This window comes from Ambystoma mexicanum, chromosome 5p (assembly GCF_040938575.1).
Source record: "Ambystoma mexicanum isolate Mex_15411 chromosome 5p, UKY_AmexF1_1, whole genome shotgun sequence".
Lineage (NCBI taxonomy): Eukaryota > Metazoa > Chordata > Amphibia > Caudata > Ambystomatidae > Ambystoma > Ambystoma mexicanum.
Window position 1 is genome coordinate 857,307,207 of NC_090930.1, and position 1,153,433 is coordinate 858,460,639.

Below are 1,153,433 nucleotides of genomic sequence, written 5' to 3' on the forward strand. Positions count from 1 at the left end.
TCGGAAGCAAAAGTTATAAGGAGGGAAGACAAGGGCAAGCCTTGGAAATGAAGAAAAGGGATTCACCCAGTTTCCTCAAGTAGAACACAGTACCTTGTTCCCATGGTGCAGCTGGTGCCCTGGCAGTTGTTCATGTTGGTTTCCCGCAGACCCACGATTCCTGGAGCTTCGTTGTGAAGGAGGACGTCTGAAGGGGGGTCTGCACCACACAGGGATGAAGCCGGCAACAGCGACGAGGAATAAAAGGTGTGCTCCTTAAAAACAGGAGAGGCTCTTCAGGTGGCTATCCGGACCATTACAGCAGCGTGCAGCGATTTCGACCAAGGAAGAGGATCCTCAGGCTGTGGAAGATGAGCTGGTTATCCCCACCAAGCTCAATGGAAGAAGACTCCGGACTGGATCTTCTCTGAGTCTTGAAGGGAAGATAGCTCAGAACTGCAGCAGGGCTTCGCCGGGACGGGGTAGTTGCAGCAGCCGTCGTTCTCTCTGCTTCTCTTCGGTTCCTTGTAGTTCCAGTGGCGACTCTGACTTCTAGCCGAAGAGACCTGCCTTTTTATGCGAAAAACCCCCATTCACACAGCCTGGCTGTCAATCACCCAGCAGGGTGGTTGTCCAGCCCGGACAACTACCCTGGCCAATCATGATAAAGTGTAACTTGGGTTTCCTAGGATACCCTGTGCAGGGGGTGACTACACCCCTCCCTCACGTTCAGCCCACCTAGACACCCAGGCGCCTTGAGGAGGGCTTCTGAGCAGAAGCCCGCCAAAAGACAGTGAACAAAGAAGGCAAACCTAATTTGCCACACAAAGTAAGATACAAGGAGGACTTTAACAAAAAGAAATGGCGAATAAACCCAACCGGAGCCAAAAGAAAGACAATTTGATCAAGCGAGTTTATGTTCGAGGCTAATCTAATAGCCAAGAACAGTACCATGTTTATCTAATAGAATCGCGGTAGAAAAGTTAGGGTAGATACCACTGCCACCAGCCAAGTCTAAATGTTAAACGAGCGAAACAATGCTCTAGGAGGTACAGATAAAAAGGTATACGAATTAACCCTTTCCAGTACTCCATGGAAGATGGGGTGTACTGGATCTGTGGTAGATTGACTAAGTAAAGTTAATGGTAACTTTACCCTTTTCTGGGGGACGGTAGTCACTTCAGAAATGGAGTCGAGGGAAGTCTCAGACAACCCTGTGCCACGGCACTGAAGGTGCTGTGTGACACACAAAAAGAAGGGGGCTACTGAAGTGGTGTACTTCAGAATCCACAAAAACAGGTAGAAACACATAGCAAAACACAGGTAAGAGTGGGGGGAAAAAGCTCTCACTCTTACCAAGTGGAAAAAAATAAACTCCACAAGTCCAGCAAAGCTGCTGGGGGACTCACTAGGTGAGGGAAATTAGCCATAGATGAGAATTCTCCCTAACAAGGAGATGCAGTGAACTGTCTATACCAGGAAACCTGGCTTCAAATACCAGTTGCCTTGTTTCCCTTGGATCACTTTTAGGTGTGGTTACCAACGTGTAAGTGTACATTGCCCAAAGACTCACTCAGGCAAGGTTTAATAAACTACAGTGATGCACCTTATATAGTATAACCATAATATTGACCATTTATATAATGCAAACCATTCACTGAATTGTCCTTTAATTTGGCAATGGCAGTGGTGAACTGTTTCTTACAGAGAGGTTACATAAATGATACCACATATGCTGGATACTTAGGAGAAGGGGGTGGTCTTCAGAGTGTCATGCAGAATGATGGGCAGCAGCTGGGAAAGGATGCGAGTAGGACGGAGATACATCCTGAAACTAGGGGGCAATACAATGGGGGACAGTAGGTACAGCAATCATAGTGAGATGTAACTACTACATGCTTTTAAATGGAATAATAAAGTACCAGTTCTCATTTCATTGTGTTATCCTTTTTATTCAGCTACACCGCTTTGCTTGTTGAGCAACCTTTCTTATTGCTTGGTACAGTGGGAGGGGATTTTTGACGGGCTATGGACTGCAGTCTCTCTTGCTGCCTGCCTGCAGCTGTGCCGCCTGCTCCACAGGTTTGTATGTTGTGATTAGAGGCCTCTTGTGGGGCGGTATTAGTAGATCACTGGCTTTCTTGGAGTTTCTGCATTCCACGGTCTGACCTGATAATTGATAGTCTAGCTGTCTACAATATTATCTCTCTGCTGCTCTAATGCATAATGAATGGTTCAAGCACTAAAAAAACCACTGTGTAGAAGCGCCAGTACAAATACACAAAACATAAACCAGTAGCAGCGGACATGGCCTGATCACAGATAAATATATGAAGTAGCAGGACATCTTGGGACATTGATTTCAGGTGCCTGTTTTCCATACCTTACGTGCCCCTTGACAATGAAAGTCTTGGACCACATCTGTATATAGAGGAAGATCAACACTAGTGGAAATATCTTGTCCAATTTGGCCCTGAAATGGTGGAATGTACTCCAGTTGGACCTTAGACGCCCAAACCTTACGAACGGAACTTAGCACCTTGTTAATCTCCCCGGCATTCTGCCACACAAACATTCATCTAGTTCTTCCCCACGGACTGATTGCAGTCATGGTTGCAGCCATAACCGGCCAGTCTGCAAAGGTTGCCATGAGCTTGGTTAATAATTTATACAATGAAGCTCTTTCAGCAATAGAACTCTGCATGTAGCAATGGCATTGTTTTGTGTGTTGGGATGTTGCTCTGCCTTAATGACATAAATACTAACAGTAAAATAGCAGCTGCCAGAAAATAACGCCCGCCACTAGACTGGAGCTGAGATGCAGTGAACTGCCTTCCTTAGGAGTTAAGCAAATTGTTTAATGTACACGATGTCAGTCATGGTAAGTAATGAAATGCCATGCTAGGGGTGCCCGTGTGCACTGGGGTCGGTTGTGGAGAAATCTGCTTTCCTTTGGCAGCATTCAAGGTGACCATAAATGATTTGCTGTGCTTTGTTTTTGCATTCAGGTGGGGCTGCCAAGCAGGGAAAAGTGGCTCAAATGCATGTGAAGCACCTCCATAAGTTACACAGGAGGAGATTTTGCAATTGTATGAAGGGCTACCAGTGCCTGGCAGAGTACACAAATGGAATATATGTAAGGGGCAGGATAAATGGCAGAGGAAGTGGCGAACAGGAATGGAAGTGTTGTCTGTTATGCCCCCAAGAGAGGAAACCATGTGGTGTGACATGTAGAGATGGGGAAAGTGAAATTGTGTGTACCATTTGAAGTGCAGGTTGAGGGTGACCAGATACCTCTGGGTGCCAGGACAAGCCACCATTATGTAAGCAGCCCCTGGAGGTGGAATAGAGTTGATCCCACGGATTCTCTCTTCTCCCCAGTCTGATGTGTAAGGAGGTTCCAGTGGAGGAGACCGATCATATAAGGTGGAATCTGTGGGGCCTCATCAGTGAGGTAAAGCTGTGCCTCTCTAAGCACTGCTGGGAGGTGTGTGCTGTATGCATCATATGAGCTAAGAAAACAACTCAAGGAGACTTATATTAAACAAAGTGAATCATTCTGGGGTGCTATAAACAACCTGAGACTGTGAGTGACCTGGAGATAGCCATCAGAGGGGCCATATCCAGGAATTGAGATTTTGCAGACTTAGGAGTTGAATTTCGGCTAAAATAGCAGGTCCTTTTAGATTAGATCTGCACACCTCTTTTGTTATACCTTCAGCATGACACTCTTAGACAAAGCTTATCTTTGTTGCGTTCTAGTTTCATCACAAGGCACGATAGGGATTCCTCCAGCCCCACCTTCACTATAATTAAAGGTGTTGAATGACAGTTCTGTTGTTACCCAGTCATGAAAGACCCACAAGTAGGCCCTACTAAGAGGGACACAGTAGGAGAAATTAAGAGATGTACGAGGGGCTGGGGGCGGGAGTGGAGGATACAGAAATCCCAATTCTGGCGCTGCTGAGCAGCCGGCGGATGCAGCCGTAAGATTCCACTGCTCTGCCGGAGCTGCCTTTATCCTGCGATTATCCTGCCTTTCTGAGGTATATTCCCGGAGAGAGACTACATCTGGGGAGAGGGGAAGCTATCCATATCACTACCCAGAAATCCCGAAGAAAATCGGAGCTGCCTGAGGCCCACAGCACCATCTTCATGCTTGCTGCAACTCCTCGTGGAAGGAGCCTGCAAGAGGCGTAGCAGCGCTGAGCTGCCATGAGGGGAGAATCGGCACCCGCTGCCTGGACCGGACCGCTGGCTCTCTACCTTGGTGGATGACCAGGAAGATCACCCACCCCCAGTGGAGCGGTACCGTGGATGAACCCGAACAGTGAGCTGAGCTGAACGGAGGCAACAGCCGTGACAATGAGGCTCCCGGACGGCACACCGCACTAGCTGCGTGGTATGCTTGGGGTTCTGTGGCGGGAAGCCCAGCAAGTGATACACAAAGCCGGTCTCACCCCCACACCGTGGTTGCAGGGGACCGGGGGGTGCATTGGACTATGCAGCCCCCGAAAACTGCCCCCACAGAGAAGAGGAGTACCGCTGGTTCGCCAAGCGTGGTGGCTCGGGGCCCAACACCTGGACCTGACCGCGGGCCCTGCACCTCATAGAACCCCTCCTGACCGAACCACACCAGAACATTAATGCTGGGGCACCTGGACAGTGGTGAGCCGTGCTGAGACACAGCCCTCCTGACACTGCATCATTGAGGCCCCGACACGCCGCATGTCCTGGTCACGGAGGACCGGGGAATGCACAGACTTGCCCCGGACAACGGGGCCTTTGAAGGTGTACAGTGGGTGGAACAACTGAACGCTGGTACACCTCCGGGGCGGGAGTACCAGTCACTGCAAAGACATGGTATATTCAGCTGTGCGGGCCACTTTGTGAACCACGAGTCTCCAGCCCTGAGGGTGGGGACACCTCCTCCTAAGGCACTGTGACTACTCACGAGCAACGTGAGCACACAAGGGAACAGAACTGGGACCCCTGCTGCCGACTGGGGTTTGACAGGGAAGCGATATGGCCATATATTGACAGTGCCCTGCAACTAGTGACATACTGATAGGATACACCCTAGGCTGGTGGACTCAAGTACCAGCTGACAACTGGCAACAAGTGGACAACAAGTACAAGGGATACGTGTGCATGTACACAGGGATTGGCCGGTGGTGCAATCGCAATACAACTGGAGGGCAGGAGTTGGAGATATGATGACCCAGGAGGGAAATCGTTGGAACACCTAGGATTACAGGGACGGCACTGGGGGTTGTGAATTGGACTCTGTGTCACAGCAACCACATAATGGGAAGGACCAATCGACCTATGAGACACTCTAGACTGAAGACCCCGCCCCTGGCACTCCCCAAGACTGGTCAAAGTTAAAGGGTCACATCTGATTCAACTTTACATCGGGGTCTACTTACTTTCTGTACTAACCACCTACCAGAAACCATATAACTGATACAGACCCTGGGATAAGAAAGCCGCCTGTCCCTGGACCTGCCTACTAAACTGACTCTGATGGGGAGACACAGGCTTCGAAAGGCACTGACACAAAACAAAATGGACAAATATACTATGAGTACTCCGGTAAAGACCCCCGATCCAACGGACAGCGTGGAAAACAGCGCCACATCTCGAGAGACAAGTCAGACCCTGTCCCTTACGGACATTATGGCGGCCATCAGCGAGTCTAGGACGTCGGCAGGGACTAAAATTGATGGCTTAATCTCCGAAGTCTCTTTCCTGCAGCAGGACCTGTGGAACCTGACATCCCGAGTGGGGGAAACAGAACAGAGGATCTCTGACACCAAAGACACAGTTAAAAAACTGGAGGAACGTCTAGAACATATGGAGAAGAAGCTCTCTACCCTGGAAGCTAGAGCTGAGTACAGCGAAGGCGGATCCTCGCAACAACATGCAGATCCTAGTGCTTCCGGAAAGAGAAGAAGGCCCATCTATGGAACTTTTCCTGGAAAGCTGGCTCTCGGACCTCATGGCTCCTAAGAAGCTCTCCAACTTCTTCTCCATCGAGAGGGCACACATGATTCCAGCCGGCAGACCAATACCCGGAGCCCCCCACGCACAGTGATTGCCAGACTTATGAACTATAGAGATAGAGACACTCTCCTCCATATGGCACGAGCAACAGGTCTGATTACATACAATGGAAATTGAATTGGGTTTTTCCCTGATTACACAAAAGAAGTTCAGAAGTCCCGGTAGTCCTATGACACCATTAAGAGGAAACTTGCATCGCTGAACATTAAGGGGGTAATTCATAGATTTCAGCGCAGAGGCAGCGCACGCGAGCAGTGCAGAGAGGGATCATGCACCAGCGTGCGCCAGCCGTGTGCGCTAAACAGCATTCTGGCGCACCGCGTATTCATGGAATTCCCAAGGCAAAAAGAGCCCTGGCGCAGAGAACATCCCGCAGCACCAGTTACGCCCCCCAAGAACGCCCCTCGCGCAAGGAAAAGCCATCAAAATCCCCAATCCAGCGCAAAGGGCTGCGCTAACCCTGGACCAGCTTACATGGCCGCTACACAGCAAACGGCAAGCAGGGAACGTGTATTCCTGGGGTGCGCTGGAATTATCACACACGGTAAGGCCTGTGCGAGCAGGATACGTGTATTACTGGGGTTCGCAGGGAGTTGCACACGCGGTAGGGCCTGTGCGACCGGGTTACATGTATTTTGGGGGTGCGTGGGAAGTTTTACACGCGATTGGCCCTGTGCAAGCGGGGTACGTGTATTTCGGGGGTGCGTGGGAAGTTTCCCACGCGATTGGCCCTGTGGGAGCGGGGTACGTGTATTTCGGTGGTGCGCGGGAAGTTTCACATGCAATTTCGCTGTCGGAGCGGGGTACGTGTATCCAGTGGGGTGCACGGGGAGTCCCACACGTGAATTGGCAGTGTGGGTCCTCCCAGGTGTGTCCTCTACCCCCTCCACGGGCCCAGCAGGCAGCCCACACCACAGGGGACTACCATGCACCCTGGTCATGTCCCGCAGGCAGCCCATCCACCATAGGCATGCCCCCCAGCCAGGCCACATGTCACCTTGCACTAGTGATCACCAACTCATGTCCCCCTGGACCCCCACACCCCAGCAGTGAGGGGCACCTGCCAGCAGGCCCCCACTCATGTCCCCCTGCACTCCCACCCCCCAGCATTCAGGGGCACCTGCCAGCAGGCCACCATTCATGTCCCACTCATGTCCCCCTGCACCTCACCCCCCAGCAGTGAGGGGCACGTGCCAGCAGGCCCCCACTCATGTCCCCCTGCACCCCCACCACCCAGCATTGAGGGGCACCTGCAGCAGGCCCCCCACTCATGTCCCCCTGCACCCTCACCCCCCAGCATTGAGGGGCACCTGCCAGCAGGCCCTCACTCATGTCCCCCTGCACCCCCACCCCCAGCATTGAGGAGCACCTGCCAGCAGGCCCCCACTCATGTCCCACTCATGTCCCCCTGCGCCCCCATCCCCCAGCATTGAGGGGCACTTGCCAGCAGGCCCCCACTCATGTCCCCCTGCACCCCACACCCCAGCATTGAGGGGCACCTGCCAGCAGGCCCCCACTCATGTCCCCCCCTACATGACATAAAGATGCACAATCATGGCCCACTTCTACACCAAAATACCACAGCACGCCACCCCAGTCTTGAGACACAATGATGCCTATCTCAAGACACAAATCAAAAGTCAACTATGTACATCAACACATGTCCATCACACACACAAACTGGTTGGCATGGATTGCGTAAACCCACATTTTCACATGCATGAATCCAATGAGCGAATCACACACATGGAAGTAAAATATCAAAATGTATTATGGACAAAAATAAAGCAATGAAATGAAAGCATAAAAAAATAGCAAACATGAAATGAAAAGCATGTCCAAAAGATGAGTAAATGAAAAGTATAACCAATCCAAAAGAAAAATAGTCCAAGCTCTCCCTCCACCAAAGCAAATCCAAAGGAAACGTAAAAAGAAAAATCCATTAATCCATGGTGAAATCCAAATGAAAAGTTCAAATAAATCCATTGTCCAACTATGTACAATCCATTGTCAAGGGTCCATGAGCCCAACAAAAGAAATGAAACCTACCTAAGAAACTACCTAAGAAAAAAACTATATACAAATGTGTGGGGCATGGTCCAATCACCCCAAATTAAACAAAAATGAAACCTAACACTAAAAACTATTTACAATGGCAGCGGGCTAGTCCGATGGCTCACTTTTCGATGTCCCGGGCCAGGGCATCAACAAACTCCCACTCAATGTCCTGGAGGCGGTCCTCTTCCATGGCCCTGAGGGTTCGCAGGGACTATGGCATGTTGACCTCCAACTCCCTGCGAATTGCCTCGAGGCACTCGGCCTGCCTCAGTGCCCTCCGCATGGAGTTCTCCGCCCTGACCATTGTGAGCCATGCCTCTTCTTCCTGCTGCCGCTCCGCATCTATGGCGTGGCCCAACCGCTGCCACATGGAAGATACTTGTAATCCTGGGTCCTCCTGCCCTCTGTCCGATGCCTGCCCCTCAGATGTCGATGGCCCCGAGCCATCATGGCTCCCACCTTGTTGCTGCTGCTGCTGTGCCTGTGCCCCTGCTCTTGTTGCCTGCACGACGTCCTCTGGCTGGGGTGCAGTTGTTGTGGTGGCCACCCCTGCTGGACGTCCGACTCCCGACTGTGGCAGGGATGTGTCCCCCCCCAGCCTGGCCGCTGGGTCAGAGGCAGCTCCACAGGGTACCCAGGTGATACATGGGTGGGAAGATGGCATGGAGGACGACTGGTGCGTAGGGTGTTCAGGTGAGGAGGGGGTCGGAACAAGGTCCAGCAAATAGAGGAATCCAGCCCTGGTGAACAGTCCCAGAAGGTCAACGCGGTCAATGAGGCATTTGAGATGACGTGCAGTGTCTTCACGAAAACACTGCAGGTCACCTTGCATGCCCCGTTGACGCAACGCCATCCCACTCAGGACAGGGTCAACCCGGTCCCGGATAGCCACGTCCACAGGGAGAGGAAGGCCAGTTGTTGCAAGCGGATCCCCTCCCTGAAAACGGGTCTGGACGTAGGCATCCCTGCTGGTGTGGGATGATGCAATCACAGGATCGGGGACAGGATTACACACAGGCACCTCCGCAGTGGCCTGTGCTGCCTCCTGTCCCTGCCCCTGCACTGCACCACTAGCACCAGTGGAATCCCCACCGCCAGAGCCTGTGTGTCCCTTCCACGGCCTCCTCCTCCACAAAACCCCCCACCAACCTGGATGACTCCGTGCCATCTTCCTCCGTCGGACCCTGTGGGGTCTCAGCTGCCCCTTCTGCTGCTGAGGAGTCCACCTCCAACATCCGTCTCTTGGACCTACCCTCGGCAGCTGTGGCCTGGGACGCGGCACCAGACTCCTCTCTCCCCGACAAGATGGCAACCTGGGAGGGGAGCCGGGCCTTGCGTCTCCGGCTGGTGGTGCGATCCCTGCCGCTCTGCTCCACAGCACCCTATCCGCCCTCTTCATCAGTTGACGCTGCAGACAGGAAGAGATAGAACACAGGCATCAGGGCACTGGACAATGGACTGATACACACATGACAGTTGTACATGAGTGTCAGTGTCAAACTTCAGACATGGCATCACACTCCCCAACACACATGTCATTTCAACTCACACACATGAGCAATTCAACAGCATTATTCCACCAGGCAGCACCATCCATACACAAACAACAGCACGAGCAGCCGAAGGTGAGCCTGATGTCACATGAAACACAGGGAGTGCACAACACATGCACACAGGCCACCACACTTACATGCATGTGTACTTCTCCAACTGTCGCAGTGATGAGATCGCCATCCATGCCATTCAGCCTTCTACATGTCAGTGTCACATGCATCCATGTTGCATCACAGTTACACACTTGTCAAATACACACACATGCACATGTACACAGTGCAGATAAATGCAGCTGGAACCACCATCCATGTGTGACACCACAACCATGCCCACGTACATACACAGTAATTCAATCATGTGTGCTCCCACACCTGCATTTGGCCTGCATGCTTACCAATACATACACCATCCATGTGTCTCACACATGAGAGGACTCACATGTGTCAGCCTCACTCCCCTGTACATACACATCCATACATGGCCCTACAAAAACACATGTGCAACCTGCACACTACTGACACACCACAACACGCACAGCGTCCAATCAGTATGCATGTGCACTTACCGCTCGACTCCAAACGGGTCTGCCTCTCAAGGACCTGGACGTGGAGTGCTGGGCGTCTGCATTCCAGGACCCTCATTTGGTGGTCCGACAGGTGGCCCCGGCGCCCCTTGGCATCCGCTGCCTTCAAGAGGCGCTGGGCCTTGTTGAGGGTCCTGGACCTGAAGCCCTCCCAGTGCTTCCGGACATGTTTTGATGTCGCAGCCTGCCACCCCCTCTTCGTTGTCGGCACGCAAACTTCAAAAGAGGGCATCATACTGCCCCAGGACTTGCTCCACCAGGACACCAACTTCCCTGGCACTGAAGCTGGTGGCCCTCTGCCTCTCTGGCTGGGGGTTGCCAGTGGTGTCAGATGGTGTTGTGCCCGACATGGCAACCCCAGAGGCAGGTGTGGGTGGGCAACTGGGTCCTGGGGCTGGGCTGTGGAGCGATGATATCCTAGTCAGGAGTCTTCAGTTCCAGCAGGGGTGGTCACAGCAACTGCACCCCTGGCTGATGTGCAGGCAGCAAATAGCAGGGCACGTGGACAGCAGGCAGTCAGGCAGCAGCAGATGGCAGGTGGGAGCGTGCTCGGGGCTCTGGGGGGCAGGAAAATGGCCTTTTGGGCAGGAGCGTGGTCTTCCGTGTGTATTTGTGTGGCCAGCTTGATACGGAGTGATTTGGCACGTGAAAAAATTGCACGTCAGTGTGTAATTCGAGGAAAGGCCCTTAGCGTGTAAGCACGTCAGTGACGTTAGGCGCGCAGGCGTTGCCCACAACACAGGTGCATAGTGAATCAGCACGTGAGAAAACTGCACGTCACCGTGCTATTGGAGGAAAGGGCCTTAGCGCGTAAGTGACGTTTCACGTGTTGGCTGGCTTAAAAGGTACGAGTATCACACTATTTCCATGTAGGTGCTTTTTGTGGAGAGCGAGCGGGTGTATCTTGTACTTCTTGTCGGTTCACACGTGATTACTGCACAACGTTTCCAGTTCGTACTCCCTGTTTCCTCAGACTGCGTTCTTTTCTTCTTTTGGCGGTGGTGTTGCCTACGCGCACATGCGCATCTTTTTCACGTTCTTTTTCAAGGCAGACTGTGAGTCACGCACGTATTTTCCAACTGTGGTTGCCCCCGTGTGTTGCGTACCCCTTCAGAGGTCATTGAAGGCTGCGTGCAACACGTGTACGCTTATTTTTGTGTTTCTGGGTGCCACAGCGTAGTGCAGGTTTATTTTTCCACGCACGTGGTCTACCAGGGGTTGCGTACACGTGTGCTTTTGTTTTTGGGGTGCATGTGCACTGCGTGACCCGTCAACTTCCCCCAGGGGTCACATACAGCCTTGCTAGAGCACTAGGGTACGAATTCCATCTAGTACCCTACCCCTTTCACTCCAATTGGCCAGGACAATTGTTTACTGCAACTCCCATACGCACAACAACATCAGTGCCATGGTTGGGAGGCGACCAAGCAGTAAGGGAGGCAAAGGTGGCCGACCTCCAAAAGGTGGGCGTGGTGGGTGCGGTAGGGGCCGTGGCCAGGATTTGCAGGGTGCTCCTAGACCCCCATGTGTGGAGGACCAATCAGGGACACCCATGCCCCCCCATGGTTGTGGGAAACGTAGCTGACACCATCCTAGCTCAGGCCTTGTTGGTCCGGCCCATTTTGGCACCTGAACCGGCACAGGATGACTCCCAGGCTGATTTACAGGTCAGCAAGTCTAAGCCACGTGTGGCGGTGCAAGTTGCTGTCACCAGGCCACGTGGATCTGGGGCAGCAATGTCATCTGCTGCCCCAAGTAGGCAGGGTGGGGAGGCTGCAGGGGCAGCTGCAGCTCTATCCACCCCAGCTCTGAGTCTCCCAACCGGGACAGTGTCGGACCAGGTCCATCAAACCGACGTTGGCCCTGCCAACGTTACCCTGCAGCCAATGCATGCACCAAGACATATGGTCATTGTGCATTCGCACACTTCTAGTACCCAGTCCACCTGCGCTTCTGCCCCTACTGACCAGAGCGGCGTAAGCCATTCAGGATCCGCACCACCTTTGAAAAAGAAGGGTGCTCTGGCACTACAGGCTGAGACCCCAGACAAGGCTACACACTCCGGCACGTCAAGGAAGCCTAGCTTTAATGACGCCGAACTTGATGCACTTATGGCCTATGTGTCAGCATATAGCCGCGAAATGGTGGTGCCTGCAGGGTGCAAGACCACACCTAAAGGCAACATTAGATGGCACATGTCCCCACTATACTTCTAATGTATAGTAGTCTCTGCGAATACACAATGCCTGTAATTCATTGCCTTCAATTCGGTTACACTAACAAATGATATCTAGACTGATTAGTATATGTCACACCTGCTAAATGTACCCAGACTATTTTACTTGCTTGTCTAACTTGCTTGTTTTTGCCATTTAGATTTCGGTCACTATTAGCAAATGATGCCTAGACTGAATAGCATATGACACTTTTGGTAAAATGTTCTTAGTTTATTTGAAATACACTTGTTTTTGCTGAGTAAATGGTATCTGGATTGATTCCAAAATGCACTCAGATTACTTTACATGCTTGTTTAACATGCTTGCTTCTGCCTTTTTTAGATTGCGGTCACTCTAGTAAATGATTCCTGGACTGAAAAGTGTATGACACACTTGGTAAATGTTCTTAGTTTACTCGAATACACTTGTCTTTGCTGAGTAAACGGTATCTGGACTGATTAGCATACAACACACTTGCTAAAATGATTGTAGACTATTTTTCATGCTTGTTTAACATGCTCGCTTTTCGAACATAGTTATTTTACACTTAGAGCACATGGACCAAGGTAGTTCAGTGTTCTCAGACTGCTACGTACCTGACCAAACTTGCTAGACTATATAGGCAAATTACATTTCAATTGTGGTGAATCTAACTATCTCTGCAATATCAGCCAATTCGTATTTAGAATGAATGACTAATCTGTCTACCTGGACAACTCTAGCTCTCTAGCATACTGCATCCAGTTTCCTGCACACTTTTACCACTTCTACACCACAGCTACATCTAGATTGACTAAGCCCTCACCACATTGGGACTATTACTAGTAAACTGCATCTAGATTGCCTGAAATCCCAGCCTATCACATCCCTAAGTGGCAATGTTAGTCGCTAGTATTAGTCGCTAGTGCTAGCCTTGCACTATGTCAAGACTACTTAGTATCTATTTTACAATAGTGATGTCTACATTCTCCTTCGCTACAGGTAACATCCCGGCCAATCTAAAACAATCATGGGTGCTCCCACTTCTCAAGAAGCAGACCTTAGACCCCCTCGTCCCCACCAACTATCAGCCAATTACTACGGTACCTTTCTTACTGAAGATACTAGACAAAGTTGCTTATACACAAATTCAGACACCTTGAATTACACAAACTACTGGGAGCTAGACAATCCGGCTTCCGCCCACTTCATGGAACTGAAACTGCCCTCATTGATCTTAAAACCCAAATAGACGAATTGAGAGATCAAGGTAACACAGCACTCCTCCTTCTACTTGATCTCTCAGCTGCCTTTGATCTCGTGGACCACAAGGTCCTCTGTAGACACTTGGACTCTGCAGCCCACTTTTCCACCCATGCCATCAAATGGATTGAATCATTCTTGAGTGAGAGAACAATGAGAGTTTTCTCCCCTTCAGCAGCAGCGGACCCCACGCCAATTGCATGTGGAGTCCCTCAAGGCTCTTGCGTCTCACCAACTTTGTACAACATATTCACCAAACCACTCTTCGATGATCTGGACCTTCTAGGTATCACCTACACTATTTATGCAGATGATACACAGATTCTCCTCCCACTTTCTGGGGATCACAGCGAGGACAGGGAGTTGGTGAATAGGGTGTATCTCATTATTCAGGCATGGATGGCATCCCGTGGCCTCTGCCTGAATGATAAGACAGTTGATTATCCTGGGTTCTCAGGCCAATATCAACAAGTTAGGCACAAACTATTCCATGTTCAATATAGACGGTAATAGTATCAAGGTCTCCAGGGAAGTAAAAACACTAGGTTTTTATCTTGATTCTACCATGTCTTTCACCAAACAGGTTAACTCTCTAGCTTCCACCATGGCATAGACCTGTAAATTAATAAGAGCAGGCAAGCCCTTCCTATCCAATGATAGCTGTATGATCCTGGCGAGAGCCCTAATATTATCCCGACTGGACTACTGCAACCCCCTCTACAGTGGTGCCAACAAAGCTATCACCAAAAGGCTACAAATCTTACAAGCTGCTCTTGGCATAAATAAAAGGGAACATATCTCCGCCATTAGACATCAATATAAATGGCTCTCTATTGACAATAAAATCTACTTAAAAATGATCTCCCTGACACACAAAGCTCTCAATAATGCTGCTCCCAGCTACTTGATGGATAAAATAAAAAGAAAAACCTCCCGTAGACCGACAAGAACCGTCAAGTCCAACTGCCTGTTAGTACCCAGATTTAAACTCGCCGAAATTGGCGGTACTAGTTTCCCAGTGCTAGCTGCTAAATGGTGGAATGCCTTGCCACACAACCTGAGGTCAGACCAACCCTTTTCATACTTCAGAAAGAATGTTATTAAACACATCAATGCCAATAATGGGTAAGGCACCGTTGGATACCTCAGGTATGCTAGTATATCTGGATTGTATATATGTATCATTAGATTTATACTATAAATGTAAATAACCATATTAACACTGTATATAATTCATCTGATACTAGTGTCATAAACTATCTGCATTATTGTTAAGTATGTACCATCCTTTAACTCCTATCATTGTAAATTATGTAACACTGTAACTCCCTGTAACTTTGTAAGCTTTGCATATTCTTTCTGCTGCGCCCGGTTACCCTTGGGTCTGGCGCGCATTACAAATAAATAAATAAAACAAACAAACCTGGTCAACGTAGGGCACACTGGCAGACCATTGCGGACCACATTAGTGCCCTTGGATTTGTGAGGCGCACAGCTGATGATTGCTACAAGCGGTGGAATGACCTGAAACGCACAGCAAAGAACAAGCTGGCCTCAAATCATGCCTCTACTCTGGTGACTGGCGGTGGGTCTCCACCAGAGGACAACCAACTCACTGAACATGAGTCTGTTGCTGGAACCTTCGTCACAGAGGAACAGATCCAAGACGTGGGAGACCTACCAGATTATGACGCATTGTCCGGTGAGTGCCCATTCATGTGTGTGTAATCCATGTGTATATTGTTTGGGTGACGGGTTCTGATTGAGTGCCAGGTGAGGGTGTGTACTCCTGAGTGGTAAGGGTCGCCCATGTGCTTCCTCCAAAACATTCACCGGCCTTGGATTTGGGTATGACAGTATCCCTTATGCCCACAGTAGCCAATTAGCGCCACATTACTTCAGTTGCCCTTGAACTGTCATCTTGCTACAACATTGTTCTGAATTTTTCGGTGTTCATTCAGGCTGATTGTTTCAATTCTCCAATTTTTGCAATGCATTTTTCAGCCCTAATGCCACATATGTGACATGCTTCTGTCATTGATTACACCCCACATTGGCCCACATTTGTTGCCTTGTTATGTGAATGATTGGACCATTCAGGCTGATTGAGTATTGGCCTGCTCACATTAATTTTTGGGGCCTATTTGAATGTGGAACATGATAGTTGTTTCCTGTCATGTTGAAGTGCACACCCATTGATGTGTACAATGGCCTGCGATCACTGTATTATTGTACACTGGATGTGTTGCAGTGTGTGGCACATGCATATTTTGTCACACTATTTAGCATTTTTCATCTCATCATGTCCATCTCACATGGATGGGTGACAGTACTCATTCACTGACATATGGCTGTACTTGTCAAATGTACCATGGCTAGGCTACATGCCATCCGTGTGATGGCATGTGTCTTGTATGTGTATTGGACATGCCACTCACAGGCTAATGTGTGTTGCCAGTGCTACCCAGCATGCAGCAAATGTGTTGCTTTTCCAACTTGGTGTCCTCAGTGTCTGCTTTTTGCCTCCGCTTCCAACTCATTGACCGTGCATGCATGCCAGGGTTATTGTCATGTGGGATATGTGTAAATCATGTACTGGATCTCTGGCTTGTCAGGCCTATGTGTGCGCTATAGTGCTCATGCCTGTTTCCATTTGGTGTCTTTCATGTTTTGCAGGTGATGACGCACTTGATGCTGTTGAGGTTGAGGAGATGGTGCAGACCCAGGAGGAATCTTGGGCACGACCGGGCACCAGTGGAGGACGTGGTGTGGTGGTATGATATGATATGATATGGTATTTGTAACGCGCCTATACACAAGTGTTTCAAGACGCGACGAGGCAGGGAGGGAGGGAAACAAGGGGAAGACAGACAAACGATCCTACTAGGCCAGGTGTCATTCAGATCGTGCAAGTGCAGAGGTAAGGGGAAAAGGAGAAAGTGCAGGGGGAGGAGGTGGGGGGGAAGTGCAGTACAAGGTAAGTAGCGTAATAAAATAATAAATAATAAATAATAAATAAAAGGGCCAGCTGGTGGCAAGTGCAAGGTAAGTGCAGAGCAAGTGCTGGGAAGGGGGCTGTAGGGATGCAGTGACAGTCCCACAGTGCAGGAGGAGCCAGGGAGGCAGTGCAAGTGGAGAGTGGCTGGGCCCTGGACCGAGGTCACAGAGTGGCCCAGATGCAGGTTTAGTGCAGACTTCAGTGGGGAGTTTAGCAGGTTTAGCAAGGGAGAGGGAGAGAGAAGGCAGAAGCGAAGAGGAAGGTTTTGAGGTGCTTCCGGAACCGGAGATGGTTCTCCTCAAGTTTCAGGGAGGCAGGAAGGCTGTTCCAGAGGGAGGCCCCTGCTGCGGAGAGAGATCTACCCCCAGCTCGTTGCTTCGAGAAGCGGCTGACCATGAGGGAGTTGGAGACGGATGAGCGAAGGGCTCGTGAAGGCAGATATTTAGGAAGAGAGAGTTGAAGGTATTTAGGCCCCAGGCCCCAGAAGGCCTTGTGGACAATGCAGAGGGTTTTGAACTTAATCCTCGCAGCCACTGGGAGCCAGTGAAGAGATTTCAGTCCTGGAGAGATACGGTCCCTGGGCTTGAGGCCAAGGACAAGTCTCGCAGTTCTGTTCTGGATAAGTTGCAGAGGGCGGAGAGTGGAGGCAGGCAGATTAAGATAGAGGCTGTTACAGTAGTCCAGCCTTGAGAGAACCAGGGCTTGGGAGACAGTGAGCTTCTGGGGGAAGGAGAGGAAGGGAAGAATACCTCTGAGGAGGTGCAGCTGGTAGTGTGACTTCTTAGAGACGTCAGATATATGAGGAGAGAAGGAGAGTGTGGAGTCGAAGATGACCCCGAGGTTTTTAGCTTTGCAGGTAGGGGCAGGAAGGGGGCCAAGGGAGGCCGGCCAGAGAGCTGCAGGAAAGGAGGGAGTGGGTGTGCCGATGAGTAGAATCTCAGTCTTACTGGCGTTAAGGCAGAGGTCATTGGCGGCACACCATTCCTGGATAGCAGACAGACAGTCGGAGATGAGGGAAGGAGAGGAGGAGGCCGAGGGTAGCCTGAAAATGAGCTGGGTATCGTCCGCATAGCACTGAAAGTGGGGGCAGAGAGCGGCGATGCGGTGGGCAAGGAGTGCCAGATACTGGTTGAAAAGCCAGGGAGAGAGGTTGGATCCCTGGGGGACACCACAGGTGGAGAAAAAGATGTCGGAGAGGAAGGAGCCCATTTGGACCTGGGAGGGTCGACCGGAAAGGAAAGAGGTCAGCCATGCCAGAGCCTGACCAGTGATACCCAGGTTATCACGGAGACGGTTGAGCAGGATGGCATGGTTGACAGTGTCAAAGGCAGAGGAGAGATCGAGCAGAATGAGAACACAGGGAGTGTTGGAATCGAGGTTCAGGAGCAGGTCCTCACGGATGTTCAGGAGAGCAGTTTCTGTGCTTCTGGCCGCTCTGAAGCCGGATTGATGGTCATGAAGATTACCAACATATTCAGCATGGAGGTTAAGCTGGGAGATGGCCAGTTTCTCCAGGAGCTTGCCCAGGAAGGGAGTAATGGAGATTGGGCGATAGTTGGCCGGGCAGGAGGGGTCGGAAGAGGGTTTCTTGAGGAGGGGGTGCACAAGGGAGTGCTTGAGGGGTGATGGGAAGACTCCAGAGGCGAATGAGTGGTTGCAAAAGTCAGCTAGGGCAGGAGCCAGGGAGTCGATGTGGTCCTTGATGGTTTTGGAGGAACAGGGGTGAACCTGTTTAGACGAGGCTTTCATAGATCGGACTTGTCTGGAAACCTCATCAGCAGAAAAAGGTGGAAAAGCAGAGAAGGAGGGCGGAGGGGTGGCTGCAAGAGAGCAAGAGGAAGAGCCGGGAAGAGAGGGAGGGAGGAGAGAGGAGGAGAGCGAGGACAGGATGTCCTGAGTTTTTGAGATGAAGTGCGAGGCCAGTGCAGTGCAGAGGGCCTGGGAGGGGACAGGAGAGGTAGAGACTGCAGCAGGGTTGGCCAGCTCCTTGCAGATTTTAAAGAGTTCGGCCGAGTTGTTAGATGCCTCAGAGATGCGGGCTTGGATAAGGGCTCTCTTCTTGGTGAGAACGGAGAGCCGGTATTGCCTTTGGAGCAGGCGGCAGGCCAGTTTGTCAGAGGATGAGCATGAAGCACGCCATTTCCTCTCTGCCACCCTGCACTTGCGTTTTAGGGAGACGAGATCCGAGTCATACCAGGAGTTACATTTGGCTTTGGGCTTCAGGCGGATTCTCATGACGGGGGCAAGGATATCGAGAGTATCAGATATAGAGGAATAGAGCATGGAGAGGGCTGTGTCAGGGTGGGAGTCAGCCAAGGGGTGAGAAGGGGGCGAGAAGGTAGCAGCGAAAGCCTCAACTGACACGCGCTTCATGGGTCGGATGACCGAGAAGGTGGGTGGCAGTGAAGAGGGTGGCTTTGCCTGTGGGGTAGGGAGGGAGAGGTGGGAGGATAGGAGAAAGTGATCGCTCCAAGAGAGAGGAGTGGAGAGAGGGAGGGAGAGGGGAAGGTCAGAAGAGATCAGAGCATCAAGAGTGTGCCCTGCAGAGTGAGTAGGCCCATACGGGAGAATAGAGAGTGAGAGAGAGTTGCAGAGTTCGCGGAAGAGACCAGTGGGGGGACAGGAGGCATCGAGGTGGATGTTGAAGTCACCGAGAAAGAGGAGTTGGGTGGTTGAGGACAGGAGTGAGGAGGAGAGGTCAGCCCACTCAGAGAGGAAGGAGGAAATTTGACCAGGTGGCCGATAGATAGTAGCCACGGTAAGGGAATGGCTAGGAGAGAGAGAAAGTCGGCAGACACGACATTCAAAAGAGGAGTAGGTCTGCGTAGGAGTGACAGTGGCAGGAATCCACTCAGGGAAGATAAGGGCAACACCACCCCCTGAACGGTTGGGCCTGGGCACGGAGAGGATCTTGTAGCCGTCAGGTAGGAGTGTGTCGAAGCTGGTGGCAGAGCTGGCAGTGAACCAAGTCTCAGTGAGACCGAGGACGTCGAGGTCCAGTTCCTCAAGAAGGCGACAGATATCAGAGGAGTGCTTGATGGCAGAGCGAGAGTTTAGAGTGGCAATGTGGAGATGGTTGCCACCCTTGAAAAACTTCCGGGGAGGGGTACAGATCAGAGGTACGCCCTGCGGAGGTGTTAGAGAAGGAGTTGAAGAGGGAGCAAGAGAAGGGGCAGGGAGGGAGGGGAGAGGCAAGGTAGCCGAGGACAGAGGAGGGGGGACAGCGGGAGCGGAGAGGAAGTTGATGAGGCATGGGAAGCGTCTATCAAAGAGGTGAAGGTTGGCCTGAGGGCCTTGGACCAAGACGGTCCCGTTAGCATAGACATTAATGATGGCTTTGGAGGAGTGGAAAGGGGCCAAGAGGACATCCCAACGGGTGCCACCATTAATGGGAGAGGTGGAGAAAGGAGAGAGCACAGTGACCATGTGAAGGGTCCATAGGTCAGGTGAAGGCACGAAAAAGAGAATGTCAGTGAGAGTTTCCTTGGAGCAGGCGCTCGTGTAGGTGTCAGCGATAGGGAGGCCTGGGTTGGAGACCAGGATGTCCTTTTTAAACTTTTTCCTACCGGATTTAGTGAGGAGAGCAGGATAGTCAATGGAGAAGCAGTTAGAGTAGATAGGCGAGATAGAGAGCACCATGGAGTAGGAGGGGAGGCGGACGACACGGGTATGCAGACAAGAAGAGAGTGGAGGGCACTAGTTTACCACAATGCAGAGCAAACAGTAATGCGTAGTAGGTCAGGGCCACCTAAGTATGAGAATCCTGCGAGGGGAGAAAAGCACCCTAGTTTAACACAATGCAGAGCAAACAGTAATGCGTAGTAGGTCAGGGCCACCTAAGTTTGAGAATCCTGCGAGGGGAGAAAAGCACCCTAGTTTAACACAATGCAGAGCAAACAGTAATGCGTAATAGGTCAGGGCCACCTAAGTATGAGAATCCTGCGAGGGGAGAAAAGCACCCTAGTTTAACACAATGCAGAGCAAACAGTAATGCGTAATAGGTCAGGGCCACCTAGGTTTGAGAATCCTGCGAGGGGAGAAAAGCACCCTAGTTTAACACAATGCAGAGCAAACAGTAATGCGTAATAGGTCAGGGCCACCTAGGTTTGAGAATCCTGCGAGGGGAGAAAAGCACCCTAGTTTAACACAATGCAGAGCAAACAGTAATGCGTAATAGGTCAGGGCCACCTAAGTTTGAGAATCCTGCGAGGGGAGAAAAGCACCCTAGTTTACCAATAAATTGGAATAGGGGGGGCGAGGCATCATGCGGATGAGGTGAGCAAGGTGAGGAGGGGTGGGCCGGAGAGCGGAGAACAGGTGGAACAGGCGCCTGGCGTCCCCTGCGGACACCTGCAGACACACAGGGAGCCGCAGTCGTAGGAGCCGCCCTTTGCCTAAGGGGCCCTTGGCCTAGGGGGCTGCCGGGCAGGGGGGCTGCCCAGAGGGAGTGGGATATAAGCAGGGGGAGAGGAAGGGGAGGGGGGTGTGGGCGGGAAGGGAGGCGGGAATGGAGAGGGGAAGGAGGACCAGGAAGTGAGGGGGAGGGAGGGGGCAGGGGCAGCACACAGACGCGCACGGAGCGCTAGCAGCACAAACAACAAAACGTTACAAAAAAATAACAGGAGGCTTAACTGGATCCCAATGGGGCTCGGGAGGCAGCCTCAGCAACAAGCCACACGGGGCTACGGCGACCGCTCCAACCCGCTCAGGCTCAACAAGGAAGCGAGCGTGGTGAGCGGTCGAGCCGTAGTCCCGGAGCGGCTGCGAGGACAGCCAATCAGAGGGGGGTGTGGGCGGGAAGGGAGGCGGGAATGGAGAGGGGAAGGAGGACCAGGAAGTGAGGGGGAAGGAGGGGGCAGGGGGCAGCACACAGACGCGCACGGAGCGCTAGCAGCACAAACAACAAAACGTTACAAAAAAATAACAGGAGGCTTAACTGGATCCCAATGGGGCTCGGGAGGCAGCCTCAGCAACAGCCTCAGCAACAAGCCACACGGGGCTACGGCGACCGCTCCAACCCGCTCAGGCTCAACAAGGAGAAACCCAATCTTATTGCAGACCATACTCTCCAGGGGTGTCTCTGGTTGCACCTCCCAAGACCTCTATGATTCAGGTGCTGAATCGGATGATGAGACTAATGTGCTGTCCCAGGTGAGTGTTTCTGGCAGGGATTCTGTTCTGTCCAACCCACCTGCACCAGGGGTAGAACCCTCCATGGGGATGTCCGTGTTGGTAACTCCGCCTTTGGCTGTTACGGATGCAGGGTCACACTCCACATCATCTGATCCTGTTCCTGGGCCAGCAGATCAGAGGGGGAATGCAATCCTGCAGCCTCAGGCAGTGCCGGCACAGCAAGGTGCAGAATGCTTTGCTCCAAAAAGGTGTGGTGCCCGCCGACGCGGTGGCCGTGCACCACCAGGCAATACTGTATGGGAAAACTCCATGTACGGTATAGCAGCACAACAGGGAGCATCAGTTGAAATGATGGCTCAGGCAATGGAGAGGGTGGCCACTTCCATTCTCCCCCCTGAAAGGCAGATGGAGTAACAGCAGGCAACAGACTCCATTTGCCAATCACACAGGGAAGACATGTTGGCGTCCAACAGGGACCGACGGACGGCACTGGAGACTCTGCGGGAAGCCATTTCTGTAGAGTCACAGGGCCACAGAGAAGCCCTGAGGTTAGAACTCCAGTTCCTCAGGCAGACTCTAAGTGAACTTGAGGCTTCCCGAAATTTAAGGTCAGAACAGCAGCTCAAGCAGCTCACACGTTCGCTCTCAGCTGAGCTGCAGGCAACTCGGGAGGAGATCCAGGCATCACGCGAGGCCATGCGTGCAGAAATGCAGGCAACCCGTGAGGTGCTGCGTGGGGATCTCCGCACTATCATCCTCCAGAATCAGACCTTCAACACCTGCATGCTTGCTGCCATGGAGGACCATACCAGTGCTTTGCGTGGGCTGCCTCCCATAGCACCACCACCTCCTGATGCAGAAGCAGAGGGTGAAGAGAATGACAGTAGCAGTTCTCCCACAATAGCGTAGCAGTGCAGGCCATGAGCCCATGGAGGTATTTTTTTTTCTCGCAACATCCACGCAGGTGGGTGTTGGTGTGCACCCTGTCCTCGAACCTCCTGGGGGGCCTCCGCCCCACCCCCCCAGGCCATTTGTGATTTGATTTCTTTTTTTTTTTAACAGTGTTGCCTTGTGTGGCTCCCGTGGGCATCCAAAGTGTATCTGTGTATTCCAGCTGGGCACATGTAGGCTTGTCCTGTGTTTGGTTTAGATGCTTGGGTTACTGACACACCCCCCCCTGCTTCCCTTTCAATGGGCTTGCAAAGGGTGTGACCAAGTGACAGTGACTTACAAAGTAACAACAACGAAGTATAAAGGTGGGCACTACAATGTAACTCATACGTTAAACATTTAATGCTGTTCAATCTTGAAAAGCTTTTGCCTGGGGCAACCAGTTATAAAGAGGTCCTGTGGCATAAGGACCAAAAAAATCATGAACAAAAAGATAGAGTGAATCTGCTCTATCAAAAACTGGTGCTCTCAGTTGGCCCTGAAGAGGGCTGCACATTCAAATGATTATGTATCGGATAGTTTATCCAAAATATTTGTAATAAATTATCGCCATCAGATGTAATGATTTATGGAAATGTTTATTCACATCCCTTTTTCGTAGCTCTTTTTGAATATTATTCTGTCATACTCAATGAGGCTGCACCAAAAATGGCTAGGATTATATGTACAGATGCCAATGCATTTCGGTTACAAAAACCTTTGTCAGGGCGGTACATTAATTTAGTGATCTATCTGCATTAACCAATGTTTCAACAATTGTCAACCATGGAGTAACAACAATGTTTCAAAAGAACACATTTAAACACATACCAGATCCAAGTGTTCCACAACAAAGATAACATGAAAAGAAAAAAGAAAAAGCAAAAAGCTCTGTCAATAACTAAGTATCTATTTATACCACTAATTAGCAAAACAATGTTTATGAAAAAATTCCCATACTTTAAGTTTTAAATGTTTCTCCATATGTGTGAGAAGCGACGGATTGCAGTGCAGGCTCCTGTAAAACCCACAGGGAAACTAATCAATAACATGGAACATTAATTGAAGCCATAAGTGCGGGGAAAATGGAGTCAACCTTGCCAGTCCGCAACGCTGTGTCAGTGACAACTGCATTCACATGAGCGCACGAATGCCTGTTTCCGTATTTAAATGTTTCCATGGTGACCCAACGGCGTCGTGTAGGTGCATGTACGCCTTGGGTCCCACCTTCATGACATCACAGAAGGCGGGACAATCACCATGGGAGCGGGGAAGCACTGTAATCTAGTACGTAGAAAACTCAAAATACGAGCGCTTTCTCTAAAGCGAAAAAGCGGCTGGCGCGCTGGCACTAAGTCTTACGTATCTCGAAACCACAGTTAGCGGTACACTATGATCTAAATGAGCCCTGTTACCTAAAAAGAGTACAGGTGAACCTATCTCAAAATGCACACAATTGTGGAAAGGCTAAATGGCAACCAGGCAAACAAAAGAGGATATTACACAAAAAAATGTAATTTCAAGCATATAACTTCAAGAACGTCATGAGAGCAAAGATAGAAATAAAGAGAATTGAGAAGAATTGAAAGTAAAGTTTACAAAGATAAGCAGCGGAACACAGGGAATTAACAAAAGTTGCAGTGTTTAAGGTATGTGTTTGATTGCCAAAGCTGGGGCATATGTCAGTGCATTTCTCTCTTTACAAATAGTGAACTGTTATACAAAGGTGTCCATCATAAAAAGCTCAAGATTCTGAAACAAGGAGACACGCTTAGATTCAAGGGTATCCCAGACGGCAAAACAACAAGGTACATCTCTAGAAACAGTGGAAAAAAATAAAAGACATATAGTTTATTTCCGAGTGTTATTGCATGAAGCTTTAGGTTTATTTCCTTGCGAATCAGGTATTCTAACTGTTTGATTAGCCATGTTGGGTCTGCTGCATTTGTGTTGGCTGTGTTGAAACCAGTATCTTTAATCCAAAATTTTGTCAGCCTCTTCAGCTGTAAAGCCTAATGTTTCTGATTTTTTTGTGGTCAAGCCTTCTATGTCAGCAAATGACATGTTATAGAAGGTAGAAAAAATGTCTTTTGCAGAATTCTGTATTGGTGTGCCTCCACCTTATTTTATGCCGAGTCTGAAGTAACAAAAACGAAGTATAAAGGTGGGCACTACAATGTAACTCATATGTTAAACATTTAATGCTGTTCAATCCATCCGTTGGGATCAGAGTACCCAAACAGTTTCGGTTTATGTTACAGTTACTTGGCTACCCCCTAACTGGTTCCTATGTGCTTATGGTTCCTTGGGGTTGGGCAGAATGGAACATCCAGACAACTAGGGTTTATAACACACCATTACTTGGCAGCACCAAGATTGACAGAGGACAGGAGGAGTTATACAAAGGTGGGGGGGCTACCAAAACATATGATCCTTTCTGATATTTCAAAACGTTGCACACGCTCTTAGGACGCATGCTGATAAACTGTCCCCATTGACCTGGAACGTTAATGGCGTCAAATGCAGAATAGTACCCCAATACTCAATCGATACTCACCAGATGTAGCCCTCCTCATAGAAACCCATTTGATCAGAACTAGCAGTGGCTTCTTTAAAAGATCCAACTACCCGCACACATACCAGGCTGGGTTCTCAAGAGGTGCCAGGGGCACAATGATACTTATCCATAAATGAGTGCCGCTGCCGATCAGGAAAGTGCAGGCCAACCCCTGAGGCCAATTTGTGGAGGTGCTCTGTGACATATGGGGAGAATGATGGGGCCTCATTGCGGCTTTCGTTCCCCCACTCCCGAAGGAACTCCTGAGTGAAATGCAGAACATATTGCTAGAGTAACAAGCAGACTTGTGGGCCCTCGGGGGGATTTTAATGAAGACATGGAGGTCGCTGTTAATAGATCACACAGGGGACCTGGGATTTGGGGTACCCCGACTGCCCTATACACTTTTACTGAAACACTGGGATTGTCTGACACTTGGAGAACACTACACGTCACTGACACCGACGTACTCAATATCTTTGACAGGTAATGTCCACACCTGTGCTGCTTCGGAAAATCTTTGGCGTCTGCGTCCTGCGTCGATGACGTCGATGCACCGACCCCGAGGACCTCCTCCGACGGCTGACGTCACCCAATGTGATAAGTAGGACGCCCATAGCCTCCGTTCCGTTTTTTCCGCGAACGTGTTCGCTTCGTGAATCTCGGTACGCCTCGACTCTTTGGAGTTTGCTGTTTTCTTCTCGGTTCGTTGAAACTGTTCGGTTTTTGTGAAGACCTGTTCGTGGCGATGTCTACTTAGTCTTCAACCCCGCGTCCGGGCTTCAAGAAATGCGGGGACTGTGGGTCCAAGATGTCGGTCACGGACTCGCACGACACCTGCCTCTGGTGCCTCGGGGAGGCCCACGATATGGACGACTGTGTCGACTGCCAGTCGCTCACAGCAAAGGCCTTGCGGGAACGCAAGCAGAAGCTGTTGGTAGGTCGGGTGTCTAAGCCCCGGAAGTCGAGGTCTGCGGGTCTTTCGACGGATGACTCAAGGGGCGACTCTCCGCGTCATCGTCCGAAGTCCAGTGGGTCTCCTTCCAGGAGTCGGTCTCGTCACTCCTCCGCCTCTTCGAGGCATTCCCGGAACCGCCGGCATCGGTCGCCTTCCACGTCCTCTTCCAAGGACTCCGCCCATCGGCGGGTTGCTTATCCCTCCATGCAAGCGACACCAGAGGAATGGGCTTCCTTCGGAAAGCAGATGCTAGCAATTCTTGAATTGCAGGGCACCGGTCCATCCGCGCCTCCGAGTGGGGTCGGTCGGCACTGGTCGAGAGGCGCCACTCGTACGCCTTTGGGCTCGGGTGGTTGGCACGGCTCGCGGGAGAGGTCCCGCTCGGACAAGGGTAGCCGTTCTCGCCATGCCCGTTCCAGGTCCCAGTTCTCAACGCGTTCGAGACCGCATGATCCTGTGCCGTCTTCGAAGAAGACATCGACGCCTGTGGCGCCGAGGTCGTCGTCAATTTCTCTCGAGGCTCCGCCTCCGAGGGGCTCGTCGATGCTGTCGGTACCTAGGTCGTCAAGAGACATGCTCGGAGCTCCGGCTTCGAGGCCTGTGTCGACGCCGTCGATGCTGGCAGCGCTGCAGCTGACGCCGATTCGCTCGACGCTGTTTCTGCCGGTGCCGACTCGTTCGGCACCCTCAACGCCTTTCGAAGCGGTGGTGTCGGAGGGGCCCCATGGCACGGGGTTAGCCCCTAGAAAGGCTCTGGCTAAGGTCAGGCACTGCTTTGGTCCCCAGAGGTCTTCCTCTCCCCGCCTGGAGTACATTTCAGAGGATGATGAAGGCTCTGATGACGGCTTGGTTCCGGTTACGGTTCCAGATGAGCTTATCTCCGGCCATAGCCAGTTTGATGACCTGAGGCAGTCACTGCATGATGCCAGTGGACGGGACACCTCTCCGGAGGTGGAGTTTTGTAGGCTGGTGCCTGGCACTCATGCCGATTCTTCATATCGGTGCCTTATGTCTCGAGTCACTGAGTACTTGGGTTGGTCAGCTCCCCCAGGGGAGTTCGTTCAGGATGATCTCACAGACATCCTTGATCTTGGTCCCCCCACTGACCCGGTTTTGCTGTTTCATATGGCTCTGCAGAGAAGGGTGGCGGTGGCTTGGACTGCTCTGGAGAGTCTCCCGGCAGTGGGCAAGTCTTTGTCGCGAAAATACCATCCAGTCAGTAGCGACCCCGGCTACTTGTCCAGGCACCCTACTCTGGAGAGTTTGGTGGTGCAGGCAGCTATGGCCCCGGCAAAGCAGGCGTCGTATCCTACCATCCCTCCGGATAGGGACGACAAACGTTTTGACGGCTGGGCGAAGAAAGTGTTTTCTTCAGGGGGTATGGCGCTTCAGGTGGCCAACTCCATATGTGCCTTGTCTTGTTTCACACACACTGTGTGGAATTGTGTTGCATTAGCGACTGAACATATTCCCGAAGGGGACGAACAGGATGGTTCCCTTGCTATGGTTCAGGATGGCAAGGATGCCATATGTGAGGCCGTTCAGTCGGGTTTGGACATGGCAGATTGTCAGCCGGTCCATGGCGGCGAGCACCGTAATATGCAGGTTTGCGTGGTTGCGGAAGTCTGGGTTCACTCCTGATGTGCAGTCCCGACTCCTTAACATGCCCTTTGACGGTGAACATCTTTTTGGCAGCAAGGCTGACGAGAGCCTTGAGAGGTTGCAGACCTCCAAAGCTGCAGTGAAGTCGTTGGGCGCTGCAGTTCGCCAACCTCCGCCTTTTCATCCAGGGGACAGCAATGGAGGGGAGGTTCCTTTTGCGATTACTTGTCCTTCATTAAAGTGAGAGGAGCTAACAGTCAAAGAGGCCACCGTAAGAGTGCCTGAGGTGGAAACAAGGGTACTCGAGGTGCCAAGGCCGCTCGGGCAGTTGCCTCTTTGCCCTCAGGCAATGCCGCTACCACTCAGTCATGAGGCCAGGTCCCATGGTTCGCCGGTTGGGGGAAGGCTAGCGCAGCATCTTGTAGAGTGGCGAGCCATTACTTCTGATGTGTGGGTTCTGGAGATCGTAACCCACGGCTACTGCCTTCCTTTTCGGCAGTCTTTGAAGAGTCCGGATCTGCTCCTTGCGCAGGAAATTCAAGCCCTGCTGGAGAAAGGCGCCATAGAACTGGTGCCTGTAGCGGAGAGGAACAAGGGATGGTATTCCCCTTATTTTTTGATTTTGAAGAAAGACTGGGGATTGAGACCCATCATGGACTTGCGCGGTTTGAACAAACTCCTCAGGAAGGACAAGTTCAAGATGGTTACTCTCTCTCAAGTCCTCCAGGCCCTTCAACTTCAGGACTGGTTGGTGTCTCTCGACCTCAAGGATGCTTACTTCTATGTGTCGAACCATCCCAAGCACAAGAAGTACCTGAGGTTCGCGGTTGGCGACTCGCACTTTCAGTTTTGGGTCCTGCCGTTCGGCTTGACCTCCGCCCTGAGGGTTTTCACCAAGCTCATGGTGGTGGTGTCAGCGCATCTCAGGAAAGGGGGGATTCATGTCTACCCCTACCTGGACGATTGGTTGATCATGGGGAGCTCTCCCAAGCAAGTCCTGGATCATCTGTCCGTCACCTGCCACTCCCTTCACAAGCTGGGCTTCTCCCTCAATTTAAAGAAGTCCCATTTGACACCAACGCAGCGGCTCCAGTACATCGGAGCAGTGATCGACACATCCCTGGGGCAGTGTTTTCCTCCCCAGGTGAGGGCTCTTCACATTAAGCAGATGGTGCACAAGTTTCAACTTGCCCAGAATCTCCCAGCGTCCGAGTTCTTGAGACTACTCGGCGTCATGGCATCCTGCATTCTTCTGGTGCCAGAGACTCGTCTGCGGATGATATCTTTGCAGTGGGCACTCAAGCTCCAGTGGTCTCAGTCCTCTGGCAGGCTGTCGGGCCCTGTTCAGGTGCCGCCCTCAGCCTCCCAGGACCTTCTGTGGTAGGCCATCGAAGGCAATCTGATGAAGGGGGCCCCATTTTGGCTGCCCTGGCCGGAAGTGACGATCGTGACGGACGCATCCCTCACGGGATGGGGAGCTCATGCCAACGAGTTGACAGTCAACGGTCATTGGTCTCCGTCGGAGTCCAGACTCCATATCAATCTGTTGGAGCTTAGGGCCGTCAGGCTAGCCCTAAAGGCTTTTCTGCCGACTGTGCGAGGAACGAGTGTCCTGATTCTAACGGACAACACAGTGGCCATGCACTACCTCAAAAAGGGGGGGGGGGCAGGGTCACTTCCTCTGTGAAGGGAGGCGATGCAGCTCGAGTCCTGGGCCATCCAGCAGGAAGTTTCGATCTCGGCTGTTCATCTGGCCGGAGACGACAAAGAGACGGCGGACGTTCTGAGCAGACAGAGCACGGTCTCTCACGAGTGGGAGCTGGCTCAGGAGATTCTCCTGGAGATCTTCGCCCTTTGGGGGACCCCTCAAGTAGATCTCTTCGCCTCCAGTGTCAACCGGAAGTGCGAAAGGTTTTGCTCACCGGAATTTACTCCAAAAGGAGCCTTAGGAGACACGTTCGTGGTGGAGTGGTCATTCCCACTGCTGTACACGTTTCCTCCAGTCCCCGTCATCCCGCAAGTACTGCAGAGGTTACGGAGGTTCGGTTCCTGGATGATCCTCATTGCTCCGGCGTGGGCCCGGAGGACGTGGTACCTGGACCTTCTCGACTTGTCCATCTGCCCTCCACGTTGTCTTCCCTACCGAGATGATCTGCTCTCATGGGAGGGGGGTCAGGTTCTCCATCCAGAGGTCAGGTTCTCCATCCAGAGGTCAGATCCCTCAACCTTCACGCTTGGCTTCTGAAAGGTTGAGGTATAAGGATTGGGACGTCCCTGAAGACGTGATGGAGGTGTTGCTCTTGGCCAGGCGGCCGGCAACAAAGTCTCTGTACCGTTGCCATTGGAGAAAGTTCTGCGACTGGTCCAGAGTTAAGAATGTGGATCCTTTTGAATGTGACATTCCCATGGTTCTGTCTTTTTTGCTTTCTTTGGCCCACAGGGTCTTGCAAGTGGGGACCATTAAAGGTTACCTGGCGGCGCTGTCCATATTTAAGCGCTTGTCTGAAGAGTGTTCCTATTTTAAGATTCCTTTAATTTCCTTTAATTTCTCAGTTTTTGAAAGGGCTCACTAATGTGTTCCCTCCGTCACCTTTTCTGGTGCCCGGTTGGGATTTGAATCTTGTTCTTAAGTTTCTTATGGGTGCTCCGTTTGAGCCTTTACATTCTTGGCTTTGAGACTGCTAACTCTTAAAACTGTGTTTTTAGTTGCGGTTACTTCCGCTCGCAGAGTGAGTGAGTTACAGGCACTTTCAGTTAAGCCACCCTTCACTGTGTTTCATAAGGACAGGGTTGTCCTTAGAGTTCGTCCTTCTTTTCTTCCGAAGGTGGTGTCGGAATTTCATTTAAATCAGAAGGTTATTCTTCCGGCATTTTATCCTCCTCCGCATCCTGGTAAGGAAGAGAGGCTCCATAGGTTGGATTATAGGAGAGCTTTAAGTTTCTACATTTCATGCATGTCCCGGGTCAGAGTGGACGATCAGCTGGTTATTGGTTATGATGGAAGGTGTTTGGGACAAGCTGTGACTAAACAGACTTTGTCTAGATGGATTATCTTGGTGGTTTTGGAATATAATTTGAGCCAGAAGGTTATTCTTCCGGCATTCTATCCTCCTCCACAGCCTGGTAAGGCCTGGTAAGGAAGAGGAGAGGTTCCATAAGCTTGGTCCTAGGAGAGCGTTGAGCTTTTATATTTCACGCATGTCCCGAGTCAGAGTGGACGATCAACTTTTCATTGGTTACGCTGGAAAGCGTTTGGGACAAGCTGTAACGAAACAGACTTTTTCTCTTCGGATTATTTGAGCTATCTCTGAGTGTTACCGCTTGGCGGGTAAGGACCCTCCAGCTGGCTTGCGGGCCCATTCTACCAGGGGAGTGGCTGCATCTACTGCCCTGCAGAGGGGTGTTCCTATTCGTCACATCTGTGATGCAGCCACCTGGGCTTCAGTACATACTTTTGTACGTCACTACTCCCTCGATTCCATCAGAGGGCAGGATCTGGCCTTTGGCAAGGCAGTCCTATATTCTGCAATTTGATTGGGCATGCTAAATTTGTGTTCTAAATTCTTTTCCCACCTCCTTGCTTGGTACTGCTTTGGGAGTCTGTCATAGATATGGAATACGTCGGAGGACCCAATCCCTTCGAAGAACAAGTGACTTTCTTACCTGGTAACGTTCTTTCGATGGGATGGTCCGACGACGTATTCCATATCGCTCCCTCCCTACCCCGCTGCAGAATTTCTTTTGCGATTGCAGCTTGCGTTCCGCAAGGCCTTGTGTGTCTGACTGGCAGAAAACTGGTGGCTATAACTATAACTGAGTCTATGGGCGTCGTGCGTCCTACTTATCACATCGGGTGACGTCAGTCGTCGGAGGAGGTCCTCAGGGACGGCGCATCAACGTCATCAACGTCATCGACGCAGGACGCAGACGCCGAAGATTTTCCAAAGCAGCACAGCTGTGGACATTACCTGTCATAGATATGGAATACGTCGTCGGACCATCCCATCGAGAGAACGTTACCAGGTAAGAAAGTAACTTGTTCTTTGCTTATATTCCTGAAGAGGGCACGTCATCGACCGGACACGCCTTGCGTCTGAATATATATATATTACTTGGGGTTGCCCGAGATCGCCAAGGGAATAGAGAATAAGACCACGGAATACTTCAATATAAATGAGGGCTCTGTGGACTACCCGATTACGATGTGGGAGGCATATAAAACAGTCCTTCAAGGGGAAGCCATCTCCTTGGTGTCGGCACCACACCCAGAAGATCGTGGACGCTGTAAGATGGGTGTCCGAGAGTGAAGAACAATTCCTTGTGCTGGGAACCAGGGCCTCACAAGAGGCCTTGATAACGGCACAAGAGGCCCTCAGCAGCATAGCCCTAGACAATGCCCTTACCGCTCATTGGTTGGTCCAGAGCCAGATCTATGAGAGAGGGGATAAGGCAGGCAAGACTCTGGCCTGGCTGGAGAGACGCGAACAAAGCAAGGGCCATGAGCGTGCCACCGGTCGCCCAATGGGGAGCTACTGACAGAGGACTCTGACATAGTGGAGGCCTTTGCCACCTATTACAAACAACTTTATTCCCTCCCTATAGTGAGCCCCACACCTGCCCACCCCAACTTTCCTGACCAGATAGAGATCCCGAGACACTCTACACAGCAGGCTGAGCTGCTTGAATTCTGAGATCACAGAAAACGAAGTGCAAGACGCGCTACCAGAGTTTCAAACCGGAAAGACCAAAGGGCCTAACGGTTTCCCAGTTGAAACCTGGAAACGCCTAGGCAACGCATTAACAGGGCACATGCACTGCATGTTTCTCCCGAGCAAAGAACAGGGCGTACTCCCCTTGGACCTCAGAAGAACATGCATAGTGGTAATTCCTAAACCTGGGAAGCCCCCAGAAGAATGTGCCTCTTATCAGCCCATCTCGCCGATTAACAGAGGCAAAAATCCTTGCACGGGAACTTGCTAATAGACTGCTCGGAGATATTGAATCCCTCATGCACCCAGACCAGTGTGGGTTCATGCCCAACAAGTCCACCCATATGAACCTACGTAGAGTCCAACTTGCTCTCGACCGGGCCCCGGAGATACCGCACCCATTAGCCTTACTAGCAGTCAATTTCGAAAAAGCATTTGACTCGGTCGGGTGGGAGGCCATACGGGATATCATGGGTCAGATGAACTTCGGGTGGGGCTTCATCTCCTGGGTTAAGCTTCTCTATGCATCCCCAGAAGCAACTGTAAGAGTGAACAGCAGATCATCCAGATTGTTCCCACTGGCCGCGGAACCAGGCAGGTCTGCTCTTTCTCCCCCCCCTACTATTCTTACTAGCCATCAAACTACTAGCAGTCAAACTCAGACGGATACAAACTGGTCTGGATTCACCTGGCCGGGGGGGGATTGACTCTCGCTATATGCAGATGATCTCCTCATATACCTTAGCAACCCTGCAAGCTCCTGCCCAATTGTATCCCATACTCTTAGGGAATACCAAAATGTTGCCGGCCTAAAGATGAACGACCAAAAAACCGAGTACTTCCCGATTCAGGGAGGAGACGCTGCGATCCCCGAGACTTGCCACTACAATATCTCCATTCGGGACTTCACATATTTGGGCATAGATATTGGCCCCACTCTGGATAGGTTCCTCCAGCTTAACCTACAACCTGTACTAGTGGCTGCGAACTCTCAAGTGGTTAATAACCACTGAACAGGTTATCAAGTCTGTTCTTTCGAGAGAGGGGCGCCCGCTACCGTTGTAAAACTATTTTTCAAGGAACCTGGGATTGGTAACCCTAGGTCTCCTGGGGGCAACCAGACGTGGTCTCCCTCTCACTGTGCTTAGAGAGGCATCAGCTTCACCTCACTGATGATCCCCAACAAGGGTGAAACATGTGTATGGGGTTGCTGGTGGTACTCTCGTTCAGGTTGGAGTTGCCATTGCATTTCGGTGCTGGACTGCCCCTGGGCAGGACAAAGACTGATATGCAAATGGATATTTCCCATCTGTGAAAGGCACAGTGAGTAAAAGCAGTGGCTGCGAACTCTCAAGTGGTTAATAACCACTGAACAGGTTATCAAGTCTGTTCTTTCGAGAGAGGGGCGCCCGCTACCGTTGTAAAACTATCCAACCTGTACTAGACAGATTTAGTAGGGACATGTCCCATTGGCAATCTCTTCCACTATCATTAATGGGCAGGCAGCGCTGTTCAAGATGATGACACCCCCAAGACTTCTGTACATCCTACAAAATACTCCACTCCCCCCTCGAAACCTTTGCACTAATAGACAAGATCTTGCACACATTGTTTGTGGGGGTGGGGGTAAACAACCCAGAATCGCTCTCACAACACTGCAGCGCTCAGTATGGGAAGGAGGCGTTGGACTGCCATGCATTTGCACATACTACTTAGCGGCACAGACAGGGGTGGTAAAAAATGGCTGCATGGTGATAGCACACTGCCACACATCCGCATGTAGATAGCGGCTATGCAGCCCATACCACCCCTCCAGGCTCTGTATGCTGACAACGGACGAGTATCGAAAATACCAAGAATATCACTTCATACCCGCCACACTTGGAGGGAAGTTCACAAACACATTGGCTGGAGAGCAAAGCCAACACTAGCCCAACCCTTATGGTACAATGCGCACCTCCCAGAAATACAAAGAATGGGTTGTTTCAATGACTGGGAAAAGCAAGGGATATGCACACTAGCACACGTGATCCAAGAGGGACGCTTGCTAGAGTTTGAAATCCTGAACGACAAATTTGGCTTGCTGCCTGTGGACCGGTTTAGGCATGCACAGCTCGCTCATGCCATGCACACCCAGTTCCCGGATGTAGCTGCTGTACCTCCTTGCTCCCCCCTGGAGACCAACATTCTCCCACGACTTCTCACCTCCACTCTTTACCAGGCCCTTAACTCTTTCGGAACTAAGGAACTTAATAAACTGAAGGAGAAATGGGAAAGGGACCTGGGTGAGCTGGAACCGGAGGACTGGGTAGACGCATTGATGTTCCACCGAGAGATGGGTATTGAGGCTGATACAACTCGGAATATTCCACAGCTCCTATTATACTCAGGCAGCTCTTGCCAAATGGGGGGGGGTGGAGCCAGGGATGAGACTTGTCTCCGATGTAAACGGGGAATAGGCTCCTTCTTTCATATTATCTGGGACTGCGACGTGTTACAATCCTTCTGGAACTAATGCATCAATAAGATTGCTAACATAATAGGGTCGCCAATCCCAAAGGACCCCAAAATGACACTCCTGGGGAGATGTGGACCTCACCAAATATGAAAAATCATTCCTAGCGGTGGCACTGGGAGCAGGGAAAAGGCTGATCGCTGCAACTTGGGGTTTGGCAGCACCAAAATGCCTGAACCGGTGGATCAATGAAGTAAGCAAGTACGCAGCTATGGAACACCGCATCTACAAAGCGAGATGCTGCCCTCGGAAATTCCAGAAGATATGAGGGAAATGGTTAGATGTGTACTAAGAAATGTACCCACCCCCTCCCTCTTTCATCCCTCCCTCCCCTCGGACACCCGCTGGACTTGGAACTGCCACCCGTTTCTGTTTTTCTGATATATCCGATGTACCCTCTGCCCCTGCTGCCTCTTACTATCATTCCTGCCATCATTTTCATTTGAATGCTTATGTTCATGTTATTTTGTTGCATAAACTCAATAAACAGTGTTGTAAAAAATCCCGATTCCATGATAACCCCTTATAATACGCAGTACTTGGTGCTACATGATAACATGCAGCAAGTTCTATTTGAACTAGTGTAAATGGACTATAACCGGCATTAGCGTGTGGGCAGCAGATCCGCTAACAGAACCTCAGACATTTGAACCCTACTCCAGAAGCTTAGTGGGGAAGGAGATCGGGTTAGTGGCAGTGGTGAGTAAGGAATCGGTCTCATTAAAATATCACTGCAACAAGTGATGGGTAGGCTGTCAGAAGCTGTCCTTCCAACCCAGTGCTACTGAGACTTTCACAGATTATCGTCTGGGGTGTTTTATTTCCACTGGCATTAAAAAAAAAACAATTCTAAATGCCGGCAGTGAGATGCCTGTCATGAGGTTTAGGGCCACGTGTGAGCACACCAATAGAGGCAACATGCTGAAAAATAGCATTCGTGTTATGATCACATTAGGCATGAGACGGGTGTAGCAGTCTCAGTATAGTTAGCAGAACAAAATAGATATGTTCACAAGGAAACCTAACAAACTTGACTCAAGCAAACGGAGGACATCAAAAGGGTACTATTAGCACAGAATAAGCTATCAACTGCAGATATCGTAAAGGTAGGAAATGACACTAAAAATCAATGCAGTAGGATAGGTGGTGTTAATGTAGCTGTTCTAATAGAACTATTGACTTTCGTGATGTTAACACACAGTTCAGGAGTGGAGATCAGGCATCTTTCATACCCAACAGTACCTTTTTGATGAGTAGCAACTGCCTGTGTCACTGTTACAAAGAAACAATCAACTAGATACTAATATCTGTAGACTGGGAAAGAACAGAATTGCGGTTTCATAATGAGCAGAACATTACGTCTATAAAGACAAAACCACAAGGGAGGTAGGGGGCGGTAGAGTCTGAAATGCCATGGGCACAAACGTAGGACATGGCCATAAGTTGTTTTGCTTGCAGAGCAAAGAATCCCATAGTGCAGCATTCTTGTCTTAAGGCCTTGACCAAATTGGTGCTGGGGATGGGAGCCTGAGTAGGTATAGAGAGTTTCCAGAAGTCACAATGGTTCACGCAGCATTCCCCCAAGTCACAGTAAAGCAGAACTAATGACCCGGTCTGCACAGTATGCTTATGAGCACCCCAACACCTAATTTGTGGGAGATTCATGGATCAGTTAGGGGCGCGTACCTCACCACTGTGGCCACTATTTACCGGCCGCCTAGCCAAGTAGCCTCCATCCTCTCTGAGTGGGTGGACCTCTCCTCCTCACCTCAACCTCTCCTCCTCTGAGACCTTAACATCGTATTCGTGGGGACTCTTTTACAACTTCTGCGACTCTCTCTCTATTCTTCCCTCTGGCCCAACTCACTATGTAGGGCACACCCTTGATCCTTCTGATCGCTTCAGACCTCCCCCTCTCTAACCCTCTCACCACTCCTCTCTCCTGGAGTGATCACTTTCTCCTTTCCCCCATCTCTCTCAATCTCTCTCGCCCTAAGGCCAAGCCGACTCCAGCACTGCCACCTACCTTCTCTGTCATCTGATCCATGAAGCGTGTGTCAGTTGAGGCTTTCGCTGCTACTTTCTCTCCTCCTACTGCACCTTTGGCTGACTCACACCCTGACACAGCCTTTTCTAACCTCCATCTTTCTATCTCTGATACTCTTGATGTACTTACCCCGGTCATGAGTATTTGCTTGAAGCCCAAAACCAAATGTAACTCTTGGTTCAACTCCAACCTCTTCACCCTCAAACGCAAGTGCAAGGTGGCTGAGAGGAAGTGGAGGGCTTCAGGTGCACCCTCTGACAAACTGGCCTGCCGCCTGCTCCAAAGGCAGTACAGACTCTCGGCTTCATCACGAGTTGCGTGGTAACCCCGGCGCTGGGGATATTAGCGCTACCACCAAACCTCCCGGTGCTACTAGCGCCGGATCACGGGTTTGGCGGAACGGTTGGTTCCCATTCCCCATTCGGCCCATTCGGGAATTCCTCATTCCCCATTGGGCCCAAAGGGGAATTTTCGCACTATTACTGCTGGCGGATTTCCCGCCGGCAGTAATAGCGCTGAAAATCGGCAAATTTGCAGCTGATATGCCCCAGCTCAGAGCTGGGGGCAAATCCGCCAAGCCCATGATCTGGCGGACCCTTAAATGCGGCGGTAATAGCGCTACCGCAGCATTTAAGGGTTACCGCCAGACTCATGATGAGGCCCTTTGTCCTCGCCAAGAAGAGAGCACACATCCAAGACCGCATCTCTACGGCATCTAACAACTCGGCCGAACTCCTCAAAATCTGCAATGAGCTGGTCAACCCTGCTGTAGTCTCTACTTCTCCTTTCCCCTCCCAGGCCCTCTGTATCGCTTTGGCTTCTCATTTCATTTCATCATTATAACTCAGGACATTCTGTCCACCCTCTCTTCCCCTTCCTCCTCCACTCCTGGCCTGCCTGTGGCCTCCTCTCCTGCTCCTTTCTCTTCCTTTCCCTTGTTCACCCCCAACAACGTTTCTAGACAAGTCCGGTCTATGAATGTTTTGTCAAAACAGGTGCTTCTCTGTTCTTCCAGAACCATCAAACACCACATCGACACCGTTGCTCCAGCCCTGGCTGATTTCTGCAATCACTATTTTGCCACTGGAACCTTCCCCCTCCCCCTTAAGCAGTCCCTTGTGCACCCCCTCCTTAAGAAGCCCTCTGACGATTCTTCCTTTCCGGCTAACTATCGCCCAATTTCCATCACTCCTTTCCTGGGCAAACTCTTGGAAAAGCTGGCCATCTCCCAGCTTAATCTCCACACTGAATCTGTTGGTTGACTCCATGACCACCAGTCTGGCTTCAGAGCAGCCAGAAGCATGGAAACTGCTCTCCTGAACAGTCATGAAGACCTGGCTCTCTAACCTTGATTCTAACCTTCCTTCTGTCCTTATTCTCCTTTCTTCTACTTTTGATACGGTCAACCATGCCATCTTGCTCAATCGCCTCTGTGATAATCTGGGTATCACTGATCAGGCCCTGGCCTGGCTGACCTCCCTTTTCACTGATCGACCCTCCCAGGTCCAGCTGGGGTCCTTCCTCTCTTCTATCTCTCTCTACCTAACCTCTCTCCCTGGCTGTTCAACCAATACCTGGCACCCCTTGCCCACCGCATCGCTGCTCTCTGCTCCAACTTTCAGTGTTATGTGAATGACACCGAGCTCTCTTTCAGGCTCCCCTCGACCGCCTCTACTCCTTCTCTCATTCCAGACTGTCTGCCCACAATCCAGGAGTGGTGTGCAGCTAATGATCTCTGCCTTAAAGCCAGTAAGACAGAAATCCTCCTCATTGGAACACCAGCTCCCCCTTTCCTCTTTCTTTCTGGCCACCCACTCTGGGCCCTCTTCCTACTTCTACCTGTGAGGCTCAGAAACTTGGGGTCATCTTAGACTCCACCCTCTCCTTCTCTCCTCACATCTCTGATGTCTCTAAGAAGTTAAACTATCAGCTGCACCTCCCCAGAAGTATTCTTCCTTTCCTCACTTTCCCCCAGAAGCTCACTGTCGCCAGAGCTCTGGTCCTCTCTAGGCTGGACTACTGCAACAGCCTCTTTCTAAATCTTCCTGCCTCTACTCTCTGTCCTCTACAACTTATCCATAACAGGACTACAAGACTTTCCCTTGGCCTCAAGCCCAGGGATCGTGTCTCTCCAGGACTAAAATCTCTTCACTGACTCCCAGTGGCAGCAAGGATCAAGTTCAAGACCCTCTGCATCGTCCACAAGGCTTTCGGGGGCATGGGATCACACTACTTCAAACATGCTCTTACTAAACAGCTCCCTTCTTGAGCTCTCCGTTAATCGACCTCCAACTCTCTGAAGGTCAGTCGCTTTTCCAAGCAGAGTGTTGGGGGCAGATCTCTTTCTTTGGCTGGGACCTCCCTCTGGAACAGCCTCCCTGCCTCTCTCAAACGTAAGCAGAACCAACTCTGTTCTGGAAGCAACTCCAGACCTACCTCTTCACTTCTGCTTTCTCTCTTCCTCTCCCCTGCTGAATACCCATCTGGTCCATACACTGAACACCTGGCCAACCTCTGAACTTGGGCCCAGGTTCCTGCATGTCTAGTTGCACCTCGCACTGCCTCTTGGCTCCCTCAGCACTTGTGGTCTGTATCTGCAACCCTACAGTCCCCTCTCTGCGCTTAAGAGCCACCAGTTGGCTGCACTTTGATTACCTGCACTTCTCTATCCCCATCTGCTCTTTTTGGCACTTCTTCCCATCCACTTCCCAGCACTTGCACGATCTGAATGACGCAAGCCTAGTAAGATCGTTGTTTTGTCCTCCCTCTGTTCACCCCCACTGTCTTGTCGCACCTAAAACACGTGTGTACAGGCGCGTTATAAATGCCATATCATATCATACTGACAGAAGGGGACAGACCTGGACACACCTCCCACAACTGCCCTGTGGCAACAGTCCTGACCAAACACCTAGGCAAATGCAATCACTAAACTATGGTCATGGGGAGAGTGTAACAGAAAGCAGCAAGACTGATTTATCCAAAAGATGGTGCCTTAGTCATCATAAGAATGGAGATGTGCTGTATATAATATAGTTCAATATGATTTGTTGTATATATTATTCAAAATGTATTCTAGCTCCTTTTTAACAGAGAACGTTAAGGGAGAATGTGAAAGAAGGGTTCCAGATGATACAGTTGGTGAGCTGAGGACAAGACATATGGGGCAATGGCTCAAGTAGCCTATTTAACAAAAAGCATCTATTTACTCACGTGTATCCTGCTTTATGGTGCCACCACACTTTGGCACACCTGCCAGACATGGAGCAGCGGTTCTGGCCGTTTGTGCAAATATGTCCGATTAGGAGTTTCCCTTCTTCTAAACACCTCTACAAGATAACTGGGCCATGACAACTAACAAGCAGAGGATGATTCCACCAGTCAGGTTGGCACTATGCTTTTAACTCCCTATAGGCTTTTCCAAGGGAGAAGGGTAGGTGTACTGGCGAGCAGGTCCTTTAATGTAGCCAGAGCAAGCCTCATCACAGTCCCAGTGATGTTTCATGAAACATTTTATAACTCTTTACCTATTATCCTGTAAGACCAAAATTGCCACCTCTTGCACAGTTCTGACATAAACACCAGGTTTCCACAAAGGGAAACCTCAAAAACAGTAACCCTAACCTTGAACAAATGCTTAACTCCCTTCCCCTCCCTGTCAAAACACTTGACCGCTTACACTTTCACAATCCTTCTCAGGTTCCAAACCAGTCCACTTTCCAATCTCACAGCACCACCTAGCACTTCCACAACCCACACAAGTGGACCATACATGACTGCTCCTTTGCAACCCATCAATCCTTTCTTCATTCTAATTGCATCCCTCTCTTGTATCTCCAGCCTTCTCACACACTTGATCCTATCATATCTACTCTTGGCATGCCCTCTTCAATGTGCCAATCGTTCCTTTATCACATCCTCTCCCACAACAACCCTCCTCCATCTCTCCAACCACAGAGCACACACCTCCCTTCCTCCCCCTCAACTCACAGTATCGTCCCCCTTACAGTATAAGGTGTCAGTCTCATTGGTCTGGGGATGGTACAGAGGAGTCGTCTTGTGCTTGATCCCTAGTTTCTCACAGGACTGGTTCATTTCTTCACACACAAATTGAGGCACAATATTAGTCATGATACTATAGGGCACATCCTACTTCCCAACACCTCTCGCCATGGTTTCTTTCACCACTGTTATCTCTACCAACTTCGAGAATAGATCTACCGACAAATTACAAATCTCTTATGAGGACTCCTGCCAATAGGGCCAAGGGATCTCCATGGCTACCTCTTCCCACACCCCCTAAGGCATCTCTGGTATAACCAATGGCTGCTCCCTAATACACAGGCCTTTCCCTGACTCCTTGGATTCCACACACTCACTCAACCTATGCTTAACACATCTGATTAGCCCTGTTCACCAATAATCGGTATGCAACATGTCTTTTGCCTTCATAATCCCCATGTCCCCTTCATGGGCAATCTCAATGAACTTTTCTCTCAAACCGTGGCTGTTACTACCCTACCTGATTGCTACAGTATCCAATTCTCCACACAGAGTTCATCGCACAGCTCCCAGGATGCCCTTAGTTCCTCAAATAAACTGTTTTTTCTGGGCCATTGGCCCCTAACATACATCAATGGGCACATCCTTACTATTTACTGCCACCCCTTCACTCCTTCCCACAATAGCTTTTTAAGTCACATACACTTGCTCATTCCACCCTTCTTCCTCGTTCTTTTCCCCTCCTCCTACATGCACTCTGGACAGGTGATCGGCAAACAGATTTGTCTTCAGAGAAGCTACCTCTACATCAAAACCATGGCATTCTGGTCACCCACACTGCCAGCCGCCTCAATAGCTTGTTCCCATATACTCAAACAATGCCTTAAGAGGTTTATGGTCCACCATCACCATAAACTTCTCTCCCCACAGAAATGTCCTGAATCTCTCTACTTCCAGACACATTCCAGCGCCTTCTTTTAGATCACTGAACACCTCGGCTCTGCCCCTTTCAATACTCTCAGGGCATGCACTATCACTACTTCACGCCCATCTTTCCTCCTTTGTGACAACACTACACCTAATTGCACCTCATTCGCATCCGTGGTGAGAATTGTCTCATCCTTGGTATTAAATTGTAAATTGGAAAGTATTATTTGCAACCTAATCGCAATCTTAACAGCGAGCTCACTATTGTTGGCTGTTAATTTCTAGTGGTGAGGTGTCTGGGGCTGCAAGGTAATAATGCCATTGAGGTTGCCCAATGGATGAAAGAACTGAGAGAGGAGATTGTATTACCTTTGTGTAGTGCCTACAGACAAGAATGGTTTGCGGAATAACAGGCAGAAGCACAAGAGTAAGTAGGAATTTGTTTTTATTAGTAATCCAATCTTGGTAGGTTTGAGGTAGAATAAATGTCCTGAACCCTAATGGTTTGTTCACAAAAGGGGGAAGTAAAGTTAGTGCCAAGTAGAGTTAATATGATTGATTTCGCTTAGTATTGTTCCCTTAGTATTGTTTGAACAGTAAGGGATCTTTCTTGTTGCTTGTGTCCTTAAAATCCTTATTTTTTCCTCATAGTAAGGTTTTGGAACTTTCTTGTTGCTTGTATCCTTGAAATAAATCCTTATTATTTCCTCATAATAAGGTTTTGGAACTTGATTCTTTTGGGATCCATTAGTTTAACTAGTTGTGGCTCTTTAAGGTTGTTTCCACAGGTAAAGACTTGGGTATTGCTGCACTCTGTTGTTTCCACAGGTAGAATCTTAGGCGAACGCTTATGTCCTTAAGGTGCTTAGTTATTACTTGATAGTAAGGTACTTGGTGTACCTAATTCCCTCGACACATGTTTCACCTAAATATTATAGTATTGGTTCTTCAGGAGGGTTGGAAGTAGCTTGTCCATTGTGTTTTGGGTCTTTGTTTATATCCTGGTTTGCTCAATTTGTTGTTTGAACTATGTGTTAATACATTTCTTTGGGTTACTACGAAATTGCTGTGGTAAATTTCACGGTGTGTTTTCTGATATAGGGTTCTGAAAGGGATATTTGTTCCTCGTGGCTATAAGGTGCGGCTGTAGCATGTGTGGGCACCTCACATTCGGGTGAAAGAGAAAGTAAAGTCGAGCGTCGGTATGATAGCCGAACTCCATTCCAATGTTTGGATCACCCTTAAATTGTAAATTGCCCTAGTGCTTTCACCAAATCAATTGCCTCCTTTATTCTCTCAAACTCTCGTCCACATCCTGCATACTGGTCATCCTCTTCCCGACCTCTGAACACATCCCTCAACCCTTCCACTTTTTTCCAAGAAGTTATTTATAACCTTATGATAAAACTAAACCAATCCAAGGAAAGATTTGAGCTCCACCTTGGACTTTGGTGGTTTAATTCACCAGTTCTACCTTGGGTCTCACTCTCTTTAGAAATATTGTGACCAAGGTGTTCTACTTCAAATTACATAAACACACAATTCTCCTTCCTGAGAGTGAGTCCTCTTTCACTCAAAATCTTCAAAACGTCTACCAGTGCCACATCATGCTCTTTCTCATCTTTCCCACACATCAAGAAATCATCTTGAAAACAGTGCATGTTTTTCACACTGTGGAACAGTTTGTACATTACTTTCTGAAAGACAGAAGCTGCAGACAATCCGAAGGGCAACAGCCTACATTGAAATATCCCTTCATGTGATATGAACGTCGTGAGCCCCCAGTGCAGATCCAGCTGATGAAAGGCTGAGGTTAAATCGAGTTTGGTGAACAGCCTTCTGTCTCCCATCAAACCCTGCATCACTCCTATAGTGGTTAACTGATGCTGCTCAACAACATTTCTATTCAACTGCCGCAAGTCAACGAACAACCTTACTTCTCCATTAGGTTTTCATGCCACTACAAGTGGCGATACCTATTCCACTGCTCTGGTGCGTTGGATAATTCCCTTCGGACACAACCTTTTCAATTCACACAGCTCTATGTCTCTTAATCATAGGTATGGACCTTCACTTGGTAACTTCTGACTTGGCACCACACTTTAAGATTATTTTGTGCACACTCCCCTTCAGCTTACCCACTCCATCAGAGAATAAATGCTGATATCTCCTTATCTCTGGCGCAGCACCATAGCGTTCAGTTACTGTGAGCACTTGCTCATGTGTTTGGATCTGGTCTAATATTAAGCTTCCTTGTCTCTTTCCACCTCAGATGCACGGCACGCTTTTTTGTCACATACAATTTTCCCACAGGCTCTCTCCCTTTGAACTTTAGCGTTGCATTGAAATATTCTAGTATTTCAATCTTGTGAATATTGTATCCACCTGGACTTGTATCAGGGGGTAGCAGGTGCCCTACATTTTCTTCAAGTACCTTTCCCACACTTCCTGGGATATCAGATATACCTTGGCACCTGAGTCTGCCTTCATGTGCATCACTTTCACATTCACTGTTATTTTGGCTATTGAAGTCTCATCCTCACTTTCCTATTCAACAATGTTTATTGGAGACACATCTGCCCCTCCAACATCTTCACTGTCCTCAGACTCTCCTTCAGTATGGACATTATCATTCACCATATTCACACTCCTCCGACTTGCATTGAAGTTTTTGCAATAATTAGCAAAGTGCCCCAAACAGTTGCACTTCTTACAGATGACATTTCTCCCTGGACAGTTGGGTGCACCAGCTAAGTGCACTTTGCTTCCACAACAAAAGCACACTCTTTCCCCATTGACAATCGCTGCTCTCTTGTCCCCGCCCTCTCTGGGATGCTCCTTCCTTTCATCTTTCTTCTGTCCTCCTCTGCATTTTGGATGAGTCTCTGTTTCTACTTTCCGCACCTCCTTGACCAGTTCCTTCCCTTGCCCCATCCCTTTGGCAAGACGGGCAAGACATTTCATGTAATGCTCCATGTGTTTGGCAACCGCAACAAACTCCTGCAATGAAGGATCATCTTTGAGCCACAATTCTTACCTCATTTTATCCTGGTTGCATTTGACGATGAATTGATCACTTATATAGGAGAATTGCCTAACATTTAGGTGCTGGACTGCCTAAGTTTGAGGGGCCAGACTGATATGCAATGGATATTTCTTCTCTGTAAAAGGTAGTGATCTAAAACGTGGTTGCAGACCCTCCCGAGTGGGCACCTTCCGATGGAACACGTTATTTGACCGTGTTCATTCTTGGTAGATGAGCTCCCAGACCTTTTTATGAATTTCTTTGAAAAATGGGGATTCCCAAGTTTCCTTAGGTACCCAGAGTAATCCAGACATGGATCCCTTGCTCACTCTGGTCAGAGAGGCACAGCTTCACCTCACTGATGAGGCCTGACTAGGCTGAAACATGTGCCTGGGGTCGCCTGGGGAGATCACGTACTTATGTACTCCAGACCCTTGCACAAATAGTCATTGGACTCAGATAGACACAAAATAACACATGACACCTCTGTGATGGTTATCAAAAGAATGGCGCGTTATAGGCCCTTATTCACTCATAACATACAAATAGAAGAAATAAACACATTATAGATATATATGAACAAAAGGAGAAAAATACTTCACTGTTAAGATTGCCACAGGAGACACCTTCATCTCGGCCACGACAATACTGCTTAGTTCCACAGCAGATAGGCAGAGATCGATCGTCCTAATGGGATCTGGAGCGGAGCGTCCTCCCTTCCAACGAGACTGCAACAACCGGGGTCCAACTTCTAACTCTGACGTTCCAAGAGGAAAAACCCTTGTCTCTTATGGGGGCTACTTTTGATCCCCACCCCTCATGGTTATAAAGCTGCCCTCAGCCGAAGAGCAGACAATAAGCATGAGGCATAAACAGAGTGGAATATTCCAGTTTGAAGCGGAAAAACCCCATCTTCCCTCCTTGCTGTCGTTCCCACTGCCCCATATCACTGCACCTGCTCCAATTCCCTTTCTAGCTCGTCCTTCGGCAGACAATACAATAACTATTCTCCCTAGCTCGGTCATCTGACATAAATATGTGACCTTGTCTCTGCAGCAGAAAATGCATGTTTGCTAGCTGAGCCCAGGAAAACGTAGGCACAAAGGCCGTCTGAAATTTTAAAAGTAATGTATGAATATGTTTGATTCCCACAAGAAAATAGCCAACCTGCCGTCAGTTTCACATGACTCAGGTGGCTAGGTGTTAAAACCGTACAATTACACGACATGTTATTCGTAACATCCATACAAACAGATACTGGGTGAGCATTCAAGCGGCACTCGAAATCCGTTCTTTTTTCATTATGGTTTAAGCCCAACTATTGGCATTTGCCAACAAAGTTCGGGTCACATGTCATTTGGCAGCAAACATCAGCAGGGGTGATATCATGGGTAATGATACTGGTCATGTTTCTCCATTTCCTATCAGTGTCCACACAAGCTTTACAATATTCATACACGGAAAAGGAGGCTCGCACATCAGCGTTCTCAACTAAAAGGTCATTGTGCAAACAAGGATCGCAAAACTGGAACAGGTTTCGGTATAGCCACAAGGCATGTGCGACCATTTGCGGTTTCCTGGTTCCATCACAAGAACCACCTGATCCCCCCCCCCCTGCTGCAATCGCATCCGCCGGAACGGGCAGACCACTAGGTTTGTCGACCCATACCTTCGCATCCAGTACCATTGTATCTGACGAACCAAAACCTTTGTCCCCACGAATAGTTAACACAGTGGGAGGATCACCTTTCCTCACCATAGACAATTTCACGGGCACTAATATCAATTAGGCCACTCAATCTCCTTTATGAATTGGTAACATGTTAACACCACTATTCATAAGGATGACCTCATCTCTTCCTGATGGTCTGCATCCACAATCCCACCTAACACTTGAATACCTTTCAAAGCAAGCCCGGATCTAGGGGCAATCAATCCCATATGTTCAGACGGAATTTGTACCCCAATACCCGTATCAATTACCACAATGCCTCTAGGTTCAAGTCAGATTTCTTCTTTTGCATGCAAATCCACCCCTGCTGATTCGGGAGTGGCACGATAAGTGGCTAATGCACCAGGTGACGCTACCCACTACAGTAATGTTTCCACAGCCCTATGGGTCTGAATTGCAAGTTTGGCGTCAACATTCGCATTAGTGGATTCTCACCGTTCTCGATGGGATGGTTATGCATTTGCCTCCACCACGCGTTCACACCATCCTTTCAAGGTACCCTCCTCATTTTTGCATAATTGTGCTTTTAGCAATCCATTCATTCTCTCAATTAACCCAGAAGCTTCCGAGTGGTAAGGGACGTGAAAGATTCATTCGATACCGTTTTCTTGACAATAGTCTGAAACCAATTTCCCTTTGAAATGGGACCCATTGTTGCTCTGTATTTGCAAAGGAACACCGTACTACACTGCAACTTGATCGAACAATTTGATCATGTTCAATTTTGGGTTCCATTTCATCTCATCGTGAAATGTTTTTTCGCTGGTTTTTTTACAGCACATTTTTGAACTGAAAAAAACCATCACATTTTTTTTATCTACTCCCAAACACCCACATCCCATATATATAATTTTCTAACCCCCCCAAAAAGAATTTGATGGGTTTTTCATAAAAATAATTGCAGTAGAAAACCCCACAAAAAAAGTCCTGTGATGAAAGGACGTTGTACCCAATTTTGTAGCTCTTTTGACTGGTAATACCATTAAGTAACCATAATATGTGTCAACAATAGTGCATGCATATTGATATACCCTACTAATGGGCATCGGACCAATATAGTCAATCTGCCAAATTTGTCCAGGCAATTTGCCTCTCCTCAATGTATCAGGAACGATATGTGGGATATATTATTGTTTCTGGTGCTGACACATAGGACACTGCAATATTGTTTTCACAATTTCTAATGTGATGCTAATTCCTCTATCTTGTACCCACCTGATAGTAAATTTTTGCATGTTCATCTGCAACAGAATTGAACCATCATTCTAATGAATCTGTTGCACAATGTGCATCTACGTGATACACTGTCACAGTAATATGAGTTAGCATGTCATCGATATCTTGCCACACTTCATTTCCCCATACTTCCTTCGCATGGATCTTCCAACCATTCTTTTGCCATGTAGTCAAACACATCAACCAAGCAATTGGTAACAGACCATGAATCAGTATAAATGTAACAACTAGCAGACATTTCTTGTTTTAGAGCCTGATAATAGTCAATTCGGGAAATTGACTATTATTCCCTTTACCAGAGGTGGTTAACACCTTTTTCAATCTGTGATTATAGGCTACAGCTTTCCATTGCCGTTCAGCCCCCAAATATTTGGCTGAGCCATCTGTGAACCAGGCATGTTCGACTTTCTCACTTGAAAGTTCTCCATGAGGGATGCCCCATTTTACAGGAGATTCACCGATAGTCCCTTCCACGCTTGACTCCAAGTCAACCAACGGAACACCTGTTACTTGTTTGTCTAATTTGGCCACACCACCCTGTCCAGTTTTGTCACAGTATTGAATGTACCATTTCCATTTAATAATGCTCGCCTCTTGAGCATGTCCAATTCGTTGTGTTTTAGGCGAACTCAGCACCCATTGCATAATAGGTATTTCCGGTCGGATCAAGACATCATGACCCCACAGTCATTTGTTCGGTATCCACTAGTGCCCAATAACACACTAACAAGTGTTTTTCAAAAGGAGTATATCTGTCACCAGCTTCAGGCAACTTTCGAATTCAAAACCCAATGGCACTCATTTTCTATCCTGTTTTTGCCACAAACTCCAATTGGCATATGCATCCTGAACGGATACATTTAATTCTACCTCCTCTTCTCTTAATGGCCATAAATGTAGTACTTTCTGAATGGTATCCTTAGCTAGTTGAAATGCTCGATCTTGTTCCTCACCCCATTCAAAATTGAATTTCTTACGGGTGACTTTGTACAGTAGCGCCAAGATTTGACCAAGATGGGGTATTTGTTGTCTCCAAAATTCCAAACAACCCAATAAACTGCTGGGCTTGTTGTTTAGCTCTTGGAGTGGAGAACTCAAGGATTTATTGTTTGGCTTTAGGCACCATCTCACAGTGTCCATTGTGCCGCTGTATTCCCAGAAATATTGCGGTCTCTGCCGGACCTTGTCTTAGTCTCATTTATCTCCCATCCTTCATTTCTTTGCCCTTCCATGATAAGATCTAAGTGTATTTGGACACTATGCTCATCTTTCCTGTGGATCAATATATCGTCAATATAATGTACGATTTGCACATCTGGTTTGCACAGGATTTTATCCAAATGTACGGCCACCAGCCAGTCACAGATAGTTGGGCTATGCATATATCCCATTTGGAGACGTTTGAACGTATATTTTCTAGGGGATTGGGTCCTCCGACGTATTCCAGATCAATGACAGTAATCACAACAGCTGTGCTGCTTCGGAAAATCTTTTGGCGTCTGCGTCGATGATGTTGATACGCTGTCCTCGAGGGCCTCCATCGAGCCGACGTCACCGGATGTTATCAGTAGGACGCACAATGCCTGTAGCCTCAGTTCCATTTTTTCCGCGAACGTGTTCGCTTCGGAGATCTCGGCGCGCCTCGATTCTGTTGAATGCTGTTCTTTCGGCTCCTCAAACCTGTTTCTTCATTGCTACTTGTCATGATGTCTTCGGCTTCTTCCACCCCACGGTCCGGGTTTAAGAAGTGTCGGGTGTGCGGGTCCAAGATGTCGCTGACGGATACGCACAACGCTTGCCTCTGGTGCCTCGGGGTGGACCATGATAAGGACGACTGTGTCAACTGCCAATCGCTCACATTGAAGGCCTTGCAGGAGCGTAAGAAGAAGCTGTCGTTCGGTAAGGTGGCCAAGCCCCAGAAGTTGCGTTCCACTGGTCTTTCGACAGATGATTCGAGGGGTGACTCTCTGCATCGTCGTCGTGAGTCTGGGGGTTCTCGGTCTGGGAGTCGGTCCCGCCATTCCTCTGCCTCTTTGAGGCACTCCAAGAAGCGCCGTCACAGGTCACCTTCCCCGTCCTCTTCCAAGGCCCCCACCTGTCGGCGGGTTGCTTGTCCCAACAAGCATTCCACTCCTGAGGAATGGGATTCCTTCCGAAAGGAGATGTTGGCGATTTTTCAATCGCAGGGCTGCGGTCCGTCCATGCTGTCTGAGGACGCCAGTCGTGGCCGTGCTAGAGACACCGCTCGTCCACCTTCAGGCTCGAGCAGTCGTCGCGACCAACGGGCACCTTCGAGGTCCCGGTCAGACAAGGATGGTCGCTCTAGACATGCCCTGTCCTGGTCCTCGACACCCTTGAGCACGCGAGAACCTGTGCAGTCTTCAAGGAAGACATCGACGCCGGCGGCACCGATGTCGTTGACAGACTCTCTCGAGGCCCCGCCTCTGAGGAAGTCATCGACGCCATCGGCGCCCAGGCTGTCGAGAGACCCGCTCGGGGCTCCGCCCTCGAGGCCTGTGTCGACACCATCGAAGCTGCTGGCAACGCACTCGACGCCGATTCCATCGACGCCCTTAATGCCTTTCGAGGCGGCTTTGTCGGGGATGCCTCGCAGTACGGGGGAACCCCCCAGAAAGGCTCTGGCTAAGGCAAAACATGTCTTTGTTCCTTTTTCAGTTCCCTCTTTCCAGCCTCTGGATTATATTTCTGAGGTGGATGAGGGGTCTGAGGAAGGTGAGGTTCCTGCAGAGGTTCCCGATGACCTCCTTTCTGGTCATAGCCAGCTTGAGATCCTGCGCCAGTCATTGCATGACGCCAGCGAGCTTGACACCTCTCCGGAGGTGGAATTTGGTAGGCCTGAGCCTGGCACACATGCCGACTCCTCTTATCGGTGCCTGATGTCGAGGGTCACGGATTACCTGGTCTGCCCCCCCCAGGGATTTTCAGCAGGATGATCTGAATGATATCCTCGACCAAGGTCCACCAACTGACCCGGTACTGCCATTCCATATGTCTTGCAGAGAAGGGTGGCTGCGACTTGGACTTCTCCGGAGAGTCTCCCAGCAGTGAGAAAGTCCTTGCCAAAGAAATATCGCCCAGCAAGTGGTGACCCCTGCTCCTTGACCAGGCACCCTACTCCGGAGAGTTTGGTGGTGCAGGAGGCTACGGCCCCAGCAAAGCAGGCGTCATACCCTACCATCCCTTCTGATAGGGACGACAAACTTTTTAACGGCTGGGCGAAGAAGGTATTTTCTTCTGGGGGTATGGCGCTTCAGGCTGCCAACTCTGTTTGTGCCTTGTCTCGTTTCACGCACACTCTGTGGAACTGTATTTCCCTAGCGGCTGATCATATTCCCGAGGGGGAGGAACGGGATGGTTTCCTTGCTATTGTGCTGATGGCAAGGATGCCATGTGTGAATCCATTCAGTCGGGTTTGGATATGGTTGATTGTATCAGCTGGTCCATGGCGGCGAGCACTGTAATACGCAGGTTTGCGTGGTTGCGGAAGTCGGGTTTTGCTCCTGATGTGCAAGCCCGCCTCCTCAACGTGCCCTTTGATGGTGATCATCTTTTTGGCAGCAAGGCTGACGAGAGTCTTGAGAGGTTGCAGACCTCCAAAGCTGCAACAAAGTCGTTGGGCGGCAACCTTCACCTTTTTGTCCTAGGGGACAGCAATGGAGGGGAGGTTCCTTTCGATATTACTCATCCTTCAGTAAGTCGAGAGGAGCTGCAAGTCAAAGGGGCAACCGTAGGAGGTGCCAGAGGTGGAACACAAGGTACTCTAGGTGCATAGGCCGCGCAAGCAGTTGCCTCTTTGACCTCAGGCACTGCAGCAGCCGCTTCAGCTCAGTCATGAGGCCCATGCTTCTCCGGTTGGGGGAAGGCTGGCGCAGCATCTGGTAGAATGGCGTGCCATTACTTCGGAGGTGTGGGTTCTGGAGATCATAGCCCACGGCTACTGTCTTCCTTTCCGGCAGAGGCCTCACAGCAATACACCAGGGAATCTCTCTTTGAAGAGTCTGGATCCACTCCTTGTGCAGGAAATTCAATCCCTGCTGGAGAAAGGCGCCATAGAACTGGTGCCTGTAGCGGAGAGGAACAAGGGATGGTATTCCCCTTATTTTTTGATTTCAAAGAAAGACGGGGGATTGAGACCCATCATGGACTTGCGCGGCTTGAACAAGCTCCTCAGGAAGGACAAGTTCAAGATGGTTACTCTTTCTCAAGTCCTCCAGGCCCTTCAACTTCAGGACTGGTTGGTGTCTCTCAACCTCAAGGATGCTTATTTTCATGTGCCAAAGCACTAGAAGTACCTGAGGTTCGCGGTTGGCGACTCGCACTTTCAGTTTGGGGTCCTGCTGTTCGGATTGACCTCCACCCCGAGGGTCTTCACCAAGCTCATGGTGGTGGTGGCAGCGCATCTCAGGAAAGGGGGGATTCATGTTTACCCCTACCTGGATGATTGGTTGATCAGGGCGCGCTCTCCCGAGCAATCCTGGATCATCTGTCTGTCACCTGCCACTCCCTCCACAAGCTGGGCTTCTCCCTCAACTTAAAGAAGCCCCACTTGAGCCAACACAGCAGCTCCAATACTTCGGAGAGGTGCTCAACACATCCCTGGGGCAGTGTTTCCCTCCCCAAGTAAGGGCTCTTCACATTCAGCAGATGGTGCACATGTTTCAACTTGCCCAGACACTCCCGGCGTTCGAGTTCTTGAGGTTGCTCGGCCTCATGGCATCCTGCATTCTTCTGGTGCCGGAGGCCAGGTTGAGGATGAGAACTCTGCAATGGGCCCTCAAGCTTCAGTGGTCACAGTCCTCCGGCAGGTTGTCGGACCCTGTTCAGGTGCCGCCCTCGGTCGCCCAGGACCTTCTGTGGTGGGCTGTCGAAGGCAATCTGATGAGGGGGGGCTCCATTTTGGCTGCCCTGGCCGGAGGTGACGATCGTGACGGACGCTTCCCTCACAGGATGGGCAATTCATGCCAACGAGCTGACAGTCGCCAGTCATTGGTCTCCGTCGGAGTCCAGACTCCATATCAATCTGTTGGAGCTGAGGGCCGTCTGGTTTGCCCTGAAGGCTTTTCTGCCAACTGTGCGAGGAAAGAATGTCCTAATTCTGACAGACAACACAGTGGCCATGCACTACCTCAACAAAAAGGGGGGGGCAGGGTCACTTACTCTGTGCAGGGAGGCGATGCAGCTCTGGTTCTGGGCCATCCAGCAGGAAATTTCGATCTCAGGAGTTCATCTGGCCGGAGACTAAAATGAGATTCTCCTGGAGATCTGCACCATTTGGGGGACCCCTCAAGTGGATCTCTTTGCCTCCAGTGTCAACCGGAATTGCGAAAGGTTCTGCTCGCTGGAATTTCCTCCAAGAGGAGCCTTAGGAGACGCGTTCGTAGTGGATTGGTCCTTCCCACTGCTGTACAGGTTTCCTCCAGTCGCCGTCATCCCGCAAGTGTTGCAGAGGTTACAGAGTTTCGGTTCCCGGATGATCCTCATTGCTCCGGCATGGGCCCGGAGGACGTGATACCCGGACCTTCTCGACTTGTCCATCTGCCCTCCACGTCGTCTTCCCTACCGAGACGATCTGCTCTCACGGGAGGGGGGTTCAGGTTCTCCATGCAGAGGTCAGATCCCTCAACCTTCACGCTTGGCTTCTGAAAGGTTGAGTTATAAGGATTGGGACCTCCCTGAAGACGTGATGGAGGTGTTGCTTTCAGCCAGACAGCCGGCAGCAAAGTCCCTGTACCGTTGCTGTTGGAGAAAGTTCTGCGACTGGTGCAGGGTTAAGAATGTGGATCCTTTTTCATGTGACAATCCTATGGTTCTGTCTTTTATGCTTTCTTTAGCCCACAGGGGCTTGCAAGCGGGTACCGTTAAAGGTTACCTGGCGGCGCTGTCCATATTTATGCGCTCGTCTGAGGAGTGTTCTTATTTTAATATTCCTTTAATTTCTCAGTTTCTGAAAGGGCTCACTAATGTATTCCCTCCGTCACCTTTCCAGGTGCCCGGTTGGGATTTGAACCTTGTTCTAAAATTCCTAATGGGTGCTCCGTTTGAGCCTTTACATTCTTGTCCTTTGAGACTGTTGACCCTGAAAACTGTATTTTTAGTTGCGGTCACTTCCGCTCGCAGAGTGAGTGAGTTGCAGGCACTTTCATTTAAGCCACCCTTCACTGTGTTTCATAAGGACAGGGTTGTCCTTCGAATTCGTCCTTCTTTTCTTCCGAAGGTGGTGTCGGAATTTCATTTAAATCAGAAGGTTATTCTTCCGGCATTTTATCCTCCTCCGCATCCTGGTAAGGAAGAGAGGCTCCATAGGTTGGATTATAGGAGAGCTTTAAGTTTCTACATTTCATGCATGTCCCGGGTCAGAGTGGACGATCAGCTGGTTATTGGTTATGATGGAAGGTGTTTGGGACAAGCTGTGACTAAACAGACTTTGTCTAGATGGATTATCTTGGCAATTTCTGAATGTTACCGCCTGGCGAGTAAGTACCCTCCGGTGGGTTTACGACCCATTCTACTAGGGGTATGGCTGCCTCTACCACCCTGCAGAGTGGTGTTCATATTCGTAACATATGTAATGCAGCCACATGGGCTTCGGTCCATACTTTTGTACGACACTACTCCCTAGATTCTATCCATGGGCAGGATCTGGCCTTTGGCAAGGCGGTCCTTTACTCTGCAATTTGATTGGACATTCTAAATTTGTATATTCTAAATTCTTTTCCCTCCTCCTGACGTTGGTACTGCTTTGGGAGTCTGTCATAGATATGGAATACGTCGGAGGACCCAATCCCCTCGAAGAACAAGTTACTCTCTTACCTGGTAACGTTCTTTCGATGGCATGGTCCGACGACGTATTCCATATCGCTCCCTCCCTACCTACCCCGCTACAGAATTTCTTATGCGATTGCAGCATACGTTTCCGCAAGGCTTTCTGTGGTCATACTGGCAGAATATTGGTGCCACACGTTCTGGGAAAAAACTACAACTGAGGCTACGGGCGTTGTGCGTCCTACTTAAACATCCGGTGACGTCGGCTTGACGGAGGCCCTCAAGGACAGCGTATCAACATCGATGCAGGACACAGACGCCGAAAGATTTTCCGAAGCAGCACAGCTGTGGTGATTACTGTCATAGATATGGAATACGTCGTCGGACCATCCCATCGAAAGAACGTTACCAGGTAAGAGAGTAACTTGTTTGTCTCCCATTCCAAGAAAATGCAAACTGCTCCTGACATTCTTCAGCGATTGGAATAGTAAAGGAGGCATTAGCCAAGTCTAATATGGCATACCAGGTTCCCTCAAATATCTGCACATTTTCAATTAAAGTCACCGCATCCGGAACTGCCGATATCAGCGGAGACCTATGTTTGTTTAATTTCGCGGTAATCAACTGTCATCTGGCAGCTTCAATCTGGTTTTTTGACAGGCCAGCTCGGGTTGTTCCAGGGCGTGATCACTGGTCGTAACACACCGGCTTCTGCATACCTTTTGATGGTTTCTGTAATCTCCTTTTGCCCCCCAGGAATTTGCTATTGTTTCATAGACACCATATTAGTGGCTATTGTGACCTGCACCAGGGACATCTTCAGTTGACCCACCATCACGGTTCTACAGGTGAATGCACTGACCCCAGACTGGTAAAGTTTTCCTCCTAATCCGAGGGTCAGCCCTTCCAAAATATCAAATCCAATAATATATTCGAGAATCAGGACCACTAGAACTTGATAGCTGTCCCTTTTTAAACTTCCAATTTTCATATCAATGTTTGTTTATACAGCAAGGGTCTCTTTGCCCCCAATCCAGTTATAGTAAAATAGTTGCCCTTTAAATCTCGAAGGATTCCCATGTATTAATGAGGCCTCCGCCCCGGTATCAATTTAAGCATTTACCTCTTGAATATTGCCAGATTGCCAAAATAATTTAACTTTTACATGAGGTCTTCTGTCTATTTTGATTTGGGCATTTGTTACCGGAGTTTGACAATCATCCTATTCATATTTGAAGTGCAGGTTTCTGGATTCCATATACACCATTGCGCTCACCATTTTCCTCAAATCAGCATACCTCGGTGGAGATTGCTTAGCCGTATCTCAAGACATATCGTCTGCCTTTTCAGGGGGTGATACAAATGGATCCTTCTTGTTTACGAACATCCTGCTGTTTCACTTGCTTATATCGCTCTTTTGCATCCAAACCCTGGTTTTTGTATAGTTGATACATTTCCTGTGTCTCAATCCCCATCAATATCCCCCCACGGTACCCCATCTTTCAGTAACGCTAGGAACATATCCTTTCGGGACACGCACGTATTGCGGCTGTTAAACCTCTTCCCAGGAGTGTGCCTTTCACTGCGCTCCTCCCTCGTTCTCTGGGTCTTTCCTCTGCCTTTTCCCATTCTTACAAATCTGGCAATTGTCTAATTGCATCTCTCCACTTCATCCATTGTTTTGCCTGTTATACCTACTAATAAAGTCATGATAACATTCTTATATGCCGGAGGGGCGATGCAGATGAGAGTATTCCTGGCTTAGACGGATAATGCCACCAGCACCATATGTTCGGGATCATCTAAATTGATACCCTCTTTCATGGCATGTTCTCTCACCCTTTGAATCGCCTCTTTCAATGTGTACCATTTCTTCTCCTCCATCAGCCAATCTGACGCGATGGGATACTTGCGATTGCAGCTCTGCGCCACCATTTGCAATAGACACATTTGAGAATCTCCTCCGTCAGCCTCTCGTGGAGGCCCCACCTGTAGAATTTCCTGTATTTGGACTTCCTGCGTCAACGGTAAAAAACGAGCAGAGTCTGTCGCATCTACATGCAGACCTGCTGCCTCACCATAGAGTAACCTGATCATCCAAATTAGCAAGGGCTCTACCACCCTTTGCTTCAACGGACCAACTATTTCCCCAATTTCATGCTGGGAATAATCCTCCAATGCGGTCATATCCACTACCCCACCCCCAGGATTGTTGGTGTTATGGCCCATTATCTGTCATATCACTGGGTTAACCACTACCTCTTTTCGATCAGGTTCAGTCTTAGGTTTAGTTTCAGGTTCCAAACCACTGTCAGTACTAATGCTATCAAACACATCCGCATCCCAAAGATCGGGGTCCCAATCCATCCCTGCGGTGGCTATGACTGTTGCCAACCTTTGGGAATTCACTCTCCCCTTCTCTTCTTATATTAGAGAGAGCCACTCTTACAGCAGCTCTCTGTCACCACCTTCTATTTTTCTGCTTTATCAAGATATAATTTCATTTGGAGTTGTTGCATTAATGCGAATTGTTTCTCGGCCGCCAATTCTTTTTCTAAATTTCAAAACATTTGCCGGTAATTCGACATTCTGCTGGTGTAATTTTCAGAAAGCATGCAACAAAATTCAGCCCCTCCTACCTAGGGCCAAACAATCCTTCCCTTTTTCGACCAGCACCTTTTGTAGACAACTCATTAAGTCGTCCGGACTAGCCTCTCCTATTCTGGTGTCCCATTCCTCACTCAAACCCACCCCACATGCCCAAGTCTGAGCAACTTTATCATACAGACTTTTGATCCACCCTGGAATGGTTACCTCCGGGCAGCCTCCGCCTGCAGAGCTACCTTTTTTTCCTAAATATGGAACTCATGTAACCGACTAGATATTACACGTACCCTATTGTTAATACCTCACCACACAAGCTATTCACTTCCCAAGATTGCCTGACTGAGTCCAATATTATACATCTCAAAATATATATGCAGGGAACTTTGGTATCAATAGCAGCACAAAGACCCTGCTCACAGTGCCAATTGTTTTGCTTTATCGTGGTTGCCTGGGGAGATCACGTACTTGCGTTCTCCAGACCCTTGCAAAAATGGTCATAGTCCCACAGCAGGTAGGCAGAGAGATCGATCGTCCTAACAGGATCTGGAGCGGAGCGTCCTCCCTTCCAGCAAGACTGCAACACCCGTGGTGTAACTTCTAACTCTGAAGTTCCAAGAGGAAAAACTCCCGTCTCTTATGGGGGCTACTTTCGATCCCTGCCCCTCATGGTTACCAAGCTGCCCTCGGCCGAAGAGCAGACAATAAGCATGAGGCATAAACGGAGTGGAATATTCCAGTTAGAAGTGGAAAAAACCATCTTCCCTCCTTGCCGTCGTTCCTACTGCTCCTTATAACTGCACCTGCAGAGGGCTCTGACTACCTTTCTAGCTCGTCCTTTGGCGGACCATACAATTTGTCCATAGCTTGTCCTTCGGCGGACAATACAATAACTATTCTCCCCAGCTCGGTCATCTGACATAAATATGTGACCTGGTCTCCGCAGCAGAAAATACATGTTTGCTAGCTGAGCCCAGGAAAACGTAGGCTTTCATTACTGTTTTCTTGCAGTAAATGGTAGTGAATATCTAAGATGGCCGTGCATCGGTGCCATGTTTTCTGGCTCATTTCGCTAACACACTACATGTTGCAGAGGAGAATTACCTAGTATTTCGGTGCTAAACTGCTTAAGCCAGACTGATCTGCAAATTGATATTCCTCCTCTGTGAAGGGTGTACAATGATCTAGGATGATATCTCCCAATTGCATACAGAGATGAAGAGCGGACAGAAAAAGGAAGAGAATTCCTGTATTTCGGGGCGAAGAGAGCAAAAGATCGGAAATGGGAAGAAGCACAGTGGGGTTTGGGAACAGTAAGAAGAAGCGGATTCTGTGATCGAAGAGTCTGGGACGGGGGATAGAATGACACTAGCAGAGAAAGGTAAGGAGGAGTCAGACGTGGGTACATTGAAAAACAATTGAAAGAAAATGGCAGAAAAGGCGCGATTCAAAGGGAAGCAACACAATAGGCACTAGAGAGGATGTAATAGAAGAGCGAAAAGATGAAGAGAGCGGACTGAGGAGTTATAAACGGAGCAGAGGGAAAGATGTGAGGCAGGGAGATCAAAAAAAAAAGTATAGCAATCAATATGAGAAAAAAAACAAAAAGAACAGAAGAAGTTTAGTAGCCTGAAATGAGAGGTAAGGGCGAGTACGACGGATGTTGTAAAGAGCATAGTGACAGGAGCGAGCAATAGAAGAGAAATCTGTGTGAAAGAAAGCGAGGGATTAAAGATAACTCCCAATTGCATGCAGAAGAGGAAAAGGGCAAAGAATAAGGATGAAAGAGACAGAGGAGGAAGAGTAAGAGGAATAGTTGAAGCCGGTAAAAAACAGAACCTCAGTCTTAGAAGGATTTAGATCAAGCAAATGAGAGGACATCCAGTTTTGGACAGCAGAAAGGCAAGTTGATACAGTAGAGTGCAGAATGGAGTCAAACGAAGACAAATATCAAATGTTTTGTATATTATCTGCATACAGATGAAAAAGATTAAATTAAGAAATAAGAGCAGAGAGGGGGCATTGTAAAGAGAGAAAAGGACCAAGTACAGAACCTTGAAAGACACCATAGAGAATAGTAAGTGAGGAAGAAGTGTGCCCAGCCCAAGATACAGAAAAGGACTGCTGAGAAAGATAACAGTGAAACCAATCAAGGGCAGACCAGTAATACCAAAAGAAACACCATTTCTTAATGTATAAGCGTCTTACAAATGCACATTAACATTTTTATTTTTTATTTTATTGTGATATTGGTTGAAATACAACCTTGCACAAAATACTTCATTACACATATAAATACACATGTGCATATGCACACATTTACATACACATACAGAGTGCTCAGTTGCATTTAAATTAAAATTACCAAATTCTGTACATATAGTTAAACATAGAATATCACTTAAACATGCAGTTACAATAATTCGTAATGTGTAAACATACGAGCTAGATTCAGATCACAGTACACAGGCTGCATTAGCTCACGGGATTCAGCTCAACATTTACACACATTTAAAATACATAAATTCTCATTCTATTTACATAGTTAAAATGTGGTGTTCCTTTGATGTTTGTGTACTTTAAAGAGACTCAACTTTGTACATTACATTATCTCTATTAAGAATCACGCTCCTCAGATCATTTACTGTAGTTCACCTTCCAGGTTTCATTTAAGTAGGAACTTAACTTTTGCAATATTTAGGGAACTATGCTGTGCATTAAATAACGGACCACATGTCTTTTGCATTCAATACTTTGAATTTCCCCAAATATTTGTAGAAGTGTTCCTTCCTCCATGCTCCAAGCTTTGTGCAACCAGTGAGGCGGTGTTGTAAAGTTTCCTTTTCCGTTAATAATTTGCAGAATCTACAATAACTAGCAGCATTTATGTGTTTGTTACGAGGGGCCATTATGTCTCTCGTTGGCCAGAAGTTAAATCGTAACCTCATTACATGTGCTCTTTATTTTTGATCAGGGTATTGCTGAAGGTATGTCGGCATTTGATGCATTAGTTTCATTCTGAAATCTCTGACTTTAAAAGTTTTATATATTCGTACATGTATCCCACAGCCTCATCCAGTCATGCTCATGCAGTTTTTTGCTAGCTCTGGGCTCTCCATTAATAGCATGACATCGATGTCAGCATCTTGTGTAATATTTATGCACTGTTTTGCCAATTATTTAATGACGAGCCTTGTTTAGTAACTAGAGCTTTCACGAGTACCGGGAGTAGGGTGGGAGCTTCAGTGTCAGCTAATAAGCATTTTCTGTATAAGGCTAGGGCCTCCCATGTAACTATAGTTTGCATGGAGGGGAGACCTAATCCAAATCTAACTATTTGAATTCGGAAACTTTTTGGGCGGTCTAATAAAACTTTCCAGAAAAGTCCCTCATTTAGATTCCAATTCGGTTGGTTATCTAAAGATTTCACCTGCGCACCATTTGCTACAATGGGAATCACTTTCTGTTTGTAAAACATTATTGGCTTGCACGAGTATTTACCATATTTATTTTGGATTATCTTTGCTTGGGATGTTAATGTTTCCATTTTGTACTTATCTCCTTTTTATAAGCTAATTCCTTTATGGGGTTATTAACATTTTGCCCAAGATACCTAAATCCATGGACGTTTTCCAAAAACACGTCACCTATGCGCCATTTAAAGGAGGCGGTCTTCAATTTAGTTTCTGCAATCAGTAGGGTATTCGATTTTTGTGTTAATTATTAATACATTCTTTTCTGCATAGACTTGCAGGACATTTAGTTTTCTTTGAAGTCCTAAGGGTGTCAGGTCAACCAAGACTAGGTCATCGGCATAGAGTAACCAAGATATTGGTTGGCCTCCCACATTTGGCGAAAATGATCAAAATCGGTTGAAGTGCAGCATTGATGTCTTTTACATAGAAATTAGAGTGTAGCTGCAAGAATGCAACCTTGTTTTAGGCCACGATGCGCTGGAATAGGTTTAGATAGCAGCCCTGAGTGGTTCAATTTTATCTGAATTGTCTATGTAAAATCTTTGCATTAAGCTAAGTAAATGAGCTGGGCAGCCAGCTTTAGCTAACTTACACCATAGTAGTTCTCTAGAGATTGAATCGAAAGCTTGTTTAAAATCAATAAATGCAAAATACACTGGTCGATTTTTCGCAATGGCCTGATTTTTAATGTTCGTTAATATTAGATTAGCTGTGGTGCCAAGGCCAGCAACAAAGCCTGTCTGGCTGAATATTTTCTCCAAGCCATATTTGGAGGTCCAGGAGGATAAGTCGAGCAAAGAGTTTTCCCGGGATATATCGGTCTATAATTTGGCAGGTCGGCTCTTTTCCCCTTCTTAAAGATAGGCAAGATGGTTGATTTCCTCCAGGTTTGACGAATTCCTTCTTTTTCAAAGAATTTTTGGAATATTATTAGGAGGATGGTGGCCCAGGTATCCGGGTGCGCTTTCAAGACTGTATTAGATGGGCCATTTGGGCCTGGCACTCGGGAAGAGCTCAGTTTTTTTATTAATATGACTAGATCTAAAGGATCAACTATTAATGGTTATGTATCCCCTTGGGATGGTGAGTGGGATGCATATGTCCTTATAACACTGATAAGATGATTTGCTGCCGGAACGCTATTGATGTTTTACAAACATTTCCATATATCAGCACTATTTGTTTCTACTGGATTTTGTTTTATACAATATTTATATCTAGTCCAGACGTTCCTTATCAAATTTGGGCGGTCCTCAGTTGGGCTCTTCTGGATTGTTTTTAGCTCTTTACGCATGGCTGTTCTCATGGTTTGGATAGCAGCATCAAATGGATATTTATTAGTTATTTGCGGTGTCCACGGAAAGGTATTAGGCTCATTGAAGAAATATAATATCTCATTATAGTCTAAGTTATTGCTACTGTGAGCTTCCTCTTGATAGTGGTTAGTTATCTTTTGTAAGAACATGGGGGATGCTTCAATACGATTACATCCCTCTGAGATCTGAAAGGGGTGTTTATAGTTATCGTCATCCATATGCGTCCGTAGGAGCCAACTCAATTCTAGAATATTGTGGTCACTTTGCGATGTTGGTATTATTTTAAGATGTTCTATTAAGTTTAGATTCTCATGTGCAATAAATGCATAGTCTAAGATAGATGCCGACTATTCTCTATGCCATGTAGTGGCTGGGGGGGGACATCACCTTCCATGGGCCCATTTAACATAGCAAAATCTCTAATTCATAATCTGCATCCAGCGGTCTGCTCGCCAGGACAATCGACCATCTTTCGGAACTATCCCTTTTAAATTCAAGTCACCCACAATTAGCATTGCCATGATCAAAGAGTCAGTGATTTTGAGATCTAGCATGTCAGTCACAAGGCCTAAAAAGGTATTTTCGAGGGGATTGGGTCCTCCGACGTATTCCATATCTATAACAGGTAATGTCCACAGCTGTGCTGCTCTGGAAAATCTTTGGCTCCTGCGTCAATGACGTCGATGCGCCGTCCCCGAGGACCTCCTCCGACGGCTGACATCACCCGATGTGATAAGTAGGACGCAAGACGCCCATAGCCTCAGTTCCGTTTTTTCCACGAACGTGTTCGCTTCGTGAATCTCGGTACTCCTCGACTCATTGGAGTTTGCTGTTTTTTAATTCTCGGTTCGTTGAACCTGTTCGGTTTTTTGTGAAGACCTGTTCGTGGCGATGTCTACTTCATCTTCAACCCCGCGTCCGGGCTTCAAGAAATGCGGGGACTGTGGGTCCAAGATGTCGGTCACGGACTCGCACAACGCCTGCCTCTGGTGCCTCGGGGAGGCCCACGATACGGACGACTGTGTCAACTGCCAGTTGCTCACGGCAAAGGCCTTGCGGGAACGCAAGAAGAAGCTGTTGGTAGGCCGGGTGTCTAAGCCCCGGAAGTCGCGGTCTGTGGGGCTTTCGACGGGTGACTCGAGGGGCGACTCTCCGCGTCGTCGGAAGTCCAGTGGGTCTCCTTCCAGGAGTCGGTCTCGCCACTCCTCCGCCTCTTCGTGGCATTCCCGGAAGCACCGGCATAGGTCGCCTTCCCCGTCCTCTACCGAGGACTCTGCCCGTCGGCGTGTCGCTTATCCCTCCATGCAAGCGACACCAGAGGAATAGGCTTCCTTCGGGAAGCAGATGCTAGCGATTCTTGAATCGCAGGGTGTCCGCGCCTCCAAGTGGGGTCGGTCGGCACCGGTCGAGAGACACCGCTCGTACGCCTTCGGGCTCGGGTGGTCGGCACGGCTCGCGGGAAAGGTCCCGCTCGGACAAGGGTAGCCGTTCTCGCCATGCCCATTCCAGGTCCCGGTCCTCGACGCGCTCGAGACCGTGTGATCCTGTGCCGTCTTCGAAGAAGACGTCAGCGCCTGTGGCGCCAAGGTCGTCGAAGATTTCTCTTGAGGCTCTGCCTCCGAGGGGGTCGTCGACACCGTCGGCTCCTAGGTCGTCCAGAGACACGCTCGGAGCTCCGGCTTCGAGGCCTGTGTTGACGCTGCCGATGCTGGCGGCGCTGCAGCGGACGTCGACGCCGATTCGCTCGACGTCGGCACCTTTTCTGTCGACGCCGACTCGTTCGGCGCCCTCAACGCCTTTCGAGCCGGTGGTGTCGGAGGGGCCCCATGGCACCGGGTTTGCCCCTAGAAAGGCTCCTGCTAAGGTTAGGCACTGCTTTGGTCCCCAGAGGTCTTCCTCTCCCCGCCTGGAGTACATTTCAGAGGGTGATGAAGGCTCTGATGTCGGCTTGGTTCCGGTTACGGTTCCTGATGAGCTTATCTCGGGCCATAGCCAGTTTGATGACCTGAGGCAGTCACTGCATGATGCCAGTGGACTGGACACCTCTCCGGTGGTGGAGTTTTCTAGGCCGGAGCCTGGCACTCATGCTGATTCTTCATATCGGCGCCTTATGTCTCGGGTCACCGAGTATTTGGGTTGGTCAGCTCCCCCAGGGGAGTTCGTTCAGGATGATCTCATGGATATCCTTGATCTCGGTCCCCCCACTGACCCGGTTTTGCCGTTTCATAGGGCTCTGCAGAGAAGGTTGGCGGCGGCTTGGACTGCTCCGGAGAGTCTCAGGGCAGTGGGCAAGTCTTTGTCACGAAAATACAGTCCAGCCAGTAGCGACCCCTGCTACTTGTCCAGGCACCCCACTCCGGAGAGTTTGGTGGTACAGGCGGCTACGGCCCCGGGAAAGCAGGCGTCGTATCCTACCATCCCTCTGGATAGGGACGACAAACGTTTTGACGGCTGGGCGAAGAAAGTGTTTTCTTCGGGGGGGGTATGGCGCTTCAGGCAGCCAACTCCATATGTGCTTTGTCTCGTTTCACACACACTCTGTGGAACTGTGTTGCATTAGCGGCTGAACATATTCCGGAAGGGGGCGAACGGGATGGTTTCCTTGCTATGGTTCAGGATGGTAAGGATGCCATGTGTGAATCCTTTCAGTCGGGTTTGGACTTGGCAGATTGTGTCAGCCGGTCCATGGCGGCTAGCACCGTAATGTGCAGGTTTGCATGGTTGCAGAAGTCAGGGTTCGCTCCTGATGTGCAGTCCCAGCTCCTCAACATGCCTTTTGACGGTGAACACCTTTTTGGCAGCAAGGCTGACAAGAGCCTTGAGAGGTTGCAGACCTCCAAAGCTGCAGCGAAGTCGTTGGGCGCTGCAGTTCGCCAACCTCTGCCTTTTCGTACTAGGGGACAGCAATGGAGGGGAGGTTCCTTTCGCTATTACTCGTCCTTCAGTAAAGCGAGGGGAGCTGGCAAAGAGGCCATCGTAAGAGTGCCAGAGGTGGAAACAAAGGTACTCGAGGTGCCAAGGCCGCTCGGGCAGTTGCCTCTTTGCCCTCAGGCAACGCCGCAGCCACTACCACTCAGTCATGAGGCCAGGTCCCATGGTTCGCCGGTTGGGGGAAGGCTGGCGCAGCATCTTGTAGAGTGGCAAGCCATTACTTTGGATGTGTGGATTCTGGAGATCATAACCCACGGCTACTGTCTTCCTTTTCAGCAGAGGCCTCACGACAATCCACCAGGGAACCTCTCTTTTAAGTGTCCGGATCCGCTCCTTGCGCAGGAAATTCAGGTTCTGCTGGGGAAAGGCATCATAGAACTGGTGCCTGTAGCGGCGAGGAACAAGGGATAGTATTCCCCTTATTTTTTTATTTCGAAGAAAGACGGGGGATTGAGACTCATCATGGACTTGCGCGGTTTGAACAAACTCCTCAGGAAGGACAAGTTCAAGATGGTGACTCTTTCTCAAGTCCTCCAGGCCCTTCAACTTCAGGACTGGTTGGTGTCTCTCAACCTCAAGGATGCTTACTTCCATGTGCCGATCCATCCCAAGCACAATAAGTACCTGAGGTTCGCGGTTGGTGACTCGCACTTTCAGTTTCGGGTCCTGCCGTTCGGGTTGACCTCCACCCCGAGTGTTTTCACCAAGCTCATGGTGGTGGTGGCAGCGCATCTCAGGAAAGGGGGGGATTCACGTCTACCCCTACCTGGACGATCCAAGTCCTGGATCATCTGTCCGTCACCTGCCACTCCCTTCACAGGCTGTGCTTCTCCCTCAATTTAAAGAGGTCCCATTTGACACCAACGCAGCGGCTCCAGTACATCGGAGCAGTGCTCGACACGTCCCTGGGGCAGTGTTTTCCTCCTCGGGTGAGGGCTTTCACATTCAGGAGATGGTGAACAAGTTTCAATTTGCCCAGGATCTCCCTGCGTCCGAGTTCTTGAGACTGCTCGACCTTATGGCATCCTGCATTCTTCTGGTGCCAGAGGCTCGTCTGCGGATGAGATCTTTGCAGTGGGCACTCAAGCTCCAGTGGTCTCAGTCCTCCGGCAGGCTGTCGGACCCTGTTCAGGTGCCGCCCTCGGTAGCCCGGGACCATCTGTGGTGGGCCATCAAGGGCAATCTGATGAAGGGGGCCCCATTTTGGCTGTCCTGGCCGGAGGTGATGATCGTGACGGACGCATCCCTCACGGGATGGGGAATTCATGCCAACGAGTTGACAGTCAGTGGTCGTTGGTCCCCTTCGGAGTCCAGACTCCATATCAGTCTGTTGGAGCCGAGGGCCATCAGGGTAGCCCTGAAGGCTTTTCTGCCGACTGTGCATAGAGTGTCCTGATTCTAAATGACAACACGGTGGCCATGCACTACCTCAACAAAAAGGGGGGGGGGCAGGGTCACTTCCGCTGTGCAGGGAGGCGATGCAGCTCGAGTTCTCCCATCCAGCAGGAAGTTTCGATCTCGGCTGTTCATCTGGCCGGAGACGACAACGAGACGGCGGAAGCTCTGAGCAGGCAGAGCACGATCTCTCACGAGTGGGAGCTGGCTCAGGAGATTCTCCTGGAGATCTTTGCCCTTTGGGGGACCCCTAAAGTGGATCTCTTTGTCTCCAGTGGCAACCGGAAGTGCAAAAAGTTTTGCTCGCAGGAATTTCCTCCAAAAGGAGCCTTGGGAGACGCATTTGTGGTGGAGTGGTCATTCCCACTGCTGTACGTGTTTCCTCCAGTCCCCGTCATCCCGCAAGTGCTGCGGAGGTTACGGAGGTTCGGTTCCTGGATGATCTTCATTGCTCTGGTGTGGGCCTGGAGGACGTGATACCCGGACCTTCTCGACTTGTCCATCTGCCCTCCACGTCGTCTTCCCTACCGAGACGATCTGCTCTCATGGGAGGGGGGGTCAGGTTCTCCATCCAGAGGTCAGATCCCTCAACCTTCACGCTTGGCTTCTGAAAGGTTGAGGTATAAGGATTGGGACCTCCCTGAAGACGTGATGGAGGTGTTGCTCTCGGCCAGGCGGCCGGCAACAAAGTCTCTGTACCGTTGCCGTTGGAGAAAGTTCTGCGACTGGTGCAGAGTTAAGAATGTGGATCCTTTTGAATGTGACATTCCCATGGTTCTGTCTTTTTTTGCTTTCCTTGGCCCACAGGGGCTTGCACGTGGGGACCATTAAAGGTTACCTGGCGGCGCTGTCCATATTTGAGCGCTCGTCTGAAGGGTGTTCCTATTTTAAGATTCCTTTAATTTCGCAGTTTTTGAAAGGGCTCACTAATGTGTTCCCTCTGTCACCTTTTCTGGTGCCCGGTTGGGATTTGAACCTTGTTCTTAAGTTTCTTATGGGTGCTCCGTTTGAGCCTTTACATTCTTGCCCTTTGAGGCTGTTAACTCTGAAAACTGTGTTTTTGTTTGCGGTTACTTCCGCTCGCAGAGTGAGTGAGTTACAGGCACTTTCAGTTAAGCCACCCTTCACTGTGTTTCATAAGGACAGGGTTGTCCTTAGAGTTCGTCCTTCTTTTCTTCCAAAGGTGGTTTCGGAATTTCATTTAAGCCAGAAGATTGTTCTTCCGGCGTTCTATCCTCCTCCACATCCTGGTAAGGAAGAGGAGCGGCTCCATAGGCTTGATCCTAGGAGAGCGTTGAGCTTTTATATTTCGCGCATGTCCCGGGTCAGAGTGGACGATCAAGATCAACTTTTCATTGGTTACGCTGGAAAGCATTTGGGACAAGCTGTGACGAAAAAGACTTTGTCTCGTTGGATTATTTTAGCTATCTCCGAGTGTTACCGCTTGGCGGGTAAGGATCCTCCGGCTGGCTTGCGGGCCCATTCTACCAGGGGTGTGGCTGCGCCTACTGCCCTGCAGAGGGGAGTTCCTATTCCTCACATCTGTGATGCAGCCAATTTGATTGGGCATGCTAAATTTGTATTCTAAATTCTTTCCCACCTCCTTGTTTGGTACTGCTTTGGGAGTCTGTCATAGATATGGAATACGTCGGAGGACCCAATCCCCTCGAAGAACAAGTTACTTTCTTACCTGGTAACGTTCTTTCGATGGGATGGTCCGACGACGTATTCCATATGGCTCCCTCCCTGCCTTCCCCCGCTGCAGAATTTCTTTTGCGATTGCCACTTGCGTTCCGCAAGGCCTTGTGTGTCTGACTGGCAGAAAACTGGTGGCACACGTTATGGGAAAAAACTATAACTGAGGCTATGGGCGTCGTGCGTCCTACTTATCACATCGGGTGACGTCGGCCGTCGGAGGAGGTCCTCGGGGACGGCGCATCGACGTCTTTGACGCAGACACCAAAGATTTTCCGGAGCAGCACAGCTGCGGACATTACCTGTCATAAATATGGAATACGTCGTCAGACCATCCCATCGAAAGAACGTTACCAGGTAAGAAAGTAACTTGTTCGTCTGTTATCACAATGGAATTCCAATACAAATTGAGGATGGCTATTTTGGTACCTCTGGATTTTCTTGTTCCAGGGAGGATTAGTTTTGCCAGCTGGATGCCCAAGAAGCGAGATTCCTAAGGAGACAAGGACGCACAGGTTGACAATTTAATAGTTGTTCACATACCTGCAGATGGTCTTCCTTTCTGGTGTTTAACGGCCGGGATCCAGCAGATGTCAGAACCTGGCCATATCAGTTGGGTTGTTATCCAGGTTTTTTGAAAGACTAAGATATCATAATTTGATACTGGATTTCCCAGGTTTTTTTGTATCGGGTGTTTAAATCCCCTGGTGTTCCATATAGCCATCCTCATATTTAACGGCTTTCTTGTCATTTAGCATTAGTATTCTTCAGAGTGTTTTGATTCATTTGAAGGCTTTGTTGTCCAGGCCAATTTTGACATTTGTAGAATTGATTTGAGAGGCTTTATTACCACTTCTCTGTTTAAATGGCCTGGGCGCCCTAAACAATTTATTGTTAGCGGTTGATACTGAGAGTTTTTAGATTGCAACTCTGGTTCTCTATCTGAATGTGTTCTTATTGTTTTTCTATTTTCTGAATTATAGACCCTTTTTTATAATCTACTTTCAAGCCCTATTCTTGAAGGGTATTTTTGGAATTCCAGATTATTTATTTAATTATTAGAGACAGTATCATAATTTCAATCATGTCCGTGTATTTGTTATCGGTGTTTTTGATATTGTATATCTCGCGATTGTATCAGCTCTAGGCTTGGAATTAATTTAAAAACTGCAAGTACAATAGATTTAGTTGGAAATAGATCTTGTCGTTGTCTATTAACCATTCTTAGAAGGATGTCGTCTTTGGATGAGTGAGGTTTATGCTGGTTGTCATAGTGTGATTTGGATGTGCTAGGATCACTCTCTGTAACTTTGTTAGTAATTATGTTTTAACTCTTTTGTACACCCTGGCCAGCTCTTTTCTGCTCTAGTGTTAAAAAATTATGTTCATCGTAGTTATGTTCACTATTGATGACCTCTGTGAGTAACGATAGATCACTAGATGCAAGTCTAACAGGAGATGCTGTTTCATCTCGTAAAGTTGTATTTGAGTAAGTGGAAAGATTCATTAGGTCTTCTGAGTCTATTGGACAGTCAATTTCTCTAAAAGTGTTTCTCGGTTTTGCAGAAGATGGTGTCTGCGCAGAAGGTTGGTGGACATCCTTCACCATTTCCAATTGATCAAATTGTATCTTGGGTAAATCTTTCTTTGCCTTTGGCGCCAGTTGTTTCTGTTGAGTAGATGTTTTTAGGCTACCCAAGAATGTTTTTATATTTGCTTTTCATCACTTTTTTTCCAGTGTTCTGTTGTTTTGTCTTTTTAGTTGCATTTATTGAGCATTTTGATAAGATGCTCGCTTGGCCTTTATTTCACCTTTTTTGTGTTTTTTTTTAATTCTTCATAAACTGAGGGTTCCGCCTCATTCAAATTTACTGGTACCTCTTTCTCGTTAATAAGTACTTGGCATATAATTGAGTCTGTTACATCGTATGATACCTCAGGGCAATGTGCTCGCCTTGGAAGCAAGACGACACAGCAACACGGGTTCAATCCCTGGGTCCGCGCTTAGAAACCTCTGGGTATTAAGCGCGTTATAAAATAACCTATCATATTATCAAAGGTATAGTGCCCACCGCAATTACCTCAAGGGTATCGTCCTTGAAGTTGGTGTCATTAGAGATGGTAATGGGTGAGGGGGGGATAATGCATTTTCCCTTGTCTGAGGTTTATACTGCATTTGTTGTAGTTCATTTGCAACCTAGTCAACTTTAGAGGATAATAAAGTGTGTTTTTTCTTTTTTTTTTTTAGCATTAGATTTTCCATTTTTTGGACTAAACTGCAGATGCATGTTGTAATAGCACTCAAGGTTATTTCCCATGCAACAGGAGGGATAGGGGTTGATTGGAAACCGAATGAGGGTCTCGGAGTGGATTTATTAAATGACATTTCAGACAAGGCGGTAGTATTAGGAGACGATTCTATTGAATCTGGCTATAAAATCAGATTGAGATAGAGTTGAGGATGGTGTCTTTGATTTAAGTGTGTTCTGCTCATCTAGTTGAGCATAACTCATCTTAGGTGAATTAATAGCTGTCACAATGTGACAGTTGGGAGCAGGCTTAGGCGAGGTAGGGGGTGGTGCAACAGCCAGTTCTTTATCGCCTAATAATGTCGATACTCCTGCCATTGAAATTGGAGCCTGAGAGTACAAATTTGGTTGGTTATTGTTTAAACAGGTGTGGACCGTACTTTGCTGGGTACATTTGCTGCCTGAAGTAATTGTAGCTTGTCCTCATTTGGGATGATCGGCAAGCCTGAAGAGGAAGCGCTTATGTTTGGCGGGTGGCGGGTAATGCTGGAATGTCTAATGAAGCCCTAGGACTTTGTAAATGCCCACTCCCTTCAGGTACTTCCTTGCTCGCGTTCGGGAGCATAAAGGAGAGAGACCTCTCTGTTGTTTGTGTTAGCTTATAAGGTTCTTAAATCCATCAATATGGATTTGGAGCGTTTTTTAAATGAAGTTTTCTCGTGCGGCACAAAGGAATCATGAGGTGCTTTATACTCCGTTACTGCAGGCAATCGAAGCTGTACAGGTGCCGCAATTCTGAGGTGCCCTGCGAAATCTGGCATTTTTGATTTAAGTGAGTAAACCGCCATGTGGGGGATGTCAGAGGGAACCAAGGGGGAGGGCATGAGCGGTTGCAACATCGAGTGCGCGCAGCTGCACAGCCAACAGGCCAACAGCTAACAGCACTTGATGTGCACTCTGCGTTGCGCGTGTTTGATGCACGCGGCTCTCTTCTTAAGGATGTTCCCAGGTAAGAGGGGGCGTGGCTTCTCATGGTCTGTAAGAGAGAACGAAATTACTTTAGATTTGAATCTGCTATTTAAGTAAGAGCTCAGATCTTCACCAGTCCTCGTTCCATAAGCGTACCACTGAGGAGGGAAAAGAGAAGTTCTCCAAAATCAATGTAAGAGAGGTTGTGGAAGGAAATCAGCTTTGCTGGAGAAGGCTGGAGGGATAGTGACCCACAGCTGTGCGTTGGGATGTGCGCGGCCCTCTCCTTTAAGATGTTCCGGGTAAGAGGGGGCGTGGCTTCTCACGGTCACTAAGGAGGGAAAAGAGAAGTTTTCCAAAGCCAATGTCACAACAGAGACTGTGGAAGGAAATCTGCATTGCAGGAGAAGGCTGGAGGGTTAGTGACCCACAGCTAACGGCACTCAACGTGCACTCTGCGTTGCAAAATTGTAAAAAAGCAAAGAAATAAGAGCGTGATCAGTAGTGTCAAACACCGCAGATAGAGCGAGAAGAAGAAGTATAGAGGAAAGCTTAGCGGGCGAGCAGACAGAAGAGAGTTGGAGACATGCAAAAGAGCAGTCTCAGTAGAATGAGAGGGACAGAATCCAGATTGAAGAGAGGCTAGAAGAGAATAAAGATTTTAGGAAACAACCTACCTGAGTGTATGCAGCCCGCTGAAGAACTTTAGAGAGGAAAGGAAGAAGCAATACTGGGTGAAAAATAGCAGGATTAGAGGGATCGAGAATCGGGAGAATAGGGGCGTGCTTAAAAATAGCAGAGAAACATAAATCTGAAAAAGAAGAATTAATAAGTGAAGTAAGATCTAGAAGAAGATGGGGTATGGACCTGGGATTAAGAGAAGAGCATCAAAAGGAGATGATGTAGGGTGAGCACGGGTAAGAAGAGCATAAGTATCAGAATTAATAAGGGGAGAGAATGAAGATGGAGAGTATGAAGACGGACTAGGAGAAGGGAGAGAAGTAGAAGAAATGAAAGCAGAATGATTATTAGGAACTCTAGATGTGAAAAAGTTGGCAAAGACAGAGGAAGAAAGGGAGGAGAGGTGGGGCGGGCGGGAGATTTAGGAGACAGGATATTGTGGAGAAGCTGGAAAAGACGATGGTGGTGAGAAAGAGAGACAGTAATTTCTGAAAAAATACGATTTTTTTGCTGCAAGTAAGGCTGAGTCAAAGGGAGAATGTAGAGATGAAAGTGCAGCAAGATCGAAGGGAAATTTAGATTTTTTTCCAGTGCCGCTCAGCTTTATGCAGACGGCAGCGGAGGAAGATAAAATCTGAAGTTAGCCAAGGCTGGTGAGTTTTTCGAGTAGGAGAAAAAGAATGAGAGGAAACATAGTCAAGTACAAACAGCAAGGTGGACTGCAGGGTTCTAGCAGCTGTATAAGGAGTAAAGGAAGAGAAAGCAGGAATAGATGGAAGAGAGGAATGTACAGAAGAGAGAAAAGATAGTGAAAGGAATGAAGGTTGCAATGAGTAACGGTAGGCAAAAAAGGAGTGGTAGGGTGAGAAAGAGAGAAGGAAAGTAAAAAGTGATCAGAAGCATAGAAGGAACAGGCTCAGAGGAAGGAAGTGAGAAGTTTATATTGAGGGAACAGTCAGACTGATGGGAGGGAGAGGATTGGAACATCTGTTGGTAATAAGAGTCGGTAAATTAAGTCAACAGAGAGTAAGAAGGATTAGAAAAAGGGTGATTAAAGTCACCCAGAAGGAAAAAAGGTGAAGGAGAAAGAGAGGATAAAAGAACAAGATGGTCCAGAAAGTCACCAACTGGACCAGGAGGACGATACACAAGAATCGAGACCGGAATGGGGCCAGAGAAAGAAGAAAAGTGATAGTCAAACAAGTTAAAAGTTGGAAAGCCAGAAGAGGAAGGTAAGAGTCCAGGAAGTTTTGTAAAGAACCCCAGTACCCCCGCAGTGCCTGAGTGGGCGAGGACTATGAGAGAATAAGGTGGAAGCAGTGTGAAATGAAGCTGGTATAAAGGAATTATCAGGTGTAATCCAATTTTCAGTTAAACAAAGAAAATGCAAATAAGAGTGGAAAAACAGACCAAGAATCGATTGAGATTTGTTGCAGACTGAGCGGGCATTGAGAAGGCCAAAACAGAAAGCAGGCAAGACATTAGTAGAGATTGGGGGCAGCATGGGTTGGAATGGTCGCGGATGCAAGCAGAGATTGACTCAGGAAAGGAATGGTGGATTATCCTAGATGGAATAGGGCAAGACATGAAAAGAAGAGTGAAAGAGATAAGCGGGAGAAAGAGCAAGTGGATGGCAAGTCGGTGCATGATCAGGCGCAAACAGGAATAGTCAAAGCCCTTAGAAGGTTGCCGCTTTGATTGGGAAATCCAGGTCTAGAGACGCCCTAGAGGCACTTCCTTTTATAGCGGTCACGTGATCCCATGCTGCAGTCATCAGTCACGGGAGGCGGGCCAGGCTATGGAGCCCGCAGTGGTGTAGTGGCCAGGGAGGATGGCAGCTCCAGTCCAGACGGGCACAGGCAGCAAATGACACAGCAGCAAGTAGGCAGTGCGCACACGCTATGGCATGGAGGCTGCAGGAGCGACAGCACTACACCCGAGGCACTTCCTGTTATAGCGGTCACATGGGATCACGTGACCACTGCAGTCACCAGTCCACGGGAGGCAGAGCCAGGTTATAAGCCCGTGGCAGTGGAATGGCCAGGGAGGATGGCAGCTCCAGTCCCAACAGGGTCACAGGCAGCAGATGACATAGCAGCAGGTAGGCAGAGCGCACAAACACTGTGGCCTGGAGGTTGCAGCTTATTAATGACTATTTGAGACATGTTTCACCCTATGTCGACACACATCCTTGCTGTCCTCTTCACCAAAGGAGACAACATACAGAACATCAACCAAAAAGGGAAAACCATAGCAAGCCTCTCAATTCCCACAAGGCCTTGTTATTTTCCCTCCAAACACCTTCGAAGATGATTTTCATGGAGCTCCTTACCTCCCACTTACCACTCATGGCACACAAGAATCATCATTCATGTAATCAACCAACTATCCCCAGGCCAATAATGGCACCCAGAAGCAATCAGACCTCATACCAGCAACCATTCAAACTACATGTTTCATTCAAAAGTCAACTTACTTTGAACCCAATCCACAGAGAACACCAAATTAGCACTCCTTGTCCTATTGGACATCTGAATATAGAAAAACTAGTCACCAGGTACACCAAATTTAAAGACAACCCCCTCGACCTAGTACATTCAACATCAGTAAATATCCAGTACTCATCTGTCATGCCCCTGGACTAGTCGGACAATAGAAGCATGCCTTTTCAGCTTCACTACATACACCCACCCCAGAATACCACAGCCATTGGAAACTGACCAAAGCACCAAACCAGGCCTTCAAGAGTTCCCCTTAGGTATTCTAGATAGCAAGGTAATCTCTCTTGCTCCCACTATTGACCCCTCAACAAGTATCCAAGCGCTCATTAGCACACACAGCCTTTCCACAACAGATGTAAGCCATCTTCTGTCAGTGCGTTTCTTTGAATACAAGGGTGAAAATGGGACTATCGCAGACAAGAAAAGAGCAGCAATAATATCTTGCCATTCTGAAAATGCTCCACTTAGCACATTGGATGTTCTGTCTAGGACCAAAGCCACCTACTACTAAAAGACCCTTGGCATGACATCCAAAAAAGCAAAACCCCTTCAAGGAAACCAAACACTGTACCAACAATTACTCAGCCCACTCATAAGTGGACATTTCGCTTGAGTTCTTCACCGATCAGTGGGACTCATTACGAGTGTGCCAGTCCGGTAACAACGGTGACGGTAAGCCTACCAGCACCGTTGTTATCGGACCGGCATGCTCTGAGTTCTATGGACGGCACCCGCCCGCAGACTTTGACAGAAGCACTGGCACTGTTGCACACAGTCAAATGGGAATGGGGATTTACGAATGCCGCCGCCTGACTTGCCAGACCGCTGGGGCTGTATTGCCCCAGTTATTCTGGAAAGTCAGGCCACGATAAATCATCACGAGTCCTGCAGCAGCCTGCCGGTTTTACCAGCACGGCTACCGCCGGACTCGTATTGAGGCACAATATCTGGCATCACATCAACATTTCCAGCCCTACTTCAAGTACCACACACATACACCCACGAAACACCTTCAGATGGATCAAGTTCAAAACACATAATTTGAACTACTCTCCTATGAAAATGACATCCTTCTAAAGGAAAACAGTCTGACAGGTAAAGTTCTCTTTTGATGTGCGCAATTAGCTGGATCTGACTTGAAAAAGTATAAAGACAGAGTGAGGTTCGAGTGCAGTAGATGGAAACAAACTGCAACTATTGTCATGCAGAGTGAAAGGTTATAGTAATGATTTAATCTCATCAACACATTGGAGCTCATTTTGCTCCGGGGCATAACGTAAATGAAATGCAAAAACACACTGTGCAATGCTTTTCTGCATTTTATTTGTTATGCCCCATTTTTCATTCATTTTTATGGCAGAGAGGCGGTGCAGATCATAAGTTATGATTGCACTCCCCCCTGCCATACAAATACTCAAGCATTTACACCAGCATCCATTTCCATGCTGGTGCAAATGCTGTGGATTCCTATGGCATCTGCCAGCTCCTATACCATCAAAAAGCAGGTGGATCCCATAGGAATCCATTCTAAGTGCTGCAGGCAGCATTTACTCCATTTGCATGTATGTGTGCACATGGGTGACATACAGATGAGTACACCACCATTTTGTACATTGGTCCACAAATGAGGACAATTGCGTGCCAGGGACCCGTTTACACAAAAGTGTAAATGGAACAGGTCCGGGCCACATAATTACTAGAAACTCAAAAATGAGCCCCACAGAAGTTACATTTTGCACACTAATTTGAATGCACAGATGACCATGTTTCTGTCATGTCTTCATGTCACACAAAGTTTGGCAATTGTTGGTGCCCCAATGAAACCTTTTGACACTAAAAGGTATTTCTGGAGGATTTCCCATTTTGAACAGTATGAGGTTGGAAGATTCACAAAGTTCCAAAAATGAATCCAGGAGCTCAAATGTCCACTCCTAGAGACTAGAGCTAGCAATCTCAGACTAATCTGATTCCCGTGTGAGGTACAGGAACTTGTCATTTAAGATTCAGCTGATGCAGAGGAGAGGCCAGCAGGTTGGATTCTGGGCAAATACTTGTTTGCCAACCACGCCCAAGACAGAGGATGTGGCTCATACCATCCTCCCTAGCAGTCAAGAAGAACATGAGAGAGATGTGGAAGTGTTAACTGTTCTGGAAATGTATGTATAATGTATCTTAAGTATATAAGGGCTCCTGGTGGGGACCCTATTCTGCCCAGGAGGGCTTTATGATCAATGAACAAGTGAACAAGGTCAGTCTTGCCTATTCGATTGCCCCAAGAGTATCATTAGTATGACATGATAGACCAGCCTTTTTTTTCAATTAATGTTTATATTCGAAAAAGGGAGACCTAATGGTCTAATAGCACACAAAATATACAGAACATTTCATTGATGACTGGACATGAACCAAATACATGATATTGTAGGACATACATACTTGATATATTTACAACTCCATATTATTGTATAGTGACTTAAAATAATAAGTTACCTCCTGTTGTCCACAAAAAACAACAATCAGGGGTCACAACAGCTAATACAATTTGTAGACACAGTGTTGAAACAATGATGAACAGTGTTGACAAATGACACAGGAAATGGAGTATGGAGAGTCTACACAGATGTGTAAATATTTTTAAATGTGCGGGGGGCACCCTTGCAACCACAAATGACCCTCCCCAAAAAATATTGCCTATGGTGTTAGACGACCATATATACGGCAATATTATTGGTGGGGATAATACGTAGGGATACCTTTTGTCCATTGCCACTTATATTCAATATATATATATATATATATATTTAAAAAAGCAACACCTATGGCATAATTTCAGCTTTCTATTTGTGGGTACATAATAATATATCCCAATGTACTCGCTGAATTAACCTAGGGAGACTTTGGTTAAAAAAAAAAAACACACAAGTCTAAATACCCAGCCAGGGAACATTGCCATATACAAACTGAGGGCCATCAGGCTGACCCGGAAGGCTTTTCTGTCATCTGTGCGGGGGAAGAGTGTCCTGATCATGACAGACAACACAGTGGCCATGCATTACCTCAACAAGGGGGGGAGGGTCACTCCTGTTGTGCAGAGAGGCAATGCAGGTCTGGTTCTGGGCAATCCAGCAGGAAATTTCGCTCTCAGCAGTTCATCTGGCCGAAGGGGACAACACGGCGGCGGACCCTCTGAGCAGGCAGAGCACAGTCTCTAACGAGTGGGAGTTGGCTCAGGAAGTCCTTGGGGAACCCCACAAGTGGATCTCTTTGCCACCAGTGCCAACCGGAAGTGCGAGAGAGTCTGCTCAAGGGAATTTCCTCTGAGAGGAGCCTTAGGAGCCGCATTCGTAGTGGATTGGTCATTCCCACTGCTGTACACTTTTCCTCCAGTCCCCGTCATTCCTCAAGTGTTAAGGCGGTTGCAGAGGTACGGATCCCATATGATCCTCATTGCTCCGCATTGGGCAAGGAGAGCGTGGTACCTGGGCCTTCTAGAAATGTCCATCTGCCCTCCACGCAGTCTTCCCTACCGAAAGGATCTGCTCTCGCCCAGGAGGGGAAATCGGAAGGGGGGTGGGGGGGTTCAGGTTCTCCATCCAGAGGTCAGGACTCTCAACCTTCACGCTTGGTATCTGAAAGTTTGATGTATAAGGATTGGGCCCTCCCGGATAACGTGATGGAGGTGTTGCTTTCGGCCAGGAGTCCAGCAACAAAATTCCTGTACCATTGGCGTATGTTTTGTGACTGGTGCAGAGGACAAAATGTTGATCTTTTTCAGTGTTCCATTCCCGTGGTTTTGTCTTTCTTGCTTTCTTTGGCCCACAGGGGCCTGCAAGTGGGTACCATTAAGGGTTACCTGGCGGCACTGTCTATCTTCAAGCGCTCGTCTGAAGAATGTTCTTACTTTAAGATTCCTTTGATTTCCCAATTTCTTAAAGGGCTCTCACTAATGTGTTCCCGCCGACCCCGTTCCAGGTGCAAGTTTGGGATCTGAATTTGGTTTTGAAATTCCTGATGGGTGCTCTGTTTGAACCTTTGCACACTTGTCCTTTGAGATTGTCTTTCAAGATGGTGTTCTTGGTTGCGGTTACTTCCGCTCGCAGAGTGAGTGAATTGCAGGCACTTTCATCTAAGCCACCCTTTACTGTGTTCCACAAGTATAGGGTTGTACTGAGGGTATGTCCTTCCTTTCTACCCAAGGAAGTGTCTGAAGTTTCATTTAAGCCAGAAAGTGGTTCTTCCATCTTTCTATCCTCCTCATCCTAGTAAGGAAGAGGAGCAACTCCATAGGTTGGACCCTAGGAGAGCTCTGAGCTTTTATATTTCTAGGATGACCAGGGTCAGAGTGGACGATCAACTTTTTGTGGGGTATACTGGACACCAATTAGGCCAGGCTGTTACCAAACAGACCTTGTCCAGGTGGATTAGCCTCACCATTACTGAATGTTACTGATTTGCGGGAAAAGAACCCTCCTGAAGGGTTGCAAGGTCATTCTACTAGGGGCGTGGCTACTTCCACAGCCCCACAACGGGGAGTTCCTATTAGGAATATTTGTGATGCAGCCACATGGGCTTCTATCCACACCTTTGTTAAACATTGTTCCCTGGATACGATCCATGGTCAAGATATGGCCTTTGGTAAGGCGGTTCTTTATTCCGCCATCTGATTGGGTACTCAATTTTTTCCCTCCTACATTTTCTGGTACTGCTTTGGGAGTCTGTCAAAGATGTAGAATACATTGGAGGACACAATCCATTCGAAGAACAGGTTACTTACCAACTGGTAACGTTATTTGAATTGGATGTTCCTCCAACGTAATCCACATCGCCCTCCCAGCCTGCCCCTCTGGAAAATGTCCTATGCGACTGCACATAGCCTTGCGGAAACGTAAGCTGCAGTCAAGCAGGCATTGGATATGTGCATGTCACACGTTATGAAGGAAAAAACAGACTGAGGCTACGGGCGCAGTGCATCCTATTTATAACATCTAGTGATGTTGCCCTCGAGGGAGGCCTTCAAGACATCGACCCGACGCCATTGACGCAGGATGCCCTCTGCCGAAAAAGTTTCCAAAGTACACAGCTATGGACATTACATGTCAAAGATGTGGAATACGTTGGAGGAGCATCCAATCGAAAGAATGTTACCAGTTGGTAAGTGACTTGTTCTTCTGTGGTCATCTCATCTTTCAACACGGACGACCAGGTTAACAGGAGTTGAGGATCCGGCTCAGAAAACTCATTCAATAAATTGTACATTTTGGAGGCCAAGTGATCAGTTCTCATTAGTTTCTTAATACTGGAAACCAATGATGAATCTTTCAATGAAAACATATTTACTGCCTTTCTCAATTTTCTGTAATTTCCGTATGAACAATCAGGCAGATTAAATTCAGCCCTAAATTCTCTAAATGTCTTCCAAGCCCCATCACCAAACAAATCTCCAATTTTCTTTACTCCAGCCGCGAACCACTCCCTCCAAAATATCACCTTTTTTGCAACTTTTATCACCGGATTCAACCAGATTGAAGAGTCTTCATTTTTCCCAGGATCTGAATTAGTCATAGTTTCATAAGCCTTCCAGGTTATCCTCAAACATTCTGTTACTGCAGAAATATAATTGCCTTTGTAGTTGGTGGTAGAAAGCACTGCCCACGTATCCAAGGGCTTTGTCCTCTCTGCCTCGGCTCGAGCCCAATCATCAAAGGAAGGATGTGTCTTATGGTGAACGCCTGATGGCATTGCTCAAAATTTGGAATACTTAATCCACCTCTGTCTATTTTTAGTTGCAATTTCCAGAGTTTTAGCCTAGGAACTTTTCCATTCCAAAAGAAGGACTCTAGCATACTGTCCATTTTCCTCCAAATGGACTTCCCTACCGGGAGTGGAACCATGCCTAAAATATAAGTCCTCTTGGATCTCAATCATTTTTATTGCATTGACCCTGCCTCCCATGGATAGATTTAATGAAGACCATCAATCAATTTCCCCGTTTCATTTTCTGCATGCACAGGTCCATATTGACTTTCATGATGTCACTACATCCTTAGTCATCCAAACACCCAAGTACTTCATCTTATCTGCAAACCATTGGAAGCCGAAAGTCCTCAATACAGCATTATTGATATTGTTAGTGCATGGTAGTGCCTTAGATTTCTGCCAATTGATCTTATAGTTTGAGATCACACCAAAGTCATCCAGAACCTTCATCAGTTCTGCAATTGAATTTGATAAATCCTGCACCACCACCAGCAAATCATCTGCATATAACCAGACCTTTTGACATACTGCATCATAGTTAATTGCCACGATTCTACTTGCAGATTTAGTTCCTTCTGCCAAAGGTTCTATAAAAATCACAAACAGCAATGGAGACAGTGGACACCCCTGTCTAGTTCCACCCATGTAATAATGTCTCCAACAACTGACAATTAGTATTGATCATTGCTGTTGGACTATTATACAAAACCTTCACCCAATCCATGAATTCCAAACCAAAACCCATCATCTTCATCGTATACAACAGGAAATTCCAGTTCACCCTGTTGAAAGCCTTTTCGGCATCGAGGGAAATGGCAACCGTTTCAAGTTTTGATTTCTCCTGCTTGGTTAACAATAATCTTCTCAAGTTCGTAGATGACACTCCCACTCTGACCAGGCCGGTTTTGTCAGAGGGAATTAACCCTGGGAGAATTTGCTCTAGTTGGGAGGCCAGGATTGTAGACAACACTTTACTGTCTGTATTCATTAGACTAATGGGTCTGTAACTCCCAGGGTCCAACTCTTAACGATCTGACTTCAGCAGACAGGAAATCATCGCATTGCGTAATGATGGTGGTAGTATACCCTTTCTTTTACTATTTTGTAACATATCCCTCATCAATTCCAAGACCCCATCTGGCATGACATGATAATATTCTGATGGTAAGCCATCTGGGCCCGAACTTCTTCCAATATTCAGATTCCAAATTGCTTTCCTGACTCCAAGAGATATTTCGGAAACCAGGAATGACTTTCTTCCTCAGACATTTTTTTCAAAACAATTTTTCAAAAGAATGTAGCCATTTTCTCTGTATCATTTGGGTTTGTCTCACTATACAAGTCTTTGTAAAAGGTTTTGAACACTGTTTATCTCACCTGGATTTCTGGTCACACCATTATCTTTTCATATGGCTCCTATTGCCCTTCTAGATTCCCTTGTTCTCAGTCTATGACCCAATAACCTTCCACATTTTTCTTAGCCTTCAAAATATTTGCATTTCAGTCTGAACAGTGCAAATTCCGCCTTTTCACTAAGGATCTTATTTAGCTCGTACTTTAATCTCATCAGATTAATGTGCTTTCCAATATTACACTGTCTCATGAGATCCTTTTCTAAAGAGGCCACCAAAGCATTGAGTTATTTTAAATCTGCCTCCCTTTTTCTTTTTTTGATCCCCGACACCTTCATAGCCACTCCACGCATGACACACTTAAATGCCTCCCAGCTAGTCTCTATTCCAACCTCACCATGCAAGTTTCATGTCTGCGCGCCTGCCACAAGACTTCACTCGCCCTTCAAACCTCCAGCACGTCGGACGTGTATAAGGAGAGCTGCTGCAGGCAAGCCACAGTAGGGCCCAGCCCACGCCTATAAAACACTGAAGCCCGCCCCACTCACGGGTAAGTGCATATTCAGTCGGTCTCCTTGAACGTAACACGACTAACGCATTTCACAAACATAGAACTACTGTGCATAAGTGACTACACAGGTTGCTAGTAGCAGACTGCATAAGCTGCTTTCTGAAGTAACAGCATGATCACTGCATACCAGTTTCTAGGAGTTCTGTTTCCTTTGGTAAACTAGTACTGACATTAGCTTTTGTTTCACAGTTGAGCGCACAGACTTCAGTAGAAGGCTGAGCGTCATCCCGGCATGAAAACAAAGCTAAGTATCTTTCTTTCTTGATACTATATTCTGCTGAAGTGTATAGTGTTTCTTGTGGAAACTGTTTTTTTCACACAGTGTCAATGTAATGATACATGGGTAAACCTGAATCACACACATTGTATTCTTGCATGAAGTAATGCAAGACGTGCCCACAGTGTATTCATGCAAGGGCTAATGCAAGATACTAGCCGCTACACACAATGTACCCTGGTATTAGGTAATGTACGGACCCACAAACACAATGTATCTTTGCATTAAGTAATGAAAAGCCTAATTTGATGCTCACTGTGTGCTATATGGTGATGGCACACTTTCTACAATTGATTTAGTACATTTTGGGCCACGCACAGTGTCTCTGCACAGGACATTACCAAATCTGAGTGACGTTCATGCAACCCCAGTATTGGTGTGTCATAACTAATATAAGTGTGAATGAGAGTGTGAAAGGGTAGGTTTCAAGCCTTCTAGAAGAACAGAAGGAGCCGAGGAGTATTTACCCCCCTACCCCAACCTCATCTTACCCATTCATAACCTCGCCCTAACCCTCTTTCCGGTTACCAGACTTGGCCATACCCAACCAATCCAATGGTCCCTAACCCTCTTTCCCCGGTTGGATGCAGTGGCCTGGGTACCATAGAGGTGCAGGAGCCAAAACCTTATGGGAAGCTAGAAGTTTGTGCTACCTCTGCGCAAGAGCAGGAGGAGATCCTAAAACTGGAGCCACGCTTTCTTGTCACTACCACTTCGTGACATCCCGCCTGCTGTAGGGTTCTACAAGTCTTAAATAATTATATACAAAGACATTCTGTTACACACAATGTTTTAATATGCACGGGTAAGAATAAAAAACAGTCCCCTTTTTGGAATGTGAACTTCACAAACATATTTTTTGGCCCTTATTTCATATGAATTGTTAGAAAAGTTGTGAAAGAAAAATACAATATTCACTAGCACCTATACAAATGATAACATATTCTAATAAGTTCCCATCGTCACATAGACAGGTAATGACCCAAAGTACTCTTTAGCACAAAAACTCCAGTTCTTTAGTGGCACATAAATCTCACAGTGGTGGTTACATGTTTTTCCATCGAAAGGTTTCCATCAAAGCTATGTTCGATCGAATGTTTTTCACTGAAAGATGTTTCATCGGATTGCCATTCATAAAGTGCAAAGGGTTTATGCATCGAAACCCTTTCATCGAATAGGGTTTCGTTATATAAACACTTTACATTTTTTGCATGGAAAGTCGGTGAACATGCATAACGTTATAATGTCACAGGGACTTGTCCAGTGCTAAAATCTGTTCAATACAGTTGCAATGTATTTCAGCACTGGACAGCTCCCTCTAACTTGTGTGGTGTGCACTTTTATTTTATTTTTTATTGGGGCGGTCCGCCCTCAATAAAATAAAGGTCCCCAGTCCTAGAAAATAAAATAAGTGCACACTACACAAGTCAGAGGGAGCTGTCCAGTGCGGAAATCTATATGTATTTCAGCACTGGACAGCTCCCTCTAACGTGTGTAGTATTTATTTTTTATTGGGGTGCCCCCAAACCCCCATTTTCAAAATGTAACCCTTTCCTTAACCCATTGATTTTCCAACCCAAACATCTATTTTATTGGTATGTTTGAGTTGGAAATTCAATGAAAAAAATGCAATGAATATGCTTTTCGATGGAAAAGTATTTCAATGAATACATTTTGATGCATAATTATTCGATGGAAAGTCTGCATGCCTGAGGAATTAGTTCCCAGGGCCTCCAAAGAAGGAACTCCACCACCCAGTTTACGTGTGTGCGTTGTGCAGTGCTTTTTTTCCAGAATTTTATTTTTTCCTGCATTTTCCCCTATTGCAAACAAGCTTTGGTAACATGTGTGAAGGGTTCAAGCATTGGCTTGAACTTGCTTTCATGGAAGATATCTGCTAAGCAACAAAATGTAGGATCATGATTGGCATTCTTTTATTTAAACAACAGATATTATCTGCTTCCATGAAACATGGTCTTTGTTCCCAGAGCATAAGCAAGGATATGAGACATTTTCAGTGTCGGCTATCAAAGGTTTGAGTGGGTGCCAAAATGGAGGACTTTTGATTTGGCAGAGTGTATCTTTGAAAATTAAATCTGTTGAATTGATATTAGAGCTTACTGATCTCATGGTTTCAAACATTACATTTATTAAGGGTGGTGTTGTCCTTTGAACCTATATATGTTAAACCTAACAGTTTGGAAAAAGAAGACTCATGTATTTCTAACTTGAAAGCCTTATTCGATAACCTTAATGTACTGCAAGTACTTTAAATGAAGAATCATGCATCCTAAAAGTAGGCGTCGAGAAAACCAAGCACTAACACAAGCTTGCTCAAAATGTTATTTTGCTTTGGAAGATTCCCTCAGGACACTCCTGCTTCCTTCAATATGAGCATTTTCATTATATTATGTCGATAGTCGATTTACCTAGTTGGAACTGGATTATCTTTACATCTCGGTGATGTATTAGAGGGGCGAACTGATAATGTAGGTAATGGGGTGGTTTTAACCCTTTCTAATAAATACAAATGTATTAAGCGGTCTATGGATCTGGAGGCACTGTTCCATTAATTTACTCAACTGTTCACAATCCACACTGTCAGGTCACAGTTGCTGAACAGGGGCGTCGCTTATCGGAATGATTTTTGGCTTATGGGAAAAAGGTTGTTTGCACTTCGTAAATCAGCAGGAATAGAGTGTCTCATTGGCAGAAAAACACGTTATCATTGCATGTGCAAAGGATTAAATGTTTTTGCCCTCCATGTAAATAGTTATGATGGTAATAATTCCAACATGCAAAGCTACATTTGTGAATTATTTTTTGGCAACCTTAAAAACAGTTGACAGGTTGCAAGCCTTCCCATCTTTTCTTCTGGACTGTAGTATTAAGAATGGTAAAACAAGATAAATGAACTAGTGTCAAAGCTGTGTGGAAGATTGTGGAAATGGCATGCTGGAAGAAAATTTGAAAAGACAAAATGTTACCTTGGAGGTTAGGCAGGATGGCATGATCCCAAGCCCGTTTCTCTATGTGCTGCCATAACGGCCACAAGGCATTGTGGATCAATAAGTGTCAGTGAGAAAGACAGCAAAAGGTTGTTTTGATTATTCATACATTTAAAAGACATGTTTCTGCAGACAAAAAAGGGTCATAGGAAATGTTATATCAGGTTTTTGACTACAAGACTTTTTAAATTGTGAATTACAAAGCTTCTATGAAATGGTCTCCATATTCTCTGTCGCCAATAACGAACATATTGTGTGACTAAGGAAATTCAATTCTGTGCAGATGGTAGTGTGCCATGATCACATGACAAAATAGTGTCAAAGCAACATGTGCAGGAAATAAACAAAGGACTATGAAGTCTGAAGGTATAAACAACCCACTTGCAGGAATTGCCCTGCAAGTGCTGTTGGGCTGGTTGTGCTGTGCTGTGCTGTGCTGTGCTTGCTTCGTTGAGACGCTGTTCCTGGTTAAGGCATACAAGGCGTCCATGCACAAGAGGAAGCTGTGCCTGTTAACCTGCGGCGAAACGGGCTACTGAACTACATGCTCCAGAGTAATTATTTACATTATACTTCAACTCTCTTCAGTGTTTAAGGCCATTACTCTGCTGACTTTCTTTAGTGTTGAAGGATATTACTCTGCTGGCTGATTGTTATATAGCGCTTGTGTTGAAAAGCACATAGTCTCCTGCTAACTTTAGTGCGTAATCATTGGCGGGATACTTACGCATATTCACTTTGTTTCTCCCTCGTAGATCCTTTGCGTGCGTAACACGCCCCCCACTTCCCATCACCCGCAAACCACAGCCTTGCATAAAACTCGGGTGCACGCGCATCCGGAGGTGCCCTGCAAGTGCTGTTGGGCTGTTCGGCTACCGATTTGTGATCATTTTTCTTTCTAGCTTCCCTCTTACCTTCTGGAGCGAATAACGCTTTATTACACTCACGTTCGCCTCAGAATGGTGAATGGGTTACGTAGTGGATGGAAAATTATAGATCCACAAACCACACTGCATCCTAATCCTGATAGCGAGGATTTATCATCGCCTATTGAGGTTCTACCTGTGTTACCAGTTGTTATGCTAACAGACGTGGGCGAGGCAATGGGTAGTACTGCAACAAGCCCACCATTAGATCTGAAACCAAGGATCTTAGAAGAAATGGGTATTACTCCTAAATTTAATGTGACTGCCATGATTCATTGTGCTAAGAGTGATATTGATGCTGCTCTTACAAACACGAAATTTAAGCTGAAAGACTTGAATAATAGTAATAATAATAGTAATCAAACAGGTACCCCGCAAACAGATTCATTGCACTCTAATGATAATGTTATGTATAGTATTACTAACACATCATATAAAGGTGACGCTATCGATTGTTCAATGATGGGCCCCACAATTGAAGCGGAATTGGGTAAGCGTGTTCGACTCTCTCTTGGCTCATCCACGCCAGTAAATCAGAAAATGGTCGGGAGAGAAGACGTATTCATGATGAGCAATCATGCTCTAAAAAAGGTCAACACAGCATCTAAATTTAATCCTGGAGTCATAGGCGGTGAAAAGTCAAAATTGACATGGGAAACTGACTTTGATACAAATGAGACCCTCAGTAAACCTATGGTGAGCTCTCCAAATGTAAAAAGCGTTCAAACTGCACTTAATGATAGAATGATTATAGACATTCAAGAGTTTCAGTCTAGCTTGAATGACGGAGATAAGTAAGCTTCCAGTAATGAAGCACGCTCGGAGAGCATTACTCTTGATGTCCCATCATTAAGTCCTGATTTCCCTGTACTTGCAAGAATTCTGGACCTGTTAGACAAGGGCCATGAGCGTTCTCATTATGAGATCAGAATTATGAGGGCAGCAATTGGCGAACTTACAAACAAAACCAATCGAATTGAAGGCCTTCTGTTCACCTGTGATGCTTTTCTGAAAGGCAAACCAAAAGGAACGATATGGTTGATAGTGCCATCCAATTTGATGGGATCTTTGGTGTGCCTACGCAGAAAAAGCGTTCTTTTGCGAGCGTATTGACCCCTATAGTATACAAAACGGTCCACACACAGACTGATGAAAATGTTGATGAATTACTTAAAGTATTGACTTCTGTCCAAAAAATTGAACGTCACTTGGATAAATTAAAAATAGAATCATGCCAAGCACAACCCTTGGCTTTGGTCCCTACTCCTTTGGAGGAGTCTAGTGGTAAGCCAAAAAGTCTGGATAGTCCCTCACCATTGACTGACTTAATTGATCTCTCTGAGGAATGTACGGTCATGGGGCAATCTAAATTATTGGATCAAACAGAATGTGAGCTGTTATCTCAACCCAAAGTAGTCTTAACCCGTAAAGAAAAAAGGCTCGCTCGGAGGGCAGAAAAAAGGAGAGCTAAAGCAAATGCCCTGGCAAAGAAACAGGCTAGGGCAGCGCGAACAGCCCAATCGAACGCAATGAGAATGAGGTAGTTATTGACCTACCCCAGTTGGATGATGAATCCAGGGTATTATTGGACCTTAACCCACCTCACAAAAACCAAGATAAAAAAACACTGAATAAAGCAGGGATAAAAACTAATGTGAGTGTGAACGCTATTGAAAAAAGAAATGGGGGTAAAAAGGAATGTAAAACTACACCACCAACAAGCCCCGACTCTCCAGGCACTATGATTGGGGGGCTGCAGATGTTTCTCTCCCAGTTCTATCCCATGATTCACAAGCAAACCACATTCAATAAAGAAAGAATAAAAGAAAATGAACTAATGGCTAGTAAATCAGAGTCAAGAGGTAGGGGGGGTAGCAGATAAAGTGACCTCTGGTGAGGCATGGATAATGGGGGCATTGGGTAGGGATCCGTTACGATCCAAAGAGATTGTGCATCCCTTGAATGATCTGCCTGCCAATAATGGTGTAAGAACACCACCGATAAAGGTGGAGATACCAAAAGAAAAGGTTACTGAGATCCCTATGGCAATGGTTATACCAGCTGAAGCTGGAGCGACAAGTGGTATAAGTATTATACAAAAAGATGAAATCCATGATTTTGACCTGAATCAAGACCAGCCTTTTATATTAGGATGGGAAAGTGATCCAAAAACTAATGCCAAACTAAATCTGAATCGCTCTTCCTTGTTAAAAGCTTTCCATACAATTCCTTGTCTAAGAACACTATCTTCAGAAGATATTGATTGGGTAAGATTAGCTTCCAATCACAACAATAGGATGACATGTGAATTCTACTGCAGATTAATTATGAAATTGGTCTGGGAGCAGAAAGAGAATTTTGAGTACGTTGGATTGACTCCATTCCTTATACATTCTGAATTAGAGGCCAAAACCTTCTTGGAGAAACCAATTGCTCCCCCTATAATTGTAAATCAGAATTACGGAGCATGTTCAGTTCCGACATATCAACAAAGATTTTGTTAAGCAGATACTAGCCATGGCTGCTGCACTTTCTGGATATAATAACTTATCCACATTGGTGCCCGTGACGGCTTCGGCAGTGCCACCCTAGCCCTGTGCCACATGAAATACCATTTGAATGTCTGTCGTACAATAGCTGTGGGCTGGCTAAATTCAATTGATGGTGGGGCACCGTTGATGGAAATGCCCATCCTGCTGTTATCCTACTACAAGAAACTATGAATGTAATACATTTTGCTGTGGAAGGATTCGAATGTCACTCACAACCTGCCACCAGAGGGGAAAAGGGTAGACCTTCGGGAGGGATAGCAATTCTTGTTAGCAATGCCTGTAAACTTACCACGAAACTTATTTACAAGGATGCAACTGTAATAGCCATTGAACTAACCCCAGATTTATTATGTGATAATCCTTTACTCATTATGTGCATTTATTGGAATAGTGGCACAACTATGTTTAATGAAATCACTGATACTTTGGACACAATATTAGAAGGTGCATTCACCCGACACGCCCAGGTAGGAGTTGTAGTGGGGGCGATTTTAATTCCTCCTGTTTGTTTCATAAAATGCATATGGGGCGGCAATCTTTAACTTCTTCTAGTACTGTAAAGAAGATGAAAAAATGGGTGGACTTCTTCCTCAATTGGGATATTCAAGTAGTCCCCCCTGGAGAGAAGGACTCCACTCATACATGGTCACGAGGAGGACTGTATTCGCACATTGACCATTTTTTAAAATCCTTGATACTTTATAATTCATTTGATACTATTGATATAAAGAAGTTGGGATTTGGCGACCATCATGCAATCTTTCTAAAATTGAAATTAGATGGCTGGGGTCTTACTCCTAATCAGGTTCTGAAACTGGTAGAAAATGATCGGGTAGGCCTATCTGTCAGATGGAACCCTTCAACCTGCCATCAGCTAACATGTCGAATTAAAGTCGACCCAGAAATGAATATAATCTTGCCAGCTTTCCATCTTGATCCGGTACGATTAGACACAATGATTTCTAAGAGGATAGACTATCACTTGATGGTAAAGCAAAGAAAACCTGCTCTTATTAAAAAACAGCACACACATATCTTTAATATAGACATTTTCAGATTAAAGAAGCTCAAAAACTATAAGGTATGACAACTCCTTAAATTATCACTTGAACCGCGAAATTATTATTTGTTAAAAAAGAACATTCTTTATAATTACAAAACTGCGGCGAATAACTTAAAAGTAAAACTCTATTTAAATGATAACCAGAATATGATGTACCATATACTTAAGTGATGCACGTAAAATCTGGTCAATCATTAGGTTGATAAATGGTTCAAAAGAGGGTCAAAAGGAAAATGGTATCTCAGCTAATCAGTGGGTTAACTACATCAAGTCTAAATACGACCTACCAGATCAATGTCTAAATAATACTAGAATTGATAATCAAAAAGCCATGCTGATTCGTTCTCCCTGGTGCCTGGAAGATATATCAAGGTCAATTATGAAATTAAACCCTTCAAGGGCTACTGGACGAGATGGTATTCCCGCATGCTTATTTAGATCCGATATCCATTTGTGGGCAATGATTCTGGAACATAAATTTCATGCTATATTTCACTCACAAGCCATACCTACATCATGTTGTTCAGCAGTTATTATTCCCATCTATAAAAAGGTCCCATCGATGACCCTGCTAACTTCAGACCTATTGCCCTAACAGATGCATCCTCAAAGGTTTTTTGTCAGTTAACCCTTGAAGAACTCCAAGAATATATGAAAAAGAAGGCCATACTTTCTAAATTTCAGATTGGCTTTAGATGCCACATGGGTTGCTCTCTCAATGCTACTCTGGTATCACATATACAATGGAACACCAAAACATAACCATATGGGAGCTGTCTATATGGCAGCTCTTGATTTGAGTTTGGCGTTTGATACTGTGCTGAGAGAACTATTATGAGTTAAGATGCTGGCAATGGGCTTTCCAGAACATCTGGTGGTGCTCATTGCCCGGTTACCTTCTCGCACCAATTATAGAGTGCGTTTAAACAATGAGGGTGTGCTCACTGACCTTATTCCTTCTAAAATTGGGCTGAAACAGGGTTACACGCTGGCAGCGGTGTTTAATTTGTATATTTGTGATGTGGAGGAATGCTGGGTGTAGTAAATTATCTATCCAATCAAAATTGGCCGTATAAATTGAATTATATTGGTTTTGCCGATGATAACCTTATCTTTGATAAAAACCCCATTTGGGCTGCAGAATAAGATCAATGCATTTATTTGTTATGCTGCAGCCCATAATCTAAGGGTTAACCAGTCCAAATCTCAAATTGTGATACAGATGGGGGAAAAAAAGGATGCTCCTGCAAATGGATGATTGATGGTATACAAATTGAAATAGCACAAGAAATCAAATATTTGGGGTATCCTCTATCGGACTCCTTTTCAAAGGCTTGGTGGAAGAAAAAATCCAAGGCAAAATCAAACCTTTAGTCTCTCAAATGAGACTAATGATGGCAAAATACTGTGGATTCTCGCTTCTGCCTGTCCTTCAGTATTACCTTCTATAGGTTGAGCCATCTATTCTCTACATCCTAGACATGTGTATAGATGAGGTGGATGATATATTAGATACCTTACAAGGAGGAATGTGGAAAAGAGTACTTGGGTTACCTGCCTCTGTTCCCAATGACATAGTTCGTCACGAATTAGGTCTTTTACCATTCTCTGCCAAACTGAATTGGCGGTTAGTAAACAACTATGCAAAAATTCTTGATCCACCTTGTAATTCACTCTACAAAGATTTGAATAAACAGCTTAGTCTAGGTTGTGAGTTCATTAACAAGTTCTGCTGAAAAAATGAATGATCTTATGCTATTGTTGGGGATCTCGAAGGAAGATCTTATATTGGGTTTACCTAGTTGTAAATTGAAACTGCACTTGTATTATTGGAGCTGTCAGGCAGACAGAATTGGGTCATACAGATCTTATTATGAGTTTGCCCAGTTTAGAAGGAAGTGGGGGGACAGGTCAAGATATATTATGAAATTTCCATCTACATCAGGTCGCAATTTATATCTTCGATACAAACTGAACCTACTTCACACAAATGAAAGGTTGCTACAATGGAGTAAATGTGATAACAAATTTGCAATGGGTTCATGCCATTTTTGTAACGATGCTACAATCCTTGAGACCCTGAAACACCTGGTCATTTATTGTGAACATTTCGAGGGCCTGTGACATTCCATGTTCGGGAACTTTATGTATTCATGTTTTACTCTGTCTCGTGAAGCTTTGTGGCGGAGATGTATGTGGGGAGAAAGTACTAAGCTTATTATTAGACTAACTTTGATTTTGGTTAACATTGATTTTAAGTTGAAGGAAATGAATTATGAGGAATCTGTTATTCACTAAGTTGTCTGAGAATCATTTTTTTCTTAATCCTTTATCTTAATATGTAATTGTTTTGTACTTGATTTTAGGTAAATCATATTTGTGTAAATGAATTTGTAAAGGTTTTTAACCAAATACAATAAAAAAAAAACCTATAAGGCGCTCAAACGAATGCCTGGTGAGCAGAACAGAAAGGAGGCAGAGCTGTAACAATCACAAACTTTACCCAGTAATAGTCTTTCTAGAGCTTGTACAAATTAATTACAAGCTTGCATATTTCGCCACTTAACTTATTCGTCGGACTGGCATATTACAAGTTGCTTTTCCCAAAAGTAGGTCTAGCCAAGGGCGTTACTGCCAAACTATCCCTATACTATGTGTACAGGGACCTACAATGCCACTCAGTGCCTATGCTCTCAGATTGTTTGTTTTCTGTGTGTATGTACTTCTGTGAGCAGGTGTTACCGCTGGAGAATAATTTCATATGTTCTCCTACTTACCACATTTGTGCTTATGTTAGTGCCTACTTTACTGCAAGGTGTGCGCACACAACTCTAAACATATATAAGCTTCAGAAAAACTATTTTACTGTGTAAGATTTGTTTTCTGCTGCTTGTGAATCTATTACGTGATGCATTGACTAGCAAGCAGTGTGCGACTTAGCTATTGGGGTGTAAATGGAACTGCAGAAAACAAATTGTGCAGTACTTCCTAGCCTGCTTGTGAATCTACTATGCTTTGTGAATCCAAGCAAATGGTATCCAGAGGGTTCCATGTGTTAAAATCGTGGCAACAATGGCTGTGGACACAAAATATTGCAGCAAAAAGGCTGTGGTTTTGCCACCGCAATCCATGTAAAGGATGCAGGGGACACCCCCACAACCCCTGGACCCATTGCACCATTTAAGGAGTGCGGGCGACACCCCCTGTTCCCCTTAAATTGTGTAATGGGGTACACCTTAAACGTATCAAACCACAGCATTTTTGCCATGATTTTTTGTACAGGCGACATTTTTGCTGCGATTTTATCAATGCATACTGTCCTAAGGAACATTGCCTATATATGCAGAGAAGCCTTGGTGCCCTGTGTTGAAAGTGCCCTTGTTTGAGAAAGCAATGCTTTTTGCGCTAGTGTGTAGCAGTCCTATATGGAGCGTACAATCCACCTAGCAATCGTAGATTTAATTAATTACAAGATAACCTTGTCATGGGGAGAGGAAACAAAAAGGAGACTTGTGTTTTCTACAGGTACAACTATAGTCTATACATTATATAAAACAGAGCATGCTTAAATGATATGAGGGGGTGAAAGATGTTTGCAAACAGGGTGGATGCTCAGAGAGTGAAACAGGACAATTTCTGTAGTTTGAGGAGGTTTAGGGAACACTATCGTTTTACTTTCCTTTTCGTGAAAAAAGTTAGGTTCTTGTGATCAATTAACGAGAAAAGGTACATTCCTGTGAGAATTCAAATTAATACTGGAAGTACGCCACAGGGATAACAACAAGGTGGTTAAAATTATATTAGGTGGAGCCTGGCAACACTTTGGCTTCAGAGTGGATGTGGGGACATTAAAAAAAAAAGTAGGAAATGGGCACAAAAACAGTTAGAGGGGGCTTGGGAAACATTTTCATTCACCAGCATTGGATCTTTCATGGATTCACATGCTGTGAATATTTCCCCTTCGTCAGGCTGGGAAACCTCAGTAACTTTTCCATAGGAAAACGCTAAGTTAAACTTCAACACTTTGTGTCCCATCGACGTTCTTTTTGGGTGCTTTAGTCCCCACCAGTAGGACAACTGGTATAAATAGCCCCGCCCCATGGCTTCTCTTCAGATTTCAACCGTCTCCAAACTGTTGGGATCACCACGTGTTTCTTTGTGTTTTTTGCACATGCGTCCGGTTCGTGAGCTAGTATGTCATTGGTAGCCCAGAAGAAGTCTATTTTTCAGCCTTTTGCTACCTGCGGCATGTAGAAGGTGTATGAAGGGGACGGTAATATGGACTGTCTTTAGTGTCTCTACCCCCAGCACTCGGCGGATGCCTGCAAGATATGCCAGGGGTTTTCGCAGAAAACCTTAAAAGACCGTAATCAACGGCTCATCTGCTGGCTTATCGAGGGCACTTACCCGGCTTGTGAGGTGGGTTCGGCCCGGGGGAGCCAGTCTTCAGGGAGAGCGGAGAAGACCGCCAAGCAGTGTCAGCGGAACCCCCTGCTAAGAAGCATTGGGCAGCCTTGCCTGCATCGGAGGTGGGGAAGGCAGCAAGTCTTCATCTAGGTCGTATCATTCGAAGGAGAGTAGCTCTTCATTGGCCAAGCATGGTCTGCCAGACAAGTCCGGGGGGTCTAGTGGTAGGCCTGAGAAGTCTATGGTGTCAAAGAAAGACCTGGCGAAGCCGAAGGAGTCTTTGTCGAAGCACTCGTCGTTCAGGGACCTTGACAAGTCTTCGTCCAGCCGGGAGTCTTCGCAGCACCGTTCCGGTTCTTCTTCCAAAGATCTGGGTCACCGGTGGAATCGAAGCCAGGGGACCTGGTGTCCGACAACTAGGTCATCAACGGCTGTTTCGTCGACAGTGGTGATGCAATCTATAGTTTCGTCGTAGACGTTGGTGCCGTCCACGACTGATGGACAGTGGTCTACTGCTGTTGTCGTCGCAGATGGAATCGGAAGTGTTGTTGGCGACGGGTGGGGCGTGGCAGTCCGCCACCTTTGAATTCATTCTTCCATTCTTCCCGAGAACATTTTGCAGCAGGATCCAGCTACGTTTTCTGTTTCTTTGGGGATGGAGTTGGAACATGAGCTGGTGTTTGACCCATCGGCTCTGGGCCTACAGACTGTGAGGCAGTCAACATTGAGTGGGGTGGGGGCTGGGCCGCCTCTTTACCCGTTGGTTAACCAGAAATCTCTGCTATCGTTGCAGGTGCTCTTTACGCTTCAGTCTTTGTTGGGGCAACTGGATGCGAGGTTGCCACCTCCCCCCGAGTCCGGCGGTGCCAGTGGGCGAGGGTTTGCCTTGTGAGGCGCCAAGGAAATCTCCTCTGGCACGGTTGTCATTGCCGTTGCCGGTGGGGTTGGGCCGTCCACGGTCTCACCCGGAAGAGGGCGAGTTACCTGAATTGGACCCTGAGAGTGTTCCGTGGGACACACTAACAAGTGTCTTAGTCGCCCACTAGGGATGACGCGTGGGACACAGACCCTGAGGTGGAGCAGCCAATAGTCCAGCACAACCATCGCCTTCGGATGATATTGGGGCGTTCCGCGCCATGATGTCAAAAGCATGTCTGGAGTTTGGGCTGGCACTTGGAGAGGAACATAAGGACTGCTTTCTCTTCAACCATATGGGCAAGTGAAGGAAGGCGGTCTTCTCGGTGCCAATTCTTGACCACGTGTGGCAGGAGGGCCTGCGCACGATGCGCCACCCGTTTTCAGAACCAGCGGTGAAGGGTTGCCTTGAAAATAAATGTAAGGCTCCTGAGTCTACCCCTAGATGCCTGGTGTCGCAGCCTAAGCCAGAGCCTGTGGTTTTGGCAGCGGCCAGCCGTAAGGCCAGGAGCCAACATAAATGTGTTACACCTCTGGACAGTAAGGCCAGGAAACAGGACGCCTTTGGAAAGAAGGTCTTGCCGGTAGGGGCTAAGACTGTGAAGGCTGCAAATTCCTTTGCAATTATGGCCAGATATGATTGAGAAATATGGCATCGGCTGGCCCCGATTCTTGAACATCTGCTGGAGCAACACCGAAAGGAAGCAATGCTGTTGATTCGAGAGGGGGAGGAGGCCTCCAACCACAGCATCAATATTGCTTTGGACCTGGCGGAGTCAGATTTTAAACAAATTAATAATGGGGTGGTGCTTTGACGGCAGGCCTGGCTGAAGTGCACAGACTTTCGTCCTCCGGTCCCTTTCGTCATCGACATGCCCTGCAAGGGTGAACACTTGTTCGGTGAGAAAATGGATGAGGCCCTGAAAGGAATGAAAGAGGATACAGCGACAGCAAAATCCTTGGGTTCCTCGCAAAGTGGTTGCTCTTTTCGCCCCTTTTGAGCTTTTCGTGGAGCCTCTGGGAATGCCCGGTTTGCCTCCTCCAGAGATCGAGGTTATGGGCGCTCCAGCTACTCGTCTCAAGGTTATCGACGATCAGTCCAATTGGCTCAGAAGGGCAGGGACTTCCAAGCTCAACGAAAGAAAGGTTTGCAGTCATAGGCGGCTAAGAGCAGACAATCAAAAGCTCAACGATGACAGCCTTATGGACAATCTGCTTGGGAGCAGGGTCGCAATCCATGTCGACAATCAGATCGCTGGGTGCTGGACACGGTGCCTCTCGGCCACTCTGAGTTCTGACGTCCTCCTGTCCCTGTTCCGGCAGTGCAGGTGGTACAGCCGCATCTTCCAATCATGTGGCAGGAGGTGGTGCTCATGCTAGAAAAAGGCGCAATAGAACCAGTTTCGGTTGCAGAGTGGGGCCTTGGGGTCTACTCCTGGTACTTCGTAGTGAAAAATCCCTACAGCAAGTGGAGGCCTCTTCTAGATCATTGGGTGTTGTACAAGAATCTGCAAAGCCTGAAGTTCAAGATTCTCACCCTTCAAGATGTCATCCACTTGGTGCACTAGATCTGCAGGATGCCTATTTTCACAGCCTTATGAGGTGGAAACACAGCAAGTTCCTGTGTTTTGTGGTCGGAGAGGATCATTATCAGTTTCGGGTCCTCCCATTTGGCCTGAGGTCTTCCCCCAGGACGTTCACAAAGTGTCTGGCCCCGGTGGTGGCCTTCCTCTGGAGGGAGGGTCATCATGTGTACTCCCACCTGGACGATTGGTTGGTGAGGGGTTTGTCGCGGGAAAGGGCACGAGAGTCTCTAATGGCAACCATGCAATTTTTGCAATGGCTGGGATTCGCCGTCAACTTCGACAAATCATGTTTGACACCGTCCAGAGAGTTGGTGTTTCTTGGGGCGCAGTTTCTTACACGGGACAATCTGATAATGCCTTCAAGCGAGTGAGTGGAAAAGTTGCAGTCCAAGGTGAGCGAGTGGAGAGGGGGCACAGTGGTCATGGTCCGAGGGTACATGTCACTGTTGGGGGCCATGGGGTTGTGTATCCCTACTCTTCCCAATTGCCGCCTGTTCATGAGGCCGGTACAGGAGTTCCTCGCATACAGGTGGTCGCAAAGTCGAGGATTATGGTTGGACAAGCTAGTGGTCAGCGAGGGCTTGGTGGACGCCCTTCAATGGTGGACGTGCACAACCAATCTTGAGAAGTGCATGCCCTTGCTGGAGCCGGAGTTCCATTTCACGATTGTGGCACATGCCTCCCGGATAGGGTGGAGGCACACCTCAACGGATCCCAGGTTCGGGGCCTATGGTCTCAGGTGGAGACTGTGTTGCATATCAATGGGCTAGAGCTGAGGGCGGCGCACTGGGACCTGAAGTCTTTTCTTCCGCGCATCCGCAGATCAGTGCTGAGCGTGTTAACAGACAATACCACCACAGTGTTCGATTTAAGGAAGCAGAGGGGGCACGCGTTCCAGAGTCCTGTCAATGGAGGTGCAGGACGTTTGGCATTGGTCTCTAGCTCAGGGGATCAACATTGTCGCTATTTGACTGGGGTTCTGAATGTTCAAGCGGATGCGCTCGGCAGGGACACCAGTCAGCTGCACGAGTGGAGGCTGAAGGCGCAGCAGGTGTCAATCTTCCGGCGATGGGGAAATCCTCCATTAGATCTGTTATGAGGGAAAACAAGCAGTGTCTGTAGTTTGCCAGCAGAGGGGCTCATCCGGAGTCATTGGGGGGGCTTTTTCGTTCCCATGGACGGACCTCTTCGCATATGCGTTTCCCCCATTTCCACTCATTCGGAGGGCCATCCAATGGAATCGGAAGTACCAGTGCAGGGTGATTCTGGTTGCCCCGTTCTGGCCCAGGCAGACGTGGTTTTCAGATCTCCTTCATCTGGCAGTGGAAGAGCCTGTTCGGTTGGGAGCAGATCCAGATCTCCTGTCTCAGGACGACGGCAGAGTGTGGCATCACAATCCGGCGTCTCTCAGCCTGGCGGCGTGGCTCCTGATCACTCAGAGTTCAGTCATCTAGGAATATCCAGGGAGTGTCGACGGATCTTGGAGGCGGCAAGGGCTCCATCCACAAATGTGTTGTATGGTCATAAATGGGAAAGATTCTGTGCCTGGTGTAGGGGTCATCCTGAGATTGAGCCTTTGGACATTTCACCGGCTCAGGTTCTCCCGTACTTGGTGCACCTGGCAGAAGGGGGCCTGGCGTTGTAATCCATTAAGGTGCATTTGGTGGCGATTTCTAGGTTCACGAGAAAACGCCATACCGCTCCTCTGTTTAGTGATCACTTTGTGAAACATTTTCTGAAAGGGTTGTTTTGGACATTTCCGCCAGTGAAGAGTTTGCACCAGTGTGGAGCCTCAATGTAGTCCTTTCGGCTTTGATGAAACCTCCTTTTGAACCCATGTCGACGGCTTCCTTGAAGTTCCTATTGTGGAAGGTGGCTTTTCTAGTGGCGATTACCTCGGACAGGCGGGTGTCAGAATTGCAAGCACTGGTAATTAACCCGCCTTATCTAAGGTTTATGAAGGACATGGTTCTCCTGGCTACTAGCACGCACTTTATCCCGAAATTGCGTCAGCATTTCACAAACTTGCCTCTATTGCATTACCCTTGTTCTTTGCTAATGCATCCACGCCAGCAGAAAAGGCTCTGCATTCTCTGGATGTTAAGGGGGCACTAAAGGTTTATCTGAATCATACACAGGACTTCAGGAAGTCCTGTGGCATTTGGGCCCTCCAACAAGGGGCAGTCCATCTCCAAACAAGATAGAAAAAGGGGGAGGTTCCTAAAACAAGCTACCTAATGGTGTCACACTGCTAGGCTGGTTAATATGAACTGAAATGGGGCAAAAGTGAATCACAGTCTTGTGTCAAATATCACAAGATCTGCACCAAGCTAGTATTGCAATAGAACAATTATTTGTTTTTATTTTTCTAATACATGTTAAACAATTGGAGCTTAATAGGTCCAAAATGTTAAAAAACATAGAACAAAACAAAGAGAAATCACAATCCTATAAGGCAAAAGTCATGTGCAAACAATCACATAGATCTGTTGGCTTAATTCAAGATATACATCAAACCTATTGTATTTTCAAAGGTGATGTTAGTAGTGACAAGAGTGACTTCATCATATAGACATAGAATGGTAATACTTCTGTATAAACCCCAGTCGGGACAGTATGTAAACATAAACCGTGTGGGGGTGTGTCGACAGGATGATTCTGTTTCCAGCCTTAAAAGAATACAGTCTTCAGAGATATAACGGGTGACTGATGTCCATTAGATGAATATAGGACCAGATAAGGCTTTCGTCAGGACACGGAAAAACAACAGCTGAGGCCCAGGTGTCGTATTCTTCTTAGTGAGTATAGGGTGTCTAGGGATGTACCTCTAAGGACAAACAAAAATATATGTTAAAAACTAGCTGTGTTATGAATGGCAAAAGTGACACATGCCATAACAGTTCATGTGAAAAAACAGCGATTGTATTTCATATATAGTGTGCAACCTGGGTATATTCATGGTTAATCATGTATATATCTCTGTTATTTAAATCGCCATTGTAGTTGGGCTGTTGGAAGTATATTATTTATCTAATTGCATTTGCGTGTGGAAACACATAGTTAGTGATTCCATCAGACAAAGAATGGAGATTAATATAATTGCCCCATTCTGTGCAACACAAAAATAATGTGGTTCCTTACGGTTGAACTTCACTGGAATGTTCTTTTTAAATCACACAATCTGTGTCAATATTTCGTAGGCGTCTCGAGGACCGAAGATGCCGATGGTAGCCATTCCTGGCTGTATAAAAGACACAAGAAGTGCAGACAACAGCACATTAGTGCGTGATCAGAAGTATGTATGTTATTCTGTTCCATCTTGCATGAATGCATATATATGTTGCTTCATACCTTGAATAGATCATCGTGTGAATATAAATGTAAACAGCACAGAGAGGTTCAGAATAAGCGTTCCCGTGATGCTGCTATTATGCGTACCAAATATAACGCGTGCAGTCCTGCCGTTCTGAAAAGACACGAATGGATGCAAAATCCATTACATAGAAAGTGCTAGTATTGGTGGCCGTTGAAGAATCTAATCTATTTGTGGGTAAGGGAGAACTTACTTGTGGGTTCAAGCCCTCAGTATGTCTACTGGGGTGGCATCGCCATTAGCGAGTTCGTCCAATAGGTCATATGCGTGCCAAAGCTAACGCGTGCAGTAATGCCGTTCTGAAAGACACGAGACGCTGCAAAGGTTATTAAATAAGGAATGCTAGTTTTTGTTGCCGTGGAAGAATCTAATCTATTCGTAGGTGAGGGAGAACCTACTTGTGGGTTGGAGCCCTCGGTTCTTCTACTGCGGCGACATCACCATTACCGAGTTCATCCAATAGGTCATGTGATATTTGTCACATGGTTAAATACTCACGTGTAGACGTGAGCAAGATGTAAAGGAAAACGGCCATCTTTAAGTGTCTAAAGGATGCCCTGCATCCATTGGCATAATGGCATTGACCAAAAACATTGTACCGTTTTTTCGGTCACTGTACCTTTAAATCAATAAAGGGGTCATTTTAGACACTAGACTCCTTTTTCTTCCCCTTACTAGATCCGTACTGTTTTTGGTCGATGTCCCTCGGCGGCCACCCCATCGGCGCCGACGTCACCATGCCCATAAATAGCCAGTCAGTTGCTCAGTTCCGTTTTGTAGCATAAGAAAAGTAATGCCTGAATTGGTTAGTGACCTTGAAGGAGTGTAAGCTGCAACCACAAGGGAAGTTATCACTGCGGGGATGGATGGGAGGGGCGATAAAGAATACGTCGGAGGAACATCCCGTCGAAAGAACGTTACCAGGTAAGAAGTAACTTGTTCTTCGAAGGGATTGTGTCCTCCGACGTATTCCTTATCTTTGATTGACTCCCATAGCAGTGGCATGTGATTGGAGGTGGGAGTGATAGTGTTATGTATCCCTTTAGGGATGGACCGAATGTAATACGGCCTTGCCAAATCTGGTCTCTTGAGCAGTGGAGGAATCCAGATTGTAAAATTTTGTGAATGTATGTGCGGACGACCATGTGGCAGCCGCACATATGTCCCGGACCGGTACCCCTCTTTGGAGAGCCAAAGAGGCTGCGGTACCCCTGGTTGAATGAGCCCTGAGATTTTGGGGTGGCTTTTTCCCTGCTAGCCTATAACATTCCAGGATGGCCAAAATAATCCACCTGGAGATGGTTTGTTTTGTTATGGGTAGTCCCAACCTGTGACCTGAGTATCCTACAAACAGTTGGTCTGCTTGCCTGATCCTAGCCATTCTGCTGATGTAAAAACTGAGAGCTCGCCTAGGGTCCAGCCTATGTAGCCTTTCCTCCTCTTTCCCCGGATGGGGAGGAGGGTAGAATGAAGTCGAGGTAATTTTCTGAGTAATATGAAATTCAGAAACCACCTTTGGGAGGAAATTAGGCTTCACCTGTAGGACAACATTGTCCTTGTGGAAGATTGTATATGGGGGTTTACAGGAGAGAGCTTGTAGCTCACTCACCCTCCTAGCAGATGTTAGTGCTACCAATAGGACAGTTTTAAGCGTGAGAAATCTCAGCGCGCAAGAGTGAAGTGGTTCGAATGGAGTGCCCATTAAGAAGTTTAAGACTAAATTTAAGACCCAAAAGGGAACCTGGAATGGTTTTGGAGGGTAAACATTAGTTAGTCCCTTGAGAAATTGTACCACTAGAGGAATTTTGAAATATGATGGTTCCTCCACAGTGCACTTGAACATAGAGAGCGCTGCCAGATAGCCTTTTACAGTGCCCACTTGAAGGCCTGAGTTTGCCAAGTAGAGTAGAAACGATAACACTGTTGGTGTACCACATGATAAAGGGTTGATATTCTGTTCCTTACACCAGCTGCAAAATTTGTTCCAACGGCAGCGGTATAAAGACTTTGTTGCTGGTCTTCTGGCCGAAAGCAACACCTCCATGACGTCATCAGGGAGATCCCAATCCTTGTACCTCAACCTTTCAGAAGCCAAGCGTGAAGGTTGAGGGTTCTGGTGTCTGGATGGAGAACCTGACCTCCCTTCTGCGAGAAAAGATTCTCTTTGAGTGTAAGACAGATTGGAGGACAGATGAACATATCTAAAAGGTCCGGGTACCACGTTCTCCTGGCCCAATCCGGGGCAATTAGGATCATGGTTTTCCGGAATCTTCTCAACCTCCTGATCATTTGAGGAATAACAGGGACTGGTGGGAACGCGTAAAGGAGTGGAAACTCCCAGTCCACTACGAACGCATCTCCTAGAGCTCCTCTCGGGGGAAATTCCCTTGAACAGAACAGATCGCACTTCCTGTTGGTGCTTGTGGCGAACAGATCCACCCGAGGGGTTCCCCAAAGGGCGAAGATCTCTTGAAGGACTTCCTGAGCTAGCTCCCACTCGTGGGAGACTGCTCCGCCTGCTCAGAGAGTCCGCTGTCAAGTTCTTCTCTCCGGCTAGGTGGACTGCCGATAGAGAGATTCCTTCTTGGATCGCCCAAAACCAGAGCTGCATCGCCTCTCTGCACAGTGGCAGTGACCCTACGCCTCCTCTTTTGTTGAGCTAGTGCATGGCCACCGTGTTGTCCGTCATTATCAGGACATTTCTCCCCTGTACTGATGGCAGGAAAGCTTTCATCGCTAGTCTGATCGCTCTCAGCTCTAATAGGTTGATGTGTAGTCTGGACTCCGATGGAGACCAACGACCGCTGATGGTCAAGTCGTTGGCATGGGCTCCCCACCCCGTGAGTGAGGCGTCTGTGACTGTTATCTCCGGCCATGGTTGCCAAAACAGTTCTCCTTTCAAGATGTTCTCTGGATAGGCCCACCATTGCAGGTCGCGGGCTACCTTGTCCGGAATCCAGAGGAGATCTGTCATTCTCCCTGAGAATTGCGACCACTGACTTCAGTGCCCACTGAAGAGATCTCATTCTCAGGCGAGCCTCTGGCACAAGGAAGATCCAGGATGCCATGAGGCCTAGCAACCTCAAAAAGTCGAAGGCTGGGAGACGTTGGGCATTTTGAAACTTGGTGACTATCTGCAGAATATCTTGAGCCCTCACCTCTGGTGGCGAGACTTTTCCCAGGGAAGTGTCCAGGACCGCTCCAATGAACTGGAGTCTCTGTGATGGTATCATCTGTGACTTCTTTAAATTGAGGGAGAAGCCCAGTCTGTGAAGGAAGTGGCAGACATAATCTAGCTGGGCCTGGGCCTGCTCCGAAGATACGGCCCTGATCAGCCAATCGTCCAGGTAGGGGTAGACGTGGATCCCTTCCCTCCTTAGACTCGCCGCCACTACCAACATCAGCTTGGTGAAGACCCTCGGGTGGAGGTCAGCCCAAATGGCAGAACTCAAAATTGATAATGAGTCGCCAATTGCGAACCTCAGGTATTTCCTGTGTTTGAGATGGATTGGCACATGGAAATAACGATCCTGAAGGTCCAGAGATACCAGCCAATCCTGAAGCTGGAGGGCCTGAAGGATCTGAGATGGAGTTACCATCTTGAACTTGTCCTTCCTGAGGAACTTGTTCAATTCTCGTAAGTCCAGGATGGGTCTCAGTCCTCCGTACTTCTTTGGTATGAGAAAGCAGGGGGGAGTACCAGCCCTTGTTCCTGTCCGCTACAGGTAACGGTTCTATGGCAAATTTCTCTAGCAGGTCTATGATTTCCTGCAAGAGGAGCTGATCTGGAACTTTTAGAGAGCTGTTCCCCGGTGGATGACTCTGAGGAATGTGTAGAAAGGGTAGGCAGGAACCTTGGGCAACTGTCTCCAATGCCCAAGCATCTGACGTTATAGCCTGCCATTCCGTCAGATGGTGAGTTAACCTGCCCCCTATAGGTGTATTGTGTGGGAAGACCTCAGAGTGGTTTGGGGGAGGCTGATGCAGATGCCGCGGGTAAAGACGCCCCTGCTGCTGCTGCGGTCTTAGTACTTTTGACCCGTCCACCTCGGGTGGATCTCCTTTGGCCTCTTTGAGCCGGCTGTCCTCTGCCTTTCCCGAACGCGGAATAATAGCGAAAGGACTTTTCTCTCCCAGAGGTTCCTGAGGGGCGAAAAGGAGTTTGGCGGATAGCAGATCCTAAAGATTTTGCTGCTGCTTTAGAATTCTGTAACTTTTCCAGACTGTCATCAGCCTTTTTCCCGAATAATGAAGAGCCGTCAAAGGGCATATTCAAAAGTCTGGCCTGTACATCAGGGGCAAAGCCCGACTTTCGCAACCATGCATGCCTGCGGATTGTTGTACTTGCCGCCATGGCCCAGCTGATACTGTCAGCGGAATCGATGCCAGTTTGAAGTGATTCACACATGGCATCTTTGCCATCTTTAATAATGTTAAGGAAGGCTTCCTTTTCCTCTCCTTCGGGTATGCAGTCAGCCGCTGATGAAGCACACTCCCATAGTGTGTGACTGAACCTGGCGAGCGTACAGGTGGCGTTGATGGACTTCAACGCTATACTACAGGCAGAGAAGACTTTCTTTGCCATAGAGTCGTACCTCTTGTCATCTCTATCCTGTGGGACAGTAGGGTAAGCGGTCCTACTGCTAGATGAAGTTGCCGCTTGAACCACCAGGCTCTCTGGGGTCCGGTGTTTTTACAGGTATTCAGGGTCAGCAGCCGCTACCTTATACTTGGTTGACAATCTTTTGTTGACTGCAGGGATAACTTCGGGAGTTTCCCAATTAGATGCAATTTTTCTTTGTAAGGCTGCATGGAAGGGGACCACCGGGTCCTCCTGTGGGCCTTTGTCCAATATATCTGTTAGGTCATCCTGTTGGAAAACAGGTGAAGGCGCAGACCAACCCATAAACTCAATTATTCTTGCCATCAGGGTTCTATATGGTGTTTCGGCATGTTCCCCTGGGTCTGGCTTAACAAATTCCACTTCTGGGGAGGTGTCCAGCCCACTTGCCTCATGTAGTGACTCCTGTAGTTCCTTCAGCCTTCTTTCCTCAGACGTGAAATCCTCTGCAGTAGGCAGTGTGGTCCTCTGTAACCCGAATGTTTCCTAGTCAGAATCTTCCCCTTCTTCATAAATTGAAGAAAGTCTAGGGTATTCTGACCCCTGAAATGGAGTAAAACCCATTTCTAAGGCAGAAGGAGCCAAACTCGTCGTTATTGGACGAGAAAACGTCAATGTCGTTGACACCGATGTAGCAGGCTTTTAAGGTGCCGAAAACGGCATCGAAAAAACTGGAAGGGGTCTCGAAGAACTAGAGAGGATTGGGATCCTACTCAAGGGCATCGACAACGGTTTCGGCGTTGTGCCGGAAGCCCTTGAAATCACTGTTGGCTGTGGGGTGGCCTTGGTCCTCTTTCATCGGCATCGCGTCGATCGACCGATACGTCGAGGAACCCTTCGACAACGGCGTCGATGGTGCCGATCCGTGCGTCGAAGGAATCCTCGACGACGGCGGCGAAGACGGTGCCTTCTTACACGGTGGCTCATGGCGCTCTCGGGTGGAATGTTTCGCCGGGTGCTGCGACTCGCAGCGTTTTGATTTTTTGGGTTTTTCACCCGGGGTATCACCCTCAGCGGTCTTCGAGGGGGTCGAGGCCGCGTTCTCGAAGACGCTTAACATTTTCTTTCTGAATTCCTCCCACTCAGCTTGAGAACTGTGTTTGGTGGGACAGGAGACTTTCTGGGGACACAGAAGACGAGGAATGGGACCTTCGACTTCTCTTTTTTGAGTGTCTTGATCTCGACGAATGGTGGGAGCTGCTTCGAGATCTAGAATGGGAATGTTTGACGGCGAGGAGACGAATGCCTCGACTCAGCCGACGAAACTTTCGAGGCGGTTTTGGCTGACTTACCTCTCTCGAGCTTCCCCTTGCGCTCCTTCAAGGCTTTCGCCGTCATGGACATGCAGTCCTCACACTCCGAACAATGGTGCTCGGATCCCAAGCACCATAAGCAGATCCTGTGTGGATCCGTTATCGACATTTTTTTACCGCAGTCTCGACATTTCCTGAAGCCAGATCGCGGCGTCGTCGGTTCTGATGAAGAAGCCATCAAGAACTATAAGGAATATTCGAGTAGAAATAGATAACTATCCTGACTGAACTGAGCAACGACGTTCCGAGGCCCCACGAAGCGCAGAAAAACGGAACTGAGCAACGGACGCAGCGCGTGGCTATTTATGGGCATGGTGACGTCTGCGCCGATACGGTGGCCGTCGAGGGACATCGACTCGGCGGACGTCGACGCACAGCGCCCTCTACAGAAAAAAATTTCCAAGGCCAGCAAGCTGGAAACGTATTATCAAAGATAAGGAATACGTCGGAGGACACAATCCCTTCGAAGGGAGTAGTTTCTTACCTATAACTCCATTTCTCCAGCGTTGGTATCTTTCATGGATTCACATGCGCCTTCCGGCCGCCCCTACAGGCAAACCTGGGTTCCGGTTCTCTCTCTACTTTGGAGGTGAAAATCTGAAGGGAAGCAGCGGGGGTGGGGCTATTTATATCAGATGTCCTATTGGTGGGGCCTAAAGCACCCAAAAATAACATCGATAGGACACTAAAGTGTTGAAGTTTTCCATAGGAAAACGCCAAGTTAAAGTTACCGAGGTTTCCCAGCCTGACGACGGGGAAATATTCACAGCATGTGAATCCATGATAGATACCAACACTGGAGAAATGGAGTTACAGGTAAGAAACTACTCCCTTATACTGCATTTTTGTCTCATCATGAGAATCAATGACGCATTAGCGAGAAGCTTGAGCGTTTGATGTAGCATTCTGCCAATGGAGATTTCTTGCCAGAGTTATGCTTGCGATAGGGAGGAAACCATCACTTTCTTGCAAGTGTTTCTAGTGGTAAAATCTCAAGACAATCGCATGGGATGAAAAAAAATGGGTGTTAGGGGGCACATGAAAAAGCCCTCCTTAAAAGATATGCTAAAACAGAACAAACATCAAATGCGTTTTTGACTCAGTTCCGATTATTACAATGTGCCCACTGGCCAGAATCTAGGTCAATGGCCAGTTGGCAATAGTCTTGTAATGGGGGGAAAAACAAAATCGCATTGTGTGTAGCTTGGAAACATATGAAATTAGTAACATTTAGTACTTCAGTTAGGGTGAGCTCCAGCATAACCGAAATCTGGAAATTGTGAAAGGTTTAGTTGAAAAATATATTAAGGAGATGGTTTAAAGCAACAAAAACTTTGAATTCATACAGTCTGAAGCAACCACACCTTAACTCTAAGCACCCCATTGCGTACACCAAATGAAGCAGTGTGTTTTTCTTATAGCAATTAAAAAGTATGCCAATAGAAGGAAACAGCTTGAATTTTCCTCTGCGGTCAAACTGGTGGCTATGATTTTGGGATCGGAATTGAGGCGACAAGCAGTAAACTTAGAAGGGCAGTATAAGGTTAATCAATCAGGGGGGCCTTCAGAGGAAATGGATGGGTTGCTAGGGCACAGCTTAACCTCGTTATATGCAAAGTCGAGAGCATGTTACAAAAAATCTAAGCAATGATTTTTCAAACATGGTTCTAAAATGGGCTCTCCTAGCTAAGCAACCTAAGGAAGAACATTGTTGAACCTTTATGCAGCTTACAGAGGGTGACATACTTTGTATGGTCACCACATAAAATAAGAAACTATCGGTATTTGCAGATTTCTATTCCTCCATTTACAAAGCTGAATATTCCAACTTGTGCCAAGAAGAGTAACTGGATCAAGTTAGGCTTCCCTTGCTAGCCCCAGAACAAAGCGATCTGAAGTACCCTAAGAAACAGAGGTGAATCCAACACTTCATGCAATGAGTTGTCATCACAGATCAGTAAAATGGAACATACCAACAGGTGAATTTATCAGGGCCAGAAGAAACTGTAAGGTCCCAAGAATATTGACCAAAGAGTGCAACCTACTTGCCAGCAGATTTAGGGAAAGAGGATACTCAGGCAGTTGTATACTCACGGCCCGTAGGAAAGCTTTGAAAATGAGTAGAGAACAAACACTTAAACCTCAGGACAAAAGATCAATCCAGAACCTTGACAAGATCAAGTTGATTACAACATACTGTTCAGATAATCGAGAATTAATCTTGATCATGAAACGCAACTGGCACCGTTTGAAACTGGACCCCCGTTTAACAAAATACATCGAAGAGCAGCAAAGACTAATCTTCAGAAAAGCAGACTATTACAATGAATCTCAGGCCTTCATTATTACCCGAGACATCAACTAAGGCTAAAGAAACCTGGCTACACAAGGAACCGGTAGGTTTACAAAAATGTGGATCATGCACAATGTGTATTTTTGCCCACAAGAGTACAAGGGACTTCAAGACACAAGGGGAACTAAAATAAAGATACAAGAAAACAAACTGCAGATCTAAATATCTGGTGTATGTGCTAGTATGTGTATGCCAGTGCATATACATTGGAAGCACCATTCGAGAAATCGGAACAAGAATTTGAGAACACATTTCCGCAATAGGCAGTCAAGACACAACGCTGCCCTTGGCCTCACAATGGCAACAAATACACCAAGTGGACATGAAACAGAACCTTAGATTTATTGGACTTCAGAAGGTGAAAGTTGGAAGGAGAGGAGGAAACATTGACTTTGCTAAGACAAGCAGAAGCACGGTTAATATGCAAATTTAGATCAGTTGATTTTGGTTTAAATCGGGACAATGAAATGGTGCATTTTCTGTAAATTGTAACTTGTGGAAGTTGAGTTTTTTGAGGCAGATCATTTACCAATATTGTACATTTGGACCTAATGGACTGTATGAGACCAAGTGATTTCACCACTCGCATACAATTATTCAGAACCTTACCCTATGAGAGAGCACCTAGGGATGGCCACACACATGTATGGAATTAATCCTTTCTTGATACAGAGAAAACACCAGGGTATGGCCAATACGTTCAAATAGGTATTTGCCTTTAGAGCACGTGGTCTTACCACCTTTTACATTGTTTGGAAAAAAATTCATACACTTTTTAAATACACGCACAATCCGCTTATTAGTAATTAGGTACCTAATTATGCATCATTATTGGATGAAAACATGATCATCGTCCGTTTTTGGGTGTCTGGCTAAGGCCAGATTGACCCATATCGAATCTACTTAGGTGTGTTGGGATGCACACTGTCTAAAACCGTACTTATCCCATATTTGAGCCCAAAACATGGCAGACATAGTCGACCAGGACATGGACAGCAAAGAAGGACTCTGCTCCATTGTCATGGTTACACCTAAAAACAGTAGCACAGCACTCGACTTGGCGTTTCTGAACTGACAAGCCGACGCGAGTGAAAGGATGGTAGGCCCTTAGGATCTTGGGCAGAAAGACTTCTTGTGCTGAAATATTGAGGCTTGTTCAAACGGACTGAACAGCAAATGAAGTATGGGTCAATCCACCTATTTTCTTGCCTCATTTATCACAATCCCACGCCTCATACAGGAGAACGTTAACACGAGCATGACATTGTGCGCTGGGAAGCTTGCATTTGTTTACAATATCACATCTTTGTAATATTTTATTTTGTAGCAATTGATGTATGTGTAAACAAGAAATACACGCATAGAAAACATCCCATCAGTGCACGTACGGCCAGTGAATACGATTATCAGAAATTCAGATTTTCAACACATTCGTTACAGAAAGTCATAATTCTATTAAAGACACGGAGGCGAAGGATTATGCTTTCTCTACATCTTTACTATCGAGCAGCAAAGAAAAACCAAATACCAAAGAACATGAGAATACAAAACCAGTAAAAAAAACTACAATAACCATGTTTTTTCCTGAGTTTTTGTAGTCCATTTCTATTGGTCCTCGAACTGACCATGTGATAAGTCTCTAACCAATGTATAAAACCTCCTGTCCTCTTTCCATTCCTCCTCTTTCTTTGTCCATGCGAGGTTGCGTCCAGTTCATCTTTGAAATTCCATCCGTTCCATCTGCATCCTAGATCAAATCCCGGATTGCTTGCTGTCTGTCGCCATCCCTATAGAAACAAAATCAGAGAGGCGACTATAGACCGAAACAAGGGTGGGACAATCGTAATTTCAACTACACAGCAATTAATTTCTCCATTGAGCATTTACAATATTATTGCATATAGTATACATCATGTATGTCTCATTGAACATAATAGATATCACCCATACATAATTTATAATACTTTACATTCTTACGATTGATTGGGTGGGATAATCCTTCGCCTCCGTGTCTTTAATAGAATTGTGACTTTCTGTAACGAATGTGTTGAAAATCTGAATTCTATGTCAAGACCGGAGGCTCGGATTATGCTTGTTCAAAGCTTACTCACCACTAACAATGTCGTACTTTCCATAGGTTTAACATGGAACGTTTTGAAAGTCAATTCATTCGACCAATCTGCAGACCTCATAATGTCCTCTACTCTGGCTCCTATGTTATACGCTTTAGTAGCCATCGCTCCTCTAGTTGAGTGGGCGCCATATCTCTCAATATCGATGCCCATGCTAAGAGACAGAAGAGCATGGATAACTTGCCTGAAATCGCTTTCCGTGTCAAGTCTTGATTATCTGGCCATGATAAAAAAATAATCTCAAAACTTTGTCTACATCCCATAATTGATTATACTTTTCGCTAGGGGGTCTGAGCATCTTTACTCCCCTCAGTAGTCTACAGATTAATGGATGTTCCCCAATCGCTAAGCCCTCTACTCTGGGGTGCCCTGCAGATATCGCAGACTTGGCTGTGTTGATAGTTCTGTATGCCTTTCCTTGAGCTGCCATCTGAGCTAAAAAATTAGCTACATGAACTACATCCGTTCCATCAGGATGGATATTCCTTTCCAAACACCAGCTACTCCATCTATCCCATGCTGATCTATAAGCCTTGTGTGTCCCTGGGGCCCAGGATTTGCTAATGATGTTTTCAGCCTCATTCGATAGTCCTGGCCTAACCCAAGATCTCCTCAAATCTCCCACGCTAATAGATTGAGTCCCCCTGATCTCACAAGTGGTTGACAGATCTCGAATGATGAATTCTGTGTTGGGTAAAGCCACTGATGAGTCAATTCCAGCAGGCTGGGAAACCACACCTGCCCCTTCCAGTCCGGCGTAACTAGGATTAGGGATGCTCTCTGGCGTCTCACCTGGGCTAGCTTCCTCGCTATCATGGAGAAAGGAGGGAACGCATAGTTCGTCTGTTGACCCCATGATTGCAGGAATGCATCTGTCACCTCTGCTTCTGGATCGGTCTCCAGCTGAAGAACCGGGGTAGTTGCCTTTTTAATCTCAATGCAAATAGGTCGATCTGGCATGGACCCCATCGAGACATCAGTTCCTGAAACACTACCTCGTCCAGCTTCCAATCGCTGGCGTCTCTCAGGTATCTGGAGTTCCAATCGGCTGGCCCTGCAGATATTCCGCCGTCACTGAGACTCTTCTCTCCAGAGTTCCCAGAAATCCTTTTGCAGTTCTGCTAGTAACCGATCTTGTCCCTCCCAGTCTGTTGATGTACCTGACTGCCGATACATTGTCCGTTTTTAGCAGCACGCAGCATTGAGCCCTCTCCTGGGTCCAGCATTTCACTGCAAAGGTCCCTGCAAGCAACTCCAGGCAGTTGATGTGGAGTCTCGTCTCTTGATCCGACCACCTGCCCCCTGTCGACAGGTTTCTGCATCGGGCTCCCCAGCACCATCTGCTGGTGTCGGATTCGATAATCGGGTCCGGGGAGGAACCAAATATCGCTCTCCGGTTCCATGCATCCATATGAATGAGCCACCATTCTAACTCTTCCCTCACCTCTTGTGAAATAGTCACCTTTGACTCGTAGGAAGCGCCCCTCCTGATGTGATGGATCTTCAGCCTCTGGAATGCCCTGTAATGAAGAGGTCCTGGGAATATTGCTTGGATTAATGCAGCTAGGCGGCCCACTAGTCTCGCAATGTCCCTCAACGACAGTTCTCCCTTCGCTAGTGTGTGTCTCAGCTGTTTTTTGATATCGTTCACCTTGTGAATGGGTAGACTGAGCGTTCCCTGAATTGAGTCCACTATGAAACCCAGGAATTCCATTGATTGTACTGGTACTATACTGGATTTCTCCCAATTTATTAGAAAACCCAGACTCTAACAAATCTATTGTTATCTGTACTTGTACTATCAGCGTCTCCTTCTCTTGGCACATCAGACATATGTTGTCTAGATATATTATAAGGATTATCCCTTGAACCCTGAGATGTGATACCACTGGTTTCATCATCTTGGTGAAACACCATGGTGCTGATGCTAGGCTGAAGTGAAAGGGGCCCCTAGGGGTCCCTCGCGATATGGAAACAAGGCAATAACCATACACGAAAAGATGCGCCAGACACGAGGTTCAAATTCCCAATGCTAGGATTTATTGCAAGCAAAAATAGTCCCAATTGGCCAACTGTGGTCTCGCGCCCCGCGACGTGAGTTTCCTAGACCTCGAGGGACGCAAGAGAGCGAATTACGTACATCAGTTACATATATACAAAATGCATATCATACAATAAGCTATGTCATGTTTAACACCCTCCTTTATTAAGTTTCTTTGAACTCGGGATGACGATGGACATTTCCGATGGGTATGACAATTATGACACTTTCGATTGTCTATTCTAGTAACAATGTGCAATTAGAAAGTGCGGAGGCATCTTTTAGTTTTTGAACAGAACACGGTTGTTCTGTTCTTGGAAGCAAGCTGCACACGGGGGAAGAGTCACATTCCAAGCTTTGCTATCTCTGAGGTACTATTCGTGTCCTGGGAGCCGACACGCTCTAAAGGGTTTTGCCAAGGGGGGCCGTAAGAAGAGCATAATTCAAGCCTTTAGCTGCTTTATTCTAACATATTCTACCACAGTACGAGACTGGCTGGCAGCTGTGAAATTATTAAATGCCCTGCAGCTCTCCCTCAAGGCTACAGAGAGGGAGCGTGGGCATTCCTTTCTGGGCTACTCACGCAGAGTTTCAACAAACTCCTCAGTCCCACGACCTTGCCCTTTCATATTCAGACAACAATGTTAACAGTTGAGCAGAGTAAGCAGAATCCGCAAGAATTGCAAGCTGCAAAGCAGTTTGACAGAAAGCAATGAGCAATGGTTAACAAGCAAAATGGCGATTCTTGCTACGTTTAAAATGGCCACTTGTTGGTCAAGCATTGCAGTCTGTATTTTCTATAATTCGGTGCATAAGACGGTTGGCCTACGGCCATCAAGTTACGTCTGTCATTCAAATGAAGGGTATTCACTTTTTCCAGATTGACAGAAGGATAGGCATCAAAATTCCCATGTTGTTTCCTCCCAGATGAACCTCAGAAATCTGCAGTGCTCTTCTGCTATGGCAATAGTCAGGTATGCATCTTTCAAATCTATCCTGGCTAGCCAGTCTCCCTGGATTAGGGTATCTCTTAACAGGTGTATGCCTTCCATCTTGAATTGAACACCACATATCCGTTTAGGCCTCTCAGATGTATGATTGGTCTTGTCTTGTGCTTTGCTGTTACTAGGAACATATTGCTTAAGTAACCTCCTGCCTGACCTGATGCGGGTCATATAGCTTTTTTGCTTTCCAGCCCTCGCAATTCTCTTTTCAGTAAGACTGTCTTCCCTGTTACTTTCTAGCCCCTTTGGCGGTTTTCCCTGATGTGGTGTTTCTAGAAAATCTATACAAAAACCTTGAACGGCCTGTATTACCCAGGAATCTCCTGATATGTTCAACCAATTGTGTAAAAATTGAGCAGTCCTCCCCCCCCACTTCTGGGGTATTTATATGTGGGTATGTTATTCTCACCTGGGTTATTCTGCTGACGTTCCCCTTGTCGCCAGTTTGTGCCTCTTCCTCTACTCCTCGATGGAAAGCAAGGCGTTTGTCTACGTTCCTCTTGCTCTCGCCATTGAGCTCTGTCCTGATGGGATCGATTGTATTGGAACCGGCCAGCCGAGCGACCCCTGCCTCTGCTGGCCCTTCCAAAAATGTGCCTCCCGAACACTCTCTTAAGAGAGGCTTGTGCCTTATCCAAGGCTGCATAGGAGTTCACAAATTTGGTTAGCTCCTTGATAAAGGAGTCACCAAATAATTTCTCTTTCGCCGATGATGCTGATTCTGAGGAGGCCAACTCACACAACTTAGGGTCGATCTTCACTAACAAAGATCTCCTTTCCGTGGTAATGGCATGATTGGCGTTCCGCAACATGCATATCGCCCTCTGGGCCCACCCGATTAAAATTGACGGGTCTATCGGCTCTCCTTTGACTTTAGCCTCCTCTCCTATCTGGAGAATCTTCGTGAGGCGTCCCGTCATATCTAACATCTTATCCTGGCATGATCGCCAGGATCTATCCAGACCCTTCCTCACATCTTTTGTGAATTTGCTCATGAAGGTTATCAACTTCTCATCTATAATTGGTGTATCCGCAGCACCCTCTCGGAGGTGTGGTCTGGGGCATTACGACCTCATCTTGCTCCTAGCGTCTTTGGCTAGTGGCGCTCTCAGGCGTTTTTTTAGATATGCTGCTATTCTTTTGGGCGGCTCCCATTCAGATGATCTGGGATGAATGAGTGCTTCCTGATCGAAATCATTGTCCTCTGCACCATCCTCCTGTCTCCTCACTCTTTGTTTTCTTCAGCGCTTTGTGGCCTTCTTCCTCTGAGGAGGATATAGATAGTATTCTTCCTCCTCTGAGTATTCCTCCTCCCAGTTGTCCTCTCCCTCATCTGAGGTATTTGAGGATCCTTCTTGTCCCCTACCTTACCCCGCTTTTCCTTTCCTCTTCCTTTTACCACCCTTCTTCAGTGGTGTGCCCGGGGGGTGTGGGCTTCTTCCGCCCTGCGGGCTGCTTTTCTGCCCCATTTAGATTGTTTCTGTGCCTTAAGGCCCTTGATTTCCTCCAGGCCCTGCGAGAATCTGAGCCAGGCCTCCATCAGCGCTATTTGCTGAGGTCCATGTCCCAATGAAGCCCCTAGGGCTTTATGGAAGACATCAGTCATGTCCGTGTGGCTCCTCTTTTGGCTAACACTAGCCTTCCCCTCATCACTGGAGGAGCTCATGATTCGCAGACTCTGGGGAATTGAAAAATATGTATATAATATATATACACCAGGGATTTGGTTCTTTATATTCCCTCTGTAAAGAGAGCTAATACATACAAATAAATATGTATATATATTGTATAGATCCCCTGGTTCGCAAGTATATGCAAATATAATGCCAATTGACAAGTTTTACATGGGACTGTGCCCGTATTATATGCAGGGGCGCTGTCGTGTTCCTGACAGGACGCTACGCTCCGATGGAACGATGCGTGCTGAAGCGGAACAAAGATTCTGATAATGATGGATCTTTCGATCTAAAAGAAATCAGTTTCTTCAATGCGCGTATCACTCGTACGTTCGCCGTGGAATTCGAATGTAGAAGATGGGGGAGAGAGCGCCGGAACTACGCGTTCCCGTTGCGCGCTTTCTTCCGTGTCGTAGGGCCCTCTGTGTCGGGTCTGTGGAGCTGTGGCCGGCGGTGCACCAGCCCCGTCGCGGCCGCAACTCCCAAGAACCGACTAAGCTAATGCGGATATGCTCCGCCTGTTCAAGCGTGCGTGTCTGCGTGTTAAAGAAAGGATAGTATAATAACACTATGTAAACACTCTCACGATCACTCACACCATATAAAGAGAGAATGAAAAAGTACTTAACTCGCTGCCGAGCAGCAAAGGAGGAGGAATGGAAAGAGGACAGGAGGTTTTATACATTGAGGACTTGTTTATTGGTTAGACTTATCACATTGTCAGTTCGAGGACCAATAGAAATGGACTACAAAAACTCAGGAAAAAACATGGTTATTGTAGTTTTTTTTACTAGTTTTGTATTCTCATGTTCTTTGGTATTTGGTTTTTCTTTGCTGCTGAACAATAAAGATGCAGAGAAAGCATAATCCAAGTCTCCGGTCTTGACATAGAATCTAGGAATTATAAAATGGAGTTTACTCTGGGACATTATGCTAATTAAATAACATACTTTCACAGGTGGGATTCGAACCCAGGGACTTGAACAAGTGACCACTATTTCTTATATTCATGCATTTGGAACGCCACAGTGATGGTAAGAACTTCATCAACATATTTAAAAGTGAAATGCACTTGGTAACGGGACAAATATGTTTTTTATACATTTAGGAGATGACAGTTTAACTCAAGATGTCTGACTAGTTAATGATTGGTTTAGCCATAAACAACTTGTATGCCATGAAACACTGTACGTGAAATGTGTTACTTAATATCAGCATGTGAGATTTAACATGTAATTAACCTCAGTCTTTTGTTTTATTTTTCCTTGTACTATTTTTCATTTCTACCTAATCCTACCCCACACCCCTCCCTAATCTCTGTCCATATATATACATTGTCTATACATTGTGTGATTAACAGTGATACAATGACTGAGATATGCCCTGCTTTGAGAAAGGCTCAGCACAAGCCGAAATACATGTCAAAAAGGGCTCTCCTACGGGATATTTGTGACCTACATTTGGTTTACATTTATTGTCTCAGTAAATCAAATAGCAATACCGTCTAACATGTGTGGCGCAGTCACAGTGTGAAATCCCCAGAAAATTCTTCTAAAGCCTCGCAGGTGGGGTAGTGGTTCCTCCGAAACTATATTTCACACCGACGCGACACCTGTAATTTATAAAAAAGGCCTAAGGTTGACTCCCAACAACTACCCAATTACTTACTAAGATGGGAGCAAACTACGACCATCAAATAATAAGGCATTCCTAGTGGCATCTTGTCAAATAAAAGGGCCTGTACTTTACAAAAAGAGTGTGGGATAATGTTCACCGTAATAATAATACGGCAGGATGGTATGGCTGGGTCTCCCTTCCCCACGTTTTAAGCACGGGACAAGGTGGGACTTCTGAGCACAGCACACTCCTGGGCCTCGACGGCACAAGGTTCACAGTTCCAGTTCAACAATATCAAAACCTTCAGAGGCTAAGTCTCTTTCCTGAAAAAATATTTTGCCTTAGAAGGTCTGCTGATTCACAACGACAAACAGGCAAACAGTTCCTTCGGTGGTTTTGCACCTGGGTGATTGCTCTTCGCCCCTAGGATCTCCCCTCGTTGGGCTCGGATCCTCCTTGTAACTTGGGCCTCCCTCTGTCGGGTTCACTACAGCCTTTCAACTGCAGCTTGCAATTTTCTAGAGTCTTAATGTCTTTTGAACAATTTCTTCCTGTGGACAACCCTTGGCCAGGTTCACTCTTGTCAGATACACAGTTCAACTTGCTTTGTCACAGTATGGAATTCACTCTTGTCAGCTCTCCCCTTGACATCCCTCCATCGACTTCATATAGCCATTTTAAAACACTGTTCAGTTTGCTTTGCTGTATCTCAACCTGTCAACTTGGGCCTCCCTCCGTTGGGTTCACTAAGGCCTTTCTTTAACACAGTTTATGCAATTTCAACACAGTTCATGATTTGCTCATTTTCATCAAAGAACATGGTTCCCTTCCCCCTAGCTTTCTCTCTGCCGTGGGTCAGAGACTTTCAATTGTACAAAGGATTTGATGGGACCTTTGTAGGACCACTTTGACATCTCACGCCACCCCTTTCCAAGGGCTTTCTGGTACGTGCAGTTTTTAACACACAAGGGGCCAGCGAGAGTCTTGGACTGAGTACTCCTACGGCGCCAGACCACTCTGCTGCTATCAATGCGGGCAGCCCCCGTGCCCCATTGACATCTGGTACTCTGTACACCAGCTGTAACTCCCAGTCTTATGATTTCTCTTTCAGAGGCTTTGCGGTTCTGAGTTGAAAAGGGCAGTTCAACCTTCGTCCTTCCAGGTCTCACCGCCTTTCTCCTCCATTTGAACTGCCGGTTCGGTGTAGCTGTCTCCTCATGCATTCGGCCTTGCTCAAGATGTGTTTTCGTGCTCCACCTTTTAGGCTGGTGGGGAAGGTAAAGGGCCATCAGGTGACCATGGTTGGTGTCAATTGCCTGACCTGTGTGTTGGGACATGTCAGGTAAATTACTCTGGTGTTAGTCCATTGCCTGTTACAGTGTAAGAAAGTGTTCGTGTTGGGAAAGGGGTGGGGGGGGCTAAGAGCTGAATATCCTACAGGGTAGGATGGAGAAAAGGTTTTACTAGGAAGGGGGTACTGTGTCCCAACCCTTGGTGTCTCACTTCCACTCCCTGAAGACCCCTCACCCAAGTGATTCTCCCTCACTGGTCCACACCCAGGAACTGGATCTAATAGTGATGGTCGTGTCCTGGCCACCTGGATGACAGATCCCTGGGGACTAGTAAGTGATACACCTTTGGGTTTCTCACACATCTGTAATACCCAAACCAGGCAAGGATCCGACTGTTATTACTATAGGCCCATTGCCCTAATAAATCTGAATGCAAAAATATTCATTAATGTTTTGGCCAGTAGTCCTGAAAGACGTGCACCAGACAACACCAGGACTGTCACATTTTGGACAAGGTCAAAATGTTCAAACACATGGCTTTGCTTTTCACGCTGGAGACGAAGAAAACGTTTGACTAAGTTGATTGGACCTGGGTAAGGTCCTACAGAAACTCTGGTTCGGGAGGATAAAGGGCCTTGATGATATTGTAAAGCTGAACGTCTCCTAGAGTGAGAGTGAGTTAATTGGGCCCACTCTGATCTATTCTCTCACCAAAGGAGTACAAAACGGGTATTCGCTCTCCCCACTTTTTTCTATGGTAATGGAACCCTTATCTGCTCACATTAGAAAATTTTGTGGAATCCAAGGGTACATTGGGCCCCTAAGGAACATAAACTATGCTTATTTGTGGACGTTCTTTTGATCTTAACCGCTTCTGGAAGCTCACTCCGTGCTATGTTTGAGGAAATCAATGCATTTGATTTAAAGTCAACCTGTCAAAATCTAAACTATTACATTCAATTCCCTTGGAGCCCAAAAGAAAGACTATGGAATCATCCATGCCAGACCTCTAGATAAGGGCTGTACCAGGTTTCTTTACACATGAAAATCTTGTAAATACGACAGCTTTATTTTTGAGGCAGATGATATTTACACTTATTATTTTAAACACTTTTTATAATTAGAGTGTACATTAAATGATGAGTATGCACAGTCTACTTTGCTCAACGGTGATTGTCATTACACCAATCAGTGTTAGAGCCTCTCAAATCTTCAAGACTACAATTAAAACCTCCAAAACCTGACTCTGCAGGAAGTGCAAGTGTTGTTCAAAAACAAATTAAAGCAATATTTGTAATTGAAATAGAAACTCAGCGAAACCGGTCCATTTCATAATTCAGATAGGTATTCAACTTTATGTAGCGCGTTTGTGCATAGTTCATCCAACATCTAGGTACTGTGATTTTTATAACTCAGGCGATACTCAGTTTACCGACCTTTGAAGGACTTTAGCCAATAGGATAGTTCAGCCAGTTGAGCGCTCGTTGCTGCGATGTGTGTGTGATCTGTAGGTTGCATGTTCGAATCCTGGCAAGGACAACTCAACCTTTCATCCTTTCGAGGTCGATAAAGGAGTACCAACTTCGGTTTGGGGATAATTGTGATAAATATGTTCCATGCACAGAGCTTTGCCAAAAGTGCTATATAAATAACAATTTGACCATGAGATTAGGTATATAATTTAGCATGGAGTCCTTGCCCCTCTACACTATTGTATCATAACATTGGCATTCCATTAGGTAGTAATAGTTTCAGGAAATGAGGACTTTCATTAAACATCAAAAGACAATTCTGCTATCAAACCTCAAAACACACAATACAATTCACGTTTGCTTTACTATGTAATTGACTAGGTTTTTGTGTTTTCAACATTTAAATATATACAGGAGAGATCAAATGGCCAGACCTTAGAGAAATTATGAAAGGTGTATTCTGTCACAATGCGGAAAGCTGCCGCATGGTATTGATTTTCATACAGTTTTTTCACATGTTGACTGGATGTCTCATACATTTTACTCTCTTGCAAAGGAGAAAACTCATTTTTACTCTTTGAAATCACATTTCCTCTCAAAGTTTAAAAATAGGGAGTAAAATACTCACACCTCAAAATCTTATCTGTAGCACTGATCCATGCCGTTTCGCTGGATACATTTGGCTCAAAAATATTTGGATGTGCATTTAACACACAATTTTGTGAGATTATACTCCACTTACTTTCCTGAGCTCTATGAGCAAATCTGAAGGGGCTACGGAAAATGACTCCAGTTGAATGGGCAAGATAGTAATTTATTAAATGAATATCCTACTCGGTTTGTTTCACTTATTCCAGACTCTCCCCATTCCGATTCCCAAAGTGGAATTACTGAAACTTCAAATATTGTTTTTCACTTTATTTGGGAGGGTAAGAGGGGGCACATCAAATATTGCTTAAACCCATGGAGAAGGGAGGCCATGCTAATGTGGACATAAGGGACTAGTAAAATGCTATCCATCTTAACGTTTTAAGTGAGTGGATGCAGCTGAGCTTTAAAAATAAATAAAACAATTTAAAACAAAATTGGTTATTCATGGAGCAGACTGTGGCCTGATCCATTTATCAAAGCAACCCCGTCTTCCCAGGCAAAGTAGGCTTAAGAGCCTGTAAGTCCATACTGTCACAAAGACAACTCTAGGGGTGTAAGGAAGGCATGGTATCAACAGTAAGACAGAGACAAGTGACCACAGTTCAAAGGTGTTTATTGAACTTTAACAAGGGTGTGATAAACGCCTATCTAAATCTCCAGATGGGAGCAAGCAAGTGGGGGGTGTTGAGTTCCTAGGTATCCTACCTGGTAGGATGGGGAAAGGGTGTTACAGGGAAGGGGATACCGCGTCTCACCTTCTGGTGTCCCACATGCACTCCCCATAGACCCCTCATCCAGGAGATCCTCCTGCATTGGTCCACCCCAGGAGCTGGATCCAAAAGCAATGGCAGTGGACCGGCCACCTGGATGACAGATCCCCGGGGACTAGCAGGTGCGACACCTTCAGGTTTCTCACAAGGGTAATATAGCTGAAGGATAATATGCAGGAGGAATAACCTTACTATATTGCCCCTGTCCCATCACTCCTTTAATGGGTAATCCTGATTTCACAGCAGGTTTAAAGCCCAATAGCTTTTATAGATGGGTGCAGGCAGGCTGGTGTATGTTGGGGATCTTTTTCATAACTGGGACTTAAAAAGCTTCCTTGAATACAAAACCGACTTTAGGATCACCAAACAGGAGTGATTCCAGCACTTACAGCCGAGACACTGGACTCTACACAAACATAATAAATGAGGAGGCTCGCTACAAACTAGTTTTGAGAAAACCCTACATGATGCAAACTCAGCCAAAGACTTAATTTATACATTTTATAAGATTCTTGTTTCAAATACACCTTGTAGTCCAGATAAATAAAATGTTGTCCTGGCAAAGAGATTTTGAGGTGGATGTGCAACAGGAGTATTTTGTTTGCGTCTAAAGGACCCGCCATAAATCAACAGTGTCTGTTTAGACACAAGACATTGATACGATATTGTGCTTGTACACACGTGTTTCTAGGCACGACATTCAGATGAAACTCTTATAGATGCCACTATTCTCCTATTGTGCTGCATAAACAATAACACAACAGGTTGGTGGGGGGGATATGGGATTGGGGGTTTCTACTATGTTATAAGGTGAGTGCCTGGCCTTGCGCAGTTTCTGGTGGTTTGAGTGCCCATAGGGAATGTTTCTTCTCCGAAGCCTCTTGCCTCAGAACTTCAAGGTCACTGTCTCCCTGGATTTCTGGCTGATTATAAAATTGCTGGTTGCTGCAAGATGGTGTATCCCAAGGCTTTGGGGGTAAGACTGAGCCACTGACGGAAGGGTTATGTCTACCTACACAGGTTCTGGGAAGTCTTAACGATGGAAAAAACAAACCGAACCCCTTCTCGCAATATATGGTCAAAGAATGTGTTGGGTTTTTGTGTTGCCAGATGGGTTGATTTAATTTACAACAAATTGCCACTGTGGGAGATAACATTTAATTGCTCCTGGAAAAAAAATACGACACACAGCACAGTTGATTTTTTTTTTATTTTAATTGTAAGCCATTTCTTGGCAATTAAATCAAATTGGAGACGAGATACAATGTTTTCAGGTGCGAGCGCTAAAACCCCTAAGCTATGGCACAAAAGTCGTGACCAAGAAGCCTGTCCAAGTGTAAGGGCAAACACAGCACATCACCGTGGGTGCTGTTACGTTCAATTTTGCCAAGGGGTGATTGGGAAAAAGTAAGCAAATTCGCAAGATTCTACTCACCTAGAAAAAGGGTTTCTTACTGCAGCAAAGGGTGCACTGCTTGCCAGCAGATATTATAAATGTTGATGACGAGCAATGTATGTGTAGAAACAGTGCTGCAAGATTTTCATTAGTAAGTCCTTTTCCTCGTTTGGGATATAGAATTATATACCCTTGAGCTTTTGGAAAATGTCAATCCTTACTTAAGATTTCTGAAAATAATGCAGGATCTAATACTCAAACCCAAAACCTACTGTTAAATTCTGTCTTCCAACTTAGGGGCTGATTCATGGAATTATTTGCGCCGAAAAACAGGGATTTGTGTGTCATTCTGCCGGCAAATCCCTGTTTGACAAATGGGGATTTGCGGGTAGAATAGCGCACAAATCCCCGTTTTTCGGCAGAAATAATTCCATGAATCGGCCCCTAAATATCTTCGACACAGAACGTCAGCCTGCAAACTCCTACAAGCAAATCAAGAAGTTCAAATACACGATTAGTGTCGAGATATGTGCCTTCTCAATTTATCATCATCCTACTTATACACTGTTGGGGTGTTTTCAGTAACCTCTACAAAAGAAACCCCAGCCTAAAACATTGCCCATATCCATGGGAACATTCCTCATTTTTAAAAGTTAAAACATCAGAACAAAAATTCCAAGATGGCGGCCGGCAGAGTAGGACGTGCCTGAGCATATCTCCCAAATGGGCCAAAGTAAAAGCTATCAACAAAGCAACGTGGTGACAGAAATAATCACTTCAGCGCGATAACAGAACATGCAAAGGGACGATCCATGAAAACAAAGGGCTGAATTGTGCAAGATAGAACCTGGAGCGGCCCCAGGCAAGAAGCAGAGCCCCCCGCAGGAGTAAGAGGGCGGTAGACCTGGCCATGAGGAAGGGCACGGGGCACGTAAGGAGATCGACAAGAGGGAGAAGCCCAAGGGGCACCCTGACGATACAGACCAGGTAATTCGGCCCCAGCAGAAATATCGGAAGCCAACGGGGGACCCACATCACCGAACTGAGTTACGGCGAGCTGGCGAAGCAACGTTACCAAGAAGGAATGGGAAGAAAAGGCTGCAAGCCCATTGAAGCCCACAAGAGGGAACAGGCCTACGAATGAACAATTCGGCATAGCCGAACAAGCTGAAACACCAAATCCAGAGCAGAGGCGTGGCTCGAGCGCACACGGAGGGGCACATAGAGGTAACTCAGACAGTGTCCATATGTCCAAAATAAGAGGGAAGGCGGCATCAGTAACCCAACAGCCCCCTCATGCAAGATCGAAAACTAGCATTAAGCCACTGTGGGGCGCAGAGAATACATCACAACCCAGAAAAGGGGGGAGGGGACTGCCCAAAGCTTGCCAACACCGAAGGCCAGAGAAGGAGCGATGACGCTTTGTAAGGAGGACATGAAGAGCTGGTTCAAAGAATTTCAGGACCAGTTTATTACCTTGTTTCAGACACAATTCGAGTCTCTAAAGGAAGAAATGACACTGTTCTGGAACTGAGAATTGACATAGCAAAACTAAGAGAGAACTGACGCACTGAAAAGGCTGTTCAAAACATTGAGTAGGACACACAACAAAGCGTTGAAACACTTGAATATTTTGTGCGCGTGTCACATAATTTAGAAATCCAGTGCAAAGACCTAGAAACCAGATCTCGAAGGTCAAACATCAGAAACAACAATCTAGCCGAATCAGTTGAAGATTCAGATCTGAGGTGCACAGTTGAACAACTCTTTCAACTCGGACAATACGGAAGAAGAGGTCCAGGATTCATCGAGTGGATCCCACGGAGAACGGGTGAACGGGCACACGCACAAGAGATGTGCTACTAGCAGTAATCTCATATTCCCAGAAAGAGCCGATCCTGCAGAAAGCGAGGATAGCAGGCCAGGTTCAATAAATGGAGACTAAGTACTACTCTTCCAATATCAAGTGCAATCCACACTCCATAAGAGATGGTGGGTGGGGCCAGTAGTGACATTTCTAGCGACGAAAAAAATAAAATATAAATTGACATTTCCTTTTGGACTAATCTTTTCATGGGAAGGTCGCCAACAGAGAATCCCGACCTATGAAGAGGAAGAGCAGATTCTGAGTCTACAAGCGCAAGGGAAGAATCCACCGAGGACCAACACAAAGGAGAGCGGCCTCAAAAACCGTGGGAGTGGAAAACCGTGACGAACGGCAAAGGTGGGAACAGGACATGAAGGAGAAACGAGAGGCCGTGAACAAGAGATCGCTAGAAGTAAGCAGGGCAAAGGCCGGGTGGGGGAAACTCACAAGGAAAACACCTCAGAGAGGTGGTTATGACATGATCATGCCAACATGAGCTGCGGCCCTGGGGAGGAGGATGTGAGGGCGCAACTTGGGTTTAGCATTCCCCACTGAGACTTTCTGGGAAGTTATGAGAGATGGGTGCGACGGGTATAGTGTCTGAGCGGTCATAGGATCCTGTGCTATCCCCAGGAAAAGGGAAGGGGGACACATTATGTTGGGGGATTAACATTTCAGGGAAGGGGAAGAAAGATACGGGCAGGGGATGGGTGGGTGCTCCAGAAGTGAGTACGTAGGGCCTGGGGTCAAACAATGTGGGAGAGGAGGGGGAAGGGGGCTAAGTCAGCTGAAAGACCTAAAGTTACTCACGTACAACGTAAGGGGACTCAACACCCCAGTCAAAAGGAAAAAAGTAGAAAATCTCCTACGGGGAGAAAACATTCTGATGTACCAAGAGACACGCATCCACAAACAAGACAGAGGGGGAAACTCAGACTAAGGGGATATGCACAAATCTACCAAGCGAATGCCGGAGAGAAGAGGGCAGGAGTGTTGATAGCACTACACAACAGGTTGGGGCCCAAGTACAGAATCTATGGTAGACAAGGAGGGGAGCTATGTGCTGCTAAACGTAATTATCGGGAACCGAACATATACACTAGCTACGATATAGGCCCCAAACATGGGACAGGATAGGTCCCTGAGGGAAATCTTATCAAAGATAGAGGGATTCACGAAAGGGGAAATCATTTTAGCTGGGGACTTAAATATGACGTGGGAGCCCAAACAAGATAGAAGTGGGAACCCGGCGCAAGATAGCCACGCTGGGAGTCCACGATGTTTGGAGGGAAATAAGAATGCAGGAGCAGAGTCACCCACTATTCTCATGGACATAATTCGATGTCCCAGATAGATTACATCTGGACCTCGACAGGGCCAATGGGGAAGATAAAAACACCTGGAATTGGTTTTCATATCTCTGTCAGACCATGCCCCACTGCAAACGAACATCACAATGGGTGACTGGAAAGGGGGTCTGTAGAAATTGAGATTTCCCACAGAACTCTTAAACGAACCAGTTCATTTAATTTACATTAGAGAAAAGATTGAGCAGTACTTTAGGGACAATGAAATAGGTGAGGTACCACAGGAAATAGAATGGAATGCATTCAAGGTGGTCATTAGGAAACGCCCGTTGGGCTCAAAGCAAGGAGGAATATGCAATGGCGGCAGTGGGAAGTGTAACTAGAGGGAAAACTGTGTGTGATACAGCGGGGAAAGGACCAAATCCCTGAATAATAAACTTAGGAGGGTACTGTACAGGGTCACCTAAAGATTTTAAGAACCAAGCGAGCGCAGAGGGACTTACTATATGTGAAACAGGGGCACTGTGTAAAGGCGAACAAGGTGGATAGACACCTGGCCAGAAAGCTAAAGGAAAAGAGGCGTACCCAGACAATGATGAAACTCTGTAATGAACAGGGGCAGGAAAAAGATCACCAAAGAGGAAAAGGATATGCTGGATGACGAAATGGGGGAGGACAAGGTTAGGAAGGCCATAAAGGTCCTACCGAAAAATAAAGCCCCGGGCCTGGATGGGTTCCCGGCAAACTTATAACCAATTTGTGGATATCCTAACCCCAATCCTCACAAGACTGTACAACACATTTAAGATAACGGTCAACATCACGCCAACAATGAATGAGGTGAAACTAGACTGGCTGCAGAAAGTATGGAGCTCTGTCTCCCTAGAGTGGGTAACATACACGAGCCAAGGGGATCAAGAAGTGTTAAAACAGGATTGGGGACCAGTTTTTACATATCTGCAGAGTGAATATATGGCACAATGGTGCCCTCACAAAATAAGGATACTGGACATGATGCGACTCCTACAACACATCGAAGCAACGAGACGGATGGTAGTTCTGGAAGGGGGAGGGGGAGGAAAGAAGGGGGTTGTTTAAAGTTTGTATGTTTGATAACTTAAAATGTAATACTTTATTTTTTTAAATTAGAACAAAAAAAAAAATCTTTTTTTTGCCATAAGCATCAAGACTATGAAGTAATGAAAATGACTGACTGGAAAAATGGCACCCTCATCCTGGGTAACCTAGTATTTTGATATTTTTTTATATTGTTCATTACAAATTTTTTAAAAAAAGGAAGAGAAAAAGAAAACGGCAACAAATGCAGAAAATAGAGCAATGAAGAATGCATTTCCTTTTTCACACGTTCACTTCATACATCACGAAAAGTGTAGATGCCATGGCATATTGTGTCCTAAAATTCCTGTCTGGGCTAGCCTGTTTCAGCAGTTTTTAATACTCATCTAATGCCTCCAAAAAAAAAAAAACACCAATGCATATACTAGTTTAACATCAGCTCCCTCGAACATCCCTTTCCACCAATCTTCCCCAGATAGACGAGGTTTTTCTGCCAACACCTTCCCCAATAGTGTTGTTCTTAGTTCAGAGAGTTTAGTACAATATAGGGTCAGGTGTTTTAGAGTCTCTTTCTATTTTGCAGAATCGACACCAGTAGTCCGGAGTCATAGTCGATTGTCGTAAATTCAGAATTTCCTTTGTTTGGAACAAATTCATTCGGAATTTCATGTAGGTTCTTCTCTTGCTGGCCCATGGAAATATTTCCAGGTATTTCGGAATCGTACTGTTTGCCCTGACTTCCGGAGCTGCAAGATACATACAGCGATGTGCATTTCTAGTGTCGTAAGTTTCATAACAATCGATTTCCCATATTTTTTTTTCTTCACTTCATTTGGATTCTGTGATAGTGTTTCTTTATCTGAATTTAGTTGTGCTAATAAGTTTACACAGCTGCTCTCCCATTCTACCTGGATCGAATCATATGTAGGACTTTCCCCAGTTTGTTTGAAGATATTAAATTGAGGTAGATTTTCAACGCCATTAATCTTCCTGTATAGAGATAAAGTGTCCCACATTACCATGGCGTTAATAGACGTCAGACCTAATTCGTATCTCGTACAAGCATTGGGGGTCCCTTTCGGGAAATGCAGGATTCTGTTCCAATATGTATTTTCGCACCAGAGCCATGTCGCGTGCGTGCACCCCAGCATGGCCTCTGCTCCGAGAATTAATGATGGAATAACCTTCGCTTTATACTACTCAAGAGCAGGTTTTATAGAAAATGTACCATATTTTTTGTTTATCATGGCACCTTGGACTGCCAAGAGTTTGCATTTCTTTTGATCTTTTGAACCATTGGCTCATAATTTATGTGCCAGCTAATCAGGACCCCCAAATACGGTACTTGGCTTGCACAGTTGATTTGTTTGCCACCAACGTCCCACTTGAATTTCTTCCTTTTGGAAGATTTGGATCCGATTAGACTTTGGAGCACAAGGATCTCGGTTTTTGCCACATTTATCACAAGACTGTTTTTAGCTGTATATGCTTCCAAGGCTCTCAATTTTCGTTGTAATCCGACCAGCGTTGCATCGATCAGAACAAAGTCATCAGCATACAGGTTATGGCCCATGTGGTTTCCATTTATCTTCGGTGGAAAAGCTCTTACTTCTCCTAGTTCCCTCTGGTCATCAGAGATATAGAAGCTGAATGGGGTTGCTCCAAGGACAACCCTGCTTCCCTCCCCTTAAGGTCTTTATTGCAGAGGACAGGGATCCTTTGTGATCTAGTCTGATTTTGACTTCCGTTTCAGAGTAGAGTACTTGAACGGCTTTCAATAGATTCAGTGGACATTTGCGGTCTGTCATTTTAGTCCAGAGCAATTCTCGGTCAACACTGTCGAAGGCATCTGCCAAATTGACAAAGGCCAGATATATCTTTGCTCTTTTCTTTATTGCCTCCATTTTTAGGATATTTAATATGAACAGGTTGCGCGAGCAGCCAACTCCCTTTACAAAACCTGTTTGTTGAATATCCAATGCGTCTACTTCATGGATCCATGTTAAGTGGTTCAGTACCTGGATTGCAAAGATTTTACCAAAAACGTCCAGTAAAGCTATTGGTATGAACTCCAACTGTAGAAGTCTTTTTTTTTTTAATTTAAAAACAGAAAACATTGAACTCATTAATACAAAGTTTCATATTTTGAGCAACAGCCATCTGACTAGGAACAGAAGCCATTGCAACACCCTTAAAAAGTCCCTCTGAAGTTGATACATTCAAAAAGTTACCTCCAACAATCCCCCCTACATTACATTGGAATCTTCTACGCCTCTAGGGCAGGGGTTGAAGCACACACAAACACAGCTGCAGCAGCAAAGTTGTCTGCTGGAGAATGTTCTCGTATGGCTTGAAATCTGTGTACCTCAAACATCATTTTCCTTATAATCCTTGGCATGTGACTTGTATCTGCTGTGACCAAATCGATGGAATTCATCCCTTCTACCCAAGCGGGAGCCCCCCCCCCTGTGAGGATAGGGAGGTGGGCCTGCTCCACAACACCCTTCCTAGGTGTTAAGGCAAGTGGCACCTCACCGGAGAGAGATTCCCCTTTAGGGGACAAGGACTCCCATTCCTGTGAGGAACTCCCTGAAGCTGTGCACACCGTGGCCTACATGGGCTGCTCTAAAATACTGAAGACATTTAAACAACAAGACTGGGATGCAGAGGGGCGGTCCCGCTGGAACATACGCTTGAACGGGCTTGCCGGAGAGACCATAGGGCCCCTCCATGGAGCTATTCCTGGAGAAATGGATTCCGGATTGGATGGAGCCCAAGGAACTGTAGCAGTTTTTTTTTTTATTTTTTTTAAATCAAGCTGCCCACAGACTTCCACGAAGGGAGTCGCCACCAGGAGCCCCTCCCAGGCAAGTGATTGTCAAACTGCTAAACTACTGTGACAGATACACCATTTTCCAAGTGGCGCGGAAGAAAGGGCCCTTGCAGCACAATGGAGCAATGGTGGCAGTGTACCCAGACTTTACCAGAGTGGTCCTAAAGGTGAGGCAATCCTTTAATCCGGTGAGGACAAAACTCGGGGAGAATGGGGGTCTAGTATGCTAGGATGTTCCCAGCCACCACTTGTGTCTGTGGCTGCAGGCAGTGCGCTTCTTCACCAAGCCCTCTGAAGCCTGTGACTGCACAGAACCACTGAGGGCGGGTGCCCCGGGACACACCGGTTTCACAGACAACCACCAATCCCCCACACCAAGCAACTAGGATTTAGAACTAGTCGGCAGAGCTTGCGAGTACCATGTTGTATCCTTTTCTTCCATGGGAGGTCGGAGCAGCAAAATAATATCAGACTACGGTGTGACCATGGGAGTAGGGGCGTGCGACCAATACGCGCAGCCCTCTATACCAGGGGCCATCTCCCACGGTTGAGGAGAGGCTTAGTTATTAGTTATGGGGTTGACAGATGCTTCTGTTTTGGCAGAAGTATAGGTCAGAAAGGGGGGGGCTTGGAGGGAGGTGGCACTGGTCTTTGTTTGGGTGGGAAGTTACAGGTTTCATGCACAATAGGGGATGAATGATAGCCAAGCATGGACTGGATCAATGAAATTGGGGAGCACCCAATTCACCAAATGATATGGGAAATATAGGGTGCTCAGATGCCTGACTTGTAACGTCAACGGCATGCTTGACAAGATTAAGAGGGTAGTGGTAATGCGCTACATCAGGGATCACAAAGTGGACATAGCCTTGTTACAGTACACCCACCTAATGGGATCAGTATGTCAATGCCTTGGGAAGGGGCAGTACAATGTTATGGAGCATGCAGGACACCATAGGGGTTCCCAGGGGTGGCAGTCCTAGTGCACAAAACCATACTGTTGCAGGTCGGCCGAGTGATGAGGGATGTTGGGGGCTGATATGTGGGAGTGCTGGGGGACCTATTGGGGGATGGGAGGGAAGAGACAGCCCTGCTGGTCAGTGTTTACGCACCGCCGCCGCTGCAGTATGACCTTCTGGCAGAGATGCAGACACTACTAGCTACACACAGGGCTGATCTAACAATTGTGGGTGGCGATTTTACTGGTGTGGTGGACAGGGGTCTGGATAGACGGTCCCGGGAGATAGTGCCCCAGAGGGTGGAGGTGTGCACCAAACTGGCAACCTTCTTTGCGGCGACAGAGCTGCGAAATGCATGGAGGGACATCCACCTCACCCAGCTGCAGTTCTATTCCGGGGCCCACGATTCCCAGTTTAGACTCGACTATGTATTGCTACTATAAAAGGCATGGTATCAAACAGTGAAGACAGACACATGTGATCACAGTTCAAGGGTGTTCACTGAACTTCAAATGGGTTGGTTGAATGCCTATCTAAACATAAATCTAAGAACAGGAGCAAGCTACGACCATCAAATAATAACTCAGTCCTAGTCGAGACCTGTCAAAATAAGAGGCCGTATACTAATAAAACTATTGTCAATCCTTACTTCAAAATATAAAAGGGTGTGGGATAATGGTGTATGCAAAAGAAGTGTGCAAGAAATAATGTCAGGACGGTTGAGCAGTTGGATTCCCTTCCCCAAGTTTTCAGCATGGGGCAAAGTGGAAAATTCAAGCTTTGCACACACTCTGGCTTCTCGGTCATAAGGATACAGTTCAAAGCATAGATATCAGGGCCTTCTGCCCAAAGTCTCTTTTCCAATAACAGTCTCTTACTGCAGAGGTTCTGTCGTAACAAACGAATCTCAAAATTCCATTCATATTAGGATTTTCACATGCATAAGTTCTCGCTTTCAATGTTCATCATGGGTCTCCCTTTTGAGAACCCCTTTTTATCAGTTCTCACTTGGTCTCCCTCATTCGGGCTCAGATCCTCTTGTTGTGGATCTCCCTCATTCAGGCCCGGATCCTCTTAGTATCAAAATCAAAGACTTTGGAATGTGCAATGGGTTTTGCTTAAACCGCTGCAGAACCACTTCGATTCACTTCACACAGTGTTCGTATCAATCTTTTAACTTTAGTTTCTCTTGGAGAGACCTTACAGAGACCTTTTATTGAGCACTCTGTTAACGGTATCGTATCTTTCCTTCTCAAGTTCAAACATTCATCAGCAGTTTAGCTTTGTTCATATCTTTCATCACATGCGCTTAACAATGTTAATTCCAGCACTCGTTCTACAATGTTGCTGCTTGCCACCTTGACTTCAACACAGACCGGTCTTGCATCGGTCTCCCCAACGCAACGGCTGTGTTCATCTTTGTCGCTTCTTTGTTCTTGGAGCCAATGATAATACCATGGCAGCTGCTGCTCCTCCCCGCCTTGGTCAGTTATGCGGGAGGGCCCTCTGTATCTTCCACACACAATGCAGGATTCTTCAGTCTGGTTTCCTGGCCTTAAGCTTTCTGTCTCAAAGGTTTCTTGAAAGTAACTACATCTTGTCGAAAAGGACAAGGGTATTTCCCTTCTTATGAACCCTTCTTGGTTTGCTGTCTTTCTCCCCTCGTTCAGCTGCCGACTCAAAACTGCTGTTCCTTCATGTGTTTTGCCTCGCTCAGAGTGTGCTCTCGTGCTCCGACTTTTATCCGTGTGGGGAAGTCTAATGGAAGTCAGGTGTGAGTGATAATCAGTAATTGCCTGACTTTGCCCAACCATAGTAGCAGGACATGCCAGGTACACCGCTCGGGTGTTGGTCTGTTTTTTCCCCCAGAATGGGCTGTCCGTGTGAAAGTGTTTGAGAAGGGAGGGAGGGTACCCACATATCCTACCTGGTAGGATGGGGTAAAGGTGTTACAGGGTAAGGGATACCGTGTCTCGACATCTGGTGTTCCACTTCCACAAGACCCCTCACCCAGGTGATCCTCCCGCACTGGTCCACCCTCAGGGTCTGGATCCTAAGGCGATGACCGTGCCATTGCCACCTGGATGACAGATCCCCAGAGACAAGCGGGCGAGACACGTTCTGGATTCTCGCACTACCTTGCACGTCCATGGGTGGGGTGACAGAGGCACGTTATTTGCCCAGGGGGCTATCGGACCATGCCCCCACTCTACATCCAAGTGGAAGGGACAGCAAAGGTTCGGGTAAGGGAAAAGGAGACTGAACGCATACCACTTGGGAAATGTCAAGATTAGGGAAGCGATCTTGGAAAGATATGAAGAATACTTCAACTTGAACACAGGACAATCGTCGCACGTTGTAGGAAGCCTACAAAAGTGTGATAAGGGGGTAGCACAATCCGAGATACAGGCACACGAGCGCGGGAGACCAGCCAAGTTGTGGGAAAAAGAGGGAGAGGTGGAGGAAGCAGAGAAGTGTCATACTGACTCACTGTCAGAGGAAACCACGTGGACACTTGCTAGCGCGGAAGTGGCTTATAAGGAGATGGCATCAGACTAAGCCCGACAGGCCTATCTGGCAAGAGAACGCAGGTGTACAACCTCAGGGATAAGGGGGGGTGGGAGGGCATGCTGGCTTGGCTAGAGAGGAGAGCGGAAGGGGCAAGGTGGGTCAGGGCCATGACAGACAGATAGGGGGTGTACATGGAAGGAGAGGACATAGCCCAAGCATTTGCGGATTATTACCAAAACCTGTACGCAGAGGTTCCCTGGGCCCATACCTGGACAGTATTGAAAAAGGGGAAGGCCCCATGCAAATGCCCCATATACCGAACAATCTCGCTCTTAAATGCGGAGGCAAAGGTTTTACCAAAGGCTCTGGCTAACCGGCTGCTGCCACTAATAAAAAGGTTAATACACCCGGACCAGTGCAGTTTCATTCTGGGAAGAGCCACCCAGATGAACCTACAGAGGATCCACAATGCTCTGGTGGTCTCTGGGTACATGGACGGACCACATGTGATGATGGCTTTGGACTCAGAGAAGGCCTTTGGCTCGGATGGGTGGGCCTTCCTCTGGCCAGTGGTGGCTTATATGGGACTGGTGCCACAATTTGTGTGACTGATCTACTCATGGCCAATTGCTAGTGTAAGGGTCAATGGCCACAGGTCCCGCCAGTTCCAGGTGCAGAGGGAGACCCGACAGGGGTGCCTCCTATACCCCCTACTGATTCTCATGGCAATAGTCTCTGGCAAAAACCATTAGGGCAGACCAATCAATCCAGGGCTTTAGGTGGCTTAGGAGAGTGGGGGGGCAACATTGCCCTATATGCAGATGACCTATTGGTATATCTGGGGGACCAGACGAGAACATACCCAAGAACTATCGATTTACTACAGGAGTTTCAGTGGTATTGTGGTCTCAAGGTCAATTGGTAAAAATCTGTGATAATGCCAATCACTAGAGGGTGTGGATAGTATACCACAGAGTTGTTCCCTCCGGGTGGAGGTGGAGGGTTTCAAGTACTTGGGGATCCAGGTGCAACAGGCCATGGTGACATTCCTGGAGAGTAACCTAGCCCCGGTAGTCAACCGGTTATGGGAAGATGCAAAATATTGGGCTACACTACCGGTAACTCTAAAGGGCAGGATCAACTTGCTGAACATGCTGGCACTCCCCAGACTATATGTGCTACAGAACACCCCAGTGAAGATCCTGACAGTTTGATGTGATGAATGCCCTGATCAGAGGGGTGATGTGGGGGAACAAACTCATGTATAGCACTACGCACACTGACCAGGTTGGTATGGCAGGGAAGGGTGGGACTGCCAGATATTAGAAAATATTATTGGGCTGCCCAGATGGTGGTTGCAAACTAATGGCTATTTGGGGAAGGGAGACTGCCACACACAAGACTAGAAATAGATGCCCTGGGGTCGGGGGAGGGTTCATTGCAAACACTGTATGGGGGCCCGAGAGGGAGGCAACTCCCCCTGGCTGGGCGAAGGTTAGTGCACATACGGGAGGAAGTCACAAGAGCGATGGGACTGGGGGCACGGAAAATCACACCGTTCCAGCCAATGTGGGATAACCCAGGCCTGAAAGAGATCAGTAAATTGGGCGAACAGAAATGATGGGCTTGGGCGGGGTTAGGGAAAGTGGGGGATGTACTAGAGCAAAACACCCTAATGTCCTTACAAGGTATGAGAGACAAATATGGCCTGTGACAGAGATGCAAACACATATACATGTCTAGCACATGCGATGGCGACACAGCTTGAAGGGGACCTGGATCTCCCGGGCCACAGCCCCCTTGAAGTATGATATGATAAGTCATTTATAATGCACCTGTACAGAAGCGTTTCTAGGTGAGACAAGACAATGGAGGGAAGACAGAGAGAGGACAAGAGAAACAATCTTACTAGGCCTTGTGTAATTCATATCGTGCAAATGCGAGAACGAGAAGTGCAAGGGGGAAGTGCAAGGGAGAGTGGAGGGGAAACAGTGCAGCAATTCTCTGAGTAAGTGCAGGCAGGGCAGTGCGGCTCTGAGCAGTGCAAGGAGACAAGGCAATGAAGGGTTTAAGTAGCAGCCAAGCATGTGGTAGGTCCGGAGGCAGTGCAAGGGTGACTGATCAAGAAAGAGCCTGGGACACACTGAGACTCTGAGGGTAGCTAAGAAACCAGCTGGTAGGGCAGACAAGTAGATCAGGTAGGACAGCAGGGGAGGGAGAGAAAGCAGAGGAGAAGTGGAAGGTTTTAAACTTGAGCCGGACCACCTGAAGTTCCGGAAGCAGCTCGAGAGGGGCAAGGAGGCCATTCCAGAGGGAGGCACCTGCAGCAGAGAGAGATTTAGCCCCCACTCTGCCTGGATAAGCATCTGACCCTTGTTATGCTCACCTTAGCTCTGCAGGAGCACCTGGAACCTATGTGCTGTGCCACTGGGTACTCCCGACTGCCTCTTCAGGGATGACTGCATCTAGGTTTGGAATCAAGAGTGCAGGGCAAACGCAAGTATCTGGGGAACTGGTCAAATGTAAGTGGCAGGTACCCACAACCCCGCCGCTTCCCTGTGATCCTCCCACCTGTGAATGCGCTCACCTTGTGTAGATCGAAGGGAGACTCTCCATCCTGATTTTACTCCTCAGCAGGGGCGCAATTGTTCAGTATCATCAGTTAAGTCACTGATGTTAGCTCCAAGCCCAGGCCTGCTGTGGCATTGGAGGGATGCTTGCTGCGCGGTTTGGCACTTTAAGGTGATGGTGGTAGTCTCTGTGGGGGTGCCTGTGTACCCTCCCTTGCTTTGTGCCTCTTGTTCTCATGTTTGCTTACACAGGACCTGCTGGCTCTTTATTATGCTTTCTTTAGTGAAGTCCTTGTACTGTACAGCCTATATTTGCTTTCTATATTCAGTCTTGAATGATTGCTTGCTATGTAGTAATACATTTATTTCTATGTAAATAAATAGAAATAAAATATGTTTGCTTTATGCAGTCTTAGCACGTTTCCTGTGCTGGTTGCTTTATGCAGTCTTTGCACTTGTCGTGTGCTGGTATCTTCCTCCTGTTTATTTCCCCTTCAAGCGTTCAGTCTACACTCGCTTTCTTATGCTTTTGTTGCCACTCATTTTCCCTGTTCATGCGCCTTCCTTGTATTTGTGGCTGAATGCGTGCCTTTTGTTCTTTTGTCTTGTGCAGGATCGGCACCCATGCAGAGCTGAGGTGGAGCGGAGCGTGATGGAGGAGCCTGGAGTTCGTCGCGGGAGCCGAAGGCTGGAAAATTTGAGCGGCGGGACTACAACACTGAAGAGAGCGTGTCGCGGGATCAAGAAGCTGGAGGAGCTCACCAGTGAACTTGCTGACTCGTTGGTAGAGATTGTGCATAGCCTGGGACACTGTGGCTGCTATGGCAATATTGTAGATTCCTCCGGAGCATGGTAAGCGTTCTGCTGCCTTGGGCAGTTCAACGCGAAGCAAGGGAGCATGTCTGGGTGTGGCTTATATAGCCAGCCACACCCAGAGACTAGACCTCAATAGAGTTCAGGGCTGGTTCCCCTCCATGTTGGGTGGCCGGCCCAGTGATGAGTGTTGCAGCTGGTGCCATGCGCGCCATGCCTGGGTCCAGCTAGGTTCTTTCCAGGTTCTGCTGACTGTGCTGTGAGAAAGTCTTAATGATTTATGAACCCAATGGGAGCACCCTGGGGCATATATGTGTGAATGGATTACAGGATTGGTGGAGGCAAGTGCTAAAGGGTTAGTGTTTGTGACACCCTTCGAGAGTTGGAGGTAGTTGAGCGAAGGGCTCGAGAAGAAAGGTCACTTGCAAGAGCTTTGCATGTAGTAGGGGCTCTGGCCCCAGAAAGCCTTGTGGACAATGCAAAGGGTCTTGAACCTTATCCTTACAGCCACTGGGAGCCAGTCTAGAGATTTCAAGGCTGGAGAGATACAGTCCCTGAGCTTGAGGCCAAGTACAAGTCTCGCAGTCCTTTTCTGGATTAGTTGCAGAGGACGGAGAGTAGAGGAAGGCAGATTGAGAAAGAGGCTGTTGCAGTAGTCCAGCCTGGAGAGAACCAGGGCTCCGCAGACAGTGAGCTTCTGGGGGAAAGTGAGAAAGGGAAGAGTCCCTTGAGGAGGTGCAGCTGGTAGTGGCACTTGTTGGCAACGTCCGAGATGTGAGGAGAGGAAGAGAGTGGAGTCAAAGATAACATCAACATTTTTTGCCTTTATAGGAAGGCGAAGGAAGAGGGCCCAAAGCGGGCGACCAGAGTGAGAGGGAAAGCAGGAGCAGGGGCCCCCAATGAAAAGGATCTCCATCTTACTGGCATTAAGGCAGAGATCATTGGAGGCGCACCAATCCTGAATCGCGGATAGACAGTTCACTTAAGCACTGCAAAAGAAGGGCATAACAATACTGTATCGGGCCATTAATAACTTCTCCACACTAATGCAGTTGAAAGAAGTGGGAGAAGGATCTGGGCACCCTGGAGAATGAAGAGTGGGTGGAGGCGATGGTGGCGACTAGATCGGTCAACGGGTCTTCGTGGATGAGGCTCATCAAGTACACAATTTTGCATAGGATGTATTATTCGAAGGACCAACTTCATAGAATGCATAGAGCAGAGACGGACATGTGCCTCAAATGTGGTGAAGCTAAAGGGACCTTTTACCACTTCCGGTGGGAATGCAGACTGATCTCCAACTTGTGGGACAGGGTACTTTCTAACCTGTCATGGGTGGTTGGCAGAGATGTCCCCAAGCACCCCAAAATGTTACTTGTACATGCCAGTGGTGACTACTAAGGGTCCAGGTGGGAGAGCAGACTAATATCAATAGCGGCAATGGTGGTCAAAAGAGACCTGGCGGTTAGGTCGGGGCAGGGGTCTGGTCACATGCCAACATTAAACTGGGAAGTTGGGCTGGAACACTGTCGCTGCATGGAGAAGATAGTATATCGAAATAGAAGGATGCAGGAGAAATATTTGAAAATATGGGGGAAATGGGAGGACAGTGAGGGCTAGAAAGAAAAACAAGAACTTTGGGACCTGGGCAAGCTTGGGTCGACAGGGATGCAATTGAGATGTGGGGGAGGGAAGGGGTGGGAGAACATGGGAATGGCGGCCAGCAATAACCCACATTATAACATCCATAAAATTCAATATGGAAATGCAAATAAAGAGTTAAAAAAAACCAAGACTGGGACGTAGAAAAACTTAGATGTCCGTACCACCCAGAAAGAGAACATGTCCCTTTAAATGGAAGTATACAATCCACTAGGATGAGCACATTAAATAGAGCGTACCCGACAAGCGAATACACGATGAGCAAGAGAGAGGAAACGCATACCCAGGCATGGGAAGGTCCCGAGCTGCGGAACACCTGGAGGAGGCTGAGTAAGCATAAGCCGTGAAGCCAGCGAGTTTCAAGCTCACAATATACTGAACATGGAGACTACCACTAGATCCTCTCACTGCTTTTTGAGACCATTTGTCCACCAACCACTGTTGCTTTGGCTCATATTGAGACAGACATGCAGAAAGATACAAATGCACAATACCATCATTCCCAGTAGCTTCCTTAATCTTCTCACTCCTATCTGAAGACCCTCTAAATAACATGGATGTATGCCTGCAGCAATTGCACTCTTTCTAGAGATGGATAAGCCATTGCCTTTCGAGTGTCTGCAACTGCTTCTAGAAACATTTATTTTGACTTGGAACGAGATTGAGATTCATATACTGTGGAGCAGATTTCCTGTTATTTTAGAGACACTTTTCCAAACTCGCCCGTTATCAGGCAATCGTTCAGATATGGATAAACTGGAATGACTTTGCTGTGCAGATGTGCTGCAATACTTGTGAGCACCTTGGTGAACAGGAGGTGCTGACACAATTCCAGAAGTGGGCACTTTGAAGTAAACATGTCTTTGATCTATTCTGAAGCAAAGATACTTGTGACCTAGGAACATTTAAAATATAAACGTATGCATCGTTTATATCCAATGTGGGCATATAATCTCCCTTCTTTAACAATGGGATGACTTCTTGTAGGGTGGCCATCCTGTTTATGGAGTGTGCCATTTGTTTTCTGGTCGTGGGTCAAGAACTGGCTTTTTGTTTTCCCTTTTTTGGGTGCTAGTAGTATGTACAAAGAAGACATACCTAGATTTACCTGATCAGGAGGTACCTGTTGTATAGCTCCATTTAGAACCATAGCTTGAATCGCTTCCTGGAGAAGTGTGACACAAATCTTTGGATGTTGTCCCTTCTCCCCTAGTGGGATACCCTCTTCACGGGGTCAGGGAGGTGATTCCGCTAACAGTGCCCCTGAGGGCAGTACTCGGCAGGAGAATCTTATGGGGGAGGGATCCCCTATACGAATAGGGACTATCTGAGGAGAACACTGTATTCCCATCAATCGCATGACCCTAGACGACCTTCCTGCAGTTACACCACCTTTCCTACACCTCGTTTCTCTTCAATCCTACCATACGTACTTTTCTAAGGCAGTCCAGATGGAGCATACTGAGACAAGCACTCACTTAGTACTGTGATGAATCGAATGAGATCATCCCTAAAATCCCAACATGGGCCTCCTCTCATGTGGCCAGGGAAAGGCAGCCGCTACCTGATCCTGACCCTGGGGATGGTACTATGCGGGAGGATCACATTGGAGGGTACTTATGTCAAGGGGAGTGGGAGAACACTCTACATGATTCCCCTAATGTTCCTAAAGCCCTAATTGCCTACTGTAAACAAAGTGACAATTTTGACATAAAAACCACTAGGGAATTGCGTCCCATGTTGCTCGAGTTACCGGGTGTAACGCTCACCTGACTCCCACGGTGGCGCTGGTCTAGTCTGGGTTGCTGTGGCCTCTTCGAGCGTGATGCGCAGAACTCTGAACACCTACTGAACAGGACCCTCAAATCTTGCTTATCTGGCCCGTAGGAATATCCTTCTGCAGATGAGAAAGGGGATTAACAGTCTGCAGAATAGTGTGCTTGCTCCTCCTTTCCCCCTTCGTTCTTCTCCAATCTGGTGCAGGGGCGCGTGTTTGTCCAGTTACTTCACTGGTTTTCAGAATGGCGCTGGCAAAATCCACTTGTCTTTTCCGAGCGGAGCGCCGTAAGTATGAAGATTACAAAAGTTCAAGTGTAGAGCCTCCTTTTCTGTTGCCTTCCTAACCTGTGATCTGTCCTTTATTTCAGGTGCAGAATGAAGGCGATGCGTTGAGGGATTGAATTGCCGATGGTAAACTCAGGTGAGTTAGCGATGGGGGCGATCCCTCTTAATGTCTTTATATTCCTCCAGTAATGTCTTTTGTCCTTTCCACATAGGGGCCAGGGTGCGGTACCTACCAAGGAAGCGGCGCCGACCCGAAATGGTCCACCAACAGAAGACCGGTAAGTGTTATGGCGGAAAATTAGGCTTTCCTCATATGTTCCTTCTGCTCACCTTTTGTCTCTTCTTCTCTCCCCTAGGCTCAGAGATGTGGTGACCGGTGAAGACCGTCGCGGTGGAGCCAGAAGAACTCCCGAGGACAGGTGAGTGTAGCGTGGCGCTGCAGCGAGCAACGCAGTGCTTTTAAATGAAAGTCTTTTCTCAGGAACGCTGGCGTGCAGGTTCCGGATGCAGGTAAGAAGTTTGATAAAATTCTTGGTTTTCACCTTTCTCTTCTCTTCTTTCCTTACAGGTGTTCCAGGATCGAGGCGAGCGTGGCTGGAGACCAGATGCAGGAGCAGACACGGTGAGCATTCAGCTGCTTGGATGCAGAACAATGCGAAGCGTGAGCTACTGTCTGGGCGTGGCTTAAATAGCCCCCAAAGTAGTTCCAGGTAAGTATCCTTCCCTGGCCACGCCCAAGTGGCAAAATAGTCCCAATGAAAAATTAGTCCCTTTCAGGTCTCAGGGAGGCCTGAATCTTGCAGCATGGTCTGCATCAGGTAAGTGCACAAAACACCTTCCTTTGTGAGCCTGGCGCCTATGGCGCCAGGACTGATGTCCAACATGAGCCTGGCGCCCAAAGAGCCCCTATAAGGGGCCGCTGGGCTTTTACCCGGGGGCATGATGCCTGCTCCCGGGGGTGCTGGGCCTGGCCTGGTGCTCTGGGGGTAGGCATCATGACACCAGGACAAGGAAGAGGGACTTAGTTGAAGAATAATGAGCGGTCTGGTTGTGGCAGAAAGCACCTAAGCGGGATCTTTAAATGTATAAAAGAGTTTCAGGTGCTGGGGAATACAGAGGAAGGGCAAGCCAATGGTGCAGTAGTGGCAGCATCAGGACTATGTGCGGAAGACGCAGTGGAAGCAGAGAAGCGTGGCCATGCAGAGAATGCACAGCTGGAAGCAGTTCTGAAAAAAGCTATGCTGTGTTGGAGACGACTGCCCCACCCGCCATGAACCGATCGGTTAAGAAGGTGAACTGGAGAGCAGACAGAGCTCCCACGAAGGACTGCGTGTACTGCGCGTAGAGAGCTGCAACAGCACCTGCGAGTCAGGAGATGTCAAGACATACCGATGAGCAAGTGAACCCGGGGCGGTCCAAAAAAGACAGGTAGGTGAATTTGATTATTTTGAATACCGAGTAGATGAAATAAGGCAGACTGGGCGCAACTCTCATAACAAGGGATACCAATTAGGGGACAATTGCAACACCTATTGCCAAGGCGAACAGGGCACAACCCTCCCAATAAGGGACACCAATTGGGAGAGAATTGTAACCTAAATTGCCAGCAGCCAAGATAATAATACAGACAGCAGCGAGTAACTTCCCTTTTAAGGAATATCAATTTGGGAAGAGCTATAACCCACTTTGACAAGAGAGTTTTTTTGTTCAAACCTCCTCACTTAGAATTCTGGGGTGGAGAATTTTGGAACAAGCATTACCACAGAGTACAATTGTAGTAGTAGGAATTTTATCCTGGCAGGTGAGTGAACCAGGAAAGATGATGATTTAAAGTACTGTGGTTGTGGAAAAGTGGTGTGTTGGAAAATAAGTGATAAATCCATCATCCTGTTTGATCCATCATTGTATTTATTTATTGTAATTCTTATAACGCACTTCGTGCCCATGTGCCTCTTCAGAAGAAGAAGTTACTCTTACCTGGTAACGTTCTTTCGATGGGATGGTCCGAAAACATATTCCATATCTATGACAGGTAATCACCACAGCTGTGCTGCTTCGGAAAATTTTGGGCGCCTGTGTCGATGACATTGATACGCTGTCCTCGAGGGCCTCTATCGAACAGACGTCACCGGATGTTATAAGTAGGACGCACGACGCCCGTAGCCTCAGTTGTAGTTTTTTCTCCCAGAACGTGTGGCACCAATCTTCTGCCAGTATGACCACAGAAAGCCTTGCGGAAACGTAAGCTGCAATCGCATAAGAAATTCTGTAGCGGGGCAGTTAGGGAGGGAGCGATATGGAATACGTCGGACTATCCCATCGAAAGAACGTTAGCAGGTAAGAGAGTAACTTGTTCTTTGAGGGGATTGGGTCCTCCGACGTATTCCATATCTATGGCAGACTCCCAAAGCAGTACCAACGTATGGAGGAGGGAAAAGAATTTAGAATATAGAAATTTAGAATGCCCAATCAAATTGCAGAGTAAAGCACCGCCTTGCCAAAGGCTAGATCCTGCCCATGGATAGAATCTAGGGAGTAGTGTCCTACAAAAGTATGGACCAAAGCCCAAGTGGCTGCTTCACAGATGTTACGAATAGGAACACCCCTCTGCAGGGCAGTAGAGGTAGCCATACCCCTAGTAGAATGGGCCCTTAAGCCTACCGGAGGGTCCTTACCCGCCAAGCGGTAACATTCAGAAATTGGCAAGATAATCTATCGAGACAAAGCCTGCTTAGTAACAGCTTGTCCCAAACGCCTTCCAGCGTAACCTATAAAGAGCTGATCGTCCACTCTGACCCGGGACATGCGTGAAATGTAGAAACTTAAAGCTCTCCTAGGATCCAACCTATGGAGCCTCTCCTCTTCCTTACCAGGATGCGGAGGAGAATAAAATGCCGGAAGAATGACCTGGCTTAAATTAAATTCCGACACCACTGTCGGAAGAAAGGAAGGACGAACCCCAAGGATAATTCTATCCTTATGAAACACTGAAGGGTGGCTTAACAAAAAGTGCCTGCAACTCACTCACTCTGCCAGCTGAAGTAACCGCAACTAAAAATAGAGTTTTAAGGGTTAACAGTCTCAAAGGACAAGAATGTAAAGGCTCAAATGGAGCACCCATTAGGAAATTTAGACAAGGTTCAAATCCCAACCGGGCACCTGGAAAGGTGACGGTGGAAACACATTAGTGAGCCCTTTCAGAAACTGAGAAATTAAAGGAATTTTGAAATAAGAACACTCCTCGGACAAGCGCTTAAATATGGACAGCGCCGCCAGGTAACCTTTAATGGTACCCACTTGCAGGCCCTTGTGGGCTAACGAAAGCAAAAAAAAAGACAGATCCACAGGAATATCACATGAAAAAGGAGCCACATTCTTAACCCTGCACCAGTCGCAGAACTTTCTCCAATGGCAACGGTACAGGGACTTTGTTGCAGGCCGTCTGGCCGAAAGCAACACCTCCATCACGTCTTCAGGGAGGTCCCAATCCTTATACCACAACCTTTCAGAAGCCAAGCGTGAAGGTTGAGGGATCTGACCTCTGGATGGAGAACCTGACCCCCCCCTCTCCCATGAGACCAGATCGTCTCGGCAGGGAAGACGATGTGGAGGGCAGATGGACAAGTCGAGAAGGTCCGGGTACCACGTCCTCCGGGCCCATGCCGGAGCAATGAGGATCATCCGGGAACCGAACCTCTATAACCTCCACAGCACTTGCAGGATGACGGGGACTGCAGGAAACGCGTACAGCAGTGGGAAGGACCACTCCACTACAAACGCGTCCCCTAAGGCTCCTCTTGGAGGAAATTCCCGCGAGCAGAACCTTTCGCACTTCCGGTTGACACTGGCGGCGAAAAGATCCACTTGTGGGGTCTCCCAAAGGGCAAAGATCTCCAGGAGAATCTCCTGAGCCAGCTCCCACTCGTGAGAGATAGCGCTCTGCCTGCTCAGAGCGCCTGCCATCTCGTTTTCGTCTCCGGCCAGATGCACTGACGAGATCGAAATTTCCTGCTGGATGGCCCAGAACCAGAGCTGCATCGCCTCGCTGCACAGAGGAAGTGACCCTGACTCCCCCCTTTTTGTTGAGGTAGTGCATGGACACTTTGTTGTCAGTCAGAATCAGGACATTCTTTCCTCGCAGTCAGCAGAAAAGCCTTCAGGGCAAGCCTGACGGCCCTCAGCTCCAACAGATTTATATGAAGTCTGGACTCCGATGGAGACCAACGACCGCCGACTGTCAACTCTTTGACATGAGCTCCCCATCCCGTGAGGGCCGCGTCCGTCACGATCGTCACCTCCGGCCAGGGTAGCCAAAATGGAGAACCCCTCATCATATTGCATTAGACGGTCCGCCACAGAAGGTCCTGGGCGACCGAGGGCGGCACCTGAACGGAGTCCGACATCCTGCCGGAGGACTGTGACCACTGCATCTTGAGAGCCCGTTGCAGAGATCTCATCCACAACCTGGCCTGTGGCACCAGAAGAATGCAGGATGCCATGAGGCCTAGCAGCCTCAAGAACTCGAACGCCGGGAGACTCTGGGCATGTTGAAACTTGTGCACCATCTGCTGAATGTGATGAGCCCTCAAATGGGGAGGGAAACACTGCCCCAGGGACGTGTCGAGCACTGCTCCTATGTACTGGAGCCGCTGGGTAGGTGTCAAGTGGGACTTTAAGTTGAGGGAGAAGCCCAGCCTGTGAAGGAAGTGGCAGGTGACTTGCTTGGGAGAGCGCACCCTGATCAACCAATCGTCCAGGTAGGGGTAGACGTGAATCCCCCCTTTCCTGAGATACGCTGCCACCACCACCACCATGAGCTTGGTGAAAACCCTCGGGCGGAGGTCAATCCAAAGGGCAGGACCCGAAACTTAAAGTGCGAGTCGCCAACCGCGAACCTCGGGTACTTCATGTGCTTGGGATGGATCGGCACATGAAAGTAAGCGCCTGTAAAGCCATACCCCCTGAAGAAAACACTTTCTTCGCCCAGCCATCAAAACGTTTGTCGTCCCCATCGGGAGGGATGGTAGGGTACGATGCCTGCTTTTCTGGGGCCGTAACCGCCTGCACCACCAAAGTCTCCGGAGTGGGGTGCGTAGTCAAGTAGCAGGGGTCGCTACTGGCTGGACGGTATTTTTTCGGCAACGACTTGTTCGAATCCCGGCAGGGCCAAACTCAGCCTTTCATCCTTCCAAGGTCGATAAATGAGCATCACACACTGTGGGTAATAATAAGCAGCGCTGAGGGTTCTTAGCGCTATATAAATGCTAAATTATTAATTAGAGGAAGAAACTTGAAATTTTGGTATTTAACTATGTGGGATTGAATTTTGGTGTGTGTCTTTAGTACTACTGGACTCTCTCTGTCTGCGCTTGACTTTAAAAACGATATTCCTTAGGTTTTGTTTTAATTTTCCAACACATGCTTGCATGCTCAACCGCCACCTTAGGCCATGTTGTTGAAGTCGTGTAAATTGGACGCTAACCTTGCATGGGCGTCATCCATTTTTGTTTTGGTCCTAGATTTATCCTGTGCAGCCTTATGGATGCCAGGGGATGACTCACAGTCGTGGGGAAGCTGCGAAGAAACACCTGACATTTCTTCTCTAATTTGCTCTTTGGCACTGCTTTCAAAGCTGCTTAATACTTCTGCTTTGATATCTGCTGTTGTAGCAGTAGATTTGCACAGCGATTTCTTTTGCCTGCATGGCACAGCCTGGCCAGCATTTGATTTTACACTCCTTTCACGCCTTCAGTCTGAAGAGTTTACAAGCTCGACAAAGACTTACCATGGTCCCTTGGAAGGCAACAGTTGGACACCCCTTTTATGTCCTTCCAAGGGAACTTTGTTGAACAAAATTAAAGGGAGTATTCTCCAGGGAAGCTGGAAAAACACCAAAGGAGGCTTGTAAAATCTAAAGTATGGGGGGCTAAGAGGCATTTTGCTACTAGGAAAAATAATGCATGGAACTTGTTATCCCCCACTATCCCTAGTTTTTGCCTTATAGTGTTGAGAGCCTATTTGACAAATGATGAATTTCTTTGTTTGATGTTGCCTCCACCTCTTGGCTCCATGCCAAAGAATCTGAGGACATTGAAGCATGAGGGATCATGGCTTCCTGTACACGCAAGATAGGGATACAATGACAGGTATGCCCCTGTCAACGCCCCCTTTTTTTTAACTTCAATAAAAAAGATGTAACACTCTGCACCAACCACTAGATGGAGGCCTATGCAAAGCATGTGAATTCAAGCAGATTCACTAGCCTCAGAAATAACACAAAAAAAGGTAGTGTACACAGAAATAAATAATAAACTACATAGAGTACACAGTGACAAATGTCAAGACTATGCCCGTAAAATTAGTTTCAGTGCAAAAACGAAATGGGAACATTGTGTTAACAAAATACCTTGCTAAATTCAGATAGTGAACTCATGACTGGCACATACACTGCATGTTCATATAATCTGATAAGAAGCAATCTTCACTGTTATGCTGTTCAAATTACCAAATGAGACATGCTTGTCACCAAAAAAGTAATGCTTACCTCAACTTCAATTGCCCCAGCAGCAAGGTCAAATATTCTCACTATGCTTGCTCCAAATATTGAGTTAGCAAACCAACCCAAGTGCTCCTTTTTCAAGGCGTACAGCTTAAATGAGTACACAATAAATCAATCCCAATAAGGACAATGCTTTATTTGGCAGCTCAACCATCACTGTATAGGATTAAGAAAACGCACAACGTAACTCCCATTTTCACTAAACTAAAAATATGAAGAAATAGTCTATTGCTTTACTAGATTCTCTAAAACCTTCACAAGTTCGTCTGACATGTTCATACTCTTAGCTACAGAAATTGTCCGTTGAACAAGCTGATTTAATTGTGCAGAATTTTTGCTCTCTTGAGATTTTCTGCAAAATCCTGGATCCGAAAAGGTCGCCCCATTATTGTGCTTGCAACATTCGCCATCAGAACGAGCACCACTTTCACAGAACCTTCCCTCTTTTGAGTCTAAATGCTCCAGAGATTTGACATTCTGGTTCAGGCTTATGTCCTGAATGGAATCTGCCAACTCTCCTGGATGAGGTTGATGTGATGCTGTGGACAGAATCCTTGAGGTATTCTCTTCATATTGGCCAACTGCCTCTAGAAGCTTTTCGATTTCATTTGTCAAATAGGAGCCATACGCACGAAGCTGACTCCAACACTTTAAAGCCCTTAAGAGAAAAAAAGAATAGTTAAACCACAGTTTTGTTAATGGGTGTACTTAAGTCCTTTCATCAATATATGCGTATATAATTTATATGTAAATAGATTCAACAAATGTATGCAGGAAATAATCTTATTTGGTATGACAATGCGCCAAATGATAATACAACCTTGGAAACAATAGCGAGCCGTACATTTATTTTGAGAAATGTGACATTCTGCTTAGACCCAGAGTTTTAGGAGTAGTTCCTATTTTGAAGAAGCCAACTTTGATAAAATGTTCACACTGTAGCTAACCACTTGATTTCTATAGCTATAGTTTGCTGCAAACAAGCAACTGCTACAGTTACAAGATTACAATGATGTTCTTGATCCAGCAACGTTTTGCTTTTGGTTGCTGCATGAAACTTCAATAGGCACAGCAGCAGTTTTGAATGAACTGTTCAGCATTAACTGCAATGGGACCCATGCATTCTTTGCACAACTTAATTTACAGACCGACTTTGGTATCCTTGACTGAATGCACAATTTAGACAGAGTGAACTCTGTCTGTGTGTAAAAACATTCCCTGATCTGGTTTTACTCATTTCTTTGTGATCTACCCCTGCAAGAATTGCAGGGCCCATTTAATATTTGCTGTGCTACTAACTAGAGTTGCTACTGATCTTCCCTTGTCATATTTTTCCTATTTATATGCGGTGCACATCTGAGCCACCGCAAAGCTTGAGGAAATGATCTAAATATTGATACTGATGATCGTTTAGAATATCAAATTGTCTCAGGGGAAGAAAAGTTCTCCCACTAGACAACCGACTTGAAATGAAAAATTGGTTGAACCGCTAAGAACTTTAACATAACTGTTAAAATTTTATTTCAGTTCAAAAGCTCAAGGCATCCATAAAGTTGCAACTCAAATGACCAGGGGAGCAGAATAACCAGGTTACTCACCATAGTGACCACCTTACTCCTAGTCCATAGTCCCCTTTCCTCCACACAAAAAATGTGTCCTTCCTCTCTTTCTGCGCAGGGCCCGGCACGCGACCGTAACCCTGCCCACCTTGGCTCCGCCCCACGCATCGCCCATCAGTCCTTTTCTATCGCCAGGTCAGAGACCTATTAGCAATAACAGAGGAACCTTATTAGAGGGGACGCGGGCGGGCGTATGGAGGAAAGGGGACTATGGACTAGGAGTAAGGTGGTCACTAGGGTGAGTAACCTGGTTATACTCCTACATCCTGTCCCCTTTGCTCCATACTTCTGGGAGATTCCAAAGCACTCCTAACTGGAACTACGTGCGGATGGAAATACCCCTTATGGAAAAAAGGTTCTTCAGCACATCCTGACCAAACTGAGCATCAGCTCTCGAGCTCATGTCAAGACAATAATGCTTACAAAAAGCGGATGGGGAGGCCCAAGTAGCTGCCCTAGCGATGGACTCCCAGGGGACATACTTCTGAAAAACAACCGCAGCTGCCTTGCCCCGCACCAGGTGGCCATGAATATCCTTAGGAGGTTTCAGCCCTTGGACGGTGAAAGACTCCATAATGCAGGCAGCGATCCACCGAGAAATGGTCGCCTTAAACACCTGCTTACCTTGAGGGTTACCAAAAGTCACAAAAAGTTGAGAAGAACTAAGCTCGGAAGTCCTGTCAAGGTAGAACTTAAGAGCCCTTCAAGACAGTGCAGAACCTTTTCTGCCGCCGAGGTAGGGTTTGGAAAAAAGACCAGCAGGGAGATCGACTGATTCAGACGGAATTCAGTTACCACCTTCAGTAGAAAGGCAGGGTTTGTGCGTAGGACCACCTTGCCCTTCTGAAAGACCAAGAAGGGATGCTCCACTGACAAGGCCTGGAGCTCACTCACCCGCCTTGCCGAGGTAACGGCGACCAGAAAGGACACTTTCCATGATAGGTACTTGAGGTCCACCGTGGCCATGGGTTCAAAAGGCTTATGGCACAGCGCCATCAGGACTACATTTAGGTCCCACGCCGGGTGTGGACTGCGAACTGTAGCGTAGCGGCGTGTCAAGCCTGCAAAATGCCTCAGAGTAGGAACATTGGTCTGTAGAAAGATAAGCGGAGACCGCTGAAAGGTAAGTTCTGCAGGACAGAACGTGAACACCCGACTCTGCTAGGGAGGACACGAAGGACAGCACAGTGTCAATCTTTGCCACCCTTGGGTCCAACTGCTTTACCAAACACCAATGACAGAACCTGAGCCATTTACTCCTGTATTGCGATCTGGTCGAGGGTTTCCTGGCTGCCTGGATAACACGCATGTTATCGGTAGACAAGTTAAGATGCTCTAAAGACCTGAACTCATGCACCATGCCGCCAAGCTGAGCGATTGTGGGGAGGGGAGCTATATCTGCTGTTCTCCTTGATAAAGAAGATCGGGGGTCACTAGTAACCTGATCGGCGGATACACCGACAGGTGTTTAAGTTCTGAGAACCAAAACCTGGCCGGCCACCAGGGGGTTATGAGTAGAAGGCAGCAGTTCACCTAGTTCTTCAGTTTCCAAATTGCTCGATGGATTAGAGGCAGAGGCGGGAAGGCATAAACTCTCATGTTGTGCCATGGAATCTCGAGAGCATCCCCCAGAGAGGAGGCTCCCAGCCCCCCTTTGGAAGCATACCAAGGAAGCTTCCTGTTCACCGCCGTAACGAAGAGATCCACCTCCGGTGTGCCCCAACGCAAGAAGATCCTTGAGAGGACCTCTGCCTTCAACTCCCACTCGTAGCTGACCACTGTCCGCCGGCTGAGGGCATCTGCTGTTACATTCAGCTGGCCCAGGATGTGCACTGCAAGCAGCCAGACACCATGAAGCACGGCCCACTCCCAAATCTGGATGGACAGGTCCACGAGGGGGGGGGGGGACTTTGTTCCCCCTTGCTTGTTGATGTAATACATCGACACCACATTGTCCGTGCGTATGCGGACCAACTTGTTGGCAATGACCGGTCTGAACGCCCTGAGCGCTAGAAAGATCGCCAGAAGCTCCAAATGATTTATGTGCAGGAGCTTGTCCTGAGGCGACCAGAGGTCCGAGACTTGTAAAAGATCTAACGTCGCACCCCACCCCAGGAGGGAGGAGTCCATCGTGATTTTCACCATAGGAGCTGGGTCCTGAAACCCCACACCCACCGACAGGTTGCTGAGAGATGACCACCATTCCAGGTCCACTCTCATGGAATCCGCAATTATCAGCTTGGAATCCGGGTCCAAAGCCTGACACCAGGAACTCTGAAGTGCCACCTGGGTCTGTCTCATCTTGAGACGAGCAAGAGGAAGAGCCAGCACACACGAGGCCATGACGCCCAGAAGCCTCTGGAACAACCAGGCCGACATGCTCTCCGACTGCGCAAACATCTGACACGTGGCTAACAGATCTGCCATTCTGTCCCCGGTCAGGTACACTCTGCAGTCGATCGTGTTCCAGCGAAAACCCAGGAAAATCAGGTCCTGCGAGACAGTCATGCAAGATTTCCGCCAGTTCACCAACAGCCCAAGATGGAACAGGAGCTGAAGGAGAGACTGGAGATTGCCCGCTGCTGCCAGCGGACAAGGGCTACGTAAGAGCCAGTTGCCCAAATATGGATACACATGGATACCCTGGAGACGAAGATGGGCCGCAATCACCGACATCCTCTTTGTGAAGACACGCGGCGCCCAGCTGAGGCCAAAAGGAAGCACTCGAAACTGGAAGTGCTCCTCTCCCAAAGAGAAGCGGAGATATCTCCTGTGTGGGTTCCAAATCAGGATATGCATGTACGCATCCTGAAGATCCACCACACTGAGCCAATCGCCCATCTGCAAGGAGGACCGTATCTGGCTGGGCGTGATCATCTTGAATTTCTCTTGGGGTAGGGAAAGATTGAACTGGGAAAGATCTAGGATGGTGCGCAGGCCAGCCTGGTTGTGTTTGGGCACCGTAAACAGCCGGGAGTAGAAGCCCTCCCCTCGCTCCCCAAGGGGAACGGGTTCCACAACTCTGAGGCCCAGAAGTTTCTGAACTTCGGCTTTGAGGGAGGGCGAGCCTAACAGCTGAAAAGGAGGGTTGAGAGGTGGGGTAGGGGCTAGAGGTAAGCAGAAGCCCGCCCGAGTGACTGACAAGACCCATCTGTCTTCTGTGATGGTCTGCCACGCCTCCCAAAGAGACGCAATGCGTCCTCCCACCGGAGTCTTGTGTGAGCGCGGAAAACCCTCATTTAGTAGGTTTATCGGTGGCGTTGCCACCTGAACCTGAGGAGCGGGAGAAAAACCACGTCCGTTGTTGCCTACGGCGGTTGTTCACCGCAGGGGTATCTACTCTGAGATTTACGGTCGAGGAAGCCCCTAAAGCCAGAGGAAGGTCGACTTTGCGACACCGGTATCTGGGTTTTGAAAGGAGTCTTAACCAGGACCGACAAGGACTTAGCTGTCTGAGTGCTATCTTTCGTCTTGGTGAGCTCTACATCTGTTGTAGAATGAAAGAGCTCCTTCCCATCAAACGGAAGGTCCAACACCTTGTCCTGCACTTCTTTTGAGAATTTAGTTGCATGCAACCACGCCCTCCGTGAGGTATCAACCCCCAGCATAAGGCCCCGAGGTGTCTACGTGATGAGCGCAAGCCTCCAGGAGATCCTGGCCCAAGACCCTGGCGTCTGATAGGCCCCCTTTAAAGTCTTCCAGCTTCTCGACCGGGATAAACTCCTCAAACTCAGACAGACCTTTCCACATCCGCATATTAGCTCCTACTAATACCAATTCGGCGTCGGCCTGCCTGAGCTGTAACGCTGAGTTGGCAAAGATTTTCCTCCCATGGGAGTCAAGGAGCTTGTCCTACTTTCCCAGAACCTGAGTAGCCGTCGTGGAAGAGGATGCTGCAGGCCTGGATTGCAAAGTGGCTGCAGCCACCACTGTGGAGGAGGGGGGGGGGGCGGACAAGACGACAGGGCCACCTCTTCCGACGAATGCAGCCTGTATTTCACGTCAATCTGCTTATTAACAAAAAGTCCAGAGTGTGGCTTTTGCCAGACCCTGCGGACCTCGGCCAGAACGTCGTCCTGCAAGAACAGGCCGGTACGCTCCAAAGGAGACAGGGTGAAGGCCCCAGAAAGCACACCCTCCTGCGTAGTGAGTGCCTCGGGCACCGGAACATCTAAGAAGCACATCATGTCCAACCCGGTCATGAAAAGCTCTAATAGAGCGGGGCAGGTCCTAGTTGTCCTGATCGCCCAGCACTTCATCCGACAGGTCAGGATCCTGCTGAACCGTGTCGGGCGCTGCCTTGTCCACAGGGGACAATGGGGGGCAAAGGCGGAAGAATCGGGGGAGGCATCGCAGGCAAAATGAGGCGCCGGCGGAACCACCGGAGGAACGGGTGGAGCCGGAGGCACGGGTGGACATATCTCCCTGAAAAGCCCTTTAAAATATTCCCTCATGGGGTCAGTACGCATTAACGTTTGAAAGGTACCAAAAAAGGCCTCCTCTGGAGACTGCTTCGGAACCTGAGGAGGCCTCTCACGAGGTGGACAAATCCAGGGACGTAACGGGGAAGGGTGCCACACAGGCCCCTCCACTGACATATCCACATAAATCAAAGGTGCCGACCCCGCAGGCAACGAAACATTGTGCGGAAGAGGCATCCGGGCATTCCAGTCATAAACTGGCCGATAAGGATGCACACAAGGGACTCTATGTTCACCCAAGGAACCCAGCCCTACACCTGAGGCCGATGGAGTAGTTTTAGGGGTAGCACCCAAAATGGCCACCACAGTCGTGGTGGGGACGGACGCCATTTTGTCATCATCTGAGGGGAACTGCGGCATGTGAGGAAGTGGTCCGCGATGGATCAGGGGTCATAACTTTATCCTCAACATAAGGAGGCCTGGAATGTTTCTGCAACATTCCAACCGCCAAATCAGCCTTCCCAGGAAGGACCTCAGCCTTGCCGGTAAAAGAAGAGCTTTCCTTCTTTGCCCCCTCAACAGATCTGGTGTCGCCACAAGAGCGGGAACGGTGAGAAACAGCCTTAACCGGTAAAGGCCTTGCCAGGCCTCTCCGAAATGTTGGTAACTTTAGCCTCTCAAAGAGGGACCTCGGACCCACGTCCGGTGACAGCCTTATACGCGTGGGCCCCGAACATCCGTTCGGTAACAGCAGGCCCCACCAAGGCCTCGGGCCGCACCCCGGTCTTATTTTTGAGGGAAGCCGACAGAGGCCTCAGCGCGAGCTCCGGTATCCCACGATTCAGTAGAACTGGGTCTACAAACAGCCCACACAGGAGAGGCCTCGGAGCGTGCTCCAGTATCCACAGGCCCCTTACGGAGACCCTCAAAGAAAACTCTGGTACAATTATTAGGCCCAACTGGCACCTCAGGGCAAACCCCGGTGGCAGAGCGGACAACGCCCCTCCTGGCCCGAGAGGAACCTGGAAAGATATCCCTTGGCCGGGGTGCTCTGAAAAGTAAAGAACTTACCGGCCGTTTCTTCTCGTCGATGAATGCCTGAAAATGTGAAGGAGTTCTTTTACGCTCACTTGGTATCCACAGGGACGCCACCCAGCCGGGTTACTCGCTGGTATGCTTCTCAGTTTTGCCAAGATGTGGTCTGCGGGGAAGGTTCTGCCTTGTGGTAGTGTTAGGCGTGCTCTCCGTCCTGCCTTCTTTGCAGGGGCGCGTTGTCTTTCGTGGGCGTGTGCGGACCAGTTACTTCACCGACGCCGGCCCGTTTGATATCGTTCAGGTAGGTTTTATTGCTGTTCTTTAGTATTGTTGCTATCCTGCCTGCCTCTCTTGTTTAATAATGTCTCTTTTTCTCCCTTAGGTATGCGAAGCTTCAGCGCGGCGAACTGGCTTGGTTGAGCCCCGCTGGTAAATGATGGCGCTTTAAGAGCGCTATGATGCGGTAAGTAAGCGCTATGCGCAGCGCTGCGATGGCTTGCCTTTGCTAACCTGTTTTGTCTCATTTCCCTGCAGGTCACGGTGTTCTTCAGCGCTTGTGTAATTTTCCGGAGTGGTGCCAGCCGAGAGGCGACCAGCCAGGTAAGCCTTTTGAGCAGTTCGTAATTTGCAATGTCTGTTCTGCTTTCTTAATGTTGCCTCTATCTTCCTCTTTCAGGTCGTGCAGTCCGGGAGGCGTGCAGATCCAAGGAAAGCTAAGGTAACTAAAGATGAAGACTGCAGGTGCTGCTGCTAATGATGTTCCTTTTGTCTCCATGCAGGTTCTGTTTCTCCGAGGTTTGGGAGTAAAGCTGGACACGGTGAGCGTCAGGTTGCAAGCTGCAAAGTAACGCGAAGCGTGTTGTCTTGCTCGGGTGTGGTTTAAATAGCCCCAACAAAATAGTCCAGGTAGTCCCTAGGCTACCACACCCAAAACACTAGACCGCATAGCTTGGTTCCAAGAAACCAAACTATGTGGATGCCTCTGAAGTGGGAGAATGGGAGAAAAAGCTCCCCCCAATCTCCTCGCGACCATGGCCTAGAGGATCGCGGCCCAGACACCCGCCACAAGATGAATTAGTCTATCTACCAGATGACCAAATACCCTGGTTCAAGAACATAAGGATATGCCCACCAGCCTGCCCTACTCAAGCCGACACCTGCGGGCATTGGATGAACTCGACTAAGACCTCAACAACAAGCACTCACATCGTTAGAGATGCCATGACGACCTAGCCAACTGCCAAGAACACACGTGCCACCATGCACACTGGTCACTCACGCACCAACCCACACGAAGAATATATTCAGTGCTATGACGTAGGTGACGGATACACCCACTGACGCGCATCTTTATTATTTTTCACATAGGTCTTTCCGTAATGCAGAAACGCATAAAGCACTCGCGTATACGCTTGCTGACGCTTCTCCCACCCCTCGCATCGTGATGAGAATATAACGAAGACGTAATACTGCCTACGAAGCCATGTCACACCGCGACCCAGGTGCCGTGCATTACACAACCCCACCCTTGAACCAGGCCCAAGTGGGCCGCAAGCAAGAACCGCCTTGAACACTGAATGAGCGAGAGTACAAGTGCTGATCCCGCAGAATGAGCCCAGCGAGAGCTCACAGCCAAGGGGGCGATGTTGCAACTCGTATGCTACCAGCCAGCACCAAGGTCACACCTGTAAGCAAAGCCAAGCACACAGAAGCAAAATACAACTTTAAATGTGCAGAATTCTGCCCGAGCCACGGTCTCTCCACATGTGACCAAGCCAACCTGACAAGGTGCCAGACCCACGAGAGAGAAGTCGCCTGGGTCCCACATCTGGGACACAGGTTGCAACAATGAAATGACCCGATGGACACCTACAGCGATGGGAATGGTCTGCTCTCAAGCCTATGAGCAAATCCGCACATTGTCTGCGTGAACACATTGTTGCTAGTGACAGGTACACCGCGAGCTGGGACCAACGATGGTCCCAGACTGGGGGGCTCGCGGTGGACCAATCAGAACATGGGGGCACTCATCACTGATGCCACTAACATTAGCCAATCATCAGGGGTCTTCGTGTAACAATTTTCAACTATCTAATAGAAGGGACAACCCAAGTATACCACCTAACTCATCCTCAACCACTAATATTGTTCTCTATGTATGCTATACTAACCCTACCACTTGAGGAACCAATCTGGAGTGGCAATAGGTTTTTCGCTAACTTTCCCAGGTGACGCAAGTAGCGCGTCATACTGAAGCAAAAAGGGCCTGCAAGCCCCATGAATTTTGAGAGTCTGGACGGACGCGTAAGATCCTAGACCCATCCCTGCTGTTTAATAAACAGCAGAACCGCCTTGCTTCTTGTGTGTGTCTCATACTCATTTTTGGGGAACACGGGAGGAGTTGGGGCCTCCCAGCCCGGAGGTCCGCGGACGGCTCAGCCGACCCCGGGATAATCACCCCGACACCTCCATGTTGGCTGACAACACAATAAAGTAGTTCCCAAGCACAGCACATTGTTTTTCATGATGTATGAGCCTGGCGCCAGGACTGGCCCCAAGAGGGTTTTGGAAGAGGATGGTAGGCTCTAGAGGCCCGAGTCCTGACTCCACCTGGCCAATGGGTTTCCCAGGGGGGGTTTTGGGTGAGGGTCGTGACAAGTTCGTCGGAACGCCTCCTCCCACCGCTCCAACCGATGTTGAAGTACCCGGACCGAAAGGGAGTCGCAGTAAAAACAGGAGTCCCAACGGTGATCCGGACCCAAGCACTCTAAGCAAAGAGGATGGGGATCCGTCCTCGCAAAACGACAGTGACACGATGAACAGTCTGGAAAGTCTAGTTTGAACGACAGACAGACTAGTACACGATCGCTAGCGAGAGCCAGAGAGGAAAAAAGGGAAGAAAATCTTCTGAGGATGCAAGTGCGTCCAGTCCTGAACGAGCAGGGAAAAGGACTGATGGGCGATGCGTGGGGCAGAGCCAAGGTGGGCGGGGTTACAGCCACGTGCCGGGCCCCGCGCAGAAAGAGAGGAAGGACACAATTTTGAAAAACATTTTTTGGATGCTTTTTACAAAGTTCTCCGGTCCCGTCCCACAGGAGGGAGAGATGTCCCATAAGTATGGAGGAAAGGGGACGGGACGTAGGAGTAAAGAGACAAACCACCACCCAACTTTTACGACTTTTAAACTTGTCACCTTTTAGGGAACATTTGGAATGGAATCAGATCTAGCTGGCATACAAAAGCCTTTAAGGCTTGAATGTCAAAGCCCTACTTTTCTCCACTGGTCTTCCTCCAGTCTCCCCCCTTTTATTTTTTAAGAGAGAAGACTAAAACAGTTCTCTTCAATGTGCCAAATCAATTTATAATGATCTATCCTCAGAAATGGTTATCAATGACTTAACACTTTCCCTTCTGGCAAACCTTAAAAACAGGACTGCTCATCTAGTTGTAGAAATAATGGTGCTTTATTATGCAACTTCTAGAACCTAGCACTATATCCAAAGTAGAATATAACACAACTTGCAATGCTACAGCGCATGAAGAAAGAGTATTGACAGTACTGTTATCTTCATGATGTTAAACTATATTTGATGGTTTTGAAAGGTGGATTATCAGCTATGGAACTGATGTTTTACATTGATCCACAAATCATACAGCACAGGATGAGAAGTGTGTATTTTGTTATCAGTCAATCCAAACAGGGATTTTGAGGTTAGGAGAGTACTTTAAGCCCCAGTCAACTTATCTTCTTAAATTAAATATGCTCACTGCTGTGCTTAATGCCTCATTTGAGTCAGCTCACAATCCTAGTTCCTGTAAGCACACCCTCATCCTTGCTCTTCTTAAAAAAATAAACTAATCTGGACTCCTCCACACTCTCATTTCTGTTCTATTTTCCTCACTTTCCCTATGAAATTGCTGGAAGTTCTGGTTACACCTCTTCTTTGTGCCTTTCTTGAGGATTCTGGATGCCTCGACCCCTTCCAATCCAGATTCCGGCCCGGCCAGGGAACTGAATAGGTCCTGGTGGTGGTTGTTGATTGGCTCAGATTGTCGATCAGGTTGGCACTGCCGCCCTGATCCTGCTTGATCTGTCTGCCGCTTTCAACACCGTCGATCATGAAATTCTGCTGGAGCGACTGTCCGCTGACGCTTTCTCGGGCGGGCTTTTGAATGGATTCCTTCTTTTCTTACTGGCTGCACCGAGTCTCTTTCCTTACCTCCATTTATCTCTGCTGTGGAACCCCTCACTTGTGCTGTCCCTCAAGGTTCTGCTCCTTCTCGCCTTCTTTTTAATCCATATATCCAGCCTCTTGTGAAGATGATTCACTCTTGGGTTCCGGTGCTTCTCTTATGCGGACGACACACAGATTCTGGTGAGGCTTGATCGATCTCTCCCACCATGCTTCGGCTGAAAGTTGCCGCTCTTGCCTTCTTGCAATCTACCTGTGGATGGGCAGAAATTGGCTTTGCCTTAACAGCGTTGAAACAGAGTTACTAGTAGTTGGCTCTTGCCTTATACTTGCTGCTAGTTACTACTTCGTATTTGAATCAGTCCATATGGCATATTTTTAATATTAGCAACTTTCAACCTGGTGCCTTTTAAATAATTGAATTGGAATTGTTTTTTTAACCTCTTTTAGCACCTTTGAAGTATTTGTTGTTGCCTTTTTACCATAGTAAGCTCTTTACAACGCGCAATTTGAATAAGAACCTTTGCGCAGGTTCTGCACGCACGGTGCCGCCCTGAACTACAACTCCCAGCAGTACTGTAGTTCGCTGGACCTTGCACCTCAGGCGCGAACGTAAGAAGCCGGTTTGTGCCGGTTCGTGTTCGGTGAGTGATTTGGTTTGCTTGTTTCCTTGTAACCTCTTCCCTTGCTATCCATTAGCCATTCTTTACATTTCCATCTATTCTGGAATGTATGTATAAAAGCACGGATCACTGCAGCTTAGTCTCATCCATTCAAAGGAATCGTTGAGCCGGTCTCAGATTACAGGCCAATGAAAATCTCACAGAACGTCACAAACACGGCAATGATATTTGAACCCCAGGAAATTAGTGTTCCTGCTCTTATGTAGGAATCATTAAGCTTTGGAGATGAAGAGTCAAGGGTGAGCATAACAGTGAGTCAGTCCACCCAAAGCCCCCAACATAGCTTGCAGAAAACGAACAGTGCCACTACCCTGCCTTTGGGCAATGACAGCACTACACTTATATGCGGACTGCTTAATACTCGCTCTTTGGTATTGCATGCTATAGAAATCTCAGATTGCATTATGCTTCATGATTTTGATCTCCTCGTTCTTACATAGAAATGGCTTCAGGCGTCAGCTCAGCATGCAGCCTCATTAGCTACACCAGAGGGATATAGGTGCCTTCATGTCGACTGGAAAACTGGCTGAGGCAGTGGATTGGCCATGATTTTTACACAGAATCCTGACTTATATCTCCACACATCCCTATATAGACTCATGCGAGGCAATGATACTCAAACTAAATATTGATCCTTCTCATTCACTTAGTGTGCCGATTATATACAGACCACCAAGGAACACTCCCCTTTTTGAGGAGTAACTGCTGGCCTTTATAGGTGGCACATCGAAGTATATCTCAGCTCTTATTATATTAGGAGACTTTAATCTGTGGGCAAAACACGCACAGGATTCGAGCTATCACTCCTACACGCCCCCTCTTTGGGTTTTGATCAGGTTGTAAACAACCCTACCCACAGTGCAGGAAACATACTTGACTGGCTACTATCTAAACCAACCATTAGCCCTACACCACATTGATAAATGTCCCTGGTCTGATCACTCGTTGCTTCATTTCAATTTCTCATTAGCATTTGGTAGTACCTCTAAACAAACAAGTGCACTAAGCACAGCTCGTAATCTAAAGAATATCACCCCAAAAGCTTTTGAATTTGCAATAAAGCCATTACTGCCATCATTAGCTAGCAAACTACCTTTAGAGGATTTTATAATCTCCTTTAGACTAGCTACTAATAAAGCTTTTGATTACCTCACCCGTCTTCGTCCAATTAAATCTAAGAAACAAAAGGGGACACACGCTACAGTTCACCTCAGAAATACTGTTAGCCAAACGGAACAAGAGAAAAGCTGAGTGCAAATGTAGAATTTACATCCACCAATTTCTACACTTGCAGCTTATAAACAATCTGTTAAAATGTCCAAAAGTGCCATATTTGAAGCAAAACGTTACACCCTCAATGTCAGGGTAGAGGGGGATCCACCGAAGTCTAAAGAACTCTTTCCAGTTCTTCAGGAACTAAAAGCTCAATTATTGAGCCTTCATTTAACATAGATAACTGGTGCCAGAGCATTCTAGACAGTTTCTGTCAGAAAACACTACAACACCAAGTACACATTCAAAACGGATTGAGACACCTCTTTGACAATGACTGACATTATAAACCTGGAAGACCCCACTCAAAGCACCAATCGTTTCTCCTTCTGAGAGATTTCAGAACAAGAGGTACTACAAGTCATAGACAAGATGAAGCCAACATCTTGCAAGGGTGACATTTTCCCCTCCACTTTTTATAAGGATTTTGCACCAATATTGAGCCCCTGGATCACAGAGTCGATCAATCGCTCTTGTATGGAGGCCTCTGTGCCCAAAGCCATTAAGTAAGCATGGATAACACCTTTATTAAAAAAGGATATCGTCGAACCACTGCCTCCTGAAAACTACCATCCTATAACAAATGTGAAACAAAGGGGGGTCTGGGAATCTCTCCACCAGCACGAACACAGCCCAATTACCTGTTCTTGGGTGATTAACCCCTGGGAGAGACTCTACCAAGTCTTTAGCTCACTGTCCCTTTCACAGAGAAGAACTTTCCCCGCATATCAGCCTTTGTCCTGCCCGGGGGCAGTCCAGCGCCGAAATGCTAGGCAATTCTCCTCTGAACAGGAGTACCATCAGTAACCCCATACACGTGTTTCAGCCTTGTTGGGCATCATCAGTGAGGTGAAACTGTTGCCTCTCTAAGAACATTGAGCAAGGGGTCCACGTCTGGATCGGCCTGTTAACTTAGGGTGAAACCCAAAGTTAATTTATGCAAAACAAAGGGGGGTCTGGGAATCTCTCTACCAGCACGAACACAAAGCACAAAGACTTGGTTGAGACTCTCCCAGGGGCCATCCACCCAAGAACAAGTCAATGGGCTGTGTTTGTGCTGGTAGAGATTTTCCCAGACCCCCCCCTTGTTTTGCATAAATTAACTTTGGGTCCAACCCTAAGTTACCAGGGCGATCCAGACGTGGACCCCTTGCTCACTGTTCTTAGAGGCGCAGCTTCACCTCACTTATTATGCCCAACAAGGCTGAAACACGTGTATGGGATTGCTGTGGTATTCTTGTTCAGAGGAGAATTGCCTAGCATTTTGGTGCTGGATTGCCCCTGGGCAGGACAAAGACTGATATGTGGGGACATTTCTTCTCTGTGAAAAGAACAGTGAGCTAAAGTCTTGGTTGAGACTCTCCCAGGGGCCATCCACCCAAGAACAAGTCAATTGGCTGTGTTCGTGCTGGTAGAGAGTTTCCCAGGCACCCCCTTGGTTTTCTATAACAAATGTGCCCTTTATTCTAAAAATGATTGATAAGGTGGCTTACTCCCAGTTTCAATCTTTTGTAGAGACGCATGATATCTGGCAAAAGGGCAATCAGGCTTCCGAGAAAATCACAGGACAGAGACTACGTTGTTAGATTTGAAGACAAATATCACAGATCATTGAGGAGGGAAATGTTGCCCTACTGCTTCTGTTGGACTTTTAGTCAGCATTTGATCTGGTCGATTATGGTCTACTGGCAGATACATTAAAACATGTAGGCAGATGCTCCCCTTTGGCAATATCCTGGCTTAAATTCTTCCTAGGAGCCAGAATAGCCAAGTGAGCATCTCAATCACAGAAGATAACCTATAACCTGCAGTGTCCCTCAGGGATCATGCTTATCCCCTTTGCTGTTTAACATTTATGTTAAATGCTTGTGAGATCTTCTGCAATTCCTGGGTGAAAAATTTGCCAACTACGCAGATGATACCCAGAGAGTTTTTAAGCTATCAGGGATCTATGAGGAGGATGTAGCCAATGTCAACATGGTGTTTGGGGCCATCCAAAAATGGAAGACCCTAAACTCTCTGGCACTTACTGATAAAAAGACCGGGCTACTCATCGTAAGATCATATAGATTAAAGAATTTAGACCCACAATATAAAACTTTTGAGGGGGATTGGGTCCTCCGACATATTCCATATCTATGACAGTAATCACCACAGCTGTGCTGGTTCGGAAAATTTTCGGCATATGCGTCCTGCGTCGATACGCTGTCCTCAAGGACCTCCGTTGAGCCGTCACCGGATGTTATAAGTAGGACGCACAACGCCCGTAGCCTCAGTTCTGTTTTTTCCGCGAATGTGTTCGCTTCGGAGATCTCGGTGCGCCTTGTTCTTCTGTTCTTCGAACCTGTTCGTTGTGAAGATTTACCATGATGTCTTCGTCTTCTTCCACCCCGCGGCCGGGTTTTAAGAAGTGTCGGGACTGTGGGTCCAAGATGTCGTTGACGGACTCGCACAACGCCTGCCTCTGGTGCCTCGGGGAGGACCATGACACGGATGACTGTGTAGACTGCCAGTCGCTTACATCGAAGGCCTTGCGGGAGCGTAAGAAGAAGCTTTCTGTACGTAAGGTGGCCCAGCCCCAGAAGTCGAGGTCCACGGGGCTTTCTACCGACTATTCGAGTGGCAACTCTCCGGATCGACGGCGTAAGTACGGGTGGTCTTGGTCCAGGAGTAGGTCCCGCCATTCCTCTGCCTCTTCGAGGCACTCATGGAAGCGCCGTCATCAGTCGCATTCCCCGTCCTCGTCCGAGGACTCCGCCCTTCGGCGGGTTGCTTGTCCCAACTGTTAAGGGCACTACACAGGATTCTGCTTAGGGACCACTACACACAATTAAGACTATAGGTGGCAATACAAGTTTACCTTTGGTACAAACCTGTACTACTAAGTTATAGTGGTAGCAGTATCAGAGCAGCCAGGCTTACTTCAAGAGTATATGAGCAGTAGCAGAGATTACACAAAGGGACCACAATTACTGTGACTCAAGTAAACACTGACTCAAGGTTTCAGGTAAAAAATAGAAGTACATTTATTTTTAAACCATCAGTTATAAACACAACACCTCTATTAAACTTTAAACAAAACCACACGTTAAATATACTACAACTAACCAATCCACTTTGTACAGTATGTCTCAAGTTAAGTACCCTGTGTTTGAATGAACCGGTGTTATGAACAATACACGATAACGCAGATACGGTTGCAATCAATCACTTTTTGACAGTTCGGTCTACTCAATAAATGCGCATCTGTAACATGAAATGCTACCGGGACAAAAGCACACTTAGCACCTGAGATACCCAGAGGGAGTTGGAGGCAAAACTCACAGGCAATATTTAGGTTAGGCAGACAGTATCGAGAAACACTCAGAAACAGGAGTTCAAAAGTCAAAGCGTCAGAGCCAGGTTTAAGTGACACCGGAGACCTGTGCCGAAGATCACACCGTTAGACAGTTCACGATTCAGCGTAGCCCAAAAGTACTTGGATATTGACAATGTTCGGAAGCAAAAGTTATAAGAAGGAGGGAAGACAAGGACGAGCCTTGAGGATGAAGAAAAGGGGTTCACCCAGTTTCCTCGAGTAGAGCACAGGACCATATGCCAACGATGCAGCTGGCGTCCTGGCAATTGTTCCTGTTGGTTTCCCGCAGACCCACGATTCCTGGAGCTTCGTTGTGAAGGAGGATGTCTGAAGGGGGTCTGCACCACACAGGGATGAAGCCGGCAGCAGCGACAACGAAAAAGGTGTGCTCCTTAAAAACAAGAGGCTCAGCAGGTGGCTATCCGGACCACTACAGCAGTGTGCAACGATTTCGATCACGGCAGAGATCTCTGGCTGAAGATGAGCTGGTTATCCCCACCAGGCTCAAGGGGAAGAAGACTCCGGACTGGATCTCCTCTTAGTCGTTGAAGGGAAGATAGCTCAGGACTGCAGCAGCAGCTGTCGTTCTCTCCGCTTCTCTTCGGTTCCTTGTAGTTCCAGAGGCGACCGACTTCTAGCCCAAGAGAGTGACTGACTTTTGCACAAAACCCCCATTCACACAGCCTGGCTGTCAATCACGCAGCAGGGGGGGGGGGTTGTCCAGCCGGGACAACCACCTCAGCCAATCATGGCAAAGTGCGACTTGGGTTTCCTAGGATACCCTGTGCAGGAGGTGACTACACCCCTTCCCCACATTGTCTACCTAGACACCCAGGCGCCAAGAGGAGGACTTCTCTGCAGAAGCCCGCCAAAAGACAGTGAACAAAGAAGGCAAACCTAGTTTGCCGCGCAAAGTAAAACACAAGAAGGACTTTAACAAAAAGAAATGGCGAATAAACCCAACCGGATCCAAAAGAAAGACTATTTGGTCAAGCGGATTTATGTTGGAGGTTAATATAATAGCCAAGAACAGTACCACGTTTATCTAATATAATCGTGATAGAAAAGTAAGGGTAGATACCACTGCCACAAGCCAAGTCTAAATGTTAAGAGCGAAACAATGCTCAGGGAGGTACAGACTGAAAGAAAAGGGATACAGATTAGCCCTTTCCAGTACTCCATGTAAGATGGGGTGTACTGGGACTGTGGTAAAAATGACTATGTAAAGTAAATGGCAACTTTACCTTTCTCTGGGGGACAGTAGTCAGCCCCAGCGAAATGGAGTCAGAGGGAAGTCTTTAAGACAACCCTGGGTTACTGCACTAAAGATGCTGTGTAACCCGTACAGGAACAGGGGCACCTGGAATGGTGTGCTCCAGTGCCCAAGATCACACAATGAGTAAAAACACATAGGCAAAAACACATGCAAGTGTGGAAAAAGGATGTACACTCTTACCAGGTGGAAAAAATAAACTCCAGAAATCCAGCAAAGCTGCTGGGGGAACTCACTAGGTGAGGGAAATTAGCCCTAGAAGGAGAATTCTCCCCAACACCAACAAGCATTCCGCTCCTGCCGAATGGGATTAATTTCGGCAGGAGATGGTGATTTTTCAGTCGCAGGAGTCCGTTCCGTCCGCGCCGTCGAAAGACACCGGCCGTGACCATGCTAGAGACACCACTCGCACGCCTTCGGGCTCAAGTGGTCGTCACGACCACCGGGCGCCTTCTAGGTTCCGGTCGGACAAGGATGGTCGCTCTAGACATGCCCGTTCCAGGTTCCGGTCCTGGAGACCGTCGGAGCCTGTGAGGTCTTCGAAGAAGACATCGGCGCTTTCGGGGCTGAGGGACTCTCGAGGCTCTGCCTCAGAGGAAGCCGTCGACACCATCGGCATCCAGGATGTCGAAGGACACGCTCGGGGCTCCACCCTCGAGGACTGTGTCGAAGCCGTCGGCGCAACGCTCAACGTCGATTCCATCTACGCCCTCGATGCCTTTAGAGGCTGCTTTGTCGGAGGTACCCCGTGGCACGGTGGAACCCCCTAGAAAGGCTCTGGCCAAGGCTAAAAATGTCTGTTCCTTTTTCTGTGCCCTCATTCCAGCCTCTGGATTATATTTCTGAGGTGGATGAAGGGTCTGAGGAAGGTATGGTTCCTGATGTACCCGACGAGATTTTGTCTGTTCATAGCCAGATTGAAGACCTGCATCAGTCGTTGCACGACGCCAGTGGTCTGGACACCTCTCCAGAGGTGGAGTTCTGTAGGCCTGAGCCTGGTACCCAGGCCGAGTCCTCGTACCGACGCCTTATGTTGAGGGTAACAGAATACTTGGGGTGGTCTGCGCCACCAGTGGATTTTCTGCAGGATGACCTGACGGATATCCACGACCAAGGTCCACCAACTGACCCCGTACTGCCATTCCATGTTGCTTTGCAAAGAAGGGTGGCATCGGCTTGGACTGCCCCGAAGAGTCTCCCGGCAGTGAGCAAGTCTTTGCCGCAAAAAGAAACGCCCAGCAGTAGCGACCCCTGCTACTTGACCACGCACCCTACTCCGGAGAGTTTGGTGGTGCAGGCGGCTACGGCCCCAGCAAAGCAGGCATCATACCCTACCATCCCTCCTGATGGGGACGACAAGCGTTTTGATGGCTGGGCAAAGAAAGTGTTTTCTTGAGGGGGTATGGCTTTACAGGCAGCCAACTCCGTGTGTGCCTTGTCATGTTTCATGCACGCTCTGTGGAACTGTATTTCAATAGCGGCTGAACATATTCCTGAAGGGGAGCAACGGATGGTTTTCTTGCTATTGTGCAGGATGGCAAGGATGCCATGTGTGAGTCAGTTCAGTCGGGTCTGGACATGGCAGATTGTGTCAGCCGGTCCATGGCGGCGAGCACCGTAATACGCAGGTTTGCGTGGTTGCAGAAGTCAGGGTTTGCTCCCGATGTGCAAGCCCGGCTCCTCAACATGCCCTTTGATGGTGAACATCTTTTCAGCAGCAAGGCTGACGAGAGCCTTGAGAGGTTGCAGACCTCCAAGCTGCAGCGAAGTCGTTGAGCCCTGCAGTTTGCCAAACTCTGCCTTTTTGTCCTAGGGACAGCAATGGAGGGGAGGTTCCTTTCGATATTACTCATCCTTTAGTAAATCGAGAGGAGCTGCAAGTCAAATGGGCCACCGTCTGAGTACCAGAGGTGTAAAACGGGGTACTCGAGGTGCCAAGGCTGCTCGGACAGTTGCCTCTTTGCCCTCAGACACTGCCGCAGCCGCTTCAGCTCAGTCATGAGGCCATGTCCCATGGTTCGCCAGTTTGGGGGGGGAAGGGTGGCGCAGCATCTTGTAGAATGCCGTGCCATTACTTCAGATGTGTGGGTTCTGGAGATCATAGCCCACGGCTGTCTTCCTTTCCAGCAGAGGCCTCACGAAAATCCATCAGGGACTCTCTCTTTGAAGAGTCCGGCTCCGCTCCTTGCGCAGGAAATACAGTCCCTGCTGGACAAAGGTGCTATAGAACTGGTGCCTGTAGCGGAGAGGAACAAGGGATGGTATTCCCCTTATTGTTTGATTTCGAAGAAAGATGGGGGATTGAGACCCATCGTGGAGTTGCGCGGTTTGAACAAGCTCCTCAGGAAGGACAAGTTCAAGATGGTTACTCTTTCTCAAGTCCTCCAGGCCCTTCAACTTCAGGACTGGTTGGTGTCTCGACTTCAAGGACGCTTACTTTCATGTGCCGATCCATCCCAAGCACAAGAAGTACCTGAGGTTTGTGGTTGGTGACTCGCACTTTGTTTCGGGTCCTGCCGTTCGGATTGACCTCCGCCCGAGGGTCTTCACCATGCTCATGGTGGTGGTGCCAATGTATCTCAGAAAAGGTGGGATTCACATCTACCCCTACCTGGACGATTGGTTGATCAGGGCACGGTCTCCAGAGCAAGTCCTGGAACATCTGTCCGTCACCTGCCACTCCCTTCACAAGCTAGGCTTCTCCCTCAACTTAAAGAAGTCCCACTTGACACCTACCTAGCGGCTCCAGTACATCGGAGCAGTGCTCGACACATCCCTGGGGCAGTGTTTCCTTCCCCAGGTGAGGGCTCATCACATTCAGCAGATGGTGCACAAGTTTCAACATGCCCAGAGTCTCCTGGCGTTCGAGTTCTTGAGGTTGCTCGGCTTCATGGCAACCTGTATTCTTCTGGTGCCAGAGGCCAGGTTGCGGATGAGATCTCTGCAATGGGCTCTCAAGATGCAGTGGTCAGTGTCCTCCGGCAGGATGTCAGACCCCATTCAGGTGCCGCTCTCGATCGCCCAGGACCTTCTGTGGTGGGCCGTCGAAGGCAATCTGATGAGCGGGGCTCCATTTTGGCTGCCCTGGCCGCAGGTGACGATAGTGACGGACGCATCCCTCACGGGATGGGGAGCTCATGCCAACGAGTTGACAGTCAGCAGTCGTTGGTCTCCGTCGGAGTCCAGACTCCATATCAATCTGTTGGAGCTGAGGGCCGTCAGGCTTGCCCTGAAGGCTTTTCTGCCGACTGTGCGAGGGACGAATGTCCTGATTCTGACGGACAACAGAGTGGCCATGCACTACCTCAACAAAAAGGGGGGGGCAGGGTCACTTCCTCTGTGCAGGGAGGCGATGCAGCTCTGGTTCTGGGCCATCCAGCAGGAAGTTTCGATGTCGGCCGTTCATCTGGCCGGAGACGAAAATGAGACGGACGCTCTGAGCAGGCAGAGCGCAATCTCTTACGAGTGGGAGCTGGCTCAGGAGATTCTCCTGGAGATCTTCGCCCTTTGGGGACCCCTCAAGTGGATCTCTTCGCCTCCAGTGTCAACCGGATGTGCGAAAGGTAGTGCTTGCGGGAATTTCCTCCAAGAGGAGCCTTAGGAGACGCGTTCGTGGTGGAGTGGTCCTTCTTTCTGCTGTACACGTTTCCTACAGTCCCCATCATCCCGCAAGTGCTGCGGAGGTTAGGTTGCCGGATTATCCTCATTGCACCGGCATGGGGCCGGAGGACGTGGTACCCGGACCTTCTCGACTTGTCCATCTGCCCTCCACGTCGTCTTCCCTACCGAGAGGATCTGCTCTCATGGGAGGGGGGTCAGGTTCTCCATCCAGAGGTCAGATCCCTCAACCTTCACGCTTGGCTTCTAAAAGGTTGAGGTATAAGGATTGGGACCTCCCTGCAGACATGATGGAGGTGTTGCTTTCGGCCAGACGGCTGGCAACAAAGTCCCTGTACCGTTGCTGTTGGAGAAAGTTCTGCGACTGGTGCAGGGTTAAGACTGTGGATCCTTTTTCATGTGACATTCCTGTGGTTCTGTCTTTTTTGCTTTCGTTAGCCCACAAGGGCCTGCAAGTGGGTACCATTAAAGGTTACCTGCGGCGCTCTCCATATTTAAGTGCTAGTCTAAGGAGTTTTCTTATTTCAAAATTCCTTTAATTTCTCAGTTTCTCAAAGGGCTCATGCCTGGTTGGGATTTGAACCTTGTTCTAAAATTCCTAATGGGTGCTCCATTTGAGCCTTTACATTCTTGTCCTTTGAGACCGTTAAACCTTAAAACTGTATTTTTAGTTGTGGTCACTTCTGCTCGCAGAGTGAGTGAGTGAGTTGCAGGCACTTTCAGTTAAGCCACCCTTCACTGCGTTTCATAAGGACAGGGTTGTCCTTAGAGTTCGTCCTTCCTTTCTTCCGAAAGTTGTGTCGGAATTTCATCGAAGCCAGAAAGGTTATTCTTCCAGCATTTTATCCTCCTCCACATCCTGGTAAGGAAGAGGAGAGGCTCCATAGGCTGGATCCTAGGAGTGCTTTAAGCTTCTACATTTTTCACGCGTGTCCCGGGTCAGAGTGGACGATCAGCTCTTTATTGGTTACGCTGGAAGGCGTTTGGGACAAGCGGTTACTAAGCAGACTTTGTCTAGATGGATTCTCTTAGAAATTTCTGAATGTTACCACTTGGCGGGTAAGGACCCTCCGGTAGGCTTCTGGGCCCATTCTACCAAGGGTATGGCTGCCTCTACTGCCCTGCAGAGGGGTGTTCCTATTCGTAACATCTGTGAAGCAGCCACACGGGCTTCGGTCCATACTTTTGTAAGACACTACTCCCTAGATTCTATCCATGGGCAGGATCTTGCCTTTGGCAAGGCGGTCCTTTACTCTGCAATTTGATTGGGCATTCTAAATTTCTATATTCTAAATTCTTTTTCCCTCCTGCATACGTTGGTACTGCTTTGGGAGTCCGTCATAGATATGGAATACGTCGGAGGACCCAATCCCCTCGAAGAACAAGTTACTCTCTTACCTGGTAATGTTCTTTCGATGGGATGGTCAGACGACGTATTCCATATCGCTCCCTCCCTACCTGCCCCGCTACAGAATTTCTTATTCGATTGCAGCTTACGTTTCCGCAAGGCTTTCTGTGGTCATACTGGCAGTAGTTTGGTGCCACACATTCTGGGGAAAAAACTACAACTGAGGCTACGGGCGTTGTGCGTCCTACTTAAAACATCCGGTGACGTCGGCTCGACGAAGGCCCTCGAGGACAGCGTATCGACATCGACGCAGGAGCCGAAAATTTTCCGAAGCAGCACAGCTGTGGTGATTACCTGTCATAGATATGGAATAAGTCGTCTGACCATCCCATCGAAAGAACGTTACCAGGTAAGAGAGTAACTTGTTCTGTGATTAACGGAAATCTGATCCCAGTGTCCGACTCAGTGAAGACGCTGGGTGTCTTTTTTTGATTCCCACCTTTCCTTTTAAAAACACGCATCCCACCTAAAATCATTATGTTCCTACTACATACATTTTCTGTGACAAATCCACCCCTTTCTATCCGAACCACACAAGGCCCTGATTGCGGCGGCTATAGTCTATACAAAGTTAGACTATTGCAATAGCCTTCTTCTTGGAACATTGAAAGGAAATATCAGGAAACTTCAAGTACTGCAAAATGATGCAGTCCAAGCTGTCTGCGGTCTTGGTCGCCAAACTCACATTTCAGAATATCGTAGGAAGCTGCATTGGCTCTCGATAGAACAGCGTATAAACTTCAAAGGGACTAGCATCAGGCTACCTTGATTCGAGAGTCAAAAAAGTTAGCCCTCAACGGACATTGCGTTCAAACAACAAGATGCTCCTGGTGCAACCTTTTGCTCCGGCTGTTTGGAACCTGCTTCTTTTAGGCATCAAGTTATGTGCCTGCCACTACCCAATATTTCAGGAAACGCCTTAAAACATTCCTTTTCGATATATAGCTGAATTAACAATATTGAATCGTCATCCTGGAATGTCTTGGCATCCAGTCTCTTAAAGTGGCACATGCAGCTTCCTGCTGTCTCTTTTTTGGTATGTTATGTGAGCGCCCTGAAGCCTTCAGGCGTGTGCACGCAATATTAGAAGTTTCTAACTTAGTTGTTCGGTATCTTCTGGTTGGTCCTCAGCCTTTTGGCCATCTAATCTCAGCCCTCTGCCCACTCCTTCAGTGATGGCAAGAATTTGGGTGTAAAGCTTTCAGACTCGCTCTCGATGCAGGATCAGATCTGCACAGTCTGCCAGTCGGCTCATTTTAAACTCTGCATACTGTGTAAAGTTCTTCCTTACCTTCCTTTGCATCTCCGGCCATTGGTTATCTCCTCTTATTTCCGGCTCTCTAGATCGCTGTGATGCGCTCTACCTGGCGCAGCCGGCTGACCTTCTCCAACGGCTGCAAAATTCGGCAGCTCAGTTAGCTGTGGGGGCCCTCAGTCCTGTCCGATGACCCCAATTCAGTTAAAATTGCATGGCTTCCAGTAGACAAGTGTATTAAATTCAAAGCCCTTTGTTTGGTCCATCGCACATTTTATGGTAAAGAGCCAGAATTCCTGCTTGCTTAATTCCAGCCTTATGTCCCTGCTCTGTGTTTGCATTCCACCTCGTCTGAGGATTACGGTTCCCAGGTTCAAACTGGCACAGGTGGGGCCCGCTCTTTGTTGCGGCTTTTACAATATGGAACGCTACTCCTCTGTCTTTGCGGACCTTGGAGGACCATCTTTCGTTTCGCCAGGTTCTATCTTTTCACAGTCTGTCTGCCTCTGTTCAGTCCCTGCACCTTCAGCCCCTTGATGCCCTAGCTGATGTGGGTGCACTGTACACATTCTTTTTACATTACAAATTAAAAACACCCACACCTTTCACAATACATTCCCTTTTATTGTAGCATGACAGAAAAAGTTGATCTTCATTATCCACGCCACGCGTAAAGGATGACAAGTATTCAGTTTTCCATTTTTGTGCAATTCTGAATTGTGATACAAGTCTGTCCTCAACACGTGTTTCACCACTTATGTGGATCTTCAGGAGGCGAGTAATTTTTAAATCAAGGTAACTTTCTGAAATTAAGGAAAAAAATTAATTATGAAAAATAAAAGTAGAACTAGGTGTAAAGCAATTTGCTAATATATTTAAAGCAGATGAGAATTTATGAAGGGGTCAACAAATTGGCATTAATAGTTGCCTCTTACCTTTCCAGTGTTTTGGCTTGATTTGTTGGCGCTTCAGCTTTAATCCTTATTTTTTGGATTTCCATTTAAGGTAATTAGACTTACAATTTCTCGAAAGCCATTTATTGCAGTTCAGATGGGAAAGGAAAACAAAACATTTTTGGTTTTACCATCTGTAAATACAATCTTTTTACAGTTTAAAAAGATGTATTCGCAATGCTGTATGAGCCACTTGATAGTCACAACCTTTATTTTATCATGCTGTATCTTGAACATGTGCAAGAATGACTGCCTGTGTTTTTATAAAGTATGCACAGCTTGAATTACTGCTCTTCAAAACTAATCTTAATGCGTCTATACAATTACCAGACATGAACGTTGTTAGAATGCAAAAATAAATATGGCATTCATATCCTCACTAGTCAACAATCCACCTCTAAAGATCAAGACAATGAAATACCTGTTATCAATGTATATGACTTGCATGTTTGTTCCACAAATAATGTTGAGTATTTATTTTTAGATAGTTTTGTGCTATTAGTTGCATTGCTGTTGATTGTATTTTAAAATTGATGGTTACCTTGATTTTAGAAGCGCCATCATTATTTTACATTTGCAGGTTTAATTTAGTATCATTTACTGAAACTAGCTTCAGAATTGGTAGGAACCTTTTTTCTACATTCCACTTTCCTGTAGCCTTATCCGTGCGATTTAAAACAGAATTATCTCTGTACGCAAGCGTTCTAGCGCCAACTAACTAGAACTGCCCTTTTTTCGTTTGGAGTTCTAACAGGTATTTCACTATAAACCCGGATTGATCGCGGACGGGTTTAGCCAGTCTGTGGAAGTCCGTGTTGACGTGATGAGTCACTTTTTATTTACTTATGGGTATCGCCAAAGTCCTTGAGGCAATTGCTAAAGACAGAAGGCAGTCTTTAGCTCGTTTACCATGTACCAAGAAAGTGCAATTTGTTGAATAAGGGATTGAGCAGGTTGTTGTGGATCCTGATGCCAGTAACATCAGTAAGGATAACTGGGTAGGTCATATGATGCTTACTCCTAGTCATGTCAGTGCAGGGGAAAGTAAGCGTTGCACAGGTTGATGGGTTAGATGATGGAAACCGTATTAAAGGGCAGGCGATGACTGCTGATGTCATGGCTACTCAGAATCCCGATCCTTCCTCTACCAGCTCCCAGGCCTTGCCAACAGTGGGAGAAGAGGTTTTAGCCACTTTCAGTGGTAAGTGGTGCATTACAATGGCCCAAAATGTGGCTTTAAATGATATTGAAAGCACGAGACATAATGTATCCACATTACCGCATTTAGAGCATCAGCCTCAAATCAAGACTAGCATATTGCAAATGAATAATAGGAAAGTCAGCAAAGACCTGACTACGGTGACCATTAGAACTCCAGCCAAACCCAAATATAAGAAGGAAGATATCAATGCCTTAAAAATATGTCTTTTGAACACCCGCTCCCTAGGTAAACACACTTTAAGTGTACATGACCTCTTAATGGAGGAGGATCTAGATATCTTATTCCTCACTGAGACCTGGATCCAAGACCCCAAAGGCCCGGTGTGTGATATTGCGGTCCCAGAAGGGTTTATTATTCATAACAAGAACAGAGCGTGTGGAGAGGAGTTGCAGTAATAGTCAGATTCCATGCATTTGTTACAGGCCTCTATTTCATGTACTAGATGCGAAACGCTACATCTTAAGTTCTCACCAACAAAGAGTGACTGTATTAACTTCATAGTTATTTACAGACCTCCTTCCCTCAGTTCAGACTTTCGCACCACTAAAACCAAAGTTGGTAAGAAAGAAAAATAGCAGCCACCAGAAATGGTTCCATAGTGAGCTAACCAAACTCAAAACAGAAAAAGGAGGTTTGGGAAGGAAGTGGCTTAAACACCCGACACCTGCCAATAAAAAACAATGGAAGTGCACTGATTCGCGCTATAGAAAGGGTATTAGAGAAGCTAAAACAAACTATTACAACAAATTGATAGCAGCTGCACCTAATTCCACTGGCAAATTATTTGACATCCTCAAGTTGATAGAGAAACCTAAGGCGCTATCTCTCCCCTTCAACCCCACGCAGGATGACTGCGAGTCGGTGCAAAAGGCTTTTGCTTCTAAAATTCAGAAAGCCAGAGATACTATAATCTCGGCTAGAGAAACATCCAACAGTGTGGCACCCACACCTGTTGGGGAACCCAGGCAGTGGGAAGTAGCGAATTTCCACTTCCATCCCACTTCTGAAGAGGAGTTGGGCAGAGTGCTTACCGCCATGAAGCCCACTTCCTGCTCTGAGAATATAATACCCCCAGAAAATTATATTGGAAATAAGGAAATCTTCTCACCAGTCCTGACTAAAATAGTAAATGCCTCATTTAAAGAAGGTACTGTGCCCAAGTCCATAAAAGCAGTTACCATCACCCCCTCATTAGGAAGCCAGGTCTAGACCCCAAGGATCCAGGTAATTTGCACCCCATTACCAATTGCAACTTCATACTTAAGGTCCTGGATAAAATAGCAACAGCCCAACTTCAGAAGCACTTCGAAGCCAGCTCCATCTTGCACGACCAACCATTGGGTTTCCGTGCTGCACACAGTACGAAGACCGCCATGTTGGATTTACAGACATATATGCTTAGCATTCTTGATAAGGGCAAGAGAGGGCTATTGATGGTCCTGCACCTGAGCGCAGCATTTGATTTAGTAGACCACCAATTATTACAACAGGTCATGGATAAAAGGGCCGGCTGCTCCAAGGAAACATTGGCATGGTTGACATCTTTCCTGGCCGACCGTGAGGCAAAAATCCATTGGGGGAAAATTCTCCAAGGCAGCCCATTTACGTTACGGGGTTCCACAAGGAGCCAGACTATCTCCTCTCCTTATCAACTTGTATATGCAACGTTTGTGCGAACTACTGGAAAGCGTCTGCGTTTTTTTTTTCTTTTTAAACAAACTACGCCAATACCCAGTTGGTGGTAGAGCTGGAGGGCGACCATCTTAAGGATAGCGCCAAAATCTCAACATTGTACAACATCATTGAAAATTGGATGGAGGGCAATTGGATTGGCCTCAAGAGTAAAAAGACAGATGATGATCTTCGGTACCTGTCAAGCCGGAGCCAAGCTAGGGCTAGACTAGGAGTCCTTTTACATCAAGGACACATGCATACAAGTGTCAGAGCAGGTTAAAATCCTCAGGATGATCATGAAGGCTTCTTTGGGAGCAGAGGTGCAGGTTCATTACCTACACAAGAATAATTCCTACTATCTCCGCCTACTCCGATCCATTCGTCCGTGAGTGAGAGGAATACTGCCACAATCTCCAAGGCAACCATTCTGTCTCGACTGGACTATGGAGACTCTTATGCTCAGGGCCACTAAGAACTGCATAGAGAGATGCCAAATCATGGAAAATAATGGCGTACGTATTATGAAAAGTATGAAGAAAAGAGATCACATTTCCATGGAAAGGAAAGCTTGAAGACAGGATCCAGTTCAAAACCTTGACATTAGTGCACAGGTGCTTATATGGCACCGCGCTGGCATATCTCAAGAAAAAGATCTGACGATACATCCCGAATCGTTCACGGAGATCAGAGGCTCAAGGCAGGATCAGATTGCCTCCCCACAGCGGAGTAACAGGCTCTGGCAGCAAACAGGCTCAGAGTCTTCCCTGCTCTGGCAGCAAAGCATTGGAAGAACCTACCCTTAGCCCTCTGACTGGAACCAAGTTATAGGGCCTTTAGAAAGTACCTCAAAACATACTTATTTAAATAGAATATCTCAGAACCCGGATTGCCAGTCAGCTTAGGTTAAAGCGTTCCTAGCGTTTCGGAACGGTATTACATCATCACGCTAATTTCTGAGCGCAATGACGTCACCCGCAAATCCACATAAATTGCGCTTGGAATTTCATTTAATTGCGCACAGCCAGGGAGAGAAGGAATGATCCTCTTCAATCAATTAAGTACTAAAGATAGGACATTACAACTTAACTTGTCTATTCGGGCATAGAGACTGAATTTGTTATGTACCAGAAAAGGCTATTTCGAGGGGATTGTGTCCTCCGACGTATTCCACATCTATGACAGTAATGACCGCAGCTGTGCCGTCATAGATGTGGAATACGTCAGAGGAACATCCCATTGAAAGAACGTTACCAGGTAAGATAAGTAACTTGTTCTTCTTCCTGTAAAAGTAGACCATGTTTAGAAGTTTAAACATTGAATTAGTGCTTTCTCTATGGCAATAAAAAAAAATATAAAATCTGAACTTTGTTGGCTTTCACCAACTAACGGTATTAATGAAATAGATCAAATAGATGCAGTAATTCTTGCACATGCTCAATATACAGCATGATAAAATGAGGGTTGTGACTATCAGGTTCCTCATACAGCATTGTGAATAAATATTTTGAAACTGTAAAAAGACTATTTACAGATAGTAAACCCGAAATGTATTTTCCTTTCCCACATGAACTGCAATAAATAGCTTTCGAGAAATTGGAAGTCTAATTAACTTAAATAGAAATAAAAAAATAAGAGTTAAAGCTGAAGCGCCAACAAATCAACCCAAAATACTGGAAAGGTAAGAGGCAACTATTAATGCCAATTTGTGGAGTCCTTAATAAAGTCTCATCTGCTTTAAATATATTAGCAAATTGCTTTACACCAAGTTCTACTTTTATTTTTCATATTTAATTTTTTCCTTAATTTCAGAAAAGTCATCTTCATTTAAAAATGACTCACCTCCTGAAGATCCACATAAGTGGTGAAACACGCGTTGAGGTTATTTCTTTTTCACAACTGAGACTTGTATCACAATAAAGAAATGCACATAAATGGAAAACTGAATACTTTTTTCATCCTTTACGCATGAATAATGAAGATCAACTTTTTCTGTCATTGAATTACTGTTGGGCCAACACAACAGTGCATCTTTGTCACAATCGAAAAGTAAACCCGAAATATTATCAAAACCCGCATAGAAAAGGGAGTGAATGTTTGCACTTCACTTTAAATCAATTTTATTATAGCATTATGCAAGCATAACATGAAGTGGGACATTTTGGTAGTGATGTACAGTGTGGACATTTTATTATTTATGCCTTTTGTTTTACCCATCGTCTGATTTTCATTGATTTGTGGCGGAGATGAGTTACGGATCACAATTTAATTATTCACAACCGTCATCCATTCCGCCTCACACATCTGACCACATCTGTGCCCGCATCTGGTTTCGACACTGGCGGAGAAGCTTTAGATTCCCATGGAATCTGTGTATTTCTTGCTCCTGGAAAAACCAGGTGGATTCCATAAGAATCCATGTTGATGCCATCTACAATGCACGGATATGGCAGGTGGCATTTACTATCAGTTTCGTTAATGGTGTAAATAAAACCCAGAAACTCCATGCTGATTCACATTTCCATGTTAGATTTATAACCAATGAAAAAAACTGATCAAAATAGCATGGGTGGGAATGCTTACATTTAAGTCTATACATGTATCGGGAAGTAGTACCCTCTGTGCCACTTACTGTGCTTTTTATTTGTCAAGCCTAGCCAAAACCACCCAAAGTTCTAAATGTGGTGAGTCAGACCCAGACTGGACATTTCTAACAGGTTTATTTAAAATAATGAAGAAAATACCCAACTAACCCTATCGCTATAGGGATGGTCCCTACCTATCCCAACTAACTAGGGTGCTCGTCTGTCGTCAGGAAGTCCAACTCCCCCAAACAATGTCCTCTGTCCAAAACTTAATCTATCTGACCCTACTACCACCTAATAGCTAAAGTTTGCCAAAAGAATGCCCATCTCTTGGCTGTTTCCCTTTTAGTAGTTAGTCTTGAGGCGGTTCACTTAGAGATATCTATCTATCCATCTATATATATATATATATATATATATATATATATATATATATATATATATATATATATATTTTCACTAACAAAAAACGTTGATAAAAAGGGATGTTATGGTTAAGTTGCACTACTAAAAAACCTATGACATTAATTGGGAAAATGTTCCTACAGGGATGTTATGGTTACAGGTAAAACCAAAAACCCCCAGAAATTTGCCAGTTATGGTAAGGTACGCAACCATAACTCGCACTACCACTGTGCACTGCAAGGAATTACACCCATGACCTCAAAGATGGCATCACAAAGGTTATTGATGACATCACATGTGGAATTAATTTTGATGAAACATCCCTATAAAGGGGTTGCGTTTATAATGTTGGTAACAAGATGTCAGGTGTGATTGTGTAATGTTAAATATGTAATAACTAGCTAACAATTCAAGACTTACTACACACTTCTGCTAGTACAAACAATACATATGAATACCCACAATGCATACACATCAGAGGCACATACAGGGAAACTAAAGTAAGGAAGAAAGAAACCGCAACATCAGAAAATGTCAATAGCAATGAAAGTTTATCTTCATTTATACAAATTAATTGTGTGTTTTTGGCCTGCCTATTGCCCCATGTATGTGCACCATAAGCGGAGACCAAACCCTAATGAAAGTACTCTAAGACCATATGACAAGGTTAACGTCTAGATATGCAGCCCCTTTTTAAGTTTAATATTCTGACTGTCAGTGAACAAAAGCACCTGCCCTAGATATGTCAGTGAACAAAAACAAGTGGGCCAGATATGTGATGTCATCAGTGACATTTGTGATGTCATGGGTGTTAGTCGAGGAGTGCACAGTGGTAGCGCAAGTGATGGTTGCGTACCTTACCATAACTGGCAAATTTCGGGGGGGGGAGGGGGGTTCAGTTTTACCTGTAACCATAACGTCGCTGTAGGAACGTTTTACCAATTAATTTCATTTTTTTTTTTAGTAGTGCAACTTAACCATAACGTCCCTTTAATAAAGTTTTTTGTTCGTGAATTTCATAGGTTTTTAGCAGGGCACTGTAACAGGAACGTTGCTTTAGCATAGGCTTTGCAGTAAAGGTGATATGTTTGTAGTACCCCACCTTCACCATAACGTCCCTTTACCAATATTTGTTGTTACTTATTTGCATATGTTTTTAGTAGGACATTGTAACCGGAACGTTGCTTTAGCATACTGTTCTCTGTAATGGTAATGTGAATTTGGTACCGCAATTAAACCATAACGTCCCGTTAAGAACATTTTGTCACGGATAGCTTGGCTGCCCTCCTCACATACTTTTGGAAAGGCCAAATTGCTCCGTGTCTCTATCCATTTGTGCTACCCCTTCCCTTGCCTAATAGTGTCGGTTTATCTTACAAATGAAAGGTGTGCGGGATTCCGTGATGGCCGCCAGACTCTAGGGACGCAATCCTTGTCTCCTCCGAATTACAGAGAAAGCCTTCCCCGACAGTCCTAAGGTAACCTGTTGGCAATACTTCCAGGAAAACAAAAAAGCAAGGCTGGCGCCCCCCCCTCCCCGAACGGACCAGACTACAACACCAGAGCGACATACACAGAAGCTGCGAGGTGCGACCCTGAAGCGTCCGAGAAAGAGGAGGAACCCCGACTGTGGCGGCAACTCTGCGGGCCCTGGCCGATGCTGGTTTAGGAGGAGAGGGCAGGCGGGAGGTGACCGTACTGCCCCCCCAGCCGGAGCATCAGCCGCGAAGAGCACCCAGTTGTCCCGGACCAAAGCAGCCGACAGAAGTAAGGAGCGGCCGGGCCGAGACCTGACTACTGGGATACACGCCCTAGTCTCCCAGGTCCCGGCGGGAACCGCGCCAGCGTGAGCTGATCCTTGGTCCGAGGGAGGAACGAGTGGAAGGACCTTGCCCCGACCTGCTCCTGCATAATATGCGGTGGTGCCAAGCTGCCGCGAGCCCCCGCAGCCTGACATCAAGGTTGGTGAAGACAGAGAGGGGAGCGGACCCGGAATTCACTGAGGACAGAGTGTGCCAGGTTCCCCGCACCCGGGCGGGGCACGACACAAGTAAGTGCAGTTGGGAATCGGACATCTCCGTTCTCAGGGGGCCGGAACCTGAGAGTTCTTATAACGCCCCAGGGGCTCCCAGTAACGCCTCAAAATCCCCCAGTCACCGCTGACAACAGCCCAAACACGCCGGTGTGGAAGGGAAGTGAATACCCCGAGACGGGCTTGAGGCTAAACACTGAACTGAGCCACGAGTGCCGATGGGCACAAGAAAAGTCGAACTGAGACCCCCTACACCCCTCTCCCCCGAGGGACACTACGCTGAAGTTGGGCGTGTGGAAGTCCATGCCAGCCCCAATGTAGGAGCACACTTGCAGGAGCCCACTACCCATTAACAAGGAGCGAGAGCAAAATCTCACTGATTTGAGAGCCCTGCAATTGAATTCATACGGTGATTCAAACCAAACCTGGCTTCTGACAGAAATCAAGTTTGATGTTAATCCCAAGGCGAGGGTGGAGGCAGGGAGCTGATGCAGATTCTAGCAAGCAGCATGAACAGGGGGTTGACCGCCTCAAAGGTTCTGCACATCCATCGTGCTATAGAGGCCACATAAGCCCATAGTGGCCAGCAGGACTTTAAAAAAAAAAAAAAAGGGGGAAGTAAACAATCCAGAGTACATTGGATATCACTGGAACCCTAAAAACCAAAGCGGTGGGGAGCTCCAGACCATAAAGAGAAGTGTGGAGTGTGGGAGGATAGGGGAGAGCCACCCTCTAACAAACAATACCTACGACAGCAGAACAGAACCTCTGTCCGTCATTAGAAACACAAGAGGCCCCTCCTTCCACAGAGACCCCGAAGAGAGTGTATTCAATGCCAGGGACTAAAATGAAAAACGCCCACCACCGAAACAGAACAAATCAAGAACGCCAGCTCAAGAGGTGCTGAGTGCACAACAGTGGCCTGCTCCCCCGTCTCTAGGTAGTCTTTCTACAGCAAGCCGCTCTCCGTCCACACACAAAATGGCTTCGGATAAAGAGGAACTCCAAAGCTGCCTGAAGGGTATGGAAGCCAGACTAACAAACGCGTTCCAAAGTCAACTGGAACTGATGGATGATCTGAAATCCTCACTACAAGAGGTCAGGAAAAAAATTGAATGTCCTGGGGGACACAGTGGACGTGGTTGAAAATGGACTATCATGCATGGCAGACGAAACAAAGCAAAACAACAGCTTGTTGGACCAGGTTGCTAAGGCTACGAACAATCTAGAACTCAAAGCTGAGGATCTGGAAAACAGATCTCGAAGATCTAATCGAAGAGTCAAAGGCCTTCTGGAAACGATCTTAGATGAAGACTTGCAAGACACCATGCAACATTGCTTCAGCAGTTTTCTGAAGGACATCCCCTCCCCAGAGAGGTTCGAATTTGATACGATTCATCGAGTGGGCCCAAAAAGGAATGAGCCGGGAGCAATACACAGGGATGTCCTAATTTGACATCTTACGGCTTAAAGAAACATTCAATTGTACCAAGACCTGGCACTAGTCGCCCTCCTCAAGAGGAGGCTTATGCAACCAGTAACGAAAATCCTACAGGCGAAACAAATCACGTACAGATGGACTCACTCATTCGGCCTCACTTTCTCCTGGGATGGAAAACAAAGGCGAATCAGCACGTCCGAAGAAGGCCTCTCGCTGTTACAAATGGAGGTTGACCAAAGCCAAATGGAAGAAAGCCCTCAACACAGTGCCCCCAACAGCCAGAGTAATCCCAGTAATCCCTGGGAATGGTCGACCGAAAAGAAAAGAAGAGTGAACAGAGAAAAGAAAGTGGCCGGCCCTTTTAAATACTGCGAGAGAGAGAGAGAGGCCCTGAAAACCAAACAAAAAAGATAAACTCCTGAAATGGACGACTGTGAAGCACCAAGTCAAGGCAGATAAGCCGCAAGCAAAATCATAAGAATCCTGCACCGAGGTAGGAAAACGGCACATTTTGGAATCTGATCCGGCTTAAGAACCAAGCACGGCATACGAACAAATGGGGTGCGAAGTTGGCCCATGCCCCGAGAGGGACATGGCGGGGAGATTCTAAGATCCCTAGCCATGGAAGCCCCAGGAGGGTTAGATGAGATACTTTATATGTGACAAATGGCCCAGAGTGCAAACAGAGAGTAAACTGTGTTCCCAGGAGTCGAAGGAGGGGAGAGACCCCAAGAGCATCAAAAAGAGACCAGAGCAAGGTGAGAAACCCAGGTTCCTATGGCGGAAACGACAAGATCGCTAAACGTACAGGGGCTCAATTCCCCCAAGAAGCGCTGCACAATCCTCAGCAGACGCGATAGGTTGCAAGCAACAATTGCGATCCTACAGGAGACCCACCTCCTGCAAGTAGATGAGAAAAGACTGCGAAACAGGACCTTCCCCCAGCGATACTTCGACTCTAGTGGATCAAAAACAGAGGGGGTAGCTATTTTATTCAATAAATACCTAGGATTCTAGAAGCAACACTTGATCCGTGATGCGGAAGGGATATATCTGGTGATCAAAGGGATAACCGAAAGGAAGACATACACAATTCTGTCCGTTTACACACCCAACGATAAACAAGACGTATATATTACTGAGCTCCTGAAAAAATAGGGAGTTGGTGCGAAAGTCACCCAATTATAGGGGGGGGGCTTCAACTGTGTAATGGACCCTAGTCTCTATAAAACGCTTCCGCCCACGGCTGCAGACCTTAGAAATAGACTGGCCCTGGGGACGTTTTCTTTTTAGATCTGGGAGTGATCGAGACCTGGCGCTTCTTTCAGGGGGAAAACAGAGAATACACGCACTATTCCGCGTTACATAAAAGCTATTCTAGGATAGACATGATCCTGGTTTCGGCAGCTCTCATCCCCCGGGTGACTAAAGTGGAGATTGGACCACAATATCCATTTGACCACTCGCCAGTCATAATTTGGATAGAGATTGACACAGAGAGGGGTAAACAGCATCCTCCTTGGAGGCTAAATGAACTGACCCTGCAGACGTAGTGCTCAGGGCATATATGGAGGGTACCATAAATAACTACTTCCATCTTGTTGGCCATCGCATTGAAGCGCGCACTTTTGCCCAAGATCCCAAGAATGGCCCAGCGATTAGACGTCTTCTGGCAGCAATTCTAGACCAGATCAGACAATTACCTGAACGGCCAACAAGAGCAGGGTAAGCTCCGAGTATAAGGATGAAGACAGCAAGAAGTAGTCTGTGTACGTCGACATCAGTGAGCACCATATGGCCACACCAAAGAGAAACTCTGTTTGGAAAGAGTCAGGGAACTGCCGTCTCTTCTTAAGAACAGTAACTGTGTCACTCTTTGCTGTAGCAGATAAAGAGTGTTTTCAGGGAAGCCACAGGCCAATGTCACCAATCCTTGTGACTCAAGAACAATTGCTGGAATGCACTCCAAACAAGTATTTAAAAGAGTGCATGCGAAGGGGCCACAGTCAAAGTAGTCTATCTATTGGATAGTCTCTGCGTAAATCAATCTAGTCTGCACGTGCTGAACTGCTTCTTCTTTACTTGCTTCCGAATGGGTTCGGGGGTCTCTCCAGCATAGATTTTCACATCACCTTGATGAATCCAAGCTCATCTTCCGAGGACCTTGACTGCTGACATTTTCCACAATAAAAGGGCCGCCAAATCTAGGCTTGTCCCACTTCCTTTGCGAAATTTCTGATCAGTATTTAATCTCCTGGGAAGATCTTAGGTATAGATAGTTCTTGAACTCGGGTTGCTGAATGGTCTTCATTGGTGTTCTGAGACCGACACCCCGTCCGCTCGACTTGATCTGAAATGACAGCGATACTAGCCGTCATACATGTTAAGTAATCACGTAACTCTGTTCCTAACAATTCTGCAGTTGTCTGGGCATCACTCCTAATCTTCGATGGAGGAGTTAGAGGCATTCTCATTTGCCTCCCTGTAACTAGTTTGTGGGGTGTGAGGTGGTGGTCTGAGTCAAGTTGATTTCTTAATGCATATAATGCAAGGGGTAAGCAATGAAGCCACCCCTTCTTCAGGTTTAGCTTTAATTTGGCCATCATTTCCTTGAGCAGAGCGTTGAGTCTCTTACATATACCATTTGTTTGCGGGTGATCAGCAGAAGAAAACTTGCGCTTTATGCTGAGCAACAAACTAATTTGCTGGAATACTTCATTCACAAAATGGGGGCCATTATCTAATCTCAGGACCTCACATATTCTCCATCTAGGAAATACTTCTCGGACTAAAAACTTTGCAGCGCAAGTGGCGTCAGGGTGTGTGCATGGACCTGCTTCAATCCACCTTGAGAAGGGGCACACCACCACTATTATATACCTATAACCATTACAGACTTGCACCATATCAACATACTCAATATGTAAATGCTGAAATGGACCATTCGGTCGAGGGATAACTCCTGACTGTTCGCAGCAGGTGCCCAGCAGTAAACTTTTGAAATACGATGCAATTTACTACATAAAAAGCAACGGAGAGTGGTAAGAGTACTCGAGTGTTGTCAGCGTAGTTGGTATATGCTATACCAAATGCATCTAAACATATTTTGACAGTTTTGGTACGAACCAGTCCTCAACAATGGTTGCTGCAAGGCTTTCCCTAGTGACATGCTCAGGGTAGTGTAGCTGTTCTAATGCCACCCTTAATAAGGCTACAGGCATTTCTGGTTTACCAGTGCTGTCTTGTCGCCACAGTGCCTTGGTGTGGGTTAAAGAACATCTCCTCCGAGTCCATAAGTCTTTCTCTTCCTGTGGGGCTCCACCCTGAACTTCCATAAATTGCATTTTCTAGAAGTGATTAAAGCTTTCATTCACAATCATCATTACAACAATGTGCTGTTTCACATCAGGCGTATCAAAACTCATTATGTCAGATGAATATGCAACCCTTTTCGCCTCTTCGTCCGCAGCTTGGTTTCCGCATGAAATAAAGTCTGTTCTCTTAGCGTGGGCTGCACACTTAACTATTTCGATGGCTACTGGGAGTTGTTGAGCCTATCTAAAGTAGCGTGTTGCACCGGAGTGCCATCGACTTGGAGGTAGCCCCTCCTTTTCCAACGTGCTAGCCTTGCGTGCATGATTGACGTCACATAGGTGGAGTCACTGTACACTTACTTCCTGGTCTGTGTGTTTGTCAAGCGCGACAATCAGCGCCACTAATTCTGCAGCTTGTGCTGAAAAGTGAGACGGTAGTCTTGCACTCGCCATTACTTCGAACTCCCCATTAGCCTTGTGCTTTACAACAGTGGTGCCTGAATGCCTTTCTCCATCAGTTTGATCGAATCTCGAAAAAACCATTAATAAAAAGAATCCCCCCTGCTGCAAGAGCATTTTCTTTCACTCCCGCAATATCATCATATAATTCCTCATAATTTGAACAAATTGTGCACTTGTTCCTCCTCGGCCAGTGGTTCAGCAACAAACCTGGCAGGGTTCACCATTTTACACCTGACTATTTTGATCGCCGGATTCGATATTACCACCTCATAAGCAGAGGCTTTTCGAGAGGTCTGTGTACCTTTAGGTATCTCCAAAACAGCAAACAAAGCATGCTCAACAAATAACATCATGGAACATCCCATTACTATGGTTGCAGATTTCTCAATAGCGAACGCAGTGGCTGCCAACGATTGTTCCCAAGGGAAGTGACCCCTCATTACTGGGTCCAAAGTCCCACTGTAATACGCCAGCAGCTTTATTATTATTTATTCGCATTTGTAGAGCGCGCAAACAGCCCGGGGGCATCGTGGCGCTTGTTACAGAATGATTCTTAGTTACGGGAGTAAAACATTACTTTTTTTTTTAGTACACACAAGAAGTATATACAGTGCATTCAAGGATTAGTTGAAGAGAGGTTTTCTGTTTTTTCCGGAAGACAGGGAGCTAGTTCTCTGATCAGAGGGTTGTGGGGAGCGAGTTCCAGAGTTTGGCAGCTATGTAGGGGAAGCCGATCCCGCCTGCTTCGGCCCTATTGATATGTGGAGCGGACAGTAGGTTGGTGTAGCAAGTTCTCATGGGTCTTGTGGATTTAACCGTATTCTCCGATAGGTATGACTGAGCTGTGAGGCATTTGTGTGTGAGGGAGAGGATTTTGAAAGTGATGCGTTCTTTAACAGGGAGCCAATGTGCTGCCTGCCTAGCGTGAGAAATATGGTCTCTTTTGGGAATACTTAAGGCTGCTCTTAAAGCATTGTTTTGCACTATTTGGAGTCCGTTTAGATTTTTAGCAGAGCTTCTTGCTTGGAGGGCATTGCAATAGTCTAATTTAGCACCAATAGTTGCTCTGGCTATTGATAGACAGTTAGGTTTGGATAGGTAAGGTTTAATCGCGTTGATGAGCTTGGTGGTGTGGGCTGAGGCCATGGCGCCAACCTGCCTTGTCATGGATAGGGTAGAATCTATGTAAACCCCTAAGGTCTTCACTGATGAGGAGACGGGGATGATGCAGTTGCCAATGGTGAAGTTGGAGTAAAGGTTATAGAGTTTGGCTAGTGTGGCTTTTTGACAGAGAATGATTTCGGTCTTGTCTCCATTGAGGCAAAGGCCATTAGCCGCCATCCAGGCTTGGATCGTGGTGTAGATTAGATGAAGTGCTTCGGCGTCTTGGTTATAGGAGCCGGAGAGTGGTAAGAGTACTCGAGTGTTGTCAGCGTAGTTGGTATATGCTATACCAAATGCATCAAGCTTGTTGAAAAGGGGCTTCGTGAACAAGTTGTACAGTGTGGGGGCTGTGCACGAGCCCTGTGGGACTCCACAGTGGATAGTGGTGGGGGCTGCACTAGCTGTATTGGGGAGAACATTAATTGCCCTGCTTCAAGGAAGGAAGTCATCCAGGAAGCTGCTTCTCTGGAGAAATTGACTGGGTGGGTGAGATGTGAAGTGAGTGTCTTGTGATCTACAAGATCAAAGGCAGCCGAGAGGTCTAAAAGTAACAGAAGAGCTGGCTTGCCTTTATCCATGATTTGTGTGATTTGGTTTTTTAGGTCTACCAGGGCTGTTTCCGTGCAACGCCATTTGCAGAAAATTTATCTACATCAATATTTCAGTGACAGAACTTATGACTCCCCCCACCAACGAGAGCGGATTACGGAACAAATCATTGTTTGATCCCACGGTGAACTGCAGGAAACCAGAAGCTATACTGTATGCCAAGAAAGTATGGCATGATATTACAGCACTAGAGAAACTTAAAACACCAGTTTTCCATAATGTCAGCAATGAGGAGAAAAAAGCAACCCTAAGTCTAGCTACCAATAATGACAAGACTATCTATACTCATCTTAGACAAACTGGAAAAAGCTTTACAGGGGGAATGGATTTTGAACCAAGAATATGAATATTTGAATGTTCAACAACCTTTCACACCCAGGTCCTATATCTTACCCAAGATACACAAGTCCCTGATTAATCCTCCAGGCCGACCAATAGTATCAGGTAAAGGGTAATTACTGGAACCCCTGTCTAAGTCTGCAGATAAATACTTGAAACCCTATGTTACGACTATGTACTTGTATATTCAGGACACTACCGAGGTCATTAATATGATGGAGAACCTCCAGTTCAACCCCGAGACGCAATTACTTACGAGCCCCGATATTGTATCTCTTTATACGTGTATCCCACAGAAAAATACACTTGAGGTCGTCGTGGAGGTCCTCCTCACCAAAAGGACTACAGGCATAACCCCCCCCCCCCAACAGTTTTATCCTGTGGTGTGCCGCAATGGCACTCAGAACTATTTCTGCTTTAACAAAACATTGTACCATCAAACCCATGGTACTGCTATGGGTTCTCCAGTTGTCCCCACTGCTGCCAACTTGTATGGTGAATTCTTTGAGATCCAACACATTTATCATACCTCTAATCCTCATTTGGAACGGATCACATTGTGGTCGAGGTTCATCGACAATATCCTCATTATTTGGGAAGGGTCAGAGAGTTCATTTTTAGAATTCACACAGTGGATGAACCTACAAAACCAGTTTTTAAAAGTCACATCCACGTGCAGTAATAAAAGAAATCAATTTCTTAGATATTTCCATTTGGGTCGACCAGGAAGAATAGATCTTGAAAGTAAAACCGTATCACAAGCCTACGGATTGCAATGCTTTGAGTTTCGATAGCTGCCACCCCAGACACACACAGGAAAACTTGCCGTTCAGCCAGTTTCTGTGGCTCAGACAAAATAGCACCCAAAATCAGACATTCTTATCAGAAGCCAGTTTAAGTTCCAAGCAGCTAAGGAGAGAATATCCCCAAAAAATGGTCAAAAGAGCCTTCAAAAGAGCCAAGCACAACACACACACAACACAGAAGCGCTATTGGAATACAGAACTAGAAGCAAAACGAACACTGAGATTGTGTTCGTCAGCACCTTTAACACTCGGCCCAATGAAATTACCAAGAGCATTCATAAACATTGGTATTGGAAGGGGGAGACTGCCCTATGTCAAAACCATTATGCGCCTCCAATCTTAAAGAACTCCTCTTGAGAAACAATACTCCGAGAAGCATCACTGAACAATGGGGGATGCCCATTCTTTCGGGAAACTCATGTGGACAATGTGTAAATTGCAAGTTTACAAGTCGTTCTAAGGAGGTAGACCTAGGACTTGAAAGACCCTGGAAACAGATTGGGTTTACCAACAGCAATACAACCAATATTTTGTATGCTATTTGGTGCCCTTGCCCCCAAAGTTTATATTGTAATCACAGAGCGGAAAGCCAAGCAACAGATCAGTGAACATCGCAGTTGTGTTAAGAATAAGGTATTGACAGCCCCCCTGGTCAATCATTTCTTGACAATGGAGCACACCAGTGATACACTAAGGTGGACCATTTTATGGCATCTGGAGAAATCTCACAATAGTGAAATGGACGCAAAGAAATTGTTCAGAGAACAATGGTTAATTATTTTAACAAAAGCCTCTGATTTAGGCCTGAACGAACTGGTTGCATGGAATAACTGTTAAACAAGAACTAAAGCATTGAACAGAGTTTCCTAGGAAACGGATGGAAGCGGGCAAATCCAGACACAGGCACAATCTAACCTTTAGTAGGTGGCAGCATATTAAAAATAGTAGGTGTCTTTAGCCCTGCTCCCAGGATGATAGATCACTGAAGTGTAGGACTTGTGGTTTTGTTCTCCTTTCCGTGGTGGACTCTTGCGTACATAGAATATAACATTAGCATTAGCTGTACTCCCTAGTAAGGCGCTAGTTGCCAATATGACATAGGACACATGTCAATTAGATCACATGACACAGCCAAGTCCTTCATCTCATCAGTAGTATCGGGACGGAACAACACGGAGAGCCTTACTTCGCGGGTGTACTGAAGACATTGAACAATAGAAGCTAAACAGCACGGTAAGAGATGAATACATATGAGCAGGACACTGTGGAACTAGCTGTTAGGAGATTTACCATTTATTAAATCTAAGCACCTTGTGTCTTATGCTTCACTCGTAGAGGCGAATACAGACCGCCATACCGCGGACACTGTTTGCAATGGATACCGGTGGGGATGGCAGATAACCATGGATCCCGGTTCACGTCGTATCGAAAAGCAATAACCATTTTCAGTAAAATACGTGAATCCGACAGAGCCGATTTATAGATTAAGGTAAAAGACTTGTACACTGATTACACTGGTTTTCAACGTAGCGGGCATTACGTAGGTTGGGGAAGTCCATGAACAATATAAAGCTCAAATACTGTGAAATTCTAGTTTACGACCGGTTCCAGACAGCTGACTAAGAGTTAACAGTAACCGTTTGACCTTTTTTTGCATAGTAATTGGAGCCAGATTATGTGCTAGCAGGCATTTGACACAAGTGTGTAGTGTAATAGAATGAATGTGGGTATTCCCAGTTAGAGTTGACTGTTTCTTATTCTTATTCTTTCCTCTTTCCCAGAATTAGTGGTCTACAGACGAGACACCGAACATAAGACGTGTAAAAGGGAACAGAACATTACCTTTTAACACGGTAAGCCTAACGTGGGAACACAATTAAACCCCGTATGTGGGTGGCAACTAATACAGACCTTTGATGCTGACTGCCACCTTTTTCTTTCTTCCTTTTTCCTCCCTCTCAACTTCAGGTTTTGGACATTCTATTTCTACACCCACTTAATGTGTGGAGTTGACAATCAGTATTTTAAGAATACATATTGACACAAGAAGGCATAGTAGACGTTTAGTCTACCTCAAATATATTGAAGTTGATACCCCTGAGGAAGTCCACGAAGATCAGTTTTTGTTTTTATTTTTATGAGATGGACGAAACATTTTGGGTCCAAGTCACTGTAAAGCAAACATTGTGTTTAATTTACATTAGGTTGTACATCTATCCCCTGTAAGCAGAGAAAGGGGCGTTATTATATTCTTTTGATTTTGTGAATTCCAGCTAGGCATCCCAGAAAAAGAAAAAAGGAGCAGTCTGCTTCTGCTAACCAACTTATAGCTCTATTTGCACTTTTGCACACAGTTATTGTACTGTAAGGTGTTTTTATATATACATCACTGTTGGTTTTAGATTTGTATAGGAAGGGTGCTTTTATGAACACTTATGTATTGTGTACATGAAGGGTAGTTTTAGGAATAGACTTTTTAAGAATCATTTTGTATAATTGTATGTTGACAAAGTGCATTTATTGTGTTTTTCTATGTCAGTTGTTGCAAAATGGTTATTTAAACTTGTGTTTTTTTGGTGATGAATTTTGAGAATAATTACTAATAAAAAATAATGTTCAAATATAAAACAGCAGACTCAGGACCTATTTGGTACATGGACTGAGCTGTCCTAATCTGTGTGGGTGAGACAGACACTCTGATTCCCTACTGTTAGAATGTCCTTTGGGAGTATCAGGGCCGAATCCTGGTGTCTTTAAATTGGCCCCCACTGTTTCTCTTGGTTTAGTTTGTGCCCTTTGTGCAAGCCAGATTGTCTTTTCCCAAGAATGGTGTTGGCTTCAAGGAAGTGTTGGATCTGGCTGTGGGCTGCTTTGTCCAGGATTTTGAGGAGGAAAGTCATGGTGGTTATGGGGCGGTAGTTATTGGGCTGTGCAGGGTCTAAGGTGTTTTGTTTTAGGAGGGGGTGTATCCATGCTTCTTTGAGACTAGCAGGCATGATGCCTGTTATGAAGGAGGAATTAATGAAAGCTGTCAGTAGGGGCGGCAGGGAGACGGCAGAGTCCTTGATTCATTTAGGCAGACATATGTCCCCTTTGCACATGGATGGTTTAAGTTGCTTGAGGGGGATTATGACTTCTAGCTCAGTGATGTCTCTGAAGGAGAAAGGGGGTTGAGGAGTTCCATAGGAGCGGGGGCTGTTGGACAGGGCCTAAGTTGGTGGGCTAGGGCTTTATAGTGATTCTGATTATTTTTTTTTTTAAAAGGAGATCAATTTTATTTATCATGACAGATTGTACACTGGCACACCAGGCTTCATCTTTGATGATCTTATCTGGGCTAGTAGGAGGAGAGATGAGTTTGTTAAAGATGGCAAAGATTTCCCTGGATTGGGAGTTTGCATTAGTGATGCAGACGTTGAAGGAATTGGATTTGGCTTTGGTGATGGTCTTTATATTGGCGGGGGATCAGGTTAAAGCAGTTCTTTGCATAGTCGCCAGGGTTGGCCTCCCAATTCTTGAGGGCCTTCCGTTTGCTAGAGCGTAGGGCCTGCAGTTCTATAGTGAACCAGGAGTTGGAGTGCAGTAACTTTTTTGTAGTCGAGTGGTGCTATAGAGTTGATAGCTTTAGTGAGGGTGTCCTTATTTATGTTTGCTAATGTGTTGGGGTCATTGGAAAAGGGAAGAGCTAGTTCTGGGGCATTCAGGTATGGGCAGAGGTTGTCCTTGTTAAGTTTTAGAACTTTTTACTTGAGCTGGGGGGGGCATGGGTGAGAGTTTGTGATTGAGGATGTGGGTATTGAGAATTGAATACATTTGTGATCAGTCCACGGATAAGTAGTAATAGAGGTGATGGTGGTGGGGCAGTTGTGGTCTGCAACCCAGTCCAGGGAGTGGGCTTTAGAGTGTGGGTAGGGCTCATAATTTTTGTAAGACACCTAAATACTTAAATTATTTGGCGAGAGTGGCAGCTGCTTTCTTTTGGGTCATTGAACCCGAAATTTAGATCTCCAAGTAGTAGAGTTTTGGTGGAGCTTTTAATGTTGTCATTGAGTATGTGAATGAGGTGTCCCTGAAAATCTGATGGGAGGTCTGGGGGGAGATATAAGATGTGAATGTTGATGGTGCTGTTGGGGAACAGTGAGAGTTTAGCAGACAGGATGTCTGAGTTGCCCACCGCCAGGCGACTGTTCAGTCTGAGGGATAGGGCTTTCTTCAAGACAAGGGCTACTCCACCTCTTAGGCAGGATGGTCTATCTTGTCTGAGGATGGTATAACCTGGTGGGAGTGCTAGGGCAATGGGGGGGCCGGATGACTCCTGTAGCCAAGCTTAGGCGATGGCCAATAGGTTGAGGTCATAGCTGGATAGGAGATCATTTATTTCCAACGCATGGGCAGGAAGGGAACGAACCTTCAGAAGGGCACCTTTGAGATGGGGTGTTGGTATGATTTTCATCTCTGGAGGTATGGCGGGCAGGGCTGTAGGCAAGTTGAAAAGTGGAGTAGAGGTGATGGGTGTGCGTTTGGTTGTGGAAATCCTAAGAGGAATGGTTGGTAGCCGTTCCAGCACAGATGGGTGAGCGAGGTAGGAGGTGTGTCTGGGGAGAGAGCAGGAGTCTACTCTGAGATTCCTGGATGCCGTGCATATGGGAAGGCAGGATAGTTCCAGTGGGTGAGTGCGGGCTCTGAGACTAAGGAGTCTGCTGACTGTATTGAGTGTGCGTGACAGTGTTGATGCAGACGCTGTATGGGCATGGGAGGGCTGTTGTGTGGTAAGGTGTGCGGACATGGTAAAGGGGGGCTCACTGGTGAGATTGTGGTGTGGTAAGCAGGAGGATCTAGTATAGTTCGTGGTTAGAGAGAATGTGGAGAGGCAAAGGAGGAGAGCAGTTACTGCGGTTATGGTGAGATGCCAATTTGAGATGGTTAGGCTTGGGAGCTTGCTTGTGACCTTGGACAACATGGTAGGTGTGGATGAGGCTACATGCAATAACATTAGCTACAAATATGATAGAAGGCACAATCTCAAGAGGGCAGGGTACAAGTGAGGCTTGTACCCCAATGTAGTTCTGTGTGAGTACTGCTGTCGTAACTGTTCCATTTGTGTGCAAAAATAAAAATAACTCCTCAGAATAATAGGGGAATCCTAAAACTTGTGCTGTGCATAGTGCCTTTTTTAATTCATCAAACCCCTACTCCATTTACTCAGTCCATTCCATTTTTCCTGATTCTGCTGTCTTTTTCAGGGTTTGCAACAATGGTCTCGTGTAAGAACTATAATCAAATATCCATGCTCTGACATAATTGTACAGTCCGAGAAACTGCTGCATTTGCTTTATCGTGTGGGGTTTTGCTGTTTTCAAAATTGCCTCAGCTCTTTCAGGTGTAACATCCTTTCCTTCGTGTGAGATTAACTGTCCTATGTAGAACACTTCTTGCTGGCACTGTAGTTTCTCTTTGTCTACCTTATACCCTTTCTCTGCTAAATGAAATTAACACTTGGCAAATCAATATTGCTTAGGTCCATCTGCAGGACCCTATTGAAAAATCGATGGAGACTCACAATACCCTTGAGGCAAACATGTGCTTTTCAACTTAGTCCGACTGAACGTAAATGAGGTAAGATCTTGAGAGTCCTTACGTAACGGGATTGAGAAAAACGCATTTTTCAGGTCTAACACTGTGAAATATCGTGCCTCAACCGGGATACTATATAGGATTGTCGCCGGATTTGGAACTAGAGGAAACTCTGTCCCTACAGTCTTGTTAAATAGGCCTCATGTCCTGAATTAAAGGCCACGACCCCGCTTTTGATAGGATACAATGCGGAATTGCATGGCGACTGACGCCACTAAAATGCCTTAATCCATCATGGCTGATAGTGTTAAAAATCCCCTCATCTGCCTCTCGAAGCATAGGATACTGTCTCCTCGAGGTAAAATTGCTCCTGGCTTCAGCTTAATCTGGACTTCTTCCACCCCCTCCTTCAACAGGCCTACGTCATAAGGGCCCGCAGTCCATAAAGAGATTGGTATTTTCTCCATGTATTCATCAAAAAATGTGGGATGCTGCTGCACGATCACCATTCGTTGTGGGATCTCTCGCCTCTCTGTTCTGATTCAATATGTAATGCTCATCTCAAACACTATCTCGTCATCTGACAGGTCGTCTCTAAACATATTCTCATCAGTCAATCGTAACCTTCCCCAATAGCAATCAATGTCCTCCATGGCCTGCCCATATCATCGAATCCTTCGAGCATGGCCAGCTCCCTTCGTACTACAGCTGCTTGTAACTCCAAGGGAAATATCTGTCCCCCGCTTCGTCCATAGGTATCTGTGGTCTGCACAAACATTCATCAGGTATTCTCATTACCTTGCCCAATAGTCCAGGAATCCATGTTAACAAAATGCGTACCCCATAGTGAAAAACCTCTAGTACTAGCGGCTATCCTTCCAAAGCTATTTGCCCTGTGAATGCCATAATGAATTCACTTACATTCAAATAATGTATTCCTGGTGTAGAACACACTATGCCTTCACCAGTAAAAGAAATTGTCATATTTAACTTTGTCATTAAATCTCGGCCTAGTATATTAATGGCGTTGTTTCGAATACAATAATGTAACAGACATATCACATTCTTCTATAGTCCCTATTCTCTCAGTCACCCTTTAAACTCTCATGCTGGACTTCCTTTGCATCTTGTACTCAAGGTGGCTCTGAATTATGCTGTTCCCATCTTCATCTTGTATCCTGGCTTGCAAAATTGTGTTACTACTGACTTCTGCAATTGTATTCGCTCTCCCCACTTGCTTCTCCACTCTCTTTGACTGCTTACTCTGTTCTCTCCTCCTCTCCCTCCACCCCACCCCCCCCCATCTCCTATCTCCTCCCCTCATCCCCTTACTTTCTTCTGTGCACTTACTCTATCAGAATTGTCCCTGGACCTAGTATGATAGCAACCTCGTCCGTCTCCTCCCCCCTTCCCTTATTTGTCCCCCCCCGAACCCCCTGCAGCACTATCTGAAATGTCGTCAGGCCTAGTACGATAGTCACTTGTTTGGTTCCTCCCCTCCCTTTCTGCACCCCTCTCCCTCACCTTTTCTTTTTCTCTGGCTCTACCAGAAATGTTGTCAGGCCTAGTACGGTAGTCGCCTGTCTGTTTCCATTTCCTTCCCACTCTCCCCTTCCCTTCCTTATCTATGTCTTAGCTCTGGCACGATCTGAAATGTCATCAGGCCGAGTATGATAGTTAATTTCACATCCTTACTGTTCATGGCCTGTAAGAATGTAATCATATTTTCCCTTGTTCCCTCCCTTGCCTTGAAGCGCTTTGAAACATTGTGTATAGGTGCTATATAAATAAACTATTATATCATATCGACTGGCAATTTCTCAGTAAAAGGAGCTCTACTTGTGGCTCCTGAGAATCCTTGAGCATTGATGGCATTACCCGTTAATAAAAATGTTCCCTCTAGTATACATGAGCGAGTTGCTCCAGTGTATACTTAAAAAAAAAAAAAATTGCCTCCTATTGTGACATCAACCCTTGGTTCCTCTTGAGGATTAGGCGTCACAGACAGTACTGAACAGATCAAGTCACCCAGTGAGTTGTCCTATTGTGGGTACATACTTATTCCCGTACCTATAAAAGAATTCCCACCCTCCACGGTGACACCTCCTATTCCAGGGGGTCAAAAACTGTCCTGTATTTGCACTTTGCTGTATCTGCATGGGTGCGTGCTGTGGCGGGCTCAATGGTGCTTGCTGGGATTGCAAAACCTGCTGTGTTCGTGGTGCTTGGGTCTGATTCACCGTCTGATCTTGGCGAACCTGTCCCTGCGTTGTGGGCTATATGCTGGAGGATAAACTGCCCCTCCTTGAGAATTGCCCATTCTGTACATACCCTTGGCTCCCACATGTTCACGCTATATGTCCTGTCATTCCACATGTCCAACATACAGGAGGGAATCTTCTAACTTGCCCATCCTGCATGCCCCGATTGCCACCTTGGTTATTCTGAAAACTTCCTGGATTACTCTGAAAGTTTCCCTGATTATTCTGAAATCCTCCTCTTCCGCGGAAGCCTCCTCTGCCTCTCAGCATAAATCAGTTTTCTCCTTGATCTGACTGCTGTTGGTTATTCACCTGTGGCATACATGCTTCTTGCTGTGCTCCAGGCCCTTCTCCACTAGTCAGCATTGCCCTTCGACGGGATTGGGTCCTCCGACGTATTCCATATCTATGACATGTAATCACCACAGCTGTGCTGCTTCGGAAACTTTTTTCGGCGTCTGCATCCTGCGTCGATGAGCCGTCGTCGAGGACCACCTCTGACGTCCGACGTCATCCGATGTGATAAGTAGGACGCACGACGCCCGTAGCCTCAGTTCCGTTTTTTCCGGGAAAGTGTTGCTTCGTGAATCTCAGTTAACGCCTCGACTCTTTGGAGCTCTGTTCTTCTCGGTTCTTCGAACCTGTTCGTTTTAGTGAAAATCCTTTGTGTGGAGATGTCTTCTACTTCGTCTTCAACCCCGCGTCCGGGCTTCAAGAAGTGCGGGGAGTGTGGGTCCAAGATGTCGGTGACGGACTCGCACGACGCCTGCCTCTGGTGCCTCGGGGAGGCCCATGACACGGATGACTATCGACTGCCAGTCGCTCACGTCCAAAGCCTTACGCGAACGTAAGAAGAAGTTGTCGGTAGGTCGGGTGTCCAAGCCCCGGAAGTCGAAGTCTGCGGGGCTTTCGACGGATGATTCAAGAGGTGACTCTCCGCGTCATCGTCGGAAGTCTCGTGGGTCTCCTTCTAGGAGTCGGTCTCGCCACTCCTCAGCCTCTTCGAGGCATTCTCGGAAGCGCCGACACCGGTCGTCTTCCAGGTCCTCTTCGGAGGATTCTGCCCGGCACATCGCTTACCCCACCAGCCGTGCGACGCAGGAGGAATGGGCTTCCTTCGGGAAGAAAATGCTGGCGATTCTCGAGTCGCAGGGTACTAAGCCGTCCGTGCCCCCGAGTGGGGTCGGTCGTGAGAGGTCGAGAGACACCGCTCGCAAGAGTGGTCGGCATGAGTCACGGGAGAGGTCCCGTTCGGACAAGGAGACTCGTTCTCGACGTACCCATACCAGGTCCTGGTCCTCGACGCGTTCGAGACTGTGTGCACCTGTGAGGTCTTCGAGGAAGACATCGACGTCTGAGGCGTCGGGGGCGTCGACAGGCTTTCTCGAGGCTCCGGCTTCGAGGAAGTCGTCGAAGCCGTCAACGCTCAGGTCGTCGAAGGACACGCTCGGGGCTCCGGCTTCGAGGGCTGTGTCGACGCCGCCGATGCTGGCGGCGCTGCATCTGACGACGCCGATTTACTGGACGTCGATCCTCTCGGCAGCGAATGCCTGTTCTCATGACGCCGGCGCCGATTCGCTCGACGCCATCGACGCCTTTCGTGTCGGAGGTACCCTGTGGCACGGGCGGGGGAACCCCCTAGGAAGGCTCTGGTTAAGAGCAAGCACTCTCGGGTGCCTTCTTTTCGCCACCTGGAATATATTTCAGAGGCGGATGAGGATTCTGATGCCCTGGTTCCTAGTCAGGTTCCAGATGAAATTGTCTCGGGCCATAGTCAGTTTGACGATTTGAGGCAGTCACTGCATGATGCCAGTGGACTGGACACCTCTCCGGAGGTGGAGTTTTGTAGGCCTGAGCCTGGCTCTCATGCCGATTCCTCGTACCGGCGCCTTATGGCTAGGGTTTCTGAGTACTTGGGATGGTCTGCTCCCCCAGGGGAGTTTGTGCAGGATGATCTAATGGACATCCTTGATGTTGGTCCCCCAACTGACCCGGTACTGCCGTTCCATATGGCTTTACAGAGAAGGGTGGCGGCGGCTTGGACTGCTCCGGAGAGTCTCCCGGTGGTGGGCAGGTCCTTGTCGCGAAAATACCGTCCAGCAAGTAGCGACCCCTGCTACTTGACCAGGCACCCCACTCCGGAGAGTTTGGTGGTGCAGGCGGCCACGGCCCCGGCAAAGCAGGCGTCGTACCCTACCATCCCTCCTGATAGGGACGACAAACGTTTTGATGGCTGAGCGAAGAAAGTGTTTTCTTCTGGTGGTATGGCGCTTCAGGCCGCTAACTCCATTTGTGCCTTGTCTCGTTTCACACACTCTGTGGAACTGTGTTGCGTTAGCGTCTGAACATATTCCCGAAGGGGACGAACGGGATGGTTTCCTTGCTATGGTCCAGGATGGTAAGGATGCCATGTGTGAGTCCGTTCAGTCGGGTTTGGACTTAGCTGAATGCATCAGTAGGTCCATGGCGGCGAGCACCGTGATACGCAGGTTTGCATGGTTGCAGAAGTCGGGGTTTGCTCCTGATGTGCGGTCCCGGCTCCTCAACATGCCCTTTGACGGTGAACACCTTTTTGGCAGCAAGGCTGACGAGAGCCTTGAGAGGTTGCAGACCTCAAAAGCTGCAGCTAAGTCGCTGGGCGCTGCAGTTCGCCAACCTCCGCCTTTTCGTCCTAGGGGACAGCAGTGGAGGGGTGGTTCCTTTCGCTATTACTCGTCCTTCAGTAAAGCGAGAGGAGCTGGCAGTCAGAGGCCAACGCAGGGGTACCAGAGGTGGACGACAGGGTACCCGTGGTGCCAAGGCCGCTCGAGCAGTTGCCTCTTTGCCCTCAGGTAACGCCACAGCCGCTCCCACTCAGTCATGAGGCCATGTCCCATGGTTCGCCGGTTGGGGGAAGGCTGGCGCAGCATCTTGTAGAGTGGCAAGCCATTACTTCAGATGTGTGGGTTCTGGAGATCATAACCCACGGCTACTGTCTTCCCTTTCGGCACAGGCCTCGCGACAATCCACCGGGGAACCTCTCTTTGCAGAGTCCGGATCCGCTCCTTGCGCAGGAAATTCAAGCCCTGCTGGAGAAAGGCGCATAGAACTGGTGCCTGTAGCGGAGAGGAACAAGGGATGGTATTCCCCCTTATTTTTTGATTTCGAAGAAAGACTGGGGATTGAGACCCATCATGGACTTGCGCGGTTTGAACAAACTCCTCAGGAAGGACAAGTTCAAGATGGTTACTCTCTCTCAAGTCCTCCAGGCCCTTCAGCTTCAGGACTGGTTGGTGTCACTCGACCTCAAGGATGCTTACTTCCATGTGCCGATCCATCCCAAGCACAAGAAGTACGTGAGGTTCGCGGTTGGCGACTCGCACTTTCAGTTTTGGGTCCTGCCGTTCGGATTGACCTCCGCTCTGAGGGTTTTCACCAAGCTCATGGTGGTGGTGGCAGCGCATCTCAGGCAAGGGGGGATTCACGTCTACCCCTACCTGGACGATTGGTTGATCAGTTGGAGCTCTCCCGAGCAAGTCTTGGATCATCTGTCTGTCACCTGCCACTCCCTTCACAGGCTGGGCTTCTCCCTCAATTTAAAGAAGTCCCATTTGACACCAACACAGCGGCTCCAGTACATCGGAGCAGTGCTCGACACGTCCCTGGGGCAGTGTTTTCCTCCCCAGGTGAGGGCTCTTCACATTCAGCAGATGGTGCACAAGTTTCAGCATGCCCAGACGCTCCCACCGTTCGAGTTCTTGAGGTTGCTCGGCCTCATGGCATCCTGCATTCCATCTGCCATCCACGTCGTCTTCCCTACCGAGACGATCTGCTCTCACGGGAGGGGGGGTCAGGTTCTCCATCCAGAGGTCAGATCCCTCAACCTTCATGCTTGGCTTCTGAAAGGTTGAGGTATAAGGATTGGGACCTCCCTGAAGACGTGATGAAGGTGTTGCTTTCGGCCCGAAGGCCAGCAACAAAGTCTCTGTACCGTTGCCGTAAGTTCTGCGACTGCTGCAGAGTTCAGAATGTGGATCCTTTTGCATGTGTCATCCCCATGGTTCTGTCCTTTTTACTTTCTTTGGCCCACAGGGGCTTGCAAGTGGGTACCATTAAAGGTTACCTGGCGGCGCTGTCCATCTTTAAGCGCTCGTCTGAAGAGTGTTCTTACTTTAAAATCCCCTAATTTCACAGTTTCTGAAAGAGCTCACTAATGTGTTCCCACTGTCACCTTTCCTGGTGCCCGGTTGGGATTTAAACCTTGTTCTTAAGTTTCTTATGGGTGCTCCGTTTGAGCCTTTACATTCTTGCCCTTTGAGGCTGTTAACTCTGAAAACTGTGTTTTAGTTGCGGTTACTTCCGCTCGCAGAGTGAGTGAGTTACAGGCACTTTCAGTTAAGCCACCCTTCACTGTATTTCACAAGGACAGGGTTGTCCTTAGAGTTCGTCCTTCTTTTCTTCCGAAGGTAGTGACGGAATTTCATTTGGCCCAGAAGGTTGTTCTTCCGGCATTCTATCCTCCTCCGCATCCTGGTAAGGAAGAGGAGAGGCTCCATAGGCTTGATCCTAGGAGAGCTTTAAGCTTTTATGTTTCACGCATGTCCCGGGTCAGAGTGGACGATCAACTCTTTATTGGTTACGCTGGAAAGCGTTTGGGGCAAGCTGTGACGAAACAGACTTTGTCTCGCTGGATTATTTTGGCCATCTCGGAGTGTTACCGCTTGGCGGGTAAGGACCCACTGGCTGGCTTGCGGGCCCATTCTACCAGGGGTATGGCTGCATCTACTGCCCTGCAGAGGGGTGTTCCTATTCGCAACATCTGTGATGCAGCCACCTGGGCTTCAGTACATACATTTGTACGTCACTATTCCCTCGATTCCATCCGAGGACAGGATCTGGCCTTTGGCAAGGCGGTCCTTTGCTCTGCTATTTGATTGGCAAATCTAAATTTTGATTCTAGATTCTTTCCCTCCTCCTTGCTCTGGTACTGCTTTGGGAGTCTGTCATAGATATGGAATACGTCGGAGGACCCAATCCCCTCGAAGAACAAGTTACTTTCTTACCTGGTAACGTTCTTTCTATGGGATGGTCCGACGACGTATTCCATATCGCTCCCGCCCTGCCTTCCCCGCTGCAGAATTTCTTTTGCGATTGCAGCTTACGTTCCGCAAGGCTTTGTGTCTGACTGGCAGTTGACTAATGTCACACTTTCTGGGGGGAAAAAACTACAACTGAGGCTACGGTCGTCGTGCGTCCTACTTATCACATCGGATGACGTCAGAGGAGGTCCTCGACAACGGCGCATCGACGTCATCAACGCAGGAGCCGAAAAAAGTTTCCGAAGCAGCACAGCTGTGGTGATTACATGTCATAGATATAGATATGGAATACGTTGTCGGACCATCCCATCGAAAGAACGTTACCAGGTAAGAAAGTAACTTGTTCTTCTATAGCATATTTGGACAATTTCCTCTGCACTAGTTTAGCTTCTTCGATCTTCCTAGTGTCCTTCCTTCTGATTTTTCTCTTACAACAATTGGCAATGATGCCCTATGGTCAGCTGTATTTCTGGCCGTGGCTTCGCCTCCATACCCACCAGCTTCTTAAGCTGTCTATGTACCTGTTCTGGCAATCCCTGACATAGAATATGCTAGAATACCGATATAGATTTTCCCCACAGTTCCAAAGACCACTGCTCTTGAAAATTCAGAATATAAATAAGCAGATCCTGCATTTTACGTGCCATTTTTGCTCCCAGATCTGACGTGTCAGGATATTGTACTCCAAGTGCTTTCCAGACTGCCACTCTACAATTAACCTCATTAGTGCCAAGGATGAGGTATCTCGTCCTTTGAATTCCCCTCCTGTTGCCAAGGACGAGATACCTCGTCCTTTTCAGGCACTCTTTTGTGCGATCCCTGCAGAGCAGGGATCGCATAAAACTGTAATCCAACCCCCGGGCAATGAGAGGGGGAGGTCCCCCTTCACTGCCCAGGGGTTGGATTACTTCAATTTCACATCGGCGTGCATGACGCACGCCGACATGAAATTGAAAGTAAATTCACTGCGGCAGCCATTTTTGGCTGCCGCGGTGAAGAGAGAAGGTAAGAGCCCTTCTCCCTCTGCCTCGATCTCCGGCTGTATTACAAGCCGGAGGTCGAGGCTGGCATCGTTGGAAAGGGGAGATTCTCCCCTTTCTAGTGATACCTTGTGTGACAGCATTGCTGGTCACGGATCGGGGTGCAGAGCTCGATCCGTGGCCAGTAATGCCCACTAGACCACCAGTGATCTGTTTTGGGAGCAGGGGGAGGGGTGCTGCTTACTATGTAAGCAGCCCCCTCTCCCCCAAAGCATGGCACCACAGCGCTGGAGACCCCTGGGGGCAGTGATCATCTGCCCCCACGGGTGAGGAAGAAAAAGAAAAAAGAATAATAAATGTTCGAAGGAAGGGGGAAGGGGGGAGGTGGGAGGGGATTTGGGGCCCTGGGGCCCACTAGCCACCAGGGATTCTTGAAAAAGTGGTGTTGGAAAGGGGAGAATCTCCCCTTTCCAACGATACCCTTTGTTACCGTATTGCTGGGCGCAGATCGGGCGCAGAACGCTCGATCCGCGACCAGCATTCCCACTGGAACACCAGGGATGCTTTTGTGACGTGGGGAGGGGCTACTTACAGTAGGCAGCCCTGTCCCCCCCCCATCCCCCAAAGCAAGGGGGGCACATATCTGATAAACCCTGGGGGCAGATGGCTGATCATCTGCCCCCAGGGAAGGGGGCAAAATAAAAAGAAAGAAAAACAAAAACTGGGATGGGGTGTGGGGTGGGATTTATTTTGCCCCCCTAAAAGGGCGGTTTAGCCCGCCCTAAAGTGTAGTGTACCATTTTCTATTTTTTTCTTTGTTTACGAAACTTGCTGTGGCGCAGAGGGGCACATTGGTGTGCCAATCTGGCCCCAGGGTGCCCAAACCTTACTGCCCCACCCACCAGGGGGCCTTTCTCACACATTTCTGGTGGCCCTCTCCCCAAAACCCCAATGGCAGGGGGTATACCTCATGCAGCAGTTTGTAGGAGGCCCAGGGAGGCCTGCATGAGGTGCCCCCGCCACCCATTTGGGGTGAGGGTGGGAGGGCCCCCAAAAATGGTGTGACAGGCCCCGCAGTGGGTGGGGCAGTAAGATTTGGGCACCCCGGGGCCAGATTGGCACACCTATGTGCCCCTCTGCGCCAAGGGGAGTTGGGTGGGAAAATGGTGGAATTAATTTTAGGGGGGCCCTGGGGCACCCCTAAGGGACAGGGAATTTTGTAATGGGATGTGGCGTTGACCACCCCACCGCAATGGAGTGCGTGCCATGTCATGCAGCCCTTCCTGGGACCAGATATCTGCTCCTAGGAAGGGACGCCTGAGCCCAGGGAGGAGTGCAGGACAGCCCCCGCCTTATCTGCCCCTGGGGAAGGCTACATGAGATGCGCCACCCCTCCAATTAGGGTGGGTGTGGAGAGGTGCACCCCCTTCACATTAGAAAACTCCCCAGCGGTGTAGGGGGCCCCTCAGCCCCCGCTAAAGTGCAGCCTGCCATTTTGAATTATTTTTTTTGTTTACTAAACTTGCATTGGCACAGAGTGGCACATTGGTGTGCCAATCTGGCTCCGGGGTTCCCAAACCTTACTGCCCCACCCACTGGGGGGCTGTCCCACCATTTCTGGGGGCCCTCTCCCCCAAATGGAGGGGGGTGGGGGATGTACCTCACGCAGCCGTTTGTAGGAGGCACAGGAGGGCCTGCATGAGGATCCCCCGCCACCCATTTGGGGTGAGGGGGGAAGAGTGTCCCCAAAAATTGTGGGACAGGCCCACCAGTGGGTGGGGCAGTAAGGTTTGGGCACCCCGGGGCCAGATTGGCACACCAATGTGCTCCTCTGTGCCAAGGGGAGTTGGGTTACCAAAGGAAAAAAAGGAAAATGGTGGAACGCATTTTAAGGGGCTGTGGGGCACCCCAAAGGGACAGGGAATTTTCTAATGGGATGGGGCATTGACCCCCCACCCCCTACCCGCAATGGAGTGGGTGCCATGTCATGCAGTCCTCCCTGGGACCAGATATCTGCTCCTAGGAAGGGCTGCCTGGGACAGCCCCCCTTATCTGCCCTCAGGGAGGGCTATATGAGATGCGCTGCCCCGCCAATTGGGGTGGGGGTGGAGAGGGGCACCCCCCTTTACATTACAAAATTACCCGGCAGTGTAGGGTGTCCCTCAGCCCCCCCAAAGTGCAGACTACCATTTTCAATTGTTTTCTTTGTTTACCAAACTTTGCTTGACGCAGATGGGCAAATCAGTGGGGCATCTGAATGAAACCTGGCCTAGTAGGATTGTGGTCTGTTCTCCCTTTGTTCACCCTCCCCTGGCTCGTTACGCCTTGAAACACTTGTGTATAGGCGCGTTATAAATGCCATATCATATCAATCTGGCCCCAGGGTGCCTACAACCTACTGCCCAATTCAATGGAGGGCCTGTGTGGGTGGTTTGGTATTTGGCTGGGCTGACACAGATAATTTACGTTTTTTTTTCTTCCCTTTACAGGTCTTGTGCAGTTCAAGCTTCTCCCTTGGTACGTACGTATGGACATTTGGTTATTTCAACATTGTATAGTATGCGGAGGGCAGATTGCTACTGGGTGGGTGGGAACTGGGCCTGTAGTGTTGGTGGAGTGAACAAGAGTGGGTGCTCTGGGGAGGTATTGGGGTGGCCAGAGACACACTTGCCGGGGTAGTGCACAAATTGCCCCCCAGACCAGCTGAACAGTGCTGTTCCCCTTGGAGGGCAGTTTGCCACTAAGCCATCCATACTAGCTTTTGTTTGTGCTGGGGGTTGCCATACGCTCATTGGTCTTATTCCCATTTCCTATAAGTGTGCAGTCTAGCCTTCCGTGGTGGTAGATGACTCGGATATGCTATGTATCTGGTAGAAGGAATCGAAAAGTTTACAGGTAGCGGGCAGACAGGGTGAATGTGTTATTGATAGTACTGAATGTAATTCTTTTTTGTTTCCTTTGCAGTTGTGGCTACTGGAAAGCTTTTGCTGGCTTATGTAAGTACTGCATATGTTACTTTTGTGGCTAGCTATGGTAATGTGGGGGTGGATGGTTACTGTGGTGGGAGCATCTGTGGCTGCAGTGTCAGTGGTGTGGGTGGGAATGGGTAGTGGGGAGGTCCTGGGGTCAGTGATGGGTGTTCCTTGCATTGAGGAAGGTGGCTGCTTTGCAGAAAAAAAAGTTTGTTAAACATAATTAGCAAAAACTTTGCAAAAATGTTGTCTGGTAGTAATGCAGACAGACATTTGTTCCGAGCATGCAATGCACACTTGGTACAAAGCTCATTCCTTTTTTTTAGCAACAGTCACCGTTTATGTGGTCCAATTACAACAGTGGTCCCAGTGAGCCCCGCCACGGTCCCCATTCTTTTGCAGGGGGCAAAAGCAGTAATGCAGGGTAGCTAGAGGGGCAGGACAGTTTGGGGGTGATGTCACTGGCCTTGGCCGCCGTCTACCATGTGGGCGTTTTCTCCCCCAAGTTCAGCAGTAGGTGCAGGGTGCCCTGGCAGCGTCCCCATCCCTTCCTGGAGGGGAAAGCTCTAGCACTGGCCAGGCAGAGAGATAGGAGGGTTGTGGTTGATATGTGTGCCCTTGGGTGCCTCTCTGCTATTTTAGTTGAGTGCCCCCAAGGTCACCAGTGGTCCTTGAGCTGTGGCTGAAGCTCTTGCAATGAAATTCGAAAATTGCATCCATTTGTGGTGAATGGCGCACATTCTGTCAGGGTGCCTATATTCAGGGAGCATACAAAGCACACTTGCTCTGCAGTTCTTTTCCTCTGTCAGAATACTTACCCTGCCGAAGTGTAACAGTGCTGCATGTGCAAGTCACCGTACCACCGTGCTGTGCAATCGGTGGCTCACAGGAGCACAAACCTTCTGTGATGACAATTGCGCCAGCACAACTGTGTCATTGGCACAAGGTGACATACTGTGTTCTGCACCTCGTTCACCCTAAGAAGAATGTGCCATTTATGTATCGACCTACTGTTATCTCCCATGAGAGGTGCATGTCAGAATGGGGGGGGGGGAAGGGTGTCTCTGGGATTGTTACAAGGGCCATTTGTTGACGCAATCGTTGTGCTATTTGGTAACTGTATGGCTGGCCATATTCATGGGGGTTTACTTGTTTCCATTTCCTAGTGAGGATGAGGGCTGTGTAGATAATTGGATACACTCTCATCCAAAGGGCTGCACGATTTCTCCGAGGGCCAAACACATCTGGGTCTCATGGGATGACCTCCCGGTGCATTCGTTTGGGGTCAGGGGGAAGCGCTTTCACCAGTTCAGAGGAGCCATCAGCGATGTACAGGCAAAAGGAGATGCATCCCCCCCGACCTTATAGTGGTGCACCTGGGAGGAAACAATCTGGCGTGTGTGGGAGGGAAAGGGATACAGGAGCTGCTCATGGAGGAACTGGAATGGATTGCACAGAGGTTTCCAAACACTGGTGGCTTGGTTCCAGATTATTTCCAGGAGGTTTTGTTTGTGCTGGGGGATGTCATACACCCACTGGTCTTATTTCCATTTCCAATCAGTGTGCAGTCCAGCCTTCAGTGGTGGTAGATGACTGAGAAGTGTCATGTATCTGGTGGAAGCAACTGAAAAATGTAAAGATAGCTGCCAGACAGTTTGGATGGGTTATTGGTAGGCAAAACACTGAATGTAATTTTTTTATGTTTCCTTTGCAGTTGCGGCTACTGAAAAGCTATTGCTGACTTATGTAAGTACTACATATATTACTTGGTAATGTGGGGGTGGAGGGCTACTGTGGTGGGAGGAACTGTGGCTGCAGTGTCAGTGGTATGTTTGGGAAAGGGTAGTGGGGAGGTTCGGGGGCCAGTGATGGGTGTGCCTTGTATTGAGGAAGGTGGCTGATTTGCAGAAGGAAACGTTTGGCCGACATAAGTAGCAGCAAACTTTCAAAAATATTTCCGGTAGTTATGCAGATGGTCATTTTTTCTGAGCATGCTATGCACACTTGGTACAGAGTGCATTCCTTTTACTGCAACAGTCACCATTTCTGTGGTCCAATTCGAGCAGTCCCCATCCTTTTGCAGGGGGAAAAGCTGTAACGCAAGGTAGCTAGAGGGGCAGAACGTTGGGGAGGGGGGGTTGATGTCATTGGCCTTGGGCGTCCGTCTCCCAGATGGATATTTTGTCCCCCAAATTCAGCAGTGGGTGCTGGGTGCCCCGGCAGGGTCCCCATCCCTTCCTGGAGGGGAAAGCTGTAGTGCTGGCCGGGCAGAGATGTAGGGTGGTGGTGGTGGTTGATGTGTGTGACCTTGGCCGCCCCTCTGCCTTGGTAGTAGAGTACCCCCAAGTTCACCAGTGGTCCTGGAGCTGTGGCCGAAGCACACAAAGCGTCTAAAGTTGCATCCATTTGTGGTAAATGGGGCTCATTCTGTCTGGGCACCTATATTCAGAGAGCGTGCAAAGCACACTTGCTGTGGACTTCCTCTGGCAGAGTAGTCACCCTGCCAAAGTACACCGGTGTAGCATGTGCAAGTCACCTTACCACCGTTCAGTGCAGTTGGTGGCCCACAGGAGTAGAAACCTTCACCGATTACAATTGCGCCAGCACAACTGTTATTGGCACAAGGTGAGATACTGTCTTCTTCACCTCTTTCCCCTGAAAATAATGTGCCAATTACATATCGACCTACTGTTATCTCACATGAGAGGTGCATGTCAGATTGGGTAAAGTGTGTGTCTGGGATTGTTACAAGAGCCATGTGTTGATGCAATCATTGTGCTAATTGGTAAACTGTATGTCTGGCCATATTCATGGGGGTTTTCCTGTTTCCATTTCCTAGTGAGGATGAGGGTTGTGTGGATTTTCAGCCATTCTTTCATCAAAAGGGCCGCACAACTTGTCCGAGGGCCAACCACATCTGGGTCTGGAAGGGATGCCCTTGCGGTGCATTGGTTTGGGGTCGGGGGGATGCGCCTTAATCAGCTCCGAGGAGCCATCAGCAATGTCGAGGCAAAAGGAGATGCCAGCAATTGTCTAGAAGGGCATGCCATGTAATGTTCTTATCTTCCCTGTCTGTGTCTTGATTGGGTGAGTTGAAAAGCCAGAGGCAATCACTTATATGTTCCATTGTTGCTTCTCACCTCCATTTCCCACCCACCAGCATCCCATGGAGGAGGGGATGGTGCAAAGCACGTTGGCTGTTTGTGCATTGGTAGTGTGGGTGCAGTCTTCATCCCTACACTTGTATTTGTGTAATGTATAGCACAAGAGTACATTGTCTGTAGCTTTTTTGTTGTCTTTGTTTTAGGTGCAGGTGTGTTGTAGCTGTCTACCCATTTGGAGGAAAGCAGTCAGCTGGTCCTTAGCTTTTCATGTGAGTGTTTGCAAAATAGTACTCTATTTCTTGTATCGTTTTAAGAGTACCTCATATTGCAGAGGGCTGCTACAGTTTGAGCAAAGTTTGGACCTTTTGGCGTACTTGTGTGGTGTAGGCTTGTGGCACTGAATACCACTAACTGTACTACGTTCCATACTTTAAGAAGCACACATACTTATTGTTTCAGTCTTCATCTGGGCTTTGGGCAGTGAAGGGTTCCATAGCGACAGCACTCATGGCTTCTCGTCGATCAATCTACGGTGAAGAGGCTTTTGCTGCAGGGATGGAGTCTGGCTCAGAGCAAGGCACAGAGGTGGATATGCAATCTGAAACAGATAGTGCTTCTGAGGGTCAGCAGGAAAGTGATTGGGGAAGTGAGTTTTCAATAGATGAAGGTTCCGGCGCCACCTCCTCCTCATCATCATCTGATGACAAAGAGGATGACAGAACATGTACCTTTGCGCACACTTCCCACACGCAGGAGACCTGGAAGGGGGAGGGGACGTGCAGGACGTCCACGCAATGTGGCAGTTCCTGACATGGCTGAAGAGTCGCAGTGGGTGCCTCAAGCAATGGCTCAGCCTGTTGTGCCCCTTTTACTGGTATATCTGGGTGCACAGTGTATACAGATGGGTTTCAGCCTATTGATTTTTTCAACCTTTTTGTTGATGATGGGTTAATTGCAGATGTGGTTGAGCAAACAAATGTATACGCTGCACAGTTCTTGAGGTGAAGGGGTCCCACTCAAACCCCAGTCCAGAGCACATGCATGGGTTCCCACAACCGATGTTGAATTGATAAAATGTTGGGCTCTCATTCTGCTCATGGGAATATCGCAGAAGCCCGCTGTCTCAATGTACTGGTCTACTATAGCGGCACATTCTAGCCCCTTTTTTCCAGCTATAATGAGTAGAAATCGGTTTCAAGCACTGCACCGTATGTTGCATTTCAATGACAACTCTCCAGCATTACCCAGAACTGACCCAAACTTGTAAAGGAACGCAAATCAAGCTCCTTCCATTACAGGCCTGCCTCTGAAAGAACATTCATTACGGATCCCTTCACTGGAGGCGTGCCATGAACAAGAAAGGAACTCCACTGTGGTTCATTCCCCTTTGGTATGCTTTGGCAAGCAATGCTAGTCCTGCTCCCACCACTTGAGGCCTGCCTGAGAAAGGCACACCATCCAGGTACCTTTCACTTCATGTCTGCCTCAGAAGGAAACATCAGTGTAGCTCCCCCTGCGCGAGGTGCGACTTGCAAAGTAATGCCATTCAGGCTCCTTCCACTTCAGGCGCTTCTTGGAAAGGAATGCCATTTCAGCTCCCTCCACTTGAGGCGGGCCATGCAGAAGAAGGGAACACCGCTCTCGTTCAGTACCCTTTGGCGTGCTTTGGCAAGCAATGCTAGTCCTGCTACCTCCACTTGAGGCCTGCCTTGGAAAGGCATTCCATCCCAGTACCTTTCACTTCAGGTCTGCCTCAGAAGGAAACATCAGTCTAGTTACCTCTGCACGAGGTCTGACTTACAAAGTAACGCCATTCAGGCTCCTTCCACTTCAGGTGCTTCTTGGAAAGGAATGGCACTTCAGCTAACTCCACTTGAGGGGGGCCTTGGAGAAGAAGGCAACAGCACTCTGGGTCACTCCCCTTTGGGGTGTCTTGGCAAGGCACCCTAGTGCAGCTTGCTGCACTTCGGGATTACCGTAGGAAAAAACGTCAGGGAAGCCCCCTTCTCTTCCGGCTCCTTCCACCTAAGGTTTGGCATGCAAAGAAACACCAGTCCCGCTCCCTCTATTCGAGGGGTGGATTGGGAACACCATTCATGGTTCACTTATCTCCAGGGGTGTCTTCTGAAAATAGTACACGCCGCTTTGGCTCCCTCCCTTGAGGTCTAAGCGTCATGAAAGTGGTACTTGGACACCAACTATATGGCGGCGGTGTCTTGCATACCTTGTAACATCCTGCCTTTATTGTTTTACTGTAAGTAATGTTATGTGTGGTGCAAGTAACATGTCTTCTGTAGGAATTAATTGGATAAGATTGGTGTGTGAATGAGGTCAAGCTAGGTAGAACATGCAGATGTTATTTCTGTGAATGCACTTTCCCAGCACTGCAGAAATTATTGCCATGTTTCAGGGTGTGTGTTTTGTGTGGGTACGGTTGAACATATGAATGTTTGAACAAGGTGGCTAAGGGCATACTTTAAGTTGGTGTGGAAGACAGCGCCTGTAGGGCAGGTAGCCAAGTGAGCCAATATGCACTTGCAATCAGTGTCCACATACAATTGCAGGCGCATAGAGTTTGAATGCAGACACAGTTGCTATGCAATTGCTGACAAATGATGTACAAGGTATTGCTAGAGACACAGTTGCATTGTGAGTAGATGTGCACGTGCTATAAGTGTGTAGATATGCTTGCTCAGGCGCAAGTGATTTGGTAGAAGTGCAACTGCTGAAATGGATGCCTACTGACTGCAGATACGAAAGGGGTACGAATGGCCAGTGATCCGGTGGTGCCTTGTCGTGGCATCACTGCTCACGACGACGATCCTCCTTGTGCTACACAAGGAGGTTTGTCCTTGTGCTAAATCCCACCTTGCCTGTGCACTAGCATTGTGACTGGTATGTATGGGAAGTGTGAGGAAATGTGCATGTGAAATGGCTTACTGACAGTACTCTACTGTTTACTCAACGCACTAAATAGAACTTGCTGTACAAATGATGTTCTCATCGTCACTCAGGAATGACACCCGCACACGAGAAGTCTGCCTCTCATTGGGACACCTGTGGAAATGCAGGAAGGTAGGACATGTGGTGTTGGCAGCCTATTTTGATGGGTGACCAGAGTGAAATTTGCGGGAATTGTTTATTTCCAGGAAATTTCAGATACATTTCCCTCTGCCCACCCACCGAAACACGTCACTGACAACAGAGGTCATACCTTCCCGCGTTCCCACAGGTGTCCCAATGAAAACGGTACCTCACATGTGTGGGTGCACCAACCTAGCCGCAAAGGGAAAAGGCTAACCCACTGGTAACCACAAAAGAGTTTGGGGAGATAACCTACAGATTTGGGCCTAGGGTGTCCAGGCCACCAAGGAAAACTGGGAACCCCATGCATTTTTAAAAAGAGGGCACCAGTGGGAATATTAGGGACAATCGGTGCTTTAAGTGGGCCGGGGCCTGCGGGGCCGGGCCCCGGTAGTCTCCAAAAAGTGGGGCTGAGCGGGGCCCTGCCGGGGCCCCCAGTCCCACCGCACGCAACATTGGCGGGATGCATTATTCCGTTGCAGCCGCGATGGGAGATGCGCCTGCCATGAAGTCGGGCTAGCTGACAGAAGTGGCAGCCAACTGCAGCGATGCTGTGCCTGGCTGCCACTTCCGTCAGTCATAGTAACTGTCTTTGGTGACACCCGCCCTCCCTCCCTCCCGCCCGCCCGCCCTCTCCCGCCCTGGGTCACCAGAGGCAGTTACTGTCCCTTTGTTTCCCCAGGTCGCTGAGACGTCTTTAACCCTCGGCGAACCTGGGGATTCCTCGAGATTTATAAAAGATGGCTTGAAAAGTACACAATTCAAGCCATCTTTTATAAAGCTTTGCCGACTGACAATTTTGTCCCTAGTCAAAGCTTTATAAAAGATGGCTTGAATTGTGTACTTTCAAAGCCATCTTTTATAAACCCGAAAACATGGCCTGAAAACTAGGCAAGCCATAAGGTACGCACACAAATATATATGCATGTTATATATCTGTGTGCGTCCCTTACTATGGTTTGTGTACTTTGCAGGCCATCTTTTCTAAACATAGAAATATGTAACATATTTCTATGTTTAGAAAAGATGGCCTGCAAAGTACACAAACCACAGTAAGGTACGCACACCTATATATATATATATGTGCAGACCTTACCATTTGCGTGCTTTTTAGGCCACGCCCCTCCCAGAAGCCACGTCCCCTAATGAGGGCCCCCCTCCCGATTTCTTACCCCACTTAAAGCCCCGTGGACAATGGTTCATGATCGCCTTCTTCCTGGCAATGAACTTAGTCTGTTTACATATGGTGGCAAGTCCCCCTTACACTATGGGATCGCCCTTTAGGTCGACCTGGCCACACCACAAGTTCTGGCGTCCTCGATATAGGTAGGTCCAGATTTGACCATCTCACTTCCTTGTCTGTCGGAAAACATCTCTGAGGACCGCATGCAGAAGCTCCCTCCTCCCTACGGAAGGTTTCCGTTTCTTCGTCTGATGTATCTTGTCCCCAACTTGTATGGCTATCCTCTTTCTCGTCCCTATTTAGTTAGCCTGTCCAAAGACAAAGCTTGGTGCTCGGAAACTGAACGGACGTCCCCCCTTGCCTCGTAACTGGGAAATCTCAAATTGATAAACTTTCCCCTCGCTTTGTCCTCTTCTCATGATATGCTTTCCCAATTCTGTCCCCTATAGTTCCTACTTCAAATTCCTCCTCTAGATGTACCCTACAGGGCCCTGGCATTGGTAGCTGCGGTGGGAAGAATTCTTCTATGTCCTCACATGCTACTACTGGATTTGGTTCTTGAAAAATAGCTAATGGAACCAAATCCAAGACTTTTGGAGGCAAGAGGTGCACAGCTTGGCGGGCAGAGTGGTTCGAAACCGAGAAAAAGGAGGGAGAGCTGTCCGTCGCCACAAAGTACTTTCGTGAGAAAAATGGAACCAAATCCAATACTTTTGAGGCAACAGGTGCGCAGCTTGGCAGGCAGAGTGGTGCAAACCGAGAAAAAGGAGGAAGATATGTCCGTCACCACAAAGTACTTGCGTGAGAAGGTCCAGGACCTCACAATGAAGGTACGGATGCTACAGGACCTGGCGGAAGATGTAGAAGGTAGAGCAAGCAGGAGCAATATTCGAATCCTGGGACTGCCGGAAGGAGAAGAAGGCAGGGATTCCACCACATACATTGAAAACATGTTGCTTCATGAGATCAGCCCAGGAACATTGTCACAGGGGTTCACAGTGGAGAGAGCCCACAGATCACTAATTAAGAGACTCCCTCATGGGTTGCTGCCCCGGCCGACTATTGCTAAGATTTTAAACTTCAAAGAGAGGATCCTGGCCTTCTCCAGAGAGGGAGGTAAGATCAAACAGGGGTTGACCAACTAGCAATTTATCCAAACTATACCTTGCAAGTCCAGAGGAGGAGAGGCCAGTTTGTCCCGATGAAGGCTAGGATGCAACAGCAGGGAATAAAGTAAATGCTCCTATATCTGGCAAAATTGAAAGTGATATACAAGGAAAAAGCCCTGGATTTTGAGGACCTGGAGAAGGTGAATCCCTGGATAGACATTAACCAGATGGTGCCGATGAAAGAGGGAGGAAGGAATACCTGAAACGCTGTTAGGGGGAGCGGAGCCATGATATATGTGGCACATAAGAGGCACAGATACCAATAGGGTGTCGTAGTTTGGGAGCAGAGTTGACAAGCATGTTATGTTAAAGGGTTGGGGGATTATAGTTTGTTGACTTCAACACGGCTTGGTAATCTGGGACAGAAGGAATCACCACTTTTCCAGGGACGGCAGGGGAGGTGTTGGCAGGGAGGAACTGAAGCACCTGCGGAAAACGGAGGGATATAGACGCCAGGTGGCATGGTTGAATGGCTGAGTTACTGAGACTATCCTCCTGGAATTCCAGGGGACTGAACAACTATGTTAAACGGATCCTGGTGGCCTCATATCTGCGTGGAGGAGGGATTGCAGTGGCAATGCTACAAGAAACACACCTTACAGTAGAGAAATGGGTCCTCCAAAGATGGTGAGGGGCGTGGTATGGCTCAACCTTTTCCACATATGCAAGGGAGTGCTTATCTGGGTGCGCCCAGCAGTGCCTTTTTGGGTGGTCGAAGTTTGCTCAGATAACGAAGGGTGTATGGTGTTAGTGCATGGGTTCTTGGATAGACACAAGGTATGTTTTATAAACACCTACGCTCCCAACCAGGATGAGTCTATGTTGGCAGCGGGGGAATGGCCCTAAGAGGGAATTCTTGTACTACTCAAGTGAGCATTTGGTACATACACAGATTATTTACTTCTTTGCAGGGGCAGAACAGCTTGCCAATCTTGTAGGAGCCACATATGAAGGAAGAACGCCCTCTGATCACTCTCCCTTGACAATAGACTGAGTGGCGAGTAATCAGCCGGCCCCAGTACCAACCTGGAGATTGATAGCGGAGTTCCTGCAGTATGGGCAATTTTGAAATAGCGTGGCCGAACAAATAAAATTGTTCTTTGACACCAATGAAGGGAGTATTAGTTGACAAGGGAACCTGTGGGAGGCTTTCAAGGTGGTCATACGAGGAGTTGCCATTGCAAGGGCTGGGGGGATTCAGAAGAAGTTGGTGCAGCAGATAGCAGGAGCAGAGACGGCGATCAAGCAATGGAGGGAACCTATCCGAGAGGAAGTAGAAGGGGACCTGGTCTTGCTTAGGCAGGAATGTATGGAATATTGGGAGAGCCTGGGTAGATTCAATTATGCGAAATTCACAGAGAAACTACATGGACAAGGTGATAAGCCAGGCAGCCTGTTGGCATGGCTCTTCCGTAGGGCTCAGCACCGTGGTGGGATTACAGAGATAGAGGATGGGTGTGGGGAATTGTGGCAGTCGAAGAGAGAAATTAATGAAGTATTTTGGGAATTCTACTAAGATTTATATGACGCGGGGGGTAAGCGGGAATAAGAAGCTGGAGATTGCGGAAAAACTGTCAGATATAGGACCCCCTAAGTCAGTAGCAGGCGGAAGTGCTGGGCGCACCGCTTACAATAGAGGAAGTGAGGGCGGTGATCTGGGCCAGGAAGTGGCGCCTTCTGGATTAATTTTATAAAGAATTTGCAGATAAGATAGCTCCGAGGCGGTTGCAGACTTTTGAGGAAGCGTATGAGAAGGGACGACTGCCCCCCCCCAGTATGGAAGAATGTATTATCATGCCGATATTGAAGCCGGGTAAAGAGGGGCAGTATTGTGAATCATACCGCCCAATGTCTTTGATCAATCAGGATAGCAAAATTTGTACAGGGGTCCTAGAGGAACAACTTAAAATCGTGATCAGGAAAACTGATCCACCCTGACCAGTCGGGTTATGCCCTAGGGAGGGCGACGTCAGAGAACTTAAGGAGACTACATGCAGTCAGAGACGGGACAAAAACGTGGTTGGAAGGCTGTGAGGTGGTGGCACTAGATGCAGTTAAAGCATTCGATTCTGTGGGATGGGAGTGGATGCCAGCATCACTGGGAAAGTTTGGAGTGGGAGAAGGGTTTCTGCAGTGGATTCAAATGCTTTACTCTGCTCCGGTTGCAAAGGTGAAAATAGGTAGACACGTGTCTGGGAGGCTAAATTTCCAGAGAGGTTTGAAAGGGGGATGCCCGTTGTCCACCATGCTATATGGGCTGGCCCTGGAGCCCTTAGTAGTGTTCCTGAGGAATGCGTTTAGGGATACAGGGCTCCTGGTAGTTGGTGGACACCACATGGTTTTACTATAAGCGGAAGACAAGCTGCTGTATGGGCATAGTCCAGAAGATTACCTAACGCAATATATAAAAGTGTTCGATAAATTTGTGGCACTGTTAGGGATATTGATAAGCTAGCCAAAATCGTGCATATTCCCACTAGCAGGGTGGGTGGGGGAAGAGGAGTCATGCCTCCCAGCACTGGGGCTGCAGTGGAGGGTCCAGACTTTTAGATAACTGGGAGTGAATATGTATGATATTAGGAAAACCCACCAGGAGAATACGATTGAAGCCTAGAAGGAGCTGGAGTGCTCTGAGAGAAACTACCACTATCAGTGATGGGAAGAATTGTGCTGCAGAAAACGGTTGCTCTCCCCAGTCTATAATATAATTTCCTAAACATCACCTATCTTATACCAAAGCCCTTCTTTAGGGAATTGCAGACAGTGGTGGAAGGATACATATGGGGATCCAGTAGGCACAGGTTGGCCCTAGACACATTGTGTAGGGACTATAAAGATGGGGGAGTGGGACTCCCGCACTTCGATTTGTACTATTTAGCAGGGCAGCTGCAGCATGTGGCTGGATGGCTATCAGACATGGAAACAATAGAACACACCCTGTTGCATGCAGCTATCGCTCAGTATCTGCTGAAAGAGGTGCTCTGGTTGAAAAAGAGTAGCATTAGTGATCCTCCTTACCTTGTGCAGTTGAGGAGGAGGGTTTGGGCCAGAGCTAAGGTGATGTTGAAACTTGGGGAACCTTACTCTACCCACATACCCCTCGCGGGGGATCTACGGAGAAGATACAGTGGACCTGGCACTGGTGAGGTCCCAAAAGGGAGAAGAAAGGGCTAGTGAAGATTAGAGACCTACTTTCCCCCCGATATACTCAGGAGTTTTCAGAGATTGAAGAGGGTTTGGGGTGCGACATGAGCAGTTTATGACACATTCCAGGATGGACCATGAGGTGCGAAGGTGGTGGCAGGGCTTCCTGGATCTTTTGGCAGAGGATAACACATTGGGTTTAATGTATGATGTTACAGAGGGAGGATATGGAGTGTTCAGATTATATCAGGGACTGCTGGCGGCACTACCAAAGGATTTTGCCATAATAAGGCACAAATTGGAAGCAGACATAGGTAGGGGGTTTACAGAGTGGGGCTGGTCTAAAGGGCCAAAAAATACCCAAAAAACTTTCTTGGAGGAACACTAGGTTCAGATTGACCAAGTTTTACATACTGCATAGGGCCTATATGAGCCCACATCTCATTTCAAAATTCCTGGGCTCGACAGAGAAAGAGTCCCTTAGGTGTGGCAAAGGAGGGGCGGACATGATGCACATGTTATGGACACGCGCAACAGTCAGATGGATCTGGCAGGAGAAGCAATTGAGGCTCCAGAGGGGAGGCATAATTTGATGCACTTGGAAACCAGAGGCTTGTCTACTCAGGGTGTTTCCACGGCCAAAGAACGCTAAGCTGGCTACCAGGATGATAGACCTGACGTGGGTTAGCAAAGAGCAAGACTGCCACGGCGTGGATATCCTGGGAGGCCCCCCCATGTATAGCAAAGTTGCAGAATGACCGGAGACGCTGGTCAATGGCTGAGGCTGCAGTGTGGTATGAATCCTACAGGTGGGAATGCGGGAGATTTCAGAGAATGTGGCAGTCTGGAACATCTTGGTGCACTCACTGTTTAGCTTGCCAGATTGTCAGATCCCCTTGAAGCCTGGTTGGGAGAGAAGGGGGAGCGATGAGTTATGGAGATGGGTTACGGTAAGAGGAACTAGGGAGTGCATAAGAGGTGGGCGAGAAGGATCCCAGGAATGGGATGAGGGAGTGTCCCTGGAAGAATTTTAGTAGGTAACCAGCCGTGAGTTATGAGTTAAGTTAAGGGAGTTGGTGGGAGGTGGATGATGGGTTGATGCAGCACCGATTGTAGTATTGCAATGTGATGCAATAAATGCAAAATAAAAAAAAATACATTTAATTAAAATAAAATGTTTGTTTATAAGAGGTAACTCCAGTATGAAATCCATTGAGTGTGTCGCACTGCTGTGGGTAGGGGCACGATACATAGGAGCTCTACTGGTTTTTCTGGATGTCTTTTACTCTGGGCATAGATAGCAAATGAAAGGAGGTATTGGCATACTTCAGACTTTATGGATGGCCACCACGCCCAGCCTTGCAGTGATTCCAAGGTTTTCAGGAAACTAGGCGGTCCTGCTAGTTTGGTATCATGTCACCACTTAATGGCTTGCTGTTGTACTACCTTAATAGGAAGCAAAAGGAACTATACTCGGAAAGGAAGTCCATGGGGTTCTTCAATCCCGAACAGAACTTTGCTGTTCAGGATCATGTTGTCCAGGAATAAAGCCGGTCTACTATGCTTTGAGGTGTGGTACACAAGCAAACCACATGCTTAGGGTCCAAGATCCTCTCTGGTTCTTGTTTACTTTCAACGCTCGTCCCAAACTGGTGAGCTAAGGTGCCAGCTTTGGTACCAGGACGATGTGAGACCACAAAACTGCATGCTGGAGAAGAAAAAAAACAGATGCCATTGTGCTTGTCTCGCTTTAGAAAACCTGGCTGTACTTTGGGATGGAGGGTTTTGTGATCAGTGTATATTTATAAAGGATGATCAGAGCCCAAGAAATGATGTCTGCAGTCTTGGAGGGCTTCGTTAATAGCCAACAACTCTTAGTGAGTAATGGTCTGATGCTGTTCTGCCATCATATGTTTACGGGAACGCTGCTGAATGGAGATGCTGTGTCTGATGGCATTATTGAGAAAGAGCTGCCCCAATGCCGGTATCTGGAGCGTCTGCTTCTAACAAAAAGGGCATGTCGTAACGCTGTATTAAACACCTTTTTCAACACAATAAATGCGTTCCCCATCTAAAAGGGTGCGCCTTTCGGGTAAGCCCTGTAAGGGGTCTGACTATGGTAGAGAAAACGCGAATGAATCGCTGATAAAAGTTAGCGAATTCTAGGAAGGATTGCAATGCTTAGAGAGAGGTTGGGGCTGGACAGGACAGCATGTACCTAATGCTAGTTCATAACTACACCTTCGGGTGTTATGGGGGGACCCCAAACATTAGGCTTTGGAGGTATGAAGAACACATTTTTCCAACTTGGCAAACAGACAGAACACATGTAACCGTTGAAGTACTTCTCTAACATGATATACATGTGTCAGGGATGGGAAGATCATCAGGATTTCATCAAGATATAGGACAAACATGTCTAGGACATGAAGAAATATGTTGTTGATAACATGTTGGAAGGTACCAGGGGCATTACACCTTAGCAAGTATGGAAAGGTATTCTATTAATCCCCGGCTTGGACATGGACTAAATGATAGCAAGTCCAGTTTAGTATATACGACAGCTCCCTGTACCTGACCCAACAGGACATAAATAATGAGCAAAGGGTACCTGTTCTTGACAGTGATGGCGTTTACAGCTCTGTATGCCATACGGGTCCTTAAGTCTCCCTCCTTTTTAGGAAGGAAAAAGAGGGGATGTGCTGCTGGGGATTTAGAGTGTCAAATGAAACCTGTTTGAAGAGTGTCCTTTAAGTACTCACATAAGTGTTAATTCTCAGCCCGAGTAACAGGATAAATGCATTCACATGGGAGGCATGCTCCTAGAAGCATGTTGATGGGACAATCGTACCATCTATGGGCAGGTAGGCTTCCAGTTGAGGAAATCCAGGAAACAATCCCGGAGGGTGGTCTGCAAGGCTCTGATATGTACCAAGAGTTTACTAGGGCTGCAAGGATCCTGCACATGGTATAGCCATTGTTCTTCACAATACAAGGAACAAAAAGTTCCAGTTTTCGCTTCCCAATTAGAAATCGGCATTATGTTATGTTGGTGTGTACCGTGCATCGCTACCAAGCTGGGGCAGTCTCCAGGCGCTTGTGTGGCTCTGCAAGAGAGGGGCGGGGGGGAGTGGTGAGGCATTAGTGGGGATAGGGTGAGAGGATACATTCAGAAGAAGAGGAGGAACTGGCATCTGTGAGTGTTTTGCATGTGGTAGTTTTGTGAGAGGCCTCGTGCATTGTAAGAGTATGGGTAAGATTCAGTGTCTTGGGCGTGTGATCATGTTTTGTGTGGGTTATGATGGGTTGGTTGTGTGCACTGGTTAGATAGTGTCCGTAAGGGATCAAGAGTCACAGGTGGTCGTAGCTGTAAGATAATCCGGCATCTTGGGGTGTAGTTGCATTCTTGATGGGTTTATGGACTATGTGGGTGGTTCTCTCTAGGTGTCCTTCAGTATATGTACATACTGGGTGTGGCCCTAGTCATGGGTTTCTGTTATTTTGTGGAGAGTGGCTAGTCGAAGGTCTGGTGTTGTGATGTCAGTTATGTAGGAGGAGCAGGAAGAGAAAATGGGTTAGTAAAGTCGGTCAGTTTGTTGGAGCCTCTGGCGCGGGACTTTGGAATGCCGCTTGACAGTATCTAGCCATGTTCTGGTTTGTGGTTCTTTTGGCCCATGTCGTCTCCTTGCTAGATATGGAGAGATAACCACAGAGGAACCAGTACAACACCAAATGCGGTGCTGCAATGGCCTCAAAAGTGTTCTGTTCAGGTGTACATGTCAAAGAGACCATCTGAGTGCAGTGAGTAATAGGACCCGATGTTAAGGCTGAACTGTCTGCGGCTCTTACCAGGTCAGGCTTCACTTTCAGCATTGTCAGAACTTTATGTAATCAGCGCTGGTCAATGGGCCAGCTCTTGCAGGGTCTGAGATCCGGCATCAGATGTCTGGCTGGATATCGCAACCCGGCCTGCCTCAGCCCTGTCCAGGGTTTTACTGAGCCCCCAACTTCGCTGAGAGATGATGGGGGCTCCGTGACCTAATCTGTGATGTCCTCCTTTCACCATTCATCACTCACGCGTTTCCTGACTCCATTTGCTCAGCCAGTTTTCTTTCTTCTGTGCTGAAAGGGACACCACAGGAATCAACGGGCCATGACGATCACTGGGGCGGGGGTCATCACTGTTGAAAGCAGGCATTCTACATGCTGGGTACACTATTGTTTTCCAAATGTGCATTTGACACTTTCATAGAAAAATAATTTCCAAACTACAAAAAGCAGCTTGTACTCTAGTTTTCGAAATGTATTTGTTTGGTCACATCTCTCGCAGGCCACTCTCCCCCTCAATGCTGCTACAGTCTGCCATGCTCTGGAGCGCAAAGTAGGTCCACTGTGTCAAAAAGCACCAACACTGTACAACGCTCGGCCAAGAAAAGGGTGCCGCTAGCCCTTGGGCGCTTCACCTGCATGCAGCGTTCCTGACACAGTTCGATCCTTCAGCTGCTGGATAGCAAGGGATCTCAGGACACAAAAGGTTGCCAAGTACCAGCATCATCGTTACAACGCTGCCTCTCACAGAGCCTCTGCTGCATCTTCCAGCCTGGGGTGGAGGAGCAGCCCACCACGCAGTCCCGCGAGCTGGTCTTTGATCTCGGTCTTGGGAGGCTCTCGTAACCAGGACTAATGTCTGGCAGAGAGACTCCCAGGGCCCCCCTTGTTGGAAATTAAGGGAAGGGGGGAGGAGACAGACAAGGTTGCTATCATACTAGGTCCAGGGACTATTCTGATAGAGTAAGTGCATAGAAGAAAGTAAGGGGAGGACAGGAGGAGACGGGAAAAGGGAGAAGGGAGAGGAGGAGAGAACAGAGTAAGCAGTCAAAAAGAGTGGAGAAGCAAGATGGGAGAGTGAATAGAATTGCAGAAGTCAGTAGTAATACATAATGTTGCAAGCCTGGATACAGGATTTCCCAAACCGAGCATCCTGACCCGACAAGGTGTCCAAACACTAATGTTTTGAGAAGGTGTGAATTGAAGACCAAGCTGCAGCATTGCAAATGTCCCACACTGGTACACCTCTTTACAGAGCCGAAGTGGTTGGCGCTCCTGTGGTGGAATGTGCCCTTAGGTTTTCAGGGACATCCTTCCCAGCCAAAGAATAATCTGAAATACACAGAATGATCCAGTGTGAAAGGTCTGTTTAGTCACGGCTTGACCCAGTCTGTGTCCAGTGTCACCGGCAAATAGTTGAAACTCTGAGGCCTTTTTGGGTCAAGTCTGTGCAACCTTTCTTCAGCCTTGGAAGGATGATGAGGTGGATAAAATGCTGGCAAGGTAACCTTTTGTGTCAGATGACATTCAGACACCACCTTGGTTAGGAAGGAGGGGTGGACCCTCATGTAGTGAAATGTGGTTTACATGATAGAGCCTGTAGCTCGCTCACTCACTCTGCAGGCACAAGTGATGGCCACTAGTAGATTGTCTTGAAGGTTAATAACCTGAGTGGACAGGAATGGAGAGGATCAAATAGACTTCCCATCAAAAATGTTAATACCAAGTTCAGATCTGAAGCCGGGACTACAAAAGGGACTATTGGAAAAATACATGTCAGTCCCTGGAGGAACTGTATCACGATGGGTATTTTAAAATGAACTTGCTCTGGCGTGCGTTTGGTAGCCCTTGGCAGTACTCACCTGCAACCCTGGTGGGCAAGGTGGAACAAAAAGGTGGCACTGGAGGTGTGTCGCAAGTGAAGAACAAGTTACTTACCATATCTGGTAACGTTCTTTCGATGGGATGTTACTCCGATGTATTCCACATCAATGACAGGTAATGTCCACAGCTGTTCTGCTTCAGAAAATGTTTGGCAGAGGGTGTCCTACGTCAACGGCGTCCATCCGTTGTCCCTCGAGGGCCTCCATCGAGGGTCGACGTCACCGGATGTTATATATAGGACGCACGGCGCCTGTAGCCTCAGTTGTAGTTTTTTCCCAGAACGCGTGGCACCAATCTCCTGCCAGTATGACTGCAGAAAGCCTTGCGAAAACGTAAGCTGCAATCACATAGGAAATTCAAGAGGGGCAGGCTGGGAGGGCGATGTGGAATACGTCGGAGGAACATCCCATCGAAAGAACGTTACCAGATATGGTAAGTAACTTGTTCTTCGAGGGGATTGTGTCCTCCGATGTATTCCACATCTATGACAGACTCCCAAAGCAGTACCAACGTATGGAGGTGGGAAGAGAATTTACAATTTTAGAATGCCCAATTAAATGGCTGAATAAAGGACTGCCTTAAAGGCCAAATCCTGCACATGGATGGAGTCCAAGGAATAGTGTCTCACAAAAGTATGGACAGAGGCTCATGTGGCTGCTTCGCAAATATTGCGAATAGGAACGCCCCCTCCTTAGAGCAGTGGAGGCAGCCACACCCCTAGTAGAGTGAGCCGGTAAGCCTACTGGAGGGTTCTTTCCCGCCAAACGGTAACAGTCAGAGATCGTCAAAATGAGCCACCTGGACAAGGTCTGCTTGGAAACAACCTGACCCAAGCGCCTTCCAGAATAACCAACAAAGAGCTGATAGTCCACGCTGACCCGGGACATCCGTGAGAGATAGAAACTCAAAGCTCTCCTACGATCCAACCTATGGAGCATCTCCTCTTCCTTACCAGGATGTGAAGGATAAAACAGCGGAAGAATCACCTTCTGGCTCAAATGGAATTCCGACACAACCTTTGGAAGAAAAGAAGGCTGCACCCTCAGGACAACCCTGTCCTTATGGAAAACAGTAAAGGGTGGCTTGGCGGAAAGTGCCTGCAACTCACTCTGCGTGCGGAAGTAACCGCAACTAAAAACAGTTTTAAAGGACAACAGTCGCAACGGACAAGAATGTAAGGGCTCAAACGGAGCTCCCAATAGGAACTTTAAAACCAAATTCAAATCCCATCCCGGCACCTGGAAAGGCGACGTTGGAAACACATTAGTTAGCCCTTTTAGAAACTGGGAAATCAAAGGAATCTTAAAATAAGAACATTCCTCAGACGAGCGCTTAAATATGGACAGCCCCATCAGGTAACCCTTAATGGTACCTACTTGCAGGCCCTTGTGGGCTAAAGAAAGCAAAAAAGACAAAACTAACGGAATGGAACAATGGAAAGGATCCACATTCTGTACCCTGCACCAGTCACAGAACCTTCTCCAAAGGCAACGGTACAGGGATTTCATTGCAGGCCTTCTGGCCGAAAGCAACACCTCCATCACGTCTTCGGAGAGGTCCCAATCCTTATACCTCAACCTTTCAAATACCAAGCATGAAGGCTGAGAGACTGGACCTCTGGATGGAGAACCCAACCCCCCCCCCCCTCCCGTGAGAGCAGATCATCTCGGTAGGGAAGACGGCGTGGAGGGCAGATGGACATGTCTAGAAGATCCGGGTACCATGCTCTCCTGGCCCATGCCAGAGCAATAAGGATCATTCGGGAACCGAACCTCCGTAACCTCTGCAACACTTGCGGAATGACGGGGACTGGAGAGTTCCTAGTTATAGTTTCAACAGTCAAAGTTTCGAATGGCAAAAGTTCGACACAAAAGTGGGGGGAAAAAAAAAAAGTTTCAATTTTTTTTTTGGGTGAGTCTCGACCCCAAACCAGTTTTTTTTTTTTTTTTAATTTTTTTAAAAAAAACATTTTACAATACGAAATAAAAAAAAATTTTACTATAAAAAAAATAATGAATTCGAAATTTTTGGCATTCGAAACTATTGTTTCAAAACTTTGACTGGACACCGGACTGGAGGAAACGTGTACAGCAGTGGGAAGGACCACTCCACTACGAACGCGTCCCCTAAGGCTCCTCTTTGGGGAAATTCCCGCGAGCAGAATCTCTCGCACTTCCGGTAGACACTGGTGGCGAAGAGATTCACTTGTGGGGTTCCCCAAAGGGCGAAGATCTCCAAAAGAACTTCTTGAGCCAGCTCCCACTCGTGAGAGACCGTGCTCTGCCTGCTCTGAGCATCCGCCGCCGCGTTTTCGTCTCCGGCCAGATGAACTGCCAAGATCGAAATTTCCTGCTGGATGGCCCAGAACCAGAGCAGCATCGCCTCTGTGCACAACGGGAGTGACCCGGCCCCCCCTTTTTTGTTGAGGTAGTGCATAGCCACTGTATTGTCCATCATAATCAGGACATTCTTCCCCAGCACAGACGGCAGAAAAGCCTTCAGGGCTAGCCTGACGGCCCGCAGCTCTAATAGATTGATGTGGAGTCTGGACTCTGACGGAGACCAACGTCCGCTGGCTGTCAACTCGTTGGCATGAGCACCCCAACCTGTGAGGGATGAGTCCATCACGATCGTCAACTCCGGCCATGGTTGCCAAAATGGTGCTCCCTTCATCAGATTGCCTTTGTCGGCCCACCCTAGAAGATCCTGGGTGACCGAGGTCAGAATCTGAACGGGATCCAACATCGTGCCAGAGAACTGCGACCACTGCATCTTGAGAGCCCACTGCAGGGATCTCATCCGCAGCCTGACCTCTGGCACCAGGAAAATGCAGGATGCCATGAGGCCAAGCAACCTTAAGAATTCGAACGCTGGGAGACTCTGGGCACGTTGAAACTTGTCCACCATCTGCAGAATGTGATGAGCCCTCACCTGGGGAGGCGAACACTGCCCCAGGGATGCGTCGAGCATTGCTCCGATGTATTGGAGCCGCTGGGTAGGTGTCGAATGTGATTTCTTTAAATTGAGGGAGAAACCCAGCTTGTGAAGGGAGTGGCAGGTGACGGACAGATGATCCAGCGTGCTCTGATCAACCAATCATCCAGATATGGGTAGACGTGGAACCCCCCTTTCTTGAGATACGCTGCCACCACCACCATAAGCTTGGTGAAGACAGTCAGGCGGAGGTCAATCCGAACGGCAGGACCCGAAACTGAAAATGCGAGTCGCCAACCGCGAACCTCAGGTACTTCCTGTGCTTGGGATGAATCGGCACATGAAAGTAAGCATCGTTGAGGTCTAGAGACATCAACCAATCCTGAAGTTGAAGGGCCTGGAGGACTTGAGAAAGAGTTACCATCTTGAACTTGTCCGTCCTGGGGAGCTTGTCCAACCAACGCAAGTCCATGATGGGTCTCAATTCCCCATCTTTTTTCGGGATCAAAAAATAAGGGGAATACCATCCCTTGTTCCTCTCCGCTACAGGCACCAGTTCTATGGCGCCTTTCTTCAGCAGGGATAGATTTCCTGTGAAGGAGCGGATCAGGACGCTTCAAAGAGCTTCCCCGGTGGATTGTCATGAGGTCTCTGCCAGAAGGGAAGACAGTAGCCGTGGGCTATGATCTCCAGAACCCACACATCTAAAGTAATGGGCCGTCATTCTCCAAGATGCTGCACAAGTATGCCCCCAACCGGTGAACCATGGGACATGGCCTCATGACTGAGTGGACACTGCTGCCGCAGTGCCTGAGGGCAAAGAGGCAACTACTCAAGCAGCTTTAGCACCCAGAGTACCTTGCTTTCCATCCGGGGTACTCCTACGATGGCCCCTTTGACTGGCAGCTCCTCTCGATCCACCAAAGGAAGAGAAGTACCGAAAGGAACCTCCCCTCCATTGCTGTCCCCTAGGACGAAAAGGCGTAGGTTGACGTACTGCAGCGCTCAAAGACTTTGCTGCAGCTTTGGAGGTCTGCAACCTCTCAAGGCTCTCGTCAGCCTTGCTGCCAAACAGATGAACACCAGCAAAGGGCATGTTCAGAAGACGGGATTGCACATCAGGAGCAAACCCCGACTTCAGCAACCACGCAAACCTGCGTATCACGGTGCTCGCAGCCATGGACTGGCTGACAGTTTGAGGTGTCCAAACCCGACTGAAGGGATTCGCACATGGCATCCTTGCCGTCTTGCATGAGGGCTAGGAAACCATCCCTTTCTTCCCCTTTGGGAATATGCTCAGCCGCCAAAGACGTACAGTTCCACAGAGTGTGTGTAAATCTTGCTAAAGCACAAGTGGAGTTGGTCGACTTCAACACCATACCCCCAACCGAAAATACCTTAGCCCAACCATCAAAGCACTTATCGTCCCCATCAGGAGGGATGGTAGGGTACGCAGCCTGCTTAGAGGAGGCGGTAGCCGCCTACACCACCAACCTCTCCGGCATAGAGTGCGTCGATAAGTAGCAGGGGTCACTACTGGATGGGCAGTATTTCTTCAGAAGCGACTTATTAACTGCCGGTAGACTCTCCGGAGCAGTCCAAGCCGCTGCCACCCTCCTTTGCAAAGGCATGTGAAACGGAAACACCGGGTCAGTGGCCGGACCTTGATCCAGGATGTCAGTCAAATCATCTTGAGTAAAATCAACAGGTGGAGCAGACCACCCCAAGTATTTTGTCACCCTTGACATGAGACGCCGATAGGAGGAATCCGCATGCGCCCCAGGTTGGCCAAACTCCACCTCCGGAGAGGTGTCAAGGCCACTAGTGTCATTCAATGACTGACAGAGTTCCTCCATCTGACTATGCCCAGACAAAAGGTCATCAGGGACATCAGGAGGAATAGGCAAGGCCATCTGCTCATCAGAAAGTTCCTCAACCTCTGAAATATCCTGTAAAGGTTGGAAAAACTCCAATCTAGCAGGAGGAACAGATTGGGCTCAAAAATAGGCCTCAGACTTACTGGTAGCCTTCCTCAGAGGTTCCACAGCCCTCAGGGGCACCTAGTCAAATCCTCCACAAACGGCGTCGAGGGCGCTGAAGGAATCAACGTCGACAGAGGCGCCGACGGCATCTAAGACTTCTTCGAGGAAGGAGCCTGCAGAGTGTCCCTCGACAGACACGGTGCCGATGACCTGGATCTGGCACGGTTATGGCGATCTCCCTTGTCCGAGCGGGACCTCGACGGCTCCCGATGATCGCACGGACCGCCTGAGCCCAAAGGCGTGCGAGTGGTGGACCGAGCCTGTTTCCCGCCAGCTCCTTTCGAAGGCGCGGCTGGAACTGTGCCTTGCGACTCAAAAAATCGCTATCATCTGCTGGCAGAATGCATCCCATTCGGCCGGCGACGAACACTTGGTGGGACAAGTCAACCGTCTGGCGGAGTCCTCCTGCAAAGAGGACGGTGACGGCGCTTCCTAGAATGCCTCGACGAGGCAGAGGAATGGCGGGAACCACTCCTAGACCGAGACCCCCCTGGATTTTCACTGACAGAGTCATGCCTCGAGTCAACGGTCGAAAGCCCAGAGGACTTTGATTTACGGGGCTTAGACACCCTACCTACCTTCAAAATGTCCCCTTACGTTCCCGCAAGGCCTTAGACATCAAGGACTGGCAATCCTTGCAGTCGTTGGCGTGGCTTTCGCAGAGGCACCAGAGGCAGATGGCGTGCGGGTCCATGAGGGACAGCTTCGAACCGCAGTCCTGACATTTTTTAAAGCCCGACTTCGGGGTAGTAAAAGAAGATGAAGACATCGTACACTAAGAAAGAATCGAGCGCACAGAGATTCCAAAGCAAACATGTTTGCGGAAAAAAAAAACGGAACAGGCTACGGGCGGCCTGCGTCCTAAATATTTATATAACATCCAGTGACGTCGACCCTCGACGGAGGCCCTCCAGGGACAACGGATCGAAGCCATCAACGCAGGACGCCCTCTGCCGAAAATGTTCTGCAGCAGCACAGCTGTGGACATTACCTGTCATAGATGTGGAATACGTTGGAGGACACAATCCCCTCGAAAGGATCAATATCTTTAGCTCTACACCAGCTACAAAATGTTTCCCTAACGGCTGCGGTATGGTGCTTTTGTTGCTGGCCTTCTGCCGAAAGGAACACCTCTATAACCTCTTCCGGTAGGTCCCAATCTTTGTATCTTAACCTCTCAGAAACCAGGCATGACGGTTCAGCGTTCTGATTTCTGGGTGAAGACAGCCTCCCTCTTGTCCCCCCCTCTTTGGAAGACTGAATGGAGGGCAGATGGACAGGTCTAGAAGTTCTGGGTACCACGTCCTCCTGGCCCAATCCAGAGAAATCAGGATCATGTACTTCCTCAACCTCCTCATGACATGAGGAAACAGCATGGACTGGCAGGAACACGTACAGGGGTGGAAAATCCCAGTCCACTATGAAGGCATCCCCAAAAATCCTCTATGAGGCAATACCCCGGAGCAGAACAGGTTGCACTTACTGTTGAAACTGCACCCAAACAGATCCACATGGAGGGGTTCCCCCAAAGGGGTGAAGATCTCTTCAAGGACTTCCTTAGCTAAATCCCACTCGTGCTCCACCTGCTCATAGTGTTCTCTTCCCTGGCTAGGTGAATGGCTGATAGATTGTTTTGCAGTGCCCAAAACCACAGCTGCACTGCCTCCCTGCACAGCTTTAGTGACCCTACACCTCATGTGTTGTGGAGGTAGTGCATGGCCACTCTGTTGTCTGTCATTATCAGGATGTTCTTCCTCTGTATGGATGGCAAAAAGGCCATCCACGCCAGTCTGAATGCCCTCAGCTCTAAAAGGTTTCTGTGCAGTCTGGATTGTGATGGGGACCAAAGACCGCTGATCATGAGATTGTTCATGTGGGCTCCCCAGCCTGGAAGGAAAGAATCTGCCATCTCCAGCCGGGGTTGCCAAAAAGGTTCCCCTATCACACATTCTCCTTGCAGGCCCACCACAGAAGATCCTAGGTGACCTTGCTTGGGACCTGAAGAAAGCCAATTATCCTTAGGCGGGCCTCTGGCATCAGGAAAATGCAGGATGCCATGAGACCAAGCAACCTCAGAAAATCGAAAGCCGGTAGATGTTGGGCGTTCTGAAATGTCACCACCTGCAAGATATGTTGAGCCCTTAACTTGGGAGTTAAAGCTTTCTCCAAGGAAGAGTCCAGTACTGCTCCAATGAATTGAAGCTTTTGGGAAGGCGTCATGTGGGATTTCTTGAAGTTGAGGGTTAAGCCTAGTTTGTGGAGAGAGTGACGGTTGCCAGTTAGATGTTACGAGCCTGTTCAGGGAAACAAGCTCTGATCAGCCAGTCTAAGTAGGTAAAGATGGGCATCCCTTCCCTCCTCAGATTTGCTGCCACCACCGCCATCAACTTGGAGAAAACCCTCATGCATAGGGCAGCCCGATAGAGAATACTCTAAACTGAAAGTGAGAACCACCAATGTCTAATCTCCGTTACTTCCCATGCTTGGGATGTATCAGCACATTAAAGTAAGCATTCTTAAGGTCGGGTGACACCATCCAATCCAGGAGTTGAAGGGCCTGGAGGATCTGCAAAAGAGTGACTATCTTGAATCTGTCCTTCCTGAGGAACTTTTTCAAGCATCTTCAGTCCAAGATAGGTTGCAGTCTTCAGTCTTTCGGTGGAGTACCAACCATGGTGGTGCTCTGCTACAGGTACCCTTTCTACAGCACCTTTCTCCAACAGGGAGAGAATCTCCTGCAGAAGGAGCGAGTCTGTTTCCCAAAGAGATTGCTTGCTCAGTGGCCTTTTAAATGGGAGATGGAACTAATGTCTGCAGCGCCCAAGCATCCTAAGTAAGGTATTGCCATTCTTCGAGATGCAGAGTTAACCTGCCTCCCACCTGCGTCTTGTGAGTGAAGCACCCAAAGGGGTTTTGGAGCAGTGGCAGAGGGTAATGAGGCGACTGCCCGAGCTGCTCTTCCTCCACAGCCTCTAGTGCCACGCATACTTCTCCTTTGCCCTCTTAGGGAAGACTGACCTCTACCTCTGTACCCAAAGGAGGAACAGAAGCAAACAACCACCTTGGAAGGTGGATGTTGCTTTTGAAGTTGACGGATGGCTGCACAAAAGGATTTTGAAGCTGCCTTTGCCCCAAAAGTCATGACTGGATATCGGGAGCAAATCCAGATTTGTGCAGCCATGCAAATCTTATGACATCACTCATGCCAACAAAGCGACCAACGGTCTGACACATCCCATGCCGACTGGAGAGACTGACATGCAGCCTCCTTACAATCATTGATGATGTCCATAAAGGCATCCCTCATTTCCCCCTCAGGAATATTTTCAGCCACTTCGGAGACCACACCCCACAAGGTGTATGTGTATTTGGCTAAAGCGCAATACGTGTTAATGGCCTCAAGCGCTATACTCCCAGTTGAGAACACCCCTTTTCCAAGCATGTCATACTTTTTTTTTAGCATCCCCATCCAGAGGAAAGGATGGGTAAGCAGCTACTTTAGACGTAGAAGTAGACACTAGTACAACTAAGCTCTCAAGAGTAGGGTGCCTGGAAAGAAAATCTGGATCAACAGCAGATGGCTTATATTTTCTGGCCCACTCCTTTTTAACAGTAGGAGTGGCATCAGGCTTCTTCCAATTATCCAAATTGATCCAAAAGGACTTAGTCTTTCTTCGACAACAGTTTAAATCATAAAGATAGGCGGCTGGGGGGGAGGAGAACAAGATGGCGCTTCATAAACGAGTTCTGCCGATCCATGGTGGAGTGTTCCCTGGGGCGTCCTGGTTGTGGGGGCACCGTGGCACCCAGGGGGCATCCTGCAGAGCAAGAGACCCCTGTGAGAGGGGGTACGGGCTCCCGGCCGGAAGACAAGCAGGCAGTGGGGCCTACAGGCAGGAGTTAAACCGCATGACAGACTGCCGCGGCCTGACAAGCAGCGTCTTGGATGGCGCTGTGCCCTACGGCCAAAGCATCACCTAGTTGAACGTGCATTGATCCAGGAAACTCACTTACGCAGATCAGATGTGGGAAGGTTGTGGTGGAAATGCAAGCCCAGCACAGTAAAAAGGCACACTTATCAGCTGCAGGAATTGCCTGATAAGAGGGAGGGGGCTTCATTGATAATCACTTTGCTCCATGCGCTAGATTGGGGAATGCCCAGAATAATGGAGTTTAAACGAGTAACATGGAAGCAAAATTATAAGGTGAACAGGTAGGTATACATGTATAGTGTAATGTTAGACCGGGTACTTTAACACAGGCCTTAAAAGCTTGCTTTTTTTTTTATTAAGAAACAAGCTCACACATTGAATTTGCATAGCAGCCACAGAAGCTGGAAGCACATTGCAAAATCACACATGCCCAATAACATGCAAAAAAGAAAGGTTAGTCTTTGATACTTTTGAGGTGAGGGAGCCAAGCTCATGGGTGCTGGGGAATGCAAGTAAATGTGACATTTTGTAATTCAGCATATTCATTTATGAAGCCTGTCTACTGGCAGTTTTAAAGTTCCCCCATGGCGGTCTAAAAGTGCCCACTAACATAACATAGCATGGGAAGCAGTTTGAAAAGTTTTTAAGATGCAACATTGAAATGACAACTTGCTCAAGGCTCCTTTATGTCATGAACGGTAGTGCTCCCATGAGAAGCGGATAAAGATGCTCATCGGCAGATGAGTAAAGTTCTGCTGATCATCTCAAATGTTTCAATGCCTTGTCACAGTCGTGTCAGAATTAGGGCTTGGACTGTGACATCACACAGGGGGGTCGATAGTGTTGTGGTAAGAGTTTTTGGAACCAATCATTTCAGAACAATGTAGGTCCCGCTATAATGGGATGATGCATTTTTTATTAAGAAGTTCCTGGCGGAGGACGGGCTTAACGTTGCAACGAGTTCTGATAATTAGTTTACGTGGTTATAAAAGCTTTTGTTGTAGGGATGTATCTTTGACAGTACTTTTAATCTAGTTCTGTTCCGTGTTGCGTGTGATTCTCGCTTTGCCAGCTGCGCCTAGGCCCATAAATAAATTGCGTTACTTCTTGCCTAGTGTACATTCCTTTTTGGATTACATTTGAGCGTTTCCAGACCAGTACTTGGAGCTCAACACCGAGGAGGCACCGCAAACACTGAGTTCACAAAGGTCTGCGCTGGTCTAAACGCAACCTGCACTCGGAAAGGGGCACTGGCCTTTAAGGGAGACTGAGGTCGAGAGGACTCGAGAATATCCGAATAATGATACGGGAGTGTACCCATGCATGAATGCGCTGAATGGAGGGATTGATTATTCTGGTGTATAGGACGCACGCTCATATGGTGAAGGGTGATTGGCTGTAGTAGTCGTAGATTTTAGGCCCAGTTGACCGATAGGGAGTAAGTCGGCTGTGGCCCATCTGCATTAGAGCAGAAGGTTGAATTGAAGTGGCAGACCTTGTTAAACAAGGGTTGCGCATAGTGCAGGCAACTGGTATAGTTGCAGAATTTTTTATTTACGGGAATTGTGATGGCGGAAAGGGGAAAGGCATATGCATTGTTATAATTGAAGCAGTAGCAGTTTGTTGTGGTGAAGCGGCGATTAGTGCATTTGTTTAGTTTATTGTGGCTGTGGCGATTACATGTTAGTTCAGTGCTGGCTCTTCTGTAAAAAGTGGTGTAGCATGTATAGGGGGTGCGGTTGAACAAAAGGAGAAGCAACCAAACTCCCGGCACGATAACATAAGGCATTATTGTTAAGGTGGTGGTCCCTGTAACACATTTTCCCCATCCTATCATGTAGGATATTTAGAAGCCGTTAACCCGACATGTCCCAACACAGGGGTCAGGCATTTGACAATAACCATGCACACCCGATGGCCCATTACTTTCCCCGCAGGGATAAAAGGCGGCGAACAAAAGCACACTTCGAGCAAGGACGAATGCACAAGGAGATAGCTACACCAACCCGACAGTTCAAACTGAGGAGAAAGGCGGCGAGACCTGGGAGGACTATGAAGGGGGAATTGCCCTTGCCCATTTCAACTCAGACCTGCAAAGCCTCAGAAAGGTAAATCACAAGACCGGGAGTTTCAGCTGGCTTGCGAAGCAGCAGTCGCCAACGGTACACAGGGGCCTCCCGCATGGATAACGCAGGTGGAGAGGCGAACTGGCTACCGTGGTACTATCCTTTAATCCAGTGATCAGAGAAGCCAACGGGTTCAGCACAGCAGGTGTATCGGAGGACGCGGATAGCAAACCGAACTGTGTTGAGCCCAAGGTTGCAAGTAGCAACATTTTAAACGCAAGGAATTTACAAGAGAAATAACTCGTGTAGGTGTTTGAACTTTAAAGAAAGCCCAGTTTAGGTCCAGGTGCCGAGGGGTCCGGTGCCACATGGGCAGTCATTCGAAAGGCTCCGACCAGGACTGGTTTTGAAACTACAAGAACCAGAAGGACCTAGGAAACGGTGGCGCAAGGCATCAGAGTGGTCCTACAATGGTTACGTCAAATCCCATGTACAATCGAAAGTCTCTGACCCGTTGTCAGAGGCAAGCTAGGGGAAGGGAACCCTGCTTTCCAATAAGATTGTGAACTGTGAAATAAGGCAGGTGTGAACCCGACAGAGGGATGCCTAAAGAAAGCTAGGAGAAGGAAAACCTTGCTTTCTGATAAAAATGAGTAATGTAAACTGCACTTGAAAGACCGTAGTGAACCCGACAGAGGGAGGCCTGATTTGCAAGAAGGAACCGAACCTGGCCTGGCCGAGCGAGATCCTGGGGCGAAGAGCAACCGGCCAAGGTGCAAGAGCACAGAGAAAACCTTTGTTTGTCATTGTTAAACACCAAAGGTCTTCTAAGGCAAGAGACTTTTGCAAGAAGGAGACTTAGCCTCTGAAGGTTTTGATGTCATTGAACTGAACTGTGAACCTCGTGCTGATGAGGCCAAGGACTGTGCTGTGCTCGAGAGTCCCGCCTTGTCCCGTGCTTCATACGTGGGAAGGGAGACCCAGCCATACCATCCTGACTTATAATTTAGTCAACACTTCTGTCTTTTCTGGTAAACATTATCCCCACACTCTAATTTAGAAATAAGGCTTGTTATTTTTAAGTGTAGGCCCTTTTTATTTGACAAGACGCCACTACAGGACTACCTTATTATTATTTGATTGACAGTTTGCTCCCATTTTAGATTTAGGTTTAGATTAGGCGTTTATCTCACACATTATAAAGTTCAATAAACACCCTTGAACTGTGATGACTTGTGCCTGACTTTACTGTTGCCACCATGAGTTCCTTATATCGACTATCCATATGCAAGACTGATGTAACTCGTAAACGTATATACTTACGGTTGTGTGTCAGTTTTCATGTTGGCTTTAGGCTGGTACCTGTGCCCGTAATGATGCCCACTCAGCCACCAAATTCTTGGGGAGAGGTATTTCCAAGATGGGGGATCCCAGGTGAAATTCGCTCAGACAGTGTGGAACACTTTTCTAACAATATGATTGGGGAAATAACTACACTTATGGGAATAACACACAAATTGTGCATGGTTTACCATCCACAAGCCAAAGGTGTGGCTGAGAATGAATGGACTACTAAAAGATTGTGTGGCAAAGCTAATATGCACCCTTGGCAAATCTTGGTTATACCGCTTGCCTCTTGCTCTCTTTGCTTTGTGTAACTCGCCTGAAGGAGATCATCTCACTCCACACAAAATCGTTACTTGTCGGAGAATGCATGCACCTATAGCTCCGGCACGTACAATTTGGGATGCTAACTCCTCTTGTAACATTTTGGAGGAAAAATTTCATACGTACCTCACTGAACTTATTAAGTCCCTCAAATACATATCCCAACACAGAAGAACAAGTTACTTTCTTACCTGGTAACGTTCTTTCGATGGGATGGTCCTCCGACGTATTCCATATCGATGACAGGTAATGTCCGCAGCACAGCTGTGGACATTACCTGTCATAGATATGGAATACGTCGGAGGACCCAATCCCCTCGAAATACAAGGACACAAACTGAGCGAGCAGATGAACAAGTAGGGGAATTTCCACAAGCAGCACTTCTATATCTTGGCGATAAGGCTCTAGTAAGAAACCATGTTCGGAAGAGGAACGTTTCCCCGGATCAGACACCGTAATCTACTGAACACCAACAGCAGTGAAATTAGCGGGGCGCTGAGGATGGGTCCACATCGCCGTGCGCAGAGACAAGAGCACCAGCTCCGGCCGGAGAAGAGGGGCAGAGAACAACATGATGGGGAGTATTTGTCAGCTTTCATTAACTCTCTTTTAAGCAATAAGACGTTATAGAAGGTCACCAAGGGAAGAATGAGAAGGTGTTTTTCAGGACAATGTTTTTATAAAAAAAAGAAAGGATTTCTATTTTATCGAGTATCATAACATTCATGTGCATTAGTATAGGACTAATATGGTTACATTTTTGTTTAAAGAAAAAGAAAAGGGGCTACATCTATGCAAACTAATATGAAAAGCGTTTTAAAACAAAGAATACCATCATGACAGTGAAAAACAGCAGGAGCCAACATCTAGTAATGGCTGGTAGGACTAAATGTTACGATTGGGAAGAGAAAGAGCAAACGGCACATGCTACCTCTGCTCACACATTCCATGCGTAATAGGAGCACCCAAGCTTTTCCTACTGCAGGCCGTATCATATGAGGAAGCAGGATGCCTAATTCACTTATCTCTCTGTAAAACTAGGGGTCTTTTCCTGGGACAAGTGTTTCGGCCAGTGGGTGGATGAAGGGGAGGAGGTTTACACTAACAACTATGTGCAAATAGATTGCACAGCCCAAAAAAAAAGTAACAAAAAAAAGGTCGTTGAATATATAAAGGCAGGCTTTAAAAGGGGGGAACAAATGATAAAAGAACACAAATAACTACAATGCATTAGAGAATAGGGGTGTCGCATTCCCTGCTGTCACACAAGACCTTTGATGAAAATAAAGGGGGCTGTGTGATATGACGGCCAATGGGAGGGGGTAATAATGCAATGTTGTGTTGAAGGGTTGGTGGGGTTTGAACAAAATGTGGTGTCCAAGGTGGATGACCGCTGTAAGACAGTGTGGGGAAAATATGTGCATGCATTGACCTGGTAAATTTAAATGTATCAACCAGTCTATATAAAAAGCTTTACACAATTTCCTTTGTGTTTCAGGTCCAGTGGGTCTATATTTGGGAACGAACAATCGCTGTGCCAAGGTGATGAGTGAAGCATTGACAGAGGGAACAGCAGTCTGGATGGACATATGGTGGGCCCGTGGATCGAAGGCCTACTTGCAGCTTCCTCCAGATTGAGGTGGTCTTTGTGCAATTGTTACACTGCATAGCCCAACTCTGGTGGTGCCCCGAAGCAGCAACAATATGGGGCTATCATTGAAGGAGGAGTCAATCGAACTAAAAGAAAAAGGTGGTGCAGCAGGATAAGAAACAAGCAATGAAAGGAGTACACAGCCGAAAAAGCAGAGGCAATAACTACTAGTCCGATAAGAGTGCAGAAAGCTTGATAGGTATTCCAGCAGAATACAGGCTATTTTTCCAAAGCCACTATATTCTTTGTTTCTACCAGGGGTGCAAGTTGCAGCTAATGCTAAGCGGTTGCAGCTGACGCGCTACGAAGTACTGTGTAAGGAAGGCATGGTCTCAAAGTAAGAGACCCGTGACCACAGTTCAAGGGTGTTTATTGTAATGTATCAAGTGTGTGATAAACGCCCATCTAGACCTAAATCTAAATATGGGAGCAATCTACGACCATTAAATAATAATAACGCGGTCCTAGTGGAGTCTTCATCAAAATAAAAGGGCCTATACTAAAAAAGCCTTTGCCAATCCTTACTGCTCATTTACAAATAGTGTGGGGAAACAATGAAAAAAGAAAGAAGTGTTCACAAAATGATAAGTCAGGATGTTCAGGCCGTTGGCCTCCCTTCCCCACATTTTCAGCATGGGACAAGGCGGTTCAGTCAAGCAGAGCACACTCTGGCCTCTTCGGCACGAGGCTGGAGTTCCATTACTAACATCAGGGCCTTCTGTGCCCAAGACTCTTAAGTTATCAAAGTCTCTTGATTCAGAGGGCCTGATGTACAAAACAACTAAAAGTTCCTTTACAAATATTCAAGTTGGCCGATCCACTCTTCACCCTGTATCCCCCACAGCCGGGCTCAGATCTCTTTTCCACAATTAGTCTCCTCAGCCGGGCTCGGAGCAATTATAGTTCATATTTGCTATCAGACTTTCGAATGCGCACAGGGTTTGGCTTGACCTGTTGCAAGCCCACTTCGATTTCACAGTTGACAATTTTTACACACTCAGTTGGATACCTAACAGAGACCTTCGAATGAGCATCCACGTGGCGCCAGACTACTCTGTATATGTCATCTACCTTGGTTTCAAAGTTCAGTCACTCCTTGGATATTCAATTATATTTGCTTTGCTCGTCATATACGCCTTACACTCTTTGCAGATTTCTTCATACAATGTTGCTGCTTGCAACCTTGGTTCCAACACAGACCAGTCTGCCATCAGTCTCCCGGACTCACCGGCTGTTCCGACTTTACGGGAGCAGCTTTGTAGGAGCAAAGGACAGTACCACTGCGGCAGCTTTGTAGGAGAAAAGGACAGTACCACCGCGGCAATCGCTCCTGTCTGCCTCGGCTATTGATGCGGCAGAGCCCTGGGTACCTTCGACACACAAAGCACCTTTCTTCTGCTTTAATTCCCGCTCTTATGTTTCTTATCCTGGAGGGCTTATGAGTTTTTTTCCTCTGAAAACGGCATTCCATGATTTTGGGAGCGGCAGGAGCCAAAAGGGGATGTTCAAATGAGGTAAGGGTTTCATCTCCTGCCTCGCAGCCACGTGGGTTCGCCTGCCTGGCCCAGGGGAGGAGTTTTGCTGTGGGTACCACCAGGTAACCCCAGCTGCCCCTGGTCTTGCCTTCTGGAGGTAAAGTTCCCTCTCCACACTGCAGTCTCCTCTCAAGTAACGAGGCCAGTGTTTGGGCGGTTTTCTCCTCCAGGTCTCCATGGGTCTCTGCAGCTTGCTAGGTCTTTCTCCTGCTTCCCGGCACCTTCCAGCATCCCTGAACCGCTCACAAAGTGCCTTTGGTTTTCACTTTTTATACTTCCTGGAAGAGGCAATTAGGTTCAGGTGTGCATAGTTTTAAAGGGAGGCCTGACTTTGCTGGCCTCCTTACTGGGACAGTCTGCTGTCAATAGGAAAGAGTCAGTCTTCTGTCTCGTCAGTAATCTTCACCATCCCAATCCCTCTCCTCCTCGTCTCAGTGTTTGAGGGGGAAAAGAGGGTTTGGGAAGTCAGTAAATCCTGTATAATAGGATGGGGAAGAAGTCATAAAGGAAAGGGGATACCGTGTCTCGCCATCAGGTGCCCCTATCCTACTCCCCGTGGATCACTCACCTAGGTGATCCTCCTGCACTGGTCCACCCCCAGGAACTGGATCCAACAGCAATGGCCGTGTCCTGGCCATCTGGATGCAAAATCCCCAGGGATTAGCATGAAAGACACCTTCTGGTTTCTCACAACTGCGACCGGCCAACTCAACAGCAAATGGCCCAAACCTAGTAAAGGAAGAACAGAGGGCACTGAGTTTGTTGGCACTTCAAAATCACTACATTTTAGATCTACTAACTGCCATTGATGGAAGAGTGTGCGACAATTGGCAGCAGTTGCTGCATGGTAGTGCCTGATGGAGATGCACCGAACGGAACCTTCCAAACAGCAATTAATGAGATACAGACACTGCATGAACGGATGTCAAATGAAGCAAATGAGTTCAATCAAACACCTGGTTGGACACACTTCTTCCCTGGGAGCGTTCAAGGCGACTGTCCCCGCGTTGGTTTTCCTGCTCATCACCTTCTACATTGGCAACGTTGATGGGGTACATGATAAAGAGAAGTGTATTAACAAACTAACAAAGGGTAATGTAGTGGATGATCTTGATGGGTTACTATGCAGCCTGAGGATACAGAGAATTATGAAGAACATTGGGTGTTTTGTGACAAGGATGGGCAGGGGTGTATACTGATAGCAGGATCCTTGGAAGACTGGGAGGAAGATGGTGGTGATATGGCTAGACTAAGAAGGGTGTGGATCCCTAAAAAGACAGTGACATAGTGGGGACTGGGGGTGGTAAAAGTGTTAGTTATTGATAAATCAATAAAAAAGGAGGGACAAATGTGGTGAAAATGAAAGCTCGGCACAGTAAAAAGGCGCAAACTTAGCTGCAGGGATAACCTGATGAAAAGGAGAGGGGACTTAATAATCACTTAGCTCTATGCGCTAAATTGGAGCATGCCCAAGATAACTGAATTTAAACGAGTAACACGGAAGCAGAATTATAAGGTTAACAGTTACTCCGCTACTATGCATCCACTGGCTTCACAGTTATCGGTAAGTTCACTACTAGTTTGCCTTCTTTTGCGTGTCATCAGCATGCACGCAACCTTCAATCAGATACACTGTTGCAGCTTCAATCTTTCCTTGACAAACTGTCCTTTCATGTCTTTCGCCAACTCACTGGTTGTGTGCATTCCTTTCTTGTCTTTGCGACTTTGATTCCTGAGACACGGTTGATCCCACAGGCTTGTCCTCGCCTTCCCAACCCTGCCATTCACCCAGAGGGTCGCTGGTATTCTTGCAACACAATGCAGGCTTCTTGCCTGGGATTTGGCTTCCTCCACGTATCGTTCACGGCTTCCCAGATGCAACAACCTCCTGCAGGGATCTCCAGGATTTCCCTCATCTTTCGCTCTTGTCCCTCGATCGGTCGTCCTGCTCCAATGGGTTTGCCTGCGCCCCGGGAGATCTGCTCCTTTTTGTGTCCCACCTTGCTCAGACTGCTTCTCTATGTTCCGCCTTTTATCCATGTGGGGGAGAGCTGTATGTGATTACCGTCAAGTGCCTGACCTTATTAACGGGACACGTCCAATGAGATGTGCAAGTGTTAGCATCTTTACTCTCAGTCCGCCTCTTCCTCGGCCCAGTGTTTGTGTAGAAAGGAGGGGGAGTTGGACCATTGGAGAATCCTAGAAAATAGGATGGGGTATGGGCACGGCAAAGGGGTTATTGCTGATTTTAAGGAAACCCGCTAAACAAGGTGCAGCACAAGGGAGTTTCTGCAACAGCTCTTCTCCACGCACCTCCTCAAAAAGCAGGGGGTTGGCAACCTTATTGGGAAGAGGGACCCATTTCAGGTTAAACGGGTGAAGCATGATTGGGAGGTGTGGTTTCCCTTTGTAACAGGCCTACTGGGGGACTTGCATGTCACCCTAGCGTCGATGTATGGGCCATATTCAGGGCAGAATGATTTTGTGCACAGTGCTCTGGTAGCTGGTACCATTCTCTATGGAAGAAGACGTTGCCAATCAGTCGCTGCTACCATGGTGTGATGGCTGTAAAGGCTCACTGCCTGCTGTGTGTTAGTAAAGGAAACAACCATCTTGGAGCTGTAGCTCTCCTCCTGCCACAGGAGAGAGAGAGAGCTCCAATATGGCCGACCCTAGTTTACAGCATCCAAGTAGCCCTACGTCCACGAAAATGTTTCCATTACTAACACACAGCCGGCATTGAGCCTTTACAGCCAGCACACAATGGTAGCAGCGACTGATTAGCAGCGTAGCATTTTCCTACAGGTAAGCGGACCATACGGCCAGCGCTTGAGAACCTATGCTCTGCTGCATTGACATAGGACAGATCATAGACCCCCCCCCACCCCATTTTCTCCTCGGAACGAGGGAGACAAAATGAACGGAGATGCACGTTCGGCTCACGACTGCAGCAGCGACTGTTCTGCACCATAACGTCTTCCTACAGGTAAGCGGACCAGCTGTCCAGCGCCTTTGAATCAATGCTCTGCAATATGTACAATGTACATTTAATAGATCCTTTTTCCTTCCCAGAACGAGGGAGACTAATCGAGCGGAGAAGCATGTTCGGCTCGTTCATTGAATAACCTCCACCTCCCAGATCAATGCGAGATGCTTGGGAGCGGGTAGGTGGCACCACCACTCATATGCGCATGTCAGACGACCCACTAGACACCGGAGAGGTGGCCCACTCCACCAGGTCATTTGGGACTTTGAGAATGCCAACCACTCCTCCTGCCCCCCCCTCCCCCTTTAGCCTTCACTTCTCTGTCTGTTATAGGACATCAAGCACGTCCTACGAATTAGACACTGCCAATGAGGCTTCTGAAAACAACCACACGGCTGCACAGTACTAACTTAACTACAGTAAGCGTGTCAAGCAGCTGGAAATAACTCCCAGTTCTTCACCTTTTGTCTCCCTCTACGGGACGGAGGTACCACCTGTTCCACACCTGCAGACCATTGAACATGATGACCCCAATTGTATTGGTCATCGAAACCGGTCGACCCAAGGATCAGGAGTCTTCTCATGATTAAGGTGATGTTCCTGTAAGACAGACTGAACACGTCAGATCAACTATCTCCCCGAGATAGGCCCCTGGCCTCTAGGTGCTCCCACATAATTTGGGTTTTTTTGTTTTAATATTCTAGAACAAGGTCTGATGTCTGAAAGGTCTCTACCCAGTTGGTGAATAAATATATAGCACATCCTGGTAAAAGTAGCCTTCCATACTACACAGAAGAGACAAGATTTAATGTTTACTGTCTCAATCTATACTTCTCTGGTCTTTTAATTGAGTGTTATTGAGAAATTTGTATAATTGTTTGAGGGAAAGTTCTCTTTCTATCCGTATTAGATAGGCGGCGCACCAGCGGACACCTAGGGAGAGTTCACCCCGACAGGGCTAGGGTCTGCTTTCCACTAGGGACAGTCTGTGTGCTTTATGATAGTAATGTGTAAGTACCAACTAATGTATATAAATACTCTGAAGCCCGTTCTGGTGTGTTTTTGACCCCTTGCAGGTACCATCTTCTATGCGAGGTGGAGAATGGGAGAAACCCCCACTCCTTTACACAAGTGATGAGACCCAATAGTGCTCGAATAGCGAGGGAGGAGCCAGAGGGTCTACAGAGTGGGAATATGTACATACAGCAGGACCGAATGAGAGACTACTACCTGGGAGGTGTGCAGACTGCACACACTCAGCATGGGTGGCTGAAGCGCAGAAGCCTTCGAAGCACCCGACTGCCCTACCGCGGTCTGGACCGGCGATGCCCAGTCTGGGAGGATCTCCAGAAGTACAGAGAGCTCAAGCAACAACCGGATGAAGTTGGGACCAATGCCGAAATGCTGCACAGCTGCAGCGAAACTGAAGCAGCTGCTCTAACATACGCCGAGCTGTCGGACAAGACAGCGGCAGAAAAGCTGCGTTGGCCAACAAGAACACCAGCGTGGAGGAGCACCACGCGAAGAGCAGAGATACACAATTGCTCCTGAGAGCTGGGTGTGGGCAGAAAGACCAAACCATACCCCCAGCCGGTGTAGAAGAAACCAGAGTCCAGAGCGGGCTAAAAGAAAAATCGGACCGCAAGAGGGGATGTGAAACCTGAGACCCGGGGAGGTAGGAACCAAAGAAGATCTGAAAAGGGGGCAAAAGTGGTCCCTCAACCTCCAGAGGGAAGGAAGAACAAGTTACTTTCTTACCTGGTAACGTTCCTTTGATGGGATGTTCCGATGACTTATTCTACATCTATGACAGGTGATCACCACAGCTGTGCTGCTTTGGAAATTTTCGGCGTCTGCGTCCTGTGTCGATGACGTTGATACGATGTCCTCAAGGGCCTCCGTCAAACCGACATCATCGGATGTTATAAGTAGGACGCACGACGCCCGTAGCCTCAGTTGTAGTTTTTTCCCAGAATGTGTGGCACCAATCTTCTGCCAGAATGGCTACAGAAAGCCTTGAGGAAACGAAAGCTGCAATTGCATAAGAAATTCTGTAGAGGGGCAGGTAGGGAGGGAGCGATGTGGAATACGTCGTCGGAACATCCCATCGAAAGAACGTTACCAGGTATGAAAGTAACTTGTTCTTTGAAGGGATTGGTTCCTCGACGTATTCCACATCTATGACAGACTCCCAAAGCAGTACCAACGTATGAAGGTGGGAAAATAATTTAGAATTTTAGAATGCCCAATCAAATTGCAGAGGAGAGGACTGCCTTACCAAAGGCCAAATCTTGCCCATGGACAGTATCCAGGGAGAAGTGTTTGACAAAAGTATGAACAGAGGCCCATGTGGCTGCTTCACAATTTTTAGGAATGGGAACACCCCTCTGCAGAGCAGTGGAGGCAGCCACACCCCTAGTAGAATGTGCCCTGAAGCCTACCGGAGGGTCCTTAGCCGCCAGACGGTAGCATTCTGAGATGGTCAAGATAATCCATCTGGACAAGGTCTGCTTAATAACACCTTGACCCAAATGCCTTCCAGCGTATCCTACAAAGAGCTGATCGTCCACTCTGACCCGGGACATGCGTGAGATGTAGAAGCTCAACGATCTCCTAGGATCCAAACTATGTAGCCTCTCCTCTTCCTTACCAGGATGCAGAGGAGGATAGAACGCCGGAAGAATGACCTGGCTTGCTTAAATATGGACATCGCCGCCAGGTAACCTTTAATGGTACCCACTTGCAGGCCCTTGTGGGCGAATGAAAGCAAAAAAGACAGAACCACAGGAATGGCACATGAAAAAGGATCCACATTCTTAACCCTGCACCAGTCGCAGAACTTTCTCCCACGGCAACGGTACAGGGACTTTGTTGCGGGCCTTCTTGCCGAAAGCAACACCTCTATCACGTCTTCAGGGAGGTCCCAAACCTTATACCTCAACCTTTCAGAAGCCAAGCATGAAGGTTGAGGGACTTGACCTCTGGATGGAGAACCTGACCCTCCCACCCCCCCTCCTGTGAGAGCAGATAGTCTCAGTAGGGAAGACGGCATGGAGGGCCGATGGACATGTCGAGAAGGTCCGGGTACCACGTTCTCCTGGCCCATGCCGGAGCAATAAGGATCATCTGCGCAGCACTTGCGGAATGACAGGGACTGGAGGAAATGCGTACAGCACTGGGAAGGACCACTCCACTACGAATGCGCCCCCTAAGGCTCCTCTTGGAGGAAATTCCCGCGAGCAGAATCTTTCGCACTTCCGTTTGACACAGGTGACGAAGCAATCCACTTGTGGGGTCCCCCAAAGGGCAAAGCTCTCCAGGAGAATCTCCTGAGCCATCTCCCACTCGTGAGAGACCGTGCTCTGCCTGCTCAGAGTGTCCGCCGCCACATTTTCGTCTCCGGCCAGATGAACTGCAGAGATAAAAATTTCCTGCTGGATGGCCCAGAACCAGAGCTGCATCGCCTCTGCACAGAGGGAGAGACCCTGCCCCCCCCCTTTTTGTTGAGGTAGCGCATGGCCACTGTATTGTCTGTCAGAATCAGGAAATTCTTCCTTCGCAAAGAGAGCAGAAAAGCCTTCAGTGCTAGCCTGACAGCCCTCAGCTCCAATAGATTGATATGGAGTCTGGACTCCGACGGACACAAACGATCGCTGACTGCCCAACTCGTTGGCATGAGCTCCCCATCCCGTGAGGGATAAGTCCGTCACGATCGTCCCTCCGGCCAGGGTAGCCAAAATGGAGCCCCCTTCATCAGATTGCCTTCGACAGCCCACCACAGAAGATCCTGGGCGACCGAGGGCGGCACCTGAACGGGGTCCGACATCCTGCCGGAGGACTGCGACCACTGCAGCTTGAGAGCCCACTGCAGAGATCTCATCCGCAACCTGGCCTCTGGCACCAGAAGAATGCAGGATGCCATGAGGCCGAGCAACCTCACGAACTCGAACGCCGGGAGACTCTTGGCATGTCGAAATATGTGCACCCATCTGTAGAATGTGATGAGCCCTCACCTGGGGAGGTGAACACTGCCCCAGGGATGTTTCGAGCACTGCTCCGATGTACTGGAGCCGCTGTGTAGGTGTCAAGTGGGACGTTGAGGGAGAAGTCCAGCTTGTGAGGGGAGTGGAAGGTGACTGAGCTTGGTGAAGACCCTCGGGGCGGAGGTCAATCCGAACGGCAGGACCCAAAACTGAAAATGCGAGTCGCCAACCGCAAACCTCAGATACTTCTTGTACTTGGGATGAATCAGCACATGAAAGTAAGCGTCCTTGAGGTCTAGAGACACCAACCAGTCCTGAAGTTGAAGGGCCTGGAGGACTTGAAAGAGAGAAACCATCTTGAACTTGTCCTTTCTGAGGAGCTTGTTCAAACCATACAAGTCCATGATTGGTCTCAATCTCCAGTCTTTTTTCAGGATCAAAAAATATGGGGAATACCATCCCTTGTTCCTCTCCGCTACAGGCACCAGTTCTATGGCGCTTTTCTCCAGCAGGGATTTGATTTCCTGCGCAAGTAGCGGATCCGGACTCTTCAAAGAGAGATTCCCTGGTGGATTGTCATGAGGCCTCTGCCGGAAAGGAAGACAGTAGCCGTGGGCTATGATCTCCAGAACCCACACATCTGAAGTAATGGCACGCCATTCTACAAGATGCTGCGCCAGCCTTCCCCCAACCGGCGAACCATGGGACATGGCCTCATGACGGAGCTGAAGCGGCTGCGGCAATGCCTGAGGGCAAAGAGGTAACTGCCCGAGCGGCCTTGGCACCTCGAGTACCTTGTTTTCCACCTCTGGTACTCCTACAGTGGCCCCTTTGACTTGCAGCTCCCCTCGATCTACCGAAGGAACAGTATAGTATCGAAAGGAATCTCCCCTCCATTGCTGTCGCCTAGGACGAAAAGGCAGAGGTTGGGAAACTGCAGCGCTCAACGACTTTGCTGCAGTTTTGGAGGTCTGCAACCTCTCAAGGCTCTCATCAGCCTTGCTGCCAAAAAGATGTTGACCATCAAAAGGGCAAGTTGAGAAGTCGGGCTTGTACGTCAGGAGCAAAACCTGACTTCCGCAACCATGCAAATCTGCGTATCACGATGCTCGCCACCATGGACTGGCTGATACAGTCTGCCATATCCAGTCCCGACTGAACGGATTCACACATGGCATCCTTGCCATCCTGAACAAGGGCAAGAAAACCATCCCGTTCCTCCACTTCGGGAATATGTTCAGCCGCCAAAGAGACAATTCCACAGAGTGTGAGTGAAACGTGCTAAGGCACACACAGAGTTGGCTTCCTGTAAAGCCATACCCCCTGAAGAAAACACTTTCTTCGCCCAGCCAGCAAAATGTTTGTCGTCCCTATCAGGAGGGATGGTAGGGTACGATGCCTGCTTTGCTGGGGCCATAGCCCCCTGCACCACCAAACTCTCCGGAGTGGGGTGCGTAGTCTAGTAGCAGGGGTCGCTACTGGCTGGACGGTATTTTTTCGGCAACGACTTGCTCACTGCCGGGAGACTCTCCGGAGCAGTCCAAGCTGCCGCCGCCACTCTTCTCTGTAAAGCCATATGAAATGGCAGTGCTGGGTCAGTGGGCGGACCTTGGTCAAGGATATCTGTCAGGTCATCCTGTAGAAAATCCACTGGTGGCGCAGACCACCCCAAGTACTCAGTCACCCTCGACATGAGTCGCCTGTACGAAGATTCAGCATGCGTACCAGGCTCAGGCCCAGGCCTGCCAAACTCAACCTCCGGGGAGGTATCAAGACCACTGGCGTCGTGCAAAGACTGACGGAGGTCTACCAACTGGCTATGACCAGATAACAGGTCATCAGGAACCTCATCAGGAACCAAACGTTCCTCAGACCCTTCATCTACCTCAGAGATGTAATCCAGAGGCTGGAATAAAACCCTGGATAAGGGAACAGAAAAAGGCTCAAATACAGGCCTTACTGATTTCTTCAGGGCCTTCCTCAGAGTTTCCAGCGATGCACGGGGTATCTCCGGTAAAGCCTCCATAAAAGGCGTCGACAAAATCGGCGTTGAGCGTGGCGCCGATGGCTTCCACACAGGCCTCCAGGGCGGTGCCCCGAGCGTGTCCTTTGACGGCCTCGGCGCCGATGGAGTTGATGACTTCCTTGGAGGCGGAGCCTTGAGAGTCCCTCGACAGACATGGCGCTGATGCCTTCTTAGAAGACCTCACAGGCTCTACCGGTCTTGAGGGTGTTGAGGACTGGGACCTGGAGCAGGCATGGCTAGAGCCATCCACCTTGTCCGACCGGGACCTCGAAGGTTCCCGGTGATCGCGACGACCACCCGAGCCCAAAGGCATGCAAACAGTGGCCCTTGCGCGTTCCTTGCCGGCTTCTCTCGAAGGCGTGGACGGAACGTAGCCCTGCGACTCTAAAATCACGATCATTTCCTTATGAAATGCGTTCCATTCCGCAGGAGAGGAATGCTTGGTAGGACAAGCTACCTGCCGTCTGGCGGAGTCCTCCGACGAGGACGGGGAAGGCGACCTGTGACTGCTTCCGCGAGTGCCTCGAAGAGGCAGAGGAATGGCAGGAACCACTCTGGGACCAAGACCCCCTGGACTTATGCCAACGATGCAGAGAGTCACCCCTCGAATTGTCGGTCGAAAGCCCCACGGATTTCGACTTTCGGGGCTTGGAAAACCCCCTACTGACAGCTTCTAAGTGACATCTTGGAACCGCAGTCCCGACACTTCTTGAATCCCGACCACGGGGTAGAAGAAGACATGATAACTTCACAAGTTCGAAGAACCGAGGGCCCTGAGATCTCCGAAGCGAACACGTTGGTGGAAAAAACGGAACTGAGGCTACAAGCGTCCTGCATCCTACTTATAACATCCGGTGACGTCAGCTCGACGGAGGCCCTCAACGACACCGTATCGACGTAAGACGCAGACAATTTTCCGAAGCAGCACAGCTGTGGTTATTACCTGTCATAGATGTGGAATAAGTCAGAGGAACCAATCCCTTTGAAAGACATTTACTGACTTTAGGTTGCCATGCAATTCTAAACAAGCTCCACTCTGCTGTGGTGCACTATGTCAGAATCCCATTCTGCTCATGAATATGGGGTTGGTGCCTTCACACCTACTTGCAGACATGTTTCTCGTGATCTGTTGCATCTAATCTAATTTATCTCACAGTAGGGGACATTTGGGAAGCTTTTCTAAATCAGATGCATATTTTCCAGGGAAGCAAGATAACTGACGGGTGATTATGGTGGCATGTAATGAGGACACTGGAGCATCGCCCCCACATACCAACTCCAGGAGTAGAATCACATATCTGGTCGCTTCCCTTAACCCATAGGGGTATTCCCAAAGTGACCGTCACACAGCCGAACCTTGCAAGCAACACTATACACAATCGCAAACAAAAAGGTTAACAGTGGAATAGTTGTAATGTATGCAAATAAAGGCATTGCGTCTAGCACATGTATTTCTTCTTGCATTCATGGGTTAGAGTGGGGTTGTCTGCTTTTTGGTTTGACCCAATTCATTTATAAAGGACTAGGTGCACATAATGCAGTGAAAAAGGCAAATGGTTTACAGGTTTATAATTGAAATTCTGGGGTGGGGGGGCGTTTACTATAATTCCAAATATGATCTTCCATTCCAAGGTGATGGCACACACATTTTCAGTTCCTCCAGATGGCATTTCCCTCCCTGCTTCACAAGTATAATAGGAACATTAAAGAATAGCTCAGTGCATCACAAAACACTCCTAGATTCCACTTGTTTGAATGTCTGGCTACACCAATCCTCTTCTTCTCTACCAACTCCTTTGCTTACCTTCCTGTAGTAATTGCCTGGTTTTCTTGTACTGTTGCTGCCAATCCTCAGCCAGCTGTCTTCTGAACGTCTCGTTATTCAGTAGGAGTGCTTCAGTTGTTACCCATTTCCTCAATTCTCTCCATTCCTGTAACAGCTACAATGCCTTTCTGCTGTTTTTAGGCTTTGAGCTTTTGACTCAAACATATGCTCCTTTCCTGTTCCCCTACGAAACACACATTCCCTCCAGCATTGCCAGTGTGGCTACAAGGATTGGTCACCATTACCTTTACACACTCTGGGCTGCTGTTGTGGGTTTACTAGCTGGCAATGCAAAATCACCAAATAATAGCTTGTTTTGCTGATCAATATGCCTAAAGTGTTGCAATTCTGTCACAGATATGAAGCCCCTACATAGAAAGCATCTTAGAAAGGCAATTTCTGATAAACATATTATGCAGTTATTTGCCCCTTCACAGACACGCCTAAACTCACCAAAGAGACCCTTTGAGTGTTCCACAGGTCATCATTAGGGCCATACCTTCCTTGTAGCCATTGTTAAAGCCCTGCTGAAGTGCATCAGCCTTTCCTGCATCCATTCCATCACGATAGCCTTCCTGTATAAATCACAATAATGCAAGTCAGATCATGGAGGAAGCCTGCGAAAATTAAAACAAAATAACCATCCTAAATATACAGTCTGCTCTAGGGTAATGCCTTAATTGCTACCCTCATAATATAATGAGTGGATTGGCCCAGTAAATCAGCAAAGTCATGTCACAACAAGCATCTTATTTGGCCACAGGAATAAAGAGAAGGATGATCCCTCAACTCAGGCGTTGTCTCTCTGCCAAGACATTTCGATGGAGCAATTCTGGCAGGGTGCGGTCTCTTCAGATTATTTTCTTCCAACATATCACTCCAAATCTCTATTCATGAAAGATTTCCAGCAGGTTTAGTTGCTACTCTGACATTCCGTTGTAAACAGAATCTACGTTTACGGCTTAAAACATGCATTGCTCTACCTTTAATGGCAGGATGCTGCATTTAGCCAAGTTATCAGCAGATCACATACACCAATTGCTTATATTGTCTGTGTAACTTAAAGGAACATTCTAATGACACTATGGAGTTTACATTCACCGGCCACTCCATGCAATTAAGTTGTTTGGGCAACAACAGAAAGTTCTGTCGGACTACCTGCCAATGTACCCACTTATTTTAAAGTTGTAGCCATCAGAAATAAGGGATTGTGCAATATAATGCTTTTTTTTGGAGATGGCAATGCTCCAGCAGCTGAATGAGAATGATGCAGACATCCACGTAGAGTGGAGTCCCTCATTCCTTCCTCATGAAGTGCCTATACTTTGACAAGGACAATCCATTTGACAAAAATAATGAAATTTAGAAAGATGGAGAAATACAAATGCAGCAATGTATGACTGATTGAACTGCCAACTTGAATCTTGAGGTACAAGTCTGTCTATACTAATAAAAGTGACAATATGAAATGTATTAAATGGAATTGTTACATTATAGCGATAAGCAACCCCTAATTGATCTCTGTTAAAATACACTAAACACAGTGGCTCTTGCATCTTCTTGGAGTGCAACATTCTTGGTGGCTATACGCTAGCAAGTCAGAAATCACCTTATGAAGAAGATTAGGTATTTGTAGAAGACCGGAATGAAAATTGGATTCCCATTAATTTGGTTACTTCGAACTATGCACTAGTGGCATTGTAGTTGCTTCTATGATGCAAATCTTACAACAACCAATGGCTGTATTTCAGAAATTGTGGCAATCGGCTAAATCATATTACATGGTGCTTTTTCTCTGTATTACAAAAGTGACTGTCCTTAAGGAAATGGGCATAGTTTGTGTGTTTAATTGAGGAAAAAAGATTGATAGATAATGGCTGGGACAAAAGCCAGTTCTGAATCTCTGTTATCTGCTCTTTCATGGTTATTCAGGCAGTCCTCCCCCAAATTGATTAATTTAAAGCTGTTTTAGTAATGCCAATCTATATGCTCTAATCAGACTACCTGAACAGTGCGTTCTCCAGTTTGAAATAGGAGTGGACTATTTGAAAGCGGTTTTACGATCTATAAATTCAGTTGCCAACATAGTTTTCTTAATCTCAATAGCTCACATTTGGGAAGGTAAGACTCATGAGCATTTTATAGCCCCATTGAGGTATATTCCATCAAGGGCTATTGCTCTGAAACCTAAGGCTATCTTGCCTTTAAGATTTTAGTGTCAAGCCTGATTCAGTATCCTTTGGATACTGGGTTGCAATTTCAGATGAACACTGGTTGGATTTTATTGCCTAGGGTTATGCAATGTATTACCTTGTGAATGACTTGGTGGATTCTGGTGAGATCATCACCACTTCAATATCCTGGTCTGTAATCATATAACTCAATGGGATCTAGCTTTAAAATGCAGTCACATTGCTGTTTGTTACCACTATGACCGGTTCGGAATTGGATTATCAGACCACCTGGCTACTACTGCTGCTTAGTAAATCTCAGATTGTGCTCATTACAAAAAGAAAAAAAAAGAAAAAAAAAAAGAAAAAAAAAAAAAAAAAAGTTGGGGGAATGGGGGCCCTGCCCAACTGTTGGTCACTTTGAAAATTCCCCATTATTCTAATTGGCCACTACAGCTGAAAAGGGATGTGGAGGCTGAAGGATGTAGAGTAATCATTAAAACTCCTTTGGGCCATTAATCCAAGGAAATAGGGTTGGGACCAAAATGTAGGTCATGAGCTATATAGAAGTAAAACAGCCCGATTTCCCAAAGCAACTTAGGTATTCACAAAAGTGATGTCTTTATTTCAATGTCCATTAATTTCTATATTTTTCAACATTAAAAACATGTAAATTCAATAGAAGATCCATATTTAAAAAAATTAAAAAAATACCACAACCACCAATCACCACAAGATTTTAGTACCTACGGTAAAAAAAAAAAATGCACAGGTCTAGCATGGAACCATCTTTGGGACTGGAGGCAGAGTGATATGAACTTTAGAAAATATTGGAACTTGCTATGGGCATCTAGATTTTTTTTTTTATTATAATAAATGAATCCTGACACTAAAGTACATTTTTGAAGGTGCGGATTTCATTAGAAGCGAAACACAAGACATTCACTGGAAACTGGTCACTGCTTGCAAAATAAACTGGCCTTTGGGGCGCTCGAGAGCCGGCGACCAAGATGGCCGCCGACTAAGCTCTGTGAGAAGCTGGCTGCGTTAGCCCACTGCTGATGCTCGAGGACACTAATCGGACGTAGGAGGCGTTTCTCCCTGTAATACCGCTGGTGCAACTGGTGAACCCTGCGCCTGGTCGGCGCTTGGAGTGCCTGTATCTGGTCCCCTTACCCCCAGCAAGCCATGGGAGGACTGCCCATGCCGCCGCTGGGGACGGCGGAAGGCGAGCCCGGGCGAGTTGCCTGGGCTGTTTGAACTGCTGTGAGCCCTGCTGGGTGGCAGAGGCCGGGAGGTGCAAGCCATCGGGGAACTGCAGACGGTCGTGGGGTGGTACCATCATTGTCTGCTGCCTGCCCTGGAGGCGATGTAGAGCAGTGGAGGGGAGACCCACAGGGTCTGAAACGCGGATTGTGTGGGCGGGGCTGGGAAGCCTGGGGCTCTGACATGAGGTTGAGGGCCAACTGTGGAGGCGAGAGGCAGACTGGAGGGCCTCCTGGGGCTGTGGGGAGTGCCACCTGCTGGGCCAGCTAACTATCTTGGGGGTCCCGCGTTGATCAGGGGAGGAGCAGCAACACTGGCTGGAGCCTCGTGTGGCATTGGGGAACTCCGACCCAGGGGGAGAAGGCTGCTTGAGGTGCACAGTGGATGACTGAAATTGAAGAGCTGTCCTCGGTAGGAGGAGGGTCCCCCTAAGGGTGCTATCCTGCTGTGGGGGCCCCAGGTGGGCTCTGCCATGCTACACTGCACCGGATGGCAAAAGGGAACAAAAAGCAGGGCTGCCTGAAGTTTATACAATCCCTCCTTTTGCCACTGAAAGGGGCACCATGGCCTCCCCTAGACCAGGAGAGAATGAAGCAGTAACATCATTAGAATTGCGTACAGGTGTGCCAATGTCTGTGGGGAGTCAGCCCTCTGAATTAAGCCTGGTACTAGCAGAGAAAAAACAGATTTGCAGCGGTAAACACCAAGTTGGATGGCATGGAGTACAAGATAGACTGGATGCAAGAGAATCGACAAGGAGAGTAGCAGGCTCTGTAAGGCCAAGCATAGAGTGGGGGTACTAGAGGACACCAGCACAGAAGTCTCTGAAATAATCCTCCAGAGGAAAATGAAAGAGGGGCGAGACAAAAATTAAGTCCTGGAGGTAATGTTATTGTGAGGATACCGAAATCGGTGTCTTTGCGGAACATGGGGGAATTCATGGTGTCCTTTGTCGAGGAGGTGCTGCAAAATCCCCCGCTTTCCTCTCAGTTCATAGTGGAGCGAGCCCAAAGGATATCAAGTCAGGCGCTGGGACAGAGCCCTCGCCCGGTCATTATGAAAGTGATAAATTACCGCGAGTTGGGGGGACATTCAATACAAGTGGCTAGAATATCCTTTTTTCAAGACTTTACTGTCGGTACAGAAATCTAGGCTCTCCTTTTTGACAGCGAAACATATGCTACTTGAGAAGCAGATACAGTATGCAATGCTGTACCCATCAAAGCTGAGAGTTGTGTACAAGATCTTTTTCTTCACAAGCCCCGCTGAAGTGGTTGCTTTTGCAGAATCTCTACCAACACACTGAAAAGGGCCCGAGGGGGTCTCAGCGCTGGATCCTCTATCTGCTAAATGTTTTGTGTTGCTAGTGGGAGGAGGACTACTCAATGGTCCTCTTGGGAGCGTGCTTTTTTCTTTCTTTCTGTGGTTTGTAACAGAATATTACTGTAAAGAAATGGGCTATTTGCTATACATAGTGTTGGAATGGGTCCTCTCTCCTCACTGGGTGGAGCAGATGAGGTTTGATCTTGGAAGGGGTACAAGACAAGGTTGCCCACTTTGCCCGCTCCTCTTAGCCCTGGCTATTGAGCCATTGGCATCCAGATTGCAGAAATTTCATATCCACCAGGGATTGGCACGGGTGGGGTGAGGGAATTGGTATCTCTATACGCTGGTGATGCGATACTCTATTTTAAGAACCCTGGAGAGAACGTGCAGCATTTGTCACCAGCAGTGGCTGAGTTCCGGGAGTACTCAGGCCTTCGAGTGAACTGGTCTAAATCAATATTATTCCCTCCGACGGCGGTAACGGAGAAACCTGGGGACCTGGAAGGTTTTAGATGGGAACAAGCCTCTGTTAAATATCTGGGCGTGAGGTTTAGTAGGGATTCCTGGTCTTTCCTGGTGGAATATCATCTGGCATGCCTGGATGTCCCAAGGAAGAAGGTGAACAGATGGTGCATGCTTCCCTTACCATTGCTGGGGAGGGTAGCTATTGCCAAAATGTGGGTAGTCCCCAAGGTATTGTATATTTTCCAGAACATCCCGGTGTGGCCTGGAGTATCCTTCTTTAGCACTTTGAGGTAGTTGATGGTTAGGCTGGCATGGCACCCCAATCCCCCTAGGATTGGGTGGAAGAACTTTGTTATCCCCTGGGACAAGGGGGGGGGGGGCGTAGGAGCACCCGATATGGAGTTGTATTTCATTGCAGCCCAATTATTACACTTGATTTCATATTGGAAGCCGGGCTTGCTGCCGTACTCTCATGTCCGTATAGAGAAATGCTCTGTGCATCCGCATGCAATTCAGGAAGATGGCAGATAATTGCAAATTTGACCCAGTCGCATGCACTGTGCATGCATGGAACAGGGCGCTTGGAAACTGGTGGTTGAGTTCCCATTTGACCCGGGGCTTCACCTCTGGAGGATTGAGTGTCTTGGCTCCACTTGTGAAGAGGCGTTGGGTCTTGGAACAGGCACAATGGGAGATTTATATCTAGTGGGCGAGTTTGTATGACAGGAGGTGGTCGCAGCCAAAAAGGGGGGGGGGGGGCTTTAGCAGACTGCTTCAGTATTTTCATATTAGGGACACTTAAAACATGTTCTCCCCCACTTTCTCGACTCTCTCCCACCCTCTCCCAATTCTGAAGTACCTTCTTCACTCAGCATCTGCCAAGAGTGTGGTGCCTACCATTTAGAGAATGATTCAACAGGGCTCCCGCAAAGTGACGCAGAAGTGTAAGGGGCAGTGGGAAAGGGACGCTGGGGTCTCATTCACCAATAAACAGTGAGCTATGATGTGCTCCAGATCACAAAAGTAGCGTCCAATACGGGCTTGCAACTAATCCAATTGAAAATCCTTCATAGGGTATACTTGACGCCAGCTCGTCATGCCCTATTTGACAAATCTCAAAGTGACGAGTAGCCAAGATGTCGGAGGCCAGCTGCCGAGAACCTTTCACACACGTTGTGGTCCTGTCCTAAATTGGGGGAAGTTCTGGAGGGAGGTGACTGTTACTCACTGAGGTACTGCACCACAGTGTACCGTGCGATTTGTTATGCTACATGTTTGGGTGGCTACCAGGGGTCCCGGATTCGAGTAGCAAACTGTTGACTACACGCATGATACTAGATATGAAATGCATATTTATTCAGTGGACCAGCCATCTTCCCCCAGATGCTGTTACATGGCTTAATGGTCTGACCAGGGCAAGCAAACTAGATGGAGTCTATGGACTGCTGAGTGGACCAGGAAGAGACCCAGAGATACATGGGCCCCCTGAGGTCCTATTCACTTGCTCAGTGCTAGGACCCGGCTTCTGAAGTGTTACCCACTGAATATAACTGCTCAAAAACTAATGTTTGCCATCTCAGTCCAGTATTGTTGTAGTGGCAGGCAACCCGGCGTACTGTATTGGCATGTGTAATTTTTTTGCACGACCCATATATCTGTTGGTAAAAACCTGTGTATGTGTGACATAAATCCATGTTTAATGAATACAAAATAAACTGGCCTTCTGCTGCAGAACCTTTGAGCTCCTTTCAGCGAAAAAGCTCACTGAGAGCACATTTTCTATTTGAGAATCTGAGCCAGGTTTGGATGTGCATCTAGTGTATCAACGTTTGCTTTAACTGCTGGAAATTTGCAGGTGTTCTAGTACTGTTTCTGGTCATTTATGATATCTACCGTGAAAAACCAAAGGGTCTTTTCCTCCTTTCGCCTAAACTGTGTGGAAAGGTCAGGGAAGAATACCAAAAGAGGAGAATGCCATTAGGCGAGACAGGGTGTTCCCCTTCCTCTTTCTAATGTCCTTGTCCGATGTCCCACCCAGCTTTCGTAGGATGCTGTCGTTCTACCTCAACCTCATCCCAACCATGTCCTTCTCTGAAATGTAGAAACATCCCTGCAAGACCTCTTGACAATAATCTACCCGACCTCTACCCTTTGAAATGAACATCCACTGGAAGTAAGGGAGGACGATCAAGGCAAGGGCAACAAACACAAACTCTATTTCGCAATATACCTTCCTTTGTCTCTCTGATGCAACTACTTTTCTACTTACTCAGGAATACTCTAACACCCACCATCCCAGAAATTCTTCTCCCCTTCCCTCTATTTTCTGAACTCCCAGATTGCTTTTATAAAACACTACAGTTCCCACAATCCCCCTATTCATTTCACAACCCAGAAACAAAGCAGAAAGAAATACCTCTGGCTTTTTCCTGCGAGCCTGTTCCGCTAATGAGATCAGGCAGAGTCATGCACCACAGAACACAGACCTAACCTCCATTTCTCTTCCCCATAGGGATAAAAGGCAGAACATGGAAGCACCCGCTGAGCAAAGCAAAACACATGAGGAAGCAGCAGTTCCAAGGTATCAGTTTAATACGAGGCGAAAGACGCCAAGACTAGAGCAGTTTGCAAGGCCTCGAGAATAAGAAACATAAGACCAGGAATTAAAGCTGAAGGAAGGTGCATTGTTTGTCAAAGATGCCCAGGGCTCTCCTGCATCAATAACCAAGGCAGGTAGGAGTGATTGCTGCCATGTTACTGTCCAACAAAGCAACACCAATAAAGTCAGCACAGCCAGTGATTCAGGGAGACTGATAGCAGACAGTCTGTGTTAGGACCAAGGTTGAAGTGGCAACTTTGTATGAAGCAATCTGAGGAAACAGTGTGTGAAGCGTATGTGATGAGTGACGCAGATATAATTGAACATCCAAGGAGTGACTGTATATGGTATCTATCTTGGTTCCAAAGGTTCAGAGTGGTCCGGCACCACGTGGGTGCTCATTCAAAGGTCTCTGTTAGGTATCCAACTGAGAGTGTAAATTGTGAAATTGTAATTGGCCCTGTAACGGGTCAAGATAAACCATATCTAACATTAATAAAATGTCACACCCTCAGGGCAATTCGCTTTATGAGGACCTCTGACATGCTTCTCAAGGCCTATTCTGCCTCGATTTCCCACTTTAATGGGCATATGAAGGTTATTTTAGATAAAAATAAACATGAAGCCCCGAAGACATACTTCTGCGACCAGCACTAGTCAAAAAAATCATACTTTTGAAACGACTGGTCTACAATATCCGATTGCATTGCAGATTATATTACTCTTCTTTTGAGGAATACGCCAAATTAAGACCTAGTCGGTTACCTTGTATGCCCTACTTAATCTGTTTTCCATGTAATAAGGCTAGAAGCCTCTATATGAGATTCAGAATTGACTAGATTCATACCAGATCCCGTATAAAAAAAATTGGAAAACCGGGCATTGCGACTTGTCACATGGGAGTTGCTGCTTTTGTGGGATTGTTGCTGAGCAGGAAACAAAGCATCTTTTTCTTTTCTGTATTCACTGACACGCAAAGAAACCAAATTATGGGCGATTACATGTCGGATACTTCGAATTCGACTCACAATCTAATTTGGGCAAGATGTATGTGGGGGAGAAGTAATGCTATAATATATTCGCCACAGTCCGCCTACTGTATCACATTATTGCACAATGAGGAATAATCAACATCAAATTTTTCCACTATCCTCACGTGTAACTTTGGTTGTAAAGATCCTGTTTTGATATTGTAAATTAGTGTTCACTCTGATGACATTTTACCAAGTGCTTAATTTGTTTTTTATTCTGGTTAATGTCTGCATAAATGACAAATTACAATAAACATGACTTTCAGATCTGTCAGAATACACATTTTTTACAATTTCCCAAAAGCACAGAGTTGCTACCTTTTAGGTAGGTTTATCTGACACCAGCTGGTCTGGAGAATCAAACACAGATTGGTGGTAGCTGTTGACGCAAAGCTGACCTGGCTCAGTGGCTGCAGGAAGGATCAAAATAGTTCCAGCTCCCAGAAGTGTATCCCTGCTCTGGCTCCATACCTTCAGAATGAGCGCCAACTTAAAATTGATGTTTTGTTGTTGGTCAATAGTTACTCCTACAGGATATTGAATTCGGCAATATGACCCGCGGAGGGGGGCCATTACTGGTCAGGCAATGCCCCCAGTCATACTTAGAAACCCGAGCCATGTTTTGTCATTTATAATAGACTGAAATTAGGCTCATTAACATAGACTAGGCTTTTGAATCTCATGTTGAAGGTTTGTTGTATGCTATTCAGTCGCACATTGTTCCCCTGAAGAAGTTGCTGCTTACAGGATGAGGTATTAGTTGTATGCAATTTACTAAATCTCTATTGGGCGTCTGTTTTGTCAACGATGGCTTCTCTGGTCATATTGCCATTAGTAACCTGGATTGTCGTCCCCGGGACACTAATTGAAATTGCGCTGCAACCGTTACTCAACACGAGGGGAAAAAAGCGAATAAAATGGCCACCGGGGATCGGGAGAAGGGACTAGTTCCTTCTCCCTTTCCATGGCGGCCATTCAGACAAATGGAAAAAAAGTAAACCAAAAAATGGCCACCATGGAATGGGAGAAGGGACTATTTAGTCCCTTCTCCCTTTCCATGGCGGCCTGACGGGAGAAAGGAATCTGACGCGGCGCAACATGATCGGGATTATAGGCGAGGTAAGGCTTGCCATCGCTCCAATTGGAGCATAGATTTCATTTTCTGTTTGGCACGCTGGGTACTAATTTATGATAAAAGGTAGTAGCTCTAGGGTCTCTGGCCCACATGGGCTTTGTAATCTGGCCTTTAAGGATCCTTTAAGAATAGTCCAAAACTGTGGGCCAGGATTTTATACAATCTATGCCTAGCAATCTTGGAGATGGAACAGATCCTTAAAACCTGGAGATTGTCTCACAACTTGCCTATATTTTAGAAAGCGAATAGATGCAATCCTGCCAACTACAGGCAGATTGCTCTGCTTGATACAGATTCAAAAGGTATTTGCCTCCCTTCTGTTCATAGAATAAACTTTATTGGCGAATAAAAATATTATAATTAGTCCTAATCAGGTTGGCTTCAGAGCAGGCGTCGGCACCACCTTAGTGGGATTAGTTATTGATTAAATTCAAAAGCAGGTTGGGGGGGAAAAAATTACGTACAATTTTGTAGCAATAATAGTTTGTCCCTGGCACCTGATGGGGTTGGGGGATTTTATGGTTGAAAATTAAAATAATGGGGCCTTCCTAATCTGTTAAATATTTTAATACATCTCCATTGAGATTCTTCGCTAAAAGTCCACCTTAACCCTGGACAGTGATTTTACTAGGGGAGTTTTTGCCTGTTGCAGTCTCTGTCAAGGGTGTATTTTGGCTCCATTTTTATTTCATGTTAATTTAGCTAATTTGGGGCATCCCCTTAAAGCATAATTTCTCTAAAATATAATGGGTGTAAAATATCATGGATTTCATATGCAGATGATATTCTATTAATGGATTGTACACAATGGGCTCAAGCGGTTATTGTCAGCTTTCCTGATATATTCTAATAACGATTTGTTAATAAATACTAATAAAACCAAAATATTGACAATTTCGGCAGGGTGAAGGAAAAAACAATGTAGGTGGCTCAATGGCAGCAGGGTAGACGTTGTCGATTAATTCAAATATTTAGGTTTTCAAAAGGTTTACACATTCAAGCAAGATTCATTTTAAATTATTTGAAGGGGCAAGACAAGCAGTTGGCTGCCCAAATGCAACATTTTAACAATTGACAGCAGGTTTTCCCTGCTGCCAGTTAGAACATTTTAAAAGGCAACGATTATACCAGCTATTGTATATGGCTTAGAGATCTAGCATATCCTTCCATTCACGATGTTACTATCTTGGAAGGTATGTTCTGGAAAACTGTTGTGATTTGGTTTGAAGTGGGGATGATTTCTCAATGTGAGAATTTAATGCAAAATAATTCAATGCAAAAAATGCCTATTTGAATTTTATTTTAAATCAACAGATCGTAACGTAGTGAGTTGGCATATTAACATTTGTTCACTGTTGGAAAAACTTGGTCTAGATTATAAGAAGGTTATGCAGAATCCTGTTGCATTTAAAACCATGCTATGGCGATCTGATTGTTACAAAGTGACACCAAATTTGCTCATAGTTCATAAGAGGGTGGGTGCCTGTGCTTATTTGATCCTATTTCCCTCCAGGAATTTTGGATTAACTATGTTACGATTTAGGGTAAACCTATTATTGATAGAAAATAGTATGACATTTGGGGATAGATAACTGGGAGGGGTACTTGTTTGCAAACCTGATTAAAAGCTAGATAAATCCTGCCGAGTCCCTCTTTAATATGGCTGCATAGTTTTGAGGGAAATTCTTTTAAAGTGCTGACCCTGTTCAGAAAGCATCATTAATGTCAAACAACAAGTGATCTGATCAGGTATGCACCTGAATCACCCCAGTGGGTGGGGTAGTGAACTTGCAATACAACAGATTAAAATAAGTGAGTTATTTTGTTATAGTGGCACAGAGGACCTGAACAGCAACAGGTCACTGCACATAGCAAGGAGTGAAAAAGTTACTCAACGTAGTAACAACTTTAATCCTATTCCATAGTACCCTTTCCTCCATACTTGTGGGACGTTCCGTCCTTCGGGAACGGAGCTGGTTTTAAAAAAAAAAAAAATTAAAAATAAAACAAAAAACACATCAACAAATTAAATTGTGTCCTTTTATTTTTACATGGGGCCACCGCATGTGACTGTAACCCCGCCTTCCTGAGCTCTGACCCGAGCACCGCCCTTCAGTCCTTTTCTATCGCCAGGTCCGAGACCATTTAAGCAAAAATACAGGATACTTATTTAGGGGACGGCGGGCGGGCGTATGGAGGATAGGGGACTATGGACTAGAAGTAAAGTAGTCACTACGGTGAGTAACTTTGTCATACTCCTATGTCCCGTCCCCTTTTTTCCATACTAACGGGAGATTCCCAAGCACTGACCATAGGTATTACGGGTGGATGGAAATGTCCCTTATTGGAATACATTCTTGAGAACTGCCTGGCCAAATTGGGCATCAGCCCGGGAGCTCAGGTAGAGACAGTAATGTTTGCAAAAAGCTGATGGGGAGGCCCACGTAGTCACCCTGGCAATGGGCTCCTAAGGGACGCACTTTTGGAAGTCAACAGCAGCCTCTTTGCCCTCGACCAGATGTACATGAATGCCTTTAGGTGGTTGAAGGCCTTGAATCTTGTAGGCCTCGGAAACACATGAAGCCACCCAGCGGGAGATGGATGATCAGAGACCGGATTCGGGAAGAAGACCAGTAAATATATAGACTGGTTCAAACGAAATTCCGAAACCACTGTAGGTAGGAAGGAAGGGTGGGTGCGAAGCACCACCTTATACTTATGAAAAGGTAGGAACGGATGTTCCACAGAAAGAACCTGAAGCTCACTTATCAGTCTTGCAGATGTCACAGCAATCAAAAAAAGACACCGTCCAAGACAGGTACTGGAGTTCGGTAGTGACCATGGGTTCCAAAAGGCTTATGACATAACGCAGTGAGGACCATATTCAGAGCCCATTTGGGATGAGGGGCCGAACCGGTGGAAAAAGATGAAACCTGAAAAGTGTCTTTTGATGATGACTGGATTAGCCAGCGAAAAGGAGCAGCTGTCTGTAGACAGGTAAGCCGCAATGGCGGACAAATATGTCCTGCATGATAAGACATGTATGCCAGAGGCTGCAAGGTCAGATACAAAGGACAAAACAGTGTCAATAGAAGCATGCCTGGGATCAAGCTCTTTGGCTAGACATCAATGGCAAAAACAGAGCCACTTGCTCTTGTATTGAGCTCTCGTAGAGGGCTTCCTTGCCGCTTGAATTATACGCATGTTGTCCTCAGAAAGGTTGAACCGTGCTAGTGATCGGAACTCAGGCACCAAGTCGCAAAGCTTAACGATTGTGGGGGGGTGCCACAACTGGATCGGAGAGGACACCGACAGATGCTGCAGTTCTGAAAACCAGAACCTGGCTGGCCACCAACGCGCTAGGAAGAGGAGAGTGCAGTCGGATGCACTCCTGAGTGTCCAAAGTGACTGATGAATCAGTGGCAAAGGAGAAAAGGTGTAAGCTTTCATGTTGTCCCACAGGATCACGAGGGCATCTCCCAAGGAAGACACTCCAAGCCTGTCCCTGGAAGCATAAAGAGGAAGTTTCCTGTTCACTGATGTCGCAAAGCGGTCCACCTATGGAGTACCCCATTGCTGAGAAATCTTAGTGAGAACATCAGTGTTTATCTCCCACACCTAACTCGCCACAGATTGGCGCTGAGGGAGTCTGCAGCTACATTGATGTGATCCGGAATGTGCACCACTTGGAGCCAAACATTGTGTTGGATAGCCCAATTCCAAATTTGGATGGCAATGTCCACTAGGAGGGGAGACTAGGGCCTCCCCCCCTGTTCGTTGATGTAAAACATTGCCACAGAATTGAACATGTGTGTTCGAACCACGCTGTTGGTGCTAGAGGGTTAAAAAGCATTGAGCACCAGAAAAACTGCCAGGAGCACCAGTATTGATATGGAAGCGCCGGTCTGGAGGCATCCACAAATCGTACACCTCGAGGTGACGCAGTGTCACTCCCCAACCCAGAAGGGAGGACTCTGAAGTCACTGTTACATTCTAGTCAGGGCTCCTGGAAGGAGGACCCCACTGCAAGGTTGCTGGCGGTAGACCACCAGTGAAGATCCGCTGTCATGCAAGAAGGGACTGGAATCATCTTTGAATCTGGCTCCGTAGCCTGTGACAAGAGCAAGCTCAGTGCGTCTCATTTTCAGGCGTGCAAAACGTAGAGCTAATATGCAAGTAGTCATGAGGCCCAAGAGTCTCTGGAACCACCAAGCCGTCATGTGAGAGGATTGGAGGAAGAGCTGGCATGTGGTTGAAAGGTCTGCAATTCTGTCCTCTGTCAGGAACACTCTGGTACGGACAGTATCCCAACAGAAACCCAGAAAATTAAGGTCTTGAGAGACAGTCATCAACGATTTCCACCAGTTCACCAACAGCCCAAGATGGAACAGGAGCTGAAGGAGTAATTGTAGATGGGCCAAAGCGGCTTGTGGGCAAGGACAGCGCAGGAGCCAATCGTCCAAGTATGTATATACATGAATCCCCTGCAATCTGAGGAATGCTGCAATGACCAACATCATCTTCGTAAAGACACGTGGTGCCGAGCTGAGACCAAACGGAAGCACACGATACTGGAAGTGTTCCGTCCCCTCGCAGAACCGTAGATATTTTTGATGCAGGATCCACATTAGAATGTGCATGTATGCATCCTGAAGCTCTACCACGCTGAGCCAATCGCCCTTCCGGAGAGAGAACTTTATCTGGCTGCGCGTAATCATCTTAAATTTCTCTTAGGGGAGGAAGAGATTGAACTTACTTGGATAGGTCTAGGATGGTGCGCAGGCCAGCCTGGTTGGGTTTGGGCACTGTAAACAGCCGGGTGTAGTAGTCCTCCCCTTGCTCCCTGAGGGGGGTGGGGAACAGGTTCCGCTGCTCTGAGGGCTAGAAGTTTCTGTGCCTCGTCTCCAAGGAAGGGCTACACAGTCTGCTGAAAGGAAGGGGCAAGCAGAAGCACGCCTGCGTGACTGACAAAACCTATCGGTGTTCGGTGATGGTCTGCCACGCCTCCAGATGAAACAAAATTCGTCCTCCCACTGGAGTCTCGTGCGACCGATGGAAAATATAATTTAGATGTTTTATCAGTGGGGAGACCACCCGTTCCTGAAGCCGAGGCTGTTGGCTGAGAGAAAAACCAGCCACCTTGCCGTTGCCGTTTACGGTGGGGCCCACCGGCTGGAGAACCTGTTTGGCGCGCACTGTGGCCCTGAATGCCTCTGAAACCACAGAATGAACTTGTTTGAGACCCTGACCGCTGAGTGTAAGGTGCCTTTGCAAGGACCGGTCAATGACTTGGCAGTTTGAATGCTTGCCTTGGTGTTTGTGAGTTCCTCATCCGTGGAGGAGTGGGGAAAGTTCTTAACCCTCGAAGGGGAGATCAAGCACCTTGTCCTGAACTTCCTTCGAAAACTTCGTAGCATGCAGCCACGCTTGGCAGGAGAGGTCTACCCCGACCACGGCCTTGAGCGGAAGTGTCTACATGATGGGCCACAGCCTCAAGTAGATCCTGTGCCATAATCCTGGCGTCTGACAAACCGCCCTTGCAGTCCTCAAGCCTATCAGCAGGAATACATTCCTGAAACTCGGCTAGCTCCTGCCACATTTGACATTGGCCGCCGCCAGGATAAGCTCCATATTAGCCTGACGCAGCTGAAGGGCCAAATTGGGAAAAACTTTCTTCCCCAATGGCGTTAAGAAGCTGGTCCTCCTTGGAAAGGATCTGGGGACCCTGCAGTGGAGAATGTAGAGGCCGGCTGTGACTGGAGCATATCTGCTGCCACCACCGTCGACGAGGGGAGCGGGCAAGCGGACAAGGATATGGCCTCAGACGCATGAAACCTATAGCAAGCATCAACTTTCTTGTTCAGGTGCTGCCTAGAATGAGGTTTTCCCCAGACCTTATGGACCTCTGCCAGGACGTCCTTCTGAAGGAACAGACCGGGGCGCTCCTGTGTCGACAGAGTGAAGGCTCCATAAAGTACCCCCTCTGGTGGAGCTGGGGCTTCAGGTATTGAAATGTCCAGCAGTGCCATCATATCCAGCACCCGGTCATGAAAGGCTCTAATAGAGCGGGCAGTTCATCGCCAGCCTGGTCCTTATCCAGTGAGGCAGGAGCAGAAGACTGATCGCCGGACATGGCGCCTCAGTCCCCAAAGGGGTGATGGTAGAGCAACCAGAGTCTTTTCCACAGGGGAAGGTGGAGGCAGCGGGGGAGGAGGCCCCACAGGGAGAGGTGGAGGAGGTGGCACTACCGGAACCTGCATGGGGATTGCCGGAGCAGGGGCCGGTTCAGGCGGCGTAGGATACATTTCCTTGAACAAATCCTTAAAGTACGCCTTCATAGGATCAGAATGCATAAGTGTCTGAAATTTGCCAAAAAATGCATGATCAGATGAGACTCTAGGCGCTGGAGTGAGAAGATGCTGCTCGTAAGGGGCATACCCAAAGGATCGCAAAGAGGATGGTTGCCAGGATGGTCCCCCACCAATGGGATCCATGGAGATCACAGACGTAGGAGGGAGCGAGACTGTATGCAGCATTAGAGTCCGTGCATGCCTATCCATTGGAGGACGGAACAGGTTTTTACTTTCCACAATACGTGGAAAAGGCTGCTCTGCCCCAAAAACAGGCCCCTCAGCACCAGCCATGGTGAACGTTGGTGTAAGAGAGGTAGTCAAAATTATCGCTGTGGACCGCAGGGGTTGGGTCGCCATTTTCTCAACGCCTAAGGCAAACTTCGTCACAGGTGTAAGTGAGGCAGTGGTCACCACAGTGGAGTCAGGGGTCTTATGTGCCATTTTAGCCTTGGAACAAGGAACCTCGGCGGAGCAGGTACTAGTAGATCTAGTGTGTTCATTAGACACCTTAGGGACTGCTGAAGAATTAGCCCCAAGTAGGGGACCCTCGGCAGAGCCGGTACTGGAAGACTTATGGTGCTTGACCAGCTTCTTTGCCCCCTCAGCAGGATTGGTTCCACCACAGGTCTGATAATGGGACGGCTTAGAGTCAACCTCGGAAGCCAGAGCCCTCAAGGGGACCCCTCAATCTTACTGGTGTTAGATATAGCCCCAGGAAAAAGGGAACCTTGGGAGTAACCCTGGTACGTTTAGTTACCTCGAGGGAGACCTCGAACCGAGACTCGGTACACTTCGTTCCAGTGGAAACCTCAGGGCTGACCACGGTAACAGCCCCAAAAGTACTGTGCCTAACTTTAGCCCCTGAAAGGGGAACCTCTGAAGAAGATCCGGTTTTGGCAGCCACTTTCGGGGGTCCTCGGAGGAAACTATGGATCGCCTGTTAGATCCTTTGCAGGACACTCAGGGAGACCCCTGGTAATAGGGCTACATGAGCCCCTGCCAGAGCTAGAAGACCTCAGGAAGGAATCCCCTGGCTGGGGTGCCCTGAAAAGGCACAAACTTACCAGAAGTTTCCTTTTTCCTTCAATTGGTAAATGTGGTGGAGGAACGCATTGAAACACCTTTTCCCACCAGACAAGCCGACGTTGGAGTGCCTGGGCGGAGAGGGAGTCGCAGTAAAAACACGAGTCCCAACGGTGCTCCAGGTCTAAGCACTCCAAGCAAAGAGAGGGGATCTGCCCTCACAAATCTGCATTCGCACGATGAACAGGACACAAATCCCAGATGCTCCAGCATAGACAGTGGAAAGATGACCGTGGAACCGGAGCAGGAATGAAGGACAAGGGAACAAAAAGAACAAGATTCCCAGTGATGGAAGTGAGTCTGACCCCGACCGCGCAGCGAAAAGGACTGAAGGGCCATGCGCGGGTCAGAGCTAAGGAAGGCAGGGTTACGGTCCTGTGCGGTGGCCTTGCGTAAAAATAAAAGGATAAATTAAATGTTTATGCTTTTTTTTTTTTAAAAGTGCTCCGGTCCCGTCTCGAAGGACAATGTCCCACAAGTATGGAGGAAAAGGGATGAGACGTCGGAGTAAGGGATTTTGAGATGATTGTGGTAAAGTGGGAGAGGTAACGGGTCTGCAAAAACGTAATGAGCACAAATAATGCCATTCAGCCTTCTCCTCACTGCTTGATGTGTCTGTAGTTTGGCTGCCAAGCCTGCACAGCTACTGTAGCAAGGCATAATTTGAAAACCATGAAATACAACATGTTTGTTAGCAATGTCCTGGGACTGCCTCATTCTCATACGGTAAAGACACTACCTTGACACGTTTCTCCATCGTAGTCTTCCACTCCTGCTGCAAGAGACTCAGGTCATCAGCCTCTTCGTCAAATACATCATCGCCTTTGTCTGGCTGCACTGCTTGAACCCACGGCATACTTGAACTTTGGTGTTGGTCCTCTGAAGCTCCCTGAACTCCAATTTAATACCCAATTGCAAATATTAGCAGTCAGTAACTTCCTGTTACACTGCGTGCTGAATGTCGGATTCACGAATTTTTGCAATCCTTATGATGATGTTTCACAAGTCTCCACTGCTAGTGAACACTCAACCTGCAGGTGAAAATATAAAACAGTAAGTAGGAAGTAAAGGCCACAAAAACATTCAAGTGTAAAATTAAAAAACAAGTTAACTTGTTTTCCTGCAACAAAGCCTGAGAAATCACAAGCTTTTTATGTGGTTAGAGACAGGCTGCGCTATGACAGATTATTTACATGTGGTGCAATCGAACAGTCTGCAATGTCTGACTCTTGCCCACAGTTACCCCAGTCGATGTATGATGGAGGAGCAAGTGTATTTTTGCTGGCAAGATATTTATTTACAAGACTGTCCTGTGTGATGAATCCTGCTGATCCCTCACTAAACCCCTGCCTAAAGTGCCCTCCCAGGTGGCGGCTAGGGAAAGGCAGACACTTCCGATCCTTACCTTGGGGATGGTGCTCTGCGGGAGGATCACCTGGGAGGAGACTAGGCTCAGGGTGGTGAAGAGATTCTGTGGGATGAGACACAGTATCGGCCTCCAAGAGGGAAGAACCCTTTACCAATACCAAGGCATGTAATGGCTTATTGTCGTTATGATTTTTCTGATACACAAATTGAACATCTTAATTTGGATAAAGCCAAAATAAAACCCCTAAGCAGCTTAAGAAAGGAAAGCCTGTCTTAGACTTATAAAGTTAGAAATCATCCTAACTTCCAGAGGAGCAGTGAAAGGAAAACTGTAAATAATGGGTTAAATTAACTGCCTTTTTTCAAAAAAACTCCTGTGATGTTTCTTTAAATACATTTAAGACAAATGAACCTACGTTAAAAAGTAGAAAGCGGACTAGAAAACCTAATTTTGTTAGGGACTTCAAGTCCCGTAATTCCCCCAAGTACTGGACGAGGAAGAGGGCTCAAGAGCAATGTTTTGGGAGTGGTCAGCTGGTAAATGGCCCACACCTGAGGGAGGCAGAGGCTTAAAAAGGCCCCCTCAGGTGTAGGCCATTAGATGGAGGTGGAATTGGAGCAGTAGCAGCAGCTCAAGGAGAGCATGTTGTTGGCAGTCCAAGCAGAAGTTGGTGGAAAGAGTGTGCCGGGACCACCACTGAAGAGCAGATTCCAGACGCCAGTCCTGAGAGGGTCCTTCCCCGCCCCCCCCAAAATCTGAAGTGCAGAGTTTGCGGAGCGGGAAACAAAGAAAGAAGGCTCCCCCGCACCCACATGTGAATCGAATTACAGAGACTGTGCAGCAAGAAGCGTGCAGGAGACTGTGGCTGCAAGCTGGTGCACTGCCCAAGGGTCTCAGGAGCAAGCCTAGCTCTGTGACTGCATGGCGGGAACAAAGACAACTTCAATGAGGAAGTGGGTCTGTTCGAAATGAGCCTGACCAGTGGACGTCCTGCAGAACATGAAGGGATCGAAGACAGAAGCCAGTGAGTGTTACCGAGCATTACAATCCCTTGCGCGAACACAGGCAGGCAACTGTGGTAAAGGAGAATCACTCGCGTATGAGTGAAAGCGCTGTTAACCGGACCGTTGGATAATGAAGATAACAAAAGTAGCACTTGCGTATGAGTGAAACTGCTGGAGTAGCACTAATTGAACATTAAACTAAACCCAGCAGCTGAAATATTAATTGAGTGTGCCTAAAAATGATTTTAAAAGTTACGAAGAGTCATTCATAAAGCAGCAGAAAACAATGTAGCACTGAACGTTAAACTGAGCTCCAGGGAACATCCAGGCATTACAAAGCCAAGAGTGGTGCAAGCATTGTCCAGAGCGAGAAGAGACTAACAAGGCATAACACTCAGCTCATGGGGCCATCAGAAAGAGAAGGGGCAAATGCAAAGTCTTAAAGGGGTGAAGCTGGCTCATTGTTGCATAAAATTGAAGATTGGGTAAAAACTCACATTGCTAAATTCAAAAGGAGGAAAGGTAGAATCACATACTTAGGGGCATTTTGGTTACTGGTGTTGCAGAAAGATATAAGTGGCAAAGAGGTTGCCCTTCTGGAAGGTGAAGAAGAGTGCCTTGCCTACATGAAGGTGTTCAGGAGTACTAATGTGAATCTTGTCTTTATTGAAAAGTTGTTGAGTCGCAAAACTGTAAACTGCGGTAAACTGTTGGTTGTCAGATTTAGAACTTCAGAAGCACTGTTGATTGTGGAAAACTATCAGGCAGGCGAGTAGACCTGCATGGGGAATCATTATAGAAATGGGCCTTGTATGAGAGTAACCCAGGTGGAGGTAGAAGTGCTGTGAAGCCATCCTGACAAAGATACCAATTATGATTCATGGTGCTGAAAGGAGATCTAAGAAGAGCCAACATTAAGAAGCTATGTTCCTTTGAATCTTATAAGCAGCTGTGTTTCTTTCAAAAGGCTGATATTAAGAAGCTACGTTTACTTGACTTTTATGAATTGTGGCAAATAATCCCGACCAAGATTATTGATGCTATTTGATGAAGTGAAAATCCCTATTCAAGGAAGAAGAGGAATCTTTCTTTTGTTGAACAATGGATCAATAGAACCTTCTTTTGAGAAGTTGAAAGTGCGAAGATCGGTGTTGGAAATTAGTTACAAACCCGGATTTCCTGGTTTCTTTTTGTTGAACAGTGTAACTGAGTCGAACTTAAAATCTGGGGAAGGGGAGTTCACCCAGGTTACCGAGAGACTGAATACATTTCAAATGCAGTTACTGCTGTTGTGAATGGACACATTTTCTTGTGTATTTTATGTACAAGCATGAGGGCCAAATACCCTTTGTTAGACTGTTTCCTTTAGTTTATTTTAACCAGGGAAATCTTTGGCAGGGTAGGGAGGAGTTTATTGAAATGTATGATTTAATAAAAAGGCATATTTTTCGAAATAGTCTAAAAGTTGTCTGCCTCACATTTCTGACCCCTCACACTTGTTAGCAGTGACTATCTTCACCAACTGTAGAGTGCTAATGATTTTGTCAAGAATGAAGTAAGCCTGCGGCTGTCAAAGCTGCCACCTGCAGCATTCACCGAGAGCAGCGGTGTCATCACAGACAAGGACAGGCCCCTTACCCTGTGTCAACCCCGTCAATTAAAACAGGGGGGCATGAGGTCATCCTTGCTTGGCTAGACTCCAAGTAAGAGCAAGGTTTGCACTCTAATAATTTAAAATAATAGTGTCCCCCGCACAACATACTTAAAGGCTAAATAAAACAGTTAATATGGAGAGGAAAGTACATAGTTATGTGCAGCATTGTAGCCTTTTCCATTACGGAATCGCCGAATCGCAGGAAAGTGCTGAAGCCAACTGCTTTATAGACTATACAGCCAAACGTTTACAAAGTCTGGGCTTGTAAAGGAAGCCAAAAGCTCCTGTAACAGATGTGGCTGCTGAATGAAAGGACATATTTAAATGGGTCAAAGCCGTCTTCACTACACCAACGAAAGCAATGTTACAACTATCTACAAGACAAGGTAACGGACCGATCTTTGAGTTAAGCACTTGGATGACAATCCCATGCCCAGAGCTTTCTCTGCAAAACGTAGTGGAGGTGGGCATCCTCATCATTTTGGCACCCAATCATAAAGGTATCCAGCACAGTGACCTGGAATGGAGTAGTTGAAATGTGCTGTCTCGCTTCAATATCCAACTTAATGGTCTGCATTTTTATGGTTCAATACTGTTGCTGCAAAACCACCTGTGATGAGGTATATGCTAAAATAAAGCTCCTAATACAAATTTTAAAGTGATGAATTTAAGACAAAAAGGGAAGGTACCCTAGTTGCATACCAAAATGAGTAGTCCATGAGAGGATCTACAGAGTTTCAACATCGTGGGTGAAGGGTAAAAACTGTACTATATATATATATATATATATATATATATATATATATATATATATATATATATATATATATATATATATATATATATATATATATATATTCCCATCTTTATTTAAACGGGAAGCCCATCTCTTAAAGAACAGAATTATAAACTTGTCCGTTAAACAGTACCTGTGATATCTCGGTGCTGGTTTCCTCTCAATCCATCTTCGATATTGATTACACAGCCTTTTTTTTAAAATGCTTGCCATTCATTAGGGGTTGGGGCACACATTCCTTAATTTGTGGACACTGGCTACAGGCTTGCTGAAAACGTGAGGCGAGTGCGACATGGTCTTCCTTTGAAGCACACCAATTGCTCTGTAGCAGCAGTGGTTGCAGGGTGTACACAGGATCGACTGAGGCCCAGGGTTCAAACCTGGCGCAAGCCTCAACTAAGAAAATGCCTCAATAATTGCATGACCCTGCAGTCAACTGGGTCCCAGGATTCATTCTTCCCACCACTGCTACGTTTCAATAGCTTCATTAATTCATACATTTTACACCTGTGACATATTGTCTTTATGCTTTCAGTTTTGATTTGCCCCTGCTTTTTCATGTGTTCTTACTATCGGGAATATTATTTTCTTATTGTTTTTTAGTATTGTATTTGCTTGAGGACATCAAAACAAAAAGCACCAAAATCAATTTTTACAAAAGGCCCATTCCAAAAGGTGTTGGCAGAAAAGGGAATCAAACATCTCTCCTTGCCACCAGAGACAAATGCACTCATCATTTCACTAGTGATGTGACAATTAAACCTGGGGGAGAGTAAATGATTTAGATTGCGAAAAATATATTAAAGCACAGATGCGCATGGGACAGTGTAGGGCTGAGGGCGTGTTATGGATGGAGACAATTGGCGAGAGTGGGAAATCAGATAGGAGGAACTAACCATTAGAGATGCAATCAAACTAAGTAGGATATAGTATGTCTATATACACACACAATAGTCATAACACAAACTAATACTGCGTTTACGAGTAGGCTTGAACCCTTGCAGGCTGTGTTTTCATAAGAAACGGAACACTGAGGCCTTATCCCTCATTCACCATTGCATCTCGATTCCCAAGCGCGGCAAGGAATACGTATATGCCCCCACAACAGTTAGGCCTTTGAAACAATTGGGTAGGAATGTGTGCAGCCAAAAAAGTGAAGGGCTGCGGCCAAGTACTAAGGTCGTATTCCTGAAAGCAAAGGCAGTCCTTGGGATGCCAAAACACGAATCAAGATTTAAGACACTAGCGCCCTCCAGAATGAGGGTCACTCAATTTGAACTACCAGATGTGCAGGGAAATGGGCTCTAAATCCTTTGTGAACTGGAGCGATTAGTGGGACACTAGGTTCACTCTTGAGGAGGGGGAACTGATAAAGGGGAAAGCAGAGAATGACATGCGCCATGATTTGTGCAAGAGAGAGCCAAGAATGATGCCCATACAGTGGGGAGGGCAGGATGGGTTACCAACCACCAACGTGTCTGGGATGAGAAAAGGGCTGCTTTGTTCGCAAGGACCAGGTTGACCTCGAAGTTGCCCACTGAGTTCACGTGGCTAACAAGGTGCATGTCACATGGTTAGGATCGAAGGTAGTGTGGTGCTACTTGATGTTAACCAATTGCTTTACAGTATTCCACAATGGAGGAGGAAGTTACCCACATGTGGTGAAGATGAGAGACAAGACATCGGAACCAATTGGAGGATGGGCTATAAGTTATTAGCATGTATATAGGCATTAGCCAATTAGGGTGGGGGATTAACACTGCATACCTAGTGCATCATGAGTGATGATTTTTGTGTTTATAATCCGAATTTTGGACGAAAGACTTTGGCAAGCTCTTTGGCAGTGGATTTGTAATTTCCTGTCGCCTTATTCTTTTGTAAACAAAATAAAGCTATTGTCAATCTCGAAAAAGGGTGCACTTAGCAGGTTGTATTTTCTTTGTCTGATCACTGGAAGTTACCCTATATTTTTGGTGACCGCGACTTGATTCCAGTGACACCTGCGAAGACTGAGGATTCCTGGCCACAGGTCCAGAAGGTGCCGTGTCCAACTGTAGTGACCAGTCATCCCAGTGCACCACCTTTGAGAGGTTTACAGAAGCTGTGTTATCACAATTCCTGTCTGTTCTTTGGAGCGGGGCGCTGTCCCTGGATTGTGCAGGTCATTGACGGGACCCCCGTGACAGCGGACTTTGGGTGAACACGCAGATGTAAGTGCACCCATTTTTGGGGAACAATAGTGATGTTTGAGTGTTAGGCGGTGTGAAGGAGAGTGAGAATATATATGTGTGGCGGGGAGAGAATGGCTTGACGTAGAAAACCACGTGGGGGTGTATACATTTATGAGGTTTTTATATTATGGTTTGTGGAGTAATGGGATCCGTCGCTTAGGTAATAGGGGAGAAGACATCGCTGTATAATGGAATAAAAGGATATGGATAGAGGCTTTATATATTCAGTGAGTCTGGGATCTTTCCGTCTGGCATATAGGGCGCAGGGGGGGGGGGGCCGTGAGAACAAAAAAGAAAGTAGTTGTGGTAGAGGCCCTCAGTGGCCTGTTATCTCCTCACCAGATATAGTGGGGTGAAAAGGTAGAATTTATTGCGATTTTATCATTGGTGATTTCTTTGTGGTGTGGTTAGTAGTGGCAGAAGTAGGGCCGAGTGAGGTGTGACGTAGGAAGGGTGTAAGACACGTGTAGATTTGTTTGTGTGGGTGAAGAGGGGCGTGTGTGGGGTATAAGAAGGGGGCACAGGGGAGGGATATGGGTTGTTGGAGCGGGACAAGGGTATTAGTAATATTATAAATATATCGACGGGGAGGGGTAGCTATCATGGAGCCAACAACCCTGTTGGATTACATGTGCAAAGCCCTTCAGTTGTATCAATACAAGATTCTTAAAAACCACAGGGAATGGTGTGCAGAAACCAAGGGAGGGATGTTTAAACCATGGCCGGACCAGGGAACAAATAGAGATACTAAGTCACATGTATGTTTTTAATAGCTAAATATAAGGGAAGAAAACTAATAAACAAAAGGAAGTATTCGAATTGTGGAAAAAGGTGGAACAGGTGGACGATAGATCCACTGACTCTTCCAAGGCAGTATGTGAGGTGATCACCCCATGCAATACTATTACTACTGCGACTACCGTCCAGAGCGAGCATCCCTGTGGCCCCTATGGAAACAGACAGGCATCACAAATCTCATGTATGCCCCATTGCCCACCATGGTACCTCCGTCACCCAGATCTGAATCTTACCAACGCCACAGTGTCAGTAGCTGGGAGGGGTAAAGGGCCGGAGGGAGAGGACACAAAACTGCAGAGTTGGTAGACTCATTAAGGAAGGTGGAGGGCGAGTGAGTGCAACTAAAATTAGAAATGACAGGATGGACAGCAGACACCTTTGTTTTGAATAGTTAGCACAGCTATCAGAGACGTGCATATAAAAAAATGGAGCGCGACGATAGAAGGCAAGAGGGGGATGTGGATTAGGCAATAGCAAGGTCAGAGGAGGAATATGGTTATGCACACGAAGGAGAAGAGGAGTGGGGTATGGTGGATGAAGTGGAATGAGCAGAGCAGCCACCTGTAATATCCTGTGAGAAACCAGAGGGTCTTCTCACATTTACTCCTCGGGATCCTCTGTGCAGGTGGCCAGGAAAAGGCCATCGCTTTTGGTTCCTGCCCCTGGGGGTGAACAAGCGAGGGAGGACCACTTGGATGGAGGGTCCTTGGGGACTGGAGGGGAGATACCCAGGTAAGGCGCAGTATTCTAGATCCTCCTTTCAGGAGGGAACCCCCTATCCCATAAGTAGTTATGGGATATTGTGCACCTTGCTCCCTTATCTCTGAAAAGACCAGGAGATCCAATCATCCCAAAGTGTTAGACAGAGGGAGAAACACTAGGAATAAGGTTCCGTGAACCAAAACACAGTATCCCCCTTGTCCTTATGGCAATCAGGCTAACCCTCTCCCAACCTTTTTTAGGTCCCTATAAGGCAGTCCCCCTTTGTTCCCCTCTTGGGATACATATAACAGTACTGAGACGAGGAAGAAACAACTGAGAATAATGGATAACCTTTCTTCTCACCACTTTGGTACTGGGACGAAGAAGATGCATAAAGGTCAGGCATGTCCATGTAATTGGGGGCATGCAGTGTGGTTAATGGTATACCCCTGCAGCCCATCAATGGACCACAGGTTTATAAAAGGTGGAAGGCTGAACCACAATTGAGAGGCATAGAAGGAGCAAGAAGCAGAACCAGGAAACTTGCAGAAGCAGGAAAAGCAGAGAAGCCGAGAAGCCAACCAAAACCCTGCGAGTCCTTCTGGCATAATACACAAGGATCCCACAGAAGGGGAGGCTGGCAGTAAGCGCTGTCGAGAAGCAGAGGCGAAGCTGCGCACAAGGGCCGGAGAGTGCAGAGCGAAGCACCTGGCGCACAGGCTTTCCTGCTCGGGGAGAAGCCGTTCACAGAGATGGAGCTGCTAACCCCGGGAAAGTGTCAGAGACACAGAAACAACCGGGGCGCCCAAAGGGACTGTGAAAGTAGTAGCGGTTCATGGCAACAAGGAAAGTTACCTTTTGAAAGAAGCAAAGTTGCATCTGTTAACAAATTGAATGAATCAAACAAAGGAGCATTTTTGGAATACCAAAATGAAGTACACAACGCTGCATCTTTTGAGTACTAAACTAAATGAAATAAGCAAGACCTGCATCTATGAAACACTGAATTAAAGGGAAGAACAAACTTGTCAAATAATGACCTGAAAGTAATTATGAAATCAAGTTGAATGAAAGACTAAGGGCAAAGTAGGAGTCAAGGTTGAGAAACCACTTGTATATTAAAGTTGTGGAGCTACATTGGAGAAGCTACGGGGCGTGGCCAAGCAGCCATGGAGTAGGCTGCACTATCCGTGAGCTCCGTGATCCGATGCGGTGATCCGAAAGAAAATGCACGCTTTAACAGAACATCTTAACCTCAGAGCACATGGATAGATGTGTGAACGGTTCAGGCACAGTCTGAGCGCGCCGGCGGACTGCTGAAGTTACTGTAGCGGAAGATGCGCTACTTTGTATCGGGAGCCGGCGCGGCGAAATGGCAAACAACAAAATGGCAGCGGCAGTGAACAAAGGAATGCCCGGCGAGCAAGTGCCACGGCCCACAACGGTATAGATGGGCTGCCCGATGGCGGTTTAAGGAAGCCCTGAAGTGAGCGGAGTTGCGCGCGGCCCCGTGACAGATGCCCAGCACTCGATTCCCGGCGAAAGTGGAAGACTTCGCCCGGGACGAGCAGAGGTGCCGATGGTAACTTTCTACCCCCCTGCAGTGTGGACCGGGAGGCATGAGAGAAAACGGGCACGTGACATTGGAGCGGCAGAGAACGATCGGTCCCGCACTATGAGCCGGACATCTAAGTGAGCGTGTGAATGCCTGGCGTGCATGGCATAACGGGCTGCTAGGAAGCTATGGATACTTTGCGCTGTTGAAAGTTGGACACTGCTGGTGTGGGGCGCCACGGGAAACTTTTGGGCTTAAATGAGCACATGCGGCGCATGGAAGGGCACATCACGGCGAACTGAGGTAATGCAGTAGGCCCCGGAAGGGTCTAGGGCCTGCAGTGCGAGGACATAGGCACTTGTGCAAGCCTGGCATCCTGACACCGGGTGCGAAACCACTTTGAAGGGGATGCTGTGTTGGCCCGGAAGATAAGCCATTGCAACAGAGAAAAGACACGGGGGCATTGAGCCAAACTGGGCATAATAGCTGTGAATGGTGTGCGGTCTCTTGGACGCAGTGGCACGTCGGATACGTGGGAGGACACAGCCCACTCGCAACCCGGGTACATAACGAAAGCTGCAAGATGTCGGGGCGAGGGGCTGGGGTTAGAACCAAGATTAAGCAATCCACGATGGAAACATTCGCCAAGACACAGCAATCTCCGGCGGCCGTAGCGTCTATAGAAGCAGAGGCACCAGGGGAGGGCGCTGCGGCCACTGACAAACAACAGATACTAGCGGCTATAACGGAGCTGCGAGACTCATGGGGGACAGCGATGTCGGACCTGCGCACTTCCCTGGAGGCCAAAATAGACGCAGTGGGCATAGAGGTTGCCCTGCTGAGGCAAGACGTGAGGGGGCTGGCGGAGAGAACAAGTAGCCTGGAGAGCGCCGTGAAAATCAACACGGACACTAGTACGAGTAACGTACAAGAAATCCACGTGCTCAAACAACAGGTAGCCAATCTGGAGACTCGGGCGGAGGAGGCTGAAGGGAGAGCGAGGAGGAACAACATTCGTGTGGTGGGCCTGCCGGAAGGAGAGGAAGGACGGGACCCGACGGACTATATTGAGAATCTGCTCTTACAAGAAATAGGGGCTGCAGAACTCTCGCAGGGGTTTGCGGTGGAACGTGCGCACCGAGCCCTCATGAGGAAGCCACAACCGGGGGCTCCCCCCGGCCTATAATAGCTAAAATACTGAATTATAAGGATCGTGAGAAGATTTTGGAATACTTCCGCAAAGGAGGAACCATTAAGAGGGCGTCGTGCGCCATCACGGCATATCCAGACTACACAATGCTGGTCCAAAGGCAGCGATTCAGCTATGTGGCGATCAAAAGGAGGCTGCGTGCGGCTGGGATCAAATATATGCTGCTATATCCCGCGAAACTGAAAGTGATACATAAGAGCAAGATGTTTTTTTTCCACACGCCCGAAGAAGCGACGACCTGGCTAGACCTGCAGGGTTGTCCGGAGCAGGAGGCGGATCAAGCGCAAGAGTAACACGATAAGTGGCGGGGGACATTACATGTAGCGTGACAGGATATGCAAGGGGTATCCAATAGAACTGTGGGGGATGGCTATGGCTAAGGGGTGGTGCTGGGTACGGGCGGCGCTGGAAGCAGATCCCATGGACGTAGGCGCACATGAGGACTTGAATAGAGTGAAGTGCATATTTATGTGGTAATTGTATAGTTAAGCGTGTAGAGTTTACAGCAATCAGGAGCGACAGGATGTGGGCACCCTATCCCCCCGTATTAGTACTAGTAGGCCAGCCAGTAGGGCGGCCTCACCCCGCGGGGCATCGAGTACAGGCGTCAGCCAGGAAAGTGCTAGATGCGGGGGAGCCTGAGATCCAGGGATGGAGCTGGGCAACAGTTGGGGAAAGGGATATGGGGGTTAGGTGGGAGAATGGGGGGAGGGAGGTGTGGGGAGTTGGGTGTGGTTGGGTGGGATAACGGGAGGGGAGGGGTGTTTGGGGTGTGTGAAGTTAAGGGGAGTTTGAATTGGGATACGAGCCTAAATAGACGAGATCGGGTACGAGCAGTGGATTGCGCGAGTGGGATGGAGGCGGAAATCATAACAAGCCATGGGGGACCTTAAAATAATTACGTGGAATGTTAGGGGTCTAAACAGTTATTTGAAGAGAAATAAGGTCATGCTATACTTGCGAAGACAAAAAATAGATATTGCGCTGTTGCAAGAGACCCATTTGACGAAAGAGAGACTGGAAATGATTAGTAAGAAATGGAAAGGAGTGGTGGTGGGTTCGACATACTCAGCTTATGCTAGAGGGGTTCTTATCTGGGTGGCCCCGCATGTCCCCTTTCATGTGTTACAGGAAATTGCTGAAGCGGAAGGGAGAATGGTCATACTCAGGGGCATGGTAGAGAACAGAGAGATAAGTGTAATAAATACATACGCTCCCAATCAGAGTACGGCAATGTATTTCAGAACCCTGAGTGTTCAACTTGGTATGTGCATGGGAAGTGCGGTACTCTGGGGGGGGGACTTTAACTGTGTATTAGATCCAAGGGTGGATAGATCAGATCAGAAATGGGAAAAACCTGCCCCGGCGGCACGGGTGCTACAAGCGCTGCTCAATGATTTTGACTTGACTGATGTATGGAGAATGAAGCACCCCCAAGAACGACAGTATTCTCATTACTCGGCCCCGCAACAGCTGTCCACTAGACTGGATTATGTCTTCGCTACGTCAGGCCTAATAACGGAGATGGTGCGGGCGGAATATAAAGCGAGAGTCTTGTCGGACCACTCGCCCTTGGTTGTTAGCTGGCAATATCGCCCTCCAAGGGCAAGGATCCCGACGTGGCGGCTCCGAGCGGAGGCGCTCAAAGATCCCGCGTTTAAAGAAGAGGTGAGGGAGGAGATCATAAATTACTTTGAAGAGAACACGGGCAGCGTAGATTCGGCGTGCACGTTATGGGAGGCCTTTAAAGTGGTGTTGAGAGGCGTGGCCATAGCAAAGTCCCATAGCCTGCAGGGAGGTGTCCTGGCTGATTTACAAGAGGCTGAGAGGGACTTGGAGAAAGCGCAAAAGGAGGGGGGTGATACTGGTTTAAATGCGGAGCGGGTACTTCAACTTCAGCAGACGTGTGGAGAGTGCTGGGATAGGTTGTGTAAACTGAATTATAAGAAATACATAGAGCGGCAGCACGCGGGTGGGGACAAAACAGGACGGCTCCTGGCATGGCTATATAAGAGCGAAACCCCCAGACCCACCATCAGGGCAATAATGAGGGAGGACGGAAGTGTGGCGGATACCCAGGAGGGAGTCAATCAGGAATTTGCCACGTATTACGGAGAACTGTATGGGGATGTTGAGGAGGATATCCAAGAGAGAATAAAGGAAACGCTTGAAGACATAGGTCTGCCCAGGATAAGTGCTGAGGAGAGGGAAGAGCTGGATGCACCAATCACTTTGGAGGAGCTAGAAGCGGTGGTGAGACAATTGCCAACTAGTAAAACCCCAGGGGCGGATGGGTTCCCGAGCGAGTTTTATAAAGCATACATGGCAGAAGTGCTCCCTCCGATGCTGAATATGCTAAATGAAGCGTTTGAGGTGGGACGGCTGCCAGAGTCGCTAAGGGAAGCAGTCATAATACCGCTCCCTAAACCGAATAAGCCTGGGAACAGCTGTGGCTCCTATAGACCGCTATCAATGCTGAATCAAGACAGCAAGATACTAACGGCTGTTTTGGCGAGTAGACTGCGAAGAGTCATAGACAAGCTCATACACCCGGATCAGACGGGTTATGTTCCCAACAGGAACATAACTCACAATCACAGGCGATTACATCGAGTCATTGAATGGGCGGGGGATAAGGAGGGTGACATGGCGGTAGTGTCCCTGGATGCTGTAAAGGCCTTTGATTCCGTCAAGTGGCCATGGCTACTGTCGGCTTTGACGGAATATGGGATGGGGCCCGGATATGTCAGATGGGCGAAGATGTTGTATAGTGAGCCGCTTGCCAGAGTTAAGACGGGAGCAGTTATTTCAGAGAGATGGAGGTTAGGCAGAGGTACCAGACAGGGATGCCCATGGTCCCCTATGTTATACATACTGACATTGGAGCCTTTAGCCATATACCTTAGACAGCAGTACGACACTATAGGCATTGAGGTGGGTGGGGAGCGACACTTGATCTCTCTATATGCAGACGATATGTTGTTGTATCTGAAGTATCCAGAGGAGAATCTCCAGTATATCTTGGAGGTTATGGATCGGTATGCGGGGTTGTCTGGGATAGCTGTGAATCCTCAGAAGTCTGTAATTTTCCCGTTAGGTAACTATAGGGGACTCCCCGTAGACCAGCTGCCGGTGTTGCAGGTTCCTTGGACTGTTGCTACCTTTCGGTACCTTGGGATAGATGTGTATCATACGGTTGAACAAGAACATAGACACAACACGGAGATAGCTGTGGGGAAAATCGAGAAAAGCATGCAATTTTGGGGGAAGCTGCCGCTAGCCATGATGGGGCGTAGCGCAATGCTTAAGATGGTGGTTTTGCCTAGGCTCCTGCATTTTTTTGGAAACATTCCACACCTCATACCTGGGAAGTTTTTTGCCAAGCTTAATAGTATATGTAGGGACTTTTTGTGGCAAGGAACCAGGTGCAGGATGGCATTGTGGAAACTGCAAAACATTTATGAAAAAGGGGGGATACGGCTCCCCAATTATGAGGCCTATTATATAGCGAGCCAATTGCAGTACGTAGCTAAATGGCTCTCGGATGAAAGTACCCCCGAATTCAGATTGTTTAGTGCAGACTGCGCCCCATTTTACTTAAAGGAAATGATCTGGCTATCTGAAACAGACATGAAGGGGCGCCCCAAAATGATGTTGCTTGGGTGGAGGATCTGGCGCCGCGCGTGCAGGATGATGAAAATCCCGGCTCCGTGCTCCCCGCAGATACCGCTGGTGGCGCTGGCGAAAGGAGATGAGCAACAGCGGAGGAGAATTAGAACCCACTGGGAATCAGCGGGGTTGGCAACGGTGGGAGATGTTTGGCGGGAGGGAGCCATCATAAGCTGGGAAACGTTGGGCGAGGAAACAGGTCTACACGTAGGTCAATATATGACATATCATAGATTAGTGTGGGAAATTAAGAGGGCTTGGCCCGAAACTATACTCGAAGCAGAGCCGGATGGTATCGTGGACACTATATATGATATGACAGAGGGAGGGCACGAGATTTCAAGATTGTATGAAATGCTGATGCTTAAGATTGGTAAAGAACCAGTACAACTTCGATTAGATTGGGAAACTGAGGTGGGGGCCCCGATGGAAGATAGGATGTGGGAGCGGGCTTTGTGGTATCATCAGAAGGTGTCGAGAAATGCTAGGTTGAAACAAATACAATTATACATTACGCATAGGGCGTATGACGCCCCTGAGGATATCAAGGTTTAAAAATGCAGGCAGACAGGCATGTCCCAAGTGCAATGAAGAGCAGGCAGACATGACACACATGTTTTGGTCCTGCCCTGTGGTTGGGCGCTTCTGGGGCGAGATAGCGGCGAAACTGGCGGACAAAGGAGTCACGCTGGTGGTAGAGTCAGCATGGGCCTGCCTATTGGGGGGGTTCCCTAGATCGCAAAAACTGAAGCACGTTAACAAACTGAAGGACTTGGCATACGTGCTGGCTAAGAGGAGGATTGCCATGGGATGGAAGGCTTGTCATAAACCACAGGTGGAGATATGGTGGAAGGAATTGCAAAAGTGGGCGGAAGCAGAGACCGTGGTATGGCAGGAGTCCAGTGTGGTGGGAGGGGGAGAAGAGGTGGGAACCCTGTTGGCTTGGAAATCATTGATATCGGAACTGTTTGGAACGATGGCAGATTTGGCGGATTCCAATGGAGAATGTACCACACCGCGCAGCGCAAACACAGAGCAAACAGACTTGATGGGCTCGTAGGGGGGGTGGGTTTGGGGATTGGAGATCAAATTGCATACGACACACATTCAAAACTGTATTACGGTATTTTGTATTGTATATTTGGTCTGTATTGTTTGTTGGTTGAAATAATAAAAATGTTTTAAAAAAAAAAAATAAAAATACATTGGAGAAGCTACTTGTTTGGCTGAATATTGAACTACTCAACAAGACTTGGAAAGTCCTGGTTGTGTTACCTGTAAAGGGTGGACCGTGTGGTCTAAAACTGTGCCAAGACCACAGAACCCCCATATGCTAACAAGGTTTACTGTGGTGGAAGAAATAAATCAACCATTGGGGTATACCGAACTTGGGGAAGGGCAACCTACGTTGTAACAAATTGTTGAACTAGGAAACCAAAGTTCCAAAATACCTCTTTTGGATCACCTTTTGACATTGATCTTGGCGAGGGGGAAACCCTGAGATAGGATGTCCTCAAATTGCTTATTGTACTTGGAGAAGGGCATCCGGACCTTACCAAAAGTGTGGAACTTTATTGCTTCAAGTTCAAAAGAAGGTAAAACTGAACATTGTAATTAACTTATTGACATTTGGGGAAAAGAAGCTGAAAATGAAGCTTAAGCTGGAAAGAACTGTTTAGTTTATGGCCGACATCCTAACACATTGTTTTGTATTAGTTGTGAGGACAAGTATAAGTTTTGGACATAGACAGACTTTTCAGGTGGACATATTGCCACACACTTTCCTTAGTTTCTGTACGTAGAGAAATCCCACCTTAATATAGGGCAAGTTAGGCCTTACTCCATCCTGACATGTTCAGTAATAAAAGCTTTTGTTATACTTTGAATCTGTTGTCTGTGTCTCGTTCCATGATGCCAATCTAATAATCCCCACGAGTAGAAAATGTATGGGGACCTAGATTACATAACAGGTTTGGGGGGATGGCAGTAGCGAAGAGATCAGTGGAAGAAGAAAGTTGGGAAGATGGTAGGAGCACAGTTCCCGTTGTTACACAAAAGGCCCAGGGAGAGCACAGTACATCCCTTGGGCACACATGGACAAACATATTCTCAAAGACACTCCCCTCCCTCACAGCTGGGGTGGCCCAGTGGATATACGCATTTCAAAAGCACACAGCTGGGACTACTTTGGCTGTAAGGGATTTGAAAGGTTTGCGTCAATACTGGGAGATCACAATGACATATGGGTTAAAGCCAGGTATATGGGTCTGCAGTTGGGTTATGATAGCCATGATGGAGCACATTTGACCGACATTAGGCCTCAAATTTGGGCAGCACACGTTCCCAGATACACCTGACCTTCAGTCGATTATGCAACGAACAGTGCGTGATGAGGGGGATCCTGCTCAATACATATTGCACATATAAGAGATGTGGCAGGCTGAGACCAGGGACTCATAGGATTGATCGATTTCTATTTTGTGGTTAAAAGAGGTCTCCCGAAAGGTGCAGAAGACACTTGATAAGATAGCGGGTATTGAGGCAAAAGGTTGGGCATCACTGTAAAAGGTTGAAAAAAGGAAAAGTAAACGGTGCAGTGAGCGCAAGCAGAGGAAGTGAAACTGGTTCAAAAGAAGTTGGCAGAGGTTGCACTGGAGGGGGCTGTGGCAGCAGTGCAGACGGAAGTGTCGACAGACCTTAGGGCCATCCAGGCGGACGTGCACACAGTACCTGGGTGGGGAGGAGAAAAGGGTTGGACAGGTGGGTACCAACCTCAATCTCAAGGTGGGTTTGCAGGGGGTATTCAACAGGGGGTTAGGGGGATTTGAGAGTGGCGAGGGGGTTTCGGAGGGTTGGGACCACAAGGAGGAGGAGCAGGCTAGTGTTGAACGTGTGGGCACATGGGCCATTTTTAAAGAGAATGCAAGAATAGACAGACTTATGCATATCTCCAACAGATGAACCCTTATTCTCAGGGTGGTCCAGTTTCATACCCTCAGTCGTACAGACAGATGCCCTCAGCAGTCCGCTATAGCGTGCCAATGCCCACGGCCTGCCTGTTCCCCCACCAAATTCTCTGCAGTTCCCTACCCCGGGTACTAGTAATCTGTCATCATATGCTGTACATCAGGGGAAGCAACAGGGACCACACATTCCGAGCAATAACACTGTTCTGAATGGTACGGTGACCCAATATCCGGCAGCAACTGTGGTCGGAGGCAACCCATTTGTTTTTCCGTGGACAAATATATGTCCGGATTAGGACAGCCCACAGAGAGCCTTAGCATGTTCAGTTGTATTGGTCACTGCCGACGCAAAAAAAGGAACCCTTGGTAGGCGTGGAAATAGAAACCAAACCATTTATTTTCATGGAAGATACAGGTGCAACTAAATCATGCATTAGTAAGGGAGGATTCCCTTTATCAGTTGAAGTTGTGGAAATGCAAGGCTTCTTTGGGGCAGTTCAATTGGATTCTTTCACAAACGAATTACCCATCAAAAAAGGGGGCAGAGAGGTGTAGGCCCCCTTGTTATATTCCACCACAGCTCCAATCAATCTGTTAATGTGTTGTGAAGGGATATCTTGCGTAAGCTCAACCTGACCATCTCGTTCACAGAAAGATGTGTGGTGTGTCCCACACCCGGTATATGTGTACCGTGGGGGGAATGTTGGCCTTCCATGCATTAGGCATTGTGTCTGTGGCAAAGGGAATACCAGTGGCCCCTGATTTGTTTCTATATGGCATTGCCAGATTACTCAGTGCTGCAAAAACAGTACCCTCTATCGAAGGCAGCAGAGGAGGGTATTTACAACACCATTATAGCCCTTTTGAATCAGGGCATCATAGTACCCTCAAATTCACCCTCTAACAGCCATTTATCCAGTGAAGAAGTTGAAAGGTGCTAGTTGGAGGATGAATCGAGATCTACACCCTCTTTGATGACATTGTACAGGCAGAGTTCCCAGAGGTTCCAAATCCTGCTACAATATTGTGCAATATACCCGTTGAGGCCACCCATTTCACTGTAGTGGACTTGACAAAAAATCCCTTTTCTCAGTGCCCTTGCATACTGACTCACAGTATCTCACTGCGTTTACGTTTGAAGGGAGTGGATTCCAACACACTATGCTTCCTCGAGGGTACTTGGAGTCCCCGAGTATTTTCAATATGGTGCTACATTAAGATTTAAGTAACATTGCTGTCCTTAGTACCATACTCCAATATGTGGATGACTTGTTGGTATTTAGCAGCACGGAACACCAATGTGGGGAGGACTCTATAGAGTTGTTACAATTGTTGGCTGACGAAGGGTACAAGGTGGACTGAACAAAGTTATAATATTGTCAACCGGAGTTGTTACATTTGGGGCAGTTGATTTCAGGGAAGGGTAAAAGAGTAACTCCAGAACGTGCAGCAGTAGGGCTTCCCACACCCCAGACAGTGACATTTAAGGATATGCAGACATTTCTTGGATTATGGAATTTATGTGATTACTGCGCCGTCTGCAACTGCGCCATCGTAAATGTCGACGCCAATTACGATGCAACGCAGTGATCAGTTGTATCACTTCTTCCCACATGCCCTGCAGTACTCTAACCCCCACCTCACTTACCTATACTGCGGCACACCCAGAAGCATCAGTTCCTCCCACTTCTGTGGGGCAATACTGGCGCTGCTGGGTCCATTAAAAAAAAAAAAAAAAAAAAAAAAATCTTTCCCATCCCCCCGCTTACCTTTTTTTATGGTAAGCGGTGGACACACCCGCAACTCCTGTTCCACTTGGGTGCAGTAATGACAGTCAGCATTTTCTAAAATGCTGATACTGCAGTAAAAGCACTGCCAGCATTGTAGAGTCGCAGTGATGGGCCAGTTCCGGATAATATAATTACTGTAGAGCATGGATTTTTGATTACATGCCATACACTAAAACGCTAAGTCCCTCAAAGACGCCCAGCGGACACAAAATACTATCATTTGAATGATGAAATTATATCTAAGTTTCAGGAGCTTCAAGATGTTATTTCTACCACTCCAGTATTGGCTACTCCTGACTATACACCAGAGTGTTATCTCTTTTCACATTTTGATGGTCAGCTGATGACTGCCATACTGACAACGCAGAAAATTGCGGCATAAACCTTTGGCCTATTACAGCGGCATGTTAGATTATGTCACGCAAGGGCAGTTTGTCTGAACAAGCGTTGGCTTCTGCCACCTTTCCTATTGAGAAGTTTGCGACTATTGTCATGGGATGGTTATTAACATTGTACGTGGAGCACACTGTTTTCACGATACTGAAGAGGTCCAAATGTACACCGACCACACAAAGGGCTTCTGCATATGAAGCAATCATTTAAAGTCCATCTATTCACATTGTTTGTCGCAAGACAGTGAACCAAGCTACCTTTTTGAGTTAACTTATTACGGACAATGACAAGGTGCATGACTGTCACTTATGAAGGTCCGTCCAGAGGATGATATTCCTAAAGTACGAGATTATATTCTAGACGAAGGAGAAGTATATTTCATTGACGGGTCTTCAACGATTGACCAGGAGACAGGTCAGAGATATACTGGGGCGGCAATGGTGCATTTAGTGGATGGAGAATATGAGGTTGTCCTACAGTGGAGTCTGCCAGGACATCAACACAAGCAGCAGAGCCGATAGCCCTCACTGAAGTGTTTTAGGCAGCACAGGGCTACAGAGTATCAATATATTCAGACTCTGCGTACGTCATGACAACTATTCATTCAGGATTGTCGAGACGGACGAGAAGTGGGTTTCACATAGCAGATGGATCCTAGGTGCAGCATGCAGCCTTGTTAGATAGATTGATTGTTGCACTTGCACAGCCTACACTTGTCGCAATAGTGAAGTGTGTTGCCCGCACAAGTGGTGTAGACTTCATCTCCCTTGGGAACGAAGCAAGAGACACTGCAGCTAAAAAGGCAGCTTATTTGCCAGTACCAGACATACTTGAGCATCCAGCTTTTGTGAAAATGCAGTTACAGTTGCAGGTTCCATATATGGCCCTCCCTGTTACAGAAACCATTGAGATACAAGGACAGGCCCCACAAAATGAGAGGTTGGTTTGTCAAAAGAGGGGGTGTGTAAAATCCCCAACTGTGGAGAAAGACTAGCACAGGGAAGGTTGTGATGCCTCAAGCCTTGGCTTTGGTGCCGTTCGACAAGCCCATGTCTCTAAACAACATATTGCAGCAGATATTCAAGAGGACTGGTATGTGCCTTGTTATCCCTGTTTACGTCAAACTGTGTAGTGTGCCAGACCTATAGTACGGAACAAACTTTGAAAACATTAAAAAGGCACTTTGCCACGTCCAATTGGTCACTTTCACAATTTACACAAATATTTTGCTGATATGGGAGAGAGTGTCAAGGGTATCGAGAATCTCCTCTTGATCCTGTAGGATCTCGGCCTCCCTTACTTCCCTTTCCTCCTCACCTCGTATTCCCCGGCGTAGGTTCAGGGTCTGGTTCTCCTTAGGCTTGGCTTTCCCTCTTTTTTGTAGATGAGAGCGGCCGAAGGAGGCCGCCACCGCGACACCCCAAGGGTGAGCGGTGGTGACCCTCCGCGGCCGCGGAGTTGGGGGGAAAAAAGCCAGAGGCTGAAAAAACCCCAGAGATCTGTAGATGAATCGTCTGTAGTAGGAAGCACTTGACACTTGCAGGAGCCGAGTATCTGCTGGAGAAGAGGCACACACCCTTCCAGAACTGGGCAGCAGGCCTCCAAGGAGGAATAGAAGGCAGGTAAGAAATCGGAAGTCCAAAGTATCAGCAACAAGGTAAGAGGGCTAGGCAAGGCAAATCCGAAGTGTATTCCTGGGTACGGTACACAGAAGGAGCCAATAAACAAGAAAAGGCGAGTGGAGGAAGGTAAGTAAGAAAGGCGGAAGGATAGAAAGGACGGAAAGGCAAGAATAGTAAACAAAGGCGGGCGGAAGGGGAGGTAAGGAAACGGGAACGAAGTAATAGAGGGAAGTAAGTTAGGCGGTAGGACGGGAAGGGAATGGAGAACGGGAGCGAGGAAAGGGGGAGAGGGAGGAATCAAGAATCGGAGCGAGCTCCGGAAAGAGAAACCTGGGAAGGAGAGTACCTAGAGCCGGAGCGGGGTGACCGGAGAGGGTACAAGAAAACTAACAAGGAAAGGGGGGTAAGAGTACGGAAAACAAAACGGTTGCAGGGGACACGAGCACGAAAGACAAGCAGCAGCCGAAAACAGGAGCGTTGCAACGCACCCGAACACAGGAAGGGGCGGGCTATAACCTGTGTCGGGATACGTTGCTGAAAAGACTAGACCGCTGCACTGGGTAGAGGAAGCGTGATCGGGATATCCGTACGCCGCTTCCACCTATTCCAGAGCTTCCAGGCTCCCCGAGCCGTGACAGTGAGATGTAACTTTTCGTTACTTGATTGTGGTTGTTTGTCTATTTTCCACGTTGGATTGAGGCTGGTCCGCGAGTACATCCTGATGCCAAATCGGCCACCAAGTTCTTAGTGAGAGAAGCGTTTCCCCGCTGGGGAGTGTGCAATACTCTTAGGAGCGACAATGGCTCAACAAGTTGTTAAAAAAAAAAAATGGTAGATCTTTTAGGAATAAAGCACAATCTGTGTTCCATTTATCACCCTCAGGCCAACAAGATCGTGGAAAGGATGAACGGTCTGCTTAAAACAAAACTGTCCAGGTTGGGTGCATTGTCTCCCGCTGGCCTTGTTCCATTTAAGGAACCAGCTCTGTAAGGCCCTTCACCTCTCGCCTCATGGGATTGTGACGGGGAGACTTATGCACACGCCACTTACTCCAGTGCAGAGTGCTTCAGATGCTCACTGGACTGCGTCCATCCTGGGGAATGCATTCCATTCATATTTAATGCAGTTACAGTGTATTAAATACCTTTCTAAACAGATTGCTCCACAGCGGTTGACAACAGTGCTGCACTGGAATGTGCAAGCTCACCACCATTGCAATTGCTCCCTAATGATAAAGTTAATATTTAAAAAAAATGTGTTTGCAGGTGGAGCGAACCTCGCTACAATGCTCCTTACATTGTAGTATATGCTACTCCCCTTGCTGTTAAAGTAAAAGAACTGCATTATTGGGTACATTTGTCGGATGTCTGAAAAGCATTTTGACAGTGTTTTTAAATTGGAGTTTGCTGATTTTGGTTATTAGCACTTACAGCAATATCATTTGTAGAATCATGGTCTTAGTAGGATTTTTATGAATTAAAAAAAATTGTTCCCTTTGAGTTTTTTTTAATCTACATTGTTTGAAGACATATTCCTTGATTTTACTTAATATTTTTAAGTTTCCTTAGTGCACCATGTTTAATCAAATGACTAGATTATGGAACAATATTAAAAAAGTGTGGTCTAAATGAAATTGCAGTGTCCTTTTGTATCCACATGTTTGGGTTTGCCTTACGGGTGGTCATATATATATATACATATATATATATATATTTTCTTTCAGTGCAGTTATATGGGTAGGCCATATAAGAGGGGTTGGGGAATGTAGTAGTACTTCAAAGGAATGTACATACGTCCAATTTTTAGACCATTTTTATTAAGCCACAACACCACATGATTAATATTTAACCAGTGGTAAATTATAAGCGAATACAAATATAGGATATTTTATTATGGGATTTAAAACACAAGTGAAGAGAGGTTTGGAGGAAGAAAAGGAGTATGAACAGTTCAAACATAGTGTTTGATACAGTGTTTAACGTGCACCACCCAGACAATATATGGTAATATGAACTCTGGGGAAACAGATGTACAATGGGAGCTGTTATGTCTGCTCCCTCATCCCCCACACATCGGCAGCACCCAAAATGTTAGTTCCTCAGGAGATCTCACCCTTGAAGGCCCAGTGTCTGGTGCACTTAGCGCTGTATCAGGTTTGCAATCTATTCTAGGGGAACAAAGTACAAGTTGTACTAATGGACAAAGATGAAGAGAAGTGTGCAAAGGACAACAGTGCCCCTCAATGCAAGCATTGTCCTATGATAAAATTGGATGCAGTATTGTTAATATCAAACAGATGGGAAAAGGCAGCGTTGAGCTGTGCAGCCGGGAGGCTGGCAGGGTTAGGAGAAGAAGTCATATGGAACATTAAGAACTGTTTCGAGATATGGTCTGCACACATATCTAAACTAACATGGATAGACGCACGTGAAAGCCTGGTAAAAGTGCAACCAGGGGATGAATGCCAGTTTTGTTGGAGGGCATGGCACTTACACCAAGGACAATAAGACAGTGTTCACTCCTGATCTTGCAAAAGGAACAGCGGCCTTAATGGCCAAGTACTGGGTATGCGGTCAACAAGCATATCTGCATCTTCCAACCTTTTGGAGAGGCACCTGTACATTGGCAACCCTGCACTCAGCTTTCCTGGTGGTGCCAGAAGTACACTTGACAATAGCATCCGAACAGAAGGTGGTGCAATCAATCTCATTGTCTATCTACCCCCCCCCCCCCCAAGTGGAGAATAAGCAATCTTTGAAGAAGGAAGAAAACGAAAAATCTTTCGGAAGAATTGTCTAAGCTTCTTAAAGTAATCCCAGATATGTACCGGCTACATACCAAAACAGAAGTGTTCTTCGTGTCTCTCATGACTCCAGGTTGCAGCGAATGCCAAGTGGCTACAGATTGTTCGATGGGAGGTGATCCAATTGGCAAAAGATACTGAGCAAGGCCTTAATGCAATCAAAAGTGAACTAAAGGCAATCCCTTTGATGACACTTAAAAAGATAGGTTCTGGATCTCCCAACGGCGAAGGAAGGGGACGTGTACAAGAAGGTCAGGATGTCATGTTGCACATCCATACCCCCAAATGACCGAGCAGTTCACTCGTGCATATCTTAGGGGCCTTACTGCTGAGACCAGAATGTTAACTAAGCAAGTATCCCAACTCTCTGCACAATCATGCGTTTGCTCGCATGTTATGTTTTCCAGGTCATGAACTCTGGCTTCTAGACCTCCGAGATATGCATTCAAGTTAGCAATCGAGCGAGCAAGGGAGTCTTTAGAGGTTTTGATCTCTAGTTTTATTTCTTAAGTGATGTCCTGCTTAAGGATCTTTAGCATCTCTTCAAGATTGCTTTTTGAAAGCGCCATATTTGGAGCCATTGGCACGCTGGGTCCAGGTGGATATCAGCCTTTACAACCTACATTTTGGAGTCTGTAGCTGTTTGGGGAGCTAGAAAGGCCGTAATTCTGTTTGATTTCCCCTTCCCTGCTGCTTGGGCATTGCCGGGGGTCTGTGCGTGGGTTTCCCTGAGAGCTGGTTGTGCTTCTTCGTGTTGCAGAGGGTCAGGCAGGACTGCCCATTGTATAATTATGAGGAGAGTGGATATCCCAGATGGAGCAGCTTCCTTCCGTCCTAGGCTGCCAGGGATGGCTGTGAGCTGTTGTGGCACGGTTTACGGTCTCTTTCTTATAGTGTCATTTCAGCACCTTGTTCCGCCGCCCTGACGGTGAAGCCGCCGAATTTCAGGGAACAGGGCCCCCCCCTATCCACTCCTTCAACTGGACTAGGCGATTCCCCTGCCGGTTGCTTCAATTCATACTCTTGCGTACTGCGAGAGGTACACAGATGGTTCAGCAGTGCGGATAGCGCAGCTCTTCCTTTATGGGGCCCTGGTTACCCAAGCAGCAGCCAGCGGGGGTGTGGAAGGGACGTTTTCTAACCCAGTGGGCTTTGCGTTATGGATGTCTTGCCCCCTCCGCTGATTGCTTTTATTCATGCTCTTGCGTGCTGCGAGAGGTGCACAGATGACTCAGTGGTGCAGATAGCGCAGCTTCTCCTTTATGGGGCCTTGGAGATCCAAGCAATGGCAGGTGGGGGTATGGAGGCCTCAGTTTCCACCCCAGCGGGCTTCCCGTTATGGATGCGGTGCCCCCTCCGCTGATTGCTTTAGTTGGTGTTCAAGCGAGCTGCCAGAGGTGCATAGGTGTTTCAGTGATGCAGGTAGCCCAGCTCCTCCTTTATGAGGTCTAAGCAGCGACCAGTGGGGGTGCAGAAACTCCGGTTTCCCCCCTGGCGGGCTTCCAATTATGGACATGGACCCCCTCTGCTGATTGCTTTGCATTCGTTCTGCTGCGCTTTGGAAGAGGCACGCGGATGATTCCATGGTGCGGATAGCGCAACTCCCAACTCCCCTTTTATGAGGCCTTGAAGGTCTAAGCGGTGACAGGTGGGAGCAAAGAAGCACTGGTTCCACCCCAGTGTGCTTAACTTGTGAGTGTGGTGCCCCCTATGCCAATTGGGGATCTCGCACCTGTTTTGATGTCAGGCGGGCAGCGGCGATCCAGGTTACTCACACGCCGGCGAGCCAGTGCTTTTAGTCTATTCGCCCTCGCACCCTCCCGTCACAGCCCACCCTTGCTGCACTTCTTTCCACCGGCGGCTGGGGCCGTGGAGGGTATGCGGTAGAAGTATGAGGTTACCTACAGATCCCTTCACCTTTAGGCCGTTCTGCTTCCCGCCCCTGTTCCTCACCTCTGCCGATTCCGGTGGCCACTGCCGAGTCTCCAGGCACGCACCATCAGCCCGTCAAAGGTTGCCACACAGTAGCTCCTCCGCCGCACAGTTCTCCCAGGATATCAGGGGCGTGGGGGGTTGAAGCGCCTTTGGCCGCAGTGGCGTGAGCGAGGGGGGGGGGTGGTGTTCTACTCCTCCGGCATGCCCGCTCTTCTTCTAGGGGGTGACCATTTCATTCTCACTGAAGCGCAGCCATTTTGTTTGTGAAGGTGGCAGCACGTCCACCAGGGAATTCCAGTGTTCCGTGATTAATTCGGCTGCGGTTCCACACCTATTAGCTGCTCCTTGTCTCAGGCAATCAGAAACTACTAAAACGGCAAAAGGCACGCATCTCCAGTTGCCGGTCTCTTACAGTTAGGGCACCCCGTGGCAGAGCTCACGGAAGACAGAACCGCATGGCGTGCTTCCTAGTCAGCACATCCTTTTATTTTTACGCAGGGCCACCACACGTGACCGTAACCCCGCCTTCCTGAGGGCCGCCCCGCACATCGCCCTTCAGTCCTTTTCCATTTCCAAAGTACCATTGGTGAAATAGAGATACTTCTTAGAGGGGACGGCCAGCGGGCGTATGGAGGAACGGGGACTATGGACAAGAAGTAAGGTAGTCACTACGGTGAGTAACTTGGCTATACTCCTACATCCTGTCCCCTTTCCTCCATACTTTTGGGAGACTCCCAACCACTGACCAAAGAAAACAGGAGGATGGAAATAACACTTACTGGAACAGGTTCAAAAGAACTGCCTGTCTGAACTGGGTATCAGCACGGGAGCTCAGGTCAAGACAATAGCGTCTTGAAAAAGCCGAGGGGGAAGCCCACATAGCAGATTTGGCTATGGAAACAAAAAGGAACATATTTCTGGAAGGCAACAGCAGCCGATTTGCCACGGTCCAAATGCGCATGAACGCCCCTTGGGGGCTGAAGGTCTTGAATTGTTCAATCTTCCGAGATGCATGAAGCGATCCAGTGCGAGAGACTCTTGAACGGATGTTCCTCAAAGAGCTTGAAGCTCACTTATTCTTCTCGCAGATGTTATTGCAATCAAGAAAGAAATTTACGTTCGGTAGTGGCCATTGGTTCAAATGGTTCATGACAATGCGTTGAGGACCACGTTCAGATCCCATTTCGGTGAACAGAGGTGAAGGAGACCTGCAAAATGCCTCTTTATTACTCAGTTTGCCAGAGAAAAAGAGACACCTATCTCTAGACAGATAAGCTGCGATGGCTGATAGATATGTTCTGCACGATAAGACATGGATGCCAGAAGCGGCAAGCTCTGAAATAAAGGACAAGACAGTCAATAGAAGCCTGCCGAGGATCAAGCTGTTTAGCTAGACACCAATGACAAACACAAAGCCATTTACTTTTATACTGAGCCTCCGTAGTGTAACGCTCACCTGGTATCCACGGGGACATCACTCAGCCTGTTCTGATCTTACGACCTCAAACCCTTCCCTGGAGTCTACTCGACTGGAGACTGGGCCTTGTTTTCTTGGAAAGTGTGCTCTACGTCCTGCTTTCAGCGCAGGGGCGCGTTGATTGATGCAGGCTGGTTGCTGCCTAGTTACTTCACTGGCAAGCGTCCGACAGGTAAGTATAATGAGTCTTTTGAACAGTTCTCTAACTTCGTTCCTTTCCTTCTTTAGATGATGGCCGGCATCCGGGGATGGCGACGTGCTGCTGAGATGAGTAGCGCTTAAGGTGAGTGAGCGCGATGCGACCCTTTCGTATTGAACTGAATTATTTTTCTGTGTCTTTTAGGAGCCGCGACGTTTTCAGCGTGGATGGCAGTTATGAAGAAGAAATGCGTTGAGTAAGCGTGGTATGCAGCACCTCTAGATGTTTCCACGCTAACCTTGAGTGTCTTTTCCCTCTTGCAGATGGATGAGACGTTCCGGAGACAGAGTTCCCCCAGAGCAGCTGGGATTCAGGTAAGCGTTTGAAGCTCGTACAGTCTTTAAAAATAAGCGAAGATTTACTGAATGCTTACTAATGCCTTTTTTCTGTTCTTTTCCCCCTTTTCCTTAGGAAGTGGCGTGCCGGGATGGGAATGACACCGCCGAAGATGCCCGCAGAACAGAAGAAGCGATGAATGATGGGCAGAAGCGCTGCAAGCTAAGGCTGTTCCCAACAGTGTTCTTGTTCTTGCAGGAGCTGAGCGCAGAAGAAAGATGCAGGACTACTGGAGACCGATCCGAACACAGTGAGTGTCACGCTGCAGGTGCAGAAAACAAAGCATGTTTCTCAGCCTGGGCGTGGCTTAAATAGTCTCTGGGTATCCCAGGTGTCTCTGGACTGAACCACACCAAAAAGACTAGACTGCACATGCAGTTCTGGGAAACGAAACATGTGGGGGCATCCATCTTGTCCCCATCAATGCACTACAAGTCCAATCCCCAATGTTATCCTATGGGAGTGAGTGAGTCTGGTGCCACAAGCGCCAAGTCTGACTCCAAGTGTGTCTTTGGAGGGATGGAGAGGCCCTTGAGGGCCATGTAGGTGATCGTGGCCTGGCTCCAGCCTGACATCTTGGAGAGCTGGGGACATGAGGGGCAGGAATCATGACACGTAGAAGGCTTATGTGCTGCCTGTGTTATGACAGATTATCCTCCGAAAGGTTAAACTGCGCTTGAGCTCCGGTACCAGACTGCCAAGCAGAATAATTGTGTGGAGGGGGTGGCCACATGTGGTAATTGCTCTGGTAGAGGAGGTCGGAAATCTGCAGTTCCGAAAAACCAGAACATGGCTGGCCACCAAGGAGCTATGAAGAGGAGAGTGCAGTTGGAGCCACTCCTGAGTTTCCAGAGCGACCGATGAATCAACAGCAAAGGTGGAAAGGCATAAGCCTTCATGTTGTCCCAAGGAATCTCGAGGGTATCCTCCCCCTCCCCCAAGGAAGATGCTCCGAGACCGTCCCTGGAAGCATAGAGTGGTAGTTTCATGTTGGTTGCTGTCGCAAAGAGGTCCTCTGTTGGAGAACCCCATTGCTGGAAAATCTTGGTAAGAACATTGCTGTTGATTTCCCACTCGCAATTGGCTGCAGAGTGGCAGCTCAGGGAGTCTGCCGCAACATTTATCTGACCCGGAATGTACACAGCCTGGAGCCAGACATTGGGCTGATTGCCCAATTCTAAATGTGGATAGCTAGATCCGCCAGAGGAGGAGCCCTGGTGCCCCCTACTTGTTGATATATAACAGCTACAGAATTGTCTGTGCACATTCACACCACTCTGTTGATGGAGGACTGGAAGGCTTTCAATGCCAGAAAAACTGCCAGGAGTTCTAGGTAGTTGATATGAGACATTCTGTCCTAGGGCGTCCATAGATTGTATACTTCATGGTGACCCAGCGCCGCTCCCCATCCTTCGAGGGAGGAGTCTGTTGTAACCGTAACCTGTAGGAAGGGCTCCTGAAAGGAGGTCTCCAAAGAAAGGCTGCTGGAGGTTGACCACCATTTAAGATCTGCCGTCATAGAGGATGGTATCTGAATCTTTTTGGAATCCGGTCCACGGCTTGGGACCAACAGCTACAAAGCACTAGCTGTGTGTGCCTCATTTCCAGCCTTGCAAGAGACAGGGCTAAAACGCATGAAGACATCAGGCCCAGGAGTCTCTGGAACCACCAGGCCAACATGTGGGAGGAATTCAGGAAAAGAAGGCACGTGGCCGATAAATCTGCTATTCTGTCTGCTGGAAAACTCTGGCACAGACCGTATCCCAATGGGAACCTAGAGAAATCAGGTCTTGAGCAACAGTCAGACGATTTCCGCCAGTTCACTGACAGCCCGAGTTGGAACAGGAGCTGGAGGAGTGACTGAAGATTGGCTGTCACAGCCCATGGAAAAAGACTCTGCAGAAGCCAATCGTCCAAATATGGATAGACATCTACTCCCTGCATAACTGCCATCATCTTTGGGAAGACACGTGGCGCTGAGACCAAACGGCAGCACTCGATATTGGAAGTGTTCAATTACCATGGAAAACCAAAAGGTATTTCTGATGTGGACCCCAGATCAGGATATGAATGACTGAGCCAATTGGAGAGAGGACCTTATCTGGCCGGGCGTGATCATCTTTAATTTCTCTTGGGGTAGGAAAATCTTGAAGTTGAAGAGGACAAGGATAGTGCCCAGGCCAGCCTGGTTGGGTTATATAGCCCTCCACTTGCTACCACAAAGGAACAGGTTCCTTGGATCCGAGGGAGGTAGACCCAGTCTGCTGAAGAGGGTGAGAGGGTGGGGTATGAGGGAGGGCAAGCAGAAGCCCGCTCGGGGGACGGATAAAACCCATCAGTCTTCCGTGATGGTCTGCCACGCCTCCAGTTGAGACTATACATGTCGTCCCACCGGAGTCTCGTTTGACCGATGGAAAACATCATTTGGAAGCTTTGTCAGCAGCGAGACAACCTGTTGCCGAAGAGGAGGCTGATGACAGAGAAAAAACTGCCACTTTGCAGTTGCTGTTTGTGAGGAGTTGCACCAGAGGAACCTTCTGCCCGGCATGCAGGATGCTTCTGGAACCCTCTAAAACCTGAGACGGACCTTGTCTGGGTTCCAGACCTCTGCATATAGGCTACTTTAGCTGGGGGTTTTGCTAGAGCCAACAGATATTTAGCTGTTTGTATGCTTCCCTTTGTTTTATTGAAGTCCTCGTCAGTGGAGGAGTGGAACAGCTCTTTACCTTCGAAAGGAAGGTAGAGTACTTTGTGCTGAACCTCCTTCGAGAACGTTGTAGCATGCAGCAATGCTTGGTGGGAGATGGGCGATGTCTACCCCAACCATAAGGCCCCGAGCAGAAGTGTCTACATGATGGGCCTGCTGCCCCCAGCAGTTCTTGAGCCAGAACTCTGGCATCTGATAGGCCCTCTTTAAAATCTTCCAGCCTGTCCGGAGGGCTACATTCCTGGAATTTGGAAAGCTCCTTCCAGAGCTTGAGATCTGGAGCTGCAGATTACTTTGGTATTCGCCTGACGCAGCTGAAGGCCAGAATTGGAAAATACTTTTTTCCCAATGGCATCAAAAAGTCTGTCCTCTTTGGACAGGACCTAAGAGGAAGCTGTGAAGGATGTTGAAAAAGGCTTAGACTGGAGCTTAGCTGCTGCCGCCACTGGATATGAGGGGAGTGGAAATGCAGCAAAGGTATGTCCTCCGACAAGTGCGGCTTGTAGGGAGCATCAATTTCCCCCATTTACATGCTGCCCAGAATGAGGTTTCTCCCAGACCTTACAGGCTTCAGCAAGCACATCCTTTTGAAGGAAAAGGCCTGTACGCTTCTGTGTCGTAAATGTTAATGCTCCTGAAAATACTCATTGTGGAGCCAGAGGCTCAGGTATTGGAATAGCCATCAATGCCATCATATCCACATCCCAGTCATGAAAATCTGTGACAGAGTGGGACGGATCTTCACTATCCTTATCCGCTTTGGTCCTCGTCAGTTGTGGCGGGAAAAGCGAACTGATCCACAGCACGTGGTACCTCAGATGCTGTGGGCATACTAGTCTGCGCAACAGGAGTCTTAAGCACTGGTGAAAGAGGGGCACTGGTGGCAGAGAAGGAGGGGACCTCACAGGAAGAGGAAGGCAGCAGCACAAATGAAACCTGTGGAGGTCTAGGAGGAGCAGGCTGTGGCTTGTGAGGTTTAGGATACATTTCTTTGAATAGATCCTTAAAATTTAGATCCTTAAAATAAGCCTTCATCGGGTGAGAGTGCATAAAGGGCCTGGAATTTGCCAAAGAACGCATCCTCAGAGGAAGGTCTACGCAAAGGAGTAGGTAGAAGCCCCTCTGGAGGGGCACACACCCAGGATTGTAATGAGGCTGGTTGCCAAGATGGCCTAGCTCCAACTGGATCCACATAAATTAAGGGTGCAGACGCAGGAGGAAGCAAGATTGTGTGGCAGCGGAAACAGAGCACGCCAATCCATTGGCGGTCAGAAATGATTCCTGTTGTCCACATTCCGTGGGAAATGCTGCTCAGCCCCAAATATAGGCCCCTTTGCACCAGCCATGGAGAACGTTGGTGTGAAAGAGCTTGCCAAAATGACCGCCACAGACTGCGCGGGTTGAACTGCCATTTTGTCACTGCCTGAAGTAATCTGCGTCACATGTTTCAGTGATGCATTGGTCACTACAGGGGCTTCAGGGGCTTTCAGTGTCACAATGAATGGGAGGACTGGAGGGGTGGGGGCAGAATTGGTAAATCCAAAAGAGAGGAGGATAAACATCAATCTGGTCTGCTGAAAGCAGAAAAGGAAGAAAAAAAAAAAGTTGGAAAACCCATACCTAACAAAATCAAGGCCCTACACCAAGCCAAAGATGGAGGATCTGTGGCCAGGTGCAACCAGAAAATAAATGTGGAAGCCAGGAATTACTGTTTGCAATATGGAGAAGGAAGCGAGGCGAAAGCAGGGAGGGGCATAAGGCACTGTAGCGGAATCCAAGAGACCTACTCTACCTTTTATTACCTCTGCCCAAGTGAGACCCAGCCCAAAGCAGGCACAGGAAGGAAGGACCAGCAGCTAATCAGGAAAGAGCCCTTCCCTGTAATCATAGTTGCAGGCTGTTACACTGGAAGCCAGCCCACAGAAGAGGGTTGCAATTGTATATAAAGAACATCTTTGAACAAAGTAACACTCTGTGTTTGGCGCAGCGGGATGACAGTGTTAGAATGGAGCAGGAGTGCATGGAGTGGATCTTCGAGCTGGAGACTGGATGAGCAGTGGAAGGAGTGGAAGTGGTAAGAAAGAACATGTAGAGTGAGCTGGGCAATTTATCCCAGGAAAGGGAGAATGGCACTAAATCTCTTGTAGGCAAGCTGGGCACCATATAGCACGAGGTAGTTGGAGAAGAGATGTTGATGAAGGGTGGCAGAGAGTTGAAGGTTGCAGGTGGGGAGTCCTAATAGGAAGCAGTAGGAGGAGCTTGGAAGATGGCAAGATGTTGGTACATCTTGTTCTTGAAGGTTGGATGTATAAAAGGAGAAAAGCAGAAGGTTGTAAGGACTAGCTACAGGAGTTATTGTCAAAGGTGAAATGCATCCAAAAGAAAGTTAAAAAGGAAGATAGGTGGCGATAGAACAGTATGTGGAGTTAAGGAGTTGGAGAAACAGCCAACTGACGAAGGAGGGGTCATTATTAACCAAAAGGTGAAAGAGGTACTTAGAGGAGGTGGGAATCAAGGAGGTGGTTGTACAGATGGTGGTGGTTTTGGAGATGGTTGCTAGGGAGTATGAAGAGGTAAAGAATCCGAAGGTGGAAGAGGTATTTTGAGAGGACACAGAGACACATCAGTTTGGAGAGAAGGTGGTTGAAAGATGGTTGAAAGATGGTTGGGGGCAGGGAGAAGGAAGTGAAGACAGAGAACTGAAAACTAGAGTTAAGAACATGGGAGTACGGTGGGAAGAGCAAGGGGGAGGTCAGACGAGATAAGGAGAACAGTGCTAGCTGGGAAAGGAACCGAAAGGGGAAGGATAGTTTGGAATTCTGTGATCAAAGGAGGAGGACAGAGGGGGGATAATTAGTACCCGAGGGAAAGCAGGACCTTGAGTGGCCAAGGTGTGGTTAGCAGAGATGCCCCGAACTAAAACAGGTGGATTCCAAGGGGTGAGAGGGTATGAAAAGGAGATGCAGCAGCGAGGACGGTAGGACAGAGCTAGTTAGGTGGTGATAGAGGGCCTGTGGCTTACTCCTTCCTTCCAGAAACCTTTCTTGCTAATATGTCCACCACTGCCTGCAAGGGCTAAGAAAGGAATGACTCTCCCAATCGAAAGAGATCTGATCTGGACAACTGGGCCCGATTCTGGAACATAGCACCGACCAATATGTAGACACCATAGGGACTGCATAGGTAATGGTGCAGGGGGAGTTGAGGGGGGAAGATTTCAGCTCAAGAACTTTAAAAAAGATATTAGAGTAGCCTTTAATCCACCCCGATTCCTTATTTTGGCCCCAGCCTGTACACAATCCCAAACAAAGCCTTTTACAATTGATATTTAGAGTCAGGTGGCCGTCCTAACACCAAATACAAACTGACAATGGACACCACCACAAAGTGACAATCACTTTTCAGTGCGCCGTGTTAATGGCCTGAATTATTTTCCCATGTTTGAGGGGCTTTTTATTACAAGTGGCCATACCTCTCAGTTTCCACCACGCCAGATATTCCACAAGTCTATTCCAGGCATAGATAGAGTCTGCAACTATCTCTTAACTTGTTTTCTACTGCTGTGGATATTGCCTTGTAGAGCCAATTCTGCTACCAGACTACTCTTGGGACCCATCTGAATGCAGAGTGATGGAATATCATATTTGACACACTGTTAGGAAAGATTTCTCTTTACTGCACCTTTCCTTCCATCTTTATGGAACTCCCATACTTTTTGCTTTTATTTTTTAATTTGACCTTTACTTTTTGCAGTTCAGTAAAGCCTTAAGCTTCACTACACTGGCTTTTGCTCATAGGTCGTAGGGAAACTGGCATGTCCTTCAGGCTATAAGACTAATGAAAATTAGACCATTCAGACCAGAGATGACAACTGATTACTCTTTCAATTTGTAATCGTTAACTATTTATTTTGCAACAACCCATATGTCAAATTACACAATAAAAAATATATTCATATACAATATGGCTCTTTGAATTTAGAAAACAAACACATCCCTCCAAACAAACTTCATTCACAACTTCTTCATGCATTCATCACATTCACAAACGATAGAGAAAATGATATTTTGTTCATATCACAATAACAATGGCAATTAAACCGTTTCTTGGTTTCACACTCGATTGATTTACAATGTATCCATCTGTCAACATTCAGAGGATAGAAAAACTGTTTGTCGACATGTTTCGGTTGAGTACTTAAAGTGGGCAATGACTTCCCTTGTGTATTATGTTCAACCTTCTTCAGGACAAGAGACGATCGCCAAATCCGCGTGGTCTCATAGAAGAGTGGGGGTGTGGGTAAGGCAGAGGCCTAGCCTTACCACGTTTGTCTACTAACTGTGGCTACTCTTAAAACATTGCTGTGCCACAAGATTTTTTTCGCTTGTCCTTTTGCCATCTTCCTGGGCTTCGAGACCAGGAAAATCCCTATAAGGACTTCCAGTGCCCGAGAATACATGTGTGTGTGTGTCTCCGTCCGTCCGTCCTGCTATTGGCTAGTGAGGGCAGCAGCTCTTACCTGGCTTTTATGAGAAGAGGACCCCTGCACCCATTCTTCAGAGATTCGGGAGAAACCTGAAGGTGACAAGTATCCTGTCCAGCTCTGAGACCCGACTGAAGGAGGCCTGGCGACCAACTTTAGCTGCTGTCTTGGTGGAGCCTTGTCTTGCTCGTCATCTTTAGCAGTCCTGCAAAGGAGCTGCGACCATCCATTCCTGATGTCTGCTCGGTGACCTGCCAAAGGAAGCCTTCAGAAGAGTCCATGGAACCGTCCTGTGGCTGACCAGCTTCGATTTCGTGCTGCCGGCATCACAGTCTGAGTTTCGGCCTTAATCTTGGTGGTTCGTCAGCTGGCACTACAAGACGGACCTCTACGAAATGTAGGGTCCTAGTATCGGGAGGGGACCCGAGACAGGACGGAAAGTCCAACCACGGCTGCTGAGTCTCTTTGCATCGCCATGCTGCGGTAAGTATAGGGGGTATGTTACAGAGCTTCTTACCTACCTCTATACTCCCATTATAAGTGAATAGGGTTATAATAAACCTTTATTCTAACACATTTGGCTTTGCCATTGCTTGCTTGCGCAAGACCTCTGAAAGTTGTGGATACGTTTGGTAGTTAGTTTTACTTGTACTCTAACCATAAGAACACTTCACTGGACCTCAGAAACCCTACCTGCATCTGTTCCTGCATCAAAGATTCTGTGGAACGTCTACCTGAACTATTGGAAAAAAGGCCCCAGACAACTTAAGGCTGGCCAATTTTAGTTCGGGATCATCTCTGTGGACCTTGAGTGCATAATATCAACTTAACCTTTCCTTTGCAGGTGTTAAAGGGATGTTATGGTCAAGTTGCACTAGTAAAGACCTATGCAATTCAATGGACAAACGTTACAGGGACGTTATGGTTACAGGTAAAACCAAAAACCCCCAGAAATTCGCAAGTTATGGTCAGCTAAGTGCTTGTGCTTATTGTTTTATTTGCCAGGCACTTTGAATAGCCATGTTGTGACACATCTGCAGCGACCATTTCTGTATCTATGAATTTCACTCTAGTTGCGTGATCTTGTACGCCACGGCTCAACTGTAAGCAACACCTGTGTTGACAGTGAATCACCTAAATAAGTTCCTTCGGTGCCGTTCTTCTGTTTCTTCAGCCTACCTTTGTTGGATGTTGAATGCTATTGCTTTTTCTGACATGACATCTACTATTAGCTTTTACATTTGCTTTTTGACTAGACATTCTCTTTATCTGATTTTATGCTCCATTCCCAGAAGGCATGTGTTCCCAGGATTGTCGCTTGGTTATGCAGTGCTTGGTTTAACTTTTGTGATCCACCCATTGGCTTACACGTTGTGATTCGACCTACGGTAGAGTAAGTATTACCTTGACCGTAGTTTCGTATTCTCTTGATTACGAACTAACAACTGAGATATTATTCCAGACTGCCTAAGCCACTCTACCACTAACCTTTTACCTATGTGTTGCATTTCTAATCCCTACCATTTATGGCTAAGAGAATTCGGGGTCTATTACCTGAGTGTTGCCAACCGTCCAGGTACTGCCTGTTTTATACTAGACTACCATGCTTCAAATAGAACTGGAATAAGTTTATCTTAAATATCGAGTCAATTTTTTATATCTAGAGCAATTTTTGAGATGGTGAATTTATCCTCAGATGATGGTCTACCCCTAGACCATCCACATGATATTTATTTTCTTTTCATTTTCTTTTCACTCCTACACTGTACATTGGGCGGGGACTTTTATTCATTTAGTTTCTATGCCCTGTCGGTCCACCCATTTTTTGCTTTTGACCGCTTGTAGGCGTATTTTTTGGGATTTTAACAGGTCATGTGACCTTGTATTTACGCCCATTGAGAGAGCGTTTCACAGATATATGCTGAACTCATTGAATATAATTGGTATGAGATCAGTAATTTCTGTTCTTTTGTTTAGGTGTCAGGTCAAGACTGGCTTATGGAGCTTTGCAACAACCCAGCACCATTGATCACTGATGACTTCAGTTCTTAAGTCATCCTGATGAATTTCCACATAATTAATTCAATCATGAAGATGGAAAGAAACATGTTGGTTTTCTGATTGGTCCACTTTTGTTTTGGCCCAAAATGTCAATTAATATGATTTATGAAGGTCTCTAACCTTGGGACATTCTATTGACATTGTAGTAATACAGTGCTGGTCACTTACTAGAACTTGAGCATGGTGCTATAACATTTTGTGCAAGTAGTTCATTTATGTATAGTTCATGTATTTCACCACTGTATTTGAGGTATGCCTTTTAGATATGTATGAGTTTAGTATGGATGGAGTGATTGGTGAATTGTATGGGTCTGGTTGTGTTGCACATTATTTTGAGCGATTTCCTTGACAATCATGTACTAATTTTTTCATGAATTGTATTTTACCATTCCAATTTTTTGTGATACATTATGAGATTTTATATTTCTTATGATACATTCTATTAAATTAATACATTTATTTTCTATTAATTTTAGGATGTGAATTGAATCTTTTCACCTCCTGGCTTGTGATGTGGTCTGTACCTACCCGGTTATCTTTTTAATCGGCTATGCTATTAAGGATTCAGTCTTGCCCTTTCACCTAAACAAGATTCCATACCTCGGTCTCTTAGTTGCTCTATATATACACATGCTTCTTCCAAGCACAACCGTTTGTATTTTCTTGCTTGGAGTCCCTCAGTGTCTTTTGATGGTCCGATAAGCAACCATAACTCGCGCTACCCTTGTGCACTGCAAGCACTTCGGTAAGAAAACATTTTGCAAAGGAAAGCAAGGCAGTACAAGCGGCAACCCTTCCACAGCAGCATACTGGCATAGGAAAGGAAAGAAAAACTGCACAGGGAAATGGACTGCGTGGAAGTCAAAGTGGAGAAATTGGTGAACAAATGTGCCACTTTGAAGGTTGCGTACAAGAATTATAATTTGGACAAAATGAAACACCAGTGGCACACCTACAAGTGTACTCCTTCCCCATATCGGAGTTGTGCAAATCCCCATTTCCCCACAATAAGTATCCTATTCTGCGACCACTTCCCTTTCCAAAAGGGGTGTATGCATGTGTACAAGTAAACGGTAATAATGAGAATGTTGCTGAGTGTTTGTGTGGTATTCTTTTTAACCTGAAATGGGGTTCTGACTCAGCAGGACAGTCCTCGTTGCAATGACAGCAAGAAAAGGGTAAGTGTCCTACGGACACCGCAGCTGTCCGGCCTATCCACAATGACAATGGATGCATCTGTACGCTGCCAGCAGGCTCTGCATGTCCGCATGTTGTCCACCACCTATCAATGTGTGTGGGAGCACACGCGTGTGCATAGTACAAGTACACGCATGTTTATCTGTTCTTCTGTGTCCTGGTAACATCGCCACTGTGCAGCATATGGGAAGGAACGTTCATTAGGTCGGGGCGTCCACCCACACCCTACAGGTGGTTATACACATAAACATCCCACCTGCTGTACCCTATAACTAGCCAGCATCACCCAAAATGTTTGGCGCACGTGTGGCATACTTGTAAGTCAGTAGAGAAGACACAGCAGTGTGCATAGGACACCCATGCATGTGCACACAACGCATTTCACCCAAAACTCGTCCAGCGAACAGCCGTCCCAAAGGAGAACATTGGCGACTTACCCATGCGACCGCACCCACGCTGTGTGTGGGCCCTTATTTCAGGGACAGGAGCCGGACCCTCGAACACCAGCGAAGTGCATGGTTGAGCAATGTACAGAGTGTTTTTCGGAAAGTACACGTTTACAAACACACCACAATGTGCCGTTGCACATGTATGTATGTTTTGGAACAATGTAGGCCTGCTTTCCGTGTGGAAGTTGTCCACTGCAACCCTACAAAAAGGGCACACTGCAGAGGTGCTGTGCAATCTGTTTGCAGCTTTTCAGAACAGAGTAGCAGGCCACATAGGTTTGCCCTATAAGTAATGGTGCACCAGATCTGTTGTGCTACAGTGCGTCTGCAACTAATAGCAATCATGTCACTCCAGCTGAGTACGCAAAGTAATGGAGAAAATTATGAACAGGCCTTGCTGTGACCCATACCCACAGCTGCGATAGTCCCCATTTTCCCAATCTCATGGGTAGCTAGCGCAAAGGGGAGTATGCGCACGTGCATTTCCCCAAGGAAGGCGAGGGCCGTGTCCCAATGAAGCAAAAACATTCCTTCTTCCCTTTACAGTTTCTTCTTTGCAGCATGCCGTCATTGTGTACTGTTAAAAAGTTCCACACGCTTCCACCAATGACATTGAGGAGCTCTCCATGTAACAGTATCAGTTCTGTCCAACAGTCCTCTGCGTACACACCATGCCCAGAAATGTTGCACAATCGCTTTGGCTCCAAAGTCCCATTTCCATGGGCGCCATCCTGAAAATCCCCAGGTGTGGCTTTCGTGCTGCGTGTGAGCGTGGGGGAACAGCTTGCAACCAGGGTAGGGGGAAGTTTGTTGTAAGGGGTGGATCTCAAAAGAGCTTTTTTTAATGTTTCTAGAAAAACACATTTTTTTCACCATTTGTTTTTTTGTGTTTTCTTGTGTGGACATCGTTACAGTAAACTTCACTGCATCTTGTAGACATGCAAACAAAGCAGCATTATCAACGGGCAACAAAGAAATGCTGTTTTCTTGGAAACATTCTGCATTTCCACAAGTAATGAGGTCATTGTTGCAGAAGAACATCCCAGCAGCGAACAAAAAAGTATACATGCTTCTGTTGATCAGACATCTTCCTGCCTCTGGCTCGGAACAACTTCCAGGAGCAATGTCCCATACTCTTCGTGGTGTTATGGATGAGAAAAGCACTGTGCCAGTGAGAAAAAGCCTCTTAACTAGTTTTAGCAACCTCTTCAGTCGACGGAACAAGCCTAAACAAGACATGCAACCCGTATGCATGCCGCCATAGTTGATCACGATAACATTGGCTCTAGCAAAAGTGGCCAGGTCCTAGCAAAGTGCATCCATGTCGGCGAAACTGCTCTCCTAGACACCGTTCCACAATGCGACCACTCCTTCCAATCAGAAATTGTCAGATAAGTTTCTTTCCAGGGCATACTTGTGCAGATTTTTTTTTTTTTTAATATTTATAATGTGCACCAGACCCGAAGGTATCAGGGTGCAAAGGGCATCAAGAAAGTTTTCAGCTTTGGTTACATTGCTGTGCAGTGAGAAATGCATACAGTTTCAGCTTTGGTTACATTGCGGTTTAGTAAAATGCATAAAGTATAAAACAGGAGTTGTACAAGCAGTGGGATATAAAATATGGTGTAATCATATGCAACATACACAGTGTTTAAAGGAGGTATAGTAAGAGGGATAGGCGGGGGGTGAGGAGATGTGGCGTAGGGCAGCGGGTTAGCGGCCATTTTCCTTGATCCAGTGGATGAGGTTGGTCCTGAAGTGTGGGTAAGATTGGTCTTCCTTCAGGGCTGGGGGGGAAGGGAGTTCCATTGTTGGGCGGCTTTAACCGGAAAGCTGCTTCCTCCGGTTCTGGTGCGTTTGAATCTGTGCACTATTAGAAGATTGGCGGTGGTGGTTCTGGTGGGGCGGATGGAGGTCTGTCTCTGGAATCTGGCTATGAGGTATTGCGGGGCAGCATTATGGAGGCATTTGTGTGCAAGGCTGCTTTTAGAGAGATTTTGTCTTTTGTAGTAAGCCAGTTGTTAGCTCTTCTTATGTCAGAGATGTGAGCTTTTTATGGGATGCTCAGTGCTGCTCTGAGAGTATTTTGTAAAATCTGTATTTTGTTAGTGATGTATTTACTGTTCCCTAAATATAGGGCGCTGCAATAGTCCAGTTTTGACAAAATAAGGGCTCTTGCTAGTGTGGTGCAGCTAAGGGTAGAGATGAAAGGCTTGGCTGCTCCGATTAGCTTACATATGTAGGCAGTGGATGATGCCATTGAGTTGACCTGTTTATTGAATGTGAGGGTGGCGTCTAGGTAGAAGCCTAGGGTCTGGACTTCTTTGGCTACTTTGATATTGTTGCCATCAATTATGAAGTTGGTGTAGTTGTGGCAAAGTTTATTCATGTTGGCGGGGGTGCCAAGGATTAGGAGTTCCGTCTCATCATCATTCAGGCATAGACCATGAGAGGCCATCCATGCCTGGATGATGAGGTACACTCTGTTCACCAAGGCCAAATCTTTGTTGTAGTCTCCCGTCAACGGTATAAGGAGCTGGATAGCATCGACATAGTGTAGGTGATACCAATACCATCAAGATCATCAAAAAGGGGCTTCGTGAATATGTTGTACAGGGTAGTGGATACACAGGATCAGGTGATGGGTATAGGGTCAGCGGACGCTGAGGATGAGAAAACGTGCAGGATCCTGTTTAGGAATGATTGTATCCAGCCTATTGCTTCTTGTGAGAAGTGGGCAGCTGAGTCCAGGTGATTAGAGGATTTTGTGATCTACTAAATCGAACGCTGCTGATTGGTCGAGTAGACATAGTAAGGCTTCTTTGCCATTGTCTCTGAGCAAGTCAATTTGTGCCTTTAAGTCTATTAGCGCTGTTTCATTCCCGTGTTGGGTTCTGAAACCGGATTGCCGGACTCCTAGACGATGGTTTAGTTCTAAGTATTGTTGTATTTGGAGGTATGCTACCTTGTCTAGAATTTTAAGAAGGAAGGGGACTGTGGTGATGGGTCTGTAATCAGTCGGTCTAGAGGGGTCCAGTGTTTGCTTTTTCAGAAGAGGGAGAGCCCATGGCTCTTTGAGGTTACTGCGGATGATACCGGTGGAGAAGGAGGCATTTATGAGTTTAGAGATAAAAAGGTGAGAGGTCTCTGGCTGCATCCATTATGATTTGGGATGGACAGTTTGAGGGTAAGCATGACGACTTTCAACCTCTAAAACAGTTACTTTAGAGAAGCTAAAGCGAGGAAGTGGTTGTTTGGATGGTAGAGGAGTGGGTTTGGTAACAGCGGGGGTGGAGGGTTTCTTTTTTTTTTAGCGATCTTTATTGGAGGGTTTCTACTTTGTTGGACAAGGCGTTTTGGATACTAGTGCACCACGTTTTGTCCTTCACGCAGGTATCTGGGACCTGGATGGAGGTTTCCATTTCTTTAAGTATGGTGAACAATTCTTTAATACTTGAGTTTGCTTGGGAGATTCTTTGGTCGAAAGGAGTTTTTTTTAGCAAGTACAATTTCTTTCCTTTAGCTCACCCGCACTTTGTCTTAGCCTTATTCCCATCTTGGGAGAGTCCCTTATTGTCTCTCATTGTGGGGAGGATCGTGCTATCTGGGGATGCTCCCCTTCAATATAGCCAAAGGGAACTTTTTGCCATGCATATTGTTTTCCTTAGAAGGTGAACGAGAACAGGTTTTGTATGCCCCTTGATAATAATACAAATCAGTATCTAGTTGTCAAATCCAACATGATGAAAACCTTTGACCCCGGTATCTGTACAAGACCTTGGTCAATAAACGGAAGTGGCCACTTTTGTTTTCACAAACTTATTGTGTCAGTGTTCCTAAATCTCACCTATTCCTGTATAGTTCCTTGCCCAATACTGTTCTGCCAGGACAATGTTCCTCTACAGCAAAGATGGGTTTTGTGGGGTAGGTGTTGGGTCTCCCAACCGGCTTCTGCATGTGGAAGGCTAGTCCATTTCCATTTGAGTTACCAGTCCGTTACTCTTGTTCCACGTTCATTATTATCTGTTGGACCCAGGCGCATTCTGGTACTTGTAGTTTTCAATGTTTGCTCTTGAACTGAGCAGGCTCCTGGAATCCATGGTCCATCCCATAGGTCTGAGACTGGTGCATGCTAGTAGTTGAAGTATTTTGTGCTGAGACACCAGATTCTTCTAGCCGCCAAGCCTCCAGTGAAGTATTTGAAAGATTAAACAGGTGTGACCAGGACTGAAGCATAGGAACTGGGTCAGAGAAAGAAGCACTAATGTGCATACACGGCTCCAGACATAATAGAGAGCCAGTGACGGGGGTCCCTCAATTCCCCCACAGCGCCTCTGGAGTAGGTCTTGCTCTGCTATTGCCCGGACTCCTTGCCTACCACAGGTTGAGAGGGGTACTTTGTCCTCCTTCACAGGGTAAGTAAGACCTACGATCCAATCACATATGAAGCACAACAGCTTTATTTTTAGCAGCTTTCAAGTGGGCTGAAACTCCGTTTGTAGGTTAGCCACAGAACTTATGTTCTATTGTCAGTCTCTGTATATAGTCCATTTAGAATCTCTTGACTCAAAGTTCCAATATTTTGTTGTCCTCTCTGTCATGTGACCACAGGAACTGTGTCTCCAAGTTGTAGTACTGAATCTCATTTAACAAGGTGTTGAGCAAAAGTGACCACAACTTTGAATTGAGGACTGCATAATGGAACTAGAAGGCAACTCTTTCACAACAGCTCTAGAAACATTGATTCCAAGTTCGAGCATGCAATTCACTCAGAATTCACTCATTCTCAAATGGCTACCTCCAAGCTGCAGCCATAGGTGCTTCTTTGTTCACACCCTTTACGAAGTCACTCAGCATATCAGGCATTTATTTTGTCTGTGTTGATATCATATTGTATTTTGCCCCAAACGCCACCTGTCCGTCCCTCAGCCTCCCACTCTGTTCTCCTGTCGCACCATGCCTGGCATCCACAAACCTAACTCCCAGCTTTGGTCTGCTCGCCATCTCTCAAAGTCAGCCAAGCACACCTCCCAGTCAGTGAACTCGCTGGTGGCTCTGCATCTTCCTAGTGTCTGGCATTCCTCTTCAGCCCCTCGATACCTTTCGATGGTGCCCTGTTTTCTGCATTCTTCGTTGTGGTGCTGATCTCATCCTCACTGTAGTCTATGGACAGCATGTCTGACATCCGGCACTTTGCCTGCCTGCCTTCGAGGTTACTTCATGATTTCCGAACGTCCTCTGGCTGTGCAACATAATCAGAACTACACAGGATTGACTCGGATCTGTGTATAGGTTTTAATTGTGTGTAACTATGCATTTCTTTTTTTAATCAACGTGAATTGTATTCTTTTACGATGGTGTCCAACCTTCGAAATAAAGATTTTGATGATGATGATTATGGCGACTCCGTTTCGTCAGCCCCTTTCTCTGCTACGATGTGCCCCATTGTCACTGGACAATTGCAATGGAAAAGGATTCCCAACTCATTTTAGATCTACATCCTGGGTGTCACTTGACAACCCATACTGATTTAGTGTCTGTCAGCTTAATATTTAAAAAAATTAATATTTAAAAAATAAAACACTAGGTCGATCGCCAAATGAACTCATAAGCAATCAAATTATTTTTAAAAAATAGACAAAAGGTCATAAGGCTTGTTGCAACACATTTAGATATGTATTCACCTGTCCTGGGAGGTCTTGTCATTTTCCCCTTTTATGATGCAATTAACACTGATGCAATTCAAACAAAGGAATTTCATGTTCTATTTCATTGAGAGCTTTAGAACTTATTTTTTAAAGTGGTCCATATTGAAGTGAAAACAAGTTAATTTCAAAAGGAAATGAAATCATAGATTTCATGAAACAGGGGCGAGGCCCAACCCTACTCTGTCTATTTAAACAATCATCAGTTTGTCTCCATTTCTTAGTTTGTGCGACAAAATGGGTGGGGTATGTGGCACAGTGTATGGCAAGTTGAGTGGGGTATCACTCAATAACTTGTGATTTCGTAGTTGCGAGTTTCCCGACAGGTCCATAGCCCAATGTGTATGCTGATATTGCAGTCAAAGGATTTCCCAGCCAAAACAACAATCAAGTGGCGATCCCCTTCTTGTGCTGCATAATCTGCACGTGCAATGATTCCCAAGCTTGTTATGGTTGCAGTGGGTGCTTGTAGGAGCCTAACTTGTGTACTCTGAACCTTAGTGGCAGGATTATGATAAAGTGTCAACAAGCTTGCATTTAGAGGGCCTGGCTGCTGCCTTTAGCGCAGCCATGACAGTAATGGATCATTCCAGGTCGATGGGGATACTCACATCGTCTTCTCCCACACCTGCGCATAATTGTTTTTTTCAGATGAAATGGCACAGTTGACACATTTTATTCATGAACATCTTTAATATTGAAATGGTGTGTTCTGTTGGATGAAAAGAAAAGACAAGTGTTCTTCTGCAAATGGCACATCAAACCAAATGAAAACGTATTCATTTCGGTTTTGGGGCGGTTAAATCGTACAGCCTCTGAAATAAACAGTTTCTATCAATTTTCTTAAATACTCGTATTTACCAAAACCTAATAACCTGCATTGTGCATGGCACTACTACACCGTTCTTCTCAAATAGCCCACTTGCTACATTCTATAGGAAACAAAAAGTGCACAACGTGTGCATATAAGGTAACCTTGCGGCTTCGGAGAATATACCGAAATAAATTAATGCACACGAACATTTTAAAGATGCTGCCATGTAAGTATATTAAATTGTTGGAATTATCAGACCCACAAACAGCATTCACAGTTCACTACACAGGAAGTTGGTTTAACAATCAAGTCTAAAACCAAGTACTATTTTTGATGTAGTTAATTTTCCACAGTGTGCGAAGTAAATCGTGACTTTAATTAAAGGATACATGCAGTCAAACCGCATTCCTGACAAACGTTGTTTGCAGTTTTTTCTTGAGGGATCCCTTTGGGCTCTATATTTGCAGTGCTACAAAGTGCTACCATGACTACAGCCAGCTGATAAAACACAGAGATGACTTTCGGTGCTCATAATTGTGGCCGTGTACTGTCGGTCTGATAGCAATGCTTTTGTGAATTTTACTTTAGCAGACAAAAACTTACTACCACCATGCACAATTCACGACAAGGAAAAAAATGCTCTTCCCTTCATGTTTTAAAGGAATGCTAATGAGCTGTTGCCAACTCTTTTAGTGTCTTCCATCTGATACCAATGAGTGTATAAAAGCCCTATTATTAAAGCAAATTATGAAACCCAGCGCACATACAAACCACTATTCTTCTACAGAGAAGGAAGTGCTCGCACCCTTGTATTATACAAAGACTGCTCAGTCTCGCTGTATCAACCACTCGTGTGGAAGAAAAACAAGTTGGGAAACTGCCATTCAGTAGCCGAAGTGTTGGCCTTAGCTATAAGAAAGAAATTCTGGTAAACCCTTGCCTCCCTCTTTTAGTCTTCCGCGTAGACACGTGTGTGCTTTCTGTTAAGCCTAAGGTTATGGACTCTACGGGCGGAAGAAAGACAAAATACGAACCTAAAAAATGCAGAAAAAAGGGCAATGGGACATATTTGCAAAGGGTAAAATGCTCTAGAATTAGCTGAAAAGCAAGGTTTCAGTTTATTCTTGAAGACTTTGATGACTTATTATTCTAAAATCTGGCGAAATTGCATTCCATGCTTTAGGGGCTGCGGCAAAAAATGCACACTTCTTAACCCGTCAAAGCGTGCAGCTAGGCTCCCTCAGCTGGTGTGTGTGTGTGTGTGTGTGTGTTTGATGTAAGAGTTCTGGCATTGGCTTTAATTAGCAACGCCTCACTCAAATAAGCAGGAACTGTGCCAAATAGGCATTTAAGCGAAATTACAAGGAGACAAAACTCGATCCTCGCTTCGATCGGCAACCAATGTAGTTCTCTTCTTGCTTTAGTTGCCTGGTCTCTCTCCTTCAAAAGCCAGCAATCACTCAACGCTGTTTCATAGGTCTTCTTGATACCAATTAGTAGGCTGCTGCAGCAGTCCATTTTGGACTCTGTAGCTCTTGCAATTGTTTCGCAATTTACCTTTGAGAATGAAGCAGCGAATCTGGGTTAGCAGTTTTAAGTTATATGATGAGGTGAAGACCAAATGTTTACGTTTTGGTCCAAATAAATTCTGAGTGTTTTTACTTTCTTTTTGGTTTCTAGATCACAACCCACCACCTGGAACATTCTATCCGCTCCAGGTGTTGTGATTTTATTTTGCTATTCCCACCATCAATTCGGTCTTTTCCTTAGGGAGAACTTGTCCTTGCAGGGGCTTCTCCATCAATACGAATTTGGAGTTTCAGCACAGCAGCAGGGCTTCACTGGGCAAACGAACGGTCCAGGAGTTGTAGCAGGCGTCCTCTTCAAGTTCTTCTTCAGTTCCTTCGTCCAGTGGTCAACTCTGCCTTTCAAGCCAAAAGACTTGCCTTTTATTCAGGTTTCTCCCATTCATACTAGCCCAGCTGTCAGTCACCCAGCAGGGTGGCTGTCCTTGCCGGACAGTCAGCCGGCCAATCACTACAGAGTGCATTTGGGTCTCCTAGAAGACTGATCACAGGGAGTTTCAGGCACCTCCCTCACTTCTTGTCCCCACCAGACACCCTGGAGCCAGAGCCGGGCTTCACCCGTGAATTCCGCCAGAGGCAAAATGAACAAAGGGACCAAACCTGGTTTGGTGCGCAGAGTAAATCTCACGAAGTACCTTTCCACAAAGAAAGGATGAAAAAAAGAAGACTGGGTCATTTAGACAAAAATGGCACTCTTGGGTACTTTACTGCAGCAGCGAACGCAGCCTGCATAAATGCACACCACAGTAGTTAAAAGTAAACCACTGCCACCAGCCATTCAGTGAGGAAAGGGTAACAAAAATGTTACATGAGAAGCTAGACAAAGGGGGATACCAAGTAACCCCTCCAGCACCCTATTCTAAGATAGTGTGTGCTGGGTCTAGAACGTTACAAATGTAAAGTAAAGTCAATTTCACTTTACTGCTCTGGGAAACCATAATTATCCCAGAGAAGGTATTTAAACCTGTGGGCAATCTGGAAGACTTCCCTGTGCCACTGCACTGAAGGTGCTTGTGACGCAATGTAAAAGATGATGCCTATGGAGTTTGTCAGACTCCATAACCAAAAGAAACAGTTCAAAATAATCATATTAAAATACTTGAGAGAGTGGGAAAAAGGGTCTCGCTCTCTCCAGGTTAAAAAAACAAAACATCAAGTCCTCAAAATAGAGCAAAGTTGCTAGGGGTCGTCTCTAAGGTGGAGGGAATTAGCACATTTCTGAGAATTCTCCGTAACACTCATTTTTTTAAAATCTATTGTAAAATAGGCTTGCTATCAGATTATTTTTAGCCACAATGCCTGGATAACATTATGAATGTATTTATTAAAACATGTGCACTTCCGCACTTCCTGATTTTGTAATTATAAACAGCGGCTTAACATTAAAGTTGAAAGCTACTGCCAAAACAATGGGGGGGGGTTCTTGGAGTCTCTCTACTACCGGCCTATATCCCGGGTTAGAGTCTCAACCAGAGTCTTTAGTAGAGAAACTTCCAGAACCCCTCCACCCACTTGTTTTTGTATATTAAGTAGCTTTGGGTTTTCACCCTAAGTTATGAGGGTGATCCAGACGTGGAGCCCTTGCTCACTGTTCTTAGAGGCGCACAGCTCCACCTCACTGACAAGGCCCAACCAGGCCGAAACACGCGTCTGGGGTTGCTGTTGGTACTCTTGTTCAGAAGAGAATTGCCAGGCATTTCAGTGTTGGACTGCCCGTGGGCAGGACAAAGACTGATGTAGTGGAAATGTCTCTTCTGTGAAAGGATGGTGATCTAAAGACTCTGGTTGAGACTCCAACCCGGGATACAGGCCGGTAGTAGAGAACCTCCCAGAATCCCCCCTTGTTTTTGAAAGCTACTGCCAGCCATAAAAAGTCACTCACCACCTCAATGCTATACAGACAAACACAGCACACCATGTATTTGTAAAAAGTCAAATATCATTAGCTAATGGCTGGTGGCAAGTGCAAATGTTGCACCCGGAATGATACCGCTTGAAACAAGTTTGACATGGAACATAAGGTCAAGTAAACATACAATGTAAAGTGGAGCAAGCCTTCAAAAACACGCATAGTCCAAATGTAATAGTTGATCTAGGCAGGAGTACAATACCTCTCAGACCTCAAGCTTAAACTTCTAACAACATGTGTTACTTGGTGCTGCATTTTACATAAAGGTGATAGGATAGCAGCAGGATGGGTGGTTGCATATTTCTTAACTGCAACAAGTCGCAGATTAAAAAAGAGCTGCAAGATGCTCAATGTCGTTGGAGTAAATGTAGGGGTTGAAGACAGGCGTAACACCGTTACTCCGGTCTTCAACACCTACATTTATGCTCAGGGGGATTGTCATTGTTTTTAATGGCAGACGGTGGGGGGTGTAGCAGGAGTCCTCAGTATGAGATTTTCATGGTGGCATAAAACCAATTATTTCCTATGGAACCTCATGCTTTTTGCAAGCAGGTGGTTTTCATAGGAAATCATTGAAAACGCAGCCTGTTTTCGTACATGACGGGCAGCGTTTACTATATTTGCACTCCCGAGTGCAACCAGAGAAGATTGAAGAGGCTTCCGCTGTATCTACACTTCTCATTTGCATGAAAATTGCCCAGAGGGGACTCATTTGCACATAAGTGCCAATGTAAGCTGCCCCCTCCGGCAATTTCTGTTTTAATAAAAAAATGAGCTCCAATATATTCGTGGTCTTAGGTTTATGAGTAGGAGGCAAGCACCAATGCCAAGTAGGAGCCAATGGTCCTCATCACAAGTTTTGTGGTAACCCTCCCACCCCTCCGGTACTATCGGCAGGTTGCCGTCGAACTCGAAACACTGTTCAGCCCCCTGATATCCCAGTGCCACTGGGACATCACAAGTCCGAGCGGACCGGGATGTCAAGCGGCGGAAAGTGGAAGTCCCCATTCCCGTGAAGTCCTATAGGACTCCACGGGAATGGGGACACGGCTGCACCACCGGTGCTTCTGTGAAAACCATGCCAGCAAGTGCAAGTGCCCCAGGCAGGTCAGACCTGCCCGGAGCAACGGCCCCTGCAGGCATACTTTTAGCCTGGCAGTCCGGAAAGGATGCCATTGCCAGTATGCTGCTACCGGCACCCTTATTTCTAGAGCACCAGGCTTTTAATAAGGCCCAATGTCTGTTATTTATAGTGCAACAAAGTTGTAGTACAAGGACAGGGAAAAGAAGCTATGCCAATAATGTTTCAGTGGGGTGTGAGTTTGATCATCGCTGGTAAAGAGGCATTCTAATTGCCACTTAATAATCAATTGTAATGAGTAAATAGTTGCTACATTTAACATTAATGTAAAAGATGTAGCCCTAAAAATGGATTGGTCCCGGAACAGGAATCCAATGCCACATAACAGTATTTAACATATATTGGGTTTTTAAATTTGAGACTACAGAATAAGCATTCTTGTTTGTAACAGTACTTATTCATTACAGTTAAAGCAAATTAAAGTAAACGGAACCTAGCATTAACTTAGTGGTCTGCGTTTCTGAAAGAATCTGACCTTGTAGAGCTGTTTTTACCAAAATGTTGCTACCTTAAGAGGAATTTTCAATGCTTGCAGTATACCATCACCTTGCTAGTAGGTTATCATACTGGTGAAAAATCAATACCGTGACATCCCTACTTTCAACCTCTAATCCTTCACACAGGGGTCAAACTAGTTGCAAGCGACAAGCCGGCCATAACAAAAAAAAAAAAAAAAAAAAAAAAAAAAACACGCACTATCCCAGTTCACCCCCTCATAAGTTACACCACCCGTGCCCACCCCCAACTCACAACTTTGTTATACCTGTAAATATAAATGTACTCTCTAATAACAGAGCAACATCTGACCTCACACTTCAAGGAGTTTATTAAACAGAGACAAGACAAACATGAACATGACAACATTTAACAATGGACAGACTTTTCAAATGCCCGATGACTCACTTCAGCAAGATCTCCCCCACACCGATATATTGTACAAACCAAATAGTTTAAGCGCCTGTAAACTAGGCAGGCATCTACATTCCCTAAACTCTAGGACCAAAAGGGACAATAGAGTTTGTCAAACTGCGCCAATGTTTTTGCCATTAAAAATTAAAATGTGGCCCATCAGGTTTCCTCCGCATCGTCCCTAGAACCAACTTGGCCGCTGGGATGCTGTAAATGCCTTATGGGAGGGACAGGGCCTCCTAGTCCTTGTCTTACCACTTCTCTTTGTGTGTTTTCTCTGTTTCCTGCCACTGTGGTCCAGCCTGGACCTATAGCAGTGCAGTTCTTCATGTTTTCCTTTTGGCGAATAACACCCATGGGATACCCTTGTGGCACTCCTGGGTGGAGGTAGACACTTGTACCTCTTGGGTGTGTTTTGGGGCATCTGTGTGATGTCCACAGAGCAGGGTATGAGCTTGTGGCAGCTACATGCTGACTTGGCAGTGGTTCCGAGAGTCCTCAATTTTTGGGACACCCAGGCCCTACCATAGGAATCAATGGATTCCCGATATAGAACAAGATGGCCACTGTGGTCTCTTGGTTTGTATTGCCTTTTGCCTTGTTTCCCAAAGTCCTGGCAAGCCCAGACTCTGTGCCTTCCTCCTCACTGGCTGTTGGGTGGAAATACCATACATGGCTGAGGGGCTGCCTCCTGTCAGACTGACTGGAGTCCTGCCAGGGGCTGTGTGTTGTGGGTACACCCTTGGGGTGGGACCTGTGTGAATGGAGTCTGAAGTGAACACACATTCTATGTTGTGGGTGTCTGGTTTCTGTGTGTGACACAATGACTGAGACGGCCCTGACTGAAACTGACATGAATGCAGTGTAGTGTGCTGAAAGGCTGGGTGCTTGCCCCAATCCACATTGTTATGGGAATCTGGGCAGAGTGAATAGCCTGAATGCCTGTGAGCCTGATTGGATGCCTGCCTCCATGAATGAATAAATGCCCTTCTGCATGATTGGTTGACTGAGCCTGGCTCAGCTAGAGTGAATGGCGATCAGATATGTATATCTGGGGACCTATCACTTACCAATTTGTTCAGAAGCTGAAGTCAAAGCGGAATCAAGAAGAAGCTGTTCCTTGAAGCCCAGCTGGAGGAGAAGTCTGCTGCTGCACTTTCTTCGTGTAATCCAAAAGTTGCTGTGTTCTTCCAAGGACTGATCCCCAAGCTACAAGGGACCATCGTGCAAACTGCTGCTCTTCTTCCGAAGTGCCCTGGAAGCCAGTCCTGTGTGCCTGCATTTGGAAAAGGGGTCTTCGTGAGTCCTGAAGGTTGCCCGGATATCTAGAGTCAAAGTAAGCCATTGGTGTCACCCAGGGTCCAGAGGTGACCGCTTGAAGCCGTTGCAGTCTACCACCCAGTAGAGGGAGTACCCTGGCATAGTGCTGCTGGACACCGGAGCTGCAAAAGTTCCAAACAGCCCAAGAATATTTCAAAGGACATCCTTGCCATCTTCAGCGACCACTTCTTCCCGCCAGAGGGAGTCCAGAGCTGCGGAGGGCAGAGGAAGGTCCGCCGGTGGGTTTCCACCACCAGAAAGTAACAAGACATCCCGAGGTCCCGCGTGGAGTCCAGGTCGCCAGAAGCCGTCTAGAGGTTCGTGCTACGGCTTCAGAACCAAAGAACCGAAAGTCTAACAACCGCATAAATCCGAATCCCAACACCAAAAGTGATCTATGCACACGTCACCACCATAAGTCATCCGAGGTCTTACTTGCATCTGCCAAGCTTTTAAGGAGCCCCCAGTAAGTTTAGTCACAGGACTCCTACAGTCAGAGAAATCATCGACCAAAGGAGAGCACTGCAAAGCGTAAAACTTCGGCGCATCAGGGAGACTTTGGTTCAATTTTTCTTGTGGATTCAGCATCCCAGTGGCTCCTTCCAAAGGGGGTGGTCGGGGTGCATCTTCAGAGGGAATCGTTGAGTGAAACCGAGAAACTCTGCCACTTTGCCTGCCAAGGCACCAAAGGTACTGTGAGGAGGAAGAGCATCTTCTAGCCTCTGGAATCGTCCAAGGGTCCGGATTCATCTTGGATCCTGTTCTCCTGTGGCCTCTGAAGTACTTTGGGGTGGTAGAACCTTTAAGAAGAAAGTAAAGGGTTATTGACCCTTATTGGACTGGGCTGTAAAAGACAAGATAAGTTACTCCCCAACAGTTCCATTACAGGTTGCCCAGGTTGGGGGGGGGGGCGGGGGAGATCCTCACACAGAATGGTTTATCTAGTCTAAAGAAAGCATTCTGCCACAGTTCATAACTAACCTGCCTTTCTTTCCTGGTCTATGCTGATAAGCATGTTAATTCTTAAGTGAGGTCTATTTAAATTTGTCTGCAGTTGGTGCATTTATTACTGAATTTAAGTATTGTGTGGTACCACAGAGTGTATATATTTGCCATTATTTGAATAAGTATTGCCAAAGTACAAAGTGTTATTATTTAAATGTATGTATATTACTGAACATTATTTTATATAAAGAAGTTGTTTTATCACCTAACATAGTGTGTGGACATTCCTTTGTGGGGCTTGGGGACTGCTGTACTTAAGAACCAGCCTGCACCACCTCCTGAAAGCTTAAGCCTTGATTGCTCGTCTATTGCTACCCATCGCTAGGGGCGTTTTGTGCCTTTACTCAACCATATAGAACAGCCGCTATGAGCATCGTTGTTAGAATGTTTCCTTTAACCATGCAGTGGACAGACCAGTCGCAGTATATGGCCAAGGATAACCGTTCCTGGATCCCAATGAAAAGCCTCTGCCATGAATGTTCATTACTGTACGACAAAGTCATTCTCTTTTAGGGCATTCTCACCACATGTGCAGTAAAGATCCAGAAGCCCGACATGGGCTCACTGAAGAGTGCGGGTTACTACCTTTATAGTTTGTAATCTCTGACAATTCTTGGACCTTTTGACCTCATCCAGATACAATTCCAGTGTCTATACGAAAAGTGTCTTAGTAGATCTTTGTGCTAGGATTTCATATAGGCCCCTAGTACATTAGCACGGGATGTGAACAGAATCTGATAATTGTCTTTTGTCATTATTTCAGTGAATTTCTCCAATATTATCGTTGGCGTGTAGCAGCTTCCCTAATTGACTGACTTTTGCATGACCCAATGTCTTACTTTAAAATATTGTAGCCGCTCAGACTTGTGCAAAGTTGATTATCATTTGTCAATTTGAAAATATTTAATTTTTTCATTTCCGAATAGCTAAAGGGCTGCAAGGCAGGCATAAAGTCTGGGTTTTCATTTATCGGTTATGACTGTCACATGAACGTTGTGAGTACACAGGAGACTGCCAGTTTGTCCCTCACTTCGAATACTGAATTAATGACTGAGTTTAAGTACAGGGAGCTGGGTTGTGTCTGCTTTGGTAGCCAGAGAACTCTCAATAATAGTGTCCCACTAACTGCTGTATCCATATGCCACCACTGATTAGTGGAATCAATCTTGCACCATTTCCTGCCTAATCATAATTGAACGGTCTGATATATATGCAAGTTGGGGCAATCTAACTTTTTGTAAATTCTGGCCTTTAAATAAGAAATAAATAAATCTCTCCCCACATACAAAGTGCATTATATCTCTGTAGTTTTTGCGAATTCCATGTGGGAGAGGGTATTGTGGGAAATAAAGGAGGCAGGGTGACATTAATTTTGATGGCATAGATTCTTCCAAATCAGGATATAGTAAATGTCCTCCAACTAGCTATGTTTTTTCCGAATTTTGGCCATTAGACTAGAGCACTGTAGTTGGCCTCATATAAAAGTCTAAAATGTTAAGCATGCAATTTACTGCTAAGTAGTGAGCCACGTTTCTTGCCCATTGAAACGGGAGCAAGTTCTCCAATTCCATTTAAATGCCCCGCGAGATTAGTAATTCGGAAAGTTCTGATTTTGTAAAATTGACTTTAAATCGAGGTACACCTCATACTGTCAAAGGCCAATTAAGCGGACCTCTAGAGAAGAAGTGGAGCTCTGAAGTGTTGTTTTGGAGATATCTGCAGGAGGGACGCCTCAGGTGTACATCGTGAACATGTTTCATCTGCTGAACAGAATGCTATAAAGCAATCATGAAGGGCTTTCATTTTAGATATTTCATCATGAGGTTTGTGCTCCAGTTTCTATTTTACAAGGTTTGTATACATGCCAGATTGGTTTTTGCTTTCAAGGAATGTGCTAGGAGGTGATCAGCTTTATTGTTCATTTTAAAACAAATAAGCACCTTAAATTCACCTGAGCCCTTTCGGCTTTATTACAAGCAAATGTGTTTATTTAGCCTCTAATTGATATTATTTTTCATAGAGCTTTAGCAGAGTCCATCTGATTGTGCTTTGTTTCTAAGAGGCGTAGATCAGAGGTTACTCAGTCTAGTTCCACTGTCCATGGTCTGCCAGAATCTCTTCCCCGATCACTGCCTTGAACATGCTCCAGTTACGGTTTAGCTTGGGTCATTGGAAGCAAAAAGCTTTTTAAATGTGATCTGTGCCTCTTTACAAATTATGGGACCCCCAAAAGATGACTCGGGAGAGCCCATACTCATCCTGTAGCGTAAGGGGTTTTACGGCTCATTGTTAGCTTAATTGAGCAATGGCAACGCAGAGTACTATTTCCCATGACTACCTCATCAGAAGCAACTACAAAATATCTGATGATAAAATAGTGAATTCTGCCACATAATTTGGATACATGGGAGAAGGCATGGTCTGTCTTGTAATGTGCTCCAGGTGTCAAAGATACCTAGGTTTGCTAATTCCTTTTTCAGTGCTCCCAAAGTTTTCTTTACTTGTGCCTGCATTCCTAACGAGTGATCCAGTTTTAGCCATAAAGACATCTAAATCACCAACCAGGAGAAGTTCACTTTTAACAAAGTGGAAGTGGGAGAGGTTTAGTAAGAACTCTAAAAATAATTAATTCTTCCCTTGCAAAATTAGGAGCATAAAACGAGGCCATTCTCATTACCCTTTGACCTAATTTTCGGGATGCCAAACCATAACGCCCTATGGGGTCTAATAGTGTTTCCACCACATCAAACATGGACTCCCTGTGGCATAGTATGGCAACCCGACAGTCTAATTTGATGCTGAAGACAATCTAAGAGGAGAACAGCCTGTGCTTAAGTATGTTTCTATTTTTGTGCATCAACCTAATCTCTTAGATGAATGCAATGTCTATGCCTTCGCCAATAATTAGTTAGAATATGGGCGTTCTTTCTTCTCCTAAAGCTGAATGACAAGCTTAATCATGAGTCAAAGATGTGAATGCATACTCCAAGAACATTCACCGGAAGCTATATGTCAGTAAATTGAGCAATACCCCTTGCATTCGCTAGACCCACAAGCCGTACCACCACTTTGCAGATTGAGAGTTCATGTATTTTTGTTCTGCCTTCGGCTACTGTTTTGGATGATGTAGGGTGGTGCACTTCAGCATAAGAGGTAAGAGGCGACCACTACTTTGGCCAGCTCCCTCAGTCACATTAATATGGTAAAAATTGCTGACCAGCTAATTTTTTTATTACTTCTCTTACAGGAGGTCTCATTTGATAGTCACGTCCAAATAGTTAGCTTGAAAGCGGTCTAAGGTAATTCATGTTTGTTGAACACGTTTGCTAAAAGTGATTTATCTAATTCCTTTCATTGCCCATTTCTGTCAATTTTGTGGTCTAAACGCTGCCACAAAGTGATGGGGCAATGCATTACAACTAGTACACTTGAGTAGTAACTTGTACATACTCATTTCTTGCGTTTTATTCCAAAAGAGGTTAGTGCTTGTGTACCACATTTTATATTCTGATGCAATATGACATTTGTTTTGCTTTCCGTAAAATTGTATTTGTTCTTGTGATGATCTCAACTTTTTTCAAATGTATTAAATTCTTTATATCAATATGATATATAACTTGTTTATATTTATTGGGAGGTGTTCAACAATGCAATTTAATTTGTACGATTGTTACTTTGCATCCACTTTGTTTAAATAAAAATTCAGTATGTATATTTAGCATCCCAACTAGAAATCATGCCATTGACCATATGTATAAAGTACGCATTTTGATTTTCCCTAAAACTGTTTAAATTTAGCCTGTGGAGGAACAAATGTGTTTTGAATAAATCCTAGAGACTTGCATTGGTATTTTAAAGCATTCCTTCTTATATTTAAATTGCCCAACATAACAGCTTCTCGTGCATATATTTTGGCTACTAGCATGAACAACATTCATTAGAACAGTTTTATGTTCTCCAAATAACAAATGCCCGATTCAAATTCCTCTCTGCGCTTTTCAATTTCTTCTAGCACCTACGCATAAGCCTGGCATCCGTCAGCCAACAGCACTGTTATTTTGGTCATATCTGAATGGTTCATACAACCTATACTTAGAGATTCCAAGTTTTAACCTTCACAATGAGCGATTGTAAAGCTAAGCTAATGGTAACAAAACTATACAGTACATGTCATATCAGCTACGCATTGCGGTCTGTCCCCACTCACGCTGCACATTCGAGAAGTATCTAGTGTGAACATGCCAAAGTCCGCAAATTGCCACAAGTGTATGTGCTTGAGAATACAGGTTTGCAAGTGAGCAAATGTTGGATTGAAAAATCAATCCTGGCATAGGGCAGTAAAAGACCTGGGCATCGGATTTTGCAAATAAATAACAGCTGTTGTTCAGGAAAACAAATTATGTAGCAAACTTGGTGCAACATGTTAAGTGTTTTTTTTTATCATCACCTTTCCTCATTGCTGAAGAATATGTTTAACAAATACTCTAAAATGGCTTTATATCATAACAGTTCTATGCAATACCAAGATTGTTTTATCAGAAACTTTGCCCCTTGAAACAGATTATATTTAGAAAGGGATTTACTCACGTAGCAATTTTCCAAAAACATGAATTTTTTTGGTTGCATCCCTTTATTTAATTTCAATTCTTTATAAAAAAATAAACAAAAAACAACTGTATTACAACCAGAACTGGTGAGTCAATTATATTAGCATACATAGCTGGTAAAAAGCTCATCACAAGTAAAGTGCATACATGGCGGGCAGCGACCTGATCATATCCCAACTTGCCTACATCAAAGAGACCAGTCGAACTAAACCACCCACCCTGTACTACAGCATTACAAGCGTCCACATTTCTTACTTCATAGTCCCCCCAAAAGGACCCCACTGCCCTCCTATCCTCTCCAAACTCTCAAAACACATTCATGGTGGTCTTAAATTAAGAATGGTAGTTGAGCTGATCTAGAAACTCATCCCATCTCGAACACAAGCGGTCAGCTCCTGCTCTAACCACTCTCCGTATGTCTCTCTGAAGACGTCCATCTTGGCAAGTCGCACTGCCAGTCTGCAAGAGCAGGGGGTTGCATTGCAATCCTCTGCTTAAACAAAATCTGCCCAAGTGCAATGAACTTCCAATTGACTTTCCCATTCTTCCGCCTTGGATTTCTACCAAGCACGGGTGGACTGGGCTACAGGGAACTCGGGAGATTTCCCGGTAGGCCTCTGAGCCTTGGGCCTCTTTTGTGTAGTATTTACAAATGTTCTCATAAGAAAAGGGTTGCGATTGCTGAAAATGTGTAACATGGGGCCACATTGAACATTATTTCCAGGGCCTCTTTTGTTTCCCAGTCCACCCCTGCTACCAGGTATACACACCATGGGGCTATGCTCCAGTTCCCAGCCAGACAGCAACTTCTTGTCATGTCGACATTCCAATATCATATGCAAAAAAGTAGCCGATGGGGCAGCACATTTGGGAGACGCCGCCGGGATCAAACTTACTGATGCGTGCCGGTGCCATGTACACTCACTATGCACGTATTTGATCAGTTTCAGCCTTGCGTACGGCGAAACTTCTGTAATGAAGATGCAGGTTCAGCGCAGTATAAAGGAACGCACTTTTCAGTTGCGAGAATAGCCCTGTAAAAAAGGGATGTTTGAGAAATATTCATAATAAAACTAATCCTCAAATACAAAAGCAAGGCAAGTATAATTAAAAACTTAGTGGTAGGACGAAAGGCAGCAAATGGGCCTTAAACAAAGCTTGTTTTTGCAGAAAACGCGTGTTAGCATTTTGTGTGTGGAAAAAGTTGTCTTGGCTGGAGGCTTAGTGCAGAGTCTATGATCCCAGGCTAGTGTTAAAAGAAGTGTACACTGGTTGATATTTTTCGAGGTCAGTGATTAGAGCTCACAGGCTCTGCCAGTCAATAATGAAAGAATGACCATTTTAGAATTAAAAAATAGTTTGTAAAATACGATTTTCTAATGGAGCCAAAGGGACCCACAGTGGTTTCAAACTGCCCCAACGTACAGTTTTTGGGAAAAAGGTTAAAGTGTCCCCGATATACAACATTTGTATAACTGTGCGTCCGTGGCTCAAGGCTCTGGCAGTGGCATGGTGGAAAGCACTTCTCGTGTGAACCAGCATGAGGCGACCAGGTCAGTTGATTAAAAGGTTCCGCTGGTCGTCTCAAATGTTTCAATGAATTAACTGTTGTGGGAACTGGGGGTGGATTGTGATGTCACATACTGCAATAGACGGTGGTGTTGGAAGGCTCATGGACCCAATCACTGAACGTAATGTATGCTTTTCTAAAAGGGTTCAAAGTGTGAACTCCAATCAGCTTTGTGTGGGGAGATTCTCATGTTTTGGTTTTTTGATTGATATTTTATTTCTATCGCGCTCGTACACAAGTGTTTCAAGTATCAATTATTTTGTATCTTATAAAAAGTCTAGGTTTGGGGGCGTTTCATGGAAGGCACCTTTTCATGCAGTTCTGTTGCCGCGTTCGGTTTCAATTTGCTGTCCCAGATGCGTCTGGGCCCTGAATAAAACTTTGTTACTTCATGCACCAGCACACACTACTTGTTGACTACTTTTGTAATTTTTTGATGAGTTTACCAAGGTGAACCCTCGAAGGAAGGCATGGCATCAAATTAAGACAGACAAGTGATCACAGTTCAAGGGTTAAACTGTAAAATGGGCAAGATAAACGCCTAATCTAAACCCAAATCTAAGATGAGAGCACTGGGCCATTCCTTATAACACTTACCCACTGTGTCATGTACTCATTCAAAATGGTACTCAAAATGGTACTTGGTTATCTTGTTAGCTTGTCGCGATATTGAGGCAATTTCCTGAACATTTGATTAAGTGGTGCATGCATCCATCCAATAGGATGCCATTATCCCACCTTACCCAATACACACGAGTGACACAATGGCCCATTTACAACATCAGAGAAAATATTCTCCCAATAGGGGTGCCCACAGGGAGCGCAAGTGTGTTCTGTTCTAGCAGTAAATGAAGACCCTGGGGAGGAGCCAGAGGGAGCAGTTCAGATAGGACAGAGAAAATGTTCTTTTTCTAGATAGTGGAGCAACAAGATCATGCATTAAGGAAGAAGGATTTCAATTATCTAACAAAGGTTTGGACACACAAGGCTTTTCGGGGACAATTTTGAAAAAGATCTGACAAAAGATTTACCCCTGACAATAGGGACACTGCACATTGTAGCACCATTACCGTATTCAAAAGACGCTCCCATCAATATTCTGGGGAGGGACCTATTAACCCCTTAAGTGACAAGGACAAGGTATCTCGTCCTTTTTTGGCACTGCACTTTGTGCAATCCCTGCAGAGCATAATGCGTGCCGACGTGAAACTGGAAGTAAATTTCACTGTGGCAGCCATTTTCGGCTGCCGCGGTGAAGGAGAAGGTAGTTTTCCCCTTTCCCTCCCTCGATCTCAGGCATTTATTTGTCATTTTGATCGAGAGAGGTGTCGTTGGAAAGGGGAGACGCTCGACCCTTTCCAACGACACCTTCCTTGAAGCACTGCTGGGCGCGAATAGCTTGATCCGCATCCAACAATGCCACTAGACCACCAAGGATCGGTTTTCGAGGTGGAGGCGAGATGGCCAGTCACTATGTAAGCGGCCGTCGCCCCCCTACCCCACCAAAGCATGTGGGAGCACGTTTTGCCCACCCAAGGGGCGCACACTAATGTGCCCATTCGCCCCAAGGGAAGTGGCAAAACAAAAACAAGTTTGTGCACGGTTTTGATGGGGGTATTAGTGTGGGGGGGCACTAAACCACAATTGAGTTATGTATTGAAAAGGGCCCCCCCCCAGTGCATGGGGGCATCTCATCTAGCCCTCCCTGGGGGCAGATTTCTGCCCCTAGGAAGGGGTACATGAGTTGCCCCCCCCATCCATTTGAGGTGGGGGCACCAGCAATCTTGGGACTGCCATCCCAATGGATGGGGCAGATGGGCACAAGTGGCAAAACAAAAACCAGCTAATTTTGTAATGGAAAGGGGGTGGCCATCTCTCCCCTCCTCCCCCCACAATGGAGGGGAGAATCTCATGCAGCCCTCCTTGGGGGCAGATTTCTGCCCCTATGTTCCACCCTAAACCATCAGTCATTTATGTCATGAAAGGGGGTATCCCTCTCCCCCCTCACTCCAAGTGGATGGGGTGGCATCTCATGTAACCCTCCCTGGGGGCAGATTTCTGGCCCCATCTGCCTCCAGGGAGGGCTACATGAGATGCCCCCCCTATCCGTTTAAGGGTGTTGGCGGGGGAAGGGAGAGAAGAGGGCCATCAGAAAACTTGGGACAGGCCCCAAAGGATGGGGCAGTAGGTTTTGGCCACCCTGGGGGCAGATGGGCACAGTAATGTGCCCATCTGCCCCTAGGTAAGTGGTAAAACAAAGAAATAAAATTAGGCTTGCTTTTAGGGGGAGCTGGGGGCACCCTAAACCACCAGTGATTTTGTTGTAATGCAAAGGGGGGTGTACCTCTCCCCCCGCAGCCCAAGTGGATGGGGGGGCATCTCATGAGGGATACATGAGATGCTCCCCCCATCCATTTGGGGGGGAGAGAGGGCCACCAGAAGAGTTGACACAGGGCTTCCCCCAAAGCATGGGGCAGTACGTTTTGGCCACCCTAGGGGCAGATGGGCCCACTAATGTGCAAAATGGGCAAAAAACAAAAGTAGGCTTGCTGGAGGGCACCCCTAAACCACCAGCAACTGATGTCATGAAAAGGGGGGTGGCCCCCCCTGCCCACCCCAACTTGATGGGTAGGGCCTCTCATGTAGCCCTCCCTGGGGGCAGATGGGGCCAGAAATCTAGGAAGGGGCACATGTGTTTTTACCTGGGGTGCTGGGAGGAGGGGAGTGAGGGGGAGAATCAGTAGACCCCCAGGGATTGCTTGAAAGGGGGGCTGGGATCAGAGCGCAATCGTTATGATTTGTTTTTGCTGGTCTGACCATAGGTAACACATGTTTTTTGTTTCATTTATGTTTTTTATTATTCTACAGTTAGGGCCCATTGTCAGCGGGGTGGGTGGGACTGGGGCTGGATTGTTGGTGGTGTGGGTGGGAGTGGGCCATCTGAGGAGGGCTGGGACACATGCAGGGTCAGGCCACAAATTGCCACCCATGCCAGCCGAACATTGGTGTTTTCCTGGGAGCGGCCGTCACCCATGTGGGTTGACCTTCCGCAAGCCCAGGCTGCACTTCTGGCTGTGCTGCATTACAGATGTCACCTCCGGGGAGGAATGGGGATCCTGCCGGGGCTCCCCGGAACTGCCGCTGGACTTTGGGATGGTCAACCCACATGGAGACAGCGCCCAAGGCCAGGGACATCACTCCCCACCATCCTGGAACTGTGGCTGGCCTGCGTTACAACTTCTCCCGCTGGGAACGGATGCAGCCCCTGCCGGGTCTCCTTGGGACTGCCGCTGGGCTTGGGGACGGTAGACCCACATGGGAAACGAATGCCCAAGGCTGGGGATACCTAGGAACTCAATCCCCCCCGCCCACTTTTGCACTTTCTCACTGACAGTTCATCATGAGTGATCACGGACTAACACCAGAGCCGTGTACCTGAAATGTCCCAACACAGGGGCCAGGCAGAGTCAGGCTATTAAGGATAATTACACACACCCGACTTCCGTCACACTTATTTATTGTCACACGGATTTATTATTATTTTCTTTAGGTGCTTATACGATAAGAAAATACTGTTTCAGAGCGCCCACAGGGCAGGAAGGGAGCGAGGGTGGGAAATACATTACAACATACGTATCTCTGCGCAGGGGGGGGGGAATTGACAAACTTACTATGCCTTGCGAGTATTCAGAATGTGCAAGTGCAGAAAAGAAAAGGGAAGAGGGGGTAAGTGCTGGTGGGTCCGGACTCGTGGGGGAGCCATAGACGAAGTGCTAGGAATGTTGAGTTCTACACGGCCTGGGCCGAGGAGGTGTAAGTGCAAGCCTCCAGAGCGGAGGGTGTGAAATGCAAGTGCTGTGGATAGAAGGTGTGGGAGGTCAAGGCCCTGAGGATGCATAGGGGCCAAGGACACTGATTCAGCAACTGTGGGATTAGCAGGAGAGCAGGAGGGAAGGAGGAAGAAAGTGGAAAGTCTTGACCTTCCAGAATTTGAGAAGATCCTGCTAAAGGCGCAGGGGGGGGGGATGCTATGCCAAAAGAGGGAACCTGCAGAGGAAAGTCAGCGACCCCATGTCCTCTGTTTAGCAAACCGCTTTGAACAAGGAGTTGGTGCCAGAGGAACGAAGTGGTCCAGAGGGAGAGTATTCTGTGACAGAGTTGAAGATAGTGTGGTCCCTGGGCCCATACAGCCTTGTGGATGATGCAGAGGGATTTGAATTTAATCCGTGCAGCAACCTTGAACCATTGCAGACGTTTTAGTGCAGAAGAGATGCAGTCCCTGGGCTTAAGGCCAAGGAGAAGTCTTGCTGCCCTAATCTGGATAAGCTGGAGGGGTCGCAGAGTGGAAGAAGGAAGATTCAGGCAGAGGCTGTTACAGTAGTCAAGTCTAGAGAGAACCAGGGCTTGAGTCACATTGAGAAAAGGTAATATTCCTTTGAGAAGGAAGAGCTGATAGTTGGACTTCTTGGCAATTTCCTGAGTGTGAGGAAGGAAGGAGAGAGGAGTCTAAGAGGACTCCAAGGTTTCTGGTTTCAGTTGAAGGCGCGGGTGGGGGGGAGCCCAAGGAGGAAGGCCAGAGTGAGGGGAAGCAGGATGGGGCAGGGGTCCCAATGGGAAGGATCTCAGTTTTACAGGCGTTGAGGCAGAGATCATTGGAGGCGCACCAGGCTGGTAGGCAGCTAGGCAGTCAGGGATGATGGAGGGTCAGCAGGGAGTCTGAAGAAGAGCTGTGTGCTGTCTGCATAACCCTGGAAGTTGGAAGAAAAGAGGAGAGGAGTCGTGCAAGGTACATGTTAAAGAGCCACAGGGAGAATATAGAGCCCTTGGGGACACCACAGGTGGAGATGGAAGTAGGAGAGAAGGGGCCCAGGATGACTTGGTGTTAAGATGATTTCTGAACTCTGACCTGGTGGGCAGAGGTTGAGAAGGCCAGCCTAGTTTCATGGAACAGGGTACCCTTCTGGACAAACCAGACCAATCAAGGTAGCATTGAAGATGGTCAGACTAGGTCTCAGGAGGGGTGATGGAAAGCCCACAATGAGCACACACAGAGCAAGGACACTTCAAATTATTCTCAGTCAGATGTATGTCAAAAATACATCTACATTTATTAAAGTCCTTTTAAATCAAACAAAACACAATCAAAGACCAGTAGCAATACTTAAACTGACACAACACTATTATAAAACATATATACAGTAACAATTGGCCTAAAGGAATGGCAGACAGTAAGGGTCCACAACCTGTAAGGATAAATGGAGCAAATAGTGCAAATATACTTTAGGCAGTCCTTCACTTTATCAACCCTATCTGAGAGGCAGTCCAATCCCTAAGAAGAGTGGAGTCTTATGCTCAAATGTACTTTACGATGCAGAAGCACACGATCATGCAGTTGGGTAAAAACGGGGTTTCTTGCAGGGGCTGTAGCAGCTCAGGAATGCAGGTGAGGCAGTGAAGAGTAAGGTTCCACTATTCGAGGAGGGTCTCCCTAAGAGGGCAGAACAGGTTCCAAGAGTTAGGAATAAGACTGTAGCACAGGCTGCCTGCAGAAAGGTGAGTGGCCCTCAGGGGACACTTGTGCATAAAAATTGATGGATGCGACAGGGGCCACCATTAACGGTTGCAAGTACTCACCAACCCAAAGCGCACTCTGGACCAAACTTTGGCAGTCGAATCCACTTCAGTTGCGGGTTCAAATGCTGCAATTGTTCGGCTCTATCAGCTTGATTTCACTGCAACATGTCTCAGGGCAAAGGGAGTGAGGGGGGGAACAGCAGCAGCACACGCTCGAAGTTAGTTACCACGGTTGGGTGACACGGTGACCGTGTGCACTCTGGTTCAGGCGTGCTCTGCTAATTCCAGACCTAGGGCGCCTAGGTGAACAAAACTCAGCCGGAGGGTGCCTTCGACCCAGTGCTGACGATCTCCAAAGCCCAAGGGTTAACTGAAGACGGCGCAGTTCCAGAGCAAATGTCCTGCACAAGCTGCTCAGTTCACTGGTTGGCCCAGGAACACTTACGAGAAGACTCGCTTGCAGGTTAAGGTGGAGGTGCCGTGAATTGTTGATCCCACTATTCAAATGGGTCAAAGCGCCTTTGCAGACCTTAGTTCGATCAGAGGCAGAGGGGTCCTGCGTGACAACAGCAAGCTCAGGGTGTCAAACCTTCCAGCAGGTCACCAGCGGTTCCTCGATTCGGCTTCTTAGTTTCAGGATGCTTGGATCCCATCCTAGGTTCAGTGAGAACGCAAGAGATCGACCTGGCATGGGTGTTTGGAGCCTTCCCTTATCCAGACTCTCCTTCGCGCCAAAACAAACAGGACCCAATGGGAGATCTGCTCACAAAAAGGCACACCAGACGTGGCCCAATCATGGACCACGTTGGTCCCAGTCATTCCTAGCACACCAGACTCTCTGGCACCCAGGATGTGTATTGGAACTAGACAGTCCAGCCCACATCCTGTAGGCGCACACACAAGACATGCAGAAGCCCCCGAAAGCTTGACGTTTCGCGGGAGACTGCATGACCAAATAAGGCCTGTCCCGGGTTTGCTCGACCTGCGGAAGGTAAAGAGACAAGATGGCCAAAGGACAGAACAAAGGACCGCGTGGAATGGCCATTTAGGGGCCAAGTCACTGTCCATGGCCGAACGCAGTAAATGCGAAATACGCCACAAGAAAGGGTTACAAATATATGAATAATAACAGCTGCCATGACTGCTGTCCAAGGCACATTTGTACTTCTACCAAAAAATCCTTTGAGCTGTCCAGGGCCTTTGGAAACAAAAGGAAGACCCCGGCACACTGTATTGTAAGGTACTTTGTGCATTGGTAACATGTTGCAGAAAACCTGCAACATTGGAAAGGACTAAGGGAAACAAAGTCTCCCAGTACTGACTGTCTTTAAGGGCATGACAGTTTCCCCATAAAGTGAGCGAAAACCCAGCGGAGCACACCCGAAGGTTGTGCTCCACTGGCAAAAGTCAGGCTAGGCTTGTCAGACAACCGCAAAAAGTGGTTGGGGGGGGGGTTGAGGGGGTTCACAACTGGAGGGAAAACATAAAAGGGAATCTTTCCCAACACTTGGGAAAAGCGGTTAGTGAGAAAAGAGAACCACCAATCCAGTGCCCGTTCAGAGATACCAAGAGTATTGTGGAGCCTTTGTATGAGGATGGAATGGTTAACTGGCTCAAATGCAGAGGAGAGATTGAGAAGGCTTAGGACAGCTGGGGAGTTGGAGTCCAGAGATGCGAGCAGTTCTTCACGGGTGTTCAGAAGAGCAGTTTCCGTGCCTCTGGATGCTCAGAATCCAGGCTGATGGTCATGAAGTCCACCAACAAGTTCAGTGCGAGAGTTGAGTTGGGGCAAGGCCAGCTTCTCAAGCAACTTCCCCAGGCAGGGCAGGTAAAGTCAGAGGATGTTTTTTTCCAGGAGTGGGCACACAAGGCAGTGCTTAAAGGGGGGAGGGGGTGGATCCAGTGACAAAAGAGCGATTGCAGAAATCAGCACGAGCAGGGGCAAGAGCCGAAGTTATGCTTGATGGTCCTGAATGAGCATGGCGAGACCCATTTAGAAGAGACCTTCATGGAGCGGACAACAATGGTAACTTCCTCAGGTGTGACAGGAGAGAAGGAGGAGGGTGTGGTGGGGGGGGCTCCCCACACGGATAAAAGCAGAGCACAAAAGCACACTCTGGGCAAAGCAAAACGCACAAGGAACCAGCAATTCGGGAATGGCAGTTTAAACAGCGGAAAAATGCGGCGAGATCGGAGATGACAAGGAGGGAAATGCCTTTGCTCTTTTCAACACAGAACCACAACTTTCAAGAAGCCTCAAGGAAAAGGAACGTACGACCTGGGAATGCAGCTGACGAGCAGTGTATAGTGTGTCAAAAGTACACGGGACCCTTCCGCATTGATAGCCAAGGCGGGGAGAAGCAATTGCCACTGTGGAACTGTCCTTTACTCTGACAGAAAAGCAATGCCGAGTGCAGCACAGCGATTAGTTGGAGAAACTCATAACTGACCGGACTGTGTTATGCTCAAGGTTGCAGGCAGCAACATTTATGAAGCATGAGAACTTGAATACAACTGAACTATGTAAAAACATGCTAGGTACCAGATAGAGTGGTCCGGCACCACGTGGGTACTCACTCGAAGGTCTCGGTTTGGTGCCTCCCACCCCCCAAATGGGGAAGAGTTACTGAACTGTGAAATCGAAGTGGTCCTGCAGCGGGTTAGGTTAAATCCTGTGCACATTCGAAAGTCTTCGATCATCAGAAAAATTTAATTGGTCTGAGCCCGGCCGAGGGGGACTAATTGTATGAAAAGGGGTCTGAGCCCGGAAAAGGGGGATCCTTTGTGAAAGGTAACGCACCCGAGAAGATTGTTGTGGCAAATGTGAACCCGACTGAGGGATGCCTAAAAATTGAAGTTGGTCTGAGCCCAAAAGAGGGAGGCTAAAAGGAGAAAGAAGGGTTAGAGCCCAGCTGAGGGGGATCCCGGGTGAATCGCCCAACATGAATATTGAGAAAGGAAATTTCTTTGTTGTTTATCGTGCATCAGGTCCTCTGAGACAAGAGACTTTGCATAAAAGAGAGACTTGGGCACAGAAGGACCTGTTGTTGGTGAAAGGAACTGAACTCGTGCCACATAAGCCCAGGAGTGTGCTGTGCTGGAGTGACCTGCCTTATCCTGTGCTAAAAACGTGGGGAAGGGAGGCCAACGGCCTAATATCCCAACTATCATTTTGTTAACATCCCTTTCTTTTTGTGAAAATTATCCCACACTATTTTGTAGCATAGCGTTAAGGATTGTCATTAGTTTTATTTTAGTATAGGCCCTTTTTATTTGAGTAGACTCCACTAGGACCACATTATTATTTGATCCTAGATTTAGGTTTAGATAGGTGTTTTTCACACCCCTGAAAAAGTTCAATAAACAAACAGTTTTGAACTGTGATCACTTTTGTCTGCCTTCCTTACAGTGTGCAGCACGATAGAAGAGAAGTGCAGAAAGGACTCAGTGACACTACTGACCTTGCTAGTTGACAATGGGTACAAGATGGACAGAGAAAACTGCAGTAGTGTGGAAAAGAGGTAATGTATTTGGGTCAAATTGTGTCGGCAGAGGGGAGAAGAAGAACACCATACACAAAACTCAGCGACCAAAGACAGTGAAAGAGATGCAGCAGTTTTTGGGCTTGTGCAATTATTCTAGTGCATGGGTATTTGACTATTCCACCTACACCAGGCCATTGCTGCAAGCACTAAAAGAAGCACAGAAAAACAAAAGCACACAAAATGGACAGCTGAAATGAGCTAAAACGGGAGTTAGCACATGTACCAGTGTTAGCAACCCCCAATTACAAAGAGAAATGTCACCGGTTTTCACATTCAGATGCAAAAGTAATAACAGCAGTATTGACGCAGAAGGGAATGGAGACACAAACCACTTGCATATTACAGTGGGTCACTGGATTCAGTAATGCAGGGACATTTCTCATGTGAGCAGAAACCTGTTTCTGCTGCATTTGCCATTGAGAAGGCTGCCACGATAACTATGGGGTGTCCAGTAGTTCTGTACGTGGAGCACGCATTATTTGCAATACTGGAAAAAAGAAAATCAACACTGACAACTCAGAGATCTTCAGGGTATGAGCTAATACCAACCAACCCAGCAATAGAAGTAGTGAGATGCAGGACCATAAACCCAGCAGAGTTCGTAACAGAGAAAAAAAAAGGAATGGGATTAGGTACATGACTGCATAGCATGTATAGACAGGAGTACAGGTAACCCCGGGTTTAAGGAGGAAGTGATGGGTGTGGGGGTATAATTTTCAATGACAGACATTCCAGCATTGACCAGACACCAGGGCAAAGGTATTCTGGTTGCGCAGTGGTGGGGATAAACATGGACTACATTAAGGGGAGGAGTTGATAGTGTTTTCACAGAGAAGACTACCAAACCATTACTCAGCACAAGCAGCAGAACTTGTGGCCTTTATTGAAGCACTTAATTTGTCAGAGGGCCAAGGAGTGAATATGTTTTGGGATTCGGCCTAGGTTACTTCCACAGTGAGCTCAGGGTTAGCAAGATGGGAAAGGAGAGGGCATAAAAGAAGCAATGGCACTCCTGTTTAGCATGCAGGATTACCAAGTAAACTACTAGAACTGTTATTAACCACAGTAGATTCAGCATTAATAAAGTGCAGAGCCCATACAGGAGGGAAAGAGGTTATCTCATTGGGAAATGAAAGAGCAGACAGAGCAGCAAAAGAAGCCGCATATGTGCCGGGGGGGGGGTCACATGTGCTGTTCCCTTGTGAAGAAGAAAAAACCCTCCAATAGTAGTACTGAAAGTGAGCAAAGAAAAAGATGCATTGCCAGAAAACTTCAATGCAACCCCAAATGATAACGAAATGATAGCACAGGGAAGGTTGTCATGCCGATAAGAATGTTACAAGTGGCATTGGAACAGCTTCACTAACCTGCCCACGCATCGAAAGAGCATGTGGCTGCGGGGACTAGTGATGACTGGTTTATGCCAAATCTACATGAGTATGTCACAGAGTTTGTGAATAACTGCATGACCTGCCAGGTCACACATTGAAAGTGTTACAAGGAACATTGTTGCAACCAGAAGGCACCTTCCGGGGCTTGCATATCGATTATGTTGATTATGCAAGAGAGATGTACTTCGTTTAAGTACCTGCCTGTAGTTGTGTGTCCATTTTCACATTGGTTTAAGGTAGGTCCCTGTGCCCACAAGGATGCCCGCTCTGGGGCTACATTTCTTGTGAGGGAGGTGCTCCCGAGATGGGGGATTCCAGATGAAATTTGTTCTGATAATGGCCAGCATTTTGCCAATCATTTAATAAAGGAAATAACACTCCTGGGCATAAGGTATAAACTATGCAGTTTACCATCCACAAGCCAACTGTTTGGTATAAAAGATGAATGGACTTCTTAAGATTCATTCGGCCAAGCTTACACAAAGGCTTGAAAAGTCATGAGTGCACGGCTTGCCTTTTGCTTTGTCTGCGCTGAGAAATACGCCTGGAGTATATAATCACCCAACTCTGCACAAGACTCTTACAGGGCAGAGAATGCATGCGCCAATTCCGCTGTCATGTACAATCTCTGACGCTCGCTCTTCTTGCTCTATTTTGGGGGTGAATTTCATATGTATCTCAAAGAACTTACCAAATCCCTTAAATATATATCCTTGTAGAGGAGGTCTAAAACCCAATCTGGACAATCAGGTGACCCAAACGACTACTTTCCACGAGCAGCACCTCTTTTTCCAGGTGACCAGGTGTTCGTAAGAATCCAAATGTAAAAGTGGAAAGAGGAACGCTTCACCAGACCACATACTGTCATCTATTCCACACCAAGTGCTGTAAAGATTGAAGGCAGGAAATGATGGGTCCACATCACAGATGTTTGCAAAGACAAGAGCACCGTCTCCCAAAGAACAACAAGAGAGAGTATCTCAGAGTTTTCTTTACCGCAGTTAGACTATTAAAAAAACAGAAAAACAAGATGCTGAAGTAGTGTCTGCTGGAAAAGGTGTAGCAAAGAAAATTAAAATGTCTGTTTTGGAGCGCAATTATTTAATTTATTAATTTTTGTAATTTGCATTTGATTTATTTAAACCTTTACAAAACAGCAAGAGGCGTATAATAAAATCCAAAAGCATTACAACCTAAAAGATCCAATTCATCATCAACATAATATTGTTAAAATAAATACTCCATACAGACATGTTTCCAATAACCCTGCAGAGAAAAAAAAGTAAGTCCTTTTTAAAAAGTCATAATATAAAAAAATCAGGTAAAAAACATATCAAATTCTTGTAACATAATCCATACACACTACACAATAAAGCTTAAAGTAAGAAGAAAAATAGCTACGTGTTACAAATTTAAACTTTTAATAAATCCTGATAATGCTAGACCCTCCTGTATAGTGTGGATATTAAGGCACCGATTCCATGCCCACTCTTCCTGGTACAAAATAGAATTCACATTAAGGGGCTCCAAAAATGTTGCCCTAAGTGGCTGTAGTAACACACTCCATGACCAGATGTTTTAGAGTCTCCAAGCTAGCCGAACAGAACCTACAACTGGCTTCACCCAACGGGATTAGCAATCTCCTTGCTAAGATTTCCCTAGTAGGCAAGACATTCCATCTGGCCCAAAGAATAGTTCCTCGATAAGATCTATCAGGAAATTGCAAAATAACCTTCGTAGACAGACCTCTGGTTCTGTGTTCATGGTTCAAATGGAGTAATTCGGGACACCTCAAATTCTTCTCCAAATGCGGCCCTCTATTTGGTTCAATATTCCTCTAGCTTTCTCCGATAGTAATTCCAGGCCATAGATTAATTTAGGAATGATTTTGCTTTCGAAAAATATCAAAGCGGGTTTGAGGGAAAATTTACCAAACTTTCTATCGATCTGGACTAGCTGAGCCTCCAATAATTTTGCCTCATTTATGATGGGCTCAGTGATTACCTTAGAACCCTGGTAGGCTAAAAAATGTAATTCCAGGTATCGCACTGACCTAGCAAGTTTCAGGGGGGGGGATTTTGGGAGTCTTGGCCAACTTACCAATAAACCCTGAGGTGTTTGCCCTCGCTTTCCTGAAGGATAAGATTTTTAGTTTTATTAGGATTAGTTATTAGGCCATTGGCTTTAGCATATACTTCAAAGTTAGTAAGAGACCTTTGCAACCCCACCCTAGTGTGGTCAAAAATTAACAGGTCGTCAGCATATGGAAGCCAAATAATTGTGTCCTTGCCAAGGAGCAAGGAGTCCTTCCTTTTTTTTTAGCGATAGCGCGACGTCAGAGAAATATTGGTTGAAGAGCCAGGGAGCCAGTGTACAGCCCTGTCTAACCCCCTGGTAAGATAGAATTCTGCTCGAGAGATCACCCCTTTGATTCAAGTGGACCCGAACCCCACAATTTTCGTAGACACCACTGATTAGCCTCAAGAGCTCCAAGGGCAGGACCCAATTGGCCAACTTTTTCCACAATCTGCCTCGATCTACCCGATCGAATGCGGCAGTCAGGTTAATTGAGGCCATGTACGTGCAACCCCCTGATGTCAACCACGCCGCTTCTTGCACGCACTTAAGGGCGAGCCCATTAATGTTGGTCGAGTGACCCTTCCTGAAGCCAGTCTGAAATGGGTCCAACGTATAGTACATGCATGCCCACTCCTCAAGATGCGATAGCAGGAAAGACGAAAAGATCTTATAATCCGCATCGATACGTGAAATAGGGCAGCAATTCGATGGGTCAGTGCTGCTACCACACTTGAAGAGCAGGACGACATGAGGTGTATTCCAAGAAATTGGGGTCACACCTGAGGAAAGGATGTTGCTAAACTCCAGGTGCAGAAGATGGGGCCAGATACATTGATTATCCTTGAAGGTATGATTTGTGAGGCTGTTAGGCCCAGTGGACCTTGATCGTTGGCACCTAGAGATCAGTTTTTGGATGGTTTCAAGGTCAAGAGGGGGATTCTACCTTACAACTCTGGTTAGATCAAATACCAATGGGGAGGTCCACTATAGACATCCCAAATCTTTCCTCATAGAACTTGATCCAGTCTAGTTCAGATATTGAGTTCGACTGACAGGTTGCATAATTGTGGTCCTACCCATTCATCAAACAAAATGCACTCACGTCGGCAGCAATTAGGATCCTAATCATCTTTTTTGGATCACTCTGAAGCATTTTGAATTTAATTGATTTGCACTAGTTTTTATATGATTGCTTGAGCTTCCCAATTAACTCCCTATGGGTGACCTCTTCATGGTCAGCACGCTGGATCTGTTCCACTGTTCTCAAGTTCTTTTTTCTGAGTGCCAGTTTTGCATTATAACAGTGGACATGCCTAACCTGGCGAGGACTTAACTCCACACCCAACTCAATCATCTGACCAACGAATGACTGAAGAGCAAATGCATTAAAGTTGGTAAGTTTCCACTCATAGGTTGAACAATTAAGTGCCTGCAGTATATTGGAATTCAAGCGGTGAATATTCAAATCAGTCCATCTGACTGCATTACGTGATACATTAGCAGTCAGTTGGAGCTTTTGCCGACATTTCCTGATGCTAGGAACCCAATCAAACTGCACAGTAAGGATAGAATGATCACTCCAATCATTCCCAAGAATATCAAATGACTGGCAACAATTCATTAAGAAGGCGTCAACTAAAATATAATCAATCAGGGATGAACTTTCCTGTCTGTGCCACGTATGCCATTCACTAGTATTACAGGAGTCAGTGGTTCCTCCAACCAGAGGGAATAATAGCCCCCTACAACCCAAATGCACACTCCACTTCTGTCCCACAAATTTCTTCGCTGAGTTGCCCATGAGAATCTCTACCAGCTTCCACAATTGATGGGAATGATCACAATCTGCATTCAAATCGCCCATGACTGTAACCTTCCCCTCTGGATGTAATCCCCATCCACCACACGACAGATCCCATCTACAAAAGAGATCTACTAGATCCATTCCCTTATGCCAATAAATATTGAGCAGAAGGTCGGTCGATCCATCTACAGACCTACAATCTACACCCAAGGCACCAAAAGGCAAGCCGCAATTACAACCCCACTGAGGCCCAAAGAAATATCTACGGTGGTCGAAAGACCTCCCGAGGGCCCCCCCCCGTACAATCCCTTGCAGGCTGAATAAACACACTATATCCATTTAGACATGGGGCTGATGTCAGCCATGTCTCCGGCAGACAAATACAATTTTTCATTCTCAAAATATTCATGCAGGAATTATTAGAGAAAAGATGGACATTGCCTCGGGTGTTCCAGGATTTTAAACATAACGGTACACTCTTCCAGACATCACCCAGAGCGATATTCTCATGGAACCAGTTTTTACGATAGGGAAGAGATGACTGATGCCCAGTCCATATCAGTCGTCACACCCCACTGAGCTATCTTGTCAGGGTTAGCTATAGCCATAGGTTGATTAACGATAGGGGAAGTCCCCCAGCTTGGATGCATCCCCGCGCCCAGCCCATTGATCTGAGAAATTTCAAAGCCTAATCCAGATAGTGCTTCACTTTGATGAGTTCTCTTACCAGGGGAGAGGACAGATAAATAATACTAGTACTCAAGTCATCTCTCTCTGGGAAGGAAACCCTCCCAATATCTGCTGATGACACCAGAGCCAAACGTGGAATGACGGCAAAAATGGCTAGGATATTAGACTGCTTCATTCAAATCCGGTAGTCGGATCCGACAGTGCAGCAAATTTTAATTTGGTGCAATTCATTGCTAGATCCTATCGCTGTTTGCCGTGACTCGGCTGCCCCCTTTAGGGCATCAGAATAGGAACATCTACTCTGTGGCGCACTTACAGGTCCTCAGGGTTCAACATTATTAGAGACTTGGACCTTGGTGTGATCTGCTGCAAAAGATCTAGTGGGGTAATGAAGACGCTGCAGCAGATCGTTCATCCCAGCTGATACGAGGATAGTTGGCTTCAGGGGGAAGGTCAGCCAGATCTTTCGGGAACGTTGATTTACTCATTCCAGAGCCAACCTCAGCCTTATCCAAATACATTGAAAGATGAAGACCAGAAGGTAGAGGTTCAGGGGTGCCCACTTTGTCCTTAATAGAAAAGGAATGGACAATTTATACCTCGTAATCCCTCCATGCTTAACCCTGACGGGGGTCACAAAAGGTCTTACCATTGCACCTGGCGACCCAATTTTTCCTGCCATATCCTTAGCAGGCAGCGACGCAGAGGTCGACACTCCTTCGGGTGGTCCCCAAACGGACTGGAGTTGATTGGAGAATGGTCCAGGTTGATAAATACCCCCTCCCTGCTCACCCCATAACACAGAGGGGAAAGGAATAGAAAAAGGGTAACAGGAAAACCATTCGCCTCCAAACCATAACTGATATCGGGGATACCCCTACCCTCTGAAAAGGCCACACTCTTTACCAATTTATCAGTAGTAGGGGTTGGAGGAAGTACCCAATCCTGCCTACTTTAATCAATTGGTGCAGTGTCAATTAGTGCCTGAGCATTTGGCACAATTTCTGAGTTAAGAATCACATGTTCCGGCACAGGAAACAATCTAGTACGAAAAAGGGTACAGTGGGCCGTTCTGAGAGACAGAATTGTGTTTTTGCTAGCCCCCATTCTACGTTTCATCAATTTTCCTTTCAATGCATTGGTGGATTTTTTTAAGAGCGGGGAACTAGCTTGAACTTTAAGTGGACCCCCCTCTCCTCCCATGTCTCCTTTTACAACTTCACCCACAGTAGGTTGTTCGTTAGTGAGGTCAATAGCTGTGGCAGCAATACCAGTAGTACTATGAACCGGAAGAATAATTGGAGAGTTAATCCCACCCAGATCAATAGCCGATTCCTGGATAGTCAGATGGTCATTCACACAAACATCACCTGAAATTTCAATAACAGACCCTGGCTCATTATCCAAATTGACCATCAACTGCTGCTCTTTACGCACTGCCTCCGCCTCCCTCAACCCAAAGTGACTGAAGCGAACCTCAGACCCAATCTCTTCAAGTTTATGGGTAACATCGGCCAAGGCAGCGTTGGTGGATTTCAGTTCAGCCCAGATGTTGTCATATAAGGCAACAAAAGAACTTAACACCATATTTAGGGCCAATACAGTGGGCCGAGTCAGGCGAATGCGCTCGTCGACCTCCCTCAGCATATGGTAAAGCGCAGACAAATCATTTTGACCTCCTACGCCGCCCCCCAGTCCCCTTCTTGGGAGGGTGGCTGTAAGTCTTCTTGGTTGTGTCTAGACATATCTTCATTTGTCATTTCAACCAATGGAGTCGGAGAGTCAAAAGTGGGTGCCTCAGATGGATTTAGGGGCTGATGTTTAGAAAGTTCTAAGTTCAAAGCCTCTAATTCGACCTCTGCTTGGTCAGCCAGTTCGAATATACTGGTGTCAGTCAAATCTTTACGCCCCCCAAAATTAGGCTGGGAGGCCATCACTGAATGGTCAAGCATTGCTGTGCCCTTCAAAGCTGGCAGAGATTTAATTTAATCTCTGTGCTGGTCGTAGCTGGTTTAACAAAGAAGTGACCCATGAACCTTTAACCAGAGATTGGTCTCGAGGACAAGGTTAGTTTTGGAGCGCAATGATATTTATGAGGTCTTCGTATAGTATTGTTTTGGTTGATTTTTAACGAAAAAGTAAAACAAATGAATGAAAAAAGAAGGATGTGAAAAAGAAATATGGTGAATTGGGAGGGCTTCCACTGTGGCACTGACGAGGAGCATATTTCATCTACTGGAAATGTCTGGTATGATGAAATGATGCGTGTGGGAAGAGCAAGAGTATATGGCACATGGTATGTATGCTCTCTCATTCCACATATAGTAGGAGCACACAACGTTTTCTTGCCCCAAGGAGTGTCTTACGGAGGAGGTGGGGTGCTTAATGCACAGGTCACTGTGCAAGGCCAGAGGTTAATTTCAAGGGGAAAAGGTGGTAGTCCAGTGGGTGGATGAAGGGGAGCAGGTATATGAAGATAACTTTGTCAAATTAACAAAAATGATGGTACAAGAGTAAACACGACACCAGGTAACAAAATATATGACAGAAGGTCCTGAAAAATGGGAATTGCACATAAGAGACCGTAAAAGATTACAGTGACCAACTAAAGAAGGGCAGAGTGTCCCCTGGTGTAGTACAAGGCCACTGATGTCGCGCTGAAGGATTGGGGGGTTTTGAACAAGACGTGGCGGCAAAGGTGAAGGATAGTTGCTAAGCAACTTGGGGAAAATATGTGCATGCCTTAACCTGCTTACATGAAAAACATCAACCATTTAACATAAGGAGCTTTACACGATTCCCTTTGTGTTTCAGGTCAAGTGGGACCATTTATCTGGGGACCAATTCGGGCTGCACCAAGGTGATGAAGAATGCAACGCTGACGCAGGATACAGCAGTGGTGATGATCTGTAGTGGGCCTGTGGATCCAAGGCATATGCCCAGCTGCCATCTGAGTGGAGTGCAGTGTGTGCTTTTGTCACTTTGCACACTGGGGCACTTGTGGTGCCTCGGAATAGTTCTGCCATAAAGATTGCACTGCAGGGAAACATAACGCAGCAAGGTGAGCAGCAGGAAATGAGAAGCAAGTAGGATAGCAATCATTTGTCCAAAAAGAGTGTGTGGAGAACCTGGCTGCTATCGCGGAAGTGCTTTGTTACTTTCCAACGGCTGCTACCTTCTTTACTTCTTTGCTACTTCCAGGAGTACAGGCTGCAGCAAATATTCAAAATGGCTGCAGCTAACCAGGTACAAGTTATTAGAGCTGGCAAACTCAACAGCCAAAGGTCTGAATGTAATTAAAAGAGGAGATAAGCGCTTTGTGCTTGGTGGCCCTTCAAAACAGATTTGTGCTAGACCTCCTAACACTCATCGAAGGAGATGTGTGCACCAAGCTAGGGACAATTTGCTGTACAGTCATACCCGATGGAGATGTCTCAAATGGAACTCTAAATGCAGCAATACAAGAGATACGGACACTCCAGGGAAAGATGACAGGAAGTGAATGGAATGCAAGCAAACGACTGGCTGCACAGCATCTTCACATGGTTAACCCCCTGTCTTTCCAGGTTGTTTTGAGTGACTGTCCCAGTGTTGGTTCTCATTCTCATCACCTTCTGCTTTATCGAGAACATTCTTAAAGTAAGTTTTAAAAAGCAAAAAGGACAGTTGATGTTACCCCCGAGCATAGATGAGAATAGTTTTGAAATGAAAGGTAGGAGCAAAATAACAGAGAAAGACGACGAGGGGGATCCCGATGGGTGGGTTTTTTCCTGCTGTCGTCGAGAATTACAAAGAATTCTGGATTCAATGTTTAAAGGATGGGATAGGGTATGTAGCGGTGGGAGAAGATTTTAACGGTTGGGAAGAGAGTGAGGGAGACATGACAAGATTGGTAAAAATGTGGATACATTAAAATGAAGTTGCTAAAAAGGCCCAGAAAGATTTAGTTATTAATAAATAAGATGCAAGTTCAGCGCAGTATGAGGGCATGTACTTTTCAGTTTAGAGAATGGGAGGGGGCCCATTCTGATGTTTGAGAAATAATATTCATAATAAAACGAATCCTTAAACACATGCAGGTACATATAATACTTAATGGCAGGATGAAACGTGGTAACTGGGCCTTAAAATAAATAAATAAAAGCTTACTTTGGCAAAAGAAATGTATGTCGGCATTTTTTGTGTGCGGAAAAGGTCGCTGTGGCTAGAGTCTTAATGCAGAGACTGTGAGCCCAGGCTAGTGTTGAAAGAAGTGTACAATGGTTGTTATTTTTCAAGGTCACGGATTAGAGCTCACAGGCTCTGCCAATGAATAATGAAAGCATGACCATTTTAGAATTCAAAAATCATTTGTAAAATACGAAATAATGGAGCTGAAGGGAATCAGAGTGGTTTCAAAGTGCCCCATCATTCAGTTCCTTTGGGGAAAGGGTTAGTGTGCCCGATAGGCAACATTTGTATAACGGTACATCCGTGGTTCAAGGCTCTGGCATGGTGGAAAGGACTTCTCGTGTGAACCAGGATGAGGCAACCAGGGCAGGTGATTAAAAGTTCAGCTGGTCATCTCAAATGTTTCACTGAATTAACTGTGTTGTGGCAATTGGGGTTGGATTGTAACGTCACATTGTAATCGAGTGTTGTATGGGAAGGTTCATAGAACCAATCATTGAACGTAATGTATGCTTTTCTATAAGGGTTCAAAGTGTGAACTCCAGATTTTCTCATGACGCATAATCACGAATGCTAATTATTTAGTATCTCGATTTTTGGGGTGTTTCTTTGACAGCGCCTTTTCATGCACTTCTGTTCTGCGTTCTGTTTATGTTTGAATTTGCTGTCTCAACTGCATCTGGGCCTTGAATAAAACTTACTTCCTGCACCGGCGTACACTCCTTTTTGACTACTTTTGTAATTTTTTGGTGAGTTTACCGAGGAGACCCCGGGCACATTTTCATCACATGCAGGCAAACAGGCTTCCACATGGCATCATCCATCTCCACATTGAGATCTCTCCCCATTGCGCTCTTATTTTCAGGAGAGCGGGAACCCACCCCTCGAGGAGAACCCTATATTTATTCATTTCACTTATAAAGCGCACAAACAACCCTAGGGCATCAAGGCACTTTTACAGATAAGTTATTTACATTCAAGTGGTATATTCTGCATAGAGCAGTTACAATTTATGTCTGTTATTACTCCTTCAGGTGTTAAATTGTGCATGAGCAGATGCAGGTGCAGGGGTAGGAAGCATAACAAAGAATTGGAGATATTAACCTGGCCGTTTGACTAGACTTGGGTGTTTAAGGCTCTGCTGGACCCTCAATGTGACTGTTCCACTCGTAGAGTGGGGGCGGGGGAGAAGAGTTCCACTGTTTCAATGCGATGCAAGGAAAGCTTGAGCCACCGGCTTTAGCTCGCCTGACTTTGGGCAAGAGGAGGCGGTGGGCATAGGGTGTCCTGAGGGTCTAGTTGATTGGGCTTTGGAGATTTTCTGGGAGAGGTAGGGGGGGGCCAGACTTGAAAGGCACTTATGAGTGATCAATAGATTTTTTAAGAGGACGTGTTCTTGAGTCAATAGCCAGTGTGCTGCTCTTCTGGCAGCAGGGATTATGCTTTTTTTGGGGTTAAGAGCTGCTCGAAGGGCATTATTTTGTATGACATGTAGTTTCTGTAGGTTTCTGGCTTAGGTGTCTGAAGAGGACGTTATAGTAGTCTAGCCTCAAGCCGATGATTGCTCGGGGGATGGTTAAGCAGCTGTCTAAGGATACCAAAGGTCTGGAGGGGTTTAGAAGTTTGGTGGCATAAGCTGCTGAGGAGGCGATACCGCTCATCTGTGAGTCAGGGAGAGGGTGGCATCAAGGTAGACCCCCCCCTCCTAGGGTCTTTACTGATGATGAAACGGGGATAAGGATGTTGTCAATATGGAAGGCTGAGCATTGTTCATTGAGGTTTGTTTTAGCACTGCTGGGGTGCCAACCAGCAGTATTTCTGTCTTGTCCCCATTTAGGCACGGGCGGTTTGCCGCCATCCATGTCTGAATCGGGGATTATGTGACATGGAGGGTGTTCAACCACATAGTTACCTGTGAGTGGGAGGATTTGTGGGTCATCGGCATAGTTGGTGTAGGCTATGCTGATGTAGTCCAAGATGCCAAAGAGGGGCTTGGTGAAGATGTTGTATAGTGTGCGGGATGTGCACAAGCATGGAGGTACCCCACATGGGATAGGAGATGGCAAGGCACTGGTGTTCTCTGCCAATACTCCAATGCCACTTCCTTCAAAATAGGATGTGATCCAGGAGGTAGCCTTAGGGGAGAAGTTAGCAGAGGTAATGAGATAGTGGCATAGGATTTTATGATCAACCAAGTTGAATGTTGCAGAGAGATGCAAGGAGGCGAAGTGCTGGCTTTCCCTTATCTTGTCCAAGTGTTTTTTTTTTATAGGTCTAGCAGGGCAGATTCTGTGCTGTGGCCTGGGTGGAAGCCAGACTGTTGCATTCCGAGGATGTGGTTGGCTTCTAGAAAGTGCTGGACTTGCTCAGAGGCTGCCCAATCTAGTATTTTCAGTAGGAAAGGGACTGCTGTAATGGGCCTTTAGTTGGTTGGGGTTCTAGGGTCTAGGGAGGTTTTCTTTTAGAAAGGAAGTACCCAGGCTTCCTTGAGGCTGGCGGGCACTGTGCTTGTAGAGAAGGTGGTGTTAGAGCTAAATCGTTTATCTAGAACTCCACAGGACAATTGAATCCTGCTAAGCAACAGAACAAGGGTTGCTTAATTGTATGAAAGTTTGACGGACCTCCAAACTTCAAGGCAAATCCATACTATTAACACAAAGTAACCTACAAAAGATCAAATCTGCTATCAAAGCAAATCCTCCTGATGACCCACTGAAATTAAAAGTGGAGAAACAAGTGTAGTGGTTATGTTAATATTTGACTGCAATATGAAATAAGGTCACACACTGACCAATTTGAGCAATCTTGAATAAAACAGATTTGAGGCTACCATAAAGTTCGTAAGTGTGCTTTCTCCAATAAAACACTGCAGATTTGGCGCATACTGGATGACCCACCTGAGACAGACAACGCGTTTATGAAGTTAGTGGAGAGGTGCTAGAGGTTCCGAGCAGTCCTTTAAGAGAGGGGCAGGACATGCATCTCCTTTGCACCTAGAAGGTTTTAGACTTTTCATGATGGCTAGGACTTCTGACTCCGCAAGCACTTTAATGTGAAACTGGGGGTTGGGGGGGGGGGGGGGGGTAGGAGGTTAGAGAGGGTCTGAAGTGGCGATAGTAGCTGATGCAAGAGGGTGTGTGTGTGGTGGTGGTCTGGTTTACTAAGTCTTTTTTGTACAGCGTGCCAATTTTGTTGAGCATTTAATTTTTTATATTAATTAGTGCACCAAAGATCATCCTTGGTGAAGGTCGAGGGGGTGAGGGGACTGAGGTCTCAACTCCCCCCAAAGACAGTCAAGATTTCGCTGGTGTATGATTTGGCCTTCGAAATTTTAGAGTTGAAGGAGGAGGATTTTGCTGAGATAATTGCTAACTTATAAGTCTTGGTGTATTCCCTTCTCAGTGTCCAATGTTTTTTTTTAGCCATTTTGATTCTGCTGGTCGTTTCTTGCTGCGCAGTTCTAGGTGGTCAGGGGTGAACCATGAGTTGGAGTGTGACAGGTTTGGCCTTGTGAAGAGCTAGGGGGCAATGGTGTTAACTGCTGTTGATAGAGTGGAGGCATACATGTCATCTAGTATGTTAGGGTCATTTGAGAATGAAGGCTTAAGGAAGGGCATGTCCAACCAAGACAGGATATGTTCTTTTGTGAGCTTACGTGAGCTGCATGCGAGTGCAAGTAGTAGTGGTATGCTAGTAAGCTTGGGTTTCCTCTGGTGAGGGATGGAGAAGTTGATGATGTGGTGGTCAGACCCAAGGTGTTGGCGAAGATCGAGACCTGGCAGTTGAGGTCAGAGATTCAATCTAAAGTGCAGTCTTTTGTGTGGGTGGGGTTGTTAATGTGGTGCATAAAATCTGGGGTTTTCAGGTCATTAGCAAGTGAGGACACATGAAGGTCTTTGGGGGTCATTGATGTCTCCCATTTGGATGATTCTGGTGGAGGCCTTGATATTATCTGCCAAGATCTGGAGGAGGTTCTCTTCCAAGTTTAGAGTAGGGCGGTAGATGAGGTGGATGGAGATGGCGCAGGTTGGTGTAGGGGACAACTTAATGGAGAGAATGTCTACATTTTCTTCGAAGGAGGAGTTAACCAGTCTAATGGGAAGGGAGTCTAGCCACAAGGGCGACCCCACCACCTCTGCAAGTAATCTGGTCCTTTCCGGTAGAAGGTATAACCGGTGGAAATGTCCAAGGACAGGGCAGGGCCTGATGCTTCATGCAGCCAGGTTTCTGAAGTGGCAAAGGCATCGAGGTTGTTCGAGGTGATGAGGTAATTGATCAAGGGCGTGTACTCGTACGGAACGAGGATGGATGAGGGTACAGGTCAGGTAGGGCTCCTTAGCTGGGGGATAGGTCCATGCTTTTTGTGGGCGGAAGACACTGGTGGTATGGGGTGCCCTCGTCTGAGGGGTGTGTAGGTAATCTTGGAGAGAGGCGGGGAGCTCATATTTGTCCAGGCATTTTCAGAGGAGGAGCGGTTCAGCAAGTCATAGGCAAAAAATAGGGGTGCCTGTACTGGGGCTGGATCTGGAGTCGTAGCAGCTAACATCTGCTGGCGTACATTGAGAGTACTGGCATTTGGTGGTGCAGAGAGCGAGGCGGTACAAGCAGGAATGTTTACATCTGCCAAGTAGTTCAGCTTTGCAGAAGGTTGCACATCGTTGCATTGTGGATTACATTTACTGAGAATTCAGGAGGTAGCTGGTGTGCAGCAGCTAGGGCTTGCTTTCAAGGCTGATACAGCGGGTAATAGGAGTGAGGCAGTGCGTAATTGTTGCTTTTGTCACACACATACAGTTTGCAAATAGGTCTTCCGGATATATATATTCTGGTGTTGCGTTTTCCTTTATTTGCACAATTTGCATCTATCCTCTTGTAAGGACTTCATTTGCAATGTGTTTACCCTTTAAATGTCAAATATATTCTCCCTTTCTCTCCCACTTGCTTGTTGTTCATTCACTTGCTTTCAACATACCCGCCGACACACCCTGGGGTCACCACAGCCTCTGGGAAGACTCACCAGCGTTCGTTGGTGTTGTATGCTTCCACGGTCAGCCGGAGAAGTGCTTTCATCGGCTTCCTTCTCGTGACCGCCTCCGACTGCTTTCTTCGGGTCTTGGGGATTCCACTTCCAGCATCGCATTCGTTCCGGGCACCTGTATGGAAAGCGCTGCTCTTGATCACCTGCAAATGCCCAGGAGTCCCTTGCTAGCTCCTGGCATTCCCGCAGCCTGTCGTCCTCCCTATGCACCCCTCTTTGCTGAGCCGCCTGGTTCCACCAAGCCAGTATTCACCCTTCAATACCCTCAGCCTCACAGAGAGACACTGTTCTCCCCCGCCAGCAGCAGACGATGTTCTGCTTCACTTGCCTTTTAAACTTCCCCGGCACAGGTGTGTATGAGCGAGCACTAGAATACTCACTGTGCTTGGCAGTTTCCTCATTCTGCATTGTTAGTTTCTTCTTATTTGTCCCAGTACTTCAGTTATTCTGGCACATGAAGTCCAGGTTTTGGAATTGGTGCGAAAGACTTGAATCGATATTTTCAGTAGTCTTAGGAAAATGATTCTTGGATGAATGGTAGGTGGCTTTGGAAAGGGTGATCTCCCTATTCTTCATGGGAGAACGAATGGGTGTATAACAATAGGGCATGAGGGTATTAGAAATAAGAGGGTTATTTTCATGAGAAATGGGGGATACCATGTCTCGCCCGATGAAGCTATGACATCTCCCCGGAGGTTGTCTGCCACCATGTGATCCTCCCTTCCACAACCGCCCCTAGAGTCAGGATCAGGCAGCGGCTGCCGTCCCCTGGCCACATGGGAGGAGGTCACAACCGGGAAATCAGTGATACCTCCATCGGGTTCATTACACCCGCACCCCACCAGCTCACTTCAGGCTGCAGCTCTGCTGCATAATAACACTGACGGTCTGGGGACCCCCCCTGACCGCCATGCTCGACTGGCAGCTTCAGCTTGGCCAGAGCTACTCTGGGGGTTTTGTTACCCCAAAACCAGCTTAAGTAATATACCTCCAGAGTTTTGCAAAAAACTATGCAATAAATATCGTCAGCGACTGCATTCGGTGAAGCAAGATCACCATCTTAGCTGCAGCAATTCTGCCCACAAGCGACAACAGCAGACTACATCACATGGAAACCAAAATATCTAACTGAGGCAATAGAGTCTATAAATTCTCTTTAACTACATTCATGTTCACGTTTACCATCACACCGAGGTATCTAAATGATTTAGTAGTGACCTTCAGCCTGAGATCATCAAGTCCCAGCCTCTCGGAGCCAAGTAGTGGAGAGTACCGACTTACTTCAGTTAATTTTTAGACCGGATACCTGCCCAAAGCGCTATATTGCGTCTACCATTTTTGAGACAGTACTGCCCATATTCCTTATGTACAGTAGAATATCATAGGTATACATGGAAATTACGTGTCGCACACCAGCAATCGTTTCCCGGAGCCCACAAATTGTGCCCTTAAGCTGCACGCCAACGGTTCCAATGTTAAAGCGAACAGCAGATGAGGCAGCGGGCACCCCTCCCGCATGCCACTGCAGATATTGATTGGAGATGAGATGTCATAAATTAGTCCTTACTCGGACAACTGGCTTTTCATACAGTAGCGAGACCCATCTACAAATCGTTTGCTCGAACTTCCTCAGAGTCGCATACATGAATCCCCACTGCACAGTCAAACACTTTCTCAGCATATTCGCCCGGGACAGAATTCACTCTTTCAATTACCAGAAATAACCTGCATAAGCCAAGTGCAGTATTTCTGCCAGGAACAAAACCAGCCTGGTCCTCTGCAACCAAGTATGGTGCAACCCTAGCAATCCTGCCAAGGATTGGACTAATAATCTTTACGTCCTTGTTTATAAGGCATAGCAGCCTGCAAGACCCACACTGTACCTCAGACTTGCCCAGTTTCAATAGCAATATGATCTGCGCTTCGGTGGGAGTGGGTGCTAATTGACCCCTATCGTAGGTTTCAGAATGCACCTGTAACATATGCTGCAGTAGGAGCTCAAATAAACATGGTGTAAAACTCTACTGGCAGGCCAGTCTGGGTCCACAGGGCTTGCCTGCACCTAAACTCGAGTTCGCCCACCGCATCTTCCGCTCCGTAATGAGCTCATCAAGCTGTTGCCCGTCGAGGGGCATCAGCCGCAGGAGCTCAACTTCAGCGAGATATCCAGTAATAAATTCCTCAGTCACCCCATCTCCTGCATCGTATAATGCCCGATAGTAGCCCATGAATACCTTGTGGATCTGCAGCGGTTATGGAGTGACATTCTGGCACCTCAATGCGAGCGATAGGTTTCCAGGATCTATTCATCATCCAAGCCAATGCCTTACCCGCCTTATCCCCGTATTCATGTTGGCATTCCCAATAATCAAATGTGCTCTGCTTCTCTCTCTTGCGGAGCATTTAGCACATCCTGTGCTTGTACCAAACGTGCGGGCACCAGCGGGTCTACATGATGTTGGGTGTCCAGTATCTGTATGTTCTTCCCTGCATCCCTCATTTCCCTACAGAGTGCGCCCTTCACATCCCCATAACTTGGATTAAAACTCCACGGATTGTGGCCTTAAATGCTTCCCAAAGAAGTCCACTAGAATCCACAGTACCTTTGTGTCAAAGTAAACCTGCATTTCCTCCTCGGTCATATGTTTGTACGCCACATCTAGCAGTGCCAATGCCTGCAACCTCCACATCGGAGGAGAGCTCCACCCCCCCCCCGCACTGCAGTCCATGGCCACCACATATGGGGAATGCTCGGAGATTGGTCAGTCTAAAAAATCTACACGTCTTACCTGGTGCAACGCCAAATTGCTAATGAAAATTATAACTATGCGGGAAATGGTGCGATGCACCCATGACCAGAAAGAAAACCAAATGGTCAGCATGAAGGTTGTACCAAATGTCTATCCTTGTCTAAAGAATCCTGCCAGGGGAGTACACCAGACACTTGGCATTGCATAAAGAGCCCTGGCAGGGAAGTATACCAGGCAAATTGCAAAGCTTCCAGAGATGCTAAAGAAAGACAGGAGAACCAAGGAGAACATTTTGTGAAAATTTTTTTAAAAAACACGGTTACATAACTTGTTGCCTAAACAGGAACCCTGTGAATCAAGGAGGGACATAAAGGAACTGTTAGTAAAAGAGAGACTTGCTATTCTATTGTACTCTTACATCCCGGGGGAAGGGGCCCACCCTCTGGATCCAAAGGTTTCAGCCTTGAAGAACATTGGAGCTATTCTTACTTTTAGTTGTGAACACTTTTTGCCAGTTACAAAATTAACATATTTCCTTACACATTTGTATTTTTTGTTTGTAGTGTGAGGGTCACAATAGGATGTTTTGGACACAAGGACAGCTTTTCAGTTATCGACTTTCTGACACAGACAGATCCTTAGTTTTTGTTTATAGGTAGGGAAATTCCTCTTTAGCACAGGGTCAGACCTATTAATGTATTTATACATGTCTGCCGGCTTTAATATGTTATAGTGGCGACATTTAAGTATATTTTGTTCCATATAAGAGTGCAGAGAGTAGCTAAAGGTTTTGTGATGAATAGCTAATATGAAGTGTAGAAATGTCACCACGCATCATCATTACAATGCATACTTTGCATGATAAGTTTGTCACTTGGGGTGTCTGATCTCCACCACAAGTTGCTTCCTTTCATATGCTACATTAGTTTAGTCATGTGTGTGCTGGTAGAGAGCGTGCTGTAGCTAGCAAGAAACCATTTTGAAGATTTTGTCAGCACTTTAGTTGCATGTGCAACAAAGAAGCTTAGGATGTTCATTCATTAAAGAAGCTCTGCTGAGATATTTGTGTAATGAGTGCATACGTGTTACATTAGAATTAACATTTCTTTCAGGTTTCCAGCATACTTGGTGCTGAAAAGCAACATGAGCTTTCAAGGATGATGTCTTTGTAAAGGAATGAATGTTAGAATGAACATAATTTGAGGCTTTGCAGCAGTTTAGTCCCAAAATGCAACATGGACCGTTTAGGTTGTTTATGTTCAATGTTTTGTTACAGTAGGCATTCACTGCTTCTAGCGTTTATTAATTTTACACCCCGTTTTACCGACATGTCGGTTATGGCAGGTGTGGGAGTGATGCCCCCTGCAAAATAACTGTGTGGTTAGTGTTCTGTTCACATGCCTAGTATCCAGGACCAGCTCCGGCTGACTGGATTTGTAGTTTTTAGTACTTTAATGAAGGTGGACAGGGTCTGGTCACTCCATTTGTTGCCCCAGTGGGGATGGTTGCACTCATTTGATTGGAGTGTTGTGATAACTGGTTGTCTGGTTGGATTTCCAATGAAGTAGGGCAACCCATTTGAACTTTTGCCATTTTTCTTTCTAATGTCACAGCGGTGATGGAATATCCTTCAATCGCCGCTGCAGTGAGACTACTCTGGTGCAGGTGTCATGAAGGCTTCCACACACACCCAGCCCGGGGGCACCCCACATCACAATACCTGTGCAAGGCACCCGTCACGGCAGTACCCACCAGCAAATCTCACTGCATCCGAAAGCCCGTGCTGGGATGGCGACACACAGGGACTTGGCGGCTGTGGCCGCGGCGGCGCGGGGGGGGGGGACCAGTGTTTGCCAGTACTTCTTCCTGGTCACATGATGCACAACGCCGCTCACGTGACTCCATGAGGCCGCACTGCTCCACCAATCCCCTTGCTACTTCCTGGTCACGTGACGCACGATGCCGCTCACGTGACTCAATGAGGATGCACTCACGTGACCAACCCTCAGCATAAAGGAACGTCGAATCCACACGACCACGCTTCTCAGCTGTTTTCAGTGCTACAAGTGGCGTTTTGGATTACTTGGACCCTGATTCTTCAGCTTTTGACCTGGTTTCTTGTTTCTGGAACTCTTTATTGCTCAATCCCTGGTTTTGGTGTTTTTGGACCTTGCCTTCCTGGTTTATTGGATAATTTGGTTACTGGATTTTGGACTGCCTATTGGACTCCTCTCTGGCTAAGGTGACTTTGGACTCTAGCTGTGCTCTCCGAGAAGCTGTTGCTTCTCCTTTTGCATCAGGTGCTTCAACAGAAGAGGACAAGGGTGCTACATTTCCCCTGGCTTCACCATCATCCCACAGCCAGTGGATCCCTTCTGGAATTAACACACCCCAGGGGGAAATATAGGATTGACCCTTCCTGCAACATTGGTAGGTGCCCCCCCACTCCTTTTCTTATAATTCCACTTGTATTACTGACCGTGTACTCACTTCTGCTTAGCTTTTCCCTTGCAGCTACCTTGTACCTGTGTTCCTACCCTCTGCACCTGTGGCCTCAATAACTGGTCAGGGAGTAACGCTGTTCCCTCCTTGACCGGTGCTTGGGGACGGAGGGATCCATAGTCATAACAGAGCCTCATCGTGACAGCAGGTGACAACATTTTCCACCTGTCATCACTGTGCATTTGGGGGTTTTGTTTTGGACTTGGGGTTCGAGGGGTCTTGTGAGTTTGCTCAACTCACCAGGACTTGGTTGTGGCACCATTTTAGATGATTTACAGTGTCTGTGCTTTGCCACTGATTGCTTGTGGTGCGAGTGGCAGTGTGGACTACCCCATGAGTGTGGCGTTTTTGTGTGCATCTTGGGTCTGTTGGTAGTCACCAGTTTTCTGAACTTGGTCATTAGAAATTTAGTTTGGTTACTGTCCTGATTTGGTAGGTTCCCCATTGTGGAGCAGTCAGTTCTCAAGGTGGCAGCTATGAGGCTCACCTGTGGCAGGAGTGAGTGGAAGGAGTACTGTTTTTTTGTTGTTCATAGTCTGGATTTTTGTGTTGGAAGTCGTTGTGCCCGCTGTGGGGCGGTCAGTTCTCAAAAGGTGGCCGTTTTGAGGCTCTTCTGTGGACGGGAGGAGCAGAATGAGTCCAGTTCCCTGTGTTGGTTCAGTTGGTAGGATTGTGGCAGATGCAGTGAGAGTGTCGCCCCTGTGGGTTTGTCATGCAGGATGGTGATTTGGGGTTAAGATGACTGTTACTTCTCTGTGTTGTTGGAAGGGAAGGAGGCATTAGGCTCTGGTATTTGGTTTTGCCTTCCCCTTGTTAGGACCTGGCTTTGCACTTGCTTCCTGCTGTGTCCCTGTTCCCCATAGTGTCTGTATGTGTGAGGTCATCCATGGAATGTTGGTCTGAGCTGGAATGTTTAGTATGCTCGAGACCCTGAGAAGTAAGGCTCGGACACAAGGGTGGTATGTTTTTGGATATATACTTTTACTCATCAAGAAAGGTGGTTGGGGGGGGGGGAGGCCTGCCTGTCCCTGAATCTAAGCAGGGGTTCCCTGTCTCAAAAGAACGAATGAACACAGTCAGGATGTCCAAGTCACATCCCTAAGTCAGTCTTTCACTTTATAAATTAACAAAATAGTTCAAGTCACTCTTAGGCAAATAGTGTTCATCAAGCCAACATAAATGTTCTCAGCCACTTCCAAAAGGAGTAAAAAACAATGTTCAGGAAACAATGTTCCAATATTAGGGGGTTGCTCCTTTACACTAGACTTCAAAAGGGACAACATGTCTTTTCCGTTTCTTCTCATAAAACACAAGGGATATTCCAAGACGAGTACTAAAACAAGTTTTCAGTCTGGGGTTTTAAACCCCCTTTGGTTCCAGCTTTCTAATTTGGGTGCGAATCCCAGACTTGCAATATTGGGGTCTTGGTGTACTCTCCTGCAAAAACCCAGTTATTTCATATATTCACCTTCTTTCTTATTATACATGTTTATTGAATTTTAAATATAACACATCTCAAAATATATAACCAATATGTAAACAGAAAAAATAAATAAATAAAAAAATCAGGACCACCACATTAATGAATACACATTCCCTAAAAAGAGGAAAATTACAGATTTGATTTAAACCATGTAGACAACAGTCTTATAAATCCAAAAATCAGCCCCAAATTTGATCAAACAAATTCATTTTCTTATCCCTGTATAAAATCAATCTTTCCATTCTGGATACTTGTTTCAGATCATCCATCCATTCTGAAATTGTCGGTCTGTCATCACCTTTCCATTTTCTCAATATAATTTTTTTGGCAGAATTTGACGCCCTGAAAAACCAACACCTCTGTGGAAAGGAAAGATCATCCACCATGTCATCCTCACCCAAAATTACAGTTTTATAATCAAAGTCCAGATGCATCAGAAGAACCTCATTCATCTTCGTAGTGACCTCACTCCAGAAAGACCTTAGTTCATAACAATCCCAAATCATATGCTCAAAAGAACCAGTAGCATGTTTGCACCTCCAACATGCACTCGAATCCGTCAAGCAACTGTTTAGAATTTTGATCCATTTACACCTTTCACCTAGATTCAAGGATGTTAGAGCCACATTCCTGCACAGATTCCTTCATCTGCCCTCCGACATCTGAGTCCAATAAGTCTGACCATTTTGATAGTAATTCATAGTTTGGTTCTTTATACTGATCAAGATTCTTGTACACTTTCGAAGCCATGCCACCTCCTGATTTATAGTCTTTCAGCCAATGATGCCATCTCTTGTATCCATCCGGAATCCTGTTCCCCACAGCTTTTTTCAGTTTTCTCCTTCTTTCTCATGTAGGGCTCCAGCCCGTTATTTCTGATTATCTTTGGGGTTTCAGACCCTTTTATTCTTAGTCTCTCTTTTGGGTGCAGGTCTCGGATTGGCAATGCAACTTGGGGCTCACTTGGTTTACTCTCCTGCCAAGCACAGTATTTCTTACTTTCCTGCAGATTCCGACACCCTTATGTGTTCTACTTCAATTGGGGGAGGGTCCAAGACTCTCACTTGCTGTCCATGGTTCACTCTCGTGCCAAGCTAAAGTTTTTTATCTTGCGTTCACTTGTCATGTATTGATCGGTCATATTTTCATTATTGATTGGGGTGACCACCCAGTGGTTTTCTATATCTCTGTGTTTCAGACCAGCTTGTTCTGGGACCCTTCTTCAGTCCTTTCTGCGTTTGTCTCCCAGCTTCCCTGGACCTCTTGTTACTTCCCACCAGCCTGCGTACCTTCGGTCCCGGTCTGTCTTCTGGGCTGTAGGTTTCCTTCTTGAGACTCCAGTAGCCATTTGGTTTCTCGTTCGCCACGTCTTTCTGGTGTTCGGCTCTCGTCCTTGTGTTTCTGTGGACACAGTAAGAAGCTCCTGCATCTGTTCGGCTAGTGAGCTTCAGAATAATCGGCTCCCAGGCTACCATGTTCTCTCTCCCTTGCAGACGGTCTGGTCTCTGTGTTGGCCTTGCGTCTCTGTGCTCTGCTCTGCAGTTTACAGTTTAGTTTCTACGGTCACAGCTATCCATAGGGATTCTTTGACTCTCAGCTGTGCTACATTTAAACTCCCACGTTGGGAAACAGGAGTTCTTCTAAACCAATCCGGTTCCTTAAAGAACTAGACTGCTCACTTCTGTTTACTGGAGTGATGTTCATCCTCGCAGTCCTCTTGGTCTCAGTACATGGTTTTAGATCTAACAAGTCAAGGTTGTTTGCTCTTTACTTTGCATGAACAAACTAGTTGGCTTGATTTCACAATACAACATATCAGGGCAGATGGGAGGGTAATTTACTTACTGAAAAGGATTAAAAGGACTTTCAGCAGAGTTATATAACATCTCCTGAGGGTGATCGTCCCGCAGTCCCATAAGGGGATTCCCTTCCCAGGTGATCCTCCCACTTTGTACCGCCCCAAGGGAGATTATTGTACTGAGGAGGCACCGCCCTGGCCCGCTGGGAAAGGTCTCCTCCCCAGAAGAGAAGGGATGATATCCTCAGATTAATCACAGAAAGGACATAAAAATGAAGGCGATGATGGGGGAAGGAAATTAGAAAGATAAATGCATAATCTTTCCTCATTCACAATATACATCATTTGGTGGGGGTGCAACTGTTACCCCTGGCACCTCCCATGCGACCCCTGCCACTGCCTCTGCATTCCCTGATTAAGGATTGCAGAGGCAGAGAGAAACCAAAAGTAGGGGGCTTAGACGAGAGCCCTCTTTACATGAATTTCTTTTTTAAGTCACTCTGTCCTCAGAAAGAAACTATTTCCGGTATATTTTTCTGTAACTGAAATCATTTCATTTTTTGCAGTTAGAATGACTTGAAAAATAAATTTTCTTTTTAGAAGAAGTCCGAGTCCACCCCACGCCTCCGGCTACTCCGCTCTACACATGACAGGAAGTGTTCCTGTCTTGCGTAGAGCACAGAGCTGAAAACCGACGTCTGTCTGCAGAGGATGAGTCCCTTGGAGCAACGTATTTCCCCAAAAAGGCAAGAACTTTTTTTTTTTTAAATGTCTGTGTCCGTGCATGTGTGTATATGTAGATTATGTAATGTGTGCGATTGAGTGTAGGATGTATGGGTGGCTGTGTGTGTGATTCTGTAAGTGTATGGTGAATTGGTGCATCTGTGAATGTGTGCAGACTTGTGTTTAATGCTTGGTTGAGTAGCTGTTTTGGGGGGTTACGGACGGAGAGGGGATGTGTGGGGGGTGTATATGTATAACATTTTTTATTTTAAACCTTTTTTTATTAAGCAAACAGTCAAACAAACAAAAATGTGAAGGTGTTCTCTTAATCGATACAATCATGTATATGTGCGTTATTTCCAATACATTTCATAGGTCATCATCACCTCCCACCCCGCCTCGTCCCACTCCAGCAGAAGCTTCCTTACCCTCACACAGTTCCTTCCCCTCTCTAGTTTATGACAGTATGATCCACATTCAGCCCACAAGGTCTGCACCAGAGGTACCACCCCCAAATATACACATTCAGGTGAGCCTGTCTTCATCAGAAATAAACACCGTCTCCGTTAGCGTATCCCAGGCTTCAATTCCCATACTCTTCTCATGCATCCCTCTCTGCAGCGCCCTGTGCCATAGTGCAGGTTTGGCTAATGACCAACGTTTCGAGTCTGCCCACCAAGCCTCACCCCTGGGGTACTCGGCTGACCTCCACACCACTGCAATTCTGCATTTTGCTAGTACGTAAATTAAATCCTTCATTCTAGAGGTGTATAGTATTTTTCCGCCTCTCAGGAACAATCCCAGCAGACAAAATTCTGGCGGTCATGATTGCATTTGAATCCTTCGCCTGTTCGCCCCTTCCGCCACCCCCTGTCAGAATCTTCCATCACTGGGCATGTCCAAAACATGTGCACCATGTTCCCCCCCACTTGGGCACACCTTTGACAGGTCTGTCCCCCCCCCTCCTGCCTATCTACGACAGCCTATATGGGGTCAAGTACGCCCTATGCATAACGTACCATTGAGTGAGCTTAAATCTAGCGTTTGAGACTGTTACTGCATAGCAACACCCTCCTCCATTCTGCGACTGTGAAAGTTCTCCCAAGAACCATCTTCCAGCTTCTGTGCACTGCCAGCACTGTTGTGTCAAGGCCATTCAGGAGCTTGACATAGTCTGGAGACCATGTGGCCCCCTTCCAACATATCGTACGTAGTGTATAGCACTGCGTTAGTCTCTATGCGATCTCTAAAGGGCCGTCCACCTCCGGTCTATTCTTCGAACCATTCCCAGATACAGTAAGAACTGGCTCTTGTGTATACCATGTTCACTGACAAGGGTCTGGAAATCTATCATCCTGTCAACTCGTAATAGGTCACCCACTGTGGCCATCCCCTTACTTTGCCACTGTCTTCTGAACTGTTCCACGATACCCTATTCATCTCCAATAACTCCAACTAAGGGGGACACACGAGGAGCAAGACTAAGGGGTCCCCAGGAGCTACCAAGCTCTGCACCACAGATCCCTGCCCAGTTTCAACAGTCTAGAGGGGCTTGGCAGCACAACCCCCTCCACCCATGCCTCCTTTAAAAAGCATTGCCCCAGCATTGGTTGCAGTCACAATGTATCCTGTGAGGCCCTCATCAATTCTTTTAAACTCCATTAACTGGAAGGGGACAGAGGGAGCCACCTTGTGTATAGGCGCGTTACAAATGAGGACACCCCTTGCGTACGCCGAGAAGGGTGAACGATACAGCTTGCGGTCTGATTTTCTAGCTATCATAGCCTGTCTGTCAGCCGTGAGGTGATTTTTCTGCAACAGTGCAATCTGTATCCCCATTCTGATCAAATATTGATGCACTTGCAGTCTCTTGACATTATTAAGCCCTCTTACATTCTAGGCGACTATGCCCAGGGCGTTACATTGTTGTAATAAGGTTCGACCACGGCCTTCCTTGCCCCACCGCCACTCAACCGGTTTTCCAAATCACCTCCCTTGGGTCTTTCTCTCGCCGGTGGGGGCCATCTTGCCTTCCAGCTGCTACCTGTAAGGAAGGCATGGTATCAAACAGTGAAGACAGATACACGTGGTCACAGTTCAAGGGTGTTCATTGAACTTCAAAGGTTTGATTGAAGGCATATCTAAACCTAAATCGAACGATGGGAGCAAGCTACGACCATCAAATAATGCAGTCCTAGTCAAGTCTCTGTCAAATAAGAGGGCCTATACTAATAAACCTATGGCCAATCCTTACTTCTAAATACAAAAGGGTGTGGGACAATGGTGCATGCAAAACGAAAAGTGTTCAAGAAATAATATTTAGGAAAGTTGAGCAATTGGCTTCCCTTACCCATGCTTTCAGCATGGGGCAAGACGGCACGTTCGAGCTTTGCACACACACTGGCTTCTCGGACACGAGGATACAGTTCAAAGCAAAGACATTGGGGCCTTCTGCCAAAGCCTCTTTTCCAATAACAGTCCCTTACTGCAGAGGGTCTGTTGTAACAAACAAAGTCTCATAGTTCCATTCTTATTAGGAGTTTTACATGCACAAGTTATCGCTTTCAATGTACATCATGGTCTCCCTCTCCAGGCAGAGACACCCTTTTATCACAATGTTCACACTTGGTCTTCCTCGTTCAGGGTTGGACCATGGATCTCCCTCGTTCAGGCCCAGATCCTCTTGATATATCAATATTTACATTTGGCCTCCCTCTCGACTTTCGAATGTGCAATGGGTTTTACTTAAACCGTTGCAGGACCACTTCGATTCACTTCACATAATTGTTTTCCTCAATCTTGTACTTTAATTTATCTTGGCAGGATACCTTACAAAGACCTTTGACTGAACACATTCACAGTGCCAGACCACTGTCAACGGTATTGTATCTTGGCTTTAAGTTCAAACATTCATCAGCAGTTTAGCTTTACTTGCGTCTTTCATCACACGCATTTAGCAAGGTTTGTTCCACTGCTAGTTATACAATGTTGCTGCTTGAAACCTTGGAATCAACACAGACCGGTCTTGCATCGGTCTCCCAAACTCAGCAGCTGTGTTCTTTCTTGGGCTTCTTTGTTCTTGGAGCGAAGGACGATACCAGGCCGACCGCTGCTGTTCCTCCCCACCTTGGTCAGTTACATGTGGAGGGCCCTCAGTATCTTCGACAAACAATGCAGGATTCTTTAGCCTAGTTTCCTGCCCTTACGCTTTCTGCCTTGAAGTAACAACGTCTTGCCGAAAACATCAATGGTATTTCCCTTCTTACAAACCCTTCTGGATTCACCATCTTTCTCCCCTCGTTCAGCTGCCGACTCGAAATTGCTGTTCCTTTGCGTGCTTTGCCTCACTCAGAGTGTGCTCTTGTGCTTCGCCTATTATCTGTGTGGAAAGTTTAATGGAAGTCAGGTGTGAGTGATTGTCAGTAATTGCCGGAATGCAACTGACCACAGTAGCAGGACATGTCGGTTTTCTCCCAGAGCTGGCTGTCTGTGTAAAAGTGTTGAAGGTAAGGGGGGCAGAGGGGGGATAAGGTTCCCACATATCCTACCGGTAGGATGGGGTAAAGGTGTTGCAGGGAGAGAGAGAGCAAGCTGCGAGAGATATCGATACGCTGGGACTAGCGGGTTAAGCACCTTTTGGTTTCTCACACAGCCCTGTAAAATGAAGTCTTACCATCTGCCACCCAGGCAAAGGAACATGGTACCCAAGAACAGCCCATGTTCCCTCATCGCGTACAGATATGGGGAAGAGAAAACCAAGATAAGGCATACTTGATATGTTCCAGCACCGCTACACTATGGCACGTTGTTACCTCTGGTTGGGAGCTGTGGCATGCCCTGCGAGTCCCACTGGTTATTGAAAAAATGTGACCTTCCTCCAGATAAGATTTTGAGGTGGGAGCCTTTTACTCCCTATTTTAAAACTTTGAGTGTAAATGTGATTTCAAGAGAGTAAAATGGTAAAATGTACGTGACATCAAGCAGATGTGTGCAATAACTGTATGGAAATCATGACCATGCAGCAGCTTTCTGCATTGTGACAGAATACACCTTTCATTATTTCTCTAAGGTCTGGCCATTTGATCTCTGCTGTCCATATTTAAATGTAAATGTTGGAGAAAAAAAAGAAACCTAGCCAATTACATAGCAAAGCAAACATGAATTGTATTGTATGTTTTGAGGTTCAATAAGAGAATGGTCTTTGAATGCATAATGAAAGTCCTCATTTCCCGGAGCTACTACTACCTAATGGTATGCCAATGTTACGATACAACAATGCAGAGGCGAGGACTCCATGCTAGATTCTATACCCAACCTCATGGTGAAATGGTTATTTATATAGCGCTTTTGGCAAAGCACTGTACATAGAACATATTTATCACATTAGTCACCAAAACGAAGTTAGGGCTCCTTTATTGGCTGCGAAAGGATGAAAGGCAGAGTTGGCCTTGCCAGGATTCAAACTTGCAACCTACAGATGATACACAGATCGCAGCAACAAGCACTTGACCGGCTAAGCCATCTTATTGGCTAACATCCTTCAGAGGTCAGTAAGCTGAATATTGACTGAGGTATGCTAAATACTAATCACGCTGCCTAGATGTTGGACGAACCATAAATACCTGTCTGGATTATCACAGGGAGAAAAATAATGGCAAAGGAACCCTCTTTTTTCGGGGGCCTGACTCTTGAGGGTAGAAAAGATACACAATTATAAGGGGGTAGAGTCAACAGGCTTCCCTAGCCAGTAGCGTGATGGGTGGTCGGTAGGACCTTGCAAGAAAAATACTGTGTCGGTAGTTAACCATAGACAAAATCACCACAATATGCATGAAACAATGATCAGCATTTATTTTCAAAGAAAAGAAAAGTTTTGTCTGAAGGAATTTTTATGTGCCGTGGCACAACACAAGTACATATAAAAGTGCATGTATACTCTGCACGGTGGTGGGTTAGTAAAAGGTGGTTACAGAACATTCAGTGTATCGCCATGGTACAGTGAACACTATTAAGTTGATAACAGTCTCTTTACATATTGTTCAAGGTCACAATATATCAAACAGTGTCACAAGTTGATGACAATCTCTTATGTATATTGTTCAGGATCACAATATACCAAACAGTGTCGACACTTAGATGTGTGTTTCTGGTTCGGTAATTGGTTGGCGGAGCGCAGGGCTGGTAGACATGAGACAGCGCTGCAAGATGGATACCGAACTGTCTTCAGGACGTGTGCATCAGTGGTCAAAATATGGCGTCATCCTACAGTGAGATGGACAACTAGCGTTAAAATGGTGAATTTGTCTAACATTAGTGAAAAAAGGATTGCAAGGAACAAAAGGCCTACCAGGCAAAGGATAAACGCTCTGGCTGTAGTCCGTAAGTGGGGACAGCTGCTTAAGATGCGGCTGGGGCGGAACTGCATAAATCAGGCGCTCGAGTCTATAATTGAGAGGAAGGACTATTAGGAAAAGGGCATAGAAATCATGCTCCTACTAATTGCTAATAGCTCAAAAATACTTCAAAAAAAGGGGGCACACGCCCCAACGGTAGTAAGGAACGTGGATGAGGTGGACACTAAATAGATAAAGTGTGCATGTTGCAGTACAACGTTATTTCATATCTACTGAGTATATGAAGAAATACGGCTAGTATCTGAGACCCTTTGACTTCGTCGGCAGAGTTATCAACAATGGGTGCCGTGACAGTAATTCTAGATATGGGCCGGAAGTTGAGTGCCGGTAAGATAGTGAAATGGGGTCAGAGGGGAGTGTATCGGACAAATTTTGTAAAACGGAACACAGAAGTGCGGCCGTGAGCTTACCTATTAGTTGGCCAAGTGAACTGTGTCAGTCGAGATCTGTGCGCAAGCGTAGTGGACAAGCCTCGGTATAAGTCGATGTATTTGTCAGTGCGCATGCGCCGGAGAGTAATGTCTACGTAGTACGCCAGTGGGCCAGCCCATCAGGTGCCGGTTCAGTATACTAAATCAGTTCGACACCGTAGATCTGAGGTTGTGCGCAGGCGTGGTGGACCAGTCCCAGTGTGAGACGGCATATTACTGGCTGTGTATGTGCCGTGCGCCTTTATGCTAGTTGTCCATTTGTTATTAATACAAAAAGGCAATAATAACAACATATTAACAGAACGATTCAGATAAACAAATATACAATGATTTGTGATCTTGTACTACATTGTTTGGCCTGTGGCAACAAAAAGGGATTTAATACACTTTGTTCTAATCAATGTATGTCATTGGCAAGGTAATTTAGACACATTGAGAATTGTTTAACAAAAATTCAAAAAGAAAGGGGGACACAGATCTCGGGGTCAGCCAAAGGAATGGTTTGAGGATGAGCACAAAATAAGCTATAGTAGTGTAGTCTCTGGTGTGGCGAAACAATGGACTATTTGTTAAAGAAAAGATGGATTATCACAGGGACAGCTTTTGCTGAGTATTTGAATTACACATATAGCTCATTTGTTTGTTTTTGAACAGTGCTTGCACTTCCTGGAGAGTCAGGTTGTGGATGTTTTAATTGTAGTCTTGAAGATTTGAGAGGCTATAACGGCAGATATTGGTGTAATGAAAATCACTCACCCTCGAGCAAAGACTCTGCTGCCTTACAGTAATGTATCCATTGACTGCAAAGTCGAATGGATGTTAACTAGACCGTGCATCTGGTCTGGCATCTGGAATCAGTGTCCGAGCCAAGCCGGTGCGCCTGCTTCAGCAACGTAATATTTCCCTACGTTACAGCTACCCTATTCCGCAGAAGCTCCCCATGGCCCATCAGCCGTCCTCCCGTGCTACACAGGCCTCAAAAACCGCCCACCACTGTGTTATCACCGCTTAGTTGGTCACCTCACAGGAAGTTATGCGCTTGCCCCACACAGCCTAAGGGTGTCACTTGAGGGTTCAATCTGCCTTTCTGTTTTTTCCATTCTGCAGCCCCACAGGAATCGAGCTCCAAATCTGAATTCCATTGAGGTCTCGCAAAATCTTGCCAGTAGGTTGTGCCCACAAAATCCCCATGCATTTTTTGTGTTATGATCTGATTCAGCCAAAGCGCCCTCTGCTTGCCTCCAAAAAGGCCCCTCCTTGTCATTCTGACCGTAGCCGCATGGGCCCAGCTCCATGTTCCTCCCTCTCTTCACTGTGTGCAGTGGCCACCACTCTTACTTGCCTTGCAGCACAGCCAGCCAGTGCTAGTGCAGACCCTCCTGTTCCAACGCACACAGACCCAAGTGATTTACCGAGAATTTTAGATATCCTAATGTTACTTCTTGCAACTAGTTCCTGCAACCGTGACGCTTTCCTGTGGTCTTCGTACGCCAACTAATATGGCGATCGGTTTATGGCAAACAGTAACTATCAGCAACAGTTGTCTTTGTGTTTATAAGTTCCAAAGCGAGGAGTTGCACCCCAGCTTAAGAAGGTTTGATTTCCCCTTCAGCACACTGATTTATCTCGTTGATGCCTAGGTTGCCTTTTATGTAAAGAGTTGTGGAATACTAGTGTCTAGGACAAGGCATTCACTGGTCACCGTAGCTGCAGCAACTCCATATGGTTTTGGCACTGGTATACCCCCAAACCGTACCCTCTGGGCGTGGGCGATCGCTACTCTCGATGAGGTCCCACAGCCACCTCACCTATTGGCATCACTGGGCCCACACCACTATAAGAAGCCGCAAAGGAGGTCTGTGCATCCCAACATGAAGCCAACCAGCAGGCAGCCCTCCAGCAACTGCAGCCACTAGTCAGCCCTCCAGGAAGGGCCGCGTCGCCCACTCCTCAGTGTCCGGGACGGGTTCTGAAACAGGAGGAGTTTGCTCACCCCGGTTTCCTCCGCCGGGGGCCCGCTGTCACAACCCTGGTCCCCTACTGGATTCCTGGCCTCCTCGTCTCTCAGGGACGTGCCGCTTCGCCTCTTGACTTGATCCGTTACGGTCAACGTAAGATCTCTAAAGAGGTCTAGGAGCATTCTCCTCCCTCAACGACAGATTACCAGCTCTCAGGCAGCGCACCAGAGCGATTCAGCCGCCTTAAGTGTTCGAGCCTCAGTAGTTTGCCGCTCCCTTCTCCATTAGCTGCCGATACCAGCGTCAACACTCCCACGGCACTGGTCTTTGCAGTGTCAGACACCCTATTCCTGCAAGTTCAATCAAAATCGGGTGCTTTAAACAATCTTTATGAAGTATCACGCGGGAGCTCTGCAAACAGGCATCCTCACTGCATGGCCACCAGCCACGCCCCTCTATATATGTATGTTAAATGAGTGATGTTTGGGTGGTTGGGTGTGCGTGTCTGTCAATGTACAGTGAATGGGTGCTTGTGCAAATGTGTGTGTGCGCGCGCGCGCTTGTGTTTAATGCTGGGCTGCGGAGCGGATTGGGAGACGGGTCGGAGGCAGAGGGGATGTGCGAGGGGCCAGAGGGGTGCGGCTAAAATGTAATTTGGGCATCCATGATAAAGCAGGCACAATAGGTTTTATTAGTGGCTTGACTGGCATGTTGGTGCATCCAGTCTAGTCATTGCTTACTGTGGAATATTTGTAATTAATTGGCTAGATTGGCCTTTTGGGGCAACCAGTCTAACCCTTTCTTACTTTGGCATGACCTTTTTCTGGGCTTTTATGATAAACCAAGTATGATGTGTTATTAATTGGCTATATGGGTATTTTGATGCATCCAATTTGGACAGATGGTTCTTATTGTGGATTGGCATTTGAACAGCAAAGCTAGCAGGAGTATGTCCTTATGTGGGGATACTGCCAAAGCCAATCTGGACATATTTTCTTTTAGAATCATCACTGTCATTATGCACAAATCACACAAGAGTATGTTCTTAAATCGGAATACTGGCATGTATAGGTGCAGCCATCATGGACATGTATGGGCAAAGTCCGTGTGAAAGTGTTTTTAAATTGGCCTCATAGAAACGTATTGGGGAAACGCTCATGTGTGCTGTTGGTGAATTGCATCAGTTACCCTACAAACCAACTGCAAACTGTCTTGGTGTGTACATCATTTTTCACAGAAAGGGTGTTGTATAATGCACGTTTTTTATTTCAATGATTTTTATGAATTGGTTAAAGCTAGTTAGGCTTCCATAGTACAAAAAAGCTACAATACATGTCATAGCAATATATTACAAGTCCAATTAACATAACATTCTAAAACATGTTTTGACTTATTGATAGTCATACAGATCCTTTAAATCTATTTTATGCAGCTCAAATAAAAACCACATCCAATACACTACATGTTTTGCTTATTCTTCAAAATCCTTACTCTTGAAATGTATCCAATCACCATACTGTACTTTTCTTGAATTGATATTGTCCTACTGCCCCAAATACTCTTACCAGCGCAACGCAATCATCAGTGAAGTTTTGTGACCACTTATCTTGTCCCAAAATTCATTTGTTAAAATCAAAGATAGACATACATGAATCTACCAAATAGTGGTGTCCTTGTAGTTTGTAGAGCCGGACACTTCATGCTCTCTATTCTGTAGAACTCCACATTCTGGCACAAGGGGCATACCTCATCTCCCAACAGCCTGCCAGATCGAATATGGGCAATTTCTTCTGTCTGGACTACGTTCATTCTGAACCAAAGAAACTGCCTCCACCAATATGGATTCAGAAACTTGGTTAAGTAACTTTGAAGGGTTCCCAACGGTTTGACCTGCGAGGATAGGCTCCCATACAGCACTTGCAATCTAATTTTTGCAATTGTACTATTTTAACCCATTATTCAAAAGTATCTCCCAGGGATGGAGTGATTCTCCCCCACCCCACCCTTTGGTTGGTTCAAGTTCCCTCGCTCGCTCTGGCATATTTGTGTGAAAGGTTTATACGCCTCCAAAAGATATTCATCAGTCACCAATGGATGAGTGACTAGTGGATGAATGGGTATGAATGCCTGTGTGCGTGCGTGCAAGGCTTGGGACCAAGCAAGGAGCATGGACATTATCTTACATGTTTTACTGGTATTCCTGGGCAAAGCCAACTTGATGAATGTTATTACACAGAGTAAGGTTTCGGGTGGAGGCTTATAGCACAATGGGGCAGGAAAACTGGACATTCTTTCTTTAGCATGGTATTCTTTACTCACATAAGAGACAAGGCAAATATGATGTGTTCTTACGGTGGTATTGCCTGTTTTACTGTTGTTAAAGGCAAAGTCAACATGAGTGGTCTTACATGTTCAGTGGAGGCATACGTGCATCCAAACAAGGAAATGGTCCCTTACTGTAGCAGTGCATGTTTTACTGGCATTTTCGCAAAGCCAACTTGATGTGCGTTATTGCGTGGCTGGACTGGCATTTTGGTGCAGCCAGTCTAGCCATGTCTTACTGTGGCATGATATTTTGTAGTGGGCATCTATTGTAATTGTTATTTATATAGCGCCCCTTACAATTTTTATGGTCTCAATGCGCTTGTAGTAGGAATGCCCCCGGGGACCGCAGTCCCAAGTATGGGAAATGTTCATAGAGGTTTAGAATCACTGTGTGCATATGGCCAAGATTAGGAATTGGCTGAGCTGGCTAGGCTCCGTTAAGCAACAGCCCAAGAGATCAGGCATGTGGGTGAGTGCTAGACACTCATGTGTCCAGCTAGACTGAAATTTGTCATAGCTGCATTCTAATGTGTATGGATGGATAGCCGTGCCAGCGGCAGACGTCAACTGAAGTGGTGCGTTTATGATAAAGCAAGCATGATGCCTGGACTGGCCTACATTGGAGACAGTTGACGTTTTCTTACTGTGGCATTGTATTTTTAATGGCACAGCCAACAGGAGCAAGTTACGTGGGGTACTAGCATATACTGGCATAGCCAGCTTTGACATGTTTGCTTATAGGATCATCTGACATTTTGTATTGTTCAGCAACCCTCCTTCCCATGTGTGCTTGGCACGGTAGGTTTGCAGGCAGAGTACTGCAAGTACTCTCCTTTTTGGAGTTTGGGTAAGGATGCAGCACTAAAATCGCAAACAGAAGCCCTCAATTTGTAAGTGGAATTACAGGTTTTCATTGTTGGTAATGCGATTTTGTAACACCCCAAACCTCTGCAGACCATGTATGGTCGGATGTGTACATGGAATTGAAAAATGATACCGGATTAAAACTATGAGAGAGCAATACTAATAATGTGTAGAAATAAGAACTTGAACTGTTTTGTTCCTCTTGAGTTATGCAAGCACTTAGAAGAGATAGCTGGTATTTGTCAAGGCACTAATCAAACCCATTTGTATTTAGCTCTAGGTTCTGAAGCAAATACATATTGAGGTCTGGCTGTTTTTCTGCAGAAATAATTTAGTCAATGAAACAACCGCAAACAGTACATCACAACACATCCTACTGAGAGGTCACCCTGAAGGTAACTTGTCGAATCAGTAAAGAATGCAAAAGGTAACTTCCCAAATCAGTGAAGACTGTATTTTGTGTACCATCGACCATAAGAACATTTGTTCTGTGGTGAAATATTCTCCTTCTATCCTAACTTAACCCTATCCTTATAACTGGCAATCCGCCCCTGCCCCGCCCATTCCCCCAGATTGCGATTTTGCTCTCTAGTCATGTAGAAATCACTGGGTAGACCCATATAGAGGGGATTTAGGGTTACACACTTCCCATGGTAATATGGGCCTTGACACACTGATAATGCTACATATGATGATCCATTCTTGTATAAAATGTATATCACATTACAGTGATATTATTTTCTCAGTGTACTGAGGGACGAAGTGATGCCACTTCCTGTGATGTCAAGTGGTGAAAGGTTGTGCACCATCACTTCCTGTGATGTAACTTGAGGGTGGGGTCAAACTTTCTGTGATGTCATTGGAGAGGTCAAGGGTTGTGTGATGTCACTTTCGCTACCTCCGACATTGACATCCCCGATTATATGTACACCATCGGCTGTATATGCAAGGAGACATCCCAAGACTGGTCTCACCCACCTGTACAAGGTGGCGGTTGTAACATTAAAATGCACCGCCACTAAACAAGATGGAAAAATGGGGGAGGGGTGCATTTTTTCATGCACTCACCCATACACATTCACTCTCTCCTTCACACGCACACCCACACAATATACACTCATTCAACCGCGCACACATTCGCCACTATGGATGAGTCGCCCCCAAGTATGGTGCAGCAGCACCACAGTAAAATTCTTCACTAGCGCATGCCTATTTTCAGAGCTAAGACAGTCATACAACTGAGCAGTCAACAGCCTACGCTAAATGATTTGGGAATACAATCACTTTATAGGGGCGGGGGGTGCTGTGGAGCAGCCAATCAGCTTGGCGGCTTCTTCTTGAGCTGCACGTGGAGCGGGCGATTCACGCCATCCTTGCTGAGCCACTAACTCCGAGAGCCGTGTGATTGTGACCCGGTGCATAGAGGAGAAGATCCTGCATTTTGTGTGCGTTTGCTTTGGGCTCTGGAGCCCGTCCGTTATTAGTGGATCACCTCTCAAACTCTGGGCGGCTGGAGCACTGTGGGCATGGCCTATGGGCAGTTCGGAATAGTCCTATGGGAGGGGACATTTGGGCCGCGGCTCGTAGTAGGCCCAGTACGCTGCTACCTCACCTTTTACACTGGCCGGGGACCCACTGTGGCAGACAGACCCGCAAGGTCTAGAATGGGGATCGGCATCACTCAGCTCTGATGTAAGCGGCGGTGCATACTAATATGAGCCAGGTGGCCACGCAGGGGTGCCGCGACAAGGAGCCCAGCTACAATGGGCTGGCAAAGTGCAGGAATACGACTTCTACTGTATCGGGCACACATATGAAGGCCCAGGCAGTCCTCTTGCAGAGCAAACGCAGGCATTGTGCTCTGTTGTAAAGCGTGCCCAGCGGGGACCTCCGGCAGCGGCCCATGCAATACAACCAACTTCCAGGGGTGTGGGGGGGGGCGACTCATGGGCCATATCCAGCCCCCAACATCATACATAGACGGATGAATTGACTAGGAGCAGAGTAGAATTTGCACCTTCTTGCAATCAAGGGAATCCTGTGAGACTGCACATAACCGGAGGTGGGATCAGGTGGGTGGGTTGGCCCTACTGCTGTTTGCTTGTCTGCCCTAGACTACTGGCAGCATAACCACTGCATGCGCTGCAGCCACTCATAACACTGCCTTTAACTTTTGTGGTCTATTAAGGGGTTGGCAGTTCAGCTTCTTGTTTTTTTGCCCAGGCATGACGAAAGGAGCCAGAGGTAAGAAAGGCGGTGGCATGGACCACTTTACGGGGGCTAGCCCCACGGCCATAGACATGGCGGCCTCTGTGGCGTTGAGCCCCACACCTCAAACAGCAATTGAGCCACTGAATATGCAGCAAACACTAGATACCATGCAGAAAGGTTTTTGCTGAGTCAATGACCATCTTGACAATATCCAGTTTTTATGACTTTCACCAGGCCTTAGGTCAGCCTAAGGGGTGCACTACTCAGAGTGAAACCGATTAGAATTTGGGTAGGATACCGACCACCCTGCTTTCCAGGGAAGTGTGCAATGCGCTCGATGTACCCTTGGCATTGGAGGATATTCGTGCCAGTATAGGGGATGTTTCTAGTGGAAAGGCCCCGGCCTCTGATGGGTTGGGGCGGAACTTTACAAAGAATTTTTGGACGTATTGTCCCCACACCTGCTACATCTCTGGAAAGAAGAGCTTGTCAAGGGATTGCTACCTGAAACTGTGCGAGAAGCCACTAATTCTCCTTCTCAAGTCTGATAAGGTGACTGAGGACTGTGGATCCTGCAGTCTCTCAAATACAGATGCTAAAATTGTTAAGGTTCTGATGATGACTCTTCTCTCTGAATGTCATACATGGTCCATCCTTATCAGTCCGGGTTTATTCCTAACCGCTCTATGGCATTGAACCTTCGCTGGTTCTATAATATTGTAGCACAGACGCCTCCAGATTTAAAGGCTGTAGCAGTCTCTTTGGATGTGTGCAAGTCATTCGATACTATCCTGTGGCCATTCCTTTACCAGGTGTTGACCAATTATGGTTAAGGGCCTGGGTCCATCCCCTGGGTGTGGTTACTCTTTGTGCATCCCTTGGCGGCCCATGTTCGAGTTAATGGACGAGACTTCCAGGGTTGTATTTGGAGGGGGAACTAGGCAGGATTGCCCAAAGTCCCCTCTGCTGTTTGTGCTAGTTATCAAGCCACTGGCCGACAGGATACATGCCATGCATAGCCGCACAGGTGTATGGATAGGAAGGAAGGTGGAGGTCATATCGTTATACGCTGACGATATCTTGCTGTATACCAGGGATCTCGATCACAGTTTTGCAAGAGGCATTGATACGGTGGTGGAGTTCACCACACATCCGGGCTGCGTTTAAACAATAAATCTGAAATAATCCCACTGACTGATTGCACGCTGCAACTGGCTCAAAGGTTGGGGCTGAAATGGTTGCCACGATAACTGGGTATTGTGATGGCTCGGACACCAGCGATCACCAAAGAGCCGAACAATCAAGTGTATATGGCGGATATGAAAGCCAAACTGCAAAGTTGGAGCAGTATACCAATGTCATTGGCAGGGAGGGTGTCCTTAATCAAAATGATAGTAGGGCCCAAATTGTTATATAGGTTCCACAATATACCACTTTGGCCTGGCCAAGTGTGGTTTTAAGAATGTATAGCAGCGTGCACTTCTTACATCTGGGCGGGGGGTTTGGCTCGGCTTAGGTGGGCACATCTGACAAGGCCGTACGAGGAATGGGGTTTTAATGCCCCAGACTTTGAATTGTACTACATAACGGTGCAGGTGTACTATGCAACCCTTTGGCCAATGGTTGGCACTAGACAACCGCACACCCTACTTGAGCAGGCACAAGATGGCCCGGCCCCACTAGTATCACTGTTGATGAATGGGCACTTTCAGGCTATACACCCGCTGGACCTCTTTGGGGCAACTTGGAGGGCGTGGGTGAGGCTGAACACTAAGTACGAGTTGTCATCTATATACGACAGGCATCTTCCCCTTATGGGGGATGCCAATTTTGCCTCCCACCACGGACAAGAGCATTGAAGAGGTCTGGAGGGCAGTTGACATCCTTACTGTTGGTGATCTGCATGTAGAAGGCCGCTTTGTGAGCTGGGATGACTTGAACAGCAGTCGGTGATGGGCCACAACAAACACATTATCTTCGTATTCAAGCTGCATTTAAGGCCCACTGGCCAGCATTTCCTGATCAACCTTCAATACACACGTTTAATATACATCACATGTCTAACGTTAAAAAAGCATTTCTAGGCTGTATAAACTGGCGCAGTCTATGGGTATACACTCAGAACAACTCGTTCCAAACGGTGCAGTGATCTCCAAACTGAGTTCACTGATGTGAAGTGGAGGGCAGTCTGCGCTTTATCGAAAGGGGTTCCCTTGAACTCTAAACATAGGCTTATACACCGATTTTGAACAAGTTGTATTATTCCCCCATCGCGGTTGAACCTGTTCCTAACTGAAAGGCTGAGAGTGTGCCCCAGATGTAAAGACAAAAATGCAACCCTGTTAAATATGTTATGGTCCTGCCCTAAACTATATGAATACTGGCATAATGTCAATACTGTATTGTCTGATACAGCCGATTTTATCGGCACGAAAGTGTCCATTGGGCTACACAGAGAAAGAGTGTTGATTTTCAAATCCGGGACTGCCGCTTGGCAAGAGGGCTATTTTGATGAGGTGGACTCAACAGCCTCCCACGAGTGAGATGTGGCTGAGAGATGTCACTTGAGCCAATGACAAGGAGGAACTATGCATAACCCTGCTGTCAAACATCAGTCGCCCTAAAGACATTTGGGCTGACTTTCGAATATACTTCGCCAAAGATTGTTCCTTGCCTTAGTCTCTCGTATATGTTGTACCCTTCCAGATTGATGTCTATATGTCCCACTGTGCACATTATTGCACTGTAATGCTGTTATGTTCTGCTGCTCGTGGTTTGTGATGATTTACTGATGCCAAGTGTCAAGAAATAAAGTAAAAAAGAAAGAAAAAAAATACTTCATAGAACACTGTGCAACAGAAACTGGTGCAAGTTCTTGTAGTGAAACCAGGAATACAATCTTGCAAAAATAGTAAGACTATTGTTGTGTTCAAATGCATATCGATTTTCACACACAACATATCAATTCATGATGCATGCATGACAGCAGCAAGATAAGATTATAGTTTTCAAAGCCTCACTAAAGAGGATTCTATTTAATGGCTAGTCAATTGATGGAAATCCTGCATGCAGGATGCAATCTTTTGCAGCTTTGGGTTGTTGAAGAACATGCTGAGAAGGGTAAAAAGTAGACAAGGGTTGTCCTGAATCGTCCAGTTCAATGAGGGACTTCAGCCTGTAATTATTACGATTAGGGATTCTTGAGAATAACTGCTTGGAATGTGAAGGTGTACAATAAAGAAAGGCTTTGTTACAATGCTAAATATTTGCAGAGGAGACAGTTTCCCTTTCTTTTTGGTTTAGTTTTACATATTGCGGAGATAAAACCTGCAGCATAATAATTACAACATCACTACTAACCTGTAATAAGAAAATGATATCACTACTTCTCTGTACTCCGTTATTATGCTTCGGTTTTGATGTCACAAGGTCTGCTGCTTGAGCCAGCACAGAGCATAATCCCGGCTGTGACAGCATTTAATTAAAGCGCGACAACCTTTTCAAATTCCTTTCTGAGAGACTTTATAGTCATTAATTGATAAGGAATGGTGTGCGACGAACCAAAAGAAAGGGGTTGGGTGAATTACTGATATTTTCAAGGGTTTTTATTTAAAATAAAAAGACAAATGCCTATCCAGCTCTACTGCTACGAGCAAAGTGCTGTACCGAACAAAACTAAAAACTAAGGATATCTAACTGGCCCTATGAGAGAAAAATAAAAAATACTAGGCCAGGGCTGTAGCCTCTGTCCTAGGCTTCTGCATGGCCCAAAACGTTGATCTCTTTCCAAAAAGAAGGTTCACAAAGTTCCTCCATTTCTGGTTGTACAGTCTTAAGCTTCTCTGCAGGTCACGGTTCACTCTTTACACCGATTTCATATAGTTTAGGAAAGGCCAGACTTTCTGAACACCATTCCTCACAAGACACTTGACGGTGTCCGGGTCTTGTTTTTAAACGCTGGTACCCTCCAGGTTCTTTCTCGTCCCAGTTCTGTTCACTATTGCTTGTGTCTTCAGGAATCCCTGAAGTCCTCTAGCCCTTTAACAGGTTCGCTTTAGCAGGGCCTCGATAGAGAGTCTGCCTGTTCAGGTTTTCCAGGCTCCCATAACCCTTCTGGCTCTCACAGCCTCGAACGTTTATGTCTCTTGACTTCTCAGAGCTCTCCAACACCCTCCATACCTCTGATAATCTTCCTTCATCAGAGCCTCAGCAGGTTGTCTGCCAGTCTGGGTTTTCTGGGCTCCCGGCACCCTTGTGGTTTCACCAGTCTATGATGCAACAATCAACCCGCTAAATAACGTTACCTCTTCAGGAGCCGTCGCTTCCCTTACTCTGCCCGGCTCAGCAGTTGTTGTACATTTTACTAGTATAACGGGATCCGACTTCTCCGCTGCAGTCTGGTCTCTGCGTCAGTTAACGGGCCCCATTCCCACCATGGCTTCTGTGTGGTCACGCCTCCAGACTACAAGGTCTTTTTATGGTCTTCGTCTCTCGCTCAACCTTGGCTTCTCGGTTGGTCCGGATGCCATCCTTCTGGTGTCTTGCCAGCGATCAGCTCGCCTTCCACGCTACTGCCGATTCTGTGGTCTAAAGTGGCTATGCCCCTCCAGGACATTCTCCCGTCAGAGGCTCGCCTCTGCGTTGGTTTCTCTCTTCTCCATTCCAAGTTATTTGTTCTTTTGTGTACATCATCACAAACAAGAGGGGGGTGTCGCCACTCTGACTGGAGTTCAGGTGGGATGCAGCATTACCTGAAGCCAAAGAGAATGAAGAAACGTAATTGTATGGTGGATTCAAAACAGAAGTAACAGTCTTTACAATTTCCATGTAGGCTGAAAATGTGCACTGGGCTGGGAGTTCCTTACCAGAACGAGCGTCATTGTCCTCACGAGGGGAGTCATTCCCAGTGAGGGCCCACTTGCCCGGATCCCTATGGAGGGTCCTGCTGAGCGGGCTCACCTCTGTAGTCTCAAAAGGGGGTGGTTCCCCTCTGAGGAGGGATGAATAGTCCAAATTCGTCACAGGTATTATTTTCATTTTGTGGACTGCTTGGGAACAAGAAACTGCATGTTTCTGCTTATTTTAAAGCACAAAACGAAATTAGATTGGCATGACCTAGGAACGGGCGTGTAAAGGACAGTTCAAGAGTTTGAGTTTTGTGGGCTCCAGGGCAGTTTCTCCCTTTCTCGTCTCCATTGGTAGCCCCTCCCTAATGCAGGCACCCATAATCGCGGGTTAGTGTTATGGATCAGTAACCCCATATCTGCTGCGGTCTTGGGCTACTGGGGACTCCTTAAAATGATTAATCTCTACACTCACTCAGGGAGCTCCTAACTCTCCCTACCTTATCTGGTAGTTAGTGTTCTAAGAGTTAGGACACCCATGTACTTGTTCTGTTGGCCTAAGGCTGATTTACTCACACAAACCTCTCCTACTTTACCTGCTCCTTCTCCCTTAACCCATCCCTCTATACAACACGCCCTTCTTTCATTCACACAGTCATGTCACAAACAATCCTTACACTAATTTCCCAGCCATGTGCATTGACACCACAAAACCCTTGGTCTCACAAAACCAATAAAACACACACACACACACACACACACACACACACCACCCACCCCCCCCCTTCCTTCTTTCCTCCTGCTGGTGGTGGTGGTCTCTTGGTCTTCCAGATCAATCCCACTGACCTCAACTGGATAACTCGCTTCCTTTTGACCCCTTTTATCCTCCGCCTCTTCCCAGGAGTGGGTCTCTGTCCCTAGCCAATCCTTACCGGCCCTTCCCTCCTCGAGGTTTTTATGTGCATTAGTAAGTCTCAAAAGAGGGCTTAAGCCCTGCCCCCCTTTCCCCAGAGCAGATGCATCACAAAGTGATATGCACAGCAGCCACTGGCAGCTGTTCATTTATTTCATGGGGATGGGTGAATATTTCCCACGAATGATCATGAGCGACTGAGCGCAGTGAAAGATCTGTAGCCAACTAAGTGATTCACCCCACCCCCTTGCCCCGAGAAACGTTTTAAAATAATTTATTTAAATGGTGCATTTTATGACAACATTTTCGTGGAAACATTGGGTAAAAATCATTTTTTTTATCATCGCTTGTAGAGTAACACAAACATATACAATAGACGCCAGATCACCAATAATACACAGCAGCATTTTCACGATACCTTGGCCCAAATTATATATATCAGATTGCGTTCCGCCAAGAGAGCCCTCTTGCTAGAAATATGAGCCGCACTGCACAGTACAGTGTGGGAGTGCAACGGGTGTCAATGCAGGGTTTGCCTTGAAAGAAAGGGTTGCGAACCATCCGTTTTTCAATTAAAACATATCCTTTATTCCAAAAATATACACGCGCGTAGTCTGTCAATTTAAGATGACCTTTTCATGATGACTGTGCCCAATAATGCCAATGTACAAAAACACATCTGTACTCACTGTACCTATACATGTGACAGTATCCCCACGTAAAAAAGACTCACTTAAACCAATCAACTCATCGGCCTACTTACAAGATGCATTTTATTAAACTGCTTACATTATTTTTCATGTAACACATTAGATGCTGCATATTAGTTATTTATCAATCCAAACAGGATTTTACATTGATTAAATGTAATCAGCAACTGGAAGATCAGTTGCATTACATTAAGCAAGAATCCAGGTAATAAAAGAGGGTGACTGTGTATAATAAGGAATAACATATCCTCTACCGTACATAACAAAGATATTGCAAGTCACCTCAGAGTTTCGTGACCTTATAAAGAAACTCTGTGTTTGGCCTCGTTCCGCCATTTGGTCACAGAACACAGTGACTTGCAATAATCTTATAATATAAAGGTAGCGGGGACTTTATCCACTTTTGGAAAAACCACACCTTTCCTTACTACAGTAATGGGACAGTCTGAACAACAACACTGTGGCAAAGAAGCCACGTGGGGGTGGGAGCAATGAGAGAAAAGACATGATTGTGTGCTAACTGTGCTTCCAGAATGCCCCTGATCCAGCAACATGTAGTATCACAAGGCAGAGGAATCACACAAGTACTGGTAAAGAATATTGTTAAAGGGTTTTGTTATGAAACAAAGCAAGATTTTGGCATGAAAATTATTTCATAATGGCTAGAACAAAAGGTTCTTGGGAAACCGTCCGTCAAGCAGGATTATACATGAAGGCCCGCAAAAAAAAAAGTATGACATACAAAAACGTCAGACAGGAAGTTCTCTTTTAGTTACTTCTAGATCTCAGCCTTCCCTTCTCACAAGCCCCACAAAGCCTGTCAGGATTTAGGTCTTCCTCCCTTTGACAAGTGTACTAAATGTCCTCCCCCCCTTGTTACTTACTACCCTCTTCCAGGGCCACAGTCCCTCTTCAGGGAATCAAAGTCACTCTTCCTACTTTTCACGCGCCCTCTCGTGTCATAGGTCTTTTGCTGCGTCTCATGGGGCACCCCTATTCCTCACTGGAGCACACCGCTCCACTAGGGTTCCATGCATGGGCTCACTTGTTCCTCACTAGAGCACACTCCTCTTCTGGGGCTAAGGGAGCTCTTCTCCCCCTCAGCAGGGTACACCTTTTGGGGCTCAATGAACTATTCCAGGCCAGGGGAAGGAAGTCTTCAAAAGGTATGCTGCCATTTTGGATTGCTTTCAGTTTGTTTCCAGTGCAGGAGCTGGTGTTTGCTGGTGGTCCTGCTCCTTCCTCATCTCATGGCTACCCCCTTGCAAAGTTGTGGGTTTCTAGTGTTTAAAAGGTCATCACAAAGGTACAGGAAAACCTCCAGTACGTTCACACCTGTGCAAAATGCTTTTTCTTTTGGGGGTGTGGGAGAGAATTCCTCTCCTTAAATGCTGCGAATGCAGGGGAGGGAGAAAGGTGTTCTCCACAGGCACGGCTTTCCGAAGAGGCGAGTGGGGCGGTTGGAATAAATTAGGCTTTTTCATTAAAGGATCCGCAATTGTTGTCCAAGGGGTCCCTCTGAATATACTAGTGTTTCCACATAGCATATCTTTCTCTGAATCCCTGGTAGACATTCCAGAATCTGCTACAGGGTTTGGAGCTCTAAACAGGATGCATCCTAGGAGATGCAGTACTGAATCTCCTGTTTGTTTGGGACCTAATAGTTACCAACTAGTTGTCATCTCAGGCAAACCAGTAATAGTTCATGGAAGGTCTGCCTAATATCAAGAGTCTGATTTAGAGAGACCTCTGGTAGGATCACATCTGTTCATCCCAGCTGCAGTCTATCCTCCGCACTTTCCTCGGGTCACCCTACACCACTTCTTAGCACTTCACCTCTTGCTCTCCATGAGCACCACAGCACCTATCCCATACCCATCTCCCCTCTGCACTTGCACGTTATGAACACTCACAAGGCATAGTAGGTTTGTCTCCTCCGCCCCATTATCTCTTAATTTGCTGTGTTTAATTGTTTAACATTGTTGTAATTACATGGTTGTCATCTCCTGTCCCCTCCCTGTTGCCCTGTGGGCGTACAGTATTTGCTTCCTCTATAAGCGCCTAACAAGTGAACACAAATCAATAGGGTCTTTCGGGAGAATCATGTAGGGTTACTCTTCAAGGGATCACCCCCACCCCCTCTCTTGTGCATTACATTTTATTCTTGTTCTGAATAAAATGCAGGATGCTTAACTGATTGGACTAGAGTATCGGGCGGGGTCCTGTAGGTCATACTTTCAGGCAGACAGTGGGCAGTTGGCACTGTGACTTTCTCACAATAGTGAAGGTCAAAATGGTTTCTAGTGGTTCCAAACTGCCCGATGGGAGCATTCATCAAATCCGTGTCATGCCTGGCATGTTACTGCTGCAGCCACTTACCTGGCGGTTCTAACCACACCACCCCCACCCAGCCCCATTTCCCAACACAAAAACTTTCGCGCAAGACAAAAGGACAACAGACTAACACCAGAGCCGTTTATCTGACCAGGGCCAGGCAAAGTCAGGTAATTGATAAGAATCACATACAGCTGACGTTCCTTTCCCATCTCCACAGGGATAAAAGGTGGAGCCAGAGAGCACAGTACGAGCAAGGTGAGTAGGCGAGCACGGCAGACAGCACGACAGCACAGCCAAGCAGGCGCGGCAGTTCAAGAGGAGAAAGGCGGCAGGAATTGAGAGGGTGGCGAGGAGAGAAGCGACCTTGCCATTTTGGTCCCAGACCTACAAACAATAGCATGAGTGTCTTGCAGCAGATGTCAACGGTCCACGGGACAAGCTTATGCCGATAAGTAGGAGCGAGGGAAGTGCCCACGGTACTGACCTTCACTCCAGGAAAGCCAAAACCAAGCAGTTCATCAGAGCCGGTGAGTCAAGGGGAGAATCGATAAGAACCTGGCTGTGTTGAGTGAAAGAATCACAAAGTGGCAAGTTTGAACCACGTTTAAAGAACTATGTAAATAACTGTTAAAAAGGAGACCAGCTGCAGAAGGAAAATCTAGCACCACGTGGGTGCTAATTCAAGAGACTCTGGTTGATCCAAACAGAGCTAAACTGCGGGTACCAGAAGGCCATAGAAGAATCGCTGAGAGGTCAAAGTGGTCATATAGGAGGTCTAGTAAAATCCCTGCACAATCAAGACTTTGATCTGCAAACTATCGGAAAGCAAGGGAAGGGAATCCCGCATATATGAGTGAATGTAAAGTTGGCAAGAGTGAGCCTGACAAAAGGATGAGAGGGTCAAAGTCTCAAGTTCGAGAAACAGTGTGTCGACAGCTGTGAACCCGGCAAAGGGATGTCCACTATGAACTGCTTGAACCCTTTAAAAAAGACATTGAGATAAAAGAGGGAAGTTAATCCCGCTAAAGAAATTGAGAGGGGTCCGAGCCCGGCAGAGAGAGATTCGGGGGTGAAGCCCTCATCCAGTTTTTATGAGAAAGAACAGATATGTAAAACTGTGGTAAACAATGAAGGGTCAGCGCCAGGAAGAGGGGGACCCAGGGGTGAACCCATCACCCAGCGAACCTTAGATAGGAACGTTCATTTGTTGAAGGGAACTTTTGTTTTGTTAGTTGAAGACCTTGGGTCCTCGAAGGCAAGAGACTTTCAAGGAAACAAGACTTGGCCATCGACGGTCCTGAGAGCTGCCATTAGAGCGGTCGTCTCATAAGGAAGAAGCCCGAGACTGTACTGTGCTTCAAGCTCCCATTTTACCCCGCATGGGGAAGGGAGACCCAAGCCAACACATCCTGACATTTTATTTGAGAACACTTCTTTTTCTTGAGAACTATCCCACACCCTTTTTTGTATTAGTTTTAAGGTTTGATATGATATATGATATGTTACTTATAACGCGCTTAATACCCCAAGGTTTCGAAGCGCAGCCCCGGGGATCGAACTTGTGTTGCTCGTGTCGTATTGCTTCCAAGGTGAGTACGTTGTCCCTGAGCTATCCTCCCGAGACAAGGAAATAGGTTTCTTAGTATAGGCCCTTTGTTTTGACAGGTCACCACTAGGACCGCCTTATTTTTCATTTGATGGTCAACACTTGCTCCCATCTTAGATCCTTGAACTTTGATCACTTGCGTCCATCTTACTTGTTGTCACCATGAGTTCCTTACACCAGCCTGTCTGGCTCGTACTCTTGTTCTCCTGAATTCCCCTTTGCTCCTGCCTGCTCTGCCTAATCTTTTTTCCTGGCTTGCCTTTCTTCCATTCATCCTCCTAGCTTGCCTTGTTGCCTGCCTTCCTGGTCTCCCTTTCTGCCTCCTTTCTGCTTATTCACCTGGCCTGCGGCTGCCTCCATCTCTGTGCCATCAACCACCACTCCCTCCTGTCGGAGGTCCGCCTTGTATAGAGAACAGTGGCCACAGCTCCACTGTGCTGAGGCCCCGCTTTGTTACCCAGCTACACCGGCTAGCATTATGCGCTGCCCCTGCGCCACATTAATCTGGGGAGCTGTACTGTGGCGTGGGGAACTGGCCTCTGGGCACCTTTCCTGTACACTCCACAAGGAGGGAAGCTCAGGGTCTGGTCCCTACGCCATACTCGCGACTTGACTATCGCCTTGGGAAGCCAAAAACAGTCACCGCGGACCCAAACCCAGCAACGAAGAGACCAGGGACTTGGTTAAGACACCCAAAAACTCCAGACTATGGAAGCGTACAAGAGTTTTGTGAGGAGCTGCAAGCATTTAAAATAAGAAGTTGCCTCATTGAAGAAACAAAACGCCACTCTGCGAGGCGCCATGAATAGAGATCCTTCAGTTGCTCTGGCCGAGAACAACATGGCTCAAACGTCCTCCCTTAAATACGATGGCGACCCAAAAAAGTTGATGGATTTATGCAATCATTGCAAAACATTTCAGATTCAGACCCATCACTTCCAACATGTCAAGGCCATGGTGGGGTTTCGCTTGAGCAACCCATTGGGCAGCTCTGTATGTATCGGACAACAGCCCTATTCTGGAGGGTTTCAGAGAGTTTGAAAAAGCCCTCCTGGCTGTTTTCTCATTGCCCCACTTGGCTGCCACCGCCCAGAGCCAGCTCCTCGACCTGAAACGGGGACATTCCGATCTAAGCCGTTTGACAACTCGCCGCCGATTCCCAGTGGCCTGACACAACACATCGTATGCTCCTTCAGAGGGGCCTATGCGAGGACTAGAAGGTCGAATCAGAGTCTCTTCAAAGCCTGATAGACCAAGTCATTCGCATGGAACACCAAGGAGAATGGAGAAGGGATGGGCACCCATCTGCTCCGGTCCTGCTTCCAAGACACCACAGAAGAATATGGAATTAGGGGCCTTGCGCGGACCACTGTCCGGAAAAGGCGATGGCTCAACCGGCTAAATCTTTATTGAGGTGGCAGTGAACATTATTTGGGTACTTGTCCTTTACAACCCCCCAAACCGGTGGGAAACTGAAGGGTTTGTTGCAGGAACAGGAGGGAGCAACAAGCCCATTCACCAATGAGAAACACTTTACGATTTACCGATGCTGCCTATGATACTGTGTCATCTTTTGTCCTTAACAGGCAAATCTATGAAGGAGTGATGGGTCATCTACGTTCTCTACCAACGCCTTACTCAATTCTGGAGCCTCAGGAAATTATATTGACACAGCATTCGCTCTTCAGTCCGGTATACCCTTACTAACCAAACTGGTTGCTTGCCCGATTGAAGTGATTGACGGCTTCACCTTGTCATCAGGACCAGTGAGTCAACATACCACATCTGTTTCATTACATATTGCCGATCACAAGGAACTCATCGCCTCAGTCTTACTCTATCGTTTTGGGGTTACCCCAGGCTCAGTGGCCCCAACTCTCGGTTCGTCCTCCAAAACCTTGCAGTTCACATCCAGCCAAGGTGATCCCGTACCTTTGAGGTTTTCACCAAACCAGTTTGTGAAATACCTTTTCCTGTCCTGGGATGTACCCATAGACATATTTATAACAAGGTCGACTAGATCCAGGGCGGAAGATTTCCAGAGGAGCAGCATTTTACTGCAGTTTATTTTCAATTTACTGATTTTCATTTTTTAAATATAAAGCAAGTTTTGTTTCTGCAGGTCTGGCTGATCCACAACACTGCAAGTACCTTTGAGCTGCTAGCAGTCATATTACTCTGGCATCCTACATTTTTTATGGCCAAACTTGTACATATGCTTGATATTTTATTGTTACAGTGGCTCGTTTAAAAAAATAAAATAAAATAAAAAAAAAACACACACACACAAGAAGGAAACTCATACCAAACCCAGCATGCTTTAGGTATTTAGTGATTCACTCATACAACTCTCACAGACATATGACAGATAAAGCTCTTTGGTCATTCTTAGCTTTCCAAAATGCTCTTTAGTATGCAAAACAGCCAAACCTCCCCCTCCATTGGTTTTATGGGTGCCACTTAACATTATCTTTGGAGTTCTTTCTAATCAATACACGCATGCACTGTGTTAAACAATCACTTTTATATTCAAATACATGACATGCATTTTTTTAAACTGTTGCAAAAATGAGGGCTTTCCCCTTCAGAAAACTAAAGGTTAAAAGGATGCATCATTTAAAGTCCAGCACAGAGTTCCCACAGGTGGCCCCAAAATGAGGTTTAGAAGCAAGCACTAATTTCCCTCCCCGGCCCCACATTTCAGAGGTCTATGGCCTCCCAAAAGTGCAAGCGTGAACTAGATCAAAGAGAAGTTAAACTGGCAAGGAGAACATCTGATTGCGCAAGTGCATCAAGAAGCCTGTGAAAGGATGCCCAAAACCATAGAAGGGCGAGAACAAAAATAGTGTACCAAAGGTACACACTGTTTCACAGCTGTAAAGGTGTCCTGTAAAGAAATCCATCCAGCCATCTTTACAGAAGCAGTTCAGTGCTAAGCAGGCAAATGGCATCCCTGTTGTGTTCATCATGTGTCTTTGATGACGTTCTGCCGCCCACCGAGTACTACCAGCAGAACCTACTGCAAAGTATGTCACACAGTGCATAATTGTGATGCTTACAAGTAATCTTTACATTATATTTTAAATACAAAGTAGGACTTTTAACGTGAAACAGTATTTCAAAACAACAGCAGGAGATCTATATGTATACCCACAGATCTCAAAATGTTCCTATGTATACAGGCCAAACAACTCTACGGAGTTAAACATTTTAAATTACCTTAAAAACGCAAGCTTGCAAGACCCATAGCCTAACCCACAAAGGTAATATTGTGCTGGAACGCCCAATCCATTGCGCTTTCATTTTTACTCTTCGAGTGTTGGGTATTCTGAACAATTGCACAAGCATTGATGTAAACATTATGTACCACTTTGTTATAAAAAGGTGCCTGCATTGTGCAGCTACGAGGAATGCTGTTGCTTCCCCACACAAGAATCTGCAGGGTCACTCTTATCCATTACTTGACCGTGAGAATGCACAGCCAAAGATTCCTAGAACCTTCAACTGTCTTTACTCTCCTGAGGCGTTTATGCCCAAGCAGAGTTTACAGATGTCACTTGTGATTTTGCCATATTTTAATGCCGTTCCAGCCTAAGAGATTGGAGGCGATTCAGCTGCAGTAGGTAACTTGCCTTATTTCCATTTCACCCCCTGCTAACACCAGAGCTGTAACCATGAGAAGTGGGTGGAGTTTAGAAGATGTGCCTGTACCGCTTGCATATATTTCGTATGTAAACTTGACCATTTGACAAGACCGGATGTAAACATTTAGTTATGTTGCATTAATATTACAGACCAGTCTAGGTGCTTCTCAGAGTGACAGCAGGCAAGTTGTGAGAGAAACCAGATGTTGATGAAATCAACATTCCTCATTCCAACCTTGTGTCCAGTTGGCAGACAGCTTATGTACTTATTTACTCTAAATATTGTTTTTGGATGTAACCAAAAGTAGACCATTATCTGTAACAAATCCCTTTAGTGTACACTGCAGAAAAGACCGTTTTCTCCAACATCTTGGGCAGCAGAGATCTGAAATCACTCTTTCAACTATCAACATAGAAGATGACAGGCTTGAATTAGAAGAAGCAATAACTTTCTAATCCCTGTATGTAATGTCTTTGCCTTTTACTTTTAAATTTTTTTATTGGCATTTCAAACTTACAGCAAACATGGTCAAATCGTAAATGCTTATTGAGGATGTGGAATGGGAAGGGGGAGAGGGAGAGGGGACGGGGAAGGAGGGAAGCGAGGAATGACAACAAACAATGGAACTTTACACAAACAACTGAGGTCATAGGAGTCCGAGTTTGCCTCTGAAGCTTTTCTGGCAGCCGAGCGAAGTAGATACATAGTCTGTCACACGGGGGGGGCGACGGCTGCGTTTGCTGGGTGGGGTAGATCTGGTAATCTTGGGTATTAGTTCCATTTATATGTCCAGTTTTTCCAGCTAGCGTGGTATTGATCATGGGGGTTTGTCATCCGACGGATGGAACATGTCCCATAGTAGTGATTTCCAGGCTTCACATGTCATGACTGGACCTTCTCCGGTTTTGATTATTCCTTCTCCCCATAGCCTGGTTTCCGCTTCGGACCAGTGTTCCAGTTCCTTGAGCGATTTAGTATAACGAGGGCCCGTTGGGGATTTCCATGTCATGGCAATTGCCCTTTTAGCTAGTATGCAAGCCATGTCCATGAGTTTAACGATGTGTCTAATCTTGCTTAACCGGGGGTATGTTCCTAGCAAGCATTCCTTAGGTGTCCACTCATATCGGGTCAGACCCGCTTTTCTGCACGCTTGTTCAACTTTGGTCCAGAAATTCTGTATCTTCGTGCAGCTCCAGATCATATGCGCCATTCCTGCATCTTCCGAATTGCATCTGGGGCATAGTGGAGCCGGGGGGTTTGCTAATTTGCACGATTCTGCTGGGAGTCATGCAAGTTCTATAAAGCACATTCAGCTGGATTAATCTGAATCTCGCGTTCCTTGACACTTCCCTGGGAAACTGCAGGGTTCTTTCCCATTCCTGTTCAGTGATGTTTGTACCCAGGTCTGTTTCCCATAAGTTCTTTAGAGTTTCACTCTTGGGATTAGGCCTGTCAGTGAGCTGTGCGTATATCCTGGATGTCAGTTTACAGCGGTCACCCAGGTTGTGCATTAGGTTGAGGGTCGGGTCCAGTTCGGTTTCCTCTGGCCATTGTTTCCATTTTTGTTTGGCCACCTCCCTGATTCTCCAGTAACTAAGGTGCTGGCCCTTGGGGAGTCAGTCCCCTGTTACTAGGGAGTTAAGTTCTCCAAAGGAACTTCCTTCGTGTATTTCTCCCCAGGTGTAGACGCCATGTCTTTCACATAGTCTCACCAGCGGCAGTTCATGTTTGCTGGGGCAGATGTCGGCAATGAGTGTTGTCTCCGGGGAGTATGGGTTTTTTATCCTCTGCAGTTTCAGAACTGTGTCAGATACTTTGTGGCCTAGCTGGATGAGCAAGGGAACTTTCGCCGTGTGTTTCCAGCAGACCCAGTGGATTTCCTTCAGTCGCACCGGTGCAATCAGGTGGCTCAGGAGATCGGTCTCCGAGATGGGGTCATCCGAAAGCCACTTGGCCCCAAAGGTGAGTTGGGCAGCCAGGAAGTATCTTTCTAGATCCGGGAGTTGAACTCCGCTAGCTTTATATGGAAGTGTTAATGTGCCGAGGGCGAGTTTGTGTCTGGAGCTCCCCCACACCAAGTCCTTCAGCAGCGTAATACCTTTGCCTTAAAGAGGAGTCTTGGTGAATTGCACGTTGGGAGCAGCAATTAACATTTAACTCCACGTCTCTGTGAAAGCTTCAGTTTTGAACACTGCATTTGCTGAAGCAGTAGAAGATAGTTTTTACTTAAGTCAGCCGCCTTGGTCAAGGATTGTTCCGAGTTCTTGTTTTGCATTCTGCAAAGTGCCGAAAGCAAGTCCTTTCGGCTCCCATGCGAAACAGAGAGTGTCAGTGAAATTCCGCAGCATACACCGGCCAGGTATCTGAAATTGTAATGGCAGTCAACCTCTCTGGATTAGAGTGGGAAACAGACAGGGCCAGAGGAGAAAGAGTCAATTTTGCTTCTGCTGGACTGAGGAGGCATTTTCTCCAGCCCGTTCCCGTGGCAAGTGTCCCTTTGCCAGCCTGGTTTGGGAAGTTGTCCAGTGAAGCTCCGGGCAGAGAAGAAATGGTGTAAACCAATGCCAATGTAATCTTCTTTATTTCTGCATGTTTATTCTGGAACATTTGTTTGAATTAATAAAGGGCCAGAGGAGTGCCAGTCTTTATAACCTAATTGAGATTAAATGCATCCTGCACCCATCCTTAAAAATGCCCTTATAATGTTGTTGAGCCAAAATGGGGGTGAAGTTTAGACAATGCGGACAGAGTTTGTTGAAGGGGTAGAATCTGGTGAAGGTGCAGAGTCTGGCAGAGGTGCAGTAAAGTTGAGCGGGTGCATGTACTTATTTGGGCCTAGGGCAGCGGAAATCCTAAATAAGCCAGTGGATGTACCATGCAGAATGTACCAAACGATTAACTTTGCTTCGCCCACATCGCCGCCGAGCCAGAACATATTCCATTGCCTCCTCACCACGTACACAAAAAAGCACAATAAACTTGCTTCCTGTGAGGAGCCAGGAATGAGACACGGACACAGAGAAATCAAGTTTTTGGTTAAAAACTTTTATTAAATGATAAAGGGATTGGAAAATGCCTCACTATCCCTAATCTAGTAGGAGTTTCCATACCGCAACCAAAACTAACAGGGCCAGTCCTGTGTCAAGATGTCGAAAATCCTATTCTAGCCCTCACATCCTAAAAAGTAACTCTAAGGAGTAAAGGATATGTTCTTTGGATTTGAACTTTTTGTGCACTCATGGCCAAAGGTATAAATCCAACAAAAGTCGCAACTGGTTGATATTCACTGTTCCAGGGAACTACTCCATCCTCCGGATTTCACCCCTCCAAAACAAAAGTTCAACAATAATAATCAAGTAATTTGTAAACCAAGAAGATCGCACCCTCTTGGTGTCACAATCCACTCCCAGAGAAATGACTACCTACCCCAGGTTTCTTTCCACCTTCAATGTCATTCACAATACTAAGGGCATGCGTTTTCCTTTGGGATTCGCTCTACACAATGCTACAACTTGGGTGCAGTACCCAGACACGCAGAATACCTGGTGTACTTCCGTGCAAGGTTCTTTTTCTGCATTGAATGTATTTCACAGTCCTAAGAGGCATAGGTCTTCCTTGGAATTTCCTTATGCAGTTTATTCCCCACACTTGCGTTTGCCTGGTATACTCTCCTGTCAGGACTTTCTTACATGTAGTTTATCTACACAACATATGCCCAGTTCTATTAACGTGTTATTCACTTTGATACACACAAGCTCTTCCCCAAGTTCATACTGTGGGTCCCAGACCCCAGTCCCACTGTCTAGGGTTTCTGTAACTTCACCCAACAGTACTTCATGTACTTTCCGTGTGCTCACTGGGTCTTTCCCTGCCATCTCTCTGCTTTCCTGACTCTGAATCGAGTGTTTCTCTGGCTCTTGCAGCCTTCTCGGACCCTGCAGGCACCTCCAGCGGCATACTAGCTGCCTCGGCTGTCAGGCGGCACAGCTCGCTTCGTCATGCTTCACCACAGCCTCTGCAGAGCTTCCCTAAGCGCATCACTCACCAGGCTGCCTTCCAGCTCCCTCTTGCCGTCTAGTCTTCTGCACTGCTGCCAGTCACTGCACTTCTGTCATCACTGCGTCCTCCAACTGCACCAGGATAAAGGACGGCGAGCTCCATGCTTCTCTTCCCGGCATGGTTTTAAACCATGCTGGGTCAATTGGATTCTTCCAGCTACTAGACTGCTGGTTCTCATTGGGAGTAATCATCACTGCTCCTTGCTTCTTCCTCATCTCAGTTTTTGTCACTATTCGTTATCGGATATTGAAGATTACCATCAGTAGACTTGGCAAGGCATGAGGAATGGAGGGAATATCCCTAAAAAGGAAGGGGGGGGGGAAATACTAGGTTTCACCTGATGTCATGTAATTTGCCCCCACCCCAGATGTCACCTCCCCCTCTACCCCCACCCATGTAGTCCTCCCTCAAATTGCCACCCCCGAGGGTCAGGATCCGGAAGCGGCTGCCATCCCCAGGACACATGAGGCGAGGCTACCTCTGGGAAAAGGAGGGATGACATAAGAGTCATCACATACCCTTCCCCTAAAGCAGCTGGTTCTTTCAGCAACTATTGGGAAACAGGAAAGGAAGTATACATTTCCCTGGTCTCTTCTTTTCCAGTGTTCTATCATGAAACAATAGGGCCGCAGATCTATGGGCCAGTACATGACTCACGCGTTGGTGTCTTTAAGCAGACAAATACTATTTCAGTGGCAGAAAGTATTAAAGTACGAAACCGGCCACTTTGTGGCTAAGGCCTAATGCTCAATTGTGGCATAGTTCTTTCCCCTAGGATTTAATTTCCGACTGATTCAATCGTGATCTTCGGAAAGAGCAGCCCTAACTCAATACGTGAGGCATCCATTTGTAAGATAAATTCTTTGTTAAAATTGTCCACTTAGTAATGGCGCACTGCAGAAGATTCTTTTAAGTTTGTCAAAACAGGTTTGGTCTTCTGGAATCTATTTTATCCTTTGGGGTTCCAGTTTTGCTTTTCGAGGCACAAATCGCGGCCTCAGATTTCTGCACCCTCTTACCCAGACCAAAAATCCGAAGAACAAGTTACTTGCCGACTGGTAACATGATTGTTCCTCCAAGGTATTCCACATCTTTGACATGTAATGTGCACAGCTGTGCTGCTTTGGAAATTGTTTTGGCAGAGGGCGTCCTGCGTCAATGGCATCTGGTTGATATCCGTCGGAGGGCGACGTCACCTGTTAGAATTACGATGCACGGCGCCCGTAGCCTCAGTTTATGTTTTTTTCCCCCATAACATGTGACCTGTTCGGAAACAATGCCTGCTTGACTGCACCTAGCCTTGAGGAAACGCAAGCGACTATAGCACAGAAAATTCTGCAGAGGGGCAGGTCGGGAGGGTGATGTGGAATACGTTGGAGGAACATTCAGTTGAAAGAACGTTACCAGTTGGTAAGTAACTTGTTTTTCGAATGGATTGTGTCCTCCAACGTATTCCACATCTTTGACAGACTCCCAAAGGCAGTGACAGAACATGGAGGGAGAATTTAGAATAACCAATTAGATGGCAGAATAAAAGGACCGCTTTACCAAAGGTCATATCTTGACCATGGAGCTTATTCAGGGAGTAATGTTTGACAAAGGTGTGGATAGAAGCCCATGTAGCTGCGTCACAAATATTCCTAATAGGAATTCCCCGCTGCAGGGCAGTGGAAGTAGCCACTCCCCTAGGCTCCTCTTGTAGGAAAACCCCTCGAGCAGAATCTCTTGCTCTTCCAGTTGGCACTGATCGCGAACAGATCCACTTGTGGCGTTCCCCAAAGGCTGAAGATCTCCAGAAGGACTTCCTGAGCCAACTCCCACTCGTGAGAGATCATGCTCTGCCTGCTCAGAGCATCCGCCGCAGCGTTCTCCACTGGCCAGATGAACTGCCGAGAGTGAAATACCTTGCTGGATTGCCCAGAACCAGAGCTGCATTGCCTCGCTGCACAATGGGAGTGACCCTACTCCCCTTTTTTGTTGAGGTAATGCATGGCCACTGTGTTGTCCGTCATGATCAGGACAATCTTCCACCGCAAAGACGTCAGAAAAACCTTCAGGGACAGCCTGATGGCTCTCAGCGCCAACAGGTTCATGTGGAGTTTGGACTCGACAGAGAGCAACGACTGCTGGCAGTCAGATAGTCTGCATGAGCTCCCCATCCTGTGAGGGGAAGCAACTGTCACCTCCGGCCAAGGTTGCCAGAGGGGTTTCCCCCTGCATCAGATTCACTTCGCTGGCCCACCACAGAAGATCCTGCAAGACCGAGAGTGGAACCTGAACGGGATCCGACATCTTGTCTGAGAATTGGGACCACTGCATCTTGAGGACCCATTGCAGGGATCTCATCCGCAGTCTGGCCTCTGGCACTAGAAAAATGCAGGATGCCATGAGGCCGTGCAACCTTAAGAATACAAAAGCCGGAAGAATCTGGGCATTTTGAAATTTGTTCGCCATCTGTACAATGTGATGAGCCCTCAACTTGGGAGGGGAACACTTTCCCAAGGACGTGTCCAACACAGCCCGATGTACCAGAGCTGTTGAGGTGTCAGATACGATTTCTTGAAATTGAGGAAGAAGCCCAGTTTGTGGAGGGAGCGGCAGGTGAGACAGATCCAGAGCTTGTTCGGGAGAAAGTGCTCAGATCAGCCAGTCGTTCAGGTAGGGGTAGACGTGAATCCCCTGCCTCCACCAGCCTTAGCTTGGTGAAGACCCTCGGGCGGAGGTCAATCCGAATGGCAGGACCCGAAACTGAAAGTGCAAGCTGCCAGCCGCAAAACTAACATACTCTGTGCTTTGGATGAATCGGCAAATGAAAGTAAGCATCCTATAGGCCCAAAGACACCAACCAATCTTCAAGTCAAAGGGTCTGAAGGACCTGAGAAAGGGTAACCATCTTGAACTTGTCCTTCAGGAGGAACTTGCTCAACCAACGCAAGTCTAAGATGGGTCTCAGTCCCCAGACTTTCTTTGGAATCCAAAAATATGGGGAATACCATCCCTTGTTCCTCTCAGCTACAGGCACAAGTTCTATAGTGCCTTTCTCCAGGAGGGTCCAGATTTCCTGCACAAGGAGCGGATCCGGAAGCTTCAAAGAGACTCCCCGGTGAATTGTGCGGCTGCTGTAGGAAGGGTAGGCAGTAGCTGTGGGCTATTGTCTCCAGAACCCACGCACCTGAAGTAATAGCTCACCATTCTTCGAGATGTTGAGACAGTCTGCCCCCAACCGGCGAACAATGGAACATGGCCTCAGTTGTTTTGGAGCGGCTGTTGCAGCGCCTGAGGGCAAAGAGGCTGCTGCTTGAGCGGCTTTGGCACTTCTATTTCCCCCACCACCACTACTTCTACGTTGACCCCTTGGATTGCCAGCTCCCCTCGTCCTACCAAAGGAGTAGTAGTAACAAAAAGGAACCTCCCCTCCACTGCTGTCTGCCAAGACGAAAAAGGCAGAGGTTGACGGACTGCTGCACTCAAAGACTTAGCAGCAGCTTTGGAGGTCTGCAACCTCTCAAGGCTTTCCTCAGCCTTGCTGCCAAACAAATGAGAGCCATCAAAGGGCATGTTCAGAAGACGGGCCTGTACAGCAAAACCAGACTTCCGCAACCACGCAAACCTGCGTATAACGGTGCTCGCAGCCATGGACTGGCTAACACTGTTGGCCGTGTCCAACCCACACTGAAGGGATTCACACATGGCATCCTTGCCATCCTGCACGAGAGCAAATAACCCATCCCTTTCTTCCCCCTTGGGAACATGCTCAGCCGCTAGAGAGAGACACAATTCCACAGAGTGTGAAAATCTTGCCAAGGCACAAGTGGAGTTGGCTGACTTCAGAGCCATACTCCCCGCAGAAAACACCTGGCGTGCCAAACCATCGAGCGCTTTTCGTCCCTATCAGGAGGAATGGTAGGGTACGCCGCCTGCCTCGAGGTGGCCGTAGCCACCTGAACCACCAAACTCTCGGGAGTGGGGCGAGTGGATAGGTAGCCGGGGTCGCTACCTTTTTTGCAAAGTCAAATGAAAAGGCAACACTGGGTCAGTGGACGGAACTTGATGCAAAATATCAGTCAAGTCGTCCTGAACAAATGCATCCCGAGGACTAGACCAACCAAGATACCCAGTAACCTTAGCCATCAGTCTCCTATAAGAAGACTCAGCATGAGCCCCAGGCTCAGGCCTGCCAAACTCCACCTCAGCAGATGTGTCCAAGCCACTGGCATCATGGAGTGATTGACGCAACTCCAACTTACTGTCCCCAGAAAAGACAGGAGCCACATCAGGCTCAACAGGGTCAAATTCCAAATCTGGCCTCTCCTCATAGATATCATCCAGAGGAAAAAAGAACTCCTGCCTAGGGACAGAGTGGGTCTGGAATCCTTAACAGGCTTCACCACAGACTTGGATTTTGCCTTCCTTGTAAGATCCACAGTACCAGGGACCTCCATCAGCAAATTCCAGCCAAAAGGCCCTGAAGGCTTCGAGGGCGCTGACTATTTCGACAACAGCGCCGAGGGCTAGTGCGAAGGCAAATCATCAACCTCTGTATCCGATGGACACGGCACCAAAGGAGTCGACGCCAACCTTGAGCCGTTACCAGATTTCTGCAGTTTTGCCGGGACGAAGACCGAGACCTGGATCTAGCACGTCTCTGGCGATCAACCAGAACCTTGTTTGAACGGGACTTCAACGGTTCCCAATGAGTATCGCGCCAAGGACCCGGGCCCGAAGGCGCGCAAGCATCGGACCGAGACAGTTCCATGCCAGCTTCTTCTGCAGGCGTGGACGGAACTGCGCCCTAGGATTATTTAAAAATAATAAATAATAATAATAAAAATAAATAAATAAATAGCTCCCTGAAGGCCTCCCATTCCTCCGGAGTTGAGGACTTAGTGGGACAAGCCACTTTCCTCGTGGCACCATCAACCGACGAGGACGGGGAAGGCGACCAGTGACACCGCTTCCGGAAGTGATGAGGCGAGGACGAGTGGCAGGACCCACTCCGGGATCGAGATCCCCGGGACTCTTTCCAACGATGAGTCACCACTCGAATCTTCAGTGGACATCCTTTTTGCAGATTTCAGGGACTTACTGGGTTTAGTACCCCGACCTAGCTGTAACTTCCCCTTACGCTCCTGCAAGGCCTTAGCAGTCAGAGACTGGCATTTTGAACAGTCGTCGGTGTCATGACTCTTGCCCAGACAACACAAACAAATGCGGTGTGGGTCCATAATCAACATTTTTGACTTAGTCCCGGCAAGTCTTAAAGCCAGACCGCGGAGTCGTAGGTGTAGATGAAGACATTCACAAAGAAAACACGAGGTGCGCCGAGTTCTCAAAGCGAACACGTTTGCAGAAAAAAACAGAACCGAGGTTACGGGCGCTGTGCGTCCCATTTATAACATCCGGTGACGTTGCCCTTGACGGAGGCCTTCGGGGGACATCAACCTGACGCCATCGATGCAGGACGCACTCTGCCGAAAAATGTCCAAAGCAGCACAGCTGTGGACATTACATGTCAAAGATGTGGAATACGTGGAGGACACAATCCATTCGAAATTTAGACTCAAAGGCAATGAAGCACACTACTGGTTAGAAAGATAAAATAAATGGCTTGTTACAGGCCCTTAATTCACACCCAATAAATATACATAGAACTAACACAACACATATAGAAGAAATATATATACACACAAAAGCAAATACATCATTATCGCATCAGCCACAGAAAACACCTTCATCTCGGCCTCCTCAACACTGCTTAGTCCCAAGGGAAGGTAGGCAGAGAGATCACTCGTGCTAACTGGGTCTGGAGCAGAGAGTCTTCCCTCTCTGCAAGACTTCATCACCCGGGGGTCCAGTTCCATCTCCTCCCTCCGAGACATATCTCAGCTCTTTAGTGCGATAACCCCCCCCCTTCATGGTTGCATCTGCCCTCAGCCGAAGAGCAGACAACAAGCATTGGGCGCACAGGGTGGAAAACCCCAGCTTCTCTCTCTGGTCTCCTTTCCCAGCACCCCTCATCACTGCACCTACAAACCTCCAACTCCCTCCTGGGTTCGTCCTTCAGTGGTCGAGACAACAAGCATTCCTTCCCGCTAGCTCATCTGAGATCATCCTGACCTTGCAACCATTTACAAAATTCACGTTTACTTACTGAGCACAGGAGAACGTAGGCTTTCATTGCGTTGATGAAAGTGAATGTCCAAAATGGCCATGCACCGGTGCCATGTTTGGCTCATTGTGCACACTCACTATACTTCACCCCTTGGACAATCAACTCCCATAACCCAATGGGCGAAAGAAAGGTTCCCTAAACCTACAAAACTTACCCCATAAATTTGGAACACATGAAAAACAACAAATCAAAAAACCCAAAACAAAAACCCAGCTAAAAGCAGAGCTTCTGGAATCCATGCAAACATCTGATCCGACCATCCCCCGTCCTGGTCCTAAGTGACTTGAGAAATCAGATCCCTCAAGCCACCAATATGCTTTTCAATGAACCGGGAATGGCCCTCCAAGTTAACAACTCATCCCTTCCACAGCGTTACACCCCAAATTATACATCAGGAACAGATAGCCAATAGCCAACCTGGTCTGCAGAATAGCTTTTCTAAAATTCCTACCATCTTATCTAATCTAATAACAAGTCAGTTAAAGCTTGCGAAATTTCATTAAGCCGCTTAACTACTATACAATTTAATCATAGTTTTATATCCACCAGCTGCTAAACCCCAAATCCCGATTATAGAAACAGCAAGAGCCAATACTTCAGCTTCAGATAACAAATGTACATCAGAATCACAATCAGGTGGCAAGGCAGTATAATGACTAGACCGCGTAGCCCGTCGAATAGCAGGCTGCAAAGGAAAAATCATTAAACTAAGACATGTTCGAGCACAGGGGTCACCCGAAATATTAGCAGGAATATATGAATAGGTCCAGTTTCCACAGGAGAATAACCAATCCATAGGAAGTTTCACATGATTCAGGTAACAGTATAGTTACAAGCATATCGATAAATCAACGCACGCACTTGCTGTTCCAGCACACAGGCGTTCTTCGAAATCAGTTCCTCCTCGATCATTGTTCAAATCCAGTTGTTGACATTTCCCCAATGTAATTCGGAGCACAAGTCATTTGATAAACATCAGCAGGAGCAGCATGTTAAGTCATAATGCGTGTCATGTTCCTCCATTTGCGCTCTGTATCCGCACAGAACTTGCAGTACTCAAACAGAAAAAGAACCTTGTACATTGGAAACCTCCACTAATGAATCCTCATGCAACACCCCGAATAGATGTCGCAGCACAGGGGCAGGTGTTGGCACAGCTACCAGGCACACAGAAATCAGATTTGCAGAGTTGTGAACATCGGTCAAGCAGAAGTGCAAGATATTAAGTACCTGCCTAGCCAAAAAGATCCAAATATTTTCAGGTTGCTCAACAATGGCTGAATAGCCATGTTGCACAAAAGACAAAAGGAACTGCAGAAGGGGGTAAGGCATCACGCTTACGCCTACGTCGATACCGTAAAACAGCACATTCCGCTGCAATTGGTGCATCAATCGGTGCAGCGGTCGTAGCAAACTCATTAGTCATCATCCAAAACTCTGATACCATCTGTATGGTGGAGACATTTGCCACTTCTTCTGGCATGTGCCTGGACCCTGCCGAATGCACGCCACACATACAATCAGCATACTCAGGATCTAAAGGGTCTGAATGGGACATACAATGAAGACTGGTGGGCAAAGTTGATGAGCGGAGAGACAACATCCTGGGTGATAGCAGCAGCTTCTTTTGTACGTAGGATTCTTCCACACCGGAGTGACACATCAGAGACACAAACTTGAAGAGGGACAAGACCTCTTACACTGCAGTTTCTTTTGGCACCTTGACTAAATTCGTTGGAAAAAGAAAAATATCTAAAAAGGGAAGAAAAAAAAAAAAGAAAAACTTAAAAAAGGAGAAAGAACGCAATCTGATGGGGGGGGCAAGAAACTGAGAGAAGGAAGGGAATTATGCACTGTGTTTGTATTAGAAAAATCGTAATCAATTAAAAACATTTTTTTTAAATTGCTTTTACCAGGCTGATACAGCTAGTGAAAGATATGTGGGTTAACAGTGCTGGAGGGGTCAGCCGGACACGGCAATAGAAACAATGTATGACATGTCGGACTGGGACCACGAGGTCTCCCGACTTTACGAACTGCTGATGTCCAGGGTGGGTAAAGAGGTGCTCCAGTTGAGACAAGACTGGGAGGAGGAAGCCGGGGAACCCATGGGAGACGGGCTGTGGGTGAGAGCCCAGAGGTATCCCAAAAAAAGTATCCAGAAATGCTAGTGCAGCAAATCTAGTTGTAAATTACTCATAGGGCGTATAGGACCCCCTCAGAGGATTGCGTGCTTAAAAATGCAGGGATACAGACATGTCCGAAATGTGGAGACGTGAATGATACACATGTTCTGGGCTTGCTCTGAAATTGAGATTTTGGGGGGGGGTGACCTGCCGGTTGGAAGAGAAAGGGATTAAACATGAAGTGGAATCTTTGTGGGCGTGTATGGTGGGAGGGTTCCCCAGGCCGCGCAAGATGAAACATGTGAGTAAACCCAAGGACTTGGCATATATATTAGCTAAACGCAGAATTGCCATGAGCTGGAAAGTCAACAATAGACCCAAGATGGAAGTGTGGTGGCGCGACCTTCAAAGACTGGTGGAGGTGGAGACGGCAGTGTGGAGTGAAGCAGTTCACTGTGGGGTGTGGGGGTGGGACACCTGGGAGAATCATTCATGGCCTGGAAGTGCTTAGTGGTCACATTGTTTGAGGCGGCTCCGACCGGATCGGGAGATGAGGACTCCTTGAAAGGCACAGAATTGAGTACACCCTTGGTGTATGCGATAAGGAATGGTGAAGTGGAGTAGGCTCGGGAGGGTGGAAGAACAAGATATTGGTGGATATATCATAAGATCACTGTACCTATGACTGCTGTTATTGTTTGGTTTGTTTTGGTTGCTTGTGTTAAAATCAATAACAAAGAAAACATTTAAAAAGTCAAAATTCAAAACAAAATATCAGTGGAGTACATTACTCACGCAAAAAACATTTGTCAGCGGGAACACTGCTGGATTTCCTTTTCCCAGGTTCCATTACAAGGACTACCTGATCCTCTCCTGCTGTAATCCCATCCGCCGTAACGGGCGGACCACTAGATTTTTCCACCCACACCTTCGCACCCCGGACCATTGCATCCGAGGAGCTAAAGCCCTTAGCCCTACGGGCTGTCACTACTGTGGGCGGCTCTCCCTTCTTCACAGGTACCAAAATTATTTGTGCTATCCCGTGTATGAATGGGCAACATCTTTTCTCCACTGTTCAACAGGATTGCCTCAATTTCTCCTTGATAATCTGCATCCACAATCCCACCCAACACCTGAATACCCTTTAAGGCTAATCCAGATCTAGGGGCAATCAATCCCATATGGTTAGAGGGAATTTGTACTCCAATCCCCGTATCACCACAATGCCCTTGGTTTCCAATCGAATCTCTTCCCTTGCATGCAAATCCACCCCAGGTGACTCGGGGGTGGCTCGATAAGGATCTAGAGCCCCAGGAGACATTTCCGAATACAACAAAGTTTCCATAGCTCTGCTTGGTTGTATCCATAAAATCTGGCATTAAAATGCGCATCAAAGAAGTGTCCCCGTTTGCGATGGGGTGATTGGACCACCTCCAACACACGCTCACGCCACCCCTTCAAGATGCCATCACCTATTTTCCGCAATTGTTCTTTCAACAATCCATTAATTCTCTCAGTCAAGCACGAAGCCTCAGGGTGGTATGGGAAAGGAAAGAACCATTCAATGCCTTTCTCCTGACAAAAATCAAGAACCAATTTTCCCAATGTTCCCTTAAAGTGTGACCCATTGTCACGCTGAATCTGTAGAGGTACTCTATAGTACACTGCCACTTGATCCAGCAATTTAATCCTATTCAATTGTGTGGCTCTTTTGCATGGCAACACCACCAGATAACCAGAATACGTGTCCACAATAGTGCACGCATATGGACATCTTCGACTAATAGGTAAAGGACCAATATAATCAATCTACCAAATCTGAACAGGCAATTTACCTCGTTTTAGTGTACCTAGAATTCTGATGCTGACACACAGGGCATTGTAAAATCACCGTTTTCACAGTCTCCTATCTTGTGCCCACTTGGCAATCTCTTCCAGGTCATCTTCCTCAACAAGTTCATCTGCAACAGAATTGAACCACTGTTCTAATGAGTCCGGACAATGTGCGTCTACATGATACAGTTACAGCTGTATGCGCTAACATCTGTGTTATCATGCCACAATTCTTTTCCCCATACTTCTTTGGTATGAATCTTCCATCCATTCTTCTTCCATTTAGGCAGCCAAACAGCCAGTCCCTTCACAACGGACCAGGAGTCTGTAGATATTACAAGAACCAAGCGCCTCTGGTTTCAAAGCCTGATACATGGCATACAATTATGCAAATTGACTGCTTTTCCCTTTGCCAGAAGTAGTTCACACTTTCAGTTTGGGATTGTATGCTACTGCTTTCCATTGTCGCTCAGTCCCTACATATTTGGGTGGTCCATCTGTGAACCAAGCGTGTTCAACTTGTTCACTTAATTCTCCATACGGGATTCCCCATTTTACCAGGGACTCGCTGTCTTCTGTCCTCTCGATAGATTCCAGGTCTATTAGCGGCACTGCACTCCTGCCACTTATTTGTGTAATTTTGCAACTCCACCTTTTCCTTTTTTGGCACGATCTTGTATGTACCACTTCCATTTAATAATGTTAGCCTCTTGTGCATGCCCTATCCGATGTGTCTTAGGGGAGCTCAATACCCACTGCATAATTGGGATTTCCGGTCGGATCAATACATCGTGTCCCAGTCATCTGCTTGGTATCCACAAGTGCCCAATAGCAGGCCAACAGCAGTTTTTTTCAAAGGGAGTATATCGGTCACCAGCCTCAGGCAACTTGCAACTCCAAAATCCTAAAGGCACCCGCTTTCTGTCCTGCTTTTGCCACAAACTCCAGTTGGCATAACTGTCTTGCATGGAGACATTTAACTCTACCTCCCCTTCGCTCAAGGGCCATAAATCAAGCACTTTCTGTATGGTACCTTTTGCTAGCCGAAATGCTTGCTCCTCACCCCATTTGAAATGGAATTTCTTATGCGCCATTCGGTAAAGGGGTGCTAAGATCTGCCGCAAATGTGGTATATGCTGTCTCCAAAATCCAAACAACCCAATGAACTGCTGAGCTTGTTTCCCGTTAGTTGAGGTGGAGAACTCAAGAATCTTTTGCTTAGCTTTTGGCACCATTTCGCTGTGTCCGTTAAGCCATTGTATTCCCAAAAAGATCAGTCTAATCTGGACCCTGTGTTTTGGTTTCATTAATTTCCCATCTTTCCTTGCGTAATCCTTCCCTGATAAGTTCCATGTGCGTTTGCACACTATGCTCATCTTTTCCCTGTATCAATATGTCACCAATATAATGTACAATTTGCACATCTGGCTTCCACTGAACTTTGTCTAAATGTTCTGCCACCAGCCGGTGACAGATGGTCGGACTGTGCATGTATCCCATTGGTAAACGTTGGAACATATATTGCCTCCCATTCTAAGAAAATGCATATTGCTCCTGACGAATTCTTCAGCAATCAGCACGGTGAAGAAAGCATTCGCCAAATCTAACACTGCATACCAAGTTCCCTCAAACTTCTGCACATTCTCCAAGTGCCTGCATCTGGGACTGCAGGGATTAACGTAGAGGTAGATTTATTCATCTTGCGATAATCTACAGTCATACGGTAACTTCTGTCTGTTTTTTTTCACAAGCCAGACCGGGTTATTCCAAGGCGTGGTTACGGGACACAACACACCAGCTTCCACTAACCTTTAATGGTGTCTGTCTGAAATCTCTTCTGTCCCCCCGGAATTTGATATTGTTTCATGGATATCCGCTTTGAAGCTAACGGAACCCGCACCGGGGGCATCTTCAATTTTCCTACCACAACCGGGGTACAAGTCAAAGCACTCACCCAAACTGATTAAGTTTACCTTCCAACCGAGCGTTAAACCCTCAAGAATGTCAAATCCAATGATGTATTCAGGTATGGGAACAATTAAAACTTGGTACGTGTTCCTTTTTAAACTGCCAATTTTCATTTAAATTTTTGTCTTCACGGCAGGGGGGGGGGGGTCTCTTGCCTGCACCCGAAACCCACCCCCTCACCCCCAAACTGGGGTTTGTGGAATGCCACCCATTAAATCTGGAAGGATTCCCATGTATCAATGAGGCTTCCACCCCGGTATCAATTAAAGGGGCAAACCTCTTGAATATTTCCCGATTGCCAAAATAATTTCACTTTCACATGAGGCCATCTGTCTACCATAATTCGGACAGTTGTCACCAGAGTTTTGCCAGAATCCTATTCGTACCTGGAATGGGCATATTTAGACTCCATGTCCACCACTGCAATCACTTCCTCAAATCTGCATAGGTCGGCTGAAGTTGTGGAGACATATATCGTCGTCCACATCTTCTACAGGTGGCGCGGAACGTACCAAATCCCTACTCGGTTTCTGCACCTCCTGCTGTTTCACTTGCTTGTAGCTCTCTTTCCCTTCCAGCCCTTGTTTTTTGTATAAAACGTGTACATTTTTCCTGTGTCTCAATCCTGTCAATGTCTTCCCATGGCACCCCATCTTTTAGAAGTGCTAGAAACATAATTTCTGGATACCCGCAAGTCTCTGCTGTTGAACCTCTTTCCAGGGGTTTGCCTTGCATTTCGGCCTCCTCGCTCCCGGGATCCCTCTAACCTTTTCCCATTAGCCCCCTCCATCCAAAGTCAGCCAATTGCCAAATCGCGTCGAACACCTCATCTGTCATCCTACCAGTCATACCCACTAATGGAGCCATTATAACATTCTTGTATCCAGAGGGAGCGGTTCAGATGATGGCATTTCTAACCGAAACCGACAATGCTACCAATTCCATATGTTGGGGTGTTTGCTTCCTTCATGGCATGCTCTCTCACTCTTTGTATGGCCTCTCTCAAAGTACATCACTTGTCCTCCGTAGGCCAGTCTGAGGCGATCGGATACATCCTTGGGCCGCCAGTTGTAATAAAGACGTTTGCACCTCTCCTCCCTCCCCCCCACCCCCATCATCCTCATATGGAGGGCCTACACGTAACATCTCTTGTATGTGCGTCTCTTGTGAAAAGGCCAAAAACCTAGCGTTATCAGTGTCATCAACTCGGAGGCCTGCCGCCCGTCCATCAAATAATCTGACCATTCAAGTTAACATAGATTCACCAGGACTCCGTTTCAAATCGGCTGATAATTTCCCCCAAACCCTTTGCATTAGGACCAGCTCACCTGCGCATCACGGGTTTAGCCGTTACCCCTGCTCGACCAGACTCTGGCTCTGTAACACTCTCTGTGCTGGTTCAGTCAAAGACATCCCCATACCATTGATCGGGGTCCCAATCGACCCCTCTAGAGGCAATCACAGTTGCTACCTTGCAGGTGTCCACCCTCCCTCTTGGCTTTCGATATTTGTATTGAGCAACTGTCACAGCAGCATGCTCAGCTACCGCCTGATATTTGTCGTATCATGATACAATTTCATTGGGAGTTGCTGCATTAATGCCATCTGCTTCTCTGCCGCCAACTCCTTTTCCAACCTCAACATGCTTGCCTGCAGCTCCATGTTCTGTTGATGTACCATTCAGAAAACATGCAACAGAATCCAACCCCTTCTTCCCAATGCAGAACACTCTTTCCCTTTCTCCACAGGCACCTGTTGCAGGCAGCCCACTACCGCAGCCGGGCATGCCTCTCCTTTGCCATTATCCCAGTACTCACTCAAACCTGCACAACACGCCCAGGTTTGCGCTACTTTCTCATATGGACTTCTGGTCCACCCTGGAATATACACCACAAGGCAGTCTCCACCTGAAGCACTTCCTTTTTTCCTAAACAGGGAACTCGATATCAAATAGATGTTTCGCATCCCTATCACAATACCACAAAACTACAATCTTTCTCATCAAATATTCACAAAACCAATACGTCACATTTATCAATTTAGCAGGGCTTCTTTGGCATCAACAGCAGCACAAAGGCTCTACTCAAAGTGCCAAATGTTTTGCTTTTCGAGGCGCATATAGGGTCCTCGGATTTCTGCACCCTCTTACCTGGACCAAAAGCAAAAATGTTGACTTAGAGAAGCAATAAAGCATACAGACACTAGTTAGAAAGATAAAATAAATGGCTTGTTAGGGCCTTTATTCACACTTATAAACATACACATATAGAAGATTATATGTATATACATCACTGTCACATCTGCAGAAAACACCTTCATCTCAGACTCCTCAACGCTGCTTAGTCCCAAGAGCAGGTAGGCAGAGAGATCGCTCATGCTAACGGGGTCTGGAGCGGAGCGTCCTCCCTCTCAGCAAGACTTCATCACCCGGGGGTCCAGTTCGATCTCCTCCCTCTGAGTCATATCTCAGCTTTTTATTGGGATAAATCCCCACCCCTTCATGGTTGCATCTGCCCTCGGCCGAAGAGCAGGCAGCAAGCATTGGGAGCACAGGGTGGAAAAAGCCAGATAGAAGTGAAAAAACCCACATTCTCCTCACCGTTCCCAGCACCCCTCATCACTGCACCAGCGAAGCTTCAACTCCCTCGTCGGCTCGTCCTTCAGTGGACGAGGCAACAAGCATTCCTTCCCGCTAGCTCATCTGAGATCATCCTGACCTTGCAACAATTTGCAAAATTCAAGTTTACTTACTGAGCCCACAAGAACGTAGGGTTTCATTGCGGTGATGGAAGTGAATGTCCAAAATGGCTGCGCATTGACGCCATGTTTATCTTATTTCGCGCACACGCATTACAGTTCCGCGTTCGTAGGCTCATCAGTAAGGCAAGAGGCAATAGAAGAATAACTGGGAATTAATCGTCTAGAATATCCAACCAACCCTAGGAAGGGTCAGAGGTCTTTCTTTGTCTTGGGTACTGGGGTTTCTTGCACAGCTTTCACCATTGGAGCGCAAAGAGTCAATTTCCCACAAGGAAACTGAAGTACTTGACTGCACAAGTGACATTATTTACGGGCTTGCGGGAAGGCCAGCTTTCCTTGGGGCTCGGATGACTAAACAGAGAGCATATGCTCTTTCCACGTCCCGCTGTGAACGATTATCATTGATATAAGCTCCACAAAAAGATGAGTATGGCTGAAGGACTTGGTCCATTAACCTTTGAAATGCGGCTGGTGCCCGTGAAGTCCAAAGAGTTACACCTTGACTAGGAATAGTTCAACCAGGGCGGAGAAGGCTGTTTTCTCCTTGTGTTCCGGATTAGCAGTTACTCGCCAGTAACCTTTAGTCAGATCAATCATGGAGAGGAAAACAGCGGCTCCCAATCACTGCATTCACCTTCCTGAAATCAATACATAACCTCCATGACTGATCTGGATTGGAAACGAATACTATCAGAGAGAACCAAGACTCTGGGATGGTTCAAGAACATCAGAGTTCAGCATCTTCTCCAATTGCTGTAGGACTATTGCTTTTCTTGCTTCAGGGATTTGGTACGGTTTTAAATGGACTACCTTCCCTGGGGGTGTGTGGATGTTGTGAAAAACCCCTTCCACTCTTCCTGGTTTATTTTTAAAGACATCTGGAAGCTGTTCCAATAAGTCTTATAGATCTGGTCCCTGGTAGGTGGGAAGGAATGACTGCTCTGTTAAGAGACTAGTCGGCACCAAAGTTGTGTTTTCTACAGGATCCTCTCCCCATTCCTTAAGGAGGCTTATAGGATGTTTTAGCCGTTGTCCTCCCTTCCCCATGTTTTCAGCACAGGGAAAGGCGGTTCACTCAAGCACAGCACACTCTTGGGCTTCGTCAGCAGGAGGCTACAGTTCCATTACCAACACCAGGGCCTTCGGTGCCCAAGTCTCTTATCTTCTCCAAGTCTCTTGATTTTGAGGGCCTGATCTAGTGTTTTACGAATATTCAAGTCAGGTGAGTCACACTTCATCCTGGATCCCCCTCAGCAATGCTTACAGAATATCTTCTCGGGCTCAGATCCTTTTGCATCCCACAGTTGGGTTAACATTTGCCACAGCAATATCTTTTCTCAGGTGACCCCACAGTTCACCCTAGATTCCCCTCTGGGCTTAGATCCAAGATCCATTTTTTTACAACTAGTCTCCCTCAGCTGGGCTCAGACCAATTTCAGTTCATATTAACTATCGAAGACTTTCGAATGGGCACAAGATTTAGCTTGACCTGTTGCAGGACCACTTTCGATTTCACAGTTCAACAATTTGTACACACTCAGTTGGATACCAAACAGAGACCTTCAAATGAGCACCCAGGTGGCGCTGGACCACTCTGTATATGGTACCCATCTTGGTTTCAAAAAGTTCAATCACATACGCCTCATTGTTCATCAACCAAGGTTGCAATACAGTCTGGCCTGCTATCAGTCGTTCCGACTCACCAGCTGTGCTGACTTCAATGCCACTGCTTTGTTGTCGCAGCCAAGCATAGTACTACAGAGGCAATCGCTTCGCCCCGCCTTGGCCATCAATGCGGGAGGGCCCAGTGTACCTGCAACATACACTGCAACCATCTTCAGCTTAAATTCCCAGTCTAATGTTTCGTTTCCTCAAGGCCTCTTGAAAGTCACAGTTCTTCTCCAAAAAGGTCAAAGGGTAGTCCCCTACTCGTAACTCTCCCTGGTCTTGCTGCCTTTCTCAACGGATTAAACTCCCATCTCGGAACTGCTGCTTCCTTGTGTGTTTTGCCTTGCTTGGAGTGTGCTTTCGTGCCCAGCCTTTTATCATTGTGGGGAAGTGTAATAAAAGTCAGGGGTGTGTGTGTAATTATCAATAATTGTCTCACTCTGCCTGACTCTCGTGTTAGGACATGTCAGGTAAACGACTCGAGTGTTAATCCATTTGCTCTTACAGCGAGTTGTCTGTGAAAGTGTTCATGTCGGTAAGGGGGAAGTGGATTATCATACCTGGTAGGTTGGGAAAAGGTGTTAGAGGAAAGGGGATACCATGTCTCACTGTTAGGCATCCCACTTCCCGAAGACCCCTCCATCCAAGTGATCCTCCCGCACTGGTCCACCCCAGGAATTGGATCCAAAAGCGATGGCCGTTTCCAGAGGACTAGCGGGCAAGACACCTTCTGGTTTCTCACACCTCAAAGGGTCCATGTCATTTAGACATCTTATTCTCAGATTTTGGCAGGAGAACAAGAACCTTTTGTTCAATCGTAAATGAGAGAAGTAGAGCTTTTTTTTTTAATCACGAGAGGTCTTTTGGTTTTCTTGAGCTTTAATCAGATGAGCTTGGACTATCGCTCTCAGTGGCCATATGTTCTTTCAAACTTTGGGCAGTTGGTTAGAGTGATAAAAAGCGCTTCCTCCCGCTCTCCTGCCAGGTCCCTCTGAACAGGTCAAGGGCATCCCGTGGCTCCCTACTATACAGTAACTCAAATAGTGAAAACACACTTGAGGATTGTGGTGTTTTTGGATGGCAAAAAGGGACCAGTGTATCATAATATCCCAATTTTCGCAGTCAGCCTCAACCAATTTGCTAATAACATTTTAACAGTTTTGTTGAAGTGTTCCACTAATCCGTTGGTTTGCAGGTTACCACCCGCAAACCAACGGATTAGTGGAACACTTCAAGGACAGGTGCACAGAGGTGCTAAGCGTTGTAATGTGTAGGATCGCCCTCACCTCTGCTATTAACCGACTCAAGAAGGTAGTCCCTTGAACCGTTAGGATCTCTTTATGGAAACCAACGTGTGGGGGAGAGAAGGAAAAAAGAATTTGAAAAACAAAAATGAGATTAGGCATTTCTAAATCTTTTGGGACGTATTAATGTGGAAGGGGGAAGCCTCTGGGCAGCAAGTTGCATAATCTAAAATTAACAAGATGTAATGATTACCCAACCTAGATGTCTCAAGGGGTCCAACTATGTCCATACCTGTGCGAGAAAAGGGCTCAATGATAGGCAAAGGTTGGAGCGTAGCTCGGAAAGGTAGTTGGGAACTAGTCTTGACACAGGGCACAGACGAGTATGACATTTTTCACATCAACAGATTCCAGGACAAAAATCGGCTTATTAACTACCCCTGTGTCTTGGCTGTTCCCAAGCGACCACTGGTTAAGTGGGAGTGGGTAATCTATAGAACCATCCTCTTCTGACTTCTAGGGACCATCATTTGGGTTCTAAGGGTAACATCAGGGCTTAGATTAAAGTAGCCCATGCCTTAGAAAGAAGACTGTCTCCCCTTTGACTCACATGAACGAAAGCCTCCGTTAGCATGGGGTCATTCCACTGAGCAAACGCTAAATCAGGAATGATCTCAGCTTCCTCACCAAGGATTATCGATTATCCCAACACAGATGTTAGTGGAGGGGGATCTTTGTCTGCCTACCCCAAAGCCCCTTTCCCCTCTCCAAGTTAATCTACTCCCCTGATTTCCTCCATTTTGGGGAATAGCATGATCGCTAGGATTCCCTGAGCTATTCCCTCTTCCGCATTTATTTAGTATGCCCCTTTCCCATTGTTTTGAATCAAGACCTTCACATTATCTCTATAATCCGGATCTATGACGCCTGCTAAGCCATCTAGGCCACGTCACCAAGCTAGGCCAGACATAGAGGCAAACCTGATGTAAGTGGTTTGGGGGTGGGGGTTACTAGAATTATAGTGCTTTGAAACACAATTCTGTTGTAGAAGGCGCCTAACAAATGCTCAATCAAAATACAAATAAATAACTAGGTCAGTGGGTATTAACATTCGGTCTCTGGGTTGCACAACCCACCCGGTCCATCTACTCGCACCACCTAGCTACGCCCAGGTTCAGACTACAAAAAGCAGGAGGCCTCAGCTTCCCCACTGTGGCCACCAAACAATGGAATGCAAGTCTAAAAACATGGCTCTGCTCACAAAGCCTTAACTTTGCTTAAACCTCTTGTGACCTGCAGAAGTACACTGCTTGAACTGTGGACATCTCACGTCTACCCACAATGTAACCAAGCCGTCTGTATTTGTATCACCAAGCAATGTTTACTGTCAACAGCACACAGATACCTCTGGGTTCGGCACATCTTACAAATGTAAATAATAAATACTCCCCTGCTACTACATAGGTCGAACCCAATAGACTTTTCTGTAGCTACTGATAGATTGCAAGCTCAGTGACTAGGTTTTTCAAATCTGAGGATTTCCCAGCGTATGTCAACTGAGCCATATCCCATTCATAACACCAAATGCGAGGAGCCAGGAATGAGACGCTGATACAGAGAACTCATGTTTTTGGTTAAAGACTTTTATTAAATTATAAAGTGGTTGGAAAATGCCTCACTATCCCTAATCTAGGAGGGGTTTCCCTTACTCAACCAAAACTAAGGGTCTGTCCTGTGTCAAGATGTCCAAAGCAAAAACATCCTGTGTCCGAAATCCTTTCCTAACCCTCACATTCTAAAATGTAACTCTGCAGTGTAAAGGATATAGTCTTTGGCCTTGAAAGTGCACAACATGTTAAAATTGTGTGTCCAATCACACTTGATTTGACAGATACATAGTCTCGCCAGCGAGCCAGTACACGAGAGATTCCAGTATAGCAGGCCGACTGTGGCAGAGCCATCGTTAATTTCCACCCCTGTATCTACCAATCACTGAAGTTGCTTGGGCCGCCCAAAGTACTGCCCCACAGTGGAATGAGTCAAACTCTGATATGGATTGTTGTGTTATGCTATGCTATTTGCAAGGTTGATATGCACAGATGCGAAAAGATAGTGAATCTGTGCCGCAAATGTTTTAAGATATTTTGTGATTTGTCTGGAGGAGTTAATGTATGCTCCAGATTGAGAATGTACATTGTGCAATTGCCTGTGGTGGCTGTGCGAGTGGCATTTAAGGAGTGTGGTGTTGGTCCATCTGTGGTGAGGGAATTGTGAAGCATTGGGAAGTTTAGCATTGACACACAGCTTCAATCAGTGTAGGCTCCATCGTGCAAACTTTTGTTTTGGCGTTGTGTTATCACTTAGGATGGGAGATATGATTTTGACGCGGTTGTTACCATGTCCATTCCCAAGAAACTACCCAACAACTGGGGACAACCTTTTTCACTTCAGTTGGTTGCATTCATTTTTATTTTATCAATGCAAAACATTCTTTCTCCAGTGGTCATGCCTCATGCCAGATTATAGGATGCTAGGCTAAGTGATGCTATGTCAGGTGACACTATGCCAATACACAAATTCAGTGCTCACGGTTTTGTATTCAGAACTGGCACCTCCCTTCTGACTGACCACTGACACAAACAGTCTAACTGTATTGGTACTCAAACTTACATGGGATTATGATTAAATACAGATGAACATAAGACTATAAACCAGCAATTTAGAGAACCATAATATGAAGCGTTAATCTAGCCCAATGCCCAAGTTTATGCGTAGATGTTCCCTGGCAGAAAAAGTAGCAAAGAATACACGCATATTCCTTTTCTCTCAAAAGTCCTAGCTTTCCTCAAGTATTACACATGACTGATATTCAACGGTTGAGTACATGATGCATACTTTTGTGAGACAATCACTAGAAGCAGACAGGAAAGGTTCTTCTGGAGGCATGTTCTTCTGGAGGCGTCCAAGTCTTCTACTTATTAAGCTTGACTGGACAGTTAAAGGAGAGCTTAGGTTTCCCAATGTAAGGTGTAAAAAAAACAAACAATTGTTGTTGCGTTTTGGTTTACAATTTAACCTTTCACAAAATTTGAAACATTTTTATAACTTCTAACAAATCCAGTTTCAACAAATTCAACCAATTTAAAATATCACACGATACAAATTAACAAATGATGAATTTTTCCGAAATCACAATTGAAAAAAATTAAAAATTGAACAAAGGGGAAAGAACTTTTTTTTTCAAAGAAGAAAAAGTGGGGGGTGTGAGACAATTTTGAATCTTAAAATCATTTAACATCAACGTAAATACGACAAAAGACCAGAGCAAGTCAAAAGAGAAGACGTGCAAGGATAGTATTCAATTCCCTCTCTAGAACCAATCAATCTGATCTTCTAATTGGGGGGATTCCTGAGCAGAATTAAAGGACTTTTTGTACAAGGTGTTGTACCCAAGTCCTACACAAGTTACAATCAATCCTGTAGGCACAATACAATCTTGATATCAAAAGACAAACCAGGAAATGTGGTAAAAGACATACACACATTTAACATGCAGTCATATGGAAGACTGCGTGCCAATTGAGGGGGGGGGTGCAAATGTCTAATCAAAACGGGAGTTTAACACCATAGTACTAGGGCAACAATTAAAGTGCTTTCATGTTTAGTAACGTACCCAAGTCCTACTATAAGTAGAAGCAATATTGTAAGCTCAGAGCAAGATTAGTACGTTTTGGGCCATCTCCTAGTAGGGGGAAAGATCTCCATTTTAAAAAAGCAATTAGTGCAATTGAAATGGATAGCCGTTTACCGTTCATCAGTCTCCCCCATGCATTTTGTGAAATAAAAGCAGAAGAAATAATCTTTCAAAGTAAAACAGTCTTCTCTGTAGTAAATGAGAACAATCTAATATGAGATGACAAAGGGTTTCAAATGTATCTGTATTGCAGAGTCTACATGTTCACTTTCCCGCCTGTAACCTTACCCAATGTCCAACCCCCTCCAAGGTATGGAGACAATTTAACCTAGATCTTAAAAGGCACATTCTGTGATTACCAGACCGAGCATTTATGACATAAGCCATCTGTGACTCATGTAAGAGGATTCAATTCAACACTACAGCTAAGTCAATGCCTAGTCTGGGTAACTGAATGGAAACCCTTATTGAAATATCTTTATGTCCAGTTCATGCGTTCTGGATGACTACCCCTATATAACACCCCTCTCTTTGAATCCCCCTGACCCCACTGAGCCAAGAAGTAGTTCTGTTTTGCAAGTTAAAAGGTTTATTTGATAATTTAAACAATAGATATATATATCACACTTTATAATAATTTAATAATTGAATATCACACCTAATCTGAGCAGTAATCAATAATGGATAGTCTGGCACTAGCACACTTCTTTATAATCAATGATGAGTGGTTATAGGATGGATAAGATAGCAACAATACTTTATGGTTTCAAATGGATGCAAGGTGGAATGAAAATGCAGTACAGAAAATACTCATATGCGTTCAACAAAACAATGTAATCACTTTTCTCTGGCAATCCCCTCCCCCCTTTATGCAATGCAAGGAAAGCACACAGTTCTCAGAAATGCAATCAAATGTAATTCAGTTCACCCCAGCAAGCTTACACTACAGAAGTTGGAAACACAGGCCCAAAATGCTTTTATATGTGCTGGCAATGAAGTGAAAAATATGCTAAAATGCTTTTAATTCCCTCTAGGAGGTTCAGGGTGCGTGAAATATACTTGGGATGAGTTCAGGCTCACTCTAGCAATGATTCAGGGATGGTTCTTAAGAGGCAAACGAATTTTTAGCAATGAAAGCAAGAAAACTGCTATTTTCACACGTGGAGAAATTTGCAAATCGCGGTAAATTCGCGAGTGCGTTTTTCGCGATTGCGGCAAATGTGTATGGAATAGGTATGCGGTTCTAGGTCCGTTGAAAAGCTGAGATTCTAAGCTTTCAGAGGAAAGTTAAACCAAGTTCCTAGCCCAAACGGTTACGGAGTTATGAACGATTAAATAAAGGTAGTTTTTTAGATTTGAAATTTTAAAGTTCAAAGTGACAAGTGACAGCTAGCAACTAGAAAATGACAGGTGACAGCTTTACAAATGACAGGTGACAGTTAGGAGGCAGTTCTACTTAGATTAAAATAGATTGAATTATATTATTTTAACTAAGAGATTGGTTCTGCACAGTTCTGCTGGGTATTCACAATATATTTTTGAAATAGAATGGGCCTCGCCACGGATCTGGTCAGGTTTTAGACTGGTCTCTGGTCTGGTCTCGGCACTCACAGTGATCTGGGTCAGCTCTCTGGTTCTGCTAACAGTGGTCTGGGTCAGCTCTGCTCTCTCTCTGGGTACAGCACTGCTTCTGGATCTTTCTGCACAGCTTTCTCTGGAGATTGATGGATTTGAAGTCTGTATCTCTGGATGTGGCATGGTCCGGCAGAGCGCGTTGCAGCAAATGGAATTGAATGTCCCTATCTGTCCTGTCTGTCTGCTTTTATGTGTTTTGAAAATGGGTGTGTGTGCAGCATCCCTAGGCTCTACCCCTCTCCACTTGTCATTGGCCACTTCATCCTCTTCCCCTTGATTGGGGGAATGAAATGAAGTGTCATCATGATGCGGTCTGTTTATGGTACAGAGAACCCACCCCTGTCAAATTACACACAATCTATATTTTGACCCAAAAGACATATTTGCACAGGTACACATTTGTTTAAAATTACATGCACCCATCACATATCACAGGAGGTATACCCTGTCCAAATCTGCTCTTCCTGGGAGCTTGCATTCAGAAATGGCAACATTTGCACTTTTTAACTGATTTCGTAATATCGGACATTACCCCAAATTTATACACATGTGCGCAAGGAGTATGGACATTACTTGATGAAGTGTCAGATTTTTTAAACATGCATACATTTTAAGTAATACCCTCTTAACTGCTAGCTTGCCCCCAGATCATGCCACCGGTTCTAAAAACCTCTTAAAATGTGGGCAGAAAAATCACAAGAATTATGGTATCATTTAAATAATTATGACAAGTCTGTACTATGAGTTATTCATCTTTTTCTACAACCATATTCTGGCTACAGGGGTGTGTCTTTTCAGGTCACATGGTACAGAAACCAGTTTTTCCACTTTCTCCAAGCTCAGCCTCTGTCTCCAGTTTCTCCCCCTCCCAGTTTCTGCCAAGAGGAAGCCATTTTTATTACCCCTGCAATAAACCATCTGCCTGGGTGTCAAGTATCGGCAGAGACCATCTGTGTTGGGACGCCATAGTTATCCGGCTTCCACGAGAACTAATACGTGTGGCTCTCGTATTCGTCAACGAACGGTGGTTACGGTCCCTTTAAGATCTCGTCTGCCGGGATCTTGGAAGTTGGCATGGAGACGATGGCGTCCTCTCACGTCGGTCATTTTTCCCTCTACACGTCAAGTTTACGTATAGTGATCATGTGACTGTTATATAAGCCACGCCTGTTCGTTTTGCCGGCGCTTCTGAATCTTGTATTCTAGCGGCTTGCTTTCTCTTGTATTCCAGCATCTTGTCCCCTCTTACCTTGTCTTCCTGCTCTTCGACCTCGGATCGCCCACGGACCTGCTTTGGCTACTCCTTTGTACTTTTGCTGCCAGCCCTGCTCTTCGACCTCGGATCGCCCACGGACCTGCTTTGGCTACTCCTTTGTACTTTTGCTGCCAGCCCTGCTCTTCGACCTCGGATCGCCCACGGACCTGCTTTGGCTACTCCTTTGTACTTTTGCTGCCAGCCCTGCTCTTCGCCCTCGGATCGTCCACGGTCCTACCCTGCTAGGATTGTCCACCTTCATTGGAACTCGTCACCTTTGGTACACGGACTAGAGACTGCCTTGTTGTACCTTGTAGGCGTCCTCGTGCCGTCGGGTTAGGTTTTGCTCTTTGGACAGTCAGTGTGGATTTCTCCTGCTTCTTGCTTTGCCTTCATTTCTGGATCTTGGGTTGGCTTCTACCTTCCTTCTTATTCCTTCCTTGGGAATATTCGGAGAATCGGAGAGTCTGAAGAACTACACAGGTTAGTGGTGGATTCTATTCTGCTTTCTGCGTTTATTTTGCATACATCGCATCTGTGTGATATTTGCTCGAAGTGCAGTTGTCTGGGGGTCTTGCCTGTACTCCTTGAGAAGACATCCCGTTCCAGTATCCTGTTCCATCGGGTTCTGGATTCTTCGTTGACATTCCATCTTTCCGCCAATCAACTGTTCTGTTTGTTGATTGTACTGACTAGTTCGGTAGATTGGCGAGAAGAACTCCTCGGCTACACTACGAGGGCAAGAGCGCTACTGACACTGGGCCCTGGAAGGCCCATTGTTCAAGAGGAAGCCATTTATGGCCCCCATAATAAAACATTTGCCTGAGTCAGGACAAGGCTTTGTTCAATTTCCTGCAGAGCCCAGGTAATTCAATCAGAGAAGTGTCATATCCCTTTTGGTGGGAGCAGCAAAATGCAGGTCGGCCTGGGAACACAGCTGTTGTGCAAGTCTCAACTCCGGTCGGGGGTAGCTGGTGGGCAGAATTCAGTTCCTTAAGCCAGGCCACAGCTAATGTCAATTTTAGTTACCCAGTTTTCTGCATTCAAATAAAACTAACCATTTTACATATGCAGCTAGAATGCTGATTCTAAGTTTAAAACTATGACATTTAAACAATTGCAACCTATGTGACACTCAAAAGTAGGTCACTCATTTCTTTTAAACATTTAGATTTTTAGTGTCTTTCAGTCCAAATTTACTTAAACTGCTGAAATCCACAACTCAGCCAGTCTTGTTATAAACCTTCAAGTCACTTCAGAATATAACTTTAGATTGTATCCACCTCTCAGTAAGTCTTTCTTTGGCCTGCCTTGGGTTCATCTATTCAATTTTACACACAAAAAAAAAATCTGTTCGTTTTAAAACCCCGGCTTTCTGATAGTGGTGAGTACTGGTACTGCAACCATTTTTGGGATTTAAGAAAATGAATTCCCCACAATTCTAGGTTGCTTTTGGCAATCAGCATTGCCATTCCCAATGGTTTCAGGCTACTGTGTGGGTAGTCCAATGGTTTTAGGCAGTGCCCTTCTGTGCCCCTAACATCGGCAAAATGGGTGGCAGCCTATTCTTCATGCACTTCCCTGGGCATTTTCTGGGAAGCTCTGGCCATCATGATGTTTTCCATGTCAGTACTGCACAGTTTTGAGGTAGGGCTTGGATGCGTGGATAAAAACATCCCACAAGCCCCCCTCTTGCGATGGCCATTCGGTTTCACTGATGGAACTCGCAAGACCGGGGATGTTTCCTCATCTTCTTCCAATAGATGGCACAGTTCAGCATCTTTTCCTCCATCCGGTCGGATCGATCGGTTCTCCTCGCCGGTCCTGATGGGAATATTGGGCGGTACCCTGGGCCCCCCGCGTCTCTGCTCCCGGTCTCCGGATCGTCCTCCTTGGCCCGTCTCCCGGTTTTCTTTCTCCTAGGACGACAAAGGAAGAGCGGCAATACCTATTCATGGACATTTTTCCCCCCACCATTGATATAGTGGGGTGGCATATAAATTTGTAGTCAAAACATATGAACATGCACATTTCTTTTTGCATTCAATAACGAAAACACCCACATTGAGAAACTCAGAATTTGATAGGCGATATGTAGGATATTTTAAGTTAGAACTGAATTAATCTGAGACAGTACCCTCTAGGATTCCAGAGGATTCCTCCAGCTGTTGCAGAGTGTGCCTGGGATGGCAACACTTCAACTGGTTAATGTGGACCCACTTGTCTTCCCCCTCTGCCAAACCGCCTTTGGGGATGTGGATCTTGTAGGCCACAGGGGAGATTTGGTCTATAATCTCAAAGGGTCCCTTCCATGTAGGCAACAATTTTCGCTGTTTGGCCTGGTTCCTTTGGAAATTGTATAGATAGACCCGGTCCCCCACCTGATATTCCTTCCTGGAAGTCTTCAGGTCATAGTGGGTCTTCATGCTATCAGCTGATCTTTCTAGATTCCGCTGAGCATAAGCAAAAGCATGTTGATGGTGTTTCCTTAAATTCTCCACATACTCATGAGTTGTGAAGGCCTTTATCAGTGTCTGCTCTTGGGTCCTGTAGAGCAAATGCTGAGGAAGCACCATCTTGCGCCCAGTCATCAACTCAAATGGTGACATTTTGGTTGCAGATGAAGGGGTGGATCTGATCGCCATTAGGACCAGAGGTAATCGGATATCCCAACTTGGCCCAGAATCTGCCACAAACTTCTTTAATATGCTCACAATGGTTCGGTTATATCTCTCTACTGCCCCAGAAGAAGCTGGCCTGTAAGCAATATGTAACTTCCTTTTGACCCCCAGTATCTCCCACATCTTTGTCATTACTTCACTGGTGAAGTGGCTACCCCTGTCTGACTCAATCCTTTGAGGTAGACCGAAACGGGAAAAGGTGTGGTTAATCATCAAGGCAGCTGCAGTTTCTGCCTTGCAATTTTGGGCTGGGAGACATTCCACCCACTTGGTAAACAAGCATGTCACAGTCAACATGTACTTATTCCCCCTAGCAGAGCGAATCACGGGGCCTACAAAGTCGATTTGTAAATCTGACCATGGCAGTGCCATCCCCCTCTTTTGGAGAGGCGCACGGTGCGTGAGGGATGATGGCTGAAATTGTGCACACACAAGACACCCCTTCAAGTATTGGTCGAGGTCCTGCCCCATGTGTGGCCAGTATGCAACCTCTCTTAAGATTTCCAATGTTGTGTGAAACCCCCTATGACCGGCGGTGGCCGCATCATGGGCTTGACTTAACATCAGGCTTCGGAATGAGGTAGGAACCACCCACTGATCGTGGCCCGCTTTGGATTTCCTTACCAGCAAACCGTCTTGGATACAGAACATTTTTGGACATTTCATCAACACTCTTAGGTCCTCCTTCCCAATGTAATCAGTATCCGTCAGGGGAAAGTTCTCAGGGTCCTCAAGGTGTTGGTAAAATTGACCAATTATTGGATCCCCTTTCTGAGCTGTAATTAAATCAGCATCAGGGGTCTCCTTACTCCATTGTGCAATTGAAAGGTCATTGTGAGCATTTGTCTGGGACCTAGTGATAGCAGTGACCTGGATTTCCCCCAACAGGGACTCAATCTCAATTAGATCCCCTTGGATGGCCCCGGTTTTGGCCAGCTGATCCGCTAAGTCATTTCCAGTTTTGTCTGGTCCCCCTACTTTGGAATGACCCTTGATCTTTTTCCAATAGATGGTCATCTCATTCGAGGTGACCAGATCATCAATGTTTGGATCAACTTCCCATGTTTCAAGGGTTTGTTATTAGCACATAACATGCCTCTGGTTTTCCAATTAACCAGGTGCTCCATGAACCCGTTCCGTACATAATCCGAATCTGTGATTATGACCAGTTCGTGGAGTTGATGCTGGACAGCAGTGAGGATGGCCTGATGCACAGCCATCAATTCTGCCACCTGACTACTTCGGGGACCAATTTTGTACCCAGCGGAGGGTTCTGGGAACTCCTTCACCCATGCATTCCCTACGCCAGCCGCCAGTTCCTTCTCCCCGTCGTTGTCAACATGGTACGAGCATCCATCCACATAGACAGTGGGCATTCCCTCACACTTGTCCTCTTCAAAGACTTTGTGTGGGGAATTAAGGTATGCCTCAGTGTTGTCCTTGATTTTTAGACTTTCGTCCTCGAGACAGTTTTCTCTGGCACAATCATGCAAGTCAGCCAGACCTTGCGCGAGGGGACTCTTCTTGTTTTGGCCATATCTGACCTCCACAGGAAAGCCTTGCATTGACAGAATCCAGGAAGTAATTCGGGAATTACTCACATTTCCGGCCCTGATTCTGTCACTTTGGAGATATTGCAGAGGCTGGTGTGGAGTCTCCACTATGATGTGTTCCCCCTGGATAAACGGGCGGTAATTCTTCAATGCCCACACCGTTGCCAGGAGTGCCTTCTCACAATCGTTGAATTTTTCCTCCACAGAGGATAAAGTTTTGCTCGCATAGGAGATTACTTTATTGACCTTGTCATGCTTTTGGTATAATACTGCCGTCAAGCACGTATTAGAGAACCCCGTCTCCAGGAAGAACTCCTTGTTTCTGACAGGGTAAGCTAGGCAGGGCGCTTGTGAGAGGCTTCTTTTGAGTTGTCTTACTGCCTCGGCTTGTTCTGGACCCCATTCCCACTTGACCCCCCCCTTCAGGAGATGAATCAGGGGTCTGGTGATCTCTGCGTAGCCCTCAATGAACTTTCTGCTGTAATTAGTCAGTCCAAGGAGGCTCCTTAGTTCCCGCAGAGTTGTGGGGTCTTTCAGTTTCTGAAGTGCTTCCACTTTCTTTTCCTGGGGACAGAGACCCTGAGTAGTAATCTCATGCCCCAAGAAATTAACACAGGTTCTACACCACTGTGCTTTCTGAAAGGAAAGTTTTGCTCCGGCGGCCCTCAACTGCGTCAGAACATAACGGATCTCCGCTATGTGTTCCTCCACAGATGAACTTTTGATGAGGACATCATCTACATAAGCCAGGTTACCCCTCGCACCCAGGTCGGGCATGGCCTTATGTAGGAAAATGTTGAACTCATTACCGGAGTTGAGGTATCCGAAGGGAGTCCGGGTCCATGTGTATTGCTGGCCCCCAAAGGTAAAAGCCAGTTTGTATTGGTCCTCCCTGCTGACAGGCACGGTCCAGTATCCATTGGTCAGGTCTATTGCAGTGAATACCTGTGACCCCTGAATCTGGTCAGCCCTTGGTCAATGTAGGGCAGAGGCCATCGGGAAGTATGGACCCGTTTGTTGAGCTCCCTGAGGTCGGCGCAGAGTCTCCACTGGCCGTTTGGCTTCAATATTCCCAGCACCGGATTATTGAAGGTGCTGTGGACTGGACGGATTATTCCCCGGGACTCAAGGTTCTTAATTATTTCAGTAAGGGACTCCATGGATGCGAGAGGCAAACGATATTGCTTCACAAACACTGGAGTCATGCCAGGGTCCCTGGGGATTGTTGTTGTGTGGATGTCAGTGCGACCACAGTCATATGAGTCTACCGCAAAGAGATCTTGGAAATCCAAGAAAACTTGTTTCAACTTTTACTTTTGTTCCAGAGTCACACAGGCATCAGCTAGGTTGACTCTCTCTTCCACCATCTGCCTGAAGCCTGGAAAGACTTCTGGTTTGGCTATTTCAGCGGCCTCCTCCAGCTGGGTGGAGAAGTCCCTGGTCAGAGTGCTGATTTGGACTGGAGGCTTCAGGTGGGAAAGGCAGCCCTCATGGACCTGGAAAATCACCTCATCCCTCCTGAAGTCACAAGTCACATCTTCCTTACCATAAGGGCAAGAAGTGTACACCAGGAAGTTCCCCCCATGCCGGGTAAAAATCCTGTCTGGTGTTGTATTGTCATCACTGTCACTGTCAAGGCAGTCCTTGGGCATTGGCCCTAACAGTTCATTACCTAAATCTATGGAAAAATGTCGGTCATCAACCGCCATTCCAATAATGGTGCCTGCGGCTAGAGTAATACTCTTTAAGTCGCTGTTATCCACCTCTATTGGAATGGTGTCATGTTCTATGTTGTCTAATGGAGTTGGGTTTACCCCCAACCCTTGCTGTTGGAGAGAAGCGTTTAGATGTATGTAAGCATCAGGGTTTTGCAGATATTGTCCTCTTTTAACTTTCACTTCCAGGGAGAATTGTCGGGTCCTTTCTGGGATGGTGACTTCCTCTTTGATCTGAATTTCAACTGCATAAGGTAGCAATTGAGCTGACCTAAATGCTTTTTCTGGATCATCAAAGCCCATGGGATTATCCGCTAATCGGGACCAAGCTTTGAAGTTTATTAGGTCCAAACTAATGGCAAAGCGATTGAGAATGTCACTGCCTAAGTAAAAAGCGGCAGTGACGTCTCGCACGACCCAACAATTATGGACTATGCTCTTGTTGCCAATGGAGATTTTGAGCATACACCTGCTTGGCAGGAGATGTTTGGAATTAGGCGCTTCCAGGTCCATTTCCCATTTGTCTATCAATTTGAATGTGGGAATGGCTGGATCTTTTGGGAGTTGGCGAAACATGGCTTCGCTGATGAAACTCTTACCATTGTTCACACACACTCGAGCGAGAACAGAGTCCTTCCCATCATTTAACTGAACAGGGATGAACAACTGCTCTCCAATTTGCTGAATATCAGCCAGGCTCTGAGCTGATTTCACATCTTTCTGGACTATAGGAGTGGGAGTTTCTGATTGTGGATTAGTAAAGAATTTCAGGGTGTTTCCTTCCAGTGTGGAATACCACCTTAAACTGGAAGGAAGGTTGATTTTCAGAAATAGAGAGGACCCCCCCCATCACCAGTCTGTTGTCCTACTGCTATTACTGTCACGTCTGGAATTTGGCTATTCTGGAAGTGAAATTCTACTTGGTCAGGTTTTTGTTCAACCATGTGGCAGGTGCTGTTTAAACTAACATGGTTGACACTCTGTTTTAATTTTATTGGTCGGCTAGTCTGGGTCCAAAGGACCTTGTTTACGCAATCTATTAGGGGTGACAACCTTCTCAGGAGGTCATTCCCTAGTAAACAAGGGGTGCCCTCTGGAGTCACAACTATGACCGGGTGTTTCAACTTGTGTCGCCCAATTTTAATGTCCAAGTCTGCCGTCCCCTCGACGGGAATTTCCTTCCCGTCAAAGTTCTGGAGTTGTCCAGGAAGTGAGGTGAGAGGAATTTGGCGATTCCCTCCCCTTCCTGCATTCAGTTCATCAAAGGCCCTTCTGGACAGAAGGGTAGCTTGAGATCCAGTGTCCACCAGTGCCAAAATTGTACCCTGCCCCTGTACTTGTACCGGGGCATAATATCTTCCCTCCTTCTCCCCAAGGGGGCACAGATAATGCACATTTTTGGACAACTGGTGGGCTAACTTTCTGGTTTTGGACATCACTAGCGAAGAGATTTGGGCAGAATTCTGTGGAGAGCCTTGGGAATCTGAAAGAAAAAGTTGGCAACTGGAGATCAGAGCCATTGTGGGTTCCCCTGGCTCCGGTTCTGGGCCGCCCCCCCCTTTTTGGAGGCAGTCATCAGGATGGGTTTGAACCAGGGGATTTTCTTGCTGTTGGTTCTGGGATGAGATGGTGGGCGGCGGTAGCTCAGTCTCCACATCTCCCCAGTCTGGATTTGCATCCCTAGGGACCCATTTTTCTTTGGGAGGAGTTCCCCCCTCTCTGAAGGAGAAGATCCTTTTCCCAGGATCCTCTGAGGATCCCTCTCCCTCAAATTGGAAGATCTGTACCTCCTCCTCAAACTGAGTCTGTTTGGGTCTTTTGTTTCTCCTAACCCCCCTCTGCTCCTTAGGAGGCAGGCTTTCAGGGGCAAGAGATTTTGTTTCCGGTTCCTGGGTTTCCAGGGGCTGTTTACAAGTGAGGAAGGAAGCTTCCTCCAAGGCTTTACACCCCCCTTCCCTTTGTGCCTCCTCCCTGGGAACCGGTGAGTTATCGGGGTGCTGCCCCCGTCATTGTTCTGGAGCACCAGGTCCAGAGTTGGGTGCGTTCTGCGCCGGCATGCCGATCTGAGGGTTCTGCTGAGCCCTCAGTATGTGACCCAGATCCCGCGCCATGTTTTGAACCTGGCGCTCTAACTGGGAAACCCGCTCAGGCTGATACGGGGCCCTGTTTTCTCCCCTGGGCTGATCCCGGGAAGGGTAGCTATCCCTTCTTTGGTAGTACCCCTGGTTGGAAAGATTTTGATACCCCTCCGCCCTTGGCCTCCCCTCTCCCGGATTCGGTTGTCTGGGCTAAGGGAATTGGGGAAAGAAGGGTGGAGGATTTTGGGGCTGGAAGTTGGGTGGATACCTGGGGAAGAAGTTCTGCCCAGGGTTTGGTGAGTTTCTGCCCGCCTGTGAGAAGTTGGGAGGGAAGTTCTCTGGGTTAGGTGCTTGGCTGGATCCCCCCCCCCTTGGGCTGGAGGAGTCCACACATAACCCAGGATGGGTCTGTTTCCCTTGTAACGGGGGCTTACATAATCAGGAGAGCGAGGGACCCCATTTGTGGGGCTGCCTCCCTGTCTGTGACTGGCCCGAGGACCTTCTGGGCCTAGCATTATTAGGTGCAGGTAGGTTTTTAGGCCCCCCCCCATCTCCAACTCTAAAACGGGGGTGACCTTTACCTCTGCCACCTTGGCAGCAGCAGGGGTGTTGTTGGCTTTGGGGTTTTTGGGCGCATTATTTTTATTTTCTATTGGCTTCTGCACCTCATAGATCCGGGTCGCCTGTTCAATGACCCAGTCTAAAGATCTTTTCTCGTGAAAATCCCTCACGAGCTGGGTCATTATGTATTTGGGCAAGGCATGGAACAACGTATTAATAAATTCTCTGCTATCCGTGCGCACCCTTCTTGTGGTCTGTGCAAAAGCACACTTTAACTCCTGCACAAACTCTTGTGGGGCCTGATCCTCCCCACATTGTAAATTGTAGGCTGCCTTGCGAGCCTCTTGGGGATTTCTGTGAACAGAAAAATGTTTTAATATGGCCGCCCTATAGGTGGACCACCTGGAATGATTTTGGTCCTCCAGCCCTGCAAAGAAACTGGAGTACTCTGGGGAGAATGTCCACTTTACATATTGGATACAGCTTTGGCTGTCCTTCAAATGAAAAGTCTCCATCATTTGCTCATAGAGCTCCAAGTGTTCCCAAACAGAGTACGTGGCTTTCTTATGATAAGGCGTGATGACACTCCTGATTGCCTTAATCTGTTTCAATGGGTCCTTAATCAAGGCCCTTTTTGCCTTATTGGCCTTTTTGGTTCGGGTAACCCTTGTCCATTCATCTTCTGACTCAGAGGCACTGCTCCCAGAGGTTCCCGTCTGTTCTTCCAGGTTTTCCCGGATTCTGCGAGCCTGGGAATGGCTGGCAGAATGCGGGGACCTGGTCTCCTGTGTCCTGTACCGCTCAGAGGAGTCTTCAGATCCCTCCTTGCTGCCAGGATTTGATGGGCAGCCCCCCCCCCACTGACCTAACTGGGCAGAGGTTTTCAGGATGCCCTTAATGGGCCTACTCACCTGGGGTTCCCCATCAAATTGCACTGTGCTTGGGTGCCCATACCCGGATGCCCGCCCCTCCATTCCTGGGTGGTACTGGCCTATGAGCCCCATGCTTCTGGCTGGATAGTAATCTGCCATCCCTGTGGCCCTGTGCTCATGTGCGCCAGGGGACATGGGGGTGGCAGAGTCCGGGGACTGAGAGAAATAAAGGCCTCTGGTACTAGGGCTCCTGGGGTTATGCTCAGGAGTTTCTCTTTCCCAGCGAACCTCATCTCTATCCGCCCCTGCTCCCTGTTGCAATGCAAGAGCCTGCGCCTTCAGTTCCTCAGTTAAGGCCTTACTAGACTCTATCAGTCTCTCCTGCATCGCTACCTGTTGTTGGAGTCTATCATTGTGCTGGCAGAGAGCCTCATTCTCTCTCTGCGTTTCCCGATTGGTCCTGGAGCACTGGGCCAGTCTTTGCTGCAGGAGGGTTATCTCCTGAGCTGTGTCCCTATTTGCCTGCTCCTGTCTTGCCAGAGCCTCCTCCACCCTCCTGGTGTGCTCTAGCAAGTCCTGGTGTTCTTTTTGGAGGTCACCCAGTCCCTGGTGGGCCAGGTGATTTTCTTCCATTTTTCTCCTTAAGTGGCAGACTTCCTGGCCTAAGGTGTCCCTTTCCTGACCAAGAGCTTGAATTTGTGACGCCAGGTCGTCCCTTTGCCTTTGGAAGGCACCAGCTTTCTGGCGCTCCTGATCAAACTCTGCCTGGGTATCCAGGTCTTTCAGGATCAGTTTATTGCTCTCCTCTTTCTCTCGGTCTAGTTGGATTTGCAGGGTGGCTACCTGCTCTGTGCATGCCCTGTTGAAATTGATCTGTTGCTCCAGCTTTTTCTGGCTCTGCAGTAGGGAGTCCAAACTGTCTTGGCGTTCCTTCTGCAAAGCCAGAAATCTGGTATCCTGGTCTGTCTTTTCCTGTTGCAGTATATCCATGTCCTCTTTTATTTTAATGATATACTGCCTACTATCATTTTCTGACTCCTGGCTCCCCTGCAGCCTCTGCTCAGAAGAGACCAGGTCAGATTGGACCTTCTCTAACGCCATCTGTCACTTATTCGCCAGATCTTGGCTTTCAGTACATTTATCCTGCATGTCTCCCATATATAGGTACAGGTATGCCGCTATCCTAACCATCTTGTCTTGTTCATCCTTAGCTTTAGGAGCCATGTATAGTTCACTCAGGGCCACATGTAAGGAACCCTGATCTCTCCATATATCTGACCCTGTTTCCGTGATCTGGGGTGCGATTGCTTGCAACCAGACCGTCTGGTCCTGATGGGTCCACTCACCTCTCACAAATAGCTTATGTAAGAAGTGCTCTCTGGCTATTTTCATGTCTACTAAGGTCGTCATTCTAGAGATTGGTCTCTGTCCTGACTTACAGAAATTAGTATTTTATTTTTGCAAAACGGACCTTTTTCTTAGAGCGTTCCTTTGAGGAGTGCTTTACAGCGTAACACAGCGTGGTGATCCGACCGGATATGTGTATCTGGTCAGCTGGCACACTGTATTAATCTGCACAAGTGATAGATCTAACCCAAACGTCCCGCTCGAGCCCCCAATTTGTAAGAGGATTCAATTCAACACTACAGCTAAGTCAATGCCTAGTCTGGGTAACTGAATGGAAACCCTTATTGAAATATCTTTATGTCCAGTTCATGCGTTCTGGATGACTACCCCTATATAACACCTCTCTTTGAATCCCCCTGACCCCACTGAGCCAAGAAGTAGTTCTGTTTTGCAAGTTAACAGGTTTATTTGATAATTTAAACAATAGATATATATATATATATCACTTTATAATAATTTAATAATTGAATATCACACCTAATCTGAGCAGTAATCAATAATGGATAGTCTGGCACTAGCACACTTCTTTATAATCAATGATGAGTGGTTATAGGATGGATAAGATAGCAACAATACTTTATGGTTTCAAATGGATGCAAGGTGGAATGAAAATGCAGTACAGAAAATACTCGTATGCGTTCAACAAAACAATGTAATCACTTTTCTCTGGCAATCCCCTCCCCCCTTTATGCAATGCAAGGAAATGGAAGGAAAACACACAGTTCTCAGAAATGCAATCAAATGTAATTCAGTTCACCCCAGCAAGCTTACACTACAGAAGTTGGAAACACAGGCCCAAAATGCTTTTATATGTGCTGGCAATGAAGTGAAAAATATGCTAAAATGCTTTTAATTCCCTCTAGGAGGTTCAGGGTGCGTGAAATATACTTGGGATGAGTTCAGGCTCACTCTAGCAATGATTCAGGGATGGTTCTTAAGAGGCAAACGAATTTTTAGCAATGAAAGCAAGAAAACTGCTATTTTCACACGTGGAGAAATTTGCAAATCGCGGTAAATTCGCGAGTGCGTTTTTCGCGATTGCGGCAAAAGTGTATGGAATAGGAATGCGGTTCTAGGTTCGTTGAAAAGCTGAGATTCTAAGCTTTCAGATGAAAGTTAAACCAAGTTCCTAGCCCAAACGGTTACGGAGTTATGAACGATTAAATAAAGGTAGTTTTTTAGATTTGAAATTTTAAAGTTCAAAGTGACAAGTGACAGCTAGCAACTAGAAAATGACAGGTGACAGCTTTACAAATGACAGGTGACAGTTAGGAGGCAGTTCTACTTAGATTAAAATAGATTGAATTATATTATTTTAACTAAGAGATTGGTTCTGCACAGTTCTGCTGGGTATTCACAATATATTTTTGAAATAGAATGGGCCTCGCCACGGATCTGGTCAGGTTTTAGACTGGACTCTGGTCTGGTCTTAGCACTCACAGTGATCTGGGTCAGCTCTCTGGTTCTGCTAACAGTGGTCTGGGTCATCTCTGCTCTCTCTCTGGGTACAGCACTGCTTCTGGATCTTTCTGCACAGCTTTCTCTGGAGATTGATGGATTTGAAATCTGGATCTCTGGATGTGGCATGGTCCGGCAGAGCGCGTTGCAGCAAATGGAATTGAATGTCCCTATCTGTCCTGTCTGTCTGCTTTTATGTGTTTTGAAAATGGGTGTGTGTGCAGCATCACTAGGCTCTACCCCTCTCCACTTGTCATTGGCCACTTCATCCTCTTCCCCTTGATTGGGGGAATGAAATGAAGTGTCATCATGATGAGGTCTGTTTATGGTACAGAGAACCCACCACTGTCAAATTACACACAATCTATATTTTGACCCAAAAGACATATTTGCACAGGTACACATTTGTTTAAAATTACATGCACCCATCACATATCACAGGAGGTATACCCTGTCCAAATCTGCTCTTCCTGGGAGCTTGCATTCAGAAATGGCAACATTTGCACTTTTTAACTGATTTCGTAATATCGGACATTACCCCAAATTTATACACATGTGCGCAAGGAGTATGGACATTACTTGATGAAGTGTCAGATTTTTTAACATGCATACATTTTAAGTAATACCCTCTTAACTGCTAGCTTGCCCCCAGATCATGCCACCGGTTCTAAAAACCTCTTAAAATGTGGGCAGAAAAATCACAAGAATTATGGTATCATTTAAATAATTATGACAAGTCCGTACTATGAGTTATTCATCTTTTTCTACAACCATATTCTGGCTACAGGGGTGTGTCTTTTCAGGTCACATGGTACAGAAACCAGTTTTTCCACTTTCTTCAAGCTCAGCCTCTGTCTCCAGTTTCTCCCCCTCCCAGTTTCTGCCAAGAGGAAGCCATTTTTATTACCCCTGCAATAAACCATCTGCCTGGGCCCTGGAAGGCCCATTGTTCAAGAGGAAGCCATTTATGGCCCCATAATAAAACATTTGCCTGAGTCAGGACAGGGCTTTGTTCAATTTCCTGCAGAGCCCAGGTAATTCAATCAGAGAAGTGTCATATCCCTTTTGGTGGGAGCAGCAAAATGCAGGTCGGCCTGGGAACACAGCTGTTGTGCAAGTCTCAACTCCGGTCGGGGGTAGCTGGTGGGCAGAATTCAGTTCCTTAAGCCAGGCCACAGCTAATGTCAATTTTAGTTACCCAGTTTTCTGCATTCAAATAAAACTAACCATTTTACATATGCAGCTAGAATGCTGATTCTAAGTTTAAAACTATGACATTTAAACAATTGCAACCTATGTGACACTCAAAAGTAGGTCACTCATTTCTTTTAAACATTTAGATTTTTAGTGTCTTTCAGTCCAAATTTACTTAAACTGCTAAAATCCACAACTCAGCCAGTCTCGTTATAAACCTTCAAGTCACTTCAGAATATAACTTTAGATTGTATCCACCTCTCAGTAAGTCTTTCTTTGGCCTGCCTTGGGTTCATCTATTCAGTTTTACACAAAAAAAAAATCTGTTGGTTTTAAAACCCCGGCTTTCTGATAGTGGCGAGTACTGGTACTGCAACCATTTTTGGGATTTAAGAAAATGAATTCCCCACAATTCTAGGTTGCTTTTGGCAATCAGCATTGCCATTCCCAATGGTTTCAGGCTACTGTGTGGGTAGTCCAATGGTGGTTTTAGGCAGTGCCCTTCTGTGCCCATAACATCGGCAAAATGGGTGGCAGCCTATTCTTCATGCACTTCCCTGGGCATTTTCTGGGAAGCTCTGGCCATCATGATGTTTTCCATGTCAGTACTGCACAGTTTTGAGGTAGGGCTTGGATGCGTGGATAAAAACATCCCACACTCAAGACCTTAAAATGAGCCCATTTATTTTCTATGTAGTTTCAGATTCACCAAGCTTTCTCCATTTTCCATGAGATGCCACACAGTTTCTTCCTCAGCAACGACAGGCGAGACTCGAAGTCAACACCGTCTCTGTCAAAAAGCCTTCACTCAACTTCAAAAACTCAGCTAGGGAAAAATCAATACCGGCACGAAGGCTTCCCCTTACTTGTTGAAGAAACATCCCCGTACCCCATTCTCTTTAATCTTTGTATAGAAAAATAGTTTATTCATTCGTACGTGTACCACCAGGAATTTAATCCCCGAGCTCTAGACAAATAATTAAGCATTCTGTGCTTTTGAGGGTCATAATAAAGAAAAAAACGTATGTTTTTTTTAAAAAAAAATGTGTTCACATGCATATTTGTGTGAATGTGTGTATGTGTGTGTGTCTAGGGCAAAGGCTCATTTTTTGAAAACTGAGAGGGACAGGATGCAGAAATTGAGTCAGGATGTGCATATGTTGAGATGAAATTCAGAGCAAATACATTTGTTGAGAATGGTCTTTTTGTGCCACTAACAGTACGAAAAAAATGTTTACTGGGACCATTCTGGCATATATTGTTAAGACCATCGTCATTACAAGGCAACCAGATTTCAAAATTAAAAAGGAACGCCCACAAACATAAAAAATAGGACTAACCCCCTTCCCTGCCCAGTGTACGGTTGCCCACCATCCGTTGCTGGCAATGTGATCACAAAGTAAAAGATAAATCATTTCCAGCACTACTACTTTAAATAAGCTGTCTGCATTCGGCCGTAAATACAACTTGCAAGCATGGGAAAAACAAAAGGAGCTTGTATTGCTATTACAGATCTTGGATACATACTCATTTCCCAGCCAGTAACCGAGGCACAATTAGTAAACGCACTTGGTTGCCGTAAAGGTTGGGAATTCCAGCCCATCCGAGGAATCCCGGATATTGCGTGTGTTCTAAAATTTGCAAAAATATTAAAATGTTTATTTACTTTATGGTTGGTGCATTACATTGTTGGCGATCATCCATTTCCCAATTGGTGCATTACATTGTTGGCGATCATCCATTTCCCAAAACCGGGATAGGTTGTTTACATTTAAAAAAAAAAAAAATCTCGGGACACAGTGTCCAGTTCCCAGACAGTCCCAGCAAAACCATGCCGTCTGGTCACCTCATCTGATTACTTTCTTTGGCTTTGGACACCGAAAGCATTGCTTGGAAGTGTGGCAATGCTGGCCTATATTGTTGAGAAAGACCTACTGTGTTTTCTTTGGGGATAATCAGGTTGAACACCTGTTACAAAATGTTACTATGTGTTGTTTGTGACCTTGCATTTATTGGAGCGTTTCATGTGCACCCTGCACAGCATAGTGTAAATTCTACACTGTTGCCCAATTGTTTGCTGTGAAATGCATGATTTCAACCATTTATTTTAATCAACGTCCAATGGGAAGCACCAGCCAAAACCTTTCTGGATTACCCAGAAAAACATTTACACCAGTCCATTCTACAAACTCACCAATTGCAACTAGACTGCAGTGGTACTGTCGAGTGGGAACCCATGAAGATGGCTAATTGGGTCTTGCCACCCTTCTTTAAACACTTATAGCAAAGACCCGATTTCCCCATATAAAAACAGGATGTTTTTTCTATAGTTCTCCCCCCACTTCTCAAATACTGGATACTCCCCTCCTTTATAGTTTTAACGGGTAATTAGCCGTAAATAAGAGAAGAGAGTGAGCGTAGCAGCTCCTGGACTACCGTTTAACAAAATGAAAGATCTGCTGAAGTAGCACTGTATTGCTTACCTGCACATGTGCTGCAAAAGAAAGCATCGAACGCGGTCCAGACAACCAGGAAAAGAGAAATGATTTATTTTATGGCCACAACAGTTCAGACCCGGGCGCGCTGACATCACAGAGCCGACGTGATGACCGAGCCACTGCGTTAAACAGAGACGCCTGCTTATAAGCATGTTCTGTGATGAACCGAGAGCGTAGACCCACACTCTCGCTTAGCGAACAAGTTCCTCCACCTACAATCTGTTACCGCCGTACTGTGACAGCGCAAAACGCTTTACAGTCATTAAATGGCAACAGTTTCGCGGGATATAGTTGGGAAAAATGAGGTAAACACAAGTTCACAGTGAAATGTGGTTCAATGTATCCCTCCGCCTTGTATTCCTCCGCCTGGCCCCGCCCCAGTGCCGGCCTGGGCGTGCCCTTGCTGCTGTGCCTGTATTGAGAACTGGTTCTACGTTTGGTGTCTGAGCCTCTGGGGCCGTGCATCGGGATAACCCGCACCCAGTGACAGGGTGGGCCTCCGTAGAGCGGCTTCTGTTGAGGTGAGTCCCATGGAGGCAGCGGGCCACTGCATTGACATGATCCACATCTAACAGCCAGTCCAACCTTCTCTAGCCGAAGCTCTTCTCGCAGACACAGGGCTCAGACTCTCGTTTGTTGACGACCCCTGGAAGTGCGAGCAGGGTTATGGGTCACCCTTTGCCGGTAGGCGAGCCGGCTTCCCAGGATTACATACAACACCCCCGGCATTTAATTATCCTCCCCCCTCAAAGTCATGAGGGGTTGGGGGCTGAGCCGCTGCAGCCCTTGCGCTGGTCTGCTTCATCACTTCTAAGCACACACCCCTTGTAACGGATTCTGTTGTTTTCTCCTTAACCAGTGTCCTTTTCTTCAAACTTAACATCTGCATTTCAGTGGGGAACCACCTTTTGAGAACGGTCCCTTCATCAAGGACATTACAAGTGTTGTGGCCACACTGTCGCATCTCCGGGCTTGGATTAAATATTGCAGAAAGTACACTGGTTGTGTCTCTCTGTGCTTCTTCCCAAGCCATATCCTCCCTTGGTTCTGGTTTCATGTTTCCTTATGATCCATCGGTTGGCGTAACTGAGTTAATTCCCTTTTCACGTTGTTCATGATTGATTCTCTGCAGTGCCAACAGTGTTGGAAAGCGTGTCAATGACTGAGTCTACCACGACACGATACAATTTTACATGCCTCGTTTATTCCTCGCCCAGCTTTTGGTACCACAGTTTCTACCCTGCACTTAACATTCATGCGTTTTACAGGAAGCCACAACGCTTAGTTGCATTTTAATTATAGCCGCTGTTCGGTAGGTGTTGCCTCTGTTACGTTTTTTTTTTCATTTGTATTGTAAAGGCCAGTTTTGAGTGTGAAAGGGGATGCACCCGCACAAGCCTGGCGACAAGCCTTAACGGTTGACCTGACCTCCCTGATCGCAGCGTTCTGTCATTTCCGTGGATCCAAGCATCCAAAAGAGGGATTGTAGTTGTGCCAAACCGCGTCACTTTTAAACCCATTGGTGTGGTCAGGTCTGCTTTCAAAGATTAAACTCGTATGGTGGACACATACAGCAAATGAACAAACTATTTTGTAACTAAGGCGTTTGGTTACTTTATCCCAGTTCCACTGAAACATTCAGTGTACGATCCTCGTACTTTATTTTGGACAGCGTTACCTATCTGCTGCTTAAGCTTGGACGAGCTAATGGGTTTCATATTGGGATTGACGACGACCTTATTTATTAGAAGGCACCGAAGTACAGATCTTGGATGGGTTGGACAAAAATATGGTATACTAACAGCAACTAGGAATCCCGGGCGAGTGGCCATTAATGTCTGTCAATCAATTTGGTATGACAAGACGTGAAAGGTTATCTGCTAAAGATTTAGATAATAGCAATGACTTGTAATTTAGGCTAGGTTGTTGGGTTTTACAGTTTGGTGGAATTTAGACGAAGATGTACGGGTAGTAGGTATTTCATTCTTCAACATACCCCGTTGTGTGTTTATAACTTAATCTCTGGTGCGGCGAAAACCTAAGCATTGAACTGGCTATTGCAGTTTAAAATGCTACCGGTTTCTTAGACGGTACAGTTTTAGTACAGTCTGCACGTCCAGGTGGCACATGCCTGTGCACGTTGAAAGGACGTAATAATGGTTCGGTGACAGACGACAGTTCCACTTCTACACTAGCGTCAGACACATGTGTCCCTCTTCCGGGCGTGCGTATTCTCTAAAAAAAACAAACGGTGCTGGCTTTGGTGCCGCACTGACGCTCCCCTTTCTTTCAAATTTGCTCGACCCCTTAGTGGGTCCACAGGTCGTCATGTGCATATGTTTTGCGACGGCCGGAAGCTTTAGCAAACGAGTATGCAACAGCTGTTTCATTGAATGCAGATGGCCTTTGTTTACAAGTGTGCCTTTTTACAAATTGCTTTTTGTGATACGTGACTCTTCTTTTTTTGTATCTCGAAAATGTGCTAACATGTTGGTTGTAGCAGCGAAGAGCAGGCTAGTGAACTGGCAGTGATCGCAGCCCCTTCTGCCTTAATACATACTGTAATTATGATATTACATAAAAGGTGTATATGCAATATCGTGACCATTTGTTAGTTGCTGGGCTAACAGTTTGTGCTTTTTGCAGCTTAGGATAGGCACCCTTCACTCCCCACAATGATCTGGTCCGCACTGTTTCCTCTCCTGGTTGCTTCTAGTTCTTTTGCTTATGAGTTGCACACCTAAACCCTCCCCTGTAAGCTCCCGACTCCCTTGTTTCTCTGCTCCCCTTACCACGTTCTTTCCACTTATGATTGTAAAGCTATGTTGCTTTTCGAAGCTAGGCTCATACTCCCAATACCCTAATAATAATTGACACCTAACACTAGGGGAAGGGAGCGGTGGCCCCAGCATCTAGGCTAGGTGGGGTACCCATCTGGTTGAACCTGTGCATTTTTTTTGGCAAAAACACTTTGCACCTGTAGGTGCCCACTCCCAACATCACCAATAGGACTCAGAATAATGGACACATCCCAGTAGGGGCATCCAGAGAACTGCTGCCTTGAGAGCGCTCTGGCAAACATACAGATACAATACATTTTAAAGGGTTACAGCATCATCAGGGACGTTTTCTATACAGTCTACAAGTTGCATTTGGATTGGTGAGGGGAATGAGTCTGAGTATGGTGCTTTAGGGGCTGGCTCCACGAGATTGGCTGGTGGCTTGGCGGGATGTCGGGTATTACGTGGTTACGCTGGGCTGGTCTGTGCAAGGCGAAGGTCGGGTTGGGTCCAGGAGAGGTGGCTGGTACTGGCTAATCTACGCACTATCACAAGACATACAGTAAATAATGACCACTACTACACCCTTTGGTATCAAGAGAGGCCTTTTCCCTTTCGCTTTCCTCCAATCCCACACCTCTCCTCTCTTCCTCCCCAATTGCAAATTGTTCCACATGCTGTTTTTCTGGTTTGAATCATGTATGTTTTATCGCTTCTATGTTCTAAGTTCCATGTTTGATGTTTCTGGTTGTTTTGGTGTAAAGCGCTATATAAATAATAAAATAAAGAATACAAATAAATTGTACACATGTATTTTACAGTATCTCGCTTCAGATCCTTGACGAGGTGACGGGTGTGGAGATCTTGCCCTCCAGGTGACATGTGGGGGGGGGATTAATAGCTGTCTGGTCTGGCACATCAGAGCAGGAGGGGGTGAGATGACACATGTTAGTTTAGGACAGAATATATAATGACAGGAGTTTGGTTTTATTGGGGTCACTTTAGGGTGGTCAGCAAGGGAGGCTCACACTTCTGCTACATTCAAAGAAAAGCTTTGGAGGGGCACAGGGTTGAACAGGCAGTACATTTCCAACAGTGGGGGTGAGAGGTGCAGGAGCGTGTTTATTTAGATAGATGGACCACAAGTCATGATTCGGCCCGGTCACGCACTTAGCAGTGATCTCAGAGGAAGGATGAAATGAATACTGTTTGCTTGCAACAATTCTCACCAGAGCATTCGTGAGAAACGGGCTTGGGAGGCACAGGCGCGGGAGGAAAAAGGTGGGGGCTGTCGGTGCTCACTGTGCGCAGCGCTGCTGAGGGGAGAAAAGGCTTCACAGTTACCAGAATGCGGCCTAGTCCAAAGATGGAGTCAGGGGTATACAAAATGGAGTCCAAATGTGTCTTGCACTAATCCCCTCCCCCTGTATGTGCCAGGGGTTTATCCACTGAGGCCACAGAAGGGCAAGGAATGCGTCCCTCCACTAGTGTAAGAGCAGGTGGTCCCTTTCGCGTACAATGTATTGGGGCGGGGGGGCAAAACCAACCCCCTCCTTCCTTACACTCCCCCCTTTCGTTACATTTAAAGTAACAAATTTTGTAGTATTATTAGCATTCCTGTAGTGCACCGCCTCATCCCAAGCAGGTGATCTTTTATTGGCATCCACGCCCTACAAACAACTCGTAAACTGTGACCCCTTCTAACATATTCATCAGGGGTGCATGTCATGTATATGTCCCTATCCAGATCCACCCATAATTCCTTATACAATTCCAACTCTTATACCGCGGTCATAAGATATTTAGGGATGCTTGGTTCCCGGTCTGCATTTGCACATCCTTCATAGTTTGCACCTTGTCGGTTTGCCCATCGTCACCATCATTGCAGAACTAAGCATTGATTTTACGCAATATCGAACCCCTACCTGGCACGCACACACACACACAATCAGTAACATGAAAACTATAATTGGAACAAGTATTTTCATGACCACTCCCAACCAGGGAGGGATCCAGTCCAAAATGTTGTCGAACCAGTTGCTTGGTTGGATTCCCCCCCTTCTTTCTTCATTCTTTCACCAAGGTTGTGCACTGCAGATATCACGTGTGATAAAGTTCCGTTGTCAACATCCGCAGAATGTACAACATACACTCCCGATTTTTTGGCAAACAACGCCGTTCCAGGACGTACCGGTTTTGCATGGTCATCAACCGCAGGGCTTGGAGTTCCACTTTAATCACGTTGAATCCCTCTTCTGTGTCGTTTCGCCAGCAGAATCCACTCCCAGCGGATGATTTGCAGCCATTTGGCACTCGCTCGCGCATTGATACTTGGCACAAGGGAGGCAAAGAAGGTTTCTGCTGTGTGTTGGTCAGGAATTTCTGCCAGGAGGTCTGAGGACTTGTTGGAGATATAGTTTGACGATCGCCTTTTGCGGGACACTCTTTCCTGCAACCTATCTTCTGACAGGATGTCGTATGTGGGTTTGCTGGGGTGGTGAAGACGTTTTGAGTGGCACCCTTTGCCCCTGGACATGGCTTTCCGGGATCCCCATCAGGGGCGAATGCAGTGTGGTCATGGTGCAAGTACCTCTCCATGACGGTGGGAGGTGCAGGTACGCTTGTTTGCCACGTACCCAGTAAGTGTCCATCAATGCTGACGTGCCTTTCTTCATGTCTGGGAGTATGAGTGTTTTGTTGCAGTGTTTGAGTGCATAGTCGCCTTCCCTTCTCCGTGAAAGCAAAGTTTGTGCTATATTTCTCGCTGTATCTTGATTGGTTTTCCAAGGGCTGTCACCCCGTTCAGTTTGGCCATGTGTTGGGTCCACGTTGGAGTGCATGTTCGTTCGACCCATTGAAATTTTTCTTCTGACAGTCCTCACAACGCTTCTGCTTTACACGTTATTGTCTCTTCTTGCCATTTGTTTTCAGCTAACATTGTCCCTCTGATGAAGAAGAATGTCTCCTTCATGCAGAGTACTGCTTGAGGATTGCTATTGCATGTTTTCTCCTGCTGCAGCATATGTACTGTTACGGTGTGTGCCTGGAATGTATTCGGAATCCTACAAAGGGCTAGATGAACGAGACACTGGGCATCCGACAAAGGCGTTTCTTGGCGTATGAGAACTTTGGGCATTCCAGAGGCATGGGGTATCGAAGAGCAGACGTAACAACTTTCGTTGGTCGCCTGTTTAGCCATGACAATCATATCTGAATACCATTTATTGGTTTGGTCAGGGTGGCGGGGGTATTTTACAGCATCTAATCCCAGGCCATGGTACACATCGTACCTCTTGCGTTCGCCCCCCCCCCTTTCTGTCTTTTATTCCCCACTAAATCATTATATACTTTTTTTCACCCTCTAATATCGTATAGGAAAAATGTCTGTCCATGTTTCATCATTGTGTTCACTATCACTCTGCCAAGACTGTGAGGTTGGATACGTTTTTGGGGTTGAAGCATGGGGCTTAAAGTGCATATTCTCGCCATCTGAGGTAGGTTCCCTGGTTGCGTGCATATGGCGATACCACTACATCAAACATTGGATTGTCAACATTATAGTAATTTTATACTTCGTCAACACCCTAACTCATAGCAGCAAATGTAAGGGTTGGGGTTTTGACAGTTCAGTTTTTGTGCAGAATGGTGATATTAACATTTGTCCAGGCATTGTGGGCCCATATTACTTTAAACCCATTCCAAATGAGGCTCGATCCACCTTGTATTAATTTCACCCCGTTATCCCCCCCCTCTTTTATATCACCCAATATAGAAGTGAGGCTCCAGTATAACCCTAGACAAAACAACATTACAGAGAAAACAATGGGGACAAAATATAACCCACACTCGTAATTGTAAGCTCTAGTAGCACTAACTTCTTCGCTATTGCTATCTACATTTATAGTGTCCTTAGTGAGGGCCTCCTTTCCGCCATGCTTCGACCTGAAGGGGTGCTATGAATGGGTTAAGTACACACAGATAAACAATATACTATGGTGTATCTCCTCAACAGGCAATTTATTTGAGGACCAACAGTTATTCGGAAAGAGAGGTAGGGAAAAAGTGAGAGAGGGAGAGAGAGAAAATAGGGAAGGAGTGCAAGAGAGAGAGAGGTATAGAGATAGTATCTTGCAGTTCATGTAGAATCATTTTTGTTTACTTCTCATTTTCACATGTATTTTATAATACTGTACATGGTCACAGAATTATGCACCCATATATTATTTTTCTACCTTTTACTTATGGTACTGCACTTTCCCTTTCTTGTGGCTATTCCCCATGGGGTGCTGTGCTTTTCTTACATCAGAGAGGTGTATCCAATATTTCAGGCCCTTCACCTTCACAGCAGAAGGTGTGCAAAATACTACTTCATAAGGGATCTTGGAGAGTTCCATCTTCGCACGAAACTATGCACATATACACTTTCACCAGGCATTGACTGCAGCGTCGCACTGTCTGCTGCTGGGGTGTTTGTGTCTGTTTTACTTTCTCGCGTGAATGGGGCGCTATTTGTTTGGCTATACTTCGCACAACTTGTGTCAGTTGGGTGAGATAGTCTTTAAACTCGTCCCCCAGCACTGTAGCAGCTCTGAGTGTCCGACGCCCGCCTCACTGGAGATGGTGGCGTTTGAATGCGCCTTCCCGTCACTCTCTCGTGCGGGGACAAATGATGGTCCTTACTAGGCTGCATTCTGAGTTGAAACAGTGCTAGGGGCAGGCAATACGCCCATTTCTTTTTTAGGGTGTGACACAATTTGGGGAGTCTGCTCTTGAGGAGGCCGTTTATCTTCTAGACCTCCCGTTAGCCTGCAGGTGGTAAATAGAACACAGTTTGTGTTTCACACCTAGCAATGATGTCACTTCCTTGAAAAGGTCATTTACAAAATGAGTGCCATTGTCTGAGCGTATCACGTCACAAATTCCCCACCTAGGGAACACCTCCCTCACCAGGAACTTTGCTGCGCATTTTGCATCTGGGTGCACACAAGGTCCTGCTTCTACCCAACGTGACAAGGGGCACACCACCACAATGAGATACCTTGCTCCGTTGCACCTCTCGCCCATGTCGGCATAGTCAATGTGCAACTCTCAGAATGGTTCTATTGGGCGCAGCAGTTTTCCCTGCAGCGTTCTAAGGGTCATCCCCGAACTGTATGTTTGACATGTTATGCATTCTATTATTAATTTACAAGGTGTTCTTGGAGGCTTGGAACAAACCATTCCTCTTGGATATCCGCTGCTATGTGTTGCTTGTTAATATGTGCAGGGAAATGAAGCAATTGGAAGGCCACATGCAAGAAATCCATTGGCATCACCACTTTTCCTTCTTGACGTCAGAGGTCTGTGGGTTACTGCTTGCATCCCCTCTTTACCCATATTTCCTGTTCCTCTATTGGGGCGCGCTTCTGTAATTCTATTTGCATTATTGGCGTGGAGTTGTACCCCTCTTCCTTATCGTTTTGTGTGTTTGATTTTACTACATATTCTACTGCCTGGGGAGCGTTAAAGTACGCTGCGTCGTTCCTAGAGAGATGGCGTCTGTTATTTGTGTTGCCTGGCATTTCACCAAAGCGAGCACTGATAGCTCAGCCAATCCTTCAATAAGGTCATTCAACAACTGTGCGTGCTGTACTGGGGATCCATCCACTCTCCTGAATCCTCTTCTTCGCTATCGTGACAGGCCGGAGTGCACTGTCGTTGTCACCTATGCCGAGTCAGAGTATATTGTTACTGTGCATCCTTTGGCTGTGTAATGCTTCAATTAAGGCTATTAATTCTGCTGCCTGTACAGAAAAATGGGAAGGGAGACGTTTCTGCGCACTATCGCCTGGTATTCCCTTCTACTCTCACTACTGCTGCCCCTACGTGTTTTTCTCCTGTCTCAGGATCAATGGACGCTGATCTGTCCACGAAGTACCTCACCTCATTCTAGGGCATTTTCACTGCCTTTGGGAATATCGTCACCTTCCCCCCTCATATGTGGTGCAGTCGTGAGCTTGCATGTCTTCTACTGTTCACGGTTCTGTGATGAACGTGGCTGGGTTTACAGTTTTACAGCGTACAATGTGTATGTTTGGGCTTTAGATTATTATTTCATATGCGGTGGGTCTCTCCGTGGTTAGGTTGGACTTTGATCTTTCGAGTATGACAAAGAGTGTTCGACAAATAGCGTCACTGAACCTCGCATTACTATAGTGGCGCTTTTCTCTATTGCGCAGGTCGCTGTTGCGAGGGCTTGTTCGCATGCGGAGTGCCCTTGCATTTCAGAGTCCAATGTGCCGCTGTAATAGGCCAATGACTTGTGGCCTAGTGATGTTTTTTGTGTAAGTACAGCTGTCATTAGCATGCCATTGCAGTGGGAGAACTGGTAAAATTCCCAAACGTAATCTGGTGTTGCTATGACTGGTGCTGTTGCGATAATGTCTTTTAATTTAAGGTACTGTGTGATCATCTCCTGTGTCCATTTTATGGGGGCACTTTCCTTTTGGGCCTCTTTCAGTGCCTGGAGAAGGGGGGTGTGTGTATGCTGCATAATAGAGTATCCACGCGCAGCAATAGTTGCATATGCCGAGGAATTTCTGCATCTCTTTTACAGTTTTGGGTATTAATGTTGCCTGTATAGCTGCTGCTCTGTCTGGGATTATTCTCTTACCGTCCCTGAATATTATCTGCCCCAGATACAACACTTCTGCCATGCAGTACTGTAATCCCCCCTCCCCCTGTCTGTCTACTTTGTTCCCCTTTGTTGCTAGTAAATTCAACAAGTCTGCTCTACATTGCTCCTCGCTTTCAATGCACACTAAAAGGTTGTCTACATATTGAATGATTGTGCTCTTTACACCAATGTTGCCGAGGTCTTCGTGCAAAATTCTGTTAATAACCCTGGAGCTCTCGCAATAACCCTGGCGCAATCTGCAATGTTCGTATCTTTTTTTTCCCCCCAGGGTGAATGCCGCTAGGTATTGGCAACTGGGGTCGAGTGGCACTGAGGAAAAAAGCATTCTTCAAGTCCACCACTGTAAAGCACGTGGCCTCTTTTGGAACACTGCACAAAATGGAGACGGGATTTTGTACTAGGGGGAACTCTTATGTATAATGTAATTAAGTGGGCATAAGGCCTGTATCATCCTCCAAGCCCGCCCTTCACTTTTTTGATCGGATAGATAGCCGTGTTGCACGGTGAATTTGATGGCACGATAATGGCATGTTGTAGTAGTGCATTTATCTTCTTCTTTTATACCATCCTCTGCTTTCCTGGACAGAGGGTATTGCTTTACTCTGGGCGGCACTGCACCGGGTTTTATTATTTTTATGGGCGTTACTTCCTGCAAGAGTCCTATTTCGTGTGGCCCTGTTGTCCATAAATTCGGCAGTATCTGTTTCATGTTTTCATAAAGAAATTAAGGTGGTGCACGGACACTGGCCATGAGGGGGTTATTTACTTCTCTATTTTGATTTGGCAGGGCATACAAATTTCCCCATCAGTGTCACTGTTGGTAAAACAGCTCTGAGTCAGTAAGATCTCATAGCGCTATGTTCGGGTCTATGCACAACACTGTTCTCCACATCTATGTGTGTCCAGTCCTATTGCCACAATATGTTTAGCTGGTACTTGCACCCCTTCTAGGTCAATCGAGAGGATGGTATCCGGCACAATTTCTGAGCTGACCACTGGGCGAAAAATAAAATCAGATGGTACTTGCCATTCTTTTCGTGTTATTTCAGACACCACTCTAGCTAGTACCTGTATCCCATAAATGAGCATGTCAACATTCGTGGGCACTCCCCTTACTGCTACTTCATTTGTCATGGTACTTATCATTAGAATTGCTCTTAGTGGACATACCACTGGAGTGGAGCACACTATCCCTTGCTCTGTAAAGGAGATTGTCATATTAAGTTTACTGAGGAGGTCCATCCCTGGCAAATTTTATTTTCGTGGTATAACGGGGGTGCCTGCACCGTTTTTCCTCCCTCCATATCCAAATCCTTTGTGTAGGAAACCTTCAAAATTGCCCCAGAGAATCTCTGCGTTTCCACATTTTTACCCGACCACGGAAACCAGCCTTCCATGAGGCACAATTTTTCCGCTCCTGAGTCAACCATAAAGATGAACTGCTTGTTTCCTATCTCCACCCCCACCAGTGGTTCCTCGTCTGGACATAGGGTAGTCGATAGGACTGGACACGCACGTGCTCTCTGTGGGCTGTCCTAGTCTGGGTAGGTATTTGTTCCCGGGACAGAGAAAACCTTGTCCCCGATCATTGCTGTTCCACGGAACAGCACAGGCGCACCATTCGCAGAAGTAGTGAAAACATTTGTTTGGGTGTTCTCCAAGGTATTTTGACGTTCTAATTGTGGTTGCATGCCTTGTTGCGGTGCTGTTGGCCCTTGCTGGATTTGTTGTGTCCTTGTGAGTTGACCACCCATTGGTAATCTGTAAAGGCTGCCCGGGTGAGGGTGGCCAAATTGCTGCTCATTTCCCGGTCGTTAGGTCCCTTGGTAATATCCCATTGGTTGGGCACGGCATTCCCTTGAAAAATGTTCCAACAGGTCCACTGGCCCTCTCCCCGAGGCCCTTGTCCTCCAAACCCACCTCTCTGTCCTCTGTACCCACCTCGTCCTCTTCCAGGCCTTCCCTGCCATTGTGATCCCTCGTATTTCTCCTCGACAGCCCATTGTCCCTGTCCGTTTGTGGACCATGTTGCTGCCATCCTTGCCAATGAAACTCCTGACCCCTTCTCCCTGTCTTTCAGTATGCAGGGCCGCTGTTACCATGGTGACCTTCACCAGCTTATTTTGTACCCGATTGGCCTAGTCTGCCAACCTCCTCTGTGCAATTTCTGTTTCTCTTTCTTTGATCCTCCTACAATGGTGTACTAATATGCTCAGAAATTCAGGCCATCCTTTGTCTTCTATCCCAGCAATGTTATCTAGGGCCTTCTGTACCTCCTTTGCGAGGCCTCTCTTGATGATAAAGTAAAAAAGGGAGGTTTACTTGTCCCAAGCAGTGCCCGTCTTCGATCTCCACAGGTCCTGCCCCCGGAGAATGTACTGCACAGCCTCTTCCTCATCCCCCATGGTGCATTGCATCACCGAATGTAAATCTGGGGTGTCGGGGAAGGTTCTCCGCAGTGCATCCCATACTTGAGCCCTTGCATTATTAAATGCTGACATGCTGACCCATCATGACGGTCACAATTTATCATCTCCTTCACCCACACCCCGTCTGCCTGGACTCCCACAGCAGACTAGCAAACTCTATGTACCCTATAGCCAGCGGGACCCCGGTGGTATGCTTCTCCAAAGCAAATATCCACATCCCCGCTCCTCCCGAAAGTGGGGGCAATGGCTTCAACAAATCATTCTTGTCCATATGTGCCCATGGTATGTAATGGGGACTCCCTGCTCACTTGTGAATGAGGGGCATTTGCAACTTCATTTTGCTCCCTTTCTTACTTAACTTTACTCCTTTCGCTTTACTCAACGACATGTTTCCCAATCTACTTCGGAGCCCCCCGCCACCTTTCTCGCACCACCCCCTCTTCCGGCTCTTCTTGTAAAGGTAGTGTCATTCCTGCCGCTGCCACGCCTACCTCATATTCGTCTAGAGCACTCCACACTTCATCTATTTGTCTGTCAGATACTACATTTCCTTGCTCCTCACTTGCTTGGCTACTTTCTTGCCCCACTTGTACTATCTTTATGGGGGTATTGTTAAGGTGGAGGAAAAACTCCCCCGATTTCCACTCATCTTCTAACCGGCTAGATGGGTTCCTGGACGGGAGTGGTGGTGGTGGTGGTGTTGGCCCGCCCGCCGAGACGGACGGCGGCTCCCCTCCCCCGGGCAACATTTGTCCCCTGTCACATAGTGCTCTCAATCGTGTGAGTTCCATTTGTGTGGTAGCGAGTTGTCTTTCTAAATCATTAGTTGGGCATGCAAGGTTTACTGGTGGGGCGCACGTGGGACCGTACAACCCTCTAGGGTTATAGGGAGGTGTGGCTGTCGCTGCGAGAGCAGAGGGTGTGTTTGGCGCAGGCGAATAAGATGGGTCACTGTACCCCGCAGCAGGCCTAGTTAACAGTGGGTAAAGCCTAGTGAGCTCTTTGTCCCCCGTTTTCATCACTTTTTCCCCTCATCCACTTCTTCCCCCAGCCCCCCTTATTACTCCTGCTGGGGCCGTTGCCGGTTTGGACAGCGCTTCCTTGTCTGTACCACTCACAGGGGATGTTTCTTCAAACATCCTCCAGAGATCTAACACTTCTCATCTATTTTGAAGTTGCCTTCCCCGGTACTTTGCTAACAAGTGGGTTGTCACAAGATCTAATATTCTTTTGTTGAGCGACCCCCCCCCCCCCCGTTCTTTTGGCCACACTTGGGATGATCCCTCACCCTTTATCGCAGTGGGCAACTGGTCATGGTACTTTTGGATTTTCTCGCTGTACAGGGGGAGGTGCTGGCAAATATGGGCTAAGGGTGTATCTTACCACCACCTTTCTTGGATCACACTATCATATTCTTCTCCCCGCTCCCCTTCCCTGAGCCCCTTATGGGCTGACCTCTAGAAGAGTTATGCACACAAGAAAAAGAATTTGCTAATATCTCCATTAAGTCTGTTCATTACACAAGAAGTTTTTTCTATTTTATCTCCACTTGTTTCCTGCACTGGTTGAGACAACGCTATGCGGTGCGGTGCCGCCTTCCACCCCCTTTTGGAGCTAGGTTCCTATACTCTTCCCCTATTCCGTTACTTCTATATTCACAACTCAGGAAGTCCTTCAAGAGATCTTCGCCCTTTGGGGGAATCCCTCAAGTGGATCTGTTTGCGACCAGTGTCAACAGGAAGTGTGAACTGTACAGCTCAAGGCAATTTCCTCCGAGAGGGGCTCTAGGTGACACATTCCATGTGGACTGGGAATTTCCACTCCTATACGCGTTTCCTCCAGTCCCCGTGATTACTCGGGTAATCAGGAGGCTGAGAAAGTTCAGGAAATCCATAATCCTAATTTCCCCGGATTGGGCCAGGAGGACGTGTTACCCAGACCTTCTGGAAATGTCCTTATGCCCTCCAATACGTCTTCCACAAAGAGGATCTTCTCTCGCAAGAGGAAGGTTGAGTTCTCCATCCAGAGCTCAAGACACTCACCCTTCACGCATGGTTTCTGAGATGCTGAGATATAGGGATTGGGACCTCCTGGATGACATAATGAAGATTTTGCTTTCGGCCAGAAGGCCAGCAACAAAATCCTTGTACCAATGCCGTTGGAAAAAGTTCAGTAACTGGTGCAGGGATAAGAATGTGGATCCACTCTTATGTAATACTCCAAGTACCCGGAAGTGCCCCTTTGCCTGTAACTCTGCTCACTGTTGTTCCTTGGCTGTGGATTCCAGACCAGAGAATAATTGAGAGACTTAAAAGCACTTGGACTGTTTGTTTATTTATTTGATAATGCGCACCAAGCCTTTAGGCAGCTGGGCGCAGCAGTACAAGATGTCTCGAAGCTTAATTACAGTGCCTACCAAAGGCTGGTACATGCATGTAAGTACAATGTAAACTACAGTATATACGGTATAACAGACTTGTCCATATTACTGGATTAAGTTGTTTCCTTTTTTTTTTTTTTTTTGGAAGTTGACATTGATTTTTACCTTATTTCATTTCACTCAATTTCTAGTTGCCTGAAGGGTTTTTCTGTGCGGCAACCAAGCCACGCCGTTTCAGGAGGCAAGGCTACAAAAATAGCCCCTCGCGCGCACACCACGGGAAGTACCCGGAGGTGCCCTTTTGCCTTGTCGGCGAGAAGCTACGGGTAACTGTAGGCTCATTAATTAGTAAATCCCGAGTCTAAAATGATGGTTCAGACTCTTAAAACTGGTATGCCCTCCAGACTCGCACCTTTTTCTCAGAATGAGAGCTCAGTTTTCTTGCCACGGACTTCGAACCAAGAATATTCCACACCTATTGGAGGGAGAGGCAAAGGGTGTGGGCTTGCGAATGCTGATATCCGTATGTTCTGTAATGGCTCCTTATCAGCTCATAGAGCCAAAAAAGCGTTGGATGAGGCATCTGCCATCAGTGCTATAGTGGTTGAGAGTGGTAAGCAATCTATTTTTGAGTCTGCTTCTGTTCCCTCACAATGTTCGTTGCCAGTATCTATCCTGTTGGACCGCCCTGTATCTATGCGTTCTGCGCAGTCACATTTGAATAATCTGTCTATAATGGACACAGCCATCTGAGATGGTTTGGAACCTGCAGCAAAAAAATCAGCAATTGCGCAATGTCCTCCTCAGCTCAAAAGCGACGTTGCCATCATAGATTTGGATCCTAATGACTCTGTTTCTGGCAAGTGTTTATCTGATAAACTCTCATGCTCACCGGTCATGTTTTCCGAGGTTTCACATAACGCTATCAAGTCTGTTAGTGTGTCTGTGCACCCTCAATCATGCAGCCTTTGTATCTATACGCATAATGCTAGTGTACCTTTGCATGCTCGCAACAGTGATACACAGGTTGATGTAACATTATTAGCAATGAACTCGGCTCTTCAAGCTCTGGGTAATCTATACAATGTGCTTTATCGTAGGTTTTTGGCTCAGGAGGAAACACTAAACAAAATCTTGTCTTTTCAAATAGAGGAGGGCAATATGAACAGGCGATTTCTAAACCCAATCGTGCAACCCAAACCAAAACTCCAGAAAAATCAGCTGACCCCTAAGCATCGGGGGGGAAAGTGGTGGCAAAACAATTCTTCAAAACCATTTCCTTGCCCAGCAAAAATAAAGCCTTAGCTTCTCAAGCCATTAGGAAAAAAATCTACATTTCTAAACCCGGCGAAGCTAAAAAAAAAAAAAAAAAAGAAAATGGTCTAAGTTTGCTCAGCGCAGGCTTTAATAACCCCCCTTAGATGATCTAGTGAGCTGGTGCTCATGGAATCCGCCCATTTGAATGGCACTCAGGTTTGTCAGAAAAAGGAGTTTGGAGGGAAGTGACGAATGACAAGCTGAAGCACAGAGCTGAGATTCGGAGGGCAGTCGACTCATATATGGCTGCCCATGTACCGCCCCATTTAGAAATGGGTACACATCCAACTGCTTTGACTGTGGATGTAAGCTCAGTCGCTAAGTCATATGATGGAAAACCTAATGTAAACAAGGTGGCTGACACTTGTCCCTCCTCGAAAGACGCAACATCTCCAGTTAAGTTGACTCTTGGTGCTCGGGGAAATCATGTTGGTAGCAAGGAAGGTGCTCTTGCTGCTTCTTTGCGTCCATCTGAGGCACAATCTGGCTCATGCCTTCAGCCAAAGCACCTTAATTCAACAATTGACCATTCACAGCTCTCTGGAGCCATTTTAACCTTAATTGAAAATGCTCTAGAGAACATAAAGCATGTGGTCTCTGAAAGAGAAATGACAGCTAGGATTGAGAACTCCAAGAAGTTGCTGGTGAAAAAGGAAAACTTGGGTGCAAGAAAACGGCCTGCTTTATGCTCTTTAATTCTAAAATGCAGACCTTCTCGTTGTACCCAATTTGAGCGGTGATGGCAATATTCTGACAGTCAGATGTTAGAGGATATTGTGTCTTCCGATTTATCATTGGTTGAATTCATTGACAAGCGCAATTTGAATGCTGTAATATTGTGGATGCAATCAAGGGTGGTTCAAAATGTGATTTGGCAAGCGAAAGGATCATTACATAACTTGGGTTTCAAGTTATGCACTGAAGATGGAGGAATTGTCGAACAGTTCAGTGAGATGGGTCAAGCTCTAACCCTAAAAACCCAACCTCTAGAAACTAAAGAGGCAAAGTAGTCTCAGCCTGTGGCTAAATCATGCTCTTGTGAGTGTACTGTAAAGCAAAATTAACTAGTCTCTCTTGCCTCCCAGCATAAGATTTCGCTCATGAGTTGGAACTCAAGAGGTTTCAAACCATTCTTAAACAATGACCAAATAACACACACCCCCGCTTTTGGAATGGCCATGAGGTACACCTAAATCCTGCACCCAAAGCTGCCATTGGAAGACCAGCTTCCGGCCTCTTGAGTGATGTAAAAATCGAGTCGGGTATGTCTTTTAGGTTTTGGGCTGCCCTGAACAAGTTCATGTTTTTGATTAAAGTAACGTGCATGAGGGTTACTTATGCAATTCTTAATATATATTGGAACACAGCTGGCATTTCCGATGAGTGTTTTCTTTTAGGGATTTGAACAGTTTACTAGACATGGTATTTGAAGATCAGAGTATCACATATTTCTTCTTGGCCGGTCCCTTGAACCTAAACTGCTTCAAGAAAAAGGGCAAGCGATACAGTGAGAGGCTCATGCGCTGGAATTGTCCAGTGAAACACAGAAACATATATATGTTTTGAATGGCACATTTTCATCAGATATACCACCTGCTCCTACCTGGCACAAAGGCAATACTTCCTCGATAATTGATTATGTTTACGTAAATATGGCATTTTGGTCAGTAATGCTAGCATTTCACATCACCTCCAACCATGTGAGCGATCACAATATTTATTTATTTTTTTAATTTGTTTTTTTATTGACAATATACATATAAGGTAGGGTGTAAAAGCCAACCCAACCAGCAAAACCATTCGAATAAAACAAATCGTCAATTACATTTTCTATTTTATACATTAACTCCCTTCCCCATTTCCCCCCTCCCATCCCCCCAATAAATCAACATGCCAAGTCTTGAGGTGTTGCAAACTATTGAAACTAAGGGGAGAACACTTGCATACCACATGATAAGAGTACCACTTGAGACAGTGGGGTCCAACAGAAAGTCAATTGAACAGGAAACATCACGGGTCCTTGGGGGTTGTGAAATCGCGTACCACATCGGAGCAGCTCAGTATTCATTCTACAAACGCATGGTAATACAATCATCATGGAGAAGAACTGCTGTCCATTCCTGCACAAAATCAGTCATAGTATCGTTTGTTATTGCAGTAAGTTTTTTTCATACACAAAAATCGACCTCCGTTTACAGAGCCATTCCTCCTTGGAAGGGGCCAAGGCGCTCTTCCATTTTTGGGCGAGAGCCAGCCTCCCCGCTCGCAGCATGGCACCAATGACCTTGGGGAAAACATTTGATTCTGTCTCCTGCATGGGAGTGCCCAGTAGAATTTCCAACGGTTGCAAGGATGGGCTAAACCCCTCGATGTCCTTAATCCAGCTGAGTAGTTCCGACCAGTAAACCTGTATGACCGGGCAACCCCACCACATGTGAAACCAGGTTCCCCGTTGGTGACAACCCCTACGGCAAAAGGGGGACACATCTCTAAACATCTTAGACAACAGGGCCAGGGGGCGATGCCACGAGTGGAGGATTTTAAAGCTATGTTCCATGGCAGCGGTATACAGAGATCCCGTAAAGATGCTTTTAAAGACAGTCCTCCAAGTGTGGTCATCCAATGTCATGCCCAGCCTTTGTTCCCATATGTTTTTGAAGGGTTGTCTACCCTCTAGGTCCGCCGTTATCAAAACACTATAAAACTTAGACAAGGAACCCTTTCGAGTTGTACTTTTGGCCAGGATATTTTCAAAAGGAGTGAGGGGGCGTCTAAGCTGGTCGGCCCATCGAGGGTGGGTCAAAATCCCCTTCAAGCGTAGGTATTCAAAGACCGTGGGGGGTCTATCAACCAATGCCTCAATCAAGTTATCATACTCTATGAAGCACTCTTCACTTGAGAGCTGAGAGACCCTCCCCAAGCCCATGTCTGACCAGGCCTGAGTGTCTCGGAAGCCCGTAGAGCCCAGGTCAATGGGGAGCCCCCAGAGCGAGGACAAGGGGGAGGGCCAAGAAGACAGCCGTTTATTAGCTTTATTGGGCTTCCATACTGCCCACAGGGCTGCCAGGGTGGGATGTGTTCTGAGCTGAGAGGGGAGAGCTTTGGGGGGGTGTGACTGTCCTCAACATACATCCGATATGTTCCCATGTCATCCCTCATATGCTCCAACATCACCCGGAGCTGGGCTGCTTTATAATAGAGCCGGAAGTCGGGGAGACAAAAACCACCATAAAGCTTTGGGAGGGTCAGGGTGGAGGTTTTAACTCTTGGCCTCTTGCCGTTCCAAATGAATTGGAGGACACAGGACTGAAGCACCTCAAAAAAGGTCTCGGGTATCACAATGGGAAGCGCTGCGAAGAGGTAGAGGAGGCGGGGCAAGATATTCATCTTCGCCGTGACCATGCGCCCAAGCCAGGAAAGCGTGAGGGGTGCCCACCGTCTGAGGTCGCTGCTAACCTGAGCTAGGATCCCCGAGAAATTACACTGGTATAGTTGGGATAGATCACTGGGGATGGTGGTGCCCAGGTACCTAGTGAACTCCCTTTCTATTCTAACCCCCAGAATGTCGGCGTCACCTCCGATGTCTCGATCCCCCAGACCCATGGGCATGATGCTTGATTTGGACGCGTTTATCTTCAGCCCGGAAAAGGAGCCGAAGTTGTGCACAAGATCAAATAACCGGGATAGGGAGTCTTGAATGTATGTAAGGTAGCCCAGAATATCGTCTGCAAATAAGGAGAGTTTAAAGTCGCAATCGCCACACCGTATTCCTGTGATTTCCGGGTCGTTCCTAACCGCTTTGGCCAGGGGCTCCATTGCCAACGCATACAATAGGGGCGACAGGGGACATCCCTGGCGGGTGCCTCTAGAAAGGGAAAAGGGCTCTGAAGTGCCTCCATTGACCCGTACTCTTGCCAAGGGGCCATTATATAGTGCTGCGACCCACCTACAAAAGTTGTCTCCCAGACCCATTTTTCGGAGAACCCTGCCCATGTAAGGCCACTACACGGTCAAAGGCCTTTTCTGAGTCTAGCGAGAGGAGGTACTCCTCCACCCCTTGTCTAGATGCCTCGTGCATAAGGTCGAGAGTTTTTCTTATATTATCTGATCCCTGGCGGCCCGGGATGAAGCCCAGTTGATCACCATGTACTAGGGTAGGGAGGAGTTTTGCTAGCCTATTCGCTAGGAGCTTGGCCAATATTTTAACATCGGTGTTAAGGAGGGATACGGGGCGATATGATTGGCAATAGGAGGGATCCTTGCCTTCTTTAGGCAGGACTACGATTAAGGCAGACATCATCGTGGGTGGGAGGGTGCCTTGATCCAGTGCAGCAGTGGACCTATAGGTCTTATAGAACTTAACTGTAAAACCGTCATCCCCCGGGGCAGTGCCGCTCTTTAAAGAGGATATGGTATCTATTACTTCTTCCGGGGAAATGGGATGCTCGAGAGAATCAGCCTTGTCGGGGAGAAGGCCCGGGATTGGAAGGGAGTCCAGGAAGCTGTCAACGTCATTCCCATCCCCCGTATATTCCGAACAATACAATTTTTCGTAGTATAGCCTGAATTGTTCCGCTATCTTACTATCCCTCACGAATCGAATTCACCCTCCTACTGTTCCTAAGTTCACGAAGTCTTCAGGCCAATATCTCATCCGCCTTTTCCCCCTTTTCCATGTATTTCTGTTTCAGAAACGAGACCTTCCTTTCCGTTTGTCCCACCATGTGGTCTGCCAATTTAGAACGCAACCTCTGCAGCTCCTCCCACTTCCCGGGAAACATCTGTTTTCAACTGCCCCCCCCCCTCCACCGAGATCCGGTTGCCGGGGCATGGGGAAGGCCAATCCTAATCTTTACCATATCGTGATCCGTCCAAGGGACAATCTCCACTCCCAAATTTGAGATCTCTCCCTGCAGCGTGGAGTCAACCAGGATGTAGTCTATACGAGAGAAAACAGCATGTGGCTTTGAATAGAATGTGTAATCGGGGTTCCGGCCTTGCTCGGGTAAACACGTGTCACACAAGCCCAGTTCCCCATTCACTTCCTGGAAGGCCAACACCAATTTCTTGTGGAGACGGATGTTGGGGCAGGGCTTATCAGACTTCCTATCCCTCTCGGGGCAGAGCACCATGTTAAAATCACCACCCACCAGTAGGGTGCCCTCAGAAAATGACATTATTATCTCTTTCATTCCCTCCCAGAAGGTATCCTGCGCTTGATTCGGAGCATATATGCAAACCAATGTGAACAAGCGGCCCCGCACCTCCCCCTTTACCATGAGATACCGTCCATCCGGGTCTGCTTTTGAGGCTTTAAACACAAAGTGGGCCCGGGGGGAAACCAACAAGGCCACTCCCCGCTTCTTTGCCTGGGAAGAAGCCGTAAACATCTGATCAATGGTTTTGGCCTTGAGCTTAGGCTCCTTTCCCCGAATCCAATGAGTCTCCTGCACAAAGAGAAAGTGAAGCCGCAGCCTCGCAAATTCCCTCTCAATTGGCGACCTCTTTGTAGGCGAGTTAAGCCCGCGTACATTCAGTGACCCCACTGTCAAGAATTGAAGTGAAAATCGTCCATTAAAGCACAGGTAAAGGCTCATAGCTCCCTTCTTAGAATAGCAAGCGTTGTTACTCCCCCAATGCTTTCGCAACTCCCTTACGGCTCGAGACAGCCCGGGGGGTGCGAGGAAAAACCAAAAAACTTGGCGCGCCATAACTGTAACCCCAGCAACCCAACTCCCACGCATCGCTCCCCCCTCCCCCCGATCGCCTGGTTGTTCCATGGCTTCATCCTATCGCCAGGCCAGGCCACCATTATCTCCCCCCTCCGGGCTCATTAACTCTTCATAAACAACAACTCGAGCCCCCCCCCCACCCCCAGGAACAATGCAAATCACAAACAGTTACATCACCCTCCATTCACAAAGTCAAACGCAGGTTTATTCGTCAGGCACCAGGAGCCCGCTTCAGTTGCTCAGAAGTTCCGGGGAAGCTGGGGCCACTCTCCTAAATTTCCTTTGGCCTCGAACTCTACGCCTTTCCTTCGGAGCTTTGTTCCCTTTTGGGCCTGTCTGGGATCTCTCACGGTCCTGCTCCCCCATCTCCATATTTGAATTGTCCAAAAGTTCGTCCGATACTTTCTGGATATCGTCCTCAGTGATCAGGGCATACTTGTAGCCCTCGAACTCAAAAGTGAGCGAAAATGGGTATCCCCACCTGTATCGGACCCCCTTGGACTGGAGCATCTTCGTCAACAGGGAACGGAGGCGACGTCTTGCCAGGGTGAAGGCCGACAGGTCCTGATACACCGAGATCTGGGCCCCCTCCCACTCCACCGGGCCCTTCTTGCGAGCCAGTTCGAGGATCCTGCTTTTCTCAGAGAAGTAATGAAAGCGAACTAGAACGGATCTGGGGCCTCTGGATGATGCGCCTGCTCTATGGGCCCTGTCAATTGTGGGTTTGTTGGTGTTGGCCCCCTCAAATAGCACTCCTATTACTGCATTGACAGCCTTAATGATGTCTGCTTGGGTCTCGCCTTCGTTTTCCGGAAAACCTAGGAAACGCAGGTTACAGCGGCGTTCCCTATTCTCCCAAGTCGTCCATTTTTAAGGAGCATTTCTCTTCTCTCCTCTCGAGCTCCGACAGGCGCATGTCGAATTGTTTCTCAAAGATGTCGCTCGAAGCTGTATTATTCTCCAGTGCCTGAACCCTGTCATCAATATTGTCCACCTTTTTATCTAAGGTGTCCAGACGTAGAGCAATGTCCGCCCTAAAGCCTCTAATTTCCTCCAGTAGGGCCGCCATGCCCCTGGTGACTGCGCTTGTATCAGTAGATTCCTGCTGCGCCAGGGCCGCCATTTCAGGGGGTATCGGGGGATCGGGGGCGTGCGGCGAAACTTCTGTAGGGATTCCTTCCAGTTCATAGACTCTCCCCAAGCATCCCTGCTCCGTGGGGACCTCCCCCAAAAGCCTGTGCCCAAGGTGACCCGCTATCACATACGCAGTAAACCCCACTGGGGGCGGGGACCAATGTCAGCCGAGGGGCGAGAAGTGGAGCCCCAGCAACGGGGCTCCGAGTCCCCAACTAATGCACTCCTGTAGGTGTGGGTTTCTCCCCCACAGGGTTCCCACCTCACCTCTCCCCCCTCAAACCGCTTAACTTCACTCCCGTCGTAGCTGTGGCAGTGTTTATTGTTCCATAGGCTAAGCGCGGGAAGGACCAATCCCAAGGCCTCTGTGTCTGCACCTCAGTGTGGTCCGCTGGGGCCGTCCTCTCCCAACAGGGCCCCGTGTGTTTGTTCTGTCTGGCTGGGACCTGCGGTACATGGGGGACACCCCGCTGCCAAAGGCCCCTCCGGGGCTCCGATGTATGCCAGGGGCTCTCCCCAGCCGCACTCCCGCCTTCTCCCGTGACACCTTCAATTCCCAGGAGGTCATCCAGCCCTGGCCTGCACCTCCTTACCTCCTGGGCGCCAAGTTGCCCCATAGCCTGTGGGAGTCCATGCGCCAGTGAGGGGCCTCGCCTGCCTCCCGCACACTACTGTCGCCAATTCCTGGCACTCCAGATCACCCTTCACAACACAACAAGCAGCTCCCATTCCAGTGGGGGCCCTCGCGCTCGCTCCGCGGGCCTCGCGCAGGCCTCCAACTCCGCGGTGCGTTCGTGGCGCCCCCTCCAGATCCTGGATCAGCTGCGGATGCCTCCGGGTGCGTCCCGCCTCCACCGTCGTGCACAAGGCCGGGGGGGGGGGGAGCCGTCAAACTGGGCAGCCCAGCCCTTCCACAGGCCTCGTTCAGGCCCGGGCTCGCCGTGGATTCTCGCAGAGTCGCGGTGCCGCAGGGGGGAGGGGCTTCTGTCCCTCTGAAACTCGGAGGCTACTATCTCCCGAACGGCTCCACCACGGGGGCTCAAATTTGGGCCAGGGGTGCCCGGCACACTTAGAGGGGTGGGGGTGATGCCAGCTCCTCACTCCGGGGGTGTCGGGGGGGGGGGGGGGGGTGGGGGGTGAGGAGAGGGGGGCTCATGTCCCGCACACAGTGCCCAGCAGAGGAAATGGACCAAGATGCGTTAGACCATCTCTGCGCCCCCTGGTGGATCCCGTGATCACAATACTTTATCTGCCAAATGGTGAGTTCAAGGGGAAATTCACCCCACACATAATTTGCCGGTGCGAGGCTGTTTGGTTGTAAATTCAGGTGGAAACCGACTTTGATGGACAGAGGACGCTTTGATTCACTTAAATCGGCTATTAACTCAATCGAACGAGATAGATGACCATCGAGGTGTCAACACGGGGTTGATCTACAGTGATACAATACAGTCATTTAGCCAGCGCAATACTTTGGCTGGAAATTACAAGTCATCTTCACACATTTGACAAATTAGCACACACAAGAAAAGCGCTATATCGTGCAGAGCTAAGAAAGCTCTCAAGTCTTCCCCTTTCCCTCAGAGTTGTCCTCACTCAAAAAATCTGAACGGCCCATAAAAATTGGATGAAAGGACACAGGGCAATGCTCTGCCAAAATCAACACATTGGCACCATCTCTTTGATAGAGAAAAATATTGCTAAAATGGACTGTAATAAATCAAGCACTTAGTGTGCATCAATTGGATTTACAAACCTCTATAGTTGATACTGAGCAGTGGATATCATATTTTCAACATTTGTACTCGCCCCTATGGGTCGTGGGGCTCTGGATCTGTTATTGTCACCAGCTGAATTCCATCTTAACTTGGAACGAGGTGCAATTATGCACTTAATCAAATCAGCTAGCAATTTGCGAGCTGTAGGCCCGGATGGCATTTCGAATTATGTCATGAAAGCCCATCCAGAGGTTTGGACGTCCATATTGTAATATATTTCAAACAGAAATTGCCAAAAACATGGAATCAGTCACGGTCCCAATTTATAAAAAGGGTGACCGTTTCTCCTGCAAGTTATCGGCCAATTTCTTTTAGATGCCCCGGGAAAAATCTTTTGTAGAATAATTCTGAGCGAACTCAACGCACGGGCTGATGAAATCTGAAAGATCCTCTTCAATTGGGCTTTGTAAAGGGACTGGGCACAATACCGCAGACGATTTGATGTTGTCCAAACTCCCAGGGGTCTTCTGAATATGCTTGATCAAGTAGGTTCCTATGCATTGGACAACAATTTAGTCATCAATGCCCAGAAAACACAGATCGTGGTCTGCAATAACAGCAATTTGTCCAAAAAATGTAAATATAAATGGCAATTACAACAATGTGAACTTTCAAATGTGTATCAATATAAGTACTTGGGTGTAACAATCCAGCATAAAAAAAGATGAAGCAACTCACTTGTGAGATCAAAAATAAATTGCAACACTTAACATCTCAATCCAAAATACTCCAAGCAAAGTTTGGAATGTTCTCCCTAAAACACACTTTAACTTTGTATAAAATGAAAGTTAGACCAATCATTTTGTATGGAGTGGAAGCCTCATTCCCTCAATATCGTAAGTTTTGGGACGCCAAAGTATTGGAAAACAGTTTTGCAACTGCCTTGTAGAACTCCAATAGTGATTTTGTGATATGAATTAGGTCTACTGTCACTGTAGTCACAGGTGACATGGAAGCAGTGTGCCTTGCTTTGCAAAATGTTGGAAGGACTAAAGAATCCAACCATCTTGAAAATTATAGCGCATGATTTAATTACATCGAAGAAAACCTTCTCGATCAGGTGGCAAAATCATGTCCTGAATGCTGCAGCTGATGGTGCTGTGACAATTGATCTTCTGATAGCTAATCCTGACTGAGCAAAGGTTAATATCTTTCAACACGACTGGTCTGGTAGCCTGGCGGAATGTTCTAAACATAGAGACTTTGACAGTTGTTTGGTCCTAAAAAAAATATGGAGTTATGGCTGACTATCTTACAAAATGTCCTTTGCAGTATTTCCGGAGGAAATTCTTGAGGTTCAGATTGAATCAGTGGAACACCAGGGACATATTGTGTAGTAGGAAGCAGAGCTCCTTTTAGTTGAACTTTTGTTATAGTTTGAATATCAATCAAATGGAAACATTGTAACATATTATAATTGATTGTACTGCTCTAAATGATGTCAGAAGGAAATGTTTTGAGAAGAAATTAGTTGTGGAGGATCACTTGGATAAAGAACAACTATGGCATCTATTATTCTCGAACCCGCGAGTTGTGAGTAGTCCAATATCTTGACATAGTGTTTGTTACTGGCTATACAAAACCAGGATGATTGGGAAATGGTCAATTAACATCAGAAGGGACATATTTAATTTCTCATTTAAGAGTTGGTAGATCAGACTGCAATGCAAATAATATGATGGCATCAATGAATTATTTGATGGCTTGTATTGAGGAGTGATTTTATTTTGATGAACAAATGGAAAAAATCAATTTTATAACTTTATATTTCATATATTGATGATTAATTTTTCGAAAAAGTATTTTTCCTATTTCTTTTTATCTGTGTTGGTTTGTATGAAGGAAAAAATTATTTGAAAAGTATTTTCTACTAAACAAATTAATTATAAAAAAAATACTCCTACAGTACTTTCTTTCCTTTTACAATTGGCCAATTTGGGGCTCCAAGTTGGTACAGTAAAAGGATATTGAGCAGCACTATCTATTTTTAAGCTCTCCCCTGAAGAGGTTTCTTATTTTCAAATGCCTTTAGTTACCCAGTTTCTAAAAGGACTAACTAATGTGTACCCTCAAACACCTTTTCAGGTACCCATCTGGGATTTAAATTCAGTTTGAACATTTCTCATGTGTGCCTCCTTTGAGCCTTTATATTCCTGCCGGTTAAGGCTCCTCACTTTGAAAACAAATTTGCTAGTGGCTATAACATCAGCCCGCAGGGTGAGTAAGTTACAGGCGCTCTCTTGTAAGCCTCCTCACACCATTTTCCATAAGGACCAGGTCATTCTAAAGGTCAAACCATCCTTCTTACCTAAAATAGTCTCCGATTTCCACCTGTCACAGAAAATTACCTTACCCTCTTTTTACCCTCCTCCACACACAAGTAAAGAGGAGGAGAGATTGCACAGACTGCACTCAAAAAGGGCTCTCCGTTTCTATATTTCTAGACTGGCGAATTTCCGACAGTGAGCAACCGTTTGTTGGATATACTGGACACAAATTAGGCTTTGGAGTGTCTAAACAAACTCTATCCAGAGGGATAATTCTGGCAATTTTGGTGTGCTATAAATTGGTTGAGAAAGGAGCCTCCAGATGGGCTAAGGGCTCATTCAACCAGGGGCGTGGCAACTTTCACGGCTTTTCAGAGGGGTGTTCCGGTGCAAGATATTTGTGCGGCGTCCACCTGGTCGTCTGTGCACACTTTCGTAAAACATTAGTGCTTGGACTCTACATCAAGGAGGCCTCTCTGCAAAAGCCATCCTTCATTCAATCGATGTTTGAAATCTCTGGTACTCCCTCCTCCAAATTCTTAATGCTTTGGGAGCCTATCTAAGATGAGGAATATTGGGAGGACACAATCCAATTGAAGAACAAGTTACTTACCAACTGTAACGTTCTTTCGACTGGATGTTCCTACCACATATTCCTCATCGACCCTTCCAACCTACCCCTCTGTACAGTTTACGCCAGTTGCACTCGGCCTTCCTTAAGAGCCGAAGGTCTTTAAAAGCCTGATCAGCTGATGCAACAATTTACATTGTAAAAACAGAACTGAGCTAATGGCCGCGGCTCGAGCCCTTTATACTGCGGATGACATTAACGCTCGACGGGGGCCTTCGAGCGACTGCGACTCCTGGGCTTCGAGCACAGCACCCTCTGGTGAGAATTTTTCCGAAGCAGCAAATCTGGGAGACCAGATATCTAAGATGAGGAATACGTGGGAGGAACATCCAGTCGAAAGAAGGTTACAGTTGGTAAGTAACTTGTTCTTCCCAATACGGACAGCCTGAAGGACATGTTAGTTTCCAACATATGAGCAAAAGCCAGTGTAGTGAAGCTTTAGGCTTCACTGCACTGCAAAAAAGATTCAAAAATAAAAGCAACAAGTTTGGGGGTTACACAAAGACAGAGGGTGCAGCAAAGAGATGTCCCTCCCAACACACACACACCCACCCCAACCCCCTCCAGACCAAGGGACAGGGGGGAACAAATCCACCCCTGGATGGGCCTTCCATTTCAGTCAGCCACCTAGACCCATCAAAGCCACCACACCCGGCATCCGTCCCATGCCCTACAGTGAAACCCAAGGCCTGCAGACCCACTAGCCACCCCGGATTCCCTCCCCAACATCCACCAACCACCCAAAAGTCCCAGGGTGAGCACACACATTGTAGCGAGTACCATGGAAGTAGGACCTCAACTTCCCAAGACACCATACAACGGAAAAGCACCCCCTCTCCACTCGGGGCCAACCAAGCTGCCCACCCCAGCAGCTGACTAGACACCCATGCCGTTCTCCACCTTTGCCACCAAGCCGCGAAAGCCTCCCCAACCACCCCAGTGTCACAGGCATATGCCCGTACCACAAAAGATCTCCTCCAATCAGGCCCCCAATAAGGCTGCTTCAAAACCACTGTATGAATATGAACCCATAGGTTGCCTGTACCAAGGACGCTCCATTACGCGTACTGCTTGCAGCTTATTACTACTACTACTACTACTACTCGTAGTAAGTTAACGGGAGGCCCCCAGTAAATCTTTAAACAAGTACATACAGTGTATTTTCAGAATAAGCAGACTGTGCACAACACATGGGTACAGAATTTCACTGTGTTTCAACAGGCAACGGTAGATAGGTTACCTACTGTGGTGAATCCCCAGATGGCGTCACGTCTCCTCCTTCCCTTGAGGCCAGAGAGTGAGGCCGCTACCCAAAAGTCCCCCTTGTGAGAGTTCAGAATGTGCAAGTTAAGAGGAGATGGGGAATGGAATAGGTGCTGTGGTGCTCATGGATGAACAGCAAGTGCAGTGTAAGTGTAAGCGTCCAAGGGAGCAGGGTGAAGAGATAGATGGAGAGAGGGAGATCGATTTCCCCCAAGACAGCCTTGTGGATGATGGAGGGATTTGAATTTAATCCGTGCAGCAACCAGGGGCCAGTGAAGACTTTGTAAGGCACGAGAGAAGCAGCCCCTGGGCTCCAGGCCAAGGATACGTCTTGCTGCCCTATTCTGGATTAGCTGGAGGGGTCGCAGAGTGTATGAAGGTAGATTCAGGAGGAGACTGTTGCAATAGTCAACCCTAGAGAGAATCAGAGCCCGGGTAACATTGAGCGTATGGAGGAAGGTGAGAAAAGGCAGAATTCCTTTGAGAAGGAAAATCTGAATGTGGGACTTCTTGGCAATGTCTTCCGTGTGGGAGGAAGGAGAGAGAGGGGAGTTGAAGATGACTCGGAGGTTTCTGGCTTCAGAAAAAGGAGCAGAGGGGAGAGCCCATGGAAGAAGGCAAGAGTGACGGGAAGAAGTCGGGTGCAAGGGTCCCAATAGGAAGGATCTCTGTTTTGCTGGCATTGAGGTAGAGATCATTGGAAGTGCACCAGGCATGGATGGCAGAGAGGCAGTCGGGATGATGGAAGGTACAAGATCGTCCGAAGGAAGTTGAAGAAGAATTGTGTGTCATCAGCATAGCACTGGAAGTTTGGGGAGAAGGAGGAGATGAGGCGTGTCAGGAGAGTAAGGTAGATGTTAAGAGCCAAGGCGAGAAAATTGAGCCCTGGGAGGTGCCACAGGTGGAGAACGTAGTAGGCGAGAAGGTGCCCAGGATGACTTGGGATGAACGGTCAGTTAGGAAGGAGGTCAGCCAGTTGAGTGCCCACTCCAAGATACCAAGGGGGGGGGGGGTCATGGAGCCTTTGTAGGAGGATGGAGTGGTTGACTGTGTCAAATACAGAGGAGAGATCAAGAAGGATTCGGACAGCAGGGGAGTTGGAAACCAGGGATGCAAGCAGTTCTTCACAGGTGTTCAGAAGAGCAGATGGATGGTCATGGAGACCGCCAGCAAGTTCAGTGCGAGAGTTAAGTGGGGACAGGGCCAACCTCTAAAGCAGTTTCCCCAGGAAGGGAGTGATGGAAATGGGGCAGTAGTTGGCTGGACAGGAAGGGTCTGCTGTCGTTTTTGTTTTTAAGGATGGGGCACACAAGAAAGTGAGGGAGGATGGAAAAGAACTCTTAGCAAAGGAGTGGTTACAGAGATAAAGTGCAGGGGTGAGAGAGCAAATGTTGTCCTTGATGGTTCTGGATGAGCAAGGGGCAACCTGTTTGGATGAGACCTTCATGGAGTTGGCGAGTTCTTCCGGTGAGACAAGGGGGAGAGTGAGTGGCCAGGGGGTGAGGGATGGGTAGGGAGAGTAAGTGACAAGGCTGATCAGGATGTCCTGAGTTTTTGTGGTGAAGGGAGTGGTTTAAGGAAGGCATGGTACTCTAGTGTATTATGCCGTCCTGCACTCTGGTGAAGGTACTTGGATGAGTGGGATCGTGCCTCTGGAGGTCCAACTGGTGTTCACCAAAGTTCTGGGAAGGTTTGTCCGCGCAAAGACGTTGCACTGCAGATGGGTCGGAGGTCCCGTGGTATCTGCCGTTTGCAGCTCTATAGGTCAGAGCACCTAGGGATGGTGGGAGGGAGGGAGGGGGGGTGGCTCGGTCTGCAGTTCGTCTTGGGGCTGGTTGGTCCCACCAGCCAAAGGGAAGGATTTGTCCTCTTCGGAGCATCTGTTGATAAGAAACCTGTGTCGGGACAGCAGTGGTCACTTCACGGGTACTGGAAAGGTCTGCCGGCATCTGTTTCTACCCTGGATTTGCAAGGGGTTCTAGGGTTATGGCTATTATGATTCGGATAACTATTCCACCCCACCCACCCCCCAGCCCCTAGATAAGTGGGGCTGGGGGTGGGGTGGGGTGGGGTGTTAAATCTACCTCACAGGAAAGATGTATAGCACACCCATTACCTTCCTAAATGTACATGCGAACCTGCTAGCAAAAGCTGAACTAATGGCAGAAGTGAGGGATCTGGTCCCAGTGGCCAGTCAGACCTCCTGATAGTGGGGCGATATTTTAATGACGCAATGGATTGGGAACAGGATAGAACTGGCACAGCAACACTGGGTTGGGGGCAGCCCTACTGGTAAGGGGTGTATCAGCCACTTTTACTCCCTAAAAAAGACAAAAGGGCAAATACTGGCCCCCGCCCCCAAAATGGGAGTAAAAATACAGCCAACAAAAAAATAGGAAAAAGACCTGTAGAATCTTGTGTTCCTGCTATCACCCTCAAAGCTCCATGGATATGTTTGGGTAAGCCGTGCATGTAGTATCACAGGAGGAAACGACTATTATAACTACATGATCGGAATAAGTAAACGTTTTGTTTTTTGTTTTTTTTTATGTACATGAATAACTAGGTGCAAACAAATAATTATTACAAAAACATTCATTTCAGTTAAACCATGTATTTACTTACTTATAAAATACACTCATTGGGGAACTGGTCTTGCATTTTTACTCCCCAAAAAAAAGAAAATCATTTTACTCCCAACTGTAAAAAAAATAGGGAGTTAAATACTCCCACTTCCAAATCTGGAGCACTGACTGGGGGTGCCTAGAGAGACCAAACTGAAGGGAATGGGCAACATCCTTAGGATTCATAGATATATGGATGGAACAGAATCCAGGTAGTGGAGGTTTCTCGTTTCACTCCTGAGTGTATTGATCATTCTTGCGTTTCGATTTATATCCTAACGCCAAGATGTGGTATACACAAGGCTAGGAAAGTGAACTACTTGGCAAGGGGTGTCTCAGATAACCCCCCACTCCTGGTGGAGTGTAGTCTATGCTAGGAGAACCCATGGGATGGGATATTGAGGCTAAACCCCTATCGGTTGCTGGTGTTGGAAGTAATGGAGCCTATTAGTTAAGCCACAGACTGTTCTTTTGGGAATCGCCTAGACTCAATGGAGGAGGCTGAACTGGTGGGTGAAGTATATAAGATAGCTGGGGGGGGGGGGCAGCAATGGGAGCGATGGGGAGTAGGGGAAAAAGAGAAGACCTGTAGGTGGCTAAGGCACACATGTTCGAATTGGAAGCCTGATGCCAGGCAGAGGCGATGGAACAGGCATTCTCAAAAACATCAGTTTGTGTGAAAAACCTCTTGGAATTGATTGGCTCACCTTGAACGCCCTTCTCTTTTATACTTGGAGGATTCATGTTCGTGGAAGAGATATGGTTTATTTCTCTCAGCCAGAATGCCTAATGATACAGGCTGGACAACAAAAACCTCCAAATGATGACTTACATTGGAGAACAGGTTCCAAACAGTGCTAACAGTCAAGGGCTGACAAGTCAGTATGCACGGAGAATGTGAAAAAAAGGTAAACTGAAGGTTCAAAGAAGAGCAAAAAAGTAGCTTCAATACTGACTGTGAAGAGGAAGGCAGCGGACATCAGAGAGAACCTAAGGGGCACTTAAGGCAAGGCGGGCCAAAACAGAGGGGCAGCAGGATAAGGAAAACTAGGAAAGGGGGAAGACTGGGTGCCCAAAAAAATAGGAGCAGAAAAACTAGCATCTCATCCAAAGCAGGAACTAACAGGGTTGCAACACGATGGCGCTGCACGTGTTCGGTGAACAAATGGGATGCGAGCACTGCATCATCTTGGAGAAAAGACTAGTCCAACAACAGCCAATTCAGTACAAGCGTGACGTAACACAAGTGTTTTTCATTTCCGCCATGATAATTCTGCAACCTTGAGAGCTCAGGATAGGGTGAGGAACCTGTCATTAGATGAAGCAAATCACATGGCATAGCTGAGCAATGGCAGGGTGAATGAACAGGTAGGCTGGAGTGGAAGTCCATTTGCATGGTTGTAGCTGGCTGAGGAGAGCAGATGGATTTCCGCAATTAAAGATGAGAAAGGCACGCTCCAGAGTGATGGAGAAGTCATAGTGGAAATTGTTAGGAGGTTTTACATGAAATTGTATGCTAGTAATCCGGACAAAATTAATCTGGACATGGAGTAGAAAAAGAAGGTCAGGCGCGCACTCTGGTTCCAAGTCATTTAATCCTGATGTAAGTAATAACAGGGTTAAGGGTACTTGCATCAGGATTAAATGACTTGGAACCAGAGTGCGCGCCTGACCTTCTTTTTCTACTTAATCCGGACATGGAGACCATCCTGCAGGGTCTACCGCTGAGACGATTGATCGAGACCCAGAGAGAAAGTCTGGAAAATTAGGTACCCCTGGTGCAGGTGGAAAGGTGTATCCAGCAACTACAAAAGGGCAAGTTTCTGATTTCCAACGGCCGGCCAGCGCAACTGTAGGAAAGGGTGGCGACAAATTGGTACGCACTGGAGACCAATCTGAGGGCTCAAGACCTTCTTCAGATGGTCGCCAAATTTCAAAATGGCCAGTGTCTCCCAGCCTTCGATTTATTTGAGATTGCTCGGCCTCATGGCTTCCTGCATTTTTCTGGTGCCAGAGGCCCACCTGAGAATGAGATCCATTCAATGGATGGTCCCAGTTTTCAGGAAAATGTCTGACCTACTTAAGGTTCCAATCAGGGTCGCTCAGGATCTTATGTGGTGGGCCTGCGAGGACGATATTCTGAAGGGAGAACAATATGGCCCGAGATAACTCATGGGAGTGGGGAGCCCACACCAACGATCTGACAATCTGTGGTCGTTGGTCTCCATCGGAATCCTAACTACATATCGATCTTTTGTAGTGGAGTGCAATCGGAGTAGTGCTGAAGGCCTTCCTGCCCTCTGTAAGGGGAAAGAATGTCCTGATAATGGACAACACAGTGGCCATGTACTACCTCAACAAAAGAGGATGTGTAGGATCACTTCCACTGTGCAGAGAGGCAATGCAGCTCTGGTTCTGGGCAATGCAAGAAGGAATCTCTATCAGCAGTTCACCTTGCCGGAGAGCATAACACGGCGGCGGACATGCTGAGCAGGCAGAGCACAGTATCCCACGAGTGGGAACTAGCTCAGGAAGTCCTTCTGGAGATCTTCGCCCTTTGGGGAACCCCTCAAGTGTATATGTAATGACCGGGGCCAACCAGAAGTGTGAACTGTACTGCTCAAGGGAATTTCCCCCAAGAGGAGCTCCAGGGGATGCATTCATGGTGGACTGGGTATTTCTACTCCTATACAAGTTTCCTCCAGTCCCTGTGGTTCCTCATGTAATCGGGAGGTTGAGAAAGTTCAGCAAAATCTTGATCCTAATTGCCCCGGATTGGGCCAGGAGGATGTGGTACCCGGACCTTCTGGACATGTCCATCCTCCCTCCAATACGTCTTCCACAAAGAAAGAGAGGAACTTCTCTCGCAGGAGGAAGGTTGGGTTCTCCATCCAGAGGTCAAGACACTCTGCCTTCACGCTTGGTTGCTGAAAAGCTGATCTATAAGGATTGGGACCTCCTGGATGATGTAATGGAGATTTTGCTTTCGGCCTGGAGGCCAGGAACAAAATCCCTGTATTGGTGTCATTGGAACAAGTGCAGTATCTGGTGCAGGGATAAAAATGTGGACCCATTATTATGTAATACTCCGACAGTACTTTCTTTCCTTTAACACTTAGCCAGTTTGTTTTATTCTTTCTGCTATCTTTGGCCAATCCGGGGCTCCAGCTTGGTACTATTGAAGGCTACTTGGCGGTGCTGTCCATCTCTAAGCGTTCCTCCTAGGAATGTTCCTACTTCAAAATTCCACTGGTGACACAATTTCGAAAGGGGCTCACCATTGTGTTCCCTGATCTCCTTTCCAGGTTCCAGTTTGGGATCTTAATCTGGTTCTAAAATTCCTAATGTGTGCATTTTGAACTATTGCACTCCTGTCCTTTTAAGGTCAACCTTTAAACCCATTCTATTGGTAGCTCTAACATCAGCCTGTAGAGTGAGCGAGTTGCAGGCACTTGTGTCCAAGCTACCCTTTACGATCTTCCACAAGGATAGGGTTGTTCTAAGGGTCAAACCTTCATTTTTACACAAAATCATGTATGGTTTCCACATAGGACAGAACATTGTTCTGCCTTGTTTCTATCCCCCCTCATCCTAGCAAGGAGGAGGAGAGACTACAAAAGTTTTTATATATCTAGACTGTCAAAACTTCGTATTGATCAGCTTTTCATTGGATATACGGGTCAGAAACTGGGTCAGCCTGTCTATAAGCAGAGGGGTAATTCTGGCCATTTCAGAATGTTCTAGGTTGGCGGGGAAGAAGCCTCTGGAAGGTTTAAGGGCCCATTCCACCAGGGGCATGACTACCTCTACAGCCCTGCAAAGGGGTATACCAATAAAAAAAATACTTGTGAAGCAACGTGGTCTACTTTCCACACATTCAAAAAGCATTACTGCCTGGAATCTTCCCTCGGTTAGGATGGTAGCTTTGGTAAAGCAGTTCTGCACTCTGTTCCTGAAAACCTTTAAAATCATATTCTACTCCCTTCTCCAAATCAAATACTGCTTTGGGAGTCCATCAAAGATGAGGAATATGTGGGAAGACACAATCCATTCGAAGAACAAGTTACTTACCCTGGTAACGTTCTTTAGACTGGATGTTTCTCCTACATATATCTCATTGCCCTCCCAGCCTACCCCACAGTAGAATTGCCCATGCTATTACAGCTTCTGTTCCTTTGAAGGCCTAGTACGCTCATTCCCGTGCTTTTGTGGGTATTTTTGCTGTAAAGGGGGGGAAAAACAGAACTGAAGCCAACGGGCACTGCACATGCTATATATGCCTTCGATGACATCATCCTCGATAACGAGACGTTCGAGAGACATCGAGTCGACGCACAGCGCCCTCTGCTGAAAAACATATATCAAAGATGAGGAATATGTGGGAGGAACATCCAGTCGAAAGAACGTTATCAGGGGGTCATCTCCTTGCTAAACTGCAAGGTTGAGGTCCTGGTAAGCCCCTAGCTAATAGAATTTTGGGTATCCTTTCATGTTTCATCCAGCCGCATCAGAATGGCTTATGCCTGGTAGATCCACTCCACTTAACCTGCCATGATAATGGCACATAAGCCTGCTTCCAGATACATGATCCTTTCACTTGACTCTTACAAGGTGTTTGATACGGTAGAGTGAGAATATATGTAGAAAGTATTGGAACGGATGGGCTTCGGATCATGGTTCATTAGGTGGTTGAGATTACTCTATGAATTCCTCTCACAAGAGTGAAGGTTAAGGGTAGACTTTCACAACCCTTTAAGCTGGGGTGGGAATCCAGGCAAGGGTGCCCGCTGCCCCCTGCTTATTTGCATTTATGGTAGAATCACTGGTGGTATGGGTCAGGAATGAGAGATGTGGTGATTTGTGGGGCCTGATCACTTCTCCCCAGAGGGGAGGACTTTTTTTGTGAGGGTAGAGATGAGCTTGCTATGCAACACTCCTCGTAGGGCTGGGGTCAAGCAGTACCTCACAGGGAAAGACTCTCCCCGTTGGGGACAAGGACCCCCGTTCAGTCAAGGAAATCCATTAGCCCCTTAATGGAAAGTCAACAGTATCGGGACTCCCTGAGAAATATCCCACCCGGCTCAATGTTTGTTTTTGCAACATAAAAGAATATAAATATCCGCAAGACACAAAAACTGCAAGATTATTCAGTGGTTGGAAGCCAACCATACTGGAATGAAGAAGATGGAGCAAGTAACAGTGCTCCAGGAAGAGCAACGAAGGACTTCACGTATACGCTGGGAAGGGCCAAGTACTTTCCAATAAAAAGGAAAGAAGGACCAACGTGGTGTTGCCCGGGAGATTCAAAGCTGTTGATACTGAGAAACAGTGTGCCCAGGAAGTCCTCAGTCGAGAGGATGCTGGCAAACGAGAAGGAAGAAGGCCCAGAGAGGGCAGAAGCCCAATGTGTGGATGCCCTAGAGAAATGCAGGTAGTGGCGTAACCCAGGACAAGCGGACCGTCCGGTCCACAAATAATGCAGAGACCATGCTCTGCGGAGCCGCGCGTCGAAGGAATGAACGCAAGAGGCATTTGGGAATCCTGAGGAAGCCTGACCCCACGGGAAGACCCGGTGACGCCGACCCGACAGTACGAAGGTAATGGGAGTGGCAGGTAACGCTGGAGGGTTGCAGGGGAGGAAGAAAACCACGGGACTCCTCATACTTGTGAATACCTTTTTAAGAAAGTGTAGAATATAGAAAAACTCAAACTCGTCCTAGTGAGAGTGATCAGCATAAAGACAAAGAACATTTTGAAGCTCCAGTCAGCCCAGTTAGAGGTTCATAATCGAACCAAGTGTGGAAAGTAGTAAAGAAACGCTGCAAGAGTCCCAAAGGAATGGGGGTGGGGGGGGTCAAGACTCTATCTTGAACAAAAGGGGAGACCCTAGAGGGTGTAGAGGCATAAAAGATGATTCATGTAACTACAAAGAGCTATTTGAAGATAGAAAATTTAGGCTAGAAAAACCTGTCCAGGAGAAGGGAGTCAATCTCTTAGACCTCCTTTTTCTTTTGATTTTTTGAAAAGTTGTATGGTCAGCATGGGGTTAGTATTTGGACGGAGGACAGACTGTTGATTTGGACTGCACCTTTGACGACCAGCCCCCTAGTTAGTTTTGTGTTGGATAGGACAAACCCTTTTGTTAGGGATAGATGGGCCTTTTTCCATATTATTTAAAATAAAGCTTGATAAGAATGGCACCCCTTTGTCGCCCTCCTCTTCCTGACTCCTTTATCTAAGTAATCTGAGGGAGACGTTGCCCAGAGCCATGGATATCCTGAATGGATTTGATGACCTGAGTGGCCTCACAGTGAGTTGGGGGATGGGGTCGGGGGGTGGGTGGAATGATTGGCTACTTCTTGACTGGAAAGGGACATAGAGTGGGGGACCTGAGATTGACGAGGGAGCCTTTTAGATACCTAGCAGGATTTCTTTAGGTTGAACTGGGACACACTAATGGCTACATTCCAATTGGATGTTAAAATATGGTCTGACCTCCTGCTGTCTCTGATGGGGAAAGCAGCCTTCTTCAAATGATGGTGTTCGCAAAATGTCTGTAAATGCTGAAGGCCACCCCATACGATATCCCACTGGAGGTATTGGAAATGGTAGAAAAGTGGCTGTAGAAATTATTGTTGGGGGCAGGGGGGTCCATCTGTTAACAGAATTGCCCTGGCTGCGTTTTACTAATTCAGTATCGGAGGGAGGCTTCAATTTACCAAACCTCAAATATTTTTGGACCATTCAAATGGTGGTAGCAAATAAATGTTTTTTTTCGTGATGAGGATGATACAGCCTTCCGGGCTCAAAGGAGTTGCATGAGGCAATATCACCCACTCTAGATCCTATCTGGGAAGAGGAATTTGAGGGAATTGCCATCCGGTGGGCAAACTAGTAGTCAAAACATGGCTTACTTTACTTGTATGGTTAGTGGTTGGCAGGGGATCTGCCAGTATGGGGCAACAGGTTAATACCTGAACTGATGCGATCCCACGGCTACTATTATGGAGAGGTGGGGAGACAAAGACCTTGGGAGACTTTGTTCAGGGAGGGGACCGTAGGCTTCTTCCAGAATCTCAAGGATAGACTGGTGCTCCCCAATGTCAGAATCTGTCACTACCTACAATTAAGGCATGCATTCAGAAAACTGCTCAGGTGGACATTTCTTCTTACGCAGGTGGGGGAGGCAAGGTTTGAGGAGAGGCCATTCTCCAAGGTGTACAGTATACAATTTCCAGGGCGTTTAACAAAATCTTTAGTCAGATTACCAACTGGGAAGTGGACCTGGATCAGCTGGATGACTGGGATTTAGATGGGGGTGCCAGCATGAACAAGGGACATCACACTAAACTCTAGGTACCGGAAGGTGCCCTTAAAATCCTTCCGAATGTATTATACCGCACAGAGGCTACATAGATTGGGCAGGAGTCAAAATGAGGATTGTACGAAATGTCCCTTTAAGGTTGTGCCATTCACACACACACGTGTGGGAATGTCCCCAGGTCCGTACCTTCTGAGGGGAAAGAGGTATCAACACTATGAACAGGGTCCTAGGAGAGGAGCGTCAAGTGGACCTGCTGTTATGCTTGCTAGGAGTTTGGTTTGGGGCAAAACGAATCTCTTTGCGTAAAGGAGGATGCTGATAGGCTTAGCCTTTGCGGTAGCCAAGGGGGACATAACTAAGTTGTGGGGTTTAGCAGAAGTCCTCTCTGTAAGGGAGTGGAAGATAACGATGTATAGGAACATGGAATTGGAAGAGCTTGTCTCCAAATGAAGATGTTGTCTGGAAAAGCATGGGGAGGTGGGTGTAGAAGGGAGGGCCGGCTAGTGCTTTGAAATGGAATTGGCGGGCGGGAGGAGGGTGCGCGTCAGTGGGGGAGGTATCCGTCTGAGGGAAAGGGGACTCATTAAGCAAAGATCAGTGTTTATCCAGGTAATCCAGGTAATCTGGGTAGAAGCTTGTTGCGATTGCCGCATGCGGTTTCATAGTACGTATGATTCAAGAAATAAAATGTTGGAATCTACATGCCATGTCCAACATGTGAACACCCTCCATTTCCCATGTTTTCAGACCCCATGTAGACCAGAGCGGGTCATCCTCTTGCTGAGTTTGTTTAATCATGTTTGAAAAGAAGCCTCTGTCAAAAGTAAGTGAATTAGCATTGCTCGGGCTATGTGCGATCTGGCTCTGGAGGGAACTTATACTGATATTCAAACTTGTTGGTATATCTTTAGTGAAATACATGGAAACTGTGCTTTGAATACAGGACAACCTTTTGAGATTTTACTGCAGTGTCACATAGCACACATGAGACCCCATATCATGAAGGTTTCCAACATCAAAAGGATTAAACCAGGCATTCTGTGAAAATGGCTGGAGTCTGGTTCTTAACAGTTCTTTGTTCTGGATAGAGGGCTACTGGGTGCAAACAGTCTGGATTCATCATCGCAGAAGAAGTGTGAACTTGGAGCAGTTTGGCTGGACCTTTTTAAATGTTGTAGGGAGATGAGGTGAGTTGTTCAATATAGCATAAGTTTGATGAATTCTGGATTTAAAGTATTTTGGTTCCTATGTTGGACACCTTTTCCACTTGAATTCTCCTTTTCTGCTCCTGTCCTCCTTACTAGCCTTTCCTCGCCATCCCTTCTTTCTGTCCCATCTTCCTATTTACGTGTAGTTAATGGAGCAGTCTAGAGGGAGGCAAACATGCTTTGACACTGTGGATGAGAGGTCCTAGTGTGTTGCTGTGTCTGTGCTATGTGGATGCATTAAGTGTGGGAATGTGTAATGAGCAGATGAGTGATGGAGGCTGTGCAATATCTGTGGTCAAGTGGGGAGGTGCTTTTGAGTATGTTAGAGAATGGTAATAGGCATGTGTTGGTGCCTTGCGGTGAATTGAGAGAGGGCACTGCATGTGAGGAAATGGGTGGAGTGTGGGAACATGTCTGGCTAATTGGGTGGATCAGGCATGGAGATTAGCATTTAGGACCGTTTTAAGGTGGGGGTGTGCATGTGCAAGGTTGAGCTACTTGTGTGGGGTTATGCATGGTGGGTGGAATTTTGCAACATCCGAGGTGTTTTGATGGAGGGGTGTGTAGAAATGGGCGTGTGTGGCCATAGATGGGAGGGTGGGGCAAATATGGTAGAACTGTACCTTCCCAGGAACCTCCTCCCTAGCCAAGGCATCCTTAACCCTGCTTAGTCATCAATTGTTGACCTCCACTGTCTTAATTTCTGGCTTAGGCTAACGGTGATCTCCCTAAAAGCAGGCCAACATACTCTCTGGTACTTCCTAGCTTTCCCTGCTATCTCCACACGTTAGTATTGTAATAAAGAAAGAGCCCTGCCTTCAGGTGCTCAGTAAGATTTACCTTGTTTCACTTATGTCCACTGTTCCATAACCCATCTACTCTACCTTCACCTCCCCACCAACTGTCCGTCCCTCTGTTTCCCCACCCATCGATGTTAAATCTCCTCTCCCCACTCTGTTACTACTTCTCCTTTGGGTCTTCATCCAGTGGACCAGATGCAGCACACCACCACTGGTAGGGACGCCGCTGATGGCTTAGATCATCAGGATAGCAACACGGTATATCAGTAGCAAGCTGGAACAGCAGCAATAGAGCCAGGAGATTCCAACAACCTTCAACCCCTCTAATCCTTCAGGCAGTCTTCCTTTTCCTTGGTTTTGTGTAATACTTCTTGAATGTATGTTGGCGTAGAGCTATGTATCATTGTTTCCCTGTATGTGTCCAATTAGTAGGGGAGATCCACATATCGCCATAACAGCGATGCTGTTCGCTAATATCACAAGTCCAATGAATGAAGTATTTGTCAGATGTGCCCGGGACATTGATCTGACCTTGTCGAGAGGGATAGGAACCCCTCTCTTAGGAACCCCTCTCTAACTAGGACAGGAAGCCAGCCAGGGTGTTTGTCGGATTACAAGGGTGTCCTGATATGGAAAACACAGTATTATTCTAGCGAAATAGATCACTGAATGTGGAACTCAGCGTAAATAGTTAACCATTATTTTACACGTCTAGCTCCTCGGTAATACCAGGAGCGATTCTTAATGTTTATCTATCAGAACAAAACACACTGTACTTGTGCCCAATATTGTCACTTTCCATACATTTTATTAAGTAGAATTAAATTAACCAGACAAAAAGATTGTGTACACACATAGTTAAACACAAGAATGTTTGTGCAGAAAAAAAAGGTGCCAGGTATGGCCTGGAAAGGGTACAATTTTAAAAAATAGAATTAAACTCAAGAAAAAAATAAAGGATGAAAACACAACGAATATACAAGATTTGGAAACGCTAACACAACTGAGGTTTTCAAATTGAAAGTCACTGTTAGTAAATGCAGTCAATACTGCATCAAATATGGATGGCTAAGAGTATAGCAAGTTTTTGTTGTCTCACTGACAACTAATGAGTTTTACTTCTTATGATGCCATGTCCATTTGTCATCGATAGTTCAGGGGTCTGTTTGTCAGAGCCGGTCTGGCCTGTTGTCAGAGGGCTATACCCAATCTTGTGGTATTCTCTTTTGGTGGTAAAGTGGTATGGCGTTATGATGCCAATACCCTATGTGGTGTGACAAAACTCTCCTCTAATACATGTATTCTATTTAGGGTCAACTTTAAACACACATTATCAGGCTTTGTATACTTGGAATCTTGACAGTGCTAACTGTCACTCCAGCAACTTATCTATGAGGCTGGACTACTGCCTTTGGCAGATTTGTTCAACTGTAAGCATGCACAGCTGGAACACTGCACTCACTCTATCTACAGCACCCACAATGAATCAAATGACATGACCCAAACACCATTAAAAATGTATAAATACACGCAGTGGCTTTTATCGTGTGTATTTATCTTGCCAAATGGACTTAACGAGCATGAACGGCAACCTTGAACAGTGATACAATTAACAGTGTTGTGAATATGGGTCAGCAAGAATACACTGCAAGAAAAAAACATTTCAGCATGAACTTGGCTCAATGAGAAAATGGCGTGCGTTTAACCGGCTTCGACCTTGGGTCGTGAAACTTGGCAGGATCCACGCTTAATACCACAAACCTACTTCTCTGAACATAATTTGAAATGTGTTGAATTTTTTTTTACATAAAAAAAAAAATCTCTGGCGTCTGAAAATGCATTCAGCCGTGTGTAGACCTCACTTAACATATATACTCCTTTTGAGTACGGGCAAGATTTCTGCACTGTTATCAAGAGAAACCCCTCTGTGTCAGTTGGGAGCAATTGCAGTTGTGACCTCCAACCCACAGGGATAATGTGAACTGTATGCCAGGATAACCGCTCCCCCTTTTATCGCCTTCCTTCTGCTCAGCTGTTCGTCTGCCTGGAAGCCTCCTTCGGTCTGCCACACACCCCCTTGATCTCTTACTTTTAAAATCTATCCCTGTCACTCAACAAAACCTACCTCTTTTTCTGACTTGTACACATCACCCGAGCTGGTCAAAATGTCTCCCCTTGGAGAATAGCTTTCCAAAGATGTTTGCAACAATTGCTTCATGCCGCATACAATAGTGCCTTCTCAACATTGCATTTTTCCTTGCATTTTGTGTAATGAAATTACAGCCAGTATCTGTGCCTGGACGTTTTAGTTCCTTTACAAAAACACTTCAATTTCAACCTGTCAACTGGGTCTGTTTTATACTGCTTTGTTAAATACAGGTTATAAATTAATGGGAAGGGTGTTAACGGGTAGTTTAGATTGGTATGTGTACAGTGCAAACCGGACAGCTGACCTGTTTACCCTGAACTCTTAGCATTTTAAATACGTGCTTACTGCAAGTATGTGCATTTCCTTTTGTAATGTGCACTAACCATTTGATGGCCATATTTTCCATAAGAATCCCTTCGTCATTATTTACTGCTCACTTACTGCCCTCCATATACAGTATCCCTACATATCCCTCCTTATTTTCTACTGTTGTGATCCCCTGGGATATCGCTGCAGGAGAAACTAAAACAACCTTTCAAAAATAAAAATAGAAAAAATGTGTGTAATTTCCGTTTCCAGGCAACATACAATCAAATACAAAACAATAAATGAAAAAAATACCATAGTAGAGACTATGTGTACTTAGTTCCTGGTACCCAGAATATACTGGATCACGCCACCAGAATGTCCTGTCCATCAGGCTATGCACTACAACTGCACACAATGCTGTCATCCGCAGAACTCCTCTAATCGGGCACTCCATGGGATCTCCTCCAAAGGCATCACATTTATGGCAACTCAGGCTCCTTATCTTCACCCCCTTCTCTCGGTCCGGGGTTTTTCCCGGGCCTCCAATCCCGTGGCATCCTCCAGTGGTCCAATGCTCCAAGGATCCAGCGCTGACAGAGCAAGATTTTATTTTTGTAAAGTAAAAGAAAAAAACAAAAGTACCTAGCACAACACATTTTTGTATCCCTCCTGCTGGAATATCTGAAAATAAAATTGGATTGTCATTATTATGGTGACTCCATGGATATTAGTCTGCCACACTGGAACCCTGAAAATAAGTTCATTATACAAATCAAAACATACATATCATAGTTCCTTTATATGAGAATCCCTCATCATTCTCCAATTATTTCAATGTTTACCTTGATTCTCTGTTGGCTCAATTTTCACTCTACACTCTATTTTCTTTTAACTAGCCTCAATTTGCTCATGTCTTTTCACCTCATGACTCTGGAAAGGCTTAATTTGATTGACATGGACAAACTGTTCCACTGCCATCTCACCCTCCTTATTAACTATTTGGGACACCACGGGTGAGACCTTGTCTATTATTCTAAAGGGCCCTTGCCATGCTTCAAGAAACATAGGGCCTCATTACAAGTAGGGCGCAAAAGGATACCTGGCACTGGTAATGACACCGGTGCCGGTAATCCCTTTGCGCCCTACTACGAGTTCTCTTTGTTGGTCCTTCCTTAACTCCTGCTAAAAGCAGGCGTTAAGGACGGGACCCGCAAAGGGACACCGGGGTCAATAACGATACCGTAATTTACGGTACCGTTATTGCCGCCTTCCCCTTGAGCCCTATGGGGGCTCAAATGGGAATGGGGAATGGCCCTGGTAAATGGGGAATTACCGGTCCCTCCGACCTCGGAATGTACCGGTAATTACTCCAGTCACCAGGCCGGAGTCGGAACGATTTTGGAGGCAGCCATGCCGCAAATAGCGGCGTGGTTACCTCCAAAGTTGGAATGAGGCCCATAGAGTTTTTATGTTTGCCCTTCCCAAAGTTGAACCTGTATACTTGATCTCCCACCTTGTATTCCCTTACGGATGTCTTCCTATCATAATATGATTTTGCACTATCAGCAGCTCTCTCCAGATTCTGCTATACAAACGCAAATGCATGTTGTAAGTGATTCCTCAACTCATCCACATATTCGTCAATTGTGGACGTATTTACAAGTGTTTGCTCATCGGTCCTGTACAGTAAATGTTGTGGCAACACCTTCTTTCTCCCTGTCGGTATTGCATGAGGACTGAGATTTGTTGAATTGGCGGGGGTCGATCTAATGGCCATCAATACCAAGAGCAGCTGAAGGTCCCAACTAGAACCTACCTCGGCTACAAATGTCTTTAATATGTCAACAATTGACCGATTGTTCATTTCCACAGCACCTGAAGAAGAAGGCTGATATGGGATGTGTAGTTTCCTTTTCACACCCAATATTTGCCACATTTGGTCATTAATGCACTAGTGAAATGACGTCCCTGGTCTGACTATCCTTTGGGGTAACCCAAATCTTGAAAATATGATTTACCTTTAGCCTGGCTGCTGTTTGCACTGCAATCCGGTTTCGGGAATGCATTCCACCCATTTGGACATTAGACAAACCACTGTTAAACATTTATTTTCCCTTCCTGATCTTTTTACAGGCCCGATATAGCTGATTTGCAGATCAGACTATGGAAGGGTCAAACCTCTTTTCATTAATGGTGCTCTGTGTAGGTGAAGCAGGTTGAAATTGTGCACATATTAAACACCCTCTGGTGTGTAGTTCAACATCTTGGGACATATGTGGCCAATAGGCATAATCTTTTAAAATGTCCAAAAGTTTTTTGTAAACCCCTGTGTCCTGCAGTTATTGCATCGTGTGCATGATGCAACATTAGTCCCCGAAATGACAGAGGTACCACCCATTGAATTTGACCTGTTACGGATTTTCTAATCCTTAATCCATTTTATAACCTAATTCTTCTTTCCTGTTACAATCCTTTTCAGTCAGGATTTTGTTCTGCATCTACCAAGTGATTATAAAATATGCCTAAAATTGGGTCTTTTTGCACTTTGATTAGTTTCTGATCTGGGGTATCAGAACTCCATTGCGCTACAGGCTGTTCAACTTCTTTTGGAGCATTTGAGCGCTTGATCGCATCCACCTGTATTTCACCAAGTAGGTGTTCAATGGGAAACAACTCTCCCATTATAGCTCCAATTTTGGCTAACTGATCTGCTTTGTCATTCCCCTCCTTGTCCTCCCCTGGCGTCTTTAAATGTCCTCAGTTTTCTCCAATGATCATTAAATCATTTTCGGACACATTTGTCTATGTCTGGGATCATCTTCCCGTGTTTAAGAGGTTTTGTGTTATATGTGAGCATACGTTTTGCCTTCCAGCCAGGTAAATATTCTACAAAACTTTTGTGCACAATCAGAATCAGTCACTAAAATCTTTGAGTTTATTTTCAACTGCGTAGCAATTGCTTTGTAGATAGCGGCCAATTCTGCCACCTGACTACTTCTAGGCCCAATACTCAAGCTTACCCGTGGGATGTTGTCACATTTAAACCAGATATTTCCTATTCCTGCCACAAGCTTTTTAAGTCTTCTTCTCCACATGCTATCCACAACCATCTACATGCACTGTTGGTAAATCCCTACATACATCCTCATTGAATGCTTTGTGGGGAGATTGTTCAAATTGGATTCTGTCTGCTTCATCAGGTGCACATTCAGCTGCACAATCGTGCAGATCCGCTAGCCCTTGGGCAACTGGGCTCTTTTTATTTTGTCCCTATTTTACTTCCACAGGGAACCCCCCTGTAATGCCAACGTCCAGGAAGTAATTCTGTACTGTGCCAAAGTCCCTGACTTAACTCTTTTACTTTGCAGAAACTGTAGGGGTTGGTGATTGGTTTCAATAATCACTCTTTCCCCTTAAATGATGGGACGAAAATGCTGCAATGCCCTAACAGTGGTTAGGAGTGCTTTTTCACATTCACTGAACTTAGTTGCAACCTGAGATAACGCCTTGCTAGCATATGCAATAGTTTTGTTATTCACATAATGCCTTTGAGATAACACAGCTGACATACACTAGTCAGTGAACCCTATGTCTACAAAGAAATCCTGGCTCTTTATGGGATATGCTAGACATGGCGACTTTATGAAACATTCTTTTAGCCTGGCCACCGCTTCACACTGCTCCTCTTCCCACTTCCAGGGTACACCCTGCTTTAATAATATGGTTAAAAGTTGTGTAATCTCTGCATAATTTTCAATACATTTCCTCTTATAGCCTGTCATCCCTAATAAATGCTTCAATCCTTTCAAATTAGTAGGATCTTTCAATTTCTGTATCGCCTCCACCTTTTTCTTTTGTGGACTCAATCCATTCTCAAGTCACCTCATGACCCGAGCAGTTCACTTTCTTTTTACACCATTGTGCTTTCTGTAAAGACACCTTGGCTCCTGCCTTATATAACTGGCCAAGCACATGTCTAATCTCATTGAAATTATTTTTCAGAGTCTCATTTTTAATTAGCACATCATCTACATAAACTATTGTCCTGCTTTCTGCTGCTTCTGGGACCGCCTTCGTCAAAAATATTTCGAACTCACACCCACTATTGACATATTCAAAAGGTGTTCGGGACCTTGCATATTGGGATTTGTCAAAAGAAAATGCAAACAAGTTTTGTGCATCTTCAGCCAGTGGTACACACCAGTATCCAGCTGTAAGATATAATGTGGTAAACACCTTTGACCTGTGCGAGACCCTGATCAATAAATGGAAGCGGCCACCTGTAAACAGGCACTCTATTGTTTAACTCTCGTAGTTCTGCACACAAATGCCATTGGCCATTAGGGTTTAACGCACCCAAAATGGGAGTATTTGATGTGCTATGAATAGGCCTAAAATACCGTCTAGGCTCTAAATTCTTAATTATCTCAGCTAATGATTGCAAACATGTCAGTGGCAACCGATATCGACGCACAAAATACTGGTTCCCTACCATGTCTCTCTGGTAATGTGGCAACATTCAGAACGGTTAGACCACAATCATTTGCGTCTTTGGCGAACACCTCTTTAAACTCCATAGATGTTTTTCTCAACTGATCCTTGTCTCCATTTGTGCATGCATTTAGTCTGAACCTGCTCTTCTACCATTTTTGAAAATTCTGGAAAGTCCTCTATCATATGAACCTCTGTGCTCTCCTCTAACTGTGTGGCTTTATCTCTTGGGAGAGTGGACACATTTATTTTGGAATCTTGACTTCCATTTCAGTATGCTCTTTCTCTGTCTTCTTTTCCTTTACATCAAATAGGATGCAATTATTTTGATGACTGCACACTGCCTCACTTGATTCATAAGGATACACAGACTGAATTTTAAATATTCCTTTAGGTTGAGAATCCAAAGACTCTGGCAATTCACCCTCTGCATTCACATATCTTTTCAGGGATGAAAACCCAATCACTGCATTATTGAAATCTGAAGTATTGAGATTTTTGTATTGCCATTCCTAATGCAGAATTATCCTCTAAATGAATATCCTGGCATCATTTGTCCACCAGGATCTTAATGGGTCCATCCTTACTTTCTACCGGTGGTGTATATTCACATTCCAGCCCTTGCTGCCTCATGGATTCATTTAGGCACACAAATGCATCAGACTTTCAAATGTTGCCCCTTTCTGTGTTTTAGCGTTATTGTAGCTTGTCTCAATTACAGGTAAAAAAGGATGTCCTCATGCCTGCATTTACCAATCGCATATGTTACCATCTGTGCACAATGATATGCCTGTCTCTTGTCCTCAAATTCAGGTGCAGTTCCCCCTAACCTGGACCATACTTTGTGATTAAGGAAGTCTAACACCATGCACACATTTTCCAGATATTTATTTTGTGCCCCACTCACTATCCACACATTGTGATGAATAGTCTTGGGACCAATTGTGATTCTTAGCATGCATCTTCCTATGACTCTTATTTCCTGACTCCGGATTATCCAACCCAAAAATGTCTTGGTTCTTTATTCGAAATTTGGGATTTCCTCCCTGTCAATTATTTGCAGAAGCATTTTTCTCATTAATGAAACTTCTTTCCTGCTCAAGTGCTAACATGGCTTCTATCATCTCAGAATGCCCATTTACCCGTATAGGGATCCATGGCTGTCCATTTTCCATGTGTATTTCAGAAAGTGTTGTAATGTGTTTTGCTGTGTTTATCTCTAAAGTAACCTTCTGCTTGCACTTCTCATCCTTTAAATAAAAATGCAACGTGTTTTCATCTATTTCTGCTGCTGTTTTTTTGTTGGGACCAAATACGTTTCCATAGACTTTCTCTTTTTCACCTCGCATTTCACCCTGACTCATTAGAATGACAGTGACACTAGGCACACAGATATTCTGAAGTTACACATCCACTGCATCATCTGATTTAGCCACTGCGTGGCATTCTTTTATACTGTTGTGACCTCACCTTCTTCAATGTTTTTTTGGCTAGGGACCATAAGACCCCATTTACCCCTCAATTGGGGGCGACAACCTTTTCAGGCAATTTGTCCCCATCAGAAACGGTATTTCACTAAGAGGTGTAATTAATACTTCCCGTCCCATCCTGTGTTTCTCCCTTCATTGATGCTTTTTATCAACTCTTTGGACATGATTGTAGCTTGTGCACCCCTGTCAATCATTGCAAATGCATTTTCTTCTACAGTGATGGGAGCATAATACCCGTCCTCAACTTCTTCCAGCACAGACAAAGTGTGAATGTTTGCTAATTTCAGGACTCCCTTTTCTTAGCCCCTTTTCACTTTTTGCCAGACACATGGGCATATGAAATGATATTTTTCCCCTCCTTTTTGTCCATTTCATCTTGGGAACCTTTGTCTATTTTTCCATGTTCAGAACCCCTTTGGAGTGTAGCCACTGTCCGTCCCTCTGACCTGGGAATATCAGTGTTTTTTTGACTGAACATTTTCACAAAGATCACGTGGTAGCCTGTCATTGTCTGGCTCAGAACGCCTATTTGCATTTCGCATGGTGCCTGTCTTTTCGGTCTCCTGAAATGTGTGGCTCAAAATACTCCCCAGGTGACTGGCCTGCACCCTTTCTTTGAGCAACCATTTTTCCTGTCTGGACTTCATCAGTATTCTGACTATCAAAGGAGGATATTTTAACAACTAACCCTACCTCTTCATTTGGTGTTTTTATCTTCACATAAAATGTCCTTTTTAAATCTGTCCCTCCTGTTCTTCAGGTTTTTCTTGTTTATTTTCCTCTTTTTGTTCTCTATCTGCACACATTTCGATAGTCTGGTTCAACTCTAAATTGAACCACACAACTTTTTTGTGTGTGTGAGTGCCACTTTTTTCACCTTCACTAGTGGGTATTTTCATTCTTTGATCAGCAAACATTTCAGGACTGTTATACAAAGATGATTCATGGGCTTCTGTATTTTTATCATTACGGGTGGTATTACATAGTCACTTGTCAGAACACACAAGATCACTCCTGACCTTCTGCACCTTCACTTGGCTGCTGTTTTTGGACTGCAGAGTTGTTCTTCATGCTCAGACAAAATCTTAACTTGCGCCTCCAAGGCATTGAAATCTGTCCATGTCCCTGGATTCCTCACTTTGCGGTTTGGGCCGATATTGATAAAATTCACCCTGATTGGGCCGATTTTGTTATCTCTCAGGAGATTGATTTCTATTTGGGTTGTTTCTGAATTCATGGGCCATAGGAGGTGGAGAATGCAGCGTGACCATTCTTTGATTGTGGTCGACTGGTGGTGGTGATTGGTTATAATGGCGCGGGACATAATTCATATTTTATCTTTTATTTGGTGGGAACAGTCCCCTATGCTGATTTCTATTTTCAATTAACCTATCCACATACCGTGGGCTTTTCTGATGGCCATACATCATGGTATTAAGGGTCAAACCTGTTCTCCCGCCCCCAGTGTCTGGTATGGGCCATTGTTCCTTTGATTTTGATTGTTATTAAGGCCTGACATATCGGGCCGGAATCCTACCCTAGGATGATCACCCAAATATCTAGGACTAATGTAATTCTCTCTGTTGCTCAGGTTATATGATTGAAATACAGGGTTTTGGGGTGGCATCCTCTGTGGTGACGTGCCCCTTTGATTAGGTGTCATATTGTCCTTTGATTTTGTGCTGAGTGGCATTTTTGCAGAATCTATCTCCATTACCGTTGGAGTAGGATTTTTAGATTTTGATTTTTTGTTCATTAAGGCCCAAATGACACTAGCAGTTGCAGAATCAAGTGATAGGTGAAAGTACTGCCTATACTGTTCCCTAGGTATCTGAAGAGCTTTAAATATATCATGCACTGTTTCTAAATGGTCTATACAACAATCGCCTCCCTTTTTGAATGGTTTAATCAAGGTTTTGATTGATTTCATTATTTTGAGAGGTCTACTCTGCATTCTGGGATGCATTACTTCTCTGGTGGGTAGGACTGATCACCAGTGGGTGAATCAAAGCCCCCTCCCTTCAGCGTCCCCCCCCCCCCCCAATGGGCTACAACCAGATCTAGCCACAGGTATAGCTCTTGGTACATTGTTTCCTCGGGGGGAAAGGGGCTGGGGCTGATCTCAACTCCATTAAACAGTGTCTTGTTGTTTTTCTTGAAATTTAAAACGAAATATTTGCTGTTCCAAAACCTTTTTATGAAGTCGGTCTGCCTTCTGACAAAGGTTAGAGTTCTCATCACTAATCTTATTCATCGCGTCTTGCATTTCATTTATTTGCATTTGGCACTGATTAAACTCTGTCCTTCTTGTCATTCTCTTCCAACATTTTAACCATTTCTTGTTCTATAGCATGAAATTAGTTTACTTTTTCCATGTTATCCTTTTGAAGCGTTTGCATCTCTAATATGTCATCCTTGTCTTGCCTTATTGCGTCTGTGACCCCTTTTAATTGCATCAGTTCCGGTTCACTTTCCTCAAACTGCCTTTTCTTCTGAGATGGCGGTTTGTCCATTTTGCGAGATTTATACTGCATCTCTGTGTTAAATTGCTCCAATTCAGAATTTAAACACTTTATTTGCTCCCTTGCCTCATCAAAGCTGGTCAATCATTTATTAATTGCTTAAGAATCATTCCCCTGCAGTCTTAAAGACCTATTTAAAAGAAACCAAAGCTTTGCACATAATCGTATAATGCAATCTTTTTCTGCATTTTAGTGTGAAGCCCTGAAAAGCCTTAATGGGCAGACCTGTACAATGCTGCCTTCCTCAAAAATGTCATGCAATTACTTCTTTTGCACCTATCCAGATATGCGGTCCCGCTATAAAACTGCATATCTGATGACAACACAGCGCCACACTACCACCTCACAGAATTGGTTTGCTTTTTAAGTGCACCAAATGACTGTGCCTAATACACTTGCCACGCCCAGTTACTGCTTTAAAGTTCCTTCCAACAGGCCAAAGCACCAAAATGGCCGCAGAGCAGGGTGAGAGAGTTTGGGAGGCCCCCAGTCTCTCCCCTCTACATGTGCCTGGCTAAAAATGCAAAGTACCACGTTTCATCATCCCATACCGGCCATACATTTGCTGGTCAGTGGTGCTCTTTTGCCTTTCAGGACTGCCAAGAGCATAATCCCTTGTGATGGCGAACGGAGCACAAAACCCACCAGTGAGGGGCAGCGACGAACAGCAAGCTGGCAGAAATTGGCTCATCGCAGAATGGCAATCCAGATGCTCCTCCAATGAAAGACACAAACTTTGAAATGGACTTTGTTAGTAGAGGGACGCCATTGCAGGCTATTGGTGGACCCACGTTGGAAAAGGGTGCTTGGCTTAATTGGCAAACTGTTTTCCATCCTGTAACCCATTCCCTAGGGGAGAGCAAGGCAGAAACTGTCTGGGCTGCCATAGAAAGGGGGAGGAAGACGATGAAGAGAAAGTGTGGGTTGCTCAAGTGAGGTTGTGGGGCGCGTCGGGTGGAGGGGAGACATAGAAGGCAGACCGAGATATCAGTCGGAGAGGAGCATGGAAGAGCATTACAATAAGCGTGCCCAAGTTGAGATATTGGTTGTAGAAGGAACGTTGGGTGTGGATGCATGCATGGTGAGTGAGTGGGTGAACAAAGTGGGAAAGGGGATTGAGGAGTGAAAGGAGGGTCACTGTGGGAGCAGGACTTGAATACTATCAAAGGGACAGAGGGGGGAGAAAAATCGATTGAGACCTAGGTGGTTGGAGGGCACAACTCCCTGATATTATTTTTGTTTTGTTGCAAGGATCCACCCAGAAGACTGGTTGCCTTTGGGCCCTCAATACCAGTCAGGTTTTAGATGGATGTGGGTTACTGATTTCTTGTGACCACAATGGGATTTAGCAACGTCTGTGCCAGGGTGTAGGGCAGTGGTATTCAAACCCTTGAGTAAAATGTTTGCTGCCCCCTAGAGGTAATTTCTGCTTATATTGTCTATTAAAATCAGTCACTACACTTACTTTTGGAAGAGCCTCGCGCCCGCCCCCACTGAACACACTTTGGGCCGCTCCCACCCCAAGGCAGGCCAGCCCCACAGTTTGAAGACAACTTGTATAGGGAGACCCGGAATAAACAAGAGGGGTCATGGCCCTTAGTTGGACCCTATTAAAATACTTAATAAAAACACTTGAACCGTCTTCCAGAATTGGTGGGTTCTTAAGCCCATCTGTGATGCAAAGGAGTGGACCTCACCCAGTAAGCGGATATTCAGAGCACCAGGCACTATTTTCTAGCTGTAATATGTAGGGGAACCCTAGTGTCCGGGGTACATGTTTTTGGTATGCCTCGTTTTCCATCCTTTTTAAAAGATGAAGATATCAGAGCTTACTTTTAAGGATGTCTTTCTTTAAATAGTATTAGTGTAAGCATCCTCTTGTATATTTGAGCTTTGAACACTGGAATATAATGGAGCCCCATTAACAGAAGTATATTTTGAATTCTTTAATGCCATGTGTCCTGCAAAATGATGCAAGTACTTCCTGGAGTACTTGCACGCATGTAGTGATTCAAACAGTCCTTTTTGGCATGTTGTAAATCTAGTGGTCTTGTTTTGCTCCTGCAAAAGAGCACCATCTGTGTTCACTTCCATCTTAATGCATGGTCCGATGCATCACTGCCACATGCTGCATGAGCACCGTATTCAAAAGGGGTCCATGCTAGGGTCTGACGTTTTTAGAAGGTATTTTTTATTTTTTTATTTTTTTATTTTGTATTGCCATTTTTCAAACACAACATTGTTAACTCTATTTTTGCCCCCCCCTTCCCTAGCCCAACCATAACCCGTTCCATTCCCTCCCCTGATCCTCTATAATCTGTCATCCCTGCCCGTTTCTGTCCAGGCCTCAGCTGTGACCCGAGTGTCTGCGTTGCTCCTGGACCAAGGCAGCGACAGACCTTGCCCCTTTGTGCTTTTTACTATTTCTGCACTCAGATCACCCCCAACAGTTTCATTTTCCTCGGGCACGAAGCCCCTCTCGAGTCCCGCTGAAGAAACATCAAAATCAAATCCCATTCTACAAGAAATCGTTGGTGATCCCCAGCCCTCTAGATGAGCTGCGTATCTTGCCTTTTTTACGCATGCAATTATGGCCAATACAAATTATTTCATTTCCTACTGCGTACCGTGTACACTTTATTTATTCATTATAAAAAACATACTTTCCACCACTAGATGGCACTGTAGTGTTTCTTTTGTCATCAGCAGCATAGCAAGACCGGACGATTAGGCGCACCTGCATCCTCACGCACATGAGTAGAACACAGATGCACTTCTGTGGAACTTGATTTTGTAAAATGTTTGTTTCTGCTTCTCAAGTCAAGGGTCACAGTTCCTTCTACCCTGCACCCAGACGGCCACACTCCACGCACAGGAGCTCTCTGCATGTGACATCTGCACTCACTATACATCGGCCTGCCCTGCCCTGCTCTGTAGAGAGGAGCTCCCTGCAATATGCCCTGCATACAGCCCGTGGGCAGGAGCACCTTGCACTTGCATGTACCTTTGAGTTGGTGCTGCCGATGTACCAGAAACCTTTGTGATTGCAAGAGTTTTTTGATATTGTAAAAAGAAATGTTTACCCATTGGTTAGCACTTGGCAAGGGTTTTGGCAACTCTTTCCACTTCTCCCCTGTTCTAAAATGATCTCTTCTTTCTTACCAAGACCCTCCGCTCCGAAACCTTGTTCTTCTATATACTCCTAAGACTGTGATCAATGTCCTACACAACAATGTTAATAACTAGTATTGGTCTGATGTTCACAATGGGGAAATTGCAATGCTGTCAAAAAAAGGGATGGTTTGCGTTCATCAGCACAAGACTATGTTGTTGGACTAGAAATATCCCACTGGAACGGTCGTTGCTTCTTGGGCAGTGTCTGGAGGCTGCATATGATGCCTGCTCATTGAATTTCAACAGACTCCAGCAGCCCACGAGCTTGCACGTTTGCATACATCTTAATGAAAAGACGAAAGTGCACAGTTGAAGGTTTTTCATTGAATAAAACATTGTTTTTTTCAAACTAAATGTGACTGACACGCTACTAATGGCAAAACTACGCATAATAGTGGTGGAGGGCCAGAGTTGACATGCTACTAATGGCAAAACTACGCATAATAGTGGTGGAGGGCCAAAGTTGTCATAATAAGCATGGTGGGTTTGCAAAAATATCTGCAACAATGAATATCTAAGGAATTGCACCAACACCTTGTCCAGAAGATTACATAGAAAGAATTTCGGCCCTTAGACAACCTTCGAAATAAAATCAATGAACATAAACATTTAAAATAAACCCTGTACAAACTGAAGCATCTTTCAGGAAGTGAAAATAATCACCAAGTTGCACTTGTTATGTAAACTTAGCTCATGTAAAATTAGTTCAAAATACTTTAAAACAAGATAAAAAGCTACTCTACTCCCTCGCCTCAACAGTGTACTAAACCGTGAAACCCTTCTAGGGAGGCTTGCATTGACTTTGTGGAAACCCCAACGCTTGCATCGAATCTGGAAACTACAGGGGAAGATAATGGACATAACACCACCTGTGCCTGTCAGGTCCAACGCTCCTTTGGTTACACACAAGGAATCCAGAAAGTCTACTTAATAGATTGGCTCCTGAAAGGGGCCGTTAGAAGTGGTGCGGTAAAAGAACTATGATTGTGCAACAAAATGCTGAACAAAACACGGAAACGAATACAATGGGTATAACTTAAAAACTGACGTCGGGACGATTACAGACTACATCTGTTCTAGTGCAGAGGGCTTTGGTTAAGCTGATATTCTGCATGTAATTAAGAAGATTCTAGGCTTGTGGGGCACCAGGGCCCGATGGCCTTGCTAACATCACACTCCATGCCAATCCATAATATTGGGCGCATCTGATTGCCTTGATTTTTGCAAGGATCCTCCCAACTGGATTATTCCTCTCAGCTGGCAGGAGTGTATCCTCAACTCGGTTTTTAAAAAGGGGGAGAGGACAGTTCAATCAAAGGATTGACTCCTTGCCATGCTTGATGCTAGTGGGAAGATTTTTGCGGCTTTATTGCTTCGCAAGCTTAATCTGTGGGTGGAACAGAAGGCCCTCCTCAGCCCATTTCAAATGGGCTTCAGACATGATCATAATACCTTGCACAATGTATGCGCCTTGCATTCCATGTTGGCATTTGATAGTGTCTCTAAGGCCTGGTTGTGGGAGAAATGAATGCACTGGGTTATCGATCCCATGTCGTTGCACTTACTTAAATTGCTGCACTTGGACACTACGGTCCCTGTCCGATTTACCAGATCTATCCTCACTAATTGAGGTTTGAAGCAGGGATACGTTTTTGCACCCCTGCTTTTGAACCTCTATGTAGCGCCTACGCCCCACGGATAGGCGCTCTTGCATTAGACTGCTCCCCACGGGCCTGAACGTGTGCATTAAACTGCTCTGTCAGACTGTGCTGCTCTATAAACAGGAGTGCTTGCATTAGACCTCTGTGTGCCAGAGCGTTGTGCATTAGACTGCCTTGGTCTGTAGACAGGAGCTCTCTCAACTATCTAGCGCCTTCAACCCATGGACAGGAGCTCTTACATTAGGCTGCTCTTTGTGGGCCTGAGCTTTGTGCATTAGACTGCTCCATTAGACTGCATCCCTCTAGAGACAGAAACTCTCTGCACCATGTAGTGCCTACACCCCATTGGACAGGGACTACTACGTTAGACTACTCCGTTTAGTCCTGAGCTTTGTGCATTAAACTTCCCTGCTCTAAAGCAGGAGCTCCCTGCATTATGTATCACCTACACCCCATGGGCTGGAGCTCTTGCATTAGGCTTCTCTATATGGGCCTGAGCGTTGGGCATTAGACCGTTCTTTTCTATAGACAGCTCTCTTCACTAGACTGCCCCTGCTCTGTACCCAGGAGCTATCTCCATTGGACTGCACATTATACGGGCATCAACCCACACCCACAATTCTTTTCAAATGCAACATGATAACATTTCCTTGCAACGTGCTGCATTTGAAAATAATTCTTTTGAATTTGGCGCGAGGAAGTTTAGACGTGGCTGCAAGTCAGCCACGTCCAAACGTCCCTCATGCCAAATCGACGGCGCCAGAAAGGCTTCTGCGCCAAAATGGGCATGCCGAATGGCCCGCTGCGCCAAAGTGGTCGCGGCAAACCGGCCTGCGTCGATCGGCGGCACCAAAAAGGGGTGTACTGTAGCAAGCGAGCAACACAATAAAGCATGCACCCTTACCTACCCTAAGCAATGTCTATTGCGTTGTGTGTAACCCTTCGTCTGACTAATTTATGCTTTTTTTTTTTCTTCTGTCCCCTTCATATTTGGCTTCCTAACCACCTCCCCACAACCTTGCAACCATTGAAGTTATTAGCGCCTCCGAAATGTTGTTGCTCTGTTTCAGTTTCATTCAAAAGACTTCACTCTGGGCAACGTCCTCATGCTGGCACTGCCCATCCATTCCCACACACCGTTTATCACAGAGACAAACTGGAAATGTACTTGAAAGCAATAGTTGACATTCCCTAAATTTGCGGCTTGACTTGAAAAATACGCTTACTATCCTTTGTTTGTGTTAGATGGCTACGGTTCCTCAAATGGATTTAATGATTTGGTGGTAGGGTGACATTTTCAAGATATAAAACCCAGGGCAGGCCACCAACATAAAAGTAGCACTGCAATTTGACAGTGGCTGTCATGACAGAACTTTAGCGGTTGGGTGAGGAATACAACACATTCCCCTGGATGTAAACTGCGCTGATTTGTAGTGACAAGCATGTTAAAAAAAGGCACTTTTGCTTTGATTGCTATAAAACCAATTCTCAAGCAGCCTCTGTTGCACAATCAGTTAATTCATGTGACAGGTGTTTGAGCTCACCATGGGACATAAGAGACCTAGTTTAAGTGTTAATTTTAATGTAAAACTACCAAGCTATTCTAATGTTTATTTAATTTTGTTATGTCACTGTTATGTGGACTTGTTGGTAAATGAGCATTGTGCATCGAGATGTGAAGATTTACTCTTCCAGCAGTGACAGCTGGGATGCTGCCAGTGGTCACCCCCACCAAAACCAGTATAGGGCTTTTAAACAATAATGAAAACGAGCTTGTGGGGCAGATGGCCCAATTCCTGGACGTCTGGTCACCCTACTTGGGGGTGAGGCACACCACAGCTGTGTATGTGTTGGATACGTTTTACTCTCTTGCAGAGGGGAAAACTCATTTTTACTTTCTTGAAATTGCATTTACTCTCTAATTTTTAAAAAAGCATGCGTAAAATACTCCCACCTCAAAATCTTATCTGGAGCACTGGTGACCCCCCCCCTGAATGGAGTAAGTGACTCACTCTAGCGCCACAAAATTCCATACCTTACCCACCTATTCATGTTCATTGTGGGGTTCCCTCTTTCTCCACTTCTGAGCCACCACCAGCACCCCCCCCCCCCACCACCATCATCACCCATACGCCTTTCTTTGTGACTTTGTCCTCCCAGACCCAAGATGGCCTCTCCCGGAGTGCCCCTCCATTGTACCCCAAAGATCTCTTCCGTTGCTGTCTGGATCATTGGCCAATATGATTGAATAGATGGACACTGCCACCAGATGTGTGACCATTTTCCCACCTCCCCGCATTCCCTCCAGCATTTATCTGGGACCGACTGATACCATCTATGTAGCTTCTCGGGGGTGTGGTGCCATTGAACCAACATCTTTGTCCATATCTCTTGTAATTGGACTGCCCTTGCTTAGAATGTATTTTTTAAGGTACAAGTCCTTTCAGGATTCTTGTCTAGCACTAGAATTGGGCAGTCAGTTTTAAGAAAAAATAGTTTTTATGGCTCAGAATTATAAACGCTGTGACAAATCTGGACCATTCATCCCTTCTCCCCAAAGGGGAGCCACCACCCCTATGTAGAATACATTGTCTGCATGTATGAGAATCAAAGAGACTGTTGCTCTGTTTTGGATTCAGACATTACTTCAATCTTTTTGGCTTCCAGTGATGTTGGATTCCCCCTGAACTCAGCAGTTAAAGAACGACGATGCACCGCTTTCGTTTGTGGTGGGGAACCTAAAAAGACAAGGAACCTTGAATGGAAGAGAAAGAATCAGACGTACTGATGGTAAGACCTCCATGAGGGGCAGAGCCATTTTAAATTGAGCCAGCGGTAGTATGGAGAGCGAGCTGCTCGTCAGTGAGACCTGCAAGAGGCAATGAACTTAGAGAACAAGGCCGAGAACGTAGACTGTTAATCTCATGACCACACTGAAGCCGTGGTGGTGCGGGGGCTCGTTAACTGACGCAAAGAAAAGACTGCAGAGAAGAAATTAAATCAACCTTTGCATGAGACTGCCGAGCAGAGATGGGGAAGTGAACGCTCCAGAGAAGGCAACACCATGGAGAGCGGCAAACGGGTATGTCCCCGAGTGCCGGAGAAGCTAAGGGGGTTACAGGAGCCTGAAACTCTGAATGCAGGACACAGGCTGATGTCCTAGAGAGACATTAAACTCATCAGAGGACTTTGAGGAGCCCTAGATGTACAAATAGTAGTGATCAAGACTGGGAACATAGAGAACCTGGAGGGTTCCATTGCTCAAGCTCAATCCAAGAACCATAACAAAGCCGAGGTCAAAATACTTTGTTCACTTTGAAGAACGTAAAGTGCTGGATGTGTTTGAAGACTACTTGTTGTTCAGTCCTACAGTATGCTGAAGAGGATGCAATGACTACGGGACATTTCTCCACTTCTGGTGTAATGTGTCAAAGCACAGTACTTTTTGGAAGTAGGTTCTCTCCCACACCAAATCCATTAAAGCTCTTTGAACTAAAATCCAAGATGACGAAGCTTGCCCTTCAAGGAGCGAAAATAAACAAACTATGGCAAATTTTCCATAGCACCTGTCTTGATCTTTTATCTTCAAACGGTTGTACCTACTATCATCTTTGGTGCAGAGGCAAGTTGGAACATTAAAGAACAAATCTGGCATATGCTGGAGGGGCGATTCTGGCGTCCTGTCTTAAAATTGCCTCAATCAACATCTATGACGATATTAAGACACAAATTGGCACTGAATTCGCTCCATAGTAGAGTTGTGTGGAAATCCATATCAGTAATGAGAAAGATGTCTCTCGACTTACCAACTCCCGCCTATCAAATATTTACCAATGAGTTTGACTTTGAGTCCAAAGCTATTAATCAATGGATTCATCAACCATTGGTATTTGTGACTGTTGCTGACGGCAATAAACAAGAACGTTTAAATCGGCCACAATGTGCCAAGAAAACAATTCGGTCTCTGGGTATGGATAGTAAATCGAGAGAAACGAGACACGCTACACTCAGCAATTTCTTTGGGTTTCGATCAGAAAAAAGTAAATGTGCAGCGGCGAGATTTGCTCCACTGCCCTTCTTGTCATCATCGAGAACAATTTCTTAGGTTTCGAACAAACACATTGGGAACAAAAGAAATCCTCTGGCAAAGACATGACAAAACAATATTGGACAATCTTTGCCGTTTTTGTCGAATGTCCATAGAATCTTCAAAACATCTAATAATTGACTGCAAACAAACTCACAATCAACACTCTCTGCACCTTGGGAAGTTTGCCCCTCTTGATAATGACATGGTTGTGTGGTGGTCGATGATTATTTCTGGGAATAATATCAAACTTACTTGTGCAATAGTGAATTATATGGACATGCTTTTGAAAATTGATCCTTAGAAAAATGTATGGTATTGATGTCATGTCAATGCGGGCTGATTTGGGAATGTAATTGAGCGACTTATGCACTTGTGCAGTGAAATGAGAAATTTTAGATATGAAGATGGAATGAAATGTTTTTTAAGTATGTGTAAGGAAATTGAAACAAATGTTTGAACATTGTGTTTTAAACTATATTTTCTTTCAATAAAAAAAATAAAATCCATCAAAGCTCTTTCTTTACCTTTTGGATCCGGTGATGGTGCTTCTGGGAGATAAGGGGGAGGGGAATCTTTCCACTGAGGGGTAACTAGGCTACTCTTACTACGTCTCTTCTACTTGCAGCGAAAATCGCGGCGCAAAACTGGAAGGCTCCCGAGGGACCAAATATACAAATGTGGTGCAACAAAATATTGGAGATTGTTCAAGCAGAGACTATCCCTTCCCTATCAGTGGGTAAATATACTACCTATGTCGGGATCTCGCTGCGATTAATCACCCATGTTAACAATACGCTCCCTATTGTATACAAACCACATTTATTTCAATATTCATCTTCATTCTGAGTGGGGTGGAAATATCAAAGTGCTGGATTATGCGTTGTGTAGAAGTTCGTGGAGTCATGGATAAACTGATGAATCGGGGGGGGGGGGGGGGGGGGTTAATGTTGTCCATGCTTGGATTATAAAAATTGCACGTCTTAATGTTTTAATGGAATTGTCATATGTCAGCTGTCAGTTTATCAATAAAGTGGTTTCAAAATATACTGAAAAGAGAATGGAGACCTGTATTGTGAAAAATTGACTTAACTTTGACCATTTGATGAACATTATTTGGAAGGAAAACCAAGTTTGGCCAGGCGAAGCCAGAGGGGAAAGGCAACTGGTCTATCATTTATTTTAGGTTTTGGACAGAGGACTATTTTGTTTTGGAACTTCGATGAGCCCCCTTAGTTTAGTTCATTTTGATAGGGAATTAGCCCCAGCAATAGAGTTAGATAGGTATTTTATTATTGAAATCAAATATCCTTGAACATGCAAAGTCCAAGTCCGATGGCTTGTTCTAGTCCACCACAACGCACAGTTTCTTTAGCCAAACTATGGTTAGATCTGTAGTATGCTCAGCCCTACAGATAAGGGTTGTATCGGCCACTTTTACTCTGTAAAAATAGGTAAATACTACAACAACAATAAAAAATGGGGATTAACTGTATTCCCAACCAAAAAATTGGAAACTGACATGTAGAACTGTGCCCCTGAGTTCACCCACACAGCTCCATGGATATGTTTCAGTGCAAGAAGTACCACAGGAAAACTAATATTATTGCCTGATTGTTGGAAGAAATTAATGTGTTTCTTATAATGTGCATTTAAATAGGTGCAAATAATAATTACAATGACATTTTCGTTTTTGCAGTTAAAACCTATGTTTACTCACTTATAAAATATTCCAACTGGGAATTGGACCTACGGTTTTACTCCCTAAAAAAAATAATTTTACTCCCAACTTTAAAATATAGTGGAGTACAATACTTCCAGTTACAAATCTGGACCACGGAGTATGCCCATTCTCTTCTGCTCCCCAGTTAAGTTATTGTTGGCTGAATGGGGCCAGGCTTCTCAATTATCAATGACCTGTATTGTGTGCTTCTTAACGTTACTCACATACCTATAGCGTCTACATCCGCCAGTATGTCCTTGGCAACACAGCATATATTGATGGATAGTAATTTCCCAGGTTGATGCCCAAAGGAAAGGCACCTTGGGCAGGGGCTGTTTTTTTTTTCCAGTACTAGTACCCCACAAAGATACTTTATTTCATTTTGAAAAACATCTACACACTGCTGTGCTGTTACCACTACCAGCCCCCTGAAATTCTCACCTGAGACAGTCGCATTAGACATCGCCTCAAACTGGGTATTTTAGTGTTTCTGGGGACCAGGGAAGCCCTCATCGTGAGATGTGACCTGGAGAAGGTAAATGGGGGGGGGGGGGGTGGATTTCTAGAAACACCCTTTTTATTACCTCAAGTGCAATGCTCCCAAAGACTGCTATTGAGCACAAGCTCCAGCAGTGAGGAGTTCTCCTTAGGAAGCTAAGCACTTCTCGCACCCCAGTCCAGGAGAATCCCTTTTACCCACAACTCCAGTATGCAGCAGTGACCCACACTTATTACTCTCATTGGAACCCCCACTCATTGTTCCAAGGAGCAAGCTGCACCCGTCTCCAGTTAGTCGAAGGAAAACACATTGTGGAACCTCCCTCTTATGTTAGTTACATAAAGCGTTCATTCTCACTCTTATGCCGCCATGGGATGCTATCGAAGCATGACTACAGGTGCAGAGATTAGTAATTTCGCCCTTTTGTGTCCCCCAACTTTCAACACACACTTAGCGCTGACACCTGTCAGCTGGCTCAGTAGCACCCGGGTATTGCAAATACTCCTTATAACATGAGGAATATGTTAAGAATATCTGGGTTATCAGCCTCCACAACATCCAGGAACTCTTGGCACATCTCAAGGCCATCACACATCCATAACCTATTTGTATAATTAAACCTACAACACATTGCATTCCTAAACTGATATGAACATTGATCTGCCCAATTATTAACCCCTCCTGACTGTGATTGACCTCTCAGCCTAAACCCATCCTGCTGTACATACAACCCAGTTTACCCAAGCATGCAATCCTCCTGTTAACTTCACCTCTCCTTGTCACCCTTGTCCTCTGATCTCTCCCACTTTTTCCCTGCTGCTCCCAATTCGTCTATACCTTTACCCTAATTTAATTCCTCGGACCACGGTCTGATTTGCACCCTGGGTGTAGTCACAGTTCATCCACACAACAAGGTATCTGCCGGCTCTGTGACCACTACAGTGGTGAGGTGCGCAGTATAAAAGCTAATTAACATAACTTTTGGACAAAGATTTCCTATCTGTGGTGGTGTTTTAATGAGCGCATATTATCTGTTTGTAGCCCTACACATAAAGGGTATAATGGCCACATTTACTCCCTAAAAGTAGGCAAAGGCTCCCAAAAAAAGGAGTATGAATACCCCAAACAAAAAGTAGAAAACTGACACATATGACCTTGTACTTTGTTTTCACCCACACAGCTGCATGGTTAGGTTTGGTTCAGTAGTGCACTTTGTAACAGTTTGTAATAATAGTTTCTTCAAAAATATCTTAGTGTGCATGAATAAACTTGGTGCAAAGAAGTATTTATTACAAAAACATTTGTTTTGCAGTTGAAACATATTTTTTTGTAACTTCTTTTTATTGATTTCAGTATATATAACGGATCAATTTTAAAAAGAAAAGAAAACAACATCACCCAAATTCTTCCCTCCCCTCCCACCTCCAACGCCGGTCGTAGCGCCAATAGGTCCATCCGTCCCGGAAGCTCCCTACTGGCTCTTCAGCCATGAATGTCTATTAGCTTTAATCTTTGGAGGCACCATCGCTCCCTAAACTCCCCCCTCAAGTAGTCCAACGTCTCACCCCAATCAGCAGCAAAGCTCCCCAGTTTCCCCCTCAGCCGCGTATGTGGCCCATTCCAATGAAACAATATCCCATATTCTCCTTAGCCAATCCTGTTCCATGGGAATCGTTGGGCTCTTCCATTTTTGTGCGATTACCCCCATCGATGCCAAGGTAAAGACTGTTTTCGCCTTGGAACTGCCTCTTCTTCCCTCTTCCTTTCCTGCCGCTCTCTTCCCCAGCAAGAACTCCCGAGGGTCCTGGCTACCCCCCAGCCCTAAGGCCTGAGATTGGGCACTAGCAACTTCGCGCCAAAAGGGTCTAATACGCGGACAATCCCACCATACATGAGTAGCTATGCCCACCTCCCCGCAGCCTCTCCAACAGTCCCCTGAAGTTGCTGGGTACATTGCATGCAGCTGGGCTGGGGTATAGGGCCAGCCGAAGATCTACTTATACCATGCTTCCTGTAGTTGGGTCACTTTAGCCACGTTTGGAATTGCCCTCCATAGCCTTTCCCAGTCTTCTCTTTCCATTTCCGCCCCCATCTGCTGCTGCCATGCCCTCATGTACGGCCAGGTGACCTCCAGGCCCGTGCGCTCTCTGAGTTTGTATAAATCCGAAAGCAGACCTCTAGAACCATCATGGGTCAGGCGGAACCGTTTGAATTGTGTTAGATCCCGTGTGGCAGCCCTCCTCACCTCCGCCGACATGACCCAGTGTCTAATTTGGAAGTATCTGTGCCTTTCCTCCTCCACCAACTCCAAATTCCTGCTTACATTCCTCAAAGGTTGTCACCTTTCAATTGCGGAACATATCTCTCAGCGTCCTACATCCCCCGCCCTCCCATGCTTGGAATGCCCCCCCTCTCCAGCCCCGGGGTAAAATCCCCATTGTTGAAGATGGATGTGAACGGGGATCGAAAAGATGAGATCCCTCGTCTCTCCACTGCCCTATCCCAGGTGGCCACCATTCCCTTTGTAATATCACTCGGATAGATATGTGGCGGTCTCGGCCTCCGCGGAAGCCATAATACCTCTCCCAGGCGATATCCGGCGACTGCTCTGTCCATTTTTACCCAGTGCTTCTTATATTCCACCGCAAACCACTCCCTAATCACTCGGAGTGCAGCTTCATGGTACCACCTCAAATCCGGTAAACCCAGGCCCCCATGCCCTTTGGACACCATAAGGAGGCGCCATGACAAACACGGCCTCTTGCCCTCCCAGATGAACTCTTTGACCACTCAGTCCAGTTCCCTAAAAAAAAGCCCGCCGGGATGGACAGCGGAATCGCCTGGAAAAGATGGAGTATGGGCGGCAGAATCACCATTTTAATAACTTCCCTCCTCCCTAGCCAGGAAATCCTAAGGGCACTCCACTGCCTCATATCCTTCTTAACCACTGTTAGCATAGGGGAATAGTTCACACCGTACCACCCGCCCAGGGAAGGGGTTATCCGAAACCCCAAGTATCATATCCCGCCTGGCCTCCATTTGAACGGGGAAAGCACCTTTAATTCCTGTGCCTCTTTCTCCTCTAAGGATAGATTCATCAACTCAGACTTCTGCCGGTTGACCCGCAAACCCGATACTTCCCCGAATTTGGTCAGCACTTCTATGCTCGCCTTGATGGACTCCTTCGGTTGCGTCAACATGAGCAACATGTCATCCACGAATGCCGCCACTTTGTGCTGGCATCCCCCAAATGGTATGCCCTGAATCTTGTCCGTCTCCCTTATAGCCAATAAAAGGGGTTCCAAATATATTGCATAAAGCAGGTAGGACAAGGGGCAACCCTGTTTCGTCCCTCGCCTGAGCCTAATTGGGTTTGATGTTTCTCCATTGACCAGGATCCGCGACCTGGGGTCTTATAATTTGCCTCGACCATGCTAATGAACTCTGACCCGAGACCCATAATCTCCATGACTTGAAACAGGAACGACCACTCCACCCGATCGCTTTTTCAGCGTCAAGCGCTAAGAGGATCGCCGGAGTGGTCGTCTTCTGTGCTTTCTCGACTACGTGGGCCACCCGTCTAATATTGTCAGCCGTCTGCCTCCCTGCCACAAACACTGTCTGGTCCTGGTGGACCAGCGAGGGTAAGTACTTTTCCAGCCACTTAGCCAATATTTTAGTATAGGTTTTCGCCTCTGTGTTCATGAGGGCAATGGGCCGATACAACATGCACTCCTCGGGGTCCTTGCCTACCTTGTGTATGAGTGTTATTTTTGCCTCCTCCATCGAGGGGGTGATACTGCCTCTGGACCTAAATGAGTTCAATAATTGTGTTTAAGTGTGGCACTAACAGATGAGAGAAAAGTTTATAAAACGACGCTGGGTAGCCGTCTGGACCTGGGGCTTTACCATGGGGGAGAGCCGCTATGGTTGCCCTCACCTCGTCTTCCGTGATAACTTGGCTTAGCTCACTCCCCTCGTCCCTAGACAGCCGTGGGAGGTGAAGGGCCCCAAGAAACTCCCTCTATGGCCCAGGTGAGGCACTCTGTGAGGAATATAATTCTTCATAAAACTCTGCCAGCCTCCCCTTTATCCCTTCTGTCCGAGTGAGTCTTTCACCCTCCTTACTCCTCATGGCCACAATAACATTGCATTCCCTATCTCCTCTCAGTAGGCACGCCAGGAGTGAGTCTGACTTATTGGCCTTCGCATATAATTTTTGCCTGACCCTGAGCATAGCTGCCTCTGCCCTTTTAGTCCTTAAGATCCTCAGCTGGCCCTCTGCTGCCCTATATTCCTTGTACATTTTTCTAGTGGGGTTCTCCCCCACCTGTACCCTGGCGGCCTCCACTTCACTTTCCAACTGTGCTTCGAGCCTCCTTAGCAGTCTGTTTCTCTCTGCTTGTAGGGCGATTAATTCTCCCCTCAAGGTAGCTTTAAAAGCATCCCACCTGACCTCGAGGCTCGTATGTATGCTGTTATTCCGCTCAAAGTAATCGCGGACCTTACCTTCTATATCCTCCTGCATCACCTGATCCCTCAGGAGCGTCTCAGGAAATTTCCAGCCCCACACCCCGGATCTGCATCCCCACAGCGGAAGCTGTATCTGAACCACCTTATGGTCCGCTATCCCCATGGGGCCTACCTTGTCTTCAGGGAATTATAAAGCTGGGGGTAATTCAAGTAACCAGCTTTTGAGTGGGTTAAAAAGTTCCCACAGAGTACCACTGTGGGAACTTTTTAACCCACTCAAAAGCTGGTTACTTGAATTACCCCCAGCTTTATAATTAACCTAGACTTTTCAAACTAGCCTGCATTTCTTGTTTGGCTTCTTTTCTTCCCTGAAGACAAGGTTGACAATTAGATTCCAACTTTGATCAACATAAGGTTACTTGCATGTATAATTACTGTGGAAACTATGTAGGTTACTACACTGAAATGTGTGAACACTGCTGTTTTGTCATAAAGGGTTTTTTGTTTTTGTGTTTTCATATAACTGTGAATATGATGTAATATTTCACAAACAGTACTAACGCACCTTTTGATTTATATGCTATGATGTGGATTAGTATTGTGCCAAGACATATTGATATTGTGTCCATCTGTTGAAACATGAATACAACGGGTGTAAATCCAGCCAGAGGACTCGCCCTGCTAAATAAAAGCATTTTTTTCTGAGCACAAATAAGTGGTGTGTCAAGATGTGTGTATGGAATTTAATTCCAGAGAAAATTAACCCTAGTATTGGATACTTAGCTTACTTGTGAAGCACTATATTTCTTAAATGATTACTGATACAGTGCAGTAATGACTGAAGGGAGCATACACTATTTGGCATGTGGTTGGAGCCCCCCATTTTGTTTTCTATGTTACTTTAGCTCTACTTCCTTCCACATAACTAGGGCTATTACTTCCGTTACCTATTAACCTGGGTCAGCTCCCGCGTCCCCTCCGCCGCCGTCCTCTCCTCCAATCCCTCATTGCCGCTCTCCGAGCCCTCACCCATATCCTGTACTGGCCACAGAGAATGGAGGGTACTTTGAGAGTCCCGTGGGTGCTGCGATGACTTTCCACTTTTCCCTTTCTTTCGTGTGGCCATCAGTGCAGTCTAGTTCTAGCTGCGTGGATTCAGACTCCTTTTCCTTAGCTCCCTCGCCTCCTGCTGGGGTCACACCTCCACCAATTATTTCCAGAGGCCAATCTACCTGCGCAATGCCTTCCGCAGGCCAGTGCAACGCCGTGGACTTCCCTTTTCCTCCTGCCCCTTCTAGGGCCACTGAGATTACTCGACGAAGCTGCTATACCCCAGGGGCGCCTCGATTAGGGCATCATCGCCATAGCCGCTGGAGAGTCACCACCAGGAGAAAGGGGGATTATTTGTTGGTGGGGTGGTCAATTATAGTCTTAAATCAGTTAGCCCCAGCTGTCACCCCCTCAGGACGCGACTATGCAGATAATGGTGAGTTTCACGCCAATCGGAACAGTTCACAAGCAGTGGCCCTCAGCCCGCAGTTAGACGTGATAAGGCAGTATGGGAGGCTTAAAGGACACCGTTAACTTGGAAGCCTCATTGTGGGGCCCAGCTTCTTCACGATTCCTGCTACCGCCTCTACCCGGGCCCCCGCGGCCGTGGGAGCAGCTGAAACAATTCCCGCCGCCCACTCCTTCCTTCACTCTTCCGGCGGCCGGGGCCCGCCTGCTCCTCTACTAGCCGCCTCGCGAGGCCCCCAACTCACTGCGGTGTTCTGGGCTGCTGCACTCCTCCTCATGGGCCTCGGGCCGCTGCTTGAAATCCACCGGGGCCGCCGCCCAGCTTTCTCTTCCTCTGCCCGTGGGGGACGAGCACCCGCCTGGCACCACAAGGCCACGTTGCCCTCGGCACGCCACCTGCGGGCCGCCGTAAACCGCTTCTGTACGGTCACCAAGACCAGGCACCCGCAGCCAAGCGGCACCCACAGCCGGGCGCCCGCCACCAGGAGGCCGTCGGGCTCCTCTTCCCGGGCCCCACGCTTCAAAGGGCGGCCTCACTGCCTTCTCCTCAATCCGCTCCGGCCCGGAAATCCACTCTGCCGGGCGGCGCTCCTCTTCTTTTCCGCTCCTTGCAGCTCCCCCGGTGGGTGCCAGGAATTCTGCCACGTCCCTTCACGGGTTGCGCGGAAACAGCGGGGTGGTGGACCGCTTTATTTTCGCCCGGTTTTCAGGAGTGCACGGCCAGCACGTCCACTCCTTACCGGCCGCCATCTTGGAATCCCTTAAAACATATTTTTACTCACTAGAGTACCCCATTTGGGAATGTGACCTACCTTTTTACTCACAAAAAAAAAAGTTATTTACTCCCAACTTTAAAAAATAGAGAGTAAAATAATCCCATTTAAAAAAATCTTATCTGAACTGCCTACTTCTGTTGGAAATTGCAAATTGTTGCCAATTGAGCCTGTTCATTTGGGCTTCTCTAATCCGTGTGCAACCTAAATATAGACTGTTGGTCGCTCAAGAACAGGCTTTCTTCTGTCGCCACTCTTATCCACAATGTATCTTTTTAATCCTGTCCACTTGAGTTGGTTGGTCTGCCTTCTTAATGTTCAACCAGAGATGCATTGGGTTTTAGATTACTAAGGCATGACTTACATTCTGATTCTTTTCACAGGTCAACTCGTTATGTCCAGATATTTCAAGTGATATGGGCACGTTCTCAAATAAATTAGAATTGTAATTAGTGATTTCTGTAATTCTGGGCGTTGGTAAGCTCAGGTCTATTTAGTTTAGTATTTTGATGTACTGTGCATCTAAAACCCGGTGAATGTCCACTCTGGTCCAATTGTAGATCCATAAAGCACGTTGTCCAAAGTTTATTTCGAATGTTGAGTTGGGGATATGTCACTTTGTGTATTTATGGCTGTCTCGTCACCTTGGGCGGTAACCTCCTGCCGGTAATCATTGTATTGGGTTTGCCACTAGTTGTGAAACTCTAAGGAACACTTCCTGCAATACTTGTAAACACTGGCCAAGGGATAAATGTTCCCTAAGATCTTGAGTGGTAACTACAATGTAAAAATAATGAATTGGGATCTGTTGCTTGGGTATTGCTTTCGAAAAGCCAGTATCCTGTACTTGTCATGGCTTTCATTTGTGTGTAGTCTGAGATGTGTACTTAAAGGAGTGTACTGGGAACCACAGAGTGCTGTTACAGGTACACATTGGAGTGCTTAAGTGCCTTCCCCCACCCCACCCTCCCTCCTTCCTCCTTAAAACTCCCAGATACCTTTGTAGAGGTCCAACAGGTCCAAGTGCAGGTATGGTCCAAGTAGGCCAGGAACACCACCTTTGGAGCACAAGTGGGTGCCAAGAGAAAAGTAAATGAAAATAATGCAGGGACTTGCCCGATGACACATGAACAGTCCAGCAGGTGTCGGGCTGGAGTGCAGTCACAGGTGCAGTAGGAATTGTCCGTATTGCAGAAGCGAAGTGGTAAAGTGCAGGACCAAATACAATCAACTGGGTTAGGAATACAGAAAAGACAACCAGGTCATAAGAGCCAAAGGTGATCCTGGAAAAGTTGGCGCACCAATTGCAAATTAATGCCATGGTTCAGTCAAGTAAGGATTACAGTAACAAGAATTATGCTTACACGACTGATATGGTTGTAGCAAGCAGCATTCTATTCTGGCTTCCTTCTTAAGGATTTGATGCGGTCACGATCCTCCATGACCCAAAAGTGCACAGCATACGGACTAGTGCGTACTACGCATGCACCGACCAACGATATTCCTGAAAGATGTTGTTCCCTGGGTCTCGCGCCTCAGGGACTGCCGTGTCTGCCACGGGAGATGTGGTTTAAAACCGTATTTCTAGATCGCGGATGTATGTCTGTCTTTTGGTCGAAGGACTGCATTTAAGGAAGTTATTACCTGTATTTAACCATGGCCGAAAGTTCTGCAATTCTGTTTTGATGCCTTTACACACTAAAAATATCCTCTATATAACCTATCATGTTTTTCTGATGTTTCCAAATGGGATTTGTTCTGCAATAATGTGGATAGTTATAATTTCATCCATATAGATTTGGTAGCATGGTTGTAAAACTAGCCTTGATTGCTTTGCTAGAGGTTTGTGTAGAATTTGCCTTGGAATGATTGCTAATTCTCTGCCAGTTCCATGATTAATTTTGTTGGCATCTCAACTAACATATGTCGTGAGAGTGCCATCTGATGTATTCTGGTATACAGCAAATATCAGTGTCTCAATGGGTAGGTGATTAGGAAAACCACCATTTTGTAAAAGAAATGGAAAGTGAACTACAGGGAATATTACAAGGATGTCATTCCCTTCCTCTGACCTCTTCCACATTACATATGTGTATGGATTCTTGGTTAGGAGGACCTTTTTGGCATCTGGAATATCTTAAAAAATTCCCTTCCACAGTCCTGTTCCAATACCTGAGCCACAGCCGAGACCCTCCTCGGAAGAGGCCCTTTTTTTCCAAATTTCACTGAGTTTCATTGCTTCATTTTTCTTCGGATCAGAGTGATTTTAAGGATCTCTCCACAGACCTTCAACAACTGCAGGATGTGCCCATACTCCCTGAGATTCCTCTTCCGGCTCCGGCGTAATATCCCCCCCAGAACCGTAATAACCTGCACCTCCACCACATGCTCCACAGCCGGCAGATTCAGCATAGTCTCTGGCAGATGAGGGAGACTCTGACATGCAAGAAGAGGATCACAAAAACTCTTGTCCGGCAACAAAATCAAGCAAATGCCCAAACCTCCACTATTGTGGAGCATAATCAATCATAAGGTTGGTTCCATATACAAGGTTCTTTCTTCTGATGACCTGACATTAACCACTTGTCTCCAACCCTCAATAACAGACGTAGCAGCTGCAACACTTCATTCAAAGGCGTCTTCTTCCACATCCTCGATCACAGCTCTTGACCAATTAGGATGAATTGCTCTTCAGCTTGGTCAAGCAAACACTGAAGCAATCTAAAACTTTGAAAAGAGTTGTGTGACTTCAAACAATTTATTTCTGCACACAAACTTGAACATTTTAAAAGCACCCTCACAGTCTCTGGAATATAGTTACGAAGGACATATTGGAATCGGCAGCCCACCATGTGGACAACTCAGGAAGGAGTTTAGCAATTGGAGTTGACCACTGCCTTCAAGAATGGCTACATGCAACAAACTTCACGAAAGATATAAAGGATCAAGTCTTAGATCTTCCATTTGAGGACAAGGATCGATTTACATAGCTTGATTAAAGAGGAGCAAACGCAAAGGAAAAAAGTGCCTTAACAGCAAAGTTGCTATCGGACCAAACTAAGCCCACTGATGAGAAACCTTTTCTCAGCAGTTTGATTTTCATTCTTGTTAATTTACAGGGTTTTCCTGTTTTCAGGACCACAAGTCCAGACACCCAGGCCGATCACCCGGTATTCGGCAGGAAAGAACTGTGGCTAGAGGTTTTTTCTCACACTTCCCCTTATTCACAGGGGCATCTTCCCTCAACACAGGCAAAACCTCCTAGTGAAAACCTCTCCTGTAACTCCAGTGGAGGTGCATTTCCCACCATCTGGAAGCTTGTAGGACGGTCTCCTCATATTCCTGGTTCCTTTTGGTAGCTTACAAAGCCTTCTCCTCCCTCCCCACCAATCCTCCTCACCCCTCTGTTTTCCAGATTGGATCTGCAACTGTCCTGTACAAAATAGAGCAACTTCTCTATGAAGGCAATAGAGAAAGTTCCGCCAGCAGAGAGAGGCAAGGGTTTTTATTCTCATCTCTTGCAGCGCTCCCAACACAAATAGGCTGGCATGCACACGACACGGTCAGCATGCGCATTAAACTAGTAGGTCTTCTAAAACAGATAGGTCTTCAAGGCCTTTCTGAATGCCAAATGGTTTGACAGATTTTCAATGCCAATGCGAGATCATTCCATAGTTGCATTGCCACCAAAAAGACCCGGCCTTCAATACGAGAGTGGCAAAAAGACGGTACGAACAACAGACCAGCCAAGGCCGAGCGTAGTGTCCGGTTAGGAAGGTAACGGATGAACTTAACCTGTAAATATTCCGTCCCTAGATTGTGCAATACACGGTGGACCAAACAGAGCCCCTTAAACCTAATGCGCTGGGCCACCGGCAGCCAATGCAGAGCGCAAAACTGGCAAGATATGAGCCACATAAGGGGAATCCCATTGCCGCATATGTGGCCACATTTTGTAGGCCCTGCAGCCGCTGGACGATGCCTTTATGCTGGGCCAGATATGAGTTACAGTAGTCCAAGTGACTTAAGACCATGGCTGCTACCACCAGCAGCCTGAGATTCAGGGGTAGGAAGGGAAGCGCCTTTCTCCAGCATTGGATCTTTCATGGATTCACATGCTTTGAATATTCCCCGTCGTCAGGCTGGGAATCCCCGGTACATTATATAGACCCTTTCCCGTAGGAAAACTTTTTCGACGCTTATGCGTCCTATCCGCCTCGTTTTACATCATGCGTGCCCGCACCGTCAGGACGTCATGATACAAATACAGGCCCCGCCCCCGCGCTCCCTCAGATTTCAACCGTCTTTCAAAGTAGTGGGATCCTCGCGTTTACTACTAGTGAAAACTAGGTTGTTTTTTCTGTTTCGCTTCGGCGAAGTTCAAATTCTGGAGAATTATGTCTGGAAAAGCGTTATTTCGCCCGTGTGCGACCTGTGGCCTCAAAAAGGTTTATGAAGGAGACGGCCACATGCACTGTATCTACTGTCTCCACCCGCACCACACGGCGGATACGTGTGAGATATGCCAGGGTTTCTCCCAAAAAACCCTTAAGGACCGTAAAAGAAGGCTGGTCGACTGGCTTAATGACGGAGCGGGTGCCTACCCGGCTTCGGAAGTTGGCTCCACGGCCTCCAGGAGCAAGTCGGAGCCTCCGTCGAAGAAGGTACGGCCAGCAGAAATTCGCGCTGAGGACAAGCATAAGGGGAAACATGCTGGATCGTCCTCATCACATAAAAAGCCCTCCTCCTCCTCATCATCTAAGACGGAGAGGCTAGCGCTGTCAAAATCCTCCTCAGGGGACCGTCCCAGGTCTTCCATGAGTCGAGAAGCTTCAGCCGGGAAGTCGGCATCGAAATCGACGACGAAGTCTAAGGGCTCGACGACGACTTGCTCGTCGACCTCAGTGTCATTGACGATGCCTATTACCGTTCAAGCAGCAGCGGTTGGGATTCCTTTGTCGACGGAGACTCAGTCTATGGCTTGGCTGCCTGAGGTCTATGACCCGATCCCCCCTGAGGTCTTACTGCAGCCGGACACGGCCTGCTCGGCGGAAGGGGAAGGTGACATGGTTCTGCAGCCATCGGATTTAGGCTTAAGGCCTTCGACGTCGACGACGGCGACGAGTGCGAGCGGGGGTATGGTACCTATATCATCCACGTTACTGACCCCCCAGACGGTTTTGTCTCTGGATGTGCTTAATACTCTTCAGAAGCTCCTGCAGAGGCTGGATACGCAGTTCCCTCAACCTGGGACGTCATCGTCACTTTTGTCTGTACCTTCCGTCGACGAGCAAACTTGTACGGCTCGCTCGACGACGAAACACCCGTCGGCTCCCCAGGCGGTGAAAGATCGTCCTCGTGCTCAGGAGGAGGGTGAGTTGTCAGAGTCCGACTCTATACTGGATGACTCGGGGTCAGACATCTCCATGTCACCGTCGAGGGACCCAACATGGAATTCGGATGTAGAGTTGGAGCCTACGAGGAGCCAGACACAGCCATCTCCCCCTGATGATGTGGGGGCCTTCCATGCAATGATGGGGAAAGCTTGTTCCGAATTCGGCTTGATTCCTGAGGAGCAGAAGAAAGACTGTTTCCTTTTTGACCATATGGGTCAAAGGAGAAAATCGGTATTTGCCATCCCAATCCTTGACCACGTGTGGCAAGAAGGTCTCGATGCGCCATCCGTTCTCGGAGCCAGCCATAAAGGGACGGATCGAGAAAAAGTTTAAAGCCCCGGAGTCCACTCCAAAATGTCTAACATCACAGCCTCTGTCTGACTCAGTGGTGTCGGCGGCAGCGGCTAGGAAGGGCCAGGGTCCAGCAAAAATGTTCAACGCCACCGGAAAGCGAGGCTAGGAGGCAGGACGCCTTTGGAAAGAAGGTGCTCTCGGTCAGAGCGACGACAGTAAGAGCAGCCAATTCCTTAGCGATCGTGTCACGATATGATAGGGAAATGTGGCACAAACTAGCCCCTATCCTAATACACCTGCCAGACGAACACCGGAAAGCGGCTATGTTACTAGTGAGGGATGGCGAAGAGGCCTCGAACCACGCTATTAATATCGCGGTTGACCTAGCAGAGTCTGGTTTCAAACAAATCAACCATGGAGTAGTGCTTCGTCGACAAGCGTGGCTCAAATGTACTACTTTCCGTCCTGAAGTACAGTACAAAGTCCTGGACATGCCATGCGAAGGGGAACACCTGTTTGGCGAAAAGGTTGATGAAGCGCTGAAAGGGATGAAAGAAGACACGGATACTGCTAGGTCCCTCGGCGCCCTTCAAACGGGTAGAAATTTTCACTCTTTTCGCCCCTTCAGGGGTGCTTCTGGAAACTCCCGCTTTGGAGCCTCGAGGGACCGTGGATTTAACAGGCCCTCGTACTCTTCACAAGGGTTCAGACGAGCGTCCCAGTCGGCACGTAGGAGCAGGGACTATCAAGCCTCCAGGCGGCGAGGCTCAGGTCCGTCGTCAACGAAGAACAAGCAAACCAACAACCAATGACGGCCTTCGGAACGTCCTGGGGGGTCGAGTCTCTCATCACTTCGACCGATGGAAATGCAGCACCACAGATCGATGGGTACTAGACACGATTCGCATGGGTCATGCGCTGCAATTCAAAGGCAAGCCTCCGCGTCTTCCTCCTTTATTCTCGACACAGCCTCACCTCCGGATCCTACGACAAGAGGCGGCGCTTATGTTGAAAAAAGGGGCGGTAGAGAGAGTTCCTGTGGCACAGGAAGGACAAGGAGTTTATTCCAGGTTCTTTGTTGTCAAAAAGCCAAACGGCAAATGGAGGCCCATTCTCGACCTGAGGGTACTAAACAAGTGGCTAAAGAGCCTAAAATTCAAAATGCTAAAGCTCCAAGAGGTTATCAGGTCGGTGCAACCCATGGATTATCTATCATCACTAGACCTTCAAGATGCTTATTTTCACATCCCAATACGCCCACGACACAGGAGATATTTAAGATTCGTCGTCGGGAGGAAGCATTTTCAGTTCAAAGTCCTCCCGTTCGGGCTCAAGTCCTCCCCCAGGACGTTCACCAAGTGCTTGGCCCCTATAGCGGCCCATTTAAGGAAGGATGGTCATCATGTCTATCCATATCTAGACGACTGGCTGGTCAGGGGTTCATCCAAGGAACAAACACGAGACAGTCTACGAGCCACAATGTCCATCTTACAGGAACTGGGCTTCGCAATAAACTTCAACAAGTCCTCCGTAGAGCCTTCGAGGACCTTGGTCTTTCTAGGAGCGGAGTTTCATACACACACAAGCCTGGTGAGACCATCCAGCGAAAGAATTCAGAAACTTCAAAACAAGGCGTCGGAATGGAGATGCGGTACCAAGGTCTCAGTGCGCAAGTACATGTCCCTGCTAGGGACCATGTCGTCCTGCATTCCGTTGATAAACAACTGATGTCTGTTTATGAGACCTTGCCAGGAATTCCTAGCGGACCGTTGGGCGCAGAGCCGAGGCCGCTGGTCCGACAGACTCGTCGTCGACGAGCTACTAGTTCAAGCACTCGGCTGGTGGAGAGTGTCTACTCATCTAACGAAAGGGATGCCTCTACTGGAATCAGAGTTCCAAAAGACGGTGGTGACGGTTGCATCGCTGAGCGGATGGGGAGCTCATCTGGATACGTTACAGGTACAAGGCCAGTGGTCTTTGCAGGAGTCCTCCCTGCATATCAACCTGCTAGAACTGAGAGCAGTGCGATGGGCTCTGAAATCTTTTCTTCCTCAACTGAGGGACTCGGTGGTGCGTGTCATGACGGACAACACCACTACGATGTTCTACTTGAGGAAACAAGGAGGGACACGTTCCAGGTCCCTATCGACGGAGGCACAGAAAATCTGGCATTGGGCCCTGCAACACAACGTGAAAATCTTAGCGTTCCACCTACCAGGCGTGAAAAACGTGGAAGCCGATGCCCTCAGCAGAGAAATGAACGAAGTGCACGAATGGGTGCTGAACGACCAACAACTACAACAGGTATTCAAGAAATGGGGACATCCTTCCATAGACCTGTTTGCAACGAAGAACAACAAAAAATGCCATCAGTACGCAAGCAGATGGCCTCAGCAGGGCTCACTGGGGGATGCGTTCTCATTCCCATGGACGAACAAATTCCTGTACGCATTCCCTCCATTTCCCCTTATCCGGAGGACGTTGCAATGGATCCTCAGGTACCCGTGTCGGATAATTCTGGTGGCCCCATACTGGGCCAGACTGGTGTGGTTTTCAGACCTGCTACACTTAGCGGCGGCGGAACCGATGAGATTCCAGAAGACCCCCGACCTTCTGTCTCGACAGGAGGGTGTCGTTTGGCATCACGACCCGGACAGCCTCAAGTTGACGGCCTGGCTCCTGACTTCGCCGAATTTGGTCGGCTAACGATTCCGGAGGACTGTCGGCGTATCCTGCAAGCGGCAAGAGCACCTTCCACAAACGCCTCATACGCGTACAAATGGAAAAGTTTCTATCAATGGTGTGAGGATCAACCAGGTTTGGCCCCGCAATCGATTAAGCCGGAACAGCTCCTTCCATACTTGCTGTTCTTAGCTCAATCGGTGTCGTCAATAAAAGTACACCTAGCAGCCATTTCCAGGTTTACTCGTCGACGGCACTCGGCACCGTTGTTCAGCGACCGCCTGATTAAGCATTTCCTTAAAGACCTCTTTCGGAGTTTCCCTCCAGAGAAGAAGTTTCCGCCGGAGTGGAGCCTCAATCTGGTCTTAACGTCTCTTATGAAGCCTCCTTTTGAGCCAATGTCATCATCATCTCTAAAGTTTCTGTCGTGGAAATTGGCCTTCCTGGTGGCCATCACTTCAGCCCGACGTATTTCAGAAGTTCAGGCGCTAATGGTAGACCCACCATACTTACGATTTTTCAAGACCAAGGTAGTCCTAGCCACTAACCCACAGTTCATACCAAAAGCTCCTTCGGTGTTCCATAAACACTCCTCTATTGTGTTGCCTACGTTTTGTCCGGAGCCATGCTCGGGAGCGGAGCGCATGCTACACACATTGGATGTAAAAAGGGCTCTCAAGTTTTATCTTCATCGTACGCAACCGTTCAGAGAAACGAGACAGCTGTTCGTGGCCTATGGTGTGGGGGCTAGAGGAAAAGCCATTTCAAAGCAAGGACTATCAAGATGGGTGTCATCTACCATCTCGTACTGCCATTCCAAGGCAGGGAAGCCTCTTCTACGACGGCCAAGGACTCATTCAACTAGAGCAACGGCATCGTCGACGGCACTGTGGGCCGGAGTCCCTCTGGGGGACATCTGCATGGCGGCTACCTGGGCGGCTACACACACACCTTTACCCGCCATTACTGCCTGTCGCAGCAACATGCCGAAGACACCCGGATGGGACAGGCGGTGCTTCGACACCTATTCCAATAAGGTAAGCCCCGGCTGAGGGGTTGCATCCTGTGGAATTTATGACTGTACGTGGTTCGTTTTCCTATGTTAACGATTACTAATGTATACATGATCATAGGGAACGGCCTTTGCGAAGAAAGTATATGGGTTTGCATGCACGCCTCCTCTTGGGGGTGGTACTGCTATGTAATCTATTCAAAGCATGTGAATCCATGAAAGATCCAATGCTGGAGAAGGGAATAGTTTCTTACCTGTAACTCCATTTCTCCAGCATTGGTATCTTTCATGGATTCACATGCGCCCACCTGCCTCCCCTGAACATGCAAACCGGTTCCCCCACTACTTTGGGGGCCGAAATCTGAGGGAGCGCGGGGGCGGGGCCTGTATTTGTATCATGACGTCCTGACGGTGCGGGCACGCATGATGCAAAACGAGGCGGATAGGACGCATAAGCGTCGAAAAAGTTTTCCTACGGGAAAGGGTCTATATAATGTACCGGGGATTCCCAGCCTGACGACGGGGAATATTCAAAGCATGTGAATCCATGAAAGATACCAATGCTGGAGAAATGGAGTTACAGGTAAGAAACTATTCCCTTCTCAGTATCTTGAGATGGTAGTGGCCGGCTTGACAAACCACTGATACTTGTGCATCCATAGAAAGCGTAGCAGAGATGACCACTCCTAGATTCTTCACTTTGACAACCGGAACAGGAAGAGGGCCTAGAGAGCATGGCCAGAAGGAGGACACCCAAAGTGTAGGGTCAGGGGAAGAGCCAACCACCAACATCTCCATCTAGTCTCCATTGAGCTTCAGCTAATTGTAGTTCATCCAGTCTCCCATGGCAGACAGGCACTGATGCAGGCACGATGACATCTCAGCCTGTTCAAGGTCTAGCCGAATCAGGATCTGAGTGTCACCTGCATATGAATAGTGCCTGATACCGAAGGAGCGAAGGAGATAAACCATGGTCAAATATAGATATTTAAAAGAATAGGAGACCAGGCGGAGCCCTGCGGCACACCACACCAAAGGTGGACACAATCAGAAAGGAAAGGAGGAAGTGGAAGTATTTGAGTTCTGTCGGCCAGAAAGTAAGTGAACCAGGCAAGCACTTGACCAGAGATTCCAGCCTGTGCTAGGCGGGCCAGCAGAGTAGGGTGGTCCACTGTTGTGATCTCGCTCAGTAAATCGGAAGAGATATCTTTCATAACTGCTAGTGGAACCACATCAGACGGAGCTACTGATTTAATTTGATGGCGACAGGAATCACTGACTCAGTGAATAGAGGAAAGCAAGACCATCCTCCAGATACAGTCAAGCCATTTAAGGCTAACTGTTCGCTCCCAGTAGCAGACGGCAGGTAAGAGCAGACTGGGCCGCAAGAGGCAGGGGTGAACTGGCCTATAGGGAACTCTGGAGATTTTTTCCCGGTAGGCCTCTTTTATGCTGTAATTACAAATGTTCCCTTAGGAAAAGGGTTGGGCTTACTGATAATGTGTAATATGGGGCCACTTTGAAAATTATTTCCAGGGCACCTTTTGGTTGCCAGTTCACCCATGGGGAGAGGACCAGAAGTGAAGCAACTGCTTCGCAGGGTCAGACTGCTCTGCCAGCTTAGAGGAAGCCGGCAAGTTAATGCGGAGCCGTGCAACAGGAGGGAGAGGCAGCTGGATGTCCCCAGCAAATGCGTAGCCGATGCTGTATTAAGCAGAGGTCGCTGAACATTGCAGAGACCGGTGAGCCTGCCAGTTACCAGTAGGAAAAGGGTGGTCTAGAAGGGGCAGTGCGTAATTATAAGGGTCTGATACATGTGACCTTATTAATACTGAATGAAAGGAAAATACTATTGAATACTGAACTGAATGAGCATTTGAAACCAAGCTAAAAGTATGCATATTGAATACTGAACTAAATGAAAACTTGAAACCAGGCGCTGAATTAGAAGTTTATGGGCATGGCTAATGAAAGCCAAAAGGGAAAGCGCCCATTTGAAAGTAACCTATGGAAAGGGCACACGTGTGAAGAAGTGCACTAGAAAGGTGGGGTAGGAACAAGACCACCACAAAGTGAACTTTACGAATGGATGCAGTGCGGCAAGGCCAATGACTGGCAAGAGATGTGCGACGTGTCAAAGCCAAGAGGCCACCCAGTAGAAGCCAAGCGAGTCTAAAGCTGCTCACAAAGCCAAGAGGCCGATAAGAAGAAACTAAGTGAATGTGAATCTATACACAGGGACAAGTATAGAAGAGCCTGTGTGTGCTGAAGAGCCTATGGTTCCTGGTTGCGCGACCTATGATGGGTGGACCGTGTGGTCTGTTAACTGCGCCTAGACCAGTGAGCCCTAGATGGTGAAAGTCAAAAACCTTGTGAAATAAACCCAAGACAGAGCACTGTGAGGGAACTGGTGAGGTGAACCAGAAGAAGGGTCAAGTAGACCTATATTTTTATGTGGAACTTTGAAGGTTGAAACCAATACACGTTGAAGTCTTGGGGAAGAGAACCCTGAGACTTGATGAACTGCAAATATTGTCTTGAGGACGGACCTCAAGACCTTTTTCTTTTTAACTGTGTTGCCTTGAACTTGAGAAAGATAATATTGAGACTTTTGTGGAGCTTTCTTGAACCTGGGGAAGGGGAGTTGAAATGGAAGCTAAGAGCTGGAAGAAGCTCAAAACTTTACAATGATCATCATTTATTTGGTTTACATCCCTACACATTGTTTAGCTTTAGTTAGGAGGGCAAGGATAGATTTTGGACACAGACTTTTTTTTAAGGTGAACTTTCCGACTTCGACTTGCCTTAGTTTTGTTCAGGTAGGGAGCTCCCACCTTAGCGTTGGGCCTTCAACCATCCTGCCCGTTGATTGAATAAACCATTTGATTTTGAACTTTGAATCTGTTGTCTGTGTCTTGCTTCATGATGCCTTCACACCCCTAATTCAGCTGGTGGTACAGATTTGAGAATGGGCAATAGCTTGAGGAATAAGACTCCGTGACATTCATATTCCAGGCTAGGGCAGCCACCAGGCAATGGAAAAGCACAAATGGGAACTGATCATTGATGTTCTAAATCAGATCTTCAGTAAGTTGGAAGTTTCCTATTTATCTGCAACAGCTCACAAGAAACTTCAATGTATGATATGGCATTCATAACGTGCCTATATACAAATGTTTCAAGGCGCGACGATGCAAGGGAGGGGGAACAGAGGGAAGACAGACAACGATACTACTAGGCCAGGTGTCATTCAGATAGTGAAGTGCAGGGGAAGGAGAAGTGCGGGGGGTAGCGGGAGAGGACAGTGCAGTACATGGGATAAGTCAATAATAAACTAAAAGTACGGCCAGCAGGTGGCAAGTAAAAGGGTAAGTGCAGACGTCCGGTGTCAAGTGCTGGAAGTGGGACCGTAGGGATACAGAAACAGTCACCAAGTGCGGGGGTTGCCAGGAAGGCAGTGCAGGAGTGCGACTGGCGGGGGGAGTGGACCTGGGCCAGAGATCGGAGGGTGGCCAGGCAACCAGTGCAGTTTCAGTGTCAACCAGGAAATCGGCAAGGGAGAGGAGGAGAAAAAGCAGACGCAAAGAGAGCGGTTTTGAGGTGTTTCCGGAACTGAAGATGATTGTCCAAGTTTTCAGGTCGACTGTTCCAGAGGGAGGCCCCAGCTGAAGAAAGATCTACCACAAACTTGTTGCTTGGAGAAGCGACTGACCCTGAGGGAATTAGAGGCAGATGAGCGAAGAGCTCGAAAAGGAAGGTATTTAGGAAGAGAGTTTGAAGGTATTGAGGCCCCAGGCCTCAGAAGGCCTTGTGGACGATGCAGAGGGTTTTGAACTTAATCCTCGCAGCCACTGGGAGCCAGTGCAGAGATTTCAGTCCTGGGGAGATACAATCCCTAGGCTTGAAGCCAAGGACAAGTCTCGCAGTCCTGTTCTGGATAAGTTGCAGAGGGTGGAGAGTAGAAGCAGGCATATTTAGAAATGGCTGTTGCAATAGTCCAACCTGGAAAGAACCAGAGCTCTGGAGACAGTGGGCTTCTGGGGGAAGGAGAGGAAAGGAAGAATACCTCTGAGGAGGTGCAGCTGGTAGTGTGACTTCTTACTTAGAGACGTCAGAGATGTGAGGAGAGAAGGAGAGTGTAGAATTAAAGATGACCCCGAGATTTTGTGCCTTGCAGGAAGGGGGCCAAGAGAGGCCGGCCAGAGAGCTACAGGAAAGGAGGGAGCTGGTGTGCCGGTGAGGAGAATCTCAGTCTTACTGGCATTATGGCAAAGGTCATTACACTCCTGGATAGCAGGCAGTCCGAGATGAGGGAAGGCGACCGAGGGTAGCCCGAAGATGAGCTGTGCCATCTGCGTAGCACTGAAAGGTGGGGGCAGAGAGCAGCTATGCAGTGGGCCAGGAGGGCCAGGTATTGGTTGAACAGCCAGGGAGAGAAGTTAGACCCCTGGGGGACACCACAGGTAGAGAAAAATATAGCAGAGAGGAAGGACCCAAGTTGAACCTGGGGGGGTTGGGGGGGGGGGGGGTGTCAGTCGGAGAGGAAAGAAGTCGGCCTGACCAGTGATACCCAGGTTATCACGGAGATGGTTGAGCAGGATGGCATGGTTGACAGTATCAAAGGCAGAAGATCGATCAAGCAGGATGAGGACGCAAGGGGTGTTCGCATCAAGGTTGGAGAGGCGGTCTTCACGGATGTCCAGGAGAGCAGTTTCTGTGCTTCTGGCAGCTCTGAAGCCAGACTGATGGTCATTGAGACAACCAACAGATTCAGTGTGGAGATTAAGCTGGGAGATGGCCAGTTTCTCCAGGTGCTTACCCAGGAAGGGAGTGATGGAGATGGGGTGATAGTTTGCCGACCCCTCCTGCCCGGCTGAGGGTTTCTTAAGAAGGGGGGTGCACAAGGGAGTGCTTCAGGGCAGATGGGAAGACTCCAGTGGCTAGGAGTGCTTGCAGAAATCAGCCAGGGAGTCAATGTGGTCCTTTGGTTTTGTAGGAACAGGGCTGTACCTGTTTTGACAAGACTTTCATAGATTGGACTTGTCTAGAAACCTCGTCAGCGGAGAACAGGGGAAAGGCAGAGAAGGAGGGAGGAGAGGATGCCTCAAGAGAAGGTTTGCCCTTAAACCCACTGAGAGATGCTGTGTAGATCTCCAGTGACAATGTTCGCTTCAGCTTTCCCTCCTCTACCGCTAACCCATCGCAATATTTAATTGAAACTTGGCAATACACCAAACTGCAGTCCGGTGTTCATAGCCCATTGGTAGACCTCCAGAGTCTGGTTTTCGCACATTAGCCTCTCGTACTTCTTCACAACCTGCTTTCAAACAACTGGCTAATATTGTATCTGTGACAAGGTCCAGTCTTTGGCATTGTCAGCAGAGGTTAAGCACCCCTTTCCATGGGGAGGTGCAGCATGGAATGTAGAGCCGGCCCTGGATTTGGTGTAGAACCCAGTTACTGAGACACTAATTCCTGTTTACCACACCACTCCGTGCCAGTATATAACTTTGCAGAGCCTGGTCTCCAGCCTCACCTCCAAGTTCAAATGCTCACCAGGGTTTGACTTTGCTTTCAGACAATCCCAACACAAGAACAAATAACGACGGAGACGGTCCTCTAAAAGCACCAGCTGAAGCACTCTAGAATTAGTGTGCCAGAGAGGAATGGAGATATGCAGCCACAGTACCCCAGAGTTCTGTGTGCAGCCACACACTCTAGAGATTGCTGCTGCAGCCATGCCCACAAGCAACCACAAAACCTATGCTAGGAGTTGGCCGATGACTGCCTGTAAACCCGTATACACCCACTAAACCACCAGGGACATTTTCAAAAACTTACTAACACCATCCCGAAGAACAATGTTCCCCCCCCCCCCCCCCAACCCTCCCAATGCAACTTCGTACTCTGTGGGCTTGTCACAAAGCGTCAGTGGCAGAGACAGTGGCCCCCTTTTCAAAGCTTTCCAGTGCAGATCCTGGGGAGGGAGAGCAGTACAGATTGGATAGGGAAAAGAGGCAAATCCCAAACAAGGGAGGGAGTACTTGATGGAGCTGGGAGTGTGGGTTTTCCGGGTCAGGTCAGATGTTGAGGGCAGCAGGTGAAAAAAAGCAACCGGGCTTGTGGAGGCAGGTGAAGTATTGGTTTATAGGGAAGCGATTCTGCAAGTTTGAGTGTGTGTGGTGAATGAGTACAGGAATTTAGTATAAGGAGTGAATGTGAAGTGACTGGTATAGGGTAGAAGAAGGGTGTGTAGCAGTGGGAGGAGGAGAGTAGTCGAGTGAGAATAGTGAAATTGAGTGGTTGTATTAAAGGGTGGAGGCAAGGAGGAGTGAAACATCTGAGGGACCGGGAACTGGTGGGAGGCGTAGGTTGGAGGGAGTGGCAGTAGGAGTAGGAAAGAAAAGATGAGTGGGCATGATCGACCTAGGGTAAATAACGGAGCAGGTGCAAGGCACTACTCAAAATCTCATTAAACCACTAAACCATTGGTTAGAGCAGGGAGAGCTAGAAAGTCCCTGAGGGAGATTAGATGGCTTGCAACCTGATTGTTTGAAGGTGGTTACTGGGCAGCAGGGGTTACCATTCCGTAGCACTAACCTGGTGTTATGGATGCCTTGGCTAGGGAGAAAGGTCATGTGCAGACTAGAGAGCAAGACAGTCCTAGACCCCACAAAGGGAGAAAAAAACCTTGAACTGTCTCAAAGATTTTTTTTTTTGTGCCATATGTGGCATATCCTTCCCCATGATTGCCGAACTTGGTGGTGTGATTGCTGAGATCTCGTCTCTGGGTCACTGTGGTCTTTTGGAAGAGAATCTTTGTTTTATTAAGGCAGAATGCAAGCACTCTCTGCAAACTCGATGTAAAAGCATATGTCTTGTTTTTGTCACTGGAGTCTAGGAAAGGAAGTATATCCTTTGTCAGCTTCTTTAGATTCAGTTCCATCTTTATATCTGTGCTAGCAGCTACAGGGTTTTAGATAAATTCATGCAGAACCAACCTCTTACCTCTGGGAGCATATTTAAGTTCAGAAACTCATTCGTTCTCTTTGACAAATCCAGAAGTGAAATGCCTTTTCAATGGTCTTTGACATCTTTATCGGTTAAATCCCTTCATGCTAAGTGGGATCTGTGTAGTTCCTCGTGTATTATGTCCTAAACGTTTGAGCCCATGGCAACTACTGCAATTAAGTCTGTTTCTTGGAATGGTAACTTTTCTTGTGGCTTTCACATCTGCAAGCAGGGCTTGCAGATTGTAGGCTCTTTGCACGGAGGAACCATTCACAACCTTTCATAGGGATTTAGTTCCCCTTTTGACTCGTTCATCATTTTTACTGAAGGTTGTTGGAATTTCAATCAAGAAATGTTCTTACCAGTGTTCTTAACTGATGCAATATTCTGATGCAGAAAGTGTCCTTCGTAACGTAGACTTTGGGAGGGCACTTGCATTTTTTTTCAACAGATCAAAGGATTTCAGAGTGTCTTCAAGTCTTTGTCACCTTCAGTTATTCTAAGAAAGGTGCTGAGGCCTTTGATAGCCTCTATCTCCAGGTGGATGGTTTCCTGCATCTTAGAGACCTACTCTGTTCAAGGTCCCACACCACCGAAGGGCCTTCATGTACCTCTAGTAAGGGCCAAAGCGGCCTACATTGCTTTTCAGAGATGCGTTCCTTGGAATACATTGCAAAAGCAGTTATATGAGCTTCCCTGTCGGCTATCTGAAAACTACTGCCTTGACTTGACCGACAGTGGTCAGTTTCGAAAAAAAAAAAACTTTTAGAATAATATGGAATTGGGTCCATCTGCCCAATATACCCATTGGAGTGTTTGGGGAATCTCCCATAAGTATGGAGAAAAGGGGACGGGACGTCGGAGTAAAAAAATGTTACTCACTGTCGTGTTTAACATACTCCTAGTGGAGTCCCATTTCCTCCATATGTTCTCGGTCCTTTCTCCTCTTAAAAGTATCTCTAGTTATTAGATTGCTAAGCTTGCCGATCTGAAAAGGACTGACTGGTGAGGCTTGGGCAGGCACAGGAAGGTAGCGCTAAGCCTGCACATGGGCCAACCCTTGCATGAAAATAAAAAGCCAACTTTTTTTTATGCTACAAGAAAAATACTCCAGTCCCATCCTGATGGTTGGAATTTCCCAGAAGTATGCAGGAAAAGGGACTCTGGGCCTAGGCATACATTAGACACTAAGGTAAGTAACTTCTTAATTGGAAGATTAATTCTATTTTCATATTTGGTTAAATATTATTTTGGAGAGGGGGCGCACAGGTAACCATGCTCTCGGTGTGAACTCCATCACCGCAACCCCATAAAGTGGAAAAAGTCCCCACTTGTCCCCCCCACCCCTGTGAACAGGAATCGCGTGGGCGCTGTGGGAACATCCCGTAACCCTCTCCCAAACCCCCGTGGGGAAAATCCCAACGAAAATCGGACCAGGGACCCCCCTGCAAACACCTCCTCAAAGTCTCCGGCAAACGAAACAAACTGCTCAAGCATACGAGGATCGACCGAGACGGGGGACCCCTCCATAAATAGTGAGCTGGTGCTGCGCCAAGCCGTGGAGAAACTGGGAAATCCTTCAAGAAATACACGAGCCTCAGAGGTGGGTCCCCCTAGTCCAGATGCGACCCGCCCCTCATATTAAGGGAATTCCCGGTCCCAGCTGCTTGCCGGCTCACTGCGGAACGCGGCACCCCAAGCATAGCGGACCCACGTAGTGTGAGCGCCTGGAGCCCTTCCCCGCCTCAAGAAGATTTCAGACGGTGGCCCGCGCTAGGCCCCCGGCACTCCTACACACTCCAGGGCACACTCACTTCCATGTAACAAGCGTGTGAGGAGCCTGCAATCCGAATAGGCAGAGAGTCTAGTTTAACAGACTCTCCCGCTTCAACACCCCTGCTGAGCCTTGGATGCAACCACATTAAACACACCACCTAAGTCCATATCCTGCCTGCATCGACTGCTCTAGACTGATTTGGGCAAAGATAGAGTGAGGGGCAAATCGAGGCACGACCAATCCAAGGTCTTTAACACACGCAGAGGCACATCATCAGAATAAAGTAAACACCCAATCCTACTGCGTACAGGGTAGGATAGCTGTGGATCCCCGGTGGCACCGAAGTTCGAAACCCCTGCAGACTCCAATCACACCTACTACTAGGAAACTGGTACGCTGAACACCCCTGCACGCCGGGTGAATTGAAGGCATTGTGCAAAATCCATCTGGCCCGACCACCTGAACGGAACTCAAGGTGAGCCTACAATAAGGACCCACAAGCGCTATTACCCTCCATTACCCCCCAAAATAAACAATCGCCCACGCAACTGGAGCAGTGTGGTTCTGTGAACTGACCCCTCCCTGGACAAGGGGTAGAGGAGCCAACCCAACGCCCCACACGACCAACCAAAGGGGTAGAAGCAGTGTGGGTCAGCTGCACACCATACCATTCACCAAATAGGTCGCAGAATCACCCCTAGCGTTCCACATCTGCACACAAAGTGGAATACCCAACGAAACCACATCAGGGTGCCTCGGAATAAGGACAAAACTGTGTGGGTAATTTACCACGGAGTAGGGGGACACAGTGCTGCCAAACTAAAACCATCATTAACAGTACAATCTCACTGGCACAAGCTTGAACAACTACAGACTTCCAACGCAACCCCCCAAGGCTATATGAGCTTGAGGCAAAAACTAGCACCGCATATGCCCCCAAACCTGTTCGGCCTGACAACCTTAATATGGCATCCACAGACACCACTGAAAACGAAGTGGCAGACACGAAAGGGGACATTGCTGCCCTGCTGGGAGAAATCAAGAGCATGGCGGCCAACATAGGAGGCAAAATAGACAGAATCCCACAACGATTAGACAATATGGAGGAAAGACTTGACGGTGTGGAAACCAACCAAGCATCTATAGACACCCTGGAGGCACAGTTCGATCGGAGAATATCAGAATTGGAACAACGAGAGGAGGACTTCAAGCTCAAGATGGACGACTTGGAAAACCGCGAGAGACGGAATAACCTATTTTTTGGATTCCAGAACGAGAAGGTGAAATGGAAAGCGACTTCAGAAAAATGCTTCATGACATCATAAAGCTCCTGGTCGCAGACGATGCAATAGACTAACCCAAGACCGAGCGGATCCACAGGGCTGGTGGCCCCCCCCCCCCAGGTGGACCACGTTCGGTCCTAGCCCGATTCCACTGCTTTCAAGATAAGGCCAGAGTGCTCGAAAAAGCGAGAAGCAGCCAGGCAATTGCGCTATGTTTTCAAATAACAATATACCAAGACTTATCCTCCATGATGCTGGCCCTCAGATGGATGTGCGGACCCCTCCTAAAACGGCTGAAGGAAAAGAACATCAGGTACAGGTGGGGCTAACCCTTCTCTCTTTCTTTTGAATACGAAGGAACCAAGATAAAACTGAGGTCCAAGAAAGAAATCAAGGCATGCATCTCCGAGCTAATTGGGCCACAGGAAGAAGATGGCAATCGAGAGTAGCAGAAAAGGGAAGATCAAGGATGGCGTATACAAGGCCCCAGGAGAAAGCGGGTGAAAGGTTCAAGAAAGTGCTAGAGAGGTAACAACTGAATAATCCATAACTTGGTAAAATGGAACCGATTCCACTATATAGAACGTGACCTGAATATATATATATATATATATATATATATATATACACCCCCCCCCCCCCCCCCCCCCCCCCGCATTAAGGTCACAACAAGAACACTGAAGGGGGACACAGGTGGGGCTCAATCTAGATTGAGATGTCACATTAGGTTAAGGGGCGTGAGGTAACGGCCCCCACAGGTGGTTCGATGCAGGACCAGTACTATCAACCGGGCTCAATCGAACGCCACCAATTGGGAACAAACAGGGAGGGGTTAGAGAGGAGGGGCAGACTGAGGGATGAGGTCGATGCAACCCCTTCAATGGTTCAAAATGCACAACACAGTGTAAAATTTGATGGGCATTCAAACAACTGGTCACAGAGAGGAAGCTATCCCCCCACAAAAACACTAAATGGCAAGGACTGCTGATGCAAGGGGAAGGGGACCCCTAAGGGTGGCAACACTCAATGTAAAAGGACTTAACTTGCCAACCAAGAGATCTCTGGTAGCTAGAGAATTCCGCCAGGCCAAAATAGATGTCCTCTTATTACAAGAAACAAAATATGCTAAAGGTGAGGAGCGGCGAATCCTTGAAAAGCGGGTGGGGACGGAGTTCTGGGGATCTGGGCCCTTACGCAAAGGTGGTGTGGGAATCCTAATTGGAAACGGTATAGAATTTGTGATGACCAAAACCTTGTGCGATGTAGAAGGGCGCGCCCTACTAGTAACAGGAAATATTGTAAAAGTCAATCTCACGATTGCCACAATCTATTCAGGACAAGCGAGATTCCTCACCAAAACGATCCACAAAATAATGCTAGAGGTCTCTGGGCACATCATTGTGTAGACACAACCATGGATCGGAAACCTGGTAACCCTGACGCGAGGGACCAGACTAGGGGTAAGCGTACAGAATTAGCGGAAATGATGGATACATATGCAATGAGAGATGTGTGGAGGGTCATGCATCCGAGTGACAGAAGCTACACCTTCTACTCCATCCCACATAACACCTTTACCCGAATCGATTATATATACCTGTCCAATGATCTCACCAACACTACAACACACTAGGAGATGGTCCCAATTTCGTGGTCAGACCACGATTCTGTGATAGTGGACATCCGATGGGAGGATATGCCTGTTATGGGAGGGAAATGAAGATGCAAAGAGAGCCTCTGGAAGGATGCGGTCTTCAAGACTGAAATGGTGGCTGAGATTGAGGAATTCCTCAAAATGAACGATACCGGTGAGGTATCTAAGCAGGTGGTTTGGGAAGCGGGGAAAGCCACATGGAGAGGAATCCTTATACGGGAGGGGTCTTGCAAGAAGAGGGAGCGAAACATTATTGAAAATAAACTCTGAACTGAAATCTGCCGGTTAGAGGGAGCTATTAGGAGAGATATAGAGAATGACCCTGACAAAATTAATGAAGCTAGTAAGAAAGGGGAAGAACTGAAGGTTTTAGAGCACGACCAGATAGTATGCAAGTTTCGACTCCTAAAACAGGCATTTTATGAAAAGGGGGACAAAGCTGACCCACTATTGGCCGCCAGACTACGAGAACAGAGAGCCGAACGAAAAGTGCTGGAAATAATAGAGGACAACCCTGATCCCAATCGGTGGTACTCCCACTATCCCAGAGTGCTTTGCTACCTTCGACGAGAACCTATATATCTCGGAAACGAACGCATACCAATCATACACGAACACCTACCTATCCTCCATCAATATGGCCAGAATATCAGACCTCGAGTCGGAACTACTAGAATCCCCATAGCCGAACAAGAAGTCCTAGACGCAATAAAAAGACTAACACTGGGCAAATCTCCGGGAGAGGACGACGACACGGCAGGATTTTATAATCATTCAGTGCCCAACTAACACCATTCCTGGCTGAGCTTTTCAATGAAATCTTGGAGACGGGTACAGCTCCAGAGTCTTTTACTTGTGCATTGATGACCGTAATCCCCAAAGATGGAAGGGACCCCAAAAAATGCAGTTCTTACCGCCCCATCTCTCTACTCAACCTAGACGCGGAAATCTACACAAGAGTCCTTGCCGCCAGATTAGAAAATCTGCTGCCCCAATTTATACATACCGTCCAGGTCGGATTCATACTAGGGAGTCAGGGAGCGGACACAATGCGCAAAACACTCCATCTTATTCACGCATCCCAGAATATTCCCGGAGAACCAGCCCTCCTCTCAAGTGACGCGGAGAAAGCCTTCGACAGAGTAGAGTGGGGATCCCTGAGGGAAGTCCTAAATAAAGTGGGGATAGGCTCAAGGCTCAGACAGTGAATACAGGCGGTATATAGGTCTCCCAAAGCTTCTATATTTGTGAACGGAGAGTACTCTAGATGGTTCGAATTAGAGCGAGGTACCCGACAGGGATGTCCACTTTCCGCAATCCTTTTCGCACTCTCCCTAGAACCCCTGGAACAAACGATGAGGGCTGACCCTGTGGTAGAAGGTATTCGCCTGGGAGAGGCAGAATACAAGGTGGCCCTCTACGCCGACGACTTAATTCTACATGTGACCAATTCTATGACATCCATACCCAGAGCCCTCCAATTACTTGATGAATATGGCCAACTCTCTGTGTTCAAAGTGAACAAAACTAAGTCTATTCTATTTCCCCTACAGGGCTCGATAGAAGATAATACAACTCTGTCCACCCCACTAGGTCTCAAGATCGAACATCACAAACTAAAATACCTGGGAATACAGATTACCAAAGACCTTGCCGATCTATACGAATCTAACTCCCCACCCCCCCCCCCCCCCTCCAACGGTTCTGAGCCGACCTGAAAAGATGGGGGAGGGGGGGGCGGAAACTTACAATCTCCTGGTTGGGACGACTCAATGACATTAAAATGGTTTGCCTCCCCCTATTTTTGTACCCTTTCGAAATGCTGCCCATTGCGATAACCAAAAGCGACTTCCTCGAGGCCAAGAAAGCTATTGTGAAATTCCTATGGCAAGGGAAGAAGGCAAGAATCTCATATGATACTCTAACACTCCCCAAAGACATGGGTGGGGGTAGGGCTCCCTAACTTAAGGAAATACTATGAGGTGGCTCAACTCCACATCCTAATCCCTCACCTACGTAACCAAAAAGACCCCCAATGGATCCACATGGACAATCGCTATCTCTCACCAGCTACGGTATCGGAATGGCTATGGGGCCCCACAGAAAAAACTCCACAATAGACTCAAAGACCATCCTATACTGTGCACCATATGGGGAATATGGAGAAGGAGCAAAGAAATGCACAAGATCACCACATGGCCATCCCCTTTAAGTCACGTATGGTCCCCTGAAATCAACAACCACATCCCCAATGTAGAAAGGTTCCAAACATGGTACGAGGCCGGCCTAGAAAGGGTGGGGCAACTGTTGAAAAAGGACACTTTTGTCTCGCTCCCTGAACTGACCGAAACCCTGGGAATAGGCCCACTGTCTACCTTCCATCGCATACAGATAAAAGGTGTCCTAACAAAACCAGCATGGAAGGATAAACTGAGGAGAGATCTTGCCCCCTTTGAAACAATATTAGACACTAGGACAGAGATGAAGGGCCTAATATCAGTAATGTATAAAGCATTGATCGAGGCAGGAGACACAACCACTGAACCGTTAAGAAAGAGATGGGAGAGGGATTTGGGGGAACAGGTAAGCCCCGAAATGTGGGGAAGATTGTGTTCAGTGGTATTCCAGACATCTAGATCATGCCAATGCAAATTACATGCCATTAAACTGCTGCACAGATGGCAGTACGACCCCCCCTTAGACTTTCCAAAATGTATCAAACCGCAAATCCGACTTGCTGGCGAGAATGTGGAGAAATTGCAGATTACTGGCATATGTGGTGGGGTTGCCCCTGAATAAAAAAATGTTGGTTTTGAGGTCCTGGGCTGGATCAAAGACATAGATGGTAACCATAGAAACGCCGACCCCCACCTTGCTCTATTTGGCCTTGAAAGGGAGGAAGACAATTGGAGGTCTAGCCTCCAAACTGTTAGCGGCTCGTGCCACACTGGTAACAAAATGGAAAGCTAGGGTAGTCCCAAGTAAAAATGAATGGATTAATGTTGCTTCCAATATGTGCACAATGGAAATGATCACAGTGACCCTACATGGAAAAGCTGCACAATGCGAGGCTTTATGGTCCAACTATATGAATAAGCACCTCTCAAGAGACAGAAAACCGGTCCGACTCAAATACAGAGCCGAGTAGTGATCGGGGCAATCTGAGGGACAGTGCGCCAAGACAATGAAATCTACCCAAGGGGAAACTCCCTTAACAATAAAACTGTGATCAACCATGGATGCACACTGAACCAAGCCCTACAATGTTTTGCTCGACCTACAGGGGGGAGGCGAGGTGGGGTCAGGGCAGGGAAAGTCATGTTCAACTATTACAGAACGAGGTCGATCATACGGACAAGAGGTATGAAAAGGTGTATGTGTACAAAGTTCTGACCAAGTTATGTAACCCTGACTTTGTATTTTGTTTTATAATGTAATGTGGCTTGCGGAGGAAAAATTCAATAAACCCACATATTTTAAAAAAAATGTGGGATTAATGTGTATAGGCGTGTTATAAATGCCATATCATAAGTGTTTTATTGGCCATTAGGGGGCGCAGATATGGAAGTCTGTGTCGTTCCACACAAGAACCAATTCCCCCCCCCTCCCTCCCCCCTATAGATCCCTGGTGTGCGAGGTGCTGTCTCTGCCCCTGAATCGCTAAACAGCGGGGTCTGACCTCTGGAGACCCACAGAGAGAAGATCCGTCAGTGAGCCTTGATGGAGTGCTGTGAGCCTGCCCGCCAAACCGCCACCGAGGACAGCGCAGTTCTCTATCTGTGCACCGCAGAGTCAGCTGAAGGAGCAGGGAGCCTGACGAGGCGAGCGGATGCTCAGTGTGTGCTGCAATTTGTCCTCCCAATCCCAGACCAGAATCGCCAGCCGACTGAGCCCCATGCCTCCCCAGCCCCCCTTCCGCGAATGCAGAGCCAAAAGCAGACAGCTCAGAGAAACCTCCACCCCATGCCGAGAGCCGGAGCGACGTGACGGCAACACCTGCCAAAGAGAGGAGGGGTGGACTAATCCTCAGCAGGTACGCCTCCCCCCAGTGCCCCCTCAGGGACAGCAGCACATGTACATCAGGAGGCTGGAACCATGGATCTGGTCCCTGCAAGGTTACTGTGGCGTGCTGACCCGGCGAGCTACACAAGAGGGGGCCGGCCTGCCGACTCAGTGTACAGGCCACAGCTGGTCTGCCCCAACCCCCCCCCCCCCGCCTGCAGTCCAGTGCCAGCCAAAGACTTTTGGGCCATCCAGCGATTGGGCACCTAGTCGGGGGCCCTTGAGGAGCAGTCCTAACCTCCCATTTTGCACCTGAGCCGAGTAGCAAGTGGCTTTGAAGTGACACTCCGCCTAAAAAATAGAGAGCTGCGGCAGGCGGGGCCCGAGCTCTGCGCATTCCCACAAGCAAACCTCACAACCCCCTCCAGGGAGTTGCAGGACTCTGGACCTCCACCCCACGACTGGGCGTGTACACTCTTGGGTACAGCCCGCCCCCCCAACTGAAATTTTAGTAGCCCCAAAAAGTCTCTGTGGTGCAGGTGACCAAACTCCCCAGGACCACACATGAGCTGGGCAGCCACTTTAAAGAAGTACCAGTTTGATCAGCTGCCTCGGTGCGTTCAGGACACCATGCTCAACACTGCACCACCAGCCCAGTAGGAGTCTAACTCGGTGAGCAAAGGCATGACGCTGCTCCTAGGAGAAATAAGGGGCTTCAGGGCAGATATTACGAAAAGACTGGATGGTCTCGACAAGGTGCAGCATGGAGGACCACATCCAGGGTCTGGAAGCAAACCAATCAGTGGACATTCTAGAGTCACAGATTGACATGCGCTTGTCTGAGCTGGGAAGAGAAGTGTGCACTGAAGATGGATGACTTTGACAACCGCGAGTGCAGTAACAATGATCTTTTGGATTTCTGGAACGGTGGCTGAGACGCAGTCTGACATTGTGAAGGCCATCAACGAAGTTGTCGGGAAGCTTTTTAATGAAGAGAACCACTTTGTCTTAAGTCTCAGTAACTTCAACTGGACACCCACAATCTCTTAACGTCTTCACCAAGTTCATTTTCAGTTTAATGTGACCCCAGACCATGTTATTGTCAACGAACTGAAAAAATAACTTGGAATATCCACTCTTTACTGGACATGCTCGACAAACCCTGCAGAATTGGTTTTAGTGGCTAAGTCAATGTGTACCTGTTCATGAGACTAGCTTCTTATTAACCTCTTCATAGCTTTCTTATAGCTATTAAATTGTAATGTCAAAACATTCTCTGAGGCCAGGGCAAGTCATTTATGGGCAATAGATTATAATATTGGCAATCCAGCTCAAACGCATGTGATTAGCCTTAGTTAATAGTGCATTATACAAAAGCCCACACATGGCTGTTGCTTTTGCCAACTCCCAATACATGTTCAGACAAATGGAATTTTAAATATTGTAATTGTAAGACTTGTAAACTCTTCCACTTTACCTTCTTGTTAGCTTTGCCTTGACTGGGAAGTAGTACACATTTTGCATAATGTGACCCAATGATTACTTGAATGCATCAATCAGGTAGTTAGTTTGCATATACACACTGCTGAGCGCTTTGTGCGATTTTGTTAAAATCATGTAACTTATTGTTTGTTTTCTTCCTGTTGGTCAATACTGACTAATACTATCCTATGGGATAAAGCCAACTCTGTTGTCCGGTTGGCCCCATTTAATTCACCTTTTCAACTTGGATCACTAAATGTTTCTGAAGATTCTGTCACTCATCTCAGTGAATATTCCCAACAGCAATCCTAGCTTTTGGTACACTTGATGGTTCAAGTTTTAAGTTACAGTTTATCTTACACCATGATCTTATCCTTTTGCCCGATGCACAGCCTTCCATCTTACCATTCCAGCCTGCTCCAGCTCCCCCTCGCATCACAAAGCGGAGAGAGTGTGTTCTTCCAATTAATTGTGTTTCTAGTTTAGCACGAAAGCCCTGTAGGTTCCCACGCTGTATGTTCCAGTATTAAAAAAAGACTTGTTTGCTGCCAGGTAATTAATGCCTTTAAGGCTGTGCTTCCTGCATTTGATATTTTCTTGCTTTTGGTACCTGCCATATCTATGATCTGTTTTCTCCCAGAATTTATTTTGAGTGCTTGTTTACTTCATTTCATTACCTAAGTTACAACTTAGAAGTACCACGGCAAGTGTTTTTAAAATAAATATCCTGTGCTTTCTTATGTATTGGCTTTTTTACTCCCCCAAGTCCTATTCCCAGTAAAAATATTTTGTGAATCAATGGAAATCTTTTTATCCTGGTGGATAGTCTGAGTACTACAAATTTTGTTCTAAAACACTTTCGCTGTGGCAGAATTTTCTCAAATTACCCTAGTTTGTGGAAACAGTCCTGTAAGATTGAGCCCCTATCACAACTGTATCGGACACCATGCAATAGGGATTTTCCTAGTAGTAGGGAATAAGTTCTCTAGTTATTAAAAGCGTTGTACCATTTTAGTTACATGTCCCTGTTGATTCTGTTTCTAGTAAAATGTTGCAATTCTTTATTTTTCTCCCCTTTCAGATCCATTTGTGTCCTTTTGTTGTGCTATATCAGTTTCCAAGATGGCATCAAACAAGGCCAAAGCTCAGAATTCTTTGGCTCTGCACAAGGTGATCATGGTTGGCAGTGGTGGTGTTGGTAAATCGGCTTTAACACTACAATTCATGTATGATGAGGTAAGAGCTCTTTAACACTTGTACATATCGTATGATGTCCTTTCATCGCCGTATATTTAAAAGCTCGGCATTTAAACATGCACATTATAACGAAAATGTCCATCAAATTATTTGGGGGGGTGGTAAAGGGCAGATACGGTTTGGGTGGGTAGTGAATAGGTAAAAATAGTTGGAGGAAAAGGGGATATGAGGTGAAAAAAAGAAATTCGATGAACATTTTCATTATAATGTGCACGTTTAAGTGCCAGGCGTTGAAATATACGGCGATGAAATGGCACAGAACCGTAGATATCTTCTATTTCACAGAGAAACCGCTAATTACTTCGGTACCATAGATTTTTTTTTCACTTTTTGCCCTATGTCTGACATGAGGTTTTCAGTCATTAAATTCCACCCCAAGATCTTTTGTGTGTGATTCAGCATACTTGATTTGAGTATCCTTTGTCACTCTAACCAAAGTGAAAAAAATGTATGTTTTGCCCTAGGATTTCAGTGATTTATATTTGCAGATTTCTGATTGTTTGAATGTTTAATTCTTCTCAGACCTTTTCTTATAAATACATTGCAAGAAACAGTATGGTTACTGTGGCAAAGATTGTCCAGCACAGTAAATATGTTCCCGAGGCTTGTGGAATCTGCTTAGATCACATGCTGTGCATAGGCCGACATCTAGTGGAAGCTGCGGAGTATTAGTTTGTTTTTCGAAACTCAAAAATGGGCGTCGACACAGGGCGTGCCAGTAATACTATCCCTAGTGTGACGTCCACTGTACCCATGATCACTCACGCGTCTAGGACCCTCAGATTGTTTTTTTCCGCCATACTGGTCGGAAGCATCCCGCGGAGTTCCCTGGCCTTAGCCATAATTTTGCAAAAATACATATTTCCCCGTTTTCTACATCCCAATGTCGAGTCAACGAAGTTCGACACTCGACGCCGACCGGAGAAGAAAACAACCGTTGAGAGCTGCACGAAGGACTTGGGCCTAGGAAGGCCTCTGGCCTCGGCCCCTACAAGTAGGGAGTGGTACATACTCAACTCTATATATATATATATATATATATATATATATATATATATATATATATATATTTTTTTTTTTTTTTCACATTTTCTTATAAATCCCGCTGCCACAGGGTGCATATGGAGGGTACCCCTTTCCAATTATGCCCTAAGTGCAACCGCAAGTACCCTTGGGTTGACAGACACGCTACCTGTAACCTCTGCTTGCCAAGGGACCACCCCTAGGCAAATTGCAGAGCATGTAGTCGGTTTAAACCGAAGACTATAAAGGACCGTTCGATTAAACGTTGGGCCCACCATGGCAGGCAACGAGAGGCCATGGAAGCGGAGGGCACTTTCAGTGATGGCAGTGACGCCATCCTATCGGAGGGCGACGTGGCGTTGAGAGACAGCCAAGCGCAAGTCCACGACCTCGGAAGGTTGTCTGGCAGGGCAGCTATGGGAAACACCCCCGGCGACACAGGCGCTTCCCACGACACATCACTAAGCACTCGAGGTCCAACCGAGATTCGGCGCGCGCGTTGAGTTCTCGGAAAGAGGCAAGCAGAGAACGGTCCACCGAATCGGTGTCCTCTGGGCATTCGTGATCAAGATCGCCGCATGACACCAGGCAACCATCCACTGTTGCCAAGAGTGCCTCGCTCCCTAAAGTAACGGAGGTTCGATCGTCTGGAGACGAAGACGACCTCCATCCCCAGGCTGCACTCCAGGAGTCGGCGTCAGCAGACCGCGGGACGGCTGCTCCTGTGCCCCGACCTCCACTCGCTAAGGAAAGGGACACCACCCCCGAATCTCGACGGCAGACGTCGAAGAGCTCCGAAAAGGTGAAGACACCGGGGAAGCAGTCCTTCCATTCACGGGGAGGGCATTCTCAGCCTTCATCTGCACCACAGACACATAAGGACAAGTCACAACCTTCTGAAAAGATAGCCAAGACCCCTGCACAAGGGCATAGGTCCAGTCAGGAAGGGAAACACTCCCAGGAGAGGGTAATCCCCAGCTCTAAAGAATGGTCAAGTGAGGATATAGACAGTCATGTCTAGAATGTCATCCCTAGCAGACTTCTATGCCAAGAATCCACAACACTTCCTCGCCTATACCCCTGACGGGGCAACCTCCTCAGGGTCTAAGGACCCACAACCCCCTGGTAAAAAACCTCGAGTTGAGGCACCAACGCAAAGTAGGTGTTCTGACCCTTACCACGTTCAGCCATACTCTCTGTATGATGAGGATCCAGAATTGGCCACATTGGACGTCCATACTGGAATGGATTACTATGGGGATGACGAGGCCCAAGAGGAGGACGAAGATGACGCAAAAGTCTACAGAGTAGACTCCCCAGTAGACAATGAACCTCCGGTTACCGACTCTCCTGTCGACAACTAACCTCTCTTAAATGAGGTTTTATCTAGAGCGGCTGAACACTTCCGCATAGATACGCAGGGAGCACTGGAGGAGAGGGACTTTGCCGAGGAACTAGTGGGAGAGAAGAGACCTGTTGCCCAGGCCATCCCTATTCTCAAGTCAATACAAAGGAGAATAGACCCTTCCCTTCTCAATCCCAATCTCACCAGGGCAGTAAACCCCAGGATTGAAAAACTGTTCAGGGCAGCCCAATCAGACCCACTCTACATAAAGGGGCAGCTTAAGCCTGACTCCCTGGTAGTGACTAATACCCGGAAGAGGGCGGGAACACCCTTATCTTATCTTCTGAAGCTCCTCCCAACAAGGAGAGCAAGAAGATCTATGGTTTGGGAAGGAAGATAGCCTCCACTTCCGCCTACCAGGCAAGGATTGCCAACTCCACCACCCTACTGGCTAGTTACAACTGCCGAGGCAACCTTCGATGCCGCAGATAACGCTGGCAGACTGATAGCAGAGAGTACTGTTATCAAAAGACATGCTTGGTTACGACAATCTGGGTCTAAACCCGAGACACAAGCATCTCTAATAGACAAACCGGTGGAGCACGATCTACTGTTTGGTAAGGCGGTGGAGGACGCCTTAAAAAATGCGAAAGATGAATACGAGACTCTCAAATCCCTGGGCCAGTTAACTAACAAACCCCCCAATCAAAGAGGGAATAGCAATTTTCGTCGCCCACGCGGCCAAAACTCAGAGGCTCCAACTATTCCCAGGGGCAGGGTACACCATGGAATAACAACGAGCAGTCTACCCAAGGTTATGGCAGGGGTAACAAGGAACGTGGTAAGGGTAGAGGCAGCCCCAATAGAGGCGGCGGCACGCCTCCAGCAAAACAGTGACGTTCCGTTCAGGGTCCCTTCTCACACATCCCCAGTAGGGGGACGCATTACCAAATTCACCCAAGCTTGGGAAGGGATCACATCAGACAGATGGGTGCTGTCCACAGTGTCCACAGGATACTGCATAGAACTGTTAGAGCGTCCCCGAAACCACCCTCCACGTCAAAAAGTACATTCCTTAGACCACCAGAAGATCCTCCTCGAAGAGATCGCCAGTCTTCTAGCAAAGGACGCGATAGAACTCGTCCCGGGACACCAGGTAAACAAGGGTATTTATTCAATTTACTTCCTTGTGCCAAAAAAAGATTTGACAATGCGCCCAGTATTGGACTTACGGCCTGCAAACAAGTATGTCAAGCCCCAAATGTTTCACATGACTACTCTCCAAGAGGTAATGCCCCTCCTAAAAAAGAGGGATTACATGGCAACATTGGACATGAAAGATGCCTATTTTCATATTTCCATGTTCCCAGCGCACAGAAGATTCTTACGCTTCAAGGTGAACAGTCAGCACTACCAGTTCAAGGTACTGCCCTTCGGTATAGCCTCGGCTCCAACGGTATTCACCAAGGTACTGGCGGTGGCGGCGGCACACCTACGCAGGGAGGCAATCCCAGTGTACCCTTACCTGGACGACTGGCTCATCACGGGGGAGACCCTAGTAATTTGCAGATCAAATATTCAAAGAACTATCGACCTCCTCTTCGAATTGGGTTTCTCCATAAACGAGAAAAAGTAAAGTCTGGTGCCAAGCACCTCCAAACAGTTCCTAGGAGCCGTCCTAAACACACAAGAAGGGTTGGCCTTTCCATCAGAGGAAAGAATTTGGAACATAATGCTGCAGATTCCGCTATATCAGGCCGGTCGCCAGATAACTGTGCGCAAAGCGATGCGTTTGCTGGGCATGATGGCGTCATGTATTTACCTGGTCCCCCACGCGCGCCTGCGCATGTGTCCCATGCAAGAACGGTTGGTGAAACAGTGGTTTCAGGTAAGTGGTAAGTGGTCAGTGGGACGATCTAGTGGTTGTTTCGCCAACACTTGTACGAAGTCTTCACTGGTGGACAAGAGAAAACCTGTCAAAGGGGAAACCCTTTTACGATCCCGAGATACAGGCTGTAGTCACAACAGACATGCGTCTGTCAGGGTGGGGAGCACACCTTCTCCACCACACAGCTCAGGGTCTCTGGTCTCACTCAGTGGCCAAGAATCATATCAATCTGCTAGAACTTCTGGCAGCATTCAGGGCTATTCAAGCATTTGAGCCCTACCTGTTAAACCTGTCAGTGCAGATCCTGACAGACAGCACAACAGCAATGTTTTACATGAACAAGCAAGGAGGGACTCGTTCGCCAAATCTGTCCAAGCTTGCCCAGAAAATTTGGATATGGGCACTCAGACGGAACATCTACCTGTCAACTCAACATGTTCCAGGGGATCTCAATTCTCTGGCGGACGCTTTGAGCAGGGATCCCCTCCCACAAGAACACGAATGGTGTCTACACAGAGAAATCGTGGAAGATCTCTTCTAAGTGGGGTTTACCCACTATAGACCTATTCGCCACAAGCGAAAACAGACAGTGCCCAGGATTCGCATCCAGGTTCCCCCAACCAGACTCCCAGGGGAACGCCCTGTGGATGAATTGGTCAGGAATGTTTGCGTATGCTTTTCAACCAACCCCCCTCATCGGGAAGGTGGTCAACAAGATGCACAGGGAATCGATGACGCTCGTCCTAGTTGCTCCCATGTGGGCGAGGCAACCGTGGTTCCCACACTTACGCAGACTAGCGGTGTGCAAACCCATCATGCTCCCGTGCTGGTACAACCTACTGTCCCAGCACCAAGGTCAGACCGTACATCCTCAACCCAACTCAATGAACCTGGCAGCATGGCTCCTGAAGTCATAGTTTGGGCATCTCAATTTACCTCAGATGTATGGACATCATAAAAGAATCTAGGAAGCCAAACACGAGGTATTGCTACTTTGACAAATGGAAGAGATTTGTTATCTGGTGCCAGAATGAACAAATCAACCCAGTTGATTGCACCCCTTCCACTATAGTCACCTACATGCTCCACCTGCTGGACGCAGGGTTGGTATTTAATTCACTGAAGGTACACTTGGCAGCTCTGTCGGTGTACACCACCTCGCATAACAAAGTATTGTGGTGGAAAGTACCAGTGGTTAAATCCTTCATGGAAGGAGTAAAGAGACTTCACCCTCCAATTTCTAACCCACCACCAGGGTGGGACCTTAATGTAGAGCTTGCTAAAGTCATGGGCCCTCCTTTCGAGCCCATGCATAAGAGCAGTCTCAAACACCTGACATATAAAACTGCCTTCTTGGTAGCCATTACGTCTATAAGAAGGGTCAGTATAACTCGGGCTCTGTCAGTGCAGCACCCTTTCTTTACTGTCCATAAGGATAAACTGGTTTTACAAACACACCCTAGGTTTTCACCTAAGTTTATTTCCAAATTCCATGTCAGCCAGTCCATCGAGCCCTTCTTCCAAGACCCACAAAGCTCGGCTGAGGTGAAACTAAACACCCTAGATGTGCGTAGGGCGGTCCTATACTACGTAAACAAAACCAGACCGCTGTGGAAAACAGACCAACTGTTTGTGTCTCTAGCTACAGGCAAAGAGGGAGATCGCGCTCTAAAGGTGCCATCTCTAAGTGGATTATAAACTGTATCCAGCTGTGTTACTCACTTTCTGAAAAAACTCTGCCTTTCACGCCAAGAGCCCACTCTACAAGAGTCATTGGAGCCACTCTGGCTTTTATTGCAAATGTACCCCTTGACACCATTTGCAAAGCAGCTACCTGGAGCTCTATTCACACTTTTACTCAGCACTACTGCATTGACACCCATTCCAAGACAGATACTCAAGTGGGACAAGCGGTTCTAAGACATTTATTTGCTCATGACCCTTCTCACATCCCACCTCCTTCTTCTAACACTGCTCGCTAATCTATGCACAGCATGTGATCTAAGCAGATTCCACAAGCCTCAGAAGGGATACATTACTCACCGTAATCGTATTTCTGATGCTTGTATCTGCTTAGATTCACATGCGACCCGCCCTTCCTCCCCTCTGAGAGAAGGCGCATGGATGCTTGTAGTCATATCTTTCTATCTATCTGCTTGGATAATCTGTACTCGCGCTACTCCTCATGTCAGAAAAAATACAATCTGAGGGTCCTAGACGCGTGAGGGATCATGGGTACAGTGGGCGTCACACTAGGGATAGTATTACTGGCATGCCCTGTGTCGCCGCCCATTTTCGAGTTTCGAAAAACAAACTGTAATACTCCGCAGCTTCCATTAGATGTCAGCCTAGGCACAGCATGTGAATCTAAGCAGATGCAAGCATCAGAAATAAGATTACAGTGAGTAATATATCCCATATTGGATTTCTTTGGAAAATGCACAGAAACAGAGTGGCATCCCGGGTCACATTTGAATAGGGAGAGTCCAGCATTTTGTTTTAAGAGCAGATCACTTTACCCACGCCTAGTCAACCTTGTGGAAGGGCCCCTTATCATCTTAACCCAAAATGGGCCCACCATATCGCCTTAACCCAAAATAGGCCCACCATTTAAGAAGCAAGTGTACGTTTGTCTGTATAGCAGGTTTATTGTACAATCAACCGGGAGGAACTAGATAACACTGTAGAGTCAAACTAGCCTGAGTCTCCCTGAATCGCACAAACACGTCACATTATGTACATTTTGCAACAGTTGACACTCCCACATTTTATTACAAATCCTCACCCCCTCATATGACTAGCCAAACCTAAACAAAAGAAATCCAATCTTTCTAATTCCCCCGTTCTCATTGGTCACATTTATCGAAATACCATCATCAGCTCATTTACACTACACCGCTTTTTTTTGGATTTATCTGTGGTAGGTCATGACATCACATAGTTACACATTTATTTTTTTTTCATAACATTTTATTGGTTTTACCAAAGCAATATAACAATTACAACAATGCAGTTGTTTCATGGTGGAGTGTCTCAGAATTTTTGTGGGTTGTGGGGGGGGACTGATGCTGGCCTTCTTGCCACTCTCGATGGTCCATTTTTCTCATAAACGGGTGTGCCCCTTGTCTCTGGCGTGTTTTGAGTGCGATCGGTCGATCAATAGAGTGGGCTTCATTGAGCCATCTGGTGAGTGGAGGTCTCTTTCGGAGTGCTGGGTATTTCGCCGCATAGTCAAGGAATGGTTCCCAATTGTTCAAGGTTCTGTTCAGGGAACCCATTCGGATTGCGGTGATTTTCTCGGTGACCGCTATGTCCTAACATTTGGACCACCATAGGGCTATTGAGGGGCCCCCCTCGTCCTTCCACAATTGGGCCATCGCGATTTTTGCCGCTAGCAGTAGGTGCGTGCATAGACAAGGTATTTGCTCGGAGATCGGGAATGCCCCGCTCCCAGTTTCGCCCTGCATAACTATTCCTGGGTCCCAGGGTATGGAGAGGCCGGAGATTTCTTTAACATGTTTCAATATTTCTTTCCAGTATGTCTCTGCCTTTCGACAAGACCAAAGCAAATGAAATAATGATCTGGGGACTGGGCAGCCGCGCCAGCAGGTACTAGGGAAATCCGGGTTTGCCTTGTGAATTTGGGTCAGGGTGATATAGTATCTATAGCAGAGTTTGTAACCCCCTTCCCTGTTCGTGATGCATTGCGAGCTTCTATGTAGTCTGTCCCATGTTTTCCCCCAGTCTTCTGCCGCTATTTCTCGCCCTAGGTCCTTTTCCCATTCTAGCATATATCTTTCTTTTTTTGCGGGGTCTGGCATGTCTAGGAGACGATAGATGATAGAGGTCCTGCCCCTACTGGTTGGTGTTAAGGAGAGCTCCATCGCTGTTAGTTCTCTAGAGCATTTTTCTCGGGTGATCCTGTGGGACATCCAGTGCCTGATTTGGGTGTAGCGGAATCTTTCCCGCTCTCCCACTCCAAATTTCATTTTGCACCTCTCGAATGTGATGGGTGAGCTTCTTTCTAAAAAGTCGCTGGTTTTACTTAGCCCCCCATCTATCCAGGCTTGGAAATCCCGCAGGGGACTTCCTGGTGAGAAGTTGGGGTTATTCCAGACGGGGGTCAGGGGTCCCAAGGTGCTCCTTACACCCCATTTCTGAGCTGCGGTTTTCCAGCAATTGACTGTTACTTTAGAGGCTGATAGGGGACCGCTATTTGCCTGTGGTTTTATTTTTGGTAGGTGTGGGAGATCGGGTAGTGGGACCGGACACCAGAATTCTTCAATTTGCCTCCATTTCGGGGGATCTGTTTCTTGCACCCAGGAGAATGCATATGATAGTTGGGCGGCTAGGGTGTATCTGTCTGGCACTCTCAACCCCCCCCCCTGTGCTCTCCCCTTCATCATAATGCTTTTATAAATTCTGGGTCCCCCCGCCCCATACAAATTCTAGTATTTTCTTTTGTAGAGCTTTTAGGGCTGGGCCCGGGATATATATTGGTTATATTGGTAGAGCTGAACAGTGGTACAGCCATCTGGGAACCAGGTTCATTTTGGCGGCAGTAATTTGCCTGAACCAAGAGATTTCATGCTGCTTCCACTTTTTAAGGTCGTTTTGCAGGTCACGGATTAATTGTGGGATGTTGCTTGTGTACAGCCAAGTTGGGTCTTTAGTGATTTGAACCCCAAGATATTCGATTGCACCTTTGGCCCATGGAATTGGTGATTGGGGGGGTTAGAGATTCTCTTTCATGTGTGGAGTGATTGACCGCTAAAGCTGAGGACTTGGATAGGTTCACCTTGAACCCTGTTAGGGCCCTGAATTCCCCAATTTCCTCCCATAGTGCACCCAGGGATGTCGCTAAGTTTGATGCTGTGATTAATACATCGTCTGCGTATAACGTGATTTTGTATTCTTGATCTCCCACCATTATCCCCTTTATGCTCCCATTCTGTCTAATTCTGGCCTCAAAGGGCTCCATGGACAAGGCGAAGACAGGGGTGATAGTGGGCAACCCTGTCTGGTGCTCCTAGATATGTGTATGTGTCCTGACCTATTGCCATTGATTCGCAGTTCTGTAGTTGGAGCCTGATAATTAGCCATAACCCATGCGATAAAGTTTGGGCGGAATCCAAAGTGTTCGAGTACTGCTTGAAGGTAACCCCAGTCCACCGGTCGAAGGCTTTGTGGTCATCTAATGAGATCACGGCCATTCCAACCTTCATTTTGTGGGCGTTTTCAATTATATTTATTGTTCGCCTGATGTGATCATGGGTCCCTCTTCCCGGGATAAACCCTATCTGGTCTTGGTTGATTAAGCACGGGAGGACCGGCCCCAGTCTCCTGGCTAGTACTTTGGCGAAAATCTTGCTGTCGTTGTTCAGGAGTGAAATTGGGCAATAAGAGCCAGGTAATTCGGGATCTTTCCCTGGTTTATGTAGGAGAACTGTGATCGATTCGGCCAGAGATCTAGTGACTGATTTTGTGGATAAGGAGTTGAATAATGCGGCCATCTGGGGAGCTAGGATTCTGGCGAATATTTTGTAAAAGTTTGCGGAGAGGCCGTCTGTTCCCAGAGCAGTGGATTTGAGAGTTTTGATGGTTTCGATAATCTCTTCCGCATTGATGGGGGCTTCCAGGGATTCTAGCTGGGTTGCGTTTTGGGGGTTGTGGCATTCAGGTATTCCGGGAGCTTGTCTAGGACAGTAGGATCTCCGGACATTATGTATTTATGATGCCTCATTAATTCGTTTATTTTATCTGTCTTGGAGTAGAGCAGCTTCCCATCTTAGCCTCGTAGCTTTATAATGTTGTTTCGGCAGCGAATCGTTCTTAGTTTCTGTGCTAGTACTTTGTTTGCTTTGTTCCCTTTGCTGTAATAGAACTGTTTTGTATATGCTAATGATTTGGCCGTTAGGTCTGCGCAATGCATTTCCAAGGCTATTTTAGCCTTTCTCAGGGATCTTTCTGTTTTTCTCGTATAGCGTGCTTTCAATTCCGCTTCTAGTTGGACCACTTCTTTTTCCAGCTTCATAGTTGCTATGTTTGATATTCGTCTCTGTTCTGCCCCTGCCCTGATCAGCGAGCCTCTGACCACTGCCTGTGGTGTTCTCTTTGAAGTAATTGATTATTGTGTCCTCCACTTCTGCTCTGATGCTTATATCTAGTAATAGGGAGTCGTTTAGTTTCCAGTGCCTCTGAATAGGGTTTCTTTGGCCTGATATAGCTAGGTTCACGGGGAGCGGGGCGTGATCGGATATCATGCAGGTATGTATTTCTGTATTGTTTACGCATGGGAACAACACTCCGGAGAGAAGAATAAAGTCTTCTTGAATAGCCCTTGTGGACATTAGAGTAGTGCGTGTAGTATCGTGAGTTCGATACTCTCCAGGCATCCACTGTCTCCGTTTCTCTGAACAGCCTGGCTAGGGAGAGAGCCTGTGTGAAGTCTGCATTTGTGGGGGGAAGAGTCTTGTCCAGCTGCGGGTTTGAAATGTAGCTGAAATCTCCCCTAATAATCAGGTGGCCTTCGCGGAAAGCTAACATCGTTGATAGAAGGCTCGCGGTGAAGCTGCCTTGAGATGTATTGGGACTGTAGACTGTGACGATTGTGATGGGAAGCTCTTCGAAGAAGCCTTTAAGTAAGAAAAAGCGGCCCTCTGGATCTCTTTTTTTATTGTGATCTTAGATAGCGGGACTTTGTCACTTAGTATCGCTACTCCCCTCTTCTTCCCTGCCGTGGCGAAATAGGCTTTTTATATCTTTTGAATCTTATGCAGTGTTCGTCGTCTTGTAGTAGGTGTGTTTCTTGGAGTAACACAATGTCTCCGGATAGTTGGGTCAGCCGGTGCTCCACTGATCTGCGCTTTCTGGGTGCATTCATCCCTTGAATGATCCAGGATAGGATTCTTATTTCGTTTGTGTCAGCCATGGTCTGTTCTGTTGTGTAGATTATGTCTCGTACTTCGACTCCCGCTTGTGTCTGTAAGAATGGTAAGTGGTATTTGCGGTTGTTTTGGAATGGTATTTTTCTTGTTGTTATTGCATGTTGCAGTGCTGTATGAAAGGATCTAACTTGCGAAGCTTAAAGTCCTGGAATTCCGATTTGTCCTTTTTAAGATGCCTTTCCCCCCAACCCCACCCCCCTCCCAACTTTGAACTGGTAGGAGAAACGTCATCCTACTGCCACTGGGAAACTTGTGGCACCAATACGCTTGATGTTGGCCAACTGGGCCGCCGAAGTGGAACATGGTAAAGCTTAGTCCTTGCTCTAACATCGTTCGCATGCTGGTGTATAACTTTACTTCTCAGAGGTTGCTTTGTTGTCAATTCTGAATGCGCGTTGTTCGAGGATTGGGGGCCGGAGATCCCCGGCGCCCTGTGGGGTGCTCATCTTATGTCGCTGTCTTTCTTGGGGGGACCCCAGAGTCTGCGTCGTCTGCTGGTTTTTGTCCATTCCTCCCCTAGAGATTTATCCTGGGAAGGGTGGCTTGTTTCTTCGGCTTCAGAATCCCCCTCTGCTCTCCTTTGGCCCAGAAGTTTCTCCGCCTCCTTCATTGATTGTATTTGTCTCTTTGATCCCTCCTATATAAATTTTACTGAGGTGGGGAGCCCCCAGTGGTATGGCATTTTCTTTTCACGTAGCCATACTGTTAGTGGCTGCATGGTTTTCCGTTTTTGGAGAGTTGAGCTCGACACGTCCCGATATATTGAGATCATCGATCCCTGGAAGGTAATTTGGCGCATCTGCCTTGCTTCCCGCATTATGTCCTCCTTTATTTGGAAAAAGTGTACCCTCACCAGAACATCTGAGGGGAATGTAGATGTTTTCCTCGGGATCGTTCTGTGCACCCGGTCCAGCTCTAGGGGTGAGCTGTCCGGTAGGGTGATTATGAATCGAAAGAGCTCCGATATGTAGGATTTCAGCTGCGTCTCTGGGATAGAGGATGGGATTCCTCGGACCCTGATGTTGTTCCTTCGTGATCCGTTTTCTAAGTCCTCCTGTTTTGCTTCCAGTGTGTTGCATCTCGCTTCGAGCGTGGCTATTCTGTCCTTGTCGCGTTCCATTTCGAATCGTTGGTCGCAGACCTCTGATTCTATTTCGGTAGTTCGGTGTTCTACGTCCCCCACCCTTTTGTCTAAGGAGTTGATTTTCTTGGTGACTTCTTCCGTGCTTTTTTGTATCTCCCTAGTAAGTGCCGTTAATAGGTCTTGAAGATCGGCTTTAGTTGCTACTTGTGGTGTATTGGGCTCTGGTCCGGCCGTTGTGGGAGCACTGTTCTTGGTGTAGTCTTCCGGCGGGTCCGTCTATCTAGATCTTACAGAGACTGGGGTGACCATCAGGGTAGCAATATCAGTTTGTTTGGTTGTCTTCCCGAATTTGGACATCTCGTCGAGGGAGGGGTCTATGTGGCTTATCTGTTCCGAGTGATCCGTTGCAGGCCTGGCGGCTGATCCTCCGGCCCCTTATGTGGTTATTGCCGGCTGAGGTATGTCACGGTATGCTCCTTGGTGATTCCCGAGGAGTGATGAGGTGGTTGGGTTGTGGGGAGGATGAGTTGAGTTGGGGTGGGTTAATGCTTCTGGAGACCCACCTGTGTTGGCGTCGGGAGCTTTTCTTCCCCCCACCCAACTCCTCACCTCGTATCTCTGGGGCTGCAGTAGTGTGGCTTCTGTCAATTGCCAAAGTCAGGTATAATTCGGTTCCTCTGTTGTGGGAGGGAGCAACCCTTTCGGGGCAGCCGCTTCAAGGTATAGGTTCCTCAGCCGTTGTGGATAATTCAGTGGGTGGGGGCGGGAATTCGCCAACTTGGTCTCCCGGTGATGTGCGTGGTTGCGCCAGCTCCGATAGACCAGCGATACTGCTTGCTGGGAACCGGGGTTTCTAAGGTGGCTGTGGCACTTCCAGTCCTGGAATGATACTCCTCGTGGGGCAAAGTAGGTCCGTAGGGCCGACGTCGCCAGTATATTTGGGGACCCGGAACCCCAGCCGGACTGCCGAAGAGGGCATGCCCCTCCAGCCTGGAGCCCCGAGCCAGGCGCTGTGGGCTTGGATTGGCCGGCTCCCCCGGTGATGGGGTCGGGTGGATCCTCGTAGGATGCCTCAGGATCCCCTCTGCTGGTGCGGGGCTGATGGTAGGATGCCGGGAGGAGGGCCCAGGTTGTTGGGGTGGGGGAGTGGGCCACCTGGGCATGTGGCTAGCTTAGTAGCTCCGGCAGGCCAGCCGAGTTATAATTACTGGCGTCCTCCTCTGGACGGGGTCGAGGGAAGGCGCTCGCTGCGTGCTCCGGACGGGAGAGCGCTGGATCCCGCCCCTTGCAGGTTGTGTATTTAAGCGGGAGCCTCGAAGGTGCAGAAGCGTGGGACAGTCAGTGGAGGGGGGTTATGGATCGGGGCCCCCACAGGCAGCAGGTCTGAGCGGCGGAACACTCAGCAGGTGCTGCGGTCATCCGAGGGAGAAGCAACGGTGAGTGTGGGTGAGCGGGTTCTCCCGGCAGTCCCGCCGCCCTCCCCGGCGGTGCTGTCTGGCGCTGTCGAAGGCAGAAGAGCTGGGAGCGAGGCCCGCAGGGGACGGGCGGGTGGAGATGAGCGGGGCCCACTCGGTTGAGGGAGGCTGTGAGCCGAGGCACCACCCGCAACCGCTGCTGGATTCCACCTCGAAGGTTGCAGGCGTCAAGGCACCATGGTCCAGGCTTGTGGTCTCTCAATGGGTGTGCACACAGCCCACGATCATATGGCGGGCGGCGAGCAAGCTGTAGTTATTTTGGTGTCTTCGGTGGCTTTTTGGCAGCAATGTTATGCCCACCCTTCCCCCTCACAGAAGGTCTCCAGGCCATGGGGATGCAGCGGCCATTTTACCGCCGAGTGGGTCCTGGTGCAATCGAAGGACAGAATTGGGTTTGAAAAAGCGTCGAGCTGGGACCCACTCGAGCGGTGGCTGCAGAGGGGTTTCCCCCATCATAAGCTTCGTTTTCGGGCTTCGATGGGCGCTGGAAGCGGCATTTTTGATGAACGGCAGATTGGGCCAAGCCGGAGCTCTCAGGCAGACATGCCGATCGAGGCAGCTCCAGGCCACGCCCCCCATAGTTACACATTTAAACACAAACCCAATTAATTACAAGTTCCAGCTGCCCAGAACCTCATAACCCCGGACGTGATGCACATGTTCTGCAAGGACACTTCAAACAATATGGGGTGGGGGAGAATAAACATGTTATCTTTGAACTGGTGGTAACTATCTCACCCACCCAGACTTGCTGGCATCCTTGTTTCATTATAATCTAAATGACTACCAATTCAACATGCTTGGTCTCCGAACATAACCTGAGAGAATAATCAAAGCCCATAAAGTATTGCTCAACTCTGCCCTCAGGTGTCCCTTCACCCCAGGTTTGTTTGGTCAAAAGCAGGTGGCTGGGCTAACCTGAACAATTGATAACAAGACTACCATGTACTTAAAAAGATTGCATTTCCTTTGTGCAGTAGTGCCAAGTCATAAATACGCAGCCTGGCTGTAACTGATCATCTGATAATGTTGCGGCTAGTCCGTGCCTTCCCTCGGGCTGCAACGCTGCAAAACCAGTTTTCCCAGTTATACAGAGTTCACCTCGCAACCCTGGCTGCAGGGCCTGGCCAAACTATCACAGGATACAAATTTGTACATTCCCATGTACCCCCAAACTGTCCCAAACGCATTTCACCTCAAGATCCCCCCCATACATGAATGTTGGTGCATAAACGTTCAAAACTACTGCATCCTCTTCCCAGTGGTTTCTTCATGACAGATCTTCTTTCTTGCATGTGCATTATGAAGCTCCTCGTTGTCCAGTTTCTACGTGCTTCATGGCAAACCATACCTATATTGCATTTATATTTCATCATTGGTTTTGACATTTATCTTCCTGTGTGCTACTTAAACATAAGGTAACACATCTTATTCTTTACAGTAGATCGTGGGGTGGGGGAGTCGTGGCCCGCAGCCATGCAATAAACGGCGGCTTCACCAGGCTCCTGCATGATCCTGTAACAATTAGCCCGAAAGTCGATTCTCCTTTGATTTCAGAGTGATATAGCAGCATCAGAACTTGTGCTAGGTGTGCAGCCGCCAGAGAGTAAACCGATCCCTGGATACGCGGGTGCATGAGCTTGTGGTGGCTGGGAAGGGACTGCAATATGGTGCCCACCATCCTTCAGAGCGCAGAGGAGGACACAGCTCTGTGAGCGTGCCTGTTGGCCAGGTCGGTGCAGGCTTGGCAGCGCTGGAGAAAAGGCTGTGCGCTCTCACAGATTACTGTGGGTGCTCTGGCGTGACCAGAGGGCATGCTCCTGTGCCCGCTGAGGATTGCCATGGGGGTCCAGCAACCTGAGAAGTGAGGTGTGTGCAGTGCCTGTGAAGGTGTCCGGAGACAAGGTGTGAGCTGTTGGAAGCACATCAGGTTTTGATCTGGGGAAGTTGGTGGGTGTTCGGCTGCAGCGAGGGCCCCGACGCTAGGAAACATTACAGATATCAGGTGGAGCGGCTCAGAACACCCAGCATACTGAGCACTAGCACCCTTTGTTCAGGAGGTTGACTGAAGCCCGGGGAGAGCGCAGTGCAGTTGCCTGACGGGATTGAAGGCCAAAGAGGCGGCTGGAATTGAAGGGTGAAGAGACGGCTCGGCACACCTTGCCTCCTAAAGTAGCGCTGCTGCTGTGGTGCAGGTGCTTTCTATTGGCCTGGACGCCACACTCCTGCTGGCACGGTGGGTGTACCTCCAACCCCCAACATCGCAGTTCCCCTGCGACCTACTGAACCATTGGAGAATGCTGGTCTCGGGGGACAGGGCCGGGAGTTAGAGGGGCAGCCCTGCCCAAGGACACTGACATTTGACCTGCTTCTCTGCTCAGGCTGGTGGGCCCAGAAAGTGGGCTCCCCTGCTGAAAAAAGTTGGGCCTTGGAGTGGGGCTGTGTGCTGGGGCTTCTCTGATGGGCAGCACACTGCATGCACGTGGAGAGGTGAAGGATGCCTGTAGGGACAGCAAGCAACACTGCTGATGGGAATCGCCGACCACCTGCCCTGCGTGCCGCTCCCACTACATATAGCCTACCAGGGTCACAGAGTGGCTGGCGTAGCTCTGCATATCCAGGACCTGGAGACAGGCACACAAGGAGGAAGCTTGCAGGTGACAGCGCTGCCTGCTGACGGAGCATTCATGCACGCATGGGGCTGGACTCTTCAGGCGGCCCCCCCTCAAATGCCAAATAAGCCGAGAAGAAGCAAAGCCAGACAAACTGTCATGGAGGCTTTGGTCTGGAAAGAGAAGAGTGTTGCCATGAACCCCCCCCCCTCTGCCCCCCAATTAATATTACCAGGCATCAATCGTAAATCACAGCAGTAACATACAGTAGGAGTGCTGGAACGCAGGGCCGAGGATGCAGACGACCGTGCAAGATGGAATAATGTTTGGATCCTAGGCTGGCCAGAAGGGGAAGAAGGCAATGATCCTAGGGCATATGACGAGACTTTGCTGTTGCAGAAGGTTGGCCGGGCTCTTTGACGCAGGGTGTTACCATGGAGCATGCCCACAGGTCTTTGCCGGGAACTCCTCGAGACCCATAATTGCGAGGATACTGAGTTATAAGGATTAGGAGCAGAGTTTGGCAATCCCAATGGAAGGCGGCATCATGTTTGGTCTAGGTTTGTGAAGTGGTGGCCTAATGACACTTTCACAGCAATCTGAACACCATGCCCTTGTCCATTAACTCTACTGTCCAGCACTACAGACGTAACCCCCAGCCCGCTGAATGTGGCTTTTTTCGGTTTGTGCCCCACATGTATGTTGCCTCCTTTTGCCAGCTGTATCCTTGCCTCTCCTTCATGATGGACCCTATAGGCAGGGCAATCTACATCCAGAGACATTCCACCCAATGTATTGCATCCTGGTCTCTGTCTGATAATCAGCTACCTATCCTGCAGCCTTTGCTGGCGATGTAATCTACATTACACCTTACTTGACATGCATCCTTGTGCTGCACTTGTAACAAAACCTGCTTGTAACGTACCAGCCTTGGCTGTGGCTTATAGCTATATACATAATTTAACCTGCCTGGAACATAACCTACTGTGTATCTGTATAGCTGATGCAGCCCCCACGTACCATAAAGCGTGGCTCTGCTGGATTATGTACCCAAAAATTAACCTGCATGCTATAACTCTTGTGTGGTCATGCACTCTAGAATGTGATTCCGAACTTATTCTAGCGTGTAGATGCCCGAGGGCTTTGTGCGCTGCTATAAATATTAAATAAATAAAATAAATTGAGTCTACATCTTTGAAACTACTGAAAAATCCAGATTACACTCGACTGGTGCAGTGTGGCATATGGCCCAACCCAGGAGTGGCTGCACCAAGCCAACCTGAGATACATGCTACTTTATCCCACTAAGATCAAGGTGCTGCACAATAGACGCTCGTGTTTCGAGGACACGGCTACTGCCTGCTCCGGGATGCACTTGATTGGTATTGCACAGCTACCAGCTAGGAGAAATAACATACCCTAATGGCAGCATGTCCACATCAACGATGCACACTTCAGCTGTTTGAACTTGAGGAGTTTAATTTCCTGTTAAGCAAATTCCGGGAGCAGTAGAGGACAGCACTGCACTGTGGGCCGTTGCGGCTGCGCCACTGAAGACAAACTTTTGGGGCATCCTGCTGCTGCATGCCACTTGAGGGTGTGGGGGCGCAGAGGCGCTTGAACCTGAATAAGCAGTTTGCTATTGTGCCAATATATGTAGGTTAACTGTGTTTTCACCCTATGGTTTTCTTGGTCCTGCTTGCAGAAAAGTCTGATCTCCCCAAGCCCTCCCTCCCCTCCCCCCGCTTCCCCTCCCAGTTGTTCCAAAATTGTGGCAGTTGTTGCGGCTGGCGATGTCTCGTTGTGTGGTTCTCACCCCCTAGCCCACCATGTACTGTAAGCTTTCTGCATTGTACCTATGGGGGGGGGTCAGCACTGCGAAGGGGAGTTGGAGGTAGGAGGCGGTGGTGCGGTCTGAGGTGGTGCAGTCTGAGGGGACGCATGAGACCCAGGCTACAGGGGATATGGCAAATGACTTGAAAGTTGTAACGAGGAACATCTGAGGGCTCAATGGCTAAATCAAGAGGGTGCGAGTGCGCGCATATCTGCGTAGGCTGGGGATCGCATTATTGCAGAAGACTCATCTCACCAGAGATGGAGCACAATTGCCAAGAAGTGGGGTGGGCAGTTGTACGGTTCCCTTTTCTTTACATACGCCAGGGGTGTTCTTGTGTTGGTGGCGCCAACCGTTACCTTTACACTTTGACATTAAAAGCGACAACAAAGGCAAAATGCTGCTAGTGCATGGGTTCCTGGAGGGTAAGGATGTGTGCATTATGTAAACATATGCTCCCAATCATGATGCCACAGCGGTTTTCACTTCACTTTACTCTAGTTTAGCATTTTACAGAAGGGCTCTGTGGATATGGGGCAGGGATTTTAATTGCACTCTGAAACCGTTAGTAGATGTATCTGATGACAAATATTGGAGGCCGTGCTAAACACATTGTTGCGGAACCTGAACTTGGTAGACTTGAAGAAGTCGACACATGGGGAGGCTGCCTACTCTCATTATGCGACCCCACACTTAGTACGTACCCACCTTGATTATATTTTTACGGGGTAGGAGACACTGGGAGACTTCACAGATGCTGTCTTTAAAGCTAGAGTCCACTCAGATCACGCCCCGCTGCTGGTTACATTGCAGGAGAGGCCACATAAGCCCCTGATTCCCTACTTGGGAGGTTGTGGGCACTATGTGAGAAGCCTTTAATACAGTGGCACGAGGAGAGGCGATGGGCAAGATGTGGGGATGGGGCCTTCGGGGGACCTGTTCGACTCCCTAGCCAGCACGGAAGTTCAGATTGAAACGGCTAAGCTCCAAGATGCTGAATTGAGTGTGGAAAGGGTGGATCTGATTAAGTTGCAGCAGAAATGACTAGAGGATTGGGAGCGACTGGGGAGATTAGACTACGCTAAATACACACAGAAGGTACATGCAGAGAGCGACAAACCGGGGATGCTTTTGGCGTAGCTGCGCAGTGGAGAGGACAGAATGGAGATGATCAGCACCATAAAAGATGATGATTATTGGGGTAGGCGGCGGAGTGAGGTAAATTAGATTTTCTTTAAATATTACGAGACCCTGTACTTGTCAGTGGCGGGCACTGGTGTCTCTGACATTAGCAAAGCTCTAGCTAGTGTCAGTCTGCCATACTTTGATGCTGCGCAGAGAGAAATCTCTGGATGCCCCTCACAGTGGAGGAGCTTTTGGTCACCATACAGGCATTAACGTCTGGGGAAAAACCTGGTTGATAGGCTACCTGGGGAATTCTGTAAGGAGTATGCTGAGGCACTTTCTCCCAGACTCCTTGAGGCGCTAGAGGAAGCATGAGTTGGGTACGTTACCGCAGAGCATGAGGGAATTAAGCGTTGTCCCAATACTGAAGCCCATTAAATCACTAGTGGAATGCAGCTCCCTCTCTGATTAACCAGGATTGTAAGATCCTCGCGGACTTGCTGGTGGCTAGACTGAAGAGGGTGATTTGTACCCTGATGTACGTGGATCAGACCATGTATTTTCGCGTCAGACATAAGGAGCTGGACTGTGGTCGCCTCCTTAGATGCTGTCAAAACATTTGACTGTTAGCTGGGACTGGTTGTACAAGACCCTGCGCTGGTATTGGTGTGAGCTTTCTGCGATGGGTGCAGCTGGTGTATACAAAACCCACAGCTAGGGTGCGCATGAGCAAATAGATTTCAAATGGGTGGGAACTGAAGAAAGGCACTAAACGGGGATGCTGGCTTTACCCAATGCTTTTAATTCTTGCCCTGAAGCCACTTGCAGCGCTCTTAAGTTTAGAATACACAGACACTGGCATTTATATTGATGGGGTGCGATACTTGATCTCCTTATTTACGGATGATATTTTTCTATATGCCACGCACCCCGATGAGAACCTCCAGTGCATACTTAACAGGTTTGCAGACCTATCCGGCATACGCATTGACCATCACATATCCTGCCTGCTACTCTGGCCGGGCTTGCTTCCCTTTGTGTCTCTCCATTACCTAATCTGGATCTGAAATACGAAACTGACAGTTTCAGACATCTGGGGATAAATGTGTGGTGCAATGTTCGCACCTCACATGAACTTAACGCACAACAAGTTCTGGAAGGAGTGGTGAAATCTATGGCGTTTTGGGGGAGGCTTCCCTTACCGATGATGGGACGGTCTGCACCCCTGAAGGTGGTAGTAATCCTAAGTTTCCTGTACCACTTCATCAATATACCATACAATATCCCCAAGGCGTTTTTTAGGAAGCTTGATATTATAGATGGGGACCTTATTTGGGGGTGGAGGGGAAAGAGGAATGGGATTTCTGAGCATGCTACAGAGAGACTATAAGGATGGAGGTATCCTGTTGCCCTACTTCGAATTGTACTATCTGGCAGCTGCAGTTTGTCATGGGGTGGCTGGCTGATGAGTTTGCAAAAGGGCCATATCTAGCGCAAGCTCATCAAACGTTATTTTTTGAGGGACGTCTTGTGGTTACATGAGTGTCGTGCATTTGCCGCACCTGGTAGCAGTGGGCAAGGCTCTGTGTCACAGAGCCTGGTGAATGATGGGAGTTGCCGACCCTTACTCCCAAACATTCCCCAGGTTAGGTTATTGAACGTTATGCCACCTCGGTTGCGGTGATCAGGATGTACTAAGAGACCTGCTGGGTGGTGACCAAGGGAGACTTGTTGCAGCAGCAGAGTATGATTGACTTTGAGGCCCTGGTGCAGAACACTGGAATACACCAGGGACAATTTCTAATTCATGAGAGGTTGCTCCAAGAGATTGGAATTGGATGGGCAGACTTTAGCGAGCGTATGGACAGCGAGCCAGCGTTTGAATCCATGTATGACATTTCAGAGGGAGGCCACGTGATTTCGAGGGTATACAAGTTGCTTTCAGAGACTGCAAGTAAACCTGCCCTAAGGGTGCATATGCAGTGGGAAGCAGGCCTGCGGAGGACCTTCAATGATGCGTAATGGGCCTTGGCCCTGATTTATACCAAAAATGTATCTAGTAATGTAAATTTGTTACTGCAATCGAATGTCACACACAGGTCATATGATATCACACAAAAATATCTTATGTGGGGGATGGTCATAGGGACTGTCCGAGGTGTGAATGACGAGGCAGACTTACTGCACATGTTCTGGTCTTGCCCAGTGATCCGAGAGTTTTGGGGGGGTTGTTGTAAATAGGGCAGCTAGGGGCGGAATAGAGATGCCAAATAAACCCCCGCAGGCCTGCCTTCTGGGATCGTTTCCACGGCGGTGGAAGCACACCATTCACCTCTCGAAGATGAAAGACTGGATCTGTGTACTTGCTAAACGCAGGATTGCAATGGCTTGGAAGTCGAGAGACGGGCCCAGCATTAATGCATGGTGGAGTGATCTGCATAGATGGGCGATAGCAGAAATGGCTGTCTGGCATAGAGCAGTTTATAGAGGCATGAGGGAGGTGAGGGAGGACTTGAATGCATGGAACGCCTTGACGCAGACGCTGTTTGCCCCATTGGATGACGTGTCTCCATAGGCCATTAATTAGGTGCAATGCTTGATATCGGGATTGATGCAGTATTTGTGACCTAAACCGATGCATAATGGCACGCAGCTATTGACACAGATGGGGGTGCTGGGGGGGGGGGACACAGCCTGAAACTGCACAAGCAGGGGTCATTGTAGATTTCTGTTGTTGTTTGGGCCTTATTGCCTGGAGAAATTATAAAGGTAATAGCTATTATTGTAAATCAAGAAGGCGGTAAAGTGTGAGGCTATTTGTTGTATGTATTGTACGTTGGAAGAAAACAATTACATTGTTAAAAAAAAAACTATGCTAGATATATGTAAAATTGCAACATCGTGCCAACTTCACCTTCCCCTTGGTCACCAATATGGCGCGCACAACGTGAGCCTCTTTGTCATTGGGACTTTTCCTGACCACCCCAACAGAACGAAACACGCAAATGGAATTCTATCCCCAAACTTGAACATGCTACTCTGCCAAGGAAAAGAAGCAATATTAACCATCTATGAATAGTGTTGACACACTCCAACCCCACCCCCACCTCCAGCCCTACCCCCAGTTACTGCTGGCGGGGGCTGACTTTATGCCTTTGGCATTAAACATGAATTCTTCCACATATCCAGCTACAAGCCTTGCGCAACATTGCTTTTGTTTAAAACCTAAGTAAAGCGCACTTCCGGAGTCATGCCAATTGGAATGAGCTTTACTTTCTTGCTTAACAAAGTGAGGGCATCCATAACCCCTGCCTTAATGGACCCAAAGCCTTCCATGCTCTTCTAGTTGAAGTTCTGACTGTTGAGATGCCCATCATCCCAAGAAGCATTGGCATTCTCCATATGGTCTTGTTTCTGTTGTTCAGTGTTTACCATTCAGCATAACCTCCCGTTTACCATCCCTGCACCACTAATATTGGGCTAGTCCTGTACACTGACACGCCTTTACACCTCTATGCTGCTGACTATTAAGCAGACTACCTACTATTCACACTTCCATTGTCTGTCTGCAAAGATGCAATGGGCCTCTAGGTGGAAGCAAGTACTCCACAGTCTGGACAGAGAACATATTGACTGGTACACATGGAATTTGTACTGTATAGTAGGAATTTCCCCCTGCACTGCTTTTGTTTCTCAAGACTGCGGTTCTTATCATGGATTTTTCTGCTATAGTTTTTGCACCACTGTAGACTGGTTGGAGACTCAGGACTGGTCCTGTCGGGCAGATTTCTACTTCTCAACAAACAAGTTCAAAACTGTGTCCTTTGCATTGAATGGCTACGCTGCAGTGATTTTCTGGATCTGTGTGATGCCTTACTGTGAACATGTTTAGGACACTTACCATTTCCATCTAGCAAAATCAAGAGGATGTCTGTAGAATGAAAAGTAAGTTGAACTATATTTTACTAAACTTTATTTTATCATTGATTTTGCTTCTTAGACCTCGACAGCCTTAACCTCCTACCCTTGCCATCTCCTTTCTGCCTCCCCTACAGCTACTAGAACTGGAGGGAGCCAGGGGTTTATTTCTTATTGTAGTTCTATCTGTTTTCGTTATATCAAAGTACTTATGCCTGCAATGTGAACTCTGGTCTCCCACACTGAATTTGGGCCTATATTCCAAACCACTTTTCATGGTTAGGTTTAGACTTGCCTCCACTGTTGAGGCATCTTGAGACTAACCGAGCGATCATTTGACTATCTGCAACTTGGATCCCTGCCAGTTGCGCTCCCTAGGGAGACCTTTGAAACGATGATACCGTGGATAACCAATATAATCAAGTGGTCACTAGACAAGTGTTGGTTTGCTCAACCCTCTTCAAATAGATGTGCATTGATGTTTTTCTTGCCCATATCAACAAACCCACTTCCTGGAAAGATTTCATTCACAAAGGTGGAAAACATTTTTGGAAGAGTCTGTGTTCTTCGAAATGTGTGTCTGGCTTTTGATTGAAGTTGGCAATACAAAATGGTTTGTGCGGCCTTGGAGGGGGTTCCTTTTGAACAGTCTTTGACATGGTCTATTTACCAGTGCCAGTCGATTTACAAGGGCGGACTATTCGCCTATCTTTGGGACATAACCTGGATTAAGGGCACCATTCCTGACTGGATCTGCTATTTTCTGCAGAGCAAGAGTGAGCAAGTAAAGAAGGGTTCCTATGTCTTACTGGTGTGTTTTCTATGTAATCTGTTCTGCAGCAGATCAGTGGGATACATGTCCACAGTATATTTCAGAGACTTAATTCTTGTCTGTATAGCGCATAGGATAAAACATCCAAATGTATTCTGTGCTTTTCTAAAAAGAAATAATGGTGTGCTTCTGTGAGGAATTGCCATTTGGCAAGGGTGTAGAAGACCTGGCTTTTTTGATGTTTATTGATTAATAAAATGATGCAAGCAATTTCATCTCTAGATCACCGGTTAGGCTCCAATCAACTGGTGATTACCGGGACCCGACTCGAACCTCTGGAGAGTCTCTTGCCGACTCGAACGAGGCCTTACACCACGACTCAACCTTATCTGCCTTCGAACTGCTGCTTCACCGAAGTGCACACAGGATCACCAAATCGAATCATTGCCGTCTGCCGACTTAAATTGCTGGAGCTCTTCTCATGAACCATTCCTGGCGATTACAACCCGACTTGACCCTGGTGAGCGTCCTGACCTGCTTCACCAATCTCTGCCTTTGTACCGCAAGGAGCTACTGCATCTGAACTTGCTTGATGCCCGCTTGCCAGTTGACCCACACTATCCAAAGTACCTGAACTGAGCTTGATCTGCTCAAAGCTGGGTTCAATACCATTGAACCAGCAAAGAAAGAAAAACAAGGTACTATTGACCAAAACTTGCCTTCCTGCAACCCCTTGGCCTGTTTAGTACCCTGTTTTTCATTCTCTTTGTGTGCTACATTTTTCTATCTGGTGCATCCTCTGTCTTTCTGCAGAGGTGGGTTTTGTACAGTGTTTTCTATTTAGTTTTCTTACAGATGGTATGTTCGATTTAAAGTATAAATGTTTTTTGTAAAAACTTGATTGACAACTTTTCGGATGCAGCGAAACAAGCGAGAAGAGATGCTGCACTAATCCTGTATCAAAACAATCAATGAGGTGGCTATGGACAAAGATTGGGTACATCATCAGGATCCTCTAACAGCTCAGACAACCGACGAGTGCAGTTTAATGTCAATTGGGGGAATGCATCATCAGGTTCGAATGTGCCTTTTTTAGGTCCACACAGTACACACCGAGGGAAGCAACGATGGTAAATGCAGTCACCGCAAATCACCCGCAGCAGAGGATGAGGACAGCAATTGCCAACACATCCTTAATTGTGAATCTGTCCACCCATCTATTAACCAGAGATGAAGAAGGTATCGTACAAAAAGGGCTGTCATTTGTGCCCACAGCACATTATGACCCATTACAAACTAGGATTGATATATTCCAACTGATGAGAAAAATACGCTTAAAACCATTCTTTCAGGACAATTCAGTTGAAACTCATGACCACACAGGCTTCAGACCTCGGTATGTAATGGAGGAATACATTCCGACTAATTCTGTAGAATCGGCAATGTTTGAACAAACCTATCCATCATGGAGGACAATATCCCATACATCCACACCAACTGTACTAAAGCACAGTTACAAGCACTCAACACTCTGGCCAGCAATTAATCTCTGACTATAAAACCAGCGGATATAGGTGGAGCTACAGTTGTAAGGAACACAGCTGACTAACGATATGGTTAACACCTTGCTACAATATAGAACTAGTTATCGCATCCTCCCTGGCAACCCCTCTCCGATCCTCAAGAACATGATCAACATGCTTGTTGATGAAGCTAAAGCAGAAGGCTATTCAAGTGCCAAAGAAGCAGCCTTTCCAACGCCAAAACAACCCAGGATCCCAGCTTTCTATGCAACACCGAAAATCCATAAAGGAGTACTGCCTCCGCCAGGTCGGCCTATTGTGTCAGGCATCCAATCATTGCTGGAACCACTGTCCCAATATGTTTTCTTTATCAAAAACAAGGTACCCAAGATTGACTCCTACATTAAAGACTCCACAGCTATGTTGGTACTACTAGATACCCTTACGTTTGACATGGAGTGAATGGCTGGTGACTATGGACATAGAATCTCTCTATACCAAGATACCACACTAGCGATGGTCAAGGACCTCCTGGACTCAGGCATAGACCTGTATAATGTACCATACTCTCATACAGTTGGCAGAAATTCCCATACAAAATATTTCTTCATATGTAGTGAAGTCTATTCCCAACAGATTACTGGGACGGCCATGGGGACTACCTTCGCCCCCAGTTTTGCCCATCTATACATGGATGCATTCGAGAGAGACTGTATCTATCATGCCACTAACCCTTTACCAACACAGATCTGGTGACGCCACATCGATGATGTGTTTATGATCTTCAAAGGAACGCAACAAGAGCTGTGTGACTTCCATGCTTGGATCAACACATGCAATATACATCTTAAATTCACTATGGAACCAAGTAAAGAAGGCATACACTTCTTGGATATCTGCATCCCATTGGAGAATGGCAGACTTATCTCAAAAGTCTATAAAACGGACAAATTCCCTATTGACATTTTCTAGCTACCACCCTAGGGGCATTGAGAAAGAATTTGCCGTTTGGCCAGATTTTAAGATATAGAAGATTGTGCACAAACACACAAGACTGTTACCCAAGGCAAAGACTTGAAAATTCAACTGGCTAGGAGAGGGTATCCCAAGAAGATCAGTAACACGACATACAAAAGAGCCGGAATATCCCAAGGCAGATTACATTACAGCAACAGCCTAAACCACCACAACGCGCTAACATAACAGCGGTTTTGAGCTACTCCCCACTAGTTAACCAGATCAAAAAGTCTCTTTGGCCAATTCAAAATACAGGAGAACATCCTCTACCAGAACCAGCATTTGCGCTTAAGCGCAGACCCAATGTGAGACACAAACTGGTTAAGACCTTACAAGTACAAAAAAGGGATTCCCCACAATCCACCTTGTGGAATATCAACCACCCACAGGGCATGCTCCATGTGGCAGCTGTTCCATGTGTCCCCAAACACCACGTAGTACGCAAATAGACATAGGGCTCAAAACACCTTGGTCACAAAGTTTCTTTATAAATTGTAACACGAGCAGTGTCCTATATCTCATCACTTGCCCATGCAAATTACTATATGTAGGCATGACCATGCATAAAGTCAAGACCTGCATGATAGAACATAAATCATGCCTACGCACCAAAAAACTCACTGCCCCCCAGTAACACATTTTCTACAAACTGGTCACGGGCCTGATGAGTTCAGATGGACCGTCATCGAAACAATATATCCACCAAGACGTTGAGGTAACTTTCATAATCTTCTCCTCAGAAGAGAACAAAACTGGATCTTTAGACTTTGTACAGACACAAATGGACTTCAGTCATTCCACTATATCTGTTAATTATATGTACTTCACACATAAGACATACTTTATTTAGCCTCTATATGCCTAATTTTAATATCTGGCCCTATGGCATTTACAATCATCTAGTAGATTGTGATACCCAGAGATGTACCACTGGGATACATAACACTAACCAATCGGGCTAATACATGAGAGCAGTACTACATTGTGATTTCCAGTTTCCAATCTGCCACGTGATAGGTTTTCCATCCTAAACCATTCTTTGAGATTAGCAACAGAGTAGGATCTGTTACTGAGGATGTGCCTGCTCCATAATACCAGCACATTACAACGAAATGTTGCACATATTGTCTCACACAGCATTTAGCAGTAACCATACGACCGTATGCATACTAGACCATTCCAAAGTGGCGCTATGCGACGAGCAGCGGTAAATAACATCACTGACACTGATCGATGGCGATCCACATGTAAAGTTAACACATGCCAATACATGCTATATAACCTTTGAATAACGACACGCTTTTGTGATTCGAAAATAGACCATTGTGACTATGGCATTTAGTACATGCAGTCAATCACCCCAATGCCCGATCACAGAGTAGTGATTTCGCATAGTCTTACACGCTGACCAGCCCATTCCAACATGGCGCAGCACGACGCGTGGCTGACCATTTAGGCTAGGGCACACTATCTGAACAGCACCATACACTCCCACCAGTTCACAACACACGCGGACGCCACAGATCAAACTACCAAGACAACAGAAGGTAAACGCTCTGGGCTTAACCCCATTGCATGACAACAGAACGATTTGCACTATAGATGTGATTATTTAACAAATGGGGGTGACAATTTAAATATTTAATACGCCCATAGGAGTCGGACTCCGCGTAGCATGCAGACCATCCACTACCAGCTGGCTGCAGCATGAATGGCACGCTGCGCATAAGTGCATTATTCTACCTGAATCTCACATGCGCAGGTAAGAACCATCATTTTCTTTGATTCCAACAAATACTGGCACTCTGTGTACGCATAAATGATATTGTTCTACATGTATTTTTAGAAGCATTGATCTCTGGAACAAGCGTCCCGCAATTTATGGTTGATGATACCCGCCCCCGGTAGAACTGCTTCTACACAGGTTTCAGGTAGGTTGACGGGCGGTTTAATCCGTATTGCATGCACGCAGGTATGCATGCGGTTGATACGGATGCTTAATTATCAGAGGTGACAGCAGATCAGCATTGCCAGCATCTCACTCAGACATAGTGCCATCACTGGTCACTGGAAAACACTAGAATAGCCTAGAGCTACACTAACTTAGGCATGCATGCAACACATACGAGCACAGATCACCCCAGTAGTATCATGCACAATGGCCACTGGATTAAGAATTAATAAAGATTACCTACGCCCTCTCCCCCTCAACATACATGAATGCAGTGCCGCCACAAGGACCCTGAATGGACATCCTTTAATCATTGCACTGACTCTACTTAGAAGAGTTGCAAAGGAATGTGCACATATGTATACCGGCAGCTATGTTGACAGCAGCACATTTCCCTTTAGGAAGTGGTGGTGTCCCCCGGATCAACCTGTTGATCTCCAGACGGAATTAATACCACATGTAACATAATTGGTCCTGATGAAGATGATCACAGCTACCTTAATCGTCGAAACTGGTCGACCCTACCTGGCATGAGTGAGCTAATGCAGAAGACTATGTCCACGAACATAGCATAAGGGCACGAACAAACATTTTTAGTGCTAGATAGCTAATTTAGCCTCTAGCTCGCATTGCTCTCACAGCAGAGCACATTTTTACGCCTCCATGGGTGCTTGAAACTTAGACTGAAAGTCAAGTAGAGAGGTCAGGTCACTGTTACTTTGAGACACTAACATATGGTATTTCTGTCTCCTTATAGTAGTGATGTTATTAACCTCAATCTGATATTTTAACAGCTCATATGTATTAATGAAGGCTGGTGAGGGATATTCTTTCATCTCTCCCTGTTAGATAGGCGGCACACCACTCGACGCCTAGAGAAGGATTCCCACAGACAGGGACAGGGTATTCTTATAAGTAGGAACAGTCATTTTCCCCAAGCCAAGCATTGTAATCGATACAACCCTTAATACTGACCTCCCATCGGCCCAATCATCCGGTGCCTCATGCCACCTAACCTGCCAAATGCACCACCTCTTTATAATGCTCCTCCTCCCCTCATGAATCCTCCCACCTGCCTTAAATCGGGAGCATACCCATCGATCCATCAAACTGTCCTGGTTGTTGCGATCATCCCTGCTGTCCCTCTGCAGAGCCGTAGTCTATGCTCCTTCCAGATTATTAATTTCTTCTGGACACGCTTAGCCTCCGCATTTTGTGCCTGTTCAGCATTCTTTTTCTTTATCCAATCTTCTTTTATGAAAATGAATAAACGGGGTCCTTACGTATCCTCGCGCCCTAGCCTCCCAAAACCCAACCGCCTCAGCTTCTGCCTACATGCAGCACTTGCCTCAGCACCCACCGGTCTACCTCACTATAGGCCTGCACTTACTCTTACTGCAGTGCAAGGCATTTTAGCACTTATTATACTTGCCACTTACATCTGCTGCTCACCCACGAGCACAGACATTCCAGCACTTATCCCCACTCCCTCCTCCCCTCTTCTCTTGCTGCACTTGCACATTCTGAATATTCACAAGGCATAATAGGTTTGTCTTTTTTGGTCCAATGTAAAAATCGCATGTTCCCTCCCTGTTGCCATGTGGGCACTTTGAAACACAATTTACTTGTATAAGTGCCTAACAAATACACAATAAATAAATATGTGCCTGTATCTCCGGCGGCCCCTTGCCCTCTATCCTTACAACTTTGTCCAAATCATGCTGAACCTCTTTAGGAAACCCCTTTTTGAACATATGATAAAAAATGTATCCTGCTTCTCCCGTTTCTGCTCTCCACATTTCCCGAGTTGTCTGAATGTGTATGGTATGATCTTTCTATTTAATTGTTTTAACTAAAATTTAATTAATATCTGGTGTATCTGGGCACATTACCCGTAGTGCCTTCCACACATCCGTCCTACAATTATTAAAAGGTGATCCATCATATTCATTTGATTCTAATCTAACTTTTCATGTCCCCAATAGCTAAGCAGTGAGTGAGGGAAGTGGCTTCATTATATTCCGGTCCATGTGCGACAAGGGAACACAATAAATAAGCTTTTCCTTGTCCTTTCTGAAGCAACAGAAATTGAGTTGCTCTTATTTTTCCTGCTCTACGCTTTTACTTGCAACCTCCATGCGGTGACCACAGCGTGTCATAAGACCCCATGGTGTGGATTTTGTGACCGCTGATGCAGGGAATGCTCGGGGCTGCTGCACCCTGAGCTCCCTCTCCAATCAGATCTTCCTCCTCTATTGCTGCATTTATCGCTTCCTTCTTGTTCAAATCCTAGCTCTAAATCGGCACTATTCTCAAGGTTTAACTGAACATCCTTGATGGAAGATTTTTCAATTCTTAAAAGTACTTGTCCGTCCCTCCAATCCAACATCTCCCTTCTGTCTATTCCCTTCTACGCTGCCTTGCTGTTATAGTTGAAAGTGAGCGTCCCCCAAAAAGGCATTTAAAACTCCCAAATGAGAGTCCATGATGGACGCAGCCCAGATGGGAATGAGACCAAGACCAAGTGCGAGTGAAGTCAAAAAAGTTTATCTAAATCAATATAGGGCAAGCAGAGACCTCTGCGAACTCCGAGAGCACTCTGCCAGACATCAGCAAACATTCACGTTTTGTTACAAAACCACGTCACCTATGACATGGTAGCTAGGGGATGCATGAATCGATGAGATTGGGCAATGGCAAAGGGCGCCTATAGACGCATAAGTGCAAAGCTTCGGGATTGGTGAGGCTCCTTGAGGTGTCATGGTGATGCTCACATGTCAGCTGGGCTCATCTGGGTGGATCTCTGGTCAGATGATGGTTGATTGACAACGATTCTAACATTTGCCCTTGCAGCCACGCATACTCATTGAGTGGTAATTGTAAATCACTATACGTGTTACGCTCACCTGGTCGCCACAGGGGCATCGCACGAAGCTCAGCGATGAATGTCTGCACGTGTCTTCTCTTTCACGAGTGGGCGTTTGCCTTAGGCGTTTTAATGGTGGACACTCCATCCTGCATCTGAATGCAGGGGCGCATTAATGTTCATAGGCTTTCTTCTGGATCTAGTTGTTTCACTGATCCTGCGGCCTGTAGCGGAGTCCTGAACAACCGTGACTCCGTAGGTAAGTCTTTATACCAATAGATTCTTAGTATCAGCTTGCTTAAATGTTCTTTGTTGTTAAAGTTCTCACTTGTGCTTATTTCTTTGCAGGTGCGGTATTGGAGGTGCCAGATGAAGGATTAGACTCCTCACTACGACGCTGCGCAGTATTCCTGCAGGTGAGTGGGAGCGCGGCGTTGAAATGTCTTTAGAAATGGTTCTTTTCCCTTGCGCAATTAACCTGATGTTTTTTGCTTTTCTGCTCTGCAGGTGTGGTGTGGCTCCGGAGCGGCACTCTCGTGGACCGCTTCGATGGATTGTTGGAAGACTGCAGCCTGCAGGTGATTATTAGCTCTTTCTACTTGTTTCTTTCTGCAGATGCGGTGGTTCCCGAGAACGGCAGAAGAGAGCCTTTCGGATGGATGGACTCCCTCTCAGGTAAGATACAACTGCTGTTCTTCTTGTTCTCTCCCACTTTCCTTTTTCTCAAACAGGCGCTGATGGTTCGTGATTCCTGAGGCGTGGCTGAAGACCGGTTAAACTGGAGCTGAGCAGACATGTTGAGCGTTACGCTGCAGGAGTGCTGAATAACACGAAGCGTGTGATGTCCATTAGGTGTGGTTTATATAGCCTTGAACAAGTAGTCCCAGGTAAAGTAGTCCCTCCAGCCACACCTTGGAAGCTAGACTGTATGACTCGGTTCCTTCAGGCCGGGCTATGTGTGCCTCCATGTTCCCTGAAACCTTAATCACATGATGGAATAATAGGAGCCTGGCTCCAACGGCGCCAGGACTGACTCCAGGAAGACTTGAGGCAACGTCTTGGGGCCTTAAAGGTCCCCATGGGAGTCTGCCACTGGGGAAGGAGGGCCTGATCCTGATGTCTGGAGGCATGCATCATGACCATGCCCAGTAAAGCCTACAAATCGTTATTCTAACATCACAAGAAAAATAACACTTAACTTGGAAGCGAGCATTTCATCGTCTTGAAGACAAATTACAATTACGAGAGGTGAGCAATAGGTGAGCAGCTTTCATGGGTTTAGGTGACTTGTAAAGGGGCACATTCCAGGAATACATCTGTCACTTTCTTTACGTTAGATCTAGCAGAGGGACATCTTTATAGTTTGTTAGTATAAGAGTAAATATATGGCCATAGTGGTCATTCAAGGTTGGGGTGAACTGGACTGCTTTCCAGTCAGAGGGCACATGATCTACATCAGAGAGGTGGTGGGATAAGAGTGGCCTGGGGGTCTGGGAGGTGAGGGGTTACAATCATAGCATTGCATCGCCTGTAGGCCCAAGAATTTAAATCTCAGCCTGGCCAGAGGGGGGAAGAGGGTGGAGGCTGGTATGCGGCGCTGCTAGAGAGAGGAGAAGAGGCTCTGTATTCTTGCTGGCCGTGCCTTGTTTGGTTGGGCAGGGGACACACACAAGGAGCATATGAATGAGGTAGGAACAGGTTAGTTTGTGTGTAAATATAATAACATGGTATACAATGCACCATTTTATTACATGGGTTACACAATTTAATTTTCAGCAATTCTATATATGCTTGATAAAACTGCTCTATGTACACTGTACCACATGCCATAAAATACCATAAAAAGGCCATGGTGATGGTGATGGTGATAGGTCATGCAGAAAACTATACACGTTTAGAAAATCATTGAGCACATATTGGTGTTAAACATTGCCTTGTGCATTCTATAGCAACCAGTGCTATTTGATCGAGGGCGAGGAGCTTAAACATACAATTCATGGCATTTCTGTGTGCAGTTGGGGGGGGGGGGGAAATAGGTGAGGGTCGCCTTGTTTCATTATTTGCAGTCAATCTCATGGTATATAACAAAAGAAGTGAATTTATAGTTTCTTTAGAGGGATTATCTGCAAGGGTGAAACAGGGTGGAATACGGGCTTGGCATACGTGTCTGGCACTTCAAACGGGGAACAGGTTTGGGGGTGTTATCCACAGCATATGTTGAGGGGACAGGACAAGTTTTATGGAAACAGCTTGTTTTTCTCAAACCCCGGCTTCGGCCCGGTCATTTGCAGGTCAGTAAGGGACTGCGGAAGGTGAAAGATACAGTGTTTGTCATGTAACTTGTTCGCGCCTTGTCTCCCTTGAGAACAGGCCTGCAGCAAGGGAGGAGGGCGAGGGAAGGAACTTGCTCGCTGTGCGCGATCAGGAGGGGAGAGCTGTAGCCCTGCGGGCCGCTTGGGCCAGTGAGGCCTAAGTAGTTATGTTCAAAATGGGATCTGAGTTTGTCACAAAATGAAGTCTGGTGCCATCCTACCAGATGAGCATTGCAGCCACATGTTGGCCCACAGTCATCCTGCATCCCTGGCCACAGGTGCATGGGAGGCTGCTAGACAAGTCATAGTCTGAATGCTTGGTGAGAATGGAGGGAGGGGGGGCCCATGAAGACCTTTCCTCCCATACATAGTCCCAGTGCCACCTTCTCTCTTTCTGAATGTTTCGTCCCAATCTCTTTGCTTCTGGTTTTCAAGTTCTCTTCTCAACCCATCTTCTATTCTACCTGTTGAAGGCCCTTTCAGCCCTCTTTCATTAGTCCTACCCATTGAGAACATTGACCTTCTCATCCTCCAATCTTCGTCTTTCAAATAACCTTTCAGGAAGCCTCCCTCTTTAGGGGGGGAACCCTCTCCTTCTAGTTATAACCTCTGCTAACTGTGCTGACAAATGCATCATTTCTCCTCTACCCTCATCCTCAATCTTCCGAAGCCCCTCTCTGAAAGTGTTGGTTCTTGCCTTTGTCTATCCACAGCCACTGGAGTAGTTGATGAGGGCTCATACACTGGATTGGAGTATCCTTCAGCGGGTGCCAAGGGATAACAACCATATGGTGGAGGCACAGAGGATTCCTTTGTGCCTATCTTAGTTGACCCCCTTTCCATATCCCTGTTGGTCTCCTTTTTCTCATTGCATATGTTCCATAACGCTAAAATGACATTGCTTTTCTAATTTAGTACCCTTATACTGCCTAACTAAAAAGGTATGCATATTTTCCTTTTATCAAATGTCCCTTCCTCTAGTTATGATTTCCCCTTAGTTGCTTGTACCCATTCCCTGTGGTACTTAAGAAATGTTATTTTATGCCCTGAAGCACCTGGCACAACTGACCGGTTGGAGTCCCCATACTTAAATTAATCCAGATGGAACAATCTATTTCTACCAAAACTTAACAGCTGAATCTGCAGCACAAAAATCTAATAGAGACCCCAGCACAAAGCCAATTCTTCCCTCCCAATTTCTTAAGATTTTCCTCCAATCGTTAATACACTGACATAAAACCGCAATTGTCTCAACCCTTTTCCTTATTCCTTCCCAAGACACTCGTACAAAAAAGACAGCATGTTATTACACTACCATAGGCAAATAATCGTATTTATCTCCATCTCTTTTACAGTGCTCTCAACTACACCACTGTCATTTTTTCTGACTACAAAACAATTCCCAATACTACTTTTGACTAGCCAAGAAAATAAAAAATAAACAATAGAAAAAATGGAAAAAAGATTTACAACATATAGCAATTAATGTACTCCCGCCAAACACTCGTCTCACACAACCACTCTGTCGTGCCCCATAGATAAGCATCCCCAACTATTCTTCCCTAAAACGATATACACAATGCTATCAAAACCCAACTTCGTTTCCTGTCATAGTGCACTTACATAAACTAGATGTCCACCAAAACTCTCCTGAAGTGGTGCTCCTCTCAGTCATCCTGCACAGCTAGGTCGCGGCACCACCCCTTGGGGTCCAGACAGGCTTTTAACCAATATGGTGCTTGCAAACGGCTCCTTTTTCTCTGTGCACATTGGCTGTAATGCTTTTCTGAGGGGACCAGTTAATGTGTGGACAGGAAAATCCTAACTTCTTGGGTTGGGGCAGGCCTTGAGATCACATCAAGGGGTCAACAAATGTCAGGCCTGACCTCTGATCGCTGAACTCTAAAATAGCTCACCTCTCAAGAATTGAATGCACGTTATCATTAAACCAAGTTTATTTCACAACAGCACTGGGAGAGAGGCTAGACAACTCCATTTGAGACTGAACTAACCCGATTCTCTCTGAACCATCGAACAGTGTATATATACATTTCCAGAACAGTTAACACACTCCCACATTTCACTCATGTTCCCTTTACAAGTCGTTACCCAAAATACAAACTGGTTGGCCCTATACAAGGAAATCTAAGCCCCACAATCTCATTGGCTGCCTTAAATGTGCATCATCCCCTTAGACCTACAGTTTTCATGACATTGCAAATATAAGCCCAACCCTCTTCTTTGGTTTCTTCCTGCAAGGTACACAACCCTAACATGGCATACAACAAATTTTTAGTACCGCTTCCACTTGGTCACAGACCTGCAATGCTAAATCTGACATGCATGGTTTATGTATGTACACTGTGAGACTGTAGAGCACTAGGGAAAGGCTACTTTGATTGGGCACTAATCCGTTTCTCCAAGCACTCTGACAATATGGATATTCTTGGCGTCCTTGTGACTTTTTATTGTGCGCGAACACCAGTTCAATCCATTTGGCCTCTGTTACCATTTATAATCTTTTTCCTGCTAATCTATTTGACCTTCCCATCGTTCCACGGATATCTCAGCTCCCAGTCACCCCTTCATAGTTTTAGCCACTATCCCTAGATTGACAGTGCTACGTGGCCGATGCTTCGTCCACTCGCTCAACAATTTCCAAGCTCTTAATCCATTTCAGATCCAAGTAGCCATTCCCATGTGGTTGTAGCTGTCTTTTTGCCAACCTATACTTTCTCATACGTGTGCTCAAAACTACTGCATCCCCTCATAATGGATTGCCCATTCAAGAGCCTTTTTCCACTTTATATGAAGCTTCTGTGCTTTAAATCTTTGTGCAAATCTCTTTGTGCTATGTTGCACAATGTGCTCCCTGATTAAATTCACACAATGTGTTGCTTGATGTATGCACATCTAAAATGTTTCACACTTGACACAAAATAACACTAAAGGTAACCTTTAACGAATGTCATCAAAACTGCAACATTGTAACACATCAATTTCTTAACATTTATATGGTGCACACCACCTGAATTTCTCTTTCCTAGTGGAATAAACTCGATCTCCACTTTGCTCTTTTTTGCATTGATAACTTTTTGGAGGCATAAACCTTGATGCAACATGACTTTTCCACAATTTCATTTTCCAAATGAAAAAAAGATTAGCTTGATCTCCTCCCCCCACTCTTTTTAATGTGGCCCATTTTTTTGTTGCTGATGCTGAAAGCAAGAGGCCTGTTCTTTGGGTGAATTTATTTTCCCCTGCTATGTTGCACGGGTTGAACAAACCTATTTATCACCTTAAGTGCTGTAGGCAGTTGAAGTGATGAGTGAAGTTGATGCTAAGTGCATACTCTTGGCATTGGGAACGGAATGCCAAGAACATGAACGATATTTAGGCAGCCCCTTCAAATCAAGCCTTGCTCCCTCTGGCAGCTAATGTGAAATTATAATCTCTTAACCTTTGAGTGCCATGCCCCCATGGGCTCCCTGTGTTGAGGGTAAAATGAAACAAACTAGGGGTCCCTGGGACCTAAGGGGTGTACAGATTTCAAAGAACCAATTCCTTGAGAGACGCTATAGTTTTGCGACATTGTTGGGCTTCACCCTTGTAGCCACTGTTTCCATTTGAATGTCAATCAGGGCTCATAATTTGCACTCTCCATTAGCCATTGGCTGGTGATAATTTACTCATGGCGAGTAAGAAATGGTGTGCTGTGTGTATGTACAGAATGGAGATGGCAAGTGACTTTATAGCTGGCTATTAACTTGCAATTTATACATTTTTACCCGTGTCAATGCTATGAATCTATTCCAGTTGCTGTACCTGATGCTCATAACAAATCTGTGACACTCGTTCAGGCTTTCCAATTGAAAGTCTGCCACTTTAGTTACTCTTCACACTTAACCTTCTAGAGATTGCTTATTTGATTAATGGTGTTGCATTTGTCGTCCGTTTCTCAGTGGTACCATTGTGAACTCCGTCCTAACCAGTTGCAAATGAGTAAGCAGTACAAAAACCATAGAAAAACTGTGTTGTTATTTTGCATTTATATAGCGCCTTATATACCATTGGTATGGTCTGAAGGCGCTGGTAGGTTGAACGCCCTTGGGAACCGAAGTTCGGGCCAATAGAGAGTCCAAAGGTGCGTGTGCGCACCAGGTATGTGTGCAGCTGATGCGGAATTCGTGTGGTAGCTGCTTCTTAGCGGTAGGTGTGGTGGTTGAGAGATCAGGAGTATGTGTTCGCTCTGGCAGGATTTATCCAGATCGAGTGTGGCTGCGTTAGGCCTGAGGAGATCGCCTAGCTGGGGTTGTAAAGCCAGCAGTGTTTACTTAGAGTGATGGGGAGTGAGCGGGGGATGTTGATATGAGAACAGTTATACCGAATGGTGTCATAGTATCTCTGTGTTCTAGATGAGTGGTGGTGTAAAGAAGAGAGTAAGCGTGGGGTGTGGTATGATATATGCTCTACATACCATCCGTTCCATGCGTTCATCCGTTCCATGCGTTCATCCGCTCCACATACTCATCCTTTCCATACATTCGTCCGCTCCCCGCGCTCGTCCGCTCCCCGCGCTCGTCCGCTCCCCACGCTCGTCAGCTCTCCGCGCTCGTTCGCTCTTACACGTTCATCCGGTCTATACATTCATTCGTTCAGTATGGTCATCAGTTCTACGCCTTCCTGCGTTCTATTCGCTTCTCTGTATTTACATACTCATCAACTCTACACGTACTCATCAATTCTACACGCTCGTCCGCTCTACACACCCAACCACTCTACACATTCATTGGCTTTAGTATGTTCATCTATTCTATACACTCATCCGATCTCCATACTCATTTGATCTTTCTAGTCATCTGTTCTTCCACTCATGCACTCTTCCACTTAGTGCTTTCATCTGTTCTATACGCTTCATCCATTCTAACTATTTCATCCATGTCATTCACTATATTCCCTCCTCATTCATTATGTCCCTTTCATCAGTTTAGATCTCCTTACTTTCCCAATGATTTATTCATATTATCCACTTCACTGTTTTGATTACATTACTCGTTTAGTTCTGTTTGTCTTTCTGGTTTACATTCAAGTTTATTAGCTGTCAATCTTTCGCATCAGGTAGTTTGTTGGGTTGGCGTCATTGTGATGCTGTTAGTTTGGAAAACCGGTTGGTTTTAGGGGAAGAGCCAGGTTTTCAGTACTTTGCGGAAGGACGCTAAATCCTCAGTTAGGCGGATGTGAGGTGGGAGGGAGTTCCACAGGGCTGGGGCCAGGGCTGAGAATGATGATCCGCCTAACCTGACTGTCTTAGGAATTACTAGGAGGCTGGCTGAGCTTGATCTTAGGGTGCGAGTGGGATGATAAGGTATTAGCTTGTCTTGAAGATATTGAGGTCCAGTTTTATGCAGTGCTCGATGGGAGAGGCAAAAGGTTTTGAAAGCCACCCTATGGGCTACAGGAAGCCAGTGCAGTGTTTTAAGGGCTGGGGAGACGTGGTCTCTTGGACCGAGCGCAAGTAGCATTTTGGCCGCCGCGCTTTGTGCCCTTTGGAGTTTATTCAGTTTGTAGGCATGGATCCCGAGGTATAGGGGGTTTGCGTAGTCCAGTCTTGATATAACGATTGATTGGACCGCTGAGAGTCTGTTGGGAAATGGGAGATATGGAAAGATGCACCTAAGGGTTTTAAGGTGGAAGTGGCAGGACTTTGAGACATTGACTTGGCGCGAGAGTGTTAGGTCAGAGTCCAGGGTGCATCCAAGATTTTTCACTGAGTTGGAGGGTGTCGGTGAGTTGCCCATGGCAGGTGGCCAGGGTAGTGGGTGCGGAAGAAGATCGGAGTTGCCACAAACCATGATTTCTGTTTTGGAGGGGTTTAACGAGAGGTGGCTTTGGGTCATCCAGAGTTCTATGTTAAGGAGGCAGGATGCCAGGTCAGGTCGGGAGTTGGGTTTCGAGTTGAGGAGTTTTAGAATTAGTTGAGTGTCGTCGGCGTAGATGTAACACAGGATGTTGTGTGAACTAATTATTGGTGGGAGGGTGATCAGGTAGAGATTGAACAGGAGGGCGGATAGACATGCTCCTTGTGGGACTCCCGTGTCGACTGGTCGGGCTTGGGAGGTAAAGCTGGAGAGTGTCGTTATTTGGTGCCGGTCTTTAAGGAATGAAGCTATCCATTTAAGAGCGGTTCCACGCATTCCTAGGGAGTGGAGGCGGTCTAGGAGGATTGAGTGATTGATCGTGTCAAAGGCGGCCGATAGGTCGAGAAGGATTAGTGCGGCGCATCCCGCGGAGTCTGCTGTCATTTTAAGGTCATCCCAGATTGAGGTTAGGGTGGTTTCTGTTCTGTGACGTGTTCTGAAACCTGATTGGGTGGGGTCTAGGAGATTGTTGGCTTTGACAAAGGCATTTAGTTGAGAGTAGGCGGTTCGGTCAATGAGTTTGGCAAGGAACCTGGTGTTTGAGATGGGGTGGTAGTTTTTGGGCTCGAGAGGGTCGAGCGAAGGTTTTTTAATTAGAGGTTTGACGTGCACCATTTTGAATGCGTCGGGAAAGATACCGGAAGAATGGGAGGCATTTATGATAGACCTTGCGTATTCTCCTGCGCAGGCGGAAGCAAACATTTCTTTATGGGTTGTGGCTGGGCAAGGGTCGAGTGGTGATCCAGATGGTTTGCGGGCAGATAGAAGTTTGAGAAATTGTTCTGGTGATATTGGACTAAAGGATTCGAACGTTGGTTGCGTAGAGGTCGCAGCTGATGGGCTGGCCGGTACGGGCGGAGAATTGCCTGGTGGCTGTAAAAGAGCCAGTTTGGTGGTTCGTTTTTGTCCTTTCCATAGCCGTGGTGTAAAAGTGGAGGGAGAGTGAATCGCACAGTGATTGTGACGGGGTCAGGACGGTTGTGTTACAAGCCGGCTTGGTGAATTCAGAGATGATTTTGTGGAGTTCTTTGCTTGGGTTTTTGCAGTTTAGGATTCGGGTGTTGTAGTGGGCTTTTTTTGCTATCCGGATTTCGGCCTTGCACCGATACAGGTGTCGGGCGAAGGTGGGCCTGCTCTCGTGGGTTTTGTTTCTGCCATTTGCGTTCTAGGTATTTGTATTGTCGTTTAGTGGTCTTCAACTCAGGAGTGAACCATTTGGGGAAAAGGCCACGGCGGGTTGATGGTTTGCACGGGGGGTGAGCCGCATCAGAGATGCGTTGAGCCATGAATCAAAGGCCTCAGGGGTTATTTGGTTGTTGAGACGGTGGGTAGGTGGGGGACACCGGAGGAGTGCCTCGGCTAGGTCCGGGGTGATTATTAGTTTTTTCCAGCATTTGCGTAGAATCGGAGGTTCAGATACGAGTACGGGCAGGGGGTTGGGTGAGCGGATGGCGAACGAGAGAATGAAATGATCGGACCAGATGATGGGGGTGGGAGGCTTTAAATGAACCAGGGTGTTGGAGCTAAAGATGGCATCAAGAGTGTGTCCTTTATAGTGAGTCGAGCCGTTTATGTGGGGTTGGAGATTAATTGCATCTAGACCGTCAACCAGGGAGTGTGTCATAGGGTTGGTGGGGATGTCGAGCCATATGTTGAAGTCTCCAAGAAGGGTGAGGTTGGGATGGTTTAGTTGGAGGGTGGCGATAGAATCGCAAAGGTTGTTTGCGAATTGTACTTTTATTCTTTTCACTCTTCCCCCAACCATCGCACATCCTCCCATATGCTTTGCTGTCCTATTGTCTGTAAAGTAAGTAAACGCAGGAAATTAAAGCTGCGTTGTAGACATTATTGTACTACGCACATTGGTGCAGAGTACACAGAGGCTCCTTCCCCTGTACTGCTTGAACAGTGGGGGAGGGGGTGGGGTGTCTTTTTGTCCTTGTTGTGAATCTTTTTGCTTTCATAAGCATTTGAATAGTTTCATTGCATTGCGGGGGAAACTATTCAAATGCTTCCGAAAACAAACAGGATTTCGGTTTAGCAGTGATCGACAGGGCTACTGTTTACTCTCCTTCTGGATGCAGGCTTGCTGAAGTGTTGGCATGCATCTCTGCGAGGGCTGATAAATGTGTCCTCACACCACCACCACCCTCATCCCTTATTCCTTTTCAGCTTCAGTGTGCTCCCTGAACCCTGGCTAGGCCCAAGAGGCTTTGTAGTAGGCGGATGGAGGTCTTGCATCTTGTGAAATACAGATCCCTCCTTCCTCCAGAGTACTGCAGCATATGGAATGGGACATTTTGAGGTTTAAAGAATGTCATTTTGAAGCACAAAAATAGTATTTTTGCTTTATTTTTCACAGCAATCATTTTAATTGTGTTGTGTCCGAAGTAGTGATAGTATGGAGGGAGAGAGAGAGGGAGAGAGCGAGGGGGAGAGACACACACACACCCCGGGTGCAGCAGCAAATAATGAGTCGTACACATTTGAAAACAATATCTGCTATTTTGTATGGTGAATTTGAAGGATCACTATTATGTGGAGCAACACTAGTCTATGTAACTAGGAGTGTGGCTTTTTCTGGAAAAGCATAAACTGCAAGCTGAATCACTTCTAGAGGCACCTAACATTGGCAGGAAAGGCACGGGGCGATTGACTGATTTGTCCAGGATCGCACACTGTGGGGAAGTTGAAATTTGAGACTAGTCAGAAATGTAAATGCCAAGAGACTAAGTATCTAAGTATCTTCCTAGCTCTAGTTGGTGCCAATGTGTCTGTTTGGGTTTGCAAACCCAAAATAATGTTCCATTTTATACAGATGACTTTAAAAGTGCACAAGTCACATGAGGCACCAACTTGACAATGGGCCTCATTAGAAGTATGGCGGTAAGGTAACAACGGTGCCGTACCACCGTACCGCCATACTACGAGCTGTGCTCGCAGGTGCATGTCAGCTCGCCAGGTCTGCCATGGCGGGCAGAGTCACACCCGCAAGCACAGCAAGTCTGGTGCATCCGGCGTCCCCATTCCCATTGAGCCCTATGGGACTCAAATAGGAATGGGGATGTACCGGTTCTGGCACCCGCGAAAGAGCAATTACCGGGTCCGGCAGGGCCGGAATACCCCTGTAATTGCCCATTCGTGGGTGCCGGACCCGGTTGTGAGTTTGGAGGTAGCCTTGCCGGTTTTACCGGCAAGGCTACCTCCAACCTCGTAATGAGGCCCATATGTTCATCATTGTAGAAACAGGTTGATTATGGGGGTATTTTGTATTGAATCCTAAATTGCACAGAGGTGACTACTTCTGTTTCCATTTTTGGGCAAAGGGCCCTTCATTCAATATTAATGATTTCCACCACGTAGTGGAACATTAAATAGTAAAAAAACGCACATTAGGGATAAGGAGTCAGTAGATGGAAAATAGAAAATATCACCCATACTGAAAATCAAGTCTGCACCAGTGACTACACACTCAGTAGTTTTTTGTCATAATAATTTGTGTGGTTTCTTAGCTTACGTTTGCAGCAGCGGTTCAGAAATGTTGTAATGGTGCGAATAAAGTTACTAGAAGTATTTGAACAGTAGTACATTATTTAGTCTCATGGTTTATACCAAACGTGAATGCGGATTTCCCTTCCACAGTTCACTAAAGAAGGGGCTACCTGTCGCCCATTAGAAAGATTTGTTGCCGGTGGGGGTTGGGGGCGGTGTCCAAGCACTTGCTGATTGTATTTCAATCGTCACATTACTTTGGTGATCTAATTGGTTTGTGTATTGTTTTTTTTTTATTTTTTTAAGCATAGACTGTAAATACTATTGAGTGTAAAAGTTAGACTGTTCATGCCATAAACGTGTCTCTTCTCTTACCAGTTTGTGGAGGATTATGAGCCTACTAAAGCAGATAGCTACCGAAAAAAAGTTGTCCTCGATGGGGAAGAAGTTCAGATTGATATCTTGGACACGGCGGGGCAGGAGGATTATGCAGCTATTCGAGATAACTACTTCCGAAGTGGAGAAGGTTTCCTTTGTGTTTTCTCTATCACAGAGCAAGAATCGTTTGCTGCAACTGCAGATTTTAGGTAAGTGCGAGTTGTACAATGTCCTTTTTTAGGAGAATGCATGGTAATGGTGACTCCTAGGCAATCGGAAAAGTGTTAATCAGTTCTTTAACATGCAATTGACAATTTAAAACAATATGAAACTAGATAAGTTTCGGTTTCCCTTCATAACTTTCCAGAGACTTTCTGTTCAAAGCCTTTGCAACTATGACAGAAAGAAAACCTTTGACATGCACAAACAGTTTTCTTTGATAACCAACCGAAGAACAGATAAAATCAGAATTTGTGTATGCGACCATACTTAAGAATTCTAGACTCTAAGGGAATTACCCACACCCCTGTCCCCCAAATGTGTCTCCTTACTAAATTCACATCTCATGTCATATTGTTATTTTTCTGCAATCCGATAGCCATCCATAAAATCATGTTTTACTTTACCCCAGCTGGCGCCCAGATCTCCAACAATGTGCAGTATCTGTCTCTGCATAGTGGGCACCAGACAAGTGTTGCTGCTCTTCAGACCAATGACCGACTTTCAGGAAATAATGAAAAGCTTAACATTGGTTTCTTTTCACTTAATGAAAACCCAAGCTAGAAAAGCATTGTTCCAGGCTTTTGATATTACTCGCCATTATCTGAAGGCCATGCATTCGTTTATTCGTTTCTCTACCAGTCAAGAAATGGAGGCACACACACTCTCTGATTAGTCATTTTTGCGAAAACACTATAATAAACAAGACACTGACCTGAACCAGCATTGCTTAATGCTAGAGTTGGTTTGTGTGCCTCATTAAGTGTGCATTTGGTATTTGATTACATCCCATATTTTTCCATATTCATTCCCATTAAAATGATTTACTCAGTTCTGTTTTTGCATGCTGTCACTGTAAAACCAACTTATGAAAAGAAAAATGAAACCCGTTTCAGCTCAGAACTGTTCGAATTGCTGTCACTCACCAATAGTCTGGTATTGGCTGACTGGATCATAGAATAAACGTTTCTCAGAGGCTCACATCAGATTTTCAGTCACTGTCCTAGTCTTCTCTGTCTGTCAGAGGCACAAGCATGATCAACCTTCTTTTGTTTTCTCTGTAAGCAAAAAAGCTGAACTTATGAGGAGACCTGGTTTTGTAATTGATTACGGTGTTCTCCAACCCTTTTCCATACTAATTAAAATGTATCAGCATGGGTAAATGTCTTTACTCTTCATGTGTTGAAGGAGGCTTAATCCAGCATGTAAGTAATATAAATAAACAGAACCAGCCGTGCATCTTAAAGGGCTGCCTCATGTGCACCATTGACCAGCATCATTTGTGTGACTCTACCTCATATTTTCCATCTGCGTATTAAAGGAAAAAGCCAGAATCCAAGTGTTAAATAACAATACATATGATTTGGGTTTTTATATATCTTGCAATTGGTGTAAAAACACTGAGTGTATCTCTGCCTTCCTCTCCTGAAGCCAAGACTGGATAATTAACAATCGCTGCCTCATTGGCACCAAATTAAAGACCCTTCTTTTTCACCATCACAACCCCTGCTCCCCTTAATTTCATCTGGCCTCGCATTATGGTGTCTCCTGTCCCTAAAAAGCAGAATGTTTTGGGGTGGGGAGAGAGGGTCCTCTTAAACGACTATTACTCCAACAAATCGGGTCCTTTCCAGAATTAAAGGAAATACACTGTCAGCTACACCTTCTGTCACCATCCTTCCTTAAAGAATGTTGCACAAATGTAAGGTCACCAGGGTTCTAACCAATTTAGACTATGACAAAATATTCTACTTGGGCTTCCTCAACATGCAGAGCCATGGCATCCAGATCATCCAAAATAAAACGGCAAGAAGGAGTCTGTACCTAAAACCCAGGGACGCCTGTACTGCAATTTTCCATATACTACCCATGCTCCCGATCAAGCAGGGATACTTTCAAAACCATCAACCTTATTCATTGTCTTCAGAAAGAAATACACCCAACAGAAATAAAGCCCTACGGTCTAAGTAGGCACCTGTTGTACATTGGGTGTATAAAACTCACTCCTTCACCATATAAGAAAACAAATAAAATGGAACAACTCTGGTACCACCCATGGTCCTGTTACCTCCTTGCAATGCAAGGAACATGTGCTGAGGTTCAGGGGAGTCCTGTAGACCTGCCTCTTTAACACATCTTTCACAACCTAAAGTGGCCTCCCCCTGTCTGCTAGTCTGATCTAGGCACGCAGCAACCTCCCCACCCCATTTCAATCCTCAGCGATTACTTTCACTTGCCCTCCGCCAGGAACTAGGCCCCCTAAACTTTCCAGACCATTTCTGCTGTCCTGCATTTGGTCTTGTACTGAGGGCCTCCTCACCCCGAAACCATCCTGCAGAATCAATTTGAACATCCCTGGTATTGTGGCCTACTCAGATAGCCCCTGGCAAAAGGATCATGCACCTACTTCTCCCAGTACTTGCAGGCGTTCTGGGGGACATGGTCCAAAGAAGAGAACTCTACTTTCTCTTCAGAACACCCATGAGCTATTTTACTTTAAGTTCTCAATATGCTGTCACATGCCTCTTCCTGTTTTTCCTTCCTCCTCACACCTACCAAATCTGAATTCTCATTGACTGTAAACGATATATATTCCCCTCTTACCCCCCCCCCCCCCTCTTGGGGTGTCACAAGGCGATCATTTTGCAGTGGGCACTGTGATGAATCCTTCAGTCATCAATGATACCCAGCCTAAAGTCTTCTCCCATGTGGCCAGGGGAAGGCAGTCGCTACCTGAACCTGGGGGGTGGTATTCTGAGGGTGGATCACATGGGAGGAGATGGCTATAAGGGGAGAGTAGTGACTCCATAAGGAGATAAGCAATATACTACTTTGTTGTGAAGAAGATCCGTTAATGCTAGGGTTTTGGCTGTCATTCAAAACCATCTGATTCTAAAAATGAGAAATATTCTGTCTAAACAAAAACCCATTCCGTCATCATGTAGGTCAAAGTAAAACATGTGAAACGTGCATGATGTTTATGGTAATTATAATGTTGGTACAACTGTTCGAACATGTGATGTAAAATCCATTAAAACTTCTTTTGACTCGAAGTCCCTGAAATCTTCAGGTACAGTGAAGAGGAGCAAAGCGTTAATGTGTAGGAAATGTGACATTGAGAACAATGTGCAGTATAGTTGTCAAAAAGCTAGTCTGCTGCGCAGGACTTTTAAATACCCTAGTTCCCTGCAGCTGATGAGACACACAGGGACAGGAATGTGAATGTGGATTGAGAAAGAAGGCAGAGTGCACCGAGCAGGAATCATGGCTGGTGGCAGAAGAAACCAAACAACGGACTGTGGGGGGAAGAGAAGTATGCCAGAAGACAGCTGGCGGTGTTTGGGACTTTCAGAAAGGAGCTCTGCTCCAGAAGAAGTAGAGGGCGCGCAGCAGAGCCGTGTGTGGAGGCATGGTCCTGAAAAGCGGCGCCAGTCATGGCTTTGAAGGCTGGAAGAGCCGACGCAGAGAGCCAGCAGGAATTTGCCACAGGAGAGCCAGACCCTCGCAAGCATCTTTTAACCACAGCATGAAGACCCTGGTGAGTCAGCCTTATAGTAAAGGGGGCCCGGGACATGCGGATGTGCTGATAAGCATATAAAATGTACTTTGGAATATCTACATAAGAACTAAATGGAACTGGCAAATGTGGTGCAATTTGCCTGACCTGAGATGTGAAGTTGTGGGGAAACCTGGGACCAGCATTGCCTAAGCCAAGAGAGAGTGCCAAAAGATCAAAATGGACACTATGGTGTAAGACTTAACTTGGAGGTCAATTGGGAGATACTTGGAACAAGCCTTGCCATGAGTCAAGAGAGATTGTTAAAAAGGAGTTCGAACAAACACCCAGATATTGGATGATGGTTTGGGAGAAATTGGCACAAGTAACAGTTAAGGAGCAATTGAATGTTCAGAGAAGCCTTCTAAAGATATCTGGTTGTGAAACCTTTTTAAGACAAGGATACCTGGCAGGAGAGTACACCAGGATATCGGAGTTTACAGTTGATGAGTTTCCTGTCAGGAGTGTGTACTGGGAAACGCACTTTGAATTAGAATGTTGAAAAGAGATGTATTCATCTTAATTTCTTGTTTCCTTTGAACATTTTGTCAACCAGAAACTTCAATGTGTTTTTGCCATGTTTGAACCTCTATCCTGAAAAAGAAATTTGTTTTGCCATCCTGAAAAATAGTAAAGACTTTGCATTACCTTATTCAAACCAACACTGTGGAACAAATACTTTGTTTTACCATTCTGAAAGATCAGGAGAGGGTTCCTCATTTTCATATCCGTGTCATGGAAAGAACATTTGTTTAAGCACCTTGAGGGGAGCATTCGGAGAAAGAGACGGACTGGTCTTGTCACAGAATAATGTGAAATAATCCAGGGCAATGGAGCCAACCCTGGGGGGAAAAGGAGTGTTTTTGTGCAAGTGATATGTTGGAGTTATTGCACTTTTCTGTTGAGTTGAACGTTAAGATTTACCTTGCACATTTTGTTTGTATGTATTAGTGTGGTTGTCAGATGAGTTTGGCACAAGTTCATGTTGCTTTGGTTTTAATTTCATAGGAAGGGACATTCTTGTTAGGATAGGGAAAGTTGGGCCTTTATCCAAATCCCTTTTCGTTTATAAAATGTCTAATATTGAGAATGCCTCTTTGTTTCCGCCTCTCATTTCTCACCTCTCACAGCACCTTAAACTGTTAATACAACACACTTGACATTTACTTTTTAGACTCTGGATTGGACAGTGTGGAAATGGCCAAAAAGCATGGACACTGCCGACTCAGAAGTCCAGCTCTATCCCATTCCCAACAATAATTCTAGAATTCGGGAGCCTTATTTCTTGTTGTGTACTCGTTCTTCCATACTTTCAATGTTTTATCTGCGTTGATGGGACAGGTGCACCCTGCACAGCAGGAATACACAAAATGTATCCAGCCATCTCCCCTCCCCAGACTGATTGCCCTCTCCCAAATATCCTATTTATCTGTGCGGGAGCGGATTCAGGAGCCACACAGTAACGCTTGCTCACTGGGATATACATAATTTTTAATCCAGCAGTCACTTTATACCTATTCTCTGGGTTTTCATCCCTGCAATTCCTGTAGCAGATCCTTGTTGGAACGTGGGCATGGGTTACTGTAATGCATTTTCGCTTTGGTCTCTTCAGGCTCACGTTTGTGCTGGAACGACTTTTCCAGCACAGCACAGGCCTCTTCTTCATTTATCGGTGCAAGTGGAAGTGTAGTCTTTTTTCTTGGTTCATTTTTTTCTTTTTTTCTCTTTTTCTTTTTTGCTCTTGTGGCAAGATCCCATTTTTGGGTGGGGAAGGGGTCATCTTTAGGCTACCAGAGATACTTCTTCGGTGCACCCTGGCCCTAAATGCACCATTCTCGGGCGTGCCATGAAATGCTGCATCAACGCCCTAAGTCCATTCCTGCTTCGGTGTGAAATATCTGGCTGGCGATTTTCTATGGTTGTCTTAAAGTGTAGTGGAAGCTTGAAGACCAGCTCTGGAACTGAAGGGCTTTTTCCCAGCCCCCCACATCCGGTTCAGTTTCAGTAGTGCAAGTTTGTACAGGGGTGTGATTCAATTTTACACAGTGACCCATGCCTTCTTTTTGTCCCTATCTTGTCGAAACGGACTGTATTTGATGATTGCTCATAAGCACCGACTGTGGAAGAGGGCAGCACCATAGCTATATTTATTAAGATGATGTGGGAGAGCTGCGAGCAAACATGGATTGCCAGTAGCTTGATGGCCTATAATGGTGTGCAGCAGTGATGTTTAGTCTGTCTAGGACATAAGCACGCCAAGTGACACGTGATGCATGAGGTTGAGGCATTCTTGCTCGACTACCAGAACAGCGATCAAATAGGTGCTGTTCACTCAATCATGTGACGTTTGATACGATGGAGCGATCTACTGCAGGCACAGATTCTCACATGGGTATGCTGAGCTGAATTGTACAGGCATAGGGTGGTGGTGTTAAGCCATACCCCTCAAAGCTGCAGGATATTATGTTTGGAAGTTTATTGTTGATATAACGGTGTAAAATATCTTACTCTTCTGTTTTTTTTGTATAAACGTCATGGTGTAAAACCCTTAAACCCAAAGAATTCTGTGAACCAGACTGTTGCTGGCAAGTTTCCACATTCGCCTCTCGCATTCAGGTCTGCTTAAAAGATGTGGGATTGTAAAGAGGCCCTTCTCCAAAAAGGGTGCTAGGCTCTGAATTTTCTGCCTCCTTAGGTAGGGCTCCCAATTCTAAAGCTTCAGATCCTAGAGTTTGACCACAGGTCCAGTCTGAGGAACAGGCGGCATTCTTGGCACAGGATCGCAACATTGCTGATGACCCTGCTTGAGTGTTGCACTGGCTTAATATTTGTCCTTTTGGCATGCTCTACCAATGTTAATGCAGTAGTTCTCGCCTTCCCTTGACTGAGACTGTTACCCGTCTCATCTTTGCTCAATCATCGACACACAGTCCCTTCTATCTGGACAGATTCCCTCTGCTAGACCCTCACTTGCACACTGAGCGTGAGGAGTCATTGGCCTCAAAGTTCTGTCAAATAGTGTCCACAAGCCTACTGACGTTTTCAGGACCTATAGGAATGCTGCCTGTCCCCTCCAGTTAGAGCTACTGATCCCACTGTTCCAACCTGCAGATTCTGGGTTCTGCACAGGTGTTCTACTCTAATGTCCACTCCACCTCTGCTGCATTGATCTTGGCTCTTCCAGTGACTTTCCTCCAGTCACCTGTTACATTGGCGGTTGGATGGTTTAATCTTTCAAGAGCGCCCATGGCTTTTTTTTCCTTCCCGTCATTTAGTGGTTCGCCTGCCCCATCCCCTGTTACTTAATGTACAATTGTACGAGTAGGAGGAAGAAGGACCTTCATCTGTGTAGTCATTCCAAACATGCTTACTTGATGGCAAACTTTCTGGATCTCATTTATTGGAAGTACTGGCTTTGGGGTGAGTGGAAAGGACTCCCATATCTTGTTTGACCATCCAACCGTATGTACTACAAAGTCCTAGGAAAAGCTGCAATCCATTGCATCTGTGTACAACTGACTAGAAGCATAACTGTTTTTTTGGGTGACCGTTGTCTACCGTCCCACCTTCCCACCCAGTCGGCTGTATTTGTGGCACCTCTCATTCCAAGACTATAGCCTTATCCTCTTCAACTCAGCCTGTTACAGAGGAGAGCAATTTAATTCCTGGTTCAACATAAAGGTTGCTGTTCTGGTAGTCGAGCAGTCTTTCTAGAAGGCACGGGAGGCCTACTAGGGTGGAAACCAACTGAAACTCTGATTGCAGCCTGCTGCCTTTACCGATCCGTGGTGAACTTTCACGGCAGAAATGGGCAGATCTTATGTACTTGGATGTTTGCAACACCACTCTGGGGCTGAGGCTGGGAAAGATGGTCCCGGGACACCAAAAAAGCACAACCAATGGAGGCAGGCAGGGAAGGATGTAAGGGACGACTGGAAACCGTCTGGTGTGGATTGTCGATGTGCAGTCAAAGGAGAAGGGAGAGGTGTCCAAGAGATCAGGAGGAAGGATGGTTGAAAGAGTAGAGCGGAGGCAGGTTATAGTGAAGGGCAGGTATTGGCTGGTTGTCTACCTTGTCGCTAGTGTGCGTGTTAGGTCTGTGAGTTAAAGTGGTAGCTTCAGGGTAGGGAGTGGGAGAAGGGTGATTGAGACAAAGGTGGGGGAAGTAGTGGTATGAAAGTGGGAGTAGGAGGAGAATGTGTAATAGTGGTGTGGAGGTGAGAGTAGGATGCTGGGTAGTAGTGTGGGAGTAGCAGTAGTGTGGGAAGCAGGAGCATATGGGGAGAGTAGTTGGAAGTAAGAGCTGAAGGTAGCTTGTGAGAGGAACATGTAGCTGAAAGAGGGGTGGTATCATCGGAGGGACAGATGAGAAAGATGGAGAGGGAGGAAAAGAAGAGGGAAGGGTAGCAAATCTGCTATAGGGTAGAATTGCGGGGAAAGGAATAGGTCTGGCAAGTGCCCGAGAGTAATTGGAGGGCACCATCCAACTTGGGTCCTGGATAGGAGTCACCTAGATTGCTCCTTCAATCTAGATAGATGAGGGGCTTATGATGTTTAGGCCATCACCTATAGATGGATAGCCTCCAGGTTCGAGGAACGTTTGGGTGGGATTGCCCATCGGTAGGTTAGAGAGGGATGAGCAATAGGCTTGTTTGAAATTAAAATAAAAACCCTTGAACCTAAAAAAAAAAAAAAAAAAAAAAAAAAAGTCGATCTGTGACTGTATAGCAACAGTTGCTTATGCCTAGTCAGGCTAATTCTAAACTATGTTCATGTTGGCACTCGGAACAGATTGCTGGCTGAGGACCAACTTCTACAGATTAGTGACCAGCCATGTCTTCAATAACTTAACTGGCGATACTGGTAGAGAGTTCCAAAGGGATGCAACCTGTATCGAAACGGCTCTCCCACCTTGTCACTTGGTTCCTTGGGAATATTTTTGTAACAGAAGTGGAACAATTAATCATTTCAGCCTGACTAGTACAAATGGGTTGCCAACCTTGGAGTAAGCTTAATACAGCGGACGCTGTATTTTTGGTCAACCAAGTATATGGTTTTGCAATAATCAGGTCTTTCAGATGACTGAAATTGACCAGGAAGGCTTGATCTGCGTAGGAGAAGAAAAGGAAACGAAGACTCAACTTGGCAAAGCAACCTTTGGTAATAGATTTTCACTTGCTTGTGAAAGAGAGGTTTTCATCAAAAACTATACAGAGGCTCAACAGTCTCTCTCCTGCTGGAAGGAAAATTAATTAACTCGCTGGAGAAGCTGGCCGTAAAGAAAAATGTGATTTTTCTGAATGCCGGATGAGCTTGAGGCAGGAGGCAGCTGTGACCATCTGGCATTAGAAGACCCTTGTTTGCCTATTTGATGTGTGGCTATGTGAGGCGGAGTCCCATGATGTCGGCTGCCGCATTGCTTGCAGAGCCGGCAGTCATGGTGTAGTACACTGCTGTCGCTTCTGGGGCAGTTTGCTCACAACACGGTGAGGTAAAGAAGTGCCACCTATTGGTGTTTTGGAAAACGCTTCTTTTTGACAATAATAATAAGTGAAGGAACAGATTTTTGCAGTACTTATTTAATTCCAGGATAGCAGTGATATATAGACTACCTGTTTAATGTACCTAATATCACATATTCTCTTATGAATTTTTGGAGAATAACATTTTGTAACCTTCCATTTCGAATGGATTGTGTCCTCCCACGTATTCCTCATCTTGTGATAAATCGTTATCTCCAGCTTCGGAAAAAGAATTTCTCGGCAGAGGGCGCTGTGCTCGAGGTCGTGGCGTCGATTGTCCCTCGACGTACTCCGTACTCTCTCGACATCACCGATGGTATAAGTAGCTCGAGCCGCGCCCGTTGCTTCAGTTCTGTTTTTCCGATCGCTTCGCTATTGAGAACGGTGCGCTTCTATTTTCTGTGAAGAAAATGTCATCACCTTCGACACCCAGAACTGGGTTTAAAAAGTGTGCAGATTTTGGATATAAGATGTCGATCACCAATCCCCACCGGATTTGTCTCTGGTGTCTCGGTTCCAGTCACCGAACCGACGACTGCGGGTCCTGCCAATCGATGACCGAAAAAGCTCTTCGTGAGAGGAGAGGTAAACTGTCGGTGGGGAGGGAGGCCTCAAAAAAGGTTGTCAAAAAAACATAAGAAAGCGACTGATTCTAAGGGATCGGATCGCCATAGGCAAGAGATCTCGATCTACGATTAAATCGAGACATTCTTCGTCGTCATCGAAAAAAATGAAGAGGAGACATAGATCTCCCTCATCTTCTTCAGAGTCGACCGAAGAAATTCGTTGTCTGACTAAATCGGATTCTCCCAGAAAGTGGGAAGAATTCTGCAAAAAGATGATGGAGGTTTACGAGAATGCGGCCTCGACCCCCTCGAAAGAACCTTGAAAAAGCCATACCCCTAAAGTCGCTCCATTGGACGACAAAGGGAAGTCCAAGGCTACTATGGCCAAGACCAGTAGCGTCGAGGAATACAAAAAACCTTGAGTCGACGTCAAACCGTCGAATCTTCGAGTCGAGCACCTCTCCAGTGCCGGCCAAGAAACACAAGTCGTCGAAGACTTCGACAAGTTCGTCGACGCCCTTGACGTCGATAATTTCGACGCCAAAGCCAAATGCGTCATCGACGCCATTATCGAAGTCATCTTCGAAGACACCCTCAAACTTCGAGGGATTTGCCATTTCCTTCGAAGCAGATGGAAGAGGAAGAAGGGAGATTCACTCCTTTGCCCAGATCAGACTTTTTCAAATCTGTCTGCAATCTATGAAGAGTCTGCTTCAGAAGAAGACGAGGTTACTCCTTTGGGAGTTACTTATGGTACAAGACAAGTCCCTGAAGAACTTATTGACGAGGAATCTAGAATGAGAGACCTGAGTGATACTCTACAAACTGCCAGTGGAGTTGACACATCCCCAGAATTAGAGTTCGCCAAACCTGATCCTGCAGAGCATGCAGATACTGGGTACAGGGGTCTTATGACCAGGGTAGTTGAATACATGGGTTGGGGTAATACTTCACCCGTTTTTGAACAAGATGACATGACGGATATTATCGTCAAGGGACCTCAGAAGGATCCTGTTCTCCCTTTTCACAAGGCCCTTCAAAGGACTGGAGAAAAACTGGGAGAAACCAGAAACTATTGCTGCTGCAGATAGCACTTTTCCAAGACAATATAGACCAGCTGGAACGGATCCTGAATATTTGAATAAACATCTGACTACAGAGAGTTTAGTCATTCAAGCAGCATCTACTTCAAAACAAACTGCTTATCCAACTATCCCTCCAGATAGAGAGGATAAAAAAATTGACGCCTGGGCACGTAAAGTTTTCACGTCGGGCAGTATGGCACTTAAGTCGGCAAATGTCACCCGTACCCTAGCCAGGTTTACCCATACCCTGTGGGACTGTATTTCGGCGGCGGCTGATCATATTCCGGAAGGCGAGGAAAGGGAAGGCTTCCTGAATATAGTCAAAGACGGGAAGGAGGCAATGGAGGAATGCCTCCAGTCTGGACTGGATACTGCTGATAGTATCAGCAGATCCATGGCTGCAAGCGTTGTGCTACGCAGATTTGCGTGGTTGAGGAAGTCGGGATTTGCACCGGACGTGCAAGCTAGACTCCTCAACATGCCCTTTGATGGCTCGAGGCTCTTTGGCAGAAAGGCTGATGAAAGCCTAGAAAAACTTCAGACCTCAAAAGCGGCAGCTAAATCACTTAGCGCCTCTTTGCGCCAGCCTCTAAAACCCTATTCCGGCTCATCTTCCTAGAGGGGTCGTTCTTTTCGATACTACTCCTCTTTTGGTAGTGGAAGAGGACGGGCTTCTCAAAGGGGCAAAAGGAACTTCCCTCGTGGAGCACGAGGAAGAGGTGCAAAATCAGCCTCAAGAGCGGCATCTGTACCCTCAGCCACTCCTGCAGCCGCCTCCAAATCCCTCTGAGACCTTGTTACACAAAACACCAGTGGGAGGCAGGATCTCTCAACATCTGAAGGAATGGCGAGGCATTACTTCAGATGCTTGGGCACTGGCAACAGTAGCCCAAGGTTACTGTCTCCCCTTTCTAAAAAGGCCTCAGAATCATCCACCGGGAGCCAACTCTGCCATAATTCCGGATCCGCTCCTGTTGCAGGACATTTTAACCCTGCTAGAGAAAGGTGCCATAGAACTGGTACCTGTAGCGGAGAGGAACAGGGGTTGGTACTCCCCATATTTTCTCATCCCAAAAAAGGACGGAGGACTGAGACCCATCTTGGACTTGAGAAACTTGAATAAATTCCTCAGGAAGGACAAATTCAAGATGGTAACTCTTTCTCAGATCCTTCAGGCTCTCCAACTCCAAGATTGGTTGGTATCATTGGACCTTCAGGATGCTTACTTTCATGTGCCAATCCATCCAAAGCACAGAAAGTACCTGAGGTTCGCGATTGGCAATTCTCATTATCAGTTTCGAGTTCTGCCATTCGGGTTGACCCCCGCCCCGAGGGTTTTCACCAAACTGTTGGCGGTTGTGGCAGCAAGTCTCAGGAGAGGAGATATTCACATATATCCCTACCTGGACGACTGGTTGATCAGAGCAAGTTCTCCAGAACAAGCTCAGGAACATCTTTCGATCACCTGCCACTTCCTCCACAAACTGGGCTTCTCCCTCAATTTCAAGTCCACATGATACCAGCCCAGAAATTCCAATTTATCGGAGCAGTCTTGGACACCTCATCGGGGAAAAGCCTCGCCTCCCGAAGTGAGAGCTCTCCACATCCAGCAGATGGTAACAAAATTCCAGAATGCCCAACGTCTACCGGCCTTCGATTTTCTCAGGTTGCTCGGCCTCATGGCATCCTGCATTTCCCTAGTACCAGAGGCCAGGTTGAGAATGAGATTCCTTCAATGGGCACTCAGAACTCACTGGTCCCAGTTCTCAGGGAATATGTCGGATCTTCTGCAAGTTCCAAGCGCAGTTGCTCAGGATCTTCTATGGTGGGCTTGCAACGACAACATTCTCAAGGGAGAGTCTTTTTGGCAACCATGGCTGGAGATAATGGTAGTGACGGACGCCTCACTCACGGGGTGGGGAGCACACACCAGCCATCTGAACAATCAGCGGTCGTTGGTCTCCATCGGAGTCCAAAATACACATCAACCTATTAGAGCTGAGGGCAATCAGACTAGCTCTGAAGGCCTTTCTGCCCTCTGTACAGGGAAAGATAATGACGGACAACACAGTGGCCATGTACTATCTCAACAAGAGGGGAGGTGTAGGGTCACTGCCACTGTGCAGAGGCAATGCAGCTCAGGTTCTGGGCAATACGAGAAGGAATCTGTCGGCAATTCACCTAGCCGGAGAGAAGAACACGGCGGCAGACGCTCTGAGCAGGCAGAGCACGGTCTCTCACGAGTGGGAGCTGTCTCAGGAACTACTTCTGGAGATCTTCGACCTTTGGGGAACTCCTCAAGTGGATCTCTTCACCACCACGATCAACCGGAAGTGCGATCAGTACTGCTCAAGGGAATTTCCTCAGAGGAGCTCTGGGAGACGCATTCGGAGGGGAAGTTTCCACTGCTGTACGCGTTTCCCCCAGTCCCCGTGATTCCTCAAGTAATCAGGAGGTTGAGAAAGTTCAGGAAAACCATGATCCTAATTGCCCCGGATTGGGCCAGGAGAACGTGGTACCCGGACCTTCTAGACATGTCCATCTGCCCTCCAATACGTCTTCCGCAAAGAGAGGATCTTCTCTCGCAAGAGGAAGGTCGGGTTCTCCATCCAGAGGTCAAGACACTCAACCTTCACGCATGGTTTCTGAGAGGTTGAGATACAAGGATTGGGATCTTCCGGATGACGTAATGGAAATCTTGCTTTCGGCCAGAAGACCAGCAACAAAGTCTTTGTACCGATGTCGCTGGAATAGGTTTAGTAACTGGTGGAAAGACAAGGATGTGGACCCTTTTCAGTGTGGCACCCAAATGGTGCTTTCTTTTCTGCTACATCTAGATAATCTGGGGCTCCAGATAGGAACAATAAAAGGATACCTTGCTGCGCTGTCCATTTTCAAGCGCTCCTCAGAAGAGGTTTCATATTTCAAAATACTGTTAATCATTCAATTCTTAAAAGGGCTCACTAATGTATACCCTCCAGTACCTTTTCATGTACCAGCCTGGGACTTAAATTTAGTATTACAATTCTTGACTTGCATACCGTTTGAGCTTCTGCACTCATGTCCATTGAGGCTTTTGACTCTAAAAACTGTCCTCCTTGTGGCCTTATCAGCCCGCAGGGTTAGCGAACTTCAGGCTCTCTCATGCAAACCACCATATACTATTTTTTATAAAGATAAGCTAGTCCTTAAAGTTAAACCTTCATTTTTGCCAAAAGTAGTCTCGGACTTCCATTTGTCACAAAAAATATTACTACCTACGTTTTATCCTCCTCCTCATCTGGGCAAAGAAGAGGAGCGATTACACAGGTTAGATCCCAAGAGGGCTCTTAGTTTTTACATCTCTAGGATGGCTAAATTGAGACAAGATGACCAACTGTTTTTGGGTTACACTGGTCAAAAATTAGGCTCATCTGTAACAAAACAGACCATTTCCCGCTGGATCATATTAGCCATAGTTGAATGCTACAGACTAGCGGGAAAAGAACCACCAGATGGGCTTCGTGCCCATTCTACAAGGGGAATGGCTACTTCTGTGGTTCTAAAGAGTGGAGTCCCGGCAGCAGACATTTGTGCAGCTGCAACCTGGAAAACAATACATACTTTTGTTAAACATTATTGTTTGGACACTGCCTCCTCTAACGAGGGTTTATTTGCAAAGGCAGTTCTGCATTCTGTCCACAAAAACTGAAATAGTACTCCCACCTCCAAAAAATTGATAATGCTATGGGAGCCTATCACAAGATGAGGAATACGTGGGAGGACACAATCCATTCGAAGAACAAGTTACTTACCAACTGTAACGTTCTTTCGACTGGATGTTCCTCCCACGTATTCCTCATCGACCCTCCCATCCTACCCCACAGTACAGTTTACGTTTTCTTACACTTTCCTCTCACGAAGAATGTATCGGTCATGGGACACGCCTGGGTGTTCCTCCTATATATATTTCATCGAAAAAACAGAACTGAAGCAACGGGTGCGGCTCGAGCTACTTATACCATCGGTGACGTCGACAGAGTAGGGAGTACGTCGAGGGACAATCGACGCCACGACCTCGAGCACAGCGCCCTCTTCCGAGAATTTATTTTTCCTGAAGCAGCAAAGCTGGAGATAACGATTTATCACAAGATGAGGAATACGTGGGAGGAACATCCAGTCGAAAGAACGTTACAGTTGGTAAGTAACTTGTTCTTCTACACTAGCTATTGGACAAAATGGCTAAACAAAAAAATGCATAAAATGGCCTGATGAGCAAACAAACTCGGCATCTAATTTGAAAAGGCCAAAAAGCCACTCACCGCCTCCTTGTCGGCTCCTTTTGGATTCTAATATGGAAACCATTTTAACTGAATTGAGGGCCTTAAGGTGGTCACTTATCGAAATAACAAACTCCAGCAACTTGACGAAAGCTGATCTACTTTCAAAACCAGGATGGAGGAGGTAAAACGAAGAATTGTCGAAGCAGAGGGTGTAGCTTACCATGTTGGCTCTTCACAAACATGAGTACTTGGAAAATAGAAGCCGTAGGACTAACCTACTATTATTTGACCTTCTTGAAGTTGTCAGACCACTGCTAGTATTCTCAAGTCAGCCCACTGTTACCCTTAATATAAAAAGAGCCCGTAGGACTTGTTTGAAAAATCATGCTGCACAAAAGAGGCCTACCCTTTGTGTGGGGCGGGGGAACCTCCGGTTTGAAAATGTTCATACTCTGACCCCGGTTGCAATATAATACTGTGCTGCTAATGCAGACTGCCATGTTTAACAAGTGTCTTATCGCCATTGTCGGGTGAGCCCCATGTTCCACTGTGCCTGTTTTAACCTCGACCACTTCATCCTAGAGTGTAGCAGCGCTCGTCTAGGCAGGTACTTTTCTATGCCAGAGTGAGTTTGGGTAAGAACCGATTAATCCGGGCGCTGGTTCTGAGACATTATTGTTAACTGTATAGTTTGTTCTCTCAGGCAAAAATGAGGAATCTAGTCACTTGATGTTTGGGGTGATTTATTAAGCCGACACGTGTTTTGACCCTACGTGGGTCTTTTTTCAAGGCTTTGGTGAGAATTCTCAACGAAAGGTGTAAATTTAATAATATGCCAACACCCGAGTAAGGGAACCAATGTGATTTTGGATTGAGGTGTAAAGTGTTCAGGGTGTCGGGATTGGTGATAGTGTGACATTAGAATATCGGTACACCTAATTGATGGATGAGGAATATTTGAACATGTTGATTGCATTGGTGGTTGTGATTGTGGTGACAATAAGTGAACAAAACTGTACATCAGTTGAGATGAATGCAGACATCTGCAAGTTGTTGCAGTATAGTAGAAGTAGGCATGATTGAAAACATAGTTGTAGCAGATGGATCAAGTAAACCGGTCTGAACGGTAGCACGAAAAAAAGGAAGGAAGAAAAGAGGTTAGGTTAGCAATGTGGGTTATGAGTACTAGACCAGGTGGGGCCAATGGAATTGTGTAGTGGATATGATCCCTTGCCATGTGTAGTCAGCACATAGGTTTGAGGTGGTGGTGAGCTTGCGTCAGGCTCTTATTGGTTAACCTGTGGGGTAAAGCTGTAGTTCAATTATGTATTATGTCAATGCAGTGGGTACTGGGATGACTAGCATTGGAAGAGGGGGTTGGGGGCCATGGAGTTTAATAATGGAAGTATGGTGTTGTGTGAGTGTGCTCAGAGGGCAATGGCAGGTTGCAAGTCAGGAGCTAGGAGAGCACGGCCAGGGGTTGCAATGGTTGTTAACAGTGAGCTGTTGAGTTGGTCTGGCATGGCGTTAAAGCAGCTGCTGCAATGTTGGCGTCTGGATTAGGGTAGATTGAGTAGACCGTGCATGGCCAGGCCATGGTGAGGGCTGTAAGGCCAATAGGTGGGGCCACCAATTTGGAGAGGGCGGTGGGGGGAGCCCGGGGCTGTGATGGAGGGAGGGGGGAGGGAGACGGGGAGGAAAGGAGGGAGGGATGGATGGATGGATGGATGGATGGATGGGTGGGTCGGTGGGCGGGCGGTGACTAAAGGGAAACCAGTAGCTGTAGAATAATCTGGCAATTTGTTATTCCCTTCGGGACAGGAGTTGGGTAAGCTCTATCCGACATGGCGAGTGGAGACCCTTAGAATTGTAGGTGCGGCAAATAAATGGCAGCGCAGGTCTCCATGGTGAGTAGGCTGGAGCTAATGCCTGTGTTAACGTTCTAGTGAAAGGTTTGGCAATGCATCCTACAGTAAAGGGGGATTAAGACGGTCCAGTAGGGCAATAGAGCAGGTAATAAAAGGGCATGCACTTACCTGTAGGGCCTCTGCACAAAGGTTAGTGGTCATAGTGAACTTTCGATGCTGGCCCCATCTTTAATTGCAGTAGAAGTAGAGCGGGTTCTCGTGATTGGTCGGAGGGGTGCCCAATTCTGATTTGTTCAGAGTTTAGCCTATGGGAGTGGGCCCATTGATTACAGCATAGTGCTGTGTAATGGAATTAATGCATTGGTGCTCATGGCAATGTAATGGACCTAAATGAAGTTTGGCAGTCTGAACCCCATGTGTGTCAGTAATCGGATTCTAGGGAAAGGGGGAAGGAGGGTAATTGTTGGAGCTTCGTGTGGAGGGCGGGGGAGAACATGTAGATGAACATTGTTGTGGCATGGGGATGGAGTGCAATGTTTTTCCTGGAGTAGAAACTGGGAGAATTGTTGGTAGGGCATGAGTAGGAGGATGCGAGTGTGTGTGGTGGACATGGTACCGCAACCATCACGGGAGATGTCGGTCCTGAGTCTGGACCTGTGGTGGGAGCTGGGAATGTATCATGACCTGGCTAAGTGGTGGGAGCAAGATATTCCTGCTTGGCGGCCATGAGTGTGGAAGGACAATGTGTGAGGGGCAGGGGGCATTTGTGGTGGTGTCCAGTGTTCAGATGGGGATGGAACGCCATCAGTTGGCTTTTGTTTTTTGAACAATTATTACTCTGGAGCAAATAAGTAATGTTTGCAATGTCAGTAGGGAGAAATAGCGGAGAGCATATAAACGTAGTTGTCGCGTATGAAAGAACTAGACCACTGAAATTGTTATTCAAACCTGTCCAGGGCGGTAGTAAACTGAATTCGTAGTCACATGGAACGTTGCACGTGACGTCCGCGTCACGTGATGATGACTTACCTTTAAATGGCGGTACAGGACAGGATGTTGTTTCTACAGCAATCTCCCTGTTCCTGTACCGGACATTAAACCTACATCATTAAGGTAAAGGGTATTGGATTAACCATGAAGGGACTTAACAGAGTAGCGGACAGGTAAGCTAGAGGTTAGTGAACCTACTGGTAAGAGGCATTTTGTCCCAGTAGAGTTGATTGAAAAGAGAGGGTCTGAGTCATTGTTAACTGTATGGCTGGAAATTGATTGAACATAGTGGATGTCTACGAAAAAAGAAAGCAGGTTAGTTGACGGAATGCGTTAACAGTTGGGGGGGTGGGGGGGTTTAGGGCCCTGTCTGTAGCAAGGGGTGGCAGGATGGCCTGTGCAGATGCTGGCTGGTAGAATGTGTCCATGGTGGTATGCCTCCAGGGGTCTGGCTGTTATGACCATCTGAGTGGGAGGAGGAGAGTAGCGGTGGCGGCTTTAGCAGACGGAAGCTATCATATAGTAGGCTGGCTTGCCTACCGGTACACCGAGAACTGTAGAAGTAGCTTACCTTGCATGACTAACTATCATTATGTCTTCCAGCCTGATTGTTTTGTCTTGAATGTGCAAATGCAGCCACTGTCTGAGACTTGTATGCAGAGACATTGTCCTTCACCCTGCAACATGGTTTCTCATGTCCACACCTCCCTCTCCATTGAAATGCATGTGTAACTTCTAGTATATAACCCAGCTCAATGAGGAGAGCGGGGGTTGCTTGCGGCAAGTCTTGCCATGCAGTTGGTTTCTCGTCATGTGGCTTTGCTATTGCTAATCAGTCCACCTGGTTTATTTTCCATGACAAGATTTGTGCCTGTGAGGTCCGATTCCCACTGCAAACTCAAGCGATCCCTCCCTTGGGGAGGGCAGGTGGGGAGACTATTCTGTTGGTGGGGCGAGCTGGCAGGCACGCTGGGGGGGGGAGAGTTGGGAGCGTGGGGGGGGGGGGGTAATGGGGAGTAGACCAAGCAGACACAGGAGAGCCGACTGAACAATCATGGGTTGGTGAACCCAGGTAATTGCACTGTTATGTGCCATGTCTTCTGTAAAATTGTCTGAAAAGGGTTGGGGAAATGTTTGTCTCTGGTCAAAAGAATTCTGAAGCCTGGCATCTGGAAACTGTCTGTCCTAGGACATAGGAGGGGAAGGTACCATGCCTACAAATGTTCTGCTCTAATCAGAAAAACTGTAAAAGTGGTTGGCTACTGCAGTTAAAAGGTAAGAGCAAAGCCGCATATCTATGCTCCTTACTGATTTGAGATGACATGAGACCGCTGTGTAGGTTCTACCCTACTACACAGAGTTCGGTAGAACCAGGAACTGGGAGTTAAGAACCTTGTATGCATGTGAAGAAAATATATGGGATGAGATCCCTGATTGTCTGAAGCCCCATCTGCACCACCCTAACTTTGTATTTAGTCTCTCCTCTATTGTAGTATGGGAGCTGTAATAGGCTTTTGTCTCCCGTTTGTTTCTGGTCAATGACCCTTTCCTACCCTTGTCTGTGAGAAAGCTGACCACTCTGCACTGTCGGTAGCATAATGGAGGGCAACCGCTGCAAATGACAGCCCTCTGAATTTGATAGACACCTGCGGTTGTCTCTGTAATGGGGGAGGGGCAGAGGTGGGGGGGGGATCTTTACCTGAGCCTCTAGATTGACACGACAGCTATCAGCAATGATCCGAGCCAGCTACACCATCCCCGAGACACAATATGGCCCTGGTGCAGACAAAGTTGGGCAGAGATCTGGCTCCATCACAGGTCATATCTTGACCTTGTCCTATCCCCTGGGAGAATGGGTTCAGGCCGATCAAGAGAAGTGCTACTTCAGCCTCAAGGATGTCAAGCTCATTTTAGGTTTACACACTACTCGCCAGAAACATGTGTTTCTGGATAAAAGGCATGTATATATATGCAGAATGAGTCACCTAGATACTTTTCTGCAGTGCCTGTGCCAAGCGCTAGACAAGTAAAGTTCCTGTGAACCAACACCAACAACAGAGTGGTTACCTAGACTGGTCCTATGAGACAGTCCAAATCAAAGACCCGAGCGATCACCAAGAGAAACTCCAGGAGCAGGTCCAGACCCTAAAGACGGAGTATATCCCGTCCAAGAGGGGGCCACCAACGAAGGAATCTCCCAAAGACATTCTGGACCCTTACAATCCAGCAATTCTTTTTTTAAATATTGTTTTTATATGCTGCACCCAACCGCCAGTCTGATAGCATCAGACTCTACCTGAACACTGACCTATCTTCAGTCCACCCTGATGAGCTCTATCACTAGCTTAATCTCAGCTGAGCTATGAACCCAGATCTCCAGCCTCTTTCAGTCGCCTCATCCACCACAGAAACATTTGAACATTTGACGGGTTTCCAGCTACTCCTGCCAATACCAGTACAGGTGCATAGCCGCTTAGACCGCTCCCTGTAGGAGGTAATACCATAGTCCCAGTACAGGCACCCTGGAGCGCTGCTGACTTTTTTAACCTGTTTAAAAAAATTTAAAAAATAATAAAGTCCTGAAGATGCAAGATGATCCTGTCCAATTCCAGGAAGAACATCTGGTCCTTTATAGACTGCTACTGCCCTACATGTGCTGTCCAAAATGAACTACTACCAGCGGCCCTATCCACTGACACATTCACTGTTAACAGTGCACTTCAACTGGCCAGCAAAAGAACCTCCCACCACAGAATGGGTAAAAGCATTCAATGATAGGGTCTTACGAACCATCCTCAAAATGTATCCCCGCGTAACTGACTGGTCCAAAATAAATGCCTGTAACAAGCCAAGGGTGAAAATCCTGCGGAATATCTTCAGCGTCTGAAGCAATTTTTTAACAGTATTCTGGAATCATTGATACTGTCATTGTAGCACCACAGGCTGTGTTGGCGCAGTTTATGGGGTTGCAACCCAGAGTATTGGGCGGTATAAAATAAGTGCTAATCGGGTGGGAGTCGAAGAACTTGGTAGAGGTTTTGCTAGCAGCACAACACTTCCATGAAAAGATTCAGACAAAAAGAATGCACTGAAGCCAAGCTTATGGTGTTGCAGTTACAGCCTTCCCATGAAATGGGAGGGTTCTGCTCCATGCAGGGAAGGGGCAGAAAAGCACCCCAAGCACACGAATGGGGACGGCACAATGAGAGATACAACACAAACACATACAGTGACAAGTGTAACTGGTGGAGTTCGGCCTCTGTTTGAAGTTCGAGTGGTCTCCTAACTGCACTATTTGGGTTGGCTGTACTCCCACTGACATTGCTGCAAAGGGATGGTTGGGATTGCTAATGGGTTCCGTAACCTGTTGTACCTCTGATTCTGCTTAATCCTGCTGCTCCTGATGTTTGTACTATTGGTGGTCAAAATGTGTCCTGGTTGGTTCCCACTGGAGCATCGCCCTCGGCACTAAAGGCTTCGGACTTCCCACTCATCGGGCACTCTAATGACCTTGTCAATGCTGTTTGAATTGGAATTATTCCTAATACCACACTGCCCTCCCCTTCTACCCCCCAGGCCTCCTTCTGGTCCCGTTGGGGTCCTATTTCAGGCCACCATGCATTCCTGTTGAGTCCCTGCTCCCCCGTGAACTTGTTTGGTTTTATTCGTTATGTAAGTTGAAAAAACTCCGACACAAGGCTACGCCCCTAGCTCCGTTTGCCATGTGTAATAATCTACAATGAAAGCATAAAATGCCTGCATTAGAGATACTCACAGATTGTCCCATGTGAATAGGAACTGCTCCCCCGGCAGCTCTGCATCTCCAGAACTGTCATCTAGAGGATGACCCCATGCTTGAGTACTGTTATATGCTGGTTAAAACTGTTTGCTCTCTCTCTCCAGATCCGAGCTGCCCTGCCAGAAATGGCGACGGAGCCTTGCTGTCCTCTGCAGCCTGGTGACTGGATCTTGGTAAAAGCCCATCAGTGGTCCATGCCACCCGGCACTCCAGCCCCCGTGGCATGGACCACATCTAGTCTTGCTGACTACCCACAACACCGTCAAATGCGCTTGACTGACAGCGTGGGCCCATACTGCTTACTGGCACAAGGTCTCTCCAACCCCATGGGCACTGCCTCTGCTTCTGCTTAGCCCGACCTGGCCTCCCTGTGACCGCCAACACCTCTGCCAGTGGTCCCACCTCCAGCCTGCCAGTCCCTTCCAGCAGTGCATGCCCTTCACTGGCAACAATGCAGTACACCAGTACACACCGGTTCTGGACCAAGACCCGGACCTCTGCCACCTGTTTCGGGTGGTGAGGACCCTGCTGGAACTGCTGCTTGGGCTCCTACATCAATCCGTCGAGGCACTGGAGGGTACAAACAAGATTCAGATCGCACACGCAGCCCCAGGAAGGTACGCCCTGCAGTAGGCCGCCACAGTGACCAAGGCTGGAGTGGCCACTCGTAGGCCTACTTGTCCATGGCTCTGTCACCACAATGACAATGAATCCACCAGATGTGGTGGTAAACTGGCAAATGTTGGAAGCTGCTATGCCAGTGCCTGCTGGTTTTAGTCGATAAGACCAACAAGAACGGCTCCAACACCTTGCATGAAAACATAATGAATGTCCTAACTTGGATAGTTCAAAACAGCGCAATACAATCTGCGTGAGCAAATTGAAATTGGGCCCTAGGGACTTGGAACACGAGAGGCTTTACTCCTATGATATCTAGGTAGAAACAGGGGGGGCTAAAAAATAACCTGTGTCACAACCTTCACTCCACTAAGCAACCAAATCAAAAAAAGTATCTTACGTCATTGGAACATCTTGCACACTGAGACCTTCAAACCTCGTTTTGCTTTCAAAAGAAGCAAAAATTTAAAAGACAGACTGGTCCACACATATACTGAAACAACTGTTGAAAGACAAACTACCCTATGGAACCTACCACCGGTAAAAGGTCATTTCAGATGCGGATCTTGCTCCATTTGTTGCTTAACAAAAGACATGAAATCCATTGAACTGAACGGCAAACCCTGGCTGTTTAACACTTTCACAAATTGCAAAAGTAAATGGACCGTGTACGCCATACAATGCCCATGTAAACTTTTCTATATTGGCAAAAGTAAACGAGAGATACGACAACGCATCTGCGAGCATCGTTCATGTATCAGGAATGGTATTCAAGATAAACCAATGGTATCCCATTTCCAAGAAAAGAAACACACACACAATGATATCTTCTGGTTCATTCTGCAAACAGCCAAGAACCCTTTCAGAGGAGGAGACAGAGACTTGGCCCTACGTAAATTGGAACAACAGTGGATATATCGCCTTAATTCAGTTAAGCAAGGCCTAAACGTGGCCATCGAATGGAACCTATTCTTCAAATAATCTGCCATTTCTCCCTATCCCCTGTCCTATTGTCCGTTAGGTCGGATTACTCGATCATGTGTTACTATAAACAAGTCAGTACTACAATTGCAAACAATGCTTCAGCTGTCTTTATCCTCATCAATAACTTCTAGACTATGCATGTATTGCATCTTTTTCTCTTGTACGATGACATGCCCTGTGCCTTTATGCAACATATTTTTTGCCAACACATTAAGAGTTTCTATAATGTCTCTTCACTGTTGTCTATCAATCGAATTAATTTATAAATGCTTTGAATTGTACCCACATGACTGATTGCTACAACCTTTCTCAATAACAGCTTTTCCTTACAACAGTTTGTTGACCTTGCACTTGCCCTTTTGTGCAACGACATGACCTATGCCTTTATGCAACATATTTCTTGTCAAAGAATTAAAAGTCCTTATTGTTGTTTATTAATTTAATTAATTCGCACCTACACGATTCTATGCTGTAGCTGCCCATCCAAACCCCCCTTTTTACCGACATCCATGGAAAACAAAATTGAACTTGTTTCCTTTATAATTGTCTGACACTGCACCGACACGATCCAATGCTGCAGCTACTCATCTCACCATTCTATTGATATCTATGTGTGAGAACCAACCACAATACCTGACATACCTTTAACTCAATAACACTTACTCCCCTGTTTGCGACTCTTTCCATCGCGCATGCCCCGCTGACTAGTATCATTCACCGCACATGCGCGCGACCAGCTTCCTTGCGGTCCGATTACGCGCATGCGCAGTTTATAGCACCTCCTAGCTCCCCCAGTCGGAGACAGCTCATTCTTCGTGCACCGCTCTCGTCTCACGACCAGAAGCGCTACTTTCATCTGATACTCAGCCTCAGTCGGTAAGTTCTTACAGCCCTAGCTTCACCAACCGTGCGTCCTGGCCCCCTTTTTTACTCGGACATAGGCTCTAGTTTCCATCAACTAGCGCCATTTTTATTCATTCACCAGGGACGGCCTTACTACACCGCCCTTTATATGTTAGTCTTTACAACATCCCACTGCAGTGACTTAATAGTGCACTGTTTATTCATTCATTTATCAATTTCTATTTCTATTTTACTTTGACCAATATGTGTTCGGTTGTGCACTTTAGGACACTTTTCCCTTAAGTAACTTTGTCACCACCATTTTTTCAGTACCATCAACGTTTTGACACGGCATTCAACTGTCTCCGCTTTACAGCCTCGCATTTCCTCTTTTGACTAAGGTAACCCTTTAAATTATATGATATGTTCGCCATCCTGTAGATTTCTCTGCACTCAGATAACTTGCCGTTATCCATTTTCCCTGTAGACTCCGGCTACAGCGTTCCGCCTGGCTCATTACGCAGGCCTTCTTCAAATGATTACCCATTCTGACCGTTCACGTTGCACAAGGTAGGCTCCGACCTCGCAGTTTTTGAGGCTCCTTCCCCCCCCCCCTTTTTTCTAAACACTATTTTAACCTTTCCTATCCTTTTGTAGATACCCACCCCCTTGAACCACGTCCTGATGAAAGTCCGGACCCTTCACTAAACTACACCACAACGCTCAAGTGAAGTCATATTTCCATCCCGGACTGGAAACATATTTATGTGTCGGCAACCAATACTACTATATGTTCAAAGTAGTAATGCAAACCTTTTTTCCACTTAATATGTTACTAACCTCCACCCATTCCAAACTGTGACGTTTAAAAACAATACTAATGTTGTGTTGAGGTCTTGGCTCAAGAAACCCTTAAATAGGTTTTGTGTTTAGACCCATTGATTTTTAAAAATGTGTAAATAAATTGTTGTTTTTGCTGTAATCTCCTCAGCCTCTCTACTCTTTCGCCAGCATTTATACACTGGCTATCTGCTTTCTCTCAGCCTACCTTTCTATATGGTCAGACTAGGGGTAGCCTATGACTCTTCCTTTTTTCTTCCTCCTATGATATCTTACAGTGGCTCACGAGTCTTACTGGAAAATCATGGCATTTTTCTATTGTGGGAATGCTGGTTGTTAACACAATTCAGCATTGATGTATACAAAATATTCCAAAAAAAAGGCAAACCAAGAGGGCGACCCATGAAGAATTGGGAACACACACCAAGCCTCTAGTATTACATCTGTAAATCGCTCCCCTTATGTACTAGCTGTAAGAATTGAACTCCCAAATGAGAGGACCCATATGACCGTTATTAATGTTTGATCCTCCAGGCATGCCATATACATTGAGCTGTTTGAAGAAATTATGTGACTCAAAGATGCCCGATGGAAGGATAAAGATCTTCTTCCTGTCTGGGGATATAAACGCATGTTGCACATGCAAGATAGCTTTGATCGAAACAATTCTGTGTCTAGCAGGGCAGAGACGGGAAATGGGAAATGTAACCCAAAGGGGAAACTATGAGTTGGGGGACTGGGAGTTTAATATGTTAAACGGACGGGTAGTTGGTGATGTACCTGCACAAGATACATGGAAAAATTAGCAAGAGACAGCCTGGCTTGAAGTGTACATTCAGGCATAGCACATGCATGTAGTGGCGAATGAATTTAGCGATCATGCTTTCCTTACCTTGGTCTTAAGGGGTGCCCGAGGGAGTGAAGAGTTCTGCATGCAAAGATCTGGTTATAAACATGGGAGGTAACCAGATTAGCTAGCCAGAGATAAACCTAGAGAAGGCAAAGCAGTTTGCAGTAGACCATACTCCTCTATCCTCTGCTTAATAGATCGCCTCATGGCAGATGTGATTGAGATCTGGATAAAAGAGAATATGAGGAAACCAGCTACCCAGAGAGAATCATATGCCACGTTAACTAAATCTACCACATATCACTATGATAAAACCATCAGGGAAAAGAAAATTAAGGAAATTAACACATAGGGAAATTAAGTTTGTATTATACAGCAGGTTGAAAGGATACACTTGCGCTGTAGGTTAGTTCATGTGGTTTATTGCTCATTGGGTTACATCGGGTTTCATCAGCATAAGTAATCGAGGAGCTAGGAAGATCAATGGAAAGCCCACTGGCTCCCACCACCCACCGCTACATCTTCATGAACTGCCTGGGTCAGAAGTCCAACCACACAACGTTCTTCGCAGACACACAGGGTTCCACGCTGACATTCCACACTGACATAACCACTCATCTTGGACATGCATACAGAGACCATGACCAGAGATAAGTTTGCCCTTCCTGACAAGTGTCAAAGAGGTAAGACAAGTCAAAAACAAGTAATGAAATTTGGTTAGGAGGTGGTTGCAGGTGGGATTGAACTCTCAATGCTAATATCTGCTAATGGCAATGAAGAGTAGCAACAGCAGAAAGATGTGAAAGCTGATGAGGTCTTTCAATTCCTCAAAGGCCAAACCAGTTGTGTGGCATAGGGGAGAAGGTCTGGCACAAATACATTGCAGAGAAATTGAATATCCCAGTGTCATCATCTAAGGGGAATCTGTGACCAACTGTAAAACTTAACTTGGACTTTGATCTTGAAGATATTAAAATAAAAATAGGAAACTTAAAAGAATCTAGGGCTCCAGCCCTAATGGCGTTTCGAACACAGTACTGAAGGGGGCACCAGAATTCTGGGCAAAAATAATGACCATGCTGGTCCCTAAAGTATGCTGGGAAGTTATAATACCTCAGTCCTGGCATAAAGCAATCCTGGTTTCCATCTACAAGAAGGGCCTCAAATCATTGATTGCTGGCAATGTTTTACGTTTCAGGCAAGATCTTTGCCTCTCTCAGCCTAGACGAGCTGGAAAAATGGAGCAACTGCAGGAAGCTGCTTGGCCCATTCCAAGTGGTATTTAGAAGGGGATTGGGCAGGGTGCAATGTTTACAACTCATGGACCTCATGACGAGGAAAGCAACGCGAAAAGGTAATCCATCCCCATATGTGGCCATGATTTTGATTTTGAAGCAGCCATTCATACGGTCGATTGGGGGGGTGGGTGGGGGGGGAGGGTTCGGGGCACAGATGGAAGGTTATGGATACCCTGAGTCACTGCTGGTTGCAGCAAAAGGTCTGTATGAGGGAACCACCGTCCACCTAAAACTGGACAGCGGAGGTACCACGACATGACCCATTGAAACATAGAGAGGTAAAACGAGGCTGTGTGTTAGCTCAATCACTTTTTAATATGGATTTGGCTGACCTTCCAATCTGTCTGAGCAAGCTTAAAATGTGTCCCCCAAGTGTGGCCGGCGAAAATGTCCATTGTTTAGCTTATGCAGACGACTTGGTTGTTTGCGATCACACGTATGCGGGTCTGAAAAAATCGCTGAATTTGATAGAGTATGCCAAAACAAATGGCTTAAAAATGGGGAAAGAAATGAATGTTTTTTACAAGCCAAAAGGTGGCAAAACCTACCCATGGTAATTGCAGGGAAACAAATTGAGTATGTTGGGCAATTCTAATATTTGGGATGTTAATTATCCACCAAAGTTAATTATGAGGCAGCCATATTGGACACAAAGAGGAAAGTGGTCGCCTGCACATTGATTATTCGGAAGTGTCAACCAAGTCGCTGGATATAACTTAGATGTAATACTAGCACTATATAAACAAAGGTTTTGCCCAACTATCCTGTACTGACTAGAGGCCTTTTGCATAGCAGATCTAAATTGGTTGAAAATCATAGACTGTACATTTTGAAGAAGCATCCTCACTTTGAGCCACAGCACCCCTGTAGAAATAAGACTGGAGCAAGACCTCTTGTCCTTGACTACCATGTTGATCAAAAGGAGATGCTTATTGTATATTAAGACCTTTACTAACCCTGTATGCCCGTTATTAAAAGTTCTGGGTAAAGGAAAAGATGCAGGCCTGGAGGCAGCATTTTAAGCACTTGCCGCCTCAAAAACATTCAAGGAAATCGGGTGGATGCCTGACTGGAAAGATGATCCCCTTGAAATAACAAAACTATTTTGTGTAAAATTGGAAAGATGGGATTGGTGTGAGAGCTATACCCACATGCCCAAATGAAAAAGCTACAGTACTGTGATGCCACACTTGATTCACTCATGTAGAGCTCCTCAAAGCTGCTTAATATGTCCCTCTCCAGCTCTACAGAGATTTATTAATGCTGAGAAATAAGCTCCCAGTTTTGGAGGTTATTGGTCCCGTATTGAAAATCACCAAGGAAAATAAAGGGTCTTGATTATGTGGCATATTGGGCATAAGAGAGTGCACAGCATGTATTAATGGAATGCCAAGAGGATGGAGCCCTCTACATGCATTTACTTGGCAGATTTGTAGATAACATTGATATTATAAAAATGGTAACCTTTTGGCGCTGCTGCCTGAACACCGACAAAAAACAATTGCAATTAGCGCTATATGGGTTCTGGAAAGAAGTGAATGAGTCAGGGGAAATTGAGCAGCCCAGAGCCTAGTTAAGAATGGGTGGCAGAGAAAGTCTCAAATAGCTGCATCCACAATTAACAAAACACAAAATAGGAAACACATGATGCCAGTGAACACAAAATGATGCTCTAGCAATCTGGGAAAGAAATCTGGGGGAAATGCATGAATAATTGAGTAAATGTTTTAATTCTTTTTTTTTTTACTTTTTACTATGATGGCATTTACAGAATGAATTGAATGTATTGTTTTATACTATTTCTCTTAAGTTTGTAATCATGAAATTAAAAAAAAGTAATGGGTTTCCCAAGTTAAAGGTGACATTTTAATCGGAGGCCCCTTTGTGATTGTATCAAAATCTTTAGCTACTAATTTCCAAAATGTCCAAATATCTTTCACCAACAGTTTTATAAAGCATCATCCTTTGCTCCTCAAATATATTTTTCTTCCTAATAAGCAAGTCTTTATAGGAAAGTTTTAAATGGCAAAGCACATCTACCTTCATTTTTTTTGATTTTGCAGCCATATTCTGTCTCCATTTAAAATGTCTACACTCAAGAGTCCAACCATGGGCATCAACACATGTTACCTGATATGCCCGGTTTGCTTTATCTTGACTATTGGCAAATTTACCACAAGCCATATTGAGTAAATGCTCCAAAAGCATAAATAAATGTTGCAAAGAGCACCCTTCTGGACTCTGGCATATCTGAGACAGAAGGGTTCCTTTATCAAATAGACCCTTGTCATTGAGCCCTTGCTAAACCTTGGCATTGATTGATGATGAGGTATACCTAATTAGAGCTTCCTCCTTGGTGCGCCTGTGTGCAAAAATGGCCAGGTTCACGACAGTGTGTTTTGGCCAATTTCAATGTGTGGTGCGACTGCAAATTCATCTACTTCATAATAGGAGAAATAATCCACTACTCAATAGTCGATCACGGACTACCAAGAGCCCGAGTTGAATGTGGGTGTAGTGGGACTATCTCCCTAAACCCACTTCAATTCAACCAACAAATTGCTGCATTAAATTCTTTGAGTGACTTTTCACATACTGGTTTATCTGCATCGCACTTTGTGCATGGACATCACATGCTTCTTCCAGCATTTCCACCGTGAAGGACGAATCTGACCCCCACATAATTTTGAGTTTTTTGCCCCAAATAATTCAGCTAATTTCTTCCTCCGTTGCCAGGTTTTCTGCTAGTGGACTGTCAATTTGAAAAATATCAACTTTTCTTTAGGATGTATATAAGTATTATTGACGAGAAACTTTCTTAGATTTATGCTTTGCTTCTGACCATACTGCCATTGCTTGGATATTTGGCTAGAGCGGACTATTTGCCCAAAGAGGGAGACTTGCGTACCAGAGTTGCTAAACTCCTTCTTGCCCTCCCGCTTCCTATTTTCACCACAGCAATGGTGAATACATGTAACTCGCAAAACTCTATTTTAACATTCCTGTACTTCTAACCAAGTACATTGAAGCCTTTTAGCCAATCCAATATCCCCGGGTCATATTTAAATTCAAAACCCGCTATGTTCCAGCCTAGGTGCTTAATTGTGCGGTATTTGGAGTAATCTGCCCTTGTTCTTGTACTAGTTAAAGTAATCTCGATGGAACAGTGCAATGCATCCATGCACACTCTACTACCCGACTAGAATAGTCCCTTGCTTATGGGAATTGCTGGGCCTCTAAGTTACTGCTAGAGATCAGATCTTGTTCCAGCCATCAGCAATAATTCCTTCATTTTCTAACATGTATTGACATCATTTATTAGACTGTTGCTGCATTTTATCTGTTTGTCTATACAGTTTGATATCGGTATGTCATGTAAGTGGCAGATTTTGTGATGGGAGACTTTTTCCCTTGCTGATTGTTTACATTTTAGTAGTTTAGTAATCCCATCTTCATACGAAGGTTTACCTTTGTCCTTCCAAAAATGCAATAGTATTTGTTTTGCGATTAGACGGCTCTATAAATCCATTTGCTTTTCACATCAGACCTACCTTGTAATTTTGGAATCCTGCCAAAATACTTGGAATCGGTTGTCTAGAAAATCTGAGGGTCATAATCCAGATCTATAGGTTGAAGGAGGACAATTTTGTTCCTTGCTTGCAGAACCAAAACCTGTGTATAGTAGAACCTACCTCTTACAGTCCCAACAAAGGTTATCCGGGAGTAATTTGCTTAACCACATTTTGTGGGGGACCAATATAAATAGTGGTTAATACTTTGTTGTGTGTAACTGTAGGGTGAATGACACGAACGATAAAAACAATCCCAAATCAATGCACCATTTGCAAGGAAAACAAAGTTTTATTACGTGACAAAGTATTAGACGGTCCCGTAGAACCGAACCGATTCAGAGCTCACCCTACCCATAGAATTTGCATAGTTTATAGCACAAAACCGCAAATTAACAGAGCTATGCCTAGTAATGATTACAATAAGATCCTGCACTCCCCATTGGCTATTACCAATATACAATTCTAATTGTCCCGTATGGTACATGGGTCACACATTATCTAAAGCCCATTTCCCCTAGACATGTGACTTACTACAGCATCACTGTGAAACTTAGGAGTTGATTAACTTCCAGGTATGTGGTTACCTTAATACATTTTTTAATAACATTGTTGACCATCACGTGATGTGCACCCCTCCATCTGGTCCTGATCAAAGTGTGAATAGCAAGGTCAACTCTGCCTTGATGATACAATGGGCCTTCTCATTCTACCAAACACTGTGGCACTCATGAACAGCTCCCTGACCTTGTAGATACATTTATTGGCAACCCCTCTGCCCCTCCCGTCCCAAATCACGGTACAGTCCTAGCATATCTCCCCACTACCATCCTCTCTCTGGGATCCCAGGTGCCCATGAATGATGTGATTAGGACACCACTCTTATGTCTGAATTTTGCTTATTTATTTATCCCTAGAGTGTAGCGCTTGCAGTTCAAATAGAATGAATCTTCACCAAACCTCTTGGCATCCCAGAATCTCATTCCCTGCTTACATGAATTTAACTTACAAAGGACGCATTCCTACCCTTCCTCCTTGGACCCAACATTCCTTTCCCAGCTCCTCTGAGCCTTGGCTCAGTTAGCCGTTATTGACACAGCTCGCTTGCCTGTGGCCTTGGCGTTATAACTTCTCTTTTGGGGGGAAGGAATCGGGACCAGTCTCCGGCTAACTAGACAGAGCTGCAGCTCCACGTTGAGCCTGTTTCTCCTACTTTCCAAAACACTTCTTGTAATATGCCCTAAAATCCAACATGGCCGGAACTCTTGCTACCTTACCCCCCGGACCTCTCCTCTACCACAACTTTTCTGAGGAGCCAGAGAGCCGTAGAGCAGATTCGGCTGCCTGGATTTTATAAGGGAACAAGATAAGCCCTGTAACCAGGGTCAGGGACCCAGAAATAACACAAATATTTGGAATTATTATAACACTTGGCAGGATAGTGAACCAGTTAAAAGGGGATCATGATAAAGTGTAGAAAGTCTACTCTGGGACCTGCATCCTGAGGAGGAGAAAATCCTCATTGCTCATCTTCCTGGCAGGTTAGTGAAACAGCTCTGCCCAGAATGAGCCACTAAAGAAACTTGTGTCTAGGACCCACAACAACTGCCTTGTTAAGCCTGGGAAATGCCAGGGGAATGGAGTCATCCCCCTTGTTGTTGTGAACTGTGAAAGTAAAAGCCAAGAGTGTGAGAACAAAGCCAAAGAAGGGCCAAAGAAGGGAGTCATTCTCCTGGCATTGTGAAATAATAAAACCAAGTGAAGAGAGAATCTAGGGAAAGGGAGCCATTCCCCCTGGCTATTTGTGGGGAAACCAGATAGCCAGACACCTGGAGAAGTGAGGCATTCTCCAGGAACCCAATGGCGAAGAAGCAACTATGGCCAATAAGGATAGCCTATGTTTGAACTGGAACTTTACCATTTGAATTGAGAACTTTATTGCTTTTTGGCATTACAACCTGGAACTTTGTTTTGTGCTTCGGAAAAGGGGTTGAGACCTGGGGGAGGGAGTCATTCATTGAGGTAAAGATCCCACCTAACAATTGGAACTGTGATCTGCTGTCCAGAAGAAGAGATATTCTTCTGGACCAAGAAGACTCACTACTTATTTAGTTTAGTTAGAAGTGTGAGGAACAGAGGTATTTTTTTTGACACAAGACGGTCTACTATTGATTTACATGGACATCTTTACAAATCCATTAGTACTTTAGTTGATGGAGGGAAACCCCTCTTAGAGTTAGGGAAAGTTAGATTTTTCTCTTTTTCATTACCAAGAAAGGTTTATGCCAACATCCATGCCACCTGTGTGTCGGTCTCCTCTTTCTGCACCCTTGCATAGCACTGTGTAGGACGTTGCACTTGCATTCCAAAATAAAATGGGCCAAGATCTACTTTCCAATGTGCTGGGCCAGTGCATATTTGATTCCAATTTGCTTGTTACCTTCGTAACAAGATCGTCTCATCTTGCTTTGCTCTGCTGTTGGGTCCATCTCAGTGGATGTAAGGAGACGGTATAGTGTAGCTGCAGAGAGAATGGACTTCTTTAAAAGATGGAAATGTAATAATCAACATTTTTTTTTTGCAAGCTGAAGGATCTGTAAATGTCCTGTTAATAATTGAGATACTTGTATGGCGGTGTTAAGAGGACATATTATTTCTCATGTTACCAAGAGCGAAAACAAAAAAGGATTAGCCTATTCAGTCAGCTCAATAAACTTGAAAAAGATATCACAAACCAGAAGACTATCTTTAGAAACCTCTTATGCTTGTGTCTCAATATGAAAATAAAAAGATCAGAACAAGCTTGTGGTGTAATACTTAAATATAAAGCGAAAATATATCCAGCATCTAAAAGTTCTTTCATTGTAATTAGAAAAGATCAACAATTTCTAGTTTAAAAATTAAGCGGGTCTAGGGTTTCATCGCATAAGGCTATTTTAGAAATCTTTATGAAATTAATAATTTTGAGGCTTGTGGATCTGCTTAGAATCGCATACGCCAACTTCTGGTGATTGGTGCAGAGTATTACATTACTTGTTTTGGAAATGGAAAACCAACATCGACAGGGTATCTTTGTAATAGTATCCCAGTATACTGAATCACAAATTGATTTAGACACTTTTTGGATCAAATATATAATTCATACCCATATACAGATTTTTATTTTCTTGGACTCATCTACACGTAGAGGAAATCTGTAAAGCTATACATTATCGGAGTAAAGGTAAAATGCCGGGTTTAGGTGGGTTTTTTAAAATGTATTTTTGCCTCTGGCTTAGTTCCAAGCATTAGTCCAGTATTTTTCAGAAATTGGTAGGACATCTGGATCAATTTTCAGAAGCTCTTATGGTTCTTTTCTCAAAACCAGCTAAAGATAGTGGGCATCCTAAAACTGCCTGATTTCCTTAATTTAATTAGGGTTGTAAACTTTTTGTGAAAATATTGGCTACTCGAAATGTTTCTACCAAAACTAATATCTGATCAGGTATGCTTTGTAAAAGGAAGAAATATATCATCCAATACTAGGCTTTTTGTATATGCTTCATGTTATTAAAACAAGTAAAAATGAAGTTATATAGCGATCAGTCTAGATGCAGAAAAAGCTTTTGATCGGATAGAATGGGACTTTTTATTTGAGTCATTTAAATGGCATGGGTTTGGTAGATATTTCATATTGGTAATCAAATTGTTGTATTCTGTTAGTCTGTTTTTGCTAATGGCCAGTTCTCGTAGTTTTTCTCGTTGCAATGAAGTGCCTGGCAAGAATGCCCTTTCCCACAAATTCTTTCTCTTTGCTGTAGAACCATTGTTGGAAGTTATTAGAAGGAATAAAGTTATTCCTGGTATTGTATATGGTAAATGAGGTTTAACCTGCAGCCTATGCTGATGATATTTTAATACTAATGAAGAATACAAATGCCAATCTACCCAAATTATTACACTGTAAACATGTTTTCAGAGGTCCTTGCCTGTAAATTAAATCGGCAAATCGGAGGTGTTATGTAAGTGTGTTGAAGGAAGGTGACACACTAGTGGCATGGTGGTGGCTACATACTTATATTTGTGCATATAAAAAGGACCTCACTATTAACTTTTAAGAGGGGTTTCCCTGCCTCACACCTGATACTAAAGGGTCCATCAGAATGTCAGTCTGCTTCTGTCACAGCCTACTTCTATCCCTCCCACTACAGCTAAAGGATAATGTAACAAAGTTCCTTCTCCGGGAGAATGTCTCCCATACCCCTGATGCCCGGATAGTGTTTAAGAGCATGTTCCCTTGCAACAAGAATGCCAGGGGGATTGACTCCCATCCTCTGGCTTGCGGGTTTAACACAGCCTTTATACAATTCCACGTCCAGAAGAATGGCTCCCTTCTTCTGAGGTAGATCTATACAGTTTCCAATAAAACCAGGGGGAATGACTCCCTTCCCCTGGCATCTCTCTCTTAACTCCTAGTTCGGGACCAGGAGAATGACTCCATTCTCCTGGTATCTAAAGTTCTTTCTCACAATCTTCAGATTGATACACACTTTGCCACTCTTTTTTTGGTGTTAGCAAAGTCCCAAATATTTTTTGAAGATTACTTTACTGGGCTTAGTGCCGCCACTGCGACAAACAGGTTATCCTTGCTTGCTCTTTCCCTTTTGTGTTTTGTGGGGATCCCAGACAGTTCACTGGTGGTCAGTTGGCTTATTACTTCAATGAGGAAGCTCTTGTCAGATGCTTGGTTTGTACTGGTTAGGGTCTCTGACCCGTCCTTGGTGTTGTAGGCGTATTGTCACCACTGTGACGAGGAAGCTCTCCTCCGATGCTTAATTTTGTACTGATTGGGGTCTTTGTTAAGGATTTCAATCAGGCGACACACACGTTGGTCTCGGCCTAGTATGCAGCACACGACTGAAATGCGTATCTTTTTATGTTAGATTCAATATTGAGATGGTACACCACTCAGATCACACCCCCTTTTCAAATACTCCGGGTCACAATGGACCATGAACCAGGCTGGTTGATAAAATGTAATATTTATTTATTTGAAAATTAAAAGAAGTCATACAATGTTTAATATGGGGCAGCGATCACCAGTGCGGTGATAACAATAGGAATGTAAGCAATGCACTTAGTTTAACCTTCTATTGACACATCTACAAAACACCAGGGAATGGGAGCACTTTTTTATTTTAGGAAAGATGGCACGTAAGTTAGAATTTCCCCTCTGCAAGGTTCCCTTAACCCACCAATAATCAATTCTGAGTGGATAAATAGAAGCAGCAGGTAATCAGGAAAGACAAATTGGGAACAGAATTGAAATCTGACCTTCCCTCCCCAAATAAGAGAAAACTGATTTCAAACCCCTTTGCAATGCTAAAAATGACACTCGGAAATGGATGAATAAAATAATGAATGTGTGTAAAAACCTTGAAGCAGATACAATTCTTCACTAAAGCAACAATGCAAATATACTAACAATCCCTAAGAATGGATAACCAAGAGCATACAGTTTGAAAATGAGTGGAAGATTTAAAACAGTTTGCTATCAAAATGACACGTTGGAAACTTTGCAATTCCCGCCTGAAATTTACCCAAAGTTCTTTTAATAAAAACGGGTGGAATACACGGATTTGAAGTGCGGTATTTATGTTTGGGGATAGCTATAGATCACAGGTACAATATGGAAGTGAAATTAAGTCTCTAGCTGGTAAATTGAATGAGTTATGCAAGATCTACAAAGGTGCGTTTTGAGTAAAATGGAGCGGTGGAAAAGGAAAGGAAATCAGTTTTGACAAGAATAGTTTTACTCTACACTATTCAAGCTAGGCCACCAAAGAGGAACACAGTAAGCTCCAGGGTTGACTAGCGAGTTCAACCCTAGCACCTCCGCGCCCAACCCTGGCGGAACCAGTCCGATCACTCGAAATAGGACTAAGGGTTTAGGATTTACACAAGGCAGAATTACTAAAGAGATGGCGCGAGCACTAGAAATCAAAGTCAAGGTTGCAAGGATGATTCTGACGATATTACAAGTTCTGATGCTTGGTAATCTGCTTAGAATCACAGGGATGTGCATATGTCCGACATCCAGTGGTAACCGCAGAGTATTGCATCTTGTCTTTCGGAGACCAAAAGGGGAGGTCGGCATAGGCTTTCTGTAACACTATCCCTATCATGACGTGTAGTGTACCCAAAATCCCTCGCGCGCCGAGGTCCCTGAGATGGGTTTTTTCCGCCCAGATAAATGGTCGCCCTATAGCAGAGCTCTTACATAAGAGACATTGTTTATCTTAAACCGACTTCGGTTATTCCCCCATTAAGTCACTTCGACGAAGACTGCAGGGGATTTGTGTACGGTGGTGGATTTCGGCGCCTAAGATCCGGCAGCTGAAGCATCCACGTGACCGGGCACTCTGGCTGGCCTTCACAGTAGAGAGAGTGGGGTCGGGGTGGCCATATCTTCGGTATGTCTTTCCTCTTTCCCTCTAGGTCTAGTCATATTTGGTTACACCTTTCGCTATGGAAAGGACTCCATTTAGGTTCTGCCCTAAGTGTAGGGTCAGATACCTGTGGAAGGACGAGCACAGCACGTGTAATTCTTGTCTCCCCTTAGATCAGGTCGAGAAGCGGTGAGCGGCTTGTAAACTCCTTCGGCCTAAGACCCTTAAGGAGCGGTGGGCCCCATACGGTATGTCGCGGGCGTAACCCTCTTCCCCCACTGCCACACCCGCCAACAGTGACGGGGCACCTCCGATCAGCCGTTGCGGATGTTATAGACCTCGAGGCGGACACTTCTAGGTCCGCCATGCCCGTCCCCGACCCTTCAAGGCCTGCCGCTAGTTTCGCTTCAGGGACAGCGACCGGGGCGTACAAAGAACGCATCACACTAAACACACAACCCCTCCACCTATTTCGACTGGTACGTCGAAAAAGGTGAAAGCGCCAGCAGGGCTGTCAAATTTCGACTGATGATTCCTCCGATTGTTCAGATCAGCAACCCTCCCTGCATCCGCAGCAGCGTTTTGTAACTGGGCATTCCAAAACAAATGCGGCACTAACCCTAAATCGGGTTTACATGTCGAAGCGTGGACTTGTGACGGTCCCTAAAGGCCCAGTAGGCCCAAAATCTACGAATAGGCCTCAAGGCGAGAAACCTACCGCTAGGCCCTCTAATGGCCCGGTAGGCGGTAAATCTACCGATAGACCTTTGTACCCACTAACTCACGCCAATTTGCGGTGATTGAACGGAGTATCGCAAGAATTACTTTGGCGGATGGGCTGATTCCTACTCCGTCGAAAAACATGGGGCAGGCCGCGGGCACATCTATAGATACGCCATGGTGCCCCGATTCTCGCGAGACCTACGAGGACAGTCTGGAGCCTCTTTCCAACACCCCGAGTGACAAATTTCGGGGCCAAGGGACGGAAGATGTTTTTCCACCTGTAGGCCCTTCTGGTTCCTCCAAGTGGACAAGGGAGAAATTTGAAGGGTGCATGGATCATCTTGAAAACATTATCAATTTTTCTGAACATCCTTCCCCGAAAAGATCTCATGGAGAACCTAAGCTTAAATCGGCTTCACGTTTCCAAGAAGATTAGTACTCTGGCCCCGTCCATCATGAAGACATCGTCCAGATGGACACTTATCGGGACATTTACAGTGAAGATGAAGAACCTTCCGTCCAGCAGGGCTACAATGAGGCACCAGTCGGATGCCACAGACAATTGGGAAGAAACCCAGCAAGTGGGGACGGACCCATGGACGCTCCCCCAACAAGATCAGGACACTGATGTTCTGTGCCTGGATTCTTCTCCGTCCACCCTGGCTCGCCAGGCCTCGCCTGTAGACGACCAAATGGCCTTCAATGCCATTTTAAGGAAGGCAGCAGATCACTTGCAAATCACTACTCAAGAAGTGGTACCCATCGATTGCTCACCCACACCATTGTGCTGTACCTAACCCATTTGTTGGACACAGGGTTGGCCGGGTTGGCCTTCAATTCCCTAAAGGTTCATCTGGCTGCTCTTTCAGCCTGCACCACATCATAACAAAAGGTGTTGTGGTGGAAGACACCGGTGATTAAGGCCTTTATGGAAGGGATTAAGAGGATTTATCAGCTCCTGGGTGGGATCTAAATGTGGTTTTAACTAGGCTCATGGGATCTCCCTTTGAGCCAATGCATAAAGCAAGTCTAAAAGACCTTACTTATAAGACGACCTTCCTAGTGGCTATCACGTCTATCAGAAGGGTTGGCAAACTACAGTCCCTTTCTGTTCTAGACCCCCATGTTCCAGTCCACAGGAATAATGTAGTTCTGCAGGCTCATCCCAGATTCGTGCCTAAGTTCATCTAGAAGTTCACTGTGAACCAATCTATTGAACTGCCTACCTTTTTTTCCAGAATCCCACTAGCATGGCCGAAAGACGCCTACACACCCTAGATGTGCGCAGGGCAGTCATGTTCTACCTGAGGAAAACAAACCAATTTTTAATTTCAGTGGCAGCTGGTAGAGAGGGGGGGACCCTGTCTCTAAATCGGCTATCTCAAGGTGGATTGTCAAATGCATCACACTATGTTACTCTTGCTAAGAGAGAACTGGCCTTCAAGCCTAGAGCACATTCTACTTGGGGCACTGTGGCGTCCATAGCATTCATTGCAAATGTTCCCCTAGAGTCCATTTGCAAAGCGGCAACCTGGAGTTCTGTACACACCTTTACAAAACACCATTGCCTAGACACTCATTCTAGGTCTGATTCTCAGGTGGGACAAGCAGTACTAAGAGACCTTTTCTCTGCTGTTCCTTCAAACAACCCACCTCCAACTCCGGGTACTGCTCGCTAGTCTATGCACAGCATGTGATTCTAAGCAGATTAACAAGCATCAGAAGACATGTATTACTTACCGTAAAAGCATTTCTGACGATTGTATCTGCTTGGATTCACATGCGCCCTGCCCTCCCTACCTCTCCGCCCGGGGTGGAAGTAACATGGACGTCTTACTACTTTCTCTCTTCATGTACTCACTCGCAATAGCCTTGGGCTCCCTCATGGCAGAAAAAATAAAATCGGAGGGACCTCGGCGCGTGGGTACACTACATGTCATGATGGGGATAGTGTTACAGACACACCTATGCCGACGTCCCCTTTCGGTCCCCGAAAGACAAGATGCAATACTCTGCGGTTACCACTGGATGTTGGCCCATATGCACAGCATATGAATCTAAGCAGATGCAATCATCAGAAGTGCTATTACGGTAAGTAATGCATGTCTTATCAGGGTAAGGATAGGATGACGTGGAGAGGGGAACTACGGACAAGACGAGGTATCCTATGGTTTTCTATGGTTCCTATTGATACTCAGTCCACTTTAGTTAGTATTTTGGGACAGTCGGCATTCTGGTCACCACACGGATCTGGTCTAACAAAGAACAGCCGGACAAAATCAGCGGGACAGTATCAGCTGGACAGGGACTGGATACCAAAGGTTAGTTCTGGTCACTGGATGACACAGGTACCTCTGGATGCAGTTATTGGGCAGAAATTGGTGGGCCGCAAGCCAGGCTGGTGTCAGGGGGCTTCCCTCAAAAATACCACTGCTTCTCCCCTTTAAGTATTGGGATTATAAAATTGAGGCCTTGCTCGAAGGGTCAGCAATGCTTGGCCTGGTAGTTGGATCTGGAATCTGGATTAGTGCAAGATAAAGGAAACGGGAACAGGACACCGTGCAGGAAATGGGAAGACTGTGTGTGGAGTCCTGTCGGGGACCCTTTATATAGAGCATAGTGACGTGGACTATTTTGCTGGGCCGGTTTAGCTAAGCACGCCTTTAAACAACTGGATTGGACACTCAATGTTGGTTGCCTCCCATGGGTTGTACCCAGTTTGAGGTTGTATTTTATGATGGAAAAAGACTTCCCACAGACATTTTTGCCAAAAATCTGTTGTATCATTATTTACACTTTTGTACAATGGTGACACCTTTTTAATAAATTGCATAATCGGGTCACCTATTTTATGTAAAGGACAGCCGTCCAATCCTGCAATCTGTGAGACATTTTGGATGGTTACTACTTTTTGATACTTTTAAGCATGAAAAGTTTGGCCTAAAATTCCATAACTTTATATGTGGAGTTGACCATAAGGTATGCAAGTATAAAAATGTACATTTGGGACATGTATACTTTTCTGGCAATCTGCAATATTTTGTTACTTCTGTTCCCTATGCAACAATGGAACCTATGACGTCTTAAAAGGAAAGCCATCAAATTACTTCTAAACAGTGAAATATTTACATTTTTCCAAAGTCCTGCTGCAGAGCTAAAAAGTCTTTAAAGTTTATTCCTGAAATAGTCTTTGTGAACCAAATGGCAGTTCCTTTGTTGGGTCATTTTTTTTTTCCTTTAACTTCAACTGCTGCCAACTGTCATTTCTTTCCGAGCATGGTGGGGGTTTCTCAGCTTAATTGAAGGTTTTATTGCCCTTTACACTTCCCAGGTTAGTGTCCCAGGACTTCTATTGTCCCAGGCTTGGTTTTGCTGAGTGACAGTGGAGATATGCATGAGCATGGCAGGGCCTTATTAATCAGTGGTTGGAGGAAGAACAGATGGAAATCATGTCAGAGCAGCATTTATAAAGGTGAAAAAGGTTTTATTTTCAATGGATATTTTGGCTTTTGCAGCAAAGCAGCGCTGCTTTTTCCACTTTCTCCCTTCTGTTTATGTGGGAACCCACTGGCAATCTCCTTTAATGTGCCCCCTGGTTCCATCCTGCCCGATGTGTGCTTGGCAGGACGGTGCATCCATTTTTGTTGTTGCAAAACAGTTTTTGAACCATGGTGCTCACAGGAGCTAGCACAACCCGTTTGTGGTTATTTCTGCACAAATGCAGCTTAGTGATGTGGGGGCAATGCCGTTGAGTGGGTCAATGTATCCCACATCTTCGACCCATCTCTTTTGGCTAGTGGGTTTATTGTCGCCATTGCAATGGGAAATCTCTCCTCAGATGCTGGATGGACAATTGTTTGGGTCCCTCATCTTCACCCCCGTTTCCCCTCTGGGTCTCTCGCACCTCCTGTTAACTTCTGAGGGATTTTGGCATGCCACCAGGACTCCTGTGACTGGGGTTCTTCTCACTGATGCATCGGGCTCTCTCTACGGTTCCTACAGCACCGTAACAGCTCTGCACACTAGTATGCTGCTTGGCTCTTCTCTCCTGTCTGGCATTCGGGTGCCCATCAGCTGGACCCACGGAGAACTCTTTCCGCGCCTCACCTGCGTCTTCTGCTCTTCGACTCTGGTCTGCCCACAGCGTTTGGGTTTGACAGGTTTGTTAGTCCATTGTCTATATTTGTACAAAGTTGCCAGTCCCGCCCTGACGGATTATAAAAGCTCTTTGTTTCTGTTCATACCTTAATCCTCATGGCCACCGCGTACCTGTACTAGCACAGTCAATGGCCCTCATGTCTCCTGTGCTCTTCTTCATCCTAGTACTTTTGTCTTTGGCTTTATCCCCTGTGTTACAACAAAACATAGGTTTACTTTCAGTAAAATGGCTCTGAACAGTGGGGAGGGCTACGGAATGTTGGGGAGTGACAATCAATGAGCTGCACCCAGGCAATAGTCCTTGTCCCCAGAGGGAGTCCCTCCCCATGAGGTCGTCCCGCATTAAGCTACCGTAGGGCGACTGTTTGGTAGCGGCCACACCTCCTTAGCCTCCTGGAAAAGGGCTTCCCCCTTGTCAAGGAGTGATGGCACCTTGTGAATCGTCTGAGTTGCCACTAAATTGTCTACCCCAAGCATGAACTAGAGACATTTGGTTTGACGTGATGCAAGGATTCTATTAAATATTTATGGATTTCTAGAACTTACTCAAATGCAGAAACAATGAAAGTTAATATGGAATCTTTATTAATAGACTGTGATTCCATAGAATCCTGGCCACCATTACATTGAATACAGGTCCAACGTGGTTCCTTTCAAGGGGATTGTGTCCTTCGACGTATTCCACTCTGACAGTAATCACCACAGCTGTGCTGCTTCGGAAATTTTTTCTGCGTCCTGCATCGATATGCTCCCTCGAGGACCTCCTCTGACGGCTAACGTCACCGGATGTTGTATGTAGGACGCACGTCGCCCGTAGCCTCAGTTCTGGTTTTTTCTGCGAACGTGTTCGCTTCGGAATCTCGGTGCGCCTCGATTCTTCTCCTGTTGAATCGGTTCTTCTAACTTGATGTCTTTTTCTACCCCGCGGTCGGGCTTCAAGAAGTGTCGGGACTGCGTTTCCAAGATGTCCCTGACGGACCCGCACGACATCTGCCATTGGTGCCTCGGCGAGCGCCACGCCACCGATGACTGCGATGAATGCCAGTCCTTGACGTTGAAGGCCTTGCGGGAAACGGAAGAAGTTGCCTGTAGGTAGGGTTTCCAAGCCCCGCAAGTCGAAATATGCTGGGCTTTCGACCGACGATTCGAGGGATGACTAAGTCCAGGGGGTCTCGTTCTCGGAGTGGGTCCCGCCATTCCTCTGCCTCTTCTAGGCATTCTTGGAAGCGCAGTCACCGGTCGCCTTCCCCATCCTCATCCGAGGACTCCGCCAGACGGCGGGTGGCTTGTCCCGACAAGCATTCATCACCGGCGGAATGGGACGCATTTTGTAAGGAGATAATGGCGTTTTTTGAATCGCAGGACACCGTTCCGTCTGCGCCTTTAAGAGAAGCCGGCAAGAAACACACTAGGGCCACCGCTCGCACGCCTTTGGGCTCGGGCGGTCGGCACGATCGAGAGCCGTCGAGGATCGGACAAGGTTGTTCGCCATAGCCGTGCCAGGTCCAGGTCCCAGTCCTCGACGCCCTCGAGACCGTTGGAGCCTGTGTGGCCTTCTAAGAAGGCCTCGTCACCATGTCCGTCGAGGGACTCTCTCGAGGCTCTGGCTCCGAGGAAGCCATCAGCGTAGAGGCTGTCGAAGGACACGCTCGGGGCTCTGGCCTCAAAGCTGTTGACAAAGTCGTCCGCGCCTCGCTCAACGCCTATTCCATCAACGCCTTTTGAGGAGGTTTTACTGGAGGTGCCCCGGAGGGCCGTGGAACTTCCGATGAAGGCGCTGAGTGAGGCCTGTAATTGAGCCTTTGTCTGTACCTTCATCCAGGAATTTGTTTCAGCCTTTGGATTACATCTCAGAGGTGGAAGAAGGGTCAGATGAGGAGGGGCTTGTACCTCCTGAGGTTCCTGATGACCTGCTATCTGGTCATAGCCAGATGGAAGACCTGCGTCAATCCTTGCATGACGGCAGTGGTTTGGACACCTCCCCGGAGGTTGAGTTTGGCAGGCCGGAGCCTGGTACACACGCTGAGTCTTCGTACAGGCGTCTCATGTCGAGGGTGATGGAGTACTTGGGGTGGTCTGCGCCACCTGTGGATTTTCTGCAGGATGACCTGACAGATGTATTGGACCAGGGTCCATCCACTGACCCGGTGCTGCCATTTCATATGGCCTTACAGAGAAGGGTGGCAGCGGCTTGGACTGCTCCGGAGAGTCTCCCGGCAGTGGGCAAGTCTTTGCAGAAAAAATACCGTCTCTCCACTCTGGAGAGTTTGGTGGTGCAGGCGGCTACAGCCCCAGCTAAGCAGGCTGCGTACCCTACCATCCCTCCTGATAGGGACGACGAGCGCTTTGACGGTTGTGCGAAGAAAGTATTTTCATCTGGGGGTATGGCTTTAAAGGCAGCCAACTCCGTTTGTGCCTTGGCAAGATTCACTCACACTCTGTGGAATTGTGTAACTTTGGAGGCTGAACATATTCCCGAAGGGGAGGAACGGGATGGTTTTCTTGCCCTCGTGCAGGATGGCAAGGATGCCATGTGTGAATCTGTTCAGTCTGGTCTGGACGTGGCAGACTGTCAGCTGGTCCATGGCGGCAAGCACCGTGATGCGCAGGTTTGCGTGGTTGCGGAAGTCAGGGTTTGCTCCTGATGTACAGTCCCGGCTTCTCAACATGCCCTTTGATGGTGACCATCTATTTGGCAGCAAGGCTGACGAGAGCCTTGAGAGGTTGCAGACCAATAAGCTGCAGCAAAGTCGTGAGCACTGCAGTGCGTCAACCTCCCCTTTTTCGTCCTAGGGGACAGCAATGGAGGGGAGGTTCCTTTTCATACTACTCTTCGTTTGGTAGATCGAGGGGAGCTGCCAGTCAAAGGGGCCAACGTAGGAGTACCAGAGGTGGAAAGCAAGGTACTCGAGGTGCCAAAGCCGCTCGGGCAGTTGCCTCTTTACCCTCAGGCACTGCCGCAGCCGATTCTGCTCAGTCATGAGGCCATGTCCCATGGTTCACCGGTTGGGGGAAGGCTAGCACAGCATCTTGTAGAATGGCGTGCCATTACTTCAGATGTGCGAGTTCTGGAGATCATAGCTCACGGCTACTGTCTTCCTTTCCGGCAGAGGCCTCACGACAATCCACCGGGGAAACTCTTTGGAGAGTCCGGATCCGCTCCTTGCGCAGGAGATCCTATCCCTGCTGGAGAATGTCGCCATAGAACTGGTGCCTGTAGCGTAGAGGAACAAGGGATGGTATTTCCCATATATTTTGATCCCGAAAAAAGACGGGGGACCCATCATGGACTTGCGTGGTTTGAACAAGCTCCTCAGGAAGGACAAGTTCAAGATGGTTACTCTCTCTCAAGTCCTCCAGGCTGTCACAATCACACTTTGTAAGCGAAGAGAGTTCGACACTCTCTCCCGAACCACAGAAGCCGAATGAATCGACCCCTCCCACTGTGGTTGGCACAGGTACCTGATATAGATATACACAGGACACCACGTGGCAACCAATGGGGGGGAAGAGAGATTAGGGAGAGGTTGTGGATGGGGTGGGGGAATGAGGAACACCGGAAAGAGGGTAAGGAAATACCTAGTTTGGATAGGACTGGGGAAACGCAGGGTAAAACCTGACCTACACAACCCTATCATACATATTCAGATACGTGATAACTGTAGAACTAACACATACACACATAATGCGAATATTTCCTAATCAACCTGCCTCCTAATCCTGTCTAATACATTTGGAAATTCAACATGAACACGTCACGAACACTTTGCCATAAGTGAGATGAAGCAAACAAATGGAAGTTTCCCAGCATAAGACACACACATGGCCCAGTGGGCAAGCATAAGCGACATGTAACAGAATGTAAAACACATGTAGTAGCAGACTCTAGTTAACAGCACTAGTTTTGCTAACACACAACTTCTTGATTCCAGGAACTGTTGTGACTTAACCAACAATGACTTGTGGCACTGGCCCCTTTGCAGTTGAACGTTCGTAATTACACAAGTTCCATCAGGGGTGATTATACCCAACAACTAGACATAAGCCCCATCTCCCAAGATCGCCATGGCAATGCATTAGTCTGTCTGTCAAGGACTGTAGTATATCACAGTTCCCTCACGTACTTATCTTTCTCCATCATGGGGTCTGGCATGGATTCACATGCTCATGAATATTCCCCGTCGTCAGGCTGGGAATCCTCGGTAAAGAAAAAATCAGTATCAGTTTCGTTTCTGATCTGTCTTTCGTAGTAATAACCAATCACTGATCTCTGCGTCATACTGACCATAGCCAATGACTGCCCTCTACCTAAGCCCCGCCCCTGGCAGCCATCTTCAGATTTTTACCGCACGTTCAAGTGTTGGGAGTCCTCGTGCTTAGCTCTCGAGCTTTTACTGCGTGTTTCGCGTTTTTTCAGGTGAATTTTCACTTTTTCGGTTAATCGAGCCTCAAGCTCCACCGTTTCTACTCCCGTTAACGGCTACCCGTTGCAGGATTTTTTCCTACGCCCCTCAAGGGTGAAGATTTCGTCGAATCAACTTCTTGGAGGATTCCAGAAGATTCGCGGCCTACTTCGAGATGGCCCAGGATGCGAGTTTGTGGCCCGGACCCAAGCTGTTTCGCAGCTGCCCTGGATGCGGGCTGCAGAATGTGTTTAAGGAAGACGAACATTTGCGATGCCTCTACTGTCTTCATGGGGACAAGACTCATGTAGAGAAGGACTGCCAGTTCTGCAAGAACTTGTCGGAGCGGACCATGAGGGACCGTCGATCCCGTCTATCAAGTTGGTTGGAGAAGGGCTCGACGGGTGAGAAGAAGAAAGGGTCCGAGCGGGCTTCTAAGTCCTGTGCGGGCGCCCCGGCGACGGGGGCCCAACACCAGGCCAAGCGCCGCGAGTCCGCTGGCTCCGGGAGCGCCAAAAGGTCGGGATCTTGGGTCGCCAGGCAGGGCGCACCTTCCGCGGCACCGTCAAACACGAACAAATGCTCTGGTTCGGGGAAGAGAAAGTCTGTGACCCCGGGTAAGCTTCGGGAGAAGCCCCGTCCGATCTCGGAAGAGGGGGAGCGAGGCGTCGCCCCTCCCCTGATGGAGAAGGCCCGGGATGCACCTACGGTGGTGAGGGCCCCTACCCAGCAGGCGAAGGCCTCTATCGAGGCTATCGCAGCGACTCTGGCCAAGCCGGCAGAGACACCGCCAGCGGAGACTGCCTCCGGGACTAGAGTTTCCCTGCCGCCAAGGAGGGAATCCTCTTTTCAGCCCATCGTCGTGGCCGCCATGATGGAAGAAGCGAGGGGGGGGCACGGTGCCCTCCTCGAGCTCGGAGTCAGCCTCGGAGGAGGAACTGACCGAGGCCATGAGGAACCTCGAAGTCCAATTCGAGAAGGTTCGATCCCGTCAGGAAGATCCTCGGGATATAACCGAGGAAGACGACGAGGGTGAGGAAGAGCGGCCTACCCTTCCGGCACAGCCGGATCCTAGGCCTCAAGATGGCTCGGCGGCCATTTTGTCTGCCATCCAGTCCTTATGCTCCGAGATAAGGATGAGATTCCCATGGCCCAGGCCGGAGGACCCGCAACCTGGCCCGTCGGGAAGTCCTCAGAACAAACGACGGAGGACCCAACCCTCTCCGCTCGCCCCCGTAAGGCCTACAGTTCCCTCCTCATCCTCCCACAAGTCGGGAGATGACGGCGCGCTGGGCTCAACGACGGGTTCTGAGGGCGACGACGACGGAACGTGTCTCCCGTCGCACGGGCCTCGCCGCCCGACGAGATTGGCTCATTCCACGCCATGATCGCCAGGGTGTCCGAATTGTTCCAGCTCTGCCCGGAGGAGCAGAAAAAGGAAGGTTTCCTCTATCAGCGCCGGGAGGCCAAGAGGAAGACGGTCATTGCGGTGCCCCTAATCGATGACATCTGGGAGGAGGGCCTGTCGGTTCTCAAAAACCCCTCCACAGCACCAGCCAAACGGGACCGATACGAGAAGAAGTCCCGGGTCCCCGAAACTGCTCCCCTGTGCCTCAGGGCCCAGCCAACGCCAGACTCGGTCGTCTTGGCGGTGGCGAAGAAGAAAGTGGCGGGGTCAGGAGCCTCGTCGTCGAATTCCCCGCCGGACGGCGAGGGGAAGAAGTTGGACGTCATGGGGCGGCGGGTCATTTCGTCGGCGGCGACGACGATCAAAGCGGCCAACGCCCTGGCAATCGTGGCCCATTACGACAGGGAGCTCTGGTTTAAGCTGGCCCCCATATTGGACTTCCTGCCGGACGACAAGAGGTCCGAGGCCCTGGAAATACTGCAAGAGGGCGAGGTGGCGTCGGACCACGCCATAACGGTGGCAACCGACATTGCCGATACCGGGTTCTGCCAGCTGGGCAACAGTGTTTGCCTACGACGACGGGGTTGGCTCTGGGCGACCGACTTCCAACAGGACGTCCAGACCAGGGTGTTGGACATGCCGTTCGACGGCAGCAACTTGTTCGGGAAGGCGGTGGACTAGTCCCTCCAAGCCATAAAAACGGACACGGAGACGGCCCGCGCCCTAGGAGCCCTTCAGCAACGACGGCCCTTTCGGAGCTCCTGAGGCAGACAGGGTGCCTCCAAGGGATCCAGCGGTGGCTCGTCGTCCTACCGCCAGGCGGCACGCTCCTCGTCTCAGGAGGCCTACAGGGGTCGCGGCAAGCAGGGAGCCCCTCGCCGCCGTCGGCAAGGTGGCCAGGGCGGCAAGGCCTCCACCTCCAAGCAGGACTGAACCGGCCGTGGTCTCGGGCCCCCACCGAAGCACCCCGGTGGGAGGCCGGCTGACTAAGTTCGTCGGCGTGTGGAAGTCCATCTCCACCGATCGTTGGGTGCTGGATACCCTGGCAAGAGGACACTCTATCGAATTCCTGAAGAAGTGCCCTCACGTGGCCAGGAAGGAAAATCACGTCCCGCAACTGCTGTTGGAAGTATGGGCGATGCTCAGGAAAGGCGCCATCGAGCTTGTCCCGAGGAGACTACGGGGCTCCGGGGTGTACTCAAGGTACTTCCTCGTCAGGAAGAAGACGGGCGGCTGGCGCCCCATCCTGGACCTTCGTCGTTTGAACAAATACATCAGATCACAAAAGTTCAGGATGGTCACCCTCCAGCACGTACTGGGACAGCTGGAGGAAGGCGACTTTCTATCGTCGTTGGACCTGGAGGATGCATACTTCCACGTTCCCATCCTCAAAAGTCACTGAAAGTTCCTCAGGTTCGTCGTCCAGGGACGCCACTACCAATTCAGAGCACTGCCGTTCGGATTGAAGTCGGCCCCCAGGGTCTTTACCAAGTGCCTGGCACCAGTGGCGGCGCGGCTGCGCCTGCAGGGGATTCACGTTTACCCCTACCTGGACGACTGGCTCATCCGCTCAAGGACGAGGGAACTCGCCGTCGAACACACTGCGAGGACCGTCCAGCTACTCACAGACCTGGGATTCGCCATAAACTACCCAAAGTCCCACCTGGTGCCGTCGCAGGGGGCCCTGTTTCTGGGAGCGAAGCTCGATACGGTGAGGCACCGGGCGGCCCCGTCGGAAGAACGGACGAAGACCATTCTGGGCAAAGTGCAGTGCCTGCTAGCCACGGACGTGGCCAGGGTGAGGTCCATCAAGTCCCTCCTGGGGATGATGTCCTCTTGCATCTACCTGGTGCGCCTTTGCAGACTCCGGATGTACCCTCTTTAAGAATTTCTCGACGCCCGTTGGATGCAGGCGACGGGCACCTTCGAAGACAGGGTCCCCCTCAACGAGGTGTTCCGGCGGGCGATTCAGTGGTGGGGCGCCCACACCGGAGATCTCCACGCGAGAGGCCTCTGGCTCCCGGAGGAGAGGCTCCTGCACATCAACGTCCTGGAACTCCGAGCCGTGTTCTGGGCTCTCAAATCGTTCCTCCCGTCGCTCAAGGGCAAGGTGGTGCGGATCTTCACGGACAACACCACGACAATGTTTTACATACGGAAGCAGGGAGGCACCAGATCCCCAGCCCTATCCAAGGAGGCACAGGATCTGGTGGCACTGGGCGGTCGCCCAGGGGATGTTCCTGGTTCCCTTCCACCTGGCAGGAGAAAGAAACACCATCGCCGACTCGCTCAGCAGGGAGCTGCGCGCGTGTCACGAGTGGGAACTGCGCCAGGATCAGGTGGATCAACTCTTCCGACGATGGGGCAAACCCCAAATCGACCTGTTCGCAACAGCGACGAACTCTAAGTGCAAGAGGTTCGCCAGCAGGTTTCCCCAACCGAGAAGCATGGGCGATGCGTTCTCGTTCCCCTGGGACGGCCTATACCTGTATGCGTTTCCTCCGTTGCTGCTTCGACTCATCTGCCAGCTCAAGGGGTCCCGATGCAGGATGATCCTCGTCGCACCGGCGTGGCCGAGGCAGATCTGGTTCCCGGACCTTCTTGACTTGTCAACGTCCCCTCCCATCAAGCTGTCGGCGGACGCGGACCTTCTCTCCAGAGAAGGAGGCGCCATCTTCCACCACGACCCGGCGTCGCTGAACCTGCAGGCTTGGCTCCTGCAGCGCTAGAGTTTGGAGGCTACGATATACCGGCCGATTGCAGAGAGGTTCTTGCAAAGGCCAGGGCGTCCTCGACTCTCAAATGCTACGTTCATCAGTGGAAGAGGTTCTCTATCTGGTGCCGAGCAAAGAAGATCAACCCCCTACGGATTACGGCCCCTCAAGTGCTGCCGTACCTGCTATCGCTGGCAAAGGGTGGGCTAGCCCATGCCTCCATTAAGATTCATCTGGCGGCGATCTCCAGATATACCAGAACCACAGGACGGATGTCCCTGTGGTCCCATCGACTGGTAAAAGAGTTTATGAAAGGACTGTTCCGGTCGTTCCCCCCCCGGCGTGGGAACTTAACGTGGTGCTGACCAGGCTCATGGGGCCCCCATTCGAGCCGATGCACTCCGCACCTATGAAGTTTGTGTCGTGGAAGACTGCGTTCCTGGTGGCCATTACCTCCGCACGACGAGTGGGAGAGATCCAGGCCCTATCCTGCAAAGCACCATACTTGACTTTCCATGCCTTGAGGGTGGTGCTTAGGACGCACCCCTCCTTTATGCCCAAGGTGCCATCGGACTTCCATCTTAACGAGCCCTTGGTGTTACCTGTTTTCTTCCCGTCTCCTTCGTTGCCGGCCGAGAGGACTTTGCACTCACTGGATGTGGCTAGAGCGCTGAAGTTCTACGTGGACCACACGAAGAGTTTCCGGAGGACATCACAGCTGTTCGTAAACTTTGGACCTGTGAATCAAGGGAAGGCGCTCTCGAAGTCTTCTATTTCCAGATGGCTCTCCGGCTGCATCATGCACTGTCACCGGTTGGCTAACCGACTGCTGCCAGGCCGTCCGAGAGCCCATTCGACCAGAGCGATCGCTGCTACTACAGCGTTCTTATCTGGCGTGCCCCTGCTGGACATCTGCAGGGCTGCTACGTGGAGGTCGACGCACACCTTCACGAGATTCTACTGCGTCGATCGGGATTCCAGGGAGGAGTCCAGGGTCGGCCAAGCAGTGCTGCGCAACCTGTTTGCTTAAGGTGAGCCTGGTGAGGAGGTAAGAGATGCTTAATGTTGAGTTCTTTGTATTGCTTAATGTTGAACCTTTTGCCACCCCCCCGTGGTTGTGTATGTGTGTACTGCTATTTATTCTTAAATTCATGAGCATGTGAATCCATGCCAGACCCCATGCTGGAGAAGGAACAAGTTACTTACCTGTAACTGTTGTTCTCCAGCATGGGTCTGGCATGGATTCACATGCGAACCCTCCCGCCTACCCCTCTGCGGCTCTTCACTTGGGCATACTGCCACTTCACGTGCTACCAAATCTGAAGATGGCTGCCAGGGGCGGGGCTTAGGTAGAGGGCAGTCATTGGCTGTGGTCAGTATGACGCAGAGATCAGTGATTGGTTACTACTACGAAAGACAGATCAGAAACAAAACTGATACTGATTTTTTCTTTACCGAGGATTCCCAGCCTGACGACGGGGAATATTCATGAGCATGTGAATCCATGCCAGACCCATGCTGGAGAACAACAGTTACAGGTAAGTAACTTGTTCCTTAGTCCGGGAGCCCCACGGGACTACCTGGACGATGTGAACTTCTGCAGAAAAACGTTAGTCGGCAGTGTGTCTGTCCTCCTGCCGAAACACTTGTCCTCCAACCGTCAGCATAACAGTGCGCTGGGCCACCCCGAACTCCTGCTTCTTCCGACAGCATAACGCCTAGCAAACCAAAATAAGCTGCACCTGTCTGGTGCCGTTGCCGGTTAATAAACTGTGAGTAATCGGAGACAGCTGGCAATGCGCGCGCAACCCAGGACTAACTGCTAATTCTGCTGGGAAATGTAGTCTTTGCTTCCCCAGCTCTCCAATGCACTTCACCGTGCATAATGTAACACTCCTCGTCTGCCCCATCCTCTCTTCCTGACACAGGCCCTTCAACTTCAGGACTGGTTGGTGTCTCTCGACCTCAAGGATGCTTACTTTCTTGTGCCAATTGATCCCAGGCACAGGAAGTACCTGAGGTTCACGGTTGGCGACTTGCATTTTCAGTTTCGGGTCCTGCCGTTTGGCTTGACCTCTGCCCTGAGGGTCTTCACCAAGCTAATGGTGGTGGTGGTGGCAGCGTATCTCAGGAAAGGGAGGATTCACGTCTACCCCTACCTGGACGATTGGTTGATAAGGGCGCGCTCTCCCGAGGAAGCCCTGGATCATCTGTTGGTCACCTGCCACTCCCTTCACAAGCTAGGCTTCTACCTCAACTTAAAGAAGTCTCATTTGACACCTACCCAGCGGTTCCAGTACATCGGAGCAGTGCTCGACACATCCTGGGGCAGTGTTCGCCTCCCCAGGTGAGGGCTCACCATATTCTGCAGATGGTGGATAAGTTTCAACGTGCCTCAGAGTCTCCGGGCGTTCGAGTTCTTGAGATTGCTCGGCCTCATGGCATCCTAATTTTTACTGGTGCCAGAGGCCAGGCTGCGGATGAGATCTCTGCAATGGGCACTCAAGATGCAGTGGTCGCAGTTCTCCAGCAGGATGTCGGACCCCGTTCAGATTCCGCCCTCAGTCGCCCAGGACCTTCTGTGGTGGGCCGTTGAAGGCAATCTGATGAAGGGGGCTTCATTTTGGCTACCCTGGCCGGAGATAACGATCGTGACGGACGCATCACTCACGGGATAGGGAGCTCGTGCCAGCGAGCTGACAGTCAGCGGTCGTTGGTCTCCGTCGGAGTCCAGACTCCATATCAATCTGTTGGAGCTGAGGGCCGTCAGGTTAAGCCTGAAGGCTTTTCTGCTGTCTGTGCGGGGGAAGAGTGTCCTGATTATGATGGAGAATACAGTGGCCATGCACTACCTCAAGAAAAAGGGGGGGGGGGCAGGGTCATCCAGCAGGAAATTTCAATCTCGGCAGTTCATCTGGCCGGAGACAAAAACGCAGCGGCGGACGCTCTGAGCAGGCAGAGCACGGTCTCTTACGAGTGAGAGCTGGTTCAGGAAGTTCTTTTGGAGATCTTCGCCCTTTGGGGGACCCCACAAGTGGATCTCTTCGCGACCAGTGTCAACCGGAAGTGCGAAAGATTCTGCTTGCGGGAATTTCCTCCAAGAGGAGCCTTAAGGGACGCGTTCGTAGTGGAGTGGTCCTTCCCACTGCTGTACGCGTTTCCTCCAGTCCCCGTCATTCCGCAAGTGTTGCACAGGTTACAGAGGTTCGGTTCCTGAATGATCCTCATTGCTCCGGCATGGGCCAGGAGAGCGTGGCACCCGGACCTTCTCGACATGTCCATCTGCCCTCCACGCCGTCTTCCCTACCGAGAAGATCTGCTCTCACGGGAGGGGGGTCGGGTTCTCCATCCAGAGGTCAAGTCCCTCAGCCTTCATGCTTGGCATCTGAAAGGCTGAGGTATAGGGATTGGGACCTCCCTGAAGATGTGATGGAGGTGTTGCTTTCGGCCAGAAGGCCCGCAACAAAATCCCTGTACCGTTGCCGTTGCAGAAAGTTCTGCAAATGGTGCAGGGTACAGAATGTGGATCCTTTTCAGTATTCAATTCCTGTGGTTCTGTCTTTTTTGCTTTCATTAGCCCACAAGGGTCTGCAGACAGGTACCATTAAGGGTTATCTGGTGGCGCTGTCTATATTTAAGCGCTCGTCTGAGGAGTGTTCTTATTTTAAGATTCCTTTTTTATTTCTGTTTCTAAAAGGGCTAACTAATGTGTTTCCTCCACCTTTCCAGATGCCGGAATGGGATTTGAACTTAGTTCTAAAGTTCCTAATTGGAGCTCCATTTGAGCCCTTGCATTCTTGTCCATTGAGACGGTTGTCCTTTAAGACTGTATTTTTAGTTGCGTTTACTTCCGCTCGCAGAGTGAGTGAGTTGGAGGCATTCTCTGCCAAGCCACCTTTCACAGTGTTCCAGAAGGACAGGGTTGTCCTTAGGGTTCGTCGTCCTTTTCTTCCGAAGGTTGTGTCGGAATTTCATTTGTGCCAGAAGGTTATTCTTCCGGCGTTCTATCCTCCTCCGCATCCTGGTAAGGAAGAGGAGAGCCTCCATAGATTGGATCCGAGGAGAGCTTTGAGCTTCTATCTCTCACGGATGTCCCGAGTCAGAGTGGACGATCAGCTATTTGTAGGATACGCTGGAAGGTGTTTAGGTCAAGCTGTTACCAAGCAGACCTTGTCCAGATGGATCATTTTGACGATCTCTGAATGTTACTGCTTGGCGGGTAAGGACCCTCCGCTAGGCTTACGTGCCCATTCTACTTGGGGTGTGGCTGCCTCTACTTGCTCTGCAGAGGGGTGTTCCCATTTGTAATATTTGTGAAGCAGCCACATGGGCCTCTGCCCATACTTTTGTAAAATACTACTCCCTGAATTCTATCCGTGGGCAAGATTTGTCCTTTGGTAAGGCGGTCCTCTATTCTGCAATTTGATTGGGTATTCTAAACTCTTTTCCCACCTCCATACGTTGGTACAGCTTTGGGAGTCTGTCATAGATGTGGAATACGTCGGAGGACACAATCCCCTCGAAGAACAAGTTACTATCTTACCTGGTAACATTCTTTCAATGGGATGTTTCTCCAACGTATTCCGCAGTGTGCGGAATCTCTTCCGGCTGTTAAGTCTTTGACCAAGAAATACTCACCTTCCGTTAGCGATCCCCCAGCTATTTATCTACTCGCCCCACCCCCGCGAGTTTGGTGGTGCAGGCGGCGTACCCTACCATCCCTCCGGATAGGGACAACCGCTTCAATGGTTGGGCCCGGAAGGTATTTTCTGCTGGGAGCATGGCCCTGAAATCGGCCAACTCCACGTGTGCCTTGGCAAGGTTTTCACACACTGTGGAATTGTTTCTTTGGCAGCCGAACATATTCCTGAGGGGGAAGGAAGGGATGGGTTCCTTGCTCTCGTGCAGGACGGCAAGGATGCCATGTGCGAAACCCTTCAGTCGGGTTTGGATAGGGCTGACAGTTATAGCCGGTCCATGGCTGCGAGCACCATTATAGGCAGATTTGCGTGGTTGCGGAAGTCGGGGTGTGCTCCAGATGTGCCGGCCAGTCTTCTGAACATGCCCTTTGATGGCACACATTTGTTTGGGTGCAAGGCTGACGAGAGCCTCGAGAGGTTGCAGACCTCAAAAATCTTTGAGTGCCGCGGTGCGTCAACCTCTGCCTTTTTGTCCTAGGGGACAGCAGTGGGGGGGGGGGGGGTTGTTAATACTCCTCCTTTGGTAGAACAAGAGGGACTGCCAGTCAGAGGCCAGCAAAAAAGTACCCGTGGTGGACGGGGAAATCGTGGTGCCAAAGCCGCTCGGGCATCTGCCTCTTTGCCTTCAGGCACTGCCGCAGCTGCTTCCCAACAGTCATGAGGCCATGTTCAATGGTTCGCCGATTGGGGACAGACTGTCTCAGCATCTCGAAGAATGTCAGGCCATTACTTCAGATGTGTGGGTTCTGAATACTATAGCCCACGGCTACTGCCTTCCCTTCCTTCAGCGGCCTCACGACAATCCACCGGGGAAACTCTTAGAAGCTTCAGGATCTTCTCTTTGTGCAGGAGACCTTGTCCCTGCTGGAGAAAGGCGCTATATTTTTTTTATTTATTTTATTTTATTACATTTGTTATACGCCCAGAACCGGGGGTATCACGGCGTAGTTATAGACAATGGGAGAATGCAATCTTAAAGCGAACACAGAAGTACACAGGAATAACAGTCAATAATATATACAACACTATACAAAATAGTCAGATATGTACAGTTAATTGGAGCGGATTAGTGCTCTGGTTCAGTTAGTACTTGTTGAAAAGCCAAGTCTTCAAAAAGCTTTTGAATTTTGGGAAGGATGTTTCGTTCATAATGTGGGTGGGTAGAGCATTCCAATGTCTGGGGGCCAGTGTTTTGAAGCTACTACCCCCTGCTTTCTATCTTTTGTTTCTGGGGGTTTCAAGGTATGCGTTTTTATTGGACCTTAGGAGTCTGGTCTGGGGCTTCTTCATGACTGTGTTGTTGAGGTATTTGGGTGCTTTGTTGGCCCTGCATTTGTGAGTGATGCTCAGGGTTTTAAATAGAATTCTAGCTTGGATGGGGAGCCAGTGGTGGTCTCTTCTGGTGTTAGAGATATGTTCAGATTTTTTGATGCCTAGGGCTGCTCTGAGGGCTTTGTTCTGCATGAGTTGAAGTTTGGCTATGTTGGCTTTGGAGGTGCCAAGGAAGTGGATATTACAATAGTCTAGCTTAGACAGTATGAGTGCTCTGGCTAGAGTAACGCAGTTATTGGCTGAGAGGAAAGGGAGATGAGTTTGGAGGTGTAGTGTTGCATCTAAGTAGACACCAAGGGTCTTGACATATTTAAGAACAGGGATTATGGTGCCACCGATGGTGAATGATTTGAAAGCGGGCTCAAGGGTATTGATTTTGCTGGAGGGAGCCTAGTATGAGGAGCTCGGTTTTGTCGTCATTGAGACAAAGGCTATTGGCCATCCAGTTTTGAATGAGTGAGTAGATTTGGTTAACCAGGAGTGAGTCTTGTTCGTGATTGCCTGAGAGTGGAATGAGGATTTGGGTGTCATCGGCGAAGTTAATATAGATGATACCCATGGCATCCAAAGCTGCGAATAGCAGCTTGGTATAGGCATTATACAGAGTGGGGAATAGGCAGGAGCCTTGCGGCACACCTGCAGGGACAGGCACCGGGTCTGCTGATTCTTTGTCGATGGATACTCTGGAGGTCCTATCTGCCAAGAATGATTTGATCCAGTTGGTGGCGTTCTGAGCTAGGTTGAAGTTGTTTGCTAGAGTGTTAGAGTTTATCGTGGTCAACCAGATCAAAGGCCGCTGAGCGGTCCAGGAGCATCAGTAGACAGAGTTTACCTGCTTCTCTAGTGACATCCATTTGGATCTTCAGATCAAGGAGGGCTGTCTCTGTGCTATGGTTGGGGCGGAATCCTGACTGACGGTCTCCTAATAGTTGATGGTGTTCCAAATGGTTCTGAATTTGGCAGTAGGCTATTTTATCAATTATTTTTAGGAGAAATGGGACCGTTGTAATAGGTCGGTAGTTGGTGGGTATTGACGGGTCCAGGGATGTTTTTTTTTTTTTTTAGAAGTGGTGTCACCCAAGCTTTTTTGATACTGGTGGGGACTGTGTTTGTGAGGAAAGAGGCATTGATGAATTTGGTGATGATGGGTGTAAGGGTGGGGGCGCAGAGGTTCACTAGGTGGGAAGGGAATTGGTCTTCTTTACAGTTGGAGGCTTTGAGTTTCGTTATGGTGTCAAATACTTCTTTGTTAGAAACTGGTGTGAATTGAAATGGGGGGGCCAGTAGTGGTATTTGATGTGGTCATTGATATGGTGGGTGGAGTTTTGTCAGCTAGGAGTTTTTTTACGATCGATTTTATTTTGCAGTAGGAGGATTTTAGATGAGGGGGCGTTTTGTATAGTGGTGCACCAGTCATTACTAGAGTTGGTAGGTGCTGAGGTTTGACAGGGGTTTTCATGCTCCCTAAGGATGATAAACAGTTCTTGGCTGTCTGAGGACGCATTAGTAATACAGAGGCATTGGCTTTTTGGGTGATTATTGCTGATTTTAATATGTTTTGTTGGCTTCAGCAAAGGCTAATGCTGAATCTGGGGTATTGTTTTTCTTATGGAGGTGTTCAAGTGATCTTTTTGTGCGTCTTAAGGCTACAAGTTCCTCATTAAACCAAAAACAGGATTGTTTGTCAGGTCTGCGGGTTTTAGTGGTGATGGGAGCAAGAAGGTCAATAGTTTGGTTGAGGCATTGTTGGTATTGTTCTGCTAGATAGGAAGGGTTGTTGGTGCCTAGAACCGTGTGGGCAAGAGCAGCACTCAAGGCTGGAGTGAGTTTGTCGGATGAGAGCTTTTTGATAGTTCTAGTTTCGAATGTTTCTGGTTTTTTGGGCGTGATGTGATCTGTACTAGCATTATCTATAGTGAAGTTAATTACATTGTGATCTGACCATTTAACTTGGAGGATGGAGTCAATGGTGACTTGAGAATTAAGAGTGAGAAGCCAGTCCAGGGTTCTTCCTTTTGAATGGGTGGGTTTGTCTATCAGTTGTACGAAATTCATTTCTGACATAGCTGTATAGAAGGTAGATGATTCAGAGTCCAGGGCATCATTGTATCCTAGGTTAAAGTCACTGAGGACTATGCATTTAGTTTTAGGCTTGATGAGGGGAGTTAGGAGTAGCGGGATGTCCAAATCGGGGTGTGTATTTTTATTGGGTGATCTGTACACCACTAGGAAGTTGGTAGTGGTTTTGGGGTTGGAAGTATACTTTACTAGTAGGAGTTCATAATCTTGTATCTGTTCTATTGGGCAGTCTCTGATTTCCAGGGTGGTTTTAGCTATTATGGCAACTCCACCTCCTTCGGTGTTTGTCCTATCTGTTCTAAAGATGCTGAATCCTGGGGGAATGGCAAGGGCTAGAAGTGGTCCTGCCGCTGGGTGAAGCCAGGTTTCAGTGACTACCAGCATATCAAGATGTTGGTCCTCGATAAGGTCAAGGATATCTATTGCATGGGCACCTAGTGAACGGGCATTGATTGCACTTTTGAGGGTGGGGGTGGGGGCAGGGGGTGGTGTGTTACCTAAGATGGGGGAAAAATCAGTGGTTTTGGTCTTGATTTGGTGTTTGGGAGGTGCGTTGTGGAGGCTTTTGTGTTGGAAATTAATGGGCGTGGTGTTTAGTTTGGTCAGTGTGGTGGTGAGTGAGGTAGCTAATAGGGACATTTTAGTTCTAGACATGAGTCTATTGAGTCTTTCAATACCCAGGATGGGTGTGGTCCTATCGTTAATGCTAATAGGTTTGGTGTGTTTGTATGTGGTCAGGTTGGAACTGAGGCACGGGATGTCTGAGGTTGCTGCGTTCTTGTTGGTGGTAGGTGTAATGTTGGAGTGAGAAGATGGTATGGGGAAGGGAGGGTGTGTGGGGAGGAAGGGGGTGGGGCAGGGGATTGGTAAGTGACGTTGACAACCTAGTCTGGCTAATCCTTCGCCAACCTTGATGAATTGTCCTCTTGTGCATGGTGCAGCGTTGGGAACTATACAAAAGGGAACATGATAGTGGTAAGGAGAGCCAGCATTATATTGGTAGGGGCTGAGTGGGCAGAGATAGAGTTCAATAAACCATTTAGGCACATGGGTTAAATTCAACAATCCAGCACGGGTAGGCAATACACTAATGCAGTCACAACATCAAGCATAGGTCGCTAGCAGGATGCACAGGCAATGGGTCACCTAAAATCGACTTTTAGCAAACAGGGCTACAGGTGATAGATATGCAGTAAGGAGGCAGTGGGCAGACAGGTTTAAGGCAGTTTAGATGCAGTTGCTGAGAGGCAGTCTAAAGTCAATTTATCTAGTTATAAAAGCAATAGTTAGTATGGCCAAAAGGCAAACTCAGTTATCTAGATGCAGTTGTGATGCTGCTAGGCAAAGTCATGGGTGCAGGTTTATAGGTTACCTGGTATGTGACAGACAGGGGGCCTGGCGGACGGCAGACACAGGAGTCAAACAGGTGCTGGCCTTGTAGCAATGGGCCTTGGTGAATATGGGCCGGCTTCTGGTTAAGGCTCTAGGCCAGCCAATCCGGTTGCAGGCAGGTGCCTGGTTGGGTGAGGGCAGTCAGGCAAAAACAAGGGCGGCCATCTTTGATTATGTTCCTCCTCGTGGGCTTCAATGGAGGAAATGCAGATGGCAGGCAGAGATGGTGCACTGATTCAGCATTCGGTGCGTGCGCTATAGATCTGGTGCCTGTAGCGGAGAGGAACAAGGGATGGTATTACCCTTATTTTTTGATCCCAAAGAAAGGAGGGGGGGTTTGAGACCCATCATGGACTTTCGTGGGTTGAACAAACTTTTCCGGAAAGAACAGTTCAAGATGATTACTCTTTCTCAAGTCCTCCAGGCCCTTCAACTTCAGGATTGGTTGGTGTCTCTGGACCTCAAGGATGCTTACTTTTAATGTGCCGATCCATCCTGCGCACAAAGTACCTGAGGTTTGCGTCTGGTGACTCGAACTTCCAGTTTTGGGTCCTGCCGTTCGGATTGACCTCTGCCCCGAGGGTCATCACCAAACTAATGGTGGTGGTGGCAGCGTACCTCAGGCGATGGGATTCACGTCTACCCAGGTACCCCTACCTGGACGACTGGTTGATCTGGGTGCGCTCTCCCGAGCTAGCGCTGGATCTTCTCGGTGTCACCTGCCGCACCCTCCACAGGCTGGGCTTCTCCCTGAATTTCAAGAAGTCACATCTGATACCTTCCTAACAGCTCCATTACATCGGGGCTGTGTTAGACATGTCCTTGGGGAAGTGTTTGCCTCCCAAGCTAAGGGCTCATCACATTGTGCAGATGGGTGGACAAATTTCAACATGCACAGAGTCTCCCGGCTTTCGAATTCTTAAAGTTGCTTGGCCTCATGGCATTCTGCATTTTTCTGGTGCCAGAGGCCTGGCTGCTGATGAGATCCCTGCAGTGGGATCTCAAGATGCAGTGGTCACAGTTCTCCGGCAAGATGTCAGATACCATTCAGATTCCACTCTCGGTCTCCCAGGATCTTCTGTGGTGGGCCAACGAAGGGAACCCGGTTGGGGAGGGGTAACTTTTTTGGCAACCGTGGCCGTAGGTAATGGTAGTGACAGATGCTTCCCTCACAGGATGGGGCGCTCATACCAACGACTTGCCTGCCAGCGGTCGTTGGTCTCCATCAGAGTCCAGACTCTACATCAGTCTGTTAAGAGCTGAGGGCCATCTGGCTAGCCCTGAAGGCTTTTCTGCCCTCTGTACGGGGGAAGAGTGTCCTGATCATGACAGACAACACAGTGGCCATGCATTACCTCAACAAAAAAAAGGGGGGGGGTGGGGTGGGGTAGGGTCACTTCAATTGTGCATAGAGGCAATGCAGCTCTGGTTCTGGGCCATCCAGCAGGAAATTTCGATCTCAGCAGTTTATCTGGGCAGAGACGAAAATGCGGCTGCGGACGCTGTGAGCAGGCAAAGCATGGTCGAGTGGGAGTTGGCTCGGGAAGTCCTTCAGGAGATCTTCGCCCTTTGGGGAACCCTGCAAGGGGATCTCTTCGCCACCAGTGTCAACTGGAAGTGTGAGCGATTCTGCTCAAGGGAATTTCCTGCAAGAGGAGCCTTAGGAGACGCGTTCGTGGTGGATTGGTCGTTCCCACTGCTGTACGAGTTTCTTCCAGTCCCCGTCCTTCCTCAAGTGTTGCAGAGGTTCGGTTCCCACATGATCCTCATTGCTCCGGATTGGGCCAGAAGAACGTGGTACCCGGACCTTCTGGAAATGTCTATCGGCCCTCCATGCCGTCTTCCCTACCGAGAGGATCTGCTCTCGAGGGGGGAAGGGGAGGGAAGGGTGTCGGGTTCTCTATCCAGAAATCAAGACTCTCAACCTTCACGCTTGGTATCTGAAAGGGTGAGGTATAAGGATTGGGACCTCCCGGATGACGTGATGGAGGTGTTGCATTCGGACAGGCGGCCGGCAACAAAAACACTGTACCGTTGCTGCGTAAATTCTGCTCAGTTTCTTAAAGGACTGACTAATGTATTCCCGCCATCCCCTTTCCAGGTGCCGGTTTGGGATTTGAATTTGGTTTTGAAATTTCTCATGGGCGCTTCGTTTGAACCTTTGCACTCTTGTCCTTTGAGATTACTGTCCTTGGTTGTGGTTACTTCCGCTCGCAGAGTGAGTGAATTGCAGGCAGTTACATCTAAGCCACCCTTTACTGTGTTTCACAAGGACAGGGTTGTACTGAGCGTACGTCCCTCTTTTCTACCTAAGGTAGTTTCTGAATATCATTGGAGTCAAAAGGTGGTTCTTCCATCTTTCTACCCTCCTCCTCATCCTGGTAAGGAAGAGGAGCGACTCCATCTGTTGGATCGTAGGAGAGCTGAGAGCTTTTACATTTCTAGGATGTCCAGGGTCCGAGTGGACGATCAACTCTTTGTGGGATTGTAGGATATGCTGGACACCGATTGGGCCAGGCTGTTACCAAACAGACCTTGTCCAGGTGGATTATCCTTACCATTACGGAGTGTTACTGATTGGCGGGTAAGCACCCTCCTGAAGGGTTGAGCTCCTTCCACTAGGGGCATGGCTACTTCCACCGCCCTCCAGCAGGGTGTTCCTATTAGGAATATTTGATGCCGCTACATGGGCTTCCATCCACACCTTTGTTAAACATTATTCCCTGGATACAATCCATGGTCAGGATATGGCCTTTGGGAAGGCGGTTCTTCCGCAATCTAATTTGGTACTCTAAGTTCTTTTCCCTCCTCCATTTACTGGTACTGCTTTGGGGAGTCTGTCAAAGATGTGGAATACGTTGGACACAATCCATTCGAAGAACAAGTTACTTACCAACTGGTAACGTTCTTTCGATTGGATGTTCCTCCAACGTATTCCACATCGCCCTCCCAGCCTGCCCCTCAGGAGAATTTCCTATGTGATTGCAGCTTCCGTTTCCGCAAGGCTAACTACAGTCAAGCAGGCATGAGACTGGTGCCACACGTTCTGGTGGAAATAACTTAAACTGAGGCAACGGAAGCTGTGCGTCCCATTTATAACATCCTGTGACGTCCTCCTCAACGAAGGCCTTCGAGGGACATCGACCAGATGTCATCGACGCAGGACGCCCTCTGCTGAAAAAGTTTCCGAAGTGCACAGCTGTGGACATTACATGTCAAAGATGTGGAATACGTTGGAGGAACATCCAGTCGAAAGAACGTTACCAGTTGGTAAATAACTTGTTCTTCTCAATCTGCCTCCCGCTACACTCCACCCTCTGCAACTAATCCAGAACAGGACTGTGAGACTTATCTTTGGCTTCAAGCCCAGGGACCGTATCTCTCCAACCCTGACATCTCTCCAGTGGCTCCCGATGGCTGCAAGGTTCAAGTTCAAGACACTTTGCATTGTCCTCAAGGATATCTGGGGTCAGGGCATGCACTACATCCAACACTCTCTTCCTAAATATCTTCCTTCTCGAGCCCTTCGTTCAGCCACCTCCAACTCTCTATGGGTCAGGCGCTTCTCCAGGCAGAGAGTGGGGGGAGGGTAGATCTCTCTCCTCTGCAGGTGCCTCCCTCTGGAATGGCCTCCTTGCCCCTCTCTAACTTGAGCCAGACCACCTGAAGTTTTGAAAGCAGCTCAAAACAGTCCTCTTCTCCTGTGCTTTCTCTCTCTCCCCCCCTGTTGACCTACATTACCTGTCTACCTCACCGACTTTGTTGCTTGGCTACCCTCGGTCTCACTGGGCACTGGGCTCCCTTGATCGGTCACCCCTGCGCTGCATCCAGGCTTTGCATGCACTTTGGGGCTGTACTGTAACCTCTACAGTCCTTTGCCTCCTTTGCACTTACCCAGAGCCGCACCGCACTGTGCTGCACTTACGCAGAGCATTGCTGCCCTGTTTTCCTGTCCCTCTCCCTGGCACTGACCCCCTCCCTTCCACCAACCCCTTCCCTTTGCACTTCTCGTTCTCTCACTTGCAAGATCTTCATTTTTAAAACTAATATGTTTTATCTTCTGTTTTTTGCGGGTCGATAGAAAGATCAGGAGAATATCTATTCATCAATTCAAAAATCCATTTGAAGTTGGTTGTTAGATTTCCAGATTTTTATGTCCTGTTTGTTCAAAAATGCGGCACGCTCATTGTGAGCGGGCGTTTTTCTGCCTACAGTCCCAGACCCCAATACCTTCAATCAATGGGGTTTTTCTGTTGACCACTCACATCTGTAGGTTGTCCCTTGCCATGATTCGAGCAGCAGCACTTTTGGCACGCTTCACATAGGCCGGGGAGGGGTGCAGTCAGGCACCCCAGCCCGCTCGGGTAGTTTCAATCCGTGAACTGGATCACAATTTGCAGTGCAGCACACATACCTTTCTCACTTGTTATTGTCTGCCACTTTTCCATGTGTGCAGCCCTCGCCACTACCGCGGGTCTATCCGCTTGGTCCCCGCAATCTGGGCGGGTCGCCTGCCAGCTTGTCAGCTTCCTGTGCTCCCAGGGGAGGTAGCATTATGTTGACGTGGATGGGTCTTTAGGCTCAACCCGGTGATTCTGTTGTCACTTATGGTGCTCTGGGCGGTCTAATTTGCCCCCACAGGCAGTCTCCTGCTGGCATGTCTTTGGGGCCTATTCACTGCCCCTCTGATTTATTGGCTGTCCACTGCTCCGTCAGGCAGTGGGCTGCGGCCAAAAAATGGCACCATCCAGCCCATACAATTGGGCTGGCAGTAATTCTGAGGTTTCCCAACTCCGAATTCTTTCAGGATTTGAACGACAGTGCCACCCACCTTCCGCCGCCCGGGGGTCTAGAGCTTTCCCCAATTTAGCTGGGATCAGGATCTTGTTTGTAGGTTTTTTCGGCAGCTGCCTCAGAGTGGAGGAGGCTTACGTCCACACCCGTGCATTGCACCACCCTGTAACACTCTTTCAAATAACATAACATGGAAGATGATAGGCTTAGGGTAGACACAAAATGGGGGTGAATGGGTGTAGTTTGCACAACGTGACAGTTTGTTGAAGGGTCAGAATCTGGTGAAGGTGCAGCGTCTGGTAGAGGGGGAGTAAAGTTGGGGGGGTGGGGGAGGCATGCACTTATTTGGGCCTAGGGCAGCGGTAAGCCTAAATATGCCCCTGGGTAGAAGACACAGACGGGAGGTTAGTTAAACTTCAAATGGTGGTGGACTGTTCAGCGTTCATTAAAGGTGTGATTGATGGGATAAGCAAGTGATGGGCAGTATTTATTTGCATTCATAAAAGCGGTCACACAGCCCAGGGGCATCGAGGCGCTGTTACAGGAATGTCTTCGTTGCAGTATAGAGGTGGGCAAACGGTTACATTAGTCCGCATATATGTTAGTGTTTAGGTCCGTGACTTGGTTACAGTCGCCTTTCATTAGTTAGATAATCTTGAGTGGTTCTCTCATTGCAGTGTGGCTTGGATACATTGTTCAAGTAGGAGGCAGCAGGGTTACATTGAGCTGCGGACATACAGAATCAGCTTTCAGATAAACAGTCTGGTTTTGACAGCCTTGCGGAAGGCGAGATGAGAAGGTTCATTTCTGATGGAATGAGGCAGGGAGTTGCATTGCTTGGATCCAATGGATGGGAAGCGAGCGCCACTGTCTCTTGTCTGTTTAAATCTTGGGACTGGCAGTAGGCAGTGAATTGGGAGTGAAATATTTACGCTCGTTGTAGAGGACCATCAAATCTGGCTTAAATTACGTTTGGTGATAGTTGTGGGACGAGAATGGGAGAGTCTGGGAAGAATAGTGATGAGTCAATTATGGGAGCAGAGGAAATCAGAGTGGAATATAGGGATATGAGCTTGAGATTGCCTTGTGTGTTGGTGGGGCAGTTATAATATTTAACCATTGAGCGGTCAGTGGAGTCAAGTTGGGAGTCATCATGCCTTAGACATACTGAAGAGGTTGTGGTTGCCCATTATGATGGCAGAGGCATCCCCAGCAATGGTTTTGAGTAGGTGGGTCTCGGAAAAGAGGCTGATACCCAGTCGGTGGTAGGTGAGGATAGAGCGTCCAAGGGGTTTTAACTGAGATGTGCTCAAAGGAGGAGGGAGTGACCGTCATGAAAATAACACCATTGTCTTTCGTGGAAAGATGCAAAGAAAGAAGCAAAGTTAGTGTAAAGATTGTCCAGCAGCTCAGTGTCGTGCAGGGGGAGGGACGGTGTCCGGGTTTTGGTGATAACCATCAAAAGGATTTCGGGTGATGGAGAACAAACTGATTGAGAGAGGATTGTTTTTGAAGAGTGATTGGGCATTCCAGAGACCGACTGTGAAATCGCTATGGTTACGCGAAGGTAGTTGCTGCAGTAGACAGAGGAAGACTGCTAGGGCAGATTAGATTGAAGTATGTGTTGTGCGGGAGACTGAAGCAAACTTAAAGCCTTAAAGCATATGTAGAATTATTTCAACAATTCAGGTAAGTTCTACTGAACCTGAGGAATGGGCAGTGTCTCCCCTGTGCACATTCACTCATGACTTGTCTTAAGTCAGCCTGCCAATCGCGTGCCACGCAGACACAGGTTTTGGCAGTTATCGTTTCGTGTTTTTTCTAATCAATACAGTGTTAAGCAATCACTTTTATATTCAAATACATACCATGCATTTTATAAATCGTTGGAAACCATGTGGGTTTTAACCTTAAGAACCTTGAAGTTTGAAAATGATGCATAATTTTTACTTATTTCTTTGTATTTAGTTTAAAACTTTTACAATGCAAGGGACAAAACAAACATTTCATTAATAAACTCGTAGCACAACAGCAGTTCATAGCATACATTGTTTAAAAAATTCATTAATGTTTAATAATTCATAACTTGTAAACACTTTTTTAAAAACCTCTAAAATCCTAAAAACGTAAAACACAAAACATTGAAACTTAATAACTATCGCTATGGATCTAAAGTAGTTGGCTGTCTGCCTTTTCACTCATCTACTTCCTTTTCTTTTGGTTAAAGTAATTGGCCATTATCCTTCAGATATGTTAATACCTTCTGCCATACCATATAAAGTGCTCTGTGAATTGAATTTGAATCCATGTTGATGCAGTAAACCCAGAATTCCAGTGATGTTTATGGATTTGTAGTTGTGTACCATTTTCCCAACAGTGTCATGTATACAGAGCCTAGCCACAGACATTCGCATAGAAGGTGCTTTATGGTTTCCGTGCTAGATCGTATCTTGCATATTTTGCAGTAACAGCCTTCCGGGGGTAACTTCCATTTTGTTCCATGGGTTTCCCGGACCGTTAATTGATTTGTTCAAAGTAAAAAGCAAAACACACACACACACACACACACACCAGGCTCTGTGCACTTCACTACAAAAGACTGAGGGACCATATACCTGTGCGACACTTGCGCTATCTGAGAATAATTGTGTAGATTAGCCAGTTGGTGTAGTTTGCACACCAGTCCCATTTTAGGACCTTTTTTCTGTATACCCTCCTTTAGAGTGGATTAGTGGTTACATTGCTTGATATCAAGAGACCACTTTATCATATTCCACAACTCCTGTAAACCTAGTGTAGGGGGGTCACCCTGCTTTGCATGAAGCTTCCTGAATATAATCGCACCCATCATCCCCAGAAGTGGACATTTTGGGGGATGTTATCGCTTTTTTTAAAAATGGGCTTCTGCGTTTTAGCAGCTGCACCTTCAGAGAGCAGGCCCAGCTTGAGGTGTATATACTCCATCAAAGAACTACTGGGCTGCCCCAGGACTGTACGTCAGAAGAACCCCTCAATGACTTTGAGCCATTTCGTATTCTTTAAACCAAGTGCCTCCAAACCGTACAACACTGACGGACGGAACCACTGTCGATGCAGTTTTTTCTTCAGGCGGCATATTATTTCTGTATGTTGCTTTACAAACTTCCAGACCAACCAAGAAATCTATTTAGCCTTTCTTATTTTGTCTTCTTTTATGATCTTATGTCCCAGCTCATTTGACACCTGCAGCCCCAGGTACCTGTAAATATCGGTATAATCAATTGTACCCCAGGAGATTTTTAACATTGGCCTGTTTATCTTTTAAGAGCATACCAGTATACTTCGAATTTTAGACAGTTATTGTTGGGCCATGTTCTTTTCCATAAGTGCCTAGTGCCTCTAATATTGCTTTCATCCCAATGTATGTTTGGTCAAAGAGAGCAAAACCGTCTGCGTGAAGCATTGATGACACTGCTGTCTGGGCAAGCTTTGGACGGCTTTTATACTTCTCAGCCAAACACACCGACAAGACTGCAACATACACATTGAACAACAGAGGTGCAAGCGTGCACCCTTGATTTACACCTCTGTTTACTGGTATTGGCTTTGAAAGTGTCCCTCTGTCATTTAGGCAGATCCTGGCAGTCGTGTCCAAGTGCATTGCAATAACTATTTGTACCAGCCACTTTGGGCAGCCCATCTTCCTGAGTTTCAAACACAGAATGCAATGGGGTACCTGGTTGAGGCTGCCCTGAAATTGACTTAAGTGATGTATAGTGACGAATCTTGTCTGTACCTTGCGCGTCTACACAATCCCACAAACCAGCTTCCTATCCCTTCGTCTGAGAGTTAGTGTTGAGATGCACGTGGATCTAGTAATGTTCACCCCTTAACCAAAAAAGGGTGAGCGACCATGTAGTAGCCAAAACTATACATATTTTAGTATTTACCAAAAACATCACAACTTACAATTCATTTTTATAAAATCAACATCATGATCAAGATTCCTTCTAAAAAAACATATATACATTTAACACATATACATTTTGGACATATATGGCAAAGAAAATGATACTTTCTATGCCTTAGTGAAGAGTTCATCAATATCTCTATCTAGCACCTCTATTATTAATACCGCCCTTCTTATTTGATATGGGCAAACACCTGTGCCAACACTTACAGAATGTGTTTCTAGTACCAACATTAATATAATTCAAAAAGATAGACACAGAAATCAATCCACATTGTGTATCCTGTTGGCGCTGAGTGTTGGCACAGGTGTTTGCCCATAACAAATAAGAAGGGCAGTATTAACAATAGAGGTGCTAGAGATATTGATGAACTCTTCACTAAGGCATAGAAAGTCTCTGAAGTATCATTTTCTTTGCCATATATGTCCAAAATGTATATGTGTTAAATGTATATATGTTTTTTTAGAAGGAATCTTGATCATGATGTTGATTTTATAAAAATGAATTGTAAGTTGTGATGTATTTGGTAAATATTAAAATATGTATAGTTTTGGCTACTACATGGTTGCTTGCCCTTTTTTGGTTAAGGGGTGAACATTACCAAATCCACGTGCATCTCAACACTAACTCTCAGAAGAAGGGATAGGAAGCTGGTTTGTGGTATTGTGTAGATTTTGTGTTGAAGTGTCCTCACCCACCCAGCCCCTAAAAAGAGAACTCTTAAGCTCTTGATAGCTGATGTACCTTGCGCGTACAATGAACGTATCCAATACTTTTATATTGGGCGTGGTACTGGACCCCGGGGAAGAAACCCTGTTTGAAAAGGACAGAGGATATTCTGGATTACAGAGGCTTGCATGGTCCAGAACACATGAGGCAAAGACCTTTGCCATGATATCTAAAGGTGACAGTAGACGTTAGTTCTCGGGGGACAGCCAGTCACCCGTTTTATGTACCGGCACCAGTTTCCGGCACCTGCCATGTATCACATACTTTGCCGAACAGAGTTAGGAGTACTCGGGACCACCGCATCGGTTCCTCTTTTAGTACCGCAGAAGCCAAATCGTTTGGCCAGGCGCCCTTTAGTTCTTCAATTTCGTGATCAGGGTTCTCACACTCTATATGAAATTCCAAAGGCCGTGGTTTTATGCAGTAGATTGTGACCGGCTGCTCAACACGTGGTTTAAGCATTTTGGACTCTGTGTGTGTCACCCTACTAACCTTCTCTGTGACTGGATGGAACACCCTCAGGGTCGATTCTCCCCTTGCCAACTTTAGTATCTCCCACATGGATCTTTTTTTTTTTGTTTCCTGTGCAATTGCCCCTTTGCCTTTCGAATAACTGGTAACTGGTTTGTAGTTATGGACAGACTTTTTATCCATCAGTTGTCAGAAGGCTGCCCTTGGCAGTACCTGTCCTCTGTATCAGTTTAGTTGACCATGTCTCCAGTTCGTCGGCCGTCAAGAAATCGCATATCCTCGATCTCCTCATCCACCTTGAGGCACGGGTCCCTATAGGCCCTGCATATGTTGGCCGCCGACCACTGGATATGGTTTCCCGCCTGGCTTGAGGTCACCTTACCTGGACCATTTTCACCCTGTGCCATACCAGGGATGCAAATAGTAAAAAGTGGTTGCTAGAAACCATATTGTGCACTTTCAGATCTTTTACCAACTCCCAACAGGGATGGATTTCCGCACAGGTAATCTAGAGTGGCTTGACGTGCACAGGATATCCAGGTGGGTCTCCACGGGGTATTGCTTGGGGTTCTCCCATTTATTGTTCACATGTACCACCCCTCTAGGGACCGGGTGCATTATCTACCCCCATTATTCACCTTATTTATCTCAACAATGCTTTTTACAGAGATGGCTTTGTAGCTGCATCTTGATATTGACTCCTCACATCGAGCATTTAAATAGCCCCCTATCAATACCATATTGTTTCCATTTTGACTAGCCTATGTTGTTAGAATAGAGTCCACATTGCGCTTTGAAACATCTGTTTATAGACGCGATATACATTTTATAGCATATCACATAGTTGAAAATATCATCTGTACTTCGCCCATCTAGGGGATCATATACGTTTATCAACATGTGGTGGGCTTTGGATGATACAGTAACACTTCTACAACAAGCACATTTCCCTTTGTTTGCGGGGAAGCATTAGGGAGGAGCACAATTAGTTTTGAATCCCTGTTATTAAACCACAATATGGGTGACACTTTTTTCACCAGTGATTGGTACAATACATACCCATCCATGTGGAAGTTTGAGCATAACCATGTTTCCTGTAACATAAGCACAACATTCAGACAACGCATTTTGGGAGAGCCTTCAGTTGTAAGGCGGGAGTCCAGTACAAAATCTCACTTTTGCTTATTTTGAATGTCTGGCAGTAGGCTCTGAAGCCAGTGCAATCCCTTTGCATTGTCAGACCTCAGATGTTTATCGGACCTTTGGGGATTGACCACTTGTCGTACTCCCTCCGTTGTTACATTTTTTGCAGTGCACACAATCAACTTGTACGGTCGGAGCAATAACTACAGGTCTACCTAAGACATAACCCAAATAACTCTGTGAATCGTGTTGGGCTCTTATGAGAGAAGCAGTTGCCGTTAGTACACAATGCATACGTGATATTCCACCAAAGTCTAATTTCAGGGGTTCGATAAACTTGAAGTCACAAAATGTCAAGATGCGCAAAGCAGGGATTTTTGCAAACAACCCTAGGATTTTTGAATGATTTGTCTCTGTCTGGGCGTCTGTCTTTTCGCAAATTGAAAGAATCCTAGCGTCCAAGGTAGGCTACACTTTGCTCCCAGTTGTGAGTCCAGCATTAACTGTTCCTCATGTTATGGGGGCTGGGTCACCCATAAGGCGCCATAGACAGTAGGACTATGGACTCCACTTCTCCCTCGATCAGATGCTGATCTGACGTGTCACCCTGGTTTGCCACAACAGACTGGTTATCCTTCAACAACCAACTAGTTGGCTTCCCTGACTCCCCCTGAGTACGCTTCCTACGGCGAGGGTCTTTTTTCTTTGCAGGCTTTGACTTTTGGCCCTTGAGGTTACCGATAAAATTGTGGAATTCATCGGCTGGTCTATAATCATCATTTGGGAAAGTTGGGGCTGGTACTATTTCAGGTGCTTTAGATTTTTGTTGCTTCTTTCTCTGTCAAAGCTCTTTTGAGTAGGGTACGTGAGTGGGGACGAGGCAAGTGCCTTTATATCACACAGTGTCCACTGCTTCCTGCTACTCAATTACAATCTATAGCGATAATAACATCTTTAAACCACACATTACAGTGTGGAGGAGGTACATCAATGACGTGCTACTTGTGTGGCACGGCGATGAATTGACCCTATTGGCTTTCTCTTTCAATGGTTGAACGGGGTTAATCCCTTTCTTAAATTCACAATGAACTATCATAGGGAACAGATAGATTTTTTAGATCTCACAATCTTCTAATCTGTCTACCAACCTACTTGAGCTAAAACCATTCATAAGGCCACTGACCGTAATTCGCTACTCGGGTAAGACAGTTTCCATCCTAAAGCTTTGAGAGACAACTTACTGTTTGGCCAATTTTTGAGGCTCAAACGCAATAGTAGCAGCAGAGATGTGTTTTTGTCTGAGGCGTCTACCTTGAGTCACAACCTGATTCAACGAGGCTACCCGAAGAAAATTGTAAAAAGATCTTTGAAGAGGGCTTCTAATAACCACCGTGAAACGGAAAGGAAAATCAAGATCCGTATTAATGAGCACCGGAGTTGCATTAGGACTAGGAACCTCACGGGCCCCCATGGTCGGCCACTTTATTATGTGTGACCATGGTTGCAGCGATCTTAGATGGACTGTGCTAAAAAAGATTCTGGTTACCAATAATAGTTCTGCAGATAAACCGACCCTCTCGAGGGAGGAGATGAAACTCATTTTTTTGAGTAGAAGTCATGTGCTGGGTTTGAATGAATCATTGAATTGGAATATATAGTATTCAGTACCCTGCGCATTAGTCATCTATCCCTTGAAAGTGGGGATCACGTAGGTATTGGTTTGACATCTGCTGTATTTGTCCACACTAGACAGCACAGAACGTTAGATACTTGTTGCTGTTTGTTTTCGTAATCTCGGAGGTAGTGCCCCGAATAGATCAGTTTGGCTTTCCTGCTCACCTATCCGTGTGAATTGGAAACGTTGAGATCCCACGGCTTGATTCCCCGACGTTGAATGAAACGTTAAGTGGTTATCACGTGATTAAATTTGATATCACGTGTCCCTTATATCCGGGGAACCTACGCTTCCGCGGCGGCTGCAATAATGATTGCCGCTGGTGAGGAACGCTATGCACTGAATACGCCGCTAAGTGAGTCCAACGGGCTTGCTAGTTTGATAGTTGCCCGAGTCGTATTGACCTTATAGAGTCAAACGAGAATTGGGAAGGCTGCCGCGAATAACAGAGTATCATTTTATGGTGCTCGGTTTACCACAGGAATGATTGTAAATGCTTGTACGGTGTATGTTTAACATAACTAGATAGTGACCTATTGTCTGATCTGTTATCTGTATATAGCAGGGATTCGACATCTCATGAGAGCGATTGCACGACGGTGCTCGTGACCCTTGGGCCCCCTACTGAGAGGCGGAAGAAACTGATGAAGTCTTATGACTTTTTTGGCCACGAATGTGGCTTGCTGACTGGAATAGGTCAATTATTGTACTGCTCACGTTACGGTTGTTTTTTTTTCTCCGTGGTGTATTCAATGTATGGGTTATTGCTGCGCCAACATTTGTGAACGTTATGACAACTTCTGGTCTCTTTCTGTTCTTTCTCTTGCTTTGGCGTTGGCGCACGTGGCATTTACAGCCTGATTAACTGGGCCTCAGATTGCTTGGGGATCGACAGAGGTCGACTGAACAGAATAACCCGTCCCTTGAATTGGTTAAGTGTGACCATCCTCCGTTAAGAAGAGACGTGCCATTGTGAACTTTGGCGAGCTGTAAATTGTTTAATATGTACACACCGGGCTCCGCCTGGTGTCGGTTGGTGATTACACGGGCCTTGAATGTCATCTAGTGCCTGCCCCCCCGCCACGTGTGGTGGTGTATGTACACATCTGCACTATATCGGAGTATCCATAGAGTATGGGTGTTTCTCTGATACTGCATGGGACCATGGGTTGATTGTCACCGTGGGCATGTACACAACTGCACCTGAGTGACCCTTGTAGAGGGTCTTTTCTGTGAACTCTGATGTTATGGCAGTGTATCATGACTGAATAACCTTGATTTGGGATGTCCTGATGTGGCACGCAGTGTTCGTGGTTGTGGTGGTGTTTTGTTAGGATTGAATCAATTCATATGGTCTCCTAGTCACTGTACCAGTCTGGTATGAGTGACTCCTTTGGTGGTGAAGGAGGAAGTGGGGTATTGACCTCCCCACATTTTGCGCCCCGCACATTAATGGCGCGGTGGTAGCAAATATCAATCGGTATACTTTTGCAATTAGTCCGATTGAGTGTGTTTCTTTGTTTATATTCGCAGGTGAGCTCCTGTTGTCTACACGTTTACACCTTTCATATATTCCCTTGAATATGCTGGACCTACTTGCCCCTGAAGAATTTCTGCACAGTGATTTGAGTAGAGAAAGAAACATGTTGGGTTGAGAATTTTATGCTGTTTTTGGCAACAGTGTTAATCACAGTATATTGCGTTAGTAGTATCACATTTTGTGGTCGCTTATCTGTGAAGATCTTGCTGTTCCGATTTGTAATGAACAGAGATTGTATTTTAGAATGTCGTTTTAAATTTGAGATGTAAATGTTAGAATTGAATGAATCTATTTGTGATGTTAGGTTGTCTGAGAAAGAACAAGGTATGTCTGGTGTATACTTTTTGGGACAATATGATAATGCTGTGCCTAATCAGATAGGTCATTTATTTCTCTATCTGGTTTAGAAGTGTACCGATAGTGGCGCTGCTGATGATTTTTAGAACTATTAGATCATTTTAGCGTGATGTCTTTTCTATATTTGAATAAAAATGTCAATTATTCTAATGTGTCCATTGAATTGAATGTTTTCATCTCACTTACCTGTTATATACGGACACCTCATCCATCCCTCATAGTCTGTTGCTAGGAGACAATGGTTTTGTAGATGTTTGCGTTGGGTTTGAGCTCTCTACACAGAAACACTTGTTCTATGATCTCTGATGTTGAAGTAAATATAATGGTTCTGTCCAAGTCAGATCATAGAACTGAGATAAGCCTGGTATCCCTTGTCACTCCTGTTTTTTGCTGCCACTCAATTACAATGGGCCTTAAATCACAGTGTACCAAGCTGCTTTTTGATGCTCCGACTCCCTTTTGTGGTGCACTTTTTAAATGAGGGTGGGAGCACAGAAGTTCAAGCTGGTCACTGTGCTTCTGAAAATCTCTGTATGCGGCCACAGAGTTTCAGTAAGATTTTAATTGCAAAATGGAGTACACCAGGCGATGGGGCTAATCCCATATTGGAGGAACATTTGGAGTGCTGCGTAGACTCTTTTGTCTGCTCGTCCTATTGCACAGACACATAGCCTTCATTAACATCACTGACATTAACTTTTTGGGAGACTGGTGAGTTTGTAGCACTGTGGGGGTCAGGGGAGTAGGTTCGGAGAGACAGACACACGTTGGGTCACAAGGTCATTTACCACTGCAATAGGGACATACCCCCCACCTCCCCCTCCAGAATGTAAGCCACTTCCATTGGTATCTCCGATGGCGGTAGGAGTCCGGGCAGAGTTACACATAGAGTAGCACACATTCAGTAACGAGTTGTCATCAGTATCGCCAAAAGATTCAGATGAATCGAAAGGTAATACCCTACCATTTTCAGATTCTGCTACTGTGTTTAATGGCACATTTCCGCCGGGCACTGCAAGCTCCTTATCACATTTATTAGACTTGTTGAACTTAAAATAGGATGTTAACTGGCCTGCATCTGCATTTTACTTATGTGAAGTGTCGGCTGGGGCAGTTACCTCAAGGGTTCTGATGTTGTAGGTTGTATTCTTACCTTACCGTTCCAGATGGTCTCTGTGATAAAATGAAGAATCACTCCCCCTTTACAGCCCACTGCCGACAATCACCCAGCGGCACTCCTCTGAAGCAGTCTCTATTATGGGAGGGACGAGGTCGACGGTGCAGAGCAGGAAAGGTACGAGTGGATTTGAGGCTTGCAGGCTGGACACAGTCACTCTCCCTGAATCCCAAGGTACACGGGAACACACTGCAGTGCTCCGCGGTGTACATAGGATTTATAGGAAAAACCCTACTCTTCCTTTTCGTAGGAAGGACTGCAAAGGCAGTAAACGGTGTGAACAGGCTCCTTTCTGGCAACTCGGAAACACACTGCACCATTTTACAACTCAAACGCATGTATATGCATTAAGTCAAGCAAGAGTTCCAACATGTGACACTCAAATGATGTTCACATGCAAGCACTGATTTCCCTCCCTTGTCCCACATTTTAGAAGTTTGTTGCTGGCAAAAAATGATGAAATCATGCTGCCATATCAAACTGCTAAACACTCCAGTCAATCTTGTGGGCTGGAGGGACTGTGCTGTGCTAGTGCTGTTTCTGGGTTGTTGCAGTTGTTCCTCCCCAATTAAATCCGCTTGATCCAAGTGCAGCAAGGTAGGGAGTCTCCCAGGCCTCCAAGAGTGGTAGGCCACCAGCAGTCCACCTCAGCTTGGTCTTGAGCATCCTGGGTTACCCACAACTGTTGATCCAGTTGTGGGAACATTCTTTGTTGGCTGGCTGCCCTCCTGTCCCTAGAGCTGCCTGGGAGCGCCTTGTCTGGTTCCTAAATCTTTCCTTGCTTTACCAGTCACTGCTGGCTTGTAGTTAGTCTGTAACGCCCATCTATACACGTGGTCACCCAACGCCATTTGTGAGACTGCAGTTGACTCCTGCAGCAGAAGAGCATCCTCTACACAGGCATAATAAGGTCAGTTTGGTTCTAAAACATGTAATTGAAATGTCTGGACTATGGATGGAAACTATGAGATAAGGGATTAAAGAAACAGTAGGTGAGCAAGCCTTTCAAAGTGTATTGTAAGGTGGCAACATTATAGACGGATACAAATGATCACAGTTCAAGGGCGTTTATTTAACTGTATAAGTGGGTTGGAAAAACGCCTAATCTAAACCTTAATCTAAGATGGCAGCATGCTACGACCATCAAATAGTAAGGCAGTACTTGTGACGTCTTGACAAAATAAAAGGGCCTATACTAAAAAGAAAAATATTGTCAATCCTTACAACTAAATACAGAAAAGTGTGGTATAAGGTTCTTGAGAAAGAAAGACGTGTTCACAAATAAGTCAGGATGTAGTAGCTGGGGGGTCTCCCTTCCCCACGTTTTTAGCACGGGACAAGGTGGGATTCTGGAGCACAGCACACACTCAAGCTTTTGTCAGCACAAGCCTATAGTTCAGTTATCGGGTACCAGGACCTCTGGCGGGGGAAGGTCGCTTCTCTCCTTGTCACCCCTTCGGTTCTTGCCGCCTTTCTCCTCTTCTTGAACTGCTGCGCTGGGTTAGCTCTCTCTTTGTGCGGTTTGCATTGCTTGTAGTGTGCTCTTGTGCTCCACTTTTTATCCCTGTGGGGAAGGTAAAGGGCATTCTGGAGTGATTTTGGTCAATGGCCTGACCCTTGTGTTGAGACATGTCCGGTAAAGGGCCCTAATGTTAGTCTGTTGTCTGTCGTAGTCTGCAAAAGTGTTCGTATTAGAAAAGGGGGTGGGAGCAGAGAGCTCGAGTATCCTAGGAAGTAGGATAGGGAAGAGGTATTATGAGGGGGAATACCACGTCTCACCCATCGGTGCTCCGGCTCCACTCCCCGAGGACCCCCATCCAGGGGATCCTCCTGCACGGGTCCACCCCCAGTAACTGGATCCAATAGCGAGGGCAGTGTCCTGGCCATCTGGATGACAGATCCCCCGGGACTAGTTAGGGAGACACCTTCAGGTTTCTCACAGTATGTTACAGCTAATGATTACATGCTCCATACACCAACTTATAGAAAGGTGTAAAAATGGTATTTGAATGAGAGCAGATAGCCTTGATCTTTGTGGCATTGATCTAGAATTATGAGGGTACCAGTCTGCTGTATTTAAATGTGGGAAACGTAATAAGATGTAGATTTCGATAATGGTTCCTTCCAGTGGGAAAGGGCTTGAGCCAGGGTCCCAACTTGTAACATTGTTTCAAATGGTCCAAGCTGCCAGGCAGGAAGACTGTTCTCAGAAGTGAGTTGGTGGATGAAGCAGAGCTGACTGAAAGGGGAAAATGTGACCACCAAAAAACCCTGCTCGGATCCAGATTTCTCTTTTTTTAACCCCCAGACTGATATCCGAGCTTTCTACGAGACAGCCTCTGAGGGTGGTCCATCTGACTGCCTGTCAGTCCCACTGCTGCAATGCCACAACTTTCATTCCGAGTGATGCAGGCAGCCTGGTCAGTCAAAGCCCAAGGTCAGCAAAAGTCATTGGAACAGCAGACACGTGCTCTAGGTACTCCGGAATTTGGTTAACACTTGCGATGTCAGACTCTGTGCCCTGCCTGAATGGAGCAGTGTTACCTCAGAGCCCTTGAATTTGAAGCAGGCCAGAGAAGCTGGGATTAGCAGTGACTACCACAAGCACAAATAAGTTAAATTTGTAATGTTTGAACAGATCTGGACTGAATTGCTAGTGTTCCCTCTTCATTTATCTCGACAACTATTTCCCCCACAGGCTGCAGCTGCAAGCCAGTTTATTTTTGTGTATAGGACTCCATTTTAATTTCCTCATTACTCTTGCAAAGCTTTACTGTCACCAATTGAATTAAAGTGATTTCCCCTCGCGGACTGAGACAAACAGCTTAACCCCTTGACGGGCCCAAGACTTCCAAAGGAACCTCATTGGGGGGGATGGGCAGAATGTTCTATCTAGGAGGGAAGGGTTTGAGTCATCCATTCACTGTCTTCTTAAAGTGAACCTGTATTTACTTGTTTATAATTTGTTTTGCTCCTGTCATGGTTTGCGTAAGAAAGGAAAAAAGAAAAGGTTTTCAACCACTAATATGTGTTCGAGTCTGAGTCACAGATTTGCTTTGCATTGCTCAAGGGTTACTGGGAGAGCCCTTATTACTCGAGGCACACATTCTCTATAACTGCAACGCCTTTTCTGTCCAGTTACAGCACCATTGCATGTCCCTCCCTTGATCTAAGGATCTTATACTTCTAGGAAAGTGAGAATAGGGACAAAAGGATTACACATCATCCTGGGTGCACTAATTCTTATCTGGTACAGGGTTCACTGCTTGTAGTACTCCTGTCTCTAGCCCCCTTAAAAACAAAAAACAACCAAAAAAACACCTGGATGCAGCTGGTGGACTTACCTCTGCCATGGTTACCTATTCACTTCAATTGGCCCGAATCCTGCGCTCCTTCTTTCCTTCTCATTTGGGTGTAAAACCCGCAACAGAAGCTCTTCACAGGTTGGTCTCCTCTGTTGCCTTCTGGGATTGGTTGCTGCTTTGTCTGGACCACTGATTATATTACCAAATGTAATCAATGACTGCATTCCTGCCTAATGAAATTAGTTGGTTTATGTGTCTAACCTTTGCTGTATTGCTTCCACCCATTAATAAGCAGTGTGATGAAACAATGTGGAGACAACTTGAGGAGAACCATTTCCGGCTCCGGAAGCACCTCAAAACCTTCCTCTTTGCTTCTGCCTTCTCCCCCCCTCTCCCCTGTTGATTCTGCTCTCCCTCGGCACCATGCACCTGGCCACCCTCTGTCCTCTGGGCCCAGGTATCTGCTCATCTTGCCACCCTCACGCAATGCCTCCGGGCCACCCCCTGCACTGGGGTCTGTATCTGTACCCATACAGCCCTCCACTTTTCTTCCTTCACTTTTAGACCTACACGGCCTGCTGCCATAAACCCAGCACTTGCCACTTGCTGGCTGCACTCCCATTGTTTGTTGCCTTTTTATTTATTATTTTATTATTTATTTGTTTTATTTTCCTTCTCGCTTCACGCTCTCCTTTTGTTCCCCCTTCCATGCACTTCTCCCTCTACCCTGCACTTGCACGTTCTCAATGTCACTGGGCCTAGTAAGATCGTTGTTTTTGTTCTCCCCTGTTCCCTTTCCCTGTCTAGTCGCGCTCTCAAACACTTGTGTATGAGCGCGATAGAAATAAAATATCAATCAATCTAGGACTGGTATTGTGAGTCTAAGTATTTTTTAACTTTTAACCCTCTAAATGTCTCCAGCTTCTGATCTGAAACTGTGTCCACATATGTGTCAACTATCCTGTTGTCTACTAGAGGTTGTGGGGAATACAGTGACTGTTAATGCATTGGCATTTTGGGTCTCAGGCATGTCTGTATTAATGCATTATAGTTTGTGGAGGGTTTTCTTCCCCCCCCCTCCCTTTGCCTTCTATATTTTGCATTTACCAGGTATAGATCATACATGTGGCATAGGCAGACCCTTTCCACTCCTAAAGCCCCGTGTGTGTGTGTGTGTGTGTGTGTGTGTGTGTGTGTGTGTGTGTGTGTGTGTTTCTGAACCTTATGAATCCACTTAGATGTACATGCTACGCATGGCCTACCATATAGTGGTTTGTGTGGGGTGTTAAATCTTGTTTTCCAATTCGAAGGGAGGGTCGACAGGGGTGTTCCCGTTAGACTAGACCAACCTTGTCCAACCTTTTTGAATGTGGGGCCGAAGCATTCACTTTTTGTCACCCGGAGGGCCGGCGAGCCAAAAGTGAACATCCTGACCCAAAGCAGTATATTCAAAAGCGATGGTGTGTGACCTTTCACACAATAGCATCAAAGGCATAGCCATGCAGTCCCAAAGATAGCTTTTGGTGTTTGGGGCAGTGATGAAAGGTTAGTTTCTTGTGATTTCTTCCAGTGTGTATGTGTTGATATTTCTCGGAAATAGTGGGGACGACCAAGCGTAACGAGGGAGCTATAACAATATAGGGAGGGTTTGGGGGGGGTCTCCCTCCCCTCCCCCCAAGATTTTTTTTCCAAATATGGGGCTGAAATTGTGCATTTTACAGCAGGAAAAGTGACCAAAAAGCCATACGTTTACAATCAGTTCTAAAGGGGAACATGTACATTCCATGTCACTAACAGCAGACAAGAACATTGTAGAACACAACACATTTTAATGATCAATGTGTCCACAGTGTAAGACAGCACTGTCACTGATGTAACACATTGACATGCTGGTTGTGCCCAAAATATGCCTCTGTAGCAACATGTCTATGCTGGCTGTTACCAATTTAGGCCAGCATTGTCCTCTACAAAGCATGATTGATGCTGCCTGAGCATGTGCAGTGTGCCCAATACATATGCCATCTTATCTCTGTAATACACATTCAATACTTCTGTTGTAATTAAAGAAGCATGATCCAATTCCAGGGGGCACCTGAGGCAGTAAAAGTCCTCCGCCACGGCCCGGTTTATTGGTCGGACCCAACATTGCAGAAATCAATTAATTAATCGTGTCCACGGACCCGACAAACATTGAACAAATAAATAAATCGGGCAGGGGAGCCGACTTATGAATTTCCCGGGTGGTGCCCAAATATAGGAAGTGACATAACTAGCACTTATATGACCGCATTTGCACATAGTCGCCAACTTGGTGCGGGGGGGACGGGGGCGTGCAGAACAGTGGAAACATTGGCTAGCATGTATTGCATATACTAAAGACAAGTAAGAAGGAGGTTTAAGCCTTCCAGTTGCATCCCAGTAGGCCAATACTGCCCCTACTCCACCCCTCTATAATCATCCAGGTTGTAGTAGCCCTCAAAAGGCAGAGCAACACAACTAGGATAGGAGAACGAAATGCCATCCCATCCTGTGAGTGTGTCAAACCTCAGAGCAAAGACTGTGCGTGTGCCTTGGAGCACAATCTCACTAATTTGGTGCAATTCGCGCACGTGGGTGCATGGGAATGCCATGCGTGTGTGTGGACTGCATACCCCGGATCACTTGCTCACTTCTTCACTGTGAAACTCTGTCCAAGGCAGTACTGTCCCAATGGTGAGAAGTGTCATATTTTCACATTAACTATGCTTAAGCACTTTGGGTTATTGATTAGTGCTGCTACATTCTGAGTAATTCCATCCCTTTAAATATATTAGCTCTTGTATAACCACAACAGTGTTGATTTATTCTGATGATGATGATGAAGATGATGTTAAACTTGCTCAATAGTTCTGGTTCTGTATCATTAAATGTACTTCAGATCTTCTGAGTCTCGGGAGGATAGCTCAGGAGCAACACAGGTTCGATCCCGCTGGGTACATTATACCTCTACATCTGTGCACCCCTCTTGCCAAGCGGGGTGCACAGATGTACAAATACATCCAACCCAAAACGATTTTTAGAAATTGAGGGACAGACTTGCTTTGCATCTGTGACTCCATTTCTAAAAATCGTTTTGGGTTGGGTGTACTTCTACATCCGTGCACACAGATGTAGAAGTATACCCGAACCAAAACGATTTTTAGAAATTGAGGGACCGATGCAAAACAAGAGCATCTTGCTTTGCATCCGTCCCACAATTTTTAAACATTGTTTCGAGGGGATTGGGTCCTCCGACGTATTCCATATCTATGACATGTAATCACCACAGCTGTGCTGCTTCGGAAACTTTTTCGGCGTCTGCGTCCGGCGTCGATGACGTCGATGCGCCGCCGTCGAGGACCTCCTCCGACGTCCGACGTCATCCGATGTGATAAGTAGGACGCACGACGCCAGTAGCCTCAGTTCCGTTTTTTCCGCGAACGTGTTGCTTCGTGTTTCTCGGTTCTAGCCTCGACTCATTGGAGTTCTGTTCTTTCTGGTTCTTCGAACCTGTTCGTTTGTGAAATATTCCTTCGACGATGTCTTCCACTTCGTCTTCAACCCCGCGTCCGGGCTTCAAGAAGTGCGGGGAGTGTGGGTCCAAGATGTCGGTGACTGACTCGCACGATGCCTGCCTCTGGTGCCTCGGGGAGGCCCACGACACGGATGACTGTGTCGACTGCCTGTCGCTCACGTCCAAGGCCTTACGCGAACGTAAGAAGAAATTGTCGGTAGGTCGGGTGTCCAAGCCCCGGAAGTCGAAGTCGGCGGGGCTTTCGACGGATGATTCGAGGGGTGACTCTCCGCGTCATCGTCGGAAGTCTCGTCGGTCTTCTTCTAGGAGTCGGTCTCGCCACTCCTCAGCCTCTTCGAGGCATTCTCGGAAGCGCCGACACCGGTCGCCTTCCAGGTCCTCTTCAGAGGACTCTGCCCGGCTCGTCGGTTACCCCACCAGCCGTGCGACGCCGGAGGAATGGGCTTCCTTCGGGAAGAAGATGTTGGCGATTCTTGAGTCGCAGGGTACTCAACCGTCCGCGCCCCCGAGTGGGGTCGGCCGTGTGAGGTCGAGAGCCACCTCTCGCAAGAGTGGTCGGCGCGAGTCACGGGAGAGGTCCCGTTCGGACAAGGAGGCTCGTTCTCGCCGTACCCGTTCCAGGTCCCGGTCCTCGACGCGATCGAGACCGTGTGCACCTGTGATGTCTTCGAGGAAGACATCGACGTCTGTGGCGTCGAGGGCGTCGACAGGCTTTCTCGAGGCTCCGGCTCCGAGGAAGTCGTCGAAGCCGTCGACGGTCAGGTCGTCGAGGGACACGCTCGGGGCTCCGGCTTCGAGGGCTGTGTCGACGCCGCCGATACTGGAGGCGCTGCATCTGACGTCGACGCCGATTTCCTCGACGTCGACGCCGATCCTCTCGGCGCCGTTGCCGGTTTTCTCGGCGTCAGCGCCGATTCGCTCGACGCCATCGTCGCCTTTCGTGTCGGAGGTGCCCCGTGTCTCGGGTGTTCCCCCTAGGAAGGCTCTGGTTAAGAGCAGGCACTCTCGGGTGCCTTTCCACCACTTGGATTATATTTCAGAGGCGGATGAGGATTCGGATGGCCTGGTTCCTAGTCAGGTGCCAGATGACATTGTCTCGGGCCATAGTCAATTTGACGATTTGAGGCAGTCGCTGCATGATGCCAGTGGACTGGACACCTCTCCGGAGGTGGAATTTGGTCGGCCTGAGCCTGGCTCCCATGCCGATTCCTCATACCGGCGCCTTATGGCTAGGGTGTCTGAGTATCTGGGATGGTCTGCTCCCCCAGGGGAGTTTGTGCAGGATGATCTGACGGACATCCTTGATGTTGGTCCCCCATCTGACCCGGTACTGCCGTTCCATATGGCTTTACAGCGTAGGGTGGCGGCGGCTTGGACTGCTCCGGAGAGTCTCCCGGCAGTGGGCAGATCCTTGTCGCGAAAATACCGTCCAGCCAGTGGCGACCCCTGCTACTTGACCAGGCACCCCACTCCGGAAAGTTTGGTGGTGCAGGCGGCCACGGCCCCGGCAAAGCAGGCGTCGTACCCTACCATCCCTCCTGATGGGGACGACAAACGTTTTGATGGCTGGGCGAAGAAGGTGTTTTCTTCTGGTGGTTTGGCGCTTCAGGCGGCCAACTCCATTTGTGCCTTGTCGCGTTTCACGCACACTCTGTGGAACTGTGTTGCGTTAGCGGCTGAACATATTCCCGAAGGGGTCGAACGGGATGGTTTCCTTGCTATGGTCCAGGATGGTAAGGATGCCATGTGTGAGTCCGTTCAGTCGGGTTTGGACTTAGCTGAATGCGTCAGTAGGTCCATGGCGGCGAGCACCGTGATACGCAGGTTTGCGTGATTGCGGAAGTCGGGGTTTGCTCCTGATGTGCAGTCCCGGCTCCTCAACATGCCCTTTGATGGTGAACATCTTTTTGGCAGCAAGGCTGACGAGAGCCTTGAGAGGTTGCAGACCTCAAAAGCTGCAGCGAAGTCGTTGGGCGCTGCAGTTCGCCAACCTCCGCCTTTTCGTCCTAGGGGACAGCAGTGGAGGGGTGGCTCCTTTCGCTATTACTCGTCCTTTGGTAAAGCAAGAGGAGCTGGCCGTCAAAGGGGCCAACGCAGGGGTACCAGAGGTGGACGACAGGGTACCCGTGGTGCCAAGGCCGCTCGGGCGGTTGCCTCTTTGCCCTCAGGTAACGCCGCAGCCGCTCCTACTCAGTCATGAGGCCATGTCCCATGGTTCGCCGGTTGGGGGAAGGCTGGCGCAGCATCTTGTAGAGTGGCGTGCCATTACTTCAGATGTGTGGGTTCTGGAGATCATAACCCACGGCTACTGTCTTCCCTTTCGGCACAGGCCTCGCGACAATCCACCGGGGAACCTCTCTTTGAAGTGTCCGGATCCGCTCCTTGCGCAGGAAATTCAAGCCCTGCTGGAGAAAGGCGCCATAGAACTGGTGCCTGTAGCGGAGAGGAACAAGGGATGGTATTCCCCTTATTTTTTGATTTCGAAGAAAGACGGGGGATTGAGACCCATCATGGACTTGCGCGGTTTGAACAAACTCCTCAGGAAGGACAAGTTCAAGATGGTTACTCTCTCTCAAGTCCTCCAGGCCCTTCAGCTTCAGGACTGGTTGGTGTCACTCGACCTCAAGGATGCTTACTTCCATGTGCCGATCCATCCCAAGCACAAGAAGTACCTGAGGTTCGCGGTTGGCGACTCGCACTTTCAGTTTCGGGTCCTGCCGTTCGGTTTGACCTCCGCCCCGAGGGTTTTCACCAAGCTCATGGTGGTGGTGGCAGCGCATCTCAGGCAAGGGGGGGATTCACGTCTACCCCTACCTGGACGATTGGTTGATCAGGGGGAGCTCTCCCGAGCAAGTCCTGGATCATCTGTCCGTCGCCTGCCACTCCCTTCACAGGCTGGGCTTCTCCCTCAATTTAAAGAAGTCCCATTTGACGCCAACACAGAGGCTCCAGTACATCGGAGCAGTGCTCGACACTTCCCTGGGGCAGTGTTTTCCTCCCCAGGTGAGGGCTCTTCACATTCAGCAGATGGTGCACAAGTTTCAGCATGCCCAGACGCTCCCGGCGTTCGAGTTCTTGAGGTTGCTCGGCCTCATGGCATCCTGCATTCTTCTGGTGCCAGAGGCTCGCCTGCGGATGAGATCTTTGCAGTGGGCACTCAAGACGCAATGGTCGCAGTCCTCCGGCAGGATGTCGGACCCGGTTCAGGTGCCGCCCTCGGTCGCCCGGGACCTTCTGTGGTGGGCCGTCGAAGGCAACTTGATGAAGGGGGCTCCATTTTGGCTACCCTGGCCGGAGGTGACGATCGTGTCGGATGCATCCCTCACGGGATGGGGAGCTCATGCCAACGGGCTGACAGTCAGCGGTCGTTGGTCTCCGTCGGAGTCCAGACTCCATATCAATCTGTTGGAGCTGAGGGCCGTCAGGCTAGCCCTGAAGGCTTTTCTGCCGACTGTGCGAGGAAAGACTGTCCTGATCATGACGGACAACACTGTGGCCATGCACTACCTCAACAAAAAGGGGGGGGGCAGGGTCACTTCCTCTGTGCAGGGAGGCGATGCAGCTCGAGTTCTGGGCCATCCGGCAGGAAGTTTCGATCTCGGCAGTTCATCTGGCCGGAGACGAAAACGTGACGGCGGACGCTCTGAGCAGGCAGAGCGCGATCTCTCACGAGTGGGAGTTGGCTCAGGAGATTCTCCTGGAGATCTTCGCCCTTTGGGGGACCCCTCAAGTGGATCTCTTCGCCTCCAGTGTCAACCGGAAGTGCGAGAGGTTTTGCTCGCGGGAATTTCCTCCGAAAGGAGCCTTAGGAGACGCGTTTGTGGTGGAGTGGTCATTCCCGCTGCTGTACGCGTTTCCTCCAGTCCCCGTCATCCCGCAAGTGCTGCGGAGGTTACGGAAGTTCGGTTCCCGGATGATCCTCATTGCTCCGGCGTGGGCTCGGAGGACGTGGTACCCGGACCTTCTCGACTTGTCCATCTGCCCTCCACGTCGTCTTCCCTACCGAGACGATCTGCTCTCACGGGAGGGGGGTCAGGTTCTCCATCCAGAGGTCGGATCCCTCAACCTTCACGCTTGGCTTCTGAAAGGTTGAGGTATAAGGATTGGGACCTCCCTGAAGATGTGATGGAGGTGTTGCTTTCGGCCCGAAGGCCCGCAACTAAGTCTCTGTACCGTTGCCGTTGGCGTAAGTTCTGCGACTGGTGCAGAGTTCAGAATGTGGATCCTTTTGCATGTGACATCCCCATGGTTCTGTCCTTTTTGCTTTCTTTGGCCCACAGGGGCTTGCAAGTGGGTACCATTATAGGTTACCTGGCGGCGCTGTCCATCTTTAAGCGCTCATCTGAAGAATGTTCTTACTTTAAAATCCCTTTAATTTCACAGTTTCTAAAAGGGCTCACTAATGTGTTCCCTCCGTCGCCTTTCCTGGTGCCCGGTTGGGATTTAAACCTTGTTCTTAGGTTTCTTATGGGTGCTCCGTTTGAGCCTTTACATTCTTGCCCTTTGAGGCTGTTGACTTTGAAAACTGTGTTTTTAGTTGCGGTTACTTCCGCTCGCAGAGTGAGTGAGTTACAGGCACTTTCTGTTAAGCCACCCTTCACTGTATTTCACAAGGACAGGGTTGTCCTTCGAGTTCGTCCTTCTTTTCTTCCAAAGGTAGTGACGGAATTTCATTTGGCCCAGAAGATTGTTCTTCCGGCATTCTATCCTCCTCCGCATCCTGGTAAGGAAGAGGAGAGGCTCCATAGGCTTGATCCTAGGAGAGCTTTGAGCTTTTATGTTTCTCGCATGTCCCGGGTCAGAGTGGACGATCAACTCTTTATTGGTTACGCTGGTAAGCGCTTGGGGCAAGCTGTGACGAAACAGACTTTGTCACGCTGGATTATTTTGGCCATCTCGGAGTGTTACCGCTTGGCGGGTAAGGACCCACCGGCTGGCTTGCGGGCCCATTCTACCAGGGGCGTGGCTGCATCTACTGCCCTGCAGAGGGGTGTTCCTATTCGCAACATCTGTGATGCTGCCACCTGGGCTTCAGTACATACATTTGTACGGCATTATTCCCTCGATTCCATCAGAGGGCAGGATCTGGCCTTTGGCAAGGCGGTCCTTTGCTCTGCTATTTGATTGGCTATTCTAAATTTTGTTTCTAAATTCTTTCCCTCCTCCTTGATTTGGTACTGCTTTGGGAGTCTGTCATAGATATGGAATACGTCGGAGGACCCAATCCCCTCGAAGAACAAGTTACTTTCTTACCTGGTAACGTTCTTTCGATGGGAGGGTCCGACGACGTATTCCATATCGCTCCCACCCTGCCTTCCCCGCTGCAGAATTTCTGTTGCGATTGCAGCTTACGTTCCGCAAGGCTTTGTGTCGGACTGGCAGTTGACTAATGTCACACGTTCTGGGGGAAAAAACTACAACTGAGGCTACTGGCGTCGTGCGTCCTACTTATCACATCGGATGACGTCGGACGTCGGAGGAGGTCCTCGACGGCGGCGCATCGACGTCATCGACGCAGGACGCAGACGCCGAAAAAGTTTCCGAAGCAGCACAGCTGTGGTGATTACATGTCATAGATATGGAATACGTCGTCGGACCCTCCCATCGAAAGAACGTTACCAGGTAAGAAAGTAACTTGTTCTTTTTACCCGGCTTTTACCCGGGCCGCCAGAGAGAGAGACAGTATGGATGGAACAAAGGACCATCCATACTGCGCCTCTTCTCTCCGGCCTGGGGGGCCAGAGCACCCGCATACTCTGCGCCCCTGAAACTGGGCTGTGGCCTGTAACTGCCTCTGGTGCTGGGCGCACCAGAGGCAGTTACAGACCACGGCCCGGTTTATTTATTTATTTGTTCAATGTTTGTCGGGTACGTGGACCCGATTAATTTATTTATGCAGAAATAAATAAATTAATCGGGTCCACGGACCCGACAAACATTGAACAAATAAATAAACCGGGCCGTGGCAGAGTCAGTAACAGTCCTCCGCCACAGGCTGGTTTATTCATATATTTGTTCAATGTTTGCCGGGTCCGTGGACCCGACTAATTAATTTATTTCTGCACTAGACCTACTCTACGATCACCCGCATGTCGACGTCCTAAGATTGTTCTTTTTCTGCCATCTGGTTTGACGCTTATACATGGAGTTTAATGTCATCTTTGGCTCAACTCTGAACCCAATATATTTGCTGGTCAATCTCAAAACTGTGCCAATCGCTTAGATCCTGAACAGGTCTCGATGTAGATTTCGAAAAGGCAGCTGGATCAAGACAGCGCTATTGACTCCGAGGTCTCCACACTGAAAGGCTAATGGGGAGAGCTTTTTACATACAAACCTTACCCTTCTCAAGAAAGAGTGCAATCTTTACTTGCTAAAATTCCGTGTTATATGCCAGGTCATAACAGTAAGAACGTTATGAAACTAATTGCATGATGGCATCATGCTTTATCATAGTTCCCCATGCAAGACTCCATATGTGCCCCATACAGCAGTGACTGACAGACAAGTGGTCTCAAGCAACAGATGAGGGGGACAATCTAGTGGTGTTCTGGCAAACACTAGTATTGGCCCTCAAATGGTGGACAAAAGTGAACATGCCAAAGGGGAAGATCTTTTGTCAATCCGCCAATACAGATAACCATTACAACTGATGCACCCAGGACAAGCTGGGGGCGCATTTCCAACATCTCGCTACACAGGGATGGTGGTCAGCACATCGTGGAAGGCAACACATAAAAGTGTTTGATCTCCTGGCAGTCAAGATGGCGTTGTGCTCCTTTTCAAGAATCTTTAATTGGAGGAGGAGTGGCATTCTCCTCACAGATAACACAACAGCCATGTTTTAAATGAACAGCAGGGCAGCACAAACTCAACGGAGTTGCCCAGGCTTGCACAAAACATCTGGCAGTATTGCCTTGAGGGAGAAATCCGCATTTAAGCACATGTCCCAGGAGAGCACAATTATCTTGCAGACTTTAAGCAAGGTCATTTTAAAGGAAAACTAATGGGAAATAAACCTATACATACCCAAACAGATCTTTCCACATTGGTGTCCCCCAACAGTAGACCTATTTGCACCAGCAGAAAATGCAAAATAACAGAGCTTCGCATCGAGGCGCCCACAAGCAGGTGTCTCTAAGCCATACGGTTGAGCATAAACTGGGCTGAGATAGTTGCATAAGATTTTCTCCTGACTCCACTATTGTGCATTGTAGTGCACAAGTTGCACCAGGAATGACAATGATGCTCCTTGCTCCATTGTGGGCAAGACAACGGACATGATACACTCAGATGCTGAACATGTCACTTTGCCCGCCAGTAAAACTGACTACCTCATGCAACCTGTGACACAACTCTCTCACCAAACATCCCATACAACCGATTTAGCAGCTTAGTTCCTGATATCCTAGAGTTTGGTCACTTAAATTGTCATCATTTGATACACTCTCAATCTGGCACTTGGAGAATGGGCAGATAAGGCAAATGCATGCCGCATTTTTCATTATTAATTTGCCCTGTGTTCAAATCCAGTTAAGTTACTGTTCATTTAAATTAACAAGCCAATTAATTGATATGATATGACATTTGTAACATGCCTATACAAGTGTTTCAAGGCACGACGAGGCAAGGAAGGGGGAACAGAGGGAGGACTGAGACAACAATCTTAGTAGGCCAAGTGAAATTGATATTGCACAAGTGCAGGGTAGTGGAGAGGGTAAACGTGCCATGGGAAAGAGGAGAGGGCAGTGATGCACATGGGATCCAAACAATAACAAGCAGTGCAGCCAGCAGGTGAATTAATCCAAATGCCTAGCTAACGCCACCGTATCCCTCTATGAAGTGGTTGTCAAATTCTCAGTTATGACCAATGTTTGCCACTACGTTTTGTGTCCAATCCCTTTTTTTGGCAGAGAGGCTTCAAATCCTTCAGAAAATTAGCATTTTTATTCCTAACATCTTTTTCACCAAAGTAACAGGCCCCAGGGGCTTTACAATGCACTATTTGCCATTACATGCAAACAATGAATGCTTGGGTAACCTCCAAAGCACAAGTGAAGTGATCTGTACAGCCTACATGGAATGACCAGTATTACTCATTCAATATATATTTAATTTGATTTATTCATTAAGTTAGCAACATTTAAACACATTTATCATATTTCATAAAATTCCTATAGAACAATTCCAAAATAAAAAAGCATCTTGAACATATTCAACCAAGCTATATATAAAAACCTGATCTTCGACAAATTAACAGAAAATGAACCAAATCTTCGACTCCCGTTTTGCAGGCAATGTTTATTGAAACATACCAATAGCATCAGTCTCCTGCATTCTGGGGATCTTATTTCACAGATTTCTCCTTGCCATCTTCTATGTGTATGTAGGTCTGCATATAAAGCTAAAGAACGCAGCTTGTGCATACAAGTTTCTTGCTTTAAGAGATATTTTGCGTTGACTGAGCCAAATGTAGTTATATCCCACCCACTATCCAAATGGACAGTGCCTTACAAGCCCCCTTTAACCCACAGCACCACAAGTTTTTTTTTTTTTTTTAACTAGGGGATGCCTCAATCATTTGCTTTTAATAAATGAGTAAAACATCTTAACTGGCCTGACACCTTCAAACTAACACCTCAAATTCAGCTTGTATTATGTTACAAGGTGTACCCTGAGGTCGACCTGGTATTTGGCACAGGAATTTATTTTGCAACTCCTCCTGGACATGATAGTGTGAACCACCACAGATTTTGCTGCCACAAAATATCATGGAGCAGACCTGTGCCCTATATTCCTCCAGGCAGCCCAAACTTGAAATACAAATGTAAATGGCCCTTCAATCCTTAATGATGCATTTTCAGCTGTCTCCTTAAAATTATTGACCCAAGCACCGCTCTTTGTGAAAAGTAGGCTCAAATAAAAATGAGAATACCTCTTCATCTCTACATTCATTTTAAGAACCAGCTAAAAGGATTCACCCTTTTTCTGAACACCATCATTTTCGTTTTTATTATTTTTATTTCAAATTATAGTCCCCAAAATAGTAATTTGTGTATAGCAGGCCCTGTTGGAGACCTGCCGGCTCGAAATCCAAAATAGCAGTGTCGTCAGCATAAAGAAGCATGCTATAAAATGCGCACTTCTGAGAGGGTGGATTAACTTTCCTAAGAGAAGTACTAGAGTCAAAGTCTTAAAGGGATAAATTGGGGCCAACTGACATCCCTGCTTTTCTCCTTTATTGGTGGGCAAAAACAATGTATAATTCCCCTATCTTGTATATTGGACAGATACAGAGATGTCTGCGTATCACATTTGGATACGATTTTAATAAACCATTAAGGACCCCAATAAAATGTAAATTACGCTACAATATGTTTCAATGAAATCAAATGCTTTCTCCAAATCTGAAAAAAGCCACAAATAATCTTCCTTCCTTAACCTTGCCATATTTCTCCATGATGGTGCTCCGAGTGAAGTAGTGGTCTTTGAACCCACATTCTCCAAATGTTTGTTGCTCAGACTGGAGATAGTTTACTGGCAATTTTCAGTAAGGACGTTGGACTATAACCATGGGGGGGGCTGGTGATCCAAGGATTACTTGTCCAAGGAGATGGCATAATGCCTTGCCTCGACAATTGCATTTAACATAAATCAATTTGATGTCCTTTGAAAAAAACGTACATTATTTCTCAATACACTATTTTTTGTTTCTTTTGAAATCATAAATCTGACCAGCTGTGTACATACCACTCATTAAATCATGGTTCAATTTTCTTTTCGAGATTCTACATTCTGCATCGAACCATGGGGCATTCCATTCGATAACCTGGACCTCCTGAACTGGTAGACAGTTTGCCAATATTTCTTTCCCGGATAGTTATGACCAAAGACTCAAACAGATACTTTCATGTGTGGCCTCTGATCTGGGAGAATCTAAATTTCTTGTGAATTGGTCATTCTTTCCAATGCCTCCTTGTTGAGTAGGCATCACCAACCAGCCCCTCTAGCTGTTGGATATCATCTTTTTGGTGCCTAAACGCCTGACCATTGGACAATTACCTCAAGAGGATAGTGATCACACTGTTCAATCAGAAATGCTATCTTTCATAACATTCCTGAAGGAAAAAACAGTCCATAATAAAACAATCAATGACTGAGGAACAGTAATATTGGTCTTGTATGCTTAGGAATGCATCATTTGCCACTAAACATCCCAGAAAATCCCTGGACAGAATCCCAAACTACACATGAAAATCAGTGCACGATTTTGTATTGCTCTCCCCCAAAAGTGCATGGAACAACCATAAATCATCAATGCAATTATAGAGCAAATACTTTAAACATAGACGGACACAATAACTCACAGCCACGGACTCTTAGAAGATAATCGGCTCTTATATGTCTATTTATTAAAATCTTAGAAGTACATAGAAATAACTCACAAAAATAATAGGTACATAGATCACAGAAGAAGTAAAGAAGTCAAAAGGAAATACATCACCGTGAGCGTAACAGGATTCCTCATCTCGTCCCAAAGCGGCTGGAAGACCCCGGAAACAGCCAGGCCGAGAGCACCACAGCTCACAGGAGGGCCGGATGTAAGCGTCCTTCTCCGGCTGAAGTCTCACCTGACCACCTCCGGGCTTCCGCATATATACACACTCCACAAAGGGGAGTCAATTCTCAAACCTTCTGGAAATTGCACTTGCGCAGTTGAGGAACAGCCGTCGGTTGCCAGCTGGGTCAATCGAGAGCTCCCCCCAAGAAGCACAGGGCTTCCCTTCTCTAAAAACACGCTCCACGGAGAACAGTAGCAAACCATAACAAAGTGAGCTTTCACAGCAGAAATATCCTTGACCGCATACCATGTTTGGAAAGCATGTTTTTCTCGACACCGTGAATCTAAAACTCAGCAAAATGTGTGCAGCTTTTCACTGCGGTATGAAGTAAATATCCATCATGGCTCCGAGCGCTCCCAGAATGCATTGCGCACCAGTGCCATTTTAGATCAAGCATAACAGATTTGTGACCAATTTTACTGTCCGAACATTTGCACTACATTGCTTTAAAATATTCTGCTCGTGAACCAGAAGCCTCTGGGAATGTTTAAGTCCTAATATATTTTTGACCAACTTGACTGGCCGCATCAATTTCCTCAACATTTTCTGTAAACCAATTAATATCAAAATAAATTGAAGGCCTTGTAAATGTATTTTACTAAAATTCCACATGCTCTTTATAACTGTTTTCTGAGGCTTGTGGAATCTGCTTATATCACATGCTGTGCATAGGCCAACATCTAGTGGAAGCTGCGGAGTATTACAGTTTGTTTTTCGAAACTCAAAAATGGGTGTCGACACATGGCGTGCCAGTAATACTATCCCTAGTGTGACGTCCACTGTACCCATGATCCCTCACGCGTCTAGGACCCTCAGATTGTTTTTTTCCGCCATACTGGTCGGAAGCATCCCACAGAGTTCCCTGGCCTTAGCCATAATTTTGCAAAATATCATATTTCCCCATTTTCTCCATCCCAACTCGAGTCACTGAAGTTTGACACTTGACGCCGGCCCGGAGAAGAAAACAACTGTCGTGAGCTGCACGACGAAGGACCGTTCGATCAAACGTTGGGCCCACCATGCCAGGCAACGAGAGGCCATGGAAGCGGAGGGCACCTTCAGTGATGGCAGCGACGCCGTCCTATCAGACGGTGAGGGCAACGTGGCATCGAGACTGCCAAGCGCAAGTCCCCGACCTCGGAAGGTTGTCCGGCAGGGCAGCTATGGGGCACTCCCCCGGCGACACAAGCGCTACCCACAACACTTACACTAAGCACTCGAAGTCCAACCGAGACTCGATGCGCACGTCGAGTTCTCGGGGAGAGGCACGCAGAGCGGTCCACCGAATCGGTGTCCTCTGGGCGTTCTCGATCAATATCGCCGCATGACATCAGGCAACCATCTACTGTTGCCAAGGGTGCCTCGCTCACTAAAGTAACGGAGGTTCGATCGTCGGGAGACGAAGACGACCACCATCCTCAGCCCGCACTCCAGGAGTCGGCGTCAGCAGACCGCGTGACGGCTGTTCCCGTGTCCCGACCTCCACTCTCTAAGGAAAGGGACACTACCCCCGAATCTCGACGCCAGACGCCGAAGAGCTCCGAAAAAGTGAAAACACCGGGGAAGCACTCTTCCACTCACGGGGAGAGGGGAAAACAGCAGAAAAAAGCATTCCCAACCTTCATCTGCACCACAGACACATAAGGACAAGTCGGTCTTCTGTAAAATTATCCAAGACCCCTACACAAGGCCATAGGTCCAGTCAGGATGTAGCAGGGAAACACTCTCAGGAAAGGGTAATCCCCAGCTCTAAAGAATGGTCAAGTGAGGATATAGACAGTTATGTCTAGAATGTCATCCCTAGCAGACTTCTATGCCAAAAATCCACAGCACTTCCTTGCCCATACCCCTGACGGGGCTACTCCCTCAGGGTCTAAGGACCCGCATACCCCTTGTAAAAAACCTCGAGTTGAGGCGCCAACGCAAAGTAGGTCTTCTGACCCTTTCCACGTTCAGCCATACTCTCAATATGATGAGGATCCATCATTTAACGTGGATCCAGAATTAGCCACGTTGGACGTCCAAACTGGTATGGATTACAATGGGTATGACGAGGGCCAAGAGGAGGAGGAAGATGACCCAGAAGTCTACAGTGTAGACTCCCCAGTAGACAAAGAACCTCTGGTTACTGACTCTCGTAAATGAGGTTTTATCTAGAGCGGCTGAACACTTCCGCATAGATACGCAGGGAGCACAGGAGGAGCGGGACTTTGCCAAGGAACTAGTGGGAGAAGAGACCTGTTGCCCAGGCCATCCCTATTCTCAAGTCAATGCAAAGGAGAATAGACCCTTCCCTTCTCAATCCCAACCTCACCAGGGCAGTAAACCCCAGGATTGAAAAACTGTTCAGGGCAGCCCAATCAGACCCACTCTACATAAGGGGGCAACTGAAGCCGGTAGTGACTAATACCCGAAAGAGGGCGGGAACACCCTTATCGTCTGAAGCTCCCCCCAACAAGGAGAGCAAGAAGATCTATGGGTTGGGAAGGAAGGTAGCCTCCCCTTGCGCCTACTATGCAAGGATTGCCAACTCCACCACCCTGCTGGCGAGTTACAACTGCCATCAGTGGGAAGAGGTTGCGGCGCTCATTGACTATGCCCCGGAACCTTTAGAAAGCCAGTTGGCACAGGTTGCGTCGGAGGGGAAGAGCCGTATCCGGTTGCATCCTTAAGGCAACCTTTGATGCTGCGGATAACACCGGCAGACTGATAGCAGAGAGCACTGTTATCAAAAGACATGCTTGGTTAAGACAATCTGGGTTTAAACCAGAAACACGAGCATCCTTAATAGACAAACCGGTGGAGCCTGATCTACTGTTTGGTAAGGCGGTAGAGGACGCCTTAAAAAAAATGGTTAAGATGAATACGAGACTCTCAAAATCCCTAGGCCAGTTAACCAACAAACCCCCTAATCAAAGAGAGAATGGCAATTTTCTTCGCCCACGTGGCCAAAACTCACAAAGAGGTTCCAACAATTCGCTGGGGCAGGGTACACCATGGAATAACAACCAGCAGTCTACCCAAGGTTATGGCAGGGGTAACAAGAGGGGACGTGGTAAGGGTAGAGGTAGCCCCAAAAGAGGCGGCGGCACGCCTCCTGCAAAGCAGTGACGTTCCATTCTGGGTCCCTTCTCATGCATCCCCAGTAGGGGGACGCATTTCCAACTTCACCCAAGCTTGGGAAGGGATTACATCAGACAGATGGGTGCTGTCCAGTGTCCGCAGGATACTGCATAGAACTGTTAGAGTGTCCCCGAAACCACCCTCCATGTCAAAAAGTACATTCATTAGACCACCAGAAGATCCTCCTTGAAGAGATCGCCAATCTTCTAGCAAAGGACGCGATAGAACTCATCCCGGGACACCAGGTAAACAAGGGTGTTTATTCAACTTACTTCCTTGTGCCAAAAAAAAATTGACAATGCGCCCATTATTGGACTTATGGCCTGCAAACAAGTATGTCAAGCCCCAAAAGTTTTGCATGACTACTCTCCAAGAGGTAATCCCCCCCCCTCCTAAAAAAGGGGGGTTACATGGCAACATTGGACATGAAAGATGCCTATTTTCATATTTGCATGTTCCCAGCGCACAGAAGATTCTTGCGCTTCAAGGTGGACAGTCAGCACTACCAGTTCAAGGTACTGCCCTTTGGTATAGCCTCGGTCCAAGGGTATTCACCAAGGTACTGGCGGTGGTGGCGGCACACCTACGCAGGGAGGCAATCCCAGTGTACCCTTACCTGGACGACTGGTTCATCACGGGGGAGACCCCAGTAATTTGCAGATCAAATATTCAAAGAACTATCGACCTCCTCTTCGAATTGGGCTTCTCCATAATCAAAAAAAAGTCAAGTCTGGTGCCAAGCACCTCCAAACAGTTCCTAGGAGCTGTCCTAAACACACACGAAGGGTTGGCCTTTCCATCAGAGGAAAGAACTCGGAATCTAATGCTGCAAATGCCGCTATATCAGGCCGGTCGCCAGAGGGCGGTGCGCAAAGCGATGCGTTTGCTGGGCATGATGGCGGCATGTATTTACCTGGTCCCCCACGCGCGCCTGCGTCCCATGCAGGAATGGTTGGCGAAACAGTGGTCTCAGGCAAGTGGTCAGTGGGACGATCTAGTGGTCGTTTCGCCAACACTTGTACAAAGTCTTCACTGGTGGACAAGAGAACCTGTCAAAGGGGAAACACTTTTACGATCCCGAGGTACAGGCTGTAGTCACAACAGACGCATCCCTGTCAGGGTGGGGAGCACACCATCTCCACCACACAGCTCAGGGTCTCTGGTCTCACTCAGTGGCCAAGAATCATATCAATCTGCTAGAGCTTCTGGCAGTATTCAGAGCGCTTCAATCGTTCAAGCCCTACCTGTTGAACCTGTCAGTGCAGATCCTGACAGACAGCACAACAGCTATATTTTACCTAAACAAACGCGGAGGACATTGTTCAACAAATCTGTCCAAGCTTAGAAAATTTGGATATGGGCACTCGGACGGAACATCTACCTTTCATCTCAACATGTTCCAGGGGAGCTCAATTCTCTGGCAGACGCTTTTATGCAGAGATCCCCTCCCGGAAGAACACGAATGGTGTCTACACAGAGAAAGATCCCTTCTCTGTGGGGTTTCCCCACTATAGGCCTATTCGCGACAAGCGAAAACAGACAGTGCCCAGGATTCGCATCCAGGTTCCCCCAACCAGACTCCCAGGGGAACTCCCTGTGGATGAACTGGTCAGGGATGTTTGCGTATGCTTTTCCACCAACCCCTCATCAGGAAGGTGGTCAACAAGATGCACAGGGAATTGATGACGCTCGTCCTAGTTGCTCCCATGTGGGCGAGGCAACTGTGGTTCCCACACTTACGCAGACTAGCGGTGTGCGAACCCATCAAACTCCCATGCTGGTACAACCTACTGTCCCAGCACCAAGGTCATGCATCCACAACCCACCTCATTGAACCTGGCAGCATGGCTCCTGAGGTCATAGAGTTTGGACATCTCAATTTACCTCAGATGTATGGACATCCTAAAAGAATCTAGGAAGCCAAACATGAGGTATTGCTACTTTGACAAATGGAAAAGGTTTGTTATCTGGTGCCTAAATAAGCAAATCAACCCAGTTGATTGCACTCCTTCCACTATAGTCACCTACATGCTCCACCTGCTGGACGCAGGGTTGGTATTTAATTCACTGAAGGTACACCTGGCAGCTCTGTCAGCATACACCACCTCGCATAACAAGGTGTTGTGGTGAAAAGTACCAGTGGTTAAAGCCTTCATGGAGGGAGTAAAGAGACTTCACCCTCCAATTTCTAACCCACCACCAGGATGGGACCTTAATGTGGTGCTTGCTAAACTCATGGGCCCTCCCTTCGAGCCCATGCATAAAAGCAGTCTCAAACACCTGACATATAAAACTGCCTTCTTGGTAGCCATTACATCTATAAGAAGGGTCGGTGAAATTCAGGCTCTGTCAGTGCAGGATCCTTTCTTTACTGTCCATAAAGATAAACTGGTTTTACGAACACACCCTAGGTTCTCACCTAAGTTTATTTCTAAATTCCACGTGAACCAGTCCATCAAGCTTCCGGCTTTCTTCCAAGACCCGCAAAGCTCGGCTGAGGTGAAACTACACACCCTAGATGTGCTGAGGAAAACAGACCAACTGTTTGTCTCCTTAGCTACAGGTGAAGAGGGAGATTGCGCCTCTAAAGGTGCCATCTCTAAGTGGATTATAAACTGTATCCAGCTGTGTTACTCCCTTTCTGAAAAAAACTCTGCCTTTCACGCCAAGAGCCCACTCTACAAGAGGCATTGGGGCCACTCTGGCTTTCATTGCAAATGTACCCCTTGGCACCATTTGCAAAGCAGCAACCTGGAGCTCTATTCACACTTTTACTCGTCACTACTGCATTGACCCCCATTTCAAGACAGATACTCAAGTGGGACAAGCGGTTCTAAGACATTTATTTGCTCATGACCCTTCTCACATCCCACCTCCTTCTTCTAACACTGCTCGCTAATCTATGCACAGCATGTGATCTAAGCAGATTCCACAAGCCTCAGAAGGGATACATTACTCACCGTAATCGTATTTCTGATGCTTGTATCTCCTTAGATTCACATGCGACCCGACCTTCGTCATCGGAGAGCATTTCACACAGATACATGCGGAAGGGACCCCATATGTCTTTTGGTCGACTTGCCCCGGGCTGGGTCAAAACTTATTGTTCCTCGCACTCATTAACATAAGTCAGTTCACGGAGGAAAGTGGACATGCTTGGTGGTGTAGAACTTTTCCAGGCTTGTAGGATACACTTCTTAGCTACCACACATGAGATGTTGAATAATCTTCTGGTTTTCTCAGAGCACTTACCAATGTCTCTGAGTAAATATTTTTGAGGAGTCAGCTGTGGGGGTATCTGCATAATTTCCATTAGCATTTCGGCCACCTTTCCCCAGAATCCCACCAGTGCTGGACACTCCCAGTACATATGAAAGGAGCCCACCCGTTGGGACCCACATTTGGGGCATTCACCATTGCAATCCGTTACAAATTTGGCCATCTTAGCCGGTGTGTAGTGTAGTCTGTTTAGGATTTTGAATTAGATCAGACGCAACCCCGCATTTAATGAAACTTTTTTCGTAAGTGCACAATATCTATTCCTATTCCATTAATCCTCCAGGATGAGCATCTGCAAGTCTGATTCCCATTTGTCTTTGACCCGGTTCGTTGTGGGGGTATGGGCTTGTACTGACATATACAATTTAGAGATACCCAGCCCTCCCTTTGTGGTAATGAGTTGTGAACAGGGATGTGGGGGGGCGGGGGGGCTCGTCAGGGGAAAAGCGGCCATCTTTTCTGAAATGCAGCTCTCATCCTATGATATTGTAGTGTTTTGAGTGGCCCGCCGCCCAATGCTCTCTCGTGAAGTCCTCCGGGGTTGCAAATTTACCATTTATAAACATATCGCCCACCCTCATTTCCATATTGGGATCCCAGGCCTCCTGTATACTTGATCGAATCTTGGGGGGGGGGGGGGGGGGGGGGGGGGGCATGGGGGGGGGGGGGGGGGGGGGGGGGGGGGGGGTTGTGAAACCCGGAAAGTTCCACAAGGGGACCTCTGGGTTATACAGTGTCTTCAGCTTCAACCTTTTAAATATTGCACCCCAGGCACAGACCGTACATCTAACGGGATCATATTTGCATGTGTCTTTGTGTCGTGAGTTGAATATAACTGACTTTGTCTGTCGGGGATGTAGTATGTTTCTACCCATGTGTGGCGCTTCGTCAGCCTCCTCGTACCAATACTTTGCAAACTGCGCCTGGGCGACCAGGTAGTAGAGTTCAAAGTCCGGTGCAGCTATACCGCCGGTGCATAGGGCTCAGTCATTTTTTTCCCACTCTATTCTGGCTGTTTTACCGTTCCAGAGGAAGGTCGCTGCCATTGACCGTAGTTTGGTTAAGAAGTCCCTGCGAGGCCATATAGGTATATTTACAAAAAAATATAGTAGCTTAGGAAGGGCTATCATTTTAAGGAGTGCTATCCTGCCATGTAGGGATATGGGAGGTGTCTCCAAATCTGTAGCTTAGTATTTAGTGTTTGCAGTGCCTGCTCATGATTGTCAGTGTACAGAGTGTCTGGTTCTGGATACTAAAACCCCAAGGTATCTGATGTGGTGTTCTGACCATTTAAGGCCGCAGGTGACGGCTGGGCATTTAGTAGCAGGGGTGAGCGGTAATATTTCCAATTTGGCATTATTTATGGTGTAACCCGAGTATTCCGCGAACTCATGTATGTCAGCCATTATGGCCGCTATGTTTTTCTTGGATTCACGGACATATAAGAGCGTATCATCGGCATATAATGAGATCCGCTGGGTGAAGCTTTTCATGTTTATTCCCTTGTCTCCATGCCTGTCTGACGGCCGCTGCCATGGGTTCTATAGCTAAGGCAAACAAAATGGGCGAGAACGGACATCCCTGCCGCGTGCCTCTACCCAGTTGGAATAACTCGGAGATGGTTCTGTTGGTGCACACTGTGGCCCCGGGGGCGGTGTACAGTAGCCGTACAAATCTAATGAAGCCAGGTCCCACCCCAAATGTTTCCAACACCGTGAGGAGATAGACCCATGAGACGGAGTCGAACGCCTTCTCGGCGTCAAAGACCACTACGACTGCACTTCTGCCTGGATCTATCTGCGCCATTACGCCAAACAATCTACGAAGGTTCAAAGCAGTAGACCTTTGGGGGATAAATCCATTCTGGTCAGGGTGAACCAACGTGGTAACATTCGATTTGCCAAAACCTTCGCAAATGTTTTAGCATCAACATTAATAAGCGAGAGGGGCCCCTATGATGACCTATCACAAGGTGGGCTTCGGGGATTGGGTAGCACAGTTATTATGGCTTCTCTCATTGTTGTGGGCAGTATCTTTCCCTCTAGCGCCTCCTTCCAGGTTTTCAACATTATGAGAACTAGTTCCGCCCGGAACTCCTTGTAGAATTCGGCCCCTAGCCCATCGGAGCCCGGTGCCTTACCTGATGAGAGGTCCTTAATCGCCTCGTTGACTTCTTCCGCAGTGATCGTCTGATCTAGGCCGTTTTATTTTTAAGCGGAAGCTTTGGGAGCTCCAGTGCCGCCAAATAGGCCTTTATCTCAGCGGTTGTTTTCCTGTCTCTGTTTGCATATAGTGTTTGGTCAAATTTGATGAATTCCCCATTTATCCCCTCCTCGCTCGTCACCACCTCATTTGGTGCCGTTTGTATACTGGTAATCGGGTGTGGGTGCCTCTCATGTTTAATCAGATTAGCCAATGTTCTACCCGCCTTGTTCCCCTCACTGTATCTGCGTGCTCTGGCAGGGGCTGCCAGATACCGTATTTCGAGGGGATTGGTTCCTCTGACGTATTCCATATCTGACAGGTGATCACCACAGCTGTGCTGCTTAGGAAAATGTTCTGCGCCCTGTGTCGATACGCTGTCCTCGAGGGCATCCGTCGAGCTGACTTCACCGGATGTTATAAGTAGGACATACGACACCCGTAGCCTCAGTTCTGTTTTTTCCACGAACGTGTTCGCTTCGGAGATCTCGGCCCCTCGGTTCTTCTGAGTTATTCTATTGGTTCTTCAAACCCGTTTGTTTGTCACGATTTCCTGATGTCTTCTTGAAACCCGGCCGTGGGGTAGAAGTGTCGGGACTGCGGTTCCAAGATGTCGCTGAAGGACCCGCCCAAAGCCTGCCTCTGGTTCCTCGTTGAGGACCACGCCACGGACGATTGCGACGATTGCCAGTCGTTAACATCGAAGGCCTTGCGGGAGCGTAAGAAGAAGCTTTCTGTTGGTAAGGTGTCCGAGCCCCGGAAGTCGAAATCCACTGGGCTTTCGACCGACGATTGGAGGGGCGACTCTCCGCATCGTCGTTCTAAGTCCAGGGTGCTCTCGGTCCCGGAGTGGGTCACGCCATTCCTCTGCCTCTTCGAGGCACTCCCGGAAGCACCGTCACCGGTCGCCTTCCCCGTCCTCGTCCGATGACTCTGCCCGTCAGCGGGTTACTTGTCCCAACAAGCATTCCTCCCCTGCGGAATGGGATTAATTTTGTAGGGAGATGTTGGCTATTTTTCAGTCGCAGGGTTCCGTTCCGTCCGCGCCGTCGAAAGACGCTGGCAGGAAACGTGCTTGAGCCACCATTCGCACGCCTTCGGGCTCGAGCGGTCGGTGCAATCACCGGGAACCTTCGAGGTCCCAGTTGGACAAGGTGGATCGTTCTAGCCATGCCAGCTCCAGGTCCCGGTCCTCGACGCCCTCGAGACCGTTGGAGCCTGTGAGGTCTTCGAAGAAGACATCGACGCCATGTCAGTCGAGGGACTCTCTTGAGGCTCCGCCTCTGAGGAAGTCATAGACGCCATCGGCGCCGAGGCCGTCGAAGGACACGCTCGGGGCTCTGCCCTCGAGGCCTGTGTCGAAGCCATCGGCGCCACGCTCGACGCTGATTCAGTCGACGCCGTTCGAGGCGGCTTTATCGGAGGTGCCCCGTAGACCGGTGGAAACTTTGAGGAAGGCTTTGGCCAAGTCCAAACATGTGCCTTTTTCTGTGCCCTCATCCAGGGATTTATTCCAGCCTCTTGATTATATTTCTGAGGTGGATGAAGGGTCTGATGAAGGTCTGGTTCCTGAGGAGGTTCCTGATGACCTATTATCTGGTCATAGCCAGTTGGAAGACCTGCGTCCATCTTTGCTCGACGCCAGTGGTCTGGACACCTCTCCGGAGGTTGAGTTTGGCAGGCCTGTGCCGGGTACGCACGCTGAATCCTCGTACTGGCGCCTTCATGTCGAGGGTGATGGAGTACTTGGGGTGGTCTGCGCCACCAGGGGATTTTCTGCAGGATGACCTGACAGATATCTTGGACCACGGTCCACCAACTGACCCGGTACTGCCATTCCATATGGCCTTGCAAAGAAGGGTGTCAGCGGCTTGGACTGCTCCGGAGAGTCTCCCGGCAGTGGGCAAGTCTTTGCAGAAAAAATTCCGTCCGGCCAGTAGCGACCCCAGCTACTTCACTACGCATCCCACTCAGGAGAGTTTGGTGGTGCAGGCGGCTCTGGCCCCGGCAAAACAGGCGTTGTGCCCTACCATCCCTCCTGATAGGGACGACAAGCGTTTTGATGGCTGGGCGAAGAAAGTCTTTTCTTCAGGAGGTATGAATTGTCTCTTTGGCGGCTGAACATATTCCGAAGGGGAGGAACGGGATGGGTTTCTTGCTCTTGTTCAGGATGGCAAGTATGCCATGTGTGAATTCGTTCAGTCGGGTCTGGACATGGCAGATTTTGTCAGCCGGTCCATGGCGGCGAGCACTGTAATGCGCAGATTTGCGTGGTTGCGGAAGTCGGGGTTTGCTCCTGATGTGCAAGCCCGGCTTCTCAACATGCCCTTTGATGGTGAACACCTTTTTGGCAGCAAGGCTGACTAGAGCCTTGAGAGGTTGCAGACCTCCAAAGCTGCAGCAAAGTCGTTGAGCGCTGCAGTTCGCCAACCTCCGCCTTTTTTTCGTCCTAGGGGACAGCAATGGAGGGGACTTTCCTTTCGATACTACTCTTCCTTTGGTAGATTGAGAGGGGCTGCAAGTCAAAGGGGCCACTATAGGAGTGCCAGAGGTGGAAAACAAGGTACTCGAAGTGCCAAAGCCGCCTGGGCAGTTGCCTCTTTACCCTCAGGCACTGCCCCGTGGTTCGCCGGTTGGGGGGGGGGGGAAGGCTGGCGCAGCATCTTGTAGAATGGCGTGCCATTACTTCAGATGTGTGGGTTCTGGACATCATAGCCCACGGCTACTGTCTTCCTTTCCGGCAGAGGCCTCACGACAATCCACCTGGGAATGTCTTTGAAGAGTCCAGATTCGCTCCTTGTGCAGAAGATCAAATCCCTGCTGGAGAAAGGCACCATAGAACTGGTGCCTGTAGCGGAGACGAACAAGGGATGGTATTCCCCTTATTTTTTTGATCCCGAAGAAAGACTGGGGGATTGAGACCCATCATGGACTTGCACGGTTTGAACAAGCTCCTCAGGAAGGACAAGTTCAAGATGGTTGCTCTCTCTCAATTCCTCCAGGTCCTTCAACTTCAGGACTGGTTGGTGTCTCTCGACCTCAGGGACGCTTATTTTCATGTGCCGATCCATCCCAAGCACAAGAAGTACCTGAGGTTTGCAGTTGGCGTCTCGCATTTTCAGTTTCGGGTCCTGCTGTTCGGATTGACCTCTGCCCCGAGGGCCTTCACCAAGCTCATAGTGGTGGTGGCAGCGTATCTCAGGAAAGGGGGGGGGATTCACGTCTACCCCTACCTGGACGATTGGTTCATCAGGGCACGATCGCCCGAGCAAGTCTTGGATCATCTGTCAGTCACCTGCCACTCCCTTCACAGGCTGGGCTTCTCCCTAAACTTAAAGAAGTCCCACTTGACGCCAACACAGCAGCTCCAGTACATTGGAGCAGTGCTCGACACATCTCTGGGGCTGTGTTCACCTCCCCAGGTGAGGGCTCATCACATTCTGCAGATGGTGCACAAGTTTCAACAGGCCCGGAGTCTCCCGGCGTTCGAGTTCTTGAGGTTGCTCGGCCTCATGGCATCCTGCCTTCTTCTGGTGCCAGAGGCACGGCTGCGGTTGAGATCTCTGCAGTGGGCTCTCAAGCTGCAGTGGTCAGTCCTCCGACAGGATGTCGGATCCTGTTCAGGTGCTGCCCTCGGTCACCAAGGACCTTCTGTGGTGGGCCATCGAAGGCAATCTGATGAAGGGGGCTCCGTTTTGGCTACCCTGGCCGGAGGCGACGATCGTGACGGACGCATCCCTCACGGGATGGGGAGTTCATGCCAATGAGTTGACAGTCAGCGGTCGTTGGTCTCCATCGGGGTCCAGACTCCATATCAATCTGTTGGAGCTGCAGGCCGTCAGGCTTGCCCTGAAGGCTTTTCTGCCTAGAGGGAAGAATGTCCTGATTCTGACGGACAACACAGTGGCCATGTACTACCTCCGCTAAAAGGGGGGGGGCAGACTCACTTCCTCTGTGCAGAGAGGCGATGCAGCTCTGGTTCTTTGCCAACCAGCAGGAAGTTTCGATCTCAGCAGTTGATCTGGCCTGAGACGAAAACAAGACGGCGAACGCTCTGAGCAGGCAGAGCACGATCTCTCACGAGTGGGAGCTGGCTCGGGATATTCTCCTGGAGATCTTCGCCCTTTGGAGTACCCCACAAATGGATCTCTTCGCCACCAGTGTCAACCGGAAGTGCAAAAGATTCTGCTCGTGGGAATTTCCTCCAAGAGGAGACCTGGGGGACGCGTTTGAGGTGGAGTGGTCCTTCCCACTGCTGTACGTTTCCTACAGTCCCTGTCATTCCGCAAGTGCTGCAGAGGTTAAGGAGGTTCGGTTCCCGGATGATCCTCATTGCTCCGGCATGGGCTCGGAGAACGTGGTACCCGGACCTTCTCGACTTGTCCATCTGCCCTCCACGCCGTCTTCCCTACCGAGACGATCTGCTCACACGGGAGGGGGGGGGGGTCAGGTTCTCCATCCAGAGGTCATATCCCCCAACCTTCACGCTTGGCTTCGAAAAGGTAGAAGGATTGGGACCTCCCTGAAGACGTGATGGAGGTGTTGCTTTCGGCCAGACGGCCTGCGACAAAGTCCCTGTACCGTTGCCGTTGGAAAAAGTTCTGCGACTGGTGCAGGGTTCAGAATGTGGATCCTTTTTTATGTGACATTCCTGTGTTTCTGTCTTTTTTGCTTTCCTTAGCCCACAAGGGCCTGCAAGTGGGTATCATTAAAGGTTACCTAGCGGCGCTGTCCACATTTAAGTGCTTGTCTGAGGAGTTTTCTTATTTTAAGATTCCTTTTTAATTTCTCAATTTCTGAAAGGGCTCACTAATGTGTTTCCACTGTCACCTTTCCAGGTGCCCGTTTGGGATTTGAACCTGAACCTGGTTCTAAAATTCCTAATGGGTGCTCCATTTGAGCCTTTACATTCTTATCCTTTAAGACTGTTAACCCTTAAAACTAATTTTAGTTGCGGTTACTTCCGCTCGCTGAGTGAGTGAGTTGCAGGCACTTTCTGTTAAGCCACCCTTCATGGTGTTTCAGAAGGACAGGTTTGTCCTTAGGGTTCGTCATTATTTTGTTCCGAAAGTTGTGTTGGAATTTCATATAAGCCAGAAGGTCATTCTTTCGGCGTTCTATCCTCCTCCGCATCTTGGTAAGGAAGAGGAGAGGCTCCATTGGTTGGATCCTAGGAGAGCTTTAAGTTTCTACATTTCACGCATGTCCCGATCAGAGTGGACGATCCGCTCTTTATAGGATAATGCTGGAAGGCGTTTGGGACAAGCTGTTACTAAGCAGACTCTGTCTAGATGTATTATGTTGGCAATTTCTGAATGTTACTGCTTGGTGGGTAAGGACCCTCCGGTAGGCTTACAGGCCCATTCTACTAGGGGTGTGGCTGTCTCTACTGCTCTGCAGAGGGGTGTTCCCATTCGTAACATTTGTGAAGCAGCCACATGGGCTTCGGTTCCTACTTTTGTAAGACCCTACTCCCTATATTCTATCCATGGGCAGGATATGGCCTTTGGCAAGGTGGTCCTTTATTCTGCAATTTAATTGGGCATTCTAAATTTCTACATTCTAAATTATTTTCCCTCCTCCATATGTTGGTACTGCTTTGGGAGTCTGTCATAGATATGGAATACGTCGGAGGAACCATTCCCTTCGAAGAACAAGTTACTTTCTTACCTGGTAACGTTCTTTCGATGGGATGTTCCGACGACGTATTCCTTATCGTACCCTCCCGGCCTGCCCCGCTACAGAATTTCTTATGCAATTGCAGCTTACGTTTCCGCAAGGCTTTCTGTGGTCATACTGGCAGAAGATTGGTGCCACACGTTCTGGGGAAAAATCTACAACTGAGGCAAGGGGCGTTGTGCGTCCTACTTATAACATCCGGTGACGTCTGCTCGATGGAGGCCCTTGGACAGCGTATCGACGCAGGACGCAGATGCCGAATATTTTCCGAAGCAGCACAGCTGTGGTGATTACCTGTCATAGATATGGAATACGTCGTCGGAACATCCCATCGAAAGAACGTTACCAGGTAAGAAAGTAACATGTTCTTCTCTGGCAGCCAGGTCATCGAAGTCTCTTATGTGTTTGTGAATCTCGGCGAGGGAGTCCTTATCATGCGTGCGGCTATAGGTTTCCTCAAGGCTGTTTAATGCATTTTCTACCCCCTCAAGTTCACTTCTTACTCCCTTTAAGAGACCAGTGGACTTCGAAATCAATGCTCCCCTAGCCCAAACCTTGAAGGTCTCACAAACCGTGGAGACCCGTTCCACTGTCCCAATTTTGTTAGTGAAGAACTCAACTATTTCAACACGCAGAGACTCCACCACATTTGGATCACCAAGTATCCCACCCGGCATTCTCCATCTTCTAGCCGGTCTGGGGGCGTTTCTAAGCCTAAGCTCCATGTTAGGGCCATACGTGTTAACCAGTGTTATTTGTTTACCCACTATTTCCCCCATACCGGAACATATCTTCCCAATGGGTCTATCTTGTGCCCTTTAGTCTGGAACCCCATTGCGGGCTGTATAAGAATGATAGCTCCCCTGGACTGAGACCAGTAGTCTGTGTAATATCGAAGCTTCCCCCATTTGGACAGTATATTCATATTTACAGCTCCCAGTGCATGAGTTTCTTGTAACATCACAATCTGAGGGCTATGTCTGGTAACATAATTCCCAACCTTCCTGGCCTTCATCGGGTTGTTTAGCCCTTGCACATTCCAGGATAACAGTGGTATTCTCAACCCACCTATGACCAACCACTGTGTACAGTAGTTCCCGTATTTGCATGGCGGGAGCAGCAACCGCACCTGCGAGACCACATAACTTTTAACCCCAACACCTGAGTTGCCCCGCTCCACCATCCGCGGACCCAACTTGCAAACTTCTCCTTTCCCCACATAGCACAACATAGCTAATCATTCTCTGGTGTCCTGACCCCCCACCCGCCTCATCTTCCCGAACTTGACGATGCTGCCTGATAACACTCATAACTTGCCCAGTGGCCATTCTTCTGAGCTAGTGGACCTTTCCTGAGGGACAGCCGCTGTAGCCATCTGGCTGCCCTCGTCGGAGGCTTCACGGCTCAAACAATGAACTTTGGTCCAGTCCAACTTTATTAATGTTTCTTAAACGTTATCACGCTGCAGGAATGGTGTTCCTTCATCAGTCTGCCGGGTCCCTTCTCTCTTCACCTGATCTTGCATTTTCATCTCCCCTCTGGTCTCCGGGAGGAAGCGGGATTGAGGCCTCCACATAGGCCATGGCCTCCGCAGGGTTCTCGAAGAAGTGGGCTCTCCCTCCATGTTGGATTCTCATTTTTGCAGGGAAGATTAGGGCATAGGGCATGTTGCGCATCCGTAGCTGTTTCTTGACCATCTCATAGGACCTTCTGTGTTTGTATGTTTGCTGAGAAGTCCGGATATATGTGTATTCTATTTTCTTCGTATCCTTTTTCTCTAGACAGTAGAGTATTGTATCCCTGTCCCTATAGTTGAGGAGACTTGCTATTATGGTGCGGGGTGGAGCACCTGGCTTTGGAGGGGATGCAAGGGTGCGGTGAGCTCTCTCAATGAGAAAGTGGTCCGAGAGGGACTCTGCCCCCAGAACAGTTCTCAGCAAATTTTCCACCTGTCTTTCCACGGAGCCCTTGCCAAACATTTCCGAGACCCCGACTATCCGAATGTTATTTCTCCGCGATCTAGATTCAAGATCTTCGCACTTGCTCTGAGTTTTGTGTAGTTCTGCTTTGAGTTGGGCTATATCACAGCCATGCTGCGAGATCGTGTCTTCATTCGTGCTTATTCTGTTTTCTGCTTACGTAATGCGCGTACTCTCATTTTCCACCCACGCTTTCAAGGATCTGATTGTCGCCACTATGTCATCCAGTTTGACTGGAATCTGTTCTGTACTATTGTTGTCAGGCGGTCTAGGCGGTCTAAAGGATCCGTCTCCTGGCTATCGGTTGTTTGTGGCATCCCCCCAGCCGCAACATGCGGCTGGGAGCTGGCAAAGGAGTCCATTGGGCTGGTCTTTTTCTCGGTGCGGCCCATGTGTCACAGCTATAGCTTTAAGGGTGAACTGTGCTCTCCCACCTATTTATGTCTAATGTGCTGGTGTCCAGTCAGAGAGTTCGGTAAGTACGGGGGGGGGGTGTTGCTGCCCTTACCTCCCCACCCGGCTCAGGATGTATTGCAAGTCAATCAGGGGTTGGCCCCACCACACCTCCGGCGAGCTGCCACCACTTTGGGGCCGCTACAAAGGGGACTCCCGTGACGACCCCCCCCCCAAGGCACGTTGGTTGGGGAAGCAAGGCCTGCTGCTGACCCACTGTACGGGAGGGGGACCCCCAGCTCCTCCTCACTTTAGTGCGTTGGCAGACAGTTGCATCCAGCTCATAAGTCTATGCCTGGGCCGTGCCAGTCGTGTAAATGTAGTTCTTCCCCAGGACTGGGGTTCAGGTACTGGCCCTTGGTTACATCTGCAGCCCAGGAGCTTCCTTGCTGAACCCCTCCATGGTCCCACGTCGAGCAGTTCCCCAGGATATACTTGCTCTGACAGGGGCTCCCCCCGCCGCACTCCACTTACTTGGCCGGGGGGGTGGGGGAGGCGAAGTCCGCTTCTCTCGTGAGCCTCCTCTCCAGCCTCGCTTCCGCCGCACAGCCGCCATTGGAGTGCACTAGGTCTCTGGATACAATCGCACGTGAGGCCGTATGGGGCCGGGGAGGCCAGGCCCCCAGGGCGTCCGCCGTGCCTTCAGTCGCGCCCCAAGTAGGCGTGAAGTGCCACCCCCAGCGCGCGCCACAGGGCCTCCATCTCCAACACTGCCCCACAGATCTTGAGTGTGCAGCTGTCCGCCGCGGCTCCCACAGCCTCCCCCTCTTGTGGGGGGTCGGCTGTTATTAGTGTTTCTTCACGGAGGGGCAGCGGCGCAGTGTGTTGTCTTCTCTCCAGCACCTTGCTACGGGTGTGATTCCCTTCCCCCCCCCCCCCGCAACTCGGCCCGCCTGCATTCCCCGACTCCTCGGCTTAGCGTATGTGATACGTGGACCCCTCCGCTGCAGATTCCAGGCAGGATTTCTTCGTTATTCCGCGGTGAGCGTGTCCTGTCTTTTCAGGGCTTGTTCCGTGGATATTCCGCAGCTGTATTTTACAGCATCCGTATGTTAGCGTTGGCTCTGGCAGGATTTATTGTGGAAAGGATTTCTTTCGAGCCGGAGCTCTCCACTCAGGCGGCCAATTTCGATGCGTGCAACAGCGCCCCAAAAAGACATTTTTTAAGTGAAATAGCAATTACTTTTTTGTGTATCCCATGGAAAAAGAAAGAGGGTGACAAAATGGCCTTGACCATGCATATATTATATACCGCCATTAGTAGTAACATGCATAGGATTTTTCTTTCCCCTCTTCACCCTTCCCAAGCAGTATATACAACTCTTCTTCGTCGACCAATTTCTCCACTATACTGTCAATTGCCATCCTTGCTTCCAACCAAATATTTTGCAAGTGCGACACCCCGACCATGTATGAAGTGTAGCTCCCAATGGGCCACATACCTGCCAGCAGTTACTTTGGCATTTCGGGGCCACTATCTCTGGCATATAGGGCCATCCATAAGATCTTGAGCTGTAGTTCCCTGTTCAGAATCCCTTTTCATATTGCCATGCACCTCCAACCTCCCCCACCCCCCCCAAGTCTTTCCCCATTTCTCCCCCCAATTGTCCCCCCTCCCCTGCTGCCCAGGAGTTCCTTCTCTATTTCCTTTGCCCAACTTAACCTATATGAGGTTGGCTTCTGCAGCTGGTTTATGGTCTTTATCTTATGAATGTTGGACATTAATCCCCTTGAGGCTGTTGCCTGTGTTACCATTCCTTCAGATGGAGTTGGCTTCCGTGCACCACCTGGCTTCACTAACTGTTGTACCAACCAGGGTTTCACTTGTAAGTATGTAGGTAAATTAATGGAAATGCGGATTGCTATGTTTATAAATCCAAACATACATACTCGACCCTTTCCTGGATAAGGTACCGAATATAGAACAGTTAATGTTAAAGGACTTTTGTACCACGCGCTATCGCCACCGGAGTGGTCCCCTGGTGCTCTGGCGGCTCTGAAGGGGGGAGAGGGAGGGAGAGTGAGTTAGTGGGAGTAAGCTGGATAAGTGCAAGAGAGCAGTGATGTGCTGTTGGCAGCCTCAGCCCCGTGGGTCTGTTGGCTGGGCCTGGGGTGTTTGCGGCCAGTAGTCGTCGTGTACTGTTGTGCAAGCCTGTGTTTTTGTTTTGTTGTTGCAATGTAGTGAAGTCTGTGCGGTTTGTTGTGCTGTAGGTTTGTGGTTGTGTTTGGTTTGGAGTTTGAGACGTGTAAGTAGAGGAGGAAAGTCTGGATTGGTTAGTTGGCATTTCTGTCTCGAAGTGAGGCGCTGGCTTTGCGTAATCGCCCTAGGTGGGGTGTGGGGGCATTTCTGCGCATCTGTCCTGATCTGGGCTTTTCTGGTATTTATACTGTCCTGTACATATCTGACCTCCCATTCCATCAACTTACTTCATAGACATGAACCTTACCTGGCATCCTTTTCTACTCATACGGCCGCTGTACCTGCTAAAGTCCACAGCTCAGAGTGTGGTGATTGCTAACATATTGAACTCTATAACAGTGTGGAGCTTGGTGGCAATTATGGGTGAATGAGGAAGTTGGCTCGAGTTGGTTGGGGTTGTTGATTCTGTCTTAATGGGTGTCTCTTCTGTTTTAGTTGACTTGGCGTTGCCTGGCTAGTTGTGGAGGGAGTTTCTTAGTCAGTTCTGGGTGTTGTCATTGTCCTCCTAAGTTTCGTCATTCTTTTTTCTTTCTGTTGTTTCGTTTTTCAGTTTGTCTCGGTGGTGTTGAAGAGCCAAGTTTGTAGTAATTTCCTGAATTTTAGGTGATCTTTGGTGTTTATTTCTTTTGGGATGTTCCAGGTTTTTGCGGCTAAGTGGTAGAAGGAGGTGCCTCCAAGTTTTTTCTTAAGGTATGGTTTTGGTTCCAGATGGATTTCGTTGCTTGACCTGAGGAAGCTTGTTGGCTTGTAGATAGTTTTTTACATTTTTTTAATTTATTTATTTATTGGTAGGAATTCTGCTCATTGTCCACCGATTGCCCTGTGCGATATGCACATTGTTTTGAAGGTGATGCGATGTTTGACTGGGAGCCAGTGTAGTGTTTTTAGAGCAGGAGAGATGTAGTCTCTTCTGGATAGTTGGAGGAGTATTCTGGCTGCTGCATTTTGGATCCGTTGTAGTTTCTTCTGGAGGTATTCTGGTATTCCGAGGTAGAGGCTGTTTGCATAGTCTATTCTTGACCTGATGAGGGCAACTATTGTGAGTGTTTTGTGCGTGAAGGAGATGAAAGGTAGGATTCTTCTTGCCGTGTGGAGGAGGAAAAAGCATTTCTTGACTGTTGCATTTATTAGTGGTTCTAAAGTTAGGGTGTTGTCCATCAAGACTCCCAGATTGTTTTACTACCTTAGATGGTAATGGTGCGGTTACCAATTCCGTTGGCCACGGGATGGCGGTTTCGTTATCTTGGTCTTTGGATATGATCATGATTTCTGTCTTTCCTGGGTTGATTTTCAGGTTGTTGGCGTTCATCCAGTTGAAGAATTCTTTTAGACACTGGAGTAGGGTTGAGTGGTCGGCTTGGGTGTCTTCGATTTTGTAGATTTGTGTATCGTCTGCCTAGTTGTAGCATGTAATGTATTTTTGAAGATTCTGATAACTGGAGTCTAGTAGATATTGAAGTACAGTGGTGATAGTGAGGATCCTTGTGGCACTCCACAATAGTTAGTTTGTGGGGTGGATTTGAAGGGTTTAATCCATACGGTTTCTTTTCTGTTCTGTTTGTTAGGAATGATTTAGTCCAGAGTTTTGTCAGGAATGATTTAGTCCAGAGTAGTGCTGTCTGTTATACCTATGTCTTCTAGCCTTTTGGTTAGGGTGTCATGGCTAACTGTGTTGAAGGCTGCAGAGAGAGCGAGCAGAATAAGGGCTGAGGTTGTGTTTGAGTCTGTGTTAGTTTTTAGGTCGTCCCAGATGGATAGTAGTGCGGTCTCTGTTCCTCTTGCGGGTCCCAAGCCGACTTGAGCTTTGTGTAGGAGGTGGTGTTTTTCTACGTTTTCTTGAGTTAGTTTGTATACGTAGGTTTCTAGCAGTTTCACTCGGTAGGGAATTTTTGAAATTGGCCTGTAGTTGGAGAGATCTTCTACATCACCCCTTGTGTTTTTTAAAAGTGGTTTGATATATGCTGATTTGAAGGTCCTTGGTACCATTCCTGTTGCTAGTGATAGATTTTGAAGGTTTCTTTAATATTCCGCTGGTGTTCCTTGTGCGAGGATTGATTTGAAGATGTCCGGGGGACAGGGGTCCATGCGTGATCCGTGAATGCCTATGCTGATATTTCAGGAAAGTTTTGGAGTTTGTGCTGTGGTTCTGTGTTGGGTTTGTTTAGTTATGTTGCAGTCGGTTGGTCTGTTTTGTATGGTTTGTCGGATGTCGTTCATTTTTTTTCTTGGAGTGGTCTGCCAGGTCGTTGCATAGTTTCTCTGAGGGGGTTGGAGTGTTGTCGCAGACTGGTGGGTTTCTCATCTCTGTAATGATGTTGAATATTTCTTTTTGTGTGCTGGTGGCATTGGTGATTCTGTCATCATAATAATGCCTTCTCTTTGCCTTTTGATTTTCCTTTTTGTATGCGTGGATTTGTTTTTGGAAGAGTGTTTTTTCTTTTTTATTCTGGGTTGTATTCTTTCCTCCATTCCAGTTCCATCTTTTTGTTTTCTTTTTTCATGGAGCTTAGTAGTGGGGTGAACCATTTTGCCGTTGCTCTTTTTTTGATGTGGTGAACGGTTTTTCCGGAGCGATCTTGACGATTGTTTCTGCAATCCATTCGTGTAGTAGCTCCGCTTTCCCGTCTAGGTCAGCTAGCTCTAGTTGTATAGTTGAGGGTTTGGTCATCTCCAGTTGTTCGAATAAGTTCCTTTCTTTGACGTGTTTCCAGTTTCTTTTTGTGATGGTTGAGAGTTTAGGAGTTTGGATGTAGACTTGAGTTGGCGGCGTGGTCACGAATGGGATGATGAGATGGTTGCTCCACAGTATTTGTATCAGTGGTGATTTCTTTCCTTGGCGAAGATTGCGTCGAGGGTTTGTCCTGCCGAGTGGGTTGCCCCTTTGACTAGTTGTCATAGTTTCATGGTAGTGAGTTGTCCAATCAGTGAGTTTGGGGAGTTTGTCGTGACTGTCTTCAAACCAGATGTTGAAATCCCCCAGGATGATTAGATGTTCGTGGTCGATAGCTATGTTGGTGATGGCTTCTATAAAGTTGTCGACGAAGGTTGCATCGTATGTCGGAGGTCTGTACACCAGGATGAATGTGATGTTGGTTTTTGGGCTCGTTGTTAGGTGTATAACCATGGTTTTACAGTTGATGATGTTGAGCGGTTCGTCTGTTTTTATTTCCAGGTGCTTTGAATGCTATTGCTATGCCTCCTCTTGTTTTTCCTGTTTATTTGATGGCATTTGAAGTTGGTTGGAAGGCAGCTTTGGAGTGCGATTTTGTAGTTGTCGTCCAGCCATGTTTCTGTGATGAATAGGATGTCCATGCCATTGTCATCGAGTAGGTCGAAGATCTGAGTGTTTTGACATGGATCTTGCATTTATTAGATTGCAGTGGATTTTGGAGGTGTAGTTTGGTTTGGACTTTCTTGTTGGGTCGTCGTCTGGTCGATTTTAAAGTTTCCTTTCGAGTCAATCCCTTGTTGAGGTCTTGGTGCCAGAGTGTCAGTGTCGTTGAGGAGTTCTTCTAGGTTCTGTCTTGGATTTTTGTTTTCATCGGGTTCTTCTACGAGTTGTGGGTGTCGATTGGAAGTTCCTCTTGTTTTGTTGATGTATGGTGTTATTGTATTTGTGTTTTTGTTGTTTCTGTTGTGGTTCTTCCTTCTGCATGGTTGTGTTTGGTTGTTTGATGTTGCTGGTTCGCGTTGGGTTGGTTTGTTCTGATGACCAGTTGTCGGTGAGGTATGGAGTTAAGTAGAGGAATTTGTCCCTTCTCACAATGTTGGTTCGATTTGTGTTCCTGTTTGTGGGGGTATGTTCTGTAGTTGTGGTTCTTTGTTGTTTGTCTGGAGCGTTTGTTCTTTGTTTTTTGCTTTCCCTCTGTATGGGTCGTTTGCGCAGCATTTTTAAGATTGAAAGCTGTTACTCCTTTATTTGTTTGTTGATGCTGAGTTGGTTTTGCTTTGGTCTGGTTGTCTTGTGGTGTAGTACTGGGTGTGGGGGGGTTGTCCGCTACCGGTTTGGGATTTAACTGTAGTTGGTTTATTCAGCCGGTGTTGCCGACTCGTTCAGTCGCCGTCTTGAGAGGGGTAGTGGAGGTGGTTAGGGGTGTGAGGTTGGGTGTTTTCGGTGGCTGTCCTTACTGCCAGTCTTCCTAGAAGTGGTTTCCTGCGGTGAGCTAGCTATGTGAGTTTAAGGGAATCTCCTTATCTAAGTGACTTTGAAGCCGCCGCTAGGACTCACTGTGTTGTTTTTATGAAGCGTGAGCCCCTAATCGTAGTGTTACTCCACAGTAATCCTTACAATGCAAATTTGGGGACAGAACCCCCGCTCAATGTGAGAGACCTGTATAGTGGGAGAGAGGCCTATTACTCTAATCTAAGGGGTAGAGTAATCCCAGCCTGTAATGGTGAGCAGGATAGTCGGATAACAGTTAATCAAAAAAATCTAAATTCTATTACTTCCAAGATGATGATATTAAAATATCCAAAAGTTAAAGGATCAAGTTATGGATGACTACAGTAAAACATTTGTAGTCAATAGGAATCTAAAAGTGACTTTATCCTAGCAATAATCTAACACACTTCTGAGTAGTAGTATGGATAGGTTTTAGGACATGTACATGTTTACTGACGTAATCTTGTCTCAGTGCTGTTAGTATTAGAACACCTATTGTCTAAGCTGTTTAGCCTAGGCATGTATCTCAACATGTTTCTTTTCTATTGCATTTGAAGGTGAACATTCGTCAGGCGACGACAAACTTAAAGATCCCTCTTTAGAAAAACGCACAATAATGTTGCTCTCTAAAAATACGTATCCTGTTGGTCCTTGCTCGTACAATCCTTAATAGCTGCTGTCACGATGAATGAACGAGAAAGCTCCACATTAACTGAGTTATCGGAGGAACATACCACTTGAGGACGAAATATAACCAGAACATAGACAGTCTCTTAACTACCTCTACTAAATACTAATCACCAGCATTGGGAAGTATTCGGCTACGGAAGAACTAAAAACGGCCTTATACCCAACAACGAAAGAACACAGAGTGTATCCTGGGCTGGGTATATTTTAAAAGACCACTACCAACCAATCGAACCTGTAACGTGACTACAGCTATTAAAGATTGTACTAACTGTTGTCTGACTATCCTGCTCACCATTACAGGCTGGGATTACTCTACCCCTTACTGTTCTATATTAGGTCACTTGTAAGTATAACATCTGTCCCCGTCAGGCAAAACAAATTCTTGCTTGCATTCCTGGAATATCTTTGTTCCCTAACTTTCTGGCTCCTCCCTCTGACAATCTCTTTAATCTGTTATAGTCCATCCCTGCGACAGTCTGGGTTTCTGATAATCGGGGTCAGCGACGTGGGAAATGTAGTCATGCCTAACTGTCGGTCAAAGGAACAAAACGCCATCCGCAAACAAGCACATATTGTGTTGTACCCCTGCCACGTAACCTCCTACGATCTCCTTGCAGTCTCACTTTTTGGGCAGATACCTCCATAACTAATGCGAAGTGCAGGGGCGATAACTGACACCCCTGCGTGTTACCGCTCTGGATGGCCACAGGCTCAGTAAGTGCCCATTTATTTATTTATTGGATATTTATAAAGCACCTATGCAGCAGATCTTGTTTCAAGGTACCACAAGACAAAAGGGTGGGGGTGGGTGGGCAGGGGAGAAAAATAACCAGTCCTACTAGGCCTTGTCATTTGCATCATGCAAGTGCATTAACAAGAAGTGCAGGGCGGAGGGGAGTGTGGGGGGATAATGCTAAGGTGGGAGGTAAGAGCTGGGGAGGCAGAACAAATGCAAGGGGGCCGGGTGAAGAGGAGGGCCCAAGTGATAAGGGGAGGCCAGGTGGGCAGTGTCTGGGGATTAAGGCGGGGTGAGGACCATTTGTTAAGTGCGAGGACTGGGTGGGCCGGGATCGAAGGTGGGCACCCCCACCAAGCTGGTCAGAGGAAGGGGGCCCCGGAAGGGCAAGTGCAGGTTTTAAGGGGGTGGGGGGAGGACTGCACGAGGAGGATCTGGTGCCCTGTAGGACTCGGAAGGGACCAGACAGCCAGTCAAAGCAGTAGAGTCAAAGCTTCTGGAACTTCAGGAGAATCGGCTCAAGCCTGAGGGGGCCATTCCAGGGGGTGGCTCCTGCAAAAGTGAAAGGACTACCCCCCTCACCCCAACCAACTCTGTTTAGAGAAGCATCTGGTCTGCAGAGAGTTAGCGCTAGAAGACCGAAGGGCCCTAGCAGGGAGGTATTTAGGGAGAGGGGTTTGGATGTAGCATGATCCCAGGCCCCAGAAAGTCTTGTGGGTAATGAGAGGGTCTTGAACTTGATCCTCGCAGCCACCAGGAGCCAGCAGAGAGATTATAGGGCTGAAGAGATGCGGTCCCTGGGCTTGAGGCCAACAATAAGTCTTGCAGTCTTACTCTGGATTAGATGAAGGGGGCAAAAGGAGAATAAAGGCAGATTGAGGAAGACGTTGCAGTTGTCCAGCCTAGAGTGGACCAGAGCTCTGGAGACATTGAGTTTCTGGGGAAAGGTGATGAAAGGGACAATGCCTCTGAGGAGGTGCAGCTGAAAGTGGGCCTTCTTGGCAAGTCCTGCGATGCAAGGAGTCTAAGATGACGCCATGGTTTTTACCCTCCCAAGAGGGTGAGGGGAGGGGACCCATGAAGGGCGGCCAGAGGGAAGAAGGGAGCAGGGGTCCCATTGAGAAGGTTCTCAGTCTTAATGGCTGAAGTGTAGTTAGAAAAATCCCCTCCAGCCCAAAATATGGAGGAATCCAGAAATGTGACAAATTTCTGCTTTTATTAGTCCAAGAAGGGATACACACACAGATTCTACAGCTCCAAATGACATCTTGGCTCATTACAGGCAGGCAGTGACTTTTTAAACTGCAGTGACCGTACAACCGAAATATACATTTCTCACTCTTAAGCGAAATGGGATTGGGTAAAACAGTATAGGCATTATTACAGTCCTTAATGTACAGATAATTTGATTGGTCTAGCTAGATCTGGTAGCTCCACCTGGCACCACCCTAGGTCAGGTCAGTGCAACTCTTGTCAGTTTATGATATTTACCAGCATGTGAGCAAAGATGATTGGTGGGGAATGTGCGCTTAGAGCGCGGTCTACTTCCCACTATTTTTTCACCCCTGATTTCCCAGTCCTTGAACAAGGACACTCCATTCTCCATCTCCATGTTGTGTTGCATTTCTTTCATCTTCTGTCTTCAATTTGATGGGAACAACCTTATCTGTCTGAATGGGCCTTGTTCCCCATCTTCAGGTCACATGTTCAGGGTCCTTAAAAATGTTGTTCTCGGCTGGCATTTGAGGGATTTTGGCCTTTATGTCCTTGCATATGCTATATAGTTTCCACTGATGCAAGCCCTCTCCCCCAGCGTTCTTTGGACATGCTGCCAAGCTTGTTTTGCATCTCTCAGAATAGTCAGTGTATCAGGCCTCAGCCCTGTGCTATGAGCTTTCCCAATTCTGTTCAATGCAGCTGTGGTGTCCACCTTTTCGGTGTCAGCGACAATTCATGTTTGTTATTTTGCACCTGGCTAATGTCTCTGTGGGGGTGTTCAGCCATGTCGCCTATTCATGAATACTTTGGTGTCATGCGGGTATGGTCTGTGGGGCTACTTCAGTGGGTTGCATCCGTCATCTTGGAGGTATGCTGGGGGCGGGTTTGAGACCCCCTCAAAATGGCGTTCAGTGAGAGATCGTTAGCAGCGCACCATGCCTGACTAGCAGTCGGGAATGAGAGGAGGAGGAGGAGGAGGAGGAGGAGTAGTAGGCGGCAGTGGAGGGAAGCTTGAAGGAGAGTTGCTTATTGTCTCGTCTGCATAACACAAAGTGAGAAGAGAAGGTGGTGATTAAGTGGGCCTGAGGGAGAAGGTTGATGTTGAAGAGCCACGGCGAGAGGATGGAGCCCTGAGGGACGCTGCAGGTGGAGAGTGAGGAGGAGAGAAAAGGGCCCAGTTGAACCTCGGAAGGTCGCTCAGAGAGGAAGGAGGTCTACCAGTCCTGTGCCAAGTCTGCAATGCTGATGGTGTCTAGAGCGCGTCTTGGGGGAAATTCCCTGGAGCAGAATAGTTTGCACTTCTGGTTGACACTGGTCGTGAACAGATCCACATGAGGGGTTCCCCAAATGGCAAAGATCTCTTGAAGGACTTCCTGAGCTAGTTCCAACTTGTGTGAGACTGTGCTCTGCATGCTCAGAGATATGCCATTGTGTTCTCCTCTTCCGACTAGGTTAACTGCTGATAAGGAGATTCCTTCTTGAATCGCCCAGAACCACAGCTGCATTGCCGCTCTGCACAGTGGTAGTGACCCTACATCTCTCTTGTTGAGGTAGTACATCGCCACCGTGTTGTCCATCATTATCAGGACGTTCTTTCCCCGTACAGAGGGCAGAAAGGCCTTTAGCGCTAGTTTGATTGCCCTCTGCTCCAAAAGGTTGATGTGTAGGTTGGACTCTGATGGAGACCAACGACTGCTGATTGTCAGATCGGTGGCATGGGATCCCCACCCCATGAGAGAGGCGTACGTCACTACAATTATCTTCAGCTATGGTTGCCAAAAGGATTCGCCCTTAAGAATATTTTCTTTGCAGGCCCACCACAGAAGGTCCTGTGCGACTGTTTCAGACCTGAACGTCTGACATCCTGCCTGAGAATTGAGAGCATAGAGTCCTGAGAGCCCATTGGACAGATCTCATTCTCAGGTGAGCCTCTGGCACCAGCTAAATGCAGAATGCCATGCAGCCGCACAACCTCACAGTCGAAAGCCCGGAAGACATTGGGCACTATGGAATTTGGTAACCATCTGTAGAATGTCTTGAGCCCTCACCTCGGATGGCAAGGCCTTTTCCAAGTGTGTCCAGGACTGCTCCAATGACTTGGAGCCTTTGAGATGCTATCATGTGGGACTTCTTGAAGTTTAGAGAGAAGCCCACTCTATGGTGAGTGGCAGGTGGAGCTAAGATGTTCCAGGGCCTGTTCAGGAATATGTGCCCTGATCAGCCAATCGTCCAGGTACGGGTAGACCTGAATTCTCCCACCGCCCTACCCCTTCATGAGACTCGCTGCCACCACTGCCATCAACTTGGTGAGAACCCAAATGGCAGAACTCTAATCTGAAAATGAGAATCGCCAACGGCGAACCTTGGGTACCTTCTGTGCTTGTGATGGATTGGCATATGAAAGAAGTAAGCATCCTGAAGGTCTAATGATAACATCCAGTCATGAAGCTGGAGGGCCTGAAGGATCTCGGACAGGGTAACCATCTTGAACTTGTCCTTACTGAGGAATTTTTTGAAGTCTCTTCAGCCCAAGATGGGTCTCAATCCTCTGTCCTTTTTGGGGATTAAAAAGTAAGAGTACCAACCCTTGTTCCTCTCTGCTACAGGTACTGGTTCTATAGCACCTTTCTCAAGCAGGGTCAACATTTCCTGCACAAAGAGCAGATCTGGAACTTTGACAAGAGTTGTTCCCAGGTTGATGATCCTGAGGCCTTTTTAGAAGGGGAAGGCATTAACCCTGGGCTACTGTTTCCACTGCCTATGCATCTGAAGGAATACCCTGCCATTCTTACAGATGCTGTGAGAGTCTGCCTCCCACCAGGTTTTGTGGATAAAGGCCTCCGAGGTTTTGAGGTGGCTGATTCAGCGGCTGAGGGTAAAGTAGCCGTTGCCTGGGTGGTCTTCGCACCTCTTCCCCGTCCACCGCAGGGGAATCTTCTATGACCTCTTCCAACTGAGTAATAGAAAAAGGAGCTGCCCCTCCAAGCTGTTCCAGTGGAACGAGTTTGAGACTGTCTGATTGCAGCATCAAGGGGTTTGGCTGCTTTGGAGGTCTGCAGCTTCTCCAGGCTCTCGTCAGCCTTGCTTCCAAATAAGAGTGACATCAAAGGTCATGTTAAGGAGTCTGGATTGCACATCCGGAGCAAAATCAGACTTTCTCAACCAGGCAAATCCTGCGCATTGCAGTGCTAGTCACCAAAGCTCTGCTGATATTGTCGGCAGAGTCGAGACCGGTCTGAAGGGATTTGCACATTGCATCCTTCCCATCCTTAACAATATTTAGGAAACCATCTTTCTTCCCCTTCGAGGCTATGATCAGCTGCCATTGATATACATTCTCATAGGGTGAAAGTGAATTTAGCCAGTGCACATGTGGCATTTGACGACCACGGTCATACCTCCAGCAGAGAAGACCTTTTTTGCCATAGCATCATAGCGTTTGTCATCTCTGTCGGGGGTAATAGTTTGGTATGCATTCTGTTTAGATGTGGCGGCCTGAACCACCAAACTTTCTTGGGTTGGACGTTTAGTTGGGTAACTGGGGGTCTGTATGCACTTGTTAATGTTTTATTTATTGCTGGAATCAATTCCGGCGTTTCCCAGTTGGCATTGACTCGCCTTTTAAGGCTACATGAAAGGGAAGAATAGGGTCCTCCTAAATCTAAAAATCTAAAATATCTGTAAGATCATCCTGCTCAAAAAGTGGTGCAGTTCTACTCCATCCCAGATATTCTATGACCCTAGACATTAGTTGCCTCTACAACCCATCAGCATGGTCTGAAGGATCTGACCTTCCAAATTCATTTTCGGGTGCGGAGTGATGTCTATCCCACTTGCAGTTTGCAGAGTCTCATGTAGATTCTTTATCCTCGAGTCCTCTGACGTTGGAGCCTCTAATACCTTGTGTCCCATATTGTAATACAAAAGGACGCGATTCATCAGAGGATGGCTCATTTCCCTCATAAATTGAAGAAAGTGACTGTCTTTCCTTGGCAGTCGGATAAAAGTATTTAGTTTTCTGAAACTCCTTGTTGCTATTATCTGTGTATACATTTTTTTCCTCAAGGTTTATAAGTGCAATTGGACTATATGATGCTGACAGTTGGGGCGGGGGCATGTGGGTCCTTACCTTACTTGGGGATCGATGTGACACAATGTTTCTACCTGTTTAGATATTAACAGTTGAAGTTGGCCTTTTAAGGCTGCCGGCTCCTCAATGCTGTGTTTTTTACTACTACCTTGTTTATGTTGGAGTTCTAGCTTCTCTATTTCTAGCCATAACTGACCACTCATTATCCAGTAATCTAATCGCTGGAAATACCTTTGAGGGTGACTTTCTTTTAAAGTTTTTTTTTTATTTTTTAACGGCACTATTCAACACTACCCAAATATTCTTGGACAAAGGTTTGTTTATAGAATTGCACCAGTCTAAAATATGTTGGGCCGGGTGTTTAGTGCCTTTTTAAAAAAAAAAAGAAAAAAAAATGGAGTCACCCTTTGTTCTTTCCAGCAATTATCACCTACAACTTTGATGCTTGCTTTCCTCCTTCATCTCTCATTCTATTAGCTAGTTCTCAGCTTGCCCCTCCCATGCTCTTTCATACTGTCCCAGGTTAGGTTTTCCCATTAATGTTTTCCACCCCTTTGTGTCTCTAGGAATGTTTCAATTTTGCTCCTGCATTGCTCCTTGCCTACCAGATCCCTAATCACATATTCTTCCAGTCTCTATTGACCTTCCTCACTGTGTCCCCTATCCCTTCCCTAGATAATATTCACTATGGAGTGGTCTGTTAGGACTGCTGATCCCATTGTTGCCTCTTGTAGCAACCTGGCGATCCCCATTAATATCAGAATATAATTGATGTAAGGGTATGATCTAGGAGTACAATGAATAATCTTTTGTTTGGCTGAAGAAGTCTCCATACATCGATTAGGCGTTTCTCTGCTATTCTTTCTCAAATTTCTTTGTTTTTATTATTTTTTTTTACCTAGTACCATACCAGCTAGTGGTGGTCTGTGCTGATCTATGTTAGTTTCATCCTATGGAGTTCACCCTTCACCATAACAAATATACACTGAAGATCTCTCTGGATGCCCAAAATTTTAAAAGCTGATCCCTCTCAGGATTAAGATTCCTACCCCACCATTTTTGCATTTGCCTTTGCGTCTCGGGAGGATAGCTCAAGGGGCAATGTGCTTGCCTTGGAAGCAAGATGTTACAGAGCAACACAGGTTCGATCCCCAGGTCCGCGTTTAGAAACCTCTGGCTATTAAGCGTGTTATAAATAACCTATCAAATCATATCATGGGGTATCCCGGCAGCTTAGTCTCCCCACATCTGTTTTCTGCAGATGGGTTTCTTGTAAACACACATTCGGCTGTCTGAGTTCCCCTAATACCCCCAACCCGGTAGCAGGCGTGTTCAGCCCCCTTACATTCCACAAGTAAACCTGTGCCATTGTAATATTTGTTTTCGCTCACTCGTCCGTCCAGTGATATAGTGCATCCCTTGTACCGTAGCAATGTGACCTCACTCAAACCCCCGTTCCCTGGATTCTCTTTAAACATACATGGGGCCTTCCCTTTGTAAGGCCCCTTGGCCCCCAGTCCTTGGCATGACCTCTCAATATTCTGGGCTATGTTTCTGGTTTTGTTGAGAAGATGTTAAGCGTTTTCTCTCATATCTCTGCTTCCTCCCTTCATTCGCACGTCTCTTCCATTTCTCTTGTGGCTGATATCTCTCTGTAAGCTCGGGACTCAGTCCACATGCAGCAGTCTGCTCCCCTCTGCTACCGTTTCTATAATATCATTATTCAGTCTCACCTGTAGCTTGATGGGGGAATAGCCATCTATATTTAATTTGTTTCTTTAGCAGCATGTCTGTGACTGATTTGAGATCGTTCTTTTCCCCATTATTGTTTGGGAAAGATCTTGGAAGTGTAGAATCTTTGGAGTCCTTGATTTAGATCTTCTCCATCTTTCTGGCTGTTGCCATAATGTATGTTGTATCATAATGGATCTTGACCAGGACGTCACGCAGTCTCAAACCTGGTTCCTTGTTTCATCTCCCTGTTCAATGCACGCTGTCTATTTTGATGTGGGAGGCCCTCTCTTGCCCTATTGGCCCAAACCGTTCCATGGCACAGCCTTCTGTTATTACCTTCTGTTTCCTCTCTGTGCTCTGATCCTTACATTGTCTCTTCACAATCTATTCTCTAGATCCTCTGCCTTGTCTTCAAGCCACTTAACCTTATGAGCCAGATCGTCTACCACTTTGACAATCGATGGTGCCTTTTGACTCACATTGTTCATTTTTACCTCCACTTCAACCAGCCTTGATCCAAGCTATTCGATTTCCGACAAGTCTCCTTTCACAGTTGGTTCACAGTTGCTGTAATGTATGCCATCAGGATCCACAAAGCTTCTTCAAAGTCTGCTTTAGTGAGTGACAAACCAGGCACCGTATTTTCTGTTATCTTCTCTTTCCTTCAAACTGGATGGCTGATTGCCTACTGGTGTCTGCCGGGTGTTGGATAGACGGTTTATTCTTCTTAGGGCTCATCAGGACATTACTTAGTACTGTCTTCTTCATATTTCTTGGGCCAACACCATGCTCCTTCTTGATCTCCCTTAGCCTTCTCTATTTAGTTGCTCACACTTTTGATGGGCCTTTATGAGCTGTGTTTTCTGCCTATACTTTCCCCCAGCCTTAATCTATGTTCAGGATCCCTGGGGCATTTCTTCTGCTCTGGAGCATCTAACTCCATCCCTACCTGCTTCTCATGTTGACACGGTCTCAGCGCCTCTTACTACACCTTTTTATGTCTTTTATGGTTGTGTTCTGTCAGCGCTTTGAGACCCACGGGCGAGTTGGTGCTTTATAAAAATTCTTTAGAATAGAATCTCTTCTAGGGAGGGTACTCTCTGTGAGGCTCCTTTCCCTGCTGCCTGGTTCTCATAAACCACTCTTTTGCCATCTGCTGCACTCTCCCACTCTGCTCAGTTAAGCGTGTCTCGCTGGTTCCCCAGTGGGCTCCCACTTACCTGTTATCCACCGCTGCTGGCCATACTATTGCCCTCACTGTGCCTGGTTCTGGGCCTTAGTTTGTCTTTCCTCTGTTCTGCTGATGGGGCCTCTGTCAGCGACTGGCTGTCCTGAGTCCTGGTCATGACACAGCAGCTCTCCTTGGTCAGCGTTGCAGGCTCTACTCTGCCATTCCTGCCTCCAATGTCATGCAACATAGGCCAATGCCCTCCTCTCGGGTCCCTTCGTCTTGGTGCGCTTCGTGAGCTGCACCATGTCTGCTCCATCGCTGGCCTCTCCTTCTGTTGCTCCTTCCTGCTGGTGCCTCATAGGCCCCTAGCATCCTCTCTGGCTTCAGCCGTACTTTGTGCCACAACCTTCTTTGTTTTGCCCCCTTACCTTGGGGTGTCACTGTTCGCCATTCAAGTGAAGTCTTCTCTTCTTTATTCAGTGTCCTCACACAGGCTCTGCCTTGGGATCCTAACTAGGTCACCATATTGGACGGATGCACGCACGCACAAACCAGGCTGCTTTTTTATGTCTTTCGGTGCCAAACGCTAGTGTTGTATGGTTTTTGGTGAATAACATTGCTGTGGTTAGTTCTTCAGTCTTTTCTGTTTGTCTCCTGGTACCTGTGTAGTGTGTGTGTGTGTGTGTGTGTGTGTGTGTGTGTGTGTGTTCCTGAAATTCCTCCCCCACCCCTGAGGAACTGTACTCCTATGATGAGAATCTGATGGCAGGGTAAAGAACTATCAGAGGCTTGGAGGTACCAGTAAAGGTAGGAGAGGAACAGTATGACCGGTAATACTCCTGTCGGTGCCCTTTCTTACTTATGAAAAGAACTGTAATACTCCAGGATGGTGAGATATGCATGTCATGTGAATCTACATAGATTTACAAGCCCCAGGAATACTACTCTACTTTATGATTTTTGTAACGTTTTCTGCAAATTTTGATATTCTTTCTTGGCATTGTGGCAGATATTGTAGCATGTCTCAAATTCAAGATATTGTAAAAGATTAGCCAAAAATATATTGGCAGAAATCTTTGACAAACCGCGTAAAGGTAACTATGTATTTCTAGGTTTGGATACCACTTGTCAACTTGCTTATTTCTGTTTCATATAACTTAATCACAAATACTAAACAGAATTGATATTCGGAAAATGTTTTACCAAGTCGTGCCCAACTCTCTACTAAAATACAGGACAAAAATCCATGCTCTCACATAGCTTATGATTTGAGTACTTATAATCCTTTATGTAGGGCAGTCCACTGACCATCGCTCATTACTGGATAGTATGTGGACAGGAAAGGGCATGTGCAGATTGTTTTAATACATGTGGAATCTGCTCTCCTTTTCCTATTAGTAATAAGTGTTGTGTTTGCACTTGTAAGAGAAATTATGAAGTGTTGAATTTAACGAAAGGCCTTTTCAATCCAGATATTGCATGTGTTTGCTTTGTTTCCATGTAAGAGTCCTTTCAGATGTGGGGAAACCAATAAAAACAGTTACGATTGAAATGTAAAAAGGTGACTTTTACAATGCTGTAAAATAATGGAATGAAGTTGTGTAGTTATTGTCAATGTTTGTCATTTGTTGCATTTGAATTCTATTGAGATATTTGACTTTATTTTACTAGTCAGTACAAACTACTTTTTTTTTAAACATCCTGTAAAATTAAGTTTGTCAAATGGGCTCAGAATGTAGACTTCTTTTTCTTTTTATTTATTTTTAAATATTTAGTTTACATAAAACTTTGTACACACTTGTTAACTATAATACATTTAAACACATACGTGTTCATCCATGCTGTTCGTACACAATATGTAGAATGTATACATTGTGTTTTTAATTATGATTTAGTGCATAGATTTTTATGTTAAAATCTTTGTAGTTTTTTTTATCCAATCTTAGAAATTACTTGTAATCAAAATTTAATTTCTTTAAAATAATTCACAATTACCATTAAAGCAAGTTGTTGTCATGATGCCTGCCTCCAAGGAGCCAAACCAGACCCGGCACCCTCAGAGACAGACACCATGCATTCAAGGGAAGTCCCAGCAGCCCCAGATGGGGGCCCTTTGGACTCGGTCCTGGCGCCGTTGGCGTCAGGCTCATAGGGGACATAAGTCCTGGTGCCATCGGCGCCAGGCTCATACAGAAGTAGGTTGGGAGTAGTGCTTGGAGTAAACTTACCTGTGCAGACCATGCTGCAACTTCCAAGACTGGAAGGAACTATTTTTCTAGGGACTACTTGATCTCTAGGTTGTGACTGGTGGAGGAATACATATTTCTGGGGGAAGAATACATACCTGGAACTAATTGAAAGGCTATTTAAGCAGCAGACCAGGCTTCGCGTTGTTCTGCACTTAGCAGCTGGACGCTCACCGTGCCTGCTCCTGCCTTGGTCCTCCATCACGCCTGCCAGCATCCTGGAAACACCTAAAGAAGAAAAGGGAAGAGAACAGGTGAAAACAAGAACCTTACCTGATACATCTGCACTCCGGATTCTGCACGCCGACGATCCTGCAAAGAAGGCAAACATTTTAAACGCGCATCGCGTCGCGCGCAGCACGCTGCATTTCACTCACCTGCACGTGGCGTTTTCGAGTCCTGCGACGTCCATCCGGAGCGTCCACCGCCATCCAGCACCTATTGGAAGGAAGGAGAAAGAGAGGTGAGAAGGGAAACACAAATCTAAGTAGAACTTACCTGTGGTTCAATTCCCTCTCCGCCTTCGGGTTTGTGCCATACCTTCGGCATCTCAGCACCCCGGCCCGTAAGGGGAAAAGAAACAGACATTGTATTAGTGAGAGCATGTGAGAACATTAGCAATACGCTCACTCAAGACTTACCCATTTGCAAGAGAGACACAGCAGCTCTTTTCGGGTCGGCGCCTTACCTCCGGCATTGCCGTACCCCGGCCCCTATGGGGAAAAAGACATTGGACATTAAAGGAGATACTTAAAACTGCAAAGGAATCTCATCGGAATTCTTTCCAGAATTTGGCTTCATCCAAATCGCCTGCAGCCCGGAATCTTCTCCAGCACCTGCGAAAGAAAAGAACAGATGAGTGAATATAAACCCAAACTTGCCATAAACATTTGCGGTACGACGGGAATGGACAAACTAGTTTAAACTCATCAATCCAGTGAAGTAACTGGAATCACAACGCGCCCCTGCATCAGAAGCAGGATGGAGAGCTCGTCATTTTGGTCCCTAAGGTGAGTCTTCGCAGGGAATCCCAAAAGGGTTTCACGGAGGGAGAGAAGGGAAGTGGGAGGTCGGAACATCACCCGCAGACTATTAACCCTTCCTTTTCACACACAGTGGGATATTCCTCCGAGCCAGAAAAGCCAGGTTGGGGAATCCAGTCCAGTCCATCTTCCGGGTCTTACGCATCTCTGCAGGAGAGGTCCCAGCAGTCCCAGCCACGCCCACGCCTCCGTGGGAGCCAGGTGAGCGTTACAGAACGCAAAGCCAACTCATAATTTCCCACCCAGGCGCCATGGAGACTTCCGAGACAGACCAACTGGCCCAATTATTGGGGGAATTACGGGCAGAAGTGCATGCCGCCCGCCAGGAAACTAACGCCCTTAGAAGGGAACTAATCTTATCCAAAGAAAGAACTGATGATTTGACTAAACAGCTTTTGCAGAGTCAGGCAGGACAAACTCCTTTACCTGGCTCCGGGATGAATTCCACTCCGATGGTTTCAACCAACCCGGTGCAAATTAACCTGCCAGGAAATATGCCTCTGGCCCCCCCTGAGCGTTTTACTGGGGATCCCAAGAAATACGCAGTTTTCATGAATCAATGTCGTTTACATTTCATATGCAGACCTGGGGCCTTCCCTAATGACCAAACCAAGGTGGCTTTTGTGCTATCTTATCTCAGCGGCAGTGCTGCCGATTGGTCGATTCCGTTGGTAAATCAAGACGACCCAATCCTTCAGGACTTTCAAGGCTTCCAGGCAAGCATGGAAAGATTATTCGCTCGACACGCTCAGGGTGAGGCCTTGGATAACGAACTTCTGTCCTTGCGGCAAGGAAACCAAGATCTATCTTATATAGCCACATTTAACAGATTGGTCGTAGAGACTGGGTGGCCTGAGAATAAAAAAATTACATTATTCCACCGAGGTCTGCGTGGAGAACTAAAAGACGTTCTTGCTCAAATAGTGAACCCGCCTCAACTCTGCGCAGAATACATTGACTTAGTGGTCCAACTTGATCATAGACTCCAGAATAGAAAAGCGGATCGGTCCAGATTTGAAACCCGAGTTCTGATCAAAACCCACACAAGCCCCAAGGGTACCGACGCTTCAGAGCCAATGCAAATTGGGGGAGTTAAAGGACCACTAACTCAGAACGAGAAAGAAGAAGACAAAAACAATTATGTTTTTACTGTGGAGCTTCTGGACACTTCCTGCGGGATTGCCCGGTAAAACCACCTAAGAAGGTGGTTGGAGCCACAGAAAGTAATCTTCCAGAACCTGATTCGGGAAACGACCAAGCCCGACAAGCGTAGAGGTCCGCTTGCCGAGCGTGAAGACAGACTCTTTGACCTCGCATTTCATCATGCCTATGGTCCTCATAGATCCAAAACAGCCTCAACGGTTGCCCGGAATAAAAGCCTACCTCGACAGTGGAGCTATTGGAAATTATGTTGACCTTGAATTGGCTTCCAGGATTGGTCTCCCTCTCCGTCCAAAAACCACCAAGGATGTCATTACCACGGTTGATGGAACCGAAATTGCCTCCGGGCCGGTAACACACACTACCACGGAAATGACACTGGTTGGCCAAGATGGCCATCGGGAAACCATAGTGTTTGACGTAATCAAGGTTCCACAATTTCAGGTAATCTTAGGGATCCCTTGGTTAGAAACACATAATCCTCGAATTGACTGGCGAGCAAAGAGCATAACCTTCCCTGATTGTGCACAAAAGTGTTATCCAGGAAATCCACAGATGGGTCTAGCCTCAGTAACCTCCACAACAGTACCATTACCTTTTGAGTATCAAGACTTTCAAGACGTCTTCCAAAAGGAACAGACCAACACCTTACCTCCTCACCGGCCATATGATTGTCAGATCGACCTGGTACCCAATGCTCAACCGCCTTGTAGTAGAATCTATGCCCTTACTGAACCGGAGAACCTTCATTTGCGACAGTATTTGGATCAGTACCTTGCCAATGGTTTTATTCGCCCATCAAAGTCACCTGCTTCCTCAGCTCTATTCTTCGTACTGAAAAAAGAAGGCGACCTTAGAACTTGCATTGACTACCGTGCCTTAAATCAGATAACGGTCAAGAATCGTTATCCTCTGCCCTTGATCCCTGAGCTCCTTGACCAGGTAAAAGATGCTTGTATCTATACTAAGTTAGATTTAAGGGGAGCTTACCACCTGGTGCGCGTCAGAGAAGGCGACGAATGGAAAACTGCCTTCCGCACCAAATATGGACTCTTTGAGTACCAGGTAATGCCTTTCGGGTTGTGCAACGCACCTGCTGCCTTTCAATATTTTATGAATGACGTTTTTCGAGAACTCATCGATGTTTGTGTCATTGTATATATTGACGACATCCTGGTGTACTCCTCCTCGGAATCCGATCACCGAAAACATGTTAGAACTGTCTTGGAGAAACTGCGCCAGCACAAACTGTTTGCAAAACTTGAAAAATGCCTTTTTCATGTTACGGAAGTTGAGTTTCTCGGATTCGTCCTAACACCTAAAGGAGTCCGAATGGACTCACGGAAAGTGGATGCGATCTTCAAATGGCCGTCTCCTAGTTCTGTGAAAGGAGTTCAAAATATGCTAGGTTTTGCCAATTTTTACAGAAGGTTTATCCCGGAATTTTCTCGAGTGGTTCAATCCATCACGGCGCTCCTACGAAAAAACAGACGCTTCGAGTGGTCTAAGGAGGCAGAACAAGCCTTTCAGGAACTAAAAACCAAATTCACCTCCCCACCTGTGTTAAAACATCCTCGTCCGGACCTCCCTTACGTTGTGGAAACCGACGCTTCTAGTTTAGCCATGGGGGCTGTCCTTTCTCAAAGGGATCCAGTTTCAAATCAACTACATCCCGTAGCCTTTTGGTCCAGGAAATTCTCGGCTCCTGGAGTGAACTACGGAATCACAGACAAGGAACTGTTGGCTATTAAGTCAGCTTTCAAAGCTTGGCGTCACTACCTGCTCGGCGCAAGACACTCCGTTACAGTGATTACAGGTCACAGGAACTTGCAATACTTGAAAACGGCCAAAGCTCAATCTTCTCGTCAACTCCGTTGGGCTCTGTTCTTTGCAGAATTTGACTTTATAATCACATATCGCCCGGGTTGCAAGAATGGCAAGGCAGACGCTCTCTCAAATTGGAATGGGTGACATTGCCTCAAGTCTAGAGCCAGTTCCGATTATTCCCGAACAGAGGATTTTGCGTGTAATCTCTTCTCAAACTATTGAGGATGTTCAAGGTAGAGTTAAATTGCTTTTCGACGCTACAGCTTTACAAGAATGGAGCCAGAAAGGCTCAAACTATTCCATTAATAATGATTTACCCTATTTCCAAGGGCGATTATTTCTGCCTCACAAGGAATTGCAAGAACTCGTTATAGCACATTATCATGATACACTAATGGAAGGACACCCGGGCATCGCTAAAACAGAGGAAAAGATCAAACGGCATTTCTGGTGGCCATCCTGGCGAAAGGATATTAAATCCTTTGTGATGACCTGCGGAGTGTGCGCCGAAAATAAAAGTCGGAAGCAAAAACCAGCCGGTCCTTTACGGCCCCTGGACATCCCTCCGGCACCGTGGCACACCTTATCGATGGACTTTATAACTGACCTGTCTCCTAGTCATGGGTATAATACTATCCTGGTGATTGTAGACCTCTTCTCCAAGATGGCTCATTTTATCCCATTGAAGGGGTTGCCTTCAGCCCCCACCTTAGCAAAGGAATTTCTTGAAAATGTTGTTCGTTTACATGGCATCCCATCCATATTGGTTTCTGATCGGTGAAGTCCATTTATTTCTCATTTCTGGAAAAGGTGTTGCCAAATGGTCCAAGTTGATGTGCGATTATCCACCAGCCACCATCCTCAAACCGATGGTCAAACCGAAAGAACAAACCAGACCCTGGAACAGTATCTGCGGTGTATGTTACCTCAATCTGAGGGTAATTGGAAGGACATTCTATGGATTGCCGAGTACGCATACAACAATTCTGTGCATTCTGGAACGGGTCAGACTCCTTTCTATACCCTATTCGGCCATCATCCAGGACTTCGGACCTTGAATCCCCATAAAGCCTTGAAATGCCCGCCGTGGATCATTTTCATGCCACAATAACCCAAGCCTTCAAGGAAGCAGACTCATTTACAACAAGCCAAAGAAAGGTACAAGGAAAATGCTGATTTACATCGAGTAAAGTACCTCCTTACAAAGTAGGAGACCAAGTGTGGCTTGCAACTAGACATTTACCGCTTAAAGGTCCACGAACTTTTAACCCAAGATATATAGGGCCTTATCCAATCAAAGCTATCATTAACCCGGTAGCCTTCAAACTCGATCTGCCACCTAATATGCAAATCCATCCCGTTTTTCACGTATCACTGTTGAAACCAGTACCACCCGGAACCAGGTTATGCAAACCACCAGAACCAATTCCAATAGATGGGGAATTGGAATTCGACGTTAAAGACATATTGGATTCTAAGATGTCCAAGTCAAAACTCTTTTATCTGATTGATTGGAAAGGATATGGACCTCAGGAAAGATCTTGGGAACCAAGTGAGAATGTACATGCACCTCGACTAATACGGAATTTTCACCGGAAGTTCCCAAATAAACGGAGGCCTCCAGGTTGGACACCCTTGGGAGGGGCCTTGGGGGGAGGTATTGTCATGATGCCTGCCTCCAAGGAGCCAAACCAGGCCCGGCACCCTCAGAGACAGACACCATGCATTCAAGGGAAGTCCCAGCAGCCCCAGATGGGGGCCCTTTGGACTCAGTCCTGGTGCCGTTGGCGTCAGGCTCATAGGGGACATAAGTCCTGGTGCCATCGGCGCCAGGCTCATACAGAAGTAGGTTGGGAGTAGTGCTTGGTGTAAACTTACCTGTGCAGACCATGCTGCAACTTCCAAGACTGGAAGGAACTATTTTTCTAGGGACTACTTGATCTCTAGGGTGTGACCGGTGGAGGAATACATATTTCTGGGGGAAGAATACATACCTGGAACTACTTGAAAGGCTATTTAAGCCACACCCAAGCACCAGACCACGCTTCGCGTTGTTCTGCACTTAGCAGCTGGACGCTCACCGTGCCTGCTCCTGCCTTGGTCCTCCATCACGCCTGCTAGCATCCTGGAAACACCTAAAGAAGAAAAGGGAAGAGAACAGGTGAAAACAAGAACCTTACCTGATACATCTGCACTCCGGATTCTGCACGCCGACGATCCTGCAAAGAAGGCAAACATTTTAAACGCGCATCGCGTCGCGCGCAGCACGCTGCATTTCACTCACCTGCACGTGGCGTTTTCGAGTCCTGCGACGTCCATCCGGAGCTTCCACCGCCATCCAGCACCTATTGGAAGGAAGGAGAAAGAGAGGTGAGAAGGGAAACACGAATCTAAGTAGAACTTACCTGTGGTTCAATTCCCTCTCTGCCTTTGGGTTTGTGCCATACCTTCGGCATCTCAGCACCCCGGCCCCTAAGGGGAAAAGAAACAGACATTGTATTAGTGAGAGCATGTGAGAACATTAGCAATACGCTCACTCAAGACTTACCCATTTGCAAGAGAGACACAGCAGCTCTTTTCGGGTCAGCGCCTTACTTCCGGCATTGCCGTACCCCGGCCCCTATGGGGAAAAAGACATTGGACATTAAAGGAGATACTTAAAACTGCAAAGGAATCTCATCGGAATTCTTACCAGAATTTGGCTTCATCCAAATCGCCTGCAGCCCGGAATCTTCTCCAGCACCTGCGAAAGAAAAGAACAGATGAGTGAATATAAACCCAAACTTGCCATAAACATTTGCGGTACGACGGGAATGGACAAACTAGTTTAAACTCATCAATCCAGTGAAGTAACTGGAATCACAACGCGCCCCTGCATCAGAAGCAGGATGGAGAGCTCGTCATTTTGGTCCCTAAGGTGAGTCTTCGCAGGGAATCCCAAAAGGGTTTCACGGAGGGAGAGAAGGGAAGTGGGAGGTCGGAACATCACCCGCAGACTATTAACCCTTCCTTTTCACACTCAGTGGGATATTCCTCCGAGCCAGAAAAGCCAGGTTGGGGAATCCAGTCCAGTCCGTCTTCCGGGTCTTACGCATCTCTGCAGAAGAGGTCACAGCAGTCCCAGCCACGTCCGCGCCTCCGTGGGAGCCAGGTGAGCGTTACAGTTGTTGACCATTCACACATTGTATCCAACACTCTTCAGATTTATACTGTTTCAAGGCTGTACACCAATCTACAGCAATATTGAGCTAATTTTACATATAGATGTTTTAGGGATTCTTTTGCTCCTAAATCCTTGCAGAATCAGCAATTAAGAAATCATTTGGTTGTTACAAGGTCCACTGACCTTCATGGTTCTTAAGAGGTACAGTCTAAATTTTAAAAAATTGATCTAGCTTCTTGATCTGGAAGCTTTTTAACATTAAGCTGTATAGCCCTGTATTTTGGAATTAACTTGTAATATTCCTGGGCTAAGGATAAATTTGCTATTCTAGAACAATTTTTCCTCCAATCCCATCGATGGGCCTGAGGCTTCATTATTTTTAACTTGGCAGTAAGAGGGTCATTTTGATTCAATTCAAAATGTATTTCCTGAAATAATTCTACATTGAAATGTTTATATTGCAATAACTGCTGATTTGTAACCTGATTTAATGTCCCTGTCAGAATAAAAAATGCCTTTTCCATTTGTAGCCTTTGAAATGAGTGCTAGAATTCCCTAATAAGAGGCAAGAACCAGAATGTTCCTGCAAGTCTATTTAACTTGGGCTCCAGGTTAACTGTTGTGGTCTCTAAACCGTACAAGATAACGGTCATGAACTTTTGTTTGTACAACTCGTGCGATCTCGGTGTCTGACTCGGATACGTACCGATAAAACCCCACCATTTTTTAAGCGTTTGTTTAATGTTGGTCTTTCTGAAGCCATTTAAGTAGAACTAATCCTAGATATTGATATTCAGGGGTGATTTCTAGATGGATACCCCACATTTCCATATGAAATGCAATTTAGCTCTTCTGTTTTGATGTTCCATCATTTTGGTTTTTGTTAACAAGATGGTTATCAGTACCAAATGAAATACATGCAGATTGTAGTCTTCTCTGTATGATCAAACATCTCTAAATTATCTGCATATGATAGCCAGGAGATGTGGCATTTTAGGGGAAACAAGATTCAGTTCTTGGAGGGATACAGAAAGGTCTGCCATATATACATTACACAAGAATGCGTCCCTGTGTTAGTCCTCAATGGGTTTGAAGATTTCCCCTGTAACTACCTTGAGAGTTCTACCAGACTTTTACTTTAGTTTTCTCATGTAGCCAGCCCTACAGATGTGGTGTGCATCGGCCACTTTTACTCCCTTAAAATTCTAATGGGGAGTAAAAAATACTCCAAACAAAAAATAGCTTTCATCCACAAAGCTCCATGGATATGTTTAGATCAGTAGTGCACATGGTACAAGAGGAAGAAACTATTACTGCCTGATGGGCAGACGTAAACAGTATCTTTTTAAGCTCATGAATAAATAGGCGCAAAGAAATAAATATTACAAGAACATTTCCAGTTTAAACATTTTTTATCCGCTTATAAAATACTCCCATTGTAAATTGGACTTTCATTTTTACTCCCAAAACAATAACTTTACTCGCAGCTTTAAAAAATAGGGAGTAAAATACTCCCACTTCCAAATCTTTTTCTAGAGCACTGCATGTACCCCCATGATGCATCTAAGCCCCCTTAAATAAAGTTGTTTATTGTATCATTTTCTCCATAAGCATTCTCGGCAAACTGTGCCAAAATCAATGACCGCCACAAATAGCGTCAGTCTACCTTTCCTACAAGCCTTCTTGGGAAGAGTACTCAATCTCCATTTGAGTGGTGGAACAATGGCTTCTAAATCCTAGTCATTCTTTACCAAGTACATTTTCATTTTCAGCATAAACCTTTAATTTTTGTAAGCTAAAGGACTCTAATGCTTTACTAATTGCATCCAAGAGGGCCATCATATTTGCCCACAGCTCATCTTGTGGGACGTTTTTATTTGTAAATGGGTATGATAATTTCCTCTTGCCACGATAATGGAATTTCACTCGTATTTAATATCATGGTGAAAAGAGGCATCAATATCCTTGCCAAATGGTCCAGTTAATGTTTTCAAGCAATGTTGGGAAACCCATCAAGGACAGGTGCCTGCGAGTTCTTGAAGTCCAAAATTAATCTTTCTATTTCTACTACTGTTAATATTGGATCATCTTGATCCGTATAGTAATTGTATTGCTCACTATTTAAATGAGTATGGTATGCTGAAAAATGAGTTCAGTGCATCCCTTTTATGGAAATTTGCTTAAGACCAGTCCTCACCTCTTTACGATTTAGTTATGTTAAACTATGAATATCTTTCAGTAGAGTGGTCTTGAACATGTTTTCCTTTTTTAATTTGCATTCCTATATATTTGATGTATTGGGCAATTTGTATGGTGGCAATATCTGACGTTTTTTTGTATACGTATCAAGACTCGTAATTTCATGTTTCAGATAAATGATGTCCTCCCTACCTTGATTTTTCCTTAAATTGAATATGTGTATCCAATTATATTGACTTTTTTTCCTGGTTAATATAAGCTTTTTGTCTGATTAGCTTGAAAGGTGACGACCCCTCTTCCTAATGTACACTTATTAAATTGCCCAGTGTAATTCAAGGAGAAAGAAAACCTTATTTTCCACACATTATATCCCGTTTCATCAAGAGTGCTATTACTGAGTTGGTTTGTTTTCCTATGGTGGAGGAGGCAGGGTTTGAAATTGGCAGAAGCTGGGAGCAAGTTCAGCTCAGTGGGGAGCCTGGTTCGCTTGAAACCAAGAGCTTACCAGGAGCCTGCTTGTAACTCTGCAAGCATAGCTATGTAATATTAACTGTGAAGGTTTGGGTAATGTGTATAAAAGAGAATAAATGACACACCTAAGACATATAAAACATATTTTATAATATATGATGGACAAAAGGTTCGAGTTTGCATCTCCCCCACTATGTACTAGCTCCTGGTTCCCCAGATGTAGCAGCTGCCTAAAGGCTGGTGCCACATACCCAGGAGCTGGATTTTGCTCCTGTTTAACAAATCCTAATTTTGACCCCTGGTGGGGGAGTCAACAGACCTATATTAAATTTATTGCAACTTTCAAATCTGAGAAGTTGTTGGTGTGTCATATTTGAATCTGTAATTTTACAAGTGAAATGTGTTAAACTAATGTTTTACTTTCAAATATTTACTCTTTAGGGAGCAGATTCTGAGAGTAAAAGAGGATGAAAATGTACCGTTTCTTCTAGTTGGTAATAAATCAGATTTAGAAGATAAAAGGCAAGTCTCCATAGAAGAAGCGAAATGCAGGGCTGAGCAATGGACTGTTAATTATGTGGAGACTTCTGCTAAGACACGCGCCAATGTTGACAAGGTAAACATTGTTGGATTACTTTTTATTACACATTTGTGAAGGCACACATTCAAAAGTCATTAATGTGTGGATTCTTACCCCCCAGGTTGCCAGGGGCCATGGCAGCCTACAAAAGCAGTTCTCTTAAAAATCTGTCCTCTTGACACCCAATATTTTAACCTGGAACTACTGTGGTAAATGGATATCGTGGTGCTGGTCAATGTGGGTATACCAGGGAATAATATTGATTCACCACTAAACAGTGTAAGATCAAATTGTAATGCTTTAAACCAACATTTCCCAATGAAAACCGTTTCGACCAGTTTGTTTTAAAATACTCAAATGTACACAACATGATGGTCGGTTAGTTTGAGAGGTTGCTCTTGTCACGGCTCCAGATATCGGGCTGCCATGCTGTAGGTAAAGCCCTAGTCCTGAGGCCTCTTCCCCAGCTTGTTATGCTCCCCTGACAGACCTGATACTCTTCCTCCAGACATACTTTAGGGTCCTTGTGGTGCTGTAATCCAGCAAAATCAGATTGAAAGCAAAGCCATCCTTGCATACCACAGTAATTTTACCCTGGTAAGTGAACTGATGTGCAATTGTAATCCCTCTCTGAATTGAGGCACAGATTTCGTAACCCCAGGTGACACCCTCTGCATCACTCCTTAAAGTCAAAGTGACTGGTTGGCTCATGTCGATGCATTGGGTGTGTCCTGAGGATGAAAGAAGACTACAGCAAAATTGCGGTAAGTTTAAATAACAGAAGCTGAGGCAACTGGAAAGTGTAAAAGAGTTTGACATCGTATGAAGCAATGAAAAGCCCATCTTTTGTAGTTTAGTCCACAAACAGAGGTGCTAGAAAATGGTACCATAAGAAAGCTTTGTATGCAGACTTCGAGTGGATTGTGTCCTCCAACGTATTCCTCATCGTAGATGTATTCCATCCAGCTTTGCAGCTCTTCGGAAATTATTTTGGCAGAGGGCGCCATGCGTCGATGTCGTCGAGTCGATGGTCCGTCGAAGGCCTCAGTCGAGGGTGACGTCATTGGGTGTATAAGTAGCACGTGTGGCACCCATTGGCCTCAGTTCTGTTTTTCCGCAGTATATGTTGCTTCGGACATTCGGCGCGCCTTGAGTTCTGTGAGAATATATAATAACGAAATATGTCCTCATCGACGCCGACCACGTCCCCGAAATCGGGATTCAAAAAGTGCAAATCGTGCGGGTCAAAAACGTCGATCACGGACCCGCATCGAGAGTGTTTGTGGTTCCTCGGAGAAGGCCACGACATGGAGGTCTGTACGAAGTGTCAGGCGATGATGGGGAAGGGAGAAGAAAGCTACAGGTAGGTCGAAAAACCGATCGAAAAACCTCTAGCGTCGAGTCGAGATCCCGTGAGAATTCTCCTCGACGCGAAAGGCATCGATCGAGGTCCCGTAGCGATTCCCATCGGTCGTCGTCGTCAAAAAGATCGAAGAAACGACGCCACAGGTCTCCCTCCACCTCGTCGTCAGACGACTCTCCAAAAAAGATGAAATGCCCCACGAAACATTTGTCTGCCGAAGAGTGGGAAGCATTCAGGGTCAAAATGATGGCGGTGTTTGAAAAAGCGAAGCCTCGGTCCGCGCCTTCTTCGAAAGCCTGCTGGGAGCGTCATTGCTCCGACACTCGCGTGCCCTCGAGCCCGGGGGATCGAAAAAGAAAGGATAGGTAACCTTCCAGGACGCAGAGTGAAAAACAGTCGAGTCGACCGCTCGAGGTCATTGACGCCGTTCGAGACCCATCATACCTCGAAGGGAAAATCTTCGAAGGTCACCTCGACGCCCTCGAAGCAGACCCTGTGGACGACCACAGTGTCATCGATGCCGTTGACGCCGAAACGCTCGGTGCCAAAGGCTCCAGCCAAGCCAGGGAAGCCAGAAAAAGAGAAGGATAAGGTTACAAAACTTGTATTGTCCTCAAAGCCAGGTACTAGACCTCTTCCTCCTCCTCTCAGAGAAGGTTTTCAAGCCTCTCCCCAGAAAGGAGTTTTTCAAATCCCTGACCTCAATTTTTGAGGAACAGGAGAGATCTGATGAGAATGTACCTTTTGGGCTGGAATATGGCACCCCAAATGTCCCAGAACTCTTGATTTCAGAAGAAAGCAGAATGAGGGACTTAGTGGAATCATTACACAATGCAAGTGGCATTGACACATCTCCTGAAAACGATTTTGGCAGACCAGGAGAGCATGCCAGTCCATCATACCGTCAATTAATGACAAAGGTAGTAGATTACTTAGGATGGGCTAGACCATCAGCCCAATTAATCCAGGATGATTTAACAGATATATTGGACCATGGTCCCACCGAAGACCCAGTACTACCCTTTCATGTAGCCCTGCAAAATAGGGTGGCCAAGAATTTGGGAAACTCCGGATTCTATTCCTCCGGTAAATAAATCCCTCACCTCAAAATACCGCCCGGCCAGTAGCGACCCCGGCTATCTATCCTCGAGAGTCTGGTCATACAGGCAGCCACAGCTTCTAACAAACTTGCATACCAGTCTATCCCTCCAGACAGGGACGATAAGCGTGTGGATGGTTGGGCACGGAAGGTATTTTCAGCCCGGAGCATGGCTTTAAAATCTGCCAACTCCACATGTGCCTTGGCAAAATTTTCGTACACTCTTTGGGAGTGCATTGCAATGGTGGCGGAGCACATACCAGAAGGGGAAGAAAGGGAAGGGTTCCTAGCCATCGTTGGAGATGGAAAGGAAGCCATGCAGGAATCCCTTCAATCTGGATTGGACACTGCGGATAGTGTAAGCAGGTCCATGGGCACTAGCACAGTAATGTGCAGATTTGCCTGGTTACGGAAGTCGGGTTTCGCACCGGACGTACAGAACCGCCTTCTAAACATGCCTTTTGATGGGTCTCACCTTTTCGGCAACAAGGCTGACGAGAGCCTTGAGAGGTTGCAGACCTCAAAAGCAGCTGCCAAATCTCTAGGAGCTGCTATTAGGCAACCTCAGACTGTGCGCAAGGACAGTCATGGAGGGGACGATCCTATCGTTACTACACCTCATATGGAAAGGCGAGAGGATTGGCCAGTCAAAGGGGCCAGAAAAAGGCCACTTGTGGTGGATTAGGAAAATGTGCTAAACCAACTCCAGCTGCAGCCTCTCAGCCATCAGCGGCTGCAACATCCGCCACAAAACCGCTTTGAGGACTTGCATCACAAAACACCTGTAGGGGGCAGGCTGTCACAGCATCTGCAAGAATGGCGAGCCATTACTTCAGATGTTTGGGCTCTAGAAATAATAGCCCAAGATGCCTTCCTTTTCTAACGCAACCTCAAAGCAATCCACCAGGGAGACACCCGTTGAAGTCTTCAAACCCGCTCCTACAGCAGGACGTTTTAACCCTGCTGGAGAAAGGTGCTATAGAACCAGTACCTGCAGCTGAGAGGAACAAGGGATGGTACTCCCTGTATTTTTTGATCCCCCAAAAAGGACGGAGGACTGAGACCCATCTTGGACTTAAGAAACTTGAACAAGTACCTCAGTAAGGACAAGTTCAAGATGGTTACCCTTTCTCAGATCCTTCAGGCTCTTCAACTTCAGGACTGGTTGGTGTCATTGGACCTCCAGGATGCTTATTTTCATGTGCCGATTCATCTCAAACACAGAAAATACCTGGGGTTCGTAGTTGGCGACTCACATTATCAGTTTCGAGTCCTGCCATTCGGGTTGACCTCCGCCCCAAGGGTCTTCACCAAGTTAATGGTAGTGGTGGCAGCGCACCTCAGGAGAGGGGGGATTCATGTCTACCCCTACCTTGACAATTGGTTGATCAGAGCGCGTTCTGCCGAGCAAGCACTGGATCATCTGAAAGTCACCTGCCACTTCCTCCACAAACTGGGCTTCTCCCTCAATTTCAAGAAGTCACAGATGACACCTTCCCAACAGCTTCAGTACATAGGAGCTGTATTAGACACGTCCTTGGGAAAGAGCTTGCCTCCCAAGTCGAGGGCTCAAGACATTCTTCAGATGGTTTCCAAAATCTCCAGGCTTACGACTTTTTAAGGTTGCTCGGCCTCATGGCATCCTGCATCTTTCTGGTGCCAGAGGCACGCTTGAGGATGAGATCCCTTCAATGGGCCCTAAAGACTCAGTGGTCCCAGTTCTCGGATCAAATGACGAATCTTCTTCAGATTCCGAACAAGGTCAGACAAGACCTTCTATGGTGGACCTGTACAGAGAACATCCTAAAAGGAGAACCTTTCTGCCAACCATGGCCGGAGATCACAGTAGTGACAGACGCCTCACTCCTGGGGTGGGGAGCTCATGCCAACGATTTGACAATCAGCGGTCGTTGGTCTCCATCGGAGTCCAAACTACATATCAACCTTTTAGAGCTGAGGGCAATCAGACTAGCGCTGAAGGCCTTCCTGCCATCTGTCGGGGGAAAGAATGTCCTGATAATGACGGACAACACAGTGGCCATGCACTACCTAAACAAAAGAGCTATTGGGCGATTCAGGAGGGAATCTCTTTAACGGCAATTCATCTAGCCGGGGAAGAGAATATGACGGCAGATGCTCTGAGCATGCAGAGCACGGTATCCCACGAATGGGAACTGGCTCAGGAAGTCATTCAAGAGATCTTCGCCTTTAGGGGAACCCCTCAAGTACACCTGTTTGCAACCGGAATCAACCGAAAATGCAAAAGGTATTGCTCAAGGGAATTTCCCCCGAGAGGAGCCCTGGGGGACGCGTTCGTGGTGGAGTGGAATTTCCCACTATTGTACGCGTTCCCTCAGATTCCCGTCATTCCTCAGGTCATCAGGAGGCTGAGAAGGTTTCGCAGCCGCATGATCCTAATTGCCCCGGATTGGGCCAGGAGAACGTGGTACCCGGACCTTCTAGACATGTCCATCTGTCCTCCAGTACGTCTTCCTCAGAGAGAGAACCTGCTCTCTCAAATGGAGGGTCAGGTTCTCCATCCAGAGGTCAAAACGCTCAACCTTCATGCTTGGTATCTGAAAGGCTGAAATACAGGGATTGGAACCTTCCAGATGACGTTATGGAGGTGTTGCTTTCGGCAAGAAGGCCAGCAACAAAGTCTCCAGACCGTTGCCGTTGGAAAAAGTTTCGCAACTGGTGCAGAGAAAAGAATGTCTATCCTTTTCTATGTTCTATTCCGGAAGTATTATCTTGCCTTCTGACCCTAGCACATAGAGGTCTGAATATCGGAACAATAAAAGGTTACCTTGCGGCGCTTTCCATTTTCAAGCGCTCATCGGAAGAATGCTCCTACTTCAAAATTCCTTTGATAATACAATTCTTAAAAGGACTCACTAATGTATTTCGTCCTCACCCATTTCAAGTACCGATCTAGGATCTAAATTTAGTCTTAAAATTTTTAAAGTGTGCTCCTTTTGAGCCTATGCACACGTGTCCATTAAGATTACTAACGTGGAAAACAGCCTTCTTGGTTGCTCTAACATCAGCAAGAAGAGTGAGCGAATTGCAGGCACTGTCTTCTGGGCCACCCTATACTGTGTTCCATAAGGACAGAGTTGTGTTGAGGGTAAAACCATAATTTTTACTGAAAGTAATATCTGATTTTCATTTGTCAGAAAATTCTTACCCGCATTCTATCCTCCACCCCATCATTCGAAGGAGGAGGAAAGATTACACAGGTTGGATCCGAAAAGAGCTTTAAGCTTTTACATCTCTAGACCAGCTGTTTATAGGTTACACAGGAAGGAAACTGGGTCAATCAGTGACAAAACAGACAATTTCATGCTGGATTGTGCTTTGCATTTCAGAATGCTACAGGCTAGCTCAAAAAGACCCTCCGGAAGGGTTAAGGGCTCATTCCACCAGAGGCATCGCCTCCTCCATGGCCCTTCAAAGAGGTGTTCCAATAAGATCCATTTGCGAATCAGCAACTTGGTCTTCGCTACACACCTTCTCAAAATTCTATAACCTGGATGCTTCCCAGTCTAGGGAGCTAACTTTTGGAAAAGCAGTACTATACTCGGCCATCTAAGAGTATCGAAAAATCTACCCCCTCCTCCAGAGGAATTGTCCATACTGCTTTGGGAGTCTATCTAAGATGAGGAATACGTTGGAGGACACAATCCACTCGAAGAACAAGTTACTTACCAACTGGTAACGTTCTTTCGATTGGATGTTCCTCCAGCGTATTCCTCATCGCCCTCCCAGCCTACCCCTCTGTAGATTTTTCCGGGTTATTGCCATCTCAAATCTCGCAAGGCTCATACCGGTCTGCCGGCACAATCTACACAGTACAAGATCAAAGATAAAAAGGGGAAAAACATAACTGAGGCCAACAAGCGCCATGCGCGCTACTTATACACCCGATGACGTCACCCTCGACGGAGGCCTTCGAGGGACCATCGACTCGACGACATCGACGCACGGCGCCCTCGGAAATTTTTCGGCAGAAGAGCAGCAAAGCTGGATGAAATACATCTAAGATGAGTCATAAGTTGGAGGAACATCCAATCGAAAGAACGTTACCAGTTGGTAAGTAACTTGTTCATCGGGCCCAATAACCTATGACCATTATCCAGAATAGCGGGGCATGCTCCATAAAAGATGGCTTAGCAGACAGGAAAGCAACTTCAACTTAAAGGAACCCCAACTCAATGAGAGATGCAGCAACTTGAACATGGTGGTTGGCTTTCAAAATTGTTTGTCCTGTTGGGGCCAGTTCACTTTCAGATTCGATTTGTGTGGACTAATATGGAAGAAAATTGGGACGGGGCAGTGAAGAGCACTCATGCAGAGGCACCTCGACGCTGCTCACTATTGCCTCAAACGCTATGCATAAGAGATTCTGATGAGCCCCACAATCCTTTTTGTTGAAGTCAAATTAGAGTATGAAAAGAAAACGTGTGTATGCAAGCCCTTCCAAGAATTGTGACATCAGAAATCCTAATCAAGTGCACAAACCCTAAATAATGTGGCTGTAAATAAAAAAGGTAAGATACATAAGAGGCAAAAATTGGGAAGTACGATACGCAAGTCAGATCTCGTGGCAGCATTAAGAGATTAAGTGCCTCTGGCAGGAAGAGTAACTTTTAAGTTATGACCTACTACATATACAGAACAAAAACGCTGTCAGTTATTTAAAAAAAGAAACTGCAGCAGTCAAACCTGCAGAACATAACTACATTTGATGGACTGAAAAATGTAGCACAGAAAATATCCAAATACTGCAGTGCCTGAAGACCATGCAAATTGCAGCAGAGTGTGGCTTAAAGCCCAGCAACTTAACCTCATTTTTTAATAAAAGGCTCATTGTGTGACAATATTGTAGGCTTATGTATGGACTGGATCTTAACATACGGCCTTACAGAAGACCAGGAGGACAGAATTGAGTAGTAGTGGGTACAGCAAGGTCAGGCCCTGCAAGGCAGGCGATAAAGATACGTGTCAAGTTATGTGACTACCAGGTGTGAGAAACCTCAAGTTACTCTTGCATCTACTCCCCATGCATCTTCTGTTCAGGTGGCCAGGGGAAAGGGCCGTCGCTTTTGGATCCTGACCCTGGGGGTGGACAACCGAGCGAGGATCACATGGGTGGAGGATCCTTGGGAATTGGAGAGAGGATACCTGAAGGCGAGACATGGTATCCACCCTCCCCGCCCCCCCACTCTTCGCTAACACTGACCTACCCTGGAATTTCGAAAGAGGGGCTTGCATGCACTTAGTAATGAAGATCATGCATGTCACACTAGCAGGCTTACACAAGGTCTGGCAGTGGACTCTAACCCTTTCCACCTGCAGCCTGTTAATGAGTATAAAAGCTGGAGCCCAAAAACAGACTGGGATATAGAGAGAGCAGTGTATCTGCCGTGTTGGGAACAAGCCAAGGAGTAGAGACGTCCGCAACGATTCCCAGAGACCTGCCAGGGGGACTTTGTAGGACCGGGAACCCTCTAATGTGAAGGTGGGCAGCAGTCACTGCCAGGTAGTAGAGGAGAGGGGAAAGCCATCCACGCCCAAGCCCGGGTGCAGCTGGAGCTGCGGATGTCGCCGGTGACGCAGACCGCATGTGGAGCATAGCAGAAGTGCTGGGCCGTGTCTGCATATGTTCCTGACGAACAAGCTGAAGGTTTTCCCGCTTGGGGAGAACTGTTGGAAGGAGTTGCGAAAGCTGATAAGTGTCAAGAGACACTAAGACTGGCGCGCTCCGAAGAAACTTGGAAATCAGTAACGATTGCTACATATAAGTAAATGCTACACATATTGAATACCAAACTGAACGGACAACACTAATTAAGCAAACGCTACCTATAATGAATGCCAAACTGAAAGAAAGCTGACAAATCGATCAGGTCAGCATGCTGTCTGCCCTTCAAAGGGAGCGATGGGTTTCTGGAGAGGGTGGGAGGCATTGAGAATAATAAAACAAATACAGAAGCAGACCTGCCGCAATTGTCCTCTGATCTGTGCATCAGCTTGAAAGTAGGCTTGCTAAACACACGCTCTATGACTAAACACGCAACTAATATCAAAGATTTGATCCTTGACAATGATTATGATATTCCCTACGTGACATAAACTTGGCTTAAAGACCCCATAGGGCCTACGTGCGAGTTGGCAGTACCTGAAGGTTACATTGTTTATAATGATAATAGACGGCAGGGTCGGGCGGTGGGGTGGCAATCATTGCTAAGGACAACCTCAATTTTTTTAGGGTTAGTTTTAGTTGTAGTGGATGTGAAGCCAGTCATTTGAAGTTGGTATTCTCCCCTAATAATTGTTTAATTTAATAGTAATATATAGACCACCGTCACTGGTCTCGGATTTCCCCATGGAACTCTGTTCACAACTGGCTACATTAAGATCCACGAATGTGTCTACCTTGGTGGCAGGGGATTTTAATTACTGGCGTGGAAACAAGAATGATAAGGGAGCCATCACTCTAGAAAAAGCTTTAAATCTTGATTTCCGTATTATAAACGAAGAGCCCACAACCCCACAAGGGAATCAATTGGATTGGTTGTTTGCTTATAACATATTGACCCAGGATTGCAATACTATACCTGCCATTTGGAGTGACGACTATTTAGTTGTCTTGAACTTAAAATTGCAATCACCTTCCCCTCAACACAATCCCCATACACAGGTGGGCAGTAGAAATTTCAAAAATCTGAATAATGGACAACTTCAGCCATGCCTGGATAAAATTTTGCTCTCTTTCCAGGAGCAAGATAATTGTGCAACGCTATTAGATAAATATACCAAGCACATTCAAGAGCTTGTGGAGATGGCGGCACCACTCAAAACTAAGTTAGTCAGAAAAAATAACAATAATCAGAAATGGTTTACCGAGCTCCAAACAACTAAAAGAGGAAAAAGGGCTCTTGAGAGGAAGTGGATACAAGACAAATCTGCTGAAAACGAGGCTAAATGGAAAAACAAGGTTAAGAAGTATAAAGAAATAACAGCGAAGGTGAACATTTTTAATGTTGAAATCGAAAATGCTGCCAACAAGACCAATAAACTCTTTGCTATTATAAAGAGTATAGAAAAACCTAAGAACCTTACCCCTCCGTTTCTACCTACAGAGGTAGATTGTAACATTGTACAGAAGGCTTGCATAGCTAAAACTGAGAAAGCCAGCCAAAATATTATTAAAGCCAGACTATCCTCGAGTCATATAACGATACCCGAGGAGGACGATCTCTGTCTTCGAGAAGAGACCTTCAGGTTCGATCTTGTGACGGAAAGTGAGCTGCTAGAGGTGTTGAGTCATATGAAACCAACATCTTGTTTAGAAAATGTGCTACCATCTAACATTATTCTTCAATACAAGGAACTCTGCTCCTATTTTATTGAAAATAGTGAATGCCTCCTTTAAGGAGAGCTTAGTTCCGAAAGAGCTCAAAAAGGTCACTATCACTCCGTTGGTAAAAAAAGGCAGGATTGGACCCGGCAAATCTCTGCCCCATAACCAATTCTAATTGTGTCCTTTAAATTCTGGACAAAATAACCACTCAGCAATTACAAACATATGTGGAAAAACACTTAGCCTTACATCAGCAACAGTCTGGTTTTAGAGCAATACACAGCACAGAGACAGCTATGTTGGACCTCCAGAACCACATGTTGAGTCTGGTGGATAAGAACAAAGTAGGGCTGTTGATGCTATTAGATTTAAGTGCGGCCTTTCATCTGGTAGATCACCAACTTCTAATCAAAGCACTTGGAGATAATGTGGGTTGTTCCGAAAAGGCTATTAAGTGTCTGGTTTCTTTTTTATCCGACCGCCAAGCCAGAGTTCATTGGGGAAGTAGTTTCTCTGACCCTTGCTCCATTATATTCGGTGTTCCTCAGGGCGCCAGTCTGTCGCCTGTGCTCTTCAACATTTATATGCGCACTCTGTGTAGTATTCTAGTGAAAACCAGAATGTTTTTTACGAACTACGCGGATGATACGCAGCTTATTCTGGAGCTTGAGGTCAATCATTGTGCAGACAGTGCTAGGATTGGAAATGTCTACAGGATGATGGCCGAATGGATGCAGTTTAATTGGATGTGTCTTAATGACACTAATACTGAATTGATGCTTTTCGGTCCAGTTGCCAGCTAGCCAAACCTGGAGTGGATTAGAAGTCCTTTCAGATCAAGGATGCCAGAATCCAAGTATCCTCAAGTTAAAACCCTCGGCATGATGGTGAATTCAGCTGTCAATTCTGAAGCTCAGACCAACTATCTGCAGAAAAATATGGCATACTACCTTAGGTTAATGAAGGCCATCAAGCCATTTTTGAACGAAAGTAACATGCCCACTATTGCCAGAGCCATTGCGCTGTCAAGGCTTGACTATGGAAATGCCCTCTTCATTGGGGCTTCTGTCAAGGATTTGGCTAGATGTGAAGTCATTCAAAATGACGCAGTCAGGTTAGTCAAAAGTCTTAAGAGAAGTGACCATGTAACCAGTGAGAGATTGTCCCTCCATTGGCTCAGAGTGGAGGAGCGAAGTTTAAATCTCGGTCTTTGGTGCACAAATGCCTTTACGGTAAAGCCCCCAGCTACCTAAGGAATAGTTTAGTGCCTTATGTACCTTATAGACAGTTGCGGTCGGAAGGTAATAGCCTTCTGTCTGTTCCTAAATTTAAACTGAAATCTGGCTTGGGAAGATCTTTTGTGGTGTTGGCAGCTCAGCTGTGGAACAATCTACCAGTTTCACTGAGAACACAAAACAGCCATCCGGCGTTTAGGAAACGCCTCAAGACCCATCTTTGAGGCTCCCGTCAGTCGATGACGGAGAAAGCTCTTTGTGAACTAAAAGGTATATTGGCGGTGGGGCGGGAAGCTTCGAAGGCCTCTTCTAAGAAGCAGAGGAAGTCCAGTGAGTTGAAAGATTCGGATCGGCACAAGCACTCGAAGAGGTCTCGTTCTAGGAGTAGGTCGAGACGTTCTTCTTCCAAGAAGGCGAAGAGGAGACATAGGTCTCCCTCTTCTTCGTCAGATACCTCTATCGAGGTGATACGATGTCAGACTAGGTCGGATTCCCCTAGAAAATGGGAAGAATTTAGAGTGCACATGATGAAGGTCTTTGAGAATGCGGGCCGACACCCTCAAAGAAGCCTCGTAAGAGCCAGACCCCGGACGCTCCTTCGGGCGACGCAGGAAGGTCAAACTACTTTGGTTAAGACTAGTAGTAAGGCAGAGACTCGACATTCTCGACCCGATGTTAAAACATCAAAGGTTCCTCGACAGTCGAGTGGTTCTCCGACACCGGCTAAGAAGCATAAACCATCGAAGCATTCGACGAGTTCATTGACGCCATCAGCGCCTATTGCTTCGAAGCCTATGGAGACATTGACTCCCTTCTCGAAGTCGCCATTGACGTCTTTGAAGATTCCTTCGATTCCCTCGAGGCAAATTCAAGAGAAAGAAAAAAGGTACACCCCTTTACCAAGATCAGACTTTAAGTCTGTCCTCTATTTTCGAGGAGGAAATCGCCTCAGAAGATATTTCTCCATTGGGAGTAAAATCTGGTACTAGGGATGTACCAGAGGAATTGATTGACCCTGAGTCAAGAATGGGAGATCTTTGTGACACCCTTCACTCTGCCAGTGGCATTGATAGGTCACCAGAGTTAGAATTTCAAAAACCTGATCCTGCAGAACATGCAGACTCTGGGTACAGGAACCTGATGAACAGGGTTGCTGACTATGGGTTGGGGTTGGTCATCCCCAACATTTGAACAGGATGATATGACCGTCATCCTGGATCAGGGCCCCCAAAAGGACCCAGTTCTTCCTTTTCATAAGGCCCTTCAAAGAACAGTAGTAGCAAATTGGGAGGCTCCTGAATCTGGGTCAGCAGTCAACAAGAACTTCCTCAAAAAATATAGACCGGCAAGCTGTGACCCTGATTATCTTAGTAAACACCCTACGCATGAGTCTAGTGGTCCAAGCTTCAACTTCCACAAGAAAATCAGCCTATCCATCTATCCCCCGGATAGAGATGATAAAGTGTATGCTTGGGCTCGCAAGGTGTTTACCTCGAGCAGTATCGCCCTTAAGTCCGCTAATGTTACCTGTACCCTGGCCAGATTCACCCATACCCTGTGGGATTGTGTTCTGGTGGCGGCTGAACATATTTCAGAAGGCGAAGAAAGGGAAGGCTTTCTAAATATTGTTGAAGATGGCAAGGAGGCAATGGGAGAGTGTCCTCAATCAGGACTGGATACTGCTGACCGCATCAGCAGATCCATGGCTACATGCACAGTACTGCGCATATTTGCGTGGTTGAGGAAGTCTGGGTTTGCACCTGATGTGCAGACCAGACTACTCAACATGGCTTTCGACGCGACGGCTTGAGGCTGTTTGGCAGTAAAGCTGTTGAGAGCTTAGAGAAACTGCAGACCTCCAAGGCGGCAGCTAAGTCACTTAGCGCCTCTATGTGACAGCCTCAAAAACCTCATTTGGCTCATGTTCCTGGAGAGGTCGTTCTTTTCGCTACTACTCCTCATTTGGTAGAGGAAGAGGACAGGCCGCACAGAAGGTAATAGAAATGTCCCTCATGGTGGACGAGGAAGAGGTGTGAAATCAGCCTCAGCAGCGGCATCTTTACCCTCAGCGGCTCCTGCAGCCGCCTCCAAATCGCTCTGAGACCTTGTCACACAAGACCCCGGTGAGAAGCAGAATCTCTCAGCATCTGAACGAATGGCGGGGCATTACTTCAGATGCTTGGGCACTGGAAACAGTAGCTCAAGGTTACTGCCTTCCCTTCCTAAGAAGGCTTCAGAACCATCCACCGGGAACCTACTCTTGTCAAAATTCCAGATCCGCTCCTGTTGCAGGAAATCTTAACCCTGCTAGAGAAAGGTGCAATAGAACATGTACCTGTTGCGGAGAGGAACAAGGGTTGGTGCTCCCCTTACTTTCCTCATTCGAAAGAAGGAAGGAGGATTGAGACCCATCTTGGAGTTGAGAATCTTGAACAAGTTCCTCAGGAAGGACAAGTTCAAGATGGTAACCCTTTCTCAAATCCTTCATGCTCTTGAACTCCAAGACTGGTTGTGGACCTTCAGGATGCTTACTTTCATGTGCCAATCCATCTCCAGTACAGAAAGTACCGGAGGTTCGCAGTTCTCACTATCAGCTCCGAGTTCTGCCATTCGGGCTGACCTCTGCCGGAGGATTTTCACCAAACTGATGGTGTTAGTGGCAGCGAGTCTCAGGAGAAGGGTGCCTTCCCCCGAACAAGCTCAGGAACATCTGTCACCTGCCCCTCCCTACAGACTGGGCTTCTCCCTAGAAGTCTCATATGGTACCATTCCAAAGACTCCAGTTTATCGGAGCAGTCCTGGATACTTCCTTGGGGAAAGCCTCGCCTCACGCTGTGAGAGCTCATCATATTCTGCAGATGGTAACTGTTCCACAATGACCAGCATCTGCCGGCCTTCGATTTTCTGAGGTTGCTCGGTCTCATGCATTTTTCTGGTGCCATAGGCCCGACAGAGGATGAGACCCTTAAATGGGCCCTCAGAACACAGTGGTCCCAATTCTCCGGGAATATGTCAGCTTTTCTGCAGGTTCTGAGCACAGTTGCTCAGAACCTTCTATGGTGGGCTTGCAACGACAATATCCTCAAAGGGGAATCTTTTTGGCAGTCATGGCCGGAGATAACAGTAGTGACGGATGCCTCACTCACGGGGTGGAGAGCCCACACCAACGATCTGACTATCTCATCGGAGTCCAAACTACACATCAACCTTTTAGAGCTGAGGGCAATCGGACTAGCACTGAAGGCCTTCCTGGACTCTGTACGGGAAAATAATGTTCCAATTATGACGGACAAGACAGTGGCCATGTACTACCTCAACAAGAAAGGCGGCGTAGGGTCACTACCACTGTGCAGAGAGGCAATGCAGCTCTGGTTCTGGGCAATACAAGAAGGAATCTCTGTTGGCAGTTCACCTAGCCGGAGAGCAGAACCCAGCGGTGGATGCTCTGAGCAGGCAGAGCAGTCTCGCACAAGTGGGAACTAGCTCACAAAGTCCTTCAAAAGATCTTCACCCTTTGGGGAATCCCGCAAGTGGATCTGTTCATGACCGGTGCCAAACGGAAGTGCGAACTGTACTGCTCAAGGGAATTTCCTCCGAGGAGCTCTACGAGACACGTTTGTGGTGAACTGGGAGTTTCCACTTCTGTACGCGTTTCCTCCAGTCCCTGTGATTAATCGCATAATCAGGAGGTTGAGAAAGTTCGGGAAACACATGATCCTAATTGCCCCAGATGGACGTGGTACCCGGACCTTCTGGCCATATCCATCTGCCCTCCAATAAGTCTTCCACTAAGAAAGGATCTTCTCTCGCAAGAGGAAGGTCGGCTTCTCCCTCTAGAGGTCAAGACAGTCAACATTCATGCATGGTTTCTGAGAGGTTGAGATATAAGGATTGGGACCTCCCGGACGACGTAATGAAGATTTTGCTCTCGGCCAGAAGGCCAGCAACTAAATCCCTGTACCAGTGTCGTTGGAATAAATTCAGCAACTGGTGCAGGGATAAGAATGTGGACCCTTTTTAATGTGGCACTCCTGTGGTGCTTTCTTTTCTGCTACATTTGGCCAATCTAGGGCTCCAGGTTGGAACCATAAAGGGATACCTGGCAGCGCTTTTCATTTTTAAGTGCTCCTCAGAAGAGGTTTCCTATTTCAAAATTCCAGTGACTATCCAATTATTGAAGGGGCTCTCCAACATGTATCCTCCAGTACCATTTCATGTCAAGGTTTGGGATTTAAATCTTGTGTTGAAATTCCTGACTTGGATACCTTTTGAGCCTCTACATTCCTGTTCTTTAAGGCTCTTAACAGTTAAAACTGCCCTTCTTGTGGCTTTAACATTAGCCCGCAGGGGTAGCAAGTTAAAGGCTCTCATGTAAACCTCTGTATACTACCTTTCACAAAGACATGGTGGTACTTAGACTTAAACCTTCTTTCTTGCCGAAAGTAGTTGCTGACTTTCACTTCTCACAAAAAATAACACTTCCAACATTCGACCCTCCTCTTCATTTGGGCAAAGAGGAGAGATTACACAGGCTGGACCCAAAAAGGGCTCTGAGTTTTTATATCTCAAGAATGTCAAAATTGCACCAGGATGGCCAACTTTTCGTGTGTTATAGTGATCATAAATTGGGATTAGCAGTGACAAAACAAACTATATCCCGCTGGATTACTTTGGCTATTGTGGAGTGTTACAGGTTAGCCAGGAAAGACCCGCCGGAAGGGCTTCATACCCATTCCACGAGGGCTATGGCAACTTCTGCGGCAAGTCGCTGTAGTTGATATCTGGTCAGCTGAAACATCGGCATCAATCCATACTTTTGTTAAGCATTACTGCTTAGATGCCTCTTCGTCCCATGAGGGATTGTTTGCAAAAGCTCTACTTCATTCGATCCATGATAAAACTAAATAGTACTCCCACCTCCTAAATTACCACTGCTATGGGAGTCTATCATAGATGAGGAATACGTGGGAGGACACAATCCATTCGAAGAACAAGTTGGTTGCCAACTGTAACGTTCTTTTGACTGGATGTTCCACATATTCCTCATTGCCCCTCCCATCCTTCCTTGCTGTACAATTTACGGGGTTTACACTTTACGTTCATGAAGAGCTTAGTCTGGGACATGACTGAATGTTTAATAGTTTATATGAAAAAACAGAACTGAAGCCAATGGGCGCGGCACAAGCTACTTATACTGCTGGTGACGTCGACACGCTATGGAGACCGTCGAGGGACATCGACGCCACAACCTCGTGCACAGCGCCCTCTACCGAGAATTTCATTTTCAGAAGCAACGAAGTTGCCAAGATACGAATATCATAGATGAGGAATACGTGGGAGGAACATCCAGTTGAAAGAACGTTACAGTTGGTAAGTAACTTGTTCTTCTGCTGTCTGTCATCTCTCTTGATACCATGCCTGTCTCTCGCAGGCCATGGTAAAATAAAATTCAAAATCGAATATCTTCCACAAAGATTAATAAGATTATACTCCTGAAGAGCACAATACATAATTGCCATCCATTACAGATGGCCCTGAACAAGTCAGCTCCTTAGTATCAACCACCTTTCCGTGGTGGGTGTCAACTAATATGAATAGTTCGTGACAAATATGTGACAGGACAATTCTGTGGGCTGCAATAGGATTTTAATTATATTGCAATGGGTGTTTCAATACACATAATATGGTGCAAAAGATACATCAGCAGGTGTACATTTTTAAGGTTTAGTACCCACTTTGTAGGGAACAGATGATTCTGCATCCACTAAGGAGTCCTTGGAAAGGAGACTAGCAGACTTAGTGAGGTGATAGCACATTTAGCGGCAGACAATGCGTCAAAACAATGTAGGGTTGAACAACAACAACTCATACAATACATTAAGTCAACACAACAGTTTTTTTTTTCGGCCAGAAGGTGAGCTAAGTGAGCTCTAGTGGTGTGGCCTTCATCAGGACGGGATATTCCATGGGTAGAAGTATCTTTTGAAGTCTGTTGGAGTAAACAGACAAGAGTATTTTAGGAGTGAGTCAAATCGACAAGATCTAGCAGTAAGTAAGTGACGGTCCACAAAAAAGAACCAGTGCTTACTGGATCTTTGGAGCGCAGTGGCTCGAGATGTCGCAGTGTCTAAGTACACTGGAAGGATTTTGAGGTCCTTGGTGTTTCCATTCCTGCAAGTGTAGGTAGGACAACGGGCATTAGTTGCCAGTGCGTGCTAATTCAGATTAATGCAGTTTAATAGGCAGAGGCTTACCCATGGGTGGCCTAAAGCCAGGGAAAACATCTGGGTCAGGCAGGCATCTAGTTACGCTATATAAATCCGCCGAGGTGGATGGCTGCGGATGACATAAAAATTATACTCAAACTTTGCGCCAGGGCATCACGGGTGCCTATGTGCACGTGAGACGGTGTAAGAGTCACGGGCAAGTGTAATATAGCCTGTGTTGTTACATGCAGGCCCTACAGCATTTTTAAGTATTTTTAATCACTAATCGGTTTATCTATCAATTTAAAGGAGTGCAATGCAGCACTGTGGAAGGGTGCTCGTAGGTGCCTATGCAGGTTAACATTGGGTTAGCATCCAGGTAAGTAAAATACAAACGGGTTGAGTCTGTCCGTGCATGTGGCAAAGGGGTCAATTTCCAGTGCACATTATGTGATTAAATGGTGTAGCTCCCCTGCGTGCGTGTAATACACGGTGCAGGTGCTGTGCTTGGCCGTGTGTGTGGCAGTGCGATTTAAAGAGCTGAAATCCTCTGTACACAAGTGCAGAAAGATCAGTCTTTTATACTCTGGCATTTAAAGAGGTGGTGAGGGGAAGATTACTATGAGCTTTCCTGACCCCTAGTTGCTTGTAGCCAATCACTAACCGGCACATGGAAGGTTGTTTGGGGAATGTGAGTTCAAATTTGAGTACAAAGTAATTTCTTTGACTGCAACCATTGTTCATATCCAAGATATGTGAAAATACAAGCCTGAAGAGTGGTGGCTAGGTTTGGGGAACTGGAAGTCCCACTGAGGTTGCAGATGTTGGTCCGTGCAGGTGAACTGACTGTTTCTTTTGGTAGAAGGGGGCATAAACAGCAGGCTTTACAGACACATTGCTTGTAGAGGAATGTGAGAATGTAAGGGGTGGGGTCATGGCAGATTTTCCGGGGGGGTGGGGGAGGTGGTGAGTACTTTGAAAATTATAATGCATAGGATGAATGGTAAAAGCAAGCAAGATGCTCTTGTATATCGGTTCACTGACGATTAGGAGACTTCATTCCCATAATGGAAATCTAAGTCTTCTGTTACCCGAAAGAGGATAAACCTTTGGTACTTTACTCACCCATGCATACTTTGAAATAGTTTTTTTTTTTTTTTTTAAAGCGCACTACCTGGTACTTTTCCACTTGACCTATGCCATTTAAAAAGGGAAGAGTGGCAATCTTGATTCATAGGAATGGTTGTTTTGTTAATGAGTGGTGTTACATGCAGTAATGGGGAGCATCATTGTATGACCCGAACCAAAACCCTGGGGTATTCGTTTTTTTTTTTCAATTGTTTGAACTTTTTGAAGAACTTTAAGCATGAGTCTTCAAAGTATGACAATGGACTGCAGGGAATAGCAGGTCATACCAAAACAAAATTCAACTGATGAAAACGTAACTAAATTGAAAAACAAATTTTAAGAGGTAGGGTGTTAATTCAAGAATTATATAAAAGCTTGATTACACAGTTTATTAACCTGAATTTGGTGCATATGCCAGAAACAATTACATCTTGATAATTAGTCCCAACCTAATGATAAAAGCTTAAACTAGAAGAACTAGTCACATTCACATTGTGATCATGCCCCAGTGTATGTTGCGTCAAAAAACACTAGAAACAATTGGGAACCCAGCTGGGAAACATGGATTTGCTAGTGGAATACTTTCAGCTCAACAAACCTTTGGCTACTTAATACCTTGAAGGTATTGGTTTGAGGTAGGCAAATTGATTCTATCATACTCAGACGTCCCTTTTCCTCCATACTTTTGGGACATTCCTCCGTCCTGTGGGACGGGACCGGAACACTTTGTAAAAGCATCAAAAATGGTGCCAAATGTTTGTCCTTCCTCTCTTTTTATGCGGGGTACCACACGTGGCTTTAACCCCACCCGCCTTAGCTCTGCCCAGCGCATCGCCCATCATTCTCTGCTCGTTCGAGACTGGACACACTTGCATCAGCGGAAGACTTTTTCTTCCAGTTTCCTCCTCTCTGGCTCATGCTTGGTGATCGCACGGTAGTCCGTCTATGCCTATTCAGCTAGACTTTCCTAATCGTTCTTCCTGTCAGCGACACTTCGCTAGGGCGGATCCCCATCCTCTTTGTTTAGAGTGCTTGGGTCCTGATCACCGGTGGGACTTGTGCTTTTATTGCGATGCCCTTTCAGTCTGGGTGCTTCAATGTCGTTTAGAGCGTTGGGAGGAGGTGTTTCAGCGCACTCCCCCTACGCATTTTCAATCCTTTGACGAAAAGAAGAAACTCCCGTTGAGTTCTTTACTTTTTAGGCCACCACGGCCGGGGGACTCCTTCCCGGGGTCTTCCCGGGCTGGGAGGAGCATCAAAAGCTGTGTTACCGGGGCTTGCCCTGAAGTGCCGTCTAGACCTAAAAAGTGTATCAGAGTTTTCTCCGAGGATCTCCGTAAGGGGCCTTTTGGCACCGGATTACATTCCGAGGCCCCTCCTGTGGGGGATGCTTGTAGGCCCAGTTCTACTGAGGCGTTTCGTAACGGAGCTTGCTCCGAGGCCTCTTTGATTGGAGCTTCCCGTACAAACACTGGGGTACGCCCCGAGGCCTCGGTTGAGGTTGTTGATACCGAACGGAAGTTCGAGGCCTGACGTGAAGAGGCTTTTACAGAACTCTGTTTGAGGTCCCTCGTTTAGAGGCTAAGGTTACCAACAGCTCTGAGAGGCCTGTTAAGGTCTTGTCGGTGAGGTGTGTTTCTCATCGTTCCCTCTCTTGCGGTGACTCCAGATCTGTTGAGGGTGCAAGGACTGAGGTTTTGAACCGTAATTCCTCCTTTACCAGCAGTGCCGAGGTCCTTCATGCAAAGGCTTTTTTGGCTATTAGCATGTCACAGAAACATCCTAGGGCACACAGTACCGACTCGGCCGAGTTTCCTTGTGTTAAGGCTAAAATGAAGACCCCTGACCCGCCGAAGGGGACTTCTGCCTCACTTCCACACGTGTCGCAGTTCTCCTCCGGTGCTGACAAAATGGCGGCCGTTCCCATTTTGGATACATCCCTTACGAGTACGCCATCGGCCCTAGGTGTAGGGGGTGGTTCAGTGGGTGAACATCGGTTTCCGTGTGCACATCCGTTTCGTCCAGTTTGACTGGAACGCTCGGATGCCCCTACCGCCCAATGTCTCGCTGCCTGCAGAATGCCTTTTTCGGCGAGTTTCAAAAACATATGCGCCGACCCCAAGAAGGAGTACTTTCGAGGTTTGTTTAGGGAGATATGCCTGCCTGCGCCGTCCATTCCAGCTACGGTTCCTGTGGTTCCGCCAACACTGCCTTTGCCTGCCGGGCCTCCCCCGACTCTTCCACCCCTGCCTCTGTTGTCCCCAGTCGACAAGGCCATTGTGGTGCCCGATGCGACTCAGCCTGATCCAGACCTGTCAGACGACACACAGGGCGATCAGGACAGCTAAGACCAGCCCCGCTCTATCAGAGCCTTTCACGACCGGGTGCTGGACATGTGTCTGTTGGATGTTAGTGCTCGAGGCACCCGCTCCGCAGGACGTGCTTTCGGGGGCATTCACCTTGTCTCCTTTGGAGCGTACCGGCTTGTTCTTGCAGAAAGACGTTTGGCCGAGGTCCGCAGAGTCTGGGAGAAACCACACTCTGGACTGTTTGTCGGCAAGAAGATTGACGCACGCTACAGGCTTCATTCTTCGAAAGAGGTGGCCTTAGCGTCATGTCTGCCCCCCTGCCCCCACCCTCCCTCCTCCACGGTAGTGGCTGCGGCCACTTTGCAATCCAGGCCTGCGTCATCCTCTTCTACGTCGACTACACAGGTTCTGGGCAAAGAGGATAAGTGTCTTGACTCCCTTGGTAGGAAGATTTTCGCTAACTCAGCCCTGCAATTGCATCAAGCCAATGCAGAACTGGTATTAGCGGGGGTGAATATGAAAATGTGGCAAGGTCTGTCGGAGTTTGAGGAATTTATTCCCACTGAAAAGCTTGAGGATTTCAAGGCGGGATTGTCGGATGCCACGGTCCTGGCACAGGATCTGCTGGAGGCTGCGGCACAGGATCTGCTGGAGGCTGCGGCACATCATGTCGACACTTCGGCCAGGGTCCTTATGCTTGGCGTGGATACCGCTCGCCAGGCTTGGCTGCATGCCACCAAGTTCTCTAAGGATGTACAGGATAAGGTTTTGGACCTGCCCTTTCATTCCACAACGGACGTAGAGCTGACTAAAATGAAGGACAGCACTCCGACCGTCAAGTCCTCGTCTGTCCTGGTAAAACCACCTTTTAGGACACAGAGATCGTTGTCGCAGCCTCGGCCCTCCTCTGGTTTCAGGGGTTTTCTAGATAAAAAATCTCGCAAGTTGACACCCCTTTGGGAAATTCCCACACAAGGCAGCAACGGAGTCAGGTTTTTCTCCCACTCCTCAGCCTCCTCCTCCTCATGTTCAGGTGGCGGCACCGCCGAGAAACCAACTAAATGAAGGTTTTCTGCGCTCGCACGAGGCCCCGGTGGGAAGACGCATTGTGTCTCATTGGGAGGCGTGGCAGACCATCACTGAGGACATGTGGGTCTTGTCAGTCGCTCGGGCAGGATTCCGCTTACCCCTTCCCCCTACCCCACCAATCAATCCTCCCTTCCAGCAGTCTGGGTCGCCCTCCCTCAGAGCCGAGATTCAGAAGTTACTGGATCTCAGAGCAGTGGAACCTGTTCCCCATGGGGCGCGAGGGGAGGGCTTCTACTCCCGGCTGTTGGCGGTGCCCAAATCCAACCAGGCTGGCCTGCGCGCCATCCTAGACCTTTCCCAGTTCAATCTTTTTCTACCCCAAGAGAGATTCAAGATGATCACGCCTGGTCAGATAAAGTCCTCTTTACAGAAGGGCGATTGGCTTAGCGTGGTGGACCTTCAGGACGCGTATATGCATATCCTGACCTGGAATCCACACCGTAGATACCTACGGTTTTCTTTGGGGGAGGAGCACTTCCAGTTCCGAGTGCTCCCTTTTGGCCTCAGCTTGGCACCGCGTGTCTTTACGAAGATGATGTTGGTTATCGCAGCTTATCTTTGGCTTCAGGGGATCCATGTGTACCCGTATTTGGACGATTGGACGTTGCGCTGTCCTTGCTTGCTGAAAGCCTCCAACAATCTTCAGTCTCTCCTCCAGCTCCTGTTCCAACTTGGGCTGTTGGTGAACTGGTGGAAATCTTCCATGATGGTCTCTCAGGACTTGACTTTCCTGGGTTTTCGTTGGAACACGATCGACTGCAGAGTCTACCTGACCGGGGACGGAATGGCGGATCTGTTGGTCACGTGTCAGATATTTGCGCAGTCGGAGAGCATGTTAGTTTGGTGGTTCCAGAGGCTTTTCGGTCTCATGGCCTACTGCGTCTTGGCTCTTCCTCTTGCTCGGCTCAAGATGAAGCAGACGCAAATGGTTCAGCCAAATTCTTGGCGTCAGGCTGTGGATTCGGACTCCAAGATGATATTGGTTCCGGCTTTCATGAGTGGACCTGGCGTGGTGGTCGTCTCTCAACAACCTGTCGGTGGGTGCGGGTTTTCAACACCCTGCTCAGTTGGTGACGATCACAACGGACTCCTCCCTTCTGGGGTGGGGTGCGATGTTGGATCTTCTTCAGGTCTCTGGTCGCCCCAAGACAAGTTCCTTCACATAAACCACCTGGAGCTTCTGGCAATTTTCCTAGCGCTCAAGGCGTTCAGGCCAGACATTGCCAACAAAGTGGTTCGTGTCTGCACGGACAATGTGGTGTCAATATTTTACATCAACAAGCAGGCCAGATCCCTCCTTGTGGATCTGGCCATTCAGATTTGGGATTGGGCAATTCAGCATGGCGTCTGGCTGGTGACAGCACACATCCCGTGCCATCTGAATGTCACGGCGGATGCCCCCAGTCGACGGACAATGGTCAGCTACGAGTGGGAATTGAAGGCGAAGGTCCTCTCACAGGTATTCCTGTTTTGGGGCACTCCGGATGTGGACCTCTTCGCAACATCGGCAAACAAGCAACTTCCTCCTGTATGCCTCCAGAAATGGGCTGGAAGCCTCCTCTCTGGGGGATGCGCTCGAGATCCCTTGGCACAACATGAGGGCCTATGCTTTCCCACCTGATTCATTGGACAATTTGCATGCAGGGGAACACGGTGAACTGTTCTTTTCTGCTCATAGCTCCGTCGTGGCCGGCCAGGTTCTGGCTTTCAGAGCTTCAACACCTGTTGGTGTGTGCACCCATCAGGCTTCCGTTGGTTCCCGATCTGCTTCACCAGAGGGATCGGCAGCTGTGGTACCCCTCCCCACAATCGTTCAGCTTGGCGGCATGGTGCCCGAGTTCAGGTCTTTAGAGCATCTCAATCTGTCGGCTGACAACATGCGCATTATCCAGGCAGCCAGGAAACCCTCGACAAGGTCTCAGTACAGAAGCAAATGGCTTTGGTACCGTCACTGGTGCTTAGACTAACAGCTGGATCCCAGGGTGGCTACGATTGACACTGTGCTTTCCTTCGTTTCTCACCTAGCAGAGTCGGGCATTCACGTTCTGTCATGCAGAACTTATCTTTCGGCTGTTGCCGCCTATCTATCCACGGACCCGTGCTCTTATTCACTGTCAAATCCAGTGATTAACAGACACTTTGCGGGCCTAACGTGTCTCTACCCTCCAGTTCGCAAGCCGCACCCGACGTGGGATCTTAATGTCCTCCCGTTGTTGTGCCATAAGCCGTTTGAACCAATGGCCATGGTAGATCTTAAGCACCTTTCGTGGAAGGTGACTTTTTTTTGGTCGCCAGTACTTCAGCAAGGCGGGTGAGTTGCCTCCAAGCTCTGTTGGCCGAGCATCCCTTTTTGGTCTTCCACAAAGATAAGGTAGCCCTAAGGACAAATCCTGCTTTCTTACCGAAGGTGGTTTCTGATTTTCACCTGAATCAGTCAATCTCCCTGCTTGTCTTCTTTCCAAACCCAGCCTCAGAAGCGTAGAGGGTTTTGCATTGTTTGGATGTTAGAAGAGCTCTTAAGTTTTATCTGGACAGGACATCTGAATTTAGGAGTTCTTAACTATTGGTGACTTTTGGTAATCCACAAGGGAAACAGGCCTCTAAAACGACCATTCTCCAGGTGGATCGCTGCCTGTATCACGGAGTCCTACACTGTTCAGGGTCTCCAGCCTCCTAAAGGGATTCATGCACACCTGGTACGGGGCAAGGCAGCTGCAGTGGCTTTTCAGAAATATGTCCCCTGGGAGACCATCGCAAAAGCGGCATTTTGGGCCTCCCCATCGGCTTTTTGCAAACTACTGTTTGGACCTGAGCTCCAGATCAGATGCTCAGTTTGGCCAGGCTGTGCTGAAGAACCTTTTTCAGTAGGGGGTTTTCATCCACCCATAGTTCTTGTTAGGAGTGCTTGGGAATCTCCCATAAGTATGGAGGAAAGGGGACGGGACGTAGGAGTATAACCAGGTTACTCACCGTAGTGACCACCTTACTCCTAGTCCCCTTTCCTCCATACGCCTGCCCGCCCGCCATCCCCTCTAATAAAGTTCCTCTATTATTACTTAATGGTCTCTGACCTGGCGATAGAAAAGGACTGATGGGCGATGCGCTGGGCGGAGCTAAGGTGGGCAGGGTTACGGTCGCATGCAATACCCCGCGTAAAAAGAGAGCAAGGACAAAAATGTGGCACATTTTTTTATGCTTTTACAAAGTGCTCCTGTCCGTCCCACAGGATGGAGGAATGTCCCAGAAGTATGGAGGAAAGGAGACTATGGACTAGGAGTAAGGTGGTCACTACGGTGAGTAACCTGGTTATTGTGCTCTACTGCATACCCAACTAGTATGCACCACAGGCAAGTACAGAAACACTCTGGTATCTGTGTGCTGTCCTCTAGAGTGCAGACCCCACCCCTATAAATGGCATCCCCAACCATCACACCTTGTTTCTGTTTCTTCCGCTTTTAGACCAAGACAATAGTGTGTTGTTGCTGTAACCTTGTCTTTCCCAAGTCTGTTTATTTCTGCTTTACCGCCCCCCCACCTTTGCCCAGTAATCCTAGACTGTTGACCTGTTTACTGTATACCAATAAGCAGGTGTTACTATCTGATGCCTCCCTTTGTTTCATGTCATTAACAATTAATAGATGCACTGGTATGTGGCTGGCCCATAGAAAACCTGTGTGGCGTGACTATGGATCTTCCATTCTATGAGCATCTGTGGTTTATCTTGCATGTTGGCATTAAGGTATCTGAGGGCGCATCACCAGCTGATTTCCAAGAAGGGGCTTATTCAGCAGGCATCTGTTAACTTCATTGATGGTCTCAAGCTGGAAAATGTAAGCTAGGGGAATGTTTTGATTATGATAGAGCCAGCAGAACCTTTAAGAGCAAGTGTGAAGGTTGCTAGCCCACACCACGTGTCTTTTGGTTTACGTCTATAGGACAGGGAGGACAGCTAAGGAGCAACGTACTTGTCTTTGAAGCACGGTATTGCTGAGCAGCATGGGTTTGAAACCCTGTCAACACTGAGAGGCTGGACCTCTGCATGAAACCGCAATATAAGAACCCACATTAATATATACATTTATTTATTTTAGGTTGTCCAGACACGTTATGTCCTGAAGTTAAACTGGTGTCTTTGGTACCCAATATTCCAAAAACTGTGTCCTGTCACAAGATCAACACATCAGCTTGAGTGAAACGCCTTCCATGGTCATGCATCAGTTAGTCAGTGATGGTGCCTGAGGCTTTCTCTGGCCTTAAAATTGATAACCTTTCCTGGCTGTCCTTGACAAGGGTTCAGGTTGTGTCAAAACCCTTGATACAGACTCTGGTGTCAATCTTCTTCCACTGCGGCATCTTTATGTAAACCACAAAAAGATGGGGAGGAGTAGAGAACTCAAACCAGTTAGGTGGTCAAAGTTAAAGAGGGCTCTTTGTACAGCGGAGCGGGTGAGAGCAGTCACCGGTAGCCCTGTGGGACTGCAGGCCAAGCCAAGCCCTGCCAGGTCCTCCGGGCCTCCTGAGAGTGCATTTTGCTTTTTTAACATCTTGTTGCTGGTCACGCTCCGAGCGCGTTGTTATGCCCGCTCTACCCTCCCCCTTCAGCCACTTCCTGGTCCTCCTCTCCCTTCCTGCCCGCCCACAGCCCCCTCCCCTTCCTCTCGTCCTTCGGCCTTATAACTGTTCCCACCTGGGCAGCCCCCCTGCCTGTCAGCCCCTTCGGCTAAGGGCCCCTTAGGCAAAGGGCATCTCATTGGTTGCAGCTCCCTCTGTGTCTGCAGGTGTCCGCAGGGGACGCCAGGCGCCAGTTATCACCTTGCCATCTCCACCTGCTCTCCCGGCCCACCCCACCTACACCTGTTCACTTCATTTGCTTGGTGTCTACACTTCACTGTGTTGCGCAATTTGTGGTAAACTAGGGCTTTTTCTCCCCTCGCAGGATTCTCAAACTTAGGTGGCCTCTCCACTCAATACTATGTTACTGTTGTTTTCTGAATTGTGGTAATCTAGGGCTTGCCGCTCACTTCCTGTCCGCTTGCTCTCGTCTGTCTTCCTCCCCACTCCCTCCTATTCCATTGTGCTCTCTATCTCGCCTATCTTCTCTAACTGCTTCTCCATTGACTATCCTGCTCTCCTCACTAAATCTGGTAGGAAAAAGTTTAAAAAGGACATCCTGGTCTCCAACCCAGGCTCCCTATTGCTGACACCTACACCAGTGCCTCCTCCAAGGAAACTCTCACCGACATCCTCTTATTCGTGCCTTCGCCTGACCCATGGACCCTTCATATGGTCTCTGTGCTCTCTCCTTTCTCCTCTTCTCCCATTAATGGTGGCACCTGTTGGGATGTCCTCTTGGCCCCCTTCCACTCCTCTAAGGCCATCATTAATGTCTACGCTAATGGGACTGTCTTGGTCCAAGGCCCTCAGGCCAACCTTCACCTCTTAGATGGACGCTTCCCACGCCTCATCAACTTCCCTTCCTCTCCTGCTGTCCCCCCTCCTCTATCCTCGGCTTCCTTGCCTATGCCCCCTCTAGTGCTCCTTCTTCACCTCCGCTGGGCGTACCTCTGATCTGTATCCCTCCACGGAAGTCCTTCAAGGTTGGCAACCTTCTCCACATTGCCACTCTTAACTCTCGCTCTGCCATCAAACATTCCTCTGATATCTGTCGCCTTCTTGAGGAACTGGACCTGGATGTCCTCGGTCTCTGAGACCTGGTTCACGGCCAGCTCTGTCACCAGCTTTGACACACTCCTACCTGACGGTTACAAGATCCTCTCCGTGCCCAGGCCCAACCGTGCTGGGGGGGGGGTGGCCCTCATCTTCCCTGAGTGGATTCCTGCCACTGTCACTCCTACGCAGACCTACTCCTCTTTTGAATGCCATGTCTGCTGACTCTCTCCTAGCCATTCCCTTACCGTGGCTACTATCTATCGGCCACCTGGTCAAATTTCCTCCTTCCTCTCCGAATGGGCGGACCTCTCCTCCTCACGCCTGTCCTCACCCACTCAACTCCTCTTTCTTGGAGGGTGGTCAGTCAAAATCTCGAAAACAAAATCTCAAATACAAAAAGGCCGAAAAATAAAATATCGAAAAAAAAATATCGCATTTTTTATTTATTTATTTATATATGTTTTTGGGGTCAGGTAAGTAAAAAAAAAAGGGGTAAAATAAAAAAAAAATGAAAAAAAGGGGGGGTTGGGGGGGAACCCCCCCATTTTGAAAAAAAACACATTGAAAAAAAAATTCGATATTTTATTTTTCGGCCTTTTGTATTCGAGATTTTGGTTTTCGAGATTTTTAAATTCGGTATTATCACTATGAACCTTCTTGGAGACTTCAACATCCACCTGGATGCCTCCTGTCCCCCCTCTGGACTCTTTCGCGAACTCTGCGACTCTCTCTCACACTCTATTCTCCCTTCTGGGCCGACTAATTCGGCAGTGCACACCCTTGATGCTCTGATCTCTTCTGAGCTTCCCCTCTGTCCCTCTCTCCACTCCTCTCTCCTGGAGTGATCACTTTCTCCTATCCTCCCACCTCACCTTCCCTACCCCACAGGCAAAGCCACCCTCCTTCTCGGTCATCCGACCCATGAAGCGCGTGTCAGTTGAGGCTTTCGCTGCCACATTCTCGCCCCCCCCCCACCCCCTTCGGCTGACTCTCACCCTGACACAGCCCTCTCCACGCTCCACTCTGCTATACCTCATACTCTTGATATCCTTGCCCCTGTCATGAGAATGCGCCTGAAGCCCAAAGCCAAATGTAACTCCTGGTATGACTCGGATCTCGTCACCCTAAAACGCAAGTGCAGGTTGGCAGAGAGGAAATGGCGTGCTTCATGTTCATCCTCTGACAAACTGGCCTGCCGCCTGCTCCAAAGGCAATACCGGCTCTCCGTTCTCACCAAGAAGAGAGCCCTTATCCAAGCCTGCATCTCTGCGGCATCTAACAATTCGGCCGAACTCTTTAAAATCTGCAAGGAGCTGGCCAACCCTGCTGCAGTCTCTACCTCTCCTGTCCCCTCCCAGGCCCTCTGCACGGCACTGGCCTCTCACTTCATCTCTAAAACTCAGGACATCCTGTCCTCACTCTCCTCCTATCACCTCCCTCCCTCTATTACCTGCTCTTCCTCTGGCCCTTGTGCAGCCACCCCCCTCCCTCCTTCTCTACCTTTCCCCTTTTCTCTGCTGACGAGGTTTCCAGACGAGTCTGATCTATGAAAGTCTCGTCAAAACAGGTTCATCCGTGTTACTCCAAAACTATCAAGGACCACATCGACTCCCTGGCTCCTGCTCTGGCTGACTTTTGCAACCACTCCTTCGCCTCTGGAGTCTTCCCATCCCCCCTTAAGCACTCCCTTGTGCACACTCTTCTTAAAAAACCCTCTTCTAACCCCTCCTGCCAGGCTAACTATCGCCCAATCTCCATCACTCCCTTCCTGGGCAAGCTCCTGGAGAAACTGGCCATCTCCCAGCTTAATCTCCATGCTGAATCTGTTGGTAGTCTTCACGACCATCAGTCTGGCTTCAGAGCTGCCAGAAGCACGGAAACTGCTCTCCTGAACATCCGTGAGGACCTGCTCTCGAACCTTGATTCCAACACTCCGTGTGTTCTCATTTTGCTCGATCTCTCTTCTGGCTTTGATACTGTCTACCATGCCATCCTGCTCAACCGTCTCCGTGATAACCTGGGTATCGCTGGTCAGGCTCTGGCGTGGCTGACCTCTTTCCTCTACAATCGACCCTCCAAGGTCCAACTGGGGTCCTTCCTCTCTGACATCTTTTTCTCTACCTGTGGTGTCCCCCGGGATCTAACCTCTCTCCCTGGCTGTTCAACCAGTATCTGGCACTCCTTGCCCACCGCATCGCCGCTCTCTGCCCCAACTTTCAGTGCTATGCGGATGATACCCAGCTCATTTTCAGGCTACCCTCGGCGGCTTCCTCTCCTCTCCTCATCTCTGACTGTCTACTATCCTGGAATGGTGTGCCGCCAATGACCTCTGCCTTAATGTCAGTAAGACTGAGATTCTGCTCATCGGCACACCCACTCCCTCCTTCCCTGCAGCTCTCTGGGCGGCCTCTCTTGGCCCTCTTCCTGCTCCTACCTGCAAGGCAAAAAACCTCGGGGTCATCTTCGACTCCACACTCTCCTCCTCTCCTCATATATCTGACGTCTCTAAGAAGTCACACTACCAGCTGCACCTCCTCAGAGGTATTCTTCCTTTCCTCTCCATCCGCCAGAAGCTCACTGTCTCCCGCGCCCTGGTTCTCTCGAAGCTGGACTACTGTAACAGCCTGTATCTAAATCTGCCTGCCTCTACTCTCCGCCCTCTGCAACTTATCCAGAACAGGACTGCGAGACTTGTCCTTGGCCTCAAGCCCACCGACCGTATCTCTCCAGGACTGAAATCTCTACACTGGCTCCCAGTGGCTGCGAGGATTAAGTTCAAAATCCTCTGCATTGTTCACAAGGCCTTCTGCGGCCTGGGGCCTAAATACCTTCCACTCTCTCTTCCTAAATATCTTCCTTCTCGAGCTCTTCGCTCATCCGTCTCCAACTCCCTCAGGGTCAGCCGCTTCTCCAAGCAACGAGCTAGGGGTAGATCTCTCTCCTCGGCAGGGGCCTCGCTCTGGAACAGCCTTCTTGCCTCCCTGAAACTTGAGGAGAACCATCTCCGGTTCCGGAAGCACCTCAAAACCTTCCTCTTTGCTTCTGCTTTCTCTCCCCCTCTCCCCTGCTAAATTCTTGACTGAAACTGCACTGACTCTGCAACTGGGCCACTCTCACCGATCTCGGTCCTTGGCCCAGCCACTCTCCACTTGCACTGCCTCCCTGGCAACCACTGCACTGCGGGACTGTCTCTGTATCCCTACAGCCCCCCTTTCCAGCACTTGTCTGCACTTGCCACCAGCTGGCCCTATTATTTATTTGTTACTCTACTTCCCTGTACTTTCCCCCTTCCCTTTCCCCTTTCACTTTCCCCTTCCCTCCACTCATGCACTTGCGCGATCTGAATGACACCTGGCCTGGTAGGATCGTTGTCTGTCTTCCCTTTGTTATCCCCCCCCCCTCCCTGCCTCGTCGAGCCTTGAATCACTTGTGTATAGGCGCATTACAAATGCCATATCATATAATTTCTTCAGTGGTTCTGAGCAAGTAGTTGAGCCAGCAGGTTCAGAGAAATGATCAGGCTTTTATTACACCTGTAGGTCTCATTGTGATTTTAAGAGAACTCCAGACCAGATTTTAATCTGGAGTCAACTCAAACGTTTGTTCATTACAAATGTTTGTTGAATGTTTATCATACACATTCACAAAATGCACTCTCCGACAGTTTTAAAAAAATATATATTTTATTAATTATTCAAACAAACAATGCAAACCAAACTTGCAGTGTATACAATAACATTTCACTTGGACCTCCGTCAATCGTGTTCACTGCTTCCCCTGTCCCACCCCCCATTACAAGCCTACTTTTCTTAATGTTCTATTCCTGCATCCCGTGATAGGGTATCCTCTTCTGTGGGATCCGCTGGGTCTTCTAGTGACCCAAATAGTTCTGCTATCAGTAATTTCCAGGCCATCAGGGTCTCAGTCTCTCTCCCTCCCCCCCCCCCTAGCGCTGCTAGCTTCTTGCCATACCATAGTTTCCGCCTCTGCCCATTTCTGCAGATCTTTCCACCATACCTCCACTCGTGACTTTTGGCATGTCTTCCACCCCATAGTAATTCTCCTTTTCGCAAGCGCATATGCCAGATCCTTCAGCTTGCTCACATGCCTAAGTTTTCGCGACCCAAAACTGCATGCAATTCTCAATTTTCTTAATGGTATACTTCTGTATTGTGCTTATGCCCTTCCTCCACTGTGTGGTATATGTCAATGCCCAGATAGCAACATTTATCGGCTGTCCATGGTACCTGTAACATCGGTAAATGCTTCGAGGGGATCCCTTTGTAACCACCCAACGGAAACATGCTAAACTTCTGAGGGTTCACCGCTTTACCAGACATTCCCGCATATCTATCCATCACCTCCAAAATATATTGGTTAGGTTTTCCTCTGGGTATCGCAAGTACAACAGTATATTATCTGCATATAATGATATCCGGTGCCGTTCACCACCCACATGGATGCCTATCGTGTCATATTGCTGCCTCAAGTAAATCGTTAGGGGTTCCAGGGCCAATATGTAAAGCATAGGGGACCATGGGCAACCTTGTCTTGTTCCCCTATGGAGCTTCCACCTTTCCGATATCACTGACCCTGTCTTAACCCTGGCCAGCGGTTCACTATATAACAATTTAGCCCACTGCAGATATCCTGGGCCCATCCCATAGCCAGCCAGAGACGCCAACAACCACGGCCATTTCACTGAGTCGAAGGCCTTTATTGCATCCAACGACACGATTGCCAATTCGTCTTCACTTTCGTTTCCATATTCAATTATTCTGTGGAGCCATCTAAGATTATTAGATATGTTCCTGTTGGGGACATAGCCCGTCTGGTGCGGGTGTATCAACTTGCTTATAACTTTTCTTAACCTATTTGTCAAAACGGCAGTCAAAATTTTACTGTCTTGATTTAACATCGACAGAGGTCTATAGGAACTGCAGCTATGCCCCGGCTTATTAGGTTTGCGAAGTGGTATTATAATCGCTTCTCTGAGCGACTCCGGCAGTCTGCCTAGCTCATACGCCTCATTCAACATATCTAGCATCAGGGGGGGGGAGCACCTCATCCTTGAATATTTTATAAAATTCACTCGGGAGTCAATCAGCCCCCAGGGTCTTACTAGTTGATAACTGTCTCACCACCTCTTCTAGCTCCTCTAGAGTTATGTGTGTCCAGCTCCTCCCGTTCTTCTGCACTTATCTGCAGCAATCCTATGTCCTCCAGTGTTTCCATTATCATCGCGAGATTTTCCTCCTCATCGTCCCCATATAGCAGCCCATAATAGTTTGCAAACTCCTGATTAACTCCCTCTTGGGTATTCACCACCCTTCCAGCTTCCCTTATTATGGATCTAATCGGAGTTCTAGGTGTTTCGCTCTTATATAACCAACCAAGATCCTTCCTGGCTTATCTCCTCCTGCATGCTGCCTCTCAATATACTTTTTATAATTAAGATTGCACAGTCTTTCCCAGTGCCCCACGCACTTTTGCTGCAGTCTCGATATCATATCTGCGTCTTGGTTGGTACCGTTTTCTCCCTTAAGTGCCCTTTCCAGTTCTCCCTCAGTTTCCTGCACGTCCGCCAGGATCCCTCCCTGCAATCCCTTAGATTTTACAATAGCCACTCCCCTCATCACAACTTTGAAGGCCTCCCATAATGTGCTCGCCGAGTCCACACTGCCCGTGTTTGTCTCAAAGTAACTAACGATCTCTTCCCTCATATCCTCCCTAAAAAGGGGTCTCTGAGCGCCTCTGCCCTGAGGCGCCATGTCGGGATTCTTGCCCTCGGGGGACAACATTGCCATCTAAGGATTAAGGGCGAGTGGTCCGAGAGGACTCTCTTTATATTCGACTTGCGTGACCTCCGTCAGTATCTCTGCAGTGACAAAGACATAGTCCAGCCTTGTGTGTAGTTGCTGTGTGGCAGAATAATGCGAGTATTGCCTGTCATGAGGATGATGCGCCCTCCATACATCTTCCAGCCCAAAGTCATTTTGCAGCGTCTGTAATGCCTTGGCCGACGGGGTAGGTCTATCTATTTTCCTATCTGATCTGTCCACCCTAGGGTTTAATACACAATTAAAGCCCCCCCGCCCCCCCAAATCACCGCACTCCCCACACACATACTAAGATTGTCACACAGCGTTCTGAAATATGCCGCAGTATTTTGGTTCGGGGCATACGTATTCACAATACTTATTTCCCTGTTTTCAACCAGTCCCCTCGCCACGACCATCCTCCCGTCCGTCTCCGCCAGCGTCTGTAACAGCTGAAACGGGACGTGTGGCGCCACCCAGACTATCACCCCCCTGGCATAAGCCGAATATGGCGGGCCCACCACGGTTCCCTTCCATTTCCTCCCAATCATCTCCATCTTATCTCGTGTCATGTGTGTCTCTTGCAATAAGGTAATCTTCTGTCTCCGTAGATATAGCATGCCCTTGTTTCTCTTCAGGTAACTATTGAGCCCCCTGACGTTCCAGTTAACTATTTTAAGATCCCCCATGGCTCACAAAGTCCCCCCCCCCCCCCCCCCCATGTACAGTCCACCATCAGTTGCTTAACTAGTCTATGTAGGCTCACACCCCAACTAAAACTAACCCCCCCCTTAACTATAAACACTACAAGCCCCCCTTCTCCCCCCCCCCCTCCTGCCCTACCTTTCCCCAACACCCTCCCCAACTGTTGCCCTGCTCCATCCCTGGATCTCAGGCACCCCCGCATCTAGCTTTTTCTGGCAAAAAAGCCTATACTCGCAGCTCAGCGGGGTAAAGTTGCCCTAGTGGCCGCCTTACTACTAACTCTCGGGGGTAGGTTGCTCCTGACGTGTTGCTGCTGTTCTTAGTGTTACCTAGTTCACTTGTGCAGTTTATTCACTATGTTCCAGTCCAGCAGGGTTACAAAGTCCAAGCGCACCCAATACCAATCAAATATGCCAGAGCTCCATACTAAGACTATCCCTCCCGCTTATCCCCACAGTGTTCACGACACCTCATCACTTATCGTGCTTCTGGCCAACCTGCTCCTCATCTTTCTCCGGGCAGCCCTGCAAGTCAAGCCATGACGCTGCTTCCTCCGGGGTGTCAAAAAAGAGCGCTCTGCCTTTGTGCAAAACTTTTAGCTTTGCAGGGTACAAGAGCATGTACTTGATGCCAGCCGTACGCAGTCTCCTCTTGACCGCCACATAGCTATACCGTTGTCTTTGCACCAGCATAGTATAGTCAGGGTATGCTGTGAGGTTGGTGGATGCTCTTTCTATCGTCCCGCCTCTATGAAAAAATTCCAAGATCTTTTCCCTATCTTTATAGTTTAGAAACCATGACCTGGGGCCCCAGGTTATGGTTTCCTCATGAGGGCCCGATGCACACGTTCAACCGTAAACCCTTGTGAGTTTATCTGCGACCGATCTCCTGCAGGATCATGTTCTCGACATAGTCAGTGGGGTCCTGGTCTTCTTCTCCCTCCGGATAGCCGACCACTCGGATGTTACGTCTTGCCCTTCCTTCCGCCTCTTCCACTCGATTTTCGAGGTTGGCCACCTGCTGTTTTAGTACATGAACCTCTTTTGCATTTGTGCTGACGTCCATGCTAGTCCTCACCGCGCTCTCCAGGCCACTTGTTCTTTCCGCTAGCGCCCTAACCTCTTGTCGCAGCAGGGTGACTTCAATTCCTACTGCATCAATTTTGTTCTCCAGGGCCGTCCGCAGGTCCGCCATTGCTGTACCCCATTTGGCTGCCAGGACCTGGTGGTTATCTCCTTCTGGGGTGCCATCCGCACCCTGTGTCGGGGTGGAGGGGGTCCGCTGCGCCTTTGTAAAGTGTCTCTGCGGGCTTCGTTGTGTGGTGGCCCAACAAGCTGCGTTTCAAGTGGGCGGTGTCCTTTCACGTCTCACCTCCGACTCCTGCAGTCAATGGCAGTTCGTCTTCTGCTTGCACTATTCCTTAACCCGGCTCCCACTTCTCTCTGTGCTCATCAGATCAATGTGGGCCTTTGTATGATTCCAGGTGGGACACCCCGCTTCACACTTTGGCTCAGTCACAGTCCCCAATACCCATGCAATGGGCAGAGTTCCCACTAGTTGATGTTCAAGCCAGCATTATTCTCGTTTTAGCCACACAGTTGTGGGTGCATATAGTCTCGGACCGGGTGCTTCTTATTTCCTCTTCTTGTTGCTGCAGTTAGACTGTGCCCAGTTCCTATGGTTGTGCCACATACAGGCCTCAGGGTTACCACACTGCCTCTGTTCTTGCACTTTCGTTCGCTCCAGGTATGGAACTTCCCGTTGGAGCAACTCGCCACCGGCTGGAGCTCCTCGCCACCTTTGTCGTACAAGACGTCTACCTTGCTGCCCCAATGTGAGCTTTGCAGCGTAGCCGTGGCCAGGTCCCTCCCTTGCACGATATTCCTCAATCCTTGAGGGCCCACCTATGAGTTTGCGCCACCCGAGGTCTGCACTGTCCCCCGCCTTGATCCGTATATCCAGCTCTCCAATGGCCTGCAGTAGCTGGGGCTAAGTATAAGCGTGACTGCAGCGCTCCACACTTCCAATGCAGCGCAAGACGCTGAAGCCCCTCCGTGGTGCACGTTATGCAGTTTCTCTGTGTGCATGCAGCCATCCTGCTCCCTCACACACCGCACAGCATGCTCTCTGAGTCACGGTTCGACTTCTCCAAAGGGGCATCTGGGACTCGTGGTGATCGGGTTCTGCTCTCCTGTCTTTTCTACAGTGCACCCTGCAGGGGTATCCGTGCTGCCTGTCCGTGCCCCTATCTGCTCTCTTCCCTGCTTTCCCAGTCTCCGCTTGCACAGCAGGTCGGCCCAGGGACGTCGCTTCCTGCCCAGCTTTTCAATGGCTTTTGTGTCCGAAGTTCTTTCTCCTGCCGAACACCGCTTTCTCCCTTGCGGTTCTTGCCACAATGTATCCTTCGCTCTTTCAGGCCCTGTACGCATCCATCCGACACTTGTATTCTGTGTCTCGAGGCACACTGTAGCTAGAGCTGCCTGCCTTTGCCGTCTCTTCTCAGTGGGTTTCCGATGCGGCTCCTTTCGAGATCCAAGCTCCGTTGCAGTTCACATATACTGCCTGCTTCCAGCTCCCCTTTGTTCTTGCCCAAACGCCATTTTGATGCGGACGCTCGCCTTCACTGCCAAACTTCTTAGTCATATACTGTTCATCCTGCAGGTATCATTCTCGCTTTCTCCAGCGTTGTGTGCACGGCATATTCATAACGCTGTGGCTTCTTCGTTGTTGCTCATTTCTCCTTCTTTGCACTGTTTTAGCCTCAGGATCTTTGTTGGATCAGCAGGAGCTCCGGGATACGCGTCCTCTTACGTGGCCATGTAGCCATGCCCCCCCGCTCTCTCCCACAGTTCAGGTTCCTGATCTTGTGTACAATGCATATTCACCTTTTCAGACAAAATGGTTGCTGCTCTTCTCACCAGTGTGTTAAGTTGGGCAAGGGTATTTTATTATTTGTATTTTTATGAATTACTTTTGTGGCCCTTTATCGGGCACGAGCTTTACAAATTCAGACTGGTATCCTTGGCAGACCAGCCCCACTAGAAGCAAATTGAGGAGGCATGGTGCTTGGGGTCCCATCTCCTCTCTACCCCATACTGTGCCCATGTGGAACCGGGCAGACCTAAGGCCCATCACGGCCACGAATAACATTGTTTCAAATTGGAAACAAGAAGCGTGGAAATGGGGTTGCACAGGCACGATTGGTCCCTTCACACCGATTTGGGTTAACCCAGAATTTACCCCTGGCATCCCCCCAATAGTTTTATACTCTGGAGGGGAGGCCTGAGACGACTCGGGGACTTCCTGCAGGATGGATTCCCCCCTCACATTCATGGACTGTAAAACAAAGTTTAAGGTCCCAGAATCAGAATGTTTCCACTACGCACAAAGAAGACACTGGACATCACACAGCGAGATCAAAAGAAAAGGAGGGAGGGACCTAACTGCGCTGCAAAGGACCCTCACAGCATCAGCTCCCAGAGGTAAAATCGGCACTCTAAACAGACTCTTAAACAAAACGGATCCTTCCAGGAAGGAGAAATACATGCTCAGTTGGGAAAAAGACCTGGGCACACATTAGAAATGAGACTGGAGCAAAATATGGGAAAGACTACACAGCAGCACCAAATGCATTACAAATAGAGAAGGGGGGGTACAAGGTGTGCTACCGGTTCTATGTGACTCCTGAACTGCTAAATAAAAGCAACCCTGGTTGTTGGAGAGGCTACACAGTCACTGGAACTCTGTTTCACTTGCTATGGGCCAGGCCAAAAACGACAGCATTCTGGCATGCAGTGCTGGAACATATTAAACTGATCACGGGTTTGGAGATCCCTTGGGATCCATGCATTGTATTACTGGGGGACACCAAGGAGGTGGCATTCCCATTGACAAGTCAGATAGCCACACTAATTAGACACCTCCTCACTGCCGCTAAGATCTCCATTGCCCCTCTGTGGAAACATCCTGGAGTCCCATCTTTACCTATCTGGTGGACAAAATGCTGGGAGATTGTGGTTTCGGAAAAAATCACTGCTATATGGTTGGGGGATATTAAGAGCTTTCAAACACTTGGGCGCCCTTCATGGAATATGCAGAGAACTATACAGATCTGACTCGCCGCCCTCCCATGACTCGATAGCTCACATAAACCCAACTGTGAAGAGTGTCTGACCCTCCAGATACTCATCGCATCTGCTGCAAGGGAAATCATCTGGATGGGGTAAAACCCACTTGGCAGAGGGTGGTTGACCCCCAGGGATGTGAAGCCCTCATGACTATATACTCTTATGTGATGGTTGAGTTTCTGTAATATTATGCTTACTCATGCTGATATGATTATTGTATGCCTTCCTGAAAATATCTAATAAAAATGTTTTGTTGATAAAAAAAATTCAGACAGGTCAGCAGTAATGATTTGAGAACCTGGTCCTCCATATCCAAACTCAGATGGTCCAGCAGTTCGGGTCCTTTATAAAAAAAGCTACTTGACATACACCGATACAGGGCCAGATTGACCAAGAGAGCTTCAGGTAGGTATGGATTCTTGCTCAAGCAGTCTCTTCTATTTTAGCAATGGATTCCTCTCAATTCAGGTGGAGAGCTCCTTTTCCAGGCCTAAAAGAAAAAAAGCAATTTCTCTCCGCACCACAGCTTCATCACATAAACTAACAGAACATGAAAGAAGACCTATTTCTATCACTGAAGTTGTTACTCCTTCAGCCACAATACAGTTGTCCAAGTAAACACAACTACAATGTTCTATATGAACAGACAGGGAGGCACTCTGTCCCTTTTTCTCTACACATTAGCAATACATTTGGGATTGGGCACTTAAGTATCACACACAGCCTTGTATGTATGATGGTAAAGAACAATGTCTAGGCAAGTGCACTCTGCATGCTACTCCATGCCCCTCACAACTAAACATTTGCCACATGCTTTAATGCAGTCTCAGCAATATGCTTACTGTATTGTGTGATGAATCCTTGGATGTCGTCTCTACTCCCATGGGGGAGACACCTCTCATGAGGCCAGGGCAGTGCAGCCACAGTGCAAAAATCCCCCTGGGCATGGTGCACCGTGGGAGCTTCACACGAGGAGGGACACCGCATATGGGACAAGGGACAACACACTAGGGAGAACGCAGTATTTACATACCCCTACACAACCTCGCTCTTATCCCATAAAGGATCCTGTAACACCCTACACTTCCACGTACCTGTGTAAGGTAGACACTTCCTCCTTAACAAGTACTGGGACGAGGAAGATTAGGACTACCCATGTGAATCATGTAGAAAACTCAGACAAGGAAGAATATCAGTACCTCAGTGAAACATGGCAGTGAGGATACTGTGACGAGGAAGATGCTCAGAGTGATGTTGAATACTCTAAAGAACCAACACACGCAGTCTAGTCAGTTTGGACAATTAATTACAATGGGTTCTTTAACAGGAAAGGACGTACTAGCTTTTTTAAACCGCCTCTCTGGACGAACGGCTAAGTTCAAGGAAGCTGGAGAAGGAGAACAGAACGGAATGTTGCGAGAAACTAAAGCAACTCAGACAGAACTGTGTCAACCGGACTCAAAAGAGAAACCAAGGAAGAAACTCCCAGCGAACTGGGAGATTGTAGAATGGGAAGCAGAAGTCCAGCCGCCAGGAGAAACACTGCCCGCGCAGCCACCGCAGACCGAAGGCAGGCGAACAATGGCAAGGAAGCCACACTGCTGACAGCTGGTGTCCGAAGAGCCCCAACACTGCCGCAGACCAGAGATAAAGGTACACGGGTGGCATGGGAGATGCTGAATGTCCAAGGCAGTGGGATAAAAGTGGGCAAACAAAGAAAGGCTCCACATAACAGGTTATGTGACCCCACTGCAAGACCAATATTGAACTGCAGAGGCATCAAGGGTGCTAATCGTAGTCGCAGTGCATGGCAGAGTGCACCAGGGTAGACTACCTGAAGCAGCAGAATATGCGATTCTGGGACTTGCACTCACAAAAAAGTACCAAGGCATCAGGAGTGCTCAATAGCGTTTCAGTACCGGGCAGCAGAGTATACCAGGTGGAACAAACAGAGAAATAGTTCTTCATCATTGCAATACCTGGTAGTGGAACCGTTGAGGTAATTCATCAACAAAAAAAAACGAAGAAGCAAGAGAAGGCAAATACCTCCTCTTGGTGCAGTTGTGGGAGACCAGAATAAAACAGTGGAAGTGAGCCATCTCCTCTAATTGTTGTGAACAGTGAAAGAAAGCCAAACAAACCTCTTTTTCTGGCAAACCCTACTAGGAATTGGCAAAATCCTCTGTCCAGAAGGAGGGATCAATCCTTCTGGACCCCTTGGAGACATCCTTAGTTGAATATAAGCATGGAAGTGGTTGCTGAAGTGATCTGCTGTGGTCACTTGGGCGACTCGGCTTCTGTGCTTTTCTTTTCCTTGGTCCACATCAGTTCACACTTTTGTTGGATCTTGGTGAGTTTTTACTATATTAACTGTGAATTCTGCTGAGACTGAATTTAAATGTATGTTTGCTCATTACTAAGTAACCCAAGGGCTGCGTTAAGATCAGATTGTGGACATAAACAAATTGCTCTGCCGAATAAGCTGCTGCTAGATAAACTTGTTGAACTTTCTCCTATTGTTTACTCCATTATCACGGATCCGAGATTACCTAATAGTTCCATAGGGGATTTATTTGTGATGCCTTCTTTGACGGATAACTCCATGTTAATATGCTGTCATTTAAGGGGGGACTTTAGATTTTGTTGTTTTGGATGGCCCTCCTCTAATGAAAAATGTAGATGGGTGTCCAGAAAGTTTTTGGCTCTTTTTCGTCTGGGGTGTTTACTATCCCGGATACAAATGTATCACTTTGACCATCTTTGTTTGTCTGAATCTTTGAAACCTGAGGTGTCAGTTGGCTCGCCACTGGACTTATCTTTTCAGTCTTAACCCTTAAGTTTAGGTGGGCAAGGGATGATGAGCACATCTTTGCATGAACTACCAAATACCCCAGGAACTGCTTTTCATGCCCTAAACTTAATACTATACCTATTGTGACACCCACTGTAGCCATGGTCCTTCACGCATCAGGGTCCCTCAGATAGTTTTTTTCCGCCTTCGTGAGCGGTTGATTATCACGGAGTGCAATTTCGGCTGACGCCATTTACTTTATCAAAGTTTGAAAATAGTTACTCTTCCTGGCCTTTTTCGACGGCCGTGTCTCAACGCAGTGAAGAATCAACGATCAAAGGGCAAGACCAACCGTCAGACGAAGAACTTCGGCGGATTCCTTTCAACCTTGGAAGGCCCAATGGGCCTAGGCCCTTACAGTAGGGAGAGTGGTCATTTTACAATGTATTTCTGCACCCATTTCTTTTGTCGCCCTGCTGCCTGCCCCAATCCTGGATAGGACACCCTTTAAATTTTGCCCATCCTGTAATAAAAAATGTCTGTGGATCGATAAGCGGAAGCTATGTAACCTGTATCTTAATCGGGACCACAACGAAGGGCACTGTCGGGCTTGCAAGCTCTTTCGACCCAAGACCCTTAAAGATCATAGGAGGAAACGCTGGGCCCATCACGCCATGCAGGCCGAGGCCGCCATGGATGTGGAGGGAGCCTCCAGTGACAGCAGCGACGCCGTCCTTTCGGATGGCGAGGGTGACGAGGGGGTGGGGGGTGGACTACCTTGTTCCCCTGTGCTAGCCCCCGACCCTGCAAGACAGGCCGGCGGCTCTGTTGTGGGGACTTCACCCGGCGGTAAAAGCACTCCATCGCCCCACACTAAACACATACCCCGCTGTGATGTGTCAAGCACATGCCGAGATTCGCCATCTAGGGGCAGACCTGAGGATTCTCTGTCCTCTGGACACTCCCAAGAGTCGGTCGACTCATGACAGGCCCCATAAAACAAAAGACGGCGCCCATAAATCCTCTTCTACCGACCACTGAAAGATGCGGTGGAGGCCCTTCCCGACCGCTGAACGCCACGACGAGGCGAATACCCTTCACAGTGCCAAAACTCTGCTTGTGTCGTCAAACTACTTCTAGTTCAAAGAAATCGTCCTCTAAGAGCTATGATTATAAAGATAAGCAGACCAGGATAAGTCCCACAAGGACAAAACTCCTAGTGAGGGGCCTACCCCTGCCAGAGACACTGTACAGGAGACTGATGAAACCCTACAGGAGGATAGGGAGAGCCTTTTAAGTGAAGCCCTACATAATATGGACCTGCCTATACCCCCCCTCTCACCTGCTGTTCCTTACCCTGGCGTTATCCCCAGCTCAGCCAAATGGTCAGCTGAGGACATAGCAAAGCACACTAAAGCCTTTGAAAGCTTACACAATACACCCCGACACTGATCAGGCTTCTGCTTCTCAGCCCCGTCAATCATCCCAGCCATCAGGAAAGAGATCTCTCATCTCTTCTGATCTTTGATATGTCTACTGCCAAAAAGTCTCGCACCCCTGCAGATCTTTGATATACATGCAGACACAGAAGAATAGCTAGAGGATGATCAATACTATGATGTAGGGGACGAGGGGGGATGATGATGATAATAATAATGATGATGAGGTCTGTGCTAGGGACTCTCCAGTTCCACAGGATTCCCAGTTACCTGATTCTCCAGTGGATAATCAACCCCTGTTTTAATGACATTTTGGTCAGAACAGCTGAGCCCTTTGGCATTGAAACTCAAGATCCTCAGCAGGACAAGGATTTTGTCAAACATCCTGGGGGACAAGAAAGCTGCCACCCAGTTTATACCCATTTTGACATCCATTCAAAGAGGGATCTTACCTTCACTTGAAACGCCCAATCAAACAAGGGCAGTTAACCCAAGAATAGAGAAACTATTCCGCCCGGCCTCGTCTGATCCCTTGACGTAAGAGGACAGCTTAGGCCGGACTTACTGGTGGTCACGACTACCCGGAAGAGAGCCGGTACACCCTTGGCCTCTTCCGAAGCACCACCAGACAAAGGGAGCAAGAAGTACTACGCCATGTGTAGGAAAGTGGCTACTTCGGCAGATTACCAAGCAAGAATCTCCAACAATTCCACACTGTTGGCGAGCTACGACTGTACTAAATGGGGCGACATTACTGCCCTAGCTGACTCTGCTCCAGAACCTCTGAAATCTAAACTTGCCCTTGTCGCAGCCGGAGGCAGAGCCACTGCCAGCAGTGCTTGAAAACAACCTTGATGCTGCAGATAATGCCTAACGCGTCATCGCAGAGGGCACTATCCTCAAGCGCCATGCCTTGCTTAGACAGTCTAGTTTTAAACTAGAGACTCGGGCAACCTTGCTCAATATGCCAATAGAACCTAATGTTTTATTTGGCAAAGCAGTGGAGGATGCTCTGAAGTTGGCCAAGGACGAGTATGAAAAACTGAAGTCCCTTGGCCAATTTACTAATAAACAGACCGGACACGTGGGGGCGGGGAGGGGAACAATTTTTGCCATTTTCGCGGCCAAAATCAAAGAGGCTCCGGTTACAGACAAAACCAGAATACCTCTTGGAATTACAACCAGGGTCAAGCGTCCCATGGTTATCTTAGAGGCCAGCGCAGAGGCCGCGGCCGGGGGAGAACCTCCACTTCGAGAGGTGGAAGAACGCCTCCCAAACAATGACACCCTGCTACAGGTCCCCTTACATGCCTCCCCAGTCGGGGGATGGATTTCAAACTTCACCCACACATGGGAGGGCATAACCACAGACAAGTGGGTGTTATCAACAGTAGCAGGAGGTTATTGCGGGGAGCTCCTAGAAACACTATCAAACATCCCCCCTGCACCAGAGAGGAAGACGTCAAGAGAGGAACAGGGGAACAACTCGTGTTGATAGAAGTCAACGTGCTACTCCTCAAGGATGCCGTCCAATGAGGTAAACAAGGGTATCGATTCAACATACTTCCTTGTACCAAAGAAAGATCGAACAATGCGCTCTATAAACAAATATGTCAAGCCACAAAAACTCTGCATGGCTACGCTACAAGAAGTAATCCCTCTGCTAAAACGGGGGGTGGGGGATTACATGGCAACATTGGATATGAAAGCTGCTTATTTTCATATTTCAATGCGCACAGAAGACTCTTGCGGTTCAAAGTAGCAAACCAGCACTACCAATTCAAGGTGCTACCTTTTGGAATAGCCTCGGCTCCAAGGGTATTTACCAAGGTACTGGCGGTGGTGGCAGCACACCTGCGCAGGGAGGCAATCCCAGTGTACCCCTACCTGGACGACTAGCTAATCACAGGAGAAACTCCCCATCTTTGCAAACTAAACACGCAAAGAACCATAGATCTTCTCTACCAATTGGGCTTCTCGAAAAACGAGAAAAAGTCAAATCTTGTACCAAATACATCGAAACAGTTCCTAGGAGCTGTATTAAATACCCAAAAAGGCCTAGCCTTTCCATCCATGGAAAGAGTGCAAAACATGCTTCGGAAAATACACCAGTATCACGCCGGTTTCCAGATAAGCGTACGCAAAGCAATGCGGTTACTAGGCATGATGGCATCGTGCATTAATCTAGTCCCACATGCACGTCTGCGCATGCGACCAATGCAAGATTGGTTAGCGAAACAATGGTCTCGGGCAAGTGGTCAGTGGGACGATCTAGTGGTCGTTTCGCCAACACTGGTACAAAACCTACGCTGGTGGTCGAGAGAAAATCTGTCAAAGTGAAAACCTTTCCACAATCCAGAGGCGCAAGCGGTTGTCACGACAGAGGCGTCACTTTGCGGGTGAGGGGCTCATTACCTTCACCACACAGCACATCAATCTGCTGAAACTACTGGCAGTACTCGAGGCACTTCAGGCATTCGAGATGCAACTGACAAACCAGTTGGTTCTAATTCTAACAGACAGCACAACTGCCGTGTTCTATATCAATAAGCAGGGGGGCACACACTCTCCAAGTTGGCACAAGAAATGTGGAGGTGGGCACTCAAACGGGGGATGTTCGTATCTTCCCAACACGTTCCAGGGGTACTCAACACTCTAGCAGACTCTCCGAGCAGAGATCCCCTACCAGAGGAACACTAGTGGCAACTACACTCGAGCGTCGTAGACCACATCTTCTCTCAATGGGGTTTTCTCACACTAGACTTGTTCGCTACAAGAGAAAACAAGCAATGCCCAGACTTCGCTTCCAGGTTCCCCCAGCCAGACTCCAAGGGAAATGCCCTATGGATGAACTGGTCAAGGAAATTTGCTTATGCTTCCCCCAACCCCATTTGGCCCCCACCACACCACACACCCCTCTCCCCCAACACCATTAATGAGCAGGATTGTGAACAAGATGCACAGAGAACAGATGACTCTTGTCCTATGTGGGCGAGACAACCATGGTATTCACATCTGCGCAAACTGGCAATGTGTGATTCCCATCAAGCTCCCGTACCTAACCAACCTGTTAACCCAACACGGGGGAACAACGGTACATCCTCAACCACAATCTATGAACTTGGCAGCATGGCTCCTGAAATCATAGAGTTCGGACACCTTAATCTACCCCAGCGGTGTATGGATATCCTCAAGGAGGCACGAAAACCAAACACTAGACGTTGCTATTTCGACAAGTGGAGAAGATTTGTAATTTGGTGCTAGTCAAAACAAAAAAACCCTGTAGAATGTACTCCTTCACACATTCTGCATTATTTACTCCACTTGTTAGATCCGAGGTTAGTATTCAACTCTAAAGGTCCACCTGGCAGCTTTATCAGCCTATACCACCTCTCAAAATAAAGTCTCGTGGTGGAAAGTGCTGGTCATTAAGGCATTCATGGAGGGAGTAAAGAGGCTCCACCCTCCAAATTATAATCCCCCGCCAGGATGGGATCTCAATGTAATGCTAGCAAAGCTCATGGGACCCCCTTTCGAGCCTATGCACCAGTCGAGTCTTAAACACCTGACCTACAAGACTGCCTTCTTAGTGGCTATTACTTCCATAAGAAGAGTCAGTTAATTACAAGCCTTGTCAGTGCAAGACCCTTTCTTTATTGTCAATAAAGATAAATTGGTTTTACGTACTCATCCTAGGTTTTCCCCTAAATTAATTTCTAAATTCTACGTAAACCAGTCCATTTAGCTTCCGCCGTACTTTCAGAATCCAACTAGCTCAGCCGAGGTTAAACTCCACACTAGATATGAGGAGAGCGGTCCTCCACTACATAGATGAGACCAGACCGCTTAGAAAGACAGATCAACTGTTTCTCCATAGCAACAAGCAGAAAGGGGGACCACATTTCCAAAAATGCTATCTCCAGATGGATAGTCGGATGTATACAACTATGCTATTCATTATCAAATAAAACACTGCCCTTCACACCAATAACTCATTCCACAGGGAGCACAGGAGCTACTCTAGCTTTTATTGCAAATGTACCCTTAGACAGCATTTGCAAAGTAGCTACATGGAGCTCAGTACACACTTTCACTCCGCATTACTGCATTGACACACATTCCAAAGCAGATACACTGGTGGGACAAGCAGTTCTAAAACATCTATTTGCTGCTACTCCTTCTCACAACCCACCACCTTCTCATAACAATGATAAACTATGCACAGCATGTGATCTAAGCAGATTCCACAAGCCTCAGAAGGGATACATTATCACCGTAATCGTATTTCTGATGCTAGTATCTGCTTAGATTCACATGCCCCCACCCTTCCTCCCCTGGGATAAGGTGCATAGATGTTGTTAGCTTTCTGTCTATATCTGTTTGGATACAACTGTACCCGCATTACACTTCATGCAACCTCATGTCAGAACAAAACAATCTGAGGGACCCCGACGCATGAAGGACCTTCGGTACAGTGGACGTCACACTAGAGATAGTATTACTGGCACGCCCTGTCCATGTCCCTTTTTGAATTTCGAAAACTGTAATACTCTGCAGCTTCCTAGATGTGCATAGCATGTGAATCTAAGCAGATACAAGCATCAGAAATACGATTACAGTGAGTAATGTATCATATATATTTCGAATGGATTGTGTCCTCCAACGTATTCCTCATCTTTGACATGTAATGTACAGCTTCGGCTGTTTCAGAAAATTTTCGGCAGAGGGCACTCTATGTCGATCGAGTCGATGTCCCTCGAACACCTCTGTCGAGGGTGACCACATCGGATATTGGACGTAGCACTCACAAGCCTGTTGGCCTCAGTTCTGTTTTTCCGCAAGCGTGTTTGCTTCGTGAATCTCGGCGCGCCTTGTACTTGTGAAGTATTCGCTGTTGTCTTTGTCGGCATGTCTTCCACTTCGACGACCCCTCGATCCGGGCTCAAGAAATGAGAACTCCTATTCCAAAATATCCATTACGGACCGGCATCAAGTCTCTGTGGTGCCTGGGTGAGGGCCACTAGACGGATACGTGCTCCAAGTGTCAATCCATGTCAGGAAAGGCCTTGCAGGGCAGAAAGGGGAAGCTTCAGGTAGGCAAGGTGTCCAAACCCCATAAGTCCCGACCTGCTGGGCCTTGGACTGACGAGTCGAGAGGCGGCTCTCCTCGGCGGAAAAAGGACAAGCATTCCAGGTCTCGTGGTGGTTCCTTCCACTTTGTCCTCGTTGAAGCACTCAAGGAGAAGACACCGCTGGTCACCTTCCTCGTCTTTGTCAGACGGCACCCCTGAGAGGGTGACATGCCTGTCCAAGAAGTTGACACCGGCATAGTGGGAAGCTTTCCGTGTGGAGATGCTTAAAATCTTTGACAAACAAGGCAGGGTTCTGTGTCCGCGCCTTCTGTGGAAGCTGCCAAGGAGCGGTCTCAGCCGGAAACGTGTGCGCCCTCGAGCCAGAGTAAACAGACCTGTGGAGCCTCCAAAAAACAGAAGGGTCTAAGTCGGCACCTTCGACTGTTTCAAAGCCTCTGGGTTCCGCACCTGAGAAATGTTTGGCCCTCTTCCGAAAAAAGTGCCTCACTTCTATTTTTGAGGAGGAGGAGCATTTGGATGAGGAAGATGCCCCTTTTGGTCTCCAATATGGTACCCCTAATGTGTCTGAATGTCTCATTTCAGAGGCGAGTAGGATGCAAGATCCTTGAGACATTCGACATAATGCTAGTGGTATTGACACCTCTCCTGAACTGGAGTTCGGCAAGCCAGAGCCAGGGGAGCATGCTGACTCCTCCTACCGGCAACTTCTGTCTAAAGTTGTTGAATATTTGGGCTGGTCTAGACCTCAGTACATTTTGATCAGGATGATCTCACCGACATTTTGGACCAGGGTCCACCTACGGATCCTGTTACCTTTCCATGTGGCTCTTCAAAAAATGGTGGCCAGGAATTTGGACTAATCCGTTGGTGGACAAATCTCTTAAGTAAATATCGCCCTTCCAGGAGCGACCCCGGCTACCTGTCCCAACACCCCACTCCCGAGAGTCTGGTGGTCCAAGCAGCTACCTCGTACGAGTTAACTTGCCCTACCATCCCTCCTGATAGGGCCGATAAGCGCGTGGTGGATGGGCGCGTAACATATTTTCGGCAGGGAGTATGACGCTGAAGTCGGCCAACTCCACCTGTGCCATGGCAACCTTTTCGTACTCTGTGGGAGTGCATATCTATGGCGGCGGAGCATATTCCGGAAGGGGATGAAAGGAACGGCTTCCTGGCTATGAAGGACAGCAAGGAAGCCATGTGCGAGTGGTTGCGGAAGTCTGGTTTTGCACCTGATGTGCAGGCTTGTCTTCTCAACCTGACATTTGACGGGTCTAACGTTTTTGGCAGCAAGGCTGATAAGAGCTTTGAGAAGTTGCAGACCTCTAAGGCGGCAGCCAATTCTTTAGGTGCTGCTGTTAGGCAACCTCAGCCTTTTCGTCCTAGCGGACAACTTTGGAGAGGTCGATCTTTTCGTTACTACTCCTCATTTGGAAGGGCGAGAGGAATGGCCAGTCAAAGAGGCCAACGAAAATTTCCTCGTGGTGGACGTGGGAAGCTGGAGCCTCCCTGCAATCGGCGTCTGCAGCAGCTGCTTCAAACCCGCTCTGAAGGATTGTCACGATTCACCAGTGCGGGGGCAGACTGTCTCAGCATCTCAACCCTTGGGCTCTGGAAACAATAGCCCACGGTTACTGCCTTCCTTTTGTAAAGAAGCCTCAGACCAATCCACCAGGGAAACACTCTTTGAGGATTCCCGATCCGCTGCTTGTGCTTCAAATCGTAACCCTGCTGGCGAAAGGTGCTATGGAACCAGTGCCTGTAGTGGAGAGGAACAGGGGTATTCCCCATTTTTTTTAATTTTTTTTTATTTTTTTTTAAATCCCCAAGAAAGACTGAGGACTGAGACAAGTTCCTCAGGAAGAACACATTCAAGATGGTCACTCTTTCTCATATCCAGGTCATTGGACCTTCAGGATGCTTATTTTCATGTGCTGATCCATCTGAAGCACAGGAAATACCTGAGGTTCGCCATTGGCGGCTCGCACTATCAGTTTTAAGTTCTGCCATTCGGATTGACCTCTGCCCGAGGGTGTTCACCAAACTGATGGTTGTAGTGGCAGCACATCTCAGGAGAGGAGGGATTCACGTCTACACCTACCTTGACGATTTGCTGATCAGGGCGCTTTCTCCCAAACAAGCCTTGGATCATCTGTTACCTGCCACTCCCTTCACAGACTGGGCTTCTCCCTCAATTTCAAGAAGTACCAGATGACACCTTCCCAACAGCTCCAGTACATCAGGGCTGTCTTGGACACGTCCTTTGGGAAAGTGCTTGGCACCCAAGGTGAGGTCTCGAGACATTCTCCGGGTGGTAACAGAATTCCAGAATGCCCACATTCTCCAGGCTTTTGAATTCCAGAGGTTGCCCGGCCTCCTGGTATGCTGCATTTTTCTGGTGCCAGAGGGCCTGCCTGCAGATGAGGTCCCTTCAGTGGGCTCTCAGAACTCCATTGTTTCAGTTCTCGGGACCGATGCCAGACCAGCTTCAGATCCCGACCAGAGTCTCACAGGATCTTCTGTGGTGGGCCTGTGAGGAAAATATTCTGAAAAGAGAATGCTTTTTGGCAACCATGGCCGGAGATAACTGTAGTGACGGATGCCTAACTTAAGAGGTGGGGAGCTCACGGCAACGATTTGACAGTCTGCGATCGTTGGTCTCCATCAGAGTCCAAACTACACACAATCTTTTGGAGCTGAGAACAATCAGACTAGTGCTGAAGGCTTTTCTGCCTTCTGTGCGGGGAAGGCATGTCCTGCATACAGTGTCCATGCACTACCTCAACATGAGAGGAGGCGTAGGGTCACTACCATTGTGCAGAGAGGCAATGGAGCTCTGGTATAGGGCTATTCAAGAAGAAATCTTCCTGTCAGCAGTTCACCTAGCCGGGGAGGAGAACACGGCGGCGGATGCTCTGAGCAGGCAGCGCATGGTCTCCCACGAGTGGGAGTTGATTCAGGAACTCCTTCAAGAGATTTTCACCTTTTGGGTGAACCCCTGAAGTGGATCATTTTGCGTTCAGGGTCAACCGGAAGTGCGAGCGGTACTTCTCAAGGGAATTTCCACCAGGAGGAGTTCTAGGAGATGCGTTTGTGGTGGATTGGGAATTCCCACTGCTGTATGTGTTTCCTCCAGTCCCTGTCATTTCTTAAGTAATCAGCAGGCTGAGACTGTTTAGGAGCCACATGATCCTCATTGCCCTGGATTGGGCCAGCAGAAGATGGTACCCAGACCTTCTGGACATGTCCACCTGTCCTCTGATACATCCTCCACAAAGAGAGGATCTTCTCTCTCAAGTGGAGGGTTGGGATACTCCTTCCAGTAGTCAACACTCTCAACCTTAACGCTTGGTTTCTGAAAGGTTGAGCTACAAGGATTGGGACCTCCCGGATGCCGTGATGGAGGTGTTACTTTCGGCCAGAAGGCCAGCAACGAAGTCTCTATCGTTGCAATTTGAATATGTTTTGCTACTGGTGCAGGGAAAAGAATGTGAAAAGCCTAGTGTGGCGTATGGATCTCTAATACAGTGCCTATCAATTGCTACATAGCTTAGACGTCCCGTGTACAGAACCTTGTCCTGATGATGGCCGTCACAAAGATGAGGCTCATTTAGCCCAATTCTAAACGGCCGAAACACCTGGTGTAGACATACTACTCCCCGAATTCACAGCACAGTGATTGCTGTTCACACATGAAAAATCTTATCTGTTGCTTCTTAGTTGTTTTACGTTGTCTTTAGAATTCCGCTTTGAATTGTTTCACAATTGAACTGTCTGTTTTGACAAACCTCCACAGAGGTTGGGTTTGTTGCACACACACCATGTTCAACTTTGTCCCGAGCATTGGTGGTAAATGGTGTTTTAAAGCATTTACGTTTATGTTCTGTTATGGTCCAACAAACCATTGATGTCTATTCTCTCTCAGTAAATTGTGTTGTGTTTTTGTGCAATTACAACATAAAAAGTCCTCTAGAGATCTTTCCCTGTGATAACAATTTCGAAGAGTCATTTTTTTAAACCAATTGTGGGAGCCCTTTGTGTATGAGTACCCTTGAACCTATTCATTGGTGTATTTTGTTTCTGATTTAACCCTCCTGGGTAGAATAGGTTCCATACCAGGAGCCCACATTTTTTGATTCCTCTTTCAAACTCTGTCTGATGAATCCATTCCTCCCAAGGACCCTTTTCCACCTGGAGAGCCATTACCCCCTACCTACCCCTCTGGTTCATCTCTGTGGACCAGGGTGAGGTTTGAGAGTTATATGGACAAACTATCACAGTTTGTAGACTTTTCAGAAAAGTTTATTACCCCTAAAAGACCTAGGGAGGAGGATTCCTGCCCTAGTTTTCAAAGGATACAGAACCATTCAAGCCAAATTCCACAGGAAGGGGATTTTGAGCTCTCAGAACATGAAGAGGTCTACGAGGATCCCTATGGTCAGGAAGACAATCCATTTGGCCAGGGCACACCAGACCAGTGCCCAGATTGGGGTCAAGATTAGCCTGTAGACTAAGCTCCTTGGCTTTCCCCCACTCAAATCCCTGACCCAGACACCATTTGTCTGGATCCTCCCTCCTCGCCTCCACAGAAGGAGGCATCGCCAATTGATTTTTTTATTTTTTTATTTTATTTAAATTTATATAGCGCGCAAGTAACCCATGGGCATTGAGGCGCTGTTACTTGCAAGAGCTTAGTTACAGGCAAAGAAGCATTCATCAGTACATTATGTATTCAACAGGCATAGATCTGCTGTTTTGGTTGGTACAGTTGGTCATTACAAACAGTTTATGCAATGGAACATAGGAGATGTATTCAGCTGGTGCGAGGAATCTTATGTGAATAAGATGGTTTTTATGGATTTGCGGAAGGTGCAAAGGGAGGCCTCACCTCGGATTATAGGAGGTAGGGCGTTCCAGTGAGTGGGTGCGAGATATGGGAAGCTGGAGCCGCCAGCTCTGGCTTTTTTTTACTAATGGCACAGAAAGCATGTTAGTATATGGTGATCTGGTTGGCCTCGTAGTAGAGACGGGGTGGATCCTTTGGGAGAGGTAGTCGGGGGCAGTAAGGTGAAAGCACTTGTGAGTCAGTGTAAGAGTTTTGGAGATGATCCTTTCTTTTATTGGGAGCCAGTGTGCTCGTTTTCTGGCTTCCGAGATGTGTTCTCGTTTGGCAAGATGGCTTTTAATGCAATCCTGAAAAGGTCTGCAGACCATCTCCAAATTGCCAGGCAGGAAGACACTGACTTTTATGACATTCTTCGCACGTATTCCTAATCGCCCCTCCCAGCCTACCCCACCGTACAGTTTACGTAAATTACACTTTGTATTTTCCGGAGAGCTTGCAGTCTGAGGTACGCTGAATAGTTCCTCAAATAATGAAACGAAAAAACAGAACTGAAGCCAACGGGAGCAGCACGAGCTACTTATACTGCTGGGGACGTCAACACGCTACGGCGACCTTTGAGGGACATCAACGCCACGACATCATGCACAGCGCCCTCTGCCAAGAAATGTTTTACGAAGCTGGTGGAACGCAGATCAAAGATGAGAAATACGTCAGGGGAGCATCCAGTCGAAAGAACGTTACAGTTGGTAAGTAACTTGTTCATCTACAGCACACCAGTACCTGACCTACTATTCTTTCAAAATTGTATTCAGTTGTCCGCATACATTTTTCAGAATTTTTAATTTTGTGTTTAGATTACATTCAATAAATGGTTTCCTTTTTTTGTCTTGCTAGGTGTTTTTTGATTTAATGCGAGAAATACGTGCCCGAAAAATGGAAGACAGCAAAGAGAAAAATGGAAAAAAGAAGAGGAAAAGTCTAGCTAAGAGAATCCGTGAAAGATGTTGCATTTTATAATCCATGTCACAAAACAGCCTTCCTATTTTACCTAATTACCTAGCAATGTCCCCAATTTGAGCATGCCTTTCAAGACTTCAAGAACTGAAATCGCTCCAGTCCACAACAGAGTAACACTAAAGGTGTGAATTTGAGGTACCCCAAAGGCGGAACACGCCAACAAACTGAATACTGTATGGCATTGCTCGGATGTTAAAACCAAATTCTACTAAATGCTGAAGATGGAGTCCATAACAAAAATTGAACTACAAAATAAGATGGCACTCAATGGTTTCTTACAAACCTACTTGCCACTAGAAACATTTCATAACTTGTTCTCATGACCATACTTCAAATATTGCCATTGTTCACATGGGAAAGAAACAGCACAGCAAAGACTTGGTGACCAGCTGCATAAAGCAATTAAGAGTTATGCAAATTACAAAATAAGGATGCATGTGAGACATCTGTACATGCAGTTGGAAATGTTAGTGATTCATGTGTGAAATCTGCATATCCCAATTACGTAAAATAGTGGTGTTAATTGTTAGTGTCACACATTTCAGTATGCCTTAATTTAAAGCAAACCACATTACAGGGTATGTAATGAATGTGGTATGCAGGTTTTATGTGAGATAGCGCTAGAAACCAGGTTTGTCTGGTCTTCAAATTTGTGCCATACTCCTTGTCTTGAACATTAAGCTCAGTGCGCACTCCAGTCCCCTGTAATGTAAGTAACATAATGTAACCGTGATTCAAAGATACTTTATGGGCAAAGTGATATTGAAAGGCAGCGTCTCATACAGAATAGACTGTACATGAGCCCTTTGCACCTGGCCCCTTTCCCTTATCCTAATGACACTAACACCATTGAAGTAGTGTTTGTTTGTGTGTGCTTGATTTATCGGTTTGTCGATGCCACTAGCTGAGTGAGCATCTCCTATTGGCACTAGGGAGTTTCTCAGTCAGCAGCAGCACATCTTGTTGGAAAACCTTGACATTCTGTGTCTAAGTACATTGTGCGCATAGATGTAAGCAGGATAAGCTGTTGGCACATTTTTTTTACTGTTTGTATTGTTTTGTTATGAATGAGCACTTGGGCTCTTGTTTCAGTTAATTATGAATAATCCTACCCAGTTTAGCAGTACAGAACTTTAGATGTTTAAATTGTTTGCATACAGAATCCATGGACCTCAATATTTGCCTCTGTATCTCCTTAGTTTATTCTATTTTCAGAATAGAGTGGGGTACTGGCACATTGGCCCTCTGTCTAACTAAAATAAGATGGTACATTTGCAAGGGCTTTGGAAATTTGGTGTGGGTGAAGTATTGCAAGGGAAAGTTGTCAAGTCTGCTTGCCACCTTTTTGTTTTTCTATTCTCATGAACTAAATTAAGACCTAGCAAATGTGTTCTTTTTAAATACTAAAAAAAGTTTTTGCGGTATTTTAGAACTCTTCACATAACTTGCCATGTAAAATATGTATTTGTTATAGTTTTTCTATATGTACATTTAACTGGAAGTATACGCCATGTGCAGCATTAAACTAAAGTTGCAAAGAAGTAAATGTGGCCATCCAGGCCTGGCTTTAAATCTGTTTATGTAACCAGGGATTTTAACCACTAAACGTTTCTTACTTTGCAAACTCCATGACGAGTACTGAGGTGAGATGAAGCCAGCAACAACAATTGTAATGTGCAAGGCTGATGCCCTTTTCCAATGATTTTATTTGCTGTTTGAGCCATTTGATGACAAATGCGACAAATAAAAACTCAGTTTTGTAACTTGTGGTGTTTACTAAGCAAAAGTAAAAGCCAGTTTGTAGCCTTACCGACAGTACTGTTAGGGACCACCTACAATTCTTCAACATTTCAGATACAAGGCCTCCAACAGTCACTGGCTAATTTGCCACAGCAGATGTACGTGCTGATCATAATTGTATGCCTGTTAGAAACATTAGATGCACAGTAGAGTGAGGAGAACCATTTGCATTCAGTCTGGTGCCAAATCTCTGAATCATTGCCCCATACAATGTGCCATTACCACATTGGGGTAAATGGCACTTGTAAATAAGGCAGAAAATGTGTGCGTTTTAAAATATTGCATAATTAGCTTTTTGATTTGTGCTCATAGGTGACGCTTTAGTGTGACAAAATAATGCTTGGGGAGAGATTATGCTAGCATTCGCGGACCAGTATAATTCCACATGCGATTCCCATTCTCTTCCCCATTTTCAGGATGAGAATCCTTGATACATTAGCAAAGCAATTTCCATGTGCATACAAAACGCTGCTTTCACTTCAGTGGTTTATTAGCTTCCATAGAACATTTATTTCCGGTTTCCTAGTGTGAGGTCACCACTACCAATTCAAGGTTCTTCTTTTTTGCCTCACGTTAGCTTTGATAATTTTCCCCCAAGTGAAACATCCGTAAAGGGCCAGCAGTCTATGGAAAGGATAGAAAACATGAATGGACTGGTATTCTGAGAACTGTCGAATATCCAGACTAATTCTGCACTGCAAATAGGACTGTTGAAGTTGGGCCTTCTGACGGGGTTGATGCCTTCCTTTCCAAAGTCTGGCTTCAGACATCTATTGCAGGTGACACCTGTTTGCATTTAAAAGACTACTGCCCGCTTGCATCCCCCTAAAAGGAAATTGCTGAGTGCATAGGCAACCACTTCATGAGTATGTAGGCGGCGTGAGATTTCAGGGGGTGGGGTGACGGAATCCTCCTTTTGGCAGTTTTCCACAACTTTCTCTTGTGGTTTCAGAATAAAGACGATCAGGAAGGACCTTGTTCACAGACCTGCAGTTCACAGGTGGTCGCAACAAAAATCTGTGAAGGGCTGGGATCACACGTTGTTGACCTATATGCTGAATGGCTTTGGCCTCCAATGGATAAGCATTTGCCTATCAATGTACGAGAGATCAGAAAAGTCCAGTGCTACTGAAATCTTTCAGCTCAATTCAACTGCCAATCTGCCGAACGATTTCTGCTTGGGTTGCGGTCATTTTAGAAATATCTACAATTCGGGCACAAATTTAATGCAGTTCATGCCAAGCTGTCTGCTATACAGTGTATTATTTCCTGGACAGCCTCAAAGATGGGGGCGGGGGGGTTAACACCCATTGTCTTAATATGTGTGAATGCACCTTCTCTCTAAATGTATCTGGGCATGCCCTCAATTTCAGAGGTTCCAGGACAGTCTTCAAAACAACCCAGGTGCTCGGGTGGCATCTGGATAAAAACCCCAAACGGACGATCTTTGAAAAATGTAGTGATGTTATGCGCTCCACCTCTGAGAAAAATGGCATTTCATGTCCTGGGTCATAGCGAAATAGTAGATTGCCCAAAAATAGGAATCGGACCATTACTGCAACTCTACAATGTCACCCGATACGAAAACTGCACCTTTGCTCCCTTCAAAAATCCCAGCCCCGTTACTGCACCCAAGCAGAGCAGGGGTGTCCCCCCGCTTACCATTGCACTAAGTGGGGGGGGCTGGGGAAAAAGCAAAAAGGGACCCAGCGGCATGTTAGCACCGTCCCACGTAAGTGGGAGGAAATGACAGCACAGGGGCACAAGGGAGTCGGTGGTGCACATAGAAGTGTGCTGCGGTTAAGTTGGGGTTTGGAGGATTGCAGGCCAAAGTTATCTATCTGATCACTGCTCCGTGCCACAATTGACATCAGCATTTTCATCTGGGCATTTACGGGTGGTGCAGTGAACAGATTCCAAAAATGGGAGCGCTTGGAAATTTTTAAGATGCTAAACTAGTGGATGGATATCGATAAAACTATGGAGCTGGAGAAATTGGTTTACAAACATAAGGGATGTTCAGCCAAACTGATAAGATTTGGGGTAAATGGGAAGAGGCAATGATTATATTGGACTGAGAGTGGGAGCTAGGAAGAGGGATGGTCCTGGCATGGGGATGGTGAAGTCTAGTGCCTGGTAAGTTATTATGGGGCATGGGGACTACATTAGGGAGGGATAGGGAGCTGGTAAAAATGTGCTGTGTCGAAAAGTCATTGACATGTTCTATTGGAAAAAGAAAAGATTGGGGAATTACAGGTGCACCCATCTCTCATATGAGCTGACCTATGGAAAATTGTAGACGGGCCACAGATGCTGAAGAGTCTTTTCTCTGAAAGGTGGTGCTAGCTCAATGAAGTCACAACAAACCGTCTGGTTTTTAAAACTCGCCTTGAAGATCTTCTAGAAAGGGCAGAGGATGTGGAGGGAAGTTCTCAGTGTAATAACTTGCAAATAATTAGACTTCCGGAGAGAGCAGTTTCAATCCAGGGGACTATTTGTGTAATCTTGGTTGCTGGACGAGCTGAAAGGCAAGGGTCTGTTGATCCATCTCAACAAAAGGGCACATAGGAGTCCAACTAGGCCGTTGCACCCTGGTGCTCCTCCGTGAGTGGTGGTGGCCTGTCTATTTAGCTTCTGGCACCATGACTCCCTTTCTGCAGACCAGGCATAAGGGCCCTCAAAGCGGGCTAGGAAGCAAAACGTCTTTTTGTTCCCTGATATCACCAGAGCCGTCCAGGGAGAAAGCCAGTTCTTCAAATAAGTAGAATGTCATTAGTTTAAACCATTAAACTTAACTAGTTCAATTGCTACCGGCTGACCAATGTTCATAAGGTACTGGCAAAGAAAGGAATTATACTCCCTGCCACTGTTATGACCCATTCCCATAACCCTTTTGACCTCACCCCCTGAAGAACATGCACTTTATTCCTTTTATTTGAGACACTGTTGCAAATCGCAGGATTTAGTCACTTCTCCCCAGGGGAGAACCTTTCTTTGTGAGGCTAGGGAGGTGACCCTGCTATGCTATAGTCCCCTTAGGGGTGGCAGTAAGCAGAACTTCGTAGGGAGTCACTCCCGTCTTTGGGACAAGGACTCCTGGTGTGCAGAAGAACTCCCTAAGGCGCCCCCTCTCTTGGACCAACAGTAACGTCAGGGTTTCTGAAAAACCCAGCCGACCATGCCACTGTTTGTTATTGTGCCATAAGTTCCAACCTGAAGAAATATGTGGTAAAACTACTGTGAAGAAGAGTGAGCGAGTAATGCAGATTACTTTGTGGTAAGAAACCAACAATACTGTGACGAGGAGGATTGAGCGAGTAATGGAGAGTGCTCAAGTGGAACCGATAATGTACTATAATCCTCTGCTGGGGAGGACCCAGCCATGTATTCTAAAAAGGACCACTGTCGGACGTGAAACCTGGAGATTCAAATCGGGAGTGTTATGAAATCTGACCCGGACATCCTGCAGGGAGGAAGCAACCAGCTGGCGTCCGCGAGAAGCAACAAGAGAGCTGAACGCAGAGGAGAGCAGGAGAAGAAATCCCCAAGAGCAAGCCAGTCGTGAGTGGACGTGTGACATGTGAGGTGGACTGTGCTGTCTGGCGACGACACCAAGACCTCTGAAACACTGGCCTCGTGCAGCCACGGATGACAAGCAGAGAGTGGGAAGGAAAGCAGAAGCTGTCCTGACCAAAAAAGAAGTTCCTATCCTGGTGACGCCAACCTGTGGGGGGGTGGGAGACGCGGGGGGGGGGGGACACAGGTATGAGTACCAGCATCATACTCGTCCCAGTAATACGAGAATGAGTTGAGCATGTGAAACCCATCACAGGACGACTCCTACTCGTACCAGTGATAGGAGAGGGAACCAAGAGTGACAATCTGTACAGAACTCATCTTACTCTTCTCTGTAATAAACAGAGTCCAAATGAATAAGAATAACCATTGGGCTTACTATACTTTCCCCAAACAGTCAGAAAAGGAGAATCCTGATATCGGCATCTTACTCTTGAGGAGCTAAAGAACCCTAAAAATATGGAGAATAGAATCATTCTTGATGATCCCATTTCCACAAACATATCAGAGAAAGAGTGCCTTTCAGAGACACTTGTGAAAAGTAAAAAAGAGAAACTTAAAGGCTAAAAACGTTGAGGAGGATAGGTTTACAAAGTCATGAGAAAGGGAAACCAAAGACTTGGGAAGTCCCCTAAAGCAACTGAGCAAGCTTAATACAGGTGATGGCCAAAAACAATCTAAGAAATATATATTAAGCCTGGTGAAGCCTATGCAGGAGAAGGGAGTCATTCCCCTGGGCTTTAGTGGTTTTGCCTAAGTGGTAGGGTCAGTGCAGCTTAGTTTTAGGTGGGCTTTAGTGGTTTTGCCTTAGTGGTAGGGTCAGTGCAGCTTAGTTTTGGGGGGGCTTTAGTGGTTTTGCCTTGGTGGTAGGGTCAGTGCAGCTTAGCTTTGGGTGGAGGACAGACTGTTTGCTTTGGACTTCACAACAGATGGTGCTCACCCTAGTTAGTTTTGTTAGGCAGGGACATCCACAGATTAGGGATAGTGAGGCCTTTTTAGTTATAATTTATTTCAATAAAATGTCTACAATGCCTAAAACTGGTCGGTCTCCTTCTGACCTACCACAACACCCACTGACTTTTGATGTAAAGCATACCTCTCAATATGAAAAAACAGGACAAGAGTTCATGTACTTTAAGTCTGACAATTCAACAAAATATTTTGCCGGATGAGTTCTTAAGTGCACTGCATTTACCTTTGCCATAACATAATCGCAGACCTATTGCCTCCTAAATTAGGATTTGTGTAGTAAGGCTGTTTGTGCATTACTCTTATTAGAATGCCGGTGGCCTCTGGGTGCCACCCTCTTCATGGTTCTACACTTGGAGGTGATAAATGGAGGCCCCTGGAAGTCCCAAATTTCGAGACAGGCGCAGGTAATGCTTAACATACTTCCTGATTGGGCAAAAGGAGGCGTCCCCATATGCCTGAGGCACAATACTGGCCTCCCAGTGATACAACCTAGTGATGGAATGAGCGATGGAATTAGGGTTTCCCAATTGCATTATTACCAAGTGATTTTGCTCAGGGTTCATGTGCAGAGTTTGGGGTGTAGTTTTTGCATATTGGGTGCACAAGCAATGGCATGGACTCTGGATTGGAGCACAACAGGAATCCTTTGGCAGCCACTGAAAACCTGTGCTGTGAACTCTTGCACAGCACCACCAACAAAGTAACAGAGGCACTCCTAGGGATCCACAAAGTCTGGTTCAATGATTATTCTGCTATTGATCAAGAGCCAATCGTGGATTACAAAGCAAATGGGAAGAGGGCTCATGAATCGGCACATTCACTTTGTCAATCACTCTATCATTTTGATTTCAAAAGGAGTCAGAAACGTCCAGACCGTGCGGTAGGAGGACACCGTTCTGACAGAGCGGTGACAAATTGAGCTGATTAAGGAGAAGCGAGGGATAACCTGAATCTGACAATATATTAGCACCAAAGAGCAATATTAAAAATAGAAAAGGTAGGCGAAGGCGATTTACCTGTTGTGGTCAAGCTGGGCACACAAGGGGAAGGAGTGAGAAGGCGAGTTGTTTAAGCCACCAGAGCCGAGGTTTTGGGTGAAAGTAGGTGTTAGGGGACTGCCTTGGTCGAGATGCCTGACTTGGGCTTAGAGAAAAACATACCCCATGATCCCTGACATTTATCAAATATTTAAAAACACGCCAACTCACCCAAGGGCCTTCAGGATAAAAGCTAATTTTTAGTTTGTCGCAGTAAAGAAATGAGATAGACCATTATCTCAGTAGGACTGGACAAGTCGGGTCCCATCTATTGTGCTTGCAAACCAAAAACGGGCAGTATCCTGTCCTAGCCCACTGCTTGAGCCGACCCATCCTCCACTTCACCTGCCCTTATACCATCTACGTGGTCCGATCCCACACTTATCATGGAACATCTGGTTGACATTTCCCACCACTTTAGAACACTGGCTACATATACAATCAATCATTAGTCTGTCATTTATTACTTATCTCTTGTGGGCGGTTGCGTGTTGTTCTTTTTCCAGGTCCTCAGCTCTCTCTGACTACTTCAAGCCTGCACCTTCTCCGGTGAGTGGTGTTGATCCACCACCCTCTGACAAATTTCCACCAGGGAAGAATACTCCATTATAGCAACCGGCATAAACCAGGTCGATCCAACGGTGGGGTCTGGGTGGCCTTCACGCAGTGCCCCAGAGAATCTCAAAGTGCTGATCTTAGCACTCCGTACAGCGCATCTCCCACCTTGGGACTCTTGGGAGCAAACATTGGCTATAGCCACCAAATGAGGGGTTACCCTAATGTCCACTGTGGCTTAAAGGAAAAAAACAAAACCTCAGGCTCATAGGGGTGCTAGAAATTGTGCATGTATCCAATACCTGCGAAATCAAGCCATAATAGATATTCTCATTATCCCACTATATTAGTTTACCTGCATATACAAGCGGCTTTAACCGCATGATGTCACATGTACCGTCTTGTCATAGCCCAGGGGCTGCCAATGCCAACGAGCTATGATCAAGACCTTGATGAGAGTTGCTGGGTAACCAGTACAACTAAATAAAACTTGCTAATAGCTAAAATATACCAAGAACGTTTGTGCTGCACCATAAACGAATAAATGTCTGGGACGTCACTACATATTGCTTTTGGGGAAAGTGCTGCATCTCTTAGGTGCTGATCTCATGCCTAGCATGTACTTGTAATAATGCTTTAAAAAGCCTTGTGTTTACATATCTTAAAACAAGAGTAACAATTCTGCTTGGAACAATTGCTGCCTGCATTCCACCTTTCGCAGTATATATGATCAAATGTTCGTGTGGCAAAATACATGTAGATAAAACCACTAGAACCATCACAGAATCCTCAAACGCAACACCGATTTGTAGATGTTCAACATTGAATCACCAATCGCCAAATATTTTAATGCATAGGCGCATTGTATTCCACAATTACATTTTGAAATAATTCAACTAGTTGTAAAATGTCCACAAGATGGAGACCCAAAAAGTGCCTATTTGCAGAGTGAAACTGGATTTACAAATTATCTAGCTTATTGTTCATTTGATGAATTGCATCCATGCTCAAAGTTTAGTGGGGTACATTGTTAGTGCAGGGATACTCTCGGCGTTCTCGTACAAATGATTCTTGAACATATACTAAAATAAGTGCCCCTTCACAATTGAAACCCACTGGAAGTCCTGCACAGATTCAGCGAGTCCCACCGGGCGTTGCAACTGCAAGAAAGCATGTGTACAGGACCAGCGGTAGAGAATACTTTATGGGTGCTGAAAAGTGACTGCAAAGGTTTGTTTGTCCATTCACCCATTCTACAACCCTATTCATTTGTTCAGCCATTGATAATTGCTTTGGCAAGTGTGGCTTTGGTGAAGACTTTAGTTTCCACTCGGTCTAGCTTGGTAACAAAACTGGTCAGGCTTTCTACTCCTCCTTCCATGTGTGTAACCCGCGTCTCCTTTCCTTTCTCTGGAATAAAATTGTGCATCGATGCTACTTCATTGTGCATGCTTAGTTGGAACTGGTTGTATTGGCCGATGAATGGTGTCTTGGCACTGCTGTACAAAGCGCTATAAATGAGCTGTCAAATGAGCCATGTCTGAACCAGCTGCGTTTCAGCATCATAGTATGGAGCTTTGCAAAAGAGCAACAGATTTCCTCAAGCCATTCCTTCTCTTGTGGAAATGGGAGCTAGGTACATTAAAGAAAGTCTTGCTTCCCCCTAAGGGAAGTACACTTCATTTCATGTATACACGTTATTTACCCAAGAAATGTAAACCTCTGGATACATTGCACACTTCTATTCATAGTGGCAACCTCCAAAACCAAACAAACCAAATTATTTACTGAAAAGATACCATTTAAATGTTGGTATCAAAAGTACAGGAACAGCGAGGTTGCTTCATCAATGATGCTCAGAAGCCTCTTCATGGCAGTCTTAGTCAAGACCGGAGCTCTGAACAACGCCCAAGAGAAGCTTTAGGAAAAGTTGAAATAATTAAAGCGGAGCTTCTAATTTGGCTGTCGATAAGAAGAGAAAGTGTTACAGCAGACTTTATCCAGCTTTTTTCTTATGTACACCCCAAAAGAGACCCCAGAGGATATTCTAAAATTCGGTAATCCAGACATATTGAAACTTGCACCTGATTGAACACCCAATCAAAGTCAAGCCGCTGCATCTACTCCACCAGATAAGCAGAGCCATGTTCAAAGCCCAGAATCATCCAGCATATATTCATTGAAGACCTATATGATCACTGGTATGGCTCTACATCGTGATTGCTTTCAGCTATTGATGCACTGTGCGATAATGGCTGATTTCTAATCTCTTTGTCTCCACGCCTGCATCTAATGCATCTGTGGCTTTGTGTTTCCCAGCTTACCCTATCAAACTGACACACCAGTGTAAACTTTAAATTATTTAATTGGTGCAGGGCATGCATTAGTTACCTTGAATGCACCAGGAAGCTACACTGGTCTTTTCAATATTGCATTGTGTTTTGCTGAGATTCTTTCAAGAAGAATTGCAGGTTATAATTGGACTGTTCTAGCCGCACTTATATTGATCTGATGCAGTTATTGAGGACTTCACTCCCTCCAGACACTACACTTTATCAATACAGAAAAGCAATTGGCCTTTGCAAAAGGCATAGGGAGGCATAGAAATATTTGACTGATGGGTTGCTTTGCACCTCCTGGAGAGCTGTCCCAAGGAGACCGAATGGATTCAAATAATTGCATGCAAGGAGGCTAAAGGAGAGAACCGTACAGAATATCTTTAAAAATAAAAATAAATGGGGGGTGGGGAGTTTATCAGTTTTGAGGGATCCTGAATACCACAATTATGGAACTGCAAGTTGTAGTTTCAGGATTTGTAATTGAGCAGCAGCCCAGAATTGCTGAAGGAATTAAAGGAGTACTTATTGGTTGGGATGGTAAGAATTTGACTGAAATATTGCTAGCTGCACAGCACTTTAATGAAAAGGCAGGCGGGAAATACTGAGGCTAAATTAATGGCGATAGATTGGGCAGGTTCAACCCATGCACATAAGGATGGGGCAATGAGCAGCTAGCTTCAGAACAAAAGGATAGGGGATAGGAGGATCGCCGCTAATATGGGACAAAGAAGATTACAGGATAGACCGACGAGGAGCAGTTGCCACAACCAGTGTTGCTCCCTCCTTCCTTCTCGGTCTCTTACACTTTCTTCCCAGCCTAATACACTTAATGCACAATAGGACTATGTGAGCAGGCAGAAATGTGAGGCGGACCACATTGTGAAGTTTTCCCAACAAATGTCATTTTATTATGATCAGGTTGGATGAACGCCTCACTATCTCTACCTTCATGCGGATTTCCCTGCCTAAAATAAACTAAAGGAAACACTCTAACAAAGGATATCTGTCCCTCACGCTTTTACATATAACAAATAAACAAGGAAATGCATGGCGGTTCAAAACAATGATTGAATTCACAATGTAACCACAGTCACTCTTCATAACCTGGGCGAACTCCCATTCACCTGGTTTAAACGTGATGATGCTTTATAGTTCATGAAAAGAACACAAGGAAATCCTGGTTTGTAACAAAGTTCCATTACAGTTCGTCTTGGTCAGGATGATTTGTGACCCAGCATACTTATTTGTTTAGTCTGTCTTTCTCCACGCCACTTCCAATTGGAGCTCCTGAGGCCCTTTTGTGCACGCCCGCCACCGAAGACAACCTCTAGGCACTCGGGTGCAAGCCAGCCACCTGAGACAGCCTCCTGCACGCTTCCCGCGGTGCAACCTCTGCAATTCAGATTTCGGGAGGCACATAACCTCTCAGGACCAGCAGCTAATATCTGTCAAGTAGAGGTCCCGGCGTTTTCTCTCTCCTCCAGCTTCTGCCCGGGCTGCCAGCACGAGCCACGCTGCTTCTGACTTCTGCTCTTCACCAACAAAGCCAAATCTCTCGCCTGCACCTGAGGGGGCCTTTTAAGCCTTGGTCACCCTCATGTTTGTGTCCTCTGCATTAATGAACTGACCACTCCTGCAACATTGTACTTCTCAGCTCTTTTCTTTGTCCCAGTACTTAGGGGATTATGGGACTTGAAGTCCCTATTTGAAACATGTGATTTTCTTATGTCTGTATCATTATTATTCCACAGTTTGTTCCTTATAAGATTCTTTAAAGAAGCACCATAAGAATTAGTCATTAGCCTTGATTGTACAGTCAAAGGTAACGTTTTTATGCTGGTGTTAGTCATACATTTTCTTTCACTGCTCCTTTGGGTGTTGGGCGATTTTCAGCTTTACAGGTCTCCTGAATTTTAAAAGGGTTTTGATTTCTCCCAAGGCCTAGGAGTGTATGATTGGTTTCACCCCATTTATATGGATATCTTGTGGAACAGCAAGATGGTTATTACAACAAGCCATTGCATTGCGGAACCATCCTCCCTAGAGGAACATAAATATCGTCTCATCCCACAGATTCCGCTAACTCTCTTGTGCCCTTTCTCCTCCCAAGTGATCTTCCCGCTGAATAGCACCCCCAAGGTTGGGATCAGGAAGCGTCTGCCTTTTCCTGGCCACCTGGGAGGAGACTTTAGGCAGGGAATTAGTGAGGAGTTTGTAATATTCATTGCGACAGCTAGGGGGCCCCTAAGATTTTTGCTCATGTGACAAATCTGGAGACTTTGTCCCTTCTTCTGTATGGACAGCCACTCCTCTTCGAGACTAGGCATTTGAGCCCACAAAGCAAACCCCTCTCTAATGGTTTGGGAAAGCAGGAACTCAATGGGAGGGCCCCCCGCTTCCTGTAAAGAAAACAATATCTGCATATATGGGATCTCTGGAAGATGTTTAACTATGCGACTCAAAAGAATTTTGAAAGTATCTATGAACTTTTGGCTCAAGGCAGTGCTGGTTACTACGAGGACTTTACAGCTGATCATACCCATTTGGTTACGGCACAAGTATGCAAATATCTGCCTTGAATGGAGAAAGAATATGGAGAGGTGAGCCGATGTGTGTATGTCTGTTGGAGGCGGAGCTACGCATCACAATAGAGACGACTGTGTTGCAGGCCTGGAGTGGAGGAGAGAGATGCCGCCGAGCAGGCAATGAGCTGGGCAACCTTGGCGAGACCAGAACCGAACAAACCTAGTCCTAGCTGGAGGAGTGACCACACGCAGGATGTGGTGACCCCAAGAAATGATGCTGAATCCTGAGGCAACGGAGGCAAGTCGAGAGGCGTGAGGTACCACACTCCTGAGAAGGCCTGAGAGTGACTGCACAAACGAGTCAAAGGCACCTCACCTGAGCAAGCCCCACATCTGCGAAGGTATGCGGGTACCTTGCGGTGGAGGTGGACAGAAAAGCCAGAGAGAGCAAGGGGAAATGGGAAGAATTGCCCCAATCTCAGATCAAGGGCACAAAGGCCCAGAGGAAGAAGAAAAAGTACATTAACCATAAGAATTGAGGGGGCACAAGACCCAGGAATGATGATGAGCCAACCAGCATACAGACACTACACCGAACCCAGGGAGGAGTATCTGATGAGGGATTACCAACCTGCTAGGAAAGGGCCCAAATAGATAAATATACAATGAATGAAAGAGATCAGAATATCCAAGTATCATAACCAGGCAAATGGCAAACTAACGCAATCCAGAAACAAGAAACGAGTATCTGATAAAGGGGTACCAACGCCCCTTGGGAATAAGTAAAACTGTCGGAGCCCACCAGAATTAAATGAGGAGATGAATATATAAAGAAAAACAAAAAAAGGGACCACTAAAATGTGAATACTGGCAAGAGGCGCAGCCAAGTGGTGAAAAAGGGTGTAAGGAGATATTCTTCCATCTACACGAGTTTACATCTTGAATGTTTTTTCAGGAACTTGAGACTTGGTGTTGCTTTTTTGAGAGCCATTTCATGAACTTTTTGGTGAGGACAGAAAAGGGGACTGAAGAAGAGATGCACTGCAGACCCAGAAGAGGTCAAATGACATAACTCTGTAGGCAGAAACTTCTTAGTTTGTTACATTTTCAGTGGTAAGGTCAGATAGTAGATGGGTTTGGACCGATGACTTAGTTTATTATTGAAAAGCACCTTAGATTCGTTTTGTACGAAGGGAAATCTCCCTTGAAAAAATAGTTTTATTGAAAAGCACCTTACTATAGCTTTGTAGGAAGGGAAATCTCCCTTGAAGAAATGGGGATAGAATGGCATTTTTCCTTTTTTCATTTTAATAAAAACGGTCTCAACACGAAACCTTCTTGTTGGCGTCCATTGAGTAGGCTGCTTGTGATGTGGCCAGGCCCTGCCACTCAGATGCTTAGCACACCACCTATTTAATGAGTTTTCATTGCCAGCGTCCTGCGCAGAGGATTGACAAAGACAAGGACCTCACCTGTTTGGTGCTGATGGGGCCATGGGTCAGACCTGCTATCCTGCATTTCACCTACAAATAGTCGCTAATACTGTTACTGACCAAAAGACATCACCATGTGTTCCCAACCTCCTCACCCCCCTGCCCACTCCACAGTTTGGGGCAGACCTCCAGACCAAGTAAATGCAATCCTCTAAGGAAAAAAGCACCACACCTTTTTTTTTAATTTGATTTTTTTATTCGTCTGTTTATTAATACGTTTGCAAAAAAGGTCAACCACTTGAGTACAATACAGTACACACGAGTGATGTACAGGATCATAAAAGTGGCATCTCGACGTATTGCACTATCCAAGCATCTTAACATAGTCAAATGAAACAACCCATTATATACAAACAACCCGGTCTTGCACATATATCAAAATACACAGAGCTTAGTTCAGAGCGAGGTGTCCTGATGGGCACAGTGCTTGAAACCATCAAATCACTCTAATAGCATTTGTACCCAGATTACTAAATCAAACCCGTTAAACGCACAAAATCTAACATGATAAAAGTGAGACTGGGCATATGTTCAAGGTGGCTTGTCGTCCGATGGATGGAACATTGCAAAAGTGAGCGATTTCCAGGCCTCAAAGGTAGTAGATGAGTCACTGTCTCTTGTGCATGATGCTCTCGACCATGCTTTCGTTCATCTTCACACCAGGTCTCAAAATCCCTGCACCATATCAGAAATTGGGGTCCTTTCCTTTGTTTCCATGAAAGCCATGCAACTTTTTGCAGTTATACAGGCAAAGTCCATAAACTTAATGTGTTTAAATTTACTGGGTCTTGAATACACACCCAACAAACATTCAAGTGTGGGTCCCATCGATAGCGCTCAATTCCAGCCACTGCACAAACCTGTGGCAATGTGTTAAAACACAGGTGTTTTTGAGCCATATTAAACAACATATGAAATAGATCAGCACCATATCTGTCACAGCAGGGACAAGCCAGTGTGGCACTTGCATTAAATTTAGCTACTCTACCAGGGGTCATATAGGTGCGGTGAAGCACGTTAATTTTAAGCAATCTTCATCTCGCATTAGGGGAGACCTTTTTTGGAAACAATAACGCCTGGTCCCATTGCTAATCTGGGAGTGTTCCGCCAATATCATTGTCCCAACGTGTCTTTAGTTTGATATCCCTAACGCTAGTCCCATGCAACAAGCATTCATATAACCTAGACACTGGCTTCCAACCACCATCCAAATCTTATAGTAGGGCCATAACGCATTTACTTCTGGTTCAGCAGGCAACACATTCCATCGGAATTTAGCCACCCTAAACAACCTCATGTATCTCAGGAACTGACCCCTAGGCAGGCCCTCCTGCAGAAAAAAGGCTTTTCAAATCCCTAAACATCCCATTCTCCAGCATTGGATCTTTCATGGATTCACATGCTTTGAATATTCCCCGTCGTCAGGCTGGGAATCCCCGGTACATTATATAGACCCTTTCCCGTAGGAAAACTTTTTCGACGCTTATGCGTCCTATCCGCCTCGTTTTGTATCATGCGTGCCCGTGCCGTCAGGACGTCATGATATAAATACAGGCCCCGCCCCCGCGCTCCCTCAGATTTCAACCGTCTTTCAAAGTAGTGGGATCCTCGTGTTTACTACAAGTGTAAACTAGGTTGTTTATTATTTTTTTATCTGTTTCGCGTAAGCGAAGTTCAAATTCTGAAGAATTATGTCTGGAAAGGCGTTATTTCGCCCATGTGCAACTTGTGGCCTCAAAAAGGTTTATGAAGGAGACGGCCACATGGACTGTATCTACTGTCTCCACCCGCACCACACGGCGGATACATGTGAGATATGCCAGGGTTTCTCCCAAAAAACCCTTAAGGACCGAAAAAGAAGGCTGGTCGACTGGCTTAATGACGGAGCGGGTGCCTACCCGGCCTCGGAAGTTGGCTCCACGGCCTCCAGGAGCAAGTCGGAGCCTCCATCGAAGAAGGTGCGGCCAGCAGAAATTCGCGCTGAGGACAAGCATAAGGGGAAACAGGCTGGATCCTCCTCATCACATAAAAAGCCCTCCTCCTCCTCCTCATCTAAGACGGAGAGGCTAGCGCTGTCAAAATCCTCCTCAGGGGACCGTCCCAGGTCTTCCATGAGTCGGGAAGCTTCAGCCGGGAAGTCGGCATCGAAATCGACGACGAAGTCTAAGGGCTTGACGACGACGACTTGCTCGTCGACCTCAGTGTCATTGACGATGCCTATTACTGTTCAAGCAGCAGTTGGGATTCCTTCGTCGACGGAGGCTCAGTCTATGGCTTGGCTGCCTGAGGTCTATGACCCGATCCCCCCTGAGGTCTTACTGCAGCCAGACACGGCCTGCTTGGCGGAAAGGGAAGGTGACATGGTTCTGCAGCCATCGGATTTAGGCTTAAGGCCTTCCACGTCGACGACGACGGCGACGAGTGCGAGCGGGGGTATGGTACCTATATCATCCACGTTACTGACCCCCCAAACGGTTTTGTCTCTGGATGTGCTTAATACTCTTCAGAAGCTACTACAACGGATGGATACGCAGTTCCCTCAACCTGGGACGGCATCGTCACTTTTGTCTGTACCTTCCGTCGACGAGCAAACTTGTACTGCTCGCCCGTTGACGAAACACCCATCGGCTCCCCAGGCGGCGAAAGATCGTCCTCGAGCTCAGGAGGAGGGTGAGTTGTCGGAGTCCGACTCTATACGTGATGATTCGGGGTCAGACATCTCCCTGTCACCGTCGAGGGACCCGACATGGAATTCGGATGTAGAATTGGAGTCTACGAGGAGCCAGACACAGCCATCTCCCCCTGATGATGTGGGAGCCTTCCATGCAATGATGGGGAAAGCGTGTTCGGAATTCGGCTTGATTCCTGAGGAGCAGAGGAAAGACTGTTTCCTTTTTGACCATATGGGTCAAAGGAGAAAATCGGTATTTGCCATTCCAATCCTTGACCACGTGTGGCAAGAAGGTCTCAAGACGATGCGCCATCCGTTCTCGGAACCAGCCATAAAGGGACGGATAGAGAAAAAGTTTAAAGCTCCGGAGTCCACTCCAAAATGTCTAACATCACAGCCTCTGTCTGACTCGGTGGTGTCGGCGGCAGCGGCTAGGAAGGCCAGGGTCCAGCAAAAATGTTCAACGCCACCGGAAAGCGAGGCTAGGAGGCAGGACGCATTTGGAAAGAAGGTGCTCTCGGTCGGTGCGACGACGATAAGAGCAGCCAATTCCTTAGCGATCGTGTCACGATATGATAGGGAAATGTGGCACAAATTAGCCCCTATCCTAGAACACCTGCCAGATGAACACCGGAAAGCAGCTATGTTACTGGTGCGGGACGGCGAAGAGGCCTCGAACCACGCTATTAATATCGCAGTTGACCTAGCAGAGTCTGGTTTCAAACAAATCAACCATGGAGTAGTGCTTCGTCGACAAGCGTGGCTCAAATGTACTACTTTCCGTCCTGAAGTACAGTACAAAGTCCTGGACATGCCATGCGAAGGGGAGCACCTGTTTGGCGAAAAGGTTGATGAAGCGCTAAAAGGGATGAAAGAAGACACGGATACTGCTAGGTCCCTCGGCGCCCTTCAAACGGGTAGAAATTTTCGCTCTTTTCGCACCTTCAGAGGTGCTTCTGGAAACTCCCGCTTTGGTGCCTCGAGGGACCGTGGATTCAACAGGCCCTCGTACTCTTCACAAGGGTTCAGACGAGCGTCCCAGTCGGCACGTGGAAGCAGGGACTATCAATCCTCCAGGCGGCGAGGCTCAGGTCCGTCGTCAACGAAGAACAAGCAAACCAGCAACCAATGACGGCCTTCGGAACGTCCTGGGGGGTCGAGTCTCTCATCACTTCGACCGATGGAAATGCATAACCAGAGATCGATGGGTCCTAGACACGATTCGCATGGGTCATGCGCTACAATTCAAAGACAAGCCTCCGCGTCTTCCTCCTTTATTCTCGACACAGCCCCACCTCCAAATCCTACGACAAGAGGTGGCGCTTATGTTGCGAAAAGGGGCGGTAGAGAGAGTTCCTGTGGTACAGGAAGGCCAAGGAGTTTATTCCAGGTTCTTTGTTGTCAAAAAGCCAAACGGCAAATGGAGGCCCATTCTGGACCTAAGGGTACTCAACAAGTGGCTAAAGAGCCAAAAATTCAAAATGCTAAAACTCCAAGAGGTTATCAGATCGGTGCAACCCATGGACTATCTATCATCACTAGACCTTCAGGATGCTTACTTTCACATCCCAATACGCCCACGACACAGGAGATATTTAAGATTCGTCGTCGGGGAAAAAGCATTTTCAGTTCAAGGTCCTCCCGTTCGGACTCAAGTCCTCCCCCAGGACGTTCACCAAGTGCTTGGCCCCTATAGCGGCCCATTTAAGGAAGGATGGTCATCATGTCTATCCATATCTAGACGACTGGCTAGTCAGAGGGTCATCCAGGGAACAAACACGAGACAGTCTACGAGCCACAATGTCCATATTACAGGAACTGGGCTTCGCAATAAACTTCAACAAGTCCTCAGTAGAGCCTTCGAGGACCTTGGTCTTTCTAGGAGCGGAGTTTCATACACACACAAGCCTGGTGAAACCATCCAGCGAAAGAATTCAGAAACTTCAAAACAAGGCGTCGGAATGGAGAGGCGGTACCAAGGTCTCTGTGCGCAAGTACATGTCCCTGCTAGGGACCATGTCGTCCTGCATTCCGTTAATAAACAACTGCCGTCTGTTTATGAGGCCTTGCCAGGAATTTCTAGCGGACCGTTGGGCGCAGAGCAGAGGTCGCTGGTCCGACAGACTGGTCGTCGACGAACAACTAGTTCAAGCACTCGGCTGGTGGAAAGTGTCTACTCATCTAACGAAAGGGATGCCTCTACTGGAACCAGAGTTCCAAAAGACGGTGGTGACGGATGCATCGCTGAGCGGATGGGGAGCTCATCTGGATACGTTACAGGTACAAGGCCAATGGTCTTTGCAGGAGTCCTCTCTGCATATCAACCTACTAGAACTGAGAGCAGTGCGATGGGCTCTGAAGTCTTTTCTTCCGCAACTGAGGGACTCGGTGGTGCGTGTCATGACGGACAACACCACTACGATGTTCTACTTGAGGAAACAAGGAGGGACACGTTCCAGGTCCCTATCGACGGAGGCACAGAAAATCTGGCACTGGGCCCTGCAACACAACATGCAAATCTTAGCGTTTCACCTACCAGGAGTGAAAAACGTGGAAGCCGATGCTCTCAGCAGAGAAATGAACGAAGTTCACGAATGGGTGCTGAACGACCAACAACTTCAACAAGTATTCAAGGAATGGGGACACCCTTCCATAGACCTGTTTGCAACGAAGAACAACAAGAAATGCCATCAGTACGCAAGCAGATGGCCTCAGCAGGACTCACTGGGGGATGCGTTCTCATTCCCATGGACGAACAAATTCCTGTACGCATTTCCTCCTTTTCCCCTTGTCCGGAGGACGTTGCAATGGATCCTCAGGTACCCATGTCGGGTAATTCTGGTGGCCCCATACTGGGCCAGACAGGTGTGGTTTTCAGACCTACTACACTTAGCGACGGCGGAACCGATGAGATTCCAGAAGACCCCCGACCTTCTGTCTCGACAGGAGGGTGTCGTTTGGCATCACGACCCGGACAGCCTCAAATTGACGGCCTGGCTCCTGACTTCGCCGAATTTGGTCGGCTAACGATTCCGGAGGACTGTCGACGTATCCTGCAAGCGGCAAGAGCACCTTCCACAAACGCCTCATACGCGTACAAATGGAAAAGGTTCTGTCAATGGTGTGAGGATCAACCAGGTTTGGCCCCGCAATCGATTAGGCCGGAACAGCTCCTTCCATACTTGCTGTTATTAGCTCAAAAGGGCCTGTCGGTGTCGTCAATAAAAGTACACCTAGCAGCCATTTCCAGGTTTACTCGTCGACGGCACTCGGCGCCATTGTTCAGCGACCGCCTGATTAAGCATTTCCTTAAAGGCCTCTTTCGGAGTTTCCCTCCAGAGAAGAAATTTCCACCGGAGTGGAGCCTCAATCTGGTCTTAACGTCTCTTATGAAACCTCCTTTTGAGCCAATGTCATCATCGTCTCTAAAGTTTCTGTCGTGGAAATTGGCCTTCCTGGTGGCCATCACTTCAGCCCGACGTATTTCAGAAGTTCAAGCTCTAATGGTGGACCCACCATACTTAAGATTTTTCAAGACCAAGGTAGTCCTAGCCACTAACCCACAGTTCATACCAAAAGCTCCTTCGGTGTTTCATAAACACTCTTCTATCGTGTTGCCTACGTTTTTTCCGGAGCCATGCTCGGGAGCGGAGCGCATGCTACACACATTGGATGTAAAAAGGGCTCTCAAGTTTTATCTTCATCGTACGCAACCGTTCAGAGAAACGAGACAGCTGTTTGTGGCCTATGGGTTGGGTGCTAGAGGAAAAGCCATTTCAAAGCAAGGACTATCAAGATGGGTGTCATCTACCATTTCGTACTGCCATTCCAGGGCAGAGAAGCCTCTTCTACGACGGCCAAGAGCTCATTCAACTAGAGCAGCGGCATCGTCGACGGCACTGTGGGCCGGAGTCCCTCTAGGGGACATCTGCATGGCGGCTACCTGGGCGTCTACACACACCTTTACCCGCCATTACTGCCTGTCGCAGCAACATGCCGAAGACACCCGGATGGGACAGGCAGTGCTTCGACACCTATTCCAGTAAGGTAAGCCCCGGCTGCGGGGTTGCATCCTGTGCAATTTTATGACTGTATGTGGTCCGTTTTGTTTTTCCTATGTAAACTATTACTGATGTATACATGATCATAGGGAATGGCCTTTTGCGAAGAAAGTATATGGGTTTGCATGCACACCTCCTCTTGGGGGTAGTACTGCTATGTAATCTATTCAAAGCATGTGAATCCATGAAAGATCCAATGCTGGAGAAGGGAATAGTTTCTTACCTGTAACTCCATTTCTCCAGCATTGGTATCTTTCATGGATTCACATGCGCCCACCTGCCTCCCCTGATCATGCAAACCGGTTCCCCCACTACTTTGGGGGCCGAAATCTGAGGGAGCGCGGGGGCGGGGCCTGTATTTATATCATGACGTCCTGACGGCACGGGCACGCATGATACAAAACGAGGCGGATAGGACGCATAAGCGTCGAAAAAGTTTTCCTACGGGAAAGGGTCTATATAATGTACCGGGGATTCCCAGCCTGACGACGGGGAATATTCAAAGCATGTGAATCCATGAAAGATACCAATGCTGGAGAAATGGAGTTACAGGTAAGAAACTATTCCCTTCTCATACATGTGCCCCAGACATGGGTTTCCCAATGCCTTGCTGAAGCCATGTCAGGTGTGACAAGCAACGCGTTCCCATCATTCTGAGCCAAGGAGCACTAATTAGTTTCCTCCAGACCCTCGAGCTCTGCCGCCTAATACGGATCTCACCCATAAAACGCTATCTGGTGACTTGAAGGCGCGCATTCTCCTGCTCCACTTGATGCAGAGACCCACAGCATTCTCAGCCACCAGACCAGCCCAGACAGATGAAACCTTGTCTACTTAATCAGGGACGTTAATTAACGGGAATTTTCCCACCTTCAACCCCTATCAACTACCGACCTGGAGCAGACCCGTCACTGAGCTGTTTTCTTCACACTATCCCAAGCATTGCTTGCTACATCTAGAGGTGCATTCTTCAACCGCTAGAACCAAGGCGATGCTGCAGTCGTCTCTACGCAGCAAGGCAGATGTCGTTTACTTGGAAGCCATGTGTACTCTGACGACACTTCTTACACCAAAACCACAGGAAGGACATCATAATCATTCGGGGATGCCTGTTGCCTGCAGACCTTAAGGAGAACCATTAATGGGTTCTCTACGACTGAATTGACACTTGATTTTTGTGGCGTTTCTATGCATTTATAATACTTAATTTTAATTTATGTATAGTTGCCCTATGTATATACTTTGAATTCTATTTTTCAGTTATCGTGCCGATCATTTTCTGTTGTATGCATTTTTAGATTAGTGCTTCTCACAGACTACAGCTAGCCCCTGGCGAATTTCCTACCAATTGTTCTGTCCACTTGAAATAGGAAAGAAACATGTTGGTTTATTAGGTTACTAGTACAAATGAGTATCTGTTATCTGATGCACTGACTCGTTATTTAATAATGGTATTTTATTAATAATGTATATTGTGAGCCATTTGCTTTGTTTTTTTCATATATTGCTGCTCTAATTAAGATTTAATAAAACTGTTTATATTTTGAATTCATAGCTGTTGAGTTTGTTTGAGGTTTTTGGCCTCTGCTACTTAAAGTCACTTTACAGTCAGGCATCTAGCTCCTGCTCTAGGTAGTTCTTGCCCCCTAACACATGAGTTTGCATATTAAGGTTTTCTAACCTTTTCTGATGGATTGTTAGGTTCGGACGTTTTGTCCCTTTTACCTCTGTTTCCCTTTTGTGTTTGCATATACATCACCCAAAAGCGGGGCATGTGGTGAATAGGGGTGTCGTGTTCGGAGCAATGTTAGTGCTCTCTCCCATATTTGTTTGCCCAATTTCACAAGCCAGGGTTGTGGATTAATGCAGTTCTCTGGCAACCACAAGATCTCCTTGAGTCGGGCAGGTCTCAAAAGCTTTCGGGGTATCATAGATTCAGATGTAGAATCATCCAACAGCCATTTTACCACAAAGCCCACCTGAGCAGCTAAGTAGTAAAGTTCCAGGTTTGGCATCTGTACCCCACCATCCTTGTAAGGTAAATTCAGTGTACGGAGCACCAGTATATGCCTTCCGAGCATCATAGAAAACCTTTTAGTAAAATATCAAGGGAGCGAAAAAAAGCCACCTCCTATATGGTGAACGTTTGTAAAGGCGTATAGCAACCTAGGAAGTATGATTTTAACACTGGCTACTCTTCCCATAAGGGAGAGGGAAAGTGTAAGTTTAGACCAGAATACCAGAACACCGTCCACCACTCTGATTGTATTATTTATGTGTGTATCCCTGGATGTATGAGTAATATGAATGCCTAAATACTTAGTGTACTTCCCAACTCAATTTCAGGTCAGGTAGAATCCCATTATCTTCCCAGCGGAGTCCCGTTAGAGGACAAATACAAAGATTTCTGTTTACTAAAAGAGATCCCGGACCGCACCGCAAAGCCATCCAACACATCCAGTATTATAGGTATGTTGTGCTGAGGTTCGTGAAGATATAACAAAATGTCATCAGCATACGACGATATCAGATGCCTACAGCCTCCCACCATAATACCAGCCCCTTGGTATCCCTGTCTTAAATACACAGCCAAGGGCTCTAGTGCAAGTATATTTCACATCAGAGAGAGTGGACACCCTTGACTAATTCCTCTTTTTATATCCCAGGACTACGAAATCTGCCTGCGTGATTTTACCCTCGCCGTTGGAGAAGACTAAAGCAATATCACACAGCAAACAAAAACGCCCCCAAACCAAAAACTCTGCAGCGCTGCAATCATTGACTCCCAATAGAGGATCGAAAGCTTTCACGGCGTCAAATGTTAGTGCTACAGTTAGTTTGGTCAATAATATGTTGCAATCTACAGTGGTTTAGAGTGGTTGGTTTGGCCACGGACAATTCTGGTTCAGAATTTTAACATTGCAATTTAACATAGCTAGGGGGCAATGGGAATCAAATGTTTTTGCAGGTTTCCTGGGTTTGGGAATAGGTATGATCAATGCTTCCTGCATACTAGCTGAGAGCACACCCTTATCATAGGACTCTTCAAATACCTTTGGTAATGTCCCGGTCAGGACAGCGTTATACACTTATTATAAAATTTGTCGGGCAGGCCATTACTCCACAGGGTCTTATTAGTAGAGAGGGAGGCTATCGCCTCTTCTGATTGGTCCGTTGCTAGGGGTTGATCCAGGAAAGACCTCTGATCAGCATTAAGTTTTGGTAGTTGAATTAATGGCAATATCTCAGCAGGGGGGGGCTGGAATGTCAAGTCTCTACAGTTGGGAGTAGAATGTAGTAAAGATGTCATTAATATCCATTTGGGACCCCCACAGGGCCCCACATTTATCATGCAGCAGTGTAGTCCAAGAGCTCAGCTGCACCCCCTTACACAACCATGCCAATATTTTTCCAGACCTATCGCCTTCCGCATGCATTTGCGCTACCTGTGTGGCATAGTCAAATTTAGATAGTCGCTCCCAAGCTTGCAGGCATTGCACCAAGACTGCATAAAGCTCGGTCTGTCGACTGCTGTATGGGCGGATTGGTCCAAGAGACCCCCCCCCCTCCCCTGCATCCTCTCCCCTTGCGAAGTCCATGGCTCGTCGGGTGTTCCCCCTGCCACCAGGGCCCAGGTGGTGGGCGGGCCACTGGCTGAAGACATTGACCAAACATGCTAAATTTAGCTAGGCCCTGGAAACCATTTTGTGAAATAAAGATGTTTTGAGCCCTGTGCACTGCAGCGCGGCCCCCACCCTTGGAGAGTTTCAATTATCCCTGTGGCCGCAGCTCTCTGGCAGATCCGCTGAGAGCCCGTTCCCACGAACAGACGGACATGAGCTAGTGGTAGATACCAACACTGTAACATTTCACCTTCCGCAGTGTATCGCTGTTTCCAGTATGACCCGGCCAGCAGGGCCGGGGTGGAAAAGAACTGTAAAATGGTCCCCTGACAAAAGCAGAGTCCCCCAAATACTAATGAGCAAACCACCTGTGATGAAACTTTTCTCTCCACGACCTCTCTGACTAAAAACCTGTAACCACCATGAAGATGGCAGAACGTGTGCTTATATGACATTCGGGATGAAGCACCCACATCCCTGTAGCTATGCGCAAACAGTAAAAGTGTCCCGGGGGTTTTTCATGTTTTGTGTTTTACCAAGAAGACTGCACCCCAAGGTCCCATGCCATAACTGAACTAATGCTGCTAGAGTGCAAAGGAAGACAAATGCAACCCTATTGGGAGCTCATGCAAGGGGTGCACGAAAATGCACCATATGTATGTCCAACCTCCCTATGTGTCACTGCCGTCAGTCTTACGGGCGGGTTGCTCCTGCGGTCTCCACCAACCTTACTACTACCTCACTTACTGCACATGTATAGAAATGTAACAAAATGTTGTGGTTGTTAAATACTTAACGTATAGGTAACGTGTTCGAAACGGCCATGTGAAAGGCACTAACAATGTCAAAAACATAAGCTTTGAAAAGACTCAATGAGTATTGTATATTATGTGAATGATTATGTTTCTTCCACTTAAAACTGCAACACACGAGGAAAATACCTTTTGTGAGCACATGCAAGGCCATTCCCCCTTCCTCCCAGTGAAGCCTGCCAGACGAAAAAACAGAGGCCTGTGCTGCTCTGCTCCACCTCCCCCAATTCGGCTGGAGCCGCTTCTGGTCATTAACGCACCCCTGCGTACTTCACAGGATGGAGGGCTCATCCTTCAAGAATATAAGGTGAGATTGCTGAGAGGGTACTTCAGAGGTGACTAGTGGGGAGGACAGTGGGGGTGCTATCACTTGAATCCACAAGTGGCTAAATCCATCTCTCCACTTGTAGGAGAATATTTCTACGGGTCAAGCAGAAAAGGGCAGATCCAGTCAGTCATCGCTGCACTACGCATCACCTGGGTGGAGGCCGCAGCAGTCCGGGTCCGACCGACGCCCCTGTAGGAGCCAGGTGAGCGTAACAGTGGACTTCGGAGTGTATCGCTCGGAGTGTATCGCTCTGTATCGCTCTGTGAAGGGTAGCAGACCTTGAGATAAGAAAACAGAGAACAACCGGTGGGCACGCAGCCTCATCTGCCTGCCGAGCCACACACAAAATAGCAGGCACATAAGTAGACACTACAAGTGAGTGTCCAGGCTCGGACACAGACCAGCTTGGCGGCCTTGCAGTCCACACAGGGTCTAGCGGGACGCAGCATCAACCCGAAGGCTGACACCACTTCAGCTTATCACTGGAGGATATGGCCCCACCCAAGAAGAAATACAACTCTACAATTATGGAACCCTTTGCAGCATCTAAACCACGCAACCAGTCACAGAACACTAATGATGCTTACTCTGACCACGCAACCCCAGACGGAGCCAGTAAAGACAGGCAGGTGTTGGAGGCCATTGTTGTGCTGTGCTCCTTTATTGACAACAAAATAGAGGAGGTCAAGGCAGATATGCAATTGATGTGCCAGGAGATGCGCAACCTCTCAGAGTGCATAACTGCTATGGAAGCGGGGCAGCTGGAGACCACAGAAACATTAAAGGATGCTCAAACCAGGGTGCTGGAACTAGAGAAAATAAATAAGGTCCTGTAGGAGAGAGCAGAGGATGCTGGGGGGCGCTCCAGAATCAACAACGTGCACCTCTTAGGCATTCCTGACGGGATGGAAGGATCCAATCCCACAAACTTCATAGAAACCTTACTGCAACAGGAGATTGGTGCGGGTCGGCTCTCTCAGGGCTTCGCTGTGGAACGGGCTCACAGAAGCCTACAAAAAAGACCACCACCCGGATCACATCCTCGACCAATAATGGCAAGGATCTTGAACGTTCAGGATAGAGAAATCATACTGCGCTACTCACGTGAAGGTGGGGAAATAAGGAGGGACGATGCTCAAATTGCTATTTACCCGGACTACACTCCAGTGGTCCAGGGAGCGAGGAACCCCTTATCCCGATCAAGGCTAGATTACGGCAACTAAACCTCAAATATATGCTAATGTACCCATCGAGGCTCAAAGTGCTGTATAATGGGAGGGCTGTTTTCCTGGAGACCCTGGCCGCGGTCACCATGTGGCTGGAACATAACATGGCAGAAGGAGAAGAGGCTGTGACATAGTCTGGGGTGCGGAGGCAAGAAGGGCTATGACTGATGATCGCAACGCCCTGGCAGACCATTTGAAATGGCACACTGTTACAGAAATTTACATTTACTGTGGTGTGGACATGGAACTCACAGAGGACGGGGGCATGCTGGGACATTCGGCCTCAGCTGACAGGAACACCCCTATAAAAGGACGTGTCGGCCTGTTGCTGAGTCGACATGAAGACCCGGATGGGCCAAAACGGAGCGAGGATACCTGAGCGTTGCCGGCCCAGCGCAGATTTTGGTTTGCTGTGGTTTGAACTGTTTTAAGCCCCTCAGCTGGTTAAGTTTGATTTATTTTTTTAAATGTTATATGGTCTTCACAGTGAATGCAGAAATGTGTTGTAAGGCACCCAGTAAATGTGAAAGTGCAGGAGGGGGACTGTTTGAAAGGTTTCAAAGTCTTCACAATGCTACATGTAATGGAACAACGGGTGCTTAACGAGGTGCACATGGGAGACTGGGGGCAAGAATGGGGTGAGAGCGGAGGAAACTGACATAATGGGAAACAGAACCCTGGAACTGGGAAACACGGGGAGCAGAGAGTGGTGTGAAAGGGGGGGAGATGGTTGACTGGTGGCAAAGAACAGGTGAAGAGTGGACCTAGGTTACATTGTACAACAATGGCAACTGACATAAAAGTGCTGACATGGAATGTCCGAGGGATGGGCACCTACATGCGCTGGAACAGGATCAAATCCTTCCTAAAGAGGAAAAGAATCTCCATAGCTTTGCTGCAAGAAACTCGCCTCACTACATATAGCAGCAACAAAGTAACAGAGTATTGGGGCGGGTAGGGATATGGAGCGGCATATTCTAAATATGCACGGGGTGTGTACATGTGGATTAGTGACACAGTGCCGTTCCGACTGATAACCAAGGAGGTAGACACCGAGGGAAGATACCTGATTCTCAGAAGAAGCATTGAACTAGAGGTCTGCATAGTTAACTCCACTGGGAGGGACACATACAAAGAGGGCGTTTTCAGGGAGTTTGAATCCATGAATGAGAAAGGACTGCCAAAAGGCCAGTTCCTATGCTACCAGAGAATCAGGTGGGCAGCTAAGAAGTGCTGGAAAGAATGGCCTGGGGAACCAGAGGCAGACCCGCTGCTAACGCTACTGCACAATTTGGGTGATGGGTGGAAACCTGTTTCCAGGCTTTACAACTTACTAGCAGACAGACCCAACCCCAACCCCAAAAGTGCTAAATTAAAACCATGGTGGGTGACAGACCTGGGGAGTGCCATCACTGAGAAGGAGTGGGAGGGGGCCATAGCTTACCCCCGGGAATTGTCAAGAAATGCCTGATTTAGGTTAATCCAGCTAAATGTCCTTCACAGGACCTACATGACTCCGAGCAGAATAGCCAATTTTAGTAAAACTACAAACCCATGTGGCCCCTGGTGCAGGTCGGAGGGATTGGGAATGATGCACATGTTTTGGGAATGTCCGAAAGTACGATGCTTCAGGGCCACAATAGAGCAAGCCTGTAGAAAGGCTGGGTGACTAGGTACGAATGGACACCTAAAGAATGCCTCCTGGGAGCTTACCCAATCACACGTAATTAAATGTATGGATATAGCATGCGTGCTGGCCAAAAGGTCTGTTGCGATGGCATGTAAAAAGGCTGGGGGCCCGCAGAACTCCAGATGGCACAGCGAACTTGGGCACTGGTCTAACGCAGAAACAAGAGTATGTGGCGAAGGGGTGGTCAGGGCGGGAGACGATGTGGGTCCTGTATATATGAGGCCTGGAAAGCCCTGACTTGGGACATGTTTCACCCATCGGACGATGAACCTCCATGAACAAAGCATGCTCGCACTTAAAGACGCCCAGGACCATTAAGGACTGGGCTACTGAAATGGGGAAACACAAACAGACGCCCTCTAGCCCCGGATGACCCTGGCATCACCCTGCACGACTATTCTCCCTTAAAACAGAAGGATGCGCACCCCAAGAATAGAACTAGCGATGAAGACCATTTGCTTTGTTTTGTTCTTTTACAAGGTTATTTGTTTTTTTAATGTAATGTATACGCATATGTAACAAAGATGGCAAACATCCTAAATGCCAATAAAACATTTTAAAATAAACTGTAGGCACCTTAGAGATAAAAGCTCCTCATAGAGGAATATGTTTGGGTGTGTACCCATAAGTACAGTTGAATGGGCTCATTCCGATGTCCGTGTGACATGTGGTGTTATACGAAAATTAGGCCATGGGCAATAACGGCTATAAAAAAATTAAAAAAACACTAGACATGATGGTTATTACTGGAAAATGACCAGTGAGAACCACAACATTGAAAGTATTGCCCAGTCCCAAGAGGGGACCAGTAGAAATAGGGGGAGAGCCAGGATGCTGAGAAAGATGGCAGATGCTTGTGTATGGTAAGGTTTACACAGCTGAAGGTTGGAATGGAGTGTTGGTGAGCAAGGCACATACGCTCCTAACAGTTCTAGTCCGTACAGTACAAGAAGAGAATGACATGCCTAAAAGATTGCCATGCCAGCGCAAAGCAATTAACATGGATGTAGAATGAGGCTGGGTCCATGCCCATAGTATCACTCAAAGGATCAGCATTATGTGTCCAGAACGACTGCGATAAAGGTTGGAAAAAACAAGAAATGCAAACCGACAATAAAAGCTCCAGGTATGAAAGTTGGCACAGCAGTATTGATGGTTCATTATTGGGCCTGCGTATCGAAAGCATATGAGAAGCTACCACCCAACTGCGGAGGAGTATGCTCCTTGGTACACATCAACACAACAGCATTAGTAGTGCCACAGAAGGACATCAGAATGGACGACTTTCCCAAAATGGACTCTAACAGAAGGAAGAAGAATTCTGTAGAGCTAACTAGGGTGAAGAGGGGAAGCTATATATCATCAATGGAAGACTCTCTAAATGAGATATCACCTGAGCGTAGATTGTCCAGCAGGACGGACACGTTCTTTGCATCCACTATTCCTGCAGTACAGACCTACGTGAATGCAAAATGGCTCCAGATCACGAGGTGGGAACTGATGCAGACAATAAACTTGACTGTCAAGGGCTTCAATGCTATAAAAGAAGAGTTCCGAGCTGTAAGATTAATGCCTCTCCAGAATAGATATGTTCTGGACCTCCTGACAGCCATGGAGGGAGGAGTATGCACCAAGATCAGGTCCTCTTGCAGTACATTTAATCCAGCAAATGATGAAGACAACGGGACACTCACTGAAGCAGTTACCAGGCTATCACAAATGCAAGCAGGAGCAAAAGATACAAGGAAAGATGAAGGCTGGCTATCATACATCTTTTCATGCAAAAACAAGGGGGGGTCTGGGAATCTCTCTACCAGCACGAACACAGCCCAATGACCTGTTCTTGGGTGAGTAACCCCTAGGATTAGACTCTACCAAGTCTTTAGCTCACTGTCCCTTTCACAGAGAAGACATTTCCCTGCATATCAGTCTTTGTCCTGCCCAGGGGCAGTCCAGCACCAAAATACTAGGCAATTATCCTCTGAACAAGAGTACCAACAGCAACCCCATACACGTGTTTCAGCCTTGTTGTTAGTGAGGTGAAGCTGCGCCTCTCTAAGAACAGTGAGCAAGAGGTCCACGTCTGGATTGCCCTTTTAACTTTCTCTCAGGGGTTATTCACCCAAGGCCAGGTCATTGGGCTGTGTTCGTGCTGGTAGAGAGATTCCCAGACCCCCCTTTGTTTTGCATAAATTAACTTTGGGTCCCACCCTAAGTTAACAGGGCGATCCAGACGTGGAGCCTTGCTCACTGTTCTTAGAGAGGCACAGCTTCACGTCACTGATGATGCCCAACAAGGCTGAAACACGTGTATGGGGTTGCTGTTGGTACTCTTGTTCAGAGGAGAATTGCCTAGCATGTCGGTGCTGGACTGCCCCTGGGCAGGACAAAGACTGATATGAGGGGACATTTATTCTGTGTGAAAGGGACAGTGAGCTAAAGACTTGCTAGAGTCTCTCCGAGGGGTTATTCAACCAAGAACAGGTCATTGGGCTGTGTATGTACTGGTAGAGAGATTCCCAGACCCCCCTTTGTTTTGCATGCATCTTTTCATGGCTACCAACATGGATGGCCAATAGACTGAAAGTATTACTAGCAGCATTAGTATTAGTGTTGCTGACATTCTGCGTCATCAGAATATCTGTCACACAATGCCGAAAGACGACCGTCGAGACCGTCAAGACTGTAGACATGAAAGAGGACATTTATTCTCTGTGAAAGGGACAGTGAGCTAAAGACTTGGTAGAGTCTCTCCGTGGGGTTATTCACCCAAGAACAATTCATTGGGCTGTGTACGTGCTGGTAGAGATTCCCAGACCCCCCTTTGTTTTGCATACACCTTTTCATGGCTACCAACATGGATGGCCAATAGACTGAAAGTATTACTAGCAGCATTAGTACTAGTGTTGCTGACATTCTGTGTCATCAGAATATCTATCACACAATGCCGAAAGACGACCGTCAAGACTGTAGGCATGAAAGTACTTGTAGAGATGACTGCTGAAGACAACAAGATAATAGTAGTCTGAGATACCCTGAGAGCACAGATAACTGGTTGTCCTCTGTTCCCGACTGGAGTGGTGTTCGACGACCCTAAAGATTGCAGAGACTAATGGGGAAAATGGGTTTGGTGCAACCCTGGGGGAGATGGTTGTTACGTGACATGCAGTTTGGATGATCATGCAGAATTTTATGGGCACCTAGGGTGAGTTATGAAAATATGATTCCCGAAAATGAAAGTGAACAGGTTTGTAGAAGTGCTCGACAGGGCCGACCAGAGGAGGGACTGAAGAGGGGATCCCTGGAATGGCCCTCATGTCCCCTATGCAAATGTCAGCCTGAAGGGTGAGAAATTAACAATGCAACTGACTGTTTGGCCAATCACCCGGCACGCCAGTGTATCCCACATAGGCAATGCAAAGATATATTCGCTCAGATGACCCTTCAAGCCTTATCCAGTTGATGGTTTCGAAGAGACAGGTGTCTCATTACTGGATCAATTTGACTGATAACAAAGTCCAGCCATGATGATGTCACTAGTGTAAGAAAACCAAGGGTGTTTCTCCATCAAACCCCTTGGAATTCTCTTTTTGTATGACCGAAGAAAGGTCATCGCTGTTGGGTCCAGAATCAGGAAGTATAAAAGGCGGAGCTGGAAAGCATACTCTGAACGAGTTGGGGATGCTGCAAGGTGCACAAAGCCAGAGGAAGACCAGAAGAGCTGCAGAGACCCTGGGAAACCTGCAGGAGGAGAAAACCGCCCTGACACAGGCCCTGTGAGTCCAGGAGAGACTGCACTGTGGAGAGGGAGCTGTACCTCCAGATGGCAAGACCAGGGCCAGTTGGGGTTGCCTGGCAGTACCCACAGCAAGACTCCTCCCCTGGGCCAGTCAGGGGAACCTAGGCCTCTAAGGGTCAGAACAGACCCTGACCTCTGAACATTATCTCCTTTTAGCTCTTACAGATCCCAATGCCAGAAAATGCTGTTTTGGAGAGCTGTGAAGTGGGAACAAAATCCTGACAGTGCATTCTGGTACTAGAAGTCCCAAACCCCTTTTTGTGGATTGTGAACTTTGAAAGGAAGCTTGAGCCCGGCTGAGGAAAGCCTTCTTTGTGAGAACATTGTGAGCTTTGTAAGAGGGTCCGAGTCCGGCAGAGGGAGGCCCTTTGTGAAGCTTGGCAGAGGTGTCCGAGCCCAGCAGATGGAGACCCCTTGTGGACTTTCTGAGAGAACTTCTGGGAGCAGGGTCCAAGCCCGGAAGAGGGAGGCCCTTTGTGAACCCTAAGAGGAGTATGAGCCCGGCAGATGGAGACCCTTAGGAAATTTTAGTGAAATTTGCACCAGAGGCAGAGTGGTCCCGCGCCACGTGGGTGCTCATTCGAAGGTCTCTGGCTGGCACCCCTCTCCTGAACAAGGTAAGCATTGAACTAAGATTATTGAAACTACAAGTACCAAGAGGCCTTAGGGGAGGCCGGTGTGAGGTGTCAAAGTGGTTATACGAGGGTGAAGACAAACCCCTTGTACAGTCTTTAACAAACTTTATTTGTTCAGTCACAATCTTGCTTCATTACAGTGGTATCTAAGTGCAGTAATAAATGTTACTCCGTCCATTTACCGTAACCACTCTTACATATTTATCCTTAAAGTTGTCGACTGTGTTTTGTATAATACAGAAAAACATAGGTTATAACATTTCAACCAACTTTACAAACCCCCTACTCCCTTCCCCCCCTTCCCCAGTTGGTATGGTCCGGATCCTTTGTCATCCGTTGGTATCATTGTGTCTTTTCGAGTGACATAGCTCATAAGCCCAGATTTCACTTGCACCTCGTTTCTGTCCCTCAGTTTTGTAGTTCTCTCAATATTGTCGGTCTATAGTATTGTGCTTCTTTCTCACTAACAAACTAGAGAAAGGGGTCCCACACTGCCTGGAATTTCTGGTACCTGCCCTCCTTCAGGGCTCCTACTTTCTCCATAGCCATTACGTTCCAAATTTGGACACACCAGCATGCTATTATAGGACCGTCTGGATTTTTCCAACCCTGGGCCAGGGTCATCTTTGCCGCCATTAACAAGTGGGTGATGAGGGTTGCATTGTTACCGGTTGCTGCGTAAACATCCTCAACTACTGTTCCCAAAAGTATAACCTTGGTTGTGAATGGCAGTTGTTTCCTTGTGATCTCTTTTATGTCCCCTAGCACCTCCTTTCAATACATTGTGGCCTTGGGACAAGACCATCACATGTGGATCAAATATCCTTTGCCTCTGCATTGTCTCCAGCACGTGGGTGGGTAGCTAGAGTTCATTTTGTGCAATCTATGGGACGTCAAGTACCACCTAAAACATATTTTACATGCGTTCTCCCTGATGGCGCAGCATTTGGACACCTTCTGTGCTCTCCTCCAGATTTGAGCCCATTCTTCCTCTGTGATAGGTTCACCCAGGTCCTTTACCCAGTTGTCCATATAGGAAAGAGTGTTCCCCATCCAACAGCCTATACAATCTTGATACTGCCCTTGATACAGTGCCTTCCTGCAGAGTCAATTTCAGTCTTATTGGATTCCTAGTGGCCATCTTCCTAACCTCCCTTTACGTTATCCAATTCTGGATATACTTATATCTTTTGCTTTCCCCTATGCCAAATTTCTGCTTGCATTCCTCAAATAAGAAAGAAATCTTTTAAGTGAGTTGTTTGTGCTTGCCCCCAATTATCCCTAAATCGGGTCTGTTTACCTGGGGTAAAGTCCCGATTATGTGCCATTGTGGTGAATGGTCACAGACCTGGTGTGATGCCATGTAGTGTTCCCAACGGGATTGTGGTCACCCCTTGTTCAATTCTGACCCAACCATTTAAGGTGTCCTCCCTCATCCATTTCATCATTGGTGCAATTGCATTGGTGCAATTTGTGCGGCTAGGATTTACCTCTCGATGTCTGGGACCCCAAGCCCGCCCAGGACTGGTGGTCTCGTCGGGATCCTTCTTTGAATCCTAGGTTTTCCCCGGTGCCAGACAAAGGAAATTAGCTCTTTCTGTAGCGCTTTACTCATTTTGGGGGGGATCTCCACCAGGATGGAGCTTTCAACGTATAGCAAACGGGGCAGCAGGGTAATTTTAAGCGACGCAATGTGTGTGAACCAGGATAGTTCTTGGGTGTCCCACCTGTGCAGGTCTTCCCTCAATTGTTTCCATAGGGGTGTGATGTTAGCTCCATACAAGCTTTTGTAATCCCTTGTCAATTGAATCCCTAGGTATTCTATTGCCTCCCTCTCCCAGATCAAAGTGCATAGCGACCTCAGTGTATCAATCCCCCCTCTCCTTCCATGATGTTTAGAGCCTTAGATTTAGTAAAGTTTATGGTGAACCCCGAGATCTTGGCAAAGTCTTCTAACCTAGTAAGGGCTTTCGGTAGTGTGTTCATAGAATCTTTAAGGAACAACATAATGTCATCCGCATATAATGCTATTTTGTGTGGTATCCCTCTGCAAGTCACCCCCAGCACCTCCCTGTCCTGCCTTATTATTTCAGGGACAGGTTCCATTGCCATAGCGAAAACTAGGGGGGAAAGCGGACAGCCCTGGCGTGTGCCTCTGCGTATTTTTATTTTGGACATAGGTTTCCTATTAACCATAAAAGTGGTCGGGAGTCGAAAGTTTGCTAGGACCATCTAGTGCAGGATCCTGCACTAAAGAACTATTTACCATCCTAAAGGAGTAAGAAAATCCCAACCCTCCAACAGATACGTCTGTGAAAGACAAATCTTGGTGCACCAGTATCCAAAATGCCCTTGCTAACAAAATTACTGGCCTTCAAACTAAAATTAAGGCCAAGCGACTTCAACTCTCCAAAAGCAACCCCTCCACCCCGAGCACTCCTACCGCCACTAATACCACCACTGGCTTCACATTCAAAAAGGTAACCATACTAGAAGTCCAAAAAATTATAACATCCCTCAAACCGTCTAATTACAAAGGGGACAGCCGTCCCGCCCAGATCATCAAAGATGAGGCAAGAGACCTATCCCCCTTCATATCCAAGCTAATAAACCTATCCTTCTCCACCAACTCAGTACCCAATAACCTGAAACAATCATGGGTTCTCCCTCTCCTAAAAAAACAATCTCTAGACCCAGCTATTCCCACTAATTACAGGCCTATCACTACGGTTCCATTCTTGCTAAAAATCCTCGACAGAGTTGCCTACTTGCAAATTCAGGATTACTTGGAGACCAACCAACTGTTAGGACTGCGTCAATCCGGCTTTTGACCTCAACATGGAACCGAAACCGCCCTTATTGACCTCAAAAGTCAGATTGATGACATTAAAGACAATGGCAAGGCTGCCATACTACTCTTAGACCTCTCAGCAGCCTTCGACGTGGTCGACCATGAAATACTCTGTAACCACCTCTCTTCCGCTGCCCATTTCTCCTCCGCTGCTGTCATGTGGATACAATCCTTTTTGGCCAACAGAACCATGAGGGTTTTCTCATCCGTGGCTGCAGCAGACCCTATCCCAATCACTTGTGGCGTCCCACAAGGATCCTGTGTTTCCCCCACCTTATATAACATCTTTACAAAGCCTCTCTTTGACAAACTGGACCATCTGGGTGTCACCTACACCATTTATGCAGATGACACCCAGCTACTCCTCACCATCTCTGGTAACTACAGTACTGATGTCACTAGGATTAATGAAATCTCCATTATTCAGGCATGGATGGCTACACATGGCCTATGCTTGAATGATGAGATGACTGAACTCCTCCTTGTCGGATCACCTAATAACCTACAGAAACTTAGCCCGGAACAAAACCACTATCCCCATCGCGAAAAATGTGAAAACCCTTGGCTTTTATCTTGACGCCAATACCAACCTCACTAAACAAGTAAACACTACCGCTTCAGCCACCGCCTACACCGGGAAACTAATTAGAGCCTGCTGACTTTTTTTATCCACCAACAGCTGCCTCACGCTGGCTAGGGCTCTCATACAATCCAAGTTAGACTATTGCAACAGCGTCTACCTAGGCGCCAACCAATCTATCATCAATAAACTCCAGGTCCTCCAAAATAATGCACTACGAGCCGCACTAAACATTGCTAGACGTGAGCACATCTCTGCCACTAGAATTTCATGCAAATGGCTCTCCATTCAACAAAAAATGTACTTAAAAACCCTCTTTCGAGGGGATTGGGTCCTCCGACGTATTCCATATCTATGACAGGTAATCACCACAGCTGTGCTGCTTCGGAAACTTTTCCGGCGTCTGCGTCCTGCGTCGATGACGTCGATGCGCCGACGTCGAGGACCTCCTCCGACGTCCGACGTCATCCGATGTGATAAGTAGGACGCACGACGCCTGTAGCCTCAGTTCTGTTTTTTCCGCGAACGTGTTGCTTCGTGTTTCTCGGTTCTAGGCCTCGACTCTTTGGAGTTCTGTTCTTTCTGGTTCTTCGAACCTGTTCGTTTGTGAATTTCCTTCGGCGATGTCTTCCACTTCGTCTTCAACCCCGCGTCCGGGCTTTAAGAAGTGCGGGGAGTGTGGGTCCAAGATGTCGGTGACTGACTCGCACGACGCCTGCCTCTGGTGCCTCGGGGAGGCCCACGACACGGATGACTGTGTCGACTGCCAGTCGCTCACGTCCAAAGCCTTACGCGAACGTAAGAAGAAGTTGTCGGTAGGTCGGGTGTCCAAGCCCCGGAAGTCGAAGTCGGCGGGGCTTTCGACGGATGATTCGAGGGGTGACTCTCCGCGTCATCGTCGGAAGTCTCGTCGGTCTTCTTCTAGGAGTGGGTCTCGCCACTCCTCGGCCTCTTCGAGGCATTCTCGGAAGCGCCGTCACCGGTCGCCTTCCAGGTCCTCTTCTGAGGATTCTGCACGGCACGTCGGTTACCCCACCAGCCGTGCGACGCCGGAAGAATGGGCTTCCTTCGGGAAGAAAATGTTGGCGATTCTTGAGTCGCAGGGTACTCAGCCGTCCGCGCCCCCGAGTGGGGTCGGTCGTGTGAGGTCGAGAGACGCCGCTCGCAAGAGGGTCGGCACGAGTCACGGGAGCGGTCCCGTTCCAGGTCCCGGTCCTCGACGCGTTCGAGACCGTGTGCTCCTGTGAAGTCTTCGAGGAAGACATCGACGTCTGCGCGTTGAGGGCGTCGACAGGCTTTCTCGAGGCTCCGGCTTCGAGGGCCTCGTCGAAGCCGTCGACGATCAGGTCGTCGAGGGACACGCTCGGAGCTCCGGCTTCGAGGGCTGTGTCGACGCCGCCGATACTGGAGGCGCTGCATCTGACGTCGACGCCGATTTCCTCGACGCCGATCCTCTCGGCGCCGTTGCCGGTTTTCTCGGCGTCGGCGCCGATTCGCTCGACGCCATCGACGCCTTTCGTGTCGGAGGTGCCCCGTGTCACGGGTGTACCCCCTAGGAAGGCTCTGGTTAAGAGCAAGCACTCTCGGGTGCCTTTTCGCCACCTGGAATATATTTCGGAGGCGGATGAGGATTCTGATGGCCTGGTTCCTAGTCAGGTGCCAGATGAAATTGTCTCGGGCCATAGTCAGTTTGACGATTTGAGGCAGTCACTGCATGATGCCAGTGGACTGGACACCTCTCCGGAGGTGGAATTTTGTAGGCCTGAGCCTGGCTCCCATGCCGATTCCTCGTACCGGCGCCTTATGGCTAGGGTGTCTGAGTATCTGGGATGGTCTGCTCCCCCAGGGGAGTTTGTGCAGGATGATCTGACGGACATCCTTGATGTTGGTCCCCCAACTGACCCGGTACTGCCGTTCCATATGGCTTTACAGAGAAGGGTGGCGGCGGCTTGGACTGCTCCGGAGAGTCTCCCGGCGGTGGGCAGATCCTTGTCGCGTAAATACCGCCCAGACAGTAGCGACCCCTGCTACTTGACCAGGCACCCCACTCCGGAGAGTTTGATGGTGGAGGCGGCCACGGCCCCGGCAAAGCAGGCGTCGTACCCTACCATCCCTCCTGATAGGGACGACAAACGTTTTGATGGCTGGGCGAAGAAAGTGTTTTCTTCTGGTGGTATGGCGCTTCAGGCGGCCAACTCCATTTGTGCCTTGTCACGTTTCACGCACACTCTGTGGAACTGTGTTGCGTTAGCGGCTGAACATATTCCCGAAGGGGTTGAACGGGAGGGTTTCCTTGCTATGGTCCAGGATGGTAAGGATGCCATGTGTGAGTCCGTTCAGTCGGGTCTGGACTTGGCTGAATGCGTCAGTAGGTCCATGGCGGCGAGCACCGTGATACGCAGGTTTGCGTGGTTGCGGAAGTCGGGGTTTGCTCCTGATGTGCAGTCCCGGCTCCTCAACATGCCCTTTGATGGTGAACACCTTTTTGGCAGCAAGGCTGACGAGAGCCTTGAGAGGTTGCAGACCTCAAAAGCTGCAGCGAAGTCGTTGGGCGCTGCAGTTCGCCAACCTCCGCCTTTTCGTCCTAGGGGACAGCAGTGGAGGGGTGGTTCCTTTCGCTATTACTCATCCTTCAGTAAAGCGAGAGGAGCTGGCAGTCAAAGAGGCCAACGCAGGGGTACCAGAGGTGGACGACAGGGTACCCGTGGTGCCAAGGCCGCTCGGGCAGTTGCTTCTTTGCCCTCGGGTAACGCCGCAGCCGCTCCTACTCAGTCATGAGGCCATGTCCCATGGTTCGCCGGTTGGGGGAAGGCTGGCGCAGCATCTTGTAGAGTGGCAAGCCATTACTTCAGATGTGTGGGTTCTGGAGATCATAGCCCACGGCTACTGTCTTCCCTTTCGGCACAGGCCTCGCGACAATCCACCGGGGAACCTCTCTTTGAAGTGTCCGGATCCGCTCCTTGCGCAGGAAATTCAAGCCCTGCTGGAGAAAGGCGCTATAGAACTGGTGCCTGTAGCGGAGAGGAACAAGGGATGGTATTCCCCTTATTTTTTGATTTCCAAGCATCATGGACTTGCGCGGTTTGAACAAACTCCTCAGGAAGGACAAGTTCAAGATGGTTACTCTCTCTCAAGTCCTCCAGGCCCTTCAGCTTCAGGACTGGTTGGTGTCACTCGACCTCAAGGATGCTTACTTCCATGTGCCGATCCATCCCAAGCACAAGAAGTACCTGAGGTTCGCGGTTGGCGACTCGCACTTTCAGTTTCGGGTCCTGCCGTTCGGATTGACCTCCGCCCCGAGGGTTTTCACCAAGCTCATGGTGGTGGTGGCAGCGCATTTCAGGCAAGGGGGGATTCACGTCTACCCCTACCTGAACGATTGGTTGATCAGGGGGAGCTCTCCCGAGCAAGTCCTGGATCATCTGTCCGTCTCCTGCCACTCCCTCCACAGGCTGGGCTTCTCCCTCAATTTAAAGAAGTCCCATTTGACGCCAACGCAGAGGCTCCAGTACATCGGAGCAGTGCTCGACACTTCCCTGGGGCAGTGTTTTCCTCCCCAGGTGAGGGCTCTTCACATTCAGCAGATGGTGCACAAGTTTCAGCATGCCCAGACGCTCCCAGCGTTCGAGTTCTTGAGGTTGCTTGGCCTCATGGCATCCTGCATTCTTCTGGTGCCAGAGGCTCGCCTGCGCATGAGATCTTTGCAGTGGGCACTCAAGATGCAATGGTCGCAGTCCTCCGGCAGGATGTCGGACCCGATTCAGGTGCCGCCCTCGGTCGCCCAGGACCTTCTGTGGTGGGCCGTCGAAGGCAACTTGATGAAGAGGGCTCCATTTTGGCTTCCCTGGCCGGAGGTGACGATCGTGACAGATGCATCCCTCACGGGATGGGGAGCTCATGCCAACGAGCTGACAGTCAGCGGTCGTTGGTCTCCGTCGGAGTCCAGACTCCATATCAATCTGTTGGAGCTGAGGGCCGTCTGGCTAGCCCTGAAGGCTTTTCTGCCGACTGTGCGAGGAAGGAATGTCCTGATCCTGACGGACAACACGGTGGCCATGCACTACCTCAACAAAAAGGGGGGGGGGCAGGGTCTCTTCCTCTGTGCAGGGAGGCGTTGCAGCTCGAGTTCTGGGCCATCCAGCAGGAAGTTTCGGTCTCGGCAGTTCATCTGGCCGGAGTTGAAAACGTGACGGCGGACGCTCTGAGCAAGCAGAGCGCGATCTCTCACGAGTGGGAGTTGGCTCAGGAAATTCTCCTGGAGATCTTCGCCCTTTGGGGGACCCCTCAAGTGGATCTCTTCGCCTCCAGTGTCAACCGGAAGTGCGAGAGGTTCTGCTCGCGGGAATTTCCTCCAAAAGGAGCCTTAGGAGACGCGTTCGTGGTGGATTGGTCGTTCCCGCTGCTGTACGCGTTTCCTCCAGTCCCCGCCATCCCGCAAGTGCTGCGGAGGTTGCGGAAGTTCGGTTCCCGGATGATCCTCATTGCTCCGGCGTGGGCTCGGAGGACGTGGTACCCGGACCTTCTCGACTTGTCCATCTGCCCTCCACGTTGTCTTCCCTACCGAGACGATCTGCTCTCACGGGAGGGGGGTCTGGTTCTCCATCCAGAGGTCCGATCCCTCAACCTTCACGCTTGGCTTCTGAAAGGTTGAGGTATAGGGATTGGGACCTCCCTGAAGACGTGATGGAGGTGTTGCTTTCGGCCCGAAGGCCAGCAACTAAGTCTCTGTACCGTTGCCGTTGGCGTAAGTTCTGCGACTGGTGCAGAGTTCGGAATGTGGATCCTTTTGCATGTGACATCCCCATGGTTCTGTCCTTTTTGCTTTCTTTGGCCCACAGGGGCTTGCAAGTGGGTACCATTAAAGGTTACCTGGCGGCGCTGTCCATCTTTAAGCGCTCGTCTGATGAGTGTTCTTACTTTAAGATCCCTTTAATTTCACAGTTTCTGAAAGGGCTCACTAATGTGTTCCCTCCGTCACCTTTCCTGGTGCCCGGTTGGGATTTAAACCTTGTTCTTAGGTTTCTTATGGGTGCTCCGTTTGAGCCTTTACATTCTTGCCCTTTGAGGCTGTTAACTCTGAAAACTGTGTTTTTAGTTGCGGTTACTTCCGCTCGCAGAGTGAGTGAGTTACAGGCACTTTCAGTTAAGCCACCCTTCACTGTTTTCCACAAGGACAGGGTTGTCCTTCGAGTTCGTCCTTCTTTTCTTCCGAAGGTAGTGACGGAATTTCATTTAGCCCAGAAGGTTGTTCTTCCGGCATTCTATCCTCCTCCGCATCCTGGTAAGGAAGAGGAGAGGCTCCATAGGCTTGATCCTAGGAGAGCTTTAAGCTTTTATGTTTCACGCATGTCCCGGGTCAGAGTGGACGATCAACTCTTTATTGGTTACGCTGGTAAGCGTTTGGGGCAAGCTGTGACGAAACAGACTTTGTCCCGCTGGATTATTTTGGCCATCTCGGAGTGTTACCGCTTGGCGGGTAAGGACCCACCGGCTGGCTTGCGGGCCCATTCTACCAGGGGTATGGCTGCATCTACTGCCCTGCAGAGGGGTGTTCCTATTCGCAACATCTGTGATGCAGCCACCTGGGCTTCAGTACATACATTTGTACGGCATTATTCCCTCGATTCCATCAGAGGGCAGGATCTGGCCTTTGCTCTGCTATTTGATTGGCTATTCTAAATTTTGTTTATAAATTCTTTCCCTCCTCCTTGCTCTGGTACTGCTTTGGGAGTCTGTCATAGATATGGAATACGTCGGAGGACCCAATCCCCTCGAAGAACAAGTTACTTTCTTACCTGGTAACGTTCTTTCGATGGGATGGTCCGACGACGTATTCCATATCGCTCCCGCCCTGCCTTCCCCGCTGCAGAATTTCTTTTGCGATTGCAGCTTACGTTCCGCAAGGCTTTGTGTCTGACTGGCAGTTGACTTATGTCACACGTTCTGGGGGAAAAAACTACAACTGAGGCTACAGGCGGCGTGCGTCCTACTTATCACATCTGATGACGTCGGACGTCGGAGGAGGTCCTCGACGTCGGCGCATCGACGTCATCGACGCAGGACGCAGACGCCGGAAAAGTTTCCGAAGCAGCACAGCTGTGGTGATTACCTGTCATAGATATGGAATACGTCGTCGGACCATCCCATCGAAAGAACGTTACCAGGTAAGAAAGTAACTTGTTCGCCTTACCTACAAAGCCCTAAACCACCTAGCACCTCCCTACCTCACGAGCAAATTCACCATGAAGCCAGCTACAAGAATTACCAGATCCTCCAACACGCTATGCCTTACAGTGCCTAGATTCACCTCTAAAAGAGCTGGCGGCTCGAGCTTCATGGTCCTCGCCGCTCAACTCTGGAACACCCTGCCCCTGAACATCAAACTGACCAAATCCTTCCAACCATTTAGGAAACTTGCCATTGGATGGTTACTGAACAAAAACCAACCTTAGCTTGATTCAGCCCATTTCTAACTTTATATATTACACATGCATAATGGTCGCAACTGTATGTTCCAACTACCTCTGACTGTATATACTGTACATAACTTTACAAATGTATCACTGTAACTTTTATTTAGCCTTGTATCCTTCCCTAAGCGCCCTCTTACCCCCGGGTCTGGAGCGCTATATAAATAAAATAAATAAACAAACAAACAAACAAATCTTGATAAAGATGGGGGTCGCAACCGAATTTCTCTAGGACCAATTTTAGGTAGGTACAGTTTAGACTGTCGAAAGCCCTCCTTGCGTCTAGAGTGGCTATGGAGAATTTCTGTCCCCTTCTGGTTCCCAAATCTATTATATCCACCGCCCGCCTAATGTTGTCTTGCATGTGCCTCCCTAATATAAACCCTGTTTGGTCTGCGTGAATTATTTTAGGTAGTATCCTCGATAACCTAGTTGCGAGGATTTTCGCATGCAGCTTGGCATCAGTATTAAGCAGTGATATCGGCCGATAGCTAGCGACCGATAGCTAACGCAGTCGGTAGGCTCCTTGCCCAGTTTGCGTATCAAGATTGTAACTGAATTTCCCATATCGGGTGAATCCGTACCACTGTCTCTAATGGTTTCAGAATGATTTGTAATACCCGTTCCCCAGTCTGTCAGGTCCTGGGGTCTTGTTAGGGAATAGACCCGATATGGCATCGCTTATTTCCTCTGCTGTTATGGGGGCCTGTAAAACGCTGTTGTCTTCCTCAGTGATGTGGGGCAGGGTGAATTCTGTCATATAGGCTATATGTGAGTGGAGGTTTTCTTGTCTTAGCAGCCCCTGATGGAATCTCTTGATTATCTTCAATTTACCTTCCTTTTATGTACATAGTTCCCCTTCTTCATCTTTAAGCTGTACAATGTAGTTGCAGGGTTTTTGGGCATGCAGTTTGGCCACCAGGAATTTGTTAGCCTTCCCTCTCTGGTCGTAATATGTCTGTTTAGTGTATTGGGATTGTGCCGTGCGGTCCGCTACGTGTGTTTCTAGTTGGGACCGTGCTTTCCGAAAATTGCAACCTGCAGGCACTCTCTGAGGCTATGTGGTCATATCAGTGGCAACAATGGGGACACACAATTTTTCTCATTATCTTGTAAAGGTACAACGAACGCTGTGAACAGTACAGGGTCCCAGGCCTGGGGGAACCCGCTCCAGCCAATCCAGATGCTCAGATCATGGTGTGGTGTAGAATTTGCACGAACCAATGGTTCTCATGCGACCCTGCAACAAATGTATAGATTGTTTTGGTGAATCCACCTGACATGGTGAACCAATGGCATGATTAACATAGGGGATTTCTATAGGTATTCCCACACAAGCCACCCAATGGGGGATGTCCCTTAGGTTTTTGGAGGTGGATTGGTGTTTGTGACATCACCAAGGAATAAAACCAGGTGACACAGGCTCAGACACTAAGATTGTTGGAGATTTTGTTGTTTCCTTTATGATCCCTGTCGTTTGGAGAATAAAGAAGGGTTGTTTGCCCCATGGCTGCATTCTCCATTATTGCCAGAGGGAAGGGTTCAGATGGGCCCCAGATACTTTGCTAACTTGTGGTATCATTTAAGCAATGTGCCCTGAGCAGGGGGTGGCATTACCATTTCAAGTAATGCCCTGGGGGCCCATAGTTACAGGCCCTATCAAAGAGAGGGCCTTAGCGAAGGCAATAGGGCATTAACTGAAGTGTTAATGCCCCTGCTATGGGCCTATTGCTATTAGTACCCCGGCCCATAAGACCAGGGTACTAAAAGCATTTATTTTCCCGAAACACTCTTGAAAGATCAGGAAAAATGTACACACAAAAATGGCTGCCATGGAAAGGAGAGAAGGGACTACATTTGGTCTCTTCTTCCTTTCCATGGCAGGCCTGTCGCGGATCGGGAGCGGACACACTGGGGACAGAAGTGTTCTCAGCACGTCCGCTCCCGAAATGGACAGCAAAGAAGGTAAGTGGGGTTGGGAGGCCAGGGAGAGAATTCTGTTGAAGGGGAAACAACACTTAACTCGATCCCCAGCGGGGGAAGATGGCAGCCTCCAGGTTTGGGGTGGCTTAGAGCGGGTGATTACCCATGTCACACTGTGCTGGGTACTAATAATGCAAACACCCCTCCCCCATCCTCTGGTATACTATTTCATTGATATCCCCTTTCCTCGCATAGGTATGGGCATAGTGGGACCTCTTGAAACATCTAGATTAGGAAATTGCTACATACTAGTAATTGTGGACTATGCCACTTGCTACCTGGAAGCCTTTCCCTTATCTAACAACACATCCCAGCAGATCCTAAAATACCTCATTCCATTTTTTTTTTATCTATGGGTTTCCTGAAAGAGATCTTAATGAATCAAAGGGCTACCTTCATGAGTCAATTGATGACAGAAATGAATGAAATGTTACATGTTAAGACTCTTCAGATTTCTGTCTACCCCCACAAACTGACATATTAGTGGAACAGTTCAATAAGACTCTTAAAAATGTAATTAAAAGTAGGTTGAGGCTGTTGGCAAAATTGGGATGGTATGATACCATGGGCCCTTTTTGCTGTCCGGAAGACACCACCGTCCTCTACAGGGTTTTCACTGTTTGAATTGCTGTATCATAGGGATGCCTGGGACATCCTTGACATGTTGAGGGAGATATGGGAGGAGAAAGAGGAAACCCTTCTACCACTTTTGCAAGCTACCCAAAGATTGAAATAACACATGCCACTGTGTGAGCGATAGTCCAAACCCATTTGACTAAAGCCCAGGAAAACCAAAAGTCTTGTCATGATAAGAAAACATTACTGAGGTCCTTTTCTATTGGGCAGAAATGGAATGGAGAACAAGAAGAAATCCAAAATTTGGAGAACTGCGTCCCCTGCACACTTTCAAAAAGGCCAAAGGCCTAAATGGATTAAATGAAAAAGAATTTTTTCAAAATAATTTACTCAGCAATGCAATTTAGTGTCTCTTTAGGATTCAGAGTTCCAGTGTGTAAAGGTTCAAGAAAGAAGGAAACATTCCAGAAGTCGGTTTCTTTAGAGAAAGATGGTCTTCTCTTATTTATTGATTTTTTCTAGTTGCCCAAACCGTTTCGTGTCTGCCCAACAGAGTTTTCAAGTTAAAAGAATCATTCATAAAAATTGGGAATTAATTACATCTGATGAAACTTTGTCATGACTATTCCCTGATCCACCCATGATGGCCTATAAACGAGGAAGGAACTTTAGAGATCAATTGATACGAGCAGAAAGAGTCAAACCAACAACACAAAGGACGTTAAGCAAACCTAAAGTTGGCACTTTCGCCTGTCTACACTGCCAGCACTGTAACAATCTGATTAAAGGTGATCATATACGTCACCCACAAACAGGCAAGAAGATTTTTCTAAAAAAATGTTGCGACATGTGACACAAAAAATGTTGTTTATGCGATACGATGTCCCTGTGGAAAATACTACGTCGGGAAAACCAACAGAAGGGCCAAAGACAGGTGGACGGAGCATAAATCATGCATAAGAACTAAAAACTTAAGTTCACCAGTCTTCAGATATTTCCAAGACATGAGACATAACGTCTCTCAAATGAGACTAACAATATTGGAAGTCATAAGTCCGTTCAGCAGAGGGGGCAATTTACCTAAATTATTTTTAGGTCTCCAAATTTTGGATTTCTTCTTGTTCTCTATTGTACTCCGGCCTAGATACCAAGGCTGAGCCTTTCTCCCCTGCACCTTAAATATCACTAACATACTTTAAGAATGACTTCTACCCATGCTTTGTGGAATTCTGATTGAAAATTGGTGTGCTAGTGTTTTTTGGTGTTTTGTCAGAAATGGAATGGATCCTATAAAATAATTGAACAAATTGGGGCATATAACTATCGAGTATCCCAATCTGAAAAGTGGAACAAAACTCACATATCATATAAACATCCTTAAGGAGTCGAGGGAAGATCCTGTTGAGAAAACAACTATCATGTTAACTAGTTTCCTGACAGAAGAGCCAGATGTAAGTACGTTGATCCCTTCCCATTTGTCACCAACCCAAAAACAAGATCCACAGGACTTATTGAAAGAATGTTCTGTGGTTTTCAGGAATGAACCACGGAGAGTAAGAGGGGTGTTCCATTACATTCACACACCCCCAGGAACGGTTGTCCTCCTAAAACTGTATAGAATCCCTGAGGTAAGGAAGGAAGTAGACTATATGAGTGAGCCAACTCAGGTACCTTAGTCCTCTCTGATTGTACTTGGTGCCAAGCCAGATCGGTCATAGAGATTTTGTATTGTTTTCAGAAAGGTGAATGTGGTATCCCAATTTGATAGTTATGCTATGCCAAGGATAGATGGTCTTATTGATCGATTGGGTGCCGCTGTTTTCCTCTCCACGATCAATCTGACAAAAGGGTATTGGCAAGTACCCGTCAATCCAGAGGACAAGGAGAAAACACCCTTCTCCCCCTCTATTAAGGTATTACCCTTTGGCCTCCATGGGGCACCAGCCATGTTCCAAAGGTTGATGGACCAGGTCCTTTGGCCATATTCTTCTTTCTGTGGATCCTACATTGACGACATAATTATTCATAGCAAAAGATGGGAAGAACATGTCCACCACATCTATTTAGTCGTCAGTGCTTTAAGGAAAGCCGGCCTTACTGCAAACCCAAAAAAGTGTCACTTGGCACAGTAAGCAGTCATGTATCTTGGGTTTTTGTAGGGAATGGGCTAGTTCAACCGAGGGCCAAAAAGTGAAAGCTGTGCAAGAAACCCCAGTGCCTAAGTGTGAGGTATCAGAAATCTGACAGACAGGAAGGTATACAGTTGCTATTTTATTAAATAAAAAGGGGTGAGATGAGCAGCTATCTTTCTCTAACCTAACAAGGATGGCCCGTCCTAGCAAATTAAAACTAAAGAAAAATGACCCAGTGTCCAAAAAAAATCTCTAACCCTCACACTAATACACACAACAACATGATACAAGGAATGTTTGACTTTCTTCAGTTCAACAAAATAACATACCAATTCAAACTCAAAGGTTTTAGAAAGTACTCCTTGTGATCAACGTTTAACTCCCTTCCCCTGGATCAATTCAGGAATACCCTGAGCACAGTTCTGATGCAGTAAAGTTCAGTTCAGTATAAAACAAAAAGTATTTTCCATTAACTCTATCCTTCCACTTAGCAAAAAAAACAAGGAAAAGGTCGCTTTCATAGATGCTTGATCACAAATCAAAACAACTGTTCTCCACAGTCTTCTGCTTGGTGAAGTAAATGTCTGTGAGGAATTCGACCATCTGCACGGTGGGTGTACACTCGCCTGGGCTTTTTTAAAATTTTAAATGAAATTGAATGATGGTAGATCAACCTCTGGAAAATGTGTGGGGCTAATGAGCACACATTTCCCTATGCTCACTGCACAACATATACACAGATCTGTGTACTCTGCGTGGACACAGCCTACAAGTGCAGTCCCCCCCGTCATATTTTGTTGGGATATGACAAGAGGAGTACATGATGCACCTCTAGAAGGGAGAGGGCAACAACTTCCCCTGCCATGGCCAGCCTAATTAACTATCAAAGGCTCCATGGATTCTCCATGTCTTTTCTTTGGGCCATGTAGCTGGTGGCAGCAATTTGCATACTATTCACAGGGTAATTTAAACAGGTCCACATGGGGCCTGGCTGCAGAGGCTAACAAAGGAAAAGGGAATCCCAACAACCTTTCATATGCACTGTGTCAGCTTGAAGTCCGCTCCCACCCTCCGTATCGATTGACAGTGAAATGTCATGTATGGGACTGCATGTTTATAGTAGTCATCCCCTAGGGGGACCCCATTCAGAATGTACGAGTATGTGATTTGACGGGGCCAGAAAGTCTGGTCTCACAGCAGCTTCAAAGGAGACCTGCCACTTTAATCAGGAACCACAGAGAGCTACGTTAACCAGGGGGACCCTTTGATCCACAATAGACAGAAAGATGGGTGTGACTTAGTATATGTTTCCACCCCTTTAGCATTTCTTTTGCAAAGCACTCTGGTTATGACCTCACAAATAAAGGAGATTGTTGGTGGGGACTCAGAATTGGTTAATTAAGGTAGGCTTAGCCTACACCAATCCCTGTGGTCCACTTGGGTTTAGAAGAGGGCTGAGCCCATCTTTTGGGAGATCATCGGAAGGCTTCACCAGAAGCAGAAAGAAGAACTCCGCATTGGACATTGGCTGAAGGTACAATCTGCCTTGCATCTTTTGCCAGTGAAGGAAGTCCAGGACCTCCAAGAGGGAAGCAAGATCCCTTCTCTAAACATCTCCCAGGGAACAGAGGGAGATACCGAAGCCAGCGGACCTTTAGCAGCTCCAGAACCATTACCCAGTCAGCACACAGCATACCCTGCTAGCTCGGCAGCAAGCTTCCTAGATGGGAAGTGCCAGAGAGTCTCTAAACCCTGAACCAAGGGCAAAGCAGCTGCCTGGAAAACACACCTCAACTTTGGGCCATCCACCTTAAAGGACGACACAAGCTCAATGAAGAAGCTAGGAGAAGTGCATCGACAAGCATCGACTGACGTCCGCCCTAAAGGACATTTTTGAGCCAGTCAAGCCCCTTGAGCCGCAACCGACTGCACTGCTGACTGTTGTTACGCCGCAGTCGCTAAAGCCATCCGAGTTGCCTCGACCAGTGCTTCAGAACCGGCGAACAGCACTGAGACAACAATTCATGACCCTGAGCCGCCATGTAGGCCAGCCTGCCACCTGATACCCACAGCTGCCTCCCGTCTTGAACTCTGTTGCAGGAGCTGCAAAGCACCCTGAAACCGACCCGACCCTGTTGAGCACCAAGAACTCCTACAGCACAAGGTACATTGTGGTTCTGTCCCCCGGGTCCTTCTCTGAAAGTCTCTAGTGACATTTTACGACCCATTGCTCCCTTTGTGCTGAAAGCAAGTATCCTTAAACTGTTGTGATTATTTACTATACCAACTCCCCTCCTGTCAATATTGTGAGAAACCTAAGGGCATCCTCCCATCTACTCCCTTTTAATCTTCCTCTCAGGTGGCCAGGGAAGAGCCATCGCAGGTGGATCCCGACCTGGGGTGAATATGCGAGGGAGAATACCCTGAGTGGAGGGTCCTCGGTGAGTGGAGGAAGGGACCTAGGTGATGCACGTTATCCCCCTTTCCCTTGTCAAAATACATCCTATCCTCCCCCAACCTTCACAGGTTATTACCACTCTTCCCTACTGTCACACATTCAACATATATCCTACTCAGATCCCTTTAAGACTTGGAGGAGTAAGAGACGAATAGGAGGATTGCACACTTCCACCTCTGCACACCACTTTGGTACTGGGACGAGGAAGATGACTTTAGAACACCATTCTGAAAGTCAGGCATGTCCCAGGAATAGAGTTAATTGTTGTCAGGCAAAGGACTTGCACCTGAACCCCTTAAGAGCCTACAGGTGTGTATAAAAGGGAGTGACCGACATGAGAGGAGAGAACCGCTTAGGTAGGCACGACACCATGGAGCAGGCTGGAGTGGAGAAGCCAGTGAAAAGGACGCTGGTGGCTGCAGGAGAGTGCATGGATGCCGAGGTTGGAGAGAGCTGAGAGAGAGTCCAGAGCCCTGCAGAGCCGTGTGTCCCCAGCTGGAGCTGGGGGACACAGAAGCTGCCACTTGGCTGCAGGAGGCAGCGCAAACATCAGTAAGAGGCAAGCACGGCTCGCCGGTCCTCTCAATGTAATTTTTTTAATTACATTTTTTTATTTATAAAGCGCAATACAAAAAGCACAGAGGCATAGAGGCGATAAACAAGACTAAAACAACAAATAGCAAAGAAGCAAGAAATATAGGTCAGGGGAATCAAGTATCAAGCTTCAATTCGGGGAAGCCCTAGGAAGATATTGAAACATACTTAAATAAAGAGGTAGATTACTAGACCCACACCCCACCAGGACACAGTCCTTGTTGGATTGAGAACACCAATCATTCAGCTCAAACCTATGTAATATCTTCAAATCAAAGGATCTTGACAGCTCCTGGCCCTGTTCTCTGGTGAGGCCATGCTAGCACTTCGTACGTAAAGCTTCTCTAGGTTCTTTTCCTTTTGACTTCTCAGCGTTTCTGATAATAAAGTTTCTTTGGTCCATAACAAAAGCTTGTATAATTTTATCCTTTATTGTTATCATTTGGGACTTTCATATACGCAATCTCCAAAGAGTAGCTTGATTCGTTTTTTCATTTGCCGCTTGAGGTGTATTGGCAGGTTTTGGTAGTATACAAAGGGTATAGAAGTAGTCTTCTGTATTCACCCATTGATGACAAAAGCTGGAGGGGATTTTACAATAGTTGGAATTACAATGCCTTCAGATGCCAGAAGGTCAAACACAATGTGTACAGTTTGCAAGGACTGATCCACCCTGTCCGATTGCACAACAGTTTGACACAAATTGTCAGTTTTTACTAGATGATAATGTGCAGCTGAGACAGGTTGTAACTCTGTTTGAGAGGCATTATCTACTTTGGGAAGATGACATTTACTAACACAGTTATCCAACAGATCAACCCAGGTGCAAAATTCAGAAAAGCTACTACACAGATGGAGCTCTTTAGATCTATTGGCCTTTATATGAGTCCACTGTCCATGGGAAATATGTTCCACCAAAATATTATCAAGCCCTACATGAAATTGTGTAGTAAGAGGTGTCAATATTTCTTGATTATCATTCTTCTCTTTCCCTCCTGAAACAGGTGGCTGAGGGAAGAGCACTTGTGGAAACATTATTTTCTCTCAGTTGAGGTTCAGGGGTAACAACCCCTGTGAGGTCCAAATTGGATATCAGACAGTCCAATTCCTTTTTTATACACTTACGAGGAGTAGCCACACCATAAATTGCATCAGTGTCAGCGAACACATGTGTGCGCCCACCTCGCAGCCTCTGTCTCCTACGACGGCTGAGGGCCAGGACCTCAGATAAGCGATCCCGATTGGGAATTGGTGACATGATGTACTGCATTCTTCAGATGTCAGCTCAGGCACACTGCTTATCCCAATGGTAGTTTTTTTCTTGAGAGCTACATGTTCTCCTTGCCGGCATATTGTGCAGCGGTATCCACGAGTTAGAAGAAGAGAAACGCTAGTTTATGATAGCCATAGACGGGGCAACACTTATTTTGTGAAATGAAAATCAACCCTAGTGCACTAATAATGCACTAACTCACTGGGGTAGGTGGCAAAGGATGGAATCGGGGCCCCGAAACAACAACGCCCCTCCATGCCAGAGCTTGTGCTGACACTTCCCCATCCCAGCCATGGGAACTGCGCAACTGGCCACCGGATTGGAACAGCACCAGACACCAGCACCAGAGATGCTGAATGCCGCACTGTAGCCACAGCCGATAGGGAGCACCATCGCTGACACAGCCAACAATGCAGCGAGCAGCGAGGAGCCGGAATGAGGAGCAGAAGAAAGGACCCAATGAATGTCAAGCCGTATTGCAACAGAGGGCTCAAAGAACATCAAGTCGCACTGCAACAGAGGGCTGCAGCCGACTCCGACATCCAGGATCCCTACAAGCACATTCTCTTGTCTAGATGATGCCACCTCCATCTGAGTGTATGTTAGAGAGGCAGGTGGTTATGTGATAGAGGGGAGCGAGCAAAAGCAGAAAAAAAAGGGAGCGAGCGAAAGCAGAAAAGGACCGTACAAGCACCCAGAGGATCTGCTGCATACCGGTGAGTGACGGGGATAAGGCACTCGAACCAGGGTGCTCCGGGAACTTAATCTGGGCCAAAGAAAGGGCTGAACAAATAAATGCATATAATGAAGTTGTCTGGAAACCTGAGGGACATTATTAAATGTCGAGAAATTAACAAGTACTTAACCAATATTGAATACCAAACTAAAGAAAAGTGAAATGAAAATACTTCATGAATGGTGAGAAAGTGATGTGCATTTACGAACACAGTGAAATTAAGGAAAAAGCATTTATGAACAATGTGCAAGTGAAAAGCCTAGTTGAAACCAGTAATGAGAATTGGTGGAGCACCTGAAAGCCAAATAAGAAGCACTTTTTCTGGTGTGAAAGCCAGATGATAACAAGGAGTAAATTCAGCGAAGTGAAGTGAGTGAAAGGCAGTGTTGGCAGTGTCAAGAAACTGTCAAGATGAAACAAGAGTGCACATGGACTAATCTCACAAGTGCAGCAAGGAAACATATGGTGGCAAAGTAGTCCAATGAGAATTAACAAACATTATGAAGTGCCAAGGGTTGTCAGTTGCATGACCTATGATGGGTGGGCCGTGTGGTCCGACAACTGCGCCTAGACTGAGTAACCCCTTCTTGGAGTGAGCCAAGTAAAGCAAGGAGATGAAAGTTGTTTTGGTTTGTTTTGTTTCATCTCATCAGTCTGAAAGTGACTAAAAGAGAAAGAAGAGTCCAGTGAATGCTGAGGAAGCCTAAAAGAATATCATTAGTACTGAAAACTAACAAAGCTGAATTAACTGTGAGCTGAATTGAACTTGGAGTAGGGACCCCCTAGGTTGTTTGGAACTTTGTTGAACTTCAGGAAGGGAACCCCAAGGTTTTTTGTGAACTTTGCTGAACTTGGGGAAGGGAGCACCAAGACCTATTTGTGGAGCTGTTTTCTGTCTAAGGAAGAAGAAGCTGAAAATGTACCAGAAGCTGAAAGAAGCTCAGAGCATTACTTTGAACACACTTTCTTTGGTTGCTGACATCCCTATACATTGTATAGATTTAGTTTTCAGGGCAAGCATAGTTTTTGGACACAGACAGATCTTTAAGTTGGACTTTATGACCCAAACTATCTTTAGTTTCCTTTAGAGAAATCCCACCTTAGCATAGGGCAAGTTAGGCCTTACTCCATCCTGACATTTGAGAAATGAAAATCTCTATTTTAGAAAAGTGAATCTGTTGTTTGTGTCTTACTTCATGATACCTTCATAGATGGTGTCAGGAGTGGGATACAGCTCAACGATACTAGTTGGGGAGCCCTTAAGTATGAAAGACTGACTACCGGAGCAACAGAACCCTGGGTAGCCACTAAGGGCTCTAATGGGTTTGGTATTTGTAGCAGTAGGGACTAGATTATTCCTCCAGGTGAGAGAAGACCTAGACCCACTGATTTGATCCTATTTCCACCCCTTGAAACTTATATCCGATTGGCTCCCAAATCAGGTTTAGCCTGGATGTTTGCATTTGATGTACTGGCTGGGGTTATCATCCCAGACTTCAGAGGTGATGTTAAGGTATTGTTACACTACCACGGAAAAGATCCCTTTCAGATCCACCAAGGGGATAACATTGTTCAAGGGTGCTTGAGTGGCCAATTTTCCCTAGGGTCAAGGAAGAGGTTGGAAGGAGAAAACAGATATTTGAGGTTTCGGGGATGCTAATAATATACCTGATATCCCTCCAGAGCCGGTATCTAGAGGGGCCAGAGAAGAAGAAACGGAAACCCTTCACTACCTAGCCTTTGCCCAAACGAACAACCAATTGTTGGCTGAAGCCCTTTTACAGGTTACCTCAGAACAAGAGGGCTGTGAGACATGAGGACCTTTTTTCTTTTTGAAGCATGGTCTGATATATAGGGGAGATGGCACTGCTGAGGGCTTAGTGAAAACTCAGTTGGTGGTTCCCAAGAGTCATAAGCAAGTGGTCCTGGAGGTAGCTCATTCACATCTGACCGGGGGCCATTTAGGACAAGCAAATATACAGGCCCAAATTACTAATACATTTTATTGGCCCAAAATACATGCTGACATTAAGAAATGTATCCAGGCCTGCAATATTTGCCAAACGACTAGTACTAATGTGCCACCAGCAGTTCCACTAAATCCATTAACTATTATTAAAATTCCTTTCTCAAGGATTGGTATGGCTATTGTAGGAACCCCTAGAAACATTGAAAATAGGGAACAAGTACATTTTGGTAATCGTGGACTATGCAACCCAATATTCTGAAGTTTTTCCCCCGAGAGCTAATACCACCCAACAAACCATGAAATACCTGGTCCTTTTCTTTTCCCGTGTGGGGTTTCCTAAAGAGGTATTGACCATTCAAGGTTCAACTTTCATGAGCAATCTTGTAATGTAATGTAATAAGAATTTATAAAGCGCACCTTCACCAGGAAGGGCATCATGGCGCTATCAGGCCGAAGACTGTGTAGCAAAGGAGGGTGAAAGAGGAGAATCCTATTTAGAAATTAAGAGATGAGTCTTCAGTGTCTGGCGAAAGGAGAGATGGTCTATAGTAGCCCGCAAAGAGAGGGGAAGGCATTCCATAGCAGAGCTGCTGCAACAGAAAAGGAGCGTCCTCCCACCCGAGTCCGCTTAAACCGAGGAACCAAAACCTTAAGAGAAGAAGCAGAGTGAAGACACTGTGCAGGAATATAAGGACAAAGTTTAGCCTGTAGGTATTCTGTCCCTCTGCCATAGAAAGCCCGGTGAACCAGACAGAGAGCCTTGAACTTTATGCGCTTGGCTACTGGGAGCCAGTGAAATTTAACCAGAACCAGAGTGATGGAACAGAATCTGGGTGCCCCAGACGCCAGACGGGCTGAAGAGTTTTGCAGCCCTTGTAGCTTCTCGAGCAGGTAGCCTGGCTGAGCTAGATACAGAGCATTGCAGGAGTCAAGGGAACCTGATATTAAAGTGGACACCACAACAGCACGAAGATGAGCAGGATGGTAAGGAAGAACCTTCAACAGTATCTGCAGCTTAAAATGAACTGACTGGCACACTGCACTAATCTGAGATTGCATAGAGATAGTTAGAAAATGTTACCCCTATGTTTTTAACAACCGTTGAAAACACAGGCTCCGGACCTATCTCAGGAGGCCAAAAGGCTGAAGACCACCCTGAAGTGGCTGAGGGGGAACCAACCACCAGCACAGCCAGTCCCTGCTTATCCAGAGATGAATTGCCAGAAGGCAGGACCGGCAGCGTTCCGGGGAGGCCGGGATAGATAAATCCAGCCACACCGTGATCTGTGTGTCGTCAGCATATGAGAAACAACGTAATCCAAAAGAATGAATCAAAAGAACAAGAGGCTGAATCTACAAATTAAAAAGAAGAGGAGACAGGTCTGAACACTGGGGAACACTGCATGAAAGAAACTTTGCAACCGAGGTAAAAGGAATAAGGGAGAGGGACTCAATCCGCCCTGAGAGAAAGGAGGCAAACCAATCCAGGACTTGGCCTGAGAAGTCTGCCGATGACAATCTCCCCAGCAGGACAGCGTGCTCCACAGTGTTGAATGTGGCCGAGTGATCCAACAGGATCAGAGCTGCCGCGCCGCCGTGATCCATGACTTGGGCCATGACTTGGGCCATATTATCGGCCACTTCCACAAGAACAGACTCCATTCCCCAGACAGGCGGGAATACCGATTGAAAGGGGTCTAGATACCCAGAGTCCTCCAAAAAGGCACAGAGAAGTGGAGTCACCAGGGCTTCCAACAACTTCATAGGGAAAGTAAGGAGAGAAATTGGAAGGAACAGCCGGGTCAACATTATGTTTCTTTACTAAAGGAAAAATCAAAGCATGCCTAAGAGGGGAGGGAACGTAAGCTGACCCAAAGAAGGCATTTACCGCTGTCGTAAGAAAATGTGAAATTCTGGGACAGATGTCCTTCAAGGTGTTAAGCGGGATAGGATCAATCATGGAGGCTGATTTTAAAGCAAGAGCTGCTGAGACCACAGTGGCCTCAGAAAAAACTGGGAAAATGGACAAACTAGACACGCCCTCAGGCACGACAACACTACTGGAAGGTGGGGCTGGACCAGATGTGACTGAAATCTTCAGACGGATGGCTGAGATTTTCTCCTCAAAGAAAGTAGACAAAGAGTTACATAGCCTTTGGGAATAAGCCACCACTGCAGTAGAAGGAGAGGAGAGAGCGCAAACAAACTTAAAAAGCTCCTTTGAGGAGTTAAGAGAGGCTTCCACACGGGAGGCAAAAAAAAACACATTTAGCCTGTTGATGGCCAGCTGGTAAGAAGCTGTTGCCTGCCGAAGAGCAAGGCGAGATGGGGCGCAATAGGAGATGTGCCATTTGCCTTCGACCGATCTACAGGTAAGCCGCAATTTAGCCAAATCAGCCAAGAACCATGGCTCAGAAAGCTGGGCACAAGGTTTGCAAGTTGTAAGGGGGCCAGTGCATCTGCTGCAGAAGACATAGCCAGAACCAAGCGTCTGGAAAATGCATGCGGCTCCACCTGGCTGCTGCTGAGTGATGGCTTGAATAATACCAAGTTGCTTGACCTTTCTCCACTGCCTTTTAGGGAGGCGGGAGAGCAGCAACGGGGCATCTCTGAAGAGAATTGAATTGAAAAAGAAAAAAATAAAGTGATCGGACCATAACACTGGAAATGGTGTAAATGAAAAAAACTAACGGGGGGGGGAGAAAATGAGATCCAGAGTGTTTCCTAAGAGGTGAGTAGAACCGACTACCAACCGGGTAAAGCCCATCTCCAAACAGTGGAGATGAGGCAGGCTGCCTGCGTATCCCTTGTATTATTAGGATGAAAATGAAAATCTCCCACGACCACCAGCGTCTCAAACTGTAGTCTGAGATCAGCCACCAGTTTGGATAGAACTAGAGCAAATAATGGATCAGCACCCTTGGGGGTGGTAGATTAGTAAAACGTGAAGAGTCTGAGTTGCTGAGACCATGACCCGAAACGGCGAGGCCTCTATAGCAACATTGTGCTGAAGAGGCAGCATAGAGCACACAGCACACCCAATAAGTTTGATGTATGAAGGCAATTCCACCACCAGCTCTAGGCGGAGCCCTGTCCAGATGAAGAATCCGATATTCAGCAGGCAAGGCGTGGCCAGGGCTGGAACCAATGAGGCTTTAAGCCATGTTTCAGTCACAAATGCTAAATCAGGGAGGTGATCCTTCAAAAGACAATAACAATTGAGAGCATGTGCAGGAAGCGATTGCGCGTTAAAGAGCAGTCATTTTAGCTGGGTGCTTTCATCAGCAGACATAAAATGCACATTTGCAGTGTCGTGTTGCCAGCCAGGGAGAAACGTATGGGGGAAGTTAAACAATTATTGCATATCACCACATTGAGGACCTCCAGTATACCACCCACAGACAGATGGCCTTATAGAACGATTTAGTAAGACACTAAAAACTATACTTCAGAAGTTAGTGGAGCAAGATGGCAGAAACTGGGACCAGATGATCCCATGAACCTTATTTGCAGTCAGGAAAACACCTTGGGCTTCCATAGGGTTCTCCCTGTTTGAGTTGCTTTTTGGACGAGAACCCCGGGATGTCATAGAAATGCCGAGGGAAACATGGGAGGAGAGAGAAGAGGCCCCAATACTTCTTTCACAAACTGCCAATAGACTTAAGGAACACATGGCGGCTGTTAGATCTTTGGTACAGACCCATATGGCCAAGGCACAGGAACAACAAAAAGCCTCCTATGATTAAAACATATATCACTGAGATCTTTTTCTATCAGCCATAAGGTATTAGTTTTATTACCCACTTTAGAGAACAAACTAATATCTAAGTGGCATGCCCCATATGAGGTATTAGAGCAGATGAGACCTAGTAATTATAAAGATTCCCAACCAGATTGCCACCTCAAAACACAAGTGTACCACTTTCATATTTTAAAGGAATGGAAGGAGAATCCTAAAGCTAATGCCACTATTTTGTCCTGTTTATTACTTGAGGATACAGATAACACTACCCTAATACCCACCGATTTGAGTAACAATCAAAAACAAGCCTTATTTAATCTTATAAGACAGTTTTACTGATGTGTTTAGAACCATAGAGAGTGAAGGATATTTATCACCACATCCGTACTTCAGAAGGCAAAGTGGTACATTTAAAACCCTACTGACTACCTGAGGCCCGAAAAGAAACCATTATTCAAGAAGTAAAGCAGATGCTGGAGGCTAACATAATTGAGCCATCTACTAGCCCCTGGTCCTATCCTATCATGTTGGTGGCAAAGCCCAATGGGAGTTGGAGGTTTTGCATCAACTTTAGAAAGGTAAATGCCATCTCTGCATTTGACACTTACCCAATGTCATGCATTGGTGATATAATTGACCTGCTGGGTAATGCTGTCTACCTTTCCACAATAGACCTGACAAAAGGTTATTAGCAGGTCCCACTATATGGACCTGACAAAGAGAAAACTATATTGGAATAAACCTAGGGGAGTGGCAAAGGCAAAGTCTTGTCATTCGCTATAGATGGAGCTCCCGCAATATTCCAGAGATTAATGGATAGGATAGTACGACCTTATGCTGACTTTTGCAGAGCCTATATAGACAATATCGTGATCCACAGTAAAACCTGGGAAGGTCATTTATACCACTTTTATACTGTCATGCGAGTACTCAGAAAAGCAGGCCTAACAGCAAACCCACAAAAATGCAAATTTGCTCACTCTGCAGTTAAATATTTTGGGATTTTCATAGGTAATGGCTCTGTTCAACCCCAGCAAGAAAAGGTTGCAGCAGTCCTTGCCCCCCGCCCCCATGACGACAAAAACAAAGAAAGACCGAAGAACCTTTCTCTGGTTAATCGGCTAATATTGCTGATTTATTCCAAACTTTTCCAGTAAGAACTCTGAACTCAATGATAAAATGAAGAATGCGGAACCCCAGAAAATCAAGGGGGATGAGGAAGATGAGGTTTGTTACACCACTCTCAAACATACCCTACGTCAAAGCCCATTCTAAAAGCAGCGGATTTCTCTAAAGAGTTTATCTTACAAACTGAGGCTTCCATGATGGGTTTAGGGGCCGTCCTTTCTCAAAATCACGACCGGCTTGAACACCTAATCTTGTATATCAGCCGAAAGTTGTTCCCTAGAGAAAGAAATTACTCGGTTATTGAACTTGATGCTTTAGCTATTAAGTGGGCTATCCTACATTTAAAGTACTACCTCTTGGGCCGCAAATTCAGACAGATCATAGACCATTCTCCCTTGGTTTGGATCAGTCATCGCAAGGACTCTGATACTAGGGTTATGCAGTGGCTCCCTGACCTTCAACCCTATTATTTCACAGTGGAACACCGGAAGGCTTGAGATCAAGCTAATGTTGGCTACCTCTACCGGTTTCCCTGTGACACACCCAGGTCCATCGCACATAGGGGAAGGTTATGTGAGGAACCTGAGGGCATCCTCCCATCTGCTCCCCTAAGATCTTCCACTCAGGTGGCCAGAGAAGGGCCATCGCTTTTGGATCCCGTCCCTGGCGGTGGATATGCGAGGGAGGATCAGGTTTAGGGTCTAAGGCGAGTGCAGGAAGGGTACCTTTAGGTGAGTCATGGTATCCCCCTTTCCCTTGCCAAAATACAGCCTACCCTCCACCAACTTTCATATGTTATTACCACTCTTTCCCACTGTCACAAATTCCATGCATATCCCATTCAGGTCCCTTTAAGACTAGGACAAGGAAGAGGCGACTAGGAGGAATGCACACTTCCACCTCGGCACACCACTTTGGTACTGTGACGAGGAAGAGGACTGTAGAACAAAATTCTGAAAGTCAGGCATGTCCCAGTAATAGAGTTAATTGTAGTCAGGCAAAGGACTTGCACCTGCAACCCCTTAAGAGGCTACAGGTGCATATAAAAGGGAGTGACCCACATGAGAGAAGAGAACCGCCTTGGAAGCCAGGATGCTGTGGAGCAGGCTGGAATGGAGAAGCCGGTGAAAAGGACGCCGGCGGCTGCAGGTGAGCAGGATGGGATGCAAAGGTTGGAGAGAGCATCGAGAGAGTCCAGAGCCCTGCAGAGCTCTGAGCTGTGTGTCCCCAGCTGAAGCTGGAGAACACAGAAGCTGCCACTTCACTGCAGGAGGCAGCGTGAACATCAGGAAGAGGCGAGCGTGACTCACTGGTGCTTCCAATGTGAGAGAGGGGAGCGGGCGAAAGCAGAAGATGACTGCTCAAGAACCCAGAGGAGCTGCTGCATACCAGTGAGTAACACGGAGAGAGCACTCATACAAGTAAATGCAGATAATGAAGGGGTCTGGAGGCCAAGTACTTAACCAATTTTGAATACCAAACTAAAGAAAAGTTATGCACAAGTGAAATGAAAATACTTCATGAATGGTGAGAAAGTGATGTGCATTTACAAACACAGTGAAATTAAGGAAAAGGCATTTATTAACAATGTGAAAGTGAAAGCCAGTAATGAGATTGGTGAAGCACGTGAAAGACAAATAAGAAGCACTATTGGTTAGTGTGAAAGCCAGATGATAACAAGCAGTAAATACAGTGAAGTGTGTGAAAGGCACGTGTTGGCAGAGACAAGAAACTGCCAAGAAGAAACAAGAGTGAAAATGGACTAATGTCACAAGTGCAGAAAGGAAACATATGGTGGCAAAATAGTCCAATGAGAATCAATGGACATTATAAAGTGCAGTGACTAAAAGAGAAAGAAGAGCCAAGTGAATGGCAAGGAAGCCTAAAAGAATACCATTCATACTGAAAGCTAACCAAGGGGAATTTGGGGAAGGGAACCCTGAGGTTGTTTGGAACTTTGTTGAACTTGGGGAAGTGAACCCAGAGGTTGTTTGCAACTTTGTTGAACTTGGGGAATGGAGCTCCAAGACCTTTTTGTGGAGCTGTTTTGAGTCTAAGGAAGAAGAAGCTGAAAATATACCAGGAGCTGAAGAAGCTCAGAACTTTACTTTGAACACTGTTTCGTTGGTTGCTGAAATCCTTACACATTGTATAGATTTAGTTTTCCGGGTGTGAGAAACCTGAGGGCGTCCTCACATTTTCCCCCCTTGGATCCTTTGCTCCGGTGGCCAGGGAAGTGCCATCGCTTTTGGATCCTGACCCTGCGGATGGCCAGGGAGGCCAAGGACTCACACCTGAAGCCCCTTGACAGGGTTCAAGTGGATAAAAGGCAGAGCACCCAACAGAGCAGAGGGTAGCAGTTAGGGGAGCAGAAGGGAGGCTTTCTAACGTACACTGAGACGAGGAAGAGGCATCCGGGAGTTAGAGAGAGATTACCTATTGTAAAAGTCTCTATAGCACTGTGAGGAGGAAGATGACGGGAGAGGTCTACTATACCACACTACCCACATGTCCCTCTAACAAAGTCAGGCAGAGTCAGACACTTGACAACAACTCTATACACCTGCACTCTAGTACTGGGATGGAGAAAAAAAACATACGAGTCAGACGTGTCCCATTTATTGGCCTAATGGGAGTCGGGCAAGGGAGGCCAAGGACTCACACCTGAAGCTCCTTGACAGGGCTCCGGTTTATAAAAGGCAGAGCAGAGCAGAGAGCAGCAGCTAGAAGACCAGAAGGGAGGCTGTGTGGCTGAGTCCAGCAGGGGATCCCTTCTTACTCCTGCACCAGTTTGTAGCAGAGAAAGAGAACAATTGGATGGCGAGCAGCAGAGGTAGCAGAGGCAGAGCTACCCAAACCAAGGCAAGCGGGATGCTGTGAGACTGCCGGGTGAAGCAGGAGAAAGCACAGTGAGAAGATTGTGTCTCGAGAGAGCTGGTGGAATTGCAAGACAGGAGCTGTGGGGCATACCGTTCACATACTATGTGTGGCCAGAGAGGTGCTCATTCCCCTGGGTAAAGCAGAAAGTCCAGGAGGGTCTGAGGGGCAGATGGAGAGATCCTGACCTGAGGCGGGAAAGCTTCTGAACGAAGGAGCAATGAAAATCCATGACCGGTAAGTTTCTGAATCAGAAAGAAACCCAGCACTGATTGAGAAAAGCTGTATACTTTGTAGAGGTGTGACCGCGAGTGAAAGAGCACTCATTTCCGAAAGCCGTCAGAACATTGCTGAGATGAGGACAATGATAAAGAAAATATGAAAGGATATAAAGTATAACATTATATGCATTCGAAAGTCTCTGTGAAGGAAAAGAAGCATCACATCAGCATGGGAGCTGTGCGCCAGTGAAGTGTGAGCGAAATAGCAATCCTTTTTGGAAAGTTCTACGACAGTAGGGGAGCTACATGAAAACTGAAATAAGAGCAAAAACTGATAATGAGGAACTGGAGTGAACTAAGAATGCTGCAAATCATTGGGGGGGGGGGCGCCCAGGCAGCAGACTAAACCTGGAGGGCCTAAGAGACCCCACCCAAAACACTGTGAGTGACCTAAGAGTGTTGAGAAGCATTGGGGTGGCCCCCAGACAGGAGGTTGATCCAGGGAGGCCATAGAGACCCCATCCCAAGAACCACCCAAGAGACATAAGCAAAGCTAGACACCTGGTTGTGTGACCTGTAATGGGTGGAAAGTGCGGTCTGCAAACTACGCCACAGCCAGGGTGGACCTAGGTGTGAGAAGGAATTGTTCAAGATATTAAAGTTGAAAGTCAAAAGGACTTGGTTATGCATGGGGAAGGGAGTCCCGCATCAACAAGTGAAGAGTGATATTTTCTGGTAGAACATTTGTAAGTTATATTTTTGTTTGTGGAAAAGAGGTAACTTTGAACATTGGCACATTGAAGGATAATCAGGGGGGTCTAAGCTCGAGGCAAGGGAAGCCCGAGAGACCCTGTGAAGAAGTGAATCCAGATAAAAAAAGGTACTGTGAATTTTGCCAAGTGAATCCTGAGAACTTGTGGAACTTTCCTATCCTGAGAGAACTTGGGGATGGGAGTCGTGGAAGAGCTACATTTTCACAATGACTTTGCTTTGAACATTATTAAGTTGGCCAAATCCTGCACACCCTATTACTTGGTAGAAGTGAGGGCAAGCATAGGTTTTGGCACAGACAGTAGTTTACTTTTAACTGACAGACTTAGACTTTTCTTAATTTTCCTTTCATTAGGGAACATTCCCACCTTAGAGTTAGGGCAAGATAGGTATTTTCCCATTCTGACCACCAAAAATAAAGGTTTTCCAAATCTATCTAGTTGTCTGTGTCATCTTGTGATACCATGAGTTTCTCACAAGGACAAGCATAGGTTTTTGGACACAGACAGACTTTTAAGTTGAACTTCACGACAGAGACTATCCTTAGTTTCTTTATGTAGGTAAATCCCACCTTAGCATAGGGCAAGTTAGAAAAGTGAATCTGTTGTCTGAGTCTTACTTCATGATGCCTTCACAGAATCCAGAGTGCATCCCCTCTCCTTCTTTGAAACTGTCTGTCCTCTGCATCAAATCACAGGGTGGGTTGTATTTCGTAGTGTGCTAGAACTTTCTGAAATGAGCCTGCCATTCCATCCACGTTGCCAAAATTGGACAAGGAGGTTTATAATTTGCTTGTGTTTCCACTCTGTTCGGATCCCTTGTGGTGTACTGGAGGTGTGGGTCTGATTGATGGTTTGGAAACTGATATTCATACCTGGACCACTGGTGCCCCGGAAGTTGCTTCGTCACATAGGATGCAGACGGTCAGATCTAGTTTTGAGCCTTGCCCACAGCGTAGTCACCCAATGATAAAAGTACTGTTGCAGGCAACATTCAGACACTGCTAGGTATTGTGTAATAATCATGGATCTCGACATAGAGACTGTGAAAGGCATGAGCAAGGATTTCCTGCACGTCCTATGTGAAGAGGGGGAACTTCCCCACAGCACTAAGGTTAATAAACCTGATTTGCTGACCAGTCTCCACGCTTGAGTACAAGTGAGGGCGGTTGGGGAGAAGACCCCAGAGGATAGGCTAGGCCTCTGTACCCAGATGAAGAAGACTTTCCAGAAAGGGTAGTGGAAGATGATGAAGAAGACAGCATGAGCAGTGTTTCTTGCCAGCCATCTCTCTTGGGGACAGGCATGGTTTCTCAACACTGTTTCAGTGAGATCAGGGACTAGTGCAGCATCCAACAGGTCCCAGGCCTCGGCACGGTCTCTAAGTGTCCCTGCAAGTGTTCAGTTAACAAGGTAGCAGCTAGAAAGCTCCTGCTGGAGGAGAGGAGACTAGCACTAGAAGAACAGAAATAGCGGGACAAGGTCACCATATAACTGCGCAAGCTGGCACTCGAAGAGAAGAAGGAGGCGAACCGATCCACCTCAAGCGAAAGTAGCTGTAGGGGCTCAAACCAGGGTGCTCGGAATAAGCACTGGCGGCATATCCCCAAAGACTTAGTGTAGGCTTACGAAGTGGGCAACAGTATTTTTGACTGTTTTGAAGCATTGAAGCTTGCTTTACAGCTACTGAAGGTGGACGATGTACTGTGGGGTGCAGCCCTGATGAGTGCGCTTACTGATGCCATGGGCTGATGCAATTCTTCAGTTAACTCCAGATAAAAGGCATGTTTATGAAAGCATGAAGGTGGTGTCATGGGTAACAGGCAGGTAGTTGGGCCAAGCTGGGTGGAGGCTTGGGAAGCCTGGCATAGGCACACAAAGAACCCATCACAAATCCCTTCTTTCATTCCTTCCTAGTGTTTGTAGTAACTTTCTGGTTACCACTTCCTGTTACCAAACAGGAAGCGCATGATAACTCATGAGCTCTCTAGTGTTTGGGTGTGGCTGGCTATATAAGCCACACCCAAGATTCTTCCAGTGCTTCTTGTTGCTTACTGTGAGCTGTATCAGCAACACACTTGCCGTGCTCTGGATCAGCCAGCATCTGCTTACCTTCTCCGGGTCATCCTGCTTCTGCTTACCTGCTCCAGATCATCCTGCTTCTGCTTACCTGCACCGGATCATCCTGCTTCTGCTTACCTGCTCCGGATCATCCTACTTCTGCTTACCCGCTCTGGATCATTCAGCTTCAGCTTACCTGGTTCTTACTCCACACCGCAGCTATCTCCAGTCAAGAGGGGACTTCTACACCAGCACCTGTAAGAACAAAGAAGAACAGCGTTAACACGCGCACATCAGTAACACTGCGCATACTCACCGAATCTTCCCGTGACGCTGGAATCCAGGTTAGTTGCACGAGCACACAAACCCCTGTAAGAAAGAAAGACATTATTCATTGCGCTTGCTCCAATAACGCGGACACTTATTTCACTGCGCTCTCTCTCTCTACGCGGTGCATACTTACCAAAAGCCTCCGTGCAAACTTACCTAACCACCAAGTCTCCAGTAGTGCTGAACCCGGACTCGAGGCGCTAATACCACATAATTTCTCCTGCAAGGGAAAGGGAGAGACATTTCTAGGCACGCTCGGATTGAAGGCGCTGCCCAAACCTACCAGCAGCTAGCTTCTACGCGCAGCGCTTCTCACCCACAAAAATACCGGCAAACTGTTACGCTCACCTGGCATCCACGGGGGGATGCCACCCAGCCCTGGTTGGATGATTTTCACTCTCGAACCCTCTCCCGGTCCCTTGTTAAGGCCTCTGGTTAAAGATGGGTCTGCAATATAGGAGAGCTGGATTCAATACTTGATTGCCTTTATGTTTTCCCAACTCCCTTGGCCTCAACTCCTTCCTCCCCCCTGGACCTTCTGCTCACCTTAACATTGTAAAAGGCGGATTCTCCGTTCTGCTCCTCGTGGCAGGGGTGCGTAGATGTGGGGGCGAGCAGCGACCAAGTTACTACACTAGTGCAAGCCCCCCTGCGGGAATCCAGGCCAGCTGCGACTCCGTAGGTTTGCTGCTTTACAGTCTTTATATGCAGTTCTTATGTTCCTCTTAGTTCGAATAATAATGTCTTGCATCTTTCCTTATAGGTATGGAAAGGTATTTTGGTGTTGTCATGCAGTTTGAAGATGAGCATGGGCCGGTAGGCGAAAGCGCGGTGTGAGCGATGCTGTCGGAGAGTAATGCGCGATGCGCGGCATCGTTTCGCCTTTTATATTGATAACCTGTGTCTTTTCTCTACTTGCAGGTTGCGATGTTCTTTGCCGAGCGCCGTAATGTTCCAGCAATGATACTGACCAGGAGATGACTACCCAGGTAAGAATTGTGTGGCTTTCTTCATTCGGGAGGAAACTTGAGTAATCGCTTACTAATGCTGTCTTTCTTTCTCCTCTTTCCAGGTTATGGTATTCCAGGATGCATGCGGTGCCAGATGATGGAGTTCGTACCTTCAGGTGAGTGGAACTGAAGTCAGCGATGGGTTGACGACAGGATACTGTTCCAGGTAGGTTTCGTAGTGTTCTTTCTCTCTCGGAAGGTCCTTGGTTTCAGGTAAGCTGGCATCAAAGAACTGGACACGGTGAGCGTTACGCTGCCCACAGCAGAATAACGCAAAGCATGTTCTGCTGTTTGGGTGCGGTTTAAATAGTCTCAGGTAAAGTAGTCCAGGTAAAATAGGCCCAGGCCTGCCACACCCAAAGTAGTCCAGGTAAAGTAGTCCCAGGCCTGCCACACCCAAAAGACTAGACCGCATAGCTCAGTTCCTTGTAACTGAGCTATGTGTGTGCCTCCATGTTGGCTGAACCCCCCCCCCCAAGTTAAATAGTCCCAAGTAAATAGTCCCATTCTAATGTTGGTCTTCATGATGGTTATGAGCCTGGCTCCAAAGGCGCCACGACTGACTCCAAGAGAGTCTTGGATGAGGTTTTAAGGCCTTTGACCTGGCCCTAACTGGAAGGCTGACTTGGCATTGAGGGTCAGGGGCAAGGGTCATGACACAAACAAAGACAATACAGACAATTTTGGACACTCAACATTTTCCACGCAACATTCACTTGTGGGAAGCACTTTCTAGCCAGTGAAGAAACTGGCGCCTTGAACTCTCGGCCTCGCTGTGAAGGCATACAACAGCGTTTGGCATCTGAATTCAGCCTACAGACATGAGTGAATCGCGCCCCTGCAAATGCAGGATGGAGTGCACACCCTACTAAAGATCAAGGTATTCCTCCGGGTGAAACAGGGTAAGTGAAGACTCAGGGTCAAGGGAGGCTCGTCCATCGCTCCTGCAGAGACACAGGTGAGTGTAACAGGTGGCCCTCCTCAGAAAGTTCTGTAAAACCCCAGAACAGTATCTCAAGAGTTTCAGTGAGCTCAGAAAGAAAACTGGGTAGACATTTCAAGCATTCACACACTTGTCGTTGAAATATCTGAGCGGGTGGGTGGTAACAAAGTTGACACATATAAAGGGATGTACAATTTACTTGCATGTGTGCATGTATTGAAGAATTTTGAGGTTGACCTACACCAACATCTTCTGAACAAGACAATTACAGACCATAGGGAGCTTGCAAAGGCTGCCACCCATTTGTAAGTACTTGAGTCCAGAAAAAGGCTCAGGTGAGCACACCTAAACCGCAAGAGAAACTACGGACAAAAAAGTTAAGGACAGGAAGGACTAAGGTCCAAACCACTCCTCGTTGAAGTGAGATTGCCCCCCCAAAAATAACTAAAAATCCCCAAGCTCTAGGTCAGCCGTGCACACCGAAAAAAAAGAGCACAGGCACCCCTAACACTGGGACACCTACGTTCTCACCACCCAAAGGTTGTTTCGTGTTTATGGAGCTGGGCCATAGCAAAGGGCATCCTGCTTGCAAGGGCTTACCCAAGCAAGCCATAGGGAATGTTGGACTCATAGGGGAGGCCCTCATTAGTGTGGGCCTCCTAGAGGAGGACTTCCCACTAGGCCATGGAGTGGCTGAATGTGGATTGGTTACACTGAGTGGGAACGGTACCTGGTCTCCGGAAGCGATTCTATTTCCCAATGTGTATATCAATGGACACAACTCCTGTGGTCTGAGACAAAGTGGCTAGCCTTAATGCTGTCACTCAGCAGTAGGTACAGCCGGGCCAGTATATTGATGGGCCTTATTGTAGCATCAGCGGTTTGACAGAAAGAGTAAGTGTACCTTGGCGATAGTTGGCTTCAGCAGAAGTGGTGAAACGACCCAGCGGTGTGTAGTGTTTAAAGACTCCATCCCTGCCCCATGTCTGTTGGGTAATGATCTTCCTGACCCAGAGATCACATCGGCTACCCAAAAAGGGCCAAAGAGATTGCCAGATTGAACACTCTCAGAGCATTAGGGCCTGGAGTGCTTCCGGAGGGCTTGTTGGAGGGACCGGTGTGGCCGGTAGCCCCTAGTCCAGTTCCGCAGACTGCTGAGTCACCTACTCCTGCGGAAGAGGGGGCAGTAGCCACTGAGGACCCTACTTCGGCAGCAGGGGACTCAGTCACTTCAGAGTTGCCTGCCGCAGGGCAGGAACTGAGCTGGAGGATCAACCGAGCTCAGATCTGAAGAGCCTGCCCAAGCTGGATGAGTTTGCATCAGCTGGGGGTCCAGATCAGACTGACTTCTTTAAAGCCCAGAAAGAGTGTCCCACTCTGGCAGGCCTCTGGAAGCAGACAGAGGAGCAGGCTAAGGGTGAGGCCCCTGGACTGTTCTAAGTGTACTGGGGGGCGGGGGGCAAAAGACTCTGAGGGCAAGGACAGCAGAAGGTTGGTGATTCCCCAGTGCCACAGAAAATTCCTTTTGGATTTGGCTCACCAAATTCCTTTAGCGGGTCACTTAGGAGTGACTAAGACAACAGAGCGGTTGTCCGCACACTTTTACTGGCTGCAGTTTGGCTTAAAAGTTAAGGAATTTGTCTGGTCCTTCCCGATTTGTCAGGCTTCTGGCAAATCAGGTGGTGCCACAAAGGCCCCCTTAATTCCACTACCCATGGTTGGGCAGCCTTTCGAGACACTAGGCATGGATATTGTGGGTCCTTTGGATCCTAAAACAGCTCAGGGAACAGATACATCTTGGTAGTGGTAGACCACGCCACAAGGTACCCTGAGGCCATCCCTCTGAGGAGCATTAAAGCCCCTGTGGTTACGAAGGCTCTGATTGGGATATTCTTCCATGTTTGATTCCCAAAGGAAGTTGTTTCTGACAAGGGACCAAACTTCATATCAGCGTATATGAAGGCTATGTGGGAAGAGTGTGGAGTCACCTACCGGTTTTCTACAACCTTCAATCCACAAACAAACAGGCTTGTTGAGATGTTCAACAAGACCCTGAAAGGCATGATAGGTGGCTTGGTAGAGCACCTGAGGAGAAAATGGGATATACTCCTGCCATGCCTTCTGTTCACTTACAGGGAGGTGTCACAGAACGAGTAGGATTTAGCCCCATTAGGCTTCTGTTTGTACACCTTGTACAAGGTCCCCTCAGTCTAATGAAAAAGGGATGGGAGGGCAACCCGTCATCCCCTACGTGAGATGTGGTGGACTATGTACTTGGCCTTCAGTCTAGAACGGCAAAGTACATGGAACAGTCAACGGAAAACCTAAAAGTTAGTCAGGAGATGATTAAGCACTGGCACGACCAGAAAGCCACAGTGACAGTCTATTCTCCAGACCCTTGTCAAAGAGTCTTTCAAACTCAGTGCCCTTCAGGACAAGTGGACTGAGCCTTTCTGTGCGCTGGAAAATGTCAGTAAGGTGAAATATCTCATTGACGTGAAAGGACCTAAACAGGTGTGCAGGGTCTTTCACGTCAACCTGCTAAAACCCCATTATAGCCGAGATGACTTAGCCATGGCATTAGTTATTGATGGAGAGACTGAGGAGGAGACCGATCCCCTCCCAGACCTCCTGCTTACTGAAGCCACAGATGTGTCAGTTGAAGGTGTCAACCTTACAACTGACCTGTCAGAGCAGCAACTGACAGACTGTCACTGTTTACTGGGCAGTTTGCCAGTCTGTTTTTGCTGATCCCAGGTCATGCAGAATGGTGCACCCATGATTTGGTCACTGGAGATAGTAAGCCAGTGAAGAGTAGGATTCACTGGATGTCTGATAAGGTCAGGGACACCATCAAGGAGGACGCTCCCAGAGCCGCTGTGCTAGCCCAGTGGTATTGGTCCCTAAAATGACCAGTGGTGATAAGACTGAAGTCCGCTTTTGTGTGGACTACAGCGGGCTCAATTCTGTCATGAAAATAGATGCTCACCCTATTCATCGGGCAGATGAGCTTATCGACAAGCTTGCCGCTGCCAAGTACATGAGTACCTTTGACCTCACGGAAGGGTTCTGGCAGTGTCAATACCGTAAGGGATGATAGGGTATCGACCCCCTCTCCCGAACCACAGAAGCCGAATAGATTGACCCTCCCACCGTGGTTGGCATGGGCGTCTGAATATTAATATCACAGAAATCCACGTGGCAGCCAATGGGGGGAAGACGGAGTTAGGGAAAGGGTGTGGACTGACAAAGGAAAGATGGGGAGACAACATGCAACTAAAATACTAACACCACAAACTCCTATAATTTCACCAAGTCTGTACTCCTAATCCTGATCACCACCCTATCTCAGACTGTTAGCAAGCGGGATGACACAAACAAGGAAGCGGCTTCCATTATGAAGAAGACATGAACACATGGCCCAAAGGGCTAGCAAAGCAACATAAACAACATGAAACACGAAACATAGAAATGTATTGAGACAGGACTCGGCCTCTCTTCACAGATAAATAACCATGAAACTCTTGTACCACATTTCTAAATGTCTGAGATTGTTACATAATCCTCATCATACTCATTGCAGTTTGTGTGGTTTTCCCGGGTAAGTATTCATTCATACTCAAACTGGTCCTGCACATATGGAGGTAATTATTGCCACATCATTAACCTCCATTACCATAGAAGATGTGCGCATAGCTTGTGTAACGTAATTTGTAATAGGAGAATAGATTCAATTCAGAAAGACTCAAAAAGAATTTGGACAACCTCGTGTCATATAGGAAAACAATGAAAATAGCCAAAGAACACTTATCTGTATGTCCGGGTGCCTCGTAAGCGCACCCGGACTCCTATGAGTGACTCCATAAGACCGCCGTGACCTTCAAGCTCACTGCCGCGACAGGCAGCGGGACACGGAGCACAAGGCACCGCGTAACAACTTGTCTGGTGCTGCTCCACGCTGCAGCCGGCAAGGAATTCCCGAGCGCAGAATTCAGCGCGGCTCCACGCTCACCGCTCGGGAATGAAAGTCCCCTCCTGCATGCCCACTCCCTCTCCTGTTGGCTCCAATTGTGAAAACGCCGTGGCCACCCGTGCTGCACAATCAACAATTATCAGCACCATTGCATGGGTGGCCAACGGTTTAGTAGACGCCTCAATTACCAGCAGCTGGTGAATGGCGCGAGTTCTGAATTACCCCCGCCCCTCAGCCTACTGGGAAATGTCGTTTTTTCCATTATTTCTTGTTGTACGGCCACCGAGGCTTTCCCCATTTCTATTTCCTGTCAGGCAGGTCGACTTGACAGATGGAGCAAGCTAAAGGTCAGCATTCTTAACCCCAGAAGGACATTATCAGTTCGCGATGCAGCCTGAAAGCGAGGCTGGGCGTCCCACGTTGCTAAGCAACGTTGTCTAGGCTGCATTTAAGCCTAAACATCCGCCGGCAGGCGGAAGCCGGCGGCCACCTAAGGCCAACATAAGGCTGCTTGCCCTGTTTGCCCCTGTTCGCACCGCGTGCACGCTGATCAGCCCCTGAATCTCATCATAAAGGCTACGTTGGACACTCTCCTTACTAGAGGAACATCTCTATGCTCTGGATGTGGATGATCGACATTATACCGGACCGCAAACTACTTGAGTACAGTCACTGGCTGCTCATTTGCGATGCAATGTTATGCACTCTGCATTAGTGCCTTTCCTGCTCCCATTACAGATTTCGAATCTAGGTGACATCATGTCATGTACCTACATAGTCACCCTTATCTGAACCACTGCCCTGAGTCATTACTCGTATGCTGCATATGTACTTTCCTAGTCGGCCATATTTGAATAATTGCCTTTGAGCCACTGATTGCCTGCACATGTACTTTCCTAGTCGGCCATATGTGAGTAATTGCCTTTGAGTCATTGATTGCCTGCACATGTACTTACCTAGTCGGCCATATGTGAGTAATTGCCTTTGAGTCATTGATTGCCTGCACATGTACTTACCTAGTCGGCCATATGTGAGTAATTGCCTTTGAGTCATTGATTGCCTGCACATGTACTTACCTAGTCGTCCATATGTGAGTAATTGCCTTTGAGTCATTGATTGCCTGCACATGTACTTACCTAGTCGGCCATATGTGAGTAATTGCCTTGAGTCATTGATTGCCTGCACATGTACTTACCTAGTCGGCCATATGTGAGTAATTGCCTTTGAGTCATTGATTGCCTGTACATGTACTTACCTAGTCGGCCATATGTGAGTAATTGCCTTGAGTCATTGATTGCCTGTACATGTACTTACCTAGTCGGCCATATGTGAGTAATTGCCTTTGAGTCATTGATTGCCTGTACATGTACTTACCTAGTCGGCCATATGTGAGTAATTGCCTTTGAGTCATTGATTGCCTGTACATGTACTTACCTAGTCGGCCATATGTGAGTAATTGCCTTGAGTCATTGATTGCCTGTACATGTACTTACCTGGTCGGCCATATGTGAGTAATTGCCTTGAGTCATTGATTGCCTGCACATGTACTTACCTAGTTGGCCATATGTGAGTAATTGCCTTTGAGTCATTGATTGCCTGTACATGTACTTACCTAGTCGGCCATATTTGAGTAACTGCCTCTAAGTCATTGATTGCCTGTACACGTACCGGCTACTAATGTGGTATTCCAGATAGGCCACCACTATACAACTATGTATCTACCAGCCATTTACACAACCCTACTGAGGACCATCCTACACTTACTCATCATGCCAGATGTTAATGTACCTAACTCCTTGCCACCTCTGACGTCTGCAGTACACTTGAACGATAACTCTCCTGACCAATATTTACGTCCTAGCTATGAGCCCCTTGAGACAGCCACCGCGATATCTCACCCATGTGATACACCTAGCAGAAACCTTAGACTCCGTGCAAGACTATCTAAACTGCATGAACCCCTCCGCAGATCTCTGCCCTCTACCAACATTAAAACAAACCTCAAGCAGGTCTGTAAACCTCGCCATACTAGACAACCTTCACAACCTAATTCCTATATTTGCCTAACTCAGAACAATAAGTCAAAAACACCCAATATGTCCACTATTCTACCCCCTCAAGCTACAGAGGTCACTAAGACCCCAACTATTGTTGGAGCACTCCTTAACGTGAGATCGCTTGTCGCCCATGCCCTGGACATTGCCGACATAATTACAGAAGGCAACCTTGACTTTCTCGCTATCACAGATACCTGGCTACACAATGCAGCAGGACCCTCGCTCATGCTAGCTATCCCTGATGGCTACACGATAGTTAGACACGACCGAGAAGGTGCTAGAGGTGGCGGCATCGCTATAATCTCTAAAACGAGCCTTCCATTCAGATTAGTACCCACCCAATCGATTCAATCTTGTGAGACCCTATCTGCCAAACTTCAACTAAATAATATTCAAACACTAATCATTCACCTTTTATATAGACCCCCTGGCCCTCTAGGCACCTTTGAAGAGGATCTCCATAACTTACTCACAAATAACCTCAAACCTCGTTCTCAATCAATCCTTCCTGGGGACTTTAATTTAGGTCTCCATGACACCACAGATACCAACGCTACATTGGTAGCCAACACTATTCACGCACTTGGCCTAACTCAAAGAGTTGACAAGCCTACGCACCTGAAGGGAAGAACACTTGATTGGATAGCTGACTGCAACTGCACAGCCACTATCTCATCTATAATGCCCTTACCTTGGACAGACCCTTCCCTGGTGTCCTTTAACCTAGCTACTGCCAGACCTAACCCTACGGCCCTCCCACTAGCGCCACCTTGCTTAACCAGAAATAAAAAATGTATCACTGTAGAGAAAGTGATCCCAGCTATATTACCGACCCTTAACGCTCTATCAGCTAATCTAAACCCTAGCATCCTAGTGCAAGAATTTAATACTATCATGCTCACTACCCTAGATAAAGTGGCTCCTCTCAAACTTAGGCCAAGCAAACCGAAAGCTCATCTAAACAAATGGTTTACTCCACAGCTAAGAGATTTACGCATTCTGAAAAGAAAGAGTGAAACCACCTGGAGGCTCTGCCCATCAGTCGATAACAAAGCTAAACTATCCACTCTCTCCTCACTTTACAAAAAAGAAGTGTGCCAGGCAAAACGTAACTCATATGATGACCGCATAGCTAAATCTAACTCCAGCATGAAAGAGCTTTTTTCCATTCTTAAGGAACTCGAGTCTCCCATCGCCATTCAGGACACCTGTACCAAGGACAAACCTTGGTGCACGGATATCCAGCAAGCCTTAGCAAATAAAATTACCACACTCCAAAATAAAATCCAGCAAAAAAAAGAAGTACTCAAAATTCAGGATTTGCCTAAAATGCCTCACACCAATAACCCACTGGCGCACAGCAATACCTTCCACTTCTCCAAAATGACCACCTTGGAAGTAGAAAAAGTTATCCTGTCGCTTAAACCATCAAATTGTAAAGGTGACATTTGCCCGGCATAGCTAATAAAAGACGCTGCCAGAGAATTATCTCCTTTTATCACTAAATTGATTAACGCCTCCTTCGCCTCAGGCACCATCCCTGCCAACCTTAAACAGTCCTGGGTACTCCCCCTCCTTAAAAAACAGACATTAGATCCCCTCATCCCTACTAACTACCGCCCTATTACTACAGTACCGTTTCTTCTTAAGATTCTGGACAAAGCCGCATACAACCAAATTCAAAAGCACCTAGAATTACATAACCTATTAGGAGAAAGACAATCGGGCTTCCGTCCCCTACACGGAACAGAAACTGCCCTCATTGACTTGAAATCTCAAATTGATGAGCTCAGAGACAAAGGGAGAACAGTCCTCCTACTACTCCTGGACCTCTCAGCTGCCTTTGATCTGGTGGATCACAAAGTCCTCTGCAGTCACCTGGATTCCGCCGCCTATTTCTTCTCGGAAGCCATTGGATGGATCAAGTCATTCTTGAGCGAGAGAACGATGAGAGTCTTCTCCCCCTCAGCAGCGGCAGATCACACCCCTATCTCATGTGGTGTTCCCCAGGGCTCTTGTGTATCCCCAACTCTATACAATATCTTCACCAAGCCCCTGTTTGATGATCTGGACCATCTTGGTATCACCTACACAAATTATGCAGATGATACACAGATCCTCCTCCCGCTTTCTGGGGATCATGCTAAAGACACGGAATTGGTGAACAAGGTATACCTTATCATCCAGGCATGGATGGCCACTCACGGCCTTTGTCTAAATGATGATAAGACAGAGTTGATTATCCTGGGTACCCAAGCCAATATCAAAAAACTAGGACAGGAATTCTCCTCATTCAACATAGATGGGAACATCATCCAAGTATCCAAGGATGTAAAAACCCTGGGATTCTATCTTGATTCTACCCTATCACTTGATAAACAGCTAAAATCCCTTGCCTCCTCCACGGCCTACACGTGCAAACTGATAAGAGCCGGTAAACCATTCCTTTCCAATAAGAGTTGCCTAATCCTGGCCAGAGCCTTAATTCTCTCCAGAATTGATTATTGTAATGCTCTATACTCTGGAGCTAATAAAAAAATAACCCAAAGACTACAAACATTACAAAATAATGCCCTGAGAGCAGCACTAGGCATTAATAAAAGATCCCATATCTCTTCCGCCAGACGCCATCACAACTGGCTGACCACGGAGAACAAAACAAAACTCAAGATGCTATCCCTGACCCACAAAGCCCTTAATAACTCTGCCCCTAGTTACCTGACTGACAAATTCCACAGGAGAACATCTCTTAGACCAACCAGAGTTGTCAATTCTAATTGCTTGACAATACCGAACTTTAGACTCACTACTATTGGAGGAAACAGCTTCCCGGTAAAGGCTGCTAAAACTTGGAACTCACTCCCACAAGACCTTAGAGCGGACCTGCCCTACCTTTGTTTCAGGAAAAAAGTCATCCAATTCCTTACCTCGACTGACCTCAGTTGACCGGTGTTACCTACCCCCTACTGGTATTAATCACTAGACCTTCACTCTATACAGCTGTAATTCTGATTGACCTACTTGAACTTGTATATTTTGTAATTATTTGTGTGACCTTATTGTATTTTATGGTATTAATCACCAGACCTTCACTCTATACAGATGTAATTCTGATTGACCTTCTTGAACCTGCATTTCTTGTAATTATCTGTGTGACCTTATTGTATTTTCTAATGTACATTTTGCTATGATGTAACCTTGTAAGTTTCGCATTTTCTTGCCACTGCGCCCTGCTACCCCTGGGTCTGGCGCGCACAAAAAGTGAATAAAACAATCAAACAAACAAACAAACTGTGATGCCCTTCGGATTGAAGAATGCCCCTGCTACTTTTCACAGGATGGGTAACCAGGTTTTGTCTGGAATGGAAAACCTCAGTGTTGCCTATTTAGATGGCATTGCTCTGTTCAGCCACACCTGAAAGCATCACTTACTGACCTGAAACAAGTGCTTCAGGCGCTGCAGAATGCATTCTGACTATCAAGGCCATGAAGTGCCAGACAGCTCAGGGCACAGTGACGTTTCTTGGCCACCTTGTCGGTGGAGGTAGGAAACAACCTCTCAAAGCGAAGGTACAGGCTGTGAAGGATTGGGACATCCCCACCACACAGATGCAGGTGAGAGGCTTTCTAGGCTCTCAAAGATCATACATCAAGGGGCATTGGACCATTGCCATGCCCCTGAATGATGTAACTTACAAGAAAATGCCAAAGAAGGTAACTTGGTGTCAGGCTGAGACCAGGTGTCAGCAGAAGCTGCTGAACCCCAACAGTCCCTCAGAGCATAGCACACTGAGCCAATTGACAACAGCTGAGCATGGTAGACCCCAGGGGGAAAAGGGAAGTGGATAAAATAAAAAACCTAGATCTCCTCCTACTTCTCCGAAATCTGTAGTGGAAATAAGTAAAAGATAGCATGCCACTTAAACAAATGCACAAGTCATAAAACAACCCTTCAAGTCCCAATATCCTCAAATAAACAGGTTTGTTCTCAATACCTGGCACTCCTCTTCAAACAGCCTAGAGGAAGTTAAAATATGTATTTGCAGACTTGAACTTCAATATGTATTTGCAATGCTGTTTGTGGTAGGTTTTGAATTTACTAGCACCTTTCTTCCTTTAGTTTATACTTGCCTAAAAAATAAATAAATAAATATGGATACCTTGTTTGCAACTTCACAGACTATTCACTTTCTTAATATAAACCTTGCAATTGTATGAGGGTTCATCCTGCTGGATTAAAATGTCACTCACAGTCAATGACTTAGAAATGATATCTTTTCTCAAGCTAAATTGTTTTCACTACAGAAGGAACCATTAGTAACTCTCTCAGAATGTGCATGTTCAGACTAGCTTGCTCACTGCCTCAGAAATTGAGTCCTCAGTGCAGTCGCCGCACACACTCTTTAAAGTTTGCAGGATTTAATTCAGGAGAGTTGCTGCGCTCGCGATCTAGAAAGTCTCCAGATACAGGGACTGAATCTACAAAATGTTGCTACGCCTCAGTCCAAGTTATTTATAGTTAAGCTCAATCTTCCTCTGTTGAGGTACGCGCCTGAAAAAGATATGCCCTCAATTCCATTGCTAACGGGAACTGAGCGCGGAACACACAGGAGCCGTCAGCAGAGGCAGTGTGCTCCTTGACCTGAAAGCCTTCAGGAGAGGAAGGCAGACTCACGTGAGCGTTCCCTAGCAACCGAATGTAAGAGAGAGCGGCTTTTCCCTTTTTGAAACGTTCATTGAGATAAATGAACAACTACATTTACCAGGCTTGAATTTGTAACTTGCGCAAGCCTCATGAGTGAGTCATTAAATTCCTTTAAAACTAACCTCTTAATCAGTTTACATAGAGATATTTTCAGATGAAAAAATTGTCCTGAAATATATTCACAGAGTTCAAAATAAATTCAAATTTCACTTAGCTTCCTGTCTATCTTGAAACTTGCAGTCACAAACAGCAACCTGATATCCTCCAATCCTCCTGGAATAGTTCCAGCTCATCACATCTTCATAAAAGTCCCACAAGGTAAGGCCTAGTTTTCAGGAACTCCAGTGTTCACATCCTCTGAGCTGGGCTGTTGACCATGAAAGGCTGTTTAGAATGTTCATTGTCTGCCTATAATCTTTTCCCAGCCAATCAGGGTGCCTATGGAGAACCTCCATTTTGGCTTGGGAGTTTATCCACACACTGCATAGAGACGGTTAAGGCCAAACCAATGACAGAAAACATTTACCCCATCCATAGCACACATATAGCACACATTCCAAAACACAAGAAACCTGACACTTGGATACCTGCCTGTCAAACCTTGTTTCAGGATTTAAAGGATGGATTGTGTAGGGCCCCAGATCTGAAAGTGCCAGACCATGATCAGGAGTTCATTATCCAGACATATGCCTGTGATTTTGGGATTGGAGCAGTGTTAGCACAGCAGAACTCTCAAGGTATAGAGCAACCTGTCACCTACATTAGCAGGCGATTGACAAAAAGGGAAAATAACTGGCCCTTGTTGAAAAAGAGGCTTACGCAGTTGTGTAGGCCATAAAGAAGCTGAAACCCTACATCTTTAGGTTGCACTTTACGATCCAGACACACCACCGCCTCTTTGATTATTAATGACCATGCAAGGGGAGAACTCTAAGCTTTTGCATTTGGCCATATCCCTATAGTGATTATTTATGGATATCCAGCACAAGGCAGGCTACCAACATGGAAATACAGACGGCCTTAGCCGGTACCTCAGCCAGACCGTCAGTAGGGTGGTGGTTCATGTGTTGAGGCTGGGGGGCATGTGAGGAATTCGACCATCTGCATGGTGGGTGTGTGTTCGCCTGGAAATTTTAAATGAAATTGAATGATGGTAGATCAACCTCCGGAAAATGTGTGGGGCTAATCCGCACACATTTTCCTATGCTCACCGCACAACATACGCATAGACCTGTGTACTCTGGGTGGACACAGCCTACAGGCACAGTCCCATCTGTCACATTTAGTTGGGATATGACAGGAGGGGTAAATGATGCATCTCCAGAAGTCGGAGGGCCAAGCCTTCTCCCTGCCATGGCTAGCCTAATTAACTATCAAAGACTCCATGGATCCTCTGTGTCCTTCTGTTGGTCCCTGTAGCTGGTGGCAGAAATTCACATACTATTCAAAGGGTAATTCAAACAGGCCCAGATGGGGCCTGGCTGAAGAGGATAACAAAGGAGACAGGAAACCCCAAAAACCTTTCATATGCACTGTGTCAAACTGAAGCCAGCACCCACACTCAGTATCAATTGACAATGAAATGTCATGTCTGGGACTGCGTGTTTGCAGTAGTTATCCCTGCAGGGGGAAACCATTCAGAAGGTACAAGTATGTGGTTTGATGGAGCCAGAAAGTCTGCTCTCGCTGGATCTTCAAGCAAGAGAGACCTGCTGATTTAATCAGGAACCACAGAGAACTACATTAACCAGGGGGACCCTTTGATCCACAACAGACAGGAAGATGGGTGGGACTTAGTATTACATGTTTTCACCCCTTTACCTTTTCTGTTGCAATGCACTCTGGTTATGATCTCACACATAAAGGAGATTGTTGGTGGGGACCCAGGATTGGTTAATTACCCTGTGGTCCATTTGGTGTTAAAAGAGGGCAGGGCCCCTCTTTTGGGAGATCATCTGAAAGCTTCACCAGAAGCAGAAAGAAGAACTCAGCATTGGACCCTGGCTGAAGGTACAGTCTGTCTTACATCTTCCACCAGTGAAGGAAGGCCAGGACCTCCAAGAGGGAAGCAAGATCACAACCCTAAACATCTCCCAGGGAACAGAGGTAGATACTGAATCCAGAGGACCCTCCCGCAGCTCCAGAACTGGTACCCAGCCAGCACACAGCGTGCCCTGCTAGGTTCTGCAGCAAGCTTCCTAGGTGGGAAGTGCCAGATAGTCTCTGAGCCCTAAACCAAGCTCAAGGCAGCTGCCTACAATACACTCCTCAGCTTTGGGCTGTTCCGCCTTAAAGGACGACACAAGCCCAGTGAATAATCTAGGAGATGTGCATCAACGAGCATCTACTGATGTCCGCCTTTAAGGACATTTTCGAGCCACCCGAGCTGCAACCGACTGCACCGCTGACTGTTGTTACGCCACCGTCGCTCAAGCCATCCAAGATGCCTCGACCAGTGCTTCAGAACCACCGACCAGCACTGAGATAACAATTCCTGACCCTGAGCCACCATTTAGGCCAGCCTGCAGCCGTCTGCCCAGCTTTGCTCATCGAACTGTCTGCCGCCTGGTACCCACAGCTGTCTCCCGTCTTGAACTCTGTTGCAGAAGCTGCAAAGCACCCTGAAACCGACTCGACCCTGTCGAGCACCAAGAACTACAGCACAAGGTTCATTGTGGTTCTGTCCCCCTGGTCCTTCTCCTTTATGACCCATTGCTCCCTTTGTGCTGAAACCAAGTATCCTTGAACTGTTACGATGATTTACTATACCGACTACCCTCCTGTCAGTATCCAGAGTGCATCCCTTTCCTTCTTTGAAACTGTCTGTCCTCTGTATTCCTTAACAGGGTGGTTTGTATTTCGAAGTGTGCTAGAACTGTCTGTTGTGATAATATGAAAGTGTATATTTGTATAAAACCTAAACTGGACCATCCCTTTTATCATTGGGTAATAATTGTATTTTCGCTGTGTTGCAACTAACCGACGATCCACCACCTTTCGGAGATAAGCTTGCCGTTCTGTCCACATCACCAAAATTGGACAATGAGGTTTGTAATTTGCTTGTGTTTCCAATCTATTCGTATCCCTTCTGGTATACTAGAGGTGTGGGGATGATTGATGGTTTAGAAACCGATATTCATCCCTGGACCACTGGTGCCCTGGAAGTTGGTTTGTCACAATGTCTCTTCCTCAAAACGTAAGTTCATAAATCAAAGTCATTTCTCTGTTCAAGATGGCAAGTATTTTTTTTTTTTTTATTATTGTTTTAATCAATAACATTTTTACAATAGAAGACTTTTCATTTTCAGTGCGAAGCTGTAGTAGCATCAGTGATGATAAGAACGGGAGAAGTATTGTGTTGTGTTGAGGCCGGAACTCGTCGAAGGTCGTTGGACGGGCCGATCAACCTGAGGACGGTCGGCTGAGAAGTTCAGTGTTTATGTAGACCAACATTTTGTAGGTGGCCAGCAGCCACGAAGGTCTGTCTCCGGCCATCAATCTGGACCAACAAACGTCCTGGTTGCTTAAAATGTGCTCCGAAAAGATCTTCGTCAGGTAGACTGTTCGGATCCTGACTGTGCGAGGACATGCTAAGAGCAAATGCCTAATCGATTCTGTTACTCCCGGCGTTTTGCAGAATCGGCACTCGTTCGATGGGGAAAGCCCTCTGATTGCTAAGATTTCATTAGTTAACAGGAGATTTAGCCGCGCTCTCATTATTAAATCGCGAGCGTGTCTAGAAGGGAACTTTTTGATGTATGGTTGTAAGTCGTTGAATCTTCTGATGTTTGGCGGGAGGTGCTGTGTCAGTTTATTCTTTAGAGCTGCCTCGTTGGTTTGGATCCAGTCGATTTCTTTCAGTTTTTTTAAAATTTTTGTAGGGTTTCTGACAAGTGTCTCTTCGTCACACTCTGTAGTAGCCAACAGAGCCTGGTTTATTTTTGTCCAACGGTTTAGCGTGTTGCTTTGGCCGTTTTCACATTCTTTCTTGATTAGATTGTAAATTGATGGATCAGGCGAAATTCTGGTTTTGCGATAAAGCATGAGCATACTGGATTTCACGGTTCCCTCGAGTGATAGCAGGCTAAGTTCCTTCCTTATGACGGTCACCGAGGTGGAATTAGGGAGACCCAGTGTCCCTCTCCAAAACATCGCTTCCAGTCTCGGCCACAACACAGTGGGTAGATTCGGAAGGGCGTTGGCGCCGTAGGTCAAGGTGGGGATAACCTTTTTCTTGTAGAAATCTACAACAGGAATTAGGGAGAAGCGTTGTTCTTTTGAGGCGGACTTGCATTGCCAGTTAATTTCTTGAGCCGTCGAGTGTCACTCCAAGGTATCTAAATTCGGAGACTTTTTCGACCCGCTGCTTTTCCAAGAACAGAACGGTTTTTTCCACCTTCTTTGGTTTTGTAGACAGGATCATAAATTTTGTCTTTTTTTCGTTTATCTCCAATTTGTTGTCAGCCATGTATTCCGAGAGTTTCTTTAGTTGACGCTGCAGGCCCACGAGAGTGTGGTCTAGGAGGACCAGGTCGTCTGGGTATAGGATTCTATTCACATGGGTGTCGCCCAACTTTGGTGGGAAGCAGCGGACTTCTTCGAACGTTGTTTGCAGGTCCCCCAGGAAGGAGATAAATAGGGCCGGGGCCAAAGGGCACCCCTGTTTCACCCCTCTGGCGGTTGGAATCGCTGGGGACAGGAGGCCGTGTTGGTTTAATCTTACTCACATGGTGGTGCCGGTGTACAGTGCTTTGATCGGCTCCAGGATCAGGGTGGGTCAACCCCAAGTTTCGAGTTTCTGCCAGAGCCGCGGGCGCTCCACTTTGTCGAATGCCTGGGTGAGGTCGATGAAGATTAGGTAAAGTCGCGGTCCACCCTCCAACACTTTCCCTTTGAGCGCGCTGAGCATCAGTATGTTGGCTGCTGTGCCCAGTCCTTTTTTTAAGCCTGTTTGTAGATAGTCATGGCAGCCTGCCGTTTTGGCCCAGTTGTTGAATTCTCTCAGAACGAGAGAACCAAACACTTTACAGATACAATCCAGAAGGGCGATCGGCCTATAGTTTTTTGGATCTTCTTTATCTCCCTTCTTGTAAATTGGTACGACTGTGGCCGTTTTCCATGATGGAGGAATAGATTGTAGTTGAGCACATCTTTGAAAGATTTTACTGAGAAGAGGGGCCCATTCTTCCTCGAAGGACTTCAGGTCAACGTTCGAGATGCCGTCCGGGCCTGGGACTCGGGAGTTTTTAAGTCTCTTAATTTGTGTTGTGATGTCCTCGATGTCATCCACTCTGATCCATGGTAATGATGGCTCTGCCAGCTTCTCTGTTTGCTCTTCTTCAGACTTCTGAAACAATGCACTGAAGAATTTGACCCAGGTAGCTTCGCTTTGAAATAAAAGCAGTTTTTCCGTCGGAGTGTGTCGAATTCAGGAGGCTCCAGAACTCTCTGCTGTTGTTGGATACTATTGTTTTCAGAATTGCTTCTGAGTCCTGTTGATATAGGGTCAAGCGATAGTTTTTGAGCCAGTTTTTGTACTGTCGGCACCCCTCTGCTGCCTCAATTATTGCTGCCGCAGTTCCTCTCACTTTAGCTTGTCGTTTTAGCCTTCTCATCTCCTTGCGTTTTAGCACCACAATGTTGTCAAATCTGTGGTGCGAGCAGTTGTGATTGGCTCTGTTGGTGGCCTTGACTTTGTATGTGACCAGTAAAGGTAAGTAGTCGATCTGCTCGCTTGTCCCCCGTTCTGCCTGTGCCTGGTATTTGTGTCCTAGTTCTTTTATTGCTTTAGCCGATATTTTCACTCTTGTTCGTTGGTTATTCGTGGAGAGCTGTGGCAACGCGTAATCTCTTTCCACCTGCGTTGTTGACCAAACTGTCACCAGCAAGTTGTGGTCACTAGCCGGCGCATTGATCACGTCAAAAGAACTTATCACTGCCAACAACGGCGTGGACACAAATATATGGTCTATTGTGGCGTTCGCTTCTCACCTTGCCCAAGTCAGCAGCCGTTTTGGGTCTGGAAAGGCTGCGTCCAGGTTATGGAGTTCACGAGAGTTCATCAAATTCGACCACTGGGCTCTTCTCTTCACTCCTGGGCTGTTCTTGTCCATACGGGAAGTGAGTTTTGTCTGCGGACTGGCATGTGGCGTTGATGTCTCCACAAATCAAGAGGTTAGGGGTTAACTGGGCCGACAGTGCCTCATCGATCGCTCTTTCCGTTTGTTCCAGAAAGGATGTGTCACTGATTCTCCTGGATTCCAATACGTATTTATAATGATCAGTGGCTCACGTAGTTGGTTGGCTTGGTGTTCTTCGCAATCAGTCTGAACTGCTTTGGTCATCAGGATGGAAGGACTACTAAATAGCGTGGAGTCGAGTGAAAAGCCACAGCCTTGACGACATGTTGTCAATATTCCAGAGGATGGACTTCCTGTTTGTCCTTTTGTGGCCGGTGAAAGGATGATTTCGTATCCCTCAAGTGTCGGGACCTCTGTGATCCAGGTTTCCTGTAGACATAGAAAATCATAATCTCTTAGTTCAATGGCTCCTGGTCGCGTTAGATGCGAGTGTCCCCTGGTGTTCCATGAGCCTAGTCGGATGCAGGATCTCTCATCTTTCTTGACGGTCGTGAAGGCTGAACCGGACTCATGGTGCTTGGATTGCTATTTCCTTGGTGCACCAGTCGGTGCTTTGGATAACCACGACTCAGGACCCAGAACTAGGTTGAGTCTCGAGTTGCACCTCAGCGAAGGTTGTATTTGGTCTGCCAATAACGTTTTTGTAATCGTGAGGTCCATTTTCCTGTTATTTTGTTCTTGGCTTATTCTTGACGGCGCTTTCTCGCCTCCCTGGTCCTTGTCGGCCTTCTCCTTAGTAATAGTTTGTGACTCGTGTCTATGATTTGATTTTTCCCCTCTTGTCTCGTGCCGATGGTTTTTTGTGTACTGACGATGTTTTGACGAGGGGCTTCTCTTTTCCAGAGCAGCTGAATGATCGCGTTTTAAGCTTGGTCGGTTGAACCGTGTTGATCTAGTTGATTCTATGATGTCATATCCAAGTTTCAGCAATGCTTTCGTCTCGGCTATCAGGAGACGAAACACAGATTTAGAAGCCACGTAGAGGTGTGAGATGGATTTGTGCTGGCTCTGGCCCACTATCAGCAGGTCTTTCGTTTGTATAGATCTGAGATTTGGCATGAAGCTCAGTAGTTCTAGCACCGCACCTCTATTTAGTACTACCTCGTCATCATTTTCAGGGATCTGCTCCAGCTTTAGTATCCATTTCTTCCTTTCTGTGTTTTTTTCATCCTTGTGGTATTTTTCCGTCTTGGAGGTGAAGTGCAGCGCTTTCTGTTTCCAAGATTCTGTGCTAGGTCGAAGGCTTATTTTGCTTGTGTAGTGCGGCTCCGCAAAGGCAGAAGTATGACTTGGAAGCTTGGACGAGTGTCTATTTTCTTTCTCGTGTGGAGGGTTTGTGGACTCCTGGTTGCCCTTGCTCGCTGATCCCCTCGGGCTCTTTACTTTCCACTGCACCCCTTTATTCAATTTCTTACAGCAATCCTCAAGTGTTAAGAATTCGGAGCTAAATGGTTCGTCCTCTAAGTTGGTCCCCGTGCCCGTGTGTGTCTCCCTATGGGCGTCTCTTGTTGCCATGAGTGGGGCACACCCGTTTTGTACTTGGGTTGGCTCTTCCTCCAGGTGTTGGCTCATGTTCATCATTGAGTCATCTTCAAGGGAGTCTTCTGCAGATTTGGGCGAGCTCGCCAATGTTCCGGGTTTGGGGCTCCCACTTATAATGAACAGTTGTTGGGCTGGAGGCTTCTGTCTCGTTTCTGCCCCCTGCTGTTTTTTATTTTGCTTAGTGGTAGGCTTGGCTTTCGTAGCTGTTGTTGATGAGGGGGGTTCTTTCTCGATCAGATAACTGAGCACAGTTGAGCCTTTTGCTTTTCTGATTGACTGTTTCGGAGGTTGGGTTTGCTTCTTATGGGGTTTACTTGGGGCTTCTAGGGCTTGACTATTCTCTTTGGAGGTTTCACCGCCCAGCCCCTGCGCCCACTTATCGAGGCCTGTCTGAGGTCTCTTTAAGTGCGGTTCTTTCTCTTGGTCCTGACCGATGTCACTGGTTAGGTCTATAGTTATGTCCGTTTGCGTAGCGGTGGATACTGCGTGCCTCTTTGAGACTGTTGTAGTTATGTTCTGCTCCGTTGTCAGGATTGGTATACTTGTCTCGGTAGGTAGATTGGGAGAGCCTTTATCTCTGGCCATGGTATAAGCCTCTAGAAATATCAGTTTGCTATACATCATGGCTTGTGTTGTGCTAAGGTCTTTTAGGTTGTCACTCATGGCCTCGTATAGCTTCATAAAAGGCGCCAAAGCGATTGTTGTTGATGACATAATTGCCAGAATGTCAGCTTTTTTCGAGGGGGTTTCAGCGCCTGTATAATTTGACGAAGTCGACGTTCTTGTTTTTGCAGGGGTTTCTAGCACTGCGTGCTGCTTTTTGGACCCTAACCGGGTCTCTGAGCAAGAAGAGTCAGTTGGCCTTCTTTGATTTTCGTTCACTGCAGAGGCTCTTGCCGATCCAGTATACCTTGGGATGTTGCTAGTTGAGGTTCCTGTTATTGGACTGTTCCATGTTTCCCTGCTTCCCTGATCAATTGTATCACCGCCCGGGTGCAATTGGACTCTCTCAGGTGGAGGGGCAGGCGGCCGCGGGCTCCTCGGGGTTGAGAGACCCTCACCCTTAAAAGGGCTCTTTTCACCAATGGATACTGTGGCTGTACGTCTGGATTCTGCTTGTTGGAGTGTGGGTTCACCTTTGTCTCGTTCTGCGACCAAGCTCGCGTCTGTTGACTCTGATGCAGGATCGATTTCATGTGACCCAAAAGTGTTGGGTGGGGTTTCCACCACTTCCCCGTCCCTATGTGTGTTTTCCACCACTGGGCTCGGGTACTCTCCATTTCTCGTCTCTTCGAAAGTCTCTTCAGGGTCTAGTGCGATCGCCTCTAGAGAGGAGACCTTTCCTAGGCCTTCCTCTTCGTTAGCTTGTGTCACCCTGGCCCTTCCTTTTCTATGCTTGTCTTCCTGTGTTGGCCCGGGGCCGCCCGGATGCCCCGTCCTACCTGCAGTCCCTTCTGAGGGAGGGCTCCTATGTGCGACAAGCTGCGCCTTAGTGGGTAATCTTGATGTATCGTCTATTCTCCGGCATTTCGCCTGCGGCCAGCAATCCTGCAATGCTTGGAGGATTTCCCTGTCTGACAGTTCCACAGTATTTCTACTTCTATGTGCTGAAGATGGCTTAAAGTAGTATTTTAGACTATGGGTTACTGGTGGTTTTCTTATAGTTTTAATCTCGGGTGTCATTTGTGGAGGTTGATCCCCCTCCGCTGCCTCTTGGTTTTTGTATGGCTTAGCTCGAGGCCGACTGCGGTTACCCGTACCTTCCTTCATCCTTGTTTTAGAGGCCCGAGAGTTGCGTTCTCATTTCTTTTTCTCTTGGCTTTGAATCTGGTTGGTTTGGATGTGCCCACTCCAGTTCTGTGGGATCAGCTGTCCCCTCTCCTCCTTCCTGGGAGCCAGGCAGAAAGTCGCTGTTAGTCCATTGGGCAGGGGCGTGCACCATCGCCAGCACCGACAGTGCTGGCCGCCTGTTCTCTTCGCTGCCTGCAGATGGCGCTCCTCTGCTGCCAGCGCACCGACCGCTTTGAAGTCTCTCCCCTCTCCTTCTCCCTCTCCCACCCTCTCCCTTGTTCGGACTTCAAGCCCGAGCTCGACGCCGTCCTCATCTGGGGTGCTCGGCCCTCCTGACAGATCTTCCTCATGCTCCCGGACCTCTGCTGGGCTACCGACGCTTTCCTCTCCCATGCTCGGCCTCTCCGAAGGCCAAGCGTCAGCTTCCCCGCTCCCCGCGAGCTCCTCCCCGGGCAACCGCCGCACCGCCACGGCCTCAACGAGGACCCAGGTCGGCGACCTAGGACCTAGAGAGGTGCTATGCGGGTGGGTGGTCGTAAGGCGGGTTGGGGGCTGCGAGTTGTGGCTGCTTAATGGCATGTTAACTGTTACGCCCCAAGCTGGCTCATGGCTGGTGCAAGCGGCTGGGGCAGTTTTAAGAGTTTTTGGTTTGGGACACTGAGTGGGACACGGGGTGATTTCCTCCCCACTCGGTAGCCCTGCGCCTCGCTCCTCAGCCCCTCCATGTATGCTTACGGGGCTAGGAGTAACTTTGCTGTCTCTGTAGGGGATTCCTTTGCGCTCACCTTTTTTTGCTGTTGCAGCTTTGAGGGCGAGCGGCTGTCCAGTTGTGGCGCTCTCTGTGCCCGCTCGTGATCTCAGACTTTTCAGCCGGCCGCCGCAGTCCTCGCCTTCTTCCTCCTGGCTATGGCGTGGTGGAGACGATGTTTCGCTCCTGGCGAGCCTGGCCGCCATGACTGCAGGACTGCACCTACTCGTCACCTACTCCGCTCCGCTGGGAAGTGGGGTTTTGAATGTTCACTTTGCACCACTTTGCTCCACCCACTGAAGAGACTGTAGAGAGACTGCTCCAGAGTAGACTGCAGGACTGCACCTACTCGTCACCTACTCTGCTCCGCTCCTCTCCGCTGGGAAGTGGGGTTTTGAATGTTCACTTTGCACCACTTTGCTCCACCCACTGAAGAGACTGTAGAGATACTGCTCCAGAGTAGACTGCAGGACTGCACCTACTCGTCACCTACTCCGCTCCGCTGGGAAGTGGGGTTTTGAATGTTCACTTTGCACCACTTTGCTCCACCCACTGAAGAGACTGTAGAGAGACTGCTCCAGAGTAGACTGCAGGACTGCACCTACTCGTCACCTACTCCGCTCCGCTGGGAAGTGGGGTTTTGAATGTTCACTTTGCACCACTTTGCTCCACCCACTGAAGAGACTGTAGAGAGACTGCTCCAGAGTAGACTGCAGGACTGCACCTACTCGTCACCTACTCCGCTCTGCTCCGCTGGGAAGTGGGGTTTTGAATGTTCACTTTGCACCACTTTGCTCCACCCACTGAAGAGACTGTAGAGAGACTGCTCCAGAGTAGACTGCAGGACTGCACCTACTCGTCACCTACTCCGCTCCGATGGCAAGTTTTATAAGCGCATCATACTTCTTCTTCAAAGTAAACAGTTTTGAAAGGATAGCACAGCAACTACTTTTGGTTTTGTAATAGTTCATCAAAAGGTGACAAGTTCTTTCCACCAGTCCTTTTTTACCACAAACAAAATTCTGGTAAAAAGTCAGATATTGTTAAATCATAAATTGCCTGCCAGGTTGAAAACTCCTATAGCTACAATTGTGTTTAATGGCAATGCTTGTTCCAAGATTCTCCACACCAGTATCCTACATGAGTTTTGAACAATGGTATCTTCTCTTCATAGTCTCTTGGCTCTTGACAATATGGATTACAGAAGTCCCCAAGTCAGCAGCTGTTACTCACCACTCCGAATAGGCCGAAGATGCAGAGAAAATGACCTTGGAGATGTTGGTGGTATAAGATTCCGAATTCAGCCTTCCATCCCAGCCCAAGACTCAGGCTTCCTCAAAGAGGGGCTCTTTTCCACAATGTACTTCTCTGCTGTTTCAGTTAGAACAGACAGAGATGTCAATTGAGTAAAAGAGCGGGGAGAACGCACACCGCCAATACCAATGCTGCAAAAGAATACCAAGATATTAGACAGTGTTGATATTATACAAGTGATTAGAACAGTTGAAATGATTGGACAACTACCTAGATAGATATTGGAGTGGAGTTGAGTTTCCCCGGGATGATCTACAAAGAATAACACAAATGAGTGGCATTGAACTAAATCAGTATCGGTTCCCACTATAGCTATAGAATTGATAACAACTGACCTGAATAAAGATAAATGGAGTAAGAGGAGTCCCGGATTCTGAAGACAACGACAGGAGAAAATAACAAACTGGGAAGTTAGTACAGGTAAGTAACCCCGAACGGCACGAGGGACGCACTAGTGCCGGGTTGGCGCAGTTCAGGAGGGCGTTCATATGCACTTAAGAGCAATCTCACAGGAAAGTGACTCAATGTCCCAGAATCCAACAGAAGACAATATCCATGGAAGACAATAGGTATGTACCTGAGTACACGAGTATAGTTGAGTAGCTGTTGAGATTATCTGGATAGTAGACAGCAAATTGATGTGCAGAGCGGCAACCAGGAAAGAACCGCAAGACACAGAAGAGAGCCGTATCCAGTAGAGTCCAACAACCAGACGAGCACGACAGGAATAAAGGAGGAGACGAGGCAATCCAAAAGTCAGGCAAAAGGTCAAAACCAGGAGTTCAGATAAGGATTCGTGTAGGGAGACACGAAGAAGAAACGGACGAAACCGCGTGTAGCTGGTAACGCTAATTAGCAGCAACGAGCCCCTTGGAAGTCGGTGGTTTTATAGTCGTAAGAGGGGTGTGGCTTGCTGTACGTCTTCCACGTACAAGACTTGTCAGGTGACCTGGAGTGCGTCGACGTTTGTACAGACGCCATGGTAGCTTGTACCTGGACCATAGAGGAGCCTGTAAAGAAGTTGTATTCTGCAAGGATGCCCGCGGGGAAGCCTGAAGTGTAACAGCATCCTCCCCCAAAGACTCCGGCAACCCCCTGGCGGAATGGAAGCTCCTCAGAAGAACCGGACAATGCAAATTGGAGAGTGGCTCCCAAGTACTGTCCTCAGGCCCATACCCCTTCCAATCCACGAGGTAGAACAACGTACCCCTAGACACCATGCAATCCAGGATACGCAAGACCTCATATTCCTCCTCACCATCCACCAAGATCGGCGAAGGACGAGTAGGCAGACGGGTCCCATGGATGAAAGGCTTGATCAAGGAGACATGAAAGACTGGATGTATGCGCCATGATCGCGGCAGAGAAAGCTTAACTGCCACAGGATTGATGACATCAGTAATGACATAGGGTCCCACAAATTTGGGCAGAAGCAAGCGTTTGCCTGCAATTCGCAAATTGCGGGACGATAACCACACCTTCATGCCACTGCGATAGACTGGAGCAGGTGATCGATGCACATCAGCATACTTCTTGGCACGATCTTGAGCTCGGAGTAAATGACAGCGTACATCCCGATTAATCTTATCGAGATCTCGGATGCAATTTTTTGCTGCAGGATTAATGGCCGGTAATACTGGATCAAGTGGAAGTGCCCTAGGATGACCACCATACAGGGCAAAAAAGGGAGAAACTCCAGTTGATGTATGCATAGAGTTGTTGTATGCAAATTCTGCATAAGGCAAAGAAGTAAACCAAGACTGTTGGTACTGAAGGCATAAACAGCGGAGATACTGTTCGATGGTAGCATTAGTTCTCTCGGTCTGCCCATCCGTTTGAGGATAATAAGCCGAGGAATACCTGTCCTCAATACCCAGAGAAGCTGTAAGAGCCTTCCAGAATTGTGACGTAAATTGTGTGCCACGATCGGAAACAATAACCGAGGGTAAACCAAAGAAACGAAACACATTCGTCAAGAACAGTTTCGCCAATTCTGGAGCAGCAGGCAAACCAGAACAAGGTATGAACAATGCATATTTAGTGAAGTAATCAACGATTACCCAAATAGTGTCATAGCCCTGAACGTCAGGAAGTTCCACAATGAAATCCATTGACAGCATCTGCCAAGGTTTGTACGGCACAGGAATAGGTTGTAACAATCCAACTGGTTTGGCTCTAGAAGTTTTACACTGAGTGCATATGGAACAAGTCAAAATGTAATCCTTTACATCACGAACCATGGAAGGCCACCAAGCCCAATGCAGTAAGGCTTCAAGAGTTTTTTGACTTCCTGGATGTGCAGCAATCAAAGAATCGTGAGACCACTGAAGCGCTAAATCTCTAGCTTGACCTGAGGGTATATAGACGCGCCCTTGAATGAATGGCATACCCTGAATGATTTCCAGATTGAGGTCAGTGATCTCTTTTGGATGTTTTGAAACCCAATCAAGGATGATTGAACGCAAAGAGGGCTGAACCGAACAACCACAAACAACCTTGTTTGGTAAAAGAGGAAGAGCTTCGACCTGTTGAGATTGACCATCCAAATGTAAGCGCGAGAGAGTATCAGCCAGAACTTGAGCTTTAGCAGGACGTTATGTGATAACAAATTGGTATTGTGAAAAGAATAAATGCCACCGCGCCTGTCTAGCCGTAAGACATTTCATAGATTTGAAGGCAACAGACTGCAGTGATCCGAGTATACAGTTACAAGGTGTTTGGCCCCCAAAAGATGATGCCTCCAATCCAAGAATGCGTCTCTCATGGCTAAAAGTTTGCGTTCTGTGATGGAATAATTATTTTCGTAAGCTGTCAATTTACGAGAGAAATAGGCAACAGGATGAATCTCTCCCGAATGCGGACAGGTTTGAGACAATACCCCCCCCAAGGGCATAACCTGAAACATCAGCTTCAACAAAAAAAGGAAGCTCGGGATCAGGATGTTTGAGGACAGGAGCGGAAGTGAAGGCTGATTTTAATTGATCGAAAGCTCTCTGAGCTTCTGAAGACCATACAAATGGTACTTTGGCACTTGTCAGAGAGGTAGGTGGTGCAGATATTTCAGAAAACCCATTGATGAAGCGTCTATAAAAGTTTGCAAATCCCAGGAATGATTGTAAAGATTTGACTGAATTGGGCACAGGCCATTCCAGGATCGCACTAATTTTGGATTGACTCATGCGCACTCCATTGTTAGTAAGGTCATATCCCAAAAATTCCACCTCTGAGGCATGAAATATGCACTTTTCGGCTTTAACAAACAATCTATGTACCCTCAGACGTTGGAGTACTGTCTTGACATGTTTTCATGGTCTTCCTGGTTTTGAGAGTAAATCAAAATGTCATCCAGGTAGACAACAACAAATTGATCAAGAATGTCGTAAAACAGATCGTTCATGAAAGCTTGAAAGGTGGCCGGGGCATTACATAACCCAAAAGGCATGACAAGATACTCAAATAGACCGTAACGTGTTTTAAATGCGGTCTTCCATTCGTCCCCCTCTCTCATGCGGACGAGATTGTAAGCTCCTCTGAGATCAAGCTTAGTGAATATTTTGGAAGAACCCAATTGATCAAGAAGGACAGAAATCAGAGGAAGAGGATACTGGTTTTTTATGGTTGCTGCATTCAAAGCACGATAATCAATACAAGGACGTAGATCCCCTTCCTTCTTAGGGACAAAGAAAAGTGGTGATGAAATTGGTGATTTGGAAGGACGAATGAATCCCATGGTAAAAGCCTTGTCTATGTAATCTTTAAGAACTTCGTCTTCTTTGAGAGTGAGGGAGTACACTCTGCTGGATAGTATTTTTACTCCCGGAATTAGGTCTATTGGGCAATCATAAGCTCTATGTGGGGGTAGAGTCTCCGCCATCCCTTTGTCAAAAACATCTGTGTAATCTGCATATTGAGAAGGTATCACAGAGGTAACATTTTTAGAGACAGCTCCGATATGCATCGTAGGTGAAACTAGCGCCCTGACTGGACTATCATGGGTAATACCGAGTAATGTAGTACATCGAGTATTGCACATATTGGAAGGGAACTGAATCTGAGATGTCGACCAGTCGATGGCAGGATTATGAAGTTTCAACCATGGAATGCCCAGAATGACTTTGTAAGCTGGTGCTTTAATGATATCAAATGATATGTCTTCAGTATGGCCTTCATCAGTACTCATATGTAGTGGAACTGTTTGGTGAGTTACCATTCCTGAGACAAGAAGTGAACCATCCACTGCATTCACTGTTTCAGGTATAGTTTTGCGAACCAGTGGTATTCTTGACATGGCGGCAAAACATTGATCAACATAATTACCTGTTGCACCTGAATCAATCACGGCTGTTGTCTGGAATGAAACACCATGATCTAAGGAAAATGTAACAGGTAGGCGGACTAAATGACTCGGATTCTGTAATGTAGAGTCCAAGGGTGAGTTTCCCGACATAGGGACTCTGTCTACTGTCGGGATTTGGCGTTTCCCGCCTTTCTTTTAGGTTTTTTGGTACACTCAGGTAATAAGTGATCAGAGGCCCCACAATACATGCAGAGATTGTGTGATCGACGATATTCTCATTGAGCAGGGGTAAGCGGTCCCCTAACCACCCCAATCTGCATAGGTTCAGGCGCAGGAAATGACGAAGACGAGGCCTCTGCTGAAACCGTGCTGAACAATGCTGTTTTCTTTTCGCTGCGTCTTTCGGACTTACGAGCATCAATCTGAAGGACTAAGGGCCTCATTACACGGATGGCGGTAGGGATTTAACGTTACCGGTAATCTATTACCGGTAACGTTAAATCCCCATGTGGATCACGACCCAGGCACACCGCTATTAGCGGCACTGCTAATTACGGTGCCACTAATAGCGGGCAGGCCGCGTGCGCGCGACCCTCCATCCCGGAAATTACGCTATGCCGCTATTAGCACAGCATCACAAGGCCAGTGCACATGCTAATAGCGGCATGGTAAATCCCCCCAAACCCCTTACCGCCATGGTGCTAATACCGGCATCGCGGACCACCCGTTAAGGGAAATGAGCAGTGTTCACACCTGCCACAGGTAGACCAAATCAGCACAGGTGGAGGCAATGGAGACTGTGGCAGCTCAAAAGGAGCACACCACACCCCTTCCCACACCCCTTCCCACACCAAGATGGTTCCAATACTGGCAGCATTACATGGCCTGGAGGACCTCATTGCAGCGCAGCTGCTACAACAACAGGCAGCACAAAGGAGACGCAGGAGGAGGAGGAGGGCAAGACAGGCACAGCAAGCACCACAACGGCACCTAATCATACTACAGAGGCACCCACCAATACCCAGGATCAGAGCCAATCCATTTAACCTAACCCCTGAGCAGATACACACCCTGTACCATCTGGACAGGGTTACCATCACCAGCATCGTGGACATGATCCACAACGACATTGTGAGCCTCATTTACATCAGAACTGCCATCCCCCCGCTACTGAAGGTGGTGAGTGTGCTCCACTTCCTGGCCACAGGCACCTATCAGCATACAGTGGGACAGATGCATGGCTTCTCACAACCAGTATTCTCACGCATGCTGAACCAGGTACTCGATGCACTCCTGAAGCATGCACCTGAACACATATCCATGCCACAGACTGCCCAGGAGATTGCAAACACAAAAGTTGGCTTCTATTCACTGGCAGGCATCCCAAGTTGCATCGGGGCCATCGACTGTACCCATGTGGAATTGGTGGTCCCACATCACAATGAAGTAGTGTACCGAAACAGGAAGCAATTCCACTCCATCAATGTCCAAATGGTATGTGACGCCAACAAGATAATCACACATTGCTGTGCCAGATTTCCAGGATCAACACATGATTCCATGGTTCTGCGGAACTCAACTATCCCACGCTACATGGAGCGACACACCGGACAACGTTTGTGGCTACTTGGTGAGTAGCAGGGCAAGCACATGGCAACGTGATCTGGGGGGGGAGAGATACATACACCAACTGGGTGTGAATGGGGGGGGGAGAGATACATACTCCAACTGGGTGTGAATGGGGGGGAGAGATACATACTCCAAATGGGTGTGAATGGGGGGGGAGATACATACTCCAACTGGGTGTGAATGGGGGGGAGAGATACATACTCCAACTGGGTGTGAATGGGGGGGAGAGATACATACTCCAAATGGGTGTGAATGGGGGGGAGATACATACTCCAACTGGGTGTGAATAGGGGGGGAGAGATACATACTCCAACTGGGTGTGAATTGGGGGGAGATACATACTCCAACTGGGTGTGAATGGGGGGGAGAGATACATACTCCAACTGGGTGTGAATGGGGGGGAGAGATACATACTCCAACCGGGTGTGAAGGAGGGGGGGGAGAGATACATACTCCAACTGGGTGTTGACTGGCGTCTGTAGGGAAAATGGACATACAGATGTACGCCAATGTCCATCAGGGAAGGCCACAATGTACTTGAGAAGAACCCACATGCAATTCGAAGGTGCACAACATTGAGAACAATGCAGGTTGCAAAATATTACACATCCATCCACATTGCACATCATGCCACGCCACATGTTACACAAATCAGCAACATGGCGTCAAGACAGTAATACAGAATCAGTGCAGCACAACATCAATCCAGCAATGCGCCCTTGAATGCATGCAAAGGGATCACCCCTAGACATAGCACTGAACCACACACCTATGGCACCACTGAAGTGATGCTTCACAGCATGGCAACATCGGTGTCAGGATGTCAGTACACTAGCAGTGTGGTACCAAATTTGGCTGGGCCAGGGACACCTAAAACCTGGCCTCACCCAGGACATGTCAATTACTGTTGGAGGCATTACTGTGGCATTTCTACTTGCAGGGTCGACCTCCCCCTTGCACGTTGCTGTCACACAGACCATCTGCATGTATGCTGTCAATTTAGTACTTGAATCACAATGCAATGTCAATTTGTGTGATGTGAACAGTGTGAACAGGCCGCTCTTTGAGGTGAACAGTAACAGGACCCCGTTCATTCCCCCATACAGGTGATGCGGGCTATCCCCTGAAGACCTGGCTCCTCACACCTGTACGGAACCCACAGAACAGGCACGAGGAGGAATACAATCATGTACATACCCGTACCCGCATCGTGATTGAGCAGACTTTTGGACTTTTGAAGTCACGTATTAGGTGCATTAGCAGGTCTGGTGGTGCTCGCCTGTATGGACATGAGAAGGTGGGCAAGATCACCATGTCATGTGTCATGCTGCACAATATGTGTATCAGACGGAATGTGCCACTGCCCCTGACGTTGAAATAGAAGCTCCTGATGAGAATGATGATGGTGATGAGGACGGAGGTGAAGGGGATGCAGGTGTTGCAAGAGGGGATGGCCAGGAGGGACGTGCTGTGAGACAGCATCTGATCAACCAAATATTCTGAGGAACATGTTTTTGTACTGTCACATGGATATGGGGGGTAATGCACTGGTGTATGTTTTGAAGCACGCAATGGACCCTGTCGCCAATAAAGTAAACACACACAATGAAGATGTCCAAGCCTGTGTTTTGATCAGAAACCAGTGTATTGAGTGACATAAAGGTGTAGAAGTGCAAGCCCCAAAACATCCCACCGCCCTTCCCACCACCCCCCACAACAGACCCATAACACCCTTCCCACCACCCCCAGAACAGACCCATGATACCCTTCCCACCACCCCCCACAACAGACCCATAACACCCTTCCCACCACCCCCCACAACAGACCCATAACACCCTTCCCACCACCCCCCACAACAGTCCCTCATGTGTCTGCCATGTTTTCCCTGGCCAATGCACACAGAGGAATCTCCATCAGCCCCCTATTTTCCATTGTCCTTGAAAGGATTTTGAGGGTTGCCAGACGTGCGCCTGGTGGTGCGCGATGAGCGCCGGAGGGGGCTTGTTTGTCTCGACCCGGAAGATGAGGACAGGGCAGACTGGCCTTGTTGGGAAAAGTGGCGGTCCATAGTGTCAGCCATGCGAACAAGGACCTCCCTGAGCCTCGCTATCTCATTGCATAGCCTGTCGGTGTTGGCGTCCATCCGCTCAGTGCAGTGCCTCGCCGTCTTGACAATGTTCTCTCTGAGATTGGCAGCCTCCTCAACATGCTGGCCAAACAGCACAGTCAGCTCGTTTTGGCGCTGCAGGATGGTGGTCAGTTGGGGGGCAGTGCTGGGTGACCATGCACTGGATGCTGTGCCCTCCGATGCATCCACTGCAGCAGGTGATGGTAACATGGGGGACATGATTGCAGGGTTGGTGTCCTCAACAGTCCCATCAGACCCAGGGGTTGGAATGGCACAGGCTCTGGGGTTCCAGGGGGGCTTGGGGTGTGCATCTCCATGTGCTGGACTAGGGTGTCCTCCGGATCGGATAGGGGGGCAGTGGCGGTTGCCTCACCAGCGGAGCTTGCCGCAGCTGATGGTGGGCCCTCGGTGGCTGGCATTGGTGCCAGTGGGTTCACCTCCGGTGGTGGTGCCGCAGTTGGTGGTGCAGCTACTACTGCCCTGGCAGTGGCACTATGACGATGTTTCCTACTTGTCAGGTGTGGCCTTCCCCCCTTGCCCCTGGATGTTGTTGGGGTATCCTCCGGCTCCTGTGCCCTTGGCCTCTTGCATGTAGCTGGTGCCTTTGATGCATCAGCGGCATCCTCCCCATCTGTATGTGAGCCTGTCAGGGACGAGAAGGGGGATGTCATTGGTTGCGATTCAATTTACTTAATGAAGATTACATGAATGATGCAGTTGCGGCCATTGGGACTCAGTGGTTGTGGATGCAGGTGATGTGCCAGTTCAGTGCCTCATCCATGCATGGTTGTGTTTGGGACTTGTCTCTGGTGATGTGTGCATGTGTGTGTGTTTGGGTCTGACACTGACATGGTGAGGGATGGATGCATGTGTGGATGTGTGTCCATGCATGAGAGGAGTCTGTACTCACATATGGGGGTAACAGTACATTCACACCGCATCCTGTCATGTGTACACTCACCTCCATCTGAAGTGGTACCCACGCCGTTCTCCATGCTGCCCACTCCCTCAATGCATTCAACGGCAATCATGTTTGCGCATGTCTCCTCCCATTCCTTCATCCGGATTGGTGAGCCATCTCCACCGGCACTGGCAATGCGGTGGTTCTCAGCCAGGATGCCCCTCAGCCGCAGCCTGAGGTCGTCCCACCTCTTCTTGCATTCACGCACAGTGCGCGTGCTGGTGCCCACAGGACTGACTTTGAAAGCTACCTCCTCCCAGATGGCTTTTTTCTTCAGCAAGGTTGGCCGGCGCATGTCATTTGCAAAGACTACCTCAGCATGCTCTGCAAGGGTCTGTGTTAACATGACCAATTCCTCATTGGTATATTTTTCCTTGCGCTGCCTGTCACTGGTTTTCTTCAAAGCCTTGGGCATGATGCAGGTGTCCCAGATGAATTTGCACAGCTCCCAACTCAAAACAGGTCCAGGGTGCAGAGGATGGCAATGGATTGTGTTTTTAAAGATGGCCGCCGTGCTCTTTCCCGTTCCTGTGCGATGACGCTATTTCCGGTTCCGCAATTTAACAGTCACCGCTAATAGCGGTGACCGCTAATGGCGCGAGGGCAGAGGTGCTATCTGCACTTTCGCAGAAGGCGGTAAATGACTTTTTGGAGACTTTAGCGGCATGGCGGTAGGGTCATTAACGGCATGGCGCTATGCTCGTGTCCGCGTACTCGTAATGGTACGCCATTAGCGCCCTCTTGCGAGGGCGGACACGTTAATAGCGCCATGCCGCTAATTTGCGGTTTTTAGCGCACAACGTGTAATGAGGCCCTGAGTCTAGCAGTTCCCCGAATGCCGCGGGAACTACAGGAACAGTAGAGAGGATGGCCTTTAGTTCATCTGAGAGGCCTTGATAGAAGACAGCTGTCTTCTTTTCTTCAGGCCAGTCAGTTTCTGCTGCCAACTGATTGAATCGTGCCAAATAAACCAATAAAGAATTGTTTCCTTGTCGATGTTTTAAGAGTTCCAGATCAGTAGCTTGAGTAGTATAACGTGTATCAAATACTTTACTCATCATAGCAAGAAGGGCATCACAATTGTAGAGAACATGACTATTAGATTCCAACAACGGGTTAGCCCATGCGGCTGCAGTGCCTCCCAAATGAGACAAAACAAAAGCCGCTTTGGTTGTAGATGTGGGAAATGAGGCGGGGCGACACAGAAAATGCAATTTGCATTGATTAATGAAGGTTCGGTATTGTTTAGGGTCGCCTAGGAAGCGTTTAGGAGGAGCTAGAGAACTGGGTTGTAAGCATGATCGGGTTTGGTTCCTGCTGTGGAGGTGGAAACCCTGAACCTGATGCTGTAGCTCCAGCACCAGCCATCTGTGACGCTGGTGTGGTAACCAAAGACTGAATGGCGTCCATGCGTTGGCGCAGTGCTTCTTGTGCATTGGTCAAGTCGGTACGTAGATCCGTGACTATTTGCACGATTTGATTCAAAGCATCACTGGCCTCTGTGGACATTTTTTAGTCTGCTAATTCTGTTACTCACTACTCCGAATAGGCCGAAGATGCAGAGAAAATGACCTTGGAGATGTTGGTGGTATAAGATTCCGAATTCAGCCTTCCATCCCAGCTCCCCTGAGTACAAGACTCAGGCTTCTTCAAAGAGGGGCTCTTTTCCACAATGTACCTCTCTGCTGTTTCAGTTAGAACAGACAGAGATGTCAATTGAGTAAAAGAGCGGGGAGAACACACACCGCCAATACCAATGCTGCAAAAGAATACCAAGATATTAGACAGTGTTGATATTATACAAGTGATTAGAACAGTTGAAATGATTGGACAACTACCTAGATAGATATTGGAGTGGAGTTGAGCTTCCCCGGGATGATCTAAAAAGAGTAACACAAATGAGTGGAATTGAACTAAATCAGTATCGGTTCCCACTATAGCTATAGAATTGATAACAACTGACCTGAATAAAGATAAATGGAGTAAGAGGAGTCCAGGATTCTGAAGACAACGACAGGAGAAAATAACAAACAGGGAAGTTAGTACAGGTAAGTAACCCTGAATGGCATGAGGGACGCAATAGTGCCGGGTTGGTGCAGTTCAGGAGGACGTTGATATGTACTTAAGAGCAATCTCACAGGAAAGTCACTCAATGTCCCAGAATCCAACAGAAGACAATATCCATGGAAGACAATAGGTATGTACCTGAGTACACGAGTATAGTTGAGTAGCTGTTGAGATGATCCGGATAGTAGACAGCAAATTGATGTGCAGAGCGGCAACCAGGAAAGAACCGCAAGACACAGAAGAGAGCCTTATCCAGTAGCGTTCCGAGTCCAACAACCAGACGAGCACGACAGGAATAAAGGAGGAGACGAGGCAATCCAAAAGTCAGGCAAAAGGTCAAAACCAGGAGTTCAGATAAGGATTCGTGTAGGGAGACACGAAGAGGAAACGGACGAAACCGCGTGTAGCTGGTAACGCTAATTAGCAGCAACGAGCCCCCTGGAAGACGGTGGTTTTATAGTCGTAAGAGGGGCGTGGCTTGCTGTATGTCTTCCACGTACAAGACGTGTCAGGTGACCTGGAGTGCGTCGACGTTTGTACAGACGCCATTGTAGCTTGTACCTGGACCATAGAGGAGCCTGTAAAGAAGTTGTATTCTGCAAGGATGCCCGCGGGGAAGCCTGAAGTGTAACAGCAGCACAATTATCCCCCAATTGGCGTCCCATATAAGGAGAGTTGCACCCTAGCTGTCTTTGTCTTGCTTTACTTTTTTGATTTTCAAAATGATCAATTTCAGCTAATTGTCTTATTTGGAGTGCCTCAGGGTCATCTGGCGTCTCAGGCCAACTAACCTGTCTTCTCTTGCATCTCTGTTTCAATTACTGACACTGTGGCGGATCTTTCAGGGTCTGTCCGCTCTGCTGGCAGCTATGGTGTGATTGTCATAGTAAGCGCAGTTCTCCAGTAGAGCTCTGTCAGCGCTGTGGGGTCTGTGCTTCTGCTTCCTTGTCAGAGTGGTTCACAGCGTGTTGGGAGCTTGTCTCCCACACAGCGCTACTTTCCCCAATGCTGCTTCCAGCTGAGCTCCCTCTGCACGGCCACACACTTTTCCCTGCATTGGCCGCAGCTGGTGTTTCTTCTGCTTCCACAGCGAGTCCCGGTGTTCAGACCTGCTACTGTCTCTACTACTCTGTCAGCTTCTCCTTTTTGTAACTCATTCCTCAATTTAAATGTCCTGCTTAAGTGCTTCACAGCACAAAAACTAGATCACTCATTATGTTTAATGATACCTTTAATCTTTATCAACTTTGAGGTAGGAATTGTACCAAGAGTTGCACTTGGATTTGGGCTTCAAGCAGATCCTCATGACAGGGGCAAGGACATCCAGAGTGTTAGAGATAGAGTGATGAAGGTTAGAGAGGGCTGTGTCAGGGTGTGAGTCAGAAAAGGTGCAGCAGGAGGAGAGAAAGTAGTGGCAAAAGCCTCAACTGATGCACGCTTCATGGGTTGGATGACCAAGAAAGCAGGTGGCAGTGCTGGAGTCGGCTTGATCTGCGGGGAACAGAGAGAGGTGGAAAAAAGGAGAACGTGGTCACTCCAAGAGAGAGGAGTGGTGAGAGGGTTAGAGAAGGGGAGGTCTGAGGAGATCAGAACATCCCGGGTGTGCCCTGAAGAGTGAGTCTGACCAGAGGGAAGCATAGAGAGAGAGACCTGAAGAAGGGCTGGTAGCATCCAGGTGGATGTTCAGTTCTCCGAGGAGGAGAAGTTGAGAGGTAGAGGCGAGGAGGAGCAGTCAGCTCACTCAGAGAGGAAGAGGGCGACCTGTTCAGGTGGCCTGTAGATAGTGGCCAGAGTGAGAGAGAGGCTAGGAGAGATAGAGGCCAGGAGAGATAGAGAGCCTGCAGACCAGGCATGCAAAGGAGGAGTAGTGCTTCATTGTAATGATAGAAGCAGGGATCCACTCTTGGAAAATCACGGCTACACCCCCACCTGGACCATTGGTTCTGGGTTCGGAGAGGATCTTGTAGCCATCGGGAAGGAGAGGAGAACCAAGTCTCAGTGAGACCAAGTACATCCAAATCAATCTCTTCCGGGAGACAGCAGATGTAAGAGGAGTGTTTGACTGCTGAACGAGAGTTGAGAGCAGCGATGTGGAGCAGGTTGCCACATTTGAAGGACTTCCGGGGAAGGGTACAGGCCAGAGGTACACCTTGCGGAAGTGTTGGTGGTGCCCGAGGATGGGCAGAGGCGGAAAGAAGAGAAGGCAGGTTAGTCAGAAAGGGAGAAGAGAGTGCCAGAGGGGTGGCGGAGGAGGGAGGTCTCCAGAGAAGCAGCAGGGGGTGCCAAAGAGGTGGCAGAGGAAGGAGGCAGCAGAGGAGCCAGAGAAAGGGTAAGAAGGGAGAGCAGGAAAGGAAAGGAAGTTGATAAGGCGTGGGAAGCATCTATCAAAGCGGAGGAGATTGTCCTGAGGGCCCTGGACCAAGACGGTGCCATTAAAGTAGATATTAATGATGGTCTTAGAGGAGTGGAAGGGGGCCAGGAGGCCCTCCCACTGGGTGCCATTATTAAGGGGGAAAAGGAGAGAGAACAGAGACCATATGGGGGTTCCATAGACCTGGAGAGGGTACCACAAAGAGTATGTCGGTAAGGGTCTGTCTGGAGGAAGTACTGGTATAGGTATCAGTGATAGGGAGGCCTGGGTTGGAGACCACGACGTCCCTTTTGAGTTTCTTCCTGCTAGACTTAGTCGATAGAAAAGCAGTTAGAAAAGATAGGTGAGACAGAGAGCACCATAGGGGCTGGGGGGAGGGAAGAGAGGGGTGGGGAGAGGTGAGTACCAGGCAAGGGAAGGGGGATGGGAGGTCGCACAGAGGGGGCAGAGAGGAGGCATTGGCACAGGGTGGACACGAATGCGAGTGGGCACAACAAAGAACAAGAACAACGGACCTACAAATCAGATGCAGTACAGAACCAAGGCAAAGCACAATAGGGAACCTGGAAGTTAAGAATGCAGATTCAATACAGGACCAAAAGCAAAACACAGAGGTCAGCAGTGAACCTAGAAGTGAAGAATGCTGGCAATTGCAATGTGATGCCACAAACCATGGATAGCAACACAATATCAAGAAACAAAGAGAGCAAACACAAATTTAATATTTAAAGTTATGTTGTACCTGCGCAGGCAAAAGATAGACATTGCACTGCTGCAGGAAACTCACCTGACACAGGAGAGAATGGATACGATTGCCGGGAAGTGGAAGGGAGTGTTGGTGGGCTCATCATATTCCGCTTATGCCAGGGGACTCCTTATTTGGGTGGCGCCACATGTCCCATTCCAGCGATTGCAAGTGGTAGCTGAGACAGATGGGAGGATGGTTATATTGAGGGGACTGGTGGAAAATAGGGAGATAAGCATAGTAAATACGTACACCCTGAACCAGAATACAGCGGCGTACATCAGAACATTGTGTACTAATCTGAGCACGTGTGTGGGGAGCGCGGTGATCTGGGGAGGGGACTTCAACTGCGTACTGAACCCAAGGGTAGATAGATCGGATGGTAAAATGAATAGACCTGCCCCTGCCGCCAAAGCGCTACAGACATTGCTGAGTGACTTTGCCCTAGAGGATGCATGGAGAACGAGACACCCCCAGGAGAGGCAATATTCACATTAGTCTGCCCCACAGCAGCTATTCACGAGGTTGGACTATGTCTTTACTACACCTGAAGTGATAGCGGAGATTACACAAATAGAATATAAAGCTAGGGTCCTTTCGGACCACTCGCCCCTGATTCTCGGATGGCAATACTGCCCCCCGAGAGCGAGGATCCCACATGGCGCCTACGAGCGGAAGCACTGCAAGACCCCTTTTTTTAGGGAGGACTTGAGGGAGGAGATTGTAAACTATTTTGAGATGAATACTGGTAGTGTGGACTCAGCAGGAACACTATGGGAGGCCTTCAAAGTTGTGATGAGGGGAGTAACCATAGCAAAATCTAAAGGTCTACAAGGTGGGATTCTAGCCGACCTACAGGAGACGGAGGAGAAACTAGAAGAGGCTTTAAGGGGCGAAGATGATACAGTTGAGAAGTTAGAATTGATACTCATGCTACAGCAAAAATGCGCGGAATATTGGGATAGATTGTGTAACCTCAACTATAAAAAATACGTAGAGAGACAGCATGCAGGAGGTGATAAACCAGGGAGACTCTTGGCGTGGTTATATAAGAGCGAGACCCCCAGAGTCACAATCAGGACCATAGTGAGGGAAGACGGTAGTGTAGCAGACACCCAAGAGGGAGTTATTCAAGAATTTGCAGACTATTATAAGTTATTATATGGAGACGATGGTAAGAGTAGTCGCGATACGATAAAAGAAACACTGGAGGACATAGGATTGCCAAAGATAAGTGAGGAAGAGAAAGAGGAGCTAGATGCACCAATTACCTTAGAAGAACTAGGGGAGGTGGTGAGGCAGTTGCCTACTAGCAAAACCCCGGGAGCAGATGGACTCCCAAGTGAGTTTTTATAAAGTATACATGGAAGAGGTCCTTCCCCCACTGTTAGAAATGTTAAATGAAGCATTTGAGACGGGAAGTTTACCAGAGTCACTGAGAGAAGCAATTATAATACCGCTTCCCAAACCTAATAAGCCTGGGCACAGCTGCAGCTCCTATAGACCCTTGTTGATGCTGAATCAAGACTGCAAGATATTGACTGCTGTCTTAGCAAATAGACTGAAGAGGGTTATTGGTAGACTGATACACCCTGATCCAACGGGTTATGTCCCAAACAGGAACGAACATCACCAATAACCATAGACGACTCCAACGAATTATTGAAAGCGGCAGCGAAAATGAAGGTGAAATGGCAATTGTGTCCTTGGACGCAATAAAGGCCTTTGATTCAGTTAAATGGCCATGGCTGCTCGCGGCCCTGGAGTGCTATGGATTGGGGCCTGGATATGTACGGTGGGCAAAAATACTGTATAGCGAACCACTGGCTAGAGTTAAGACAGGATCAGTGATATCGGGAAGGTGGCAGCTTAGCAGGGGAACCAGGCAGGGATGTCTGTGGTCTCCAATGCTCTACATACTGGCCCTGGAACCTCTAGCAATATACCTGAGACAACAATATGACACCATAGGCATTGAGGCGAAAGGGGAGCGACATCTGATCTCCCTATACGCAGATGAAATGCTGCTGTACTTGCGGCACCCGGAAGAAAATCTCCAATACATTCTAGAAGTAATGGAGAGATACTCGGGGTTATGTGGTATAGTGGTGAACCCCCAGAAGTCCAGCATGTTCCCATTAGGGGGGTATAAAGGGATTCCGTCAAAGCGGTTACCCGTATTGCAAGTACCATGGGCGGTCAGCACATTTTGATACTTGGGGATAGACATATACCACACAGTGGAAGGGGAGCATAGGTGCAACACAGGGGTGGCCATCAAAAAAATTGAAAAATGCATGCGATTCTGGGCAAAGCTGCCCTTGGCAATGATGGGGCGGGGAGCAATGCTCAAGATGGTGGTCCTGCCTAGGCTCCTACACTACTTTGGGAATATACCATACCTGATACCTAAGAAGTTCTTCACCAAACTGAATAGCATATGCAGGGATTTCTTATGGCATGGCACGCGGAACAGAGTGGCGTTATGGAAGCTACAGAATTTCTACGACAAAGGAGGAATAAAATTACCCAACTATGAAGTGTATTATGTAGCAAGCCAGTTGCAGTATGTTGCCAAATGGCTCTCTGATGAAGAGACCTCTGAATCCAGGCTGTTTGGGCGCGACTGTGCACCATTTTATTTGAAAGAGATGATGTGGGTACCCAAGGTAGAAATGATAGGGCGCCCTAAGATGATGCTACTAGGGTGGAAGATGTGGCGTAGGGCATGCCAGGTGATGGAGAACCCGTCCCCATGCTCTCTGCAGGTACTACTGGTTGCATTAACAGGGCAGATGAACAGCTAAGAATGATAATCAGAAACCACTGGGAACCGGTTGGGTTAGCAACAATGGGTGATATTTGGCGGGAGGGTTCTATTACTACCTTTGAGGGGCTGCGGGAAGAAACTGGGGTGCACGCGGCCCAGTATATTGCATATCACAGAATGGTGCAGAGAATCAAGAGAATATGGCCCGAAACTGTGCTGGAGGAAGAACCAGATACCACCATAGATATGATATACGACATAGCGGAAGGAGGCCATGAGATATCTAGAATATATGAGATGTTGATGTTCAAAGTGCAGAAGGAGGTTACACAGTTGAGACTAGATTGGGAAACGGAAGTAGGAGCCCCGATGGAGGACGGGATCTGGGAACGTGCGCAGGGGTATCATAAGAAGGTATCTAGAAATGCGAGATTGAAACAGATACAACTGTATATTACGCACAGGGCATATATGACACCCCAGAGGATATCGAGGTTTGAGAATGCAGGACGGCAAGCATGCCCAAAGTGTGATAATGAGAACGCGGGCATGGTGCATTTGTTCTGGTCATGCCCGGTCATTGAACGCTTCTGGAGTGAAGTGAAAGGGAAACTGGAAGAAAAGGGGTTCAAGATTGTAGTAGACACAGTGTGGGCCTGTCTGTTGGGGGGTACCCAAGATCACAAAAGCTCAAACATGTGGGTAAACTGAAAGATCTGGCTTATGTGCTTGCAAAAAGGAGAATTGCCATGGAGTGGAAGACTTGCCACAAACCAAGAGTGGAAGTATGGTGGAGAGATTTGCAGAAATGGGCGGAGGCAGAAACCATGGTATGGCAAGAAACGAGCAATGCAGGGGGGGAGGAGGAGACAGAGTCCCTAATGGCCTGGAAATCATTGACAGCCGAACTGTTTGGGTCAATACGAGACCCGGCAGAACCCACAGAAGGAGAGACCGTACCACAGGATGCAGAAACAGAATGTGCAAAGTAATAGACTCGTAAGGGGGGGTGGGATAAGGGAAGCAGTGGCTAGAAGTGAATAATGTATAATGGAACTGCTGGTATATGCACTACCTGTTTGGTTTGTATTGTTTGATTGAATTAATTAATAAAATGTTTTTTAAAAAAACACAAAGTTAAAATAGTCAACAAGGCACAAAACACAATAGGAACCTAGAAGAAGAATGCAGGCAATGCAAAGTAATGCCAGAAAAACAGTGGAGCACAAGACAGTGTCAAAATACTGCACAATAGATCGAAGAGGGAAGGGCTGAGTTGCGAGAAGAAGGAAGGGAAACAGAGGAGGGGGGAACGGAACAGGATGCAGGGACCTATGATGCGAGGGAGTGCATGCGGCTAGCGAAGCAAGGGAGCGCATGCGGCCAAGTTGTGACGGAGCACACGTGCACGAACAGGAGGGGACCTACTATGCGAGGGAGTGCACGTGGCTAGGGAAGCATGTCAGTGCACACAGCCAAGTTGCACGGGAGCGCACACACGCAAACGTTATCCTGGCTAGAGCAAAAGGGGTAACAATAGCCCATAAATGCACCTGGGATTACGGGTTCATCATGAAATGGGAAGGGGGAGTACAGGGTCTCCCCCAGGGACGTCCTCTCCTCAATTCCCAATGACCTTCCACCTAGGTGGTCCTCCCTCGCTTCTCCACCCCCAGGGTCAGGATCCAAAAGTGATGGCCTTTCCTTGGCCAAACGAGAAGAGGACCTATGGGGAGTAGGTGTGAGGACATCCTCAGATTTCTCACACAGCCCAGCCACATTCAAGTTAAGGCTAAACCTGTGTCCTCACCCCTTGCAGGTGACTGTGGATGCCGCTGTTTCTGTGGCTGTTGACTCCTCTGAGGGATCCCCAGATGCAGGAGGGGATGACTGTGATGCTGGAAATGGATCGGAGGGACATGGTCTTCCTGTCCTTGTTCTGTAGTCCTTTTTCATGTGTGTTCTGTATTGTTTTCTGCACAGGCATCCATGTGGGACTCCTGTTAGTGCAGCTCTTGCTCTTTTTGGTTTGGTGTACAGAGCCTTGGGATACCCTTATGGCACCCAAGGGTGGGGTACAACCCTGTACCCCTAGTGTATGTTTTTGGTAACCTGTGTGTGGCCCACAGAGAAAGGTATGGGCTGGTGACAGCTTCATGCTGAATTTGACAGGTGCCCTGAGTATCCTCCATTTTGGGATACACAGGCCCTGCCATTGGAATCAGTTGATTCCTGATAGGAGACAGGATGGCCCCTGTAGCCTCTTGCTTTATATTGCCTGTTACCTTGTTTTCCCAAAGTCATGGGAAGACCTGACTCTGTCCCTTCCCCCTGGCTGGCTGTTGGGTGGAAGTTCCAAATATGGTATTGTGGGGAAGTCCAGGCCAGACTGGCTGGAGTCTTCCCAGTGACTTTTTGTTGTGGGTACACCCTTGGGGTGGGACCTGAGTGAATGGAGTGTGTGACCAATATGCACTTCATGTTGTGGGTGTCTGCTTTCTAGTATGCAATACAATGAATGAGACAGCCCTGCCCGAAACTGGGATGAATGGCAGAGTGATTGTCCCAATACACATTCATTGTTGTGAGTGTCTGGAGGGAGGAGAATTGCCTGAATGCAGTGTGAGCCTGATTGGCTGCCTGCCTGCATGAATGCCCTTCTGCATGATTGGTTGCCTGAGTGTGACCCAGCAGAGTGAATGAGAGACCAAACAGTATATCTGGGGACCACTCACTGATGGAAATCGTTCAGAAGCTGAAGTCGAAACCGATGCTTAATCTCGAAGCCGAGCCCGAAGAAGAAGGTTGAATGCTGTTACCTTCACTGCAATCCGAAAGCTGCCGTGCCTTCGAAAGTGATCCAAGAGAGGGCCTGGGTAGGAGACCTCTTCCCGAGCTACGAGGGACCATCGTGCACCGCTAACCTTCGCCGAAGCGCCCTGGAAGTCAGCCTTCGAAAGACTGTCAACCGGAGATGGGGACCGCCGAGTACAGCGAAGAGAAGCACCGGACAGCCGTCCACCATCGTCGACAAGGGTTCGCAGTTTTGCTCTAACCGCTGGAGGCCCGTTGAAGCCGTGTTGCCCAGAAGCGGGGACAGCTTGATGCTGTGCCGCCAATAACTGGAGCAGCAACTCTCCATTTATTAAAACACTTTGAATTCATGGATGCTCTCACCAGCATTGCCTACCGCTTTGTCCCGCCGGAGAAAGTCAAGGGCGCCGATGCGCCGAGGTGCATCCGCCGGTGGGTTTCCAGCCACCCCAAGATCGCAGAGATACCGACGACCCGACCTCCTTGCTGGCCAAAGTTCTTCAGTGACTCTTTGCAGCAACAAATTATCATCGTCGAGGTGCACTGCATGCCTCATCTTCGCAGGACGTCCCCGACTGATTGTCGACAAGCACCGCCAGGATCGAAGCTGCTGCCTTGATGCCTTTATTCATAATTTCTTCGAGGGATCTCGACAATCCATGGCTCCTGCCTTAAAAGGAGCTGCTCAAGGAGGATCCGTCGACGACCCGAAGTCGAACTTTGCATTATATCTTCATTTACAGGTTGCCCAGGTGGGGGGATCCTAATACAGAACTGTGCCTAATGGTAGGGGGTCCAGTATTCTGCCTATTGTTTTAACCAACCTGCTTTCCTCCTATGTCTGTTGTTGGTACACTTTTTTAACTGATTTGTATGAGATTTGAACTGAGTACAGTTGATGCATTTTAATGGAATCAAAGTGTAATTGTGGTACCACATAGAAACTGTATATATTTACCATTTTAGATTATCTTGAGCACAAGGTGTGTTATCGTGATTGTGTACATAACTTGAGCCTATTTATATGAAGAACTGTGTTATCACTAACATAGTGTGTGGACATTCCTTTGTGGGTGCTTGGGGACTACACTGTACTTAAGAACCAGACTGCATCACCTCCTGAGAGTTTAAGCCTTGGTTGCTCGTCCACAGCTACTGAATAGAGAACCTTGGCTAGGGTGCTCTGTGCTTTTACTCTGCCATATAGAGAGCAGGAGTACAGATACCCCCCTCCAGTCTTTACAATGACTTACAACAGGGCGCATGGGAGGGCCCGGTCGACCATTGAGCGGACATTTGGGCTCTTGAAGGCACGTTTCCGATGCATACACCAATCTGGGGGTGGACTCATGTATAAGCCAGTGAACGTGAGGCAGATAGTCCAGGCCTCTGCAATGTTGCATAACATCGATGTCAGACAAAGCATACCCCTGCTCCCAGATCTGGAAAAACCACTGCCAGAGGATGAAGATGATGATGACAATGCTGCTCTAGCCAGGCCCAGGATATGTGCACATGGATGCCAGGCTTGAGTGACTTTCCCTCTTCGCTCACCGGTCCCTGGCGTCTCCTCCGGGCAGCTGTGTTTATGTTTATGTTTATTTTATTTATATAGCACTTTACGCCAAAGGGCTGTACATTGATATGATATGGCATTTGTAACGCGCCTATACACAAGTGTTTCAAGGCGCGACGAGGCAAGGGGGGGAAACAAGGGGAGACAGACAACGATCCTACTAGGCCAGGTGTCATTTAGATCGTGCAAGTGCAAGGGTAGAGGGGAAAGGGAGAAGTGCAGGGGGGGGGGGGAGAGGGGAAAGTGCATTACAGGGTTAATAGCATACAGGAAGAAAAAAAACAAGGGCCAACTAGTGGCAGTGCGAGTAAGTGCAGATAAGTGCTGGGATGGGGGGGCTGTGGGATACAGACACAGTCCCGTAGTGCAGGGGGTGCCAGGGAGGCAGTGCAGGGGAGAGTGGCTGGGCCAAGGACCGAGAACGGCGAGTGGCCAAGGTGCAGATTCAGTGCAGTTTCAATAACTTTAGCAGGGGAGAGGGGGAGAGAAAGCGGAGCGAAGAGGAAGGTTTTGAGGTGCTTCCGGAACCGGAGATGGTTCTCCTCAAGTTTCAGGGAGGCAGGAAGGCTGTTCCAGAGGGAGGCCCCTGCAACGGAGAGAGATCTGCCACCAACTCGTTTGGAGAAGCGGCTGACCCTGAGGGAGTTGGAGGCGGATGAGCGAAGAGCTCGAGAAGGAAGATATTTAGGAAGAGAGAGTTGAAGGTATTTTGGCCCAAGGCCCCAAAAGGCCTTGTGGGCAATGCAGAGGGTTTGAACTTGATCCTTGCAGTCACTGGGAGCCAGTGTAGCAATTTCAATCCTGGAGAGATACGGTCCCTGGGCTTGAGGCCAAGGACAAGTCTTGCAGTCCTGTTCTGCATGAGTTGCAAAGGGCGGAGAGTAGAGGCAGGCAGATTTAGATAGAGGCTGTTACAGTAGTCAAGCTTCGAGAGAACCAGGGCTCTAGAGACAGTGAACTTCTGGGGGAAGGAGAGGAAAGGAAGGATACCTCTGAGGAGGTGTAGCTGGTAGTGTGACTTCTTAGCGACGTCTGATATGTGAGGAGAGAAGGAGAGTGTGGAGTCGAAGATGACCCTGAGGTTTTTTGCCTTGCAGGTAGGAGCAGGAAGAGGGCCAAGAGAGGCCGGCCAGAGAGCTGCAGGGAAGGAGGGAGTGGGTGTGCCGATGAGTAGTATCTCAGTCTTACTGGCATTAAGGCAGAGGTCATTGGTGGCGCACCAGTCCTGGATAGCAGAAAGGCAGTCAGAGATGAGGGAAGGAGAAGAAGAGGCCGAGGGTAGCCTGAAAATGAGCTGGGTATCATCCGCATAGCACTGAAAGTAGGGGCAGAGAGCGGCGATGCGGTGGGCGAGAAGTGCCAGATACTGGTTGAAAAGCCAGGGGGAGAGGTTAGAACCCTGGGGGACACCACAGGTAGAGAAAAAGAAGTCAGAAAGGAAAGACCCAAGTTGGACCTGGGAGGGTCGATTGGAGAGGAAAGAGGTCAGCCACGCCAGAGCCTGACCAGTGATACCCAGGTTATCACGGAGACGGTTGAGCAGGATGGTATGGTTGACAGTATCAAAGGCAGAAGAGAGATCAAGCAAAATGAGAACAAAAGGAATGTTAGAATCAAGGTTCGAGAGCAGCAGAAGAGAGATCAGGCAAAATGAGAACACAAGGAATGTTAGAATCAAGGTTCGAGAGCAGGTCCTCACGGATGTTCAGGAGAGCAGTTTCCGTGCTTCTGGCAGCTCTGAAGCCAGACTGATGGTCATGAAGACTGCCTTCAGATTCAGCATGGAGATTAAGCTGGGAGATGGCCAGTTTCTCCAGGAGCTTGCCCAGGAAGGGAGTGATAGAGATTGGGCGGTAGTTAGCTGGGCAGGAGGGGTCAGAAGAGGGCTTCTTAAGAAGGGGGTGCACAAGGGAGTGCTTGAGAGGGGATGGGAAGACTCCAGCGGCGAAAGAGTGATTGCAGAAGTCAGCAAGGGCAGGAGCCAAGGAGTCGATGTGGTCCTTGATAGTTTTGGAGGAACAGGGGTGGACCTGTTTTGACGAGACTTTCATAGATCGGACTTGTCTCGAAACCTCGTCAGCAGAAAAAAGGGGAAAGGCAGAGAAAGGGAGAGGAGGGGTGGCTGCAAAAGGGCCAGAGGGAGAGCAGGGAATAGAGGGGGGGAGGTGATAGGAGGAGAGTGAGGACAGGATGTCCTGAGTTTTTTAGATGAAGTGAGAGGCCAGTGCTGAGCAGAGGGCCTGGGAGGGGACAGGAGAGGTAGAGACTGCAGCAGGGTTGGCCAGCTCCTTGCAGATTTTAAAGAGTTCGGCCAAATTGTTAGATGCCGCAGAGATGCGGGCTTGGATGTGGGCTCTCTTCTTGGAGGGAAAGGAGAGCCGGTATTGCCTTTGGAGCAGGCGACAGGCCAGTTTGTCAGAGGATGCACATGAAGCACACCATTTCCTCTCTGCCACCCTGCACTTGCGTTTAAGGGTGACGAGATCCGAGTCATACCAGGAGTTACATTTGGCTTTGGGCTTCAGGCAAATTCTCATGACAGGGGCAAGGATATCAAGAGTATCAGATATAGCAGAGTGGAGAGTGGAGAGGGCTGTGTCAGGGTGGGAGTCAGCCGAAGGGAGAGGAGGGGGCGAGAAGGTGGCAGCAAAAGCCTCAACTGACACGCACTTCATAGGTCGGATGACCAAGAAGGAAGGTGGCAATGATGAGGGTGGCTTTGCCTGTGGGGTAGGGCGGGTGAGGTGGGAGGATAGGAGAAAGTGATCACTCCAAGAGAGAGGAGTGGAGAGAGGGACAGAGAGGGGAAGGTCAGAGGAGATCAGAGCATCAAGAGTGTGCCCTGCAGAGTGGGTAGGTCCAGACAGGAGGATAGAGAGTGACAGAGAGTCGCAGAGGTCACAAAAGAGTCCAGAGGGGGGACAGGAGGCATCCAGGTGGATGTTGAAGTCTCCAAGAAGGAAGAGTTGAGTGGTTGAGGATAAGAGTGAGGAGGAGAGGTCCGCCCACTCAGAGAGGAAGGAGGAGATTTGACCAGGTGGCCGATAGATAGTAGCCACGGTAAGGGAATGGCTAGGAGAGAGAGAGAGTCGGCAGACAAGACATTCAAAAGAGGAGTAGATCTGCGTGGGAGTAACAGTGGCAGGGATCCACTCAGGGAAGATAAGGGCCACACCCCCCCCCAACACGGTTGGGCATGGCCACAGAGAGGATCTTGTAGCCGTCAGGTAAGAGTGTGTCAAAGCTGGTGACAGCTTATAACAACAATACAATAACAGTAGAAGCAGATACAAATATGAGTCAAACCATCAATACATCAACTAGAACAATTTGCCAGCAGAGATAAATGAGGGAAAAAACAATTTTCCGGCAGAGATAAATGAGGGAAAAATGGTGTAGAGTTGAATGGAGTGGGGAAGAGGAAGTGAGATAAGGTGAAGGCGAGAGAGGGGGGAAGAGGGTATAAAGAAGAGACAAGGAAGGGATAGAGAGACCTGAGGAGGAGGATAATAGACGGGTGGGGGGAGGGAAGGGCGGGGGAGGATCAGAGTATCAGGGAGGGGGGTGGAGAAGGAGCGATTTTAAGGAGAGACGAAAGGAGGAATAGGTGGGGATGGAGCAGACAGAGAGGGGAAGGGAATTCCAGTGGAGGGGACAAGGAGCTGAAAGGAGCGAAAACGAGAGGAGGCACATGGGGACGGGGGAACAAGGAGAAGGAAGTGATCTGCAAATCTGAGGGAACGGGAGGGAGTATAGAATGAGATGAGAGAGGAGAGATAAGGGGGAGCAAGTTCATGGAGAGATTTAAAGACGAGACAGAGGAAGTGGAATTTGAGTTGGGAATGAAAGGAAAGCCAGCCAAGCTGTGAAAGCGAGGAGGAGATGGAGTCTTTAGGTGAGAGTAAACAGAGGGTGCGGATGGCAGAGTTGAAGAGGGATTTTAGGGGGGCAAGATGAGATGCAGGGAGTCCGAAGAGGAGAGAGGAGTAGAAGAAAAGACGAGAGAAGAGAAGGGAGGATATTAAAAGTGCAGTGGCGTGGACGGTTAGAGAGGAACGTATTTTGCGGATATTGAAAAGGTGGCAGCGACATGCGCGTGAAGTGAGAGAGATGTGGCGGGTGAAGGAAAGGGAGGAGTCGAAGTGAATGCCAAGGTTACGAGCATGGGCAGAGAGAGGAAGATTAGTGGGAGGAAAGTGAATAGAAGGAGGGGAAGATGGAGGAGGATTAGTGTTGGAGGGAAAGAATAAGACTTCAGTCTTGTCTGTATTAAGAGACAGAAAGTGGGATGACATCCAATTTTTAATGGCAGTAAGACAAGAAGAGAGCTTAAGATGGAGGTCCGGAGTGAAGGAAGAGAATGAGATGAAGAGCTATGTGTCATCAGCATAGAAATGATGAGAAATGCCGAAAGAGGAGATGATAGGTGCGAGAAGCGAGGTGTAAAGGGAGAAAAGAAAGGGGCCAAGGACAGAGCCTTGGGGAACACCATAGTCCAGTGGAAGCGTAGAAGAGGTACGACCGCCCCATGATACGGAAAAAGAGCGGTGGGAGAGGTAAGAAGAGAGCCAGTTGAGGACGGAGCCTTTTAAACCTAAAGAAGAGAGAGTGTTGAGCAGTAAGGGGTGGTCAACAGTGTCAAAGGCTGCAGAGAGATCTAGGAGGATAAGGATAGAGGAATGCTTAGAGTAGCGAGCAGTAAGGAGGGAGTTGAGGACCTGGGTAAGGGCAGTCTCAGGGGAGTGTTTAGGACGAAAGCCAGATTGAAAGGGGGGAAGGAGAGAGTAGTTGGTGATGAACGCAGAGAGCTGGGAATAGACAATGCGTTCAAGTAATTTAGAGAGGAATGGAAGAAGAGAGATTGGACGGAAGTTGGACACAAGAAGAGGATTAGCAGATGGTTTCTTCAGAATAGGGATGATGGTAGCATGCTTGAATGGAGAGGGGAAGGTAGCAGAGGAGAGACAGATATGGAAGAAGGAGGTTAGGTAAGGAATGAGGAGAGGGTAGATCTTGGGAATAAGGAGTGTAGGGAGCAGATCAGAAGGGGCAGCAGTGGGATGAGATTTGGACAGGAGCATGGAAACATCAGACGGAGTGATAGGAGAGAAGTCAGTCATACATGTAGAAGGGGACTGGGGGAAAATGGGGGAGTCGGTACCCAAGGAGGAGGAAGTGATGATTTGGCGAAGAGAGAGTATCTTAGAGGAGAAGAAGTCAGAAAAGTCAGAAGGGGATAGGGGAGATGAGGTTGAGGGGTCCTGAGTAGGTGGGGAGAGGAGGCGAGAGAGGGTTTGAAAGATACGACGAGGATGAGAGGCTTGAGAGTGTAGAAGGTTAGAGTAGTAAGGTCTTTTAGCAGAGTTGAGGCTGGAGTGCTGGAGTCGTAAAGAGAGTGGTAAGAGAAGTAGGTAGCCTGGTTAGATAGAGAGGGGAATTTGAGCCAGCGACGCTCGAGGCAGCGTAGAAGACGACGCATAGATAGGAGATGGGAGGAAAGCCATGGTTGAGAAGGTTTACGAGTAGGGCGGAAGGAAGAGAGAGGATAGAGTTGATCCAGGCTAGAAGAGATTAACGAAGACGGAGAAGATAGGGCTTCATCTGCTGGGAGGGAAGAGAAGTCAAGGAGAGGGGGAAGAGAGGAGGAGCAAGTGTCATGAAAGAGAGAAGGACTAAAGTTGCGGAGAAGAGGAGGAGGGAGACGGAGAAGACTGAGGCTGAGAGGGAGTAAGGGAGAAGGAGAGTGGGGCATGGTCAGAGAGATAGTTGGGTAGTGTAGAGACGGAGGAGGAGGAATAGATAGAGTTGAAAATGAGATCAAGAGTGGAGCCAGAAGAATGAGTAGGAGGAGATGGGAGAGGAGATAGGAGGTATGAGTCAAGGATGGAGAAGAGAGGGGGAGAATAAGGAGGAGAGGGGAGGTGAAGATTGAAATCGCCAAGAACTGTGAGAGGAGAAGGAGATGGGGAGATAAGAGAGAGGAGGTGGTCAAGGTCTTCATAAAAGGAGGAAAGGGGGCCAGGAGGTCTATATATAATTAAAAAAGAGATAAGATGAGGGGAAGAGAAGGATTTGTGGAGGTATTCAAAGGAGGGGAAGGTTGGGAGTGGTACAGAGGAGGTAGAAGAAAGGTATTTAGGGTGGAAGAGGAGTCCAGTGCCTCCACCCCGACCAGAAGAACGAGGGACGCGAGGGAAGGAAGAGGAGGATGTAGTGAGAGAGTCAGGAACAGTAGAGTTGTGAAGTGGGATCCAGGTTTCAGTTATGCAGAGGAAGTGAAGGTTAAGTCGGAAAAACATGTCCAATACAGCAGCGGTCTTATTGCAGATGGATCTAGATAGATAGATAGATAGCTGTGCTTTCCGTTTTGACTTTGCCTGCACGTTTTCTTCAACCACGAGCCCCGCCCGCACTTCGGTTACTCTCCATCTCCGGTCAGCAGTTCCGCTTTCTCGCTGCAGATGCTGTCGGAAACATACCCCTGCTCCCAGATCTGGAAGTACCACCGTCAGAGGATGAAGATGATGATGATGATGATGATGATGCTCTAGCCAGGCCCAGGTACATGTGCATGGACACCTGGTCCAACAAGAACTCATTGATAACTACTTATGAGTACCCCTACCACTCTGCACTACCCATGCACCTTACTGTATATTATGCGCACAGACAAAAAATACTTTCACCAAAAGAAGGAGTGTCCACTCACTGCTACAAGTGTAAACCAAGATGTATTGAACACAAATAGGAAGCTACTACCAACACCCTGTGCCCCCACCCACTCTCCACACACTCTGTCCCCACACACATCCCTCCCACTCCCTACACAACCTGTCCCCACCCCTGCTCCCCTTCCTCACACACCCTGTCCCCACACACCCCCTCTGCCTCCCACACACCATGTACATCACACACAGCCCTCCCCACACACCCTGTCCCCACACCCCTCTCCACCTCACCACACACCCTGTCCCCACACACACACCAAAAAACAAAATGTGACATTCTCAGTGCATCAGATTAATTTCCTCTGCTTCTTACCGGCAGGGCCCCTGCCATGGCCAGGTGTGCCTGTGAGCTGCTGGGAGCAGTGCCTCAGGCTGCCCTGGAGAAAGCCCTCTGGGATGGTTATGCTTGAGGGTGGATCAGATCCCTGGACCCCCATGCGCTTCAGGGTGGCCTGCAGGGTGTGGGTGAGTGACTCTGCACTTGCAGACACCCACTCGTTGCCCTCTGGACCCTCTTTGCCAGTAGCACTAGTGAAGAGGTGGTGCAGCCTAGGGCTGTGCACACTGGTGGATGCTTGCCTGCACACACTCCCACATAAGTCAGGATTCATTTGGTTGTTGCTGACCCATGTCTGCCATCTCTATATGCCTCTCCTTCATCCCATAAATGTGGGCTTCCATATCCCTGAAGTTGGACATAGGTGGTCAACGGGGGCTGTGCATGGTGGAAGGGCTGAATGTAGACGTCGGATAGGGTGTGTGCTCCTGTGACTATTCGTCAGTGGCATCGCCTCCATCCGCCGCATCATAGTCATCAGAGGAACTGCCGCAATGGGCCGGTGCCTGGTGTGGTGTGGTGTTGGGGCCACCACAGGTAGTGTGGACAGGGCAGCAGGCTGTGCAGCCGGTGCTGCTGGTGTTGGCAGGGCCGCAGGCTGTGCAGTTGGTGCTGCTGGTGTTGGCAGGGCCGCAAGCTGTGCAGTTGGTGCTGCTGGTGTTGGCAGGGCAGCAGGCTGTGCAGCCAGTGCTGTTGGTGTTGGCTGGGATGTGGATGCTAGTGATGGTGCAGCCGTTCCTGGCCTACAGATGGTCCAGCGGTGTAGCTGTCAGAGGATGTGCTTGTTAGGATGAGATGAGCATACAGTTAGTTTCCTGCGAGTCACGTCTGAGGACTTGCATTGCACAGATACAAAATTGTGTGTTCCCTGGACTGGTTATGCTGTTTGACAGTCGTATTTGCTCAGGTGCGTGCATGGACGTTTGTGTAGTGTGAATGCACATTGGTTGTTGATCTGTCACTGTGGCTTTTAGTTGCATGCGCATTGGGGATGTGCTAATTGTTATGTACACCCTTTGCGTACATGACCAGTACACATGTGACCATGCAAGTGACAGTACAGATTGGCAATGGTGCTTGTGCATGGCTTATTCTGACCACGACCTGGCATTTGTGTGTGATTGGACCATTTTGCTGTGGTCATCAAGTGCTGTACCCATTTCCTTGTCCATGTCTTCCTAATCTGAATGGAGATTTTTTAGTTATCACTCTTAGTTGACTTTTATATGTGGCTTGTTGTACTTAGCGCCACATCTCCTTGTGCCGCTGCTCCAGCCTCTGCCGCTTTGACTCCCTTAATCCCCTCCATATGCTTGGGAGGGCTCGGGAGGATAGCTCAGGGGCAACATGCTCGCCTTGGAAGCAAGACGACACAGAGCAACACAGGTTCGATCCCCGTGTCTGCGCTTAGAAACCTCTGGGTATTAAGCGCGTTTATAAATAAGCTATCATCATCATATATGCAGTATGGAACTGCAGGTTTCTTCCGATGGCATTAGGTTTGTGTATGAGACCATCCCTCCTCCTGGGGCCAGGGATGCTCTGCGATGTCCAGACAAGATGTTGCGCACTCGCAAACGCAGATCGTCCCACCTCTTGTGGCAGTCACGAAATGTGGGTGACCAGACCCACTGCTGATACCTTATGTTTGACCTCCTTCCATGTGGCAGACTTGCGCCTTTGGCTTGTGTGCCTATTGTCGCTTCCAAAGAGGGCATCGGAATGTTCCACCATGATATCCGTCAACACAGAGAGTTCCGGCTCCGTAAAGTGTGGCTTGCAGAGCCAGACCGACGGCAGACATGAGTTGCTTTCCCCAGACATGCTGCCAATGTTTCGTGGAGTGGATGGCTACAAGAGGTGGCTAATTTTAAATGGATTGGGATTTCCAAAATGGCCACCGGTGAACGTCCTGTTCCGGTGATGATGTTGTTACCGGTGCCAGTGTTATCGTTGCCAGTGTTTCCGGCATCAGTAACAACGGTGTCAGTGATTACGACAGTTTTTGTGCCGGTATCAGTGTTACCGATATTTTATTGCTGGAATCACCAGAATTTTGTGATTGATGCTGGTGATTCTGGCATGCCGGTAATACCGTTTCCGGATAAATGGGATGCGCACGCCCACGGACCTGGAATATGCCAGTGATTCGGCACTTGGGTAGACAGAAACAGTATACCGGTATGCCAGAATCAACTGTGTTATTCTGGCTAACTCGTAATGAGGGCCAAAGTCTCTTATCGATATAGTTCCTTTATCCAGAGGGTGTCACCCTTCCCCTGGGTTCTTCTTCACAATTTCTTGACAATAATAATTCTTGTCTTTTCTTCTTGTTTAATATCAAAGACACTTCTATGTCTATCTTTGGCTTTTAGATTGTCAGGACACCTGGAATACTCTCCTGCCAGGGTTTTCTCTGTTTTTCTCTAGTTTCACACACTTGGGATTTATTTCTTTTTTATTTATAGCATTTGTGTAACGCCCAAACCCAGGGGTATCACGGCTTTTGTAGAGAAGAAACAGTAAGACATCAAGCAGCAGCAAGTGCGCGAAGTTAGTCATATTTGTCAAACAGCCAGGTTTCCACAAGTCTCTTGAAAGTAGGGGTGTTCCTTTCCGATGTTTGGAGATAGGGTGTTCCAGAGGGAGGGGCTGTAACGAAGAAGCTTACGCCTCCTGCTCAGGGGCGTTTGAATAGTGGAGTGACAAGAGAGATGTTACTGGTTGATCGTAGTGAATGCACATGCTCTCTCTGAACAATGCTATTGTTCAGGTAGAGATGGGCTTTTTTGTAGATGCAGGGTGTGCAATAGTCAAGGTTTTGAAGAAAACACATGCTCTAATGGGCAGCCAGCGGGTTTCTCGCTGTATTGCTCCGATGTGGTCAGAGCGACATAAGCCTAGTGCTGCGCGCAAGGCTTTATTTTGGACGAGTTGGAGCTTGGCAATGTTGGTTGCCGAAGTGCCCATGAGGAGTGTGTTACAGTAGTCCAGTTTGCTGATGATAATGGCTCTTGTGATCATGAGGCATTTACTTGGTCAGAGAATGTGTCTACTCAAGGAAATGAGTTTAGAGGTATACGCTGTGGATGAGGCAAGGGCGTTAATGTGCTTAGTCATAGATAGCTCTACATCCAGATATATCCCCAAAGTTTTGACCTGCATAAGGACCGTTATTGCAGTGCCATGGGAAATGAGGAATAGGCAGTGTCAAGCTTTTTGAGGAAGTGAGGTGAACCCACAATGAGTAGTTCTGTTTTGTCATAATTTATAAGTGGCCATCCAATTCTGAATAGTGCTTTACACACTATTAATGATAACAGTTTCATCAGTGTGGTTGCCAGTAATAGGGATGAGAATTTGGGTGTTGTCAGCAAAGTTGGTGTAGATGAAGCCAAGGGAGTCAAGGATGTGGAACAAGGGTTTAGTGGAGGTGTTTTAGAGGCAGTGGCGTAACACAAAATGTGGGGGCACCCCTGCGAACAATGCTGAGGGCTTCCCCCCAAGTTGGCAACAAATCACAGGTCGTGCCACACTCTGGGCCAGCCTAGAGTATCATGCTTGAGCAATGCGCACGAACGTGCTGCTGAAGGGGTATGCCACACACTGCACTAGGAGAAAGATATACATATGTGTTTTAATGCAATATACAGCACACTTTCTGAGAAAAATTGTCTAAATAGAGCGCTATATAAATGCCAAATAACATAACATAACATAAAAGCTCAGAGTGTTTAAAATTGTTTTGTTGGGTAACACCAATCCAATACATGCAAATCAAGAACAGTGCACAGGAACATTAATGCTTTGCCATTAAAATTCCATGCCACAATGAAAACATGTCCAACTGGCTACACGATGTAGACCAGTGTAGACACGTAATATCATTACAGTAAAGCGTGCCAGGCCATATTTAGACATACCTAGAGTGGTTGCACCAAAATGCCAGTCGAAACAATGACATTCATCAAGAAGAGAACACACATTCTAGCCTGCGTCTCTGCAAGGAACTGATCAATCCTGATGCAGTCTTTACCTCTCTTTTTCCCTCCAAAGTCCTCTGTATGGCTCTGTCCTCTCACTTCTCTGCTAAAACTCAGGACATCCTGTCCTCCATCTCCTCTCCCTCTCCCTCTTCCTCTCTCGGCCCCCCTTTGGCCATCTCTACCTCTCTTCCTCCTTTCTCCTCTTTCTCTCTGACAACATCTGACGAGGTTTCTAGACAAGTCCGATCTATCAAAGTGTCATCCAAACAGGTGCTCCCCTGCTCCTCCAGAACCATCAAGGACCATATTGACACCCTCACTCCACCCTTGGCCGATTTCTGTAATCAATCTCTCACCACTGGAATGTTCCCCTCTCTCCTTAAGCACTCCCTTGTGCACCCACTCCTCAAGAAGCCGTCTGCCGATCCAAACTTTCACCCACATTCCATCACCCCTTCGCTGGGCAAACTGTTGGAAAAGCTGGCCATCGCCCAGCTTACTCTACACACTGAATCTGTCTGGCTTCAGAGCTTCCAGAGGCATGGAAACTGCTCTCATGAACACCAGTGAAGATCTGCTCTCTAACCTTGATTCCAGGATTCCTTCTGTCCTCATTCTCCTTGATCTTTCCTCAGCTTTTGACACAGTCAACTACACCATCCTGGTCAATCGACTCCATGAGAACCTAGGCATCACAGATCAGGCTCTTGAGGGGCTGACCTCCTTCCTCCTGGACAGCCCCTCCCAGGTCCAACTTGGTCCTTTTATCTCCGCCACATCACTGTATACCTCTGGCGTTCCCCAGGGCTCCATCCTCTCACCCTGGTTTTTCAACCTCTACTTGGCCCCTTTGGCCCACCTGATCTCTTCCTTTTCCTCTTACTTTCAGTGTTATGCGGATGACACTGTGCTTTCCTTGAGGCTCCCGTCAGACTCCTCTCCTCTCTTCCTCGTTCCTGGGTGTCTATCCTCGATTCAGGACTGGTGCACCTCCAACGATCTCTGCTTTAATGCCAGTAAGGTGGAGATCCTTCTCATTGGGACCCCTGCCCCTGCTTTCCCTCTCTCACTCTGGCCACCCGCCTTGGGCTCTCTTCCTTCGCCTTTCTGTGAGGCAAAAACCTTGGTGTCATCTTTGACTCCACTCTTTCATTCTCTCCTCACATCTCAGATGTCGCCAAGAAGTCCCACTACCAGCTGCTCCTCCTCAAAGGGACTCTTCCCTCTCTCACTTTCCCCCAGAAGCTCACTGTCTCCAGAGCCCTGGTTCTCTCTAGGCTGGACTATTGCAATAGCCTCTTTCTCAATATGCCTTTCTCTACTCTCTGTCCTCTGCAACTTATCCAGAACAGGACTGCAAGACTTATCTTTGGCCTCAAGCCCAGGGATTGTATCTCTCCAGCCCTAAAATCTCTCCACTGGTTCCCAGTTGCGGCAAGGATCAAGTTCAAGACGCTTTGCATTGTCCACAAGGCTTCCTGGGCCAGGGGCCCAGAGCCCACACTACATCCAACGCTCTCTACCAAAATACCTTCCTTCTTGAGCCCTTCGCTCAGCTACCCCAACTCTCTAAGGAATAGACGCTTCTCCAGGCACAGAGTGGAGGTAGATCTCTCTCCTCTGCAGGTGCCTCCCTATGGAATGGCCTCCCAGTCCCTCTCAAACTTGAGCCGGCCCACCTGAAGTTCTGGAAGCAGTGCTTCATAATGTTCCTCTTCTCCCCTGTTTTCTCTCTCTCCCTCCTCTGCTGGTCATGGAGGCCTCCAGCCTAGGGTCTTCCATACCATGGGGTGGGAGGAGTGCTCGGACTTCAACAAGGAAGTTTATTTTTGTAGTCACTCTGCCTTAATTTCTTTATGAATGCAGAGTGAATTCAAAAAGAAAAACAAATATTTGTTTTTTAAGAAAAAAAATATGTTTCATTTCTTTTTCTCCAAGGGGGGCCCCCTCCCAGGACATGTGCTGGCGGGGCCCCCCACACCACAGGGGCTGCAGGGGCCCCCATTACGACAGTGTATAGAGGGTGGGTCACAGGCAGGATCCTTGGGGAGCGCAATTGGGAACTGGGATAGGGTCAGCTGCTAAATTATCAATGAAGACTCTCGTGGTGCGTTCACTAAAGAATGATTTGACCCAGGTAACAGCATCTATGGAGAAAAGGAAATGCGAGATACAGTGCTAGCATAGCATGTTGTGGTCCACAAGGTCAAACGCTGCTGAGAGGTCAAGGATTAGAAGAATGGCTAAGTTATATAAGGAAGGCACCGTATCAAACAGTGAAGACAGACACAAGTGATCACAGATCAAGGGTGTTTATTGAACTTCAAATGGGTTTATTGAACGCCTATCTAAACCTAAAGCTAAGGATGGGAGCAAGCTGCGACGATCAAATAATAATAATGCATTCCTAGTCAAGTCTCTGTCAAATGAAAGGGCCTATACTAATGTTAGGAAATGCCAGTCTGTGCGCATTGGAGCTCTTTCTCTGGCAATGCGGAGACGTTGGCAGATTCCCTGGCGTCTCTTCCAGAGACGTGCCCCGTTGAGGACTACATTTCCCAGCAGTCCTATTCCTAAACTACGCCATTGCGCCTCCTGCGCGATACGGAAGCATTAGTTTAAAGCTTCCTTGTTGTTGCCGGCGACGCTCCTTAACCATCGCGTTTGCCCGGCAAGGTAGCTGTGTTCGTTCCTCATCTGTTTCATGACTGCTGATTACCCGGTTTCTAGGATTCCTGCCATGTTTTTATGGACTCACGCTTGCCTCCTTGCCCCCTGTTGTGAGGGCCGGCTGACTTGCCCTTCTGTTATCCTCCCAGAATTGAACTCAGATTTCTGCTCATTGGATTGCTTTTCCCTTATCATTCCATGTCAGGCGTTTGGTCCCTTAAGTGCCTTGCACATACTTTCCCATGGAGTTCTTGGTACTCGCTCCAACGGACAAGTAAAGACACCTTTATACAGTCAGCTGTTGGACACTTAGTAATAGTTGTAGGTGTTTTATACTCTCAACAGTTCTGTGTTTTCCTCATCCTTGTCACCATTTACGTGCCTTCTCCTTAAGATCCCTTTGTCTGGCAAGTATCATTGCCCCATTGCTTCTCTTGCACTACCTCACCCCTTTATCCACTTACCTGATCTCCGCCTTCATTCAACTACTTCTTGGACACTTTGGCACTGTTTTCTGGACACTTCAAAATACTGGACTGCATCAGGATTCTTTCCTAAGGATTGTTTGGATTTTGTGATTTTACTTTCCACGTATTCCACGTAAGAAGATTTCTGCACAGCATCTGGAGTTTCTCTTGCACCACTCAAGGCCATTGCAGCATCCGTAGGTTTTCTGACCTGCCGCATTGGAATACAGGTAAAAGTTGGGAAGTGTGTTGTGGGAGGAGCACTATCTGCTATTGTTCCATAACATAGTGTACCTATGTGTTTTTCCCCACTCTAGCTCTGTTGCTGCCCAGCCTTTTCACCTGAGCCCCTGGTCTGACAGGTTGTTTTTGCTCTGCAGACCGCGCTTTCTGGGGGAAAGTCTCTCCCTGAAGGAGCCCCCTGACATTTTCAGAAGTCAGGTGATACATTGTGGGATTTGGTTCCTGACAGATTAAGGAGCCTTATCTACACAATAAACTCTGTTGTCGTACGATGGAAACAGGGGCCGATCCAATCACTGCAGTGATGCAGGCCCTCGCTACCCTTCGTACTGATATGGCCGCGGCGCATGCATCGCTCCATCAATGTATGGATGTGATGCAGAGCTTGGTACTCCCGCTTCCCACTGATGAGGAGTTTGGGGATGGGGCAGCTGCAGCCCCTCCTGTTCAGCCTCCTCCCCCGAACCCTGCTGAGGCCCCAATTGTTTTACCGGGTCCTTTTCCATTAGCTGCACCGGAACGGTTCATGGGGGACCCCAAGACCTTCCGGACGTTTGTAAATCAGTGCAAGTTGCACTTTCTGTGCCGTCCCGCTGCATTTCCAGATGCCACTACTAAAGCCGCCTTCGTGTTGTCTCACTTGGGTGGTACGGTGGCTGCATGGGCTAATCCGCTTCTTGAAAATAATGATCGGACACTGTATGATTTCGATGCCTTAGTGTCTGCCATGAAATTGGTCTTCGATGCTAGATACAAGGCTCAAGCCTCCGATTTAGAACTTTTGGAACTAACCCAAGGGAAACAATCACTGTTGGCATATTTGGCCCGATTCAATCAACCGGCGACTGAAACCTCCTGGCAAGAGCATAAGAAGGCTTCTGTATTCTATTAGGGTCTTTCGGATGATCTGAAGGACGCCTTAGCTACCGTCCCTTCTATACCCTCTGATTTTTCGGTTTTTTTGGAGCTGGTTTTACAACTAGACGCACGCCTTAACCAAAGAAAAGGCGAGCGCCGGGTCCCTGATATGCGCACGAGCAGACCCGAAACATCTTCTAGTATTGCTTCTGGGGAACCAGAACCGATGCAAATCGGAGCCATACGTGGTCCACTGTCTAAGGAAGAGAGAGAGAGACTGATGCAGAATAACCTTTGTTTTTATTGTGGTCAAACAGGACATTTCATACGGGTTTGCCCGAAACGCCCAGTAAAACGTTTGGGAAACTCCAAAGCCTGTTCCTAGACAGGGCCTCTGGGACAGGTATATCTGACAAGGGCCCTGATGTCACCTCGTTTGTTTCTCATATCCATCCTCCTATGACTTTTGAGTTTTCCGGATCAGACCCGGTGATTATTCCTGTTATGATTGATTCTGGGGCCACTGGTAATTATATTGATTCTGCTCTGGATAAGAAACTCGGGGTACCGATACATAAGAAAGCTCGACCTTATGTTGTACGGGCCGTGGACGGTACCTGTTTGATGTCCAATCTAGTCACTGAACAAACATACCTTATCCGCTTACGTACGCAGGAGGGACACACCGAAGAGCTTGTTTTCGATCTCATCATGGCGCCCGAATTTGGGGTATTCTTGGGTTACCCTGGCTTCAACTGCACAATCCTTTGATCAATTGGACAGATAAGTCGGTATCTTTCTTATCTCCGTATTGCCAGAGTGCGTGCAGGGTAATCAGTATTGGGGCAGCACCCACTCCCTGTGTGGCTCTCTTGTCTGGGGCTTCTTCAGTTAGTGCAACGCAGCAGGGGTCTGTCACAGTCTTGCCTGATGTCTATCATGATTTGGTTGATGTATTCGATCAAACGCTATCAGAACAGCTACCCCCACATAGGGAGTATGATTGTCCTATTGACCTTATTCCTGGTACCACGGTTCCTCATGGTAGTCTTTATTCATTGTCTCGTCAGGAGGAGGCAGTCTTAAAGGAATATATCGAGAAGTCACTCCGTTTGGGGCACATACGTCCTTCTCGTTCTCTGGCTGCCTCCCTCATCTTTTTTGTACCTGAGAAGGGCGGGGAGTTGTGCCCGTGTGTGGATTACAGGGCCCTAAACGAGATTACCATAAAAAATCAGTACCCGCTACCCTTGATCTCAGAACTTCTTGACCGGCTGTCTTCATCCTCTGTTTTCACCAAATTAGATCTCCGGGGTGCGTACAATCTGGTACGCATCAAAAAATTAGATGAATGGAAGACCACTTTTAAATCTAGATACGGTCTGTATGAATACTTGGTGATGCCGTTCGGGCTTTGCAATGCCCCGGCAACCTTCCAACATTTCATCAATGATGTTTTTCGAGATCTGTTGGATTGTTTTGTGGTAGTTTATTTGGACGACATTCTCATATACTCGAATAACATGAAAGGATATATACAACATGTTTGTAACGTCTTAAGCAGACTCCGGGAAAATGCCCTCTATGCCAAATTGGAGAAGTGTACTTTCCATGCCTCCATAGTGGAATTTCTTGGTTTTGTTCTGTCTGCCCAAGGTGTTCATATGAGCAATCCCAAGATCCAAGCTATACTGGATTGGCCGGTGCCTACGTCGGTGAAGACCTTGCAGTCGTTTCTGGGCTTTGCAAACTTTTACTAGTGTTTTATAGCATCTTTTTCAGATATCGTTAAGCCACTCACCCGGCTCACAAGCCCATCAGTCCCCTTTATATGGGGAACGGACGCCCAGACAACATTTCAGACGCTCAAAAACGCTTTCACTTTGGCACCAGTGTTACAGCATACTAATCCTTCCCAACCATATATAGTGGAAGCTGATGCCTCGGCAGTTGCCATTGGTTCTATACTGCCCCAGCGATGTTCCACAACACAGCGTCTACATCCTGTCGCCTATTTTTCTAGGACTTTGACGCCTGCAGAAAAAAACAATACCATCACTGAGAGGGAACTCCTGGCAATCAAGGCCGCTTTGAAGGAATGGTGCCATCAGCTCCTTGGTACTGACCATTCTGTCACGGTATTCACCGACCATCACAATTTACAGGCACTAATACACGCCCAATGTACCAATGCCCGGCAGGTTCGGTGGCATTTGTTTTTTTCTATGTTCCGTTTAATAGTGACACACTGTATGGGGCCTTTACAAGGGAAGGCTGATGCCCTATCTAGGTTGGGCAGAGAGGGCGGTCTCGACCCACCTGCACTTTCTCTTCTTCCGAAGCGTTTGGTTATTTTTGTTTGTACAGTGTCATCCCCTCCGGTGATCGGGATTCGAGGATGGGTGACAGATCATCCTCTGGCAGTCCAACGTCTGCATGCACAGATCATCCAGGGTCTACCATATGTTAATGACCGATTGTACATACCCGATACCAGGTCCCGCGTCCTTGCACTAGAATGGACCCACGAAGCCCAGCTGGCCGGTCACCCAGGTCAGCGGAAAACGTACAACCTCTTGAAAAGATGGTGCTGGTGGCCATGTATGAGAAAGGACGTTACCGATTATATCATGAGGTGTGCCTTTGTGCCCGGTGCAAATACCAGACTGGTAAACCATTGGGGCTCCTGCAAAAAATGCCCATTCCTCAAAGGCCTTGGACCATCCTTATCATGGATTTCGTGGTGGAAATGCCACCCGTAAGGGAAATTACCACGATATGCGTGGTAGTGAGCACATTTACTAGGATGGCTCGATTTATATATACCATGTCGTGGGGTGCCTACAGCCATTACTCTGGCTTCTTTGTTTTTTGACAATATTGTGCGATTCTTTGGGTTGCCTACGGTTATCATCTCTGATCGAGGATCCCAATTTACCTCGCGTTTTTGGTTGGCGCTCACGCAGTCCTTGGGGATTGATGTACGTCTCTCCTCCGCATACCATCCACAAATGGATGGACAAATGGAACGCACAAACCCCACTATGGAACAGTTTCTAAGGTGTCTCTGTTTTCAGTATCAGTCCAATTGGTTGGAAATACTGGGGACTGCTGAATTTGCCTATAACAACTCGCTTCATACCTCCGTGGGATGTTCACCCTTCTATGCATTGTACGGTCAACATCCACGTACCTTGCCTATCCCTTGTTCTGTTTCTCCTGATGTCCCGGTTGCTTGCAGTGTTGCGGATTCGCTTGTCGCCATATGTACTGAGGTCTTACGTCACCTACAAGTGGCTCAGGAGAACAATAAGCTGCAAGCAGACAAGCACCGCACTCCGGTCCCTTCATGGCTACCAGGAGACAAGGTCTGGTTGTCTACCAAACATCTACGGATCCCTGGCAAGAAGAAACTGCACCCTCGATTTGTTGGACCATATGATATATTGCCATGCATAAACCCGGTGACTTTTCGTCTTGCCATTCCATCACATTGGAAGGTGCACCCTGTTTTCCATGCATCTTTGTTGCACCCCTATGTTCATGGTACCCAGATTCCGGTTAAACCCGCTCCGGTTACTGTTCAAGGGGAAGAGGAGTATGAAGTCTGTGCTATTTTGGATACCCGAGTTTAGGGCAGGGTTCGTTACTACCTTGTGGACTGGAAAGGTTACGGCCCTGAGGACCGAACTTGGGAGCCTGCATCCAATATTCATGCTCCTCGACTGCTACGTGCTTTCCATCTGTCCCGGGGGCTTCTCCACATGGGAAGGGGGTATCTTTGTGAGGGGGGTACTGTCAGGAAATGCCATTCTGTGTGCAAAGGAACTCTTTCTCCGGCAATGCGGAAACGTTGACAGATTCCCTGGCGCCTCTTCAAGAGATGTGCCCCGTAGAGGACAACGTTTTCCAGCAGTCCTATTCCTAAACTACATCATCGCGCCTCCTGCGCGATACTGAAGCATTAGTTTAAAGCTTCGTTGTTGTTGCCGGGCGATGCTCCTTAACCGTCGCGTTCGCCCAGCAAGGTAGCTGTGTTCGTTCCTCATCTGTTTCATGACTGCTGATTACCCGGTTTTTAGGATTCCTGCCACGTTTTCATGGACTCGCGCTTTCCTCCTTGCCCCTTGTTGTGATGCCCGGCTGCGTTTCCCTTCTGTTGTCCTCCCGGAATTGAACTCGGATTTCTGCTCATTGCATTGCTTTTCCCTTATCATTCTACGTCAGGCGTTTGGTCCCTTAAGTGCCTTGCACATACTTTCCCATGGAGTTCTTGGTATTCGCTCCCACGGCACCTTTATACAGTCAGCTGTTGGACACTTAGTAATAGTTGTAGGTGTTTTATACTCTCAACAGCTCTGTGTTTTCCTCATCCTTGTCACCATTTACGTGCCTTCTCCTTAAGCTCCCTTTTTCTGGCAAGTATCATTGCCCCATTGCTTCTTCTTGCACTACCTCACCCCTTTATCCACTTACTTGATCTCCGCCTTCATTCAACTACTTCTTGGACACTTTGGCACTGTTTTCTAGACACTTCAAAATACTGGACTGCATCAGGATTCTTTCCTAAGGATTGTGTGGATTTTGTGACTTTACTTTCCACGGATTTCACTGGGAAATTTCTTCACTGGGATTTCATATGGATTGACATTGACTCTGGTTCCAATTAGCTGTGCCCTCATTCGGCCCGGGTCAGGTCTTCTACACTTTTCTCCATGTAAGAAGATTTCTGTATAGCATCTGGAGTTTCTCTTGCACCACTCAAGGCCATCGCAGCATCTAACCTGAATACAGGTAAGAGTTGAGAAGTGTGTTGTGGGAGGAGCACTATCTGCTATTGTTCCATAACTTGACCAGTGTACCTATGTGTTTTTCCGCACTCTAGCTCTGTTGCTGCCTGGCCTTTTCACCTGAGCCCCTGGTCTGACAGGTTGTTTTTACTCTGCAGACCACGCTCTCTGGGGGAAAGTCTCTCCCTGAAGGAGCCCCCTGATGTTTTCAGTCGTCAGGGATACGTTGTGGGATTCGGTTCCCGACAACTAATCAATCTATTGCCAATCCTTAGTTCTAAATACAAAAGGGTCTGGGACAATGGTGTATGCAAAAAGAAAAGTGTTCAAGAAATAATATGTCAGCACGGTTGAGCAGTTGGCTTCCCTTCCCCACGTTTTCAGCACAGGGCAAGGCGGCACATTTGAGTTTCGCACACACTCTAGCTTCTAGGCCACGAGGATACAGTTCAAAGCACAGACATCAGGGCCTTCTGCTAAAGCCTCTTTTCCAATAACAGTCTCTTACTGTAGAGGGTCTGTAGTAATAAATAAAGTCTCAAAGTTCCATTCCTGTCAGGATTTTCACATGTGTAAGTTCTCACTTTCAATGTTCATCATGGGTCTCCCTCTTCAGGCTGAGACCCCATTTTTATCACAATGTTCACATTTGTATCACTCGTTCCGGCTCGGATCCTCTTGATATGGATCTCCCTCATTTCGGCTCGTATTCTCTTGATATTGATCTCACTCGTTTGGGCTTGGATCCTCTTGTTATCAAAATAGAAGACTTTCGAATATGCAATGGGTTTTGCTTAAACTGTTGCAGGACCACTTCGATTAACTTCACACAAATATTGTCACCAATCTTCTACTTTCGTTTCTCTTGGCGGGATACCTTACAGAGACCTTCGATTAAGCACATCCACTGTGCCTGATTACTCTGTCAATAGTATTGTGTCTTTCCTTCTGAAGTTCAAACTTTCATCAGCAGTTTAGCTTTACTTGCGTCTTTCATCACAAGCGTTTGAAAATATTTGTTTCAGCGCTCGTTATACAATGTTGCCACCTGCAACTTTGACTTTAACACAGACCGGTCTTGCATCAGTCTCCCCAACTCACCAGCTGTGTTGATCTTTCTGGCACTTCTTTGTTCTTGGAGCCAAGGACGATACCACAGCGGTTGCTGCTGCTCCTTACCACATTGGTCAGTTATGCAGGAGTCCCTTCGGTATCTCCGACACACAATGCAGGATTCTTCAGTCTGGTTTCCTGGCCTTACGCTTTCTGCCTTGAAGGTTTCTTGAAAGTAACGTCATCTGGCTGAAAAGGTCAAGGGTAATTACCTTCTTTCAAACCCTTCTTGGTTTGCCATCTTTCTCCCTTCGTTCAGCTGCCAATTTGAAACTGCTGTACCTTTGTCTGCTTGGCCTCGCTCCAAGTGTGATTTCGTGCTCCGCCTTTTATCTGTTTGGGGAAGTCTAATGGAAGTAAGCTGAGTGATTGTCAATAATTGCCTGACCTCCCCTGACCACAGTAGTGGGACATGTCAGATACACTCCTCGGGTGTGAGTCTGTTTTCTCCCAGAGCGGGCTGTCCATGTGAAAGTGCTGGAAAAAGGAAAGGGGCGGGAGTAAGGTTCCCACATATCCTACCTGGTAGGATGGGGTAAAGGTTTTAAGGGGGGAGGGATACCGCGTCTTGCCATCCGGTGCCCCACTCTCCGAAGACCCCTCACCCAGGTGAACCCCCCACACTGGTCCACCCCCAGGGTCTGGATCGAAAGGCGATGGCTGTGCCCTGGCCACCTGAGAGAGAGATCACGGGGACTAGTGGGTGAGACACCTTCTAGTTTCTCACAGTTACTTGAGCCACGGATGCTGTCAAGCTGCATTTTGAGGTTGAGTAGGGCTGTTTCGGTGCTGTGTATGGGGTGGAAGCCAGACTGTCTTGCTCGTAAGAGGTGGTGGTGCTCTAGGAATTGTTGGACTTGGGAGCAGGCAACACAGTCCAGAATCTTGAGCTAGAAGGGAACAGTGGTGATGGGGCAGTAGTTGGTGGGTAGGGAAGGGTCCAGAGATGGTTTTTTGAGGAGCAGGGTGACCCACGCTGTTTTGATACTGATGGGGAAGACATTGGCCCTGAAGGTTGCATTGTCGAAGTCAGTAATGATGGGGCTCATGTTTGTAGCACAACGTTTGACAATATGTGCTGGGCAAGAGTCTTGCTTGCAATTGGAGGGTTTCAATGACTGGATGGCATCCAGGACAATTGCTTGGGTTACTTGGGAGAAGGAGAATGGGGGTGGCAAGGTAGGATTAGGGAGGGATGGGGGCCTCAAGGCAGCCAGTGGAGAGGACTTGGTGGCTAGTTGTGGGTTTTTTTGCATTCATTTTGTTGCGTTTAAGGTCAATTTTGTTGGCAAGGGCATCTTGGATGATGGAGCACCAAGCTTTGTCAGACCTAGTCTGGGTGTTCGTAGAGACAGGGTTCTTTCAATTCTCTTAAAATAGTGAAGAGTTATTTGGCATTAGTGCTTGCATTTGAAATTCTGGTGTCATAGGAATTTGCTTTATGAGAGATTACAGCTTTCTTGCATAACTTGGTGGCATTGGAAATGTTTATGCAGTTAATAGGGGTGGGGTGCTTCCTACAGAGATGTTCTAAGGCTCTCTTGCTTCTTCAGAGAGTAACAAGCACATCTGAAAACCTGATGTTGATGGGCTTGTGTGGTCTAGCTATTTTATATTTTAGGGGGGTATGCTGGTCCAAAGTGTGGAGGAGGCTATGGTTGTAAAGGCCTGCTATGCCCTCGGGTCTTCTGTTTCCTGGAAGTGTGGGGGTAAGCAAAGCCTGGAAAGTAGGCATGAGAATCTCATGCGTGAGGTTACGGGTGTTTCTGACCCAAATAGGGTTGCGCAGTGGCGTAGAAGTCGGGAGGTGCTTGGCATGAGAGAGGTCAAATTCTATTAGGAAGTGATCCGACCGGGGTACTGGGTCGATGAAAGAGATGTTGATAGAGGTGTTGGCGGTAAGAATCCAGTCTAGAATGTGTCCTTTGGTGTTTGTGGGGGAGGAGACTAGTTGAGTAAAGTTCATATCCTGTACTGAGTGCTCAAGTGTGGTTGCTTTAGCATCAACGGGATCATTGAAATCCAAGTTAAGGTCATCAAGTACAATGTATTTTTTAGCTGGCTTGATGAGAGGTATGATCAGGAGGGGGATGTCAGACTCGTAAGACTGAGGGAGTTGGTGTTAGGCCGGAGCGGGCTTGTAAAATAACAGACCACACACCAGCTTACTGGAACACGTCTTTCTTTATTCGCATACAAGACGTAACTAACTTTTCCCCATTCTCCTCCCCCTAAATCACAAATCACGTGACCTCTTCTTCACGGGCCCAGTCTCTGTCTTAAAGAGACAGGGCATCGTGACAGTTGTGTTGCCGGTAGAGAAGAACAATGTTCTACGTAGCCTGAGGATTGATTGTGAGTTTTAGGTGCAGTATTTCATAGCCAAGCATGGGAGGAGTAGGGGTACTTCTAATGAGAAGGGAGGATTTAGCGAAATGGGCGGGGCCACCTCCTGAGGTATTGGTAAGGTCAGCCGTGAAAATGGAATAGTTAGTGGGAATGGCCAGAGGCGCTGTGGAGCCAGGATTCTGTGGTGGCAAGCATGTCTAAGTGGTCGGCGATAATGAGGTAGTGAGGTAGTGGACTGAATAGCAGGTGCTCAAAGGGTGTGTACGTTGATAAGTGTGTATCTGAGCGATACATACTGGTATACTGGTGGAAGAGGGGCAGGGAAGGTGGGGAGCAACATGAACCTATTAGGGGTGTTGTGGATGGGAGGACTGGTAAGGAAAGAGAGCCTTATACTCCTGGACTCTCCCATAATGGGGTATGTGAGGCCTGATAGTGATGGTATTGCTGTGATAGTTCTGGCTCGTAGTTTGATTAGCCGTTGACTTCCAAGGCAAGGGTGGGAGAGGCTTGAAGTGCATTTGAATTGTAGGAAAAGCACTTTGTGAGTAGTGGCGGTGTGCAAGAGGGCAGGGGGAGTGAAAGGATCTGGGCGGGTGGTTGCAACACTGTTTACAGCTATCCCAGTTTTACTCAGTGTAAATGTGCAGCTGAGTTTGGTAAGGAAGGGAGTGGGTTTTGGTAGGTGATGGGAGTAGGTGAGGGGAGAAGACAGGGATACACCTGTTAGAGAAGGTAGTATCTAATCTACCATAACATATAATGCATGATTCTGTTGCAGGGAGTTTGCAAACGGTTGAGTGGGCCAGGCTGGCGGAAGGAATGGGGTGGGGGTGGGGGTGGGTAGTGGGAGGTGGCGGTGAGAGGTGTACGAGGGAATGGAAGTATTGGAATGCCTAGATGGCTTGTGCAGATTGGAGCTGTGCTGGTCAGCACTTGGATTAGGCTGTGGGGGATCTGCTAACCACTGTGTTGGTATAGCTGGAGGCATGAATGGGGTGGGTGGTGGGAGATAGTAGCAAGGAGTGTCTATGGCGATGGGTGTCCCAGATTGTAAGGGATTATATATAATTTGCTGTGCATGGGCCAACCAATGGGAGATGTGATGAATCCTGCAGAGTTATCACTAAATCCCAGCCTAAAGTTTCCTCCCATGTGGCCAGGGGAAGGCAGCTACTACCTGATCCTAACCCTGGGGATGCTATCAGGGGAGAAGATCACATGGGAGGAGACAGCTATCAAGGGGAAATGGTGACTCCGCTAGGAGAGATGCAGTATTCATCTTCTTTCGTGCATGAAAGCCAAATGATTCCTAAATATCTAATGGCATGTTATCAATGTACCAGAATCATTTTGGTACTTCAGGGGTTCATGAGACAAAAGTAAAACTCTTGAATCATTCTAATTCCACCTTGTATGAAAGTCCTCACTATAATGTTAAAATACAAATCCTTTTCACAGCCTTTCCTGTTTCTAATAGTTCTCAGTGCCTAAAACAGTCTAACCTAACCAAAGGTAAAACTGGACAAACTAATATTATACCATCTAATATGAATATAACTAACCATAATGCAAATGGTACTGGTGCGAGGAAGAAGGGCCCAGGGGTGATAAAGATTCAAAGTGATACTTGTCAAAAGGTGTGGTCTAGTTGTTATAGACCTAGGCACCTGTGTGGGATATTTAAATCCCAGAATGAGACACAGGTGGGGAGTGAGCAGGGAGGAGATGAAGATGACATTGAATGCCGTGCAGTAGGCATATCTGATGAAGCTGAAGTGATCCATGGGGCCAGAGCAGACACGGACAGAAGAGCGCCAGGAGAACCTGTCACGAAAGGTAAAGGCCCAGCAGATTGCATACAGAATACATACAGTGGGAAGCGGCATGTCAAGAAGAGGCCCAGCAGATTGCATAGTACACACAGCAGGAAGCAGCGTGTCAAGAAGAGGCCCAGCAGATTGCAGAGTACAAGCAGAGGGAAGCAGCGTGTCAAGAAGAGGCCGAGCTGAAGTGGGGACATGCTCCGAGTTCAGCATACAGCAAGACCATGAGAGAGAGGCAGCGGAAGATCCATGGAGTCGTTGAAGCTCTTGGAGACCAACGCGCAACTCACCAAATGTAAACGGTTGCAGGAGAGAAGGTGGACGGGAGACCGAAGAATCGTAGCAGCTGACCGCGAGACAGAGATGCAGAATACAAACAGTGAGTTGGCTAAGTGTCAATGCTGACCCAGGAGTGCTCCGTAAACGAAAATCATTAAAGATTTATGATTTTGAATACAGAACTGTTAATGAAAGAAAGCAGATACTGCAGAATTTTGAATACCGAACAATTAGGAAAAGAAAGCTGAAGCGGAATACTTAATGAAAGAAAGTCGAAACTTCCTAACTGTAAATACCGAATAATTAAATAAGTAAAGCAGAAGTGGCAAGAACGTGAGTTTCCTCACAGGGGATTACAAGTGGGGAAAGCTTACAACCAGCATTGCCAGCAGCCAAGAGGCTGTGAGGAAAAGGCAATAAATCAACAAAGGCATAAATCCCCTTCCGAGAGATACATAGTGGTAAAAGCTTACACCTCCCATTGCCAACAGTCAAGAGACTGTGAAACCATACCGAGGCGACAAGGGCACAATTCTCCCCTTTTGGCATACCACTTGAGGTAAACTTTTAACCCAAACTGCCAACAGTCCAAAGGTTGTCAAGAAGTAATTGAGAGACCTTTTGGAACCGATAATGCCATCCAAACTGGATGTAGATGTAGGAGTTTTCTTCCTGGCAGGCGAGTATAACAGGAAAGGCATAATAATAGTTAGTCCTGGCAGGTGAGTGAAGCAGGAAACAAGAAAAAGGTGTGGTGGAAAGACCTTTGTTTAAGCAAAGAATTATAAAGACTATATTGTGTTTGACAAACTGTCTTATCCTTACAACAGTAGTTTATTTGAAGAAGGATTGCTAAGAAAAGGTGTTATGCTATACTGAAAAAAGTGGTTCATTTGAAGAAAGTGAAAGAAGTAAATACTTGTGGAACATTTTACAAATAACACTTATTTTGGTGTTGACCTTGTGTTCTGGAAGAAGGACATTTACCTGTGGCAGAAACATATTGTGGGCAGCGTCAGTTGTTTGAACTGTGAACAAACATTTGTGGCAAAGACATTTTGTTGTGTCCCAGGAGGAGACACAGTGGTTCTAAAAAAGACTTTTTGTTTGTGTGTTATCTTAAACAGATCTTTTCTAACCAGAACTGTGTTACAAGTATTCCTGAATTGATCATCCAGGGGAAGGGAGTCCAATCTTGGTGACAAGGAGTGCTTTCAAGACTCTTTAAGTTTAAATACAAGATTGATGTGTTATACTAAATTTAGCCATATTTTCATTGTTTCATTTTATTGTGTGTATTAGTGTGAGGGTCAGAGACGTTGTGGACATTGGGTAATTTTTCTTTAGTTTTAGTTTGCTAGGCAGGGACTTTTTTATTAGGTTAGGGAAAGATAGGCGTTTATCCGGTTCTATGCAATTTTCCCTTTTTCTGAAGGTCGCATTTCAAAAAGATTGATATTTTTCAGTCAATTTTGTGCGACCCACAGAAAACAGAAAAGGGACATCACCACTGTTTTTTTTTTATTTGGGTGGTTTCAACCCTCGCCCCCTCCAGCCCCTTCTTTGCTCCCTGCTGCCCCCACACCCCTCCGCATACACACAGGTTTTCTCACACACACACACACAAACAGACAGACACTCTCACAAACATTACACATACACTCACCTCTGACGCCTGCACCTCATCCTCTGTCTCACCGTGCCCGTCAGCCCTTGCATGCACTCGTGTGGGGCGCAGTGGCTGACAGGTCAATTTATAAAGACTACTCTGTGCGGTCAGAGTGGTCTTTCTAAATTGGTCTTTTTTTCTTTCTGACCTTTTTGACATAATACCCTTTTTTTCTTTAATAAATGGCAAATGTTGAGGAAACTTTATCTTTGTGTTCGCCTCATGTTAAAGACCCCTCACAGAGACCAGATACACGCATGGGTGATGCGGTGTAGAAGGGTACACAAGGTAATACTGGGTATTCACATTGTCAGCTGAGTGAGAGGAGATCTCAGGAGGCAGAAATTGCCTTACCTTGTGTGTCAGCGGCAGGGACACCATCATTTCCTGGACTCACAGGTCTCGGTCAGTATAGAAGGATAGTTGTTCCAAAGAAGGTTTAGAGTCAGGTCTATTGTCCAGAGGGCTGGGGTAGCCTGAGCAGTGCCGGTGCATTGACCATGCCCGTATACAGAACCAGACAGAAATCGTGGGCCTTATCAGCAGGCCTTTGCATTCTCCGCCGGCCGGCAGACAAAAGAGGCTGGATAAAGGTCTGAACTGGCCAATAGGATAGGCCGTTGGCGGAGGCTTGGGGGGAGGCTCCGCTGCAGCACAGTGATGCCGACCCAGCATTGGGAACGGCCATCATGGAAGGGATTGGTGATGATGGTGGGTCATAATGCATCTTTGCACCATGGAGCTGCGGAGAGGCAGCTTCTGCTCAGGTTGTCCTCGGGGAGGCTCTGATGGTGTTGAGAGCTTTGTGGGAGAGTGCACATGGCCACACAGGAATCAGGGCAGCCTTCTTGCCATTCTTGTCTCCCCACTGCGTTATCAACCAAACACTGACAAGGATATGTTTTTTCTGCTTCTTCCTTCGGCTTTGGCAATGTGGGCTTATACCAGCTTTTGTTATATGTTTCTTCAAATATAGGCAATACGTTTTACAACCTTTGGAACGTTCATTAGTCCCCTCCTGCCTTTGGCAAAATCTGTTGGTTTTATATTGCCTTGCTTTTACTTTGTTTAGGCTTGGGTGATGGTTGTCTGAATTAGGTATTAAAAGTATTGCGTCCTCTTAGTTCTGGGTTCTCAATAAACTTGTGTGATTGAAGGCATAGTCACTTGGTTTTGAAAAATAATGTTTCTTTGGTATCTGATAGTTTGGTTTTCAAAATTGCCTTTGTAATTAATTTCACTCACACGCAAGTGTTTTCTAATGTGAAAACCCTTGTATCCTGCACAAGCGTGGTCTCGGAGTGCTCCGGTGTCACTATCAGCTGGTGAAATCACTGGAGAAGGCCTGCACGTTCGATTCCCTCGCTGCTTCAGCGGCTCCTCGCAACCTGGCAATCTGCTGCTTTTGGTCTGCTGCCACCCATGCCAGTTGTTCACGTAGCTTCCTTTGCTCTGAAGGCTCTCTGGTGCTCACCAGAGACAGCCTGAGGGAGAACAAAGCGCTCTACACTTTATCTTCCTGCTTCCATCTCTCACGCTTCCCATTGTGCAACCTCTGAAATTATAATGACAAAATTAGTTTTTTTAGCTTGATTTTCAGTCTCAAACTCATTTTTATTCCCTATAATATTATTTAAAGGAATATCATACGGATCAATCACAAGATTGGATTGTATAGAGGAGTAACGTTCTTTAGGGTTTGAATTGTTGTTAGTCACAGACTTCCTTTCACTGTACCTTTGGGAGTTAGGGGAGCTTCTAGATCTATGAGTCTCAAGGGTTTTAGAAGGGTTTTTTATTTCTTTTAATGCCTAAGGTTTTATGGTTGTTTTTTAACAATATTAAGATGTTCAACTTGGGGAACAACAAGATTGTTATGACAACAAGCCATTACATACTTTGGTATTGAGGAGATGTCCTCCCTAGCGGAAGACAAATACAGTGTCTCACCCCACAGAGTCCTCTCATTCCCCTCGGCCCTTTCTCCTCCCAGGTGTCCTCCTGCAGAACACTACCCCCAAGGTTGGGATCAGAAAGCGTTTGTCTTTCCCTGGCCACGTGGGAAGAGACCGTAGGCAGGAGTTTAGTGAGGATTCCGTAGGATTCATCACAATACTCTCCTGCCAGGACTTCTTGTAATTGTCTGTTTCTGCGACTCCACCTTTGATAGTTTATCACATTAGCTCTCTTGGCTAATTCCTTTATTTCATAGTCTGTTTCCTCATTTGTGTTTTGCTCGCACTTCTTATCATTCACCACCTTAGCATTGTGGGTTAATTTGCATTGTCCGTTAAAGATTCTCTTTTGAGACAAAACTTGCTTTTAACTTCTTACTTTCAATATCAAGAAACAATGTCCTCTCTTTATTTCGACCTGCATTGTTCAATGTTTAACATACGTTATGTCCGTCAATACGCCCCGGTGCTCCCTTCATCCCAGCGTGGCCTCACCGGCTCTATGTGTTTTTTCCTGTTCTGTCTGTGGCTCACCGATGACTGTTGCTGGATTCTCTCTCCTTTGCGCTGCTCCGCTTTCAGTTTCCATGTCTCTTGTGGTGCTGGCTGGGTGTCTCCTCTCCTTGCGGCTTCCTGGTAAGCTTCTCTTTGTGTTCTTCCAGCAGTGAATGCTTAGGGGCACTGCTGTCGCTTCTGGGATTCCCGCATGAAAGCTTCTCCACATCTTCTTGTTTGTGCCGGTTGGTTCCAATGTGGCTTTTTTGGTTCTTTGGCCTCTCAAAGAGCGACAGCCCACTCCCAACACCAGTCTGCTATTTCTTCTGTGATCTTTTAAACCTCTCAGGCACAGGTGTATGCTCACAACAACTAGAAGAGTGGTGCCTGTGCTCGGTGCTTCCTCTGATCTGCATTCCTGTATTCCTCTTCTTCGTCGCAGTGTTAAGGGATTTCTAGTAATGGTAGTTTTCTTTTAACCAATTTGCACGAAAACATTGTAGGAATGGTTTGAACATGTTCTGAGGGCAAGTCAATGTTTAAGAACTGTTCTGAAGATTGGTTTGAGAGAAATTCAACACTCTCCTTTGGGAAGCAGGGAAGGAACCACAACATGCCATTTAGATGTTGTGTATGGGAGATTCATCCTGTACGAGGAAAGGGTGATACTATGTCTCATCTGTGGATACCACCACTACCTCCTGGAGGTTGTTCCTCCATGTGATCCTAGCCGCACCCAGGGTCAAGATCAGGTAGCGGCTGCCTTACCCTGGCCACATGGGGGGAGATCACCACCGGAAAGGGAGTAATGATGCCATCGGATTCATTACAGTATGTGATGAATCTAATGATGCCCTCACTACTTTCCCTGAGGTAGTCTCTCCCCAGGTGGCCACGGGATGGCAGAAGCTACCTGATCCTGACCCTGGGTGTGGCTATATAAGGGAGGACCATTTGGGGGGAGGCAGCCGGTGGGAAAAAGGACACCATTGGCAAAAGTCACATACCCTCCATTCCCTCTTGGGGATGTACCCTCCATTCATCAAGCCTTTTTTAAAAAAAAATTTTTATTATTATTATTTCACCACAAACAACACACAATGCACCCTAACATGGTGCAGTGAACAAAAAGGAAACCAGATACTTAACACCCCCCCACCCCTCTCCCTTCCCACCCCCTTTACGAGTCCTACAATCACAACTTCAATCTACTAGTCTGTAACAGTCTCATCTTCTTCACTATTCAGGGTGCTGTTAGCTCTGGGCTCCTCCAATCCAGGAGCCGTTAATGATGCTACCTGGTGTAACCAAGCCGTCAGCGTCACAGTCTCTTCTTCTCCTCCTCTACATACAGCTTCCCGCCAAACCACTGTTTCATCCTCTGCCCATTTCAGTAAATCTCACCACCAGGCCTCCACACTAGGTCTCCTACTTGCTTTCCATCCCATGGCTATCCTGTGCTTCGTTAATATATAGGCCAGATCTTTAAATGTACTTACATGTCTAAGTTTGCGTGGTCTAGGGAATCCTCCCACCATACATGCCCACAGAGAGTCTACTATCAATGTGATCCCTTTGTCTGCTAGTAGGCCAACAACTTCCCCCCAATACTTTGCTATTTCTGGGCATGCCCAAAACATATGTATCAACCCAGCATCTCCAGCACCACATTTCGGACAATCTTGTGTGGTTGCATTTGGGAACTTGGCAATTTTCATGGGGGTCATGTATGCTCTGTGGGTGATATACAGTTGTATTTGTTGTAGCCTCACATTTCTCGATACTTTCTTATGATATCTCTGCATACCTGCCCACAACCATCACTAATTGTCTCTCCACTTTCCTCTTCCCAGTCTAGTCTCAACTGAGTCACCTCTCTCCCCACTTTGGACATCATTATCTCATATATCCGAGAGATCTCATGGCCACCTTCAGACACTGCCTAGAACGGTTCAATAGCAGCATCAGGTTGTTGAGACAGCTCTATCTCTGACCATGTCTTCTTCGGCAATATCATAAGCCTGGCATACGTAATATACTGCCCACCATGCAAACCCGTATCTTCTCTTAATACCTCAAATTCAATCCTAACCCCTTCCGGCCATATATCTGCCATGGTTGTAACCCCCACCGGTTCCCAGTGCGTTCTAATAGTTCTTCTCATTTGTTCATCTACACCTTTCAATGTCACTAGGGGGACCAGCGGGGAGCACGGAGACGGTTCCCCATCAACTTACAGGCCCTATGCCATATCCTCCTCCCCAGGACTAACAACATTGATCTCTTCTGCTTTCCGGGGTCTGCCACCCAGATCCACTCATTCAAAAAATAGAGTGCACATTGCGCTTTCAGCAATCTGGATTCAGAAGTGGTCTCATCGGATAGCCAGCTTGCTACATACTGAAGTTAGCTCGCTAAATAGTATACTCCAAAATTGGGCAGTCTGATCCCTGCCTGATCATGCGGGTTCTGCAATTTCCATAGGGCTATCCTATTTCTAGGGTTGTGCCAGATAAACCCCCTACATATGCTATGCACTCTGGTGAAGAACCGTTTCAGTATCAAATATGGGATATTAGCGAAGTTATGCAGCAGCCTGGGTAACACTATCATCTTTACCGATCTTGCCACTCTTCCCATCATGGTCAGGGCCAACTGTGCCCAGAATTGTATACTACACTCGATCCCCTCCACTGCCCTCTCTGTGTTATTCATATGTTCCTCTTCCACCTTATGATATATATCCACTCCTAGGTATCTGAAGGTGTCTGTTGACCACCCTATCTGCAGCACCAGCAACATGTGTGTCGGTACTCCCACATATCTGCCTTAGGGGATCACAATGGACTTCCGTGGATTGATTGTGATACCAGACACTACGGCACATCGATCTAATACTTCCAGAATATACTGTAGGTTTTCTTCGGGGTATGTCAGATACAGTAACATGTCATCTGCATACAGTGATATTAGGTGCCAACCCTTTTTAGTATTAATCTCTATCTCATTGTAGTGGTGCCCCAGGTATATTGCCAGTGGCTCCAATACTAGTATGAACAACATCGGGGACCAGGGGCATCCCTGCCTGGTACCTCTAGTTAGGGTCCACTTTTTTTAAATGACCAAACCTGTTCGGACCCGAGCTACCAGTTCACTGTATAATAATGCAACCCACTTCAGGTATGTTGGCCCCATCCTATATTTTTCTAGAACCACCATCAACCACGGCCATTTGACAGAGTCAAAAGCTTTAACTGCATCCAGCAAAACTATGGCTATTTCTTGGGAGCTCCCTTCCGTTTGGCCTATAATATGGTGCAACCTCCTGAGGTTGTCGGAGATACCCCTACGGGGGACATATCCTGTCTGATCCCGGTGGATGAGGGCATTTATCACAGGTGTCAATCTGTTAGCCATCACTGCAGTGAGTATTTTGCTGTCCTGGTTCAACATAGAAAGTGGTCTATAGGATCCGCATTCAGTGCTGGGTTTATCTGGTTTGAGGAGTGGGACAATGATCGCCTCCCTTAGGGTCTCGGGGAGCCTGTCTTGGTCAAACGCGTCTTGTAGCATGGCTAACATCGACGGGAGTAGGTCTGCCATATACGTTTTATAATACTCACTAGGGAGACCATCTGCTCCTGGGGCCTTATTAGTTGGTAAAGTCCTGATCACGCTTTCAAGTTCTTCAAGCATGAGTGGTGCTTCCAATATCTCCCTTTCTGCACTCGCTAGCTTAGACAGATCAATCTCTTCCAGTGCCTCCCATAGGTCAATATCCTCATCTTCTACCCTCTCAGAGTATAGCTCCTGATAATGTCTATAGAAGCAGTCATTGACACCCTCTTGAGTGTCTTCAACAGAGCCATCACTTCTATGTATTTCACAAATCACCTGCCTTGGAGTCTTGCTCTTACACAGCAAGGCTAACAGTCTGCCTGGTTTGTCGCCTTCTGCATGCTGTCTTTCAAGGTACTTCCTGTAATTTAGATTACTCAACCGCTCCCAATGGTTTCTCCATGTCTCCTGTAATTGTCGTAGGACCTCCGGTCCCTCTGTGGGATCCACCCCCTCTCCCATCTTTTCCTCGATCTCCCTCTCCATGCGGCGCTATTCCTCCATATACCCCCATCAGCCCTCTTGACCTCGAAATTGCCTCCCCTCTTACTACCACCTTAAATGCTTCCCAAAGCATGCCCGCGGACTGCACACTGCCCGTGTTGCTCTCAAAATATTATTTTATGGACTTCCTCAGATCTTCTCTGAATATAGTATCTCGCAAATGCTTCAGCACAAAGCCTCCACGTCGGGATCTTCTGCCTAGGTGGGGAGACCTGCCACGTCACGATCAATGGTGCGTGGTCTGACAGCACTGCTGCTTTATACTCAGCGCATCTAATCGCCTCTATCATGGTGCCCACCACAAACACATAATCCAGCCTAGTGTGCAAGTCATGCGGGGCTGAATAGTGTGAGTACCCCCTGTGTCTTAAGTGAAGCCTTCTCCATATGTCTATTAGCTGGAAGTCTCGTATAAGTGTGTCTGAGGCCTTCGCTGCGGGGTTCGGTCTGGTCATCTTGCTGTCCGACCTGTCAAGTTTGGGGTCCAATGTACGATTAAAATCCCCACCCATTATTACTATTCCATCCATGTATGGACTGATCTTGTTATACAGGCTCTTAAAGGACTTTTTTTTATTGTCCCTACGGTTCGGCCAGGTGTTTTAAAGCATAAATCGGTAGATCGTAGAAAACTTTCCTATGGACCTTACCCGACTTTTCGTCCATTAACGCACTCGAAATCAGCCGCCATTTTCTGATAATCCTATCATTTCCCCCCATCGCCCTGGCTCACCTGCTTTTGCGGCACTAAATCAAATCCCCTGCCCCTGAAACAGACTTTATCAAAACATTCATATTCCCCGCCTCTATCCGTGACGTGACTGTGCTGCGTAGGCAAACGCGCCCAGGCGTCTTCTACGCGACTACACACAGAACCCGGAAACCAACACAGATCAGCTCACAACACAGCGCGCCACAATTGGGAATATGAAACTGTACTTTTAAATCAAACCGCAAGATTGTAAATTTGGTAAAGTACATTTATTTGACATCAAATGTTTAGAGAATATTCAGCGATTTGCATTTTTATTTGCTCACGTTCCAAAAAGTTCGTTTTGAGGCACGCAATGTTCCTTTGCTGTACACAGGGTCTTAGATCATCTCACAATACAGCGCCACAATTCGGAATATGAAACTGTGGTTTAAAAGCAAACGGCAAGATTGTCCATTTGGCAAAGTACATTTATTGGACATCAAATGTTTAGAGAATATTCTGCGATTTGCATTTTTCTGTGCTCTCGATCCAAAATAGTTTGTCTTGAGGCAAGCGATGTTCGTGTGCAGTACACAGGGTGTTGGTTTACGATAAAATAAGCTCTTCGGTCGCACTGATAATCGCATGGCTGTTCCAACAACGAGGCACTAGGCCACCACAACGGTCTGTATGTTGCATCTAGCTGTTAGTACCGCGTAAGGGCATACTTGTACTTGGCGATCGTCCCATAAAATGGTCAGGGTGGTAACGTTGTTCACGCGGAGAAGCAACTGGCGGTTATAAAAGCCATCCGCCGGTGTCTGGTACTCGTGACACATACAATAATGAAGGATGTACCTGTTTTAAAAACATAAAAAATGAAATTAGTCTCACCATCAGATCTTTATTAAAATTATTCATTTTATATATTAGGTTGGGAAATTATTTCATAGCTAGGACAGTGCAACTGGGTATTATACGTCAAGGGGGGGCTGTAGGATACTGAGACAGTCCCCCAGTGCAGGGGTTGACAGGGAGGCAGTGCAGGTGGAGAGTGGAAGGGCCCAGGACCGAGGTCGCAGACAGTGGACCAGTTGTAGCAGGGGAGAGGGAGAGAGAAAGCAGAAGCAAAGAGGAAGTTTTTGAGGTGCTTCCGTAAAAGGAGATGGTTCTCCTCAAGATAGTGCGCGGTACAAAACAATATGCCACATAGAACGAACAAGTACAACTTAACCCGTCTTTAAAGCTACTGTATAGTAATTAAATTGCGGTATAAACTCATCTAAAGAGTTACTTACATTATATTTGCATTTTCCATTGTGTCTGTGCGTAGGGCAGCCCCGAAATACCACTCCTTCTATGCCGACGTTATTTCTTCTAATGAACGAACATTAAATGGCTTTCGTTTCTGAAATTATATTCATTATCGTTTCCTACGTTATTGCCCCACACCCCCAAAAAGAAGTCTTTCGGGATGGTCCCGGCCTGTCAAGGTCAAATAACAATAGAACCCTATACTGAGTCGTGGGCCATTCCGGCACCCGAGAAAAAAATCAAAGCAGCTGACCTTCACTTTGAACGAGCACACATTCCTAGTTAGCTACATTCAGTGTAAGGCCATCTCACAGGACTCACAGAGCAATCACTTTTATTTACACAATACATAGCTACACATATTCAATGGGCCTGCGACATGAGGAGACTCGAGAGAACAGACAATCAAATTACAATCATTTAAACCGTGATGTGTATTTCTCAATGAGCTCTTCTTTAGGTGGACATGGAACAGAGGCAATGTTGGGTGGCAAGGCAGTTGTCCCCTGCACAGGTTCGTTCACAACTCCATGTATGTGCCTATCTAGGACATCAACAATAAGTCTCTCAATAAAGTCATATTGCATATCCTCAAACACTGGTTTGATAACCCATTGTTTACTTCTTTTAGTGAAGGCCTTATTGTAGAGAAGCGTCCCTAAAGTTCCGGTCGTCCTACTTTGTTGACGGCCAACATTATGGTTATGTGCCAAGACCGCTAGAAGAGTCCGATTTATCATGCCCTCCATGCCAAAATGCAATCGTTTTGGCCTGTACTTTAGGCACATATTGTGGAACACCTCCAAATCTCCCGTGTGGCAGAATTCCGTGAGTCCCCTCAAATCTCTTGTTATAGTTTTATCAAATACAATCTTTTCAATGGCTTTGTGAGTGGGTGATGAAGGAATCAACCACTTCTTCTTCCGTGCCTCCTCTGCGGACAAATGGCCATGTTCACAATTGTGGAAATGTTGGTTTGTGGTCCAGCGGTGAACGTTGCTACAGTGTAGCATTACTGACCGCCATTTTTCCAGTAGAATTTCCAATGACCCTCCACATGTTTTTGAGCTCCACCAAAGATGGTTGCTGATTGACTTGAACCACTGTGAAATACCTTGCATATCTTTTTTTTACCTGCAGCCGACATTTTTTTATTGATTGTTTTTGCAAGATGCCAAACGTCAAATTGGTGATTTATATTTTTGTACTCTTCTCTCATTGTCTTGGCAATTGAAACGTGTCTGTCCGTGGCTATCAGGTCGATCACCATTCCCCGCGATTGTAGTTCTTGCAATGATGCTACAAAGCCAACTTTCTCCATGGCCACTGAGGATGTACTTTGTGACACCTGCACGACCACCGAACTCACAATTTTCTTACTTTCCATGTCCTGAAAGTGGTAGGTGCAGTACTTGGCTGAAAATCCTGGGCTGTCGCACTGTCCATCACCGGCTAGCCTGAACCGTTTGCACGCGAATGTACTATCAATAGACATTTTTTCCATTCTCCAAGCTTCGCTAATGGCTGGAAATAGATAATCGGTTTGGTATTTGTAGAACTGAGTTTTCGCAATGAAATGGATTCCCACAAACTGAAAGAAAGACTCTAACTTTTTAAAACTTGAACCACTAAAAAGTGCAGCCGCTGCACAAAGTAGATTGCCTGCTGGCAGTTGCCCCAGCATGGGTTGTGCAGACCATGAGAAAGGATGATATTTTGTACAGGTGGCATGTATTTTAAGGTTAGTGCCTCGAATTGCACGAGTCACATTAATCAATGGCTCCCCACATACTTCCCCACCAACCGAATGCCCACATTTCATCCGAATAATAATATCAATCAAACAACTATCGAATACAATGAATTTGGCCTCTTTCCTTATACTGTCACTCTGCATCCCAGCTGGTTCGGCCTGTAACGTTGAGGACATGTCACTCACATGAAAGGTAGAATCTCTGATATCGTCTTGCGCTATGTTCAGTGATATTGATGGTGTTTCATTGTCGTCCACTTCATTCTCTTCCATTGCAACATCTGTTCCTTCTCCGGCGATGGGTGAATAAAACAATTTCTTCAACTTTCTCGCGGTCTTAGTTTTTGCGGGTGTGGATTCTGTGAATTGATCTCCGACTGAATCCGAACTACCAGGAGGACATTCACTATCAATGGCTGGTGGTGGTATAGCTCCGTTGTCAATCACTTCATATTCTTCCCATTGGCACGATGCATCTCCAGTCTCAAGTCCCTGCCAAAAGGTTTGACAAGCAACATCTCTCGTTCGCTTCACTGTCTGTGTAGATCTAGTTCGTACACCCACTCGCAACTAGAGGACAGATTGGAAAAGGGATGTTCAGTTTAAACACAACTTACAGTATTGAACTATCAACAGTGAAAAACAACATAATATAGTGACCAGGACACTAACCTTCTTTTGCTTTCTTTTCTTTGAAACTTTCTTGCCTCGAACTTCAACATCAGGACGCTGTTGCTCCGACTCGTGTGTGCATGTCTCCACTTCCTCTTGCGCTGCAACAACTATATTTTCATGATAAGCACATCCATCACGCACTGACGCTCCATCGACTCCCTGAAACATAGAACTTTCATTAGTATGTATAATAATATTGAAAACACAAAATGTACTTGGGGAACAATACCCACGTACATCTCAATAGCAAAACACGAATGAACGCTTTGTGTAGAACATTCAAACGACAATTATTCACGCATTGTTGATCTAGTTAGATGGAACTGTCAAGATCCATACCTCGGGCTCCTCATAGACTTGCATTGATGATATTATTGAAGATGATGCTTCAGTAACTCCCTGAAACACAGTAATTGCATTAGTATGGTTTTCTATTTTGTTAAAAAGAACATAAACTTTGTGCAGGCGTCAACGGCTCATCTAAATAGACCTGCACAAATGATCAGTTGTCTAAAATAAATAATGGATATGTAAATATGATTCGATTTGCTCGATCGTTGGAAGTGTCACCACCCAGAGATCTGCATCAACTACTAGGGGTGATGTTCTTGTAGAAGAAGCTCCGTCATCTCCCTGAAACATAGTACTTGCGTTAATAAAGAAGGAAGTATAGCGGATGTAATCACGTCATATGATTTTGCTTGATCGAACTGTCAGTATCCATACCTCGAAATGCATAAGAACATCAAGGGACGATGTAACTGCGGTGCACACTTCTGCAAGCTGTTGCGCCGACCCGTAACTGCATGCTCCCCCTTCTTCTTGGACTAATGCTCCATCGACTCCCTGAAACATAGGACTTTCATTAGTAATGAACACAATATTGAAAAAAGAAGACACATAGGAGGGCGACGACAGAAGGACATATCAATGGCTAAAAACGAAAGAAACATTTTGTGTAACAATCACGCTACAAGAATGCAAGACCTGATGATCTCCATCGATGGAACTGTCCGGAAACGTACCTCGAGCATCTGAGTGACATCAACGGTTGTCGTCAATACGTTGGACTCCTCAGCATCTCCCTGAAAGACAGTACTTGCATTATTTTGGATAACAATAATTATAACTGAAAACAAAGACTAGAGGACGAGTACAAGGGTGTACCATTAGGTAAAATAATCACACGATAAATTAAAACTATTGATTTACATGCCTAAAACAAGTCAGTGGCAGAATAGCTAAGTAAGATTACCCGATAGGCGCTTGAAGTGGCTGATGACTGCAATAACGACACGGATGGAGAATCTTCCGCCTTCATATTGAGTGGATACATAAATGGGGAAATTATTGTTAGCTAATGCTACACACTACCGCAAGGCCGAGAGATAAATACGTAAACTTGACTCACCAGTGGAGGGATGTGGACGAATAGAGTGGGAATAGCGGTTGAGAGCAATTTTCGCCTCGCTCGCGGTGTGTTCTTCTTTATTAGCAATGATGTGGAGTACATGTCTGAGCTAAAGTGCCTGCTGCAGATGCGGTATCGATCACCCCTCTTGTCCGCAAAGACTTCTAGGACTCTACTTTCAAGCTCAGACGGTGGATATTCGCAATATCGGACCCATTCTCTTATCTGATCTATTGTCTTAGGGAAAACATGCATTATAGTACCTTCAGATTTATTATGGGTCTTCGAAGGGCAACCGCCAATGGAACAGGCATGCATTGTGGAAAGTTCTGAAAAGTAAAGATCAAGAATTCTCTATGAATACCAATGTGTTAAAAAATTAAATGACACATAAAAGGTTCAATGCAAGGTTCGTTTTGGTTCTTGGAACTATACACGTTATTCACATGCGGATAAGTATTTGAATAACTTTAAAAAAATAGAAAGATAATTTGACTAAACCTAAACTCAGAACATGTGACTAGTTCCTTGCATGTACTGTCTTGAACGAAAAGAAATTGGACGCAAAATGATTATGGTACATGGCCTTACCTTGACGAACAAACAGTTAGATGCAGGGATCAGAGTAGTTTCTTGTCGTAGAACAGGGAGCAGTTCACAGGTTGCAAACTGACGAGTTTCCTCGAAGTGGTCACGGAAGTTCACAGAGACGAAGAGCAGATAACCAGCACCTTCACGGGTTGACTAGCAAAGCGCAAAGAAGTTCTCATTAGAAATATGAAGTGGGTTATAAAGAATTCGAAACAGGGGTGTGTTTGTGAATGAATGACGTGTATATGTCGTGGCATTATGCGGTTTGCAGGGGGCCGTCCAGCGTGAGGGGGGATGCTTGGCAGGAGACACGGGGTCTGGAGGTAGACATGGGAACAACAACCCATGCTCTATATAGACCACTTTGAAGTGTACATGGTCTTTGGCACCTCTTGGCCTTTATCGCTCCCTGACAGCTCCACTTGCCAGCACAAGTACCCCGGTGCGAACTGCCTTTGATAGGGCGGGGGGGGGGGTGGATTGGGGCGGTGGTCGTGCAGACAAGACACAGGAAGACTCGTGAATGGAGACACACTTATGTGGATTGCAGGGGGCCGTCCAGCGTGAGGGGGGATGCTTGGCAGGAGACACGGGGTCTGGAGGTAGACATGGGAACAACAACCCATGCTCTATAGACCACTTTGAAGTGTACATGGTCTTTGGCACCTCTTGGCCTTTATCGCTCCCTGACAGCTCCACTTGCCAGCACAAGTACCCCGGTGCGAACTGCCTTTGATAGGGCGGGGGGGGTGGATTGGGGCGGTGGTCGTGCAAACAAGACTCGTTTGCCGCAGGGCCTCACCAAGGAGAGGCCATCTAACTGCATGTAAGAGGCAGGCTGCAGGATCTAGTACATGGAAGGCAGGGGGGTGAGTTTATAAATACCTCACCCTCCCAGGGGAATATATGGGTGCAGTTCACCCTGGAGACCCTGGATGCCTAGGCAGTTAGTCAGCAGCAGGCTGGCCTGTGGTGGCAAGGCGGCACGGGCCAGAGGGGGTCATCTCTGTACCCGGTGCCCAAAAGGATGATTTATTATGATCAACCATATGGATTATTTACCTATAACCATGTTTTGTATCAATAAAATCCAACGGCCTTCCTTTTATTGCCAACGCTTGAACAAAGTGGTGTGGTAAGTATTTTTGGGGGAGGAGGCAAGGCCGGGAGGCTTGATGCCAACCCGCAAAATAACATATGTATGTCTGCTGCATATGGGTTCAACGGTTATGTGGATTGAAGGTGGGCGGCCAGCGTGAGGGAGGATGCTGGCCGGAGACATGTGGTGTGACAAGACAAGGCACAGGAAGACTATTCAATGGAGACACACTAGATTCATTTAAAAAATCAAAACAACCATTGTTAAAATATATGTTGGGTTTTATTTTAGATCTTAATTTCAATTGAACATAAATAATAAACATTACACATTGGCCCTCATTACGACCCTGGCGGAAATCGAAAAACGATGGCGGAAATGCAATACCGCCATCGAATAGCGCTCGGTGCGACTATGACCCGTCACCGCAAAGTACGAAGCCATTAGCGACACCGTAGTGAACGCCAACGCTAACTGCACCAAGTACGCGCGCGCGCGCCATGCCAAACCGTAAATACCACCATGGCGCAAGGGTACGCGAATTCCGACCCTAGCGGACATGTACCTAACGCCATCAAGCACGGCGGAAAGTACCATTCCGCCATGGTGAGAAGTACGGCATCGCGAATCAACCGTAAACGGCCCCACTGAGTGCCTGTACACCGCTCCCTGCCCACAAAGTACAACTCCCCGTAGGTGCAATGAAGTCACAATGCAACCAGTGAAATGTACAAGTCACCCATGCATGCCAACGAACAAAAGATTCACAAGAGGGGCCAATGGGAGCTGCAGGGCACAGATGGCACGAATACAGAAGCCATTCCAATGGACATGACCACAGTCCCCCCCCAAGAAACGCACGCAAACACAGGCACCTGTGACCAGCAATATTCCGAAAATCACATCATTCCACCAGTCCACCTGGCTGACCGGCATCTGTCACACAAAACCCAATCCCCCGCCCCTGAGCATGACAACATTCAAACAGTCATATTGGCAGCCCCCATCCCTGAACTCACTGGGCTTCGTAGGCAAACGCGCCCAGCACAGTACCACGCAACTAAACTCCGAAGCTGGAACCCAATGCAGGTCTCCTCACAATACATCGCTCCCCAAATAGGAATATGCCACATCACTCGCAAAGAAGAACGCTACACGGCCCATATCAGAATAGAAATTTAATGCACAACAAAATCACCAAGCCCATACAGCCATTAGGCCATGAACTCCAAAACACATTTCACCATTGTGGGCTGCATCCGCAAGAAATGACCAGCTACTACTTGTGTGACGCCCTGTTCCATCATGGTACACAGAGCCACATTCACGTACGAAAAGGCAACATGGAAGCGCACAGAACCGCAGGGCCGTCCCAATGGGGAGGCACTAGTCCAGCTGAAAGGCCGAAATGTTGCTCCGAGCCACTAGTACTGCGTAAGGGCATGTGGCCCATTGGCGATCGTCCCATAAGATCGTAATGCTGCTCCACTGATTAACACGAAGCAGCAGGTGTCGGGAGTAAAAGCCATCTGCAGGAGTGGCATACAGATGGCAGTGGCAAAAGGGGAGGAGATACCTGTCAACCAAAAGAAAAGAAAAAGAACAGAATGGCCATCAGAACTACATTCGAACAACTCACTTCAATGATCACACTAAATCCACAGCGATATGCATGCTAGCCCACTCCAAAGGATCATCACCACCCCAAAACCACTTGCGACTCATAACCATCTATATCGAGGTGTAAACACCATCACAAACGAGTGTACCTGTGCATGCGTCTGTCAAAACAGAATCCATCAGATGGGAATGTTAACGTGCATGGACACAAGTGTCTGAAGGCGCGTCGAGACAGGGAGGGCTCAACAAGGCCAGATAGACGATGGTCCCACTATGGCAGCCCTGCATCACATAGCGCAGGGGAGGCGGATAGATTCCAAGAAGCCCTGTACATGGCAAACTCTGTATCAAATCATCTGCCCATGCATCCATTCATCATTCCCTCATCCCGGTATAAAAACGCCTGAACATTTACTCACATAACATTAGAAATATCCATTGAGTCTGTGCGTTATGCAGCCTGCAAAATCCACAGTGCCCCAGCCCGTAATTCCAGTGTTGTGAAGTAACATGTATTTGGGAACGTCCGGCCTCATCGCCCACGTCGCTATTGCGCATCCCAAACTATTCATATCAATCATTGCATCCTCGCCATGGCCCCTGTCTCAAGGACATTGAACAATAGAATGTTATATTTGCAGTCAGACCTGTGGGCATCTCCTCGCCGCTAGCTGAAAACCGAAAGCGCCGCCCTTCGAATTCCTCATTTGCAACATCACGTCGAAAAGGCATCTGTGGCCGTTTGAAATCACAAATTAATCCATCTAGTGCGGCTGTGTGTGAAAATGGCAACTGCCTTCACCCACAAATGGGACGCCCCGCCCGTCGGTGCAACTCGGTACAGTGATGCATGAGGGCCCACCGTTACTCGAGTACTACGTTCCACTGACCCTTCACAAGTCTGTTCGCGACTGCAAAGATTGTATGCGAAACAATGGGACCATAGCCGAATGTACATATCAACAAATGTTACACGGCCATCGGGTACAAATACATGATTGCCATAGCAAGATGCCATTACTCGAATTGCAGCGTTGTGTGCGGGACGTGCTCGGCCAAAGGGGAGAGCAGCTTGCACAGGTGGAATGAATCACCACAGGTGGAGGCCATACAGCCTGAAAACACATAAATTGCACACCCAGTCTCCTCCCACAACCACACCCACTCCGAAATGCTACCGGCAGGACTCGCGATGTTGGCCCTGGGGGACCTGATAGCACTGCAAGTACTCCAACTCCAAGAAGAAGACGAACACCAACTACAACCGGCCGCACGGAGGGGACGCAGGAGGAGGAGGAGGCCAAGGCAGGGCCAGCAAGGGCCGCCAGCACAGCCACTACCACCACGCAGGCAGCCCGCAATCCCACGCCTCCGAGCACATCCGTTCAACCTCACTGATGAGCAGATCCACACCCTCTACCGTTTGGACCGGGACACCATAACCGCCATTGTGGACATGACACAGGCTGACCTTGTCAGCATGATAGATAGCCCAACCGCCATCCCACCCCTACTGAAGGTGGTGTCTGTACTACACTTCCTGGCCACAGGCACCTACCAGCACACAGTCGGACAGTTGCATGGCATTTCTCAGCCACTGTTCTCACGGACACTATTGCAAGTGCTCGATGCCCTCCTGCAGCACGCAGACGACTACATCTCTCTACCACGCTCGGAGCAGGAAATTACCAACACAAAAGTGGGATTCCATGCACTTGCCGGCATACCGGGTTGCATTGGTGCCATCGACTGCACCCATGTGGAATTGGTCGTCCCACATGCCATGGAGGCCCAGTACCGCAACCGAAAACAATTTCATTCCCTGAATGTACAAATGGTGTGTGACTCCAACAGGATCATTACACATTGTTGTGCCCGATTCCCTGGATCAACCCATGATTCTATGGTCTTGAGGAACTCTACAATACCACGCTACATGGAGCGACACGCAGGGAACAGATCCTGGCTACTCGGTGAGTCTCATTACATGCATGATAATGTGGGGTATGTGATTCGGCAATGACCTGGCAGGAAGGGGGGGGGGGTGCGTACGTAGCAATGGCATTCCACATCATACGTTTATCGTCCACATACAGGTGATGCTGGATATCCACTGAAGAGATGGCTCCTCACACCAGTCCGGAACCCACGGGACCAGCATGAGGAGGACTACAACCATGCCCACTCACGTACCCGTGTAGTCATTGAACAGGCATTCGGCCTACTGAAGACTCGTTTCCGCTGCCTCAGCAGGTCTGGCGGGGCACTCCTGTACCGCCATGAGAAGGTTGCAAAGATGGTCATGGGATGTGTCATGCTCCACAACATGTGCGTACGTAGAAATGTGCCCATGCCCCCTGACGCAGAACTGCAAGCACCTGAAGATGGTCATGATGAGGGTGGGGATGTGGCAGCACCTCAAGGAGTCTGCGAGGCACCGGAGGGCCGTGACATTCGTCAGCATCTCATTGATGCATGCTTCTAGCACTCACGCCTGGTGGCTGATACATGGACACGGTACTCGTGGCACTGTGTGTGTCTGGTACATGCACAATATGGACTGTACGCCTATGATGGCCTAGTACACAAAGATCATTGTCCACACATCTCATTGGTTGATCGTGCACTGTTTATGGCATATGTGATATCATGTTGAACACCCTATCGACCCGCCACCCAAGTGAGCCCAAAACACCCCCTCCACCCTCCTACCTCCCCCCCGAACACCAGTGTCCAAAGATGCTCATTGTCAGTGGGCAGTCGCTATTGCAAGCCCCCTCTGCGGGTATCAGGGGCACCCCTGCCTGTGGAGCGCAGGTTCCTCCCAGATCTACGTTGGGGGCTGCCCTGGACGGAACTTGCAACGGATGATGTCTCTGCCTGCTCACGTCCATGCATGTCCCTAAGGGTTTGTGAGAGCTCAGTGAGCACACGGCGCACTGCGGCAAGTTCGGCACATACGTCTTTGGACGTCGCATGCAGTTCCCCCCTCAGGCTCTCGGTGCTTCTCTCCATTTGGACTCTCAGGCTCTCGGTGCTACTCTCCATTTGGACTCTCAGGCTCTCGGTGCTACTCTCCATTTGTGCCCTTAGTGTCTCTGTACTCCTCTCCATTTCTGCCCTAAGTGTCTCAGTTGATGTTTCTATGTCTGCCTTAGTGCCCCCACATTCATCGGCATGGTCCTTGAGGAGCGTGGCCAGTTGCTGCTGTTGCACGATTAACTGGTCGAGGGACTGTTGCCTCTGCTGGGCCATGGCCATTTGCGGGGGTGTCACAGAGGGGCTGGTGACCTCATGTTGCCTTGCCACAGGGCTTGTGGGGGATGGCCAGTCGTCGTCTTGTGGGTGCCCCTGCGTGGTATCCTCATGTTGTACGGGATGGGACAGACAGGGGGATTGGGACAGGTCATGGATGGATCTGACTTCGACATCCCCGTCTTCTGTGTCGGAGCATGCTGCCATCAATGGGGTGTCACCTATGGTGCTGCTGCCACCAGAGGCAGTGCCTTCTGTGGCATCCGTTGGGGGGACCTGTGGTGGTGGTGTTGTGGGCATGCTGGCTGCTGGGGTGCCTGTTGATGTTCCCTCCTCTGTGCTGCCACCTGATTTGTGCTGCTGCCGTGTCTTGATGCGTGCAGCTGAGGTGGAGGGTCTTTGGCCGTTGGTCTTGGCCCTCTTTGCAGGTGTGCTGGTAGGGGTGTCCTGATGCTCGTCGTTTGGATCGGACCCTGTGGTGGAGTAAAGGAGGGCGAGGGTTATTAATGGGTCTGTGGGAATTGGAATGGCATTGTATCACATGCATTGGGGTGGTACCTGAGGGTGATTTGGGTCGGGGCCTTGGAGGTGCTTTCATTTGTGTGTGGAGTGAGGGTGCAGTTGTTTGGCAGCCTGCAGTTAGGGTGTGCCTGCTGCACGTGTAGTGGTTGTTTTAGGGGTTTTTAATTATTTATGTATTTATTGTGAGTTTTAAAGTGCGCTATCAGGCCGATGTGTGTGGACGTTCTCCTGGACATGTGTTTCTGTTGCACTATGTGGACACATGGTACTTCACATGATTGGACATTGTGGATTTAGCATTGTTTTATTTGGCCCACCTACCTGAATCTTCGGATGTCTGCACTCCTTTCTCCATCCCTCCGACTCCCTCTATGCTCTCCATTCCAATGGTGGAGGCACAGATTTCTTCCCAGGGGGTCAACTTGATGGGTGATTCAGGACCTCCCCCGGTGGCTGTGGCAATGTTGCGGTTGGCAGAAAGTATGCTACGGACGCGTATCCGCAGGTCGTCCCATCGCTTTCTGCATTGCTGTGGGTTGCGGGGTGCGGTCCCCACCGCACTTACCCGCTGTGCCACCAGAGCCCATATGGCCTTCTTGTTCGCAAGTGCCGTCCTGGTCATTTGCGTGGAGAAGACGACGGCAGCATTCTCCTGGAGGGTCTCTGTTAGCACGGTGAGTTCCTCACGGGAGAAGTGGACCTGCCGCTTGCGGTCGCACGCTTTCTTCGCTACTTTTCCCATTTTTCTTGGTTTCGCTAGGGTGGATGACGGGTTGGGGTGTGTTTCAGGGTAGTGTTTTTAGTGGTTGTGTGGATTTTGTGGTTTTATAGGTGTACGGCGGGATGTTTCCCGTTCCGGGCCCATGTTTTTACTTCCGTTTCCGTATATTTACGGTCACCGTACTTTCCGGTTGGCGCTCACTGCGGTGTCCGCTGAGATGGGTGGCGGTATTGCACCTAGGGCGCCGTACGGCGGCGGTGTGGGCCGTTTTGGGGTCATTTCCGCCATCGCGGACTTTGCACTTCCGCCATGGCGTGGTGCTCGTGCCCGATGGGTCGGAATGGGCCGCACTTTGCTCCTTCGTGCAATGGCGGAAACGCTATTTACGCTGTGGCGGTCCGGTCAGTCACTTTCCGCCAGGGTCGTAATGAGGGCCATTGTAAAGTTCCGGTTGCAGCACATCCAGGGAAAATCCGCGGTATTGTCCACTGTCGCTGGGGAAATGTTGTCTAATGGCAAGTACCGCACAGGCAGGTATTACTCTCCGAACGTGGTGTCCGAGCCTCCCGTGAAGCCACCAAGTGAAGCAACGATAGGCCACCAGCCTGTACCACCTGTGAAAATGAAAGATGCAAACTGTATTAAAATGACAAAACTTTCTTATCACTGTCGATTCAGGTAAAAAATGTCATTCTGCTTTGAAAAAAATTCTATCTAGAAAATGCACAATATGGAACCAATTTACATGCATTCGAATGATATGTAGATGTAATTTTATATGTGGGAGACGACCATGACATAGTAGTGGCATCACTGACATCACAACCAGAGTATACTTACTCGTTACTCGGATTACGCGGACGAACAGTGCCGCGAAGTTCGTGCATAAGCACCATCATCATCCTCAACACGGTCCGTGAGAGGCAGGCTTCCCTGAACTCTGGCAGCTCGGTGATGCATTGCGGACTTGGCTCGCCTTCCGAAATGTAGGCCAAGCACCCGGAATTTTCACGGCAGCAGCAGTTCTCCTCTTCAGTTGGCATTAGCTTGCACCGATTGCACGTGCACCAGGCGGAGACGCCGTCCATGCGACATGGTCCAGGCTCTTCATCCGTTGACTGGTCCTCCCAACTGCCGTCCGAATCCCCATCGTTTTCGCGTGCTTGCCTTTCCAGTAGTTCTTCCTCGGTGTACTCGGGCTCGTACATATACGGCATTATTGTAGCCATTGTGTGGTAAAGAAAGTAAAATAATTTACAGAGATGGTACAGGTATTCACAAGGCCTAGAAGCGGCGAAGGTAGCTGACCAGAGCACAGAAACGAGTCACAGAATACTCAAAGTAACACAGAGAGAGTAATGGAATCGAAAATCTGCTGCTGTGTGTTGTGAAACGGTGTGTTTATACTTATAGAGGAAAGAGGCGTCCTGCCATTTCCATGGCGACACTTCATTAGCTGAGGCGCAGCGATTGTTGACACGAAACGTGCTTTGGCGTTGGGAAATGGGCGGTATGCGTCTGCTGATGTCAGGCTCAGGGGCGGGGGATTTCATTTAGTGCCGCAAAAGCAGGTGAGCCAGGGCGATGGGGGGAAATGATAGGATTATCAGAAAATGGCGGCTGATTTCGAGTGCGTTAATGGACGAAAAGTCGGGTAAGGTCCATAGGAAAGTTTTCTACGATCTACCGATTTATGCTTAAAAACACATGGCCGAACCGTAGGGACAATAAAAAAAAGTCCCGGAACTATCCTTTAAAGTATGCTGTGGTGTCATTATTTGTGGCGTAGATATTGATGATATTCACCTCTTTATTCCCCGCTAACCCCTTCAACCGCACCATCCTGCCGTCTATTTCCACGTCCTGTTGTAATAATTTGAAAGGGACGTTGGGTGCTATCCATGTGAGAACCCCTCTAGCATACATAGAATACGTATCCCCCATCATGGTCTCTTTCCATTTTTTCTTAATCACTTCCAGTTTATCCTTGGTCAAGTGGGTTTCTTGTATCAGTGCTACATCAATTTTTTGCCTCCTCAAGTACATCATGATCTTATTACGTTTAATGTAACTATCTAGCCCGCGCACATTCCAGGTCACTATTTTCAGGTCACCCATATCCGCCATATACCACTCTCCCCCTGAACACTCCCCTGCCCTCCTTTCTAGATTGAGCTATAACTGCGGACTCCACACCTCCCCCATTACAACCCCTCCTCCACCACCCCGCCTTCCCCCCCAATTGCCTTGTAACTTAACTCCCACCCTGTCTACCCGCCCTTCAACCCAAACCCCTCCCAACTGATGCCCAGCTCCATCCCTGGATCTCAGGCTTCCCCGCATCTCGACCCCTGCTCGGCTAGTGCTGGCGTAAAGGTTGCAACAGGTGGATACTATGTTACTAATATCCCGACTAAACTACCTAATGGCGGTAGAATCATGCTCCATGGCTCAGCTCCTATGAGTCAATCACAGTGCCTCTAACATTTTGTATGGGTAACTGTCCTTACAATACCCCCGTTACAGTAATATTGTTCGTGCCGTTAAAGTCGGTGATGCTTATAACGGTCCATTTTTAGGTGTCACACCTAAGGTTAACTTTTAGTCCCAATCCTACAGGTCCACCGCCCTTTCAAAGGAAACTCCCGCTCATTTGTCCTCTGCAGTCGCCGTTCGGCCCTCCGTGCCGTCTGGGCAGTTCATCCTTCCATCCAAGCAGCAGCATCATCCAGAGATTTTTAAAAAAGGGCCTTGTCCCTGTAAAGGACTTTCAACTTCGCTGGGTAGAGCAGTCTGTACTTCAGGCCGGAGTCTCGTAGTCTCCTTTTCACTGCTATATAGCTTAAGTGCTGCCTTTGCACCAGGAACGTATAGTCCGGGTACGCAGAAATAGTCGCTGAAGCTCTGCTGATCGTTCCCCCCTTCCAAAAATGTTCAAGGATCTTCGTCCTGTCTTTATAACAAAAAATGTTGGCTATGATCGGTGGCGGTGGAGCACTGGGTGGCCCTACGCGCCCTTTCTACAGCGAACCCTTGGGTGAGTGCCCCCGCACCGATCTCCTGCAGAAGCATGTTCTCAATATAGTTCGTAGGGTCGGGGTTCTCTTCACCCTCCGGAAGTCCCACGATACGGATGTTATTTCTTCAAGCCCTCCCCTCTGCCTCCTCTGCTGGCACTCTAAATTGTGGAACCTTTGTTGTAAGGCATGGATCTCTTCAGCATTTGCTGTGCAGGTCTCCTTATTCGCCTTCACTTTTGTCTCCAGCGTTCCTGTGCGTTCCACTAGGGCTCTGGCGTCTTGCCTCAGAAGGTTGACGTCCACACTGACCGCATCGATCTTGATCTTAGATTCCAGGGAGGTCTTCAGTTCACCTAATTTGGATTCCCATGCCGTTTTCAGCTCAGCAATGGCATCCAGGATCTGCTCGTCACATCTTGGCGGACCACTGTTCCCCGGAGTCGCGTGTTCTAGTGGGCCTGCTCCTTCTCCCATCAGGTTCAGCCTGGTGAAAATGTTCAGTGAAGATTGCTTTCCCTTTGATTTGGCCGCCTTGTTCGCCATTACTTGACCTCGAGCCCTGCTGGCGCTTATCTCCGTAAATACCTCTGGCTGTTGTAGCTTTAACAGTGTCTTTCTGAGCACACATTCTGGTAAAGCCTGGTCTGGCTTAGCAATACCGCCTTTCTACTGTCCTCTAATCCATACAGGCTAGTGACTTCAATGCCTTCGTCACCTGCAAGCCGCGGTTATATGGGTCACATGTACCGGCGTTCCATGTATTGCCAATGTTATTAATGGTAGCAGCAGCACAGGCTTAAGTGCGCGTCTTCGGTGTTTCCTTTGTTCTGTCTTCAGGGATCTATTTTCAGTTATGGGCGCCTGAACCAGCGCCGCTCGCAGGCCCCAGGTGACTGTGATACAATGTCTCACCTCGTTTAAGTGCACAGTGTGACATAGATTCCGTGCTCCGTATTAGCCGAGCGCTGTGCCCTTCCTCAGGGATGTCTTGCCACAATGTATCTGATAATATCTTTCTCTTCCTTTCTTTTTCTTACATCGGCTATGCTAGCCGGCCAGCCATTTACTGCAGGCTCCGCAGCCCGCTCCTCACATACCCCTGCCAGCCCAAGACGGCCACTGCTCTTGTCGGTTCCCGTGCCAAGGGGGTCTAGCAGTCCCCTATCCTGCCAGCATCTTTTTCTGGGGATATGTGGGCCCTGGGCAGCCCCGACCGTGGACCTCCGTTGTCATTGTGGAGTGCTGTTCAGAGCGAACTGAGTGTATCAGGGCCACGGCAGGTGTCCTATATTTCGCCCTTCATCAGTGCGCCTCCATGTCATTGTTGGCTGGGGGGATCAGACCTTCGTCTCTGGTCCCTTTGTCCTCACTGATTGGCCATTTTGGATCCTTACATCACAGGCACTACAACTTCAATGTCTTCCCAACTGCAGGACCCATGCATTCAGTGAGCTACAGACTCTCTGTATGGACGCTCAACGTGTTCATATGCCGGCATGTTTATTTTCTTAAATTAAGGGCACCTCCATGTGTACTTTTGTCATGGATCTATGTCGGATCGAACTGAGCTCCTCCAGAGTCACGTCTCCTCACATGGCCCTGTAGCCATGCTCCCCATTCATCAAGCCTTAATGGCCTATTGCTCCACTCCTCCTCATCCATGTACTGAATATAGTATTAATATTCCCTGATATGACAATCAGATTAATACATTAATTACTGAGACGAGGCCAAGGAAGAGGCAGGGAGCACTAATGATTACTCCTGAAAGAATCCCATACCAGATTCCTCAACAACACAAAGAATCTTCCATCAACTACTGAGACGAGGAAGAGACAAAGAACAGTAAAGATCACTAAGGCCGGGAAACCTGTGCTGCGGTCTAGTCTTTGAAACTTTTTAAGCAGACCAGGAAGTTTAAAACTCACACAGCCGACAGCAATGAGAAAGAGCTGCAGACGCTTAGCTACACGGTTACATGCACGAGCACCGGCCAGAACGTTGAGGGAGAAGATGCCATGGGAGACGCTACCGAAGCTAATCCGCCCCGCAGGAAAAGGAACCGCAGTGCAGAGGAGGGGCTACATGAGGGAGAAAGGCAGAAGAAACTGAAGACCAGCATGGCAGGGGCGCAGTGGATGACAAGTCGCTCACAGGGCCCACAATGCGAAGCAAATAGAAGCAGAGAGGCGCGAGAGACGCTGGGAGCAACTGGTAAGACCAGGGAAGGGAAAAGGGTTACCGGGTTGCCTGAAAGTGGGCACGGCTTCAAAATAGTCATCCGTAAAGAAAGTGAAGTATATGGCAAAGCTAATAGATCCAAAAGCTATGCCCCACATGAGCAAAGAGAAGTATGAGAAGAAGCTAAAAGACCCATAAACTATTCCACGAATGGGTCATTGTACCTGCACCTTAAAGGGACAGAGAAAGAAAACCAAGCAACAGTGAATGAACTTAAGAGAGGGGCAAAAGCCTAATATGTTAAAGGGATAACAATTCATGAAATAACACGCCAACATTGGGCTGGTATTGTTACATGAGTAAAAGAGAACTGTAATAAAGATATGATATAAAGTCCTGGCAGGAGAGTACACTAGGTGAAGAGAATTGTAGTACAGTTATAGTATGGAAGTCCTGGCAGGAGAGTAGACAAGGTGATGCTATTTATAATAAAGATATGATTATATTAAAGTCCTGGAAGGAGAGTACACCAGGCGAAGAGAATTGCAAAAAAGATATGGTATGAAAGTCCTGCAGGAAAGTACACATGGTGAAGAGAAATATTGTATGGCAATGCTGGTAGTTGAAAATACCAGATGAAGTTTAAAGTATGTAAAAGACTGTAAAGAGGTCCTGGTAGAAGAATAGACTGGGCCAAATCAAGTTTGTGTGTAAAGTTAGAAGAGAATCTTGAGGAAGAGCAATGCCCTTGAAATTGCTAAGTAAAATAAGAGTAAAGATGAAACTTTGTGGGGACTCCCTCTTGCGAGATCCCGCCCCCCAAGATCTCGCAAGATTTCAGAGCAAGAAGAACGTGGAAAAGCACAAACTGAGAACTCGGAGCAGAGGCTGGAGAAGCCGGATCAGCCCCGTCGCTCCTCCTGCTGAGAGACTCAGCAACCTTATGGCCTGCCATATTCAGGCCTTTGAGAGCAGAGCATAATTCCAAGGCTTAGGGCAGCCTCCTGGGAGCTCTAGCTATTGAGGGATCTCAACACCATTGACCCATGCCATGCAGTGAAGTCAACTGCACTAGCTGGAAGGACAGAATAGTGAGTACTGGCACCATCCCTGCCCTGGACAAATACTCCCTCTGTTTCATTACTCCAGGTGTCTCAATAAACGCCTGACTCAATCCCAACAGTGTCCTGTCACCTGTTCAGGCCACCACATAATTTGCGACGAGGACGGGAAAACACCCGTGCTGCAATCATGCAAGGCGTCACACAGCCCCTGCTTTCCTTCAGTCCCCCGGCACGCCGGCTATCCCGTGGCAACAATGGGAGCCTTTGTTTTCCAAGTATCTGGAGGCACTGAGCGGCACAGAGTATTCGCTGGCCAGAAAAAAGGCCATGCTGCTCAACGCCATGGGGGTTGAAGGACAGCGCATCTTTATAGGGTTAAAGGCCGTGCCCATCGCAAATGATGACGATGATGTCTACATGGATGCGGTTTTCCGCATCGTCAAAAAATTCACCAACAAAGAAAATGTGGTCCTCCAAAGACTCAAGATTAACACGAGGAAGCAGGAGAGCAATGAACCTGTAGATGATTACATCACCAGGATGGCGGATCTGGCAGCATTGTGTGGATTCGGGGACAACATGGAACAAATCATCTGCGACATGCTAGTAGTCCACACAAATTCCTGCAAGGTCCAAGACAAATTCATACAGGAGAAATAACTGGACCTGGATAAAGCCATACAAATTGCCAGAGCCGAAGAGTAAACCTCGAGCAGGCGCAGAGAAGTCAGTGGGTAGTCGCCTGCACCCGAAATGGCCGCTGTGCAATAAAAAGGGTGCAGGGAGAGACAGCCCCGAGACACTGTCAGGGAAAAGGGACCAAAATCTAGAGAAGCACCAAGCACATGGCGAATGATCGAGAATGTCCCTCGAGGAACAAGGAATGCTCCAAGTGCAAGCGTTTTGGCCACATGGCCATAGCATGCACGTGGCGGAAAAAGAATTTCACCCGCGTCAACGGCGACAGAGAGTCGAGTGATGAAGACGATCAGTACGACAAGCCCATGGTGATCAAGATCAACTCACTTCAAGCGAGGAGGGAGAAACCCCATTGCGTGGTAAGGGTGGATGGAATGGAAACACACATCATGGCTGACTCTGGGTCCGACTTCACCATCCTCCCCATCCAGACATACAAGAATATGATGGGACGCGAAACGGGTCAAAATCAGAAGCACCCAACAAAAGCCAACACTCTTTGGGGGAGCCACCTTAGATCTACTGGGCTATATCGAGGCAAAAATGTAATTCAAGAATAGGTGCACCACTACGAAAGTTTACTTTTCATCCCACGGCCCAGCCGTATTGGGGTGGGACGACCAACATAAGCTGAGTATACGACTAGACCCCAGCACCCCTAAACAAGTGCTGCTCGTCTCCTCAGGAGGAGCACTCAACCTAAAAGAAACATTCCCCAAGTTGTTCTCAGAAACACCTGGGAAAATAAAAAATGACATGCACAAAATCCATCTCAAACCAAATGCAGTACCGGTAAAGCACAAGTTCCCTCCGGTTCCAGCGACAGTGAGAACAGCACTCGAATCTCAGCTGCAGAAACTGGTTAAAGAAGGAACCATAGTTGACAGTCGAATCCTCCAAATGGCTAAGCCCAGTGGTACTCATAAAGAAGAAATCCTCTAACGAGCTAGAAGTGTGCATAGACATACGCAGCCTAAATCTAGAGGTAGTCGCAGACAGCTTTTCCCTTTCGAGCATCAACGAAATTGTGCTAATGATGAAGGAAGCAACCATATTTTCAAGACTTGATATGCAAGATGCCTACCATCAAATAGATCTGCACAAGATCTCTCGCCCGCTCACAGCGTTCATCACCCCTTTTGGCACTTATCCATATACACGTATGCCATTCGGCCTGTCCTCCGCCGCATCAGCATTCCAGAGAATGATGAGCTCCTTGCTGCACGGCATCAGAAATGTGTCGTATTTCCAAGACGACATCTTGGTCTACGCCAAGGACGCAGGACCCCATGACAAAGTACTGAGCGAAGTGCTGAGCAAACTACAGAGCGCGGGAGTCCACCTGCGCCACGAGAAGTGCATATTCGGTGCTGCTGAAGTAGAGTACCTGGGCTATAGCACCTCGAATGAAGGGGTGAGCCCCAAGAAAACCTGCTGCAAGCCATAGTTGATGCCCCAACCCCAACGTCGAAGGACAAACTTTGGTTGATCCTGGGTCTCGCAGAGTTTTATGTGAAATCCGTCCCAGATTCTCCGAGACCACCTCACCCTTGGGAGATCTCCTGAAGAAGGGTGCAGCATACACATTGGAATCCCAACAAGCCGAGGCTTTTGGCAAGATCAAAAAATGGATCATGCATGCACCCTGTCTCAAACCGTTTCATCCCAAATGGGAAACGTGCATAACGAGAGACGCCAGCGCATACGGCTTGGGCGCCAACCTTACCCAAAAGAAGCGAGACACAGAAAACATAGTTGCCTTTGCGTCCAAAACACGGTATACCTCAGAAAAGAATTACTCCACCGTGGAGAAGGAGATGCTGGCATGCGTCTGGGCCATGGAATGTGCATTTGGGGAACCAAATTCTGCTTAGTCACTGACCACAAACCTCTGGTACACATGCTGAGCCCGGGCCGCACCAACACAGCGACACCACGTCTAGCAAGAATCGCTCCAAAACTTTAGGAGTATACATATGAGATCACTCACATTGCAGGTTGGAAGAATGCCCAAGCAGACTGCATATCCAGGTTACTAGACCAGAGCACCCCATGCACCACATTCCTCAAAGACGAATGTGTAGTGGCATCCATAGGAGATCTAAGGAACAGAGACTTCATGGAGATTAGCAAGCTACATTGGCAGGAAGAAATGGAACAGGATGATGCCCTGAGCTGAGTAGCAGAAACGGCCCGCAAAGGGTGGCCCAACGAGAGAGCAGTGCCGGAAGGTCTGCGACCATATTGGAAAGTCAGTGACGAAATCACAGTAATGGATGATCTGATAATGAGAGGCGACGGTGTGCTTCCCCCAATAGGCATCCGCAAAGTGATACTGTGCAGAGGGGATACAGGTCATCTGGGCAGCAATATGACTCGGCACAGAGTACGCGACACATACTAGTGGCCCAGCAAGGACCAATATGTAAGGGCAATGATCGAAAGATGCCATGAATGCACAAACAGTGAAAAACGACTGAAAGTGAAGCAGGCACCCATGATACCCACAGAAATCCCACACAGCGTCTGGCACAAGAATGCACCAATGCCTGCAGACATCAGGCTGTGTGGTTTCAGTATTTGTTGAGGAAGATGAGATGGAGGAAAACAGCTTACTACTTGCTGAGAAAGGAACAACCTTTCTGAGAGCATTGCAGTCATTGGAGCTGGTGTGGCGGCGCATGTAGGTGGTCCTGTATGGGTACTGTCCAGGTAGTCTGCGACTGAGTACAAAATTGCACTCGGTGCATTTCACTCTGGTAGCTTTAGCCTTTGGTACACTCCCAACAGTAGCAAAGAACTGGCACACCCATGATTCGATCTTGGTGCTAGAAGTAGGTACTTCCTCTACCTCATCTTCTTGGTCCTTTACATTGTCTTTGAAAGTACTGCACTTTTTTTGTTGTGAAGGTCCTCCAGCTGGTGGTGGTGGTGGCTCTTGGGGAGGAGCGATGGCAATAACTGATACCATTTCTAAGATAAATATCAGTTTTGATAAAATTCTTCCAAGTATGTACTGTGTACTAGATTGGTAATGGATAATGAGTACGAAAAGGTGTCGGGTGTAACGCTCACCTGATTCTCGCAGAGGCGCCGGTCTTGACTGGGCGACTACCGTATCTTCAAAGGTGATGGGTAGCACCCGGTTGGCTCTTTGGGCTGGACCTCTGTGCACTGTATGCCTGACGTGTAGAGTAAGATGTCTTAGGTAAGTGAATGCCGAGCTCTCCATCTGCCTCGGGGCAGGGTGCTGTAACCAGTTTCTTCACTGGATAGGTAGCGCAGGCCTCGTGACTTCAGAGGACTGCTATCCGTCGTTTACTGCACGAACGGTAAGTTTCGAGTCATTCAAATGTCTTTAAAGTCTTTAGTAATGATGTCTCTTGTTTTGCAGGGTTCCGGCGATGGCGGATGACGGGCTGAAGTGAGTTGAAGATGGAGCCCGTGTGATGAATAGAAGCGCCTGGAAGCACGTAAGTAAGCGCTTGTTGCCTGCTTCACTATGCGCTCTAACTGTCTTTTTATTTTGCAAGTACGAGTTCGGAGCGGCTGCAGGGTGCCGGAATACCCACTGGATTAGATGTGGAAAGGAGTAATGGCACGTGAGTATTAAAGTTCCCCAATGTCTTTAAACGCACCTTGTTTTGTCTTTCAGATGCGGGATGCAGCGCCGAAGGCCTCCGGAGCGTGCGAAGAGTTGGTAAGCTTTTGTCTTTCAGATGCCGGAATGCAGTGTGAAGACCTCCGGAGCGCACGAAGAGTAGGTAAGCCTTTGCCTTTCAGATGCCGGAATGCTAACCTGTTCTTTCTTGTCTTTATAGGTGTTGCTGAAGACTGGATTCAGGATGGTAAGCCTTTGCCTTTCAGATGCCGGAATGCTAACCTGTTCTTTCTTGTCTTTATAGGTGTTGCTGAAGACTGGATTCAGGATGGTAAGCCTTTTTCCTTAGGCCCAGGACCGGATGCAGAAGACACGATGAGCGTTCTGCTGCAGAGGTTGCAGAATAACGCAAAGCAAGATTCATCCACCGGGTGTGGTTTAAATAGCCTCCTGTAGTGCTTAGGTGTCTCCTTCCACAGCCACGCCTAAGTAAGAAAAGAGTTCCTGGTAAGAAAAAGAGTTCCTGCCTTCCAGAAGAGTTCCAGTGTTCTGAATCTAGGGAGTGGCTCCAGCCCCAGCCCCACCCAACAGGAAAAGTAGTTCCAAACAGAAGAGGATCAGAGGCTCAACTGGCAGGCAAGTAAGCAGCATGGTCTGCTGAAGGTAAGTCCACCCAAGCATTATGAGCCCGGCGCTTCCAGCGCTGGGACTGGGCATATTTATGAGCCTGGTGCCACTGGCGCCAGGACTGGGTCCAAAAGGTCCCAATTGGGACTGGTTGGCACTCGGAACCTGGGTTATGGATCTGCTTCCAAGGGAGTTGGGAAAACCCTGACCTTTTGGAAGCAGAGATCATGACAGTACCCCCCCTCAAGGCCCCTCCCAAACCGGGCTTCTCCGGGGGTTTTGGCTTGTCAGGAAATGTTCGGTGAAATCTTTTGATTAGGCGAGGAGCGTGGACATATTCAGCAGGTTCCCAGGATCTCTCTTGGGGGCCGTAGCCTTTCCAGTCAATTAGGTAGAATAGTTTAGATTTGGAGATCTTGGAGTCCAGAATGCTTTTGACTTCAAACTCGAGTTCTCCATCCACTAGGATAGGTTTTGGAGATTTGGTTAGTCGGGTTTGAGGTTGCACAGGTTTTAATAGAGAGACGTGGAAGACCGGATGTATCTTCATGTGCGGGGGCAAGTCCAACTTGACCGCTACTGGGTTTACTATGGTAGTGATGGAATAGGGACCAAGGTATCTTGGGTTGAATGTGCGTGGCCCTTTTAGAGATAGATATTTGGTGGATAACCAGACTTGATCCCCTACTTGATAGTGAGGGGCTTCCTTCCGATGTTGATCTGCTCCTTTCTTGTATTGTTCTTTAGCCCTTTGAAGGTGAGAAACAGCTTCCTTAAAGGCCTGGGTGATTGTAGAATGCAGGTAGTCTACTGCTGGTGTTTCAAGATCTTGGAGGGGATCCAACTCCGAGGTTCGAGGGTGACTGCCGTACAAAAGAAAAAACGGGGTTTTCCCAGTTCCCGAATGGACAGAGTTATTGTAGGCATACTCGGCTATCCAAAGGATATCTTTCCAAGTTTTTTCAGAGTGTTGCAGCATGCAGCGTAAATACTGTTCCAGAGTTTGATTGGTCCTCTCGGTTTGTCCGTCGGTCTGAGGGTGGTGACTGGTCGATAGTCTCACATCAATTTGAGCCGACCGACAGCAACTTCGCCAAAAATGAGAAATAAATTGACTACCTCGATCCGAAATTAGAACCGAAGGAAAACCGTGCAGTCGGACGATGTTTTCGAGAAATTCTCGGGCCAGAGTTGCTGCTGTTGGCAAGCCTTTGAGCGGAATGAAATGCGCCATCTTGGAGAATAAGTCCACGATTACTAGAATCGTATTGTATCCGGAGCACGGAGGTAGATCGGTGATGAAGTCCATAGAAAGCGTATTCCAAGGGCGAGGTGGGATGTCAATAGGGCGTAAGAGGCCTGCTGGTCTTTCCTTTTGACTCTTGTTTTGGGCGCATACTCCACAGGACATTATAAAGTCTCTGATATCTTTTTTCCAAGACGGCCACCAGAAGTAGCGCTTGATCTTTTCTGAGGTCTTGGCTATACCGGGATGACCTTCCATTAAAGAGTCGTGATAACAAGAGATTACTTTTTTCTGTAAATCTGTGCTGGGTAGGTATAATCGTTCTTGGAAATACAATAAGTTGTCCTTTACTGCAAAGTCCTTTCCCTGCAGATGCCAATTCTGTATGTCTGCTGGAGTTACAAGTTGCCTGGCTTTATCCTTAACTTCCTCTATGGATTCTGTGGCGATTACACCCAGAATTCTTTGTTCGGGAATGATTGGTACAGGTTTAGGGTTGACCAAGTGTTCTTCCACTCCCATCCGAGAAAGGGCATCGGCTTTACCGTTCTTTGTACCAGGTCGATAGGTAATTATGAAGTCAAACTCGGCAAAGAATAATGCCCAACGGAGTTGTCTAGAGGATTGGGCTTTTGCGGTCTTCAAATATTGCAGGTTTCGGTGATCCGTAATCACAGTAACGGTGTGTCGGGCCCCCAGCAGATAATGCCGCCAAGCCTTAAAGGCAGACTTGATAGCCAGAAGTTCCTTGTCAGTAATCGTGTAATTGATTTCAGGAGGCGAGAATTTGCGGGACCAAAATGCCACGGGATGCAACTGATTGGTTACCGGGTCCTTTTGTGATAGAACTGCCCCCATGGCAAGGCTTGAAGCATCAGTTTCCACGATGTAGGGGAGTTCGGGGCGAGGGTGTTTTAAGATTGGTGCAGAGATAAATTTAGTCTTCAAATCCTGGAAAGCTTGTTCCGCCCCGGTAGACCATTCAAAACGTTTGTTTTTCTTTAACAAGGCAGTGATGGGCTGGACTATTCGAGAGAATTCGGGGATAAACCTGCGGTAAAAGTTAGCGAAGCCTAACATGCTTTGCACACCTTTTACGGAGGATGGTGATGGCCATTTGAGAACTGCATCGACCTTCTTTGAATCCATACGCACTCCGCCAGGTGATAATATGAATCCCAAGAATTCAACTTCAGTCACGTTGAAAACACATTTTTCCAACTTAGCGAAAAGTTTGTGTTGACGCAATCTTTCGAGGACCATTTTCACGTGTTTCCGATGTTCAGATTCCGATGAAGAATAAACGAGGATGTCGTCAATGTAAACAACAACACATACATCTATGAGCTCTCTGAGGACATCGTTCATAAAATATTGAAAGGCGGCCGGGGCATTGCAAAGTCCGAAGGGCATGACCTGATATTCAAATAGCCCATACTTGGTGCGGAAGGCCGTCTTCCATTCATCGCCCCCTTTTACTCGTACCAAGTGGTAAGCTCCTCTAAGATCCAGCTTTGTATATATGCATGCTTTTCTGACTTGGTCCAGGAGTTCAGGGATCAAAGGTAACGGATATCTATTCTTAACGGTGATCTGGTTCAGGGAGCGATAATTGATACAAGTTCTAAGGTCTCCTTCCTTTTTTGGAACGAAGAACAAAGCTGAAGAAGCAGGGGACTTGGAAGGACGAATAAACCCATTTGCCAGGTATTGATCCAGGTATTGTCGAAGGTGAAGGTTCTCAGGCTCGGTGAGGGCATAAATTCTACTACAAGGAGGAGTAGATCCAGGTATCAGGTCTATCTGGCAGTCATAAGACCTATGAGGAGGTAGAGAGTTAGCCTGATCCTTCCGGAAAACATCTTGGTATTCTAGGTATTCGGGAGGTAACTGGGGAGTCTCTGAAGAAATTGCGGCCAGTGCAACACCAGGTGGAGGGTGACAAGTAGAGACACATTCTGGAAACTGGACCGTTCTTGCTCGCCAATCGATCAGAGGATTGTGTTTCTCTAAACAAGGTATTCCTAGAATAATCTGAAACTGAGGGGCCTTGATCACATCGAACACGATCTTCTCATGGTGTCCATCTTGACTTACTAGCGTCACCTCTTGAGTGGTATGCGTTACTGGCCCGGAGGCTATCTCCGTACCATCCACCGTAGTAATGACGTCCTTTACAGCCTTGAGACAAAGAGTTAGATTCATCCTCAAAACCATTTCATGATCCACATAATTGCCGATGGCACCGCTGTCGACGTAAGCTTCAATTGCATGTAATCGATCCGGATTATCAGGGCTAATGAGGACCATAGGTATCACGAAATGCGAGGTCACGGAACTGGTTTTCACGCTCGGCAAGAGGACCTCTATTCTTGTCGGGCGAGGTCGTTTCCCTGCTCAGAGTTTGTAACTTTGGTAACTGCAGCTCCTACTGCCTTCTTGGCAGGTTTCACCGGACAGTCTCGAAGAAAGTGCCCTGAGTTTCCGCAATATAGGCATAGTTGCAACTGTTTCCTCCTTTCCCGCTCCCTTTGTGTTAGAGGACCTTTCAGACCCCCTATTTGCATGGGTTCCCCGGAGTCTACTCCTTTGGAAGGAGTTGGCGGTTTGGAAAATACTCGAGCATCAAACTTGGAACGATCGGCCTTCCTGTTCTGCAGCCTGTGATCTATTTGAACGACCAAGTCTATATAATCCGAACAGTCTTGTGGGGGATTCACTACTTGGGCTAAAACGTCTTTGAGCTCTCCACGTAGACCTCTATAAAACAGCGTAATCCTTTTGTCCTCAGGCCATTGAGTTTCCACTATTAGTCTATTGAAAGATGCAATATAAGCCAAAAGGTCTTGATTACCCTGTCGCAACGAAAGAAGCTCATTGTCCAAGGCCTGCCCCTGTGAATGTCTTGCGAACAGTTTTTCCATACTAAGCTGAAAGGCTTGAAAATCATGGAGAACCGGATCATCTTGATTAACTAGAGGGATCGACCAGTCTGCCGCATTGCCACTAAGGTACGAAAGTACAAAAGCTACTTTTGCTTGATCAGTTGGAAAGGCTGCTGGCCGGCATAAGAAGTGCAACCGGCACTGATTGATAAATACTGCAAACCTCTTTGGGTCACCAGAAAATCATTCGGGCGGAGCCAGAGGTACATTCCCAGGTAGGTTGATCTGCACTGGATTCATAGAGGATGTTGAAGGAAGATTTGCCCCTGATGCGGGTAACGGGGTCTGTCCGGCTTGTGACTGTAGCACTTGTCTAGCAAGATTGTCTGTTCTCTCCTTGGAAATAATTAGTTCCCTTCTTAGAGCATTTGTTTCCTGACGAGCTGCATGCACTTCTGCCCTTAGTTCCCCAAGTAACCGGGCTAGGGGGTCAGTATCCGAGGTTTCCATAGCGCCTGGGCGAGAGTTTTGCGGTAGGCTTTGCGTTCTGTAACGCTCACCTGATTCTCGCAGAGGCGCCGGTCTTGACTGGGCGACTACCGTATCTTCAAAGGTGATGTGTAGCACCCGGTTGCCTCTTTGGGCTGGACCTCTGTGCACTGTATGCCTGACGTGTAGAGTAAGATGTCTTAGGTAAGTGAATGCCGAGCTCTCCATCTGCCTGGGGCAGGGTGCTGTAACCAGTTTCTTCACTGGATAGGTAGCGCAGGCCTCTTGACTTCAGAGGACTGCTGTCCGTCGTTTACTGCACGAACGGTAAGTTTCGAGTCATTCAAATGTCTTTAAAGTCTTTAGTAATGATGTCTCTTGTTTTGCAGGGTTCCGGCGATGGCGGATGACGGGCTGAAGTGAGTTGAAGATGGAGCCCGTGTGATGAATAGAAGCGCCTGAAAGCACGTAAGTAAGCGCTTGTTGCCTGCTTCACTATGCGCTCTAACTGTCTTTTTATTTTGCAGGTACAAGTTCGGAGCGGCTGCAGGGTGCCGGAATACCCACTGGATTAGATGTGGAAAGGAGTAATGGCACGTGAGTATTAAAGTTCCCCAATGTCTTTAAACGCACCTTGTTTTGTCTTTCAGATGCGGGATGCAGCGCCGAAGGCCTCCGGAGCGTGCGAAGAGTTGGTAAACTTTTGTCTTTCAGATGCCGGAATGCAGTGTGAAGACCTCCGGAGCGCACGAAGAGTAGGTAAGCCTTTGCCTTTCAGATGCCGGAATGCTAACCTGTTCTTTCTTGTCTTTATAGGTGTTGCTGAAGACTGGATTCAGGATGGTAAGCCTTTGCCTTTCAGATGCCGGAATGCTAACCTGTTCTTTCTTGTCTTTATAGGTGTTGCTGAAGACTGGATTCAGGATGGTAAGCCTTTTTCCTTAGGCCCAGGACCGGATGCAGAAGACACGATGAGCGTTCTGCTGCAGAGGTTGCAGAATAACGCAAAGCAAGATTCATCCACCGGGTGTGGTTTAAATAGCCTCCTATAGTGCTTAGATGTCTCCTTCCACAGCCACGCCTAAGTAAGAAAAGAGTTCCTGGTAAGAAAAAGAGTTCCTGCCTTCCAGAAGAGTTCCAGTGTTCTGAATCTAGGGAGTGGCTCCAGCCCCAGCCCCACCCAACAGGAAAAGTAGTTCCAAACAGAAGAGGATCAGAGGCTCAACTGGCAGGCAAGTAAGCAGCATGGTCTGCTGAAGGTAAGTCCACCCAAGCATTATGAGCCCGGCGCTTCCAGCGCTGGGACTGGGCATATTTATGAGCCTGGTGCCACTGGCGCCAGGACTGGGTCCAAAAGGTCCCAATTGGGACTGGTTGGCACTCGGAACCTGGGTTATGGATCTGCTTCCAAGGGAGTTGGGAAAACCCTGACCTTTTGGAAGCAGAGATCATGACATCGGGGGTGTGCAAGGGAAATTTTGAAGTTGAAAGTTCCTAGATCAGTAGAAAATACAGTTCCGAACTGTCCGCGAAGGACGGATCTTATTGTGAAGTGCGGACGGGTTCTCGGACACGTCATCATGCCGCGCGCCAGCGTATGGTCATGAGGCACTGTCCGAAAGGTCCGCAATGAAGTCAGATGTTCGTAGACGTCTACGGATGCAAAACTAGTTGAAATAGTTGCAAAAAGTGTTTAGAAGTGTTAAAAATGATTGTAGAAGGTGGGAAATGGCAGAGTTTTAAGGTGACACTTTGTAAATTGGACACAAATATTGTTATATTTGGTAAGTATGATATTAGTAAGTTGTAGGAAAATAGCATGCACTGGTAAAAACCCATGAAATTCACTGAAAAAACGTTGTTAAAGTGACGTTATGGTTAACTTGGACTAATAAAAACCTATGAAATTCAATGAAAAAACTTTGTTTAAAGGGATGTTATGGTTAAGTTGCACTAATAAAAAGCTATGAAATTCAATGAAATCACTTTGTTAAAGAGGCGTTATGGTTAAGTTGCACTAATAAAAACCTATGAAATTCAATGAAAAAACTTTGTTAAGGCAACGTTATGGTTATGTTGCACTAATAAAAACCTTGCCTAGCTTACCATAAATGGCGAATTTCAGGGGGTTTTCGATTTTATATTTACTTGAATTTCATAGGTTTTTATTAGTTCAACTTAACCATAACATCCCTTTAACAAAGTTTTTTCATTGAATTTCATAGGTTTTTATTAGTCCAACTTAACCATAACGTCCCTTTAACAAAGTTTTTTCAGTGAATCATAAATATATTTATATTTCCAGATTGTCTGATTCCAATTTATGTTGATCATTACAGAACATGTTTGAATGAGCTGGCTACATGCTCAGTGGTTTTAATTGGGATTATCCATTCCAATATGTTGCTCGAGTACAAGTATCATGCAAATGATCAGCGACACCCGGTCTTACGACTTTTCTCTGGGCATAACTTGAACTTTCTCCAATTAGAGCTGTATATTGGTAAGGTAATTCCCATCTGGCCACTTTGGCCGTTTTACTAGATGTCATGCGATTGTTATCCGCAAGTGATTTCACATATTCTTTCTCTCACCGGACCCTACCCACAGGGTCGGACTGGGACAAGAAATAGGCCTGGGCACCTAAAAAAAAAAGTGGCCCGCTCCACGCCTCAATGAAAAAGTGGTCCTCAAACCATCATCCGTGAATGTGTCAATTCAGGACTTTACAGAAAATGCTACTTATGGAGGGTTAAAGGCATGGTCTAGTAAAAAATGTTATTGTCCCTACGGGTCGGCCATGTTTTTTTAAGCCTAAGTGGCTCGATTTTAGAAAACTTTCCTATGGACCTTACCCGAGTTTTCGTCCATTAAACGCACGCGAAAACAAGCACCAGGGAGCCGCCATTTTCTGATAATCCTATCTTTTCCCCCATCGCCCTGGCTGACCTGCTTTTGCGGCACTAAATCAATTCCCCCGCCCCTGAGCCTGACATTATCAAAACATTCATATTCCCCGCCTCTCTCTGTGACGTTACTGTGCTGCGTAGGCAAACGCGCCCAGTCGTCTTCTGCGTGGCTCCACACAGAACCCGGAAACCAACACAGATCAACTCACAACACAGCGCGCTACAATTCGGAATATGAAACTGTACTTTAAAATGAAACAGCAACACGGTACATTTGGTAAAGTACATTTATTTGACATTCAATGTTTAGAGAATATTCAGCAATTGCCATATGAACTCCGGAAGCCATTTATTTTCTTTTATCTGTATCCGCAATAACTGTTCCGTTTCATCTTGAGTCACGCGCTGTTCCTTTATGGTACACAGGGTGTTCATTTTCGTAAAAAGAATCACTTTGGAAGCACGGTGAACCGCAAGGCTGTTCCATCAACTAGGCACTAGTCCAGCCTAAAGGTTGATATGTTGCTTCTAGCCACTAGTACAGCGTAAGGGCATGTGGGCCCTAGGCGATCGTCCCATAATATGGTGATCGTGCTCCAGTTGTTGACACGAAGCTGCAGGTGTCTGCTGAAGAATCCATCCGCCGGTGTCTCAAACAGATGGCAGTGGCAGAATGGGATCAAATACCTGTTATGAAAACAAAAAAATTATAATTAGTCTCGCTAGCCGAACTTCATTAATATTACACATTTTATTTATTACGGCCGATCAGAAACTATTTGCTTGCAGGGATAGTTCAATGGAGTATGTTCGTCTCTAAAATCAATGCGAAAAGTAACAAGATAAATCGAGGCAAACACACAATGATAAACGACAGTTAGTCTACATGCGTGAGGAATGATATGATATATGATATGGCATTTGTAACGCGCCTATACTCAAGTGTTTCTAGGCGTGACGAGGCAGGTGGGGAACAAGGGCAGACAGACAACGATCCTACTAGGCCAGGTGTCTTTCTGATCGCGCATGGGGAAGGGCTGTGCATGGTTAGTTGAATACAAATTAAATCATAGGGCCAGCTGGTGGCAAGTGCAAGGTAAATGCCGGGAGAAGGGGCTGAAGGATACAGAGACAGTCCCGTAGTGCAGGTAGGCAGTGCAGGGAAAAGTGGCTGGGCCAAGGACCGAGATCGGTGAGACCAGTGGACCTGCATGCCCATGTGCCCACTACGCACACGTTTTACTTGCTTTTCCTAGCTCTTCATTCATTCATTTATTCATGCATCCATTCATTAAATCTTCATTCCGGTATAAAAGGGTGTAAAGATTTACTTACATTATATTTGAAATTTCCATTGTGTCTCTTCGTAATGCAGTCTGTAAAACGGACCGTGCTCTTGACAACGATTTTTCGTATACTGAACTAAAATGAAACTCGGTCTAGTTTCGGAATTTTCTGCCTTATCGTCTCTTACGTTATTGCGCACTCCCTTCAAATGTAGTTCTTTCGGCATGGTCCCTGTCTCAAGGTCAAAAAACAATAGACCCTTATACTTCCAGTGCGACTTGTGGGCCTCATCTGGGTGCTGTCCTTCGCATTCTTTATTTGCAACTTCACGTATTATAGGCATCTGTGAGAACTTGAAGTTTAGAATCCATCTATGTAGTGCGCCTCAATGTGCAAATGCGAACTGGCTTCTCTCCCAAATGCCACGGCCCGCTTGGCTGGTGCGTTCTAAGTGCCCCAATTTTGTCCCCATTGTCTGCGAGCTTTGCAGCCCAAATTGAGACATTTAATTTTTTGCGGAATGTCAGGGAAAGTATAAAGTACCACAGGAGTTGAGTTACAAGTGAGATTTATTGTTTGTTTGTTTGTTTTATTATTTGCAATACGCAAGCCTCCCCTCCGTTAACAGTGCGCAGCATTTACATTTACATGAGATGAGACATGAGAAAAATATATACATACACATATGTGAGGTGAATAGAGAGAATTCAAAGATGACACCCAGCTTGTTCGCTACCCATGATGGTGAAGGTAGGGGTTAGGTTTACAGGTACATTGTACAATAACATTTATTTACAAAAAGACAATCGTATTGCAATTATTTAAACCGGGATTTGTACTTCACAATCAGCTGTGCTTCGGGTGGGCATGGCACAGTCGCAATGTTCGGTGGCAATGGATCACTGCTCTGCACAGAAACGTCCAAAATTCCATATCTGTGCTTCTCTAACACAGCAACAATAAGGCCTTTCACAAAGTCGAACTGCATTTCATCATAGACTGGTTTGATCACCCATTGCTTACTTCGTTTTGAAAACACCTTAGTGTAGCGAGGCATCCTTACTTTACCCCTAGTCCTAGATTGTTCACGTCTGACATTGCTGTTATGGGCCAAGACCGCTAGTAGAGTGCGATGTTTCATGCCCCGAAAGCTAAAATGCAAGCGCTTTGGCCTGTACTTTAGGCAGATATTGTGGAACACCTCCAAATCTCCTATGTGACAGAATTCTGTCAGTCCTCTCAAATCTCTTGATAGAGTTTTGTCGAAAACAATCTTCTCAATGGCTTTGTGTGTCGGTGAAGATGGAATCAACCACTTCTTCTTCCGTGCCTCCTCTGGGGACAAAGGGCCATGTTCACATTGGTGGAAATGTTCATTTGCTGTCCAGCGGTGAACGTTGGTACAGTGGTGCATCAGTGACCGCCATTTTTCAAGTAGTATTTCCACTGACCCCTCACAAGTTTTTGAGCTCCACCAAAGATGGTTGGTGATAGAATGTGACCACTGCAAAATACTTTCAAAACCTTTTTTTTCCCTGCAGCCGAGATTTTCTTATTGATTGATTTAGCAAGATGCCGTACGTCAAATTGATGTATAATATGTGGGAACTGCTCTCTCATTGTCTTGGCAATTAAAACGTGTCTATCCCTGGCTATGAGGTCGATGTGCATTCCCCTTGATTGTAGATATTCCACTGATTTTATAAATCCTAGTTTCTCCATGGCCACTGACGATGTACATTGTGTTACCTGCACGACCACCGAACTCACAATTTTCTTACTATCCATGTCCTGAAAGTGGTAGGTGCAGTACTTGGCAGAAAATCCAGGCCTGTCGCACTGTCCATCGCCAGCTAGCCTGAATCGTTTGCCTTCGAATGTACTTGCTAGAGACAATTGTTCAATTTTCCAAGCATCACTAATGGCCGGAAACAGATAATCACGTTGGTATATGTAGTACAGCGCTCTAGAAATGAAATGGAGTCCCACAAACTGAAAGAAAGCCTCTAACTTTCTAAAACTGGAGCCACTAAAAAGTGATGCAGCTGCACACAGTAGATTGCCTGCTGGCAGTTTCCCCAGCATCGGTTGTGCAGATGAGAACCTATGATTTAATCTAATGGCGGCATTTATTTTGACGTTACTGCCTTTTATTTGACGAGTCACATTAATCAATGGCTTCCCACATACTTTCCCTGTAATGGAATGCACACATTTCAGCATACTTATAATTTCCATCAAACAACTGTCGAATACAATGTATTTGCTCTCTTTCATTAGTCATCCTGCGTCAACGTTGTTTCGGCCTGTGACGTTGTGGAGATTTCAACACATTGGAAAGTAATATCGCTGATATCAAGTTCTGATGCGTCTATGGATGCTGCGGCTGGTTCATTCTCTGTCATTTCGACATCTATTACTTCAACATTGATGGGAGAACACAACAATGTCGACAGGTTTTTTGGTGGCAAATTTTTGGCGGTTGTAGATTGTGTAAATTGATCTGCAACTACTTCAGAGCTATCTTCAATACATTCAATAACATCTTCTTGTGGTGGTGCGGTCGCACTGTAGCTATGGTCCAATGCAACTTTGCTATAGTCTCCAAACACAGTTAATTCATGTTCTGGCCATTGGACATGAGCATCTCGAGCCTGAACACGCCTCGCCTCAATTAATAGTTCCTCCATAGTGTACACGGTCTGGCAAGCCACATCTCTCATTCGCTTCACTGTCTGTGTGTGTATAGTTCTGACACCCATGGGTAACTGGAGGAGAGATTGGAAAAGGGATGTTCAGTTTAAACACAACATGGAGTGTAGTAGAATTGACTGGAAAATAACATAAAATAGTCCCCAGCACAAACATTTTTTTTAAAGTTATGAACTGTTTGTAACTAACCTTTTTTTGTTTTTTTTTCTTTGCAACTTTTTTGACTCGACCTTCAACATCTGCACGCTGTAGCTCCGATTCGTTTCCGCATGTCCTCCCTTCCTCTTGCGCTGCAACGACTATATTTTCTGTATCCGCGTAGACAGCACGGAATGAGGCTCCATCCTCTCCCTGAAACATAGTACTTGCATTACTATGTATCAAAATATTGTTAGCAGAAAACACACATGAGGACGACCACACAGGTACATCTCAATAGCCAAACACGATTTAAACATTGTGTGCAACAATCAAACGACAAGTATTCGACCAGTGATGATCTATTTCGATGGAACTGTCAGTATCCATACCTCTGGCTCTGCATGGACTGCCATGAATGGTTGTATTGGAGAGGAGGCATCCGCATCTCCCTGAAACACAGTACTTGCATTATTAGGCTTTTCAATATTGGAAACACAACACACACTTGGGGTCGACGGCACAGGTACAAATAAAGAGATAACCACAAATGATGCATTGTCCAAAAGAATCAAGGAAAATCCAAATATGATCACATTTCATCGACTTATTTCAACGATTCCTTTAAATCTGCATCATCTAAATGAGATGTTGTGATTGTGGTGGAAGCTCCGTCGTCTCCCTGAAACACAGTACTGGGATTAGTATGGTTTTCAATATTGGAAACATAACACACACTTGGGGTCGAACGCACAGGAACATATAAAGAGATAACCGCAAATGATGCATTGTCCAAAAGAATCAAGGAAAATCTAAATATGATCACATTTCATCGACTTATTTCTCCGATTTATTTACATCTGCATCATCTAAATTGGATGTTGTGATTGTAGTGGAAGCTTCGTCGTCTCCCTGAAACACAGCACTTGCGTTAATAGGGAAGAAAGTATATCAAATGGAATCACGTTATATGATCACGCATGATGGAGCTGTCATTATCCATACCTCGTGCTGCTGAAGAATATCTATGGATGTTGCAAATGTAGTGCGCACTTCCGAAAGCTGTTGCGCCGATTCGTATACGCATGGTCCCGCTTCCACTTCCCCTGGAATTACTTGAATGTCAGGCTCTGCATCAAGTGCAGGGGTTGACGCTCCATCAACTGCCTGAAACATAGTACTTGCATTAGTGAGGATTACAATAGTGAAAACATAACACACACCTGGGGTCGACAGCACAGGTACATATCAACGGCTAACCACGAATGAAACATTGTGTAGAACAATCAAACGACAAGAATTCCAGCTCTGATGATGACGCTCGATGGAGCTGTCAGTATCCATACCTCCTGCTGTTGAAGAACATCTACAAATGTTGTAGATGTGGCGGACGCTTCAGCATCTCCCTGAAAGACAGTACTTGCATTAGTATGGATAACACTAATTATAACCGAAAACAAACACCAGTGGACGATAACTAAGGTGTATATCAATTGGAAAGCTTTAACCAAACATTCGGTAAAATGATTACACGATAAAATAAAAATATTACTTGACATGCATAAAACAGGTCTGTAGCGGATTAGCCTAGTAAGATTACCTGATACGCGCTAGAAGTGGTTGATAACTGCGACCACGTCAAGGATGTAGAATGTTCTTGCTTCAGATTCAAGGGATAGTCAAGAAGTTGTTAAGGTAAATTAATGATTGATAATGAAATGCCAATATTAAAGATAGCCATGTAAGGCGACAGAATACTTGTAAAATGCTCAATACAGCACAGTTCCCTGTTCCCATATATATACATTGCGTTTGTGGGTTATGAAATCGAAAAAGAATATATTGGTAAATGTCATTATTCAAAAAACTATACAATCATATCAATATCGAAATTATTACAAGGGATAGAACACCTGCAATATCAATTAATCCGTTCGGATACCTACACACTACCGCAAGGCCTAAAGCTAAATCCGGACACTTGACTCACCGGTGACGGAATGTGGACGAATAGAGTGGGAATAGCGTTTTCGAGCAATTTCCGTGTCGTTCGCCGTTTATTCTTCTTTGTTACCCAAGATGTTGTGTACATGTCCAAGGAAAAGTGCCGGCTGCAGATGCGGTATCGATCACCCCTCTTGTCCTGTAAGACTTGTTGGACTTTACTTTCCAGCTCATCAAGTGGATATCCGCAATGTCTGACCCATTCTCTTATTCGATCAACAGTTTTCGGGAAAACATGCATTGTAGTGCCTTCAGATTTCGCATGGGTCTTCGAAGGGCAACCGCTAATCGAACAGGCAGGCATTGTTGATAAATCTGAAAAGTAAATATCGACATTATTATACAATCTTCAAGAATAAAGATTTGATAAAAATGTAAATGAATCATACAATGATCAATGCAAGGTTTGTTTTGGTCGCAGGAACTATACCAGTTCATTATGTGCGGCTTAGTATTTGCATAAGTTGCAGAAATGTATAAATGATGTGACTAAAAACTGAACATGTGACTCATCCCTTGGATGTTCTGTATTGCACGAGAAAGAAACATGCTTACATCATAGACTGGACCCCGAAGGATGCAATTCGATGACAATTGACACAGATGAACATAAATAGATCTATTGTTAGCATAGCAATGGAAATTCAAGTCAATAGCAATGAGACCAATGAACATAGCACTATTGGGTACTCTACTCGCAAATAGATAGAAATTTAAAAATCTGCGAAATATGACCAGGATACATGGCCTTACCTTGACCAACAAACAGTTGGATTCAGCAAGCAGACCAGTATGTTGTGGGAGAAAAGGTGGATGGCCACAGGTAGCGCACTGATGGGTATGCTCAAAGCGGTCACAGAAGTTCACGGATGGCACGACGACGAGCAGATTAGCATAGATCTCAGTGGTTCCCAGGTAGCACGTTCAGGAGTTGACTTGCAAAGCACAAAGATGTTCTCATGAGACATATCGAGTGGTTTTTAAAGTATTAGAAACTGGGGTGTGTTTGTGAATGAATGACGTATGTATGTTGTGGTATTAGGGGGGCCGCCTGCTTCAAGGGGAGGCCTGGCTGGAGACACGGGGTCTGAGGAGGCCATGTGACCGATGGCCCCTTGGCGTGGGACACCTTTTGACGTGTACATGCTGTTTGGCACCTTGGCCGTTTGTGCCCGTGACAGCCCCCCATGCCAGCGCTCATCCCCGGGTGCAAACCGCCTTTGATAGAGGGGGTGGGATGGATGTGCCCGGGGCATGCAGATAAGGCACAGGAAGACTGCTGAATGGAGACACACTTATGTGGATTGCAGGGGGGCGGCCTGCCTCAGGGGAGGCCTGCCTGGAGACACGGGGTCTGAGGAGACCATGTGAACAATGGCCCCTTGGCGTGGGACACCTTTTGAAGAGTACATGTAGTTTGGCACCTTGGCCTTTCGCGCCCCTGACAGCCCCCCATGCCAGCACGCATCCACCGGCGCGAACCGCCTTTGATACAGGGGGTGGGATGGAGAGGCCTGGGGCGTGCAGATAAGGCACAGGAAGACTGCTGAATGGAGACACACTTATGTGGATTGCAGGGGGGCGGCCTGCTTCAAGGGGAGGCCTGGCTGGAGACACGGGGTCTGAGGAGGCCATGTGACCGATGGCCCCTTGGCGTGGGACACCTTTTGAAGTGTACATGTAGTTTGGCACCTTGGCCTTTCGCGCCCCTGACAGCCCCCCATGCCAGCGCGCATCCACAGGCGCAAACCGCCTTTATATCAATATATAGTATATCGCCTTTATATCAATGATAGTATATCGTTGCTTATCAATAACAAATGCCACATACCGGAGATTCTTGTGAGCACAGACCCACACTTCAACCGGTGTATTATAGTGGTCAAGACCCTAAGGCCTGTATAATCCAATGGTAATTGTTAGTATAGATATATGTGTGACTTTTATAGAGACATAACCTACTGAAAGACTTTGAACAAGTGTTATTTAGTGCATGCATTATCGAGAATATGTTATGTTAGCTTAGATAGATAGTGACCACCCTGCTTCACAGCGACCAGACCTTCACCCATTCGGAGCACAGATGTCTGACGTCCATCCTTGAATGGAGACACACTTGATTCATTTAAAAAATCGAAACAAACGTTGTTAAAATATATGTGGTGTTTTATTTTGTATCTTATTTTCATGACACAAAAATACAAGACTTTAAAGATTATACAGGTCAGGTTGCAGCACAGCGAGAGAAAATCCCCTGTACTGACCGCTGTCACTCAGGAACGTTTCTCTAATGGCACGAATGGCACACGCGGGTATCACTCTTCGAACGCGGTGTCCAAGCCTCCCGTGGAGCCACCATGTAAAGGAACGATAGGCCACCAGCCTGTACCACCTGTCAAAAGGAATGAAACAAACTGTTTTTAAATGACCAAGATAAGTTTAATAAACGTTTGTTGTCAATGACAATTCTTGTAACTAATGGCATTCTGCACGGACAAATGCTATCTAGACAATGCACACTATTGAACGACTTACATGCGTTACAATGATATGTAGATGTAATTTTGGATACAGTAGAAGATCATGAAATAGGAGTGGCATGACAAGCAGAGTATACTTACTCGTTACTCGGATTACGAGGACAAACAGTTGCGCGAAGTTTGTGCATAAGCACCATCATTATTCTCAACACGGCCCGTGTGAGGCAGCCTGCCCTGAAGTCTGGCAGCTCGGTGATGCATTGCAGTCGTGGCTCGCCTTCCGAAATGTAGGCCAGGCATCCCGAGTTTTCTCGGCAGCAGCAGTTCTCGTCCTCAGTTGGCATTAGCTCGCACCGATTGCATGTGCACCAGGTGGAGACGCCGTCCATTTGACTAGGCCCAGGCTCTTCATCTGTTGATTCGTCCTGCCAACTGCCGTCCGAATCCCCATCGTTTTCGCGTGCTTCCCTTTCCAGTAGTTCCTCCTCGGTATACTCGGGCTCGTACATGTAGGGCATTATTGTAGCCATTGTGTGGTAAACAGAGTAAAATAATTTACCGAGATGGTACAGGTGTTCACACGGGCTACAAGCAGCGAAGGTAGCTGACCAGAGCACTGAAACGAGTCACAGAATACTCAAAGTAACACAGAGAGAGGAATGGAATCGAAAATCTGCTGCTGTGTCTTGTGAAACGGTCTGTTTATACTTATTGAGCAAAGAGGCGTCCTGCCATTTCCATGACGACACGTCATTAGCTGAAGCGCAGCGAATGTTGACACGAGACGTGCTTTGGCGTTGGGAAATGGGCGGTACGAGTCTGCTGATGACAGGCTCAGGGGCGGGGGAATTGATTTAGTGCCGCAAAAGCAGGTCAGCCAGGGCGATGGGGGAAAAGATAGGATTATCAGAAAATGGCGGCTCCCTGGTGCTTGTTTTCGCATGCGTTTAATGGACGAAAAGTCGGGTAAGGTCCATAGGAAGGTTTTCTAAAATAGAGCCACTTAGGCTTATAAAAACATGGCCGACCCGTAGGGACAATAAAACATTTTACTAGACCATGCCTTTAATGCATAATGATCAGCAGAGGCTCATTACGGGGGGATGGGCAGTAGAGGAGGACATGGTGGGCAGTGGTACAATATCTGTTAAGTCTGGCACAACACTTCCCTGCACAAACTGGAAGGGAAAAAAAAGATGCATTTCTGAGATGTTATTTGCTTTGTTGGACTTAAGGCAAAACAGAGGCCAGGTCTGGTGTTTACTTCCATCACTAAGTGCATGCATTACAATAGAATAGACTTTGATAGCAAGCAACTCAACTTTGGCTGCAAGAAGGAGGTTGCCAACCTCATCTGTGAGGGGTGCACTATTGACATCAGGATCCAGTCTGTTTCAAACAGAGGCATCACAGCCTGGCAAACAGAGCCCCTCCCGCCATGCAGGAATATTCAACCGCTCACACTGACACAAAGTATGCAAAGAAAGCAGCACAGGGTGTCCCCAGTGCCACCAGTAATAAGCAGACCGCTATCTATCACTGGTAAACAGTGAGCTAATTAAAGGCAGGAACGCCACACAGGCACGCAGCCAACAGTTTGGGCTTTTGTTATTAGGCATGTAAAATGCATTTTCAAGGCATGACCCTTGTTGTAAGTGGCCATAAATGGTTGTAGCTGCAAAATGGTGTAAGTATCTGGGCATATAATAGCAGTGCCTGGCAAATGCCTAATACTTTGCTTTGCCAATGTTTGTTTTTAACAGGACTTCAGTGAAGTACATGCATAGTGCATATAAATCGAGTGGCTGAAGGCAGACCTGGTTAAGACATTTCTTATTACAGTAGCGCGTTTACAACTCCAATCAAGTCATTAACTCTCAGAATACTTCATTGAAAAAACCTGGCAGACACTTGGAGCATAAACTTTGATTGTAAGGTTTGATATAGCTAGTTCAATGTGATCCCAGGAGAATGCGTTTTGGGTGGGGAACGGCTGAAAGTGGGTGGTATTAGTCGTAAGGAATAGCCTGGCCATGGGCAGTCAATGGTTGGGTATTGGGTAAACACCCAAACAACACCTACAAGCTTTGTGTTCCTCACATGCCATTTCTCCCTACCTGTACTCAAATGTAATAGTTTTGGCGTATAGGTCGTGCCTTGGCACCACCTAATAGTCAAAGCTAAAAAAGATGATCTGGAGAGTTGGCAAGAGCTTTGACAGTGTTTTTTGATTCACTGAAAACCTTTCAGTCATCAGTCTTTAGTCATGTACTGGATTATGAATGACATGCCAAACTTCACTCTGCCTGTAAAGCAGACAACTCAAATACCCCTGAACTCCAAGTCTCCCTGATTGTCTTAAAACCTCCCTGATCCAGACATTATATACACATTGCTCGGACTACAGCACCCAAACCACCTCGATAATTCAGCAATTGGTAGGGAGCTGCTGACGTTCTGTTAATCAGCAAATCTGTTTCTATGAGGCAGCTATTTCACAATTCGGTTCATGGGGACAGGCAAACTAGTGTGTTCAGTGCCACCTTTGGCATTTTCAATGAGAGTATTTGTTGTGTTATCCTTCGGCCAAAGAGAAATGGGGAGCGGAAATATACTTTAACCAAAGGGATTGTAAGATTTAAAAAAAAATGTAAACTGTCATTGATCCTTTGTAACTGGGCAATATTTACATATGGTCCGCAATATCGTCAGGGAGTGCTTTCACAGATGCCACGCCACCTGCTATGCTGTACACATATCTACATTTTCTTTCTTTTCAGTGGGTGCTCTACATGTGGCACTCAAGATCTCTCAAAACACATAATATTTTACATCTCGCGTGTCTCTTCATTGAGAACTTATCTGCGTGCGATTGTGGGCGGTTCTAGTTAAATAGGTTTATTGTTCCCTCTGTTTGCAAATAAATCTGCAGTCCTTGACCCTCTAAAACATTGTAATTGTGCCAGCTGAGCAGACCCGCCACACTGATTATCGTGCGAGTCACCGGATACATTCGGGCAACCTGAAGAGGTTAATTGCATTTAGTTCCTTGCTAGCTCCTATGGATATACAAGAATGCACAAGGGGGAAATGCAAGTTAGACAATTGTATCTCCATCCAGTGTAATGCTGAGTCAGAGTGTTCAGAAAAATATGCCATTTGTGTATTCTATAGACTACCAAGGGTGCTGCAGGAAAGTTCAGTAAACATGCCACCAAGTGTGTCAGTATATTCTCTATAGTTTTTTAAAATCTTGTTGTGTTTCCTCATGCGCCACAGGGAGAAGCATCCCACTTCGAGGTGCTATGAGCAAAACAGTGATTGCTTGAGGGGGTGGGACGAGGTGGAAGAAGTGAGAATACTCCACGTTCGTTGAATGGTAGACCAACAACCACATTCCTGAAGCAAGAAAAAGTTGGGAGCATGTGTTTATGGCATACATACATATAATGAGGAGGATTTTAAGAGAGTAAATGCTAACGTGTTATAAACCCGGCACTCAGACACAGCTCTACAAAAAGTATTATTTATTGTGCGGTTTATGAAAAAACAGTGTTGCCAGGCGTGGAGGATGACACCACTTGCACTAACCCTTGGCGGTACGCTGTTGTGCTTGACCCAAACTTGTGGATTGCAACACCATTCTTCCCCAGCACTGTGGCATGCCATGCATGAATGTGGTATGTTAGCTGAAATGGACTATACCACTAACTGCTGACACACAGTCACCCGCTCTGGTAGATGGCATAGATAAGATTCACAACAAATGTCCAGGAGAGGCCGTAACAAACGTGAAAAACGCTGCCATGGCTTGTTTTTCAACTTGCTTTTGCATGGCCTGTTTTTCAAGTTCAAGCATGCAAGGCGTTGGAGGGTAAAGAGGCAAGAATGGATAAAGGTGATCCTAATCACATGCTGCACGTCACTATCGATGCATGCAGTTTCTCGATGTTTGCAAGTTGAAGTGAAGGTTCATGGTAGAAGGAAGGTCTAACATTTTTGAAAGAACAGAAACACATTTGGGATTAAGCCAGGCATATTTTCCATTAACTTGGGCCTTTTGCTAGCTGCACCTTCCCCCTGGAAGCAGGTGAAATAAATGCATTGCTTATTAGCGTGGGTTGCAAAGCCAGTTGGCCAGTCTCGCAGAGAATTGGGCATTTTGACGTCCTTCCAGAAATTGTACAGGAATGTGTTCTTAGTTAGATATTAAAGTAGTTGATGCTCACCTGCTGCTGAACCTACCAACATGGATGCAACTAAGAATGCGGGTGTAAAAGTTAAAGTAATATCGCTATGAGGTGCCAGGGCAATTTCTTTTGGCACCATTAAAGGTGGGCAAAATCTTAAAGTCCTACCTGCATCATCCAGCAGAAAATGTCAGTCTTAAAATTCGAAAAATCTGCCTTTTGCAAAAGGCTGCTGCTAGGGAGGTTTTTTACGATGTGTTATGATTTACTATTCGAATCTACACCTTTTTTTAATACATTATTTTAGTTTGTAACTGTGCCAACCAAATGGCTCTGTGTCGCAGTGACCTTCATATATCTGCTTGTGGGTAGTCAGTTCAAAACCTATTGCATTCCGGGGGAAGTAGTCTTGGCATGTAATGTCGGATTACTGTGGATTGCAAGTCTGAGGCAGAAGGCCTGGAACGCTGGCATCTCAGTGAAGTGGGAAAAGAGCGACCAGTGGGATTTCAGAGTTCGACTCTGTTCATAGGGTAGTCAGAGCTTCTTTCATAAAATGTACACTCATTCTTGAATCAAACTTCTGTATAGGCTACTAGTAGCCGGGTACACTGTCCGTAAATGTGCTGCAGTGTGTGACGAATGGAGCAATGACGAAACAACTCAAGAAACACAAGGCCTCCAAACCTACAAAGTGGGCCCCTGCCTTCTCCATGGCCAGACCGACTGTGCCTGATCTTCACACTGGGAGGCATAATTGAGTATGGTGGGTTTTAAACCACAGAGGCTTGGAAAACCCTGTTTCCTCTCTCACAGCGACAACAAACCATGCTCTTATCAGACCACCTCAAGCATCAAGCCACACTCTCGCTGAATCGTCAAAAAGTTCCAAGAAATTGCATCTGATCTGTCCCAGCTGCCTTTCTATGATGCACACAAGCCCTGAACAAATGGCAAGCCCTTGTTTGCAAACTTCGAGTTGCGCCCCACTTTCGGTATAATCGTTATTCTTTCACATAATTAACTAAATCTGAAGGTATTGATAGACTTGGCAGTAACAGTGCGCAGCAGCAAACTGTTTCATGGTGAATATCTCTTCTGATAACATGCCATGTCCCTTCATTGGTTTTCTTCCTAGTCGATCACACAATATTTCTGGTGGCTGGTTCAGAGTGAGGAATTATACAAGTTGGTGCAACTTCCCTCATAGCCTTCCCCATCTTCCCCTTTCACATTCCTCCCTCCTGTCTCACTGACTCTGGTTGGAGACAGTTCACCAACCATAGTACAAACACAATTCACTTTCGGTGTTCGGACTCCCGTCCCATCCACCATGGGCCCAGCGGCCCCTTCAATATTACGTTTTTACTTAATTACTTATTTTGTTTACTGGCTCAGCACGCTGGCCCACACGCACAAATTCTGTGTCCAGAGACAGTCTCTTTGGGATGGGCCAGACAGTTCGAATTGCCTCGTCCTTCTCCGTGCCTGGTGCCTAGGCCTGCTCACACTCACAGTGCTCCCTCAACACGTCTTCCAGCTTCCTCTAAATCTGAGTCCCCAGCATTTTCTGCGGTGTGGTGGCCACACCACCAATACACTAATGCGCATGACGACGTGTCACGCTGCATGATTGGCTACCGGCTGGAGCAACAGCCAGCCACACACAGGCCCCAGACCCTCGAGGCTCAGGAGTCAGGCAGGCGGCAGCAGCCCTATGGCAGCCCCTCCCCCCACCCCAGGTAGGCCTGCAAAAGCAAACCCATGCACCAAGGCACAAGCTCAGCCTCAGGGAGCTCACGACCCACCCACCCCCCACCATTTGTTATTGATGATGTGATGATGAGACGGAGAGAGCGAGCCCGGCCCGAGCGCTGCTGTCTCCTGGCTGGCAGCGCCATGCTGGAGGATGGCTGGTTGTTCCTGCCTGGGTCCTGCCAGCAGCACAGCCTCATGCTTTTGTGTTGCATTCATCAAATCAAAAGCGAACAATTAGGAATTAAGTGTTACTTTCTTTGATGATTGTAAGAATGACATGATGAATCCATCTATGAGCCGCAGCAGCTGGCAGGCAACGTGAGTGTTTGACTGCTTATCAAGTCAACACCTTACCTATGGATATTAATGACATGCAAGCTGGCACCAGGGTGGCTAATAAAACTGGCCCAAGGCCATTCACAACTTCATTTTCATTCTGCCGGTGGCAGAACGTCTGATAAGCCAGTCCGCCCCTGCCTACACCTGCTGTCTCTTTAGCAAGAGCCACGAATATGGGGTGGTGCACGTGTCTCGATGCTGCATTTTTGTTGCTATCAGCTATAAAGACACAATTGCATTCTTATTTTTCTTCTACTCTCCTGGTATGCACAGGTAAGCGACTTAACAGTCGGGACATTCAATTTAATAATCACCTATACGCATGCTGCCAGCATGTCCTGGGCACCTTCTTGTTCCGCTTTGTTTGCTTTTTGGTAGGAAAACAAATTTTATTTGACCTTCCCTAACAGGTTGGGAATGTTTATTTTTTCGACTTTGTCTGCGTGGCAGGCATATGGTCAAATCATTGACTGTTTCTTTATGATCCGATTAATAGGGTAAGAAATATGCCATCATCACCATGACTTACATTTTAGGGGATTTGTTGTCAATATTGCCTCCAGCATGTTCTGTCATGAATCTTGTGTATTCACTTGACCTGGGTACACAGCATTCAGTACTATCTTACTCAGTTTCTTGTCCAACATATAATATCGACGTGTAAACATAATCAGCATGGGGTCTTGTTTCTATGGTTTGGGGGTTTCTTGATCACTTTCAAGTCTCGATTTTAATCCATGGTGGCAGGTTGTTGCAGTTGCGTAACCCTGAGATTGTTTCAAGGGAATATTTCTATTACTTCTTACTTTTGATCAATGTTTTTCTCAACGAGATAATTCATATTTTTTGGCTCTCTGCTTTCTCCCTCAATGTGTGTTTCTTCCCATAATAATGCATATTACTTTGACATGATGTAATAATGGCATTTTGGTATATGTCAAATATCGAATACCTAAACTTGGATATTATGGCTATGAAGTATGTTCGATACCCATGGACTGCCTACATTGTGGTGTCTATCATGTCTTTCTCTTGGGCTCACTTTTCATGTGATTTGATTATGATTAATCTTTGGATCATTGCATTTAATTTAGCCACAGCCTTGAAAAAGATAAAGGTTGAAACACGTGTAGGCTGTTAAGGCTTTAAATCTTTGCAATTTTAAGCAGATATTCTCTGCATAGCTGTTTATTTTGTTGTATTCTCAAGCAGACACATATAAAAACAAATCTCATATTTGTGTCAAGTAGTTGTCCTTAACACAGGTTATTACAACTTGGTGTACTGTCTCAGTAACAAGACATAGGTCTCCTTTCTGTATCTTAAATTCATGTCATAGTGATTTTAATTGTTTTGCATAAGAAAAATAAACACAAAGTAAACACATAATACCAAGGCATGATCCGGTGAAACTGCAAGGTACATAAACAATAGATCAGGGGGATTGCCTTCAAAAGAAAAGCTGTCGGGAAACATCACAAATAATTCCCCTTTGAAAAGGCTGGGTCCCCTCTCACCTCTCCACTTTCCCCATATCTTGTCCCATTTTCGGGGGCATCCCCTAGCATTGTACACTCTCTTCTCCAGGGTCATATAACAATCCATTCCAGCGACCCATTTTCCCAACTGTGATCTATCCCTTGCCCCGCACATTGCTGCAACAGTTTGCTTCATCAGTCCGGCGGCCGAAGGCACAAACAATTTCTCATACCTGGTGAAGGCAGTTTGTCCGCACACCCCCAAGAGCAGCCTGCGGGTCTGCAGGAATTACCAATCCCAAAACAGAGTGGATTTTATCCAAAAACAACTGCCAAAATCAGCGAACCATGCAGGCATTCCCAAAGACAAAAAAGATCTCAGCCTTTTAAAAATGGCGACCATACCGAGGACAACATTCACCAAACGAAGGAAAATTAAGACTTTCAAACATCTCAGCAGGCTAAGAAGGCTAAGAAGGAAAGACTAATGACCAGAGCTACTACCTTAATCCTTTTCTCTGCCTGAGCATTTGGCTAGCAACTGAGGACCGTCAAAATGTATCACCTAAGGATCAATAATAATATGGATTAGTAACAACTATGGCACTTACAACAAAAAAGGAAGGACTATAGTGAATGAATGTTACAACATGTTTGCACGAACAGGAGACTCCTCCAAATAATTAAAGCCCAATAATTGGGCAACAATTGGGCAACTGTCAACATCAGGATGACAAATTTAAGTGACCAATAAACCTCCTGAAGAACCGTTCACAGGGGAAACACATGTCAAGGACTAAGGTTAAATAAGGACTGAGGTTGAATAAAAGACATAAAGTGGAGAACAAAAGCTGAATAAAGAGGATTCTAATAAGTCCAGAGGTCTAAAGTGGAATAAAGAGGCTTCTAAAAATCACAAGTGGAAATTATTAGAGACATTAAGAGGGACCAAGAGGACTCAAAACAGTGACCATAAGTGAGTCACACAAACAGTGAATCCTACATAACTGTCATTTTGTTCTTCTTTCTTTTTGACAAAGATTAAAAACATAGCACTCATAAAAACTTTCACTGTATTCATTTAAGGAAGAGTGCAAAACCCAGACTGTATTATTTTGTTTCATGCGGGCATTCCCAAAGAATATGAAAAAAGGTACCTATTGTCCCCCTGCATCTGAGGCAATCTGCGTGTTCCGCCTGTCCCCATTTGAATATGGCAGGATGCAAGTAATAGACCCTATGTAGAATCTTAAACTGTATTAGCCTAATGGGAGCAGAGATCCCTATATCCCTTGGGGGCAGCAAGGCCTCCACACCAATCCTCGGGTTCCAGCAGGCCCAGATCCCTTTCCCACTGTGTCTTAAGGGAAAGCCTTTCCTTTGTGGCGAAGGCAGCAAGGACCTGTTCGAGGGTGGGGATAACCTTCATGTTTATACGTTCTAGGAGGATATTTGCCTTTATCGGAGAGCAGGTTGACATAACCTGGAGTAACCGAAGCTGAAGCGCCAAGGCATGTGATAGCTGCAAATAATGGCATCTTTCGGTCCCCGGCAAACCAAACCTTTCACACAACTCAAGAAATGGGACCAGCGACCCCTCCCTCACCACATCTGCCACACTCATCGCCCAACACCTCACCCAGACCCTCAGTCTGCCCGATCTTGCCCACCTCAGGGCTGTGAGCATTTTCCCAAAGGGGCTGAACAAGGGTAGCCATGCCCCCCACCCCACAAGGCGATGAGAGTCCCTCCATAACTGTATGGTGTGCTGCATCATGGGCGGAAGCAGCCACTTCTTTCGACCACTGTAAAGAATCTGAGGGAGAGTGAGATCCGTCATCCATGCCCACTACCCCCCAACGTGTGGCAGTAGGGAATCCCCATGCAACCAATCATTTACAACTGCCAATTGACGGGCCAAATAATAGCTACGCAAGTTAGGTAGCCCGATAGCTCCCTCCCACACTGAGCGCTGCAATGTGGCCAGGGTAATACGGGGTTGACCCCCCTACCGAAAAGAAGGGTCCGAAGCACGGCATTTGCATAGGGGTGTTCTGAAGAACATATGGATACCACGGTAGGGTTATCATCTTAAAAAGGACAGCGACTTCCCCAGCAGTGTCAACGGATGGACCTCCAGTTTGTGACATCACGTGTGCATCTTTCGGTAATGGGATGCAGATTACACTGCACATAGGGCCTCATCATGAGTCTGGCAGTATACCAGCGATAATGCTGCTGGGATACCGCCAGCGCAAATAGCGTTACTGCTCTTCGGTTCCGGTGCTATTATCGCTGGATCACGAGTAGCAGGCTAACGGTTGTTTCCCATTCCCCATTGGGTCCATGGACCCAATAGGGGGTTTCATGGCGCTGTTAGTGCCGGCGCAATTAGTGTTGGCGGTAATAGCACCGAAATCGGCCGAAAACGGGTGGAAAACAGGATTTTTACCTCCAGCAATTAGCTGGAGGTAAAGCTGAGAACTTTCTTCCCAACTCATAATAGGGCCAACCTTCAAATGCAGCGGTAATAGCTTTACTGCCGCAATTGTAAGGGCTCATGATGAGGTCCATAGTCTTTAAGGTCAGGGCCCATGGAACCCCCCAAATACTTGAAACCCTCATCCGAAACCCGATATGGACAGTACTGAGGAAGAGCCTCATCCATCCCCTGAAGCGGGAAGAAGATGGACTTGTCCCAGTTCACCCTGACGGACTAGCCCCTTGAAATTCCGGCAGGATAAGAGTGACCCGGCCTCCTGTGGCTTTTTTAGATACACTAAAAGATCATTCACGTACAGCAAGACTTTCTCCTCTCCCCCATGTTGCCAACAGAAGCCTGATCACGTCTAGTCTGTCCTCAGGCCGATGGCCAACGGCTCAATAGCCACTGTGAATAAGAGGGGGAAGAGAGGCACAGCCCTTGCCTTGTCCCCCTTTCCAGGGGGACGGCCCGGGAAGCCACTCCATTAACCCAGACCTCTGCACTTGGAGATGCGTTTAGTAGGCAAACCCACTTCAGAAAATGCTCAACAAGCAACATCCACTTCAGCACCTCCCACAAGAACCTCCATTCTACAGAATCGAAGGCCTTTTCCAGGTCCACTGAGAGGAGGGGTAGGGGCTCCTTCAACTCCTGCGTCTAATATATGGCCATGAACAGCCTGCGAATATTAATCTGGGTCAAAATGTCAGGCATAAATCCACACTGATCTGGATGGACCAAGGAGGCAACCACTCTCCCAAAATATTCCGCCAACACCTGCACCAGCATTTTAACTTCCGCATTGATCAGGGTGATCAGCCTATAGGAGGTATCGAACTCGGGGGCCTGCCCGGCTTGGGGATGACGAAAATGCTCGCCCTACTGAGATCTGGAGGAAGCAGGCTAGTAGCCTTCGAGTGATTAAATAAATTATGCATGCGTGAACACTTCTCTACAGCCAACCTTTTCCAGACCTCCACTGGAAATCCATTGGGCCCAGGGGCCTTCCCTGACTGAAAGTGCGATATAGCAGCTGTTATCTCCTCCAAAAAATGGGAACCTCCAGGTAATAGCTTTTCATGCACCAATGGAAGCCTCCTCTTTTCTCTACCAGTGTCAAGCTCCATAATTATCGGAGAGTGATCTGAGATACCCCTGGCCAGGAAAGTGGCCGATCTGAGCCTGTGCATGTCCCCTTGTTGGATAAAAAAGTAATCTAGCCTTGATAAAGAGTCGTGCACTCCCGACAAGAAGGAGAATCCCTTATCCACTGGGTGCACCGTCCTCCAGGCCTCCACTAACCTCAGCGAGAGGGAGAATGTGTTCAGTTTTGTAGGAGTGCCAGCCAATCCGCCCCTAGTGTGCACACGATCCTGTGCTGGATCCATCACATCGTTGAAATCCCCTCCCAGAACCCTAGTATCCACCTGGGTATGGCACAGCACTGCCTGCATGTCATTCAGGAGGTCCATCGCCAAGGAGGGTGGGGCATATAACGCATGCCACCGCCAAACTTCCCCCGACAGCTCCCCTTTCACTAATACAAATCCCCCTCGCGGGTCCAATTTCACCTCCAAGAGCCGGAAGGGTATCCGCTTGTGCGCCAATTTCAGAGCACCCCTGACTCCCCACTGGAGAAGCCAACATGTACCGCAGTACAGTAATTTGTGTGCCTAAAGAAAAAGCACTCAAATCCTGCCAGATGAGTTTCACTAAGGGGGACCACATCACGTGAATGGTGATTAAGAAACTGCAGTATCAGTCGCCTCATAATACCAGAACCCACTCCATTCACATTCCAGGGGAGAAAGGAGAGCTTCCTAGGTCCATCCGTACCTGCCATACGTTCAAGACAAACACAGTATTCCAACAGAGAACCTACCTCTCTCACCCTGGCCCAGACCTAACACAGAAAAAACACCCAGATTGTCATCGCCCGCTATGTCCCGATCTTCAAACGAACCCTTCAATTATCTCCACCACCCCAACTCCCTTCTTTGTAAAAAAACTCCCCCACCCTGTACTTTCCCCCAACTAGAAGCACCTGTCACCCGAACCCCAGGGAATCCCAACATAATACAACCCACTCAAACATAATCAGGGTTACCTACGAGCACCAACCGAGCTCCCACTGAGCCTACGGCGGGGACCAGCGCCCATAGGAGCTTAAGTTGCAAAAACATAACACCAATATTGTCCATAGGAACCCTAAGATGTCCTCCTCAGCTCAACCGGGGAGAGGAACCCCCCCAATCAGCCTGTGTCCTCATGTTCTTGCCCGTCACCAGCGGGTCTGCCCAGATTGGTCCGCTGCGTCTCGAACAGGGCTGGGGACAATTCTCAGTCATGGGTCAAAGCAGCCCATTCCTTAGACAATCCAGAGACCAGCTCACACGAGACGTGTGTCTCCATCCAGTCTCATGCGTCCTTAGTGGTGTGGATCAAATGAGCCATGCCACTGTCGTACCCTTGAGCACTGCTGGGAAGAAAAGAGCTTATGTTATATTTAGCAACATCAGCTTCCATTTAACAGAGTCAAAGGACTGTCTGGGCCGTTGTACCTAAATCCGATTCTCGTTATATGTGATCAGGCCGGTCGCCTTTGCCATGTGTAGGAGAGTGTTTCAGTCCCTGTAGTTTAGCAGACACGATATCACAGTGTGTGGGGGTGCTCCAGGTATGGGCCGGTCTGTCGGAACACGATGTGCCTGCTCTGTTGAGAAGAAATTTGAATGTTTTTGGGCGACATCAGGTCAGTCAGCCAATGCTCTAGAAATAATTTCATACTGGGGCCCTCCTCCTTCTCAGGCAGGCCAAGTATGCGCAGATTATTAAGTCGGTATCTACTCTCACTGTCCTCAACATAGTTTTCCAGGACACTAGGTTTCTGCGAAACAGACGCAAGCTGCTTCTTCATTTTCTTAAGCGCATCTTTGTTGTCTGAGATTCGTTGCTCTGCAGTTTACGAAGGTCTTGTCTCAGGAAAGAAACCGCTGAGGCCAACCCATCTATATTTGCCTCTACCAAGGACCTGGAGTCCCCAATGGCGCTCATGATGTTTGTGAGCGAAATCCGCTGTTCTTCTCCTGAGGCAATCAAACAGGTCATCTCTGCTTTCTGCATTGCGGCTGGAGGTGGCAGGGCACTCACCGTACATCTGTCCATTTTGTTCTGGATATTCCCCTTCTGGGGTTTGTCTTTCCCCATCACTGCTGGAGCCTTCAGCGCTAGGTTCCCCCCAGCAGCAGACGTCACACAGATGTGCCGCCCGTGCCCCTGCCAGATGTAGCGGCCCATGTCCACTTAAGCTTTATCTGCAAAATGCACAGGTGCCCAGTCCGCCAGGTCAGGTCACCACTCCAGTCCCGGCAGCACACTCCCTGCCTATGCGGCACCACGAAGCAGTTCAAGGCGGTACAAGGTTACCCCCAGTAGTATTTAAATATCAACTTCTCCTGTGATCTCGCCCGCAAGGGGGACCCTCACACACCCAGCTGCTTCTCCCAGCTTGCCGGTTCTGTAGCGTACCCAATGTCGGAGGGCGCCGGACTCACAGGCTCAATGTCGCTAGATTGCATCCCCATGGCCAGCACCATTGAGTAAAGTCACTGTGGAGCCCCCGACGATTGGTGCACCCCTTACGTCAGCCACCACACAGCTCCCTTAGGCTACTGGCCACCTCGGTGCACTTTATCTTCACACGTCCATGAGGGGCCCAGAACAGAGCCCCAACAGCCCAAGAACAGTCTCAGCCGGCATTTCTTGTAGATGTGGTTGGCCCCCGGGGGCAGTCCTTCACTTATAGCAGAGAGGATGGTACACATATGGGCAAGCCCCCACTCTGTTGACTCTTGCAATGTACGGTGGCCAGACCCCTATAGGTGCAGATGTTTCCATGGAAGAGTGGTGGACTCCACAGACCAATATGTCACCCTGTTCCAGACTCCTTGCTCCTTCCTGCTGCGCCAGCACTCCAGTGCCCCCCCTTAAAGTATTTAATATGGCGTTTCTGCCAGAATCAAAGCAAAAAATGAGAGGGGGGGGTCCACACTCCCAAACAATGCGGTGACCAGTACTTTCACAGCGCTGGGCTCCAGCTGATAATCTGCTGTTCATTCACCCTTCCTGCACTCCAAAAGGTTGTGGGTACCGTATTACATGCCGTCTCCCCGCTGCTCACGCTTCTCACCGCCTCGGCCCAGGTCCATGGCTCCTCACGTGCAGTTCATCGTTTCTTTGGCTCTGTGCACTGTGGGTGCTAGGCTGATCAACTGCCTCCCTGTTGCGCTTTCCATACACCTCCTACGGCCCATTCCGAGGTGTCACAGCAATTCCAGCGCTCCCGCTACTGCATGCTCAGCAGGCTCAGGGCTGCTCCCCACCGCTGCCACTCCATACTTTGCAGTGCCTCCACACCCCAGCAGGTCCGTCACCGGGGCACACACCTCACCCCCACCACCGGCGGCGACTTCCAGCCACAGCCAAGATGGCGGGCGGCCACAGCACTCCTGGCAGATCTGACGGTGCGGGGGTTCCCCTGCACCGATTCTTGTCAGGATTGCAGCAGAACGTGGCAGCGATGTTCGGCTCCTCAATAAAAGTTAATTTCTAGCAGGATTTAGGCAGCAACCAGGATTTTTACTAAAGGATAATGGCAGCCCCAGCGGTGCGGCAAGGGCTCAACACCACATCAGCCGGCTGCTCGACAGCACCCCTCATGCCATATTGATTATTAGTACCCGGCGAGAGTCAAGCAGATTACGACACGCATTGGAATTCCAGCTGCCTTGTGGAGGCGTGGTAGCCCCTCAGCCAATGAGGAGGCTCGAAGCAGGGCCAGCCCCTCTCCGAGCCTCCCCACGGCTGAGAAGCTGCCTGTCGCCCTCCACCGGGGACACAGGTAAAGTTTTTTTTTTCTTCCCCTTTCCACCCACCTCCTTGCCCTCCCCACCCCACTTACCTTCTGCCTCATTTGTCTACGGCGGGCGGCGTGGCAGCCTCCAGTCATGTGGAGGCTCGAAGCGGGGCCATCCCTGCTTCGCGCCTCCACATGGCTGGAGGCTACCATTGTCCCCTGCCGGGGGTTTCTGGTGCATCTTTTTTTTTCTTTTTTCTTTTCCCTCCCCCAACCCCACTTACCTTCTTCTCTGTCGTCTTTCGGGAGCGGACGTGCTGGGAACACTTCTGTTCCCAGTGTGTCTGCTCCCGATGGCTGGCTGCCGTGGAAAGGGAAAACAGACTCAGTTTTCTCTTTCTGTCTTCGCTCGGGCCTATAACGATGGGCCCGGGTCATTACCTGACTCAGTAATGCCCCTGCCGCTCAGGGCATATTGCTTACTTAAACACTTTATTTGGAGTCACCATATATTCGCTTAATGTGCATTATTGTCAAGGGGTATTAGTGTTACATGTTTGCTCTATTTGACCTTACGGGCTCAGGTCTCCTTACCAGACACATGCTGCAGGGTCTACCATCTATATTTGCTCCATCCATATTCTAGTCTTGACCAGCGCTTGGGCCACACAGTTCGAAGCTTGCCTTTTTTCCTGTAGAGTATACCAGGTGATCTTCAAGTCTGGGACTCACATCCAAATTGTAAAGTGGAAGAATAATATTTAGGAAGTCACATGCCCTAGGATCTTGAACTGTTTGAAACATGATTCTTTGTTTTGAACTTATCTGCTAAAAGGAACCTTGGGAAGGAAACTATTCCTCCTGAGAACTATGTGTTCACCAAGAGAGAGAAGCCATGCTCTTGGGCTACAACAAACTTACATATTGGCAACAGGAACCTGGGGAAGAGAATTATTCCCTGGAACTGTGGACATTGTCCATTTGGAACTTTTTGGTTGGAGTTATATATTTTTTGTTGAATTGGAACATGTGTGCACATTGAGATCTGAAGAGAAGAGCCTTTACACCTTACAGTTACTTTTTAAAGTGTGAAGGTCAGAATAGGATTTCGGACAAAGGACCTACTTTTACTTTGGACTTCTTGACATCGGACAGACCCTTTAGTTTTTGGTTGAGGTAGGGAAATACCTCCTAGGATAGGGATAGTAAGGCATTTCCTCAACCCTCTGTGTTCGCGTCTCATTCCTGACTCCTCACAGTAGTTAAGCCACAATATTATAGGAGGAGGGTATGGCATTAAAGGTAAAGTTGTGAGATAAAGCATGGCAAGGTGGTCCACAGGAGACCCTCACATTGGGCGTAGAGTAAACATTCTAGGAGGGTGTGACGAATCCTTAGATGTTGTCACTTCTCCCCAAGGGGGAGTCCCTTCCCATGAGGCTGCTACCTGATAGTCCCCATGGGGGAGGTACACAGCGGGAGAATATCATGCTGAGAGACTCCCCCTCTGGGGACAAGGACAACCATCTAAGGGGAAGGTGGTATAATACCCCTAACCCAACACCCCCCTACCACCTCCCTTCCCCGTAAACCACAAAACCCTACCCAGCACATCCATGTGTCTCTGTAAATCTGAAAACTCAACAGCTACTGAGAGGAGTAGGAGGAGGACGTAGGTATTACCTAGGGGGAAACCACTATACAAGTAATGAGATGAGGAGGAGGTGTGGAACAAGGAAGAGCATCAGCAAGAACTCTATTCTCTATTTTTGGGTTCGATAAAAATCACATAGATCCGAATGAGGTATCCAGTGATTTTATCAAATACAACATAGAGAATGAAATTTAAAAATAATAGAAAATACAGAAAAAATACTGAATCAAAAAAAAGATATGTGGGGGTGGGAGAAGGGGTTAAATCTGGTGGGGAGAGGTACTAAACATGGGGAAACAAGAGGCTTTGGGTTTGTTAAAATGTCATTCTCTATTTTTGGGTTCGATAAAATCACATAGATACCGTGAATGAACATTCTAGTCATCTGTGCTCATTTGTAACAAAGAAGAATGAAGGTTAGCGAAAGAGAGAACCAGGTGTTCTATGTGAGGAACCTGAGGGCATTCTCACTTCTTCTCCCCCTGAATCCTCTCAGATGGCCAGGGAAGTGCCATCTCTTTTGGAACCTGACCCTGGAGGTAGGTATGCGAGGGAGGATCACCAGGATGGAGGGAAGTTGGGGAGTGGGGAGAGGACATCCTTAGGTGAGACATAGTATCCCCCATTTCCTTTTCATAATGAACCCTCCATTCGACAAGCCTTCATAGGCTTTTTGTCATCCCTTTCCCTGGTTTTCCCTTAAAACATTGCCCAAGAATCAGCAGTACTTTATTGAGACGAGAAAGAGACCAACTAGAACAACACATCCTCATTCTAGTAGTGTACACACATATATGCCTCAGCTGGGTACTGTTAAGGCATCATGAAGTAAGACACAGAGAACAGATTCACTTTTCCTAAAATCGAGAATGTATTTCTTCTTTGTCAGGATGGAGTAAGGCCTAACTTGCCTTATGCTAAAGTGTGATTTCTCTACTTAAAGAAACTAAGGATAGTCTGTGTCATTAAGTTCAAAACCTATACTTGCCCTCACAATCACTTCAATACTTGATAGGCACAACAGCTTTAGTTTCTTAGCTTTCCTTGGTTCACTCCAAGTAGGGGTTACTCATTCTAGGCGCAGTTGTCATACCACACGGTCCACCCACTACAGGTGACGCAACCGATAAGCCTTGGCACTTTGTTATATTCACTCGTTCTCATTGGACTTCCTTGCCAACACAGGCTCCCTCTTTGAACCTGAGTCAATTGTCCACTTGCAGTTCTTTTCTCCTTGGCAGTTTTTTGCCTCCGCCACAACGTGACTTTCACACCATTCACTTTGTGGGGTGTTTTCCTTGTCACCCCCTTGCTTTCCACACTTCAAAATAGTGCTATATACTTTCACTTATTTCCTCCGCCCTTGTTACTGGCTTTCATTTGGTCCATACTTTTATATTGTCCATCATTGCTTCTGACGTGCTGTCACTGTTTTCGAAATTCTCCGTAACTTTAATTTCACTCGTGCAATACTTTCTTTACTTTGCATAACTCTTCCTTAGTTCGATATTCAATAATGCACAAAACACTTTGCAGCTCATTCGGCATTCACAAATCTTTCCTTCAGTCTCCCAACCTTTTTATCATAAGGTTTCCTCTGATCGGCATCTCCTTGTGCAAAAAACCCAGCCCCTGGAGTGCCCCGGCATGACTCTTGCCTCTCTGTCACTCACCAGAATCCAGCAGCTCCTCCGGGTGCTTTTGTTTTTCCCCTCTGCTGTCTCTCAATCCCCTTTGACTCGCCTGGAGCTCTGACGGGCAGCGCTCACCTCTTCCAAATCTTCCTGCTGCTTTTGGCAGCTCCCTAGAGTCTCCAGTGTCCCCCAGATCCCGATTCTGCAGGGCTCCTGACCTTTTCCCAGCCTGTTTGGGCTGCAGCATCTTTCTCGCTCTCCAGCAGCATTCAGCGACCACTACACCAGCCCCTCTCCAGCCTTTTCCGTACTGGGTTGCCGCATCCTTCTCCCCTAGCGGGTTTCTTCATCCAGGCAGGTTTCCCTTTCCAGCAAGGTTTCTCCTCCTTACATGCACCTGTAGCCTTTCAGCTGGCTGCAAGCGTAACTCCTTCACCTGACCCCAATTAGAGAGCATGCCTGGCCATGATAGTGATGTCTCACAGTCCTCTTCTTCGTCTCAGTACCAGAGTGTTGTGCACAAATCAAAGTGTGCTTTACTCTTAGTTGTCTCTTCTTCATCCCAGTCTTAAAGGCACATGACTGTGGGACAGTGTGTGTTTGAAAGAGGGTCAGACTGATAATAACCTGTAAAGGTAGGGACATGGCAGCGTGCATTCTAATAAGGGAAAGGGGATTCCATACCTCTTCTGAAGACACACTCTCCCCACTCCACAAGTTCCCTCCACCCAGGTGATCCTCCCTCCCATATCCACCCCCACGGTCAGGATCCAAAAGCGATTGGCTTTCCCTGGCCACCTGAGAAGAGGATCCAAGGGGAGTAGATCGGGGAATGCCCTCAGGTTCTTCACATACCCTTCCCCTAGGCGGGGTGGACCTGTTTGTGTCACATGGAAACCGGGAGAGAAAATCAATGTTACCCTGATCTCAACCTTTTTCCGGTGTTGCACTGTGAATAAATAAGGCCGCAGGTCCAGGAACCACTGCATAATCTGTGGATTAGATTCCTTACGTTCACTGATCCATACTAAAGGAGAGTGGTCTGTGATCAGTCTGAACTTGCGGCTGACCATTGTCCTGGGATGCTGCCAGGGTCGGATTCGAGGGTTCCATGCTCCCCTTCATCCTTGTCGGGGTGCCCTCTGTCATGGGAACTGTCAGTCTGGTGCCAGCTCTCCATTTGCACTTGCTTTTTTGTTGTTGGTTCTTCTTCCCGTCTGTCGCTGTCCCTTCTCAAGTCACTGCCTTCTTTCCACAATGTCTTAGGGACTTGTTTGAACCATGAGGTATTCCGGGTGAGTAGCGTCCCGTTCTTCCTTGATGCAACCATGGTTTCTTTTTGTGGTATCACTGTCCTGGGCTTAATCTCATAGGTACTTGCTCACTTTGTCCTTGATGGGTTGCGGAGGACTAGCACTGTTGTTCCGGCTGTGGTGCTGTATGGAGGATCGTAGCTTGGCCTCAAACATGTCATCGGCTTGGGGTGTGTTTGTTGATACGTGGGGTGTTAGCCAATAATTGCAGAGGAATTGCAGAGGAATCTGAACAGTTCTAGTTCCTATGGGGCAGATTGGGACTTGCGATTCTCAGGACTTGGTTCAGAGTTCTCATGAACCGTTCGATGTCCCCCATTTGCCTGGGGCCATCTTGGCATGATGAAGTGGTGCCAATCTCGAGGTCCTCTATGTATTTGGTGAATTTAGCTCCTGGAAAGGTTGTCCAGTTGCTTTGGTAGTCAGTGGGTTGCAAAAGAAAATGTCAGTACCGGTATGACAACATACGCTGGTGTGGGGCGAACAATTTCGACCTCTGGGTATCGAGAATGTTCGTCAATGACGACTAGCAGGTAGGTTCCCTCTTGTATAGTACAGGAATCAGTACACACCGACTCCCAGCCTGATGTGCTTCTCAGCACGTTCTGAATGGGTTCGTGCCTTGGCGGGGCTCCGGTTGATAGGCAGGGGAGGCAGGTTGTGACAAAGTTTGCCACTTTGTCATCGATGTGGGAGAACCATACTGGTTCCTGATTCTTCATTTTGTGCACACCATCCCTGGATGTCCTTTGTGTGCTTGTGCAATTATCTTCCCTTGTAGTGACGATGGCATCACGATGCGGAGCCCCCTTAGGATGAGGCCTTCCTCCGTGATCCATAGCGACGGTGAAGATGCCCGTTAGGAACTCTCTTGCTTCTGCAGTGCAGTTGTGGTTGTGTTGGAGGAACGCGTTCCATGCTCCTCCCAGAATGGTGTTCTTCGTCAGGGTGCAGCATGGGTCATCGTTTGTGGCTTCGATGAGCTCTGGTATACTTACTGCCTTGGGTTTCGCCAGGGCCACAATGGAGCAGATGTGTTCTTCTGTCTCGTGTAATTCTGCTATTTCAGACTGTGTGACAGCTTGTTGGTGTCTTGACAAAAAATCTGCAGGGTTATCAGCTACAGGTTTGTATATAAGGTCAAAATCAATTTGTTGTAGCTGGAGTCCAATTGCCCACTTGTGCTGGAGGGTGAGGTACTGAGCCCGTGAAGATGGGGATTAACAGCTTGTGGTCTGTGAATGTTTTGAATTTCCGCCCGTGTAAGTAGAGTTGAAAATGTCTGCCCCCCCACTTAATGGCGATGGCCTCTTTTTTCAATTTGCGAGTAGCGTTGTTCTGTGGAGGTGAGGCCTCTGGACATGTGGGCTATGGGCCATTTGTCTCCTGTTGGGGAGGATTGCACTAGTACTGCTCCTAATGCGACTGGGCTTGCGTCGACGTGCATCTCTGTATGTAGGTTGATGTCATAGTATTCCATTGTGGTGCTGGTCAACAGGGCTTTCTTGATGTTGTCAAAAGCATCTTGGTATTTTGCATCCCAGTCCCACTTTGCGCATGCTTTGGTTTGGGCTCGTAATGGCTTATATAGCTTGGCCAGGTTGGTTATAACCCACCCGCAGAAGGTTGCCATTCCCAGGAAGCTGCGAATTCCGTTTGGTGTGGTGGGTGGGCATCGCTTCCTTGATGTCGGCCACCTTCAATGGGCCCACTGATGCACCCCGGCTATTGAAGATGTATCCAAAAAACGTGAGTTCCTCCTTGAGGAACTTGCATTTGTCCCTGTGTATGGTTAGGCCTGCTTTCCCCAGCCTGTCAAGAACTGCCACCAGTCGAACCATGTGTTCCTCCTTGTCTTTGGCATGTACAAGAATATCATCACTGACATTCAGGAACCCTAGAAGGTCTTGCAGGTCAGTGTGGATCGGCTGCTGAAAAACCTCGGCTGCGAATGATAATCCAAAGTTTAGGCGTTTGTATCACCTCAGCACAAGGTGCGTTGAAAATGTGGTGATGTACCTTGAGTCTTTGTGCAACTTGAGCTTATGGTAGCCTGCCTTTAAATCGATTTTTGAGAATGTCTTGGACCCTGTGAGGTCCGTGATGATCTGGTCAAGGGTCAAAGTGATGTGCCTCTCCTGCACTATGGCTGCATCCGGGAGGCGCATGTCGATGCAGATTCTAATTTTGCTGGGTTGTTTCGGCTTCTTTGTGACGATCCTCGGGGAGACCCATGGTGTTGGTCCGGTCACTTCCTTGATGAACCCTGCTTTTTCCAGGTCATGTAGCTCCTTGGCGACCAGGACCCTCATGTGAAATGGGGTCCAGCGATGTCATACCGCCTATGGTTGTATGGTTGGATCGATCTGCAGCGTTATCACTCTGCCTTTGAGACATCTAATCCCTTCAAATAGTTTGAGATGTTGGGCCAGGAAGTTGCAGATTTCATCGTCGCTCGAGATGTCACTGATGAATTTAATGAGTCGAAGATCCTCTGTGCATTCCCATCTCGTAGATTTTTGAGTGGCTCATCGGCCCGCCGTTCTACTGAGTGTGGTGCCGAATCATCCAACCACGGTTAGCGGCTTCCGGCTCCTGTATGGGTAGAGCTGGGTGTTCGTGGGCTTCAGTGCGGATCGGGGGTTCAGTTTATGTAGGGTTCTGAGGGGCATCACGCTAACTGAGGAATCGGTAGCAATCCTCATCGTGACCTCTTGCTCCCCTACCATGATGTTGCTTCGGGACTCCTTTTCTTTCTTTTGTCTTTTTGGTCTGCCCGTACTAGTGCTGAGATTAGGTGTCGCCCCCCCCCCGGTGTGTGGATTGAACCTTGGTCCTCTCCTTGCGACGGTAGTCAATCAGTGATGGCTGCTACCATTGGGGTGGTGGTATCTGTAGCCTCTGGGGCGTGGTGGTCATGTGAGCGGCTCGAGCGTGTGAAAGTTCCCTCCGTCAGCTATATTCCAGGATGCGAGATAGGGAAATTCCTTTTTCACTTACCATGATCCTCTGTAATTTTTCAGATGACATCCCATTTATGATTTGCTGTCTGATCTCTCTGTCCACATTGTCAAATTCACATGATAGGGCGAGTCGTCATAGACAAGTAGGTATGAGTCAAGTGTCTCTGCCTTGCCTTGTACCATTGTGCAGAAGTTAAAGATCTGATAGTTTGGGTTGAGTTGAGGTATAAAATGATGTGTTAGGGCATCCTTCGCTGACTTGTACATATCATCTGTGTCCGGGGCCTGTGGCAGTGAGTTGAATATGTACAGTGTGTCATCCCCTATGCTCATTAGCTGGTGTGAACGCATCTTTCTAGGCATGGTGATGTCCTTCCAATCCATTGTCATCTTACATTTCTGTAACCACAGCGCCCATCTGGGTCTCACCGACGATGGTTCTAGGTATGGGTCAAATGGGGCTATGCGAACCTCTCCATGTCGTCCGTATCCTTGAGAGCACGAAGTGGGGTTGGGGCTGAAATTTCAAGCCAGCCTGGCAGGAGTTGCTGGAGTGGCAGCCATTTTGTATGGTCCTGTGGTGTGGGTGGCTACTTGTAGGTGGGAGCATGGTGTTGTCCTGCATATCTCCCCCTTGCTTTGTAGATTGGTGTGTGTGCTTTTACTCACTGCATGCTTATAGTGCTGAGGGCATTGTTGTGTGTTGTGTTGGCCTCCTATCATGCTGCTCAGGCCTCGCGAGTTGGGGGGAGAAGGGGAGAGAGAAGGCGTGTTTTTCTCAACACGGGTGTCGTGCCTTTACTTGTATGAGGCGCAGATTAATTCTGCCTCATCGCCAGTGTTGTAACGGTACCTGTGCCCTCAGCTGTTTAAGTCTTTGAAGCCAGGCCAGGCCGATGTGCGTGCTAGATGCAGTTCAATATAAAACACGTCCCACTCAGGCATAGCTTTGCCCGCATCTGCCTTTCTTCCTCGGAGGACCTTGCAGCATTTATTTCCACATCACCACATAGACGTGGTAACATAAATAAAACATCGATTAACCCCAAAAAGGCTGTTAGATCTTTTTTTGTTTTTGGCATAGGGGTGTCAAGGAATGCTGTAACCTTTTCTAGTTGGGGTTGAACTATACCATTATCCACAAAAAAACCTTAGGCATTTAACTGCAGATTGAGCCACTTTGCATTTTTGTGGGTTTGTGGTCAGGCCTGCTTTTCTCAGTACTCGCATGGCAGTATAAAGGTGGTACAAATGATCTTCACAAGTTTTGCTATGTATCGCAATATCCTCTATATTGGATCTGCAAAATTCAGAATATGGTTGTAGAATCTTATCCATTAATCTCTGGAATGATGCAGGAGTTCCATGTAGACCGAAAGGTAATACTTTAAACTGGAACAGACCTATGGGAGCAGCAAAGGCAGTTTTCTCCTTGTCAGGTCTGTGTAGTGGGACCTGCCAATAACCTTTTCTAAAATATACAGTAGAGAGGTAGATAGCATTACCCAGCCGGACGTGGCATTGGGTAAGCGTCATAGGCAGATATGGCATTTACCTTTCTGAAGTCCATGCAAAACCTCCAACTCCCATCAGGCTTTGCCACCAACACGATAGGGGAGGACCAGGGGCTAGTAGATGGTTCAATAATATTGGCCTCAAGCATCTGTTTTACTTCCTAAATAATAGTTTCTTTTCGGGATTCAGGTAGCCGTTAAGGTTTCAAATGTACCACTTTGCCTTCTGCAGTGCAGATATGGTGATAAATATGCTTCACTCTTACTGGCTCTTCCCTCAATAAATCAGGAAATTGACTTATAAGATCACATATATCTTGCTTTTGGTTGTTATTAATGTCAGGTGTTATTAGGGAGGTGTTGTCTGAATTATCGGGTAACAAGATGGTGGCATTCGATTCTGAAGGATTTCCCTTCCACCCCTTGAGTAGATTAATGTGATAGACTTGAGTTTTAAGGCGGTGATCAGGTTGGGAAATGTTATAGTTAAAGGTCCCATTTCTTTTAACACCTCATATGGTCCATGCCACTTGGATATTTGTTTGTTCTCAGAAGTGGGTAACAACACTAATACCTTTTGGCCGATGTAAAAAACTCTTAATGAAACCTTTTTGTCATAGGAGGGTTTCTGTTGTTCTTATGTCTTAACCATATGGGTTTGTACTAAAGATCTAACTGCTGTCATGTGTTCTTTAAGTCTAGTGGCAGTTTGGGAGTGTGGTATTGGGGCCTCCTCTCTTTCCTCCCAAGTTTCCCTCAACATATCTAGGACATCGCAGAGTTCTCGTCCATAAAGTAACTCAAACGGAGATAATCCTGTGGAAGCCTGAGGTGTTTTTCTAATGGCGAATAAAGCCCATGGGATCATCTGATGCCAATTTTTGCCATCTTGTTCCACTGACATCTGCAGAATGGTCTTCAATGTTTTGTTAAATCTTTCTACAAGGCCATCTGTCTGTGTGTGGTATACTGAGTTTCGCAAAGTGGTAATATGCAACAGCTGTTTTACTTCCTCCATGAGTTTGCTCATAAAGGTTGAACCTTGATCGGTCAGTATTTTCTTTGGGAACCCCATTTGTGAGAAGAAAGGGAGCAGGTGTTTCAGGATTTGCTGGGTGGTATTGGTTCTCAGGGGAAAGGCCTCTGGATATTGTGTTCCATAGTCCAGGATCACCAAAATGTACTTGTTCTCTAATTTCAATGTTTCTAAGGGCCCTACAATATCCATAACAGTTCTTCAGAATGGAATTTCAATGATTGGTAATGGATTTAAGGGAAATGGAGATGGCATATGAGTGCTAGTCTTTTGACAAATCTCAAATGCCTGGATAAAGTTTTTAATGTCAGCATGTATTTCTGACCAGTAGTAATTTGGGCTTCTGGCTTTGCCTGTTCTAAATGGCCTCCAGTCAAATGTGAGTGAGGTATTTCGAGTACCACTTGCTTATGTCTCTTAGGGGTCACCAGTTGGGTTATTTCTAAGCCTTCTCAAGTGGTGTCTACCCGATACAGAAGCCCATGTTATAAGAAGAAAAAAGGCCCTTCTTTCTCACAGCCCTCTTATTCAGATGTAAACTGTAAAAAGGCTTCAGCCAACAATGGGTCGTTCCTTTGGGCAAAGGTTAGGTCGGGAAGGGTTTCAGTTTCTTCTTCACTGACCTTTCTAGATTCAGGTTCTGCTGGGTTGTCAGATGTTTCATTCACCTCCCCGAAACCTTGAGTACTCCATTGGTTCACTTACTCCTCGCCTCTTCCTTGATCCTAGTGTAACGCTCACCTGATTCCCACGGAGGCGCCGATCTGTTTTGGACTGCTATGACCTCTTCTAAGGTGATGCGCAGGACTCAGAAGACGGACTGGACCGGACCCCCAAACCTCGCCTGTCTGGCCCATAGAAGAATCCTTCTGTAGATGGAAAAGGGGGTTAACTGTCTGCTGGATAATGTGTCGGATTCCCCCCTTCCTCCTCTCACACTCCTCGAACCCCCTCCGCGATTCCCCGTAGAGTCTCACCTTAGAGTCTGAAAGGACGAGCTCTCCACCCTGCTTCCGATGCAGGGGCGCGTTGATTTCCAGTTACTTCACTGGATCTCGGGTTTGGTGAGTATTCAACTCCGCTTGACTTTTCCGATATGACGCCGTAAGTATTCAGTTGCAAAAGTTCAAGCCTTAATTGTCCGTTGTCCTTTTCTCTATTTCAGATGTAGGATGAAGAATCCGCGTAGAGGAATGGATTCGCCGAATGTAACTCTGGTGAGTCTTTTTGATGGATGGTTCCCTTAGTGATCTTGCTTTCACCCACTAATGCGTGTGTCTTTTTCCCCTTAGGGGCCGGGGTACGGCAGTGCCAAAGAAGCGGCGCCGACCCAAGGTGAGGAAAGATTGTCCCAACAATAATCAGGTAAGTCTTAAGGTGGAAGAATCAGGCCTTCCTCGATCTGTTCCTTCGCTCACCTTTGTTTTGTCTCTTTTTCTCCTTAGGTGCTGAAAGGCGACGGATGGTGCCAATGGTGGCTGAAGAGCCCGAGGGCGCTTTGTGAAGGTGAGTGGAACGCGGCGCAGCAGCGAGCGATGCGATGCGCTTTTAAAAATAATGTCTTTTCTCAGGATCGTCGGAGTGATGGTTCCGGACTCCGGATGGAGGTGGGTAAAGTTCAATTATTCACCTTTCTCTCCTTTCCTTCCTTTTCAGGTGTTCCAGGTTGCAGGCGGGCGTGGCTGGAGCCAGGATGCAGGAGCAGACACGGTGAGCGTCCAGCTGCTAGATGCAGAACAACGCGAAGCGTGAGCTGCTGTCTAGGCGTGGTTTAAATAGCCCCCAAAGTAGTTCCAGGTAAGTATTCTTCCTCAGCCACGCCCGAGTGGTAAAATAGTCCCATAGGTAAAATAGTCCCTTTCAGACCTCAAGGAGGTCTGGATCCGGCAGCATGGTCTGCATCAGGTAAGTCCATCCAAGCACTCCCATAATGAGCCTGGCGCCTATGGTGCCAGGACTGATGCCTTCTATGAGCCTGGCGCCGAAGGCGCCAGGACAATGTCCAAAGAGCCCCTATAAGGGGTTGCTGGGTCCCTCCCTGGGGACATGATGTCTGCTTTCGGGGACGCTGGCCCTGAACTGGCTTCCCGAGAGTAGGCATCATGACAGCACTCTCCCCCAAGGCCCCTCCCAAGATTGTTCCCTCCGGGGGTTTTGGTTTGTTTGGGAAGATCCGGTGGAATTTCTTAATTAATCGAGGTGCATGTACATGGTCACTGGGTTCCCACGACCTCTCCTGAGGCCCGTATCCCTTCCAATCGATTAGATAGAAAAGTTTTGACCTTAACATCTTTGAATCTAAAATGTTCTTCACCTCGAATTCAGGTTCTCCATCTATTTGAATGGGTTCTGGAGGCTTGATTAGTCTGGTTCCAGGTTGCACTGGTTTCAAAAGTGACACATGAAAAACAGGGTGAATTCGCATGTTAGCTGGTAAATCGAGTTTAACGGCCGCTGGATTGATTATGGCCGTAATGGAGTAAGGCCCCAGATATTTTGGATTAAAAGTTCGAGGTCCCTTGAGCGATAAGTGCCTGGTAGCCAGCCATACTTGGTCCCCAATCTGGTACTGAGGTGCTTCACTTCGATGCAGTTCAGCATTCTTCTTGTATTTTCTCTTGGCTTGTTGTAAATGTGTAGTTGCTTCTTTGAAGGCTTGGGTAATTGTAGAATGCAGATGGTCCACTGCGGGCATTCCGAGGCCTTGAGGCGAGTCGAGGTCTGAGGTTCGAGGGTGATGCCCATATAAAGTATAAAAAGGACTCTGCCCAGTTCCAGAGTGTACCGAATTATTATATGCATATTCGGCTATCCAAAGAATGTCTTTCCAGTTACTTTCAGATTGCTGCAACATACACCGTAAATATTGCTCAAGGGTCTGATTCGTCCTCTCTGTTTGACCATCAGTCTGAGGGTGATGACTAGTCGATAATCTTACATTCCGCAAAAAACAAAGCCCAACGGAGCTGTCGAGATGACTGAGCCTTGGCGGTCTTTAAATACTGTAAGTTCCGGTGGTCGGTGATCACCGTGATGGTATGTCTAGCGCCAAGTAGATAATGTCGCCAGGCTTTAAAGGCGGATTTAATGGCTAACAGTTCTTTGTCAGTGATTGTGTAGTTAACCTCGGGTGCCGAGAATTTTTCTGGACCAAAATGCAACGGGATGCAGTTGGTTAGTTTCGGGATCTCTTTGAGACAGGACAGCTCCCATGGCTAGGCTGGATGCGTCAGTTTCGATGACATAAGGGAGATCTGGGCGCGGGTGCTTCAATACAGGTACAGAGGTAAATTTAGCTTTTAGTTCCTGAAAGGCCTGCTCGGCTTCTTCAGACCATTCGAAACGTTTATTTTTCCTTAAGAGCACAGTGATGGGTTGAACAACACGAGAAAATTCCGGGATAAACCTGCGATAAAAATTGGCAAAGCCAAGCATGCTTTGAACACCTTTCACAGAGCTAGGCGATGGCCATTTGAGGATAGCATCCACTTTTCGTGAGTCCATGCGGACTCCTTTAGGTGTCAGGATGAAACCAAGAAACTCCACTTTCGTGGCATGGAAAACACATTTTTCAAGTTTAGCAAATAGTTTGTGTTGGCGCAATTTCTCGAGAACTGCCCTGACATGTTTTCTATGATCAGATTCCGAAGAGGAGTACACAAGAATGTCATCGATATATACGACAACACAAACGTCGATGAGTTCCTGAAAGACATCGTTCATGAAGTATTGGAAGGCAGCCGGTGCCGAAAGGCATCACCTGGTACTCGAATAGCACATATTTGGTGCGGAAGGCAGTTTTCCATTCATCGCCTTCCTTTATTCGCACCAGATGGTAGGCCCCCTGAGATCTAACTTGGTGTATATGCAGGCATCCTTCACCTGGTCAAGGAGTTCAGGGATCAGAGGCAAAGGGTATCGGTTTTTAACAGTTATCTGGTTCAATGCGCGGTAGTCAATACAAGTTCTGAGGTCGCCTTCTTTTTTAGGCACGAAGAATAAAGCCGAGGATACAGGAGACTTAGACGGGCGAATAAAACCATTGGCTAGGTACTGATCTAGATATTGTCGTAAATGAAGATTCTCGGGTTCGGTAAGGGCATAGATCCTGCTGCAAGGGGGTTGTGCACCGGGCAATAGATCTATCTTGCAATCGTACGACCTGTGAGGCAGTAAAGAGTTGGAAGACGTCTTGAAATTCTTGGTATTCTGGCGGTATTTGCAAAATGACAGGGGTTACTGTAGCTAGGCCAATATTTGGATTTCTTGGATAACAGGTTTGTGCACAATCTGGAAAGGTTATCCTCTTTGCTCGCCAGTCAATTCGAGGATTATGTGTTTCCAACCAAGGGATTCCTAGAATTACTTGAAATTGCGGAGCCTTGATTACATCAAACACAATTGCCTCCCGATGTCCGTCTTGACCCAACAATGTCACTTCAGTAGTGGAGTGTGTTACCGGCCCAGAGGCGATTTCGGTTCCATCCACTGTGGTGATGACATCCTTACTGGTTTTAGGGCAAAGAGGGAGGTTGATCCTGGAAGCCAATTCACGATCCACATAGTTTCCTATAGCCCCACTATCGATGCATGCCTTAATGGCATGTAACCACCCAGGCTGCTTCGGATTTACGAGGACCATTGGCATGATGAAATGCGAGGTCAGAGAGTTCGTTTTTAAGCTCGGCAAGCGGACCCCTACGCTTGTCGGGCATGGTCGTTTCCCGACTCAGATTCCATCAGGTTCTTATCAGCGACTCCTACCGCCTTCTTAGACGGTTTTATAGGGCAATCTCGTAAAAAGTGTCCAGAAGCCCCACAATAAAGGCATAATTGCATTTGCCGTCTTCGTTCACGCTCTTTTTGAGTTAAAGGTCATTTAACCCCTCCAATTTGCATAGGTTCAGTAACATCGGCACCCCTGGGGTTAACATGGGTTTTGACCAAAACCCGGGTCTCAAACTTGGACCGATCTGCCTTCCTGTTTCGAAGCCTGTGATCTAATTGGACCACCAAGTCTATATATTCAGAGCAGTCTTGGGGTGGATTTACGACCTGGGCCAGGACATCCTTAAGTTCTCCACGTAGACCTCGATGGAATAACGTGATTCTTTTATCCTCCAGCCATCCAGTCTCCACAATTAACCTATTGAAGGTCACAATATAGGCTAAGAGGTCCTGGTTACCCTGTCGTAGGGATAGAAGCTCGTTGTCCAGGGCCTGTCTCTGAGAAGGCCACGCAAAAAGTCTTTCCATGCTTGTCTGGAAGGCTTGAAAGTTCCGAAGAATTGGGTCATCTTGAGTAACCAGTGGAACTGACCAATCCGCAGCACAGCCGCTGAGATATGATAGTACAAAAGCGACCTTGGTTTGGTCGTTAGGGAAGGCCCCAGGTCTGCAAAGGAAGTGCAATCGGCATTGATTCATGAATACGGCGAACCTTTTGGGGTCCCCGGCAAAACGTTCCGGTGGGGCCAGTGGCATATTTCCAGGTAGATTAATTTGCACAGGGTTATTTGAAACCACTGGGGCGGAATTACCCCCAGAACCTGGTAAAGGAGTTTGACCAGCCTGACCTTGTAATAGCTGTCTGGCAAGATCATCAGTTCGTTCTTTAGATACAATTAACTCTCTCCTGAGGGCATTCGTCTCCTGGCGAGCGGAATGAACTTCAGCCCGTAATTCCCCCAATAGCTGGGCCAGCTGGTCTGTCTCGGAAGTCTCCATAGCGCCCGGGTGGGAAATTGTAGGTAGGCTTCGCGTTCTGTAACGCTCACCTGATTCCCACGGAGGCGCCGATCTGTTCTGGACTGCTATGACCTCTTCTAAGGTGATGCGCAGGACTCGGAAGACGGACCGGACCGGACCCCCAAACCTCGCCTGTCTGGCCCGTAGAAGAATCCTTCTGTAGATGGAAAAGGGGATTAACTGTCTGCTGGATAATGTGTCGGATTCCCCCCCTTCCTTCTCTCACACTCCTCGAACTCCCTCCGCGATTCCCCGTAGAGTCTCACCTTAGAGTCTGAAAGGACGAGCTCTCCATCCTGCTTCCGATGCAGGGGCGCGTTGATTTCCAGTTACTTCACTGAATCTCGGGTTTGGTGAGTATTCAACTCTGCTTGACTTTTCCGATATGAGGCCGTAAGTATTCAGTTGCAAAAGTTCAAGCCTTAATTGTCTGTTGTCCTTTTCTCTATTTCAGATGTAGGATGAAGAATCCGCGTAGAGGAATGGATTCGCCGAAGGTAACTCTGGTGAGTCTTTTTGATGGATGGTTCCCTTAGTGATCTTGCTTTCACCCACTAATGCGTGTGTCTTTTTCCCCTTAGGGGCCGGGTTACAGCAGTGCCAAAGAAGCAGCACCGACCCGAGGTGAGGAAAGATTGTCCCAAAAATAATCAGGTAAGTCTTAAGGTGGAGGAATCAGGCCTTCCTCGATCTGTTCCTTCGCTCACCTTTGTTTTGTCTCTTTTTCTCCTTAGGCGCTGAAAGGCGACGGATGGTGCCAATGGTGGCTGAAGAGCCCGAGGGCGCCTCGTGAGGTGAGTGGAACGCGGCGCTGCAGCGAGCGATGCAATGCGCTTCTAAAAATAATGTCTTTTCTCAGGATCGTCGGAGTGATGGTTCCGAACTCCGGATGGAGGTAGGTAAAGTTCAATTATTCACCTTTCTCTCCTTTCCTTCCTTTTCAGGTGTTCCAGGTTGCAGGCGGGCATGGCTGGAGCCAGGATGCAGGAGCAGACACGGTGAGCGTCCAGCTGCTAGATGCAGAACAACGCGAAGCGTGAGCTGCTGTCTGGGCGTGGTTTAAATAGCCCCCAAAGTAGTTCCAGGTAAGTATTCTTCCTCAGCCACGCCCGAGTGGTAAAATAGTCCCATAGGTAAAATAGTCCCTTTCAGACCTCAAGGAGGTCTGGATCCGGCAGCATGGTCTGCATCAGGTAAGTCCATCCAAGCACTCCCATAATGGGGACATGATGTCTGCTTTCGGGAACACTGGCACTGAACTGGCTTCCCGGGAGTAGGCATCATGACACCTAGGGAACATTGCCCTCTCAAGCACCCCTTGAACAATTGTATCCCCTGATAGATGTGGAAGGGATCTTTTGCATGGTTCTGTGACAACACTTTAACATCACCTCTAACATCTGGTTCTATAACCCCAGCCAGTACATCAATTCCAAATCCCCATGCAATTCCTGATTTGGGAGCCAATCTAAAATATGTTTTAGGGGGTGGTATTAGGATCCTTTCACCTGGGTGAATAATTTCATCCCTGCAGCTACAAAAATCAAACCCAATAGAGCCCTTAGTAGCTACTGAGGGATCTGAGGCTCTGGTACCCAGTTTTTCAAATATGAGAGTTCCCCAACCTGTATCGGTTGAGCCACATCCCACACCTGACACCATTTGTGAAGGCATCATGAAGTAAGACACAGAGAACAGATTCACTTTTTCTAAAATCAAGAATCGATTTCTTATTAGTCTGGGTGGAGAAAGGCTTAACTTGCCCTATGCCAAGGTGTGATTTTCCTACATAAAGAAACTAAGGATGATCTATGTCATTAAGTTCAACCCAAACATCTGTATGGCCCTCATTACGACCCTGGCGGAAAGGGTTTTACGCGAGCGTAATGCATGGCGTACCTTTCCGCCTTACTACGAGTTCCCGTAGCGCCATGGTGGTTTTTTCGCCTGGTTTTTCCGGGCGGAAAAATCCATGGCGCTACGAGACCTGTTGTTAATTACGCCACCGTAATTTACGGTGGCGTAATTAACGCCTTCCCCACTCCCATTATACCCTATGGGGCAAAAATGGGAATGGGGAAGGGTAAATGGGGATTGGGGACTTACCGCCCCGCCAAGGTCGGAATGGGGCGGTAAGTCCGCCAACCCCCATGGCGGAGTTGGCAGCTCTGCGCCATGGACCATGGTGCAAATTGCACCATGGTCCTCCGCCAGGGTCGTAATGAGGGCCTATGTGTCCAAAACCTATATTTGTCCTCACAACTAAAGATATACAATGTGTAGGGATGTCAGCAACCAAAGAAACAGTGTTCAAAATAAAGTTCTGAGCTTCTTTCAGCTCCCTGGCTTATGTTTTAGCCCTTTGCCAAAGTTTACAACAGTAACAGTTCCACACAAAAGACCTCAGGGTTCTATTCCCCAAGTTGAACACAGTTGCAAAAGGCCTTAGCGTTCCCTTCCCAAAGTTCAACGCAGTTCCAAAAAGATTTGGGGATCCCTTCCCCAAGAAGGCAGCTCTTTTAGCTTCCAAACCACAGTCAGTTCTCTTGACTTTGAATAAGCATTCCAAAACAACTTTGCAACCTTACAAGCTTTTCAACAGTTCACTTAGCTTGCTCTTTTCTTGAATCACTTCAATACTTGATAGACACAGCAACTTTAGTTTCTTAGCTTTTCTTGGTTCACTCCAAGAAGGGGTTATTCAGTCTAGGCGCAGTTGTCAGACCACATGGTCCACCCACTACAAGTCACCCAACCGATAACCCTTGGCACCTTGTTATATTAACTTGTTCTCATTGGACTTCTTTGCCAACACAGGCTCCCTCTTTGAACCTGAGTCAATTGTTCACTTGCAGTTCTTTTTCCCTGTTTTCCTTGTCACCCCCTTGCTTTCACACTTAAGAATACTGCTTATAACTTGTTTTACACTTGTTTCCTCAGCCCTTGTCACTGGCTTTCATTTGGTTCCTACTTTCATATTGTCAATCAATGCTTTTGACTTGCTTTCACTCTATTCGAAATGGCACATCACTTTCACTTCACTCGTGTGATACTTTCATGTACTTTGCATAACTTCTCCTTAGTTTGATATTCAATAATGCACAACATACAACATACAGCTCATTCGGCATTCTTTTGTTTTTTTATTTATTTATTTTTTTGTGTTACAGCTGAAAAATTCGTCTTTTCACAAACATCAAAACATAAAACATAAAATGAAAATCGGAGAAAAAAACGTAAACACAATGCAGGCAACGTTTATCACAATACATCAGCACAGTAATATGTGATTTTCTCATAATCACACACGAGCATTAATGAACTATATGTTTAGCAATAAAACCCAGGGCTTGAAGTACCCGAATAACTTGAATTGTTAGAGAGACTTCTTCACCAGCAATCTGTAACGCTCACCTGATTCCCGCAGAGGCGCCGGTCTTGACTGGGTGAATGCCGTATCTTCAAAGGTGATGTGTAACACACGGTTGGCTCTTTGGGCTGGACCTCTGTGCACTGTATGTCTGACTCGAAGAGTAAGATGTCTGCAGATAGAAAATATGGGATTAATGAACTGGGGTTATTGGGTGCCTCTCTCCTCTTCCCTTTCTCTTCTCCTGTAGAACCCCAAAGGTTAACGCCCTCACCTTAGGTAAGTGAACGCCGAGCTCTCCATCTGCCTCGGGGCAGGGTGCCGTAACCAGTTCCTTCACTGGATAAGGGTGCAGGCCTCTTGACCTCAGAGGACTGCTGTCCGTCGTTAACTGCACGAACGGTAAGTTCTGGGCGCTTCAAATGTCTTAAAAGTCTTTTGTAATGATATCTCTTGTCTTGCAGAGTTCCGGCGATGGCGGATGGCGGGCTGATGAGAGTTGAGGATCGAACCCGCGTGAGGAATAGAAGCGCCTGGAAGCACGTAGGTAAGCGCTTGTAGCCTGCTTCACGATGCGCACTAACTGTCCCTTTTATCTTGCAGGTACAAGTTCGGAGCTTTAGAGAAGCTGAAGGGTGCTGGAATACCCACTGGATTCGGCATGGGAAGGAGTAATGGCACGTGAGTAATAAAGTTGCCCAATGTCTTTAAACGCACCTTCTTTTGTCTTTCAGATGCGGGATGCAGCGCCGAAGGCCTCCGGAGCGTGCGAAGAGCTGGTAAGCTTTTGTCTTTCAGATGCCGGAATGCAGTGCGAGGCGTTGGTGACAGCCGATGGACCAGGTAAGAGATGCGCTGCCACTGAAGACCGTAGTGCTAACCTGTTCTTTCTTTGTCTTTACAGGTGCTGCTGAAGACTGGATTCCAGGATGGTAAGCCTTTGTTTCCTTAGGCCCAGGATCAGAAGCAGAAGACACGATGAGCGTTCTGCTGCAGAGAATGCAGAATAACACAAAGCAAGATTCATCCATCGGGTGTGGTTTAAATAGCCTCCTGTAGTGCTTAGATGTCTCCTTCCACAGCCACGCCTAGGTAAGAAAAGAGTTCCTGCTTTCCAGAAGAGTTCCAGTGTTCTGAACCTAGGGAGTGGCTCCTGCCCCACCCAACAGGAAAAGTAGTCCCAAACAGAAGAGGATCCGGGGTTCAACTGGCAGGTAAGTAAGCAGCATGGTCTGCTGCAGGTAAGTCCACCCAAGCATTATGAGCCCGGCGCTTCCAGCGCTGGGACTGGGCATCTTTATGAGCCTGGTGCCACTGGCGCCAGGACAGGGTCCAAAAGGTCCCAATTGGGACTGGCTGGCACTCGGAACCGGGGTTATGGGTCTGCTTCCAAGGGAGTCGGGCAAGTCCTGATCTTTTGGAAGCAGAGATCATGACAGCACCCCCCCTCAAGGCCCCTCCCAAACCAGGCTTCTCCGGGGGTTTGGGTTTGTTAGGAAATGTTCGATGAAATCTTTTGATTAGACGAGGCGCGTGGACATATTCTGCAGGTTCCCAGGATCTTTCTTGGGGACCGTAGCCTTTCCAGTCAATCAGGTAAAATAGTTTAGATTTGGAGATCTTGGAATCCAGGATGCTTTTGACTTCAAACTCGAGTTCTCCATCAACTAGAATAGGTTTTGGAGATGTAGTTGGTCGGCTTTGAGGTTGCACGGGTTTTAATAGAGAGACGTGGAAGACCGGATGTATCTTCATGTGAGGGGGCAAGTCCAACTTGACCGCTACTGGATTTACTATGGTAGTGATGGAATAGGGACCAAGGTATCTTGGGTTGAATGTGCGTGGTCCTTTTAGAGGTAGATATTTGGTGGATAACCAGACTTGATCTCCTACTTGATATTGGGGGGCTTCCTTCTGATGTTGGTCTGCTCCTTTCTTGTATTGTTCTTTAGCCCTTTGAAGGTGAGAAACGGCTTCCTTAAAGGCTTGGGTGATTGTAGAATGCAGGTGGTCTACTGCTGGTGTTCCAAGATCTTGGAGTGGATCCAACTCCGAGGTTCGAGGGTGACTACCGTATAAAAGAAAAAACGGGGTCTTCCCAGTTCCCGAGTGGACAGAGTTATTGTAGGCATATTCGGCTATCCAAAGGATATCTTTCCAAGTTTTTTCAGTTTGTTGTAGCATGCAGCGCAAATACTGTTCCAGAGTTTGATTGGTCCTCTCGGTTTGTCTGTCGGTTTGAGGGTGGTGGCTGGTCGAAAGTCTCACATCAATTTGAGCCGACCGACAGCAACTTCGCCAAAAATGAGAAATAAATTGACTACCTCGATCCGAAATTAGAACTGAAGGAAAACCGTGCAGTCGGACGATGTTTTCGAGAAATTCTCGGGCCAGAGTCGCTGCTGTTGGTAAGCCTTTGAGTGGAATGAAATGCGCCATCTTGGAGAATAGGTCCACGATTACTAGGATCATATTGTATCCGGAGCATGGAGGTAGATCGGTGATGAAGTCCATAGAAAGCGTATGCCAAGGGCGAGGCGGGATGTCAATAGGGCGTAAGAGGCCGGCTGGTTTTTCCTTTTGACTCTTGTTTTGGGCACATACTCCACAGGACATTATAAAGTCTCTGATATCTTTTTTCCAAGACGGCCACCAGAAGTAGCGCTTGATCTTTTCCGAGGTCTTGGTCATACCGGGATGTCCTTCCATTAAAGAATCGTGATAACAAGAGATTACCTTTTTCTGTAAATCTGTGCTGGGCAGGTATAACCGTTCTTGGAAATATAATAGGTTGTCCTTCACCGTAAAGTCCTTTCCCTGCAGATGCCAATTCTGTATGTCTCCTGGAGTTACCAGTAGCCTGGCTTTATCCTTAACTTCCTCTATGGATTGTGTGGCGATTACACCTAGAATTCTTTGTTCGGGAATGATAGGTACAGGTTTAGGATTGATCAAATGTTCTTCCACTCCCATCCGAGAAAGGGCATCAGCTTTACCGTTTTTTGTACCAGGTCGATAGGTAATTATGAAGTCAAACTCGGCAAAGAATAGTGCCCAACGGAGTTGCCTAGAGGATTGAGCTTTTGCGGTTTTCAAATATTGCAGGTTTCGGTGATCTGTAATCACAGTAACGGTGTGTCGGGCCCCCAGAAGATAATGCCGCCAAGCCTTAAAGGCGGACTTGATAGCTAGAAGTTCCTTATCAGTAATAGTGTAATTGATTTCAGGAGGCGAGAATTTGCGGGACCAAAATGCCACGGGATGCAACTGATTGGTTACTGGGTCCTTTTGTGATAGAACTGCCCCCACGGCAAGGCTCGAAGCATCAGTTTCAACGATGTAGGGGAGTTCTGGGCGAAGATGTTTTAAGATCGGTGCAGAGATAAATCTAGTCTTCAAATTCTGGAAAGCTTGTTCCGCCTCGGTAGACCATTCAAAACGTTTGTTTTTCTTTAACAAGGCGGTGATGGGCTGGACTATTCGAGAGAATTCGGGGATAAACCTGTGGTAAAAGTTAGCGAAGCCTAACATGCTTTGAACACCTTTTACGGAGGATGGCGATGGGCATTTGAGAATTGCATCGACCTTCTTTGAATCCATACGCACTCCGCTAGGTGATAATATGAATCCCAAGAATTCAACTTCAGTCACGTTGAAAACACATTTTTCCAACTTAGCGAAAAGTTTGTGTTGACGCAATCTCTCGAGGACCATTTTCACGTGTTTCCGATGTTCAGTTTCCGATGAAGAATAAACGAGGATGTCGTCAATGTAAACAACAACACACACATCTATGAGCTCTCTGAGGACATCGTTCATAAAATATTGAAAGGCGGCCGGGGCATTGCAAAGTCCGAAGGGCATGACCTGATATTCAAATAGCCCATACTTGGTGCGGAAGGCCGTCTTCCATTCATCGCCCTCTTTTACTCGTACCAAGTGGTAGGCTCCTCTAAGATCCAGCTTTGTATATATGCATGCTTTTCTGACTTGGTCCAGGAGTTCAGGGATCAAAGGTAACGGATATCTATTCTTAACGGTGATCTGGTTCAGGGCGCGATAATCTATACCAGTTCTAAGGTCCCCTTCTTTTTTTGGAACGAAGAACAAAGCTGAGGAAGCAGGGGACTTGGAAGGACGAATAAACCCATTCGCTAGGTATTGTTCCAGGTATTGTCGGAGGTGAAGGTTCTCAGGCTCGGTGAGGGCATAAATTCTACTACAAGGAGGAGTAGATCCAGGTATCAGGTCTATCTGGCAGTCATAAGACCTATGAGGAGGTAGAGAGTTAGCCTGATCCTTCCGGAAAACATCTTGGAATTCTAGGTATTCGGGAGGTAACTGGGGAGTCTCCGAAGAAATTGCTGCCAGTGCAACACCAGGTGGAGGGTGACAAGTAGAGACACATTCTGGAAACTGAACCGTTCTTGCTCGCCAATCGATCTGAGGATTGTGTTTCTCTAACCAAGGTATTCCTAGAATAATCTGGAACTGAGGGGCCTTGATCACATCGAACACGATCTCTCATGGTGTCCATCTTGACTTACTAGCGTCACTTCTTGAGTGGTATGCCTTACTGGTCCGGAGGCTATCTCCGTACCATCCACCGTAGTAATGACTTCCTTTACAGCCTTGGGACAAAGAGTAAGATTCATCCTCAAAACCATTTCATGATCCACATAATTGCCGATGGCACCGCTGTCGACATAAGCTTCAATCGCATGTAATCGATCCGGATGATCAGGGTTAATGAGGACCATAGGTATCACGAAATGCGAGGTCACGGAACTGGTTTTAACGCTCGGCAAGAGGACCTCTATTCTTGTCGGGCGAGGTCGTTTCCCTGCTCAGAGTTTGTGACCTTGGTAACTGCAGCTCCTACTGCCTTCTTGGCTGGTTTCACCGGACAGTCTCGAAGAAAGTGCCCTGAGTTTCTGCAATAGAGGCATAATTGCAACTGTTTTCTCCTTTCCCGCTCCTTTTGTGTTAGTGGTCCTTTCAGGCCCCCTATTTGCATGGGTTCCCCGGAGTCTACTCCTTTGGAAGGAGTTGGTGGTTTGGAAAATACTCGAGGATCAAACTTGGAACGATCGGCCTTCCTGTTCTGCAGTCTATGATCTATTTGAACGACTAAGTCAATATAGTCCGAACAGTCTTGCGGGGGATTCACTACTTGGGCTAACACATCTTTGAGCTCTCCACGTAGACCTCTATAAAACAGCGTAATCCTTTTGTCCTCAGGCCATCGAGTTTCCACTATCAGTCTGTTGAAAGACGCAATATAAGCCAAAAGGTCTTGATTACCCTGTCGCAATGAAAGGAGCTCATTGTCCAAGGCCTGCCCCTGTGAATGTCTTGCAAACAGTTTTTCCATACTGAGCTGAAAAGCTTGAAAATCACGGAGAACCGGATCATCTTGATTAACTAGAGGGATCGACCAGTCTGCCGCATTGCCACTAAGGTACGAAAGCACGAAAGCTACCTTAGCTTGATCAGTTGGAAAGGCTGCTGGCCGGCATAAGAAGTGCAACCGGCACTGATTAATGAATACTGCAAACCTCTTTGGGTCACCAGAAAATCGTTCGGGCGGAGCCAGAGGTACATTCCCAGGTAGGTTGATCTGCACTGGGTTCGTAGAGGATGTTGAAGGAAGATTTGCCCCTGATGCGGGTAACGGAGTTTGTCCGTCTTGTGACTGTAGCAATTGTCTAGCGAGATCGTCTGTTCGCTCCTTGGAAATAATCAGTTCCCTTCTTAGAGCATTCGTTTCCTGACGGGCTGCATGCACTTCTGCTCTTAGTTCCCCAAGTAAATGGGCTAGTTGGTCGGTATCCGAGGTTTCCATAGCGCCTGGGTGGGAGTTTTGCGGTAGGCTTTGTGTTCTGTAACGCTCACCTGATTCCCGCAGAGGCGCCGGTCTTGACTGGGTGAATGCTGTATCTTCAAAGGTGATGTGTAACACACGGTTGGCTCTTTGGGCTGGACCTCTGTGCACTGTATGTCTGACTCGAAGAGTAAGATGTCTGCAGATAGAAAATATGGGATTAATGAACTGGGGTTATTGGGTGCCTCTCTCCTCTTCCCTTTCTCTTCTCCTGTAGAACCCCAAAGGTTAACGCCCTCACCTTAGGTAAGTGAACGCCGAGCTCTCCATCTGCCTCGGGGCAGGGTGCCGTAACCAGTTCCTTCACTGGATAAGGGTGCAGGCCTCTTGACCTCAGAGGACTGCTGTCCGTTGTTAACTGCACGAACGGTAAGTTCTGGGCGCTTCAAATGTCTTAAAAGTCTTTTGTAATGATATCTCTTGTTTTGCAGAGTTCCGGCGATGGCGGATGGCGGGCTGATGAGAGTTGAGGATCGAACCCGCGTGAGGAATAGAAGCGCCTGGAAGCACGTAGGTAAGCGCTTGTAGCCTGCTTCACGATGCGCACTAACTGTCCCTTTTATCTTGCAGGTACAAGTTCGGAGCTTTAGAGAAGCTGAAGGGTGCTGGAATACCCACTGGATTCGGCGTGGGAAGGAGTAATGGCACGTGAGTAATAAAGTTGCCCAATGTCTTTAAATGCACCTTCTTTTGTCTTTCAGATGCGGGATGCAGCGCCGAAGGTCTCCGGAGCGTGCGAAGAGCTGGTAAGCTTTTGTCTTTCAGATGCCGGAATGCAGTGCGAAGACCTCCGGAACATGCGAAGAGTAGGTAAGCCTTTGTCTTTCAGATGCCGGAATGCAGCGCGAGGCGTTGGTGACAGCCGATGGACCAGGTAAGAGATGCGCTGCCACTGAAGACCGTAGTGCTAACCTGTTCTTTCTTTGTCTTTACAGATGCTGCTGAAGACTGGATTCCAGGATGGTAAGCCTTTGTTTCCTTAGGCCCAGGATCAGAAGCAGAAGACACGATGAGCGTTCTGCTGCAGAGAATGCAGAATAACACAAAGCAAGATTCATCCATCGGGTGTGGTTTAAATAGCCTCCTGTAGTGCTTAGGTGTCTCCTTCCACAGCCACGCCTAGGTAAGAAAAGAGTTCCTGCTTTCCAGAAGAGTTCCAGTGTTCTGAACCTAGGGAGTGGCTCCTGCCCCACCCAACAGGAAAAGTAGTCCCAAACAGAAGAGGATCCGGGGTTCAACGGGCAGGTAAGTAAGCAGCATGGTCTGCTGCAGGTAAGTCCACCCAAGCATTATGAGCCCGGTGCTTCCAGCGCTGGGACTGGGCATCTTTATGAGCCTGGTGCCACTGGCGCCAGGACAGGGTCCAAAAGGTCCCAATTGGGACTGGCTGGCACTCGGAACCGGGGTTATGGGTCTGCTTCCAAGGGAGTCGGGCAAGTCCTGATCTTTTGGAAGCAGAGATCATGACACAATCAGTCTATCCCAAAACGTATCAGAATGCAGTCTCTCTTCCCTGTCTCCAGTGTGCAAGAATAGTTGTCTCCTCACATCCCACAAACCTCTGCATTTCGACAAGATATGCCTGAGAGACTGGATTGTATCTTAATTACAGAGATGGCAACTTGCGAAGACCGAGCTAGACAATAGGACTTCACCAGTGGGAACAAGATTAAGGCGTACCCTTAGAAATTCTAGTCTCATCTTAGAGCTTGGAAAACGCCTTAGATATCTGGGAATAATTCCAATTTTTTTGTCAATAGGAAGAAAGAATTTGGCCAATACTGATGAGCGCATGGTATCTTTGGTATTAGTAACCCGGCGAGAGACAATCTGAATGCAACACGCATTCTGATTGGCTCTCGCCAGGTCCCTACCCGGCCGGGAATCCCTCTGTCGGGATTCCACGGCCTTTGTTCCCGGTAGGGGGCGTGGCAACCCCTCAGCCAATGAGGAGGCTCGAAGCGGGGCCATCCCCGCTCCGAGCCTCCCCGCGGCTGAGAGGCTGCCTTCGCCCCCCGCCGGGGACTCGTGTAAGTCTTTTTATTTTTATTCCCTTCCTTCCTTCCCTCCCACCTGGCGGGGGACGAGGGAAACCTCCAGCTGTGTAGACTCGGAGCGGGTCCATCCCCGCTCTGTGCCTCCACACGGCTGGGGGCTTCCCTCGTCCCCCGCCAGGGACGCAGGTACATTTTTTTTTTGTTTTTCCCTCTCCACTCCCACCCTCCCAGCCCCACTTACCTTCTTTTTGTTCCTTTTTCGGGAGCGGACGCGCTGGGAACACTTGTGTTCCCAGCGCGTCCGCTCCCGATGGCCGCCATGGAAAGGGAAAACGGACTCTGTTTTCCCTTTACATGGCGGCGGCCATTTTCTTTTCTTTTTTTTCTCTGGGACAAAAAAAGCTTTTAGTGCCCCGGTCACGCAATTTTTGTGGGCCGTGGTACTAATAGCAATAGAACCCTCGCGTCGGGGGCATTACCGACTCTGGGTTCTATTGCTTAAGTAATCCAATCCTGTGTCTTCAGCAATCTTTTTACACACAGAGGGTTAGCAATTAGTGACTCAATATCACTATCACATTCTGCCAGAATCCCTGTCACCGGATGTTTTAACTTCACCAGCGGCTCAGAAGAATTACTTCTTAATGCATTAGCAATATTCTCATATGGAAAATTCACCCGTGGAACTAAAATCATCCTATATAGTGAGATGAGGCGCAAATCCACAAGCATTTTCATTGATCCAAGGCACAGTTCAAACCTTAAACTGGCCATTGGCAGGGACATAGGTAATCCAAAAACCTTTTTCCACAGTCGACGCTTGACTCTCGCCCAGTTATTCTGCTATATCAGGGGTTTGGTGTCTACCCCATACAGCAGGACCGGAAGGACATTTGCCACATAGAATTTTATTAGTGGTTCCAGTGAGAACTTGCAGTAACTTGTAAGCACTATTTTCATTTGGCATGCCATCCTGTTGGTCTTTTGTGCCAGGTCTAGATTCAAATGGGTAAGTGTCCAGAATGAGTATAGTTTGAAAAACGAATAGGTCACCTAATCAACTATGGGTATCTCATCCTCTCCAAAGACCCACTTTCGATGACGAGCCTGCTTACTGGGCCTTTAACTGATCATTATCTTTGTTTTCTTTGTATGAATCTGGAGATCGTTTTTCCTCTGCATACATGGGCGGGGCCTTCAAGAGGCGCTGCAGGCCAGCTGTTGAATAATCCAACAAGACTATATCATTAGCATAGGCCAGCCATCTGATGGGAGTATCACCAATCTTGGGGCGTTTGACATTCACAAATCTTTCCTTCGGTCTCCCGACCTTTTTATTATAAGGTTTCCTCTGATTGGCATCTCCTTGTGCCTAAACCCAGCCCCTGGAGTGCCCTGGCATGACTATTCCCTCCCCGTCACTCACCGGTATCCAGCAACTCCTCCGGGTGCTTTCGGTTTTGTACTCTGCAGTATCTCGCTCCCCGTTCATTTGCTTGGAGCTCCGACGAGCAGCGCTCTCCGCTGCCGAATCTTTCTGCTGCTTTTGATGGCTTCCTGGAGTCTTCGGTGTCCCCCAGCTCCTGTGGGGACACACAGAACTGGATTCTGCAGGGCTCCTGACCTTCTCCCTGCCCGTTCAGGCTGCAGCGTCTTTCTTGCTCTCCTGCAGCATTCGGAAACGACTACAGCGGCCCCTCTCCAGCCTGCACCGTACCGGGTTGCTGTGTCCTTCTCCCCAAGCGGGTATTTTCTTCCAGGCGGTACTCCCTTTCAAAGCGGGTCTCTCCTCCTTATATACACCTGTAGCCTTTCATCTGGCCGCAGGTGTAAGTCTTTTGCCTGACCCCAATTAGTGGGACATGCCTGACCATCGTAGTGATGTCTCACAGTCCTCTTCTTCTTCTCTGTACTAGAGTGGTGTGCACAAATGGAAGTGTGCATTACTCCTAGTTATCTCTTCTACGTCCCAGTCTTAAAGACGCATGACTGTGGGACAGTGTGTGTGTGTGTGTGTGTGTGTGTGTGTGTGTGTGTGTGTGAAAGAGGGGCAGACTGATAATAACCTATAAAGGTAGGGGTAGGGAAGGGTGCCTTCTGATAAGGAAAAGGGGGATACCATGCCTCTTCTGAAAACATCCTCTCCACACTCGCCAAGGTCCCTCCACCCAGGTGATCCTCCCTCGCATATCCACCCCCAGGATCAGTATCCAAAAGTGATGGCTTATCTGTTAGCCACCTAAGAGGATCCCAGGGGAGTAGATGCTTCCTCACAGTACTGAGACAAGGAGGAGGACAGCAAGAGTAAGGCAGGACTCCCACTTCAGCAGTGAGCAGTCTAGTCCTTGTTTATCCAATCAGGATGGCAGGAACTTTAAAAGGTGGACGCCTTGCTGAGACTGACACAGAGTCGGAGTGGCTGAAGCCAGCTGGGAGAGCCCGAGCCGCAATCGGTGGCATGCGTGTAGGCAAAAGGATTGCAGGAGTCCCAAGGAGTGCAGAGCTGGGGCTGCGGAAGGAGGATGCAGAGCAATATGGAGGTCCAGGCTGGGCTGCTGGAGTGAAGCACACCAGACTCGCCAGACCCGCAAGGAGGTCTCCTTCCCACTGACAGTCTGCCGGTGGGATAAGCAAAGCCCCCGAATGCCAGCACACCACGAAAGCGAGCCGCCGCAGAGAGAAGCTGAACCGTGGCATGTAGAGACTTGCAGAACCGCCATACACAGAGACCAGTGAGTCCACCTGGAGTACTTATGAATACCGAACGAAGCAAGTACAAGTACTTTTGAATACTGAATGAAACAAAAGCCATAATAACTCATTTTGAATACTGAACAGCAAGGTTTGAGCACTTGTGAATATTGAATGGAGTGAAAGAAAGATGGTGAATTGGGCTGATACCACAAATTGTATTATCTGAGGTACCAAGTATTGGCTAAAGCCAATAGAATTAAAGGAATTGCACTGTCTGAGAAAACGAACATTGGCAACAGCCAGAAGAGTTCAAGGACCTGTATGTTATGAGGAGACCTGTATTGGCAAGAGCCAGAAGAATATGGGAACATTTAACAAGTGCATGGTGGCCAACCAAGCTACTATACAGTGTCAGGAGAATGTGACACATGTGAATAAAGCAAGTGTCACTGTCAAGGGGGTCCACACCTAATTTCAATGTATGCTGATGATATTCTATTGTACTTAAAGTATCCTGAAGAGAACCTACAACAGATTTTGGGAGTGATGGAGCGATATGCGATTCTTTCTGGCATTACAGTGAACCCCAAGAAATTGTGTATTTTTTCCCCTGGGGAGATATATAGGGATACCACGAGAAGAACTAGGAGATATATAGGGATACCACGAGAAGAACTACCAGTGTTACAAGTACAATGGGAGACTAGGACCTTTAGGTACCTAGGGATCGATATCTATCACACGGTGGAAGCTGAATTCAAATCCAACACAGAGATGGCGGTGGCTAACATTGAAAACAGTATGAGGTTCTGGGCTAAACTCCCACTGGCCATGATAGGGAGGGTGGCACTGTTGAAGATGGTAGTGCTGCCTAGGCTGCTGCACTTTTTTGGGAATATACCAATATACCATACATGATACCCAAGCGATTCTTCGTTAAGCTCCAAAGCCTATGTAGAGGGTTCATATGGCATAATGCCGGGAACAGAATAGCGGTGTGGAAACTGCAAAACATGTATGATCAAGGGGGCATTAAATTGCCCAACTTCGTGGTTTATTATTTGGTCAGCCAACTACAATATGTAGCTAGGTGGCTATTGGAAAACTCAAAATCAGAGTCTAGATTGTTCAGGCTTGAATGTGTCCCGTTTTTCAAAAAACAGTGGATATAGCTGCCGAAATCAGAGCAAAAGGGGTGCGTGAGAATGTTAGAATTGGGATGGAAGATTTGGCGCAAGGCTTGCAAGGTCATGTAGAACCCGACCCTGTGTTTCCCACAAATGCTGCTAGCAGCATTGACCAGAGTGGACGAGCAATTGAGGAAGATAATCCGTAGGCATTGGGAACCGATTGGCGTAGCAACGCTGGGGGATGCATGGATAGATTGGAAGGCGGTGGAATTTGATGCGCTGGTTGAGGAAACTGGTATACACCCGGGACAGTATATCACTTATATTAGATTGGTGCAGCAGGGGAGAGATACGTGGTCAGAAATAGCGCTAGAGGGTCAGCCCGACACAACCATAGAAACATTTATGATATCTCAGATGGAGGGCACGAGGTTTCTCGAATTTATGAACTGCTGATGTCAAGCGTGGGAAAGGAGGTGACCCAGCTGAGACAGAGCTGGGAAGAGGAAGCAGGTGAAGCTATGAGCGACGGCTTGTGGGTGAGGGCTAAGAGGTACCCCAAAAACAAAACCCAGGAATGCGAGGCTGCAACAAATCCAATTATATATCACCCACAGGGCGTAAATGACGCCCCAGAGGATTGCTCGATTCAAGAACGCAGGAGTACAAACATGTCCCAAATGTGGGGAGTTGAACGCAGGGATGATACGTATGTTCTGGGCGTGCTCGGAAATTGGAAGATTCTGGAGCAAAGTAGCCCACCGTCTGACTGAGAAAGGGATTCAATTAGGATTCAATTAGAGGTGGAATTTGTATGGGCGTGCATGGTGGGTGTTTTTCCTAGACTGCGCAAGTTGAAACACGTGACTAAGCTTAAAGACTTGGCCTATATACTCACCAAGCGCAGAATTGCCAGCAAACAATAGACCAAAGGTAGAAGTTTGGTGGCACGACCTTCAGAAATGGGCAGAAGCAGAAACAGTGGTATGGAGCGAGGCAGTCAGTAGAAGGGGGATGAAATAGCAGAAACATTGATGGCCTGGAGGCACCTGGTGGCCACACTGTCTGGATACCTTCCTAGAAGATGATGATTCCTATGGGAGTGTGGAGGAGAGGGTACCCCCAGATGGAACGATGGCAGATTGCGAGGTGGAATAGGCTCGAGTTAGGGGGAGGGCAACGGGGAGACGGAGGATATATCATGATACTGCATATGTGGAATTTTATATGCTGTCCACTGTTTTCTTTTTATTTGTGTGTTTGTGTGTTAAAAATGTATAATGTTTAATAAAGTGTCACTGTCAAATGGAAACAATGCCACATTGTTGGTGGAAAACAGTCAAGAAGGGGTATCAGTTGCGTGACCTTTGATAGGTGGACTGTGTGGTCCGACAACTGCACCTAGACAGAGGGACCTATATGGAAAAGCCAATGAAAGTCTCAATAAAGAAGCTCGTGTGATTTTGATGTATTGAAACAGAACTCCCTATGTAAGCTAATGAAAAGTGCCAATATTCAAAGTGCTGGGAAGTGTCCCAAGGAACTGTTTTGTTTTCCTTTGTTGAAAAGCTGGAAGATTTGAAATCTTGGGGAAGGGAACCCTGATGCATTGTGAGCTGTTTTGAACTTTTGAAGGGGAAGCTAATTACAAGCCAAGAGCTGCAAGAAGCTCTGAACTTTATTTTGACACTACCCATTTTTATTTATTTATTTTATTTATATATTTGCATTTGTATAGCGCATAATTGTTAAGAAAGCTTACTTAGTTACATAGTGCGTGTGAAGTTTTGGATGCAAAAGTGCTAGCAAAGACATACAGTTTGCGTGGCCTCCTTTTGAAGGGCGGCACCCGCATACAATGATTGCAGATAGTCAATATATGTGGCACATACATGATGCATAGCCCCATCTTGTAGGGTGGCATCAGCATACAATGCAGAAGTCAATATATGTGGCACAGACACGATGCACAGCCCCATCTTGAAGGGTGGCATCACCATACAATGCAGAAAGTCAATATATGTGGCACAGACATGATGTGCGGCCCCATCTTGAAGGTTGGCATCAGCATACAATACAGAAAGTCAATATATGTGGCACAGACATGATGCACGGCCCCATCTTGAAAGGTGGCATCACCATACAATGCAGAGAATCAATATATGTGGCACAGACATGATGCACAGCCCCATCTTGAAGGGTGGCATCAGCATACAATGCAGAAAGTCAATAAATGTGGCACAGACATGATGCGCAGCCCATCTTAAAGGGTGGCATCAGCATACTATGCAGAAAGTCAGTTTTATTGTGGCACAGATGGGGGGGCTGATACATACACAGGCGACCAGCGGGATGGGGGGCTCATACACATACAGGCAATCAGCGGGATGGGGGCCTCATACACACACAGGCGACCAGCGGGATTGGGGATGCTCATACACAGTCGACCAGCGGTATGGGGGGCTCATACACACACAGGCGACCAGCAGGATGGGGGCTCATACACACAGGCGATCAGCGGGATGGGGAGGCTCATACACACAGGCTACCAGCGGGATGGGGGGCTCATACACACAGTCGACCAGTGGTATGGGGGGGCTCATACACACACAGGCGACCAGCGGGATTGGGGATGCTCATACACAGTCGACCAGCGGTATGGGGGGCTCATACACACACAGGCGACCAGCAGGATGGGGGCTCATACACACAGGCGATCAGCGGGATGGGGAGGCTCATACACACAGGCTACCAGCGGGATGGGGGGCTCATACACACAGTCGACCAGTGGTATGGGGGGGCTCAAACACACAGGCGACCAGCGGGATTGGGGGGGCTCACACAGGTGACCAGCGGGGTGAGGGGGCTCATACACACACAGGCGGCCAGTGGGATGGGGGGACTCATATACACACAGGCGACCAGCGGCATGGGGGGCTCATACACACACAGGCGACCAGCGGGATGGGGGGGCTCACACACACACAGGCGCCCAGCGGGATGGGGGCCTCATACACACAAAGAAGACCAGCGGGATGGGGGGGCTCATACACACACAGGCTACCAGCAGGATGAGGGGGCTCATACACACACACCCTACACATTGATGCTAACATCCATACACATTGTATATAGTTAGTTGTGAGGTCAAATATAGGTTTTGGAGACAAACAGACATTTGATTTGGACTTCCTGACACAGACTATCCTTAGTTTTCTTTAGAGAAGGAAATCTCACCTAAGCATAGGCTAAATTAGGCCTTATTACATCCTGCTTTTTAAGTTAATAAACCTTTTTGTGAACCAAACTTGAACCTGTTGCCTGTGTCTACTTCATGATGCCTTCACAACAACCTGGAGAGCCTGGGAACTTCAAACGGAGCAGACTGCTGAGAAGTTAACAGAGTGGAGTCTCTGCTGTTAAGACTCCTATGCAAGAGGCATGGAGTTCATGAACGTATGTTGGAGTGCGGGCAAAGTTGACCAAGAGGAAGGGTCAGCCTGGAGACCAGCTGGGAGAAACTGCAGCAATGAAGCCGACGCAGTACCGTAGAGTCCAACGTGGAACTGCTGCCAAAATGAGGAAGACGCCGGCACCTTGCCATGGGAGTACTCAATAAGGTCTGCAGGAGCAGGACCGAGCGAGAAACCAGAGAATCAGTAGGAGCTGCCGGTCAAGCCAAAGAGGTACTGCGCATCCGAGGCGAACACCATACCCAGCACGTGGAGCGACACTGCCGTCGTACCATCTGTGGAAGTCCCGGTAATGTGCACGTATACCAAAGCAGATAAGGGGAGTTATGACACACCTGGATGGGGTGAGAGCGAAGGCAGGCTGAGTCCAGGGAATATACCCAGGGGCTATAGTGGGATCGCTAATGTCACTTACCACCAGAAGAGGGTCGGGATCCTGTAAAAAAAGGAATACGAATTCAAGGGAATCTTCCTCGTCCTTGTAGCTGGGAAGAAACCACTAACCACCAAAGAAGGGTTGGGGAACCCGCAGAAACCCCCAGCCAACTGAGAAGAATGGTCTGGGACCCTAACAGTCACGGAGAGATAATTTATCTTCTTTGTTGCAGTACCTGGCAGGAGAGTGAACCAGTTCTGCCGAACCCAGTGCATGAAAAGCCAGTGGAAGGGTGTAATTCCTCCTGGTGTTGTGAACTGTGAAATAAAGTCTGAGAAAACATGGGGAAGGGAGATATTCCCCCTGGTGTTGTGAACTGTGAAATAAAGTCTGAGAAAGGCCAGGGGAAGGGAGATATTCCTCCTGGTGTTGTGAGCTGTAAAACAAAGCCTGAGAAAGGCCAGGTGAAGGGAGACATTCCACCTGGTATTGCGAACTGTGAGACTAATGACAAAGAAAGCCAGGAGAAAGGAGTCATTTTCCTGATAATTGAGCCCACAAGGAAGATCAAACCAGTGATCCAGGGGAAGGGAGTAATTCTCCATGGAATACCAACTATTGAACTTTCTGATGCAGAGAATCTACAATCTTTTGTTTGTTTATTTGTGAAGTACGTAAACCACGGGAAGGGAGCCATTCCCCCTGGTAAGGAACTTGCAACCAGAACTGTAGCACCTAGTTCAAGAGAAGGAAGTAATTCTCCAGGACCAACAACTTTGGTACAACTGATTGGTTTATTTGTAAGTGTAAGGGGCAGAGATAGGGACATTTTGACATAAGCTAGTGGACTCTTTAAGTTAATAAGACATCCTGACAGACTTATTAGCATTTGATTTGAGGAAGGGAAATCCTTCATATATATAGGGAAATCTAGGTTTTCTCTTTATTTTCACACCAAATAAAAGTCTATAGCAATCACTTTGCCACCTGTGTGTCAGTCCCCTCTGCCTGCACCCTTGCAAGAGTTACAATCCATCGTGAAGCCTGAATGCAGAGGCTATGTTACACCTTTGCTATGGGGTTTGGCCCTACCAGCACTGGCTAGGTTGTTTGAAGTGATGTACAAATGATCGGCAGGGCATACACTCTTCCAGCCATGTATGGCCATGAGCAGACATGGTCAAGCCCTAGGATAGCTGGGCAGAATTACAGGAACTGTTTCATGAGTTAGGGTTTTGGTCTGTGCTTTGACGGGTGGCAAGAGCCTGGACCTGCCTACCTGGAAGTTTGTGAGACCTACTGGCCCTATCATGGGGAAGTTAATGGTAGTGTGGCAGGCGTGAGACAAACATGGTATCAAGAGATGAAACAGAAACAAGTGATACAGTTTGAAAACCTTTACTTTGTTTATCAGAATGGTGTAACGCCTAATTTTACCTAACTCTAAGGAGGGAATGTTCCCTACCTGAAGGTAAACTAAGGGAAGTCTAGGTCTGTCAGTGAAAATAAAATATTGTCTGTGTCAAAACCTATACTTGCCCTCACTTCTATATGATAACAATGATTAGGGGACTAAATAAACTCAATAGTTTTAAAAATAAACTTAATGTGACAATGAAGATCTTCCATAGCTCCTTTTCCCAAGTTCAAGACACTCCGGTAATGTTCAAAGTAAAGTGAGCATGACCATGGAGCTCCTCTACAGCTCCCTTCCCCAAGTTCAAGGCACTCTGTATCACAAAGTTTAACTGGCTTTTCAGGATTCAAAAGTTCACATTACCTTATTTCTCACAGTGGATCTCTGAGGCTTCTCTTGCCCAATCTCAAACACCTTTTGATGCTACAAAGTTCGCTTTACACACATTTCTTTGGGTTTCTACAGATTCCCTTTTCCTGGATTCAAAACTCTTTGGATCATTCACTTCAAGGGGCTTCTCAGGCTTCCCTTGCCCAAGCTTCAAGCCCCTCTTTGGTTTCATAGTGTTGCACTTTATCACACAAAAAGGTTCAACTGGTTTCTTCCGGAGTTCCCTTCCCCACATTCAACTTCCTCTGAGGTCAGGGTCTCACCACCTGCCCCTCAGATACTTGTTACCAACTTGTAACAATGTTCACATATGTCTGTTTATCTCTTCTTTATAGTGGGGTCTCTGCAGCCCTCCTGGATCAATCTCCCACCTGGAGGCCACCCCAATGCTTATTTACATTTTTCCACACTTCTTATTTATTTTGTTTCCACTTTAAAAGACCTATCTGGGATTTTGCTCACACGCAAAGCTCCCCATCTGCTGTTTCATACTGACAGTCTCTCTTAATCCCTTTCATCCCTTTCATTCATTGTGGCTTTAGAATATGAATACATTCCAATTATCCTTAAAGGTCAGAGACTTTTGAGAACGCTTTCCGTCAAGCGCGACCACTCTGACACAAAGTTTCCTACTTCAATTGTCTGTTTCTTTACTTGCTAGCTTCACTTCAACCAAGAACTTTTCATTAGCATGCTGCTTGCACGCATACGCTTGGATACACTGTAACGTTTCCAACATTTACCCACATACCGGGTTTCTCTCATTCAGTGAAACTCACCGGTCATGCTGTTGCTTTGGCTGGCATCTGCTTCTACGGCTGAGGTCACGGTCTCGTCTCCTGCCGCTCAGACATTCCTTGGCTCTACCTTGCTGCCCAGAGGAATGAGCAACTTTTCCGGATATTCTAGGAAATGCCTCGCCTCCCACTCTGGGATTTTGGCTCCTTGGAGATGCGGCTCCCTAACCAGGCCTCCTCCTCCCCACATTACTCTGCAGGGGTAAGCATCTCAGCGTCCCTCTCTCGGCCTTATGGTCCTGGGCTGCTCCGGATCAGCTGCAATTTCCATCCGCTCTACTACTCGTTCAACTTGCTTTCTCTTATCCTTCCTTTTATACTGTTTTGAATTAGTAACAAGCTGCAGGTGGGCATGATCAACTTTAAGTTCCTGATTCTGCCTGGCTTTGCTAGTGGGACATAGAAAGTGAAGAGGTTGATGTGCCTTGATCTGCATTGTCTTCTTCTCAGTACTATAATGATGTTTCTGGTAGGAAGAGTACATTCTTCCTGACTCCCTCTTCTTCGTCTCCGTCCTTGAGTAGTACTGGGGGAAGTAAATGTTCTGGTACTTGTAGTATCTCATGAAGGTTAGAGGGGGGTCAGGTAGGTCAATGGTAGAGAAAGGGGAATGCCATGTCTCGCCCTCATGAATTCCTTCCCTAGTTCCTGAGAACCCTCTACTCAGGTGATTCTCATGGATTTACCCCTGGGGTCACGATCTGGTGGCTTAGCCCTTTTCTAGGTCATCTGACAAGGGGCCCTAGGAGGGTTCAATGGGAGAATGCCCTCAGAATTCTCACATACCCTTCCCGAATAATAATGGCTTCCCGCAGAAGGGTTCTTTCGAGATTTCAGCCTGGGGTTCCCCTTTTGAAGTTGTTCTCTTTCTTTTCAACTGGTCTCACATTGGATTGGGTGTAAGGGATGTTCACCAAAGATTTTTCAGTTCTTATTTCACAATTCACTTCTCTCTGAAGGGGATTCTTTAAGGATGGTATAATAGAAGAACTCACTTGGTTTAATAGACAAAACCTGGCAATATGTCCAGATCCTTTACAAGATAAACACCCTTGATCAGATAATTTAGAGGCTGGGGGATCTCCTTCCCCAATTCATAATAGGGGAGATCTATATTAGATATGTGTTTTCTTGATAATGTAAATTTATAGGACATGGGTTATTCAGATGGTCAGATTTTCCACAGGTGTAACAGGGATCATTTTCTAAGAAAAAATTGATTATTTTAGTTTTCTTACTTCCCTGTTGTTCTCATTCAAAGTGGCCTATAGATATCCCAATAGGGAATATGGGACATAAGAGCTTTCCCCTTTTAGATCTTACTTTTGACTGGGAAGGAACATAATTGATTTTCCTTATAGGTTGAGATTTTTCTGCATTTTTGGGAAGAACTATGGTATGACCATCTTCTTCATGTATGTTCTATATTGATCTCATCATCATAATCAGAGGTTTACATTTCCCTGCCCTTACCCTCTTTAGCCTCCACTAGGGGAGTTTTGTCATCTAGTTAGTATGGGAATAGAGAAAATTAATAGGCTTTATCTGAGAATTATTCTTAGGGTCCTCTTCCTCCTTTGAGGGGATGGCTCAGAGAGAGCCTCTGGCTGATGAAGAGCCCAGGTCATCTCCTCTATGGAGCCACAGTCTCCAGTGTCCTCGGGGTAATTTACTATACACATATCCTCTCCCAATCCCATAGCTAGTTTATGGTCAATGAGAGACAATGATCTCAAAGATGGTATCTCTGGGACTGAAGACTCACAAGCCGGTCTCAATAGGGTGGATACCTCTCCCTCCCTTGCTTGTGCATCCACGAATTCCTCTTTCAAGTGTTTGGGACAAAACTCCATAACATGGTCCCAGTCTTCATAAAACGAACAGCGTTTTAAGCAGGAGGATTCTACTTCATCTGAGAAAATGGTAAGAACCCAGTGAGTGATTTACTCTTTCCTTGCTCCCCTTGGGAAATAGAAGTTTGGTCGTCCTGTAGGGTTTCTTTATTTTTTTTAAAAAACTTTTTATTTGAGTTTGTACTATAAAACACCATGAACATAGGCATTCAACCGAGAATAATGGCAGTAATGATAATAAGAGGCAGAAGGATCTGGGGTTACATTGGGTCTATCAAGAGAGCACAGTGGCTGGCAGTTCCGAGTCTATCGGGGAGGGAGAAGAAGGGATGGTAGGGGGGGTTAAAAGAAAATACATTTCTCAGTGTATATCAAGCTATTTCCCCCAAATCTTCTCGAATTTCTGGGGGCATCCTCTTGCATTGTAGATGCGTTGTTCCATAGATGCGCATCTGCTTACTTCATTGATCCATCGGCTCAGGTGTAGTGGCTCCGCTGAACCCCACGTTGCAGCGATCAGCCGTTTCCCTGCTCCCAGTGCCACTGCTAGCTTCGATTTTTCATGTTTGGTGAGGTCCACCTCTTCCGGATTCCCAAGAGTATCATTTTGGGGTCTTTTGGGATTGTTGCTCCCATTATGTTGCAGATCTCATTGATGCAGTCGTCCCAGAAGGACTGTAGCACGTCGCAGTCCCAGATCATATGAAAGAAGGTACCTATTTCTCGTTTACATCGGAGGCAAGTCCCATCCCCTGTACCTGCCCATTTGGCCAGGGCTGTTCGAGGATTGGAGGAGTGGTGAAATATTCTAAGTTGTATCAGCCTCAGTTTAGCCTCAATACCTATCTCTCGGGGGAACAGCAATGCCTCTACCCAATCTTCCGGTTCTAGTTCCCCTAAGTCCCTTTCTCACTTATCTTTCAGTTTGGTGAGTTCCTTGGTTCTGAAAGAGTTAAGGGCCTGGTAAAGCGTGGAGATGAGTTTGGAGGTGATACGTTGTGGGAGAATGTTGGTCTCCAGGGGGGAGCACTGGGGTATAGTAGTTGTATCAGGGAATTGAGTATGTATGGCACATCTAAACCGGTCCATAGGGGCCAGGACAAATTTGTCGTTCAGGAGTTCGAACTCTAGTATGCGTCCTCCTTGGATCACATATGCCAGAGTGGATAACCTCGCTTTCCCAGTTCTCAAAGTAGCCCATTTTTTGTATTTCTGGGAGGTGTGTATTGTGCCATAAAGGTTGAGTTAGTGTCGGTTTTGCTCCCCATCCAATATGTTTAATTGCCTCTCTCCAGGTCTAGTCCGTTGTCCACGTATAGAACATGGAGGGGAGCTATGGGGTTCATGGCTGCTGTCTCTATGCTGATATGTGGTAGTGTAGCGTCGCCATGTAGCCATTCATTTACTACTCCCGTCTGTGCCGCTAGATAGTATGTGTGAATGCAAGGTAGCCCAATGCAACCCTCCCATACTGAGTTACAGTGTTGTTAGAGAGATCCTGGCTTGTTCCCCCCCAAAGCAGTGCACGTAAGGTTTTGTCTGTTAGTGCAAAGGTTTCGAGGGGGATCGGGAGTGGGGCATTTTGTAAAACGTACAAGAGTCTCAGGAGTGTCATCATCTTGAACAGTGCTGCCCTGCCCATTAGTGATAGTGGGAGTGATCGCCAGTGGGAGACATCTTTGCTGAATCTGTCAAGTACGGGCTGTAGGTTAAGGTGAGGGAACCCATCTAATGTCGGGCCGATGCGAATGCCCAGGTATGTAAAGTCCCATATGGAGACATGGTAGGGACATATTTCGGGGATCACGGCGTCGCCACCCTGAATCGGGAAGCACATGGTTTTTTGATTGTTCACCTTTAGGCCGGAGAAGTTTTGGTATTCCCTAAGAGTATGGGTCGCAATTGGGCAGGAGCTCACCGGGTTGCTAAGATATATGAGGAGGTTGTCTGCATATAATGAGAATCTGTCCTCCTCTCCCCCCCAACCAGGTGAATCCAGACCAGTTTTTGTCTGTGCAGAGTTTAATTGCTAGTGGTTCAATAGCTAATAGGAATAGGAGGGGGGAGAAAGGGCAACCCTGTCTGGTTCCGCGGCCCAGTGGGAACAATCTGGACGACTTGCCGTTCACCCTCACAGACGCTTCAGGGGATGCATAGAGAAGCTTGACCCAGGAGATGAAGCCCTGGCCGAAGTTCATTCGCCCCATGATATCCCATAAAGCCTCCCAAGCGACCGAGTCGAATGTCTTCTCAAAATCGACCGCCAGCAAGGCTAGTAGGTGCGGTATCTCTTGGGCCCTGTCGAGGGCAAGTTGGATTCTGCGTAGGTTCATGCGGGTGGACTTGTTGGGCATGAACCCACATTGGTCAGGGTGAACAAGGGATTCTATCAATCCAAGTAGCCTGTTGGCGAGTACCCATGCTAGGATTTTAGCCTCTCCGTTGATCAGCGAGATGGGCCGATAAGAGGCGCAGTCTTCTGGGGACTTCCCAGGTTTAGGAATAACCACTATGCATGTTCTTCTAAGATCCAGTGGTAGTACAACCAGTTCTTTGCTTCGCAGAAACATGCAGTGGATGTGCCCTGTTAGTGAGTTGCCCAAACGTTCCCAAGTCTAAACTGTGAAGGGGCTAGGCCCCTGGGTTCTTCCTGGTTTGGAGCTGTGCTAGTGCTTCTTGTGCTTCATTTTCGGTGATCTCAGTGTCTAGGAGCTCCGCCTGTAGTGTAGAGAGTCTACAGATCTCCATTTGGTCAAGAAAGTTAGATTGAGCGGATGAGGGATCCACCGCGGGAGGGGAATAGAGTTTTTCATAGTAGGTGGCAAAGGCCTTTGCTATGTCGGGGTCTGATGTCAATAGCTCCCCAGTGGGCCATCGGATGGCCCATACCTGACCCTTACTTTGTTCACGTCTTTCTAGCCAGGCTAGGGTCTTGCTTGCCTTATCCCCTCTCTCGTAGATTTGGCTACATATCAGCCAGTGAGCGGTCCGGGCGTTGTCTAAGGCTATGTTGCTAAGGGCCTCTTGGGCCGTTATCAGGGCCTCTTGTGAGGCCTTGGTTCCGTGCATCAGGAATTGTTCCTCCCTCTCAGTCACCAATCTTTCTGCGTCCACAATCTTCTGAGTGTGTTGCTTACCGTGGGCCGAAACCAAGGAGATGACTTCCCCACGGAGGACTGTTTTATATGCCTCCCACATCGTGATCGGGCAGTCCACTGAGCCTTTGTTTGTTTCAAAGTATTCCTTGGTCTTGTCCTCTAATCCCTCAGTAATCTTGGGCATCCCCAGGTAGTAGGTATTTAGACGCCAGGTGGTGTCTGGTCGATGGTGTGGGCTTTTCAGGGTTATTAATAGGGGGGAGTGATCCGAAATACCCCTCGCCAAAAGTTCGGCGGACATGAGCCTGTGGGACATATTGCGGGGGATAAAGACATAGTAATTCGTAAGAATGTTTTATGTGCATTGGAGTAAATCGAGAACACGCTATCGGTGGTGTGTAGTGTTCTCCAAGTGTCGGACAGCCCTAGTGTTTCGGCAAAGGTGTATAGGGCAGTCGAGGTGCGTTGAGTCCCGGGTCCCCTGTGCGATCTATCAACAGCGACTTCCATAACTTCATTAAAATCCCCGCCCAGAGCCCATTGGTCTGCCTGTTCTTCTAGTAATATGCTTCGTAGTTCACCCAGGAGTTCCTTCGTGAGCGTGGGGGAGCGTAGGCCGCAATGAGGCCCCATCGTTCACCCCATAGGTCACAGAGTACTACTGTGAATCGGCCGCGGAGATCAGCCCGCACTTTGTTAACCTGAAGCGGCACTCGTTTGTGGATAAGTATCATTGTGCCCCTGGTGCCTCTTGAGAACCCAGCTTGGTAAGTGTGTGGGTAATTGGATTTTTTTTAAAAGGCATTGCCGGTTCCGTTAAGATGGGTTTCTGTGAGGAGGGCAATATCAGGTGAGTATCAGTTAAGGTATTGGAGCACTAGTCTACGTTTGATACTGGAACCAAGGCCATTGACGTTCCAGGTCAGTAGAGACAGTTTCACAGTGTGCGTTCTACTTGCGTGTGCAGCGTATTAGGGTGTCAAGAAAGATCTTCTGTCTTGGTGGCCCCCCAACCCGTGTATGTGTCTCCTCCCATACTCTGTATCCGTGCTCCCTGCCCGTTGCTCCCGCCGTTGTCGAGCCGATATGTGGCATTTCTGAAGGCCCTTTTAGGGGCAGCCATATAACTGCGTGGTTTAACCCAGGGCATTGTGGGTGCCTCAATCCCAACGGAAGAAGCATCTGCGCTACTTGTGCCAATTATAGCAAGTATCTTGACCTCTCTTACTGTACCTCTTGGTAGCCATCAGCCATGAACTCCCCCCACCCTGTACTCTCCCCCCCCAACCGGAAGCTTCGATCGCCCAAATGTGTAACCATGAACAATAAGAACTTATTTGGGGAACTCCCCAAGGGGTATGCCATTGCACTCGCTTCCTGTTCCGGGCTGCCCGTTCTGAGTAAGAGTGTTTTACGAGTGAAACGTACCATACCCAGAGCGGAGGGAGGGTAAGAGAACCAGTGTGGGCTCACCTTCAGAGCGGCTCAATCGCTCTAGTCCTCAGGTCTTTCCAGTGCTGCCCGGCGAGTTATCTTCTGTCCTATCCATGCTTGGAATGGGTGTTTGCCCCCGGGCCGGGGTGCTGTGGCCATTCTCATTCATCGGTGTGTGGATTCTAGATCTTGGGGAGGATAAAACTTGAGTCTCGAGCCAATCCCATGCCTCTTTCGGGTTCTGAAACACTTGGACTGTGTTATTATGGTGCAGTTTAAGAGTAGCGGGGAAGAAAAGTGCATATTTGATGTTCAGGGAGGCCAGCTTTCGTTTGATGGAGTCATAGGACTGGCGGGCCTTCTGGACTTCCCGCGTGTAGTCAGGGAAGAACCCTATCCGGTTCCCGTTATAGGTGATTGGGCCTTTTGAGCGCGCTATATGGAGAATTGTGTCCCGGTCTCGATAATTCATGAGCTTGGCAATCACCTGCGTGGGGGGGGGTTCCGGGCACTGGTCTGCCCATTGGGACCCTATGTGCCCTTTCGATGGAGAAAAACTTAGAAAGCTTTTGGGGAGCCATTAGGTCTGCAAGCCAGTCCTCTAAGAAGAGTTCCATGGACGGCCCTTCCTCACGCTCTGGGAGCCCGAGTATGCAGAGGTTATTGTGCCGAGATCAGCCCTCACTGTCATCGGCCCTGGCCTCTAGGGTGGTGAGCTTCTTCTCCACATTCACTAGGCGTTCCTCCATTCTCTTGGCCGCGTCTTCGGCATCACAGATTCTCTGCTCGGTTTCCCCTACACGAGATATCTGGTTCCTCAGGTCTTGGCGTAGGAAGGAAACTTCTGAGGTTAAGCCGTCGATTTTTGTCTCCACCGAGGTCCTGGAGTCACCAATGGTGGTCATTATATCGGTGAGGGACAGCATCTGCTCTGTGCCGCTACATTGGGTATGTTTTCCAGTCTGGTCAGCAGTGTTAGGGGCCTTCACCGGGACAGACATGGGGGTCATTCCGAGGTTGGAGGTAAGTAACGGTCCTTACCGGCATGGCGTAAATAGCGTGTCCGGGCAGTCAACAGTCTGCTAATATTATGACTATTACGACTTCGCAGGCACAAGCTTTACGCCATGTCGCTAAGGTCATTACCGCCATGCCGTTAAAGGCACCAGAAATGCCCTTAGCGGCATCAAGCACAGAGCTGATAGCACTACCGACAAGGTTCAATGCGGCATTAGCGATGACCATTATTAGCAGTGACCATTAATAACGGTCACCGCTAATAAGCAGAACCGCAAATAGCGTCATCACACAGGAACGGGAAGGAGCACGGCGGCCATCTTTAAAAACACAATCCATTGCCATCCTCACCACACAGGACCCGTTGGACTCTGCTGTTGTCGTGAATACATCCACCTGTTACACCACTATGCCCAAGGTCCTGAAGAAGGGAGCTGCCCGCCAGCGGAAAGAAAGATTTAATGAGGATGAGCTGCAGATGCTGGTTGACACACTGCAGGAGCATGCTGGCATAGTATTCTCCAGTAACGTGAATAGGGAGGCAGTACTGAAGAAAAAGGAGACCTGGGCACTTGTTGCTCAGAAGGTCAGTGCTGTTGGGAACACCCCATGCACAATCAAAGTCTGCCGCAAGCGCTGGGACGACCTGCGACTGAGAGTTTGAAATATTTTGTCAGTGAACCGGAGCCAGGGAATGGGAACAGGAGGAGGTCCCAGCTCACCAATGAAGCTCACCCCATGGGAGGACATCTGCGCCAGCATAATAGGAATGGAGGGGATAGAAGGTGTTGGAGAGATGGAGTGTGGCGCCACATCATCGGGCGATGGAGGAGAGTGCCCTAAGAGTGCCAAGTCTGATGAAAGTCAACCAATATGTCAGGCCAAATAGTGAAGCCATGGTCCATCACACACACACTCCCAGCAAAGTAGGCGGACGCATCACAGACACATGCAGATGCCTGCTGCAAGGCAATGCCGTACCTGACACATACCACATAAAGATGTCAATGCCATGATTCACACAGCGTACAGGCCCAAAATACTATGCATGGCAGATAGCATTGCCCTTGGCCAATATGAGTGATGCCGACGTATGACTGCATAACCCACCAAACACAAATGCCCATTACCCCCAATTGTGTGGATGATCAATTGTCCAAATGTATGTAGGATGCCTATCAAAACATCACTCATGCCGTCCCTTTCTTCGACCCCCACAGGCTCTGACCATGACAGTGATGGGCAGGACGCAACCCCTGCACAGACCACACTCTGGAAGAGGTCCCGGGATGATGCCAACTGCCCTTGGACCTCGAGGGGACAACCCAGGGGCCGCCGTGCTCCAACAGGCAAGACACCCCAGGTAGCCAATAAACGGGTGCCGTCAAGCACCACCACCAGCACCCATTGGCCTTCCTGAGCAATCAGGCGAGGCACCACATTCAGAGGAGTCCAGTATGGCTGGGGAGGTGGCAGCCACAGCACCCCTGGCTGTGGAGGACCCACAGGAAGACATTTGGGTGCCCGTTGAGGACGATGTATCGGAAGTGGTCCGTACACCAAGTCCACTGGCATCCCCAAAAATATCGTCCCTCTATACAGAGCATGCAACCACCCCGGAGCACCCTGGTCAGGAGCAGATGGGAGGGCACTACAGTCTCATTTTGACAACTAGGGAGGCTGAGCAGGCTGAGCAGGACAGCCAGGGACCAACAACATCCACAGGTCCACCCGCAGGGCCGCAGTGGTCGGAACAGCTCATGGCCCTTGTACGGGAGTTAGTCGAGGATAACAGACTGGACAGACAGGAGTGGCGTGAGAACTTCGCCTCTCTAGGCAGCTCCATCACGGAGAGCACCGCCTCCCTGGCCAAATCCATTGCAGATAACACCAGCCGCCTCTGCGAGGATGTCTCGGCCCTCCGCTATGTCTTAGGCCACATAGCAGATGCCAAGGAGGCAGGGCATCCGGCTACCCAATCCCAGCAGGCGGCCACACCGTCATCATCCAGTTCAACCCAAACGAGCCCTCGCCGCAGGTCGGCACGTACTCTGCGCCGGTAAGACATGCCGCCACCTGGACCAGGGAGGGCCAATTGAGAATGAGGGAAGCCTCATGTAGGCATTGGTGACTCGATGGGACATGTGTGGGGGAGTTGTGGGGGAAGGAGAGGGGGTGAGGGTGGTGGAGGGTTTTTGCACTTTTGTTATCATTGTTATATTTAATGCACCGGTTGTGTGAAAATCAAGACCTGAGTGGACACTCATCATTGCGCATGTTTCATTTATTCATACACAATGCATAGTGTACATGTACCCCCACGCCCAGTGCCCTCTGTCCAACTATCATGTCACCCTCTGCTGCCACGTGTGTCAGAAATATTGTGCTATCACTGACTGGCGCATAGCACGTCCTTCCTGTGCATCGGCACCAAGATGATGTCCAGCCACATCGTCTTCATCCCATTCATCTTCATCAGGTGGTAGCAGTTCAATGTCAGGGGCACGTTCCGGCAGATACACATATTGTGCAGCATGACACATGTCATGATGATCTTGGCCACCTTCTCATACCTGTAGAGGAGTGCCGCACCCGAAATCGTGCCTTCAACAGGCCAAAGGTCTACTCGATGACCACAGGGGTACGGGTATGGGAACGATTGTAGTCCTCCTCGTGCCTGTTCTGTGGGTTTCGGACAGGGATGAGGAGCCACGGCTTTAAGGGATAGCCACTATCACCTGCATGGGAGGCAATAAAAGGTAAATGTTAGTCGATTCATGATGGACAGCTGTACTAGTCACACATGCCTGCAGATTATCGTTGGGCACATGCACATGTCCCTGGATGTATTTACGCCATTTTCTGTCCCTCAATGTGTCCTGTGCCATGGACTAATGGTGTGGGTTGCATCTTCAAGATGATAAACGGTGTGCTCTGCCATCTTGTAGCTCATGCATCGTGTACGCATACAGCTGTGTTAGTGTGAAATTTGTGAGGTGTTGTGTTCTGTGAGATTTACTTAGAGGGAGCATTGGCAGTAGTCTGGGCAATCAGCGCAGATCATTCCTATGGTTACATGCAGCACTCCTGTGGTTGTGGTGGCCCTGTGACAGACAGTGGATTCCTTAGTTGCTTCAGTTTGATGCACTCCCAGGGATGCTTGTCCTGTGTGGTGATATGCTGGAGACAGCAACATAGTGCATATGCACTGCATGGTGCTGGATGGCATTACGGAGGGTGAGGGCCGCTGATGAGTGGTGCACGTGTTGTGGGATGTGGGGTGGTTTCCTGTTAGTCATGTAGTGATAGGTGTCGACCTTACTTCATTCATATGGGATTTGGGTGTCATGTACCGTTAGTGAGGCTTTGAGGCACAGTATTCGGTGATGTGCCCATCGTGCAGTAACATCAACATTGACACCATGGTGGTGTGTGCATCTCTCCCCCCATTTCAATGCCATGTGCCAGTCCTGCAATTTACCAAGCAGCCAGGCACGTCGTCCAGCATGTCACTCCATGAAGCGTGGTAGCGTGGAGTTCCGCAGGACCATAGAGTCATGAGTTGATCCGCGATATCGGGCGCAACAATGTGTGATGATCTTGCTGGCGTCGCATACCATCTGCACATTGAAGGAGCGGTATTGCTTGCGGTTGCAGTACACCACCTCCATGGCATGCAGGACCACTAACTCCACGTGGGTGCAGTCGAGGGCACCTACACAATTTGGCAGGCCTGCCAGTGCATGGAAGCCAATTTTTGCATCAAATATCTCCTGGGGAGTCTGTGGTAGCGATATGTAGTCCCTTGTGTGCTTGAGGAGGGCATTCAGCACTTGGTTCAGAATGCAAGAAAATAAGGGTTGTGCTATGCCATGCATGTGCCCCACTGTGTGCTGGTAGGTGCCTGTGGCAAGGAAGTGGAGCACAGACACTACCTTCAGTAGAGGGGGGGTGGCAGTGCGTATTTCAATGAGGCTGACAATGTCGACGTGTATCATGTCCACAATGGTGGTGATGGTGTCCCGGTCCAGACGGTACAGGGTGTGTATCTACTCAGGGGTTAGGTTGAAAGGACAGGCTCTGATGCAAGGGATTGGGGGCTGCCTGGGTGGTAACGGAGGCTGCACTGGTAGGGCATGCTGGGCCTGTCTCACCCTCCTTCTCCTCCTGCGTCTCCCCTGTGGTGTCGGCTGTTGTTGTTGTTGTTGATGTTGTGGCAATGCAAGCATGTCCTCCAGCTCCAGTAATGCTACTACTATTGGAATCATCTTGGTGTGGGAGGGGGTGTGGTGTGTGGGTGTGCTCCTTTTTTACTGGGCCAGACTCCATTGCCTCCACCTGTGCTGATTGTGTGCAGCTGTGGCAGTTGGGAACACTGCTCAAGGCATTTTACGGTAGGTCGGAGATGCCTGTATTTACGGCATGCCGGTAAGCACTTTTAATGCCTTCAAGGAGCCGGTATTTGCATGTCCACTTCACTTGTGATCTCCTCCAGTTTACGGCATGCCGCTATTGCCGGCATGATGGCCCGCGTGCCCGCGCCCATGCCACTATTAGCGGCACCGTACTTTACGATGCCGCTAATAGCGGTCTGGCTGGTCAGACTAGCCCGTAGCGGTAAGCGATGCCGGTAATGCTTTACCGGCATCGTTTTTCCCTTAGCACCAACCTCGGAATGACCCCCTTAGTGTAGTTGTCTATTTTGTTTTGTGCGGGCGTCTTACGGGATATGTGTCGCCCCATCCGGGTTGGTCCACAGGGGGGGGGTGGTTGTGGCACGCTTGTCTGAGGTTTGGTGCACCGCAGGGCCCTGGCAGGTGTCAGGGATCACAGGTAGCGTGGATGGGGTGAGGGGAATCTTGGATCCCTTGTTGGATGTTGCTCCCGTCTAGTACTGGCCCACTAGGGGGTGGGGGTAGTGCTGTATGCCCTGTGGCCTCTGCATGGTCTTGGGTCTGGGTTTGAATACTCTTAGTCAGTTAGGTGCAGTGCTTTACATCCACCCAACAACCATGCCGGTAGTAAACACCCTCATTCTATGAGTGTGTTCCATGTGGATATTGGTAGTGTGGCTCTTTTCACCCGCAATCTGGTGTCCTGTGGAGTGGTTTGGGTGAGGCGTGGGTTCCAGGGTAGGCCCGTTGGTTGCACAGGGTCTCTGGTCACATGTGCTATGTGGCCAAGATGGGTAGCACTGTTTCTGGCCCCACAGAGTCGCGATTTATCCAAGACAATGTAGCCCCCCTCTACCCCAGGAGCCCCCCACTCACTTGTATGGGATGTTCCAGGGGTCCATAGTTCTCTTGCTGGTTCACCCGCCAGGTATCCACGTATCTCTGTGGTGCATACAGAGCTTGTCTCGGGAATGGGGGGTGGGGGGAGAGGGTGTCTCCTCGCAGGTGGTCTAGTGCTCCGTGCAAGGCCGTCTATGTATCGTGAGGCCAGTTCAGGGCCCACTTGGTGGGGTCAGCCCAATTTTGTGCAGTCCTTACCCTGGCCGCGCTCCGCCCGCACGGAGGCAGCCTGGCAGGGAGATGATGCCTGGGAGGGGTCGTGGCGGCCCGGATCGGCGGTCCCTGGGTCCAATGTGGTCGCCACATCCTCTTCTCGGCCATGCCTCACTCCGCTGATAGTGCCTGGGGAGTCTTGTCAACCCGGATCGGCGGCCCAGGATCTGGTGCTGGCTGTTGGGGTTCTACCTGGGTCTGAAGCTAGCCACATGCTTAAATAGATTAGACCGCGGCAAGCGCCAACCATATACACATATATACCTCTATAGATACATATGGACAAATAAAGGATGAATGTTTCCACTACATATAAAGCAGTACTGAACAACGCGAGAAGGCCTCATTTCTGTGTCGCAGTTACAAAAAGCAATTGAATTAAACAGAATCCATTTCAGCTAAGGAGTTCACTGAGCCAAGAAAGGGTCTTATCAGACTAGGAGTTGGCTGACATTGGATACAATTAACGTGAAAGAACAGAAGCTCCTTTTTAAGAAGTTCAAGCAAAAACAAAAGACGTCAGAGGACTATTGAAGAATAAAATCAAATACATGAAAAGGCTCAATTCATGGTGTCCAGTCATGTGATGGAAGGAAGTTGGACGGACGAGATTGTCACACCTACGCACGGAAGCTGGATAGTACCCATATTCCTTAAAAATTCTCAGAGAACAGTACAGATTCAATGCCAACTTCAAAAGTACTAATTGACACTAGACCATTGAGGTGATGATGGATCACATTTTAATTGGAGGGAAGCTAGTATCAAGATGGCTTATCCGCACCTGTTTGTTCAGTCTGCGTGCTGCTCACGTAGGTGGAAATTACTGACGAGGGTTAGAAGCCAACCAATTCTAGGGGACCACGCAGTTAGGGGTCCTATAGTTTGTGTAGCCAATGGGACGTTGTACATTTAGTGATGTTCATAGTGGCCATTTTGGAGGGAGGGCTTAGTTGCCCCACCTGATGTTAGCTGTCCTTTCTCCGTTACTCCATACAGATATTGTACCTATGCTTAGTTATTCACTTAGACCCAATCCCGCTTCCTGATAAGTTTCTGTAGTTTGCCACGTAGAATGACATTGGTAATGACACAAGTCAACACGTCAGGTATGACCAATTATGGGTATAAGAACCCATTTTTTTATTAAGTAGTTAGAGTCAGAGTATCGAGCGATTGCTGATGATCGTTGTACTCCCTGGTTTAAGACTTGCATTAAAACAGACGAACTTTGCCAAACTATTTGTGTCATCTTGATTATTCATGTATGAGTACAATCTGCATCCCCACACATCTTCAGGGTATTGCTACTCATCTCAAAGGGCTCGAAGCCTCCAGTTCACGTGGTAGCAGAGATTAATGGTTAGATAAGATACCATCGGCCGTCGACATAAGTAATTTTAGAGTTTCTGAAATATTGCATAACCTTTGCCATTCGGCTGACAGGACGTGAAGCTCCCTGTAGATAGTGGTTAGAATAGGAAAAACCCCTGCACAGAAAGGTCTGACGGGACTCCTATTTTTACATAGACGAGGCGGTAATGGAGGCAGTGATCCTGAGGGTCCAAAGACGAAAAACATGCGAGCGGTGAGTGAATAGACCAAAAAGTATGGCAAAGGGATGCATGCATAGTAAATAACAGAGAGTAACTGAGGGAAGTGGGATAAAATATAATGCAAGAGTAAGAGTGTAATATATATGTATATGGGAAACAAGATATTTATTGACTTGAGTATGATCAAGTAATATATGAGGAAAAATAGTCGTGAGTTTAGCCACCCTATGAGGATACACCCTATTGCTAGACTTTAAAGAGTGCTAGCAGAAGCTTTAATTCTGAGCCCTTTATGTGGGACATATAGGAGACGTGATTTATTTATTTATTCGGATTTGTAGAGCGCACGTCAGCCCAGGGCATCATGGTGCTTGTTACAGACATATCTTAGTTGCATATACACAAGTAATACATAATTTACAGGAGCAGGTATAACATGTGTACAAATTTACAGTGCAGTGTATTTACATAGGTTAGCGAGTGTCACATATTATTGTGCAAGGAAGGAGGTCTTAAGTTTCCTACGGAAAATCGGGAGTGAGTTCTCCGCTCTAATGTCTGCAGGTAGAGCATTCCAGGACTTGGCAGCAGTCCTGGTGGGACGTGAGGAGGAGGGCTTGGAGATGGTCTCTGATAGGTAGGACGGGGCGGAAAGAGAGAGGCATTTGTGTGTGAGGGTGAGGATGTTGAGTGTGATCCGCTCTTTGACCGAGAGCCATTGGGCTGAGTGTCTGGCCTGGGTGATATGCTCTCTTCTTGGGATGCTAAGAGCGGCCCGGAGAGCATTGTTCTGTGTGACTGTTAAGTCTGTTAAGGTTTTTTGCCGATGTGCCTGCTAGGAGGGCATTGCAATAGTCCAGTTTGGCTCTAATGGTTGCTCTGGCTATTGAAAGGCAGTTAGGTTTTGAGAGGTATGGCTTGATGGTGTTTATAAGTTTGGTGGTATGCGCAGATGAGGAAGTGATTGCGCTGACTTGTCTGGTCATTGATAGTGAGGAGTCTAGGTATACTCCCAGTGTCTTGACAGCTGTGAATACGGGGATGATGGAGTTGTCAATGGAGAAGTTGGCGTACAGTTTGCCCAGTTTGGCTAGGGTGCTCTGTTGACCTAGTATCATGCATCATGTTTAAATGATTAGTTTAAATACTTTCTTAAAGGAATTAGCTTAAGTTCCAGTCGGAGCAGATCTAGAGGGTAAGACGAGACTTAGAAGAAGATCGTAAGCAGCACGTAGATGTGGCCGGTCAAGTCTGTCTGTTTTTTTTATGTGGTTGAAAGATGTTATGATGTCAGAGTTGAAAAAAAAAATGTTTAAGTGATTCAAAAATGCAAAGTAGAGACGCAAAAATTGATTGTTTTAAGATTAAACTTTGATGGTTGTTTTTTAGCAAGATTAAAGTTAAAAAAAATTGCATTGTGACGGGATTGGAGCATGCGACGGTTGGTGCTTGCTCATAAGTGTATGTTGATTGAGTCGTAAAATTGAAAAACTGTAACTAAAGCATAAGCAAGTGGTAGCAAAGAGAAAAGTAAAGGTTAAGAAATGGAAGAAGTTAAGGCCATTAGTGCATCTTTGCAAACAGCTACCAAAACATGTGCTTAAACTTAAACAGTAGAGTGCAGAATGGGTTAAAGGAACCACAGATAAAATGTTTATGCCATGGCCACAAGCCAGGTCATTATCGAGGGCAGTTCTGCAGCATATGTCGACATATTTGCATGCTGCGTATACAGGAAGAAAGTTAGAAAAGCGGCTAGCAAGTCTAGAGCTTTGGAAAATGTATGAACACGAGAAGGAGGAAGAGCCTCCTTTAGATTGGGTGCTCAATATATGTAAAGAGGGGGGTGAAGAGCCTTCTGCTCCACCCGCCCCGTCTGAAATGAAAGACGAGGTTAAGAAATATGAAGGATTATACCTTCAGCGACAGGATATAGCAATCCATCATATGAGTCACCTACGCAAAGTAGTGACAAGGGCCCAGAAAAAGACATGGAGAAAGATATATAACCTCCAATGTCCCGAGGGACAAGGAGAGACACGGTAAGGTGAGAAATGATCGAGCAAGCACATCTCTAGACATAAGGAGAGAAATAAAGAGATGGAAAGGAGATAAAGACAGAACTGATGAGATAGCGCTCGTACAGAACGAATGGTTGGGAGGTCAGATTTTACTTAAACTCAATGGTAAAAGCATCGAAGAGGTAAGACAAAGGGGAGATCAAGACGAACAAGACAGAAAAGACAAAGAAAGGGAGGAACGATTGAAAGATGAAGGAGCGAAAAGAAAAGATAGACAAAGACAAGTACAGTTACATCAAGATGAGCAAGCTAAAAAAACAAGAGAGAGCAGAAGAGCAAAGAAAACGCGATAATAAAAGGAGAACAGTCGATGAACAGGAAAGGCTAGAAGGAAAAAGAATAGAAGATGATGAACAGGAAAGGATAAGAGAGAAAACAATACAAAGATGAAGGGGTGAGAAAATACAAAGGGCATATGAACAAAGGGATATGAAAAAGAAAGAGGAAGATAGAGTAAGAGAATAAGTGAGAAAGCACAGAGCAGTCGATGACGACATGAAACATAAAAGAAGACAGATAGCACGAGACCTCGAGTATTTGGAAAGGGAAGTAAGAAATCCCAATTCACAAGTAGCATGGGAAGACATAGAAGAATTCTTCCCCGAGTCATTACCAGGCATGTCTAGAGCAAATCTAGAAGACGAGTTTGACTCATGGAGCATTGGGGACATGATTGATAAGGTGTACCACGAAATGCAAGCCCAGAAAGAATCACAAGGGAAAAAATAATCGTCCCGAAAGCACTCAGTTGTATGACACGGACGAAGCCTCCTGTAGTGCGAGACATAAGGAGCTGTCTTTAGACAGACTAACGTTAAATAGAGATGATGAGGAGAGAAGTTGCACTAGTTGGGCACAAGAAATATCAGACGAAGAAAGGGAAACCTTCCTGAGGGAAGAGATAAGTGATATATGTGATCCAGAGGGATGTTCACCTATGGATAAGGGAGTAAGCTGGTCAGATTCAGAAATACCTATGTTTAAGGCACCAGAGCCACTGACACAGTCAGATCGACATCGAGGCAACCCCATGGTCAGAGGGGGGAGTCCCCGCGTTATGTAAGCAGGCTAAGATCACTGCCAGGTAGATGGCGATGTGGGAATATTACCCGGGCGGTAGATAGACAAATGATGAGAGATGAGAATGAGTTTGGAATGTCACAGTTCCCCTTGTTGGAAACGGGAGGGGCCAGGCCGCAACATATACCATGGCCCCAGATGGACAGAGAAAATTTAAAATGTAAACTCCCAAATGTAACTTCCGGTGCTGGAAACTGGATACATGAGTTAGAAAAAATGACGGGAGGGAACACATTAGCTATAGGGGATATTAAAGGTCTTCTAATCGCCATACTTGGTTAGAGAGCTGATGCCGTTTGGACACAGGCAGGTTACCTTGATGTGACTACAGTCAACACCGCGGATGATGGAGCGCTGTTTAATAACTGTAGAGCAGCGATTTGGAAAGCGATTCGAGTGCTATATCCGGACATGTCCGATATGGGAGCTATAATGATGAGAAAAATGAAGGAAGGAAGGAGAGGATCCTTTGCTTTACATTCAAAGTTTTCAAGACACATGAGCGCTTGAAACACGAGAGGCTTGGGGGAAGTCCCTACCAGTATTTTATCATATATTATGCCAAGGGCTGCTAGAGCAAGTACAGAAACAGCTCAAAAAATTAGTGGGGAGTGAAGCTAAACCATGGTAGGAAATCCAGTTAACCATTGCACATTATTGCAGACTCCTGCAGGAAAAGAATCGCAAAAAGGACGATGCACGAAAAGGTGAAGAAACAAAATTTGTTCAGAAAAAGCTATCTAAGTATTCCATACAAAGGGGCAATATTAACTAACGTAGGCGGATCAAATTCGCAGCAGGCAGTACACATGCCACAAGTAAATCACCAAAGACAGTTTGATCAGGCAAATAATGGATATGCTCTATGAGGAAGGGTATATCGAGGGAGAGGTTGGTAAGGAAATCAAGGGTATTGGCAGAATAATCAGGGAGGGTCCCAGAATGTGCAAAATGGTAATCAGAACATGCAATATGGGCAGATGGGGAGACAGCGGCTTGTATGTTGGACATGTGGAATGACAGGCCACATAGCTCGTATGTGTAGAAGCCAAGGGATGATGCAGAATGATCAATTTTCAAGACAGGGAATGCCAAATCCATCTGCATATTCGCAGCAGGGTAGAAATGGATTTGTGCAAAATCAAACAGTGCAGCAGCAAGCGCAGAGAGTGCAGCAAGGCTTGCTGTGGAGGCACAGATCGAGGAATTGAATGAAGGACAAAAATCTTTGTTCATGCTGACAGGGAAGCAACATCTCATCTGGACTGAAGCAGATTCGAAGCATTGATTCGGAACTAATAAATGAAACAGAGTTCATAGTGGCTCACCAAGGAAATTTATATTCATGATAAAGGAACATTTGCATCCTGATTGGGGAAAAAATTGGTTCAAGAGAGAAAGAGAAAGTCACTTCTGAAAGGCATCCAGAAAGCAATCGATGAAGGACGAATGCTGAATGAAGACAAAAGCTTCCAGAATACAATCTAAAGATGCAGAGCCATTCATAAATAATGTTTCCTTCCTTAGCATCAAATGATCGAGATGGGGAATGTCAACAGCAACGTTGTGTTGCCCCATGAGGACAGACGTACAAATTGTCCCAGAAGCAGATGCTGTCGGATTACCTATCACTGCATTATTTACACATGCATTATATTCATACTCTTATTGCTTTCAGTGGCAGTAAGAACTGCTTTCTATATAGGAGTACATGATGCAAAGATTCCTGTATATGTTTCTGAGCAGAAGGAAACATGAGCGTGGCAACTTCAAAGCATCCTAGACCCTACATAGTCATTCCTGTCCCAAGAACAAATCAGAAGGTACTTGAGCTTGAAATGGATGTTAATACCAATAAACCACACACAGCACTTGCTTCAAACACTGCCTTTAAACACCGGAGACGGGGTCGGCGGATTAGGCAAAATAAGGGGTTGACAAAGGTTGGGCCTACACAAATAATGCATGAAGACACACCTGGTCCAGAAACGAAAGGCCCAAGCCCAAGTCCCACAGAAATATCGCAAGCAGAGATTATAGCAGAATCTATATGGCCTTTTTTAGCTATTGCCAGAAAAAGATAAATGGATAAAGAAAGACTTGCTGAACTTTCTTCTACGCAGGGAACCCGGATGGATGATCCTGCAAATCGACCAGTCAGAAGATGCTATGCTGATGCATTCAAAGATGTAGTTATAAGTAACTACATGAAGACTTTGAGGACCAAAAGTAGCACTCAAGAAGATAATTATGAACTGAATGATTATCTGGACAGCACAGCACACTTGGGAAATAAGATATGGTACCAACACATGAAAGAAGTTGGAAGAAGGACGTCAGATGAAGAATGCTTTGTATGTGCACTCCTGTCATACTGCATGGGAAAATCGAAGATCTTCATAGCTATTGAAATAGATGTCCTAACTGCACACTGCATAGTGCTCCTAGCTTTCTTCAGTACCAGAGGCCAATTCATGGGTCAAACAGCCTCTTTCAAATGGGTAACTGAAGTAATAGATCCAAATGAAGATGACTAAATTCAAGATATAAAGACAAGAAACAATGCCAAAACAAAGAATATTGTGATCAGATATGAGAAACCTGGAGTAAAAGGAACTGGAGTAAGAAGAAAACTAAATAAAAAACGGAAAGTTCCAGGACACTCTACAGAAGACATCCGCAGATGGAAGAACAGAGAGGCCAGATGCAGTTTTGGGGAACTGTTTTATCACCAGATGGATGGGAAGATGGAGTAGTAATCTAAAGAGACTGAGTAATAATGGGTCACTACCAACCAATAATCGAGAATGCACAAATGTTATGCAAGCCATTATGGCCAAAACTTACGAAACTCCTGACGTGGGTCAAAGACAGAGGAGGACCCCTCCAGATAGTACCAGTGAAAAGTTCAAATTTGTGCTTCAGGAACAATGGGAGAAAAACAGAACTGTGATTGAATCTTCGATGCACCAGGAATGAATATAGGGACAGCAGTAATCATGGATCATTATTGGGCATGTGGAACTAAGGCCTACAGCAGACTGCCTAAAGACTGGGGAGGAATCTGCACATTGGTGAATGCCCATGTTCCTGCATTATTGATTCCTAAAGGTGACATGAACATTGATAGTTTCCCGAAAGCAGATGCTCATCTAAGAAAGAAGAGATCTGTGGAACTAATAAATCAAATGAAGAGGGAGAACTACTTTTCAGCTAAATCAATAGAAGCCTTTGATGCTATTCCATATGAACATAGACTGTTCAGCCAGACTTCTTCAGTGTTCACGTTGATCTGCATGCCAAGGATCCAGGTTGGTGCAAATACCAAGTGGCTTCAGATCACCAGACGGGAACTGCTACAGACGATTAATACTACCATAAAGGGATTCAATGCAATCAGAGAAGAGCTGAGAGCTGTAAGATTGATGACCCTCCAGAACAGATACGTCCTGGATATGATCACAGCTATGGATGGAGGTGTTTGTACCAAAATTGGAGAATCATGTTGCACATTTTTACCTTCTCATGATGACGAGAATGGAACATTGACAGAGGCCATAGATATGCTAATGAAGCTACATGGCCAGATGATAGAAGAGGTCGAAGACATTTTTGATGACAGCTGGTTTGGATCACTCTTCTCATGGGTTCCACAATGGATTGCAGATATGTTCAAGTTTTTAGGAGCTTTACTATTGTTAGTAATGCTTTATTCTGTGTGATCAAAAAATAATCTCACAATGCAAGAAGACAGAAAAGAAAGCCATAGGGATGAAGATTATGATTGATGTTGGACCAGGATGGAAGCCTAAAGATCTGACTGATGAACAAATCCGAGACTTTGTGAAGGCCAGTATCCATGCACCTGAGGGAACAAAGTTCCTGTATCCAAAGGACCATAAGAGGTATGTGGGGATATGGATCTACTGCAGTCCAACTGGACAGTGCATGCTCATGACATGGAACAAGGATGAGCATGTGAAATCAGCTGGATGCTTAAAGGGGGTCATAAAGATATTGGGCCTCATTACGAGTCTGGCGATAACCGAGGCGGTAAAACCGCCTGGTTACCGCTGGACTCGTATTACCAATCCGCCTCTGTGACTCCCGGAAATACCAGGGCATTACAACCATGGTGTCCCGGGAATTCCGGAGGCGGAATGGGGTTAATCCCCATTCCCATTGAGTCCAATAGGACTCAATGGGAAACGGGGATCATGGAAACACCGGCACCATCTCGTGATGGTGCTGGTGTTTCCACGTCCGCCTGCAGGTGGGCGGTGTTAAACCTGCCAGGTCAGACCTGGCGGGTTTGACGCCTCCGCCTGCAGGAGTTGTGATCACCCGGCATGGAAACAACGGTGGCGGCGGGTTTACCGCCACCGTTGTTTCCATACCAGGCAATTTGTAATGAGGCCCATTGTCACAATCCACGCCCCGGACCCCCTGAGCTATAACAGCCCCCTGGCAGCAATGGGGCTAAAGCCCTTCACACTGGCCCCAAGGGCCTTATAACTCCATCAGAAACATACATTTAGTCAGTCAGGCTCATTATCAGGAATAAAGCAATACCAGTTTTGGACCTTAATCCAACATGGAGGCCTATTACACAGCTCAGTTCTTTAGAACTAAGCCATGCGGTCTAGTGTTTTGGGTGTGGCTGGGCCTGGAACTACTTGGCTTGGAACTACTTTACCTTGGCTATTTAAACCACACCCAAACAGCAGAACATTCTTCAAGTTATTCTGCACACCGTGTCCAGCACCAGCTCATCTGCTTCTCCGGTGGCCCAATCCTGAAGCCCTAGATCCGAATTCCATTAATAACCTGGAAGAACAAGAACAGCATTAGCAAGCGAGAACACTTACCTGTGAAGTAACCGGCCTTGAATCCATCCTGCGCTTCGTTTACCTCGCCCATCTCCGGAGTTCGCCACAACCTGCAAAAGTAAAGAAACCAGGACAGCATTAATAACAATTCTTACCTGGGCAAGCAGTGAGTCCTGGCAGCACCCTGCGCTTCTCTTACCTCGCCCATCCCCGGGTTTTACCACAACCTGCAAGGGAGAAGGAACAAGGTCAGTATTAACAAAGTACTTACCTGTGCAAGTAGCGCTTCTATCGCTCATCACTCCGGAACATCACCGCAAACTGTACAAAGAAGAGAAGAAAACACAGGTTAGCAATAAACACCAATAAACAGCGCAGCGCTCTGCGCATCAATAACTCACCATGGTCTTCGCCATCGGCGCAGCAACTCCGAGATCGCAACCATCCCTGCGAAAACAAAAAGGGACTTGTTAGGGAACAGCATAGTGGAGCAAGACACCGAGAAGACAGAGAAAACGGAGGGAAAGAAAGAGACAGAATAAAGACGGAAAAGACATTATAACTCACCTGGAAGACAGCAAGCAGAGTCAGAGTCACAGCCGGTCTGGATACGACGTAAGGGCACACGGACCAGTGAAGCAACTAGGTCCACGGAACGCTCGCACCAACCACACGCCCCTGCACAGAAACGCAGGACGGAAAGTTCAACGCACAAAAACCTAAGGCGCTACCCAACGTCTGGCACATAACCAAGCAGAGAGGGGTCCGGGATAGTGCTTAGACCTCCATCCATTATCGTGTGGTGCCCCCGTGGATACCAGGTGAGCATAATAGATATGGATCCCTAAGAAGCATTTCTTCAGACCAGGATGTCTTGATACAGAAGAAGATGTGAGAGTGGTCGATAAATCGCCCAGAGGGGGAGTGTAGAGGAGTAGTCAAGTACCCCCACTCCAACTGCCCACCTACATTACCTGAAACGTATCAACCAAAATATGTGATGTATACTGAACAGTTAAACCAACAAAAAGAAGAGAGAGGGCTCTGTGCATTGCCCATAAGAATACCTATACCTAAGAGAATATGGGAAGTAAAGTACCCATTGAGGAACCAATACTTGCATCCAAAAGAATATGATGGCCATTTGAACGAGATTCCTGATGAAACAAAGAAACTGAATGACCAGGATTAATGGTGACATCATACAAAGCTGAATCGACACCCAGATAGAAAGATAACCAGACTAGAGAGGCAGATGATTATAAAGAACAAAGAAGTACCAAGGATAAGTGACATCTTGGGATCAAGATGAAGACACTTATGCCATAAACGCGATGAAGCTATTTAGTTAGTTTAAACGTGTGCAGATGCAATGAAACGCAAGCGGCAAAGCAATCATGAAGCTAGCCACATGCTTAAATAGATCAGACCATGTCAAGCACCAACAATATACACATATATACCTCTATAGGTACATATCGACAAATAAAGGATGAATATTCCCACTGCATATAAAGCAGTACTGAACAACGCGAGAAGGCCTCATTTCCGTGTCGCAGTTACAAAAAGCAATTGAATTAAACAGAATCCATTTCAGCTAAGGAGTTCACTGAGCCAAGAAAGTCAAAGGTCTTATCAAACTAGGAGTTAGCTGACATTGGATACAATTAACGTGAAAGAACAGAAGCTCCTGTTCAAGAAGGTCAAGCAAAAACAAAAGACGCCAAAGGACTATTGAAGAATAAAATCAAATACAATAAAAGGCTCAATTCATGGTGTCCAGTCACGTGATGGAAGGAAGTTGGATGGACGAGATGGTCACACCTACGCACGGAAGCCGGATAGTACCCGTACTCCTTAAAAATTCTCAGAGAAGAGTGCAGACTCACGGCCAACTTCAAAAGTATTAATTGACACTAGACCATTGAGGTGATGATGGATCCCATTTTAATTGGAGGGAAGCTGGTATCAAGACAAGCTTATCCGCACCTGGTTGTTCAGTCTGCGTGCTGCTCACTGAAGGGGGTTAGAAGCCTACCAATTGTAGGGGACCACGCAGTTAGGGGTCCTATAGTTTGTGTAGCCAATGGGACGTTGTACATTTAGTGATGTTCATAGTGGCCATTTTGGAGGGAGGGCTTAGTTGCCCCACCTGATGTTAGCTATCCTATTACCTTTCTCCGTTACTCCATACAGATATAGTACCTATGCTTAGTTATTCCCGCTTCCCGGTAAGTTTCTGTAGTTTGCCACGTAGAATGACGTTGGTAATGACGCAGGTCAACACGTCAGCTATGACCAATTATGGGTATAAGAACCCAACTTTTTTATGAAGAAGTTAGAGTCAGAGTATTGAGCGATTGCTGACGTTCGTTGTACTCCCTGTTTTAAGACTTGCATTAAAACAGACAAACTTTGCCAAACTATTTGTGTCATCTTGATTATTGATGTATGAGTAGAATCTGCATCCCCACCCATCTCCAGCGTATTGCTACTCATCTTAAAGGGCTAGAAGCCTCCAGTTCAGGTCCATTCCTATTTTCACTCTATACTTCATTACTTGCTCCCGTTATTTCTTCATTTGGAATCTCTCATCACTTCTATGCCGACGACACACAACTTTTCCTATCCTTTTCATCCTTTACACCAGAAATTCACCACACTCTCACTTCTTGTCTCTCTGCCATTAAATCTTGGATGGCATTGCACTTCCTTACCCTGAATGCCAGGAAAACTGAGGTTCTATTCTTCCCTGCCATCTAATTTTCTCCACCACCGTCTATCTCCTTTCCACCCTCTTCTCTTTCTATTCCTCCCACTGCGCGAAAAATTGGTCTTTATTTGGATTCTAATCTTTCTTTTACCTATTATTTTTTTTCTTATATTCTGCTCCTGTCGCTTTCATCTGTATAATATTTGTAAAGTTTGCTCTTTTCTTACCTTCCATGCGGCTAAACTGCTTATTTCTTCTCTTATTTTCTCCCGACTTTTCTATTGTTCTGTTACGCTCTTTGGTCTCCCTTCTTCTCGTCTTGCTCCTTTGAAATCTATATACCATTCCTCTGTTCACTTACTCTGTCTTCTCTCCTATCGTGATTCCATTTCAGCATTACTTGCATCTCTCGGATGGTTACTTTTTCATTCTCAACTTAAATTTCATTTTCTCTGTCTAGTCTTTAAATCTCTTTATGGGCTGGCTCCAGACTATCTTGCTGCTCTCCTGTCTTTTTATACTCCTTCTCGCTCTCTTCCTTCTTCTTGTCTTTTTAAGTTGACTGTTCCCCGTCCACCTTGTGCTCAGTTTCGCTTTCGTTCTTTCCAGCTTCTTGCTCCTCTCCATTGGAACATTCTTCCTGTATCTCTTTGATCCATCACTGTCTAGTGTCTTTTTCGGGTCTCCTTGAAAAATCATCTTCTCCACTGTCCATGATTGTTTGCTTTCAGAACGGATATTTGAATTTCTTTATATTTCATTATTTTTGCACCGTTGTTTTTAACTTTGTGCAGCGCTTTGGACAAAAGCGCCATATAAGCTTTAATAAAATACAAAAATGCCAAAATACACATTCTCAACTCCTCTACACCACTGAGGTCAATTACTCTAATGGCCTGCTCCGACCATGACCACAACTCTGGTTTGGATAGCACTTCGCCACCTCCTGTGGCTAGGCCCTCCTTCTGGTGATCTGCAGCCAGCTTACACACGTCTCCCTAGGTCCTGCCAGCACTTCCGGTCCAGGGACATGGTGCATTTGGAGGGCACAACAGCATTAATTGTCGCAAATGGGTTCCCAGGTCCTGTTGTGCTGCCCGGCAGACATCTTCAGGTTACCTGAACATGTGAGGTGCACTGCATCATCCACAACACCATTCACCAGGACTGTCCGCTCTTCTTTTGTGCACTTTGGGTACCAAGACTACGCCATGGTCCTGGTGGGTACCTGGTCTAGCGGGGCTCTGAAGGAGGCAAGATGGTCAGGTTTGGTGTGGGCCACAGGTTATGGTTGGAGGGTTGAGGAAACAGAAGCTGTACTAAGGGTTGTGTGGATGGTTGCTAATGGGGCGGGATCAATTTAGGGGCAAGCCTGGGAGGTTGGAGGCACCAAGTGCTGGGGGCAGGTAAAGTCACAAACAGGGGCCAACAGGAGGCAGTCATGGTTGAGGGAGGGGTCACAGGAGACTATAAAGCCTGTGCATTGTAGGCACATGGGCCACAGCCTCACAAAAGGATTGAGGACTAAATTCTCATGCCCAGTCATGGATGGGTTGGCAGAGTAGGTCAAAGAGTGCTTTGAGTGTGCTTAGAGCAACTAAGCACACAAATTCACAAGACTTACTGTACGTGGAAATCCGCAGCTAAGTGTGGGAGTGGGCAGCAATCAATTTCATTGCTCTGTTATTGATGGTTGACAGGGGAAACAGGTTTGGCATGATATTCATGGACTATGAATCCAAATGGTTTGAGTTACAATTTTTAGACAACAAAACTATGCCTAAAGTAATATGCTTCTAAGAAGATGTGTTCATGCAGGAGTATTACCCCAAGTACATTGTGTCTTATAACAGTGTACAACTCACTTTGCATGAGATGCAAAGGTACTTGCAAGAGAAGGTATGGATGTCCAGCTAAAGGACCACGCTGTACAATCCTTAGAATAATTAAAAGGAACATGCAACTAGCCCTTTCTGGGGTGTTAGATTTGAAGGCAGTGCTGCGTGAACTAACAGCGGCACACAGGGACACTCCCCCTGTTGCTACTAGCATACTCCCTTTTGAGGGGATGTGGCAGGAGGCAACATTGTTACATTTCCATAGAAGTCAGTTGCAGGAGGGCATGGCGTAACCTCACATCTGTGCCATAGAGGGTCTGGTGCTACCAGTAGAGATACATGGCCAACTAAGATGCTTTTATGTGGGCCAAAAGGGTAATTATTATTATGATTATAATTGGTTATTTTATAATGCGCTTAATACCCAGAGGTTTCTAAGCATGGACCTGGGGATTGAACCTGTGTTGTTCTGCGTCGTCTTGCTTCCAATGCGAGCGTGTTGCCCTTGAGCTATCCTCCCTGCCATGGTAATGGTAAAAGCTGGTGGCGTAGTGAGGATACGCAAGCCTTTAAGGTTTTGCTTGGACCAGTCTGTTTTTTATTTAGACCTATGAGGGTGAAGGATGTGGGACTAGGGCAGGTGGTGATGGAAGATAGTATGAGGTGGAATAAGAGTGGTGTGACTCCCACAGGAAACTGTCCACGCCTACGCCTGTATCCCAAGTTCAGGCCTGTCAAGTGTATACGGGTTTGCCGTCTGCTCTTGATCTAGGAAAGAATAATGATTGGCTTGGAGAAGGCACTGGGGAGTGAACAACAAAATCTGCTATACTAAGTGACATGCCAAGATGGGATTGCCTGCTGTGATGATTGACAAGGTAATATAACTTCTCCCCAAGGGAGAATCCTTTTGCATGAGGTTAAGGAGGTGCAGCAGCTACCTAATTGTCTCCCTGGAGGTGCTTGAATGCAGGAGGACCTCATTGGGAGGGACACACCCTTTGGGGATAAGGATGTTCACCTGGGGTACAGCCCAATGAATGTTGCTACTCCCTGACATTCCGTAGCCTTCCCCAATGTCCAGAGCCACTACATTAAGAGCAAGCCTATGTATTATTGTAACATAGGGCCTAAAACCAAAAGTACTAGGACGAGGAAGAACACAGGAGACATAAAGATCTTTGACTGTGACAACACTGGTATGAGGTGGCCCCTAGGATGCACAAGGATTACATCATTAGCAAAGAAGAAGGACTTGTGCAATCCGCATATGAGGAACTGGGTACAAAGTATACAAAAGAACAAAGGACTGTTAGATGTGTTAAGCCTGGCCATGCAGCCCAATGCAGCCTTACCGAGAAGCACAGTGGTGGCAGGTGCAGCGGTATCCACATCCAATAATCCCCCACGTGACATGGGGAACAGTATGTCCCTAACTGATATGATATATGATATGGCACTTATAACGCGTCTATACACAAGTGTTTCAAGGCGCAACAAGGCAAGGGAGGGGAAACAGAGGGAGGACAAGAAACAACAATCTTACTAGCCCTAGTAACATTCAGATCGGAAAGTGCAGGGGGTCGGGGAGGGGAGAAGTGCCGGGGGGGGAGGGGGCGAGAGAGTGTGGGAGGATGGACAAGTGCAACACAAGGAAACAGAAAAAAACAAGTAGTGCAGCCAACGGGTGGCAAGTGGGAGTGTTAGGAGTGCAGACAACAAGTGTCAGATAAGTGCAGTAGAGGGGACTGTAGGGTTACAGATACAGACCACAAGTGCAAGAGGTACAGAGAGGCAGTTCGGGTATGAAGCTGGAAAGGCAGGGACCTGGGCCCAGGTTCAGAAGGTTGCCAGGTGACCAGTGCGTGTAATCAGGCAGGAGAATCAGCAGGGGAGAGGAAGAGAGAAGGCAGAAGCAAAGAGGAAAGTCTTGAGGTGCTTCCAGAACCGGAGATGGTTCTGCTCAAGTTTCAAAGAGGTAGCAGATTGTTCCAGAAGGAGACACCAGCCAAAGAAAGTGATCTGCCCCCAACTTGTTGCTTGCAGAAGCGACGGACCCTGAATGAGTCGGAGGTGGAGGAGCAAAGAGCTTGAGTGGGAAGATATTTCGGTTGAGAGAGTTGGAGGTATTGCGGTCCCAGGCTCCAGTGGACGATGCAGATGGTCTTAATCCTTGCCGCCACAAGGAGCTAATGAAGACATTTCAGTGCTGTAGAGATACGATCCCTGTGCTGGAGGCAACGGACAAGTCTCGCTGTCCTGTTCTGGATGAGTTGTAGAGGACAGAGAGTAGAGGCAGGTAGATTTGAAAAGAGGCTGTTGCAGTAGTCCAGCCTAGAGAGAACCAGAACTCTGGAGACATTGAGCTTCTGGGGGAAAGTGAGGAAGGGAAGAATACCTCTGAAGTGGTGCAGCTGGTAGTTTGACTTCTTAGAGACGCCAGAGATGTGAGGAAAGAGAGTGGGGAGTTGAAAATGACCCTGAGGTTCTTGGCCTCACAGGTAGGAGTAGGAAGAGGGCCCAGAGTGGGTGGCCACAGTGTAAGAGGAAAGGAAGGTGCAAAGAGCTCAGTCTTACTGGGATCAAAGCAAAGATCATTGGTGATACACCACTCCTGGATTGCAGACAGACAAACCGGGATGAAAAAGGGAGAAGAGGTGGCTGAGGGGAGCCTGAAAGCGAGTTGAGTGTCATCCGCATAGCACTGAAAGTTGGAGCAGAGAGCAGCTATGCAGAGGCCGAAAGGTGCCAGCTATTGGTTGAACAGCCAAGGAGAAAGATTAGACCCCTCGGGGGTACCACAGGCAGAGAGAGAGATAGAGGAGAGGAAAGACCCAAGTTGTACTTGGGAGGGTCGGTCAGAGAGAAAGGAGGTCAGCCAGGCCAGGGCCTGATCAGTGATATGCAGGTTATTACAGAGCCGTTTGAGCAGGATGGCATGGTTGGTAGTATCAAAAGCAGAAGAGAGATCAAGGCGAATGAGGACAAAGGGGTGGTTAGTGTCAAGGTTTGAGAGCAGGCCTTCATGGATATTTAGAAGAGCAGTTTCAATGCTTCTGGCCGCTCTGAAGCCAGACTAATGGTCAAAGAGACAACCAACCGATTCAGTGTGAAGGTTAAGCTGGGAGATGGCCAGCTTTTCCAAGCGTTTGCCCAGAAAAGGAGTAATGGAGATCGGGTGATAGTTAGCCAGACAGGAGGGGTTGGCTGAGAGTTTGTTAAGGAGAGAGTGCGCTAGGGAGTGCTTCAGGGGGGAGGGGAAGGTTCCAGTGGCGAAAGAATGATTTCAGAAGTCGGCCAAGGCTGGAGCGAGGGTGTCAATTTGGTCTTTGTAACGCTCACCTGATTCCCGCAGAGGCGCCCGTCTTGACTGGGTGAATGCCGTATCTTCAAAGGTGATGTGTAACACACGGTTGGCTCTTTGGGCTGGACCTCTGTGCACTGTATGTCTGACTCGAAGAGTAAGATGTCTGCAGATAGAAAATATGGGATTAATGAACTGGAGTTATTGGGTGCCTCTCTCCTCTTCCCTTTCTCTTCTCCTGTAGAACCCCAAAGGTTAACGCCCTCACCTTAGGTAAGTGAACGCCGCGCTCTCCATCTGCCTCGGGGCAGGGTGCCGTAACCAGTTTCTTCACTGGATAAGGGTGCAGGCCTCTTGACCTCAGAGGACTGCTGTCCGTCGTTAACTGCACGAACGGTAAGTTCTGGGCACTTCAAATGTCTTAAAAGTCTTTTGTAATGATATCTCTTGTTTTGCAGGGTTCCGGCGATGGCGGATGGCGGGCTGATGAGAGTTGAGGATCGAACCCGCGTGAGGAATAGAAGCGCCTGGAAGCACGTAAGTAAGCGCTTGTAGCCTGCTTCACGATGCGCACTAACTGTCCCTTTTATCTTGCAGGTACAGGTTCGGAGCTTTAGAGAAGCTGAAGGGTGCTGGAATACCCACTGGATTCGGCGTGGGAAGGAGTAAGGGCACGTGAGTAATAAAGTTGCCCAATGTCTTTAAACGCACCTTCTTTTGTCTTTCAGATGCGGGATGCAGCGCCGAAGGCCTCCGGAGCGTGCGAAGAGCTGGTAAGCTTTTGTCTTTCAGATGCCGGAATGCAGCGCGAGGCGTTGGTGACAGCCGATGGACCAGGTAAGAGATGCGCTGCCACTGAAGACCGTAGTGCTAACCTGTTCTTTCTTTGTCTTTACAGGTGCTGCTGAAGACTGGATTCCAGGATGGTAAGCCTTTGTTCCATTAGGCCCAGGATCAGAAGCAGAAGACACGATGAGCGTTCTGCTGCAGAGAATGCAGAATAACGCAAAGCAAGATTCATCCATCGGGTGTGGTTTAAATAGCCTCCTGTAGTGCTTAGGTGTCTCCTTCCACAGCCTCGCCTAGGTAAGAAAAGAGTTCCTGCTTTCCAGAAGAGTTCCAGTGTTCTGAACCTAGGGAGTGGCTCCTGCCCCACCCAACAGGAAAAGTAGTCCCAAACAGAAGAGGATCAGGGGCTCAACTGGCAGGTAAGTAAGCAGCATGGTCTGCTGCAGGTAAGTCCACCCAAGCATTATGAGCCCGGCGCTTCCAGCGCTGGGACTGGGCATCTTTATGAGCCTGGTGCCACTGGCGCCAGGACAGGGTCCAAAAGGTCCCAATTGGGACTGGCTGGCACTCGGAACCGGGGTTATGGGTCTGCTTCCAAGGGAGTCGGGCAAGTCCTGATCTTTTGGAAGCAGAGATCATGACAGTCTTGGATGGTTTTGGATGAACAGGGACAAACCTGTTTGATGAGATTTTCATAGATCGGACTTATCTAGAGATCTCATCAGGGGTGAACAAAGGAAAGGAAGACAAAGAGGAGGAGAGGCAGCCACAGGAAGGTCAGAGGTAGAGGAAAGAGTAGAGGACGAAGGAGGAGAGGTAGAGAGGGAGGACAGGATGCATTGGGTTTTAGTGATGAAATGTGAAGCCAAGGCCGTGCAGAGGGCCTGGGAGGGAACAGGAGAGGTAGAGACTGCAACAGGATTGGCCAGCTCCTTGCAGAATCTAAAGAGTTTGGCCGAGTTGTTAGATGCCGCAGAGACTCAGGCTTGGATGTGAGCTCTCTTCTTGGTGTGGACAGAGAGTCGGTACTGCCTTTGGTGCAGGCGGTAGGCCAGTTTGCCAGAGGGTGCACAAGATGCCCGCCATTTCCTCTCAGTCAACCTACACTTGTGTTTAAGGGTGACAAGGTCTGAGTCGTTCCAAGAGTTGCACTTTGCTTTGGGCTTCAAGCGGATCCTCATGACAGGGGCAAGTACATCAAGAGTGTCAGAGATAGAAGAATGACAGTTGTAAAGGGCTGTGTCAGGATGTGACTCAGCCAAAAGTGCAGGCAGGGGAGAGAAAGTGGCTGTGAAAGCCTCAACTGACACACACTTAATGGGTCCAATGACCGAGAAGGTGGGTGGCAATGCTTGGCCTGAAGAGTAGAGAGATAGAGATATGCGAGGAGAGGAGAACGTGGTCAATCCAGGAGAGAGGAGTGGTGGGAGGATTAGAGAGGGGGAGGTATGAGGAAATCAGAACATCCAAGGTGTGCCCTGCAGAGTGAGTCGGGCCAGAGGTAAGAAAAGAGACTGAAAGAGAATTGCAGAGGTCGCAAAAGAGTCCAGAGGAAGGACAGGAAGCATCCAGGTGGATGTTAAAGTCTCCAAGGAAGAGAAGTTGAGTGGTGGAGGCAAGGAGGGAGGAGGAGAGGACCGCCCACTCGGAGAGGAAGGAGGTAACCTGGGCAGGCGGCCGGTACATAGTAGCCACAGTAAGAGGGCATCCATGAGAGAGAGAGTCAGACCAGGCATTCAAAGGAGGAGTAGACATGCATAGGAATGATAGAGGCAGGGATCCACTCCGGGAAGATTAAGGCAACATCCCTACTGGGACGGTTGGATCTGGGTGCAGAGAGGATCTTGTAACCATCAGTGTCAAAGCTCGCAACAGATCTGGCTGTAAACCACGTCTTTGTCAGGAAGAGAACGTCAAGGTTGAGTTCTTCCAGGAGACGGCAGATGTCGGAGGAGTGTTTGACAGCTGAGCGAGAGTTGAGAGTGACAAAGTGGAGGAGGTTGCCAACCTTGAAAGAATTTGGTGAAGGAGTACATGTCAGAGGTACGCGCTGCAGAAATACTGAAGGAGCCCGAGGGAGGGCAGAGAAGGAAGGATGAGAGGGCAAGATAGCCAAGGAGGAGGATGTAGAGAGGTGGCGGAGGAGGGAGGCAACAAGGCAGCCAGAGAAGAAGTAGAGGAAGCCAAAGAGGTGGCAGAGGTTGGAGGCAGAGGAGCCAGAGAAGGGAAAGAAGAGACAGCAGGAGAGGAAAGGAAATTGATGAGTCTCGGGAAGCGTCTATCAAAGAGGAGGAGGTTGGCTTGAAGGCCTTAGACCAAGACGGTGCCATTTAGGTAAACATTAATAATGATTTTAGAGGAGTGGGAGAGGGCCAGGAGGGCTCCCCCCCCTTGGGTGCCACCATTAATGGACGAGGAGGAAAAAGGAGAGAGCACAGAGACCATATGTGGAGTCAATAGGTCTGGTGAAGGAACGACAAAGGGCATGTCGGTGGGAGTCTGTCTACAGGAAGCGCTGGTATAGGTATCAGCAATTGGGTTGGAGACCAGGATGCACTTTTTAAACTTCTTCCTCCCAGACTTAGTAAAAAGGACAGGATAGTCAATAGAGAAGCAGTTCGAGAAGATAGGAGAGACATAAACCACCATAGAGGATGCAGTTAGAGAAGGGAGAGGAGGGAAAGAGAGAGAGGCGGGTGTAAGGGGTGGGGAACCAAAGGTTCGGGGGGAGATACTACGAGGTGGGCACAAAAAGGAGGGGTGCAATCAGACGAGACAGAGCAAGACAAGGACAGATTAATTACAGTTCACAATGGGTTTGATGAAACAAAAAAGAAGAGCAGTCATGTAGATGTGAGTAAGCAAACCAGTAAAAAGCAAGAACGAGGAAGAAACAGGCAGCAGTAATGGTTACTCCCAATAAGGTCCAACATCAGCTTTCCCAATATCACATGTTAAAAGGACCGGGTAACATCAACATGAATCCTTGTGGCTGTCTAACATATCATTTGTGTGACTTTACCAGCTTTTCTCTCCGTTGGAATGGAAAAGGAAGACAGAACATAGGTTTTATGCAGAGAACTCATTTGCCTTTCAAGATAATGGAGAACACCTTCTCAGACTTTCCCAGACTTTGCATGCAAGTTACCAAGTATTCACTATCATTGCTACACATGTAAAAATACTGTGATGAAGAAACTGAACAGAGCAGTGAAGATCAGTAAAGGCCACAAGCCCAGTGAGCACTCTGGTGCTTGCTTGTACACACCTGCGCCCCTGGAATTTAAAAGGCAAGTGAAGCAAAGAATCAAGGTCTGCTGCTGCTGGCAGGAGAGAGCTGCATCTCTCTGTGATGTTGAAGAAACCGAAAGGCAATTACTGGTGTGGTGGAGCCAGGCATCTCACCAGTGAAGAAGGAAAAGGCTGCTGCGCGAGAAGGACATGACGCTGGAACACCGGGAGCCGGTGAAGGAAGCAGACGGAAATGCTTCTCTGGTTGACTGTGGGGCAATCCAGGAATGCCAACAATGAGTCCAAGAACCAGTGAACAACAAGCATGTAAGAGAGAAAGAACGCATGAACATAATATTAAAAGGGGAGTTAAGTTGCAAACAAATTCCTAACAAGCAGATGATTATGAATTGTGCAGGCATAAGAAAAAACAGCACCGGATCATGTATCTGGAGGACATATTTACAAATGAAGTATGTGTGCAATATTGGAGAAAGGCAGAGAGCCATGTGAATACAAGAAGCCATGGCAGGAGAGTATACTAGGCAATCAAAAGTGTCTGAAAACAAGAATTCCTGGCAGGAGAGTATACCAGGCAATGATAACTGTGTGAAATAAAGAGATCCTAAGAGGCAACATCAGGACTAGAAAAGGATTGTGTAAGCCAGGTGTTCAAAAGAGACATAATTACAAAGTCAGACAAGTTTGTATATCAATATTGTTGTGGGCCAAAGAAAGGCTCAAGGAACTGTTGTACTATGTGAAACTGAAACTTCAGAGAACGAACAGGAATCCAGGTGAAGGGAACTACCTTTGGAGCAGAGACCTTTATCTTTGAAGAACCTTTGTTTTGGAGCCATTTATTCTTCTTCTGTGAACACTTTCATAAACCTTCCAAGGCTAAAGACATTTCCCATTTCACTTTAGAGGTTAGTTTTGGTGTGAGGGTCAGACTAGAACATTTACATGGACAGTTTTATTTTGGACATTCTGACACAGACAAATGCTTAAGTAGGGCAATTCCTCTTAGAGCACAGAGAGGGTAACCTCGAGGACACAGTAACCACACATGGAAAGGACATTGAGGAGATCAAAAAGGTGTTGAAGGCGGTCTGATTAAAGTGCGAAGACTTGGAGTCCCAATGCTGCCGAAACAAAATTAGGGTAGTTGGTATGTCTGAGAGAACCCTTAACGTTTCAATGGAAGTATTTCTGGAGGAGGCATTGCGAACAATATTTCCAGAGGCACAATTCTCAGCCCAATTCATCGTGGAACAAGCGCCTAGATCCCTGGCTCTGCTGTCCAAATCTGAGGCCCCACCACAGACAATCATTGGCCGACTCCTTAGCTACCCGGACCAAATACTTCGACTGGCACGCGATAAAGGTGCCCTGCAATACGACTCAACCAAAATACACATATACCCAGACTTCTCCACAGGGGTACAAGCTGCCAGACAAAATTTCGACCAAGTCAAGAAGGCCCTCAGGGAGCCGAAACCCCATATGCAATGTTGTTTCCAGCCAAGCTAAGGGTGCAATATGTCGTCAGAGCCCACTTTTTTTGAATCCCTGGAAGATGCCATCGCCTACATTGAACTGAACATTCCAATTTCACCGGCCAACGGCTGACACTGGTGATACTGGAGAAGGTCCTTTAAGTACAACTGAGCCACACAGTGCGGCTCAGATTTGTTAAACGTTTGATGATACTAGTCGGGGTTGCACGTTGCCTCCTACTGTTGCAGAACTGGTTATTTCAAAAGGGGTTTACACTGTCAGGTTTGGGGGACTGTGGGGATGGGCTGTGGAGAGCTGGAGTTGGGGGCATGAAAAATTGAAAATATGACGGTCAATCATGGAAAGCCACACTCTTTTGGAACTCGATTTTCCCTGCACTGCTACATAGACTTCATAGACTTCATCACTTGATTAGATTGCTCACATGGAATATTAGGAGTCGCAGTCAGAGTGACCCTATTAAGGCACGAAAAATACAAGCCTATGCAAAAAGACATAACATCCGGATCTTGATGCTACAAGAAGCCCATGCCCAAAACAAAGTGGTGGACTCCTTTGTCCATAGTTGGGGTCTACAGAGACTAGGCACAGATTATTTGACGCAATCAAGGGGTGTAATGACCCTCATACACAATTCCATGGGCTTCCAGATAGCTAAGTCCAAAATTGACACATTGGGGAGATATGTCATTGATGGGAGACCATACAGGGACAAGACACTATCCTGATCAACACGTATGGACCAAACGTAGATGACCCCAACTTCTATCTTCAAATAATCGGACTGACATCCCCACTAGATGCCACCAGAGTAATATGGGGTGGGGACTTTAACACTATACTTGATTCACAAAGGGACATGACATCTATGTTCCCCCGTACACACACCAGAGCTGCACACCCTATTCTACAGTGTATGAAACATGTATCCTTGGTTGATGCTTGGAGGGAGACACATCCCTGGGTGGAGTTCACCTTCTACTCTGCAGTCCATGACTCTGGATCATGCATAGACTATTGGTTGTACTCACTGGAGTAAGTTCCATACACAACGGACTGTGTTATTTCCCCCCGCACTATATTGGACCACTCCCCGGTAGTATTAGAGATTAAGCTAGCCCAACAGGACTGCGGCTCTAGGTTATGGAGGATGCCTCCTGCGCTTCTACAAGACAGCATGATACTCGAGTCACTTAGGGTACAACTTAAGGAATACTTTGACCGCAACGAGGGATTGGTGGGGACCATGGCCACAGTATGGGAATGCTTTAAGGTCTGACTACTGTGATATTTACTATCCCTAACACACAGGTCGTTGTGAGCCATAAGGTCAGAATTACAACAGGCTGAGAGCCGACCACAGACATTGGAAAACACACAAGCTCTAACACCTAGGGATGCGACCCTAGCCTTACTCCAGACACAGCTGGGCGAATTCCACAGTTTGGCAGACCGGGAGGTCCTATACATCACAACCCCGGCTAGGGTTAGGAGGTACAGTTAAGGAGATAAGGCAAGCAAGTCACTAGCTACACTGATTAAAACTGAAGGCAACCCTCAAGCAATTACTAGTGTCTGTGGGGGGGATGGGTAAGCCCGTACAGATGAAAAAGTGATCAATTAGGTGTTCTTGTAATTTTATGTATCACTGTATGATAATGTGGACACTGTTACAGAAAGCAAACTTACCCAGTATATCGACTCAATGCCTCTCACCAGATCTCCCGAGGCCAGGGCTGCACTGGAACCACCTCTGACCATTGAAGAGATAGGACAGGCGATTAAAGACCTACCCACAGGGATGGACTCCCCGTTGACCTATACAAATGTTACTTACCAGAACTTGCACCCAAACTGTTAGCATTTTGGGGGGATGCCAGCGTAACTGGATCATTACCCCCGTCATTAAGGGAGGCCATAGCTCTCAACTCACACGCTTTTGGCGGGTGTCACCCGCCTTGTGAAGGGCTGACTCACCCGCCAAGCCTCATGCAAGCCCATTCATTCCAATGGACGTCTCACCCGCCAAAAACAAAATCGGGTGATTACACCCGCCTTTGTGACACAAATGCTTAAGAGCTATGGGAGGCAGTCATTACAGTTCTACTTAAACCAAACAAACCCCTGCAAGAGGCTTCGTCCTATCGCCCGCTCTCACTAATTAATGCAGATTCAAAATATTTTACAAAGGCTATAGCTAATCGTCTCATGGGGCAGAAACTAGGGTATGGGGAGATGGAGTATCTAAGGCAGGAGGTGATGCGAGCCCTGCATATGAGGCCTGGAAAGCTCTAATCTGGGACATGTTTCATCCATCAGATGATAAACCCCCATGAATGAACCGAGCCCACTCCCGGGATGTCTAGAGCTCGTTAAGAGCTGGACCATTACAATGAGGTAATCCGGACTGACACCCTCTGGTCCCCAAAGCCCACATCGACACCCTAAGCAACAGGGCTTCCCTGGAGACAAAGATGGGTGCCCCCACGAGCAAATTCGGAAGTGAAGACTGTTTGTTGTTGTTACAAGGTTACTTGTTGTTGTTAACCTGTTTTACGTACATATGGGACAGTGATTGAAAATTGAGCAGCAAACTGTTAATGTACATTACAAATGCCAATAAAAACATTTTTAAATATCTAATCGACTCATACCTAGCATGAATCATCTGATTCATCCCGATCAATCTGGGTTCATCCCGAGCAGATCCACCTCCCTAAATCTGCGTAGGCTGTTCGCAATAATCTCCTAGCTGGACCCCAAAGCCAAGGCGGTCGCAGTCTCCCTTGATGCTGAGAAGGCGTTCGATTCAGTGTCTTGGAAATACCTGTTTGCTGTCCTGGAACGATTTGGGCTCGGACCCCAGTTCCTAGGCTACATTCAACTACTATATAAAGACCCTTGTGCTATGGTCAGGACAAATCATACCATCACACCCAGATTCCCTCTTCACAGGGGCAGACTAGGGATGTCCCCTATCCCGCCTCATCCTTGCCCTCACCATTGAATTTATGGTGGCATTGGTACATCAAAAACACCCTACCCGGGGTACACGAATAAGGGAACCCCCCAACTCATTTCGTTGTATGAAGAAGACACTTTGCTTTATATCAGGAACCTGAGATCAACCTATCCCCCATCATGCAGGTCATTAACGCCTTCTTCAGGTGCTCGGGATACAGAATCAATCTCACTAAATACCACTGACACAGGGGTGGCCCAAATGGGTTCAATAACGGGCTTCCGCTGGTCCCCTTGCTCGGCCAGATACCTCAGGGTGATTGTTGCAACCGACCACCAAACCCTGTACTCAAATAATTATGAGCCGTATATTACCCAACTAGAAACTAAACCCAAAATCTGGAACAACCTAACAGTATCGAACTACGCCGCATAGCATTGTTAAAAATGATAGTGGTACCGAAACTGCTCTACCTTTTTAGCAATATACCGATATGGCTGGGAAAAGCCTTCTTCACCAAGCTCCGTTAAATGGCATCCACGTTTGTGCTGGGCAGAAAGGCAAGCAGAATGAGCAGGACAAAACTATTGGAGCGGTATGACACTGGGGGCCTCAAGGCGCCAGTCTTTGAGCTCTAATACAACTCTGCGCAAGACCAATTTGTGAGATACTGGTTTAATAGCACTGAGAACCAATCTCACCTCTGAGTCGAAAGGTATGCTGCCTCTCCGACCAACCTACGGTCGGCTATATTCACAAAACCGAACAGCAAAACGACAGGCACGGACCCGGTCAGTAGTACGATAATGGCCTGGTCTAGAATATGTAAGAGAGTACGGGTGACGGTCCCATGCAATAATGCATCCCCCCTTTGGCATTACCCTGGTATTTCCCCCTTGCATAACCTAACATTCAAAGAACATGGGATCCCAAAAAACTATTAACACTCAGAGACATGTTCCACAACGGATCATATGTGTCGCTAGAGGACCTCCAGGCCAAGGTGGGACATGAACCCATAAAGGCACTACAGTACCACCAGATGAGAGCGGCATTCTGACATTTATGACCCTCCTTCCCCACCGAGCTGGAAACTCACCCGTTCAGACACGCCATTGTGGTAGCAACAACATGAAAGCTATATGGGAGATAACTGTGGGTATGTCACTAAATGACACACACTGGGCCAGTCATTGACAGCTCACTAAAACAGTCTTCCACAATGCAAATTTAAGGCTATACAATTTTAAGTTCTGAATCACCTGCACTTTCCCCCCCAGAAAATGGCAATATTCACCCAAGAAAACTCGGCCAAATGCCCTAAGTGTCAGGCCACAGAAGCCAACTCATTTCAAATGTACTGGGCTTGTTCACACATGGGAAAAGGCGACGGACATCCTGAGCGACATACTAGACATGCTCATCCCACATACCCCATTGAAATATCTGCTGTGTGATATTGGAAGGTACCCATTATGGTGCAAAGGCTATTTAATGTAGCCTGCACAACAGCAAAACAAAACATCTTAACACATTGGAAGGCTAGGACTGCCCCCACCACACAGGCATGACTCAGAGAGCTGGCATATATAAACAAATGTGAGGAGAGTTTTGCTACACTTGTCTCACCCACAAACAGGCCCAAAGACATATGGGCCCCATTCCGGTCCTACCTAGCCAAACAACATACAAAAGCCCAGACAACACGAGGTGAACACGATATATGAGCCTTGCATGGCTGGGAATGCATAAAATGTACAGCGGAGTATGTTATGAATGTAACAAAATGTGATTCATGATGGTGACCATCAAATAAATAAAGTTGCAAAAAAATACAAAAGAAGAGTATGTGATAAAACCAACAAAATGTGATTCATGATGGTGACCGTCAAATAAATAAAGTTGTAAAAAAAAACAAAAGAATGGTCTGGAACCCAACAGTGAGAGGGCTAGCATCAGAGGGCATCTTCCTCGGCACAGTGGTAATGAGAAAACCACTGACCACCAGAGAAGGATCTGGGACCCCAACAGTGAAAAGGCTAGCATCAGAGGAAATCTTCCTCGGTGCAGTGGTAATGAGGTTAACACTGGCCACGAGAGAATGGTCTGAGACCTGAACAGTGAGAAACAAACCATCAGACGAAATCTTCCTCGGTGCAGTGGTAACAAGGAAACCACTGGCCACCACAGAAGGATCTGGTAACCCAACAGTGAGAAAGAGAGCACCCCAGGAAATTGTCCTCAGCACAGTGCTAGCGAGAAATCCACTGGCCACCAGAGAAGGGTTTAGAACCCCAACAGTGAGAAAGAACTGTACCAAGCAATATCAGGAGAAGGGAGTCATTCTCTTAGATATTGCAAAAAGACTGGGTGATGCCCATAAACCAGGGGATGGTAGTCATTCCCCCTGGTATTTTCTGTTATAAGAGAACATTCTTTGGACACTGTTCAAGAAGCAGGACTGTTCAAGAAGCAGGAGAAGGGAGCCATTCTCTTGAAGGCAGAACTTTTCTGTTAGTTTATCTTTTAGTTATAGTGTGAGGGTTAGCGTAGGATTTGACACAGGACAGTGGAACTTTGATTTGATGGACATTCTGACACCCCTCTTAGAAATAGGGACAGTACTTTTTCATTTTTGAGAAATAAAGGTTTATGACCAAGGGGGCGTGGCTTGGCAGCCATGGAGTAGGCTGCTTTTCCTAGGAGCTCCGTGATCCGAAGCCGATCCGATGAAACGCATGCAGTCAGAACGCTGACTCCAGCACGAAAAGCTCATCAAAATGACCATGAATGCGTGGAGACCTGAATGCCTGTCCCAGCAGGAAGATTGAAGCACCACAGCTAATGCAATGATACATTGTTTCCCCCGATGGATGCCGGGGAACATTGTGACAAAATGGCGGCGACATCAGACAAAGGAGCCCTTCGAAATGAGGTCTGAGAACACTGAGTGCGCCCCCGTGGAACGAGGAGCCAGCGCGTCCTTGAGGAGCTTGCTGATCGCTGTGCAGCAGGATTATACCCGGAGTGAAGAGGGAGGCACAGCGCTGTAAGGCGGGCCGCAACAGAGCACTGGGACTGCAGGCGCACGGGATCGCCTGAGAAGCGTCGGAGAAGGAGACAGAGATTCCCTCGCCGGGAGCGCCTGGCGAGAGCAGGAGCAGGAGGCCCGGCAACAGAGCGGAGAACCCCCGCGGGCAGTGCGGCCTGCGCGACCGCGAGCTGCCAAGGTGTCATTAAAAGCTGGAGGCGAACATTGCAGATACGGGTGGTGGCCACGCGAGCACACCGTAAGTGCAGATGCATGGCGAGCACAACGGATGATCCTGCAAGGACACGATATAAACATGGAAATGGCGCCACCAGCGCTGTAGATTGCCACCACACTCAAACTAAGTGCAAATAGGCAATATAGCCCGGATATAGTGGGCAACCCAAGACCCGGTGCAGCAAATATCTCCCCCCTCGGGGCCAAGGGGCAATATATTGCCAACGTGAAAAAACAATAGAAAGAACCACAACAAACAAACACGGGCGCAATGCGCACTGGTAGGGGGCCACGGCACAGGAGGAGCGGCCAGCGAAATAGGGCTCCTGACGGTGGCAACTACGCATTGAGCTGAGGACACGGAGGCTCAAACTCGGATGGGAAGGAGCTGCAGCTGAAGCCATAGCAGCGAGGGGGCTGCATTGAAGAGAGGCTTGGCCAGCGCCACCCGAACTGGGCTGCCCCGGGGTGCCGAGCAATATATCCCCGGACGCAGGGGACTGGACAGCGAGGTACACATGGCAGCTGTGAATGGACACTATTTATCACGGTAGTAGGCGCAAATACAATATTGAGCCTCTAAAGTGCTAGAAGCCAAGGGGGCACAAGTGGTCTCCACACTTTGTTGAGGGTGAACGCCTGAGTGGATTCTCTGCCATAAGTACCCTGAGGAGTGGGAAGGGAGCAAAGGGCCCAGGAGAGTGAGGGGATGGCACACTGAGTGCGAATACTGGAGAGCACGAATATAGAGCTGAGATGGGTGGTGGACGGCGCAGGAGAGACCTCAGTGAACATTGACAGTGGTGTACAGAACACTAGGAGCACAAGAGACAGGTGGCTCGACCGAGGCCAGCAGCAATCCGCAAGAAACAAGAAGGACGAGCAGAAATGTGGGAGGACACACCCCACCTGTGGAGATAGCTCAGCACTCGTGAATCCATACGGGATACATCGAGGATATTGGCCAGGGCCTGGATGGGACCATAAGCGACGCAGAAGGATAGTGAAGTAGAACAGCTGCGCCGCGAACGACACTTGACATGGACTGCAAGATGACAGGGAGAGTAACCAAAGGCAAAATCAAGCAACCCACGATGGAAGCGTCTGCTAAAATACAGCAGTCCCCAGCGGTGGCGGCACACAGTGGCGCAAATGCACCCACGGAAAGTCCCTCGGGGACCGAAAACCAACAGATACTTATGGTCATAACGGAGCTAAGAGACTCATGGGGGACAGCAATGGTGGACCTGCAAACCTCTCTAGAAGCCAAAATAGACGCAGTGGGAATAGATGTCAACCTGCTGCGGCAAGATGTTAGGGCGCTGGCGGACAGGACGAGCAATCTGGAGAGTGCGGTCAAAACTAATACGGACACCAGCACCAGTAACGCAAAGGAGGTTCATATACTAAAGCAGCAGGTAGCCAACCTGGAGAGTCAGGCGGAGGAAGCTGAAGGAATGGCCAGATGGAACAACATCCGCGTGGTGGGCCTGCCAGAAGGGGAAGAAGGTCAGGACCCTACTGATTATATCGAGAACATGATCCTGCAGGAAATAGGGGCCGACAAACTTTCGCAAGGATTCACAGTAGAGCGAGCGCACAGGGCCCTCATGAGGAAACCGAAGCCTGGAGCTCCCCCACGTGCAATAATTGCTAAGATTCTGAATGACAGAGATCGCGCGCGAGAATATCCTGGAGTACTTTCGAAAGGGAGGAACGATCGAAAGAGCCTCGGCTACTATAACAGCCAATCCGGATTATACCATGCTGGTCCAGAGACAACGGTATGGTTATGTGGCTGTAAAAAAGTGGCTGCGCACGGCCGGCATCAAATATATGCTCCTGTACCCTGCCAGACTAAAAGTACTGCACAAGATTAGGATGTTCTTTTTTGACACCCCGGAGGAAGCGGCGACATGGCTGGACCTGCAGGGCTGTCCGGAACAAGAAGCGGAGCGGGCCCAAGCAGAGCACGATAAGTGATGGGGATGTTACATATATATTGGGGTATCACGTAGCAGAGTGTCCCAGTAGAGACTTGGGAAAGACATTGCTAGATAGTAATGGATGGGTATTGTTGAAAATGGGATATGGCATCTTGGATTTAGCCGGAGCTTGACGGACTGGAATATAGAGTAATGAACACAAGAGTAAAATGTATAGCGATGCGTGGTTGAATTGCAGCAAGTAGGAGTGGCAGGATACAGGCACCTTACCCCCCGAGTAGCAGTAGTAGTAGTAGTAGTAGAAGTAGTAGTAGTAGGCTAGCCATTAGGGTGACCTCACCCTGCAGAGCTTCGAGTACAGGCTATTGCCAGAAAGAGCTAGATGCAGGGGTGCATGAGATTCAGGGATGGATCTGGGCAACAGTTGGGGGGGCAATGTTGGGGAGGGAAAGTGAGGGGGGAGGGTAGTGGGTAGGGGTGGTTGGGGTGTTTGTTGTTATGGGGAGTTTAAGTTGGGAAACAAGCCTATATAGAGAGGGAGTGGAGCGGGGAAGAATATCAAGTCAATGGCATCGGGTAATCTTAGAGTCGTGACCTGGAATGTGCGGGGTCTCAATAGTTATCTAAAACGTAATAAGGTGATGATGTACCTAAAGAGGATGCGGATTGACATAGCTCTGCTACAGGAGACCCACCTCACCAAGGAGAAATTGGAGGTGGTCAGGAGAAAATGGAGGGGTACTGTCATATGGGCCACATACTCGGCATATGCAAGAGGGGTGATTACATGGGTGGCACCCCATGTGCCATTTCGGCTGCTCAGTTCGTCGACAGACCCAGAGGGTAGAATGGTGGTGGCGGGACTTCTGGAGAACAGAGAAGTGAACATCATAAACTTGTATGCCCCTAACCATGATACAGCGACATACTTTAGGTCTCTGTATAGTGAGATTAGCCCCCTGGCGGGTGGCGCAATGGTGTGGGAAGGGGATTTCAATTGCACCTTCAACCCCTGGATAGACAGGTCAGATGACAAATCAGAAAAGCCGGCGCCGGCAGCCAGGGCGCTGAGGGCACTGTTGATAGACCTCGGCTTAGAGGATGTGTGGAGACGATTGCACCCTATGGATTGGCAATACTCGCATTACGTTGTGCCACATGACCTGCACACGAGGCTAGATTACATGTTTGCTGCTGCCGAGATAGAGGGAGAAATGGTGGGCGCGGAATACAAGGCCCGGGTGCTATCCGGCCACTCGCCTCTGGTCGTAGAGTGGCAACATCAACCCCCCAGAGCACGAATCTCGACATGGAGGCTCAGAACTGAGGCTCTGCAGGATGCGGGATTCCGAGAGGAATTCGGGGAGGCCATTCAGGAATATTTCGAAATTAACACGGGCAGTGTACGCTCTGTGGGAATGGTATGGGAGGCATTTAAGGTAGTGGTGCGTGGGGTAGCTATATCAAAATCCAAGGGGCTCCAAGTGGGAATTGAACAGGTACTGCAGGAAATAGAAAGAGAGCTAGAGGGTCTGATACAAAGTGGGGGGGACCACCCACGAGGACAGTGCCAAGATGAAGGACTTACAGATGGCTTGTAGTGAACTCTGGGACAGATTATGCAGACTAAATTAAAAGAAATATACAGAGAGGCTGCATGCAGGGGGGGATAAGCCGGGTAGATTACTGGCCTGGTTATACAAAAATGAGACCCTCCGCCCGGTGATCAGAGAGGTCAGGGACGCGGAAGGTCAAATCTATAATACCCAGGAGGGGTAAACAGGGAGTTCCTCAAGTATTATAGACGACTATATGAGGACGCAGGAGAAGAAATGAGCCAAGAAATACAGGAAAAAATAGAGGACATAGGGCTGCCCACCTTAGATGACCTAGAACGCGCAGATTTGGATGGCCCCATCATCGCGGACGAACTGGAGGTGGTGATCCAACACCTACCCACATGTAAGGCGCCGGGGTCGGATGGGTTACCCATTGAGTTTTATAAAACGTATAAGCAGGAGCTACTTCAGCCGCTGCTTGCCATGTTTAATGAAGCATATGAGCAGGGGGAAATGCCGGCGTCTCTCCGCGAGGCAGTGATCATCCCGCTCCTGAAACCAGGCAAGCCAGACGTGGATTGTGGGTCATATAGGCCCCTGTCTATGCTGAATCAGGACAGCAAAATACTCACGGCAGTGCTGGCCAACAGACTAAAGAGGGTAATTGGTAAGTTGATACACTCGGACCAAACATGCTATGTCCCCGGTAGAAACATCACGGACAACCATAGGAGGTTGCATCATATCATTGATCAAGGGAGACTCGGGCGAGTTGGCCATCGTGTCGTTGGACGCGGTTAAAGCCTTTGACTCAGTGCGGTGGCCATGGTTGAAGGCGACCCTGAAGGGATACGGGATGGGGTCAGGATATATCAGATGGGTCCAGATGCTATAAAGCTCCCCGATGGCGAGAGTTAAAACGGGAACCACAATCTCAGATAAATGGCAGCTCAGCAGGGGGACCAGACAGGGATGCCCCTGGTCGCCCATGTTATATATTTTGGCATTAGAGCCGTTGGCAATTTGCCTGCGACAACAATATGGGGAGGTGGGGATACGTACGACAGAAGGCACACACCTGATATCACTATATGTAGATAACATGCTCCTCTACTTGCGCTGCCCAGAGGAGAACCTGCAATATGTACTGGAGGTGCTGGATCGGTATGCCACCCTCTCGGGCATATCGGTGAACCCTGGGAAGTCCAGTTTGTTCCCCTTGGGAAGGTATAAGAGCGCCCCATTGGAGAGACTGCCCATCCTGCAGATACCCTGGCAGCCCATGACATTCAGGTACCTGGGCGTAAACATATAGAATAGGATAGAGACAGAGCACAAAAACAATACTGAGAAAGCGATTGAGGGAATTAAAAATAGCATGGTGTTCTGGTCCCGATTACCCCTAGCCATGATGGGAAGGGCAGCTCTGCTCAAAATGGTGGTTCTGCCCAGACTCTTGCATTTTTCTGTGAATGTCCCGTACCTGATCCCCAGACACTTTTCTGTGAGACTTCATGGCATGTGCAGGAGCTTCATATGGGGCAACTCCAGGAATAGGGTGGCCCTGTGGAAACTATAGAACACATGTGATAAGGGGGGCATAAACCTGCCGACTTTTGAGCTATATTACTTAGCAGGACAGCTGTTGTATGTGGCTAGGTGGTTGTCCGCAGAGGACTCGGCAGAAGCTAGGCTTTTGCAAGGTGGTATAGCTCCATACTTCCTAAGAGAGATAGTGTGGCTGCATAAAACTAAAATGGCGGGGATGGGGAGACTACTGGAGGTCGGCTGGGAAGTTTGGCGCAGAGCATGGAGAACTGTGGGTGACCCAGACCCGCTTTCTCAGCAGGTCCCGCTGGCGGTGTTATGCAGGGATGACTCCCAACTGTTCAAGGGGGTCCGCAGATACTGGGAATCGGTGGGCCTAGCCACCCTCAGAGATATATGGCAGGAAGGGGGGCACTGGAATTTCAGAGGCTACAAGAGGAGACTGGGCTGCATAGAGGCCAATACATCACTTATACCAGGCTCATGAAACAGGTGAAGGAGAGGTGGCCGGAGACCGTGCTAGCGGAAGAACCTGATGCTACTCTGGAAATGATGTATGATGTCTCGGAGGATGGGCATGAAATATCTAGGATATATGAGCTCCTGAGGGAGAAGGCAGGGAAGGAGCTGCTCCAACTGAGGCATGACTGGGAGGAGGAGGTGGGAGAACTCATGACAGAGGGACAGTGGGATAGAGCTCAAAGGTACCATAAAAAGGTGTCCCGGAATGCGAGACTCCAGCAGATCCAGCTGTATGTCACCCATAGAGCCTATTTGACCACCCGGAAGAATAGCCAGGTTTGGAGGCTCGGCTATACAGAAATGCCCTAGGTGCGGGGAGGAGGCGGCAGGGCTGCTGCACATGTTCTGGGCCTGCCCTGAGGTGCAGAGGTTCTGAGGAGAAATAAAGATGAGAATGGCCAGTGGGGGAGTGGTGCTTGATGTTAGGTCTGCTTGGGCATGCATGCTCAGGAGTTTTCCCAGGCCACGTCACTCCAATCATATTAGTAAGATGAAGGACCTGGCCTATATCTTAGCCAAGCGTAGAAGAATTGCAATGTGTTGGAAAGCGGCCCATACGCCTAGAGTGGAGATATGGTGGACGGACCTCTTGAGATGGGCAGAAGCAGAAACTGTGGTATGGTTTGAAGCGGTCACTACGGGGGGAGAGGAGGAAGTGGGCCCCTTGATAGCCTGGAGGCAACTGGTGACCACAATGGCAACCCCCCACCAGGTCAATCATCAAACAGAAGACTCAGAAGAGTCGACAAGCACTGAGATTCCTGAAAATGATCATGCAGATGGTACAGATGGAACGGCTGGAGTTTGTGGGGAGGGAGAGGGGAGGACAGAGAATAACATTGTATAATATGATGTTTTGATATTGATTATGAACGTCCTACAAAGGTTGTACTGTTTGGTGTGTTGTTTGTTAAAATAATAAAAAAATTAAAAAAATAAAATAAAATAAAGGTTTATAACCAAAACCATGCCACCTTTGTGTCAGCTTCCTTCTTTGACACCGTTACATAGCAGAGTGGTTATAATGATCACAGTGATGTGACAGGGAGGTATCAGGTGGATATGACCGCCTCGTACCTCACCCCTGGTGTGGAAGTCCACCACAGCACCAGCATCAAGTGGGCACCTACCAAGTGGAGAAACTTTGTGTAATATTAAGGATGTGGGGACAGATTTGTTTTCACAAGGCTCCAATACTTATCACATGATCGGTTTCACTAATAATTTACATTTACATTTTTGTTCATATTCTGTTTCAATAATCTTTCTTTTCAGCTAATACATATGATGTGTTTTCTCTGTGGCCATTAACTTTCTTTCCATATCTATTCGTATTGTGTATTCGGACCAAGTGAGCTGCTGGATAAAGCTTTGTGCAAAGGATCCCTCTGGGGTCATGTCGTGTGTACTGACTAAGACTGTGGGCTAAGTCTCGGGAGGCTAGCTCAGGGGCAACGTGCTTGCCTTAGAAGCAAGAAGACACACAGCACCACAGGTTCTAACCCCTGGGTCCGTGCTTAGAAACCTCTGGGTATTAAGCGCGTTATAAATAACCTATCATATGATATCATAACTTTACCAGCTTGTGTTATGAAGAAGATTGCAATTCGGTAGGTGCTTTCCACAAGGATCCAGGTCAGGTGATAAATGAGAAAGAAGCGTCTGTGCTGATGATGGACTTGTCTGATCATTTCTACAAACTGGATGGTGGAGGGTGGCCTCCTTGCTAATTATAATGGTAACTTTAGTTTCTAGAAGATATTTGGACAGTTTGGGTTGTGTTATGAGGGCACGACCTATAAAGGTCGAGGTTTGGTGGGTGGGTCAGGTTGTTACCGGATTGCTCCGTGTCGTAAACATTTAGCTCTATTGATTGACTTGCAAGACAATAACGCTGTCTTTGCCTCTGTTAGAGATTGATTGGGTGCTCTCAGTTTCCTCAGGAAGAACCATGCCGGGGGAGGGGGAGGGGGGGGTGGTAGTGTTGTTATTGCCCCATTTGTGATCTCTTAAATCCACATTACACATGCTTCGTTATTTTGTAAGTTATGGCCTGTGAAGGCATCATGAAGTAGACACAGACAACAGGTTCAAGTTTAGTTCGCAAACATTTTATTAACTTAAAAGACATAATGGAGTAAGGCCTAACTTTCCACTGCTTCCATTGACAGTGATGCTTGCTTTGTTCATGTGTGTCAGCTTTATTCATCTGTGTCACACTCTCATGACACTGTACCGTGACTTTGTTGAGCACCCTGCACTTGTTACACTTTCCTATATTCCACTGGCTCTTGTCAATGCAGGTTTCCCCGTAACATGAAGTTCCTTGAACTCATGCAATTGTTACACTTTCTTATATTCATCTGGCTCTTGCCAATGACTCATCAGTCTCTGCATACAGCGGTTCTGTGAGTTTCTACCTGCCACGGTTCCGCTTTTCTCCGCGGTTCGCCTCTGTGGTGGTCTGGCGTTTGGTGGCTTTGCTTTTCCCACTGGCAGGCTATCAGCAGGACAGAGACTTCCTCCCGGGTACTCCGGCACTCGTCTGCTATACTCCAGCAGCCCAGCCTGGATCTCCATCTCGCTCTGCGTCCTCCTTCCTCTGCCTCAGCTCTGCACTCCTCAGGACTCCTGCAATCCTCTCGCCTATGCACACGCCACCAACTGTCACTCCGGCTCTCCCAGCTGGCTTCAGCCACTCCGACTCTATTTCTGCAAGGCTTCTGCCTTTTAAAGTTCCTTCCATCCTGATTGGACAAACACAGACTTGACCGCTCACTGCTGAAGAGGTAGTTCTTTCTTACTCTTGCTGTCCTCCCCTCATTCCAGTACCAAGTTGAGATATATATCTGTGTACATTATTTGAATGAATATGTGTTGTTCTAGTTGGTCTCTTCCTCTTTTTAGTGCCCAATTGAGGTCTATATGTGTATCCATTATTAGAATGAGGCTGTGTTGCTCTAATTGGTCTCTTCCTCGTCCCAGTAGAGTACTGTTAATTGTTAGGGAATGTTTTAGGGAAAAGACAGGGAAAGGGTTGACAATATCCTATGTAGGCTTTTGGGATGGAGGGTTCATTATGAAAAGGAAATGGGGATACCATGTCTCACCTAATGGTGTCCACTCCCCACTCCCCAAGTTCCCTTCACTCAGGTGATCCTCCCTCGCACATCCACCCCAGGGTCAATATCCAAAAGTGCTGGCCTTTCATTGGCCGCCCGAAAGGAGGATACATGGGGAAACGAAGTGAGGACGCCCTCACGTTCCTCACAGGCCACATTAAACATAGTAGTGATTTGGATTCCCACCATGCCTGTGCCTGCTGTGGATGGTCAGGAATGAAAGTCGGACACGTTTTGCACATGGTTTTGGCTAAAGACTTTTATTGATGAAAAAAAGGGGGTGGGAAAATGCCTCGCTGTCCCCGTGCTAGAGGTGTTTCGCTACTGTGAAAAAGCTAAAGGTCTTTCCCAAACTACTCCCCGGGGTTCTTCTACGCAAGTGGCCAGGAGCCAGCCATCGCTTTTGGATGCCAAACCATGGGAGAGGGCAAGCGAGGGAGGATCACCTGAGTAGAGGATCCTCAGGGATTGGGGAGGGAATACCTGAGGGTGAGGCATGGTAACGACCTTTCCAACCTCCCCTCAGACATTATTGGGTATATTCAAGCACACACCCCTCCTTTCTATAAACACTATTCAAATACTGATACGAAGAAGAGGAATTCAAGAAGAGTACAGATTTCCCATGAGAAACGCCACTATGGTACTGGAACGAGGAAGATGAAGATCAAGGCACACCAACTTACCCAATGGACATGTCCCACTAACGAGACCAGGCAGGGTCAGGCAGTTGACTTGGCCAGCTGCAGCATGTTAACTTTTTAGATGGATATTAAAGGAACACACATTATTGGCAAGAGGTACAAGTTGGAGAGAGCGTTGCAGCGCGAGTTGGAGAACAAGCTGGAAGGCGGATCACAGCAGAACCAGGAACCATGCCAATGAGTCTCCAGGGAGTGTGTGCAGGAGGAAGCTGAGGGGTGTGCTTATCTCGTGTTATATACTGCCCAGTACATGGTCAATCCCCTGGGTAAGAATACGAACCCAGGAGGGTCTGAGAGGCATGTGAGGAGACCCTGACCTCAGATGCGAGTACTGTCAATGTCGGAAAGCTGAAGGAGGCTGTTAACTCCTTTGCTCATAGAGAAAATATGGTACACATTGTATCGGAGTAACCGCGAGTTAAAGCACTTGGTACTGAAAGTCTCCGCTAGCCAGTTTAACAAATGAGCAAAGTGAAAAGGATACCTCTAACAAGAGGATAATGGTAAAAGCATTATGCAAGGAACCAGTATCACAGGTTCACCAGTTCACGTATAAGAGTATACGCATTCAAAAGTCTCTTTGAAAATAAAGGGAAGCGCTGCGATGGCAGAGGAGCTGTGCATGGCTGAAAACTCAGCAAAATAGAAATTCTTACAGAAGCTCCTCGTCGGAAGAGGTGCTGGAAGAAAATTGAACTTAAGAGCAAAGTAGAAGTAAGAGCAAAAGTGTGAAACTAATAGTAAAAGAGACATTGGGCCTCATTATAACCTTTGCGGGTTGGGTTTTTGGGTTAACGGGTGCTGATAATGGTGGCAGACCCATTAAACCCATTCCACAAGATTATGAGGTTCCCTCGCGGGACCCTATGTGGACGTCTGGTTTTACCAGACGTCCATTGCGGGCTCCACGAGGGAACCAGGGAGCTAACAACGGGCTGGTCGTAATCAGCCTGTTGTTAGCTCCTGCACCCATTCCCATTGAGCCCTATGGGGGCTCAAATGGGAATGGGGAAGGTCCGGGCCCGGGTTGCCTGTAGGAGGAATTACCAGGCCCTCCAAACTCGGAATGGCCCGGTAATTCCCCATTCAGGGAACCCAGACCCGGTTTTGGTGGCAGCCATGCCCTTAACGAGGCCCATTGAGAGTGAACCAAAAGTATTGAGAAATATTGGGGCAGGCAGGGGCTGATCCAGGAGGGCTGAAGACACCCACCCTAATGAACTGTGAGTGAGGTTAGGCACCAGCTTGCGCGACCTGTAATGGGTGGACTGCACTGTCTACAAACTGTGCCACGACCAGGGGAGGCCTAAGTATAATGAGGACTCATTTGCGATGATGAAGTTGACAGTCAGAAGGACTTGGTTTTTGCATGGGGAAGAGAGTCCCGCAAGCAACAATTGAAGAGTGATATTTTCCAAAGGAACTGTTGTGAATTATACTTTTGTGTTTGAAAACAAAGTCACCTTGAACATTGGCACTTTGAAGGATAACCAAATGGGTCTAAGATCAAGATAAGGGGAGCTGAGAGACCCTGTGAAGAAGTGAATCCAGATAAGGAAAGGTGCTGTGAATTTTGCCAAATGAATCCTAAGAGTTTGTGGACGTTTCTTACCCTGAGTGTCTTGAACTTGGGAAAGGGAGCTGGGGAAGAGCTCTATTTTCACATTGACTTGTGCTTTGAACACTGGTAAGATGGCCAAGTCCCACACACCCTATTACTTGGCAGAAGTGAGAGCAAGCATAGGTTTTGACACAGACAGTAGTTTACTTTTGACTGACAGACTTAGACTTCCCTTAGTTTTCTTTTTATTAGGGAGCATTCCCACCCTAGGGTTAGGGCAAGATAGGTGTGTTTCTATCCTGACCACCAAAATTAAAGGTTTTCCAAATATATCTATTTGTCTGCGTCAATCCCTTGATACCATGCCTGTCTGACATATGGTAAACAGAATCACAACCTGTACAATAACAAAGTGCAATAAACCCCAACAGCGCTCAATATCCCTAAAATTATGACTGGTTGAGACCCAAAGGGAGGTAAAAAGGGGCCCATGGATACATTTGCTAACATGCCACGGACTGAGGAGGACGCTGCCTGCTCTCAGGACCCCCACACGAAAACACTGGCACAAACTGACAGGGATATGGACCCTTACCTGGTGGTAATGCAGGCTGGATTTGTGCGGTAAGCACTAAGCTGGATGGTAGTATATCCTCACTAAGATCAGACCTACAGAAAGAAAGCAGCCGGATCACTGCATCGGAGGATCGGGTGGGTGACCTCGAGGACACAGTAACCATGCATGGAAAGGACATTGAGGAGATTAAAAATAAGTTGAAGGTGTTCTGTTTAAAGTGCAAAGACTTGGAGTCCCGATGCCGCCGAAACAACATTAGGGTGGTTGGTATGTCTGAGAGAACCCTTAACGTTCCCATGGAAGTATTTCTGGAGGAGGCATTGCGAACAATATTTCCGGAGGCACAATTCTCATCCCAATTCATTGTGGAACAAGCCCATAGATCCCTCGCTCTGCTGTCCAAACCTGGGGCCCCACCGCGGACAATCATTGACCGACTCCTAAACTACCGGGACTGGGAACAAATACTCCGACTGGCATGCGAAAAAGGCACCCTGCAATACGACTCGACCAGAATACACATATACCTGGACTTCTCCACAGGGGTACAAGCTGCCAGACACAATTTTGACCAAGTCAATAAGGCCCTCAGGGAGCAGAAAACCCCATATGCAATGATGTTTGCAGCCAAGCTAAGGGTGCAATATGCCGTCAGAGCCCACTTTTTGGAATCCCCGGAAAATGCCATCGCCTATATTGAACTGAACATTCCAATTCCGCCGGCCAACGGCTGACACTGGCAATACTCGAGAAGGTCCTTTAAGTATGACTGAGCCACACAGTGCAGCTCAGATTTGTTAAACGTTTGATGATACTAGTTGGGGTTGCACGTTGCCTCCTACTGTTTCAGAACTGGTTATTTCAAAAGGGGTTTACACTGTCAGGTTTGGGGGACGGTGGGGCTGGGCTGGGGAGGGCTGGAGTTGGGGGCATGAAAAAGGGAAAATATGACAGTCAGTTATGGAAAGCTACACTCTTTTGGAACTAGATTTTCCCTGCACTGCTACATAGGACTCGCTCGCGGGACGTGATGCCTAGACTGGACCACACAATTAGATTACTCACATGGAATATTAGGAGTCTGAACAACCCTATTAAGGCACAAAAAATACAAGCCTATGCAAAAAGACATAACATCCAGATCTTGATGCTACAAGAAACCCATGCCCAAAACAAAGTGGTGGACTCCTTTGCCCATAGTTGGGGTCTACAGAGACTAGGCACAGATTATTTGACGCAATCAAGGCTTTTAATGACCCTCATACACAATTCCAGATAGCAAAGTCCAGAATTGACACAGTGGGGAGACGTGTGATTGTGTGGGAGACCATACAGGGACAAGCCACTATCCTGATCAACATGTACGGACCAAACGTAGATGACCCCCACTTCTATCTTCAAATAATCGAACTGACATCCCCACTAGATGCCGCCAGGGTAATATGGGGCGGGAACTTTAACACTATACTTGATTCACAAAGGGACAGGACATCTAGGTTCCCCCGTACGCACACCAGAGCTGCACACACATATTCTTCATTGTATGAAACATATACCCTTGGTTGATACTTGGAGGGAGACACATCCCTGGGTGGAGTTCACTTTCTACTCTGCAGTCCATGACTTTGGATCATGCATAGACTACTGGTTGTACTCACCGGAGTTTGTTCCATACACAACGGAATGTGTCATTTCCCCTGCACTATATCGGACAACTCCCTGGTACTATTAGAGATTAAGCTAGCCCGACATGACTGAGGCCTTAGGTTATGGAGGATGCCACCTGCGCTTCTCCAAGACAGCATGATACTCGAGTCACTTAGGGTAGAACTTAAGGAATACTTTGACCGCAACAAACGATCGGTGGGGACCATGGCCACGGTATGAGAATCCTTAATGGTCTGGCTACGGTGATATTTACTATCCCTAACACACAGGTTGCTGCAAGCCATAAGATCAGTTTTATAACGGGGTGAGAGCCGACCATGGACATTGGAAAACACACAACTCTAACACCTGGGGATGCAACCCTAGCCTTACTTCAGACACAGCTGGGCGAATTCCACAGTTTGGCAGACCGGGAGGTCCAATACATCACCACCACGGCTAGGGTCAGGAGGTACGGGGAAGGAGACAAGGAAAGCAAGTCACTAGCCAGACTGATTAAAACTGAAGGCAACATTCAAGCACTTACTAGTGTCTGTGGGGGGATGGGGAAGCCCGTACGGAGGAAAAAGTGATTAATGAGGTGTTCTTGGAATTTTATACATCACTGTATGATAATGTGGACACTGTTACAGAAAGGGAACTTACCCAGGATATCGACTCGATACCTCTCACTAGATTATCTCCCGAGGCCAGGGCTGCACTGGAACCACCTCTGACCATTGAAGATATAGGACAGGCGATAAAAGACCTAGCCACAGGGATGGACTCCCCGTTGATCTATACAAATGTTACTTAACAGAACTTGCACCGAAATGGTGAGCATTGTGGGGGGAGGCCAGCGTGACTGGAGCATTACCCCCGTCATTAAGGAATGCAGTCATCACAGTTCTACTCAAACCAAACAAACCCCTGCAAGAGGCTTCATCCTATCGCCCGCTCTCGCTAATTAATGCAGATACAAAATATTTTGCCAAGGCTATAGCTAATCGGCTCATACCTAGCATGGATCATCTGATACAATCTGGGTGTATCCCAACCAGATCCACCTCCCTAAATCTTCGTAGTCTGTTCGCAATAATCTCCCAGCTGGACCCCAAAGCCAAGGGGTTGCAGTCTCCCTCGACTCTGAGAAGGCGTTCGATTCAGTGTCCTGGAAATATATGTTTGCTGTCCTGGAACTATTTGGGTTCAGACCCCAGTTCCTAGGATACATTAAACTACTATGTAAAGACCCTTCCACTATGGTCAGGACAAATCATACCATCTCACCAGATTTCTTCTTCACAGGGGCACACAGCAGGGATGTCCGCTACACCCCCCTCATCTTCACCCTCACCACTGAATTTATGGCGGCATTGGTACGTCAAAAACACTCTAGCCGGGGTATACGGATAAGGGGACCCCCAACTCATTTTGTTGTATGCGGATGACACACTGCTTTATATCAGGAACCCCGAGATCAACCTTGCCATCATCATGCAGCACATTAACGAATTCTCCAGGCACTCGGGATACAGAATCATTCTCACAAAATCTTAGATAATACCATTGATACAGGGGTAGTCCACATGGGTTCAATAATAGGCTACCGCTGGTCCCCTTGCTCGGCCTCTGGGTGATTGTTGCAACCGACTACCAAACCCTGTGCTCAACTATTATGAGCCATATATTATTACCCAACTAGAAACTAAACTCAAAATCTGGAACAACCTACCAGTGTCGAACTACGGCCGCATATCATTGTTAAAAATGATAGTGGTACCGAAACTTCTCTACCTTTTAAGCAATATCTCGATATGGCTGGGAAAAGCCTTCTTCACCAAGCTCCGTTAAATGGCATCCACATTTGGGTGGGGTATAGAGGCAAGCAGAATGAGCTGGACAAAACTATTGGAGCGGTAGGACACTAGGGGCCTCACGGTGCCAGACTTTGAGCTCTAGTACAACTCTGCGCAAGGCCAATTTGTGAGATACTGGTTTAATAGCACTGAGAACCAAGCTCACCTCTGAGTCGAAAGGTATGCTGCCTCTACCACTGACCTACGGTCAGCTATATTCACAAAACCGTACTGAAAAACTACAGGAACGGACCCGGTCAGTAGTACGATAATGGCCTGGTCCAGGATATTTAAGAGAGTGTGGGTGACGGTTCCATGCAATAATGCATCCCCCTTTGGCATTACCCTGGTATTTCAACCTCGCATGACCTAACATTGCAAAGAACTTGGGATCCCCAAAAACAATTGACACTCAGAGACATGTTCCCAAACGGATCGTATGTGTCGCTAGACGACCTCCAGGCCAAGATGCGACATGAACCCATAAAGGCATTACAGTACCACCGGATGAGAGCGGCATTCGGAAATGTATGGCCCTCCTTCCCCACCGAGCTGGAAACTCACCCATTCATAAACACCATTGTGACGACAAATGGGATCACATGTGGAACCTCCACATTATATACAACAGTAAAGTCCTATAATCCTACTTGCAACAACATGAAAGCTATATGGGAGAGAGATTTGGGTATGTCACTAAACGACACACAATGGGCCAGTCATTGCCAACTCACTAAGACCGTCTCCCTCAACGCAAATTTAAGGCTAATACAATTTTAAGTCCTGAGTCACCTGCACTTTCCCCCCCAGAAAATGGCGAAATTCATCCAAGGAAACTCGGCCAGATGCCCTAAGTGTCAGGCCACAGAAGCCAATACATTTCATATGTACTGGGCTTGTCCATCCATCCATGAGTTTTGGGAAAGGGTAGCGGACATCCTGATCGACATACTAGACATCCCGATTCCATCCACCCCATTTAAATATCTGTTGGGTGACATTGGGAAGGTACCCATTAAGGCGCAACAGCAAAATGAAATAGCTTTTTTTTTTATAATATCATTTTATTCACATTTCAAACCAGAATAATGAAAACTCTACATGAGAAGATGAAGGTGTAACATTACATCGTAAATTTCACGGCAGTAGTGCACTTAGTGGCCAACCATTATAAAGCTCACAGTTCAAATCAAATGGGCCAAATTGACATCCTCTCCCATATATCATCCGGGTATGCCATCTGGATAATACACTGTCTATTCCAACTTTCCCAGATGTAAAATGTGAATCATCAACAACAAAAGGGCAACCCAACATGAAGAAGAAACCCCCCCCCCCCCTCCATCCCCAAACGAGTTGGACATCAAACACAGCGACTTTGACAGGTTATACTCGAGCGTACACAACAACTTCACATTGCCCTGGGGCTATGCACATATGAAGTAACCACCACACTCAGAAACAAGCAGGCAGGCTTGCAAGGTTAAACATTAAGCAGGTTCAATAATCTGTTTCCTCCTCGCTATCTCGACAGTCACTAAGGTATGACCTTAACGGAGCCCAGATATCTTTCGGTCTGCACACTGACGGCACGGATCGCACGTATAACTCTTCAACTTCTTGCACGTACACTAAGTCTTTCAGCCAGGCTTTATGAGTAGGGGCAACTTTAGCTTTCCAACATCGTAGAATGTTCCTCTTAGCCACTGCACTTGCAATAGCTACAAAACGGCGTACCTTGACAGTTGCCTTGCCAATATCTCCAAGCAAATACTCTCGAGGCGTTGCCGGAATGGATAACCCCACAATATCACTAACCGTGTCTACAACCTCCCCCCAGAAAGCCCGGATCGGGGGCAGTTCCAATACATGTGGATAGAGTCTGCCATGCAAAAGTTACACTTAGGGCATATGGGCTGATTTTCCGGGTTAAATTTGGGCGCTTTAAGTGGTGTAATATGTAGGTGGTTCAGTATTTTGAATTGTATCAAACGAAAGTTGGCATTAAGCGATATAGATCTAGTATGTTGACAATATTTAGACCATTTAGCATCTTCTATCGTTATACCCAAATCATGCTCCCACTTTCGTTTCATGTCGTTTTTGGAAGGGGAATATAACTGCGCCGCCCTGTAGAGGCTAGATATAGAGCCCGTATACCCGTCTGGAGACATGGTGGCAGTAATAAATGGATGAGTTTCCGAAGCATTAGGAAACGTGGGCCACTGTTTCTTGCATGCAGCTTTAAGTCGATAATAATGCAGGGTAATGATTAGGCCGGCTCCCAGTTTTTCTTGCACCAGTTGCTGCGTGGCAAATTTTCCGTCAGGGTATAAATCCCCAAGCCGCATCTCCTTATCAGGATCCCACCTCTTATGAAGTGCCGAGTCAAACGAAGGCTCCAGCCCAGGGTAATGCCACAGGGAAAGAAACGGCCAGAAAGGGGTTGCACAATCCACCCTAGTAAACAGGGACAACCAGGCTCTAACCGTAGTGGCCACAGGATCGATATCTCTTATATTCCCTTTAACCACAGCGAACGGCATCGCCTGAATATTGGAGGGGGCTAACGTAAACTTCTCGGCCCGAACATGGGCATGCGGCTCTGCCGTAGTGGCCCAGTATCGAGCGAAGCGTGCCTGCGCTGCATGGTAGTCCAGAGCCGCCAAACCACCAGATTCATAACTTTCGCATAGTTTCTGCAAATTAAGTCAGACTGCCCTCGCGCCCCATACAAATGCAGTGGAAAGCTTTTGTAATTTATGAAAAAAGACCCTCCCCGGCCAAACAGGGACACCACAGAACAAATAAAGAAGTTTAGGGACCACAACCATTTCAAGTATGGCCATCCTGCCATAGATAGATATTGGTAACACCCCCCAAATTTTTAGCTTGTGTTCCAGGGAGCTCAAATATGCCTCATGATTATTTATAAGGAGTGTTGGTCTGTCTGTAGCCATGATTATACCCAGGTAACGTGCCGTAGTAGGGGACCACTTAAACCCACTCAATGCCGGGGACTGCATGGTGGCTGGGGTCAATGGAATGACCTCGGACTTAGCCTGGCTAATCTTATAACCTGAGTAAGCAGAAAACGTGGAGATCGCATTCATAATAGGGGGTAAGTGTGTCTCAGGGTCCCTAACGTAGACCATAGTATCATCGGCATATAATGAAAGGAGTTGAGGAGTTGTGGAGAGCCTCTGATACGTGTGCCCCTCCACGTATGGTCTTGTCTTATCTTAGCAGCCATCTCCTCGATGGTAAGAGCAAAAATAAACGGGGAGAGGGGACAACCCTGACGCGTACCTCGCCCCAATTCAAAGGAAGATGACATGTTACTGTTCGTTCTTACCCTGGCCATCGGCAACGTATACAGCAGCCGGATATACCCTATAAAGACTGGACCAAACCCAAATTTGGCTAAAATCAAAAACATATAGTTCCAAGAAACAGAATCAAAAGCTTTTTCAGCGTCTAGTGTTATGGCAGCTACTTTAGCTTTAGGGTCTAGCTGTGACGTAATGGCAAAAAAACTACGCAAATTCAAAGCAGTGGAGCGTGATGGTATAAAACCTGATTGATCTGTGTGAACCAGTTTATTCATATAAGGGATTAAACGATTGGCTAAAGCTTTGGCATACATTTTCGTATCAGTGTTCATGAGAGATAAAGGGCGATAGGAAGAGGGCTCCTGGGGCGGCTTATGTGTTTTAAGCAGTACTGAAATAACAGCTTCCCTCATCGTGGCTGGGAGCATACCCCTCTCTAAAGAGTCCTCCCAGACCGAAAGCAGCCTGGAGGCCAGCTCGGTTTTGTACGACTTATAGAAGTCAACTGGGATCCCATCTGATCTCGGCGCCCTCCCATCTCGCAAATCCGCAATAGCCTGTTCAATTTCATCAACTGACAACGGGAGATCCAACCTCGCCCTCTCCTCTTCCTCTAGCTCAGGAAGTGGGATAGAGTCAAGATATCTTCTGAGATCATCCTGGTCGACCAAATCCACGCTAGTATATAGTGAGGCATAAAACTGTTTGAAAACATAATTTATGGCGTCCCGGGAAGTCTGTATCGCACCCGTAGAGTCTAAGATGCTAGTGATGTGCCTAGCCCCAGTTTCTGCCCTAATTAATTCTGCCATGGCCCTGCCGGATTTATTAAGTCTTAAAGAGTTATAAAAGGCAACACGTCCACGCAGACCAGGATAATCAATATTTTCTGCGGGATAAAGGAGGTTGTGCCCTAATCAAACCAACCAATTCATTATTGAAAACAGACAAGCAGGATAGCATCAATATATACTGCAACAAAGCCAATACTTGTCTCCAATCTGACCAAAGTAGTCAAATTAGGGTACAACCTCCTTTATCCCGCAGAAAATATTGATTATCCTGGTCTGCGTGGACGTGTTGCCCTTTATAACTCTTTAAGCCTTTTCAATTTTTGTATATCTTTCTCTTTCCCCTTTTCTGCCTTAATTTTGGTTATAAAAAACTTTTTTTGAATACAGATTGGGCACCAATTGGGGATTTTTGCTGTCCTCGGATGTTATGTACTTTTGAACTATGTTATGTACAGTGCACTCATGCTTACATCTTAGGATGGCTACTAAATTAATATGCACTTTAACTGGATATGTTCAGCATTGATTATGTGTTTTTATGCTGTTTTTATCATGTGTATGGTAATTGAATATGTGTTTATTAAAGATTGATTGAATATTTTTCATGTTCCTTGACCTGGTCTATCCCCACATTTAGCTCCTTTACAGTGTGCAGTTTATTCCATTGATCCATTCTATGGCTTCATTCACATGAACCCTCTTTCCCCTTGGTTGTCGTGTTTTGCTTTGGTTTTCCCCTGCGTTCATGTTGTTGGGGACGCCTATTCTGGATTACATACACAATGCTCTACGTCGGCAAGCAGCCCCGGCGAGCACAACCAATAGTCAATTCTTGAACCGGAGCCATGCGCTCCGGAGTAGAACGTATACTCTCTGTGCATTCGATGTAATTCACGCCAAACATCTACCAACGCCAGAGTAGCCATCGCCTGCCGTAGTGTCAGCGCAGCTTTAGTGTACTGTTTACAATGCCCTGTAGACCAATCAAGTCCCAAGTCCAAGATTAGGTTCAGATCTCCCCCCCCAAATCACCTTTGCAGGGCCCACGGGTGACAGAAGTTCCACAATCTGTAGATAAAATGCCAGACTGTCCAGGCTCGGACCCTAGGTATTGACAATAATGACCTCTTCACTGTTCAGTTGCCCCCAGAGGATAACATAGCGCCCATCAATATCAATTACAGATTTAGACATGCGAAAGTTAAGGCGCTTGTGAACAATAATAGCTACACCCCTGGCCATCGTAGAGTAGTCTGTGGCTACCCTTTGGGATCCCCATCATCTCGCCAACGAGTCAATAATCTTTTGGGTGGCGTGAGTTTCCTGGAGTAGTATATCAACCTTGTGTCGGTTTGCATGTGCCAAAACCTTCCTGGCTTTAATTGGGTGAGCTAATCCCCCGATGTTCCATGTAAGCAAATTCACTGTTTGCCCCTTAGTAAGCATTAGTCCCAACATGTTCAATCCTCCAGGGTTCAAACTCGATGAGGCATTGCAATATCATAGGAATATATTTCCTGCCCAAGCCCATGTCACTGGGCGTTAGCTCATGATGCGAAATCATTTGCAATAGCCAGATCTTCATGTCGCTCAGAGCCTCGTACCATGCCGTGTGAACTGCAACTCGCGGGCAACCTGCCCTCCAGTGTTCCCTCCCCCCTCCCTCACTATCCCCCCAACTGGACAGTGTAGACCCCAAACTAAATTTCAACATTTGAGAAAACTAATCGGGCGACGCTGATAGGCGGCCCCGTTCACGTGACCATACCAACCAGGCCAACCTAACAACCACCGCGCCATTATCTTCTGAATTCAGGCGATCAGACTTCAAGTATTTAAAGTGGGCTGCGCATTCGCCTTACGCTGCGTTTGCGGGATGTTTTGCTCAATATACTTCAGAGCCTCTTCAGGAGACTCAAAAAACTGCACCCTGCCCTCATGTAGTAGCCGCAATTTAGCAGGAAAGAGCATCGCATCTGGGATGGAACGTGCCCTCAGCGCCTTCTTAACATGGTCAAAAGTACGGCGTGCAGCTTATACACTGTTTGAAAAGTCCAGGTATATATGAATCCTGTTTGAATCATACATCAATATGCCCATGTCTCTAGAGAGGCGAAGCACCATGTCCCTGTCCTGGTAATTGAGGAACCGGGCTATAACCGTCCTCGGCGGGGCCCTGGGCTTAGGCGGAACAGCAAGGGATCGATGGGCACGTTCAATCAAGAACTGTTGTGAAAATTGGGCTTCCAGAAAAATGGACCTAATCACTTCTTCGAGATACACTTCCATTGGGGTGTTGATTTGCTTCTCCGCAAGCCCAACAATCCTCACATTGTTGCGGCGTGACCTCGATTCAAGGTCATCACACTTCACCTGTACCTGCATGAGGGCCTTCTTGATGGAATCGATCTCCTTGCTATGAGTGGCCGTGACATCCTCCAGCGCGCCAACTCGGGTCTCAGCTTCAGTCATCCGAGAGCTCACCTTGTGCATGTCAGCCTTAATGAGCGACATTGTGGACCCCATCTCATCCAGTTTGGAATTTACAGTGACAAATTCAGCCGGCAGGGCCGCCATGTATGGATCCGGAGTATCACCTGTCTGCTCCAGGGGCGTCGACTGACTAGCATGCAGGCTTTCCTCCCCCCCGCCCTCCTGCACAGTGTTGGTAAAAGCATCCAGTTAGCTCTACTGCCCCTGGTTATACATGCCAAGCAGGGGCCACTCCGAGCAGACCGCAGGAGTCAGAAGGGACCACAACAGAGGAGACCACAGTCTTCAAAGAGACCCCTAAGCAGACCACGTGAGTCAAGAGGGAGCCCAGTGAATTAGACCACAGTACTCAGTGAGCTCCAGTAAGACTGCTTCCGCTCCAAGACACAGATTGATGTAGTAAGTGCGTAACTACAGAATACGCCCAGAGTGTTTATTGGGAAGCACAGCTGAATCCTATCCCTCAGAATCACTCTCTCCGTAGCACGTGCTGATGGGCGATCTCCCACCCGACCAGAGGCAACTTCAGGAAAATGGGTATGTACCCACCAGACCCCGACAACCAGTGTTGCTACTGCCTGGCTATCCAGCCGTGTCCCAAGCCAGGGGGAGGAGGAAGGGGGGCGAGCACCACCAAAAACCCAGCAGGCCTCCGGGGAGTAAACGTATGCTGCAGTACACCAGTATGGAGGAAGCAAGTCCAAAGCTAATCCGCAGCGCTGCACTGGCGGGCGCTCAAATGTCCTGGCTGCCGCGAATCTCCACACAATTCAGCGCGGGCCCCAGCTGTGAATGCAGCAGAGGAATCGAAAGCCCAACTTGGAGGTAAGCCCCGGCGACCCAGTGGGAGGAGTCAGGATGTGCCTGGCCACCAGGAGGCCAGAGGCGAGGAGAAGCCCCGTCACAGCCGCAGCCCGGCAGGCACCCGCCTCGAAGGCCCGGCGGCGCCTCCAGCCAGGACCGCAGTGGTCTCCCCCACCAGCAGCCACGGCCCGCAGGAAAGCCCCGCCTCAGTTGCACACGTCCCCCCGGAGGCTCCGCTCCCAGTAACAGCGCCGATCAGAAGCGGGGAATTCAGCCCGCGCAGCACCCGATGGCCGCAGCGATGATCCAGCGAGCCACGGCCCCGCTCTGCACCGTCAGGATGGGGGTGAGGAGGGCAGGAGGCACCGTATAGCCGCAGCTCCAACCCAAAGAGCCCGCAGTCTCCTCCAGCCGCCACCACTCCTCAGAGATCCAGACACGGGACCAGCCAGAGTGACCAAGCAGCGCCCAGGGGGATAGTGCACTCGGCCCGTACCTGAGAAAACAATCGTTCACACAGAATTCACAGGATATGTAGACGGATCATCCAGGAATGGCACAGCTGCTAAATCAGGCGGCCATGTCTGTCGGGGTCCAACAGCGCCCCGTCCGCAAAATGAAATATATTAAGACATTGTAAGGCTATGACTCCCCCCACCACACAGGCATGGCTCATAGACCTGGCATATATAAACGAATGTGAGGAGGGTTTTGCTACACCTGTCTCGCCCACAAACAGGCCCAAAGACATATGGGCCCCATTCCGGTCCTACCTAGCCAAACAACATACAAAAGCCCAGATAACAGAGTGAACCCGATATATGAGCCTTGCATGGCTGGGAATGATTAAAATGTACAGCAGAGTATGTGATAAATGTAACAAAATGTGATTCATGATAGTGACCGTCAAACAAATAAAGTTGTAAAAAAAAACAAAAGAAGAACATGTGATAAATGTAACAAAATGTGATTCATGATGGTGACCGTCAAATAAATAAAGTTGTAAAAACAAAGGGGGTCTGGGACCCAACAGTGAGAGGGCTAGCATCAGAGGGCATCTTCCTCGGCAAAGAACTTACAAAAGCCCAGACAACACTGAGTGAACCCAATATATGAGCCTTGCATGGCTGGCAATGCATACAATATACAGCAGAGTATGTGATAAATGTAACAAAATGCGATTCATGATGGTGACCGTCAAATAAATAAAGTTTAAAAAAAAATAAAAGAAGGGCCTGGGACCCAACAGTGAGAGGGCTAGCATCAGAGGGCATCTTCCTCTGCACAGTGGTAATGAGAAAACCACTCGCCAACAGAGAATGGTCTGGGACCCCAACAGTGAGAAGGCTATCATCAGAGGAAATCTTCCTAAGAGCAGTGGAAATCACTAGCCACCAGAGAAGGGTCTGGGACCCCAACAGTAAGAAGGAAAGCATCAGGGGAAATCCTCCTCACTGCAGTGGTAATGAGGAAAACACTGACCACCAGAGAAGGGTCTGAGACCTGAATAGTGAGAAGCAAAGCATCTGATTAAATCTTCTTCGGTGCAGTGGTAATAAGGAAACCACTAGCCACCACAGAAGGGTCTGGTAACCCAACAGTGAGAAAGAGATCATCAGAGGAAATTGTCCTCAGTACAGTGCTAGCGAGGAAACCACTGGCCACCAGAGGAGGGTTTAGAAACCCGACAGTGAGAAAGAACTGTACCAAGCAATACCAGGAGAAGGGAGTCATTCTCCTGGTATCAGACAAAGAGCTGTGTTAAAGACACCAGGGGAAGGGAGTCATTCCCCCTGGCCATATTGTGAACTGACCCACGCAACACCAGGAGAAGGGAGTCATTCTCCTGGTACAGGACCAAGACTTGTGGTGAAGACACCAGGGGAAGGGAGTCATTCCCCGTGGCCTTGTGGTGATCTGTACAAAGTAACACCAGGAGAAAGGAGGTATTCTCTTGGTACTGGGCTGAGAGTTTTACTGGAGACACCAGAGAAAGGGAGTCATTCCCCCGGGTTCTATTGGGAATTGCATAAGTTTATACCAGGAAAAGGGAGTCATTCTCTTAGATATTGCAAAAAGACTGGGTGAGGCCCTCAAGCCAGGGCATGGTAGTCATTCCCCCTGGTATTTTCTGTTATAAGAGAACATTCTTTGGACACTGTTCAAGAAACAGGAGAAGGGACCCATTCTCCTGAGGGCAGAACTTTTATGTTAGTTTATCTTTTAGTTATAGTGTCAGGGTTAGAGTAGGCTTTGGCACAGGACAGTGGAACTTTGATTTGATAGACATTCTGAGAATTCCTTTAATTTTTGTTCAAGGCAGGGAAACCCCTCTTAGAAATAGGGACAGTGAGTTTTTCTATTTTGAGAAATAAAGGTTTATAACCAAAAGCATGCCACCTTTGTGACAGCTTCCTTCTTCGACACCTTTCTTCTTCGACACCCTTACATAGCAGAGTGGTTATAATGATTGACATGGAGGGATAAGGTGGATATGACCCCCCCGTATCTCACCCCTGGTGTGGAAGTCCACCACAGCACCAGCATCAAGTGAGCACCTACCAAGTGGAGAAACTTTGTGTAATATTAAGGATGTGGGAACAGATTTGTTTTCACGAAGCTCTAATACTTATCACATGATTGCTTTCACTAATAATGTACATTTACATTTTTGTTCATATTCTCTTTTAATAATCTTTCTTTTGAGCTAATACATATGATGTGTTTTCTCTGTGACCATTAACTTTCTTTCCATATCTATTCATATAGTTTATTCGGAACAAGTGAGCTGCTGAATAAAGCTTGGTGCAAAGGATCCCCCTGGGGTCATGTGGTGTGTACTGACTAAGACTGTGGGCTATGTTTTGGGAGGATAGCTCAGGGGGCAACGTGCTCGCCTTAGAAGCAAGACGATATGGAGCACCACAGTTTCGATCCCTGGATCCGTGCTTAGAAACCTTTGGGTATTAAGCGCATTATAAATAACCTATCATATCATATCATAATTTTACCAGCATGTGTTATGAATAAGATTGCAGTCCTGGTTGCAATTTGGCGGGTGCTTTCCACAAGGATCCAGGTCAGGTGATATATGAGAAAGCAGCATCTGTGTTGATGATGGACTTGGCTGATCATTTTTTACAAACTGGATAGTGGAGGGTGGCCTCCTTGCTAATTATAATGGTTACTTTTGTTTCTAGAAGATATTTGGTCAGTTTGGGTTGTGTTATCAGTCCACGACCTATAAAGGTTGAGGTTTGGTGGGTGGGTCAGGTTGTTACCGGATTGCTCTGGTGTCGTAAAAATGTAGCCCTATTGATTCACTTGCAAGACAATAAAGCTGTCTTTGTTGCAATCAGAGAATGATTGTGTGCGCTCAGTTTCCCCGAGAAGAACCATGCAGGGGGTAGTGCTGTTATTCCCCCATTTGTGATCTCTTAAATCCACATTTCACATGCTTCTTTATTATGTAAGTCATGGCCTATGAAGGCATCATGAAGTATCTAGAAAAAAACGAGCAAGGTCATGAGATACCTGACTGCTGAGCGAAGGATGAACACACTCCTTCGTGGGTTACACCTTCACGTGGTGGACACCAACTACTGTGAATAGTTTCTGACAAATATGTAACAGGACAGTTCTGTGCACTGGAATTGGATTTTAATTAATTTGCAGTGAGTGTTTTAGATACACTTGACTTGGTGCAACATAAGATATATCAGCATTTATACATTTTCACGGTGTAATACCCAGTTTATAGGGAACAAATGTTGAATATTTGTAGCATCTTTCTATTGCTTCTACGTCCACTAAGGAGTCCTTGGGAAGGAGACTAGCGGACTTAGTGCTGTAATAGCATATTGAACAGCACAAATGCATCAAAACAATGTAGGGTTGAACAACAACAACACACACAATAAAACAAGTCAACACGACAGTGTTTCGGCCAAAAGGTGAGCTAAAATGAGCTCTGGTGGTATGGCCTTCATCAGGACGAGATATTCCATAGACAGAAGTATCTTATGAGGTTGGATCTTGGGAGTGCAGTGGCTCGAGGAGTCTCAGTGTCTATGTACACTGGAAGGATTTCAAGGTCCTAGGTGTGGCCATTCCTATGGGTGGCCTGTTCCCAGGAGGAACTTCTTGGATCAGGCTGGCGTAGAGATTACGCAGTAGTTGTCCACGGGGGTGGATGGCTTGTTGGTGGGAGATAGAGTGCTGCAGCTTCACCATGGGAAAAATCAGCGCAGAATGCCTAACAATGCAGGGCCTACTGCCAACGCTCCCCATCAGAAAATCCTACAGAACGCTGCACATCACAAAATGGACACGGACACAGCTGTATGCGCACACAATGCATGAGCAACAAGACGGCAGAGCACACCGTGTATCATCTTTAAGATGCAACCTACACCATCATTCCATGGCACAGGGCATATTCAGGGCATAAAAATGGCGTGCATACAACCAGGGACATGTGCATGTGGCCAACGATAATCTGCCGGCATGTGCGACTAGTACAGCTATCCATCATGAATCGACTGACATATACCTTTTTTTTGCCTCCCATGCTGGTGACAGTGGCTATCCCTTGATGACGTGGCTCCTCACCCCTGCCCGATAACCCACATAACAGGCACGAGGAGGACTACTATCGATCCCATGCTATACCCGTGTGGTCATTGAGCAGATCTTTGGCCTGCTGAGTGCATGGTTTCGCTGCCTTAGCCCCTCGGGTGGGTCACTCCTGTAGAGGCATGAGAAGGTGGCCAAAATGATCATGGCATGTGTCATGCTGGACGACATGTGTATCTGACGCAACGTGCCCCTGCCCCCTGACATTGGACTGCAACTACCTGGTGATGATGAAGGGGATGAAGAAGAAGTGACTGCACATCATTGCGGTGCCGATGCACAGGAGGGACGTGCTGTGGGTCAGTCAGTGATTGCACAATATTACTGACACATATGGCTGCAGAGGGTGACAAGATAGTTTGACAGAGGGCACTGCTTGTAGTGGTACATGCACACTATGTACTGTATATGAATAAATGACACAAATGCGCAATGTTGAATGTCCACTCAGGTCTTGCTTTTGATTTTGACACAACGGGTGTATTGAAATTAGCAATGAAAACGATGCAATAACCCTCCACCACACTCACAACTCTCCCACTCCCCCCACAACTCCCCCACACACCCTCAACCCCCTTCCCCCACAACACCCCCACTCACCCTCACCCCCCTCACCCTTCCCCCACAACTCCCCCACAAGCCCTCACCACTCACCCCCCCACATGTCCCAACAAATCTCTAATGCCTTCATCAGGCTGGCCAGACTATTTTTTTTGCACTCCCTGGACCTGGTGGTGGCATGTCCGGCTGGCGCAGGGTGCGCGACGACCTACGGAGTGGGCTGGTCTGGGTACAGCTTGATGAGGATGGTGTGGCCGCCTGCTCAAACTGGGTTGCCGGATGTTCTGACTTCATGGCATAGGCGATGCAGCTGAGTACCTGCCGCAGGGCGGATACCTCCTCGCACAGGCGACTAGTATTCTCTGCAAATATCTTGCCCATGGAGGCGGTGTTATCACTGATTGTCTTGCCTAGAGAGGCAATGTTCTCCCACCACTCCTCCCTTGCCTGGGCGTTGTCCTCCACGAACTGCCGCACAAGGGCAGTCAGCTGCTCATAACGCTGCGGCCCTGCGGGTGCACCTGTGGATGTGGACGGTGCCTGGGTCTCATGTTCGGCCTAATTGCTCTCCACTATGGGACTAATGGCCCCTTGAATTAACTCCCCCCGGGTGCTCCGGGGTGGTGCCGTGGTCTGACTCAAGAGATGTGATTTGGGGGGATGGCAGTGGACTGTGTGTGCGGGGCAGTTCGGAGGAATTGTCCTCCACGGGCACCCATAACTCTTCCTGTGCCTCCTCCTCAGCCTGGGGTCCTGTTGCTGCCACCTCCCCGGCCAAACTGGACTCTGCCGAGTGTGGAGCCTCAGCTGTTTCCTGTGGCTGTGTGACAGGTTTTGGCGCTTCCGCCTCAATGGCCCTTGGCAGCACCGGTGCCCTGGCAACTTGAGGTGTTTTCAATGGTGGTGCACAGCGGGCCTTGGGTTGGCCCTTCGAGGTGGAAGGCCGGTTGTCCTCATCCCGGGCCCTCTTCAGGGGTGTGGTTTGCTGTGGGGGTGAGTCCTGGGCATCGTTGTCATGGTCTGAGCCTGTGGGGGTTGAAGAGAGGGACGGCATGAGTGATGGTTTGATAGGCATCATACATACATTTGTACAATTGATCATCTATACAATCGAGGGTAATAGACATTTGAGTTTGGATGATCAGGTTGTTTGATACATGGGTGGGTGATGCAGGCACGGGGTCACGCATGTTGGGGAAGATGTATGGTATGGGACATGCATATTTTTTGGGGCCTGCATGCAGTGTGACTTATGCCATTTACATCTTTGTGTGGTATGTGTCAGCTACGGCATAGCCTTGCTGCAGGAAACTGCATTTGCTGGGAGTGTGTGTGTGTTGGGCCATGGCTTGCCTCTTTGAACAGACATATTGGTGGACTTTCATCAGACTCTGTATTACAGTGTTTTCTTAGCATACTCACCTTCATCCGCCGATGTTGTGGCACCACACTCCATGTCTCTGACACCTTCTATGCCCTAAATGCCAATCAGGCTAGCACAGATGTCCTCCCATCGGGACAGCTTGATGGGGGAGCTGACTCCTCCGCCTGTTGCCATTGCCTGGCTCCTGTTGGCAGAGAGTATGTTCCGTACTCGGAGCCGCAAGTCGTCCCACCACTTCCTGAAGTCTTTTATAGTGCATGGGGTGTTCCCGACTGCGCTTACTTTCTGTGCCACAAGTGCCCAGATCTCTTTCTTGCAAATGATGGCCTCCTTCTTCATGCTCTGGGCGAACACGATGTCAGCATGTTCCTGCAGGGTATCAGCTAGCATGGCCAGCTCATCTTCATTGAAGCGCTCCTTGCGCTGGCGGGAGGCGCCCTTCTTAACAGCCTTTGGCATTGTGGTGTGTTAGAGGATGAGTTTCCACGAACAGCAATGTCCCACAGGTCCTGTGTGCTGATAATGGCAATGGATCGTGTTTTCAAAGTTGGCCGTCGTGTTCCTTCCCATTGCTGTGCGATGATGCTACTTCCAGTTCCGCTTATTTATGGTGACCGTTATTAGCGGTGTCCGCTAATGCCGCATTGGTTCATGCCGGTAGTGCAATCAGCGCTATGCATGATGCCGCTAAGGGCCTTTTTTTCGGGCCTTTTACGGCATGGTGGTAATGCCCTTACCGGCATGGCGCAAAGCTCGTGCACGCAAAGTCGTAATAGCCCTCTATTAGCGGGCTCTTGACTACATAGACACGCTATTTGTGCCATGCCGGTAAGGACAGTTACTTACCTCCAACCTCGGAATGACCCCCCATTTCTCACCTAATGGTGTCCTCTCCCACTCCCCAAGTTCCCTTCACCCAGGTGATCCTCCCTCGCACATCCATCCCAGGGTCAGGATCCAAAAGCGCTGGCCTTTCCTTGGCCACCCGAAAGGAGGATACATGGGGAAAAGAAGTGAGGACACCCTTAGGTTCCTCACAGGCCACATTAAACATAGTAGTGATTTGGTTTTCCACCATGCCTGTGCCTGCTGTGGATGGTGAGGAATGAAAGTCGGACACGTTTTGCACATGGTTTTGGCTAAAGACTTTTATTGATGAAAATAAAGTGGTTGGGAAAATGCCTCGCTGTCCCTGTGCTAGAGGTGTTTCCCTACTGTGAAAAAGCTAAGGGTCTTTCCCAAACTACTCCCCGGGGGTCTTCTACGCAAGTGGCCAGGAGTGAGCCATCGCTATTGGATGCCAACCCCAATGGGAGAGGGCAAGCGAGGGAGGATCACCTGGGTAGAGGATTCTCAGGGATTGGGGAGGGAATACCCGAGGGTGAGACATGGTAATGACATTTCCAACCTCCCCTCAGCTTTTATAGGGTATATTCAAGCACACACTCCTCCTTTCCCTAAACACTATTCAAATACTGATACGAAGAAGAGGAAATCAAGAGGATTACAGATTTCCCATGAGAAACACCACTATGGTACTGGAACGAGGAAGATGAAGATCAAGACACAAACTTACCCAATGGACATGTCCCCCTAATGAGGCCAGGCACGGTCAGACAGTTGACTTCAACTATGCCCAGCTGCAGCCTGTTAACTATTTAGATGGATATTAAAGGAACACACATGATTGGCAAGAGGTACAAGTTGAAGAGAGCGTTGGAGCGTGAGTTGGAGAGCGAGCTGGAGGATGGATCACAGCAGAACCAGGAACCAGGTCAAGGAGTCTCCAGGGAGTGCCGGAAGGAGGACGCTGAGGGGTGTGCCTATATTGTGTTGTATGCTGCCCTATCCATGGTCGTGCCCCTGGGTAAGAATACAAACCCAGGAGGGTCTGAGGGACAGGTGAGGAGACCCTGACCTCAGAGGCAGGTATTGTCAAGGTCGGAAAGCTGAAGGAGTCTGTTAGGCCCTTTGCTGGTAGAGAAAGTATTGTATTGGAGTAACCACAAGTTAAAACACTCTCTACTGAAAGTCTCCGATAGCCAGTTTAACAAATGAGCAAAGTGAAAAGGATACCGCTAACAAGAGGAGAATGGTGAAAGCATTATGCAAGGAACCAGTATCACATATATATGGTCACATATAAGAATATACACATTCAAAAGTCTCTGTGAAAGTAATGGTAAGCACTGCAACAGCAGAGGAGATGTGCACGGCTGAAAACTCAGCAAAATAGAAATCCTTAAAGAAGCTTCTTGTCGGAAGAGGTGCTGGAAGAAACTTGAAGTTAAGAGCAAAATAGAAGTAAGAGCAAAAGTGTGAAACGAATACTAAAAGAGACACTGAGAGTGAACCAAAAGTATTGAGAAGTATCGGGGCAGGCAGGAGGCTGATCCAGGAGGGCTCAAGACACCCACCCTAATGTACTGTGAGTAAGGTTAGGCACCTGCTTTTGCGACCTGTAATGGGTGGACTGCGCTGTCTACAAACTGCTCCACGACCAGGGGAGGCCTAAGTATAATAAGGACCCATTTACGATAATGAAGTTGACAGTCAGAAGGACTTGGATTTTGCATGGGGAAGAGAGTCCTGCAAGCAACAAGTGAAGAGTGATATTTTCCAAAGGAACTATTATGAATTATACTTTTGTGTTTGAAAACAAAGTAACCTTGAACATTGACACTTTGAAGGATAACCAAGAGGGTCTATGCTCAAGATAAGGGGAGCTGAGAGACCCTGTGAAGAAGTGAATCCAGATAGGGAAGGGTGCTGTGAATTTTACCAAGTGAATCCTAAGAACTTGTGCACGTTTCTTACCCTGAGTGTCTTGAACTTGGGGAAGGGAGCTGTGGAAGAGCTCCATTTTCACATTGACTTGTGCTTTGAACACTGGTAAGTTGGCCAAATCCCCCACACCCTATTACTTTGCAGAAGTAAGGGCAAGCATAGGTTTTGACACAGACTGCAGTTTACTTTTGACTGACAGACTTAGATTTCCCTTAGTTTTCTTTTTATTACGGAGCATTCCCACCCTAGGGTTAGGGCAAGATAGGTGTGTTTCCATCCTGACAACCAACATTAAAGGTTTTCCAAATCTATCTATATGTCTGTGTTATCTTTTGATACCATGCCTGTCTCACACCACCTAAACCAAAAACGAAGGAACTGTAAGTGTCAGGGTGATGTCCAAAACAAAACTGTCCAGTGTCAAAAATATTATTCTGACCCTCACACTATAATGAAATAATCTTTAAGGTGAAAAGGGAAATGTCTTTGGCCTTGAGTTCTTCAAAGGTGCTCACAATTAAACGAATAACTCCAACATAAAGTTTTTCAAGGTTGTAGTTCCATGATCCAGAAGGTATCGGTCACAACTGCTCGTTGGTCGCTATGGCACTGATGGCAGAGGCAATGCTAGCTGTCACGTTCCATCACGTTTTCTCATAGTGCCGGTCTAGTTGTTGTATCCAAGAGGGCGCCATGTACCGTTCTAATTCACTCTGCAGCAGAGGCCTGCCGTGTTGCAACGCTCTTGGGTTCTCGTCTGTGGGTAAGATGCTGTATTCCCCTTTTCCACTGTGCCACTCTGTCTTGTTTCCTTACCTTTCTGTCTCCCTTCAGCGATCTCCATTCTTCCTCTGGGTCATTCCTCCTGTCTGCCCTTCCTTCATCCACACAGCGCTCCTGTGATATCCGTCCAGTGTTCTTACGGCAATTTCCAACTACGTCTATTTTGTAGCCTGCACGCTTTTTCCCCATTCTGAGGGCGATCCTCCAGTCCATGAGGGTGTTGTTTCTGAGTCCTTCAAGGAATCACTCTGGCGGCTGAAGAGGAACGTCCTTACCTCTTCAACGAAAAACTTAATGAACACAAAAAGAAAAAGAAGAAAACTGCTGCTAAGATACTACGTGAAAATACCAACTAGAGGTCGTCAGGTGAGGATGAAGGGTTATTAGCTACCGGTCATGCATTTGAGAGTATCACCTTTCCCCTGGATCCTTTCTCACAATTTATTGACAATAATCATTCTTGTCTTTTTCTCTTGTCCAGAAGAAAGGTAGGAATAACTCCTACATCAACTATTTCAAAGATACATTTCCCCAACACAGAGGGTGCCACCCTTCCCTGGATTGTTCGTTACAATTTCTTAACAATAGTAACTTTTGTCTTTCCTCTTGTCAAATTTGAAAGACACCTCTGTATTTATTTTTGACCTTTAGATTGTGAGGATACCTGGTATGTTCTCCTGTCAGGTTTTTTCTCTGTTTCTCTGGTTTCACACACTTGTAAATGCCTGGTATACTTTCCCGCCAGGGCTTCTTGTTTCATACACTTTCTACTGACTAGTATACTTTCCTGCCAGGGCTTCTTATTTCATACACTTGCAACTGCCTGGTATCCTTTCATGGCAGGGCTTCTTGTTTACACATTTCCAACTGCCTGGTATGCTCCCCTCCCAGGACATCTTGCATTTGTCTGTTTCTGTGACTCCACCTTTGGTAGTTTATCACTTTAGCTTTCTCTGCTAACTTCTTCATTTCAAAGTCTATTTATTCATTAGTGTTTTGCTCACACGTACAATCTTTTATCACTTTAGCATTATATGTTAATATGCGTTGTCCATCAAAGATTCTCTCCTGAGACAAACATGCTTTTAACTTCTCATTTTCAGTATCAAGAAAAGATTTCCTCTTTTTGCCCGATTTGCATTGTTCAATGTTTAACACATGGCGTGCCTGCCAAAATACACCCCAGTGCTCCCTTCGTTCCAGCGTGGACTCACCGGCTGTTTGTGGAATCTCCAGTTCAGTCTGTGGTTCGCTGATGACAGCTTCTGGATTTTCTCCCCTTCGTGCTGCTCGGCCTTGAACTTCCACATCTCTCAGGGTGCTGGCTGGGCTTCTCCTTTCCTCTTAGCTTCCCGGTAAGTTTCTCTTTGCGGTTTTCTACTGGTGAATGCCCAGGAGCACTGTTCTCACTTCTGGTCTTCCCGCGTGAAGGCTTGTCCGCGTCATCCTGTTCTGATCACCACATGAACTGGTTGGCTCCAACGTGCCTCTCTCTGTTCTCCGGCCTTTCGAGGAGCTACCACCCGCTCCCTCCAGCAGTCTGCCATTTCTTCTTGTGGTCTTCTTTTAAATATCTCGGGCACAGGTGTATGCACATAACAACTAGAGCGTTGCTTGTTCTCGGGGCTTCCTCTGATTTGCATTCCTCTATTCCTCTTCTTCGTTGCAGTGATAAGGGGTTTCTGGGAATGGTAGTCTCGTTTTTATCAACTGCACAAAGACATTGTAGGAATGGTTTTAACATGTTCTCACGGCAAGTCAGTGTTTAGGAAGATATTTGCAGATTGGATTGAGAAGAATTCAGCATTCTCCTTTGCGGGAGCAGGGAGAAAAGCACAATAGGTCATTAAGGTGTTTTGTATCGGAGATTCATTCTGCAAGGGGAAAGGCGGATACCATGTCTCATCCTCTCATATCACCACTCCCACCAGAGACTGTTTCCCCACATGTGATCCTCCCGAGTACAGCTGCCACCAGGGTCAGGATCAGTTGGCGGCTGTCGTCCCCTATGCACATGGGGGAAGGTCACCGCCAGAAAGAGATTAATGATAATATTGCATTGATTACATACTTTCAGGGGTCAGCAATGTGAGGTGGACCACTTTTGGATGATTGTTCAAAATATGTCATTCTATTAAATTATAAATGTTATTAAAAGCCTCTCTATCCCTACTCTGACAAAGATTTCCCTGCCTATCAAAACTAAAGGAAACACTCTAACACAGGATGTCTGGCCCTCACACTTAAACATCAATTACACAAAGATAATATATGGCAATTCAAATAACAGCAACAATGATATTCACAGTTTCTTGATAACCTCTTAGTAACCTGGGTGAACTCCCCCTCCCCAGGATTCAAGGTAAACTCAGCTAAAGAAACAAAGAAATCCATGTATGAAATACAGTCTAAATCCAGTTCTTGATGGTTTCAATGTCAAAGAAGAGTTATGTTAACCAAAGTTCCAATGACAGAAAATCTTCTGCTCTTGATGATAAGACTTCCCTCTTCACCAAAATAGCATCAATATAATTCCCAGTCACAATGCTTTGGTATCAGATAATATTATCCCCACCAATAATATCGCCATACATATAGTCGTCGGGAAACAGCAGAGGCGATATTATTGCTGATGACTATGATCTGGTTCCAGGTGTTATGTTTTGCTGGTGCTCTCGTTCTCCCTCGAATGAAGCCAGACTCCTTCATTCGAGTGAGAACGAGAGCGCCAGCAAGACATAACACTGCAAAACTAAAGACATCTCTTTCTGGGCCATGCACGACCCAACACGAGGCAGCAGTCTTGACGTGACTGGAAGACGTCCCTGGACTGTGGACCCAAGCGCATACACCTGGAACCAGACCATAGCCATCAGCAATAGATTGGTTGATTGTGACGCTGATCCATGTGAGCAACAAGAGAAATCCACCTGGCAAGTCTCTTAGCTTCCTTGAATCTATACCTTGGAGCATGAAGGATTAGTCCGATAATTTACACTAACCCCATAAATTGAGATTGGAGACTTGTGATTAGAAGACGTCTTCCATCAGATTTTTGTCATAGAGGCTGGGCAATATTTTACACTGGGCCTATTATCCTGGAGAAGGTCGAGAAATAGAAGGCTAACTTTGACAAGCCGTCTTGGAACGACCAAAACATATGTAGATTTTGTGAATAAGCCGTGGTGCTATTGAACAGGAATACACACTGTTAGTTTGTACAGGCGTAAAAAAAAAAAAAGATTCACTGATGTGTTTTTTTAATGGCCCTATGTTTAGGGAGAACCCATTTCTTTGTTAAGGTATCATTGGATGTGTGTGAGTAAGTGTGAGTATGCATGATGGAATGAATCTGCTGATGTCAAATGTATATGGATTCATGTGCTCTATGAGCAAACAGTGTTGACTAAATGTTATATATTGTTTGATAATAAATTTAAGCTTGTATATGATTTAGTGGTGTCAGTCATTTTTAACCAAACCCATTACCCAGGTCCATTTGTGCTTTACTTCTGTATTACTTACTTGGAGGACCTGTGTTATCTCAGGTACCCTTATTTTATATGCCCTCACAGGACACAAATGTATCTGCTGGTCAGTTGTGACAGCAGACATTTTTCCTGTAAAAAAAAATCCTGTATCCTTGAATTCCCCAAGAAGTGGCCGAATGCCCCCATGTTACATTGTCATGAAAAAGACATAAATAAGACTGGACAAAACCGATCCATGGAATCCAAACCAAGATGAGTCTGATGGACGATGTGGTACGCCATGATGAAGGAAGAAGACAAGAACAATTTATTTGTAAAACTGTGTATGGGGAACCAGGACATTTTGTGAAATGGGAGTGACGGAAAAATGTGGAGTATAAGCCACACGTGAACAATGTGTGAAAAGCGGGTTGGTGGGTTACCTCAAAGAGAGAGACCCTCTCTAAAATTCTCATAGTGGCTATAACATTATCTGAGGCATATTAGAGTTTATTGGGTAATAGAGATAGACTCAAATAAAAGTAAAGAAAGTTATTTTCTAGGGACATATACATGTTTAGATTAGGAGAATATAATGTGTTAGTACTGATGTTGTAGAAATGTTTTTAGGATACCTCTCAGATTGAAATAAATTGCCCCATAGAAAAGGGTGATTAGAACAGAGATGTGTAGGTGTAGTGGCATGTATTGAATAAGAGACTAAATACAATCCAGTGGGGGAGTGTACAGAAGGTAATCCCCCTCCCCCTCAAACCGAATGTATAGGAGATAGACCCCACCCTCCTCAAACTGAATGCAGATAACTTGTTAGGATGATCAATAGTTCTGAGTGTGCAAAAATCAGACTTGTAGGGCTTAAGGGGGCAAGACAACACATTGTAGGGTTACATACATTTTTTGGGGTCAGAATGTCTTGCGCAGTAGAGAGTATGCCAAGTAGTACACGCTTATTATAGTTTCTAAAAATATAGATTCACATCTGAGCAGGGACTAAGCTATAAGTAAAAATAGCATGGTTCACCATTTTGGGATAACCAGGCATAGTCAGACAATTTCTAAGATGGTGGACTTTTGTAAGTCATGTCAGAAATAATTATATAATTACCTCATAGCAGTTCATTGAAGGTTCAGAAGAAGAGAACATACTGTCTGGACTTCTCGGCTGTAATCTTGACAGTGATGGGCCGGGGAGCCATGCAGTATTCAAGGGAAGATAGCAATGAGCTCAGACATCTGGTCAACTAGCAACAGTTGCTGAGTTGACACAGAGGGCACACAGCTGATGCCCATACTCGGGCATCTGTGACAGGGAGACATGGGGCCTAATTTCAAATTTGGCGGTAGCCTTTCCGGTAAAACTGGCAGGCTGCTGCCAAACTTGCGAATTTGTCTGGAGCCCACGGCTGGGCAATTACTGGGTCATTATGGCCCTGTCGCACCCAGTAATTGCCCATTTACAGGAGCAGGAATGACATGCTCCCCATTCTTGGAATGGGGAGGTCGGATACACCGGCATCATTCAGAATGGTGTTGGTGCATCCGACATGCTATGCTCGCGGGTGCCGGTACGCCTGCCAGGTCAGATCTGGTGGGCAGGAAGGCACCCGCAAGCAGAACTCATAGTTTGCCAGTCCAGTAACAAAGATACCAGCAAGCTTACCGGTACCATTGTTATGGGACCGGCAAACTTATAATGAGTCCCATGGTGTTGGTTGCTGAAAATATCTCAGGGCTGATGTCAGAAATGTTCTCTCTTGATACTTCATAGGATTCATTGTAAAGGTCAAGTGTATCACACAATTTTAATTAGTTGCATGCGTCTGTATGACATAGGTGTTTGGTGAGTGAAATTTCAGTCAACCAACCCTAGAAGGGGAAAGGGCTTGTCTTTGAGTACCTAAGCCAATAAAAATGAACTGCAACATAAAATAGAGAGCTGTGCCAACTGCAAACTGAATATAAAGAGGCAAAATTCAGAGCTTGTTAGATGATTGCTGGAGTTCTGATGTATGATGATTGGTGTATCCTGCAGTGGTGTACCCTGAAGAATAAAGATCTCTTTTGAAATCCAGCCTGAGTGTCCTGTTGTGCTTCAGCATGCCTTTCCTGACCCAGGGGTGCCAAGCCCCAGAGAGAGGATGTTGGGGCCTTCTCTTCACTAAGGTCACAAAGGGACCCAGTGCATGTCAGGCCTCTGGGGTGTTGATGGAGTCCCGGGGTGGGTGAGGTAGGCCCATTTTCATGAGTGTTGCCTCGAGGAGGCTGCTCATTGCTGTTGCTGCGGAGGCGGCCGTCTTCCAGTGGTGTCAGGAATGTTTCCCATGTATGTGTAATTTTCCCTCCAGTTATGTACCCCCAAGTTTTTGCTGCTGTTTAAACTCCATAGTCTGACTTTTGCCAGTGAAGCACAGCCTTCAGATGCATTCCACTGGGCTTTCGCTCACTTTATTATGGGGAAACTGACATGCCCTTAAAGACAGTCAGTACTGGGAGAATTTGTTTCCCTTAGTCCTTTCCAATGTTGCAACTTTTCTGCAACATGTTACAAGTGCACAATGTACCTTACAGTACAGTGCACTTGGGTCTTTGTTTCTTTTCCAACAGCCCGAGACTCCCTCAAAGGATTTTTTAGGAGAAGTGCAGATGTGCCTTGGACAGGGCTAATGGCAGCTTATCTTTTCCCTTATTTTTAACCCTTTCTTGCCACGCAAACCGCGTTTATAACGGTTGGCACAGGAAGTTGGCCTGGCTCCAAAATAGCCATGCCATGAGGTTATTTGCCCTGTCCTTTGGCCATCTTGCCCCTTTGCCTTCCCCAGGTTGAGCAGACACGGGTCAGTCCTTATTTGGGCATGCATTCTTCCACAAAACGCCAAGCTTTCGCTGCATTCTGCATGCCTTGTGTGTGTGCCTCCAGGATGTGAGCTGGACTCTCTAGTTCCAATACACATCCTGGGTGCCAGAGAGTCTGGTGTGCTGGGAATGACTGGGACCACTGTGGTCTGGGATTGGTCCATGTCTGGTGTACCTTTATGTGAGCAGATCTCCCATTGGGTCCTCTTCATTTTGGCGCAAAGGAGATTCTACGTAGGAGAAGGCCCCAAAAACCCACACCAGGTCAATTTCCTGAGTTCTCACTGAACCTAGGATAGAATCCAAGCATCCTAAAACTAAGAAGCCGACTCGAGGAACCGCTGGTGACCCGCTGGAAGATTTGGAACCCTGAGCCCACTGTTGTCCCTTTGGACGCCTCTGCATCTGATCGAACCAGAAGGTCTGGAAAGGCGCTTCAACCCATTTGAATTGTGGGACCAACTATTCATGGCACCTTCATCTAAACCTGCAAGTAAGCCTCCTCAGAAGTGTCCCTGGGCCAACCAGTGGGCTGACCAGCTTACACAGGAGCTTTGCTCTGAAACCGCCGCCGTTTCAAGGAGACCCTTGAAACTTGGTACATCGCAAGCTCTGTGTTCACGGCACTCTCACTCCGAATTTCGTACACTTGGCATTCCCAGGTCTGGAATAAAGAGGGAGCGCCCAAACCGGAGTACACGCTGTTACCATGTCGCCCAGCGTGGTGACAAACTTTTCAGGTGCCTTGCTGCTGTACCCTTCTGTGTCCTGAAGACTGCTACAGTGAAACTGGCCTGATCCATTCTCCAGGAGCGGAGAAATCGCAACTGTCCCACCAGGGAATCGTCGCTTTAACTTTGCTGCTGAAAGCCACAGAGCCGCACAACTGTCGCATTTGAACCTGCAACCAAAGTGGACCTGACTGATGAAGTTTGGTCCGGATTGCGCCGGGGGTCAGTGAGTACCTGCAACCTTTACTTGTGACCCCTAGCACATCCATCCACTTTTACGCATGAGTGTCCCCTGAGGGCCACTCACCTTTCCACAGGTAGCCTGCGCAACCGCCCCATTCCCAACTCCTGGAATCTGTTCGTAACCTGTTCTGCCCTTTTGGGGAGACCCTCCACGAATAGTGGGAACCTGTTCTTCATTGCCTCACCTACCTCCCTGAGCTGCTACAGCCCCCACAAGAGACCCTGTTTCGCCCTTCTGAACTATCGCTTGCACCAGCATTTGAAAGTACATTGAGCACTAGGCTGCTCTCTTCGTAGGGACTGGATTGGCCTGGCTTGTCCAGAAGGTTAACCTGTCCCAAGAAACTAGGCTGGCCTTCTAAACCTCTGAAAACCAGGTCAGAGTTCAGAAATTCATCTTAACAAGGGGGTAGGGTCACAAAAGGACCCAGTGCAGGTCGGGCCTTTGGGGTGTTGATGGAGTCTCGGGGTGGACTCTGGGTGCCCTGCAGCAGAAGACAGCTGCAACAGCCTTAGACGACTGCCTTGGAAAGCTGACAGTTCCAGCATTCGGCAGAACTGAGCACTGGTACTTGTTTGCTTGATTGCAAATCAGGTAGGCACACGTTGATGATTGTAGCCTCGGGGAGGCTGTTATTTGTTGTTGCCGTAGAGGCAGCCATCTTCCAGGGGGTAGAGTCGCAAAGGGATGCAGTGCAGGTCTGGCCTCTGGGCTGCTGATGAAGTCCCGGGGTGGACTCTGTGCGCACCGCAGCAGAAGACAGCTGCCGCAGCCTTAGACTTGGACTGGAGTCTTCCAGCCTATTAAGATGAGGTAGTAATACGCTTCAGATGGATGGGGATGCAGAAATTATTCAAACATCAATAATCAAAATGACTCAGGTAGTTGTGAAATGGATAACTGTTTTAATATGAATTATCTAAAACAGGGAGTACAATGGACATGAACGGACCTCTCAGCGTAAGGTCTCTCAATGCACCTAAAAAACAACCATCTTTTATAGCAATGAATCGTCATCGATGATAACAACCTACGTATTACTAACGTCATTCTACGTGGCAAAGTACAAAACCTAGTGAAGAATGTGATTGGAACTAAGGAAACATCTAAGTATATGATCTATACTCATCTAAGGTAGTGAAAGAAAGTGATTTGTTTCTTAACATCAGGTGGGTCAACTAAGCCCTCCCCTTAAACAGGTCACTATGAATGTCACTAAATACACAACATCCCATTGGCTACTCAAACTATGGAACCCTTAATCACGCGGCCCCCTACCATTTGTTGGCACTCTAACCTCTGTCATTACTTTTCCACCTATGTTAGCAGAACGCAGTCTGGAATTCCAGGTGCTGGTGAGCTAGTCTTAACCATAGCTTCCTACCAATTAGAATATTCATCTATCATCACCTCAGTGGTCTGCTGTCAATTAAGGCTGTGTACTTGTCCTTGGGAGTGTTCTTTTGCTCTGGAGAATTCAGGGGAGTGAAGGCACGCTCTTCCCGCATGCGTAGGTGTGACTTCATGTTCGTCCTTCTTCATCCTTCCACGTGACTGAAGACCACAAAATCGATCCCTAGTGTATTAAAATACTATTTTCTAATAGACCGCTGACGTCTCCCTTGTTTTGTCAAAGTCTCTTGAACAGGAGTTTTGTTCTTTTGTATCCAATGTCTGCTCACCCCTGCCTGATAAGGCCTTGTCTTCTTGGCTCATCCAGCCTCGCCTTTCTGAAATTCACTTTGTATTTGACTTGTTTTCTAACTGCGACACACTGGAAAAGAGGCCTTCCTTCTTTAGCCCAGCTCTGATTTAGTATGTTTTGGAACCATCCATTCTTTACTCACTCCAATATATATATGTACATGTTTGCACATGCCACATCTATTCACTAGTTAGCTAGCCTCAAGAATACTTCATCTGCTTGTGTTTCTTTGCATCTGTGCACGTGTAAAACAGCTTGACATCTTCATCCGTTCTGTAGCATAAATTTCATCATCTTGATCCCAAGTTGTCACTTATCTTTGATACTTTCTTGATGCCTTATAGAATATCTGCATCCTCTAGTCTTTGCATCTCTTATATGTACGTCAGCTCGGCTCTGTGTGACGTCACCATTCATCTTTGCCATTCATTTGCTCTGCTTCTTCCGGGATGTCATTCAAATGGCCATCATGCTGTCTCGTATGCAGGTATGGTTTTCTCAATGGGAACCTTGCTTCCAGGATTCTTCTTGGTATCAGTATTTTCACTGGTACCGCACATGTATCACACTCTGGTTCCCAACATATAGGCAATATGGGCGAAGTGGTTGAAGTGGGGGTACTTATCTCCTTCTCTACACTCCCCCCTCTGGGCGATTCATCAACCACTCTCTCATCATTCTTCACATCTAGACATCCTTGTCTGAAGAAATGCTTCTTTGGGATCCATATCTTTATGACTCCCTTCAGGCATCCAACTGATTTCACATGCTCATCCTTGTTCCAAGTCATGAGCATGCACTGTCCCCTTGGGCTGCAATAGATCCATCTTCCCACATACCTCTTAGGGTTCTTTGGATACGAGAACTTTGTTCCCTCAGGTGCATGGATACTGGCCTTCATAAAGTCTCTGATTTCTTCATCTGTCAAGTCTCTGGCCTTCCATCCTGACTCAACATCGATCATGATTTTCATCCTTATGGCTTTCTTTGCTGTCTTCTTGCATTGTGTGATTATTATCTTGATCACACAAAATCCAAGCAACACCAACACGATCAGGGCTCCAAGGAACTTGAACATGTCTGCCATCCATTGTGGAACCCAAGAAAAAAGTGATGCAAACCAGCTGTCATCAGCAATGTCTTCTACTTCATCTATCATCTGGACCTGCACCTTCATTAGAATCTCTATGGCCTCTGTCAAGGTGCCATTCTCTTCATCGTGAGAAGGTATGAACGTGCAACATGATTCTCTGATTTTTGCACAAACACCTCCATCCATAGCTGTGATCATGTCCAGGATGTATCTGTTCTGAAGAGTCATTAGTCGTATGGCTCTCATCTCTTCTCTGATAGCATTGAATCCCTTTATGGTTGTGTTGATCGTTTGCAGCAATTCCCATGTGGTATCCTGCAGCCATTTGGTATCTGCTCCAACCTGGATTCTGGCCATGAAGATCAACGTGAATACTGACGAAGTCTGACTGAACAGTCTGTGCTCATATGGGATGGAGTCAAAAGCTTCAAATGACTTGGCTAAGAAATAGTTATTTCTCTTCATTAGATTAATCAGCTCCACAGATCTCTCCTTCTTCAGATGAGCATCTGCTTTCGGGAAACTGTCAAGGTTCAAATCACTTTTAGGAATCATCAATGCTGGAACATGAACATTCACCAGTGTGCATATTATTCCCCAATCATTGGGTAACTTCATATAAGCTTTAGATCCACAGGGCCAATAGCGATCCATGATCACTGCTGTCCCAATGTTAACTCCTGATGCATCAAAGATACGATCACAGTTCTGATTCTCTCCAAACTTTCTTGTGCCATTGTTTCTGAAGCACAGCTTTGCACTTTCCAAAGGCCCTATCAGCAAGGGTCCTCCTCTGTCTTCGACTCAGTTCAATAGTTTAGCACGTTTCAGCCATAATGGCTTGCACAGCACTTGTGTATTCCAAATAGTTGATTCAGGACGATCAACTGCCATCCTGGCTCTGCAGATAACCACTCCTTCTTCCCACTCCTTCTTCTGGTGATAACACTGATCCCCAAATCTGCATCTGGCCTCTGTTCTTCTGAATTCGAATGTCATCTGCAGATTTTCCTGGAATCTCAAGTCTTTTGTTTACTTCCCATCTGATTCCAGCTCCTTTCACTACAGGCTTTTCGTATCTGATCATTTGATTCTTCGTATGATCTTTTAGCCTTGTCTTTGCATCTTGGAAATAGTCATCTTCATCTGGATCTGTCCATTCAGTTGCCCGTTTGAGATAGGCCTCCCGGCCCATGAACTGGCCTCTTGAATGACGGTATGCTATGTGTGATAGGAAATGTGCTGTCTGGATGTCTATTTCAATGGCTATGAAGATCTTAGACTTCCCCGTTCTATAAGGCAGGAGTGCACATACAAAGCATTCCTCCTTCGAGGTTCTCCTTCCCACTTCTTTCATATGCTGATACCGTATGTTATTCCCCAAATGTGCAGTGCTATCCAGGTAATCATTCAGGTCATGATCATCCTCCCTAGCATTTCTCTTAGATCTTGTTCTTTTCTTTTGAGCCTCTATACTCATCTCATGAAGTATGTAAGCATAACTATTCCTTATTGGACCCAACTATTTTTTACATTTTTATTTTTATGGCAGTGGTATACAGCAAACAGACATGTCAGAACATGGAGTAAAATCAATACACATATAGGGCGCAATGTATCCGCAAATAAGATAGTATATCAGCAGTAGGAGTATCAACACAAATTGTGGAACATTGTGACCAACAGGATCAATCATATGGGACAGGGGGTGAGTCACTTACAGATGCATTCTCAGTTTGATTGATAAGGTAACTGTTGAAAGCAGAAGGACGGAAGAACGAATCCGTGTGTTGCCACACGGTAGCCACATATGCACTCCTATTGGGACAGAGTCCCAGGTAAAGCTTTGGTCTATGGTCCTAACACCCCAAAATAAGAGGAATGTACAAGAGTATAGACTGTGTCAGAAATATAGGCAAATTCAATGCACTGAAATTAAAACAGTAGTGACCCACCAAAGGTGAGTGAACAATTTTCGATAATGTATGGTAGCACAGCTTGTGCCTACCGACTTAGCTGTATACATTTCCAAAAACTAGTGTTCAGGTAAAATATTTTTAATATAAGGGAAAACATAAAATAAACTTAAACAACTTTTTCGACAAACTGTATTTGATTCTAACACAAACAATACTAACAATATATATCAGATGCTTAGACTGCATAGCAATCCATGAATCCAATTCAAATAAAAATCTTCTTGTTGAAGAGAGGAGAAGAAATCAGTTTAACACAATTTTCAAAATAGGTGTATTGGTACATCATCCATTGTGTAATACCAACACACAAACCGAAAGAATGACTAGTGTTTACAACATCCACACTAAGTCATATAGTGAAAACCTTATTAGTCCAAATCAACAATCCCAAATAGCATCAATGGGTCTAATCTGTTGCCAACGTGTTTCGGATTTACAAAGAATCCATCTTCAGGGCCAGAATTGCTATTGGTTCCAAATAAACACATTTTTCAGAGTATGGATACCTAAAGAATTAATAAGAACAATAACTACCAAGGGCTCAGACTGTAATCTCAACAGAATACCTTAAAGAGTAGGCTGACGCCACTAACCTTATGATCCACAAAGCAAACATATCGGGGAGGCCAACCACGCTGGGATGCAGTCACACATTACTGCAGGATACTCATAAAAGTCAGATGGCCAGAGACTGTGGTCCCTAGAGGGGAAAGGAATGCTCAGTGTTAACTAACCCATACTGGAGCAAAGTATCCAGATCATATATAGCGTATAAAGCAAAAAATCTGTAACTGCTAAGTTACGTAGAGGATTGATACAGCAGATTAAAGCATGGGACCGTAATGGTCTCCATTGAAACCCTCTAGCCGACGAGCATATGTCTGGTTAGGAGAGATGCTTAACATTACATGGGGAAGGCAACTAGCGAGTGTAGAGCAGCACTGCTCCTAGTGGGAAACAAGGGCCGGGCTGCATTTGCGACCAACGCGCTGCGGCCCATTAACAGAATATTCAAATTCGAGTTTGCGATCTGTGACAGGTGCATAAACCTCTCTTATAAAATCAAAATGTGAATAATGTAGCACTCACCTAGTAAAAAAGGAACAGGAAAAAGCTTTACCTGGGACTCTGTCCCAATAGGAGTGCATATGGGGCTACCGTGTGGCAACACACGGTTTTGTTCTTCAGTTTGCTAAACCGCCCCGAGTGGCCTCGTGGCATTTGCCCCTTTGCACCTGAAATTACCTCGAATTATAAATTAACATATTGATATTCCCAATAAGCGCTGACGCTCTTTCTTACAGTATATATAGTTCCTGACTTGCTAGTGCCTCCCAGCACCTCCTTTTAACTGTTGAAAGCAGACCATATGTTCTTGGGGTGAGATTGAGCCGGGAGCATATTGAGGTATTCTTCTTCATAGTTCCAGGCCCAGGTGCGTGCGTTAAGCCACTTCTGAACAGTCGGGGGCGAGGGGTTCTTCCAACTTTGAAGTATACACCGCTTAGCTATCATGCATCCTATGTTTAGGAATTTAGCCATACGTCTAGTGTCATCGTTATCCCAGACCCCAAATAATACCCCCAGCGGATCAGGATCAATTGCTGCATCATTGATCTCAGTGAGAGCCCTCAGGATCCCATCCCAGAAATCCCCCAGTATATGGCATGTCCAGAACATGTGTTGGTGGTCGGCTCCCTCTGATTTGCAGCTAGCACAAGTGTGTGTGGTATTGCAAGCGAACTTAGAAATTCTGAGAGGAGTGTAGTACAACCGGTTCAGTAATTTAAACTGCATGACTCAGTAACGGAAATTGAGGGACACTCGGTTAGTGTGCACGCACATCTTTTCCCATAATTGGTCGGAGACCTCGAGGCCCAATTCACTCGCCCATTCAGTACATGCTTTAGAAGGTTGGAGTGGGGTACCCGTCAGCAGCATTTTGTATAAAGAAGAGACAACGCTGCAGGCGCCGCTAGAGTTAGCAATGTATGCAATCTCCGGGGTGTCAGGAGGTTCATCAGGGAAAGGGGGCCATCTGGCGCGGAAGGATGCTTGTAGCCTATAATATTGTAACAGCTCAAGTGCAGACCCGGTGTGGCCCTGCTTCCATGTCTGTGGATCAATGAATCTCCCATCAGGAAAAAAGTCAGTCAGCGCTTGATAGCCTAGCGCGCCCCAGTGGCGGTCCAAGGCTGTGTCGTGTGTGAGTTCCAGTCCAGGGAATCTCCATATGGGGAGCCATTTATAATAGGGGTGGGTTGCGTTGGTCATGCTCAGTAGATGGCCCCAGGCCATCAGGGTAGTTGCCACAGGATCAAGGGGAGAATCCGGCACATAATCTCGATGAAATATGAGGGTCATAATGTTGACTCCGGCTGCCGCTAGGGCTTCTAGCTTTACATGTGGGCGAGTCAGAGAACTAGGGTACCAATAAGTGTCATATTGGGCCTGAGCGGCCATCCAGTACAATAGTAAATTAGGAGCTGTGAATCCCCCCTTTCATATGGAAGTGTCATGTCTGACCATTTCTTACGTACCACACCTGAATGCCATAAGAACTGAGCGCATGATTTGTGGAATTACGTGAAATACTTTTTCCCGTGCCAAATGGGTACATTGCTAAAGATATAGAGCAACTTGGGGACCAAAACCATCTTGATGAGGGAAAGTTTGCCAACAAGTGCTGGTGGGAGGGAGTGTCAATGTGTCATTTTCGATTCAGCAAGTTGTGCTGCGGCCAAGTAGTTATCTGCCAGCAGGACGAGTTTGGATAGAGACACTTGGACACCTAAGTATCTGATTCTGCTGGGGGACCAGCGAAGTGGATACTCCGAGTCCGGCTGTTGGCTGGAGTTGGTTAGGGGGAGAATCTCAGATTTGGAGTAATTGATTGTGAAGCCCGAGAGGGTACCTACACATGTGATATCTCGTAGTACGGGGTCTAGGTGGGTGTCAGGATCTCAAATATATAATAATACGTCATCAGCGGATAAAGATATGACCCTGGGGATATCTTTCAATTGTATTCCCCTGTGGGAATGGCGCGCTCATATATAGTCCACCAAGGGTTCTATCACAAGTGCGAAGAGGATCGGGGAGAACGGGCAGCCCTGTCGGGTACCTCTGAAGAGTGTGAATGATGTAGATGTTAGGGAATTGACCCAGACATTTGCCATTGCAGTAGTGTACAACAATCTAATGTATCCAATCATATTGGGGCCAATTCCCATTGTCTCAAGGGCCAGCCACATCTATTTCCATGAGACCATATCGAATGCTTTTTGAGCATCAAGCGCGACGGCACACGCGTATTGGTCAATTCTGGCCATCACATTAAAGAGCCGCCGGACATTGTGAGAAGTGGATCTCCTGGGTACAAAGCCCCCTTGGTCCTTGTGAACAAGGTATGACATGATCGGGAGGAAGCTATTTGCTATAACCTTTGCAAAGATCTTGGTGTCTATATTCATGAGGGAGAGGGGTCTGTACGAGCCGCATTCATCACTAGATTTGTCGGCCTTAAGTAGCACCGTTATGACAGCTTCACGTAGGGAGGGAGGGAGAATAGACACACAAGTGATTTGTCCCAGATCTCCAGTAGTTTAGGAGCAAGAATAGCAACGTGCTCCTGGTAAAACTCGAGGGTGAGTCCGTCGGGACCTGGCGCCCTCCCCTTCGGGAGATCTGAAATTGCTTAGGCTATTTCGTTCAGTTGGATCGGGGAGTCTAATTGGTCCATAGTGTAGGGTGGGAGATACATGCCGTGGGGATCTGATCAAGTAGATCTCTCATGTGTTGTTTGCTATGTTCAGGGGGTAAAGCATAGAGATTAGTGTAGAATTCAGTAAAGATGTCTAGTATCCGCTGATCCGACCATTGTGGGACACCATGCAAATCCCTGACAGATACAATCTGGGCCTGCCCACCCACCCTTTTCATTAGTTTCGCCAGTGTTCTACCTGGTCTTTCACCTTCCCCATATTTCTGTGCAGCCTGTGGGTGACTAAGTATCGAACCTCCCTCGTGGTGTGCGTTTCAAATATCTTATGTTCCTCGCTAAATTGGGCAAGTTTGGCAGGATCAGCTGCTGACGAGCAATCCCACTCCAGCTCCCGCAGTCTGGACTCAGAACGACTGAGGTCATTTCTTATATTCTTTAGCACTCAGGCCTCCCTTGAAATGGACATCCCTCTGATACATACATTAAAAGCATCCCAGAGGACCCCTGCTGTCGTAGTCTGTAGGGGTTACATTCAAAGAACGTCTCAATATCTGCTAGTATGTCCGCCTTAAAAACTATGTCGAGGAGGGCTGCAGACTTGAAGCGCCACGTGTTAGGTCACCCTCCAGCCTGGCTACAGACAACCAAGAATTCTCCCATTTAATGTTTTTGTCTTGGGTTGTCTTGCATCTGAACACACGATAATCACTTGTCACTAATGGTGGTGGTTACCCTACTTTTTGTTTTATTGCTTTTTGCCAATTAATTTGGCCATTATAATGGTGTGAGGATAGGGCTAAGACTGTGTTCTAACCTCCGGCACACCAAGTATCTCTTTATGAAAAATTTGTTTTGCATATTTGTTTTCTCTCGGTACAAACAGTCTTTTATTAATAACACTGATGCATGATTAACTAAATGCACCCAACAGCAAAATAAACTTATAAGCTGTATATATGATACCTATTTTTGTCTGAACTACTTCATGTACATCTTCACATTTACAGTGTTTCTGTATTTCCTTGGACACAATAGAAATTACTTGGGCCTACTAGAATCAGGAAGTAGTCCCGCCCCTAAAACGTTACACGTCAGAACAGACCCCCCCTTGTTAACCAAGTACTACTAGCCCATTGTTCTGTCGTTGGTGGGCTATCCCTCCAGTTACCAATGTGCTGAACGTAGGCACAGGAGTACCCAACTCCACCGACACAGTGATCGGGGAATGGTCAGACAGCGTACGGGTAAGTATCTGCACCTCAGAAATCCTTCCCATAAGGTTGTTAGATACCAAGAACAGATCAATCCTGGAGGAACTATTGTGGACAGTTGAATAATAAGTATATTCACGTAGTTGAGGATGGAGAACTCTCCAAGCATCTCGAATGTCAAGTGATGCGCTGTGTACGTGTAGTCTACGATCAGCACATGACAGAGTTCTGGGTGCAGTTCCCGTTCTCTGTAAATCGGTATCGAGAATGAGGTTCATGTCGCCCCCCATATGATCTGGATATCTACATAGCCCAACAGTATAGAGGCAATGTCATCAACAAAATCCAGGGTGTCCACATTGGGACGATAAGTGTTCACAAGAAGGTATTCCCTGTTTACTATCGTGCAGTGTAAGACAATATATCTACCCTCGGGATCAATATAGCTCTTATGCATTATGAATTTAATAGATTTGTGAATCAATGTCAATACACCTCTGGCTTGTGTAGAGTAGATCGTATAGAATCTATTAGACCCCCAAGATGGTGCAATGTTCATCGCCAGGCCTCCTCGGGAGTGCATTTCCTGCAGCATAAGTATCTTGATACCGTGTCTCTGGACATAAGCCACGATTTTGCGGGCCTTGGTATAATTACTTTGTCCGCGGACATTCCAGGACATTATATTTGTGGGCATTTCATTGTCCTAAGGTACATCCCAGCTAGCATGTCCAAGAATGTATCTACGAATACAATTGTTCCCACTGAGACGCCCTAACATGACGTGAAATACTAGTCTACCTCTGCCATTTTCAGTAGAACTACCCCATGCAACACCTCCCACCTCCCTCACCACCCCATCGTAGCTGGCAGTGACCCCACCCACCCTCTTCCCGCAATTACCAACAACTCCCTTTAAACAGGTGATAGCAGGCGGAATCCAACTGACCGTACTATGGGCCCAACAGGGGCCAACACCCAACAAGTCAACCAACATAGCCATTGCAATCACAGCAGGGGGGCACTGTTGCCATGCATTCAACTACAGCAGGAGCAATGAAGCACCAGGAATGGTGCTATAGATCGACAGTATAAGCAATTAGGACACAATTTCAGAGCGTCAATACATGCGGTAGTGGAAAACAGAACCGGAGCAGCTGCAAGTAGGGTCCATCGATTTCAAAAAGCACAGGTAAAAAAATACAGTCATAGATGAGAGTTTACACTAATGGCACAATATGATTGATATATCATGCAGCGGGAATTCCAAATTATAACGCGGATGGCCAGGTGTGCCATGATTCAGAGTGTAACATACATATATGGAGAGGAACCAGTAAATCAAACACTGCTATCAAATTTAGAAATTAAAGGATACCGAATATAAGAAACTTAGGGAGTCCGAGAGCAGGTAGGATACGGGTCAATCGTTGTCCATGAGATCTTCAGCCAGTTTGTGAAGCGGTATCTGCGCTTCTATAAACTTCAACGCTTCGTTAGGAACCATGAAAATGTAAAGTTTCTCCCTGAAAGTGAACTTCAGTGGTGCCGGCACCAGTATTGCATAGGAAATGTTCAGTTCACGCAGCATCTTCTTTACACTGAGAAACTGGTGCCTCTCACGCTGCACACCCATAGAGAAGTGTGGAAAAATCCTGATTATTTGGGAACCAAGGTGTAGTTCCCCCTTCTTGCGGGAAAGGCAGAGGATGAGGTCTCTGTCACTGTAGCTAAGTATTTTAGCAATAACAGGCCTGGGGAAATCTCCGGGCTTGGGCGGTGGGGACAAGGCCTGGTGAGCACGTTCAGCAGTAAAGAAGGGAGACAGGTAAGGATTTTCCAGCAGTTCTTTAAGCATATTCTCAACAGCCAGCTCTATGCAACCGTTAAGGGCGTTTTCTGGAACTCCGATAATACATACATTATTCCTGCGTGATCTTAATTCCAGGTCATCACATTTGGCCTTGACAAGTGTAATGTCGCGTGCAAGAGAAGCAACCGTGTCCTGGAGGGTTTGAAGGCCATCTTCATTAGCACTAATCCTAGATTCCGCTTCAGTGATTCTGGTTCCAGCGTGATCAAATTGGGATTTGAGCGATGCGACATTAGCATTTATATTGTCCAACTGTTCATGGAAAGTGGCGAAGTTCCTAGCCATCGATTCCATTATTGCTGTAAGGTCAGGCACTGGAGCACTCAGGGAAGAAGCAGATTCTTCTTGATTTGAAGATGCATGGTCTGGCTCTGATCTAGGTGCCGCCTTAGTGAACTTGTCCATGGCTCCTGTTTTATTGGCACCTCGGGATTTGTTAGACATTTCAGTACAATTAAGAGTGTGGTAGAGCCCAGATGGTTGATGTCTAGATGCTCTGTACATTTCTGGGAGCTGTAGAGGGGCCAGGCAGCATCCAATAGTGGCAACAGTAGGTTTATTGATTGCTCAACAGCCGGGGTTGATCGAGTAATCTAAGGGCGGGACGGCCAAACAGTAGCGTGGTCCACCTGTCAATCCGCGGAGCACCCGGACAAGAGAGCTAAGCCTATTGAACACAGGCGAAACAATCTGCTTCCACTGCACCGTAGGAGCTGGAAGAGGTATGTGTATATATCGCCTCTGCTTCAAGGTGCACATTTGGTCAAAGTAAAGCGAGCAAAAGCACATGCAGGTGGTGGTGTTCAGGTGGGGTGCAGCATACAGCAGGTTTATGAGGATCCCGCGTAGCAGGGTCAATCGGATGTATCACCGGGGCGTTGTGCGTATGGCCATGAGGCCTCGGAACAAGAGGGGTCACGTGGGGAGCCACTGATCGCGGCTGTGGCGAAGATGCGAAGATGGTAATGATGGGGGAGTGCAGCCGTACCGTATGAGTCAAGTAGCTGCAGATTGCACGGGAGCCCGGGGGCACAGATGTGACCGCCACGCTGTGAATGGCGGTGGTGTTGATGGGGGCTGGGCAGAGGGGCCAGCGTACCACCAGGTTACGTACAGCAATGGGGGACCCCTGGATGGTGGGGGTTCGCCGATGGGGCCTCAACTGAGCTCAAGGCAGGTCACTTCTCCAAATGGAGCTTGGGGATTCACAGGTGGGCCATGATTCAGAGCGTCACATACTTGTATGGGCCAGTCCAATGGGGTCCAGTCACGGCCGTAGAGCAGCAAGCCGTGGCGCCCCTCACCTCAAGTAGGCCAGGCGCAGATGAAGAGCTGGTCCCACGACACGCCCGGGGTCCAGGGCCTAGGCAGTCAGAGTCTCGCGCCCACCAGCAGCCACCAATCTGAGCCCAAAGAGGAAGGAGGTAAAGAGCATCGGAGCAGGCAGGGCACACAGCTGCAGGCCCCCGGTGCCCCGGGGCGATGACACAAAAGGGGCGTGGGGCCGCAGCGGAGCTCCCGCAGCCGACCGGGCACTGGGTCTGCAGATGTGCAGGCCAGGAGGGGGCCCCAGGTAACACCCACACAGCGGTTTCACAGGACGAGTGGAGGCAGCCACGGGTGCCGGCGCCACTGGATATGGAAGAGCTGACACAGATGATGGCAGCGCTGAAGCTTCAGCTCTGGGTCGGCCGCTCGGAGGGCCAAGAGAGCGCAGGTCGCCTCAATTGGCAGAGCAGGATCCCACACCGGCAAGGCACAGATAGTCACAGTTCAGCAGCAGGGAGCCGGTTCCTCACATAATTTGGGACAGAGATGCCTCGGACTGTTAGCCATCCGCAGTGACAGTTGTAGCCAGAAAATGTCAGATAATACGCTGATACAGACGGATTGGCATTGATGGTGCACAGAGCACATAAGCTAAGTGGCCATTTTGTCGACTGCTCAACAGCGCCCCCCTGGAACAAACATTTGTCAGTGGACTGGGTGTTTTTACATGTGCTACCTATGTAGGTTCACTCCTAGTCAATCTCTTCCTTTGTCTCTCCTTTCGAGCCTGTTTCTAGTGCTCATGAACAATCTCCACAACAATCTTTACTAACAGAATATGTCTAGTGACATTTGTCATAGACCCAGGCAGTTTTACAACGTCTACTGGAATAGGAATGACTACATAGGGTCTTGGCTGCCTTGTAGTGGCCACATCTGTACCCTTCGGTTGTATAGGATGATACACAGGAGTCTTTGCTCCACTTGCATCTATATAGTAAGCAGTACATACTGTAAATGAGAACAGAATCACTATGAATAGGATGCAACAGATAAGACCATTTGCAGCAATAGCTTTTTACACAACGTGGACGTCTCTTGTGATCTGCCATAATAAAGTTACTATTGATGCTGCCCATTTTACATTTAAGGAAGGAAAAACAGACTTTGAATCCGACAACATCATGCACTACTTCTGGAAGCTGCTAAATCGACTCCAAAAGTTCCTCGATCAGCTACAGCTGGCTATATGATGAACAAAAGTTCCCAGTGGAGACCACGAATTGACCATTTACCAGACAACATGAAGATTTTCCTTCAGCATGAAACAAAGTTCCTCCATCAGTAAACCTTTGGATCTTCTCCCTTGAAAGTCTTATTCATTTCTTAGTGTTCTTTCAGAGTACCCGTTCACTTGTATTGTGATGCCTCTCAATATTTCATTTAGCGCTGCATTGTTCCTCGGATCTCTTAGGAAGGTTTGGACGTTGGTTTGTCTCCCAACAAGATGCAGGCATTCCTCAATCAGATAGTAAAACACCAAACTGACCAGTCTATACGCATTATCCCGTGATAGGGGCATTTGTGTTTTCCCCACTGCACTCAGGAAGCTGAAGGATTTGCTCAATGATAGCTGCGAGCAATCTCCTCATGACTGGACCATTCTTAGGATCTTGCAGGAACAGATGAACGCTAGTAGTTCTTCCCACAATCACAGGGTAAGTATGCAAAAGTAAAGTGAACAGAAATTCAGTGAGAAAGGAATTGGGGAACTGCTCCCTCTTCCAGTCGTCAAAAAGGAACTCCAAATCTGGCATATCTTTGTTTTTCAATCAATGCTTAAGTATGCCTCAGTCCAATGTCAACAAACTCATGTGGCTCAAGAGCAAAATAGCTTCCCTTGACTCCTTTTTTAGTGACTGAAAAGAGTGTCCCAAAATAAGCCACAGTCCAATATATTCTTCGTCTTTATTTGACAGCTTCTGCATCCTTCTTCCTCGTCATAGAACTAGTCTGCACACGCTGTGGTTCTTCCCCAATGCTTACTTCTGATGGGGGGTGAGGGTGAAGGGGATTCTCCAGCATATATATTCACATCTCCAAGGAAAATCCAAGCACGTCTGCCTCGCACTTTGACTGCAGAAGGTGTAACATCCTCCACTATGAAGGGGCCATTAAAAGGAGGCTTGTACCACCTTCTAGTGAAGTTGCGGATTAGGACCTCATCTCAGTGGAAAAGTTTGGGAAGACATAACTTTGCAATTCCACTTGTTGTAGCATCTTCTGTGTTCTACTTTGCCCCCACACCGTTTCTGCTTGAGCTGATCTGAAATGACAGAGATACTTGAAGTCATGCATGTAAGATAATCACGTAGCTCCTTTTCTAACAATTCTACTGTTGTCTTAGCATCACTTCTAGTTCTAGACAGAGGTGTGAGAGGTGTCCTCATTCGCCTCCCTGTCACTATCTCGTGGTGGGTAAGATGCTGGTCTGAACATGGCTGATTTCGTAACGCATACAATGCCAGTGGTAGACAATGTAACCATCCTTTCTTCAGGGTAAGCATCAATTTGGCTATTCTCTCTTTAAGCAAGCCATTGACTCTCTCACAGATCCCATTCGCTTGTGGGTGATACGCCGATGAAAACGTGTGCTTTATACTAAGCAACAAGCTTATGTGTTCAAAGACTTCATTAACAAAATGAGGGCCATTATCTGATCTCAATACTTCACATATTCCCCATCTAGGAAACACTTCTCGTACTAATAATTTGGCTGCACAGGTGGAGTCTGGGTGTGTGGGTGTGAACACGGTCCAGCTTCAATCCACCTTGAGAAAGGACATACCTCTATGATCTTATATCTGTGTACATTACATACTTGCAGCATGTCGACATAGTCGATATGCAAATGCTGAAAAGGTCTATTAGGTCTTGGAATAACTCCTCTAATTGTGCACAATGTGTGCCCAGCAGTAAACTTTTGACATATGATACAATTTACTACATAAAATGCAACGTGTTGTACTATATTTGGAACAAACCAATCCTCGGCAATAGTTGCGACGAGGCTCTCTCTAGTAACATGTGCAGGGTAGTGAAGCTGTTCCAACGCCACCCTTAATAAAGCTACATGCATCACTGGTTTACCAGTGCTGTCTTGACACCACAATGCTTCAGAGGGTTTTAAAGCACACCCTCTCCGTGTCCACAAGTCTTTCTCATCTTGAGGTGCTTCCCCTTGAATCTCTGCTAGCTGAGCCCTAGACAAGTTATTATAACATTCAGGCACACTCATCACCACCACCATGCTTTCATTCACACCAGGCATATCAAATGAAATGAAAGTTTCTGAACATGAGTTTGGCTTCTTCATCTGGCTTTGATTTCCACGTGAGATAAAGTCTGCCCTTTTAGTGTGAGCTGCGCACTTAACGACTGCAATGGCTATTGTGAGTTGTAGTGCTATAATGAGTCTGTCCAATACGGCTGCGTGCTGCACTGGAGTGCCGTCTACTCAGAGGTAGCGCCTCCTTTTCCAGCATGATAGCCCTGCGTGTACTGTCGACGTCACACAGGCAGAGTCACTGTACACGGTTACTTCCTGATCTGTGTGTCTCTCTAGCGCGATAATCAGCATCACTAATTCTGCAGCCTATGCCGAAAAGTGAGACAGTAGTCATGCACTTATCAATACTTCAAATTCTCCATTGGCCGTGTGCTTTACCACAGCAGCACCTGTATATCTTTGTCCATCATTTTGATCGATTCTTGAAGAACCGTCAATAAAAAAATCTCCCCAGCTGCCAACGCATTTTCCTTCACCCTCGGGAGTTCATCATAGAATTCCTCATAATTCGAGCAATCATGTGCATGTTCGTCCTCTGCCAGTGGTTCTGCTACAAACATGGCAGGATTCACTATTCTGCATCGGACTATTTTAATCTCCGGATTCGATATGACTACCTCATAGGCAGAATCCCTTTGAGATGTCAACGTGCCTTTAGGTTTTTCCAAGATGGCAAATAATGCATGCTCAACAAATAATATCAGAGATCACCTCATCACTATACTAGCAGCCTTCTCAATGGCAAACGCAGCAGCTACCAAAGATTATTCACACGGAAAGTAACCTTCCATTACTGGGTCTAGAATCCCACTGTAATATGCAAGGGGCTTGTACCCCAACGTGGTTCTCTGCCTGAGTACTGCTGTCATAATAGTGCCATTCGTATGCAAAAATAAGAAGAATTCCTCAGCATAATTGGGAATCCCCAAAACTGGAGCTGTGCAAATTGCCTTTTTCAATTCATCAAACCCTTCTTCCATCTCCTCATTCCAAACCAGTTTTTCCTGGTTTACCTATGCTTTCTTCAGAGCTTGCAACAAGGGTCTTATGTATGAACTGTAATCAAAGACCCATGCTCTCACATAATTACACAGTCCCAAAAATCTCTCCATGTGCTTTATCGTGATCGGCTTTACTGTTTTCAAAATAGCCTCAGCCCTCTCAGGAGTAACCTTCTTTCCTTCATGCGAAATTAACTGGACTATGTACAGCACTTCCTCTTGACAGTACTGCAATTTCTCCTTGTCTACTTTATGTTCCTTTTCTGCAAGGATAATCATCAGTCAAACTGAATCGCGTCTGCACTCTTCCTCTGAGGTGCTAAAGACCAATATGTCATCCACATACTGTAACACAAGACTTTCTAAATCAATATTGCTTAAGTCCACCTGGATGACTCTATTGAAAAACGATGGAGAATCATAGTACCCCTGGGGTAAACAAGTCCTTTTCAGGCGAGTTTGTCTAAACATAAATGACGTCAGATATTGCAAGTCTTTATGCAATGGGATTGAGAAAAATTCATTTTTCAAGTCAATCACAGTGAAATATCGTGCCTTAACAGGAATATTACATAAGATTGTCACCGGATAAGGAACTAGAGGGAACTTGGCCTCTACAATCTGGTTAGTTGGGCAAAGGTCTTGGATTAAACACCACGACCCTGTTAATTGGATAAATCGTGGTATTACACAATGACTCTGACGTCACTAGCATGCCCTGTTCCATCATGGCAGATATCATCTTAAAAATACCCTCATCAGCCTCTCGAGACATGGCATATTGTCGTGCTCGAGGTAAAATTGCTCCTGGTTTTAATTTAATCTTCACTTATCCAGCCCCCTTCAATAGGCCTACGTCATAGGGGTCTTTTGTCCACAATAAGACTGGCACTTTCGCCATGTCTTCATCGTAAAACTCACGTTTAATTGCTCTCACTCAATAAGTAATACTCATCTCAAATATTACTTAGTCATCTGACGGAAGATCTCCAAACATATCCTCATCAGTAACGTCAGTCAATCTGTAACCTTCCCTAATAGCAATCACTGTGCACCATTGTCTGCCGTCATAATCAACTCCATCAAGCAAAGCCATTTCTCCTCGTACTTGGCTGCTTGTAATTCTCGTCTTTCCTCTTCATCCATAGGTATCTTTGGCCTAAACAACATTTCATCAGTTATTCTTATAGTCCTGCCCACTAGGCCTGGCAGCCATGTTAACAGAATGTGTACCACATAGTGAAAAACTTTGGATTCTAATGACACTCCTCATATGGCCACCTGTCTTGCAAATGCCATAATAAATTCACTCACGTTTAAATAATGCATTCCTGGTTTTCAACACACTATGGGCCTCATTACGACCCTGGCGGAAGACCATGGTGCTATTAGCACCATGGTCCATGCCGGTAAGTTACCGACTCCGCCATGGAGAAAGGGGGAATTACCACCCCATTACAAGGTTGGCGGGGTGGTAATTCCCCCTTCCTCCATGGCCCTTCCCCATTCCCATTTTTGCCCCATAGGGCTCAATGAGAATGGGGAAGGCGCTAAGTACGGTGCCGCAAATTGTGGCACCGTACTTAGCACCAAGGTCCCTTTGCGGGTCCCTACTTTAACGGCTGGTAAAACCAGCCGTTAAGGTCGGGTCCCGCAAAGGGACCTCGTAATTAGGCGCTAATAGGTTAACGGCGCCGCAGCCTTTTACGGCGCTGTTAAGGCATTAGCGCCTGGGTCGTAATGAGGCCCAATGCTTTCATCAGTGAACAAAATCGTCATGCTCAACTTGGTCATTAAATCTCGACCGAATATATTGACAGGTGTCTGCCTCGAATACAATAATGGCACAGGAATGTCACATTCTCCTATAGAGACTGGTAATGCGTCAGTAAAAGGAACTCTGCTTGTAGCTCCTGTGAATCCTTGAGTATTCATGGCATTTCCAGATATTGAATATGTCTCCTCTCGTATACATGAGCGTGTTGCATCCATGTCTACTAAAAACGAAAAAGATTTGCCTCCTATATTGACGTCAACCCTCGGTTCCTCTTGAGGATTGGGTGTCACAGATAGTATCGAACACATCAAGTCTCCTAGTGAGGTGTCCTATTGTGGATATGTTCTCGTCCCTGTACCTGTGAAAGGATTCCCTCCATCAACAGTATCACCCCCTATCCTAGGAGTCATCAATTGTCCCGTGTTTGTGCTCTACTGTATCTGCATAGGTGACTGCTGTGACTGCCCTTGTGCCGGATTCATTGTTGCCTGTTGTGTTTGAAAATCTTGTTGCACTCTTGGCGCTTGTGTCTGCTGCACTGTTTGATTCTGAGCAAACCCATCTCCATTCTGCTGCAAATATGCAGGCGGGTTTGTAGTCCCCCCTCGGGAGAATTGCCCATTCTGCATGACTCCTTGACTTCTACACGTGCGAGAAAAGTGCCCTGAAATACCACATGTCCAGCATACAGGAGGAGGTTTCCTAATGTGCCCCTCCTGCATGCCTTGACTATCATTGTGTGTGTTTTGAAACCCACTTTGATTGTTCTGGAAGCCTCCCTGATTGTTCTGGAAGCCCCTACCTCGAAAGCCTCCCATTCCTGTGGTGCAAATCCACTATTACCTTGATCGAACATGCCTTCACCTGTGGCATGTTTGCTGCTTGCTGTAAACCCGATCCATCTACACTAGTCAACATCGCCGCTTCAATGGCATACTTGCCTCTTCACCTTTCCTAACATTGTCTTTCTTTCAATTCTTTTCTTTCAAAAGTCTGCAATGATGCATGATGGTCAGCTGTATTTCTGTATTTCTGACCACGGCTTTGCTTCCGTGCCCACCAATTTCATGAGCTGCTTCTGTACTGCTTCTGGCAGGCCCTGACACAATATATGATAAAATACAGGTATAGATTTCCCCCAAGATTCCCGCGTCTCCAAGGCCCACTGCTCTTGGAAATTCTGAATGTAAACAAGAGGGTCATCCCCTTCTTGCATCTTTTTCGCCATTATAGCTCCCATATCTGACGTGTCTGGATACAGTACTCTAAGCGCTTTCCAGACCGCCACCCTATAGGTGCTCCATCATGAGCAGTGTTCACCGTGGTAACACCAGAATACCCTGCTCTTGACCAAACGTCATCAGCCCTCTCCCCAATGATGGCAATCAGGAGACCTTTAATGTCCCCTATAGCTAACGTGTTTACTCTTGTCATTTTCTCTAATTCATGCATCCATTTCCCGGCACCAGAAGTTAAACTCGGGAGTTTGCACCTTAAATTGTCCTTATCCATCTGTGGCCAAGGTATATACTGTGGTCTGGCTCCTCCCTCCTCTAACAAAGGAAACTGTGAAACCCCAAACTCACATTCATCTCCCATCGTCTGTCTGGCCTTTATTCAGAGAGCATTTTCCAATAGGGTTTTGCCATTATAAAACAGTTCTGTGAATTAGGCCCTCTGTCTGTCCATAACAGGGACAATTGTTCTGCTCTGCCTTCTACCTGGCAGTGACCTTAGCCTGCTCACATAAGGTGGCAAGTCCCCCCTCTCAACATAGGATCGCCCTTTAGGTGGATCTAGCCGCGTCAATGACCCTGACGTCCGAGATTTGGGTAGGTCTAGATACAACCACCTTGCTTCCTTATCCATTGAAAAACACCCCTCAGGGCCACATGTGTCACCTTCCTCTTCCCCACAGAAGGTTGCTCTGTCTTCGCCTGACATATCCTGTCCCCAACTCATGTGACTTCTCTCCTCTTCGTCTCTGTTCAGAGTCAGTCTATCTAAAGACAGCTCCTTTGGCTCAAAACTACATGAGACTCTCTCTTTATCATACAGCTGCGTATTCTCAAGTCGATAATTTTTACCCTTGCCCTGCAATACTTTCTTGGTCCTCATATCATGATAGACTTTATCAACTGCGTCCCCAATACTTCTAGAGTCAAACTCATCCTCTAGATTTGCTCTAGACGGCCCTGCTATTGGCTCATGTGCAGGGAAGAACTCTTCTATGTCATCCCATAACACTACTGGAATAGGATCCATTACTTCCTTTTCCATATAATCAATATTGCATGCTCTCTGTCTTCTCTTTCGTTCTAGCTCATCGTCAAATTCTCTTCGCTTTCTTGCTTCCTCTCTTACCCTTTCGTCCTCTTTTCTCTTCATGTACCTTCTCTCATTTGCCCTTCATATCTCTTCATCTCAACATCTTTGCATTCTTTAATCCCTTCATTTCTGTTCCTCTTCCTCCATTCTTTTCTTTTCTATTCTTTTCCGTCCTTTGAATGCCTTCTGTCTATTATATTTTCTCTGCTCCTCTGCTCTTTCTTGCTTTCTCAGTTATTCCTCTTGATATAACTGTTCCTGTCTTTGTCTATCCTTTCTTTTCATCCCATCTTCTTTCAATCTTTCCTCTCTTTCTTTATTTGTTTTGTCCTGCTCATCTTGATCTTCCCTTTGCCTCACGTCAGCGATGCTCTTACCATCAAGTTCGAGCAAAATCTGGCCTCCCATCCATTCCTTCTGTATAAGCGCTAACTCATCAGTCTTATCTTTTTCTCCTTTCCATCTCTTTATTTCCCTTCCTATATCTAAGGATGTACCTCATTGATCGCTTCTCTCTTTAACGCGTCTCTCCTTGTCCCTCGGGACCTTAGAGATAATATCTCTTTCAGTATTTTTCTCTGAGCCCTCATCGTTGCTTTGCGCAGGTGACTCATATGCCGGGTTACTATACCCTGCTGCTGCCTTGAACTCCCTTAATGGGTACAGCCCATCATCTTTCTTACTATTGCCGTCTGCTTCAGGCACGGCAAGTGGAGCAGAAGGCTCCTCACCCTCCTCCTTGCATACATCAAGTATCCAATCTACAGGAGGAGGCACTTCTCTCTCCTCCTAATACATCTTCCAGAGCTCTAAGCTCGCTAGTCGTTTTTCTAACGTTTTTCCCGTATATGCAGTATGCAAATATGTCATCATATGCTGCAAAACTGCCTTTCGATAGTGATCCCCATTGTGGCCATGGCATGAATATTTTGTCTGCTGTGCCCTTAACCCATTCTGTACTGTACTGTCTAAGCTTGGGTGTGTGCTTGGGTAGCTGTTTGCAGAGATGTATAAGCAGAGTAATATCCTCCATTTAGACTCGTCACACTTGACTATCAATACTCACCTTTATTCTTTACAAATTCAAAAGTATGTTTCAGAAAAACAAAACAATATGAGCGTGCACCAACCGTTGCAGGCTCCAAACCCTCTGCATCACGTTTTTACTTTACTCTATGTTGTCACTAAACACCATCAGTTCAATACCAACAAATAAATAATGAATTCTCAACTTTTCATGGGTTTTTTTTTCGCGTCTATCAATTCCTCTATTCTTTTTTCACCACATACAGTCACATAAAACAAACAGACAAAGGAACATACTCGACCGGCCATTTATATCTCACAGTCTCCTCTTTAAGACCTGTCCTACCCCTAAAAATACTCCAATTTGGGATGTAAATCGATCTTTTCAAACTCGTCTTTAATTGAATTTGTCTTCTACGTCACCCGTCTAGGGCACTAGGTGCGATTTCTTCTGTTCCGTTCTTTAAAATGCAGGAAAACCTGGGCATACTCTTTATCGTGGCCTCTCCTCATGAATTTCCTAACCTAGTGAGTCCCCCAGCAGCTTTGCTGGATTTCTGGAGTTTGTTTTTTTTCCTCCTGCCAAGAGTGAGACTCTTTTTCTCCCACTCTTGGGCATGATTTTTGGTATTCCTTTGACTGGTAATGTGTTTTATGGGCTATGGGGTCCTTTACTCAATAGGGTCTCATGTGTCTTTCCTATGTGTGTTACACAGCACCCTCCGTGCAGTAACACAGGGGTGTCATAGTGACACCCCACCATAGACTCCATACCCTGGGACTGACTACTGTCTCCCAGGGCATGTAAAGTCACCATTGGCTTTACTAGTCACAAATTATTAACAGAAACCAGTACAAACCATCATATTGTGGACGTACTGGTCGGGGCAATTCGATTGCCCCTGGGTCTGTTAGTCGAGGGGGCACGTCTCCGTCCCCCCTGATCGAGTTTTGACTGGTGGCAGTGGAAACTACTTTTTATATTCGACCGCAAATATTTTCCTATGGGATTTTCCCATTGTTCGAGGCTACCAACTTTAATTATTTAATTCTCATAGCCTCGAACATACCGCCGGTTTATTTAATTAATATTAATTCTCTGGTTGGTATTTTTTGCCAAGACTCGATTCTAAAATGGCGTTTGTGTTTTCTTCTGTGACTCAAACCCATGTCAAGCCCTTTGTTCCACTTTTTGGCGGGCTTCTCCACAGAAGCCTCCAAAAGTGGTGCCACTCTGTCTGGGTAAAACAGGGGATGTGGGAGGGGGTTTAGGCACCCTGGACTGAGTTACCTTGGTAACTCAAGTCGCACTCTTGTGTGATTGGCCCAAGTGGTGAGCCAGCCCGCTCACCACTTAGCATGCTTGAGTGACAGCTAGGCTGAGTGAATGGGGGTTTTCTGCATAAAAGCAGGGCTTTGGGGACTGGAACTTCAGAAGTCGCCACAGGACCTGAGAATGCGACGAGGGAGAAGCTGAGCCGACCTACCACGACGACACCACCAGTGGAGCCCTGCAGAACCGACTCACCACTTCCCGACGACAGAGAAGATCTCCCGGCTGGAGAAGCTATTTCCCCTGACTGGTGGGCACAACCAGTTTACCTTTCTTTCTTCGCAGCCCAGCCCGGTTTGTGGTCGAACTGCCCGTGCCAAGCACCCCAGCAGCCGGATAGCCACTCACCACTGAACTGCGAATCACCGGACCGCTCCTTGTACCTGAGAAACTCAGCGGCTGGTTTCTTCCCTGGCAGTGCAACGGACTGCTGTCTTCCTCCACAACGAGATCCTCTCTTCCCCCGGACGAAGCACTGACTTGCACCTGCTGCCAGGAACAACTGCCCCCGCTGGAGCGTTCTCACCACTTTAAGGTACCGTGTCCGCCAGACCTCCCTTTCTAAAGATTGCTACAAGGTAATAATAACCCCTTAACCTTCTGGACTGGGCTGGCCGCCTTGACCCTCTAACTGGTCCCTTTCTTTGGTCCAACTCCTTTTTGAACCTTTACAAGACTTTTGTGCACTGCAACCATGTGACCTTGGACACATTTCGTTTGGATCCTCTGAAAGTGGATCCGGCCTCTTGAACTCTAATTTCACGGTTTTACTTTGCCTTCCTCTCTTGTTATGTTCTGATAAAAGTGTTGGGATCTGTTTCAACTTGTTCTCTGCTCTTCTCTCCCTTTTTAAAACAAACTATTAGAGTGCCATCTACGTTAAGCGCTCACCGCTGTCTGAAAATAAGTGGGGCTTTACTTAAGACTTGTCTAATATTCTTTTAAGGGAGTGTATATCTTTTAGTGACCGTGTTTTTGAATTGCTTACTATTAGTGCCTGTGTGTTTTTCTAGATGTGGTTTTAAATAAATAATTATATCTCTTTTACACCAAGTCCTGGTCAGTGTTTGTTTGTTCTACTGTGTTCTCTTGACCTATTGTGAATACTCTGTATACTGCCTAACTCTTCTTGAGGGAAGTCTGACTGCTCAGCCACAGCTACCAAGTAAATCTGTGTGGTACAGACTGCTACCAAGTGGGTTTACTGCCAAACACCTGTAGTCCTAAATCTTTTGCAGTGGTCCCAGAGGGAACTGCACAGGTTTCTGCCTAACACCATCTCACTCTTGCTTGCAAGTCTAAAAAAAGTTTTAAAACTAATACCACTATGTACAGGGAGCTTCATGTCCTTTCAGCCGAATGGTCGTGTAATATTTCCAGGACCCCTAAGCTTACTTATCTCTATGGATATCTAATCATCCTCTCAGCTACCACGTGAACTGGAGTCTTCCAGCCCTTTAAGATGAGATAGAATATCCTTGAGATGGATGGGGATGCAGAAATTATTCAAACATCAATAATCAAAATGACTCAGGTAGTTGGCAAAAGGACAACTGTTTTAATATCAATTATCTAAAACAGGGAGTACAACAGACATCAACGGACATCTCAGCGTAAAGTCTCTCAATGCATCTAAAAAAACAAGCATTTTTTAATAGCAATAAATCGTCATACGTGACATCAACCTACATGTTACCAACATCATCCAACATGGCAAACTACAAAAACCTAGTGAAGAAATTGATTGGATCTAAGGGAACATCTAAGTATACGATCTATACTCATCTAATGTAGTGAAAGAAAGTGATTCATTTCTTAACATAAGGTGGGGCAACTAAGCACTCCCCTTAAACAGATCACTATGAACATCACTAAATGCACGACGTCCCATTGGCTACTCAAACTATAGGACCCTTAATCATTCGGCCCCTACCATTGGTTGGCACTCTAACCTCTGTCAGTACTTTTCCACCTACGTTAGCAGCAGGCAGACTGGGCTTCGAGGTGCTGGCGAGCTAGTCTTAACCATAGCTACCCACCAATTAGTATATTCATCTATCATCACCTCAGTGATCTGCTGTCAATTACGCTTTGAACTTGTCCTTGGGAGTTTTCTTTTGCTCTGGAGAATTCAGGGGAGTGAAGGCACGCTCTGCCCTCATGGGTAGGTGTGACCATCATGTTCATCCAACTTCATCCTTCCACGTGACTGAAGACCACAAAATCGAGCCATAGTGTATTAAAATACTATTTTCTAATAGACCTCTGACGTCTTCCTTGTTTTGTCCAAGCCTCCAGAACAGTAGTTTCGTTCTTTCACACGATTTGTTTCCAATGTCTGCTCACCCCAGCCTGATAAGGCCTTGGCTTCTTGGCTCATCCAGCCTTGCCTTTCTGAAATTCACTTTGTAATTCACTTGTTTTCTAACTGCGACACACTGGAAAAGAGGCCTTCCTTCTTTAGCCCAATCCTGCTATAGTACATAGTGGAACCATCCATTCTTTACTCACTCCAATATATATGTACATGTTGGCGCATGCAGCAATCTATTCACTACTTAGCTAGCCTCAAGAATACTTCATCTGCTTGCGTTCTTTGCATCTGTACACGTGTAAAACAGCTTGACATCTTCAACCCTTCTGTAGCATAAATTTCTTCATCTTGATTCCAAGATGTCACTTATCTTTGATACTTTCTTGAAGCCTTATAGAATATCTGCATTCGCTAGTCTCTGCATCTCTTCTATGTACGTCAGCTCGGCTCTGTGTGACATCACGATTCATCTCTGCCATTCATTTGCTCTGCTTCTGCCAGGATTTCATTCAAATGGCCATCATGCTGTCTCAATGGGAACCTTGCTTCCAGGTTTCCCCTTGGTAGCAGTATTTTCACTGGTACTGCACGTGTCTCACACTCTGGTTCCCAACATATAGGCAGAATGGGCAAAGTGGTTGAGGTGGGGGTACCTAGCTCCTTCTCTACAGAAAGCTGCTGGCTCCACCATCCAGTGGAACTGGGCCACTGGTACTGGTTTGCTTGGCAGCCAAGGAGGTAGGCCCATGTAGATTAGTGTAGTCTCAGGGAGGCTGCTCTTAGTTATTGCTTAGTTATTGCTGCAGAGGCAGCCATCTTCCAGGGGTAGGATCACAAATGGACCAAGTGCAGGTCGGGGCTCTGGGGTGTTCATGGAGTCCTGGGGTTGACTCTGGGCGCAGCGCAGCAGAAAACAGCTGCTGCTGCCATAGAAGACTGCCTTGGATAGCTGCCGGCTGCACCATCTGGTGGAACAGGGGCAGTGGTACTGGTTTGCTTGGCGAGCAATTAGGTAGGCCCATGTTGATGAGTGTAGCCTCGGGAGGCCGCTCCTTGTTGTTGCTGTGGAGGCGGCCATCTTCCAGGGGTGTCAGGAAAGTTTCCCATGTATATGTAATTTTCCCTCCTGTTGTGTAACCCCCAACTTTTTGCTGCTATTTAAATACCATAGTCTGACTTTTGCCAGTGAAGCACAGCCTTCAGCTGCACTCCACTGGGCTTTTGCTCACTTTATTATGGGGAAACTGACATGCCATTAAAGACAGTCAGTACTGGGAGACTTTGGGCCTCATTTTCGCGCCTTGAAACACTTGTGTATAGGCGCATTACAAATGCCATATCATATCATATTACGAGACGTGTGCTAAAAGCAGGGTCATTACCGGCATGGAGGAAATAGTGGGTCTGTGCTCGTATGACGCTGCTAATAGCGGCTGATTATGAGTGCGCGAGCATGCGCGAACCCCCATGCTGGTAATGGCCATACCGGCATGCCGCTAAAGGTCCTCCAACCCCCGATAGCGCCATCACGGGACCCGCTGATACCGCCTCCGCCTAGGAGGAACCCCTTAATACCGACCCGGTAATAACACCATGCTAATATCGGGCTTGCAATACCGGACCCGGAAGTAACGTCATTGCGTTGGAATGGGAAATGCGCCAGCGGCCATCTTTAAAAACACAATCCATTCCAATCCTCCCAAACAACCAGTGTTTTACAGGAGAGACCAGGGCCTCCCAAATCGCCATTTCCAAGGCAAGCAGAAAATCTAAACCCCACCTGCGCAAGCAGCGTGTTTCTGATGAAGAACTAAACATGTTGGCGGACACCCTCGCTGCTCATGCTGAGGACATAAATACCCATAACCTCAAGAGGTAGGCACAGCAGCGGAAAAAGGAGATTTGGGAGGAAGTAGCCCGCAAAGTTTCTGCTGTCGGCACCACCCCACGGACAGTCAAAGACTGTAAGAAAAGGTGGGATGACCTCCGCCTGAGGATACAAAACATTCTGGCCAGCAATCGGAGGGAGGCCATGGCCACAGGCGGGGGGCCCCACTCCCCGACGAAACTAATGTGCTGGCAGGAGACGTGCAGTACCTTCATCCAGATGGAGTCCATCAAGGGCTTTGGGGAGATGGAGACGGGTGCCGCAACATCTGGAGATGGAGGTGAGTGACCCTGCAAACCCCAGTAGGGGAAACCATGACGTAGCACAAGTGACCTGGAATAGAGTCTAGGCAAGGCAATGCATGTTCCAACACACACCCATCAACATATCCATGTCCAGATGGAGGCCCAAACCCTGCCACACTGCAATGCATGCTGAGTGCCAATATCATTACCAACAGACAGGCAACACACACAGACCGTTCCCATGTCATACATCACACAAACCCCAATACAACGGCATGCCACCTGCCATGCAGCATTCCTGAATTGAGACGTCACGGCTAATGCCAGAGTGCCCCCCTTCAAACTACCCTGTGTGACACACCTGTAAGATATGAATGCATGATAATTGAAAATCTCCACAGCACCATATAATGCTACTTGCATGTAACACCATGACTGATGCCCTGCATCTCTTCTACCCCCCAGGCACTGATGGAGAAGATGCCAGTGAGGAACCAACCACAAGGGCATCCACTTCCCGGGCCAAGACAACTGCCATCGACAAATCCACCTGCGGGGCAGCCTCACAGCCCACACCAAAACCCATGGCAAGTGCCCAGGCCATGGCTGCACACGAGGGCCCCACAGCTACGCCTGAGACTGGGACCACAGAGCTGGCAACACCAGCGGAAGGTGAGGCCAGTGGCACCCATTCGGCGGAAACAAGTTCCGTGGACGAGGCAGCAGCCACTGCCCCACTGAGCGACATTGAAACTGGAGTGGAGGAGTATGTGGATGAGGATGGACTAATCCATGTGGCATGTTCACACTCCCCAAGCCCCCTGTCCATCCCCCAACCCCACACTCAGGCCACACCTACCAGCAGCATTGCGGATCCGGCACTCCACAATTCAGACCTGAGTACCACCCCCGAGGCCAGCCCAGCCAATGCACGCCCGGTCGCAGCACCCTCAACCACTGCTGCTCCCACCAACCTTGAGGCACGGATAGCAAGGGTGGAGGCAAGATAGGACTCCCTGCTGGAGCTTGTCCGACAATATGTGGCGGAGGGAGAGGACATGAGGTGAGAGATAGCGCAGGCCATAGCAGGGAACACAGCCGCCATCAATGCCTCTGCAGTGATGATGCGAGACAGTCTGGGGGCTGTCACGCAGGTCCTGACCTCTATCCTGCTGCACATGCAGCAGCAACAACCCGCACCAGCCGTGCCAAACACCATGGCTTCCACTCCATCCACCATACCCCCATCCTCAACACCTGCTTCCTCTGCACCCTCCAGCCCTGTGCGTCAGACAAGACAGAGTGCGAGGCAGTCAGAAATGATGCCCCCGTACACCAAGAAAGCTAGGAAATAGTGTTGGACAACAATGGGAGTGGGGGAGATGGTGTCTGTGGTGTATAGTTGTTTAAGGGGGTGTTCTTTGGGGGGTATGGGGAGTTCTTTGGGGGTGTGGGGAGTTCATTGGGGGTGTGGGGAGTTCATTGAGGGTATGGGGAGTTTTGGTGTTTTGGTGGGGGGAGGGGGTAGCACTTTATTGTAGTTTACTTTAATACACCCGTTGTGTAAAAAATAATTTCATGCCTGGACATTGTTCATTTCGTGTGTATCCATTTTATTCATGACAGTGCACAGTGCCCAACTCCCCACATACCCTGTGTGCATGTCCACATGGACCCAGTGCTCAGTGCAGCTCTGACACATATCCATCAACGTCCCTGTGGGTCAGAAGTGTTCGTCAATCAGTGATTGACGTACAGCACGGCCATCTTGTGCATCACGCACTGGCAGGGATGCTGCTTCTCCTCCGTCTTCATCCTCATCATCCACACCCGGTGCATGCATGTCAATGTCCGGTGGCAGTGGTACATTTCTCCGGATGCACATGTTGTGCAGCATGACGCAGGCCATGGTGATCTTTGCCACCTTCTCAGGCCTATAAAGGAGTGCTCCACCAGACCTGCTTAGGCAGCGGAACCGCGCCTTCAACAAGCCAAAGGTCTGCTCAATTACAACACGGGTACGGGTATGAACCTGATTGTACTCCTCTTCATGGCTGTTCCGCGGGTTCCGTACAGGGGTAAGTAGCCACGGCTTCAAGGGATATCCTCCATCATCTGCAAGCTAATACAAATAGGTCTGTGTGAGTCACTCTGAGCTGCCCCATTCAGGATTCACAGCCATGGCCGCAGCAATTTGGTGTTGACATGTACATGTCCCTGTACGTATGCACAAATATTATTTAGATGCATTGTATACTGCAATATGGTGTGGCAGTCTGGATGGCGTTGTACAGATGATGCAGGGTGATTGCTTGCATGCTGATGCGGATTACTGTGGATGCAGGACGATGATTTGCCTCCCATTATTGCTTTGTAAACTACACTGTGCATGATCACACCAGCCACATTGGCACAGTTGCAATCATGTTTAGTCATGCATTGCTTGACATACCCATGGTGGCCAGGTTGTGCGTCTTACATGTTGTCATTGATATACGGCATTGGTCCAATGTGTGTCAGTGATGTGTCATGTGTGGGGTCACTGATGCCCTGCATCTCTTCTACCCCACCAGGCACCGATGGAGAAGATGCCAGTGAGGAACCAACCACAAGGGCATCCACGTCCCGGGCCAAGACAACTGCCACCGACAAATCCACCTCCGGGGCAGCCTCACAGCCCACACCAAAACCCATGGCAAGTGCCCAGGCCATAGCCGCACATGAGGGACCCACAGCTACGCCTGAGACCGGGACCACAGAGCTGGCAACACCAGCGGAAGGCGAGGCCAGTGGCACCCATTCGGCGGAAACAAGTTCCGTGGGCGAGGCAGCAGCCACTGCCCCCACTGAGCGACATTGAAACCGGAGTGGAGGAGTATGTGGATGAGGATGGTCTTACCCATGTGGCATGTTCACACTCCCCAAGCCCCCTGTCCACCTCCCAACCCCACACCCAGGCCACACCCACCAGCAGCATTGCGGATCTGGCACTCCACAATTCAGACCTCAGCACCACCCCCGAGGCCAGCCCAGCCAATGCACACCCAGTCGCAGAACCCTCAACCACTGCTGCTCCCACCAACCTTGAGGCACGGCTAGCAAGGGTGGAGGCAAGACAGGACTCCATGCTGGAGCTTGTCCGACAATACGTGGTGGAGGGAGAGGACACGAACCGAGAGATAGCGCAGGCCATAGCGGGGAAGACAGCCGCCATCAATGCCTCTGCGGTGATGATGCGAGACAGTCTTGGGGCCGTCACGCAGGTCCTGACCTCTATCCTGCTGCACATGCAGCAGCAACAACCCGCACCAGCCGTGCCAAACACCACGGCTTCCTCCCCATCCACCACACCCCCATCCTCAACACCCGCTTCCTCTGCACCCTCCAGCCCTGTGCGTTAGACAAGACGGAGTGAGAGGCAGTCAGAAATGATGCCCCAGACACCAAGAAAGCTAGGAAATAGTGTTGGACAACAATGGGAGTGGGGGAGATGGTGTCTGTGGTGTATAGTTGTTTAAGGTGGTGTTCTTTGGGGGTATGGGGAGTTCTTTGGGGGGTGTGGGGAGTTCATTGGAGGGTGTGGGGAGTTCATTGGGGTGTATGGGGAGTTTTGGTGTTTTGGTGGGGGGAGGAGGGTAGCACTTTATTGTAATTTACTTTAATACACCCGTTGTGTAAAAAATAATTTCATGCCTGGACATTGTTCATTTCGTGTGTATCCATTTTATTCATGACAGTGCACAGTGCCCAACTCCCCACATACCCTGTGTGCATGTCCAATGGACCCAGTGCTCAGTGTAGCTCTGACACATATCCATCAACGTCCCTGTGGGTCAGAAGTAGTCGTCAATCAGTGATTGGCGTACAGCACGGCCATCTTGTGCATCACGTACTTGCAGGGGTGCTGCTTCTCCTTCGTCTTCATTCTCATCATCCACACCCGGTGCATGCATGTCAAAGTCAGATGGCAGTGGTACATTTCTCCGGACGCACATGTTGTGCAGCATGACACAGGCCATGGTGATCTTTGCCACCATCTCAGGCCGATAAAGGAGTGCTCCACCAGACCTGCTTAGGCAGCGGAACCATGCCTTCAACAGGCCAAAGGTCTGCTCAATCAGAACACGGGTATGGGTATGAACCTGATTGTACTGTACTCCTCTTCATGGCTTTTCCGCGGGTTCCATACAGGATTAAGTAGCCACGGCTTCAAGGGATACCCTCCATCACCTGCAAGCTAATACAAATAGGTCTGTGTGAGTCACTCTGAGCTGCCACATTCAGGATTCACAGACATGGCCACAGCAATTTGGTGTTGACATGCACATGTCCCTGTACGTATGCACAAATATTATTTAGATGCATTGTATACTGCAATATGGTGTGGTAGTCTGGATGGCGTTGTACAGATGGTGCAGGGTGATTACTTGCATGCTGATACAGATGTACTGTGGATGCAGGACGATGTTTTGCCTCCCATTATTGCTGTGTATACTATACTGTGCATGATCACACTAGCCACATTAGCACACTTGCAATCATGTTTAGTCATGCATTGCTTGACATGCCCATGGTGGCCAGGTTGTGCGTCTTACATGTTGTCATTGATATACGGCATTGGTCCAATGTGTGGCAGTGAAGTATCATGTTCGGGTTTGGAGGTTCAGGTCAGGAGTGTTTAGCTCTGCGTGCATTCTCCACTCACCACCCATTCCCACCCTGGTGGAGTATGCATCCCCCCACCTCTCAACCCCCGATGCACTGCCATGGGCCAGTCAGGCAACTCAGCAAGTAGCCAAGCACGTCATCCAGCATGTCGCTCCATGTAGCGGGGTAGTGTGGAGTTACGCAGCACCATGGCATCAAGTGTAGATCCGGGATATCGGGCGTGACAATATGTGATGATATTGCTGGAGTCACATACCATCTCCACATTGATGGAGTGGTATTGCTTGCAATTGCGGTACACCGCCTCAAGGGCATGGGGGACTACCAATTGTACATGGGTGCAGTCAAGGGCACCAAAGCAATTGGGCATGCCTGCCAGTGCATGGAAGCCTACTTTGGTGTCGGCTATTTCCTGGGCAGTCAGTGGTAGGGATATGTGGGTGCTAGCATGCTTCAGAAGGGCATCCAGCACTTGGGTCAGCATGCGTGAAAATAGTGGTTGTGAAATGCCATGCAGCTGGCCCACTGTGTGCTGGAAGGTGCCTGTGGCCAGAAAGTGGAGCACAGACACCACCTTTAGTAGCGGAGGGATGGCAGTGCGTATTTCTATGAGGCTGACAATGTCGTCATGTATCATGTCCACAACGGTGGTGATGGTGTCCCGCTCCAACCGGTACAGGGTGTGGATCTGCTCAGGGGTTAGATTGAATGGACTTGGTCTGATGCGAGGGATTGGTGGCTGCCTACGAGGTACTACTGGCTGCACTGGTGGTAATTGATGGGCCTGTCTCACCCTCCTTCTCTTCTGCGTCTCCTCTGTGCTGCCTGTTACTATAGCTGTAGTTGTTGTTGTAGTTGGTGTTGTTGCTGTAGTTGTAGCAGTATAGGCATGTCCTCCAGCCCCATGATTGCAACAGCAAGTGGTATCATTTTGGTGTAGGAAGAGGTGTGGTGTGTGGGTGTACCCTTTTATACTGGGACAGGCTCCATTGACTCCACCTGTGGTGATTGTGTGCGCCTGTGGCAGTTGCCTTGACTGCAGGTTGCTGTTTACGGGTGGTCCGCGATGCCTGTATGGCCGCCATTGTGCAGGCCCTAATTACCGCCTTCGGAATGCCGGTAATTGCATGCCCACGTGAGTTGTGATGTCCTCCTATTACCAGCATCCCGGTCTTTACTCCGCGAAGGGGCGCGTGTACACGTGCGTGCCGGTATTAAGGGGCACGGTACGGGCAGTGGCGGTATTGGCGGGTTGTTGGGTCGTAATGGCCCGGAACCGTTAACGATGCTGGTAATACCATTCCGCCTTCCTATTTTCATAACCTCCATTCTCGTAATGAGGCCCTTTGTTTCCCTTAGTCCTTTCCAATGTTGCAACTTTTCTGCAACATGTTACAAGTGCACAATGTATATAACTGGAGGGTAAACTCATAGTTAAGTGGGAGGACTTAGGAGCTGGTAATACTTAGAACAGGGAGGATGGCGTCCTGCCACTTCTGTTAAGTCCCTTTATCTATATATTTTGATAAAGGCTGATTTATTTAGCATGCTAAGTATGGCAATGGCTATTTCATTAAGCCACTTCATTAAGCCACTGTCATACATATTCTAAAAGATGGACAAAAGAGCCCTTCAGAAAAAACACTTTAGAAAAAACACTTTAGCTTGTTTTAATTTTGCCAGTGGTAATGAATGTAAATCCAATTGTATATGCTCGGATTAGACACACAAACTTTTTGTTGTTATTGTCTGTGTACATTTAGATCAAAGACCATTCATGTTGTTTCACAAATGCATTGAAAAAGAAGAAAAGTAAGTGACAAACATTGTTTAGCAAAAGTTCACAAATCCATAAATTTTACATACACCATCATTCGTATTTTTTAGTATTTATGTCCCAATGAGCAGTAAATGCAAAGAAACCTGGTGTATTCTTTTGTCACAAAACAAACAATTACATGTGGTGTGTGAAATCAAGAGTCATGAAAAAAGAGAGGGAGAAAAGGCATTATTTTCTTTCTAACACTGGGTTTTCTCTTTTTTTGGCTCCTGAGAAACGGGACCTAGTCGTTGGTCAACGTTTAGAGACAGATCGAGTTATGGACCGGGATTGTGGGAATAAAGCCCTCAAAATAATGTGTTCCTGTGACGTTTTGGCGTGAAGCCTTCTTCCTGGGCCTCGACTTGGTCTCCCCTGGACGGAAGTCTGGGATGCGTGTTGACTTCCACTCGTGGTTGACCGGGGTGAATCCTGTGGCTGGCCTCTTCAAAGTGGTAACTGCAGTTGAATGGCAGTTAAACTGGGAAAGCTGAATTATTGCAGCCGTGGGGGCCTGCCTGTAGATGGGAGGAATCCTGTTTGTGGAATCCCTATATTGCGTGGCTGGGTCACCAGTCATTTGGTCGACAACCAAATGGTCGAATGACCATTTGGTCGACACCAAATGGTTGAAATCCAAATGGTCGAATTATTTGAGCTTTTTTTTAAAAAAAAAAATATTTTCGATCAAATGAGCGGACACCGCATGGCTGGCGTGCAGGCAGTCGTTCACATATCAGTCAAGGTCTCAGCCTGCTGGGTGCTGCCTATGGCCGTTCCTTAATATGGCTTGTGGAACCCTGTGGGTACCTCAATGAGTGAATCGTTGTAGTCCGCTGTGGGTGCCGACTTCTGAAGTCGTCGTAGCTGCACAATTTACCTTACAGTACAGTGCGCTTGGATCTTCGTTTCGTTTCCAACGGCCCTAGACTCCCTCAAAGGATTTTTTAGAAGGGCAGCTTATCTTTTTGTTTATTTTTAACCCTTTCTTGCCATGCAAACCACGTTTACCACGGTTGGCACAGGAAGTTTGCCTCGCTCCATAATGGCCATGCCACAAGTTTCTTTGTCCTTTCCTTTGGCTTTCTTGCCCCTTTGCCTTATCAAGGTCGAGCAGACCCGGGTCAGTCCTTATTTGGGCATGCATTCCCCCGCGAAATGCCAAGCTTTCGCTGGCTTCTGCATGCCTTGTGTGTGTGCCTCCAGGATGTGGGCTGGACTGTCTAGTTCCATTACACATCCTGTGTGCCAGAGAGTCTGGTGTGTTGGGAATGACTGGGCCTGAATGTGAGCAGATCTCCCATTGTGTCCTCTTAGTTTTGGCACGAAGTAGATTCTGGATAAGAGAAGGCCCCAAACACCCACACCAGGTCGATCTCTTGAGTTCTCACTGAACCTAGAGTAGGATCCAAGCATCCTGAAACTAAGAAGCCGAGTCGAGGAACCGCTGGTGACCTGCTGGAAGGTTTGCCACCCTTAGCCCGCTGTAGTGCCGCTGGACCCCTCTGCATCTGATAGAACCAGAAGGTTTGCAAAGGCGCTTTGACACATTTGAATAGTGGGACCAACTATTCACGGCACCTTCATCTAAACCTGCAAGAAAGCATCCTCGGAAGTGTCCCTGGGCCAACCAGTGGGCTGACCAGCTTACGCAGGACCTTTGCTCTGAAATCTCTGCCGTTTCAAGTAGACCCTTGAATCTTGGTGCATCGCAATCTCTCTGTTCACGGTACTCTCAGCCCAAATTTCATACACTTGGCATTCCCAGGTCTGGAATAAAGAGAGAGCGCCTGAACTAGAGCTCACACGGTTACTGTCGCCCAGCCGTGCGGACGAACTTCACAGGTGCCTTGCTGCTGTGTCCCTCTGTGCCCTGAAGCCTGCTACAATGAAAATGGCCTGATCCAAACACCAGGAGCGTAGAAATCACCACTGTCTCACCAGGGAATCATCGATGTAACTTCACTGCTGAAAGCCTTAGAGCCACACAACTGTAGCATTGGAACCTGCAACCGGGGTGGACCGGACTGACAACGTTTGGTCCGGAGTGGTGTACCGCAACCGCAAGCAATACCACTCCATCAATGTGCAGATGGAGTGTGACTCCAGCAAGATCACCACACATTGTCGTGCCCGATATCCCAGATCCACACATGATGCAATGCTGCTGTGGAATTCCTTGCTACCCCGCCACATGGAGCGATGTGCCTGTCTGCTCGGTAAATCGCCTGACAGGCCCATGGCAGTGCAGTTGGGGGGGGTGATTGGTGGGTGAGTGGAGACAGCACATACAGCATAACACTGTGGCCCTACATTTTCTGACCTGAACCAGACCCAACAATGCCTTACATCAGACCAATGGTTCACACAAATGACGATACGCCATACGTAGAAGCAGGCCACATCCCTCAACGCGTCCACTGCACATCAACTGAGCATACCCTCTGTGACACAATCCAGCAACATGCAGTGAGTATGCCTAACGCACATGAAGGCAGCAAAGCACAATACAGGACATCTGCAAGAGCATGCAAGGGAACACCCTGAAACATGTGGACTACGCAATCCACACCTGCGGACCATTGTCCAGCACACATTGCGACAAATGTACCTGTATGCATACACCCAGGGACCTGTGCATGTGAACAATAAATAGCTGCAGCCATGACAGTGATTACTACAGGTGTAATGCTACAAATTGAGTCACGCATACCTCATTGTGCCCCCATACAGGTGACCGTGGCTATACCTTGAACCCCTGGCTCCTCACCCAGGGGTTTGGATCCCGCAGACCAGGCACGAAGAGGAGTGCAATGGGGTCCATATCCACACCCGTGTTCTGATCGAGGAGACCTTTGGCCTGTTGAAGGCACGTTTCGGCTGCCTCAGCAGGTATGGTGGAGCACTCCTTTACAGGGCTGAGAAGGTGGACAAGATCACCATGGTCTGTGCTATACTGATCAACATGTGCATCCGGTGAAACTTACCCCTGCCAACTGACATTTAACAGCAACCACCGGGTGAAGATGGGGATGATGAAGGATAAGAGTAGTACATCAGCCATGTGCCAGTGCCCATGATGAACGTGCAGTGCGCCAATCAGTGATGGACATTTACGTATCATGCACTGTGATGAAGAGGGTGCATCAAATTATGCTCACTGTGCACTGGGTTTGGGGGACTCTGGGAAGTGTACACTGTTTGGCATTGAATCCTGACACACTTAATAAGCAATGTCCAGTCATGTTATTTGTATCAAAATGGAATGTAATGATCAATAAAACTATTTACATAGATGAACAGCCCACCCACGATGCAACAGAGTCTACCCACCCACCCCTGTCCCATCCCACCACCCTTCAACACTCTTCCCTCTAACCCCCCACAAACACCCCCCATCCCACAACTCCACCACACACCCACGTCCCGGCACACATCATGAGTTCTAACAGTCTCCATTCCGCATGTCTGTCCTGCTACAGTCGGCCCCTTTTGCATAGAGGCTGTGGCTCTCCTGGCCGGCGCATGGTGCGTAGCGACCTACGCACTGCGCTGGTCTGAGCTGAGCTTAAAGGGGCACTGCTCGTGGATGGCGGGGGTCATGACTCGGCAGGTGCTGCAGAGCATTGTGCCATGGTGGCAGCCAAATGTGTGAGTGCCTGGGTGACTGATTCCATGCCCTGGCGCACCCGCCTAGCAACATGGTTCACAGCATGGGTGAGTGCCTGTGTGCTGTCACAGTGGGCCTGGCGTGTGGCTTCCCCTACTGCAATGAATTGTCGCAACATGTCATCCATGGACTGCTGACGCTCCTCCATGTGGGTGATGCGGGCCTCTAGGTCATGCATGTCTTTGATGGCTGGTGGTCGCATGGGAGCTGGAGATGTACTGAATTGAAGGCTGAATACGGCTCCAGCCGTCTCCTCCCCGGAGCTATCACCACACGACCCATGTCCCAGGGAGTGCTGTGGTGTGTGCCCCGTGGATGGTATCCCCTCAGTGTCCTCCGACATGCATTGCCCTGCCTTGTCAGCCTCGTCCTGTTGGACATCATCCTCTGCAGTATCTCTTGCAGATTGGGCCACCTCCCCTGTGTCACTAGTGGCCGGTGACTGTGGTGCATCACCATTGCTGGGCGTTGCTGTACCCTCCTCGTCCACATGTGTTGGCTGCAGTAGTGCAGCGGCCGTTTGGTCTGTGGGATTGGGAACCAGTGTGCCTTATGGTAGGTGTGCAGTGATGGCACCCAATTTCCCAGGCCGGTGCTCATTCCCTTGTGTTGGGGGTGGATGCTCCTCAGGTCTTATGGCCTCTGACACCTGTTTACCAGACTGCTGTGGCATGGGGGTGGTTGTTTCCATCCTCCTGGCCCTTGACGTGGATGGCCTGGGGCCATCATCTTCCCCTCTGCTTCTGCCTGGTGCTGTTGGCTTTGTTTCTGCGGTGGGCCTATCATCGCTGTCTGATACTGTGCCTGTGTGGGATGGAGAGGCAGGGCATGAGTCATGGGTGTAGGGACATCCGACATATATTGATCTAGGTCTAGGTACATTCTGGGTCCTGTGCATTGCCCGTCTGCATGTTGGAGGGGCAGACATGGTGCTCACAGGTGTTGGATGTGTGGTGCAGTGTCTGTGTGTCCTTCTAGCGCACCCATGTTGTGCATGCATTTTGCTTCTTGGATTACGGGTGTGTAGTGGATTGCATGCGGTGTACATGCCTCAGGGTGTGCGTTCCATGTGATGTGTCTCCAGGGCTCTGGTGTACACCTGGTGGTGGAGCTGTATGCACCATGCAGTGGGATTTGACACTGGTGGGTCCTGCTTCTCTGCAGTGCTGCATGTGTGTGTCTGCATGCTGGTGTTACTTGTGTTTGGAATTGGACACTGATGGTTTGTGTCAGTGGGGTTTGTTGTGTGTGTCTGTGACAGGGGTGTGGCATTTCTGTAGGGCAGTCATTAGGTGGGTGGTGATGGGCATTGTACTTGCTGTCATCAACTTGCCATTTGGACTCAGCCATTGGATTTGTGTTGGTTGTGTGTGTTCACTTTTGTGTAGTGCCAACGCTCACTCATCTTCGTCAGCCGATGATGTTACTCCTGTCTCAGCACGCCTGACCCCTTCTGTGGCCTCCATGTGTAACAGGGAGCAGCACGTTACCTCCCACCATGCTAGCTTGATGGGCGTGGATGGTTCACTTCCTGTTGCCTGGGCCTGCTGACGGTTGGCAGTCAGTATGTTTCGGAAATGCAGCCGCAGGTTGTCCCACCTTTTCCGGCATTCTTTTGTGTTGCGTGTGGTTGTCCTCATTTCGGACACCTTCTTGGGCACCGCCTCCCAGATCTGTTTCTTCCTCATTTGTGTTGCACGGCGCAGGTCTGTGCTGAACACCACATCTGCATGCTGGGCCAGGGTGTTAACGAGCATGATTAGCACCTCATCACAGAAACGTTTGCGCAGACGAGGTGTGCCTTTGAGGGTGGACTGTGTCATTTTTTGACAGGCTGGGATCTCAGTTTTGTATTTCAGTGCCTGTAGCCATGGGATTGCAATGGACTGTGATTTTAAAGATGGCCGACGTTCACTTTCCTGTTCCGGCGCAATGACGTTACTTCCGATTCCGCATATTAGCGGGCACCACTATTAGCGGGCACTTCTAATAGCAGTGCCCGCTAATGCCGGTAGTGCTATCTGCGCTTTCCATGATGACGCTAAGGGACATTTTTGGGTCTTTAGCGGCATGCCGGTAATGTCCTTACCGGCATGGTGCAAAGCTCGTGCCCGCAAAGTCGTAATGGCCCTCTATTAGCGGGCTCTTACCTACACGGACACAGTATTTTCACCCTGCTGGTAAGGACAGTTACTTACCTCCAAACCTCGGAATGACTCCCTTAGTCTTGACCGTCGCCAATGCTACCTTGATTGGTCTGGCTTGTCCAGAAGGTTACCCTGTTCCAAGAAACTAGGCTCGCCTTCTGAACCTCTGCCCACGAGGTCAGAGTTCAGAAATTGATCTTAAAAAGGGGGTAGGGTCGCAAAAGGACCCAGTGCAGGTCTGTCCTCTGGGGTGTTGATGGAGTCTCGGGGTGAACTCTGGGCGCCCTGCAGAAGAAGGCCGCTGCTGCAGCCTTAGACGACTGCCTTTGAAAGCTGCCAGCTCCACCATCCGGTGGAACTGAGCATTGGTACTGGTTTGTTTGGTGGCCAATCAGGTAGTCCCATGGTGATGAGTGTAGTCTCGGGCAGGCTGTTGTTTGTTGTTGCAGCAGAGGCAGCCATCTTCCAGGAGGTAGGGTCGCAAAGGAACCCAGTGCAGGTAGGGCCTCTGGGGTGTTGATGAAATCCACGTGTGGACTCTGGCCGTAGCAGAGCAGAAGCCTGATGCTGCCGCCTTAGAAGACTGACTTGGAAAGCTGCCGGCTCCACCATCCGGCGGAACAGGGGCACTGGTACTGGTTTGCTTGGCGGCCAATCATGTAGGCCCATGTTGATCAGTGTCGCCTCGGGAGGCTGCTCTTTGTTATTGCTATGGAGCGACCATCTCCAAGTGGGTAGGGTCGCAAAGGGACCAAGTGCAAGTCGGGCCTCTGGGGTGTTGATGGAGTCCTGGGGTGGACTCTGTGCGCAGCGTAGCAGAATACAGCTGCTGCAGCCTTAGAAGACTGCCTTGAAAAGCTGCCGGTTCCAACATCGGGTCGGAACTGGGGCACTGGTACTGGTTTGTTTCGAGGCCAATCAGGCAGGCCCATGTTGATGAGTGTATCCTTGGGGAGGGTGCTTTTTGTTGTTGCTGTGGAGGCGGCCAAATTCCAGGCGGGAGGTCACAAAGGGACTGCGTGCAGGTCAGGCCTCTGGGGTGTTGATGGAGTCCCGGGGTGGACTCTGGGCACAGCGCAGCAGAAGACAGTAGCTGCAGCCTTAGAAGATTGCTTTGGAAAGCTGCCGGCTTCACCATCCGGCGGAATTGGGGCACTGGTATTGGTTTGTTTGGCGGCCAATCAGGTAGGCCCATGTTGAGCAGTGTAGCCTCTGCAGGCTGCTCTTTGTTGTTGCTGCGGAACGACCATCCCCATGGGGGTGGGGTCACAAAGGAACCCAGTGCAGGTCAGGCCGCTGGGGTGTTGATGAAATCCAGGTGTGGACTCTGAACGCAGCACAGCAGAAGCCTGATGCTGCTGCCTTAGAAGACTGACTTGGAAAGCTTGCGGCTCGACCATCCAGCGGAACTGGGCCACTGATACTGGTTTGTTTGGCGGCCAATCAGGTAGGCCCATGTTGATCAGTGTAGCCTCTGCAGGCTGCTCTTTGTTGTTGCTGCAGAGGCGGCCATATTCCAGGCGGGAGGTCACAAAGGGACTGCGTGCAGGTCAGGCCTCTGGGGTGTTGATGAAATCCAGGTGTGGACTCTGGGCACAGTGCAGCAGAAGACAGCAGCTGCAGCCTTAGAAGACTGCTTTGGAAAGCTGCCGGCTTCACCATCCGGCGGAATTGGGGCACTGGTATTGGTTTGTTTGGCGGCCAATCAGGTAGGCCCATGTTGAGCAGTGTAGCCTCTGCAGGCTGCTCTTTGTTGTTGCTGCAGAGGCGGCCATCTTCCAGGGGGTAGGATCACAAAGGAACCAAGTGCAGGTCGGGCCTTGGGGGTGTTCATGGAGTCCTGGGGTGGACTCTGGGCGCAGCGTAGCAGAATACAGCTGCTGCAGCCTTAGAAGACTGCCTTGGAAAGCTGCCGGTTCCACCATCCCTTCAGAACTGGGGCACTGGTACTGGTTTGCTTCCAGGGCAATCAGGTAGGCCCATGTTGATGAGTGTAGCCTCGGAGAGGGTGCTTTTTGTTGTTGCTGTGGAGGCGGCCATTTTCCAGGCGGTAGGGTCGCAAAGGGACTGCGTGCAGGTCAAGCCTCTGTGGTGTTGATGGAGTCCCGGTGTGGACTCTGGCGCAGTGCAGCAGAAGAAAGCGGCTGCAGCTTTAGAAGACTGCTTTGGAATGCTGCCGGCTCCACCATCCGGCGGAACTGGGGCACTGGTACTGGTTTGCTTGGTGGCCAATCAGGTAGGCCCATGCTGATGAGTGTAGCCTCTGGGAAGCTGCTCTTTGTTGTTGCTGCGGAAGCGGTCATCTTCCAGTGGGTAGCGTTGCAAAGGGACCCAGTGCAGGTCAGGCCTCTGATGTGTTGATGGAGTCCCTGGTTGGACTCTGGGCACAGGGCAGCAGAAGACAGCGGCTGCAGCTTTAGAAGACTACCTTCAAAAATTGCTGGCACTACCATCTGGCCGAACTGGGGCACTGGTACCGGTTTGCATGGCGGCTAATCCGGTAGGCCCATGTTGATCAGTGTAGCCTCGGGAGGCTGCTCTTTGTTGTTGCTGGGGAGCGACCATCTCCAAGTGGGTAGGGTCGCATAGGAACCCAGTGCAGGTTGGGCCTCTGGGGTTTTGATGAAATCCATGTGTCGCCTTAGAAGACTGACTTGGAAAGCTGCTGGCTCCACCATCCGGTGGAACTGGGGCACTAGTACTGGTTTGCTTGGCTGCCAATCAGGTAGGCCCATGTTGATCAGTGCAGCCTCAGGCGGCTGCTCTATGTTGTTCCTGCGGGGCGTCCATCTTCAAGGGGCTAGGGTCGCAAAGGAACCCAGTACAGGTCAGACCTCTGGGGGTTTTGATTAAATCCAGAGGTCAACTCTGGGCACAGAACAGCAGAAGCCTGATGCTGCAGCTTTAGAAGACTGCCTTAGAAAGCTGCTGGCTCGACCATCAATTGTAACTGGGCCACTAGTACTGGTTTGCTTGGCTGCCAATCACGTAGGCCCATGTTGATGAGTGTAGACTCAGGGAAGCTGCTCTTTGTTTTTGCTGCAGAGGCGGCCATCTTCCAGGGGGTATGGTCGAAAAGGGACTCAGTGCAGGCCGGCCCTTTGGGGTGTTGATGGAGTCCGGGGGTGGACACTTGCCACAGCGCAGCAGAAGACAGCTGCTGCAGCCTTAGAAGACTGCCTTGGAAAGCTGCTGGTTACACCATCCGGTGGAACTGGGGCATTGGTACTGGTTTGCTTGGCGACCAATCAGGTAGGCCAATGTTGATGAGTGTAGCCTCGGAGAGGCTGCTCCTTGTTGTTGCTGCGGAGGCGGCCATCTTCCTGGGAGTAGGGGCGTAGAGAAGCCCAGTGCAGTTCGGGCCTGTGGGGTGTTGATGGAGTCTCGGGGTGGACTCTGGGTGCAGTGAGGCAGAAGGCAGGAGGTAGGGTCGCAAAGGAACCCAGTGCAGGTAGGGCCTCTGGGGTGTTGATGGAATCCACGTGTGGACTCTGGCCGTAGCAGAGCAGAAGCCTGATGCTGCCGCCTTAGAAGACTGACTTGGAAAGCTGCCGGCTCCACCATCCGGCGGAACAGGGGCACTGGTACTGGTTTGCTTGGCGGCCAATCATGTAGGCCCATGTTGATCAGTGTCGCCTCGGGAGGCTGCTCTTTGTTATTGCTATGGAGCGACCATCTCCAAGTGGGTAGGGTCGCAAAGGGACCAAGTGCAAGTCGGGCCTCTGGGGAGTTGATGGAGTCCTGGGGTGGACTCTGGGTGCAGCGTAGCAGAATACAGCTGCTGCAGCCTTAAAAGACTGCCTTGGAAAGCTGCCGGCTCCACCATCCAGCAGAACTGGGGCACTCGTACTTGTTTGCTTGGCGGCCAATCAGGAAGGCCCATTTTCATGATTGTATCCTTGGGAGGCTGCTCTTTGTTGTTGCTTTCAGAGGGTCCATCTCCAAGGGGGTAGGGTCGCAATGGAACCCAGTGTAGGTCGGGCCTCTGGGGGGTTGATGAAATCCACGGGTGGACTCTGGGCACAGTACAGCAGAAGCCTGATGCTACAGACTTAGAAGACTGCCTTGGAAAGCTGCTGGCTCGACCATCAATCGTAACTGAGCCACTAGTACTGGTTTGCTTGGCTGCCAATCACGTAGGCCCATGTTGATGAGTGTAGACTCAGGGAAGCTGCTCTTTGTTTTTGCTGCAGAGGCGGTCATCTTCCAGGGGGTATGGTCGCAAAGGGACTCTGTGCAGGTCGGCCCTTTGGGGTGTGGATGGAGTCTCCGGGTGGACTATGGGTGCAGCGCAGCAGAAGACAGTGCTCCATCCATAGAAGACTGCCTTGGAAAGCTGCCAGCTCCACCATCCGGCAGAACTGGAGCACTGGTACTGGTACTGGTTTGCATGGCGGCCAATCAGGTAGGGCCATGTTGTTGAGTGAAGCCTCAGGGAGGCTGCTCTTTGTTGTTGCTGCAGAGGCGGCCATCTTCCAGGGGGTAGGATCACAAAGGGACCAAGTGCAGGTCGGGCCTCTGGGGTGTTGATGGAGCCCTGGGGTGGACTCTGGGTTCAGCGCAGCAGAAGACAGCTGCTGCAGCCTTAGAAGACTGCCTTGGAAAGCTGCCAGCTCCACCATCCGGCAGAACTGGGGCACTGGTACTGGTTTGCTTCGAGGCCAATCAGGTAGTCCCATGTTGATGAGTGTAGACTCATGGAAGCTGCTCTTTGTTGTTGCTGTGGAGGCGACCATCTTCCAGTGGGTAGGGTTGTAAAGGGACTCCGTGCAGGTCAGGCCTCTGGTGTGTTGATGGAGTCCCCGGGTGACTATGGGCGCAGTGCAGCAGAAGACAGCACTCCAACCTTAGAAGAACACCTTGGAAAGCTGCCGGCTCCACCATCCAGAAGAACTGGGGCACTGGTACTGGTTTGCTTGTTGCCCAATCAGGTAGGCCCATGTTGATGAGTGTAGCCTCAGGCAGGCTGCTCTTTGTTGTTGCTGCAGAGGCGGCCATCTTCCAGGGGGTAGGAACATAAAGGGACCAAGTGCAGGTCGGGCCTCTAGGGTGTTGATGAAATCCAGGGATGGACTCTGGGCACAGCGCAGCAGAAGCCTGATGCTGCAGCCTTAGAAGATTGCCTTGGAAAGCTGCCGGCTCCACCATTCCGCAGACCTGCAGCACTGGTACTGGTGTGCTTGGCGGGCAATAAGGTAGGCCCATGTTGATGAGTGTAGCCTCGGGGAGGCTGCTCTTTGTTGTTGCTGTGGAGGTGGCTATCTTGCAGGGGGTAGGGTGTCAAAAGGACCAAGTGCTGGTCGGGCCTCTGGGGTGTTGATGGAGTCCCGAGGTGGACTCTGGGGGCCACGCAGCAGAAGACAGCTACTGCAGCCTTAGAGGACTGCCTTGGAAAGCTGCCAGCTCTGCCATCCGGCGGAATTGAGCACTGGTACTGGTTTGCTTGGTGGCCAATCAGGTAGGCCTATGTTGATGAGTGTAGCCTCGGAGAGGCTGCTCTTTGATGTTGCAGCAGAAGCGGCCATCTTCCAGGGGGTAGGGTTGCAAAGGGACCCAGTGCAGGTCGGGCCTCTGCAGTGTTGATGGAGTCCTGGGGTAGACTCTGTGCGCAGCGTAGCAGAAGAGAGCTGCTGCAGCCTTACAAGTCTGCCTTGGAAAGCTGCTGGCTCGACCATCCAGCGGAACTTTGCCACTGGTACTGGTTTGCTTGGTGGTCAATCAGGTAGGCCCATGTTGATGAGTGTAGCCTCGGGGAGGCTGCTCTTTGTTGTTGCTGCAGAGACGGCCATCTTCCAGGGGCTAGGATCACAAAGGGACTCAGTGCAGGTCGGACCTTTGGGGTGTTGAAGGAGTCCCGGGGTGGACTCTGGGCACAGCAGAGCAGAAGACAGCTGCCACAGCCTTAGAAGACTGCTTTGGAAAGCAGCTGGCGGAACTGGGGTACTGGTACTGGTTTGCTTGGCGACCAATCAGGTAGGCCCATGTGTATGAGTGTAGACTCGGGTGGCTGCTCTTGGTCGTTGCTGTGGAGGTCACCATCTTACAAGGGGACAGGGGGGCAAGGTTCAAAGGGACCTAGTGCAGGTCAGCCTTTGCGCTGCTGAAGGAGTTCCCGGGTGGACTCTGGGTGCAGCGCAGCAGAAGACAGTTGCTGAAGCCATAGAAGACTGCTTTGGAAATCTGCCACCATCCAGTGGAACTGGAGCACTGGTACTGGTTTGCTTGGCAGCCAATCAGGTAGGCCCATGTTGATGAGTGTAGCCTCGGGGAGGTTGCTTTTTGTTGTTGCTGCAGAGGTGCCCATATTCCAGGGGTTTTGGTCACAAAGGGACTCAGTGCAGGTCGGGCCTTTGGGGCGTTGAAGGAGTCCCGGGGTGAATTCTGGGTGCAGCAGAGCAGAAGACAGTTGCCACAGCCTTAGAAGACTGCCTTGGAAAGCGGCCAGCTCGTGCATCCGGCGGAACTGGGGTACTGGTACTGGTTTGCTTGGCGACCAATCAGGTAGGCCCATGTGTATGAATGTAGCCTCGGGAGGCTGCTTTTTGTTGTTGCTGTGGAGGCGGCCATCTTATAGGGGGAAAGAGGGTAAGGTTCAAAGGGACCTAGTGCAGGTCGACCTCTGCGGTGCTGAAGGAGTCCCGGGGTGCACTCTGTGCGCAGCGCAGCAGAAGACAGCTACTACAACCTTAGAGCAGTGCCTTGGAAAGCTGCCGACTCCACCATCCAGTGGAACTGTGGCACTGGTACTGGTTTGCTTGGCAGTCATTCAGGTAGGCCCATTTTCATGAGTATAGCCTCGGGGAGGCTGCTCCTTGTGGTTCCTGCTGTGGGATATTTTGACCCATTCAAAGGTGCCCCACTGCATCACTTACAAATGGGGAAAGAAACAGCCAAAAATGGATGCGCTAACCCCTGTGTGTGCAAAAATCTGCAAAACAGCGTTTGAGTCACAACCACAAAAGGCTGCACACCCTGCCACACACATTCAAGGGGGGGAGGCACAGAATTCTCACTGCAGGAGCGTGCCAGTGGGTTCTGTTACATTCAACATGGAGCAAGGCAGCAGAATTGTCCTGAAAATTGAAAATGTCTTTTAAAATGTAGCTTTGCAATCTTCAAAGTGTTGTTTTGGCGCTAGATCCATTTATTTTCCAGGGAATCCTTGAGTGTAAAAGGGTTACAGATCATCCAGTGTGCCTCAGAGGAGCCGGTACTGGTTTGCTTGGTGGTCAATCTGGTAGGCCCATGTTGATGAGTGTAGCCTCGGGGAGGCTGCTCTTTGTTGTTGCTGCAGAGGCGGCCATCTTCCAGGGGCTAGGATCACAAAGGGACTCAGTGCAGGTCGGACCTTTGGGGTGTTGAAGGAGTCACAGCAGAGCAGAAGACAGCTGCCACAGCCTTAGAAGACTGCTTTGGAAAGCAGCCGGCTCGAGCTTCTGGCGGAACTGGGGTACTGGTACTGGTTTGCTTGGCGACCAATCAGGTAGGCCCATGTGTATGAGTATAGACTCGGGTGGCTGCTCTTGGTCATTGCTGTGGAGGTGGCCATCTTACAAGGGGACAGGGGGGCAAGGTTCAAAGGGACCTAGTGCAGGTCAGCCTTTGCGCTGCTGAAGGAGTTCCCGGGTGGACTCTGGGTGCAGCGCAGCAGAAGACAGTTGCTGAAGCCTTAGAAGACTGCTTTGGAAATCTGCCACCATCCGGTGGAACTGGAGCACTGGTACTGGTTTGCTTGGCAGCCAATCAGGTAGGCCCATGTTGATGAGTGTAGCCTCGGGGAGGTTGCTTTTTGTTGTTGCTGCAGAGGTGCCCATATTCCAGGGGTTATGGTCACAAAGGGACTCAGTGCAGGTCGGACCTTTGGGGCGTTGAAGGAGTCCCGGGGTGAATTCTGGGTGCAGCAGAGCAGAAGACAGTTGCCACAGCCTTAGAAGACTGCCTTGGAAAGCGGCCAGCTCGTGCATCCGGCGGAACTGGGGTACTGGTTTGCTTGGCGACCAATCAGGTAGGCCCATGTGTATGAATGTAGCCTCGGGAGGCTGCTTTTTGTTGTTGCTGTGGAGGCGGCCATCTTATAGGGGGAAAGAGGGTAAGGTTCAAAGGGACCTAGTGCAGGTCGACCTCTGCGGTGCTGAAGGAGTCCCGGGGTGCACTCTGTGCGCAGCGCAGCAGAAGACAGCTACTACAACCTTAGAGCAGTGCCTTGGAAAGCTGCCGACTCCACCATCCAGTGGAACTGGGGCACTGGTACTGGTCTGCTTGGCAGTCATTCAGGTAGGCCCATTTTCATGAGTATAGCCTTGGGGAGGCTGCTCCTTGTGGTTGCTGCTGTGGGATATTTTGACTCATTCAAAGGTGCCCCACTGCATCACTTACAAATGGGGAAAGAAACAGCCAAAAATGGATGCGCTAACCCCTGTGTGTGCAAAAATCTGCAAAACGGTGTTTGAGTCACAACCACAAAAGGCTGCACACCCTGCCACACACATTCAAGGGGGGGAGGGCACAGAATTCTCACTGCAGGAGCGTGCGAATGGGTTCTGTAACATTCAACATGGAGCAAGGCAGCAGAATTGTCCTGAAAATTGAAAATGTCTTTTAAAATGTAGCTTTGCAATCTTCAAAGTGTTGTTTTGGCGCTAGATCCATTTATTTTCCAGGGAATCCTTGAGAGTAAAAGGGTTACAGATCATCCAGTGTGCCTCAGAGGAGCCGGGCCTCATTGACTGACAGTAGCTAAGAAATGTATCTCATGAAAAACCAGCCCAACAACATTTGTTTTCAGTTCCACAGGAAAAATGCAGCTAAAATGGCAACATGTAACAATTTCAATGGTGCAGACAGAAACTCCAAACAAAAGGCTGGATACATATATCCAGACTGCAAGCAAATCCCAGCACATAAGGAAAGAACTGGTGCTGAGTAAAATGTGTGTGCTGCAGAGGAAAATCTGATTTAAAGGACTCAGTTTAAATGTGCTTTTCCCTGAAGAAAGTGAAAAATCGCCTGTTTAAAAGCATGTTTTGTTGAAAGGCCTAATTCTGTAAAATAAAATGTCAAAGGATTGCTAAATGTCAAAATCCACCTATAAACTGTGTCATTGTATATGTTTAATGAAAGATGTAGGTAACTTAAAGTTAAAAACCAGTCCTGAGATAATTAACTATTCAATTCTGATCTGACAGCCTCAGCCTGGGAATGGGTGACACCTCACTGCTGGCAGGAAAGGAATAATTGCTGCAGGGCGGTTTTCGCATACTCATGACAAAGAACTCATCAGACTTTTGTCTGGACCCCAGCCAAAGACAATGGCAGGCTTGAACACTCATCCCCACAGGGGAGGGGCAGGAAACGTCCCTCTCAAGGAAAAGGACCCCACCCTGATCAAAGGAATTTGACAGCAGTTGCCAGTTGAAAGAAAAGTAAAAAAAAAACTGCTAAGGACTTTTGGTGGTTAAATGCCTATTTGTAATCAAGCTTTAATGACTTTTAACTTTGCCACACGAAGGAGGATAAATCTAAAAGTTGGTATTTGTAAATAGGATTTTATGCTCTTTCTTTGAAGACATGATTGAACCCTGTACTGTGTTAGGAACAAAAGTTATACAAAAACACAAATTGCGCAAAGACTATTGATGCTGCAAACCTAATATTGTATACCCGTGTTCTAGGGGAGATTGCACAGATATGTACCGAATAAGGAATTGTTAGCCAAATCTTCATGAATAAAAATGACAAAATTCCACAGAAAGACAAAACCAAGTCTCACCGACTTGGGATTTGGAGGTAAAGGTAACCCACAAAATATGTAATGTATGTGTCCGATTTTATTAGAGGGCATAATTATAGAAATGTGCATTTGTGTGAAAGTTAAATTGTGGTCCAAATAACTGTGGGAGTTTCCCAAGTCACATCATAAAATATGACAGCCCTTTCTGGCTTCCAACCAGAAAAAGGTAAGTGGCTTTGACCAATCAGAGCCTTGTGGGTGTGGATTGTAAGTCTGCCCCTACCATAAACTTAGTGATATCACTTGGCATGATTAAAAATGGAGCCTCAAAACACACAGACACACACTGATTCCTGACTCCATCCTGATTTCCGCATGGCGCCCTGTTCCAGAATTCTTCATCTTGTCCTGATCCAGACTACTTTGCAAAACCCAGGCCTCAGCAATTGCTGAACTCTATTCAGCTGGGCCCAAATCCTGAACCATCCCAGACTTCAGGGAAACAATTCTGATCAAGTCTGGCTTGCTACCATTAAGGCTTGTCTGCTGAAAGCTGATCCAATTCCACCAGAAGTACCCTGCTGCCTGTAGACCCGATCCGTGATGGCCAGAACCTGACGGCCCAATCTTAATTTACAGTGGACTGTAAGTATAAATATGAATCCTAGTGAACCATAGCATCTCTTTTCTTACCTTGTTCCATCCCCATCTACCAACCTATCCCACTCAATTACACACACTAAAAGAGGAATGTCAGGAAAGGGAAAAGAGGAAAACAATAAATTAATTATTAAAGAGCTAAAATCTCAAGCAGAATTTGTTGAGGGGTGCCAGAAATCTAGTGCATTCAAAAAACAAAGGGATGACCTGGCTGAACAGAGGGACGCTTTAGGCCAGGAAGTAAGCCAATTAAAAACCAAGCTAGAGGAAAGAAAGCTGGCCCTCCAGGAGCTCAAGGAAGTTAAAACAGAATATGATAAGCTACTAGAGCACACCAGGCAGGTGGAGAATGCTCTGGAAAAGAACAACCAGACCAATGATGCTAAAACTCAGGAGGTAAATCTCCTGCAGCAGAAATTGGCCCAGTATTTCCAAACCAGGCAGGAAGCGCAGAGAGACAATGAGCCTCTCTGTGACAAGAATGATGTGCTCCACAAACAGATAGCCATGCAAGAGCAAATTATTGAGACCAGTAAGGCCCTGATAGAGGAACAAAAGATTCAGATTTTGGCATATCACCAGGGAATAGGGGCTGAAAGAGAAGAGATAGTGAGGGACAGAGAAACCCCTGATCCTCACATCAGGATCCCTGTACTCAGGGACTCTAACGCCTTCAATGCAATGAACTCTGCCACCCTCACGTCCACTGACTCATATGAACAGGGGGCCGTGGGGATGGTAGACTTCAACAGAATTGGTAAAATTGGACTGACGGATCAGCGCCTCGGAGAAATTTGATGGTCGGGCATCCCTGTACAGATCCCCAAATATTAGGGCTAACATCTCTGATTAGGAAGACTCCTGTGAGGGGAGAGTCAGGGAACTGGATCCACAAAACTACCGCCTTCCAAGGCATCAGTTTGTAAAATTTGGTGGGGAACTCCATGAAATAAAGCCCAAAAAGAGTATCCTCAAGACCTCTTCCAAGGTAGGGCAGTGGGGGGGGGGTACTCTGCCAATCCTGGGAGCAGGGGAGAGTCAGAAGACTCTTCTTAGCACCACAGGAATAGGGTAACTAGGCCCCCACATTCTGCAAGCCCTTCTCAAGCTCGCTGAATCAGGGAGGGCCTAGAGGATCAGATAGCCACCTCCAGTAGTAGTGCCTCTGAGTCAGAGGATGAGTGGACGAGGGTGACTAAGACCAAAAAGGCCAACAAAATCAAGAAGGCTATACAAAAAGATCCCCTGAAGCAGATTAAGGCCATTAGGATTGTTATAACTCCCTATCACAAAAATGCCAAGTATTCAGTCTGGGAACACCTTGAATTATACGAACAGATGATGGATACTTTTCTTCTGAAAGATAGTCAGAGTTGCATCCAATATGTGAAATGGACATTCTCCCCTGAGTACTCCAGCTTCTTTGCGGGACTGGAGGATCAGAACCACTCAAGATCGTCCACCTACAGGGTGGCCATCTTAAAACCCTTTTCTGGCCATAGAAATCCCCAAGAGGCCCGCAAGGCGGCCTGCAATCTGCAGTGTGGGGAAGATCAGGCCCCACAAGAATTTGTGCAGGAACTTAAACGTGCCTTTGTGCAGACCACCAAGAGGGTGCGCACAGACAGTATGGAGTTCATTAACAACTTTTTCCATGCACTCCCCAAATACATCATGACTCAGCTGGTGAGGGACTTCCACGAGAAGAGATCACTGCACTGTTCATAGAACAGGCAACCCATATTTATGAGGTGCAGAAACCTGTAGAGAACAAGAACACCAATAAAAAACCCAAACCAGCCAACTCCCCTGCTGCTGCTAAGGTGGCAGAGGTGAAGGTTGCCCCCATTTTAGATCTGGAGATGGGGGGTCCTAAAAATATACCTGCACAGAACCCATCTAATTAAGGAACCAGAAGACCCTCGGGTCAATACGAAACAGATAGTCAGGGAGGTAATCCCACAAATGGGACCCCTAACTCCCCTGATTATATTAGCGCTGATGCAAGGGCAACAAACCCATCCTCGGGTGTGTGTGGACTCCCCCAGCCCAAGAAGGGGGATCCAACCAGGTAGGTACCAACCCAGGAAACTTTCCTCCTAACTTTCCCCAGGAGGGCAGTAATCCCCCAAACGCTGGGTTGAGCTTCTTTCCCCGGTACCCTCAAAACTTCAACCCACAAAACAACCCTCCTTTCTTTCCCCACTTTCCTGAGCCCAGACAGCCCAATCCGAAATAGGGGAGGCCAAGGGTGGAGGGTCACCCAAACTATCCAAACCCTGAGTAGTATGGGAGAAGGGACAGTTACCCTTCCCGTGATCCACCTAGGGTGGGCCAGAGACCCCTGTATCAGCCAAAGCGGGTGTCCCAACTGGAGCGCCAGGTCCAGAACTTGTCCCAGGATCTGGGTCACATGTTGAGGGCTCAGCAGAACCCTCAGATGAACATGCCGGCTCAGAACTCCACAAACCAAGGGTCTGGTACTCCAGAGCAATGACGGGGAGAGAACCCCAACAACTCACCGGTTCCAAAGGAGGAGGCACAGGGGAAGGGGGGTGTAAAGCCTTAAAGGAGGCTTTGTTCCCCACTTGTGAAAAGCCCCTGGAAACACAGCAACCGGAACCAAAATCTCCTGCCCCCCAAAGTCTGCAACCTAAGGAACAGAGGGCGGGTAGGAGAAATAAAGGACCTAAAAAGACCCATTTTGTGGAGGAGGTTAGTGTCCTCCAATTTGAAGGAGTGGGGTCCTCAGAGGATTCTGGGAAAAGAATCTTCTCCTTCAGGATGGGGGAACTCCTCCCAAAGAAAAATGGGTCCCGAGAGATCCTAATAAAGACTGGGTAAATGTGGGGACTGAGGGGGGCGCTAGAGAGCCCGATCAAGATGGCCGTGGGTCAGTGAAGCTCTCCAGCACCCGATCATATTCGCCTGTTTATCCGACAGACTCCTGTCTTAAATCTACATTTTGGCGGTACATATTGGGGGTTGATAGCATCGGGCCCCCACAGAAGAAAATCGGTGCAAAACGGTGCCATAACGCCTGGGATCGCACTGCAAATGTAGGCCGTGTCGGCAGCGTGGTTTAGAGGAGGGGCGGCCCCACTGAAAGCGGTGAGCAGCGAGACATCTACAACTGTCACCCACACAGGAATGGAAGAGCAGAGGGATGGTTTGAGCCCAGGCAGAAACGGGGGCACATATATCCTGGCCCTGTGGGGACAGGGTGTAGCGCAGAAGGGACAGCTACCCAAGATTGCCATTGTGGCCTGCAGCGCTGGACCCATCCTGACGGCCGCAGAGCCAGGGACCAGTTGGAGAGGACACTGGCGCGACGCCTGGTGGCCAGCAGAGAAGACACCAAGAGCGCTGCCTAGCCAATCCGGGACGGCAGCTGCTGCCAGCAGAGAGCGAGGTAAACCGGCGAAGCGGGTCTGGTGTGCAGCATACGGGACGGAGAAAGCCCCCGCCAACTGCTGCAGACTCGAAGTCAGTCATTGGGGACCGGGCTACTCCCTTGGGGGCGCCCGATCTGGGAGCGGGAGCCGCGGGCTGGAGAGCGTGGAGAGCTGCGGACTGGGCTCTCCAGGAGGCACCCAGGGCAGCAATTGAGCAGCTTCAGTCTGCGGCGCACGCCTCTGCTGGGCCCTGGTGGCTGAAAAGAGCCTGCTCTGGGGATCCAGAGGCGGCGACTGAGCAGCATCATTTAGCTTCTGTGCACGTTAGCTGGGTTACAGGGGCTGAAGAAGAGACTGCACTAGGGTGCGCATGCACTCGGTACTATCAGGCCAGCAGAGTGCCAGAGGCAAACGGCGAGCACCAGAGGAAGTGAGAAAGACTGCTGTGCCCATACATGGAACTGGGAGTTGGAGTGCGAGCGAACTGGCAAGGGGTCCGGTGACTCACTCGGAGGGGAAAGAGAGACCCCGGAGTGGCCTGGCATATTCTGGTCGGGCCAACCGTCACTAAAACAGCAACACCGGCTGGGCAGGGGCCCTGAGGACACCATCCTGTGGAGCTCCACTCCACCCCAGGTGAGACCCCCTCCCCCGTGACACGGAGTGAGCCATTTTGGCGCACGGCCCGTGCTCTCCCCCTGCTGACCAGCAACATCTGAGTGAGTCCTGATCCCCCCAACTGGGTCCTGCCACCACCTCGGGCCGACGCGGGAGTGCGCCCGGGGGCCCCCGCCTCCTCTCCCCTGCTTATTTTTGCCACCCAACATTGCACTGCCCTTCCTGACACCTTGGAGGATGCCAGATTGGCCCCTGGGCACCCTGAATTCAACGGGCCCCGCTCTGGACCCCTCAAGCCCACCACAGTGATTGTGAAGGCCCTCGGGGGGATATCCATCTCCTCCCCCATGGACTGAGGCCTGCTACAAGAGCAGCTTTGGGCTTGAAAGACAGTCTGCAGGTGACCACCAGATCACTTCAAATACCAGATCAGGGCGATCACTGTTAGGAGAGAGCCTCCTTCTCCACACTCCCAGGGAACCCCAGACGCCCCAATCAGCCACCACATGAGACTAGCCTGAGCACGGAACTACAAATAACATTTGGGTCTGGACAGGGCGCAACAAATAGGAGCTTCGTGATGAGCAACCCCCACCCTGATCTGAGTAGTTGCATCTTCGGGAAAGATCACAATACGGGACACATGAGTTGACGCAGACAAGCATCCACATAGATACAAAGTACAACTCGAGACTTTTACATTAAAAGCGTGTCTATCTGGGGGTGACCCACACTCTGTGGATGGTACCCCTTGCACCTCGCTGATCAGCCCCGGCTTGGTGTTTGGGGACACTATCATACCCAACCACACGGAATACCGATAGGAAATCTAATCCGACGGAGTCACCCCTAGCAGAGACCCACGAGAACAAGTGTCAGGAGGCCCACACAGAGTCTCAACAGGGAGAGAACCTGATGCCTGGGATTAAAGGGAAAACCCCCCGCACAAGAACCAAAACACTGGCAAAAACAAAAGTCGTCTGCTAGAAAGCTGCTGGAACACAACAAAACAAAGTGCCCCCCAAGAACCTCCCGACCAGGGAGACCCAACGACGCCTAACAATTCTGACATGGCTATAAATAAGGAAGAACTACTTGACTGCCTTAGGGCCATGGAATCCAGGTTAACAAACACGCTACAAACCCAACTAGAAACAATGAAAGAAGAGCTGAAGACATCCCTGAAAGAGGTACGACAAGAAATAGACGAACTCGGAGGCAGAGTGGACACACTTGAAAATCGACTCTCACATATGGCGGAGGAAGCAAAGCAATACAACGGCCTACTAGACCAAGTTGCCAGAGCTATAAATAATCCAGAGATCCAGACCGAAGATTTGGAAAATGGCTCACGTAGATCCAACATCCGGGTCAAGGGCCTCCCAGAAACGATCCAGGATAAAGACCTGCGAGACACCATGCAACACTGCTTCAGCAGTATCTTGAACGACGCCCCCCCCCCGAATTTGACAGAATCCACCGAGTGGGTCCCAAAAGGAATGAACCAGGAGTGAGACCTAGAGATGTCCTTATCGCCATGACCTCTTATTGCCTGAATGAGAACATCTTGAGAGCCGCACGTACCCACAAAGAAGTAACAATCAATGGAGGGCGAATCCAACTGTACCAAGACCTAGCACTGGTCACCCTACATAAGAGGAAGCTTATGCAGCCAATCACAAAAGCACTACAAGCCAAACAAATCGCATACAGATGGACAATACCCTTTGGTCTAGCCTTCCCCTGGAAAGGGAAACAAAGAAGGATCAGTACATGCGAGGAAGACCTATCATTACTACAAATGGGGGAAGAATAAAGTCAAATAGAAACTAACCCACAAAATAGCGCACCCAGCAGACAAAGCAACCAATGGGAATGGTCATCCGAAAAGAGAACATCTAACAGAGAAAAGAAACTGGCAGGCCCCTTCAAATATCACAAACGGAACACCCTCAAGAAGACGCTAAATAAAGAGGCGTCTGGAAGAGACACCGAGGAAACACCTGACCGCAACAAGTGGGCCACCTCAAACTAACCCGAAACAAGACACACTAAGAGACAGAAGCAACAAACATATCCCGTGCAAAAATGGCAGAGACACTGATCGTCTCATTAAATGTACAGGGGCTGAACTCCCCCGGGAAACGACGAGCGATTCTCAACAGGCTCGAGAAGTTGCCTGCAAAGGTAGCTATCCTGCAAGAAACCCACCTCTTGAAAACGGACGAAAAAAGAATGCGTAACAAGGCATTCCCGCAACAATACTTTGCCTCCAGCAGCTCGAAAACAAAAGGGGTCGCAATACTGTTGGCTAAGGGACTGAACTTCCGAAAACAACAGATAATTAGTGATACTGAAGGGAGATACCTGGGAATCAAAGGAACTATCAAAGGGAAGACATACACGATCCTGGCGATATACGTTCCTAACGACATACAAGACCGATACATCACAGATCTCCTACTGAAAATAGGGAGCTGGTGTGAAGGCCAAACAATCATAGGAGGGGACTTCAACTGCATAATGGACCCTAGCCTCGACAAAACACTGCCCCCTACAGCAGCCGACCAGAGAAACAGACAGGCGTTGGGAAAATTCTTCAGAGAGCTAGAAGTAATCGTGGCGCTTCTGTTACGCTCACCTGGCTCCCACAGGGGTGTCGAGCGGAACTGTACAGCCACGGTCTCCATCAACGTGATGCGTAGTGCAGAGATGACTGACTGGACTGGCCCACCTAGCTTTGTCTGCTTGACCCGTAGAAATAGTCTCCTAAAGACAGGGAATTAGCCACACGTGGATTTAAGTATTAACACCTCACTGCGTCCCCACTTATCACTTCTGACATCCCCTTTCACAAAGCTCACATTATAGTTTTGTATGATGAGCTCCCCATCCTGCGAAGAATGCAGGGGCGCGTTGATGGCCAGTTATTTCACTGGCTTGAGGATATTGGAAGAGTTCTGGACAAATCTTGGCTCTAAACCTCCGGGCGAAAGGCCGTAAGTATATAGTTCTAATGAGTTCAAAATGTCTGATTAATCACTGTTGTCCAATTCCTTGTTTCTTTTGCAGTTTAGACCCAAAAGATGATCGTCTTGTGGCAGCTGAAAGCGTTCAGGTAAGAGTCTGTGTTTTGTAACACTGTCCTGTAAATGATGCCAAGGTTTAACTCGCTGCTTTCTATTTTCTTGCAGGTGCAGCGTAGGAAGATTTAGCGTGCTGGTGGATAATACCTCCTGCGGTAAAATCAGGTAAGCATATGGTGGCAAGAGATTGTACTTCTTTGTTCCCTTGGCTCACCTTGTTTTCTTGTCCCCCTTAGGCGCTGGAATGCGGCAACCAGGTGATGGAGACAGCACCGGATCGTAGAGATGCTGCGAGGAACGGTGAGTATGGCGCGGCGCTGCTGCTGGCGATGCGACGTGTTTAAAATTAGGTCTGTTTCTGGTTCGAAAATGCGCTGACTCCGAAATCAGGTAAGAAATCCAGTAAAGTTCTTGTTCTAACCTTTCTTCTTCTTTCTCTTCTTTCTAGGCGCTCTGGACTCGAGGCGGGCGTGGCAGGATGCTGGATGCTGACTGCAGACACGGTGAGCGTTACGCTGCTGGATGCAGAATAACGCGAAGCATGTGCTGCTCTTCGGACGTGGTTTAAATAGCCTTCAAAGTAGTCCCAGGTAAGTATTCCTCCACAGCCACACCCGAGTAACAAAATAGTCCCTAAGATAAAATAGTCCCTTCAAGCCTCACATGGGCTTGGATGCTTGGATCCCTTGCAGCATGGTCTGCATCAGGTAAGATTTAACATATGAGCCTGGCACCTATGGCGCCAGGACTGATATCCCATATGAGCCTGGCGCCATAGGCGCCAGGACTGTACCCAGATAGCCCCTAACAGGGGTTGCTGGGTTTGCTCCAGGTAACATGATGCCTGCTTCCGGGGCTGATGGACTTGGTCTGGATGCCCGGGGGTAGGCATCATGACAGCTTCTTCCAAGGGGACACGAGGGAATACACTCACTATTCTGCAGTACACAGAGGTTATTCCAGAATAGACATGATCCTGATTTCAGCAACTCTAATCCCCCAAGTGACTAAGGTGGAAATAGGAACACAATACATTACAGACCACACCCCAGTACTAGTTAGTCTGGAAATAGACAGAGGGTAAAACAAACAACACCCGTCGTGGAGACTCAACGACCTGATCCTGCACAACCTAGCGCATAGAGCACACATGGAAGAAACTATAAACAACTATTTTAAAGAGAATGACAACGGCGAGGTTGACTGGAAAACAGTCTGGGATGCGGGAAAAGCTGTAATCCGAGGAGAATTCATGGCCCAGGCAGCAGTATACTGTAGGGAACGGGCAATACTAACCCGGAGGATGGAACTAGCCCTAAAAGATGCAGAGGCAAACCACAAGTCCCGACAAACACAGAAATCCTGGCGAGAATTGAAGAAGGTTCGTGCCCAACTAGAAGGTCACACTGCGGATGCGGTAGCACAGACGTTGCTTAACACTAAGCAATCCTACTACGTCCACGGAGGCAAAGCAAATACATTCCTAGCGGCCAAATTAAACAAACAGAAATCCCGTAACTATATAGCTGTCCTAAGAAATGAAAAAGGGGATATGATCACAAAAGAGGAAGAGAAACAGGAAATAATGGTCCGGTACCATGAAGAACTGCTACAGGGAACAAACCTAAATGCGACAGACCAAAAAGCCTATCTAATGACTACCCATCTACCCCACATCTCGGATAAGGACACGGAAATCCTGGGGAGGCCATTCACAGCCCAAGAAAACAATGATGCTATCTCTTCATTGCCAAGGAACAAGACCCCGGGCCCAGGCGGCTTCGGAAATGCGTGCTACAAAACATTCCGAACACAACTCACCCGACTCTTCAACACAATCAGAGACACTGGATCAATCTCCCCAGATATGGCAAGATCATCAGCAATCCTTGTGCTGAAACCAAAGAAGGACCCCGCCGAATGTTCAAGTTATCGCCCGATAGCACTCCTAAACACGGATGCAAAGCTATACACAAAGATACTAGCGAATAGACTGTCGCAGATCCTCCCAGAGATCATCCACGAAGACCAAGCAGGTTTTGTTAGGGGACGTCACACCCAAGATAACGTTAGAAGAGCCATAAATGTAATCGAATGGGGGAGACGTACAAATCAGAAATTTGCAATAGCAGCCCTAGACGCTTCAGGCGCTTTCGACAGCTTGGACTGGGAATACCTTCGGATGATCCTGGAGAAATTCGGATGCGGGACACAATTCAGCAAGATGATCCTGGCAAATTTTCAACGCCCATCTACATCATTTCGGATAAACACCCGAGACTCAAAACAAGTGGAGATACGGAGGGGTACGCGCCAGGGCTGCCCCCTATCCCCACTAATATTTGCAATGGATATGGAGCCACTAGCAGCGCATTACAGAGGAGACCCCGGTATAAAAGGAGTGCAAATCAAGGAGATCCCACAGAAAATAGCATTATACGCGGACGATGTGATACTCTATATGGGAGACACTAAGAATACACTACCGAGAGCCGTTGAGACACTGGAAGAATTTGCCACCATATCCGGATTCACAACCAACTACAATAAATCAAAGGCACTAAATATATCGGAGGACGCAAATACAATACACAGTGGTCAGTCATAATTTTGAAAAAATTATGTCGAATGACAAAAATGTCGAAAAAAAAATGTCGAAAAAAAAGGTCGAATTCTGTTTTTTTTAAATTATATATGTATTTTGGGGTCCGGGAGTAAAAAAAAATGGGTAAAACAAAAATATAATAAAAAAAGGGGGGATGGGGGGAACCCCCCATTTCGAAAAAAAAAAAACGTATTGGGAAAAAAAATGTGACTTTTTTTTTTCGACATTTTTTTTTCGAAATAATGACTTTCCACATTATTGTTTTCGAAATTATCACTATAAACCACAATACACTGCATGAAGCAGAGATTCCCCCTGAGATGGGAGGAAAACACTCTAGAATACCTGGGAATTCACCTAGCAAGGAAATTTGAGGACTTACATAAATCAAACCTGCTGAGGTGGGATAACCAGGAACTATCGTGGTTCACCAGAATAGCAGCCGTAAAGATGACCCTTCTCCCCCACCTAATATATGTGACCAGCTCAATATCCGCGGAGATCCCGCCACAGATAATCAAAGAACTTCAAAACGCGGTATTTAGATTCATATGGGTGAAAAGGAGACCCAGAATACAGAGACGCATACTGACCCGTCCCCTGCTCCTGGGAGGCCTGGGGGTTTCAGACTTGGGCAGATACATCATGGCAGTGCACCTGGCCCCTATACTACAGTGGGCCAACCCAACCGACGCCAAAGGATGGAGAGCCATAGAACAAGCATCCACGCAGATCCCGATAACAGCGCTCCTAGCACTGAACCCCAAGGCCCGCGAAACAGAAGGAAAACTATTACGAGCTACTAAAACAGCCCTGAGTAACTGGGACAGAGCCATGGAAATGAAAAAGATCAAACAAGGGTTGGGCCCATTATCTCCAATAGCACATAACATCAATTTCACCCCTGGCTTGAGGAAGAATTTATAGGTAGGATGGAAAGGCGCAGACATTCTGACATTGCAGGACATGTACCAAAACGGTGACCCAATCCCTTTCTTAGAATGCAAAAAGAAATTCGATCTGGGGGAAAATGAAAGATTCAGATACATGAAAGTATGACACTAGATCTCCCATCCGTCAGTGAAAAGAGCGGGAACAAGAACCCTAACAGGCTTGGAACTAACAATGCAAGAGGGCAAACCAGGGAGAGGGATATCTAGAATTTACAGACTGCTCGATGGAGCACAAACAACGGACAACCTAAGATACAAAGAGAATTGGGAAAAAGATGTAGGAGAGCCGATAACAGAAAGAGAGTGGGACCAGATATGGAGAAGAGCTCATAGATCCTCCAAATATACAGCAATAAAAGAAGCTGCATATAAATTATGCTACAGATGGTATATGTCCCCCCACAGATTACACAAAATAAACTCAGAATATCCCCCAAACTGCTGGAGACAATGTGGAGGGAGAGGGGACCTGTTCCACATGTGGTGGGCATGCACCAAGGCGATTACCTATTGGAAGAAGGTACTGGGACACATCAAAGACATTACTGGCAGAGACTTACCACTTTCACCCAAAGTGATCCTGCTGGAAGCTGAGGCAAAGGGTATATACGCGGCATCGGGGCATATATCCACTCTAATAACATACTTATTATGAGCAGCACGAATGACATTGGCACAAAGGTGGAAAACGCTAGAGGGACCACAACGCCATGGTGGTGGGTGAAAATATGGGGAGTAATGGCAATGGAGAAGGTAACAGCCATAAGAACAGAGGCTTACCAGAGATACCTGTCCATATGGTCCCCTTTTAGAGACTTTGTCGGAGACAGGGAAGCTCATTTCTATAAACCACGGACTCTCAGAAATATATCGATCACCTAACAACCCAGAACGGAGAAAGAGAGAGAGAGAATCAGCACAACGGAAAAAGGGAACAAGGTGAAAAGTAAAGGGGGGGAGCTAACTATCTAAGTGCTACACTCAAGAACCTATGTATGAAAGAAATGAACACTGCAGAGAATCTGGTCTACTTGGTCCCCCTTACGAACATTGTCGAAGAAAGAGAAGCCTATTTTTTCAAACCTCAGATTCTTAAAAACGTTTATACCTCCTGACAGTCAGGAACACAAAAGAAGTGGGAGTCCCATATGGGGATGTCTCAGCGGAAAAGTCAAAAGACTCTGGAACCCATAGATAAAGGATCTGGGTGGGGGGTGAGGAAGAAAGTTAAGAAAGAATCGATAAAACTGGAAATCTCTGTTGTATAGCAGCAGACTACGAAGTTATGACGCGGACTCATATTGTCAAAAAGTTATACTCTTGTACATTTGTTAAAAGTAAAATCTCTTCACCTCTGCAAGCAAATAAAACTGTTTAAACATTTTTTTAAAATGGGCAGTGGGGAGGTTGGGGGAATAATAATGTATAGTTAAAAATTGGAGGCAACTTACACAACAACGGGTGACATTTACCCTGAATGAAAATTTGGTTTTATGCACTGTGATAACAAAGTATAATGATTATATGCTGTAATTGATTATGCCTCTATTGAAAAATAAAAATGGTTAAAAAAAATGTGGGGACTGAGTTAGAACCGCCCACCATTGAACCCCAGAATGATTGCTTGGAAAACAACACTGCCCAAACCTATGCTGGGGACTGCCTCCAAAAAGGGAGGGGGGGTCCAGAATTAGAACCAGTGGAGCCCAAAACTTCCCCAATATACAACTGCCACATTTTTATTGCAGATCCCCAAGCTCCCACACAGAATCCTGCCCAAACTACCCCTGTGTCAGAATCAAAAATCAAGAAACTAACCCACCAACTAGCCCAAAATTCACAATATCTTTGCCCCCTTGAGGAGAAGGAGGGAAGATTTTATGCCTCGGTCCAAGTACAAGGGCAATGTACATTTTTGGCACTGGTGGACACTGGATCCCAAGCCACTCTTCTGTCAAAGAGAGCCTTTGATCAGCTGAATTCAGGAAGGGGGAGAGATACCAGATGCCTCTCACACTCTTCCTGGACAACTTCAGAACTCCGATGGGAATGAAATTCCTGTCGAGGGGACTGCTGTTAGGGAGAATTCTCTGTTAAGGCTAATTTCCCAAATCTAGTGAGTCCCCCAGCAGCTTTGCTGGATTTTTGGGGTTTATTTTTTTCTCCTGCTAAGAGTGAGACTCTTTTTCTCCCACTCTTAGACACGATTTGAGATATCCTTTGACTTTGAAATGTGTTTTATGGGCTATGGGGTCTTTTACTCCATAGGGTTTCATGTGGTTTTTGGTAAGTGTGTTACACAGCACCCTCAGTGCAGTAACACAGGGGTGTCTTAGTGACCCCCAAACATAGACTCCATACCCTGGGACTGGCTACTGTCTCCCAGGGCATGTAAAGTCACCATTGACTTTACTAGTCTTAAATAGGGAACAGAACCAGCACAAACCATCATACTGTGGAAGTACTGGTAGGGGTAATTAGATTGCCCCTGGGGCTGTTTTTCGAGGGGGCACTGTGGAGTCCCCCCTCGTCGAGTTTCTGGCTGGTGGCAGTGGTTACCACGTGAAATATTCCACCAGAATATTTTCTATGGGATTTGCCCATTCATTTTAAATGCACCACTTTTTGGTGCAATGTTAAAGATACCGCCGGGTTATTTATTTAATATTTATTCCCCGGTTGGATCTTTTTGCCAGGACTCGGTTTTAAAATGGTGTTTGTGTTCGCCTCTGTAACTCCAACCCAAGTCGAGCCCTTTGTTCCACATTTTGGCGGGCTTCTACACAGAAGCTTCCAAAAGTGGTGCCACTCTGTCTGGCTATATAGGATGTGTGGGAGGGGGGTTTAGGCACCCTGGACTGAGTTGCCTCGGCAACTCAAGTCGCACTCTTGTGTGATTGGCCCAGTGGTGAGCCGCCCGGCTCCACACTTAGCATGTTTGAGTGACAGCTAGGACTGATGAATGGGGGTTTTCTGCATGAAAGCAGGTCTTTGGGGACTGGGACTTCCGACGTCGCCACAGAACCAAAGAATCCAAAGAGGGAGAAGCTGAGCCAACCTGCAACGACGACACCACTGGTGGTGCCCTGCTGAACCGACTCACCACTTCTTCCAACGACAGAGGAGATCTTCATCCCGAAGAGTCTTCTTCCTTTGACTGGTGGGGATAACCAGTTTGCCTGCCTTTTTGCCTTCCCGGATCATCTCGTGGCCGCCTTGCCCGTGCCAAGCACCCCGGCAACCGGGATACCACGTTATACCACTACCGCAAATAAAAGAGTAGTACTTTTAACCGGAGAACTCCGCGGCTAGTTTCTTCCCTGGCAGTGCAATGACCTTCAGCTTTCCTCCACGTCAAGATCTTCTCTTCCTCTGGACGACGCCGCGACTTGCACCCACTGCCAGGAACAACTACCCCAGCTGGAGGATCCTCTCCACTTTCAAGGTACTGTGTCCGCCGGGCCTCCCGCGCAACGATCTGTGTGGGGTGTCTCGTAAATCCTCATTTTACCACTTGGGTTGGCCCTAGGCTGGCTAACTGAACTTTTCTGAGCTTAACTGATTCCTTTTTAAACTCTCTGCAAGACTTTTCAAGCCTTTTAAACTGTGTGATCTTGGGCGCATTGGTGTTCTACTCTCTCTAACAGGGAGCCGGGCCTCTGAACGCTTTGCTCACAAGTAGACTTTGACTTTCCGGCCTTGCTGAGTGCTTCTAAAGTATTGTGTTGTGTGCTTTTCCTAATTTCTGCCTTTTCCCTCCCTTTTTCTTAAATTATTGGAGTGCCCTCTTTAGTTAAGCGCTCACCTCTGTCTGGAAATAAGGGGTGTTAACTAAGACTTGTCTAATGAGGAATAAGGGATGTATATATATTAATAGTGACTGTGTTTTTGAACTTGCTTACAATAATAGTGCTGGAGTGTTTCTAAGTGTGTCTTTTTAATAAATAATTATATACTTTGATACCAAAGCTCTGGTCAGTGTTTGCTTGTGCTACTGTATTTTGGTACCTATCTTGTAAACTCTATATACTGTCTAACTCTTCTTGGGAGAAGTCTGGCTGCTCAGCCACAGCTACCAGGTAAATCTGGGTGGTACAGACTGCTACCAATTGGGTTTACTGCCAACACCTGTAGGCTTAAGCCTTTTGCAGTGGTCCCTAAGGGAACTGCACAGGTTTCTGCCTAACAACTGCGGATTTGGAAATTAAAATTGGGCAACACAAGGTGAAACACCCGGTCATAGTCATGACTCCGGAGGGCACACCATGTTTACTGGGGAATTATATCCTGCGCAGATTGTTTCCCCTAATAGACTGTGTAAACAAGGTCCTCTGGACCCAGACAAGCCGACCAATAAAATTAAAACATAGTGTCAACCATATTAGTTTAAATGGCACATGCCACATGGTTGAACAAATAGAGGATCACATTGAGTTCCATTTTTAAAACAACCAAATCCCTGACGTGACAGTAATTGCAGTAGGACAACAAACTGGTGATGGGAATTCCTCTCTATTTCTGAAAATCAACCTTCCTTCCAGTTTCAAATGCCTTTGCACACTGGAAGGAAATACTCTGAAATTGTATACTAATTCACAATCAGAAAATCCCACTTCCATAGCCCAAAATGATGAGAAACCAGCTCTAAGTTTAGCTGGTATTCAGAAGATTAGAGAACAGTTCTTTATCCCTATTCAGTTAAATAAGGGGAAGGACTTTGTTCTTGCCCGAGTGTGCGTGAACAACGGTAAGAGCTTCATCAGCGAAGCCATGTTCCGAAAACTCCCAAAAGATCCAGCCACTCCCACATTTAAATTGATAGACAAATGGGAAATGGACCTGGAAACTCCCAATTCCAAACATCTCCTGCCTAGCAGGTGTATGCTCAAAATTTCCATAGGCAACAAAAGCATAGTACATAACTGTTGGGTCGTGCGAGATGTCCCTGCTGCATTCTATTTAAGCAGTGACATTCTCAATCGCTTTGCCATTAACTTGTACCAGATAAACTACAAAGCCTGGTCCCGATTAGGGGGTAATCCCATGGACTTTGATGATCTAGAAAAAGCATTTCGGTCAGCCCAATTGCTGCCTTATGCAGTTGAAGTTCAAATTAGATAGGAAGTCACCATCACAGAACGGACCCGACTATTCTCACTTAAAGTAAAAATTAAAAGAGGACAGAAACTGAAAAATCCTGACGCCTATGTTCATCTTAATGCTCATTTCCAACAGCAAGGGTTGGGGGTAAACCCGACCCCACTAGTCAACATAGAGCACAACACCATTCCAATAGAGGTGGATAACAGCGACCTAAAGAGTATCACTCTGGGCGCAGGCACCATTATTGGAATGGCGGTTGATGACCGACATTTTTCCATAGATTTAGGTAACGAACTGTTAGGACCAATCCCCAAGGACTGCTTTGACAGTAACAGTGACAATGACACAACACCAGACAGGATCTTCACCTGGCATGGGGGAATTTCCTGGTGTACTCTTCCTGCCCTTATGGTAAGGAAGATGTGGCATGTGACTTCAGGAGGGATGAGGTGATTTTTCAAGTCCACAAGGATTGTCTTCCCCACCTGAAGCCATCAGTCCAAGTCCTACCCTTTGAAAAAAAGGATGTTGGGGAGGTGGTCCTGAGGTCCTGCTCCCACCTGGGGGGCAGGGAGGGCCACTGCTCGATGATCCAGAACTTCCAGAGAAATTGACTATGCGGTTCCGTCTATTGTAGTTAGTTTTCTGTTGTTGTTGAAGGTCGATATAGTATGTTTCTTTTAGCTAAGGGTTAGTTTTTTCTTCTGCGTATTGTGCAAGGTCTTTCCTAAACTTCTGCACTTTTCTGTCTACAGTTATCTATTTGAACTTGGCCACTTCCTCTTCAAGTTTCTCTAGTTTCTTTTTTGCTTCTGTGATGGCGGTATCCTAGCTGAATTTTTTCTTGAGCTCAGCTAGTTCTTCGCCCTGGAGACGACCACAGCAGACGGGCCAGTACATGCGGACGCGCCAGTGGTATTCCAACCAACCTTGACCACCATCCCCATCTTCAATTTATCATCTAGAATTTTGAACAACCCCGAACAAACCCTCCGACAGAGAGGTTTGTCTTTCGTCCCTGCAAGCAAAGCGGATATTTTCAAGACTGAAGCAGAACTCAAGAAGTTCTTTCGCACCTTAAGACTGAAATATTTCTTCAAAATATACTTACCTGAAAAACGAGATTCGGAAAACACCATCTCACAGGACCCAGAGGCACCACGAGAGAACACCAGTGGCCTCAAACCAAAATCGACTTTCATGCCACCCGCATACACTATACCGGGTGAATTCGATACTTTTGAGAAAATAGTAACCCAAACTGTGACCACCAGCCTTACACGCAAAACTTCTACCAAGAAAACCTTAGCAAAGAAGAACGATCAGCTTTAAACACACTGAACATGGACAGATTCATCACAATCAAGCCAGCTGACAAAGGCGGTGGGATTGTCATCATGAACACTACAGAATACGACGACGAATGCCTGGGATTGCTAGCAGACACCACTTCCTATAAAAAACTCCATGGAGATCCTACCCAAAGGTTACAAGACGAGATCAGCAGTCTAACCAGGCACG

The 1,153,433-nt window shown here is 47.3% G+C and overlaps 2 protein-coding genes across 7 annotated transcripts; one reads left to right on the plus strand and one right to left on the minus strand.

Annotated features, from left to right (window-relative positions):
* Nucleotides 1-147,131: 147,131 nt before the first annotated feature.
* YAE1 (YAE1 maturation factor of ABCE1) lies at nt 147,132-431,885 on the minus strand. Of its 5 annotated transcripts, XM_069613288.1 has the most exons (6): nt 431,686-431,802; nt 337,666-337,980; nt 325,791-325,928; nt 267,232-267,523; nt 249,517-249,638; nt 147,132-147,674 (listed from the first exon to the last, which is right to left on the minus strand). In XM_069613288.1, the coding sequence occupies exons 4-6, from the start codon at nt 267,346-267,348 to the stop codon at nt 147,242-147,244; spliced, it is 672 nt and encodes a 223-aa protein (XP_069469389.1). In that variant the 5' UTR covers nt 267,349-267,523; nt 325,791-325,928; nt 337,666-337,980; nt 431,686-431,802; the 3' UTR covers nt 147,132-147,241. The 5 variants fall into 5 exon arrangements, with proteins under 5 accessions (XP_069469389.1, XP_069469390.1, XP_069469392.1 ...); XM_069613289.1 differs by lacking the exon at nt 325,791-325,928 and having other exon boundaries at nt 431,686-431,885; XM_069613291.1 differs by lacking the exons at nt 325,791-325,928; nt 337,666-337,980 and adding an exon at nt 238,812-238,972 and having other exon boundaries at nt 431,686-431,816.
* A 105-nt stretch (nt 431,886-431,990) lies between these two features.
* On the plus strand, nt 431,991-766,235 carry RALA (RAS like proto-oncogene A). Of its 2 annotated transcripts, XM_069613285.1 has the most exons (6): nt 432,084-432,221; nt 492,555-492,665; nt 528,587-528,741; nt 572,243-572,451; nt 711,032-711,206; nt 764,350-766,235. In XM_069613285.1, the coding sequence occupies exons 2-6, from the start codon at nt 492,605-492,607 to the stop codon at nt 764,470-764,472; spliced, it is 723 nt and encodes a 240-aa protein (XP_069469386.1). In that variant the 5' UTR covers nt 432,084-432,221; nt 492,555-492,604; the 3' UTR covers nt 764,473-766,235. The 2 variants fall into 2 exon arrangements, with proteins under 2 accessions (XP_069469387.1, XP_069469386.1); XM_069613286.1 differs by lacking the exon at nt 492,555-492,665 and having other exon boundaries at nt 431,991-432,221.
* The last annotated feature ends 387,198 nt before the right edge of the window (nt 766,236-1,153,433 follow it).

Coding starts and splice junctions, on each gene's coding strand:
- YAE1 (XM_069613289.1), bottom strand. CDS start 267,348: ATGCCGTGGGTTCAAGCAGTGCAGCCAGACAAAGGCGATGATGTATTT. Junction 249,639..267,231: donor CGATGGAGAAACGTGTCAAG/GTAGTGTCTTTA, acceptor TGATTTATACAG/GAAGGCTATCGTGATGGAAT. Junction 147,675..249,516: donor ACACTCAAAGGGTCTCTTTG/GTGAGTTTAGGC, acceptor TTTTCTCTTAAG/GGCTTTAAAGTGTTGGAGTC.
- RALA (XM_069613285.1), top strand. CDS start 492,605: ATGTGGTGCAACAAAATATTGGAGATTGTTCAAGCAGAGACTATCCCT. Junction 528,742..572,242: donor TACAATTCATGTATGATGAG/GTAAGAGCTCTT, acceptor TTCTCTTACCAG/TTTGTGGAGGATTATGAGCC. Junction 711,207..764,349: donor CACGCGCCAATGTTGACAAG/GTAAACATTGTT, acceptor TTGTCTTGCTAG/GTGTTTTTTGATTTAATGCG.